This window comes from Hermetia illucens, chromosome 1 (assembly GCF_905115235.1).
Source record: "Hermetia illucens chromosome 1, iHerIll2.2.curated.20191125, whole genome shotgun sequence".
NCBI classification, from domain to species: Eukaryota; Metazoa; Arthropoda; class Insecta; order Diptera; family Stratiomyidae; genus Hermetia; species Hermetia illucens.
The window spans coordinates 152,317,002-153,470,434 of record NC_051849.1 but is presented as its reverse complement, the minus strand read 5'-3'; the positions used below and the strand labels follow the sequence as shown (position 1 = coordinate 153,470,434).

At 39.9% G+C, this 1,153,433-nt stretch overlaps 8 protein-coding genes across 15 annotated transcripts; 2 read left to right on the top strand and 6 right to left on the bottom strand.

Moving 5' to 3' along the window:
• Positions 1-66,791: 66,791 nt before the first annotated feature.
• Positions 66,792-82,038, bottom strand: LOC119652467 (protein slowmo). Its single transcript, XM_038056638.1, has 4 exons — positions 81,490-82,038; positions 75,207-75,372; positions 67,735-68,040; positions 66,792-67,565 (listed from the first exon to the last, which is right to left on the bottom strand). Exons 1-4 carry the CDS (start codon positions 81,519-81,521, stop codon positions 67,410-67,412), a joined length of 660 nt encoding a protein of 219 aa, XP_037912566.1. The 5' UTR covers positions 81,522-82,038; the 3' UTR covers positions 66,792-67,409.
• A 7,023-nt stretch (positions 82,039-89,061) lies between these two features.
• LOC119650062 (metallophosphoesterase 1 homolog) lies at positions 89,062-98,785 on the top strand. The gene is made up of 8 exons (XM_038052559.1): positions 89,062-89,309; positions 92,271-92,460; positions 92,518-92,659; positions 92,764-92,930; positions 92,996-93,084; positions 98,036-98,150; positions 98,210-98,346; positions 98,575-98,785. The coding sequence occupies exons 1-8, from the start codon at positions 89,214-89,216 to the stop codon at positions 98,716-98,718; spliced, it is 1,080 nt and encodes a 359-aa protein (XP_037908487.1). The 5' UTR covers positions 89,062-89,213; the 3' UTR covers positions 98,719-98,785.
• Positions 98,786-98,857: 72 nt separating this feature from the next.
• LOC119650054 (nuclear pore complex protein Nup214) lies at positions 98,858-121,570 on the bottom strand. Its single transcript, XM_038052546.1, has 14 exons — positions 121,411-121,570; positions 121,200-121,338; positions 120,955-121,142; positions 120,500-120,896; positions 109,892-110,499; positions 109,468-109,834; positions 109,149-109,408; positions 108,877-109,064; positions 108,505-108,822; positions 108,181-108,389; positions 106,771-108,127; positions 100,562-100,716; positions 99,045-100,497; positions 98,858-98,984 (listed from the first exon to the last, which is right to left on the bottom strand). The coding sequence occupies exons 1-14, from the start codon at positions 121,444-121,446 to the stop codon at positions 98,960-98,962; spliced, it is 5,700 nt and encodes a 1,899-aa protein (XP_037908474.1). The 5' UTR covers positions 121,447-121,570; the 3' UTR covers positions 98,858-98,959.
• A 27,414-nt stretch (positions 121,571-148,984) lies between these two features.
• LOC119650574 (cyclin-Y-like protein 1) lies at positions 148,985-193,853 on the bottom strand. 2 transcript variants are annotated; one of them, XM_038053394.1, is made up of 2 exons: positions 193,381-193,853; positions 148,985-151,988 (listed from the first exon to the last, which is right to left on the bottom strand). In XM_038053394.1, exon 2 carries the CDS (start codon positions 151,388-151,390, stop codon positions 150,353-150,355), a length of 1,038 nt encoding a protein of 345 aa, XP_037909322.1. In that variant the 5' UTR covers positions 151,391-151,988; positions 193,381-193,853; the 3' UTR covers positions 148,985-150,352. The 2 variants fall into 2 exon arrangements, with proteins under 2 accessions (XP_037909322.1, XP_037909331.1); XM_038053403.1 differs by having other exon boundaries at positions 193,679-193,853.
• Positions 193,854-206,462: 12,609 nt separating this feature from the next.
• LOC119655778 (calcium/calmodulin-dependent 3',5'-cyclic nucleotide phosphodiesterase 1-like) lies at positions 206,463-1,037,598 on the bottom strand. Of its 7 annotated transcripts, none has more exons than XM_038061896.1 (12): positions 1,037,482-1,037,598; positions 1,036,823-1,037,364; positions 911,066-911,115; positions 812,009-812,039; positions 520,165-520,200; positions 393,211-393,345; positions 338,449-338,878; positions 327,825-327,938; positions 325,436-325,654; positions 243,737-243,986; positions 235,381-236,461; positions 206,463-223,235 (listed from the first exon to the last, which is right to left on the bottom strand). In XM_038061896.1, exons 4-12 carry the CDS (start codon positions 812,025-812,027, stop codon positions 223,138-223,140), a joined length of 2,382 nt encoding a protein of 793 aa, XP_037917824.1. In that variant the 5' UTR covers positions 812,028-812,039; positions 911,066-911,115; positions 1,036,823-1,037,364; positions 1,037,482-1,037,598; the 3' UTR covers positions 206,463-223,137. The 7 variants fall into 7 exon arrangements, with proteins under 7 accessions (XP_037917824.1, XP_037917833.1, XP_037917784.1 ...); XM_038061905.1 differs by having other exon boundaries at positions 1,037,423-1,037,593; XM_038061856.1 differs by lacking the exons at positions 812,009-812,039; positions 911,066-911,115; positions 1,036,823-1,037,364; positions 1,037,482-1,037,598 and adding exons at positions 557,286-559,060; positions 646,797-647,920.
• Positions 462,985-497,818, top strand: LOC119655812 (maltase 2-like). Its single transcript, XM_038061917.1, is given in 11 exon segments — positions 462,985-463,364; positions 463,474-463,753; positions 472,611-472,790; positions 473,032-473,189; positions 473,259-473,543; positions 473,692-474,078; positions 474,128-474,281; positions 474,332-474,527; positions 474,612-474,752; positions 497,514-497,591; positions 497,660-497,818. Coding segments are annotated over 10 exon segments (1,878 nt in total). The 5' UTR covers positions 462,985-463,364; positions 463,474-463,578; the 3' UTR covers positions 497,784-497,818.
• On the bottom strand, positions 866,240-868,101 carry LOC119646288 (piggyBac transposable element-derived protein 4-like). Its single transcript, XM_038046702.1, has 2 exons — positions 867,801-868,101; positions 866,240-867,741 (listed from the first exon to the last, which is right to left on the bottom strand). Exons 1-2 carry the CDS (start codon positions 868,099-868,101, stop codon positions 866,240-866,242), a joined length of 1,803 nt encoding a protein of 600 aa, XP_037902630.1.
• On the bottom strand, positions 1,017,595-1,135,660 carry LOC119646279. Its single transcript, XM_038046691.1, has 5 exons — positions 1,135,561-1,135,660; positions 1,112,048-1,112,337; positions 1,111,589-1,111,647; positions 1,111,379-1,111,436; positions 1,017,595-1,017,719 (listed from the first exon to the last, which is right to left on the bottom strand). Exons 2-5 carry the CDS (start codon positions 1,112,148-1,112,150, stop codon positions 1,017,595-1,017,597), a joined length of 345 nt encoding a protein of 114 aa, XP_037902619.1. The 5' UTR covers positions 1,112,151-1,112,337; positions 1,135,561-1,135,660.
• Positions 1,135,661-1,153,433: the final 17,773 nt, after the last annotated feature.

The window sequence follows — 1,153,433 nt, the reverse complement described above, 5'->3', positions numbered from 1 at the left end:
GTGGGTCAGGGGTGAAGGTAGAAGTCAAGAGAACCGACGTTAGCTACACTAGGCGTTTCAAGAGCATTATACTATCTAAATAATTTCCGAAATACTCACTCGTTAAGAGCAGGAAATTATCAAAGACCTTATCGTCGGTCAGATGGGCAAGGGATAGAGTGCAAAGCCTCTTTTCAGCGATTTAGGCTATCAGCCAGATCTGATACTGGTAGGTTGCATCTCACATTCGCAACAATGAAGGCTGGGAGATTTTTAAACGCTTGTGAAGAGTATTGAAAAGCTAACGATCGGAGTGGTTGACTGATCCCTGGAGGCAATCAAATGCCGCATTTACTACAGATTTGACAACGCTCCAATGCATACGTATAAAGGCAACCTGAAGACGGATGGAAATGACCTGGAGCCCAGAATATCCTAACCTTATTAAGCGAGCCGAGAATATTCCAAGTAATCAGTTGCTCGTTGAGGCCGTATGTTATGTCACAGCCTTTTTTTTCCTAATTTTCGCTGTTACTCCAATGTGTTTCTTTTCGAAGTGAAACCTCTTTGTCATGTTATCCCTTGGTATCGATAATTCGGGGTACCGCGTAGAAATTATATCAATCTCCTTTCAATTTATTTCACTGATATTTCCGGCCATCCTGAAGGCGGCCATCCTTGCCTGCATTGTTTGTATGCAAATGGAAGCGCGTTAATCCTAGAAGGACCTGTAGGGATGGTGTTGAGCGTGTTCTCATTACCCCATTGATATTGGTGCTCAGAGGTGGCGGCGAGGAAGATGGGGCGGCAACCCTATCAGCCAAACCAAAACCAAGTGACCGAGAAGAACCTCCATTGTGCTGGCACCGGGAGACGCTGTCATCACTTTGGTTTGCCGGCCGTGATTCAGTAGGCGAATGCTCCAAAGGCCTAATTAGGGCGATCAGACCCGAGTCTGCACGGGGACTCATCTGAAGTGGCAAATTGGTCACGAAACCTTACCAGGGGTATACTGGTACCATGGGAACCGGGAAAGCCCCTGGATTCACATACTTCGGGTGAACTCCTGTTGTATATGAGGACAGCTCGGTTATTTGCGGTTGGCCCCCCTAGTGGGAGTTTCATGGTGGTTGTGGTTATGCTCAAGCAAGAAGAGACCTTCGGGCCTCGGCGTGGTATTGCGTATCAACACGGGTGCCGTACTCCTTAGTTTGGTAAAGATTTAGGTAATTCTTGCATCCACCAGTATGAATGCTAAGCCATGCACTTGATATAGACTGGCACCGTTGTTGCTTGTCTCAGCGGGGCTCTGATTGTGGTCACAAAATCAATCCGTGTCTTAAGAGGACCGTAGGATTAAGTCTCACGACAGGTGCCTACGTAAAACACCATGGGCTTCACTTGTCCCACTGATACACACGCAAGCCAGTCTTTGGAGTTTGTTGAACTCCCTGGCTTATGTGCTGAGTCTTTATGTGGATCCAAAGTAGTATCTTCGGGCTGTAACCCCATTTTTTCTTGCTGTGGATCTGCAAGTCATCGGAGTCCTCGAACCTTTTCGACAAATATTTCCGCCATGCGTCTTCCAAAGTAATTTTTGGTCTAGCGTAATTCCCCAATATTTGACCCCTGTTGCTCTGTTCCTCCTTATTTCACCTCCATGCCATGTAACTTTATGTCTCTCAGGTGTTTTTGGCTGGATTGATACGCAACTCCGACTTCCTGCACAAGCACTAGTAACCCTTAATCCAGTTTGGGGGTATTCTCATATTTATACCTTACTAAACATAAGCGGTGATAGTACGCCTCCCTGTGGATAACCTTGAGTAATATTCATGACAATAGAATCTGTACTTCTATTTGCCTACTCTCTTATATTTTGCAAATCCAGAAAGCCAAAATGTTTCCCTTTCGCTTGCAGATCAGGGCATCTTACATCTCTTTGTGCGATGTGTTATCGAATGCTCCTTCGATATCCAAAAAGGCACACAGTGCCATTTCTTTTGTTTCAATGACAGCCCGTAATACATCCATCAGCTGAACAAAACAATTTTCGTTGGCCATCCTGCCCGGTAAGCGTGTTGACACTAATGTAAGGGATTACGCATTATAGCGTTAGTTCTAATATAATTGTCTATGATTTTCTCCATTGTTTTGAATCCGAACGATGTTAGCCAAATTGATCAAAAAGATGTAGGGGTGAAAAGGATCTTCTTTACCTGCTTTCGGAATGAACGCCACTTTTGCCCGCCTCCATGTACGCCAAAGGTATTGCCCCTTACCACCCTTAGAAGAGACTATCCTCCCCGGATTAGTGCTGTGCCATCTACTACGGGCGATTTCTCTGATTTAGAAGTTCCCATTGTCCACCTTACCCTGGCTAACGAGTATACCTCTTTCGCTAGTTTCCAGTTCTCCTTTCTTCCCCTTTTATTCGTTGTTGGGGTGTCAGCCAGAATGCTGTAGCCTTCTGCCATGGAGTAGGACCGCGGGAAATCAGTTCTGAGAAGCAGGTATACTCTGTACATGGTCTGTCCTCCTCCTTCAGACAGACAGAAGATTTTGCGCTGTCTTTGGCTATAGTTTTGTATAACCTGGTTGCTTGTGTGGTTTATTAAATCAACTCGCAAAATTCCCTAAAACTGTTCCGTTTTGCTTCCCTGATCGCGTTGCTATACGCAGTCAGTGCATTTTTGTACCTCTGCCAGTCTCCGGTTTGTTTTGACCGGTTGAAGAGTTTTATTTCGGAGTTGCCCTCAACATCGCTGATTTTGATTATTCCGTGATCCGACATAGAAGGCTCCTACTTAATATGGTCGCGCCTGCAGTCGGGCCATTTATTTTTTTTTTATTTTCAAATTTCCAGTACGATACCGTTCAGATTTTCATGCGTTGTAAGGATTTCAAGATCACAATGCAATCTTCAATTATATTAAGTGTTAGACATGGATTTTATGTGAGATAAGGTAGTGAAGTATCGCAAGGACCCATGCACCCAACGCCCCGAACTAACTAGTGCTCTCTGAAGCACACAAATATGTGTCCTTCGTTATATATATTTTCCTTGACATAAGTGCGATATATCGGAACCGTCCAAATTTGCCACTTTTTCAGATTGTAAAATAGCTCTATCCTCATCATTGATAATAATCACCTTGACTTGGATCTCCGCACTAGCGGTGATCAATATACCCGATTATGTAAAAAGACAGAAATTGCAGATCCTGTTATTGAGATTTTCAAAAAAAGATACTATCAGATCATTCTATCTCTAACCATTTCATTAAAAAACACTTGGCTTCCAATAAACACAGATACGGCTGAATAAATTCTTGCTGGTCTTCCTAATAACGTGAAATTCCATCTTTAATATCCTCGAAGTGACTTCCGTTCAAAACGCTCTGCACTCCACAACTGCAATAAATATCATTTTTATTGATTTTTACAGTATAATCAATAGTAATCCGCTGATAATCCAAACCGTTTGCGTTTAAACACAAACCAGAGGCATTTTAAATTATTATCGATTGGAGCATATGTCCGATTCCATTGGCCGTATACTGTGTGAACAGTAAAAACTTTTCCTGATACTGTATCAACCTGAAATACAGAAACTTATTCATGCAGCCAAAGAGAACTATGAACTATGAAAATACGAGTACTTCCAGGGTGAATAAGGAAGGAGCTGCCAGCAGCAACCGAACTGAACTCCTGGTGAAGTGAAGCTCCTTGGAGGTACTGCTTTACGCAAGAGCCCTTCATTTATCAATAATGGTCCTCAATAACAAGTAGCCGAATTATTACTATGGGGAATTCCCAAATTAGTAATGAATTGTTTTTCTCAATAAGATCTAGCCCACTCTGGGAAAACTGTAAACAATAAATAGATACATATAGTATTTAGTTCCTGTAATATACATATGTATACAGGCCAGATTGTAAATTAGGGGACCAACGGATACACTACACATAATAAATCAGTACCAAACTGGCAGTACTTTCCCGTCTGCACTGTAGTAGCATCCTTTTTCCACTATTTCAAATATTCGCATGACTGTTATTGTTAGATGCTGGCTCATCTCAATTTTATTATCATTTAATATTTTGATAAACTCCGTGGGAAAGAAGACGAAGTATTGCCCAGATGTTGCTTGCGTTAGTTTGGACCAGAAACATGATTGTTCGTACATTCGAGTTGGTGGTACTTATGAATGTGGGATTAGAATAGATAAGCAAATCTGTGGGTTATGCGGATAGCAACAATCTACCAATTTTGCGTTCATTGCATTATTTTTATATGCAAATCCGTATAAACCAGAGAAAGCTGCTGAAAGGTTGTCATCATTGCCAATATGGAAAATGTTCATAGTAACTGAGTAGATAAAAAATTTCTACAATGCATTCATAGATATACAGGAGTCCATTAGGGATTGTTTTTAGGATGGATACGCTGCTTGGATTGTAACTAAAATTTATTACATGGAGTTGTCACTGACAAACATGGTGCAAGCAAATAATAAGCAGAAAAGTGCTAAATTTCTTGGAAGATATTCACCAGCAGAATAACTTAGCTAAATAGTGAACTTAAAAATCTTCTTTTCTTCAGCCTTTGTCACGCTCACAAGCGGGGTCGGCTCGTCGTGATCGGTTTCGTCATTTGGCTCTGTCGAATGCCTGATCTGGGTGCAATCTAAAGGCTTTTAAATTCCCATCCAGAGTATCAAGCCACCGTTGTTTCGGACGGCCTTTTGGTCGTTTACCATCGACTTGGATGTTCAGACCAATCTTGGCAAGCGAATTCTCGTTAGCACGAATTGCGTGACCATACCATCAAAGACGCCTCTCTCGAAATTTTTCCACGATTGGTACAACCGCATAATGATCGCGGATATCCTCATTTCGGATGTGATCAAAACGTATTACGCCATTAGTCGTCTCCTTTACGGCAAGACGCCGTTCATTGTCTTTTATAGTTGGCCAACATTCAGAACCATAGAGGGCGACAGGACGGACGACAATGCGGTAAATTTTAGAATTGAGACGTTCGTTGATATGTCGATCACAAACAACACCAGCTGTGGAAAGCCACTTCATCCAGGTTGCGTTAATGCCTGAAACAATTTCATAACGCAGTTCTCCGTTGGCCGATAGCGTTGACCAGAGATATTTAAATCGCTCAGTTCTGGGCAGATCCTTGCCGCTGACAATGATTGTGCCTGTTTCATGGGGATCGATCTTAATAAATTCAGTTTTGTTTAGATTCAATCTGAGACGGTGTTACATGAGGCGGTCATTCCATTTTTGGACAAGTTGTTCGAGATCATTTTTGTTATTAGACGCCAGGAAAACATCACCTGCATAAAGCAGTGTATAGGGCGCTGGACTTTGGATATCACATGTGACGATGTTCATAATGAAAACAAAGAGGAGTGGTGAGAGGACGCTTCCTTGATGAACACGAAGCGGTTTTGATACACCCAATTGAACCCAGCGCATGAGTTCTTCTGGCACTAAGTGCTGTCGTAGAGCATACCAGACGAGTTCGTGTATCACGGTCAAACGCTTTCTCTAGTTCCAGAAATGCAATGTAAAGAGGGCGATGCTTCTCACGGTGATTCTCCATGAGTAACCGCGCAGCCTGTATTGCGTCAGAAGTTCCGCAGTTTTTGACAAATCCAGCTTGATTCACGGTTATTTTAACGATTTCGCGAATACCGTTGTCAAGAATGCGTTCAAAAATCTTCATGGTATGGGAAAGTAACCGGATCGGATGGTAATTTGAACACTCTGCTGCTGCTACCTTTCTTTTTCCATATTGGAACAGTGGTTATTTCTTGCTAGTCATATGGTTTTCTTCCTTCCTGAATAACCCGATTAAAGAATTCACTGAGCCACAGTGTTGGTTCCCAGCTCATCGCTTTCCAGAGACATGCAATGTCATCAGGTCATGTGGCTTTCCCCGAGGGGGAGTACGGCACCCGTGTTGACACCCAACACCACGCCGAGGCCCGAAGGTCTCTTCTCCCTTGAGCATAACCACAACCCCCATGAAGCTCCCAATAGGGGGCCAACCGCAAACAACCGAGCGGAACGCACATACAACAGAAATTCTCCCGAAGTATTTGAGTCCAGGGGCTATCCCGATTCCAATGGTACCAGTATACCCCTGGTAGGGTTTCATGATCAATTGCCACTTCAGATGACTTCCCGTGCAGACTCGGGTATGATCGCCCTGATTAGGCCTTTGGAGCATTCGCCTACTGCATCACGGGCGGCGAGCCAAAGTGAATACAGCGTTTCCTGGTGCCACCACTATGGACGTTCTCCTCGGCCACTTGGTTTTGGTTCAGCCGACAGGATGCCGCCCTGCCTTCCTCACCGCCACCTCTGAGCACCAGTTCGCTGACAGTGAAGCCCATGGTGTTTTACGTAGGCACCTGTCGTGAGACTTAATCCTACGGTCCTCTTAAGACACGGATTGATTTTGTGACCACAATCAGAGCCCCGCTGAAACAAGCAACAACGGTGCCAGTCTATACCAAGTGCATGGCTTAGCATTCATACTGGTGGATGCAAGAATTACATAAATCTCTACCGAACTATGGAGTACGGCACCCGTGTTGATACGCAACACCACGCCGAGGCCCGAAGGTCTCTTCTCGCTTGAGCACAACCACAGCCACCATGAAACTCCCACAAGGGGGCCAACCGCAAACAACCGAGCTGTACTCAGATACGACAGGATTTCTCCTGAAGTATAAGAGTCCAGGGGCTACCCCGGTTCCCATGGTACCAGTATACCCCTGGTAAGGTTTCGTGACCGAAGCCACTTCAGATGAGTCCCCGTGCAGCATTCATTCATTCAGCCGACAGGGTTGCCGCCCCGTCTTCCTCCCCGCCACCTCAGAGCAGCAGTTGCGCTGACAGGTGGGGCTAGTCCAAATGTCGGCAATGGTAGTAGAGGTGGAGGAAAAACTAATTCCTCAGTTGAAATCTGCTCGAAGCATTCTCGCCATCTATCCGTTGCGGCTCGATGGTTGATAAGCAAAGCACCATTCTTGTCATTAACGCAACAGAAGTGTTCGATATCCTGTGTACGTTCATTACGGCTTTTAGCAAGTTGATACAGATGTCCCTCCCGAGTGTCCAGTCTATCGTAAAGATTTTTGTAATGGTTCGCTCGGGTGACAGCGACTGCTTTCTTTACTTCCCGGTTGGCATTCTTATAAATTTACCAATTAGCAAGCGTTTTATCGTCGAGAAACTAATGATGGTGGCGTTTCTTTTCACGGACCTTCATTTCAACATCATCATTCCGAAGCCAAGTATCTCGGTTGATGTACTGCTTACCCGGTTTGGTGCAGAAGCCGTTTTGTGGATCGTGTCTTTCATTTGATTCCACTATTCTCCCATATTCGTAATGGTCGGTAATCGTGTGAGTGAGATTGTTTCGTCTCACCAAATCGCCACCGCTGTTTTATCGGTAGCCTAATTCGCAGGACGGCAATCAATGACAGATGTTAACAGTGGTAAAATGTCGGCGTCTTATGAGAATATAGTCGATTTGCGTTTTACTGTTCCCACTATAAAATGTAGGAAGATGAGACAATCGTTTGATAAACCATGTATTCATAAGTAGAAGGTCATGGTTGTCCGCAAAATCGATTATACGCTCGCCACCCTCATTACGCGCTCCAAACCCCTCCCCCCATGGCACCTGTTTCCGTCTGCCTTTTCACCCACATGACCATTAAGATGACCGGCAATGAAATATAGTCGTCAGCAGGCACGTCTTTTCATTGAGAAGTTGCCAGAAGGCATCTTTCTCGGCATCAGGTCGACCTGTCTGTGGTGCGTACGCGGTGAAGAAGTGAATAGTGCGATCAGCTGATATAATGGTGAGCTTCATCAGCCGATCATCAAATCGTTCGACTTCTTTAATGGCATCACGGAAAACCTCTGAGATGGCAACGCCAACACCGTATTGAGTGTGTGGGCTACCAAAATAAAGAAGTTTATAGCCATTTTTACCGCGTTCGCATTCAATGTCGCAGCTTTTGGCACCAAACCATCGGGTTTCTTGCTGAAAACAGATATCTTGCGAGTTCCTCGGTCTTTCCAGTTAGGGTACCAACATTTAGCGTGCAGACACGTATTTCTTTTGTTCGTTTTGTATGGACTAACTTGCTTTACTAACTCGCGTTACGTCCTGACACCGTCCGTACGTCAAGAACTTTTGCCCATTTCTTGAGAGGACCGGGGCTCGTCCTGCCACGTCGACTGAAGTGGACGCCCTAGCATTTCTCCGAGGCTTGTGACTCAATCCGATCATCATGTTTGTAATGACATTGCATGCATTTTCTTGGTCGGCCTGTCGCGGAACCTGTCACTAAGAGAGATCAGGTAGGATTTAGCATAGTGGAATAACTCCAGCTATACTCTATTTATCTCCTTCCCTGATCTCAGCGTTTTATTTTTGTTTTACTGAGGATAGTACAGAGTACGTTGCCTCAAACCCTCAAAGCCTCAGATAAAGGATATCTGGGCTTGGGACTAGCATACTATGTTAATAGCATGACGGAGTTTAAATAGTGAACTTAAGAAGGGATAGAAATTTGTCGGTAAAAAGGATAGAAACCTGCAAATTTCGAAGCTTTATTGTTACCGAAACTTTAACAACGCCTCGGGTAGGTCATTACCTCATGCCGGAGACCTTTGGTTTTCGAAAACCGACTATGATTTATTTCTGGAATATGCACACGAGACGCTCCTCGATAGCGGTAGTGAGGGTTTACGAAATGCTCGCTTTCTCCAGTTCGAGCGAGAATTCCAACGATATAAGCTGGATATTCTGGGCCAAAACAACTCTGGAAGATACTCCTCTCCCTCTCCCACACTAATGGCAATGCGCTTTTGTACTCTGGAACACCAAAGCAAACGCGAATCCGAGATTGGGTTGTTTTTAAGTGGCGTTCTTTCGATTTAGTAGTCGGTCAATGATGAACAGCTAAAGGAGTGCAAAGAACACTTCACCACGGTTATTAACCATATCACATCATATGAAGTTTCGTCTCTCGTGAATGAAATGGGCAGTCATTGATTGTTTCCCATGCAGAAGAGAAATGATCTTGACCATCGATCCATTCATACAAAATAAAGTCAACGGGATAGATGGACTCCCCGCTGAGTTATTTATTCATCATTATCAAAGGCGCAAGAACCGGTATCCGGTCTAGCCCTGTTTTAATAAGGAACTCCAGACATCCCGGTTTTGCGCCGTGGTCTACCAATTCGATATCCCTAAAAGCTGTCTGGCGTCCTGCCCTACGCCATCACTCCATCTTAGGTAGGGTCTGCCTCGTCTTCTTTTTCTACCATAGATATTGCCGTTATAGACTTTCCGGGCTGGATTATCCTCATCCATACGGATTAAGTGACCCGCCCACCATAACCTATCGAGCGGGATTTTATTCACAACCCAACGATCATGGTATCGCTCCTAGACTTCGTCGTTATGTAGGCTACGGAATCGTCCATCCTCATGTAGGGGGCCAACAATTCTTCGGAGGACTCTTCTCTCGAACGCGGCGAAGAGTTCACAATTCTTCTTGCTAAGAACCCAAGTCTCAGAGAAATACATGAGGACTGGCAAGATCATAGTCTTGTACAGTAAGAGCTTTGACCCTATGGTGAGACGTTTTGAGCGGAACAGTTTTTGTAAACTGAAAAAGGCTCTGTTGGCTGACAACAACCGTGCGCGGATTTCATCATCGTAGTTGTTATCGGTTGTGATTTTCGACCCTAGATAGGAGAAATTATCAACGGTCTCAAAGTTGTATTCTCCTATCTGTATTCTTCCCGTTTGACCAGTGCGGTTTGATGTTGTTGGCTGGTTCGTTTTCGGTGCTGACGTTGCCACCATATATTTTGTCTTGCCTTCATTGATGTGCAGCCCAAGATCTCGCGCCGATTACCGCCTGCTCGATCTGGATGAAGGCAGTTTGTTCGTCTCGGGTGGTTCCTTCCAAGATGTCAATATCGTCGGCTTAGGCCAGTAGTTGGGTGGACTTAAAGAGGATCATACCTCTTGCATTTACCTCAGCATCACGGATCACTTTCTCGAGGGCCAGGTTAAAGGGGACGCATGAAAGGGCATCCCCTTGTCGTAGACCGTTGTTGATGTCGAATGGTCTTGAGAGTGATCCTGCGGCTTTTATCTGGCCTCGCACATTAGTCAGGGCCAGCCTAGTCAGTCTTAATAATTTCGTCGGGATACCGAATTCTCTCATGGCCGTGTGCAGTTTTACCCTGACTATGCCATCATCGGCGGCTTTAAAATCGATGAATAGATGGTGCAACTGTTGTCCATATTCCAACAGTTTTTCCATCGCTTGCCGTAGAGAGAAAATCTGATCTGTTGCTGATTTGTCTGGAGTGAAGCCTGTTTGGTATGGGCAAATGATGTCCTGGGCGTATGGGGCTATCCGGCCTAGCAAGCTAGTGGAGAATATCTTATAGATGGTATTCAGCAACGTGATACCTCTATAATTTCTGCACTGTGTGATATCTCCCCTTTTATGTACGAGATAGATAATGCCTCGTTGCCAATCGTCAGGTATTGATTCGCTCTCCCAAACCTTGAGCACAAGTTGATGAACCACTTGGTGTAACTGGTGTAACTCCATATTTAACCAATTTGGCTGTAATTCCATCGGCTCCTGGCGACTTATGATTTTTAAGCCGATGAATTGCTCGGACTGTTTCTCCTAAACTTGGCGGGACCTCCAACTCGCCGATGTTCTAGTTGTTCAGTAGCTTATCAAAGTGCTCAACCCATCGCCCCAATATACCCATTCTATCGGAAATCAGATTTCCCTCTTTGCCTCGGCAGGATGAGCATCAAGGTGTTTAGGAATTCATCCTGCTGACGTGTCGGTAAAACTTCCGCGCCTGGTGCGGTTGCTCCCTATACTTTTCTAGTTCACAGACTTATTGGTTCTCCCAGGCTTTCTTTTTCCGTCTGTGAAGTCACTTCTCCGCTCAACGGAGTTGGTAATAAGTCTCTGCGCATGCCCGCGTTCTTTGATAATGCAACATTACTCGGTATGCTGCATTCTTCCGTTCCGTTGCTAGCTCACATTCGTCGTCAAAGCAGCCGTTCCTTTTACGGCTGGGGACAAGTATGTTTGTGGCTGTATCAATGATAACGTTCTTCAGGTGCTTGTGAAGATCATTTGTTGAAGCTTCATCTCCAGGTCCTCTGTTGGCTGTGGTTATTGCGGCATCCGTTTCCCTCTTATAGGTGTCGTGGTGGGTTGTGTTGTGAATGGCTTCAGTGTTAACTCTCACTTGATTGTCAGAGAGGATTTTGATGTTGTTATACGAGCTCCAATACCGATATCCCTTCAAATAAAGTTAATAATAGTATATTTCTATAATTTTCAGTAATTGGCTTCAGAACCCCCTTTAAGTTCATCCTAGCACCACGTAATTTGCGACAAAGTGTAGCTAGATTATAGAGCTCGATTCTACCAAGTTTGGTGGAAATCTCACTATTACTAACAAAGTTATAATTGGTCAAACTTGTCACTTCTTTGCAAATTCAAGATCTTGAATGTCAATATCACCCGAAAGTGAATATTCTCACATAATAAATGCGTGTATAACGTGTTACGTACTAATGGGAAAAATTCACACTCAAATGTCTTTATGAAAGAAATACACAAAACCTTTCATACCTAAAGCGTCCAGCTTCCGCTTTCCCGACTTGTTCAAAGTTATAAGTGAGTTAGAAGTCAATGCTAGCCAACAATTCAGGATTCTACTTTTATTCTGAAGAGCAAAAAATAAACCTAACCCTGGATTTCAAAGTCACTAAGGCAAAAGACTAGTGGATTAAATTTTTCAAAAATTCTCTGGTTAAATCTTCCCTAATTATCTTCCCACAAAAACAACAAAAAATTAAATCAATTTTCATAAAAATTTAACTGAAATGTTCACTACCACGCCCTCCTTTAAAACAAATTAAAACGCTACAAAATGTATCTTTTGGTCAATTTCATGGTCAGAAAGGATCTTTATAATTAAAGAGGATTAAATTTATTAGTTGCGGCTCGTTCAACATTTTCAGACTCCTGCAAACAACCAATCTTCACGTCCATATTGCACTTGGGGAGCCAGACTCCGCACTCTAAAACACACCACTTGGTGATGTTATTTGGAAGGTGATTAATTCAATACGAGGTGGACGGCTTGATAACAGCTTAGTATGTAATTTCCATGATTGCCCCCCAATTCTAAATGGCAAAATGTTATAAATAATAATTTTGTGTATCCAATATTAACTCGTGCACATGCCTACAAATTTCATGTTTACATATATAATACAAGGAGTTACTTGTAGGCATTTGGTTACAGAAGCGGGAATGAAGTTGGGTTTATTTTTCGGTAAATTGGAAAGTTATTGAATCGTAAAAAGTAGTAAGCTAATGAGTCAAATCAAACAACAAATATAATTGAAATTTAAACATTGGTCCGCGATTGAATTGTTTTAATTTCGTAATTTTTGAAGTGCATTATAAACTTGTAGTGATTTGAAATGTAATTATTGAAGTTTGTTCTGATTTCAGGCTATTTGACAAGCTCATTAATTAATTTATTAACATCCCTTGACAGGTATTTTTTCCGTCTGCTGATTTCGGAAGTCCTGAGTCCACATCCAGTTGGGTAGGAACAACACAGATTGAAGATAATAGTGCAGACAACTTGCGGTTTCGCCCATGTGAAAGGTAACTCATCAGACGCTGCTCACCTTTGCCGTAAGGGCAACGTGGCCAAAATGGCTCGAAGCTGGTATTCGCTCCCTTATATAAATCCGCAAACATAACGTGGGTATGCACTACATTCAGGTCGAAAACCCTTTAGTAAAATTCAGCCCTAAGCCGGCTGAAGCAGATCTAAATTTTGTTCCAAAACTAAAGGAGTCCTGAATCCATTTGATGTCCCATATATCAACCACTTCGGTCACCCTGCTCCAAAGACAGAGGTGAGGCAGCGTCTGATTAGTTGTCTCTGCCCTGGACGGATACGTAAGTCAACTTTTGTTGAAAATTAACTGCCCAAAACAAAGTAGTCCATGGACCACGAACAATGGCAAAAAGCTTCTTCTCAACTGATCTGGTCGGCCATCAAGTTTTTTGCTTTAATTTCTTTCATTGCTTTCTTTTTCAATGTTTTGTGTAAAACAAAACTTTATTAAAATCTATTCTCTCTGTGTCTATCTGACTGTCCACTTTTAAGGCTTTGTGTGAAACAAAACCTATTAGAATTATTAAAATAGAATTAAAATTAAGAGAATCGAGTCTATGTCTGTCTGTCACACCCGATTTCTTTGGAAACGGCTGGACCGATTGTCACGAAAATTGGTGAGAGCGTGTGGTCTGGTGTTCTCTTTACATACAGGAAGTGGCGCCATTTTGTGTCAAATTTAAGGGGTGCTCCCCATACATGTGAAAGGAGGGTGTTCCGATATCTGCACAAATAAAGCTAATAAAAGTATATTAGCATATTTTAGATATTTAGCCAGAAAACCCCTTTAGAACTACAAAATTAGACACTTGCATCAGAGCTAACAAGACATGGGAAGTTTGAAGGAAATCCAACTATTATTAACAAAGTTGTAGAAGGTGAAACTTTTACATTTTGTGTGAATTTCGTGCTTTCTTAAACGTATATGACGTCATCATAGCATATCAGTTCGTCGATACTACAACAAAGTGAGCTCACGTGAATTCGAGGTCGTTTTAGTTTTTTAATCATTTATATATCAACATCAATTACTCCATACAGATATACATATGTATCAATTTGTATGTATATGTAAATGAAGCTTTGGGGTAGTACCTAATTCAAATAGATATATTTATACATCGAACAAGCGGTATTCAATATACGTACTTAATATATACATATTTATACTTTTATGTACGAAGTAAATTGGAAATATGCGTACCCTCAATTTATGAATGAACACAAAACTTTTATATCCGAAGCTCCAACTTCCGGTATTCCGACCTGTTTCTTTTTAAGGAGGTGAAATTTGCAAAAAGTACTGATCTAGATATGTTACTGTATGAGATTATTACCCACTAAAATCACCTCCAACTCCCTCCTGCCACGTGGGACTACCATTAGGTATTACATTACGGACCGGAGATCGCTTACTTTAGCTGGATCTCCTTTCTTCTATGTGCAGTGTTCGTAACCGCGCCTTCCTAACTTCTTCCGCATTTCGCAATTTACCCTGGATCATTGCGATCATCCAGTTGATCTCATTTCAATCCTCCTGGCATCCTAGCAATCTCCGGACCAAATATTCCCGTGATAGTCTTTCACTTAGAGTTTCCTCGAAGTTACTTCTTTCCTCACGAACCTCGAGCATTGAAAGAGTACGTGCTCTAGGGAATCAGGTGCGGTGTCCAATTTAAACCTGCGTATTGACGGCATCCTCCATGGCCTGGGAGAATTTGGGGACTATTATAGTTCATCTCCTTATATTTTCTCTACAGCTTTTGGCTTTTTTCACATGAGATAGATGAACTGCTCCGTATATATATTTACCATCTCATCTACCAAGATGCCAAACGGCAACATCCCCAATATAATGAACGTCGCATCATCTGAGATGGTCCTGAAGGCAAAAGATACCCTTATAGTTGTTCTTCTATAGACTGCTCTCAGTTTATATGTTACATAAAACATTCAGCAAGAGGAACAGCAAGGTAGAACTTACCACCCTAGTTATAAATAGCCTGCAAACCTGCCACGGAGCACGGATCTTGCAAATAGAGACAACGTACTCCTTGCGTCCATCTTCGGTGTCATACCGGAGATTACAAGTAACTATCAACAATTGCAGCGAGATAGGTAGGAACACCAATCCGCCGAACTGAACTCATTCATCCAGAATCACTAACACGCAATATTTGTTGTATGTGAATTGCATTTTCCGCCAAGCCAGTAACCAATCTGGTTTCATCAATGGCTGATTTGCCTTTAAGGAACTCATACCGATCTGAAAGGCTTCCTTGGCTCTCAACTACCGGGAGCAATCTATTATAAACAGACCTGATGAGATGGGGGGTGTAAAGGTCGGATTCCCCGGGCCCGCAGTATTCTCCGGGGCCCGAAATAGAAATTTCATTGAAAGAATATGGTAATAGGCAGGTCCTCATAATCTTGTCCCTAGCCTCGTATAATTCTCATCCCGAGCCCCACTTTCCGCACAATTTTCACTACTGATTTTGGCTCACCTGGAGTGTGCCTGACTTAAGCAGCAGTACCAGTGCCGCTTCCATGCTGCAGAATATATCCTCCTTTATGTGGACTGCATGCGCCGAAACCGCTACTTTGTTGTTGACATTTCACGGGAATTTTGCCCTATTTGACCAAGAGGCGGCAAGCAGAGTAACGTTTCCAGTTCAATTTGGCGATCATTTTGTTATTCACAAATATTAACTTTGTTTCAATTTCTGTTGAAAAGTGCCAATTTAACTGAAGAAGTACTAAAAAACGGGAAAAACTACTGAGCCACTGATGAACGTCAAAAAGTACTAAATTTGGTACCTTTGGTGTTAAAAAGACAGCAGTGCCCTTCAAACAACTCAGCGAAAATATCCGGTCTGGATTTCACGGCGAGTTTAGAGGTCCATTCGGAATTAAGCTTCACCTTGGACCTGGAGCTTTATTGTCACCTATTCCTCTCCAGATCCCCAACAGCCCGTCTGTGGTTACTGCAGGAATTGTCGCCACACTCAATTACTGCTAAAAGGTGTTAGCCCCCCTTTCTTGCTGGGGGATTAACCCTTGGACGACTTTAAGTAAGAGGGAAGGCCACGTTATCTGTGGGGATAATCGACTACTCAGTCGTCCCAGCAGGAATATATTTCTTCTCCGCAGAGCAAAGTTTCTTAAAACATATCTTTTTGCTCCGCTAGATAGCGAGATCCTGAGAACTGTAGTTTTCTCATCAGATAAAAGGCATAACTAAAACATGACTAATTCTCCCCCGATTTGACGGCAATTCCGATAAAAGATTCTTCATCTATCTAATCTATCTTCATTTTTTTTGCTGATTTGAAAATCAGTATTTCCCAGAGCAGTTTCGCATTACCTCTGCTCCCTTTATTTCATGCAGAACTATAACTCAATTAACTACCCTTTTGTTGGTTTTTCTGCTTAAATTGACTTTTATGGTGGTACTTTTTCTTCTGTGTTTTCTTTTAACACAATTTCCCTCTCTACTGGTGATAACTGCGGTTCCTTATTTGGACCAAAATTTACAGATCATTGTTCTCGATAAATTAAACATTTTGTATATATGACATATACTGAGCTACTTTGGTAAATTTGGTATAGCTGAATTCTCGAAACTACACAGGACCCAATAAAATGTACTTCAAATACCATTAACTAGAATAATATGTTCAAAACTTACTGCTATATTTGGAATAAATGGTAAAAATTCTAGCGTCGAAAAATTTTGCCACACAGTCTCTCTTGGCCTTAAATGTACCAACACATGGTAAAGGCGGGTGTAAATTTTTTTTCCTCGAAAATGATAGATCCCAATTAGTACTTCCTAAATCATGTATGAATCTTCACACCAAGTTCAAAGAGGGAAACGTGGGGGTCCAAAGAAAGCTACATAACCGGCACACTCCACAATGATATTTTGTCAAATGAAGTTAATAATAGTAGATTACTACTTCTTCGGAAACAGACTGGAAATTTCCCTTAAGCTATCATCCCACATGATAGCTTCAAGATTTGATTTTTTTATTTGGCATAAATCTAATCTAGAGCATCCATTGAATATACTGGCAAAGTAATTTTCAGCAATGCGTACACATAAACTTTCAAACGCGTTTTTCTCAAAACTGGGTTTTTTAAATGGTGCCCATCAATTTTAGGAAACGGTTCAATCGATTTAAATCAAATTTTAATTTTAATTCAGCACATGTGTGGCTATCGTGGGAACTACAATTTTTAAACAAGTCGGGAAACCAGAAACTGGATGAGGGAATGGATCCGTTAAAGAAATGGGTCTGAATAAACGATCATTTTATACCCACACTCCCCACCTCTCTAACAAATTCGAAAACTAAGACCGGCTTGGGGAAGCACTAACCGACACCTTTGATACCCCATATGATTACATTTGGTGAAAAAAAAGTATACACCCTCCTTTTGCATATATGGGGACCGTCCCTTAAATTCGACGTAGAATGATGTAACTCACTGTATGCATGAGCGTTCACAGTTCCCACCTTTCGACCGAATTTGGTGTCAGTGGCTATAACCGCCTCCGAGAAAAATTCGTGCGACAGACAGACAGATAGACGGACCGACAGGACCTGCTCTCGCAGAAGGTATTGGAAAACAAAACCGAACTTGCTATTGTCTGCGAGCAGTACAAAAATCTAAATAGTGGAGTTTGGGTCGCGGATAAGAACGGAAAAGCTGCGATACGGACATACGGAAATCGAGTCATATAAGGAACCACGAAGATTCCCGAGAGTGGTTTCACTAGAGCAAAAATAGACGGAATGTCTGCTTACAACTGCTATGCGGCACAAAACCTTACGAGAGAGGAGTTCATTCTTTAGTGGAAAGACTAGTAATGGGATGCAAACGATTATAGCGATTTCAACGCATGGGCTGATCAATGGGGCAGCCAAGAAACGAACGCAAGAGAACGTATATTATTCGAAACTCTTTCTCGTCTGAATCTTGTAGTTGCTAACACTAGATGCGTGAACACTTTCCGAAAGAGAGAAATGGAGTCCGTGATAGATGTCACATTTGTTAAAGATGTTTTAGCTAAGAATCTCAGATGGTGCGTCAGTGAAGAATACACATAGCAACCACCAGGCCATCATTTTTGAAGTCATACATGGTGGACCAAGGTGTGTTGTATCCCAGAAGCAAGTTCTAAACTTTTGGTGCAACTCTGAAATCGGAGAATGCCGCAAGGCCTGCCTGAAGACCAGAAGGTGTAGTCAGCGAAATAGAAACCTATCTGGACCAAAAAAAGAGGTAGTAAGTTGCTCCCCATTTGATCTGGTCCGGCATTAAGTTGATTCGGACTTAGGACCCCACAATTCTCAAAAAAAAAAATATTTTCAGCTCTGGCCAAGCTCTCTGTCAATAAGGTGGATTTGTGCTCAATATAACTCGTAGTCATGTTGTGTTCTGCGAATTATATAAAGGAGCACTAAACATCCGCTTCGGTCACGCTGCTCCCAGGGCAGAGGCGAGGCAACGTCTGACGATTTGCTTCTGCCCTGGTAAGAAACCGTAAAGCCGTCATCGCCTGACATTTTTTTCTATAACATATTACTTCCGATTAACGAAAAACACGACAGTCTCTCTGAGAATCAGTTTGGTTTTCGAAAGGGGAGGTCTACAATGGATGTAGTTGCCCTAGCTAAGAAGGCACTTGACGAGGACAAATGTTGTACAGTCATCACGCTCGATGTGAAAAACGCCTTCAATTCCATTAGACGGGACAAGATACTTGAGTCGCTAATCAACTTAGGCGTGCCGGAGTACTTGGTGCGTATATTTTTACACAAAATCTTAAAAAGATTCAACCGTTTTCTGTCCGCAAAAAAATAACGGTAGAAAATCATGCAATTTTGAGTTTTAATTGTTAAAAGCATGCAAACAATTTTGTTTTTAATATTTTCAACAAATCTTCGTTCCAACGATAGCCATGGATTAAAATGCAATTTAATTTTTTGATTTCAGATAAACCCGTTTGCCAGAATCGTGGGAACCGTTTGTCTGATCCTACTGTTATTAGCAAAATACAGTTGGTATCTTTTCTGCCTTTTTCGCGTGAACTGACTGAACTTAAGGCCCCATGTGTACATAGAATGTTACTATCATAAATATGTACAAAGGAAACAATCGACGAACCTAATATTCCTATAAAAAAAATTTCAGTTTCGAACTTGTTCTAAATGTTCAAGTTATCATAATTGATGTCGGATTTTATCTGCTGTTACCAAGTACCAAGCATTCAAGATCGGTTGATCCCACCTACTTGAGACAATTCGATCGATACGAATATCAAAATTTATGGGGCCATCTGAGAGAAAACCATTTTAAGAAATGTCTTGCTTCTTCGACTAAATTCACACTTAAAATACTTAAAACTTTTCCCTCAAATTAACCAAATTTAAACGGGATGGATTGTTCTTACCAAATTGCCTCAAGTGAAGTTTAAAAGAAATCTCAATACATGCAAAAGAGGGCATCTCCTCAAATAGACTGTATAATATTATATTACTAACTTTTTGAAACCTGCCTCAGACAGACTACCGGCTAAAACACCCCCTGGAGAGGGACTCTGACCCGGAAACGTTTGACACATTACCTAAGCCCACGCCTATTCAGTACAAGAGCAAAACCCGTGGATTCAGAAAGCTTCAGCTACCTTTGCATCTCTGCTTCTCATCTCCCCCTTTTTGTCTTATGAACGCCTTGAGAGTAACGTGCCACTCGGCTTCACGTGTCCTCGCTCTGCAGCATGGCTTCAATTATGAACACCCTTTCATCCAAAAGTGATGGCGATGGTTCTCACACCTTTTGAAGGTATAGAAGCCTCCTCTCGACAGTATGGAGAGCGATCGGAATAAATCTCGCTGTCACCATTACGGCTGGCTTCCAGACGGTGCGATAGGCAGATGCAACTAGCAGAGCCCCTCATCTTTGTACTTGTAATTACGATACATTTTCTTACTGAGGGAGTCAACCCTTATTTCGGAACCGTAAAGGAGGGCAGACTGAACCGCGCTCATCCGAAAGCGACGCCTGCTGTATAAGGGACCTCCGACGTTGGACATCATCCGTCTGCGGTGATGCGAATCAGCTCGAAGAAGCTCATCTTCTTGTTTATAATGATGCCGAGGTGTTTCACCGCCTGCTTCGACGAAACCGTGGTTTCACCACTCTGAATAGGGAGAACTTTGGGAACCCTCTTCTTGGCCAGCACAACGATTTCAGTTTTCTCCAGAGCTAGGGAGAATGCATGTTCAGCCATTCATCTGTTTACTCGCCACATCATCAATTGAGCCAATCCCGATATAACCTACATTTTGCGCGGTCCTTCCCGGTTCTATGAGAACCGAGTAGAGCAAGGTCCTTTAAATAGTCCCTCAACATCCACAATAGGTAGCCTGGAGTATAGAAACGATTTTCCAGTGCCTTAAGCATGTCGCACCACCTCGCAAAATTAAAGGCGTTTCTTGCGTCAACGATCACAAGGAGCATCACTCGCCAACAGGGGCAACTGAGTGCCTTAGCCACATTTGCCGCTTGGACCATCTCTTCAATGGCATCAATTATGGATCCCGGCACTAAAACATATTGCCTCAATCACTCGTAGCTTGATGAGCTTCTCAAGCAACTTCCCCGTTGTGTCTAACATACTGAACGGACGATACGCTGACGGCGCCTCTAGGTTGCCTTTACCCTTGCTTATCAGCACAAATCTAGCAACCTTCCAGCGAAATTGAAAAATACCCGCTGTCAAACATGCCTCAACTGCGCTCAGTAGCAAGTCCGGCTTAATTTGTACAAGTTTCAACACTTCTCTTGGAATACCGGCCGGTCCTGCTGCTTTTTTGACCGCCTCCTCTAGTTCGTTTGCAGTGAATGACTGTCAGTGACAGCGTCAGTTCGGATGAGGTGGACATGACAAAGAGCTTGCACGATTTCTTCAATCTTCGCTGCTTCCATAGAACAGAACGACCGATCGGCCTCGTGTACGTCGTTGATTAGTTTCTGCCAGTAGAGTGCCTTCTGCTGTTGGTTCAGAAATAACAAGGATCGTTGCCAACCAACAACTTTGTCTTGTCTGTCCGGATCCATTTAGCCCTAACGTACCCATGCTGCGTATCAAATGAAAGGTCTCAATTAATGCTTTCACACACGTATTGGCGTAAATTGCAAAATCCGGGAGTAAAGAGTCAAAATGTGCACCCTTAAAAAGAGACAGGATTCATTTCTGGTCCTCAAAATACTTCCCATTCCGATATCTGCTGAAATAAAGTATATAATATTATATTGCTTGCTTTTTGAAATTGACTGAATAGAAGCCTTCTTCCTAGGAAGACCCAATTTCGCAGTATAGAGGACAGTATCGTACGTAATACTGGCAAGATTCCTGCAAATCCGTATCGAAGCTATAGCAGTTCACTGAATGAATGAATCCCAATTATCATAGTTTGCGGACCGTAGAAATATGTTCGGAATAAATTTCAAAGAATTTCGTTGGATGAATTTTGGGCTATGGTGGCAGTCGATTTTCAATATGCAGTTTCGAGAAAAACGCATTTAAAAAGTAGAATGCGATTTTCAACCATAAAATCTTAACTGGTCGTTAATCTGCTGCAAGTATTACGTTAGATTTCTTGAAGAAACACATGTGAAGCCTTGTCTCAATGGGCCACCTATGCGCTGACACTTGTGCTTTCTTATCAACACCCTCAGGGGTATCTCACCCGTAGGCGTTATTTACTTTTGTCTCAGACCACAGTAGCCCAATAACACGACACAGACATAAGTTGATGAAGGCTTGAAGCTTCCGAGTAAGAATAGCGGTCACTTTCCATATACTACTCGTATATCGCATATAGCAGCACAAAGGAAACATTGGCGCAGAAAAACCTCAACTTGATATTGGTGTTGAGATATCTGCATTTGAATATTTTCAACATGAGTACCTGCCATGTGGCAATACTGGTTTGTAGTCAGCGCGGATTCAGCATTCGCAGCAGTGGAGCTTATCTAACACCTCTGCCGCAACTAAGGGATTCGACCCCAAATTGCAAAGCGCAACTTCATTCATTGAATCCGCGAAGTGAATATAACAATGGCCTCCGCGAAACTCCTACAAGACGGCCAACGCAAATAATCCGGCCGGAAATGGCAACCACTTCAGATGAGTTCTTGCGCTCCTTACGCAAGTAGGAACGACATTTCCTAAAAGCGGATAAACAAAAGCGGATTTAGCGCCGGAGGAGGCGTGGAGGAATGCCTCTTGCTTGGAGCAATCCAGATTCAATCTTTACACTCAAACGAATGCCTTTCTTTGGGCTCTTAATAACCACCCTATTCTTCCACTCACTGAGATATTAGCACTTTTGGTGGTGGCCCAGTGTTTCTCAATAGTCTCAGTTGAATTGTTTGGAGTTTATGTCGTTTGCGCCCCAAGCAATATTCCAACCTGCTGGACGACAGTCGAATCGAACATGCACATACAATAGCACATTAAAAAAAACCACTGCTAACTCCATTACTGCTCGCTATGTACTCAATCTGATTAGATCTTCTTTGCCGGTTAGCCAAATATGTTATTTTAGTCATTTAAGTTACAAATAACTCTTATCACAATCTCAACATATCCAAACGTTTTTGATCCTAACAATCCCGACTTCCGTTTTCAAACACCACAATGTGAAGTAATGTGTCGAAGAATTCTCTATAAACGTTCGAATTCCACCTGAACACGAACTTGACCCATATGGCTTGCGTCTACGATAGATTATACCAGACTTGGTTGTTATATTAACTGTTCCCACTTGATAGAGCTGGCAGCAATGTAAGTTGGAATATGAACTATTTATGGGTTGAGCAAAAGTTGCGGTTCGGTTTGCGTCAATGATTGGAAATCTTCTCTTTGTAATTCTTAACAGTTCGCAATAGTGATTTGGAAAATGATTTAAATTGAAACGAATTACTTCAATGTAGTGACTTATCTAAGGTGGCTTTAATTGTCTTGTATAGTCTACTTCATGAGCGTGACCAATTTCGTAAGTAGAATAAATTTGCTGGTGGGACCAAGGGAGATTGCTTCTAAACAGATTTCGTTAAAGTTTTCTTTAAGAATAAAAATACATTGCTTTCCGCCAACAAACTTTCATGTCATTTATATACGTGTTCCGGGAGCTACTTACACCCTTCTTCAGTGCTTTGGCTAGTAAATTGTTGGCAAAATAATACGAGTTTGAACAAAGAATTAATAATTTATAAATCACAGCAACGAATTATTAAGTTTCCTTCCTGAGGTGCCACAATGTAGGGATCATTTACTGAGTGACGCAATTGTTGATTCACTAAGCAATCATTTTTCAATCAATCAGCAGCAATCAGTTTTCGGCTATGTTCAGTAATTTGATCGAGTCGTTCCGAAAAAATTCCAGCCTCTCCCAGACATCCAAATTGTTTTGGAATTGCCAAGTTAGTTTGGTAGCAGAAGTTGAATGAAAGTCGTGTTTATATATTTGATTTGTTTATTTAAATCCAGTATCGATCTTGCTTCTCATCATGGTGTTCAGAAATTGAGAGCTATGAGTCGACTGCCACTTTTACCGAGTGACTATACTTAATCCTCTAGCAATTAGCTAAGTTTTGACTTTTAACTGTTGCACCGCAACATAGTTATCCTTATTCACGTCTCCTATTAGTTCTAAACTATCTTTTTTCAACAAATTTCCTTTTTCCATAACGCTTCCGCTCTCTTTTCCATTATGAGTAATATTTTTTTTAAATACAAAAGTAAGATTTGCCGCAAGGGTTGCAACTGATTTGATAGAAACCGCTTTTCAGTGCTTCATTGGGTCTTTTTGCTTCCCGACCGTTTTTTAATAGTAACGTGTCTGCTGGAACAGCTTGTCGGACATCGGTATGCTGATTCATTTTGTTTGTTTCTTTGTTGGTTTTCTTCCTCCTTTTCTGTCTTTCTTTCTTCCTTTTTTCCTTCCTTTCTTTCTTTCTTCAATAAAGTTGAAAGTGTCTGAAAATTACTTCCCGATGACCAAATTACCTCCTACAGTGCCCTATAGTGCTGTTATTTACCGTTGCTCTAACACGCTTCAAAGCCCAGATATAATTAAATTGTCGCGCCAACGAATATTGTTATTTCTGAGTTGTCACAATCGCAGATGTTTGATTTTAGTGAAGTACCAAGCAGTTAGGCTCAGACGACCCTACATTCATACTTACAGAAGGAGTACAGTGTAGAGTCTGCTTTGGTCTTTCTTCTTATCAGTTGGTCCGCTGCGGATTAGCTGGCTTACCGAATTAGGTGTTCGTGCTATTTATTAAAAGGCTGCTGTTATTGTTTATTGACAACTGTTTGGTTAGGTTGTTTACGTTTGTAAAGTTCCTTTGTTTTGGAAGATTTTTATTATTCCGTTAATGATAAAAATGTCCGAACTTCGTTCGATCGATCGGAAAGGAATTAAAAAAGCAGCCAACGCCCTGGAGGCTACAAAAAAAACGTTCTACGGGAATTAACATTCCAAGGACCAGGAAGAAACTAACCAAGCTCAAACTTTAACGTCTGTAAGAAAATTTCGTACAAGCAACGGATTTGGTCCTTCCACATCGAAGAACTTTGTGTATGTTATTTTGGAGTTCTTCTCGGTGTTTAGTGTTCTTACGGAAACCGTTGTGGAAAGTGTCATGAAAAAGAGCAGTTCGTGATCTCTCAAGAACGTGGACTACGATTTTAAATAAACGTTCAGTCCAATTGCTGTCGAGATACCATCTTATCCCTTTGAAAAGTATGGTTATGAGGTGAACCGAAGATTGTGTTTTGCAATGAGGTTGCTTGGAACAGGTCATGCTGATGTTACTTTGTTTTATGCAATTATGGACATGCACATGCCAGTCGAAAAAGTTACTTCTATGAGCTAACTAAGAAGATACGAGAAGCTTCTAGTGTAGTTGCAGATTATTGTATGAACAAAGCTTATACAGAGGAAAAGGAGAAAACTGTACTCAGGCCAGGTTAGTTTATAGGAGACATTGCAATCTCAATTGATGTATCCTGCAGGAAAAGAGGATTTTGTTCTTTATTTGGTGTTGTAGCTGCTATAGGAGTACTGATTGCAAAAGTGTTAGACATACAGTGAGTAGCATGTTTTGCAAAGTATGTGAAATTTGGGGAAAGAAATTTGGCACTGAAGAATATAAGGACTTCATCGATACCCATTGGCCTGAATGCAATGCTAACTATGAAGGGAGCAGTGGAGGAATGGAGGTGAAAGGCATTGTTAAAGTTTTAAATAGGTCGGTAGAGTTGAGTGGTGTTCGCTATCTAGACTACACAGCTGATGGTGACACAAAAAATCATAAAACAATCTCTGAGGCTAAACCATATGGAGAAAGACATCTTGTTAAAAAATCGAATGTGTTAACCATGTTAGCAAAAGAATGGGCTCGAGACTTAGGAACTTAGTAAAGCTTCACCCTTTTTTCAAAGGGAAAGGCAAATTGACTGGAGCGCAGATAGACAAATTGTTCAAATATTATGGAAATGCAATTAGAAGCAACCCTTTTGAGGTAGAAGAAATTAAGAGGGCCATAATGGCCACTTATTACTACCTTGTCTCAACTGGCAATGAGCCTCAGCACTTTTACTGCGCGCAAAGTGAAACTTCATAGTGTGGAAGAATACAAGCACCAGGATGTACTTCCGAATGAAGTTATAACTGCAACTCGACTTGACGGAGATGTTGTGGCGCAACGTCAACCACGCCTCTGCCTCCGATGTCACGAAGCAGGTTCATCAGTTCCACGGCATATTACACATGATTATAGTAAACTGTATCCCGCGCTGGAAGTTTTCCAGGTCGGCTTTCGTCCACGGAGATTGTTGTTTATTTAAATCGAATGCATACGCTAGTGAAGGGATAGCTAATACATTTAGTTTGCCTATTTTATTCTCTCTTCTCCGAGAGATACGATATCAGCATAAGTTGCACACGTCACAGAAATTCGAACAGTGAAGCTTCCTTCAACCCGAGCAGAATTCCTAGGTATTTGTAGAAATCTGCTTCGATCATGGAGAATTGAGGGTTTCTGCAAACCTTTCAAGGCGAAGGGGAAATAGGACAATTCGAGAGCAGTTGTTATCAATGAAAAGGCGAGAGCTGCTATACTATCATTTGAACACTTCAAAGCACCAGGCATAGATGACATCTACCCAGCCATGCTAAAAGAGGGTACAGAGTACGTGGAGCAGCGTCTAAGAAATATTTTTCGAGGATGTCTTGCTCTGGGCTACGTGCCTTCCTCTTGGCAGAAGGTGAAGGTAGTCTTCATCCCATAGTCTGAAGTCTGAAAAAGATAACTATTCAAATCCAATGAACTTCAGGCAAATCAGCTTAACTTCATTTTCGCTGAAATGTCTCGAGAGACTGGTTGAGCGTCACATTCGTGAGAAGTCGCTAAGGTCGCATCCATTTAATGAAAACCAACATGCTTACCAACCAGGGGGATTCATTGAGTCCTCTTTGGTTTTGTATGGCACTGAACCCCCTTTCATGGCTACTGAATGATGCTAGAGGGGATGGTTTTGCAATAAAGTATGGCCTACGTGCTAAGTGCGAACTGACACACTTGATGTACTTAGATGACATCAAGCTGTATGCTGGTACTGACGACCATCTTAGAAGTCTGTTGCGAATAATAGACATGTTCAGCCGTGATATTCGGATGGAGTTTGGATTAGACAAGTGTCGAATCCAAGCCATCCGCAAAGATCATCACATCATCAGCCACATGCCGGACATAGCATTGGTGTCCTCCACATCGAAGCTGCAAGGAACCCATGCTCGAGTTGGTGATCTGAAGGAAGCTCTGCTGTCCGAATTCCTGCGACGTGTAAAACTGGTGCTGAAATCCCATCTCTCGGGGAAGAATAAAATAAGCCCGTTGAATGTGTTCGCTATCCCTTCTTTGGCTTATGCATTCGGAATATTGCCGTGAACGAAGACCGACCTGGAAAACATCCAGCGGCGGATACGGACAACTATGTCCAAATTCCGAATGCATCACCCAAAGTCCGCCGTGGAGTGGATGAACCTGCCTCGTAACATCGGAGGTAGGGGCGTGGTTGACGTGGCGGCACAACATCATCGCCAAGTCGACTCGCTGCGCGCTTATTTTTACAGTAAAGAGCAGGCGAGCCCCTTGCATGCGGCTGTCTGTAAGGCAGACTGTGGACTAACTCCACTTAACTTGAAGGATCGATCTTTCATTCCTCTGAGTGGGGTGAAGTCGGACCAGGAGCGGATCGATGAATGGAAGTCGAAGGCAATGCACGTTAAACACGTGAATTGTCTTTGTCAGCCATTTGTCGATTTGCATCTGTCGAACAGATGACTGTGTGCTGGGGAGCTCTTTGCTGAAACGGAGGGGTTCATGTGTGCCATTCAGGATGGCGTGGTCGCCACCCGAGCTTATAAAAAGCTCATCATGAAAGAACGGGTGGAGAACGACCAGTGCAGAATGTGTGGTTCGGCGTTAGAGACGTTGGACCATCTCATTTGTGGCTGTACTGTTATGGCAATACATCACCAGGCATAATGCTGTATGTAAGTTTGTCCATCAAAACCTTGCATATAAGCATGGGCTGATCATGGGAACATGTCCGGTTTACCGATATGAGCCGCAAGCAGTGCTTGATAGTTCTGCTTACAGCATGTATTGGGACCTTCAAGTTCTGACTGATCGCCATACCGCACACAACAAGCCTGACGTACTGTTAGTTGACAAGACGGGTCGCTCCGCGTATATTATTGATGTTGCTATCCCCCATAATAGCAACATTGAACGGAAATACATGGAGAAGAAGGTGAACTATGAGCCATTGGCTCGTGAAATCAAAGAAATTTGGCGTCTCGAGCGGGTGGTTGTAGTTCCCATAATATTGTCAGCTACAGGTATTGTACCTAAATCCCTTAGGGCTTCCCTTGATGTCCTGGGACTTTCGCACAGTCTGGTTCAAACCATGCAGAAGTACACCATTCTGCATACGTGCTGAAAGTTGCGAGGAGTACTCGACGGATTCTCCCACTGAACTACCACCGGCCACCACCACCAGTGCCCCTTTAGTTTTTAAGTAGGTAGGATCGTCCGAGCCTAAATGCTTGGCACTTAGTGCTAGTATTAGGTAAAATCCGGCATCTGCCGAGATTGTGATAACTCGGAAATAATAATAATAATCGTGGGGCACAACAGTCCGTATTGGATCAGGGCCTAGAAGTGTGTTAGAGCACTTCATTTGAGACCGAAACGGTACACTTCGACTGGTATCCGACGGCAAATCACGATACAAATTCCACTGCTACCAGTGAGATTTGAACCGCGAGTTGCCGTACGATAGCCTTGTGCTCTAACCACTCAGCTATCCGAACACCCATATCAAAATAGGGAATCTATAATGAAAACATTCATATAAGTTCATATGTAAACATCCCCTAAATAATGTAAACATCAATCCGTTTTAAAGCGATCAATACCATATGACTCATCATCTTATCATTTCCAATATTCAATTCATATCTCAAATAGTCATCACTATCTCAGAGTACGCAAAACGCATTGTCGGCATTTTGCATCCTTTGTCTGTAACACTATAAATAGAGATCTAATCTCAGTATTATAACTTTGTTCAGTATCGACTTTATTTTACTGTACTTTAGTTCAACTTTTAGTTCGAATGTAACTTTACGGTTCAGTTCGAATTTTCTAAAGTAAACTTGTGTAATAACTAAGTGAAATAAAGTGTTTTTAATAACAGAAATAAAAAGTTATCTTTTAATCAAATCTCGCAGTTGAGACTATAAACCACATTTTTTGAATACTCGATCGTGCAGTATTCGTAACTGAAGCGACGAAAGGCTGCCCTCAAGCAGGTGTCCTATCGCCATTTCTGTGGAGTATGTTGATCGGCTCACTACTATGCGAACTGCAAAATCTTCTAATACACGCTCAAGCTGATGCGGATGACGTGGCTGCGGGGGGACTTAGGCCTTAGGCAGTAATGCGCATATATGTTACTATCATTAGGTCGATGTTCGCTTATGTATCTGTAGTGTGGTGGGTTAAGGTGAAACAAAAGAATTTTCGCAGTAAACTCGCCACACTGCAAAGAACTGTGTGTCTGGGTATCACCGGTGCCATGAGCACGAAATGCCGCGCAGCTTTGAATGCATTACTCAATTTGCAGCCCTTGGATTTTTTTATCCAAAGCGCTGAAATGAATGAAATCAATGAAAGCAGCTCATAGAATAATTTGATTAGATCTATAGGGAAACAATGGCACAGAGCATTGAAAGAGTTATTGGACGAACTGAATCCAGTTTTCGCAAAGCCTTCTGATTCTCGGATCCCCGTACATCTGTTTGGTAGAACATACGAAGTTATCTTGAAACGAAGAGAAACTGGGATGAACCAGAAGAATGCGCGTCAGGATATACTGACGTCTTCTACACCGATAACCCAACAACAGAACAGGGTTATGGAAGAAGAGTCTACTTCAAGAGTAAAAATGAGAAGTGGGTTTTTCCCTTGGGACAATATAAAACGGTCTTTCAGGATAAAGTATGCGATCCTAAGGGCGGCAACCTGAATGATTGACGAGTGGTTGAAGGGCAGGCGCATCTCAATCTGCAGCGATAGTCAAGCTGCATTGAGGGCATTGAGCAGACCTTTGATCACTTTAAAAATCGTTCAGGAAAGTAGAAATCGATTGAACTTTGTTTCTGGATTCACTATGGTGAAACTACTCTGGGTACCCGGTCATTGTGGTGTAGAGAAAAATGAAATCTCGGTTGCATTAGCAAAAGAGGGTTCAATTTCCCCCATGCCCGGACCAGAACCAGCAATTGGGGTATCAGTAACATTGGCTAATGCTGCTTTCAAAAACTGGGAACAAACTTCCCCCTGGCTGAGCCTCAATGCTGCTAAACACACGAAACGTGCCCTGTCAAAACCAAACAAACATACTGCAAAGTTTATCCTGGCGAAGGTGGACTTGCAGAAATATTGTGGGCATTCTGAAAGATCATAATTCACTAGCTGGGTATATGTTCAGAATATGTCCATCCTGTAATGAGCAAGCGAACTCAACGGAACATTTTCTATGTGAGTGTCCTGCTTATGGACGCATCAGGCATCAGATTTTTGGTGCTGATGTGCTACAAGTGCAGCGGGTAGCTTCACATTCACTAACGGTAATCCAGTGATTCATAAACGAATCCGAGATATTCCGTTAGACGAGGGAATCGAGTACAATGGACCCCTAGGATCTGAGTGCTCAGACACTTTGCTTCTACCCCACATTAAACACAACCTACCGCATATCACGTTGCATATCAATAGAAAAATATAAACACCTTCAAAGGAAAGAAGGAAAATTACCATAAATCTTTCGTACCTGACGCACCAAGTTTATATTATATTTCAATTGTTCATTTTCGTGTCATATCCTCATCGAAAAATATTTCCAGAATTCGTAAAGCTTGTCTGCAAAGATCATAGTAGTTGTGGCAAATGGCAAGGTTTCCTCTTAATCTTTTTGGGATATTTACGGTAGCGATTATCAAACACAGGATCCTAATTATACACAGCGAGGGATTCTGGTGAACCGACTCATCCGCAAAGATTAAATTAATTGATTGAAAGTTTTCGGATTTCACTTTGCATTCCAACCTCTTCAATGTTCACGGGGTCCAGTTCACAAAACAATTCAGTACGAACAAAACTTCCACACTATCTGCAGATAATGCTCTTCTTATTAGTCATTTTCCTTGTACCTTTGTTTCCTCCCCTCCACAGAACCTGGATTCAACCCTTGTCAGCATTTCGAACCCATTTTCCTCCTCGGTGTTATACGTGTGGTTGAATAGCGAGAATTGGAAAAGTCGTAAGTCGAATAAAGGGTTAGTAAGGACTACAAAACGTTGGGCTAGACTGACTACATTGGGGCGTAATTTGAGACGCCCAACACTTTTATTCTTACGGTTTTGAAACGATTTTTGACTTGTAAGCAGCAAACGACCCGCCACACAGTACCGGCGGCGGGCAATCATCATCCATCACACACAATGCGCAAAGCGGAAATTTTTGCAGAAGATTTATAGTATTTGACCGGAAGGAACTTTTGTTTTCATGGATATGAACTCCTTTTTTCCGAACTAGCCATCCGGGCGAAGAATTTACTTTCGGGGTCAAGTTGTAGTGTGTATAGATTATGGACATCCAGGACCCAGCTTACTACCTTATTTTATATTGAAATTGACTGGTTTGTCCTAGATGATATGGGTCTACGGTTTTGATGGCAAGATTGATGATCTTCGAAGGGAATTTCATTGTCTTTAAAGGGATGAAGGCTAGAATGTGATTTAAGAAGTTGAGGAAAGTACTGGGAGTGGGACAGATTAGAACTAACGATAATGTGATTTTCAGTTATAATTCATTTTGTCTTGTATAGATATCCTGGTAGTGAGGAAGGTTCGGGTCTACAGACGAAATTTTGTTTCAGAATTTGTTTCATTTGAGGGATGACTATGAATGGATAAATTGGATTCAAGTTCCGTTTTAGTTGCAAAGTTTTGCTTGACTTCCTCTTGTATAAAATGATTGAGTGTAGAATGATTTCAAATTTAAGGTGTTTCAACTTTTGTTAGATGATATTGCAATTTCTTAAATTAATACATTCTTTGTTGGGGCATTTGCAAGAGAACCGGTAGTACACTGAACTTCAAACCATGAAATATGGTCCTGCTTTACCGGCTCAAGAGGGGAGGGTGGTTGATCGTGAATGATAGAATGAAAGGCTGACACTTGCAATTGTACATTCAACGCAAGAGTCGCAATAAATGAAAGCATTTTTAAGACTACCATCAAAATTACGTAATTTTTGATTCCGTTGCAAAAGTTAAAATTAAAAAAAATCTTAAACTAGAAGAGTGACTGGCAAAGAGGCACTCATACAAATGAATTCAATTTTCTTTGGCATATGAGTGAGGTGAATACCATCAAGTTTAGTTTACTGTATGTATGTTACATCTCAATATCAACAAGATCCCAAACATTCACTAATAATCTGCATACGCTAAGAAACTACTATTTAAAATGACACTCGTCTAAAAACCAATACTAGGTGTGCTTGTTGAACAACTACATTGTCGTGACATATTGTAGAACACACTTCTTACCAGACAACATACACTCTCTGAGGACAACCCCCTAAAGCCACTCCTAGCTCCTATCATAGCATAGCACTTCATCACAGGACATACATAGCTTTAGTTAGCTCTCTCTTCGCCCACCGATGGCATTCGTAACCCTGCTTACATGAAATCCGCCCTACCATGTGGTTAATTGCATTCAGTTTTGCTGGCACGCTTTCCATTGCTAGCGCCCTCTCTACTATCTACTAAAAACTTCCCCTCTTTGTGTATAGGGCAATGGAAGAAGCCATGCTTCGAATTATCCGAATTTAAGTTCCAATTAATCAAGTTGAATGCACTTTCCATATTGACAGTAATCACTGTACTATACTTGTTAATATTACCCTTTCCGTGTTTTACATTTTCAACCAAGACTTCAGTTACATAGATGGATGATCGGCTATCCAGAAGTCCCATTGTTTCTCTGATAAGCATCCTACACTTTTTAGTATAGAAAAAAGCTGATATATATTACTCGCTTTTTATTTTTCCCCATGTCTGATGGGGATATAGGTCTGTACGAAGAAGGCTGTCCAGGAGGTTTACCAGGTTTAGGCAAAAACCATAGCCACTGTCGTTCCCGTCTCCCAAGAAGGATCCCATTAATCAAACATGCCTCAAATAACTCCATAAACATGCCTGTAGTCGACTTAAGAACCACCTTGAGAGCTTTGTTTGGTACACCACGGGAAATAGTGAACAATTTTCAGGAGGAGGTCAGATATAATTTGCGAAACTATCTGACCTTTGAATTTTCCCCTAGCAATCCAATATGCCATTCTCTTTGCGTTTACATCCGCCTAGCGCATAGTTGTTTAAAGCAGTCCCTCGTGCTTCATTGTATAGGTTGTTTGAAGTTGAAGTTGGCACACTCCTTTATCTCACGTCATTCCTCCCTATTGCTCTCTAGGTCGTTCTTCTGGTTCGATAACATACCGCTCAGAGATCAGATAGGCTAATTGGTTTTCAAGGTCGAAAACTATTTTCTGGTGACCGCTGTTGGTTTCGTATTTACTGGACGTCAAGGACATATTGCGCGCTAGTAAAGAACTGACAAAATCCTGAAGCGAACCTAATCCACATTCGCAGCATGTATTACCCTAACCATCATTAGCCGATATGATGTCCACGGTCTGCACGGGGCACTGGCCCATAGGGGATCATGCCGCTAGGCTCGGCTTACCCTACAACTCGCATTGCCGAAGCTGTAGAGAAGGAAGGGAAACCCTCATGCACTTTCTCTGCGATTACCCAGCTCTGGCTAGAGTCAGGCTGCGGACACTGGGTAAACCATTCTTTGGGGACCTCAGCGAGATTTCTAGCTGCAGGGTCGGAGAGCTGCTTTCCTTCGTGAATGCTACGGGCTGGCTCTGAAGATTCGAGCCGGCTGGACTCTGCTTCCCTGTTCCCATAACAACATTCACGGTCTTAGGAGTTTGTAGCATCAAAACGGCGCACCAAAGCGCTAATTAGGCTCCTTGGAGCGGCCACTGCGGCAACTGTATGAAGGCTCTCAAAAGACAATGATCATTCTGTGCCCCACGCAATAACGTTTCATGCAATGACTTTTGGATTCTGTCCTTTCATGTGTATGTATGTTTCCAAATTCAGCCAATGTAAAACTTGGAGGAGCATAGCAACTATAGACCTATGGGCCATTTATTTTTTTCCGTACGAAATCAGTTCTGCGCTGCATGATAGATTCTTATATCGCTGGACATCCCGATCCACCCTGTCAAATCGAACACCCATACATTATTAGCAGGCTTTCTCTTGAGTTTACCATTTGCAACCACTTACACTTCCAATTCGTAAATAGTCTCCAAAAACAGATCTGGTCGAGGTTGATTTTGCTGGATGGCTTAATGGAGATATGCTATCACAGCAGAATATAGCGGTTCACAACTCACAACTCGCGGAGGAATTTGTATCGGAGCTAGATGTCAGATACTAGTCGACTCAACTGTGAATGAGTTCCTGCCTCAAACCAATGTAATAATCAAGAACGAACGCAATGATGACCACATTGCTAATACCACAGTGAACTACAATATACCGTTATAGTCTTGAATGAAGTGCTCTAACATCGTTCAAGGCCTAATTCTAATTGGGTTATCCCACAAACGATTATTGTTAAACCCAGAGGAGTTGCCATTTCCGGCAGTATCCCTGCTATTCAAGCCGCAACTTTTAATTTGGTCTTGCTTTCGTTGATGTGATGTGGAGGAAAGTTTCCTTTGACGCATACTGTGTATATTGGCAGCATAATCCAGGAATTTTGTATGCTTAGTAAGGACAATGTTCCTCATATTCACTCCAAGTCTTGGATCTTCCAACTCCGCCTGCCCTTCAACTCCGGGTTTGATGAGGGAACACTATGGAATGCTGCCGACAGTGGTGAACCTACTTTGATCCGGCTTCGTACATCGATAATTATCATCCTTGCATTATCAATATTATTGGGATTTTCAATTCTCTCATAATCGTATTGAGTAAACCTACCCCGTAATAAACCATTTCAATACTTACTACAAAAGGGAGTCTACCTGAACGGAATCAGTGGCGTCACAGGAGAAAGTGATAATTATGCTTATATTTTTAAAGAGCGCAAATAATAGATTCTCCGATCTTGCGAAGGTCTACTGTGTAATTCCAATAGAGTAGAGTTCTGAAGGCTACTGTACACAACCAACTGTATACGTTATGTCTGTTTTATTATTAGAATATTACATATTAACAGAGTTAAGTTAACATAGCAAATGGGGATTTAAGTGAGATTGAAGAATATTGCTCGGTGTCTCATTTGCCACCTTTCGGCCTAGCTCCGTTTGTATGTTACCCGTGTCGTGGTTTAGTCGGTTACCTTCTGATTCCTATAAGCTCCCCAACCCCTCATGCATATGCTGCTCCCTCATTCCTTAACCACACATACGTTACCCTGTCTGATGCTGTTTGCTTCCTCTATGAAGTACCGTGAAAATGTCATCTACAGACCTTGTCCAGATTTAAGGGAGTATGTCTTTGGAATTCATTCTCAAGGGATTCCCCTTTTGTCGAATTTTCCTGTTAAGTTCAGGTACTTATTTGTCACGCATATCCCGGCAAGTTTCATGAGCATTCCGGCTTCCTGTTTCCTCCTGATGGATCTGAAATTTTTTTTAGTAATCACTCCTCCAGATAAAGAACATCTCATTCGTCGGGGTGCTTGGAAATACTGCCTTCACGTCAACTAACACTAACCATTCATTCGGGGTCGTGAACTCCACATCATCTAAGTCCCTGATGAAGTTCTCTCTATCTCTAGACTAGCCCCTGGAAGTCCATTGACAACGACGAGCTGCGTTTGCTAGTCAAATCCGATACACGTTAGTCTGTAAGAGACATTGCAGAGAAACTGGGCGTACACTATTCGACAGTTTCCGGCACTTGCAACAAGCTGGAAAGGTGAAAAAAATCGACAAATGGGTTCCCTATGCCTTTACGAAGCAAAACACGGCGCTTCAAATAGAAATTTGCAGTTCTTTACTCTCCCGCAACAGAAGCGATCCCTTTTTGCACAGAATAGTGACATGTGATGAAAAGTTGATATTATACCACAAGCGTCGCAGATCAGCACACAGGCTAGATGCTGATGAGCCACCGAAGCATATGCCGAAACTGTACTCCATCCGAAGAAGGTAATGGTGACTGTTTGGTGGTCTACAGCTGGAGTTATCCACTATTCTTCTTTGGCACCTGGAGAAACGATAAATGCACAGAAATACTGTGCCCAACTCGAGTAAATCCACCAAAAATTGAGTATTCAACGGTCGAGGTCAGTCAACAAAGATGGTTTGATACTCCTTCACGCCTTTCGCCAACTGACTACCATTTTTTTGAGCATTTGAACCTATTCTTCACTTCACTTCACTCCAGGCAAATCAGCAGAAAATTAGATTTTCTCTCCCAGGTAAGGGATGGCGAAACTGCTAGAATATGGCCATCAGTTGTACCATCTTTTCATCGATTTTAAAGCCACCTATGATAATATAGCCGACAAAATTGATAAAACTGATTAGGCTGACCCTGACCAATATTCAACATCAACAACGATCAAAGACAAGAAGATGCCTTATCATGCGTCCTCTATAACCTGGCCCTGGAAAAAGTGATCCTCGAGGCTGAGGTAAATGCGAAGCGTACGATCCTCTTTAAGTCCACCCAACTACTGGCCTACGCTAACGATATCGACAACATGGGAAGAACCACCCGAGACGTACAAACTGCCTTCATCCAGATCGAGCAGGCGGCGCGAGATCTTGGGGTACACATCAATGAAGGGAAGACAAAGTATATGGTGGCAACGTCAGCACCAAAAACCAACCAAACAACAACATCAAACCGGACTGGTCAACCGGGAAGAATAAAGATAGGATACTACAACTTTGAGACCGTTGAAAATTTCTTCTATCCATGGTCGAAAATCACAACCACTAATAGCTATGACGATGAAATATGCCACTATGTTGAAAGCCAACAGAGTCAATTTCAGCTCACAAAAACTGCTTCCCTCGAAACGTCTCACCATAGAGTCAAAACTGTACAAGACTATAATAATGACGAAACCTGTGAGCGATACCACAACCGTCTGGTTGTGGATAAAACCCGGGTCAATTGCGGTGAGCGAGTCACCTAATTCATATGAATGGGGATGATCCAGCGCGGAAAATCTATAAAGGTAATATCTATCGTAGAAAAAGAAGACGAGGCAGACCCTGCCTGAGATGGAGCGATGGCGTAGGTCAGGACAACACACAGCTTTTAGGGATATCGAATTGGTGGACCTCGGCGCAAAACCGGAGTGTCCGGGATTCCTTACTAAGGCCGGCCTAGATCGGATACCGGCTGTTGCGCAGTTGACGATGATGATAATCGAAACATCGAACCACCAACATTGTGAGAAATAGAATAAACCATCAAATGCCAAAAGAATTAACAAAGCGTGGACATTGATGACATCCTCACTGAACTCATCAAATCAGGCATTCCATAGACCATAAAATAATAATAACAATAATAACCGTTGGCATGGCAATCCAATTGCACCAAGGAGACTATAACGGTACACCACAGGATTACAATACCCTATAAGAGGCAATGTGTTCAGTATTGCGCTCGCCCGTGTTTATTACCCTGATTTGACTCAGTTACACACACCAATCCACTGGTATCCGACGTCAAGTCCCATAAAAACTATCCTTAGTTTGGTGATCTCTATCTGGAATCAAGAACAGATTTCGCAAGAGTGGCCGAAAGCTTATGGCGCGATGGCTCCGATTCATGCTAACTATGTGAAACATGGAGCCTAAACGTTGGGCAGATTCTCTTGACGAGGACAGCGCATCTCTGCACGCGTTTTGAAATTGGAGGACGCGATCGATGGAACGAGATAGTTGGAGGAAGGACATCTTGAAGTCCAAGACCCGAAATGGGCTAGAGAGTCTTGACGATGACGATTATATCTTATAGATATTCTGAAAGGCCTCTTAAGATTATTCTAGAAGTAGAAAACTTTACAGTGATATAGGTCATGATATATACATACAACACAATATTGAGAAAGTTAGTAGAACTCCTACTATTATTAAATAACTTATAGCTGTTCACGAATGTTGTGGTTTACATGACTTTGCTGCCCTCTATCTGGAACCTTTCTCAAAAATTACGAAACCTACTGATACAGATTTTTTCGAAAGTAATGAAACGTCATTAACAATCTTATGCTTATGATGACGTAATTTTATGTAGAATTGTGAGTACTTTTCTCCCATATAAGCTACATAGCTCCGGCAATTTCCAATGGAGAAACAAGGGAATAGATGGACCCAATGAAGGGACATGCTAGTAGCATACCGCTCCTAAAATCATCCAATGCCAATTAGATACCAGACCAACAAACAGATTTACTTAAAAGTGAATGAACCTTTATTTTTTTATTATTTGATGCGAACCATTTAAAAGTATAATACAAACATATATACCTATCACTAATCCGCCACTAGCCTGTCATAACCATTACCGAAATTGCTCGCATCAGGAGCAATGTTCAAATGTAGGGAGCGCCATGCGACCGTAGTACAATAACTTTTTGGGGATGAAAGGATCTAAAAATTCCACAGGAATCACTGCTCCTCCTGAAAATGTAGCACATATTGTTTAGTTTTCCAATTACCACTGCATTAATCTGCCCCTAGGTGAAACCAACTCGTGATTAACTACCCAAACATCAAAAATGCTCGCCGTACTGTGCAATTCTTCATACTGCGGCAAAAAGTTCAGTTTTTCTTTCACAGTATCATGTCATCTCCCCGGACATATGCGGAACGTATATCCTGAAACATACATATTACATACACATATACAACCGTTTATAGTGGAAAACCCATTACTTTTATCATCAATGCATTGGGTTGATGCGTATGTTGGCATAATTGACTGACTCGTGTCGGGACGCCTCCTTTTTTAGTGCAGCTCCATGATATCATTAAACTAAACTGTTGACAAAGTTCAATTATAGCATTATGTCATTGAATCCCTGCACGCCGTGAGGTCCTGTTTACCCACATTCAACAGACGCACATAATTATTTTTACACATGTTTGTTTGTTTTATGATAACTTGTACTTTAGCACGTAATCTACAAGTGGCCAACAATTCAGTGTAAGATACCTGCGATTAACGAACCTAACATATACATGAGGATGTATGCTCGTATGCCCCACCGGATACCTGAAAATTGACATTAATTGCTATCGATAGCTGCAGCGCCACTCATTTAGACACCAAGTATGCAGGTCAACCTCAAGTGGCTCCCAATTAAGACGATCAGATAATTTCCCTGTTCGAATATTCTCTATTAAGTTCATTGTGATAGTCTGCAGATTATATTATGGATAAAAGGATATGTCGAAGCATTAAACCAAACATGACAATTTACAAATGTGTACAAGTTCAATATATCTTAATTGATGATACTTGTTATCCTGAATCACTCATAAATTATGCATTAATTCACAAGATAACTTTTTAGTATGTGAGCAATTCAAATGACACCGCACGTCAGGTGTGCGACGGCTCATCCTTGCTTCCATTCCGGTTCCGACAACCAGATATCCCTCTCCTAACAAATACCAAGTAATTATCCTGAGCATAAGTTCGCCGAAATTATTAATGGAGTCTTTCACAACCAATTTGTATAGTTCTTGCCTATCTGCAGTCCCAAGCAAGGATAAATAACGAGTGCAAAATTTTCGAAAGCATATATTAAGACAGTAATACTTTACTATGTCCTCCCCTCCAAAATGAATTTTGGATTGCAGTTTGGAGAAAAGCTTTCTCCTGACTGATGATTTTCAGGAGAACAAATGGGGAATGACAATGCTCCACATTTACTAGAATGTGGACTACGAAGACTTCCTTTTCACCTAAGCACAGCATAGGGATACTATGGACCGTGGTATCTGCAAATGGAGGCTGCAAGTCTCTGTGTGTATACTTTTATGCGTGTCTATATCGAGAGTCCTCAGTCGCAGTAAAAGTGAATTAGAAGGAAGTAATTTAGTAGGAAATGGACTTCCTTGGATTGCTCCTTTTATGCTGATATTATTATCAGCAAAAAATCTAAATAAAATCATAATTCTAGATTATGAACTAGAATTATTTATTTAAAAAAATACAACCACCTCTACCTTCTTCATTAAATAGATTCTCATTTTATGTAATGTTAAACGCACTGTGAAGCGTGAATTCGAAAGGGACTTGAACATGATTTGATACTCTACAACTTGGAGGAAATGAAATAATTTTGTGGTGGAAGGATCCCCATGTGTTGTGGGGAAACTAGTAAAACATTTTTTATCAATCAGTCAGATGAATGGCACTTAAAACAAGTCGGGAGACCGGAAGCTGGACACTTCAAGTACGAAAGGTTTTGTGTGTTTCTTATATACAAACATTTGAGTGGGCACTTGTCCCATTAATACGTAGTATGCATATATTATGTGAGAGTATCCACTTGCGGGTGATACTGTCATAGTCTTAAATTTGTTTTACACAAAACCTTAAAAAGGGGTATTGACCAGTCCAACAAACCGAACTAAAAGTTCCGAAGGGCCCAAAGTGCCCAAAGTAGGAATGTCGGCTAGCGAAGCGACTAAGATCGTGAACAAAAAAGAAACCAAAGGTGCGAATTTTCCCGGAGGCAATTGTAATCTCCAGCAGAGGACATCTAACGTATGTGGGGATACTGAAGAAGGTGAAGTCTGAACCCGACCTAAAAGACCTAGGCGGAAATGTCAGCAAAATCCGAAGGACCCAGAGGGGGGATCTCATGTTTGAGCTGAAAAAATCCAGCGTGGGGAAAACTGACGGTTTTCGTAAACAAGTAATAAACTCACTTGGAGAGAATGTCGCGATTCGTTCCCAAAAGGAGGAATTCAGCAAAGGATCTATCGGTCCTATCGATGTCGAAGGTTTGAGGAGAAACCACATATTGCTAAGCAGTGTAAAACAGACCCCAAATGACAGGATAACCGGCATATTGCCGGAAATGGTAAATACCCGGAATTTAGAAAGGCGTTAACTGCAGTGGAAAAATGAGGCTAATACAAATAAACCTCAATCATTGCAGGGTCACACAAAATTTGGGGGAAAAGTTGGGGGAACTGGTTCAATTGTAGCTCTGGCTTTTGTTAGCCCTGCGCTGGCACATGATATGTCCTGGCAAATTAGCGAGGATTTCACGTACAGTGACCACCAGGTTACCTTTGAACAAAGAACGGAGCCGCAAGCCAGGAGACCCGCACCCCGGAAGCCGAAATTCAAAAGAACACCAGGATGGTCTGCAAAAGCAGTGGATGAGCAAACATTCATGGAAGTGTGGCTAGACCTGCCTAGCAAAGCAGGCACCTTCACGGATAGAGCTCTCTATGTTACACAAAGCATCTCTAAAGTATATGACGCGTCGACGCCTAGGAGATGCTCATTCCCCACTAGAAGACCCAATTATTGGTGGAATAGTGAACTTGCCAGCCTTCGATCGATTTGTCACAGAGCCAGACGAACGGCTCAGACGGCAATAGGTAGGATCGATCAAGGGCAAAAGGAGCATGCATATAGGGAAGCTCGCAAGAACCTCAAGCTCGACATCCAACAGAGTAAGAAGGAATGTTTTAAGGAGCTCTGTTTGGAAGCGGACATAAATCTGTGGGGCAGCGCTTATAAAATCGTGACAGGATGATTCACAGGCCGATCATCTCCGCAGATCACGTGCCCTATACTCTTATTGAAAATAATCCAGGGGTTGTTTCCTCAGCAAGAGGGGGGTACTGACACCTTCAAGCGTCCCCTGAATGTGACGCCGATTCCAACAGTCATCAGCAATGAGCTGCTGGAGACCTCAAGTCGAATAGACGACAGCAAAGCTCCCGGTCTGGACGGTATACCGAATAAAGCCCTCAAACTTGCCGTCAAATGTAGACCGGATATGTTCGCGGAGCTGTTCGAAACGTGCATGTCCGAGGGTATCTTTCCTGCACCATGGAAGCGGGAGAAGCTGGTGCTGCTGCCTAAGGGGATCCGTCCTCCTATAAATCCATATGTCTTCTAGACCCTATGGAGAAAATGTTGGAGTGGGTTATTTATAATAGTCAAAATGGTTACTGGCTCGGCCGAAAATGCAATTCACGGAAGGGGTTGTTGTTGTGTTGTTGTGAATGCACTCAAATCGATCAATTGGAACCTTATACGAATGTCTCTGGCGACAATTGGTATTCCCACCTACCTCGCCGCAATTATCGGTAACTACTTACATGAGCAGACACTTTCGTATAATACCGATGATGGACCCAAGGAGTAGTGTTGCGCCAACGATTATTATAATTAATAATTATATCCTAGAAACCAGAACCAATCATTTGAAACAAAAAATTCAAATATCTTACACTGATTTTACTACGATGACAGTGTAAAATACAATTTCATAAATATTTTAAAAATATTTTAATTCAACACGAATTCAAAATCAAAGCTGTGCATTTCCATAAATTGAAAATTATATTGCTAGTTCCAATAATTTTTATTTTAATACTTACAGCGATTTTAACTATATTTTTACTTTTCATAAAAAATAAAAACTTTAAAGTAACCATAAAATCCATAAAACCAGGAGACTTTTGAATTAAAGGAAAGGGGGGTTACCTTTTAAGTTTCATATGCCAAAGTTGCTACCTTAAGCAATCCATAGTGAGATCCACTTATTCAAACCATTCACACATTAACATCTATTGTTTCTTTGTAATTCTTAATAATTTCAACAGAAGTTATTTTTTCATTTGTATCAAAACATCTTCGGTTCATGACAAAGTAAACATTCCCAAGACCAAAGCACAATTTGCAGTGCAAAAAACTCATTATCAAATCAATCAATATCAAAGAATGCCTTCAGTTCCCTTTTACGTTGAACAAAATCTGTGCTATTCTAAGGGTGGCAATGGTTTAGTATTCCTGTTTACCTGCTAGTCGTGGCCTGTATCCGTATGGCAATTGGCATTGGTTGTGTCTAGAGCTGACTGACTATAGAGGGTAAGGTGTTTCAGCTAACCCGTGTTGGTAAAATAGGGCTCTGCCAAGATCAAATTGGTTGCCGTTACAAAAATTAGACCAAAACAATTTTGGAAATAAATTTACTACTTTTTGGAGTTCATCAGTAGCTCAGTACTTTTTCGCATTTTTGGTACTTTTAAGGTTTTGTGTAAAACAAAATCATATTAAAATTGGTTTACTGTCTGTCTGTCTGTCTGTCCGTCACACACATTTTTCGCGGAACCGGTTGTAGCAATTGACACCAAATTTTATGGAAAATTGGGAACTGTGAACGCTCACGCATATAGTAAATTACATCATTCTAGGTCGAACTTAGGGGGGCGGGGGTCTCCATATATGTAAAAGGGGGGTGCAAGTTTTTTTTTCACCAAATAGTTTTGACATCTGTTCAAAAGGTGGGGAGTGCGGGGGCCGAAAGTGATCATCTCTCTCACGGACCCATTCTCAGAAACTAACTTAAGTTCATGCTAGAATCACCAGCAATAAGAAAGAACCTAATTTTACCAAGTTTGGCGGAAATCGCACTATTAATAACAAAGTTATAATAGGTCAAAATGTTCGCTTCGGTCCAAAGTAAAGACTCTGAATGTCAGTATTACGCGAAAGTGGATATTCTCACATAATATATATATGCATATTTTACGTGTTCTAATGGGACAAATGTCCACTCAAATATTTTTATATAAGAAGTACACAAAACCTTTCATACCTGAAGCGTCCAGCCTCCGGTTTCCCGACTTGTTTAGTTAGATAGCTACCTACCAGTACTTTTCCACAGAAATCGAAATGAAACTAATATTTGACAATATCTGGCTGTGCTGAATTATGAAATGACCTTAAAGTTGAACTGGTAGCGACCTTAAAGTTGAGGTGGTGCCTGTCGATAAGCTGGGAAAGTGGAACGTCTTACTGCGGAAACTGACAGTTCGAAAACAACGCGACGTCATTCGCAATTCACAATTCCGTTCAAAAGCGCCACGAAATTGGAACAAGATGGTACGATATGCACGACCGGAGAGGTTCACGAGCATACGCAAGGACCAGAAGAAAACCGATCATCACCAAAAATAACCGCGAAAACACCCTGCCTTTGTGAAACAGATATATAACAAGTCGGGAAACCGGAAGCTGGACGCTTCAGGTACGAAAGGTTTTGTGTATTTCTTAGTACGTAACACGTAATATATGCATATATTATGTGAGAATATCCACTTTCGGATGATATTGACATTCATAGTCTTGAATTTGCAAAGAAGCGACAACTTTGACGTATTATAACTTTGTTAGTAATAGTGTGATTTCCACCAAACTTGGTAAGATCATGCTCTATGTTATATCCTATATTGTTGCGAAATTTCGTAGTCCTAGCATGAACTTAAGGGGGGTCTTGCAGCGAATTACTAAAAATTATAGTAATGTACTATTATTAACTTTATTTGTGCAGATATCAGTGTGGAAGGTATTTCGGAGCCCAGGCACCATATAGTGGCAGCCTCTTGATTTTTTTCAGATTTTTCGGTTGGGTACTTTCTGAGAATGGCCCCCGTAAAGGAATGGTCACTTTCAACCCCCCGCCCCCCCCCCCACCTTTTCAACAAATGTCAAAACTAAGACCGTCTTCGAAAAGTACTAACCGAGACCTTTAATTTGATACCCCACATGACTATATTTGATGAAAAAAAAATTTACACCCCCCTTTTGCATGTATGGGGACCCCCCCCTTAAATTCATCATTAAAGGACGTAACTCACTGTATGCGTGAGCGTTCACGGTTCCCAGCTTTTCACCAAATTTGGTGTCAATCGCTGTAACCGTCTCCGAGAAAACTGCGTGTGACGGACAGACAGACAGACAGACAGACAGACAGACAGACAGACAGACGGACAGACAGACAGACAGACAGACAGACAGTAAACCGATTTTAATAAGGTTTTGTGTTTACACAAAACCTTAAAAATGGCAGGAATCAATTAAATTGGAACTCCAAAGCAACCTGAGGGAATAGATTGGTATCTATTGATTAGAACATGAAAATGAAGTATACTCTAATGTGATGTGTCTTGTGTCCCTTAGGTATAGAACAACCCTTTGTCTTCCAGCAGGACAGTACCATGTATACTTCCTTCTCCGCATGAGGGTGGTTATTACTATATATAATGTTCCACGCCGATTGTATTTGCTTTCCCAATCGATAACCCTTAACCTGATTGTACTCCAGGTCCATATACGGAACAGGCCCTCAAAAAATGTCACCCGGAGGGCATTATAGGAAACCGGGAAAGAAATTTCTCCCGTTGTGATTCAAACATAACATTAAAGTTTAAGTCCGAATTTGGTTGGTGTTCAATTAGAATTCGTTAATTTTCCCTGATGTGCCACTACTTTTTTTGCATTCGATTATATTCATTTTGTTTGCTTTACTTATATGATCTGTATTACATAGAAACAAATGTGATGGTGTTTTCATTTTATCGTTTCATACGTGTTTAAGGGGGTCATCCCGTGTGTCGGATCCGAGGAATCGATTTTTTTTTGCATCAATTGTATCTAGATATAGTGTAGAATATATGGGCAACGTGTTTTTTTGATATTCAGAGTCACTCGGAAATTATAGTGTTAAACAAGCAAAATGTCACATGCCATATTTATGTCGATCGCCGTAATAAAGCGCGTATTTATCGGCCCAAATGACGTTCGAATGACTTCCCTAAAAGGACAAGAATTGAATTCGATGTGATGCTGACGTTGCTTTTCTCTGCAAGTAATAATTTTACGCGAAAGTCATAATTTCTACCTACTACAACTTTGTTAATAATTTTCGAATTTCCACCAAACTTCGGAGGATAAAAGTAGTAGCCTCCGGTATAGGTATAGTTTATATTACTATATTTCCGGATCTAGGATAAACTTTTTTTTTATATGGTAGGGTAGGTGAATGCATTTACGCACACAGTGTTGGACTCCCGATTCGGTACGTCGTTGGACTACCAACTAAACACCACCCCATGGTCAGAGAGCTCGAGCTCTATCTTCTTAGCAACGAGAAGTGCCCGAACGTAATGGACAACACCGTTCCACCTGTCAGCAGTCCTCAGCATCTCTTCCACAATGTTGTCTGGAGAGAGATCCCCTGTGTTTAAATAGAGCTGCTGACGAACCCCATCCCACCTTCCACAAGAAAAACAAGTCTGGTGGGCATCGTCCACAACTCCATTGCAAAACACACAATCCGGAGAACGCGCCTTTCCAATTTTGTGCAGGTAAGACTGAAAACTTCCATGCCCACTTAAAAATTGGGTAAGGAAATAGTCAGTCTCACCATGCTTCCGATTTAGCCACGCACTTAAGTTGCCGATGAGCCGCGCAGTCCATCTGTCTCTAGTTTCATTTTGCCAAGAGAGATACCACTCATCTAGAGTGTGTTGCCGTTCTTCGCGAGCAACCACCTCCCTTGGCTCATCTCCCTTGCGCTTGTATATGGCCTGACGCTCCCTAGCAAGAAGGGCAACGCGCGATCACCATCACGTTCGGTTCAGAGACTGTGCGGTACGCAGACGCCACCCGTAAAGCTCCCCGTCTCTGTACTTGCGCGAGGCGTCTACAATATACCTCCTTGTTAAGAGCGCCAGCCCATACCTCTGCGCGGTAGAGCAGGACAGACTGGGTTGAGCTCATCAGAAGACGTCGCCTACTAGACGTAGGAGCCCCACTGTTTGCCATTAGCCTACTTAACGCCGAAACTCCAGCCGCAACCTTTTTCGCTGCTGCTTGGATTTGCTCAGAAAAGCTCATCTTTGAGTTAAGAGTCAACCCGAGGTACTTTACCGCTGATTTTGACTCGATTATCGACTCGCCGAACGATATGGGACGCAGGGTGGGAATTCTCTTTTTAGTCAGGATGACTACTTCGGTTTTTTCCAGTGCAAGGTTGAAACCATGAGTAGTCATCCGTCCGCTTACCCGTCGCATCAATATGCCGAGTCTGCTTTGCGCCTGTTCGACAGTGCGTCCAGCAACAAGCGCTGCGACATCATCTGCGTAGCAGACCAGGCGCGACTCTTCTGGCATGTCGAGTTTAAGCAGACTGTCATAGGTAGCGTTCCAGAGGTCCGGCCCTAGGATGGATCCCTGTGCAACCCCCGACGTGACCTCCATCCACCTTTGACCCTCTAATGTTTCATAGAGCAGGGAGCGGTTCCTCAGATAGTCCCTCAAAATCCGTAAGAGATAGTTGGGCACGTTGAAGGTATTGTCTCGTGTGCCTAGAATCTCTTTCCATCTTACGGAATTGAAGGCGTTTCTGACGTCAAGCGTTACGAGGAGCACCACTTGTCGAGTTCGGCGGCTATGTGCCTCTGCTCGTCAAACGGCGTCCACGACCTTCATGACAGCATCAATTGTCGATCTCCCTGCCCTAAAACCAAACTGCCGGGGAGATAAATCGGCAATTCGGGATCGCCTTTCCCTTTAGGGATCAGCGCAAGCACGCAACGAGCAGGGAAAATGCCCTCTTTCAGGCAAGCGTTGAATGCGCCGAGCAGTAGGTCTGACCGGTGTTGGAATACCAGTTTGTATACCTCTACAGGAATACCATCGGGTCCTGGCGCCTTCTTGTTTTTCATAGAGAAGACTGCCTGTTCCAACTCTTTTATAGAGAAAAGTGGACAGTCCTCTGCGCTCTCCGCGCCGACGTCACCATCCCATACAGGGTGTGCAGGGAAGAGTGCCCTCACAATGCGGTCCATCTGCTCGGCCTTAAGTGAACAGGGTTTCCGCAGAGCCCCGATTTTTCGGGTTACAAGTTTGTAACCGAGTCCCCGTTTCACACAAAACCTTAAAAACGACCTATACACGGGATGATTCCTTTAAATATGTGCTCTTCCTTCTTCCTTTCTCCTAAACAAATTTTTGGTAGTGTACCAAGAATATTGTTGCTCTCTCTCATTCTGAACTCTCTAGAAGTTGAATACAAAAAAGTAAAGAAAAGCATTGACCCAAGACCAGACAGAGCTGAGACAATGTTGAAAACGAAGCAAACCCCCTTAGACTTCGGGCGAACCATAAAAGGAAATCATCATCATCAACAGCACAACAACCGGTACCCGATCCAGGCCTGCCTTAATAAGGAACTCTAGACATCCCGGTTTTGCGCCGAGGTCCACCAATTCGATATCCCTAAAAGCTGTCTCGCGTCCTGACCTACGCCATCGCTTCATCTTAGGCAGGGTCTGCCTCGTCTTCTTTTTCTACCATAGATATTGCCTTTATAGGCTTGCCGGGCTGGATCATCCTCATCCATACGGATTAAGTGACCTACCCATTATAACCTATCCAGCCGGATTTTATCTACCATCTGATCATGGTATCGCTCATAGATTTCGTCGTTATGTAGGCTACGGAATCGTCCATCTTCATGTAGGGGGAGATAGATAGGAGAAATTATCAACGGTCTCAAAGATAGATAAATCGAAAACAGAAGAATTAAGAATAAAATTCAACAAAGACTAATTCAACTACAAAGCAGATAGATTTTCCATGCAAGATGAAGTTGCCTTGCCATATGTGCAAACCCAGTTTCCCGTCCTGGACTTAATATCGGATGGGGGAACGTTTATTCAATGGGTAGTGTGCACCGAATTTCACAGCATCAAAACGAGCGATCGTCTTCTTCTTTAACCTTTGTCGGATTCGGCTTGTCTAAATTGAATCCGCCAATTTTCTCGGTCATAAACTTGGTCGGGATGAACTCGAGAAGCTAGCGTATCAAGCCACTGGTATTCGGTTGAGTTCTCATGAGCGTAAATAACATAACCATACGGTGGAAAACGTCTCACTCAAATTTTTTTCACGATGGTTACAACCCCGTAACGTTCGCGGATGTCCTCTTCTAATGTCACCATAATGCATATCTGACTCAATGCAACGTCTATCTCTCCATTACTACACTAATTGCCTTGAGTAGTCGGTCAACACTTACGACCGAATAACAATGCGGTCGATTTTGAATTTGAAATCTTCGTTGATGTGTCGAGGTTGTGCAAAAACCTAAAACAATTTCATAGCAAAAGCTACTGTCGGCTAATACCTTTGATCTGAGATCGCTCAGTTTAAGCTGCTTTTAAGTGCCTGTTTTATTGGGGTTTTTCAGATTTATACTGTCTGGTCCACAAGAATTTAAAATATATTGATCTACAAAGCCGTTATAGTAAATCCATTTTGGAAATATGCTATTCAGCTCAACAAATTAAAAATCATGAGGATAATTACTTCGGCAACATGGTCTGTTAAAGAAAACTTGGTGTAATAAAAGTTATCTGCTACAAAAGGATATCGCACAATGTTATACGTCCTAAATTCGGAAGTAAACCTTTCATAAACGACTGAAAGTTAGAGCGACAAGGTCAACAAATTTACTTTGGTCAGCTACAAATCCAAAGCAATACACCTCTCGGCCAGGTCTTCTCTCCACCTGCCGAAACTTTGGTACATGAGCTTTGAGATGAAAGCAGGACAACAGCCTTTACAGTATCCTTTATGGTTGCATTGTAATCCCACAATCATATTACTTTCAAAGCGATAGGAGCCGCAAGGATTATGCCTTTTCCAGAATAAAGCTGACGTTTACACCCTTCAACATCACTTTGTGGAGAAAATGCTACAGAATTGTATGTATTGTATATATAGTTCGCTCCTCCATGTGCATATATATGTAATATGTCCATATAACTTTGTAGCCAAAGATTGCCTAAGGGGTTACTTCACTGCAGGATAATCCTTTTGTTTGTCTAAATCATACATTTCAAATTGGACCATAAGTGGGGAGGTTGATACACTCGAGGAATTTCTCCGTCATGCCTCGATAATTGTTGAGTTAAACTAGCAAGACAAATTGTGCGTTTGGTGTGGAGATTTCCACATAATGTCAAGGATAATAGAACAAACAAGTCGGAATACCGGAAGCTCGTGCTTCGGGTATAAAGGTTTTGTGTTCATCTTATCTAAGAAATTTCAACGCACATTTTTATACCCGTATCCAACTACAAAACTACGAGACATACGTACATATTACAGCCGTAGATGTTACACTCACCCTAAACAAACAAACTTCCTATTTTCGAATACTGTACAACATATAGGCTCGTATATAAATTGATCGTACCCATATTTTCGATTTACTTCTTATATCTATCTGAATTAGGCTCTACCCGCAAAGTTCACTAGCACGCATATACTATATACCTACATACACACATGTCTCGTTGGAATAATTGATATTCATATACAAATTATTAAAGAACTAAAACAAAATAATTCTTTTCCACTCAATTTATACGAACTTACTTCCTGTGGTATTGACGAATTGATATGTAATGATGACGTCATGCAGGTTGTAGAGTGCACGAAATTCACAAAAAATTGTAAAGTTTTACCCTCTATAACTTTGTTAATAATAGTAGTTCTTCAAACTTGACCAAATTGTGCACTATGCTCTTCGTTATATGCATGCCAAATTTTGTACTTCTGGGACGAACATAAGGGGGGTGCCGGGTAAATTTCTAAAATGTGGAAATATACTATTATTAACTTTATTTGTGCAGATATCGGAACCGGATATATTTTGAGGCCTAGATTTCACAGAGATGCACTACTGAGATTTTTTTCAGATTTTTCGGTTGGATAGGTTCTGAGAACGAGACCTGTTACACTTTTTAGGGGTCATATTTTGAGCCCTCACTCCCCTATGTTTCACCCCATATAAAATATTGAACCAGTTTCAAAAAGTACTAATTGATACCTTTCATTTGATATCCCACATGGCCACATTTTGTGAAAAAAAATTTTGCACCCTCCTTTTACATGTATGGGAAGCCCCCCTTAAACTTAACACAAAATGGCGTCAGTTGCTGCATGTAAAGGGAACGGCAGATTACATACTCCTACCAATTTTCGTGACAATCGGTTCAGCCGTTTCCGAATAAATCGGCTGTGACAGACAGACAGACAGACAGACAGACAGACGGACAGACAGACAGACAGACAGACAGACAGACAGACAGACGGACAGACAGACATCGAATCGATTCTAATAAGGTTTTGTTTCACACAAAACCTTAAAAAGCCACACAATAAACACATGTCGGCCTAAATATTGTAGGTTCCTGCTTCAGACAAGATGAACGGATTGAATTTAAGGGGAGGTTACTTACAGCTGTGTTTATGTTTATTCAAAACAGCTTTCTTGCATGTGTCTTATGTTCATTTACATCAAGAGTTATCCGCTGAACGGAAGTTTGAAACTCAGGATCCAGAGAAATATTCATTAGTTGATGTTTTCACTTATTGTGTATATATAATTCGGGTACCTAACGAGGGCAATGTGAGACATACATATGTACATATGTACGTTTTAAGGATAGTAAGTAATTTGAAATTTAGGGCTAAAATCAATAGCATATATTCTGCCAAGATTTTACCAATCTTACTACTCACACTATGTAGGGATCTGTATCCCTAAATATTTTGCGACGCAACCACGGCAAAGTGACCTGCGATACCGACAATCGTGATCTCGTCTGTAAAGGAAAGCATCTGTACCAGCAAGTCCTTTCTGAAAATAATTTTCATCCATGCTTGCTTAACAAAATCAGTTTCTGTTTTTAACATTAGGGCGGGAATATTCCCCTTTTTCAATCACGTTGCGAAGGATTTGGTGAATAATTTGGGTGTATCCTTCTTTAACATCTTTAAAGCATTGTTGGGAATATCACTCAAACCTGGTCACCTGCTAAATTATCCTGCCAGTTATTTACCGTATAGATCTCACTAACATGTATCACTCTCCATACTAATGCGGGAGACACGTATTTTAAGACTAATACAAACCCTAGAGCTCGTCGTCGCGAAAGATTTTATGTTTTCAGCATTAGTAAGTACTATCCCCTCTCACCCGTTGTTCAGCTGCTCCATTCAAGGGGTACGCCTCGTGTCATTCGTTAATTTTTTCCATGTCGTCCCATGTTCAGCAAATGTAGCGTTATTAAGAACATGGCATCAGTAGTTTTTGCGCCACACAATGCACACAACATAATATTTACAAATCAACCCAAATCCCCGAAAGGTAAGAAATAGGAATCATCATCATTATCAACAGAGCAACAGCCGGTATCCGGTCTAGGTGTGCCATAATAAGGAACTCCACACATCCCGGTTTTCCGCCGAGCTTCACCAATTCGATATCCCTAAAAGTTGTCTGGCGTCCTGACCTACTCCATCTCTCCATCTCAGGCAGGGTCTGCCTCGTCTTCTTTTCTTACCATAGATATTTAACTTATAGACTTTCCGGGCTGGATCATCCTCATCCATTCAGATTAAGTGACCCACCCACCGTTACCTATTGAGCCGGATTTTATCCACAACCTGACGGTCATGGTATCGCTCATAGATTTCGTCGTTATGTAGACTACGGAACCGTCAATACTCATGAAGGGGGCCAAAAATTCTTCGGCAGATTCTTCTCTCGAACGTGGCCAGGAGTTTGCAATTCTTCTTGCTAAGAACCCAGGTCTCCGAGAAATACATAAGGACTGGCATGATTATTGTCTTGTACAGTAAGAGTTTTGACCCTATGGTGAGACGTTTCGAGCGAAACAGTTTTTGTAAGCTGAAATAGGGTCTGTTGGCTGCCAACAATCGTGCGCGGATTTCATCATCGTAGCTGTTATCGGTCGTGATTTTCGACCCTAGATAGGAGAAATTATCAACGGTCTCAAAGTTGTAGTCTCCTATCTTGATTCTTCCCGTTTGACCAGTGGGGTTTGATGTTGTTGGTTGGTTGGTTTTTCGTGCTGACGTTGGTACCATATACTTTGTCTTGCCGCCATTGATGTGCAGTCCAAGTTCTCGCGCTAATTGCCGCCTGCTCGATCTGGATGAAGGCAGTTTGTAGGTCTCGGATGGTTCTTCCCATGATATCGATGTCGTCAGCATAGGCCAGTAGATGGGTGAATTTAAAGAGGATCGTACCTCTTGCATTTACCTCAGCATCACGGATCACTTTCTCGAGGGCTAGGTTAAAGAGGACGCATGATAGGGCATCCCCTTGCCGTAGATCGTTGTTGATGTCGAATGGTCTTGAGAGTGATCCTGCTGCTTTTATCTGGCGTCACACATTGGTCAGGGTCGGCCTAGTCAGTCTTATTAATTTCGTCGGGATACTGAATTCTCTCATGGCCGTCTACAGTTTCACCTTGACTATGCTATGTCCATATTCCAACAATTCTTCCATCGCCTGCCGCAAAGAGAAAATCTGATCTGTTGCTGATTTACCTAGAGTGAAGCCTCTTTGGTATAGGCCAATGATGTTCCGGGCGTATGGGGCTATCCGACCTAGCAAGATAGCGGAGAATATCTTATAGATGGTACTCAGCAACGTGATACCTCTATAATTGCTACACTGTCATATCTCCTTTTTTATGTATGAGACAGATAATGCCTCTTTGCCAGTAGTCAGGCATTGATTCGCTGTCCCGTACCTTGAGCACAAGTTGATGAACGACTTGTCGGTGGTTGCCTCCATATTTTACCAATTCGCCTGTAATTCTATCGGCTCCTGGCGACTTATGATTTTTAAGCCGATGAATTGCACGGACTGTTTCTCCTATACTTGGTGGTGGCAGTATTTGTCCGTCGTCTTCAGTTGGCGGGACAACGAACTCGCCTATGTTCTTGTTGTTCACTAGTTCATCAAAGTACTTAACTCATCGCTCCAATATGCCCATTCTGTCGGAAATCAGATTTCCCTCTTTGTCTCGGCAGGATGAACATCGAGGTGTGTAAGGCTTCATCCTGCTGACTTGATGGTAAAACTTCCGCGCCTGGTGCGGTTGCTCCCTGTACTTTTCGAGTTCACAAACCTCTTCCGTCTGTGATGTCTGTGCTGATGTTGATTGTCAGAGGGGATGCTGGGTGATGTTGTTATTCGAGCTCGGAACACCATACCAACGAGATAGTGATCCGAGTCTATATTGGCCCCGCTATATATTCTGACATTTATCAGGTAAGGAAATAAAGCAGGGAATCGTGAACTATCACAGTGAATCAACGACGCTTTCCGGACTACTCTACGTGAACTCAGTGCTACACAATAAATTAAGTTTTTGCAGCAAGGGGGCGAATCATCCTAGAAATATGACTTTGTAAGAATTTGAGTTTAAACTCATTGGCAAATGCCACCTTGATGTTAAGAGAAAATATACGTGCATTTTTATAGGATAACTGAATAGTCTCTCATAAAGCCTAAAGCGGTGTGAAAAAGTAATTAATTCCCTTTCGTAAATTCATATTACTGGAAACTCAAGTATGAAATTATCCCTTAAATTTCAAATGACTATTGCTTTTTTTCCGATCAAATGAATCAGATGTAATCCAAACTGAATTGGTGATACACAGAAATATGCATATATGGAAACTTCATTACCACTGGAACAAATCCATTAGCAGATATTGTAGTCAGGTCCACCTGTAATATTTGCCAATCATTGGTGTGGAAATAATATCATCTGACTGCATCCTATTTAGCATTAATGAACGAGAAAGCATTATCGAATATATTGCCAATACGCACAAAAGAGCTTATACAATTCTGGGAATTTGAAATGTTCATTACGTTTCCAAATTCTGTACGTATATATATGCGAGCCACGTGGACGATATTGTCATGCATGCAAATTATTTGTCAATCTAATTCAGGGCTAGTAATTTCATCAAATTGAACTTGAAGAATAATTTTCTTTCTTCTAGCACTCCATCCTGTAGCCTGTTATGAACCTAGCGATTGGAGCTGCTTCAGAACGACATACAGGTTGCCTGATAAGTTCGTAGGCTAACACACAAATGGCACTACATATGATTTTCAGTTAACCCTTAACTTCAAAAGTGTATAAATTTGACAGCTGTCAAACTATAAGCTTGTGGGATAAAGCATTTTGAATGAAACAATTTTTATTAGAGCAGTGTTGTTTGCGTGGCAGAGCCCAGGTGGCACGGCAGGGCGGTTGGAAGGCTTCAAGTCAAGGGGTTTTCTGGTCCTGGCGCCTGCGTCCTTGCATGATGGGTCTGCCTATGCGGTGGTTGGTCCGAATGGGACGCAAGTCTCAAATTTTTCCTTGGATATCAGTTCGGTTTTAGCAGCAGAACTTTTTGCCATGCTTCAGGCCATCAAGGTGGCTCTCAGGATGGGTGAGGAGAAGGTTGCTGTCATTATAGACTCTTTCCAAACTTATAAATTACTCAAACAAACTGCGCCATTGGATCACCTAGTGGGCAAAATACATGCCCTGGCTTCTGACCCCCTTTTTAAGGCTTTAAAAGTACAATGGTGCCCGGCGCAATTCAGGGACACTCCTATTGAGAGTAGGAGGATGACTTTTTGGCGATGTCAAGTATCAAAGGACCATTTTTCTTTAACATTCACGCTACTTCACCCATAATACAACCAGAGGCTATACGTATGCTTCCAGCTTCCGAAGAAAAATTACTGAAGCGCCTTCAAACTAATCACACATATAACAAAGTTTCTTTCAAAATGTTTGGAAACATAGATTCGGACGAATGTAACACTTGCATGGTTAGAGAAACGAATGAGCACATAATCTTCGAGTCTAAGAATTATGCCCAGTTTCGCGTTAAGTGCAGATGGTATAATAAGTTCTTTAACCTGCAACAAACTTTTTGAGTAGAGATGCTTGCCCCTCCAATCACGGCATCTCCTGCCATTACCGTTCTTGTTTCTTGCATTGATCTGTCATTACCCCTCAGCCCTCCAATTGTCCCCAATGGTAAGCATTGTCGCGGAGAAGAACCTGATTCACACGATGTCAGCTAACTTTAAACTATCGAGTAGCCTCTATCTGTTTATGCGTCAAGTTGCTACCAGCTTTCTGGTCTGAGCTGGGGGCTGTTCGGATGGAAGATGCAGACAACAATTTAGTTCATTCGAAGGAATACTGAAGGTTGGTTTTCCGGACTTTAGCCACCCTCAATTCTACGATGCATCCTGTTTTTCCCGGATCTTATCTTTTACTATACTAAAACGTATAATGCATCCTGGTCATCATCATCATCTACCACAACGGCTAAAAAACACTAACATGGATTATCGAGTGAATTGTGTATTAAAAAAGCCTGAGTGGCCGGTGACGATCTAAAGGGGAGAGTTATCCCAAGACCTAAAAGAAATTAGCTAAATTGACCGTGAAGGTCTGCCCGCAAATACTGAAGCTCCATCAAAACGCTCTGTCGTCACGTGCTTGCACGTCTTTGTGCCAGGCTCGAGAATGTAGGGGTTCTTTGAGCGCTTCGGTCCCTTATGTGTCATTCTACAAAATTCACATGTCTATACCAATACGTGAGTCCGCACCGGGGGATTCGCGTGAGCCTATCGAGATAAACCAAAACGCGAGATAAAACCTGAAAAAAATTATAAAACGACTGCGCGCATGGAGCCGTAAATCTTCGGACACTAGGACGGCGATCAAGGGAGGAGCAGATCCACGACGGATCATAGTCTTGATCCCTGTTTCTTCTTCAGTGGAACTAAAAAAATGTCGAACTGCTGTTTATTTCCCTCTTGCAATTCAATATTGTGAATAATAATATCTAGGCTAAAAAAAAGTAACGTTATTTCACTCTTTCTTTACAACCTTGTACACCAGGTTTTATGAGTTACGGATCGGGAATTACAACACCTTACTTCTCTAGCTAAATGAATCATGTGATATTTCAATTATGGGTCTTTTTAAGTGTCTTTCTCGTTTACACTGAAACTTCTTTAAATGTTACTCTTATCCACGATTCTCTGAATTTTTTCATTTAAAATGCACATGAGTCATGGGCTCGTCGTACAACACAAACTTAGAAACTGCCAGGCAATTTATTGACAACCGATTCCGTGTGAAAAACTATTCTTTCCCCAGAAGGACGGTAAATCAATCACTCTTCACCAGTAGTTACTCTTGTGCACATAACTTTATATGCCTTCGCCGATGCACTATTACCTTTGAAACTGAATTATTGAGGAGATGTCACTCGACCCTCGCTTTTTCTTTTCCCCGTAGCTCCTATTAATTCTCAATTTGGGCACAAAAAAAATATCGGGCTGATTGGACGTTTTAATTTGGCACAACTTGAGGTATTTGGCTATGGCTATGTTCTAGTAGGAAAATGCCGAGCGACTCCACAAGAAAACCCAATGTGAGAAGCTCTCCTGCATTTCACTTCCGATAGCTAGCCGCTGTCTCTGCTAGCCCATCCACCAGAGACGGCGCACTTAGCTCCTAAATGTCCGCCTCACGCTCCGTGTCCCGCGCTGACAAAAGCGCGATAGCAGCGAACCAATAGCACCTTTTCCATATTTTATAATACAATCCTCACGTCACTATTCTTCGACTTTCGTCGGACCGGTTGCTCCTTTTTCATTGCCTTCCGAAGCTCTTCCTCATCCGAACTTTCATATCTTATCCAAAAACCAACTGGAGCCTCTCACCGCTGGCTCGCCTCTCGCCGTTGCCGCGGGCACTCTTTCACTCCTCCTCTTTTTAATCTTTTATAGCTGAAAAGAAATTGTTCTATAACCTCGAAGGCGGATTATAAAAAGAACTTGTATACCCTCACGACTCCTTGACTACTCGAATACAAAACATTCCCACACCAGGTTGGCGTATTGACTAAATTCTTCCCAACAACGAACACTAACTTAAAACCAGAGTTCAGACCTTCCTCAGCTGTTCCAAATCGACAGCTTTCTCCAAGACATCAATTTTCATGACTCTTTTCACGAACGTGCGACACTTGAAAATATAATATAACTGCCACCATGCACTCCTTGCTCGTGAAGTTGACAGTTCCCCGGCCATTAATGCACTGTCGACCATGAACAGGTCCTGACGCCGCTACGATTGGCCTTGAAATTCTACAGTTCATGTTACCAGCAACATACACAGTAACGTTGACGGATGCGGCAGATCAATCCCCTCTGTCACGATCAGTTCGCCCGAATGCATACAATAAGGTGCAATATACGACGAAATTTAAGGTAATTCACATTATAGAATGCATTAAATTAATCCCGAAAAGGCGAATGAAATGCCGCCCCCGTCGAGAAGCCGCGCCACTACAGTCTTCAGATCATTGCAATTAATAACAACTCTATTGCAGAAATCATCGTAGAAGGGAGCCATCGGTCTGCTATAAGTCAATCCGCATGTTGCATGTATTTAAAGATCCGAACCATTCAGGAGTCATATTTGGATTAACAACACAATGACAACTCCCCTAGATTCAACTTATCATCAGTCCAGCTAATTTGACATGCATTGCCATAAAAATACACTACACGATCAGTTTGCCATAATTTTCATAATTTTGACATTCAGACTAACATCAGACTGATGAAATACTGATCTTGTAAGATCAACCTTAGAAAGGGATCAAAATTCAAGGCACATTAAAACTTTCAAGGAATCCGAACTGGCAAGGAACGATAGGTAGCCAGTACTTCAGGTAAAGTAAAATATTTCGCTGACATTTAGGACATCTTCGAATCTTGTAAGTATTAATCTCGATTCCCTTTGACTGCGCTAAGGTTTAGTAATGACAATCACATGAATACAGTATTATACGAAATCCCAGCATATTAGCTCACTTTAACCGAAAGGACCGAGAAAATCAGTATCCCATTTTCCTAATTTTGAACGGAAGACAATAATGAAAATAACGAAAACTTCGTTTTCATTTTCATCCAGAATCCGAATATTTTCCCATTATCAATCAGACTATTCAACTGGGCGGTATAATATTGTATAATACTGAATGACGCCAAGTTTTAAGACACATATTTTCTTCGGACATAGATGTATCTGCAACATTCTCGTCTGTTCTGCTCCCAATCAGGGATGGGTCCAGCTCAATTCAAAGTCATTCATTGAGTTCCTTTTTATAATCTTCTCATAATATTACTGCCCAATATGGAGATTTGTGGTTTAACAACCAAATAAAACATCTTATTGAAAAAGGATTAATGCACCAAAGGTATTTGTAAATATCAACGAAAACGTAACAACTGCTTATAAGCAATTATCGTTCAGCTTCCAATTACAAAGTTTCGACAAATTTTTCGACTTTCTCTCATTAGCAATATAGAAAGGAATCGTAAAAACAAAAACAAATGTAGGGAAAATACCCTTCGAAAGTCGCGTAATTAAGAATAAAAAGTCGAATTAACATCTTGTTTCTTGGCATTAACATTTATAAACAGTCTTAATCTCTTCTAGCCTCGGATCGATCCAAGCTATTTTGCAAAGGCTTCCTCTCCGCGCCAAGGACATGAGGGTTGTCGAAATAAAAGCCTAGTTTGAGTTTTCGTGATAATCATCTACCGGTCAATGGAATTCATCAGTACTTCTCCTGAGGAAATAATTCAATAACAAAACGTTTAAATAAACATTCAATTGGTGTTCAGAATTTCAATGGATCCTATTTAAACCTAAAGAATCAATTATATGTGTTTGATGTCCTGGCTGTCCTCCAAAAAATCGGCAACACTCCCTGCGATATGAGACTAGATTTATACATAATCTTTGTCCATCGAGTTCCTTAGCTAAATTGAAAGCAGTTCAAGGATCTAAATGCTACCTCATAACATGAAATTTTATCGCCTCTGTCCGCAGAAATGCTTTGAAGCGGATAGCCAGGAATTCCCAGGGAGCCTTGCTCTTTTCACGTAAAAAGAAGTCAAGCAATGGAATGTGGCCGTGAGTAATTTCTCAAAAAGTTCCTTTATATGCGTATATTCTTTTGAAGTGAGTTAGACTCTCTTAGTATGTACAAGTGAATCACAGAATATATTCAGTGCCAACTTTGTATAAATAATGTAGGCTTTTTCATCCAGTATAATTTTTGAATGTTTTGCTGAGCTTTACGTTTCCTTTTTCCTTAATTAAGGTCAACTACATTTCTGAAGTAAACGCTTTAAAAGGTGCAAACAGGAGAAAGTTTGGCCATCCTTCATAAAAAGTTGATTTTCGGCTGAAATACCATTTGCAAGGATTTGAATTTCAAGGGGAGAGTAAGAAAATTAAAGTTCATTTGAGATCGTAATAACTTTATGTTTCCTGGAAATTTTAATCCATCATAAGAAAAGATATAAAATTATAACTAAAATATGTTGATTTAATATTGCTGATATTGAATGAATTATCCATTACTGAATAAACAAAATTGGCTGAATATCATAGATGTGATTCATCCGTTATGTACTATTTGGGAAACAATGACAACTACGTATGGATATACGGTAGTATGTATCAACCGTGTACAAATTCACAATCTGTGGATCGGGGTGAGAGCTTGCAATCAGAGCATCTACTACAAACGACGGTCAAAGGATAGTATAGGTCCCCGGGGCGAAACGTGGATTGGTATCCACGATGGAGCATAAAAGCTGGGAAACGCCTTCTAAACCAACACAAACAACTCTACTCCAAACCCTATTTCCACCTCCACGTAGTGATCGCTGAGAATTCTTTAATAATAATAATCGTTGGCGCAACAATCTATATTGGATCAGGGCCTTGAAGTGTGTTAGGGCACTTCATTTAAGACCGTAAGAGTGCGAGTTTTTTCTTAATGAAAAAGTGCAGACAGAGAAGGATGAAGGCAAGTCTCCCGCGCCTAAAAACGGGACAAATTGTACCAACTGGTCCTCCAGGTTGAGGGTTGGGTAGGGTTGATAACCCTACATGGAAAACCAATTTTACGAAGCCATAGAAGGAGCCTCGGACAGGATGGAATTTACAACGATGAACCCGGCAACGAGAACGGAATAACGGTTTGCGCATTTTCTCAGGGAACGTGCGTTCCGATACCTTGTCCCAATATAAGATTGATGTAGCAACATTGCAAGAAATACGTTGGGAGGGACCGGTTTCCTGGAGAAGAGCCACTACACCATATATTGTAGCGGCCATTCACTAAACCATGAAGTAGGTAGGTAGGTTTCTTAGTCAACCAAAAAATAAAACCTGCTGTCTGCTGTTATTGGCTTTGGAAATATAAGTGAAAGGCAATGGACTCTGCGTTTGCGAAGCAAATTTAGAAGTATAAGCCTCGATAATGTTCATGCACCTACAGAGGATACTGTAGAGTTGGAGAAGGATGCCTTCTATGAGGCAGTTGAGCGGACGTGATCATTGAAACGGCCACAAACATACTTGGCCCAGCTGGTTCGACGATGAATGTAAGCTAGCAACGGAACGGAAGAATGCTGCATTCTCAAAGAAAGCGAGCCGGCGCGGAGATTTATCACGAACTCCGTCGAACGAAGAAGCGACTCCATAGACGGGAAAGAGCTAACAGGTCTGCGAACTCGAAAAGTACAAAGAACAAACACACCGGGCGTGCAAGTTTTACCAGCAAGTCAACAAGATGAAGCCTTATACACTTCGATGTTCATCCTGCCGAAACAATTTCCCTCTGATTTCCGACAGAATGGGCATATTGAAGCGATGGGTTGAGTATTTTGATGAACTGCTCAACAACCAAAATATCGGCGAGTTGGAGGTTCCGCCAACTGAAGACGACAGACAAATGTTGCCACCACCAAGCATGGAAGAAACAGTCCGTGCAATTCATAGGCTTAAAAACCAAAAGCCGCCAGGAGCCGATGGAATTACAGCCGAATTGGTTAAATATGGAGACGACCAATTACACCAAGCAGTTCGTCAATTGATGCTCAAAGTATGAGACAGCGACTGACAAAGAGGCGTTATCTGTCCCATACATATCACGCAATGCAGGAATTATAAAGGTATGACGTTGTTGAGTACCATCTATAAGATATTCTACGCTATCTTGCTAGGTCGGATAGCCCCATACGCCCAGAAAATCATTGGCCCATAGCAAAGAGGCTTTACCCCAGGCAAGTCAGCAACAGAACAGATTTTCTCTCTACGGCGGTTGAAAAACTGTTGGATTATGGCCATCAATTGTGCCACCTTTTAGTCGACTTCAAGGCCGGTTATGACAACATAGCCAGCGTAAAACTGTACACGGCCATGAGAGAATTCGGCATACAGACGATATTGATTAGACTGGCTAGGGTGACCCTGATTAACGTGCGAGGCCAGATAAAAGCAATATGATCAATCTCAAGACCATTCAACATCAACAACGATCTGAGACAAGAGGATGCCCTATCATGTGTCCTCTTTAACCTGGCCCTGGAGAAAAATTCGCTTCAAGTCCACCCAACTACTGACCTACGGTGACGATATTGACATTATGAGAAGGACAACCTCATATATACAGTCTACCTTCATGCAGATCGAGTTGGCAGCACGCGATTTCGGGCTGCACATTAATGAGGCAAGACGAAGTCCATGGTGACAAGATCAGCACCGAAAACCAAAGAACGAACAACATCGAATCGCACTGGTCAAACCAAAACAATAAAGATAGGAGACTACAACTTTTAAATCATTGAAAATTTCTCCTATCTAGGGTCGAAAATCGCCTCACCATAAAGTCAAAGCTCTTATTGTACAAGACAATAATCTTGCCAGTCCCTATGTATTCCTCGGAGACTTGCGCTCTTAGCAAGAAAAATTGCGAACTCTTAGCCGCGTTCGAGAGAAGAATCCTCCGAAAAATATTTGGCCCCCTACCTGAGCCTACATAACGATAAAATCTATTGGCGATACCATGACCGTCTGGTTGTGTAAAAAATTGGACTCAACAGGTAGCGGTGGGCGGGTCACTTAATCCGCATGAGTGAGGATGATCCAGCATGGAAAGTTTATTAGGGCAGTATCTATGGTAGAAAAAGAAGAAGAGGCAGATCCTGCCTGAGAAGGAGCGATGGCGTAGGTCAGACAGCTTTTAGGGATACTAAATTGGTAGACCTCGGCCCAAAACTGGGGTGTCTGGAGTCCCTCAGTAAGGCGGACCTAGATCGGATACCGATTGTTGCGCCATTGATGATGATGATTTACTGCAAACGTTGATGTTTTCCGTTAATATCAGTTTATAGATTCGAAGTAGTGGAGTATAAGGGATAATATAGGGCGTAATTCTGGGAAGTTTAAAGGCAATCTAACTATTTTTAAAAGATTATAGAAAATCGAAATTGTGTATTCCACGTACATTTATTGCATGCTACAAAGTGTATGACTTAATCATAATTTATTTGAAAGACAGGGGCGTGGGGACATCTTACCGTTATTACGGTGCAGTAGCAGTAACCAAAAAGTTTGAATTTTTCTTGAGAAAATTAACAAAATTTGATGTGTCCATGTGTTAGAACCCACAATACACTGGTGATCCGTTACAGACGTGAGTGTCTAATAATACGGTGGGGACATACATGAAAGGCAACCTCGCCTTAAGAGGTTATATCTGTTTGCAACTTTGTTTCTTCACTTTTTTTATTGGTTTAAAATACGCTAAAACATTCCTAGATTCATAATCAATAGCGACCTTGTATAGAAACAACTTAGAAAAAAATCGCATTTAGCCTACAAAACGCTCACTTTTCAATGTGGCAGCGTTTTTAAACTTCAAACGTGTTCTTCTTGAAACCATGTTTTTCGAAAACGGCAAGCAGTAGAACTCAAAGACTTTTCATCTAATTGACGTGACAATTTAATTGTAACTTCTTCATTTGATTATCTAGTGAAGTGCACACGATTTTAGTTATCGATGAATTGTTTTTAAGGTTTTGTTTTCAAAATAAAACCTTATTAAAATCGGTTCAATGTTTGCCTGCCTGTCTGTCATACGTACTTTTCTCAGAAATGGCTATTCCGGTTGACACGAAATTTGGTGAGAAGGTGGGAACTGCGAACGCCCAGACATGCAGTGAGTGATATCCTTCTACGTTGAAATTGATGTTTTCTTTAACAGACCCATTCTCAAAAACTACCCCCAACCGAAAAATCTGAAAAAAATCATGAAGGTGCCTCTATATGGTTTCCAGGCCTCAAAATGCTCTCCATATGGATATCTGCTCAAGTTAAGTTAATAATAGTATATTACCATATTTTCGAGGAAATTAAGTAAAAACCCTCCCTTAAGTTTATCTCAGAGTTATAGTAGTATAGAATATAATATGAAGCATGTTATCTCCAAGTTCCAACAAAGTTACAGTAGCTCAAAGTTGACTTTACCGTGTAAATTCACTGCAACTAAATATCAATATCACACTAAAGTGGGTAGTCTGACATGTTTTTTTTCGTCGCAAAAGTGAACGTTTTTTCTAAGCCCCACCATTTTGAATTTTTCCCAAAATCTAAAATTATAATGTAGCTATACTTCTTTAGTTCTTGAAAAAAATTTTATATGCGTCTAGATGGTGATCCAAGCGTGTTCTAGTGCTCGCCGCGGAAGACTTAAAAAAAATCTTGTTCTGTTTATACGGCCCCACAGTCGCCATTTTATAAAAAATGCCAATAATACATTTTTTTCTTACTCCTGAAGAGTTGCTTAATCGATTGGTATATTACTTGTAGACTATAACTTAAAAATGTGCTCACAGGAAAATCTTGAAAAAAACCCTTTTTGGGAGCTCCAAACAGATATAACCCCTTAAGGGAAGAAACCAGATTAGAAGATTGATTTTCAGGCGATTCGATGAGTTGAGCAGGAAAAATTAATTGAATTTTGGTCCTACTTTGATATTAGTTATTTAAATTAAATCTGCAAATTTCCAATGATAGTTTTGGTGATAATATTGAAATTATGAACTGTTGTCCACCGACCGTTACCATTCACCATTATTATTTAAGAGAACTATGGAACCCGAGGTCCTCCTTTATATTATTACCTTATTTTTTGTTTGGATCTATTGAATGATTGAATCTGCGCTTAAATGATGTCGTTCATACTGACCCACTGCCAATTACACACGATAAGAAATCTAAAAAATCCTGCCCCCTGCCCATTCAAAAATGGGAATAGTAGCAAATTAAGAAAGTTTTCCTATTTTTGTTTGTGCCAAAAAATAAATGTAATCTTTCCAATCCTTTTATATATTATTATTAGAGTTCTGATTTATGATGCAAAACTTTCAATTAACGAATTTAATAATCGTTTATTTTTTATGGTCAAAGTGGGCTCTGGTAAAAAATGTGGACTGCTGGTGGAAGTACACCTCCATTTGTAATAACCTACAACTGAACATTCAAACGTTTTCTTATTCTGTATACTTGCCTCTATCGTCCGAACCACGATTATAATTTTGATGGCTAAATATTAATGTTAATTATTATAGCGACTTCACAGAAACAAAAAGGAGACCTGAGAGCATCAACAAGTCTGTGGAATCAAATACTCCCGTGCACTGAAGAAGGGAACAAGTTGTTCCCGAAATATCGATTTGCTTAATAAAATAATCACTACTAGCGACGAAGACGATGTAACGTTTTAACTCCTTAAACCTTTTCGCTAGAAAAACCGCGAATCACACATTGATTATGAAAGAAGCAGTTCGTGCAATCCATCGCCTTAAAACCCATAAGTCGCCAGGAGCCGATGGAATTACAGCTGAACTGGTTAGGTATGGAGGTTGGAATATGGTCATCAGTTGCACCACCTTTCCATCGCCTATGATAGTCAAGCCCGAATAAAACTGTACATGGCCATGAAAGAATTCGGTATCCCAACGAAATTGATAAAACTGACACTGATCAATATGCGAGGCCAGATAAAAGGAAAGCAAGCGGCGCTTAGAGAGAGCTTAGGCTGCACATTAATGAAGACAAGACGAAGTACATGGTGGCAACGTCAGCACCAAAGGACAAAGAAACGACAACATCAAAATAAAGATAGAAGACTACAACTTTGAGACCACTGATAATTTTTCCTACCTAGGGCCGAAAATCACAACCGATAACAGCTACGACGATAAAATCCACCCACGGTTCTCGGCTGCTAACAGAGCCTATTTCAGCTTTCAAAAACTGTTCCGCTCGAAATGTCCTACCATAGGATGAAAGTTCTTGCTGTGCAAGACAATAATCTTGGCAGTCCTCATGTATTTCTCGCAGACCTGGGTTCTTAGCAAGAAAAATTGCGAACTCTTGGCCGCGTTCGAGAGAAGAAGGCCCTCTACATATGGATGAACGGTTCCGTAACCTACATAACGACGAAATTCATGAGCGATACGACCGCTTAGTTGTGGATAACACCCGGTTCAAGAGGTTGCACTGGGCGGGTCGCCTAATCGTGGCGATGATCCATCTCAGAAGGCCTATAAGGGCAGTACTTGTGGTGGAAAAAGAAGACGTGGCAGACCCTGCCTCAGATGGTGCGAGGGCGTAGGTCAAGATGCCTGATAGCTTTTAGAGATATCGAATTGGTGAACCTCGGTGAAAAACCGAAGTAAGTATGGAAGGAAAGAAGGAGTAAGGAACTTCTGCTAAGGCAGGCGTCGACCGGATACCGGTTGTTGCGTCGTTGATGATGATGAAATATTAAAATAGCGAAGTTTTAAATCTTCAAAAATGGCATCTACATACTATTAAAACTACAGAATAAAAATAAGAAATTATTAACAAAAATACATAATCGTGGCTCGGACCAGAACTACCGATTTGCATAATACTGTGTAAAAATGTCAGCCCGACCGGTTGAACAGAATTTTGATTCTGCTTCCACCAGTTGAAAAAATGTGTTCGCTTAAAGTGTTCGTTTTCTATGCATGTCAACATGGCTCGCGCTCTTCTAACTTGGTAAATATTTCGAAGTTCGGTCATAAACTTCTGCAGTATACCTACTCCCAACATATTTTGCTTTCAAAATGTGTATAAGAGAAAAAAATGGAAACTGTCGCCTACGAATACCCCCTTAACACTACACCTAAAGTTTGTCCATTATCCAGCTCTGGTAACCTAACAACATGAAAGACGTAAAGTTTCCTTTAGCTGGTAATCTGTAAGCAGAAAAAGGATCCTCGGCCTTGTACGCGAAAAACATATATTGCAGAAAATAAATACCTGAAAATATCCTTTGAAATAAAACAAATCGTTCGACAGACAAAATAATTTACTTATAAAACGAAATCACATTTGCTGGTTTTCGAAACATTGCAGCAAAAAAGGATTATTGTACGCAAAGAGCTTTGACATTCATTTGGTGGTACTCAAACGGCTGCACTAATAGTAAATAGAATTATAGAACTTTCATGACAACTCATAATTTCACAAAATCAGTTATCCAGCTAACATGGATAGAATGTTTGTCACATTCAAGCTATATATTAATGTGAACAGTATTTTCAGTTCTGTACTTTGTTTACAAATGCTTCCTACACTTAGACGATATTCAACATTGCTTGCTCATGTGTTAAATGATATTCTACACGAATGCTTCTGTGACCTATTCTTTAGACAATTGGATACTTTTTCTCTCTCAAAAAGAAATGATTCTTTATCGTCACTTTTATTATTCGAAAATTTGCAAAACACTCTTTGACATATTATATGCACTCGTAAATTCTCTGCATTCAACAACCTCTCTAACTTCCGTGTCGTTTGTCCTTACTAATTTCTGTCTTTCATATTACGCGACGGCATTTATAAAATGACGCGGCAGACAAAAGGAAATAAGAATGTCGGAACTTGATTTGGTATTCAGTTAGGAACGCTAGATGTGAATATGTTTCGATGCTGTTGCACTGAGGTCGTCCATGCTCTTTCGCGCACTCTCAGTCATGTCGTCGAGGGATTTCTTTGTATGTGACAATAGGCCGTCTGTGCTTCGTGCTGCTGATTCGGCAATGCCCTTAACCTGGGATGAAATCTGTAAGTAAAACGAAACAGGAAAATTAGTTTCAGGCCATGATCCTGAAAAGGCGAGGTAGAAAAGACAGTTTGGGTGACGGTTCTTAATACAATCACATTGGAATGAAACTACTGGTAAAGTCTTTTGCGTATAAAATATTGATTAGAAACCAAAACAATTCACTCACCTCCGTATTTAATTTGGCTATAACCCATTCTAAGCCTTGCCGACCTTTACCAGCATTCACACTAATCTTGGACGTAAGTAGGTCTTCCATATATCGGCTAAGTGGCACTCCTTCGACGGTAACTGTTGCTTCTTGTTTGAGTAGCGTTTTCGAGGGGTCAGTCGGATGTGGTGTGTAATATAAAACTTCATCTACGGAAATATGCCTACAGAATGTTAAGTTTATTGTTTTTAATGTCATTTGTCGCTCTTTTGGATCTACTGTTGATTTTTCACTGGCGTAACACACTTTAGCGGTGCCCAGTATCTGAAAAAGAGTAAAAATATTTTCATGAATTTTAATTATACTTCATCTATTAATTTTTAGGTGACATTCCAACTTCTGCCAAATATATTCTTAATCTATTTTAGGGTTCCACGAGAAACTAATGTGATAAGGAAAGAATTTAAAGGTCCACACAATCCAACATGAGTCTTGATCGTAACAGAAAAGCACATACAACTTTGACATATCATTGGCAATGACCCAAGCACTTGACTAAAATTAGACAATGCCGAATTCTCGTCAAATGTCACATAGAAACTTTGTAAGGCAAAAAATTAATACATGAATATGACGTCTTGCACCGGTTGAAATCAGTTAACGAATTAGAACCAGAATCTGTCCATTGTTTTGAGAGAGAAGAGCAGCTGTTGGTCATTGAAAGCCTCATGAGTGAATCATGTGGAGGGATGAAGCTCAATGACGCTCCAAACGTAAATAAAATTGATGAGGGAGATGAGTGAATTGTTGCCAAAACTTCTCTCATCTCACATCACAGAACAGGTGTTATGGAGATTAGGCGAAAACGAAAGCTGGAAAGACTATGGCATGAAGAGAATGAACCCCAAACGCCAAGATCAATTCCAGTGCGAGTGCAACTCTAATTATAAATGTAATACTGATTGGAAATCTGAGACCGGCACGAGTGTTTAATCCCAACGGTCTGGCTTTATTGAAATAGTTCTAAAAATTCTGGGTATTTCAAAAGAACCATAAGGGATACAATGTAGAGCAAAATATCCAGTAAACACATGTCCCGTACTAGATTACAAGACAATTGCAATGATCGAGCTACATTACCAAGTTAAAGAACACAAAAAAAACCCTCCATAACCGAACTCAATATTCCAGGTGAAGATTGAGTTTAAGTTACCTACGAGGGATCCAAGAAACGGGAAATTCATCAAAACTTGAATATTTTTACACCAAAATTTGATCACTTTCAAAGTGTTCTTCATTGAACACAACCAGGCATATTTGTAATCGTAGATACCAATACAAATGCGTACGATGATTTTCTATGAATTCGAATATATTCGTATTCGAAAAAGTGAATATTTTGGTATTTACACAAGTAAAGACGAATACGGCTGTATTTTCGAAAAGACATTTGTCTGACACAGATATCTGTCTGTTTGATCTTTGATATAGGGACAGACATTTGTCTGACACAAGCACAGACATTTGCCTGACACAAGCACAGAAGACTTTGCTTTCAAGTGCTTTCTCAAGACTCACCTGTGAGGAGGCGAGGGACAAATCTGGCTCTATGATATTCCAGACATCTCACAAAGTTAATCAATGATTCGGTGACGATTTTCACGAAAGACGTTTTCGTCACTTCATGAGTTTGAGAGGCGGCTTGAACGGGGTTGGCTTTCAATAATATTCTCCATTTTTAAAACGTGGAAACCACTCGTAGACTCTGGTTTTATTTAGCGTACCACCATCATAAGCAGTCTTAAGCATAGAATAGTTCTCACTGCCGCTTTCTCCCAACCGAAAACAAAATCTCACAGTCGGGCTTTGCTCTGGACAATCTGCCATCACGTTTTCGGAATGGAAAAGTTGTTTTACTAAAAAGATCCATACCCGATGAGCAGTTTCATGTTATCATTTCAAGCGGAGACATTGCTTTGCTTCCTTAACTAAATAAAATATTGTAACAGAAAAAACTACCCTAAGAAAATGTATCACAGCTTAAACTTTGGTTTCTTAACAGCAATTAAACAGAACAACAGCAGTAGATCTCGTGTGACAGACGGACAGAATCGATTTTAATGAGATTCGAGTTCGAGGGAAACATTAACCAGTTTTATTACCTCACAGATGAGAAGGTGCAAAGACATTATTCCTGGAAAAAGGGGAGCGATAGTGGCTTTATTAAGGACACATCTTTTTCTTTCAAGATATCGCAGTGAGCAGAATCAGTAATCAACTAAATTTAAAGTTGCGGGCGGTTACAGAGAGGCGCCAATATGTTCTAAGGAGACCATCGAAGTGGTACAATGAATTGTTAATACTTGCAATATTCCAATTCTTCCATGGCCTAGCAATTCCCCCGATCTTAACCCCATACTAGACATGCTCAAGGCAAAAATTGTCGATATACGGGAAAATAACGATGTCGTGGATATGATTAACCGCTGCCTGCTATGAAAGCATGCCAAACAGAATAATTTGCAACTTGCAATGTTACAAAACTTGCAATAACAATTTTCGAAAAATAACTGTTATTTTGACCTATAAGCATTTCAACTCTGATTCAAATGCGCTAAAAAGCTTACCCTTAGTATAGGACGACAAAAGTCAAACCATGGCCAACAATCACCAAAACCACAATCGAGAATAGTTTGGAGCCGTGAAGCGGTGTGTGATGCAAAAGTCAATTTTCGAATTTTATCGGTTAAAGAGAATAACCGCCATATTTGCCGAATTATAATCCTATACATTATGCTGTTTAACCGATTTTGAAGGCCAGAGCCTAATTTAAACCTTACAAAACCTTGAAGTTACTTAAGCAATCATTGCACCTAGAATGGGACTGAGTAAACTGCGGTACATCGCACTGAAAAAGCGGCGTTTAAGACTCTATATCTAATCTAGAGATCTGTTCGATTAAATTCGTGATACGAGGTAATGCTATTTCAAATTATTCCTTATAACTAGATTTTCTGAATAAAAGATGTTTTCGATTTGTCTAAAAATGTTTGCTATAAGGGATCAACAAATCGATCAGGGAATTACAAAACACTCTTAATGTATTATTGTTTGGGATAATGAGGGATCCTATGCCTATCCAGTTGATGGACGAAACCGTCAGTTCCTACTTTTGAATGCTATGCCCCAAACGAGGGGTCCGTGGTCCAAAAATACGTGAGAGTAACTCGGTCTCCACTTGGTCTGTTTCAACATCAAGTGGATGTGGGCTTAATATCCCTCATTATCCCAAACAATAACCTAGCTTTAGTCTAGCTTAGGTTATCGTGTTTTTGCGATTATATAAAAGAGCGTTACCACTTTCGGTCATGCAGCTCCCAGTGCAGAAGTGAGGCAGCGTCTAATGAGTTGCCTCTGCCCTGGACGAAACCGTTAGTCCCTATTTTTGAACCTTAATACACTTGAACCAAATCAGACAAGGGGTTTCAATGTCTATGGGTATATATAATGCGGAGCACGTCAAGCAAACAAATTACAATATTCTCGGGATGAGCATTTAGGGAGGTTTGTTGGGTCTGTGCTGCTTGATGGACACGGCATCACAGGAGCTTGTCACAACAAAATTAGGGTGTTTGAATTCAAATAAAATAGAATTTTGCTTTTAATATCCATAAAATTGTCTTTATTTGTCTGATAATTTTATGGCATGCCTGAACATGATTTCAGGAGTGTTATCACCATGACTGCGGCGTAATCTGGAGGTCCAATTTTCATACACTTTTTGCAGTAAATCAGTTTGTAATGCGTCGAATGTTGGCTACAATTATTTCTGGTCTAGGTAGCGACTTTATATAACCCCAGAGAAAGTAATCTAAAGGAGTCAAATTGCAAGAAGGAACAGTTAACAGGTGAGGTCCGTTCGAAAAATGTTTCATCCAATAAATTAATTGTATTGCGTGCCCTATGGCTCGTGGCGCTGTCCTGCGGAAACCACATGCCAGCAACATTAATACCTAATTGGAGCAACTTAATAAGCATATCTCTAAGGCGCTCACCGTTGAAAGTAACGTTTTGAGCACAGTATATCTAACAGGCAGTACCCACACTCAATGGAACGGACTTGCGAATGAATTGGAAAAGCTTATCCGTATATAACATAGGCTCTCAACGTCTGGCAGTATCTACATGTGCTTTTGTGCCCATGTATATGGATAAACCTCCCTAATACATTCGCAAGCCCGGTCCATTGAGTGTGAATACTACTTATTAATGTACTATGGTTCTGAGCATTATCATTTTTTAAAATACATGGACCAACGCTTCCATCGGCCAATAATACGACCCCAGCGATGGCTTTTTCTGAATGTAAGGGTGCATCTTCACTGGCTTGTGGATTATCATCGCTGTAAAAGCGTCAATTCTATTTACTGAAAATATCCCTTCAACCTAAACTCCGCTTTGTCATTGAACAAAATTTTCAAATGAAATTGTGCACCAATAACAATGTTTCGTTCGGGTCTTTTACAAAATGTACGGCAGGAAGGATGGTCGCGACTTCAATTCGTCTATAAGTTGAATCTTGAAAGGACGTATATCAAGATTTTTAGACAAAACTTTAAATAAGATGGATAGACATAAATTTAAATGTTGATAAGATGAAGAGCTGTCACATGTGGATCATCATCAGCATTGCGCTGTAAACCTTCAATCGTGTGTGCACTTCACAACGTCATACATTATGCGTATTAGTCGTTTAGAGTAAACGTCTTGCGAAAATGATCCATTGCTTCTGGAATTAAACGCTCTGATGGAAGATTGATCAATAAATCTCTCAAACTGAGCGAATAAATTTTAACTGTTTTTCAAACAATAATCCCGCGTAAATCGATTCATGACGAATTGTCAAACAACATTAACTTCAAAACAACTAAAAACTATCAAAACAAATGTCACAGGGATCAATGTCGACAATTTAAATTTCTCAACCTCTAAAGAATACCATGTATAGCTGTGCCAAATGCGCTCCCCACTATATTATCAAAACTAAACCTATAAACCTAATTTTGTTGATACTCTCATTTCGGGTACGAAGGATTTGCGCCTTTTTATCTCGAAAATAATCACGAATACACATTGCAAATGCCCGTGAGAATAACTTTTCGTTTCGTGTCGTGTATGTAAATACACCAGTAATTTGTAGTGGCTTGTTATGTTTACGTAAAATGATTCAAGATTAAACTTTGTCACTTCTAATAGAACCGTTCAGATAAAACTGTTAAAAGCGAGTCCTTTCTGATTGAAAATATTTTCTAAGCATGTGTCATTCAGTCTCTTAAAAACATGACCCCTTGATCAAACTAGACAGAAGGTGGTAGTCAGGAGAAAGATAGTCGAGTGAAAAGTGCATGTTACTAAACAGAGAATAACATACATATTCAATGGAGTCAACAATCACCTCAAAGTACTGACCTTTTTGAATGATTTTACTCAATGCGCGTTGGCCGCAAACAGAAGTTGCCATAAATTTGAAAATCCACTTTTCAACGAGGATTTAAGAAACGCAGGAACATATTTACTCGAAACTATACATAAATGAAAGCTTATTCGTGGCTTCCGGCGATCTCGTTCTTGGTAAGAAACGGTTGTTGAAAACAACATGTTAAAAATAACATCAACTACGTCTTCAAGTTACTAATACCTTTTCAAACAGAACAATTAAATGAAGTCGCCCCCACAATGGCATGTTTCGATAAAATAGCAAATACATGCAAAGCCCCGGATAATTTTCCACTTGTTAGCTGTAGTTATAAATATTCCAGCGTTACCGACAATTGCTCCAATCAAGTTCAATTGGAGCGATATTTGTTGTCGTCATGATTACATCAACAGTGGCTGGGTTGTGTCCACATATTGCGCATTGCAGAAAAAATCGTTACAGCTGAGATTACTTCACATGGTCGTAGTGCACGTGTAAACTTAAAATGCAATACGACTGCGATTTGACTGATATGAAAAATATGTTTGTTAGTGCAAGTGACTGATTGGTACAAAGCAAATTAGCCTCGTGTTGATATTCGGATTTGAACGCAATATTCCTTATCAATATTTTAAGAAAGCTCGAAAATAGCAAATTCATTTTTCTGATTAAATTTTATTCAATCTTTTTTTAAAAAACGAAGCCACGCTTTTCATACCTACTTAAAAAAACGTTTGTATGCTTTTAATTATGTTGAACGATCGTCATAGTTCGGAAGACACAAAACGAATTACACGTCAAAGACTAGGCTAGTATTTGAGCAAGAGCAATATAGATATATCATTCATGATAATAAGTAGCACGCGATCGTCGCCATTATATTTGCATTAGGTCAGTAATATTTATTTCTTCTCATCTTAGTCAAATACCAAACGCATACATTTAAATTAAATGACTCAAAGCAACCTCACGTGCTTGGCCCATGTTACACAACCAAATTCCATACTGCTCTGCGTCACAATGCAGTCAGCACGATCAGTTAGCAACACAAGCAGTGAAATGTATCTTGGAATTTTTCAGACAGTGAAGGCCATCCGCTCGAAAGAGATAACTGAAGAGCTTAACTCACTTTTTTCTTGCTAAAGTTCACACAGTTCTTGGGGCAAACTTTGCTCTCCTAGATACAGCTACGGCCAGGCAAATCAGTTCACATATCCGCGATAAATGTTGTTGAACTTTTTTTTTTATTTTCAAATTCAAAGTCACTTGACTGCTTGTTCGCCCATATCATTCTGACGCCTTTCAGATAAAGTCAGCGGTGATTGTGAAGCAAAATTCGAATTTTTCCAAAATTTTCCTAAAAATATATCTCATTTGCGTAAAGCACAATATGACGTAATTAGGGAAAAACGTAGTTTCTGGTGAAATGGGGTAAACGTGGATATCTTACAAAGTATTAATAAAGTGACGTCGAATTGTGAACATTGTGTGGATGGTCATGGTCAAGGCTTGTTTATGTTTTACATAATCAACTACTTTTAGAAAAGCCAGAAAAAGGAGAAAACTCCACATTTAATATAGTTATATTTAGACGAGACATTAAATAACTTTTCACCAATGTAAATTCCGGTTTGTTTGCATTCAAAGCGTGTTGTCGTTAGATACGATAAATATTTAAATTTAGATCGAACCGAATTGAACCGCTTTCCTATGGTAAGAGATAGTTGACTTAGGGTTAAAAGCGGAGACAGCATTTTTATGGTTTCTATTAGGATGGCAAGAGACTTATAATAAAATAATACAGAGCTGAGGTATTACCTAAAGCTGGGGTCTTTTGATCTAATATCAACAACATTTGCCCTTGAATATTATGTCATCATTAAGTTTATTGAATTGAAAAACATAGGGATACTATTTTCAGCTGGTAGACAACTTGAAAGCGGCTACTTTGTTTAATAACAACAACATAAATATTTAAATATACCCAAGAAAAAAATTGATTCTGAACACTTACCGCTTGTGCCCATTTCGGGAAATACCATTTTGAACTGACTAATCTGTGCGTATGCAAGACACCATCGACAACCTTTCGTTCAACAACATCTGTTCCAATAACGGCTGGATTCATTGGGTTTGGATATTTGCGCCATGCCGCTTGTGCCACTGTTTCCCATGAATGGCTAAAATGAAAGAAAAAATGGAAATGTAACAAAAGTGCAATATTCATCATTACCAATGCTATAAAATAAACAAACAAAAAATAAAGCTTTTGCGTTGGTAGAACCTAATCTAATCTGATTTTCCGAATTTGAAACTTTATTGTAGTAGAGCGTAATCGATATAATCATAACAAAAATTTAGAAATTCGGTAATATTGGGGTTTGCTCTTGGATGTACATATTTTTCATACTGAGTAATGTCCAGGCCGGTTATCCACACCCCTAATATTTTTCTACCATGAGGGCAGACAATTTTCACAGTCAATGACTTTTCTAAATAAAAACTCTTCTCCCGGAATCTATGAGGATCCTTCTCTGGTGCATACCAGTAATTGGCGCCCAATATAGTTGCTGTTGCTAATATCTTTATTCAAATCAGATATAAATAGTTTATCGCATCCGTCCTTGTTAAAAATTCTTCACACCATGAATGAAAGTCATTTTGATGAAATCTATTCAAGAAAGAAATGTCATGACTTTGAAATATGTAATAAATTCCGTCATGTTTCTTGAACAAAAATTATGAGGAGGCCGGAATATATATAGAATAATCAGATTTTCCACAATTTTTGCATATGCAGGCATACATTTATGCAAGTGCAGGATTATAGATTGTCAGAAAATTTAAAATTTGAAATCAGTCAATAAAGGCGTTAAAAATGTTTCATACGTTCTTTATTCGTTAGAATTGAGCTCGGCTACTAGTTTTACGAAGTTTAATGTTTTAATGTTGTGCATCCATTCCACAAGTTTTAATTAACAAAATATAGTATATTCGCAAAACACGGACAGCTCATCTCTTCACAAGGAAAATATTTTTTGTTATTAAACTCAATTTAAAAGTGGTTTTCCACGTACTGCTTTTCTGTTGCCAGATATGTTTGATACAAACGTAGAGCATGTTTTAAGAAATAAAAATGATTGAATTTTATGCGTTGAGACGGAATTTTGTTGCGTGAGACGGATAGCTAACAGAACGTATGATACAACGGAAATTACCTCGAGAACAGATTACATATTTTATATTAGTTATCGTTTCCGATGTTTACTGCTGTAAAAGTCAAACAAGCAGCTTCTCCTACAAATAATTCTTATTTAGCACAGCACCCTTCATCAGAGCTTAGTTATATGATGAATAAAATTTATTTTTAAAAGGAGAAGCTACTGCTTCAAATTTTATGAAGTTTTTTTTCATCTGCACTGATTCATATGCATTTTTTCCATTCCAGACACAATGAATTCTGCATAATAGAAATTCAGCTTTTTTTGTTTTTAATATTTAAAAAACGCAACTAATTATTTTACTTCAGTGGGTTTCAGAAACTTCTTTTATATGAATGCTGCAAGTTAAGCTAGCTCAAACTACCCACTTTACAGAAAAAAGTGGATCGCAATCAAATAAGGGAAATTGTTTGTATGACTTTCGACACAGTGCAGCAGAGACAGCAAGGAATATTAATACGTCATTTGAAGAAAAAACTGCTTGTGGACGAACAAGGTACAGGTTTGAAAGTAAGCCATGTGAGCTCAGGCAGCCATTGATGATGGCCAATTAAAAGCTTTGATCGAATATGATCAGCAACAATCAGTTCGAGATATCGCAAAAATATGGGGAGATGGATCCTATATTAATTGACAACGACACGAGACCCGACGATTAGAAGTACGCATTTCTCTCTTTACACGAGAGAAAATGAATCCATTTTTTACACAGAATCGTGGCATACGATGAAAATTGGATACTGCACGATAATCGCCGATGATTTACTAAATCGATCAAGCACCAGGACTTATGCCAAAATCAAACCTTCAGCCATAATTCACCAATAATGGTGACCGTTTGGTTTCTTTTCTAAACCTCGGTGAAACAATAAACGCAACAAAGGACTATACAGAGCTCCAAGAAATGCATAATAAATTATTAAGGAAACAGCTAGCATTAGTCAACAGAATTTTTGTGATTGAGCATACATAAAAAACGTTTACCAGCCATTGAGATGCGCATGAAATTCTCGTTCATTCCCTAAACGGGGTGTGCGGTAATCGTCGGTAGAGCTCATTAACTTATCTTCGGCCGGTCTAATCGTTTTTCATTCGATCACCGGCTGCGTGAAGTCCAAACTGACAGGCCAGTCGAATTCCACCCACGTTCCGGCCTCCAAATAACTGCGGACTATTCAGACGTAACTGCCAGGCTGCCATATTATTGTATTTTCCGGCACTAAGCGTTGGTCGTGCACCCAATAAACAAGTCGGGACTAGAGGAACTAGGCACTTCAAGTATGAGGATAATTTTCTCCAAATTTTTCGGCTTCTAACAATGGATCCGTTTAAGAAATGATCAATTTCGACACAACGCATTCATCGCATTTCGAATAAATATCAAGTTTAAAACCGACTTGGAAAAGTACTAATCGTACTTGTTACCCAACATGACAATATTCGATGAAAAAACGTTACACCCCATTTTTGCATGTATGGGGACGTATGTATGGGGAATGCGGAAGAGGAATTTTTATCTGTGGGATCACACTACCCCGCTTTGCCGTGCGAAAAGACTTGAGTTTTGTTGATAGCTGCTTAATATTTTAAGGAATAATTTGGAACAAAGCGCCCGAAATCTCGGCTTGGATAAGGATTATTATATGCAACATGATAATGATGCCAAGCATACAGCGCAAGTTGTGCTTATATCTCCAGAATCTCCAGACCTTAATTCCATTCAACATTTATGGGAGCCACTCGAGAGAAGGAGAATAATTCGACAACACAATATAACCAGCAAAGAAATGTTGAGAAACATTCTCAGAGAAGAGCGGGAGAAAACTTCATCCGAGGAGACAGCAAAGTTTATCAATTCAATGCCTAGCCGTCTACAAGTTATTAAGAACTCTAGAAATTATTAATTGATAATGTATTTGCAATTACCAATACTTTTAAAACTATTAATAAATGTGAACGCAGGCTTTTCCCCCTCTAATTTTCTATGTTCGTTTTAAAATGTAGCGATTTCTCAAAAACTGTCGAAACTAAATTAATAAAATTGGGCCCCTCATGAAGACGAAAGGAAGCGGGGGCCACTCGTCACGTAGGTGAAAGAATCAGCTTGGGGCTAATCCTTCCCCGTTGACCCATTTGCGTGCAATTTTTTTTTTTTTTGTGATTTTATCCCTTCTCTTGTAAGACTTTTAGGCAGTTTATATCCCTTAGGAGTCAAATCAGGGTAATAATCTCGGGCGAGCGCAATGCTGACCACATTGCCTCCTACAGTGTTCTGTAGTGTACCGTTACGGTCTTGAATGAAATGCTCTAATACACTTCAAGGCCCTGATCCAATATGGATTGTTGCGCCAACGATTATTATTATTATCTCCCTTGGGAATTTTTCGGTGGTATCAACCCGTCTCGAGACTTCACGTCTCTACTAGAGTGCACGTGAGAAAATGTCTACGTCCTGATATCTTTCTCGCGGAACTGTTGTCATTCGCGTTAGCTCCAGGGCGTGTCTTCCGGCTCAAAATATTACCTCGCACAGTCGATGTCCGCGGGGAGTGTGGCTGGTTGACAGTGGTGATGCAACGCCGCACTCATCATAACATGCCCTAACAATCACCAATGCCCAAATCAATTGAACCGTCTCGCCAACGATTAATCTCTCATCTTCCTAAAATGCATAATGAGAATAGTAAATGGCAAATCGACTATATTCTCACCGTTACTGAAAGGAAAGCCGATCCCTATGAGACCATCGCACCTCAATATCGACGGTTGATTCCTATCTTAAAACGGACTATTCTACTGCGATTCATCGGTCGAAATATTGACTTTGAAATGGCAATGTGCAAATTAAGGCGCATGAGGAAAGCTCCTCTATCATGAGTTTCTCGTCGATATTGCCCAATTTTAATAATATCAAACGTCAAGCAGAGAAAGCTTTCGCGACCCGAGCAGCCAACTACAAAGATCCTTTTAATAAAGTCGACAGCAGCGTACACAAAATATCGAATGCTTCTGTTGTGTTAATAACAAGAACTTTACGTTGTTTACTGACCAATTAGCTGCGACGGACAAAAGCCGGAAGATAATAATTCCAGCTTATATCAAATTTGCTCAACACCGACTTCTGCGAGCACTGCTGACATCTAGAGCAATTCCAACTGTCAGCACCACAGAAGTAGAAAAGACAATCAAACGAATGAAGTCTGGGAAAGCAATAGGACTAAACGTACGATACAATCTAGCCCTGTTGCTTTCAGTGGGAAGTGCAGAGCTGGAATCCGACAATGAACTCTTCGATCGCGTTATTGAGGAGGTTAGAACCTATCTAAGTGGCAAATTTGCAAGAAAGCACGACAGTTCCAATATGGAAAAAAGAAAAATTCAAAAGAATGTTCAAATTATCATCCGATTCGGTTGTTATCCCATACCATGAACATTTCTGAGTACATTCTTGACAGCCGCATTCGCGACACCGTTCAAATTACCGTGAATCAAGCCGAGTTCTAGTACCATTCCAACAACCCCTATTGCCAGAGGAACTTGTGCGCTCGGTTAAATTGGCCTACTACGATCTGAAGAGAAAAATGCATAGTTTGGCAGATAATACAAAACCGCTCTGTAGTTCTTTCTTTCTAGCGTCTCACAACAAAGCTGACAAATTCAAATAAGATTCAACATTACAGGATTTTTATTCATTTTTAGATCCTTTTATAAACCCCCCATTTTTCACATGTTTCCTCCTAAATATTTAGCTGAAATAGGACTTTTTTCTGCATAATCGATAGATCATATCACCTGGATATAGTTCAAAGTGACAGAAAACGCGATGGACTAAAAAGCAAGCAGTTGATAAACAATGCACCGTTGACGGTTTATTGATTTACAAATCCTTCCACCAGCGCGATTGTACAAGGGACGATAAACTACATTACCCCATACCCAATTTACCAGCACCAAAGCAGAGGGCATTCACTTCAAACAGTACACAACAAAGACACATCATACCCTCTGTGGACAAACGCCTCTAGCCTACTTTATTAGCTTCATTGGGATATACTGAAGTTATTTGATAGCCACTAATCACCTAATAATAGTTTTGTTCTCCACATTTTGGATCAATACGCTTAATCAGCACAACTTTGAAGAGTTTATGTAGGTCGCCCCCGCCTCAGGACGGCGAACAGGTGTTTGTTTAGGAGCGGCTTAATGGCCTCCTTCATGAGAATGGGAAGCATAATTTGCAGTAACGACACACTCTGCATTTTCACCTAGAAACAACCCCCGTCAAGGTGGAACGAGGCGAATACTCAACAGAACCACAACCTGAAGAAAGTGAAATTGTTAGTGCTTTCTATGAAGCATGACTGCAAGTTGCGGTGGTAGGAATAATTACGAATTCACTATTACCCGCCGCCAGTAGTTTACATCGACTTTATACTGTTTCAAGCCAACCACGTAACGTACTTAGCGGATTTGCCGGCAATGTTGTGTCGCAATCGGTGTAATCCCATTGTACATTGCATAAGATTCCCAACAACCGTCGAAGCGACACATTTGTGCTAATCTCCCCGCGAGGTTATCTAATATCTGGCGAGAAAGCATCTTCCCACACGCGCTGGTCAGCGACATTAGAATAATCAGTTCCGCGGCTGATTGTAGCCAGACACGAGGCCCGTGACACTTGCAATCCTATCTGATACCGAGTTGGCTGCCCAACAAAAAGAACCTTGGCCAAAATGTTCCGTTGAAAGTGTGAATTATTAGATGCTTGGCATAGGCACTAACAAAGAAATATCTTCAAAGTCATTACATCACAAGTCCAAAGTCCTCCGAGCGATCACACAGCTGGGCCGCAATTAAGCGACTGAGGTTAGGCCACGATTCGATAGCAAGACAAAAATCCCCCAAGGCACATTCATGACGCTCATGTCCTTGACGCAATCACTGGCGGATGAACTGAACTTGAAAAACGAGAGCCACTAGACTTTACGAAACGCGAACTATCTTTCCCTCCACCGATTCCCTGAGCTCCTAAACTTGGCTGGGCCTGGAAACTTCCATCTCGACACCAAAACTTACTTGAAAGTGTGTTCCGATGTCCAAATTTTCATTTTGCTAGATTTCGTCCTGTTACTTCCGGATTATAGACGCCAAGACACCAGCAGACGGGGGGTAATCTCACCAAGCGAATTTTATTAATTTCACGACCCCGACTCGCACAACGCTCACACGCCGCCACTCGAAATTTGTCACTGCGAACAAGACCGCAGGCGAAGAAGTGACTTTTCGACTCGGTCCGCTCCGGTGAAGACCGACTTCGAATTTCCCGCAAGTGGGAAATATTTATGAGAGCGAAACTCGGGTATGTCCGCCGCACCCGAGAGATTGCTTGTTTGTGGTGGTAAACGTCGTAGCGCAATTTGCGGGAAAATTCGGGATTACGTTTTCACCGGAAAAGTAAACGGAGAACTACGGACGCCGAACAGGACCGGATTCAACAAAAACACTAAATTCCGCAACTAAACGCTGACTGGAAAACGGTTTAAGCCGTCGCTGGGATTTTCTTCTGCGACGCAATCAACGGAACGTGCTGCACGCGTGCGGCTCACCAACAGAAAGAGAAGATCCGTCCGAAAATCGGTTGCTCGTTGACAGTATCCCCTTCAAGGCAAGGGGTATGCCACGATTTCTTCAAAATTTCCCACTATTCAATGTGGCGGGTCTTGGTTAAAAGGAACTCAGTTGGTTTAAATTTTAAATAATATTATCAACTATATGGCAGGAATATCAAAACAAGCAAACGCTCAAACATATTCAGTCTCGTACACTATTCATCCATTATAAATAAAACAATCAAAAATATATTGCAGTGCACTTATCCTTTATATTTACACTTATTTTATTTTGATTTCTGTCTTTATTTATTTGATAGCTTTCTTTCTGTAAAATATGATTTTTGACAAATAATACTGAAATTAGATTCGGAGCAACTGCCACCTAAGCATGAGGCGATATTAGATTCGGAACAACTTCCACCTAAGCATGAGGCGTTATAAAATCATTGACAAAAATAAGTTTCCTATCAACATATACAGAATTTCCAATTACTCAACATGCATTTAACATGCCCCCAATATAATTAAAAACAAAATGTATTCAAGAAAAAAATGACTTGGTATATAAAAAAGGATGGACAAATAAAGAAGTTAAAAATCCATAGAATGGTGTGAAGATGGTATTGAATAGCTCATCACCATTTATAGAAGGAAGGAAACAGAGATTTAATCACGTGACTCAGGAGTCAACAAGACAAAACCCACCCGGGGTAAGTACTCTATTAGAGACGTCTCGAGTGATACCACTGAAAATTTTATTCCCAACGGAGCTAAATTGCCAAACGCCCTTATAAGAGAGGGGACTAAGTCACAAAAACTTAACGCGCGCGGGATGGACGGGGAAGGATTAGCTCTGAGCTGATTCTGGTATCCACGCGACGAATGGCACCCGTCTTCCTTTCCTCTTCATGGGGGGCCAGTTGATATGATGGCCCTGGGGCGCCTCCCCCCCAGCCTAATCGTTTACTCCCTGCTGCTCCTAATATAATGAAGGGAACCCTAGGAAAAATGGAAGAACCGACACCCTCCGGAGGAAGTCAGATCACAAACAACTTAATTACTCCATAATTAATTTTATTTTAAATTATATTTGGATAAATCGGTTTTCTTTATTTTTTTTTCCTTTTTTCCTTTATTCCCTTTATGTCGATTTTATTATATTACCAATTGAAAAATAAAAAAAAAAAAACAAAAACAGGAATCCTGTTCACAAGTAAGCCAACAATTAAAAAAAAGAAATGATCGCTCACAAAAAAGTATTATAGACTCGAAAAAGTAAGAACAAGGATATCTAGGTATATAACTAACCTCATACCATTTTCAATTATATTCTCTTGCAATTGTGTCCTATGCTCGTTTTCCTCTTAACATTAGTTTACACACCGTCTTAATAATTATTGGGCCTTAATATTATCATATATTTTGTTTCCACAGATTTTCTTCGTGTTTTCTTTGTTATTTCTATAATTTTCATGCCTCTCTCATGGAGGAGGTGGATTTCTTTCGATTCTTGTTTTTTTTTTGTTTGTATTTATTTTTTTTGATTTTACTATTTTATTTTAAGCGTTCACACAATAAAAAGGTGAAATGGGGTTAAATGAAATAGTCCCGTATGATTCAGTGTATATCAGAACTAGTAAACTAGTTCATCCTTATTAGTAGGAATTAAATATATATTTTTCCTTTTGTTTTATATAAGATAACAAAAGATTAACGCTAGTAGAACAGTGGCTCCACCTTATAATATTTCGTTCGACTAGATATACTAAACAAAGATCGCTGTACATTTCGATTGCTTCATATTTTCAACAAAGAAAAAACGATTTATGCAAAAATTATTCTAAAACTGTCATTCACGCAGCTAACGCACTGATTTCATTTGATATTCACGATTAGCGGATTTTACTTTTTAGTCCCCCATGTGATGAACAAGCTGCGACTGGGCTGTCGGTTCTTTCCACGTTCCTCGGACGCCTGCCTGGACAAAATTGGAAGCTGTTCCGGTAAGTAAACGGCAGGTGGTGGGCCGCTTTTGAGATTCCGTAAAAATGCTTTTGCGTGCTGAGACGAGCGTCAGGCGTTAACCTAACCAATGAGACTAAACATCTGCCACAATATGGAAGCCACTGGGCGAGGGGCTCATACTTTGAGCTTTCCGCTATGGCAGCTGCATCACCCGCAACTCCAAATTATTTGCGATTTCTGCCAGTGTGCACGACACGAACGAACTCAATTTTCCGCCCCCACTTATTTAAGCGAGTTCTCGATTGGACAGGGACACATCAATAATAATAATAATCGTTGATGCAACAATCTATATTGGATCAGGGCCTTGAAATGTGTAAGAGCACTTCATTCAAGACCGTGACGGTACACTATAGGATACCCTATAGGAGGCAATGTGGTCAGCATTGCGCTCGCTCAAGATTATTACCCTGATTTGATTCAGGTACTCACTCATAGCTGAGTCGACTGGTATCCGACGTCGAATCACGATACAAATCCCACTGCCACCAGTGAGATTTGAACCGCGACCTTTTATATGACAGCTTTATGCTCTAACCACTTAGCTATCCGGACACATCAACATCAACTAAAAACACAAGAAACGTTTTTCCTCCGTTCGCCCGATTCCTCGCGCTAATCAGGAACGGCGATGTGAAGACGTTCCGCGTCTTCAACAATGATTATACTCTCGGAAAATAAAATACTCTTGGAAAATAAAATACTCCCGAAAACAGATATAAACTAGAGAAACTAATATCAGTGTATGAGATTTCCTTTTTTTTCCTTGAGTCCCAATTTCACCACTTCCTCTCTAAAAAACTCTTTCTACCTCGCACTTCTCGTCCCTTTTCTTTTCGAAAAAGCAACTCCCCATCCATGTGGAGCGGCAAAGCAGAGTTGGGCAGCCACAATGACAAATTTCCCTTCCGTGGCCGAAGCCTGAAGAACGACGTAACAAATCACAAGTACTTCGCCGGTCCCACGACAAGGAGAAGAACCTGGCGGAATCAGTCAGTGACGTCAGAGCCCAGTTTTGCCTGTTGCATCGAAATGCACTCGTAGACGCGTCTGATGGCTTCCTTCCGAGCGGCCTTGATGTTATCCAGGTCAATCGCGTTTATCGAGTCGAGTTGGAGAAGACTCTGAGTAAGCATTTTGTATACGGATATGTATCCCTGCTCATTCGAGAACCGCCCTTGAATTACCCAATTCGGTTCATCAACTGGATGAGGGCAATCGAGTCGAGCAACGGTTGCATTTATCCCCGAGAGGCCTGGTGTGGTGCGAGCTACCCTTGCATCACATCATGACCAAGGAAGGATCCTGAAGGAGGTTCAATTGAGGCAACATAGTGTAGGACCCTCCATGCGTGATCATATTCTGACCAAAAGTCAAAAAGTAAGGGGTATGTCCGGTGGCTGAATGTACAGATGATCCCATCGCGCAGCAGATATCAGGGATCTTGTGGTCCCAGTTGCGCTGATGAGGGGAAACATAAGCCCGTATAGCGGCTGTTAGGGATTGGTTAACCCGTTTGGAGGCATTTGTCTGAGGAGAATACAGAGCAGTGAACACATGTTTAATGCCCCTTAGCTTCATTACCCCACCGAAATCAGCGGAACAGAATTCTACCCCGTTATTCGTCAACACCGATCCAGGAGTGCCAAAGACATTAAAGAACCGATCCATTAGAAATCGAGTTACAACTTCAGCCAGGAAGCGCCGAATCAGCTTCACGAAAACTAATTTCGTGAAGCGATCAAGGTAGACGATAGCTCCGACGTTTCTCGACTTATTTCGTGGATAATAAGGTCGATGAACAACTTCTGGAACGGCCTGTCGGGGAGTGGAGTGAGAACCATAGGAGGCCGAAGTGTTTGATTGGGCGCCTTCGTGGTTTTGCACGTAGTACAATTGTCCACATATGACTTCCCTTCTTAAGCCATACGGGCAAAAAGTACACGCTTTGTGGGCGATCAAAAGGTCTTAGCAAACCCCCCGTGAGTACATAGGGAATGGTAGTGAAGTCGCTCCGTCAACTCCCCCCGATCCCAAATTTTCCAAATCGAAGCTTCCTGTAGAGCATCTCCCGAGGCGTGTTCTGTTTTTTATAAATGTTCCCGTCAACCATATGCAGATCTGGAAGTTGATGAGAATTATCCTGGATTCGAGCTATCAATAGGAAATATTCCGAGGATTTAAGGACAGAGGAGTTGAAGTCGATTTCAGTGGTGTCCTCGTCGCTAAGCGCTGACATCTCCAAGGCATCAGTATTATGAACGCGTGATAGAGTATCAGGAACAACATTTTCTGTCCCTTTGCGATGCTTAATGGTGAACTTGACACCTTGAGCAATTTGAAGGAAGCGTGAAGAGGGACCACTTCAAATTCATGTCCCTCCACGTAAGCCCTGAACTTTATAATGGCCTACACGCAGCCAGGCACTCCCGCTCCGTCACCGTGTGATTGCGTTGCACAGCGTTAAGTTTCTGCGACATGAAGACCTCGTCTCCTTCCGGTGTTACTTGGACGAGGACCTCTGCCTTCTTTCCTGGCGTAATGTACAGAAAACAGTTTGGTGAAGTTTGCATTATGCAACACCGGAGCGGAAATAAGCGCCGTCTTCAGTTAATGAAAGGCTTGGAGCACATCATCCGATAGCAGAAACTCCACAATGGCCTTTATTTTGTCAGGATCCGTTCGAACTACTTCATGTCCGATGGTATGCCCCAAGTATTTTACCTCGTTCCATGCGAAATGGTGCTTCGTCACATTGATAGTCAAACCCTCGCTTTTGAGATGAACGGCAACCTGTTGAAGGATGAGAATGTGGTCCTTGAAAGTCTCAGACACGACCAAAAAATCATCCAGATAGACGAACACATGATTTCTCAGATGGGCTGGAATCACCTTGTCCATTTACTCACACGATGTCTGTGGAGTATTGTACAATCCGAAAGGCATTGTCCGGAACTGGTACAAGGGTGTCTACCTGTGATGACGAAGGATGTCTAATCCCTTGACGCCTCATCGAGAAGTATCTGCAAGAGGCGTCCTTAAGGTCAACACTGGAAATGTATTGAGCTTTAGGCAACCGACTTAAGATCCCATCAATGAGTGGCATGGGATAAGCACACTTTACCATGCTGATATTGACTTTTCGGGCATCGAGGCACATTCTCACCTTGCCTGGCACGGACGGAGAATGGAACGTTTAAGCGGGTAGGTGTCATGTAGCTCCGAGAAGCCCATGATTCGCTCTCGAGTTTCCTAATATCTCCGCAGCCGAATATAGTGCGGAAGCCAGTGTCTAGGTACGTGTTCACATGTCTCCTCCCCAGATAAATCCGGCGAAGGGATTGAATGGCGTAATAGGTGTATTAGAATTTATTGAATGTTTATTATTCGCTACAATGCTCATCGACGAATCCGAGCTGGGTGCTGTGGTTACTTTTATAGGATTATCGTTGGAAGACATTATGCCCTTGTTAGATTCAGACGGACTACAGGCATTAAATACAACCCCGGAATCATCGCATTGTAAAGGAGATATGTCTAGTGATACAGACGGACTACGGACATGACAAACCTGTGAGTTAGTAGGTACAGCCTCTCCTATGTTCTGGCCGTTTTTTGATGCATACAGAGTGTGATCAGGTTTGTAAGTGTCCGGCGCGCCGCATCCGTAGAAAAATACCTTACTTAATATTCCAATTCCAATTTTCAACGCTCGAATATAGAAATTTCGAATCGCTGGAGACATCGTTCACGATGAGTTTGAGAGTGGGATAAGGGAAGGACTGCAATGAAAGGTTCGGTCTCCGAGAAGTTCCAACCCTTCCCCTTTTAGTCCACACTACTCAAAGAAGCCATCAAAGTCACCAAGCATCGAAAAGCGTACTTAAATGATTTTTTTGAACTCATCGCAGCTGAAAGTCATACAAGTATAAATTTTAACAAACAAGGAGATAAGGCAATCCCATTTGAAAATGCAGGATTGTGATTCCATGATTACAGTCATAATAACGAGAGCTTGATTATGATCACAATCACGTAATCATGAAGTTCGTAATCATACTCACGTAAACTTGACTATGATTTTCCCGAACTCTGGTTGACATGGTACTCCCCATTTATGGAATAACGGCAATCATACATTTGGACTTCACGTTCATTTGCTTTCGGCTTATTTGATAATGAAAAAAAGGCAAAATTTTATTTTTTAATTATTCCGCATGAGTTTTTATCGCTCATATACCGGTATTTTGAGTTCCAGTTGTACTCTTCCTCAGTGGGTTTTTGTCATGCACTTTATCCTTAAGATCTGGATACAGTCGACAGTTGGAGGACGGGGTCGATCCAACCAAGAAAAATGAAGACAAATTGAAGATATCAAAGACTGACTTAGTGGCATAAAAGAGGACAATATACAGACGTACGTATGGTATGTATCTTGTGTACAATTTGCAAGATTGTGTACCTCTTTCTATGGAACTTTTCGGAATTGATAAAAACAGATGCAGTCCCACCTCGTCTTTAAAATGCTTGGTCCAGGTCAAGTTTAGCGATCAATGTTTAAAATCTTCCACTACAATAGCAAAGGTAGAGAGAGGTTGATTTCTATGTGCAATATAAAAAGTAAATGAAGATTTCAAACGTCTTACGCATAAATGTTCATGAACGACGAAATGGGCCTTCCACGAAAAGATTACAAAGTATGTGAAGAATTTAAGAGGGCTTTCATCAAACATATATAATACCTCATCTTTCAAGGGTCAACAACCTGTTCCACTCCACCATTTGGAAAATTTTCAATTCGAGACTTTTTTAAATAATAATAATTACAATTCCTATTAATTAGTTAAATATTTCACATTGTTAAATATTAAAACTGAAAGCAAATAGATGTAGTTCAAAGGAGCAGATTTCAATCCGAAACCCCAAATTCAAATTTCGTATAAGATCACGCAATACATACATAAGTATTTAGCTTTTCAGCTTCGAATCCGGCAGCTGCTTCAACAGCTGACAACTGTCACAACACAGCCAGCTGATCCATTTGTTTTGATAGGATTCGGTGCCCGCTTTTGGCGTGTTGGAGTAAATTATTTCGTCCGGTTACACTTTATTAGTTTTGTAAAATATGAAATTTGGTTTCACCCCACATCCCTCGTTTGTACAATGAAATTCAGCACGACGCTTTGTACAATTGGAATCGTGTTTTTGGCAACTTTCTTATTGTGTGAATTTTTTGTCTATTATGTGGTCTTATCAAAAGTAAGTTCAAATATCTTTTCCCTTGAGTACTATTATTATTATCATCATCATCAACGGTCCAACAACCGGTTCCCGGTCTATGCCTGCCTTAATAAGGAACTCCAGACATCCCGGTTTTGCGCCGAGGTCTACCAATTCGATATCCCTAAAATCTGTCTGGCGTCGTGACTTACGCCATCGCTTCATCTCAGGTAGGGTCTGCCTCGTCTTCTTTTTCTACCATAGATATTGCCCTTACAGACTTTCCGGGATGGATCATCCTCATCCATACGGATTAAGTGGCCTGCCCACCCTAACCTATTGGGCCGGATTTTATGCACAACCTGACGGTCATGGTATCGCTCATAGATCTCGTCGTTATGTAGGCTACGGAATCGTTCATCCTCATGTAGGGGTCCAAAAATTCTTCGGAGGATTCTTCTCTCGAACGCGGCCAAGAGTTCGCAATTTTTCTTGCTAAGAACCCAAGTTTCCGAGGAATACATGAGGACTGGAAACATCATTGTCTTGTGTAAGAGCTTTGACCCTATGGTGAAACGTTTCGAGCGGAACAGTTTTTGTAAGCTGAAATAGGCTCTGTTGGCTGCCAACAACCGTGTGTGGATTTCATCGTCGTAGCTGTTATCGGTTGTGATTTTCGACCCTACATAGGAGAAATTATCAACGGTCTTAAAATTGTAGTCTCCAATCTTCATTGTTTTCGTTTGACCAGTCCGATTCGATGTTGTTCGTTCTGTTGCTTTTGGCGCTGACGTTGCCACCAAGTACTTCGTATTGCCTTTATTAATGTGCAGCCCAAGACTTCGCGCCGCCTGCTCGATCTGGATGGACTGTATATCTCGGGTTGTTCTTCCCATGATGTCGATATCGTCAGCATAGGCCAGTATTTGGGTGGACTGAAGGAGGATCGTACCTCTTGCATTTACCTCAGCATCACGGATCACTTTCTCGAGGGCCAGGTTGAAGAGGGCGCATGATAGGGCATCCCCTTGTCATAGACCCTTGTTGATGTCGAATGGTCTTGAGAGTGATCCTGCTTCTTTTATCTGGCCTCGCACATTGGTCATGATCAGCTTAGTCAGTCTTATCAATTTCGTCGGGATACCGAATTCTTTCATGGCCGTGTACAGTTTTACCCTGGCTATGCTATCATAGGATGGTGCAACTGATGTCCATTTTCCAACAGTTTTCCATCGCTTGCCGCACAGAGAAAATCTGATCTGTTGCTGATTTGTCTGGAGTGAAGCCTCTTTGGTGTGGGCCTAGCAAGATAGCGGAGAACATCTTATAGATGGTACTAATGATATCTCCCTTTTTATGTATGAGACAGATAATGCCTCGTTGCCAGTCGTCAGGCATTGATTTACTATCCCACACCTTGAGCAGAAGTTGATGAACCACTTGGTGTAATTGGTCGCCTCCATATTTAACCAATTCGACTGTAATTCCATCGGCACCTGGCGACTTATGATGTTTAAGCCGATGAATTGCACGGACTGTTTTTCCTATACTTGGTGGTGGCAGTATTTGTCCGTCCTCTTCAGTTGGCGGGACCCCCAACTCGCCGATGTTCTGGTTGTTCAGTAGCTCATCAAAGTATTCAACCCATCACTCTAATATGCCCATTCTGTCGTAAATAAGATTTCCCTCTTTGTCTCGGCAAGATGAGGACCGAGGTGTACAAGGTTTCATCCGGCTGATTTGTTGGTAAAACTTCCGCTCCTGGTGCGGTTGCTCCCTGTACTTTTCTAGTTTACAGACTTGTTGGTTCTCCCAGGCTTCCTTTTTCCGTCTGTGAAGTCGCTTCTCCGCTCTACGGAGTTCATGATAAGTCTCTGCGCGTGCCTGCGTTCTTTGAGAATACAACATTGCTCCGTATGCGGCATTCTTCCGTTCCGTAACTAGCTTACATTCATCGTCAAACAAGCCGTTCCGACTTCTTTTGCGGCTGGGGCCAAGTATCTTTGTGGCCGTATCAATGGTAATGTTTTTCAGGTGATTGTGAAGATCATTTGTTGATGCTTTATCTCCAGGATCTCTGTTCACTGCGGTTATTGCGGCATCCATTTCGCCCTGTTGTGAAGGGCTTCACTATTCACTCTCACATGATTGTCAGAGGGGATTGTAGGTGGTGTCGTAATTCGAACTCGGCGCTCTATGCCAATGAGATAGTGGTCCGAGTCCGAGTCGCAAACCAGGTACTTCCAACAACCATTTCGTGCGATACTGCTAACTGAATAATCCGCAGTCCGTTATCATTAGTATCCTTATGTAAGCTATGCGAGCCGACGAATCGCCTGAATACGGGTTCTGTCCCTACTTGACTGTTGAAATTTCCAAGTATGATTTTGATATCATACTTGGGACTGGGACTAGGAAACCTATTCCGAGCACATGGTTTACTGGATGGCTGCTATAATATATGGTGTAGCGGCTCTTCTCCAGGAAACCGGTCCCTGCCCATCGCATCTCTTGCAACGCTGTTACATCAGCCCTATATTGGGACAGCGTATCGGTTAGTTGCTCAGCAGCATTCGGTCTGTACAGGGAATGCACGTTCCATGAGAGAAAGCGCAAATCCTTTATCCGTTGTCGTTGCCGGATTCGTCGTTTTAAAATCCATCCTGTCCGAGGCTCCTTCCGTGGCTTCTTAACATCAGTATTCCATGTAGGGTTGTCAGTCCTATCCAACCTCCAACCTGGAGGACCAGTTGGTACATTTTTTCCCGTTTTTAGGCGTGGGAGACTCGCCTTCATAATGCTTCGTCTGTAGTTTTTCATTAAGAAAGAACTTTCAGCGACCACCACATGGAGGTGGAGATAGGGTTTGGTAGTAGAGTTGTTGGTGCTGGTTCAGCAGACGTTTCCCAGGCTCCATCGTGGGTACCAATCCACGTTTTGCCCTGGGACTTATACTACCCTTTGATCGCTATTATTATACTAAACTGTTTATGTTTCTAGTGCAAATGGCCAGACGTCGGGCAAGACATGAAAGATTCGGAACCCATCCCGGCACTTCTCTTGGCAGACACTCATTTGCTGGGACCTTATCATGGACACTGGTGGGACAAACTGCGACGTGAATGGCAAATGCATCGAGCATTCCAGGCTGCCGTGCAGCTCTTTCACCCCGAGGTTGTCTTCTTTTTAGGTAACTATGATTAGAAACACCACTTATATTAAAAAAGTTACAGTCGTCAATCTTCAGGCGACCTTTTCGATGAGGGCCAATGGGTGGATCAGAATGGGTTCCGGGAGTACGTCTTACGCTTTCAGAAACTGTTTCACACGCCAGCCGGCGTGAGGACAATCAGTGCAGTTGGAAACCACGATATCGGGTTTCATTACAGGTATGAGTCCTATTCTTCGATTATTTTCACTTGTGCTCGAATAGTTTTGCTTCTCTATAAATTTTTAACGAAACCAAATCATTTTTTTTTTCCTGTCGGCGTAGACTTCACCCTCTCCTTTCGGAGCGCTTCGATGAAGCCTTCAACCACTCCGCCGTGAATCTGCATACAATTCGAAATGTCCACTTCGTTACAATTAATTCCATGGCTATGGAAAATGATGGCTGCTATTTTTGCGAAGGGGCGAAGTATAAACTGAGGAAGATTCAATGTAAGCGTTCGGAAATATTGTGAAGAATATTGGAGTTGTACGTGACCGCATGTAACTCTTTTTAGCTACGCTAGACTGCAGTAAAGATGAGTCTAAATGTGTGATAGGAACAACAACAGATCGATTGCGTTATAGTCGGCCAATTCTACTACAGGTTAAGTAAAATTTCAGCTTTCTTTCTTAAATAGATAAAACAGAGTAATTAGTTCAAATAGGGACCTAAGGCAGAGACTCTACTCCTGACGATCAGAATTTAGAAGAATTTTCGCCACAACACCTAGGAACAAATATCTAGACAGAAACAAAGTATGGTGTGGTGATTGGGGACTTCCAAGCTATACAGGAAGAAATTCCCAAAAACAAGTTCACAACAAGCCACTATTTAATGTGCGGCGGGCCAGTACGTTCCTCACGCTGTTTTATTGGTGGCTTGATTTGCAAGACAGCAATCAACGGTCAATATTGCTCAAATGTCTCTTATGAGAATATAGTCGATTTGCGTTTTACTGTTCCGACTATAAAATGTAGAAAGGTGAGACAGTCGTTTGATTTGCCATGTACAAAGTCGTGAGTGTCCGTAAAATCAATTATACGGTCGCCACCCTCATTGCGTGCTCCAAATCCTTTTCCCCCATGGCAGCTGTTGCCGTTTGTTTTTTCACCCACGCCTTCAAAAATGATATAGTCATCAGCAGCAGGTTCAGCTAGGAGTTAGCATAGCTGAATAATACTTTATTTTATTTTTCTCGTTCTCTGATCTCAGCATTTTATTTTTGTTTTACTGAGAAAAGGAAAGTACATTGCCTCAAACCCTGTTCCTTTATCTATGCTTGCAATTGTAGTGAGTTCGAAATTGGTCTGGAATTGTAGCTTTCATTTGTGTAAGTTGATTTATACTTGCCAAAGTCTTCCCGAGTTTTGTCGCTAATTTATTAGCAAGTGCAAAAACTACATGAGTATAGGTAAATCCTGCTAAACACCTTCTGAGCTATGCTGCTGGAAAAGAGCCGACTCACGGAGTACCTAGGAGCACTGACTATTGTATTCGCTGATAGGTCCACCACGACCTTTAAAGATTTGCGGTTTTTGTTTTGGATATATTACCCAACACTTCTCATATATCTTACTTATTAACATATTTTTTCGTTTACTTATAAATTTCAAATTTAAGTTTTTCCTTTCTGGTTTATTCGCAATATTTCCACAACCTATTTTGGTCCTAATGATTTCTTTTATAGCACCAATTACCGTAGCAGGTATACTTTTTTTATTTCTTTCGAATATTTTGTCACAATTTCTTAACACTCCATCGTGCATGCCTAGCACACGTTGATATTCCAATCAACTAGCGTGATGTATATATAGGTATATTTATTCTCAAACCAGGGAAACCCACCTACACGGACGCAAGTTTCCGACCGATCAGTCTATGGTCCTTTCTACTAAAAAGACTAGAAAGATTAGTAGATCGGTTCATAAGGGATACCCACGTTCCTAAGTGGCCACTTCACCATAGGCAACATGCCTACCAAAAAAACAAATCCATGGAGACAGCACTCCATGAACTCCCGGAAAAAATTGAAAAGACGATGTCCGAAAAAGAACACGCCTTAGGCGCATTCATGGGTAACGAAGGTGCGATGCGGCAAAACATGGAATCGAAACGCTGTTAAATAGTTGAATCTTTCACATGCTAGAGTGGAGAAAAATTCATAGATTGGTCGGCCAGAAGTCTATTGAGGCAGGATGTCTTAGGGGCTGCCCACAGGGAGGGGTTCTCTCTCCACTGTTATGGCTCTTGGTAATGGATACCCTGCTGTGACTCTTGGAGGACGAAAAAGTCTTCGCGCAAGTATTTGCAGACGATCTAGCCGTAATAACTACTGGCAAGTTTGCGGCCACAGTGACCGCTTGAATGCAACTCTGCATGAAATCCACAGTTGGTACCTTCCCAATGGACTTATGGTGAACGCTAGGAAGAGTGGACTAGTTATGTCCATTAGGGACGTCAGGTGGGGCAGCTAAACGCTATCCACCTTAGCAGGGGCGGAAACCCAGCTGGCATAAACGATCAAGTATTTTGGAGTATATTTCCACTCCAAATACCGTGAAAGCATCATATCCAGGAACAATATCAGAAATCCTGCAGATTGCTCTGGTCCTGTAGGACTGCGATAGGGGACTGGGGACTTTCACCAAAATGGATACATTGGATGTAAACATTTATAATAAAACCCATTTTGATGTATGCATGCATCATCTAATGGCCGAGGCTGAACTTTGCTAATAGCAGAAACCTGCTAACGCAGATTCAGAGGCTGGTAAGTATTACTACGCCGACTGCGGCACTGGAAGCTGTCCTAAATCTACCCCCATTCACTTGGAGGTGAAACGGAAAGCAGCCAACGATGCATATAGACTCGATACCATTGGAGCGGGAAAAGGCGGTCAATCATACGGTCATGCGTGTATCTGGAAATTTCTTGACAAACATCCGGTAGCTCTGATGCCGGCAAATCATATGGTTTCCAGATTCGTGTTTGAAAAGACATAAACTGCCCTAATCAAGAGAAGAATGGTCGATAAATGGCCATGAGTCTTTTCAGATTACAGACTTAATAATCTTCACCGACGGGTCAGTCATGGATCTGACGTAGAGGTGTTTTCGGGGAATCAGATTATGAAACTGGCCCGACCCCTCGGAAAAATGGCGACCATATTCCAGGTGGAGATATATACATTGGCAGCAGAAGAATGCCTGCGACAAAAAAGGAGGTGTCGCACCATCCGAATCTGTTCTGACAGTCGAACAGCATTATCAGCACTAAACGGCAACGCATATCAAACCAGTTGATGTGGAAAACCCTTTTAACGGGACACTGCTCATTAAACTAGCATATGGAAAAGATTGGGGTTGTGGTTTCGGCAATGTGCAGCCAATGTGAGGAGGAGGAAGACACGGGGCTGCTGCAGCTGTCCGGGCTCCTCAGATCTCAGACGAAGACACCTTGGTAAGGTTCTCTTCAAAGAGGATAGTACAATGAACCTAACATTGAATTTGAAAAGGATGGTGCCTCTAGCATTAACATTTGCACCGCGGATCACTTTCTCCAGGGCCAGGTTAAAGAGGACACATAGTAGGGCATCCCCGTGATTTAGATTGTTGTTGATGTTGAATTGTCTCGAGAGTGATCCTGCTGCTTTTATCTGACCTCGCACATTGGTCAGGGTCAGCCTAGTCAATCTTATCAATTTCGTCGGGATACCGAATTCTCGCATGGCCGTATACAATTTTATCCTGGTTATGCTATCATAGGCGGCATTGAAGTCGATGAAAAGATGGTGCAACTGATGGCTGTACTCTAGCAGTTTTTCCATCGGTTGCCGCAGAGAGAAAATCTTATCTGTCCCTGATTTGCCTGAAGGGAAGCCTCTTTGGTATGGTCCGATGATGTTCTGGGCGTATGGGGCTATCCGGCCTAGCAATATAATTGCTGTACTGCGTGATATCCCCCTTTTTATGTATACAACAGTATGGTTTCCATAAGCCCTTAAGAAGAGCATAGCACCGTCAACTACACCTTCGTTCGACACCCTCGGTAGGAAGAGTGCTATGACCCGCCAGACTGACTTCAATCCGACTCCGCTTGCCCCAAACTCAGGCCAAGGAGAGAAAGCCAACAGATGTCATCAGTGGTCGAGGTATTTGAGGAAAATAACATCGGATATGGAAGAAGAAAAAGTATCGGTGACAAAATACAACCCTGACGCTCCGCTAATTTTTCTGAGATTTTACCTAGATGTAGAACGTGATAGTTCACGTCGCTCCGATAATAGTTGTTTCCACTTTTTCAGCTGCTCATCATCGTGAATGAAAAACTGAATTCAGAAGAAAATTGAAAAACTTTCGACTATCTGCTAGCTCGTTTGTGTTCCGGTATACGGTAGCGAAATTGCTGCTTCACCGACCAACTTTTTTCATGGGATACGCTACGATTGTAATTCTCGTATTTCACTTCCGCTTGCAGTTTGTATCGTTTGCACATCAAAAAAGTGTTCCCATTCCTGGACAACAGCCGAATCGCGATGTGGTATTCCCTTATTGTTGATCGCAATGTAGTCTATCTGGTCTGTCGATACATCTGGGAGAACACTTAATACCAGATGCAAAGCTGAAACTTCTGGAAGTGGGGAACATACTAAAGTTCCTAACGGTTACAGGCCTGCTTGAGATACTATGATCAACAGGTACACTATAAGCAGTAAAAGGGGCACAAGAGTTCTTCAAGGACGCGGTGCGACTTTCCCTTAACAGAATAATAATAATAATCTGGTCTGTGCTGGAACAATGTACCACCGATGATGGAGCGGTAACAAAACTTTCGTCATTTCTGTTATGCCCCCAATCACATGCTCGAGAAAGGTATTGTGGAAGCTCATGTTGGCATTCGGATTCGTATGTACAATATCATTGGGCCTTCCAGAGGTCAAAAGCACAGCACCACAAAAGGAACTTTTTCAGAATGTCTAGCATATATCGCTGGACTTTTCTTTCAAGTTCTAAAATACTCGCACGTTGTCTATAAACATATCGGGATCGATATATAATTTGGAAGGTTGTGCTACTCCAAACGCCTCTCGCCTTATCCTTCAGCAGGAAGCGCGTATTCGGTCGAATTAGCCAGTCGCGCTGTAAAAGTTGTAACAATATAGGCGATATAAGATCTGCTCCTAACCTGGATTAGTTTGCGTGCGTTATAGCGGATGTTGCTGCTTGGGGAAAAGATATAATGGTATCAAGTATTAAATTCCACGAGTTGACTTGCATTTTCTTTAGCTCCTACTCTTTTTTGGGTATGGGCAAATTATACCACTAAGGGGGGTGAACTTCCACCAATTGTTTGACTTTGATGCAATCCTAATTTAGCTACTCAAATGGGTGATTATTTCGTTGCAATTGCACTTTATTTAGTTTGTCCATTCTGATCTGATTCGTACGTACTCTGATTCAGAACCGGAAAGCCGCAGATATGTTACATTTAGTATTTCATTTTCGCTTGATAAGCGTATAAAGCTTATATTCAAATTTAATGATACTTTTACAGCATTTCCCCACGTATCGAAAATCAGATAAACGCTGCATCGAAGGTGATATTCCTGCTCTGGAATCCTATCGAGAAAATTGGGAGGTGCTATCGAAAGAATCGACTGATTTCATTGGTGATTTTGAACTTAACTATGAATGAACGCAGTTCCCAAATATATAAATTTTTTTTCAGGGAAAACTCTAAATCCGCGAGTGGTTTTCAGCGGTCATTCTCATCATTATTGTAGAATTAAGAACAGATTAAAAGTTGAGGAATATACTATTTCCTCGTTCAGTTGGCGTAACAAAAACAATCCTAGCTTTCTGTTGGTAAGTGCTTTCTTTTGCACTCGTAAGACTAGACTAGACTTCGGTTAAATACATTATTCACACATGCATAGAAAAAGGTTATTAACTAAATTGTTGACGCTTGGTCGAAAAACTAAACAAAAATAGAATTTCCGTTTTCTAGTTTAAATGTTTCTTGCATTCTTCCGTTTTTTTTCCGAGTTTCTTTGATAAGAGTGAGCTCAATTCAACTTTTCAATTTTTTTCTAGGCTCTTTTTACACCAGACAACTATGCCGTGTCCATATGTTATCTACCACATGAAACAACCGTAATAAAGTTCTACGGCTCATCAGTCTTTCTGAATTTCGTGATTCTCTCGGTCTATTTGACGCGGAAAAGAAAGCAGGACTAAAGTACTATTTTGATATCTCATAAATCCTGATATTTTGTAATTTATTAAATTTATGTACATAAGACTAGATTTTGCATTTTATTTGTTCCAAAGCGACCGGTCCATAAAAAATATTTCATGGAAAATTCAAAGAAAAATATTGAAATAATCAAAAACTTTATTTTCCAGTTCTATATATAATGATCAAATAAAATTATAGAAGTAGATTCAAAATATGCAATTAAATTGCAAACGTTGTTACTTAACGCCACGTTGAAAACGATGATCTAAAATTAAGAGAAGAGAAAAAAGATAAAGATTGTTTATCTAAAAACGTATTTCCTTACCCTCCAAACTGCTGTTTAGCATTCGAAGCACTATTCGCATTTTGTGCTAAATTTCCAAACGACAAAGGAGAATCTGAGGAACCTAATGCTTCAAAAAGATTATTTTTCTGCGTAGGTGGCGAGAAGCTTCCAGTGCTCTGACCAAAAATAGTTTTCTGAGCACCAAATCCAGGTGCACCACCGAATGTTGGGGACGTTCCGAAAGTTGGCGATCCACCGAAAGTTGGTGGTCCTCCGAATGTTGGTTGTGAGAAACCTCCTGGAGATCCGAAACCCGATTGTGCCACTGATGGCTGTCCGGCTTGCGCGAATGATCCACCCGGCGATGATGCTCCGAAACCAGGAGACTGACCAAAAGCAGAAGTACCGCCAAAACTACCTCCACCAAATGCTTGAGCAGTTCCTCCGAAAGGAGAGTTTGGTTGTTGCTGTTGCTGCTGCTGCTGTGTGCCACCAAATGGTGATTGTCCGAAAACTGGAGCTGAGGAGAAGGCGCCCGGTTGGACCGGGCTTGCAGCACCTCCCCCGAATATTGATCCAGATGGTTGGTTACTTTCTGTGCCGAAAGATGATTGCCCAAAGAAACCACTGACAGTGCTTTGTGCTGGTTGAGCTGGAGTTCCAAATACATTGGTCGACTCGGATTTTTGTCCACCAAATATAGATGTATTGCTAGAAGCTGCTCCGAAAACATTGGTTTGTTGAGCAGGAGCGCTACCCCCAAACACAGATCCTCCAGTATTTGATTGTATCCCGAACCCACTGGAAGATCCAAATAAATTTCCGCCTGAAGATGGCTGAGCGGTGGGTGAGCCACCAAACGGTGATGCTTGGGTTGCACCACCGAACGGCTGTGTAGGTGTATTGCTTGTAATCGTCCCACCGCCAAAGGGTTGTGCAGTTGCATTGCTTGTAGCATTCCCACCACCAAAAACTGACTGATCCGGTTTCGGAATGCCGCCTCCGAAAGTGCTAGCGGCCGCAAAGCTGAATGACGATGCTGCTGTGGACCCAAATCCAGACCCGGAAGTGTTTGTTGCTGTTGCGGGTGGAGCTGTGAATGCCGAGGTAGTGGCAGCTGAAGAACCAAACGGCGTCGGCGCCCCTGTGCTGGCAGTTACTGATGCTGTATCAGTACTTACAGGTTTTACAGTTTGTTTATCAACCGATGCGCCAAATGTCGCAGATGTTGTAGCAGGTGGAGTCGTTAAATTAAGCGGCACCGATGAAGTCGAACTTGGAGTGGTTGTTAAATTGACAGGTGCTGCTGGTGCTGAGCTAGTTGCTGATGTTACTGGCGCAGCAGCTGTGAAACTCAACGGCACCGAAGGTGTTGAACTTACAGTTGTTGTACCAAATAATGGCTTCGTGTCCGATGCTGATGCTGCATTTGCAAAAGCACTTGCACTAAATATTGATCCTGGATAGGCTTGAGGTGCATTAACTGTTGTAGCTGGAATGTGAACGACAGTTTTTAAGAGTGTAAATGAAAATGCAATATATCTACAAAGGCTTACTTGTCTCTTGAGATGTTGGTTTGCAAATGTTCAGATTACCGAAAAGTGAATCTGTTGAATCAGCTGCAGTGATGGTTGCGGTTGAAACAGGTGTTGTAGCAGCAGTTGTTGTTGAAGAAGCAGATATACTCTTTGCAAGTGACGTAAAACTGAAACTAGATGAACGAGTTTGTAAAACAATGTGTTTGATCACTGGATGCCAATATTAGCAGTTCAGAAATTGGATTGAAGGGAACACTAACAAATATCTCAATAGCAATAGCTTAATTCTTTAGCTTTCCCCTAAATAAATCTTTTAACACCGGAATGAGAAATGTGCCATTGATACATAAGCTAAAGAGATTTCATTGCTATTGCATTAGAGACTACATAGCTCCCTGCAACCAGTTCCTGGTATGATTTTGACGAAGAGATTCCGTTTCACGTTAAGAAGCAACACAATTATGTGGTGCTACACACCAGCCAAGACTTTCGACATAGAGGAGAAAGAAGTTTTCTATGAGCAATTAGACGTAGTTCAGGAGAGCCTTCCTGAACGTAATGGGTGATCTGCTAAGGTGGGCTCCGATAACAGCTTGCTTGGACATGCCATCGACTACAGAGCGCCATAAATACAGTTAGTTATCGACTGGCCAGCTACGAACATCTAATGAAATTAACTATGAACATCTAATCAGATCGACAAAATCGCAATCAATAGTCTATTTAGAAGTTGCTTACATATCGAAAGAGATGCTGATATCGGCCATCACCTGAACGTCGGTTATAAACGCTTGCGTGTCGCAGCTGCGTCTGTACATAGAGGAACAGAATATAAGCCCCAAATATTCAAGACAGGCCGTCTCCGCTATCCGGCTGTTGTCCGGCAGTAAGAGAATGATTTTGCTGCTCAAAAGACGCAAACTTTAAACAACCTGTTCGAGATTCCACCTTGGACACCGCCTTGTTGTGGTGAGGAAGCCTATAGTAGTTTACTACTATTCTAAGGCTGCCCAAAATACATGAATATGGAAGCAATGGATTGTAACTCTCCACGTGGTGAAGAGTCACTAAGTTCGAATCCATCTGTAATTTTGAGCCATTAAGTCGCGGTGGAGGCACGGATTTTTGAGGCCTCACCAGATGCATGGTCCCCACAGAGAAGTCTAAGGAAGACATGCTCCCCACTTCAGCATAAAGGTTATTCAAATTCTCATCTATTGGCAACATTGTTGGTAAAGTTGCAGGACTGCCCTTATACATTTCTGATACAAGAGCCATGGGTTCATTTTAACAAAATCTGTGGTATTGCATCAGTAAAGGGGGCTAGGATCTTTTTCGATGAGAGATCCTCGAGATTGAGCCTGCGTCCTGATATCGAAATTTTTAAGCGCAACCATGCTGCGACAATTCTGTTCCCAGGACCCAAGGTAATAATCTCGGGCTAGCGCAATGCTGACCACATTGCCTCCTACAGTGTACTGTAGTGTACCGTTACGATCTTCAATCCAATATGGATTATTGCGCCAACGATTATTATTATTACAAGCGAATAGAATGATACAAAGCCGGGATCCTAGGACAACGGATTGGACAAAGTTCAATGAGCTTCTTGGTAACAAAGTGCAGCTCCTTTGGCGACAAAGGACACCTTCCGCTATAGAAGATCAATTTTAGAGAGCTTTGAAGAGGCTTGCCCTGCTACTCTAGGCCAAAGCGATAAAACGGTTCTATGGTTGAACCAAGAACTGCAAAAGCCTAAAACCTGGACTATTCAAATCCAAAGAGCTTCACACAAATCAGCTTAACATCACTTTTCCTGAAAGGTCTGCAGAGACTAGTTGACCGTCACATTCGCGAAAAGGCACTAAGCTCGCATCCGAATGAAAACCAAAGTCATGTAAGTCTGTTCTCCACTAATTGGTTTCAAAGATAGATGACGCAACTCTGAAAGGCGAGTATGTGATGGGGGTGTTCGTGAACATAGAAGAGGCGTTTGACTGTGCGCCTTTCCAAAAGATATATGGTACCGTCAGGAGCAAACAAACAGTGCAAAATTTATGCTGTGGAAAAGCAGGAAGACTTGCAGGAGTATTATGTGCTATCTGCTTAGTCATAGTTCACTAGCTCGACATATGTTCAGGATAGGAGTTGTACAAGATAGTCCATGTCCCTCCTTTAATGAGGAAGCAAGAACCACGGAACATTTTCTATGTGAGTGCGCCGCCTATGAACGTGCTCCAGCTGCAGTGGTTAGCATCATATCCGGAAATTTTGCGGTACATAAATCTTCTTTTTCTTCAGCCTTTTTCCCGTTCACAAGGGGATCGGCTCGTCGTGATCGGTTTCGCCATTTGACTTTATCGAATGCCTGATCTGGGTGCAATCTCGAGGTTTTTAAATCCCCATCCAGGGTTAGACGGGGGAAATTGATACAATGGACCGCTAGGGGCGGAGTGCTCAGAGACCTCTCCCCCACTTCACATGCACACCCGTCGGGTCATCAAAAGTCTTTTTACCCCCGGCACGATTGAAGCTGTCGTTCAAGTCCTAAAAGGATGTTAGAAAACCTGGATAGCTGCAGAAACGTGGAAGTGGATCCGGGGCTCTATGGATGGTGCGTTAAGATCCATTATCGAAGTAAGTGCGAAAATGCAGCGTAGTGTATGCCATTACAAAAAGAATTACACCAATGTATTGATCAGGGAATGAGCAGTTGGCACGATTAACACCAATTCCTTTACTGTATATCACACCACCTTTCAGGTGCCGGTAAGATTTCGATGGACGTGAATGGTAGAAACTGAACTGAAAGAGAGGAAGGATCACTTTACCACGATTATCAATCCTATAACATACGGTGAAGTTCCAATCTAAAGTCTAAAGTGAAGTCCGTTGGGGTTGTATTTTGTCACCATTATTTTTCCGCTGCTCATGCTGCTTCGGGAGGAGAACGTGGAGAGGATCAGTAGACCATCTCTCCGCAAACATCTCAACGATGCTAACGACATCTGCTTGCTCTCTCACAGTACTAAATTCGTTCTTGTTTGTTCCAAATCTGGAAATGCAACTATCTTAACACCACATCAACTTGAGGTTTTTACATGCTAATGTACTCTCTTTAAAGCTATGTGCTACTTTCTTTAAAGCTACATGCTAGTACAAGAAAGTGTAGGCTTAAGACAATAACAGCATGAGCTCTGTCAGTATGTGATTAAGTTAGGCTCTCTCACTCATTGACAGGCGCTTAATGACCTGCTCTTCAAGTCTCTTGTAGGAGCAGTCCTCCAGTACGTCGGAACCTGCCTCCATCCTCTGGGTGGACATACTAAGGCGAAGCGAAGTAACCCGCAGGGACAACCAAATGCAAGAGAATCAAGGGCTGCAAGATCAAGGAAAAAGAGTCCTGCGCCGTCTCTTTTTCAATTTATAAGATTTACACGAATGTACTACTATTATAACATCAAAGACTTCGCATTCCGGGGTACTTTAGGGGTCCCCTTGACTAATCGGACGGCCATTTACAATGTTGGTTTGGCCACGATATTTTTCGCCAGCAGCTCTTCTTTCAGTAGCTTCTACTGCTTGTTCTTTGTCTTGGATCTCCTTGACATGATAGAAGTCCTCACAATCTATTGATATAAATGCTGTTTTTGGTAATTAATTTTACATTCACAACACTTTCATTCACGAAGTACTTTAATGAAAAGGAAGGATTTTTGTAAAGGAACACCTTTTCCGGACTTTTGTTTTCAACTTACTATCTTCCCCTCATTTACTTTTTTAGTAGCCGTCAAAAAACGTTTTTTTTTCAGCGCGTTTACAATTGCGTGCATTCGCCATAGTCGTCGTGGGCAGTATCGCCCTCTCTACATTGCATTCTGAAATCTAGAAAAAGCATTTGATGGTATGCCACACAAACTCACTAAATATGCATTGTGTAAACATCTACTGCCAGAAGAACTCGTGCACTGGGTTGCATTGCTCTACTGCGCTCTCAACAGTTTGAATTGTGGTAGGTATATCGAAACCGCTTCGTGTCTCTGCTAGTGTTAAGAAAGCGCCCTACGACACTCCTCTTTGTTCTTGTCAATGACAACATCAATCTAACGTCAAGCACCCTACAGCGTCAGGCGTTTCTAGCGTCTCAGGGCAAAGATCTGAGACTGAATTTGAATAAAACAGAATTTTTGACGACCAACTCCAATAAAACATGCACTACTACTGTCAGTGACAGCGACTTGGCGAGAACTGAGCGCTTTAAGTATCTCGGATAAGTGCTATCAGCCTATGGTGAACTCAAGGAGACTATACACGGGAGATTCAACTCCCAGCAAATTCTTTGAAATTTTATGGAGTCGGAAAAGTCTTGGATACATTTGACGCGACGGGAGTTGCGCGACAAAAGTTCCGCGCATAAAGGCTGGTGTTAGTATTGGAGTGCGCTCCCGTGGTTTCGAGTCGCTGTGAGCATGTGACAACATCTCCATAACAACAAACGTTGCACAGCTTTCCATGCCTTCCCACATCCTAGCGGGAACCAGAAACAGAGCTTCCACAAAGATTCATTTTGGATTAATGGTAACGGATCTTAATAGAATCACTGAGCGAATCATGCTTCAAAATTCCTCTATGGGAAGCCTGGTCGAAGCAAACACGCGCAATATTCCCGGCAATAGATTCATGTTTACTCTACTAGGAACTGAGGAGGAAGTAAGTAGATGCATCCAAGATCAATCTTTCGGTTGCAACCGTTACCAGCTGGGATAAGATGAAGAAACACACATAAGAAAACCATCCAGGAGACATGGACATACCAATACCACTTACCCATCTCGTCCCTACCCGAGAGGTGCACAATGAGATTCCGCAGCCGTTTGCCGATAAAGTTGCACCTCTTGTGTACAGTCTTCTTGGGTGAACTGCATTATGAAATGGCTTCCCGTCTCAGCGCTTCTTGGATGAAATGGCGTGCAACGGCTGCCATTCTTTGTGATTGATGCATCAACGAACGTATTAGAATTTCGTCCAAGGGTTTGAAAAATTCCTGAGTGTGCCATCCGCTTGATAGTGAACCAAACCAACTAGAAACTTTCATCCTGTTTCTAGTCCACGTACCACCCTGTTCTGGGTTAAAGACCAAATTTATGCAAAACTAGATGATTTCCTGTTTCGTCCAAGACAGAGAGTCGTCAAACGTTGCCTCATCTCTGCTCTGGGAATAGCGTGACCTAAGTGGTTACTGTGTTATCCTTATATATATATAATACGAAATGAATATGAATTATATTCATCACAAAAACGGCCTAAGTCGGACGAGACACGACGAGGAGGACCAGAAATATAGGAAAATTTCTTTCTAATTGGACTCCCTTTAACGGTTTTTGTTATGAATATAATCCATATCATGTTATGAATTATGTATAAGGGGGTAAACGACACCTAGTAACCATTTAAGTCACCCTGTTCTCAAAACAGAAATGAAGCAGTCTTTGATGACTAGCCTCTGCCCTGGACGAAACAGTAAGCCCTCTATTTTTGAATGTATCAGATACAAAATTTACTCCAACGTCGTCTGCTCTGTCACCCTCTATGGTTCTGCCTGTTGGCCGACTATTATTGGTTTGTTTGCACCAATCCTGGAAAAATTCTTAGAGAAACGTCTTCGATGGTATGGTCGGATAATTCGCGCTGGCGAGAACTTACACTAGTTAAGATTGGTCTGAGCTTTGGAGGCAATAAGAAATGATCAAAAGGCTGACCGAAAAAAATTATGGCTCCTTACTGTAGATTGTGAGTCGCTCAACCAATCCAGATCAGACCAACAGCAAAGGGATAAAGAAGCAGATACTAGTCAAGTCCCTGGATAAGTAGATTAACATTTCTTCAGGATTGGGCAGAACCTATTTAATTTTGGTTAGGATGCCTATATTTGAATATACAGATAAAAATTTGATCCTCGAAGAAATTTCGATCTTTTTCAATCTTTCCAAAATGAAATAGTCCCGAAAAAATATCATTTGTGTGACTACACTGAAAGAACCATAAACGTTATTTGTTGCATACCATCCAGGACCAATTTAGTGTGAAAACTAGTAAACTAATGTGGTTGTTCAATGTCCTGAAGAATAAATTCAAATCCAGACCAAATGTAGAAAGGATCTGGACGTTGCACATTTTTGCTTCAAAATCATTGGTTTTAAATTGTTTTCATCAAAATTAATACTTACGCTGATGCTGCCGAAGGTGCAGTCGTCGTACCAAAATTTAAACTGAAACCCGTCCCACTCGAAGTTGTCAAAGGAGTAATCGAAGTCTCTGCTGGTAAAGTTGGAACTGTTGTTGTGGTTGTGGTGACCGTCGGGGCACTTGGCGCTGTTTCAGTTTTGGCAACAAAAGAGAATGCCGTAGGACCAGATGTAGGTTGAGTTGAAGTTTCTGCTACTGGCTTGCTCACAAATGAAAATGAAGGCAGGCTTGCCGAAGTTGTTGCCACAGGGCTTGCAGTTGATTGAATGAGTTCAGATGAGACCGGAGGAAAATTCGCGGAAGTCTTTGGAACCAAAGTTGGTGCAGTGGGGGTCGACGTTGGTTGAGTTGACGAAGCCGATTGTACAGGTGCTCCAAAAATACTTGGCACTGGCTTAGCAATACCACTTTTACCTCCAAAAATATTACCTCCCGAAGCTGCACCAAAAGAAAACCCTGTTCCAAATCCCACTGATTGAGCCAGACTAACTGTGGCAAATGGACCAGTGGGCTTCTCTTCTGTCTTCTCTTCTGCCTTCGTATCAGTTTTCACTTCCTCAATCTCCACAGTTTGAGGCTTTGATGAAGTTGACTCTACAGAGACGCTAGGAGATGCTTCCGGTTTTGGGACGAAGGCAGGAGTTTTTGTTTCATTCGGTGCCGTAAACCCTGTAAAACCTATAGAAGGCTTATCTTGTTGTGAAGGTTTAGGGGTAAATGATAGACTCGGCGTAGTAGGTTTAGCAGAATTTTCAGACTGAAGAAAAGCCGACAATGCGGGCACTGGTTTTGCGAGTCCTTTTTCATCTTTTGCACCAAAGGTTGGTTGGGGAGTAATGGTTATCTGGCTAGTACCAAATGCTGATTGCGAAGTAGACGACGTTTGACTATTACCGAATGCTGGCTTTGATGTAATCGTAGTTTGACCACTTCCAAACGGCAACGAAGGTGTAGGTTTCGTGATCACGCTTCCGCCGAATGGAGACACTTGCGTCGATGATGGTGTTTTTTGAAGGGCAACCGGTACCCCAAAAGATATTCCACCGCCTGGTGGCGCAGACATTGGGGTGAAACCAGATTCTTTGTTATGTGGAGTTGTCGCTGTAGGCTTCACAATATTTGAATTAAAACCAATTACAGAACCGCTCGCCGATACAGGTTTGATTTGTACCGGTTGTTGTTTTTCTTGTGCCTTTTGCTGTTGCATGTAGGCAGCATAGGCTTGAGCGGTAGTTGGTTTTGTCGGCGTCGGTTTGGCAATAGTTTGCATTGCTTCATGTCGGATTCGCTGCTTCTCCATCTTTTCGGGTTTAGTCGAGGCCCCGTCTCGAATACTTGCTAAAATATATAGATATATTAGAAAATAAAACCCAAATAGATTCAACACCTACTTTTCTCCATTTTTATCCGCATTTCCCGTACTACCTCTGAATTCACGCCAATTCTTTCAGGTCTCTGAGGTTTGATCTCAACAATTTTACGGTTTTGCAAGATGTTTCGTAAATTTTTCATCTTATCTTCAGTGAAATTTGCACGATCTGCCTTCACTTGTTCGCTGAGACTCATGGATAGAATGGAATCAGCTAACGATTCAATTGTACTGTAAAACATTAGATTTCATCAATGAAAACTTTACAATAATGGGGAAACATTCTAAACTATCACTTCAAACTAATTGTTGAGAAGACCAAATATCTCTACTAAACTCAACTTACACATCATTTTTCTTCATTGCACTCTGATCAATTGTACCCTTTACGCCCAGACGTGATTTAATGTAATTTATTTTGAGACGCTCCCGTGCTAAGATATCTTTTTGCTTAAGTAGTGTTTGATACACCCCCTCCAGACTGGGTGTTCTCATTTTAGTTTTCGACTTCTTATACATATCTTGATAGTTTGACCACTGGGCATCGATTTGTTGGTTGACAATCTGCAGCTGAGCCTCATTCGTTGCTAAAAGACTTTTTAACTTGATAAGTTGACGTCGGTTAGTCTGATTTGAGTTGGAGAGGGTAGCAAGCTCTGGCAACCTACGAAATAAGTCATTGCAAAAATATTGATTTACAACTAGTGAATTTACATACTCTGGATTTTGGTACATGTTCAATTTGCTTTTTGTCTCCGCTATCATCACAAAGCACTCATTTAGTGAGTTCCGCAAACCTTGAATATCTGCTGCGAGTGACTCAGTGCTTTCCACGGCTTGATTGCTGAGTTCTTCCAACTCATTAAGCTGTTTAACGACCTCTTTCGATTCTTCCATGTTACCAATCTAGACAGACATTTTTATGATTGAAAAGTAGTTTATGCAATCCACATTTGTGATTGCAGTTTGAGAATTACTTATTCAACTTACAGTTATATCTATATCTTTTGATCTCTTTGACAAATCCTTCAAGTCTGCTTCGAACTGTTGAATATAAGTCTTCGTCAATTCTTTCAGAGCATCATCATCTCCTGAAGCAGTTAAATTAGTAATTGAACCTTGCCCCGTGGTCTCTTTGCCTGTGCTCGATTTTTGCTGTGCAGTAGAGAAGTTCGACGGAACTGTATACAATGGCTTATTTTTGTCTGCACTAGCGATATTTAACTTGTTTTGAGTTTCATCTTGAGTTCCTACGGTTGTTAACACCATACGTTACATTTTGTAAATGATTAATGTATACAAGTCTTACTAGTGGCTGTAGTTTTAGAAAAATCTTGCGTCTTTGATGCTTCTTTATTTACACCGAATGGCAAAGCTTTTTGGGACTCATTTATATTTGCGCCAATACTTTGCCCCAAAGTCGCAATCCCAAATCCTCCGAACTGAGGTGCAGAAGCAGGTTTTTGTCCTAGTAATTGACCGCTTCCAAATATTGGTTGCGAAACACTAGCAGTGGTTACTGCTGGTCGTTGCCCACCGAATGCAATTCCAGTTCCTCCACCAGGTTTCGCTGCTTGTGCATTTCCGAAGAGAAGAGTAGTTCCCGAATTTGACAAATTTCCAAATAAATTACCAGTAGTTCCAACATCGCCGAATGCTGGTTTGGATTTCCTGTCCTGTGAAAAAAACTTATTAATAGAATCGATCAGTTGAAATGCATAAAGATCGACTACTTGTGCAGGAGTGGATGTAGCTCCGCTGGGAAGAGCAAAGGATACCTCCGAAGTAACGGGCTGTGGCTGTTGTGATGCGACATCAGACGTCGGCGCGAGCTGAGTAGCAGCACCAGCAGTTGTGTTAATTGGTCGGAACTGGCTTAATGCAGCATTGTTTGAAATGGGTCGTGGCGGTGAACACAAGCCAGGAGCATTTTGGGAAAAGTTAAGAAAGTTGAACGAAACCAACTGCCCATGTGTAGAAAGTATGTGGATCATAGGCATCACTGGGAATGGTTTCTCAGCTATCACTAGCTGATGTGTACTTCCGGTCTCAAATGCAAATCCTACTGGATACGTTTCCTGTTTTTCACTCGTAAGGGGTAATTCAATTCTGGCTTCATCCAACGTTATATATTGCTTCCAAGTAGGTGTTTCTCCTGATTCAGTGGTGCCTAGTACGCCGACTTCCATGCTATTAGAACTAGCTACCAACAAAATGTTCCATTGTTGAACATACGTCAAGAATATTTGTGCATCACGGGGCCCAGAAGCGCTGTAGCAAACGTCGTAATAATTGATGTATGCTGGCGGACCAGCTTTGGGAGCATTGACAATGTACAGAGCTGAAGTAACGAGAAAAAGAGATTAATTCATTCTGCAATGCCTAAATGATTTTTAATTATAAATTTTTAAAGAATAAAGCAATTCCTGCTTTCGTGAAACGTAGTTACTGCCTCATTATAATAGATTTACTGTTTGTTTCCTCCTTTCCTTGAAAGCAGCTCCAGCTATTGATACGGAATTTGATGGAAGTAAAGAAACTCTAAAATCCCATGCGTACCGTTCCTAACATGATTTTGTACGAAGCGTCTGAAAGTCTTCCAGGTGCGTCGTAAGAGGCGACTAAAAGGTATAGAAATTTGTGGGCTAGCAACCTGCAAATTTTGAAAATTTGTTGCTACCGAAACGTTAACAATGCCTCGAAAAATGACGATCTCACGACTGCCACCTTTGGCTATCAAAAATGGACTATGATTGGTTTCTGCAATGTGTGCACACCCCTCGACAATGGTAGCGAGGGTCCTCAGAATGCTTACGTTCTCCAACTCGAGCGGAAATTCCAACGATACAAGCTGAACATTCTGGGTCCTGTGTGTCCGGATAGCTGAGTGGTTAGAGCACAAGGCTGTCGTACGGAAGGTCGCGGTTCAAATCTCACTGGTGGCAGTAGGATTTGTATCACGATTTGACGTCGCATACCAGTCGACTCAGCTGTGAATGAGTACCTGAGTCAAATCCGGGTAATAATCTCGGACGAGCGCAATGCTAACCACATTGTCTCCTACAATATACTGTAGTGTACCGTTACGGTCTTGAATGAAGTGCTCTAACACACTTCAAGGCCCTGACCCAATATGGATTGTTGCGCCAACGATTATTATTATTATTCTGGGTCTAAGCAAAATAAAGATGGTGGGACTTTGGAGAGTACTCCACTCCAAATGGCAGCAGACGCGAATGCGGGGTCGGGTTGCTCAGACGGCTACCGCTCTTTTGACCTGGGAGCCGGTTTCTAACAGACTTCTAACAGCAAGATTTCGGTCCAGGTATAGGAGCATCACAATTGTGCAGTGCTATGCACCAACGGATACTTCCCATATAGTGGAGAAGGATGACTTTACAAGCAATTACATGCAGAGGTGCTATTGTGTTCGAGTTGGATGATCTGAATGCTAATGTGGGCACTGCATGGCAAGGTGACAACACCTTGCTTGGACATGTGTTGAGGAAACACGGCTTTGGCGACCGCAATGATAATGGTGGGAGGTTCCTGGATTTCTACAACTTCCACTGCCTAATCATTGGTGAAACACTGTTCGAGCACAAAGCTTGCCATACAGTCAATTGGCTTTCAACAGACCGACACGTACGAGCAATCAGATCGACCACTTCGCGATAAGCAGTCGATTTAGGAGTTGTCTCAAAAGGGATCACCATCTGATGGTCTTTTACGTCCGCCTTCGTGTTGCGTACGCCACTTCTCGCAAGGTTGGGGAGCTGCGAACCCTCGTCTAATATCAACAGCTTGTATGATCCAACAAACAGCAAATATACTGACTAACCCGGCTGAAAGATGAGTATTGCTCTTTTCTCGAGTGCTGGGCAGGTCATTGGCCACGTCCCGAAGAGGCGTCATAAGATCTTACTGACTGCAGACATCTGCCAGCGGATGGATGAACGGAAGGATTTGAAGACTCTGTTGATGACTGCGAGTGGTAGTGGGTGTGACGTGCTCGAACTCCGATGCCAAGCGAAATCCCGAGAAGTTCAGGCCGTATGGGCCCTAACAAAAGGGAATTTGGTATTGCACTGGTCAGGGAGGCAGAAAATGCCGCAGAAAGCAACGATTTCAGAAGTGAATACCGCATCACGGAAGAGTTCGCAAATGGTCGTGAAGAACATTAACAATCAACTTCTCATCCACGATGACGAGCAACTGAACACGTGGAAAGAACCCTTCACCACGTTTCTTAACCGTATTACATCCGGTGCAGTTCCTCCTTTTGTGGATGAAATGGCTAGTCACCGTAACATGTGGATATGGACTGTTCCTCCAGGCCAAGAAGAGAAATCATTTCGACCATCAATACAATCAAAAGAAGTAATAATCACGCTGGGCTTAACGGTCTCCCCGCAAAATTATTTATCGCTGCACTTGCAGCTATTTCAACTCGTGAGGAAATTTTGGGAAAACAAGGCGGAATAAGGGGAAGATCATTAAGATTCCGAAGAAGAACAATCGTTTTGAGTGTGAAAATTTGAGGAATATCTGCATGCCCCCTGGCGTTGCAGAGATAATACCTAAAATAATCCTGGAGCGCTTTAAAGAACCTCTCGAAAGCTTGATCGACATAGGGCAGACTGATTGTCCGGATCCTCCGCCATTGACCACATTGATAACCTACGGATCATTTTGGAACAGTGCGTGGAATTTAGATCGTCCTTTCATCTTCTCTTCATCGATTTTCAGAAAGCTTTCGATAATGTGAACAGAGTGTGTATTTGGAATGCTCTGCACAGGCGCGGCTTTCCAGAGAAACTAATAGCTATTATCAGAGCGACATATAATGAAATTTTGAGGTCCAAAGCGGACTCCACCAGGATTGCATCTTGTCAGTGAAATTATTTCTTTTTGTTATCAGTGACGTTCTTCATGCTACTTTGTCCGGAGGACGTCAAGGAGTTCAATAGACTATCACATCTTTCCTCAAACACCTCGACTACGTTTATGACATCTGTTCACTCTTTTACCGGATCATTGACCTTGGCCAAATAGCTGTGGATTTTGAAAAAGAGGCAAGTAGAGTTGGGTTGAAGGCAAACACCAACAAAACCAAGATTCTCAGTCTGAGGGGCATTGCACTCTTCCTATCTGCATTAATGCTTGCATAATTGGAAAGCGTGGTTTCTGGCGATCTGGTGGCGGCTTTCTGGCGGCGATGGTGGCACCGAGCTGGTTGTTGCTTGACGCAATAATAGCCCTAGATCTGCTTTCGCCGCCTTATCTAATGTAGTTATCTCAACACTAAGATCAAGATGAAACTGTTCTTTACTAGTGTTCTTTCTGTATTGCTATATGGGAGTAGCATATGGAAAGTGAACCCCACTGTTACTCAAAAGCTCCTAGCCTTCGCTAATACCTGCGTCGTTTCAACGGCGTACGCTGTGCAGATATTATCCCAAACGGAGAACTTGATCGGCGCACACGTTTGGTACTCGTACGTATTGTGAGCAGAAGGTGGTAGTGGCATTGGATGGGTGACACATTATTGACCAAGATCGCCCCAAAGGCACTTGGCGCATAACAGCGGAGAAGGAGGGCAGGCGTTTTGAGAAATTGTGGGGAGCAAATGATGCCGCGTAGGTGTGGTTGGCGCGCAATGGCAACCATATATAATAATTGGTACCTTTCCCCTAAACCCTAAAATTAATTACAAACAAATTCCAATTTGTACAGAATAGCAATCTCCTAATATTGTAAACTGAACATGAACCGGGCAAAATGTACGTTAACCTTTCAGCTGGTACCTAAGATTGCCCAGGCTGCGTATTGCGAGCGGTTGATTCCGGTTGGGACGTTATTTTTGTTATTGTCACGCAACATTTTTACGTAGCGAAAGCATCGTCAAAATATTGATTCGATCGTCAACCGGGATGAATGACAAAAATTTAATATTCTAACGCAAACAACAATGGAAGCTTCATCAGCAGTACTTTGGTGAAAGCAACTACAAAGCAACAAAAGGAAATCACCTTACGACCTATTACGATAGCTAGACTTGAAGAGGTTTTCAAGCGCTGTAGTGCTCGCCCAATGCAATAATTCAATAAGTCAGAATACCGGATGCCAGACGCTTCGAGTATAGAGGTTTTGTGTTGAGCTTATGTGAGAAAATGTCTACGCCTTTTTTTCCATCCATGTATGTATAGCCAAAAATTCAATATATTCATTCATTTATTTCTCTCCGAGACTATGTACATATTAAAACTTTACCGATCGGTAGCCTATTGATCGCCTTAATCGGTTGCCATGGTGATAAACAATTTATTATTGCATGAACAGTAATTTTTTATTTAGAATTATTATTCTCATATTTTTTAAATAAGTTTAAAATACTTACCGTTCGCAATCAACAAATAAAATAGAATTAGACATTTTTATTTAGACTATTTATCAGATTTTCCTGGAAATTATTCAGGAAGTGATAGCGGTGATGGGAGTGATGGCAGGGATATAATAATTTGGAAGCGGGTTTATGTATTGATACTAAAATACACTTGAACTAAAAACATTGTATAGACAAAATAATTATAATTTAGCATTAACATCACGAAAATAAACATTGTGCTAAATCTAATTATTTTATGTTAAAACAGAAACTGGACAACTTTTTCTGAGCATACGAAACGCAAAGATACTCACTCCTATGCGACAGTCAAAACAGAGCCGGCACCAGGAAGATGCTGCTGCTGAGCGGCCGTCGGTAAAGTGTTAAAGGCATATTTATACTCATCCTAAACAGGCATTGCCCATTACCGCTTACTGGTGCTCATAGTACATATTTAAATACATATTGATCATATGCATTTGAATAGTTCCACTTCGCATCCTCAATCAATGCTTCTCCTGGTTCAGATGTGCTGAGAGGCGGGGCTTTTGACATCCCCACCCCCTACCTTGGCATCCTCAAACCATCATATTGGAGGAGGATGCCCCTAATTAGTGTGAGATTTGTTGGTTAAGGAGGAAGAGGATGTTGTCTTCATTGCTTATAATTCAGTCCGAAAAATAAAAAAAAATTCACGTAGTATTTTTCTGGTAAAAAAAGTTCACCAGTCTCGGCAGGCTGGCACATAGCATAAACCAGATAATTGGTCGATCTGAGGAATTTCCACCCTTCCTATCTACCTTATCCCTAAGAGGGATACGGTGCAAAACCCGATAGACACTAGGACGATTGCGTGCTTATCGACCACCCACAAATTCATAACGTCCATTATTAATGGAAGGGTCAATGCGCACCTCGAAACCAATAACATTCTGTCCGAGGAACAGAAGGCCCACCGAGTCGAATCAAGGCGTTGCAAAAAGCAATTCATTATCGACTCGGCAGTTGTAAAAAAGTAATTAGAGGCCAAAGAAATATCTTTAGTTGCTATATCGATTATGCCAAAGCTTTTGACAAGGTTCCACACACCGTGTAATTCTATATCTTATGGCTGCATCGCATTGATCCGAAACTAATAAAGCTTTTGGCGACAGTCATGGGAGGATGGCATACCACCTTGTCAGTGCATTCATCTGAGGGTATCAAAAACTCAGAGCCCATCCGTATAAGTGGGCGGAGGGCATCTTCCAAGGGGATTTCTTGAGTCCCCTTTTATTTTGCATGACACTGAACTCCCTTTCATGATTACTGAATGATGCTAGAGTGTATGCTTTTGCAATAAAGTGTGGCCTACATGCTAAGTGCGAGGTGACACACTTGATGAAATTAGATGACATCAAGTTGTATGCTGATGACCACATCACAAATCTGTTGCGAATAGTTGACATGTTTAGCTGTGATATTCGGATGGAATTTGGATTAGACAAATGTCGAATTCAAGCAATCGGCAAAGGCCATCACCAGCCGAGCTATGGCTGAGATAAACTTCTACAGATACCTAGGAATTCTACAAGGAACCCTTGCTCGAATGGTGTTTTGAAGGATGCTCTCCTGCCCGAATTCCTGCGACGTCTGAGGTTGGTGGTGAAATCGCATCTCTCGGGGAAGAATAAAATAAGCGCATTGAATATATTCGCTATCCCTTCGATATGCCAGTGAAGGGATAGCGAATATAGCATTCGGAATATTGCTGTGGATGAAAACCGATTTGGAAAATGTCCAGCGGCGGATACGGACTTCCATGTCCAAATTCCGAATACATCATTCAAATTCTGCCGTGGAGCGGTTAGACTTGCCTCGTGACATCGTGGGCAGGGATTGAAATTGCGGCACAACATCACTGTCAAGTCGACTTTGTTGGTAAGGCAGATTGTCGGCTGACTCCGCTTAACTTGAAGATTTGATCTTCCAATCCTTTGAGTGGTGTCAGACCAAGAGCGCATCGATGAATGGAGTCGAGGGCAATAGACGGTAAAGACGTGAATTGCCTCTGACAGCCATTTGCCGATTTGCATTTGTCAAACAGATGGCTGTGTGCTGAGGAGTTCTTTGCTGAGACAGAGCGGTTTATGTGTACTATTCAGAACGGCTTCGTCGCAAACCGAGGTTATAAAAAGCTTATAATGAGAGAGCGGATGGAGAACGACCAGTACCAGAATGTGTGGTTCGGCGTTAGAGACGTTGGACCATCTCATTTGTGGCTGCACGGTAATGGCACCGGTGCAATACCCGAACAAGCATAATGTTGTATGCAATGTGATTCATTAAAGCATTACATGTAAGCATGGTTAACCACGGGAACATCTCTGATATATCGGTATGAGTCGCAAGCAGCACTCGAGTCCTAACTGATCGCCAGATACTGCACAATAAGCCTGAATTGCTGTTAGTTGGCAAGGCAGGTCGCTCAGCGTATATTATTGATGCTGCTGACCCCCATAACAACTACATTCGAGAAGGTGAATTATGAACCACTGGCTCGTGAAATCAAAGAAATTTGGTATCTCAAGAGGATGGTTGAAGCTTCCATTATATTGTCAGTGACAGGTATTGTACCTTAATTTCCCACGATTTCTATTGATGTCCTGGGACTCTCACACAGTCTGGTTTAAGCTATGCGGACCAAGAGCGTTTTGTATGGACCGGAAGAGATGGTAATCACTTGGTGCCAGGTCCGGGCTATACGGTGGTTGCGATAGGACATCCCATCCCAACTCCCGTAGCTTCTGGTGGATCATCAAAGATGTGTGAGGCCGAGCGTTGTCCTGTTGGAACACAACACCATTCTTATTGACCAATTCTGGCCGGTTCTGGTCAATCGCCTGCTTCAAACGATCGAGTTGCTCACAGTAGAGGACTCAATTGAGGGTCTGGCCATAGTTGAGCAGCTCATAGTGGATGATTCCCTTCCAATCTCACCAAACACACAGCAAAACCTTCCTGGCCGTCAATCCGGGCTTAGCGATGGTTTGGGCGGGCTCGCCGCGCTTCCACCACGACCTTTTTCGCTTGAGATTTTCACGTGATCCACTTTTCATCATCAGTCACCATCCGCTTCAAAAATGGGTCGAATTCGTTCCGTTTCAGCAGTGCATCGCAGGCGTTGGTTCGATCTAAGAAATTTTTTTGCGTCAACTCTTGTCGCATCCAAACATCCAGCTTTTTTGGAATCCAATCTTCTACAAATGATTCCAAACCGTTTTATGGTCTATACCCAGTTCCTGGCCAATCGAGCGAGTGCTCATATGCCGGTCTACTTGGATGACTTCGACGATTTTATCGGTTTCTACGATGACGGGCCTACCAGTACAGGGTGTATCTTCGACATCCACTGCGCCAGAACAAAATCGATGGAACCAACGCTGTGCTGTACGAATCGTTACAGTATCGGGCCCATAAATGTCAAAGAGACACTTGTAGCGCAGATTGTCGTCTTAAAATCGCCGTATAGTATGACCCGATGCGATAAGTACAACCCAAGTTAAGGTGTTTAAGTGTCGCCATCTATTAAGAAAATACGACATTTCTTATTCCCCAACCCAATATTACATATTAAATGCACTCGACAATCTACCTTCTACAATGTAGACTGGCTTGACCCGCGACTGTCAACCCGTGGCCAATCTATTTTTGTGTATGTGAAAAGATGTCCAAGAGAAACAGCAGCTATTACACTTTGATACGGTCCTAAATCCGAGCAGTGACGGGGCCACGCCGTCACCAGGCATTTTTCTGCTGCCTCTTGGCTACTAACTCAACCTATTTTAGCTAATTGTCTATGCCATGCAGGCTGTTATAATAATAGTGGTAATTTTTATATTGATGTTATGTCAGCATATCTGGCGCCAACTGTTATCACGTCCAGATATTCTTATATAAAGTACTGCAAGTAGGCACCAATTTATCTCTCTTGCTGAAAACTTGTACTGATCCAAGCACTCTGCGTTACCGTGTAGGCAACAAGGAATTTGAAGATTTTGATTCCTTAGCAGAGTATTAGAAATTGTACTTAGAGATAAGCACATCCTCCAGCCTCTGATAAGTCGCCCTCCCTCTCCTATCTCTTACGATCTTTAGAGGTCTACCTTGAACTGATGAGTATCTCTTGTCTTTCCCAAAATTTTAAAACAGAGAAGCTAAACCTAAATGCTCCTTAAGAGCTTTCCCTATTATGTGCCTGATCTGCCACTATAGGGCATAACATTTAAACCTAATCGGTTCATCACGTTTCCCACATGATGAGTGTTCATCACAAGAACACATACTAGTTAAGAGCTAATCCCAATGCTCTGGTTTGAATGATCGATCAATTATAAGTTCTCCTTACACAGATCTATTTATCAGTATTCAATTATGATACCAAATTCATAATTGAAATCAACGCTGAATTAATGTTTATCAAACTGTTACATTCTATCCATTTTCTCTTCAATCTAAATATATTCTTTATTATCTTTCAAAACTCTTCCCATCATATTTCCTATCAGAAAAATGTATTATCTATTGGTGAAAAACTATTGGCTTCTAACATATTGTGTATGTTGTGCCCTTGAAATATTCAATATATTCTAAACTTTACCTGTTGTTAGGAGGAAGTATATGAGATGTAATTTGCTTGGCGCATCATTGGGAAAATTGAGATGCATGGCGACCTTCGGAGACTTCACTCCTTTGTGAGGATTAGAACACCTATATACGTATTTCGTTTCTCCCATAGTGACTTATCAGTATGCTTTGTGTGAATTTTGGTTTACAGGCTAGACAACTATACCCAATAAACTGTCTCTAACGTTTTAATTTCTATTCCCTACCTAACAGCGCATTAATCTACTCATTCGTCTTAAAATAGGATTCCTGCGTTTATGTTGGTGTCCCTCAATGCAATAGGGAAACTTCAAAATTAGATGATTATGTTGGTTCCACCACATGTGAGCTTATGGTCACTCTTATTAAAATTGCAAAAGCTAAGTAACCTGTTGCCAAGGTGCATGGTAGGCGTATATTGAAAATGCTCCCAACTCCAGGCAATAAAAATTCCAGGGAACCAAACATTAAATTTACGGCTCAGAACAACACTTGGACTAATGTATTAAATGGAAAACTTTCACTTTCTATAAGTTTGCTAATAATGGCTGGATTTCCTGCAAACTTACCAGGATTATGCCCTATATTAACCCTTATACTGTTGACCGCTGCATGCATGCTCTTCTAGGATGAATTTAAAAGGGATTTTCGGGTCAATTTCTAAAATATATTAATATACTATTCTTAACTTTATTTGAGCAGATATTGCAGTATAGATTGCTATTTTTTCAGATTTTTCGAGTGGAAAGGTTCTTAGAATGTGACCTGTTTCTCTTTTTGGGGCTCTCACTCTTCTGCTTCACCCACTATCAAAAACTGGACCATTGATACCCCACGCGACTATATTTTTTACTCCTCTTTCTCATGTATGGGAAGCCCCCTAAACTCAACAGAAAATGGCGCAACTTGCTATATGCGAAGGGATTCACAGACCACGCGTTCTCACCAAATTTCGTAATTCCAATGATGCATGGAGAACTCTTCAAAAGAATTCGTTATGACAATATGTGATAACTCAAGCCTTCACAAGTGGGCAATACACGCCGTTTTCAAGAAAACAATTTTAGGGAGCTATCTAGCTAACAAAAAACGAAAATGCAATCAAAGCGTCGAGTTACTCTTTAGATATTAGTAGATAAGTTGAGTCGAACGCATTGCACACATTAGAACAAACCAGACCAGGCATAGGCAAATATTTAGTTAAATAAAAACTGTTTTTTTCTATGGACATAGTTCACATTGCACTTATTTGGATTTAAAACTATTCTTAGCGACTAAGAAAGGTTCCTTACTATAAAATATTACTCACATGGTGACATATCTTCTCCCTCCTGTAGGAACACCACAGCAAACTGATACGTCGAGAGCCACTGAATCGCAATTGTATTGAATGGCTCCCCATGTATATTTGGAGGGCACACGATAGTCCTCGCCGGCTTCAAGTCAGGTTTATACTGCACCAACTTTCCTTTTGGGAATCCAGCAACGATTTGCTTCCCCTTAGGGCTCCAACATGCACATTTGACCTGTTCTTGTTTGTCAATTGAATGGAATTCAAAGGCGCTTTCCTTCAGATTATACGCGGAGAGAGAGCCGTCGCTCATAACCAACGCAAATGTTGATGCTATCACAGGATTCCATAATATTTGATTTGCTCGGACATTGTCGTCGGCTGATATCCGAATGGTTTGTTTAATCGTGGCATTCTAGAAGAAAATTCAGAATAGTGCGCAATTCGAGCAGTCTGAGAGGGGAGAAACTCACGGCAGACAGAAAGGATTGTACGTCGTAGATGGCCAGCAAGGCAACTCCTTTCTGAGAATAATTCACAGCAAGCAGATTCCCATCACAACTAACTGCAATACTGTGCGATGTGCCCTGCAACGTTACGACGCGAGCGAGGACTTGCTCTCCAGTGTCCTTGGCGTTGACAAATTGTTGCAGCTGGATAACTGTGGGGAAGTAATTGTCAACCCATGGGCCTCATTTTCAAAGCACTTCACACCTACCTTTAAGCTCTGGCTTATACTGGTTGCCCAGAAATATCAATCCGAAGGGACTGGCCGTTGCCAACAGGTTCACATTGCTTTTCAACTCTTCCGCGGTCCCGAACACCTGCACCTTATCATGCAATTTGAACTGATACTCCTGGAAAAGTTGTTTTCATGATTAACCTCAATCTCATGGCCATTTCGCAGCAATTCAATAACAATGACTTACCGTAACATCAACAGAGCTCGGTGCCTCCGTCGCCATGTCTGCGCTTATCCTTTATGCAATATTTTCGAGGAGTTACTTATTTGTTTGGATTACTTTCACTATTTCGACGAGAACAACAACAGTCGACAGAAAACAGACCAATATGCGCCTTAGCGGCATAAATTTGACGTTTCGAATTGGCGCCAGTGGTGTCGAAGTGTATACAACACGGGCGTATTGTGGTCAGCTGATTTCTCTTATACAATTTGAAATAGTAACGACTGAGAATTATTCAGTAGAAACGTAATATAACCGAAATTTTACTATGAGTGAATATCGAAGACGCAATCAAGGAAAAAGAAAATCTTGAAGTATTGAGTTAACAATAAAAATGACTGAGAAACTATGCAGATAAAACAAAACGCATTGATTTTTTTTGGGAAAAAATTGACAATACTTATATAAATATACCATCTAATGTCCGAATAGTTAATAATGATGGGCAGTTTTGTGTAATTCATACTATCATTTGCAATGATTTTTTTGAGAATAATCGATCATCACATGACCATCCTTAGTGGTCGGAGATGACCAAGAGTGAAAATCTATCCCAAAAACTAAAAAGAGTCTGTGAAATTGATCGTGAAAGTCCGCCTCTGTGAAAAGAGGTTCGACAAGCCATAAACAGCTTGAAGAACTAGAGGTGTAATGGTCTGAATCGGGTGCAGAATTTCTGGTGTAAAAAAATTACCAGTATACACAGTGGGTTGGCATACAGCATAAATCAGATGACTGTTCGGCGGGAGGAATTTCCACACACCCAGAAAAAGGACGCGGTGCAGTACCCCGCAGATACAAGATGATTACTTGCTTACTAACCCTCTACAAATTCATAAGGCCCATTATTGATGGAAGGATCAATGCGTACCTCGAGACCAACAACATCCTGTCTGAGGAGCAGAAGGGCTGCCAAGTTAGGTTAAGGGGTTGCAGAGAGCAATTCAACTCCTAATCTCAAAGACGATCCTGCGTACTTATTCGATTGTACCATGCTCCTCTCGAAAGCCAATCGGTTGTTGTGCTTTGTTTTCCGCTAGATGTAGTGGGAGAATGGGTAGCAGACAACCTGCTTTTAGTCCTTTCCACATTAAGGAATCATTGTAAGTTGAAATTAATGTCCATGTTTTTATTTACAGTTGGTGTATAAGTTGAAAAAAGAACTAGATTTTTTTCCTTATTTTGTAAATATTTTTTTTTAGCACTGAGGAAGGAGGCACGTGGTCTCCAAAACAATTGTATGCGGGGGAAAAAATAAAAACATTTACAGGATAAGGAAAAAAACGTAGTTCTTTTTTCAACTTAATCATTGTAACTTCTAAAATCTTCAAAGCCATTGCGCCATTGCGTCAAATATATGAGTCACATGAGCGGCACCTGGAATTTCGTTCAACTATTTTCCCGTGGTTAGGTCATGTCCTGGAACCTTCTTTGGTTCCACTTGTTTTTTAAAGATTTGAGCAACTTCTTTGACTCTAAATGAGAAGTGTCAGTTCGGCATAGGCATAAATGTTTTGAAAGTCTTGACTTCATTTGCGGTAAGTGGGGGAGAATACATTTTTCATGTATTTTGTAAATGCTGCCCTTTCTCCGGCATCACTTCTTGTCTAGCTGTCGTCTGCTGATCTCAGTCGCGTTTCAGTTTATGCAGGTCACTTCTGTAGATCTGTAAGCCTGTCATTTTCTTCTTAACTTTCGCTTTACTTGCACCTGCTTTTGGAGGATTGGTGATACTTGGGCATGGGGTAGAAGGCTGTGCTGTCACCGTCATTTTTTCATTGAATTTCAACCGGGTTTTCTCTATTTCGACTCTGGCTTTCAAGGGAGTGTTGATATTCATTCCGGTCTGGGATTTTTCGTCGATCTGTTGACCAATAAGTGGGCTATCCAGATAAGACGGTGTCAAATCTAGTGTCTTAGGGTGGCACGTCACACAACTTCCTTCCCTTGGGGGTGACTAGTCTGGTTTCCAATGAGTGTGCTTAGCATTAAAATCTCCAGCGGAAAAAAAATGTCCCCCAGTCTGCTAAAAAAACTTCGAATGTCTGAAAAGTCAGTTTGAACTATCGAGGACAATAGATCGCGGTGATGGTTATCTTGCTGGTCCACTTCAGTAATGCGATTGAAGTTGCTTGGACGTAGTCTTTGCAGTAATCTTCTAGTAGAGAATGCTTACTGACCGATGTGATATGTAAGTATTCTGGTATCGCCATGCTTATGCTGACTGACGTCGTTTGTAGTCCCGTAATATATTTTGATCTGGCTCATTTGCTCCTGGGAAGGACTTCCATGATCTGTGTCTGATTACGTATTATTTCTGGTATCATGGTTTGCAACCAGACTATAAACTGGTTCATCGGGTGAGTCAGTGTAAGGAGGAGCCTTTCTGCCTTTCCAGATTGTGGATTGGAGTGCTGTTTATTTCTTGGCTTTGAGGTGCGAATTTCAAAACGCTGGCATAGCTCACGCCTTATTGAGCTATGTTTTTAGAGTTTTCAACTGCAGATGTACTGGCGGGAGTGGTATTAGTTTCAGTACGTTGAATTCGTTTTTCGGTTGCAATTTTTGCTTAATTTCAGCTGCTCAGAGATAAACGAATTTATGGAGAGTCTCTAGAGGGTTTTCATGGGTCCATTGAAAAGCTGCACGGAGCATCACCACTAACTTCACCGTCATTCAGGAGTCATTTCCTCAGTAAGGGCGGATTATTATAGCTATTTTAGAGACAATATTGGTATCCGTAGTAATAAAAAAAAACACTGAGAATTTGCAACAGCAAAGCTAGGTTAGTGAATAACTTTAAAGATAACACTGGTCTTGCTTACAATATTACATCTAGAAATTGTTGTGTTTTACTCATGTGAAGACTAATTCGCGGAATAAAAAAAAAGAAATTAATATTTTTAAATATAAAGCACAATAAAAAAAAATCAGTACTCATAAAATGGAAATCACATCCTCCACTTTTAATACCAAATTTTAAGTAGCATCTGCAGTATTCTCCAATGATAGTATGAACCGGGCGGGGATAATGCCATATGCAGGAGGTGTTTGGGATATTTGTAGCCGCTTCAGGCCTGAAGAAAGGAAGGGAGCGTTGCGTTCGAAACACCTAAATCTAAAGGAATAATAAAGGGGCCTGCATAATTTTTACTCCGGGCCTAAATTTTCTCCCTGTTGCCTAGACAATATGTATTATGTATAAATTAAGTATGTATTATGGAAATTTTGAAATTTTTAATTAAAACTAAAAAGCCCAATTTTTTAATAGATAACCATTTTATGTATATTATTTACACAACGCATGGGGGACGGTTTGCAGCAGTGTGGTTCCATCTCTCCGATCTCCGATGCTGAAAGTTGGGACTCTTCCATTTACTTCTCTGGGCTGCTTAGTCTTAGGGCGACCCACTTGTCAGCTATCCTGCGATAGTGGGATTCCCCCTTTCTTAATGTATGAAATATTCATTGCAGCTCCCACCTCTTCTTTAACACGTGAAATGTGGAATATGTCTCCTGTAGTGGTTGCTCAGGTCAGAGGATCTCGATGACATGACCCAGAAATGAGTTGTTAAAATTGAGTTTAAGTATCAGCCTAGTGTACCTCGATGACACGAAGGTTTGGAGCTTTTCAGTAACTGTGGTGGTCATTTTCCGAATCCGGAGCCATTTGGCCAAGGTACATGACCCGGTAAAAGACCAAACAGATGTCATCAGCGTAGTCGAGGTGTTTGAGGAAAGGTTTCATCGCCTATTAAACTACTCCACCGATAAAATTAAAAGATATAAAATCGATGGCAAGATGCAACCCTGCCGGATTCCTCTTTGGCCTCAACTACCTTTAATGTTTTAACTCGATGTAGCACATGACATTTTGCGCCATCATATGCCGCTCTGACAATAGCTACTCCTTAGGCATCCTACGTGGAGCATTCCACTCCCTGTTAACACTATCAAAAGTCTTCTCAATATCGACGAAGAGCAGCTGATGCGGAGATCTGAATTTCGAACACTGTTCCAAAATGATCCGAAGCGTGTTGATGTGGTTAATGCAGGAAGATCTAGGCCGGAAGCCAGCCTGCTTTCTGTCGATCAAGCTTTCGAAATGTTTCTTGATGCGTTCCAAGATTATTTTGGCTACACTCTTTGCAAATTTTTCTCTGTTTGTCGCATTCAAGACTGGCTCCTTTTTTCAGAATTTTAACGGGGAAAGATTCAGTTTTTCAGAACTTTCATACAAATCGAAGTACCAACTATGCAAAATCAGGAGAAACAGCAATGAGTAGCTCTGCGTACCCGCATGTTACGGTTACCAGCCATTTCATTCACGAGAGGTGAAACTTCATCCAATGTTATACGAATGTTCCTTCCACCTCTTCAGCTATTCATCATCGTGAATGAACAATCGAGAGTTAACGTTCCTCACAAGCCCATCGAAAGATTTACGACCAGATGCCAGATCTGATGTGATGTGGTATACTATTCTGAAATGGTACAGTAATAAATGTGAACGTTACGCTGAACTTCCTAAGAGTTCCTACGATATCCGGACGTGGCCGATGATCTTGTAGTGCCAGCTTATCTCTTCCCTCATTATCTTATAATCCGAAATGGCCTGCAACCCAAAGCAACCTTATTATACGAGCCAAGCGTACCGAATTCTGTTCAGCTAGCCGACATCCTGTCCCAATGCAGGGATGATGTAACATCATTGCAGGTATTGCTTTTCTGGAGAAGAACCATTGCACAGTATATTATAGCGGCCATTCATTAACCCATGTGCTTGGAGTAGGTTTCCTAGTCGGCCAAAAATGAAACCTGCTGTTATCAGCTTTGAAAACATTAACGTTCACATCCCTACATAGTAGGCTGCACATCTCGCCCTTGATGAAAGTCAGAACATATAAGGGAGCCAATATAGACTCGGATCACTATCTCGTTGGTATAGGGCTCCGGGCTCGAGTTACAACTCCGCCTATAACTCCCTCTGACAATCAGGTGAGATTGAATACTGAAGCTACCCACAACACAGCCGTAATACTTATAAGGGCGAAATGGATACTGCAATAACCGCAGCTATCAAATGTCCTGAAGATGAAGCATCAACAAATGATGTTCACAATCACCTAAAAGGCATTATCATAGACACGGACAATGGAACGGAAGAATACTACATATCGAGTAATGATGCAATCTCAAAGAACGCGGGCATGTGCAGAGGCCTATTGCGAACTCCGTTGAGTGCTCATGCTGCTGAGACAAAAAGGGAAATCTGATTTCCGAAAGAATGGGCATATTGGAGCGATGGATAGAGTATTTTAAGGAGCTGCTCAACAACCAGAATATTGGCGAACTGGAGGTCCCACCAACTGAAGACGACAAAAATCATAAGTCACTAGGAGCCGATGGAATTACAGCCGAACTGGTTAAATTTGAATTCGACCAACTACACAACTGATGTTCAAAGTGTGGGGTAGCAAATCAATGGCTGACGATTGGCAACGAGGTAGTATAGGATAGCCCTATACGCCCAGAACACCATTGGCCCAAACCAAAGAGGCTTCACTCCAGGCAAATCAGCAACAGGTCAAATTTTATCCGGTATCCCGACGAAATCGATAAGACTGATTAGGCTGACCCTGATCCATGTGCGAGGCCAGATAAAAACAGCAAGATCACTTTCGAAATCATTCAATATCAACAACGGCCTAAGACATGGGGATACCTTATCATAGGTATTCTTGAAACTGGCCCTGGAAAAAGTGATCCGCGATGCAGGTCTTAATGCAAGAGGCACCATCCTCTTCAAGTCCACTCACCACCAAAAGAACGAACAACATCGAATCACATTGGTCAAATGAAAACAATGAAGATAGGAGACTACACTTTGACACCGTTGAAAATTTTCCCTATCTAGGGTTGAAAATCACAACCGATAACGGCTATGACGCTGAAATCCGCGCACGGTTGTTGGCTGCCAATAGCGCCTATTTCAGTTTATAAAAACTGTTTCGCTCCAAACGTCTCACCATAGGGTTAGTGTACAAGACAATGATCTTGCCAGTCCTTTTATATACCTCGGAGACTTAGGTTCTTCTTTTTTTGCTCCCTCCGGATTGTTTCGCGTACATTATCAATGTTGCTATCACTCATAATAGAAGGTAAACTATATGTCACTGGCTTGGGAAATGAAAGAAATTTGGCGTCTCAAGAGGGTGGTTGTAGTGCTCATAATATTGTCAGCTGCAAGTATTGCATCTAAATATAAATTAAATGTTCCAAGTATGTGTTGTTATCAAATCCTGAGACCATCAACTGGAGAATAACTGTACAGAAACCACCGGCAAAAGTTGAATAAAAACGCCAATTTAAAAAGAAAGAAAAATATATGTTTCTAATTTATTACGTTCTAGTAGCATTTATACAATGTTTTACAAGAAGACACTTGTCGACAATGTCGCATAAAAGTAGGACGAGAAAAAATATGTTAAACATGAACATATCGGAAAACGCAATGTTTGATTCTTATAAAAAAATACATATTTAACTTTAAATCTTATTTTTCTCTTACACAATCATATTTTTCTGTCTTTTTATAGTTATTTATGAATAAATAAATGAAATAGAGCAAATATAGTTGCATTTTCAAAAAAATCCGTTTATATATAAATTTTGTTAATTTTTTAGTATAGTATTTTGTAAATTTTATTTTTTTATCTTCTTCTCAGTTATCTCGCTTAATTTTTCTTACAGTTAAATTTCAGCTAAGTGTTCTAAAAAATAGGACGATTGCAAGCATCGTTGTTAAAATTTTGTTCATTTGTATGTTGTTGTTGTTGCAATTGGATGAGCAATTGTGCACTACGGTGAAGGACGTTTGTTTGGCTAATTTCGAAAATGACTAAGTTTATTATTTGGGTAATATTTTATGGAGCTTAAAATTATATATGATCACTACGACTAAATCTCTAAAAAGGGGATTTTGGCTTTTTGGATTTTCATCCCTATTTTTGGTTTTTTTTTCATTCATTTTTCATACTTAAGATAAAGGTTTCAACTTTTCGAAGCTTTCCTGAAACATTCTTTTTATAATTGGGGCAGTTGAATAGTGTTAACAATATACTAACTGGTACTTATGAATTATGACTTTGAAAAGGATAAACCTGCGAGGTAACAGTTGGCCTAAAAATATACATATTATGTGCATATATACTTTTTCGCCTGTTTTCTTATGAAAATTAAAACAGATGTATTATTCGAAAATGCAGTAAATGAGATTAAACAAAAAATTCCACATTATCTTTCATCAACGAAACCGAGGGGTCATTCACAATTAACCTGGTCATCTTATCTAAAATTATTCAGCTTTAAATAAATTTATCTTAGCAATGGACGGAGGAAATCAATCAAGATATGTTGTCGTGCGAACATGGATATGAACCTGATGTTTTTTTTTGGATAACAGTTGATCACCCGAAATGAATAAAGGTGAGCTTAGATCAGAGATTGTTGGTCTTTAAAAAATTGTACTAATATATTCTTCTAATCTTTTTAAAATCGAACGAATTTTGGTTGATACTCACTTTTGTTAAAATAATATGAACCTGATATTAAATAGATTTATGGTACAAAAATGCTTTTGTAAGTGAACAATCTAATTGCAGTGTTCAGTGAAATGAAAGAATTTAATCTCGAATTTGAATATGATACACGATTCTTGTTCATTGATTTGTAGAGCATAAATCAAAAGAGGGACGAGACAGCTACGGTTTCGTACAAGGGCAGCAGCGTGATCGAAGCTGTTGGTAAGCGTTACACGCTTCCTTTTATAATTAGCAAGACACGACAAGGGTGCGAATTATTATCCAACGTAAATTCGTCCAACAAAAATTGTAGAGCATAGTTGTAGTCTGTTCTTTCTAATTGTTATTCACTTCCATATCCTATTTTTAATTGGACTGCCCTTCAGCTTTATTATAATCAAACGTAATGCTATGTCATTGATGAATAAACAGCAGCGGGATAACCACAAAGACATACGACCTTACAGAATTCGAACACGGAGCATGAAATCGAAGAGCTGACATTTATATTTTAATGGGATCTCTTATTAACGCAGTAAAGCTACCCACTGCAGGAATTGATAGGAATCTGGCCACACCAGATCATGTTGTACACTTCTAGTATGTGCTTTATATGCGATGAATTTCGTAAAATAATATTATGCACCAAAACAAACAAGTCGGAAAACCGGAAGCTAGACGCTTCAGGTACGAACGGTTTTGTGTATTTCTTAGTACGTAGCACGGAATACATGCATTATTATTATGTGAGAGTATCCACTTTCGGGTGATATTGACATCCATAGTCTTGAATTTTCAAAGAAGCAACAACTTTGACGTATTATAACTTTGTTAGTAATAGTACGATTTCCACCAAACTTGGTAAGATCGTGCTCAATATTATAGCCTACATCAACAGCCAATTATTATAAATTATAGTAATATACTATTATTAACTTTATTTGAACAGATATCGGTATGGAAAGTATTTCGGAGTCCAGGCACCATATAGTGGCAGCCTGCTGATTTTTTTCAGATTTTTAGGTTGGGTAGTTTCTGAGAAGGGCCCCCTTAAAGAAATGATCACTTTCAACCCCCCACACTCCCCACCTTTGTAACAAATGTCAAAACTAAGACCGGCTTCGAAAAGTACTAATCGCTACCTTTCATTTGATACCCCACATGACTATATTTGGTGAAAAAAGAAATTACACCCCCTTTTCCATGTTTCCATGTACCCTTAAATTCGACGTAAAAGGATGTAACACACTGTATGCGTGAGCGTTCATAGTTCCAACATTTCTACCAAATTTGGTGTCAATCGCTATAACCACCTCCGACAAAAATGCGACAGACAGGCAGTTAAATTGGACACCTAGCCTAATTGTCCAAACTGCGACTGGGTCTCAGAGGACCCAGCGCACGTATTCCTCCAGTGCCCTAAGTTCGTGGAAGAAAGGCGGAACCTAGAGGAAACTCTAGGTGAAGTGCTATCACCGGAAAATTTTGTTCGGAGAATGGTAGCCTGTCAGGAAGACTGGGATGCGATCAATTCATGATCGCTGTAATCCAGGAAAAACTGCGAAAAGCAGAAGAAGTGAGGATGACGCGGTTACGAATCCCGCGGGTAGACGGAAGGAGACCTAACTAAAGTAAGCTAACTCCGCCCCGTGATGTAATTACTAAAGGTCGCTCCACGGGGTCGGGGGTGGTTTTAGTGGGTAAAAATCCCACACTCTGGCGTGCCCAGGCCAGAGCCTTTTGAATATTTCCACCTCCTTAAAAAAAAAGACAGACTGTAAACCGATTTTAATAAGGTTTTGTTTTACACAAAACCTTAAAAAGGCACTGAAATAAGATTGCAAAGATTGAGGATAAAATCGCGCTGCCAATTATAGAAGATATGAAGTTTCTAAAGCGCTGAAGGAAAACAAGCAGCCTGTTCAAAGATGGAACAAAAACATGTGAGCACTGCAAATCAACTATTGTCCATCCCTGGTAACTTACCAGCTTCTTCTATTCGTCCTGGTTTACGATTCGCAGAAGTGGTGAAAACACAGGGCCAAGACGAAACTGCTACAGATGCTGAATCAATTCATAAAGATTATTAGTATTATGATCCATGAACTAATAAAAACCAAAATTTTATTCTTTTTCTTTTTGATGAAAAATAAATGCAGTATTCATCACAACATCTTCTATAATGCTAACAACCATATGAGGCTCATCGGTTTTGATTAAACGTGAGTACAAGCACCAGCACTGGAAGTGACTTCTTTCAAGAAACTTAGTTATGCCTGCAGGTGAGGTCATAAGATAACACTGGAGCAATTCACTCAGTTCTTTAAAACTTTAGGATACAAATTTATGGGCTGTGGGATATCTCAATTGGAAGTATACCGGCTTCTCCTAAAAAAAAAGAACTGTATCAGGCAATTTCGATCAGATATCAGCCGGTTAGTTTATTCACTGACCGAATGATATCAGTAAAATACCAAACCTAGTCAATTTTGGAGTTCCAAGGAAATACCACGTTAATGTATAATGGCACGAACAGTCTACGTTGTGGTCTTATATTGAAGTGCTCTAACATATTTTAAAGCCTGATTCCAAATTGGATTGTTGGATATGTGATGTGAAGGTCTTACGTTTTCCCCGCCTTCACCGTGACTAATTATTTTTCCAGCTTTCTTCATCTTACTTTATTCTCTCGCAATCATCACGGTATCCGATAAGTCACAATACAATACTTCACAAAACAGGTTGAAGAACAAATCTACAAGTTAGCAAACATACAAAAGGGAAGTTGATAATAGTATACCGTTGGCAATTCGATTAAAAAGCAAATCTGACATTGGTGAAGTGCGTAAATGTTTCAATGAAGATAGTTTGAAAACGGCCTCTAGAGCAATACCAAAATCTTAAAGAAGTCTATTTATCGACAATTTTTAAACTTTTGCGCAATAAAAGACGAGCAGACGACAGAGTGAACGGTAATCATATAGGTCTCCTCAAGCGAGAAGTAAACTCAATGAAACTGGAAATCTCCGTAAATCGGTACTTAAAGAGGATCGAGGATCTGATATCCAAAGACTTTTGGATGGACTTTGCATTTCTGAGTTTGTGATTATTCGTTGTGGAAAGCTACTAAGAAATCAATATGTCAAAAATCAGAAAGTTTTGGTCAAGACCTGTTACAAGGAATTGGGCCAAAAATAATAAGCACGAAGTCAGAGTAGAACAACCCTAAATCCCACTTGAATTTCTCAAAAGTCCAAGCAACGCCGAATTGAGTTATCTGCAACCATTCTCGACAGAATTTGAAACTTTCATTAATGGAAAAGTCACCCCAATGCTACATTCTTTGTCCCTTTATAAAAAGGGAGATATCACACAGTGCAGCAAATATAGAGGTATCACGTCGCTGAGTACCATCTGTAAGATATTCCCCGCTATCTTGCTAGGCCGGATAGCCCCATACGCGCAGAATATTACTGTCCCATACCAAAGAGGCTTCAGTCCAGGCAAATCAGCAACAGACCAGATTTACTCTCTGCGGCAAGCGGTAGAAAAACTGTGGGAATATGGTCATCAGCTGCACCATCTTTTCATTGACTTCCAGGCCGCTTATAATAGCATAGCCAGGGTAAAACTGTACACGACCATGAGAGAATTCGATATTCCGACGAAATTGATAAGACTGATTAGGCTGACCCTCACCAATGTGCGATAGAAGCAGCAGGATCACTCTTGAGACCATTCTACATCAACAACGGTCTATCGCAAGGGGATACCCTACCACTAATTCTCTTTAGCTTGGCTCTAGATAAAGTGATCGGCGATGCAGATGTTAATGCGAAAGGTACCATCCTCTTCAAGCTCACTCAACTATACCTATACCGACGATATTGATATTATGGGAAGAACAACTCGAAATGTACAGTCTACCTTCATCCGATCGTGCAAGCGGCATGAGATCTTGCATTGCAAGACGAAGTACATGGTGGTAACGACAGCACCGAAAACTAAAGAACCAACATCAAATCGCACTGGTTCTCCTATTTGGGGTCGAAAATCCCAACCGATAACAGCTGTGTCGGTAACCAACAGAACCTATTTCTACTTACGAAAACTGTTTCGTTCCAAACGTCTTACCCTAGGGTCAAAGCTTTTACTGTACAAGGCAATCATCTTGCCAGTCCTTATGTATTCCGTGGAGACCTGCACTGCGAACTCTTGGCTGCGTTCGAGAGAAGGATTCTTCGAAGAAGTTTTCATCCGGGCCCGTATTTTAATTTGCTTTGTCAGGTAGACTTCGTGCCCTGGAAGATGAAGTGTGATTTAAAGAAGTGCGGGTCTTTACTGCAAGATATTTCAAAAAATGGGCCTTCAAATGAAGTATACCTCAGGGCTACTCTCGTATAAGTCAAGTACGTCCTGACCCTCACTAAGATTTCCACGATCTGTTTGCGATAAAACGACGATGATGAATGATGTTTTTGACCTGATCTTAGTCGCAATCACAAATTGCACAATTTTTTAGCAGAAAAGCCAGTGATCATCTGTGTACCATTTTCCGGCGCAACTAAAAACTACTCACAGTGTCTCAAAGAATTTATCTGAAACATCGGAAACGTCAAAGTAGGCAGGGTCATCGAAGTTTTTTTAAAACTCATGCACTTTCACTAATGGCGTACATGTGAAGTTGTTGGCAGGCCCGTCGGGAGAGAGCGGAAAGGGAATGATTCCTCCAAACACGGAGTTTTCTCATGGGAAGTGGGAATTAAGATTTAAGTTGATTTGGAAATTGGAGGAGGCCCACATAATTTTTGCCTAAGACCGCAGTTTTCTTTCTATTACCCTGGTTGCCAGTATATGTAGAAATTGCTGTAGATTTTGGCTGATCTCGGCATGCATGAAATGAGGAATAACTCAACCATTAGCTATCCCTGAATATGCTGCACAAATTTCAAAGCGAAATGCGTGTTTCTTTAGATTCTATGAGCATAGAACCGAGCGTTTATCGCTCAGGCTCGAACACCCAGGACATCGCTTTATTTCACATTTCACATTTACGGGAATTTGAACTCAAAAAGTAATAAAATAATTATTATGAAACCTGTAGCTAAAAAAATAATGAAGAATAGCAACCAACATTTTGGATGATGTCGTATTTTTAAGGGTGTTTGTTTTTGCATAATTAGTGAAAATTGAAATGTTTTTTGAGCAGCTACAAAATTTTAATTTAGCTATTGCATTGAGATTTATATTCTTAGAAAATGAGCTAGCAATGTAAACTTACAACCTTTTTGGTTTCAGATGAAAATTGGAGTCGTTACATGTCCCGCAACTGAGAACTCTGATTGCGGCCTCCACGGGCTAATGTCGTATAGCTTTGTTATTTTTCGTTTAAATGATTTGGAAAAATTCTCAAAAATTGTCTGAAATATGGCTAATATAATGTCTAACTTGGATAGAACTGCAATAAATTTTTATGATAAAAAAAAATCTCAAAAAGTACTTGAAAATAAGCCTTCTAATAAGATTTTTCCCCTTAAAAGAAATTATTCTAGATAAAGCTTGTACACTTTGTAATCCAAGAGGCGAGGTAAGGTTCTGGGGGATTTCACCAAAGCTAGATACTATTTCATGGATATCAAATGTACTATCCAAATCTATGATGCGAAATAAAGGTTCTCATATAAGTATCGCCAAAGAGTTCTCGAGAGAATGGACTTTAGGAATATCACCAAAGCAAACTTAAAGGCCCTGATGATGGATTGGATGATGAAGTTTCACGAAACATCTAGGCTCTCAACAGTTGGAGTACAGACACGTTAGACGGAGAACTTGATGCAGACAAATCAACATGACTCGATGTACGAAATATTTTACGTGAAAATGGTCCAATTGTTGTCCGTAAAGCAATACCCCGACAGTCGAAAGGCCCCCGAAGGCAAGCCAATTTTTCGAAAATTTGTTAAATTTACATATTAAGAAGAACTGCTGACAATTTGCATTTAAATTGTTTACGTATAGAATAAACTGCTTACAACGTGTCAAAAGGTAAAATCGAAGAGTTGTCAGAATGTAAAAGTGGAAAGATCATATGAATTTGAGGGTGCAAAGTGCTAGATCGCCTTTCACTACGCAGCGCTCAGCGACCGATTGTAACTTTGATTTGCGATTTTTAGAAATATTCAGGAAAGTGCTTTTATTAAGTTAAAATAATAATTTACAAAAAAGATTTTTTACGATGAAAGGTCGATTAACAGATTAGTAGGTGTTGTATTAAAGTTTTCATAGACATGGAATTTCCGCTTAAATTTTATTGCCAACGGGTTCTTTTATGATTGTAGATAGTGTGCTGATATCACAAGGACCCGAAGAAATCAATATTTTATTTTGGTTTTTTGAAAATTTGGAACTACGCTTTTGGGGAAAATGGGAGCTGAACAAACTAACCTGCATTCGGTTCAAAAATAAGACTCAAAATCAGTAAACACCAATTTTGTAGAGATGATTTGTTCTGCCGGTGTATCAATAATGATGGGCGCACTCAGATAACTTCGAGTTAAACTTTATTTTAATTAGGTTAAGCTATACTTATTTGGGACAGAATGTGACCTGATAGATTTTTAGAGCTTCGTAAACGTCTTCAATTGTTCACAAACACACTCCTAGAGATGGAAAAAATACATTTTGTAAATACGGACTTTGGTAGACAAGTTTATTGAGCAGGTGTCATAGGGGTAGACTGACGAGCAAGAATTATTATGTAGTACAATTAACAATAGCTGCGTTTGCGCATATGGACCGATCTTTCCTAGTTTGGAACGGAATCTTTAAACATTAGCAAGGAGGAGTAATAAGCAACAAACTGTAGAGGTTTCTAAACAATTGAAAGATAATAATAAACTGCAAAGAGATGAGTGGGATGAGACCGTAAGAAGTGATGGCCAAGTGTGCCTCGTGAAATGGAAGGATACAAAAGCAGTGGTTATGCTCTTTGCGTAAACCCGGGGGTTCTTCAGAAGGCACTTGTAAACGCTGGTCTATAGAAAACGTAAAATTATCGTGAATCGGCCTGCTGTTATTAAAACTACAGCACCGATATTCGATGCGCTATACATACTAAGAAGAGGTCGAGAATGATTTTCTGGATCTTGAAGTGGGTATCTGCTGGATTATGGTATGTATATTCGCTGTTGCAGCAACGATGACGATAGAGGAAAGAATAAACTAATTCAGGTTGAATGAATCCTGCGCACCAAGAATTAGTCCTAGACCAGCGCTCAGTATTATGACGACCACTAGTACCAGCGCCAATAAGCCTGAAGAGCTCGAAGTTTTGGAGAGTGAAATGTAACCTTAAAAAAAAAGGAAAATTGACTAGTGTTGCTTCTTCGTCTACCTGAAGTAAGCCTGGATGGTATTGCCTACTTAGTCGTGTCAAAATGAGAAATTCGTCGCAAAATGCCGGCATTCTGCTTGTGCACCAATAAAAAATAAATGAAATATTTCACACATATAAAAAATGTTTTTTGGTACAAAGCCAACTGAAACAAGTCGGGAGACCGGAAGCTAGACGCTTCAGGTATGAAAGGTTTTGTGTATTTCTTTTATAAAGAGATTTGAGTGTGGATTTGTCCCATTAGCATGTAGAACGTGAAATATGCATATATTATGTGAAAATATCCACTTTCAAGTGATATTCATAGTCTTGAATTTGCAGAGGAGCGACAGTTTGACCTAGTATAACTTTGTTAGTAATTGTTCGATTTTCACCAAATTTGGCAGGATCATGCTCTGTGCTGTAGCCTACATTTTGTGATTCTAGGGTGAACTAAAGGGGATTTTTCCTGTCAACTACAAAAAATATAGGCAATATAGTAATGTACTCTTATTAATTTTATTTGAACAGGTATCGGTATGGAGGATATTTTGGAGCCTAGGCACCATATAGTGGCAGCCAGCTGATTTTTTTCAGATTTTTCGGTTAAGTAGTTTCTGAGAATGGGTTCTTTAAAAAATGATCACTTTCAACCCCCCGCACTCCCCACCAACAAATGTCAAAACTAAGACTAAGTCCGTTAAGATTGAAAAGGATATTTTGGAGCCTAGGCACCATATAGTGGCAGCCAGCTGATTTTTTTCAGATTTTTCGGTTAAGTAGTTTCTGAGAATGGGTTCTTTAAAAAATGATCACTTTCAACCCCCCGCACTCCCCACCAACAAATGTCAAAACTAAGACCGGCTTCGAAAAGTACTAACCGAGACCTTTAATTTGATACCCCACATGACTATATTTGATGAAAAAAAATGTACACCCTCTTTTTGCATGTATGGGGATCCCCCCCCCCGTCTCCGAGAAAAATGGGTGTGACGGACAGACAGACAGTAAACCGATTTTAATAAGGTTTTGTGTTTACACAAAGCTAAAAAGGGTCGATTTCAACGCCACGCTCTTTTTTTAAGGTTTTGTTTGTAGAACAAAACCTTATTAAAATCGGTTCAACGTCTGTCTGTCTGTCTGTCAACGGCACTTTTCTCAGAAACGGCTATACCGATTGACACGAAATTTGGTGAAAAGGTGGGAACTGTGGACCCCCAGACATGCAGTGAGTAATATCCTCCTACGTTGAGATTTAGGGGAGGGGGGTCCCCATACATGTAAAAGGGAGGTGTAACATTTTTTTTCACCAAATATAGTCACGTGGGGTATCAAATGAAAGGTATCTATTAGTATCTTTCGAAGCCGGTCTTAGTATTGAGATTTGTTAAAAAGGGGGGAGTGGGAGGGGTGCAAAGTGATTTCTTTATCGGACCCATTCTCAGAAACTACCCAACCGAAAAATCTGAAAAAAATCATGAAGCCGCCTTTATAAGGTACCCAGGCCTCAAAATACTCTCCATATCGATCTGTTCAAATTAAGTTAATAATATATATTACCGTATTTTTGGGAAAATTGAGTAAAACCCACCTTAAGTTTATGTCAGAGTTATAAAAGTTGGTAGTAGTATAAAATATAATATGAAGCATATTATCTTCAAGTTCTATCAAAATCATACTATTAGTAACAAAGTTACAGTAGCTCAAAGTTGCCTTACCGTGTAAATTTACAACCCGAAGTACTAAATCGGATATGCTAAATGGATATTCTTAACGGGCTACGTACAAATGGGATAGTTCTACACTCAAATATACTCACAGGAGAAGCAAACAAAACCTTTCATACCTGAAGCGTCCAGCTTCCGGTTTCCCGACTTGTTATAAATATTCACGGTTCAAAAATAAGACTCAAAATTAGTAAACACCAATTTTGTAGAGATGATCCGTTACGCCGGTGTATCAACAACTCAGATAACTTCGAGCTAAACTTTATTTTAATTAAGCTAAGCTATACTTATTAGGGACAGAATCTGCCCTGCTAGATTTTTAGAGTTTCGTAAACACCTTCAATTGTTCACAAACACAATCCTGGAGATGAAAAGGACACATTTTGGGAAGACGGAATGTGATATACAAATGTATTGAGGAGGTATCATTGTGGTTGACTAGTTAGCGGGAATTGGGGTATCCTGAATATCTACCATTGAATTCCAGTCCGTTAAGATTGAAAATTTTGTATTCGTTGCAAGAGATGGTTCGATATTAGATTTCGAAATGTGTGGGTTCCAATAACCTTCCCCTAAGAGGTACCAGTCTTTAATTAGTTGCCGGCATTGCCAAATTATTATGTATCATAGTACAATTGACAGTAGCTGCGTTTGCGCATATGGACCGATCTTTACTAGTTTGAAACGGAATCTTTGAACAATAGCAAGGAGGAAATATTTCCAACAGTAATAAACAAAAAACTGTAGAGGTTTCTACAAAATTTAAGCATGATAATAAACTCCAAAGAAATGAATGGGGTGAGACAATAAGAAATGATGGCCAAGTGTGCCTTGCGAAATAGAAGGATAGAAAAGCAGTGGTTATGCTCGTTACATGAGCCCGGAAGTTCTTCAGAAGGCACTTGTAAACGCTGGTCTATAGACAACATAAGATTATCGTGAATCGGCCTGCTGTTATTAAAACTACAGCACCGATAATCAATGCGCTATACATACTAAGAGGCCGAGAAGGATTTCCTGGATCTTGAAGTGGGTATCTGCTGGATTATGGTATGTATATTCGCTGTTGCAGCAACGACCACGATAGAGAAAGGAATAAACTAATTCAAGTTGAATCAATCCCGCGCAGTGCGCATATATGAAGGTGGGTGGGTTGATACACACCCAGAATCAATTCATAAATTTTTTTGGCTTCTAATGTAACATTGACTAGCACCTTAAGCAGAGACCCGAAGGTCGAAAATCAGTGAAGTAATTTAGAGTATGTTGGATCAATTTATTCCATAATGGGGTAGGTGTGGTAACAACAAATTTTGGTGTTCAAGGTATCAAAATATTTTGGAGAGCCTGACGATGTCTTCCTCTATCGACGCTTAGAGAGATACCTTGGATATTCCAGCAGCCTTTTGTAGAAATAATGTTAACGTTTTAGGTAGTCTAGCAAGTTGGTTCTTTATTCGTTTGTATGGTTAAATAACATTTTTCGAAATAGAATTCCGTGGAAATCAGAGCTATCGATAATATAAAGTGTGAATAGTATAGTGTTCTACTGGTTGCAGTTGCAGACATGCGATTTATTATGGTCAGACTCGTCGAGAGGATAGAAAGGAAAACAGGAGATTTCTCCGGGTCCAGCAATTCACTTGGGGGCACAGAATAAATAAGCTTTAACGAAATTAGATCAATTAAGCAATTTTGGGAGCAGAATGGAGATAAAATCACAAATACATTACCACAAATATGTGGTGTGAATAAAATGAAACCTGGTAAAATCACAGGAAAATTACGAGATGTAATTTTGTATTTGAAACGAATCTGCCCACGGCATTTGACGAGTCTGACAATATGCTTACGTAGGCGAAGAGTCAGGTTTTCAGCTTAAAGTAACAGAGAAATAAACCCAGCTCACATGTGGTGTTTTTCAAGTCCATTTACTATAATAAAGCCAAGTTTGCGCATCCAGTGGATTTGCTTTTCTATTAGTCGCTTGAATCGTTTGCTGAACTTCTTGTGGGCTCTGCTTGGAAAGGGTTTTCTTAGTTGTAAGGAAGAATTCAAGGATGATTTTGCACTAACAAAAAAAACTTTTGTTAGAAATAACGGATCTAATCTGCACAAAAACTTTCCGAGAATCGCTACATTCAGTTGCCCAGAAAAGGAAATAACGAGAAAATTTCGTGGAAGGAAGCAATTATCTAATCTTTCTAATTTTCAAGTTGAATCCCTTAAATATCTTGAAATTATAGAGATCTTTACGGTGTCGCTGCGGTTTGTCTTCTCGGAATGTGCGGACTATAAATACAGGTAACTGACAATAATTATAATAAATCCCTGAAAATTTACAAGACTACATATTAAGATCCGGGCTCTTATCAGCTTTCTGATAACGTTTGCTGACATTGTGGTTATAATACGAGTAATTATTGAAGCGGAAAAAATTGTTCTTGGGTTGATTTTAAGTTGTGAGGAAATATTTCTATGCGAAGTATGCACGGTACTGTGTATATTACGTTTGATTGCGATATAATCATTATAGTCAACTATATACCATAATTGTGTGGTTGGTTTTACAAGGAATAAACCCGGAGTTGCATATATTATGATGCCGATGCCTTCTATTTATTCCGACAATGCTTACTGGTTCCCAAATAAACTATATCTGTTGTTAAGCAATATCTGAGTGAATTTTAACAGCCTGCTAGGGAGATAGAACTTTAGATGGCCTTTCTAAAGTGTGTTTGAATAGATGTCTAAATGCAATAGGGGGAATAGTCTCGAGCAGTACTTAACTGCGAAGAGAGAGGAGCGATGTAAGTTATGATTTGGATATTAATGCCAACAGGTAAAAGGTAATTACCATTCTATTAAGGGCCTTCGAGCAGGATCCAGTAAAAAAGTAGGTACGCTGGTTGAAGGCAGGAAATGGCGGAGAAGTAATCATATTATCATATATAAATGTCTTAAATAGAAAATTGTGTGTTAACTTCTGTATAGAACATCTACACAGTCACAGTTTTCAGACTGTGTTTCGATTTGATTATTATCACACTTAGTGTAGTGTTGAATTTGCAGCAGTAAGACAACACAAAGACGAAGTCCATGGCAGTTGAGATTCGAATCCGGGGGAATGAGATTGAGGCTGACGCTCAAACATCTCAATGTTTCTTTGTCGTCGGGTGGGAAAGGCATCAAATCAGAGGGTGATGCGATACCTAGAATAGAATTCTCAGTAAACGGCAATGTGAAACTCCAATATTTTTGTGGATAGAGTAGAAATAATTTAAAAACTGATTAAAGGCTCATGCGTAGAAAAGTAAACATTGCATGAAGGTATCTTTCATCTGTGGGGCATTAGTACGGTTGAAACAATTAATTTCTGATTTCCAGATACCCATAATGGGACCGACTACAGTTCATTAGGGCGGTCAAGGTTGCATAAGTCTAATACAACATTGTAGTGCCAGGATCAAACATGTCGACATATATCCTTCATTTTAGGGAGAAGGAAGTAATCAAAGCTCAGTATCTCCGAAAATGGTTTAAATAATGAAAATATAGGCAAAATTCATGGAAAAAATAAGAGCGTTCTATGTGAAATTGGGAGCAGATTAGGGCGTAGTTATTATGCTATCAATAACTTTTAAAGAATTCCAAATTTGATAGATAGCGACACAGAGGGAGAACAATGCGGATTCTTAATGAGCATGAGGCCCAGAATATTTAAGGCATGGCCGAAATCTGCGTTTCCTCGAGGTCCAATCGAGAACAACGGCATCAATGTGAATCGTGTAGGAAATACTGAGCTATGTTGAAAGTAATAACCAATACTGGAATTGTTAGCTTTTTTATTCAGCCAAGTAATTATGTAAAGCTAGTAAAATAGGATTGGTTAAAATGTGGAGAAAATTGCAGTAACAATCTTTTATATTTCAACAGCTTATCGCAAATAAGTTTATACAGTTAAATTTTGCAAAGAATAGTCCAAAATCTGGCTTAGCCAGAGGAGGGAGGGAAGGTGCTAACTCCCACAGGACCCGGAATAGAAATTTTAGCAAAATTAGACAAATATTTATTGGTAATATAGTGTAGGAGAGCACCTATTCACCCTGGGCTCGAAATTTCTTTCTATGCTCCCGCACATGTATGAATATCGCATGAAAGCATGCAGGACGGTATTGGTCGGTCCATTCAATGTAGAATCCATCAGAAAATGATAGCTTACATAACAGCTCCTTTTTTGCTTGGGTCATATACCTATACCGAGGATAGGACGGAAAATAAAATTAATTTGAACACAATTTTTTAAGAGTACATACTTAGATTACTATTGAAGTGAATCCTACAGGAATTTTTGTGATGGATGGATTACAGATTACACTGGTGCGATTGCAACATAAGATTGCAAGAGGTAGCTTTGTGTTAACTATGTTAAGCGGATTATATGTAAGTTGTTTATAGCGGCTACGTTCATCCAAGTCTTATTTTGCTAGAGTTCGAAAGCATAATTCAGCAGCCTACTTCCGCTGGTGGATAACATGCGACCACCAGGTAATATCATTGCAGCTAGGGAGGGAGGCTGTGTGGAATTAATGCAAGAAAGGGGTATGTCAAAGTGGAGTAGCGAAAACGATAATCTTGTAATATTTTCTAGAACTGTAGTAGAATCAGACAGCCGTACAGAGAGAAAGTGTATTCCAAAGAACAAATTAAGGATCTGGTACAATAATAGATTTGGCTTTTGTGGGTCCTGCGCTGGCACGACCACCAGGTAATCACTCTTGAAGTACGGAGGGAACCTAAGGAAGGAAACCCACACACAAAAAGCCAAAAATGGAAAAGAACGTCAGGTTGGTTTGCAAAAGCGATGGATGAGCAAACATTTATGGAGGTTCCACGGATAGAGCTCTCCATATAACGCAATGCATCGCCAAAGTACGTGACGCGATTATGCCTAGGAGATGTACATTTCACAGTGGAAGATTCAACTACTTGTGGAATAGTGAACTGGTCAGCCTTCGATCGATTTGCCACTGAGCCAGAAGACCGGCTCAGAGGGCGGTAGGTAGTGTCGATCAGGGGCAAAAAAAAAAACATTCCTATAAGGAAACCCGCAAGTCGGAAGTCAAAATCGGACGTGAACCCGTGTTTAGAGCGCTTACAAAATCGTGATGTGACGATTCAAATGCAGGCCATTTCCGTAGATTACATGCCTTTCCCACTTATTGAAAATCATCCAAGAGTTATTCATTCAGTAAGATAGGGGCGGAGACCTTTGAATAGAATGTCAATTCCACCAATCACCAGAGGCGCTTGCCATGAAATCTAGACATGGCATGTCGAGAGGGATATTTCCTGCATCTTGGAGGGTATTGGTTAGTTGGTATTATCCTTCTATAGACCCACATGTCTTCTGGAAACTACAGGGAAAATGTTAGAGGCAGTTATCGATAATAGATTGTCCCTACTTTTTGAGAGCCAAGAAGGCCTTTCAGGTGGGTAGTATGGGTCTCGTAAAGCCAAATCAATCCTTGATGCCCTAAAATTGAATTGAAATTCACGGAAACCGTAATACTAGAAAATACTGCATGGTAGTGACCCTGAACGTGAAACATGCATTCAATTCGGCCAACTGGAGTCTTATACGAAAGTCCCTGGCGGAGATTATCTCGCTGCTGTTATCGGTAGTTACTTGCAAGAAGGAGTACGCCGTCTTCGCGAACATCTCACAGGGGTCTTATTCCATGGAGGTTGGTTACACCGACAACATAGCCCTGGTTGTAGTCGCATAGTATTTCGAAGATGCTGAGTTGGACTGATAAGGAGCAATCAGTGCTGGTAAGCGCTGAATTGATACTTGCGGAGCAAAAGACGGAAGCGGTTTTCATTACTAAGTGTCGTAAGAGAAATTACAATCATCGTAGAAATAGTACTTGAGACTGATGACAAATGTAATTTCAAGCAACACGTAAAGTATACCAGTAAAAAAGTCCCATAACTACAGGGGGCTGCGGCATACTTCACTTTTACGTAATGTATATAAAAAGAGTGTAGCCTACACAAGAACAGTCCCAAGGGTGTGTTCCGTCTGTAGGACTGTTTCAGATGATGTGGCATGTGTTTTGTTGGCAATGATGCCAATTGACATCTTAGTAGACGAGATGATGAACATGTTCAACGTCAAGTCCATCTCTCCTTAATCGCAAATGTAAAAGGCCGAAAGGGTGAGATCTGTTAAAAGATGGCAATAGCGATGAGACCATTCAAAATAAGACACACGGGTTGATCCCTGCCATCGTGGAGTTGCTGGAGAGAAACCATGGGGAGATCAATTATGATCTCACCCAACTTCTCAGGGACCATGGCGTGCTTGTACTGTACTGTCTCGGAGAACAGAGCGCATATGCCAAATATTCTTACAATGCTCGAAATTCGTTTAAAGGAGAAATCTAGAGGGAATTACAGGTGAATTTTATTACCGGAAAATTTTGTCTGGAAAATGAGAATGTCATGCGGATTGAGATCCAATCTACTCCATGATAGCAGCGATCCTGGCTAAACTCCAAAGTGTAGAGGTAGTCATTAAAGCGCGTTTACGAATGGGCACACATAGAACAAAGGCGACCTAGCTAAAGTGAGCTAACTCCGTGGTAAAGCTCCTAATTATGGTTAAACGAGGCAGAGATGGGAGTTGGGTGTGATTCTGTTGAGCAAAAATCCCACACACTGGCGGATTTTGGACTCCTTAATAAAAGAGAGCAAATTTCGATTCTATGTTGAGATGATGCATTCCCTAGTAGAAAACTTAACTTCTGACGGAAAATTGGACGGGCCGCCACTGCGTCGAACAACTGGCCGGATGGCAATTAGAAAAAGGAAAGAAAAAGTCTAAAGAAACTTCAAATTAGTTGTTTCGTGACGGGAGTGAGTCTTTAAAAATACCTACTTTGAGACGAATATATAATTTTGTTGGGTTTCTAGAGGGTTGTGATAGGGTCATTTAAAAGCCATATGAGGAATCATGAGCACGCATTTCATGATTATTCAATGGGGTTATTGCCTTAGCGAAGGAGAGATCCTGGCTGACATAAACGACTTGAGAGATAATAGTATAATCAGCAATAATCAAAGAAAAGGCACTGGGAAGTTGCAGTAGAAATTGGAAAATAAAGCTTAACTCCGGAAGCGCACTATGAGGAAAGTGCTGAAGCGAGTAACGACTGCCCTGGGCAGTTGATGGCCTAGATGCTTGTCAGATTGGCAATATAATTTCCATGAAGTGAACTCACTATTTGAAACCATCAAATTCATTAATTGCTTAGCTAAAAGTGTATGAATATAAGAAACGCATCAAATTGGAAGACCCTTTAAACCCCTCGTTAAACAGACAAGACGTGGCATTAAAAGATTATAACTTCGAACAAGAAGGCAGTTTCAAACAATTAGGCCCAACTCTCATAACGGACAACAGCATAGTAGGCGATATAAATAGGTGTGCCAATTCTGAAAAATTTAAATGTACACAGGAAAACAAAGTTCACGATAGCTTAAGCTTTAATTTGGCCTATCCTGTATGACGACAGCGAAACGTAGACGATAAACCAGGCTGGAGAGCAAAAAATCAATGCTTTCAAAAACCGAGAAGTCGTGAGTAAAATTTTAGGCTCAATGAGGATGGAACAGTGGATGATGAATCAGATACAACACTGCGTTGCGCCTATTATACGATGAACCAGAAGCCGCCATCCATATTAAAATTCAGAAGCTCCAGTGAACAGACAATCTATGTACACCAGGAGAATGAACAGGCGCCTATTGAAGGGCCAGGTGTAGAGTAAATGACAACAAATGACAACCTGAAAAGCCCCCCGGTGGAAATCGCACGATACGGGCTCTTTGGTTTCCGAAATTCGAAGGGCGCGGTTAGTTGGCCCCGAGAAGTGAGGACGAAGACTTCAGGAGGCCAAGGACTGTAGCGCCATAGAAAAAGATCATCAGAATTGAATGTACTCACACTGTATGGTTGGTTACGGCTCAAAGTTGACAAGGGTCATTACAGCTTTTTTGAAATCCATTTTCAAAATTGCAATTCATCGTCATTAACGGCAGACGGATCTTTTATGTAGTAGACATACTTATGCAGGACTAGCTAACTTTTGTCGAAAACATTTCAAGGACTAATATTATCACATAGCTAACAAACATTTCCCATCCATAATAAATTATCCTTATTTGTTGAGGTGAATGATCTTCCAAGCCTGGTGCAAAAAATTCATATGATATTCCAATAGTGCCAACCTATAGAAGCTTCCTTGTAAAGTTTGACAATAATGTCTTTACTGGTTGAAAAGCTACACTTCTTTCAGAGACGGTACCTTCGTTAATGTGGAAAACATGGACAAAGAGGAGTTTCGTGTGTTAATTAAAGATTGTTTTTTAATGGGGAAATATAAGGTCCAAACCAAAAACTTATCTGAAAAGTGTCAGGGCTAGTCTTCTCCTTGAAAACAAATGATCTGCAACTGTTACAGTATCGTTAAACATAGTAAGACATGCATGAATAATGCTGAAGGATCTGGAGAGTCGAAAAAAGGTTACAATTTCAGAAAACATCGACGAAATTCACCACATCGTTTTAAATAGCTGCATTAGAAAATACTTTGTACGAGGTGGCTGCTGAAATTTTTCACATCCAATCAACAAGAACTACAAAATGCGATTAATTCAACGCATTGCTTAGAGCTATTTCAGCGTAATTTTAGTGAATTCCTGCGACCACATGTAATAATGGATCAGACGATCTTGTAAAGTCCATTAAACAATATAAGTGGTTAGAACAAGGCAAAAGCCGCCCAAAACTAGTGGAAGGGTGTCGGCTAGTATTTTTTATGATGCTCATGAAATAATTTTTGTAAGTTATCCTGAAAAAGGTAAAACTATTCTTCTTCTTCAGTCTATGTCTCGTTCAAAAGCAGGGTCCGCGCGTGTTGAGTTATTTTGTTTGTTCAAAAGCCTGATGTGGATGGAGTCACGAGGCTTTCAAATCAACGCCTAGCGTATCAAACTATCGTCGTTTCGGGTGGCCTTTTGGTCTTTTCCTATCGACTTCGATGTTCAGATCAATCTTGACGCGAATTATATCATCATGCCGGCGAAGACTCCTATCTTGCAATTTTTCCAGGATCGGTGTAGCCCCATATCGATAGCGGATGTCTTCATTTCGAATATGATCATGGCGTTGTGGGACAATATTATTTTTATTGATTGAATGATGAAATAGAAAAAAAAACGGCCGCTCGTGAAGAAGAAAAAAGTGCTCTACAACCGCAATAATACACCAATTTAATTCAATTCTGAAACAGCAATGATTACATTTAATGACCACAATTATGAAAATCTTTCCCAAACACCAAACTCCTAAGATTTGGCACCGGACCATAAATTTCTGTTCCCGAACATAGAGAAGTGGCTAAAGTCCTGCTGGACATTTAACTTGAATGAAGCGGTTAAACAGGAAACAGAGGTTTATTTTGATATTATGAAAAGTGTAGAACGGTAAAGGAATGCTTCAAAAAATGTATAGCTCTTGAGGGAGATCATGTTGAACAATAAGTAAAATTTTTCCGAAAAAATGATTTTTTTTTCATTTTGAGTCGCATTCTTACGAAAAAATCTCAAACGGTGCCTATACAATAAAAAACACTAATAGAAGCTTTTTCTCAGAGCATGTTTTTTTTGTTGGACAGAAAAAAATCTAATGAACCAATTTAATCTAATTCTTTTACAAACTTTGGTATAATTACCGACTGAACGCACCTAAATTTATACAACAATATTAAATTTTGGAAATTTGGGAGAATTTTTTCCACTAAGAAAACGACGAAAATCAAGTTTGCTATGTTAAAAAGCTTCCCAAATTGTCAAAATTCAAAATTTATGGTTAAATTTAGGTGCGTGCAATATATTTTCATCAAAACTAAAAAAAAATATTTGTGTACGGACGCAAGGACACTGCGGTTGCCATTTTGTTCTTATGACCATGAAATCTTAATTGTAAGAGTTTAATGAAGAAATATGTAAAATTTTAAATTGATGGCTTTTATAAATAGGTTTGCTGTTATGACATTTGAAATGATACCTCTTTTTACGGGCTGAACAATAGAATAACTAGTCAAACAAATATCGGGGATTATAGCCCTTCAAATGCAATATTATCCAAAGACTCAATGTTGCTCTCCAGGATTTGATTATTTGCCATGACAGATGCATTTTAAAGACATACGGTAATTAACAAATAGGTCGTAATATTTTCCAGAAAACATTACCACTACCCAAAGTTCCTGCAACAACAGTATCTGCGCAAAACTCTAAGCTAATCAACAAGCTGTTAATCACATTACTATGACCAAGGTTTAAAATTAAAGTGGGAAAACGCAAGTAAGGAAGCTTACCTTTATCCAAAGCCATAAATCACTGTCTACCTAAGGAGTTACTGCTGCTTATCTCTGTTTCCACAAGTAATCGACAAACATTGTCACCGTCAAATATGTTCTTGGAAAACGGGGATATACGCAAATGTAAGGTTTCACATATCTATTTGGAAATTTTCACATTGTATGGGGCGAAATCAATCAAATATATATTTCACGTAACATTAATCAATCATCGATGCACTTATTATCTGTATTCCCTAATTTATATATCACAAGTGAAAGTATGTTGGGATCTGTTCTGTAAAATAAATGAAAAATTTCACGAAATGCGTTCATGCAAAGTTGGAGTGACGTTTTTTAAAAGAATCGAAGAAACGAAAGAGAAAACAAAGAGCAAACCAAGAAGCAAATAAAAGACAAAAATCATAAACATTATAAAGATGATTTTTATTGTGTACAGTCGTGTATTGGTTTCAATGTCGCCTTTATCTCCTTTCCATTTTTTAGTTTATTCGTATTTCTTTCTTAATTACGTAATAATTTCTTGTAGGAGTATAAAAATTGTGTTCATTCTCTTAGTTCATATCTTTTTAAGTGTATATTCTTTGTTGCAGATTATTTATGTGGTATAAAATAAATTCTATTTATGCTTGATTATTCGCTTAAACTGGTTCCGTGAACTTCTCAACTTTAAAAGAAGGAAAAATAGATGTATATTTTCTTTATTAATTCTTCTTTCTAAAATGCTTCGGTTTTCTTAATTGTTCTAATCACAAAACTTTCAATTAATCATTGCCACATATTGGAAAGTGAATTTCTCTTGAAGAAAATAATAATCAACATAGATACTCGTGTAAAAATAAAATAATAGCAAAATAAAAGAAATAATTTTATAAAATATGATCTTTAAACAAAAACAAAGAAAAATAAATTCATTTTTCGCATTTTTAGTAATAATTCTATAAATTGCATTCAATTCTTCTATATTACAGTAAATTACATAAAATTCATAATGAATTTTTTACTCGGTTTCCTAAATCTGTCCATCACAAGAGTTTAAATTTTCGCATGTTTTATCTTTAATTGAACTTAAGTCTAATTGGTGTGCAATAGTCGTCACCGGAATAAAAATATGCACAGGAAGTGTTCTTTTGAATACAAAAGTTTCGGAATCGCCTTTGTTTACTTTGGAAAAAAATGACTTTGGAATAAAATTGCAATTCCGAAACTCGATTTGATCTTCATGATAGACTATGAACACGATCATTTTTGTTTCGCATTTGGACCAATTTGTAGATGTTGCAAAACAAAGAATGGTGTCTTTCTTATCTTGCATACGCAAATGAGTTACACAGAAGCAGAGTATGGAGAAAGAACTACGTCAAGGGATATTACTATGAAGCACAAAGGGTGGATCGACTGGATGCTATCAGAGTTGAATAAGAAGCTTCTACTTAAAAGAAAAAAAAACGCTAAATTGAGAATCTTGGCTAACACTAATTCACGATAGTGATTCGCACTCACATGGTTTACGCGGAGAATAGAAATATATAGTCTTAGCGAGAATTCTACTTAAAAAAATCTAGTCGAAAATGACAAATGACTACGAGAAATGAGGGTCTAAATGATCCTTCCTGATGCAGTAATGGTATCCTACTTTAAAATTCTACTATAAGATCTGTAATCGATAGCTTCGTAAGTCAATTGAATTTTATCGGTTTATCCTTAAGAACATATCAATTACATATGTTGTCTACTAAAGTCTCTTAAAATCTAGTAGGCAACTAGTAGTAATCACGATAAGATAGCAATACTCCGCCTTGGACCACCTTGACTAATATTATCCATTGATGACCATTTTTTCATTCCATTTTTCAAGGCTTCTGCAGTAACTTTATCTTGCATAACTCGTGACATGGCTTCGAGTTTTTGTGCGCGTTCTTTAGATAATGGCTCTGTAGGAAATGATAAATCATTTGCCTCGGCTAATGTTCTTAAATCGAAATAATATTTAGCGTAAACTGAAGATGGTACATTAATGTTAAATTGTAGCAATTCTAGAAATTGTCTTTCGAGTTCGTTCATGTCTTCCACTGTAATGTCCTTGAGAATTTGGCAATAGTCAACGTTCCAGACAGCTTGGTCGTCCCACACTTTGCTCGCTAGCAGTATAGCTCCCAACACCATTCGTTTCCAATTGCAGGGAGCTATATCCAACTCGGCGTAGGTTAGTAAACGTTCTAAGTAGACTAGGGTTATGATAGCACATTCCGCTGTTAGTTGAGCAGCATTGAATAACGTCCGCACAAACTTGTATATTTGCCGATGTTCCGGATTGTGTATGTCATATTCGTCGGGAACTGGGTCCCTTGTTAGCGGATGTAATTTTTCATCGAAAATATCTAATCGTCGTTCGGATTGTCGATTCTTTATATGATAATAAATAGCTAGTGATACACATTTTACTGTATTTTTAAGATTTGGTTGTGATACAGTGCTATCGTCAAGGTAGATTGTCGAGCAAGACGAGCTTTTCTTCAAGCCCGTCACACTTATACTTGACGAACCGTGCTGTTGGGCAATCTGGTGTTGAGACCTTTTCCTTGTTATCACTCCATTTTCAACTTTCGATCGCTCCAGGAAAATTGTCGCTGCCGATGGATCCACAGAGGGATCAGCGTCACCATCCGTGGTTTCGCGCTCTGAAATATGCTGGATATTATTGGTCGATTGATTCCCTTCGGGCAGATGTTCTTCGTATACAGGAACTTCCTTGGCTTTGCGTTCTGGTGGAGGACTTGAGTAGGCACAGCATGAGCTCTTATTACCCATAGTTTTGGTGGAATTTATTGAAATTTCACTTAAGTCCTCAGAGAGATTCTTGGTAGTCTAAAACTTCTTCTAGTTGCTCTGAGCCCTAAGAGACTACGGAATTCGTTCCGAGCTTGCGGGTGTATTTAATTTCATAGCATAGTTCTTCAGAAATGATGTGATATCAAATGTTAACTCTTTTGATTTTCTTATCTCTTGTAGTCTTCTTTATATTTAGTTGAATTTGCTTTTCTAAAAATTTCTTGTGAATTTTGCGTCTTATAAACAGAATTTCTCTTTTTAACTTGATTTGCCGTGTTTTTTTATTACCTAAAGTTCTTTGTTATTTTAACTGGGTTTAAACTAATTTGGTGACTAGGTATGAAGTTTTCTTAAACAAAATTTCTCATGAAATTTTTATTTAACATTCAATGAAGAAAATGCGGCCGTTAATATCATTATCATCATATCATGTGAACAATTTTTCACGATTGCAACTTTGTAGTTTGTTTTTGGCACTGGATACATGGCCTGCTGGTTCTTTTATGTTACCAAAACTTGGGCGTGGGTGAAGATGAACATAAGCTGAATATCCAAGGTAGTAGAAGCTATATTTTATCTGAAAGAAAAAAAAATCCATTTTAGATTACTAATGGATCTCTGTGGAAATTCACATCTGCTGGTGACTATGCATCCTTGACAGTAAATTAGAAACTACAAAAGCTCCCTAGTCTCTTCCTGTGGATGCCGAATATTCAGGAAGAAAACCCAGAGGATAAATTTTGAAACGCTAAAATTAAATTTAAAAGCCACCGGAGCAAACGAGATTCCACACTATAAAATGTTTTTCTTAAAATCGCTTTCGCTGTTTCATGCATTCACACTCATTCATTTATTATGCATTCAGAAAATCTCTCCTAATTTACGCTGCAGAGGAAAGAAATCCTTTTTCTTTTCTTACTACAGGAAAATATATTTACATATTTATTAATTTCCCGAAAGCGGCTTCAGGTTTGATCGTAAGAGCCATCCTAACTTGAATGGGGAATCTTTATATCTCAGGGAATAGATCTAGATGGTGGGACTGAAGTTGGTTTGAATTAAATAAGATATACTACCAACTGAAATAGCGTTTTTCATGTGAGATGACTTTTAATAATTCACTAGAATTCATACATAGTATTCCCTCGTGTTTTAAAGCGAAACTGAAGCCAAGCTATCAGAAAACTTGGAAATTGTTTTTACTGATGAAGTCTCGAGCAAGAATGCTCTTTTCGGTTATGACTTTTGGTCATTGTACAAGGGCGTTGATATGTCTATGGAATCTGGATACACACATCTTTGGTGATATCGAGCGTTCCCAGAATATTCACATCCTGATGTTTACATGTAAGTTACGCCCATTGAGCTGGGGTTTATGAATACACTCAAAGTACTCTCTACTTGTTCGGAAAGGCTACTAAAAGGGATAGAAATTTGTGGGCTAGCAATCTAAAAATTTAGAATTTTCCTTGCTATCAAAATGGAAACTACGTTTCCGATATAGGCTGCGTATTGTAGGCCTAAACCAAGTGAGATGGTGGGACTATGGAGAGCACTCCTCTTTCTCTTACGGTACTGTACTTTCGATTTCCAGCCTAGTGATAGTAGATATGTATCCGGTGTCGGATTGTTGCTGAAAGGCCCCAGAATCCTCGCAACTGGGGGCCTAGCGTAGTGGTATGCTTGGACGCCGGAGAGTATTCCTCTCATCCTTGCGATACTGTGCTTTTGTACTATGGAAAGCCTAGTGCTAGTAAGATGCGAATCCGGTTGCTGCTGCTGAAAGAATGACCCTCTCCAGAGAGCCGGCCTCGAACAGGATCTTGAGTGGGAAATTTCGATTCAGGTTAAAGAAAATAGTGCAGTACTACGTCTTAATGGAGAAGGGAAGTTTGCTTTCAGTGAACAATACTTCAGAATTCGTGAGTCTCCCTAAAAGTCACATTGTCATCGTGGTTGTTGATTTGGATGCCAAGGCTAACAACAACTTGCTCGTTAATAGATGTCTGTAATTTTCACTGCCTCAGCATCGGCAGCATACTATTTGAGCAGACCCTCTGCTTTTAAGGTCAGTCGTTTTTCGCTGGCAACCGACCTCTAATCAGATCGACCATATTGACATCAGTAGTAGGTTCCTGATGTGCCTAACAAAAAGGGGTACTGAAGTTGGCTTCGAAAGGTTCAATCATCTGATGGACGCCCCTTTAATGTGATATTAACATTCAGTTTTATGTTGCAGTAAATTTACATAAAAGAAACAAATTTGACTATAATAACTTTGTTAGCAATGATATGATTCCTACCAAACTTGGTGTCGTCATGCCCTATATTATACAAACCTTGATGATTCTAGAATAAACTTAAGTTTCCAATCAATTTCTAACAAAATATGGTAATGTACTATCAAGTTAGTGTAAAAATAATGTAGTGTTTTGTCGAAAGATGGGGTTAAACTGTACATTCTATGTCAACATTATACCGATTTTGACAAGTAGGCGCGTGCTGGAAAGATGACACCAATTCATAATATTTTGCGGGAAGAAAGTGCTTAGTTCTGATCAACAGTTTAAAAGTTGTTTTATTTTGAAAATGAAGGCGTGATATTTTCAGATTTTTTTTCTAAAAAGTAAGAATGGGTCGCAGGCCCGCGAAAATATTTGTGCAGTTTATGGTGACGATGCTGTAACAGCACGGTGTAGCACAATGATGTTTCAAGTGGTTTCGTTTTGGAAATTTCAATGTCAAATATGCCTCTCGCCTTGGATGGGCAATTATGGCTAAAGCCGATAAAATAATGGAGAAAGTCTCACGTGAGATGGCTCCGGAGTTAAACATTGATAATGTAGTGTTTTAAACCATTTGCATTCCGTTGGATTGGTCAAGGAGCTCGATAAGTGGTTGTCGCATAAAATGCGTTCAAAAAATTTAATCGACCGAATTTCCACATGTAATGGGTTCCTAAAATAGTCCAAAAACAAGCAACTGTTGTTGTGTTGTATGATAAGAAATGGACCACGTACGACAATATGCAGCGAAAAATGTCGTGGAAGAAGCGATGAGAAATTCCAGAAACAGTTGCAAAACTAGGATTGACGAAAAAGAAAGTGATGCCAATCTAATGATTGAGAGAATAAGCGAAGCAAGTCAAGTCGAAGTACCGGAAGCTCGGCGCTCTAGGTAAAAGGTTTTGTGTTCACCTTATATGAACGACTCACAATGCACGTCCATATGTAGTCCAGATGTAGTTAAGAATACAAAAAAAAATTCGCAATATTTTTCTAAACCCATATGTACATATATTTCACGACATTAATACTGTGTTCATCCGGAATAAACAAACACTGTCTATTACCGCATTGATAAATTGATCTAACGCATCTTCAGGCATTTCGACTTTACTCCGTACACAAAAGCACATACGTAAAGTAAAAACCGCTCGTAACCAGGTACACACACATGTCTATTATATTGGTTACTGCCTGCACATATCTCCCTCGAGTAATTGACGTTGGTATGCAAATAATCAAGAAAAGCCAAAAACGAAAAACTAAAGCTTCCCCATGGACCCCACCGTTCATATAAGTTCACTTTATATGATGATGACGTCATGCACGTCTTAGGGTGTAATAAATTTTCCTACAATGCGAAACTTTGACCTTCTATACGTTTGTTAATAATAGTTGGAATGCCTTCAAACTTCTCAGAATTATGTCCTATGTTATCGCCTATCTTGGTGCCAAATTTTGTATTTCTCGAAAGAAGTGAAGGGGGGTTTTCCGGTAAATTTCTAAAACGTGGTAATATACTATTATTAATTTTTTTGTGCAGATATCGGAACGGGATGTATTTTGAGGCCTAGATTTCATATAGATGCATCACTGTGATTTTTTTTCAGATTTTTCGGTTGGATAGGTTCTGAGAACGAGACCTGTTTCACATGTTGAGCCCTATGTTTCACCCAAAATTCAGAAATAGCACTTTTCGAGGCTTTTCATTTGATACCCCACATAATCATATTCTGTAAAAGAAATTACATCCCCCTTCAAACTAAACACACGCCACCCCCTGCAATGTAAAGGGGCACAAAAACAACATGTTCTCACCAAATTTTGTGACAATCGGTTTAACGATTTCGGAGTAGATAGAGTGACAGACAGATATTGAATCGATTTTGATAAGGCTTCGTTTTACACATCCTTAAAAAGCGATCAAAATTGACGAAATCCTGTGGCGCCTCCTTCCAGTAGGATAACAGGAAATCACATACATCTTTGGTCACCAGACAAAAACTGGAGGAGCTTGGCTGGGAAGTTTAAACCTACTCAAGGTATAGCACTGAGCTTCTGATTATTTACTTCTGTCTCTTCAAAACTCTTCAGAGGGAAAGAATTTGAATTTAAAAAATTACTGTGAAAATCATTGTCCTAGTTTTTTGCCCACAAACCACAGAAATTCTATGAGAATGTGATCATATCTCTTCCAGGAAGATAATAATGGCCAATATTTCGAATGATTCTGTTTATTTGAACAAATAAATACGATGGAGTTGAATCCATGAGAAACATACAACATGACTTTTTCAACAACCTAATATTATTAACTTCATTTAAACAGATGTCGATATGGAAGGCGTTTTGAGGCCTAGACATTATAAAGTGGTAGCTTCATGAATTTTTCTTAGACTTTTTCGGTTTCCCAGACAGGGAACGATTCCGTAAAAGAAATTACCACTCACAGTACGAACTCATCGTTTTCACCAAATTACGTATCAATATGAGTAACTGTTTCTGAGAAAAAAGATATGAAAGACAGTAAATCGATTTTAAAACGGTTTTGTTTTACACAAAGCCTTAAAAAGGACGTCACAAGATCTAGCTGAGCACGAAAATGCAGAGGTGCATGGAAGAAAAATGGGCTGAGAAGTGGTGTGAGGCACAATTATGAGCAACTGAGGAGATGGAAAAAGCACTTCACCGGGTTTCTTAACTGTATAATATCCGGTAAAATTCTACATCCTGTAGCCACTGTAATATGTGTATACGGACTGCTCCTCCCAATAGAATCGCAATTATATTTACATTCAATGCACCCATGATTGCCTTCCTGCGGAACTGTTCTTTACAGCCTCTGCGGAGTTGCTACTCCACTCATTCCTAAAACCTGTTACAAAGATATTAGTTAAAATCATCCAGGATAACTACGTTCGTGACATATGCTTGCTTTCCAACCGAACTGGAACTTAGCAAAATGGACCAGACTCGGAAAAAGAGGCAAGCAGAGTGGTTTATTCAGTCCCAAGAGCCAAAAGCGTTTCGAAGCTTTCCGGCGTGGAATAAAGACGACCTAAAACAATCGTCAGTCCAGCTAGCTAGATACCTAAGAACTTGGAAGATATCCGTAGCTAAATAACTTAGTAATTTTGAAGCTCGTAGCAATGCTGAATGCTGAAAAGCTGAGGGGGGGGGCAAAGTAGAGGTACCATTGTTTGCGAAGCTATCAATATTATTTTTATGTTAAGCTGAAGAAAAATTATGGAAAACGAACATAAAGATGCCATTTGTCAGAAATCTCGACCTAAATTTTACGCTAAAATTATATTGTTAAAGTCTGCTAGATTGTTGTTTGGAAAGGATCTGAGTAAATGCATTTTTCAAGAAGATAGACGTTCCTGTTCATTGTAGCCAATGGTGTATCCCTTGGAAATTGCACCTTCATTAGTCAGTTTAAGGTCCAGGCGCTAATAGAATAGAGAATGTTAAGGCGTTGAAGAAGCTTAAGTTAAAAATAAAAGAATATGGAGCGATGATGCGATCTTTTTCTATGACGCTACAATTCAATGTAGGTCCTTGACTTTCGTAGTTGATTCGAGACTCAGCAGTGTAGCACCGAACTTGGAAGGGCAGTCGGCGCATTTCTATTTTATGGCGCAGAGAACTTGGCGTTCACTCTCTCTAGTCTGATGGTTTGCGTTGTCCATGAGTTAAGAACGTGGAAGTGAGATTAGGACTTGGTAGTAGAGTTGCAAGTGTTAACTAACGTGCACTACCCACGTATGTGTCCATCAACTTATTAGAAAGATTGATACTCCATTATAAGTTATGCCAAGGAATGGAACCGATCAGCACATTACGTGGCGTAGGTGGAGGAAGAGTGCATGATTCTTGCAAAGTCGTGGAGGGAGGTGAGATAACTGCCAGGAACTGACAACGAAACCAGGATCAGATTAAAAGTAACTAAGTTTGTGCCAACTGCCAAGCAAAGAGGAGTACCACTTATTTTGAAAATTAATTTGAACATTTCAATGCAATTAATCTCGAGCTGTCCAAGCAGTGTTGCAATAAAATTATATCAACTGGTGGAATTCAGAATTAATTCAATTTTTTCCAATATTTTACTATAAATTTTCATATTAACTTTTTAATTCTGGATACAAATGAAGCTGGAAGAGAAAAATTTTCGGATCGTTTTGATGTAACCTTTCATATCTAAGGCGGAAAGCTACTGCTTTTCGAATTGTTTTAAGAGTAATATTAAAGGGAGTGTTAGTATTCTAGAAAATACTCGTATATAAAGAAATCTCAAAAAAATAATCAACAAAATCTAGGAAAGCCTGGAAAGTAGTTTCAAATGAAAACCCACTGGTGAAAATTTATTTGATGCAAACAGAGGAAGATATAAAAACATTAATGCTGAATATTATAATGGAATGAGTGTCACTCACCAAAACCATATGTAAATTAAATATAATTTTTGTTGTGGCGACTTTAGTAGTTAGCAGCAGACTTCATTGAAATATGCGAGTATTGTGCATCTGCTAAAATATTCAAACACAAAGAAGAAAGTGAAAACATAACGCCATTTAAGGCACAATAAAGGTGGCAAGCATTTGTTGATCATTGATCAATATAGGAAGTGGCCGAAGTGCGACATGATTGAAAACGCGGGCACATGTCTGGTTGTATTTTTGAAAAATTCCATATTTACGCGATATTGTATTTGAAGTCAAATAAGGTGACTACCTAAAAATGTGCGCGAGACAATATGGGTGCGGAACATATGTGATATTTATGCATGCAGTCTTATAGAATATTCAAACGAAAACGAAAGAATGGGACTTTGAAGGTGTGTCTTGGAAAATCCGTGGATGAGGATCGAATGGATTGCGACGAGTAAATACAGACGTTTTTAATGGCGTATTAGCTGCCAGGATATGTAGCAACTTCAGCGATTCAAAGCCAACATTTTTCCTTGGGTTAGGTGATACTAACACTTTAGCATTTTTCAAGAAATTAAAACCAAACGTAGTAACTATGCCCTAAAGGTAAAACAGCGAGTTCATATAAATCGTATGAATATTAATAAGTTTCACCAAAACCTATTAAGATAAGGATTTGTTTGGTGGGTAAATTTTTACAGCTATTATGTAGGGTAATTAGCTCGAACTGTAGTAATGTAGGCTATAATATATAATATAATATAGGATGTATCACATTAAAATGAATAGTATAACATAGTATACCTGGCATATATGTATTACGAACTGAACTACAAAAACTACAAATGAAACCATCGAGCAATCAAATATTCTTATATGAATTTTTTTACTTGAAGCGCCAAGATCTTGGTTTCCGCGTCATTTTGTTTTAATTTGAAATTGTTCCCTTAAACGTGGTAAGAAAGTAGCATTGATTTTAATCTTACAAGTTCATGGATACTTAAAATACCCTACTCTACGATATCTACAGTTAATAATACCGTATTATTGTAATTTGAAAATTGACTGTGAACTTCACGTAAGGGGTATCTTAGGACTGTCAAATTGCAGTAATATTGATTTTGATATGAAGCCTCATACTGGAAAGTTTGATGGAAATCCTACTATAATCAACAAAGTTTTAGTACTCAAGGTTGGCTCTTTTGGGCCAAATTGCTATTTCTTAAGAGATGAAATATCCGCACTATCACGAGCTATGTGTAAATGAGACCATGTAGCCAAATATTTTTACATAAAAAATCAACAAAACATTTAATAGAAACGATGACTTTCCAGCCTCGCATTCCCCGCCCCGACAAATGTCAAAACTAAGACTGGCTTCGGAAAGTATCGAGACCGTCAGTTTGATACCCAACTTGGCGATATTCGAGGGAAAAAAATTACATCCCTCTTTGGATGTATGATAACCCCCCCTTCAACTCAACGGAGAAAATATAACTCTCTGCATGTGTGGGCATTCACAGTTTTCACTTTTCCAATCGATTTCGTGTCAATCGGTATAGTCGTTTCTGAGAAAAGTGCGTCCGACAGACAGACGGCCAGCTTGTAAGGAGTTGAGATAAAGGGGGTAAGTTGCTCCCGAAATATATATGTACATTGAAAAATAAAAATTGTAGTTTGGAGGAAGCTACTGATCTATCAATTTTAGGCTAAACTACAAATAGCAGATGATATCTAATCTCTGTGAGGAGTTGCCAGATCTCCCATCTGGCGCGATTCCAGGTGGCGGATAGGGGCACATCTATTGATGTGTAAATATGCACCCATGTACGCTTCTGACTGTGCATAGACTAATGCGTGGCTCAAAATGGCCATGGGAAGGATAGTGCAGGAGCTCTGAAGCGACTGAAGTGTCTCGATGGCGGACAACTTGGCCACCTTGCCATCAAATGCTACTAGTGATTTGGATTTGGAGAAAGAGGTGTTCAAGACAAGCAAGACCTTGGCAACACCAATAACGAAGCGAAAAATGATGGTCTGAATGGAAATCGGTGGTCGACAAAGGCGGTTTCAATATCCTCCAGATCTGTCCAAGAAAGACGATCGCAGGAGATACTACAAGATTAAGGGATTGACTCATTCAGGAGGAGCTCTTCAATTCTCCCATCTCCACCATTGCCAAAGGCGGCAAAAAGTCTGGAAAGGACCTTAAAGGTTAAGGGAGTGTTTAAAAAGGAAAATCCGGTCAGGGTTCATTGACAACAGAGCCCCGACATGGAGGAACTATCCTTCATGCAGCTTGAAGGACAAATAGTTGAACTGTCCGAGTTTGGACAAGCAAGCACAACTTGCACCAAACTATTAAAAACATGATGAGAGCCATTAAGAGTCCTCTGTAATTGGTCTTAGGAGAAGGAAAGAGAAACTAAGCAAAAGCCGAAATCGGCTGTCCGAACAGTGTCACAGACGACCCAAGTGACACTTAACCATATTGCCATCGACCTGCTAACCAATAAAAGGGTGCAGGGGAAAGGTGGTGATCATTTAGGGAATCTGGAGGCGTCTGCGGAAAAAAGGCACACTAGTACTTCCGAAGAACGCAGCTAAAAGTACGGAAAGGAGGAAACCAGAGCCCTTGGTGGGTCGTCGATGACCGAAGCGAAACCTAAGGGAACCGAAAATGGTGTATGGATCAAATTCACTCACAAAAAGCGAAGAAGAAATCAAAAGTGCGAATCCGTCCAAAGACAACTATTATTTCTAGCAAAGGCAATCTATCCTATGCGGAGATATTAAACAAGTCGGGAAACCGGAAGCTGGGCGCTTCAGGTATGAAAGGTTTTATTTGCTTCTTGTGTAAGTATCCCATTTGTACGTAGCCCGTTAAGAATATGCATTTAGCATATCCGATTTAGTACTTCGGGTTGTAAATTTACACGGTAAAGACAACTTTGAGCTACTGTAACTTTGTTACTAATAGTATGATTTTGATCAAAGTTGGGGATAATATGCTTCATATTATATTCTACACTACACTACTACTACTACTTTTATAACTCTGAGATAAACTTAAGGGGGGTTTATCTCAATTTTCCCGAAAATATGGTAATATACTATTATTAACTTAATTTGAACAGGTATCGATATGGAGAGTATTTTGAGGCCTGGGCACCGTATAGAAGCAGCTTTGCGATTTTTTTCCCGATTTTTCGGTTGGGTAGTTTCTGAGAATGGCTCCGTTAAAGAAATCATCACTTTGCACCCCTTCCACTCCCCGCCTTTTTAACAAATCTCAAAACTAAGACCGCCTTCGAAAAGTACTAGTCGAGACCTTTCATTTGATACCCCACATGACTATATTTGGTGAAAAACATTTTTACACCCCCCTTTTACACTCACTCACTGCGTGTCTGGCGGTCCACAGGTCCCACCTTCTCACCAAATTTCGTGTCAATCGGTATAGTCGTTTCTGAGAAAAGTGCCTGTGACAGACAGACAAACATTGAACCGATTTTAATAAGGTTTTGTTTGTAAAAAAGACAAAGTTGACCCCGACCTGAAAGATTTAGCAAAATGCGAAGGACCCAGAAAGGAAAAAAATGTAGCTTGGACAAAAACTAATGGCTTTCGTAACCCAGTTAAAAACTTACGGTACGGGCCAAAAACATGAGATCTATTTATAGTGCAAGGGTTTCGACGGGCTGGATGAAGAATCCATTGTGGGTGTTAGGAAAGCCTATGGTAGTACCCAAAAGATCACAATGCGACTATCGGTGGAGGCAGCGCAGAAGCTATTAGTGGAAAGACAAATTCGAATCGGATGAGTTGTCTGCCGTCGGAGAGAACAAATTTCATCAAAGAGATGCCTCAGGTGCCTTCTGTTTTGACACTTCGTGAAGGGACGCCAAACGCTTATTGTGCGAAGAAAAGAAAGGGCGAAATAACCCGCATATTAACGGCAGTAGTAAATGCTTGGAATTTAGGAAGGCGTTGACGGCAATGAGAAAATGCGGTTTATTCAAATTATTGCAGAATCGCTCAGGATTTACTTGATACGATCCTCTTTAAGTCCACCCAACTACTGGCCTATGCCGACGATATCGACATCATGGGAAGAACCACCCGAAACGTACAAACTGCCTTCATCCAGATCGAGCAGGCGCCAATTAGCGCAAGATCTTGGGCTGCACATCAATGAAGGCAAGACAAGATATATGGTGGCAACGTCAGCACCGAAGACGAACCAACCAACAACATCAAACCGCACTGGTCAAACAGGAAGAATAAGGATAGGAGAATAAAACTTTGAGACCGTTAATAATTTCTCCTATCTAGGGTCGAAAATTACAACCGATAACAGCTACGATGAGGAAACCCCCGCACGGTTGTTGTCAGCCAACAGAGCCTATTTCAGCTTACGAAAACTGTTCCGCTCGAAACGTCTCCCCATAGGGTCAAAGCTCTTACTGTACAAGACAATGATCTTGCCAGTCCTCATGTATTCCTCGGAGACTTGGGTTCTTAACAAGAAGAATTGCGAACTCTTGGCCGCGTTTGAGAGAAGAATCCTCCGAAGAATTTTTGACCCCCTACATGAGGATGGACGATTGCGTAGCCTGCATAACGACGAAATCTATGAGCGATACCATGACCGTCCGGTTGTGGATAAAATCCGGCTCAATAGGTTACGGTAGGCGGGTCACTTAATCCGTATGGATGAGAATGATCCCACCCGGAAAGTCTATAAGGGCAATATCTATGGTAGAAAAAGAAGACGAGGCAGACCCTGCCTAAGATGGAGCGATGGCGTAGGCCAGGACGCCAGACAGCTTTTAGGGATATAGAATTGGTGGACTTAGGCGCAAAACCGGGATGTCTGGAGTTCCTTATTAAGGCGGGCCTAGACCGGATACCGGTTGTTGCGCCGTTGATGATGATGATTTGGTATTAAGTGTTCTCCCAGATGACTCGACCTCCTTTGCACAAGTATCGGACACTGTCCCAGGACGTGTATAGAGGTTTCGTCAAACTCCTCACAAAACCTGCAGTCAGTGTCCGTAGATATCCGCTGCTTCGTTGCCTTCCAACCCAGCATGGCCTGGAACCCAAAGTATCCAGACCTTGCTGGACGGGCCGAGTGTATTCAGTCTCTCAAGGCATTCCCACACCAGTTTAGAGTTCACCTGGTTGGACCCAAGTGCCTTGATCCAGCTTCCTGTAGTTCCCTTGCAGATTAAAGGAGGCACATTTGTCTATGGCGTATATTTCCGCTTGAAATGTACTAGTGTACCTGCCCATTGGCTCAAAGTACATTTTCCTTGGACCAATGACACCGGCACCCGCTCCCTCTGCTGTGAGGGATCCGTCAGTGTACCAAGTAATCAGTTGTTGGTTTACGCCGTATGTCGCAGCCACGCTCTCCCAGTTTGCCTTGTTACTCCAACGTGTTTCAAACTTCTTATCGAAATGAAACCTCGTTGTCATGTTATCCCATGGTATCAGTAATTCGGGATACCGCCTAGAAAGAATACCAATCTTCCTTCGATTTAGGCAGCTCCCCGCCTAACTGGCACTGCCGGTCATACTGAATATTGCCCTCCTTGTCGGCATCTATATGTGCAGAAGGAGAGGGATTAATCCTAGAAGGACCTCCAGGGATGCCGTTGGGCATCTCCTCATTGCCCCACTGATACACAAGCAAGCCAGTCTTTGGAGCTTATGTAATTCCCTGACTTGTGTGCTGAGGTCGGTTCTTTCTGCCCAGATTACCGCTCCATAAGTAATTATTGGCTTTACTATTGCAGTATATATCCAAAGTAGTATCTTCGGGCTGAAGTCCCAATTTTTTCCTGCTATAGACCTACAAGTCATCAGAGCCTTCATGGCTTTCCGACATGTGTTTTCCAGAGTAATTTTTGGTCTAGCGTATTTCCCAAATATTTAACCTCTGTTTTTCGTTTCACCTCCATATGTAATCCATGTAATCTTATGGCTCTCAGGTGATCAAGCTTACGCCTCCTAGTGAATGGTATTATGGTGGTTGTGGCTGGGTTGATCCGCAGTCCCACCTCTCTCTCTAGTAACCCTTAGTCCAGTTTGAATTCTATCGCATAGGATATCTTCATATTTGCCCCTACAGATTAAAACAATGTCGTCCGCGTAACCCTGGACTTGTATTCCAGTATTTGTTAACACCTCCACGAGTTCATCCACTACCATACTCCACATCAGCGGCGATAGTGCCCCACCCTGTGGACAGCCTTGAGTGGTATTCATGACAATAGAATTTGTAGAATTTGCGGCTCAGGGCATCTTGTATTTCTGTGTGCGATGTGTTGTCGAATGGTCCTTCAAAATCCAAAAACGCGCACAGTGCAATTTCTTTTGTTTCTATGGCATCTCGTAGTACCTCTGTCAGCTGAGACAGTTGACCGTCCTGCCAGGTAAGCGTGTTGACAATGATGTAGGGGATTACGCTTTAGAATGTTAGTTCTAATATAGTTGTCTATGACCTTCCCCACCATTTTGAGTACGAACGATGTTAGGCAAATTGGTCTGAAATATTTAGGGTGGAAAGGATCCTTTTTACCCGATTTCGGAATAAAGGCCACTTTTGCCCGTCTCCATGCCTTTGGTATGTATCCCAGTGCTATGCTCCGTCTTACCATCCTCAGAAGAGACTCTAAGATAATTCCTAGGCCTATCTGGATTAGTGCTGGGAAAATGCCATCTACTCCGGGAGATTTCAGTGGTTTAAAAGTTCCCACTGCAAACGTTAGCCTAGCTTCTGAGCACACCTCTTTTGCTAGTTTCCAGTTCTCCTTTCTTCCCCTTTTATTCGTTGTTGGGGTGTCAGGCAGAATGTTGTCGCCTGCCACCGTGGGGTAGGACTCCGGGAAATGAGTTCTGAGAAGCAGGTGTACCCTGTTCTCCTCATTCTCGGTATATGTCCCATCTTCCTTCTTCAAACAGACAGAGGATATTCCCCCGTCTTTGGCTACAGCCTGGTTGCTTCTGTGATCGGTTCGATCACTTCACAGAATTCCCTGAAGCTGTTCCGTTTCGCTTCCCTGATCGTGTTGCTATACGCAGTCAGTGCATTTTTGTACCTATGCCTGTCCCCGGTTGGTTTTGCCCGGTTGAAGAGTTTTAAAGTAAGCTAAATCACCCCGTGATGTAATACCAAAGATGGTTCCACGGAGTAGGAGGGGAGTCGGGGTTGGTTTTAGAGGCTAAAAATGTCACATATCCAAACCAGTGTCTTCTGAAGATTTCCACCTCCTTTGGAAAAAAAATAAGGATTTGTTTTACAAATAAAAACAAGTATGTTTGCTTTAGATTTGCTAACCTCCTTAGCAAAAAGGTATGAATAATTGTCAAATAAATATTTACATAGTTAAAGCGTAGGTGATGGTTCTCATATGCACTTTCAAGATCTGAGAAAAAAACTGCCCGTCTTCGCGAATCATATCTCAGAAATGTTGAATAGCGTGTAAATGTATTGTAGATAATGAATCAGTAAGGCAGCAGCCCGAGACATCATGCCCAAACAATTTTATTTGTTTTTATGTGGACGATTACTTGGAGAGGTATTCTGTATTGTCTGATAGAGAAACGCGATGGGTTTTACTTCTCTTTAGGAGATATTTACAGCTAAAAGTATGGTACCATTTCTTCAGTGAATGGGACTTTTCAGGTATTGCTATATATTGCGGAGTTACATCTGAAAATAACATGGCCCAAGGGCGTCTATAAGAAACCAACCTTGCACTTATAAATTATTTTTTTTATTATTCAACCATTTCTCACTGATTTAAAGAAAGTATTTTTTCATGGAAATATTTCATTTTGTGCTTCTTCCAATATTTACCTAATCACTAAGCACGAGTTGTTAGCATAGCTGCGAATTCCAATACTGGTGGAAAAACATTTGTATTGCATGTGTTAAACGTAAATATTCTTTGTGAGCCTAACAATACCTAAGAGCCAACAGTCCAGCACGGCAGATTTCCAGTTTCCGTTTGTTACCATCTATAAATCGATTAGACTTACATTATAGAAAGTAAAAGCAACTTATTTATCGTTTGTTGATATTCCCACAATCCCCGCTCCTCGGAGCGCCTATTTGCTTTGCAAATTGAATTCTCAACCTCTGTTATCTCCCCGAGTTAGTAGTGCGGAAATAACATTATGCCGGTCGTTTGCTCTTTGAGATATCACAAATTTAAAGCTGAATTTATGCGAGGAGCAGTACCTTTTTTCCTCGTGTACGTTACATTATCGTGCGCGGAACAAAATGTTCAAATAAGAGCACCCAATATACTAAGTGGGCATGTAAACGATTCTAGAAGAGGCAAACAATTAGCTTGTGGCGCCAAATATAGATAACCGATAAGGCGTGATAGGAACGGCAATAAAAAAGTACAATAGTATCAGAACTACAAACAGAAACTGCCATTGTACATTGCGCTCCCTAATAAGTTTAATGAATGAACCCCACTGGCCGCCTGGCCAGTTACCATATGTACGCTGGCGCGTAATGTGGGTATGAATCACAAATTAGATACAGAATATTATTATTCGTCTCTGCATCAAGTGGATTCGCTCGGTTAATATTTATGATGCACGGCGTTTGGAATTTCTCGAACGTAATGAGGCAGTTGACCGATCCAGTCACTTTTCATTTCATATGAAATTATTCCTTTCTGCTTGAACGGCGTGTGGGCAGAAGCAAATGGAGTCGACAATTCCGTTTCGTTAAATACCCACAAAGCAAAAGTATCAAACAAACTATTGTGAAACGAATTCTGGAACATGTTTGTAGAGCGAGTAATGACTTCACGGTTCGAAAGACCGATAAGTGTTTGGCTTCTTTCCCAATATGCCATTTGCTTCCAGGAGGGGTATGTCACCGATGATGATCGATGGAGCGTGTGGAAGAGATACGGGAGTTTCAGTGCATATGAATATTCAATTTTTTCAGTTATGCATATGCTGACAGGAAACTGGGTTAGCCTTATGCAGGACGAATTCCTAGTCGTAATAGCATCTATAACTACCTCAGGTAGCATTTCAATTATAGCAATTATAGATTTGATCCGCTACAAGAGCCGAAGATTTGAGTTAGGCCATGAGAAAAGAGCAAATAAATTTACTTGACAAGTAAATGATTGGCAGCTTTTCATTAAAATTGAATGGTTTATTATTCAATGCAATCACTATGTCTAATAGTTTGTTGCAGTTCTATAAGTTCAGCTAATTGATTACCGTTCATATTTTGCTTGGAAACTTATGAACATTACTTTGTATCAATCAAGGAACCTTTGCTCCTATCAATTTTCACTCATTTGTGACATATAGGGTTCTCTCCTTTGCAATTCACTAAATGGATGCAATTTTACTAAAATTGATAGAATGCACTGTTCGAATGATCCGGATCTCCATAAAATCAAATCAAATATTGGATTGAGTAGTATATATTGTTCCAGTGAAATAACCTATTCATAGCGATCGAATCAAATTTACTTTGTGAATGATGTGTCATATTCTAGACGCATTGGAGTGAAACAAGCAAATCGAACTTGTATTCTAGTGACGGTTTCACTATGGAAAACTCCAGTTTGATGGAGAAGTGACCTCAAAGATCTCGAATCGACAGTAGAAACGCTGGCGGAAAGGCTATCGTCTGAGCCAATATCTTTAATTTGTAAAAATTACTAATTGTGGCGTTGGCTTTACTTTTGATCTAAAATTTTATCATCATCATCAAAGGCGCAACAACCGGTATCCGGTCTAGGCTTGTCTTAATAAAGGACTCCAGATATCCCGGTTTTGCACCGAGGTTCACCAATTCGATATCCCTAAAAGCTGCCGGCGTCCTGGCCTACGCCATCGTTCTATCTCAGGCAAGGTCTACTTCGTCTTCTTTTTCTATCATAGATATTGCCCTTATAAACTTTTCCGGTTGGATTATCCTCATCCATACAGACTAAGTGACACGCCCACCGCAACCTATCATGATATCGCTTATAGATTTCATAGTTGTGTAGGCTACGGAATCATCATCCTCATGTCGGCCAAAAATTCTTCGGAGGATTTTTTTCTTGAACGCGCCCAAGACCTCGCAATTTTTCTTGCAAAGAACCCAAGTTTCTGAAGAATACATGAGGATTGGCAAGATTACTGTCTTGTACAGTAGGAGCTTTGACCCTATGGTGAGACATTTCGAGCGGAACATTTTTTGTGAATAGACTGTGTTGGCTGTAAACAAACGTGCCACCATTATTTTGTCTTGTCTTCATTGAAGTGCAGCCCAAGATCTCGCGCCGCCTGCTCGATCTGGATGAAAGTTGAACGTCTCGGGTCGTTTATCCCATGATGTCGATACCGTCAGCATAGGCCAGTAATTGGGTGGACTTAAAGAGGATCGTTCCCATCGCATTTACCTCAGCATCACAGATCACTTTTTCCAGGTCCAGGTTAAAGACGAGCTATGATAGGGTATCCCCTTGTCTTAGATCGCAGTTGACGTCGAATGGTCTCGAGAGTGATCCTGCTGTTTCATCTGGGCTCGCAGATTGGTCGGGGTTAGCGAATTCTCTCATGGTCGTGTGTTTTACCCTGCCTATGCTATCTTATACGGCTTTAAAGTCGATGAAAAGATCGTGCAACTGATGTCCATATTCCAACAGTTTTTCCATCGCTTGACGGAGATGCCAATGTTGTTCTGGGCGTATGGGGCTATCCGGCCTAGCAAGATAGCGGAGAATATCTCATAGATGGTAGTCAGAACTGTGATACCTCTATAATTGCTGCACCGCGTGATATATCCCTTTTTATGTGTGGGACAGATAATGCTTCGTTGCCAGTCGTCAGGCAGCTGCCCCACACCTTGAGCATAAGTTGATTAACCGCTTGGTTCCGCTGTAATTCCATCGGCTCCTGACGATTTATTATTTTTAAGCCGATGAATTGCACAGACTGTTCCTTCTATACTTGGTGGTGCCAGTATTTGTCCATCGTATTCAATTGGCGGGACCTCCAACTTGACGATGTTCTGGTTGTTGAGCAGTTAATCAAAGTACTCAACCCATCGCTCCAATATGCCCATTCTGTCGGAAATCAGATTTCCTTCTTGGTCTTGGCAGGATGAGCATCAAGGTGTATAAGGCTTCATCCTGTTGACTTGTTTGTAAAACTTCCGCGCTTGATGCGGTTGCTTACTGTATTTTTCGAGTTCACAGACTCATTGGTTCTGCCAGGCTTCCTTTTTCCGTCTGTGAATTCGCTTTCCCGCTCTGACATTCATCAAGGTTGAGAGGTGGTGTCGTCTGACCAACCCGTGAGCAATTTGGTTGAAGGTGGTCCCGTCTGGAGAGGCCCACGTTTGTTTGTGGACCGCTTTGCACGCAAACGAGGTACCACTTCGTGCGACACTGCTAACTGGATAATTTGCAGTCCGCTATCATTCGGTGCTCAGAGGTGGCGAGGAGGAAGACGGGGCGCAACCCTGTCGGCTAAACCAAAACCAAGTGGCCGAGGAGAACCCCCATAGTGGGGGCACCGGGATCGCATTGACTTGCCGGCCGTGATGCAGTAGGTGAATGTTCCAAAGACCTAATTAGGGCGATCAGATCCGAGTCTGCTTGGGGACTCATCTGAAGTGGCAATAGTCACGAAACTTTACCAGGGGTATACTGGTACCATGGGAACCGAGATAGACCCTGGACTCACATACTTCAGGAGAATTAATCTTGTATGTGCGTTCAGCTCGGTTGTTTGCGGTTGGCCCCTTTAGTGATGCTGGTTGCGTTCAAGCGAACAGAGACCTTCGGGTCTCAGCTTGGTGTTGCGTTTCAACATGGGTGCCGTACTCCTTAGTTCGGTAGAGATTTTGGTAGGTCTTGCATCCATCAGTATGAATGCTGAGCCATGCACTTGGTATAGACTGGTACCGTTGTTACTTGTCACAGCGGGGCTCTGATTGTGGTCACGAAATCAATTCGTGTCTTAAGAAGACCGTGGGATTAAGTCCACGAGACAGGTGCTAAAGTTAAACCCCCTGTAAGCTATGGAGGCCAACGTATGGCCTAAATACGGGCTCCGTCTCTACTTGACTGTTAAAATCCCCAAGTACAGGGAACGCCATTAAATGTGGGCCCATTTGTCTGTAGAAAGAAGATTTGTTCCAGCTGTTTTTTGAAAATGATATCTTTCAAATGTTTGTCTTTGCCCTTGATGGCCAAATGTGCTTTTTTAGCGTTTTCCATCGTTTTGGCCAATGTTTCGCCCGATATGGCGGCTATTTCGCGTCGAATGTTGTTTTTGAGTTGAGCTCGAGTCCTTGGATTGTTTATGTATACCTTGGATTTGAGATAGCCCCACAGAAAAAAAGTCTGGTGGCGTCAAATCTGGTGATCTCGATAGCCATGGAAAATCACCATTTTTGAATATCAACTTTCCGGGGAGCAATGTGTTCCAAAAATCGATTGTAGCGCGTGAAGTGTGGCAAGTTGCTTCGTCCGGCTGAAACCAGAAGCCTACCATGTCATTTTCTTCGATGATTGCCATGACAAAATCACGAATCATGGCTGTTCTTCAATTAATTGAGGATTTTCGGGAGCGTAGAAGCGACAGTTTTGCTTATTTACGCCTCCATATAGCTGAAGATGGGCCTCGTCTGACATGATGATTTTTCGTCAAAAGTCTGGTTCATTGCGAACAATTTCGACGGCCCATTTGGCATAATCAAGGGGTTTCGGATAATCAGCTGGATTTAGTTTTTGTGCCAATTGAATTTTGTATGCGAACATTTTTAACTCGATACGAATTATGCGCCTGAGTGTGGTTTTTGCAATGCCTAACTCCTGGGAACGGCGATAACTCGATGTTCTCGGAATCTCCTCAATACTGGCTCGTACGGCTTAAATGTTTTCATGGGAACGTCTTGTACGTTGCCTGGATGCGTGACTGATATTGCTGAGACTACCGTGGTTAATAAATTTTTCGTATAAACGCTGCAAAGTGCTTTTAGATGGAGCACTTTTCACTTTATTTTTTTTTACGAAATGCCCGTTAAGTTACCAGTTATTTTGAATGTAAAGTTGAATTATTTCAGCGCGTTCTTTTGGAGTGTACTACTCCATGCTATAAATTGTCCTGGACTGACGCTTCAAACGCGGTATATCATTAATCAATCTGACATTCCTGCCAAAAGTTACAGGGTTGCCAGATGGGCCCATATTAAATGCCCTACCCTGTATGATTTTGATATCATATCTGGATCAGGCTTCGAGGGAAAAAATGCGCAAATCGTTATTCCGTTGCCGTTGCCGCGTTCATCGTTGTATATCCAATCCGGTTGGAAATGCAAATATTCCAGCACCCATATCAAATTCAAGTTTTTCTGTATGTTTTTATATAGGAGTAGCACACGACCCTCAATACGTCTCATGAGAATGATCCTGCAGAAAACACATTTTCAACTTACATGACAAACACATCATTCCCCGAGGTTATATTCAAGTCACGAGAGGCGACATAAAGCTCGGAACGCTAAATCTTAGCAGAGTATGTCTACTAAAACGAACCTCCGCTTCAAAGTTAAAAAGTGTCTCCTGTACCATCGAAAAACTCGATCCGAAAAAGCACTGATAAACGACGGGTCGAAACAACGGTGGCTTGATACGCTGGATAGCATTTTGAAAGTCTTGCGACTGCATCCAGATAAGGCAAATGACAGAATAACATGATGCAACCGGAATTCATGCCTGTCCAATTCGTACATGGATCAATCAATATCTTACTTAGAAATTGGCTACTTACTTTCAATAAAACTGAAGTAAAAAGTATCTACCGTCCAATCAGATTAGATTACTAGACAACAAGGTACTTTTGAACAACTAATTCCTGGCAGTCACACTTACGAAGTCCCCACAACACGGATGACTAATTTAGGTAATAAAAGCGCCCTTGAAATGTAAAAGGATTCCAAGGATGTATTTGCTAACACAACCAATAACAAAGTTTTTCGTATGCATTAACGCGTCGTCGGTATATCAGCCACTTCGGAAGCGGTGCTGTTTTTCGACGCTAGATGGGATGTTTTCACCCCCAGTAGCTGCACCATAATCCTTGTCAAAGGCCGAGAGCAGAGGTGTGGCCCTGTACGACTGAGGATTATTCCCATCGTTCACTGGTGACTTCAAGAGCGCAACGATCCTGGCAGTTTTCCAGAAAGCAGGGAAATAACCTTCCCCTATGTAACACTGGTACAAACATTGGACATGAGATGGGACGACTTTCTAGACGGTTTTGCATGCCTCGCCAGTCATTCCATCCCAGCCAGGTGACTTCCGAGACTCGAGCGTCATCATGCCTTCCTAGTTTTGAGAACACTGCAGTGGAAAAATTTCTTTCTTTCCTTTTACGTAATCGTCAGTAAACACCGAAGGCTCGGACCTCGGAAACAGCTCACTTACTCATTTTATTGAACATATTTTGGTCAATATCAACAAGGGGATTAAGTTTGCGTACGCTCCTTAGCATCTTTTCCTCAGGCAACGACGGTCCCTCCGCTTAATGCGTCCAAGTGACATGTTTCCTAGTCCTCCGTTCAGGCTTTTTCGGGGTATCCACTTATTAAACAACTCAACTTTCTCATTCACTGACGGCAAGTGCCAGTTCAGCCACACCTGGGATGATTAAACTTAAGTTGTTCCTAGCTGATGAGATCTTCAGGCGATCTATCGGAGTAAGGAACCCCGGAAAAATAGAGCAGCTTTCCTTGTTGGTATTGGCGGGGAGTGCCTGAGAGCACCAGAAAAGGTGGAATATAAAGTAAAGTTTGTTTTGCTAAAGTTAAGATATTCCAATCCGCTAAGCCAAACGATTAACCATATAGGGGCTGTCTTGAATTCTGTAAGAAGATCATCAGGACTGCCAAGAGGAGGTGCTCGTTGAATTTATATCAATCAATCGAAAACATCAGTGACACGGCAAGGCAAGGTAAGATTCTGCTCCAGGAACCGAAATCTGAGTCGTTTTTAAAGAGTTCCAAATGTGAAGGACTTCAACCTATGAGTCTCAACTTTTTTCTACTGAAAACCGTGAAATATATCTTAGATTTGCATTTTAGAGAGATCCTAAATTGATTTCCTTTAAGTATCCCTCAGCAGGCATACATAAGGAGGAATTACTGAGAAAGATCTTTACGGAGTTGTGGGACAATTGAGCCGGCGTAGCAGACAGCACTACAAAAAGTATAAGTTGCTATTTCCTATAAATCGCAGCGTAAATGACGAGGCTAACCAAAACATGCTGGCAAATAATGGATTGGAGAGCTACCTTATTTTAACTGGAAATGAAATGTAGATATGTGGACCAAGTAAGCTAGTATATCTCCCTGTATCCGCAAAACTAAATAGATTGTATCTTTTTCAGGAAACGCAACAGTTGAATGTTATCAGGAATTATAATGACTGAGGGAACCCAAAGTTGGCAACCACGTTTAAGAGCTTCTCAATTGCAGATCTCATCAGCAACTTAGATTTTTCATAAACAATCTTCTACAATTAACCATTCTACTGAGCGTTATACTCCATGCATTAACGCTTGTACGGACATGAGCATTTGCGCGCATTAGTGTCCTTGAGTCGAGCTTTTCCTTTGTATATAAGGCTTATGAGAGTCATTAACTTAATGATGATGATAAACTTGGCTTGAACTATATTCGGTACATTTTTAAAAACTGATAACCCAACTACTGAGATTTGCGTAGCCGCCAACATGTCGTGACAAAAGCACCTTCTAAAGGTGCCTTTTGTTTACCTAAATATGTACCTCAAGGCTAAAACACACACCGAACCCAATTTAACTTAAAAACTTTTTTTGCTTCCACGCCGCACCTGTAAATTTCCATCACTGCATAAAAATTAGGGCGAAACTTAATGGACACTTTAATCTTTTAAATGAGCAACTAGCTCGGAAGCAGTTCATTTGCCCCTTCTCTATGAATGGCCGATTCCTGTAGAAAGTGCGGCAATTAAGGTCATGAATCAACTGGCAGAGCTATGAGCATAGGATGTTATGTTGAATATTAAGAGCTATTGTAAACTTCAGTGTACTAAGGAGGTATTATATTTTGCGAGAACAAAGGAACAGTGCAGGAAGTGCTTACAGTCTACTGTGAAAGGATGCCAGTTCTCACCTAGTTCAGCGTCTAGTGTAAAGTTGGAAAAATCTTTTCTAAAGTTGGGTTAAATTTTGCGTCAATACACGCACTAAATCATTGGAGTGATGTGTGACGAGATCAGCATTCTAAGCCAAGCAAAAGTGAAGGTGACTATATCGACATTCTTGCACCAATGTGAAAAACATCTTTAATTTTTCAAATCATTGTAATAATCTCTTCTGTATTCTGAATAGTGCTACCACATTTTCATTAACAGATCTATTTATCTCAACGGTTTCTCCCCGGTTGGCTGATATAGTGGTTTCAATGATTACTCTAGTCACGAAAGGTCACCGTCGCTTCGTGTAGTGTTTTCATGACAGCATGTCAAGCCTGTTAATGAATACTTAACTTGAAAAATGGAAGGATTAAACACGGTCAAGGGAATATGTCCATCGCATTGCACGTCTAGGACTTATACATCGCCCGGCTGAAGGGATGTAACGTACATTTTATTCACGTCCGCCTACGCTGGCTGGAGTGGCTCATTCTTTAGCACAGCTTCTCCGATTTGTAACAGGTCACTTAAGGACGTTGACATCGTGCAGACATTATAATATGAATGTGTATGCATGGAGCAGTAAGAGGAGTTTTTTTTGCGTCCTAGCTAGATTTTTTCTCATTTTAGACTCGCTTGAGGATTCAAAACCAAATAATTTTCGCATTTGAAAAAGATTCATTTCCAGGATAGCATTGGGAACGGATGGAATACGACTGAATATGATGTTTTCGAGTTTACTTAAATCTCCAGGAGTGTTAGATGATGTATGAGAGTATGTTATCTGCATGAATTTTTCACCCCGGGATTAGTATGTGCTTTCGAATGCATATCACAATGAATATCGATTCACGCACTCATGTGGAAAACGGGGGACTCAAGCGAGAATTTAACTTTTATGAAACGTGAGTGATATTCTAGAAGCTATGAATATATTTTTATGACATAATTTTCACTTCGTTGGCCATAAATGTATGCACGTCGGAGCGTGGAGAGCTCTATGCTGAGGGTAATGTGTTTTTACCTCATAATATCTTTAATGCATGCCAAGTTAAATGATGGAAAAGACAATATTTACCATATATACTTACATAGACAGATTCTGAAAGGATAGTGTATTTAAGAATGTTTAAATGTTGACAAGAGTTGATAGAATTTAAAGAAAAACCTTTAATAGTTTGATGATACCTTTGATTCCATCGAATTCTGTACATATGATGGAGCAAAAGACCTAGTTTTCACAATAAAAATGTGCCCTTACTATTATCAAATAGAGGGGTTAAAGATATAAAATTAACCCGAACGGGCAGGACATTACAATTAATGAATGAAACTGTCTAGGAAGGTGTTAGTTCAAAAAACTCTCTATCAATCTTCTCCGCGAGAAGAACTCGAATATAATGTTCAACACCGTTTCATTTCTCTTTGACATGTTTTCCAAAGAAAGCTCCCCACAAAATAGAAGTATCGGACTATGTGAAGTGGATGCTTGACATTCATACCAGTGGATGCACCCAGTTGCGCCATGTGCTTCTAGGGCGACCAACTTATCGTCCACTCTAGGCTAGTTGATTCTATTGCAGCAGTGTGCTTTATTCATTGCCACTTCCGTATGCCGATGTAGCCCTTCGGTGGCTGCCGTCGTCAGCAGAGACAGAGCTACCAAAATAGATAATTGATTAACGCGCTATATATTTCGAAAGATGATGCAGATAGCGAAAATGCGAAGGCCCATCAGACGGAGATCTTTGAATTTGTAGGTTTTTATGTTCACTAAGGTTGTCTCGGTCTCCAAATCCAGAGCTACTTGGTCATAGATAAAAAAAGGAATAATATCGGCGAGAGAATGCAACCTTGTCGATATTGGCTCAGAAATTTTATCTCGATGCAACACGTGAGATTTTGCAGCAACATATATTACTCTGATAATACCTATTAATTTCCTCGAAATGCTTCTGCCGCATACAGCATTCCCGATGAACTTGCTATTGTTGGTAACAAAAGCCCTTTTAGAAATCGATGAAGAGCAGATCAAGCAGTAATCTGATTTCTGCATACTGCTCCAAAATTATCCGGAGGATGTTGATGTGGTCAGAGTAGGAGAATCCGGAGCAAGAACCAGCCTGCTCTCTGCCGACTAAGCTTTCCAGGTGTTTTTAACGCGTACCAAGATAATTTTAGCTATTAATGTCCCCTTTAAAAATCCTTAGATCATCAGTGAGGTCAAAGGATAGTATAGTGGGCGAAATGTCAATTGATATATGATGGTGCATATAACCTGGAAAACGCCTGCTAAACCAACACCAACAGCTCTACGACGACCGATACTACCGTTAAACCCCCAGGAACATCATCATTATCTCCACCTCCACGTGTTGATCGCTGAGAGTTCTTCCCTAATAAGAAACTGTAGACGGAGAAGAATGAACGATACAAATTCTACCAACTGGTCCTCCAAGTTGGGGGTTGAGTAAGGTTGACTACCCTACCCGGGAAGCAAAGTTTACGGAGCCATCAAAGGAGCGACAACGGAGCTTGTATTCAGGCGATACGTTAAAACAGTAGATGAAAATAGACTGCGGATTATTCAACTAGCAGTGTCAAATGCAATTGTTGTTTAAAGTGTCTAGTTTGCGCGGAAAGCGGTCCACAGACAAATATGGTTTTTTCCAGACGGGACTTCTTTCAACCTAATAGATCAAGTACTAATGCTAATCGAATCCTTCAACTTTTCAGCCTTGACGAATGTCAGAACATATAGAGGGCCAATATAGTCCCGGATTATTATCTCATTGGCATGGTGCTGTGAGCTCGAATAACAACACTACGTCATCCATAATAGAGTCCCCATAACACCAATAAAGGAGAAATGGATGCCTGCAGCTAACGGAGGATCTGGAGATGAAGGATCGACAAATTATCTTCAAAACCATTGGTGCGGTCACGAACATACTTGGCCCTAGCCTAAAAGTGGGTACGACTGGTTCAACGATAAATATAAGTTAGTAATTGGACGGAAGAATGCTGTATACCTGACATTGCTGTAATCTCAAAGAACGCGGCCACATCGAGAGACCTACCATGAACTCTATGCTCATCAAGTTGGTTGTTGCGTAGTTGATGGTGATGATAATATCATCCTCTTCCCGCTCTCTGGGAAAGATCCCATATTCTTAGAATTCCGCACGGCCGAGATGATTTATCTTCTAATTGAAGAGAATTCCGTATCCGTAGGTTACCGTGACTAGCGATTTCATCCACAAGAGGCGAAACTTTCTCGGATATCGATATGAAGGGCATTTCTAGGCATAGGATATCGTACAGTGGCTGCATCATGGTTTGGTATTATCTGAGAATGGGTCACTGAAAGAAGTGATCAATTTCTAGTCCCAACACTCCCCCCATTTACAATCGCCGTCGAAACTAACACCCACGTGGCCATATTTTATAAAAAAAATGTAGACTTTTTAAATCACTCTAAAATGGTGTTACTGCATGCATGGGAATTCGCAGTTCCAATCTTCCCTCGGAATTTGGTTTAACCGTTCCCAAGAAAAGTGTGTTTGGCAGACGACCAGACACGCAGATGGTGAACTGATTTTAATAAGGTTTTATGCGGATACCATATATTTCACAAAAGATTGAACAGGAGACATATGTGTATAAACATTTGTTTATAATTGGGAATGTTTAGCCTCTCGATGACTTCCTTAATCGATGCATCACACGGTTGACAGCCAGCTAACAGTTCTTTACAACCAACTTCGCCTGAAATTATTACTTTCTGCTTCCTTGGCCAGCGCAATGACGAATTCTTTTCAGTAAAGCTGCATACTTCGCTATACTTTGCGATCACGAAGAAATGAGATTTGCGATTACTATTTGAAAGTTAATGACGATTTGAGTGCTAATCAAAAAGTTCCGGAAGTTTATATAAATCGATTTTTAATAATCTACAAATTACTACAAAACTCTATTCCTTTCAAAGTACTATATTTTGGTTGGAGACATTTCGACTGCAGGAAGGTCTTTGTTCTGGAATGTTCTCCAGTTTTTGCAATAATTTTTTAGTGGCCTCAATTTTTTCATGAGCATTTTCACTTTTGGAAGAAGAAAGAAGTCAATTGGGGCTGATCTGATGTGTAGAGAGGCTGGGAAACGGCTGTCACTGCATTTTGCACTTTTTCAGCAAAATTAGCAAATGGGGAGCGAAGAATACACCGGGGCGTTATCGTGGTGCAGCATTTAGTTCCAGCTTGCCATATTTCCCACCATTGTGGATCCAGAATATTGGCGTTTGGTGAAAGTCCCCAAGTCTTACCTATCGCAGTCCTGCAGCACAAGAACAATTTGGATAATTTCTGGTATTGTTCCTAGATATGGTGCTTCCACGTTAACTTGGAGTCGAAATGTACTCCTAAATATTTGGCTGCTAGCTCCAGCTAGATTTTTGCTCTGTTAAGGTGGGTAGCGTGTTGCTGCCCCACCCGACGTTCCTAGTGAGTTCATTATGGAGGTGCCAACAGTCAATTAGATTCAGTGTTGCATTCAAGCGGTCACATATGCAAACTTGCCTATAATTATTAGGCTAGATTGTCCGCAAATGCTTGTGCGAAGAACTTTGGGTCTTCCAAGAGCCATAGCAAGGTGTCCATAACAGAGAAGAGAGAACCTCTTCCTGTGGACAACCTCTAAGACATCCTGCCTCAATAGACTTCTGCCCGATCAATGTGTGTCTGGAGAGCTGAGTGGTTAAAGCACAAGGCTATCGTACGGAAGGTCGCTGTTCAAAACTCACTGGTTGTAGTGGAATTTGTATCGCGATTTGACGTCGGATACCAGTCGACCCAGCTGTGCAGAAGTAAATCTCCTTAGAAAAATCTGTAATCCAGGGTGAACGCTAAATGCAACCAATTGAGTTGATGTTGCACTGTATTTAAGCCGCACTCCTCCAAATACCTTCCCTACCTCTGGAGGTAACCATAGTGTATTGCAGCGATGGGATTTTGTTGCAAAGTTGACTGCTTATCTATTACCCGTGCGAAGAAAATGGAGGCGCTAATATATTTTCTAATAAGGTTACAGAAGACCTCAGACAAACAAAGACAGTACCAGATATGATTGAGAGACGCTCAATAATATCCTTCCTTGACCTTGGTCGCTTTGGTCGCTATGTCGGCAATCATCACGGATGAAAAGCCTAGGCGACGTATGGTTTGGACGAATCAACTAAGTGAATTTGTCGTCTGTGCCCATTAAAATATCACGGAATTCTGCAAGGGACACGGCTGAGAGTGGTGGTGAAAAATAATCGAGTTAGCCTTGCAACTAGGGATCAAATCTTCCGACAAGTTTCACTTGAGCTCAGTATGGAGTCATTAACAAATAGGACGGACCGAAGGAGCAACTCGAATACTCCACTTATAAGGCACTCTATAAACCCAATTGTCAGGAGAAGTTTAGTAACTGGAGATGTCGACCCAATTCATGCCAAGGGTTCGATTGAATTGCTTCCCAGTACTAGGTCAAAGATCCCAAAACTAAAGTTTACTTTGTCAACTAACAACATGATTACTGCCGTTGATAACATTTTTGCTGACAGATTCTTAGCTGAGGTTACTTTGCGGCGGCCACGGTTATTCGTCTTCACATTCAACATCTTGAAGTGAATGCGTTAGAAGACTTTACCGTTCTGTATGTTTCGACTCAACAAGAACCGAAAAATTGAGAAAGGAGGTGGTTCACAGACAAGCGCATCTTAGAACTGCACTGCCAAAAGTACATCGATGTGTTACTGTCATAGTTTTCACCAAAGAGATAACATCCCCAAGGAACAGGGGGCCTCTTGCCTTTCAACAAGTGTCGACTTGTCTTTCCACGCTCTCTGCGCCAACATCTTGACGTTCATAGATTCATAGCTCAGAAGCAAAAGGCTCCAGAAGCTGTATAATAGTATAGTAACTGTATGACGAAATACCTCGACAGCCTACAGCCTCGACAGCTTTTATTATTTTACGAGGCAGTAGCCTCACTTCAGGATGTTTCGCTCCCAACAAACAAATATAAAAAGTACATCCTTCATAACTCCTCAATTACTCTAGTTGTAGATTATGTAATTGTGAAGAGGAGACCAACCAGCACATAATACCTACGTGTTGAAGAGCTGAGAAGTACCGACGACACTAGCCATCGTAGTTCCGCCTGCAAGATTTTCTACCAAAATCTTACGTTGAATTATAATTTATTGGTAAATTATCATCCCCATTATAAGTATTCTCCGCAAATGAACTCTGTTGAAAAACAACAAGTACAGATCCGGAACTACGGTCACTTGGCGGACGATACGAAGTACGAGTCTATAGAAGATTAAAGTAGTTATAATTTCAGCGACGTGATTAATCCCGTCATATTTACATAAAGCACTAAAGACCCTCGACTATTTATGCTTATGCATCCTTACAAACTGCAGTTTAGTCCCAAGTCCTGTCCGATAATAGTCTGCCCCAGTGGGCTCTACTCTAGATTTGCGCTGTTTTCTATTTAACATCTACATGTGTCTGTAGCTAAGAACTACCTTGTCACTGCTTGAAGAGTTTGTAACAATCGGAGATGTAGTAATACATTTTGCCATGGGCCATACAGACTTTGGCGAAATTTACCACGAAGGTCCGCCCACAAATATTGACGGTCCACTAAAGGGTTCAGACGGAAGTGAACACGTGAGTTAAAACAAAAACGAAACTAGAAAAAAAAACAAGTTGAAAAACGGAAGCTCGACGCTTTAGTTTCGTGTACCTTTCTTGTAAAAGTATTTGGCCGATGATTCCACTTATACATAGCTCGTAGTGTATATACGTAGATATTCAATTTGATATAGTACTCACATTTTATCTCATAGTTGGTAGTAATATGACGCGAAAGAGGCAACTTTGACCTACTACAACTTTGTTAATAATAGTAGGATTTTCACTAAACTTTCCACTATGATACTTTGCATTAAAACCTATATTACTGCAATTTTTGTGGTTAGAGCACAGGGCTGTCATACGGGACGTCGCGGTTCAAATCCCACTGGTGGCAGTGGGAATTGTATCGTGATTTGACGTCGGATACCAGTCGACTCAGCAGTGAATGAGTACCTGAGTCAAACCAGGACAATAATCTCGGGCGAGCGCAATGTTGACTACATTGCCTCCTATAGGGTGCTGTAATCCTGTAGTGTACCGTTACGGTCTTGAATGAAGTGCTCTGACACGCTTCAAGGACCTGATCGAATTGGATTGTTGCCCCAACGATTATTATTAATGTGTGGGTCATTCTCCACTCTAGCATGTGAAGAATCAACTGATTAATAGCGGATCGATTCCATGCTGCCTTGCTGCATTACAAATCGCCGCGAATGAGGTATCATTTAAGGTGCTTGATGTCTATGAATGCATCTAAGGCGTATTTTTTATCGGACATCGCCTTCTAAATTTTTGCCGTTAGCTCATGGAGTACTGTCTCCGTTGTTTGCCTTTCTGGTAGACATGTTGCGTATACTGAAGTGGCCACCTATATATCCCTTATGAATCCTTTCCAGTCCTTTTAGCAGAAAGGAAGCTAAATTGCTCTGTCACTGTGATGCTGCTCTGCTCTATTGCTATAGCAGGAATAATGCCACAGACTTGTATCTATGGAACGAGTTAAATGCCCATTTGATTCGTTCAAATGGTACTACTTTATATGCCAGAGTCCAACCTTTCGGTTGACGGCACCTATCGGCTCCGGGATGAGATTTTGTATGTTGCCTGAGAAGTGCACTTCCAAGCAAATAGTTTACCGTTTCTTCATCGCTTTTGTGTGCCTCCTGCTCTGTAACCGTAGATAACCCAGCTGCTGGCTTTGACAAGGATCCGCTTCAGCTTTGAAGTTGCCTCAGGAGAGTCTCTTCGCAAAAGAGTCCCCATGATGATCTTTTAGCCGACCTCATGCTCTTCTTTAGACCTTTTGGGGCTCTTTGTACCGTTTCCAGCGGCTGTATCAAACTTTAGAGTTCGGTTGAGGAGCACTCTTGTCGTTCTCCTCTGTTTCTTCAAATCCGAGTTCCGCCACGGTCTTTTGCCCGTCTTTGGGGTCTTAAGCGGACAGCTATCTTCGAAATTTTCTCTCGTGCTAGTTGTGATCATCTGGGTTGTTTTCTCAATTCCCCCAACGGATTTGATATGTTTCTTAGGGATCGTAGCTCGGGCGGTCAGTTTTGTTTTGTACGTCGCCCAATCTGTCTTACGTGGATTTCGAAATGAAATGGGTGACGGTCGATCTATGCGCATTATAAAATCAATACGCCTGTGATCTGGAAGCGTTATGTCGTTTGATACTATCCACTCTTCGACAAGAGCCGCAATGTCGATGACCTATTGCCTGATCAAGTTGAAAAAAGTGAGTTCATTACCCAAATTGAGAGTAGTCTCGATCCTCTCGCGTTGATTATGGAACTTCCCCAGCATATATAGTGGACGTTAACATCATATCCTGTCACTATCCCCATGGTTTTACTTTTGGCACATTAGTTAGCTCTGATGACTGCACTGGAAACTTCGTCCTACCCTTATGACTAGGAAGAAGTTCCCAGTGCATTCATCAGAGCACCATAGAATCATCTAATCTCCCGCCATAGAATCTCTTTAACTTCCTTCGATTCGAACGATCAAAGTCATTTACTTTGACAACATGACCATGGTCAGTTGAAACTGCTGGGTATCCTGAACAATTATCGTCTGCGGTTGATATTCGGACTTTTTTGAATCTTTTAATTCAGAGTCCTGACACTTTGAACAATTCAAACATTCATCCTCGAAAGCTATTTGACACATATGGAAAGTTTCGATTAACGTTTTCCTCAATTTCGGAGAAATCACCAAGCCTGAAAAAATCTTTTCACTGAAACAGCTGTTACTCAATTTCAGATCCTTATCAACAATAATAGTGATTTAATTGTTGGGGACCCTGGACCTGGAAGCGACTATGCATGCGTCTGTGTCCTTCTTGGAACAATTAGACGTTCCTTTGCCATTCATACTGACATGATTTTCCTTTTCTTCTTTGAACTGGATATGGAGCTGGCAGATCCTAAGTTACATTTTACAAAAGGAATACTCAAGTTGAAACCCGATGAAGGATAATTGCTAATTCACTATGCTAGCCGAAACTGTTTATAGCACTGGTCCACTAATAATAATGAGAATAAGGAGCTATCGTTCACTACCCGAAAGAATCTTAATTGGGTATAAGTACAGTTTGATATATCATTCACCTTCTTTAAAGTGTTAAACAGGATATGGTACTACTATCGATTTAAAAATAAGTAAGAACAGCGCTTATCGTTTTTGCAATTTGACTCTTAATCAATTTTCTAGGGAAACATGACTACTACTAGTTACGCGGAAGTGATTATAAGAAGTGACACGTTCTGATTGCTTTGATTATTAAATCAAGGGATATCTGCTTGCTTGATAATCAGATCTATGCGGTTTGCGTAGCAGTAATATCTCCGAACCAGTCAGCTCAAACCAAATCAGTCGAAATAATCCGATAATATTAGTAATAAGTTTTACGCAATACTAATTCCCAGACTATATTTACCTTTAGTAGATTAGTTTCGAGTATTCATTCCATTTACAGAAGGCGTGACGCTTGTAACCTATATCCGCTCACCAATTTCTACACTTATCGAAATCCCAGAAATGAATACTAATCGAAGAGTGACTAAAATCTTTAACAAGTGTCATTGTACTGACAATTAGAGCAAATAAATGGCATATAAATCACCCATTTATCAGCATATCGTTTCATATACGCTGCTTATCTGCGGGTTATCGAAATTCATAAGAACATTGTGTCATTTCCTCAATATCGACATATCAATGTGGCTATCGATCCTTCTGACCGGCAGGGGCTAAAATTTCCGGCTCCGCCGAAGAAAAAGAATCATTTTAGCTAGCGAGCTAGAGCATACTTCAGTCGACAGATGTAGCAGATTGAGGCATTTTATGGTAATCTTCAATTGGAAGTGTCGACGAGCTCCTAAAGGGTTGTGTCTATACCGCGCTCCGACTGTACCATATACGATTGTCGTAATATACCTAAAAGGTTCATAAGATATTAAATTGGTAGATTGAATCATTCAACGAGAATTTTTCATATGAGTTCCAATTGAGTTGGGGCTGTGTCGAAAATGCTGGCTGGGATATTGGACGGTTATGGGATTATCGATTTCCATTGCAGTATTTCTTTCGGATAGTAACAGCCGAAAGGTAGCAACATAAAGTTGACTATAAGACTTCAAGACATAAATAAAGGATAAAAAAATTCTGAGACACGTGAATTTATAGCAGCCTGGAAGAATATGGAGCATCCTTTTCAATGAAGGGAAGGATTCTCTTCAAGGAGAGTCATAAGGAGTTTCCGCTCATCGGAAAGTAAATCAGAAAAGAGTAGGAGTCCAACTATATTTACATTTTATTGGGGTTGACAGAGTGTTTGAGTGTTCAACGCGACGTGGTATTTGTGGTATTCACATTTTTGTTGCCAGAACTGGAATACTCGGTTCATCGAAATTGAAACGTATTTAACCACAGAAGATCTTATCGGTTTTGGATAATATTTAAGTATTTCAATTGAAAATTGCCTTTCTGGGTGTTATCTTTGATATCATTGACGGCAAATTGCCGAACAAATATACACTTGAATACTGAAAGGAAAGTCTTAATTGATATCTACAAACGCCTCTTCAGACGAATTTCTTTCAGACCAAATGAAGTTGTCAGAAGCAGTCTATTCGTAATCAGTACCAAATTTAGTCTAACAGTAATCTGTGTTTATTTTTCCTACCTGCGTAAAAACTTAATTAATAATATGCTGTTTGCATTAGCTCCCTTTTGTGTATACTTTTATAATTAAGACAATTTAATCAGATGATAGCGATTATCAAATTTTGTGCTCTGAATGTAACACATACACAGGCTTCACGTTTATAGATTTAACAAATTGGAGGAGTGACGTTGGCCAAGCCTCTTTCTGTAATGTTTGTTTTACTTTTCACACATAATGATAATTACTGGGCACGTTCAGGTACTTGACTATTACAAATTTGGAAACCAGTATGATCAGAGGGCAAAAAACAACTGTACGACTTGTAGGTCAATCTCTGAGTTTTCGGCCAGGATGGGTTTCTTCTTCTCTCACGACAGAACCGGGTGACGATCAATCTAGATATGGGCTGAAGTCAAGACCCAACGGCTCGCATCACAGCGTTTCAATGCAAAGTGTATGGAACCTTGCGAGAATGTACATCCCCGCAAACACTTTAAGCAGTAACGCGATGGATTTTAATTGCTGAGGAATTGAGGAGATGGTAAATAGAAGACAGTGCCCACTAAGCTAGACTGTTACCGGACAGGGCTCTTTGGACTATAGCACCGGTTGCAAGAATCTTCATCTATAATCCGATCCTTAAATCGAGCGTATATAGCGCTCTATGTAAATTTCTAATTTCTTACTGTTTTGAACAATGTTTCGATCAAACGGTACGGCTACATCGATTTGTACAATGTGTTGTTTACAAGAAGTACCCATAATCATCTGTTGACAGACTATAAGTCAATCTAAAGTACATAAAACAAGTCGGGAAACCGGAAGCTAGACGCTTCAGGTATGAAAGGTTTTGTGTATTTCTTTTATAAAGAGATTTGGGTGTGCATTTGTCCCATTAGCATGTAGCACGTAAAATATGCATATATTATGTGAAAATAGCCACTTTCAAGTGATATTGACATTCATAGTCTTGAATTTGCAGAGGAGCGCAGATTTGACCTAGTATAACTTTGTTAGTAATAGTGCGATTTTCGCCAAATTTGGCAGGATCATGACCTACATTGCTGCAAAATTTTGTGTTTCTAGGGTGAACTTAAGGGGGGTTTTCCTGTCAATTACTAAAAATTATAGTAGTAGTATTTCAGAGCCTAGGCACCATATAGTGGCAGCCTCCTGATTTCTTCCAGATTTTTCGGTTGGGTAGTTCCTGAGAATGGGTTCCTTAAAAAAATGACCACTTTCAACCCCCCGCACTCCCCACCTTTTCAGCAAAAGTCAAAATTAATACCGGCTTCGAAAATTACTAATCGAGGCCTTTAATTTGATACCCAACATGACTATATTTGATGAAAAAAAAATGTACACCCCCTTTTGCATGTATGGGAACCCCCCCCCCTTAAATTCGTCGTAAGAGGATGTAACTCACTATATGCGTGAGCGTTTACAGTTCCCACCTTTCTACCAAATTTGGTGTCAATCGCTATAACCGTCTCCGAGAAAAATGCGTGTGACGAAGTTGTTCGCTGTCATGATTTTACCTGATTTGCCTTTATGCCAACTCCCATGAGAGGCCCACCAAGAAAATGCATTCAATGTCGTTAAACACAAAATGATTGTGCTGAGTCTTAAGCCTCGGAGAAATGTTAGGGCGTTCACCTCAGACGACGCGGGATGACAGGCTCCGGTCCTGTCGAGAAGTCAGCAAGAGTTCTTGCGCATGAGTGGCGTCAGGACGTAAATAAATTAGTCCAAGCCAAACAAATTGACATTCTCACTGGACAGAGGTCAGGACGAAAACTGGTGGGAAAATGGTTTGGAGTGTAGGATAGCGAGTGTATAGTCGATTTTGCGGACACCCATGATCTTGTAATTATGAATACATGGTTCATCAAATGATTGTCTCATCTTCCAACATTTTCTAGTGGGAACAGTAAACCACAAACCGACTATATTCTCATAAGACACCGACATTTGACCGTCATCACTGACTGCAAAGCCGTTGCCTATGAGACCATCGCACTGCAACATCAGCCACAAGCTACTGATAAAATAGCGTGAGGAACACATTTCACTACCGTACTTTCACTTACACGTACGAGGAGCACCCCTTCAAAGTCTACATAAAATGAGAACTCCGCCGATGCCGGTCCCAAGCCCGGTTGTGGAAGGAGGAGGGATGGATAGCTTCAGTCTGAATGGCTGTACGCCACCGCAGCGTCTCACTGAGGAAGCTATCCCAACACCTGGCAGCTAGGGATAAAATGCACTACCAAAAATGAGAAGAAGAAGAAATTTGAGGTCCGGTACGGATAATCGGCGAGAGTCGTCTGACTTGTTGACTGGTTCGGGCTCTCGTAATGGACAGCACGGCGTCGAAACCGCTAGTCGTGGCGCGGTTCGACGTCTAGCCGCCACGACGACCAGGAGCACAGCTCTGCCTGCTGCAGCTGTTTCGCGATCACTTCAGCAGGTTCGCATAGGCAGCGGATGAAATGGATTGAAGAAATGAACCTCTTCATCATCCGCTCCTACTACGAAATAACGGCGGGGGCGGGTACAACATCTTACCGCCCCTTGTTGCACGAGAGATTCGTCGATCGTTTCCCACAATTCGCGCACGTGACTATGCAGCGAGTCGCAGACCAGTACCGCTTTATTACTCGCAGCGACACAATCCCGGCCACTATCAGGGAACGTGTTCGACTTGAGGTCATCGGGGAAACTGGTGACCGAGAGTCGATGGAGGCAGAGGCGACGGCATCAACACCACGCCGCACTGCAGGCGACAGGTTCAGTACTCGCCGAAGCACTCTTCTCCACCGTCCAGCTGAGATTTCCGTTGAGGTTCGGGACGAATTCCAAAGAGCGTGTATAGAATTCCCGGATATGGATCCTTTGCATAGACCATGTATTCCTAGGTTCTATGCATCTCCAGCAACTCCGGGAATTCTACCTCAAATCAATGATGAGATTGCATCTCGACTGTGTGCTGATATGTCGCTGCTGCAACTACGATCACTTGTGTATTGTGGTGCAGTTGCGGCTATCAGATTGCACGGTCAGAAGATTCGGTTTCGTGTTATTAATTTGAGTGACTAAAGAGATCCACCATGGAAAATTCAGATCAGCTCTGGCAATGCCAGCAGACGGGTGAGAAATAAAGTGCATAGTGTTTACTGGAACTATGCCATCCCCAGTGAGACACTCGTAGTTAAAATTCTGGACACACTAAAACAGAAACTTTCTGTCATATGCAGTCGGTTACGACGGTATGGTGAAAATCATTCCAGACGTGTCCAGAATGCAACATACGCGAGGAACCAGCGGAGTTTTGTCAGATCTCTCAACGAATCCCAACAGAGCGTCCAGACAATACAGTTCTCGGTGACGGAAGCGAAAGAGTATTGGGGTGGACTTTGGGGGTTACCCGCCCAGCATGCTAAGTGGATCACCGCCGAAGGCACCCGCCATGCCAATACGCCTGGCATGAATTTCGTGGATGTTACCGAAGAGGAAGTTCGACGAGCCATAAACAGCTCGAAGAACTGGTGGGGCCCAGGTCTGGATCGGGTGCAGAATTTCTGGTATAAGAAATTTACCAGCGTACACAGTCGGTTAGCACGTAGTATAAATGAGGTCATGAGTCGGCCGGAGGAATTTCCACCCTTCCTCACTGCGGGGATTACCTACCTTATTCCCAAGAAGGACACGGTGCAGGACCCCGCAGACACAAGACCGATTACTTGCTTACCAACCCTCTACAAATTCGTCACGTCCATTATTAGTGGAAAGATCAATGCGCACCTCGAGACCAACAAAATTCTGTCCGAAGAGCAGAAGGGCTGCCGAGTTGGATCAAGGGGTTGCAAAGAGCAACTCATTATAGACTCGGTAGTTGTAGGACAAGCAACTAGAGGCCAAAGAAACCTCTTTAGTTGCTATATCGATTATGCCAAAGCTTTTGATAGCGTTCCGCATACCTGGCTAATCGATATCCTACATCTGTATCGCATTGATCCGAAACTAATAGTTTTTGGCGACAGTCATGGAAGGGTGGCATACCACCTTATCGGTGCGTACATCTGAGGGTGCTAATACCTCAGAGCCCATCCGTATACGGAGAGGCATCTTCCAGGAGGATTCGTTGAGTCCCCTTTGGTTTTGTATGGCATTGAACCCCCTTTCATGGCTACTGAATGAAGCTAGAAGGCATGGTTTTGCAATAAAGTATGGCCTACGTGCTAAGTGCGAACTGACACACTTGATGTACTTAGATGACATCAAGCTGTATGCTGGTACTGACAATCATCTTAGAAGTCTGTTGCGAATAATAGACATGTTCAACCGTGATATTCGGATGGAGTTTGGATTAGACAAGTGTAGAATCCAAGCCATCCGCAAAGGTCATCACGAGCCGCATGCCGGACATAGTATTGGTGACCTCCACATATAAGGGGAATTCTGCAAGGAACCGATGCTCGAGTTGGTGATCTGAAGGATGCTCTGCTGTCCGAATTCCTGCGGCGTGTAAAGCTGGTGCTGAAATCGCATCTCTCGGGGAAGAATAAAATAAGCGCGTTGAATGCTATTCCTTCACTGGCTTATGCATTCGGAATATTGCCATGGACGAAGACCGATCTGGAAAACGTCCAGCGGCGGATACGGACAACTATGTCCAAATTCCGAATACATCATCCAAAGTTTGCCGTGGAGCGGATGAACCTGTCTCGTCACATCGGAGTTAGGGGCGTGCGTAACGTGGTAGCACAACATCATCGCCAAGTCAATTCGCTGCGCGCTTGTTTTTACAGCAAGGAGCAGGCGAGTCCCTTACATGCGGCTGTCTGTAAGGCAGACTGTGGACTGATTCCACTTAACTTGAAGAATCGATCTTTCAATCCTCATGAGTGGGGTGAAGTCGGACCAAGAGCGAATCGATGAATGGAAGTCGAAGGCAATGCACGGTAAACACGTGAATTTTCTTTGGTAGCCATTTGTCGAACAAATGGCTGTGTGCTTGGGAGCTGTTTGCTCAGACGGAAGGGTTCACGTGTGCCATTCAGGACGGGGTGGTCGACACCCGAACTTATAAAAAGCTCATCAAGAAAGAAACGGGTGGAGAACGACCAGTGCAGAATGTGTGGTTCGGTGTTAGAGACATTGGACTATCTCATTTCTGGCTGTACTGTTATGGCGCCGGTGAAATACATCACCAGGCATAATGCTGTATGTAAGGTTATCCATCAAAACCTTGCATATAAGCATGGGCTGATCACGGGAACATGTCCGGTTTACCGATATGAGCCGCAAGCAGTGCTTAATAGTTCTGCTTACAGCATGTATTGAGACCGGCAAGTTCTGACTGATCTGACGTACTGTTAGTTGACAAGAGGGGTCGCTCCGCGTATATTATTGATGTTGCTACCCCCATAATAGCAACATCGAAAGGAAATACGTGGAGAAGAAGTGAACGATGAGCCATTGGCTCGGGGAAATCAAAGAAATTTCGTGTCTCGAGCGGGTGATTCTAGTTCCCATAATATTGTCAGCTACAGGTATTGTACCTAAATCCCTCACGGTTACCCTTGATGTCCTGGGACTTTCGCATAGTCTGGTTCAAACCATGCAGAAGTACACCATTCTGCACACGTGCTCTATGTTGCGGAGAGTTCTCGACGGTTTCTCCCATTAACCTACCACCGGCCACCACCACGAGCGTCCCTTTAGTTTTTAAGTAGGTAGGATCGTCCGAGCCTAAATGCTTGGCACTTAGTGCTAGTATTAGGTAAAATCCGGTATCCGCCGAGATTGTGATAACTCGGATAATAATCGTTGTCGCAACAATCCTATTGGAACCGGCCTTTGAAATGTGTTAGAGCACTTCGTTCAAGATCGTAATGGTACAGTACAGGATTACAGTACCCTTCAGGAGGCAATGTGATAAGCATTGCGCTCGCCCGAAATTATTACCCTGATTTGACTCAGGTACACATTCACAGCTGAATCGATTGGTATCCGACGTCGAATCACGATAAAAATACAACTGGCTCCAGCGAGATTTGAACCGCGACCTTCCGTACGATATCCTTGTGCTCTAACCACTCAGCTATCGGGACACGACAATAAGGTTTTGTTTCACACAAAACCTCAAAAACGGTCGATGCCTTACTCTCTCATTTAATGTAAATAGGAAGAATGCGATGACCCGTCAAACTGTAAACCTTGGGTTTGCTGGTATTTATCTGTAGTCTAACTCTGCATGCCTCTTTCCCCAAATACAAATCATCATTTCGAAGAAATATGACATGATCCAACGAATTCTTCTATTTCGTTTGAAAAAAGTAAAATGAGGATCGTTACCGATAACGAGAACCTTGTCAAGTGAAAAGCGTCATCATGTCATCGCTCTGATGATAGCGATTAGCTTCTTCGGAGTATCCTCTCTAGTAGAGTTCTTTCCCAAAATGCTCCAAATGATACTATCAGTGCAGGAGAATCCAGACAAGAAATCAACGTGCTTTCTGTGGATCAAACTTTCAGCGTGTTCCTTGATATGTTCGAAGAATATTTTCGTATTATCTTTGCGACCGCAGGAAGTACGCAAAAACCCTCACTCTCTGGTCAGAGCAATAGTAAATGTCCTTTTGTCACCGAGCCCATCACGTTGCTCTTTCCGAAACATATCACGGTATCAAAGCTTGAGCGCGTCACGTTCGCTATAATTCGCAGTAATTAATCGAGCCTTCAATTTCTTAGGTCCATCGATCTATTTCGTGATCCTGTTGGCAGCAAAGTTTGTTGCGATCTTTCCGAACGTGGCCGACGACGGGATAGCGGCTGAGGAATGAGGATTTTGAATAGCAGCCCAAGGCTCCTCATGCATATTCTCAGGTGTGCTATTGAGGCCATCTGCCATCCGATTGGAGACATTGCTCTCCAATTGGATTATGTTGTAACTGATAAGTTACAGGAAGAATCTGAGTTGACAACTATATCTTGTAAATATCTAACAAGACTTGTGTAGCCCCTTAAGCCACCTGTTCTGCTACAATAAATATTTGCCTCAATGGTTTTGACACAATTAAATTAAAATATCTAAAAAGTGTTTGGCAATTAAGATGGGGATTGGGAAAATATATACTGAAATATAAAGCAAAGTAATAACCAGAAATATTGAAATATTTGGAGGGTCTAAGAACAGCGGATGGGATTGTTCGATGGAACATGGGCGACATGAAAACACTTAGGTAGGTCTGCCTCCAAATTCGGAAGGGGGAAAGCCATATCGTTTTCACATGAATGTCACATTCGACTTTTTATTACTTTGCATGCATTAATTCCTGGTCTTTGGGACGATTCACCCTCCCCCGAAATTGCTGCGGTGAATCCCGCAAATGTAAATTAATATTAATTAAATTGTGGCGAGTGTGACGGTCGCACGCACTGAGTGCGACTTAACGTAACCTCCCCATGTCCTCTCAAATCCAATTAACTGGGGCCTCCCGCTCTGCCGTTCCGACATTAGTTGACGTCCTGCCCTTCTGCGGAATCCCAAGCAGAGGCGGTCCAATTTGAACGCGGTGCACGCGTACCAAAAAGGAATAAGCTGGCACACTTGAATGCGACCCGTGTACATGGTCAAATGAGTAATCCAAATTCTGTGACCAAATTGTCTCATTAGCGGGGACAGGCCGAGCTAATCTAATAAACCGCAACCGGCTCCAGTCCAAACCAAACAAGCGGCTTTCGAACGTTTGGCATCCGCCTCAGCCATGTGCAGCCTTCACCAGCCAAATTCGCCTGCAATTAACACAGATTTGTCACCAGGCACACTTGCGATGCTGACTTGCAAGCACCTGCGGAATTTCGAGAAGTTCCAGCCTGAATCACTGCGGATTCTTGCGAAGACAAAGATGTGCGAGGTCGGCGGAGAGGTGAAAAGCGTGAATCGCCAAGGAATTAGCATTGGCCATCAGACTGCATCGTCAAGAACGTTGACTTAATTCGCTGCGGTCGTTCTGATCGACGGGTCTGACGACCGCTCGGGTCAACCATTGCACGCTCGAGAAAGGGGGAAAGTGGCGACAGACCCAACTCCGCTCCTCCCCCTCGACTAGTCACTTCCGCTGCATGTTTTGACTAGAAAAAGTACAGAAACGTCAAAAGCAAACCTAATCCCGCCAGGGTTCCGTGGATTCCATTCCGGTTGTCTGCAGCATTCGGACGCATCGATTCCCTTGCAGAGTCGACGCCTCTGACTATTCGACCGGCATTAATATTTCAATGAAGATCCGCCGCAGTTAGCCGCCCGACGAAAATTTCATTTCACAAATAAATAAAAAACAGCTCTTGCACTCCACTGCACACACACTCACACCGGGGACACTACTTTTCTCTCAAAAGCGCCGAAACTACTTTCCCACAGCGAAAATCCACTAAAATGTTCAATACGAGCAAATATACCAACACCTTCGATCCGATTTGTTTGTAATCATCTTTAATGGCTCTCTCCAAGTCTATTTTGCCGCAAATTATGTCGCAAACTGTCCCGGGGAACGCGCTCGACGAGAAAAATTCGCGGAAAATCTACTTCACTGCCCCGAAATGTTATCCACCGACAGGGCGACAAGATAGCTGTCAGCCATATTTGTGATTTGGTATTGCCCGATGGAAGACAATTTTGTAATGATAATTGCAGTTGAGGGAAATTCTTATCAGTCAACCATGGAACTTTCTTGTGTATGGATTTTTGGCGGTTACGTTTTTTTGGAATGAAAAAATGGCGCAGAAAACTTTATTTTAATGGAAAATCTTATCGTTAATTGTTACTGCACCGTTACCACACCGCCGATATCGCATGTCCGATACTGATACTTCTAATTCCACGTTAGTGTCATTTCCCAAGAGCGTTCTAAATACGGAGGTTTGGGATCCGCGGTCTTCGCGGTGTGGTAGGTAGATTTGTAAGAATCGCTATTCACAAAGTACAATTACCAAGTTTCAAGTTTGTTTTTACTATTGTTACATATTTTCCATAATTTTTTTTATTTCTAGCTTATTTATCGTAATTGCTTGACAGCGGGTGGCCATTACAACTCGCTCGATAGTCGCATCTTAAATCCTGTTTTTCTGAAATTGGAGTTTCCTAGTGTTCCATCCTGTGTCTATTTCCATTCTTTTTCTACATTTCATTTCTTCATTATCATCATTCATCGTCCCTCCTTATTGTTCCTTTGATGTTGTTCCTGGCTTACAACCAAATTTCGACACTGTTGGTGTGAACAGAATAAGTGTGCGATTAATGTCAGTAAATGTTTCCCGTTGGTCTTTCAATGTGACCATCTTCTCTGATACTTGTTTACTAATTGGATGAAACTAGGATGAATGGTCCGCCTTCAGTTATTTCCTCTTATAAGGATCTTGACATGACATTCGGCCGCAAGCTTCGATTTAATCTCTCATATGTTGACTTCTTTAGTGGTCAAAGGGTAGTATAGGTCCCAGGGCGAAACGTGGATTGGTACTCACGATGGAGCATAAAACCTGGGAAATGCCTGCTGAACCAACATGAACAGCACTACTACCAAACCCTATCTCCACCCCCACGTGATGACCGCTGGGAGCTCTTTCTTACCGAAAAGCTGCAGACGGAGAAGGATGAAGGCGAGTCTCCCGCGCCTAAAAACGGGCCAAATTGTATCAACTGGTCCTCCAGGTTCGGGGTTGGGTAGGGCTGACAACCCTACACGGAAAACAACTTGTTACAAAACCACAACCGGAGCCTCGGGCTGGACGGATTACACAATGACGAACCCGGCAACGACAACGAAATAACGATTTGCGCATTTTTTCATGGAACGTGCGCTCCCTGTACAGAGATGAAGCTGCTGACCAGCTAGCCGATACTCTGTCCCAATATAGGGCTGATGTAATAGCGTTACGGGCGATGCGTTGGATAGGGACCAGTTTCCGCTACACCATATATTATAGTAGGCATCCAGTAAACCATGTGCTCAGAATAGGTATCTTAGTCAGCCAAAAAATGAAACCTGCTGTTATCGGCTTTGAAAATATAAGCGAACGGCTATGTACTCTGCGCTTGCAAGGCAAGTTTAGAAATATAAGCCTCATTAACGTTCACGCTCCTACAGAGGAGACTGTAGAGTCGGAGGAGGATACCTTCTACGAGGCAGTAGAACGAACCCTCGAAGCCTGTCCCAGATATGATATCAAAAACCTACTTGGGGATTTTAATAGCCAAGTAGGGAAGGGGGCGTATTCAGGCGGTATGCTGGCTCCCATAGCTTACACCAAAATGCAAATGATAATGCACTGCGGATTATTCAATTGGCAGTGGCACAAGAAATGGTTGTTGGAAGTATCTGATTTGTGCGGAAAGAGATCTACAACATACATGGGCCTCTCCAGATCGGACCACTTTCAACCAAATTGACCACGTATTGATCGAACGCCGCCAACTTTTAGCCTTGATGAATGTCAGAACATATAAGGGGGGGGGGGCAATATAGACTCGGACCACTATCTCATTGGCATGGTGCTCCAAGCTCGAATCAACACCACCCAGAATCCCCTCTGACAATCAGGTGAGAGCTAACACTAAAGCCATCGACAACACAGCCCTCCCCGACACCTATAAGAGGGAAATGGATGCCGCAATAACCTCAGCCAACAGAGGACCTGGAGATGAAGCATCAACAAATGATCTTCACAACCACCTGAAGAACGTTATCATTGATACGGCCACAAACATACTTGGTCCCAGCCGCAACAGGGGTCGGAACGGCTGGTTTGACGATGAATGTAAGCTTCTTCCATGGAACCGAAGAATGCTGCATACCGAGAAATGTTGCATTCTTAAAGAACGCGGGCATGCGCAGAGACTTATCACGAACTCCGCCGAGCGGAGAAACGACTTCACAGACGGAAAAGGAAGAATGGGAGAACCAACAAGTCTGTGAACTAGAAAAGTACAGTGAGCAACCGCACCAGGCGCGGAAGTTTTACCAACAAGTCAGCAGGATGGAGTCTTATACACCTCGATGCTCATCCTGCTGAGACAAAGAGGGAAATCTGATATCCGATAGAATGGGCATATTGGAGCGATGGGCTGAGTACTTTGTTGAGCTACTGAACATCGGCGAGTTGGAGGTCCTGTCAACTGAAGAGGACGGACCAATACTGCCACCACCAAGTATAGGAGAAACAGTCCGCGCAATTCATCGGCTAAATTATAAGTCGCCAGGAGCCGATGAAATTACAGCCGAATTGGTTAAATATGAAGGCGACCAGTTACACTAAGTGGTTCATCAACTGATGCTCAAGGTATGGGACAGCGAATCAATGCCTGACGATTGGCAACGAGGCATTATCTGTCTCACACATAAGAAGGGAGATATCACACAGTGCAGCAATTATAGAGGTATCACCTTGCTGAGTACCATCTATAAGATATTCTCCGCTATCTTGCTAGGCCGGATAGCCCCATACGCCCAGAACATCATTGGCCCATACCAAAGAGGTTTCACTCCAGGCAAATCAGCAACAGATCAGATTCTCTCTCTGCGGCAAGCGATGGAAAAACTGTTAGTATATGGACAACAGTTGTACTATCTATTCATCGACTTTAAAACCACCTATGATTGCATAGCTAGGGTAAAACTGTACACGGTCATGAGAGATTTCGGTATCCCGACGAAATTGATAAGACTGACTATGCTGACCCTGACCAATGTGCGAGGCCAGATAAAAGCAGCAGGATCACTCTCAAGACCATTCGACATCAACAACGGTCTACGACAAGGGGATGCGCTATCATGCGTCCTCTTTAACCTGGCCCTCGAGAAAGTGATCCGTGATTCTGAGGTAAATGCAAGAGGTACGTTCCTCTTTAAGTCCACCGAACTACTCGCCTATGCTGACGATATCAACATCATGGGAAGAACCACCCGAAACGTACAAACTGCCTTCATCCAGATCGAGCAGGCGGCAATTGACGCGAGATCTTGGGCTGCACATTAATGAAGGCAAGGCAAATTATATGGTGACAACGTCAGCACCGAAAATCAACCAATCAACAACATCGAACCGCACTGGTCAAAATGGAAGAATAAAGATAGGAGACTACAACTTTGAGACATTTGATAATTTCTCCTATGTAGGGTCGAAAATCACAACCGATAACAGCTACGACGATGAAATCCGCACACGGTTGTTGGCAGCCAACAGATGCTATTTCAGCTTACAAAAACTGTTCCGCTCGAAACGTCTCACCATACGGTCAAAGCTCTTACTGTACAAGACTATGATCTTGCCAGTCCTCATGTATTCCTCGGAGACTTGGGTTCTTAGCAAGAAGAATTGCGAACTCTTGGCCGCATTCGAGAGAAGGATCTCCGAAGAATTTTTGGCCTGTAGTCTACATAACGACGAAATCTATGAGCGATATCATGACCGTCCGGTTGTCGATAAAATCCGGCTCAATAGGTTACGATTGGCGGGTCACTTAATCCGTATGGATGAGGATGATCCAGTCCGGAAAGTCTATAAGGGCAATATCTATAGGTAGAAAGAGAAGACGAGACAGACCCTGCCTAAGATGGAGCGATGGCGTAGGCCAGGACGCCAGACAGCTTTTAGGGATATCGAATTGGTGGACCTCGGGACAAAACTGGGATGTCTGGAGTTCCTTATTAAGGCAGGCCTAGACCGGATACCGGTTGTTGTGCCGTTGATGATGATGATTTGTGGGTTAGCAATTTGCAAATTTCGAAACTTTACTGCTATCGAAACGTCAACAATGCCTCGGATAGGCCCTGTCTTCAACTAGTTTTTGAAATGTGCGCACGCTCCTAGAAAACGGTACCGAGATGGGAGCTTTCTTCAACTCGAGCGACAGTTTCAATGATATAAGATCGACATTCTGGACCTACGCGAAATGAGAGGAGAGGGACTCTAGAGTACTCCTTACTCTTTCTTACGGCAATCTCTTTTTGTATTTTAGAAAGCCCAGTGGTAGTAGAGGCGAATCCAGTGTCGGATTGTTACTGACAATCACCACTCTCTCCACCTGGGAGCCGGTGTCTGACAGACCTTTGCATGTCCAGTACAGTGCTATGCACTAACGGAGACTTTCGATGTAGTGGAGAAGGATGCTTTCTAGGTGCAACTGAAGGCGATTTAAGGGAAGATTCCTAAAGGTGACATTGTAATTATGATGGCTAATCTAAATGCCAAGGTAGGACCTGACAGCACCTTACTCGGGCATGTGATGGAGAAGCATGGCTCGTTGCGGTAACGGCGGGAGGTTGGTGAATTTTTGCAGCTTCCGCACATTTTTCGAGTACGGAGCTTGTCACAAGGTCAGTGGGGTTTCAATTGACCGATATTGTACACGTAACCACTTTGCGATCAATTATCTTCTGGATGTGCGCAACTAGAGAGGCGTTAACATCGGCCTCGAAAGAGTCATTATTTAATAGTCGTTTGCCGGCGCTTGCGTGTTGTAGCCAGTGTTCGTCGCAAGCTTGGGGAGCTACGACTTCCCAATCAATATTGACCGCTTATATGATCCAACTGTCGCTCGGCAGTGGGAGAGCTATCTGGCCGATCAGACCGCAGATACTTTGAATAACCTGAGAATATTCATGAGTATTGGACCATCATTAAAAATGTTCTTTTCTTGGGTTCTATAAAGGTCGCTGGCCACGTTCAGAAGTGCGCGACAATATGTGGTCGGTATGGAAGTGGATTGAAAAACGGAAGGAATTGAAGGCTATATTGATTGTTGCAGAATCCCGGGAAGTTCATCGTAGTGTACGCCGTAACAAAAAGAGATTTACCGCAGACAACAATGATTTCAGAAGTGCATACCCCATTACGCTCCCACATGGTCGCGAATCTTTCGATGATCCTGTGAAGGACGTCAATGATCAACTCCTCATTCATGACGATGAGCTGCTCCAAAGGTGGAAAGAACATTTTACCCCGGTTCTCAACATTACAATATACGGTGAATTCCCGTACCTTGTAGAGATAATGGCTAGTCAACGTAACTTGGAGATGCGGACAGCAGACAGCAGTTTCTTCAGATTTATTCTTATATAGAAATTTTGAGAATTCGAGACCTTTGAAAGAGAGTGTTGAGTGTGACAGTTGGAGGAGTAACCTCCAGTAAGTAAGTGGCAAAAAAGGCATTGGATTTGAAAAGAGAGGCAACAAAACTAAGTTGCTGAGTTTGACGGGTCATAGCGTTCCCCATATGTGCCTTAATGGGCAGAACATCGTAGGCGTTGTTCAATTTGTATATCTAGCAAGCGTGGTTGCTAGTTACGCTGTGGCACAAAACAGTGGAAGAGGAGTGAAGGAAACTTGAGAAGTCTTGGAAGAACTGAAGGGTTGACGCGCTATGACCCACCGAGGGGTAAATGACAATCATATATTAGCATAAATACTGTCCAACACGCAACCTTATTTTCGTTAGAGTCTGATGGATGGTGTTGATGCTAACAATGTTGAAAACCGATGTCCGTGTTCAGGAAGAATAAGAAAGGGGAGGGATATAATGATTATGCTATAGTATCCGCTCGAAGGTACTAATTACCTTGTGAAGCACAATCTCCGTGGATTTGCCTTTAAACTAGATAAGAGATAACACTGATTGCGCTAAATTCCTTTGTAGACTTGTGGGCACATCTGTCCACACGTGTCTGAGTACCATACAACTTCCTTAAACCCTCACTCTTACTGAATCTTGCATAGTCGCTCAACGCTATATTTTAAGTACAGCCAGGATTATATTCTCGCGGCCTTGATGACATTCCTATACAACTTAAAGACAGTCATTATATGGCTAACAATATATATGCCTGTAATAGAGATTAAATGCCTCCCTAATTATCTTCCTCAGAGAAGGAAGATTTTCATTCCGTTATGATGACAATGCCTTTTTTCTGTATTTTACTGGGCACGACTTTCCAAACGCGACTCTCATTGCCTTTTATAAAGCCTCTACATATAACACCAGTTTGTTTATAGTGCAAATGCTACTAGTAGGCGTTCTGGGAAGCTTAGCTCTAATAACCCAACCAAACTCCAGTTGCTTTTTCTAGGGTCTCTGAGTGGTTTGGGTGTCTCAACCTCAAGGTACGGATTGAAGAGTGTCTAACTGTTATCCGAGAATGCTCCTTGGTTAGAATCGTACAGTTCTCAACTCTGTAAGTTCCATTGTCAGTAAGTAATATGATATCAATCCCTGAATTTTTAAAGCAGAAGATTGACGTACTACTCAAGTTGCATACTGATAGGTTAATGCTAACAATCAAATCAAAAAGAAGCTGATCTTCAACTTTTAAGGTGACCCAAAGTGTGTGTCTTATATTGACATCGCAGCCAACGGTTGTAAGTTATGTAGGCGGAAGAGATGTCGAAGACTTCTGTTCCCACATGCTCCAGTTTAGCCATGCTTTAATTACTGGGAAAAATTAGGAAAAATACACAAGGCTCCATTGGCTAGAAAATGGGGTGGAGAATATATTCTATGGTTTGTCATGGAGCCCTTGTCACCAATTTCCATTCCAAGTAATATCTTGTTAGTGGTGTTGATTAATCTTGCGCTGCCCTTTGATTCAAGGATCAGAAGAGTAATCCCCAACAACCCTCTCTATCTAGTTGTCCCGGGCTTAAATCCCGTTCGTCGTGGAAGTTTTTGTTCGTGTTTATCTCGTTGCTGCATGCTTATCACTTGCAAATGTTAAGTGTGATGATAGTGAAAATGAAGCACAGTTTCATTGAGAATTAAGTTAGGAAAAGATAAACATAACAACAACGAGACTGTGTGGATGGCTTATACCCCTATAGTCTATATTGGTTCTGATATACGTCAATGCCATTTAGGCCACAATAGTTGTTTGGAATGTTAGTGATGACTATATTCACAGTGCCCACCAGGAGATCAAGGGCGAATCGAGTCTGTGAAATTTCGAGGAGGAGCTGCAAGGAAATATGTGGTAGATGTGGCAATAATAAATAAAACTATGATTTTGGTGCGATCTATCAGCCGACCTAAAGACTTATGATCATATCGTCCGATCTGCCTGGTGAATATAATGAGAGAATCACCAAAAACAAACTATTACCCATCGTCGAAAACAGCAATGGCTGTCGGAGTGCCATTGTGGGTTTCGTCACACCCTCTCTACCGTGGACACTACCCTCCCGGTCCTGATAGGAAACGCGGTTAATCAGAACGGGTGCTATGTTCCTTGGAGTAGATTTTCCGGCACGGGCAGGCCAGGGTACCAAGGAGTACATTGTTACAGCGGTGGTACTGCAAAGCCAGGTATTGGGTGTTCTGCTGTACGTTCTATAATAGAAGGAGCTACGATTGTCGGCTTTGGGGATGACTTGGTTGTCATTTTTACAGCAACGCACTCAGAAGATGTGAATGTTTACGCAACGGAGACAGTGAGAGAAGCAAAGCCCTAACTGGAAAGAGTGGTAGTAACAGGCATAATTCTAGTCGATATTCGAAATTGAATGCGCATGATACAGGATCTGATGTGTGATTAATCTATAGCTGAGTTCGTTTTATGATCAACACGTCCATGGGTATCTGGACGAGAACGCGGACAAACTTTCTTAAAGGTTATTGTTTCAAGCCAGAATACTCTGATTATACGAGCTTCCGAGTAACAGAGGTAGTGACTTTCCATGTATTGCTCCCACTGGTATTAGTAGCATAGCTAGGATATTGACGCGGAACATCCTCCAGATCGAGAACCTTGGCTTTGTTGGTATTTAGCTACAGTCCGACTTCCTCGGCTTCTTTTCCAAAACCAAATCTGTCGATCAATCTTTCGAGGTGTTCCTTGATTTGTTTCAAGATGATGTTAGCTAATATTGATAGACAAAGGGTAATTTCCTCCAAACTACAATTTTTAGTTTCAAATGTAAATAAGCTAGTTAGTAGCTTTGTATTGATGAAGGGGGTACGTCGTTCCCGAAATATATGTTTACATTTAAAACTAAAAATTTTAGTTTGGAGGAAGCTACCCCTTGTCTATCAATTTTAGACTAGACTACAAATAGCAGATAAAAATCTAATATTAGCTAATGTTTTCCCACAACAGAAAGTACCCAAATACCACTCCAGTTGTCGCTCTCAAGACCCTAACTTGCTCTCCTTTTTCGGACTCTTAACTGTTTCTTATGAATTGAATGAACAGTTTTTTCTTTTGGGGACTGGGGATGATGAGAATAATTTTCACTTGGTTTACACTAACCTGCACCCGTTTAGACACGGAGAGGAGAAATGGGGCGATTATCCCCAGCCTGGGTTCTTTTCGACTTGCCTGAAATAGAGACTTTAGCAAAATTACATTGATTTGCAATTTAGGGGGTTGTTATATTTTCACCCGTTGGGGAGGGACAAGTCACTGGGTTGACCAGCATCAAAGACGGGTTCTAATGCTGGCAGCGTATATTCACCTGCTTGAGGCCCAAGTTTCCATGTTGAGGCAAAGAGCTGGAAGTGCTCGTTTCATATTTACCCATAAATGATTGTTTCAAAGAAGCTTTCAATCTGGAATGACTCCCAGATATTTCATTTCTTCGGGAACTTGAGTGGTTGTACCCATCATCTCAGGAAGGCAAAGACAAGCCAGTTTCATTCTGTTTGTAAATAATAACGTTGTGGTTTTATTTGGATTTGCTGAAATTCCATGCCTAAGGCATCAACTGCCCATCAAATCAATGGCGCGTTGTATATTTCTGTTCATCGTTCCGACATCCAGAACAACTGTTAGCACAGCCACGCTATCACCTTAAATCTGGGCGTGTATTGGCCAATTTTGCAGTTCGCATAGTATTTATTCGATGAATGTACTCCACAGATGTGGCGATAACACTCCTTGGAGGCTGCCTTTAGTTGCTTTTGTTGTTGTCGACACCATGCGTTCTGCTGTCATCAGAAAGTTTTTGGAACGGCGGACAGTCAAGCCACTTCAATGTCCACGAACACCACCATTGCGTACTCACCTTTGAGAGTTGCAACCCCTACCTATGAAACCAAAGAGTGAAGAGCGGACTCACAGGCCCTTCTACGCTGGTATTTTGGCTTTATTTTAGTGGTTGCGACCTCAACGCCTTCCCACGAATGCGTCGCTCTACCAGCCTTTTAAGTAAGAATCATGTCAAGCTGATCTGTTTGAAGCTCTTTGGAATAGAATAGTTATCTTTCCCAGGCTTTGATATGAATGCTACCTTAACCTTTTGCCAAAAGGTAGGCACATAGCCCAAAGCAAGACATGGTTTCTTAGCAGTCGCTCTAAGGGCTCTGTACCCGCCTTTAGTAACGCTGGATTGATGCCATCTATGACAGGTGCTTTGAAGTGTTCAAAAGTCAATACAGCAGCTCCCACCGTTTCATTGTAACTACCGCTCTCGCAGTGTTCCATTTCACCTTGCAGCACTTACGTGTTGAATGAGTTTTAGGACAGTCACTAAAAGTGTGTGATTCAAAGTTTCTAATTCATCTTTTAGCGCCGAAGGAGCCTTTAGTGGCTTAGGAAGCTGCACTCTATCGCTAAAAATTTCAGTGAACTTTGTCCAATCGGTCTTCCCGAGATTCCGTGTTTGAATTATGGACTGTTCGCCGGCAATAGCCAGATTGAATTCTAGGTATCGGTGATCTGACTGTGAGACTTCGTCTGGAACCCACCAGTGTGTAATCAACTATAACAACTTTGAAGTGCAGATTGTTAGGTCAATCACTTCACTTCTTCATGGCCCCACGAACGTAGGGGCGTACCCCATGTTTGCAGTCATGAGACAAGCTGAAGCGACGAAATAAAATAGCTTCTCTCCCCTGGTATTGTATTTGCTACTATCCGAACAAGTATGTTGAGTGTTCGCATCGTAACCTATTAAGGGTTCGAGACCACTTGCACTTGTTTTTGCGTCGGTGAAAGACACAAAGAATCATAGGGCAAAAAGGCAGAGGCAACTATGATGTTTTTCCTTTCGCTATTAATCTGGTATTGCAGGATAAGCATAACCAGGTCCTGGGAACAGAACTGTCTCGGCATAGCAGCCTCTAACAGTTTTGAGGTCTGGACACAGCTCTCGGTATTGTGAATCATACAATGTAAAAGATCCTATCCCCCTTAACGGATCCAATGCCAAAGATTTTATTAAATCGAATTGCACCAGAAAAATATAAGGTCAAATCTACAGCTTTGACAGCCTTGTTGCCAGCAGATTGAAAGAGGTTTTTGCATGCTGTAGGTTAATTTGACCAACCTTTATGTTTTTCGACATAAGCTCAGTTTAATTTGTAACAGAAAACATTTAGAAACATCTGCCGCCGTCGGTATGCAACCTGGTTTCCCTCACACCGTGCCGATTCCTTAATGATTGATTTCTCTGAGAATTGTCGCATTTGGAGCTGCAGCATTTTCTCATTCGTAAAGAGTCTTATCTCTTCACATAGGACATTTTTTTGTTTTGCACGTGACACCTTTTTTGGTTTGTCGTGTCTGGTTTACTTAGATACAATCCTACAACCAGGCATCGAGCCAGTTCTGTTCACGTCTCCGACTTCCCATTTTTCGACTTGTTCCGTTGAAGTTATTAACAAGTAGGATTTATTCTGCAGTCTCTTTGCAAATGGGAGCCCCATACGGTGGTTCACCACTTTTCGCGCGCATTTCCGTTGCATCTTCGCAATATGAATTATTTTGTGTGAATCGTGGAGAATCATTGATCTCTGCTCTCAAAAAGAACAGTTTCCTGATATGATTGAATTTTAATCTATCCAGGAAATTGTCCCAGCACTTTCAGACTCTTTTGGTCCAGTTCGAACACCAAGCTAAAACCTTCAATGTTTGTAGATTTGCCCTTCCTGGCATTCATGAACTTTACCCTCCAATGCCCGAAATCAATGCTTGGTTTATGTTCGCTCTGCTTTCATTCGAGGACCGGGTATTCAACATTCGACATGTTCCGTCTTGCACAGCACGGTATTCACAATGGTGAACTTGGGACGACCACTAGAATTCAAAGATGGGATTACCTGCTGAAGCCACTTTAATCCAGTCACATTAATGAGGAGTCCATGGCGAAATCATTGATTGTTGAGTCTTGGCTTTGTTCCAGACTCTAAATATTTTCTTCCACAGGCGGAGGATCGTAAATTGTCTCTCTGACATTCTGCTATTCTTGGAGGAAACTCCCACGATAGTGGGCAGAAATGAGACTGCAGCTTGTGTATACGTTCTCGTCTTTCTCATCTACGTGTCCGTATTCTTATCGGAGGGGTCAGTTTCGCTGAGATCTCTTTCACTGATATGATCAGCTCCTGGCACACCAATGCGGATCACAGTAAAGCTTTGCTCATCATAAATGCGTTGATCTTATGCTCATGCGCGCATTATCGCTAACCGAAGAGGCTGCTCTATACAGTGTGGGTCTTACCGAGGTTACCATTTTGTCCTCGCTTTCCATCGAAGATTTCGCTTCCACGTTTAGGATTTCTCTGCACCCAACTGATGGTGCAGCTACGCCTATGTTATCATTTCACCTTCTTCCGCAATGCCTTCTTCTGGCGCCGGTGGAAGACTTTTCAGGTTCATAGTGTTCGGACCGCTCGGCGCAATTCGCACATACTAGCATTAAACCAGTATCATCCACGAAGCCGTTCTTCCTTGGAAGGATGAAGGAAAAGGTCCTGACTGGCACGATTCAGCTTGTAGTCTCCCTTCTTAGCGGCTGCAGGTTTTTTTTTTGCGGGCCTTCCTACACTGGTTATGGGTAGATTTAGGCATTAGTGCCGCTGATCGACTGGCCGTAGCCGAATTTCCAATTTCTGCAAGGTGAGAGTTACCGTGCTTTCCTCTCTGGCTGGTTGCTTGGTAGGCACTAAATGCAAGCATTCCATTAGGTTGGAAAGGATGCCTTGTACATATTTCTCCGTGAGAGAAAGTAGTAAACTACTGCAGGCTGCCCCGCCGGGAGAAGGTGGTGTCCAAGCGGCACTTTAAATATCGCTATTTCGATTCGGTCACATGAATTTAACATTTGGGGTGATCGATCCCACGGGGTTTACTATGGTTAACCCTGATGTTGATTATGGTCATCTCAAAGATTTATGAGACATCATACCTTGCCCTGCACTTAATAATTAATAATTTGAAGGAGTTGGGTTCAGTGAAACAACATTTTTACATTTTTACACAATTCCTATATATTTTCAAATATTTCATTTCAACAGATTCATTCAACTTTAATTCGCATCGGAAAATGAAAAAAAAAAAATTGGGGAGGGTAAGATTTTTAAGAAGCAATTCTTATATAATTCACATGATATAAAGGATAACAGTTGCAATAGTAGTTGTTTTGTTTCTTTGTTTGTTCTTGATTTGCTTTTGCTTCACGGCGGAATAAATATCGCATATATAGATAGTTAGATCCAGCCTAACATAGTTATAAATTATATTTTATATAATATTTCTCTTTGTAGAATTATAATAATAGTATTTATTTATAAATTTACATTGCTTGTCCGTAACAGAAACATTTTTTTGTTCATCTCTCGCTCACATTTTTTTTGTGGATGCTTTTTTGATAGACATAGAATGATAATAGATTTTTCTTGCTATACTTTCCGTTTTCCATGTTGATTAATTTATGTATTAGGTTGTTATTCGAGCTTCTTTGATTCTCTTCCCTATATATGTATACATATATGACTTTCCATAGCATCATTATTTTTATTTTCTAGGAAATTGTAAGAAAATAAGCTACTTAATTTTTAGTTGTTTTTTTTCTCTTTTGTTGTTACGGTAATCTCACTATATTTTCACGCTATTTATGCTAGTTATAGTTAGGTATTAAATATTTTCTTTTTATAAAAAGACAAAGTCAATCCCTCAAATGTAATTCCTCTCCGCTGTACCATTTCATGCATATGTATGTATGGATGAGCTTATAGAAAAATTGAAATAAATATAGTCTTTCTATGACAATCAATACATGCATCTTTGTATATTTTTATTTTGTTAAATGACTTATTAAAATATATTATAGATTGATATATTCTACTAGGTGATTGATGATTTGTGTTTCCGTGGTACACATTTACTCTTTTTTGTATTTCGTACACTACATGGTATGAGCGATAAAATATGTGAGTAGATATTAAATAAAAAATATTTGAAAATGATTAAAGTGGTCGATTTTATTTTTTTTTCAAATTCTTGGCAATATTTCTCTATTCATTTTGGGTATAAGTTGGCAACAGATATTTGGATAAAATTTTTATATATAATAAATTTTCAGAGAGAAAGATAGTCAGCAACGAACTTTAAAAAAACACAGTTTAGTTGGTTAAATTTCTATTATTTCTTTTGCACGGATTTGATCAAAATGGAAAGTTTAAATTTATTTATTTATTTTGTTAGAACATATTTATCGCGGCTGTATTATTTGCATTTTAAAACAAAGATATTATTGCCAACTTTATTGATGTTGAAGAAATCGCTACTTATTAGGATGTGCTTGTAAGTGAAAATGAGTTCTTTTAGTGTATTTCATTCATTATAATAATTTTGTTTGTATTTTTTTTCAAATATTTTTTCTCAGTAATTAATTTCTACCTTAATAAAGCTATGATCCCAATGTCAGCTGATAATGGTACCTTACTGCTAAGCTATACTACCATTGCTCAACAGTATATAAAAAATATTCCAGTGTGTGTATTTTCGCTGAGATTTTATCATAATTTTGTGATTTGTTATGAGTTTTTTGCTATTTGTGGAGATATCCGATTCGAAATATATATTCATGTGTGTTGGATCACAAATTGGCTGACGTAAAGGAATAAAAGGTAAAAAAGAGAAAGAGTAAAATGTTATATAAAGTTTGTCAAAATTTGTTAATTTTATTTAGAAAACAATTGTATTTGAAGAGTTTCTTCTTTAAAAAAGCTACAAGCTATATTGTTTCATATCTTTCGGAGAAAAAACTCTACTATGTGTGGACAGAATTCCAAAAGCAGCTTGCATTTATTTATCATATATTTTTATTGTACGCTACTGAAAAATGCTGCTTATATACTATTTAACTTGATAAGGAGCAGCTTGTCTAATTTTTTATATATAATATTAGGTTTTTCTCTATATGTGTTGAGTGGAGCAATGGTGAAACTTAAAAGATGGTCCCTCAATCAAGCGTGTAAAAATTCGTCAAAAATAAACAAGAGATGAAAATATAAACATTGAATCTTATACATATTTTTTTGAATATATTAAATTAAATTTTAATATACCATTATACAATTTTCTTGTTTCGATATCAATTATATAATATAGTATTGTAGCTTCGACTTTTTCTAGTTTATTTTGCTTTTGCAAGTTTGCCAGGTCAGTTAAACAGGCAATTCCAATCCCAATTATTATTAACATGATATTTACATAGATTTGCGTTCCAGTTAAGTAAATGTATAAATATTCAAGTTTGGTGTTTTACTTTGGTTTTTAATTTTTTTTTCCTGGAACATTATGAAACGCTTTTAACAAATGTTTTATGAACCAAACAAAAATTCAACAATATTGAATGTTGTGTACTTCCAATTTTGCATAATGTGCCGGTTGTTTTGACTTAGTGTAAAATTTTTAAAAATTAACTGAGAGGAAAAATATTAAAGAAATAATATTAAATGGTATATTACTATTAAGCTTAAGACGTGCGTGCTCTTACTAATAGGGAAGGATGATTTCAATTGAAAGTTTTTTAAAATATTGTTAAAGCCGCTGGAAGATAACTTTTTTTATCTGCTCAGTTGGCTGGATTTATATTGCTGTACCTAGGTTGTAAAATCTGGCAAAATGTGAAGGTTTTATTATTGCTGTTCTGTACATTGAAAGTGAAGTCATTATTACGTAGTAACCAATTCAATTATACACGTTGTCCTAGAGGGAAAAATCCGGACCCTGGGTGAAAATCGTGTTAGTCTCTCGAAATTGTACCATCAAACCAATTTGATTCAAGTCTTCCTACACTGGGCCACCGAGAAAACTTCAGTCCAGGAAGGAATTAACCGTTTCCCCTTCAGGCGGGCCTGCCTGTGTAGAAGACCAAGGAGGCAAACAATTTATATGAGCGGCATTTACCAGTGAATGGGAAAACCATTCCTACGTGCTATCGTATAAGGTTTAGTGAAATGTGCTTCAGTTGATTCGAGGAATTCCCGAGAAATTTGCGCTTCGCCTCCACTAGTCTACATTATGCGTTTTTGCAGCGACCCACTTGTCGGTTATCATGCGGTAGTGCGTTCCACTTCATAACGAAGCCAGCGGTGTAGTTGTCGATTCTCCTCAACGTGTGCCCTAGCCACTGCAACCTTTATCTTCTTCTTAACACATCCAGGGTTAACTGGTCCGTGTGCCGGACAAGTTGTTAGTTTGCAATTTGATGAAGTTGATACGATGCAGATAAGTGTTCACAAAGGGTTGGCGCTTTCGAGTAACAGTGGCGGTCATTCACAATATCCTAGTTCCATATAGCAATATATTACACGGAACAGTCTCAATTTAATGTTAGTATTGAGATAACTACATATTCAGATTTTAGAGAATGTAGCAAAGCGAATCTAGCGCTGTTAACATTTCGAGCGATATCAATTTCGGTGTCGACCGACGCCTGCAGAAGCCACACTTCCGAGCTATCCAAATTGATCAACACCTTCGATGCTCTACGGGTTGATGCAGATTGGGAGAATGGGTGACCCTTCAGACAGACTGTTTTTTTGTGTTTACCTTTAGTCCGATTCTACCTGTCTCCTCCTCCAGAGTCATTTGGAAAAGGTACAAAACTCGCTAAAAGAGTAAGCAGATTTCATCAGGGTAGTCAAAGTATATGACGAAGGACGGCATGGCACATTAAAGCGCGTTTTCCGGCCAAGGCGGCATGAAGAATGTTACCGAGAATAAAAGGAAATAATACCGGTGACAAGATACAATCTTAATTGATTTTTTGGGATATGAGGGATCCTAAGTCCACATTCACTTGATGTTGGACCGGACCAAATGGAGAGCAACTTATTCCCACGTTTTTTGGCCCACGGATCCCTCTTTTGGGGTACAGCACACAAGCATACCAAAAGAAAAAACGTCGTCCAGGGTAGAGGTAACTCTTCAAACGCTGCCTCAGCTCTGTCCTGGGGGCAGCGTGACCGAAAGTGGCAACAAGTGGAAAATGTTTGTTTTTTATATAATCGCAAAAACACGACAACGGTGCGAATTATATCGAAGTTTAAACCGCCATTAGTTTGAGCCTAAGCAGTTCACTAGTTTTTGAGGTTTGTTTTGAAATTCAAGTTCAAGATCTCTCTCGCGGCCTCAAATTTAGAGCAACTACTAAACTATTATGATAGGGAAGAAGAGTCCCTCATAAAGTGGGGGATATTTCGTATTAGGGAGCATTTGGTTTGCATTTCAGTATGTATGGTGTAGTCAGCGAGCTCGAATTTCAAAATAGGTCTCCAAAACTAGAGAAAAACTGTATTTATGTTAAAAAAAATGTTCTCTACAATCGAGTGCAACAGAATGTATACGATCTACCCTTCCATTAACTCCTCCATTAACGATAGATATCCATGAGCCCAATTCTAAGGTCTGTCCAATTTTTGGGACTTGAGGTGCCCAGAAAGTTAGCAGTAGGGCGGACTTTTTATAAAGATGGTGATCGCGCGAACATCAAATGAAAACTTATTTAGGAGTGGCTGATGTGCTACGATTCGGACGATGGACTTAGGATGTATAAAACAACCTGTGGATTTCCACCAGGATTGATCCTCTCCCGTGGATAATAATGTATGACGGAATTTTGAAGTTGCAACTGCCTAAAGGACTGACAATCGGGGTCTTTACAAACGAGGCAATTTTTGAAATTAGATGTTGGCTAGAAGAAGCTGGTCTGACCCTCGCAGAGCATAAAAAAGAGGTAGTTTTGATCACCAAACGAAGGAAGCAAACGTCGATAATGATCAGAATTGGCGAACACCGTCACAACAACGCTTGAATACCTAGGAGTAATGATGGACCAAAGGCTGAAATTTAAGTCTTATATTAGGAATTTAGTCACAAAGGTATCAGGGGTTGCTAAATTTTTGCCAAGAATGTTATCGAATATAGGTGGCCCTAGGCAAAGTCATTGGGTCCTTATCTTAAGAGTTGTCAGCTCCACCTTGCTTTATGCATCGTCATTGGAACTAGAGGCAATAGGAGAAAAGTCGCAGAATCAAACCGATTGAGTGCATTGCGAGTGTCGTGCGCTTACCGTTCAACATCAAACGAAGCAGCCTGTGTGATAGCAATCATGGTTTCCATTGATATCTTGGCGAACGTGAGTCGACACCTCTATGACCCATCGTATGCAATCGCCGAGTCCTGTAACCATCGTCGGCAATTAGCACGAAGTGAACAAAAAATGATGGGATGATTCGACTAAAGGATTTTGGACTAGGATAGGATTATTCCAGATGTCTCAAAATGGATCGAACGAAGGCACGGTGAAGCTACGAGCTAACCCAATTCCTAAACAGACGTGGAGGGTACCGTGCATACCATCATCGCTCCGGGCGTGCCGAGTGCCCAAATTGCCCGATATGCAAGATTATTCCGGAGGATATGGAGCATGTTGTTTTTAACTGGCCAAGGTTCGTCGCACACAGGTTTGAGGCAGAAATTGACGCCGGGGCGCGGTTGTCACGCGGGAATATGATGAAACATATGCTAGCTTCTGAAACAGCTTGGAGGGCCATGGAAAAATTAATGAAGACGATCCACAACCTATTGAAGAAGAAGAAGCTTCAAATAGCAAATAACGACACGAGCCGCAGTTCGTAACTGATGTCGCCCCGCGATGTAATAATAGCGAAGGAGACAGAGGTGGTTTTGGTGAGTAGAAGTCTCACATAGCCGCATGGTAGGAGCCAGCGGTAGTCATCGACTTGATTCTAATAAGGTTTTGTTTCACACAAAAGCTTAAAAAGGATTTCTGATATGCTCCTGACATGCTCATCATATTTGGGAACAGAGCCGAGAAGCGTTGGGAAATTGTGGGGACCATGTGAAAACTTCAACATCAGCCAATTAAAGATCGTCCTTCGTATGAGTAAGCTTGGCAAAGTGTGTAAATTTACCGCAAGAATCAAAGTAAGTAAGGTTAGACGCTAAAACTACACCGTTTGTCGTTTATCATTCACATGCTGTGGGTAGTGTTGCAAAATTTATGCCTTTCTCCTAATAAAATTCTTAAATTTTAAGCTACTCAGATAAGGACACTCCCAAAAAAGACCTTTTTAAGACAGAAAATTACTCCAAGGTGCCAAGTCTAAAAATATATAGCCCTCCGAAGGTTTACAAGAAAATGGCGCCTTAACGCCCGTATCTACGTTCTGCTCAGTGATACCACCGTGAACCTTTCCTATAAATAGACTTTGCTAAGACAAACAATAAGCAAACAGGCTGTAGTTTGGGGCAACATAACCCAATCCTGATCAAAGCACCCCCATTCGTCCATTCACATTGGAAGTAATGAACCCTCGCCTACAATTTGATAAAATCTAACTCAACCGCTTTTTACTCTTTACTATAAAGTTAAGTTGGTGGAAATTTGATACCAAATGCCAGGTGGCACATAAGTTTTTTTGGTACAGGCCGAATTTGTGCTGAATTAATTTTTAAAAAATCTTTCATTTCACCGAAGGAAAAAATCAAAAATATACAGGAATATATTCCGTATTATGTGGATGTCATGTTCGTCGTCTATCAATATCGGAAAGTATGAATGGAAGAAGTTTTTAAAATCAATTTCTTGGTGTATATTGCAAAACGATTCCTTTGTAGCGACATTTTAACAACTTTTTCTATCAGTACCAGAAGGAAGAAGGAATCGGTAGGAGGTACAAACAAATTTTTTTTCCTTTGAAGTCCTAAATAGTTGGCGTGCGATATCATATCTCAAAGGCATATATGAATCGTTAATATCCTTGGGAAATTCGGAATAAAAATGGTTATGGCATTCAAGCTATATCGACAGGTATCTAAGTATGGCAGGATTGATTGAGTGTCAGCCTCTTGATCTCTTTGCCCAGGATTTAAGTTCCGGTGGGAAATGAATGTTTTTGTTCTTATCTTTGTGCTACTCCGCTGCTGCGAGTCTATCACCTGCAACTGAACTGAAACTTCATTTTATTGAATATTAAATAGGAAGAAAATAACAATTCGAAAAGGAGTCTATATTCCACAACAGGAACAGGTGAAAAGGAGGCATACAGGGAATATCTTATACTGAAAAAGCTGGAATTTGGAAAATTTGTTCTGATTTTTTGAGGAAACTTTAAAAATAAGTTGCATAAACATTGCCGTCATTATATTAGATATTAATATTTTATCTTGTTGAAATTACCCACAGTTTTTTTTGAAGAAAGAGAAAGGGAGGTAAAAAGTTGTTTGATGACTTTTATGTGATTCAGTGACTTGAGATGGTATCGACAATGGGAATATAGAAAAATGTAATATATAGAGACGACAATACAGACAATAGGAAGGGCGAGAATTTCATTTTGGTCATGCCATTCAGTAGACGTTGTTACACCAGGATGACTGACGAGTGGGTCGTGCTAGAAATAGTTGGTGTGGAATAGGGGGGGACGAGTATTGGCTTTATGGGAAGCAGATTTCAAGAGTTCTTAGTTCTGCAAAGAAGGCAAGTTGAAGTGGTTGGCACGCTTCATTGCATATAAGGGTCTTTGTCAATCATTTTTATTCAATTGTTGTATTACTAAATGTTTTCATTTAATTTTTTGCTTATTGGGGAATACTTGAAACGAAATCAAGGAAATAAGTGAGAGCTTTATAGATAAATAAATGCATTTTACTAAGTTATTTCCTACACCCTGCTAGGGTATACTATGTACTATAGTTTTTCAATTGGTCAATAATTAAATGACGTCGTTACAGTTCGGGTAAATTAGTTTAAAATGAAAGAGATGAGGTAGTTGAGAATCTATAATATGTATTTGACAAAGGCATTTTTAAAAATGTTCTTTCTTTTTGTCTTTCGTAGAGTATAGGGAATCCCTTGACTCTAACCCATTTTATTGTTGTTTTTTCTCATTACGTTTTAAATGAGACTGTGCTTCAGTTTTTGGTTGCTACTGGCAGAGGAAATCCATCCATGACGCAGGAATTGGCGACATTGGAGAAATCAATAAAGACGTTGCAGGAGACCATTAGAAGCGAGGAAGAGGAAGGTGACCAAATCGGCGTGAAGTTCAAAAACCTTTTGAACGACACTATCCAATGTGTATTTCTCGAGTGAGCAGAGGAAGTTCCAAAACTCTTGGATAAGCTATATAAGGGAAAGTTCAAAGATGGCTCAGAGCATCTTTGATCCTGGGCAATGAACGTTACTTGGACGACGTCGTTAATGAACTGGTCGGGATGGGTATTGTAGGGTACCAGAAGGACGACGATATGCAGTTCAAGCTGGCTAGACTAAGATGCTGACGAGCGCTTTAAATGACAATGGATTTATTTTGTATGTTGTATTTTATCTTTATTGTATCTGCCAATGGTTGCTGTATACGAACACCCGTTAACAACTATGCTATGGACCCAGATGATACTCGATAACCTATGGGAAATCGCCTCGAAACCAAAAACGAAGAAAAACAGCAAAGCCGTAGGACACTGTTATAGTGTACGATAGTCAGTTGATCAATTTTGCACACCTGGGAATAGGACAGGAAGATGGTACTGAAAAAATACGAACGATCTACATTCCAATCCCGTTTTGACCTGGAAAAGGAGCTGACAGTGGAGAGGTCACACATGGCATTGCGGGTCATGTAGTGGAAATCCTGCGGTAGTAGGTCGTCGTTGCTCAAGACTTATGTGGCGGAGAATGGTGGACCACTCCACTGAGAACGACCTTTTTGGAAAAAGCCTGGGGGACTTGCCGTATTTTGTCAGGAACCATATGCAATGGTGCGTAAGTGTGGTGGACGTGCTATCAAATTTGATCTGGACTGGTTCATTTACATTGCGTTTATCTGGATCGGCACATTTTTGCCAAGTTCTTTTTCTTCTTCTTGAAGTTTGAGCAGGATACGTCCATTAGTGTCGACTGTTTATGACGTGAAAAGTTTGTCTGGCGATTTTACTAGGGGAAAAAATTGACTAATAATCATCAGTTTAATGGAAGTATTTTCGGGAGTCTTCTTTTCAATAGAGAAGAACACAAATATTTGAGTGGCATAAAGCAATTAGTGAGGCTCACGAGATTGTCGAAAACTTTCCTCAAGCGAGTCGTCCGTCCCTCACCATAATGGCGATGTCGAAAACGTGAAAGAAATTGTATTCGTCGTGTTGATATTAGAGAGATAGCAGATTCTCTCAACATCTTTAACGGATCGCCTAGACACATGGTTGATGTTTTGGGTATGAAGCGCATCGTCGGCCGACTCGTGGCAAAGGAGTTACATTTTTTAGAGAAAAACAGCAAGAAGAGGTGGCAAGAGAGGGGTTTGTCAACGTAGTTAATTACGTTAATCAAAAACACTATTACTGGTGACGAGGTGTGGGTTTATGATTATGACGTCGAAACCAACTAACAATCTAACGAATGGCATGCTAAAAATGGGCCGGCACTGAAAAAAAAACAAAGAGAAAGAACTGCGGCCGGCCTGCCAGAGGGCTATAAAAATTGTATAGAAAATTGAATTAACTGTGAAGTGTGAATACGTTCTGTCTGTGGAAGACTGTACATTGCTGTAATAGTGCAAATTGGTATATTTTGTTATAGTTCTCATATTGAAAATGGGCAACGAAGCATACTTATTTGATGATTGGTTCTGGATTTTTATACGACACCTACAGGAATACTTTTGTGAGAACGCTTAAGCCTATGATGTCTGTGCTGGGCACGCTACGTGTTGGTAAGTATGAATACAGCTTTAACATAACAGATATGTAACCTCAAAGGAAAATCTGGATGAATATGAAAAGCAGATTAAGGTCAGAACATCGACTGGTGATCCGGTTAAAGCTCTCAAAATGGTGGATGTTAGGAAAAGTGGTACACCAGAAAAGACAACAAATAGACCTCTGAAGAGCATGTGAAAGCAGACTGCTGGTTATATAAAAAGTTGCAGCAATGTATCATTAATGCTCAGAGAGAGTAAGGTTATCCAAATGATGTCTGAATTCGGAAGCAACGGGTCACATGGTGGAGAACCCATATGTCCTTTCGAGCTTATAAAAGTCAGGAATATATTCTGCAAATGGGCCATCGACACCAGCAATAGGAATATACTGTAATTGGCTAATATGAACGAACTCACAAATCCTGCCCTTGATATGACATCAAAATCATACTTCAACATTTGACCAGCCAAATAGGGAACACGTTTGTATTCTAGTGATGAGTCGTTACCCTTAGCATACGTGAATGTATCCATTACCCCAATAGGGGCACATGAAATGGTCATTGGATGTGTCTAGTTTACGCTGAAAGAAATCGTCCAGCAAAAGTGGATCTCTCTTTCAACCAGTTATCTCTTTATTTTGATTAATGCCAATATATAGGGGGTGGGCGCAATATAAACTTGGACTTGGATCATATTTCGTTGGCTAGATGTTCTGACCCCGAATAATCACATCAACTTAAGTCCACCTCTGAAAGTCAGGTAAAAGTAGATACTGAAGCGATCCGTAATCAAGTTCTCCGTAACTTCAATTTACCGGAAATGTATGATATTCATTCATAACCATAGTTATCATGTACTGGAGATCAGGAACTGACAACGGCCATTCACAACCACTAAGACCACTTTTGGTATAGTTACATACAAATTTATCTCCAGCCACAAGGAAAAGTGGAACAGCTTGTTCGATGATGCTTGTAAACTAGCAAGGAAATGGAGAAATGTTGTACATCAGTACCATCTGGAAAATGCTCCCTACTATCTTACCAGCTTGGATAAGTATATATATCCCGAACATCATTGACCCATTTTAAAGAAGCTTAACTTCAGTCAAATTAGCAACAGATCAGATTTCCACTTTAAGATAGTCATTGAAAAACTGTTGGAATGTGCCCATCAGTTGTGCCACTTTTTCATCGACGAGAATTCGTTATTCCAGCAAAACTAGCAAGACTATCTAGGCTGACTCTGACTGTGTGGGGCTTGATAAAAACAGCAAAATCACTCTTGAGACCTTTCACCATCATGAAGATCTAGGAAAATAGGATGCTCTATCCAGCTCTAGAAAAAGTAATTAACGACGCTGAAAAGAGTGCCAGAGATACTCTCTTCTTTAAGTTGGTCCAATTTCTGGTTTATGTAGACAATACCGACATAATGGAAAGGACATCCAGAGTTGTGGTTTCCGGGCGCATGTGGCCCAAGATCTTGGTCTGTACATTAATTAAGATAACACGAAATACATGGTGGCAACTTCAGCACCAGCATCAGTTTTTGAGAGCAACCACATCTAATAACCCAACATAAAACAGGTGCGTGTTACCACTGACGGTCTTTTGTAATGGGCATTAGCTTTCCCAAGATCCAATAGTAATGGTCAATTGAAAACAAACAAGATTTGAGACTATAACTTTGAATTTGTTAAAAATTTCTGCTATCCAGGGTAGAATACCGTAAATGTTGGCAACTAACAAAGATTCTTTCAATTTACAAAAACCATTTTGTTCGAAACAAGGGACAAATCTTCTGCCATGTTCACAGTGACGTTGTTTGTTCTCATGTATAAAGTTATGAGCTCTTAACCGCGTTCGAGAGGAGAATTCTCTGATGAAATTCTGGCCCCTGAAACAACCAATTATCGGTATTACGATCGTTTAGTTCTGGATAAAAATCGGTTTAATGGTCTGCAGTGGACTAGTTACCTTGCCTATACGGGTGGCACATGTGAGAGTTTGGCTTTCAAGGAAAAAAATGCAAGTGATCTGAGGAATCAGAAAGTACAGGGAGCGACGGCGACGAGCCCGGACAAGTCTTACTAGCAAGCCAGCAGAAAAAAAGCCATATGGGCATATTGGAGCGATGGATTGAGTTGAGCTGCTCAATAATCAGAATATCAGCATATCAGACGTGCCGCCAAGTGAAGACAACGGACAAATGCTGTCACCATCAAGCATGGAAGTAACAGTCTCTGCTGTTCATCAGCTTCAGCCGCCTGGAGCCATTGTAATTACAGTCTAACTATTTAAATGTGGAGACATTCAATTACACCAAGCGGTTCACCAACTTGTGCTCAAGGTGCGCGAGCGAATCAACGCCTGATGATGGGAGCATTCAGCATTACTAACCGTCTAAGACAAGAGGATGTCCTATGGTGCAATATTTTTAACCTTGATTGAGCAGGCGGTGACTAGCACGGGATCTTGGGCTGGAAATACATGATGGCACGGTCAGCACCAGAAACCAAAGAGCAGCAGCATCAAATGGCACCGAGCAAATGAGAGCAATAAAGATAAGAGACTGTAACTTTTACACCATTGATATTTCTTCTATATAGCGTCGAAAATGACAACCAATGGAGCCTATTTTGTCTTACAAAAATTGTTCCGCTTGAAACATTTCACTATAGAGTCAAAGCTCTTACTTTACAAGACAATGATTCTGGTAGTCCTTATGTATTACTCGGAAACTTTGGTTCTTAGAAAGAAAAATTTCAAATTTGTAGTTGCATTCGAGAGAAGAATCCGCCAAAGAATTGTTGCCCTCCTATGCAGCATATATAATGACTAAGTCAATGACCGATATCACGACCGTACGGTTGTAGAAAAATCAAGCTGAATGGGTTGCGGTGGGTGTATCCTAATATGTATGATGGGTGAGGATGATCCAGCCCAGAAAGTCTATACGGGAAATATCTATGATAGAAGACCTCGGCTCAGATGGAGCGATGGCGTAAGCCAGTACGCCAAACACCTTTTAGGGATATTGAACTTGTGAACCTCGCCATGTCTCGAATTCCTTATTAAGGCAGGCCTTGACAGGATATCGGCAGTTTCACCGTTGATGGTGGAAATAGAAAGTATAATTCTAAGTGGAATCAAAGAACATATTGCGAAGACATTTCAATACGAGGGTCTAGTGGTCATGATATATCTGGGCCGTAAATAGGAATAAACTGTCACCTGTGCTCCTTATAACCTCGAAAAAGGAATAGGAATAGGTATAGAATTAACTGCTATATAGTTTAATGTAGAGTTTAGGGGATCATTTTCGAATGCATTGGTATCATTACACCGGTATAGATTTCAATAAGAGTAAAAACAATTGCAGGTGCTTAGTAGCGGCGTCTCTTCTAAGTTTGAAGTTAAGGATCTAGATTGATGCACATTTTCAAATGCAATCCTCGTAATCGTGAGGAGCGGAGCTATTCGCCAGGAGAAGTAAAAGAAAACCTAAATTTTGTAGCAGACGCTCACTTAATTCATTAAAAAAACAGATGAGAATAAAGAAGACATTTTTCGATGGACAGCAAAGGAGACCGATATAATATATGTTTGTCATTATCCGACGATGCGATGGGCAAGTTGGCTGTTTGAATCCGGTTTAGTCGTAGATGTTTGTACTATCCCGCTGTTGGAGGCTAGTGACTTGCATAGCAAAATGGAAAAACTACTATGGCAAAAATGACAATATCAAAAAGATACTGTGTGGAGACCTTATGTTCCACAAAGGAGTGAGCAGGAGACATAGATTGTCAGTACCGGTTACTTGAGTAAATGGTCCCGATTCGTCAATACCTAATCGAAATACGTGATGCATTCTTAGCAGACATGAATTTAATCATTTATCAACCAGATAAGATGATAGCTAACCAGATGATTCCGGAGAGAGATACGAAAGTGGGAGCGGATTGTAAGAGCACCAGGCAAAAATTATGAAAGACGGATATCATGATGGAGTCAAAATGCGATTAAAGTGCGAAGCACCTTATATAAATTCAAAAACACGACATATGAATGAGTTATAATCAGGACAAAAATAGTCTAATAACATTCATTCGTTCGAAATTAAATTAGGATTTATTTACGAAATTGTGGGAGTACTGAGTCTACCAGCGACTTGATATCTGACCGGACAGTACATACGTGGGCTATAAACAGTGGAAGTAATTTCTTTGGGAAGGATTCAAAATTATGATATGGATTGCATCCTTTGGTCTCTTTTGTGCTAAAAGTTTAGTGTAAAGACACTGAGACTGATCTACATAGTAGTTATCTGGATTGGTTAGATTGGCAGCTTATCGATACTGTATACACTCGAGCATCAAATACAACCGGCTGAAAGGTTCACTTTGGTAGGCTCCACTTCTTGTCTCTAATTTCACGGTTGGGGTGTGACCTATTTTCAAGTTCAGACAGTGTGAACACGAACGAATAGTGTGCTTTCTGTAGAGGGGTAGTTAATGTGTATTTTGAAAATCAATTTCGGCCCTCTTCTGTAGAAAGAACCTATTTCCCACAAATTTTTCATCTCCGTGTTTATTCAAACTGCTGGAAGATTCCTTATCAACCATTTTCTACATAGCAACCGAGTGGAAAAAATTAAATTGAAAAGTTTTCTGTTCACGTACACATACACGTTCGCAACATAAACAGCATATCAAAATTTTACATGATATGAAGGTAACAGAAGGGAAAAATAAATCTTTAACAATCACATAATTCTGAAAGGAAAACATGTCTCCTAACGGGGCCAGCGTCAATTCCACCTGAATGGATGCATGCTATTTTATCTCCCTTTTCTGTGTATTTTATTTTAAGTTGACATAAGTATTATTTTTATCCATGGCATTATCGACAAGGTAGTCAAGGGAGAACTGAAAACAACTCCTTACCTAAACACTTTCAGGCAGAAAAGCAAGAATCGATTGAAAGAGACTTGGGAAAACGAAAGGGCAAAAGGTATTCAAAGGCTCATTTATTATTTCCAGTTTTATTTGAATTTATGTGAGAAATAATTTCCTATTACAAGAGGCAATTTTCCATGGTGACCGAGAAATCTTATTAGCGCTCTAATTTTCTGTTGGACAGTTTTCGGTCTGTTCATCTGTTTTCCACAAAAGGCAATAGCAACAAGTAGCTAAGATGTTTATTTTTGCCATAGTAATGCTTGTATCCAATGTATATTTTCGAATCCCCCGGGCAGGTCTCATTAGTATAAACTAGATGAAATTAGATTTGAAGCGGAGTTATGGATTGTAAACGTTACCATTGCATGGATTTTGGAAGAGCCTTCAGGTTGTTTTCAGATCCTATTGATAGAATTTATTTGTAGCCGACTTGGAATTTCGTCTGTAGCTGTGCCACCCTTGAATCTAGACTAATGGGATGAGATTATTGGGAACTGGTTGATTGAATTCTTGATCACGTCTGACGAGTGCATGTCGGATTAGGGGTGGCTGCATTAACGAGAGCCATTAAGTTTAGGATAAGAAATGCGGACCCCTTTTGCTACTTTATTAGCAAGATTTGTTCTTGGACTACCTTCACGATGAAATAACGGACTAATTTTCTCCTTAATGACGAAAAGATATTGGTAAAGTCATTTCACTTTCGATTCTGTTATATTCCTTCATTTTTGTTGGAAATGTCTGCATTATTTCTGGACTATTGCTGGGGGTAACATTGGAGAAATCATTATAAACACTATTGGTATGCATAATTTCATGATTTGGTTACGAAATTGTTTCAAAGAGCACGCAAAGCTTTTTATATAAATTTCCTTGAAATAAAAAGTCATTTAAATGAAACAGATCTAACGGATATGGTTTCAAAATTATAAATGACAAAACATTTTAAAAGCAGAGAAATCAAATTATATAATACTAGCAAATACCATTCAAAGGAACTGTTCAAAATTAATTACCTTTAACCTTCAAGATAAATTTGTGCCATTTTTATTGATTTACTTCTCTTCGCTATTATGAGACATCTTCTTGTTAAACTATTATTTGATAAATTTCTCTAATACACTATTCAACAACTAAACGTATATTTTCAAACACGATTCTAAGATTGATTCATTGCTACTATAAATTTCTAGTTTTACTTTTCATGAAAGCTTCCCTAAAAGTTTATTACTGAGTTCATTATTATTTCTTCATTTTAGATACATTTCCTTTATGGTTTCAGGGCTTTTTTTATTTCTTTTATTTCCCTTAAACAAAAATTTATTTTCCTATCAGTATTTTTTTTATTATTATTCCAATTTGTAAATCTACACAACCAAACTTAATAGTTACAATATGCTTTAACAATTTTGTTTTAGAATTGTATGCAAAAGGGTAATTTGCATTTTAGTAATTTTCAAAACGATTGCTCTCAAATTAACTATAATTATACATGAATAAAATAATGTATAATATATTGTTTTTGTTGCGAAAAAAGTTGTAAAAAATAATAAATTACACAAATCCTTTCCTGTCAAATTTATAGATTTAAATTCTCTGGTTCTATTTTCTATAAATTTCAATTCTTTTTTAGCTTACATTATGGCAAGAGAGTTTGCCCAATTAAAGTATTTAGTAAAAATTATGTTCAGTGTCTTTGAAGAAGGAGAAAAAATTAAAAGTTTTATTTATATACATACACATATTGTTACATGTCTGTTTAATTAATTTAAATGATACATACATATATATAAAAAATTGCTTTGTTCAGCGAACAATTCTGGCTTCTGCAACTTAAATAACATAAACTGTTTTTTTTTTTTCTTGTTTTTTCTTTCTGTGTTATATGCTTCAGTGAGTTTTGCAGTATTAAATAATTTATAAATAAATTAAATATTTAAAGTAGAAAATAATGCACTAATCGTGTTGAGAATTTTCGGCCTCGTTCACGTTTTCTGATGATGATTGTTCTTCGGCTTGTGCTTGTGCTGCTGCTATTGCTCGAGCTTCTGCGTCTACAAAATAAAATTTTGGAAAAAATTAGTATTGATTAGCAAAAATGTTAAATGAAGTGTGGGTTCATATCCGTTTAGGTGGAACATAGCGACATAGCCGGTCAAGACAACACGTGGGTTGGTACCTTGAAGTGGGTTAGAGCATTTTATTCAAGACCGTAGTATTACACTAGCGGATTACAGTACTCTGCAGGAGGCAATGTGGTTAGCATTGCACTCGCCCGTGTTAATTACTCCGATTTGACTCAGCTGCTCATCCCCAGCTGAGTCGACTAGTATCCGAGGTCAAGTGAGATTTGAACCGCGACCTTCTGTACGACAGCCTAGTGCTCTAATCACTGAGCTATCCGGACATGGGAAATAAATACCAGAATGCAGCTTACAGAGATTCTGTTGATGAGGAGTCGACAAATGATCTTCACAACCATCTGAACAACGCTATTCTTGACACGGCCACCAACATACTTGGACCCAGCACAAACAAGGTTTTACGATGAATGTAAACTAGTAACGGAGGAATGCTCCATATTGGGCAACGCTGCACATTTAAAGAACGTGGGCACGATCTGAGACCTATCACGAACTTTGTCGAGTGGAGAAGCGACTCTACAGATAGAAAAAAGAAACTGTCACCACCAAGTATGGAACGAACAGTCCATGCAATCCATCGGCTTAAAAATAGTGCCCGCAGGAGTCGACGGAATACTTAAATATGCAAGTGACTAATTACAACGAGCGGTTCATCAACTGATGCCCTGGGTGGGAGACAATGAATCAATGCCTGACGACTGGGAATGGAGTATTATCTGTACCATACATAAAATCGGCGAATATAAGGCAAAGCAGCAATTATAGAGGTATCACGTTGCTGCGTACCATCTATAAGATATTCTCCGCTATCTTGCTAAGCCGGATAGCCTAGAACATTATCGGCTCATATCAAAGAGGCTTTGCTTCAGGCAAATCAGCAGCAGATCAGATTGTCTCTCTGCAACAAGCGATGGTAAACTATTGGAATACGAGCAGTTGTACCATCTTTTCATCAAGTGGGTTTATTACGATAATCCTAAATGCAGAAAATCAGTCGGTGTAGTTTTCTACGAGCTGCTAAAATCGAGTTAAACCATTATAGGCGAATGATATCCAATTCAACTGATGAGTTTGAGACGGGCGCTGAAGGAAAGACGGCCTCAGTTCGAGGAAAGGAACCATAAAGTGATTTTTTTTGTTGAGGATGCTGGGAGCTCTTGAGAAGCAACTTACTTCCTCTAAGGGGCAGATGTGAGGTAGCGTCTAATGAGTTTCATCTGCCCTGGCCGGAACCGTCAGTCAACTTTTTCTGGAAAACTTGGGTGTTTAACCCAAGAAAGAGCAGTTCGTGACATCAAGGGAGGAGGTAAGTTGCTTCCCAAGTGATCCGGTCTGTCATCAAGAGGGTGCGAACTTAGGACTTAGGACTCCTTAGCATCCTCAACAAAAAATTCCCTTCGGCCGGGTTTAGGTCTGAACTTACGACGGATTTCATTTCAGTATAATTCTTACCAATGACGTATTTGCGATTATATGTAAATCACGCTGTTCCCAGGGCAGAGGTGAGGCAGCGTCTGATGAGTTGTATCTGCCCTGGACAAAACCGTCAGTCAACTTTTTTGACAAAGTGATTTTCCTGCATGACAATGTTTGTCGCCATGAGGTACAACCGGTGCAAACGCACTTGGAAACGCTGAAATGGGAAGTTTTACCCCATCTGATGTACCCTCCTGACATTCCTTCATCTAATTACTACCTTTTACGATCAATGCCGCATGACCTGGCCGATCAGCATTTCGGATTTTATGATGAAGTGAAAAACTGATTCGTGGACCGCCTCAAAGGATAACGAGTCATTTCGACGCCGGATTTGTTTGCTGCTGGATAGATGGGAAATAGTAGTAGCCAGCTATTGAAGTATATAAAAAATACTTTGAATCATAAATAGTGATGACAGTTAGGAGCCTGAAGAATATGAATGATTACGATTTCAATGATTTTCTTGAGGAAGCTATTTCGTACAAATCTCCCAAAAATCAAGGGAATACTAGTGAAACTTTCCGGTATCCTTTCATGGTGGATCATTGAACGATTTGAAGGAGTCTGGAGGGAATGATAGGCTTGACTACGATGACACATATGAAAAGCAACCGAAGCCACCATTACATTTCGCGACCGCAGAAGTATTCGTTGGTTTCGCCCGACAATGTGAGGGTGGTAGTCTACCGAGCAACGTTAACAAAAAACAGTTTTTGCAGAACGAGCGTCGATTCTTAAATAAAGTCGGTAATAAGCGAAGGGACATCAGCCAATATAATGGCCTGATGCCAAAATACAGGAGACCCTCAAGGTGAAAATCTAAGTCATGGATCTTCGTCTGTAGCAGTCGGGCCCGGAGTTTAACGAGTCCATGCGCGTTTGAGTCTTTATTTTTTGATTTTATTTCTAGCTTTAGCTCGAGTGTATCTTCCAATGGGATCACGCCATATGTCGATGGTTTTTTGTATTTTAGGTTCTAGTGCGGTGCGGTGGTATAGGAATACGTAAAGGTTTGTAGAATGATATGCGAGGGACTGAAGTGTAGAAAGGACTTCCACAGTCCCGAACCTAGGTAGCAAAGTGGCAAACAATCGCGTATCGACGGAACATTTGCGGGCAGACCTACACGTGTATTCTTGTTGGGTATTACGTTCGGGTTTTTTTTTGCGAAGAAGATAGAGCTCGACTTGTGGAGAGTAAGGTTAGTGAGAGGTTCCTTGAACTAACAACCCTTTCTTCTCTCCCTTCCCGTTGATGAATGGAATGTCGACTGGTAGCAGCTTCCTTGATCTGGGAGCCGGTTCTTGACAGACTGCCGATAGCACGATTCCGGGGAAGGTAAAGACGCACAAAAAGGACAACTGTACGGTCTGGCAACACTTAGTTCCGACATGTGATGAGAAACATGGTCTTGACGACCGTAATGATAATAGCGGCAGGTTTGGAGATTTTTGGAACTTTCCACCGCGTCGTCATTGGTGGAACACTGTCCGAACAGAGAGCCTGCCATAAGATCAATTAGATTTAATCTAATCGATACCATATGAACAATTCGATTGACTACTTTGCGATCAGCAGTGAATTTAGGAGTTGTTTCCTGGATGTACGTAACAAATGAGCGATTGACACCGGTCTCGAGAGGGACCACCATTTGGATGGTCGCTTGCGTGTTGCATCCACTACTTCTCGCAGGGTTAAAGAGCTGCAACTTTCCCCGATCAACATTCACCGCTTGTATGATCCAGCTGTCGCTCTAAAGTGGGAGAGTTATCTTGTTCATCGGACGGATGCGCTGAGTAACCCGCCTGAGAATAACGGTGAGCATTGGACTGCCATCAAGAATGCTTTTTTCTCGGGTGCTACGATAAGATCTGGCTGACAGTGGTATCGTGAAAGCGGATCGAAGAATGGAAGGGGTTGAAGGTTCTATTGAGCACTGCGAGTGGTAGAGGTCGTGGCGCACTTGAATACCGTGAGAAATCTCGGGAAGTTACGTATCATGTATGTCGCAACAAAAGGGAATTTGCGAAGCGGAAAATGGGGCAGAACACAATGAGTACAGAAGTGTATACCGGATCATGAATTGCATGTGGTCGTGACTCTTCGACTCCTTATCTACTATGGCAAGCAACTGAAGGGGTAGCTAGAACACTTCACCGTATCACATCGTGTGAGGTTCTTCCTCTTACGGATGAAGTGGCTAGTCACCGTAACATACAGATACGGACTGTTCCTCCAAGCAGAGGAGAAAACATCTTGACCATCAATGCACTCAAATGAAGTAAAGGCGTTTGGCTCGACGTACAGTTTCTGCTACTTCCACTCGTACGGAACTCCTGGGAATCTGAAACCTTTACCAGAGAATGGAAGAAGGAGATGATCGTTAAAATTTCAAACCGTCTGTTTTGAGTGTGATAATTAGAAGGGTATCTGCAAGCTATGTGCCATTGTAAAGATAGTAACTCATCGTGAAACGGATGAAAGAACATCTTAAAAACTCGATCGACAGGTGGTTTCCACTTTGGGTCATCCTGTATTGTCGACATCAAGACCTTATGTATCATTCTGGAACGGTGCGCGGAGATTATGATATGATATGGATCTTGGTCAAATGGCTGTGGATTTAGGAAGAGAGACAATTAGAGTTGAACTGAAAATAATTACCAGCGAAACCAAGATTCTCAGCCTGACGGGTCATCGCACTCTCCCTATCTGCATTAATGAACAAAGCATCGAAATTGTCGATCAATTTGAATACCTGGGAAGCGTGGTTTCTCCCGATGGTGACACCGAACTGGATGTCATCCGACGCATTAACAGCGCTAGATCCGCTTTCACTGCCTTCTCTAAAATTTGGAAATGCAGATATCTCAATACCAAGATCAAGTTGAGAATGTGCCGTTCTAGTGCTCTTCTTCTGCTGCTATACGGGAGTAGTGCATGGAAAGTGAACCCCATTATAACTGGCAGGCTCCAAGCCTCCACCTGTCTGCGACATATCATGGGAATGAGGTGGTCTGATACTATTACAAAAGAAAAACTTGGTAGGCATACAATGGAACTCACTCCCCCACGAATATCGACGAGTGAGTCATCTCAAGAGCACTTGGCGCAGAAGAGTAGATGAGGAATGCGGGCATCTCGGGAAATTCTGGGAGAGTTGAAGCGCATTACAGTAAATCGGGGTGAATGGCTACCATATAGAACGCCAATTCCTGATATAGTCTGACTTTACCCAAACTCAAGGCCAAGGCTTTTGAGGTTGAATGGGGGTTGATCGATCGAGTCGATCAGAATATAAAGTGTATTGGTTTTACGGCCTTGACTAGTAGCCTTCACTAATGCTGATGTCAATAACACGTTTAATGGTTACTGCTTACTGGTGGTATTGGCATTTATATACTTTATGTAGTGCAGCACAGTATGATGAAACTTGCCACATTCCATACCATTCCAATTTCTTTTAGAATGTAGATCTCAATACGCGCCCTTCAATGATTTTAAAACAGCTTCCAGTTATATCAAAAAGGAGGACATCTTTAGGATCCTGCGCAAAAGGGCGTGAATATCTTAAAGATTATAATTCGAACAATGAATATTGTTTTATCTCTTCCCCTACTTCTTTTGCATAAAGAAGTGTCCTTTCAAGATTGGATGTGGAACCAGTTTTGCTATAATTGAACATGATGTTGAATTGACTGGTATGATGTGCTCACAATAATTCAATTTATAATTTAATGCATACTTTACTGCCTTAAATATTTCAATTAATAGACAGTAACGGGATATGAGAGAGGCGTAAATTATTAAAATAATTGCGTGGGAACTTATAAAGTCCATTTCAATTTGCGTAACTAGAGGCAGAGTATCATCTTTCGAGAAAGCATCCCACTCGGCGGAAGCAGATTTACTCATACCATGATAAAGTTCAAACGCAAAGATATTTTTAAGGAGCCGATAAGTTTTAGATAATGCTGTAAAAGATATTTCTATCTGCTCAAATGCCCATATTAGATTGGTGAAGGCCAAATTCCCATTGCACAAATGAAGCTAATTATCATTACCTTTGTGAATGCTTACAATGTGCAAATGGAAAAGATTCTCGGAAACGTCGGTCAAAGCAAAGTATTATGGGGAAGATGATAGCCGGTATCATTGCCATAATCATAATACGCTCAGAGGATAATAAATACTTTGGGTAAAAGATAATTAAACACAGTCAAGTTGAGATTTAGTATATAATCAAGTTCGTAGCCAGTTAAGTATCCTAGGCACTGGAACTCTGCTCTTATCGTCGAAGTATTTCAGTACGAAAGGTTTCCCCAAATTCATTTTGTTTTTTGGTCTTCCATTTTGTCACCAACCAGGACCAACTTTATTCTAAAAAAGTAATCAAGTGGCAGGCATTGCAAAGTTTTCTTAGATTTCCTTTTTATATAAAAACCCATACACACCCAGGCCCTGTAATGAATTTCGCACGTTTCCGAAAACAAAAAACAGAGCGAAAGATCCTTGAGAAGCTTCCATTTTGTCGGTGAATTCATTTTCGGGGGTTTTTCTCAAAGGCATTGTTCCAACTCCATTCCATTTTGACGCGAATTCATACAAAACGTTTGAAAAGGACGAGTTAATCCCTACAGAACGTTGAATTCAATTATTAATTTTTCGGGTTTCCCTCGTTGAACTTATAACAAGCACCCGGAATAATAAAACATCATTTCTTAGCGAGAAAGAGAGTTTATGAATTTTAAATTGGTGGAAAATCTTCGACATCATTGAATTTGCAAATTTCAGAAATTTTGTTGTTTCGCAACGAAAAGGGTGTTAATTGAAAACTTTCCCTGAAAATTTCTGTTTTAGGCTTTAAGTTTGTATTTATTCAAAATCATACATTTATACATTTATAATGTGGAAGTAGAGTACCGCTCCTGGGCTGCATGTAGGAAGGGTTTTTGGAGATACAAGTGATTATTAATCAGGGATGATTTCAAGTGGAGGCAGTCACGATGGATTGTAATCGGAAGATTATTGGAAGCTCAAAATGTATAGGCGATCAAAGTAATTGGAAAAATAAACAAATCGGAAATCGAAACCTTCATTAAAGACTTGACCATTTATTTATGTTTTTACACTCGTTAAGCCGGCTTTTAAGAATACACTCAAGATATTCTCTGATTGTCGTAAAAGACAACTAAAAAGAATAGAAATTTGTGGGCTAGCAACTTGCAAACTTCGAAAGTTTCTTGTTACCGAGTTTTAATCAGTGCCTCCAAAGACAAAACGATTTTGATTGGTTTATATACTTCCCTTGACAACGGTATCGAGGGCTGCTTGGTTTCTTCAACTTGAGCGCAAATGTGTGGACATTCAGGCGAAACGTTGTCTCTCATATATTACATAAAAATACCAATGACGACGGATTGCGGCTTGGAAGTACCTAGTTTCCACAGAAATCGGTCCACAAACCAACATGTGCCTTTCCTTTTAACCAAATTGACCACGTGTTGATTGAACATCGGTACCTCTCAGTCTTGATAAATATCAGATAATATAGGGGCCAATATAGACTCGGGTCACTTGGCTCGGACTGTTGACATAGTTCTCCGGGTTCGAATTACACCGCTGCTTAGAAACCCCTCTGATATTCAGATCAGACTGAACACTGAAGTTATCCACAGCATTCGTAACACCTATACAGGAGAAATGAATGCCGCAATAATCTCAAGCACCCCTGTTAAGGTGTTTGAGATGAAACATTGACAAATGATTTTGACAACTAGCGGAAGAACGTTATCGTTAATACAGCCACAAATATACTTGGACTCCGTTGTAAAAAAGGTCGGAAGGACGCGGGCATGCGTGACCTATCACGAACTCCGTTGGGTGAAAAAGTGATTTCATAGACAGCAAAAACAAGCCTGGGAGAACCAATAACACTGCGAACTCGAGAAATATAGGGAGCAATCGTACCAGGCGTGGAAGCTTTACCAATAAGTCATTGGGATTAAGCCTTGTATACCTCGATGCTCATTCTGCCGAGACAAAGAGGCAAATCTGATTTCCGACAGACTGCTCCACAACTAAAATAAAATGCTGCAACCACCAAGCATGGAAGAAGTAGTGCGTGCAATCCCTCGACTTAAAAATCATAAGTAGCCAGGAGCCGATGGAATTACAGAAGAACTGATTAATTATGGAGGCGACCCACTATACCGAGAGGTTTATCAACTTTTTTTCAAGGTGTGGAACAGCGAATCAATGCCTGATGATTGCCAACGAGGTATTATGTATCCCATACATAATAAGGGAGATATCACGCAGTGCTGCAATTACAGAGGTGTCATGTTGAATATCATCTATAAGATATTCTCTGCTATCCTGGTAGGACGATCGATGCGAGATCTTGGGCTGCACATTAATGAAGGCAACACTTCACATTAATGAAAGCCAAAAAACTAATAACTTCAAATGGCGCTGGAAAAATGGGAACAGTCAAAATAGGAGACTACAACTTTCAGACTGCTGATAATTTCCCTGGGGTCGAAAATCACAACTGATAACAGCTACGACGAAGTAATGTGTGCACGGTTGTTTGCTGCTAATGGAGTCTAATCCAGCCTACGAAAATTGTTTCGCTCGAAACGTCTTACTATAGAGTTAAAGTTCTTACTGAACAAGACGACAATAAATTTGCTAGTCCACCTCTTCTTAAAAAGAAATTACCAGCTTTTAGCCGCGATAAAGAGAAGAATCCTTCAAAGAATTTTTGCCCGCCTACGTGGGGATGGACGATTCCGTAGCCTATTTAACGATGAAATTTCTGGGCGATATTACGACCGTCTGGTTGTGGAAGAAAATCGGGCTGAATAGGTTGCGCTACAAGAATATCGAATTGGTGGACCTCGGCGCAAAAACCGGGATGTCTGGATTTTATTAAGGTAGGCCTACGCTGGGTATGGGTCATTGCCCTGTTTATGATGACGATTCGAGGATTATGTGAAGTGACATGCTGGGGTTTTAGAAAATACTCCTCCACCCCTCTTGCGCCACTCAGGAAATTCAAGGGTAGCAGATGTGAATCAGCAGACTATTGCAAGGCGCAATCTCGTGCCTTAGGACTTATTTCTGGCAGGACATTGACTGCGCAATACCGGCCCAGGTCTGGCTTATACTAAATGGAGTTTAATGAGACATTGTGATTGCGATGATGTTCGGCCATATAATAGGGAAACATGGTCTTATTGACTGTAACGAGGTTTTTGTAATTTCCACCGCCTCGTTACGGACAGTACATTATTGGATCGTATCGTTTAAGATCAACTGTGTTTCCACTGACCGGACTAAGCATACCGCGATCAACAGTAGATTAAGAGGTATCCTCTGAAAGTGCGTAACAAAAGGGCCACTGCAGGGCCGTCAGCATCGAAAGAGCACATAAATGCATGCCGCTACTGCGCCCAGAGAACAGAGCGCCGGCTCTTTCCATTCAACACGGACCATCTTCAAGATCATGCCGGCATTCAGCGGTAGGAAGTCTTTCTTCTTGCGTGCATGACGCAAACTCCAATAAGTTCGTCTCAGAATCTTGATGAACACTGGATAGTATAAGTGAAGTTGTCGCCCGTTGTGTCATAAAACCACTTTACAAGACCTGATTGACTGCAGAAACGTCGAGGTGGATCGAGAAACGTAAGGAGCTGAGAACACTGGTCCGCATACATACAAAAAGGAGAGTAATTTTATTTTGTGTCCGGAAAGCTGCGTGCTCTAACACACTTCAAGGCCCTGATCCAATACGGATTGTTACGCCAATGAATTTAACGAATTATTATTTTTATTTTAGGTATGTAGGATATCAAATGAAAAGTCTCGATTAGTAGTTTCTGAAGCTGTTTTAGTTTTGACATAAGTTGTAAATGGGAGGAGTGTTGAGGCTAGAAAGTGAAGAATTCACATAATAATTTTACGGTCCCATTTTCAGAAATTTATGCTTATGGTTTATGTCTTGTAAGTTGGAGTTTAGAATAAACATAAAGTCTTCTCTCCTTGTCATAAAAGCATAATGAAGCGAATAGGGATTTATGAGCTAGCAACCTGCAAATTTCGAAACTTTATGTACATAACGTCTCAGATAGGAACTGACTTCACGGTCTAGACTTTTGACTTGCGAAAACGGATTACGATTGGTTTCTGAAGTGTATGCATGCTCCTCGACAACGGTAGCGAAGGTTGTCAGAATATTCGCTCCAGCTTGAGCGGGAATTCTAACGATATAAATTGGACATTCTGGGCCTAAGCGACGTAAGATGGTCGGGCTCTTGAGAGTACTCCTCTCCCTCTTGCTATACTAATAGCAATATTATGGAAAGCTGTCCACGCGTGAGTTCTGGCAGACTTCTAACTGCAACATCCTGGTCCACGTTAAGGAGCATCACAACGGACACAGAGACTTTCGATATAGTGGAGAAAGATGCTCTCTAGCAGCAGTTACACGAAGGTCAGGGAAAGCTTCCTGAAGTTGACATTATGATCATGATGTATGACCTGAATGCCATAGTGGGCTCAAATGGCATCTTGCTTAGACATCTGATGTGGAAGTATTTTCTTGGTGACCGCAACGATAATTGTGGGAGGTTTGTGGATTTTTCCAGTTTCCACCGCTTCGGTATCGGTGGAACATTGTTCGAGAACATAGCTTGTCATACGATTAGTAGGGTTTCAACTGACCGGCACCATACGAGCAATCAGTTTCACCATTTTGCAATCAGCAATAGATTAAGGAGTTGTTTCTAGGATATGCGTACCCAGAGGCGCTGACATCAGCTCGAAAGGGGGTTATCATTTCACGGTCGCTTACCTTATATTGTGTGGTGCATCCGCCACTTTTCACACGGCTGGAGAGCTGCGAATCACCAAGTTCAGTACCGACCGCCTGTATGACCCAGACGTAGTTCGACAATGAGAGAACTGTCTTGCTGATCGAACGGCAGATACACTGACTGGGCCGCCATCAAAAATGTTCTTCTTCAGGCACTGCGCAGGCGGTCGGCCCGAAGAACCGACATAAGATCTGGCTGACCGTGGAACCGTGGAAGCGGATCGATGAATATTAGGGTTGAAAGGTGTATTGACCGCTGCGAGTGACGGTGGACGTGACGCGCTCGAACTCCGGTACTGAGTGAAATCCCGAGAAGTGCAGCGTAGTTTGCGCCGTGACAAAAGGAAACTTATTAATGCGCTGACCGGGGAAGCGGATGATACCATAGAACGTAATGATTTAAGAAGTGTATACTATATCGTGAAAGAATTTGCATGTGGTTGGAAACCTTTCGATTGTCCTTCGAAGGACGTTAACGGTCGACCTATGACGAGCAGCTGAAGAGGTGTAAGGAACAGCTCAGCTCTTTATCGTATCATATCCGGCGAAGTTCTGCCTCTTGTGGGTGAAGCGGATACGGACCATTTGAATAAGTAGAAGAGAAACCATTTCTGCCACAAATGTACTCAAACGATGTAAGGCTGCTGGGCTTGACGATCTTCTCGCGCGCCTGCAGTTACTGCAGACCTGCGACTTCCACTCGTAAGGAAATGGAAATGACAATTACAATCTTTATTCCAAGATTAATTGCAATGATCTACTAAGTCTCGTGGCAGTCATTTGTCAGCTGAAATTAGGGCATTTCAAATCGCAGAAAGCTGGAATTTCACCCATATCTGATTTAGAGGACTTAAGAAAAAGCAGTCACCTGGTTACTGCCTATGTTATCTTGAGAAAAATCGTCTGCAAATATAAAGGTTTCGCATCATAGCTCCTACCTAGAAAAAGCTTTTGTTACTTGAGACAATATTTATCTTAGAACTTTCTTTGTACTCGGGGAGATTTATTATATTGCGCGGATATGAATTGGCAATTGTTGTAAGGTCGCAGATCATTTTACGTGATACAGAGGAAATTGAATGGTGATAACTGCAAATTCCTTAAAAGCCTGCAACTCAGTGCACTTGCCCAAACATAAGTTGCATTATCTTTAGAAAGTTCCATATTGATAAGACATCAGGAACGTGCAAACGGTTTTCCCTGATTTTTACTTTGATATCTCTGAAAGCGAAAACGAAAAGGGTGGACAAATGATATCCTCAAATAAAAGCAATATTGAATATATTTTGATTTGCAAGCCAGTGAAATATTTGAGCATAAACCTCTCATGGGATGGATGTTTGCGCTCCTTTTGGTTCTTATCTCCCTAGTGCAGGCTTATCACTAGTGAAATCTTAAGCTTGATGATAATAGAATTGCAGTACAATCTAATGGAAAAATGATATTGGAAACGTAAAAAAGAATAAGAATGAAGAAAAAGATCCTGTGGATGTCCCATGTTTCACAAAGGAATGAACAGAAGACATTTATGAGTGTAGTGACAAATTTCTTCCCCCTCGCATTTTTGCTTTTTGCTTGGAAAACTCGCCCTTTGATTAAATTATTCAATTCAACTTAGAATTCGTTTTATGAACACATTGGTTAAGTAAATATTTCATATAAGCTAACAAATGAATAAGTTGATATAATAAAACTTACCTTTTAAGGCTTGTTCCTTCCAAATTTTCATGTTCTCCGTCAAACAGGTAACCCAAGGCTTTCGTATTCGAAATTTGTCCTTCTTGAGTGTTCTCGTATCCTCAGTGGAAGCACCATTTTTAGTTACATCGGTTTCCTCACTTATCGGTTGACATTGCTTGATTGGTGTTCCGTCTCCAGGTTCCAGACTGTTATTCTTACACGCGATAGGTGCAATTGGCGCTAAAATACATTCCAGCATATCAGAACAAACTCCCATGCTTGGGTCAACAATAAATTCTATGAAACCAATTTGTGATTCAGCCACCAAGGTATTGTTTCTATCACACAGCGGACTAAATGGTAATCCCAGCTCCCGTTCCAGATCACCTTGACGGAAGAACTCCTCCAGCAGGAGCATCGTCCACCGATGATGCAAATTCCACTTTTTCGCTGGATGCGAGATATCACAACAGTGCAACACTAAGGCAAGTGCCTTGGATTTATCTACAGTCGGTTCAGCGAGGGTTAGCAGGTTCCTCATGTTCTTCAACTGCTGAAAGTGGTAGGACATGTCAGTTGCCAGAACCATATCAATTATCAGTGTTCGCAATTCTCTGTACTCCTCGCGCGATAGGTTCGCCAGGACATTGCAGTCATCCTCCTTCAGGACCCGGAAAGCGGCACTCACATGATGATTTTCTAGGACGGCTCGATCATTGTATAACATGGCCGTTTCCGAGCCCGACATGACATGGAAATTGTTTGTTGTTCCCGTGTGTTCATAGTCGTGAATTAAAGCTGCCAGAAGGGTTGCGAATATTTCCAAATCTGAGAGCCAATGCATCAATCCAGTTTGGCAAAGGATATGATGTACGGTTTGTGCGACGTCGGCTGCATGTAAATTATTATGATATGGGTTGCGGAAGCGGCAATAGCCCTCCTCAATTTTATTCAGAAACGTTTCTAATGTTAGTGGCGGCACTTTAAATTTATGAATCATACCATATCGATTGAGCAAATCATAACCTAAATATTTGATCGGTTGGCCATTGGCTGCTTCGGCTAGTGCAAAGACGTCAAATGACCATTCATCTAGAGTCTGAAAAGGAGGAAAACAGAAAGTTAATTACAGCAGATGCTTGTTTTTATTGATACGTATTATTATTATTAATGCTAGGTTTGAAAAATCAATTCAAGAGAAAATTGACCTGTAACAAGAGCATCCGATGAAATTAGACAGATGAATGTTTTGAGTTAGGAGGCAGTTTGTTAGCCAAGGGTTAAATAAGATGGTCTCATGCCAATCATATTGATTGATATTGATGACCACTAGACCACTTTCAAAAGGGTCTCTATCTTCGGCGCAGGTCAAGTTGCCGGTCACATCTAAAAAGAATGCGCTGGTTGAAAAAATGTGGAAGCAAAAAGTAGAGAAGGTGGCAGGAGAAGCAAGGTTTTCTGAAACCGAGTTATCAAAAGTTTATTTCATATTGGTGAGTTACAGTAGTTTTACTTATTATTAGTGTTTCCTGTTCACTGCTTGGCAGAAAATATGGCATCCACACAGTCAAATTGTGCTTCAGTTTCACTATCATTACACTTAACACTACAAGGTGCTGTTATTGCCATTGGATCTTTGACAGATCATCAGAGATGTTGGGATTCAATAATCAACAAACCACAAGCAGAAGCTTTTTGGATAGCATAGTACTTGGAAACGAGCACTTTTCAGCCTGTCAATGGATATATGTGTACATCAAATTCCTTAGCATATGATTTTAAAATTATTAGTTTATCAAAGAATCATAGATATCTGTCACACTGATTTACCGTATGCTAGAGGAAGTGGCGACTATGATCTTGAATGGGGGTTTCCAAAGATATAGTTACCGGGTTTGCCTTTGGGAAAATATTTTCTGTAGTAATCATCGAAAGAGAAAGAGATCTGGTCCTACAGTTACAGGAGCAGAACCGGTTTTTGTAGTCAAGTCTTCTATTATTGAAAACATCCTAAAATGATGATGTCGCAACCTTTTATATGGCCAAATCAGATAGTTTATACTCTTGTTGGCAGGTGAAAATGCTTGTCAAGTAAGCTAAAGCCGTTATAGTCGGATTTCTAAAAGGAACAATCCCTAAACTGTTACAGGAGATAAGCGGAACCGCCACAATGATGAGTTTATCATACATCAAGGACTGTTAGCTATTGAGAAGAGAAGGTCGAAAATATTGTGGGAGGCTTACCTAGAGGATCTCAGAGATACGTCTGGAAATAAAACCACGAAACTCTTTCCTTATTTGAACGCTATCAAATAGTTCTGGAAGTCAAAATCAGGGGAGTGCCGTTTATTGATTGCTTTACCAACTTTGTGGCCAAATGTCTAAATTTTCGAAAGAGTGTGCACAGTAGCTACACTGATTTTTCTGAAGCCTTTAATACTATAAATCAAAAGACACTTTTGTCCAAGTTCCCCTCCGTCAGCGTTTCCATATCACTTGGAACATGGCTTACCTTTCCAACCGATCCTGTTGCGCCCCTTGATGGCTGCACATTCCGCTTTTTACCTCCTCTGGCATCCCACAAGGCAATATGACCTTTACTCTCCGCCCCTCCTCCTTACTGGTCCCAAGCTGCTCTATGCCCGTGACCATAAGATGTTTCATGCAATATCGTCACCTATGCACTTTGCCTCCTCACGATCAAACCTAGGATCCTACTCGTTCAAATCCTCACTACACTCCCTTTTCTTACTCTCTTGAGTATAATCCTTAACATATTAGAACTCCACTCAATAGTCCCCCCCACCATCCAGTCACTTTCGACAATAAGCTCTGCTTCGACACCAACTGCCTTGAAGCCAACAATGGAGTTGCTAAATTTTCGGCTTTTATACTACCCTCTGTCTTTGCTTTCGTCGCCTTCTAATCCTCTTTAATTTTCTTCAACTAGTTCATTGGAAGTATGTGATCAGGAAATGTGCAACCTAAATTCATACGTTGTCTTTTATCTTAAAAAAGCCGTAAGGACTATCACTTCCGCCTCCTCCCCCTTCTTATAACAACATAGAATTTACCTAGACCTATGTTGCTTTTCAAACTTTCTACGGGTATGATGGACTGGTCCACATCTAAATTTAAGTAAATAAATTAAACGGATACATTAGGAAGAAATCAAAGATTGTTATACTGGCGTTTTTATTATTCTTTAAGAAGAGAGAAATCAAAACACTAGTAATCACAGTAAAAAAGTGGAAACCAATGTGAGGAGAGGAAAAGACGGCTCAATAGATCATGTGCAGCTGGTTGGGTTCCCTTTGCAGACGAAGGCACCTTGGAAGACTCGTCATTAATAAAAAATGCGAATGCTCTCCACTATTAGGAGACAGCTCCAGTCCAGCGAAACTGGCGCTTGAGTGCATGAAATTACGCTCTTTAATATAAGCTATCACAATAAATGTTTCGACCGAACAATGCGGCAGTGAAAGTATATTTGCCTTTGGCTGAACCTTATATAGTAGGATGTTTGTTTACTTTGATTGTTTAATACAGTACTGGTAACTAACCAGCGGCTCACGAAGAGTCAAAGTGCTTCTTCTTCGGTCTTTGTTCAGAAGCAAGATCGGCTCGTCTTAATTGGTTCCGGCATTTTGCTCTGTCAAAGGCCTGAGCTGGACGCGAAGCTTTCGAATCAGTTTGGTTGTTTCACATCGGCTTCAATGTTCAGACTAATCGTCGCAAGTGAATTCTCCTTAGCGCAAATTACATGACCATACCGAGGAAGTGAAAGAATGAATGAAATCGGGGAAAGCAACCGGAACTGACGACATCGCATCTAAAGCTGCGACCCAACACTGGGGCTCAGTGAATTTTCCACCACGTTCCAATAGTAGTCTCAGGTCTAAAATTTACCGCAGTATTATCCATCCTGCTGCCTTCTATGGTTCTGACTGTTGGCCGACAATAAAAGACAGTGAATATCGGCACAGATCCAGGCAGCCCGGACACCGTGAATCCGGGAAGGCTCCCAGTCGACGATAACGGAAGGTACTTCGAAAGAAGAAAAAGTTTCTTGGAAATGCGGACATAGGCGTTACCAGACCACCAACAGTGGCCATATCTAGAGAAATCGGACGCAAGAAAGTGGAATTTTCGGCGGAAAGCGAGGGTAAGCTTGTAACCCAAAGTAGAACCACACTGGATGCAGCAGACTGTTCAGTTAGTAGCGGTTTTTACATTAAACTACACTTACGTCCACAAACATAAAATTTGGTAAAATTAACCTGCAACATACCAAAGCCTCTTCCTATCTACTCTCTCTCTCTCCTTCTATTCCCAGGATTTACTCGCGGTTAACTTACAATATCAGGTTGATGGCCATACCCTTTGCCGACGCAAGAACTAAGGGATTTTATAGTGTATGCAGAATCAAGTGGCCTGAACTCTTAATAGGTTGTGATACGAAAGCTCAGTAAATGCAATCTTAGGGGAGACAAGCTGTTTGATTTTATCAATTCAGCTGGTCTACCAACTGCTAATGCAGGGTGCGCCCCTACGTTTGAGGGACCGAAAACAAATGATGTAATTAACAATATGCACTGACTGGCGAGCGCTAGATTAAGTTTCACTCTAAGGCCACTTACCTACTTTCTTACTTACTTACCTATTTTAATCCGACTATTGCAGGCTAACAGTTTGTAATCCAAAGACGGAATGCTAGAAAAACGGACTGGACAAAGTTCAATGAATTTTTTGGCAACAAAGTGGAGCTCCTTAGGTGATTAAAGACACCTTTGACGACAGAAGATCAGTTGGAAACCCTGAATCGAACTCTCTTAGAGTGTTTTGAAGAGGCTTGTCCTATTACCTGAAGCGAGATTCCTTTAGAGCATACTGTGAGGAACTAGAAGGAGAAAGGGAGATTTCCAGGCTGTCCAAAATCTTTAAAGGGGTTGAGTCGACCTAGTTGGACTGTCCAAAAGAACCGAGTGGAACTTTCATGTACTCTAAAGTTGAGTCTGTCCAGACGCTCTTGGAAGTACATCATCCGGGAGAACAGGTGACAGTAGTGGGAGGGAAAAAATTGGCGGTTTCTGCAAACTCTTCAACACGAAACTGCTGCAAGGGGAATTGTAACATTGAGAGAGCGGTTGTTAGCAATAAAAAGGGGAGAGCTGCTGTACTATCCTTTGAACACTTCAAAACACGTGGCATGGATGGGAACTATCGAGCGATGCTGAACGAAAGTATAGGGCATTTAGAGCGACTGCTAAGAAATATTTTTCGAGGTTGCCTTGTCTGGGGCTACATACCTCTAAGCAGAAGGTTAAGTCATACCTAAACCTCGGAAAGATGCCTATTTAGACTTTAGGCAAATTAGCTTAGTATCCTTTTCGCTGAAATGTCTGGAGAGACTACTATAGCGTAATATTCGTGAGACGGCGCTAATATCGCAAGCACTAACTGAAACCCAACCCAAACTCTGAAAGCCGAGTACGCGCGGAGAGTTCGTAGATATTGAAGGGGTGTTTGCCTGTGCGCCTTTTTAAAGCTCTTTTGATGCCGCGAAAGAGCATGGTGTTGATGAAACTTTAATTAAGTGGACCTACGCTATGCTAACGCACATATTGCTGTGCGTCAAAGTGGGCGTTGATCACTATCTAAGAACCGAAGCAATGAAAGCTTGCCCCCAAGGTGGTGTATTATCGCCCCTTCTGTGGGGTATGTTGAACGACTACTACACGAACCGCAAAATCTGGTAACACACGTTCAAGATTATGCGGATGACATGGCTGTGCTGGTCGAGATATCAGAACGATATGTAGAAATACAGAACACACCGTTGATGTGATTGACAATTGGTGCCTCAGACATGCACTTTTAGTAAATCTGGAAACTAAATGATCTTTGCCTTCCAGAGATGAGGGTTGCAACCTTTCTCCGGAGAAGTGAAATGGGTTATTCTAGACACGAAACTTCTTTCGAACAAACATGTAGAGATAAAGATGGAATGAGTTTTCACAGCTTATTGATTGTGTAGGCGTCGATATGGGGACGTAGGTCTCAGGTAGTAATGTGAATATACGTTGCTATCATCAGGATGATTTTCGCCTATGCATTCGTAGTGTGCTGGGCTATGGTGAAACAAAAGATATTTCGCTGTAAACTAGCGACAGTACAAAGAACTGTGTGTCCAGGTATTACCGGTGTCATGAACACGACATCCCGCGCAGCTCTCAATGCATTACTCAATTTTCAGCCTTTGGATTCAGAGCACTGCACGCGATAGTCAAGTTGCATTGAGGACGTTGAGCAATCATTTAATCTCTTTAAAAATATTTAGGAATGTATAAACCGTGTGAATTCTATTTCTACATTGAATATGGTGGAATTACTCTGGGTACCCGGTCATTGTGGTGTGGAGAGAAATGAAATTTCGGATGCCTTAGCAAAAAAGGGTTCAATTTCCACCAGGCGCGGACTGGAATTAGTAATTGGGGTGTCAGTAGCATTGGCTAATGCTGCTATCAAAAACTGGGAACAAGCCTCTCTTAATGATAGGTAGCTAAACCTTAATGCTCCTAAACACATCAAATTTTTCTTACCAGAACGAAACAAATATAAGGCAAAGTTGATCCTGTCGAAAAGCATGAAAACTTGCAGGAGTATTGTAGGCATTCTGATTGGCATAATTTAAGGATATATGTCCAGAATAGAAATTCTTCAAGATGATACGTGTCAATCCAGTAATGAGGAAGCGAAATCCACGGAACATTTTCTATGTGAGTGCCTCGCGGATGGACGCATCAGGCTTAAGATTTTTGCTGTTGATGTGTTTCAGCTGCAGGGGGTAGCATCCCATCCACTAGCGAAAATCCTGTGACACATAAACGAATCCGAGATATTCCATAATATGGGGGAATCGAACACGATGGACCACTTGGGTTTGAGTGATCACGGGCTTTGCCTCGAGGCCAATCCCACTCCCGTGATCGGTATAGGGTTCCACTGAGGCGTCTTCGATGGTATGGTCATGTAAATCGCGCTAAGGAGACTTCATCAAGGTTGGTTTGAACATCAAAGTCGATGGTAAGCGACCAAAAGGCCAATCACAACGGCGGCTTGGTACGTTGGAGGGTGATTAGAAAGGCTCGAGGCTGCATCCTGATCAGGCGTTTGACGACGAGCCGACCCCGCTTGTGAACGGGACAAAGGCTAAAGGAAAAAAAGAACACCTGAATGAAAATACTGTATATGTATATCATTAATTAATCTGCTATGAACCTTTTTATATACAAGTATGAAGGATGGCGACAATGTGGATTGCATAATCCTCGAGGGTATGCAGTTTCTAGGTGAGGCAAAAGTGGGATTCTCATCATTTATTAGCAAATAATCGCTGAGAGAAAGATTGGCAAAACTCAATTACATGTTTCTCACTTTCTTTCTTGAAAAATAACATGAAAATTAGTAGAGGTTCTTATATTATACTAACATCCACTTGAAGACAGAAATCCGATCTGAAATTTCTATCCAATAGGGCATTGCATTTTTAAGGGTGATTTGAGGAGGAATACTGCATATGCATGCATGTCACTTGGAAATATTTCAATGATTTCATGACATTAATAGAAACACTCAAAGACATTCCGAGTTCAATTCCAGCTGAGACAACTCAGGAAAGTAGGATAATAAAAGATTTTGAGAGATTTGTGGAAAAATGTTTCAGTTCAAGATAGCTTGGGTAAGTTTGTTAGACCTTTGGCTCTCATGTGTGGTATCTTTATTTACATATCATATGTTAGTGTCGGCAGGGAGTATCCTAACAGAATGCACAACTGGATGCTTGTAGAGGTAAGACTTCGGATGTCTAAATGGAGCTTGTAAATCGGAGAGGGAGTTTCAGAGGAATGGTACTAATAGGGTTATGTATTCATCATTTTATTCTATATTTCAAATATATGAAAAGATGGACAGATGTGACAGATGTTTATGTTTTGCTTGAGACACATTTCGGCAATACTGCATCAAGGGAGGAATTAGGAACGTAGTATGAGAAATTAGTTAGTTTTTTGGAAAATCAGTAAAGGTCTGATGGTCCATGAAAACATTTTATCTGTTCAAAGTTTGTAACAATTAAGATTATAAAATATTTCTTCAAGTCAGTTTGTACAGAGACAGGGTTCTGAAATCAAAAATAAAAAGGACGTTGGAGATTAGTAATTGACGCTTCTTCCATTAATATATTTAGTGTGTTTTCGAATATTTAATCAATAACATTAAAACACCACCGGCTCTTATGGTCAATTTTATCAGTAATAGATACCAGAATGTGGTAGCGAAGTGACGTTTTGAGGCAAAGTTATAAGTATCTTACCTTCAGTACTTTTACCACCTCCGGCGGGAATTGCATAAGCGCAGAGCTAGAAACTCTTCGATATATTCGGTCAACGAATATACCAGCACGGATTGCATGTGCGACTGAACGAAATTTCGGTTTTTCATCAGTTTTTCTTCGTGTTGTCGCCAACTGACGTGTAAAAGTGGACGCTAACCATTCTCGAACCTCCGGAGGCACTGCATCTGGTTGGACTTCTGATAGTTCATCATCTTCATCGGCTAGTCTCCTAAAATTTTCATTTTGATAGGGGAGAAACAAGAAAATACGAAAAATACCATTAGTGGATTATCCCGAAATTTTAACTTTTTATTTGTTATATAAAATCATGTAGAATTGATGAAATAAAAGTTAGAAAAAGTGATTGTGAATGTGTTGTAGTACTGAAATCAATGGAAACTAACGAAATTGAAAAGTGTGTTATGGTATCAGTACAACAAGAATGCAGGGTGACACATATTTGAAAACATGCTTCATATGGTAGATAGTAACAATAGACACCAAACACAGACAGTAATGCATGTGACACTGAACAAATTATATACGAATATAGATAAATATTTTCAAAGTTACAGTAAGCTGAGCAGGCGTAGAGTTTTTTTCAACTTACTATGGAACAGTGAAAATAAATCCTTGAATTTCATACACACACATATTTTACAATTTTACAAACATTTAGCAATATGGTATACTTACAAATTCTTCAAGATTTCTTAGGGAGGGGTGTGATATGCTCAACATTCATGAAGTTTACATTTAAATTTAGAAACTGTCACACGGATCTTAGCAATAAGATTTACAGCAACATACATACATAGAGCTATGGCGGTGATTAACATCTATCATATATACAGTCCTAAATTACACAGAATTGGGAAGAAGAACTAGGAAGCTCCTCTAATTTATTTTTTTTTGCGTGAATAGTATTTCTGGAACCAGGTGTTCCTCGTTTTAGCGCGCGTTCTTTCTAGAAAATCTTAAACTGTCGAAGTGAACAGGACAAGATTTTATGAATATTGCTTCCACATATGAGTAAAAGTAACTTAGGAAAATAAGATGTTATTTAAGTTTTCCAATTAGTTGGAGTTGTTGGGGTTAATGGCTCAGTTTAATTTCTGTAGTAAAAACAGCTTTATAATGGAATTTTTTGTATCTATCTATCCCAAAATGAATTTATTTTCTATAAATAATGTGAAGATGGTGACAGATAAGTCTGCTATTTCCGCCGATCAGTTAGAATAGTTAGGGAGGTATATAACAGATACTTATGTCGTTTCAACTTCTTGATAATTGGTTCTACATAAATAATTATTAATTAATTAATTATTGCCACCTTATCTAGAAATTATTTCGAGTCCCTAGGGACAGAGGTGGCTACCCGATGTTGCTAGGAAACATATATAGCTCTCAAATGGCCCATATTATAATAGCTAGTTCCAGTTAGGATCACCATAAATATATAATGTGATGTAGGTTACATTAAACTGCATACTATCTCGAAAATACTGATTCCTCCTACGCACAAATAACAATAGTAGTACCTGGTGAAATAGGAAATGGATGACTGTTTTGGAAACTTATATAAAATTAGCTCGACAAGTACGACAGTTAAAGTTATTGTTAACATTATGAACATCCTGACAAATCACCCAACTTAGTTAGGTCCTCATGCTATTCATATCGCATTCTCTTGGCCATGATCGAAATAATTCAGTTTCTTCTTATGAATGCGTTTAATATTCTTGCCAAAAAAATCTTTAATGGCATAAAATCGGATTAAGTTGGTGGAAAAATCAGGGCTGAAGAACTTTAATATGTTATAATATTTGGGTTATGGAAACATTATCAATCTATTCGGATAAGGACGACCCGCCGATAATGAGCTTTGGCGATCGTATCAGGACACCAGTTGGTTTTCGGAATGAGCGAGATGTGGGCTCTGACAACAACTAGCTCATGGCATATGATGAGGGTACTTTGCAACACAGGTCACAGTCTTGGTGATCGTTACGATAATGTTGGGAGGTTTGTGAATTTCTACAGTTTCTAGCTACTCGTCTTTGTTTTTGTTGTTCGAGCACAGGGCTAGCCATACGATCAACTGATCGATAATGTACGAGTAATCAGACTGTCTACATTCCGGTCGACGGGAGATTTTGGAGTCTTCTCCGATTGCCGGGCATACCGTGCACAGGTCTCTCAAATACTCAAATCAATAATCGCGGATCGAATACTTTTCGAACAGTCCTCACTAAGATTCCGTCGCATCTCGCCGGATTTGGAGATCTGCAACTTCCCAAGTTCAGCATCGACCACTTATATGATCCAGCTGTTATTCGACAGTGAAAGGGCTATAGAATAATCCGCCTGAATATGTTAATGAGTCGCCATTAAAAATGCTCTTTTCTCGAGGGTTACCCAAGTCGTTGGCCACGTCTCGGAGAGAATGGCTGAGTGGAGCATAACGAATTGAGGGCTCTATTGAGTGCTGTGTAGGGTGTGCCCTGTTAAGCAAAACGTGCCGTAGATAGTAATGATTTCAGAACCGTATATCGCATCATGAAAGAACTTTCATGTGGTATTGTGCAAATATTTCGTTATTCGATGAACTTGTTAGCACTTATGTGAACAAGTGGTCCCCGAAATATCGGTATTTGCAAGAATAAATATTCACACCAACGAAAAAGAAACAAGTTTTTATTATTTCAGATATTTCGAAACCTAAGGATCATCAAGCAATCTGCAAATACTAGATTAAATTTGGATATTTGGATTCACTTAAATAAGTAGCTATCGAAATAAAGTATAATTAGAGACACCAGTTTGTGGCGGTGATTTAGCCGTTATTGCTTCACTATTATAATACGAGTGTTCTAAGCACATGAATATGGAATCAACGGACTTTTACTCTTCAAGTGGGAGGAAGTCGCAAACTTCGAGCAATTAAGTCGTTTATGTTCCTCGCGGAGAAATCTGTGAATGATATGCTTTCCATATCAGTGGAAAGTGTGCATTTAGTGTCTACAGCGCGGTCGCCAGAAAGGACACTATAGCATAATAAGAGAAACTAGAAATACGGGGGGTAGCATGGTTGCCTAATTCTTCCAAAAAATGGAAGACGAAGTCTCGACAGAAGGAAGCTTCAGCAGCCATAAAAGGCTAAATTTTGCCTTCTTTTCCACCGATATCAGGAAAATTAGAAGAAGTATGACAATATCCACAGAAATTGGAAGAAATTAGAAGAAGTATGACAATATCCACAGAAATTGGAAGAAAGGATACGGAATTTTCACCGGAAGGTGGAGTAAGGAAGTAACCGCGATGAGTTCCACACTGGGCATGAAGGTTAATCAAATTAACATGCAGCATGTCAAAACCTCCCCTTTTCTATTGGCAGGCTCCGGCTCCGAAACCAGAAATTGGACTTTCAGTAATATTGCCCAATGCTGACCGGTCATAATTCACTAGCTGGACATATATTAAAGGTTAGGAATTCTACAAGATGGCAGGTCTTCATCCAGAAACGGAGTCTCAATCTTTTTCTTAGCATAATTAGTTTTTCTTAGCATAGTTCATTTATCTTCTTCAATTATAAATTTATTTCAAAGTTTCAAAGTGGGTAATATACTCCATCTGTAAAAAAGTAGTTCGCTTGCTTTATCCGTAAAGTTTGTTAATTACTGCCGAAATGCCAGTTAATGTTGCGCATGTTGCGTATCTATGATGGATTTACCTCCCCCGATCGCATCTCGAGTTGTAAATTTTATTTTTACTTTTTAGTTTCCGTCCAACTTTTCGCGATCTCCAATATTTATAGGTACTGAATTTATTTTACTGACTCCCCCAAATGGACAATGCATTAAGACGTGAGATTTTATGTATGACTCGTAAAGGGGTGAAGCGTTGAAAGAAGCCTTCTTGATGCCGACCCTGGTTTATAAAGAGACATGCAAATGCGTATTTGTGGGACACTTTACTGCATTTAGGTGTTGGCGAATCTGCATGGTCAGCTTTCGTCCTTTTCAGGTTATTAGAACAGCTTTCCCATTGTCATTAATGATAGCCAATCTGGATGGTTGTAATACCTGACTTGTTTTGAAAAGTAGTAATCAAGGCCTTTGATGTGAAATTCCATTTAACGGACATTGGAGAAGGAATACTAGGTCTCTGCACATATACGGGAAAACCACCTTCAATCAAAAGGCCAAACTATTTCCGAAAAGGTATGTCTGCCGCAAACAGGCGGATAGTGAGTCAATTTCAATAAGAGCTTTGAAAGTAATTCAGGTTCTTCTTGGAATGTTAAGCTTTATTAAAAAAAATTATTTAAATAGTTTTGGTGCTAAATTTGTAAAGGTCAATGACAATTAATAACAATGGGATAATTTCTATCCCAGCAAAAAAACTGTCACCGATGGCGAACGGATAACTAATTATTTTGGAAAATTGATGTGTGTAATTTCGACAACTAAAAGTAAATTTTTTACAGCTGTCCTTTTATTTTTCAACTGGCTAAGTTCGATTATCATGTACCATATACCTAGAATTTACAAAAACTTGGTCGGCGAAGCTGAAAAATAATGGATTTTCGATCTTGCCGAACAAGCTATCAAGCAAAGAATGTGGGTTGTTGGTGGCATCTAGCAGAGCACATCAGCCAAAAGTTGAAAATGGTTGGGACCTAGCCGGCAAACAAAAGTAGTGGAGAGTAGCGATAAACTCATCGTTCGACAGTCGATCGACCGTTTAACTAAGGACTTCGAAGTTAATTGCTTAGTTTACACTATAAAAAAAATCTGATCGAATAAGGACTGTCCAATGGTTCAGTGCTGTTAGGAGGTCACTCGTCTTAAAGAAGAGCAAGAAGTGTCAAAGGCATTTGCTTTAGGATCACCAAATATTTTCCAGGTGGTTTCTGTGATGAAGATTAGTTGGTGCGGATTACATTATTTCGGCTGATATGGAACCAAAGAGAAAAAACAAGGTGTTTAGTCGAATATTAGAAGCAAATGAACTGATGTACTTGAATTTCACAGATTAACTTCTCCCCCCCCCCCCCCCGCCCCCTATTTTTTAATTGGCAAATTTCATTTGGTATTCCCGAAGTTTGTATAAAATCTAGTGATTTTGCATTTCCGTGTTGTAGACAGATTGACAACTAGACGGTAGGTAGATTTCACTAAGGTTTTGTTTATATAAAACATTAAAAGCCTCATGGCAATTATGTGCAAATTAACAATTCAATAAAAATTATAAACTTAAACAAAAAGTAGTACATTCAAGAAAGCCAGCAAAGTGCCAATCAATTCAGTATTCTCGTGCCGGAGGAAGAACTTGATTTACAACATCAACAATTATTTCGCTGCTGCACCAAATAGAGGCAATTAAAAAGAAACAATTTTGATTCTTTATGCCTGCAGGAGAAGCCATAAACTGATGCTCTGAAAAGTTTCTACCAAGTTAAAATGAAACCCTTACCCTTCATAAAAGTCAGGAGTGGGACGAGAGCTGGAAAAGTAAAAGATGCACATGGCATATTTTTTTAAAGATCAATTCATAAATGATCAGCATTTAGCATGTATATTACTAAGGCCATCGCTTTTCAGACATTCATGAAGATAATTTTTAGTTCAATAAAGTAACTAATCTCCCTACACGGTCGGCATGGTACGGGGATTTGATTTGGTAGAATAATTAGAAATAGTATAGTAGTATATTTGGAAAGTCCCTTCGTCGTCCGGTTATTTGTAGTTAGATTATATTGTATTTAGGTAAAATGGGATTATGAAGGCTCGTTGAGTTCCGGACTATCCAGCTAGTTAGGGGAAAAGGACATCATATTTTTTTCCTCAATTCATCTACAAGCACTTCAAAGGGCGCTTTAACTCTTCATCATTTATTATTTTTTTGATCAAGTATTTTCCTCGCTTCCGCCAAGTAACGATAAAACGAGGTTTAGAGAAATAATAATTATTTTTTATTCATGTGAGTATACTTTTTGGAAACAGATTTAGTACCCTATTTTCCCTACATAGCTGACGCATCCTTATCTTTTTCTTGGAAAATGAATACTTTCGATATTTTCAGAAAATATTCTATCTGAAAATTCAGTCGTTTTGCATTAAGTCAAGTGTAATGGATATGTATTATAGTTACACAGCCAGTCAAACAGACAAACAAACAAAAATCGTAAATAATAAAATAATTTGGCTTGGAAGTATTAAGTGCTCTTAAATAAATTGAAGAATGATATTTGACCTGTGGTTCCTTTGTCGACTATTATCCTCAAGCATGGACCAGAAAATATAGAAAAAAATGCACTCAAGAGTCAAATCTTTACAATATAAAATAAATGGAGGCAATAAAAAATGATTGCTTATGCCATCAAGACTATGATTTACATATAAATGTTTTATGAGCGACATTATTGTCATCAAGCAATAAATCTGACACCAATGCTGGACAGCTTTTATCTGTACATATTACATTTAAGGGGGTTTTTCAGTAATTTTCCTTGGGATTTAAGGATCCTTCCCTTAAAGTAATAATACATTATGCGATCACAGCAATTTGTAACTGAAAGAAAACTGATTACCCTGAAATAAGATGAATTTTAATTGGCAACTATTTCTTCTACTGGAATTTATGCATTTTAGTGCATTTTCTATATTACTTCATTTCAGAAAGTATTTTCGTCTGAATTTGCCTGTTTGCTCGACTAAATCCATTGTAAGTGCAGTGAAATGAAAGTTTATTCATTCCCACTAATCAAATGATAAACAAGGAGAATCGGACATCACAAAAGTTTTCTATATACTATTGTAGCTATTTGAGAACAAACCAAGCTTTTGTTGCTAAAAGATTGTAGACATCTGATGCCATCTTAAGCTTTTATCCTTCAACAATCAAAAATAGGAAGATTTTAGATAAAGCGATTAACAGGAATTTCAAGGAAATTCTAGTAATGCCTCGTTTTGAATTATTCTATCAGATCGTAATTTTTTCGGTGTATAATCATCCAAAGATACTGAAAATATCAATTTGAATTAGATATTTTGTATTAAAATATAAAGGGAAGTGGTCAAGTAAGATAGTTGTGTAATATTTTAAAAGGAAATTTTGCGGCCAAAAAGGTGAAAAGTGTGAAACGAAAACCATTTGAGTTAAATGTATAAGCGAAAAGTAAAAATGTGGGTGCAAGGAAATGTCGCTAATTGAATCTAGTTCGAATGTTTCGAATGGTATTTAACGCTGAATTCAAATCTGAAGTTTATGATTCTATAATATTATACACGGTCGTTGTTCGTAGTGTTTTGGTGATCATAGTCCCAGAGGTAAACTGCCAATAAGATCGAAGTTTCCGTTTCTTCATATTTCGTATTTTTCACATAGCTCAAAGAAAATTTTTCAGATAAAAGGGGTAACCAAATAGAAGTTGAATATCGTTATAATCCGACAAAAATAATAACTCACCACGATGAACAAATTTTATAAGCGATGACTAGAAAAATCCATATGATAGTCACAATTCAATATTTTATCTGCGCTTGATTAGCCGAAGATTGAAATGTAGTACGTGAGGCATTATTATTTTCCTCATCTGTCAGAGACAGTAAGTGTCACTCGTGATTCTCTTCAGCGAAATTGTTGAGAAGCATCAGGTCTAATACCGCTTGACGACGGCCAGGTCTGTGCTATGGATTGGGGAGAATAACATGAATGATCGGATTTACTACGAATATCTCAAGTTGATCTCGAAAAATGTTTTTTTTTGTGACAGTTTTGCTCTATTTCTTTTCCTAACCGGACACATTTAGGGCCCATCTTGATTACTATATTTGTAAGACAGGCCTCAGTAGTCAGTGGACTCCTAGGAATTAGGAATGAGTTTCTAATGTTAGGCAGGGCGTTTACACAGCATAATTTCAATGGATGTCGCTTTCTCATTACAGGAGGGACGCATATCCTCTTGGGGAATTTCAATTCAGTTAGTGAATTATGTAAGTTTGCCTACTTTGCGACAGGATGAACTTTGCCGTATGTTTGTTTGGTTCTGACAGAAAAAGTTTTGAGTGTCTAGAGAGAGTGGCTAGATACCCAAAGTAGTTCCACCGCATTGAATGCAGAAATAAAGTTCAATTGGTTTCTACATTCCTGAACGATTGTTGAAGTGATCGGAGAAGTTTTTCAGCGCCTTCACTCCAGCCTGACTATCCCTGTAGATTGCGATGTGCCTGCGCTTCAACCACTCGACAATTACCCAGATTGTAATACTTAAGATCGCATACACTTCAGCCATTGGTGTAGAAGACCTAAGCATATCCTGCCACGAATTCTTCTGGTTCGTCTCTTACAACCTGCATATCGAGAAAGAGATCCGCCTCCACAGCCCAAAAGCTCTGAGATCACCATATCCCCCAAACGAGAACTTTTTCCACACTAAATTCATTATCTGAGTATTTTCTCCTAGTTATCTAAAGAAATTATTAACACCCTAATAATAACAATTGTCCGCTAACACCTAAGTTATTCACTACTAATCGTTATCCTGTTGCTTGTTCCAAAAGATGATTTTCACTCCTGTCTAGTATGTTTTGGTTTTCTAGAACCAATGGAGTTTTGTTCTGCAAGAATCCCAACAACTCCAACCGGTTCAGATCAACATGGTGGCCCGTCTGAAGACAGGTGGGTAAGGATAGTCCTTGCAAACAACAATATGTACAGTAGCATGCTCTGGGAGAGAGTAGTCCTGAGCCTGCGCGCTAATTACTTGGTTGGTGTAGCGCATGGGCCACTGTTTTCCTTGGGCGGTCACATGATGATGTCCTTCAATATTGGAAGTCCAGTAGTTGCTCGGCGTCCGTATATATTGTGCTCTCCCACTGTCTCGGTCTCTCGGTCTTCTTCGTAGTCAGGCTTCGACGACACGTCGTCCGTTCATAACCTTTTTAGGCATACGCTCGTCGATCATTCGTTGCATATGCCCTCTTCACTAAAGACGTTCTAGTTTAACAAATTTCGAGATTTCCAGCTCATCGTATAGTTCAAACAACTCATGGTTGTACTGGATGCGCCATCCATCACGAACTGTTTCGAAAATTCGCCGGAGGACTTTCCTTTCGAATGTGTAAGTAAAATGTGAAGTAGAATCGCAGGCTTGGGTTAGGCTCGGTTTCGCACCGATAGCTTAGCACTGGGCATATGATGGTTTGTATACGAGGAGTTTCGTGTTGTCCACATGCTTCGATTTCATTATAGAAAAGACCGAGAAGAAAGTCTTATTCGCTAGCTGTATCTATTCCTTGACCTCGTCAGTCTCATTGGCGTCCTTTGACAGGGTGCTACCGAGTACTTTTGTAGGATTAGTTTAACGGTAAAAGGCTGGCCGGTTGTGGAGCGACTCGGCCTGAAACCGCCTTGGTACTCGCCAATGAATCGTTCGGCGTATGGTCTTATTCTATTCTCCAGAATTTTCGCCAATATTTTATAGGACAAACAGATTAGTGAAACGCCTCTATAGTTTTTACAACGCAATTTATCTCCCTTTTTGTGGATGGGATAGATGGTGCTCCTGCGCTAGTTTGTCTGGGATCTCCTCGTCCTCCCAGATTCGCAGCAATAGTAGTAGGTGTATCGTATTTAGTAAACCTGTTCCACCGGTTTTCCACACTTGGCTGGAATATCGTCTGCGCCCGGCACCTTGTTTGACTTCAGAGACCGAACGACGAAATCAACTTCCTCTGCCGTCGGAGGAGCTGGGATAACTAATACCGCCATCGATTTGGGCTACTTGTATGGGGGTACCAGGTGTCAGATTCAGAAGTTCTTCAAAGTAGGACGCCCAGCGTTTGTTGATGCTGTCGGCATCGTTGATGATGTTTCCATCTTTGTCCTTGTAGAGGCTAGTCCTGGGTTGATAACCGTTCTTGTCTGGTGTTTCTATTAGCTAGGCTTTTATTCATGTTCAGCAACTGCTATTTCCGTTTCTTACGTCTCATTATTTCTCCTTTTTTTTTCTTGACTGGTTGGCTGCACGTTGGATATATTGTCTGTAGGCTTCGTTCTTTGCTTCGTTTGATGTTTTGCATTCATCATCAAACCAGTCAATTCGCGTTTGTCGGGATTTGTATCCTACCACCTTCTCTGCAACTTACTTCATGACGCCGTTAGTTTCTCCCTAGAACCCGTGTACATCCGTGTTACTGATGTCGTGTAGATAGTTTTCCCCCTTGAGTTGCTGTATATGCCTGGTTGTACCATCGTTCAGGAGTTTACCAGCCGCGAAGATTTTCGTAGTGCTGATTCCCGATTGGAGCACTGAAAAGATTCTGTACCGATATGTTGCCTTCACCAAGTGATGGTCTGAATCGCAGTTTGCTCCTCGATAGGATCACTATAAATGCAACTTTAAACTTCTTCTGATCAGATGGTTTGCAACTTTTGAAAATTATGTCCGAATTCATATCGCTTATTTCGCTTGCAATCCAATTTGCCTCCTGGACTGCAGTCATGCTCAATTTGTTAAAGGAGAGCCTTGACGGCCTCTGGGCTTTTTCCAGGATCCGAAAGAATATCCGGTAGACGTTTGCTTGGTCGTTGTCGTTTATCCGTCCAATACGAGGAAAATGTTCCAGGTTTCTTGCACATCGCAGGGGTAGCCTTGGTTATAGCTCCTTCAGGTTTTTCGAAACGTGCCACATTTCACATAACTATGTTCTAGATCTGGCTACGTAGTTCGTGGCACCCTACTCACCGGACACGTTTAACTGTAACTCAGCCATTCAGGCTACAGTTATCCCTTCCTCCTCCTTTCTCAACCATGGCTTGAGACAGGTTACGGGCGAGTAGCCAAAGCGTTTAAAAAAATTCTGCTGATTGGTTTTAATTTCAGGTCAGAGCCGGTCTCATCAGACGCTGTGTGCTCCTGACCTGCGAAGCAGCGAGACCGAAAGTGGGTAGGGATTTGTTTGTTACGTTTATGTTAAATTCAATACCCTACAACTGGAACCAAATTAAAGGGGCGTTAGCAGAAGCAGATGCATTCAGTTTACCGGCTGATGCCTCTGAGGCTTTGCAGTGGATTTAGAACCACATCAGGGAAGACAGGACTGATAGTGGCAGGGATGATTCCTGACCACATTCTGGTGCTGTACAATGTAAGATGTATGAGTCAGGTGATCAGCAGCAATGCAGATAGGATGAGCCTACGAAGAATTGATGGACGCACAGTCTCAGTCAATGTGTGTTTGAGCGGAAACATGGTGACCCAGGAAAGTAGAAAGGAGCGGAAGGACAAGTGCCTATGGAAAAATCCAAAATAGTGGAATTTATCAAGTCCCATGGAGGCTATAAAAGATCCATCTCCTTCAGAGTGGGGATAGATGGAAAGCTAGGCTGAAATACGGTGGTTTGCAACTGAAAAGTATAGTTTTCACAGGTTAGGTGTTTCACATCTCTACATCTACCTATGAGGTTTGTCATGAAAAGTTACGGGATAAGACAATGTGGTGGCACGCAAACTCCCCACAAGTCTGCTGCTTTTTCGTATTACCCTAATGTCAGTATAAGAAGTATCGTTACCTTTTGTATAATTTTATATAGTTGAGAGAGAAAGAGATCCTGGGTTTGGAAAATATTTCGAGGTAGGTTGTCGTCGGATGGCTCAGACGTAGCAAATCATAAATCAAAGTAATGGCGATTTTTGGAAGTGCCGGGGGTCCGACTTACCATTAATCATCATATATCAATCAATAGCAAGGAGACCATTTGTACCCACTGAAATCATCAAAATCAAATCGTTATGAATCGCTTGGAGAACTAGAAAACGAGATGCAGTCAGTGTTTAGATTTTAGATTAGACTGAAGGGACAAAAATTCTTGTAAAATTATATTTTCCGCCAAACAACCCATTGCCGTTGTTCTGAAACTTTTTTGAGGCCATGTACAGAAAACGGGCTAAAATCTCATCTCTCTATGCGAATTATTTCCCAGTGTGATATTCGCCATTTTTACGTACTATTAATGTACTAGTACGCATTCACTCCTCCTATGTAGAAGTTATTTTCCTTATGCCCCTATGATACTGGTCAAGTGCCGCTCATACCTGAACATCATTTGTAAAAGTTCTTCTGCGTAAAAAATTTCCTTTCCCCACTTTCATATTTCGATAGATTAGGATAATATTTTTGATAAAGAAGAATTTTCTTTGGAATTTGCCGAACTTCTCTTGAGCTATTAAATCTAAATATGGATGAGCGTTATTGTGGTAAAAGATGATTCCGCTACTTCAAGTAAAGCTAGGATGGTTAATCCTTATTTTTTATTGAGCGAAAGTTCAAAGAGAACGGGTCGACGAATGCCCCAATGTATAGCTTTGGCAATATCAAAGGTGCCATGCTCATTGACTTTCTTCCATTCAATCCTTGCTATGTTTTGCTGCTTTGTCAATTACAGTTCGCTGGAATGTTAGTGTTTCAATCCGTAATATTGTTTATCTCGGATTCCGTTTTTTGAAGAATGTGGTTTCAGAACGTGAATGCAAAATTTTTCTTGTTGTTTCTTTTTCGTTGGTGTGGGTATTTATTCTTGCAAATACCGATATTTCGGGAACCACTTGTTCCCTTCATCAGTGCAAACAAGTTGTCTGTCATTTTCGAAATTATTGGTGATGGTCTCCAATTTTGAGGAAAAGTGATATCTTTTCCCAATTTGTTGTCTCATCAACGAGTAAAGATCTCTGGGAAAGATCAAAACAACTGTCAAAGGGTCAATAGGAAATCTTGCTACCTCAGTAGTCTGTTTAATATTATAATTGAGGTTAACGAAACTGTTTGGCTCCATGATATATGACAGAGTCTGACGCTGGTTGTCCAACAGATTGACAATCTATTTACGGGAAAATATCCCGGACTAAAAAGCTAAGACGAGCCTCGCCATGAGACAGAACTACAACTTTATCAACGGATTATGAAATATTGATTGGGAATGTGGGGTGTAGGTCACCTTAGAGTTCAGTGGAAAGGTCGATAAAAGTAAAAATAATATTAGAGTAGTCCAGGAAACGAAATAATGAGCTAATGAAGTATTTGACTCCCGAACGTGTACAATTTTCAAAAGTGGGAAGTTGTTCGGGGCTCACGAGAATATGGCGTTGTGTGGTTAAAAAAAAATTTATCGAGTATTGGCTCCAAGCTAATTTGTGAACGAATGTAACAATAACATAAGGGTTCAGAGGCTTCTGCAATGTGTCTACAACAGGAATTTGATAGTCATATACACATGCTTTCCGTATCGCAACATATACAGTAAAGTCCTGACCAAATAAAAAGATGCTTAAGCTGGCCAAATTCTTATTTTGAAAAACCAGCATTCTCTAGCTTTCTTAACATACGCGCATACCAAGGTTCGAGCTCTAACAGCGATCACTGTTTTGTCGCAGTAAGATATAGTTTCCGAATTGTACTAAAAGAGCGTAGTAGGTCTCTGGAGTAGGATAAACTTGATATTAACAACTCTGCGATGATATACTGATCATAAACTACGTCAGAGACCTATTGAAGTAAATCTCCCAAGCGCAGATTCAGCACGAGCATTACCAACAGCGTTGATTAAAAATGCAGGAAGAAGCACAATGGGAGGGATCATCCGGGTAAGATGCCTCATGCAAGAGAAATAATTTAGTTTGATAAGGAAATTAGTTTATAAACGATTTAAGAAGCGTCTAACAAGGACCAATAACATAACAAATAAATAAATTTTAGGAAAACAGCAGACAAGATTTGCAGGAGGAAACGATGCACGCAAGGAACTAAACGACCAATTTCGCAAATCACATACAATTCATTACGCATATTATAAAAGGATTTCAGCTTCGCATTACATATATACTGCGAAGATGCGTGTCTTAGAACCGATAGACTGCTTTGAGGAACCTCTCAACACTACAACTTCAACGATCAACTTGGAATCAAGTCTTTTGCGTATAGCGAAGAACAATAATGTACATGGATTAAATTAGGGATATTGAAAACCTTTGCTATTATGTGGAGTTGGGTACCATATATCGGGAGCCTCAATCTTTACACTAGACCAGAAACAACTACCGGTCAGATGTAGTGTGGCGGAAGATGTGAAAAGAGCTTCTGAAATATGTCCTTATGTCCTGCGTTGGCGCGAATGATTTATCTGCTTATGTTACGATCGCAATGAGTTTGATTTTGTGATGAGTGAATTATAATACGATTATTGCTTGTGGAGCCTGGTGACTTCCCCCTGCTTCTCACTGGCGGGATGACTTGTAATTGCAATGAAAATGATTAACTTTCATTGGTGTGTAGGTTGAGATGATAATGTTTCTATGACTTCGGTGTGTAATTTTATTATCCCTGTTTAGTGTGGGCTAATTTCTTGCATACATTAAACAGTACGTTATATTTTGGTCCTAACAAGGAAACTAGCAGATATTAAGCCCGGCCCAGATATGTTTCAGCATATCAACAGGCTAACCGGCAGACACAAATCCCGTAATATCGCTCTCTCCAAGAACGGGGAGCACATCTGCAGTGACGCTAGGGAAAGCGCAAGTTCTCGCGGAATCTTTTGAGACTCAGCTCAATTCCCCTCCGCTTCAAAACAACCCGGCTATATCATCGATTGTTGATTCAACAAACAAAGCCTTCATCTCTGAGAACTCCCAGAAACTCACTAAATTCACCACAACCAACACCTCAATCAAACCAACGGAATCGCAACATTTTCTGAGTTTACCACAACCCACCGACTTAACCCAAAACCTCAACGGTAAAACGTCAGCCGGACCTGATAAAATCCCGAACTTTGTAATAAAGAACCTGCCCAGAGCCTCATTGAAATTCCTATTAGCAGTTTTCAACAACTGTATTAATAATGGCTACTTTCCATCCACGTGGAAAGTTGCAAAAATAATTGCGATCCGTAAAAAAGGCATTTCCAGCGAGCCAAGCAATTTCAGGCCCATTTCTCTATTATCCAACCTTGGCAAACTGTTTGAGAAAGCATGGACAGTTGGGCTAGTCCAGCACTGCAACCTCAACAAAATTATCCCTGACCACCAGTTCGGATTCCGCTCCAAACACGGAACCCAGCACGCACTGAGCTAGCTTCACGACACTGTTGTCTCAAGACTTAACGTCAACAACAAACCCACAGTAGCATGTGCGTTAGATTTAGAAAAGGCCTTCGACTCCGTGTGGGTAAACGGACTTATATACAAATTAATAGACAATGAATTCCCAGTCCCGATAATTAGACTTGCGTTAAGTTTTTTTCGAAGATAGGCACTTTTATGTCAGCGTGGGGAATGAATTCTCCGATCTCTTGCCAGTACCGTCGGGTGTACCGCAAGGATCCATTTCTGGGCCAACCTTCTATAACATCTTCACGGCTGACATTGCGATCCCCGATGATGGCGTTAACCTCATCCAATTCGCCGATGATACGCTTATCTTCGCTTCAAACCTCCATACCAACAGGGCAGCCAAAGCGGTTGAGAACTACATTGTAGTCCTCTGCAGGTACTACCATAGTTGGGGAATCAAGATAAACGAGGGAAAAACGCAAATCTGCACTTTTAGGAGAAAATCTAGATACTTAGGTTATTTTATTTATTTAGGGAGATAAGGGTAACTGCTCTGAGATAAGCATACCTTTTTGTGGGTCTCTACATGGTTGGATAAGGGCACTCAAAAGTTACACGAGGGTATATTTGCATTGATTTCAACACCGTTCATAGATTGTTGTCTCAACAATGGGGGTTTGGTGGCTGCCATGAGAGATTTAGGAGATAATTGTAGTACTCGCACTAATTAGGCAAGAGCTGCTGAAAATTTGCAGTGGGGTATGGAGAAACAAAGCTTCGGGTTCAAAAGCTAATAAGGCGTTCATGCATTGCAGATAAAATCTTCGATGCGTTCTGATCCTGACAGACATTTTTGTTGGCACTTATTGTTGGGAAACCTTTTACCCTTTTAGGCGCAGTGGGGAAATTATTGGAGCAGGAATGACTGTTCTGGGTAGTTGATACCCTAGAAGCTTTTTGGATTGACAGGCTAATTTTCATGAAGCAATCTTACTATTTAAATGTGTGAATGTTAGGAATGCATCAAACTTGGGCAACTAACCCCAAACTGGGAGGTCTCAGTTATGTTGTAACTTTCTTTGACAGCTCTCAGCAGAAAATGCGCTCCTGGCGTGGCTCTGATGATCGACTTAACAAGTATATAGTTTTCATTGGTATCCCATAGGATGCTGTACTGTGCTCACTACTGCGCATACACGTAGTTACTGAACACGATTTGAAAATGTCGGGCTGTGTTCTTGTGAAGGCAAACTTGCCGGGCCGAAAACAAAAATAGTAGCTACCAAGGCAAAACGATATAGGAAAAATGAAATATTCAGGATCAAATGATGATAGATCGAGGTATTGCACAGGGAGAGATACGAGATATCTATCATCAAGAGTTTGATTCATGGGGCACTTTTACTTGGGTTATCTAATCTAAGTATCGAAGTCCTCATTGCAGGAGTTAATCGCGTCACGGCGGCCCATCGAGTAGATTGAGCCTTCTGAATCCTAGTTCCGTCGTGGATTTTACCTTTGTACGTATTACGCTATTGTCAGGTTTACCACTAAATGAAAATGAAGTAGTAAAAAAACCATAAAAACAATTAGAAAGAGGAGACTGTCTGGATGTCTTTTGTCGCTCTACCACATAAAGGAGTGGACGAAAATCTGGAAACAAAATTTGACTTCATTTTAAAAAGTAGCTTTGCCAAAAGATCGTCAACACAATGTAGTTAACTGCACCCCTATTATTACGTTATTGTGCTGATAGTAGTCAACTACATTACAGTACAAATGTTAGTATGTTTAGAAAAGTGGGCTTCAGATCCGAATTCAACGTGGCAATTTAAAATATTTATGTTTTCAATTGCAACAGTTGCTTGGGAAAAATGTTGAGTTACTTTGGTTTCATTAGTGCAAAAGAAACTTTGGATTGAATATCTGTTTGGCTGCGTATGAATTAAACTGGTCGTGATGAAAAGCGGCCATTGAAGTACACAAGACAGTAAAACACTGATTTCCTTATTATTATATGTAATTGGCATTAGGAAAAATATTTTTTGAAAACACTTTTAGTGCCATTTTTGTGGGTAGTTTATGATATTGAAATTCCGACTTTCACAGTATTTGAAGGAAAAGGAAAGAAATGAAGTGAAGTAGAATGGAATTCACGGCGTCCAAGAGTATCTCAAGAAGTCATTCTTGATAGTCAAAATAATGGTGATCCGATAAAATTTGATGTCAGACCTCAGAGGGGTCGTACTTAATATGGAAGATTTTCAGCTTTTATTTCTTAGGAATTCAATTTCAACGAAAGATCACTGTCACCATATTTATTAGTTCAACAATTCCCGACTGAAGCATTTAAGAGAAAAAATTAATATAATTGAAGGTAGCAGCCCATTGTTGGGATTTAATTCCTTGCTGAACTTTCAGGAGTTTTTTCAATAAAAGTTACCTCTTAAGTCGACCAAGTGATTGCCAGTTTTTGGCATGTTTTGAACAGGTGATGGCACAAATATCGTTTTGTCTACTAACGTGTAGTTCCTTCGAGTTTCGAATGCCATTCGATTAGTAAAAGCAATTATATTAAGACGATATTCAAGCATTCTTGGTGATTAAGAAAGAAAAACACGAAAGCAAATGAACGTATTTTTCACACAATGAGAGTACCTTTGATTTTGCTTTGCTTCCTGTGCCCGGAATTGGATTATGAACTGGATTAGCTCCATGGTAATAACACTTTGACGCCGCCCATTTCTGGAGGTTTTACTCATATGTAACACCTTATTATTGATATGTTATATGCACTAAGTGGGATACCGCACACTTTCTGTTAACCAGAGCAAATCCTTTCGACGATTTCAACTGTATGAACACTCTTTAATAACTGGATGGCAATTACTAGAATAGTTCCTTTAATAAAGACAAATTCAAAAAGTCAAGGTTATTACAATGTTCGTGCAGCCGGTAATACACTCACTTCGATGAATGGGTGGACGTAGGTAGGTAATGTAATTTTTTTCGTGATCTCGGACATCTATTATAGTTACGATTACGATAGGACATCTTCTCACTGTCCACATAGTACATGGAAGAAGAGTACTGGCAAATAAAGCAAGTCATGCGCATAAATTTTCACCAAACAGATATTAAACGTAATCAACCGCAATCATTTGGAGGTTTCTTTGCGGAAAAAGAACTGGAGAGTGGAGTCATTTTCCTTGGGCACAATTTGTGCCGTAAATATTTCATAGACTCTTTCGTTTTGGATGCCCTAAAAATGATCTGATTTCGTTCAGAAATTGTAAGGGAGTAAATTATATCGGCTGATTTGAAATTTTTTGAATTTTTCTTTAGCTCGGTTTCAATCTAATAAGTTTTTGATATCCAGGAGTCAGTATTGAGTGGTACATTATCTTGGCATCGTCCTGGTGCCTTAAAAATTTTCAAGAATATTAAGACCGTTTCTCTGGTCTTATGGAGGGATATGTATGCTTACTACCCACAATTCTAGGTCGAGTGATCCTGCAAATACGTCCAACTCCACAGTAAATTCTAAACAACTTTGCTCCCTGAATCATTTCTTATCATAGATTGTGCCCCCTGTAATCTTGCAAACTATCGCATTATGGTTCCTAGCATGCTGACTGCAAATTTTCTTTCGTGACTTATTGTTAGCTCGGGGCTCCTTTCCTTATTTGTGTGCTTCTTGTTTAGTTTACTATGTGCAAAAGGATATAAAGCACGTATTCCTTTCCAAGTGGGCACTTGGTTTTCTCCTTAAGGAGTTTCTCACTATGCTTGATATATGGTTGTTGGACTACGCGGGTAGAGTCTTACTAGTGTCATTTGAGTATACGAAATTTTGTGCACACGCAAGTTAAATGGGCACGAACAAAACTTTGTAGCCAGAAGCATTTCTTTGAAATAATGCAAAGGTTATGGGGTTTTCACTCCACAAATGAGTAGAGTACATTAGTGAGTAGTAATTGATTGGCTCAGAGGAAGGACATTTAGATAACTGATATTTTTTTATTTGTTTGGCGAATTGAATATTGTAATTAATACTTTACTTACGTGCCGCGTCACAAGTGGGGTAAGAAATTAGATGTGTAATAAATCATTTTTGAAGGTGCTGAACGTTTATTGTGTTCAAGGTAGTATCCGTATAATGTAAATTGTTTCGCTGTTTGTGCCCTTTACGGTTGCCTTACTATAGAAACGAGAAGTTTTTAAGCTTCGCAGCGAAATCAAAAGGAACACACCAACTTAGGCTGGATTCCAGGTCTGCATGCAAAGGAAGGTTTGAGGGTTAACGGACTCCCTCTTATGACGATTTCCATAAGATAATAGATAATAAACTCTTTCCCCAGTTGAAAGATTCTCGCGCGGGTACGCAATTTCCTAAAGATATTTAAGGGGAGGTGACGGGTTCAAAATTTGATTTTTTAATTTTTTTCAAACGGGTTTTTGAGAAAAAAGACAGATATTTAGATGAAATTTTGCATATATATTGTCATCATGGGTTTTGTTTGCAAGTTTTTGAATAAAATGTCAAAATTGATGGCGTGGTGGGGTTTTAGTCAGCATGAAATTCTCTATAGAATGAACCACAATTAAAAAATTTCGCCAAAGAAATAACTAAATCGCGCCGATTTTTCAAATTTTTCGGTTTTTGGCGCCAAAAAACCTGATGTAAGTAAAAACATTTCGCCCCTATCTCCGTCTCCTTGGTATATTCTATTGCTTTGAATGTGTACAATAACATATTAGAATTTCAAAGCGATTGGTCAAGTGTTTTTTTTAATTCCCCACGACAACCCAAAAAACGGATCACGGCTTTGCGGTTTCTTACCAGGGCAAAGGCAAATCGGCAGACGGTGTCTAACCTCTGCCCTGGGAACAGTGTGATCGAAGCGGCTCGCAGATGTTAAGTGGTCCTTTATATATTTGGTTCGGTCCGGCATCAAGTCGATGCGGAGTTAGGACTTCACAATTCTCAAAAAAATATTTTCAGCCCTGGCCAAGCTTTGGTCAATAGAATGGGCGTATTTGCGCTCAATATAATTCGTAGTCATGTTGTGTTCTGCGAATTATATAAAGGAGCATTTAACATCTGCGAGCCGCTTCGCTTTGCCCTGGTAAGAAACCGTAAAGCCGTCATCGCCCTACATTTTTAAAAGTTTGGGTGCTAAGCGCTAAACAAGGGGTCGTGGACCAAAAAAAGAGGGAGTAAGTTGTTCCCCATTGGTCCGGTCCGGCATCGTCGATGCATCTGTATTTTCATGCATAGCTATCTGCTTGCCTTAAAACAAACGGAAGAAATGCATTTAATAATATACAGCATTATTAGGTCTATGGCGGAAACAGAACAGAAAATGTCCCAGCTGATGATGGACTTTGGACTGACTGTCATAGTTTTTGTTATTTTTGGGTTTGAAAGATCTGAAACTAAAGTAGATGGAGTGGTTTCGATCTGAAAATTGAAGGGAAGATAGTTGTAAAGTATCTAGTGAAATTTCCCAAGAGTTCCAAAGACTGAAAATCACGTTTTGATCTCAACGAACTTAATTTTCGTGAATAAAGTGTGAAAAATGGAAAAAATCTTGAGCAGTTCGAAAAAATTAACCGAGCCGGAAATTTTTTCTGTATTTTGCTGGAAAAATCTATTGAATAATCAAACCTTTGTAGGAAAACAGGAAATTTAGTTTTACGAGAGTGATTTATAGTCTGATTTTGGTCAAAGGGAGCCACAAGGAGATTTTCTCTATCGATTGTGCGTTGCGTAGAGAATATTCACGTGTATGTCACTGGAAAGACTCTGGAAGGGAAACTTTAATGTTAACCACGATAAACCAGCTTGCTTGTTTGGTTTGAAAAAAGAGAACATATGTATCCGTTATGTTTGTAGACATAGGAATATTTTGAATAAGAGATTAATGTAGTATCAATTGAAGATTAACTTTATTTTCTTAACTTTCTTATCCCGATTGGTGAATGGGTTTCTTTTGTTTTATGATGATTACTTACTTTACTATTCTCTTATTTATATTTTATTTCTTTTAAATGATGTTCATCTTTTTTAAAATCGGTTTACTGTCTGTCTGTCTGTCCGTCTGTCTGTCTGTCTGTCTGTCTGTCCGTCACACGCATTTTTCTCGGAGACAGTTACAGCGATTGACACCAAATTTGGTGGAAAGCTGGAAACTGTGAACGCTCACGCATACAGTGAATTACATTCTTTTACGACGAATTTAAGGGGGGGGAGGTCCCCATACATGCAAAAGGGGGGTGTAAAATTTTTTTTCATCAAATATAGTCATGTGGGGTATCAAATTAAAGGTCTCGATTAGTACTTTTCAAAGCCGACCTTAGTTTTGACATTCGTTGGAAGAGTGGGGAGCGCGGGGGGTTGAAAGTGATCACTTCTTTAAGGGGGCCATTCTCAGAAACTACCAAACCGAAAAATCTGAAAAAAATCAGGAAGCTGCCACTATATGGTGCCTGGGCTCCGAAATACCTTCCATGCCGATATCTGTTTAAATTAAGTTAATAATAGTATATTACTACAATTTTTTGTAATTGGTTAGAAACCCCCCTTAAGTTCATCCTAGTACCATGAAATATTGCAGTTATATAGGCTATAATATAGAGCATGATCTTACCAAGTTTGGTGGAAATCGCACTATTACTAACAAAGTTATAATACCTCCAATTTGTTGTTTCTTTGAAAATTCAAGACTATGAATGTCAACATCACCCGAAAGTAGATACTCTCACATAATATATGGATATATTACATGCTACGTACTAAGAAATACACAAAACCTTTCGTACCTGAAGCGTTCAGTTTCCGGTTTCCCGACTTGTTTATTCTTTCCTTTTTATATTTTTCTCTCCTGCCTTCAGTTTTTTTTATCATTTTCTTTTTTATATTATATTATATTATTTATATTTTTACTATTTTGAAGATTTCTTTTGATTATATTGATGTGAAGTTTAACTAAAATCTTTGATTCACCCTTTCCTTTCCAATAACCGCAACCGCAGAGCACGAGCCTCAAAGTTCACAAATCATGAACAACTGTGACAAGTGAATCAATGGGGTGGGTGATTGTAGCGGGTGGCCCACGGAATCCCATTGTGCACCTTTCGTGTAGGGACGAGGTGGTAAGTGTAATTAGTGTGTCGATGTCGCCTAGATGGATTTCTTGTGTGTGTTTCTTCATTTACTTATTTCATCGTCGCTTCCTTGGCGAACAAACATGGATCTATTGCAAAGAACGTTGCGCGTGTTGACTTCCACTAAGCATCCCATAGAAGATTTTTGAAGCATTCAGATCCATTACTATTAATCCGAAATAAGGAAGCTTTGCCTTTGGTTCCAGCTGGAATATGACTAGCCATAAACAGCTGTGTAAAATCTTTAATGACAAATGCTGCCACATGCTCGCAGCAACTCGGTGCTATGTACTCGCAAGCATGTGGGCGCACAAGAATGCACTACATCACATACACGGCACTAATACCAGTATGTGTAGAATTTTGCTCGCGCAACTTCAGTCATGGTTGAACATGTGCAAGACTTTTGCGTTTCCATAAAATTTCAAAGAATGTGCTGGAAGTTGAATCTCCTGTGTGTAGTCTTCTTGCCACATCTACTGTAAGGAGACCATAATACAAATCCCAAAATATGACGGAAACTCGACATTCTAGAAGCTGGACGTCCTGGAAGCTGGGTTGACATCCTTGTAGTGGAGATTGAAACTGGCTCTCAAACGTTAAATCAAAGTCCTTATTGGAGGAAACCATTGTTAAAAACTGATCATGGAGGTAGTAAGTGGTGGTAAATGAAAATAGGAAAGGACTAAAGACGGGGCTGTGAGGAATTCCTTATAGAGGGGAAGAACAGTTGAGAAGCAACCTTTAATGGAGTTTCAATTTGCTAGAATCGGGAGGGGACAGATGATAAATGAGGGAGAACCATATAATTGTGATTTGAAGAGGAGAAAGGTACATTCTTTGTTGGTTGCTGTGATTTCGAGAAAAGCTTCGTAAACTTCAGCAAGTTGGAGACAGTCGAACGCTGGAGTTGAAACTCCTTCAATTCAAAGACGACAAAAGCAAGACCAAAGCTAGTTTTTTATAAGTTTTCAAGAATTTTAGGGAAGAGCGAAAGAGGTAATATTAGGTAAAAGTTTTCAACTAATTCTTCTCTCCTCGTCCTTAATGCCTGTGAAGCTCGCATTAATAAAGAGGGCATTATCTATTTGTATGGCCTGAGGATACCATTGCAGGGTGGAAGGTCGGACCTCATGAACAACTGAGGCAGAAGAAGCAATGATTGAGTAGGTGATCCACCATGGATCTTCCCTCTCGATTGCGTCATCCGGATTAAACATTTTACGGCTCACAGCGTGAAGTGTTAAAAAGACCGTCACGTATATTTCTGAGCCTGGCTGGTACAGAGGCGTGCAAGCGCGTGTCGACGGGCTACATGAAGCTTCGATATTTGCGGGCGGACTTTAACCGCGAGAGTTTTCAACTAATATAGAATCATCTGCCTTATGCACATTCAGAAAGATTCTTACTCAAAGTGATACTAAGTGGAAAGGAAACGTATTGTTTAAATTTGGTCGTATGGCGTTTTCGATGGAGCGCTGGTGAGTTTTGTTTGATTTCTCGGCAAGTGATTACCAAAAAACGTCGTTTAAAATGGTTGATGTGTTCTCTCGTACATCGGGCCGAAAGTGAACATATTTGGGAGGTCAAAGGGGTTACAGTTGATATTGTTGTAAATTCAATTCAATTAGCCTATGGGGATTCAATTCTCCGGTACCTCGCTTTAAAAAGTCCAGCTACGGAATGAGGAGGAGGAATGTCATAATCCCCCGCTTGGCGTCCAAACGACCAGGAGACATCTACGAAAATGACACATTGCTAGTCTGCGAGTTGAATAGGGATACCTGCCGGCTTTGTAGTACAGTAAAAATCGGAGCTTTGCATAAACTATTGATCTAAAGTCTAAAGTGGCCTCGACAGGCATTGTTCTTGGTATAACGAAAGTTAGATATACTACATACTATAAATGTTGTTCAGAAGAGCCATAATTGATTAGCTATTCACATGATTTTATGTCACGTCACAAAGCAGACTTAGTATATTGATAGGTCTGGTAAGCGGGAGTATGATTGCTCGTAGTTGTACTGCTGCCCTGAAAAAAAACCGACTCTTGACTAAAAAAGAATCCTGGTTGTACGCCCCGTGGCAATGAGCCAGATGATTATAAAGATAAAACGGACGGTTAACTACCTGGAATTGATGCTAGAATGGAAGGTGAGTTTTTTCAAGCAAATCAAAATAGCGGTGGAAAAGGCTTCAAAAGGAAGTCTGGTCTTAACTCACCTAATAGAAGTTGTTGCCTCTTTCTTCCAGCAAGAGACGCTTCCTCATAAGTTTGATTGATGAGGTAATCTTCTCAACAAGGAGGTATATTGTAACAGTCATGCGAGAATGCAGAGACGGGGTATTTCGCGGATGGGTCTGCACATCATACTATGTCAGGGTTACACCGAATGAGTGGGAACTCTCTTGGGAAAACGACTTCAGAGTCAGACAGACAGCGCGGCTGAATCGAGGTTTTCGGTCTTATGTGCACAAGATCGGTAAGACACGATTCCCTGCCTGCATGTTTTGTTATGAGTGGGCGGGCGACTTCGAACTCATCTTTTTAAAGTTTTATGTGAAAGGAAACTTTATTAAAATCGCCTCAATGAGTGTCTAGTTTTCTTTTTTTTTAATTTTTATGTTTGATATTTGTGGAAATATAGGAGAATGAGGGCTCAAAATGTGTGCCACAAAAAGTGCAAAAGATTTCATTTTCCGAATCTATCCAATCAAAAGAGCTGAAAAAATGAATGTCAGTATCAACTACTCGAATTCAAATGGATTTACATGTACGTACAGATACAATTTTGAAATATGTAGTATCAGGATTTTTTTACTTGCAGATATGTAATTGTATTGTTATAAGCGTTCCGGGTTCGTTTCTTTTGATTAAAAACACTATTTGATTTCGGTTATACTTATTTCGCACTCTTGGAACAATCACAAATCCTGCTTTTACACGGCCATCTGTTTCCTTCGCAGATTATATCGCTATTTAGAAATGGATACTTTACGAAATCGTGACGAAATCTGGTCTTGAATATTCGCCGGATTTTCTCGCAGTCTTTTTTGAACCTGTCAAACTTGTCAGTGCCCACTCGATTCGTCAGTTCAGCGCGTTTACGACACTACCCCCCCTTTAGTCCTTTCGCCCCGAAAGGGTGCCGCTTCTAATGTGTTGGGTCGTTAGCCGTATATGGTGCCAGACGGTCGATATGTACCACTTTCATCTTCGCTCTCGGTTTTCCGTGCCGTTGAATACGATAAACGACGTCATTGATGCGGGTAATCACCAGGTACGGCCCTTCCCAGTCCGCTTGTAGTTTCGGTGATAAACCTTTTTGTCGTTTCGGGTTGTAGAGCCACACCAGATCGTCAGCCTGGAAACCTGCGGTATTAGCCCGCCTGTCGTACCGTGTCTTCATGCGGTCGCTGGTAATTCGTAACCGTTTCCTTACCAAGTGGTGTACATAATTCAATTTGTTTTTCAGTTCGCTAACGTACTCCGACATGATGCCTGAATATCCCGGCGGTGTTCCGAATTTCAGATCGGCTGGCATCCGAATATTGTTTCCAAAAATTACTGTGGCGGGCGACTCCCCGGTTGTCGAGTGTTCTGCTGATCGGTAAGCCATCAAGAATATGGGAATATGGCGGTCCCAATCGCGTTGATTCTCGCTAACGACCTTGGCAAGATGGTCCTTGAGGGTCTTGTTGAATCTTTCGACCATGCCGTCCGATTGAGGGTGTAACGGTGTCGTACGAGTTTTCCGGATTCCCAACAAGTTGCACATTTCGCTGAATATCTGCGACTCGAAATTCCTTCCTTGGTCCGAATGGATTTCATTCGGGACCCCGTAACGGTTTATCCAATTGAACACCAGCTGTTCGGCAATCGTGGTTGCTTCTTGGTTCGGGATTGCGTATACTTCAGGCCACTTGCTGAAATAGTCCGAGATCACTAAAGTGTAACGGTTACTATCATTTGTTTCCGGGAATGGTCCTGCGACATCGATGGCGATACGCTCGAAGGGTACCCCCACATTGTAGAGCTGCATTTTTCCACGAGGTTTGTGTTTTGGGCCTTTGACAGACGCGCATGCATGGCATTTACGGCACCAGTCTTCAACGTCTTCTCGCGCGTGCATCCAGTAGAAGCGCTCACGGACCTTCGCCAAAGTTTTGTTGACACCTAAATGTCCTCCTGTTGCGCCTTCGTGCAGTTCTGCCAGTACTTCCTTTACCCTGGAACGTGGAAGTAGTAGCTGCATCCGATGTTGCTGACCGTCCGGTGATTCCCATTTCCGTTTCAGGACACCATTTTCAATATGCAGGGAGTCCCATTGTGCCCAGTAGCTCTTCAACGTGGCACTTTTGTCCGATATATCCACCCAGGCAGGACGCTGACCCTTTTCCTTCGTTGTAATGATTAAACCGATGTCCTCGTCGTCCAGTTGAGTCTTGCGTATTTCTTCCGCAGACCATCCAATTTCTGGTTCTACCGCTAACGCGTTGACTTCGATTTCGGTCGCCTTGTGTTCCGTCTTCCAACAATGTTTGCAATCCTGTGGACAAGGCCGTCGAGATAGTGCGTCAGCATTGCTGTGGATGCGACCTTTCCGATGTACGATTTCATAGTCATAGGCTTGCAATCGTTCGATCCATCGGGCAATTTGTCCTTCCGGATTTTTAAAATTTAACAGCCATCGTAGTGCCCCATGGTCGGTCCGGACTATGAACTTCTGGCCATACAGGTATTTGCGGTAATGTTTGGTCGCCTCTACAACCGCCAATAATTCCCTGCGGGTGACGCAATAATTCCTTTCACACTTTGACAGTACTCGGCTGTAAAATGAAATTGGTCTCTCCTCGCCGTCCACTTCCTGTGACAGTACTGCGCCTATCCCGATATTGCTGGCATCGGTGTCGATGGTGAAGGTTACTCCCGGTCGTGGATATTCCAGCATGGGTGCTTCGATCAGTTTAGCTTTGAGTATATCGAACGCATTCTGGCATTGCTCGTCCCATTTGTATGGCCGGTGCTTCTCCGTCAGTTGATGTAAACATTTGGCGATTTGCGCGAAGCCCTTCACGAATCGTCGGTAATATGTGGCTAGCCCCAGGAAACTGCGTAGCTGACGTTTGTCTTTCGGTGTTGGCCAATTCTTTATTGCCTTGATTTTATCCGGATCGGTTTTAATTCCATCGGCAGAAACTGTATGGCCCAGATATTTTACTTCCTTAGCAAACAAGGTGCACTTCTTCGGGCTAAGTTTTAGGTTTGCAGATCGTAGCCTTAGGAATACTTCTCGAAGATTTTTCAGATGTTCCTCGAAACTCCGACCGATCACGATTATGTCGTCGAGATACACTAGACAAATTTGCCAGCTGAGTCCTCGAAGTACGCATTCCATCAGCCTTTCAAACGTTGCTGGAGCATTGCATAGACCGAATGGCATCACCACAAACTGCCATAGCCCCGATCCAACAGAAAAGGCAGTCTTTTCTCGATCGCTTTCCTCGATTCCCACTTGCCAGTATCCACTTATTAGGTCCAGAGTCGAAAACCATACTGATCCTGCAAGTGTATCCATAATGTCATCGATGCGCGGCAGCGGGTAGTTATCCTTCTTAGTGACATCATTTAGTTGCCGATAGTCTACACAGAATCGAGTGCTTCCGTCCTTCTTTTTGACCAAGACCACCGGTGACCTCCATGGACTATTTGATGGCTCAATGATTCCCTGTTTTTCCATGTCGGCCATCATTTTGTCGACTTCAGGTTGCTTAGCGAGTGGTAGTCGACGAGGTGCCTGCCGGATAGGCTTTGAATCTCCAGTGTTGATTCGATGAGTTACCAGCTTCGTCCTTCCGCGATCATCGCTGCTTTCGGCAAAGACGTCAGAAAACTCGTCCACCAGATTCGCCGCCTTCTGATATTCTTCAGCTGGCAACCGGTTTGGTTCCAGAACCTCAGTAGATACTTGTCGCAATGGCACCTCAGCTTTCATTTCACTCGATTCCAGCCTCGTTATAGTTGCCACTGGTTCGCAGAGACCGATTACGTCACCCTGTTTTATGGCTACTGGCCTTTCCGATGTGTTTAGGACTCTTATCGGTATTACATTGTCGTCGCGTGGTTTGATCAGTATTCTTGCCAGCATTAGATTTTTGACGGCTGGCGTTTTCGTTGGCTCCACGAGATAGAACCTGTGGCCTTGCGGATAGCCGTCTATTTTTGCAGATATTAAATTTTCCGATAACGGTGAAATGGTCGTATTGCTGTCTATGATCACTCGCAGCCTTTTAGCTTCCGTATGTGTGATTTCTATCGGAACTTCGACGTTCTGCCACTTAAGGAGTCGCTCTTTGAAGTCGAGTGAGAAGCCGTGCGCTTTGAGGAAATCCATTCCGATGATGCATTCGTCAGTAATATTCGCCACTAGGAAATCGTGCCTGAATTCCAGGTCGCCAAGCTGAACCTTTCGGTTGACCTCTCCTAGTACTGGTACTGCTTCCCCTGTCGCTGTTCTAAGCACGTAGTTACTGGATCCAAATAACCTCACATTCGCTATGTCTGGCCTCAGAATCGACTTCATTGCGCCAGTGTCGATAGTTATAACTCGCCATTCGCCGTTGATCCGTCCACTTAAGCTCAAGTCATGATCGTTTTTGTGAAGACGGGCGATTATGATGGTGTTGTCGTCGGGGCCACAGATTCTATTAGCCAACTTCTGCCCCACGAAATTGGCTTTTACTCGTTTCCCGCTTCCTCGACGGGAGAGGCGGGAGAGGCAGAATTGTGTGCCGTTCGTCTGCGCATAGCTGCACAATGTTGGCAGAAGTATGCCCGTTGTGGCTTTTTACAGTCACGTTTTAGGTGACCCTTTTCTCCACAATTCCAGCATCTTGGTGCTCCTGCTGCCGATGACTCCTTTAAAATTTCGGCTCGTCGACACTCGCAGTCGTGAACCCGTTCTTCAGCTACCTCTCGAACTTTTGCAGCGGTTTTGCACTCCTCTCTGCTGGCTAGGTAGCGTAGGCTGTACGAGAGCGCCTGTTGGACAGAATTTCTCTGTTCGGCCATCGTCACGGCATGTTTCAGCTCGGGGTCTCGTAAAGCATTGATGAAAGCGTCGACTCCTTGCACGGTGCGGCTTTCCGGACTCTCTGGGTAGCCAAGAAGTGCCAGCCTCTCGATATCCTGGGCAAGTTCCTGAAGTGTTTCACCAGGCTTCTGCACTCGTCCTCGTAGCTGAGATCGATAGACGGAGATTAGGTTGCTGTCACCGTATCGAGTCTCCAAGGCTGTGATAAGAGCACCATAATGCTTCTGTTTCTCTGCAGGAAGTGTTTGGAGGATAGCGGCAGATGGTCCTTTTAATGCCAATACCAACGCGGTCGCCCGCTCCTCATCGGTCCAACGGTTATGAATGGCGGCTGCTTCGAATTGCGTTTTGTATACGCCCCATGGAATTTGTTCGTCGAATATTGGGGCTTTCAGGCTCTTTACCGCTGCTCGTTCAATTGTCACGCTACCATTCTGCTGTATTCCCTCGAGCCGCTGGGTTAGTTCCTTGATTCTGTCATCAACTTCCTCCTTGAGCTGCAACGTTCGTTTGTCGACTTTCTCGATTTTATCATTTAGGCCTTCTTCCGTTTTCCGGATTTCCTCGCGGACTTCGCAGAACCTCGAATCGATTTTCGTCAGTTGATCGGTAATAACCGTCGTCTTTGTTGCCTGCTCCTCGAATCGTTGATTCATCGACACGGTTTGTTCTTCGAGGTGTTGATTTATCGATGCTGTTATTGATGTTGATTGCTCCTCGAATCGTTGATTCATCGTCGATGTCATAGCTGACAGCATTTCCATTATTTTGTCGGTTTTGGTTGGCGCCTGCTCGGGGGATTGCTCAGTTTCCGAGTCATCCGATAATTTTTTCGCTTCCGGGAATTCGTAGGTATCCGGGTCGAATCCTTCGTTCGTGAGGGCTTCTATTAATTCCGCTAAAAGGCTGGCTTTATTACCTCGCGTCGGCAATCCTCGTTTCGCGAGCTCAGCCTTTAGCTCACTCACCTTAAGCGAATAAATATCTCGCGGCATTTCCGACTATTTACACTGCTCTGTTTTTTTTCACACAGTTCAGAGTCACTTACAGTCACTTTTTGTTTTTAATCCCACTTCTGACACCAATGTTATAAGCGTTCCGGGTTCGTTTCTTTTGATTAAAAACACTATTTGATTTCGGTTATACTTATTTCGCACTCTTGGAACAATCACAAATCCTGCTTTTACACGGCCATCTGTTTCCTTCGCAGATTATATCGCTATTTAGAAATGGATACTTTACGAAATCGTGACGAAATCTGGTCTTGAATATTCGCCGGATTTTCTCGCAGTCTTTTTTGAACCTGTCAAACTTGTCAGTGCCCACTCGATTCGTCAGTTCAGCGCGTTTACGACAGTATGTATGCTTTTTCCCATGGAGTAAATTGAAAATATTCGGATGATTTACATCAATTTTGATGTGTACAACGGACCTATGTATGCATCAGTATGCGGGAATAAATAATATTTGTTTGTTTAGGATGAAGATAGTATTTATCTCTTGAATATGAACGGGTATATATATTCAAGTTTAGAGTGCATAGAAGGTTCCTCACACAAAGTAAACACAAAACCTTTGTACCATAAGCGTCCAGATTTCCGTTTCTTGTGGAAGGTGGAATGGAATTCGTAAGCAATTCTATTCAGACGCAGGGAAGCTATCTGCGGGTAGCATTATCAGAGAGATGCTGAGGAGCGCTGGAAAAGGAGGACTAGTCAGTAGCAATATTTCGAACGGTTCCAGCTCAGTTCTCTGATGACAAGAACGCTGACGTCTTATTGTTCCAGGTGTCCAACACTCAGCGTGAAGAAAGTAGAAATATAGGTGAGGGTTAGAAGAGGAGCTAGAACGGCCTAAGGGCTGAAATAAGTGTTTACGTAGAAGTTTAATTGATTGAGGAGCATTGAAAATCAGATGAGGACTTCGGAATGTCATTCTTAACAAATGTCTGTGATAACTGGGCAAGGTATTTTTGTAGGCTTTGATAAGGAAAGAGATTATTCAGAATATCGTAAAATCCAAATATAGCCTAATAGGTCCCGCCGTACCTACATAGGTTCAGTTGGTAGCTGTAATAAAATTATTTAAACCTATAAAATCAGCACACTACGTTTTCCTCACGTCGGTTATGGACTAAAATTACCCGCTTCAAAATCGATTTCAAGTAGGCCTCATCACAAGGAAGTGAAAAAATCGGTTGTTAGAAATCTTGGACCGTGACACCGTGTGACACATGCTAAATTAGGAGACCGAGCAATAATTTCTGAATGCCAAAAGAGCAAAGTGCAAACATATAATATGATCAGGGCGAAGGGTTAGCCGTTACATGGAAGGAAATTTGAAGTCACCCTAGAGGATGAGAACAAACAAACTCGTCCTGGGCAAAGGAAATCGGCACAATAAGAGACTGCTAAGCGCGGACAAAAAAGAGGTGATGGAAATAATAGGAATGTAGTGCTCGCTGACAATTCATACACTTAATCTCACGACAACCTAGAAGACGATTCCTCCAGAAAATTTTGAGTTCGTTGAACGTCGTTCCAATTGCTAGTGCTTGTTTTGTTGGACAAATTTTACTCAAAAAAGGACTAATTGTATAGAATTTCATTTTCTTTCGTGCTTCATTCAGTGCTATTATCATCATCAACGGCGCAACAACCGGTATCCGATCTAGGCCTGCCTTAATAAGGAACTCCAGACAGCCCGCTTTTGCGGCGAGGTCCACCAATTCGATATCTCTAAAAGCTGTCTGGCGTTCTGACCTACGCCATCGCTCCATCTCAGGTAGGGTCTGCCTCGTCTTATTTTTCAGTGCTATGGCGAAGTATATTTCAAAATGGTTCCCATTTAAAATTTGAGACATGTGTTAAGATTTGCTACCTATTTTAAAGGCGGTTCCTCGACGTGTCACTTAATTTAATATTTTCTTTAAAATATAAGTCAGAAATTATCTACAGAAATTATACTATAGCTACCAAAGTATGGTGAATGATCCATTGTACAAAAGAAAAAGGTGATAATTAATTATGTCCAATCCATTAATACCTAAACGTTACTCTTTTAACTTCTAGAGGGAGTACCAACAACTTTCATGCTTAAAGCAGTTAATTTCTGGTTCAGGATTCTTTTTATATTCCATTATTGATATAACTATGCTTAAATTTGCTTGCAAATGATAACTTTCAAAAGCTTGATGAGCATAAAGTGACAAAACGCTCATCATTGAGCAGAGTTTTGAAAATTAATTGCACATTGAAACCACAATAACCACTACGTTATCACTTACAGTGTAAAAGCTATGAGATACTCGCATGTGAATAGATGGTTACAGAACGCAAGGAAAAGCAATATTTTATAATTAGGAAGTGTGCAAAAAGTTTCAATTAACGGCTTCTTCTATAGGGAATTGATTCAGAAAGCTTCATGTATCTATCGGTACTATAGTTCTTTAAGGACGCTGTGCGGCTTCCCCTTAACAGAATAATCTATCGGTAACTTTCGTAGGAGTTGAAATTTAGGTATAGAGAGATGTAAGTAGCAGTTAATATTTTGCTAGAAAGAGGAAGTATAGCAACATATGAGTCTTTGACGATGGATTTAGTTAAGTAAGGACTGATTAAATCAACCCCGGAAATAAGGAGATTAAAATGTGATACTTGGCTTTAGAATGACGATGTCGAAATGTATGTCCATGAGAGGGATTGCCTGAATCAGAAGTTACTCGAAAATAACATGGTGGTTAGTTGGCAAAGCATTTGTCGAGAGTGGATCCCGCTTTTTGGCGTCCCTGCAGTGGTCATCGATGAACAGGGAATGCAATTTGAGTCCACCCTTTTTTCGGAGTTAGGCAAACTCTTGGGATTTAAACGCCAGCGAACTACGGCATACCACCCGCAATCCAATGGGATGCTAAAGCGTTGGCACTGGACGCTGAAAGCCGCCATTATGGCTCGCGACGATCAGTCCTGGTCTCAGGTCTTGCCTCTCGTCCTACTGGGCCTCCGAACAACTCACCGAGAAGAATTTGCTGCCAGCCCCCCGGAGCTGGTATACGAGGAGAACCCAAGGCTCCCAAGTGATCCTGTCTTCGACAGCAGATCGGGTCTCACAGACTCCAGATTGCTGCGTCTGCTGAGAGACAACCTCCATCGCCTTAAACCTACACCTCCCACCCGATACACATCCGCACCTGCCTGCGCTCTCAAGGAGCTGGACTCGTGCACGCACGTCCTGGTCAGGACGGATGCTGTCAGGAAGCCGGCACAGCCACCATACGAAGGCCCGTACCGTGTTCTCGAGCGGGGAGAACATTTCTTCCGGCTCGAGATCAGGGGACGCAGAAAGGCTGCCTTCTTGTCCAGGCTGAAGCCAGTTTACACCCCAAATCAACGACGCGTTCGCTTCGCCGAATAATGGAGACGCAGTTCCGGGTTCAGTCGCTGAAACCCCTAGATATCATCTGGCGGAGTAATGTGGCGCAGCGGGATTAGCAACATTCGAAATAAATTTGTTGATTCGACTGACAAATGCCACCACCGGTGTTCTCCGTGGCGTAGTAGGCCTTGCTAATTTTGAAAAGTAAATAAAATAATTGAATATGAAAAATAAATAATTGAATATATTAAGTTGCGAAACACCGCCCTGGGTAGGTCGTTTTGATTTCGTATTTTATCTAAAATATTAATTGTAAATACAAATTGTAAAATAAAATGTATTACTAAAGTATCTAGGCCTCAAAATAATCTTCGCTACGATATCAGTTCAAATAAATATAATAATAGAAAATTCACTGCGAACCTCTTTATTTCCATCGTAGATCCCTAAAATAGGATAGGTTTCAATAGGAAGCATCGTACTGGGAAGTTTGGTGGAAATTCTTCTATTATTAACAAAGTTATAGTAAGTCAAAATTGTTTCTTTCGCATCAAATAACTATTCGCTAAGAATTGAACTGAATTGAATAACATATATACACTACGAGCTATATTTGGATGGAACCATCGTTTAGCCATATTATCTTACATTAAAATATCAAGGGAACCTTTTAGAACTTTTAAGCTTAATCGGTACCATGGGCTCGGATTTCTTCTCTAAGGCGCTGGCTTCCAGAATGGGGGGAAGTTGCATGAGTCTGTTTCAAATTTCCCCAAAGTTCTTCCAAAAATTGTTTCATATTAAAGTGGCATTCGAAGCTAGGGCAACATCGCTTAGCCAACTAAACCCCGCCATCCGTGCTCAGTTCCGGCTGTCAGTTACGCCAGAAGAGCCCGCAATGTCCCCGGCCCCTGAACTGAAAGCACCATCCACCTACCTGCAAGCCGTGATATCATTAGTTCAAATCTGTACGTGGAAGACCTTTAGAGAAGAATTGGAGATATTTTGTGTATGAGCATTTATTTAAAATGTTCATGAGCGATAGAGCCGCCCATAAAATTGTCGGTCGCAGACTAAACAAACATGTCTGGCTGGTTAGCCGAATCATTCGATCCCAGCCGCCTGAACAGTTAAAACTGACAGACCAACTGCATCCCATCCACGTCACCGCCACCGGCCAAATGTGGACTTGAGACGTAACTGACAGGCCGAATTGAAATTTGATGGTGGGTTTTACGGCAGCTGATAGATTGCGGACTGTTCAGGCGGAACTGGACATGTATTGCGGGCTTGAGCCGGCGCACCGTCGAAATTGTTCTGTGAGATGAGGCATTTGGAATTCGCTTTCAGATTGTCTGTCTGGCCTTGTTTTAGGTAATACGTGGCTCAGTTCCTTGAGAAGTATCTAATTTCAAACCAAGCTGCCATCACAACGTTGCTAAAAGGCTTCAAACTTGGCATAAGTCAAAACAAAGTAAGTCTTTTTAGATGAAGGAATTATTTATTTTCTGGAATTGGTGGAATGAAATGTTTACAAAATCAAGTAGCAATACCGGTGGTCATATTTGAAGGCCTTCCATATTATAATTAAGTGAGGTCAACATTCTGGGCTGTCTGAAGCGCTTTATTGCAGAATGGCGACAGCTTTCTTTTTCCATTAGGCAAATAATCAATGCTGCATAATTCGACAAGAAACCTGTAAACTATATACAATAGGGAACGATGTGGTTTGAAATCGCTCATTGGAGATCGGTTGGAATAAAACGTTTATAATGCTAATATCAGAGTATAGTGTGATAGCCGATGTGGTTAAGTTGAAAATCTTCGATTCTCGTTCACCAGGATTGAACTCTGTCTCGCTGTTTTAGGCTTATCACGCATGTAGTGATAATGGAACTCAAGCATACTATCCTGATTTACGTCCTTACTTAACTAACTTAAGTGACTTACTCTCATCAAACTCTTTTGAATGTTATATATAGATAGACTCCACCGGTTTTAAGTATTTTTTCTGTGAAAAGACTGGTACCTATGTACATAGTAGTACTATCAATAAGTTCATTGACTTGTACTTGAGTTAAGGTAGCACAGAAGCCGTTGATAAAAATTCATTCAGTTTAGGTCGATAGCCTTTCAATTTGTCCTCTTTCATTTGCGTACCCTCAATTTGCTCAGGTTGTTAGTTTTGCATAAATGATCTAAGGATTTCTACATTTACCTTTGATATTATGATAACAAACTCCGCCAGAACCATTCATCAAGCATGAAATTATTAACTGCTGACTGGAACTGTTACATCAAAGGAAAGGTATCCTTTGTTGTCCTTTGAAAGAGGATGAAACGCAAATAAAATTGTGTACCAAAAGGCAAAACTTTGCTGATTCATGATGTGATGTGATAACCTGTTTAAAGTTGAACTCTTATTTGATATTTTTGAGGTTTGTAATCCAAAGATTGACAACCAATAAATGCTTCACTCAGAGCAACAAATGTCACAGACACCGTGTTTCTTTCGTACAATATCTCCCCAATATCCTAATAGAATAAAAGTAGGTTTTCGGCTTAATAAAGTGCCTATCATCGTTTTTGTTCCACTTAAATTCAGCCTTGTATCTCTTCTCTGATCTGCAATCGGTCTCGTAAAGCATGTCCATGACCTAATTGATGAAATAAATACGGACAAGATAATTACACTCCATTGAAGTCTTATCACGATGTTATATGTACATTTCCCATGGCTTTGTGTATGGTGGTCCCTATTGTCCTGCTCCTAGGACTGCTGCGCCCATATTTCTTACGCAAATTAGCCGACACACTGTTGACCGATGCTTTGTTTTATATAATTTCTGTTTTCTTGCCGGGGCTCTGTTCCATTCTTGCTACTAAGTGCGGTCAGTACGAACGTTAAAGGGAGTTGTAGTGAGAAAAGCAACAGTGGGGGTCGTCGAAGCGGGGGTTGGGTTGTGTATTCAGGGAGAAATCGATTTTCTAATTGATATCATGTTTCTTGCTGTTCAGTCGATAGTTGCTTGATGAAGAAATACACAACTAATAAACTGAAACAATGTCTAAAAATATCTGGGGAAAATTATTCGGCAAAATTATGTTGAGCGAGAGTTAATATCATTTTAGTTTATGTTGTTCGGCGTTTCCTTTACGTTTAAACTGATTAGAAAAGTATACAGTATTGTGTGAAGGCACTTATGGGATGGAATTTAATATAAATGACGGAATTAAGCGAAGGCTTTTTAATTATTATTGAATATTGAATATCGATGGTTTGAGCGGACCCCTGAAAATGAAGTACAAAGCTTTCAGAGAATTTGCAATTTTAAATAAAATACAGGAAATCCCAGAAGCGAGGCCTCATTTATGTTCTTTGATGTCTTTGAGAATTGATAATGAAGCCAGTAATTGGAAAACGGAGAATTGTAAAGCTTTTCTTCTGTCTGAGGATCGATAGGCCAGTTGGTATTATTTTTTTCTATTTCTATGAATTCCCTGTTCCTCACTGAAAGAAAAAATCAGGTAGAGACCAGGCCTTATGATACTTCGATGCAGTTGCCATCTCGATTCGGAATGTCTTCTTCCTCCAAATATATGTCAAGTCTGCAAGGGCGATATCGGGAGTTTCCGAGTGAAGCAGCAATATTCCTCCTTTCCATCTATATCAAAATTAGTCAATAATTGTTTTGTGGATGAACTGAAAGACATTAATTGGCAGTGTTCTTGAGGCTCGGCATGGAGCAGCACCGAGGAACATACAGTAGAATAAAGTCTCAAAAGGTGGTCGGCCCAGTAATAATGGCTGAATTGCTTTAGAATTTACTGATTGCTCTTTTCCTGGTGGCCAAATGATAGTAAGGATCACAGGGCGGCACCGTGATCTGGCACACGGCTAGCGCAAATCCTGTGAACCGTCTCCTGTAATTTAACATCCACAACTGCTATCGAATCCGACCTTGACTTCTATGCGATGACCACTGGGTGTTTTGCCATCAAATCAACTGACGGAGGAGGGTGAAGACGAGTTTCCCGTGCCTTAAGGGGGAAGCCTCATTAAGTGCTTAAAAAAATTGAGTTTTTTTATAATCTATAGGTATATCGCCTTACAATATTGTGTAAACTTTTCAAAAGCCAATTCTGAAAATTGTGAAAGATATGCCGTCTGGAAGCAGTTCACCTCAGGTCGGCTATAACTTGACAATAAAATTTGAACGGTGCTTTCTCGAAACCATGTTTTTTTATTTTGCATGTAAGTTTACTAAAAACTAGTGAACGGTTTTAATTCATGTAACATTCACTTTAAAGGGTATAAAAAACTACTTTGACTATGAATGAGATCTTTGACAACTAAACATTTTTAAATCATTTAGACCAAGGTCGTGCACGCCAATTAGGACATCTCCGGTGACGTGCACGGACATCACGCTGAATATTTTTTTAGTTTTCAATTCTTGGCACTAATAGCCAGAATTCCATGAAACATGTGTATGACTCTCTATGCTGGCGCAAAAGTTAGCACTCCTAGGATGAAATTAAGGGAGTTTTTACAGTCAATTTGTAAAAGTTGGTAATATACTACTATTAAGTTTATTTGAGTATATATCGGGGTGGAGCATATTTTGTGGCCTAGATTTCATATAAGCGCACCACCCTGACTTTTTTCAGATTTTTTTGTTGGGTTTCCGAAAATGAGTCCTGTCTCCCTTTAAGTCTGCACATTTTGCCTCTTTATTCGCGTATTTTGAAACATACGTCAAAACTAAATCAGTACTCTTTTCCGGTTTCTATAGAGACTTTCCTTTTAAAACAGAAAAACTATCCAGACCGACTCTTCTGGTAGGGGATTGAGCGAAACGCTGTCAGCGTTTTTTCCCTCAATGTTTCCGAGAACCCAGGAATCAGCCTCGGATTGGACGGATCAAACGGAAACGTAAAATGGCCTATTCTTTTGGGTCTTGGTATGTGCGATCCCTTTTTTGAACGGATACACTGCAAGAGCTTCCACAGGAAGTTAGCCGTAACAACATTAGCATCCTCGCGCTCCGCGAAAAGAAATGACTCGGGAGGGAAGTAAATGATTGCGGACCCTACACAAAATTTACCAGCGGTAAAGAGCGAGGAAACAGATGATTCGGTGTCGCCTTTATCATAAACAACACATTTAGATAACTGGTAACTGATTTCAAAGCGATTAATGAAGGAATCTGCTTAATCGGCTTCAAGATGAAGTTTCTCAATGTATGATATATTAACTGCCATGCACCAGTGGAGGACAGAGATGATGTCATTAAAACCGAATTCCACACCTCAACAAACGATAATGGCCAAGAACTCATCGACTTCGCCAGGCGAAGAAATTTAGGCGTAAGCTCTATTTGCTTTTCGCATAAGAACATACATAAAATGACGTGGGCATCACTAGACGGGCAAACATTCAATCAAATCGAGTTTGACCATTTTCTGGTTGGAGCGATAATACCGTTGCCAAATAGTCAAAAACATCTACATCCACAGGAGCTGAACTTCCAAATTCAATGTGGAAAAATTGAAAGACGAAAGTGACTTACATATCCACAATCAAGACACATTTTGACACACTTCCTTATGCTGGTCTTGAGGAAAGTAGTGACGAAATGAGGCGAAAAATAAGGGAGCGCAAATAAAAACACCCTTGGGGATGCAGGACGGAGGAACCGTAACGAATGGTTCAATGATGCCTGCCTGGAAGCAGTTAACAAGAAAATTGAAGCCTACCGTCTACTAATTGAAGGACGAACCCGAGCTAAAGAAAACAAGTATTGCGAACTAAGGCGATACGCTAAGAAGATCTGCAGGTGAGAATAACGAAAGTTCAATAACAACAAAGTTATAACATTAGAAGAAGAACGACGTAGGAGTAGCATTTAACACAGTGAAACAGATAAGGATAGGCTTTAAATCGCAAACCACCCTTTGTAGAGATCAGAACGGCAATATCATCAGCGACGAGGACCTAAATAAAGGCAAGATGAGTTCAGTATTTTCAAGGCCTTTTGAACCCAACGACGACACATCCCCACCTCTTTGTGATTCCGGATGACCCAAACGGAGAACAATTGTCCGCACCACGGCTTTGTACTTCTGATCTGGAAGATCGACAACGGGTCAGATATTCGCAGTTAATCAGGTGCTTTAAAATTGCTGGGAATATGGCATCGATGTGCACCAACTGTTCACTGATTTCTGTCAGGCGTACGATAGTGTAAATCGTAATGCTATGTACAGAATAGTGATTCAGCTAAAAATACCAACGAAACAAGTTCGATTAGTGAAAGAAACACTAGTTAGCACTGAGCTTTTCTATAGTGTCAGAACTTAAGCAAGGGGATGGTCTCACTCCACCCTCTTTAACTTGGTGCTGGAATATGTCGTGAGGAAGGTGGGCTCAGCGGATACTGGAGGTACGTCACTGGTAAAATCCGCACAACTGGTGGCGTAGGCAGGTGCGATATTCTTGCCCGATCGATGTTTCGTGCGAAGAAAGTGCTCGAGCAGTTCGAGCCAGCAGCGAGTGAAGTGAGGCTCACGAATCAATGAATCCAAAATGAAATACATGACTCAAATTCGACAGACGAGCATAGGTGGATCAATTCGTCTACCTAGGAGCCCTAGTCTCGAGGGGCGGAAGCAAAAAACACTAAATCCAAAGGCGGATTACTACTGCTCCTAAAGGAGGATGCGAGAAATAGACCTTGATGAAAATGTCGGAAAAACAGATCGGTATCTTCGAGAGAAAAGTCCTCCAAAAGGTTTGCGCATCCGTAAAGGAAAGAGATACCTAGTGCAATGATGAATTGTATGAATTATTTGACGATCCACCAGCATCACCACTAATCAGAATCCGGCCACATCGAATGAAGGGAAGGATTCCAAAATGAGTGCTGAAAGCAGAGCCGATTGTAGCCGACCGCAAAGGAAGCTAAGGAAACATTGAAAGGACTTAGTAGACGCAGATTGCAGATCAATTCTAGGATTTTCTAACTGGAGGACACGGTATTTGGACCGAGATAATTGGAGGCGGTGGGAGTTGTAATAGTGAATTATCACTTTTCTGTTTACATTAGGAATACAGTATGTATAGTACACCAGGTACAGATAGAATATCTGCAATGTATTTGGACTGACCCTTTAAGTAATAATAATAATCGTTGGATTAGATCAGAGCCTTGAAGTGTGTTAAAGTATTTCATTCAAGACCATAACGGTACACTACAGGATTACAGTACCCTATAGAAGGCAATGTGTTCAGGATAGCGCTCGCCCGAGATTATTACTCTGTTTTGACTCAGGTACTTATTCACAGTTGAGTCGACTAGTATCCGACGTCAAATCACGATACAAATTGCCTACTGCAACTATATGGACAAGAGGCTTCATCGTTAGTGTTCACATATCAAAATTTTCCAACTCACAAGGAGTTCTACCTGTCCTGTGGACACAACCATAACCCCCTTGAAACTCTCACAAGGGCCCCAACTGCAAATAACCTAACCGAAGACACATCCTCCAGGAATTCACCTGAGACATACGAACTCGGTGGGTTATCCTGGTTCCCATGGTACTGGACAGCCTCTGATGAGGTTAGGTGTAACCATGCAATCAATTTTATAGAGGCAACAATTTAGAAGCTGAAAAGTACTGGGGAATACGCGGAAGAAGGGAAAAAATGGATAAATTAAACGAAAATGTTAAGCATTTGGTTGGCACAGCTGACATTGCCAATGTGCACTTGGAGAATATTAAACCTATTTTCAATCCTGCTGACACTACATTATTGTTGCAGCTGTTTGATCAAGGAACCATTCATTTATTCATTTAAACCTTGTCGTTTATATAGAAGAAATGTTAGAATCTCAGTAATTTTCACTTCAATTTTGACTAAATATTTATAATTCTCGAGGTATTACACTTGGCCAACAAAGTGTGAAATATTATTAGTGATGTAACTGTTCGAAATGGGATTCAGGAGAGAGCTTTCATTATAACTGAACAAAAGCTGAAAAGGGGAAGGTGACAGCTGCCATATTGAAATGCTTGAAGATTCTGCTATAACAAGGATTAAATTTGCCAGTTTGTCATGAAGCAGCTCATTGAATGCCAAGAAGGATGACAATGTTGACTAACAAAGTGGAAGTTTCATCTTCAAACTCAGAGGTTCTATGGGCTCTTGGGAAGTTGACGACAACTTTTGAGTACCACAAATTTCGGAAAGTACTGTCCTTATAATACATTGAATGATGGAGAATAACGAAAATAAAAAAAAAATAGTCTGTTTTTTAAAAGCCAACTTAAACTTGGAAATGACTTTTGTCATGGAATTGAGGAGTCCTGAGTTCAGCAATCACTTGATGCTTTGACAGAAATTTCCCACATTTTTTTTTGGTCAATGGACTCCTCTTTGTTGGTTAGCACCTACCCAGCAATATTCAAAGAACTTAGACAACAACAGTTTCGCCCAACGCAGATACAACTCATCAGACCCTGCGTCACCTCTGTCACGGGAACAACGTGTTCAAAATGGATTTTGGATGGAACATGGGTCCGAATTTTATTCAAACGGAAAATTGCCTAGTAGTTCTGCTCTATATCGTGTTTTTGAGTTGAAGAGTGGCCATCCACTTGATAATCCAGATCGGATTGAAGATAGATTTTGTTCACTTTTTTTGATTCACGGTCCGCATCAAAGGAAACGGTAGTCGTCTGAGTTGGAATTGATTGTTTACGATTTTTTAAATATTATTTTTCTCCTTTTCGCACGCAGGTCCTAAAGTGGTTTCTATAGGCGTATTTATTTTCGCAGTTAAAGACATTTGTTATAGTATACTCCAAATCTCAAGCAAAAGCATTGCAGTTTTTCAATGTCTTAATTTATTCATATTTCAGCTTTTTTCGTCCATTTTCCTCGGGTTTCCCTTTGAGCTCGGGCTTAAGGGGGACTTATTAAAAGAGGCGACTAAAAGGGAACGAAATTTATGGGCTAACAATCTACAAATTTTGCTACCAAAACGTAAACAGCGCCTTGGATGAGGACTAACCGACTACGATTTTAGCATTCGAAAACGGACTTTCATTGGTTTCTGGAATGTGATGGTTGAAGTTGTCTCTTGGATGATCCTAACAAGAGAAACACTGACATACGCCTGGAAAAGGATCACTGACGGTTGCTTACGCTCGCTTGAGTGTTATGTTCGCTATTGCTCGTAGCGTTGGGGAGCTGCGACCCTCCAAGTTCAATATCGACCGCTGTCGCTCGACAATAGGACAGTTATCCGGCTGATGGAACGTCAGTGAGTAGCTAACCAGTCTGAGAATATCGATAAGCACTGTTCTATTCTTGGGTGCTTTGCAATCTTGGAAGCGGATCGATTAATGGAAGGAGTTGAAGGATGTTTTGAACTCCGATACCGAGCGAAGTCACTAGAAATTCAGCTTAGTGTGCACCGTGACAAAAGAAAATTTGCTTTTGCGCTGGTTAGAGAAGCAGAAGATGTCGCAGAATGCAATGATTTCAGAAGTGAATACTACATCACGAAAGAACTTAATGTCGTCGCAAATCTTTCGGTGGTCCTGTGAAGAATGTTAATGATCGACTCTTCCATTTACGATAATGACTAACTGGAGAGGTGGAAAGAAAACTTCACCACGGCTTCTAACTGTATCAGAGAAAGTGGAGTATCAATAAACCTGAAATCTTTCCTTAAACACTTCGGCTACGCTGATGATCTGACCCAATGGCGCCGGATTTGGAAGGAGAGGCGAGTAATCAAGGGGAGGCAGTAATGATCAAAGCCTCGATCAGTTTGTATATCCAGCAACGTCGTTATTTAGGAGCTTGTATTTAACAACGTTCAATACACAATTTCAAAAAAGTACTCCTATTATAATTCAGGGATATTAGAAATTACACTGATTTCCGTCCGTAACTATTTTCTTTCTGCACAAAACTCGTTCTTTTTACAATGACTGCCAACTATCTTCTTAAGTCTTTTTTCTTATTATTATTTCTTTATCTGACGTTTCTCGCCACCTACTCTGTTCTTCACTCTTGTAGCGAGGTCTGAACTGAGTATAGCGCCGGTGGCGTCATCTGTCCGCTGGTATTCGCGACCTTCGAAATAAATTTCGAATGCCGCGAATCCTGCCGCGCCACAATTACATGTTGTAAACAAGTTTCTGGGTTGGGGTAGCATTTTGGGCCATCTATGAGTATAGCAGTTTGCATATCACTTTGATATTTCGGGACAATACGCGCGACTGATTGACTATTTGGTATTTTTAATGATTATTTTGATTATCTACACTTTTGATAACCTAATTTTTTAACGTTTCTACCTGCTACGTTTTGATTATTCTTTTATTTTGGCTATTAATTGTCTTTGCTTCCATTTTATCGATTTCACCGTTTGGTTTTGTTTTTGGCATATCATATTGATTATCATTTATCTTATATTCTTTTTGCAGTTTTGTTACCTATTTTTCGTTTTTGAATTTCTTATCGAATTTCATGATTTAAGAAAGCTTCATCATTATGATAGTTTTTGATTTATCGTGATTACGTCTTATAACCAAGGTAGTTTTTGACGAGATCAGTGTCGTTTTTCTCCTATCTTTCCATTAGGTAATTCGGGCTCTTTTGAGTTCGACTCTCTAGCACACCGCACTGATCGAGAATGGTACGAGGCCACGAGGAAAGATACTGTGGGTGAGGTTGATCCTTCCACGAACGCAGCGGTCGATATTCCCAAATTTTTAAGTTTTTCTGATAGCTCTTCCCTCTAGGTCGACTTCTACCAACCAGGATGGCGGTCTTAGGACTCCACAGATTCTCAAACAAAAGTTTAGTTTAGTCTCGCGCGACCTACGCTTTGAAAAAAACGCTTTTCTTAAATCCCTTCAAAAGAGCGGAGCTTCCAGGAATACCATACTAAAGTTATGGGCCAGAGTAAATTAGAAAAATAAATATTCTAGGAATGAGTTTAGTGAGGGCAATATACATAGATCAAAGATTCCAGATAGCTATAAGCCTGCCTGCACTCGTGATTCATTTCTCCTTGGTGGCCGAGTGATTTGCATCCTAACTGGAAGTCGGATACCACCCGAGTCAGTTGTGAATGAGTACCGTAAGTTGGATCATAAAGGTAAAAATTACATCAGAGAGTCTCTCTAGAAATGAGTACGAATTGCGCCCGACTAGTACGTAGGACGTAATATATGCATATATTATGTGAGAATATCCACATTCAGGTGATATTGAGTTGCAGGCGTGAATTTGTAACGAAGCAACAACTTTGACCTATTATAACTTTGTTAGTAATAGTGCGACTTAAACCAAATTTGGTAGGATCATGCTCTATGTTATACTCAACATACCCCTCGTGGTGCTAGAATGAACTTAGGGGGTTTTGCAGCCAATTGCTAAAAATTATAGTAATATACTGTTATTAACTTTATTTGAATAGAAATCCGTATGGAGGGTATTTCGAGGCCTAGGCACCATATCGAAGTATTCTCTTGAATTTTTTCAGATATTTAGGTTGGCTAGTTTCCAAGAAAGGAAGAAATGATCACCCTCCCCCTCCCCTTAAATTCGACATAGAATTATGTAACTCACTGAATGCGTGAGCGTTCACAGTTCTCACCTTTCCACTAAATTTGGTGTCAATTGATACAATAAGTGTCTGAGAAAAATACGCCTGTCAGAGAGACAGACAGATAGACAAACAGTAAACCGATTTGAATAAGGTTTTGTTTTACACAAAACCTTAAAAAGGGTAACATGTATACATCAAGGCACGGCTGCTAATAATTGAGGTTATTAAGGTTTAGGAGATTTTCAAAGCGGTAGATGGTGATATACACATGTTGCAGAAATAAGGGCAGTATGCAAGGATATAGTGGAGGTATAGTGAATTTCAGACAATTCTCCTGGGTCTCTCCTTTGCAGCAAGAGTTGAGGCAGATATGTTCTTATTGCTAAGGGATTTTATCTTATACGAAATAATTGATAATGATAACTGTCTTAGAAATTATTAAGATTCATTTTCGATTGTTAAACCACTTCTGCTATTTATAGATGGCTTCAATGCTTTTCGCAATTTTGAATCGAATTCCCACTTTAAAATGGTCCATTCTCTTTAAGCAAAACTCATCCGGGAGACCCAGACAAATCGGGAGAAATCGCAGCTGAAAATGAAATTGAATAAGGCAATGTCTCTTTTTAAAAGTCGTAAGCTTATTTCGCGTAAATTGAATTCCATAAGTTGCTTCTGTGGACAAGAATTCTAGAAAAATTTTGACATGTTAGATGGATGTTACCATAACTCAATTATCCGATTTTTCTCTCTCCTCGGAGTCGTCACATTATATAGTTGTCGTTCAAGCGTAAAAAATTTAATCTGATAGATTTTGACTGGTCTTAGGAAAGTTATTTGCTATTATAAAACTTTTCCTTGCCAGCGTCTTGGTTTTTTTGCTGGTGATTGTAGATATTTGGGAGAAATGGAAATATAAATAGCAATGCAAACTTGAAGTTTTAAAAGATTAGTGACTAGGAATGATTTTCTAAGAGGCTGTAAAGTAGCCAGAAATGTCAGTACATATATATGTTTTAGAATGACTATAGCTAGAGCTCTTTTCTTGTTAAGTTTTCACTTGTAGCATGAGGTCCCACTTTAAGAAGTTCGGCGATTTGAATTTTTTTTCCATTTTGATGGCGGATATGCTTTGGTCTTTATGACTACGGTATTTCAATATTTTTGGAGTATTCTGGACATTTCAAGCGGGAGCCAATCAGAGAACATGTTTGAAAAATGTGGTTGATATATGTTTTATGAATGTTATGAATATGCATTCATGTGCTTTATTAGAGGTATGATTAAAGGAAATCATATTTAAGATTGATACCATGTTGGTTAAGTGCCTTTTGATCTCATTACTCCGGATTTGAATACCGGTTCGTCATGGATATTCGTGTTCGGCTTTGTGGCATCTTATTGTGTCTATAATATAGATAGGAGACTAGAACTTTGAGACCATTGAAAATTTCTCCTATCTAGGGTGAAAATCACAACCGATAACAGCTATGACGATGAAATCCGAGCACGGTTGTTGGCTGCCAACAGAGTCTATTTCAGATTACAAAAACTGTTTCGGTCGAAACGTCTCACCGTAGGGCCAAAGCTCTTACTGTGGAAGACTATGATCTTGCCAGTTCTTATCTATATATATATTCGATATATATTCGATACCACAACCGTCTAGATCAAGATGATTCAATTTGTACGAAGTTAGAAGGTGCCTTGGAGGCTGTATGTCAGAATCTTCACTTCAATATGATATGCCGTTTTGGGGTGCAGTGAGCTTACAAAAAATATACAGTTTTGACCTACTATAAACTTGTTATTAATAGTAGGATACTCTTCAAACTTTTCAATGTTGTTGTCAAGCTTTGCAACCCTAAGACGAATTTAAAGGCGGTTTTCCACTGAAATTCAAAAATTTAATAATATACTATAATATTATTAATTTGAGTCGAAATCAGTATATCATCATCAGTATTTTGCAAGCGATGACAAATCTAAGACCTGTTTGAAAAGATTTATCTGGGGCCTTTATACTAAATTGTGCCATTTGTTGTTTGGGTGGTCTGCATATAACTACCAAATTTCATCTCACTAGGTATAGACGACTTGAAGAAAAATGCTTATAAGAGCAAATCAGACGGACAGATAGACAGGCAGAGATACCACGCGAGGTAGTAGCAACTAATGAAACAGAAACTATATGTATTATAATTTGACTGTAGCCTCCATCAAAAAATATAAAAAATCATGAATCATGCGAGGATCTCTACTCAAAACGATTTGTTGAAGGTTAAAAAACTTATTATACAATCTACACTTTTACCCGAAAGGTTTCCAAACCTTTTGACAAGATCTTTGTTATATGTGTAATTATTTTGAAGACGATTCAGTAATTTTTCTTGGGTAGCTATACGCGAAGTCTCCGGTTGAACTACGGATAAAGAATCGTGAATGTTAGAGACAAATGGTCTTTTGACACGTGATATCGCCAAAAAGTACTCCTCCCACTCTTACAGGAGTGTCCCTGAATTGCGTTCAGAACATTTACAGGGGAGGGTTCGACCAAAATTATGGAACAATTTAAAACTATGGAGAGAGTCTGTAATTAAAGTCATCTTGTCTTCACCTATCCTGAAAGCCACCTTGATGGCCCGAAGCACGGCAAAAAGTTGAGCCGCTAAAACTGAACTGACACCCAAAGAAAAACATGAGACTTGCCCCCCATCTGGACCAACCACCGCACAGGCAGACGCAGCATCAGTCGCTATTACCAGAATGCCCCTTCAATTGGGGCTCTCTATTGCGACAAGCAGTGACCACTTGGGCTCCGCTAAAGGTGCCCCCCAAATCATACGACAGGAAAACCTGAAACTTACTAAGGTTGCAAACTCCGGAACGACTTATAGATCGAGGAAGGACAATTTTCAGCAATCTGGTTCTGAACCACCAAATGATAGGTTCTGGGATTTATTTCCTTTAATTTAAGACGTTCTTTGGCTGCCAGGAGGAGTCTTCTGAGACGAGTAGGCGGCTTCTTGGCCAAAGCAAAAATCTCGTGCAATGGAGCAATTTTGGTCAGCCCCAGCTATCCTCTCAGGATGCAAGCAGATATTGAGTACGAAGCGGCATACTCTATAATGGGCCTTACCACAGATCTATACAGATTGATGGCCTTACGGGGTGTGAGATCTCAAGAAAAACCAGTTGAAACATTAGTCAACCTGGCTGCCTTTACGATTCAAAAAATTGAAATTGAAAAAATATCCATTTATATCACATTTTATTTGGTTTCCGAAAATGATGTCAAATCTGGGATCAAATGGTTGGGGGAATGGAAAATTGCGGTTTCGTTAAGTAGGTTCAGCTTTATGACACTATTGACGAAAAATGCTATAACTCTGCAAACGCCATTATAATTATTATTAAAGAAAAACCAAACATATTACAGCTGAATGTGACAACAAGCAGATTTTTATGTTAAATTTTCTCTATTTATCGGCCAAATATCTGATTATGTCACTGGCCAACTTGAAGAGGTATGTAAAACTTTCCACCTTTATTGTAGGGGACTATTTTGTCAAACGTTTGGGTGATCTGTTCAGAATCAAATAAGAAAATGCTCTTATGCTTGTGTGTACCTCATAATCAATTGGGAGCACTAAAGTTGGCTTATATCTTTTTTATCAAATGACTACATTTAACATACATAATTATAACTCAATTACAATAAGTGGCGGTGAGAGTAACTGCCTGTTTCTAAAAAGCCAATCTGATTCGCTAATTATGTGTTTCACATATTGCTAACATCCTATTATGCCATTTTATAGTATCCAGATTCGTTTTATTCCTTCTCAAAGTATCTTCAAAGAAAAAATGATTTCCTTCTCATGTTTATATTTGAGTGAAAAACATTCATATCTGTGTATCTAGGTGGATTCACTTGTTTATTTCAGTGTTTATTTATGGAAATTTCATGTGTAAATATGTACGGGTCCCTAAGCAAATATTTGAGGCTGAAATGTAACATACTGTTTGATATTCAGCAAGAAAAATGATCAATCAGAAAGCATGGAACTCTCACAAACCAGCTGGGATGTCACTTTTCCGCACCGGAACGCCAGAGAAAGCCATAAAAAGTAATTTAAATCAACGAGGGACAAAATTCAAATCCAACCGTAATCAATCATCAAGAATTACGTGCCAGTTAAATCATGATTCTAGCAAAAACATTAGGGACACAATCATGTCATGGTCCATTAGGATTGGGATCGAAATTAGCCATAGTTAATGGTCAATATTTTCATTAGGAAACATAAATTCCTAGAGAATTCCGAAAACTTTTGCCATGAAAAAGTTTTGTATAATTTAATCGATTTTTCGGCATCGAAACACATCAACGTGTCCTCCGGAGGCGAAACTTCAACTTTCATTTATCACGTAATCTTTGAGGAACATAGCAGAAAATATCAACAAGGATAAGTTCTAAAAGCAACGTGTCCCTTTCGATGTGTATCAAGTCTCCTTGATAATTTCTGATGAATTTAGTGTATTATAATGTCCCTATGAAATTGCGTTAATTACCTTGTGATGGAGTCAGATGAGTGGTACATGAAAGAAGGTGTGCAAATAAAGGTGAGAAAGATTTATGCTTTTGAGGAAAGTTCTCGAGAAGTTTCCGGAGAAAATGTAAAAATTACAGTTGACAGCTTGAACTTTTGCACAGCAGGGAAAGTTGGAGAAATTAGGGATAATGTTTATTGGCAACTTGTTGGTTTTCGTTTATTTTATTTTGAGAACTGTGTGCATGTGGCGTTGGTGAAGTTTTAGGAAATGCTCTGGATTTTGGATGGAAGAAAAGAGGGCGGGCAGTTCCGTTCCAAAGATTGAAAGCCGCCGTGGCACCCCGGAGAGTTGACTGGATTGGCTTTTTTAAGTTGTATAACGACTTCTCGTAAAACATATTGAAAATCGAAGTTAAATGAGTGTTAGGGTTCCTTAGAGAGGTATTATCCTGTTTGGTGAATAAAAGTGATGTATAGTTTTTTCGGCGGTCAAATGGTACTATAGGTCGCAGGGCAAAACGTGGATTGGTACCCACGATGGAGCATAAAATCTGGGAAACGCCTGGTGAACCAATACCAACAGCTCGACTACCAAACCCTATCTCCACCGTCACGTGGTGACCGCCATAGTTCTTTCTTTATGAAAAACTGCAGACGGAGAAGGATGATGGCGAGTCTAGCGCGCCTAAAATAGGAAAAGATGTAGCAACTGCTCTTCCAGGTTGGGGGTTGGGTAGGGCTACCAACCTTACACGGAAAACCGATGTTACGAAGTCACGAAAGGAGCCTCGGACAGGATGGATTTTACAACGACGAACCCGGCAACGACAACGGATTAACGGTTTGCGCTTTTTCTTAAGGAACGTGCGCTCCCTGTACAGAGATGAAGCTGCCAAGCAGCTAGCCGATACACTGTCCCAATATAGGGCTGATGTAACAGCGTTGCAAGAGATGCAATGCAGTTAAGCGGACCCTCGAAGCCTGTCCCAAGTATGATATCAAAATCATACTTGGGGATTTTAACAGCCAAGTAGAGAAGGAACCCGTATTCAGGCGATACGTTGGCTCCTATAGCCTACACCAAAATACAAATGATAACGGACTGCGGATTATTCAATTAGCAGGGTCACACGAAATGGTTGTTGGATGTACTTGGTTTGCGCGGAAAGCGGTCCACAAACATACGGGGACCTCTCCAGACGGGACCACTTTCAACCAAATTGACCACGTGTTGATCGAACGCCGCCACCTCGCCTTGATGAATGTCAGAACATATAGGGGACCAATAAAGACTCGGATCACTATTTCGTTGGCATGGTACTCCGAGCTCTAATAGCAACACCACCTAGAATCCCCTCTGACAATCAGGTGGGAGTTACCACTGAAGCCATCCACAACACAGCCCTCCGCGACACCTATAAGAGGGAAATGGATGCCAAAGTAACCACAGTCAACAGAGGACCTGGAGATGAAGCATCAACTAATGATCTTCACAACCACCTGAAGAATGTTATCATTGATACAAACATACTTGGTCCCAGCCGCAAAAGGAGTCGGAACGGCTGATTTGACGATGAATATAAGCTACCAACGGAACGGAAGAATGCCGCATACCGAGTAATGTTGCATCCTCAAAGAACGCGGGCACGCGCAGAGACTTACAACGAACTCCGTCGAGTGGAGAAGCGACTTCACAGACGGAAAAAGGAAGCTTGGGAGAACCAACAAGTCTGTGAATTAGAAAAGTACAGGGAGCAACCGCACCAGGCGCGCAAGTACCAACAAGTCAGCAGGATGAAGCCCTATACACCTCGATGCTTATCCTGCCGAGACAAAGAGGGAAGGAAATCTGATTTCCGACAGAATGGGCATATTGGAGCGATGGGTTGAGTACTTTGATGAGCTACTGAACAACCAGAACATCGGCGAGTTGCAGGTTCCGCCAACTGAAGACGACGGACAAATACTGCCACTAACAAGTATAGGAGAACAGGAGGAGGCGACCAGTTACACGAAGTGATTCATCAACATGTGCTCAAGGTGTGGGATAGCGAATCAATGTCTGACGATTGGCAACGAGGCATTGTCTGTCTCATATATAAAAAGGGAGATATCACACAGTGCAGCAATTATAGAGGTATCACGTTCCTGAGTACCATCTATAAGATATTCTCCACTATCTTGCTAGGTCGGATAGCCCCATACGCCCAGAACATCATTGGCACATACCAAAGAGGCTTCACTCCAGGCAAATCAGCAACAGACCAGATTTTCTCTCTGCGGCAAGCGATGGAAAAATTGTTGGAATAGGGACAACAGTTGCACCATCTATTCATCGACTTTAAAGCCGCCTATGATAGCATAGCCAGGGTAAAACCGTACACGGCCATGAGAGAATTCGGTATCCCAACGAAATTAATAGGACTGACTAGGCTGACCCTGACCAATGTGCGAGGCCAGATAAAGCAGCAGGATCACTCTCAATACCATTCAACATCAACAACGGTTTACGACAAGGAGATGACCTATAATGCGTCCTCTTTAACCTGACCCTCCAGAAAGTGATCCGTGATGCTGAGGTAAATGCAAGAAGTACGATCCTCTTTAAGTTCACCCAACTACTGGCTTATGCTGACGATATCGACATCATGGGAAGAACCACCCGAGACGTACAAACTGCCTTCATCCAGATCGAGCAGGCGGTAATGGGCGCGAGATCTTGGGCTGCACATCAATGAAGGCAAGACAACGTCAGCACCGAAAACGAACCAACCAACAACATCAAACCGCACTGATCAAACAGGAACAATAAAGATAGGAGAATACAACTTTGACACCGTTGACAATTTCTCGTATCTAGGGTCGAAAATCACAAGCGATAGCAGCTACGATAATGAAATCCGCGCACAGTTGTTATCAGCCAACAGAGCATATTTTACCTTACAAAAACTGTTCGGCTCGAAACGTCTCACCATAGGGTCAAAGCTCTTACTGTACAAGACTATGATCTTGCCAGTCCTCATGTATTCCTCGGAAACTTGGGTTCTTAGCAAGAAAAATTCCGAACTCTTGGCCGCGCTCGAGAGAAGAATCCTCCGGTTGTTGCGCCGTTGATGATGATGATGGAATATGGTCGGTAGCCAATGTTTAGATGAAAATCAATAGGTTTCCTTGCCGAACTGGAAATCTTCATTGACTCAGTGAGTATATGGAGTTTCGGGAAAAATTTAACCCCTTCATCCTAGAAGTGTAAATGCTACTGAAATGCTGAATATGCGATAATCAATAGAATGGAATATAGCCATCTTAGCAGGTACTGGTCAAAATTAACTGAAATTGAAACAGGATTCAATAAGTCTTTTTCTGAAAAGCCCTAACATACTTAGGAAGAAATAGAGGGTGGAGTACACTCAAGTAATACGGATTGCGCAGGCAGTTGATCCGACCCTACAGACCTACGTTTACATGATAAGCGTATATTACGTATCCCAACTTCGGTGACCGACTGTCCTTTCAATACCATAAGCTTCCTTGCGTTATTGCTTCTCTGCAGATAACATCTCGATTTGTTTTCTCTTAATTGTAAATTAATTGTTTCCTTTTTACTAGACTTTTTCTTAAGATCTCGTGCAATCCTTGAAACTACTAAGAGGAACACCCATTTCAAAACAACGGAAGTGGAAAGGTTTTTTATGTAAACAGTCTTTGCTCTTTCTCTTCCGAAGGAAAGGTGCAATTCACTGGGTGAAATTTTCCGTTTTGTTGTTCAAGCTGTTGAGTAATAATTATATGTAAATGCCGGGCTTGTAAAAGGAAAGGATGTTCGTGGATAGCGTTAGGCTTGTGTAAAGAAATGGAAATGGTATTTTAGTTTGAACTCTTTTTGTGGATGGAGAAAATTACAATGTTACGGATGTTATTAACTAACTCGAAAGGCAAGTTATGCATGTCGGTACGAGTGTAATGCTGAATTTCGGCATTTTCGACATTTCAAAGTTAGGTGAAACGTTTATTTTAGAATAGCAATTTCAGTCTTCCAGTTCTTCCTTTCGGGGAATTCTTGGTCTAATTGAAGAAAAACAAGACTTTTTTCACGAAAAATTATTATCATTTTTGGTGAATATAGCAGTACTTCGAGTGTTATTTGCATCTTGCTCCAGTACATCAAGCTTTAAAGCAATATTAGTCATTTACGATATTTTCTGATGCGGCAGTAACATGAGACGTATGCATGTAAATGGGCTTTATTTATTATGTATAGCGGGGTTCGTCTAACATCTCGTTCTTTTTTAAGGTTTTGTTTGTAGTATTAATTTAATTAATAATTAATTAATTAATTTTTCCGATCCCGATATCCAGCCAAGAGAACAAATCTCTCTGTTACCAGTGAGATTTGAACCGCGACTTGCCGCTACGAAACCTCAGCGTTCTAATCGCTTGAGCTATCTGGAAACACCTAGTGTAAGAGGTTTGTTATAGTAAGTAAGCCAGGGTGTCTCTCTTTTTTGAGAGTCTACAAACAATTTATGAAACCTCTGTCTTCGTTGAAATTCCCGGAATATGTCAAAATCACTACCTTTTGGGAAGCTTCTCATATGAGTCCAAAATCAAAACAGAAAAAGAAATGTTAGAAGAGGACCAAAGTCAAAACTACAAAACAATGGCAAGCTTATCGGATATAAATATTCAATAATGAATGGTCTTCTCACTATTTGTGGACTAGAAACTAGCTACCGGAAAGACGGAAAGTCAATAACTCCTTGGATACGACTGACCTCATGGCTGTGACCTTTGGCTGTCGAAAGCGGACTATGATTGGTTTCTGCAATGTGCGCATAATCCTCAACAAATATAGCGAAGGCCCTTAGAATGCGTCCTCCAACTTTAGCGGGAATACTGACGATATAAACTGGATACTCTGGCCCTAAGCGAAGAAAGATTGTGGCATTCTGGATAGTATTTCTCTCTCTCTTGTGGCAATATACTTTCGTATGCTGGAAAGCTGAGTGATGCGAATCCGGTGTCCGGTTGGTTCTGACAGCCATCGCAAGGCAGCTCTTGATTCATGAGTCGGGTTCTGACAGACTTATGACTGCAAGATTCTGATCCAGGTTGCGGAGCATCATAATTGTACAGTGCTATGAACCAACCGGGACTTCGGAAATAGGGTAGAAGGATGCTTTCTACGAGCAATATTCGCATTTCAGGGGAGGTTTCCTAAAGATGACATTGTGATCATGATGGGTGATCTGAATGCCAAGGTGGGCTGTGACAACACCTCGTTTGGACATGTGGTGGGAAAGGACGGGCTTAACGACCGTAACGATAGTAGAGGGAGGTTTGTGAATTTCTGCAATTTGCACCGCTTCGTCATTGGTGGCTCATTGTCCGAGCATAGATCTTGTCGTAAGGTCAATTAGGTTTTAACTTCGCGATTAGTAGTTGATTCAAGAGTTTTCCCCTGGATGTAAATAAGAAGAGAAGCGCTGATATTGGCCTCGAAAGGGATTACCATCCATGATAGTCACGCACTTTGGCCTGTGTGTTGCGTCCTTCTCGTCTCGGGAGAAAACAAGATAACTTTACCACTTCCATTGAATCTACCTTTGTTTATGAGGACTGTGCATAAGTGAAAAGGGCCTTTCTACTGTGTGTACTGCGAACTATCCCCAAACAAACAGGAGGGAGTGGGACCTATTGATATTTTTGTGTTCCAGGCTATACCTTTCTTAGCTCAATTGCCGCCTAGTATTCTAACAGAATAGGTTCAACTTGGCATTATCTCTGATTTGTTATAATAAATAAATAAGCAAACCCTTTTGATAGTCGCTCGCTTTGGAAGGCATCTTTAGAAAGCTGGAAGTTGAAAAAATTAAAGCGATACAACCATGTTTATGTCTTAGCTACCAGAAACCAGAGTTTCCGTTAGCTGCTACAACCTGAAAAAACGCCAGATTTTCGTATACACAGATATTTTCCGTGCACTTCGCCTAAGAAACCTTTGATCGGATAAATATTGTGCGTTATTCAGGGTGTAGGACTTTTGGGCTACGACGCGGAGCAAAACGTAGTAAGCCACATATTAAATGAAATTTTGAAAATTCAAGGTTAACAATTTTGTGGGAACTTGTACGGATGGTAACCTTAAGTCACAAACAGCTCTGTTAATTAATATATTATGCCAATAAGAGACAACATCGTTCTAACTAATCTGTTATGTTTCCCGACGCTCAGGCGAATGTTGTCCTGGACATTTCAAATCGACTGTTACTGACACTCATATATAAGTAGCGTCTGTGAAGCCGTGGTTTTTCTGGAGACTAATTTGAATCGAGCAGGGAACCCGGAACAAGTCTAGCAAGGCAACTAAATATACAACAGTCAACCACCATCTGGAGAATATGGCGGAACATTAAACGAGCGAGGCTGTTGTAAGTGTGATACCACTGGCTATGGAGATTTTTTCATATCTTTTATTCGAATAATTGTAATTTTCGGTGTTTTATCTCATGAGCCTGATGTCTTTTTTATAGATAAACAGAAGCGTGAAAATAAAGCAGAAGCACTTGTCTATCACCAACCCGACTATAGGTCGATACCTAAAACCAAACGAAAAAAGTAACTAAGCGAAAACCATTCGGAAATTGGAATCTTGGCGGTTCGGGTATGGACCCCTGCACTCCTCCCCTTCGCAACCAATGTTAAAACTATTGTCTGCTACGGAATGAAAATTTTGAACCCATTTTTTACTCGTGGGGCAGTTCTCAAAGCAAAGGGTGACAATATTCGAAACTGATGGAGTTTGTTGGTCTCCGACACATTGTGTACGGGTAAATAAAAAGACAAGCATTTCTGTAAGGTGAACGTATTTTGAGGCACTAAACCAACTACAGTGCTCCAAGCAAAGGAAAGTAACAGTAGAAGTAGCAACACAAATGTTCTTAAAATCAATACTCCCAGTAGGAATAGGGACTATACGTGATAACTCCGCAGTGGATCCCCTTCAAGACGAAAAAGGAATATCAGATCGCCGCAAACGGCATAAGGCCACTAATAGAGAATAATCAGAGCGGACTAAAGCATAAGAAGCGGAAAATACAGTTGTTAGCAAAGCTTAGCCAGTGAAAGTCTGCTGACCCAACTGAAGAACCGCATCAATGGCTCCACTTCAACTAATGTAGAGAAAAAAGGAAGACCGTAAAAGAGATTGCGGCCAGATGCGTTTATTATAACGACAACAAGCGGTGAGATTAGGTCTGGAGAGAGTGAGTCCCACTATCTCCACAAGAAGATCGAGTTATTACTGGAAAAAGCAAAGACTTAATAATTATTGAGTGTAAGGACCTAGATGATATCAACACAAAAGTGGAGATCTGTAAGGCTTGAAATACTCAACATGGGCTAAATTCGAGCCTCAAGTCCAATTTGGCAAGGCTCACTGCATTAGATGGTACTCAGACCGGCGGCATCAATACTTTTCGAGGACAGGATATAAAATCAGTGGTAAACCTTACGTTTGTTAGCGACACAATATCTGAGGATCTCCAACGACAACTAAGCGAGGAATATACGCAGAGTGACCATCAGGTTATCAGTTTCAAGATAGGATGCAAGACAAGAGCAAAATTTACCAAGAAAACTGCAGTGGCGGATTGGACATCCAAGAAACTTGATAAGCAAATGTTTGAAGAAATATTGTTGGAGAAGACGATGCCAATGTGAAACGCAGAAGGAAAGATCCAGGTTGTTACAAGAATACAGAAAAGCAATTGACGCTTCCATGCCACGCAACACTGTATTCAACTTCTGGTGAATGCCGAAATTCAAGAATTTCACCACAGCCAACGTAGTAGGAACCGACTTGAGTCTGAAGAGTTGCACAACCGATATTAAAATGTTAGGAAAGAATTGCAACCAACCATCTCTAGAAGTAAAGCTGAACACTTCGCACTTCGACTCATGCGGAGGTGAATACAAGGCAGTTATGATACCAATCAAGGTTAAGCGCTCACCACCGATCACCAAAAGAGTTCCAAGGTGGTTTGTTGAAGCATTTGCGACGTACCCGAAAAGAAGGGATTTTCCCGGAAAACAAAAGTTTGTGCCTATTAAACGGCATCAACAAACTTTTCGAATTTGTCACCCTGCAATAATTTTGTACCGAAAGAGAGGATGGTCTTTCAGATAGGCAGTTAAATTTCTGAAATGTAAATTCTACTGTCAATGCAAATAATACGGTGACGAAAATCACGAAGGAAGCAATGGAGGCGACTAAGTTGTTCTCCTTGTGATAATGGTAGTTACTCTCCATGTGTAAAGAAATGACAGTCATTCGCTGGCGGCCTTCAAGGACGGAATCTACACATACTACGTAATAGCCACGGGATTTAGATGGCGAAAGCTTAACACCTGTGTCAAATGATTTGGCTCACTTACAACAAAACCCAATCAGGAGAGCTCCTGTGCCAGACGCGTGCAAATGCTTACTAGAATACGGCGATCTGCACAGGGCACTGACCCGTAGAGGATCGTGCTGCCAGGCTCGGCATACCCTAAAATTCGCACTGCCGAAGCTGCGGAGAAGAGGAAGAAAGCCTCGGCCACTTCCTTTGCGATTGGCCAGCTCTAGCTAGAGTCAAGCTACGGACACTGGCTAAACCACTATTTGGGGCTGAGAGAGCTTTCTAGCTGTAGGGTGGAAGAGCTGCTTTCCATCGTGAATGCTACGGGTTGGCTCTGAAGACCAGACCCGGCTGCACTCTGCTTCCCTGCTATCATAACAGCAGTCACGATCTTGGGAGTTTGTGGCGTCAAAACAGCGCACCATAGCGCTAATTGGGCTCCTTGGAGAGGCTACTGATACTTACCTACCCAATGACCAAGTCATATTTTACAATATTACCAAATGTGAGTTGCTCAAGGCAAAGCCGTCGGCTCCTTATCTTGAGAGTTGTCAACTCCATCTTGCTTTATACAGCTCTAGTCTGGGCGCCGGCAGTGAAGCTAGGAACAAATAGAAGAAAAATTTACGCCCCACGGATTGAGCGCATTGCGGCTGTTGTGCGCTTACCGTAAAACCAGAATAGCAAAGAGGATGGGATGATTCATCAAAAGGATGCTGGGCTCACAGGATTACCCTAGATGTCTTAAAATGGGTCAAACGAAGGAACGGTGAAGTTAGCTGCGACCTAACTCAATTCTTAGGCGAACGCATACCATTACCTTCGAGCGTGACGACTCTTTACATGCAAGATGATTCCAGTGCATGCGGAGCATGCTATTTTTAACTGGTGAAGGTTCGTTGCACAAGAGGTGGAGGTGAAAGTTGACGCCGGGGCACCCGAAAATATCGTGGACCGCTTCTGAAACAACTTGCAAGGCGGTGAAAAAACTAATGAAGGCGATCTGGTGTGAAAGAATGAGCTTCGGTAAAAAGTAGTAAATAATGACACGAGCCATAGTTCGAAACTGACGCAGCCTCGCGATGTGATACCGAAATGGCTACGCATAATTTTCGCGGTCCCTGGCATCTATACTTAGCACTTTTTTCATGGACTATAGATCCTACTGCAATATTTTATTTATAATCCATTAAGAAACATCGGTTCCCAAGTTGACTTGAAAACATGTAGAATGCCCAATACCAGATAAGATGGACACCATATCGTTGATTTTCTCCATTTTTAAAATTACTGGGTGCAAAGTACCTCTACGTTGTGCATGCACATTTAACAATGCCTTTTGTCACTTTCATTCTACTTCTGCATTAGAAACGTTACAGGTGCAATCACACTTTAAACATTCTAGACTAATGGCTCTATTACTTGCGACTGACACCAACATTAGTGGACAAAATTCTGCTAACATACATTGTACTTTTGCCACTTTTGGAGCTTGAGGCTGACGTGCCTCCATATCTTGGCCTCTCATGGAACCTACGAATATAAAACCACACCAACAATCAAAACAAAGCAATTTACAATATACTAAACACATCATCGGTGAGAAATGGATCCTGTAAACATTTTAATCGGATAAATCAAAATTGAATTTCTAATGCAATAGTTCGGTTAAATTCTTTGTTAACTCACCTATGAAACGTGTTAGGTTTCACGGGCGATGGAAAAGATTAAAGATTAGACCATTTATTCCAGTAGCTTAGACTTAATTGGCTCAGCGTCTAACAAGTGTAGAATGTTGCGAGTAGTAATTGGATCAACATAGAGGTTTTATGCTTTATCAATTTCCCATAGAAGTTTGCGTCAGTGTTGCGGTGGAGAAAGGTTTCCACTTGGGTTGTTGCTAATGGCGCCTATGCTTTACGGAATATTTATGTTTCTACACTAACAAGCAGTGAATATAGGTGGTGTAAAGTGTTGTTATTATTACAAAATGTCAGTTCTTTAAAAAATAGGACCCGTTAATCCTTAATAAAGGGTCTGAACCACAAACTTAACAGCCTCCTTTCTATTGCGTTTGCTAACGATTTCCGGATCTACAAGCACTGAGTCAGTCCTAGATAAGATAAGAAAGAAATGTACCAACAAAGTGTAATTTTAAAATCATTTTCCCCAAATTAGTCAAAGGACATCCCCCAAAAAACAATTTCCTGGTGGTGAAATACCTACTCAAACTGAAATTAGTAACCAATCCAATAACTGTCCCACTTTCGACGAAACGTTCCTAAAATATCCTCTGCCCTGATATGTTGTTAAAAGATGCTGGGGACGTAATAGAATTGCTTCATTTGCGAAACTTGTTTATTGCAGGATATCACCGTTGGCAAGCAAAGAAACTCAAACAATAAACGAATAACAAACAAAACTTTATTAGCCACAAAACAATTTCGAACGCGCTAGACAAAAGCGAAAGCCTGAATGGACATTTCAGAAGAAATCTAAAGGTGGCGGGGCGAATTTTGAGAGGCTTTCTCTGGCGTGCAGAAGATCATGACCAAGCAATAAGGATGAAAATAGGCATGTCTTATTTTCCCGCAACATTAATTTCAATCCCTGAGAGAATCATCGGGTATTTTTCCATGGGAGCTGGAAATATGTACGATATATACATATCTATAGGAAATGCACAGTTTTATCCATCTTGTTCGGCTCTCGTTGTTGGCGTGGAATGTGTAGGGTAGGAAAAATCTGTTCCTTGCTAAATTGACTCTTTCAGGAATAACTCCAATTCATCCGTATGTCTGCCAATTTCCTGCGTAATAGAAAATCTCGAGTTTCTAAGGATTACGTGGCTATTCTGTTGGGAAGTTTGCAGGAGACAAATGAAAAAAAAAATCGGAGTATTTTCGCGTCAATAGTGCTAATCTCAAGGGATTGATGGCTCCGAGTAAAATGTAGAGGATTCTAGTGAGTTTAAAAGCTCCGAGTAAGGTCGGATGAGGTAGGGTGCGGAAATTAGCAGCAGCACGAAGGTCTTCTTCAATACGACCCAGGATGTAGCCAGCTGAAATGATTAATCGTTGTGAACTGGTGAAATTGAAATAACTCAGCTTTTCAAGAGCATCGATTACAAAATCTTGTCATTCTTTCGGATAGATTGGTGTTGGGATGTAATTGAAAATTTATTGATAAATATTTCCCAATTTTGTTGGTAATTCAATGACGTTGTTTATGGAATCAGTTCCTTAGAAAATTGTTTGATTGCTTTTTTGCTACCCTTGCTTTAGCTTTAGACAGGATACCTCACGGTTTTGCTGCATTAAATTCATGAAAGAATTTTAACAGGGTAGTAAAGGGAGCAAATTTTTCTTTTATCATGATGAATTTAATATTCATTTATTCAGGATAGTTCGATGAAAGCTGCAGAAAGATTGAACATACAAGTGATGTTAACGTCATGCTGAAGAGGATACTTAATAGTTCCGCTACCTTCACTTGTCGGGACAGCCTTTAGTTTAGTTTAATAGTTTTTATTTTATTTGGCTATCGAGAATGCACTATGATTGGTTTCTGGAATGTGCGCACCCTCTTCGAAAACGGTAGTGGGGGTCCTTTCTAATCTCAACGGGAATTCTAATAATATAAGCTGCACATTCTGGATCTAACCGAAGTAAGATGTTGGAAGTCTGGGGAGTATTCCTCTCCCTCTTGCAGCAATGTACTTTTGTTCTCTGGAAAACCAAGTGGTAGCAGGCGCGAATTCGGAGTCGGGTTGTTTCTGACGGCTACCTTAAGGCGCGATCTTCTCACCTCTGACAGACTTATAACTGCAAGATTCCGGTTCAGGCTAAGGAGCATAATAATTTTACAGAGTGATGTACCAACGGACAGGCACGTTTTTCTAAAGGTGACATTGTAATCATGATGGGTGGACTGAATGCCAAGTTGGACTCCGACAACATCTTGCTGGGACATATGATGGGGAAGCCCAGTCTTGGCGACTGTAACAATGGTGGTAGGAAGTTCGTGGATTTCTGAAATTTCCTCCGCCTCGATATTGGTGGCACATTGTTCGAGCACAGAGTGTGCCATAAGTTAAATTGGATTTCAAATCATCGTCATTGTATGAACAATAAGATCGACCGCTTCTCGATCAGCAGTAGATGTGGAAGTTGTCACCTGGATGTCCGTAACAAGTGAGGTGCTGACATTGGTCTTGGAAGGATCACCATATGATACTCGCTTACGTTTGCTTGTGTGTTGCGCCCCCACTTCGTGTAGCTTTGGGGAGCTGCGACTTCCTAAGTTCAACATCGACCGCTCGTATGATCCAGCTGTCGTTTGACAGTTGGGAAGCTATCTCGTTGACCGGACACTAAATATACAGAGTTACTCGTCTGAGAATATCGATAAGCATTGGGCTGTTGGGAAAGGGTTGAAAGCCCTATTGACCCTTGCGAATGATGGCGTGTATGACGCGTTCGAACTCCGGTACCGAGTGTGCCGAGAAGTTCAGCGCAGTTTACGTCGTGACAAGAGAAAATTTGCTATTGCCCTATTCAGGGATGCGAGAGATACTGCGGAGCGCAATGATTTCAGAAGTGTATATTGTATCACGAAAGAGCTTCCATGACGTCGCAAATTTTTCGATGGCCCTTTGAGGAACGCTAGCGGTCGACTCCTCATTCAAAATGATGAGAAACTGAACAGGTGTAAAGAACACTTCACCACGGTTCTTAAGCGTATCACATCCGATGAGGTTCCGCCTTTTGTGGATGAAATGGTTAGTCACTCTGACATGCGATCAATGCACTCAAACGGAGTAAAGCCGCTGTGCTTGACGCTGTCATTGCAGAGCTATTTATTGCGGCGCTTGCAGTTACTGGGGATCAGCTACTTCCACTCGTATGGAAATCTTCTGATTCCAATACTTTTCCTAAAGAGTGGAAAAAGGGGATGATTGTTAAGATTCCAAAGAATGGCACCCATTTTGAATATAAAAATTGGAGGGGAATATTGTATTCTCTGCCGTTTAAAAGAATCCTGCAATGCATCAAACAACATTTCGAAAGCTTAATCGACAGAGAACACGCTAGTTTCCGCTTCGGATCCTCTTGCGTTGATCACATCAACACCCTACGGATTATTCCGCAGCAGTGCGCGGAGTTTAGATCTTTAGATCTAGAAGGTAAACTTTCACATAATTTTGAGGTCGGAATGCGCTAGGTTTGCATTTTGTCACCGATATTTTTGTTATTGGTGACGTTCTTCATGCTGCTTTGTACGGAGAACGTGGAAGAAGAACAGAGAGTATGTACGACGATGGGAGTTTGCTTTAAGAACAGTAAAATTTTGGAGGGAGAATTTATCAATTTCGCATGCTACTGAGGATAAAAATGTCCGGGGACCGGACCGAAGTCAAGGTTTAATAATCAGCTTTTTCGCAACGTCCCATCCCCATTTAAAGTACATTGATAGTTCTATTTCAAATGTTTCCTGCACATAAATAGGTGGACTGTGAGGGATTTTGCTTCTTAAGTTTTTATGTTTTTTTTATTATAAACAATTGCTGTGAAGAAAATACAATATGTAAGTATGTTTCTAAACATATTCTAAGTTGGTCGAACTGCATTGCGACATCTCCCTGCTCACACGTTAATGCCACCTCAGGAATAGCAAAGGTTTTTTCATGAGTAAGAGCGGATTAGATTGCTACCTTCTTAACACACAGAAATACATACAATAGAGAATCAATTCTTTTTATCTGGTAGATGTTCAACCACTTATTCTTATCCTTTCTACTAACGAATCCAAAGAACGTGAGAAGGACTCGTGTAGAAACGAAAAACCTTTTCACAAGAATTTATTTAAACGGAGGAAAGTAAGATTTGTCTAGCGATCACTTGGTAAAATGTTACATAATGTTCTATTTTCATAGCATAATATAACATGTTCAGGATACTGTACATCCTGCAAAATTTTGCTATTCGTTTGGCTTGTCAATGTATTCCTTGCTTGCGAAATTCAGTTCCAAAAGAGTTCAATTTGGTGGGGAATTGACAAGGAGGCAGATTATTAAAGCACGAGGTTCCAGCAAGCTTGAGCCGAATCTAGATGAAATATGTTTCGAATCGATAATTGGCTGCCCGTACCTTACCAACCGAGTTGACTGTTGCATATTTAGATCATTACCAATTCGTGCAAACTTTAGTTTAACAATTAATATCCCAAATCTGAATAAACTCCTTTAATTTAAATAGAATCCTAACTGCGGATTGCCTGATAAAGTTCCATTAAAAACCAGTATATATTATTACAATGTTGAAGGTACCTCCGAGGCAGAGTTCTGTATTCGAATTTAAATTCTGAAAACTTTATGCTGTTACGGAATAAGATACGTTGACTTAAAAGACACGAGAGGCGGTAATTTAAGGGAAAACTACAAATAAACGGCAACTGCACTGCAGATAAAACTTTACCAGATTTGTTGGTTATTGTTGCATGAAACTGTAGTTACTGCTGTTAGTCTCACTATCTTGCCTACAAAAGGAAGTTGTCTTCAACGTTGTTGCCATCCCCTTTAAGGTAAATGTTCAGTGACCATATTCATGCATGTGAGTTTCTAAAGTTGTCGTTCTTTAGGGTCGACCAGTTGCTTTCAATGGAATGATACCTTCCGATAGAAATGCAATCTGTGAAATAACATGTAAGTTTCATGGAAACCTTCTACACATAAAATTTTATTGAGCAGTTGGATCATGACTTATATTAATTTCCATGGAAGCTACCCTGAGAAAGCGAAGTGAAAGAAGAAAGACTAGTTAATTTTTGTTAATGTGCGGATAATTTATCTTTCCTATATCAATCAATGATGGTTAGATAAGGAGAAGGAAAAAAGTTGCAAATAAGCGGTTTAAAACTCCTAGACACTTGAGAACGTATGTAGGTGGGGCGAAATTGAACCCACCAATGCGCAAATATCAAAAGGTTGAGTTAATATCTTTTTCCGGTAGGTATATATTCTAGCCGCTTAAAAACCCTTGCCCGCTGGATTTTGATATCATCAACTGCAAATCTATTTGGAGGGTTCTGTACAAAAAAGGCGTTTCGGAGAAACTCACTGCCTCACTATCCGAAGCTGTCAGCGAGACATCAAACCTGAGAGGGTGCCATTGGCGGTGGTTTTTAACCAGCCTTGCTTCGAGGATACGGAGAAATTCAGCCGATAATAATATCTTTCTGTAAATACTACAATAGATTGCTAGTCGTTCAGATTATCGTCATATCGAATGAAGAGATAGATGCATGGGTAGGTTTCCCCGTCGTGCAAATTGTACTCTCCATGGAGTCATTTCATAACATGAAGGCGCTGTCTGCAAAGTAAAAAAGATTTACCTACGAATCACCGGCTGGACATTTTTTAATTAAAGAAAGAAGCATTACCTCACCTAATCTAACATCAAAGTGATGGTACCTTAAGTTTGTATCTTCGGCCGTCATCTACCTTTGGCGACCATACGGCAATTTTCTACACATATTCCACTTCTATCTAAAGACCTTGAAATCACATGAAAAAATTGAGGATTGGTTGCCCTGCTTACCTACGAAACAAAGGGTTGCAATGCCACTTTCTCATTGAAAAACCGAATATACCCTTCGGTTAAGCTCATGGATACACTCCTCAGTCTAAAGTGGTAAAATACGTTGATCAACCAAAAAACTTGAACTGACTACCTAACAAATTTTCCAAGCAACACTTGGAATTCAAAGTCCTAGTATCCTATTTGCTTGCACATTCACATCGGAATTCTTGAAAGAGGGCAGTCTAATATCTAGACGGTTTTAAATTTAAGACTTGATAATGTTTTTATTATTTACTATATAGTAGAAAAGTGCAAAAATAAGTTAATGCGATGAAAAAAAATGTACAATGGCAACAGTATCATAGTGGGATCTCAAGCCCTGAGCAACCAAACCATCTCGGGTCTCTGTCAGTTCACCAAGAAATCGCGACAATTTGAGATGATGTTTAGTAAGATGATCAACTTCCTGGCATCTAATCATGGGAGCTAGGATCACTAAATTGGACATTAACTATTTAGGCGTTCACGGTCAAAGATATGAATTCATACTCTTTCTTGGTGAACATAATGTGCTCCTTTGCTAAACTACGCTGCATTACTATTACATGCCTTTATTTGTCAACTATGACCCCCTTCGAGCTAATAGGTACGATCCTAATCAAACACCGACATGCCTTCCAGAGATACCTGCGATGGTAATCTTCGGCAAGTTTCTCACCACCCAATTCCTCTTTCTTGATTCTCTACCTCGAGGTAATATTCACCTTTACCGAAATCACATTCCGGGTATAACATGATATCGTCAGAAGCCCCCACCTCTCTCTCGGACGGTATCCTCCGTGAAACCTTATAGCAGATATGGAGATATTCGGATTCCGTAGTATTCCTTCCTAAAGTTCTACGATATTCCAATCAATGATAGGCATCTTACCCTATAAATAAACCATCTCTATAACCACCTGTTTATCATAGAACTCAGCCAAAACACATGCTTCTCAGCAAGCTAACAAAGTTGTTTTAGTTGCAATGATATCGTAACCGTATCATGCGTCCTGGAATGCATATGCTAATGCAAGAGGCACCATCCTCTTCAAGTCTACCCAACTATTGGCCTACGTTGACGATATTAACATTATGCGAAGAATAACCCGAGATGTGCGGTCTACTTGCATCCAGATCGAGCAGGCGGCGCAAAATCTTGGGCTGCACATTAATGAAGGCAAAACGCACGATGCGACTTTAGCGTCAAAAACCAAGAACATCCAATCGCATTGGTCAACTAAGCACAATAAAGATAGGAGACTACAACTTTGAGACAGTTGATAATTTCTCGTTTCTAGGGTTGAAAATCACAACTGATAACAGCTATGACGACGAAATTCACGTACGGTTGTTGCAGTCTGCAGAGCCTATTTCTGTTCTGTTCCGCTCGAAACGTCTTACCAGGGTCAAAGCTCCTATTGAAAAAGACAATGATCTTGCAAGTTTATATGTATTCCTCGGATACGTGGATTCCTAGCAAGAAAAATTGCCAACTCTTGGTCGCGTTCGAGGGAATAATCCTCCGAAGAATTTTTGGCCCCCTACATGAGGATGGGCAATTCCGTAGCCTCTATAACGATAAGATTTATTAGCAATACTATGACAATCTAGTTGTGGATAAAACCTAGCTCAAAAAGTTGCGGTGGGCCGGTCACTGTATCCGTATGGATGAGGGTGATACAGCCTGCAATGTCTATAAGGGTCTATGGTAGAAAAAAAAGACGAGGCAGACCCTGCCTGAGATGGAGTGATGGCATAGAACAGGACGCCAGATAGCTTATGGGGATATAGAATTGGTGGACTTCGGCGCAAACCCGGGATATCTGGAGTTCCTTACTAAGGCAGGCCTAGACCAGATACGGGTTGTTGCGCCGTTGATGATGATGATGATATTGGAACCACTTCCGTAGGCCAAAACGTTGAAGCCTAATCCAAAGCATTATTCACCCTTCGTTAATTCACACCAACATATGCGCAGTCACACCGGACTGTTCCAATACCCACTTGTCTCAATCAAGCTCACTGATTCGATATTACCAATTAACTTCGTCCAGCCCAAAACAGGGACAAATTTAGTAAAATAAAAAAAAAAATCCAATTATTGTTCTAAAAAGGTGGCTTAGCCACTTTCTATACTCTCTAATTAATCATTGCTGAACGCCTACTTCCTGGCGAGTTGGAAGAATACTCAAATGACCTTTATCTAGAAAAGAATGAAAATCTACTCCCTACCGATAGCTACAAGGATATCCTCTTAACCTCCGTCAAAATATTCGAGTTGACCATCGTAATAATCATCGGTGAACACTGTGATAAAAACAATACTACTTCGGTTGAAAACGCCCTTTTAATTCATATAACTGGCATCCTCCTTTGGATTAGTTAATCCACAAGACACCTATAGCCTGTCTTCTTGATATAGGGAAAGCTTTCGAGTCTGTATTTTAGAACTTCCACCAGCACGTTTGCAAGTTGATTTTTAGTTTCCTACACAGTTCCAAGTGAAAGTTCTCTATATAATAGTCGGTTTAGAATCCCACAGGCTTTGTCCACAAATGCTTCACCAAAACGCAACTAGTCCTCAATCCTGGAAAGTGTCAAACGAATGTTTTTTGTGGGAACAGAACGAGGATAACTCCGCAAATGTCTTCCGATGGTCAGAACCTGCATCTGCCATCAACTCAACCTTCACACCTCCAACTCTTAAACAGAATGTGATTGAAAGGGATCAATTCCCCCGGATTCAAAATTTTCTTGGCGGTTTCGAAAAAAGAAACTTTAACACAGCCAGGTTGATTATAGAAATTAGGCGGGTCAATTTGTATTCCTGACCTGGCTTCGCTCCCTAACGCTCTAGTATCAGGTTAATGGGAATATGGTAGGCAGCATAACGGTTCTATAATAATCAGAAGAGAAGAAGAAAGGAGTTCAGGGAGGGCAAACGATTTTTTCAGACCCTTATAGGACTCCGGGAAGCGTAAATGGCTGCCACTGGAGTAATCAAGAAAGTTGAGGAAACTAGTCAAAGTTGCAGAAGTAGTGACACTGGTCAGGAACAAAATGCTACATTAATGGAGAATTCCTCACGAATTGATTACTAACTACCAAAAAGGCAGTCGCCAGTCGAATTAGGCGTTTCAAAAAGAGGATCTGGAGTCAAAAAATAATCCCCTGGCAAGGCGGTGGAAGCATTTGAAAAAGTCCGTAGAAGAAGAGATTGAAATAAGGGCCAAAATGATAAAGAATATAAAGACGACGATGACGTCAGAATTCCAGAAAACAAAAACTTCACAGTGCTAATGACAAGCAAAGTAAAAATAAGCCAGGCAGTTTGTCAGCAAAGGCTGTTGGTGTCCCTCAAGCGATGTTTGAGATGCGCGAGTTTGGCGACATAGATGAGATATGTATCGGTGGGTGCAATATGAGCAAGAAGGCCAAATATTGGAATGGAAAGTCGATTGTGGAATTTTTGTTTTGTAAAGGGAAAGAGGATTTCAACTGAGGGCACGCTGTCGGTAGGGGCGGATGAACAGCAACAGGTGAAAGGTCCGGTGAATATGGTGGATGAGGCAGAGCCTCATACTGCAATTCCTTCAACTTTTGAACCGTTGTTGGTAGGGGCGGATGAACAGCAACAGGCGAAAGGTCCGGTGAATATGGTGGATGAGGCAGAGTCTCATACTGCAATTCTTTCAACTTTTGAACCGTTGTTCTAGATACATGAGGCCGTGCATTGTCGTGAAGGAGTATCCCACCATCTCTGTTAACCAATCCCGGTCGTTAAATACTGAATTTTTGGTGTATTTCCTCGAGTTGGGCACAGTATTTCTATGCATTTATCGTTTCTACAGGTGCCAAAAAAGAATAGTGTATAACTCCAGCTGTAAACCACCAAACAGTCACCATTACATTCTTCGGATGGAGGCTCGGTTTCGGCATATGCCTTGGTGGCTCATCAGCATCAAGCCATTGTGCTGATCAGTGACGATTGTCGTATAACATCCACTTCTTCATTCTGTGCAAGGGATCGCTTCTGTTACCGGACAGTAAAGAACTGCAAATTTTCATTCGAAGCGCCATGTTTTGTTTCGTAAGTGCAAGTTTTTGCAAGTGTCGGGAAACTGTCGGTTGCTGAAATGACTCATTGATTAAATATAGGAGTATTTATACTTCATTATCCGATACCAACAGTGCCAATTGGTGGTGGTTTGATACAGATAATCGCAAGCAAGTGCGGGAGGTTATGGATTGGCGAGAGCGAAATGAATACACCAACAAAAAAGGATGAAAACAACAGAGATGCCCATTACAGGCTGCCCATTAGGCCGGGTCGCAGTTCCGCAATACCGGAAAACCAAGCTGAACATTGGCCTACTATGAAGACTCTAACCAGCAAAAGTCCTTGATCAGAAGGGATGGACAAGCAGCAGTACGCTAAGGTCATTAAATAAGAAGCTGTGGGGGAGTATACCAGAAATGGAAGAAGACCGGCTTCGGCGTAGGGTTAACCATATTATACCCATTATCAAGCGATAATATCTCAAAAAACTTTGTCCAGGACGAGATTTGATTTCTTGGGGTAACCCGTACCACGAAGAAGCTCAGGAGGCGGATACAATAGTTAATCTGTTTACATCTCCATCATAGAAACAAGATCGCAAAGCAATTTAAAGCATTGTTGCATGTTGTCACCATACCTGCAATAACTGAAATGGAACTTGTGAAGATTTGCAAGAGAATCGCAAAGGTTGGATATAAAAATTCCATTCATTTCAGACAAGTGGTTTGGACTAATAGGATAAATAGTATATCAACTTAAACAGGCGCTTCTATCTGGTTGACTAAGACAAAAGGATACTTTAGTATGATACTAATTAGTACACTGTTAGGTTAGGAGTCGTTTAATGCTTAACGCTGGGCTGTTTTGTGCAACATATTGTGTAGTATGACTTGCGCTATGTTCCCGTACTGGGAAAGGTTACTGATATTGGTGATATTGGATCTAGTGGTTAAGTCTATCAGTAGCGTGGGTGATGGTCAATATCTGGGGCTCGAGGAGAAAGCCCCAGAATGTGAAAGTAATTGGACGAAGGTTAACATGATCTACAGTTAAGTAGCGAGACGTTTGAAGTTTTTTTGAGGAGAATCTTAAGCAAAGCAGCGTGGATTGTTGCAAAAATACTGTCGTGAGGTGTTGTGGATAAAAGAGAAATAAAACGAATCGACTTGAATAAGGTGTAGGGTGGCTAAGTGCAGCAGGTCAATAATATAATAATCGTTGGCGCAACAATTCATATTGGATTAGGGCTTTGAAGTGTGTTAGAGCACTTCATTCAAGACCGTAACGATATACTACAATACATTGTAGGAGGCAATGTGGTTAGTATTGCGCTCGCCCGAGATTATTATCCTGATTTGAGTCAGGTACTCATTCACAGCTGAGTTGACTGGTATCCAGCATCCAGTCACGATAAAAAATCCGCTACGACAGCCTAGCGCTGTAATCGCCCCACCCGAGCCAGCAGGGCCATAATCACTGCAAAAACAGCAACAACCGCCGGATAGTCCCAATGAGCCTCTGGACTCACATTAATCCCCTATATACTCTGAAAGTCAGTAAAACTCGTAAAACATTATCGACCCAATACTGGAATCGAACCAAACCTGTCTCCTGAAGAAATCAGTAGCAACAATTGGTGGAGCTTGGGAAGGTAAAACACATAACGAAGGTGCGACGACTGGAAAGCATGGTAGCTTCGGGGGTGAATATTCTGCAGGGAAAAAACAACGAGGATTCTCGGATGGTTTGGAGGTTAGACCATTGTGGTGCTAGTGGGTGTGAATTCCGCACTGTTGCAATTCGACAATGAAGAGCCTGTTTAAGAATTACATTTTCAGTCTTAACAAAGAAGAATTTATTTAAATAAGAGTCTCATTTACAAAAAAACTTTTAAAATCGAATTTTGAAAGCGCCTAGTTAAAATCCTCTGCACCTCCTGTCTCTATATGAAAGCCTTAGTTCCAATGAATGTGCTAATATCGATGCTTTCTCTATCGATATTCAACCTGCTTTTCTCAAATATTTGCAGTAGTAATAGACGTACGTTAGTTGGTTTGACTTTGGCAAAAGGATAAACTTGTGCACAATGAGGATTGTCGTCACGCTAAGGATTCAAGTAGACATGAACTTTCTTTGTTCGTTCCGTTTTCATTTGGGTAAGGTACAAGTACATGCAAGTGGGTGACGTTGCATTCTATGTGAATCGATAGTAGATAAAAGAAGAAAGAACCTCGGATAAGTTTGTTTGAAAAGATTTGCAGCAAATGCACGTTACGAAGGATGTTTATATGCATTTAAGAAGTGATAAAAGATTTTATCAATGTAAGTTATTTTCACTGATTTAAAAGGGTAAAAATTAACATAGAAATGCTTTAAGATAGATACGTATTGGATATTAAAGACCCATACGTAAAGGAGACACTCGGTTTTTTTTTTCAAATTTCCATCAAAATTAATACCATCATCTGTAAACTCTCAAGAAGAAAATCTCCAGTTCATAATATTCTAATGAGATGTCTGCTTGTGCTGACAAGGATGCTTAACGTTTGATATTCAAATGAACTAATTAGGTTTCATTTGAACGGCAGCAGTAGATATTTCTGGAAAGATTGTTCAATTGTTTACTTAGGGTACCTACCCAAAACAGCCCCGAGGACTTATTGGAAATTCCGCAGTTAACGACGAAAATCATTATAAAGGAAGAATAGGAGACTTATTCTCTAAAGGCTGTAATCCTTAATAATGGGTACATACTCAAAGGACGTATGTATATATGTAGACATCGCCGTATATTATATTTTATAATAGTAGAAAACGCTTCCTATAATTTTGCCATGTGAGCATATGCATAAGTACATTTAACGACAAGTTAATAAGCTCATAAGCGTTTGAAGTATTTTCCCTTTGATGATAAAGTAACATGGAGTAACGAGGAACGTTTACAGAAAAAAACTATTGTATGGTAGTTTCACTACGGATTAGACAGTATAAATTATCCCAATATAATCGACGCCACACACGCTAGGAGTGTCGATAAAATTAAAGGTAAAAATCAGTTATAACATCACAAGATTCAAGGCAACGAACCTCAATGATATCTCACGAACATACTCAAAACCAAAATACAAATCTGTAATGAGGATTATGATAATAAGGAAAGTTTGATTTCGAACAAGTCAGTAGTAAATATTATGCCTATCAATTAAACGCTTGGTGATAACTATAAAAGTTGTAGAGACGGATGTTAATATTAACAAAGTAAGAGAAGGTTAGGTAATTGAAAAATTTAACGCGAAGTCAATGTGCAACATGGTTAGCAGCGATGAAATCCCCCAGTTTTATATCGGGACACGTAAGAGCCATAGCTGGAAAAAATTGAAGAAAGCTAAAACGCATTGCATCTAGCATTTGAAGTATCTTTAGTCATACAAACGAAGTGGACCTACACAATCTCAAAATTGCCAGAAATTTGGCCAGCATGATCATACGGGTCATTCACGAGGTCGGAGCTAATTCGAAGATGTGAAAAATGGGGAAATTTGGCCATGCAGATTCGCTAGCAGCTACGTGCCATTGCCATGGACCATAGCTATTTCGGATAATACTCCAATGTTTATCAAGAATGAACTCACAAATCATTAAATTTCTTTAAAGTATTATTCTAGGTAATAGTCGATCCAGGCTCCCAATTTAACTCTGGCTGCTGAATAGTGACAACAGCTCATCTCAATTTGTTTTTGAGCTAGAGTTCATGCGCATTTGACTGTTTCCAAATTTTGGCTCCCCGCCTTCTTGCCTATGAATCAAACTTTCCTTTATTTGATTCCAATCCAACCTCATTGATGGAGCGATGCACGGTTTGTGCTAGCTTCTAGATCTCATTATTCCATTATCTGTGACCTACACAGTGCCAAAAATTAACAATAGCTAAAATCAAAAGTACCTCCACCATTATCTAGATAGCCGACCCCAACCACAATGCTAAATAACCCAGCCCAAGAGCATTCATTTGCAAACCCTGCTTCCCAAAATTGAGAGGAATTTACTGTTACAATAACTCAGGCAATTATCAAGTTAACGTCATCAAGATAGGTATGTTTAAAGAGATGTTGCGAAACCAAAAGCAAATTCTGCCGTCATAAAATGCAAGTTGACAAACTTAGAAACATGGAAAATCCCATACGAGGGAGGAAAGAATTGTCGAATTTGTCACGCCTTTTAATGGGACCCGGGCTAGTTCTCGTCGGAGAGTGGTGTCGGGTATATTTTTAAGCAATGCAATAGTGAAACCTCGGAATGGTAGAGTTGGTTGGGTTCATCAATGTGAATGTAGGTAAGATGAATCTTTGGAGATTTAGTCCTGATTTCAAGCATTCGTCGGATTATGTATTCGTACATAGCTAACAATAAATATTCCTTCATATATTTCTAAATCCTAAGGATATATATGTACATATTAAAGACATAAGTATTATGCTCATCCTAAATGAACAGATATTGCCGATTACTACTTACTGGTCCGTACATATATATACATACACATGTGCATGCATTTATATTGAACAACGCACGTATCTAGATTGAATGTACGCATCTGAATATTTCCGCTTTATTTCATACAGAAAACCCAATACCACTTATGCGTGGTTATCTGCCCACAATTTCTAAAATGTAGAAATACGTCATTATTAACTTTATTTGATCAGGTAATGGAATGGGATGTATTTGTGATTACTTTATGATTTTTCGGTCCCGGTATCTGTCGGTATTTGTGATTACTTTCTGATTTTTCGGTCCCTTTACGGTACCTACATTTTGGGCTCTAGCTCGCCTATCTCGAACCTGATATTCTCTTAAAACTCAACGTAAAATCAAGCGAAGCATTGCATATAAAGAAACTCGCAGACCACAGGTTCACGCCAAATTTCATGACAATAAGTTCAGCCGTTTCCGAGTAAATTGGGTGTGATCCGCAGACATGAAAGTTCTGGGGGTTTAAAGTGCCAGCCGTGTAAGCATAATTCCATGGTTCTCTTCGGACACGGACACTCCACACTTGAGCCCGCAATATGGGTACAATTGCAACCATCTTAAAATTCCCACTAAGGGGCCAACCGCAAGCAACCTCTTCCAGGAATTCACTCGGGGCATACGCTTTCTGAAAGTCAACCCAGTCTCGTGGTACTAGATAACCTCCGGTGAGCCAAGAACCTTTTCAGATGAGACCCGTTGTAGACTCGGGGCTCACCACTATTCTCGAGTGCGTGGGGCGGCACTCCTCAACGGGTTAGCTGATGACGGACAGACAGACTATGAATCGAAACCTTACAAATCAGAAATGAATGAAATGCCAGGAGAACAAAATTACCGTCAAAACCGCACGGACGACGGCTAGATGAGGTCGAAAGCGAAAGAGATAACTTTGCCATGCGGAGATAGAATCTACTTGGCGTGGTGGCTGCTTTTTGATAGAGAGTTTCCACAGATAAAATGTGAATTACTGCTGTCGGAATTGGATGCTGGGGCAAAGTTGATTTAGGAGCAATTGAGAGCGATGCAGTTCAATTACGAATTATTCAATCAGACCCAGGTGCAGGAAGCGAATGACACGGAGATTGTATTGCTTCATGCATCTTTAGCATCACTTTAAAATTACGTTCAATTCGTGGAGAGAAGAAGTGATATAGTCGAGCTTCATAATCGGGAACCTCTTATTTCTATTAAAAGAGCAATCGTGCGTACGTGGAGAAACTTTTAGTTTGTCCATCAGTTGCTGGAGCAGCTGATGAAAGTTCGAGTGGTTCAAAGTGTTAGTGACCTTTTTCTCGAAATTGATGTGCTATGGCTAGTTAGTACATTAAATTCTCCATATTTTGTTTTGGATTTAACAAGATTTATATTTACCTCCGTTTTGAAAAAATTCTTTATCATTTGTCTGAAAGTCTATAGGCACCGCCTTAGAATTGTCAAACTTCGTATACGCACCACCAAATATGTGTGAAGTTCTGTAATTAGAAACCTTGAACGGGCATTTCAAAAGGAAGGAATTATTGGCAAATGCGTAATTAGGATTTTGATCTGGGCATGCGACAATACAACGTCGGATATTTGCTGGTGGATTAGCAATAGTGAGTGCCTAAGTGACATGGAAAAGATCTGTGATAGCATCTTATTGGATGGGCGGGTTCTTATACGGCTTATACGGCACACAAGAAGGTAACTGAAGTACCAGTTGAAGTTCAGAAGATGATCAATGACATGTTTTGAGCGCATTTCTGATAAGAAGTGTGTTAGATACCTGACTGTGCGTCTTGATAAATGTCTCCAATTTGAAGAGCACGTTAAAGTCATCTTGTAAGCTTCATGTCCTTTCGAAGTCTCTTCTATGCCCTACATTTTAGCCGAAGATTAAAATCATTTGCTACCTTTCCCCGGTTAGATCAGTACTTACGGGTGTGCTGTTTGGTTTAACTTGAGTGTCAGGCAAGTGGAGAAATTAAGGATCTTTGAAAGGAAGTGTATGTGCGCTTGTACGGGGCGTAACAGGACTGCTTCGTCAAATTGTAAGCATTATGTAACTAATGAGGTGAGGTATGCAGCTGCCGCTGTTATTGTTAGATTGATTCGCAATCGCATAGTGAGATCCACATGGTGAAAACCCTTAGGTATTGCAGTTGTTCTACCCAAGTGAAGGACATTCCGAGAAAACGGACATCATTCTCCCGAAGTGTCCGAGTATGGACAGGAACGGTTTAATTCTTGATTCTGCCGGTGACACCGGATATCACCGGATATAGTCGTGTGGGGTATCAAATCAAAAGTATGGAGTAGTACTTTTCAATGCTGGCTCCAGTTTTGATATTTAAAGCAATGGGGAAGCGAGAGGGCCGGAAATTGGTCAGTTCTTTCACGGACCCTTTCTTAAAACCTACCCAACCTGAAAATCTGAGGTAATGCAAGTTACGATCCCATCAATTTTGATGCAAATCGCACTATTACTAATATAGTAAATAGTACGTTGAAATTATCGCTTCATTGTAAATTATGAGACCTTGAATGCCAGTATCACGCTACACTGACCAAAATGGTTAGTCTGGCCAAAATGGTTAGTCCATCTTTTTGTTAGATTTTAAAAACAATCCCCCATAGTGACTTAGCATCAAGAAATGAAGGCACGGAAGAATTTGCATGCTGTGAAACTTTTGGGGTAAATTTACCATGAGACGAAAATGTGGAACTCTTGGCATAAGTTGATCGTGTCGATTTACATTGTTCATATGACACTCAATCGTGGAACCATTAATTGTTAGCACATACTAACGTAGCATTTAATCATGTGAATGCTAATTGAGGATTGTTATTGACCCGACCCATTGTTAACAGATTATGTAGGGAAGGGGGCGATGATTAAGAAAGGTTAAGATTTAGGCCTAAATAATGCACGACAGACCAGAATTCCGCCATGTTATTTATAGAATATGCTGGTCCCAAGCCAAGATAAAAGAGGAGGGTTTGAGACAACGTACTTGGCCCTAGAAAAATAAAAATAAAATACTTAGATCAGGAAAAGAGATAAATCACGTATGGTCTGTCTTGGTAACTAAAAAAACGCATTAAATGTCGCGAAAAACAGAAACGAACGAGTTAAATTCAAAGCTCGGAGATATGCTAAGGCGTTCACCTCAGTCGACGCTGTAGGATGTGCCTCGGCTGGGCAAGGGCTTATGCGCATGGTTAGGATGGAAGTAAATTGGTCCGAGCAAAACAAATACGTGTCTGCACGGTAAATATTGGTACCCTCATTGGAAAAGACGGAGGAACTCGTAAGAGCCCTTCAGAAAAGGCGCATTGATATTTGCACATTACGAGGAACTCAATGGTGTGGTGCTAGGAGCTTACATATAGAACTATAAACTTCTCTATTTTGGCAGCTCAAACACTTAATATGGTAAATTGCCACTTCTGAGGGTTTCCGGGATGCCAGTAAAGAGGTCGAACGATTTGACGAGTGGCGGATAAAGTTCGTCATTACATCAGCTGATCGTAGGACTTACCTTTACACAGCAGTCGCAGGTCGCCTGATGCCGAGAAGGATTCCTTCTGGAAATATCTCGATACAAAGATCTGCAACGTACCTTCTGTTAACTATATCGTCATTATGAACAATCATAATGGTCACGTGGGTGAAACGGCAGAGTGGTGAGTGTGTAATTGATTTTGAAAACACTCACGAACTTGTACTTGTGAATATATGGCTTTTCAAACGATTGCCTCAGTAAAACGCAAATCGACTATATCTTTATAAGACATTTTACCAACTTCACTGGAAGAAGAAGAATGGTGGAGCCAAGTTAAAGACAGGATCTACAAAGCGGCCTATTCAATCGGTGCATTTATCGAGATACTTGGTTGTAGAATGACGATGTCCAAATGAAGGATTGGGAAAAGAAATGCCTTTACCATAAGTTTCTCGATAGTAAAACGCTGATGAATTGGCAAACTCATAAGAATACCAATTGGAAAGCTAAGAAAACGATCGCTGTTATCGGAGCAGACGATTGCAAAGATCTTTATGTTAAACTGCGCAGTCGGGACGGGGAGATAGATCTGTATCGACTTGTCAAAAACCGATACCAACGTACACAAGGCATCGAACACTCTGTTGCGTTAATGATAAGATCGGTACTATGCTTACCGATCGACGAGCGACGAAGGGTAGATAGCGGAAATATTTCATATTTATACACTGCGCGGTTAGTCATTAAGAAACAACATGAGAAAAATCGCACTTCTGCACTTCTGGATCTAGAAAAGGCGTTCCACCGTATACCACACAAACTCATCTGGTATGTTTTACGAGAACCCCTAGCACCAGCGTTTTTCAAACGTGTTTGTTCCGAAACATTTGAATTCCTTTAATGGTCTCTTCCTGTATTCCAGCAGAGGTATACAAACTGGTATTCCAACACCGGTGAAACCTACTGCCCGGCGCATTCAACGCTTGATTGAAAGAGGGTGCTGGTCAGCAAATGAAATGTGACCCTGAGTTGCCGTCTCCATTCCGCTCGCTTTGTATGCTTGAGACTGCTGGAAAAGAAGTAGACACCTACCTCCACGGCAGATCGGTTTTAGAGCAGGCAGATCCACAGTTGATGCTGTCATGTAAGTCGTGGATGCCGTTCTACGATCAGAGGCACATAGCCGCCGAACTCGACGGGTGATGCTCCTCGTAACGCTTGACGTCAGAAACATCTTTAATTCCGTAAGATGGAAAGACATTCAAGGCACACTAGACAATACTTTCCACGGCCGAAGTATCTCTTACGGATATTGAACGACTATCTGAGGAACGGCTCCTTGCTCTGTGAAACTAGCATAGGGACCCATCCTAGGGCCGGACCCCTGGAACGCTACCTATGATAATCTACTTAAACTCGACATGCTAGAAAAGTCGCGTCTGGTCGGTTATGCAGATGGTGTCGCGGCGCTTGTTGCTCTACACGCTATCGAACAGGCGCAAAGCAGTATATTGATGCGATGGATGACTACTCATGGTTTCAACCTTGCATTGAAAAAAATGGAAGTACTCATCGTGACTAAAAAGAGAATTTTGACCCTGCGTGTCATATCGTTTGGTGAGTCGATAATCGAGTCAAAACCAGCGATAAAATACCTCGGGATGACTCTTGATTCAAAGATGAGCTTTTGTGAGCAAATCAAAGCAGCAGTGAACAAGGCTGCAGCTGAAGTTTTCGGGTTAAGTAGGCTAATGGCAAACATTGGGGGTTCTACGTCTAGCAGGCAACGTCTCCTGATGAGTTCAACGCAGTCTGTCCTGCTCTATGGTGCAGAAGTATGGGCTAGCGCTCTTGGCTAGGGGCTATATTGTAAACGTTTCTCGCAAGTGTAGAGACGGGGAGCTTTGCGGGTTGCATTTGCGTACCACACTGTCTCTGAACTGGCTGTGATGTTGATCATGGGAGTGATCCCCGTTGCTTTTCTTGCTAAGGAGCGTCAAGCCATATACAAGAGCAAGGAAGAAGAGCCAAGGGAGATGGTTGTTCGTAAAGTCGAAAAACCGGAAACTTGTCGCTACAGGCATAAAAGGTTTTGTGTTTCCCTACGTCAGGAGCGATGGATGCATGACAGTTCCGCGCGTACATAGCTAAAAATGCCATTGCCCTCTATTTTTTAGGAAGCCATTTAAATAAATAATTTGATGGAAAGTTAACCTACAAAAGAATCAAAAAAGCGAAGTAGATTCTTCATGAATGGAATTTAAATATTTCACTCGAAAGTCAATTATTCTCGTTAGCATCTTATTTGTATGGCTTAGGATGCGGTAAATTATCACGAAGTTGATCAGTTTGAACTGCTATAACTTTGCCGTTAATAGTCGAATTTTCATGTGTGGGATTTCGTAGTTCCCATAAGTCCCTCAAATTTCGTTCGGATCGGTTTTGGAGAAAAGTGGGTACGACAGAAGGTTTTGTTTTAAGTAAAATCTTAAAAAAATGATCACTTTGTATTCAATTATATCACTTTTATGAGTTTCTCTCAGAGTTTTTATATACATTTTTCACGTCGACGACTGTGATCATAAAAGTTGACAGGATTTAAGTTAACGTTTTGCAAATAATGTTTAATAAAACCTGGTATATGGAAAGATTTATGGATGCCGGAGTGATGGTTTCGTGTGTGCCCTGGTATTCTAGAAATTCTGCCCAATTTGGTGGTTGAATCCTTCCTGGTCATGCTATTGGATATTAATTGGCTATATTATATAGCCTATGTTGAATGGAATACAGAAGGGTATACTTTTCACATTTTAGATGGGATAGTCTAGCTACTGGAATGGTTCAAGTTTTATAATTATAAATAATTTGGAGTCAAATACTTTCAAATACAGGATGAGAACGTAATAATATAACTGGAAGGGCAACGTTCGAAACCTTCCACATGGTTTTATGTTACACGGTTCACATAGACGGTCAAGTTTAATTCTGTTGGCTGAAAATACACTTTTCATTCCACAGGTGAAAGCGGTTATGAAAAGCGATTTTTACACATTCACACATAAGATATCAACACGTCCACGCTTCCGATCATTCCACACAAAATTCAAATATAAAAAAACATGCAAAATAGTATAAAATAGAAAAATTTGCTCCATTAAATATTTACATGTTCGAAAGATTTAAATTTAAAATGCTGATGGTATTCAGGCTAGAAAAGGGTTCTCAGCAAAACGGACACAAGACAAGACGAAACATGGGACTCTTTCAAGTAACATGACAATAACACACGAGACAAGGACAATTGTTTTGGGGAGCGTTTTGCATAGAATGAAATATTTAATACAAAACATATCACGCAGGGAATTCCTATTTTATGGGTTTGACTACAGTCATTCGTGTCATGGAAAACTATAGCTTTATGAAAAATAAATGTCAAGTTAAAGTTAGTTGCGAGTAGAAAGAAAATGAATGAAAACAAATCGAAGATAGTAAAGATTTCGATTGTTCTTAGTTGGTGAATTATTAATTAAGAAAAAATGTTAGAAACTGTAATTGTTTATGAACTATGGAATCTTATAATAAATTAAAGAAAAACAAACGGACAAACTTCTGACTATTTAACTTATGTTTGTACATTTTTGACATGGATCGAGCCCAAACTGGTGTACGTAGTCGTCGTCGTTGTATTGCACCACCACCCAAACCAGTTTTCCCACTGGGCGGTGGCCCCGTCGGACCACTGTGCGTTGGTGGTGCAGTCGAAGGACCCTTAGTCCGGGGCGTAACTCCATCATTTGTACTCGATTGATTGCTACAACTGTCGTTTTTATCACGTGAAGAGGCACCATCTTGACTTTTGTGTTTGTTTAATTGTTCCGTGTAGATATTTTTGCAATATTTGTGATTTTGGTTGTGTTTCAGGTTTGTATGTTTTAGGTTTTTTTTCAATTATTGTTTGTAGCAACCATCGAACAAATTTTATCGTCAACATGAGAGATTTTACGAAAGTTAGCGATGGAAGAAAAAGTAATAAAATATTTTAATAAAACTCACTCCAGGCACACATTTTATTATTATGGGATAGAGGCACTTTCTGGTATTAATTCCCAGACGATCCCGGGAAAGTTTGCTTTGAACTTTTAGAAATAGATGGAGGCGAATGCTTCATTTTATTTTGGAAGCATATTCGTTTACCCTTCAACAGGACTACCTACAAGCTACAATAAACCCAAAGGTATGTATTGTTTGCACGTTTGTGGTCCCAGAAACTAAAGGTGACAAAGTCAGTCGGCTTTCATGTTATTGATGCAGCCAAAATAATAAAAAGGAAAAAGGAACAATGGGACCATATTTGTTTTCAATGAAAATCGACTGCTTCTTGTTCTAATTTTTACCAAAATTCGCCGCAATCATTTCTAAAAGTTCAATTTATTGCACAAGGGTTAGACTAATTTCACAGTCCTTGATACAAAACTTGGAATAATTTTTGGTGCGCGAACCCTAACAAAAAGTCATAAACCTTCATAATTTATTCATGAGATCATAGCATCACATTTAATATAGGCGTTTCCCGCCACCATTACGTATTTACTTGATTTTATCATTGGCTACTTTTCGCCGTTCTAAAATATGTAAAAAGTTCCATGTCCTTCAAATTCTCCTCATGAAAAGGTGAGTAAGATTCACTTTTCCCTTAATTAATATTAATTTTTTTTCCGTGAAAGAATTTTACCTGTTCTGCTTCTGTCTACCGAGGGTAGCTTTTCGCATTTTTAAAGTGGAAAGTTTTGAAACAAAGACAACCAAAAAAGGAAGCATAGGAAAAGTTTTTTTTTTCTCCCTAGAAAATGAATTAAAAATATCCTGAATAGAAAAATGTACGATAAAGAATGAACTGTGCGATAGCATCAACGAGAACGAGAACAACACAATCATAATAAAAGCAGGAAAATGAAAAATATTTTCTTTTCTTTCCACGAAATTCAATTTTATGACGGACACTATGTAAAGGAAATTAAAGGAGGCGAACGTTCTGAATAACTATGCCGAAATATTTCAAAGGAACTCAGCAAAGTATGCAGGCAAAATTTTAAGTTCCTTGAAAATTTCAATTAAGGATATGCGGCTGTTAGAACATTTTTGTTTAAATGACGTAAATATTAACTGCGCACTGGAACGCTAAGCTAACAAATAGCGGTAAATTTTAGCACTGTTTCAATGGTTCTATTGTATCATAGTAATGTAAACACTGATGGAATGATTCTTTTCTTGATTAATTTCTAGGAAAACTGTAACTTTTGATTTTGCTCGCTACTGCAGTCGAGCGTCTTAAAAATTAGCCAAACTTACTTCTTTTTTAAATTTTTTTTGGGAATTTGCCCCGACTTAATATCAACAATTACTTTGTTCGTTTCCGAAGCAGGGCTTCTGGAAATATAATATAGATATTTTCCGTTTTCAGCATGCGCAGTTTTTTTCGACTCTCTAGAAAATTTATATATTTCAATCAAAAATAAAATAAATGAAATGAAAACAAACAAATAAATAAAATATATAAAAGGAACAAAAACATACACATGATATAAATTTTTCATGAAAAACCTTCGATCGTCCCATCAATTATAGAGACAAATATAGAATAATAGATTGAAAGGAAGGAATACCCGAACATAAAATACAAAAGCTACAAAATAAATACAATGGGAAATCGAAAATTGTTCCTCATTCTTTTCAAATTATGATTTCAATTTGACTTTATGATCTCATGAAAAACGATACTATTTTAACCATTATTGTTCATTATAACTCATAAAAGAAACAACTAACGCGAAATAGATGCAAATGTACTTCATTCAGTAATATTTATAGTCTGCGGTGATGGTTTTACTTCCTGCTATTAGAAATCATCAATCGTTCTTAAATTTTTATCGTTAATCTATAATATATACATTTTACTCGGAACTTATCTATGACTTCATTTTGCATGAAAAATATCTAGGGATTATGAATTAGTCAATACTTACTTAGTTTCATCTATAAACACAGCCTCGAGTACTCGAGCTGCGTAATGTAGATTTTTTTGTAGCACTTCGGCGGAAATTTCACCGCGCTGTAAAAGCCGCAAGAGATAGCGTAATCTGGAATTAAAGCAAAGAGGAATCGTTTGGATAAAAGTGTTAAATGAGAATGAAACTTATGCAATATTATATAAGGTAATATTCAAAAAAAGAAACAGAAAATATTTCAAACAAATTTTAGAATTTCCGAAAATATATAGTTTCACGCCATGCAAATCATCGTTATGTCTTTAATTTTTTGTGCCTGTCAGAAAGATCATTCGATTGCATGCAACATTTCCGCTTTCATGTTTCATGTTCATTACTCCATATCCGATTTCCTGTATCCCATACCGATCACACAAAATAAAAATTTAAAGTTCTATAAATATTCGTTTTATCGGATCACATCAATAAGTTTGTATTCAATACTTCTCAAAAATGTAATCACCCGAAACCTTACATACTATTTAGTAGTCATATAATTATATACATTTTAAACCAGAAATTATCATTGCTTCCCCTTTCCAGCAGTTAGCATCGCAATGTTCTATACCCATGCCAGCGTTCAATTAAGTGCATTTTACTCGATGGATTGGCGCAGACAATAAAGACATTTTTAAGGTTTTGTTGAAAACAAAAGCGTATTAAAATCGGTGTAGTGTCTTTCTGTCTGCCTGTTCGCCACACGCACACTTGTTAGAAATGACTGTACCTATTACTATGAAATTTGGTGGAAAAGTGGGAACAGTAAACCTCCCCGCATGTAGTGAATTACATTCTTGCACGTTGAATTACCCAAAAGAGGGGTGCAATATTTTTTTCACCGAACATAGTCATGTGGGGTATCAAATAAACAGTCTGGATTAGTACTTTCGAAGCAAATATTAGTTTTGGTATTGGTTGGAAGGAGGAGCAGATTGGGGGTCTGAAATAGGACAATTACTTCACGGGCACGTTTACGGGAACTACTCAACCAAAAAATCTGAAAAAATAATGCTGGTCCGTGCACATAGTGTGAAATCTCCAAAGTACACTGCTTTACAATACGACCCCAGATAAAGTTAATAGTAGTTTATTTTTGTATTTTGAAAATTTATCGCGAATCCCCTTTAAGCTCATCCAGGACTCGTAAAATTTGCAGTAAAATAGGTATTGATAGGAAGGATCATATTGGAAAGTTTGGTCGAAATCAGACTGTCGTAAACAAAGCTATAGTAGTTAAAGTTGCTCCTTTCGCGTCAAATAACTACTCCGTGAAAAATAAAGTGTCAGTACTAGGTTGAACTGAATATCGAGTATATTCACCGTATATACGCTACTAGGTACATATAAAAGCAAACATCGTGTAGTCAAATATTCTTACATAAAATATCAACAAAACCTATCATACATTAAGCGCCAAGCTTCCAGTTTCCGACTTGTTTATATATGTCATATAATGATGCTACATTTGCTTTATTTGAAAGTGATAAATGAAAGAATGAAGCCCTTTTTCCAATAGACGGGAATAATCTCAAAGTGTCTCGACATGGTGGCAACCTGATCGAATACAAGCAACCGGCAACGCAAAAGAAGTTGACCGGGCTTTTCTTTTGAACTTAAAGACCTTCTTATCTCCTGACGGTTAGGGGGCCATTTATCGATAGGGGCCCAGTCTTATTTAATTTTCTTCCTCGTTTCATGATCACTTCTATTTATATCATTCGCACTGAAGTGGATGGCAATAAGGAGATTATTTGCGTTTCTGGATTGAGAACCCTGGAACGCTATTCTGTGATGAGGGAGCAGTTTAATATACTGTAGAGAATTTCGTTTTTAACGTTTTGTGTAAAACAAAACCTTATTAAAATCGATTCACTGTCTGTTTGTCTGTCTATCACATGCACTTTTCTCCAAAACAGTTGAAGCGATCCGAACGAAACTTAGTGGACATATGGCAACTATGAAACCCCACGCATACAGTAAGTGACATAAATTTGCATGCAGTTTAAAGGGGGACCCCCCACACATGTAAAGGGGGGATGCAACATTTTTTTCATCGAATGTAGTCACGTGGGGTATCGAATGAAAGGCCTCAATTAGTACTTTCCGGAATACTAAATTTTGCACCGGTATAGAGGGCAGTATCGTGCATACGCATGTCATGAAAATCCAATCCAATTAGTGTCAAAGTTATAGCGGTTCAAACTTATAAATTTCATACGATACCAACAGCACATAAGCCATACAAATAAGATGGTTACGTCATAATTAACGAGAATAATTGGCATTCGAGTGAAATAGTAAAATTCCATTCATGAAGAATCTACTTCTCCCCGGCCTATTTATATCTGATGTAGGTTAAATTCTCCACATTTGCTAATAATATTAAACTCAGAGTGTGATGCGTATGAGGTTGACTACTATCAATACGGGGCTTTCCATCGAATGATTTATTTAAATCGCTTTCTAAAAAATAGAGGACAATGGAATTTTTAGTTATGCGACACGGACCTGTCATGCACTCGTCGCTCCTCACATCTTCTTTTTCTTCAACCTTTGTCCTGTTCCCAAGAGTGGTCGGCTCGTCGTGATCGGTTTCGCCATTTAATTGTTTCAAATGCCTGATATGCATGTAATCGCGAGGCCAGCGTATCAAGCCACCGTTGTTTGCGCCTGCCTTTCGGTCCCTTACCATTGACTTCGATATTCAGACCAATATTGGTAAGTGAATTCTTGTTAGCGGGAATCACGTGGCCACACCATCGAAAATGCCTCACTCACAGTTTTTTCAGGATCGGTGCAACCCCATATCGATCGAGGATATCCTCATTTCAGATGTGATTAAAACGTGTCACGCCACTAGTCCAACGCAACATCTTAGTCCTTATTACTGCAAGACGCCGTTCATTGTCACACTTAGAGGCGACAGATGGACGACATTGCAGTAAATTTTAGATTGGATACGTTCATTGATATGTCCATCACAAAGAACACCTGTTGTGATTCCGTTAATGCGTGAAGCAATTTCATTACAAAGTTTTCCATTGGCTGATAGCATTGACCCTAGATATTTAAATCGCTTAGTTCTGGGCAGGTTACCAGGCCATTGACAGAACTGAGCGATTGAAATATCTCGAGTCAATGCTATCAGCCAATGGAGAAATGTGTTATGCTCTTCACATAGGGAAACACAAAACCTTTTATACCTGTTTACCGACTTGTTGAAACTAGAAGCGACTTTTCAACCTGCAGGTCTTGTGCCAAAATCGCGTTCTTACAGATTATTATGTTTGTGAAAATAAGCAGAGCTCGTGAATAAGAACGGGTTTGAGATCACGTTCTACTTTGAACTTACTTTTGAGAAATCGTGTCTAACATTTTAATTCAAATGTTTTGCAGAATTTTGACCCCATTGCTGGTGCAACTACAGGGGTTAATGGGTAATGCCACAGACAGATGGGTTTGATTGTGAAGAGTGGCCAGATCTCCCATCAGGTACGATCCCAGCTGGCGGATTGGGGCATACCTATTGATGTGTAAATATGTGTTCATGCACTTTTCTATTCTGACTGTGCATGGGCTAGCTCATCTCTGGTGCGTGGACCAAAATGGCTATGGGAAGGATACCCAGAACATAAAACCACCGTGGAAGACAAGAGAAGGAGTAAACTTACGGTGCAGGGGCTCGGAACCCCAGTACCGGCGGCTTTTAGGAGTGAGCAAGCGGGCTCCCGGTCGTCGATATCCCTCGACCGTAATGCCTCGGTGGTGGACAACTTGGCCACCTTGGCATATAATGTTACAAGTGATTTGGATCTGGAGAAGGAAGTGTTCCAACGAAGTACGGCCTTACCGAGAACACCAGTAGCAAGAACAAACAAGGATGAACTGAAGACGGATCGTTGGACGACAAAAACTGTGACCCACCGCATATGTTCAAGATGCGCGACAGCAAGAGGTGCTCCAGGAAGAAGAAAAGGATCCATTCAAAAGAAGCTCATCAACTTTGACAACTTTGACACCAATGCTAAAGACGATGAAGGATAAAGTACAGGCAAGATCAATAACTGCCAAAAGTGAAGCAGTGTATAAACGGAGTAACCCTGTCGGGGCTTATAGGGAGCGCAGTCCCGATCTGGAGGAATTACCCTTTATCCAGCTTGGGGCAAAAATAGTTCAGCTGTCTGAGTTTATCAAGGACAAGCACAACGTGCACCAAGCCATAAAGAATATGGTGAGGGCTATTAGAGTCCTCTATAATTGATCGCAGATGGAGGAAAAGAATACTAAGGATACGCCCAACCCCGCTGCGCAAACAGTAGTACAAGCGGCCCAAGTGACACCTAACCGTACTACCATCGAAACACAGCGAAATAAACGAGAACGGGAAAAAGAGGGGGATCCTTTAAATAATCAGCAGGCGCCTAAGAGAAAAAAAGGTGGACAGGAAACTCTGAAAACCAGCACTAATAGCTCTGAAGGAGGGAAGCGTACAGCGAATGTAGAAAAGTCGACCAGCGTTGCGAAGGCTAAGACGAACGGAAACGATGGATGGACTAAGCAAAAGTGCGAACCCGTCCAGATGTAATTGTTATCTACAGTAAGGGCAATCTGTCCTACGCGGAGATACTCAGAAAGGTCAAAGCGGATCCCGACCTAAAAGATCTGAGTGAAAATGTGAATCGAAAGGCCTTATAGAGGAGTCTGTTGTGGGCCTACGAAAAGCCTATGTTGGCACTCAAACGGCCACAATACGAGTACCAGCGGAGGCAGCGCAGATGTTGTTAGCTGCCGGAAGGGTTTGGATTGGATGGGTTGTCTGTCGTTTAAGAGAAGAAACTTCACTAAAGAAGTGCTTTAAATGCCTCATGTTTGGGCACTTCGCGAAGGCATGCACTAGCAGCATTGATCGATCCGATCGATGCAGAAGGTGTGGGGAGAAAGGCCATTTTGCCAGAGAGTGCAATAGGGACCCCAAATGCCTACTGTGCGAAGTCAAACAGGGACAGGATAACCGGCAAATTGCCGGAGTGGTAAATGTCCGGAATTTGGGAAGGCGCTCACTGCAATGAGAAAATGAGGTTTATTCAAATAAAATTGAATCATTGCAGGGTCGCTCAGGATTTACTTGATTTACGTTCGAATCTGAGATGGAAATTGCCATCATAAGTGAACCATATAGAAGTGGTCACGGTGGCGTATGGGTCACAGATTCGACTGGTGGAGCGGCAATATGGGCTTGTGGTCGACAGGCCCTACAATGTACTGCAAGTCAGGCAGCCAGTGGCTTTGTGTAGGCGAAAATAAGTGGTGTATATGTATACAGCTGCTACGCCCCACCAAGTTTGACACTGTCTGAATTCGAGCAAATGCTTGATAATCTTGTTCTTGACGCAAGAGGACGAAGTCCAGAGGTGTTGGCTGGTGATTTCAATGCCCTTAAGCTTGCCGTGAAATCCAGGCCGAGCATGTTCGCTGAGTTGTTCGAAGTGTGCATGTCCGAGGGAGTATTTCCAGTGGCATGGAAGCGACAGAAGTTGGTACTTCTGCCTAAGCTTGGTAAACCTCCAGGTGTACCATCCTTATACCGACCCATATGTCGTTTGGACACGGTGGGGAAAATGTTAGAGCGGGTAATTTATAATAGATTACTCCCGGTTGTTGAGAGCCAAGGCGGCCTTTCAGATCGGTAGTATGGGTTCCGAAAAGCCAGATCAACGATTGATGCCATCAAATTGGTTACTGGCTTGGCCGAAGATGCAATCCACGGAAAGGGTAGTACCAGCAAATATTGCGTGGTAGTAACCCTGGACTTGAAAAATGCATTCAATTCGGCCAATTAGAATTTCATACGGAAATTCCTAGCGAAGGTTGGTATTCCCGCCTATCTCGCTGCTATCGTCGATAGTTACCTAACTGAAAGGAGGCTCTGGTATGGCACCGATGACGGTCCCCAGGAGTATGTTGTTTCCGCGGGTGTCCCACAGGGCTCCGTATTGGGCCCACTACTGTGGAACATCATGAACAACGATGTACTTAATCTTCCCCTTCCGGAGGAAGCCACAGTGGTGGGTTACGCTGACGACATAGAGCTGGTTGTTGTCGCAAAGCATCTCGAACATGCTGAGTTATACTCAGGCGAGGCAATCATCATCAATCATAAATCATGCTGTCAAATGCTGGTAAGAGAGCTCTGGTCGAACGCTTGCGGAGGAAAAAACAGAAGCGGTCCTCATCACGAAGCGCCGGAAGAGAAATTACGCCTGTGTTAGAATCCGGAATCATATCATCACTTCCAAGCCGACTACTTGGGGGTGGTGATAGACAGAATGCTCAGCTATAAGCAACATGTACAGTATGTTTGTGATAAATTATCCACTGCTAGTATGGCCCTGTCGAGGATGATGCCGAACGTAGGAGGGCCACGACATACCTCTAGGTTACTTATAGCAAGCGTGGTGAACTCAATCATGCTCTATGCGACCCCAGTTTGGAGCGAGGCGTTGCGGATGTCAGTTAATACTAGTAAACTGAATGCAGTCTACAGGAGGACAGCTCTGAGGGTATGCTCTGCCTTCAGGACTGTCTCAGATGATGCAGCATTCGTCATCTCTGGAATGATGCCGATTGACACCTTGGCAGATGAGATGGCGAATATATACCATGCGAAGCCAATCTCTCCCTTATTGCAGACGAAGAAGGCTGAGAGGGAGAGATCCATAAATAGATGGCAAGAGCGGTGGGAACGCTCGGGAAAGGGTCGGTGGACTCACAGGCTCATTCCTGCCATCAAGGAGTGGTTGGAGAGACGACAAGATGAGATTAATTATAATCTCACCCAGTTTCTCACGGGACATGGAGGATATCTCCAATACCTTCACAGATTAAAATTGGAGACCTCACTCGACTGTCCAAATTGTGATGGAGTCCCAGAGGACCCAGAGCATGTATTCTTCCACTGTCCGAGATTTGTGGAAGAAAAGACGAATCTAGAGGAGACTCTAGGAGAGGTGCTGGTACCAGAAAATCTGGTGCCGAAAATGTTAGCACATCAAGAGAATTGGGATGCGGTCTCCATGATCGCATCAATTCAAGATAAATTGCGAAAGGCAGAGGAAAGGAGAAAAGCGCGGTCACGTGCGCCGCGTATAGAAGAAATGGGATTAAGCTAGAGTGAGCTGACTCCGCCCCGTCATGTAATACCTTATAGTGGTTCCGCGGGGCAGGGAGGGAGTCCGGGGTGCTTTTAGTGGGTAAAAATCCCACACGCTGGTGTGTCCAGGCCAGTGTCTTTTGAAGATTTCCACCTCCTCAAAAAAAAAAAACAGATGGATTTGAGAGTGAGATCCCGCTATTACTGTCAAAGCTCAAACTTAGCAATTTCGAATTTACTGCATTGCAACTCATTGCAATAAGATGCAGAAGTCATAATTAACGAGAATAATTGACATATGTATATACAAGTGAAATTTTAAAGTTCCATGTATGAGGAAGCTACTTTTTCGCAATCGTTTTATGGTTTTTTGTAGAATAGAATCTTATTCAAATCATCTGACAATATCTCACAACCACTTTTCTCAGAAACGGCTGAAACAATTGATACGAAACTTGGTGAGATGGTCCAGGTCCACGTCGAATTTAAGGGTGGAAAAGGGGGATAAGGATTTTTTTTCTAAATATAGTCATGTGAGGTATGAAATGAAAGGCCTCGATTAGCAGTTTTCAATTCCGGTTTTACCCAGTTTTAGTATTGCCTGGAAAGGCGGACAGTACGCGCTTTAAAGATAATTTCCTTCACGGACCCATTCTCAGAAAGTACCCATTCGAAAATCTGAAAAAAATCACCCTATACGGTGTTTGGGCTTCAAAATAGCCTCCATAACGATATTTACGTGACGGTGGGATGGTTGAGGGTTAGAACGCCGGACTCTCGACCTCGGTGCCCTGGGTTCAAGTTCCAACCGTCGTCGCTATTTGTATGTGTCTTACGAGCTCACCACTTCATCATCAACGGCGGAACAACTACCGGTATCCGGTCTTGGCCTTAATATGTAACTCCTGACAACCCACCGAGGTACACCAATTTGATATCCCTAAAAGCTGTCTGGCTTCCTGACCTACGCCATCGCTCCATCTCAGGCAGGGTCTGCCACGTCTTCTTTTTCTACCATAGATACTGCCCTTATAGACTAAGTGATTCACGCATCGCAACCTATTGTACCGGATTTTGTCCACAACCAGACAGTCATAGTATCGCTCATAGTTTTCTTCAGAAGTAGGGGACTGCGCTTTAAGTGACTAAATTTCCCGCTTTTCACACACTCCTTCCCAAGTTCTCACTGAATCCATTTGATTACGGAATTTACCGTGCACCAGTTTGCCTCCGACTTGAGAATTTCTCTCACAATGTTTTGAGGGCTTATTCTGATTTTCAAAGAGTCGTCCAGGCTCTGTAAAATCGCTGGACAGTAGAACAAGCCATGCCACATTGCGGGCAAAGGAGAGAATCATCCAATCCGAATCGGTTATATTTCCTGTAACCATCAGCCCTGACGGTAATTAGATCAGCTGACATCATGTCGTCAATGAATCTACTCCTCAATACGGGCACTCAAAGTCTCGGTTCAGTGACCCCTCTGCGAGTCATCCCTCCGTTGTTTTCACATTTTCACCAATAACCGGTTTTGAATACAAATCGTATTTCTTTTCCTACGGTTTGTAATCCGTCTTCTGTTCCGAAAGGTCAAGTTAAATTATCTCCAGCCACGCTTTTATGATGTTGATGATTTCATTAATGTACACTTTAACGTCTTCAAGTTGCTTTGCGACGATAACTACGAGTAAGCGCTAACTTTGAGGGGTTTAGTTAGGCAACTACGGAACCCACTTTAGCCAATGAGCTTTTTATCCACTTACAGTTGCAGAATTCAGCACATTTTTGGTGTCCAATTTTACCGTACTACATCATTGATTGGAGGATATCCTATCTATGGCGTCGACCGTCGAGTGGGATTGACAAAAACTAAACGGTCGCTTGGTTAGGCCATCCTTATATTCTATGATACGGAAAAGTCTATTGTAGATGACCCTTTCTTCCTGTCGTGTCTAAAAGGCAAATCCGCCGGTACAATTGTGGATGTGCTGGCTCCTTTTTAGGTTTCAGTAGCAATACTAGTTGTTCCGATACTTTGCTTTCACATTAACCGATTTTGTATTTTTCTCATAGCGACATTTCGATGATGATGAGAGGTCCTTTTCCTCAGTGAGTTTTAGTTCTAAACTAAAGATTTTTTATGAAGATGATCATCAAAATATCGTTATATGAGAAATATTATTTACTCGGCATTATCAGCAAAATTAGCAATTTTCCGTTTTCTAAATTCAACCAACCCGGACCTTAATATTATCAAATGCTAAATTCTTTCGAGCCAGATTCTTGTTAATGGGAAACCAACTGATTTAAGGGGACTTGTCGTTGTCATATTTGGAGTTAGCGTTTTGGGCCAACCTTTGGTTCATAATGTAACATTCAGGCTTCGTTGACAGTATTGAGTTTTTGACAAGACTTGGCTTCTCACATGCGTACAAAGTTAACTTAGTGTTATATATTCGTTTTGAGAATGATGGGGTCCTAAGTCGGCATCAACTTAATGCTGGACCGTATCAAATGGGGAGCAACTTACTCCCTCTTTCCTGGTGCACGGACCCCTCGCTTGCTTTTTTGAAAAGTTTGGGTGCAAGCCCTAAGCGAGGGGTCCGTGGCTCAGGAAGGAGGGAGTAAGTTGCTCCCCATTTGGTCCGGTCCAGCATTAAGTTGATGCGGACTTAGGACCCCATCATTCTCAAAACGAATATTTTCAGCTCTGGCGAAGCTCTGGTCAATAAGGTGGATTTGCGCTCAATATAATTCGTAGGCATATCGTGTTCTACGAATTATATAAAGGAGCACTCAACATCTGCGAGTCGCTACGGTCACGCCGCTCCCAGGGCAGAGGTGAGGCAGCGTCTGACGATTTGCCACTGCCCTGGTAAGAAACCGTAAAGCCGTCATCGCTTGCTTATATAACATATAAATAAATATAAATGTTTTTTGGTAAAAGGTAAAAATTGCCATGAAGCGTTGACCTTTCCAAAAAAATTCACTTTCTACAGCGCTGCAACTAGAGACTTACCAGTCCCTTTTTGAGTTTCTTGGAAGGTCAAATTGCGCGGACTAATAACATCCTCCAGAAATTCGTTTATCATGGCGTTGAGCTGTGACTCCAAGCATACGATCAAGGGAATTTTGGAGATACCGATTTGACAGTCAAAGCAGAGTTGCGTCATTTGTAATCAGAAAACGAGAGACTAGCATATGCCGACTGTCTCCGTTTCCACCAAAAATTTTGGGATAGATTCGATAAAAGGCCCTTAATCATATCCACTGTCTATATTAGCCCACATTTTATTTGCTAGGTTTGGAAACCATATTTAGCGGAATCCATTTTGTTTATAGTAACAGGAATTCTGTCCTCGTTTGGAAGGTTTGATGGCGTTCACAAAGAAAGTATCAAAGAGGAAATTTCGGAAATTTAAAATCCCAAAATAAACATAATAATTTACTTACCTCATTGCGGCTTTATCACATGCATCCGGTGTATCGACGGCAGGTAAACTGTCGGTTGTTAAGTCAACGGTATCGAGATCATCGCTTACGGACGATGATGTGATATTTGTACCACCGGAGGATTCAGATGAACCAGTTCGAATACCCGTCGTTTGAAGCGCTTGCATATCCGAACGATCGCCCGTCGACGTTGAATATTCGTATCGATCGATTGTCCTTGCGGCTTCTTCGCCCTGCGAGATGGCCGCGTTTCGAATCAATTCCCTACAACTATTGCCGCTACTACTCTCATCAATGGCGGTCGTCTGTGTCAGCAAGTGTGGTTGCTGCTCTTGTGACGGTGACGGTTGCTGAAATTGCTGGTCAGTTTGATATGATAGGTTGCCCTTTCGACTATTCGAACGACGTACAATGGTCAGAGATCCTTGTTCTGGAAGTAAAGAGAGGAAAATGTAAACGTTTTCGGAAGCTATTAAAAAGTGAATTTAGGCATGCAAGCGAATAACAACAATGACATTAATGAAAGCTCCAAGGTATGCTTTGCTACTTACTATTATAGTACAAAGTAAAATGCTGTCCTTACTGACCGGCGAAACTCAAACATAACGGTCTACAAATTTTCAAATAACGTCAAATGAACAAAGGGCAAGTAAAGTGAAGAATTACCTAAAAAGTAGAGAAATTAGAGGGGAACGTTCAAATCGGAAGCCTGGCCAAGGCCATGAACTGGTACTGAGTGACGAGGAAGTACTCGTAACAATTACGACCGAAGCATTAGAGACACCACGGGCAATTCGAGCTCAATACCTTAAAGACTTTATGTTTAAAGAAGTCGACGAATCACTGACTAACACAAAGTGCACAGTCAGATACTTTGCAGGCCTCTTCGTTTGCTTCGATAAATGTGGTATGTCCTGCCGAAACTAAAGAAGACACTGAGGGAGGAATGGGTAGGCAGTCCCCACGTCATCGAGAGTTAGAAGAGAGGGAGAAAAAAACATTTTTATGTTGAAACTTCTTATTTTATGAGAATTGTTGGACATCCACCAGTAGTTTTATCATAGATTTCAGACGCAGATGGTAAATGCTAAATGTAAACCACAGTAGACAGAAGCGGCTCACGTTAGAATGCCACTTACGGGCAAAATGCAGACTGCCCTCTAACGAAAGAGATCACATTGCGAAAGCTATTCACGAATGAGTCATATACACTATTATTGGAGAATCGGATTTAATCACGCGAGTTCATTAGTTCCCAGCATCTTTTGGTTTGGCGTTGTTCTGGACTTCTCGAAAAAGTTTCGCGAACATTCTCCCTTTGTTCGGCTTGATGCCCTTCTCTTCTACTTTGGCGCGGATCTTATCGCTGTAGTTGACTGCGACTTTGCTACAATGAAATTACTGTTGTTGAAGCTTTGCACGAAGAAAGGAGCATATCGCTGCCGAAATATATATATACTTTTAAAACAAAAAAATGTAGTTTAGGGAAAACCACTCCTTATCTATTAGTTATAGGCTGGCCTACAAGAATCCGACGAATATCTAATCACTACTGTCGTCATTCAACTCACATTATGCGTTGAATTATCTGCTTTTTCGATGCTGTTTGAATCGCATAATTCTTTCTGCTGCATCTTTGGTGGCAAATCTACACTGTTTTCCCTTTGTATCCTCTTATTAATTGTTTGCTTCCGATCTGTCGGGCGAAGGGGACCGTGTTTTGCGTAGATAGGGCTGCGCTAGCGATGCGTTTTCTTCCTCAGTTCCTTTTCGGTTGCCTACCAGGAAATTGGCTGGTGTGTAAAAATGGTCCAACAGTACCACGCCCATTATTTCATTTTTGACATCCATAGAGATGCTTCGTTGGACGATGGTGGTAGCCTTCATTTTCCTGGACTTTGCCAGTAGCTTTTCTTCCTTTACCCTTGTTTTTCGGATGAGCTCTATCCTCTCCGGTGAGATGGATGGATAGCGTTTTCGTTTGGTTGGGGAGTTCGTCACTCTGTTGCCTGACAAATGAGTTTCTTGTAGTTCGCTACTTGCCATATTGGCCCCTTTTTCTACTTCGAATTCTTACCGTCTACGGGGAAAGGGATTTCAATACTAATAATCTTCGGTCGACCGTAGGCTTCTGATAAATAGATTTGTGGTAAAAGCTTCCATTTTAGCGACCAGAAACGGTAGTCTTGAAGTATTGAAGTTGTGTTGTCGTGATTGTTGTTGCTGTTGTTATTGGATTTTGGATCTCAGCTGCAACGTGCCATCTTCGCTAGAAAGAGCAGTCGCCTTAAATGATCGCCGCGATATGCGATTACAGGTATGATTTTTTTTGTTGAGGATGCTGGGAGTCTTGAGTCCGCGCTCACTTCGTGACGGACCGGAAGTATGATATGTTCTACAAGATAAATAATGATGATCCCCTTATTGTCGTACCCAAGTTCATGAGCGCAGTTATTTTCGGATGAATAAAAGTTAAACATCAGCCTGTAATAAATTTTGCTTACCAGTAACAGATGAAATTTCCACTTCATTTACAATGTTTCAAGATCACGTGTAGAGTTCCAAGAGAAGGATATATGTTGCCATAAACCGCTAATTCGTCAATCAGAGCTACACGCCATCGCCATCGGTTCTTGATAATTTGCTTCAATTCCCCCACGATTAGGGGGTTCCATTTCGTGGTATAATTCATAAGGGTGACAGCATGCTTTTTCAATACACTGCTTACCTAGTGCCACTGCGAACTCCCCACGGTTAAGAAGTTCGGTTAGAGTCCTCCGACGATACGCAGTGGACATGAGTTGCTTAGAGCTCTCGAGTAATAATGGTAGCCCTTTCACTATGCTATCCTGATGTAGCAGTACAGAGGGGACATTGGCATGGAAAAGTCATAATTTGTTGGTGTTGAGATATTTTCATTTTTGGATTATTGACAAAATAGCAAAAGCGAATTTAGCGCTGTTAATGCGTTGAGTGACATCAAGTTCGGTGTTGCCCTCGACAGGAACAAATTGATACATAAACTGTTCGATTTGCTCGATCCTCTGCTCATTAGTGTAAATAGGAAGGCATAGGTTCACAATGTGCAGCCTATGTGACTGGAATGGATAAAGCCCGCTTTTCGTAGCTAAATGTCAGTCCCCAGTCGTTGTTGACGTTTTGGAAGTAGGAAAGTTTCAAAATTTGAAGGTTGCTGGTCTTTTTATTCGTCTTCTTTAATCATTTCAGAATTATCTGAATGCCACAAAATATTGCAGCATGACATTTGACAGTGTAACTCATTATTTGGTACTCTCATGCGATTGAAGACTAATAGCGAGTTCCGGGAACTTATAGGAAGCAATAGGGTGAACATTTGTTTGGACCACTAAGACGGGCTACGGCGGATATTAAACGAACAAGGCTACATCCAAAACTGAATATCTATTCAAAATAGTGTGGTTTGTATCGAATGATGGACGCCTTGTGCAATGACCGGTCTATAGTTCACAACATTGACGACCAGAGTGTCCTTCAAAGGAAGACAAACTTTATAGACTATCTGACGAGCAGACTGTCGTTACCAAGTGAACATACAGTGACTTAGGCGGAGATTTTGAAGATGAAGGATAGGATTCCAATACCTCAGGGCAAATATATTTTAAGATACAAAAGTTTATTTGAGTGGCTTGATGATCTGTTTGGGTTGCTTTCACAATTTGAAATGTTTGTAGGCTTGGGGATATCCGAATTCATTTTGAATGCATAGGAAAACCCGGAGAATTTCCAGAAGCCTACTAAGCCTATAAAATAATAATAATAAGACTACTAACTACAACAACCAGTAAGCCTATTTCAGCTTACAAAAACGCTTCCACTCGAAAGGTTTCACCATAGGGTCAAAGCTCTTACTGTACAATGATCTTGATAGTCCTCATGTATTCCTCGGAGGCTTGGGTTGTTAGCAAGAAAAATTGCGAACTCTTAGCCGCGTTCGAGAAAAGAATCCTCCGAAGAATTTTTGGAACCCTACATGAGGATGGGCAATCCCGTAGCCTATGTAACGACAAAATCTATGAGCGATACCGATTGTGGATAAAATCCGGTTCAATAGGTTACGGTGGGCGGGTCACGTAATCCATATGGATGGGGATGATCCAGCCCGAAAAGTTTATAAGGGCAATATCTATGGTAGAAAAAGAAGACGAAGCAGACCTTGCTTGAGATGGAACGATGGCGTAGGCCAGGACGCCAGACAGCTTTAGGGATATCGAATTGGTGGACTTCGGCACAAAACCGGGATGTCTGGAGTTCCTTATTAAGGAAGACCTAGACCAGTTTTTGCGCCGTTGCTGATGATGAACTACAACAACACTACAACAGTAAGTAAGACGCCAGGTTCAGTACTCGGCGAAGCACTCTCCATCATCGTCAGGCTGAAGTTTCCAATGAGATTTAGAATGAATTCTAAAGAGCGTGCATAGAATCTTCAGAAATGGATCCTTTGCAATAGACCAGGCATTCCCAGGCTCTATGTATCTCCACCGATTTCGATAATTCTATCACAAATCAATGATAAGATTGCGTCCCGACTGTGATAACTGCTGCACAATATAAAGGTGACTGTAAACTGTAGCGGCTATAAGGCAAAATCCGGCTAAATATTATTGGTTTGATGATCGTAGCGATTAACCATGGATAACTCGTTTGGGACGTTGGCGCGACTTATTTTTAGGCTAACTCAAGTCAGTGCCAACAGACGGACGACAAATAGATAATTTCCGAAACTGTGTTATCAAGTTCGTATGTACATATGTAGGCATAAAAGTCACTCAAGATATGTAATGCTCAGATATTGATTTCTGGTAATGGAAACAAAAGAATATTTGTGTGCCCTGCTTGCTGAGGATGCCGAGTGGGTTGCCCAAGGTAGCTCCTAAATATTGCAGCTAAATCTTCCACGACTCTCTAGATATACTGGAATGGTTTGGTTTAAATTATGCAGAAGTACACAATTCAGCAAACATGCATGGGATTTATCAACAGGTGTTTGGTGGCCTAGTACCATCCACTAGCACCAAAACTTCTCTATTTATTTTCTTTCGGGTTTAATTTTTTGACCCTTAGTGCTAGTAGTAGAGAAGATCTGGTACCAGCTAAGGTAGTTCGGAAATAATGTTAATGTCTTCAGGCATGTTAAAGCATTTCATTCTAAAATAATAACCTATGTAATATGATTCTTAGGGGTAGTTCCGCCAAGCATTCGTAATTTTGAACGATTTCCAGTTAGGAATTAATTACCTCATCATTCTTGGAGGTTTCAGTTCAAATTACGCCTCCTTAGGAGAGAGGGTCTGTTCAGGGAAAGTCGCACCGCGTCCTTAAAAAACGATTGTGCTCGGAGAGAGGGTTACTAATCACATTGGAGCTGCCCTTTATAATTGGTCATGTAGCCTTTAGGCCGTGCAATCCGAAGTGCCAGCTTGATCATTTTGTGAATTAACCTGATGAGCTGATTGGTATGGTTGTTCGTCTCCATATTTAAGCAGGCTTGCTGTCATTTCACTGGTTTTGGGGTGTTTCTTCCACTTTTGTGGTTGGAAAAGTCGGCGGGTTTCAGTTGGCAGGGTCTTCAATTCGCCGATATTCTGGTTGTTGAGCAATTCATCAAAATCCTCAACCCATTCTTCCAATATGGTTGGAAGTCAGACTGTCCTTTTTGTCGCAACAGGATAGGCACTAAAGTGTATATGGCCTTATCCTATTAATTTCTTGGCAAAACTTGCGCGCCTGGTACAGTTGCTTCTTGTACCACTTCAGCTACAGACTCTCTGAATACTTTGGTATGTCTGTGAAGTTACCCATCTACTCGAAAGAGTTTACGATAAGACTCCGTCCGCACTCGTGGTCTTTGGGATTGCTGCATTACCCACCATGCAACTTTTCTCCGTTCCGTTATAGTAATAATCATCAAATAAATCATTCTTCCTATTCCTTAGGACAAAGGTGAAATATATTAATGACCGCATCAATGATAATGTTCTGCAGGTAGGTGTGAGGATCCGTTCTTGATGTTGTGCCTTCAGGGAATTTACTAGTTGCGGTTATTGCGGCATCTATTTGTCCTTTGTACGTTTGACGAAAACTTTAATTAGCGTTGTTTCAGTGCTTTTCTCATCTGATTATAATAATAATCGTTGGCGCGACAATTCAATTGGATCAGCGCATTGAAGTGTGTTAGAGAACTTTATTCAAGCCTGTAATGGTACACTACAGGATTATATGTAGGAAACAATGTGGTCAGCATTGCGCTCGTCCGTGATTACTACCCTGATTTGACTCAGGTAATCATTCACAGCCTAGTCGACTGGTATCCGATGTCAAGTCACCATAAGAATCCCAATGCAACCAGTGTCTTTTAAACCGCGACCTTTCGTACAACAGCCTAGTGCTCTAACCACTGAACTATCCACACACCATTCATCTGATTGTGAGAGGGAATTATTGTTTTTTTCAGTCCGGAGAACCCATGTCAACAGGATAGTGATTCGACTTTATATTGGTCCCTCTATATTTTCTAGATTTTCTGACATTCGCCAGAGCTGAAAAATGAGGTGGTTAATTTGGTCAAAAGGAGTCCCGTCTGAATGTCGTTTGTGTCTCTTTCTGTGCAAACCAGATTCTCCCTACGAATGATGATGCTAGTTGAATCATCCTCGGTTCATTGTCATTAGCATGAAGGTTCATCAGACTGCCAGATTCCTTGTTTTGTTTTTAGTCCTCTTCCATGGCTTTGATACAGATGGCTTTTCTGGGTAGAGCTGCCAGCCTTAGATTAACTACCAACCTGAAGAAACAGTCCACGCAGTTTGCACACAGGAGACTCGTTTTCATTCGTTTGCACAATTCTGTTAAAATCGACCTCCATCACCAAGATGGGTAACCGCTAGGAAATTGCAGCAGGCATCGGCGCAACTTGGATAAAGTGGCTTTTACAAAACCATTTTTTAATAAATGTTTAACTTTACTTGCGTGATAATATGGTAGATGGTAAGTGACCTGCTTGAACCTATAACATAATGCATGCCACAGTACTTTATTTCGGGGCCAACCTGAAAGGAGACAACGTGGTCGTCATTACTTTCGCCTGCGATTATTTGTTTGTTCCCTCAGCAAAAAAAATGAGTTATCAAAAATTAGATATGCAGCTGGAGGTAAAAATATCATAATAAAACCGGACTAAATAATTTCTTTCATTTCGTTAGATACCCAAACTATTGCAATATCCTCTTAAATAACCAAAAATATCACCGCATTTGCATTGCCCATCAAAGATACAATGGGATAGATTTACGTGTGATGAAATGTCTCTAACAATCCGAATATTTGTTGAACCAGTCTTGGGCATCTTTTTGCGTTACTAAGTCGGCTCATTTTAATATCAATATCCACCAAGGGGTTGGAGTCTTTTTCATTTTTACAGTTCCCACTGAGGCATAAAATAAATTCAATTTTACGGGGTAATGACTTCATTCAAAGTTTATGAATTTGTTATAGCCTAAGGATTTTCCCTGGATTCATTACGACAAACGTCAGATGTTGACGCGGGTAGTTAACTTTTAAATAGTTTTCTTACAGCTGGAGGCATTTGCTGGAAGTAAATTGGCAGCACATTGAGAGAATGGGCTTCACGCTGGATATCATGATGGCTTTGGTTCAAGGATCACTGGAAATGAAGAGGAATCTTTTTCGGATTTATTCATTCGTATTATTAGAAGGGTTGTCAATAAGACATTGTTTGAGAGAGTGACGGTAAACGAGGACTTGTGTTTAGATATAAAGAGAAAGATGTTGGAATGTTTGTAGGGAAATTTTTGTCCTCCATGACCTTTGAATACGCTACCACACCTAAGAAAAAGTTGAAACTTTCTCTGGACTCCTTTTATAACATACATATCTATATGTAAGTTATGGACACCCTTGAGATTCTTATTAAAAAAACTCATAGTACTCATGTTACTGCATGGTGAATGGGAAAATATAATGACCTGGGGATCTAGCTCCGTTAGAAAAACTCTTGGGGTAAGTAAAGAGGTAGGAGCTTGTGGTAGAGGTGAAGCAGTCGTGGATGGTAGTCTGAGTTAATGAACTAGTTTCCATTCTGAGCACTAGCAATTTTGCGTAAAACCTATAATCGTTGAAATAAATCCCTATGTGCGATATAACGGTTCTTCGCAAAGTGCTTCACCTTAACACGCGATTTCCCGATAATATTCTGCTCGATCTTCATTATTCTAAGTCTTCGTTTTATTGTATTGCATAAGGCGAAATGGCGTTGTCACACTTTTTGAATGTGTTACCTATCCACTGCTCCTACCGTGTTTTCATCTACACATTCACGGGCTTTTGGCCCGCTCTCCCAAGAGGTTCTTCATCAGTTATTTTCTCAGACCAGAGTAGCCCAATAACACGGCGCAGGCAGTTGAAGAAAACTGCCAAGTAACAGTAAATGTCACCTTCCATGTATAACTCCCATATAGTAACATAGAAGCGACCAATTAGGCCAAGCGGTTTATCAACATATGCTCAAGGTGTGGGACAGCGAATCAATATCCGACGACTGGCCACGAGGCATTATCTGTCCCATACATAAACAAGTCGAGAGACCGGAAGCTAGACGCTTCAGGTTTTGTGTATTTCTTTTATAAAGAGATTTGAGAGTGCATTTGCCCCATTCGTGTGTAACACGTAATATATGCATATATTATGTGAAAATATCCACTTTCAAGTGACATTGACATTCAAAGTCTTGAATTTGCATAGAAGCGACAATTTTGACCTATTATAACTTCGCTGGTAATAGTGTGAATTTCACCAAACTTGGTAGGATCATGCTCTATGGTTGCAAAATTTCGTAATTCCAGGATGAAATTAAGGGGGATTTTCCTACCAATTACTAAAAATTATAGTAGTGTACTATTATTAACTTTATTTGAACAGGTATCGGTATGCAGGGTATTTCGAAGCCTAGGTACCATACAGTGGTAGCCTCTTGTTGTTTTTTTAGGTTTGTCAGTTGAGTAGTTTCTGAGAATGGATCCGTTAAGGAAATGATCACTTTCAAACCCCCTCACCCCCACCTTTCTTACAAATGTCGAAATTAAGACCGGCTTCGAAAAGTACTAATATTTGATGACCAAACAATTTACACCCCCCTTTTGCATGTATGGTATCGCACACTTCCTATTTGCATTAACGGGCACAACGTCGAAACTACTTGCTTACTTGCCTACTTATCCAAATCTAGGGCCATTTTTTCCAAGCTCTATGACTCAGTTACATGGTAAGTAGATGTTACAAGGATAGGCGTGGTGTCCGAACAAAGGTGGTATAATCCATTGATCCCCTCCATGGGCTTCCAATCAAGGCAGCATAGAAAGACACAATCCTGGTGGAGTCCGCTTTGGAATTCAAATTCTACTGAGATTCTAGCTGGAGGCATTTTGTGCATTGTGAATCGCATGTCGCTTTGTTAATAACTATTAGTTTCGTTGGAATGCCCTTCTTGAGTAGAAGCGCACTCCCTGCTGAGGGCGCAGAAAGCTTTCTCGAAATCGACGAAAGTCAGATGACCACTGCATTTAGATTCCGAATACTGGCCCACAAAGTTCGGGAGGGTGATAATGTGATCGCTACAGAATTTTAACTGCTTTTCCGTGGTAACGCACTTGCGACTTATTGGAGAAGTTCTGTTCACCCCGTTTGCAGCCATGAACAGAGTGCTTAGCTTCTTACGTTCATCAGTATTTGAAATAATAAAAAACTTGTTGTTTCTTTTTCGGTGGTGTACATATTTATTCTTCCAAATAGCGATATCTCGGGAACCACTTGTTCCCTTCATCAGTGCTGACAAGTCTTCAGTTCATCAGTAGTTTATAATAATAATAATAATAATAATAATCGTTGGCGCAGCAATCCATATTGGATCAGGGCCTTGAAGTGTGTTAGAGCACTTCATTCAAGACAGTAACGGTACACTACAGAGGACTGTAGGAGGCAATGTGGTCAGCATTACGCTCGCCCGAGATTATTACCCTGATTTGACTCAGGTACTCATTCACAGCTGAGTCGACTGGTATCCGACGTCAAATCACGATACAAATCTCGCTGCCGCCAGCGAGATTTGTATCGTGTGCTGTAATATATCTAATAAATCTAGGCTTATTACGGGTTAGCTGATTCTCCTGCAAGATTGTTGTGATGCTAGTGACCAGTGCTGTCTTTGTGTTACGAAAGTCAACAAATTTTGTGCCTTTTGAAGTTCATCAGTACCTCACTAATTTTTCCCCCTTTTTCACTACTTTTTAATTTGAATATGTATTTTTCAGTGAACACTGAAACCATCTAAAGCAATTAGTTAATATTATGTTTTGCTGAATGACAAAATGATAGAAAATTTGAACTGGTAATGTTAGAAGGCCTGTAGTCACTTCGTGAAATAGGTCACCATTTCCGTAAAATCGCAAAAACAAAGTAGCGATTTCGGTGAATGCAGTCCACCAAATCATAGAAGGAATAATATAACTCTCTATGGAAGTTGGCAATTTGAAAGAAGCGCGACGTCCTTCGAACAATTCACAGGGAAGTTTGTTCGCATCACGACGTTGGAGAAATTATAGTATTGATGTATATTTCAAAGTGTTGTGCCTAAATTGTTATAAAATGCCACCTTTGAACATAGCATAGAACATGTTGGAGACCGAAAGCTTCTGAACATTCAGACCGTAGTGGTTTCACTCAAAATTGAACGAGAGTAATTATTGTGTAATGCTTCACGCTAACTCTTTATGCCTCCCCAAACGATAACCCTTAACCATTCTTGGCTTTCTGTAGATGTACACAGGGGTCAACATGTAGCAATTAATTTATATCCTCCAGGACTTCCCTCCACTTGGCAGCCCATTTACTCAGGGGAAAATTTGTTCGCTCCAACCTTTCAAATCTCTTCTCCGAAGTTATCATCCCATAGATTAAGTCGTCTATCAACATGGATGCGTTGTCCTTGCCCACTCCCTGAAAAAGGTACCCGCACCTTTTGTTCTCCAAACTGTTATCATAATCCTGATTGAACGGTATGTCCCAAAAGTTGTTCGACTTCTTCCGTAATGTAGGCAGCGGTGGTGCTGGAAATGAGCCCCTAGCCAGAACTGGAAACCACTTAATTGAGATCAATTGCATACGGAATGCTTTGACAACTTCCTCTCCCCTTAAAACAACAGTACGCTACGCTGTAAACCAACAGAATTGGTAGATGAGATGCATGTTTCTTGATCAGATCAAATCAACTTTTTACAGTGGAAGAATAATTTGAATTTCTGGAAGCAGCAGGCGAGTTGGACTTCCTTCCATGGGGCCTACTCACTGTGCAACTTACACGGGTGGAAAACCGTTATGCGTCACCCATGATATATCTCGAATTCCAACGATTTGAGTGTATTGCATTCTACCTATTTTTTATGGCAAGTGCAGAAATTGCATCCAGTAACATGCAAACGAAGCGAGGGACATGAACTTTTCCCTCCTAGAAATCTACAAGCCACTCGCCTTTTTAAGGTTTAAGGTTTAAACAAAACCTTATTAGAATCCAGACGGTGTCTGTCTGTCCGTCTGTCTGTCTGTCTGTCTGTCTGTCTGTCTGTCACACCCGATTTATTCGGAAACGGCTGGACCGATTGTCACGAAAATTGGTGAGAGTATGTAATCTGGTGATCCCTTTACATGCAGCATGGCGCCATCTTGTGTTAAGTTTAAGGGGGGGCTCCCCATATATGTGAATGGAGGGTGCACATTTTTTTTTCACAGAATGTAGCCATGTGGGGTATCAAATGAAAGGTCTCATTAGTACTTTTCGAAACTGGTGCAATATTTGATATCGGGTGAAACATGGAGGAGTAAGCGCTTAAAATAGGACCCCCAAAAAGTGTAACAGGTCTCGTTCTCAGAACCTATCCAACCGAAAAATCTGAAAAAAATCACAGTGGCGCATCTCTACGAAATCTAGGCCTCAAAATATATCCGGTTCCGACATCTGCACAAATAAAGTTAATAATAGTATATTTCCACATTTTAGAAATTTACCCGGCACCCCCCTTATGTTGATCCCAGAAGTACAAAATTCGGCATGCGTGTAACGAAGAACATAATGCACAATTCGGTCAAGTTTGAAGAAAATCCAATTATTATTAACAAAGTTATAGGAGGTGAAACTACAATTTTTTGTGAATTTCGTGCACTCTACAACCTGCATGACGTCATCATCACATATCAATTCGTCAATACCACAACGAAATAAGTTCTTATGAATTGGGTCGCGGAGAATTATTTTGTTTTAGTTTTTTTAGTTATTTGCCAGCCAGACATGTGTGCATGTAGGTATATAATATATGCGTGCTAATGAACTTTGCGGGTAGTGCCTAATTCAAATAGATATAAGAAGTAAATCGGAAATATGGGTATTATCAATTTATATACGTGCATATATATGTACAGTATTCGGAAATAGGCAGTTTGTTTGTTTAGGGTGAGCGTAGTATCTATGGCTGTAATATGTACGTATGTCTCGTAGTTTGGAAAAATATGAAGGATTATGTTGGATTTGTAGCTAAATACGGATAGCAAAATATGCGTTGAAATTTCTTACATAAAATGAACACAAAACCTTTATATCCGAAGCGCGAGCTTCCGGTATTCCGACTTGTTTTCTTTTTAGGTGGGCTTTTCCCGGCTGGAAATTTCAGCGAGTATTAATTCCCAATTATGGGTCATAACTACAAAGCGGTTCTCGAAAAATTGATTTACGTTTTTAATGGTTAGAGGTAGATTGGAGTTGCTTTAGGAGGAGCCAAACTCTTTGTGTGCTACGCTTCCATCTTTCCAGTACAAGTGGCAAGGATAGATTTTTAAGGTTTTGTGTAAAAAAAATTTGTCAAATGAATGGTATTGATCAGTGATTTTCGAAAGCAGTCTTAGTTTTGACATTTGATCGAAAAGCGGGGTGTGCGGGGTTGGAAGGCAGTCAGTCATTTCACAGGCCCTTTCTCAGAACCTACCCGACCGAAATATTTAAGAAAATTACGAAACTGCTGTTCGAATAAAGTTAATAATAGTATATTACTATAATTTTCAGCAATTGACTCTAAAACACCCTTTAATTTTTTTCAGCTTGCCGTTTGCCATTTTTTTTGTTGTTTAAAAACAATAATAATCGTTGGCACAACAATACATCTTGAATCAGGGAATAAAAGTCCCTGGGGGTTTAACGTGAGTACCTGCCGTGAAGGCATAATCCTACGGTCCTCTTCGGACACGGATTGATTTTGGGACCACAATCAGAGCCCCGCCATGCAAGCACAGCGGTCCTGATTTATACTGAGTGCAGGCTCAACATTCATACCAGTGGATGCGAGGCCTATCTAACACCTCTGCCGCAACTAAGGAGTACGGCACTCGAGTTGTACAGCGCAACTCCACGCTCGAGCTCCGAGGAGCTCTGCCCGCGATGTAGGCATAACCGCAACCACTGAATCAGGGAATGTTAAATCACTTCATTTAAGACTGTAACGGTACACTACAGGTTTACAGTACCCTGTAGGAGGCAATGTGGTCAGCATTGCGCTCGCCCGAGATTATTACCCTGATTTGACTTAGGTACTCATTCACTCACGACATCAAATGACGATACGAATCCCACTGCCACCAGTGAGATTTGAACCGCGAGCTTCCGTGTGATAACTACTAGCTCCGGACATTACTATTTTTCACCAGAATACTCCCATGACATCACGCAAATGTGAATTGAGGAAAGTTTGAAGTTTTTGAGTGATAGTGTTGGTCACTTGCTTTGTATTACTTCCATATAGTAGCATAGAGAGAACATTGGTTAGGGAAACTGTCAACTTGATTCCTATGTTAAAATAGTTGCATTTCCAAATTAAAAAAAAAATCACAGGCTGATTTCGAGATAATGATAATGCGTCGGGTTCGCCACCAATGCCAACGGGAAAAATAGTTAAGCAATTTCTTCTCGAAATCGATGAAGAGCGAGTGAAGTGACGCTCTAGGTTACGAATTCTTCTCCACGATGATCCGAAGTGCGTTGATGTCATCGGTGCATAAAGATTCAGAGCGAAAACCAGCCTGTTCTCTGCCGATGTAGCTCTCGATGTTTTCCAGACTGATTTTAGGTAATATCTTCGTGGCAGCAAGATATATATGAATACCTTGCCAATTGTACACTCAAGATGACTGCCCTTCTTTGGAATCTTGACGATAATCTTTTGCGTCCCCTCATTGGGAAAGATTTTAGATTTCCGGTTTTTAGGAATGAGCACGAGAACGTTTGACAAGCAGACGGTCAAGTTCAGCGTATTCACTCCGCCTGAGTGTATTAATGGTAAAGATAATTTAATTTCTCTTTGAAAGAGCAGCCCGTATCCGCATGTCCGGCGGCTTGCCACATCATCCCCAAGAGATGGATCTTCACTGGATGTTATTGTAGTGAAGGGTTCCTTAAAATCCTTCTCTTACTGATCATTGTGATTGAGAAACCTACCGTTAACGTCTTTCACAGGACCATTGAAAAGTTCACCACAAACAGCAACGTCAGATTCACCGACCAGCATAATGGTGGAATTCTTTTTGTCACGGTTCAAGCTACGCTGGGCTACTCGCACTTTTCATGGTAGCGGAGCTCCAGTGCGTCGCAGCGATCAACAGAGTTCTCAGCTCCTTAAGTTCGTCGGTATTTGGTGGTAGCATAAAATTAATCAATACCGTTATTTTCCTGGATCTTTGGATGAGATTGAGGTTGTAAAGTTCGAATGCCCCGCTTGTCGCTGATACCTGATTCTTCTGCAAGATTGTTGTGACAACTATTCGTGGTCTACCTTAGTGCAGAAATTCGAATGAGGAAAGAAATCTAGGATCTCCCTATTTATGTTTCTTGTCATATGAATCGGTAAATGAGTCTTTTTAACACCTCCCCCGAATTTCTTGTTATCAGCGTTTTTGGTCCTTATCGAGAAATACTTCCGAAAGACACTAGAAATCTTCTATAAATTTCCACAATTACGGCCACCTTTACTTTGCTTCCATTCCAGTTACGCCGACCGAAGGAAGCACACATCAGAGGACATCTGGAGGAGATAGAGGTGGCGGCAGATCGAAGGTGGAGGAGTCTATTGCCTTGGTAGAAAATTGTGATGACGGAGGAATCTAGTCCAAGGATGATGACTCATATGCCACTAATCATTCCCATGAATAACCTAAGGTATCTACTAGCTCCCTTGTTTTTGTTTGATATTTTTATGCTAAAATTCATTTCCAACTAGATTGAGCTTCAGTTTCATACTCACGAAGTGTATTGCAATACAAGTTGTAAGTCCGCAGCAGTAGAGCCGTGGTTTGAACCAGGAGCAACAAAATCGTAAGGCAAATGCCCAATAAACTTGGACGTCGCACTCCTTCTAGTAAGAAAATATTTACACCAGTATTTAATGGAATGAAACATCCGTTCCTAGCTTGATTGTTAGCATCTGGTATTTATTAAGTTTATTGGAAGTTCTGTTAATTAGAGCTTCTACTCGACTTGTTTGCACTTCAAAAGGTGCACTCATTCAAGGCTAATCTGCAGTACTTGTAGGATTTTTGTTCTGAAGCGGCACTTCAACTTACAGAAGCTTCTCCAGTTATATTCGTTTACGTAGTATCACCTCTGGCTTTGAATCCCTTCAATGTCTGCTATATGTATGCTGTCAGCTTTGCAGGGAAAAAGCTTACCGGCAAAGAGGATTAGTATGTTTTCAATTAACTGATCTGTCCTTGCAAAGCCAGATTCATTTCGCCTGACAATAAAGTCGAGGGGCCCAGACTGCAATGAGTGTGTGCTGGTTTTGCAAAGGATATTCGTCCGTCTGCACTTTGCCTTCCACTTTACTGCCAGAAAAGCAAATTAATTCTGACAATGCCCGCAAGGTAGTAAGTAATATATAAGTCCTTTCAAACGCCACGTCTATCAAGTACATCCACCGTACAACCCTTGCCAGACTGTAATGGAGGCAAATTGAGCAGTTTGCAATTACCTCGTAACTCGCAGGCAAATTTTGTTTACTGTTTTCCAATCCTGTCGTTGGGAGAGCAGAGACATGGCTGCAGGGTATTATTCTGGGAACCAAGCCAATTTCACTTGAATAAAATATGGACTAATTTTAAACTTATTGCTCCAAAGAATGTTAAATCACCACATTATTGATATTTCCAAACTGTCTTGAAGTCGGTGTAATTTCATCAATTCGAAAATGCCTTACTTTGAAACTGCGGCGGACGGGGACGAACATGGCATCTTCAGAAAACAATGAGGATTGCTGGGATGTTGAGTGAATTCCGATCGGTCTTGCTTTTTATAAAATAGGGTTGAATTATGGTAGAAATTCCTTTTATTCTTACCAAATGTAGCAGCTAGGAGCGTATTCAAATATATACACCCCCTTGGGCGAGATTCTACGTTAGTGTGTGTTTGCATTCAGGAGAGTAAAGTGAAATCCTTCAGCGGATAAGAAGGTTGTGAAAGAATTTTATTATTGCCCATCGCTAAACAATTCTGCTCCTTTCGCCATTGCTCCACTAATTAACTGTGTATTGTCTGCGGGAGGTAAAGCAGCTTGTTTTCATGGCTCTGATTGACCTTTGCCCTCGGGAAGTTTCCAATTGCTTCCTGAAAATATCCCGAGCAGTTTAAGGACTGATGGGAAATTTCCGTCTCGGGGATGTAAGCAGTGTGCAGCCATTGTAGCAAACACATTTTAATTGCTTTCTAAATTGTCTCTATTCCAGTGAAAGTTATTGAAGTTATGATGACCATATGTAATGTAATTAACAAATTTTAATTTTCTTGGGTCTAGTGAATCGCCGAAAGCAAAAATTTCTCAGTGTCAGGATTCTATGTTCAGCATTTCTCAAGTTATTACCGCGATAATTTATTGCACTCCTTGATATGTTCATTCAAGATTTCGATCTTTTGGATATTTCACATTACGTTTCTGAAAACGTACAGGGCTCTGTCTGAAGGGTCGTTGATCTGTAGATGCAATTCTCACGTTTTTAAATGACGTCTCGGAGTATTACATTCTTTGCAATTTTACCATTTCTATTCCTGTTAATGATTGCGACTTCACTTCACTACAGCCATTTTAGATCGTGCTTAATGTGAGGTCAACTGAAAACAAATTTGGGGGTTAAATTTATCTAGAATAAAGGCGGAATAGGCCGTTTCGGGTAGTATTGTTTGTGTGCCACATATTGGGCGCCTCTTTTAATAACTATTATTAGCGAATATAAGCTAAGATGGTCGGCTGCTAGTGACCACCATAATAGAGGTAGAAAGTATCGTGAATATGTAATTAGGGGGTAGCGAGAATTTCGGTTCCACCCGAACGACTAAACCATTGATTATTTTCTTTTGCTTTTCCTTTTTAATATTTCATATCGCTTTCCGTTTTGTTCTGCGTTGCAAAAACTATTCCCAGGTAACAAATATCCAAACTTACTTCCTACATATTGTAAATAGCATCTTGGGGCTGATCTTTTTATGGTTTCTAAATTGGAGGAGACAATTCCTGCTTTGCGTTCGAGATGTAGGACAAGGGGATGGTCTTGATATACCTCCCGAAAAAGACGATCGGGTAGTAGGTCGTCGGGACCTTCGACAAGTTCCAGGTCAAGCTGGTATCACCAAAGGTTTGCGGAAAAGACGATAAAATGCGCCAGCCCCTGCACTTTTTCTCCAAAAAAAGCTAGACTTGCTAGAGAATCTGGCGACGGCTACACGAAATACAGTATCACATCACCTGACAATTTATGACCGCTTGAGTCGACGCCATTGCCTAAACGCTACAGTCACTGAAATCTGAGTTTTTCCCGCGTATTCCTCGGAGTCCGAAGACTTAAAGCACTCCGGGTGTATTTTTCAATGTCACCTTCAGGGTGGTCTAGTAGTCAACATTGAAAAATGCAAATTCTTACAATAGGAAGTGAAGTTCTTTGCCCGCTTGATTACCCCAAAAGGCATCCAACTGCCTACCGAAAGCGGTTAAGGTTCTTGGAAATGCATGCATGTTCCTTGCCCAAGACTTCCAACCGCTCCTTAGCGCCTATTTGTCTGCGCAAGAGATATATAAATCCGGCCTGACTGCGTGTTTCTCAGTGGCTGTCTAAGGAAGACGCAGCCTTAGCCGTATTTATCGATACTTCTGGTGCTTCCCTTCATCAAAACGTGACCTAAACCCGCTAGCCGGTGAACTAGAATTATTTCCTAAAAGGCGGTTCACAGTGTTCACGATCACATGCCTTCAACTTAGCTTTGAAAGAAAAGCCCGACAAAGTGCTTCATCCACAAATTCAGCAACTACGGTTTAAAAACATTAAACACGTGTCTAGAAAAGGTACCATACCAGACTTCGGCGCTTAACCACATGTTGCAGAGGTGACGATCTCCGCCATCATCCATTTTCTGGCAACGACGAAACTCTTCAGGGGCCCAGGACCAACTCCAAATACACATTTAGGGAGCTTTGTATCATCAGCTCAACGTCCAGACTGCGAGACGTCATATAAGGGACCAAAGCCATATATTCCGGCCGATGTCCGTAAGGAACCATTTCACGCCGTTTACGATCTAGTTCATCCAGACAAAAAATCGGTTATTCAGTGCAAAGTATTTGTGACCATTTAAGAACAAAAACATTAATTATTGGTATTACTTAGCATGTCCGGATAGCTGCGTGGCTAGAGCACAACGCTGCGGAAGATCGCGGTTCGAATCTCACTGGTAGCAGTGGAATTTGTATCGTGATTTGACGTCGGATACCAGTCGACTCAGCTGTGAATGAGTACCTGAGTCAAATCAGGGTAATAATCTCGGGCGAGCGCAATGCTGACCACATTGGCACCTACAGGGTACTGTAACCCTGTAGTGTATTGCTACGGTCTTCACTGAAGTGCTCTAACACAGGTCCTGACCCAATATGGATTGTTGCGTCAACGATTATTATTATTATTATCACTTAGCATGCCAGAAGTACAGGATTACTTGGTGGCATAGGGATTTGTATCGTGAATGAATGTCGGATATCAGTCTGCTGAGCTGAAGTAAGTTCATAAGCCAAGTCAGGGTAATAATCACAGGCGAGCGGAATACTGATCATATTGCCTTTTACGGTGTACCGTTATGGTCTAGAATGAAGTGAAATATCAAAGCCTATATACAACGGAATATTGGCATTACCGATTATTCTTGAGGAGAGGGAGGCCTTCTTCAAATCCCAGCACGCCTACCTCACATGCAAATCCATGGAAATCGCTTTACACATGGCAATTAGCATGGTTGAGCGGTTACTGCTTTGCAAGTAGTAGACCCCAGCTGCCTTCTTGGATATGGAGGGAGAATTCAACAACGTTAGTACGAAAACCATTAAGAATTTTGAAACTAGAATAGGATTGAAGGCATGCCGTACACATGGGATAGTATCCGTGCTCAAAATCAGGATAATCCAATCTGATCTAAGAGCTAGCCACTTGGTCAGAGCTGTGAACAGAGGGACATCCCAGGGTAGTATCCCATTGTTATTTTCCAGGTGCGGGGTGAAGGTGGTGGTATATGCTGATGACTTGATGATATTGGTGTCGGGGGTGTTTTTCTGCGTTTTAAGTTAAATCTTGGAGGGCGTATTTGGAAAGCTATGCGTGTGGGCGGACTTCGCATAAATCCACCCAAAATGGAGACGCTATTTATCACCAATTTAATCCCCCCCCGTAAGTAGGCAAAGATTGGCATATAAGGTATCTGTTTGTCATTGTAAATTAAATAGTGGACTGAATATTTTACGCTCGCATGAGGGCCGTCGTAAGAAATGAGGTCTTTGGTCAAAGATGTTTCTCTGGACGCACGCAACTGTGTTTCGTGTCGTCTCAACATATGGTTCTATTCTGTTGTGACCGGAGCTGAGCAAGAACTACAACAGAACTGCGTTTAATTATATTCAAACAACAGTATGTGCAGTTTATACTGGTGCCCTGTAGCCCTGCCCGGCAGATGTCCTCAACGCTCAATATCCTAAAGTGCTTCTCGAACTCTGAGTATTCCCAGCGGGATCACGCCACATACAAGCTGAGCTTCAAGAGGAATTTTCCGATGGGTTTTCCAACCAGAGCACAGTGGAAAATTGGCGACCTGTTGTAATGTTATGACACAATATTCTTCATCAGCAAATGAAAGAAGTCTGTGTAGTCGGGGCGAGAGTTTTCCAAATATGCACAGTGTAGTCGAATGGCATGGTTTTCCAGGAATCACTAGTGCAGTCCAGGGTGCTGCCAATACTGTTGATGACTCAGGTATGATCCGAGCCCGAAGCGCAATATAGACATTTCTATTAACAGTCAAGAGACCAGTAAGGCTTTGACCTCAGACACGACGTCCAACGGGTATTTAGACAAGTGCAGTAGCATGCTGAATATATTGGGCGGTGCCCTCAAAGTCTCTCTATTCTGAGTTCCCGTCAGGAAAACATAATGAGAAATGAGCGTTAGTGACTGGAAGTGTGGAATCTACTCGTACTACTTAACACTTGCATACTTTAGATGGCAAAAGCTCACCACTTGCGCTAAATCGAGGAGGATTTGTTTCCCTTGTCTCGATTTTGAACTACACTTCTCTCTATTCAATCAATTCCCAGCTTTCCTACCTCTTCTAACATTCATCAGTGTTTTAGTTTCTACCTATCCAGGAGTTTCGAAGGCCTCATCCATCAACTATACAAAACTGGAATTCGTAGAACATCAGAGTAATGCAGCCATTTATACCTGACAATATGCCCTATAAAGACGAAATCAAAGACTTTTTGTTGAATTTTGTAATATTACAAAACTGATCTATTCTTTTGGAATTTAATTTCCATGCTTATTTAGAACTAACGTGTACCTATGTAAAACGTAATAATTAAAATGTTATCAAAATTCCATAATTGCTTATCTATCGGCGCAGGTATAGATAGGTTAGCCGAAGCTTTTATGATAGATATAACATGTTCTGATTGTATTCCTTTAAACATATAGAAGTGCATATGGAATATCAAATGTTTTCGTTGCATCCGGGCAGTTTCCTTCAATACTACCTCTGAGAGAAATGCTTATAAAACATAATTTTCTTTTAAGGATATAAATCTAGAAAGCATCGAAAGATAATGAAATATTATACTATAAACGTACTTTTATCTCAAGCAAACAATATAAATGTGTACATGCAAACACAGTTACATTCCCAAATAGAATTTCTTATCAACTTCATTGGTCCAACCAAATGCTCTTGACAGTAAAAATGAAACAACAAGACATCCACTTAATGGAAGTTCAATATCCAATTATCCTGAAAAATACTCAGGTCATGTGATGAGCCTTCTACATCATTTCAGTCAATCGAAAATAATGTCCATCATGGAAAACGGATCAGATGAGATTTAAGATAAATTCTTTTCTTTTACGATCCTATAAAATTCGGTAATTGGTCAATCATATGGGAATCTATTTCGGAATCATCTTTCGATCAGAATGAACTTAAAATCGTAAAAAAAAACGGAAATGGGTTTTTCTGGCGTTACGCACATCATTTAGAATGAAATTTCGTTGAGCTCTGTATGCGAATGTAATAAGAAATTGGGGGAGATTTAGTGGGTGAACGTTGTAAGTTCATCCCAAATTTAGTTTATTGGGAAACTAGATTAGTTGGATTTTGTCGGAGGATATATGTGGGAGATATAAGTATGAAGCATGAAATTGAAATCTACCTTTCATTTGAAGGTAAGTTGACACCATCCTTTCAAGATTCGAGATACTTTATTACTTTTATATCATCTGCAGATCTTCATCTACGTCTATTTTTGTATTGGAAATTGTTTATCCTTTTCAGGATCAACTTTGTCATGGTTGCCATGATAGCGTGGATACGTTTCTCAAGGGGCAAAGTGCCTCGAAAATTATATATATCGAAGTTTTGATAGGATTGCGGTTTATCTGGGGATTTTTAAGTTTATGCTCTGAAGATAGTGTCTCATCGTTTTCATTGTGGAATTCTTATTTTGGAGTTCTTTATGTATTGAGACTTTTGAAGAGCCCCCAGCCATAGTTTTATTTCTCTGCCTTTGACACCCTTGGCCTTCAATATAGAATTTTAATATTATATATTGATATTGAGATTTTATGCATGGGAGTGCCGTTTCTAAGGAGAGTTTGCTTGCACATCCTTGTCCACCAAGAATTCAATCATGACATAGTGCAAAAATCGTCACAGATAGATATCAAACCAACACGGTGAAACGTCAGAATTACAATAGTAACAAAAAATTGAAAAAAGACAAAGCAATTTACTTTACTAGCTCCGGGTTGCAGTCTTGGATCTAAATTTATTCTGTTCTGCGAAAGAATTTTCCGGTCAACATTATGGTGATTATAATGTTACAGAGTTCTGGTAATGAGTTTCCCAATTTGCATTCTTATAACCAGTTGTAGAGCCAGACTTAAGGTGGCGTCCGAAGTGCTGTTTTTTATAAATATGTAAGCTATTTCTTAGGTAGCCTTTCTCGATTTCGAAGCCATCAACGTGGTAAATACGACTTGGTGATTGAACCGCGCCCCGGAAAGCATGGAATCGGAATCGTTGATCGTAAGGCGCTTAGACGCAAAGGCTCCATAATGACTAGGAGCATGGATTTGCCTGTTGCAGCTGTTTCGACACAATTTGTGGTGACCACTTCACCAGGTGTACGTAAGTAGCAGCTAAAGTGGACTGAGGAAAGGAACGTCTTTATTATTCGCCTCTACTACAAGATTACAACGGCAATGCAGGTACAAAATCGTATGCCCATGTTGCACATAAGTTTCCCTAGATTGAGTGACCGCAGAGATCTACCATGGAAAATTCATTTGGAATGTCGGCGTGATTCATTAAAGAAGCACATTGCTAGGCTAACTCAAATCAAAACTAACAATGCGACGGGTGAAAAATAGGTTTACCGGAATTATGCCATCCGATAGAACGGAAGCCATTCCAGATCACTCAAACGAATCCTAACAGCAGTTTTTTGTAACGGAAGCAAAAGAATGTTGGGGTTGATTAAGGGGGTTACCTGCCCAGCATGCTGAGTGGAACACCATGCCAATATTCCTGGCATAAATTTTGCGCATCTTACCGAAGAGGATGTTCAGTTCACAGTACAGGATCTCGCAGATACAAGGCCGATTAGTTGTAAAAAACAGGGCGCACTTCGAAACTAACGACATTCTGGCAAACAGCAGTCATGGAAGAATATACTACCTACTTTCATTCGAGGATTCCAACGCCTCAGAGCCTATCTACATACGGGAAAGCATCTTCTTAATGCAGCCTTCCAATAAAATATGGGCTTTAAAATATATCCCATTCAGATATCTACTCAAATAAAGTGACATATATATGTATATATACGGCAAAAAGTAAGTGTACTGGTTAGAAATGACTGTTTGACATGCTGGTAATATTGTCTTGTAGCCTGACTATTTCAGTTCAACCAATTTTTCTCAATTTCTCTTAGCGCCGGATCATGCAATCATATAATCAAGGGATAGTAAATTATATTAAATTTGCTTTTAAGTCAGTGAATTATTTATTACCCATATGCACATCTCAGTAACTACACGCTACCTTCACCAGTGGATTATGAAGATAACTAACTCAACTTTGCTTACGAAGGATGGCTCTCCTGACCGAGTTATAGCTCCCTTCAAAGTGACATATCTCCACGACTTCGATGCCATCGTCCAATCTTCCTTTTGGCTTTTTCGGCAAGCCTTATCCAAGGACTAACCTTCGTGAAAATTTCCGGCCCGCCCGCCTGCCTCACCGAACTTGAATGATTCCGAAAACTATGCACTCTCTTTTACCAAAATGTAAGGGGTCTAAGGAGCAAGCTATCGGATTTCAAACTGTCTGCTTTAGCATTCCAACATTTTGTTTATCTGCATTTCTGAAACCTAGCTGGATAACAGGATTTTAGATTCTGAGCTCTTCGAAGGTTACCCTGTCTTTCGTTGTGACAGAGACTGCGCTGCGCTTGGCAAGACAACTGACGGAGGGGCCCTAATAGCTGTTAAAAAAAGCTCCGTGCCGAAATCATCGAACTTCGAAGATCTGAACTCAGCCCTGGCGTCAACCAACTGGGTGCCCCTCCTCTCTCCATTTAATAATAATAATCGTTGGCACAACAATCCATATTGGATCAGGGCCTTGAAGTGTGTTAGAGCACTTCATTCAACACCGTAACGGTACACTACAGAACACTGTAGGAGGCAATGTGGTCAGCATTACGCTCGCCGGAGATTATTACCCTGATTTAACTCAGGTACTCATTCACAGCTGAGTTGGCTGCTATCTGACGTCAAATAATGGTACAAATCCCACTGCCGCCAGCGAGATTGGAACTGCGACCTTCTGTACGACAGCCTTGTGCTCTCCATTTACGTGTGATTAAGGACTCAACACTTTCTATACCATTTTATCTGATCTTCTTCCTTGTTACGTTCCCTCCTCTCCTAAGTGCTTACGATCTTACCCCGTCCACTACCACTACCTCCAACCTGCTTGACTTTACTAACTTTGTCGCCAAATGTTTAAATTCACAATAAGAAGTGCATACCATTTACAATGAATTCGCTAAAGCCTTCGACACTGTAAATCACAAGATACTTCTATCCAAACTCTCTAAACGTTCCCATACCACCTGTTTTATGGCTTGCCTCTTACCATTCCAACCGATCCCGCCGCGTCTCTTTCGACGGCTGTACTTCCCGCTCCTTCTCCCCCTAGTTTGGCGTCCCACATGGATCTATTCTGGGTCCCTTGTTATTTTTATATTTTATTAACGACCTTTCTCCCCTCCTTACTCGTCCCTGTTTGTTCTATGCAGACGACATGAAGCTGTTTTTCGCTATATCGTCGCCTATGGACTGTGTTTCCCATCAATCTAACCTGGACACTCTGGTTCGTTGGTGCTCGACTAATAGTTTAGCGCTAAACGTCAGAAAGTGACACTCTATTTGCTACTCCCTAAAATCCTCAGCAACTTTCTCCTACTCTCTTGACGGGCATTCCTTATTCTGCTTAAATTCCACTCAAGACCTCACTTCACTTCACTTTCGACATTAAGCTCCGCTTTGACACCCATTGCCTCGATGCCATCAATCGGGCAGCAAAATTGTCAGGCTTTATACTTCGCTCCTCCTCTGATTCTGACTCCATCCAACCGTCCTTAGCTCTCTTCAATTCCCTCTTGAGGAATATCCTTGAGTATTGCTCCGTGATCTGGTATCCCTCCCGTAACTGTGATTGTCTTGCCCTTGAAAATGTGCAACGTAAATTCACCCGTTCCCTCTCCTTCTTTCCTTCTATCCCTCTCGCCTCCGCTTTCTGAACCTTCCCTTCCTATAACAGCGTGTATCCTATCTGGATCTATGTACATTTTTTAAACTTTCCTCGGGTCTGATGGACTGCTTCGCCGTTGACGACATCACCTGCCTTCCTGCGTCTTATAACACACATAACGCAGACATTTTCCACGTGCCCTTCGCAGAGTTCGAAGTCTACTTTCAGTCCCCCATTCCTAGGTTTTGCTGAAATTATAACGCAGAACAGCTTGGTCCTTTGAACTTCTCTACTTTAAGTAGTTTTAAACGTAGGATAAGTTTTTTGCTTTCTCCTCCTCCCGAGGACAATAATTAATTGGAGTTTTCTCTGTTTGTTGTCCGTTAAATTAAATAAATAAATAAAGACGTTGTTCTATTTATACCTATTCTTAATTCCCCATCCTAAAAGTTCTGTAATTATACTCTCCTAATGAGAAGCGAAAAGGAGATAGTTCTAGAGAACATAAACCAGCTAGATCCCAACATCAAATTCACCATAACGGTAGGCGGAGGAGGACAACTCCCATTTCTCAACCTGAAGGTAATTTATAACAACAGTAAAATATAATTTGATATCATAGGAAAGAAAGCTCGACATAAAGGTCTATCATAAGTACATTGAACTATTCATCATATCATTCAATGACACACCGCCTCCTAAAAGTACCCCTAACCTAACAAAAAAAGAATGTTCATCAGAGACACCGCAACTATAAATGGATTTTACCCCGGAATGATATTTAGATAGAATTTGGGCATTTAATTTTTCACAAAATCTGGAGGAAATAAGACTGATTGATTTTGATTTAACCAAATGTAAGACATTTTTAATGACTTTCGAGTTCGTGGACCCCATTTGAAAACTACCTCTATGTGAATGTGCCGAGGGAATTACTTTCAACTTACTTTTTTCCTGTTTATTGGCATGCAAAAATGTTCCCCATTGGGTTCGGTCAACGAAAAAGCACTTTTGTTTGTCTACAATATTGCTGTCCAAAATATGGCCAGTTTACTTCTGTGAGCCAAGGCAAACTGCCAACGAATTTCCTGGTTTCTGGGTTGCATGTGGCCATTTTTTGGCTGCTTAAACTGTTATTCCTGCATCGTATACTCTTCCTCGAATGATAGTCCTTCTAATGTTGTTAACTCTGCTGAAGTTAATTTTACTTCAAATGTTTCTGATTTTTCGTCGTATTTCAGAATCTGCTCTGAGAGTTGTTGCCCTCCTTCGACCTTCCTTCCTGCATTTTGGATTGTACCAGTTTCATTTTATTTTTTACCTGGTAGTAACAACTTCGACAACCAGCGGGAACCCCAATACCCACCTGATCAGCGCCACTTTTTTAACACCTTGGACCAATTTTGGCATTGCATGGCTCTAAACGAGCTTTTATGATTACTGAAGGAAGCTGGAGGTTGTATGCTGGTATTGATCACCAAAATCTGTTGCGCATAGTTGACAGGTTCAGCCAGGATATTCAGAGAGACCTAACTGTTCTGCGACGAACCATGCTTGAGTTGGCGATTTCAAGGATAATCTGCTGATGGAATTCCTGTGACGTGTGAAGCTGGTGCTGAAATCATATCTCTCGGGGAAGAACAACATAAGCACAATAAATGTGTTCGCTATACCATCACTGGCATATACGGATTATGTGCGTGGTTTGTGACAGTGTGGTTGCTGTCCTTTCCTATAGGAAGCTGAAATAGAGGGTAGAGAACAACGGCATTTTCGGTTCGGCGTTGGAGACGTTGAAGGATAATTCACCGAAATACGTGAGGAAAACTGTCGTTAGGTTATGAACCACTCACTCGGGAAATCAAAGAAATTTGGTGCTTCGCAAAGGCGGCAATATTTTCTATAATATTGTCAGGTGCGGATATAGTACATGAATGATTCCCTAGATGTATAGGAAGAGTTTGCCTCAAATAATCCATGAGGGAAAACGGTGTTCGGTGGACCTTCTCATCAATCAACCTATCCTTTTTAAATAGCTAGGATGTCTGAGTCTAAATGCTCAGCACTTTAATATAAATAATTAATTGGTAAGCAACACCAGCTCCAGTTTTGTAAATTGTGGTGACCAAACGCTTCTTTTTAGTCGATTCCACAATTTAAGTCGAGTGATTCAGTAATTTTTCGTCAATCATACCTTGGTGAGATTTTGGTTTCTGCTGTGGTTGGTAATGGGCAGAAAACCAATCGGACCTTCATTTTTAGGATTTTTTATTTAAAAAACCTTATTAAAATCGATTTGGCAGTCAAAAGTCATTGATATCTATGACAGAACACAACACTTGGGAACCGCCTGCACTACTACGAAACCCTATTTCTTACTTCACGTAGTGATCGCTGGGAGATCTTTTTTTAACAAAGAACTGCAGACGAACAATGAAGCGATGGAATAGGCGAGGACACCAGGCAGCTGGTGCAGCAAGGATATCGAATTGATGGTTTAAAAATTCAAGTTATTCGAAATTGACACCAATCGAGATCAAAAGGCCACGAAATGAATATCCAGTGTATGGTGAAAGTTTCACCATAACTATACAGAAATTTGAAACAATTCCGAAACTGCAAGCTCAGCGTTTCAGGTATGAATGGTTTCTTTTGTAAAAATATGTGGTTGCACGATGATTTATATATAGCTCCTAGTGCATACACTTTGAATATACCCGATAGTCAATTTAATGTGGTAGTGATACTTTATCTCTTAGGGAATAGTAATTTCACGCGAAAGAGGCGCGACAGATATTTGGACCAACTATAACTTTGTTAAGAATGATTGATTTCAACCAAAACCAGTATAATAATAATCGTTGTCGCAACAATCCATATTGGATCAGGGCCTTGAAGTGTGTTAGAGCACTTCATTCAAGACCGTAACGGTACACTACACTATATTGTAGTAGATAATGTGGTCAGCATTGCGCTCGCCCGATATTATTACCCTGATTTGACTCAGGTAGTCATTCACAGCTGAGTCGACTGGTATCCGACGTCAAATCACGATACAAATCCCACTGCCATCAGCGAGATTTGAACCGCGACCTTCCGTACGACAGCCTTGTGCTCTAACCACTCAGCTATCCGGACACACTATGATATTTCATATTAATACCTACATTATTGCAAAATTTTACGGATCTAGATTTTCAAAATATAATAAATAAATAATATAATACAAATAAATAATATAATATAATAATATATATATGTAGATATCCTGGCGGAGAATATTTCGAGGTCTAGACGCAGTATGTATGAGCTACCATATCTTTTTTGAGATTTAGATTTAGTAGATAATTGACCCCTTTCGAACCTCTGCAATTCACTCCTTTCCAGTCAATGCCAAAAGTAGTACCAGCTTGGGCAAGTTCTAATTGCCATCATTCGTTAGATGCGCCTCGTGACTATATTCAATGAAAAAATGTTGCACCTCTGTTTGTTTGACAGAGTCCCTATCATAGAATATAGGGATAGTCTATGGGAGCGACAGTTTGGCTTTCGTCAAGCTCATTCAACGATGCACGCAGTAGATGTGGTTTGATGTCAGGACAAACTAGTGTGCGTTGAACTCCGCAGTCAAAACAGGTGGAGCTTGCAAAAGCAAAGCGCGCAAGGAGGTCACGAGGAGCGGAAAAATTGTTCGCTCAAGTAGGTTTTCCTACGTGAATTTTCTCTTTTATATATACTTCGAAAGTATAATATTGGTTTGGGGAAAAAGTAATCTCGTATTTGTGATCGAATTTTAACGCTGTATTTAACAAACTTAGAATTATCCGATTTAAGTCAAATATGAGCCGTGTTGTTCGCAAACTCGTTGCCATTTAGAAGGTAACTCCATTGCCCCCCCCCCTCTTATTTGCAAAAAAATCTGACAGCCAGTTTTCGCAAGCCTCTTTTGAGGCGAACTTAGTAGCACCAAGAGCGTTTTGCGGTGCGATAGGACATCCCATCCGAGCTTCCGTAGCTTCTGACGGGTCATCAAAGATGTGTAAGGCCGAGCGTTGTCCTGGTAGAACAGAACACCATTCCTATTGACCAATGCTGGCCGCTTCTGGTCAATCGACTGCTTCAAACGGTCGAGTTGCTCACTGTAGAGGATCGAATTGAGGGTTTGGGCATAGTTGAGCAGCTCATAGTGGATGATTCCCTTCCAATCCCCCCAAAGACACAGCAAAACCTTCCTGGCCGTCAATCCGGGCTTGGCGATGGTTTGGGCCGGCTCGTCGCCTTTCGACCACGATCTTTTTAGCTTGAGATTATCGTACGTGATCCACTTTTCATCATCAGTCACCATCCGCTTCAAAAATGGGTCGAATTCGTTCCGTTTCAGCAGTGCATCGCAGGCGTTCATTCGGTCCAAAAGATTTTAGTGTAGCACCCAAACATCCAGCTTTTTTTGGAATCCAATCTTCTACAAATGGTTCCAAACGGTTTTATGGTCCTTACGCAGTTCCTAGCCAATCGAGCGAATACTCACATACCGGTCTACTTGGATGATTTCGACGATTTTATCGGTTTCTACGACGATTGGCCTACCAGTACGGGGTGTATCTTCGAAATCCACTACACCAGAACGAAATCGATCAAACCCATAAACTTCCCAAATTTTTTTGGTCGGCTTCGTTGCATTTTTACCGCTCAGGTAGTAAAAATGTAAAATATGACGAATTTCTTGCTTGGTCGACTCCATCTTTGACGCGATGTAACTTGAAACTGAAACGTACGATCACAACACTGTCAAAGAGACACTTATAGCACAGTCTGTCGTCTTCAAATCGCCGTATAGTATGACCCGATGCCATAAGTATAACACAAGATATGTTTCAGTGTCTCCATCTATTGACAAAACACGACATTTCTTTTTCCCCAACCAATATACCGCAGAAACTTCAGACCGAAATTCGAAAAATTTACCAATTAACAGGAAGTAAAAGAGCACGTGCCATATTGACGTGCATACAAAAAGAAAATTTGAAATGCGATTTTCTCGAAACCACATTTTGTAAATTAGTGGGAAGTACACCTAAAATTTTGTTCAACGGAACAACCTGAAATTTTTACACATTAGTTTATACATCAGTAGTTCCGGTGTAACTCACAATTATCTATTTTCACTAATAATTTTAATATTTTTGGATTTTCAATGAAAAACACACTCGATTTTTGAAGAAATTTCTTTACAACTCCACTATTTTAATATCTATAATATTTAGGTAAAGTTATAATCGTGATTCGGATGATAGAGGCAATTACACAGAAAACGTTTGAATTTTTTGTTTATTACTAAAAATGGAGGTCTACTTTCCACCAGCAACTAACCTCTTTTCAGAAAAGCCCCGCGGAGAACGAAAAACAAGTAAGTGTGGGTGGTTTTAGTAGGTGAGAATTCCACGCATTGATCGAACCTGGCGCAGTCCTTCTAAAATGTTCATCTTCATCCATTGAAAAAAACAGACGGACAGACGATGTTAAGAACTGCAATCGAGCCAAGATAATAACCGTAGCCGGTAAGTTAAGGAGTTTCAGTTTTTCGCTTGCTAATTAGTTGTTTTTGAAAAAATTGATTAGGGTGACCCTGACCAGTATTCGGGGTCAGATAAAAGAAGCAGGAAATTTTGAAACCATCCAACAGACGGTTGTTGGTCTAAGACTGGGGATGCCCCGTCATGCGTCCCCTTCAAGCTGGCCCTAGAAAAAGTGATCCGATGCATTCAACTATTGGCCTACACTGACGATATCGACATCATATGAAGAGCGACCCGGGACGTACGAACCGCCTTCATTCAGATGGGGTAGATACCGCGAAATCTTGGGCTGCACATTAACGAAGTACTTGGCGGCAACTTCAGCGCCAAAAACCAAAAAAGAAATAACGAATCGCACTGGTCAAACGAGAATACTAGAGACAGGGGACTACAACTTTTAGACCGTTGAAAATTTCTCTTATGTTGAATCGAAAATCACAACCGATAACATCTACGAAATCTGCGCACGGTTGTTGGCAGCCAAAAGAGCCTATTTCAGCTTACAAAAAGTGTTTCGCTTGAAACGTCTCACCATAGGGTCAAAGCTCTTACTGTACAAAACATTCATCTTGCGAGTCCTCATGTATTCCTCGGAGACCTGGGTTCTTTGTAAGAAAAACTGCGAACTCTTGGCCGCATTCGAAGAATGCCGCATTCCGAAGAATTCTTGGCCCCCTACATGAGTATGGACGATTCCGTTGCCTCTATAATGATGAAATCCATGAGCCATGCCACGACCGTCAGGTTCGCTGAACAGATTGCGGTGGGCGGGTCACTTAATCCGTATGGATGAGGATGATCCCACCCGGAAAGCCTATAAAGGCAATATCAATGGTAGGAAAAGAAGACGAGACAGACTCTGCTTCAGATGGAGCGATGGCGTAGGTTAGGACGCCAGACAACGTTTGGGGATACCTAATTGGTGGACCTCGGCACATAACCGGGGTGTCTGGAGTTACTTACTAAGGTAGACTTAGACCGGATGCCCGATGTTGCGCCGTTGATGATGACAAATTAGTTGTCTTGTAATAAGACATGTTTCGGTATTTGTTTTAGAATATTGATTATCGTCGACCACCTTCGTTGTAGTTGCCAAAATGATTTGGATATTCACGAATGTCTTGTAAACAATGGTACAGTTCTTATAAATCCAAACTAATAATTTACTTGACGCTTTATATCTACTTAAAATAGATAGAATCAGGTACATTTCAGACGAATAAATCAAGTTTTTGATCGAACCAAATTTACTCATGTTCCAATGCTTGTTAAATCCATGTTTGATGTCTACATTTCTCTAATCTTATTTCTTATTATTGTGTACATACTTATCGATCCGTAACCTGTACGTTTGTATGTATGAACATATGCATAAGTCGCACAAAATAGGATAACAAACAGACGAAAGTGAATCCATGAAAAGCTACTTTTGTTCCATTTAGTTTATTCCACACTTTTTACTGAAACGCACATGTAATTGGTTATCATTTGTAGACTTTATCTTACGTCCTAATCAACTTTAATTATGGACTATGTTAAAGCAGTTTCCTTCCTTACCTAAAGCAAACATGAATGCTTTCATTGGTATGCGTAATATGAGCTAGTTATTTCACGTGAAAATACAGAGTCTGTATCGCAAGAAAAATAGAGTTGGGGTAGGAATGGAAACTGTTCTTCTGTGGTCTGAATAATAAAATACAATTGACTCACAATTCTTTTATAATATTATTGGTCGTGAGAAAGGGCGGTTATTTGTATACATTTATGAATTTATCATATAAGAGAATAGTCTTTAATATAGTTTTTCTCATGAGGAAAAGTCCTGTCTCATAGCTAGGATAGCGGCCAGTCGGATTTTCACCCTAGATTACTTTCCATGGCTATAATCACAGCAGCATTTGAATCCGATTTCCTTCGTACATGACGCAATTAGCACAAGGAGTGACAAAGCAGCCAGTTAATCCTGAAAGCGGGAATAATGTTGTGTGAGATGAGCACGTTCATGCTTAAAGAACCGGAAAATTGCCCAGAAATCACATTCGAATGTAAATACACGTCCATGTTCGTTAAATATCCCATGAGGTAATTAGCTAAAATGATGTTATATTTCTAAGAGGCCTCTGTGGTTTTTGATTGAATTGAACCATGCTCGTGTCTACATATCCTGGGCGAATATAAGGGAGAAGCTCCTATGTATCTGGTACATGGTGGGGTTATATGTTATTTGTTCAATTCTCCTTTCCGGTTAAACTGTTAATAGTTGAGGCGTAAAACCGATGGAGTACCACAGAGCAAAGTGTGTATTCAGTTATGTGAACATATGTAGGAGCTTTAGGATAAATTTCTTCAGAATTCTGTGGTTTGATGGGTGGGTAGTCAATCCAATCCCTTTTGAAGTGGATGAGAATAAGGATTCAAGTGATTGAGAATAAGAGTTTCTTTGAAGTTAGATGAAGAAGGCGACCTAATACGTTGATGGTATTTCGGTGTTGACTGGAAGAACGAAAGAAGTTATTGATCATTTCCTTGGGGTAAAAACCTGGTTGATGTCAAATGAACCACTCATCACAATATATCTACGTAGGCTAAATATATCACAGACCAATACTAGGGTTGACCAAGAAGTAATAATGATTAGTTTGTAAAAGTACAAATAAAATTATAATTTTGATTAATTTTCTTATATAGCCTCTCAAAATGACCGACGTACCTAGGCCGATTTGAAAGATTTAGCCGGTCAAAAGTCAAATTTCAAAAGTGGTGGTAGAAATGTCATAAAAATTACACAGATAAAGGACAATCTCAGTAACAATAATACACTATCCATACTTCTAAATCTGATAACGTGCACGTGTGGGGGTAGTTGACCATCTTACAAAGTACAGATTTTGTTCTCAGCGTTCCCAGTGTTAGGTAAGAATGCTTGTTTCTTCATATATTTGAATAATGTTTAACGTTTTTAAATACTATTTTTGGAACTTGGAACAATAATGGGCCGTTTTGTAATGAAATTTTATTTAATTTTCATATTCAGAAGAAAATTTGTTATATTATCGCACTGTATTAGGCATCTATTAGGCTATATGATGACTTAAAAATTACCTATGGATAGCTGCGGATGGCATATAGGCTTTTTTTGTGAATAAGATCACAAAAGAAAAAAATAATCGAATTTTGTTTCTTTCTTTTGCATACATTTCTTCATGTTCAACAATAATGACTTGTATGTATCTTTACGACCGAATGTAGACCCCAGCCTTGTCTAATGTTGACGAAAAATTCGAATATCTGGGTAACTTCTGTCGTGTTATTGTGATACCCCATAATTATAATTTAAATAGTTTGAAACAATGATCTGCCTACTTTAAAACGTCTATGACAGAAAAATGGCTCGGAGCCCATAGAAAAGAATCAGTATTCCTTAAAACTGATGCAGTTTGGTCAGTATACACAGTCAGCAAATAAACAAATGAACAAGTTTGCGGGCAAGCACGCTACAGATTTGAAAAACAGGGAAGATTCAAAAAGATTCAAAGAAATCAGTAACTCATTAAACCGAGCGGGGAAGTAGAGAAAAGCGTACAGAAAATCTAATCAAAAGGAAATTACAGCGATGTGTGTCCTGGCTATGTTCGTGGAAGCGGATTTAACCGAACGAGAATATAAATTCAATTAAAAATAAAATGGATAATTATTTTAACCCAAAAATTGTATGTCCCCATATGTGCAAAAGGGGGGTGTAAATTTTTTCCCATCAGATATAGTCATGTGGGGTATCAAATTAAAGGTCTTGGCTAATACTTTTCGAAGCTGGTCTTAGTTTTGACATTTGTTAGAAAGATGGGGATTGCGGGGTGTTGAAAGTGAACATTTCTTCAAGGGGGCCATTCTCAGAAACTACCCAGCCGAAAAATCTGAAAAAAATCAGGAGGCTGCCACTATGTGGTGCCTGGGCTCCGAAATACCTTCCATACCGATATCTGGTCAAATAACGTTAACAATAGTATATTGCAATGATTTTTAGTGATTGGCTGCAAAACCCCCCTTAACTTCATCCTAGCATCCAGCAATGATGTAGGCTATAATATAGAACATGATCTTACCAAGTTTGGTGGAAATCGCACTATTATTAGCAAAGCTATAATGGGTCGAATTTGTTGCTTCTTTGCAAATTCAAGACTATGAATGTCAATATCACCCGAAAGTGGATGCTCACATAATATATGCATATGTTATACACTATGTACTAAGAACTACACAGAACCTTTCATACCTGAACCGTCCATCTTTCAGTTTCCGGAATTGTTTAACATGTCTTTCAGATGATAATCAAGGTGTATAACGCTGTTACCGATACGAAATCAACAAGTTGCTGTTATATGTGTATGTGGATCAACATAAAAAGCCTTTAACAATCTGACAAGAAAGTTAAATATAAGTTAGCGTTTTGCATCAGGCATACGGCAAACGTACAGAGCAAAAGGACTGACGAAGAAAAAGAATTAGGAATTTTTACAGAGATATAGATTTCGAGAAGAAACTGCTTTGTTAGTCATGTAAAATGGTACTATAAGCTGGCTCAAACAGCGAATTCGATATTTCAGACTGTTCCAAGATATATAATGAAATAATAAAGCTCCGTCAAACTTTGTACGTACATATTTTTTTTTATCACTTTTCAAGGTTTTTGCGTTGAACAAAGCCTTATGAAAAGCGGTTTTCTGTCTGTCAATCTGTCTGTCTTTCACACCTTTTATCTCAAAAACGGTTACTCCTACTCCTGTTGACACGGAATGTGGAGCCAGTGAGTAGCATAGTTCCACGTTGAGTTTAAGATGGGCCCCCATACATGCAAAGCAAGGAGAGGGGAGTGTAAATTTGCTTTCACCGAGTATAATCACGTGGGGTATCAAATGAGTTTCGATTATTACATTCCGAAACCGATATTAGTTTTGATCTTGATTCCAAAGGGGAGGACTGCGGTGATCCGAAATGGGTCAGTTACTTCAAGGACCCATTCTCACAAACTATCCGAGCCAAATATCTAAAAAGAAATATGGTAGTTCATGCACTTGTGACTAGGCCTTAAAATACTCTCCATCCCTGTTTAAATAAAGTTAATAATTGTATATTGCCATATTTATTCTAAGTATATTTTCTAGAAATTGACTGGGAGCCCCCTTAACTTTATCCTAGAATCATCAAGTTTTGAAATAACATAGACTATATAATAGAGCATGTTACCAACAAGTAAATGGAAAAAAATAATTTAGATCTCATTTGAGTCAGAAGGGACAAGCCCGGATTCACAAATTCTGTCATTAAATAAAAACTAAAACCAGGCATTATCTATAATTGGCTAAGAAGGTTTACTGCAGGATGGCGGACAATATCCGCTTAGCTGGTATCACGTCATTCAAATCATCTTTCCTTTTTTATTGTCTTATACTGGACGGATTGGAAAATCCATTTAATTGTTTGCAAAATTTCCTTTTCCCATTATTGTGTGTATGATTTTTATCCTTTCGATAAACTCGATTCCAATTTCCTGCAACCCTTCCTGAATCCTTTTCTAAATTTTATTTCAAAAATATCATGGTAGCTTTTTATTCAAATTGATTACATTTGATTTCACCTTCCTCATCCAGGTCCAAGGACCAAGGTGATAATATGCTGGATAGTTCAGAAAAGAAAGCGTTAAATAGGAAGGAACCTAAATGAATACCTTGGAGTACTACAGAAGACATGAAAATACTTTTGGGTAGACGCCCTTAAAACATGAAAAATTGAGTTCGAACGAAAAGGTGAGTTTGAAGGTAAAGGTAAGTAAGAAGCCTGATATACCAAAGCTTCATGATAGAATCGGGCGAAAGACTTGCTAAAGTCTGCATAAACTGCGTCAATTACGTTTCCTTTTTCTACCGAAAGTAGAAATTGGTTGATGAAAGGAGTAAATTTATTACAGACTAGTTTCTTGAAATTTTTAGGGATTGTTCATAAAATAGTAATAACTTGGTAATTTTCGACTGACTGTCTGTCACTCTTGGCGTGAAATCAGCAAATTTACACGAGGACGAGAAACTGCACACTGAGAGCGATTTTATAGTCAATATATTCGGGGGAATTGTCAACTGATTTATGCACCGCGCCCAAAAGCTAAGAAGGGATTAAGTCGACAGCTGAACCTTTGTTGACGTTGAGTTCATGAACATCTTGCAGATTTCTATAAGGGCCAAAAGTACGATATCAATAACGAATTTCGGGATCGTTTCAGTAGACGGGGTTGATGATGGGTTGTGAGTTGGGCTGAATGTATGTACTTTGAAATCGATCAACCAAAAAATTAAATATTTTCTCTGAACATGAAGGTAAAAAAACCAGTTGCTCTTCGCTTTATATTATCGAAGTTTTTCTCCAGCAATTCGCGGGCTCAAAAGGTGAATTCTCTTGGAAGTACATTGTATTTTTCCTTTAAATGATCAATACCGTTCTAGCCACTTTGGTGGCTTTATGGAACCTATTTTCTTTCTGTTGATGACGTAGAGCCATCTAGATATGATCCGCTCTTAGTCTAAGAGCTGGCTACATGAAAATAGTTGTATGAAAAATTTTACCTGGAAATGGTTGGATTCGTGTCGATGGAGCAATAGGCAGACAGTCAGAAGGCCTATTTCGTGACTAGGGCGTGGGCGGGCTGTCAAATCTGTCAAATTTTCGCCAAAAGAGAAAAGGTAAAATTTTCCGTCATGTAAACTTTGATGTAGCCAGCTCTCGGTCTATAGGTGGTGTTCCAAAAGTGTTTAAAGCTTTCATAACCGCAATTCAAAAGAGTATATACAATTCCGCTTCCTTAGCTTTGAATGCAGAGAAAATTCAAGAAGTAGAAAACCAGGGTGATGAATGGAAAATTAGAAAATTTTTCCATGGTTAATAGGTGGACAGGCCACCATTTCGTCGTCATTAGTAAATACCAAATTCAATCACCTCATCATCCAAGTTAATACGGTAGAGAAAAATTACTATGAGGAGCCTGATTGAAGCCTTTAATGTTTCTTAAAGAAGCAGTGATTGAAAAAAATATGTCTACTGGTGTTATAAGTAGTATCGTAAGTTTTATCGTCCCTGAGTCCTGCTTTGTCGATCGTTTTCGAAGTTGGTGGTGAGCTTACAATGGTGGTATCAGTAGATAAAAAAAAATGTGGTTGATGCTTTACAGACGAAAAGAATTTGAAAGTAAACTGAACCACAAGTAGGTGGAATAATTATCCTGGTCAAAATTTGGGTATTTTTAGATGGGATAACCAGCATAAATTCAAGTTGTGTTGTGGTTGTCACTGGCTGCTCCTTCTTGTAGTTTCCAACTAAAGATGAAGTTTTTGTAAGAGAACTTCTTTGTAACTGGATGAGGGGAAGCCTGGAGACTTGCAGTTATTAGAGGCGATAGTATAGTGTTTTGCTGAAGACATCAAGGGACTGTCATTCTAGAGAGGGTTCAGTAACTAAATATATATTCGTCTTTTGCTTTTCGTATTGTATCATATGGTCTGTTGTTTGTTCTATTAGTGTCCTTGTTCCGCCACAGACTGCAATCAATTCCATTCCAGTTATATGGCAATTTGCTAGTTTGGTGATTACGAAGGAACCATCTCTGCTTCCCTGCTTTCCTGCTTTAGTTTTTTGCCTATTTAGTTTGGGATCAGTACTTACAGCTTACTAATTATATAATTATAGACCATGTTGCAAGATTGCACGGAGCGCGTCACTAAAACATATTTTCGCGGGAGTTTCGGAGGTTTTCCAAAGCTGTGAGTGAGAAAAAATCATTTCATAATAATGGAAGAAAGGAAGATGAATCGAAAGTATACGCATACGGATCGTGGAAAAGTGTGATCCCACATCTCGATATGAAGTCGCGACGATCTATATTAGGAAGACAATTTAAAAAGTAAGCTTTAACTTCTTCAAAAAGTTGAAAGGTACTGGACCTCGAGGGTGGTATGAAAAGTATGGAATTGCATATCTCGCGAATCACTAAGGCTTAGCGAGAAAAAACGAGATGGACGCGATCAAACGAATACGGAGTAAAGTATTCAATTTTTTTTTATGGTGAATATTTTGGGATATGTAAAACTTTCCTTCCTTATGTGAGCAATTATAGTGTAATAAAACGCGAGTGCGTCGGTTGCGTTAAAAAAAGGAGTAGAACTCGAAAAAATGCCAAAATTTTCCGAAAAGACAGGTTACTGATATTTTGATAAAAAAATGACATTAACTTTAGGCTTCCAGTTCTATTAATAAAAACTGGGTTATGATCGAATTACTCACTTGGAGCCAGTAACTGGTGCTGATGAGACCAAGCGGAAATAGTCCTTGCTGATATCAAAAATATACGTCCGATCTACAAATTTCATTAAACATTTAGCGTCTAACAAGCTCTAAGGATTGAAAGACTATGTCCGCATCCACCTGATGTCAAACCGGACCAAATGGAGAGCAACTTGTTTTGACTTTTATGGCCCATGGACCCCTTTTTGGCTTTAGCACCTAACAAAGTTGCTTTCCATTTGAATCGGCTCGGCATCATGCGTAGCGAGGATCCCTCAATCCTTAAAGAAAAAATCTAGTTTGATCTAAGTGTTGCCGATTTACGTTCGATAAAATTCGCATTCACGTTTTGCTTTGGGGATTATAAAAATGATCACTTCACACCTTCGAACCGTTTCGGTCACGCTGCTCCTAGTGGAGAGGTGCGCCAGCGTTTGATGAGTTGTCTCTGCCCTTGACGAAATGATCCGTCTTTTACCATTTTTAACACGCTATTTAGGTTTCCAATGGTAGAATTCTCACAATTGTTTCAACTCGATTATACGACGTCTCGCCTTGCGACGCTTGTTTGCGGGCTCCAAAAGTTGCGTTTTTAAAAAAGGATATGAATATGGATTAGTATTTTGAAAACCACAATTTCAAAATGTCACGAACTGGTACAGCGGACAGGAGATAACGAGGCGCAGTTCTATTGGAGCTTGAATGGTTCATAAAACAGAATTATGTAATAGCTGAAAACAACTTTCTTGAAAAAGCTGAAGGATGACTATATGTGTGTGACACTGGTTAGTTTAAAACTTATTATGTGAGTTGTTGAGAAAACTTCAAACATACTATTCTCGATAAGTTATTTTTTTGATATTGCATTCAGGACTAAAAATATTCTTACCAAAAAATTTTGTTTTTCTCTGAAGTTTATTAGTGAAGCTTAAGTTTTTAAATTAAAGACATAAAACTCAAAAATAAATTTATCGGTTTTCTTTCATTTTGAGCATCCAAACTATTATTCATTCAAAATGAAAGTTTATATAAATATTTTATGAGTAAACAATTATTTTTTGTGCAAATGTCTCAGGTGGAAAAAGCAACGGGTATTGTATATGCAAGCCTTCAATAGCATAGAGTTCTGATCGCGGCCTCATTTCTGTTATTAAATATGATTTAATAATAAAATACTTTTTCATAATTTCAACCCCTTATTACTCAGAAAGTCCCCAAAAGGAATAAACATGATATGTTGAAAAACAGTACCAATTTCTATAGACTTTGGTGAATTGTAAGCCAGAATTCCCCTTAATCGTTAGCTGTAATTACAGTACAGTTGCATGATTTAACTGTATGAGACAACCTATAAGATACAATTCCGTTTTGGACTTACCGGTGGTTCATCAGAATTCGAAAGATTATACTACTATGATTCTCAACTCACCAAAAATTCATGATAAAGCTATTCCATTAAATTCAAAAGTATCTTTAATAGGAAAAGAGAAGTTTTTGTATAAACTTAATGACTTTGCTAGATAAATGTAGTGTAAATCCTGCTAATAATACGATGACATCATTAATCACTCTTAATTTATGTACTCTCAGTGACTCAATCCTGTTAGCGTCAGTGAATACTGGAATAAAGAAATAAAATTACCCCAAGCAAATATTCTCCTCAATGTGAAGTCATAGGATGTTTTTCCGTGGAGATTCGCGGAAAATTATATTTATGCTATTTAAGCGATGAGTGCGGGGAACAGATAATCCAATTGATGGGTATTCTGCAGAACTCTTTTGTTATATTTTATTCAAATGAAGAAAATTTGATTTCTTCAAACGTGAAAGATTATTCATGTATTTAATTTATCGATATTTTAGGACCACTTATCCCATTCAGTACTGAATAAGGGAGCATATGGTATACGAATATCGATATCAATTGCTATCAATAAAAAATCTATTTCATTCGGAAGAGTCTGCTTTTCTCCATTTGACATCTATCAAAAAAGAAGAGAGCTATTTTGCGATAAGAATAAAGACGCACTTCGCATTTCTCACTCTCTCGTAAATAAAAGCACATTTATTACATCTTGTCAAAACAAGTGTCGCTGCAGCGATTGTGTACGAGCCTATCGGGAATTTTTTGTTTACGGAAACTCTAAAATTTGGAATTCGACTTTAATCAGAAATTTTTAAGGTGTTGTGTAAAGTAAAACCTTGTTAAAATCGGTTTACTGTCTGTCCATCTGTCTGTCTGTCCATCACATGCATTTTTCTCGGACACTGTAGCAGCGATTGACACCAAATTTGGTGGAAAGATGGGAACTGTGAACGATATGGCAGACAGTAAGTTACATCCTGTTACCTCGAATTTAAGGGGAGGTCCCCAAACATGCAAGATGGGGGTGTAAATTTTTTTTCACCAAATATAATCATGTGAGATATAAAATGAAAGGTTTCGATTAGTACTTTCCAAAGCTGGTGGTTAGTTTTGACATTTGTTGGAAAGACAGAGAGTTCGGAGGGTCAAAGCTGCTCATTTATTTAACGGGGCCATCCTCAGAAATTGCCAAACCGAAAAATCTGAAAAAAATCAAGAGGCTGCCACTATATGGTGGCTAGGCTCCGAAATACCTTTCATGCCGATATCGTTTCAAATAAAGTTAATAATAGTATATTACTATCATCATCATCACCGGTGCAACAACCGGTTCTCCGGTCTAGGAATTTCAGATATCCTAGTTTTGCGCCGAGGTCCACCAATTCGATATCCCTAAAAGCTGTCTGGAGTCCTGACCTACGCCATCGTGCCATCTTAGGCAGGGTCTGCCTCGTCTTCTTTTGTACCATAGATATTACCCTTATAGACTTTCCGGGTGGGATCATCCTCATCCATATGGATTAAGTGACCCGCCCACCGTAACCTATTCAGCCGGATTTTACCCACAACGGGACGGTCATGGTATCGCTCATAGATTTCGTCGTTATGTAGGCTACGGAATCATCCATCCTCATTTAGAGGGCCAAAAGTTCTTTTGGAGGATTCTTCTCTCGAACGCGGCCAAGAGTTCGCAATTCTTCTTGCTAAGAACCCAAGTCTCCGAGCAATACATGAGGACTGGCAAGAACATTGCCTTGTACAGCAAGAGCTTTGATCCTATGGTGAGACGTTTCGAGCGGAACAGTTTTTGTAAGCTGAAATACGCTCTTAGCTTAGCGTTAGCTGACAACAACCGTGCGCGGATTTCATCAGTGTATTACTATCATTTTTAGTAATTGGCTGCAGAACTCCCCTTAAGTTCACCCTAGCACCACGATGATGTAGGCTATAATATAGAGCTTGATTCTAGCAAGTTGGGTAGAAATCGCACTATTACTAACAACGTTATAACTCGTCAAAGTTGTCACTTCTTTGGAAACTCAAGATTTTGTATGTCAATATCATCGGAAAATGGATATTCTCACATAATATATGCGTATATTACGTGTTACGTACTAATGGGACAAATTCACACTCAAATGTCTTTATAAAAGAAATACATAAAACCTTTCATACCTCAAGCCTCCAACTTCCGGTTTCCCAACTTGTTTCAGTCTGAAGTTTTTTAATGAAGGGTGAAGAGATATTAAATTCTATAACGATGGTACTGAAAATAATAGTTACTACAACTTCTGGTGGAACATTTACCAGAATAGCAACAACACCCTAAAACTACATGACAAAGAAAAGTGGCGCAAGCTTCTCAGGAAATCGGGGGAGACTAGGGCATATGAACCCACCGGACTCTGGTTCACCTTTGTTCTGGAAATAGAACAATTGAGAGTGATAATTTGGAAGAAATCATCAATCTTCTTTCTGAAAAGTTGTGGACTTAACCAAATAAGAGTACCCTGCGGATAAAAAAAATACTACTAAGTATGTATCTAATATTTTCTATTGTCAAGTTAATGCAAGCTTAAAACCCTTCAATTCTTAACCAAAGAAACTTCGTGACTGCACTGTACCAACATGGGTAAGGTATGTAAGTAAGTAACCCCTAGTTATCAAGTCAAAGAAAGCGACAGCGCCCAGGGTTCTTGTTGGCTACGGGAAATATTTTTTCTATAAAATTTTGATTATCATATCATTATATAATCGCGACAGGTGAAAATTGGTAATTATGCTAAACTTGGAACTCCAAGAGTTAGCTAACCAGAAAAGGGAAGGAGAGGGTCATAAACGAAACAGTTCCATGTTAATAAAAAGTAAATGAAAGCTAGCGGTTTTTACTTGCAAGTAAGGAAAAATGAAATAGTTAGTTGTAGGTAACCGTCACACGTAGTAAATTTCAATCCTCTTCAGAATAGGACAAATTTCAATCATCTTCATGGTTGAAATAAATATTTATTTCCTTTTGCTTTAATAGTTTTTAAGGTTTTGTGTAAAACAAAACCTTATTAAAATCGATTCAATGTCTGTCTGTCTGTCTGTCTGTCACACGCATTTTTCTCCAAAACGGCTAAACCGATCCAAACGAAATTTCGTGGACAGATGGGAACTATGAAATCCCACGCATACAGCGAGTGGCATAAATTTAGGTGGAGTTTAAAGGGGGGCTCCCCATACATGCAAAAGGGGGATTCAAAAATTTTTGTCACCGGATGTAGTTGTGTAGGGTATCAAATGAAAGGTCTCGATTTGTACTTTCCGAAACTGACATTAGTTTTGGCATAAATTGCAAGGTGCGTGAGTTAGGAGTCAAAATGTACGCACTTGAAGTGAGACAGGACTCATTTTCGGAAACTACCCAACCTAAAAATCCGAAAAAAATCAGGGTGGTGCGCCTAGATGAAATCTAGGCCTCAAAATATGTCCCATTCCGATATCTGCTCAAATAAACTTACTAATAGTATATTACTACTTTTTAGAAATTTACTGAAAACCCCCCTCAAATTCATCCTAGGACTTCCAAATTTTGTACCAGCATAGAGGACAACATTTCGTATATATGCGCCAAATTTCATGGAAATCAGGCAATTAACGCCAAAGTTATAGCAGTTCAAACTTAGCAATTTCGCACGAGTTTACTGCTTCCAAAGCCATGCAAATCGGATGCTGACGTCATAATTACCCAGAATAATTGACATTCGCGTGGAATATTAAAGTCACATTTATGAAGAATCTATTTATCTGCAGCCCTTTTTAAGGCTTTTTGTAAAACACTTATGTGAAATCTAATCTTCGAGAGATGTCCCATTCCGGTATCTGCTCAAAAAATTTACTAATAGTATATTATCAACTTTTAGAAATAGACTAAAAAACTCTCCTTAAGTTCATCCATAGTGTACTAAATTTTGCACCGACATAGAGGATAGCCTTGTGCATACACATGCCAGGTTTCATGAAAATCCAACTATTAGTGGGAAAGTTATAGCAGTTCAAACTTATCAATTTCGTGCTAATTAACAGTATTCTAAGCCATACAAATAAGATGCTGATGTCATAATTAACGAGAATAATTGAAATTCGAGTGGAATATTAAAATTCCAGTCAAGAAGAATCTAATTCTCCCTAGCCCTTTTTAAGGTTTTGTGTGAAACAAAACCTTATTAGAATCGAGACGGTGTCTGTCTGTCTGTCACAGCCGATTTATTCGGAAACGACTAGACCGATTGTCACGAAAATTGGTGAGAGTATGTAATCCCTTTACATGCAGTAAGTGGCGCCATCTTGTGTTAATTTTAAGGGGGGCTCCCCATACATGTGAATGGAGGGTGCAAATTTTTTTTACAGAATGTAGCCATGTAGGGTATCAAATGAAAGGTTTCAATTAGTAATTTTCGAATCTGGTTCAATATTTGATATTAGATGAAACATAGGGGAGTGAGGGTTCAAAATATGACCCACAAAAAGTGTAACAGGTCTCGTTCTCAGAACCTATCCAACCGAAAAATCTGAGAAAAATCACAGTGGTGCATCTCTACGAAATCTAGGCCTCAAAATATATCCGGTTCCGATATCTGCACAAATAAAGTTAATAATAGTATATTTCCACATTTTAGAAATTTACCCGGCACCCCCCCCCCCCCCCTTATGTTCATCCCAGAAGTACAAAATTTGGCATGCGTGTAATGAACAACACAATGCACAGTTTGGTCAAGTTTGAAGAAAATCCAGCAATTATTAACAAAGTTATAGGGGGTGAATCTTCACATTTTTTGTGAATTTCGTGCACTCTACAACCTGCATGACGTCATCATCACATATCAATTCGTCAATACCACGACGAAATGAGTTCTTATGAATTGGGTCCCAGAGAATTATTTTGTTTTAGCTTTTTAGTTATTTGTCAGCCAGACATGTGTGTATGTAGGTATATAATATATGCGTACTAATGAACTTTGCGGGTAGTGCCTAATTCAAATAGATATAAGAAGTAAATCGGAAATATGGGTACGATCAATTGATATACGTGCATATATGTGTACAGTATTCGGTAATAGGCAGTTTGTTTGTTTAGGGTGAGCGTGATAGCTATGGCTGTAATATGTACGTATGTCTCGTAGTTTGGAAAAATATGAAGGATTATGTTGGATTTGTAGCTATATACGGACAGAAAAATGTGCGATGAAGTTTCTCACATAAGATGAACACAAAACCTTTATACCCGAAGCGCGAGCTTCCGGTATTCCGACTTGTTTATATTTGATGTTGGTTAAATTGTTTTCATTCGCTAATAATATTAACCTGAGGGCGTGAAGCGTATGAAGTTGACCATTATCAACACAGGACTTTCCATCAAGTAATTTATTTAAATCGCTTTCTATAAAATAGAGGACAATGGAGTTTTTAGCTATATTACTCGGAGCTGTCGTGCACTCGTCGCTCCTCACATCTTTTTCTTTTTCTTCAGCCTTCAGTTCACAAGCGGGGTCGGCTCGTGGTGATCGGTTTCGTCATTTTATTTTATCAAATGCCTGATCAGGATGTAATCGCGAGACCTTTAAATCTCCGTCCAGCGTATCAAGCCACCATTGTTTTGGCCGTCTTTTTGTTTGCTTACCATTGCTTTCGATGTTCTGATCAATGCTGGTTGTTGAATTCTCGTTAGCGTGAATTACGTGATCACACCATCGAAAACGCCTCTCTTGCAGTTTTTCCACGATCGCAACACACGTTCCAAGATGACTGGTGCCCTTCTTTAGGAACTTAACCATCATTCCCTTCTCACTGCGAAAGAGGTTGGATTCACAAGATTTATGAATGATTGGAAGTAAAAACTCTTCAGTAACTGCAAGAGCTGCACGGAAAAGTAACACTGCAAGACCGTCACGGCCGGCTTGTTTATTTTGTTTGAATGCGTTCACAGCAAAGATAATTTTGCTTCTTCTTGGAGGGGCAGTCCATATGCGCGTGTTATAGTTGCATTTACAAGAGGTGGAACTTCATCGGATACTATACGATTCAGAATCGTCAACAAGACCATGGATCCCCATCACATCTCCGTGGAAGGTCTTTTCAGAGCTTATTTTGACATTCAGAACAACATTATCCCTCTCTACTACCACTACGGAAATCTCCTTTGCTATATAGCACTGCACAATTGTGACGTTCCTTTCCCTGAACCGGAGTCCTGCTGCCAGAATCCTGTCAGAAGGCTGGTCCCAAGTGTCAAGTCTTGCTGTCGTCGTAAGTGAGAGTCCAGAATTGGATTTGCGCTTACTACCTACTAGGTTTTCTAGAGTATAAAATTATAATACCGCAAGAGGGAGAAGAAAACTCTGTAGAGTCTCTTCATCTCACTTCGCTTGGTCTTAGGATGTGTAGCTTATATTGCGGAAATTCTTACTAAAGTTCGAGAAAGCGAATGTTCTAGGACCTTAGATAGTGTTATCGAGTAGCGAAATAACATTCTAGAACCCGATCCTAAAGGTCAACTCCTATCTGAGGTAGGTAATTCGGTAGCAATAAACTATCGAAATTTGTAGGCTGCTAGCCTAGAAATAACTGCTCCTGTGAGCCAGGGTTTAAGAAAACACTGAAAGTATTTCTTTTTTATCGTAAAAGGTGACCAGAAAGCGTAGAAATTTCTGGGCTAGCAGCCTACAAATTTCTACGCTAGCAGGCTAGCAGCCTACAAATTTCTACGCTTTCTGGTCACCTTTTACGATAAAAAAGAAATACTTTCAGTGTTTTCTTAAACCCTGGCTCACAGGAGCAGTTATGAAAGGGATTACAAACTTTCTAGCGAAAAAAAATTTGCTATTTTGATATACGTCCAAAATTGAAAAGAAATCTTGAAGTTCCTTAAAGGAGAGTTATATGTCAGTCAATCAGTTTGGGATTAGTTAGAATTATGTTAAACTGACAATGGACTGTCTACAGACTAATGGTGGATTGGTGCTAGGCGAAAAGCTAGTAACAGGACCTCAAAGCTATATTTATCATATCAACGTATGCAGTAATCAAAGTATGAAGCAAGTATCTTTATCTTATATTTAGAGACACCTTGGAAGGTTCTGGGACAATTACGAAATTACTTTTTCATGGAAATGTAATTGGCTTTATCAAATGTAATGTTTCTCTAGCATCTACGTACGTCTACTCATATGCACAGTGAACTATTGCGCAACTTCTTCGGCGTACTGCCATTCACCTCTCCAAATCGTTTATATATGACACATATGAGCGAAACCTTTTATCCTATATTCGATATCTTTCAACAAGCTTCAGCTACATTGTATACATAACGTCTCAATATCTCTGTTTCAAAGGTTTCCTATTTCAGATAGATATTGATTTCTTGGGGCACGAAGAATATTAATTGCTACTCTGCGGCTGGAAATTCTATCTTTCCAGACAATTAATCACAATAGGGTAAATTATGTATAGATTTCATTTCGTCAATGCTCGAATAGCAGGAGAAATTACGCATTCAGCCATGCTTAATACCCGAAAAATCCTATCACTGTTATCTACAGCCGATAAGATACATTGAAATGCTTCCATTGGTGTTGCTGTAACAAAAATACAACTCGGAGTTAACTGCGAATATAAAAGGTATACCGCGACAATTTAGAAGTCAGCAGCAATGAAAAATCAGACTTTCATGAACTTTTTTGGAATTGTGCTAGTAATTACGATTAAAATTCTATGCTCTAGGCAAGAAGGCTATACAGAGGAGGAGCAACTTCCGAGGCAAAGGAGCACGGAATCTCATTGTGCATCTTTCGAGTAGGGACGAGGTGTGGGTGGTTGTCGGTGTGTCGATGTCGGCTAGATAGTTTTCTGGTCTGTGTTTTTTCGTTGGGTGCCCCCGAAGGCATCTACTTATTTCGTTTTCACTTCTTAGGGGAGCTAATATGGATCTATTGGCGAGAATGCGCGTGTGAAAGTGCGGAGAAGAATTTGAAGCAGAAAATTCCACCCCGTACTTAAGGGCTTTGCTTGTCGAAGTCTCAACTGGGCGACTTGAGTCTGCTTCTGTACAAGATCCAACAGGCCCAGGTGTATCAAAGTTAATAACCATTGAAGAAGCGGCGAAGATTGTTACGTTGTTACAGGTAGCACCAAATATCCCATATAGATCACCTGAAGACAACCTCGAAGTTACCAAGTACTTGGCTTCAAAGACTATTTGAAATTTGAATATTGGCGTACTAGAAATCTATGAACTGTGTAGTCATAGTGTGGTGGCATGGTGTAGCGATGTGTTATGCTTGCAAGTCGAATTCACAAATTTCCAAACCAATTTAGAATTTTCTAAACTAGCTTCAGGTTTTTCTCAATCATTCACTTTATTTTAGAATTTTCCATTTCAAATTCGGACTTTTTCGAGGAAAATTTCTATCCATATTTGCTTTATTGAACCGATCTAAGTAGGTAAGTGTCTGAAAGTAACAAAAACGCCCAGATCTTCCAGTGATGAAAAGTTGATATAAAATTTTATAGCAAAATACTCAAAAAATCTTGAATTGGAATTGGATAAGTCTGAATTTGAAATGGATTTGGAAATGTATCAAGTATTAAATTTCTATGTATTGGCAGTGGCCTGGAGAAACACTATCCGGCTAAATACGAAAGTGTGTCCTCCATGCGCGAAAGACCGTTAAACTGGTTTGTCAGCCTAACGTATGCGACTGACGCTTTGCTGAAAGTCTTGAACTGGCACGTGAGAAAGGACTACGAGACAGCGTCTACTCTTCATTGAAACTAAGTGGAACTAACAAGCCAGGTTGAGGTTTTCTGACCTCCCAGTCGAACAGAAAACTGCTGAATAACTATCTTCCCGAGAAACCGATGCATGCGAATTTGCCATTTAGATTCAATCAAAAAATTGAGGTGATCAGCTCGCATTACTTCCCAGCGAAGACTTTACTTACTTTGGTGTACAAGTACGGAAAGGTTAGCGACACAGTCACACGAAGTTGTTTTTGGGTTCCATATAATGATGGCAAGAATATTATACTGAACAAGGTGCTTGGGAAGAAATCATCTGAAGTTATTTGCAGGATGATCTTGGTAAAAAAATAACAACTCTTTTTTCCACAATATCAATATTGTTTCAGTTTCACCAATTGGCATTAAATTCCGGTACTCCGGCAAAATTGGGTATTGCTAAGTACTTTTACCGCTGCCAGTAGTTTAAGTCACCTAGCGTACTGAAGACGTAAAACTATATGTAGATAGAATAAGGAAGACGATCCTTATGAATAACCAGATAAAAAGAAACAATACTGTCGGTAACATACCATTTCGGGACAGAAATGGTGCATTAAGTAGCTAGAGGTAATGGTAGATGGTAACATGAGTTGCAAAAGGCACTTAATATTGGGGGGGTATTGTGCAATGCTGTGCAAGTGATAATCCTAGAGCAGTGGGACAGTACAAATAAGAACATAAACGTCCATGACGAACCGGGACTCAAACCTGGGTAGCAAGATCGAACGACAGATGCTCACCTCTAGCAGAGGTGATGCCTAACAACCTCAGGCTGTAGTATAGTCGTAAATTAGTTGTGGTCGCAGGGATGCTTCAAGAGAGAAACTGGGACATACATTGCTCTATAATATATATGTCTATCCATATATTCGTGAAGTAAATGCTGAAATTGGGGCGAAACAAAACAGACTTCATGTATTGGGCAGCGCACTGAAAGTGAGACGCGTGGACAATGGGCAGCGCTACTTTATGATAGTTCTACGGGTTATTATCAGCAGGTAATCACGACATAGCAGCCCCTCTACAAGACCAACACCTCTTTCCGTCATTTTATTACATCACATCAGATTGAACTGACACCAGGCGCAATATTTGATGATTTGAAGTGACAAAAAGAATAGCGGGAAATTTATGGGGATGGCTACATTGTCTAGACGCGATGCTTGTACAAAAATTTATTTGGTTTTGAATCTTGTAATTATAATGAGCTGAAACTTCCTATGATATTAACAAAGCAAGAAATTATCAATTAGTTAATCGGGGAATGGCTGAAAAAAAGAAAAATCGAGCCCATTGCAATGTATTGTTGAAGTCCCTTCGTTGTCCAGAAGAAGAACGGCCAACTGTTTTTATCGATTATCGCCAACTCTTTAAAATGATTATCGTAGACCGATATTCTACCGCTGATTGACGAACTCCGGGGAGCAAATCAAAAATAGGATTTTTCCCCGATGGCGGTCATTAGGTAAACAAATAATGGTTAATTTCACCTTGGACTCACAAGTTCATCATTTGTCTTCCAGCATTTAAAAAATCATCTATTCTGACAGCGCGTCTGTGAAATGTATCGGTTTGAAAAGACCAGTCACTTATTCTCGGATGAAATAAAAAAGACTCATTTCAGTGGTAAGAAATGCAGAATTTCGAAAGCAACACATAGCAGTCTTTGTCTACCTGGAAAGCTCTTTGGAGCAGAAAGCAGGTGAACTGTTGTTGCGAGAACAATCAGAAGAATGTTATATCTATACTAGATGACCCCACTATTAACCAAAAAGGTACGGATCTACACTCGAAGGGTGCCTCATTAAGTCCAGGGTGTTATGTGAACTGTGTCCATTCGACAGTTTGCAGACGGAGTAGCTGACTATATTCGAACAGAGCCTCATTGGTGCTTGGTCAGCTAAATGTACAAATTTGACCTTACCATGCTACGGGGGACTATGGCACAGTGGCACTCCTAGCCCTATGCAGGTAGTTGAAATTCAAAATACTAAGATAAATATCAACAACAAATAAAGTGGATCAGGCGGAGGAATATCCCCGCAATTCTAATAACCAGATGACAATGCCTAAAAAGGAAATAGTCTGATACTCAGGCCGCAGAGCCAAGTTCATCATTGGCCTGCTGCGAAGACCACATCTAATTAAGGCCAGAGAGCAAGGCCAGAAGGTAGGGCCAGAAGGCAGTGACCAGCAAAAGTATGTATATTTGAGGGTAGTATATCAGTCGGCCAGTGTATTTTATTACATTTCCAGGCTGGAAGTAACCAGTACTGGCGAAACGTGCTGAAAATGGTATACTAAGAGCACTTATGGTGACAGTCTACCTTTTCAAAGAAATTGAGGCAGAGGAACTTTCAAACTTTTCAATCGGTTAGAATGAGAATCTTCATACAAGGTTGTAGAGAGTCTGTAGCAAAAAGAACCTAAGGATAGACTCCTTATGATCGGGATGGGTCATTATTCCCTGCAGGTGTACGTCCGGGGGCTGGTGGCGGAACATCACAGGGCATGCGCACGAAGAGAAGCCGGAAATTTTGGAGGACATATTCGTTGGAATGTCTAAACAGGTTCAGAAGGTACTGCCTATTGAGGAGGAGAGATGGGACGACCTAAACCTAGATCTCCAAAGGTTTAAGCCTTACCGAAATTTACTTGAAAATGCGATATAAGAGGAGGAGGATGATACCCCGAAACTGAAGAAGAGCTCCAAGCACTAGCCTAGTCCTAGTTAACCTCCAGCATGCTCCGACAAAAGCAGGTCCAAAGGCAGGCAAGCGTGCTCTCTCCAGGTTCGTGACTAGCAAGGAAGAATTATGTAGGTAATTTGGGACTACCCGTCTAAAAGACCAGGAGTTGAGAGAATTATGCTTATGTCTTAAGGCCAAATTTAAATATTTGGATTTTAGAGTTTCTAGCCGGAGAAGATTTTGAGAGACAGTCTCAGCATAGAACTATTTTCACAGATAAGAACCGGGTTTACCGGAATAAATCGTTAGACTGGTGGAGCATTGTGAAAGAAAGCGCTAACTGGTTAGAATCATATACGAAGCACGCCAACATTCTTCTTAGATATAACTCTAGCGAACGGGCTAGTTAGAAATCGGAGAGTGTCGAATCATAGCATAGTAAGATTCAACAGAGAATAGTAAGGAACCTCAGGAAAACAATGGAGAAACAATGGGGAAACAAAGGATGAAAAGCGTTTGCATTGAAAACAGTAGTGGTCTTAGACATTAGAACTGAAATTTTAACTGGTGTTCCCCATTCATGTCAATATGCTTGCGGGCAGGATGATTAACCGAAACAGTGTTAATTGACGAAGATATTACGTTAGGCAATAAATAGCAAAGAAATAGCTTTGCGTTCGTTTTCGAATATCAAAAGTGCTTTCGATAACATATCGCATATGGAAATACAGAATACTCTAATTTGCAAGGGACGAAATCGTATTAACTTCAAAGGGAAAATATGACGAGACCTTACGTGTCGCAAGTCAATTGTGATTGGGAATTACTAATAACTGATATCACTTGAGGGTCATTAGATGTAGGGTACCGAAGTCAAAGAAGAAGTAGAGGTCAAGTATTTGGACAATATTTTGAATGTCCAGGGGGTATTAGTGACCGGAAGAGCTGCCAAAGATGAAAAAGGTTGACATTTTTTCTAGACGGTATCGCGAATAACCAAGGGATAGCATGTCAATAAATTTAGACTGGGTGAGCGTGATAGTAATCTACTGGTTAAAATAGCAACTGATACCTGGTACATTAATGGGTCCCTCATAGCAGAGAGAGCGCCAGTATATTCCAATATAAGCTATTGACAGTTATGGGTACTTCAACTTTCAGAGGAACTGTAGGGGCAGAATATTGCGATTCTAACCGGTAGCTATCAAAGCACTTAAGTTCAACCAGAGTAGCTATATGGACCAGAAACTTTTTGCGGAATTGAAGGTTCGTGGTCATGACACCCAGAACTCAAACTCCGTTTGCCATGGTTAGTAATTGAAAATATTTGATAGATATTTTTTACTTACAATTTTCAAGAAAATTGATGGTATAATTAGTATGTAACCAATTGTTAGAATTAAAAATCTCAATTTTCGCAACGAAAATTAAGGTGGAAATAACAAGTAAAGACAGTTAAGAAACTTTTAACAAATCGCATCGTTAGTTCGTTAGTGTTTGTAAAATAAACCCTTCTATCATAAGGCGTGCTAAAACCTTCATGCAGAACGTGAGTTACAGCAATGGATCTGCATTCTACATTTTCAGTGCTAAGTTTGAACTAAAGATAGTTATATAGTCAAAACTACTCTCTTAATTGTATTTTTTATCAGTATTTAATTAATCAAGTGCACAGAAAAGCTGTGCTTCAGGCAAAATCCAAATTGTCCAAATCTATTTCAAAAGAGTGTACTATGATAGCTACAACAAACCCATGAATAACTCCAAATCTTCATTGATTCTTCTCTACCTTTCTTAGTTGCCAAGTTCGTCTCATTTTCTTTAAAAATAACTTTTGCATATCGCAAATCTTATGATTGAGCATTTATGTTAGACATCTGTTGGGAGAACAGACATTCCTTAGAAAACCTAAGCAAGCAGCACAGCATAAATCAATTTACCATGAACAGAAAAACAATTCTTTGGAATGTTTCCTAAGAAAAGATGTGATTTATATCTGATCCGTTTTTTCTTCGTACTTTTTTTCCGTATAATTTATTATAAGGTAGACTTCTTGCTGTGAAGTCCAAGGTAAGAGCCTCAGACAAGGGAGCAAAAATTGGGAAAAACTCACAATTCCAGTAAACAGCATAATTAAGAATGATGTTGTCTACGTTCTCCATGTCCATTCTAAGCACCTTTAAAATGAAAGATTGTATGATGTACAGATACACATTAGGACTCATAGGAACATGCCAGGATTAATGGGGGTGCTTGAAAGTCACATACAGGACTGTGTTGGGTTCTTTTGTCCATACCTAATCTAATGAAGCCACGGATAGGTACAGAAAATATATGTATAGTATAATACTTTACGATTACAGAATATTATGCGTACTGAATTCCAAATAAAACGGAAAAATACAGGAGCAAGATGAAGAAAAAGAGCATGGATAGAAAGGAAGATGATAGAGAGAAGAAGCATCAAGCAATGGAAAAAATGGGGTTGTAATGGCTAGTACTTACTTGATACTTGACCGTTAAGAGGACATGGACAATTTGAGCTTGTCGGGCTATTACTTGACGTTAATTTGTCATTACCACGTCGTTCGAATATGGCTGGTTCGTCCCTTTCACTTTTATTTTCAGGGGAACTAGCAACTGGAAATAAATAGAAAAGGAAAACATTGAACCACACGAAATGAAAATGAAGAGTATTACATTAGTCATAGTTGTGTGCTTTAGTACAGTATTCCGTTGATGATAAACCTTCTTTGTTACTGTGAATTTACGAGCAGGGATTTAGATTTTTTCATTAGGCATAAGTGTAGGACAATTAAGAATGGATGAGATATAATCAAAGCCAGGACAATATTTAGTTATACGACTATGTACAATTGGGGCAATGGTAGGAATCGTGCGTTGTCTCTAACTGGCTTTGCGCCTGACGTGACTATGGAGCTGACGTGACGTAGATACAGATTTGTAATGTTCTTTTCAGTAAAAATATTATGAAATTAGAATTTAGATTAATCTAGGATAATTGCTTGTACATTCAAGAGGTATTATCTCTACTGAATTTGTTCGCTGATATGACTGAGTATTTTGGTTTAAAGGGCGCTAGAGGTAAACGACCTTAATGTGCAGATGGAAGCTTTGTGCGGAGAAAGTCTGGAAGGATTAGGAATAAAATGAAATGAATTGAGTTTTAATATAATGCGTACAGAGAGTAGACAATTCCTTAGGAGGAGTATTAAATTTGCTTTATGTATCTAGCTGGTAATTTATTGATAATAATAGTTTAAGCTAATGACTACTATAGGTTAATGGATTTTCTTCGTTAGTTACTTTTAACATTTTGTTTAAAAAAAATTCTAGTTCTGAAACGTCAAAATTTTAATTTAGGGTAGCAATTTAAGGTATTTTCTAGATGAAAACTTATTAATTGAATACACACGGGAAAGGTGAAAACCCTGCGATCCCAGTCACAGCAGTTGGATCTGGTGGAGAAGAAGATGGCCTTCAGTAGCTCTTTACACTGGTATTCTGTTTCTCATGAGAAGGACTGTGGCATTACACATTTATTTATGTTCATAAAGCCTATAACCATTCACTATTATCCATATCCAAAAAGGCTATTTATCTGTGAAAATTAGTTTAGCTCAATTGTGGTTAATATTTTCTTAGCTCGCTTCAGTACTTTCTACCCCTTTCTCTTTCAGTTTGAGCGTTTCCCGAGGGTAATTTAAAGCCCGATTTACTTTTAAGGAGTTGATGTTTCATTCCATTCAAAGGTTTGTTCGACAGACATTCTTGCCTCAAGCTCATGAGGCCATTTGTCAAAAACAACTTGATGATTACTATCATACCTTTGTGTTCGTCCATTCCGATGCTTTTGGATGTTTGATAGGGAGGTGTGCTCCACATTCCAAACTGTACTCAATGTTCATGCTACATTTCAAAAGCATTAACTAATAGGTGAGATGGTATAATTGCTTTCGTATCTACCATTGCGAGTAAAAGCGTCTCTAATGTGACATATTTCTGTATATGATCTTTTTCTTTTGTATGGTATGATATCATTTCTAGCTTTTGGGAAGGGTTTCAAGTTTTAGTATAGTGGAATGGTGGTCATGAGTGGATCCACTAGAGTGACATGGAAAACGCATTTTTGCACAATTTAAGACACCTGGCAGACGTTAGGAACACAAGCTGGGAGTACAAGGTTGTTTACTGCATATCAAGCAGAGAACTGGAGGATTGTAGATGCACAAGGCTAGCGGTTGTCACCTGTGGGTAGAGCCATCTAGCAGACCGAAAAAAAGTCGAATTTTTGGCCATTTAGATCCATTAGATTCTAATTATAGCCGTGTGGCCCTTCACCCAGTTCATTACCAGCTACTGAGAAAGACCTCTTTTTGGCATCGTACCGAGGTAGTTCAGACTGACCTGACCTGTTCAAAGAGAACATTTTTTAATTTATTATTTGTGCATGTTAACTATTTCCAATAACTGACGGTGTGGCTAGGCGATTGATGGCCAGGCATTTCCAGGCGGAAAAATGATTTTTTCCGCAATCATTCTAGTTTCCGGACGGCTCTCGTAGCGGAAGGTTGCGATTCAAATCTCACTGGAGGCAATGGGATTTGTCATCGTGACTGGATGTCGGATACCAGTCGACTCAACTGTGAATGAGTAGCTGAGTCATATCTGGGTGAGCGCAATGCTGACCACATTGCCTCCTACAGTGTGCGGTAGTGCACCGTTACGGTCTTGAATAAAGTGCTCTAACACACTTCAGGGCCCTGATCTAATATGGATTGTTGCACCAACGATTATTATTATTATTCTGGTTTCCAATACTTTATAGAGGTCAACGTTGCGGGAGTATCAGGGAGTACCTAAAATACATTTCTGAATTTTAAACTGAAACCGCTCCTGCAGATCACGACTTGGACGACATGGAAGAGCCGGATGCTATATGACCGCGTAGGCTTAAGCACTGATTTATAGACAAATTAAATTCAGAGATAATGATGATTTTTTGCAGAGCATCCGCAGAAACTTAAATTTCAATTTGAGGTAGTGATTCTACATCTTTACGGACCGTTTCCAGGTTTTCCCTTTCTGAAGGCGTATTCCCAGGTCCCTGATGTCACTTTATTGCGACATAATCTTTCAGCGATATATGACAAAAGACCCATATGAAGAAGGTGGCAGCAATATTCGAATGTCAAGCTTGAAGGAACGTCTGAACGGTGCAGTCAGAGATCACCTTGAAATGGTTACTGCGCAGGGCAACTTGTACATCTGAACAGGCGAGTACCACTAACTTTTTATTATGCAAAGCGACCAAGAACCTCAAAAAGGCTTTACAAACCGACCTATCGCTGCGGTTTTCCAGCAATTATTAGGCGAGGAGCAAGTATGGAAAAGGAATTGCCTTTATTACTAAGAACGTAGGTATGCACCCTCGATAAATACAATGAAAGCACCTGATCCAGACTTGGTCCCAGGAAAAAGAGTCATGGTCAAATGTTCCACTCAGACATAAGGAAATATTTACACTAACATTCTTCGAATGAGGCACTACCATCGTTCGGAAGCTATGGCAAGTGATGATGCTCTGCAAACTAGTACAGGATCTTTCCCATATTACATCTCAACTCATCAGCCTCCTATAGATTTTTTCAAAACTCGGCAATTAAAAATTTCCAGAAAGCCTGGACTCAGTTTCTCCATGTATTTAGGCTCTAGTCGACGTTATCTGTAGAGGTAAGCATCTGCTTCGAAGTTAAAAACTGCCTTCGAACAAAACTATTATTCCAAGGAAACCATCTCTGGACAAATCATCTTTGGAGGAAGCTGCAATCTTCGGGTTGTATCCTGTCTCATGGGAAAGGATTTTCTTAGCAGGCATCGTTTGATTGTACCAAGGCTACGATAGGAAGAAAGTCTTTCTCATCATCAAGTTTTGCTTTCAATCTTTTGGTGCATTCTGTAAAATGCTACGGTTAATCTGGGAAGCAAAAATAACAAATTATAGGTTTTGGTTCATGTAGTATTGCTATTTCCTCCATATATTATATTTCCTCCATATATTACATGGATACGGTGCTGCCATCGTTGAACAGAATGCATGATCCGTTAGTCGTTGTTAGGGGAGAAAGGTCTGGAGAGTAACTCTGCTGTTTTTATCTGGCCTCCCGCATTGTTCAGGATCAGCCTAGTCTTATCAATTTCGGGTTACCGAATTCTCTAAAGGCCATGCACAGATTTCATTGTCTTCAGTGTTGGCATTTTCTAGTGAAGGAACTTGAGTGAGCTAAATGGATATTTGACTCATCTGTGAGCCGGAAGTAATCATTTCTACTCTAGTAATAAAGGGGGTGGATACGCTTAGTTTATATTTACAGGATATGTGACACGTATGCTTGGCACACGTTTATATTAGAATTTTTGTTTAGCTATTGAGAGATTTTTGCGTTCACAATGTATTTAATAGCAGACTGGATCAATTCAGGAAAAAATTCGTCCCCTTTATTTGGTCTACGAACCGTTTTGAATTCCAATTTTGCAAAAAAAAATATAGATGATTTTGGGATTGGGATTTTGCTTAGGGCAGAGGTGACTCTCACCTCTAGACTGCGAGAAGCGTGATCGAAGTGGTTGTCAGCTGTTATTTGCCCCTATAGATACAATTCATTAATATGACGCGAGTATGAATTATATTCATGACAAAACTGCCTAGTAAATTAAGACCGGGCCGCATTGGAGTCGGACGCAAGTCTATTGAGGCAAGTTGTTGCAGGGGCTGCTCGTTAGGAGGAATTCTCTAGTACTTGTTTTGGCATCTGGTAATGGCGACTTTGTCATGCTTTCTGGAACAAGTGAATGCCTTGATACGAGCATTTGCAGACGATCTAGTCATAGCTACTCTCGAATTGGGGCAGCTTCTTCACAAAAGTTCCCCCCAAGTGAAATAATCTTCTTTGATGCCATTGAAAATGTATTCTTTGGATTTCTCTTCCAATTGATTTTCTGAAACTGCTATCGTTCTCTTCTCGGCCGAAAATCCCCGTCTTCGTAACTCCTTTTATACATTTGAAAAAGGCAAAAAATTACTGCGAATGAAGCCTGGATCATAGGGGCGTGGTTAATTTTTACGAATCCAATAGCTTTCAAATAATCACTCGCATCTTGTGCAATGTGAAGGGGAGTGTTGCCTTGCAGGAACACTTTGAGTGGCAACTTGACACACATCTTTGATACGACTGATTCACGTGCTTGAGCCAATAAGTTAGTGTAGTACTGGCCGTGCATTGTCGTCCTTTAAACGAGAAATCAAGTAATAAGTAATAAAATTGCCTCGCAGTCCTAGAAAATGGTAGCTATTATTTTTGATGCGGATTTCCATTTTAAATTTCTTTGGTGGTCTTTCTTTCTTTTTATCCAGTTTATGGAGTCTCGTTTGGACCCCGAATTATATTGGCAAACCCTAGTTTTATCGGCGCAATACGGCTGCTCCCAAATAACTTTGATATAACTTTAAAAAATAAGCCAACTATTCAATCGTTTTTGTCACTCGAGCAGCATTTAATAGGAACTATTTTTTCACGTGCACACGATCATTGGAACTTTATCCAATTTGTTTTCCGCTACTACTTTTTTGACATTTTGAATATTTTCTTACATTGCCGTAATTTGATTTGATTTTGCACACCTGTTGTTAGGCGAAAATCTTTGCGAAAGAACCCAAGGTCTCCACAACGCATCTGTGTTTTTATTTAATAATAAGGACATGAAAACCTCATTAAGGATAATAATTCATAAGGAGGAGACGGTCTTACATTTTATGTGCAATGGCCCCGCCCCCTAATGTATTTGGTGCAAATACCTTAAAAAGATTTCCACTAAGAAGCTGCTCATTCTTTGTTAGAGTCGCAGGTTGGAGGCTGTTGAATGGACATTTCAGGGCACAGAACAATGGGACTAATACATCAAGCTTGGATCCTTGAAGCTGCAGCTCTCTCTATCTAAACAAATAATAATAAAATAATTTTTTGTTGTATTGAATTTCATGTAAGTTAGTCATAGGATAGGGGCTTTCCACATGTGAAGTTATACCAAGATTCAGAGCTCTAGTTAATCTTAGAAAGTTCTTAAAAAAAACTCTTTCAAAGAGGGCCTGCTTGTCTCACTTTCGCAAGGAAACCATATGGAAATTGTAAGCCTAAAGCGACTGTGTTGATTTTATTTTTGGATATATGATTGCCGTCACTGTTGTGAGGTGAATTGAACTAGTAGCGTAGCCTATTTTCATTAGGTTTCCAAGTATTTCAAGATGTGTATACTTATCTACGGGATCTGATATTTTTGCTCACTCTCGGTTGGTCTTTCCGAGTTCAGTGTTACTTAATATAAGGGTTTTCAACATTTGATGTAGAGAACGAATTCACACAAAGTGAAGTGTTGCGGTTACCGTTGCCTTTTTTAGTTTCTGATTATTTCTTCTTTGCGGTGGAATACGACCTAGGGCTCACATCTTTGTGAAGTGCCTCATTAACCATCATCGTTTACGCAATTTGTTTTTCTTCCCCCCGTAGTTTACTTACAAATCCGAGTACTTTGCTCATGAGCAATTCCAACTTTGGATGACTGGTTCTCATTGACCAATCACAATATCGTTATGAGGCTGCCTATTTATATTGTAGAAGTTCTTGTATGGAAGTTTCATCACTTTCCTCATAGTACCGGCAAAGGGCTTCCGGTGATACCCGTAACTTCCTCAGATGGTAATTTACCCTACTGAGGCCTGTGAGTATTATGATTCCAAATTTCCTGTTGGAGAGGTTTAAACAATTCTGCGAAAGCATGGGCTCAAATTACCTTATGGGCACCCTGGACAGTTCCATTTACAGTAAGTTCGTCCAGTTTAGTTTGTAGGTCACTGTCCTTCCCTCCCAGTTTGTCCTGTCGCTCAATCTTCTTTCAAATTTTCTGCCGAAATGGAATTTCATTGTCATGCTATCCTTTGGTATCTGCAAATCGGCATATCGCGGGATATATCAATATTCGCCTCGATGATATTCCCGCACGTTTTGAAGATTACACTTCTCGACTGCATGTGCATGTAAAGATGAAGAACATTAAATCACAGAAGGACCTTCAGGATGGAGTTGGGAATGTGCTCATGTATAATGCTCAAGGGAAACCTCAATCACATCTCCCTGTTTTTTAACAACTACGGGGTTTTTAATTTAGGAGTTCTGTTATGACAGGGTATTTTGAAATAGAAGGGCTTAAACCGAACTTTAAAGTGGATTCCTTAAATGTGTATGTCACTTGATAGCGAAGGCGCAAAAGACTTTCATCGAAAAAGATTAACCACGTCATTTTCTGATGCGTGGTATTTTACAATATACATATTCCATCCAACTCTGTTGCTTGCAAGTGGGCTTTTGTAGAAAGACAACTATATAGAGGCATGTAGACCTAAATAACTATGAGGGATTTAAAGGAATTATTTATTCCATAGATAAGATATTGTCAGATATGACAGCAAGTAAACTATATAGCTGAAACTTCCAGATGAGCCAGGAAGCCGATCTAATGAATCTATATGGGTTTCCTCGATTTGTTGAAAGTAGGAACAAGGAGTATTGCTACTGCTGATACATCCTTAATTTGGTTATTATTTTGCTGCTTAGGTTGCATATTTGATTCAATTTAGTCTTCGCTCCTCCTCTCCCGAATGTCCATTTATTCCGATCTAATCCTCAAATATCCATTCAACTAAATGGAAATATAAATATCATTATTGTTTTCCTAATAAGGCATTATTATCAGCATCATCACCATTATCCGTCATCCATTTGTTCCCTATCATCTACGTAGTTTCAGCTAAGCACTTATTGTCTGTGTTAAGTCACGTCGTTCCCGTTTATCTTATTGATCGCATACGATTATAGCTTGAAGAATAAAAAGGACTTTGAGACTTTGCTGACGGTTCTTGCTATGCTTTTTCCGCTTCCCAAAGCATTTATATTCTCCGTTGAGTTTATTTGTATATTTTCTGTGTGCTGTCGTTGGAATACATATTCATTGGCAAACGGTACACTAGAGACCACTAAAATAAAATTTTTCTGATAGTTGCTTTCCTTGCTCCATGTTTGCTTTCAAATTTCAGTTGTCGGAAAAAATGTTATGAACAGGACAACGACAGAAGTTGGCAAAGTGACATGGTAAACATTTTGAATATAGTTTTGAAGCAACAATGTGTTCACGTAGCTATTTTGTCATGTATGTACGTTTACAAGGGTGAAGTTAACAATAAACTATTATACAGTTTCGTTGCGAGAATCTAAACAGCTACGAGGGTGTTATATTAACATGAATGAATTAGTTCTTGAAATGGAAGGCCCTGATCAGAAAACCGATTTCATGTATCGTAATTAAAAAAATATGTAACCGTAAATTCAAATGTGGTTTTATGTATACTATAAACGGAATAAGCAAACTGGTGTCAACCTACTGGAGTTTGCGGAATTCTATTCTAGGATATATTAGAAAAATTTGTAGCTGTGAACCCCTGGGTTTTCTACGAGGAAAAGAAACAGGAGAATTGAAAGTAGTCTAGGAGAAACATCCTTTTAGAGTCATTTAGGCAGATGTCGTGAATGGTGCTGGTTATGTTGGTTATGTTCTGCGGATTTTGTAACAGATAACGTATGTAAACGGTACGGGACCCGATGTGGCGGCATAAGAACAATGAGGAGGATAGTGTTCGAAGACTTTAATGAACTCATTAAGAAGATATCATCAGCACATGATTTATTAAGTAGCTGTGAATGAGTACCTGAGTGAATTCAGGTAATAATTTCGGACGAGCGAAATGCTAACCACATTGCCTCCTACAGTGTACTGTAATGTACCATTACGGTCTTGAATGAAGTGCTCTAGCACACTTTAAGGCCCTGATCCAAGTTGGATTGTTGCGCCAACGGTTATTATTAACTCTCAATGGTAGGCAAGAGCAGCGTCTTTTTGATTTCACTAGCGGCAAAACATGTCGGTAAGCTCTACCTGCTTCCCACATGGCGACATTCACAAAAGAACATGGGCATCACCTGATGGTCGCACATTCAATCAAATTGACCATCTTCTTTTCAAAAAGCGGGCTGCAACCAGCATTACGTATGCAAGGTCTCTACGTAGGGCCAATTGTGATTCTGACCACATGTTAGGAAGGACGATGTTTCGATGTCAACTAACGAAAACATATCACGCGAAACAGAACAGGTCTCAGAAATTTAACGTTGATAATTTTAGCGATAAGCGAATAACGGCTGCGCACACTACAGAGTCATCCAACTACTTCAATAGTACATCGCTAGCCGAACTCGACGTCGAAGAAACGTGGTCAAAGCTAAAATATCCGCAAAAAAGATAATTGGCTTCCAAACCAACACACCCGTAATGGTTCGACGAAGAATGTCGTGATGCGTTCAATAAAAAAAAAACGAAGCTTACCGTAAATACATAGAACGACCCGCAAGGAGAAAACAAGAAAGCTATGACGAGCTTAGGGGAATAGTAAATCGGGCGTGCTTGAAAAAAACAGCGAAAACACAATAATGACGGAATCTTAAACCTTGATATGAAACATAAAAATGTACGAGCCACATAGGGCGCTTTAAAAGATTTCGTACGACGCTATAGACCACGGACAAGTCTTTTGTAAGGATGACAATAGAAACATTCTAGGTAACCCCGAAGATATAAAAAAAGACAGATGGAATACTTTAAGAAGCACTCAATCGAGTGAAACCGCCAGCGAAAGTTATAAACAGCACACCAGTCGAACCTTCTTCTATTAAAGAGGTGAAACCCCTGTCCGATTAAAAACTGAACAAGGCCCTGGAATTCGATGGTATTCCAGCATTACAGAATTAGTTTACAGACTAGAGGAAAATGTCTGGATAATCTTCTCATACTTTTTTTAAAAATTTGGACAAATGAAAAAGAGGCATTTCATTGTTGTTCACCCCTACGATGTCCTGGCGAAAATCATAGAAGCTACGTTATAGCCATATACAGACAAATTAATTGGTGAATACCAATGTGACTTTCGAAAATGACAACCCACGATGAATAAAATTTCGACCGTCAAAACATTGTGCTGAGTTCAATATCGATGTGGATGCATCAACTCTTCCTTCCTTCCAGCATCAAACGAGAAGTACTATACCGTATCATACGTAGGTTACCTCTACATGAAAAACTGGTACGAATTACCGAACTGACGATAACTAAGATTGAATCCCATGTAAAGGTGTTCATCAAGCTAACGCAATGCTTTGCAACAAACTGCGGATTAAAGCAAAGTGATGCACCCGCCCCCATGTGTTTTAACATAGTTCTTGAATATGTTATCGAGAACATTCATCATCAACGGTTTAGGCCTGCCTTAGTAAGAAACTCCAGACATCCCGGTTTTGCGCCGAGGCCTACCAATTCGATATCCCTAAAAGCTGTCTGGCGTCCTGGCCTACGCCATCGCTCCATCTTAGCCAGGGTCTGCCTCGTCTCCTTTTTCTACCATAGATATTGTCCTTATAGACTTTTCGGGCTGGATCATCCTCATCTATACGGATTAAGTGACCCGCCCACCGCAACCAATTGACCCGAATTTTGTCCACGGTCATCGCTCATAGATTTCGTCGTTATGTAGGCTACGGAATCGTCCATCCTCATGTAAAAATTCTTCGGAAGATTCTTCTCTCGAACGCGGCCAAGAGTCTGTTATTTTTTTTTGCTAAGAACAAAAGTCTCAGAGGCATACATGAGGACAGACAAGATCATAGTCTTGTACAGTAAGACACTTGACCCTATGGGGAGACGTTGTGAGCAGTTTTTGTAAGCTGAAATAGACTCTGTTTGCTGCCAACAACCGTGCGCGGATTTTATCGCCGTAGCTGTTATCGGTTGTGATTTTCGACCCAAGATAGGAGAAATTATCAACGGTCTCAAAGTTGTAGTCTCCTCTCTTTATTCTTCCCGTTTGACAAGTCCGGTTTGATGTTGTTGGTTAGTTGGTTTTTGGTGCTGACGTTTCCATCATATATTTTGTCTTGCCTTCATTGATGTGCAGCCTAAGATCTCGCTCCAATTGCCGCCTGCTCGATCTGGATGAAGGCAGTTTGTACGTCTCGGGTTGTTCTTCCCATGATGTCCATATCGTCAGTATCGCTGCCAAACATTGGTCTACAAATTTTCGCAAATAGTGGGATTTGCTGACTACATAATCATCATGGCACGTTCAATTCCCGTTAAGGAAGTATTCCTACAACTAAATGAAACAGCGCAAGAAGTGCCTATGAGTTCATGAAAGAAAATAAAATTCATGATCCAATCAGGCGTCAATACGGCAATACCTGAGAATGGGCGATTTTAATTTTGAAAACGTGGAAAACTTTGTGTGCCAAGAAGTAAACATAGCGAAGGACAGTAATGGAAAGGATGAATTTCAGCGACGAGTAATGGTGGCCAACAAATCATATTACTCAATCCTATGGGTAATGAAAAATGAAAGGGCGCATAGGAAAAATAAGCTAGAAGACCATAATACGACCTGTGCTAGTGTGCAGCAGTGGAGCATGGACTCTAACGCAGGCATTAAAGGATTCTATTGACTTATTCGAATGTAAAGTCTACGTCGAATACGGTAAAAGATGGAGTTGACTGGGGCAGGCCAGTAAAAATTTGCTGAAATTTTTCAACTGGAGGACGCGATCGAAGAATCGTGATGACTCAACGAAGTCTATGCTGGAAGCGAAGGGCCGATTTGGCCTATCGCGCCATTGAAAGTGAAGAAGTCTATTGCAATATATTTCACTTTCGCAAATTGTTCAAACAGTATCATTTGGTCAACGTCACAAAGGCAAAGGTTAAGTAGTTGATGACGATCTTCATGAGTGTTTTGTGTCCTTAAGTATATATAACAGATGGAGGTGTTTCCGCAAAAAGAATAATTCTTCACACGCCGGTGTATTACATGGTAGTCAAAGGGTACGGAACTAAACATACGCTGTGACCGGAAAGAACACAACTTCATCTAAAATGATAAATGTGTTTCGAGGTGTGACTTCTGTATCATCAACTGCAAAATTTAAAGGATGGATGCCTTTAACGGGATTTATAGCCTAGAGAAATTTCAATTGCCTTTGTTATTATGCGAAAACTATAAGTAATAATTCCAATTGACTTAAAAGGTTCATTTCTCAAGTCTACTACAAATGGCGCCCAATGTGGGGCAATGTCCAAGAGAATCAAGCTTAAAGGCTAACCGTAACTAGTCATACTGCATGTCGCAAAGCATCTCAGATTCGAAATGTGGTCGGAAGAAATGTTGCAGTGGCGTCATTATTATATGCGCGGTATATGCGCAGTAATTACTCCCTTGCCCCTTCCATGTAGGCCGTAGAGGAAGGTCTTTTCTTCCATCATAAAAAAATTGTGAAAAAATCCTTTTTTAGGTTTTTACAGTGATGTTACCCATGAGACGCATGAGACAGGCTGAAGTACCAAGTGTCTGATGTACCTTTCCAACTGGTTAGCAAACCTTCCAGGACATATGTGTCGACAGATGCTTCAGATAAGTTGTACGTAGACTCAGCAGGACATTTGCGATCCAAATTCGTCACTTTATCAGATTATTGGACTGAAAACTTCCTAGGTTGAAACACAAATGACGTTACTAGTATTAAATTCATGTCATTTTTAGTTAACCCTAACTAAACCTAACCCCACCAAATTTGATAGCTGTCGAACTATTAGTTTGTGGGATAGAGCATTTTGAGAAAAAAATACTGTGGAAGGTTTGGCTTGGCTTGATAAACATTATCCGGACTTTTCACCGTCAAAATCAACCATAGTTTGCTAAGTTTGTAAAAGGCGAAATGCCGCGCGAGTTCACAATCGACCAAAAACAGCAACGAATTGACAATTTTGAGCAGTGGTTGAAGTTAATAAAAGACTCGAATTTATGCATCAAGGAAGGAAGTTCCCCGGAGAGACCATCAAGTCAGTTGGCTTTACTTTTTTATGCCGGGCTGATGGCGTGGGCGTCCATATCGTGGGTTATTTTGGACTGCCATACCATCCACTAGAACTGGAATTTCGCCAGATGGTGTACGGTTAAGTATTGCGGTGAAGTGCTCCTTTCACCTCACCAGTTGTTAATCATCGTGGGTCTTACCTAGACTGTGCCTTATTGGGCTATTGAAAATTTTACGAACATTCAGAAGCTCCTTCATGATGCCATATACAGTAGCAAAATTATTGTCATTTTCAGCAGATTCTGCAATTCTTTTAGTGACGGGGTACGGTACGCTGTACTCTCGTATTTTGCCATGGTATCAGAGTTTTAGAGCATCGCGTTCATTCCCATTGGCAACGATCAACAGATCTCTCAGCTGCTTGTGTCTCCATGTTTCCGCAGTCAGCCCATTCTGGTGAAGGCATATTTGAACGTGGTTGATGATACCCGCGGCGCTTTTGATGGTGATATAGTGATCATCAATATTCTCGAGCGTGTTGTTCAAATTTTGTTGCTGCTCGTGTAACAGTTTTCTAGATGTTGGAAGCTTCTTCGGTGCTGACAACTTGATCTGCATCATTAATCAAAGCGCTTTTGATGGGAGCCTGGCTCTCATCGGAATACTTCAGTGGATTGAACATAATCCCTGTTATCCGCACAGTAAGAAATAATTCCCATTGCTGGTTGAAGCTGGATTGCAGAAATGGCTTACGTTAAATTTTGGGGGACTGGCGTCTTGTGTCTTTGCAAGTAGACGAAGTTGTGATATATAAGCGATGGCAAGGGACCAACTAGATGGTGGTTTATTTTAAATCAGCCTCCGCTAGTGACGAGGCGATGAGCAAAGTACTCACGGAGCTCTTCTTAGCATTCAGATCACCATCATGATCACAATTCTTCTCTTGTAGATGGAAACTCTCCATTTGGCAATGAAAATCCTGCCAAAAGCGGGCTTCTAGGCAGGTTGATGGTAGCTGTCAGGGTCAGGGCTACATGGTGTTCATGTTTACTTCCGCGAGGCTTACCGAATTACAGAAGCATAGTGCCGCAATAGGTTGGAGATATATTCTCCCAAGTACTACCATTTAACTTCGCAACCAAACTTCTGTCCATAAGGTAGGATTTCAGGACATTGTGGACATCCGTAGGCAATGCATGTTCAATTATTTTTGTTCCATGTTGTTCTCCAAACCAAACTGATGGACACCTTTGGAAGAATCTAAAAGGAACTGAGTTGCATATTTTTTGTGGGACAGAAAGAGGTAGCTTATAGCAGTTTCAAGAAAATAATTTAAGTTGCCTCCCTTCTTCACTAAATATCCACAATTCCGGCCTATGTTGGTGCCAGTCGTGCCCCAATCTTTTTTTTGTATTCAACTCATAACTCATCAATTACATTACTGAAACGGTAAAGTTAAATTTTGCTTTGGAGAAGTGGCATGCCGGACAGTTGATTTGAGAATATCGGTCAAGAGCTTGCCACTATGTCGACTTCAATACTTGTCCTTATAGTAGAATTCGGTGTTAAGTAGGTGCCTAAACCGTGTTGATATTTAGACTAGATGGTTTATTTAAACCTCAGATTAGTACGTTAGACTGCAACATGCTAGTGCAGAAATTTGAAAATGAGAGCAACATAGGTGAATGGTTAGAACTTAGTTCGAAAGAAGGTTGTGCAGGCAATTGACTATGATGTTTATTGTAAGTGGCCCCAAAATCAAGCAAATCTGACCCCTTTTCTATGATGTTATCAATAGTGGTATTTGTCAGTATATGTAAGTTTCTTATATATCGCCTCAGAGAAGGCTATGTGTTGTCGCTTCTCGTCTAACGCTAGGACGAGAAAATGCGCATTTATTAGAGCAATCTGTAAGAGTTGGTCAAGTGGATTGGAGTTCAATGCTACAATTAGTAAAATACATCTTCTAACATGTTTCGACAATTTTCTTCGAAAATTAAGAAAACCACGTGCTCGCAGCAACTCGCATCCATGTGGTCGGAAGAACGTGGTACTAACACTAGCCCTTATGCGCAAAATTTTGTTCGCACAACTCCCATCGCGGTCGAAAGTGTGCAAGGATTTTTCGTCACCATTAAATTTGAAAAAAAGTTCTGGAAGTTGAACCTCCAGACTATATTCTAGTCAAGATCAATTGCCAATTTTTTCTTTATGTAGGATTGCAAGCTATAGTAACAATTTAGTATGCTAACTAATTGTGTGTTACCATGCTCGTCTTACATATTTAGCTAAATTTCATCCACAAGTTTTATGTATATAATTGTAGAATGTTCATTCGATTGCGCATTAATAATTAATGAGTCGGAAACACTTTAATACTTTAATTATCATTGCACATTTCGAATACGAAATAAGCGAGACATATAGAGTTCATATTGTGAGTCAGCTGTAGCTTTTTATGTATTTCATTTGATCGTTTAACACCTAGTAAAGCTCTTATGATTAAATAAGAAATAAAAAATTAATCAGCATAAAAATTTATCAATCCGCCATTCGTTCTAAATCAGATAACCATATCTCCGGCTTTCTCCAACTACTAAAATTGTAAATCTTAAATTTCTGCAATGAATGTGACGCCAATGCAGCGCTTCCTTTTCACGTCATACCGAAAGTATTACGTTACATTCAAGTTTCCACTGGTTTAACATCAAATGACTCCTCGTTTCAAATTTATGCAAAGAGGCCTCTTGTGCATATAATAATTGGAGCCTAGACGACGAGAGGAAACGCATTTCGGAATCAGGATATCCGACATAAAGAAACACGCTCGTGTCTACGTGCTCACGTATTTATGTATAGCATAATGCCGGCATCTTCTCCTTTCGAGCAGAAAATCAAGAGGGAGTGGGTTACATTTACGGAATTCATGTGAGCAGTAGCAATTTTTTGGATTATTATGGGCAAGAAAATAGCTCCAGGCAGGTGTAAGGAAGGCTTCCTGGTGTAATATGTTGGCCTTTCGCATAAAAACTTTGGAATATTGTCTAATATAATTTTTGCGGCACCAACCTGTAGGATCATAAGGGCGCCTATGATTTCTTTCATTTTTCAGTGGGTGTATCCTGTAAAAGTTCTATTTCAGCATCGTTGTGCCAGGAAGAGAAGGGCTATTGCTAGCTCTGCCACGAGCGTATTAAGCAGTAAATTTCTATGACATGGTTTGAAGTTTGGCAAATCTGTAAACAAGGAACATTCTATGCGCCTCCCATACTATTATTACGTGCTTTGTATGAAAGGACATTACTTACTACACGCTTGCCGTATCTGTAGACAATGTTCATCATGTCATTATTCCTTATGGAAGTCTATCATTCCATAGCGCAAACACATAAGAGACAAGGACTTACATGAAGGGGGTGATGCCGCTCATTTAGTACACTTTCAATGGTGATAAAAATGTCAGTGAAACTTTATCACGCTCATATCATTCCGTATTTTACGATTTACTCATTATTTTTCCGATGAGTTCACACATATGGCAGACGATGGCTTACAGCCCATAAGAGAGTGATAAGGTTCAATTCATTTTTACGCTTAATGCTGAGACCGCCTTTCCATTTGCCAACACGACCACAATTCCGCAATGGAGGGGTTCATTGTTTATGATACGCCAGCTCCCTTTTGCGCTTGACCAGCTTTTTGCCATATGGTTGTAAATGTCTGTATTCAGGGGGGGGGGGGGAGTTAGGAATTTTTCCTCGGTGAAGTGAATAAATTTCGTATTGCGAAACGATATAATTTAAAGGAAGGACACTGCGGATATAATTGGATTAAAATTTAAATTCCATCCATTTTGAGGAATCTGAAATTAGGTTATGACTGGTCAACTGACTTAGCCTTATACAGATTTATTAGCCATTCGAATTAGGCTTGGATTTCCTGCGCTTGCAGAAATTGTACAGTAGTAGATAATGGGGAGAATTCCGTCAAGAACGGTACAAACAGCAAGATGGTAGCGACATTATAAAGATTGAGAATAAAGTTGATGATAACCTGTTGAGGGTGCCGACGTGTTTGCTTGGGAATGGGGAGAGCACTCGAATAGATGTGATCGATTGCATTTGATACGATTGCCTAACAGAATATTCCAGATTCTTTTATAAACACCGTTAAAGCAGCGTCAAAATTGTCACGCCCCACGCCTTCATAGAAAGAACACTCACATAGGAAGTGTTTTTTGGATTCACCTTCCTCGTGAGATACGACCAGTCAGAAACTTGATAAAAATTCTACATATTCAGCTGCTTTTCGATACGAGTTGCTTGCTTGGTTTTTGTTTGTCTAACTCTCTCTTTTGTGTTTATGGAAAGTCTGCTAGCCATACTACCAATACTACCTTACTGCGGTTCCCAGACAAGAGAAGTTTAGACCCTTTCTTCATTTACTTTTATGTCACAAGGACAAGGTAGTTAGGTATCGAGTTCAATATTGCCCGATGCCTTCGAAGTCTCTTGGCTATCGTTCCAGATTACATTGCTTGCCCTACACAATCATCATTCATGTAGCTGTTCTTTTTCAGTCTGAAAGGCAGTTGAATACTGTCCTCCAAAAAAGTCCAGTTCTTGTTTCTACTTGATGATGTTTCCTCTTCGAGTAATGAATCTTCAAAGCGCATTGTCAAGAATAGGTAATTCGGAATTCCTTTTATTTTCTTGTGCCGAGCTGATAGGGAAATTCACTTGAATCTATGCCGTATTCTCCTTTTTTCCTACCATGTCACTTTTTATCCTTTTCATCATCGCATTTTGAATTCCCTAAATCATTTCCCAGCTCCCTTTGAATAAAAAGTGCGGTATTTTACTCCATATGGGTGGAGTTGATCCAGTCTGGAAAGTTTATAAGGCGATGTCTATGGTCAAAATGAAGACGGGCCAAGCCTTGGTTGGAATGGAGCAATGACCTGGGCCAGGATCCCAGACAAGTTATTGTGATATCGAATTGGTGGACTTCGATGCAAAATTGGGATCTGTGGAGTTCTTTACTAGGGCAGGCCTAAGCCGGATGCGCTGATGATGATGGTAAATTGACGTGAAGACACAGTTATATTGCGGAGGCAGTCAGGGTTGGGAATTCTTTCACTTCGGACAGCACTGAGTCGATTCGTATTTTTATCAGGTCCCATTAGGATCAATATCTCTGTGAATGGTCGTGCTTGGTTGTAAATCAACGAGAATTTCTCCATTTGGCTGGAGATTCGTCTTTTAATAAAAGCTTTCTCCGGTTTAACTGGCGTCAGTCTTTCCTTCCGTCATTTTCTTTAAAGGCTTTGAGCAAGTTGCAACAGAACTCCGTAATGTTATTTACATAGCATGCCCAAGTGCCGGTAAAGGAGGAGGGTTGAAGGCAACGTATTTTGTTCTCTCCTTAATAAAACAAAAATAAAGTGCACAGATCAGGGGAAGAGATAAATAAAATATAGTTGCTATACTAAATTCTACCTGATCTCTTTTGGTGACAAGTCCCGCGACAGGCTAGGGCGTCCATCTCAGTCATTAGTCCATGCAAATCAGATATTGGCACTCTCACAAAAAAGACCGAGGAGCTCGCAAGAGCCCTTTGGAAAAAGCATATTGATATCTGCGCTCTACAAGAAACCCGATGGTCTGGTGTCAAAAGCTGCGACATAGAACACGAAGGCGGTAAAGGTGACGGCTCTATTTTGGTGCGCCAGACACTCGATACGGTATTGGCACGGCCACCTCAAAGAGTTTCCGTGACACCATTAAAGAAGTCAAACGATTTGATGAGCGGCTGAGAAAGCTCACCATTATACCAGCTGATCGCACTGTTAGCTTTTTCGTCTCAGTACGTACAACAGACAGGTTGACCTAATGCCGAGAAGGACGTCTTCTGGTAACTTCTCGATGCGAAAACCTATAACGTACCCGCTGATGACTATATCATTATTTCCGGCGACCTTAATGGTCATGTGGGTGAAAAAACGGACGACAACAAGTGGCATGGGTCGAAAGGGTTCAGTAAAACGCCAATCAAATATATTCTCATAAGAAGTCGACATTTGATCACCCTTACTGACTGCAAAGCTGTTCCCTATGAGATCATCGCACCTCAACATTGACAGTTGATTGCCGTCTTGTGAATCAAGCCACTGATGAAAGAGCGCAACGAACACACTGGCTCGCCACACATTAAATGGTGACACTTTCGTGATTAGAAAAAAGAAGATCTCCCTCTCGCGAGTACTAACCATTACGAATGTGGAACCAAATGACAGACACGATCCACAAAGCGACCTATGTTATCTTCATGTTTACCAAGCCAGGTAGGCCATCCACCGAGATAACTGGCTTGGGAATGACAATGTTGAAATAAAGGCCCGTGGAAAGAAAGTTTTTCGACGATAGAACGCTGGACAATTGGTAAATTTATAAGAATTCCAACCCGGCCGCAAAGAAAGCAATTGCTGTAACACGAATTTTTCAATCGGGTTATTCAGGACCGTAGAACACCATCTGACTGCCAAGATAGTACCACAGTTCCAATATGGCAAAAGAAAGGTAGTGAACCAGAATATTCAAATTACCGCCGAATCGGGTTGCTGCCCCATACCATGACAACTGTATTCGTGAACCGTGAATCAAGCCGGGTTCGTCAAGAACTGCGGAACTACTGACGTAATACACGTTGCGCGGTTACTCATGAAGAAACACGGTGCGAAACATCTCCCTCTTTACATTGCATTTCTGGATCTGGAGAAAGCGTTTGACCGTGTCCCACATGAACTAATCTGGTATGCTTTACGACAACACTTAGTGTCATTAGAATTCGTGCGCTAAGTTCAGTTGCTCGACCGCGATCTGAAAAGTAAAGTTCGAACGGTAGCGGGTGTGTCAAAACCGCTTCATGTCTCCGTCGGTGTCTATCAAGAAAGTGCCCTCTCACCACCCCTTTTTGTTCTTGTTATGGAGACTATCACACAAGACATCAAACGTTCAGAACCTTACACACTGCTTTATGCAGATGATGTTTTCCTGGCGTCTCATAGCAAACATGATCGCGACCAACTTGACCAGAAATGGAATAATTGTCTCATGCAGCAAGCTCTCAGACTGAATCTAAATAAAGCTGAATTCAATCGTTGTCAACTGAACGGTTCAAATATCTCGGGTCTATACTGTCAGCTAATGGAGCACGCGTTATGAAATTGCTTCACACATTAGCGCAACCTGAATGAAATGGCGTACTACAACTGGCGTTCTTTGTGTATCAACGAATATCTCAAATCTAAAATTAATTGCAGTGTCGTCCGTGCTGTTGCCCTTTATTGTTCTGAATGTTGGAAGACTATAAAAGACAATAAGCGGCGTCTTGCGGTAACGGAAACGAAGATGTTGTGTTGACTAATAACATGGTACACCTTGATTACATCCAAAGTGGGGATATCCGCGATCGAAATGGGGCTGAGGCGGGAGAGGCGTCTTCGATTGCATTTTTATGTAATTAACGTTAAAGTGAATTCACTTGCCAAGATTAGTTTGAAAATCGAAGTCGATTGTCAGCGACCAAAAGTCCGGCCGAAACAATGATATTTAACCCCAAAAAAACCATAGAAGGATGACTTGGCGTAGAAGACTTTAAAGTACTAACCTCAACTGGTGTCATCGTCTTAAGGTTTTTACGCGCGATGTCGCTAACCACAGACACAGCATTGATCTCACTGAGACTACCAGCTAGTCAGGGTTCCGCTTCTTTGAGTTCGATTTCTATAAGTATTGCTAGGCCTGCCGTAGGTTAGGAATTTTTCCAGGATCACGGAATTTGATCCGCATGGATCCAGTTTCATATATCGGTATCAAATTGGTCGGTTTCATATCATTATTTTCCTGTTTTCAAAGTTCCAGAATTCTACAGGATTTAGCCTGTGCTTCCTCATTGAATTCGAAACTTGCATAGATTTCTACTTATTGCAGTGCAGTTTGGTCGATGGTGAGACAGATTTAGAATTGTGACGGTAAAACAGCCTTGGAAAGAGGCAGTTTCCTAGTAGATTGGATATTGATTTTAGAATAAGAGAGTTCATACAGTTACTCTGTTCTCTGTTCTATGTTGAGTACTAGTGCTCATAAAGATATCATAAGTAATATCAATTAAGTCAATGGGTCCGAATTCCGTCTTGTTGGTACCCACAGCGAGAGAAAACCTGGTGAAATACGTAATTCTCTGACATTAATTACTGCCTTTACAAAAATAATCGACTTCTTTACTAGAATTCTTTTAAGCAAGTCGCTTACAGGTATTTCTAAAAATTGGAGGTTAAAGGAACGCATCAAAACCTATTATTTTGCGCAGATGAGATAGCAGCTACTCTTTAAAATTTGTTTATTCCCTCAGCAAAAAAGTTCATCCCTTCAACTAATATCATGTCACGACTCCAGCCAAAATAACGCTGAATAATATTTTATTCATAGTTCACACTTCATGCGGATATACCACTTTCTCTCAAAATGAATCCATTACTGTCGTTTTCTATGTCCTACATGTCATGCTGCTTTTGAGAGTGTGTAAATGTCAACAAGATCTTGTCTAGGCCAGAATCTATTCTATTATCATTTGACTTCATTAGCATTCATGACAACATAATAGCATTCCGTCTCTCTTTTGTTTGTACCCTGAAGTCGACCAGATTATGTCATAGCGAAGTATAATTTCACCCTCATCATATGTCAATTTACATTCTTCTCGAAGGCACATATGTACGAGTGTGCTGCGTGTTCTTCACGGAAATTTTACAAAATGAGAAGAATTCCGCCTACCCAAGGATGTATACATCAGCAGATTTCGATGGAGTGTTATCTACGCTTTGAAAACTTGAAAGAATCAAGCAAATGTGGGCTGTGGTGGTTGAAAGCTTCCTTCTCAAGGATCGTAGGCTTGCATCCAGCTGTCTCCTTTTAATTTGCCTACTAATTGGATAGGTCTATAGAATCTTAGATGTTCTAATGGATGACGCTTAAGTTGCAAAGTAAAAATAAATAGTGGCGGGGTGCGGACAGAAATAGGAATCATTGTACCTTTCATGGTCTGTCTTATGTGAGATTATGTTACATTGAGCGTTTAAAATTAGGAAAGAGCAAACGCTTTTTAAATATTTGCACGTCTGAAGTAAATTAAGAGTCTTTCCTTTGGGGGAGCATGATTCTTTACATACTTTTTTTCTAGCGAGTACATATGGTACGCATACGTACGTACATTCATGAGTGTATTTATCAAAGAAACAACGTCAAACGAAAACTTTGATGAGGTTAGGCAAGAACATACCTCGGTGAAAACCGTATTACAGATTTGCATACTCTGAAAGATTTTATTCGTTAAATTTTCCCGCTTTACTGTTTCAAAGTGAACAAGCCCCAAGGTGTGCACATTGGGGTGAATTCTTTGCCCTTACTTTTGCTTAATATTAACTTGAAGTACATTGAATAACGAAGAAAGAATGAAAAAACAAGTCGGGAAACCGAAAGTTGGACGGTTCAGGTAAAAAAGGTTTGTGTATTTCTTATATAAAAATATGTGTGTGGACATTTGCGCAATTAGAACCTAACACGTAATATATGCACATATTATCTGAGAATACCTACTTTCACGTGGTACTGACATTCAAAGTCTGGAATTTGCACAGAAGCGGCAACTTCGACCTATTATAAATTTGTTGGTGATAGTGCGATTTACACCAAACTTGGCAGGATCATGCCATATGTCATAGCTCATATTGCTGCATTTCGTGATGCTAGGATGAACTTAAGGGGTGTTTTGTAGCGAATTAGAGCTATAATAATATATCATTATTAACTTTATTTGAACAGATATCGGTATGGAGGGTATTTCGGAACCTAGGCACCATATAGAGGCAGTCTCCTGATTTTTTTCAGAATTTTCAGTTGGGTAGTTTCTGAAAATTGGTCCGTGAAAGAAATGATCCGTTTCAACCCCCTACCCCCACTCCCCATTTTTCCAACAGATGTCAAAACTAAGACCGGCATGGGAAAATAATAGTCGAGACTTTTCATTTGATACCCCACATGGTTACTTGGTGAAAAAAATTTTGCACTCCTCTTATGCATATAAAAGGACACAGAATAATATATTCATAGTATGCGTGAGCGTTCACAGTTCCCACCTTTCCACCAAATTTAGTGTCAATCGCTACAATGCTTTCCTAGAAAATTCGTGCGACAGACAGACAGACAGTAAACCGAGTTTAATAAGATTTTATTTTGCACAAAACCTTAAAAACGCGACACCGAATTCGAGGTAAATGGTTAACTTCTTAAATGGTGAGGCCCTTTAATAAATAACAAGTTGGGAAAACGGAAGCTCGGCGCTTCAGGTATGAAAGGTTTGGCTGTTTCTTCTGAGAGTATATTTGAGTGCAGAACTATCTGACTTGTACGTAGCTTGTTATGGGTATGCATTTAGCAGACTACTCAATTTACTACATTATTGCAAATTTTTATAACTCTAGGATAAACTTAAAGGGGAGGGGGTTTACTCAAGAGAGAAGATATCGATATCGAGAGTTTTTCAGCCCTGGACACCGTATAGAGGCAGCTTCATGATTTTTTTTCAGATTTTGGGTAGTTTTTGAGAATCGGTCCGTTAAAGAAATCGTCACTTTTGACCCCGTATTGGCGTATTGTTGCGGTGTATAAACTCATTCACCTACTCTTCTGCCAAAAAACTAACTGCTCCCCTTTGCAGCCAATGTCAAAACTAATATCGGTGTCGGAAAGTTCTAATGTGGATCTATCATCTGACACCCCCGCATGACTACACTCAGTGGAAAAAATGTACATCTCCCTTCTGCATATATGAAAGTGAAACTGAAGAGAGAAGAGCTTAACGTGTAACTGTGTTACTCTACTAGGACCCATCTTTCAACCAAATTTCGTATCAATAGAATTAACCGTTTCTGGGTTATAGGGTACGACGGATGGACAGAAAATAAACTGATTTTAATGAGGTTTTGTTTTACACACTTGCTTCTTAGTACTGTCGCTGAAGCAGCAAAAACTGAAGTAAGAAATTTAAGAAAAGTATGTCCCTTCTCTCCATCAAAGCCAAGAAAATTGATAACAAACTTTTCCTGAAGTGCAAAACAGCATGTAAGGTGCATAACATTAATATTTAGGGTAGGGCGAATAACATTAAGGATTTTCTTTTACTACGCGTTACTATTGCTTCTAAAATAATAAAAGTTTTTGATTATTTTTTTTTACAAATTTTTGGTAATAATGTCTCTTGTAGAATGGTTTAGTAATCAATAATTAAAATATTTGAGCGCCTAGCATTGCGGATCCTGATTGGCTCGGTAGGGAAGGGGTCAATCTGGAGAACCAGGTATAACTCAGAGTTGTTTAGAGAGTTCAGGGTGAAGTTTGGGGCAAGCAACCATAAGGAAAATCACGAAACAGCTTTTTCAGATCTTTTTCATCAGGAAAAAACAGGGCACATGACATATCTCTTTTCCTGTTACGTAGCAATATTCATTATATTCATCAGGCAGTCTCCAATTTCCAGTATACGGGGGGGGGGGGGAGGAACAAGGAAAAACAGGTTGTCTTCATTTTGGTCACAACGGCCTTGCAAAAATATTTCGGATAATTTTTAATCGATTTTATAGATCAAAATTTTGAAAGTACTAGTTTTGGAAGTAAATTTAAATGCATGTGAAAATATGACTGCATACCATCCACGAAAGAAACTAAATTATCTGAACACTACGAAATAGATAACGAAGTAACTCTAATTGACAGCTCTTAGGAAAAATCCAAAAAAAAAACTGTTTTGGGGGTGTCGAGGTCTTTGTCTATGCTCTTTACTTCTTGGCTTTATTATTTACTTTATTTTATCTCTCCTTCTTGTTTTATTTCATCTATTTTTGTTCTATTCTTATTTATAATTATTTAGACGATTTGTGATTTGTTAAAGCTTCAGGCTTTATTTTGTTTGTTATTGTTGATATATATGGATTCAATGAGCTTATCTGCTTTGATTTGAGGATCCCTTCCTCCATTTCATTCAACAATCTGTAGATCTCACACATTGATACAAGGGGCATCTTTAATTCCAATAGCTAGATAATGCCATGGCAACGGCCTCTCGATTGCGGTCAAATGATGTAAGAGGGACTAAAGTGACCAAAAAATCCCTCCTAAACATTCCCGAGCCTGGTTAGTGCAGGGTTGGTGTAGGAGCGTTTTCATGTAGTTAGGAGCTGGCGGATCTACCAGATTAACTTAGGTGATTTTAACCTTCGTAACTTTCTAAGTTTATTACCATTTCCCGAACTCAAGTTCAAGATCCAAACGGTAATCGGTGAGATAGAGCTGTTACATATGTCAAAAATCATTGAAAATTTCAAAAAGAGAGCAGCGGCCCGTTTTGTTTACAATGGAAGCTCTCTTTAAAAAAATATTGGTTCAATTTTCAAATTAAATCCGCTGCTTTTATGGAGATATTCTGTATAGCTGTTTTTGGTAGGTATAAATACCTTTTGTAAGCGAAAAAGCAGATTGGATGTCAATTTCCACCAACCAATTATGCATATTCGTTGTTGAATGTGAGAAAGTTTAACGATAAACACCACTAGCAAACTGAATTCTTGCAGAAAAATTGGTTGTGCTATGCGTTTTACCTGTATTATGCTAACGCTAGCAGGTGGCAGATCGGAAAGTGGATAAAGATGCCCGCAGATAACAACTCATCTACTAAATAAGATTCACTTCAGATTTTAGTGTGAAACCTTCTATTTCTACAATTAAAAATTTCGAGTTCGCCGAATAATCAATTTATTTTCATAATTGCAAAGGTTCGCGATTTATTTATAATTTTCTTTTCATTTTATTTACCAGGTGATATACAAGGTATCTTTGTCAAACCATAGTCGCTGTTCTGAGATAACAGGTGACAAGTCGGGAAACCGGAAGCTCGGCGCTTCAGGTATGAAAGGTCTTGTTTGCTTCTTCTGTGAGCATATATTATAATGCAGAACTATCCCACTTGCACGTAGCCCGTTATGTATATGCATTTAGCATGTCAGACTTCCCACTTTAGTGTGGTATTGATATTTAGTTGCCGTAAATTTACACGGTAAAGTCAACTTAGAGCTACTGTAAGTTTGTTAGTAATAATATGATTTTGATCAATAATAATGGAGGATAATATGCTTCATATTATATTCTATACTGCGACCTAACTTTTATAACTCTGGAATAAATTTAAGGGAAACCCCCCCTCAATTTCCCCAAAAATATGAAAATATCCTATTATTAACTTAATTTGAGCAGATATCGATATGGAGAGTATTTTGAGGCCTGGACACCGTATAGTGGCAGCTTCGTGATTTTTTTCAGATTTTTCGATTGGGTAGTTTTTGAGAATGGGTCCGTTAAAGGAATCATCACTTTCCACCCCTCCCACTCACCGCCTTTATAACAAATGTCAAAACTAAGACCGGATTATATTCGGTGAAAAAAAATTTTACACCCCCTTTCACATGTTTTGTTTTGTAAACAAAACCTTAAAAAGAGGATAATTGCTGTTAATTTCTTAACTTATCTGAAACACGGAGAATTTTATATCATTATTAAAAGAAACTGGATTGCTAGAAATCACTGACTCATATGCCAGCCAGTGCCTTTAAAATTTTAGCGTATAGGTGTGAAATAATGGCTTCTTATTCGTTGTAAATTGACCAGTTGTCTGAAGATACATTTGAGGCAAAACAAAAAGAAATAGGGAAAAACAGATTACGCCATACTCGTAAATGCTTTAAACTTTTATTTGGACCTTATTAGAATGTTGTTGACAACTTTTAAATTTCTTATCAGCGGAGAACTATGAGTAAGAAACAATTTGGAGTAGTTGAGGAAGACTGAGAAGTCAAATCTATGCCCGGGTTGACCTTTTAGACGCTCTTCCCATCTTGCGTTCATTACAGGTTTCATAATAATTAAAGGTGTTTATTGTCGTTGTCATTTCTCAACGCAGTAAAAGGATTAACGATGAAGGTTATTTTAACTCATTGGATAGCTAGGTATTTTTTTGAACTGGTTTTGAAAATTTTTACAATAATAGACTATGTTTTGTATTAAGAAGTTGTTGATATTAAATATTTTTTTGAAAAAATAAGTCTGCCATGTTACTAGCATAACAGGCGGTTCGAAAAGGCAGGGGTTCGTACTATCCTCATTAAAGCAAACTTAAAATGCTGAGACCAAGAAAATTCGCCCCAGGATGGCCAAGAAAGTACTTTCGATGTTTTTATAAAAATTATTAAAAAGCTTGGAAAAGATACTAGGCTCTTTACTTCAGTCGACGCGGCGGGATACATCCCCATTATGACGAGGAATAATCAAGAGTTTTGACGCAGGACGTACGCAAATTAACCGTAGCCAAATAAATCCGCGCCTGCACGCTAAATATTGTTAACCTCTCTGGAGTGACGGAGGAGCTCATAATAATCTTTCTGAAGAGGCGCATCGATATCTGTGCTCTACTGGAAATTCGATGGAGTGGTACTGAAAGTTTTAATGTCCCTGCTTTCACCATCAATAAAAACGGCTATAAACTGTGCTTATGTGGAAGCCGTGTCTATTCAGTGGTGAGAACGCTGGGCTTGTGTATTGGAAGGCCGTGGTTCAAATTTCACTGCTTTTCTCGTGGTTTTGTATCGTGACTGAATGTCGGTGCCAGTCGACTTAGCTGTAAGTGAATACCTGAGTTAAATCAATGTAACAATTGCGGGCGAGCGAAATTCTGACCGCATTGCCTCCTGCAGTGTATTAAAGTCCTGTAGTGTACCGTTGCGGTTTTCAATGAAGTGCTCTAACAAGCTTCAAGACCCTGATACCATTGGATTGTTGCGTCAAGGATTATTATTATTAATTTGGATGGCTTCGCATTTAGTATGATGTTGGTATCGTCATCTCTTAGCGTTTCCGTTCCACCGTCAAAGAAGTTGAGCGATTTGATGACCGGCACTGTTATCTCAGCTGACTATATGATTCATTATCTGATAGTATGGCTTGATTAATTGTTGTCTTGCAAATGAAACCATGGTTAAAACAATAAGAAGAGCGTACTCGTCCACTGCGTATAAAATGATGATTACTTTGCAAGAAAAGGGAAGAATCTCATTTACGGGACAGCTGACTATTACGAAAGTTGTAAAAAACCGGCCTATGCAACTTTCGAAAATATCTAGTCTGGTAAGGGGATCATCAACCGAGAGACGTGGATTTCGAATGGGCAATGTCTGAATGAAAGTGGATAAGAAGAAAGGTTTCTATCATTAGTTTCTCGTCGATTGAAAGATGTCCAAATTTTTCAGAATTCAAACTGAGAGAAAGAAAGCAGTCGTTGTTACTTGGTCGAGGGACCAGTACAAAGATTCTCATTTTGTTTTTTTTTTTCAGAACATGACCAAGGGAAAAATCTATATTGACTTATCAAAAGACAACGCAGAGTTTATCAAGTGCTTCTGTGATGAGCCGCGAGGGGCAGATAGCGGAAATACATTGAGCAGATCTGAACGGAAGAATTTGCTCATCTACTAATTCCACAAGCACTGGCGATATTTAGAGCAGCTCCTACTTTTACTGCTACAGAAGTTGAAGAGGAAGCCAACCGGATGAAATTAAAGAAAGCAACAGGTTCTGACGACATTGCAGCTCAGCTTTGAAAAGCGCAGTAATGGAACCCAAAACTGTGGCTCAATGAGCTCCTCAATAGGTATATTGGGAAAGGAGGAACACTATCAGACTGCCCAAAGCACGACTGTTACAATACGGAAAGTCAAACCAGTCGATCAGAATATTCAAATTACCGTCCGAACTGGTTGCTGTCCCATGGCATGAAAATTTTTGAACGTATCGTTAGCAACCGCATTTGCGACATCATTCGAATCACGAAACTATCAGTCATGAAGACACACCGTGAAAAGGGTTGGCACCGAATCAACTGGCATGTATTCCGACAGTAACTGGTACCAGAGGAAAAATTTGAAGACCTCAGATAGATCAAAACGGCCCGTTGTCGGAAGTGCAATCTCGCCACCCCTTTTCGTTCTTGTCATGGATATTATCGCACGGGACATGGTACATTCAGCGCCCTACATACTGTCCTGAACATGTGCATGTGCTCTCCAACTGTATCGCAAGAAACCTTATCTCCTGCAACCTGTCCAAAACTAAAATGGTGGCTTCACGTAGCACAGTGTTCGCTCGAATCTAAATAGGGCAGAGTTGAACCCAATGAAACAGATCCTATCTCTGTCAGTGGCAGCCACTTGCCGGGAACTAAGTGATTTAAATTCTTTTTGTCAATGCAATAAGAAACCTGCCGCATTATCGTTCGCCCTGTATAGAGTGCTCTTCGTCTGCCAGATGCAGTGGACGCTATGATCGCGATTGAAATAAGAACACCTGCGATAGGAATGGGGTTATACCCCTCGCTAACGAGAACGTACTGGTGCTGCCAATCTGTAAGATTGGCATCACCATCAAAGCCAATGAGAGGCGATCCAAAGGCTGATCAAATTAACGATCGCTTCATACTCTAGATGGTGATTTGGAATTTACCTGAACGAAGCCTATGACCGAGAAAAATGGCGCGTCCGATCAAGCCGAGCCAAGCCCAATAAAGGGACATGGTTAAAAAAAACGTATACGTAAAAATGTTTCATAGCAATTTTTAATCTAATTTCTTAACCAAAATTTCTATCTATCAATTCAATTTTGCAAGGTAAAAACTAACGTAATTTATCAAGAGACTGACCCATTTCGAATAATTATGATTTTCGTTCACATTACTCATATATATATGTGTATGTATATACTCGAAACCCAGCATCCCTCAGAAAGTTTTTTAGCTACGCAGTACTATCGAAATTTCAAGTAACCTTAACCTTTGATATACGGAAATTCATTTCCACCTAACCTCACTCAGGCGTGTAGACAAATTTTAACATATTCATACCTGTGCCTTTAAAATTATTCAAATTATCTCAGACAGGTATGTTACTGGGTTCAAGTGTCCCCGACGAAAGGTATTCCTGTAAAAATGTCAACAATCCTTTCTCACTCCTAAGGCGGATTTACAGTGAATCTTTCATATCCCAAAAATCTCTTAGATTGACAAAGTATTCTGGGAAAATTTCATTTTGAACTGTACGGTTGACATCAAAAGAAAAGTGGAATATTTGTGGTGAATTATATTTTCTCGTATATACAAAGATATGTAGATGCATAAATATATGGCTACAATTTTCATCTTCTCCAAGAATTTCTCAAAAGTTTCAGAATTTTGCACCTTAGATCCTGTAACCACTGAGTCCGTAGGCCTTGGTTGAAATTTGACAATGAAATGCCAAGAATTTATTGGAAATCTTTGAAGGTATCTTTTCCTATGCTTGGAATTTATTTCGATTTAACATTTGATTGAGTAGAGAAAAGTGGAAACCATAATAAGACCTATCGTAGCATATACGGAGTAGAATTTGTATTTCAAGTGGATCAAGGCAACAATTTTCTGGTGAAATAAATTCAATGTATCCTTGCAAACGTTGAGACAAACTTCAATTTGCTAACGTTCACATTCGTTTCGAAGCTAAGTCCACTTGTTGCTCTCGAGCTAGAATGAAATGGGCTTTGAAGAGTTATTGAGGGTATAAAAGGATCTATAGCTTTAACGGCGTCGAGATCTAATTTAAAATAATTGGTTTCTGTGGAAGGTTCAAGGATATTTGGTATTTGATTTTAATTCTGTGACCAAATTGGACTTTGTTCGCTTGGTTCCTAAGTATCTTTCAATATTTTAATCCGTTAATGCATACGTAGGTTTGCATGTAATATTTGGGCTCTATTTGTTTTGGTTTTCATGAAACTATCGAAAATGGTTTGGAATGGTAGAATTGATAGTCAAACAGGTTGATGGAAAAGCAAGTTAGGAATATGCTACAAATTGATTGTGGATGGTTCTGTTTTGCTTATGGCACCGTTGCTTCTAGTTATATTTCATTATTTTTAGAACGTGGTTTTATACCGCAACAATGGACTTTTTTTCAAATCTTCATCATCATCATGTCAGGTTTACCCTCAATATTCGCCATACACTTAACATTAACACTAAATTAAGAGAAAATTTTTCAGTCGGCAGACTTCAGATTCGAAACAAACTTTTTTGTATCCGTTTACGGTAGCAAATATTTTAGATGGGGGTAAAGAAAGGATTACCAAATCCCAACATTGGCAAGGAGAAGTTTGATCTATCAGATCAGAAGAAAGCAAGAAAATTTTGTGGAAGTATGATATTTTAAAAGTCCTTGAAATCTTCTCCCAAGTTGTGTGTTGGGTGATTTCCACTGTCCCAATTTATAATTAAAATAACTTTTCATGGAGGAAGGGATACTGAAGGAGATGTTCCTGGGAAAAGTACATGTTTGAATAGGCTGCTACTTTTATTTCTATCTACTAGGTTTCTATCCATTCTACCGTTTAGGTGGTAATACCGCACCTGGTTTGACGTCAGCTGAAAGTAAAATTCATACGATATGGTTCATGTTTGTGGTCCAGACAGAAGAGCACAGACATTGTAAAATATGATGTGCTACCTGCAGAGATTTACAATGGAGAAACTGAAATAATAAAATAGCTAACTTAATCTAAGTGTGTTCTTGCGATGTTTCTGGCGATTAAATTAGTAGAGATGCTTAGATCGATTCGATATTTCGGGTGCCACTGCTTCCCTTCTTCAGTGCTATTCCTCAGACTTAAAGCTTACTTAACCTAATAACTTTCAAGTAATGGCATTTTATTTAGGGCTATGCAGCACATCAAGGCAACAGAAGAGATTTAAAAATACTTCAGACTTTTGAGGAGATATATGTAATTTAGGGGAGAGGAGGGTGGAAAGGGTTTAGGATGAAGAGGGAGGTGGATTGGACAATTCATGTCAAATAGACGACTGAGACTGTTGTAGGAAATGACGAGTCGTGGGAATTCTTTTTTGTGGGAGGCGTTTTCTTCGCGGATTTCAATCCCCTTGCACCGGGTGAATACGGGCTTGCAATATGGCAGATTGAAGCACTGAGAAAGGGAGCAACTAGCTTCAGAAATATCGATATCTGTAAATAAAAAATAAAGCTGTCCCTAATGAAGAAAATCTTTTCGTTTCATATGTCAAACACTTTTCTTGCAATTTCACCGGATATGGGGGGAGGCGGGGTGATGGTAATGGATGCGCAAGATTTGGATGGAATCATGAAGACGCTGGTTTAAAACGCATTCCGTAGCGTTAGTATCAATCTTTCTTTAAGACGGACAAGACGAAGGATCCAAAAGCGATCGGAGTTTTAATTAACTGCTTGTAATAGTTGTAATAGTGAATTGATGAAAACGATGCTGTATTGCAGTGATCTGAAAGCACCATTTACACAACCGAATGCCATATTGACGTGTGAAATATTGAACAGGTTCTAGTTAATTAACTGTAACACGTTGATAAATAATGTGTCTAACTTTGCAGGTAAGAATTAAGTTGATGTCAGGGACGAATTCTTGGTATCCAGGGCCATTTTTAGATTCATCCTTATTCTGTTTCCGCAACATTTTTGGCGGCCAGGGGTAAGTTTTCACATGGTAAAGTACCAGTAAATATACAAAGATAAATTTCGGCAAACCTCAGTGCGAACAATATTCGTGCACGAAGATGTAAACGATGAGGTCATCCACATATTGACTGACTTGATTGAGTATTTGTAGTGTTTTGAGTAAAGAAAATCACAGTGGCGCATCTCTACGAAATCTAGGCCTCAAAATACATACGGTTCCGATATCGGCACAAATAAAGTTAATAATAGCAGATATCCACATTTTAAAAATTTACCCAGCAACCCCGCTTATCTTCATCCCAAAAGTATAAAATCAGTGTGAAGATAAAAGATAACATAATGCACAACTTGGCCCAATTTGAAGAAAATCCAACTGTTATTAGCAAAGTTATAGGGGCGAAACTTCGTACATATATGAATGTATATTAAATGCAGCTGGTTTAATGTACAAATATATCTATCTGAATTAGACACTACCCGCAAACTTCATTAGCACGCATATACTATATACCTATATACACACATGTCTGTTTGGAGTAATTGATATTCATATACAAATGATTAACAACTAAAACAAAATAATTCTTTGCGACCCCATAAGAGCTCATGTTGTTGAATGCACGAAATTCACCTCTTTAACTTTGTCAATAATAGTTGGATTTTCTTCAAACCAAATTATGCATTACAACCATGCCAAATTTTGTAGTTCTGGGATGGACATAAGGGGGGTTGCCGGGTAAATTTCTAAAATATGGAAATATAATGTTATTAACTTTATTTGTGGAGATATCGGAACCGGATGTATTTTGAGGCCTAGATTTTGTAGAGATGCACCACTGTGATTTTTTTTCAAATTTTTTGGTTGGATAGCTTCTGAGAACGAGACCTGTTACACTTTTTGTGGGTGATATTTTGAGCTCCCACTCCCCTATGTTTCACTCGATATCAAATATGGAACCACTTTCGAAAAGTACTAATTGAGCATTCATTCATTTGATACCCCACATGGCCACATTTTATGAAAAAAATTTTGCACCCTCCCTTCACATGTATGGGGAGCCCCCTTTTAAACTTAACGTAAAATGGCGCAACTTACTGTATATAAAGGGAACAACAGATTACACACTCTTACCAATTTTCGTGACAATCAATCTAGCTATTTCCGAATAAATCGGGTGTCACAGACAGATAGACGCAGAGATAGACATCGACTCGATTCTAATAAGAGTTTGTGTTTATACAATATCTTAATAAGGATTTGACTTCAGAGGCGCAGGTAGAAATCAGGGACGCTTTTAAGGTTGAAGACAGACTATTGTTGATGATCTGCAATTAATGTCGATTCTAAGAAAATATTCAACCGAGTGATCTCTTCGTCTGGCGACCAAAAAATCTGGAATAGATCTATTTCTATTACAGTGCTCATTAATATGGAGAGATTTTCGAAAGTTATAAAGAGTGTAATGATCCCAAGTGATCTTATATCAATATAAATACCAAAGCTTTTAATAACACGTTCCTTAAATATATTAAAAGAAGAAGAGGTTCTATCGCTACAATTACAATGGTGAAAAGCTTGCAGATCTGTCTCTGGTTTTCCTATCTTTTTTTTCTGCACCAGCATTTTCACCTGGTGTGAATGATTTTAATGTAATAAAGCATTGAACGGCATAATCAGAACCCAAGTCGCCGTATATAAAGTTATGTTGAATAATGTTGGACAAGGCAACAAATTTGACCGAGAAGACGCACGCGATATCGGGCTATGTTTCTCTGGCGGAAATAAATTGTGAGCAATCCAGGAAAGTCTCCGAATGAAGTCTGCGAAGAGCGCTTCCAGTTATTAAAGGGATACAGGCAAGCAACGCAACAGTTCTGATGAAGGGGTTGATCGCAAAGACACTGAAGTAGGACTTTCATATCGACAAAATATTAGCAGAAATGATGTTACAATGCTAGGAAATATATTGATTAAATGCTTTGTGAAGCTCCTGTGATACATGTTGCAAATAATTTCGTAGAAAATCGAAGCATCAACATATTTGGTAACGATACAATCAAAGCCTTGGGCATACATTGGAAAGCGGAAACTTACAGCTGTAGATCCAAGCTTAAAACCAAAGTAGCAAACACCAAAGTTACAAGATGAATTCTTTTTTCTTCTCAAATAGCGGCAAGAATCTGTTCCTTCCCTGGCTTCCTCCAATATCTATGGCTACAAAGTTAATAACTCAAGAAAACAAACTGGCAAATTAGGATTGATTGGGACGAACAACCCTCGTTCAAAATTATTGACACATAGGAGCAAATAGAAACAGGAATTCAAGGATTCCAAGATGGATAGACTCCCCCGTTGGGTAGTTGGTTTGACTCCACACCACACCAGAGCCCAGGTCTTCAATTCCTCCGAAAAAATCAAGATTAACATTCTGTATGCTAAAACAAAGATAGCATCGCTAAAACCGAAACGATCGCTTGATTTGAACTGACTGGAACAGTTTTACTTGCTCAGCTATTTACATGGGGCAATTCAGAAATTGCATTCGCCTGAATTGCCTAAGATTCGATAACTAACAATCCAGCGAATTTGAGGTTACATAACTTTTGGTGGGTAGACTCACAATGATAACCTGCCACCCAAAAGACCCGCTATATGAGCAAGCGAAAGATGAAGCGAACTCTAACATCGTACAGCGTATTACATGCCTTCGAAATCGTTTCTCTAATTCCATGCGGTAACTATAAGTGATGATTTATTGCTTCTGCTTTCAAGAAAATTACAGGCTCTCCTCTCATAAAAGAACTAATTAGGTACTAGAACTGAGGAAGGACGCACGTGGTCTCCGAAACAATTGTATGCGGGGAAAAATATTTACAGGATAAGGAAAAAAGCCTAGTTCTTTTCTTAACTTATACATCAACAGTAAAAAAAAACATGAACATCAATTTCAACTAACTTCCGCTTCCCTGAAGAAAAATGTTAATATCCTTCAGATTACATCGCGAGCAGTAAGAAGGGGATTAGGTGTCAAAACGGGACTATTTGCTACTGAAATTCAGCCGACTTATCTCACTCATCCATCCTTGAACAAGATCGGTGCTCTAAAGATAGGGGGAAAGTACCATGTAACGAACTTCCTAATAGACAGCGCTCACAGTGAAACTCTCCACAGAGGCAAACAAGACCTTTTGAACAACATATGAACTAAGTTTTAGATAATAGATTGAGGTAACATCATACAATCGCGCATACAGGAATGCCTAACATGGTCCAAACATAACTCTACTTTTTATCAATCGCGAGGTGGGGAAAGGGGGATCTTCCAATTGCTGCAGTGCTACCCTCTTCACACTTAAGCGCTTTATACGGTTAGACCATGATGGAAAATTGTTCACCAAGGTATCCAACAGAACAAGAGTGCCTACAAGCTGCGTTACGTTCTTCATCTGATTGACAACGGATGCGATATTGAGCCGTAAGGTTTCTATGCACTGATCCCTTTCTCATAGCTTACGGGAGGCTTGTATTCTGTGAAGTTATACAGCCGCAACGGAGCAAAAACTACCCGAGTGAGGATCCAGACGAAAAAGATCTTCAGGAAGCTACCTTCTAGCCATGTCATCATACTGCAGCTCCTATATCGGAGAGATCTAAGAAGCAGTAATTAAATTGATGATGCTAACGTCAAAGGAGTTGTGTGTGGAAAGAAACCAATGTGAATCCATGAAACAAAAGATAACACAAAAAACACGACTAGGAGCCATGGGAATGGCCGAAAATTCGACGAAAGACGGCTGATATTGATTCATAAAAAGCTTCCCACGATTGAAAAATAATATAATCTTAATTTGCAAATTTTTCCTTAAGTTATATACCCATTTTTGTTTAATAATTATATAAATATTTTCGAAATAAATATCCTCCTCCAAACTTACGAACTATACACTCCCCCAAATGGCGGTATTGCCTAAGTTTACTGGAAATGGATAGTTGTATTTCTGCTCAAATAGTATCCTTGAATACTACACCGTATTTGAATTCTGATTCATATGTACATTAACTGTAACTGATTCTAGGTGGTCAAAGGGTAGTCCCAGGGTGAAACGTGGATTGGTACTCGCGATGGAGTATAAAACCTGGAAAACGCCTGCTGAACCAACACCAACAGCTCTACTAGCAAACCCTATCTCCACCTCCACGTGGTGGCTCTTTCTTAACGAACAGCTGCAGACGGAGAAGGATGAAGGCGAGTTTCCTGCGCCTAAAAACGGGAAAAATCGTACCAACTGGTCCTCCAGGTTGGGGGTTGGGTAACAACCCTACACGGAAAACAACTTTTTATGAAGCCACAACAGGAGCCTCGGACTGGACGGATAACACAACGATGAACCCGGGAACGACAAAGGAACAACGATTTGCGCATTTTCTCATGGAACATGCGCTCCCTGTAAAAAGATGGAGCTGCCAAGCAGCTAGCCGATACCCTGTCCCAATATAGGGCGTTGCAGGAGATGCGTTGGACAAGGACCGGTTTCCTGCAGAGAATTCGCTACACCATATATTATAGTGGTCATCCAGTAAACCATGTGCTCGGAGTAGGTTTCTTAGTCACCCAAAAAATGAAACCTGCTGTTATCAGCTTTGAGAACATAAGTGAACTGCTATGCACTCTGCGCTCGCGAGGCAAGTTTAGAAAAATTAGCCTTATTAAAGTTCACGCCCCTACAGGGGACTGCAGGGAAGGATACCTTCCACGAGGCAGTAGAACGAACCCTCGAAGCCTGTCCCAGATATGATATCAAAATCATACTTGGGAATTTTCACAGCCAAGTAGGGGCGGAGCCCGTACTCAGGCGATACGTTGGTTCCCACGGCTTACACCAAAATTCTAATGATAACGGACTGCGGATTATTCAATTAGCAGTGTCACATGAAATGGTTGTAGGAAATACCTGGTTGGCGCGGAAAGCGGTCCACAAACGTACATGGGCCTCTGCTGCCGAGAAAAAGAGGGTAATCTGATTTCTGACAGAATGGGTATATTGGAGTGATGGGTTGAGTACTTTGATGAACTACTATACAACCAGGACATCGGCGAGTTTGAGGTCCCGCCAACTGAAGACGACGGACAAATACTCCCACCACCAAGTATAGAAGAAATAGCCCGTTCAATTCATCGGCTTAAAAATCATAACTCTCCAGGAGTCGATGGAAATGAAGCCGAAATGGTTAAATATAGAGGCGACCAGACCACCAAGTCTTTCATCAACTTGTGTTCAAGGTGTGGGACAGTGAATCAATGCCTGATGACTGGTAAAGAGGCATTATCTGTCTCAGACATAAAAAGGGAGCTATCACACAATGCAGCAATTATAGAGGTATCACGTTGCTGAGTACCATCTATTCTCTATTCTATATTCTCCGCTATCTTGCTAGGCCGGATAGCCCCATATGTCCAGAACATCATTGGCTCATACCAAAGAGGCTTCACTCCAGTCAAATCAGCAACAGATCAGATTTTCTCTCTGCGGCAAGCGATGGAATAACTGTTGGAATATGGACATAAGTTGCACCATCGTTTCATCAACTTTAAAGCCGTTTGTGATAGCATAGCTAGGGTAAAACTATACACGGCCATGAGAGAATTCGGTATCCCAACGAAATTGGGATAGGCTGATCCTAACCAATGTGCGAGGCCAGATAAAAGCAGCAGGATCACTCTCAAAAGCGTTCGACATCAACAACGGTCTATGACAAGGGGATGCCCTACCTTCTTTAATGATCTTGCCAGTTCTCATGCATTCCTTGGAGACTTGGGTTCTTAGCAAGAAAAATTGTCAACTCTTGGCCGCGTTCGAGAGAAGAATCCTCCGAAGAATTTTTAGCCCCCTACATGAGGATGGACCATACCGTAGCCTACATAACGACGAAATCTATGAGCGATACCATGACCGTCCGGTTGTGGATAAAATCCGGCTCAATAGGTTACGGTGGGCGGGTCACTTAATCCGTATTAATGAGAATGATCCAGCCCGGAAAGCCTATAAGGGCAATATATATGGTAGAACAAGAAGACGAGGCAGATCCTGCCTGAGATGGAGCGATGGTGTAGGTCAGGACGCCAAACAGCTTTTAAGGATATCAAATTGGTGGACCTCGGCGCAAAACCGGGATGTCTGGAGTTCCTTATTAAGGCAGGCCTAGACCGGAGTAAGCTATTTTTAAGTCAATGCCAAGGAGAATGTGCCAAGATAGGTGTGTTGAGAGTAGATGTAATTTGGTAAGACATAAGCCCTACGTAGCTCCAATAAGATCATGCTGAGGAAGTAGCAAGCGGAACTTGGTTACACATTATGGTAACCATTCATTGCAAGAAAAACCAACGAACAATAAATATCAGCGAAGCTCATTCAATTCATTCGCAAATGAAATAATAAGTGAGTAGCATTGAATGAGGTCTCACCGCCAAGGTTACAAGGTGAGCTTTTTTGTTTCTTGCTTTTAGATTACATTTCTATAATATTTAAACAAACCAAAAATGGAGAGTTGAAAATGTGCTAAACATGATTTTTATGAAACGAGGCATATAGTGTATCTTTTTCATGTAATATTTCCAGACGAAGAATCACACAACTTTCTCTGAAGCAATTAGTAAACAATTTCCAATTCAAAATTACCAGCTGCTACCTTAAGTCAAATAACGCTTCCTGGTATGAACCTATCTTCTCATTTGGTTTTAATTTTCCCAAAACAAAATGTGTGCAAAAGTTTTACCCTTACATTTCTTTGGGGTGAAAAATTAAGGCATAAAATATAAAAGTTTCCACCCATGATTCGTCCGGGCATTAAATGAATCAAATATGTATAGGAAAGTCCGACATTCTCGTACTCTAATGCAAAAACAATAGAAACGTTTGAGAAGGGTTGGCTGCATTTGATATCAGTTCCCAGTATGATAACTCTGTGAGGTGCTCAGAAAGGGCCAGAAATTTTAATTTAATTTTTGCGGTGCGGCGTTATACTGCATCCCTTTATGTATGTTCTTCCTTATAAATTCTCATGAAAAATTTCAATACTCAAAACTTGGTCTTACCACCGGTAAGAGGGAGGGTAAAAAGTCTGAACAAATACGAGTATACAGCAATGCTCTGTGCAAATTGACGTGCCTGCTCGGTATACCTGAACTTTCGGTTGGTAATTTTCGGGGGCTTCATTGTGATTCAGAGTGATTCTGGCAGTGCATGAGAATGAAAACTTTGTTTATGAAGTGCTTATAAATATTAACATTGATTAGAAAGTATATGCAGTGATGTCTTGAAGTTGAACGAGAAAGTCGGTCGATCCTGAAAGAAGACATGCAGTAAAGAGTTCAAGAAATTTTGAGAAAAGCAGTAGAAAGTAGGAGGGCTCTAGTTAAATTAGAACTAGAGAACAAAGACATGATTGCCTTCATAGTACAAGTTTCATATTTCGTACGTGGGTTTTAGTAAGGAACGAGAGAGAATAAATTGAAATCCAACCTGGAAATATTGGCCAGTTTAAGACAGCCTTTTGCACTATAGTGTTGAATTTACATTCTAACCATTCTAACCATTAAATAAAATTCAATTTTCAGTAATGGAAAACACCAGGACGTCGAACTTTTGAGCAATGGATTCTTGAGATTGAAGGTGTATAGTTCAAGTAAGTGTATTTAAATCGGATAACCATCTGGAGGGAGTTTTTGGTGCATGTTGCGTATATGCATGAGCTAAGCATTCCAGGACGCAGACAGATTCTACAAACGTTGATACTAAAATTTGAACTTTTGCTTACAACAAACGAGCGAGACGAAGGTATAACCGATGATTACCTGCAAAAGATACTTAAGTCATACTGTTTAACTAGAATGTCTCTTGTATGTATTTAATTTGTCAAGAACTCCCCTAGAATAACAAATAATAATTTGACCCCGAAAGTTAAGACAACCTAAATGATCTTTACTCATCCAGCCTCAAAAATGCTTCACTTTTTAATTTTTTTATCGCACTTTTTTACGGTAGGCGAATCGGCGTTAAGTGACTGTAAATCAATTAGTATATAAAGAGTGCTCTAATAATGGAGAGTCATTACTGTCAGAGAATTAGTCTGAGAGAATACCTAGATTCGACTCCATCCATAAAAAGAGTAACATATAAGTTGTACGTTGTTGAATGTAAAAGAAAAAATAGGAATATTCATCTGAAAGAGTTAACAGAAAAATTCTTGTAAGCGATGCAACCTGTCCTTTTTTACTCCAAATAATAATGTAAACATACCTGAACAGAAATTACTCGATTGAGGTTACCTTTAAATATAGCTCGATTGTATGCATAACGCAATCGGGCGAAATGCAGTGTGCCAAGTGACACCCTTTAGGGATGGATGCGAAAAGGCCAATCTTGAAAAAAAGTGTCAGTTGTATGTAGTAAAAGATTTTTCTTCAGCCTTTGTCCCGATAACAAGCGGGGTCGGCTCGTCGTGTTCGGTTTCGTCATTTGGCTCTATCGAATGCCTGATCTGGATGTGATCTCGAGGCTTTTAAATCCCCATCCAGCGTGTCAAGCCACTGTTGTTTCGGCCTGCCTTTTGGTCGTTTACCATCGACTTCGATGTTCAGACCAATCTTGGCAAGTGAACTCTCGTTAGCGTGAATTCCGTGACCATACCATCGAAAACGCCTCTCTCGTAACTTTTCCACGATCGGTGCAACCCCATAACGATCGCGGATATCCTCATTTCGGATGTGATCTAAACGTGTCACTCTACTAGTCCAACGTAACATCTTCATCTCCATTACCGCAAGACGACGTTCATTGTCTTTTATAGTCGGCCAAAACTCAGAACCATAGAGAGCGACAGGACGGACGACATTGCGGTAAATTTTAAATTTGAGATGTTCGTTGATACGTCGATCACAAAGAACACCAGTTGTAGAACGCCACTTCATCCAGGTTACGTTAATAGGTGAAGCAATTTTATAACGCAGTTCTCCATTGGCTGATAGCGTTGACCCGAGGTATTTAAATCGCTCAGATTGCGCCTGTTTCATGGAAATCGGTCGTTAAAAATTCAGTTTTATTTAGATTCAATCTGAGACCGTGTTGCATGAGGTGATCATTCCATTTTTGGACAAGTTGCTCAAGAGCAGTTTTGTTATCAGATGCTAGGAAAACATCATCTGCATGAAGCAATGTGTAGGACGCTGGACGTTGGATATCCCGTGTGACGGTGTCCATAACAAGAACAAAGAGGAGTGGTGAGAGAGCGCTTCCTTGATGAACACCAACAGAGACACGAAGCAGTTTTGATACACCCGCCATACTTCGAACTTTACTTTTTGGATCGTGGTAGAGCAATTGAACCCAGCGCATGTCGTAAAGCATACCAGATGAGTTCGTGTGGCACACGATCAAACGCTTTCTCTAGATTCAGAAATGCAATGTAAAGAGGGCGATGGTTCTCACGGTGTTTTTCCAGTTCCGAAATTTTTGACAAATTCGGCTTGATTCACGGTTATTTCAACGATTTAGTGACTTCGGTTGTCAAGAATGCGTTCAAAAATCTTCATGATCTGGGAAAGTAACCGGATCGGACGGTAATTTGAACGTTCTACTGGACTACTGTTCTTTTCCCATATTGGAACAGTACTTTCTTGCTAGTCAGATGGTGTTCTTGCTTCCTGAATAACCCGATTAAAGAATTCACTGAGCCTTTGTTGAGAGATCCTTTTGCAAAAAGGAAATGCAAATATCACTCAGGCAAAAAATAAACCATCATCGATAGCGTAACAACCGGTATCTTGTCTAGACGTGCTTTGGTAAGGAACTCCAAACAACTTTGTGGACTTCGATATCCCTAAAAGCTGTCTGTTGCCCTGGTCGACGCTATTGTTTCATCTGATGAAGGGTCTGCCACGTCTTCCTTTTGTACTATAGACAATACCGTTATAAATTTTCTAGGCTGAATTATCCTCATCCTTACGAATTAAGTGACGGGTCACCGCAGCCTATTGAGCCGGGGTTTATCCACGACAAGGCGGTTGTGGCATTGCTCCTAAATTTCGTCATTATACAGGCTAGGGAATCGTTCATCTTCATGTTGGAGGCAAACAATTCTTCGAAAGATTCTTCGCTCTAATGAGGCTAATAATTCGCCATTTTTCTTACTAAAACCCCAAGTCTCGCATTCATATTAGCATTATAGATCACTTGAGAGCCAGTCGTAGGATCGGGCTACTTCCAAGGAGACGCCATTCGGATCCCACCGGAACTTGTCGCTAGACTGGTGAAATTCTGTGAGAAGAAGACGCTCCACTTCTCTTCGAATGCCCGGCTCTAACGGAAGAGGTGGGTAATTTCTTGAATTTATTCCTTCCAATAAGTTGAAAATATATAACATAGAGAATACTCCAAAATTCGTGACCAGCACTAGACATGAGGTACTAGATATAACTCTACAGAATACTCTGATGAACGGGCTGACAGATAATTGGAGAGCGTGGGATGAGGTATATCGGATCACAGAATAATGAGATTTGATACTGAAGGCAACTCCAAAGTAAGAAAAATAATAAGGAATCCCCGGAGGGTAGATTAGGACTTCTATGTAACACACCTGAGCGGCAACGTGGCTGACTTCATGGTGAATCTTGCACACCTGATTGTTCCCACTAATTTGCCATCGAGCTATCTTTTTTTGTCGCTTTTCCGCTTGACGGAGCTCGTGATAAGTCTTTACTCATGTCAACGATATAGTGATCCGAGTTGATATTGACGCTCCTATTTTGACATTCATTCATCGACATTCGGCGTTCGATTAACTTGTGGTCAATTTGACTTAAAGTGATCCCATCTGGAGAGGCTTATATTTGTTTGTGGATCACTTTCCGCCCAAATCAGGCATTTCCAATAACTATTTCATGCGACGCCGTTAATTGGATAATGCGTAGTTCGTTATCATTGGTAGTTTTATGCAAGCTATGGGAGCTAACGTTACGCCTGAATACCGGCTCTACCCCCACTTTGCTGTTAAAATTTCCAAGTATGAGTCTGATATCATAACTGTGGCTGACTACTCCGAGCGCTTTTCTGTAGAGGGTGCGCAAGTTCCATAAGAAAATGAGCAAATTGTTAGTTCGTTTTCGTTGCTACGTCTGCTGTTATAAGATCCGTCCAGTGTCAAGCGCATTTTTTGGGTTCGTCGCTTTGCTACGTGTGGGGATGTCAATCTTACCCTACCCCCAGCAGGACCAGTTAGTACAATTTGTACCGTTTTTGACGCGGGTTTATTGAAACTGTGCAAGACGAGCTCCAATTTCAATATTTACGTTGCCTTCTCCTTTAACATTTGAACTGAATACCAAATATACAGCGAAATAGAGCTAGTCAAAAAACCGGAAGCTGGTAGCTTTCATCCTTTTTTTTTTAAGAACTTAGGACTGTCTGAACAGGATATTTTGTATATGCCGGTCTTTTCGGTGCTCTGTTGTGTCCTTAACCGATTGTATCCGGGTCGTCAATAAGTATCGTTTACTTGAACTGAAATTCTGTTGACAACTTGACGCTGTTGTCAACAAACTTTTTAGAGAGAAAAGTACGATTTTTGCATTTGAAGAGCAGCTCTCTTCTTGAACTTTTTTATTTCGGAGTGAAGTCCAAGATGCGATTCAATGTTTAATCTGAAATAGTAGCTACCCTAGTTTTTCAGTTATTATGATTTTAGTGGTGTAAAGGCAACGACCTTGTTTTAGAAATTTAAATACCTGCTGCAGCTAAAGGGTTAAGAAATCAAAAAAGTTTATAAATATTTGTTGCCTAGAATTGCTTGAGCGATCGCTTGGCATACAGTTTGGCCGCTAGTTTTGAAACGAATACGCTTAAACGTATGCATCTGATTTGGGGGGGGGGGGGGATAAATATTTTGATACTATGGAGGATTGATATGCATCTGGTAGTCAAATACCTATACCTAAAACTGCCATAGTTGTTAATTGGAACGAAAGAATAAAATATATGAGATCTCAACTTTGAAGAGTCGTTCCGGATTTGCATTTTCAGACCACTTTCAAAGTATATCTTACAGGAACGTTTGTAATAATGTCTGGATCACGGATAATACTGCAATGGCAGCCGTAATATCAGGGATTGGATGAAGTAGCTTTGTATCAGCTATAGTGGGCGACGTATGTACGTATAGCTACTATACTCCTCTATGTCTTATTTTGACGAAATTCGAGAACATATTTCGGTCACGCTCTTCCCTACGCCCAGGTTGCTGATGTCTACCAGTAGCCAAGGAGGCTTAGTTCCTAAAGGTTTTGCGCAGTTATGGACCGGATACTAGCCAATAAAAATAGTATGAGTAAATAGCGAAAAGATAGGTCTGGCTCAGTTTCATGATTAGATTTATGTACCTCCATATTGTCGTTTACCAAGTATTGTATTTGCCTTCTATCTAGGGTCTATAGGAAACTAACAAAGCCCTGAATGGGAAACTGTCAAACTGTCAATTGTTTAGCGAAAGTGATGGATCAGAAAACTTTCCCAGAGTTGTGAGGTAGTCGTATAAAGGACGTTCAACAGAATAAAATGCAATTCAATGTCAAAATGATGCACACTCACTCTTTGGTAAAAAAATTTTAATTTTAAGAACGTTTGGCGTGGTCATTCTTTTCGTAACAAATACGCGAACTTTTGCTAGAATATTCCTGCAAAGCTACTTTTCTTATCTCACGCTTTTTCTTTTGCTACAGTTAAAGTATTGTCTTCCCGAAAAAGACGGATTTCATACTTCCGTAATTAGCTCCAGAGCTGCATTATTCTGGAACAGAAATCCACATTTGCCCACACATACACTTTATCAAGGTGATTTATAGGAAAAAGCTCTTAAAAGTCTGGCAGTTGATGAAAGTCAGTGAAAACGGAAATCACAGGAAATATAACATCATTAAATTCCCTTGAAATATATTACCGTGGAGTGCCTTCCCTATCTGATTTACATACAGATACAAAGCAGTCATCTTGTTAGCCTAATGTTAACAGATTTTCGTTTTTCGTGATCAAAAAATTGTGGCGTATTACCGTTTGAATATAAAACAGGGATAAAAATGGGATAGATGAGAGCAATAAAAAATAATGAAGGTACAACCTTGTGACTTTTTAGAATGAAAGCCTGATATTATCATAATGATTTTAGCATTCAATTTGATTTATCTTCCTCGTCTAATTATCTTTTAAATTTGTAACGGGATACACTTGTTCTTGGCGGAACAATTAAAATTATTTTCTTACTGAACTATGCATAAATACCCCCGAAAAATGAATGTCCTCGCAGGAAAAGAAAATATAATTTTGAGGTTGGGGGAGAGAGGAAAAATTTTATCAGGTAAAATCCCACTTTGGTTTTTTGATAAAGGCCAAAAGTTCAAGTTCATTTCTGTAACGAATAGAGGTATTTGTGCAGGTCCTAAATGCATACAGTTAGGTGAAGACCTTTTTAACCAAATTAAGCATTGCTGGGAACACTCATGGTATTCAGAAAAGGTGATCCCATACCTAAAATAATGTACTTTCAATGGAATTTACCCGAAACAAATTGGTTGCCGAAAGCTATAAATGAATATGCGCATAAATGTAATATCAAATCACAAGTATAATTTCCTCTGAACAGAGAGTTTATTAGGAGCACAGGATTTTTCCTTCATACCAGAATTCAGAAAATTGGCCTTTTCCAGAAGAAATATGAAAAGCTCCATCATCATCATTCAAGAGGGCATCTCTAATTTTCTTTTGTACATAACAAAATTAAGTAACCTTACGGTAGGAATATGATATAAGGGGGAAAACGCTTCTTATTGCTTTCCTTTTAGTACCTACGTAGGTAACACGTCACGTTACTCGTGAAAGAAAGTATCTCACATGTTATAGCGTAATCAACAACAAAGCAAGGACAAGAGGACTCCCAAAATATGAGTGTCTACATGTATATGTCTGAGAATTTTCATTCTGGCTGTTAATCTAGGGATGCTGAAGCCTATATATGCGAAGAGTCTTTTATTCAGAAGATATATTTATTAATATTCTGATACGTAGCGAGACATTACGTTACGGAAGTAATTTCATGAATGCGTGCACTTCAACAAGAGATAAATTCATTTAGTACAGTTGATGCATATTCAAATTACGTCTTCCCAATCCTTTAGCCTTCCATATAATTAACTGTTTTCGGGAGAACTTTTGAAAGGCGTAGGTGCTAGCAATTGTGATCCAGATGATACGTCCGGCACATTTAAATAATCTAGTCTAGTCTAGTCTATTCATTATTCTGTTTAATGTTTCCGGTATTTAATTTTCGTGCTCGTATTAACCTTGGTACGAAATTATCATTTTGAGAAAAGTCTTCAATTCCAAGCCAATCTTTGCCTTGGATAGTTGTATAGCTCCAAGTTAAACTACGGCAACTGCATTTCAAACAATAAAACTTTGACATTCAACCATTAGTTTCAGCCCATTTTCCCATCAAAATGATCAAACATGACATTTCGTCAGTACTCAGTTGAAGCAAATAACAGAGAGATTCCAAGGATTTGAAATTTCAGAATGCGGTTGTTCCACCAAGGTTGCAGGAGGAGATATATCTGGGTGGCTAAAACTCGATGTTGGTTGTACCATTATCACATCGTCTTTTTTACACAATTTCCGGTATGATAAGCTCATAATAGACAGAGAGACATATAAACCCCCATGATAAAGTGATCCAAAACTGAGCCACAAGGCAGAAAATTAACTTAGTACATTAAATAATCTCAAGTATGAGATAATCATAATCATTGTAGAGATCTAAATATTCCTATGGAAAAAGTTAGATACGATGAAAACCTAGATTCTCATTGAAGGTTACTCTGTAGTTTAAGTATCAATAATTGGACACTAAGAAAGGGGCTGTTAATGTGCAATCACAGTCACAAGCACCTCTTTGCTGCGACTGAAAATATAATTCCAGTGGGAGAATAGATTTGGGAGGATGAGATTGAGTGGGCCAGTCACAATAAATTTGAAAGGCTGTAAGGATCATGGTCTACTTGGAATGTGGAATGGATATTATTTGAAGAAAGCATTTCACAGGTGTAAATTGTTTTTCATTCTCTGGTACCAAGCTGGTGGAGAAATTAGGCTGCACACGGAATTTCTCTATTTCTCTTATGTAGCATTTCTCCCATCACCATGTTATTAATATTGATTGGGAATTTTTGTCCAAAACTCACGAATCTTCAAACCTCCTGAAACTCTTGTCCTATCTGATAATCACATCATCACGCACATTTTATATTAAAAATGATTATTGTCCCCTTTTTCTATTAGTTGGCATCAATGCCATTCACATGGCCATTCCAATGTGCAATTAAGCGGATTTTGCCTAACAGGTCGATACCAGCAATGGAGAAGCATGTGGGTTTGCTACATCGTGAAGCTGCGCGCGGTAACATTTACAATTTTCTTTCTTTCGTATGACCAGTGATGGAATGCGGGTGACGTTCCTTTTGACTCAGGCTACCGGATAGCTCAATGGTTAGAGCACTAGGCTGTCATACGGAATTGGCAGTGACTCAGCTGTGAATGAGTACCTGAGTCAAATCAGGGTAATAATCTCGGGCGAGCGCAATGCTGACCACATTGCCTCCTAGTGTACCGTTACGGTCTTGAATGAAGTGCTCTAACACACTTCAAGGCCCTGATCCAATATGGATTGTTGCGCCAACGATTATTATTATTACCGGACAATCACTTGCTTGATTCGTTTGAGGAGGAACAAAATAACGCAACGGGAGCGCAGATCTAGGAATATTAGAAAAATAATCTAATCTAATATATGATCAGCTATTTGATTTCGATTTTTCAACGGAAGAGTGTGGCGTTTAGTGATTGAAATCGGTGATGGACATTTTTAACTGGATGACAACTAGTCGCAACAGAAGTACGATGGCGGCAAACGGGAAGTAGCTGACTGGAACGCATATACATATTCGTATTCGAAAAATGAATTTTTTGGTATTTACACAAGTAAATACAAATATGGCTGTATTCTCATGTCCCAAAGTGAATGCCAACGTATTCCTCTTTACGAATGCGAATTTTGTTGGATTCATATTTCCAAGCGGGAATATATTTTTTCTTTGTATTGAAATGTTAGTATTTATCTGGATAGCGAATATTACCGCCTTAATAAACTGATCATGTTGTACGTATGTATGGTGGACGCGGATTTAATCTCCAACCAGAAAATTAAAAGGCGTTGCAGGTGCAGACAAGAATTGTTTTGTCAAGAGAAAGCAATTGAAAGCAAAGACATATTATTTCCCTTCTGTGCTTTTATCATGTAAATATTTGTGCCTGTATCAGACATCACACAGACAAATGGCTGTTTCGCATGAATGTCTGTTTCAGACAAAGTCCGCTTCTAAACAAGATAAATGTCTGAGTCTGCCCCAAACACCAGACAGACAAATGTCCGCTTCAGCAGAATGCCTGTTTCTGCATCAGACAAATGTCTGATTCTCGGACATCAGACAGTCTGGACCAGACAGCAGGCAGACAGACGTCTGTATCTGAAGCAAACAGCCGGTTGGGTAATTGAGACCCTTAGTACGTGCATATACATAAATCCTAATCATTCGGTCGAGTACGTTGATTCGGCAGCGACGACCCTAGTCATAGCTAAGCCAATTGCATTCTCCAATGAGGCATTGAAGCGTTATCTTCATATCACTTAATGAAAGATAGAAGTATAAATAGTCCTGTGTGACGTATCTAACATATATAAAGCCAATATGATGAACGGTGCAAGGAGGATTGCAACCTCGTAACAATAATATAATCGACCGTTCATCTGCACCCAGGTCAGAAGGCATTCCAACAGAACTCTTAAACTAAGCATATTCTTGATTCATTTGAAACCAATGTTCTGGACCATCGTTGCAGCTGACATATCCAATTACTGGTTTGGTACTTTAATTCAACATCGCTCATCTGATAGTTGGGGGAATTTGCAACGTACTGCCTTCCAGAGTCGTGCCTTTTAATAAACAAAGCGATGGGGGCTGGGGACTGGCAACATTTTATCAATAATGGATTCCCACTAGCGGTCTCCAAACTTCTGAAGGTGAGTGGTAGTAAATATCTGGAAAGAAAGAAATACCATACGTTCGAGCAGCGAAAGCTGAAGCTTGTAATAGGTCACCATGCAAAGAAGAGAGAAAATAATTAGGGGATGTCTGCGGAGAGCATTGGGTGAGTCCCAAAAATAGCTCAAGCCATTAGGTAGAAGCAATAAAGATATATAGCACCCTTATAGTTAAAAATAAAAATAAATAAATATAAATAAATAAAAATAAATTCTTATTCTTCCCTGTCTAACAGTTGAAAGAATTTGGCTCCAAAATTACAAACGAACATTAACAGCGTTTGTTGTAGCTTCCTGCAAAGACGTTATAAGTGGCCAGCCCAAGATTGCTCCAGGAGCAATTGTCCCTGAAGAGTAAATAAGATGGAAGCCCAGTTACCACATTAGGAAATCCTCATAATAATCAGATACCTTGCACTCATTATCGCTGTGCATAAATTCCATAAAATGCTTTATGGGAGTCTTTCCATTTTTGGAAATAAAAAAGGAATCACTAAGCACATAGCAAATCAATTACAGAGTGGCGCAACCACCGGTATTGCTCACGATGTACCGGAACACGACAGAATTTAATCAATTTGATGCACTATCTTTCACACCAAATCATCAAACATCGATAAACAGACAGCGCAAACTGAGAGCCAAAAAAGTATGGCTTCTTTGCGGTTTCAAATTCTCTAACTGTTCCACTGACATATGAAATCTTTGGCTTGCAATTATTTTTACTGGCTAAATTTGGACAATATCATGATTATTGTTTGCCTATGTTCAGCATGCAGTACTGCTGGTAATTAGCTAGTCAAATTTTCGACGAAGGCGACAACTAATGCATTCAAATCGACCATGGTGGATAAGGAAAAAAGTACTTCCTCGTCATCTTTGATGTCTTAAATTTCTACACTTTTTTGGCGAATAATTAAATTTTATGCACATTGTACGCCATTGAATATAAGGAATTCTCAATAAGAACAGAACTCAGTTTACCATGCATGAATTCAAGAAATTCTGCTAATATCAGGGGGCAGAACATTCCGAATATGCTCCTCAAGTGTTCCTTGGAATCGAAAGGTTAGGATGCCGCTTTTGACGCCTCCAAGCAAACTTGTGCAAAGGGACGTCAACACAAAGATTCAAAAACAAACACAGAGTATAAAAATAACACTTCAATTAGGTTGACTTCGTCTACACTCGACACCTTTGAGCTTAACATTGAACTCTCGGCACGCTCTTTGAAATTTTAGGAAGACCGAATTGCCTTGCACACGTTCGACCGATATGGGATTTATGCGAATAAAACTCCGCGCATAAGGGTTGGTGTTAGTTGCGCGTATGCAGTGGAGTGCGTTCACGTGGTTGCGAGCATATCACTGCGAGTTGCTGCGAATACGTGATGGAATCTGTCATAACAACAGGCATTGCATAGCTATTTATGGCTTCCCACATTCCAGCGAGAACCAAAGGCAGAGCTTCCTCAAAGATTCATATTGGCTTAATGGTAATGGATCTTAATGGAATCAGTGAGCAAATGATGCTTCGAAATTCCTCTCTGGTAAACTTGGCGGAAGCACACACGCGCGATATTCTTGGGAATAAATCCATGTTTGCTGTCCTAGGAAGCGAGGATGAAATAAGTAGATGCATTCAAGATCAATCTTTCGTATGCCTCCGTTTCCTGCTGGAATAAAATGAAGAAATACACACAAGAAAACCTTCTAGGCGACATCGACGCACCGATACTACTTACCCTACCCTAAAGGTAAACAATTAGATTCTGCGTTCCGTTGTCTCTGAAGTTGCTTCTCTTGTCTATAGTCTTCTTATTATACATTGCACTATTCAAAAGTAGGATAATCTCCTCTACCCTGTGAAAATGAATGGGCCATTTTTTACGCAAATGAAACATTCATTGAAACGGACTGCAGACCATTAATAACTCCAAAGAAACCTGGCATTATCTTGGAGCCTGAAGATGTCAGAGAGGCTCTACTTAACATCTGATTGGAAGCCATTATATGCTGGTGTTGTTTTCATATCATTCATCCGTCATCATGTGAAAGTGTTTTTGAAAATTTCTACAACAAAATCTCTTAATCGAAGCTCAAAGAAAGCTTTGCCTGGATTAGGAAAAAAAGCAGGCCACGATTGTTGTGTAAGGTATCAGTGGTATCAGTGGCCGCTCCGAGGAGCCCAATTAGCACTTTGGTGCGCCGTTTTGATGATTGTTGTGTAAAACAAAACCTTATTAAAATCGGTTTACTGTCTGTCTGTCTTTTTTTTTTGAGGAGGTGGAAATCTTCACAAGACACTGGCCTGGACACGCCAGCGTGTGTGATTTACCTACTTAAACCAAAACAGGCGAGTCCCTTGACTTGGACTGACTCCATTTAACTTGAAGGATCGATCTTTCAATCCTCTGAGTGGGGTGAAGTCGGACCAAGAGCAGATCAATTAATGGAAGTCGAAGACGATGCACGGGAAACACGACAATTGCCTTTGGCAGCCATTTGTCGATTTGCATTTGTCTAACAGATGGCCGTGTGCTAGGGAGATCTTTGCTGAAATGAAGGGATTTATGTGTGGCATTTAGGATGGCCTGGTCGCCGCCTGAGCTTATAAGAATCTCATCATGATGGACCATCTTACTACAGTGACCACCCGGACATAATTTTTTTATATCAGGAAATATATATAATAATCGTTGGCGCAACAATCCATATTGGATCAGGGTCTTAAGTGTCTTAAAGCACAGGCAATATACAAGAATAAATTGGTCTGGGTTTGACGAAAAAACCTCGAAAGACGTTTTGCAGGAAAAAACGTCCATGCCAATGGTATATTGAATCCAAAAAACGGGTATCGAAATATTGGTGAAATCGAAAAATTTCACAAGACCTCCTCAAGGTGAGAAGCAGAAGTCAGCGAAACAGAAACCAAATAGAAGCCGGGAAGAAAATAGCCGAAAGTAAAGCACCTAGTTTCTCCTACAGAGGTCTTAAGGCAGCAGTCAAAATAGCGCCATGCATGTCTGCTCAGGTATTTGCCGAATGTCTTAGATACGCAGTATTTCCCACACAATGGAAGCAATTCCCAACGCAAAAATACCTTTGGTTGAAGCCTCGCCTCGCACGCCCATATGCTTTCGAAATAATACTGGCAAATTATTCGAATAGATAATCCATAACAGATTACTTCCAATTTCCGAAAATGAAGGTGGTCTCTTTGGGAACCGGTTTGGATTTCGAAGGAGGAAATCTATCAACGATGGAGGTGGTTCACTTAGCTACAGACCCGTTCGGAGAGGTTAAATGCTGTGTAATGAAAGCACCCGATAAGAAGAATATCTCCATCACTTGTGATGGGGCGAAATAAAAGAATCCCTAATAAAATTAGGCGCGCCGAATTGCCTGGTGCGTATTGTTGCCAACTGCCTGATGAAGAACCAGATGTCAGTAATTATATACAGCAGAGTATTGAAACTAGATCTCACCCCTCCTCTAAGAGGGAAATATTTACGCGAAAGAAGCAGTTTATGACACTAAGGCCTGGTTGGAGAACGCTGGTCTATGGCCCACAGAACATAAGTCGAAGGGAATATTTACCACCGAACGGATAAAAAGTATGTCTATAAAGATTAGGTGTCCGGATAGCTCAGTGGTTAGAGCATTAGGTGGTCATACTGAAGGTCGCAGTTCAAATCTCGCTGGTGGTAGTGGGATCTTTAACACACTTCAAAGCCCTGATTCAATTGGATCTCAGCTAGCACTCAAGTATTTAGGCGAAATGATTAACCAAGACTAAGTTTAAAATTACATGTGGGGTGTGCAGCAGCAAGGCATATAACAGAGGGACACTAATCGCGAGAATGCACCCAACATAGGTGGCTCAATCATTGTTTTGATTTCGCATCATGAGAAAAAACAGACCAAATTTTTTCTGAAGTTACCTGACTCTAACCAGATTTGACTTTTGAGGGTAATTCAAACCTAAATTTTAGTTCATTGAAGAGTGGAAGTTACCTACTCTTATATATTTTTGCGTTTTAAATGGTTTTACCTGATGAGGTCGCGAAATTAACCATTGATAACGTGAATTGGGTCATGAGTGCATTTGAAGCTCTTGCTGGCTTGTGCTTCATTTAATTGAAACTAGGACTGAAAGTCAATGAAGGACGTACAATAAAACGAATCACTAATTATATGAATGGTATCCTTATTGTTTGGCCTTGTAGAGCAGAATCAAGCGCTGGAAAAGCAGGTTCATGTTTCATTCAAATAAAAATACCTTTTCGAATCAAGTGGCTTCTCAGTGGCGAAAGAACATGAATCACGATTTAAATTAACCTACCCAGGAAAATATATTTGAAACAATTCGGAATCAAAATACCATTTGGGCTTTTTTTAAATTTATTCGATTTTTTGTTATGTAATTAAGTTTTTATTGTTAATGACAAATTGTACGTCTCTTGTTCACTCTTTTATGGAGTATAGATCCTCCTCACAGTGTCTTCGTATTGTTATTTTTTCCTATAGGATTTTCAGTGAGATGTGCATCAGTTTCATTATTATCACATACAGGAACGCGGCAACAAACAGGTGAATATTAGCATCCGCGACCAATTCCAACCCTGGGTATCGAGATCGAGAGGTTGGCGCTCGACCAATTCGGCTGTCGTCAAACGAAAAATTGAGCGCAATAAACTATTTCAAAAATGGAAATTCCTTTGGAAGTCAGATCAGTCAGGATATATGATAATAACATGGATTCTGGATAAACACATACACATATATAGGTAGTTAAAAATGAAAATTCCAAGCACGACTTAGCCCATTTTTCAATAACATGGGTAGTGCCGCTCGTGAGTCCTTTATATTGCATAAAAGCCAAAGCTGTTCATAAGGGAACATACTACACTGACACTTGCTCGGTTCACCAAATATTCTGTGACTAACGCCGAACTCACGAAAATGCCATTTCCTCTAAAACAATTTGAATAACATGTTCGGTGCTCCACAGTCTCCCAAACGAAAGATATTAGCGCTCTGCTGAGTGGGGAGTTTGGCCGCTTCCACACTTGATATTATTAAAAACGTGTCACGAATGTGGATGTGAGAGATTTCGCTTTACGAAGAATTTAATTAAAGAAAATCGTTGGGCTGCCATCAGTGCGGTGCGTCTTGTATGAAATGAATGTCGTGGCCCATACAGGGAATATCTCTTAGTGGTAACATATAATCATTTCGCGACTTTGCCGGCATACATATCTTATCGATTCGGCTTATTCTGTGGCATAAGTGGCATCTTAAAGGCAGACGAAAGCGTGGGGCGTGTGTGCGTTTAGCATTTCGTCGGAGTTTATAATTGACTCGGCTACAGCTGAACACAGTGACATGTACAGATGGTTGGATTTTAGTGAATGCTATAAATATTATTAGCACTGGTGGAGCTGAATCTTATTATCAGGTGAGTGAATTCTCCCCGGCAATTAGAGCGAAAACAGTCTAAGAAATACTACGTGGTTCCTTTTTATTAGAGAGAACTTTGGAATATCACAACTTTGCTAATACCAGGCATTCTATATAAACATTGTTTCCTAATGATATAATATTCAGGGATTCTTATAATTTCCCCTCTTCAAGGATTCGATTGAAGTATGTTAGAACACTTCATTCAAGACGCTCACGGTACACTACAGGATTATAATACTCTGTAGGAGGCAATGTAGTAAACATTGCAGTCCTCCGTGATTAGGTAGTCATCCACAGGAACGACCGAAGGGGCACAGGTCTCCATCATATGTTAAGTGACAACGACCAAAGCCTCATTGACTTTGCAAGTAGCAGAAATTTAATCATAAAATCAATATACTTCCTATACAAGCGCATCACAAAAAGACATGGGCCTCCTCAGATGGCATTACCTTGAACTAGACAGACGACGTTCTCATCACCAGAAGATCCATCCAGTATTCTCGACGTTGGATCATATGGAGGAAACTGGGACTCGGACAACTACAGAGTAAAAAGTATCTACCGGCCGCGAAATCAAAATATACTATGAAAACTATCCATAATTTGATTCAAAATCAACATCCATAAAGTATTCGTTGACTTTAAGCAGGCAAATAACAATATTGCCGGAAATGTACTTTACAATGGAAGAGACTGAATTCAAGCAAAAACGAGTAAGCTTTACCAGAATAACAATGTTCCACACAACAGCACGGGCCAGGGTCAACAATAGTCTGACAGATGCCTTTGGGACAAACGTCGTGTTAAAGCCAGGAGATGGGCTGACACCTCTACTCACTTATTTGGTATTGAAGCAGGGTTATATGACAGTTACTTATGGAAACAAAAGGCACGCTGCTCTATAAGTCCTACCATATCGTCGCATATGCGGACGATATAAGTTTTTTCCGCATTAGCAAAGGGGATCTTATACATCTCAGCAAAACAGAAAACGAAACTGGTTTACGAATTAACGAAAACAAGATGAAAATTATGATTCAAAAGAGAAAAATGACGCTCGCCAGCCAGATTGTAGTGATTGACAAATACAACTTGGAAAATATAGGCAACTTTATATACTGAGGTGTACAATTTACGAAAGATATAAATGAAATTGACGAAATAACTTCAGATCGCAACAGAGCCATCTTCAACATGCCGATTTTAAAAGGAAGCTGCATATACGGGAAGAAACCATAAAACCTCTGCTATGCTACGGGTGCGAAACATGGATCCCGACTCAAAGTTCCACAAAACTGGTCAGCACCTTCGAAAAGATTGTCCCGAAGAGAATAATAGGAATGAGCAGAGTGTCTGGATGTCTCAATGGTTCGAGCTCTGGGCTGTTAAATGGAAAGTCGCGGTTTAAATCTCACTGGCGGCAGTGGTATTTCCATCGTGACTGCATGCCTTCTTCAGGATACCATTATGTTGCAGTGTGCTTTTACGGTCGCGTCAACCATTATACGCTTATAATTGGTCGACAACCAATATTTGACGACCCTATCTCCAAAATAATTAAACCCCGTAAGTTGCAATGGGCTGGCCACGTTCATGTATGGACGACACTCGGATACATAAAAAATATTTGAAGGAAGAATAGGAATATAAAAATCGATGGGAAAACCCTCAAAGAGCTGGATAGATTATGTTGACGAAGGCGGCGCATTACTGCTCGGATTTAAGAATTGAAAATGGGATCGCTGGAACGAAATGGTTGCTGGAAGGCCACCCTGACTAGTATAACATGGCAACAGAGGTATGCTCGAAAGCAAGAGTAAGGTAGGCAGTGGGGATTTTTAAGCTACTGATATTACCCGCAGTAGATTGGATATTTCTAGCCCTACATCAAAAGTCCGTAAAGGTCATTCCAGGCTCTTCCATGAAGGTGTTAAGGGGCAGTATGGTCTCGGATCACATCACAAGGACATCGAGGTGAACAGACTTTCACACTACTTAATTTGCCTAAATCAGCAACATAACGTATGCAGAAATCTATATCACCCTAACCGACAAGGAGGCCAGGAATTTTTTGGGATAGTGGGAGGATGGAGCAATGGTCAACATAAAAGAACCAGCAGGCACAAACTACATTGAAGTCAACACAACACAAGGTTGTCCACAGGCACTATCTCCACGAAAGTGGAGTATATTAGTTGATGAAACCATGGAAGGGCTAACTAATGCTTACGGTATTACATTAATATGCAGCGGTAAATACGAGGACACCCTTTGTGGCAGAGTCGAATCGGGATTGAAAATTAATAGGAACTGTTACTAGATGGTTCATCCAAGCCGTCATAGTGTTAGGAAGCGCAAGCTTCATCACTTGGGAGTCATTAGACTACAAGAAGTAGAGGTTTAACAGTAAACAGAGATAAAATATTTGGAAATTACAGAAGGCCAAAAGCTACTTTGGAAAACTCACCTCGGAAATATATGTAGGAAAGCAACAAGAGCTTTGATGATTTCCAGATCCTAGGCGGTATCCTGAATTATTGATAACGAGGTAGCACGACAGTGAACTTTCATTTCAACTAGAAACACGACGGAGCAACAGAGTGGACTGGGAGGGTGGAGTAGTGATCTACGGCTCGAAACAGCAACTGGTTGCTTAAAATGAATGCAGTTCGCATCAATAGATAGAGAATAAGGTTTTCCGCATAGTATCAAACAAAATTGTCGAGGTTTAAGCCAGCTAAGATCCAAATCCGAGAGTTTTACACTCGGTGCGTTTATGAACGTGGAGTTGCTTTTGGTTGTGCTGATCCTCAGGACAGAGGTGAGGCACGTTTTGAATAGTTGTCTAGGGGCTTATAATTTTTCTATATTCTATTTATTTTCAAATTCCTCATGACTTTGAAAGCCTCTGGGGTCGATAATTACTTAGGGACTTTTTCACAGTATGCTTCTAACTGCATTTCAGGGGAAATGTTACGATAAAAAATGCAATGGAGTGCAAACATATATTTGAAAGTTTTTGCCTTTTGCTAACATCTATTCACTTCTGGTTACGCTACTTCCAGGTTGAGGTAAGACAGTATCTGGGATGTTAAAAGCTTTATTTAAACACTCAGTGAAGGTTTCTTCAATTGCCTGAAAGACTCACAGTGAAACAAATTGATTGGAGATAGTTGAAGGAAAATTCAAATTAACTATTGCCTGCACCTAGTGAAGAACTCAACGACAAAATGAAAAAAGTTGCAGGTACGTCACTTGTTGAGTTTTTTAGTTAAGCTTTACCTTGGTGATTAACAATAGTCACCTTCAATGTTCCTTTGACTATTCCCAAAGTGTTTGTTTTACAAATGGCACCCTATGTGGGAATAATTTTCACCTCTTAGCTTCTCCCGCACCTAAGGGAGATTTCTATATGTTTAAGCCAGTAGATGTTAAGATAGAGCAGTAGCCTCGACCGCAAAAGAATATGTTTGTAATCCATCCTGGATTATTCCTTCCTTGATAACACCATCCGGACAGCGAGGTGTTAAGCCACTAATTTTTTCCAACGATCTGACGGTAGATAACGTTAGAGGCATAGTTTCATATAAAAACATCGCTTATGTTTTGAGGCTAAGGCCTAACAATCAAAATGTTTGTAAATGATGTACGAGCAAATGAAGCACAGCAAAGCAAGGTTTACATTCCTGAGTTGGGTTGCAAAAGGCCAAAGCGACACCATTTGAACAGGTGCTTCCTTGGAGGTGTCGTTAGATGCTCCCGGATCTGAATAGCGAATTTTCACTTTTTCAGTTTTTTGCTCGTCGTGATTGACAACTATCAACTTATTATATTCTTCACATAAGCTTGCTCAAAATTGCTAATTGATTGCATACTGACCGCTAAGATATAGTAAGCAGGCAAAGTGCAGCCAAATGCTATATATTTCGTAAATAGACGCTTGCATAATATTGCGACTCTATAGGCATTTTATATGTTGTGTGTTATTCGTTATAGAACTATTTCATTTAACGTGTGGTTCCACAATATTTTACGCGGTTCCACCTTTTGGCATAGCGTATTGTTTTTTTATTTGCCTGGTCAAATATTGTATTATATCATTAGATTAAGATGGAATGCTATTTCTTAAATTGGCAAATAGCTTTCATTAGCAGATTTTGTTGAACTCTTACCGTGATTTCCATAGACTGTATGCATATGAATGCAGAATACAGAATACGAGTACAAACTAAATTGTCGTAATTATAAAAAAATCTATTCAAGTTGAATGAAATGTGAATCCTTTATGAGCATTTTGGCACTTATTAATTTGCCTAATTAGTGAGCTTTCTATACGATGAATCTCCTTCTCACCCACCATGACAATCGTTTAACTTATTTTCGAAACTCGGCTAAAGGAAGCCCTTTCTATTAAAATGAATACTATTTTATGTCATTTGCGTCATTGACGATACTTTCTGTAAATCCTTAATTTATCACAATGCATTCATTAATTTAAGAAAAGATGGGACTAAATACCAGTAATTTTGGTGCTCTTCTAAATCCAAATATAAACTATAAATTTTGCCTTAATCTTGTTCTTAAATTAATTGATTAATGGGTTCGCTAAATTTAGCATACATCCTCTAATTACCTTTTAATTTGAAGTTGTTTGTGTAACATTTTCCTTAATGGCAATGTGGGAAGGCAAGTGAACCAGCAGAAGGTAAGAGTTTCTTGTTTGTTTTGGCATATTTGTATAAATCATTCAATTAAAAGGACTTGAACTGCTGAAATTAGTTGAATGGTAGCTCAATACGAAAGCTTAGATCGAAAGAACTCGACTTGAATATTTAATGTCATCTGATATTGGCCTGGAATTGTTTTTCCATTTATAGTCATACAATTTTGTGGAAATAGTGTGATGGCCTAGATTTCAAGGTATTTTTTCAAGAGTCTATTTGTACCTAATGTATTTAAGAATTAACTGTAGACTGGTATAATTGAGACATGCATTTATGCGTTTCTTAAGGGGGTCATCCCGTGTATCGGATTGACGGAATCGATTTTTTTTTGGCATCAATTGTATCTAGATATAGTGTAGAATATATGGGCAAAGTGATAAGTCACATGCCAGATTTATGTAGATCGCCGTAATAAAGCTCGTATTTATGATATTCAAATCTCGCTGGTGGCGGTGAGATTTGTATCGTGATTTGACGTCGGATACCAGTCGAGTCAGCTGTAAATTAGTACCACATTGCCTCCCACAGTGTACTGTAGTGTACCGTTACCGTCTTGAATGAAGTGCTCTAACACATTTCAAGGCCCTGATCCAATATGGATTGTTCCGCCAACGATTATTATTATTGACAAGAAAAACGAGGCATGCAGACAATACATAGAGCGAAACACAAGGACGAAAAGAGAAACTTACGGTAATCGAAAAACGGAATACGGAAAACATTTCCACGCAGAGAAGCAACACAAAATAAGCCTACAAAATAGTGAAGAGCCTGTGATGTGTTTAGCAATCCAAAACCACCCTTGGTAAGAAAAGGGCCAATCATTGAAACACGTAATAGATGAGCGTCGTGACATATTTCAAGAGACTCCTTAACCACTCGCATACAACTCAATCAGTCCAAGAGATTCTGTTGACGAAGAGAGTGTATCACTATTCGATGGATAGATTGCTGGAGGAGGCCCAGGCCCCAAATGGGCTGTGGACTCTCGACAACGACAATAACGATGATTACTCCTTGACATATGGGCTGTAGCAGTGAAGTCCCATTGGGAGGAAAAAATACAACAACCCGTTTTCGAAATTTTGTAATCATTTCCTTTTCAGAAGGGGCTGCTTTTCTTCACATTGAAAGCTAGATTAACCGGTAGTGTCGACAGTTTACCATATCCTTGAATGTAGGAGGATATTAGCGCAGAAGATGTGCTCGTTGACTGTCTAGACAGCGCAATTTATAGTTTGTCTGTACGCTGATTTCGCCTAGCATCACTAAATCGCAAAATTTCGCTACCGGATAGGAAAACGTGTCCGTTATAAGAAAACCGGGAAGCGAAAGCACGAAGGGAACCACTTAAACAATTCGAGATGGGTTCAATATTTCAAAGAGTTACTAAGTGTTACGCTACTGAGCACCTCCACCAAAGCAAACATTCCAGAAACCTTCGAAAACGCAAAGTTCATTCACGGCCATCACCATTACACAACTACAGGAGTAACAAAGCAAACTGAAAACCTGGTACACTGAAGGAATTCTTCCAGCAGAGGAAGCAGGAGCCAGGACCATTGATCGAAGGAAAATGCACCTCCAAAGAAATTGTAATGGACAGATTATTGCTATTCTGACCGACAGCCAAACAGCCGCAGAATAAGGTCTGGGCACTCTGCGTTCCAGAAGGCACTTAGGCAGCGGGCGAGCTGGCCATGAAAGAAGCAGCCGCTACACATACCAGAATCCTGTTGCAGAATTGGAAATGGCTTCATGATTATAACGTTGAAGGAGAATGACTGAGGGAACTGTACTAGGCGAACCTACTGGGAATAGAGCACTCCAGGATGCTCATGGGGGAGTAAGAACCCATGCAAGATATTCCTTCTGTTAATGCAAATACTTACCTAAGGAAGTTAGGGATATCTACGAAAACTATCTGTAAATTCTGTGCAGAGAGCGACCAAACCTTCGCACATTTTCTGGGTTAGTGTCCGGTATTTGTAAAAGGTATGTTGATTCACTTGGGAGGATACTTAATACCAGATGCCAACTTGAAATATTTGAAAGTAGGGGATATATTCACATTCCTGACAGTTATAAGCTTACTATAATCGATAGATATGCTAGAACCAGTAAAGGAGTGTGTACAATAGTTCTTCTAGGATGAAGTGCAATTTACTTTAACAGTATTCATGATAGCGACTGTTCGGATGGCTCAAGTGGTTAGAGCGCTGGGCTGTCGTAGCGGAAGTTCGCGGTTCAAATCTCGCTGGGGGCAGAGGAATTTATTATCGCCATTGGGTGCCGGATACCAGTCGACTCAGCTGTGAATAAGTACCTGAGTCAAATCAGGGTAATAATGGCTAGGAATGTAACATTGTTGTGCACCAATTCCTTGTAGATTCCGAGCAGGCAAATGATGTAACATATTGCATAAAATAATGGTCGGCGCCACCGAATGGTACGAATTACGAACCTGACCGTGGGGTACTACAGAACCCTGGATGAAGATACAAAGAGAGTTAGATAGACCGTCAACATAAACCCGGGTTTGAAGAGAGGAAACAATCTCGTCTCTACTCGGTTTAATGTAGTTGTGAAGCATGAAATCCGAAGAATTTTCATCAAGATAACAGGGATACCATTAGCAAAATAGTGGAGTGGTATTAAATTCATACACGCTCAATACTCGAAGCAAAACAACTTTTCTACCTATAAAAGCTTGCAGTAAAGGAAGTTCGATTAAGGGTCAGGCCAAACAACATGTATGACCCAAACAAGAAAATCAATATCTGCACGACAATTATTAGTTGGGGGCACTGTAATAGTGTAGATAGTCAATCCCACTCTCCAAGAAAGTAGATTAACAGTTTTCTAAACATTGAACAACAGAGGTCAAGAACGAAAGTAGAATTTGGCGGAGATTTGAATAAATAGAGATGATATGACGTATTTTGTTAGCCATGATTAGGAGTAGAAGGATTTTAAGCAGTGGCGTACTAAATATTACATAGAAAAGCAAGTCATAGTTCTTTAAATAGTAGAAATTGATAAAGCAATTTGAAACAACGTACAGAATGAATGAATTGGATATTAAGACCCGCTGAACACTCTATAGAAAAGCGTCCCTTCGTAAAGATCTGAGTAGGTGATATATTCCTTCAGTGAAGTGCAACTGAAAATAGTCTCTGTTGTGTCATTGTGATTTCCTTAGCGGTGTCTAGTCATTTTCATAGTTATTAAATATTAAAAGGGAGTTTCGATTAAGCAGTTTCTTCTAAGTTCGCCTAAGCATTGATGATTTGGTATCTTTGCATTACCCTGACGTCAACATCCCTCAACGTTGAATCTAAAAAGCGCGTGGTGCCCTCAGCATATTGCCTAGGACGGTAACTATGTATATCACATAATTTGAGGCAAAATGTTGAAATTCCCATTTTGCATGTTCGAAGAATCCCCCCACGAAGGCGAAGCAAAATCATTTTATTCACGCCATTCTTGATATTCCATTGATTTGTATCCATCAAATTCAATGACAATGAATTTTGCTGATTTTGAAAGGATTACACATTCAGACAGATAGACAGGCTAAGGGTTTTGTTTTGCTTGCCACAATGCTTCAGAAAAGAGATATTATTATGACGTATTCGAGCTCAAACAGCGTTGGTGCAAATGGTAGGTCTGATTATGAAATAGAAATAGCTGGTAGCTAATAGGGAAGCGAATTTTTGTTCCCGATTGGGAGAATGGCTTGGAAGTAAAAGAGGGGAAGGTGAAGAACTGGTGAATTTACTGCTGGTGTAAGAAGCGAGACGGGATAACTTTAAAGCAGGGTGTGCTGCACTGCAATTACTCCAGGATAAACTATATGAGTTCTATTTTACGCTAAAAATAACGGCTTTGGTTATCCAATGGAAAGACCATACAAATCGAGAATCAGTTTTTAGTTCTTATTAAGAATGAGTTACAGAGCTGAAAAAAGCCCATTTAGGCCTATCCTAATTAGCCCAGACGTAACCTGGCAATTTTCAAGGCTTTCTGGAATCTAACGATAGAAATCGTGCAGAAGGCACAAAGACATAAAGAGCAAGTGGTCTGTCTTGCTCTTTTCCCTAATTCTGGTTTTAATTTAAGGAGCAATGAACCCACAACGTCAATTCATCCGGACCCTCTTTTTCAAAAAGAGTCTTCTGCGAGCTGACTGATTATCCATTACGATTTCGTACCCTCAATTTCCCTTCCCTGTAGCAACGCCGCATCTTCTTTGGTATGTGTACCCTTTACAAACGCTGTAATTGTTGCCCATAAAATAGTGTATTCCACCTGGAATATGGTGATTCATTTTTGGAAGCATTGATTAGTTACATTTTTATCCATTCTCCATCTTCCCAAAAGTTTTGCTGCGTCTGTTCTCCTCTCCATGACTAACACGTCGGTGATTACGACCGCACGAAAAGGCCACTCTAGTGACCATTCTTTTTTTTTTCGGTGTTTACTATGGAATACGACTTTCCAAAACCGAACATTCAATTCATTTACTCGCGATCGACTATCGTTTACCAAGTAATTTTCAGACGGAAGGATAGACGTACGATGAGTGGCCTTTATGTCTAATGTGTCGTTAGTTCATTTCCGTTTAATCTGCTTCGAGTGTCACGGATAAGGGTTTTTTTTAATTCAACTGTAGTGTGTAGGAACCTGAAGTTTTAGATTCGTACCAACAGTTCTTGTTGTTCTTAAATTTTAGCTTTGGTTACCGAAGGAAATATGCCTACATCAAAGTAGGGTCTATTATTGATCGAAACGTTTAGTGAACCCCTTGTGCTAAAGACCTTCACACTTTTCATATTATAGTTCTGCAGCAATAGACCTATTTACAGGATTTTGTTACTGTTCTTAAAAGCGGCGTTTGAACGTTAATTTGGGATGAAAATTGATACCTAAATTGGCAACGGTTGAATATTCACCTAAGATAAATTGGAGGGCGTATAGCTATGCCAGTTAACTGCGAACCCAGTTTGGAGAAAGCTTACTTATATATAACTCAGAATTGGCTCAGGTGGAAACCTCTGCAAATTTGCTACCATTTCCATCACTAGTAGCTGTAACAGGGGAAGAAAACTTACCTGGGCATAGCTCCTAGGCCAAATTTCGTCCACCTGCATTCTAGCGTGTGATTCTTGGCTTAGGGCATAAGTCATTCTCCAACTTCGCTATTCATGAGTTCACTTTATATGATAATGACGTCATGCACGTTTTAGAGTGCAATAAATTCAGGTAAAATACAAAGCTTTGACCTTCTGCAATTTTGTTAATAAAGTCCTTCAAACTTTTCAGAATTATGTCGAATTTTATCACTTATGCGGATACTTCTAGAATGAATTTAAGGGGGGTTTCCGGGTAAATTTTTAAAATATAATAATACGCTATTATTAATTTAACTTGAGCAGATATCAGAATGGAATATATTTGGAGTCCTAGATTTCGTATGGGTACACCATTGTCATTTTTTTCAGATTTTTGGGTTAGAGAGGTTCTGAGAACGAGACCGGTTTTATTTTTTGAATTATTTACCCCTTCGCAGTTTATTTATTATCAAAAATAAGACTATGTTCCAAAAGCCCTAATTGGGCCATTTCATTCGATACCCCACGTGACCATTTTCTGTGAAACAAATGTTGGTCCCCTCTTTCGCATATATGGGGAGCCTTCCCCCGAAATCCAAGACAAATTGATGCACCTTGTTGCTAGGTAGCAGTTCACAGACCACACATTTTCATCAAATTTCTTGACGATAGCCCCAGCCGTTTCGGGGTATATATGACAAACGGACAGACAGACATTGAGCCGATTTTAATAAATCACACAAAACCTTAAAAAGGACCTCAGCGAACGACGATATCATCGAGATAACTGGCTGACACATGCACTGCTTGCGTCCGGTTATTCATTCCTTTCAAATTGTTGGAGGATGACGAGATTTTTACTTCCTTTATTACCAAAAAAGTTATTTCTCACCATCAATTAGGATTCCGTCAAGAACACAATACGGTGTGACAAGTCCATAAAATTTCGTGAGAATTTGGCAGGCATTTATGGGGAATTGGACGTTTGGGAGTAAACATTTACAAGGGTGGTACTATCTTACATGATAAAATTTGCGAACATTGGTCATTGGTCACCCACGTGCAGCCCAATTGAAATGTTTCTTCACCACGCGTTATTATATATGTTAGCTAGCCTCGGAAAGGTAAGGTGGCCCGTTAACAGCGTTAACAACCTAGCGTAACTAAAAACACCATAACTCAACATAATAACATAATAACTCAACCGAACGCGAAGCCGGAAAGCCCAGATCCAGGGCGAATCAGGAAAGAAGGATTCATAAAGGATCATATTCATATCGAAACGATTTGTCTAGCCTAAGATGACGTTGAGCATGCAACCCCTTCTCCTTTGTATTTCGGGATCGAAAATGAACCGAAATTTCTCTTCATTGTTTTTATTCTAAACGAATTGTAGCACGGTGCGATTAGAAAAGAGAATTGCGAGTCATCCTCAAATAGACTTATGAAGACTTAATAAAAAATATAAAGCATGATGCATAAAAGACTTTCTGCCTCCGTCGATGCCTCTGAAGTTCTTCTTAACCTTTACTGCATTTAACGAAGCAGGCAATAAAAAACTTTTTGGCAAATTACATTGTTTATGATTATTACAAGAATTCAAGAAATGCCAAATAGCACAATATGAAGCTTATTTTCGGCGACTTGAATGTCTGAACAGAAGAATGCAGAAGCCAGGAGACCAAAGGAATAGGAAAAGGAGACCGCAGATGCTCCGCAGAGACCGTCGAACATAGTGTAAATTTATTCGAGTGACAATATTTAGACAATGAAGTATCGATTTGAAAACTTCGGTCTCAAACTTGCAGAACATACTTAGATGGTACTTATAATAAAACAGCGGAAACAGAAAACTCTTCATGCTTCCATTGGTGAATATATGATTTAGTGTTAGCCGTTATTAATGTATCTGGGAGTAACGTTCGATTCGGAGCTTTCGCTAAGCCTATTTGTAGCTTGGTGGCCTGCGATTTAGCCAAACGGCTGATCTGTGGACACACAGGCTTTAACTTGATTGAGTTCCTAACTGGACACCCTCGTTTGGATTAATCATTTTCTTGTCCATCATACAAAATTACAGCCTTTTCCTGACTAGTGCAAAGTACTCTGTAATGAATTATAGGATCGGGTGATGATAAAATCATTCTAGTTGGTCGGAATTCATTCGGAGTGGGACCTATCGCGGTGAGTTTGACTTTCGAAGTCCATTCGCCAAACCAAGCTTGCACGGGGGAGTTTGCTTTGGACACTACAGTCCCTCACGTGACAGTTTACAAAATTGCACGTGTCCTACCATGTGAACTTATCGGAAAACACACAATAAGCTTAAATTTGACCACGGATGCGGTGCCAACGCTCAGCAAGAAAGAGGCAAAAAATGGGCCTATGCTTAACAGAAAGCGAAAATTCTATAAGAAGAATGAAAAATGTAATTTAAATGAAGGCCCACAACGGAAAAAAAGTTCTGAGTCTTCCACAAAACTCGCTAATTGAAAAATGCCCAAGCTTTCAATTGTACACAATATATAAACTGTACGCTGGTAAGAGATACATTGACAGAGTTGCTCATCATCGCAGAATAGGAGAACAAAATAAGAAAAACTCTTTGTTTTGAATCCGGCAGCAGGATGAGAATGCACCATTGGAGACGGATGGATTTAGCACCCAGCTGCCCGTTACCCAAACAGAGAGAGAAAATGATAAAGAAATCAAAAAATAAAAAAACCCACGCCAATCTAGCTTGTATCTTAATACAATGCCCCGTTTCCAACCAAATGCCTAAAGACTATCACGCCACAAGAGAGAAAAGACCAGTAACTGCATATAGAAAAAGAAAGGATCGTCATTTACATAAAAGCAAGGAGAGATAGCTGTGAAAAGCTTGCACGATACAACGTCCCAGCATCCAATTGGCATGGCCAGTAATCAAAAGATTTTAGGGAAGCCTTGAACACAACAACAACGAAGCTCAGAGAAAGACACTTCTGAGCGATTGGGCGTTCTTCCAACGACACCTGAGAAACTTTCTTTTGAGTTTGCACTTTAACTTATACTATCAGGAAAAGATAGTTAACTCTTCTCTACAGGGAAGAATCGGAAAGTGGAGCCCAGGAAACTTGATTCGTGGGAAGCGTATAACCTATAACTAAGCAAATTAAGTGAAGCCTAAGGTGCGATTCGGAAAAGGTTATCTTCACTTAGTCAGAATCAAAAAATGTTTCGCGCCACGTTGGGCGCCGTTTGTAATGACTTAAGTGATTTTGAACACTAATGCATCTATAAAGAATTGAACAGCCCCAAAGCAGTACCACAACGGCGGTTTCTTATGGGGTACTCTCGATTACAGATTCGTATCCATGAGGGATTCCGCATCCCCCAAAAAAAGGCAGATTTCAGACAGACAGAATTGATTTCTATAAGGCTATGTTTCAAACAATAGCAAGCCAAATACCAGGTTTCCACTCCGGAATTTGAAATTGCATATTGGCTCAAACTGGCATTGAAAGTGTTTCTTTACAAAGCAATGGTAAAACCAGGGGGGATGGTTTATGGTTGTGTTTCTAAGTTCGACTTTCCCGTCCCACCTTGCAGAATAGAGCTTTATCTCTTTTCTTGATAGTATAGCACGAAAATTAAGCTAGCCTGGGAATTGGTTTCGTATTTGTTTTGAAAATTAAGGATATATTTCGCAAGGAAGCCTCCCAGGTGCCGTTGGAGATACGTCCAAAAGCTGGGAAGCATCTTGTCCTGACCTTAGTTGGTGTTGTGTTTAAGGCCTTCCTTAAGTCTTTGGTCATTGAAATACTATGATGTATACAGTAGAAAATGCATCGGACAATTACTGAAATTCCATATAGTATCTATAAACTGAATGTAGCAAGAAAGATGAATTTTGAATTTTAGAGTTTTTTGGAAAACTGTCTGTCCGCGAGATTTTTTTTCTCGAAAGTGGGTACATATACTGACTCGAAATTTGTTGAGGTCGTTGAACAGCGACCCTACATGCATGCAGCGGATAGGGGGTGGGCACATCAAAAGAAAGTCTCGATTAGTGCTTTCCGAAAAAGGTTTTAGTTTTGACATTAGTTGTAAAATTGGGAGTGGGTAGGAGGTAGAAGCGTTCACTTAAATTTAGGGCCAATCTCAGAAACTGTCCAGCAGTTATTTAAGATATTTCTGGCAAGCAGGAAATTCGACGTAATAAACTTCAAAACCGTCATCGCTGGTGAGTAAGTGTGGTTGGTACGCCAGGATTCAGCTAAGCGCTACCAATGATTATAATTACCCAATTAGGATGAATGTTTTTCTATTTCAACATCATGAACTTGCATGCTAATTTACTTTTTCTGTTTACTAGAAACACTGCCAATATTGAAGTCCCTTTAATTCATCACAATTGAAATGTTACTCGTAATAGATCTTTTTGCAATATCTAAGCATTATTTAACTTGAAAACCTGGATGAGCTAATTTTCGCAATCATTGTCTAATTTACTTTGATGCTGATTTTCAGTTTAGATTTATCCATTTAATTCGTTCATTTTTTCCGTCTTTAGAGAAAATTATAACAATTTGTTTATGAAACACTGCATGTGGCTTCTTGATTACCAGTCGTTAAATACATGTATACATTATTACTCAAAAGTATTACAACTTCATTTTCTCTTCGCTTATATGTAATGTGGTCATCGGATAGAAACTATTTGAAACAATTTTAGAACTAAGCCAAGGAAAATCCATTTTTCGTTAACATGTGAATTTGGGTCTATTGAATAGATGATTTTCGAAATTCATATGGAAAGAAATAACTACAATGCATTGCTAGCGAATCTAATTATATTTTAATGCAGCAGCATTGATTTTTTGCCTCACTAGAAAGTCGGGGCTCATTTGGTGGTGAAAAGGTAACGAAATGGATTCTGTGGCCTTTTCGAATTGGTTGTCTGTTAAAAAGTGTTCTTAATCTATCAAAATGTTCTTCACTTTCACTGTATCAAATACTTCAGGTTTATCAATATTGATAAGCGTGTGACGACGCCACAAGGTTCACTCCCTCTTCTACTTTCAATGTTTATAAAAGTAAGCTCAACTGTAGTTCTCATCACTGACCACTAATTGCATAACATCCACATTTATAACGTTGGGTGGTTGTTTGCTAACAATCGGAATCAAATGAAAAACGCGAGAAACGTTTGTGAAAAAAACTTGCCAATTCCCATGCAGAGATATAGTCATCGCACGCACTCAACCATAAAATTACGACTATATTTAATTCATTTGGGACTAGATTCATTCTACAAGGGGCAGTCGCTACCAACATTGCAAGTATTAAGAAGGTTCTCCGTAGTGAAGGCTTCTACATTCCTTGCGGAGTTAAGTTAGGTAGCACCTGAAACCAAACAAACTCGAAGCGGATTTTCTGGGCGAATGTAAAGTATATAATTTTGCTGCCTTTTGAATTAATGCTTGCATATTTTTTAATGAAAATATTTAAATGCCAGTTTTCAAAGTTAATTTTCATATTTTCCAACTTTTCAGGTTCGTTTATTCCATTTGGGAATCACTCTGAGAGTTCGGTGTAAAGTTTCTTAAAGTTCCTAAGACAGTCCGCCATAAACATTTAGTGGAGGTGCAGTTATCTAGATGAAGCAGAAGCAATTAGTGATTATATTGTTCCTGTTTACTGTAAATACAGGATGGTGTCAGGCACCGAACGGCGGAAAAAATGATTTGGACTGGTGGCAGAAAACAATTTTTTACCAGATTTACCCACGATCATTTATGGACAGTGATGGAGACGGCATCGGTGATTTGAAAGGTAATTGGAGTTTCCGAGTGCTTTACCTTAGATAATTCATAATGGGGAGTCGGGAAATACTTGGTTGTGGATACCTCAAAACTTTCTTGTTTATTCTCTGCTTCGATTATAAGGAGAGTAAATAAGAATAATATATCTTCTTAGGCGATTCGTTTATCGACCATTGAGATAGTAAAGATATGACTTCAATTTGGGATGTTAGTTTGTACTCCCAGGCTTGAGGCATTGAAATTGAGTAAAGTGCTGCATCCAGATCGGATTGACGGTGGTAGAAAACTACATGAGAATACCCTATTGGAAGCAAAATACAAGGACGGTAAAAGTTTCAATCGTTTTACGAGTTAACCATTTGTTTCGAGGGGATTGGGGCAGTTGTTCCAAACCCGTTTTTAATATATCAGGAATAGCAATTGTAGCCCTTTTTAGGTCGTAAAACGCAATCAAATAACGAGCATGGCTTTCAATATGAAAACTATGATGGTTGATAAAAGTTAACTCGGGGTGGCCTTCAAACCACCAAAATTCATTCATTTCATCTGCTCTCGCTTATACTTAATTTAACTAATCCTCTTTGTAGGGGTCCCAAATGGTTCCATTTGGTTATGCATAAGCGATTAAAATTGTTTAAAGTCGATATTTCCAAATGTTTTAGAAAGAACTAACAATTGAAATTGGGTATCCACCATCGTACAGTATAACTGTGCGTTGTTTCATGTTTACCATATTCAGAAATGAGGCAGAACAGTTGAGGAAATTACACTAGGCGAGCGTACCAGGAATGGAAAAGTTTTAAGTTGTTTATTGGACCACTTCAACCAAAGGTTAGCAAGATTTTTTAATCATTATCTGGAAGGGGTCGTAGTGGGCCTACATTTAAATCGCTCAAGAACATTGTCTGAGGAGCACAGAGAGATCAACATGCATATTCTGGCGCAATGTCCTGCACATGGAGGTGTAAGGGATATCAAATGAAAGGTCTTCTATAGTACTTTCCGAATCTAGTATTAGCTTTGTCATTAGTTGTCGTCAGAAACTACCCGAACCAGAAATCTAAAAGAAATCATGAACCTGCTTCTATACGCTCCTATAGTCATCAAAATACTCTACATACCGATATCTACTCATAGTTAATAATAGTATGTACTATATTGTTGGCAAATTGAAATCTCTCTAAGGTTCGTTCTGGAATCATAATATGCAGTAATGTAGGCTAAATACTAAAAAACATAACGTTAACAACTTTGGAGAAAATCCTACTATTGCTAACGAAGTTGCAGTGGTTCAAAATTGTCTTTTCGTGTAAATTTACAGCAACCCAAAACACTGAATGTCAATATCATATAAAAGTGAGTAGCGTGATATGCTAAATGCATATACATTGCGAGCTACGTGCAAATGCAAAAATTGAAAAAGCGTTCGAACATCGCCTTAGGCGCATTTATGGACATCGAAGGTGCCTTCAATTATACCTCATTCGCGGCAATTTGTGATGCGGCAAGACAGCATGGAATCGAACCGCTGCTAATCAGTTGGATCCTTCACATGCTAGAGTGGAGAAAAATCCACACATCGGTCGGCCAGAAGTCTATTGAAGCAGGATGTCTCAGGGGCTACCCACAGTGAGGGGTTCACTCTCCACTGTTATGGCTCTTACTGTGGCTCCTGGAGGACAAAAAAGTTTTCGCCAAGCATTTGCGGACGACCTAGCCGTAATAATTACCGGCAAGTTTGCGGACACAGTATGTGGCCGCTTGAATGCAACCCTGCATGAAATGCACAGCTGGTGCCTTCGCAATGAACTCACGGTGAACGCTAGGAAGACTGGACTAGTTATCTTCACTAGGAACGTCAGGTGGGGCAGCTATACGCTACCGACCTTAGCAGGGGCGGATTCCAGCTGGCACAAACAGTCAAGTTTTTAGGGGTACATTTCGACTCCAAGTTAACGTGGAAGCATCATATCCAGAAACAATATCAGAAGTCCTGCAGATTGTTCTGGTGTTGTAGGAATGCGATAGGTAAGACCCGGGGACTTTCACCCAAACGAATATACTGGATGTATACACCCATAATAAAACCCATTTTGATGTGTTCATGCATCGTATGGTGGCCACGACTGAACTTTTCTAAGTTGCTAATGCCTAGGGCCACTAGAGCGGCATTTTTGTTGTCCTTTAAGAAGTGGGACATGAAAACCCTAGTAGGGCTTTTAACGGGACACTGCTCCTTAAACTACCATATGGAAAAGATTGGTGTAGTGGTTTCGGCTATGTGCAGCCAATGTGAGGAGGAGGAGACGGCTCTGCACTTTTTATGCAGCTGCCCGGCATCCTTAGATCTCAGACGAAGACACTTGGCAAGGTTTACTTCAATGAAGAATCTGCACACTCTCTGACTCTGGTGGTGGTGTCCTCAGATTCATTAAAGCCGCTAAAGCCATTGAATAGGCAATTTACGGGGATAGTACAATGGGCCTAACAATGGCCTGGGTGCTTGGAGCTGCGGATCCCCCCAGTAAATCAAACTAAACTACGTGCAAATGAGACAATTTTACACTTACCTATTCTCATACAAGAAATATACAAAACGTTTCATACCTGAAGCGGCGATCTTCTGATTTTCGACACCTCTTGGAAATCGCTCGATATGGATAGCACTTTTTTAACGACAATATCGTCATTGCGGGTGACCCCAATATTCATTTCGGCGAAAAAGCAGAGAGAGCTGGCGGCAAAGCAATGAACATGAAGGCTTGGGACTTTGTCACTGGCAAGCAGTACAATAGTATAATAGGTACGTCCAGATGGTTTCATGGTTAAGAAACTAAGCTGCCGAAATGGACATTTTGGGTCTAAATCTCACTGGAGACAGTGGGATTTGTATCGGTGCCGGATATCGGAGATTATCCCAGTAGTTAATGTGTACTTGAATCAAATCATGGTAAAAATTAGATCCAGTATAACGCTGATATACAACAATACTCTAGCATACTTCAAGGCCAAAGTTTAAATTGAACTGTTACGGTATCGTTCCATCAATAGTAAGACGTACATCAACTATAATCTTAGGAGATGCCTACTTCACTGGTAACAGTAGTTTCCGTACCTCAATCGGTGGTTGGGTGTTCTGCGGAGGAAACAACATGATCTTACTCATGCGATTTCGGTTCAATATGAGCGTTGAAAGACTATGGAATCAAAAATGCCATCTGTAAAGCGGCCTATCCAGTTGTTAGAGGCCGACAAGCGGGTTATCAACCCACATACCTACATGCCTTTAGAGAGACCATGCTTAAATAAAGGTCCTTGAGGTGGAACGCATCTGTGTCATGGTTCACGATGACGCTGGCTAGTTGAGGTACATGATTGAGACAAACAGATGCCGAGGAGGTGACTATGAAAAACATTACGATTAACTAAAGATTGAGAGAAAAGTGCGCATCGAATAATCAACAAATGATGTCGATATCGAGCTCTGCTTCTACGTTTATGACACGGAAGATAATTTCTTTACCGCCCGGCGAGGTCAGATGGCCGGAATGTTTCAGGCAGAATAATTTTACTTACTGGCCACAGAATAATAAGGAAGACAAAGCGGAGACAGCAGCATATCACCCTACATTGCAGTTAAACTTCAAAAATCGAAAAACTGGAATCAAACTCTACAGTTGTGTGGATTCATCAATCATCACATCATTTTTCAATCACATTAGTGAGAAGTAGAGAGTTGCAATATGGAAAAGCCACAAATCCGGCGAAATAATCAAATTGCAGCCCCATTCGGTAATTATATTATACCACCAAGACCTTTTACAAGCTCCCTGGGAACATCGTTAAGATCCTGATTAATACCAAACCAGGTTTGTTTAGAATTGTGGCATTATTGACGTGACTATCCGTGTTCAGGAAAGAAACGCCCAGTCGCTTTCGCTTTTTTTTGTTGCTTTTGTTGGCATTTCCCTTCTCTAGTTAACGATATTTTAGACGAACTTAACAATTTTTCAAAGCAAATTAACGCGTTTGCACACCACACTCACGTCTTTCCAAATCGTATTCAGAATTTTGTAAGTGAAATTAACTTTTTAACAAATCAAATTAACGGTTTTCCAAATTAAATTTAGACGATGAAATTATTTCACAATCTAACAAAAACTATGTGTGAAGGGGGACTACATTCCCTTTTCACACATTGTTTTTTCTTTCAGATTACTTAATAATTTGATCTTGTAAATTTTATTTGGAAAAAAGTTGAATTTCAATTGGAAAATCATAAATTTGACTTGGAAAGGCGTTATTTTGATGTGGACAACCGTTAATTTGTTTTGATTTGGAAAATTGTTAATTTCATTTGGAACCCTGTTAACTTGAAGTAGTCAGTAAATATCAATCTATTCACCCGCGCCGCTTTGAAGCCCCCAAACTGATTGTTGCCACCAAGTTTGGCATGTATGTCGCGAGGTATAAGCTCCATATTGGCTTGCCGATAAAATCAAAGCAGATTATATTTACTTTAACCAGTCTAGAATTTTTATAATACTATCATCTCGGTTATTTTCGGAAATGGACGATTTTCTTCTTACTAGGTGGCAATGAAATTTCACTACCCAACAATACTGTGCATATGCTTTACAAGTAGACCTCTCGGCCCGTGCATGTCGAAACATCTTTTTTAAATATGGTGGAGCTGTTGAACAGACTTTTATGTGAATTATGAATGATGTTGCTTTGCTTTCGCAGTGCCAGCTTTTAGAATGGGTCGATCCAATTTATGCCCAATTTAGTGTGTTATTTTATATATATACAGGGTGGGAACGATATTTGAGGACAACTTGAGAGTAAAACTAATAAGCTTTTACTTTGAACAAAATTTAGTGAGACTTCAAGAACTTTTTACACAACATTAACTTATTATAGATCTATAAAATCATTCAATAAAATTTCCATTAGCTGCAGTAACCTCCTCGATTCGGATTCGGAAACGATTACATGCCCAAATCAAATGATCCTTATTCATATTGCTGCGCTCAGAGAAGAAATGGTCTTACGAGGAAGCTTATTGGTTTCACACTCAACTACAACCCCTACGTAGTAATCTAGGAGATTAAGGTCTGGGGATCTAGGCGGCCATAAGTTCCCCCAATCTTGTGTTGCCTTGGCTTTATGTGAAGGAGAATAGTCTTGCTCAAATATGTATGGACTGTCACCGCGTACACTATCAATCCAGGGTTTCACTATTATCTCTTGAACCGACAAATGCAGCAGAATTCTTTGAGTCCTTTGTTGCTCACAACACCCAAAACAATAACAGTGGCTGGAAGCTTCGTGTGCATGACAACAGGAACTTCTGTAGGATTGTAACATAGCTAGCTGCTTTTTTTGCGGTTAGTCTTTTCGCCTTAGTCGACTTTTTTTTTCGTTAGAAAGAACCCATAAAATCTCAGGCGCTTCAAGATGTTTAATTTTATTTAGAAGGTGTTTTGATTAGATAACGCGCTGTTCTCATGTTTGCTCCAACATAAACTGTCTTCTGCGCATAACGTAGGATTTATACTGGAGACCTTCGTTGACAACTCAATGGATAAGACCATCGGAAATATTAAGCTCCCTCCCAAGAGCCTCATTAAGTTGAAGGGTCCTCGTCAATGATCGCTTGCATTTGTTTCATTCTGCATCGCCACCTGACGCTTCCAAGTCATAGGGAATCAACGGGCGCACTTAAGAAAATTAGAAATTTCTAAATCGGTGTCATTTGCAGATATAGCGACAATAACTGCATGTCTCTTCATTTCTTGAGTTAAGTTGTAGTACTCCATGTCTTATTTGAAAAAGAGCAAAAGAAAAAATAATGGTTTCGGTGCATTTACCGAAACCATTACTTTACTCTTGCGATTTTAAGGGATTTTGATGTATTTCACGAGTGAGTGCTTCCGTTATAAAAGTACTGACAAATGAGAAAAAGTATTGAGGGGGTCATGAACTTCCAGAGGTACTAAATTTAGCATCTTTCATATTAAAACAACACTGACTATAGAATAGCCTTGCAGTCTCAGTTTTCAATGAGGCTATCCTTCAGTTTCATTATAATCACAACTAATGCTGGGTAAGTCATAAGCCTATAACGGCGGGACAGCATGAATAGAAACAGAAATATCCAAGACGATCGGGATTCGAGCCCGAGATAATGAGTTCGAGAGGCTGACGCGCAACCATCTTGACTAATGTCTAATCTTAGGTTTTAGTAATTAAGATTCATATCATCTGTAATTCGTGTGTGTAGCCATGAAGCCCATGCTTCAATTTCGAGAAATGATGGTATCACTACATCTTGTTATGACAACTTTTGGCATAATAATATTTGTATACTTTGGTGTCACTATCAGTAGAAAATCATGCCATTTACCATGCTGAAAAGACCAACGGGAAAGGACAACACTTTAAGGGGAGATAGCGGAATTTTAATAAATACGAAAATGAATGTATTTTAACCGCTACACCATACACACCATACAACTACGTAATGGAATACAGTACACTATAGGAGGCACCGTGGTCAGCACTACGCTCGTCCGTGATTATTATTTGGATTTGACGTAGTCACTCATTAAGAGCTGAGTCGACTAGTGTCTGAAATCCAGTCGCGAATTCCTCTGCCACTAGTGAGCCCTCCCACTGCGACAGCCTAGCGCCCTACCCGCTAAACTATCCGGGCGAAAAGGCTGCAAAATTTAGTAATAGAATGTTACATTTTTTATATAAACTTATAACTGCCTTTGAAGATATATCGCTTTGCTTCGGTTTAAAAATAGTTGTCAAAAATACTGTAAATTCTGCGATAAATACGTCCTTCAATGATTCTAATTTGATCATTTAGAAAGAAACAAGTCGGGAAACCGGAAGAGTGGCGCTTCAGGCATGAAAGGTCTTATTTGCTTCTTGTGTGAGTATATTTGAGTGTAGAACTATCCCATTTGTACGTAGCCCGTTAAGAATATGCATTTAGCATATCAGGTTTAATACTTCGGGTTGTAAATTTACACGGTAAAGACAATTTTGAGCTACTGTAACTTTGTTGGTAATAATATGACTTTGATCGAACTTGGGGATAATATGCCTCATGTTATATTTTATACTAATACAAACTTTTATAACTCCGAGATAAACTTCAGGGGGGTTTATTCAATTTTCCCAAAATTATGGTAATATACTATTATTAACTTAATTTGAACAGATATCGATATGGAGGGTATTTTGAGGCCTGGGCACCATATAGATGCAACTTCATGATTTTTAACAGATTTTTCGGTTGTGTAGTTTCTGAGAATGGGTCCGTTAAAGAAATCACCACTTTGCACCCCTACCACTCTCCGCCTTTTTAACAAATCTCAAAACTAAGACCGGCTTCGAAAATTACTAATCGAGACCTTTCATTTGATACCCCACATGACTATGTATGGGGACCCCCCTTAAATCTCAACGTAGAAGGATGTCACTCACTCCACGTCTGTGGGTCCACAGGTGCCACCTTCTCACAAAATAGCCGTTTCTGAGAAAAGTGCCTGCGACAGACAGACAGACAAACAGACAGGCGGACTGACAGACAGGCAGACGGACGGACAGACAGACAGACAGACATTGAACCGACTGTTTTACAAACAAAACCTTAAAAATGAACTTTACCTAGCAGTTGGTAACAAATATCATTGCCGATCATTTAGTTGTATTTCATACTAGGGGAAAATGTTATAGTCGACAAGATTCATGTCTAGTTGATGAACCGCTATAAGCTTGGATATATTGTGGCCCCGAAGTCCATTTTTCCAGCCCTTCGGAAAGTCCAGGTGGGAGATGAAAACCAATACCAGCAACCAACAGTGATGGCGCGATATATTCGATGTGCTAAGTCCCACATTGAGGTTTATAGCAACCAAATGAAAATACATTATATCCCAATATCTTATCAAATAAAGTTTGCAGTGGCATATTTTGGAATTTTTCAACTAGAACCTTCATCGAGGTATACATAGGTGTGTGATCTCTGTATGGCTTAAATTACTCCAGGCAATTATTGAAACAATGACCGAAAAAAAAATTAGGCTCTCTTCTGATCACTGAAGTTAAGCTCTATTGGGGGGCGTATGAACTTAGTTGGGGGACCAAGTTGCAATATTTTGTTTTTCTCCAATTTAGAATTAATTAGAAAAGTGAAAAAGAACTTTCCTAATTAATTCTAAATCGGATTCAGCAATTGGAGAACAGATAAACATGCACAAATTACAATAATAGAAAATTAGCTTTTCTAGGTGTGCGCTTTTGTATTATTTTTATATAATGCTCGTAATCCAACCTCATCATGAGCCCAGATACTAACAAAAGTGGACTATTATCGATACAGAACTTTTCGCTTGTTATTTAAATGGGTCTTGAAAAATAGAAGATAATTGATTTTTTCCTTACGTAAAAATGAAACAATCTTGAACCAAAAGTTTCTCACATAAGAAAGCAGTGAAACTTATACCTAAAATGTCCAACTTTCGTTTTTCGAATTACTTCTAAAATAAATTTGAAATATTTTTACGTTTACTTTTTTATTCTTGCTTGTATTATTCCGACTCTGAATTTTTGTGGCTATTTATTGCTTGAAAAGTTTCATTTCTTCTTATCCTTTCTCTCTCCTTTTTTCTTTCTTCTCAATTTTTATTTTTATTAAAAGTTTCAAAGAAAAAAAAATCTTTTGGCTAATGGTAACGGAAAAACGTCATTTATTCAATGCGTTTCCTTTGAAAAATGTTTACATTGCAATATTCAATATTGCTACTGTATTTATCCCCGCTGACTTATCTGTCTATATTTTCCGACAGGAATAATCTCAAAGTTGGGGCATTTGAAGGAAAGTGGAGTTGATGCAACATGGCTTAGTCCTATCTTCAAATCACCGATGGTTGATTTCGGATATGATATATCCGATTTCACGGACATTCAAGACGAATATGGAACAAGGGAAGATTTTGAAGCATTAATCAAAGAAGCAAATAAATTAGGTAAGTTTCTCTTCACTATGTCTTCACATAACAAACAAACAAAACAAATCTTATTCAGTTACAAATATCTCTGTGGTGGACAAGTTGACCAAAATAGTTTTCAATCAAGTCTGTACTGAAACTCTAAATAAATCGAATGCTTTGCTAGCGGTATGATTACCCTCCATTTCTAGCAACTTCTACGTGCGACCTCGCCTTCGATGTTCTTTTCAATCATTTATATCTTTCTCTTTTCGGTTAGGAATAAAAATTATCGTCGATTTTGTTCCAAACCACACATCCGACGAATGTGAATGGTTCAAGAAATCGGTGAAACGTGAGCCAGGATACGAGGATTTTTATGTATGGCATGATGGGCGAAAGGGTGCAGATGGAAAGATTCATCCACCGAACAATTGGGTTGGAAGCAATTTATTTATGTATTCAATTAGATACAGTTAGATATTCTCTATAATTTGTCTTCAACAGATTTCCGTTTTTGAAGGGTCAGCATGGGAATGGAATAAAGAACGTGGCCAGTACTACCTACATCAGTTTACCGCCGGGCAACCAGATTTGAATTTCCGAAACCCCAAAGTCCTAGCGGCCATGGATGATGTGCTACAATTCTGGTTATCAAAAGGGGTGGCCGGTTTTCGGGTGGATGCAATCTGTCATTTATTTGAAGTGGAAGATCTTCGTGATGAGCCGGAAAGTGGAAAGCCGAACAATCAGTCTTATGAATTTTTGGAACATATTTACACCAAAGACTTGGTAAGACCTTCGATACTATGCTCTTAGAATGCCGTACTAGATTTTGAAACGAAGCTTTTCAATAAAATTTGCATATTTGAGAAGCAGCTACGTTTCTAGTTACATTAAATGAAACTCAATCAAAACAGTACGCACACATTTTTTCTAGCCGGAAACATATGACGTTGTATATCATTGGCGAAAACTCTTGGACAATTACAAAAAGGAAAATGGAGGAGATACACCAGTGATGCTAACGGAAGCTTATGCTAATATTTCATCGGTAATGGATTACTATGAAAGCAAAGACGGAGTTCAGGGAGCGCAAGTCCCGTTCAATTTCTACTTGATCTCAGATCTCAATATGAATTCAGATGCGAGGGACTTCCTTTCTAACATCCAGCGTTGGATTTCTTATATGCCTGTTACTGGTACCCCTAACTGGGTACTTGGTAACCACGATAGGCCACGTGTTGCCTCCAGATTCGGACCAGAACGAGCTGATGGGCTCAATCTTCTTCTGCTGACTCTACCTGGAATTGCTGTTACTTACAATGTATGTTGTCTTTTCTATAATATAACATTTTTATAGGAATTTCGCACAGGGTGAAGAAATTGGAATGGTGGACTACAGAGATATTACTTATGATGAAACCAAAGATCCTGCAGCGAGGCGTTTCGGATTTTCAGAAGATTTTAAGGAAATATCACGAGATCCTGTCAGAACACCATTTCAATGGGATGATACAAAAAATGCAGGTAAAGCTCATTCACTTGTTCCTTTGGCAAGTGGTAATTATTTCTCACAGGATTTTCGACTGCGGAAACTACTTGGCTTCCAGTCCATCCAAACTATGAAAATTTGAATTTAGCCAAGCAAAAATCGGCGGAACGTAGCACGTATAAGCTTTATCAGCGGCTAGCAAATTTGCGTCAACACAACACACTTTGAAAGGGCAGTTTCTTTGGTTTGGCTATAACAAGGGATGTTCTAGCATTCAAAAGGTATGATGGAACAACACCCCTCAACAAAAGATAGTGTCTATCTTAGACTTCTCTTCTTCCTTTGCATACATATTTCGAACAAAGGGAACTGAAAGGCGAAGATACTTTTGTGACCGTTATAAATTTCGGCAGTCAAGAGCACACAGTGGATCTGCGGTATCTTGGTGGATTACCCGACACTCTAATTGTTGCAGCTGCAGGTTCAGGATCAATTTATCGTGAAGGGTGAGTTGGGTCTAATGCTACTCTGAAAATATTGCATGTTTTATGTTGATGTCGTTGAATGTGTTTTGACAGAGATAAGCCTACTACTGACAGCTTGAAAGTTGGCAAGTTTGAAGCATTGTTGCTTACAACGAGGATATTGTCAGGACAAAATTTGAGATCATAGTTGAGCATTTCCTAATTAGTATACCTATATTCATCGACACTAGTTAACTAATCTTGCGTGTTGAGCGACTGGGTTGATCAATATTTGTTTTTCTGATTCATAATTTTCGACAAACTTGCATACAGTTGTTGTTGTTTTTGATGTTTATTCCTAAAAAAAACATGTTTTCACGCATAGATCTAATTTTCAAAATAAAAAGTATAATTTGTGTGAGTGCTGTTTGCATTTTTGTTTCAAAGTGTTTCAGTTTTCCTCTCATTTTATGTTATGGTATTAGGATCCATTCTATTTTGAACAGTCCACAACTCTTATCCTTTTTTCGGTTCATCGTACGTTTTTGTTGTGAATACTAGCTTATATAGGATAATTATATTTTGCTTTATAAGAATCGATTCTAGGGGTCCAGTTTCGGAGGATAGGCCAACTTGAATATTTTTTGTCACGATATGTTCCTTACAGCGTTATTGTTGATTCCATGATATGAGAATTTCGATTGGTGGATTTTGGTGTATTTAGTGGTCGTTATTCACGTTTGGGTTACATGTTTAGTGTTTGACTAAATAACTTCGAGTTTTATTTCCCTTTTTGCTGACTCTAATGCTTGGTACGGCTCCTTCGCGTGGACATTAGTCGGAGCAGATTCTATAACAACCAGCATACCACTCGTGGTTACTGAGCTTACCTTTTCGATGCCGTACTCAACCACCAGGTAAATAACATAGAGACAAGCTATCTTCTTATTTGAGCGCTGACTTTAAAGAAAAAGTAAACATAAGTATGCTATTTTGTGCCTGACAACCATAAAGTCAACGAAAATTGGTAGACAATTTTGCATACTTTTCCTGTCGTTATGCTTTGTTGATTCCTTACATAAGAATATTTGGGTACCCGTAATGCTCGATATTCAATTTGATATGGTACTGACATTTTATTTCTAAGGGACCAATAATTATACGCGAAAGACACATACTTTCATTTATTACAACTTTGTTATAAAGGGACTAGCTCAAGGGTGATTGCCAGTGATTTCAATGCTTGGGCCCTTGAGTGGGGTAGCAGAGAAGCAAATGCAAGGAGGCACACTCTCTTATATGCTTTTATCATGGCGGTCACCATGCAATCTTTTTTGGGGTATGGTTGGCATCACAGGGGAGAGACTCATCATACCCGAAATCCAGAAAAATGTCAGGCCGGTCTACAAAAGCTCTCGATGAGCAGAGCTTCATAGAGGTATAGTTGGGCCAACCTAACAAAGCAGTCGCCTCTACGGAAAAAGTTGTCCATCTGGCCCATTGCATAGTCAAAGCATGTGACGCAAAGAAGACCCAGTTACCGGTAGAATAGTGACCTGACCAGTGGGCCCAGAGGACGGTAGATAGAATCGATGAGGAGTAAAAAGAGCGCACCTATAAGGAAGCCCGCATGATTGCCATCCAATTCAGCAAGAGAGAATGCTTTAAAGAACAAAACTCTGGGTCTGGATAGCATACCGAATAGGGCCTTTAATCTTGGGAAATCGACACCGCATATGTTCGCTAAGTTTTTTGAAGCATGCATGTCCGAGAGGATATTTCCTGCGGCATGGAAGCTGCAGAAATTAGTACTACTGCCTAAGCTTGCTAAACCTCCAGGTGAGCCAACCTCCTACAGACCTATATGTCCTTTAGAGACTGTGGGAAAAGTGCAAGAGTTAGAAATTTATAACAGATCATTCCCAGTTGTTGAAAACCAAGGAGCGTCTCGATCAATCATGTCATCAAATTGGTTACTGACTCGAAGACGCAATTCCTGGAAAGGATAATACCAGCAAATATTGCGTGATGATGACCCTGGATTGGAAAAATGCATTCAATTCGGCCAATTGGAACCTGATACAGAAATCCCTAGCAAAGATTAGTATTTCCTCCTATCTCGTTACAATTGTGGATAGTGCAAGGATTGATGCTTTGGTATGACGCAGACTATATACCACAGAAGTACGTTTTCTATGCGGGCATCTCACAGGGCACAGGGCCTATTGGACCCACAGCTGTGGAACATAATGTACAGTGATGTTTTTAATCTTTCAGTCCAGGAAGAAGCCGCGGTGGTGGGGTACGCCGACGATATATCGCTGGTTGTAGTCACAAAGCATCGTGAAGATTATGTGTTATGCTCACTCGAAGCGGAGAGTGCTACTAAGGGCATGCTTCTAGGTTACTTATAGCTACAGTGGTGAGCTCGATCTTGCCCTATGCAGCTCCTGTTTGGGAAAAGGCATTGCAGGTCTTACTTAACGCTAGCAAAGGCAGTGCAGTCTCTCCTTGGAGGGTGTGGTCTGCCCTCAGGACTGTCTTAGACATGCTGTGTTCGTCTTCTCGGGAATGATGTCGATTGATATCGTGGCAGATAAGAATAGTAACATCTTATATATTATAGTGTCCGGATAGCTGAGTGGTTAGAGCGCAAGTCTATCATACCAAAGGTCGCGGTTCAAAGCTCACCGGTTTTAGTGGGATTTAACAGCGAATTCATCTCTTCTTTATCGCAGATGAAGAACGCCGAATGGGAGAGATCAGTTAATTGATGGAAAGAACGTTGGGAATGCTCGCAAAACGACCGGTGGACATATAGGTTCATCTCTGCCATCAAGGAATGGTTGGAGAGACGGCAGAGTGATATTTGTTATAATCTTACTCAGTTTCTCACCGGGTATGGAGATTATCGACAGTACAAGTGCAGATTTAAATTGGATAGTTATTCAAAGCTACTGGAGATCTATAGTAGAATAAGCGATAGCAAAGCTAGAATAGAACTCTTAAGCTCGCGGACATGTTCATTGAGATGTTTGAAGCGTACATGTTCGAACAGATATTTCCTGCAAGGGGGAAGCGGCAGAAGCTGGTACTACTGCCTAGTGCTGGCAAACATCCAGCTGCCTAGCCTCCGTCAAACCAGATTGACCTTTGGGTCCATAAGATGGGAGGACGGGATTCACTAAAAGGGTAGTGCCAGCAAATACTGTATGGTGGTGACCCTGAACGTGGTAAATAAATTAAATTCTGCGAATTGGAAGCTTATATGGAAACCCTGGTAGTATTAGTATTCTCCCCTATCTCGTTACTATTGCCGATAGGTATTAAGCCGAAAGTAACCTCTGGTATGTCACTGATGGCGGAGGCGCATTTTTGGGAAAGCCAGTGAGTGCGGCCTACAGAAGAACACTACTGTTTTGAATCGCTCGGACTGTCTCTAATTATACAGCATTTATCATTTCGGAAATAATGCCGATTAGCGCCTTGGTAGCTAAGATGACGAGCATGAACAACATGAAGCCCAATTTTGCTTCAACTCAGACATCAATACAGATAGAGAGTGATTTATAAAGAGCTGGTAGCTTTCGAACTATCAGGAACAGGTCGGTCATAAGCAGGTGGCAAGAACGTTGGGAATACTCGCGAAAGGGTCGACAGACATACAGGTTCATCCCTACCATCAAAGACTGGCTGGACAGATGTTATGACAAGATTGGTTATCATCACATTTTGTTTCTCACAGTGATTTCACCAGCACTGCTACTAGCTTTTCCTGTCACGCTCAACTTTTAACTTTTTTCAGATTTTTGTTTTGTGTGTAATCACTTCAATGATATTCATACTTTCACTGGGGTCTTAAATTATCATACAAAATTTGTAATTAACGAATTTGGTAATCGTTTGTTTTTTTGTTTTGGGAGAAAAAAAGTTAGGTGACTGATGGGAGCGTATCTCCTATTGTAGAAATCTGGAACCAAAAATTTAAACATTTTCTTATTCTGTATACTTACCTTTATCGTCTATTAATATAGTTGTACCTTACTAAGCACTAAAACGGCTGAATTAGAAAGTCTTCAAAACTCCGGTTTATGTTTCATTGAAAGTTTTTATTTGGTTTTGAGAAAAGAGTGTTTAAAGTTGCTTTGTAGGTACGTCAACATGGCGCTTGCGCTTCCAATTGTTGTAACTTGATAAATATTCAGAATTTTGGTCTACAGTTACTGCATATTCAATTTAGCAGTATATATCAAAGAGAAAATCGGTTTTCGAAAACCCACTAAATTTGACTATTCATCCCATTACTCAAATTGCGATAAAGTCACCGTAGATCCATAAAATCTATTTTCCCACCCTCCGAGATTCATGGATGAGAGGGGAGACTCAGAAAAAACTCAAGGTGAAACGAGAATACCGGTGCTGCGAATATTGATAGGCCAAGAATTAGGACGTTATGAATCATATGATCATGTCTATCCAATGTGAGTTGCGAAAAGCGAAACCAGGAAAGTGTGGCTACAAGTGACATATATAAAAGAAAGAAAGACCAATAAAGTGAGGTAACTCTGCCCCGTGGCGGTTTCACTAGTCAGGAGATGTGGGGCCTGGATCTCCCCCCTCCCCACCCTCCCCCTGGGAGTCACAAACAATGTGCAGGCCGGCGTCTTTTGCATATTTCAGTATGCATACAATATTCCCTTATTTCACTGAGCACAGAGGATCCCCATCTATCTCTTCGCTTATTATGAATCCGATGGAAATTTAAATTCATTCAACTCTTTTTCGGTATTATACAATTGAAGATACTTTTGGTGAAAAGCTGTCGTTTGGAGGTTTGTTTAATCAAATTGCTAAAGTGGCGGAAACTGAACTAAATTTTGTTATCCTCCCGTGAAAAGAGGACATGTGCAAAGCGACGCAAGGACTTATAACTGGAGTGAGTGTGGTCGCTGTCATTATTATTTTTTTGTAATTGGCAGAAACTTTTTTCTTTTTAGTAAAAACCAATGGAACACCAAATATGAAGTTAATGGTTGAAAAAATACAATTTCAGGCAATGAAAACGTAATTACCCTTGAGCACAGAAACTAGTAGACGCTTGGAAATACATTTCTCTCTGTCTCTGTCCCGGAAGCAGCTTGACTGAAACAGTTGGCAAATGTGAAATGCTCCATTATATAATTCACAGGACATGACATCACTAGGAATTATATTGAGAGAAAATCCGTCAAACAAAATTTTTCAAATGTGGAAAGGGCCAAATATGTTTTCTAAGCCCAATGGGTCAAAGTTCATTTTTTTGTTCGTGGATTTTTGTCTAGTTTTGTTATTGTGAGGTATAGGGGCATCTATCATATTATATATATGAAGCGACTTGTCTTGTCAACCAACAGACTTTCGTTAGCGATCACCAAAACATACCATGAGCAAAACTATCAAGTACTGGTCACATTTTATTCCGGTAAACCAGGATTCAATGATTAGTCCACGTTTATATGCGAAGTTATCATGAATTACCTACAATTTATACGTTATCACAACTGCTTGCATATTGCATCGGTGCATCCAACAAATGAAATAGTACAGTAGCCTTAACGTAGAGCTATACATTCAATCTTGATCGTTTTTCAGCTGCAATTTCATAAATAGTTTCTATAAGTAAAGGTAGCAATTATAGCATCATGGTGGGCCATCGGAACCTTTCCGTTTCGACAAAGAGATGTTTGACCACTAAAGATTGATAAAAGGCTTCCAGACAAAATTCACGTGTTGGCGGTGCATTACCTTCAATTTCTTTTAATCCTTCCGTTCTCGACCGACCTCATCGACATTGCATTGAATGATTGATCACTTAAACCAAGTACATGCGTATAGCAAGTCACGTTGGCGATGTTTGCGACAGAAATGACCGGGCTGGACCATTCGAATCTATTCTGGTAGTCAGGAAACGTTATCAGCACAAAAAGGAACATCATATGAAAGCAATTAGTATGAAGTTGTCCTCAGTTGCTTCTGAAGTTTGACTGACGAACGAAACCCACATTCGGGTAGAGAAATCTGAACTCTGGGCTTCCAGAGTAGCATTTCTATTGTCCTTTCAAAAATGGGCCATAAAAATTCTACTAGCAAATTTAATGGGACACTGCTACTTAAATTACCACGGGAAAAACTTAGGGTCAGAATTTCGCTTATTACAGCCAATATGAGGAGGAGACGGGTCTCCATTTCATATACGTAACCTTTGTCTCTGGAAGGTATTCTCAAATTGCCAAAAAAAGCAATTTTATGGGACAGTACAATGGCTCTAGTAAAAGGACTGAGTGCTAAGAGCTGCAGCTTCCCCCATCAAACTAAATTAATTAACGCCGCTACCTCCAATATCACGTCGATTCTAAGACAGAGTTGGAGCCTTGCATTCAGGATTTGCTAACCTTATTCTCCTCTTCAAAAGTCGCAAGAATTCGGATAACAGAGCATTTTTCTAACTAGCATCTCGGCCGATTTCGGCCGATCGGTGGGACTGAAATTCGTTAACTTTTCAGGTTATCATACACCAGCATTGTTGTTTGAGTTTCGTGGTATGCTTAGCCTGCACAGATTGGAGAATGATAATAATGGAATTGAGCGGTCTCACTAAAGGTAGAAATGGGGCTAAATAGTCATAAGACACATTATATAACCTAGATATGTCCTACAAACGTATGAAAAAGGCTGTTAGAATGACCGGGCCTTTGATTCGAAAGTATTTCAGTTGGACGGACACAAGTCTGCCAGATACTGTCATTGATTTTGAAATTTATTCTGCACTTATTATAGTTGCCGTCCTTTTCTCTGCCGCTTTACAGTGTAGGTGCGTGCTCAAAATGTGATGACGATATTATCAAACGTGAATTGGTCTTTCAAAAACATCCTGTGTTTAGTATTCTAGTAAAAGTTCCCCATTAAAACTTTTTACCTTCAAACTTATCTAAGATATTCATTGACCTTTTTCTGGGGAGTTCGTGCAGATATGTCGATGAATAATTCTTATTGGCTCAAAGATATTGATGCCCAACTTTTAAAAAGCACTTTCCCGGTATGAATATCCTTTTAACTGTAGCCTTCGGATTTTCTTTTTTCCTTTCCCCAGATTTATCGTCAATTTATAATTTAAATATTAAACTCAAAACTTTTAAATGTAGAACGAAAGTAGAGGTATAAGTTTCCACTTTTTGCGCAGTGAAGCTTTTTGGATACGATGTAATCTAAGAAGAAGTTTTGTGTTGAAATTAGAATCTTTTAGGCAAGAAATGTAATTTAGTTTAAATATGAAGCATGAAGGAAGGCTTACGAGCGCTTCGAGACCTCAACAAATGAAGTGGTGATGCATGGCAAACTCCTAAATTTTCCACGATATTGTCCGTACAGAAAATAATTTCTTTCTCTGTGTGCATTTTAGTGTTTTTCAGGAGTACTCTGAAAATCAGAAGTGAAATGGAAAAAAACATTGCAGATGTTTTAGGAAGATGGAATGAATCTAGAGAGTATGGATTTCTAGTCTTGTTCTCGTGAAATATGTAGTGCAAGTGACGTAGACTTATTGAAAATACATAGCACTACTGGTATAGCCTTCGCAGTAGGTTTGGACAATTTCTAGTTAATCGTCGTTTTAAAACGTCTTATACTGTTATTGGAACCATTTCTGGTTGAAGGAAGCCCAAATAATGGAAAATGTTCACTCTCCACTCTCTCACGATTTGTGAGTTTTTATTTGAAAAGAAACTTTTAACTATACACATAAAGTGTAGTGTAAAATAAAACCTAATTAAATCAGTTTAAGGGGGTCATCCGTTGTGAAGGCCATTTTCTCGCATTCTTTAGACATTTTTTGTAAAGAACTGGATAAAGATACAAATGTGGATTTTTCACCATATATTTATTATATTAACATCTTGAGCATGCGTAGTAATTTTTCCAGTCCGATAGCATAGTTCAGCATCTCCAAACAAGATGTTTTTCTACTGTTACGGTAGAGGGCATTGTGATTATCTTAAAGAAAAATGTAGACGACATTTTAACGTGCGGACTTAACCACAGTCCGCAAACTAGGATTATTAAAAAATATTATATTGTTAAACTTTTTTTGTAAATTTTGGTGTTTTTTTTCCTATAAACCTTAGGTTTCTTGAAAAAAACGCAAGTAAAGCCTTGGCTTCAATTCTTATGATTTAAGCGAAGTCATTGAGGTAAAGTTATTCTTCTCAAATGTAATCGGGTGCCAAGTCAAATGTAAGTTTCCGATTAAAATTTTTTCAAAATAGATAGCTTTGACATTGGTTGCAAAGTAGTAGTAAGGGGTGAAAAAAAGCCAGGCCTCATCTTCAGAAACTACCCAAAATGAAAAATTTAGAGGAAGTCATGATTATGGGCCTATGTAAAGATATCTGGTCAAATTAATTTAGTTCTTCAGGCTTTTTCCCGTTCAGAAGCGTGATCGGTTATCGGTTGCGTCATTTTGCAAATAAATTTAAAAATACTGCAACAAAATTTTCGAAATTTCTCGAGTTCATCCTAGAATTACGAAATTACGCAGTAGAATTAAGAATATTGCAGTGGATTGTATAGGAGAGTTTTCAAGATCCTATATGTATTATCAACAAAGCTACGGTCGATCGAATATGACGTGCAAATGGTGTAATAGGCATCGAACGTTCCATTCTCCTCCTTCTGGTCTCTTGACTAACAAAGTTCTTCATATAAGAATACAGAAAATCTTTCAGAGTTGAATGACGCTTTGCTGACCTTGATATGTAAGGTAAGATTTGTGATACATCCATGCCATCTTTGGTACTGTCCCCTGATTGAATGAAAACGCCAGTTTCAGACCGAGTTCAAAAAGCGACCTTTTGACTGCCGATATCAAAACGACGTAACATAGGGCTAATCGCAAACTGGCTGCTTACACCTTCAGCCTATGACCTCAATTTCCAATTTTTGATACAAATTTAAGTTCGAATTTCATTTGATTTGCTATTGATTAAAGCTAACTTCTGGATGGTCTTTTGGTCACTGCTATTGCCTTAGTTCGTTATACATACAATATATTCTTCCCGATTCTTCAAACATCTCGCCGATCCAAATTTGTGTTCAGTTCCAGAGTGATTTTTTCCAAAGGCTGCCTCATTCCTGAGCCAATTGCAAAAAGCACGACCGTAGGGCAATTTCCGCTTGCAGAGGGCTACTGCGATTCCGTCGTATTCCCCCTTTATGTGTACCAGATCAAACAACAGGCTTATATGGACAATTGTAAGCAAACTGCAGTTTTTACGGAAATTCATGTTATTTTCTCATGACACCTTCTCAGTTGCCAAAAGTATCCCTTGACGAAACGCTGACTGCTTGAATCTAGTTTATGCTGAGGTTAAAGACAAAAAGAAAAGAGGCTTTCTATGAAAAGTCGAATGTAGTGTAGAAGAGATCTAAAGATGATGTCGTGAACATAGTAGGATATAAATGCCAATATATGATCTAATAAAATCGTACTGGAGCTAGTGATAAGGAAAGACGTGATGAACCGTTTCCACGATCTGGTTGTTATTCAATCATTGAAAAACTGTCGCGCTGCGTAGTCATCTTCAGGGGTGGTTTCCGATTTAGATAAGCAACGGCAGCACTTTCAAGTAGTATAATCCCGCAGAACTTGAAACGCACCATTTAGTATTACGGTTCCCCGGGGCTGTTTTGTTTCAAAGGAGCTACTGCATCACTTCAACTTTAAATTTTGGGAAACTGATATGCTCTCCAGAAAATGAAAGGAGGGGTGAAATTCAAGATCCCGCTGGGTACAATAACTGAAGAGTTGTTTGCGTGTCTCCTTCTTTCCCAAAAATAAATTTCAAATAGAGCTTGAATGCGATACCGTTTTATGCATACACATTACACAGTTTGACTTGACTTTTTCGGCTAAAATTCCGCGAATTAACCAACGCCAACATCGACTGCATCAATCTGAAAGTCGGATGCCACTTATTACTCTAAAGGACGAAGTTTCCATTAATTCTTGACTTCTTCCCAATAGAACATGCGGATTGGATATAATCTCGAATCAAAAATTACTTTCATGTTCCAGGCAGATAGCCAAAGACATGCTGGTTGCACATCGTCATTCCATTGCAGTTTATGTTATTCAATAGAATTCGCTTTTTCAGCAAGAACTTCCGGGAGATGCAGGAGGTAGAATAGCTGTAAATTTCTTTGAAGGCGATGAAACCGAACCGCATTGCCAGAACTGGCGAAGTTGTGAATCACCACCTTCCAATCCTTCTCTTCCTAAATTGTGATACACCCTTTTTACTCAGATTGCACTTTGTTCTGAAGTTCCGATGCACTTGGTCAGTATAATCCATTTTTCGTTTAGGCATGTAACGTGAAAGATGAAAAAATTAATGACTTGATGCCAAATGGTATATAAGCTGTGTCCAAAAAATATCCAATTTATGCTTATCATTGTCCGGCAAGTGGCATATATCAGTTCTTTTTTTGTTTGATTGAACAACACGCTCCCATTAGCGTTTCTGCATAAGAAATTACCTCGCATAGTAAGTTTTCAGGATAAGTTTAAGAATCTACAGAATTATTAACTATTTTTAAGGCTTTGTATAAAACAAAACCTTCATTGTCCCTATACGTGTCTATCTGTATATAGGACTATCCTATGCATTTTACTCGGAAATGGTTATACTTATTACATGACATTTGGTTGAAATATCAGAACAGTAAGCTCCCCCGGCATACAGTATATGGAATAATTTTATGTTTATGTTTTATGTGTGGCACGGAGAATCGTTGTATGTAATGCAGTAGGCGAACACCCCAAGGCTTGGGCGATAAGACACGGCCACGAAGCCTCACCAGAGGTTATCTGGAACCTTGAAAATCGGGATAGAAAAGCAGTTCTCCCGCTCTGTAGCTAAAGATCTCTCTGGGGTTCTCAAAGCGTGATTTACTTAGTGTCTGTAGCTTGGTTCTAGCTAGAGCTGGGTGCCTTAAGAGAATTCCTTCGGGCATGGGTACTCAGCCCAGTTATTTGAAAGTTTTATGGAAGTCGTAGTTATGTCTACAAGGCGCACAGAAACATTCGGTCCTCAAACTTAGAGTTGCAGTGTACGACTCGGGCGCCGTATTTTTTAGTTCGTAGAGACTTAAGGTAAGTCTTGTATCCTCCAGTATGCATGCTGAGCCTTGCAGATAGTATAAACTGATACCGTTGGGCTTGTTAAAACGGCGCTCTGATTGTGGTCACAAAGTCAATACGTGCCCTTAGAAAACCAGTGCAATTCGGCCTGAATGCAGGAACTCACCTGCGCGTAGCTACTGCTTTTAACTAATTAACTAAACCAACCACACCCAAACACCACATATAAAACCAGTGCAGATAAGAGTCCATTATCTATGTACCAGACAACTTTTATCCATACAAAGTAAGTATGTTGCTAGGCAATGGTTAACTTAATACGCTCAATGATTGACAAGTATAAGTCGCGAGAAACATGTTTTCCTTGGACCATCCTTGGCTATGCAGCAGCATATCTATTTTGAGCTGAACCATCTGGCTGGATACAAGACTTGACTACAACTCATCACATTTGTGCAACAGGGGGTGGAGCTCTTGCTATCTCTATTTAAGAATGGAGTAAATCGACCATATTTTTCAAAAATTCGAATTTTTAGATTATCGTCATGGAGTGAGAAAACTGGAGAAGTTCTGAAAAGCCGAGTTTTATCAAAAACCATTGCACACAGTTCGCTGTGCACGGGCATTATCATTGTGAAGAAGTCATCTACTAAGATTAATGGGAAAATGCGGTATTTTCTTCTCATTACGTCGCGTAATCCTATCAGAACCTCCATTTGATTTTCTCGCCTCTCGTAGCATATTCAAGATATATCATCCCTACTGTGGTGCTTTTCTATTCCGTCCTTTTGGGATCGTAACTATAAAGCTACTATCTTTTAAGATAATTTTCATCATTAGTCACCTTTTCCAAACTGCCTTGAATAACTACGAAGCCTGCGTTTTCTAGTCTATCGCAAGCAATTTTGTAAAGAATTCCAAAAACAGTTGAGTCATTTTGAATTCTCTGAAAACCCGTTTTAGAATGACCACTTCCTAATTCAAGAGTGGTCAGTAGCTGCGCATGCTCCGCAGGGGATTGAACACAATAAAAAAAAGGACGAGTTTCCGCATATTCTTTTGGAGTCTAAAGCAAAACTTTATTAAAATTTGTTATTCATCTCCATTCATCATTTTTAAAGAAAATCCCACGAATGTCAAATCGCCCAGCTAAAAAATACTATGTGATCAAATTAATGAACTCAGGCTACACAGTCAGTCTGGTATCCATTAGAAAGATGTCAACCATCAACCCCTGTAAACTCACGTACTGATAAGCCAAAAAGAGAAATATTTTCAAAATTTTAACATTAATTAAAATTAAATCTGCCAACCTTTTTGAAAGTAGTTTAACCAATACCACCAGACTCATGGTAAGTCAATCGACTGATCACATACTAAAGGCAGACTGGCAGTACACTGATCTCACCCTGATCGTGTAAAAGACTTCATGCCACCGATAGCAGGATCTTCCATATGTGATATATTTTCAGATTAATTAGATGATCAAAGACGCACATTGCCTTCAGATTACAATGACATATTTGAAGGCGTTAGTTCTGCGGATGATTACATAGCGCGACCTCGGTGACTGTGTTTTCTTTTCCAATAGGAATTGCAGCAAAATCCCACTGAAAAATAAACTTCAGATCCGCGATTTCCGCCAAATTATCGGAAGCTGTTTATTTTCAGGTTACAAACAGATTTTTTTACTGTTCGCTGTATCTTTTAGCGGTCCAAACTTCTAGACTTCCGCAGTTCACATCGAATTTACCGATGATGTGTGACCCGAAATGGCTGTCAGTTTTGGATGGGATTGCTAAAAATGTCGAGAGCATACTGTCTGGAGATCAGAAGACCACAGAAAATTATAAGCGACCAGTTTTGCAACAATGGCCAGGCGACAAGGAGGGATAGCTGGACTCCATCGTTGCGAGCAATGCAACATGTGGATGTCATTTCACTCCCGAGACCTCAAACAGCCGCTCTAATCCGGTCACTCAATTTTACTGAAAGTTTAAACAAGTCGGGAAACCGGAAGCTGGACGCTTCAGTTACGAAAGGTTTTGTGTATTTCTTAGTACATAGTACGTAATATATCCATATATTATGTGAAAGTATCCACTTTCGGGTGATATTGACATTCATAGTCTTCAATTTTCAAAGAAGCAACAAATTTGAGGTATTATAACTTTGTTAGTAATAGTGCAATTTCCACCAAACTTGGTAAGATCATGGTCTATATTATAGGCTATATCACTGCCATTTTATGGTACTAGGATGAACTTAAGGGGGGTTTCTAACCACTTACAAAAAATTGTAGTAATATACTATTTTTAACTTTATTTAAACAGATGTCGGCATGGAAGGTATTTTGGGGCCCAGGCACCATATAGTGGCAGCCCCCTGATTTTTTTCAGATTTTTCGGTTTGGTAGTTTCTGAGAGTGGCCCCCTTAAAGAAGTGATCACTTTCAACCCCCCGCGCTCCCCACCCTTCCAACGAATGTCAAAACTAATATCAGCTTTGAAAAGTACTAATCGAGACCTTTAATTTGATACCCCACATGACTATATTGGATGAAAAAAAAATTTACACCCCCCTTTTGCATGTATGGGGACCCCCCCCTTAAATTCTACGTAAACGGATGTAACTCACTATATGCGTGAGCGTTCACAGTTCCCACCTTTCTACCAAATTTGGCGTCAATCGCTATAACCGTCTCCGAGAAAAATGCGTGTGACGGACAGACAGACGGACAGTAAACCGTTTTAATAAGGTTTTGTATTTACACAAAACCTTAAAAAACTAGGTCTGTTGGCAAAGTCACGCAACCATTTTTCGAAAGGAAAGAGGTGTTGTTGATCGCGCGTTCTGACAAATATTGTGACATATTTAGAAGACTTAGACGGCCGATTCAACATTGCCGGAAAGGACGAAACTGCATAAAGGTGTGATGTTAATCCATATCCATACTTGATGTCAGCTTTGTGCTCAAATGAGGGAACTGCAGAGAGATTTTGGATTCTGTAGAAAAATTGCGTAACTTTCAAGCTTTAAAATGATGTACGCTAAGAAAATAAATAATTCTGCCCAATTTCAAAACCATTGTGAACCTAATTTTACAAAATGCAGTCTATACTGCAGTTTCATTATCATCATACTTAATGAGATAAGTCCACCACAGAGATAGAAGCACAAAGATGAACCCAAATGTCCATGTCGATCAGGATTCGAAACTGAGTCAGCGAGATCGAAATGATGACCTTCAGTCAATATAACTATTGCACCGATTTTGTGATATTACCGCATTTTATAGCACATGCTTTTTAAACCAATCATACGATCATTTTCGACATACTAAGATGTTAAAGTGTTCTTAATATTTAATATTTTCGTAGACATCCAGAGCTGAATATTGTAAGTTGAAGTTAATACTATGCTGACCTTGTAGATCAATATTTCTTATTTCTTTTACAGTTTGAATTATCTACCATATCAAACGCCCAGGATATGCTTTTCTACTTCAGAGTTTGATGTGTGTTGTGTCTGCTTTTTCAATGTGCAAGTAACATGCCAGGTTTTCACTTCCTTGATTTCCCTATCGGATTTGCCTTAATTCAAAACTTTAGAGGTAAAAAAATGTTGTGTTGTTTGTAACGTTTTGCAGTACATCGCAAGTAAAACAAAGAATTGAGAGCACTATTCTCCAAAATCCAATAATGACGATAGATTCACGGGAAATGAAGCTGAAATAATCAAAATCTGTCTTTGAGGTACATTTCCATATATGCACGTTCACATGCAGATACTTTTGGATTTTGCATAGAAGCCCATCATGCCAAACCTGCCGAATATCGACGCGATATTTAGAGAAATTGTCGACCAGTACATTCTGGGCAACAGACTTGTAGGGTATGTAGGGTAGGTAGGTATCAGCAGGCGTTCTAAAAGGCTTTGCTGGCTGTATAAAGCGCTGTTTTGATGCTACTAAGTCGTAAAACTTGACTATTGTGCGAAGGGCAAGGGTAGCATAATTCAGCCGACTCAGGTCTTGAGAGCCAGCCCGTAGCGTTTACGAAAGATGATTGATCACTCCAGAAACTAGAGATCTTTCTGAGGTCTTCAAAGAATTGTCTACCTAGTGTTCGTGGTGTGGCTCCAGCTAGAGCTTAGTAAACGAATTTCCGCCTAAGGTTTCCTTCCTCCTCTCTACAGATTCGCTATGCAAAATTTAGAGAACGCCGACTCTGGCAACAGGGTTCCCAAGATAACTTTAGCCGTGCCGCCCAGTATTTTCAATACGTTTCTGCACTGCCCCACCAGCCTAAAGGATGTCACCTCTGAGTGCAAAGCTTTAATGGCGTTTGGCAATCGGTTTGAGTGACTATATGGCGCTATAGGTTTGTCAGCTGATCTGTAGAACGTTAAAAGTGTCTGATCTTTCCTTTTATTTCTCAGAAAGGTTCCGAGGTATTAAAAATGTACGGAGACCATATCCCTTCAATAACTTTACTCGCAATCAGGTCGTGCTACTGTCCATTTCGAAAAGGGTTAACTTGAATGCTCCTTGAGAAACGAGAAATGGAAATAGCTAATGAGTTAGTAAGGCGTTAAGCCGAAATACCAAATAGTTTATCAAGGATCACTGGCTACGATTGAACTTCACATTGGTCGCTCGTTATTGTTTGAAAGGTAAAACCCTGATCAACCACTTTTAGGACACACTTCATATATGAAAACACTATTATATCAAATACTAATCTGGTCTAATAAATCCTTTAAAAAGGATTTTACTATAGCAAAATTTCTACTAAAACCATATCCAATTTACGTTTATTCCAATTCATTTCATAACAGAAGCCATGGACGATTCGATTACGGAACTGCTTTTTCATAATCATTCAACTTTTGTTACTTATCATCAAAAACTCGGATCTGTTTTAGTGCTCGTCATATTTACTATTTCCCACTCCAATCAATTCACTTCCAGCCTGGTCATTAGTCACACATGCTAGTGAAATGGAACACAAAACGGATGGGGATTCGTTCAATCGAATAATTCAATTTTTCAAATGTTTGGATCTCCGATGTCTGCATGCAATGCAGTAGCTAACAATAAACGTCGGAAGTTTAGTCAGAATGTTGGATTTAACCATGATGTAGATAAATCGCATTAAAATCGGACTCAATGTCCCATCGGATAAAAATATTTGATTATGACTGTTTCGTGTTTTTGCGACTCCATGGATTGTCAGAAAAACTTTCTGGTATATTGCCATTTCAGGGTATCTATCATTTTATAGACAGAATTGTAGAGGGACCTTTTGTAGGTAATATATCACTCTGCTCTTCCATATATGTACATCTGTATGATTACCATTTGACGTATCAACAGGAAGTTGGGACCCATTAGCGTCAACTCTGCTAATCACCATGAGGGGACAGATGTCCTTGTTTGATACCTTGACAGTAACTGCGTTATCATGAATGAATTCATTAAGCTGGAAAATTTAGGTGACATTTCTGACTGGTATCGTGATTCCCGAAGTTCCGGAATATGATTTGCAAACATAGAAATTCTAAACGACGTTCATATCTGAAGAATGAAAGGTGGCGGAAAGCATTCATATTGAAAGGGCTAGAAATCGATAAATCACTTTGAATGCTAGGCATGTTCCGAAGTTGACTTCACAAAAGAGTGTTTGCAGAAATATCGCCCATGGGGGCGAAATGGTTTTTGGATTCGAACGCAAAATATCGAACTTTGGCCGAAAGTGAATATCGAGACTAGATTGGAAACTAAACAGTGAATAGGTGCAGTATAGCGTTCTTTAGAGTTTCAGTTAAGTGACACAACGATTTTTTTTTCCTTTCTCTCCAAGGATATATGAAAGGGGTGTACTTTTTGTTCAGTTCACTATGTTACAGTGAATTTGCACTTTTCCAGCTGGCCTAGTTTAGGTTGTTAAACAGTTCGTTTCACCATTAGGAGTAAAGCTCAATATGAGCAAAATTCAGAATTAAATCGATTAAAGATAATTTTTTCATATTCCTGTTTTGCATGTATTTTCTTCAAAAGCACGATTATTTATTGTAATATTACAACAGAAATGGTATACATTTCATTGAAAAATCGCGACGTGGTTCAAGGAAAGTGCTTACTTGCAAAAATCCATGAAAAGTTACCAAATCTGTGAAGAATATTCCTAAATAGTTATATGATTGATATTGAGAACTTCAAGTCCAAGCTTTCCCTGCTCTGAAAATGATCCTGTCAATAAACAAATGACTAAATTCACCGAACGGGAATGTCTCTAAACATACTACATCATTTCAGATATGATCAAAATGTGTCACGCCACTAGTCTAAAGCAACCTCTTCGTCTCCATTACCGCAAGACGCCGATCATTGTCTTTTATAGTTGGGCAATACTCCGAACCATAGAAGGCGGACGACACTGCCGCAAATTTTAGATTTAGTTCGTTGATACGTCGATCACAAACAACGCCAGTTGTGGAATGCCACCTCATCCAGGGTGCGCTAATGCTTGAAGCAATTTTATAACGCAGTTCTCCATTGGCTGGTAGCATAGACGCGACATATTTAAATCGCTCGTTTCTGGATAGGTCACTGCTGCTGACAGTGATTGTGTCTGTTTCATGAGGATCGTTTGTCAAAAATTCAGTTTTGTTCAGATTCAATCTGAGACCGTGTTGCATGTAGTGATCATTCCATTTTTTGACACATTGCTCGAGATCATTTTCGCTATGAGACGCTAGGAAAACATCATCTGCATAAAGCAGTGTATCGGGCGCTGGACGTTGCATGTCCCGTGTGACAGTGTCCATAACAAAAGTAAAGAGGAGTGGTGAGAGGGGACTTCCTCGATGAACACTGACAGAGACACGAATTATCCAGAAAATACCTTCCAGGCTCTCTCTCTCTCTGATCATTACCTATTACGGCGTCCAAAACCGAATGAGCTAAGGTCAGAGATTAAAATAGTTGTGCTGGTAAAACACCTGTCTGCGAAATCATTAAAAATAGAATATTGAGACAATTGTCAAACATCTAATCAGATTACTAGAGATAATCTACGTAACATTCATTAAGAAGAAGAATTAAGAAAACCAGCTCACCAACGTGGCTTCTGTGAATATCATACCACAATTCAACACAATCTTACTAAAAACGCAATGACAGTATTTTAGATGCAACACTCTTTCGTTTATATATCATAGATGTACCTTTCAGTGACAAAGCCAAACTAGCAACATTTGGGGATGATGCTATTATCTTTACCACAGGAAAGAATAATGAGGATCCCACGTCTAAGCTATAAACAGCTATTGACAAAATTTAAGAATAGATCAGGACATGGGAAATCAGATGAAATGAAAACAATATGGCGACAATTTCCAATACTGGTAGTTTGTAAGAATTTATTGGTGAATAGAATATAAAATCGGTTTAGGGTGTGTTGGTACATATGAAAGTTGCCGAGTTACTTCCTTTACTACTCCAAATTAACTTGGAAGTTGAATTCAGTTAAAATTTGTTTCCGGTGGCAGCTCCAACCAACAACAAGAAACTGATCCACCGCTTTAGAAGAGTTAATGCAAAGCTCACCTTGGCAACAGCAATCTGTTAAAGCGTTTGCACAATATTATCAGGTTAATGAGATTATCGGGACCAACAAATGACGAACCAATGAGTCACTGAGGACCCGTACTGCTCAATAAAAATTTGATCCATTAATTCCTCCTCGTGCTTCAAATCTTAAATTTCACTGAGTATGGCATTGGGGTGCGCCAATGCTTTCAAATGGACGATCGAGTGTTTCAAAGATGTTGCCCACTCAAATCTGTTCCTTATATCATGACTTCGTGGTTTTCCAAATGTTAAAGGCAAAACAGAGAATACAAAACTACCGTTCAAAACAAGCTGGACAGATAACAACAGGATATCTGATTAGAGCCACCGCCCATAATTCTTGCGGTCTTTCTTCGTTTTGTTCGAAATGTCGCAAACAAGAAATACTTCCGCAACACCAACTCACTTTAATTCAACCATTCCAAAAAATAACTTCGTAGTACTCCAGTGAACACTTTCCAACCAAGAATGATTGCCTCAAGCCTCTCTTAGGTGGTCACACGGGACCAAGAGCCCAAATAATTGTTACTTTCCTCAAACAACCAGATGAAAATTTTCAACTTAGCGCGCACCAACAAACAGTTGAGATTATAAACGAGATAAATATTTTTCTATAGCTTCTAACGACTTTTTAGTAAAAATGAGTGTAATTGCACGCTGATATTGGCATGTACATAGCATGGCATAGTACGCTAAATGTATGAAAAACGGCTAATAATTCTTTTTCCGTAAATATATAAGTGATGAATTGATTAATTAATTAATGAAGGAATGATCAAAATGATAAAAATGGTAGGTAGAAGGCAAAGAAAAACTTACTGCTTACAATTTCATGAATTTTGCCTTAAACCAATCCACGAGGAACAGCAAGCGGATGTTTTGTTTTATGCGTTGAGAAGTGGGAGAAAAGTGCATTTAATTCTCAAAGTAACTAGAGGTCATTTGAGAGCCGGAGGGTTGTTTTATTTTTTCTTTAATTGTTCTGAAGTTAATCAGAACTATGATGAAGAAGCGTTGGTTGATAGCGCTGCTGCTTTCCGCTTTCAATACATCAAGGGAGAAGCGAAAGATTTTTTTTTTCAATTTCGTCTCAGTGTATTCCTTGATTGAATTTTTGCCTTTAATAGCCCTCAATAACATTTCGAATAAGCTGCTTAATGCGTAAGTGCTTTTGATGAATGCTGCTTTATCAATTGTGACGCAACTGAGATATATATATGTATATGGCTGTGCTTTGTAAGTCATGCGTTTTATGAGCTCCAATTGAATGGTCACCACGTTCACAAATAATACTTCGAACTACCGCCTTTAAAGGGATTTCCTTGTGGCATATCGTGATCATCGCAAAAATAAAGGCAGTTTACAGAGTCCAACAACAATAGATATGGTAGAAACATGGCGTAATAGTAATTCATTATTATTGGTAACTATTCCTTGTCGAATTTCTATATCGAGCATCGCATATCATTAAATTTTCAAAAATTTTATCTTACCGACCCGGCATTTTGGAACAGGTTCAGCATGCCAACCAAGCAAGTATGAAACAAATACTGGCAGTTTGAAGAGTGCGCGCATTCCAAGCTAAGACGCTTTTTACAAGGCAAAAATCTTGATCGTACAGGTTATAGTACTGATGGAGACCAAGTAACAGACGCCATGATTACGATTATTGCTGCTTAATAAATTTCCAGGATACAAGCGAATTGTGCCGGTTATTTCAAGTCATTTAGCTTACGTAACGCTTTAAATGTTATGCCATTGATTCTGACCAAAATGCTGCAGAAATTGAAGGACCTCAAGAAGAAGGATAATGGAAGATCACATTGTATTATCGAGCGAACGTTGGTTTCTGAGAAAAAGCAGATTAGATTGGTTCATAAGGAATACTACCAAACTCAGCGAAAATATAGCACGTATGACCGATTGTCTGTTTGAGTGACTTTGGCGGAATTGATGTTAGCGTAGCTACTTCACTCCGAAACGTCACTGGTCCTAAAGCAGCTTCTAGTTGACTACAGGGATACCGCATTGTTATACAACCTATCGAAATCTGCAGTACGAACTTATAGTACATCCCAAAAGTTTTTGGGGATAGAATCCTCTAGATCACTCAACTCGCAACAGAGAAGTTGACATCTTGCAAACATATTTTCCGCCAACGTAACAAGGTTGAAAGACATACAAAACTTCCATATTCGTAAGTCGACATGACGGATTCCAGATATCGTCGAGTCCACACTGATATAGTTGGATTTTTAATGCTGCCAAAGGGTTTCTCGTATGTTTTAATGATAATTATAATGCTGGCTCCACACATTTGGCATATGCCGCAAACTTCAAACCTCCACAAAGATGGCCGGAGATAGTTCCTATTCAAAATCTCAATTTGAGTACTGGATTTTCCACTCATTGACGTATTTAGTAGATTGCAAGAAAGTTGGATCGATTGCCTCCTATCTTGCAGCTAGTGGAATGATGGGTCGATGGCACCGATTACTGAAAGCTGCCATCATATGCCATAATAATCCAGAATAGGTTTGGATGCTACCCAAGAATTCCCTTGCCCTTTGCACAGGCGTGAAGGAGGATATTGAGGCAAAAGCTGCAGAACTAGTGCATGGAACGTCACTTCCAATCATTTAATTTTTTTTTCTTAATGCTGTTAATTAAAAAAAAAATAGTTGGGAATAAAACTTTCTTTCACTGCTTATGGTCCACGGACCCCTCTGTTTTGGGTTTGCGCCCAATTCGCAAAAAATAAATGCTTACAATCAAAATCAGTCTAGCCACTACTAGGCGGGTGTTGTCTTGAATATAATGAATCCTATGTCATGTTCATGGAATGATGAAAGTGAACAAATACCAGCTTGTAGGTACTTCGATTATCCTGCTCCAAGGGCAGAGGTGAGGTAGTGTCTGATGAGTTGCCTACCCAGAATGAACCCACAAGTGGTCTATTTTTGCAATTATGAACTGAGATCGCCATGTTTGTCATGAAGGTATTTGTTCCCAAGACCCTTTCTATTTGTTCGCATCTGTTCGTCCGAGTCTGAGAACCTCTGGAATATCCATACAAAGAGCCGTACAAAGTTTTAGAACGACATTCCCGTTATGTTTCCAAACACCAATGATGATAATCAGTCATTGCATGTCGTGCCAATAGTCTTCCTATTTTCAGTTTCTTGAACTGGTTTCAGTCTCGAAAAATTAGCATTTGGCGGGCAATGTAGTAGTCTGTGATTATCGAAAACGCCTGGAGTTCGATGCAACTTTGATTCCTTTGTTACGCTATACCTGATTCAAGGAAGAATCCGAGCCCTTAGTGACTGTTAAGCGACTTTATATTCCAAAGTGCGGTAGGTAACCAATACGGGATCTATCAAAAAATTGATTGATCCTATGATGCTAGAAGGAATATTTTTTCTATAAATTTTTCAAAAATACGAAAAAAAAATCTAACAACTCGGAAAAATATTGAATTAGCAAAAACGAAATATTTGTACAGTGATAAAATGAAACCTAATTACACAAAAAACTTGTAGAACGCTGACTCATCCTTGTTTCCAATCATGCCTTTGATAATCCAATTTCAATAAATTTTTCCTAATTTCTTGGCAGTGTCAAATCCATTATCATGACAGTACTGCACGCGGTGGTAAGCCGATACACGACGCTATTTAGTGATAACGCTAATGCAATTAACTGGCTTTTCACTAGAGTGTATACTATTTCATCATACATGCCAGTGCAATTATCTATTCAATATCGAATTGCCAAAGTAGTAAATTGTTTGTTTAGTGAGGCCAAGTGGTAAATTGATTCGAAATTGCCAACAATTTGGGTCTTTTTCAACATTTGATCTCCACGCGAATGGAGTTCTCATGTAAACACAAGCACGTCATTACTGATACTATTCCCTTTTTTGAGCGTTTCTAACCAGCTTTTCCATCAACGGAACCTAATATTTTGTTATTTATTCAAATTTCGCTTGCAGGGATATTGTAGAGGCGGTTTCCCTGAAACTATCATCGCACGATTCCATCCTATTCCGATGCATTACTGTGAACAAGAGGTGAGTAATTTATTTCTAAATTGAATCGAAAAATATATATATATGCTCATTCGATCTCAATTTCGTAGGGAGGAAACGGCCCAATTAGTTCGAACTGCTTTAACTGTCCTGAATGCATCAATTGTGCTAATTATTGTTTATAGGTTCTATCGTGGTAGTTTTAAGCCAAATTTACTCTATAAGTCTGTTTAGAAACACTAACTGAATATAATTCTTATCATAAAGATGCTTACAACCCTTCCGAAATCTAATTTTTTCTGTCGATATTTATTACAATGATGAAAGGTAAGTCAGTATCAACTGAGACGGATGTTTTAATGTAAGATCTACCCTCGGTGTAGAGTTGCCAAATTTCGCATCACGGGCGTTCTGCGCCGAACGTAGAAGGCAATGAACTGTAACAGCGTCTCCTTCACTAGGAGAACGCATAAAATAATTTTATGAGTTTATCAAGGAGAGGAAAAATATCCACCAAAATACCAGAGCTCCGATAAAAGAATTAAGCTGTCCCATAGAGAAAAACACTCAATGGTCATGTGGCGAAGTCACACAGGAAACGCAGGTGATACGTCCTCAACACAAAGTAGTTGAGAACGCAGTCAAGAAATGAGGTAGGGGAGCTATTAGTGAGGCCTTTGGCATCCAGAGAGCGGTCAAAAAGAAAACACCTCTTCCGTGAAGAAAAGTGAGCCGGTCAAAATTCCCAGGAAGTTGGTTCCTCGATTATGGCCTAAATAAGGGCATAAGGGGAGAAATTGGTGACTTTTAAACCCGACCAATTGAAAAACATTCGTCCGGAAATAGTCATCATTTCCAAGAAAGGAGGTATGTCCTCTGCCGATGTCTTTCTGAAATTGAAAGCGAATCCAGAATTGATAAGGAAAAATGTGTTGGGTCTGTTGTTGAAACAAAATATGTAAATCTAGCGTGACCAGGTGGAAAACGTGGTAGGTGAGCAAGTAGAACTAAAAGTTCGAAAGCGAGGGATAAATAGTAATCAAGTGCAAGAACCTAAGCAACGGATATCTGTGTTGCGCAAAGGGAACAATTTAACCTTAGTCGAATAAAACAGAGTGCAATAAAGAGGTTGAGGAAGGTATATGGAGGAATCAAAGGTTAATTTGATTACCGCTGGAAGGATAAGAAGGAGTTGGATCTTGTGATGACTTAGGGAGTAAGTTTCTCATAATAGATGCTTCAGATGCCTCCTTCCCAATCATTTTGCAACAGCATACACTAGTGAATATGATGATGATATGATCTAAAAGGTACAAGGAGTGTGGAGAAGAGGGCCATCGGATCTAAGATTGTACCTTAGATCCATGATGCATGTTGTGTAGAAGGAAAGAGGGAGTAGAAGACCAGCACGATGTAGGTGGCGACATGTGTCCAGCATAAAGGAAGGCCTAAATCGTAGGCCTAAGTGAGGTTGATTCAAATCAGCCTCAACCATTGCGGTGCGGCTCAAGACCCACGCTCCCAAACCTTATAGAAATTATGGCATTGCTACATGGGTAATAAGTGTGGAAACACGGCGATATGGGCATGCTGAGGAGAAGCCAAACAAGAAACAATCAAATTCCCAGCGATAAGCTTTATAAACGCTGAAGTCAACGGCGTACATATTTACAGCAGTTACGCTCGACTCGAAGATGAGTTTCTTTGAGCAAATCAAAGTAGCAGGGCTGCAGCTGGAGTCGCGGCCTTGAGTCGGCTAATGGCGAATGTCGGGGGCCCTATATCAACTAGGAGACGTCTCCTCATGGTTGTAACGCAGTCCGTTGTTCTCTATGGTGCGGAGGTATGGGCGCCTCGCTCAAGTGCAGAGGCGGGGAGCTTTGCGAGTGGCGTCTGCTTATCACACCGTCTCCGAACCGGCTGTGATGGTGATTGCGTGAGTGATCCCCGTTGCCCTCCTTGCCAAGGAGCGCAGAGCTATCTATCGCCGTAAGGGGGAAAACTTAAGAGAGGTGGTTGCCAGTGAAGAACGTCAACGCACCTTTAGCGAATGGCAACTTTTTTGGCAAAATGAGCCAAGAGGCAAGTGGACTACGCGGCTCATCGACAAATTAGACCCAGGGTTGAACAGAAAGCACGGTGAGATTGATTACTTCCTTACCCAACTTCTAAGTGGGCATGAAGGTTTTCAGTCTTACCTGCACGGGATTGGGAAGGTGCGATCTCCTGATTGTGTGTTCTGCAATAGAGTGGCGGATGACGCTGAATACACCTTTTTCTCTTGCGATAGGTGCGACGGCCTCTGCCAGCAGCTTTATGCAGACACAGGGGAGCTCTCTCCAGACAATATTGTCAGAGAGATGCTGAAGAGCGCTGGCAGCTGGAATCGCATTGCGCATTATGTTCGGGCTCTTCTTACTACGAAGAAGATTGAACTTGACCGGCGGAGGGATCGGACGGTAAGGGGTTCCCTGAACTAACAACAACTCCCTTCCGCCCCTCCCCTCCTGTTGGTGAAAGGAATTCCCTGACTTGAAGGCTCCCAAAGCCGGCTAGCCCGAAGTAATGTGTCAAATGGTTCCAGGCTAGTTCTCTGATGACAGGGAGGTGTTTAGTTGGTAGTCCGCCAGCGTGCTGTTGCGGGAGTCCTACACTCTGTGCGTAAACGCATTCACCTACCCTACTCCCATAAAAAAAGTCAACGACGTACATATTTACAGCAGTTACGCTCCCCATAGTGCAACGATAACACAATATGAGGAAATGTTCAAAAACTTGCTGTTCTAACGTCGAATTGATATTATTTCTCTCCTAATAACAACGACCCAAAGGGAACGGTGCTTAAAATGATGTGCTAGCTATAGCAGCGGGTAAATGGAACTTATAACTCTAAATTGTTGCGAGGGAAACAAAACTATTGGTGGAGCCAGGAAATATTGCTATTGAGATCATCGTATCTATGAGCGAGGAGAATTTGTCAAAGGGCAAGAAAGAAACCAGAATATCGGCGTATGGAGAAAGAGTGCGGTCATCTTCGAGATAACCTTATAAAGGCTATACGGTAAGGAAAGTTGAATTGCTGCAGGCAGCCATGACATGAGGCAAATACGAACTAGTGGGGCAAGGTTTTGAAGTATAAAATTCACAGGCAAAACAACCTTCAAGTGGCGTACAGGTGCCGAAACTCAGTTCAAAATAACTGCAATTCTTTTTGCATAATAGGAAGAAAGTGGACCTCAGTCAATGGTCCCAAAGGATATTTTCCCGATCCCCGATGAGGAGCTATAATAGATCTGTGGACGACTCGAGGATACTAAATGTCTGGGATTTGATGGGGATCCAAAGAAAGTCATGAAGTTGGCTGTTAAAATCAAGGCTACATAGTTGATATGTACATTTCAATCTTGCATGGGTGAAGAAATGTGGTTCTGTTCCCCGAATCCCAGAAACGAATTGGTGTACCCTCTTCATATTGTTCTGTCTTTTAACCACTATGGGGAAGATGTTGGAGTGGGTGATATACAACACAAGCCAGATTGGACTTTATTGCCAATCGAAGAGAAACAATACCATCAAAATCCGGGTCGATTATCACGAGGTTGTTTCAAAATCGATCATTAGATACCTATCACCATGTAAACGATGCCAAGATGAGTTTGAAGGGACGCTTGGACCACCTGCAAGAAAATATAGCGAAAGCTAGTCCACCTCTAGCAAGGATGATGCCATACATTGGCTGGTGTCCGCTGTTTATAGGAGGGGTGGTGAAACGCATCCTGCTACACGCGGTCCTGCCTAAGGGGGTGCACTGGGCAACGCGGTGTAATGGGAAAGGTTGAGTACGGCACACTGGCCAATCGCGCTGAGTGTGTGCAGCGCATATAGGTTAGTATCCGGTGAGGCAGGCAGTGTGTGTCATCACAGAAATTATCCCCTTGGATCTTTTAGCGAATGAGGCACATTGTGTCTACCAAAGAAGGAGGGCGAATTCGTCCGATGAGGCTACGGACTTCTGGAATGCCACTTGCAGGGACTTATGCAGGAGATGGCAGCTCGAGAAACTGGATGGAGCTCAGAAAGCGCAACGAACGCGGAATTTAATCAAACCAGTGCAGGCCCGAGCCCTCCCGACGAAGTAATACGTCACGGTGATGTGCGGGGATATGGGCAGAGTTGTGGAGATGGCTTTAGTGTGTAAGAATCCCACAGATTGTTTCAACGTGGCCCAGCAGCGTCTTTTTAAGTTTTAATTATTTTTGATTTTAGAAAAACTCTGCCCTTAAGGCTATCTTAGCCGGGTGACGTCCAGTTTGGTTAAGTTACTGGTTATATCAAATAGCGCAACCGGATTCTTAGATTTCAGTATCCTGATGCAGCTTGCTCATCAGGATTTTTACTATAATAGTTTTGGAAATGGATGATGTCCAGCTAACTTTCTTAATGTTTTTAAAGAGAGACTGCCGGTAGATCCTTGATGGTGCAATGATTAGTAGTATGTAGCGCTCAAGTGACTGCTGAATCAATGCCAAACTGGCAAATCCGAAGATTTCACTAGAAAGCTAACACCATAAATTTACAATATTTATTATCTTGTAATTGAAGCACATATTCTAACCAAAGCTTTTATGAATGTGTAACAGCCAAGGTAAGAGGCAGTTCGCCATTGACATGAATTTTGAATTCGTCCCCGATTTAAATAGTACAATTTAACTCGAAAGGGACAAGCCAATATTGCATCTGGTTCCTTCCAACGTTCCAATAATATTCGGAGCCCTTAGAGAAGCTTGTCTAGTACAGGTAGTTAAATGATAAAACACCAGCTGGCAACATAGTCAATTTTTAGTGTATTGTGTAATGCGGAAGTATGTTTTTATAGAAACGGTACATCATCTATTTATTCAGAATACAACAAAATCACAAAGTTACAAATTGCTGGTTATTTATCTGCTTCTCTATGTACATAGATAACGCGTTTAATGTCGTCAACACTGAACTTGTCTAGACATTATTTTGTCAGAAATTGTGGTGACATCCTACATTTTATATTAATGCGGATGTCGTAACATTAATGGTATCCCCAAAGTAGCCTATAGAATGTCATTCCATTTCCCATTATTAATGCGTAAGCAAACATAAGACACTCACATTCTTCCTGGGGTTATGAAATGGTGAAGATCCATTAGAGGTTTCCGTTTATAGACTGAATCCCTAAATAACCATATAAATTGCGTCCTTTTTGTGTTATTGTCCGCATATCGATCTCAGCATTAATGGTTTCAAATTTCAATATTTGGAGCTAACTATTTCTGCAAAACTGCCTCCACATTGGGTCTACTTGGAATACCACATGATATGAAAGTGTTACTTATAACCTCAAAGTAGGCCTTTGATTGCATGTAATATCTTTCGGATATTTACATTACTTGGAAAATTCGAAATAGCCGGAAGGAAATTCCGGTAAACAAAGAAACCTCTCTGTCTTGGACAATTGAATTTCTACTTCTCGCTTTGCTCGCCATATCCTTGCCGGCAAGACAATTATATGCGTTGCGTGATTTTAGGTTGTTAACTTTCCACACAGTTCAGGTATACCTCTCCTATTCTGCAACAATTCAGCAGTCCTGGCTTGAGAGGACTTTCGTTTAAAATTCGGTTGTGAAACCATTAATCAGTATATCTCCGCGTACGAAGGCAGTCCGGCTATATGAAGTATGCAAATGACTGTGAAATACAACCGTAGCAACATGTACTGATGTGAAGTTATATCCTAGCGGAAATAGTTGTTATTCAAGTTTCGCTTTGTACTTAGGAGGCGATTCGGAGGATAGTGTGTGAAGACTGCTTCAAGCTCAGCATTTTGAACCACATTAGATATTGAAAAGACATGTAAATGGGCCAGGAAAAAGAATTTGAATTCAGTGGTACCCATATTGGTGGTTTATGTCCATGAGACATTAAGTATATTTATATAACTTCCCACCGAAGCCGTCACATACGTAGTAATATCTTGTGTTGTGTACTTCAAAGGAACGCGAGCTAGTATTTCTAAATGGATATTGATGGTTTCTTGTTCAGTTTCCTGCTAAAATGATATATTTTAAGTCGAAAACAACTTTAATCTCATGAGAAAATGTTGGCAGCACCGTATGAAAAAGCAAAAAGTAGATAATTGCTGCGGCAGACATTCACCGGAGCCTTAAAAAAGTTGGCTTCCACGCTCACTCTAAATTACCCAACTCCGCAGAAAAGAGCAATAGAGCAAGCGTGTGTCTTCATTCAGGAAAGCTCTTCTGATCGGATTTACGGGGGAACGCTCTCTACTTCAATGGGATTTATAAGGTTTCTGGCATGGTCTATATATGAGCACTTACTCGTAGCGCTGCGGTACTATCCTTGTCGCCACTAGAGACTGCTCCACTTTGAACAATAAAATCATTTGTCTTGGATCATAAATTGAATATAATACATATATGCTCCCTTTTCAGCTGGCAGCAGTGTGTGGATGCTTTTGTTCGTTTTCTAAAGTGGTAAAATCGGCCCCTTAAATGCTTTGATACTATTCAATTCCCCGGTATTGATTTTTCTCCCAAATTGGAAAAAGAATGGAATCAGTTTTTTCCATTACTCAGTATTCCTGAAAAGATTGGAGAAGTGATACGAGGAAGTGGATTTCGTTCAGTATTAGTTAAGGGAAATTTTAAGTGAATTGGCTTAGAGAAGCCTCTGCGATTCATGACTTTTGACAATGATGGGAAAATCTGCTTTGGAAGAAAGGACTGAGGACTTTTTCATCTAGCAAACAATTTAAGCGTGTTCATTTTAGCATCGGCAACTTTAGTTGCATTTGATTTTCAAGGCATGCCAGGAAGAAAATTTTCCTAGAGGTTTATGTTAACATTCTAACTCACTTGATAAAAGTATATACAATAATTAGATTTGCATTATACTTCCTAATTGTGGGCTCATGGAAGAATTTATCTGAAACTTTAATTTTACCATCTGTTACCATCTAACCTCCAAACCTGACCTCCAGATAATTCATAAACATTTAAGTTCAAGAACTCGGGATTTCCAAACAAGCAAACAAATGACCTATTTCCCTATTCCTTCGATTTTTTCTCCACAATTCGACGGGGATTTATTGGATAGCTTTGATTTTATATGTTCAGAGCATTTGTGACCCTGAACAGGAAACTTTAAGTCACTCGAACAAAAACAATCACAAGCAAAATAGTTGACGAAACGAATCTAAAACTTGGCAAAGAAAAAAGTAATCCTAGTTATGGGCAAGGAGACCGGCATGACTGCTGCTATGACATTATCGCCAGCTTAACTTTTTGTCTCTCTTCGATTTTGCACATACGACATGATGCTAAGCTGAAAAGGATGCGAATGGGTCCCAGCGGAACAATTTAACCGACTTTTCATTGAAAGTTTTTATGGACATACTTTCAAGTGGACGTCTTACATACAGATGTCGTAAGGATATAAATTTCAAGAGAACCCTTTATACAGAATATTACTCGCTTTTGTCTGAATAAAGCTCGAACTGTTTCTTCAATGATTGCATAAGATTTACGGTGAATAAAATTCTGAAGTGGAAGCTTCCAAGAAACAATGGAAAGTTTGTATTCTTACGGGTTAGAGGTATTCGGAAATCGTGATCGAATCACTTTCCTGATTATCTTCTGATTTTATTTTTCGATAAATCAAATTTGATTGACGTGTTTCACGTTTTTATGAATAACTGAGAGCTTTCAGATTGATTTTGAAAGGATAATTTTCATGAAAGTGGATCGATATTTGGTAACTTTTACTTCTTAAATTGGAAGTTATGTACTTGAAATTCAAAATTTGAAGAAGTAAGAAGTCTTTAATAGACGGCTTTGCAATTATAGAAGAAAAAGGTTAATATCAGCATAATTTGACTTCGAGATAAGCTCCTAGGTTATTCTACCTCTAGAGGAAAGAAAATTTAGAAACCATCTTTTCTAATTTGGTGGAAATCCAAATAACTTTTTGAATAGGCTGGAAAGCAGGTTGTTGTCTTCTGTTTTTCACATTGTGGAGCATATGACATTCATATAGTTTTTCTTTATATATCATATATGTATACACTATATTTCCCTAGATGGATCATTCATCAAATTATCATCCGATTTCCGAATCCTGTACTCTACATCTGCTCTTCTATGGTGCATAGTTCTAGGGTTCAGATGACCGTCAGATTGAGTACCTTGGCTTTGTTGATCCGCTTTCTTTTCCAATTTCAGAGGTATTTGGCTTATGCTTCTGTGAGAGAGCAGGCGGACAACGTCGCTGTATTGAAAGTATCTGAGGGAATTTGTGTCCATTGATCTCTTCTATGTGCTCAAGGCGAAGAAGAATGAAGGACGTCACCGATAACGGGCACGCTGTAAAATACATTCCAGGAGGACTTCGCTAGCTGTCGCCCGGGATCATCTTGAAATTCAGATTATCAATCACAATCATAAAGTTAACTTTACAAAACCTTCCCCACCTGAAAAAGCATCCTTATATCATCCTGCAAAGACTGAGATTCAGTCATATTATGACGCCGTAGAAAGTAATTTTGAAGGTTTTATGTAAAGCAAAACCTTATTAAAATCGATTTAATGTCTGCCTGTCTGCCACAACCGATTTACTTGGAAACGGCTATACCGATTGCCACGAAGTTTGGTAAGGACATGTGGTTTGTGTGTCCCTTCAAATGCAACGAGTGGCATCATTATGCGTTGGATTAAGGGGCTCCCTACATGTACGAAAAGGCGAAGCAACATTTTTTTTCACAGAATAAACACGTTTTGATTACATCCAAACTGAGAAGATATCCGCGATCGATAAACTGCGAGAGAGGCGTCTTCGATGGTATGGTCACGTAATCCGTGCTAACGAGAATTCACTTGCCAAGATTGGCCTGAACAATGAACGAAACGACCAAAAGGCCGATCGAAACAACGGTGGCTTGATACGCTGGGTGGAGATTTAAAAGCCTTGATATTGCATCCGGAAGTACGGCATCAGTATAAGTGATGATATAAGACACAATTTTGGAAAGTTTGGAGGCAATATAACTAAGAAAGTTATAGAAGGTGAAAGTTTTGTTTTCCAGGTGAATTCATTGTATTCCCATGATTCTGAGCCAACCATCTACTAATGGCGCGCCGCACTCAAATGAATAACAACTCGCTCCGCTTCGCTCTTTAGTGAATGGCGGGCTGAGAATGTATTTGTTGTATTAGATGAAACTATGCCAGGTGTAAACCTGGCTCTTTCGAACAGTAACTCATAACCTTGTCAGGTTTTGAATGAAACAAAAATAGAGCAAAATGCCACCCGAAGTCGGTTTCGGTCATTTCTCCAAGAGAGGAACTTGCGAGACCCTTTCGGAAGGAGTGTGCTGGTACTACAAGAAATTCGATAGTGTGATGACAAGAGCAGCGACGCTGAAAGTAATCTCGAACCAATTTGCTATGAACTTCTTCGCCCTGATAGCCCACACATTCATTATAGTGAGACTGTTCTTCAGTTTCACTATCATAGCACTTGATAATGTGCAATTGATGACCCCACAGCACACTCATTACGGTCTCAGAATTTCCAAATTTAGATTTTTCCGTGACGTCATTAAAGAAGTGGTAGGTTGATTTTGGTAGGTTCATGAAGCTCACGGCTGACAGCACCATTCATTTTTTGACTGGGGAGAAAGATGCCGGCAACTATTTCATCACCGTGACTGATTTTAATGATCGTGACGGTGAGAAGGCAACTGTTGCTATGGGGACAAAGACTCATATTTCCACATTTCCTAGAGGGCACAATAACAAACAAATTGACTATATTTGAGGTGCTGAGTATATGCACATTGCTAATGCGTTGTCGCTCAAAGCCAATGTTACGGTTTCAATGGAAGAACCCGTTCCATTATGCAACGAAAACGGGAAACGTCGGGTAAAGTATGAGTACCTGAAATGTGTGGTTGTCAGTGAAAGTTGTACTGTAAACTTCGAACATGAGATGAGCTTCATCCTGGTTTTGTTGTATATGGTTTAGATTCATAAGACTGGTTGTATGTCTTTCGTGCCTTTCTAACGTACCCGAACATCCAATATCTTGACGACATGGGCATTCATATAGTGAACGGTTTTTGTAATTGCTTACAATAATAAATTTCGATTCGCGCGCCAGAGGGAGGTCCTCAACGTTGATTCATCTGGAGTATGATGGGCAAGTTGCCATATTCGCCAATGTTTTTTCGTTAGTGTTGTCTTGTGATGTTTTATGTGTTATGTTGTACGTAGAACGATAGTTGATTGATATAAAGGTTTCATTGCATTTCTTCGCACCGAGCTGATTCTAGTGAAGTCATTGGGGAATGCCGTCCCACATACTCGAGGAGGGCGATCAGAGCCGACTCTACAGTGGGACTCATCTAAAGTGGCTGCTGCCACAAAGCCTTCTCGGAGGTTATCTAGTACCAAGGGAACCAGGGTGATTCTCTTAGAGCATATAGTCCAAAAGAATTCTTGAGCATGTTCTTACGGCCCGGTTGTATTCGATTGGGCACCTTGTTAGAGTTTCAGAATGGTTGCGGTTCTGTCCATATCACGGGCAGTGCTCCATGCGTGTAGTTGCCCTGTGCAACCCGGGTGCTTTACCTCTTAGTTGCAGCAGAGGTGTTAGATAGGTTTTCGACCCACTGGTATAAATATTGACGTATAAAGCAGCACCATGGGACTAGTGCTGAGGCTCTAATTGTGGCCTCCAAGTTAATCCATGTCCGAAGATGAAAATTGCATTATACTCATATGACAGGTATTCACATCAAAGCCCCATCACTTTCAAGCTGAACCATGGAAAGCCTCAAGAAGGTAAACATCTGAGGCTAAACAGTCTAACCCAGTGAATTAATCTAGTGCATTTTTGGGGATGGCAGAACACCACCTAGTGGGAAAGCCCAACTGTTCCAATGAAGAAATGGAAAAACTAGCTAGTCCACTTTTTTCTCCATTTTTTCTCGGTTGTTATCGCTTATCAACGTATTATAGACAACAACATGCGAGATATTGTTCAAATTACCGTGAACCGCGGATCGTACCGGGTTTATCAAGGTCTGCAGAACTACTTGCAGAGTGTACACGTTAGTTATGGAGAAATACGGTGAGAAGCAATGTTCCCCACCATTGCATTCCTAGATCTAGAGAAGTCGTTTTGTACGAGTCGCTAAAACCCTTCACGCAGTGCGTACCCAGTAGCTAGTGTGGACTCGTGCACTAGGTTAAATTTATTTACGGTTATCCAAAGGGGAAAGTTCGAAGTATGGCAGGTATGTCAGAACCCATTTGCACTACTCCTCTTTGTTCTCGTCATGGACAATATCACACAGGACATCCAACGCAGAACGCGCAATACACTGCTCTATGCAGACGAAGACTAATCTCAGCTAACTTAACCAAAGGGGAATGATTACCTGAAGCAGCACAATCTGCGTCTGAATCTCAACAAAACACAGTTTTGACGATTGAACTCAATGAAACAAGAGTTATTGCTATCAGTGGCAGCGACCTGCTGGAAACTTGGTGATTTTAATATCCCAATAAATAAATATATCAGCGCTATCAGCCAGTGGTAAACCATCCTAAGGAATTTCTTCACACATCAACTTGGATAAAATGTCGTTCTATAGCTGGCCTGATCGACGTAACAATGAATGTCTCAAATCCAATATCGACGGGAGCGTGGTTCGCAATGTTATCCTTAATTTTTCCGAGTATTGTCCCCCCGTGGTAATGAAGAAGCTACGTAAGATCCACGATCGATATGTGTAATATGGATTGCACGCACCGTTGAAAAATGCGAGAAAGGTGTCTTTCATTGATATGGTCGTGTATGTGTGTCGAGAATTTACTGGCTGAGATTGGTCTAAACATTAACGTCGATTGGAAGTTACCAAAAGATCGGCCAAAAAAATCGATGGTTTATTGAGCTTGAAGAGAAAAATTGCCTAGTTGCTTGTCGATCATAAAGTTACTAAACATACTCTGAAAACCTCTAGCAGTCTACTTGCGGTCCATATGCAAGGAAAGGTTCTTGAAAATTTAGAAGACTTCGAAGTACTTTAATTCAGAAACGAGTGGATCTATTCAATTAAGTAGAAGATGGACGCTCTGATTTAGAATGAAACATAGAAATGCACATAACTATCTAACTCGGGAGGGATGCCATTGACAAGATTTGGTTATTCTAAATATTAATGACTGCGAAGAATCCTGCAATCGCGAGGCTTTTGATCCAAGGGACGGTATTGTCGAACAGTATTTTACAGGAAATCTTAGTTAATGGAGTAAATGTATATAGAATCTTTCGGCAAAATCCACCCTAAGAAAAATCAAGTTTGCAAACCAGGAAGGTTTCGTTGCGGACAGAAATAAGCACCATGAATATAGGCTAAAATCTTCAACACATTCGTAAAAGGACTTGGAGGACACACTTACACTTAGGGAATATTTCCACTACAATATGTTGATGGATACCATCTCCTTTGGAAAGCGTGAGAAAAAGCAGCATTGACGAAATAGCTGGAAATGATAAGCTGGGGGTCGTAGCGTTCATTTCTTGGTAGAGCCGGAAATTGTTCTTGAAAAAATTTCATGAGTGTTTTAACTTGAAAAATTGCAAATCAATCTCAACTAAAATCAAAGCGAATACGCAAGTTCCTCGAGAGGATGACTAGCGCAATGTGTAGGAAAGCTATCGAGAACTAGTAGGATGTCTCGTCTGCGCCATCTCGATAACCAGACCTTATTTTAGTACAATGGTCAAAATTTTCAGTAGAAATAAAAATAAGCAAACCGGATCATGTTGAAAGACTTGAAATGGAAGCTGCAATACGTAAACGGAACTGTCAATTTAGGTTTTCGTTTCTGGAAGAGCATCCCGGAGCTACTAACTGATACGTGGTAGCGAGCCAGACAGAAATTCGGGAGGTTGGAACTGTGAACTCCACGTATGCGGTGAACTATTTTACTGCACGTTGAAATTAAGGTGGGCCCCCGTACACGCAAAAAGGGGTGCCTAGCAAGAATACTTTTAGAAGCAGCAATTATAATAGTTTTGAGAAAGGCTGCAAAGGGGAGGAGTGCGGTGCCCAAAAGGGGCCTTTAGGGACCCGCTCTTAGAAACTACTCAACCTAAAAATCTGTTATGATATATGCTCAAATAAAGTTATTAATAGCATACGATTATATTTCGAAAATTTACTACGAACCCATTTTAAGTTCATCCTAGATCAGCAGTAATATATGTAGGTTTTAAAATGGAGCAGCATACTGGAAAGTTTGCTGGGAATCCTACTATTATTATCATTAACGTTGCTTCCTTTTCCCTAGGAAATAAAATGTCAGTACCACGTCGAATTGAATATCGGGTATGTTCAATGTAGATACACTCTGAGCTCTATATAAAAAATCAACAAAGCCTTTCGTACCTGACGCGCCGACCTTCCAATTTCTGACTTGTTTTGACTTAATAAGTTTTCAAATAGGGAACGGGCGTGGGACATTTCACCCCTAATGAATAATCAATTTGGATCTACGGTATAATGTAAATTTTTATTTACGACTGAATATTAGAACACTAGAAAACCCAATAGCGTTTTCGTAGAAAGTCAGAAATCGCCACCAAATCAAAGATAAAAATGATATTGCAGATTTGTCTCATTTAGTTTGAAAGACTTTATACGCATCAAATTTCGACCAAGAAAAAGATATATAAATTTATGTGTGCCATTAGAACATCTCAGCTGCCATACGTCAGGTTATCAGGAAAATCTTTTGATTGAACGGGTATTCAACTTTGTGACTTTATGAAGGAATAAATGCACAACAGAATAAGAGCTTATTTTATGGGTGATACAGACGTTAAAATGCCAGACAAGAAAGAATGGCTATCAAGACGCCAATCTCACTTTGTCCTTTGGCTTAAAAAGCATATTTTACTTTTGCTATCGCCAAACGTTGGAAAGACGTTCATGCCCTTTTTAACAAAAATTGTATCCTAAATTTAAGTTGGGATGAAAAGCGCCCCTAATATCCCTCAATAGGTTCGTTGGTTCTCTCAACGGATGGATACTTTTAATGTTTGTATGGCAACATAAAACATTTTTGTAGCCCTTTGTATATCACGCAGTAAAGCGATATTGTTGTGAGGACATCACTTTTCATACTAATGAGACATTGTGTACGTATGAACGAAGACAAATTTGCATCCATTGGAAATAGTATTCAGATAAACTGACGAGCAGGGAACGAATGGTTCGACACATCTCCAGTGTCCCATTTCCATGGGATTGACATTTTCAGGCCGGGAAGCATTATTGTGGATATGGCGTATATCGAGTTAATGAAATCATGTCGCAACAAATATCATTTAACAGAGACATGTGCATGCAGAATTGATACATCGAGCACAATTGGAAGTCATTCAAACGGCACAATGTCCTTTTCCCCCAATTGAATATTCCGCATCATGTTCTGGCATTTTCCTATCATTCTCATTCGAAAGGTACACAAACAGTCCGCAGGCTAAGAAGCTCCGTTCAGTTGAACGAAGTTTATTAGATAGCGACAGCAATCACTACTCTTGCATATCTACATCGCCATCCCGAAACTTCTATTGTTGCTCCTAGGTAATATTTCGAACACGTACCTAGAGAATTTCGTAGAGCAGAAGTTCGGGATACCTTTGTAGCAAATATCACATCATATCTTAAAGCCTTTTAGCTGATGAGAAATATCGACAGAAGGTAGAAGCTTGTGGATTCTATTCATACTCATTTCCAAGAGCCAGTCTAGATACGTGTATCTACGAATAGCAAAGACTATGAAATGGTAGGAAATCGGTTGTGTATAATGTGAGGTTTCTAAGGGTCCCTTGGTTTCCCACAGCAGGAGGCATGTTATTAAATAAAATTTATGTAGGCAGTTGGGCAATATCACCTGATTCATAAATCACAATGCAAGGATAGAAGGTCGTGGTAATTGGAGTATCAAGGATTCCTGTAATGTGTAGTGACTTTGAAATATGCCGTACATAACATGTGTTTGGGACCAACATTGGGTGATGGAATAGTTCAGATGCTAAGATATGAAGTGAATGTTTCAAATATAAATCCCCTTGGCATTGAGCTATGTGGGCTAAATGGCAAAGTTTCAAGGAAAGGAGGAGTTATTCAAATCTCACAATGCAACTGAAGAATGTACAATTTCTAGCCTTGGAACCTTGAAAGTCTCAACCTAGAAACTTGGCAATAAGTCCTTGTCTAGCAGAACTTTAGTTTCTAGCTGAGTCCAAGTTTTATGGTGCCTTCCACAGGATAAGTGTTTTAACCTTGTCAAATATTCTGGCAAACCACCATTCGATGTCATTCTTCGACTGCAGCTTTTATAAACAGACAAATCTTGCCAAAAATTGTAATCTATTCAGTTTTCCGATATGAAAAGTTCAAAGGTTGTGATATTATTTTCCGAACGGTAGTGTCAACATCAAAGTTCCAGACGACACTCCATTTAATTAACTTTGAAACTGAAAATTCTTTCTTCTCAATCCTCCCCCGTATTTGGTTTACAATCCAACGAAGACCCAACACGAAGACAAATGACTCCCAATTTAACCGTGCCACATCGCAAAAGATGAACATTAAAGTAATGGATACGATTGGATGCTAACTCGAATTCAAAGATCTTTTCCGAGAAACTTTCATCATTTGAGAAAGTTATAATCGGGGATACAATCACGGGTGATAACCACCACGATAATGATGATATGAGCGACCATCGTTTGCACAAAGTAGACAATGAGCTGCGAAAGATGAAACGCTTCCATTTCGTCCTTGCCTGACTACAGCTGAAAAGAATATATAGATCGATGCTGGTCATGTCCTATTTATCATACTGAAAAGAAATTCAAGACAAAGTATCGAATATATGTGCGCATATGTGTATATGTATGCGAGTTCCAGTAGCTCTGAAGGCTTTGATTCCTCGAGCTGCTCGTTTCCTCGACTTCACTTCTTGCTACTCGCAATTAACATATGTTAAGAGGAAATGTTGCCACTTAGTCGGATCCGCCGGATAATTTTGAATTACAGCATAGCTAGGTAAAGTGAGCTATATCCTAACCATTATGTGGGCTATATGTGATGAAAGTTGATATTTGGTTGGGATATGTATGTAATAAAAAGCAATAAGGGTGCGAAGGAGTCCCTGTGGGTTGGGGATGCGCATCCGCGTAATGGCAAACTTCGCTTCCAACGTTCCAGCAATAACTTCTTACATTCAAGACATTGAACGAAAGTTTCTCATACGTATATACCGATAAAGGACGGCCCATTGGATGGAAGCTCGACGAGTTTTTGGAAATATTCAAGTTGCTAGGTCCGAAGCTATTTTGTCTTACATTTAATCACCTTTGTTTCCAGAGTGGATAGTTTCCTGTACAAAAAGATCCGGAAAACATTTAATAATCGCAAATGGTGTGTTTTATGTGGTTTGGGTCATAAAGGAGTTGCATTTAGATTGTGTAATGTTGGGTTTCGAATAAAGTAACATGAAAAAGTACACTATCCCACGCAATCTTACAGGATTGTAGAATGAAAATATGAAGAAAGGCACAGAAGTATAGTAATCATAAAGATTACGCACAAAGATCATATAGAATGACCAAGATAAGTTAATTTTCCCTCCTCTGGGCGATTCAAGACTTTTTGGTTCTTTCTGTATAAGTGTAAAGAAACAGGCAGAGAGTTGCTCGGCTTTGGGTGTGACTGTGGCGCTAACAATGCTATCAAACCAAGTTATCTTAAATTTTTTGGGTTGTTTATTCCGAATTTCCCTTTTAACTTCTTTCAAGAAACCTGTATTCTGAATCTGTTTTTGGTTTCCTTCAATAAAGTTACATAGGACAGATTTCAATGAGATTTACACTCCTACTGCACTTCACTTCTCTGTCGCCCTTTGTGTTTCCACGGTAATAAAAATAAAGATCTTGCATAACAAATTCGCACTCGACATGGGTTACACAACCAGTAGGGAAATTGTGACAGGCATCTTTGATGGTATAGTTATATAATCCGCACTAATGACAATTCGTTAGCTAAGGTTAGCCTGAACGCACAAGTAAATGGAAAGTAACCCAAGGGATGAATAGCAATGGCTTTATATGCTAAATGAGGATTTAAGAATCTGGACTCCACCTGGCCTAAGCTTATGACCGAGAAAAATAGCGAGCCTATTTCGGACAAGCCGATCAGACAAAGGATAAAGAGGAAGAAGAAATCAGCTTAAACGTTTCAAGAGGATTTTCCGCCATCGATATGCAGTAATTTCAGCAGGCCTCACGAAGGTGGGTGGAAAAAGGGATTCTTCCGGGCCCAAAGTTTCCGCGTAGACTCGGAATAGAATTTTCTATGAAAAAGGATAATAGGGCGCAGGCATAATGTACGCCCTAGATACGTATAATTTTCACCCCAGGCCATGACTTTCCGTATACTTTCAAGGTATAAAATTACCTCGTATATCAGTGTAACCTGGATGAAGGCGTGTCGAGAAGTTGTTGTAATGTCAAGCCAATAGATCTGATCATAACATTCACTGTTCACTCCTTAGGATCATTTCTACAAAAGCTTAAAGGAGGCACTTATTGGTCTAAGCAAGTATACACGCTCCCTGAGAGTAAGCGAGTGTTTGGAATGATCAAGATGGCACTGGTATCTTCCTCAGAAAAGTCAGCTTGAGGAGATGTGCTCACCCTCTTTCATTTGTTATATAGATAGTGTTATTAACGCTATACAGATAGTGTTGTAGACTATTTGGTTCTTCATTCGATTTGATTTTCTTGCATTCTCTGTCGCCTAAACTTACTGATAATATTCAAATATGCTCCGAATATCAGCGTTTTTTAAGTTACTATCATTCTGAACTTGCGTTTAATCTACGTTTGATTAACAAAGAATATATTTGAGGTCTGGTAGTACAGGGTTTACTGGGGAGAGCTTTTCCTACGCTCCTTCCAGACTTGTTAATATTGTAGGCCTCTATTGAAATGAAAAATAATGCCTTCTGCTGAAATTTTCTTTACATTTTCTAGACATTTTAGATTTTAATTAAGTTTGTTACACAACACAAAGGAGCCCGCACTTACTTCGGGTCCCGATTTCCTCTGTACAGTCCTTATGGTGCATAGATAGTTCACTAAAGCATAAAGCAATCAATAGCCTTGTGTTCGCGGATCATGTGAAAGAATTTTTTGTTGAAAATCATTTAAGGATTTTTCCTTTAGTAGAGAGGTAATCGTAGCTGTCATTAGAGTCTTGGAAGATGGGTACTATCCACGGAAATTTGAAGTACGATATGCCGAACCGGAACTCTGGTTGCGGAAGACAAACTTATAAAGTTCGTCCAGCTTGTGTTAAAGACAAGACAGGATACATTTATTGAGTAGTCCAAAGTATGCATTGCAGACCAACTTCGCTGCATTTTGGGAATGGATTTAATTTCTTTTAGTATTCAAACTTCATAACCCTCCCGGCGAGCAGTATCTAACTGATCCATATGCATATAATGACAGTTCTGGGTCGCTGTTAGGCCACAAACCTTTGGAATTGACAATTTGGTTTCCGTAAATCGATCTGACTTTCGAAATTATAAAATTGGTTATCGACACACAATCAAATTGCGTCTTCCTTAACGATGATTGATTTTTCCGTCTCTCGTTGGTTTTCCCAACAGATACCCGGAGAAAATAGGCTTGATTACTATACTGATGGTGGACTCAAAGAGCATTACCTCCATCGGTATCTCGCTATTTTATGAAAATGTGTACGAGCAACAAGGCAGCATTAGTTCAGGTGACAGAGCATCTTAAGGATGTCGAGTTGTGCCCAAGTAAATATAGAAAATCGCGGGGCAAAAAGCGTCAACATCGAATACCGAACGCAGGCGATGTCCAGTATACTTGCAAGTAGATTTCCTAGGCCTGATGAAAGAGGGAGGAGGAAAGGTGATTACCCTCCAGCCCAGAATGGAGACACGCCCATAGGTTTCCCCCGGGTCCGGATTTTCTCTCCATGGTCCAGAATTTAAGGTCTAACTTTGCATAATTTTCAGGTTCGACAATATCGCTATTCGAGTGAAAACTTTCGAAGCATGTTTATAAAACACAAAACCTTCCAAATGCAGTAGTTAATGTATTGTCGGTTGGATGCGAATGAAAGTTTAACGAGAGAAAGTAACGTCAATAGCGAACTTCCTAAAAGCTGGGGGTAATTCCCCTAAAGGTTCAAAGTTTTAAAAAGTAAACAATATGGGGTGTACTTTTGGAATAGATTTAAAGTCGGAAACCATGAACTGCCCGATTCAGTTAGGAATGTTTTTCTAATTTTCTATTAAAAAGGTACATGAGGTTTTGAGGTACATGACTGCTTCACTTTAACAGAATCCTGACAGTCTATGAAGTCTTAGGGTGCAGTAAATGTAATGCATTTCGCATCCTAAATTTTATACAAGATAACTCTCCCAATATTTATTTTTTTAGGTTTTTGAGAATATGGGCGGTCTTGTTTTAGGTTTGCACTTTCTGACCTCTTACTGCCCTGCTTCGCGGGTAATATACTCATTAGGAAATGTTTCAGTGGTAATAACAATTGAATAACTGAGCCGCTTCGTTTTAAACTCTGGCCTTCAATGTATGATGGAGAGTACCTTTCTTCTAATTATGATGAATGATGAGTGCAAAAATTCAACTTGGATCTAGGCCTTGAAGCGTGTTAGAGCATTTGATTTCATTTTCATTTAATGATACACAATGAGGCAATATGTTCAACACTGCGCCAGAGATTGTTACTTGGATTTGACTTAAGTTCTCATTTACAGCTGAGTCAGCTAGTATCCGGCACGGAATCATGGTGTACGCCTCAGTGAGATTTCAGTGCCAACTTTGTATTTCGACATTTTAGCGCCCTAAATCCTAAGCTAGTCGGGCACATCCCCTACAAAACTCAACATAAAACCATTCCGCTGTATGTGTGAGATTTTACAATTTCCATATGTTTTTCAATTTTCATGCCAATAGGTGCAAGGTGGAAAGAAAATGGGTGCGGCAGGTAGACAGAGCGATCAGATGACAAATAAAAAAACATATTTACCATAGGTGCGTGTCTTCCTGCGAATAAGGAATAAATGCTAATAGCTACATTTTCTGCGGAGGAAAATGGCGATAGGAAGGACACCCAGAACAATATGAAGGGTGGAAGAGAGCAAACTTTGCAATGCGGGCAACCTTCGGAGTTGGACAAGAGGAATTTTGGCTGTCGATATCTCCTGACTTCGTTGGTCCCGAGACTAGTGTATCCTATACTATATATAATCACGAGAAGATGGTCAATAGATAAGCATACCTCCAGATAAAAATATAAATGAATGTGGTCAGAACTATTGCATATATAAACATGGTTGCCATTTACCTATTGGTGAGGTATAAAGCATCAGTCAACGCAAATGACTTTGCTTCTGCTTGGAAGCACAGTTCGTATCCACTTATTACGGTGACTAGCCATTTCATCCATAAGAAGGGAAACTTCACCGGATATCTTGAATGACAAGTGGACCGTTGGTATCCTTCACAGGACCATCGAAATATTTGCAACCATATACGTGTGCGTCATGATGCGGTATGCACTTCTGAATTCATCGACGTCTCTGGAGCATACTCCGCTTCCCTTAACAATATAATAGCAAATTTCTTTTTGTCACGGCGCATACTATGTTGAGCTTCACGGGATTTCGCTTGTTGTCAGAGTCATCAATAGTCCAATGGTGTTACGCAGTGTATCTGCCGTCTGATTAGCAAGATGGCGCTGCCATCGTCGTGCTGCATCCCGAGCCAAAAAACAACAGCATGCTACTCAAATTCGACGAAGCTAAAAAGTTTAAACGAACTCACTCTCCAGGCAAACTCATGGCAACTGGCTTTTTTGCGACAGAGAAGGAGGGGCCATATTGCCCTTTGAAAATCTTAATTCAAATTGAATGTATGGATCCTGAGTGGAATCGAATCGTTAAAGCACTAGTCCAAGAGAAACCATGCTAAAAAGACTATTGATAAGATAATTGATAATTCTATTTTTCTTAGACATACGAAATAATCTTAGATCGTGTTCAAGTTGACGTTTGCAGAAGTAAATGATGCTTGACGGTTAAAGTAAATGACGTAAATCAGGCAGGCAAAAACTCATTGAGGATGAGGACAACTGGTCCTCGAAATAAAATTTCGTATATTATTTTTTCCACTACAGAGAAATATTATGTAAATTTAGTAAAATCGAGGAAGTTTAATACATGATGTGGTAATGGTTGAATTTTCAACCGCATCCCTTTAGGGAGTGAGGAGTTTACGCAGGGGATGGGGAAGGTACCGTGGTGATTGACCCTCTTTAAAAACTTGTTGCCACTCAATGTATTTTTTTATTTCATTCCGGTTGAGTTTAAATTTTCAACAAATCCACGAAAGGGGAGGGATATGTAGAAAACGAAGAAAGGCCTCTCTTTCCGATTCCATTAAAAAATTTTAGCGGTCGGTTTTGAGATAATCGCGTTTGATGTTTGTAGTTTGTCTTTTTCATTTTAAAAAGTAGTTTTTTTATTTATATCGACTTGTCGATTCCAGGGCCCTACAGCATTTCTTCTACAAACTCCAAAACAGCTATTCGAGGCTATCTACAAATCTCTTTGGCGGTAGGGTTGGAAAATTTAACTTCAACATGATGGTATCAACATACATTTCATTTGAATCGTAATTACTTTTGAAGAGGGAGTGATCGCCACGATTTTTCAATGGGATTTAGGAGAGGGGATCTGCCACTTCTCCCTTTATACTACTCTTCGCCTGTGCAGAGATACTGTTTAAAATTTGAACCTTAACTTTTTGACATGAAAATAGTCCCAGTTTGAGGTGCGGTGGCTTTTGACTGAGGTTAACGACAGAATGTTTTAACGGGAATGGAAAGGGGATCTATGTCTTTCTTCTGCATATCTCCCCATCATCTGAAGGGTCTTGACTTTTTAAACGGTGTGATTACCACACGTTTCCATCGGCATTAAAGAGGTGGCAGTTCCCGGTTCCCCCTCCAAACACACACCACATCCTTCGGTGATAGGGTTGGAAATTCGACCTTTCCCTTTTTGTATATGGTACGGCTTCTAAATATTTCGAAGAATCTAGCAAAAGAATGAATTATTGCTCATAAGTTAAGTTATCGGTTCAGCCTATTAAACGATTTCCAAGATTAGATAAAGCTTTGTTTGTTATTTGAATGAAATAATTTAATATTTCCTGTTGAGCAATAAATCGAAATTTCTGTTTCTGCTGATCAATTATATATTTTTCTGTGATGATTCACTTCAGGCCAACATGTGAAAAGATTGCTATCTACATACTATTATGAACATTTGCTACTACAAAGCATACGAAAACGCTACTACCTTAAATAGGACAAACTACTTGAAGCCTCTACTTCATAAAGAGGTATTCCTGTCCTTACCATGGATGTTTCCTTCTGTTGAAAAATGATGCTTACCTATTAAGAAAAAAGAGAAAATAATTAGCATTAAGGCATTAGTGAAAAATATTAACAATACTAGATAAACTATTTTTAAAATCTATTCCTCATGAAACAAGAAGGATGGATAAAATTCATTTGTAAGCACTAACTATTGGTGCGTTCCCCGTTAATTAATATGCTAATCGGAAATATCTTATCAGAAAAGTATTCCCTAGAAGTCTACGTTTAATCTGAGATATCCTTAAAAAATGTAGAAGTTTCCTGCTGCAATTGCATAAAGATAATTACACACTGCTCACTATGGACACAATGTGCAATGCATAAATTTTTCTGTCTAAGCTCCTTTCCCCATGCAATTACTTTTTAAATGTCAGCCAATGCTGTGTATATCAGTGGAAGACTCCTTTAGAATTGCAGGGACACCCCGAGCTTATCAAGTCAGCATGTTGCCAGTATAATATATAACGCTCGCATAATCCAAAGGGGTGTATTCGCTGTACATATAATTGGCATTCCCCAACGTAATTAGCTAATAGTTTAATTCTGAAATGGACTGCATATTGTGATTAAAATTTGATAGAGTAACGGATGGAAATTTGCGGTTTCGTGAAATTCTCTGAAAATTCAAAGCAACCAATTTGTTCCTGAAAATCGGTTGACCGCAAATACAATAGAGCTGAAGGTGACCATGTGCGAATGAACTTCCGAAATGAAGTGAAATTAGAAGGGAAAATGTGGTTCACACCAAAATTCAGAGTTTCGGTTGAATTTCGACCACCGCATTTTGGGTGGTATTAGGAACGCGTTGGCACTAAATGCTGCAGATTCCTATCTAAAATTGAAATTTGTACTTTCTACGTATATTTGCAGTATGATTTGTGATACGCGCGGTTGTGTTTTCTATTATGCTGAACAAATATTTCGAATATGTTGGCAGCAATCATGTGTAAAAAGCTTTATCAGCTGACAGGTGGTTTCGTAAATATGTAAGCCAAACTGAAATTAATTTACGAGAAATTTACGGATGAAAACAGAATGCGTAATTGAAAATAAAGTGGTGCATACTAATGTTGTTTCAAGTTTTTTGTCAGAATAATCCAACAATTAACGGATGACATATTAGTGCAAATTGTATATCCGCGATGCTTCTAGCGATCTAGATAGCGCCAGTATATTTATAACTTTGAATTACAAATACGGACATTTCAGTAACCTTTTGTTCATTTTGTCAATGCTAGGCGTTCACTGAATATCGTTGGAGTTACTTCATCAGTCCGCGCACAAATTAGCACATGTGGGAAAAGCAGTTCGCAAAATATCCATATTTTCGATTCGAAACAAAAAACATATGTACCAGCAAAAGAAAAATCGGCATTTATTGTTTCATTTGTTAGTGGTTTGTCGGGCAATCGTTGTCCAACTTACCCTTTTTTAATGCAGACTACTACCGGGGATAGGAATAGCACTGCCTTCAACCATTCAAAAAGTGTTAAACGATTGGTAGTCAAAATAAAAGAAATAAGTCGAAAAACTCGGTGCTTCAGGCATGAGGGTTTTGTTAATTTTTTCCGTAAAAGTGTTTGGATACAAGATGGTTCCATATATACATAGTTGGTAGTGTATATAAGTTAAATACACCCGATATTCAATTTAGAGAGTAGTAATTTGGCGTGAAAGAGACAATTTTGTTCTATTATAACTTTGCTAATAATAGTAGAATTTCCATAAAACTTTCTAGTATGATGCTTCATATTAGGACCTATATTACTTCAATTTTAGGGGAGTTCGCAGTAAAAAGTAAAATATAATACATAATAGACAGTGCGCGTAATTCCATGAATCCTAAACAGATCTTAATGGCTCTTTCAAAATACCTACTTACAACTGTATTTTATTGTTTACCATATTGATTGTGCAGTTTGCCTTCTTTAATCATTTCAGCGAGAGGTTTGTTTAGGAAAAGTATCAAATCGAATACACATTCCCTATTGACGCATTTTTAGGATTTTCTGAATAACATTAAAAACTCGCTATGGCATTGATGAAACCAAATTGCGGGCCTCTTCCATTTCCATGTCCGTCCACTTTGCGAAGATTTCCTGTTTGAGCTTGGACACTGCAACAACCTGCAGGTTATTTGAGTAAACTCGCCTTGCTAGTATACCCCAAAGTGTCTGAATTGGGTTGAGATCTGGGGACTCCTTGCGGGCAGCTCCAATGTCGGTACATTCTTCAACGGCAATCATCCTTCCGATTGCTGTGAGACATGAACCAATGCGTTATCCTGCTCAAACGTAAACATTCTTTCATAGTGTTCTTGCAAATAGGGTACTAACGTGGCTTCCAACATTTCGCCGCATTTTTCAGGGTTAATTTTTGTAGGTACAATCCTGAACATATTTTCGCCTTATCAAAGTAGGAAAAGGCTTTCAACATCGCCAAATCGCAAATTGTGTTGAATAGTAACTGTATGAGATGGTACTCATCTCATAATAACAGTAGAACGAATGAAAGTTTGAAAAACTTTTCATTTTAACCTTCTTCGATTATCAAGTGCATGTTGGTGCAGTAGAGTTACAGTGCTAGTACACTGAACTGTAGACAACGGTCGGCTAATTGCTGAGTCGTAGCAAAAACATCTCCTCGACTAACAACCAGTTGGAGATATTCAGAAAATTCCACTTTTCCACTTCAATCAGGGACATGGTATATTCGCATCTTACATCTTACATCGTTCTATCAAAGCTGAAATTCACTTCCAGAATATTTTCGCAAGTTACCATATTAAAATAGTATCACCCTTCAATTTTGATCACATTAACCTACCATTACTAACTTTCTCTAAAATAAAACGACGCTTTCAATCCTGAAGCAACAACATAAGGCTACACAAAATCCGACCTAACGGATAATACAGTGGGTGACGAATGAGCTCATTTGTTATTCGTTTGTTGATAATACAGCAGTGAGCAAGCCTCTAGATAGTCATCATCAATTTTCCGCCCTTCGATGAATAGTGTTTGGGGCGCGTAAGTTTAAAGGCACATGTTGTCAAACTAAAGATCTATGAAACCGATGAAACCTCTCTTTCACAATTTGAAAGTTCATCAATTCTAAGTTTGACCAGATGTTGTCGTTAGCAGTCACTGAAAAGTCGCAAAGCCAGATTATGGGTCCTGGAAAAATGAGCCTTGCCGTGGCACATTGATTGTGGATAGTATTCTAGGCAGGCTGGAATTTTCATTCGTTTTCAAAAAGGCAATTTATGACAAGTTCAAATCTGAAGGACCTGGTGCCATGGCGCATGAGCCGTTCAAAGAAAAGACAGTTTTGCAATTCTTGGGCATTCACCCTATCAGCTTGTAACCTCTTCTTTTTGATTCCTGAATAAGTTAACAGCCCGAGCAACACAAATACGTGTTTGCTCGCTGAATTTCGGCATTCTTATTGTAAAGACCGAGGAACTCCAAAGAGTCCTTCGGAAAAGCCCATTAAAATTTGCGTTCTACAAGAAGCCCGACGGTGTGGCGCTAAAAACTTTTGACCGCGAACGTGATAAAAATGACTATGATCTTCTCCAGTACACTGAATACGATGTGGGCATTGCCATTTCAGAGGATTTCCGAAGTGCCAATAAACAGGTCAAACGATTTGATAATCGGCTGGCTGATGAAGCCCATCCCACTATTCACTGCACGCGCACCATAGACAGATCAACCTGAAGCCGAAAAAGATGATTCTGGGAACTTCACGGTGCAACGTACCTGCCGATGACTATATCGTCGTCGCAGGCAAGCTTAATGGTCAAGTGGGTAAAAAAACAGACGGCAACAGGTGCCATGGGGCAAAAGGGTTTGAAACGCGCGATGAGGGTGGCGAACGTATAGCCGATTTTGCAGAAATTCTAAACCTGATACTTGGATGTAATGCATGGTTTATTGCAAATGCATGGTTCATTTGACTTAATTATCTGATTTCCCTAAATTTTATAGTGAGAACAATAAAACGCAAATTGACTATATTCTCATAGGACGCCGACATTTTACCACCGGTATTGACTGCATGCATTCCCTATGACACCATTCCGCCTCAACATCGACCGTTGATTGCTGTCTTGCGTATCAAGCGTCGCGTATTAAATGGTGGCGGTTTCGTTTACACCATTGCTTACCATTCGAATGTGGGAGAATCATAGAACCAAGTTGCAGACACGATCCATAAAGCGACCTCGGGGTCGCCAAGCTAGGCAAGCGAATCATCAACCGAAATACTTTGATTTTGAATGACGATATTAAAATGAAAGAAACGCCTCTACCACAAGCTTGTCGACAATAAAATGCTGACAAATTGGCAAAGTTACAAAAATGCCAACCGGGAGGCAAAGACAGCGTATGACAGCGATAGCTTGTCACCCGAGTGGCCCATTAGAAAGATCTTTACGATAAACGGGATACCCGAGATGGGAAGAGAGATCTGTATCGACTGCGAATTTCAATGCAGAACACTTCTCTTACATTAATAACAGGAACGGCACCTTGCTTGTTGAGCAGATTTCAACGGAAGAATTTGTTCATCCTCCACTTCCACATTCATTGTCGATATTTTAAGCAATTCCATGTATCAGCGGAACTGAAGCAGGAAGGAGGAAGGAGGAAGCAATAAAACGAGTGTAATAGGGGAAAGTCACAGGACCTGACAACATGGCATCTGAGCTCTGGAAAGCGAACAGTTGGGTGGTTCAGTGCAATTTCAGTCGGGTTATTCAGAAAGGTGAAACACCATTTGACTGGTAACAAAGCACAACAATTCCAATATGGAAAAGGAACGGTAGTAAAGCAGAATGTTCAAATCAAAGTTCAATCCGGTTGCTGTCCCATACGAGAAGGACTTTCGAACGCATTCTTAACACCCGTGTTCGCGAAATCGTTCAAATAACTACGAGCCGGGTTTGTCAATGTTCATGGAGAAACATCGCCCTCTTTACATTTTATTTCTGAATCTGGAGAAGGCGTTTGATGTGTGCAACATGAACTCATTTTGTATGCTCTACGGTCGCAGCTAGTACCAAAGGAACTCGTGCTATCGTGCGTAATCCGAAAAGTAAAGTTGGAAGGGTAACGAGTGTATCAAAACTGCTTCGTGTCTCTGTTGGTGCTCATCGAGGAAACGCCCTCTCACCACTCCTCTTTGTTCTTGTTATGGACGCCGTCACACGGGATATCCAGCGCCTTATACACTGTTTTATGTAAATCATATTTTCCTGGCGGGTCATCGCAAAAATGATTTCGGGCAACTCGTGCAAAAATTGAATGATCGCCTCATGCAGATTGAATCTAAACAAAACTGAATTGTTGACGACCGATCCCCATGAAAGAGGCACAATCACTATCAGCGGCAGTGATCTGCCCAAAACTGAGCGATTTAAATACCTCGGGTCAACGCTATCAACCAATAGAGAACTGCGTTATGGAATTTGCCTCGCACATTAGCGCAAGCTGGATTGTCCATAACTGGCGTTCTTTGTAATCGACGAACGTCTTAAATCTAAAGTTGCCGCACTTTATGGTTCTGAGCGTTGGCCGACTTTAAGGGACAATGAACGACGTCTTGTGGTAATGGAAACAAAAATGTTATGTTAGACTGGTGGCATGACACGCCTTGACCACATCCGATATGCGATCATATCGGATTGTGCCGATCATTAAAAATTGCAAGAGAGGTGTCTTTGATGATATGGTCATGTGATTCGCACTAACGAGAATTCACTTGCCAAGATTGGTGTGAGCACCGAAGTTGATGGTAAGCAACCAAAAGCCCGGCCGAAATAACGGTGGCTGATACGCACGATGGGGATTTGAAAGATCAGGCCTTTGGTAGAACCAAATGGTGCATCCGATCAGGAAGAGCCGACCTCGCTTGTAAACGGGACAAACGCTAAAGAAAAAAAGGTCCCCCTTGCTGATAGAGGGCTTTTTGAATAGTATTTGCTGCTTTTAAATGAAGTGATTCTCATATCGACCATGATGGATTGACATTAAATTGATAAAGTGCACTCTATTCCCCAATCCGAATGTTGGAAAACCATTCAATAATTATGGCGATGGTTTGGGATGTGTGAGTGAAGTATATAATTATACCTAATTTCGTTTCGGTGATTGGTCAATTCGCAGACATGCTTCCAATGAAACGTCAGTTTTATTGCCCTGAGGAAGCTGTTGGTGGTCAAAGGGTAGTATAAGTCCCGGGGCGAAACGTGGATTGGTACCCACGATGGAGCATAAAACCTGGGAAATGCCTGCTGAACCAACACCAACAGCTCTACTACCAAACCCTATCTCCACCTCCACGTGGTGACCGCTGGGAGCTCTTCCTTAACCAAAAGCTGCAGACGGAGAAGGATGAAGGCGAGTTTCCCGCGCCTAAAAACGGGACAAATTGTACCAACACGGAAAACAACTTGTTACGAAGCCACAACAGGAGCCTCGGACAGGACGGATTTTAAAACGACGGACCCGGCTTCACTCCAGGCAAATCAGCAACAGATAAGATTTTCTGTCTGTGGCAAGCGATGAAAAAACTGTTGGAATATGGACAACAGTTGCACCATCTGTTCATCGACTTTAAAGCCGCCTATGATAGCATAGCCAGGGTAAAAATGTACACGGCCATGAGAGATTTCGCTATCCCGACGAAATTAATAAGACTGACTAGGCTGACCCTGACCAATTTGCGAGGCCAGATAAAAGCAGCAGGATCACTCTCAAGACCATTCGACATCAACAACGGTCTACGACAAGGGGATGCGCTATCATGCGTCCTCTTTAACCTGGCCCTCGAGCAAGTGATCCGTGATGCTGAGGTAAATGCAAGAGGTACGATCCTCTTCAAGTCCACCCAACTACTGGCCTATGCTGACGATATCGACATCATGGGAAGAACCACCCGAGACGTACAAACTGCCTTCATCCAGATCGAGCAGGCGGCGCGAGATCTTGAGCTGCACATCAATGAAGGCAAGACAAAATATATGGTGGCAACGTCAGCACCGAAGACGAATCAACCAACAACATCAAACCGCACTGGTCAAACACAAACACGAAGAAGAATAAGGATAGGAGAATACAACTTTGAGACCGTTGACAATTTCTCCTATCTAGGGTCGGAAATCACAACCGACAATAGCTACGATAATGAAATCCGCGCACAGTTATTGTCAGCCAACAGAGCGTATTTCAGCTTACAAAAACTGTTCCGCTCGAAACGTCTCACCATAGGGTCAAAGCCCTTACTGTACAAGACTATGATCTTGGCCGCGTTCGAGAGAAGAATCCTCCGAAGAATTTTTGGCTCCCTACATGAGAATGGACGATTCCGTAGCATACACAATGACCAAATCTATGAGGTCTATTAGGTCATGGTATCGACCGTCCGGTTGTGGATAAAATCCGGCTCAATAGGTTACGGTGGGCGGGTCACTTAATCCGTATGGATGAGGATGATCCCACCCAGAAAGTCTATAAGGTCAATATCTATGGTACAAAAAGAAGACGAGGCAGACCCTGCCTAAGATGGAGCGATGGCGTAGGTCAGGACGCCAGACAGCTTTTAGGGATGTCGAATTGGTGGACCTCGGCGCAAAACCGGGATGTCTAGAGTTCCTTATTAAGGCAGGCCTAGACCGGATACCGGTTGTTGCGCCGTTGATGATGATGATGAGGAACCTGTTTTAGTATTCGGTGCACTAAAGACAAGCCTCTACTCAGGTACGATCTTGCATAGCTTTCCAACTCCAAACTCTTCCTCATACATTATGACGTATGTCAACATTTCATAGCAGTAATACTCATGCAAAAATGGGACTGTAAGAAGCCAAGGAAACATTAAGAGGGTATGGCAAGCGGTCCAAGTCCCTTACCATATATCGTTGGGGGTGATTATTTTTTGCCCCAATACAGGTTTCGGCAAAATGGCGCAATTTACCTTTCATTAAGAGCTAAAATGATACTTTTAAGGCAACATTTTCTGGACGACTGATTTAGTTCCTTGGGGATGTCACAATGGCGCGAACAACTATAAGAGTTTTATCTGCCATTCTTGAAAGGATTTTAGACAGTTTGGTCACTCCCACAAAAGTAAACACATATGACATATGACTTTAATTTACGTACCTAAATTGCAATATTCTACTAATATAAGAAATACAGTGTGTAACAGTCTTTTAGAGGCAGCATTGCACCTTGCCGGGCCCAGTGTTTGAAATCGAAATGTAAAAAATAAAATAAGACAAAAAGTTAAAATTTTACGCTACTCCTACAAACTAAAGTGGAAAGAGTGCCGGAAGTTGTTTTTCCATAGAAGGACCTTTTAACGGGTTTCGTAGTCAAGCAACACGTATATTTCGATGAGTTTCCAAAATGTGAAAATAAAACAAAAGATGTCACTCAGAAGGAACTTTAAAGTTCTTTATTATTTAATTTGCATATTGGGTATAATTTTTACTCGAATTACTTCAACTAAGGAAATGAATATTAATAACAAATTTCTCTGCTAACTTTGAATTAATTAAACAAGGAATAGGAGCCATTTGATCTCGACTCTTTAAACCAAGAGCTATTTCGCTTCTTAGTTACAACAACTTCTGACTATACATTTTTGCTTGCTGATTCCTTCAATGAAATTCCAGCAGACAGGTTGTGACCGGCAACTTAATTAAATTCCTTCAAATGTCGTCCTTTTACAAGTATCGACCAAGATGGTGGTATTAGGACGCATTTACCAAAGTCTGTGATATAAAATTCAAATTTATGCTCAACAAAAAGGTAAAGTAACAGAAAATGAAGAAAATTGAGTTATAAACCGTACCAAGGGCTACCTCGAGTATTGTCTGCGATAACAATGTTGCAGAAATCTACTTTGCAGGGAATATTATTGAACGTAACTTCCATTCAACTTTGCCAATATTCGCCCTGAGGATTAAGGATCATCCCGTTCATGCCACCCTTGCAGAATGCAGTCAATCCTAATTTTTTAGAGAGATTGCATAATGGAAGTCGGAGATAATGTTGCGGATAAAAGAGGTGGGGTGTTTAGCGTAATCTCTTTTATATTGTCCAAACCCACGGTCATGCATAGCTATATCTTCACGGGATGAAAGCTCAGGGCATATTGCTTTTTTTGTACTTTATACCATTATGTTCTTTGATATTTTTATTGTCGATAAAATTTTAGGGTTTAGTTAAACGTATTGATCGGATTTGAAACGTGGAATTCAACTTCCAGTTTTACGAGTTTATTCAAATCAGGACTAATTTTGCTGAGTTGTAATTTTGAAGTTATTCTTCATGGCTTCTATAGATAACAGCGCATAATAGGAGAACCTGAACCGAATACTGAATGTTAAATTTTAGCCAAAGCTCTGCGCGAGAATATTTTCGTTGGAACCCTTTAAGCTAAATTAATTCAGAACCTTTAAACGTTTGCAGTTAAATCCTCAAAAGAGAGGTCACACTTTCACACGTTAAGATTCAAATATGAATGAGGTCGTAATGATCTTCTATGCGATTCATTCAGAGGCTCTGATAGGTTCCCTTTCATGTAATACAACAAGTCGGGAAACCGGAAGCTGGGCGCTTCAGGTATGAAAGGTTTTGTGTATTTCCTTTATAAAGAGATTTGAGTGTGCATTTGTCTCATTAGTATGAATTTGCAGAGAAGCGACAGTTTTGACCTAGTATAACTTTGTTAGTAATGGTGTGATTTTCACCAAATTTGGCAGGATCATGCTCTATGCTATAGCCTACATTGCTGAAAAATTCTAGAGTGAACTTAAGGGGGCTTTTCCTGTCAATTACTAAAAAATATAGTGATGTACTATTATTAACTTTGTTTTAACAAGTATCGGTATGAAGGGTATTTCGGAGCCTAGGCACCATATAGTGGCAGCCCCCTGATTTTTTTCAGATTTTTCGGTTGAGTAATTTCTGAGAATGGGTTCGTTAAAAAAATCACCACTTTCAACTCTCCGCACTCCCGACCTTTTCAAAAAATGTCAAAACTAAGACCGGCTTCGAAAAGTACTAACCGAGACCTTTAATTTGATACCCCACATGACTATATTTCATGAAAAAAAAATTTACACCCCCCTTGTATGTATGGGGACCTCCGTTAAATTCGACGTAAACGGATGTAACTCACTATATGCGTGAGCGTTCACAGTTCCCACCTTTCTACCAAATTTGGTGCTAATCGCTATAACCGTCTCCGAGAAAAATGCGTGTGATGGACAGACAGACAGACAGACAGACAGACGGACAGACAGACAGACAATGCGCTCAATAGTGCAAAATGGAAAAAAATCATCGGGGCACTCGACAAGATACAAGCCCCCAAGTACATTGTACGCATTGAGGTCGAGTTTCTCCTTGGGAGAAGACTTTGTTGCGACTCGGCCGATGGGCTAAAAATATTCCCGACAACTTGCGGAGTGCCACAGGGTTCTGTCCTGGGTCCCTTGCTGTGGCTAGTTATGTACGATGGAGTGTTGACGCTACGCCTACCGGACAAGGTGACATCTATTGGCTTCGCCGATGATATCGGAATAACGGTGGTTGCAAAGCACCAAGACGAGATCGAGATCTATGCAAATGAAGCGATATGGGAGATCAATTCCTGGTTGAGAAATTCTGGCCTTTCATTTGCCGAGCATAAAACAGAAGTAGTTCTCATTAGCAAGAGAAGAAAGAACACAACTGTGAAAATCAAAGTTGGCGGAAAAACAATTTACTCCCAACCATCGCTTAAATACTTGGGAGTAATTATTGACAGAAGACTAAACTTCAAAAGACACATTGAGTACGCCGCAAATAAAGCGTCTTCCATCGCTACAACGATCTCGAGAATACTACCGAACATTGGTGGGCCAAGACAAAGTCGACGTTTTCTGCACTCCAGGGTAGTCAGCTCCGTGCTACCCTACGCAGCTCCAGTTTGGGCAACTGCTCTGAATAACAAAGTGAACTGCCGAAAATTGGGAATGGCGTATCGGTTAAGTGCACTCCGGGTATGCAGTGCATATCGGACAACATCAGGAGAAGCAGCATATGTACTAGCAGGGATGCTCGCCATAGACATCTTGGCGAAGGAAAGTCGGCGACTCTATGACAAAACGTATGCAGCTGGAGAGTTTAGCGCATTTCGACGGCAGCTGACACGGTGGGAATCTATCGAACGGTGGCAACAGCGATGGGACGAGTCCCAAACTGATCGCTGGACATACCGCATCATTCCGGATATTCGGAGATGGTTTGAACGAAACCATGGGGAATTAAGCTACGAGTTAACACAATTCTTAAGTGGACATGGAGGTTATCGTGCTTATTTACATCGATTTGGTCACGATGAATCACCATGCTGCCCAAGATGTGGTAACGTGGCTGAGAATGCGGAGCATGTCATATTTGATTGCCCCAGGTTCACCGCGCACCGAACAAGAATGGAAACGGTCGCAACAGGCGTTTAACACCCGAAAACATTGTGGAGTTTATGCTGGAGTCAACGGATGCCTGGAACCAGGTTGTAAGGGAACTGCAAGCTATTCACCAACAGCCAGCCAACTACGACGAAAACAAGGAAGGGAGAGAACCATAATGAGCCGCAGTTAAAAGCTGATCCAGCCCCGCGATGCAATACTTGATAGGAGTTCCGTGGGGAGAGTGGAATGAGAAGGAGGTGGTTTTAGTGAGTAGAAGTCTCACATAACTGCGTGGCAGGAGGCAGCAGTAGGTTTTGAACCTTTCCACCTTCCAACGCCGAAAAAAAAAGACAGACAGACAATAAACCGATTTTAATAAGGTTTTGTGTTTACACAAAACCTTAAAAATGTTTCCAGTTCGTCCTTTGCGGAGAGTCGGGCACCCACCCAGTCTTTTCTAATTGTTATGATTACCTCTTTCCATTTGATTTCTCATGCGGCTGTGCTTTCGTTTCATTTTCTACACACTCAGTGCTGTAGAATTTATGAGCCCATGGCAGCAATGATAAGCACAATGTCCATAACGATAATAGAATTCCTACCCGAGGTGTAAGAATCAAGAAGCTGGTCGTCAACTACTCCTTATATGCAATCTGTACACGTTTTAATAAAGGAGTTATTTAGTGAAAGAACTAGAATTGTTTCAAATATCACAACTGATCAGGAGAAAAAGATTACAACTTAATTGCTCTCGGTTTTACTATTTTTATTACCATTGTACTTTCCCAATAAATTTGCTCGAACTTTCTAACATGTCGTCCTCAGAATAAAAGGACAAATTGAGAAAGAAACATAACCCAAAGTCTCTTGTATTAAAAGTTGTTTCTTTGCATGCTATGCGTATCTTGCTAGGGTATTAATTTATAGAGGTGTTCGATGTGGGGGACTTTTGGGATCAGATGGTGGAATACTTACTTGTAGAAAACTTTTCGAAAACTACCTTAATGTTTCTTTCACATAAAATACAAAGTTTTGTATTATAAATGGTGAACGCTGCTCATGTTAAATTGCATTTATAGTCCCCTTTGGACACCGAAAATTCGGTCTAATTTTGTCACCATTATTAACGATACCGTGCTAAAGAATTGCCATTTAAATTTCGACAAAGTGCTTAATTTGTAAAGAAGCATCTAAATATTTTTTGTTTATGAATGTCATTTGTTGATCGGGTAATAAACAATTCGAATATTATTTATAAGCGTGTACAAGCGTAATTTGAAGAAGTTTCGTTGAGATTACAGCATAATAATAATAATCGTTGGCCCAAAAATCCATATTGGATCAGGCCCTTGAAGGGTGTTAGAGCATTTCATTCAAGACCGTAACGGTACACCACAGTAAACTGGAGGAGGCAATGTGGTCAGCATTGCGCTCGCCCGAGATTATTATTATTAGTATCCGACGTCAAATCAGGATACAAATCCCCCTGCCACGAGTGAGGTTTGAACCGTGACCTTCCGTATGACAGCCTTGTGCTCTAACCACTCAGCTATCCAGACACCTATTATACTAAAGAATAAGTCCTGAAATAGAAGCATCAGTAAATACCAAGCATACGATTAGTATTTCGCGCGCCCGTTTGATACTTTAACTCTTACTCACACAAAGCAGAAAACCTCATGACAAGCTTTAAAGTATTCTTTCATAGTTAAGATATTTAAGATATCTAGAGTCAAAATATGCAAGAGGTGACAGAATTTTCCAAGGCCTGAAACTTTTTTAGGGTAATAAGCAACTATATTTAAGGTCGGATGTGTTGTCAACTGGATTCCGCGAGATTTGGGGTAGGAAATAACCTGTAAAATACTTCAATGAGGTTTCCCTTTGACCGTACAGTCCGACCGAACAGAAAGAGATGAATGAAAAAATACTCCGTCGTGGACAATTTGAAATCTGTTTGACTGAGGAGGAGACACTATAGTCTAAACGGTCGCATACTATCTAGGGGTCTCAGAAAATTGGTACCGGTAACTTCACTGAATATTTACCATTAAGCGGAAAATTTAATGCGTTGTTTAGATAGTCACACCCGTGTAAGTTGCGGGAGTAGTGAATTTAAAAGTGACTAAAAACAATAGAGGCTTCTAGATTAGCAAGCCGCTAATCTCGAATCGCCTTGTGCTTGGAAAACGACATCCATGCCGCGGAGGAGGATCAAGTTTTCAGTTCCAACCTTTTGTTTTCAGGAACGGATTATAATTGGATACTGGAAAGTGCGAATGCTTTTCGATGACGATATCAAGACTACCCAGTATGCTCACTTGCTCTAAACTTCCGCAGGAATTCCAGCGGGACAGGCTGAGCTTTCCGAAATTAAGCGAGAAAGGGTGGTGATACATTGGGACGCACTCCTCTCCCTCTCACAATACCGTGCTGTTATACTTTAGCAAGCTTCATGGAAGTAAGTGTAAACCTGGTATTCATACGCCGCGTCCTCATTACTTATCACCCCGTTTCGATAGGATACTGACTGCTAGATTTCGGTCAGGAAGGAGGAATATTTCAATAGTATAATGTTACCTACTAAACGGAGACTTCCGATACCGATGGGAAAGAAGCTTTCTATAAGCAATGCAGTTCAAGAGAGACTTCCACAGACTGCCAAAAGGGCAGTTTTTTTCAACTGAAGGGTAGAGTACGTGAAAAATCAACCATATTGCGATCAGGCGTTGAACTAGGAATTGTCTTTTGAATGTACGCAACAATGGGGTTGCTGACATCGCTCTGAAGCAAAATTGTCGCTTCGTGGTGATAGTGTGGAAGGCAGAAGCTGCCGTAAATATTTATCGTTTCGGCGGATACGGGCTACCCCACCAAATAGAAATGAACTCATCGAAGTACTCAAGCGGACCCCATGAAGCCATCCCTTGCTGCTTCCGCGGTTTCTGCAAAGCGGCTACTTCAACTTATAAGGGTATCCCGGCAATCTGAGATCTTTGCAATGAGTGCAAAAGGAGTCTAATTAGCAATATCGTGAAAACGTACATTACGAAACTTACAGAGGTATTTGCGCTCTCCATGCCTTCGCAAAGATAATAGCTAAAATTATCCTGTATCACAGCAAGCAACATCTCGGAAGCTTAATTAGAATAGAGTAGATCGTTTTCCGTTTCTGTTCTGGAATCTCTGGCCTGCCACATTAACAGCTTCCGGCTCATTGTGGAGTGGGGTGGGTAGTTTATATTTTTTGCTTCACCTGCTCTTCATCAATTTTGACGTTTTGCTAGGGAGCATATCCGAAGTGCTTATTATAAGAAGGAGAAATTAATAGCTACTAATATAACGACTTATGACGTAAAAAGTGCCTCATAAACATGAAGTTAAAACAACAACAGAGGATCCCTTTCCGAAGTAGAAGGAACTGAAACACATTTCAGCGAATCGGCAGTGATGGAACGTAAGAGTGGTTGATGCACCACGCCCTATTTATAGGAAAGTACGTAGCGATATTTTAACTTTCAGTTTCAAATAGCTTTCCGTGATTTGCAGATCTCTGTTAGTTCAATTGACACCCAAGTCGACCAAATTATAAGAAAAGAGCTCCTCTTACTTTCTCACTGTAGAAATATACGATATTGACTATTTATGGCAGTTTCACTAATAGTGGAAGACAGGAAAGTTGCCTGGGTGTGAAAACTTCAGCATTTTTGATTGCTGCCTAGCAATCAGCTCATGTAGGGGCTCCCCTCCCTTATCCAATGTACCAATGGATGGTAGTCTGAAGCTTTTTTGGGGTTTCATTTCTCTTGATGATGAGAGCGAGTTTTTTCCTGTTGTCAGACAAACATACATAACTACATATATTTTATTTATCTATCAGTTTCGATGCGATTTAGCAAAGTCCTGAGGTTTTGTAGTTTTTAAAAATATTGCCAACTTTTTAGCCTTTTTAAAGAGAAGTGCTACGGAATTTCGTTTCGAAGGTGGTTCGTTGACCTAAACTGAGGTGTCTGGTGTTGGGAAGAAAGTACTCATTGATTCACCTCCTGAAGAAAAGAAAGATTGCAATCCAGCTCCTGGCTAACTAATATATTCATAAGGAAAATATCTCTCAGAAAACTGTGCGGTCGTTCGGCGAGAGGCAAAAAGTGATAATTATTACTATAGACAGGAAGAACACTTTTCTTACATTCGCAAACTTACGGTTACATTTTAGTGCCGATGCTGTTGCTTTACAATTCGATGCTTGAAATGAAGTATCCACATTTCAAGAATTTTACTGATAGGAGAGGGAGGCGTTATTCTCAGTGCAATGTTACCTTTTATTTGGAGAGACCCTTGTTTTCACGTCGTTTTTAGGCTATAAAGGGCTACTTTTTATAAAAAAAAACACAGAATGAATAAGCGCTACATTTTTTTCGTATTGAATAAGCCTGCCACGTTTCAAAAAGATCAGTTTGGTTTTCCAGTAATTTTCGCCACTGGTTTTAAACATGTCATTTGCGGAAACACACAAATAAAGTTTGACCTTCAGGTTGCTTGCAGTACGGATTCCTTTTTCAGTGATCATATCTCACTTTTATTCGGATCAGCTTGAAATTTTAAGGACGTCCATATATACTTCAAAAACATTCACTAAAAAATCGATTGGTTGGTTATGTGAAACAAAACCTTATTAAAATCGAATCAATATCTGTCTGCCCGTTTGTCTGTCTGTCTGTCACAGTCGATTTACTCGGTTTGAAGGGAAGCCCCTCCATACATGCAAAAGGAGGGGGGGGGCGGTGTAAAATTTTTTTTCCCTGAATATCGGGATGCGGGATATGAAATGGAAGGGCTCGATTAATAATTCTCGAAACTGATCTTATTTCTGATATTGGGTGAAGGCAGTGAGGGCTCAAAATGAGTGCCCCAAAAAATGAAACAGATTTCGTTCTCAGAACCTATCTAGCCGAAAAATTTGAAAAAAATCACAATGGTGCATCTATACCAAATCTAGGCCTCAAAATACTCAATTTGTGCTCAAATAAAGTTAATGATAGCATATTACTATATTTTAGAAGTTTGCCTGAAAACCCCCCTTAATTTCATTCATTCTTTCATTCTTAATATAAGGCATAATTTGGGAACGAAGTTAAACTGTTATTAACAAAGTTATACAAAGTTATACAAAATTTTGCATTGCACATAAATTGATTGCACTCCAAGACGTGTATGACGTCATCATCATATAAAGTGAACTTAATTGAACGGCGGGGTCCATGATAACACTTTTGTTTTCTTTTTTAGCTTTTTTACTTATATGAAAATCAATATCAAATTCTGAAGACAGGTATTTGTATGTGTATATGTGTGTGTGTGTGTGTGTGTATATATATGTATGTCCTATAATGAAGTTTGCGGTTAGTGTTCAATTTTTTTTTTGCGTCAAGATAAGTTATTTAGGGTGAGTACAGTATTGATGTCTTTGATATGTATATAATTAATGAAGGAATATTTTGAATTTTTAGCTATGCATGATTTGAAAACCGTGCATACAGAGTTCATCACATAAGGTGAATACAAAACCTTTTACACGGAACGCCCAGCTTCCGTTATCCCGACTTGTTTGCAAATTAAAATCAATTAAAGATGAGCCCAGGCGAATAGATTAATGATTAATTTGTCTTGGTTAATCAGTTAGTAAAATATTGAACACTGGATGTCTGCAATTATTTATGGGACAAAATCAAGAAAAGCTACCAAGAATCGAAAAGGAGTCATTACCTGCAAAACAAATTGGGAAACTTCGTATGAAAGGCTTTGTGTATTTCTTATATAAAAATATTTGGGTGGACATTTATTCCATTTGTACCATGTGTTGTATGGTATATGCATATAATACGTCAGCAATTCAAACTCTTAGAGCTTGCGCCAAAGCGGCAACTTTGACGTACTACAACTTTGTGAACAATAGTGCGATTTCCACGATGCTTTATATTATAGCCTATGTTACTGCAAAGTTGCATTATTCTGGGATGAGCTTATGGGGGCTTTTGCAACCAATTATAACAAATTATAGTAGTATACTATTATTGACTTTATCAAAACAGGGTATTTCGGAGCTTAAGCACCATATAGGGTCAGCTTCCTGACGTTTTCCAGATTTTTGGGTTGGGTAGATTCTTAAAATTAGCCCGTGAAAAAGTTAACCACTTTCTAGTCCTCGTCCTCCCTTTTTCCATTAAATGTCAAATGAAGTCAGCATCGGAAAGAACTAATTATATGATACCCCATATGACTATATTTGGTGAAAAAAAAGTTATACCCCTCTGCCAAGTGCTTCATCAATAGGGTAACATTCGATGCCCGGTCTAGACCTGTCTTCTAATTTTGCCCAGTCGATATCGTATTTCTTCTAACTTCACCCATACAGATGTCGCATCTATTTGTTTTGATAATGGATGGAGTTGCAATACGTTGACTATAGATCAGGTTCAACAAAACGAAATATTTTTGAAAGTTTTCGAAAAGTTTTTACCATTTAAAAAAAAAAATAACATAAGTCAGGGTTACATAAAGCGTAATGTGACTCCGCATTTCAAAAAAAAAAATTAACGATTACCACTTATAACAACTAATTTACCAAAGCGTAGGATGCTCACCATCCATAGACGATTTGATTGTTCCTCTATGTTAAGATCCTTGTTTCAAATTCTACTAAAAGATTGCTTATCCAAAAGTCAAGTCACGGCACATTTATGGGACACGAATTCAATTGACAGATGAGGGTAATGAATGGGGCAAAGGAAGAAGTTTTCATCGACGTCGAGAGGTGGACGATGGCATCATTGCTCCACCTCGACCGTGCAGACAAAATTTGCTTGCTCCTGCTCTCTCACCGAGTTGGACTAAGGATAAATATTAACTAAAACCTCTCTCTTCTGTCCCGAATCGAATTTCGTCTGCCTTAATTACCAAATCATATCTGCTGAATATGAGTGCACAATCGCTAGATTCGAAATGTGTGCAAGCCTCGATGATCGCTTTATGGGAAAAGGAAATATCTATTCTTAGAAATTTTTAATCCTTATGGGTTGCATTGTGCTTAAAATGCAGCATCCTTTTCCTTTTATTCGCAGAGTCAATAATGTATGCAGACATCAATGCTATGACGTGAGTCAATAGTAACAGCTTTCAGCCCAGCTTTGCAACTGTGACCTACTACTTTCATTAGAGACATGCGGGAATCATTTTTCGGTTTATTATTTTTCAATACAGTTTTGGTTATTCTCTAGGAGCCTCAAGGAAAATTGTATTGGAAAGGCTATCAAGAAAATCTTCTTTGACCAGCCGAACCGTGATAGTCGATTAAATTTTACTTTGGGTTATTTATAAAAATTAGACCCGTTTTTGGGGCTATACCCGTATTTGCTTTCGGCGTCATTTCACCAAAATTGCGATTTTATTTCCAAATCAAAGAGTGGCGCAAAAGTCGCAACCACAAGGTTGAAGCTGAAAATATATATTAGTTTTCGGCGATAGCTTTTGGTTTACAGCAGGTTTTTGTTTTATTCAGTTATTTATGCTGCCACAGAATATTTCTATATGAAAGTTGAATCGTATATTCATTCGCTTGAGAAGGCTCCCACGGGGAACAATATTTTTAAAAATTGGTTTATGCCTTATGCACTCCTGCTGCGCTTTTCTGTCATCTGAATTCAATATGAACTCCCTACCGTTTCCCAATGCTTTGCATTGAAATACACAAGAGCTGCTAAAATGCCGAAATATTGGAATCCGTTGTTTTATTTTGGTTTGGGCAAGTCAAATTACTAAAATATATTTAAATATTTTGATTGGAATTATTAAACTGCAATGCGAAATTGAAAATTCAACGTTGTTTGTTTGTTGAAATTGAATTTATTGAAAAAAGCTTATATTATCGAAAATTTCTTGTAAAAATCAAATGGTAGTTTTGGAACTTTTATTGTACAGAAATATTATTTATTTGTCTGTGATTCATAACTCACGGTTTGTTTAGAGTTGGAAACACCCTGTTAAATTTTCAAACAAGTCGGGAAACCGGAAGCTTAACACTTCAGGTATAAAAAGTTTTGAGTTTCCCTATGTGAGGAGTATAATGCAGTTCTCCATTGGCTGACAGCATTGACTCCAGATATTTAAATTGCTCAGTGCTGTCAGCTTCAGTAACCTCCTCAGAACTGAGCGCATTAAATATCTCGGGTCAATGCTATCAGCCAATGGAGAACTGCGTAATGAATTTGCTTCAGGCATTAATGCGACCTGGATGAAGTGGCATTTCACACGCTGGTGTTCTTTATGATCGACGTATCAGCAAACGTCTCAAATCTAAAATTTACCACAATGTCGTCCGTCTGCCGCTTTCTATAGTCCAGAGTGTTGGCCGACTATAACAGACAGTGAACGACGTCTTGCGGTAATGGAGACGAAGATGTTACATTGGACTGGTGGCGTGACACGTTTTGATTACATCTGAAATGAGGATATCCCCAATCGATATGGGTTTGCAACGATCGTGGAAAAACTGCGAGAGAGTCGTTTTCGATGGTGTGGTCACGTAATTCACGCTAACGAGAATGCGGTTACCAATATTGGTCTGAACATTGAAGTCAATGGCAAGCAACCAAAAACCGGCCGAAACAAAGGTGGCTTGATACACTGGATGGGGATTTAAAGGCCTTGCGATTACATCTTAATCAGACATTTGATAAAATAAAATGACGAAACCGATCACGACGAGCCGACCCCGCTTGTGAACCGGACAAACGCTGAAGAAAAAGAAATGGGGGGAATGCGACATCTCACGAAGATTAGATTTCACATAAGTGTTTTACACAAAACCTTAAAAAGGGCTGCAAATAAGTAGATTTTTCATGAATGCGACTTTAATATTCCATGCAAATGCCAATTATTCCCGATAATCATGACGTCAGCATCTTATTTGCATGACTTTGGTAGCAGTTTATTCGTGCGAAATTGCAAAGTTTGAACTGCTATAACTTTGGCGTTAATGGCCAGATTTCGATTTCGTATATACGAAATACTGTTTTCTATCATCGTCATCATCATCATCAAGGCTACGGAATCGTCCATCCTCATGTAGGGGGCCAAAAATTTTTTGGAGGATTCTTCTCTCGAACGCGGCCAAGAGTTCGCAATTTTTCTTGCTAAGAACCCAAGTTTCCGAGGAATACATGAGGACTGGCAAGATCATAGTCTTGTACGGTAAGAGCTTTGACCCTATGGTGAGACGTTTCGAGCGGAACAGTTTTTGTAAGCTGAAATAGGCTCTGTTGGCGGACAACAACTGTGTGCGGATTTCATCATCGTAGCTGTTATCAGTTGTGATTTTCGACCCTAGATAGGAGAAATTGTCAACGGTCTCAAAGTTGTATTCTCCTATCCTTATTCTTCCTGTTTGACCAGTGCGGTTTGATGTTGTTGGTTGGTTCGTCTTCGGTGCTGACGTTGCCACCATATATTTTGTCTCGCCTTCATTGATGTCCAGCCCAAAATCTCGCGCTTATTGCCACCTGCTCGATCTGGATGAAGGCAATTTATACGTCTCGGGTGGGTCTTCCCATGATGTCGATATCGTCAGCATAGGCCAGTAGTTGGGTGGACTTGAAGAGGATCATACCTCTTGCATTTACTTCAGCATCACGGATCACTTTCTCGAGGGCCAGGTTAAAGAGGACGCATGATAGGGCATCCCCTTGTCGTAGACCGTAGTTGATGTCGAATGGTCTTGAGAGTTATCCTGCTGCTTTTAGCTGACCTCGCAAATTAGTCAGGGTCAGCCTAGTCAGTGCTATTAGTTTCGTCGGGATACCGAATTCTCTCATGGTCGTGTACAGTTTTACTCTGGTATATATTGTTTAAACGAAATTCGGTGGACATACGGAAACTATGAAATATACCTCACTGTATACACTTTTCGAACAGTTCACAGTAGCTCAACAGTAAACCGATTTTAAAAAGGTTTCTTTTTATACTATTCCTTGCTTATAGGGGATCCTAAATTCACATTTACTTGAGGTTGGACGGGATCGAATGGAGAGCAATTTACTGTCATTTTTTAAACTACGGCAGACTTAGCACCCAAGTATTCGTTTTGAATACTGGTGGTAGGTGACTAAAGCCGGTTCCCATGGCCAAGGAGGCTTGCCAGTCCTCCCTGTACAGACTGCAATCAATCCTCTCTCTTCGACTGAGAAGCCAATCAGAGACATTTTTGTATTTGAGCTCTCATAAAAAATGTTTACCAGCAATGAAGATGTCAATCGCATCAACGTGCACACGTACTGGTTCGCCTTAGCTCCTCTGCAGCCGCCGAATGGATAAATGAATAAAGCTAGATTAAAGATAAATTGTTGTTTAAGATAGAAAGGAGCCTAAGTCCATAATTACGTTTTATATATAATATAATCTTGAACATTTTACTTTAAACAAAAATTCAAAGATGAAAAAAAAAAAAATTTTCAAAAATTTACTTTTGTCCAGAAACTATAGATCCTCTAGAGATACATAGAGATAGAGGATATAACTCTAAACCAAATATGTATTTAGATTTTCATTGCTCCTGGAATGTGCGAAATTGCATAGTTATCGTTTTCTGACTAGCTGCTATCCGTATCTTCGTCTAGACTTGACTTTAGTTTATTTGAGTTTACTTTATTCCGAGAAAAAAAATCCAAAGCAATATGAGACGTTAGTGCACTGACGGATCCTACAGTTTCACAGGAATCCGTTGATATATTATTAGATATTTGTATAGTAATATTTCACGAACATACAGCGGATATGTCGAAAGGAGGGCAGTGCAGCTGGTTCCATCGGAAACATATCCCACACACTACTACAAACTGACATTGCAGCGTCTGCCTAGGATTTCCATCTACAAGGATATAATAAATAACCTACATTAGCGAAGGCATCTCCATATTTTACATCAATGAATTTATGATACTGACTCTATAAAAGTTTGGTTTAAAAGATAAACTAGTGTTAGTGAGATATCAAATTAATGTATTACATTGTTGTATAAATTCCATATGTGGATCTTGAACCGACAAATTTATATATAGAATGGGAAAATGGGCTGTAATGCTTCTACTTTGTGAGCGGGAAACTAAAGCAGTTTATATTCTTCTCTATCTGACCTGTGGCTTATGACATTTGGGTATTCCATTGAGCGGTTCCCTTTGTAGCAATAGAATTATCCCCCTTCCTTAATGGATAGTCTGTCTAGCGCTAAATTCGGCTTTTAGGAAAAAGTCTGGTATTAGTAAAATTGCACCTATGATTCCAAAGCATGCAACATTGATTTATAATAGCGGCAAATTTCTTAGGATCCGTGTTTTTCACAAAATACTGTGCATAGTCTGTATTTTATATTAATCTTAAGTAGAGGGATCATTCTTTGGAATATTGAGCTGAAGGATCTCTCACAGTGATTATACCTTAGCTTTTTAAGGTTTTGTGTGAAACAAAACCTTATTAGAATCGAGACGGTGTCTGTCTGTCCGTCTGTCTGTCTGTCTGTCTGTCTGTCTGTCTGTCACACGCGATTTATTCGCAAACGACTAGACCGATTGTCACGAAAATTGGTGAGAGTATGTAATCTGGTGATCCCTTTACATGCAGTAAGTGGCGCCATCTTGTGTTAAGTTTAAGGGGGGGCTCCCCATACATGTGAATGGAGGGTGCAAATTTTTTTTTCACAGAATGTAGCCATGTGGGGTATCAAATGAGAGGTCTCAATTAGTACTTTTCGAACCTGGTTCAATATTTGATATTAGATGAAACATAGGGGAGTGAGGGTTCAAAATATGAGCCCCAAAAAGTGTAACAGGTCTCGTTCTCAGAATCTATCCAACCGAAAAATCAGAAAAAAATCACAGTGGTGCATCTCTACGAAATCTAGGCCTCAAAATATATCCGGTTCCGATATCTGCACAAATAAAGTTAATAATAGTATATTTCCACATTTTAGAAATTTACCCGCCACCCCCCTTCCCCCCTTATGTTCATCCCAGAAGTACAAAATTTGGCATGCGTGTAATGAAGAACATAATGCACAGTTTGGTCAAGTTTGAAGAAAATCCAACAATTATTAACAAAGTTATAGGGGGTGAAACTTTACAATTTTTTGTGAATTTCGTGCACTCTACAACCTGCATGACGTCATCATCACATATCAATTCGTCAATACCACAACGAAATGAGTTCTTATGAATTGGGTCGCAGAGAATTATTTTGTTTTAGTTTTTTAGTTATTTGTCAGCCAGACATGTGTGTATGTAGGTATATAATAGATGCGTGCTAATGAACTTTGCGGGTAGTGCCTAATTCAAATAGATATAGGAAGTAAGTCGGAAATATGGGTACGATACGTGCATACATGTGTACAGTATTCGATAATAGGCAGTTTGTGTGTTTAGGGTGAGCGTGATATCTATGGCTGTAATATGTACGTATGTCTCGTAGTTTGGAAAAATATGAAGGATTATGTTGGATTTGTAGCTATATACGGACAGAAAAATGTGCGTTGAAGTTTCTTACATAAGATGAACACAAAATATTTATGCCCGAAGCGCGAGCTTCCGGTATTCCGACTTGTTTTTATTTGTTCGGGTATTATTTTAGCAGTCACCTTTCCTTCTCTAGGAAGTGTTCAAATTCAGTTCTGGTTGTAGACTCAACACAACTGGCTCTCATAACCTCATCAATCGTCATTTTGCCTTTCGATATATGAATATTAAAAACATTTTTCGACGGGAGAAAAGTGTTGGATAGATCAATTCATTAAACAATTAAAATACTAGCTAAACAAAAGCCATATTAGAGCAAAAAGTCTTATTTGAGGAAAATCCTGCAGGAGCCTTTTGAATTACGAAAATGGAAAATAGAGCATTGATTTTTTCGCAAACATGCGATGAAAGGCATGAATTTGTAACAGCACCGGATAAGGAGCTGGAGTCTCGGCATTGAGTAGGCTAGTGGTGAATGTCGGGGGCCCTATATGTATCTATCTGGAGACGTCTTCTTGTGGGAGCAAAGTAGTCTATTCCGCTCTACGGCGCGATAATATTTTAAGAAGGTGTATCGTTAGTGCCTTGCCCAAGTGTAGAGATGTGGAGCTTTGTGAGTGGCGTCTGTCTATCGCACTGTCTGAGAGCCAACCTTGACGGCGATCACGGGAGTTCTCTGCCATTTACAGCTGCAAGGGCGAAAACTTACGAGAGGTGATTGCCCATGAGGAATGGCAATGCCCAATACCAGAGCGACAATTCTCTTGGTAAGATGAGTCAAGAGGCAGATGCGCCCCGCGGCTTATCGGCAATTTGGATCCGTATCTGGATCAACAGGTTGGTGAATTAATCTATTTTCTTACCCAATTTCCAAGTGAGCGTAGAGCTTTACAGTTTTACTTGCACAATATTCATAAGGCACCATAGCGATCAAACCTTTTTCTCTTATAGAAGGTGGGATTGGTTTCGTCAGCAACTATATGCAGACCTAGAGGAGGTTCTCCTGGCAAATTTGTCAGATGAAGTCGTTTAGTACATTACAATCGGGTTATTCTCGTTGCGGAGATGATTCAGCTCGACCGGTGAAGGCATCGGATGGCAAGGCGTTCTTTGAAGTAACAACTACCTGCCTCCTCTCTTGCAATACTTTGCTTTCAAAAAGTTGATACTTTTAATCAGGGATATGTCCTAACCAGGTTTTGATAGAATATCTTTGGTTCAAATATTTTTTAATTAATTACAAAAGGATCTTAATATTCCGCCTCTCGTGACTTATCGTCGTAATTGTGGCGTCCATAATGGCTACCTCCTCACATCTGTTGGCGAAGGCTGCAAAGAACTTTCCTGCCTTAGTGACCATCAATTTCAGTTTTCTATCATTTCCGTCTTCTTAGATGTTTTTTTGAATTGACAACCTATCGTCTTATGACAATGAAACTATAAAAGAATTTGGGACAAATAACAATCTCGCTGGGTGAAGTGACCTAATTTGTCAAAACCAAGGTCGAAATTACTCTTTTGTTTTACCTTGTTATTATTTTTATTGATAAACCATCGATTCGTCTTTGTTCATTTGTTAAAATGGAAGTTACATCTGAGAATCTCGATACAGTGCTTTTTGAAAAACTATTTATAATATCAAAAATGTTTTAATGCCATTTTAAAGGAGGAACACTGTTCTTTAATTAATCAATTTTTGTTTCCAAACAAAAAAAACTTTAAGAGCCAGAAAACATGAAAATCAAAACAAGTACATATTTTAGTCACAGCTTATTTGATACGCTTTCAAATTATTGTTAAATAAAATATGTTTGCTAATAGATATTATTTAGTTTGATGTCCTTGGGCTTTGATAACAGCCTGGAGCCTGTTTGGCATTGAATTAACCAGGTTTTGTGTAAAATCAGAAGTAATCTTTTGAAATAATAAAACTTATTGTTTCTTTTTCGTTGGTGTGGGTATTTATTCTTGCAAATACCGATATTTCGGGAACCACTTGTTCCCTTCATCAGTGCAAACAAGTTCTTGTTATCTTTTGAAATAATAAAACTTGTTGTTTCTTTTTCGTTGGTGTGGGTATTTATTCTTGCAAATACCGATATTTCGGGAACCACTTGTTCCCTTCATCAGTGCAAACAAGTTCTTGTTATCTTTTGAAATAATAAAACTTGTTGTTTCTTTTTCGTTGGTGTGGGTATTTATTCTTGCAAATACCGATATTTCGGGAACCACTTGTTCCCTTCATCAGTGCAAACAAGTTCTTGTTTGTCCACACCAACGAAAAAGAAACAACAAGTTTTATTATTTCAATTAATTAATCGTTGGAAACACCGCATAATTTCACTCTGAGTAATCTTTTGCCATTCTGCCAGAAAGGCTTCTTCAGGTCTTCCCTATTCGAAATCTTATACTTCCTTATGTTGTTGTCCAAAATTCCCCATAAGTTTTCGATTACGTTTATATCAGGAGACTGTGCTGGTGGTAACATTGCGTACGATCAATTCCAGTTCAGCCATGTTTGCACACTTCCGCACTTGTGCTTCAGATCATTGTCTGGGTAGAAGAATTACAGCAAAGTGCCGAAAAACTGGGCATCCGGGAAGATTTTAGTCCTGGATGCCCAGTTTTTTGGCACTTTGCAGTAATTTTTTTTAGTATATCGATAAACTAGGCTATCAACTTCGGCTACGGATATTCAAACCCAAACCATAACAAGACCATTCCCATAGTTCACAGTTGTTTTCAGGTTCCCTGTGTTCAGCTTGATATTTACTTTGTGACAGTCATAAGACATTCCATAGGACCTGAAAATGTTAAACTTTGACTCGTTGGCAAAACTTACAGCATTTTAAATTGTGGAATCATAATTTATGTTGTCACTGGCAAATGCAAATCGACTTTTCGTGTTCGTTGTTGAAATACAAGGCTTCTTGCAAGCTACTTGGTCGCTTCAATCGTGGTTGCGTTGCACAGCTAGAACTGTTTCATAATTCCATGACTTTCCTAGTTTATCAGGAATCCCGCTAGCTAACTTCGGGTTTACTTTGATTTTTCGGATAATTCAACGTTCCTCTGATTTACTAAAAATTTAATTTGGCGGTTTTCTGCCCTCATTTACCAAGAAATTTTTGTGTACAAAAGGCTCAATTATGTGTTGCGCTTTAGAGGTGCTTAAAATGATAATTTCAGTAATTTTGCGAATACTGTCCTTTTCTAAAGCGGTGAATTACCAGCTCACGTTGCTCCGTTGTTGTACGACCAAAAAAAACAACAATAGTTGTACTCAGGGTTCCAAAATTACTCAAAACGTGCGATCTAATAATAAAAAAACGCGACAAAAATACCTCTGAGGTGTGCGGCAAACAAAGCTTTTTGACACTGAAGGAGACTGAGATTTGCAAATCAACCTAGAACATCGGTTCTGTATCCTATAAACTAGAATTTTTGGGTTTCCCTTTATTCGAAACTCGTTTATTGAATATGCATCTACACATTTTCATTTAAAATTTATCAATAAATCTCCTAGTTTCGATATTACGGTGATGTAAAATTAAAAACAGTGACTGTATCAAATAAGCTGGGAGCCATTGCATTTTTGGTTACCGTTTGGATAATCTATTCTGATGTTTGTTGTGGCTTAGCTGGACCTGTGGCAAATCTTATACGCGTGAAATGGATCTCGAATACTGGAATGGCTTGAACAGGCATCTAAATATCATTCACAGGCGTCAGTATGATATCCGACACTATATCTTACTATAATAATTTGTAGATATTTAGGATGTTCTTCAGTTTGCAGACTACTTGATACTTTGACTATGATGCAGGATAGATAAGATCAATGAATCTTGAGGTAGACTATCTCGCAATGGCCAACCCCTGAAGTAACAATTAATACCTCAGAAACTGAAAAACTCATTTGCCAACTTCTTCTTTCCATGATTTCAACTCTCGCCTATTCCATTTCCAAAATTCAGCTGAAATTTGGTCAGAAGCGAGGACGACGCTCTTTTCTGATAAAAACTGTTATACAATATTGTAGATCTTGACATAATTTTTATCCTTTGTTGCTCTATCTCAAACGAGTAAACTCATCTTAGCTGGAAAGCTCAACTTGCAATCTGACAACAATTGCTTGGCTAGTTACAGTAAACTTCCATGTCATTTCCCCAAAATGCATTTAAATTTAGATCAAGTTGGGTCAAGTGAGTTTTGACGAAAGCGGCTACAGAGAAAAACTATTGCAAGGAAATGTTGGGTGAAGAAAAAAATTATTTATAAGTGACACAGAACATCGCTTAAGCTTTCCATTTTTAAGAGTATTATTTTTTTAAATACTGACCGACAATAGGGATCGTAATAACCTGAGAAATGAAGTGTCATTTTTTCATGAACAAAAATTAATTAAGTTGAGTAAATCCAATTTGAAACTAAATTATTCTCAGGAGCACTTATGTATGAACTGAAATATTCATGGAAAAATGATTTTCATATAAAGGCAGATGTTGTGGGAATTTATTTGATTTCGTTGTGCTCCCTTGGCGCAATATCTTAGAACATTTTTCATTTAGGGACACAAATAAAATGTTCATTGTACTTTCAAGCGTTCTTTTTACGTAAAATACACCGCTAAAAGGCAAAAATGGTGATTCTTCGTTCATCATATTACATTTTTTTAAATAAAACTCAGAAGTAAAAGGAACTGCGTTGGTGAAATGTAATATAAATTCAGAGATTTGGCTGAACTCAAAACTGAGAATAATCGCTCACTTTGTCTTGTATTTATCTTTCGTTTATTTCATAGGAACGATATGAAGAATTTCATTGAGTTTCCTTCAACTCATAATATTATGTACGTCCTTTTCCACTTTGTATAAACATATATTTTCTCCACATTAAATTCTACTATTGTAATCAGCAAACAAAGGTTGATTCCTAGAGGTGAGACTTCGTATGTAGCTGGAACCATCCATTGTAATCCCCTCTTACAAAATGCATTGTGCTTTGCTGAGAATGCACAGTCGCCATTGTTTTGTCTGAATTCAGTCAGATAGATATATATATATATTGTATGTCAGAAGTAATTATCCTAAGAGACTGAACTAGCATAACATCCATATATAGTACATACTGCATAAATTCAAAAGGAAAGCTATCTGAAACATTTATATCTAAACAGACGTATTTCTAATGAGTAAGATATGAACATATGCAACGAAAGGATCAGATAGTTGTATATGCATGAATGGAAATGCAAACACAAAGCGACCCCTTGAAGCAATGGTTGGAACCAATGCATATCCAGATAACATCCCCTGTTGGTGGCTCGAGCAATAGTTAAAAGCACTGCGTTGATGATATAGGTATTTGCACAAAGATGCACAGAGCACATACTTTCACCAAATTTACTGACAATCGGTTCTGCCGTTTCCGAATAAATCAGATGTGACAGACAAACAGACTGACAGACATCGAATGGATCCTCATAAGGTCTTGTTTCACACAAAACCTTAAAAGCGTGATTAGATCTATTGAGATGAAATTTAATAGACGTATCCGGATTGATTCTCGAAAACAACTTAACCATTTTCATCTCCCTTAAGTCCATGGAAGAGGTACAAATATGTTGCAAGAATGTAAACCAGGCATAATACCAGGCTGAAAGGAATTTTGCCATTATCAGGTCGACATTGGGTCCTTTATACAAATTAAGCCTAAGACATCGTAGTTATCTAGTATGTAGTATCACGTTAAAGTGAATACTTAATGCATAAAAATAATTGATAATTAATTAATTTAATAATAATTAACTAACCAAGTTTTTGGTGACAGTCATGCAAGGGTGGCATACCACCGTATCAGTGCGTACATCTGAGGGTGCTAATACCTTAGAGCCCATCCGTATACAGAGGGGCATCTTCCAGGGGGATTCGTTGAGTCCCTTTTGGTTTTGTATGGAACTGAACCCCCTTTCATGGCTACTGAATGATGCTAGAGGGTATGGTTTTCAATAAAGTATGGCCTGGGTACTAAGTGCGAACCGACACACTTGATGTACTTAGATGACATCAAGCTGTATGCTGCTACTGACGACCATCTTAGAAGTCTTTTGCGAATAATAGGCATGTTCAACCGTGATATTCGGATGGAGTTTGGATTGGACAATTGCCGAATCCAAGCCATCCGCAAAAGTCATCACGCACCGAATGCCGGACATAGCATTGGTGACCTCCACATCGAAGCTATGACCGAGACAGACTTCCTAGGACTACCTAGGAATTCTGCTCTGCTGTCCGAATTGCTGTGACGTGTAAAGCTGGTATGAAATCGCATCTCTCGGGGAAGAATAAGATAAGCGCGTTGAATGTATTCGCTATCCTTTCACTGGCTTATGCATTCCGAATATTGCCGTGGATGAAGACCGATCTGGAAAACGTCCAGCGGCGGATGCGGACAACTATGTCCAAATTCCGAATGCATTATTCAAAGTTTGTCGTGGAGCGGATGAACCTGCCTCGTAATATCGGGGGTAGGGACGTGGTTGACGTGGCGACACAACATCATCGCCAAGTCGACTCGTTGCGCGCTTATTTTTACAGCAAAGAACAGGCGAGTCCCTTGCATGCGGCTATCTGTAAGGCAGACTGTTGGCTGACTCCACTTAACTTGAATGATGGATCTTTCAATGCTCTGAGTGGGGTGAAGTCAGACCAAGAGCGGATCGATGAATGGTAGTCGAAGGCAATGCACCGTAAACACGTGCTGTCGTTCCTTATTGAAACCGTGTTCCGAAAGAATGTATATAATCAGTCGGTGAATCATGCAATTATAGGCAGCCATTTTTTTTTAGAAAATATCTAATTCTCTGCGTTGCTGTTGGCTTTCGGTATATTTCGAACTCAAACTTCTCGCTAGAGTTGACGATATTCAGGTCTAGGAAGGGTGGAGCACCATAATTTTCTACCTCTAGTGGAAACTCGATTTTATGATGAATCTTGTTTATTAAGGAGATGACCTTGTCGCTAACAATCACAAATACGTCGTCTACATACCTAAATCATACTTTAGGCATTATTCCCCTCCCCTCAATTTTTTCTCCGATTGATGACATTAACCTTTCAGTGAGTAACGGCGAGAGGGGCTCTCCCATTGCTACCCCCGAAGAGGTTTTGTAGAATCTATCCAGAAATGTAAAACAGTTTCCGTTTGTGCAGAGCTTGGCAAGGTGTGAAAAATTTGAACTTTTCTTCTCCATTCTGAGGCAGATCCAAACTGGCTCAGTCATCTTTCGAGACTGAAAATTGACTCTTTCACTGGTGTATTGGGAAATAATGCCTTCACGTCGAACGAAACCATCACTTCATCCTCAACCATCCTTTCAATGCATTGCAGCTTCTGTATTAGTTCATGGGAGTTAGCCACTGAATGCATACTGCTCGTGTTCCAAAGGGCCTGCCACTCATTGATCAACCACGTGGCGATGTTGTACGTCGGTGAGTTCAAAGCGGCAATGATTTTTCGCATCTCGTCCCCCTCCTTGTGGGTTTTGGGTTGACATCTGATTCTTGGAAGCGTACTAGCTTCCTTCAGCGCCCGATCGACCCCTTTTGATATATTCGGGAAGCGAGATGTTTTGCAATTTGAAGAAGTTTCCACTTTCCGAAAAACAGCCTCGTCATACTTATCTTTGTCCATAACAACGAATTTGTTCCCTTTTTCGACCTTGAGAGAATATAGTGGTTTATCACGAAATTCTTGTATTGTTTTTAAAACAGGTTTACAAATTTTTGGCGGCGCCTTATTCCGAATGATCTTGTTTATAGCCGATCGAATTTCATCGTTAGGGCCGTTATCAGAGAATTTTATACATAGCACGATGTTAACCATGGTTTCCTAGACAAACTTAGTAGGTAGTACCGCGAACGCAAGAGATTTTATAATAATTTGGTGGAAAAAGCAAACCATGGAGGTTCAGGAATTCTTATTAAAAATAAAATATCAAGGAAAATATTGCTTAAGATATCTATCTGTGGAGTAGAATGGAAAGTTCCTTTCAAAATGTTATGTTACCGAGCACCCGTCCAACCTACTGGTTGGCCGTAAAAATACTTGAACTTTTCGACTTTGTCATAGCAAGGAATATGAAATAGAAAAAGGGATCAACTATATGTGCAACCCTGCTTTGATCATCCTTCGGTACTCTTAACATTCTCAAATCTACAATCTATCCATACCAAGCCTACCAGTTTGATGACAAAACAGACTGACTGGATTAAGTATCGGAAATATATGTCTTCGCACTTAAAAACAAACGAGACCTTAAACTCAAATTTTGAACTCAATCAGGCTGTACATTTTTTCGAAGTGTTATGCTTATAAGAAAAATCTGTCAGTCGTGAATGGCAATAGTTTAGATCGCAAAATTCAAAAGAAGTCAGGCAGTAGTTAGGAAAGAGCTAGAATTACAAATCTAGAAAAATCTACCGTCTTTGTCAACCACGAATAATTCCCTTCAGAGACTGATGAAGAAGTTCAATAGGCCAAGCACGAAATCTCACTTTGTATCGTGATTTGACGTCGGATACCAGTCGACTTAGCTGTGAATGCGTACCTGAGTCAAATCGGGATAATAATCTCGGGCAAGCGCAATAGTGACCACATTGTCCTTCACAGGGTACTATAATCCTGTAGTGTGCCGTTACGGTCTTGAATGAAGTGCTCTAACACATTTCAAGGCCCTGATTCAATATGGATTGTTGGGCCAAGGATTGTTATTATTAAAAAAGATCTCATTATTGTCCATGACGGAAAGAGCGTGCAGATAGTATTATTGAGGAACATCAGATTTGGAAAATGAACAACGAATCTCTCAGTCAAACAGGTTTTCGAAAAAGCTGGGAATATCACATCGATCCCAACTTCTACGAGGCTTACCATAACGTTTATCGCAATGCTCTGTACAAAATAACGATCGAGTTAACACATAGACAAAAACTAATTTCGTTTGCGAAAGCAGTGGATAAAAATGAAAAATACAGAATGAACTGGTACAAAGATTTCCAATGGAGTCATGACTTGCTCCAACTCTTTTTAATTTGATGATAAGGTACCTTGCCGACTTCAGTTGATATAAAAATCCCAAATTTTTTGTCTGATCGATATTCCGTGCGAAGGAAGTGCAATAGGAGTTATACACTTGATACAAGCGGCGGAAAAGCAGTTTCAATACTTTTGAAAGCAAAATCTTCCAAAATATTGCTGAAGTTAAAAAGTAGGAAAGTGCATAGCGTATTAAATAACGTCACGGGTTGTATCATCTATTCCACGTCCCTCCCTAGTCAACTTATTGAAACTATAACGGGCTATCCACATCGAGCCACTACTCGAGGGCCAAACGAGTGGTAGAATGCAGAGCGGGCTTTGAATTATAAATTATGGGGTCAATTAAATTATAAACAAGGGGGGGTCAGAAGGCAGTATAGGTTCTAGGGTGAAACGTGGATTGGTACCCACAATGGAGTATAAAACTACCACTTCCACGTGGTGATCGCTGGGAATTTTTTCTTAATAATCAACTGTAGACGGAGAAGGATGTAGGCGAGTGCCCTGCGCCTAAAAATGGGACAAATTGTACCAACTGGTCTTCCGGATTGGGGAATGGATAGAGCTGACGACCATACACGGAAAACCGAAGTTAGGAAGCCATGAAAGGAACTTCCGACTGGACGAATGACGAACGCGGAATGTGCGCTCCCTGTACATACCGAATGCCGCCCGAGCAGCCGACATCCTGTCCATATATAGGATTGATATAACAGAGTCGAAGAAGGATATCTTCTACGAGGTAGTTGAGCAAATGCTGTAAGCCTGCCACAAGTATGATATCAAAATCATCAAAGATTTTAATAGCCAAGTAGGGGCGGTGCCCATATTCAGGCGAAACGTTGACTCACATTCGATACACAAAACTATCAATGACAACGGACTGCGGATAATCTAATTAGCAGTATCGTACAAAGTGGTTTTCGGAAGTATCTGGTTTGGGTGGAAAGGGGGGGGGAGCTTTCAGGACGGGGTCACTTCCAACCAAATTGAGCACGTAATAACGGGACGCCGCCGCCTCTGCCGTGATGAATAACCATGTTCGAAAGTAGAAATTATTGATTCGCGGTGAATGTAAGCTAACAACAGAACGCAAGAATGCTGCATACCGACAATGCTGCACTCTCAAAGAACACGCAGAGACCTGACACTAACTGCTGGAGAAGCGACTTTACGATCAGAAAGTGGAAGCCTACAAGAATCAACGGGTCTACGGACTCATGAGGTACAGGCAGTAACCGCTCCGGGTGCTGAAGTTTTACCAACAAGTCAGCAGGCCTTATATACCTAGGTGCCCATCCTGCCGAAACAAAGAGGGAAATATGACTTAAGACCGTATGAGCATATTGAAGTAATGGGTTGAGCATTTTGATGAATTGCTTAAAAATCAAAATATTGGCAAATTGGTGGTCCTTCCGATTGAAGATGACGAACGAATGCTACCACCATCAAGTATGAAAGAAACAATCCGTGCAATCCATTGGTTTAAAAATCATAAGTCACCAGGAGCCGTTGGAATTATAACCGAACTGTCTATATATAAAGGCAGCAAGCGGTCCTTGAACTGATGCTCAAGGTGTGGGATAGCGAATGCCTGACGATTGGTAACGTGCCATTATCTGTCCCACACATGTCAAAAAGATATTCCCCGTTATCTTACTAGGCCGTTTAGCCCCCTACGTTCAGAATATGATCGGCGAAACAAATCAGCAATATACCAGTTTTTCTCTCTGGAACTAGCGAAGAAAAAAATGTTAAAATATGGTCATCACTTGAACAATATTTTCATCGCCCTCGAGGCCGCCTACGATAGCGTTGCAGAGAAAAAATATGCATGACCATAAGAGAATTTGGTATCTCGATGAAATTGATAAGACTGATTAAACTGACCCTGAACCCTGTGTGAGGCCAGATGGAAGTAGCGGGATCACCCATCCATTCGTCATCAACAACGATACAAGGCATGTGGGTAACCTCCCATGCATTCTTTTTAACGCGGTTCTGGGAAAGATGATCCGTAATGCTGATGTAAGGGCGAAAGCCTCAGCACCTTCATTGAGATCGAGCAGGGGGCAATAAGTACGAGATCTAATGATGAGGGCACGGTGCAGTACATGGTGGTAACCTCAACACGAAAAAACACAAGAAGCACTGGGCAAATGAGAATAATTAAGATAACGGTATACCATTGTAAAACCGCTAATAATTTTTCCTATCTAGTATCAAAAGTCACAACCGATAAAGGCTGAAACGACTACATCCGCGCACGGTTGTTGGTTGCCAATAGAGCCTTTTTCAGCTTCCAAAAACTGTTCTGCTCGAAACGTCTCTACTGTGCAGGAGAAGAGTACATCCGCGTACGGTTGCTGGTTGCAAACAGAGCCTTTTTCAGCTTCCAAAAGCTGCTCTGCTCGAAACGTCTCTACTGTACAGGACAATGATCTTGCCAGTCCTCGTATATACCTCTTCTAGTTGGATCCTAGGCAACAAAGATTACGAACTCTTTGCCGCATACTAGAGATCTTCCAAAGAATTTTTGGCAGCCTGCCAGAGGATGGTCGACAGTCCGGTTGTGAAAAAAACCCCGCTTGATGTGGTAGGCGGATCACTTAATCTGTATGGATAAGGATGATTCAGCCCGCAAATTATATAAGGCAATATCTACGGGAGAAAAAGGAGACCTGGCAGACCCGGCCTCAGGTGGAACGATCGTGTATGCCAGGATGCCAGATAGCTTTTAGGGATATCGAACTAGTGGACCTCGTTGCAAAACCAGGATGTCTGGAGTTCCCTATTAAAACCTAGTCTACGCTGGAAACCGACTGTTGCCCCGTTAGTAATGATGAAATAGTGCACCTGGTTGTTTTTGGAGCCATTTGCGTGTACAAAAAGTAAGTTAACGCTACTCAACTCTTCGAAAGGGCAACCCAGTACTGGCAGTGGAGAAAAATGCATCGAATTCTTATATAATATAAATCTCAATTCAACCTTAACATGTGTAACAGGCATTAAGTATAACACAAAAAATCTTTGAGAAAACCTTGATATTCGCGTTTTTTCCCGGTTCTAAGGCTCTTCTTATTCTCAGAACTAGGAAAAAATCGGTTATATACTTTTTCTTCATGCAGGTTTTTCGAAGAAATGGTTATTTGTAGAAGCTATCGAGTTGCTTATCTACGTTTTTATAGTCTATTAATAGTGGATCCGAGAGCCGACGCCAGGCCCAAACGAATCACATTGCTATTTAGAGTTACATAGGTTTTGTTCAAAATAATCACATGCATGACTTACCGTCTTTATATAATCGGCGCCAACACCTTAACTAGCCACATATTTGGAATTGTGAGGACACAGGCAATATTGTTCATAAGACAGGAAAGCGCTAAAAGAAATGACGAAACGCTGAGAAAGTACAACAGAGAGTAGTGTTCACCAGTTACACCAATAACATATTTTAACTGAAATATACGGAATACTGTCATATCGAAAGGATTTCAATATATTATATTTTCCACTTCTTTCTGGAAAATCTGAGATATTTTCTTCTAGAGTTAAATAAACAGCTTAACTATATCATTTCAACAGGTATACACATCAAACGTAGTATCGACATTAATGAAAGGAGGGGTTGATCCAAAATAAATTAGGCTCTTCATGCGAGCAGAGTTGACCAATCTGTCAAACTTTGAAGGAAGGCGAATAATAAATACTTTGTTAGAAAAAACGCAGTATTTTATGTTCTAATTTTCGTTTCTACTTGCTTTACCAACGCGGATGTTGTCGGTTTGACCATATAAATACAGGAACTACGAGGAACTTTTAAATGTACAGTTGAAGACAATACGGAAGGTAAGCTAGATTTAAAATATTGAATGATATGTGATGGTCTTATTTACTAAACATATAAGCAAAAAATACCTGGAAATCAAACACACCATTTTCTAAAAAACTACTTGTTAATTTCGTCCTACCTATAACGTATGAATATCCGTCCAAAGTGAGTACGCATTTTCGCGTCGTACCAGCACCGGACGGATATCGAAGTGATCGCGTAAATAAACTTCGCGGATACAAAGGCGTTTGCCCGATCGTACTTGAATGACTATGCACTATGTCTTTACCGCAACCACTATCGCCACTTACTTCACTCGATCTAGCTTCTGAGGAAGGACCAGCACAAACTATTGACCGCTCAGTCATAGAGACATGCTCTTTCCGCGTTTGTTCTTGATCACTTTCGCTACTAAAATCAACAGCGACCGGCCGCGAACCTGACGCGCTCGTAACCGAAACCGTAACCGTACCCGCAACCGCACTTGCACCCGGATCCGAATTGCACTTATGAACTAAATCTTTGGGACGTGCAATACGTTGCCCTTCACTACGCCCTCCGAAAGGATTTGTTGCTGACCCTGAGGGACGATCGCATCCCTCACCCTTCTCACCCATCATTGGATTGCCCGTTGTGGAACGGGTTGTTAGGAACTTATGTCTTTTTTTCTACACGTTTTATGTCATCTCTTCCCTATTTTTATCGTTAAACTCAAATTATCGTAAAGTGGGTATGATTTAGGACCTTAGCAGTGTCAATCACTTTGGTTACATATTTCACTTCTCAGTCGCTTTGTGGCATATATTTGTCATTCCAACAACCTTGAAATGTTGGCGTAAAGTTCCTTCCATAAATCCTTCGGATTACGGAGAAGACAAAGTTGTAAATAAAATACAACCCTCTTCCGCTATATGCGTGAGAACGTTAGGGAAGTGCTCTATGTATCTCTCCTTTTCACCGTCATCTTCGATTTTATTGCTGAGTCGCGGGAGTGATTTATTTTTAGGACGTTGCTCTCTATCATATGGGAATTATTTTGTCATCGTATACGTTGTCGTCGCAGATTTTTCAAACTATTTTCGAAAATCTAATTTTCTTATCAGGTCTAGCACAAACGTATGGGGAATTCTCTTTTCTTTTCATATAAAAGATTCATCAGAATCAACAACAATGGAGGAAGGAACAGCAACGGAAAAAAACGTGTTTACTTTTAATACCAAAGCACCCATTTACGTTAACAAAACCTTCCACTGTGAGCTGCCTTACAACGGATGCCACGCCGTGTCATATGTTGCCGTCATGTTGAATTTGATGGCGATATGATGTGAAAATATGAGGATAAGGGCAGTGCACAGGAAAAATCTCCCACCTCTTCGGTAGTGCTGCAATAATGCGCAGAATTTAGGAAGGTAAGAGAAACGCGAAGGAAATCGGTAAATCAATTTGAGTCCCCCTGTTAGACGTTCCAGCAACTTTGTGTCAACCTTATATTTGTACAGAAAAGGCAGTCCCGCTTTATTCTTTCACTCCCTCATCCCCTTCCCGTCCATCTGCTTTTCACTCTTTTATGTACCACTCCTTTTGAGATTTCACGTTTTCAGCAGACGAGAATAAGATTACTGGAAGCTGGTTTTAAGGAACTTTGGATTTAATATAACACCGTAGCACTGAAAATCCATGTGAATTATACTGCAGTGAAGGAAATAGAAACACTAGAGAGGAAATTTTCCCGCCCGCTATTTCCTCGGAAGATAAGCATTCGAACCACGCGAAAAAGTTATCAAAAGTACTCTACACGCGAATGAAAATACGATGAACCTGCCGTCGATTACACTAAACACGCTGAAGTCAAAATAATAATATTTAACTCACTTTTCACTTGACTTTATCACTATCGTAGATTATTCGATGAATCTAGCAGAGAAAAAAAAGATAATTTATTAACAATAGGGAAAAATAAATAACCTAGAACTGCTGGATCGAAATTCATTTCCTTGGAGTTCACTTTATTTGTTGTTGTTTTAGACCTATTCGGTGTGAGACATCCTTCCTTTTTAAACCGTATTGAAGTATCTTTAGGTTTTTTGGAAGAATTTTGTGTGGGTACCAAATGAAATTTTATGAGTCAATACACAAATTAGGTTCCTTTTACAAGAAAAAATTTTAGCAGGCAACTTAATGGCAAAAATTGTTGAAAGTTTGAGCATTCAAATAGCTCAGTGTTCTAAGAGCGAGAACAGTATCTAATCGAGTAAAATGCTGCATATCTAGTGCAAAAGAATGAACTGCAGTAGCCTTTATAGAAAGGTTTCATAACATAGAAAAGAGAAGTAAATTGACAGACGCAACTTCCAAATATTTTACAAACTTTTGGCTTGTTGTTTTGGCTGAGTTGTTTTGGACAGGATGGGTGATTACGTTCACGACCTGAGTGTTGAAGTCTCGTCAGAGGACTCAACGCATCCCCATCATCAGAGAACTAACGTGAAGCCGTTTGACACATTACTTCAAACTAGCGCTCCTGCTCCCTTTCAAGTCACAGAATTCCTTCTCTCAATGGGAGGGAAAAGAAGGAATTTTTGTTTGAAATAACCCTCCGCCATCCGATCTTTCCACAGCCAAAAGAAGAATCCGAGTGTAATGCGTAACATAGCTTCAACTATCAGCGCTTTCCAGGGTCTATCTGACAATGTTCTCCGGAGAGAGCCTTCCTGTGTCTGCACAACATTACTCGCAAATTTCACCGCACTTGTAGAAGGAAAAAAAACAGTAAGCGGCGTCGTTCTTCACTCCATTGCAGAACACAAAGTCGAGAGATCGTGCCCCTCGAATCTTGTGTAAGGAAGACTGAAAGGTTATAAACAACCTCACCATGTTTTCGATTCAACCATGGACCTAGGTTGCTAATGAGCTGCACAGTGTTTTACATTCGTTACTCCCATATAACTAGTAACACAGAAAGAGCACTGCTACATAACAGTCTCAACTTGATCTTGGTATTAAAATAACTGCATTTCGGGACTTTATCCCCATACAGCACATGAAATTTTGCGCGCTGATAATGGATATTAATTTCTTCGGAATTCTCTTTCTGCGTAGGGCACTTTATGTACACTTTCTGTTCATGCTATCGAAAACTTTCTCAAAATCGATTAGAGCAGGTATAGCAAAAATCCAAACGTCGCGCACTGTTCCAAAATGATGATGGGCGTTGATATCGTCAATGCAGGAGGATCTGGAATAGAAACCAGCCTGCCTACTGTTGATCAAGTTTTTGTTCGAGAATCATTTAAGTTCTTATCGTTAAAACGGTAAGGAGCTCGCAGATACCTATCCAATTGCCACACTCAAAACGGGTGTCCCTTTTTTGGAATCTTAACAATCCACTCTCTGGGAAACGCCTGTGTCCCGTGTGGGGGAGACCGTCAAGCCCACCGGCTTTACACCATTTGAGTGCATTGATGGCCGAAATTATGGAGGAACAGCCCACAAGAGGAGGAACCTACCCGGTTGCGAAGTGTTTTTTCCACTTCTTCAGTTGCACGTCATCGTGTATGAGCAGTTGACCATTGACTTTCTTCACAGGAACAACGAAAAATTCAGGCATACATGCAAGCTCTTCCGTGATGCCGTATACACTTCTGAAATCATTGAGATCTGGGGGTCTTCCGCTTCCCTGAACAATGTAAATGTAAACTCTCTCTTGTCGCAGTGCAGACTACGATTTCTGGGGAACTTGCTCGGCATCGGAGTTCGAGCATATCACGCCGACAATCACTCGCAAGGGACAAATCCGATTCTTCGTACGGTGTCCTTTTGGCAGGCTCTGTGCTGGAACAATGACGAGGCGGAGGAGGCTGAAGGAATTCACAAACCTTCCACCATTATCTTTGGTATCAGGACTCACTTTGGCCTGCAGATCATCCATCACGATCACACACACACACTTTAAAGAGCCTTCTCTTAACTGCTAGTAATTGCTCATAGAAAGCTTCCATCTCTAGTATATTAGAAGTCTCTATTGGTAAGTAGGACTGTATAATTGTGATGCTCCGTAACCTGGGCCGGTATTCTGCAATCACAGTCCTGTCAGAAACCGGCTCCCAAGTCAAGAGAGGGCGCCTTGCGGTAGTCGTCAGAAGCATTCCTACGCCGAATTCGCGTTTGTTACCACTCGGCTTTCCAGATTACAAAAGCACATTGCCGCAAAAAGGAGAGGAGCCCTCTCCACGGTCCACCAGCTTACTTCGGTTAGGCCCAGAATGTCCAACTTATATCGTTAGAATTTCCGCTCGAGCTAGAGAAAGCGAGCATTCTGAGAACACTCGTTACGGTTGTCAAGGAGCATGCGCACATTCGAGAAAGAAATCATGGCTTTCGATAACTCAAGGTCGCCGCGTCGCGGTAAGGTCAGCCCCTATCTGAGGAGTTGTTGATGTTTCGGATGCAATAAAGTTTCAAAATTTTCGGATTGCTAGCCTAAAAATGTTTATCCCTTTCAGTCGCCTCTTGCGATAAGCAGGGAAGGCTTTGAATGTATTCTTAAGCCCAAATTCACATGGCCACAAGCCTTCCTGTTGTCTTTACATTAGCGACGTTTAGTATTCGCTTCATTCAATTACTTCTGGATTTAATTTTCTGGGACCGAGAATTGTCACACTTTGTGGAGCATATAAGCCAAACTCCACTAGCTTTCGGTCAATGTTAAAAGTTACTTTCACAAACGAGCTGAACATAAAATCATGCCCCTTCATCACATTACATGTTTTTTCCAATGTCTCTGAGTAAATGGGTTGTGACAGACAACAGCACTAAAAATTACTGTACTATCATTACCTTCTATATGAGGAATACTTTCAGCTATGTGCAATGGTAGCATATAGTAAGATTCCTATACCAGCTTGATGTGTCCAGGTATATTCAGAAAATCATGTGGGTTAATTTCGAGAATTGAAAGCTTTTCTATGACATTGCAGTAAGCCAAATTGAATATTGAGTAATTGTCGAAGTATCTCAGAGATCGGTACCGGCCTCATTATTCTGGCACGAACATATCTTATAGATCAAATTCTCCTGCCAAGCTACGATTATTAGCATAGCATAGCCACGCGATAACGCGGCTGTAGTGGTAAACAAACATCCTTAGGATGTTTTTTGGTTAAGATGGCCAAAGGATGACTGATATCGCATGAAGCAGGCAGAACACTGACGACTGAAGGTGCACTAGTCAGTAGTCGCAAGGTGTAGGAAATTTTAAGGTTTTCTGCGAGGCAGCATGTGGTGTAGTCTATACGTTCGATCAACTATGAATGTTATCTGCTGGATCATCTGTTAACATTCAAGGAAGATCTAACTTTTACGAGCGAAAAAGCGCGACAAGGTGTAAATTCGCTAATTGGCTGCTGCTAGCCAAAGTGAACACATCTATTTTGCTATATGCGGCCCCAGTTTAATGTAAATGTTTAGACATACAGGAAGAAACTGACGACAGTATACAGACTGTCTGTGTTGACAGTTTTCAAACAACGTGAGGAGATGCTGCCTTTTGAATAGATGCGAAAATTGAACAACTGGAAAGTACGCGGTGACCACAATGCTGAAGAGTGTCGACGGGATGGCAGGGACGGTGGGATAATTCTTAGAACGGGAGGTGGATACAGAGACTGATTCAAAATATCTAGCTTTGGATTATGCGCAGTCATGGAAGTGTCCACTATCAATCCTCTCAGTTTCTCAATGGGAGCATTGCCAGCAGATACCGCCAGTATTCAAATCGTTTTGAAGATGATGATTTACCCTTTGTCCTGACTGTCTGAGTGAATATAAGAACCCAGAGCATGTAGTTTTCGTGTGACGGAGACTTATGAAAGGCAACAGCTTGAACTTCTCTTCAGAAGACCCTTACAAGTAGGGACAATCGTTATGCAAATGCTCTAACCTCAGTAAGTATGAGTTCATGGCACCATAAACTGTATTCAGAAGGCATTTTAAAGGTCCTATTTTTATGAAAAAGTGCAGAAACAGTTCTTACCCCCATACTGTGGCTATTGATGCTTTCCACCTCTAGAAGCAATTCGGAAATCTGATGTTCGCATTTCAGGTATGAAAGGTTTTGTTTGTTTCTGAATATTTGAGCGCAGGACTACCCCGATGTCAAACTACCCACTTTAGTGTGATCTTGATATTTAGTATTTTGAGTTGCAGTAAATTTACAGAGAAAAAACAACTTCGAGCTACTGTAGCATTATCAACTTGGAGATATTATGCTCCATACTACAATCTATATTATCGCAAATTTTTATGACTTTAGGGTAGGAATTTAAGGGTCGTTTCCTGTCAATTTTCCACAAACATAGTACACTGTTATTAACTTAATTTGAGCAATTATCGATATGAAGAGTATCTTAGCGCCTGGGCACCGTATAGGGGCAGCTTCATGATTTTTTTCAGATTTTTCGGTTGGGTCGATTCGAAGAATGGGTTCGTTAAAGAAATCGTCACTTTCGACCCCCTGCACTCCCCGCCTTCCCAACAAACATCAAAATTTAGGCTGGCTTCGAAAAGTACTAATTGTTACCCAGCATTACTATATTCGGTGAGAAAAAAATTTTACACAACCCCTTTTGCATGTATGAGGCCCCATCTTAAGTTCAACCTAAAAAGATAACCTGCAGACAACGAATTGTTTTGAATAAATGGTGCGGTTCAAGATTTTAATTTTGGTTAAAAAGAATATAAGATGTATAAAGCCAGGTGCACAGTTTTTTATGAAGGGAAATAAGCAAGATTGCCATTTCTTCATTGTGTAAGTAAAAGTCCGAAATACACGGTACAGGTTTAGAGAGATAACGTTGTTCACCGGAAATTAAAATTGTTCAAACAAAGGGTATAGATCACCAGTTATAATCCTAGGCACTGTGAACTATCTGAGAAATATAAGAAATCAATAGTCTAAAAATCACGTTGACTGCTCGATGGCCAGTTTGGTCAGGAAATGTCAATACAGCTATGTATATCAAAAACCGATTACTAGCGGCGGGCATTCACCAAAATAGACCTTCTCATGAAGTACGGACTGGCAGAAAACCCAACATGGATTAAGAATGTATCTTTGGCAGTCAACCGAAGGCACCTAAGGAAAGGTACCCAATTGGATATTCCGAAAATTTCAAGGGCTATCATTTGTATGATCCTGCATTATGTAAAGTTATTGTAGTCCTAAATGTCATAGTTATGGAAAATAGATGGCAGCGGTAATGTATTCTAACAATAAGAAAAGCTCCAGACGAACATTTAATTCTCTGGGTAGAAGGTCATGCTCAGGGTTTCTTTTATTACGTCCCAATCGGTGATTTCAAATGAATCAAAAAAGCAAAAAAAAGGAGCGCTACGCGGCACAAATATGCGCACATGGCTAAGCAAAGTGGAGTTATGTAATTATAACGATAATCAAAGTTTTAAAAAATTGAGGATGGTAGACTGTAGAACGAAACAACTTTAATGCCAGCTAGTGTCATTAGTCATACATATTGTAACTGCATATTTCTTAAATAAAAGTTAGTTGATAGCGAATTGATATCACTCTTTATTATCCTTAACTTCCTGTTACTGCTTCCTCTAATAGATTCCTAAATATAAAATAGTAAAATTAACTTTTATAGTATTGATTAAGATAATCGTTCGAAAGCGGGCGTTGCGTGCATGTATGTCAATGACCAGCTGCACTGTCATGAAAGGTATAAACAAGTTGGAGGTAAACTGAAAAAAAGAAACATGATGCAAAGAAGGCGTTGCGTGCAAATAACCAAAGGTAAATTGACCTGACTAAAAGAAAAATTCGCTTGGGTTTGCAGGGACTGTAGGCATGCCACGACTTTTTGTCATATAACAAAGATATTACAACTCTTTCGAAATCTATGCATGTAAATTGCATATTTACAGTTTGCGTAATACTGGAAAATATTTAGGTAAGGAGGGGATCAGTTTCTGGGTATATGCTCGAGGAAGACAACAAGAAGAATCGTTGGCTAGACGGAAGTAAAGGAAAGCTTGTCGCAATTCTAGAAAGGGTGTAAGTTTTGCGGAAAAGACGGTCTCACGATGCGAGAGCAATGAAGCGACAATCCATGTTTTAGGCATAATGGTTAGTATAATGATTGCTTAGAAAAAATGAAAGAGGTCCTTGGTTTAAGTATGTAAAATCCCTTCCCGCTTTACAACTAATGACTGGAGCCTACTTCGGAAACTATTTGACAAGATCTTTAATTTTATTCTCAACACGTTATAGAGATATATAGTATATAGATGACTCCCCTAACTCTTTTAACCAGATCTCAAATTATGCTTGTGTGAGAGCCTACAGTTCTAGAATGAGCCCTACAGGAAAGAGGTGACGCCAGATTTCGAATCAGGCAAGTTCCTTGTGTGAATCTCATTATTGGTCAATGGCCATAAGCATTGACACGTATGCATCTGAAGGTATGCTCATGTAGTCATATCTATGTTCATATCTGGGAAGTGGAAGGGAACGGAAGGAAAAAGCCAACCGGTAGTGTGGAGAAAAATGGCTATGAGAATAATAAACCAATATAAAGAGAAGGTGGAAACTTTTGGATAAATCCCAGTACCTGCGGCTGTTGCGAGTGGCACTGTAATGCGTCTGTGGTACAAAGCTTGGCTATCGATTCATCTCGCACTATAGTAAAAGGCTGTGTTTAAACTTAGAGCCTCACTCCCTGAAACACCTAAAATGTTCTGCCACTTCAAGGAGTTCACCCTGTGTGAAGGCCGTCTTTTTCACTTTTTTTTTGAATTTTTCGTGAAGAACTGGATAAAGGTACAAATATGATTTTTTCACCATATATTTATTGAATTACAGCAAATAACAGCTCCGAATATCGAAAAATCACCGTGCCCAAATATTTTACACTATGTCGAGATACAACTAATAGGAAAAAAATCGATTCCTCGTATCCGACGCACGGAATGGGGGGGGGGGTCGAAGGGGCTAAAGGGCTAAAACCTCAGTAAGTGAGAAAATAGTGCCCAAACAACTAGTGGGAATTCAGTCGAAAAAAATGTCATGGCTGCAATAGGATTGAACTAAAAAAGCTAAAAAGGAAGAACAAAAGGACGATTTGCTGACGGGACATTGTGGTTTCAAGTACGAACAGTCCGTCATATGTAGACATACTTAGAAAGGCGGAAGTTAGCCTGGATTTGATAACATGAAGAAAAGTGCTAGATGAATCAAAAGTAAGAATCTAATGTTGGAACTGCAGAAGTTCTACGGAAGCGAAGCTAGACAATCTCGGAAGAAAGTAAAATATCTATTTGGGAAGTGTAGTGTGGTGGATGGTCAAAGGTGTGGGGTTTCGATTCAGTACAAATCATTTCTAGGACAGAAATTTTTATAGGATTAACAAATAGAATAGTTTAAGCTGGAAGATTAACAAGAGACATATATTGTCAACCTTAGAAAGGCATCTCATGGCGTACAAACGATAATCTTTCGACTGCCCGTATAGTAGTCGGTATAGGCAGCGGGTAAACTCCCGGGCGTTAGAAATTGGATAGATTTTTTGTCACCTTAGGGGCTGTATTCTTTGGAGGAGATATTTCAAGCGTATCTTCTACGCGTATCTTGTACTTATTACGCAAGTGCTGTTGATCGATCTAAACGATCGACAAGTGCATGCTAAGCAATGGAAAAGAGAGTGTAGATAAGATGCGCACTGCTGCAAACGGCAAATGTTCTGTGTTCAAAAAGGTAATTAACTGCAGCTAGAAAATGGTGTTGACTGAAATCAACGTCAAACTTTGTAGGGTAACTCAAAACTTGCTCTTGTAGACCATCTATGAATCGGAAGTGCAACAAGCCATAATAGGCCGATCTTTTAAAAAAAACCTTAACCTTAATCTATGGGTGCCAATTTGCTAGCAAGTAAAAACGAAGCCATACAGGAATGTATGACAGAGGTGCGATGCTTATTCTGTTCCCTTAAACCTCAGATTAGTTGATTTCGGATGCCAAAAAGACACTATTAGATATAGTGGATCTGACTTTCTTTAGTCTTCCACTAGCTCACATTTTGTTCTAGAATGGTAGGGAGCATTACATTCACAGCGGCCACTAATCGTTTGATATGAAAAACAAGCCAAGCAATTGAAGGCCTGTATGGCCGAAAGTAAGGAATAGGTTGATTTGTAAAAACAATCGACATTTAAGCAAGCGGATTTGGTTCATCATACCAGCCCACTCTCGGAAGAGTCATATAATGGAGTGTAATGCGTCGGCATGACGTCGTTGTCAATGACAAACACTTATACTTTCCCCAGTAAAGGCTGCGGTAATAATGAATTGTCTAGCTGAAGTGATCCGAGCTACAAGAAAATTGATGAAGCATATTTTTGTAAACATCCTCCTTCTTACTTTACTGTTAAAATGAACACCTTCCAGTACAATATATTTTAACGAATTCTTATGTTTGAATTCTGACAGATAAAAGCACGCTTAAAAGTTTTTCTCTTTTCTGCCCAACTACCAAAGGAATTCGGCAAAAGGGGTATCCCAGATGTAGTAAGCCATGAAATCCCGAGATTATGGAGTCGCGAAATATAGCCATTTATTTTTTTCCCCTTTCGGAGCCCATCCAAATGCAAGTTAACTAGATACCCGCTCAATCAACACTCGTAGTTACAATAAACACTCAATTAGTGCAAACTTGTAGATGGATAACGAGTATGTTGGAGGCAGTAAATTTCTAGTATACAGAAGAATCAAGAATCAATCCAAATTCAACCACTGTCGAATGATTAAGATCGCGCTTTCGCGGACGACCCAAGAGTTGAATATTGGCATGGAGGTAATTTGCGAACTATATCGGAATCAAAGCAGCAGTAGTTGAGTGAGAAACGTACCGAATAACACCGAGATATGAGCCTGGTAACATAAAATTTTTCCATAATCGCACTTCCGGGAGGCAGTTTTTATTGCTAAAAGTTGACGCATTGATGTGTACAACCGCTGAGCCCCTTCAAGTGCCATTATTGTGTAATATGAGTTGATGTTGGAAAATCTGGTGCTGAATGCTAGAGATCACAGCTTGAACATAAAAAAAAATAAATCTTGCCAGCAATGTGGATGGTAAAGTAAAATAGTTGTGTGGATTGGTTTGTAAAGAGGTAAAGGCTACTTTAAACATTTACGAAGGTAGAAATGTAATTAGTCAACTGTGAGCATCTGACCACTTTTTGATGGAGAGGATTAGGCTAATTTATTCACGCGGCGTATATTATTTCCACCTTGGAAAAGAAGATGGTGCGCTGAGTGAATGAATGTAACACTCACAGTAACTATTAGGCTATTTTACTCGACATTCAAGAACCAGCAACGGAAGGCAATCCCAAGAGATCCAGAGTACTTGGCTGTTCCGTCAGAGCTTTGGAAGAAAGAGTGGTTGGAGTAAAATCTATTTTTCCACAAGTTACCATAAAAATAAGGGACAAAGACGGCTTACGATTTCGTCCATGGCAGGGGCAACTCATCAGAAGTCCTCTGCCTTGGGAACAGAATGACCGAAGCGGTTCGCAACTGTTAACCCTTTTCTTTTATACATTCGCGAAACACAACACGGCTGCGAATTAGCTTAAATCCGCCATAGTTCGATCAAAGCTCGGCCGGAACTAGATTTGAGACTATAAAAAGATTATACGTTGCATGCTATGGCTAGAGAATATCAGAGGAATATCTTTCGTTGGTAACCGAGCAAAGATTTGTTTAAGTTTTCTAAGTGTTAATTAAACCATCGCTTCCTCATCATTTGAAGAATAGTCTAAATGGTCAACAATCGGGTTTGTTACACTTTTACACTTGCCTGGCATTTTCCTCGTCTTACGAAAAGTTTGATGGCAGAGCACTTTCGAATCTTTCAAAATATTTTTTTGAATATAAGGACAACTGTCATTTGTATTATGTGAAATTAATGCAACATTGGTTATCTTAATTTTGATGCACATTGGATACCAAAGTAGTTTTCACTTAACAAAAGTCGTGATTAATGGAAACACATGTGTTACTTTTCAGTCAATATGTATACCAAATCTGCGATGGGACTCCTGCTGTAATACGTGTCTCATAAATTAGCAAAACCTGAAATAAACTCCCACTAATCCAATTAACTATAAATTACTTTACATAAATCATCCAACCGTAAAATCGGTGAATTGCATTTCGGTGTACGTACGGAGCTAATTAAATAATAATTAGCACTAAGTGTGCTAATATTAGCATTCATATGCGGATTGGGGCACGTCAGAATGCATCTCGACGAAGCGTTTATAATAGTCGCACGTACCCCGAATAAGCAAAGGCAAAGGTGATATGAACAATGAAATTTCCAAGATCCAGGTAGTACTGTTTACATTAGAGTACAAGCAAAGCAATAACAATCGATTCCCCTTTCCGTTGTCGTACAATAAATTAGCTATCGTCCCACCTAGTGCGAAACGAACCATGTTTTAGGTGATATTCGGGAAGTGTTATTAAGTGTTGAGCACCAGAATGCAGAGCGTTCAAAGCGACTACGGAGGAGGAAAATGTCCGGGAATATACAAATGGAGCGTTAACATCAAACAGGAAATCACTTGCTCTCACGCTTTGATCAACAAACTCAATTGTGAAAATGGGATGGTGGTCAGGAGGCAATTAGTTCCTTGGCTCCGTACATATTTGATATTGCTCTTAGAAGTTGTTGTCTTTCCGTAGTAGACAGAGAATAATGCCAATTAAATTCAGTCGATTTCCTGCTTTACGCGAGAAATTGCCTAGAAGCAATTTCGGATATATACAGGGAAAATTGTGTTACTGGAACAATAATATTCAGCCGAAGATTGTGTTGCGACGACGTGACGGAATGAGAAAACGACTTTAGTAACTTAAAATACAAACTGAATGTCAAATGGATATCATTACAATATAACTTTAAATGATTGTAAGTAATGGTTTACCCATAACATTTTCTTTTGGTAGATAAAACTGTTATACATGATTGAGGCAAATATATGCACCACTCCTTCTGTGATTTGATACTCAGGTTCGCCGCGAGTGCGAAAGGTGTCCTCCCCGTCTAGTTTATTTTGCATAAACTTTTCAAACGCTGTCAAAAGCCTGCCGATATCAATCGGAAAAAGCGGGAAACTAAATGTCGTTCATTGTCTTACGTTGACCCTTGGCAACCATGCCAAGACATGGAAAATCTATTTCAATGCGGTGTTCAGAACAGGAAACTTATGTATGCATGACAATGTTTACTGTCGGACCACTTTTCTCAAGAATTCCCTTCGAACGGGTCGAAAATTACTGCAATATTGCACTGTACTTATTTGCGGTCGTATAAAAGTACTAGCATATGACACTTGTCTATAGCCGCAGTTGTCGCACAAAGTGACCTAAACTGACCTTATTCTATAGCGGTAAAAACTACAAAAATAGGAAAAGAAAAAAGCCACTGATTCTTTTCACATAGAAAGTTATGGAGACTACCTACAACGTGAGAAGGATGTTTAGACTGACGTTAGTCTAAATTTCCTATGACAAAGCATATATTCTAGACATAAAGGTCTTTGCCCTATGTAAGAAACGATGAGTGCAAGACAGTTTCGCGTGGGGCATAGCATCCAAGCATTCAAAAAAAGCAACTAAAGGTTTCGTCCAGGGCAGAGGCAACTCATCCGACGCTACCTCACTAGTGTGACCGAAAGTGGCAACAGGTGGAAAACGCTCTTTTATAAAATCGCAAAAACACGACAAGGGTGCGACTTATATCCAAGTTTGCTGGGTGCTACGCCCCAAACGTGGGGTCCGTGGACGTGGAAGTAAATTGTTTTCCATTTCGTCCGGTCCAACATCAAGTGGATGTGAACTAAGGATTCCTTATATTCCAAACAATAATCTAGCTTTAGCCTAGTTTAGACTTAAACTATTGGTGGTTTAAAGTTGGATATAATACGCACCCTTGACGTGTTTTTACGATTATATTTAGCTTTGTACTGATGAAGGGAGTAAGTTGCTCCCGAAATATATATATACATAATAAAATAAAATTGTAGTTGGGATTAAGCTAATGGTCTATTAATATAAAGGAGCGTTTTCCACCTGTTGTCACTTTCGGTCACGATGCTCCTAAGGCAGAAGTGGGGCACGAGGTGCACGCGCGCCCGACCATAGCGGCCGTTCAGCAGCCGTCGGACGAAGTTGGCGAGTTGAAGAGCGAGATGGCCGCGTTATTAGCCAGCATGGCTGAAATGCGAGCGACGCTGGACGCTCAGCGTTCGGGCGCCAGATCACGAGCTCGCTCGCGGTCTGCCACTCGAAATGGGCGATCGGGTAGCAGGTCATCAGGATAACCTTCGGACCGAAGCATTTATTGGTACCATAGTAGATTCGGCGATAAAGTTACCAGATGTACGATCCCGTGCAAATTTGCGTCTACCACAAAAAACTAGGTCCGCCGGGGGCTTGGCGATGGCCACCCAAAACGGAGGGCCACGTCGCCTAACGATTTTTGATCCCCTCAGCAGGCGCAACTACCTCGTAGATACTGGCGCGGAGGTTTAGGTTCTTCCCGTACCCCGCAGCCGTCGGTTATTTCCGCAGCCGTTGAAACTGGCGGCCGCAAATTCCTCCCGAATCAACACCTACGGGTATAGGCAAGTGGACGTGAGTCTTGGCTTGTGTAGGACGTTTTCGTGGCGATTCATCCTGGTGGATGTCAGCTTCCCCATACTAAGCGCAAATTTCTTGTGTCACTATGGGTTGCTGGTAGACTTACAAAGCAAGTCTCTTACAGATCCCACGACCAACCTTAATTCGTCGGGCCAAATGGCATCTCACCCAAGTAACAATCTTTCCGTACTTTTAGAAGACATTACCGACTCTCGTGTTCGGGCACTTCTCCAAAAGTTCAGCCAGATTACTACCGAGTGTAGTCGCTCTAAACCAGTGAAGCACAATATGCAGTACCACATTAACACCACTGGTTTCCGAGCTTCTCGAAGGTGTGTCCGCTAGCACCCCAGAAACTGGCTATTGCACGGAAATAATTTGAGCAACTTGTCCAACAGGGTACCTGTAGACCTTCAAATAGGTGTTGGTCTTCCCCATTGCATATGGTCCCTAAGCCAAACGGCGAGTGGGGATTACAGAAGGCTAAACGCACAGACTGTTCCAGGCTGATATCCAATTCCACTCATCCACGACTTCGCACATCATCTCGCAAATTACCGCATCTTTTCGACCTTGAATTTAACCAAGGCATATCATCAAATCCCTGTAGTTCCACAAGACATACCAAAGACGGCAATATGCACACCCTTTGGACTCTTCGAGTTCACCCGGATGACTTTCGGGTTGTGCAGTGCGGCGCAAACCTTTCAAAGGTCCATTCACTCGGTCCTGCGAAACCTCGATTTCGGTTTCGTGTACTTGGATGATGTTTTGGTCGCCTCCCCCCCCCCCCCCCTTCCCTAGAACACACTAGATATTGTGTGGTCTGAAGAGGCTGTTCGCGCGTTTGACAAATCCCGTTAACAACTGGCCGACGCTACACTCTTGGCATTTCTTCGACAAGATGCACCGCTAGCCGTTTTTGTTGATGCCTCTGACATCGCAGTAGGTACTGCTCTTCACCAAAAGGAGAATCAGGTCTGGCAGTCGTTGAGCTTCTTCTCTAAGCAGTTGAACCCCGCTCAACGGAACTACAGCACCTACTACAGCATTAAATACTTCCGCTTCTCTCTAAAAGGTAGGCCGTTTACAGTGTGCACGGACCGTCCATAGAAAATATAAAGGCGGGAGGAGGGGAATAAAAAGTTTTGTTTAGGGAGAGGAATTTTCAGTTGAATAGTGAAATAGTGAAAGAAAGAAAAAAGAAAAAGTAAAGGGGGCTTAAGATGAAGACATAAACAAGTTATTTTATCCGGTAAGTGATAGTAGGTAGCCAGCACAGCTTTGATGCAATATTCAAAAATATTCAAAGTGATAAAACGCAGGAAAATATTCTACCAATCTACCGGAATCATAATCCATATTCCGCACGATAAAGCTGTTAGTTGATAAGAACGATCCCCCACATACATTATTGATGTTTCTATTCCCCGTAATAAAAGCATTGAACGGAAATGCAGTAGAAGAAGGTGAATAGAAGTGGAAGGTTGAATTTGAACATTTAATTTTGTACCATTCCACTGTGTTCAGCTTTGTTAATAATAGTAGGCGAATCTATCTTATGAATTCGAATCTTCCTTATGATTAGTAAAAAACAAAAAAATTTAAAATAAAACTTTGATCCGGTTACCCATCGAAGTACCAAACATTCCCAAGAATGCTTAATCTTAGTGATCAGACCCGTCACCCGCTGAGCCTGCTTTTAACTATCCAAATAGTTTCAATTATTAGTAACGTACCTCAAAATGAAAAAAAAAAACCAAATATCAATTAGCTTCCACAATTGTTTCATAATTAATTTCTAAAAGTAAGCTTGAATCCCGGGCCGAAAGTAGACCGAAAGAAGAAAGAATTGCAAGAATTATAGAAACTCCCTTCCTAACAGTTAGTAGAGGATACATTCAAGTATACAACTGAATTATGACGTAGCTTGAAATCTGATACGGACTTCAGGGGTAGATGCTATTTGTGGTTTCTTTTGACTATGTTTTTTTTATTTGCTAAAATGATTCCTTGACTATTCAAAGCTTACATCCAAATACAAAGTATTTTTCTGAAGAAACATTTTTTAAATGACTGAAAAATTGCATTTTGTTGGTAAAGTTTTCGACACGATTTGCAGATAATTTGGAAGCAAATTTTGTCATTTAACTATAGAGTTTATTTAATGGTTATAATAGGTTATGGATTATCGGTATTTGTTAATCTTTTAAAATAGCTCGCTAGATGTCCCTAGTATTCATTCTTCAATCCTATGTTAGCAAACGCAGAATAGGTTTTGTCATAAGTAATTTGTATTTTTCGCAATTAAATTGATTTCATCAGCCTTTTTTATTGAAATATTTTATATATATTATATATTATTATTATTGAAATATATTAATATAAGAAAGAAAAATATATTATAAATCAGAAAATTTCTAAAAATTGGAAGCCACCCCGATGGAGGGAGATCATGGTGTATTTGGCATAAAAGACAATCAAAGAAGATGAAGGTAGTTGCAATCAGGGTCCAGTAATGAAAAACATAGTATCTAAGGTAGTAAAACCTCATTGAAGATTGGTTAAGAGGTTATATATATGTTTGGAACCCCCGCAAAAAAGGGTTTTTTTTTCAAGATTGTATTGTGAACACATTTTTAACTCATATTTGGCAAGTAAAATACCAATCGATTAAGGTAGTTTTCAGGAGGAAGAAACAAATTTATTATTGACAATTCTCTACAGAATTGCGGTTATGGGATCGTACAAATAAAACAACATTTTTTGGAAGTCCTCTGCGGCGAGTAGCAGAACTCCCTTGGATCACCATCTAAAGCCATAATAAAATTTGTTTAGCGAACTACATAGCTAGTGAAGTTCACACGATTTTAATTTTAAATTTTTTTTCGCAGGGGCTTAGAAAAAAACCGCATTTTCGACGAAAAAATTTCCTCTTATGAGTTATTTTAGAGAAACTAATTTTAAAATTATTTCTAAATTGTTTTTATATAAGATCACTATTGATTGTGAATCTAGGGATATTTTAGTATATACTAAGCCAATAAAAAAAAAGAGAAAGAGAAGAAAATTCCAACCCCTTCGACAAAGATGAATTACTGACGCGGTGCTGAATCAACTTGATCTTCCAATGACATTTTATTGTTATAACCTCCGCTCAGAAACAAACTCCACGCGTATATCGTAGTCTGGGCGTTTCCTCACTGAAGTAGCATTCTCTTGCCATAGTACATGTTTTTTACCAAGAAAGAATGAAGGGTATACTGAATAGCTCAGGCATTGTAGATTAGAGGTAGAATATGAAAAAAAAGTTTAACACTTAAACGCGTTTTTCACGAAACAATGTTTTCCAAATTAGGCGAAAATCTAAAGCGCTAAACTGATCAAATTCAAATTTGAGCAACATTTTCTAGTGAGGCACGTAGGATTTTTCGATGAACAACAACTTAGCTTTTTTATGACCGATTTTAGACTAATTTCTTCTAAATGATATAAAATGACCCGTGATTTCTTCAATCAGAAATTTTTGTTTACATCATTTTTTTTTTGTTTAATGACTCTATAGAATATATTCTCAACAAACAATATTCCGCAAATTGAGACTTTTTTTTTGTAAATGCAAGTCACGAAATTTCATACAAGTTAATACTAACAAGGAGACACAAAACAGAACATTTTTCATACGACTTGTACTTTTCACACGACGTTTTGGTTGATTCTTTCAAAACCTGTCTTCAAAAGACTGCATTTAAACGTAATAAGTTTTTACATTCCGAATGGTAACAAACATCTGAAATTTTGAACGCGTTTATCTCGAAAACACGTTCTTTAAAACTTCTCGGTATTTTTCTTAGGAATTGCTGGATCAATCTTCACAATTTGTTTGTCAAAATGATTCCAACAGTCATCATTAAGGCCCGAAGTAGATTTTCCGGAATTGGTTGACATTAAGTCACTCTTCCCGATGTTTAAGTTAAAAGAAGTTAGGGCAATTTTAAAATTTAATTTTTAAAAGCTGCCAACATTTTTTTGTTTTCAATTTCGTTAGTTCTAGTTTAGGACATATCTTCATGTGCTCCAAATAATACTGCTTTCTGGTTCATGGTTTGCTCAAAAACGCTAGAAAAGTTGAAGCAAGCCCCAAAAAAAGGATAATTTCAACATCAAATACAACCGTGTGCATAACAAGAACGACAATCGGTTACATTTTGTATTTTGATTTTATTCGTTGTTTTCAAAATAAAAAAAAACTCAAATCAATATGTTATTTCATTTCTGAGAAATCACAATTTTTAAACTACTCTACCAATTGCGCTTTGAGTGTGAAAAGTGCCTTTAATTCATTGAGCGATTTATAATTCCGGCCATTTTCCATGAACGATAACTTCCTTTCATTTCTTTAATTAATGACATTTAGTCTCGGTTTCTGGACACACACGGCTAACCACAATTTGAAAATATTATTAAATTAAATCCTTTTCCACTTCAAATTGAAAATCAAGATGAACCATAATGAACCAATTATATAACTTTTGAAAAAGCATCCATTAGTGGGAGCCGATGCTCTACTCCCTAAAGCATCCCTAATCTCATGTTCATTACAGTATCACTTACTTCCTTTGATTTGGTCTCATAACTTATTTCGCATTAGTGATAGGATAAGAAATTGAAGTATAAAATTTTTGAAAACCTATTGAACAGCTCGACAACACACACATTGGTTTCGCGGTGCACATTATTTACCTGCACTTCATTTATCAGCACTGATGTCTGCAAGATAACTTTGTCATGAGTGTTCTATACTTCACTGGCATTTTTCCTTTCAATACACTTCCCTTCAAAAGGAACTTATCATTAAACACCCGAAAGAATAGAGACAGCACCTTTAAATTATTCAGATAACCTGCAATCGCCATCTAAGCACATTTAAGTACTTATTCATTCATGACCAGGGAACCATAAAATGTCGATTTCTTCGTTTTTCATGAAAATTTATTGCTTTCTGTCGATAATGAATACCTTATTTTGGGGTTTAAGATAGCTAAAAAAGACTTGGAGGATAAAAGATCTCTGCAGAATTCTTCTTGCTATTCTCAGGTTCGAAATTCTTGACATGGGACTATTTTGGGAGATGGTTGAATGCTTATCGGCAAATAGATTGGAAATTGCAGACATTTTTGGTCTTGTCTTTCTAAAATGTACTTGAAGTGTACATGATTGATGAATAGGGCGAAAATATTCGAGAATAAAAAAAATGTTCCCTGTTCTTGCTCCTTATGTATCTTTTAGAATCTATAAGATCGGGCCCTGCTGCATAAACGAGAACAATTTCATCAACATTCCAAGCTGTGGCAATAACAAGTTGCATACGAAATACTTTATAAATGGGAATTGTTTCAATCATTTGGTTCGTTTACTACAATCAATCAATAACTATATCGAATAAAACAATCGAAAACCTGCATGAGATCTATCAACATTTCAAATTGTCTAATTTGATTTGCCTTGAGTGGAGACATTTTTTGAATTGTTATCTAAATCGGAGTCAGTGACTTACTAACTGGGTATTGGGTAAATACCCCTCGGGAAATATAGATTGCAAACTGCTTGTTTAGTTTTTGATTTTATGTTTTGAAAAAAACAGCACCTCAGATGACAGCAATATTAATACTAAAAGGAAATCAGATGTTATCAGTTGCATTTCTTAAGCGCCAAATTGAGTGCTTCAGGCAGTTTGTTGTTGATTAGCATTAATGATTATACATTAGAAAATAAAAGCCAAGGAAAGGCAAAAAGAGGTTAATGTATGACGGCAATATATGCTCTTCCATGATGGATATTGAACCACGGTCCTCATCCACGTAGGGTTGAAATAACTGTTGCAATTGCAGTGTCCTTAATGTAAATTAACGGCAATTTGTAAATAGTGCGCTTAGTTGAATTTATCCATAAAAATTCTATGATTTTCGTTTTCCTTATTTAGGAATCTAGGTAGGTGGAATAAGGATTTATAAAAAATTGTATGCACGTATTAAGGACATCTGCATAGCGCAATTTGCATGAATATTTAAGGTATTTAAGAAAGTAAAAATTTGCATTACAATCAGTCAGGTATAGCTCAATGTGTCATGTACATAAATGGCCTTGAAATGGTTGGATCTGCATGAAGTTTGTTGTGGGCATGTGTAGCAACTGTGAGGTGATAGTAATGCTCGTTAAAAGTGGGGCTTATATCGCCAAGAAGGTAAGTTATCCACATATACATATATGTATGTGTTATAGCTGTCAACCTAACTTTTGGCCTGCCTTCAGAGCAAAGGTAATGACAATCATATTTTCATGAATAATGGTGTCGCGAAATGAACCGCAACTAGCCTTGCTATTATCTCACTTCATTTTCAGAATAGAAACAGTAGTGGAGGTCTCTTCGAAGCCATCACATGTCAGTAGTTACAGTTGATACTGTTCCAAAGTACAAACGAAAGTATTCCTAGATGTTGCACTGAGTAGTAACAGAAATATTATGGTCTAATAAACTCAGGCCAAAAGTCAATCAGTGTCATTAATTTCTCACTTAATATAGATAAAAAAAAATATATAAAAATACCTACAGCATATACATACAAACGTTTGATTTAAAATATAGCATTTACTCCTAAAACACCAGAAAAAAATAAAAAGTCAACAAAGTAGCAAAATCTCGATTTCAAAGAGTATTTTGGATGATATCCAATTAATTAAGTTTCAGTCGGCGCGTAAAAAAATCCTACATTGGTGGCGCAAAATCTGCGGAGTGCCTAAATTCCCAGACACTAAACAATCAAATAAAAAACACAATGTCTGAAAATCCACACAATGAAATTTTATTTTCAGTAAAGCTTTTATATTATATTATTCTCTTGTTGGCAGAGCATTTATGTCATTACCAGGATGAAGTGGACATCTGTATAGAATTAGCATGCGTGTGTGTTTACTTTCAAATTACAACAATCGCCAGATTAATTGGTTCTTAAATAGACACGACCTTATCTAAATCTACCGGGGAAAATGTCTTTTGTTTGGAGATGAATTTATTTTTGGTGAATCTCTTTGAGTTTACATTGCGAATAAATTGTCTGTTGGGGAATTTAGTTGAAATTTAATTGAATGCTTTGCTCGAGTAGTTGGGTATGCATTGCGGCTAAGAACATAATAACAGATACCTCTTGCTAAAGTATGTAGGGGTATATGGCTGAGTTCAAAATTAAAAGTTTTATTTCTTGTCGTATTTAGAAACGTTGAATACTTGTATGTTCTCAAATTTTGCACACTCTCTAAATAATTAATTTTCTTGGAAGGGAAATAAAAGGAATGGAATATATTCTTCCTGCAAAAGTACAAATCTTAAGAAAAATCAATCATACAAATCAAAGAAATAATCTGACTTAAACTGTGGCTCTCGCTCAAAAAGAAAAAAATACTTGACTGACGGTTCATTCAGCAATATATAATAAAGCAAGTCGAAAACCGAAAGCTTGGCGCTTCAGGTATGACATTTTTTGTTGATTTTTTATGTAAAAATATTTGTTTATATGATGGTTCCATCTATAGAGAGCTCGTAGTGTATATACGTTGAATATACGGTATTCAATTCGACGTGATACTGGCTTTTTATTTCCTAATGAGTGTTTATTTGATGCGAAAGGAGCAACTTTGACCAACTGAAATAATAAAAGCAGGATTTTCACCAAACTTTCCAGTACGATATTTCCTATTCAAACCTATTTTATTGCGTTCTACCAATCTAGGATGAATTTAAGGGTGGTTCGCAGTAAATTTTCCAAATATACCATGCCCAGATACCATGCGCAGGAACCACTTTATTTTTTCAGATTTTTCGGTTGGGTTTCTGAGACTGGGTCTTTGAAGTATTAGTCCTTTTTCGCGCCGTCACTCCTCACCTCTGCATCTTTTTGTTCAAAATAACATTTGCTTCAAAAAGCACTCATCTGGGCTTTTCATTTTAGACCCAATGTGACTAGGTTTGTTAAAAAATATTACATCCCTCCTTTAGGTATATGGGGACTCCCTTAAGTTCAACGTGCTGCCATGTAATTCACTACACGCGTGGGTACTCATACTTTTCACCTTCCCACCAAATTTCGTGTCAATCGTTACAGTCGTTTCTGACAAAAGTGCGTGTGAAAGAAAGACAAGCAGACTGACAGAAGAAGAAGGAGGTGGTTTTAATGAGTAGGAGTCTCATATAACTGCATAGCTGGAGCCCGCAGTAGGCTTCGAACTTTTCTACCTTCCAACGAGGAAAAAAAATATATAGATAGATAGACACACAACGAACCGATTTGAGTAAGGTTTTGTTTCGAATAAAATCTTAAAAAACACAAAGTAATTTAAAATAAATCACCAAATGTATGGTAGACGATAAAAAGGGTAATTCCGTAAATTGAGCACCAGCTTCCTCTAATTCTCAAAATTATCGAAGATTTCATAATTCTGTATACCACGAAGAGGTCAACCTTGTATGTTACATAAGTCACAGATTTAATGCTGGTTGGTAATAGTTGAATATAAAGCGTTTCCGAGCAGTCACCTCCTCATACGTTTCATGAAAAGCAAAAAAGCCTAATTCACTGGTTTGCTGTGCTTTTTTGTTATATACATTCAATGCTTGAGGGATATTTCAATGCCAGGGCATATGAATGGGGCCATTCCTCAGCCAGACTCCCGAAGGAAATGAAATGACAGTGAGAACAGGGATCGTAGTCTTAAACATCAGATGCACGTCAACATTTCGGCACCCAAACTGCGAAGCAAGCTACCCCAACTTAACCATTGTGTCGGAATCACTGGGGTCATCGGTTGACGGATGATGAGTTTTGGAAGGCTTCTCGACAAACGGTCATCAGTACATCGCATCGAAGTGGTTGACGCAACCTCTCGTGCGCATGAAACGTCCCGAAAATGAAGCACCAAACTAACCGCTATGTACTAAATACTAAAAAGCTGAGATATTTGCCAAGTACCTTGCAAACGTTTTAAGCCCAAATCTCCCCACCCAGAACACGCAGAGTTTCTTGGTCGACTATCACAAATCTGAATTAACAAGAATTGCCAGACGTAGGAAAAGACGCCATATCGTTCATGCCAGTCTGTAAATTATCTGTTCGTCTATTTCTGGATGTTCGCCAGACTTTTAACAAGTTTAGTACTATGGTTTAAAACATAAAAACGTGACAAAACATCCGATGGAATTTCATTCAATGCTACTCAGTTGTAAAATCTATGCTTCGTAGTATAGTCATGGAAAGCTTTAGTAGCAGCTACCGTATCCAAGCAGATGCTCTACAAGGTAAAGTGTTTACTTCATTACTATAGTATTCATGCAGCGGATTACAATAACAGGGGCTTCACCATCCAAAACTTTATTAATGATACTGCAATACAGTACGCACATTCCATTAGAAATCATAATCGAAAAAGCAATCTTAAACACAATTTGGTCGGTCATATGCGGAGGATATTGCGTCAGCCATGTCTACATGCCATCATCCTGGGTTTTCAGCAATTTGTTGCATTTCTCTTAAAAGAATTCTTCAGGAAGTATGCACTCCTCCATTGTTACGGGGTACGAGGTTACGTTACATACGTCATAATTCACAATAGAATTATAGCCCTTTCTGAATGTCTGATATATCCACAGTCAGTTCTGCCCGTGTGCCGACGAAGTCCTTTATTACTTATTCTTTTAGCTCAGGGTACCCTCAAAACAGGCATGAGCTGTTAAAAACCTGGAACTTGTGACTAACAGTGTTGGCACCGGCGTTGATGTTCTGCCACCTTGTTTTATTTTTATGTCAAAGACAATGCTTTTGTTTGCAGTCGTAGAAAATTTTCTCAAATATTTTACTTTGTTGATAGAACCGTGAGCTGGGTTTGAGCTATTAATAATAATAATCGTTGGCGTGACAATTTATATTGGATCAGGACCTTGCAGTGTGTTAGAGTACTTTATGCAAGACTACACTACAGGATTACAGTACCCTATGGGAGACAATGTGATCAGTATTGCACTCGCCCGAAATTATAACCCTGATTTGACACAGATACTCATTCACAAGTGAGTCGAATGGTATCCGACATCCAATCACAATAACAAATCCCTCTGCCACTAATGAGATTTCAACCGCAATCTTCCGCTATGAAAACCCAGCGTTGTAACCACTTGAACCTTCCGGAGACTAGGGAAGCTATCTATTAGGGTACACATTGCTAGCTATTAAGGAACATATAATGGCGGATGGCCTATGCTACACTTCATATATTGGTTCATCTTTTTCTGTAATATGCTCTGTTTACCTTTGTTTTTGATACCTTTAGTATAATTATTATAGTGAAAATGAGATGTTTGCCACTAATGAGTTCGTTATGGTAAAGAAGGAGTTGAGAAATCACAAAATCATTTCTTTTTATGTTGCATATTTGAATACAATTGAGACTGTAATATTATAATATTTGACGAATAAAGATCAACTTAAAACTACCAATAGTAGCCTAAACTTGCCCAAAGCAAAATTTTTTGTTGTTGGCTCTGCCCTGGACGAAGCCGATAGTCGTCTCTTTTGAGTACTTGAGTGCTAAACCAAAAAACGGGGCCCATTGACCAAAAAGGAGGTAGTAAGTTGCTCTGAATTTGGTCTGATCCGACAGTTAGTAGATAGTAGATGGGTCTCTTATTTCACAAACACAAAAAAAAACCAATATTTACCAAAAACAAAAGCTCCTTTGGCAGGAAAGTTAGAAATTTGTTTAGCCCGAATGACATATCAGCAATTCAAATGCGGCAGTCACATGTCCAACACGAACTATCAATAGCGAGCTTCTACCGAATTAGAATTAACTAGCGCAATGATAGATATTGATGCTTATCAAAATTAGGGCAGTCTACCGTGAAGTAGATGACATGCTTAGAGCCACTTTATCTTCCAAGAAATAGTAGGTTCAGAACAGGAAAAACTGTAATCAGGTGGTTTCAGTCAATATAGTTCATACCTGTAGCGGGTTTTTGAATTGATATATATGGAGCCAACAACATCCATCGCAGCTTGGGGTCACGCTGCTTCGCACGACAAAGGTGAAATCACGGCTAACGATATTGCCTTTGCCCCTTGTTTGAAACCGTCAGCTACCTAGAACTTTTTTTGATGCCAAGATGTTCATAGGCACAGATCGGTCATAGATATTAGCAAAGGAAAGTACGGTTGTAAACCCTTCTAATGAAGTTTTTGTAATGAGCCTAAAATTTGGGGTTAGAAAATTTCTATCCGAGTCGACTATTTTCAACCAAGAGGACAGTGAATAGTTCCACTCTACCTACCCCGAGTTTTATTCGTTTTTCATCCGTTGTCTACACCATATTAATTTGTGTCACTATATCGGTTAGCGATTAATAATAATAATGATCGTTAGCGCAACAATCCATATTGGATCAGGGCCTTGAAGTGTGTTAAGCACTTCATTCAAGACCGTAATGGTACACTACAGTATACTGTAGGAGGCAATGTGGTCAGTATTGCGCTCGCCCGAGATTATAATCCTGATTTCACTCAGGTTCACAGCTGACTCGACTGGTACCCGACATCCAGTCACAATAATAAATCCTTCTGCCTTTGAGCCGCGACCTTCCGCTATGACAGCCCAGCGCTCCGACAACTCGAGCGGACAACGGTTAAGTGTTGGGACTTTTTATTAATTCCTATAAAAGTTCAAAGATTTTTGTAAATCAAAGGAAATGATCTATTTTCCTAAGCTAGTAAGCGAGTTAGAGTATCTTGGCGTATGTGACGGGCTCAAAAGCTGGGTGTTGGGCTGCTCTCTCTCTCTCTCTCTCTGGCGATAGTAAACTCCAATGATCATCTGCCCATTCCCCACACTTCTAATTCCCTACAAATATTCGATCGCCGACATTACGCCTTCATGAACAACAAATATGATAATGGCCCGTTGCACAGTAAATAGTGCTGCTCTGACATTTTGCACGCTACTGTCCTGCTGGTCTGATCTGGCAAATACTTCTCCCCATTCCTTTCGATGAAATGAAGTTTTGCCAAACATTTCTTCAAAATTCATATGAAAAAGGTTTATTTGTATAAGTCCGATCTTGTGTTGTTCACATATACTGGAAACTTACTAACATTATTGATATAAGATAAACCAGGAAAATGGAGGAAACAAATGACACTAGAAATTGATTTCTATCACCAATTATTGCCACCGTTACTGAAAAGCCATGAAAATTACTACGGTTGTTACCTATCAAAGCGGTATTTGCAAACAACACCATTTACTTTTACTTTCTAAATCCAGAATTGTCAAGAGAATAATTTCATTTAAAACTTTTTCATTAATACATTTTAGGGACAACAATTTAGTTATTCGATTACAATGCCCAGGTAGTTTGTTTTCATTTGATTTCAGAGCTATTACCACCTTTTCCAAAGATAATTGGAAAACTGTCAGAATTGAAGTTTAATTTATTTCATGAAAAATACTACCGACTTTAATTAAAATCACTTCAAACTGAGTATCTTGAAATATTCCCTGATTGCCAATTTTTCGAAGTAATTAATGGTGTGCTATTTCATAAAACAATTGATACAAAATTGCCAGGGGACATTGACATCGATTGTTGATTTATTATTCCAGGGACCATTGGAAGATATTTTGAGAGTGTTATTTGAGTTTTCACTTTTTTATGTTGTCAATTCTGTCTCTATCTTTTTACTCTTACATACTCAAGGGATTATTTCGAACGCAGTAAATAAATCTTTTAATGAAAAAGTCGGCTGCAACGATTTGGTAGGCACCCCACTTCAGATGTGGATTTGTGTCCAACATTAAGCTTTTATTCTATGCATTCAATTGAAAAAACCGGGACATTTAAGAGGCGGAACTGCCTCGCCTGCATTTTACGGCATTGCCTATTCAATTTCGAATAAAGCTGGTTTGCAATAAAGTTAGATGCATCCCATTTTATTAGACATGTAAAAATAAATAGTTTCAATTTTTTCAAGTTTTCTTGGACAGGCACTGAACAGTGTTGATAATGCTACATACGATCGAATAAATGTTTACATATGTTTCTCGATATATTATATATAAATATGTATGTACCGCACTGATAATCGTAAAATATGTATGCATGTAGGTATGTTGTTTCCACACTTATCGCTTTCCGAATTCTTGCCAAATTCTGAAAGTTCGCAGCGATAACTTTTATTGAAGTGTATTGTTGACCAAATTTTTTCCTCATACTACATTTCCAGATTATTGCGGAACTTTTTCCTGCATGTGTTGTATAATGCATTCCATGTAAATAATAAAAATATTGGCATTTTGCTATCCAACACAAATTCATACGTCATTCAAGATTTACTATTATACATCATATGTGAATGAAAGTTAAATTTGCTCAGCAATATTATATAAATAAATATAGATACATATATTACCCGCAATTTTGTTAATTGCGCATAAAACCCCGCCTGCGGTTATGATTCGATTAGTTACGAAGTTAGTGTACAAATTTAGTGTTCTCTCCTAATCAAAGCGAATCATTCCTGTTGATAATACGACAAATTTGGATCCAATTTATTATCATAACTTTTCTTCTGTTCACCAAAAGTTTCGGAAGTTCCAGTCGCTCCTGCTATCCCGGGACACAAATTGTAAGGTAGGGAAAGGAAGCCGAAAATTCCGGATTCCACAAAAAAAATTAAAATATACCGGAAAGAGTCTGGCATTCAGTCTTAATGGATAATTAGAAGTGGCGCCCAACGTGCGGTAACTCTCATATAAGCGAAAATGCAAATAGCCTACTTTGGTTTTCACCACCTTCAGTGATGTTTTTTCACGTGGACATCATTACTATTCTCAACTTAATTGGTTACACACTTTCGTTTCCATCCGAAACTAAGTCTTGAAATATTTCCAATCTTGCTTGCAAAGTGGAATTTCAAGCCCCGGTACCACAAATAATTGTACTTTCTGCGCTCTTTCTCGATACTTTCAGCCACGCGAGCAATTACGTAACAGAAGATTTGGAAAATATGGAACTTTACCGCTAAACTCTAATATTTTTTTTTTAATTTAAACCCCATGCGAGTGTTTTTCTTGAGGTTAAGTGACAAATTCAACTTTTATAAAGCTTTTTTTCTTTGTAAGGAGGGAAAGCAGATGGATGCTAGATTTTTTAGGAAATTAGCAATGCGTCGAGTTACTTTAACGACAACTTAATTGAAGTTGCCGTACTAGGTACGTAGTGATACGAAATACCAGTTGTACGTATGAAAAGTCCTTACAGCTTTACAAGTGATACCGAATGATTCGCCCAGGAGTACTAGCATTTGGGAAGAACTAAGACACATGGGTAAAATAATGTGAGCTAAATACAATATCTGGATATAAGAAAGAAGCTTTACTTAGAAAAGGTGTGTGCTATTTCGCAATTCCTACTCAACAGGATAAAAACCAGCATAAATAAAATTGGGGGAAACAGTCCCAGTTTATGTGTGCTTTTGTACCTTAATAAGTGACTCTTGGCTTTTAGACAAACTGTTAATTGAACATTCGGAAACTCACAAATGAACTGAGCGAGCACACAAAATTAGCCCAAAAGTTAGCTATAGACTGCAAGATGATATATCAACCAGGTCGCAGGCTAAAACGATCAAGGTCGGAAACACCCGGGCATCATCTCAGAAGAACTGACCGGGTTGCTATGCAGCAATTGCAATTGCGTAATCCTCCAGACAGAGGTAGGTAATAGGGCTTCTTGCAATATAGGTTGAATGTGAAAGCAAGGCATTTTCCTCAATAAACGAACGTCAATTTCATTTATTCCACGAGACAAACAATAAAGTTTATCTCATCCACTCAAGTGCATCTGTTTCCATTATTCGTGTCTACATCGTTTCCTCAATAAAAGTAATTTGGTAGGAGGTGGCAGCTGGCAAACCTCGCAGATACATACGTTGAGTTTAGGCAGGATCACTCTCGAGACCATTCACCATCAACAACGTTCTAAGACAAGGGATGCCCTATCGAGAACCCTTTTTTAATTGGCCCTGGAAAAAGTAATCCGTGAAGCTAATGTAAGTGCAAGAAGCACCATCCTCTTCAATCCACCCAACTATTGGCTTATGCTGACAATATCGATATCATACGAAAAACAACCCAAGATGTACAGCCGATCTTCATCCAGATTGAGCAGGTGGTGCGAGATCTTGGGCTGCACAAGACGAAGTACATGGTGGTAACGTCAGAATAAAAAAACAAACAAGTAACACGATCAAATGGCACTGGTCAAATGAGAACAATAGAGATGAGAGAATACGATTTTGAAGCGGCGATAATTTATCCTACCTAGGATCGAAAAGTATTACCGATAACAATTATGACGACTTAATTCACGCACGGTTGTTGGCAGGCAACAGAGCCTATTTTAGCTTACAATAAGTCGGGAAACCGGAAGCTCGGCTTTTCAAATGTGAAAGGTTTTGTTGGCTTCTTATGTCAGCATATTTGAGTGCAGAAATATCCCATTTGTAATAGTACGATTTTGATCAAATTCGGGGTTGAAATCCTTTATTCTATAATTTATATTATTGCATTTATAACTCTAGGATAAAGTTACAGGGGGCTTCTAGTCAAAAAAGAGTAATATATAATTTTTAACTTAATTTGAGCAGGTATCGATATGGAGAGTATTTTGAGGCGTGGATAAGGTATAGAGGCAGCTTCATGATTTTTTCAGGTTTTTCGGTTGGGTCGTTTCCGAGAATGGGTCTATTAAAAAACCAGCACTTTCAACTCTTGCATTCCCCGCCTTTCCATGGAATGTCAAAATTAAGACTGGCGTCGAAAAGTACTAATCGAGACCTTTCATTTGATACTGAACATGGCTATATTCGGTGAAAAAAAATTTACACACACCTTTTTCATGTATGAGGACCCCCCCCCCAATATCAGTGTAGGAAGATGTAACTCAGCGCATATCTGGGCGTTCCCAGTTCCCATCTTTTCACCAAATTTCGTTTCAGTCAATATAAACGTTTTTGAGCGTGTTATAGACAGACAGACAGACAGATAGGTTGACAGACATTAAACTGATTTGAATAAGGTTTTAATTTAACCTTAAAAACTGTTCCAATCGAATGGCCCCCTAGGGGGGGGATGACCGGTTTCATATAGTGAAGACATTTTTGAGCGATACCATGACCGTTTCAATGTGGATCCGGTCAATACTTCGGGATGGGTAGGTCACTTAACTCGTATAGGCGGGAATGACTCATCCCAGGCAGTATCTATGATAGAAAAAAAGACACGGAGAGCTGTTAAAATTGAATTGGTTGAGCTCAGCGCAAAACTGGGAGTTCCTTAATGAGTGAACTATGATACTTGTTGTTGTGGTGTTGATGACAATTATTCTCAAAACGACCCAATCCAAAATTCTGAAAAAATCGCAAAGTTAGCACTGCACGATGCCTGGGCCGCAAATCATATTTCATACTGATATCTGCTCTAAAACTCCCTAAGTTTATCCCAACACATAATTATGCACACTGCAGCAGGCTATAATATACTACCAAGTTTCGTGGAAACCGAATTATTACTAACATAGTTAAAATGGTATCTTTTGTGCCTCAGTCATCCAAAACTTTGAATGCCAGTATTACAGGAAAGCAAAATGCTATATGTATAAACATTATGAAATAAGCGTGAATGGCACAGATGTTCACTGAAATATTCTTCCGTGAGACTTTCAGAACAAAAGTGCAGACTACTATCCCACATCGCTATGTATTGCGTTCCGTGAGCAATGATAAAAGCTGAAATTTTATAAATACAGAAAAACTTGTCTCACTCAGCCATGCACATTCCAATGTGGACTTCGCATCTTTAACTCGGTTTCCATCCTTACCGCTGATTCTTCCACCAATTGCATTGAGACAACGCTGTAAAAAACAGACAATGGTCTCACTTAACCAATTGACTTTTTCTCTAGAAAACATGGCAACAAAGAAGCTTGTATGGCCTGGAACTTCTTGCAATTTTCGCTGCAATCAAGTATTTTCGTAATCACCTGGAATGCCAACACTCCACTGTGAGTACAGACTATAAAATGGTAATATACCTTTTCAAAAAAAGCTAGAAAATGCCTCGAATAAACAGCATCACCAAATCGCGTTCATCTCGTAACTTATAAAAGACATAGTCTTCGTGGGGGGAGGGGGGAAATAGAAACATCCTCGCTGACGCGCTATCACGCGTAAACATTATGTAACGACAATGTCCATTGTATCCTGAAATCATGCATTAAGTTCAGAGAACGATGAGGAACTGGTGAATCTTATTCAAGGCAATGCTTTGTTGGAACTTCAACAAGTGGAAATCGACACCAGCGTACAACTTTTCTCTGACATTTCAAATTGCGTCATTTGTCCGCACGACAGCGGTCGGCATAGTAAACAACCTTTCACACTCTAGTCGAAAAGTAGCATTCCGAAAATTGAGACAAAAATTTCTTTGGCCTGGAATGCAGATGAAGATGCAGCAGTCTGAATAGAGGAATATAAACGCTTTGATGGAACTGTCTTGGCGCAGGCTAAAGGCTGCTCTTATGTGTTCTCCCAAACTAAGGACCAAGTTACATTTTACAATCATGTTTGTTTCGAAATCGAATTTTAAGGAAAACTTACAAGCTTTCCTGGCAGAGATTTTGTATAGCACAAATTTAAGAATATCAAGAGGAGTTTCCAGAGAATTTATAGGTGGCATATATCCTACTCTAATTGCTCATCACATCAGGTTCAGAATCGTCATTTTGAAAGACCGGCACGTTCGTTTCAAACCTAATGAAAGGTTCTAAGATGGAAGTAGCCAAGCAGAAAGTAAGTATATTATTTGTCATTCAGGATGAAACCCATCCAGTTCAGGCCTCAGCCTGCCGAACTGAAACAAGTTAGAGCAAACAGATATCATACGAGTAGTCGAGATATTTAACGGAAAATGTCATGCGCCATTGAACTCTTCGACGTCCTTTGATAACAAAAAGAAATTAGATTGATGCAATCCTAGTGCTTTATTAACATACTTTGATTGCTTTGTGGTTCTAGAGCTTGTGAATATTCCACACTTGACAAAATTTAACTTGCATTTGATCACCGCGACTAATTGAAATTATTTGTAAAACATAAGTGCTAAGCGCAGGAAGTTTAACGATAATTCGAAAGCTTATCTCCAGTCAAGTCTATATAAGGCACTAATTTTTTTTATGGAACTACGGGCTCCAACTACCATAATATATTCAATATATCAAAATCAATATCCGCAGATACAATATTTTACATATCATTCTTCTTTAATCCCAATAGTTGGGGATGCTGCCTTAAGGGACAATTCAAAACGTTCTTTCTGAAAAAGATCCCTTCATGGGGAAGAGAATTTCGAAGAAAATTTTAGTGTGTGGAAAGCCAACCGCAAGGAGTTTCATCAGTCCCTAACAGCTCCTAAGAAGGGAAGAAGGGATTAGATTTTATTAGGATTAGCTTTTAGATGGGGTGGGATGTATTGAGTTATTAATGCTTTATCTTGAATGAGTAGATTGAATAAATATCACAACTTAAGTCATTTTCGTACGGGTTTCTCCACATAACCCCCAGCAATGATTTCAAAAAACAACATTTCAACTAGTAACCTATAAAAACGTCAGAAAGACCCAAACCTTAGAGTCGCGTAAACTTCAGAGGATACTTGCGAATAAAACGGATTGGTGTTTTATGGCTTATGTTTTTTATCTGCTGCATTTCGTTGGCAATCGGAAGAATACTTTTAAAATGACCTTCAAGCAGAAACTAGCTCGAAACAAGGATGGAAGCCCAAGCAAAAAATTTGGCGTTCTACTTCTTTAATGTTAGACTAAAGGCTAATTGTGGTAGGATGATTTTGGATTTCAAAAGTATAAAAGAAATTAGTGAAATAACATTGAATGTTTATTATTGTTTATCAAGATTATGTGAGAATATGTTTCTTCTATTAGGAAATGAAACTTTCCTTATCACAAAAATCAATCCTATTTTCGAACATTTTACCTAGCTAGGAAAGGAAGTTCAAGATTAATCCAACAAACAGTATTCTAATTACACGTTACATGTTGATGTCTGGTCTGATATGGTTGCCAAAATCAGCTAGGTCGACCACAACGGATCAATCACGCCTGCCCGTCATCCTAGGCGGTTCGCTGAAATCTGTTTCAACTCTTGTCAGATAGGGGTAGAAGACTAAATATCATTTCGACGCGGGACGTTTCGACATCGTACGTTACAACACGAGCACCTTTCGACCCCAGATCTGAATTTTTCAAATTGAGTTTGTTATGTGAACTCATATCATTTTGATTGTTTTTTTATCGGCATAATGTTGGGGGTGTATTCTAGTATATATTCATATATAAGCATGTATGGTTCACTTTTCTTAGGTAATACTGAGAGAGCGCGGAGGATTTGTAATACCACTGAGGAGTAATGGCCTCTAATGTGTGGTATAGCCAGGATTTGCCGCACTCTCTTAAAGTATGGGCTATTCACTATCACTTAGGTCTTCTAATTAAGACAGTATCAGTACGTAGCCCGTACGCCGGCTCAGCTCTTCGTTCAAAATTATGTCGAAGATGCGATGACAAGGCGGAAACTGTTGTTAACGAAAGCTTGGAGCTCACCTGCAACCATGGCAGCCATTTTCAACGTGTGGCCCCCATATAACAGCACAGAGAGAACATTGGCGTGGGATAACTTCAACCTGATTTTTAAAGTTTTAGAGAAGGCAAGTATAGCTCTGCTAATGCATCGGGTGACATACAAACTACACATTACCATGCTGAGCAGGATCAACGCTACCAAGATAGACAAACCTCTGCCCTTTAATATAGATAAGCGACCAGTGCAGGAGGATCTAAAGCGGAAATTAGTCTAATCTCTACAAATTATTCTTTCAAGGTGTTGCTTGATGACTTTTAGGCTAATTTGAACTAATATTTTAGCAGCAGCAGAAAACATGCAAATACCTTCCAAATGCCGCAATCAAGGAAGAATCTTCAATTATCCTCTTTTTTCATTCACTGGGAAAGATCCCAGATTTCCAGAATCTACGAATTAGCTCAAGTAGTAACCCTGCCGAGAAAGCCGGAGTTTCAAATAATAGTTTTGTATCGGATCGTCAATCTAAGTGGCCTTGCCTCGCTACATAAACGCCAGAGATAATTTACCACTTTGTTTCGAAGAGGATTGCCCTATCGGTGCTACGATGTGTGACAATTTTATCCATAAGAGATGGATCACTGGATGTTATACCACCTCTTAAGCTGCTTATAATCGTTAATAAGGAGTCAACCGTAAACATTTAAGATAGAATCATCAAAAGACTAGCCTACGTCTTTGAAATTCTCGTGGATGATAATGGATGGGAGTAGCCGCTTCCAAAGCTAAAGAAGTTTGAGAATTTCTGATAGCTAGCCAATAAGTGTTTATTCTTTTGGTCGACTTTTGAATACTTTGAGTGAACCCAGTTAAGGGGCACCGATTTCTCGTCTTAATAGTAAGTACAATCAGTCTGAGTAGAGTATTGTTCATTTAATAAGGTGTTACACAGCCATTCAGACTATAGAAACTGTTTCCACAGGCTTGGGGCCGTCTATTTCTGCCTCAACAACGAACTCCAAACGTTCTGGTTTTTCGAGGAGCCCATCTATTCAATATCCCTAAAACCTGTCTAACAACCTAGCCAACGCTCGAGATAGGGTCCATCTCGTACTCCTTCTTCCATCCTTATAGACTTTTTGGGCTGCATCATTTTTAAACGAATACCTTTAGAGTCGTCATATTGCTAACAAATTTAGATGTTAACAATTCAGATTAATCTCCGCTTGAAGAGGTTTAAGGGCTTGTGTTTTGCCTGGCCAAATACACAATTCTGCGAGGAGTACATGTAGATGGATAAGCGGAACAATTTCATTGCTCATCAGCTCATCACCGCTTGCTCCATCTGGATTAAGGCGCTTTGTACACCTGGTTGTTCTTCCAACTATGACAAAACTGTCAGCATAAGCCAGTGCTCGGGTGGACCTGAAGAGGATATCGCTTTTGGCATCAGCGTCGGCGTTTACTACTTCTGAGGTCAGATTAAAAAAATATATGATAGACCATCCCGTTGTCGTAGAGTATTTTTCATGGTGAAAGATCCTGAGAGTGAACCTGCTGCTTTTATCTAGCATCGCATATTGATCAGCCTAACGAGCCTTATATTTGTTTTGCATGGTCGCGTAAAGTTTTATCTTGACTTTGCTATCATAAGCAGCCCTAAACTTGATAAAAAATATGGTGGAACTGACGGCCATATCTTAATCGTCTTTCCATCTGATTTGCTTCCGATTTGCCTAAAGTAAATCCTCATTGATATAGACCGATGATGTCCTAGACATATAGGACGATCCGGTCTAGTAAAATAAAATAATTTATTTTTATAATTTACAAAGTCATACATAAGAACTGAGCTGTTTTTTTTTTAAACCGAAAATTGTACTCTGAACTCTAGCATGTAGACCTGCTTCAAATGGTAATTGCCTTGAATCACCGGAACGCATTTGTACTTTATCGTTAGAACCGAGCTCAATGCTGTCGCTTAAGTGCCTAGATCTATAAAATATATTGCACCTGGGATATTCTGTAAATAATGCATATGAGAAAGTACAGTAGCTTCTCTCTCATGAATGGCATTTAGCTTCAATGCTATTCTCTTTGGCTTTCTCTAAGACTGTGCAAATTAAATCTCTTATGAAATCGGTTCGATGTCATTTTTTACCGGAGATGTAAGTTGCCATGTCTTGTCGAGTCCCACTTATTCCACTGTCATACTGTAGCAATACTTTCCAGGTCTCGCAGCTTATATTGATTCTACCACTTGATGGTAAGGATCACCTTTGCTACTAAAGATAGTCTTCCCTTTACCATTCTTTATCATATGAGTCGTTTTCCAACACATTGCTTTAGCAAGAAGAAGTAGTCAAAATAAATAAAATATCATCATCATCAACGGCGCAACAACCGGTATAGGCTAGGCCTGCCTTAATAAGGAACTCCAGGCGCCCCAGTTTTGCGCCGAGGCTTACCAATTCGTCACCCCTAAAAGCAGGGTCTGCGTCGCACTTTTTTTTTACCATAGATATTGCCCTTATAGATTTTCCAGGTTGGATCATCTTCATCCATACGGACTAAGTGATGATTGAATGGACGGGTAACATCTGGTGTCTCAGGGTAGTGGGAGTTGGGACTTTCTATAGAATTTGTTATTCATTTATTGTGCTTTTATCCCACTGAGATATGTAGTATCTCCCAGGAAGTTGGGGATTAAGAATTCACTCACGGTCTTACTTGCTTTTAGTAAAAGGCCATTAAAAGGGAAGCAGATTTGTGGACTATCAACCTGCAAATGTTAAAAATTTACTTCTACCGAAACATGTTAACAATGTCTCGAATTAGGGCGCACCTACCCGTAATGACGGGTCCGGTGGTCGAGATGGTTGGACGTCAGTCTCTCGATCTCGTTAGCATGGGTTCGAAACCCGGTCGTTTTCGATCTTTGTGTTCATATTCGTATTGCCGCGCTGCTGTCTGTTTATAGCTGTCGGAGTAGTAAGTTTTATGAAAATCAAACTGGAGAAAGTCTCATTCAAACCTGGAACAGTATATATTTTAGGAATGTGCGTACGCTCTTCGCTAACGGTATTGGGAGCTCCAATATGTCCGCTTTTTCCAACGCGACAAGAACGTTACGGGCTGGGTCAACCAGCAGCTGATTTAAAAACGGTCTTCTGGATGCGCCCAACAATAGAGGGGTCTAGGTCTTATTTATATACCTGATGAAAGTGGATACTGAACACACTCCTGGGTAAATCACCTCTAAATCGAAAAATTTGAATGAAGTAATGTTTTTCAAACTCCTTTACAGTACTTTTTGTCAAATGCAAATCATGAACTCTAAACTTCCCGCTCTCACTAAAACTGAATTTGATTCCTGCAGGTATCTTATCGAAAATCCATCAAATATGTATTTCCCACCCTACTGTAGGATAAAAGCGCTTTATTTTCGTCAATTGGAATTATATAGGTGGATATATTTCGAGTTCTAAGCGCTATAACTGATACTGTTCCAACTACCATTTGGCAGTGGATCATTATCGTGTCCTAAACTAAGATTTTTTTGCAAAGGCAATATCTGCGCTAAATGACTCGTAAGATGATAATTTAAAAAGAATGATACATACAGATGGAGAACTAGAATTTATGTGCAGAATTTATATCTTTAAATTACACATTATTTCTTCACAAAATTTTACCAAATATGTCTCACAAAGAGGCAGAATTTATTCCATTCCCTCGCCCTTATTCCTTATCTGACCTAGTTTCAGACGGGGAGATACGACTCGGCTACGACTTCTCATTTTTGCATGCATTTCATACTACCCATTGAAATGGTGACACTTTGTTGGCAATTTGTATCGCTGCTACTGCTATAATTTAGACAATGCCGTATTTCCTCCTGAGCTGACTGTAAAATATAATGGTGGTGCGCCATTGTTACTTTCTGCAATATGAGATATGTGTGTTCATGTGCTCACTAACTAAGGCACGTAGACCATATTCCTCATGTTACAGTCACCCAGATCGCCGTCACCAACCCTTCCGTATCTGAACGCAAAAGGACAACCTGATACTCCATTTCCTTCTGCACTCGTCCAATAGTGGTAAAAGAAAACTGAGAACGAATTGAGGAGTTTACATAGCGTGTGGAGAATAGGTTCCAAGCAAAAAGCTTTTCAATTCGAAAATGTCAATTGATCTGTGCGGCAAGGATGGTAAAAGGACGCGTACATGGAAATGTTTATTTCGCTCCATCCTTGTTTTTAATGTGCAATACAAACTCAATAATGGCATGATGAGGAAAATTGTTTTGCTTTGCTACTGTTGCTTTTCCACTCAGAACTAATTGCACTCTATGACATAAGCACCCAGGCACCAGGTTGGGAGGAAAATGTGAAATTGAAGAAGCAAATTGTCCGGTCTTGAATGGGTGACGATTCGTATCTAGAATGGTTGGCGACAACGGGGTCTTCTCCGTGATAAAACGGAAAATAAATGTTACGTAATTTTTCGCACTTAAAGCTGGCTATCAACTTTATTGGCTTTTATTTTAATGGAGATTACTTTGCCGATATTTATGGTTGTTTTTAGAACCATGGAAAAAACCTTAAAATAGTTTGCTGGGGCAATAAATAATTCAGATGGATGATGGCTGAACTACTTAGTGATGTTAAGCGATGACCTAAGCTTAATGTCTCAACAAATTTCCATAAGTTAAGTCATTTAGACGCAATTACCTCCTTTCAGGTTCCTCCTGGAAACAAATGGCTCATTTCTTGTTGCTTGCTGGCTCAAAATGTTGCATAACTACTTGCACTCTTAAGGAAAAGCACTGGCAACAGTAACGATGAAAGTTTCTGACTCGTCTTGAAGAACTTGTGCATCATGTTACATTGTAGTTCAACTTGGTAGCATTGAGTGAGTGGCAATTCAATTTGGTAGCATGGAGTGCAGACCAAGTTTCAAGAAAATCTTATGACCACAAACAGAATGAATGTCGATGACTAATTGAATAAGGACCAGTTAACACAAAGTTTCACCTGCTTGCGACAACTTGTCCCTTTCGATTTGATTGCATGTCGTGCGAAGGAAGAAATCGAAGTCATATCCACCAGGAACAAGGTACTCATCAAGACTATATTTAAACTCCCATAACTTGTAGTTTGGAAAACTTGTTAGATACTTTTTCAAACTAGTAGTTAAAAATTGAACTTTTGGTAATGATTTTAAAGGCAGAATAATAAAGTATTGCAGGACTGCATCCTACTGCATTGGGTTTACCTCCAATTTTTCTTTAGTTGACGCCGTAACAGCCACATTAATGTTTCTCAAGTTGGTCATTAGTCACTCAATGAATTGCAACTGAAATTCAAGCTGAGAAGTAAGTACTATCTTCTCTAACAGAATGTAAACTCACTCAAAAATCCGATGAAAATAATCAATGCTGCATGGTGTGTTAAGAAAGGAAAGATCCACGAAGACTTCTGAAGTGTAATAGACAAGTTTTGGCTGTGCTTGACCTACCTGCCTCTTTGGTGGGATATATCGTGTCAGACACGCTTACATGCCATCGTTGCCACTTTTAGAGGGAACGTGATTCAGCGCCAGAAGGGTTTCCGATGAAGCCATAAATAAAATTGCTTATGTCCAAATGACTTACAAATTCCCTAAGTGTAATCATATACTGACCCCTAGTTCTGATGACATTAATTTTTTATCCACTCTATCTTGCTTCCCTATAAAGACATACATTTTACTATAATCGATGAAAGAAAATAAGCGGTGGCCCAGAATTCATGGAACTGGAATCAGTTAAAATAAAACTTTATACTGTTCTGTGTCGACCTTTCTACACAAAGAACTCCAGAAAATCTAGTGGCGGTAGCCGAAAGTGTACGCGAAGGCAACCATAAATAAGATTCGCGGCGATTTTCAAAGCTTCGATTATCACTTTCAACAGCTTAGGGTATTTTACATAAGGATCCTGGGTAGAAAGTTAGTAAAATTCAACTCGTACATGATTTGCAACCAATAGATGCGTTAATAAACAAAATGGTCATTTTTGGACCAACAAACAACCCGACAACTGTTTGGTGTGGTTTATGGGCCGGTGGAATCATCAGTCCACATTTTTTCAAAAAAATATTAATGGTGATAGATATCGAACCATGGCAACGGTAACTTACTACATGAAATTGAAATCTGTGATCTTAGTTCTGGCTTCAACAAGAAACAAGGATTTTGTTAGCTTTACTGATTGGAAATGATAAACTAAGAATCTGCGAATTGCGCCAGTAAACATACCATGATTATTGCTTCAAGCAAAAACAAAAGGTATAGTCATTTAACGTATTGCAAGTCCCCTTTATCCCAATAGGCAGTCTGTTTGAAAACTTTCGGGCTTTAATATGAATGGAGAAAATTAAATTCGTTTTTTTTGCAAGGCAATGCCCTTCATTTTAGGAGAAACAGTCCGTGCAATTCAACGGCTAAGAAATCATAAGTCGCCAGGAGCCGACGGAATTACAGCCGAATTGCTTAAATATGGAGGCGACCAGTTACACCAAGTGGTTCATCAACTTGTGCTCAAGGTATGGGACAGCGAATCAATGCCTGACGATTGGCAACAAGCCATTATCTGTCTCATACATAAACAGGGAGATATCACACAGTGCAGCAATTATAGAGGTATCACGTTGCTGAGTACCATCTATAAGATATTCTCGACTATCTTGCTAGACCGGATGGCCCAGAACATCGTTGGCCCATACCAAAGAGGCTTCACTCTAGGCAAATCAGCAACAGATCAGATTTTCTCTCTGCGGCAAGCGATGGAAAAACTGTTGGAATATGGACAACAGTTGCACCATCTATTCATCGACTTTTAAAGCCGCCTATGATAGCATAGCCAGGGTAAAATTGTATACGACCATGAGAGAATTCGGTATCCCGACGAAATTGATGAGACTGACTAGGCTGACCCTGACCAATGTGTGAGGTCAGATGAAAGCAGCAGGATCACTCTCAAGACCATTCGACATCAACAACGGTCTACGACAAGGAGATGCGCTATCATGCGTCCTCTTTAACCTGGCCATCGAGAAAGTGATCCGTGATGCCGAGGTAAATGCAAGAGGTACGATCCTCTTCAAGTCCACCCAACTACTGGCCTATGCTAACGATATCGACATCATGGGAAGAACCACCCGCAACGTACCAACTGCCTTCATCCCCATCGAGCAGGCGGCAATTGGACCGAGATCTTGGGCTGCACATCAATGAAGGCAAGACAAAATATATGGTGGCAACGTCAGCACCGAAAACGAACCAACCAACAACACCAAATCGTACTGGTCAAACGGGAAGAATATAGATAGGAGAATGCAACTTTGAGACCGTTGACAATTTCTCCTATCTAGGGTCGAAAATCACAACCGATAACAGCGACGATGTTGAAATCCGCGCACAGTTATTGTCAGCCAACAGAGCCTATTTCAGTTTACAAAAACTGTTCCGCTCCACCATAGGATCAAAGCTCTTACTGCACAAGACTATGATCTTGCCAGTCCTCATGTATTCCTCGGAAACTTGGGTTCTTAGCAAGAAAAATTGCGAACTCTTCGCCGCGTTCGAGACAAGAATCCTCCGAAGAATTTTTGGCCCCCTTCATGAGGATGGACGATTCCGTAGCCTACACAATGACGAAATGTATGAGCGATACCATGACCGGTTGTGGATAATATCTGGCTCAATAGGTTGCGGTGGGCGGGTCACTTAATCCGTATGGATGAGGATGATCCCACCCGGAAAGTATATAGGGGCAATATCTATGGTAGAAAAAGAAGACGAGGCAGACCCTGCCTAAGATGGAGCGATGGCGTAGGTCAGGACGCCAGACAGCTTTTAGGGATATCGAATTGGTGGACCTCGGCGCAAAACCAGGATGTCTGGAGTTCCTTATTAAGGCAGGGCTAGACCGAATACTGCCCTTGCCCTTGAAGATGTCCGGATGGCTCAATAGATAAAGCACTAGGTTGTCGTTGCAAAAGGTCACGGTTCAAATCTCACTGGTGGTAGAAGGTTTTGTATCGTGATTGTATGTGGGATGCCAGTTGCTCAGCTGTCAATGAGCACCTGAGTCAAAACAGAGTAATAATAACGTAAGAATACACCTCAGCGCTCTTCATGGGGCAAATCTACGAATTACTGTTGGGTTTTTTGTCCGCTCTCTTTACCCATAAGAGCAAGCTTAGTAACTTTTTTCGTTCCCTAAATTAAAAATTGCGCTCGGAGAATACTGAATTCATTTAGCAGGAAGAATTCCGACTGAAGTAAGACCTGGCTGAGGTATATTTGTGGATCAATCTGGAGATGGGGATCTATTTAGAAAATTTCACGCCAACTCATACTCATTCTGTCTGCTAACAAGCAGGTTAACCTGGTAGAGCGCATTCTGAATGCAGAGGCGAATGGAATCACAAAAAAGGCCACAAAAGCACGTCGTAAAATTTCAAATATTGCATATTTGAGGTAGAAATACGAAGAGCAAGAAATTTAGAATTATTGTTGGTGATGATCCTCATGCTACATAGGCGGGATGATGTTGAACGATAGATTACGATAAATTTTTACAAACACTTCCACTACGTGTACTTTGAAGAGAATTTTTGCCATGCACGATTTGGAACCAAAATTGCCATGAACCTCATCACCCTCATTTGCCCTCGATACTCTTCCTTCTTTATAAACTTTGTTCCAATTTTCGCTTCCCTTCGCTTGATTTGTAATATAATAAAATAATTTTTTAAAGTTCCATACTAACTACAATATCCTTCTTTGATATTAAACCAATTCCCTCAATTCTAAAGCTATTAATCTTCAAATTACTTATAATTTCCAATTGTTAATGCTAACGAATATATTCTATGGGAATCTAGTAGGAGATGCATGGATCTAGCCAACTAGTTAGCCGAACTCTGGTCGATAGTGAATGACCGTTAAAATAAATTTCTATGGGTGGCCTAACCACTAGTAATTAGACTACAATTTCTTTTTTTGGCGGGAAATTAGGGGAGGCTTATGGAAGAGAACGAGATAAAAATTTGACTACGGAGATTATGTGTGAATGTTGTGATGAAATTGGTTTGATCGTAAGAAAGATGGAAAAGGCTAGCGGTTGGCGTTGCGAAGCGCTTTGTATGACGAAAAGGACATTTCTGGAACTAGTTCTGGAAACTGGTTGAGGAGTTAGGACTGCTTTTCGCTGATTTGGCCATTGCTGTGCTCATTCAACTTACATTCAGCTGATTATTATTTTTCTAGCAAATGCATTTTTGGTCCACTGAAAGCGGAATGAACAAAATTTTGCTGCTTTTCAGGAGTCAGATGAAAATTAAAAAAAATAATTGAAATAATAAAGATATTACCTGAGAAGAAACGTTCCTTAAAAAGGAAGTGACCCCGACAATAATGATATTTCCATGAATTTTAAGAAGAAAACGACGATATTGAAGAATCCATTAAAGAAATATAGAGATGTAGAGGAAATATGCTATTTGGAGCCATCAGTTGATCAATTTTCTCTATCCGTGCTCATCACCCCAACCACCATTCAACAACAAATTAAACGCATTTTGCGTCTGAGAGTTCGCAGTGTGTGGAAGACGCAGACAGGAACGAAACTGGATTTGCTTCTGAAGAAGGGACGAATTTTACTGTCGGTGGAAACCAGACCAATGTTATTCTATCTTCTCCAACATTATCGGAAAAATTAGGAAAAAGAGATGATTGGTAGTCCAGTCTTCTTGCTTGGCAACGTGAAAGTTTCCGCTTGTTTTACATATTTTTTAATGCTCAGAATTCAACAAAATATTCACTCCGATTCGATACTGTCTTGCCTTAATGTTCAATCGATTTTGGTGCAGCACCGCAATTTATTGTGATTATTATCACCCTGATAACAGATTCAAATGGATTTCCTTTAAATTGTTATTTCTAACAAAATATATTTTGATTTGATTCAATAACCTTGAGGTAATTGTGAACTAAGTTTTGGGGTAATTATTAACGTGTACATATTTCGCAGCATCTCGTGAGAAGTCTGTTATTTGCTCATTAAATATAACGTGGAACAGTTCTTCCTTTATGCCAACATCAAAATCGATATTCGTTATCACACTTCGGAATAATTATTTGCAAAAATTTTAACACCTTCAGCGCCGAACTGATGTAATCTTGGTGTAACTGTTTAGCTACCTATATTGAATGGGTTTCATTCATAAAAAGAGAGACACCCAGCGGAGCAATTACAGAAACATCAAGTTACCGAGTACCATCTGTAAGATATTCTCCGCTATCTTGCTAGTTTGGATAATTCCATACGCCCCGGACATCATCGGTCCTTACTGAAGAGGTTTCACTCTAGTCAAATCAGCAACTGATCAGATTTTCTATCAAAACCCGCGCCAACAAAGCCTAATTTAGCTCACAAAAACTATTCCCCTCGAAACGTCTCACTGTAGGATTGAAGCTATTGCTCTACTTGTCTTGTCTGTGTCTTAATAATATTCATGATTTTCTCCAGATTTTTCGATTGGGTGGTTTCTGAGAATTGGCTTTTAATTTTTAACTGCAATTTTTCACCCTCATTTTTCTGGCTTTGCAATTAATTTCAAAGCTTTAACATGAAGTACTAATCGAGGACTTTCAGTCGATACTCCACATGATTGGAATCTGGAATAAAATTCTTCATCCCCCTTTTTGCAATCAATATGGTGATTGGTGTCATTTACCGCATGTGTGGGTTCATAGTTTCAGTATCTTCGACAAATTCATATAACTGTTTCCCAATAAATGACGTGTGACAGATAGGCAGAGAGTCAGATTAGTTGAAGACGTACATATAGCGGCAGAACATAATAAACACAATATATAATATTGTCTTACGGCTTCCAGTGCCTAGACAACCCTTCCTGTGGTATTCGCAGATGGCGTCGGATTAGCCATAACATTCCATTGCTCTAATTAAATTGGAATGTGCCTTTATCTGAGCGATACAGTCATAGCTTGATGACTTCACGCTGAAACTTGGAAAACATGCAACTGAGATGGTACTTATGATAATACGATGGAGAAGAAAACTGTTCAAGTTCGTATCGATGCATCCGTTACGCAAATACCCGAGGGCAACTTTCAACTCGAAGCTGAACTACCTTTGGCGAGGATACTACCAAAAATCGGCGACCTTAACACAACCAATAATTATTTCTGTTACCAGTCGTCAGCTCAGCTCGCTTATGTGAACAAAAAAAGAACTAAAGATCAATCACAAATGTTTGGCTGATCAAACATTGCCATCGGCAAGTTTACAAGTGCGTTAGGGGTTTCTGAGTAGGCAAGCAAGTTCCCTTTGATTTGTCCAACAAAAAACCTGACACCTGATTGGATTGGTTGCAAGCATTTGCAAACCTACACTATCCAAGTCAACACCCCATCTACACGTATGAATTTGCAAAGGTTTTTGAGGTTTACCAAGCATGTGGATCCGGCAATAGAAAGCTGTAAGCTGCATATCGCCTCGGTACTCCCTAAAAATGCTGCGCCTACCGGACAACATCACGTGAAGACCCAATGCATAATTGTTGTGATGTTGATAAGTATACAAATTGAGCGAAGAAGATCACTTGCTGGCTGGCCATTAATGTGCAACCAGGCGAAGAATAACTAGCGGATACACAGCCTCATCCTAAACAAATCTATATGGACTATATGGAAACGAGCTATGATTTGCCTCAGCTCTGAAGTAGGCAAAGTGTGTATAGGAACTACCTCTACAGATGCGGTTTGGTTAAATCATCTGATTTGTTTACCCCAGAAAATGCACTAAAGGTTGGGAACACGTTCTATTCCAAGGTTAGAAAGGTTCCAAGGTTAGAAAGTTCAAGAAAAACCCCAAACTCGCTTTTAATGGTGGAAAATGTGGTAAGCTACATGGTGCCAAACAACAACAACTGACAACTAGGATAAGTAGTTAACAACTAAACAACCCCGAAACATCCGTGAAGGAGTGGTTTAGAAAATATGGGAAACTTTAGCCAAGAGGGGCACACAAAAAAAGACGAATAGATGAACAGACAGACAAATGGACAGGCACACAATAAGCCGATTTTTATAAGGCTTTGTTTTACACAAAATCTTGGAGAGGAGAGGTGCGAGTGAAGTAGGGGAGCATATATTAATTTTTTTGTAAAGGAACACTTTCTTTTGGAGACGAGGAAAATACTTCCTCTTTACCTGGCAAGGTTTGTAAATGTATTCTCAGTTATTCGTCATTGCAATAAGTTTTTCTGACAAAGCTTGTAATTATTGACTTAGATTTTCAGATAGCTCTGCTGACTAACTGCTATGCCAACCTTTCTCTGGCTTTCCTATATTGTTATAGTCATGATATGGCACGAGCCAAATGGCTTTAGATTTGTCAATTTTAGTGAGAGTTGAAAGTGAAGATAAATAACAACAAAGGCGAGGTTTTCAATCTGACGGGTTCCTATTTATATTAATGGACAGAATATTAAATCCGTTAAACAATTTTGACATATCTAGGAAGCATTGTTTTTATCGACGATGGGCCTGAGATTGATGTCACTCATCGCATTGACTGCGATAAATCTGTTTTGTCCAAAAACTGCAAATACAGCTATCTCGATACTTGCATGAAGATCAGTTTATTGGGCACCACTATCCTTACTTTTCTTTCAAGTAGCGTTCCATTAGATTTCCTAAAAGATTATCTATAAGGGATGCTTTGTTTCAGACAAAAACTCTTGTCAAGAACAATTGTTTTATATGCGGTGCTTTTATATTCAGAGTGTGTGTCAGAAACGGTTCCATCCGACCTCCTTACTTTCATAATTTTTGGAAAGTGAATTGCTTGAAGGATGATTCATTTTAAAAAAAAAAAACAAGTCGGGAAACCGGAAGCTAGACGCTTCAGGTATGAAAGATTTTGTGTATTTCTTTTATAAAGAGATTTGAGTGTGCATTTGTCCCATTAGCATGTAGCATGTAAAATATGCATATATTACGTGAAAATAGCCAAAGTGATATTGACATTCATAGTCTTGAATTTTCAGAGGAGCGACAGTTTTGACCTAGTATAACTTTGTTAGGAATAGTGCAATTTTCACCACCAAATTTGGCAGGATCATGATCTATACTGTAGCCTATATTGCTACAAAATTTTTGATTCTAGGGTGAACTTAAGGGGGGTTTTCCTGTCATTTGCTAAAAATTAAAGTAATGTACTATTATTAACTTTATTTGAACAGGTATCGGTACGGAGGGTATTTCGGAGGCACCATGTAGTGGCAGCCCTCTGATTTTTTTCAGACTTTTCGGTTAAGTAGTTTCTGAGAATGGGTTCGTTGAAAAATGATCACTTTCAACCCCCCCAAAACGGTACCTGTTATCGTTTGATTTTCGAAATTTTGAAGCAATCACACTATTGAGAGGAATTTAGTCGAATGGAATATCGGTAGTAATGATAGGTAAATATAATATAAAAGAGATTGCTTAACTTATGCAGGTGACCACAAAATTAATTAACCAGTTTCGCAGCTGACCCTAATGCTTACTACGCACTACGGAATATTGACCTATTTATATATATCAGTAAGTCCGGTCCACAAATGTGTTCATGATTCCAAAATATAAAATTTGACGCGTATATTACTCATAATAAAAGCGCACCACAACTATTAATCAAAGCTGTTTCACCTGAATATTTTTTGGAATGTAATAAAGATATTGCTAAATCTAAAACAAATATATTTCAAAACTCCAACGGTTCCAATCCTAGCAAAGTCTTAAAAGCAAGCGTCGGCAATAAGTTACGTATTTGTGTTTTGCAAATAATTGAATGGAATTATTATCAGTGAACCCCGTAAATCACACAGAAATTCTAATGTATTGCTATTATAAAGAACGATAACAGAGTCACAGTCGTCGGGAACTTCTTAAGAACTTTGTTGTCCATGTTTATTAGTTCTTTCTACATCCATATTCTTCCCCTTCCATAATTGAGAACATCGTCATTACATGCAAGCATTAAGCCAATCCCATGAAATATAATCACATAATTCAATAATAATTATATCAATTTCCTCCCAAGATAAGTCCACCAAGAAATTATTCATTAAACGCTATCGGAAGCAATCCTGAAAATGATGAGTTAATGTGTGGAGATATCATTGCTGATGAGTTTCTCGTGTGCTAACACAATTTATGGGTCCATAATTCTTCCATAATCCCATGAAAGAAAGAATCAATAAATTTCAATGAGAGAAAGATTTCCGGAGATGTGAAAGATAAGCAGAAATGACGAGGCGTGAAGGTGGGTCAAGAGCTCAGAGTCGATTGCTTGTCATTTACAGAAGTCTATTTAAAAGACAAAAGGTGATCTGCACCTGACAGGCTAATGCCGTAAAATATTCTGCTGAGTTGTTTTTATTGTCATAATAATGCCCAGCATTGTTGCTTTTACTGGTTTGTCTCCTCTGACTTTCGCTTTTACGTCCCTCCTGGCTACTTTGACACGTAATAAAAGATTATCTCGTTGCCAGCTACATTCAAAATATTGTTACCTGTCGATATTTTTATCTCGCATGCACAAGGGTATCGCGGAGATTGGATATTCAGTATTAGGTTTTGATTGTGCAGAAATTTTGTTTACTCACTTGATTTCAATTTATGCCCACCCACTTTGCCTCTAAGGTATGTATAGTAAGCATTGTCGCATTTATTGGGTCATGCTATTGAGATTTTCAAATAGTAATTTTTCACCAGTTCATATGGATTTAGGTTAATTGAATTTATTGATTTAGCTTATGCAGATATGAAAGACTTTAACTGAAATGGCATACGACAGTCCGTATTTTTTGTAATAGTCATTATTTGTTTTATCTTCGCTGCTCGTATGGAGATAATCGAAAAGCATAAAGCTTCCCACTTGACTGTTGGTTTGCATGTGCACGTTGTGTCATTCTTCTTATATAGGTCACTTGGCATAATGCGCACAGCCTGACAGGTTAATTTGCCAACATATCTGAGTTAGCCGATAATTGCAAAATGAAATGCAAGAATTTTCTTGATTTCATTTATTTTTGTTACTATGGATGACTTGTGTGAAATGTGGTTCTAAAATTGCTATTTTGGTTTCTAATTAACTAATTAATTCTTAATTAATTGGCAGCCCGGAATCAAGGATTCGGCAGTTAAATTTGTGAAAGGAAGCCGAAGTATGCCCAATACAAATTCGATTATGATCCAAGAAGTTCTTGAAATGAGAACTGAGTTGGAACTACCTGAATAATGATGATGTTGATACTCACTTGGCATCGAAAACATTCTGTAATATCCCGCACTTCTATGAAATGGGAACTACTTGTCGGGACTGATGAAAAAAATGAAAAAGGCGAAAAATACTCTCATTTGTTATCCCATATGACTACGTGATGCGAACAAAATTGTCCACCCCTTTTCGCACCCGAGGATTCAGTTTTTTTGGCATCAATGTATCCAGATATGGTATAGAATATTTGGCAACGTGATTTTTCGATATTCGGAGTCGTTCGGAAATTATTGTATTAAACAGGTAAAATGTCATATGTCAGGTTCATGTCGATCGCCTTAATGTAGCGCAAATTTACCGGCCCAAACAACGTTTGAATGACTTCGTGTCTTTTTAAGAAGAAGAGGATTTATGGACCAATTATAGCAGATTAATGGTCAGTTAAGATTTTAAGGTTAATATTCAAATTTTAATGTTTAAAAGCATATTTTCTCGAAACTGCACCATATCCCAAAATCTATCCAACGAAATTCTTTGAAATTGACTGATTCAGAACACATTTCTACGGTTTGCAAACTAGGATCATTGCCATTCATTAGGCAGTTTTTAAGATTTTGTGTGAAATAAAACCTTATTAAGGTCGGTGTGCTGACTGTCGGGCTGTCCCTCCGTCTGTCTGTCTGTCACACCTTATATCTCAAAAAAAGTTACTCCTATTGATACGAAATTTGCTAAAAAGGTGGAACGAATTAATCCTATTGCATGCATGGAGTAACATAATGCCATATTGAGTTTAAGGAGGGGTTTCCCATGCGTGCAAAAGGGAGGCGTAACATTTTTTTTTTCACCGAATATGGTCATGTTCAGTTGCCCGTTTTCAGAAACTACCTAACCAAAATAGGATTCCGGTGGCCCACGCATATTCTATCAAGGTTTCAAAATGCTCTTTATACCGATATCTGTTCAAATAAAGTTAAATATTAGGTTGGAGAAAAAGTAATATCGTAGTTTGTCAATAGATGGCGACACTTAAACATATTTTGTGTTGTACTTATCGCATCGGGTCATACTATACGGCGATTTGAAGACGACAATCTGGACTACAAGTGTCTCTTTGACAGTGTTGTGATCGTAAGTTTCAGTCTCAAGTTATAGCGTGTCAAAGATGGAGTCCACCAAGCAAGAAATTCGTCATATTTTACATTTTTACTACCTGAGAGGTAAAAATGCAACGAAGGCGGCCAAACAAATTTGTGGAGTTTATTGGTCCGATACTGTAGCGATTTGCACAGCACAGCGTTGGTTTCATTGATTTCGTTCTGGTGTCGTGGATGTCGAAGGTACACCCTGTACTGGTAGGCCAATCGTCGTAGAAACCGATAAAATCGTCGAAATCATCCAAGTTGACCGGCATGTGAGCATTCGCTCGATTGACCAGCAACTGGGTAAGGACCATGAAACCGTTTGGAACCATTTGCAGAAGATTGGATTCCAAAAAAAGCTGGATGTTTGGGTGCCACACGAGTTGACGGAAAAAAATCTCTTGGACCGAATCCACGCCTGCGATGCACTACTGAAACGGAACGAATTCGACCCTTTTTGAAGGGGATGGTGGCTGGGGATGAAAAGTGGGTCACGTACGAAAATCTCAAGTGAAAAAGATCGTGGTCAAAGCGGATTGACGGCCAGGAAGGTTTTGCTGTGTGTTTGGTACGATTGGAAAGGAGTCATCCACCTTGAGCTGCTCAACTACGGTTAGACACTCAATTCGGTGCTCTACTGTGAGCAACTCGACCGTTTGAAGCAGGCGATTGACCAGAAGCGGTCAGGATTGGTCAATAGGAATGGTGTTCTGTTCAACCATTGATTACCATCTCTTCCGGTCCGGTGCAAAACGTTCTTGGTGCTACTAAGTTGCCCTCAAAAGAAATTCGCGAAAACTGGCGGCCTGAGTTTTTTGCAAATAAGGAGGGGGGTTTTATAAGAGGGGGATAATGGAGTTGCCTTCTAAATGGCAACAAGTTTGCGAACAAAACGACGCATATTTGACCTAAATCGGATAATTCTAAGCATGTTAAATAAAGCGTTAAAATTCGATCACAAATACGACATTACTTTTCCCCCAACCCAATATTTTGTAGAAATTGCCTAGAAACGCCTCTTAAGTTTATCCTAGAATCATCAAGTTTTGCAGTAAGACTATACTATAGAGCGTGGTACTACCACCTCTGTTCGAAATCGCGTTATTACTAACAGAGTTATAAGAGGTTGAAGTTGTCACTTTTGTGCAATTTATTGCTGACAAACTAAATGCATAAGCATTACGGGCTAAGTACCATTCAAATATGCTCATATAAGTAATATACGAAAATTTTCATATCTGAAGCTTTTAGCTTCCGGTTTCTTGACTTGTTTTCTATACATTATAGAAGGCGAAAAAAACTCCAGAATTTGTTAAAAAAAAGTTAAACAAGGTGCCAAAAATTTACCGTCTAATATTTTTTAATGTTCCTAGTTTGCAAAACTTGGTATAGCCCACACATTATTATTTAATTATGAGGGATGATATCGGTCTAAAAAAATGGTTACTTATGCTAGATATTAGTGAATACTCAGATACTCAATTCTTCAGAAAAATTTTCCAAAAAAAAATCCTCAAACCCAACGCAAACTGCAACTAGTTGCATGTAAAGGGAGTATTTCACCGGCCACACATTTTCACCAAATTTCAAGTTCTACACAAGCTTAAAAACTAACATGTGTACGTCATTTTCGGCAATAATTTCGGCAGTAATAAATAAATAATTATTTATATGAGCGTCTTAAATATTTTACTATTGCAGTCTTTTCATGCCACATCACATTTTCATGGTCGCGCATCCTTAAATGAATTTTGCATAAACGGCCGTGCATAGGCAATACAGAAATAAAAAAACTTTTATTTGAGGATTTGAGGTAGTCCCAAGTCCATCATCGACTTGGTCGCGTCCGCAAGGATTCCGAGGAGCTGCTGATTCTTACCTTTTATATCGCGAACGGCTTCATCGCAAGGGCAAAGGCAACTTTTCAGACGCTGCCTTACCTCTACCTGCGGTACAGCCAGATCGAAATCGTCTACAGATATAGCTTGATCCGATTATAATGTTTCATGAACAAAACATGAGTATGAATGATATCGAGCGAAATATTGTAGATTCAGACCTTGGCTGGTCGCAGCCGAACCCATTCCTGCACTTGATGAAGTATTTTGCGGAATAAAATATAAATCTACTGAAGAAATCCTGATTGACTATTAGCAATCACTGATGTAGTGATTCCCTTCAATAGATTCTATTTTACGCACCCATTTTGATTTTAATTTACTTTATTATTTACTTTTTTTCCTTCTTAAAATATGTTTTTTCCAGGTAGATTATATCTACTTTTTTTTATTTGTTAAATTTATATTTTTTCTTGTTTCTTGGTGACTTTCTTTTTTCTTTTTTTTTTGCCTGTGAATGGTTATGTTTGCTATTTTGTGTCTTGATTTATTAAACTTAGTAAAATGTTGAAAATGTTCTCTCCACTTTTTCTCTCTCTCTCTTTCTTTCTTCATTTTGAAGAGCCTCCTTGCCTATTCCTCCTTATTCTCCGTAGATTTCCTTCAAACTTGCACCTCTCTATTTTATGGCTACATGGAGGAGCATGGAGGAGATCCTATTCAGCACTTGAAGTACAGCAAAGATCGGATAAGGATGATCTTGGATTGTTCCTCTTCGGTCGCGGTCGGCGCGTCACGAGTTTCTCGGCTCCACGGGTGCGGTCAGCCCAAAAAGATGTCGTAATTTGCATGAGGTAGCCAACCAAACGCTAGGAAGGAATTATTTGCAAACTACTCTTTCTACCTTAAAATTTAAAATAGGTTCGCAATTGTGGTAAGTTACGATTTCACACATGTAAATTAAACACGTGTTTGGCGTTAACACTTATAGATCGAGGCTATAAACTCCAACAGCCAAGCAGATATAGATACAAAGTCCTTTGTATTATCAACCTACTCATCTGCATCTAGCGTAGAATCTCAGACCTCATAGTGGGATTTGGGATTAATAAAAACCGAAATTTCCCTCAAGCGTAACTGGCATGCATTTTCCGATAGTGACGTACATAGCCAAACTACTATAATATGAGAAGGACGCAACAATTTCATGTCAGAAAAAAAAGTTTACTAGCCAGGCTCACATGTGCGTAATTAGAAAAGAAACAATCAAACGCGTGTCAATGATATACTCCGGCGGAGCTACAGTTATTGCGGGCGGGCCTTGACCAATTTCCCCAATTTTTCAGCTTTTTGGGATAACCCAATAGAAGGAGATAGCCCAATCCATATTTCATTATAATTTTTTCGGGAATATTCATAATTATAATAATTGCTAGCGTCGGAACTCTCTTCTTACTGAACAGAAAAGCTATTACTATATCCGCCTACATTATTCAAAAGAATTTAACGTAATTTGAATGTCAAGAAAAACTCAGTCAATATAAAGTATAATACATTTTAAAAAAAAATATTATTCTATATAGAAGCTTATGTGGAAACTCTACTATTTATAAATAGAAAAGAAAAAGAAGAAGTCCAATTGCATGATATTAGTAGCCAGTTGACATCACCTCATCGCGAAATTTAACTCGGTTAATGCGCTGTCTGACACGTAGCCTTTTCCAGTAGAAGATCTTCGACAGCCATATCATCCAAAATAGGCAATAAAAAGTTAATTGTAATGTATCTACAGCACACTCCAAGGACCGGCAACATTTTCCATTGAAAACAGATCAGCGATACCAACTACCTATAACCCGTTGAAAATGATCTACTGGTTTTAATACCTGTACCAATTGTATATTATGGCATAAGGCTTAGGAGACAAAGTCTTCCGAAAAATTCATTATGTTGTTATTGTAAGATCAGAACAAGGGGCTTGACTTTGCGAACTTTATAGACTCTGCTTTACACGCATCGACCATTTTCATAATGGCATTACTTTATTACGATCTTTGAAAAAAAAATAAAGACACAACAACAAATTGTAATCTTTATGGAGCATTATCATGTTCTCACGATAATGCTGAATGACATAACTTTCAATATAACAGATTCTTTGTTGGTAGATTGTATACCTGGTTGAGTCAGTAACTAGTCCTGTGCAATGAACCTACTGCCAGAGTTGCTTATCGTTCCAGCTGCCTTTTTGTGTAAACACAAAACCTTATTAAAATCGGTTTACTGTCTGTCTGTCTGTCTGTCTGTCTGTCTGTCCGTCCGTCTGTCTGTCTGTCCGTCACACGCATTTTTCTCGGAGACGAATATAGCGATTGACACCAAATTTGGTGGAAAGGTGGGCACTGTGAACGCTCACGCATACAGTGAATTACATCCTTTTACATCGAATTTAAGGGGGGGTCCCCATACATGCAAAAGGGGGGTGTAAAATTTTTTTTCATCAAATATAGTCATGTGGGGTATCAAATTAAAGGTCTCGATTAGTACTTTTTAAAGCTGATCTTGGTTTTGACATTCGTTGGAAGGGTGGAGAGCGCGGGGGGTTAAAAGTGATCACTTCTTTAAGGGGGCCATTCTCAGAAACTACCAAACCGAAATATCTGAAAAAAATCAGGAGGCTGCCACTATATAGTGCCTGGGCTCCGAAATACCTTCCATGCTGATATCTGTTTAAATAAAGTTAATAGTAGTATATTACTACAATTTTTTGTAATTGGTTAGAAACCCCCCTTAGGTTCATCCTAGTACCATGCAATTTTGCAGTGATATAGGCTATAATATAGAGCATGATCTTACTAAGTTTGGTGTAAATCGCACTATTACTAACAAAGTTATAATACCTCAAATTTGTTGCTTCTTTGAAAATTGAAGACTATGAATGTCAATATCACCCGAAAGTGGATACTTTCACATAATATATGGATATATTACGTACTACGTACTAAGAAATACACAAAACCTTTCATACCTTCGTATCTCTTTTCCTTATACCACCATGGTTAGATCTATACGACAAATTATTGAACGAACAAGTCGCTTCTGTCCTCACATATATCAGACGGAGCAAAAGGGATCCGATCGGTGTTTTCCTAAATTTACTACAGTAAAGGAATGCGGCAATAAGAGTATACTTTACTTTCAAATTGTTTTCGAGTTTCTTGATAAAACTATTAGATATGCCAAACAATGCAATAATCCTGGCACAAACTAAAGAATACTTCGGAAACCTAATCGACAAGAAAGCTGTTGGTATCCGGCCAGCCTCCATCGGTGCTGAATTAATTAACACCCCGCAGATCATTGTAGAATAGTACGCGGCGTTTAGATCCCTAGATTTCCGTTTTCCCCGGTTTTTCAGTGCTGCATTAGCTGGGGACTTGAAGAGGAGAGAGAATGGGGATGATTAGGACCATAACATCCTTTCCCAAATACTGTTAATACGTTTGTGGCTCTTTCTCCGGGACAGACATTCAGAGTCGGACAAAAGATAAATGGCAAAAAAAGCCAAAAAAGTTTTTTAGTATGGTAGGTAAGGGAAGAACCAGAAACTTCGGTCCCACAAGTTCAAAGCCATGATAGTCATTATACATTTCCGCCGCGATGTTAAGTTGAAAAGCGAAAGAACAACAAATTATTTTTAAGGCAGTAAAGATTTGATGATGATGATTACATATTACATAGCAACTATGGATAACTATTTGTCGTTTTCTGTTAGGTGTTTTTGCCCCCCCCAAAATGTTCATTTAGTGCCGTTAATAAATATCATCGTCTCACCATAGGGTCAAAGCTCTTACTGCACAAGACTATGATCTTGCCAGTCCTCATGTATTCCTCGGAAACTTGGGTTCTTAGCAAGAAAAATTGCGAACTCTTGGCCGCGTTCGAGACAAGAATCCTCCGAAGAATTTTTGGCCCCCTACATGAGGATGGACGATTCCGTAGCCTACACAATGACGAAATCTATGAGCGATACCATGACCGTCCGGTTGTGGATGAAATCCGGCTCAATAGGTTACGGTGGGCGGGTCACTTATGGATAAGGATGATCCCACCCGGAAAGTCTATAAGGGCAATATCTATGGTAGAAAAAGAAGACGAGGCAGACCCTGCCTAAGATGGAGCGATGGCGTAGGTCAGGACACTAGACAGCTTTTAGGGATATCGAATTGGTGGACCTCTTAGCAAAACCGGGATGTCTGGAGTTCCTTACTGCCTTACCTAGACCGGATACCGGTTGTTGTGCCGTTGATGATGATGATGAATAAATATCATTGGTACACATTGTTCTGCTTATGAAATGTCTATGACGGTGAAAATAGAGAGAAATCAGATGGTGTTAAATCGGAAGAATTCGCTGGACAGAGAACGGTTTTTTATTCAATTTCACTTAACTTCTGCTGAATTATGAAGGTTTCATGGGGTTTTCCACTTTTGTGCAAAAAAATTTAATATTTTCATCTAATATGAATTGAAAGGCTTGATAAAATCCCACAAAAGGGTATCTGCCTCAAGTGTAATGTATATATACGTCTGCCTTTCACTTCTTTATAAAGCATAGGACCTTCATCTAATATATTCTTTCCTATTGCTATTTTGTCCTACTTTGTTTTTAGGGAGCCTCAGTTTCATTGGACAAACATAAAAAAACGAATGATCGTTATAATCGTTGAATCACTTGAATAATAAAATCCTATTTTATCGCAACAATTTTTTCTATGTTAGTCTACGAACTTTTCAGTCCAACTGTAATGTAGATAGCCTTTATTTATGTCTTAATAGATAAAATTGTTAGATGATGTTGCAAAGTATCAAAAGGGCCGTGCATGGAGGCAATATAGTTTGTTCAAGTACAGTTGTTACTAAGGAAGGAGGAGGTCTATGACAATCAAAGTAAAAAGTAAAAAATTGGCAGCAAATACTGCCTTTGATCAGAATATTATAGAAACTGTTTTGCTATGGGAAGTTTATTTTAGATCAACATAGGCAGAGATTACAATGTTAATATGGAAGAGGTAGTATACGAAGGATTGCATGACAAAGCATACCACGCCGCTTGTCAATTATGAAACTTATTATACCAGAAACTTCTGTGCTATAACTTGTTTTATTTATTATCAAGATTAAGATTCAATTTCATTATTTTCGCAGTTAACCTAAAGGATTAGAATCTAAAAATATTTACAAGATGCTTATTGTATTACTTTCCTTTTCAGTGTTTGTTATTGATATCCCCTACTCACTAGCAACTATTTATTAATAGTTGGCGTGACAAATATTTCTCACTCAACTTATTCTTGCTTATTATGTTGTTTCTATCATTGTAATAACGAAAGTGGACAAGCTTGAAAGTCAATTATGGAAGAGAAAGTTATATTTTATCGAGAATTATACCATTTCCATACTACACTTTACATGCTGGCAACCTGTACCCGTTACGATATATCGGCGATTTTAAAAGGTTTTGTTGTAAATTTATGTTTTAAACAAATCTTTAAAATATATAGATTGAATATTTTTTTTGCCCAATACCCCATCTCCTCTGAATTTTAGTTGTTTCAATAAAATAAGAAAAAGCCTGAGTTGACTACAAAATAATATTGACAACGTCATACCGATTCTTTCTTTAATTGTGTTTAAAAGCGAGTAAATAAGACAATATTTATTCAATGTTCGGAGAAAATGTATAAATACTATTTACCAGCTTGAACACTTTAACCATCTTTCCTAAACAATTGTCCAATTTTTCAAGCAATTAGCACAAAAATGAAAGTAAATAGATGTATGTAGTGCTTCGCATACGCTGACCTTCGCTGTGAAAAGAATTGTCATTACATCAAGTTATTCAGCTCAGTTCGTTAATAGTTATTATAATAGTAGTTTGTGAAACACTCTAATAATAACAATAAACAACCATTGAAAGTTACAAGTACTACTCAAGTGTGTTTGCAATAATGTTTAGTAGTGTTCAATTTAAAAGCACGTGCTTTTCTACGTAAATACCGCAAGCCCCTTGATTGAGTCGAATTTTTTTTTAGATTGAGATTAAACGTTGAAGCCAGCCGAAGTAATCCTTTATAGTTAACAGCTAAAGAAAATAAATAACAAATATGTTGAGTAATCTTAACTGATAGCAATAGGTGTTCTATCCGCTTGCAATATATTTAGTGTTTCCCCCGTACATATTTTATTGGAAAGTTCTATGGAAAAGATACACGTAATTCATAGAGATTAGATACATTTTCTGACACAGCTTTTTCATATCTAGTAGCACATGTCATCATCGATTTATCTGGTTTCGATTCATTTCACATTCATCATCTTCCGGTTCTAATTTTCCTCCATAAATCAAAGTAAACGCCAAAGTATGTGTTAAATGAGGTGGGTAGAAAGAGAAATGAAAATAAGTAGGAAAATTGAAAAGTTTATATCTCTGGGAATGTGATTGATCTGATGTAAGGTTTAGATATTTTTTCAAATTAAGCCGGCGAGAAAAATTGACGACGCAATTTCTGTCGAATTTACAGACTACGAGGAAAATAATAAACATTGCAGCAATAATAAATAATAAATGGGCATATGTTGCATTTCCAATGAAAATTTAATTTAGAATTGGATTTTCCGCAGAACAAATTATTTATTAATTATAAGGGGGAACTGTGGACCGAGAACTTAATATCCATCTCTAGCAACACACTCCTCGTTGGGGTAGATTTTATGGGGTACACATTCCATTTGAAGTTCGCAATGATGCAGAGTTGCAAATGCAAAGGGAATAATTAAACATAGCTAGAAACGGAATGGAATTTCATATTATTAAACAGTCGGGTAATGCCATTTCTGTAGCCGATTATTTCAATAATTTTGTAACATGGAAGTGACTTTCATTTTATTGAAATAAATAGTGAAAGTTGGAATCCATAAATATTAATTTTTCCACATAATTCACGCCTACGCCGTGAGTTCTTAATTATTTAGTTCAATACACTTTTAAACTCCTTGAAGTATTCATTGATGATAGTTACTATGTCCTGGGAAAGCTCGACTTAGCTAGGAGCATTGATTACATTGTCTGACATAACTGACAACAGAAGTGTCGCTCTCTTTTAAGATGCAGCTTGTCGCATATCGTGATTTGGAGCTCGGTCCTGCTTAGTTGGAGTGTTCAAAGAAGTCTATTGAAATTTAGGATAATGGAAGGAATGAAAGGAAGGAGTAATGCCACTGATAAGAAAATGGTCTTGGTGCAGTCAACTTTGAATATGCTTTTGGGTCTTTTTAGACCTTATGTTTCCGATGGCAGTTTTCAAATAGGTACCCATCCAAATATTTCAGGCAAGACAAGGTTCTTTCTTATCGACCAAGGATGTCCAATTGTACAATAGGGTGGAGGGTGTAATGGATTTACGGATATCGCAGAAGTTGCAAGATAGATTTCAGTTTGGTTGGGGGCATTAGGGGCCCATATTGTTTTATATTTGATATCCCAAAGAAGAACCTCACCATGTATATTACCGTTTAGAAACTCAACTTTCTAGCTCTTGAGTCATTATGAATACGTTTCAAACTATTTGATGACTCCACCTAGCAATATAACCCCGCTGGACAACAATCAGATGTGAAGGGGCTGAAGCTCGTACCCCTACGAATGTTTGAGGACATAACGCGCAGTCGAGCTCTTAGAGAATAAAACATAGACTCATTGTTCGGAAGTGGATAGGGGGCAATGCAAAAATCTAGCAAAAAAAGGTGTACTAAACTAACTAAACTACTAAGGTAAGTAGGCAACCACTAAGGACTAACTTAAGTATAATGGTGAAGACCCGGCATGACCAGGATTTCAACTTTGATTCGATTAAGAATAGACACCATTTGAGCATATAAATGTCTCATGCTCTTACCTTAGTAGATTGGAGTGGTATCATTTAGAAACGCCCCTGAGGCTAATTTTATAGTTGTCTTCTTCCGGAAAAAAGTTGGGGCAGTGTTGCAAGCATGTTCAAATCTGTGACACCATTAAATTGGTGTTTTTTGGGGTGGACTCCTGGCTAAGATCTGATCTAGGATCAGAATATAATAATCGTCAACCATAATATTTCAGAGAAAAGAGTGAACCTAATCCAGAGAACGATGAAAATTTGAAAAAAGGAAATTTAAAAAAAGAAAATTTAAAAAAGACGTAAATGCAGCAGCATAGCGACATTGGCAACATAGAAAAAGACAAGGAACAGACCATGTCTAAAAGCCTTTGTCATCAACGTAATTTGCGAAAATTCTTCAAGAAATGTGCAACCACAGCAAGTCGGAAAACATCAGGGTAGACGTTAAATGTGCAAAATAGTTATTTCCAGCTTTAAACCCACGCAAATAAGGGACCCAAATTGACAAATTGAAAGGTAGTTATTAGACGTGATTACCATGATGTGACCATTATCAAAATCAGAGTCACATCCGCCGACTTCAAAACACTGCAATTTTTTTTCAATGGTGGAAAAATAAGGATCAGATGAATTATCTACAAAATACAAGAAGGCCGATTCTTACTTAGTAATTCAATACCGGTTTGGCAAAGCGTCATGGTAAATGAAAAGAATATGTGGATCACATTCCTGATTCGGAGGGATTATAGGTCTCCTAGGAAAGGGAATATACACGGAAGTGAAGCTGCTTCCGAACTGATAGGACTGAGCTACTTAGTTATCAGTTATGGTATTTTGATACATTTGACACCGTCGCCGTTTTAGTTTGGAATTTTGTTAAATTAAAAATACGGAACCATTAGCGGCGGAATGAATTCATTTGCTGTTTACGAACTGATAAGTAAGGACAGAGCTCCTCAGTGATCAATCATTGTATTCTGATACATCAGGCAAGCCGTCGAAAGGTTGTGGTGTGGCATTTTGTTAAGTTACAAATACCAGCCATTGGCGGGAAGGTGAATTCGTTAGGGTTCATTATCTGGGTTTACCCTACGGTCAGCAAACCAAAATGGACAACCGAAATTGCCAGATTGCGAAGGAATTTCCTCACAAACTGATAAATTTCATAGCATACATAGCAGCAAGAGACCAAGATGGGGTAACCCTTAAAATCCTAGAATCACAAAGAAAGGGACTCTACCATTAAATCAGTAAGGAGAAAGCAAACGGGCATGAACTAGTCAGAGACATTAATAGCAACCCATATAATCTCGGATATAAGTTGATTATCCAAAAACTTGTACCTTATCGACCACTTTCAATGGAAGCGGTTCAGATTGTGCAGGCACATTTTCCTTTACATTCTATCGGAGCCAAGAGTTTACTGGAGAGTTTCCCTACTGAAGGTGTAAATCAGATTTGCTACTCACTGCTTTCAGCGCATATTTAGCTACGGGTTGTAAAACCCGTGCGAATAAGCAGAGGGAGACGAAGCATTCAGTGGCCGTCAGCATAAGAACCTCTCAGCATGTTGCACTAGCTGCCGCAATTCGTGCTGTGGAGAATTTGTCGCCTAAATAGCCTGGTTTAATTGGTGTAATGGAGGAAGTGGTCCAAGCGATCAGACAAGCTGAGGCAGATAAAATTTTTGGTTCACGGATGCTGCTCCTCATAATGTCAGATTCCAGCGCATACTGGCCATGATAATGTAGCGAGTTTGTTGAAAGATAATTGAACACGGTGTTTTACTGTAAAAAAACAGAAGCGGTCGATCGTCTTGACCAAAAGCATTTCTTCTTATATAAATCGGTGGAATCACGGACCAGTTCAAATTGGCGGTTAAGAACCTTAATATTGTATAAACAACCAGTGATGAGCTGCTTCGAACAGCGCAGAGAGCATCACAGATAAGGGAACCTGAAACCTGAAATGTGTGCGATTGAAGTGGAGCATGATGTATGTATCTATCTTTTAGAAGGTACATGTAAAAGAGAAATAAGAAAGCGGTTGCACTCTGTACGAATGCCAATAATCCTGCGATCCGAGGTAGATTGAATATACACATCATCACACCCTGGTCAACCTCGAAGGGCGGTGAGACTGAGCATTACCTACCCTATCTCTTCTTCATCTTACCTGCATAAAATCGGAAAATAACGATAACCCAACTGTATTTAATCCAAAAATTTAGTTGACGGTAGGAGGAGTCAAGTATTTCCGAGCAATTTAATTTATGACATGCTAAGAAACGAGGATATATAGAAATAAGTGGGACGTTCCATAATTAAGATGAAAAAGATGGAGATATATACGAAAGATGGATTGGTAGCAGAGTAGTGCTAGCCTACGTTAATGCGTTAAACGATTCCACGTTAGTATCTTAGAAACAACCATAATATTTTATCCAGTGTGCTATTTTAGTGCAGGGATCTGGCTCTCTGTGCGCTCCACATCCCTACCTAAAAAAATACTTTTCACTAAGTAGTCTCCGCATAAGATAACTATTTATGTAACAATATTAAGATTCAGTTCAAAATAAACGAAAATCAAATCATTTAAACTTGAACCTCATTAAAATAGAAGGCAAATTATTAGTTTGTTGCAATTGAAATGTCGGATTTTTCAATGAAGTGAAGTTAGTTATGATTTTAATGTTTAAAACTGCCGCAAGGTGACTCTGGTGGTATGGGATAATTGAGTATAAATAGTCGTTCGTTCGTTCAAGGAGTCATTTCAGCTTCAATCGTCATTGAAGTTCCAAGTAAAACTCAAAGAAAAAAGCATGGAAGGGAGTCAAAAACGTCTACTTTTTCTATATGAATTTAAACTTGTTCACAACGCAGCGGAGGCAACCAGAAACATTTGCAGAGCATTTGGAGCTGACGCAGCAAACGAACGAACGACACAGCGGTGGTTCGAAAAATTCCGATCAGGCGACATGACCCTCCAAAGTGAACCTCGTGGACACCCAGGACCATCGATCGACAACGACGAGTTGCGTTTGATAGTGGAATCTGATCCCCGATCATCGATTCGTGACCTTGCAGAGAAAATAGGCGTACACTATTCGACAGTATCTCGGCACTTACAACAGCTTGGAAAGGTGAAGAAGCTTGATAAGTGGGTTCCGCATGAACTCAACGAGCAAAACATGGCGCTGCGAATGGAAATATTCAGTTCTCTACTCAACCGCAACAGGAACAATCCCTTTTTGCGCAGAATAGTGACATGCGATGAAAAGTGGATATTGTACGACAACCGTCGCAGATCAGCGCAATGGCTATATGCCGATCAGCCTCCACAACACATGCCAAAACCGAGCCTTCACCCGAAGAAGGTAATGGTAACTGTTTGGTGGTCTGCATCTGGAATTATTCATTATTCGTTTTTGGAGCGTGGTGAAACAATTAATGCAGAGAAATATTGTGCCCAACTTGATGAAATGCACGAGAAATTACGTGTTCAGCGGCCTAGATTGGTCAACAGAGATGGAGTGATACTGCCCCATGATAACGCCTGACCTCATGTTTCCAGAATGACGGTCCAAAAATTAAATGAATTACGATATGAGACTCTTCCTCATCCACCATATTCACCCGACCTCTCGCCAACCGACTACCACTTTTTTAAGCATTTGGATCACTTTTTGGCGGGGAAACAATTCAGCAATGAAGTAGCTGTCAAAAGTGCCTTTGAAGAATTTCTTAGCTCTAGAAACCCATACTTTTACGAAACTGGAATAAATGCCTTTGTATCTCGTTGGGAGAAGTGCATTGAAGCTGCTGGTTCTTATTTTGACTAATAAAATTAATTTTCATAAAAGTTATAGTTTTTTGAAATTTTACTCAAATATCCGACATTTCATTTGCAACAACCTAATAGTTTTCCCCCTTGATCAGTAAGCTCTTCTATTGGGATCGCAATATAATAATTCCATTTTGAATTCATCACGAGTATTTATTTGGGATAAAATTACAAATTATATCCATCTACGAGCGCAAGTCGGGTCAGGTAGATAATCCTCAGAACTAAATTCAAGACAAATCCTTTCTATTATATGAGGGAAGACTATGATTTCCACATACGAGTAGCATTGTAGTTTCGAGATAAATGGATTATTGTATGTGAAATTGAAGATTAGATAAATTGAAATTTTAGAGCTAAATATATACCCGTACTTCACTATGTATACTCCTAAGAAAATCTAATTTGTATTCCGTTATTTGTTCAATGTTAAACGTTATGTTAGACCCATGATAGTACCGAACAAGCAACTTATGCTCAAATGTGTGAAAAATAATTGATAGAACCCTTAAGTTTAGCTCTTCCTTTCTGGAATTTTTAATCACCTAGTTTGAGTATTATAACTCTTGTATATTAGATAATGATTGGATATTAGATAATGATTGTTATCAATCATTAATCATCATGCAAAACGGCGAAAATCGAAAACTCCCAAACCCGAGCAATCGATAAAGGTGAGCCGCGACGCAAAAATCAGCAGAAGGGCAAAAAGAAAATCCGTCCAAAAATTTGCATTACTTTCGTGAAACGAGATATGTTCCATATTTTACGGAAGGTGTAAGGAAATCCGGAATACCAGATGAATTCAGAAAGAGGAGTTAAATAGGTCCACGAAGACGACCGCGGTTATTTTCCACGGCCAAATTGTAAAAGTGTTTGGAAAACGAGCAACAACAAAGGAATGTACATAAGTACTTAGACCTAGTCTCTTCGCAAAGATAAAATAACAATTTAATTAACCAGAATGAAGCAGAATCTCATAAAAGACAAGGAAGGCACATATATGAGTTTGGCAGGAATTAATTTTGACCAGCGCCAAGCACCTCAAGGCTTGCTCTCATAAACCATGAAGGCGTTGCTATTTGGGTGAAAGGTACGTCTGTAACCGGTAAAATGGACACGTTGAAGACAAGCTAAGCTTTGTAAGCTCAAAAAACGGCAACCACATGCATATCAGTTACGTTCCTTTTAGTATTTCAAGAGTACAATTTGAGAAGATACTCAACACTTGGTGTTGGGCCCTAGAGACCATAACCTTAAAGAGGCCTTTATGGAACTGAATATTGTACTAGCTTACGTTACGTGCGTATGTACTAGCTAAGATATGTAGAGGTTAAGTTCGATTGTTGGCCTAACAGATGTTGGTATCTCGGTATCTCGTTAGCAAATGCCGCTAATACTGGTGGTGCCTACGAGATTATAATTTGACACCTCAAGTAACGTACCCTTTTTTACAGCATAACATTTTTCAAATTGGCTAAAGACGGTCCCTGTCGACTAGAGTACCCTTGAAAAAATTTTAGAGAAGAAACAGCAAGAAGATCTGTAAATAGTAGCAAAGAAAAGAGGCAATATATTATCTCAAACCTACCAAAATCCAAACTCAAATCGCGACAACGTCGTGTCTACAAAGTTGAGTAAGGAGTACCTTTTCGAAATGCAAAAGGACGCAATGTCCAACACTATGATATAAAACGCGTACACTGGGCCCTAAAAAAAGTAAGCACTATCTTCAAGGGCATTGAATTAAGTTAAAATTCCCAAAGCTATCGTTGCCATGGATTGAATCGGAAAACGACCGACTTGATTAGAAAGCTACAAAATGCCGGAACCATAACAGTGAAGTAGGTGGTAATATCTATTCCCAACCCAATGGGTAAGCAAGCCATATATCGTTTTAAGATCTAGCTCAGAATAGAGAAAAAAGGTGAAATCATACTTAAACTTATAATCACTTGCATTCAGGAGGGAACAACACCACGACGGGGGGTCAATTACCGACAATTATAGTAATATACTATTATTAACTTTATTTGAACAGATACGTGTATGGAAGGTATTTCGGACCCTAGGCATCGCATAGAGGCAGCTTGGTGACTTTTTTCTTCAGATTTTTCCGTTGGGTAGTTTCTGAAAATGGGTCCATTAAAGAAATAACCACTTTTCAGCTCCCGCCCTCTCCCTTGTTCATTAAATGTCAGAGCTGAGACCAGCTTTAAAAAGTACTAATTGAGACTTTTCGTATGATACACAACACGGCCATCTTTGATGAAAAAAATGTCCATGTATGGACCCCCTTTAACTTCAAGACACTGTATACATGGGCGTTCCCACCTTCCCACCAAATTTGAGGTCAATCGGTATAATCGATAGACAGGCAAACAGACAGAAAGTAAGCCGATTTTAATGAGGTTTTGTTTCAAACAAAACCATAAAAAGGATGTCTAAAATGAAGAAAAGTTATACAAGAAAGACTTAGCGACAGTACGACAGGCGAACAAGGCTGACACGTTGGACGCCTGGGAAAACCATCAAATTAAATTACTGAACACTGACGAGGGAAATTATGTATCAGACTCATAACAATCCAAAATCGAAACCTCGGTGCTTCAAATATGAAAGCTTTTGTGGATTTTTTATGGAAGAATATTTAGCGACACGATGGTTCCACGTATACACAGTACGTAGCGTGTATGCATTGAATATACTCGATATTCAATTCGATGTCCAACATCTTACCTCTTAGAAAGTGATAATTTGACGCAAAAGGGTCAACTTCGATATACTATAACTTCGTTAATAATGGTATGCTCTCTATCAAAGTTACCAGAGCGACGCTTGATATGAAATCATATATGATCCCAAGAGATCCATCAAATCTAGAAGAAACCTAGGGGGAAGCAAATCCGCAAAATATAAAAATTTACTATTATTAACTTTATCTGAGTACCGAGCATATTTGGTCTCAGTTTTAACAGTCAATTCACAAGGGGGAGGGCGGTGGCAGCTATCACTATATGGTGCCTAAGTTCCAAAATACTCTCCATACCGATATCTTTTCTAATAAAGTTAATAATAGTATATTAATATATACTAGAATCACGAAATTTTGCAGCAAGATGGGCTATAATATAGAGCATGACTCTACTAGTTTGGTGGAAATTGCATTCTTACTACCAAAGTTAGAGTAGCTCAAAATTGGCGCTTCAGTTCAAGACGCATATACATTACGTGCTAAGTAGTAATGGGACAAATGTCCACTGAAATGTTTCTATAAAAGAAATACACCAAGCCTTTCATCCTTGAACCGTCCGGCTACTGGTTTCTCGACTTGTTAATCTCTGCTTTTTATCCTATCCTTTACTAGTAAAGGAAAAGTACCGTAGTACCTCATCACTGTTAATGGAACTAGGACTGGAAATAGTTTTATCTCTTCATCACTTCATTTTCATAACTTATGGATAAAGTGTGCTGCTGAATGAACAGTTTCAATCCATTTTGAAAATAAATACAGCGATTCAAAGAGAACCGACTATATCAAAGATTGAAGGAAAAGACAAAAGAAAGTGGTTTACTATTCTCAATCCCTTTTCCACTCTTATCTACTCAGAAGTCCTTAAATTTTTCATGTCAACTAAAATTTTCATGGAATATATTTCTGCTATTGTAGAAGCCATCTCATTGTAGAAAGAGCCGTGCAGAGCAGCTTGAACAAAAAAGAAATTAATTTTAATTGTCCTTTTTGTAACAGAATTATTCTCAACCCGCAGTGCCATTTAAGTAAACGCGTATGTAGGTCAGGATGATTTGTGGAGTTCACTTAAAAGAATTATTCGTTGGAACGAAATACGAAGAGTTTCTGAATATTTCATCACAATGTACGTAATGTACGTGATCTTAGGTACATATCACTTACTTGTAAGTTAATACGGGTAGTAATCTGTGCGAAAATGTTAAAAATCTAGCAGGGCGGAGAGAATGGCTCAAATGTCTTGTGAAAGGACACTGGAGCTTGATGTTTACCTACTTAATATTTCAGTAAGTTTTCCCTGCAGTGGGTAATAATAATACTTTAGAAGCAAATATAACTGGGTGCTTATTTCATTCCAAAGATTTGTTCAGATAATATAAATATGAGAATTTCAGATAATGCAGAGACAAGTAGATTTCACTGTTTTTCTTCCAATTTCAGCTTTGTGCTATGCTTCTACAGCTAAAATTTGGACAGATATTCTGAAGTCGTCTCTTTAGAGCATTTATATTTGAAGGGGATAAAAGTTTGACCATTAAAGTTGGAATCATGATACTCTGAGCAAACGAACAGCTATACGGAGAAAGTTTCCACATTTCTTCATGACAGTGAGCCATGTCAGCCGATATAAATCTCAAGAGGGGAAATCGCATTAACAATTCATTTAAGGACATGGCATAAAGTGACTCTTACATCATCTTGGATATTGGCCGAATGTTGAATCTATCAGACAAGAATGTGAGACTTCCGCATACGGGTAGGGGCAGCAAAATAAGGAATTAGCTCTTTTCGCCAAACATAATGTCGGAGTAGTTGCCAACATCTGCATGAAATAAATTACAAACTATCTAAACAAGGAACGAAAGGTCAGATCAGAAAGATTAACAGGAACTAGAACATTGCCAATATTCACTTTTTGGTAGTAACTATTCTATAAAGCCAGATTATATTCAAAATTCCAGCCACAGTTTACCTTTTTTTCAACAACAAATAATCACAGACGAGCGTACTTACAAAACAAACAAAATGCAATGAATGTCTACATTGTTTTGTATTGAAACAAAATTGGCAGAAACACCCACTAGACGAAGAATGCATTGATGAAAATAATAATAGTAAATGCCAAGAAATTGATGATATATGTTTTTCGAAATTGGTAAAATTCGATATTTGCTGTTTAGTCTGCTGATGAACAGCCGCACTGGGAGTCACAAATATGCTTTACAGAGGTGGTTGGTTTATACAGTTGAACTTCAGCAATATTTCTTAGAAATTTTTGGGGAAGGAGTTAGAAAATTAATAAAAATAACTGCTAGTATTTTTGATAATTTGGTGTCACAAAATATGTATATATGATGTGCCTTCTATTCACCAATGCTCCCGAGAAATCAAAATCCCCACCCAAGAAAGGGGAAATCTCCGGGTGATCATGGATGAAGGTATGAGCCAGGGGGTCCCCTGTTTGCTATGTTAATGCGGTAAAGAGCATTCAGCTGGCAATACTGCCAAAATTATTGTGAGGAGCAAAAAATAATTAAAAGCCTCATCGTCATGAGTTGTGTGAGAGATGGAATAAGGGGCTCGTGTTTACCGGCATACACTTGCGACCAGATTGTACACAGATAGACTGGACGACGGAAGACACTGCCGACTGGCTTAGGACTCTAGTTCCTAAACTTCCAAAATGGAAGGGAACAGAACTGTGGAGGTGAAGGTGATGATATATAACGTAAGCACCATTCCAACATTTGTGACCAGCACCAGGCGGGGGTATTAGACATAACTCAAAGGAGCACTATAACAAGCGACTTGGTCAAGAAATGGAGGGTGTTGCATGAAATTGGTGTGTTCGGAAGCTAGAGTAATATAAGCCGTGGGAACTTTCAAAGTATTAAAATCACTCGGTGTAGATGACATTTTGCCAGCACTACTCCAGAGAGGCCTTGAAATTACCTTGGGTTCTCTAAGAGTGGTGAGAGGCAGCATAGCCTTGGGATATATACCAAGGGTATGGAGATGTGCAGAGGTAGTCTTTATTCCGAAACCAGCTAAGAAGGATCTCCTTTACCCTAAGTCTTTCAAACCAATTTGCCTGACATCGTTCGAACCTAAAACGGTGTAGAAGGTCATAAACAACTTTATTAAAACTAATGTTTTAATCCGTAATTCCCTACATACATGAACGGTTAACCGGCTCACGGATGTAGCACAGGATGCCAAAGAAACAGAAGTAATAGCATTATGCGCATTTTTGGAATCAAAGGAGCGTTCGATAACACATCGCACATAGAGAGAAGAGATGCCCTAATCCGCTAGACGGTGGAAAACACCTTCTGGTCTTCTGGGTGGGCAGAATGTTAGAGAGTAGGCAAATAGAAGTGCGGACAAGTACAAATTTTACTGTCATGCACACCATTCAACGTCGTGCAAAAGGTGGAGTATTTTCACCATTAATGTTGAGCTTGGTAGTTGATGAACCCCTAGGAGAGCTAATAAAGAATGAAATACAGGCCCAGGGTTACGCTGATGATGTTGTTTTAATCTGTAGGGGCAAATATGAGCACACCCTATAGATTACATGGCGTGTAGTTGAAGCGAGTAACGAAGGTTAAATATTTGGGAAGACGCATGTTGGAAAAATATGTCGGAAAGCCACAATCTGCACTGGGTATAGACTGCAATAGCAGTCAATGATTACCTACGAGGGGGCAAACAGAACGGAAATCAGCACAACACCCAGGGGGTTACACAAATTTCAAAGACTAGCTTGCGTGTGTGTCAGTGGGGCAAAGAGAACGTGCCCAAAACGCATCCCTAGCTGTCCTAGGGATTAACTTATCTCCGCCTGGACAAACAGAAGCAGGTAAGGAGGGCGATCTTAAGAATGTCCGGGAGTACCAGTTAGGCAGCGAATTACTGATACCAAAAGAGAACATGACAACAAGGTTTTACCTCAGTAAGAAGTTTGAAACAATTTCTAGCAACCGGGTAAATTGGGAGAGTGTGGTATTGACATACGACTTTAACCAGCAGTTGATTACCTGGTACACTGACGGATCCCTTGCAGCAGAGGGAACAGCTGCCGGGGTCATTGGTCCAAGGAAGACGCACTTTCAGTAAATGGGTAAGCACACCAGCATATTGCCCTGTGGGTACGGGCGTAAGAATACACTCGAAGTGTTCCCTGCTTGTCGTAAAACACGACTATAAGCATCTTTTACGGCAACGGATCTACGACCTTCAGCTATCGAAAGCAGAATTTAATTGGTTTCTGAAATTTGCAAACGCACCTCGAGGTTCCCCAGCATGGTCGCTTCCTGCAACTTGAGTGAGGATTCCGACGATATAAGTCGGATTTTCTTCATCTAGGTAGTAAGATGTTGGGGGTCTGCAGAGTACTCCTCTCCTTCTTGCACACTTATGGTAACACGTTTTTCTACTCTAGGAAGGCGAGTGGTAGCAAACGTGAATCCGCTGCAAGGCTTGCTCTTTTGAGGAGGGAGTCGATTTCTGGCAAACTTCTAACTGCGAAATTTCGGTGCAGGTGCACCAAGGCGGACTTCCAATGCAATGGAGAAGGATGATTTCCACGTGTAGTTCAGAGGAGGCTTCCTAAAGGTGACATTGTGATCGTCATGCCAGGTCTAGATGACCAGAGGGACTCTGACCACACCTTGCCCCATTATCAGAGCACATAGCTTGCAATGAGGTCAGTTTGGTGTAAGTTGACTGACGTTGTACAAGAAATCAGGTTCGTCAGTTTGCGATCAGCAATAGATTTAGTAGTTGTCTCCAGGATGCGCTTTTGACTATCTCTTACTTAACTCACTTGTTTCAAGTTCCTGTCAAGATATGATCAGTTTAGGTGTAAGATAGACTTAATTTAATTGTGATTCATTTCAATTAAGTTGGTAGGAAAAGATTATTCTATTCTATTCGAATAAAAATAGTACTTTACACTTTAGAACTGTAGACAACTTTTGATAAACTGTTATGCTTATGAAATTATCATATCATATACGTGATTATCTACAAAAGTGCAGTGGAGTTCAGCCATAATTTTTATTAAATATTGACTTTAGACAGCTAATGAGATATTACACTGCGAACAGTAGGACTTCAGCAGGCATACATTACTATAAAACTACAAAATTAATTGGAGTTGGCTGCATATCAACTACCAAGTGACCACAGTCGAAACGACATTTATTGAATTTTATGATTTGTTTGAAATATTCTGTACAATTCATGTTTCTGTAAGGCTTATATTAATATTTTCCCAGTTTATCTTATGGTCGAAATTGTTATATTATTTCTAATATGGAAGTCTAATCAATAAAATAAAAGTATATTGTTTGAAGACCACAGTGTAGCATTATTTATGATGACTATTATATCAGCGCCTGGGTTCTCCACTAATACTTCTATTGTTGGGGGCCAAGACTCGTGCGGTTATTAATCTGTTGATTATGGGAGTAGATCTGCCGAAATTACATCGTAAAAACCAAATTATTCAGCAGATTTCAAACTTTGCACGTCAATGCAGAGGCACATGTCAGACCAATTTGGAAAGCAATAGTTTTGGAATAGTTAAATCTGTATAAGACAACGAAAAGAAATTTTTCCTGATTAAATTATTTCGCCTTCTGCTAATCTAGTATAGCAGACGGTAATACTAAAAGTGACCACTTGCCATTTATTCTAAATGCACCTTCCATGAGTGGACGTTTAGGAAATATTAATCGATGTGGAACTTTTAAGGTAATTAGATCAAACGTTGAAAGCCTAGCAAATTATGGAGAAGCTACTTAAAAATTGATAGAATTCGTTATGCGACTTAGCAACTCAAAAGCACGTTCGAATACGTTTCTGTACAACAATGGACTGAATGTGGCCAATTGTTCAGAATAAAATAAAAACGACAATAAAGGAAGTTATCGAGAACAAAATCCGGTGACATTTTAGTTCAAGACAGAAACACATGATCCCATTTCTTTTCAATTTATTTGCTCTAACAAAAATTGACCTTTTCAGCATGGCTACCATTACAGCCACCCTATTTATTATATTATAGAAGCAAAAAATATATAGTCATTTGGATACCGATATCGTTGATTTAGAAGGAAGCCAATGGCTGTAGCTTGTAACACATGAGGACTGTCATATTATCATACTAGCAACTCCCATAAAAAGTGGTTAGAATCGACCCCAAATCTATTTTTTTTGCACGGATATTGTTAAAAAATTACACCCTCATCCCCAGCTTACATGATGTATAAAGAAACATTATTGATAAGGTGTTTTTTCCTCCTCGGACATCACTTTGTCGTAGAGGGGGAGCCTGTGGTAGTTGACTACTACACTAAGGGTGTCTAAAAACACATGAGAATGGAAGTAATGAATTGTAACTTTATAAGTGGTCAGAAGTCACAGACTTCGAACCCATGACTTTGAAAACTGAGGTCGTGGCCGAAGCGCGGATTTTGGAAGCCTCATCAGATGCATGTCCCTTCATGTGAAAACAAGCTCTCCACTTCACTGGAAGACCTGCACCCAGTGTCTACGGCGCGGTCAGTCAGAAAATATAGTAAAACAACTCCCTTAAAGAAAGGTACTGGAAACCTGACTATGGCCGACCTGTCGGTGACACTGTTGCCTGACTTTTCCAGAAAACGGGAAAGGAACGCTCAGCAGAAGAAAACTACACGCTTGCCCATCAAAACCTTCTCTTCCGCATCTATCCGGAAAAGCGCAAGAAAGAGAAACTGGTGATGTGATGGGAGGGCTTTCAACGGACAGCAACGAAAGGCAGTGCAAAAAGGCGAAGTTTCTTGAGAATGAGGGCAAAGACGCTGCTGCACCACCAAGTGTGACGATATCCAGAGAAATCGGGCGCAAGAAAGCGGAACTTTCGACGGAAGATGAGGACAAGCAGTATTTCTTTTCATAACCCACATGAGATCTACACTAGATGCAACAGATTTTTCAGCTAGCAATGGTTTTCATATTGGGCTACACTTATATCTACATACATAAAGGTTAGCCAAATTAACTTGCAGAATGCCAAAGCCTCTTCCTATCTGCTGGACTGCCCGTATAAACTTCGGAAACAAGAGCTATAGGTGCATTTTAACAATATTTGTGGTGTTGGATCACTAAAGGGGATTAGGATCTTCTTCCAAGAGAGATGTTCAAAACCGGGAGCATGCGTCTTGATGTCAAAATTATTAGAAGCAACCATGCTGAGGCAATTCTGTTCCCAGGACCTTGCTGTCCTCAACTTACAATGCCAAAAAGAAGTAAAAACAATTGACCCCATAATCTGCACTTAAAAATTGTTAAAGTTGATTAGAGACTAGCCACTAGATGAAGTTTCACTCTTATATCAACGTTACTTGGAATTTAGTTTGCAGTCCTTAGAAGAAAAACGGAATCCTAGGAAAACGGATGGGACAAATTCAGTGAACCTCTCAGCAACAAAGTACAGACCCTTGAGTAATAGAAGATCAATTAGAAACTCTGAATCGCTCACCTCTAGAGTGCTTTGAAGAGTCTTGTCCTATCTCCTGAGGTCAAAGTGGTAAAATAGTTCCATGGTGGAACACAGAACCGTGTACACTCAGGAAATCAACGACTTCAAAATCGTGTTTGCAAAGCAATAAAAATGAAGACTGGTTAAGCTTCAAAATCTCACAGCGTGAATATAAGAGCCTCGTAAAACGTTCGAAGCGAAAATCCTTTATAGCATATTGTGAGGAACTAGAACTAGAACTAGCTCTAAACGGCAAGTATGCGATGAGGGTGTTCGTGGACATCGAAGGGGCGTTTGACTTCAGAAAGCTCTGTGATGCCGCCAGAGAGCAAGGTGTTGATGAATTTTTAATTAAGTGGGTGATGTAGCTATGCTAGTTGTCGATATCTCGGAACGGCGTGTAGAAACGCACAACGCGCCGTTCAATTGATTGACAGTTCGTGCGTCAAGCGTGGACTTTCAGTAAATCCTAATAAAACCACAACGGTATTATCTACGAAAGGAGGAAACCTAAGGGTCTTTGTCTCCCAGAGATGGGGCTCTCCGAAGAAGAGAAAAATCTAGGAGTTATTTTACACAAGAAGCTAGTAGCCAATGGTTGCCCATGCGGTAGTGTGCTAGGTTAAGATGAAACAGAAGAGTTTTCGCTGCAAGCTATGTCTCGGTATTACCGGTGCCATGGGTACGACATTCGGTGCAGCTCTGAATGCATTATTTAATTTGTAGCCCTTGTATTTGCTTATTGAGAGCAGCTCATAGACTAATTCCATTATATCTATGACGAAACACTAGACATATGGGGCATAGAGCATTGAAAAAGTTGTTGGGAGGGCTGAATCGCAATGCAATATTTTCAGAATGCCTTTTGATTCTCGCATACTCATACATCTGTTTGGTAGAAGATATGAAGTTTACTTGAAATGAGGAGAAAACTGGGACGGATTGGCACAATACATGTCAGGATACACTGACCGATGGATCAAAAACATAACAGAGTTTCCTGATCAGGAGTCTAGCTCTCGAATAGAAACGAGAAACGGTCTTTTAGACTGAAGTGTATGCGACCCTAGGGGTGGCACCGGAATGATTGACGAGCGGTTATCATAATATGAAACGATAGCCAAGCAGCATTGAGGGCGTTGAGCAGTCTTTGATCACCTCGTAAATCGAAACGTATAGACCGATTGAACTCTGTTTCTACCATAGATTCAGTACAGCGAAACAACTCTGCGTACTCGGCCGATGTGGTGAAAAGGAAATGAAATCTCGGACGCTTTAGCAAAAACATAAGGCAAACGTTATACTAACGAAAGGAACACTTGCACTTGCAGCCATAATTCACTAACTGGGCACATGTTCAGAATAGGAATTCTCCAAGATAATATGTGTTTCTTCTGTAATGAGGAAGCCTAATCCACCGAACATTTTCTATGTGAGTGACCAGCCTATGGACGCATCAGACATTAGATTTTTGGGAACTCGGGAGTACAATGGACCACGAGGGTCTAAATACTCAGAGGCTTTGTTTTTCATGCACTTCATACACATTGATAAGGTTATGCAGCCGTCTCTTAATTTAGTCATTGATATGTGAGAGATAAGTTGAAAGATGCCTGGAGCAAGAAGGCACACGAACACCCGAAGTTAAGTCAGAATTCAAACCACAGGGGAAACGTTCGAACACATACGGCAATTGTAAATAATTTTTCTGGGGGTAGTAGATACCGCCAGTTAGGGTGGAAATTCAATCAGCGAATAGTGTAATATGCAGAAAAAGTTTATAAGGTATCATATCATAATGTTCCTTTTGAGACATGAAGAATATTAAGTTAGAAAGAATGGCATGCACACGGAATGCTTCAAAGAGTGTACCTCAGGGCACTTCAGACAGAAAAAAGGACTACAATTGTGTGAATGGCGTAAGAATGTGAAATTGTCCACTTCAAACGAAAGCACGCTGGAATGTCATCTACTCCCAGGATAAACTGGATGGCGACAGCTATTAAGAAGTCTAGAATGGCAGAAATTTAACCGGCCAGTTAGGCTTGTTTTATTTTTCAATAGCCTCGTGGAAAGTATTCTTGTCGAGAAAAACTAGAAAAAACATAGAGATATTCGAGAAACAGTAGTGCATGATTTTCTTGTTCCAGATTGCAATGATATTGTTAACGTATATTCAAAACTAAAAAAGCAGTAAGCCTTGTACTAACCGAAAAACAGCTACTTTGTATAAATGCTAGATCAACACAAAGTAGAAATAGTGAAAACTATGGAGTAGAAAATACAGCATCAAAACAAATTTTTGGCATTAATATCTATTTTAAATATCTGCCGACAATAAAGATTGCCTTTTTCAAGCCTATAGACTCATTGTAGGGTTTACTACTCATGCCATTTTCTAGCAGTAATGAAAGCTTACGTCTTTACCATTATAAAGGAGGTAATTCGTATAAGATAACAGTGAGACAGACTATTGGCAAGTTCAGTTACATTTTCGTGAGAATAAATAATCTATTAACGTTAACTTTCGAAATTCTAAGAAATTCAGATTTCCACAGAAATAAATGCAGACTTTCATAATAGGTGAATGCTTGGACTGGTCTGCTTAGTTTGGTTGAATTTTTTTTCTATGTATGTACATAAAATCGAATTTATTTGGAGAACCAATATGGCATTGGAAGACATAATCCTCTCGTAAGCCTGTGTGGCTTAATGGGTATTTACTTTGAACAGTAGCACATAATTCGAATGTTACTGTGTGTAATAATGTTGAATTATAGTAAATGAAAGTGACTCTGCTTTTTCTGTGAGTCTGAGAATACAACAATCTTCCAAGCTATAGGTACAAACCAGGAAAAATAATATATCAATTCCATTGTAGTCGGGCGAAAGCACGGATGAGAAAGGAAAGGGTGTAGACCGTTATGACCCGAATGGTTATTTTAACCCTAAGTCTTTTTGGAAGTGGGAGTAGAGTAAATTTAGAAGCAGACTTGCAATATGTTTGTGAGTACTCGGTCGTATACAAAGATTCCGAAGCAGAGATCTGTAGATGAAGAAATCGACGACGTCCTATTTTCAACTTCCATTAGACGTTGCTATGCAACTCGCAAAAAATTGAGACCCGGATGTAGAATGAAACAAGTCGAAAACCGGAAGCCAGGCGATTCTGGTATGAAAGGTTTTGATGAACTTTCATGTAATAATATCCGAGTACACGATGGTTTCATTTATACATAGGTCATAACGCATATACATTGATCGTACCCGATATTCAATTGGATGTGGTGCTAACATTTTATCTCCTAGGGGGTACCAATTTGACGCGAAAGAGGCAACTTTGAGCTGCTGTAACTTTGTTAATAATATTAGAATTTCCACCAAATTTTCCAGTATACACGGGTCTAGAATAAACTTGAGAGGGTTATTCACTTTATTTTAGCAAATGGCAGTATGGCGGCATTTTGGAGCTTTGATGTCATGTAGAGGCATCATCATGATGTCATGAGTGGCATCATCATGATGTCATGAGTGGCATCATCATGATTTGGGAAGTACTAAACGAGGTCTCTTGTGTAATGCCCTACATGACTATATTCAGTACACCTCCCTTTTGTATATATACAAACCCCCCTTAAGTTCCATATAGAATGAAGTAACTCACTGCGTGTACATTCATAGCTTCCACAAAATTTGGTGTCAATCGGTGTAGCCGTTTCTGCGAAAAGTGGCTGTGACAGACAAACAAACAGACGGATAGACAGACTGACAGACGGACAGGCAGACATACAGTAAACCGATTTTCATAAATATAAATAAAAATAAAATCAACCCAAAGTAGTGTCAAAAGGCCATGACTTGAATTTGAGCATGAAAATCAACACACTGCACTTTCACTTTTAATTAGGTTTTGGTTTTCTTAGAAACAAGTTTGGAACTTGTTTTCTTTCAAGTGAAAGGTTCAGATTAACATGGTTTAGTTTTGATATGTGCTGTAAAATGGGCAAGTGGGGGCATTAGAAAATAGTGTAATGTTTAAGGTAAGGCGTTTTTCTGTTCCAAAATTCAGTAAAAAATCACCTTTGTAAGAAGATTGATGAACAAAATTCCTTTGCATATCATTAGGTGTGATTGACGCGCTATACTCCATCAAGGGGTAATTTGCAACTATACATACAGCTATGTCATTATGAATATTATGGAATATATAAAAAAATTGTGACTTTTAATTCCTCTTGGCTGTTGTGGAGGGCGTTTAGCAAATGGTTTATTTTAAACTGTACAACACTTCGTTGACTGCTTATAATCGATATATTCAAAATTCAACAAGGTTTTATTTATGATACTTGAAGGTAGACAATAAATCTCTGAAACCCCTTTTACGTTTTTAAGGTTTTATAGATATTTTTCTGAAATTAAATTAAATTACATTCTTTGTAGCGATTCCACACGTATAAAGAAGAAGGAAGGACATTCTTGAAACTTTCATTGGATTGTTATTATTGTCTAGGTTTCTTTACAACGGATCTTTACAAGGTATCTAACGGCCGGGTAGATATCGAGAAACGTTTGAAAAATTTAATCTTGAAAAAAATGCATTTAAAGTTTTTTACTAAAATATTACTGTATAAAACGGCAACAATTTTTTAATTATTATTGGCCATTCCTGATAAATATTTAGGGTTCACACTCTCTGTCAGAAGCGCACTGCTCTTCCTGCTAGCTTGCGCGGACCGTTGGGAGAATTTTTATTCCATTAGGTACATTATCGTCAGATATGTTTTTGATAATTCATTGAAAGTGCAAGCTTCAGTCCAGGATGCTATTTTCACAAAATCTTCGCCCTGCAGTTGGATTACTTCGACTATCTTCAAAATTAGCACTGGTTTGGGGCAACTTTTCCCATGTTTTTAGTACAACTTTTAATTATTTTTTAAGAAAATCCAGCATATGCTTCCTCTCGAATGTTATGCAGCAACTGTTAGGCTCTCTAATATTCATAAATATACAATATGCAAACAATGTGAGAAGAAACGGCTAGCGCGTCGCGCTCCATTTTGATTAAAAACTTCTTTCTATTCAAGCGTCATTGAATTTACTGTATTCTAATATGTTGGTACTAAAAAATATCAACATGACAAAATATATGAATAGTCAGACTCACTACATATACATTACAAACTATGTACAAATGAACCTCTTGAACATCTGAATATTCTCCAATTGACAAAAACCTTTCATACCTGGTGTATAAAATAAAATCGGCTCAATGTCTGTTTGTGTGTCTGCCATTCGAACTTTCTTGTACCGCCACACTACAAATTTGGCGAAAATGCGGAAACTGTAAACGCTCACGCATGCAGCGAATTACAGTGTTCTAAGTTGACTTGAAGGGGATCCTCACACTTGCAAAACCCAAAACGCTGAGTGTCTATATCACACCTTCTGCTAGAACAGCTCAGCGCTTTATCTTCTGGGTCGCTCGGAAACAAAGAAAAGGAAGTGTTGAAAGAAGCAGGAAAATCATGAGATATTCCTAAATGTACATAGAAAGGAATGAAAATGTGTCTTACTTCCATAGTGAAGGAGATTACAATGACTGTGCGATGGCCGAACTGTTTGATAGTCAGCCTCTTCATCCAGTTACCCCAAGTTCGGGTATTTATGTTTGTCAGTACTATAAGATATAATGGCTATATAATTTAGCAGCCAAATAACACAATACTTATTGAGGAATGGTCTATGACTAGTTATCGTAGATGTTAGTAAACGTTTTTTGATGTAAACTATAAAAGACCGGTGGTAATAACGAAGAATATTATACCTGACTGTTAATGGGATTGTAGCAAAGATGGATCTGATACAAATGAACAATATATGATATTTTGCGTAAACTACATGGACAGTTCTAAGTATATATTTTGGAAATATTTTCGATGATATATAACATTCGATTGCATGGATTGACATAACATCAGACAGGTATTTCGTAACTTAGAAATTCCGAAAAAGACGATGAAGCAGTTGCAGATAACATTATTAACGCGAAAGTACAAATAGTAATTGGAGGTAAAGAATCAACCGATATTGTGAGTGGAGTTAAGCAAGCAGGCATGCTGTCAAACTTAATATTGAATCTAATTCTTCACAACATAAAGAATTATAATAGATCCTGAAGGGATATTATTGATTAATTGCATCCAAATATGTTCTCAAGCAGCCTACGTAGCGATCCCTTGGAGATATCGAAAGAAGCTTTCGTTACCATGTAAAGAAAAGTGTCAGAAATCGAATTACCTAAAACGGCAAAAAGGCAAAATATCTGGTAAAAACACACCCACTTACTCCAAAGGTGTATTAAAATTTTCCACAGAAATAAAGATACATCAGTGGTGGTAAGAGATAAGATTACAGCGACAATCAGAGCATTCTTCAAATATGTAAACTTGCTGAAGTCGAAAAGGATTTACAGAAAAATTAAATTCAGCATTTTGATATAGCATCATAAGACCAGTCCTTACTGACACATGTGTAGCTGGAAACGGGGTTCTCAAGGAAAACGACAAAAGCAAATTATCCATTTCTGAAAGGAAAATTCTGAGAAAATCCTTTCGACCCTCACGAAATGAAAACGACTCTTTTAGGATATTCTATAACCAAGAGTTTAATCTTTGTCTTATAAATTGGGAAAACATCCTTACATTTATCAAGGTTCATGTATGATGTCTATATGCTGTCTTATTAGAATGTCAGATCAGAAAACCACGAAAAAAGGTTAATATCTCAGAAAATGAAAATTTAGCAAAGTAGAAAGAAACAATGGATGCAACAAGAAACTGCGTAGTATTCACCCAAGACGGGATTAAATGGAGAAGAATTGTACCGGAAACTATAATATGTAATATTTTAACTTCCAACCTCTAATGAATAATAACAAATAATAAATTAATAATAATAATGTTAGTTGACAAGACGGGTCGCTTCGCGTATGTTATTGATGTTGCTATCCCCCACAATAGCAACATTGAGCGGAAATACGTGGATAAGAAAGTGATCTATGAGCCATTGGCTCGGGAAATCAAAGAAATTTGGCATCTCGAGCGGGTGGTTGTAGTTCCCATAATATTGTCAGCTACAGGTATTGTTCCTTAATCCCTCCCGGCTTCCCTTAATGTCCTGGGACTCTCGCACAGCCTGGTTCAAACCATGCAGAAGTACACAGAATTTGTATATGTTAATCGAAATTGGATATCATTTTGACTGAATCCTTTTTTGTCGGTGTACTTTTCCTGGAATAACTATTTTCATGTGATATTTCTCCAAACTCAACTGCATTTCGATATATAAGCACAATAGTGATGTCCAGTGAAGACTAAAACTTGTTTTTGCCTTTAGCATACAATTTAATGCCGGTAATTCAAGGCTAAATAAATCTACACTGAGAGAAAGCCTACTTGGTAGATTCCACGCCTATGGATACCATTTTGCTCCAATTCTTCATCACTGTTCTCTGGAGAAGTATTAAATTCGGGTTGATTTTAGGCAGTTGCGGCACCAGTACTAACCACGATGATATGGAGTCAAAGGCCGGTTTAAACTCGATGCGGACTGTTGGAGGATTTTCTCTTCTGCTCCTTGAGGTGAAATAAGTTATCTCCAAAGGCCACTTTAATGTCATCTTCATAAAATTTAGGCGTGGTCATTTCCGGGAAGAATTCGCATGGACGTGTAAGGTATGGGTATCATACTACTTCTAGAATGCAGCGGAAAAGTTGGCTCCAAACACTTTTTCAGAAGTCTACTGATCCACATTTAGGTTGCTTTCTTAACGGGAGGTACTCAGATTTTTATAAAATTCCCTTTGGTTTTGGAAGAACAGGGTTTTGTCTGTTTTTCGCCGCATACTTTTTTGAGACCTGCGGATGCAGACACCATGAGCTGCTGCTTCATCAACTCAAGGATTTGCATGACATATTGGTGAGTTGTCAATCATGTCCACAACGTGCATTCTTGTTAAGATGCCTAAGCATATCTATTTCTTTTCGTTGAGTGAGAGTCCTAAGTCTTAATTCAGGTGACGGTTGGTCGTACCGATTGGGAGCAAATTGTGGTCTGAAAATTCATTTACTGTAGAAATAAATAGTACAATTATTTTTAAAAAAAAATGGAACATTCTCCCCAGAAAGGCATATCTTTGTTGCTCACTCCACTTCGTGGCGGCTTCAACGTAAATTAGGCTGAGAACCTGTGGCGCGGCAGGATCTGCAGCATTCGAAATTTATTTCGAATGTTGCGGATGCGGACGGGTAGATGGTTCGAAACTCTCCACTCGCTCATTTTCGGAACGCACCCGGGGAGTGGAGAATCAGCGGCGGAAAAATGCCGTTGGTTGGGACAGTAAGGACCGCATGGAAATAAGTCGGTCTCTTCTGTTTCCAACTGCGGCGGTGTAAGCACTAAATAAAAAAGTGATCTTTTTGCGATTGTTATAGTACTTTGCCTACTTAGTGATAGATTTTAATCAATCATTTTAGATAATAAATATTATGAAAACATAAGAAAATCACGCTCACTAGAAATTGTATTCGAAGCAATATAATAAAACTTAAAAAAGAAGTGACTGAACAAACCTTTGATGCAATTATCTCCCCAGTCAAATGATCTTTCAAAATTCTTCCAACAGTAATAATGATGGATGCGAAAGTAAATTTTAGTTTTGGAATTTTTGGGCGAGCGTCTGGAGAAATTTCAGTGCATTCTATAAGTGTGACTTGTAATGCTGTCAAAGCTTTATTATGAATTGAGTCTACATTCCAAGTTGCTAAGCTTCTCCTGACTACTACGCTTCTGGAGTACCTCACAGGAAGAGTATTGATGACTACAATAAACTCACCGATTTCTCACCGCGACAGATTAGTTTCTCAATTGGAAGTGCCGCATTGTTATTTCTCAATACTACTCCGGTACTGGTTGATAACATTCTGGAATTACGGAATACCACTTATTTCCGAGAGACGGGTTATGAGCCCGCCATAAAATGGATTTTTTTACCCTGAAGGACCCCACTCTAACTCTGATTGAGTTGATTCAGTCAAACGACATAGCGTCACGGCCTTCCGCCCCTGGTGGTTGGTGGTATCAACAATATCAGAGCACCAACGATGCAGCACCCGCGTAGCTACTTTCACAGTTAGGAAAGGTAACTTACAGGGGAGCTATTGAAACACACTGTAAAGTCACTTGGGCGTCGATTCCTGCCCGCCGATTACGATTTTTTTCTACTTGCCTCGGCCTTAGTCCTATCTTCTATCTGTCTATCTACTTCCTAGCTTCCATGGGTCCCGATAGATTTAGATGCTTGGAAAACGGTGATTTGTGGAAGAACAAAGTCATTTGAAACTGCAAAATTGAAAATGAACTTGCTGAATAAGTGGAAATAACTCAACAACCGAATTTTGAAGCGTTCAGATATGTTGATTTTGGTGTGCAAAAGCAAGAAAATTAAGTTTTGTTCCCAAGTTGAAACAAAAGTAAGGCATTTTTTTCGCGGTGAGCAAAGACGAGAAGAAAGATGGTATTGTAACTGATGATGAGGAATGGGTACATTACAATCACCATGATAGAGAAATCTGAGACTACCATTGACAATGAAACCTACAGAAATTCAAGTTTTGTAGGCTTAACGTAGTATGAAATAATAAAAGTGACTCAGATTGGATCCTATAGGCCACAAAGTATGCTTTTCGTCCTCTAAAAACATAAGAAAAATTGCCAGTTTTAAAACCACACCATATCTAATAGGAAATAGAGTGATTTCCCAGGATTTTGAGAGAAGCGCAGTACAATTGAGCAAGTTTACAGGATAGTTTCCAATATATATAACGAAAGCCTTCGATAAAGTATGGAACGAAAGTCAGATGTTTAAAATAAAAAAGGTGCTTTCAGAACAGTTGCCTGGAATTCTGAATTTTTTTCCTTGGATCGCAAGTTCAAGGTGAACTCATCAAACATTTTGCGAACCTACTTAGTACGAATGAAAAGTGGAAAATGCGTGAGCGAAATCAAGTCTTGTTACATCATTTTCACCTTGAGTCACAAAATGACGTAAAGGTCTCAGTTAAGGGGGGTCCGGTTTCACGAAGCTTAAAAAATCGAAATTTTTTGTTCGCGCCAATCTATTCTTAATATATTTGAGAACATGCACACAAAGTTGCGGAATCTAATACTCGATGTTTGCTTAGATACAAGGGAAAAGCAGGTAGCTACGCTGCGTCTGAATGGTGAGATTGCAGCACGGTCGCCTCTTTTTGAGCGTCTTGCCCGAGTTCTTTACTTGAAAAGGTAACGAATATTTAACATGGTAAGTAAAGTTCCTCTTAATAGATAACTTCGGAACACTTCTACTACACAAAAACTTTGGGTAACAGCTTAGGACGACTTCATTAACCTGAACTGAATATTTTTGAATTGCCTAAATACTGGTTGAAAATGAGAGCAGAAGTTAGAAATAACGACTTGCATTAATGGACAAATAAAGGATAATTGCAACCAGAAAGATGACCGGTCTAAGCTCCACTCCTAATATTTTTCCACCGATCGGCCTTAAAGCAGATAAATAATGCACAGGCCCAGAAAAGATTCTAGCATTCCCTTTTTCCACTATTAATCGAATTATTATCACATATTTATATAATAAAAGATCAAGGCCAATTCGGTACTTAAGCTGGACATCAAGAAACTCTAAAAGAAATCAAATGATTATAAAAATAAATTTGCCATAATATCGGGACAAGAGTAGGAGATAATAAACCGGAATGCTTTGCAGCTAACATGCAATTTTCCAAGGGCAAACAAAGCTCAAGAAACTTGCTATCCCCAGAAAAAGATAAAAAGTGGATTTCACTAAAAATTGCAGGTAAAAAGACTGCATCATCATCATTATTATCGATCTTGGCAATTGTTCTGATACAACATTAATTAAAGGGAATAGTGCAGCTACATTCTGTCTTCAGCAAGATTCAGTTGCAGAATTGGCCGCCCATCACTTGAGAAGATCCATCTCACACACAAAACGCACCAATGCCGTTGAAGGAAGTATGACAGTTTTTGCTGCTATGATTCAGAAGAAATTGATATTAATCAATGAGATTTCAATTTTAGGATTTAATAAAAATTGCGAGTTTATGTCAACGCCCCGCTCCGTGAAACGAGACGCCTCTACTATAAATTTATCGACCATAAAACGCTGACTAATTGGCAAATTTACAAAAAATGCCAACCGAGAAATAAAGGAAGCGATCGCTGTCACCCGAGCGGTCCATTACAAAGATCTTTACGATAAACTGGGCATCCGGCATGGCAAGAGAGATCTGTATCAACTTGCCAAAAGCCGACATGCACGCACACACGATATCAAGCACTTCTGTTGCGTTAATGACAAGAACGGTACTGCTTACCGACCGTCAAGTCGCGATGGATAAATGGCGAGAATATTTCGAGTAGATTTCGACAAAAGAATTTGTTCATCCTCCAATTCCACAAGCTTTGCCGACATTTGGAGCAATTCCACCAGCAATAAAACGAATGAAATCGAGGAAAGCAATAATATTGCCGACATAACATCTGAGCTGCGGAAAGCAAAGAGCTGAAACACAGCACTGTGGCTCAGGGAATTCCTCAATCGGGTTACTGAGGAAGGTAGAACACCATCTGACTGGCAAGAAAGTACTACAGTTCCAATATAGAAAAAGAAAGGTAGTCCAGTAGAATGTTTGCCATCCGATCCGTTTCTTGTCAATACCATGATGATTTTTGAAAGCATTCTTGACAATCTTATTCGCGATGTCATTCAAATAACCGTGAATCAAGCCAGGTTTGTCAAGAACTGCGAAACTACTGACGCAAAACACGCTGTGCAGTTACTCGTGTAGAGACACCGTGAGAAGCATTCTATCTTTATTGCATTTTTGGATCTAAAGAAAGCGTTTGGCCGTGTGCCACACGAACTCATCTTGTGTGTTCTACGATAACACCTAGTGCCAGAAGAACTCGTGCGCTGGGTTTCATTGTTCTGCCACGACCCGAAAAGTAAAGTTCGAAGTGTGGCGGGTGTACCAAAGTCGTTTCATGTCCCTGTTGCGTTCAGTAAGGAAGCGCCCTTTCACCACTCCTCTTTGTTCTTGTTATGAACACCGTTATACGGGACATCCAACGTCCGGTGCCCTATTATACTGCTTTATGCAAATGATGGTTTCCTAGCGTCTAATCATCATCATCATCAATGGCGCAACAACCGGTATCTGGTCTAGGCCTGCCTTAATAAGGAACTCCAGACATCCCGATTTTGCGCCGAGGTCCACCAATTCGATATCAACAAAAGCTGTCTGGCGTTCTGGCCTACACCATCGCTCCATCTTAGGCAGGGTCTGCCTCGTCTTCTTTTTCTACCATAGATATTGCTCTTACAGACTTTCCGGGTGGGATCATCCTCATCCATACGGATTAAGTAACCCGCCCACCGTAACCTATTGAGCCGGATTTTATCCATAACCGGATGGTCATGGTATCGCTCATAGATTTCGTCATTGTGTAGGCTACGGAATCGTCCATCCTCATGTAGGGGGCCAAAAATTCTTCGGAGGATTCTTCTCTCGAACACGGCCAAAAGTTCGCAATTTTTCTTGCTAAGAACCCAAGTTTTCGAGGAATACATGAGGACTGGCAAGATCATAATCTTGTACAGTAAGAGTTTTGACCCTATGGTGAGATGTTTCGAGTGAAATAGCTTTTGTAAGCTGAAATAGGCTCTGTTGGCTGACAACAACCGTGCGCGGATTTCATCATTGTAGCTGTTATCGGTTGTGATTTTCGACCCTAGATAGGAGAAATTGGCGTCTAATAGCACAAATTATCTCGAGCAACTTATCCAAAAATGGAATGATCGCCTCATGCAACACGGTTATCAGATTGAGTTTTAATAAAACTGAGTTATCGACGACCGATCCCAATGAAACAAGCCCTATCATTGTCAAAGAACTGAACGATTTAAATATCTCGGGTTAATGCTACGAGTACTACAATGGAGAACTGCGTTATGAAATTGCTTCACGCATTAACGCAAACTGCAAGAAATGGCAGTCCCCAACTGGTGTTCTTTGTGATCGACGTATCAACGAACGTCTCAAATCTAAAATTTACCGCAATGTCCTCCGTCCTGTCGCCCTATATAGTTCTGAGTGCGTGAGCTACAAAAGGCACGGCGTATTGTGGTATTGGAAACGGAGTTGTTACGTTTGACTAGTGGCGTGACACGCTTTGATGACATTCGAAATATGGATATATACGATCTATATGGGGCTGCATCGATCGTGGAAAGGAGGGAGGGAGGCTTTTTCGATAGTGTAGTTACGTAATTGAATCTGATGAAAACTCACTTGCCTAGGTTGGTCTTAACATCGAAGTCGATGGCAACCGACCAAAAGACCAACTGAAGCAACGGTGGTTTGATACGCTGGATGGTGATTTGGAAGCAAAGCGTTTGCATCCAGATCAGGCTTTTGCTAAAATGAAAAGGTGCAACCGATCAAGATCAGCCTGCGAAAGGAATAAAGGTCAAAGAAAAAAAGAAAATGTAGCAGTTTATATTATTACTATCAAAATTTGGCCTACTCTACGGGCGGCAGTTCGGCAGAATACCATAATTGTCCACTAAAGTTGGGAGAACTTGGTTTTGCTTTATTTGTGTGTCAATAAGAAAAAAAATCCCAAAAACGCGCATCAAATAGAAGTGAATATTACTCGGTACTTTCCGTTACGATATTAAAGTATAGGAAGAAGGAAACTGAGATCAATATTTATGAAACCAACCTACTCACGGCTTCGAAGAATAAATGAACTCCTTTGTTAAAAAGGTATTAAAGATAATTAGACACTAGAAGGGTTAGGCAATAATTACTCCAAACTGAAAATCTTTACCATCATGGGAAAAAATTATCATTTGAATGAGAAACCCAGCTGTGTCAGGCATGTTGGCAGATGTCTTTTTATCAAACGAACTTTACCAATGCACCGATATTTCTCAGGCACTCGAGGTCAATCTACAGCCTCGACTGTGTTAATAGAAATATCTAACAGTTCCTCGATCAACATGTATGGTGTTCGGCGATATCAAATCACTTTTCATTTCGTTCTCAACAAAAAATAGTTTCTATACCATAAAATCCTATTATTTTGAATTGAGAAGTATAATATATAGAAAATTATAAATGTATAAAACTCCTGTGTTAATAAATTATTGGAAAAGATTAACATAAGAGTAATGGTGTTCTCCTAGTTTTTTTTTGCTTAGTCCGAAATTAACAATTCAACTAAAAGTCGAAGACGAACCATGCAAATCGCGGCCCATCAACAAAAATTCATTTGGGCTACAAAAATTCTTTATCCATAATTTTGGTTTTCTAAGGCTGAACGGCTTTCGGCTTTACTTGATAATTCGAGCAACAGTTCAAAATCGCCAAAAGCATTCCATTCAAATGCAGTCGAGGCAACTTTTTTTGCAGAAAAAGATTGAACTGAACTGCCGAAAACGAATTAGGAAAACGTGTACCAATAAATAGAAATGTCAAGCGAAATTCAAGGCAATGAAATAGATATATTAAAGGCATTCAGACGAAAGTAATGTGATCTATTTTGTTAGTGATAGTTCTTTTATCAAACGTAAAAATCACGTCGTAAATGAATTTCGATCCACCTGAATTTAAATTTTTTTTCAGATCAAAATATATACCTTCGAAGTTTACGATGAACAAATATGTTTCATTCAAGATATGCCGCATAGAATTACCGAAAGTTGGTGACGCGAATAAGCTGGATTTTTATTTAAACTTGATATGAATTGCAAAACAAACACTTTAATCGGTCACAGATCACAAATTGATTCCACCTCGCGATCTAATCCCAACCCGGTGACACTTTCGATAGTAAATTTGATGGAATCGTGTTGGAAATTGCACCGTAAATTACGACTTCCAGTAGCAGATTCTATCGCGTCTTATAGTATCACTGGAAAATCGGTGCCGAAACAAGATCACCACTCAACTTCCACCTTGCAGATCACTATGACCGCTCCAATACGCAAACGATCGTGGCGCGAACGGAGCACTGTAGTATCGAAACGCGACGAACCGGTTACCGTATCGTAAATATAATATATTATATCTACGTTTTAGTTAATTGGTTTTGCCACTTGTTTTAATGGGCAATGTATCTTAGTAATGATCACTTTTCCAGCTCACTGATCATCAACACCAATTGGACACATGACACAGGTGATAGCACCTGCCGATAAGCACCGTCGTTAGGCTTAGGACGCTCTAGCTAAACTTATGCAAATTCAGTGCGTTCACTGGCACACGGCTTTGGAATGAATCGCACCCACAGAATCATTTGTACACACTATCAGGCTGGCGTGTCACATTATCGAGCCCAGTAATCACAGGACACATTTCACTGGGGATTATGAAAACCACTCGATTTATGGATTTGTTTCAACTGTGCTGAAGCAACCATTAAGTCGACAACCGTGACGCGAAAATCGAACGTTGCATTCCCGACCGACATATGGATAGCTCTGCCCGTGGAGCGTTTGGTTTTGCCGCCGTAACCGAGTAGATCACTTGCTAATCGCCAAATATAAATAAATTATTCTATTTCGCACCTCTCTGGGCCAATCGCGATAAATTGGGCTGAGAGTTTACACTCGACATAGCCATCTTAGACGGTCCATAATAGTAGCCTCAATGGACACAATGTATCTGAAAGTGTGTATTTTGGTATCTATCTAGATATCCGCAAGTCTCGCTCTTGAATGAACGCGTCACCGCAATACAAACAGCAATACCGATCGACAAGTCCTCTTTGGACAAACTGCTGATGGTTTTTGGTAATTCAAGTTTGCCACCCACCGTCAAACGAGTGGTAAATAACGGAAAAAAGCTAAACACAATGTTTGACAACATACCCTCCAAATGGAGCGGCGCATTGGCTGTCTATCTCTGTATCAAAACCCAGTGGTGTTCTATGTAAAGCAGCACAAGGAACTTTTACACTCATGTAAAATTTGACTGTAAAGCTTTCCCAACTCTTCAGCTTAGGAGAGAATGGGGTCAGATTTCCTGGGTTCCTAAACGCTGGTGAACATTATAGTCGATTCTATTTACAATTAGGACAATTAGCGAATGCTGTGTGTTATTTGTTACAATAGTACGCTCCCGGGTTTGCACTTATTTGTCATTGTGCCAACTTTGGGAATATCTATGGCGCCTAGATTCGGATGTTTTGGCAGGTTGTCATGCGGTTAGACATCGTTTCTTCATTGGTGTTCCTAGAGGGTCATTAGCACCGTGTGATATTAATTTTCTTTGGCAGCGTCACCTGCATTTTGGGTTAAACGCAGGTGGGTACTTTGCGTTTTTCACAAGCTAATCCGAAATAGAAAATCATACGTTAAAGAACTTTTTCAAATTGATTCCCTCTATGTGGTAAGTGACACACCAATTTTTTCTGGCGCTTTAGCGATACGTTTGGTGTCCTTCGTAATAATTCTCACAAACAACAGATAAACGGCGAACCAAATCAAAATACCCTTGCTTCCCTTATTCAAAGAACGATAGCCCCATCGAAGGGATTCTCCACACTAAAACCAGAGAGAACCGAGAGAAAGTCTTGGGGAGAACCCCATTTTCCTTTCTACATTTCCCAGATTAACATTTGTGTCGCAACATTTCCACAGAGTGCTTTCAAGGCATCTCAGTCGTTGAGCTGCTCCAACGTTTGATATCTTTCAGCATCAAACCAAACTCCCCAGTGAAGCATCTCTACACATCTCCGACGATTGTTGGAAGCATATACAAAGGTATATATTCTTTGACATATAGACGCAAGTACGTAAATGAAATCGCAATCCGAAAAGAGAGGAAAACTCTGAAAGATTTTCCTACTTCGAAAATCTCAGAAAAATTAAGCTTTTCCTCAGACGATTGAGCTTTGAAGTGAAAGTGTACTTTCTACCCATTCTATGTATCTATATTATACTGTCTGTGAAACTAGGGAAAGAGCGACTGTGGCGGAAGAGTTTCAGCATTTGTATGTATAAGCGTACTCACATAGATTTCTTATCAGTTGAACAGGTAAGAGAACGTGTGTTTATCAGCTGAGTCTCGGCTGTGCAGGGTTTGGTAAGTTGCGATAAAATATTGAAAGTGTGCTCAAAAGCAGAAATTGTGGTTGATAACAGGAATAAATTTTATCGAAAAGTCGATATCAGTTTTGAAGATTATTAGATACAAAGCAAAAGCCAATATGTGAACACATACGTCATTACTGACCTGATAAAATATTACGTGTTAAATGTTTTTTATTAGATTCAGGGCTGACAGGTTTAGTTAATAATGATTAATGCCAATAAAAAGATGATGTTATCGATGCTATTGATAAGCCACTGAGGCTTCTTTTTGCTTAACCTGGACTCTTCCGGAAAATAAAATATGGTTAGCCAGGATAGTAGCTATTCAAAATAGTAAGATGGTAGTTAATTCAGAAGGTGATTTAACCCTTTTTTTCATTTTCTCTTTAAACACTTTGATGTAAAATATCATGTTGATATCTATCTTCACGGTAATTCTGGAAGCGTATTTCGAAGAGTATATTGAAAGGTTCCTATACAGTAGAAATCAGTAATAAACGCCTTTTCCGAAAAGACAGCGGAAAATTTAATGAACCGGTTTACCCTAAACTGCCTTATGGCATAATTAAATTAAATTAAATTTTTCGGAATTGGGAGTGCCTTTCCAATAAGAAACACGCCAACAATCAAGTGCGTTATGTCCAAAAGTTTGCCAAACTGCCAAAATTAAAAACGTATCACCAAATTTGAGTGTGTGCAGTAAATTTACATCGAGACTAAAGAAACATTTTTGGTGGCATTGGTTACAGGTCACTTGGAAAGCCTGGGTACTACCCCGTCCGATTTAATCTCTTTGTGTCCTCACGCTGTAATATCTAGGTACTACGGCCCCCCATGAATTTTTTTTTTATTTTGTTGGCTCGTATAGAGCATGTAAAATTTTAATTCGATAGCTTCTACAGTTTCTTTTTATAACAGTTTTATACCCTGATACCCTGTTTTACGCATTTAACCCCTTGAAAGAATTACAAAAAGTATGCCAAACTTTTCTGAGAGTAGATCTATTGCTTGGCTTAGGTACTCAGAGACTCTGTACATTTCCATTCCAATTTCGAGGATATTTGTCGGCAAATTCAAATCAATGCTGGGAGCAAATGAAGTACAGAGAGTTTATCGAAAGTATGCCCTCACCAGTGAAACATGTTTAATACAAATTATGGACACAGTCAAACAACACAACAGAGTTTTCCCACATTACCCAACGAATCCCACCAGAGCATAGAAGAAAGCAGAAGAAAGAGAATATTGGGGTGAAATCTGGCTGTTACCCGCCCCGTGTGCTATATGGATTGTCACTGAAGGGGCCCACTTACCGAAGACGAAGTTCGGTGAGTTACAAACTGGTTGAATAACTAGAAGATCCACGTATAGATCGGATGCAAAATTTATGGTACAAAAATATCACCAGCATGCACCGTCGATTGGCACTCACTGCAAATCAGGTCATTAGTCGATCGAATGAATTTCCTATCTTCCTCACTGCGGGGTTTACCTTTTTTTTCTCAAAACGCCATGGTACAGGACCTTCCGCATACTTAGCTACTAGCTGCTCAACTTCTGTATCGTGTTGGCCCGAAATTAGCGCGTTCATCTGAGAGTAAAAGCAATCTCAGAATCACATGTTTGATGTAATTAGATGGCACCACGTTGTGTATCGGTATGGATGACGTCTTTCTGTTCCTATAGTTGATATGTTCAGCTATGATGTTTGGATCAAATTTGGGTTCGATAAATTTGGGTTCGATAAATTTTTGTTCCACACTATCTCTAAACGCCATCTCGACCCACATTCCTAACATAGCATTGGAGACCTTTAAATCAACGATCTGGCCGAATAAGACTTTTACATCTTCCGGGGTGCACTGTGTGCGATCGCATTCAATTGACTGATATATTCATTTATAATGATGCTATTGAGAAAACTAATTTGGAAAACATCCAACAACAGATACGGATTTTTACTGGAAAGAGCAGGTGAGTTCCTTACGGCTATTTCTAACCCACTTTGCGGGTTGGTTCCATTTAACAAAAAGGATTGATTTCTCAATTCTCTGAGTGGGGTTCTCTTTCCTGAGAGGGAAAGATCTGCTTGTGTACGATCCAGGAAGGCGTAGTCACTAATCGACCCGTGTGACGACGCCGGTGCAATACAGGCATAATTCTGTATGGCTAATTATCGACACACCGTATGAAATTCTTCGAAATCCTGAGGCTCCCAGATAGTTTGGTGTAAACTATTGTAGTTTCGGCAGCTTCGCGGCATATGTGTCATTTTGTTCGCATTGTCCTATGACGAGAGATTCATTTTTTATGTGTAGCATACTTCATTTTCCTATTGCTTAGCGTCCTTCATTATCTTCCTTTCAATTTCTTACTTCCCATCCCAACGTCCACTTATTTTAAAGTATTAAATTGCGAATGATCATTTTTAAGGCTTTGTGTAAAACAAAACCTTATTAAAATCGATTCAATGTCTGTATGTATGTCTGTCTGTCTGTCACACGCATTTTTCTCCAAAACGGCTAAACCGATCCGAATGAAATTTGGTGGACAGATGGGAGCTATGAAATCCCACGCATACAGCGAGTGGCATAAATTTAGGTGCAGTTTAAAGGGGGGCTCCCCATACATGCAAAGGAGGGATTCAAAATTTTTTCCACCGGATATAGTTGTGTAGGGTATCAAATGAAAGGTCTCCATTTGTACTTTCCGAAACTGATATTAGTTTAGGCATAAATTGCAAAGTGCGCGAGTAAGAAGTCAAAATGCACGCACTTGAAGTGAGACAGGACTCATTTTCGGAAACTATATATTACTACTTTTTAGAAATTTAATGAAAAACCCCCCTTAAATTCATCTTAGGACTTCCGAATTTTGTACCAGCATAGAGGACAATATTTTGTATATACGTGCTAAATTTCGTAGAAATTAACGCCAAAGTTATAGCAGTTCAAACTTAGCAATTTCGTGCGAATTTACTGCTTCCAAAGCCATCCAAATCAGATGCTGACGTCATAATTACCCGGAATAATTGACATTCGCGTGAAATAATAAAGTCGCATTTATGAAGAATCTACTTATCTGCAGCCCTTTTTAAGATTTTATGTAAAACACTTGTATCAAATCTAATCTTCGAGAGATGTCCCATTCCGGTATCTGCTCAAAAAATTTACTAATAGTATATTATCAACTTTTAGAAATTGACTAGAAAACTCCCCTTAAGTTCATCCTAAGTGTACTAAATTTTGCAGCGACATAGAGGACAGCCTCGTGCATACACATGCCAAGTTTCATGAAAATCCAACTATTAGTGGGAAAGTTATAATAGTTCAAACTTATCAATGTCGTGCTAATTAACAGCATTCTAAGCCATACAAATAAGATGCTGACGTCATAATTAACGAGAATAATTGACATTCGAGTGAAATATTAAAATTCCTTTCAAGAAGAATCTAATTCTCCCTAGCCTTCTTTTATATTTGATGTTGGTTAAATTGTTCTCATTTGCTAATAATATTAAACTCAGAGTGTGAAGCATATGAGGTTGACTATTTCAATACAGTGCTTTCCATCAAATGATTTATTTAAATTACTTTCTAAAAAATAGAGGCCAATAGAATTTTTAACTATGTGACACGGAACTGTCAGGCTCATCGCTCCTCACATCTTCTTCTTTTTCTTCAGCCTTCAGTTCACAAGCGGGGTCGGCTCGTCGTGATCGGTTTCGTCATCATTTATTTTATCAAATGCCTGATCAGGATGTAATCGCGAGACCTTCAAATCCCCATTCTGTGTTCCATGCGACCATTGTTTTGGCCGGCTTTTTGGTTGCTTACCATTGACTTCGATGTTCTGACCAATACTGGTGGTTGAATTCTCCTTAGCGTGAATTACGTGACCACACCATCGAAAACGCCTCTCTCGCAGTTTTTCCACGATCGGTGCGAACCCATATCGATTGCAGATATTATCATTTCAGACGTGATCAAAACGTGTCACGCCACCAGTGCAATGCAAGATATACTTCCCCATTACCGCAAGACGCCGTTCATTGTCCTTTATAGTCAACACTCAAACTATAGAGAGCGGCAGACGGACGACATTGCAGTAAATTTTAAATTTGGGACGTGCGCTCATACGTCGATCACAAAGAACACCAGTTGGGGGAATGCCACTTCATCCAGGTGGCGTTAATACTTGAAACAATTTCATTACGCAGTTCTCCATTGGCTGGTAGCATTGACTCGAGATATTAAAATCGCTCAGTTCATTCAATGGCAGTAATCTGCCCCTCCAGATATTTAAATCGCTGAGTTCTGGCAATGGCGGTAACCTGCCCAGAAGTGAGCGATTTAAATATCTCGGGTCAATGCTATAAGCCAATGGAGAACTACGTTATGCTCCTCACATAGGGAAACACAAAACCTTTTATACCTGAAGCGTCAAGCTTCCGGTTTCCCGACTTGTTATTTACTTTTGACAATTCATAAAACCTTCTCACCTTTCAAACTTACCGAAACCCGAATGATCCCGAATTTCTTCTTGCTGTTGCTTTCACCGTAGATTGCATGGCTCGATTATAGATCTGATTACGTATTATTAAAGGCATGTTTTTGATTGAGACGAAATGTTATGCATGCAAATGCTGGGATATTCCGGCAAGTTTTGCTAGTGGGCAGAGGCCAGTTCAGCTGAGTGAATGCTGTGGTTCGAGGAGTTGGAAAAGGAAGTTTTGGTGGTTGGAGGAACGGAGAGCTAACCCGGATGCCGAATTCGCGGTTTTGTTTTATTCACATTTTGTTTTTTGCTTTAAGGGTAACGGGTTGAGTTTCAAAGTCGAAGATGAACAGTGGTTCCTATTTGGTTTATAATTGAAGGGCGAACGTATTTAAATTGAACGAAAATGTGCTGTTGTCGACTAAATCGCAGTCGCAGATTTGCCGGATGTTTCGAATATTGCGTCTGTTGACAAGCTGCGGTTTCGAAAGTGCAAGTGCAATATATATTGAAAAGTGACTAATAATAAAAAACGCAGATACGAATAACATGATTGAGACAGTGTTTTTATACAGAGAGAAATGGGTGGCAGCTTTCACTGCAAATGAAGAGATATTCTATAATATTTGATGTTGTTTTTAGCTAAACGGATTAGCAATTTTCATACTCAGCTCCCTGCTTTCTGTTCTAATTTTTACGGCCTGGCTACGCTATCATACACTACGTTCAACTTTCATTTGAATAACCAAAAAAGAATGTACGTATGCCTCATTTTTCGAAATGTAGGAATATTTTCAACAACATTTTTAGAGCTAAGTTTTAGCATTTTGTTAGTTGTAAAATCGAGAAAGGTAAGAATATAATGAGATAGTTAAAGTTCAATACTAAAAAAACACTAGGGAAACTGAGAAATGTACTTTCAAACCCTTTCAAAACTAACTCGGAAAGCTACACCGATTGATGGATAGATTTCATTCTTCCTTTCATTATATTCATTTTATTTTTTATAATTTTATTTTTTATATTTTTATTGCTTCGTATTTTTTACATTATTTCTTTATTGATTTTCCATATATATAACCTTTTTGATGGAATTTTATGATTATTGTAACATGAAGTCCCAGTTTTCACATGAGGACTGCCTCTTCTCCTTCTCCTCTTTAACAAGGCAAACTCACACTCATTAAAGGGAATCGTCCAATTTAGCCTGCCAAAAAATCCAAAAGACCGCGCCTCATGAACCTCTGTGACAGGAGAAAATCAATTACAATCTTCCCTCTCGGTCCATGTGCGCCGCCGAGCCGTTATTTTTCTTTGTTTACCCGTTTCAGCTTTCGTGTTTTTCTCTACTAAGTTTGCGCGATATTCCGATATTTGTTTTATTTTTCAGGTTCCGATCGGCACCAACGCATCAGCTTAAGGTCACGTGAAACGTACATAATGAGCAAATGAAGTGGTACAAACGACCCGCCCCAAAAATTCCGAGCCCGGCTTGCGGAGATACATGCTAGCACATGTCTTGCGGCCACTTCGGAATAGCTTCGGTATTTCTGGCCCGACCTTCACGGTTAATTTCGCTGATTTTTTTAAGTTTTTGGGTTAGCCCTGTCTTCTACAACAACTCCCGCCAATTCTGATGGTCGAATGTTAATCCTAATAAGTCATTATACTATGCGTAATTATACCATTCTATAAATGTGCTTGACCATCAAAGAGATTCCATTTTTAAGGTTTTGTGTCAAACGAAACCTTATTAAAATCAGTCAATCAATGACTGTCTATATGTTTGTCGGTCACACCCGGTTTACTCGGAAATGGCTGAACCTATTGGCACAAAATTTGTTGAGAACGTGTGGTCTGGGATACCCTTTGTATATAGCAAGTGGTACCATTTTCTCGTTAACTCGTTTACTCGTTTTACGATTTTTTCACTCGTCCAGCGATATCATGAATTTTTTTAAAAAATTATTTCCGCTACTCGATATTTGGTGGAATTTGGATATATGCTACAATCAGTCATTTCCATGATTGAATATAAAGCGGGAAAATGACAGGATCTTCATTTAAATATTAAATAAAGTGTAGCTTCTTTCCTTTCCGGCAACCTTTTCAACACTCGGTCAATCTCCTCCTCCTGGAGTGTTACTGGTTCCTTTTTGTGAACAAATTCGTAGGAAGGTGAAGTTTTTTTAAAGGCTCAGTTGACACTTTCAGGTTCCCACCATAGAGAAAATATTATAGCAATAAGAGAGCTTTCTGGCAGAGGCTGGGCCCTTACCGCAAACAAAATTGTTTCTTTGTTGCCCGTAAGAGATGTGAGTGGACTTTCGGTATATATCAGTGAGGAAGTTAGCTTCTTAAAAATTTCGTCTCGATGGGTTACTTTTTTGATAAGGAAACCGCCCCTGTGGGGATTTGTCACAGGTTTGCACTTGATTATGCGAATAAATGTCAAAGTTTTTTTCATTCACCTGTGGTGAGATATACCTAAACAGAGAGTCAAATCCTGGTTTCGGACTTGAATGTGTATGTTTATTTTCGTCTTTGAACAACTAAACTAATTGCTGGGACACAATTAACTTTATTAGTAATGGAATCAAATCATTTCTTATCTAATTATTCAATCGTTGAACAAAGCTACCAAAGTTTACATGCCCGTACATATTTATTTATATAAATTACGTAATATGATAATCAATGTCCTGAATGCATTGTAATAAGAAAGGAAGCGGTAACTAACTTAAGCTTGCATTTACGGATTTGATCGGAAAAATGTGAAAAAATAGGTATACAAAAAAGCTCAAACTTGAAAATACGTATTTTCACTTTCCACCAAGTTTATACATTTATATGTATAAGGGGTTCATCGACAAAAGAACGTGAAGTCGTCTTAGAAGCAATGCCAAAATATGTGTTGTTCATTGGGTCACTACCATTCCATATATGCACATGTAAGCAGCAATAGTATTAATAGGTCTTTTTTCACTTTGAAACTTTGGAAGCTTCTCTAACCAAAAAATTGAGGTAGCAAGAAGTATAGACGCGAAAACTGTGTAGGAAAATTTGGTACGTATAATTTTGCATATGGTTGTATTCTATGACATTTATGTCGGCAAAATATTTAGGGGAGCAATTCACTTCAATACTCGCTCAAAACAGACTTTTTCTTACTATCATATTCCCTTCTTTTTAATTTAGAACTCTTCACTCATAGTTATACCAAACTTCATCAGAATTACATGAATTTCCGGTAAACAATTACACAATAACCCTTATCACTACATTTCTGATCTTTAGTAGATATTGAAACCTTCTACTTGACAGATTAATACTACAATATGGTGCGGTGTGATTTAAAATCGATCGATGTATAAAACATATGTAGGTGATAAATATCAGCACAGTAATTCGAAATTTTCAGAAAATTACATATACGTATCCATCACTATTTTTTAAATTTGATAACTCTGTTCATACGATCCAGCAGCTAGCGTTTCGGAGCTTGTCCAGCAGAACACAGACGCAAGTATTCATACGATCTAGCAGCTAGCATGTCCAGCACTGCACGTAACTGAGAAATGAATGCATGCAAACTTAGTATCGACAAAATTAATTACCATTCTTTCTGCGTAAGGTTATAATCAGTCGTTAATTAACCAAGCTGATGATAAATTCACAGCTGAATAAGGGATGAATTTGGCCCAATACTATAATCTTCTCAGATCAAATAAAAGTCCATATTGCACTTTACAGATAATCGTTTTACATTTGCGAAAATTGTGCTTGAATTCTTAAGAGGTATGTTTTCATATAGATTGCCCTTCGACAGAACAATTCCTAAAAAATTCATGGGCGGGTCTTTTTCGCTTTGGAATAGCTTTTCAATTTCCCTACTGCGATGCCCCCATGTTGAAAATGCTGTTCGAAAGAAAATATCTAAAATAATTTATGAATCACTGAAGCAGCACCTCGAAAGTCTAATCGGTAAAATGCATTCTGTTATTGATAGTTTTTCCTTCTGCATAAAGAATATCATGCTTTTTTGTCGAAAATATGAGCTAGACTGATTATATGTTACATCGAGGTATGTGCTTTTAATTAAGAAGCGAGAAGAATAGGGCTGAAGGAAAAAATACTAACAAAAGCAGGGTTCTTAGTGTTGCCACAGCACTCTTCCTATCCCTAATCATTGACAGGATATTGACGGTGTGGAATTATATTTACAGCGAGCCACAGTTGTTTCTGGCAACAGGGCCACGGTGCTTCAAACTTCTTGAAGGATAAAAGTGCTAAATCTGCCTTTGCTATTTTGTCCAAAATTTTGCGTTAGAGCTGGTTACACAACTGGGGACAATGCCCAGATATCTCAGGGTGTAGGTGCGGTAAACCTCACCCGACAAAGCTGACGCCCGCTGACATGGTGACTCCTCTGTTAGTTGTCGATTGAAAATTCTGTGAAAATATTCCCTGCTTGTGGTAAAAGATGACCAGGATTGATTGAGATTTGTAGGCTAGTAACTTGCTACGAGTATGTATTCAGATTTCTTTATGGTTTGTAAACTACGTTCATACCGTTTTTAGCAGTAGTTTATAACTGTATTCTGGACTCTACAAAGGCCCTTCAGAGAGTACTCACTGGCTCCAGTTTTAACGGGAGTTTCAATTGGGAAGTTGAGTGTTAAGTTAATGGATGATATTTAGTTGGATTGTAGGGAATGTTACTCTCCCTCTAATGGCACTGTATTATTATACTCTTGAAAACCTGTAGTTGTCTGAACCGATATCAGACAGATCATAACTGCGCAATTTCATGTGATATTGTGATCGTGCTGAAGTAAGTGTTCTAACACCGGGTCTGCTATAAGGTTAGCTGAAATTCCGCGCACATTTAATCCACAACGTATATTTAATTAGGTCGACCACATTGATTTAAGATTTAAGAACTCCCTTCTGGATCTACAAAACAACAGAGGCGCTGATGATTGCTTGCTTTTGCTTGTGTATTACCTCCATCTTCACGCAGGGGCATTAAGGAGAAGGTTCGATTGCTCAAGATCAACACATTTACTTTCGCAATCCGGCTGTCTTACAGCAGTGGAAAACCAATTTTTTTAATCAAACGAGAGACAGTCTGCTGAAGAGTATTAGTAACCAAGCAAAACGATGAATATATTAAGATTGCTTTTATTGGGTCAAATTGAATGATGAATTTTCTATGGCAAACTTAGTAGCTAAACTCATCATGGAATACCTGGACAATTGGTAGATACCGATTAACCCTCTGCATTGATAGTCAAGAGCTCCATGCTTTTATTTACACGCTTCATGTCATCGGTATATTCTGGCCTGGCATAATCTCGAACGAAGGAATATTTCACCGTGAGGTCTGGTGCCAGCAGAGGCGTTGATTGAAATGTCGAAGTGGCAGAGAATAAACCACACTTTGAGAAAGGGCAAAAATTCGTTTGCTGACTATGAAATGCAGTGGAATCCATTATCCCAACAAGTGGGTTAACCGAAATGCACGTGGCACAAAACAGTACAGGTGAAAAGTAGGCAGGGGAAGACTTGAGGAGATTCGAAGTACAGTTTGGCGAACCGAATGCCGCGCTTGTGTGTATATTTTGACATACGTATATATGGAGTGGTGTGTTATTGTAAGGGAGCTGCGTAAGCAAAGTCACTATTCCAGCTTTGTTTGCACAATTTTGGGTTACTCTGGTCTAAGAAAATATCGAACGAGAAAATGCGTTTAGGTAGATTCTAAGTATTCGGGATGTTCTATTTAAGAAGTTAATGTGGCATGGATAAATCACACAAATGACGAATGACTATGGCATCTAATCAATCATTTCAGGGTGGAAGACTATTAGACTGCCCTGGAGCCAACGTGTTTTTTCTATCAAATATAGTCATGTGGCTCCGAAATACCCTCCATATCGATATCTGTTCAAATAAAGTTAATAATAGTATATTACCATAATTTTTAGTATTTGGCTGCAAGTTCATGCGAAAGCCATGAAATTTTGTAGCAATATAGGCTATAACATAGAGCATGATGCTTTGTTGGCAATCGCACTATTACTAACAAAATTATAACAAGTCGGAATACCGGAAGCTCGCGCTTCGGGTATAAAGGTTTTGTGTTCATCTTATCTAAGAAATTTCAACGCACATTTTTCTATCCATATACAGCTACAAAACTACGAGACATACGTACATATTACAGCCGTAGTTGTTACGCTCACCCTAAACAAGCAAACTGCCTATTTCCGAATACTGTGCACATATATGCATGTATATCAATTGATCGTACCCATCTTTCCGATTTACTTCTTATATCTACCTGAATTAGGCACTACCCGCAAAGTTGATTAGCACGCATATACTATATACCTACATGCACACATGTCTCGTTGGAGTAATTGATATTCATATACAAATGACTAAAAACTAAAAGAAAATAATTCTTTCCACCCCCATCCATAAGAACTCATTTCGTTGTGGTATTGACGAATTCACATGTGATGATGACTTCATGCAGGTTGTAGAGTGCACGAAATTCACAAAAAATTGTAAAGTTTCACCCCCTATAACTTTGTTAATAATAGTCTGCGATGAACATAAGGGGGGTGCCGGGTAAATTTCTAAAATATGGAAATATACTATTATTAACTTTATTTGTGCAGATATCGGAACCGGATATATTTTGAGGCCTAGATTTCATAGAGATGCACTACCGTGATTTTTTTCAGATTTTTCGGTTGGATAAGTTCTGAGAACGAAACCTGTTACACTTTTTGGAGGTCACATTTTGAGCCTTCACGCCCCTATGTTTCACCCAATATCAAATATTAAACCAGTTTCGAAAAGTACTAATTGAGACCTTTCATTTGATACCCCACATGGCTACATTCTGTGAAAAGAAAATTTGCAGCCCCCTTTCACCTGTATGGGGAGCCCCCCTTAAACTTAACACAAACTGGCGCCAGTTGCTGCATGTAAAGGGAACGGTAGATTACATAATTTTACCAATTTTCGTGACAATCGGTCCAGCTGTTTCCGAATAAATCGGCTGTGACAGACAGACGGACAGACATACAGACAGACAGACAGACGGACAAACGAACACAAAACCTTAAAAACGGAAGGAAAGGGATACGGTAGATCGTTCAAAAGGAGTTGGATGACTAAATACATAACTTAACGAAATCACTGCGCAGATCCTTGGTTAACACGGTGCAAGGCAATCTACACAAAAATATATTCGAAAGAAACTGCTGAATTTTACAATGTTCAAATATCGACAGCAGCTGCTCAGTGTCTTTTGAGGTTGTGAAACAACTGATTTTTGATAATATGACCTAATTATAATAACTTTTAGTAAAAATGAACTAACGGTATGGCGGCCATCAAAGAAACTTAGGATTTCAAAGAAAAATATGAAAGATAGATAACAAATTTGCGGAAATTCATGAAGATTAATCAGTAGCTGATTGCGTTTTGTGGAGCAACGAAAGCAAGCTTAATCTGTTTAGTACTGTTTAGATATGTTCACCATCCAGGTGGAATCTACAATGATCCCATAAAGAAGCATGGGGCTGGAAGCATAATGATCTGTGGCTGATATCAGGCCTGATTAGGCACTAACAACATTTATTAAAGGGTGCTTTTCTTGTGATGGCGTTGGTCCATTGATTCAAGTTGAAGTAGTTATGATATAGCCAATGTATTGTGGCTTTTTGGGAAATCACAATTATTATATGTTCATGACAAGCTGGGAAAATACTGAGTCTTCTCACAGAATAGCATTCTTAAGCACACGTCCAAGTTTGCTCAGAATTGCCCAAATGACAACCAAGTTGCAAATATAATCTGGCCTTCTCAAAGTTCTGCCCGGAATCCTATTGAAAATCTTTGAGAAGAGTGAAATTGACGTAGTTGAGATTAAAACTTTTCTAAAACAGTTGAACTAATGGCTCCACTCCAACAAATAGTTCACAACTCTATGGTGTCATAATGAACTAAGTTGAATCTATTCCGCGAAGATGTGAAGAAGTAAGAAAGACTATTCAACAAGATGTTGAAAAAAACTACCGCTTTTTAAGGTTTTGTGTAAACACAAAACCTTATTAAAATCGGTTTACTGTCTGTCTGTCTGTCTTTCTGTCTGTCTGTCCGTCACACGCATTTTTCTCGGAGACGGTTATAGCGATTGACACCGAATTCGGTAGAAAGGTGGGAACTGAGAACGCTCACGCATACAGTGAATTACATCCTTTTACGTCGAATTTAAGGGGGGGTCCCCATACATGCAAAAAGGGGGTGTAAAATTTTTTTTCATCAAATATAGTCATGTGGGGTATCAAATTAAAGGTCTCGATTAGTACTTTTCAAGTTTTGACATTCGTTGGAAGGGTGGGGAGCGCGGGGGGTTGAAAGTGATCACTTCTTTAAGGGGGCCATTCTCAGAAACTATCAAACCGAAAAATCTGAAAAAAATCAGGGGGCTGCCACTATATGGTGCCTGGGGTCCGAAATACCTTCCATGCCGATATCTTGTTAAATAAAGTTAATAATAGTATATTACTATAATTTTTTGTAATTGGTTAGAAACCCCCCTTAACTTCATCCTAGTACCATGAAATTTTACAGTGATATAGGCTATAATATAGAGCTATAATATAGGCTATAATATAGAGCAAGTTTGGTGGAAATCGCACTATTACTAACAAAGTTATAATACCTCAAATTTGTTGCTTCTTTGAAAATTCAAGACTATGAATGTCAATATTACCCGAAAGTGGATACTATCACATAATATATGGATATAGGTATTACGTGCTACGTACTAAGAAATACACAAAACCTTTCGTACCTGAAGCGTCCAGCTTCCGGTTTCCCGACTTGTTTCACATTGGTATTGTTGTAAATTGCTTCTAAGATAAAAGTTTCCAAAGTTTTGACGGGTTTAAAAAACGGCCACTTTAGTCTTTTAACCGAAAGTTTTTTGTTTTTATTTTAAATAACCAGTAATCATATTTACTTTTAAAAGGATAAAATAAAGGCTCACTATAAAAAAAAAATGTTTAAAAAGAAAACGAAAAACGTTTTTCATTTTAAATGAAAGCTTCTAAAGTTTTAACCACTATTGCATATTACGTGCTAGATACTAATGGGACAAATGCACACTAAAATGTCTTTATAAAAGAAATACACAAAAACTTTCATACCTGAAGCGTCCAGCTTCCGGTTTCTCAACTTGTCTTAATTTATACAAACGTAGTTTAAAAATTTATAGCTTTTTCACTAAAAAAATTGCAATTTTACATTCTCGTCTCTGGTATGGTTCATTAGTGGAAGATATTAGATTATTTTTCGAAACTGCGAACAAAATCTAGAAGAGGATTTCGATTCGTAATCGGCAATTGGTAGTGATAACTATTGACCCCCGTAGGGCAGTGCGTTGGTTGCTGTTTGACTGGTTGTGTAAGATTTGATGCTTTGCTAACAACGCAGAAACGATGCAAGCATTAGAATCGAAATTTGTGGAATGAATCCGCAGGCATCGGAAAAGAAGAAGAAGTTATTATAATTGGCAGAATAGCCGCAACAACAGATTAAGTCAAATAATTTATCATAAATAAGCCAAAAATGTTTAGAGGCGACTACTAATTGGAGTGGCCTTGTTACATCTAAACATGTGGTGACAGTGCCATTTAAGGGTGCAATAAAATACTACCTAGTTGGAAGTCTTCACATCCATTATACCGAGTGCAAAGCATATCTGTTTGATTAAGTTTGAATTTTTATTCAATGCGGATGGTATGTTTAACCATACGCGCATATGCGAATTTTATGTGTGACGAAAGATATGTATTCGCTGTCCGAACTGGTTACTGGAACTGTGTATTAATGGCTTCATCAGTGGCAGCATATATACTGACAACAAGCACGACAATTTCTAACTGGGATATTAAATATTAAATAAATATTACTTGTATAGCTAAGTGTAACGTCTATTTGTCAGTCTTTTTATTTCTCGACCACTGCATCAGTTGTGCATTCGGTTGACACGATTGCAATTATTTCCAAAGCAATTCAATAATGAGATACCTGGATTTTTTTTTATAACAAATAACAATGTTGCATCGCGGATTTGAAATCGAAGCAAAGCGTGGGTAGAACATACAGTAATTGAGATATTTGGTTGTTTCAACCGATATCAGGTGTGTACAAGATAACTAACCAATGACAAACGGAAAAGTAGAAAAGAGCTAGCACATCCCCTCTCCAGTTTCTGGCCATGAAATGCCCATAGAGGCGCATCCCTCCTCCCCTCCCTCCCCCGAAGGGATTCGCCTACAAGCTGCTTGGTGAATAAACTGTATGTAAATTAGTCCGAGCAGAAGTTTATAAGAGATTGTATCTAATAAATCAAACGCTCGGAAAAGGAGATAAAATAAGTGAACCACTAAATGGTATAAAGCTCTTTTAAGGGGAGTTGGAATGCATAGGCTAGTGATACCTCATCTTCAACTAAGAAAAAATGTTGAGAATTACCATGGAATGCCCATAGAGGGACATTATTTTCTATTCATAAAATGATTCTGGTAGCAAAGGATTACGGGGCAGCAGGGGAGCATCCCAGACAGTATATAAAAGATTTCGAACGAGTACGTCGTTTGTAGTTTCTTCATCTGACCAGAATGGGTAGCCGATAACTCAAAGAGACAATTCCAACACGAAAACACTAATTTCATTAGGGAGCATTCCTACAATGCTAAGAGCAATGGTACAGTTTGAAATTGGCTCTTTATCTAATTTTCATACCTGGGACGGAACACTCTATGTTCCTTACTTCATGTACCTCGTGGCGCGAGTTGCGAACAATATTGATTGAATTGAATGCAGGGAGCTAATTTCATAAGGTCTGGCTATTATAGTTGGACTAGGATCGGCTTCGATTTCAACAGTAATCTTGAAGGAACCTACATCCACCCACAAGCTACTTCCTCAGTAGGCTTATTTTGACAGTCAATGTCCCGCCAGTGTTGTATTAATCAGTCATGATTCGTGCCTGCCTTTGTTTGCGAAACGTTTTTGTGACATTCTCCTTTCTCAGAACGACTGTACTAGTTAACACGAAATTTGGTGAAAAGATGGGAATTGAGAACCCCTGTATATATGGTGAATATATTATATCTAAAAGACGGGTGCACAATTTTTTTCACGGAATATGGCCATGTGAGATATTAAATGAAAAGTATTGATTAGTACCTTCATAAGCAAGTTTTTAATTTTAACATTGATTACAAAGCGGGGAGTGCCTAGGCCCGAAATGGCCAACCTCCAAAACTACCAAACCGAAAACTCTGAAACAAAATCATAGTGATCCATCCACTTGGTATCTAGACCTCAAAATACTTTACTATATCTGCTCAATTGAAACAACAACCTTTGCCCATCACTCAGGCAGCTTCCGGATCCCTTTGCAAAAGAACTCTTAATCTTTGGATGCAATAAATGAATCTATTTACTTTCTGACATCGGCCTATGATGTGAATTGCTGATGTACTAGGGAATGGGGCATCGATTGAAAGAAATAGTAGTCGGACGGAGCGATGCCAGGCAAGTATAGCGGGTGGAGTACAACTTCCAAGTATGAAACAATAAAAAATTTGTTGTTTCTTTTTCGTTGGTGTAAATATTTATTCTTGCAAATATCGATATTTCGGGAACCACTTGTTCCCTTCTTCAGCGCTGACAAGTCGTTGTCAGCAACAAGCTTTTTATTATTTCAAATAATGAATCGTTGGAAACACCGCATAATTACCCTCAGAGTTCATAGTATTATAAATTACGCCCAGCTGATTCCATCATATACAGAGCCGCCTTGGACTGGAAGTCGATAGTTCGGCAGGCCTTACGAACGACTTTCTACACCTACGATAACGTACAAGTTCCATTTTTCATCACCAAGAACACCAAGAAGAAACAAGAAACTATTTCATAGTTGTCGTGCGAGTAGCTATTCCAGGTCTCTCGGTTTCAACTCATACGGCATCTAATGTTCTTCCTTCTAGATCTTTTCAAGTGCATGTAAATGCTTGAAAATGGTTGTTTGATCAGCTCAGCAGTGAATGTTACTGACACCCCAATTGCTGGTTCCGCTCCGGGCGTGGGGGAAGTTGAAGCCTCTTTTGCTAAGGCATCCGAGATTTCATTTCCATCTACCCCACAAAGACCAGATACCCAGAGTAATTACACCGTATTGCATACAATTCAGAGTGAAAGACCGTAGTCTATTGTCCCAAGGGAAAAACCCACTTCTTGTTTTTATTGGGGAGACAGACTCCTGCTCTAGAACCATTTTCTATTTTTGAGCTATCGATGTAGAAGACATCAGTATATGCTGATACATATTCTTCTGGTTCGTCCCAGTTTTCTCTTCGTTTCAAGATAACATCATATCTTCTACCAAACAGAAAGCATTGCGAAAACTAGATTCAGTTCTCCCAATGACTCCTGTAATGCGCTGTGCCACCACATCCATTGTTTCCCTACAGATCTAATTGAATTAGTAAATGAACTGCTCTCATCGCAATGCTCTGAATAAACATATTCAAGAGCTGCAAATTAAGTAGTGAATTCAGCGCTGCTCCGGATGTGGTGCTCATGGTACCGGTGATACCCAGACACACAATTCTTTGCAGTGCGGCTAGTTTACAGCCGAAACTCTTTTATTTTACCTTAACCCACCTCACTACGAATGCATAAGGGCACATTGGCCTAATGACAGCAACATATATCCACATCACCACATGAGGCCTAAGTCCTCATGTCGAGGCAAAGGTCCGCCTACACAGCCCATAATCTGTAAGAGCTCGTTTCATCTTTATCTCTACATTTTTGTTCCAAAGAAGCTCCGTGTCTAGAATGACTCCCAGATATTTCACTTCTTCGGAGAGTTGAAGGGTTGTACCCCTCATCTCTGGAAAGCAAAGACTATTCAGTTTCTTCATTTTTGTAAATAATACCATTGTTCTTTTACTTGAATTTACTGGAAGTCCATGTCTAAAACACCAACTCTCAATCAAATTAATGGCGCGATATCTCGACCAACAGTTAGCACAGCTACGTCATTGGCATAAGCTTTATCGAGTATTAGCACATTTTGCAGTTCGCATAGTAATGAGCTGATCAGCGTACTCGATAGAAATGGCGATAGCACACCTTCTTGAGGGCAGCCTTTCGTAGCTTACATTGTTAGGTAACGATCAATACTCACTTCAGCACACGGCAAGCTCTGTGCTAGCAAAGTGCAAATCCACTTCATTAGAGTTTCGTCAACACCATTTTCTCTGGCGGCATCACAGAGCTTTTGGAAGGGCGCACAGTCAAAAGCCCCCCCAATGTCCTTGAACACCCCCACCGCGTGCTCGCTTTTTAGAATTACGTCCTCTATCTTTGAAACCAAAAATTGAAAAGCAGATTCACAGGACTTTCCACGTTGGTAAGCATGTTAGTTTTCACTTAGTGGGTGCGACCTTAACGCCTTCTCGCGAATGTGAGGCTCAACCAGTCTCTCTAGACATTTCAGCGAAAATGATGTTACGCTGATTTGCCTGAAGTTCTTTGGATTTAAATAGTCGTCTTTCCCAGGCTTTGGTATGGAGACTACCCTCACCTTCTGTCAAGAGGAAGGAACGTAGCCCATAGTAAGACATCCTTGAAAAATATTTCTTAGAAGTTGCTCTTAGTACTTCATACCTTCCTTTGGCATTGCTGGATAGATGCCATTCATACCAGGTGCTTTGAAGTGTTCAAATGATAGTATTGCATTTCTAAATTACCAAACGAAATCAATCAGTTTATACTCGTTTTTGCCGTCTATCGCAGCTTTTTGCACTACAACGTCAAATTGTTTGAAGAATAGAGATAACGAAGTGTCTCTGCTGAAAAACTACTGTAAGTTCCTCCGGCTTCCCATTTAAACTACTATTTTCTTTCGTGCTGGTATGAAATTATGGAGCTCCGTCAGATTTGCAGACATCCTAACGTGCCATTATTGCACTACAATTCTCAACAGGACGGGGCCTACCTTGCGACTGGGGTGGGAACCTAGCACCTTTCTAAGGCATAACATCGTTGATTTTCATGATCTTGGTTTTTTGTTTTGTTACCGACATGCAAGGCATTTTCCTAGTTAATAATATAAGTCTTTGGCGCGACAATCCAATTGTATCAGAGCCCTGAAGTGTATGAGAGCACTTCATTCTAGTTCGTAAAGGGACACTACAAAATTACAGTATCCTATAGGAGGCAATGTGGTCAGCACTGCGTTCGCTCAAGATTATTACCCTGATTTGACTCAGGTGCTCATTCACTGCTGAGTAGACTGATATTCGACGTCAAGTCATGATACAAATCCTACTGCTACCAGTGAGATTAGAACCGTGACCATCCATACGACAACCTAGTGCTCTAACCACTTCTGCCAGAAGAAATAAGTCAACCATCATCAATAGGTCCTTAACGCAGAAAGAGATTTGGAAAATTTGGTTAAAATAATGAAAGAACCCAATTTGCAATTTCAATTTGATCTTTTAAAGGAGAAACCGTTTTTCTACTAGTTTATTTTTCTTCACAAGAGGAACAGCAGGTGCTTAGTGTGCGGATTTAAGAAACGGTCATGTTGGCTTGGAGTTATCAAACTAGTGCTGTCTTTTACATAAAAAAGCTACTGTTATTTGCTTTATATAAAATTGCTCCAACATCTCGTTTGTGCATTTTTGTGTCATCCTGGATAGCAATTGTGGTCCCAATCATTGCAGTCATCATACCTTGTCGACCACCACTTTTAAAAATTTGGTTCAGATCTTCGCTGATCTCTACGGCAAAATTTAACCACTTTTCTTCGTGCCATACCATATTTCATCTTTCCCTCAATAAATCGTCAACTTTTCCTGTTTCTACATGATTATGTCCACTTACAGGATTAAGGCTTACTGGATGATAGGAATAATGGAGACATTAGAGTGAATAATTTTATTATCTTCATCGCTTCAGTTTTTGATTAAGGATGAATTTTCCATGTGCTACTCATAATTCGATAAAACTGTTCATATTCCTTACGACTATTATGCTAGCTGTATTGGTTTTCACAATCCAAATGGTTTTTATCTTATTATGATGAACCTCACCCTAGAAACATATAGTATACATATGAACAGTTCTGTAGACTATCGCACAATAGTCTATAGAAGAGGCTATGTAAATTGTGTATTTCCAAGGTTCCTATGTAAAAGCATAATATCTCCTAATTAGTCCAATTACAGTAATGAGCTAAATTAATCATTGGCATATTGTCCATTAAAACAGAGAACGATTTTATCATTCTAGCATAGAAAATTAGGATGAATCCTTATTAAATTTTCAATTTCCTTACCATGAAGTAATTACTGCTACAAATTTCAATAAGAATTAATTTTGTCACTTACCTGAAAAGAAAGAAAATATTTTGATTATTTAACGAATTGATTACAAATTTTTAGGACTACATAGTAAGTATATAGAATTTTCTTGAGCTTCTTATAAAATACAGCAAGGGTTCTTTTAGCTTTTTTACTCACATCTCTGTATAGAATAGGGCCCATATATTCCCTAGTATGCATCCCTTCTAATTAATTTTAAATATAATAAGTTGGCAGGGCAGCGTGTTTTAATCACTCAGAATGCACACAAAAGTTCTCGATGTTCATTTTCTTTTCGGCAAAATCAAGTCTACAGTATATTTGTTTGATTTTGACAGGAAAAGTTTGGTGTGTCTAGCAGCAATTAGTCTCTTGTCGTTATGAGAAGCTTATTCTTAGTTTATTATAGCAGCATTAGGTAATCCACCTGTCATTTCAACTGTTGGTTCCGGTATCAGAATGGGAGTAGTTTAGCAGTTCGGCATAGGCGAAATGACCAGTTTTTAGGTTACTTTTTATGATTCCTTTTTCCTTTGGGGTTTTTAAAACAAGCAGTTTCAGTGGCAGTTAACATTCCCGAAACATTAATTGCAGGATTCTAGTACCCTGTTGACTGCGGGTTAGAGTGGTAGATGGCCTTCTGCTGCTTGCATGCAAAATGATCTCGTCTACAAATAGTACTCCATCCCAGGAAGAATAACTTTCTTATTGAAAGAGGTTGAGTTAATTTCGGTGTGGGTCAGGAAATATTATATAAAAAGACATCAAGCAACTTAAAATTCATTATGGATCCTTAGTCTCATTTGTCGAGCATAAAAACTTTACAGGATTTATAAAGAGGCACAATGTTTACTCATTTATCTATAAAACGGCAACTATATCGGAAAAAAACAGGAAGTGGTCTGGAAAGGATGAACTACGTGGAAACAGAAGAACTATTGCCCTCGGAATAATCACCCTCAGAAAAAGTTCCGTATCGGAAATGTTGATAGAGGATTGCCATCATCCGTACAGCAAAATACACTCCAATATTTCATGCTGAACTAGGTTGGCAGAAAATTCAACGCCCTGGCATTACTATTCAATTTTAGCGCCTGATAAACAACGACAAATTCTGACTCTATTGCGGAGGCCATGGGGTGAATTTTTATTCGATGTTCTTTTTCTTGGACCTGCACCCGAATAATATATCGCCAACTATAAGTCAGCAAAAGTTCTGTTCTAATGGTGAGGCCAAATCAATGTCAACTTTGAACGAATTTAATTATTAAAATTGATCTCGCGATCTATCGATCCGTCATTAAAATAAAATAAGAAAAGAATGTAAAGTTTAGGGGAATGGAGGCTTCATTATTTTGATAATGTCAACTATTAGAGATTCATCCCCTTAAGCCATCTACACGTTTCCGAACCATTTTGTTTATAGTGGCTATTCCTCATTCCTGGATGCCTTTTTAAAGGAAATTTTCTTATATATTTACACCTAGCTATATCCTGAAAAGTTCCAAAATAAATTGTCAGATTACATTTATCACGTACTTTCTTCTAAACACAAATCTGACCATTAAAATTACAATAAATGGAAAATGAATAAGTCTACTGAAAAGCCGGAATCAAATTAACCCCAGAACTTCAAAAATACACACTTCTCGAAGCTTAATATTTCGCCCTTTTCGAATATGTTCTATCAACTTGCGTAGCCTTACATAGATATAATATCACACAAGTTATAACCCATTAATTCTGTAAATATGTCCACCAAAGTAATTGTTCCTGTTAGGAGATTTTAAACGTAATAGCACAAATATTACGCGGCTACCAAAAATATTTGAAGAAACAAATTGCCATTAATTAGTTAATTCAGCGATATTCATGGTTCAAGTCGTAAAGCTGGCCAAAAGTAATTTGGATAATATAAATTTTATTAATCTGCCAAGTCATCATCCTAAAGCATTTTAATGTTTAACTTTCTCCCCCTTTCCTTCCTGTAAAGAGGGGGTGTGCCAGGACATTTTATAACAACACTCTTAATTAAGGAATAATAGCCAAACAAGACACCTGGATTATGATTAACTTGGGAGCTTTCAAATTTGAAAGACAAATTCATAGCCTAAACCTTCCAAGTGAATAAAAACGTGATTCTGCTTGATACACCTCCTTAATGATTCACGGGACATGATGATGGTAACTAATAAATCGTGAACGTGCAATCGTTGGAAAACTTTGTGAAGTTACCGCAGACAAGCTTTTATTTATTTTGCAATTTTGTACCTTCGTTTCCAAGGGTAGTTCCAGGAAATAATATGAGATTTTTGTAGGATTTCCTGATAAGTCCAGCAAAAGATAATCAGCGTTTAATGCACGTTAACGAAATACACGGCAGATTTCGACTTTTAGTATTACAACCTAGACATTAGCGAATTTTCTTTTTGGCTTAAATTATACTTACTATAGAATAAAATAGAACCTTATTGAAATGTCTATTTGTCTGACACGAGCACTTTTCTCAGAGGCGGCTACACCGATGACACGAAATTTCGGGGGAAGGTGAAAACTCTGAATGCCGCATACAGTCAGTTACATCTTTCAAGGTTGAGTTTAAGGGTAATTATTTTTTTTGTCGAATATAGTTATGTGCTGATGCCTTTATACGGGCCAGAACCCTTCTGTGGAATCGGAAACGGTTTCATGGCTATGAATCTAAGAAACGAAGAAAAACGGTTGAGGGAACTATATTGGGCGGGCCTACCAGGGATGGAGCAGTCCAGGGTGCTTATTGGGGGATACGAACCCATGCGCACAAAGGATTGCTTAAACCTCACCAAAAAGAACCTCCGAATCATAGTGGGAATTCTCACTGGTCATTGTCGGCTGAACTACCACCTAGGGAAGCTAGGGATATCTACGGACACTGCCTGCAGGTTTTGTGAGGAGGAGGACGAAACCTCTATGCACGTCCTGGGACAGTGTCCAGCACTTGTGCAAAGTAGGTCGATACATCTGGGAGAACACTTAATACCAGATGCAAAGCTGAAACTTCTGGAAGTGGGGAACATACTAAAGTTCCTAACGGCTACTGGCCTGCTTGAGATACTATGATCAACAGGTACACTATAACCAGTAAAAGGGGCACAATAGTTCTTCAAGGACGCGGTGCCACTTTCCCTTAACAAAATAATAATAATAATAATAGTTATGTGCTATAGTATGAAGCATGATATCCCCAAATTTGATCCACATTATACCATTACTGAAAAAGTTACAGTAGTTTAAAGTTGTCTTTTTCGTGTTAATTTACTACAACCCAAAATATTAAATACCAATATCGCATTAAAGTGAGTAGTTTGACAGGTTAAATATACATATACATTAGGGACTACGTACAAATGGGATAATTCTGCACTCCAATATACTTACATAAGAAACAAACAAAACCTTTCATATCCCAAACAAAAATGATGGTACGTGATAGGCGAAAATCTGATATATTCTATCTTGTTATTATCTGCTATTTACAAGTGAACCTCAATAATTAAGGTTATAATAGCAGTAGTGTTTAATTTATCTAATTTATATAGGAATGTAACTATATTTATATTAATTTCTCCTCTCTAAGGTTCTAAATCACCTCCTCTCTCTAAATCACAACTGATAAAAATTACGATGAAATCCGTGTACGGTCGTTACCAGCTAACAAACCCAATTTCAGCTTATAAAAATTGGTCTGCTCGAAATGTCTCATCATAGGGTCAAAGATCGTACTGCACAACAAAGATTAAGATGTTTCCAGCCCACATGTATTCCTCTCAGTTCTTAGCAAGAAAACTTGCAAACTCTTGGTCGCGTTCAAGAGAAGAATGCCCCGAACAATTTAGGGCCCTATATGACGATGGACGATTCTGTAGCTTTCATTAAGACGAAATTCAATAGGTTGCGATGGGCGGGTCATTTAATCCATATTCGTGAGGATGATCCAGCCCGGAAAGTCTATAAGGGCAATATCTACGGTAGAAAAAGAGGACGTGGCCGATTTTGTTTGAGATGGTGCGATGTTGCTCTCAGGGATATCTATTTGGTGGACTTCGGCGAAAAACTGGAATTTCTGGAATTCCGTTAAGCATAGGTTAGAACGGATATAAGTTGTTGCGGAATTGATGATGCAATGCATTTATATAAGTGAGGCATTTCCTTAAAGGTATTCCCATCTCATTTTTTCCTGCCTACCTATCCACAAATTTTCTTTGGTTGTATAATATTAAAGAATAGCAGGAACTTAAGGTTATAAATTCTAGTTTAGGTTTTGTGGTAGAGGATTTTCCAAAAGTCACCGTTACATTTTGAAATAGTCATACTTAGTTGGTCAAGACAGTATAATCGAAAAGGGCACATCTTTATTTACCTATTGTCTGGCGCATCGGACGAATAAGTTTAATATTTCGCAAAATATTATATAATGGCCTTATTTTTTAACGCATAGGTTGGAGCGTTAACTGGTAAATATAACTTTTCTGGTATTTTTTTTAATTAATCCAGATATTTCGCAGACTGCTTCGAATATCATAAAGTGAATTAGCGAATGAAACAATTTGAGGCACGCTTTCTAGTCTGCGGTTTCTAAATTATCGACTAGAGAGAGAGAACGGAGCAGGTTTTCATTTAGCCGATTTACGGTTATGTTAAATTGGCTGTTCAACGACCTCTCGCATGTGGCATTCGCAAGCTTCTGCTAATGACGGGCCTATCTGCCAATCTCCTCATTATCTGGGATTTTTGAGGGCCATGAATGTTTGATTCAGTCGGCCAAGTTTCAGTAGGAGCTGATGTAATGGATCAACTATTATCCGCTTTCCGTGATTATGGAAACATATGTTTTCTCAAAGACAAACCTGTAAACCATATGGTCAGCGGGCATCGAAGCCACCTGATTTTTGGCCAAGGACTTCAAGCTGGACGTATAACCCTAAAATTGCTGTTTTTATAGGAAGTTAGTAGCTTTCCGTTTATGCCCTAGGTGAATCGGGGAGTAATTTTAGGGTAGCTTCAAGTCACATGCTCGGCGGAGTACTCATTGCTGCCAAGTAAAGCCTGGCCATCATACGATACGTGCACACTTCATAATGGACTTTATTATGGACGCGTACATCCAGTGAAACAATTATGGTTAAAGGCGGCTAGTTTCATTCATCGTAGTCGTACTGCACTTGATCAATCTGTAGTATTTCTCATATTGTTTCTGGCTATGCTACTTTCACTTTAGGTTGGCGCCAAGATACACTCCTAAACCGCTTATAAGGTAGGTAGTGTATAGCATTCTCCTCTAACGTTCCTAATAAAGATAACTAATCCAAAATGCCTTGCGCTCTCCGTGAATATGTTATGCAGGCACAAATTGTGGATTATCTGCATTCAGATGGTCACATACTGTGTCTATAAGCTTGTCGATAATTATTATGCCGAATGGTCCGCAAATGCTTGGACAAAAACATTTCTGCCTTCCGTTATGCCTCAATAGTCATCCTTCCGCCCACAATGCGAATTTTTCTCCACTCCAATGTCCAGCTGATTAATAGTAACTCGATTCCATGCTGACTTGTCGCATCACACAGTCACGGCCGGTGTAAACCAATATTTCCTTTTCAGTTGTGTTTCTATGGATTTCTCGCAGGCATGCTAGCTGCGGTTAAATGGCTATCTAGAAATCATTTCTTGAGTAGAGTACTGTACTACAATGGTTGTGATCACTTGGGTTGCCTTCTTGATTCTGGCAATGGATTTGATGCGCTCGCGGGGATCGTAACGCATCCAGGCAGCTCTAGGCAGATCCTTGCTGATTTCAAAATTGCCACACTTTTGATCTGAGAACGTAATGTATTTTGATACTTGCTACTTTCCGGCAAGAGCTGCCATGCCAGTGGATATCACCGTCGTGTCGTTTCAAACCCCTGGTGTTGATGTTAGAACTTCAGCAAGAGATATGGTGGGTTTTTACATCGCATCTTGCTATCACCACCATGCCTTAGTCTACAAGTAGATAGCATTTACGAAAGTAATGTAAGTCTCGACCGGTATAAGGCTGAATTTCACTAGACAGTTTTTGTCCGGGTTATAATTCATACACACGTAGTGTCTTTGAATTTATATATAGGAGCAAATACGACCTTGCAGCCACTTCTGTCACATTGCTCCGGGGCAGAGGTGAGGCAGCATCCGATAAGTTTCCTCTGCCCTGGACGAACCTGTGAATCATATCCTTACTCTCTGGATTTTGCGCCATCATAAGGTAAATAAAAAGATCACCAAAAAATCTCTACCAAAAAATCTCCTTCTGGTGCCGCCTCACATAGCTCATTAACCAAGATAGCTTGGAAGTTTTTTGAAATCATTTAAGAACGGGGCCGGACACTTGTATTAAGGTCGTCATTCACAATCAGTTCGGGCTGTCAGTTACGCTTGAACAGTCCCCAGTTGCCCACCGGCCGGAACGTGGGCAGGATGCGGTTGACCTATCAGTTTGGACCTTGCAAGCGGCCTGTGATCGAATGAAAAATGAATCGGGCAACCTGTCAGACGGAAAGGAGATAAGCAAAACCGGCGCGAGCGTGCGTTGATGTGCCCTGTCGACATCCATCGTATACAGCCTGTTTAGGCAGTTAGCGAGAATGCCACGCTTCTTTAGGCTGTGAATGAAAATTTAATGGACACAATTTGCCTCTCAACGCCTTCCACGTCCAGCGTTTAACTAATGATACCCGTAATGGCCCGTAATTTCCCCACCAACAATTTTTGAAGCTATTGATCGCACCATTGGAACTCATTGGCTGCTAGAAGGTGGCAGTTTTCCTTTTCTCAACAAACAACAACAACAAACTAATAATATTGGAAAGTTTTCTGTTTATAGTAAGATAAACTAGAGGCCTTTGTACGATTCCGAGTTAAGTCATGCTTTGAATCAGTACAGTTGGTGATACATTTATAAATTCTACCGTAGTTAAATTGCGTGAATACTGTAGTGTGTGGGGAAGAAAAATGAGGGTCAACTGTTTCGTTAGTGTCCTCCAGTAATAATTTGTTAAAAACCACGTTAATGTAGACGATACCTTTCCTTTCGTTTCCGAAGAATTACAATTTTTAAGTTTTTCTACAGCAACTGTAAAACTAGTTACATCTGGGGAAAAATAACTGTTGGAAACAAATACTTAGATCAATTCTATACTTTCAGGCTTTGTTGAAGTCAATATCTTCCAAAATATGCATCATTCTTCTGTACTAATATAATCTTGACTCTTGTTTATTTTATTTTACACTGATCAATGATTGAGGGGACGTCACCCTTCTGAGCAGCACAAAGCTCTTCTAACATGCTCTTAAAAAATGCCACTTTTTCCTATTTTAAGAAATTAAAATATTGTATTGGAGTTTCTTGAGGTGTTTTACATTTTCTTCTTGAATCTTTTTTTTAGTTCTAAATATTCGGGATATACATATATGGGATTAGAGCATATTAATATCTGAGTTTGGTTTTTGCTACTCTGATCTTTTTAGCTACCTTAATTATTTTTTATGGAAACCAAGCGTTCTGTTATCCTGCCAATTCAAATTCAATTTGACCAATAATGACGTATGTTTATAGCTAGTATTCGTCACTGTTATTTGGTCAACACTTTTAGCTTCATAAGTAAAAGAGTCGAACTCAACTGCTATTCCTTGACTGAGGATTTTTTTTCTGAAAACGTAAACATCAACCGACTGCGTACTTGAATCCACTTGCCTGGTTCATTATTGCTAGAACATAGCAGCTTGGACCAACTATTGGCGTCTTCGTTCATTTTTAAATTTATCCACTGATAACTAAGAAAATACTATAATACTGCACTTGAAAACTTTTAAGATCAAATGAAAACACAGTTGAGGGGAAATCCATAGGCTTATTTTCGCGTATTTTTATGGGATTGTTTCGTAGTGGGAAAAATTATTTGGAATTCAATAAAATTTCGGCATTATATTAGTCATATTCCGAGAAACTTTTGAGAATTTTTTCTAATAATTTAAGCCAAAAGTTCGGCGGCATTAGTCCGCTGAAGGTCGCCACTAGGGTTCTCCAACTGTGGGAAAATAGAGGGACAAAAAGCCTTTAATTTTGTATTACTAAGGTATTTTCCCTTTGGAATTTTTGCAGCGTATTCTGAGATAGTCAAGATAATGATGGACGCCTCACGTATAAAAGTTATGTGCACATCTTGTGTGAGAAATACCGCTTTCGCGTTATTGGTGTAAATGAATGATGATCATTGCTAGGCTAATTCAAATCAGCTCTGCTAATGCCATCAGATGGGTGAACAATAAAGTGCAATTTTATCCCCAGTGAGTAGTTGAAATTATGGAGACACTAAAGCAGAAACTTGCTGTCGTATGCAGTCAGTTGCGACGGAAGCAGCAAAGTTTTTTCATATCCGCCAACGAATCCCAACAAAGCGTCCAGATAGTACAGTTTTCAGCAACCGAAACAAAAAAGTATTGGGGTGGAATTTGTGGGTTATCCGCCGAGCATGTTAAGCATTCAGAGTGGATTACTGCGGAAGGTGCTCGTCATGCCACTATGCCAAGCATGAATGTTGCAGATGTGACTGAAGAGAAGGTTGGATGAACCACAAAAACAGCTCGAAGAACTGGCTCTGGTCTGGATCGGCTACAGAAATTCTAGCATAAAAAGTTTCCCAATATACATGATTGGTTGGCACACTACATAAACAAGACCATTGCAGGATCCCGCAGACCCAAGACAGATTACTTGCTGACCAACGAAGTTCATAGCGTCCGTTATTAGTGAAAGTGTCGATGCACACCTCGATAAGAACAACATTCTGCCCAAGGAGCAGAAGTGCTGCCGAGTTGAATCAAGAGGTTGCAAAGGACCCCCTGGTAGTACTAGGATTTTTTTAGTTGCTATAGGCGGTTATGTCAACGCTTTTGACAGCGTTCCGCGCACCTAGCTAATCGATGTCCTACATCTGTATCGCATTGATCCCAAATTAATAAAATTTTCGGGGACAGTCATGGGAGAGTGGCATACCATCTTATCAGTGCATTCATCTGAGGGCACTAACACCTCAGAGCTCATCCATACGGAGAGACAATTTCCAAGGGATTCGCTAAATCCTCCTTGGTTCTGAATGGCACTGAACCCCTTTTCGTGGCTATTGAATCATGCTAGAAGGCATGGTTTGGCAATAAAGATGGCCTATCTGCTAAGTGCAAGCTGACACACTTGATGTGGTTAAATGAATAGCAGACATGTTTAGTCGTGATCTTCGTCGAATTTGGATTAAACAACAGTCGAATCCAAGCCATCCGGAAAAGTCATCAAAAGTCGCATGCCGAGCATTGCATTGGTGACCTGCACATCCTCCATGCGGCTGTTTGTAAGATGGATTCCGAACTGATTCCATTTAACTTGAAGGATTTACCTTTTAACCCTCTGTGTAGGATGAAGTCAGACCAAGAGCGGATTGATGAATTTATGTTGAAGACAATGCACGGTAACCATGTGAATTGTGTTTGGTTGCCGATCTGCATTTGTCGAACAGATGGCATGGTGCAATACGCGAACAGGCGTATGGTATGTAAGGTTATTCAAGAGTTTGCATATATGCATGGGATGATCACGGGAACATGTCCGGTTTAACGGTATGGACCACAGGCAGTACTCGATTTTCTGCTAACAGAACGTATTGGTACCGGCAAGTTCTAACTAACCGCCACATACCAGACAACAAGTCGGACGGGCTGGAGGTTGGTAAAACGGGTTGCTCTGCGTGTATTATTGATATTGCTATTCCCAATAATGGTAATATTGAACGGAAATGCATGGAGGAGGAGGTGAACTATCATCCACTGGATCGGGAAATCAAAGAAATTTGGTATCTCGAGACAGCGGTTGTAGTTCTCATAATATTGTCAGCTACAGGTATTCTACCCAATTCTCTCGTAGGAATCACATACAGCCTGGTTCAGGCAGTACAAAAGTACAATATTCTGCGTACGTGTTCGATGTTGTTATTCTCGACGGATTCTCTCACTAATCTACGACTGGCCGCCGCACCAGCGCCCCTTTATCTTTTAAGCAAGTAGGCGCCTAAATACTTGGCATTTAGTGCTGGTAATAAGTAAAATCCCACATCTGCCGAGATAGTGATAATTGATTAAAAAAAAATCCATGGAAAAGAAGAAAATAGAATGAAAATAACCCTAAAAAATATATAAGCTTCCATCGTGTACAGACCTGCTTTTCTTGTCACTACGATATGGCCAGAGTTTTAGACTTTCTTCAGTTTTATTGAGTTTACCTGTGGTGTATTTTGTCAGGTCATACGGGCAAGTTTCAAACAGAATTTTTAATGACTCTCAAGAAATTTTTATTTTCCAGATCCACTGCTATTAATGAATTGGATATAAGTATATATAGCTCCCTTTGTTATGCAATGACTTTTATTCTTATTGCACCATAAAAGTATGGCAAAAAACTGTGTTTATCAGCCTTGAATCAGATACAAAATGTCTAAAAAAGGCAACCCACAGTTATATGTATAGCCTGCCCAAGAGGGGGATTCTTCCCCCAGCGCAATGCTTATATGGTACAAGAAGGGTATTGCACATGTTCGACGTTCTTCAATCACTTGCGGGTGAAAAATTCCACGCATCTTTTTGATGGCGTTGGTGTTGTATAAATGGTCCATGGAAAGGGGAAACATACATAGGCTCAACACGAATATGCAATATATAGACGTATATACAATGACGTTTGGTGCCGCCTAGAAACTCAATTTGCTTCTCCTTTATGTGGCCTTCTTGATCTCGCGTAATGCTAAATATAAGTAGCAAGAATACCGGGGATAAAAGACTATGTGTCTTTGACGTTGATGATGTTCGCAGCCTAAGGCACCAAATATGAATGATGAGCAAGACTAATATTTTGATGTACAAGTTTTTTTCCAAACATTCCCCTAATATTACTATACTTTAAGTACATATTTTGAAGGCTATGCACTAGATCACCGATGGAGAGCGATTAAGATTGACCGGGGGCCAAATGGAACTTCTGAATGGGGCCTTCAAATTTTGTTCCAACTGAAAAACTCATGAATATAACGTTTAAGAAATTTTATGCCCCAATTATCAAGATTATTGAATAATGAAAGTTGTCGCTTGAGGCGATTTTCAACACAATCATATTTTCGGAGGCAGGCACATCGCTGTGGCTATACGCTTTCAAGCCAAACATATGATAGCGAACAATATAGGTGGAACCAAAAAAAGATGTTCTTTAAAAACCCTTGAATGGGGTCTGCAACAACTTGCTTTGAGGGGCGAGCCCTAACAATTTGTAACGCAATTTCTCCAATACGACTTCTGATGGAGAGGTCGTGAAATATTTAGTATGAAGACAAACTCCGTGGTGACTGCAAAAAAACCATGATGAAAACTGAAAGCTCAATTGATATTCTCATACCGGTTTTATATTCCGTTAAGGATATTTTTGGTCGGTTCTAGTCTTTGGATGGATATTGCATACGACCTTTCATCAGTTGAAAAATATAATAAGTCACTTCATTCTGACATCAATTTGTTATTAGTAAGCATAAAGGATGTGTGCATGACCACATAGCAATTCCCGGGGATGAAATTTCGCCTCGAAAAAGGAGCTGGTTGATTAGTGTTAAGATATAAGATTAATGTTTTGAGTTCGATATCAAAGAAATATTAATGTCAGCAGCTCAATAACTCCATGAATACACTAAAGATGATGATGACGATGCAATTAATGATTAAATATAATTATGTGTTTACTACAAATTAATTCGCAACCGTTTAGCGAATTCACGGTGTTTATGAAATTAAATCAATATGTGCTAATTATGGTAAATTATTGTTCTGTACATGACTTAATCGCCGTGAACTTGTTCGAATCCAGAATTTTTTACTGGTAGGCAGTTCCAGTTTTGCGATTTCCACAAATCTACTTACGCACTCATACGTCTATGTACCTTCTCAGTGCTTAATTTAACATTATTAGCCAAAGTGTCCAGAGCGTTTTGCGAAATCTCGATGTTTTATCGCTAGTCAATAAATGCAACCGGTAAAAATTACCGGAGGTCTGTGTTTACATAAGTATTTTTTTAATTCGTGTTATAATAGAACTGGCTAACAAATGGTATTTTAAGGTTTTGTGTAAAACAAAACCTTATTAAAATCGATTCAATGTCTGTCTGTCTGTTTGCCACACGCATTTTCTCCAAAATGGCTAAACCGATCCGAACGAAATTTGGTGGGCAGATGGGAGCTATGAAATCCCGCGTATACAGCGAGTGGCATAACTTTAGGTGGAGTTTAAAGGGGGCTCCCCATACATGCAAAGGGGGGATTCACAAATTTTTTTCACCGGATATAGTTGTGTAGGGTATCAAATGAAAAGTATCGATTTGTGCTTTCCGAAACGGACATTAGTTTTGGCAAAAATTGCAAAGTGCGTGAGTAAGGAGTCAAAATGTATGCACATGAAGTGAGACAGGACTCATTTTCGTGCTAATTAACAGCATCCTAAGCCATACCAATAAGATGCTGACGTCATAATTAACTAGAATAATTGACATTCGAGTGAAATATTAAAATTCCATTCAAGAAGAATCTAATTCTCCCTAGCCCTTTTTAAAGTTTTGTGTGAAACTAAACCTTATTAGAATCGATTCGGTGTCTGTCTGTCTGTCTGTCCGTCTGTCTGTCTGTCTTTTTTTTTTTTTTGAGGAGGTGGAAATCTTCAAAAGACACTGGTCTGGACACACCAGCGTGTGGGATTTTTACCCACTAAAACCACCCCCGACTCCCTCCCTGCCCCGCGGAACCACCATAAGGTATTACATCACGGGGCGGAGTCAGCTCACTCTAGCTTAATCCCATTTCTTCTATACGTGGCGCACGTGACCGCGTTTTTCTCCTTTCCTCTGCCTTTCGCAATTTATCTTGAATTGATGCGATCATGGAGTTGACCGCATCCCAATTCTCTTGATGTGCGAGCATTTTCGGCACCAGATTTTCTGGTACCAGCACCTCTCCTAGAGTCTCCTCTAGGTTCCTCCTTTCTTCCACAAATCTCGGACAGTGGAAGAATACATGCTCTGGGTCCTCTGGGACTCCATCGCAATTTGGACAGTCGGGTGAGGTCTCCAATTTAAACCTGTGAAGGAATTGGAGATATCCTCTGTCTGTCTGTCTGTTTGTCTGTCTGTCCGTCTGTCTGTCTGTCTGTCACAGCCGATTTATTCGGAAACGGCTAGACCGATTGTCACGAAAATTAGTAAGTGTATGTGATCTGTTGTTCCCTTTACATGCAGCATGTGGCGCCATTTTGTGTTGAGATTAAGGGGGGGCTCCCCATACATGTGAATGGAGGGTGCAGCATTTTTAAGGTTTTGTGTGAAACAAAACCTTATTAGAATCGATTCGATGTCTGTCTGTCCGTCTGTCTGTCTGTCTGTCTGTCTGTCTGTCTGTCTGTCCGTCTGTCTGTCTGTCTGTCTGTCTGTCACAGCCGATTTATTCGGAAACGGCTGGACTAATCGTCACGAAAATTGGTAGGAGTATGTAATCTGCCGTTCCCTTTACATGCAGCAACTGACGCCATTTTGTGTTAAGTTTAAGGGGGGGCTTCTCATACATGTGAAAGGAGGGTGCAAAATTTTTTTTCACAGAATGTAGCCATGTGGGGTATCAAATGAAAGGTCTCAATTAGTACTTTTCGAAACTGGTTCAATATTTGATGTTGGCTAAAAGATAGGGGAGTGAGGGCTCAAAATATGACCCACAAAAAGTGTAACAGGTCTCGTTCTCAGAACCTATCCAACCGAAAAATCTGAAAAAAATCGCAATAGTGCATCTCTACAAAATCTAGGCCTCAAAATATATCCGGTTCCGATATCTGCATAAATAAAGTTAATAATAGTATATTTCCACATTTTAGAAATTTACCCGGCACTCCCCTTATCTTCATCCCAGAAGTACAAAATTTGGCATGCGTATAAAAAAGAACATAATGCACAATTTGGTGAAGTTTGAAGAAAATCAAACTATTACTAACAAAGTTATAGGGGGTAAAACTTTACAATTTTTTGTGAATTTCGTGCACTCTACAACCTGCATGACGTCATCATCATATATCAATTCGTCAATACCACCACGAATGAATTGGGTGGAAAAGGATTATTTTGTTTTAGATTTTAAGTAATTTGTATGTGAATATCAATTATTCCAACGGGACATGTGTGTATGTAGGTATATAATATATGCGTGCTAATGGACTTCGAGGGTAGTGCCTAATTCAGATAGATATAAGAAGTAAATCGGAAATATGGGTACGATCAATCTATATACGTGCCTATATGTGTACAGTATTCGAAAATAGACAGTTTGTTTGTTTAGGGTGAACGTAACATCTACGGCTGTAATATGTACGTATGTCTCGTAGTTTTTTAGCTCTATACGGATAGAAAAATGTTAGTTGAAATTTCTTAGATAAGATGAACACAAAACCTTTATATCCGAAGCGCGAGCTTCCGGTATTCCGACTTGTTTTTCATAAAATGTGGGCATGTTGGGTATCAAATTAAAGGGCTCAATTAGTACTTTTCGAAATTGGTTCCATATTTGATATTAGGTGAAACATAGGGGAGTGAGGGTTCAAAATGTGACCACCGAAAAGTGAAACAGGTCTCGTTCTCAGAACCTATCCAACCAAAACATCTGAAAAAAATCACAGTGGTGCATCTCTACGAAATCTAGGCCTCAAAATATATCCGGTTCCGATATCTGCACAAATAAAGTTAATAATAGTATATTTCTACATTTTATAATTTACCCGGCAACCCCCCTTATGTTCAGCCCAGAATTATAAAATTTGGCAAAAATTTGGAAGACCATAATGCACTAGTTGGTCAAGTTTGAAGAAAATCAAACTATTACTAACAAAGTTGTAGGGTGTGAAACTTTGCCATTTTTTGTGAATTTCGTGCACTCTACAACCTGTATGACGTCATCATTACATATCAATTCATCTTATAAATGGGGTCGCAAAAAATTATTTTGGTTTAGTTTTTTAGTCACAATTACTTCAAACAGAGATGTATGTATGTAGGTACATAGTATATGCGTGCTAATGAAGTTTACGGGTAGCATATAATTCAGATATTTGTACATTAAACCAGCGGTATTTAATATACGTACTATATATGTACATATGAACGCTTTTGTGCACAAAGTAAATCGGAAATATGGATACGATCAATTTATATACGTGCATATATGTGTACAGTATTCGAAAATAGGCAGTTTGTTTGTTTAGGTTGAGCGTACTATCCATGGCTGTAACATGTACGTATGTCTCGCAGTTTGGAAAAATATGAAGGATTATGTTGGATTTGTAGCTATATACGGATACAAAAATGTGCGATGAAATTTCTTACATAAGATGAACACAAAACCTTTATACCCGAAGCCCGAGCTTTCGGTATTCCGACTTGTTTATATTTTATAATATGTCGGAATTCTTGGTATTTGCTAATAATATTAAGCTCAGAGTGTGAAGCGTATGAGGTTTTCTATTATCATTACAGGGCTTTCGATCAAATGATTTATTTAAATCGCTTTCTATAAAATAGAGGGCAATGGAATTTTTAGCTATGTGACACGGAGCTGTCGCGCACTCGCCGCTCCTCACATCTTTTACTTTTTCTTCAGCCTTCAGTTCACAAGCGGGGTCGGCTCGTGGTGATCGGTTTCGCCATTTCATTTTATCAAATGCCTGATCAGGATGTAATCGCGAGACCTTTAAGTCCCCATCCGGTGTGTCAAGCCACCATTGTTTTGGGCGGCTTTTTGGTTGCTTACCATTGACTTCGATGTTCTGAACAATACTGGTTATTGAATTCTCGTTAGCGTGAATTACGTCATCACCCCATCGAAGACGCCCCTCTCGCAGTTTTTCCACGATCGGTGCAAACCCATATCGATCGCAGTTATTCTCATTTCAGACGTGATTAAAACGTGTCACGCCACCAGTGCAATGCAACATCTTCGTCCCTATTACCGCAAGACGCTGTTCATTGTCCTTTATAGTCGGCCAACACTCAGAACTATAGAGAGCGGCAGACGGACGACATTGCAGTAAATTTTAGATTTAGAATTTAGGACGTGCGGTGATACAACGATCACAAAGAACACCAGTTGGGGAATGCCACTTCATCCACGTTGAGTTAATGAGTGAAATAATTTCATTACGCCCCTCTCCATTGGCTGATAGTATTGACTCGAGATATTTAAATCGCTGAGTTCTGGCAATAGCAGCAACCTGCCCTTCGTGATATCGCTCAGTTTTGGCAAAGGCAGTAACCTGCCCAGAACTGCGGTTTCAATATCTCGGGTCAATGCTATAAGCCAATGGAGAACTACGTTATGCTCCTCATATAGGGAAACACAAAACCTTTTATACCTGAAGCGTCAAGCTTCCGGTTTCCCGACTTGTCTATTATTGCTTTGTATTTTTATTTTAGGATATGGAAATGATGGACCTTGAAAGAGGGTTAAATTTGGAGACAATTTCTTTGAAGAAAGTTTAGAAAAATGGGCAGAAGAGATTGATTCTGATGCAAGTGATTTCGATTCAGGTGACTATTATGAACCATCGGAGCATGACACTGAATCAGAAATAGAAGGAAGCTTCATCCTTTCCTTCTATTCCTATTCTATCCAGAATCCCAACTGTGATGCCATCCATACCAACTATCTGTATGGTAAGACTCGCTTTAAATGGTCAAAAGATCCTGTAGTACCAAAACATACCGAAACATTGCAACATAAATCGTTGTCAAGTGCCCAGGTCTTAGGAGATGCACGACGTACACTGCCGATCCTGAGGAAATGTAGAACCTTTTCTTTGATAATAATATTGTAAATTTCATTCCTCATTCATTAACATAGTATGCCCCGGTCCTGTCGAGAAATGGGCAAGGGTTCTTGACGCATGGACGGCGTCAGGACGTAAGCAAGTTAGCCCACACACAACGAACAAAACAAATACGTGTCTGCACGCTAAATCTTGGTACCCTAACTGGAAAGACCGAGGAACTCGCAAGAGCCCTTCGGAAAAGGTGCATTGACATCTACGCTCTGCAAGAAACCCGATGGTCTGGTTCCAAAAGCTACGACATTGAAGGCGAACGCGGTAAAAATGGCTACAAACTTCTCTATTTTGGTAACCCACACACTCAATATGGTGTTGGCATTGCCATCTCAGAGGGTTTCCGTGATGCCATTAAAGAAGTCGAACGATTTGATGATCGGCTGATGAAGCTCACCATTATATCAGCTGATCGCACTATTCACTTCTTCATCGCGTATGCACCACAGACAGGCCGACCTGATGCCGAGAAAGATGCCTTCTGGCAACTTCTCGATGAAAAGACTTGTCACGTGCCTGCTGACGATTACATAATCATTGCCGGCGACCTTAATGGTCATGTGGGTGAAAAGGCAGACGGTAATAGGTGCCATGGGGGAAAGGGGTTCGGAGCGCGCAACGAAGGTGGCGAGCGTATAATCGATTTTGCGGACACCCATGACCTTGTACTTATGAATACATGGTTCATCAAACGATTGTCTCATCTTCCTACATTTTATAGTGGGAACAGTAAAACGCAAATCGACTATATTCTCATAAGACGTCAACATTTTACCACTGTCACTGATTGCAAAGTCGTTCCCTAAGAGATCATCGCACCTCAACATCGGCCGTTGATTGCTGTCCTGCGAATTAAGCCACCGATAAAACGGCGTGAGGAACGCACTGGCCCGCCGCGCATTAAATGGTGGCGATTTGGTGAGAAGAACGAAGAAACGGTCTCACTCATACGATTGCCAACCATTACGAATGTGGAAGAATCATGGAACCTAATGAAAGACACGATCCACAACGCGGCCTCTGCAACCCTCGGGGTCACCAAGCCGGGTAAGCGGTACATCAACCGAGATACTTGGCTTTGGAATGATGATGTTGAAATGAAGGTCCGTGAAAAGAAACGCCTCTACCACAAATTTCTCGACGATAAAACGCCTGCTAATTGGCAAATTTATAAGAATGGCAGCCGGGAAGCAAAGAAAGCGGTCGCTGTCGCCCGAGCGAACCATTTTAAAAATCTTTACGATAAACTGGACACTCGGGATGGCGAGAGAGTCCTGTATCGACTTGCTAAAAGCCGTGATGAACGCACACAGGATATCGAACACTTCTGTTGTGTTAATGACAAGAACGGTACTTTGCTTACCAACCGTCGAGCCGCAACGGATAGATGGCGAGAATACTTCGAGCAGATTTCAACTGAAGAATTTGCTTATCCGCCACTTCCACAATCATTGCCGACATTTGGAGCAGTTCCACCAGTCAGCGCAACTGAAGTCGAGGAGGCAATAAAACAAATGAAATCGGGGAAAGCAACAGGATCTGACGACATCGCATCTGAGCTCTGGAAAGCGAAGAGCTGGGACCCAACACTGTGGCTCAGTGAATTCTTTAACCGGGTTATTCAGGAAGGAAGAACACCATCTGACTGGCAAGAAAGTACCACCGTTCCAATATGGGAAAAGAAATGTAGCCCAGCAGAATGTTCAAATTACCGTCTGATCCGGTTACTTTCCCATACCATGAAGATTTTTGAACGCATTCTTGACAACCGTATTCGCGAAATCGTTGAAGTAACCGTGAATCAAGCCGGATTTGTCAAGAACTGCGGAACTACTGACGCAATACACGCTGCGCGGTTACTCATGGAGAAACACCGTGAGAAGCATTGCCCTCTTTACATTGCCTTTCTGGATCTAGAGAAAGCGTTTGACCGTGTACAACACGAACTCATCTGGTATGCTTTACGACAACACTTCGTGCCAGAAGAACTCGTGCGCTGGGTTCAATTGCTCTACCACGATCCGAAAAGTAAAGTTCGAAGTATGGCAGGTGTATCAAAACCGCTTCGTGTCTCTGTTGGAGTTCATCAAGGAAGTGCCCTCTCACCACTCCTCTTTGTCCTTGTTATGGACACCGTCACACGGGATATCCAACGTCCAGCGCCCTACACACTGCTTTATGCGGATGATGTTTTCCTAGCATCTGATAGCAAAAATGATCTGCCGTATGGTCACGCAATTCGTGCAAACGAGAATTCACTTGCAAAGATTGGTCTGAACATCGAAGTCGATGGTAAACGACCAAAAGGCAGACCTAAGCAACGGTGGCTTGATACGCTGGAGGGGGATTTGAAAGCCTCGAGATTGCACCCAGATCAGGCATTCGATAGAGCCAAATGGCGAAGCCGATCACGACAAGCCGACCCCGCTTGTGAACGGGACAAAGGCTGAAGAAAAAGAAGAAGATTCTTCATTCAACAAATACAAAAAATAAGGCCGACATATAAAAATGGCGCAAATATCTGACCTCCGAGATTTAGATATTGTAGAATTAAAAGCATTATTGGGATTACTGATTTTAACTTCAATTTTCAAATCAAGCCACGCAAATATTCGATCAATTTTCGGTACGGATGGTACTGGTCGAGACAATTTTAGATGTGTAACATATGCTAATCGATTTCCAGGATTTGATAATGCGGAAACCAGAAACGAACGGATAAAACAAGATCCATTAGCTGCTATATAGGAGGTTTTTAACACATTTATCTCGAATTGTAAATCTGTTTATACTATTGGCGAAAATGTTTGTGTGAATGAGATCCTAGTTGTATTTCGCGACAGATACAAGTTTAAAATGTACAGACGCAATTTACTGTGGAAAAGATTCAAATGGGTATGACCTCAATCAAGAAAAAAAAGATATTCAAAGCCTACACAGGCTGTGCTAAAGCTTGCACAAACTATTTATAATACAAATCGCAATATTACGGCCGATAATTGGTTTTCATCTGTAAAATTAATCAATGTGTTGAAAACCAAAAAGCTTTGAGGGGAAAGATAAAGCAGAAATTCCACCTAGTTTTTGCCGACAAGACAAATTGATTAGTCCCTTTATGAATTTATACGTAACATAATTTTATTGTCCCATGTCCCAAAACAAAAACAAAGCTGTATTGTTTGCTTCGGCAATGCATCATAATTAGAGATCAGAGATTATTGAATACTATAATCTAACAAAAGGAGGTGTAGATAGTCTAGACCAGAAATGCAGCATCTATTGCTCTAATCGCAGGACTCGTCTTTGGCCCATCGCCATTTTCTATAGACTTATAGATATAGCATCTGTGAATTCCTAAATCAGGCATCAATCATATCGAGGTAATCAAAACATGGGCCATTATGATTTTGGCAAACGATTAGAAATGATGTTGGTAATACCAGAAATGAAATGCAGGTTACAACTTACAACTCACAAGAAGTGATCATTTATTTAAGGAGGTCAGAAATGTAGGTTATCATATAGAGCTTGATCTTACCAAGTTTGATAGAAATCCCACCATCACTAACAAAGTTATAATAGGTCAAAGTTGTCACTTCTTTGGATATTGAAGATTTTGAATGTCAATATTACCTGAAAGTGGATATTCTCACATAATATATGCATATATTACGTGTTACGTACTAATGGGACAAACTCACACTCAAATATCTTTATAAGGGAAATACACAAAACCTTTCATACCTGAAGCGTCTAGGTTCCGGTTTCCTGGCTTTTTTATTTGTATTTTAAGTTTTTTTGTTCAAAAGAACCATTTTCTTGTTCAAATGTAAAAACGTTTATCTACAAAATTAAAAAAAAAAATGTTTTTAAAAGTGTCGTTCAATATATTTTTCTCACAAGACTTATGATGTTTTAATAAAATCAATGGTTTAACAGCTTTTATCAAATCTCTCAACTCAATAACAAACAAATATAGAAAGCATACACATTTCAGTTAGTATACAGGAATTGGTTTAACCCTTAAATTTAGTATAACCGGTAAAAAATACTGGGGGTCTGTTGTAACGCTTGTATAATCGGACGTTTGTAATTAAGGGTTAACGTTACAATGTGCAAAAGACTACTCAAGATTTTGATCAATCATAAAAACGTTTGACTAATTTCCTGGACAAGGCAATAATGAATTGCATTTAAAAGTGACAATCGATTTTGCGAAGACAATTACTATGCTGTCTGGATTGTTTGACTCAGGTTCATAAATTATTAGGATGGAACTCTTTTATAATAATAGAAATAATCGCGCAATTGGATCTAGGTATGTTAGAGAACTTCGTTCAAGACCCTAACGGTACATTAGGAAATATTTCCGTCAATATTGGGCTCGCCCGTGATTATAACCCTGATTTGGCACAGGTCCTCATTTATAGCAGATTGGCCTAGTATCCGGTATCCAGTCACGATACAAATCCCCCTGCTACCAGCGAGATTTGAACTACGACCTTCCGCTGCAACAGCCTACTTACGGAATATTTTTTTGAATACACCAAGTTTAGAGAAATTGTCTGATGTTAGAGTTCTCAATTCTGAATGGTTAAGAAAAGCTTCAAATTTTTTCACTGCTTCCTTCTTCAAATTTAACTTTATATGATTTATAGGGAGAATAATCAAGAGAAGCTAAAACATTTCAGCTTTATCAAGAAATCAGTTTCACCTATATAATACTTATATAAAAGTATGCAGGTCCGAGATTACACAATCCATTGAAACCCATATTCTGGGCTCCTGTGATACTTACTTTCTTATCAGTATTCAAGTGAATTGAGTAAGGACTATTATCGGTTTTTTCATGATAAGGAATTCTATAAAATTGTTTATGCCCACATCATAAAACTGTCCACTCCTCTGAACTGTCCTACATCTTTACACCTTTTACTGCACACTTGGTATCCGGCTTTTTCTTCTAGCGACACTGATGTAATTTTATTATTCCTCCAACGAACAAATGCACAGAGACTACTTGCACGTGAATACAAGTAAACTTAGGATTTGCATGTCATTAACTTCCAGTGAAGTACGAAAATGTGAGCTGCTGCTAAACCAAGTTAAATGGTGCGAATTTTACTACGCTGCAGTTATTTAAAGACTGGAAAGTTTGCAACATGGAGAAAGTTTCGGACTTTGTTATTTTACCTGTGCACCTGAGAGGAGGAATTCTCTTTCTGCAGTAGACACTGGAAAAGTTAGATACAAAGGAAATTAGAAGTGTACAGCAGATCATTAAACTTTTATGCAGATGGAGAGGCATCCTTTGAGGTCTGTCATGACGTCAAGGATACCTGTATATGTCACGAAAAATACATACATAATTTACGAAAGTTCAATGAAAATGATGTAACTATTTGACATATACACATATACATTAGTTTTGAAAGGTTATAGACTGTTTGGATTTTATTTAGGGTCTAGTAAATAAGGGAACTCAATTCTTCATCATTCTATACATAAGTTTTTCTCTATTGTAGAATATTAGACTGGTATGTAATCCATTTACCCCGCAGAAGCGCATTTTATATAGCTTAGTATTTCGAGCAGTAGACTATCGCAATATAAGGTCATGGGTCGAATCTTCTTGGTGGCATGTCGGTGGTAGATGTTGGAAATCAGTCGACTGTGCCTCAGTCAGAAGGGGTTACAATCCCAGATGAGCGCAATACTGACCAAGTTCCTTTTAGTGGTTTATAGATGAAGTATTCTAACATACTTCACCGATTAGATCTAAATTTCGCTATACTGCCTTCGATTATTATTACTTATACCTCGCTAGAAAGTAAGAGATAAACCCATGTAACTAAGCGCAAAGACGGAATACTGCTTAGTTAACTTGATTAGTTGGTATATTATGCCCTTAGTTATAGGACGGCCCAAAGTTCTATTCCAATTTCTTCTCGTTTATGGACTTCTAGTGGACACTATTTCCTGTATAATTCGCCGCACTTTAGGCAATAGTTTTTGTTGTTGTATAATAATAATAACAATCGTTGGCGCAACAATCCATATTGAATCTGGGCCTTAAAGTGTGTTAGAGCACTTTATTCAAGGCCGTAACGGTACACTACAAGATTGTAGTACCCTACTGCGCTCGCCGGAGATTATTACCCTTATTTGACAGGTACTCATACACAGCTGAGTCGCTGCTATCCGACGTCAAATCATGATACAAATCCCACTGCCACCAGTGAGATTTGCATCGCCACCTTCCTTCCAGGACAGCCGTGTACTCTAAACACTCAGCTATTCGGACACTTTTGTTGTTATATGGTTGTCATAAATTTCTATGTGGAACCAAGCGGGTGAATCGCATCTACACACCATCGTTGTCGGTTTTTGGTCATGTTCTTTAGGGTCCACACGATTTTCTGACAAGCTTAGACACCACCTCCACTGTTACGTGCTGTATAAATCTAGGACGACCGGTCACCGGGATAGTCCGCAATGAAGGTAGCACCTTCTTTCGATGCGTGCCATATCCACTGTGACTCTTCCTTCTGATCAATATTTTTACGGGTATCTTGATCGAAATTCTAAGTTTTTCGTATAATATTGTCCCTGCCATTACTCGATATAGACAAAGTTTATTAGAAGTTTGGACCTTTTAAGTAAAATATATTACTCCCATATAATAGCGCAGACAGAGCATTGACGTGGAATAATCTCAACTTCAGGTTGGTGTTTAGATAGTATAATAACATTACCAAATTGTGGACAAAAGAGCCGAAATTTAGCTCAGTTGATGCCATGGGCGGGGAAGCAACGCATCCTAAATACATAAAACTATATTCATTAATTCAAACAGAAAAGTGTGATGATCCGTCAAACTAAGAACTTCAATCTTGTTTTGTATTCATCTTCAGTCCGACTCTGTTTGCCTCGTAATCTAAATATAATACAAAGTCAATGTCTCGGTGAGAGAGTAATCGTATATCATGAATATAATGGAGGTGTTTGAAGAAAGATGGTATCATTTATTCATAAACCAAGGCAGTATGAAGGACGTTAACGATGATGAAAAGAAAACGCATGGGCTACAGATCTAGAATGTCGAAAATTTTCTCTATATCGATAAAAAGCGAGTAAACTGCGGATTTACAATTTGCACTTTACTACACCATGATTTGAAGCGTGTAAATTTGATCGATCCAGGAAGATTAGAATGGAAACCAGCCTGCTACTTTTCGATCAATCTTTCCAAGTGCCCTTTGATGCTTAGGATTATTTTCGCCACCCAAATACACCCCCCCCCCCTTTTTTTTCTTTGAAATCTTGGACAAGTTCAAGTTCACGCCTCTTCTTTCACTCACAAAAAGTTCCGGAGACAGTTAAGACTGGCGACTTTACTCCAATTGGACACGTTTATGGCAAACATTATTCAGTGATTCTGTTTGGAGAGTTAGTCCATATCCGTAAGCTATGAACAAGATTCAAATGCCATGCAGTTAAACAGTTAAGCGAGAATTGGATAAATTTTTTCATGGCATTTAGTTTCTTAAGCTATGTTCAAATTATTAAGTCATTGAGATCGAACCGCATCGTCTTTTGCACTAGGTTTATCGCAGTGACAAACAGCGGCAGTATGCGAAATAAGCTGGGAAGGCACGCAGAACCCAGTCCATTTCTAACACCAAACCTTTTTCTGGTCTCTTCTACCCATTTTCAATAAGTAAGTAGCTCATCACTACGAACCCAAAACAGATTCACTAAATTTGCACATATAAAGTGACTTTCTTCGTACCTTCGGTCTTTAAAAGGGGGAAAACTTGTGGTTAAGTGCTTGTAGAGTTTCCATCCTGAAGTATCCCTATTCTTAGAAATGACATAGTATTCCCTACTTCACTTATCGTTCTGAAAAAGTTTATTTAAGGCCACGTAGCGACGTCCTAACTCTGTAGCTCTAAGGTCTAAACAAATTTCTCATGGTAGATCTCATAATAACATTGAGAGTCACTTGTAGCTTTCCAGAATACTCGTATACAAGAGGTAGTTACATAAGTAGCTTTACACATTATCGTAGATTCATAGACCTGCGAGTCCTGGTCTATCTATTGAATTCATGTACAGGAGCCACGCCGCTTAGAACACCGGAGTAGACTTTAACCGGCATTAGCAAGGTGTGCTTAACGAATACTGCAAATATTTTTACTTCTCTTCAAGATGTCTGTGGGCCAAATTCAGTATTGTGGTAATTCGCGAATTGCCAGGTGAGGTTGATAGCAGAAATTCAATGAAATTTGGGTTTATATATTTGACTTGTTTATTTAAATCCAATATTTTCTTCTCATTGTGGTGTCCACAAAGTAGGAGCTGTTGGTAGACTGTCTTTTCTACCAAATGGCTGCTCTACTTAACCCGCTAGAAATTAGCTAACTTCGACAATAAAGTCCTCGGTGTTTAACGTAGGTACCTGTCTTGAGACTTAATCCTACGGCCCTCTTCAGGCATGGATTGATTTTGTGACCACAATCAGAGCCCCGCTGAAACAAGCGCAACGGTACCAGACTATACCAAGTGCATGGCTTAGCATTCATACTGCTGGATGCAAGAATTACCTAAATCTCTACCAAACTATGGAGTACGGCGCCCGTGTTGATACGCAACACCACGTCGAGGCCCGAAGGTCTCTTTTCGCTCGAGCACGTATGGGGATACCCTTTCCCTGACTGAATGCTTCGAGGGAACAATTCCCATCAAATTTCGTATCAATAGGAGTAGCTGTTTCTGAAAAAAGTGCGACAGGCAGCCTTAAAGTTCCTGGTATATATCGTGAGTACCTTCTGTGTACTCAAAAGCCATCATTCTCTATGGGCCCAGATTGATTTGGGAACCACAATCAAATTCACACCATGACTCCCGCAGGGATACTGCTTTATAATAAGTACAGGATCAATATTCATACCAATGGAGGTAAGGTTTCTTGACAGAATCCTCTTCAGATGAGTCCCTTGGAGATTCGGGCCTGATTTCCTTTTTCAAGGGTGTGAGGACGACACTTCCCAATGGCTTGGCTGGAATTATTTCGGTGTGGAGAAGCACAACGAAACATTTTGACCAGCCAACTACCACTTTGCGTACAATGCGGAACATAAGACGTCACAAGATAACCCGAAAAAAAAACACACGAAACTGCTGACTATTCAACATAGCCACTATCGCTATTTGCAAGCGCCGCAGAATCGAGGAACGCCCTGTCCGGCCGGAGGGCAACATGTGCGTATGCGTTAATGCTCTGTAGCATATCATTGTCAGGCACCGGCCGTTCATTGCATAAATACCCATGTTGTCTAGATAGCGGATGACACAGTACGCTGGACAGACACAGAGGACATGAATCCACGTAGAACTCAACCTTGACTGGTGGGAAGATTCCGGGGAAAGAGAAACGCACGAAGTTCACGCTAGAACTTCCTCTGGCAGACACATTTGACGTCTTCACTTTTGTCCTGATCTTTCTAATCTAATCTAATCGTCCACTTAGATATAACGCTCTCGTCAAACAATATTTTAACCGCAAGTGGTGTTAATTTCTTCATCTGACCAACATCAAAACAAGGACCCGTACGTGGACAATGTAAGGAAGAGGCCCACATATATAAATTTACCCGGCTCAACATAGACACCAATTTAATTAAACGCGCTCTGAGTGCGATCAAGTACGGGTGAAGCCATAATCGTTCTACGATTGTGAGTCCCAAGTATGTCTCTGCCTTCCGGTATTTTAAATTCACTCCGCTTGACTTAACTAGAGGTGGGCGACATAAGCATCAGCAAAATCGTAACGGTTTTCTCCGACAGACTTTAAGAGACCATGCGTTAACAATACATATTAACGAGCTCAATTCGGGTGCCCGGTTTTCTCAACAATAATGAGGAGATTATTCGCAAAGCAACGCATTAATCTTTTCCAACAGTGCATCCACCATCAAAACCCATGAAAATAGGCCTGGGGTAAATCCATATGGGTAGTCACGCTGCACGTTATCCCACGTACGCCCACTTACACTTTAGGCGAACGCGCTCCTACCATGGAAGTAGTTCTTCTTTCCTGGCAGCTACAATTAAATGCGCCCTTAAAATTTCCAAAAATTTAAAGGAAATATTTGTTTCCATAACGGACCACAAATTTTTTCACATGAATTTAAGAGTCGTCAGTGAACTTGCCAGTTCTGAAGCCATACTGCTTGTTCGACACCAGGTTGGATATTTTCACAACCCTAGCATTCTTCCACAATGCAGGGAAATAGCTTTCTCGTAAGCCACAATCAAACAAACGCTAGATATGAGATGGGATGGACCGCTAGATGGCGATACATATCTCGCCAACCACCCCATTCCAGCCAGGTGACTTTCATAACGTGATCCTCGCCATAGTAGACAAGGAACTGATTTTGATACCAGTCGACTCAGCTGTGAATGAGTACCTGAGTCAATTCAGGGTAATAATCTCGGGCGAGTGAAATTCTGACTAGGTTGCCTCCTACAGTGTACTACTGTAGAGTACCGGTACGGACTTGAATGAAGTGCACTAAGACAGTTCGTGGCCCTGATCCAATATGGATTATTGTGCTAACGATTATTGTAATTATATAATTGCATGAGCTGATTATTCTCCCCTATTTCCTGCAATAATTCAGCGGTCGCTGCTCTATTCTGCTGAAAGAGGACCAATTGCTTTTTATATAAAGTCAAAAAAAACAAACATCTCAAAGAAAACCGGAGGATGGAGGATGCACTTTTTAGAATTTAACCCCAAATTTCCGTATTTCCAGAATGTGTTATACGGTAGTCATTTGTGAGATTTAAGTCCCAAGAAGAACATAAACGGAGCAACTTTATTCGCTGTATAAATGCAAAATACTTTATTTTGCAAGGTGAGATAAAAACCTAGCCTGTACTCTGACTCAGTCCTTCGTCCGAGATTGTATCGGGTCAAAATACATCGTAGACAGGTATAAAGCAAGGACAGTTTAAAAATTTCTACGTTACGCGTTCTGTACGGAGCTTTGTGGTAAGTATTTCTCAGTAGAGGTGCAGCAGTCCATCAGACCGGTAGATAGATTAAAAGATTGCACATATCGATGAAAGCTCTGCGTAGTTTAAAATATAAAGGACATTAGCCTGAACTCACAGAAATGAGATTGATAAATTTTTCCTAAATTTCGTTGCCATACATATGAGTTGGTTTTGATAACCCGATAAAGGGTTCAAATCTTCCCCTACTTTATCCAGTACAGTTGGTAATACGCACCACAAATATTTGCACGTAACTTATTCTGACAAGCATGGAAAACAAGCAAAAACACACTGAACATACATATGTGTACGTATTACGTATAATATTCGTACATGGATGTCCATTAAACAGAATAAAATGATTACCCAAACATCTAGGTCTCGTTACTGGATCATGGCTGATAACTCTTATATCCGTTTTTGCTAATCTTGACTTCTACCAGACAACTCAATTTGCTGCAACCGTGACTCGAATCAGGAGGTTTTTGGAATGCCAATTGGCTGGATTCAGACGAATATTATTCGGTATGTGAATGGCACGGCAAATTCCGTTCAGGCATCATAATGTTCGTGAATCTATTTCGCAAGTTCTGTCCCATGCCATTCCGTACGTAGAATACTTGGGTCGAATATATTTCGATGGAATCCAAGTTGGAACCTGCGGAAAAACGATCCCCTGCAAAGTCAAATGTGATGGCCGCAACGGAATAAATTCCTGTCACGAAACAAATGTAAACTTCCAGATATCAGCCCCAAAACTCGAAATACTATCTTGATTTTGATATTCGTAAATTTGGAGTACATATTCGATACCCTTCATAAACCGTTCAAAGTGCGGAAATTCCATATAAATTGGTGAAAGGTTAACAACACAATTTTACAAAGCTCGAATGGTGGAGGCATGTATGTATATTTTGAGGTATGCAGGAATAAATTATGATGTCTGGAATATTACAATTTGGGGTTGAGTATGCGAAAGGAAACTCCGCTTGAGAAGTTTCGGATTGTCGAAAGGTCTATTTAGATAGTACAGCAATCCTGACTGTAAATATTGTAATTTCTGGGGTAGTTCGCTTTATGCCAATGAATACATGATACATGCTTAGAACCTACCCTTACGTTCAGATATCTCCTACCCTATCCGCAAAACCACTAGACCAATACAATTTTAATTGAATCTCTTAAGCGGGAAGAGCAAACCCCGTTCGTTGCATTTTTATCCTGGTGGTTTGTGAATTTTTACTCTGTACTTTCAAAATAAGGAAATACCATTTTTAAGGTTTTGTGTGAAACAAAACCTTATTAGAATCGATTCGATGTCTGTCTGTCCGTCTGTCTGTCTGTCTGTCTGTCTGTCACAGCCGATTTATTCGGAAACGGCTGGACCGATCGTCACGAAAATTGGTAGGAGTATGTAATCTGCCGTTCCCTTTACATGCAGCAACTGACGCCATTTTGTGTTAAGTTTAAGGAGGGGCTTCTCATACATGTGAAAGGAGGGTGCAAAATTTTTTTTCATAGAATGTAGCCATGTGGGGTATCAAATGAAAGGTCTCAATTAGTACTTTTCGAAACTGGTTCAATATTTGATGTTGGGTGAAACATAGGGGAGTGAGGGCTCAAAATATGACCCCTAAAAAGTGTAACAGGTCTCGTTCTCAGAACCTATCCAACCGAAAAATCTGAAAAAAATCGCAATAGTGCATCTCTACGAAATCTAGGCCTCAAAATATATCCGGTTCCGATATCTGCACAAATAAAGTTAATAATAGTATATTTCCATATTTTAGAAATTTACCCAGCACCCCCCTTATCTTTATCCCAGAAGTACAAAATTTGGCATGCGTATAAAGAAGAACATAATGCACAATTTGGTGAAGTTTGAAGAAAATCAAACAATTATTAACAAAGTTATACTCGTAGGGGGTAAAACTTTACAATTTTTTGTGAATTTCGTGCACTCTACAACCTGCATGACGTCATCATCATATATCAATTCGTCAATACCACCACGAATGGAAAAGGGGAGGGAAGGACGGGTGGAAAAGGATTATTTTGTTTTAGATTTTAAGTAATTTGTATGTGAATATCAATTATTCCAACGGGACGTGTGTGTATGTAGGTATATAATATATGCGTGCTAATGGACTTCGAGGGTAGTGCCTAATTCAGATAGATATAAGAAGTAAATCGGAAATATGGGTACGATCAATCTATATACGTGCCTATATGTGTACAGTATTCGAAAATAGACAGTTTGTTTGTTTAGGGTGAACGTAACATTTACGGCTGTAATATGTACGTATGTGTCGTAGTTTTGTAGCTCTATACGGATAGAAAAATGTACGTGCCTATATGTGTACAGTATTCGAAAATAGACAGTTTGTTTGTTTAGGGTGAACGTAACATTTACGGCTGTAATATGTACGTATGTGTCGTAGTTTTGTAGCTCTATACGGATAGAAAATGTTAGTTGAAATTTCTTAGATAAGTTGAACACAAAACCTTTATATCCGAAGCGCGAGTTTCCGGTATTCCGACTTGTTTATTGAAGGTATCAATTCAGAAGTGAATCTTTTTTTGATACGCATACATCATGTGTTCCTATAGATAAAAATCAACCAATTTTTAATTGCCCGTTGGTTTAGATTACTGCCGCTGAGTGGTATCCCTTCGCCTATTCCAAGTCAAAAAAATGGTTTGGCCTTTCCTTGCTAAACTAGCCGAAATATTCAATATATTTTGACTAGCTGTCATTGAATAATGTATGAAGTTTCATCGGATTATCTCTTCACATCCAGTGCTCTGACATACTTTTTAATATTGGACATTTGAGTATACGCAAAGCGTTTATGTAATTGAACTCGGTCGACGCTGTTATGAATATTTATAGGCAGAATCCTCCAGTGACATTTATTTGATCGATGGGAATGAAGTATTATGATAGTTGACGTGGTATATCCCCATCCTTATCGACCTTCGCTTTGGATTTAGATGAAAACTGATATATTCGTAGATAGCGATGGGAGAAGTTTTCATTTAAATTATATGGTATTCCGTTCTATCATAACAACGTCGACAAATAGGAACTGATTTCTTAGAATATAGAAAATGTAAGTAATTTCTACGTTGGGAACTATTCAAGTTTAAAATCAATGAGGCATTCAACTTTTGCCTGATGTGGATCTTGGGCTGGTTTTTATCAGGTCTTTTTGAAATGCACGCCGAGATGGTAAAAAACGAGCTGATTCAAAACTTCTACATATTGACTGGCTGCCAAATTAAGGATTTCAAATTCGGCTTGTAATTCTAATGGAAATGAATGCAGGGGAGGCTCATTTAATTATTTGGCTGTACTATATAAAAGCCACCGTAGTTTGCTATAGAAATCTTCAAATAATTACATAAAATAACAATTGAGGGGTTGAGTAACTGAAATAAACAGACAGAGTAATTTGTTTAACACAAAACCTTATTAAAATTGGTTTACCGTCGGTCTGTCTGTCTGTCCGTCGGTCGCACGCATTTTTCTCGGAGACGGATAAAGCGATTCCAACAAATTCGGTGGAAAAGTGGGAACTGTGAACGCTCACACATACAGTGTGTTACATCCTTTTTTGTCGAAGGGGGTTCCCCATACATGCAGTCATGTGGGGTATCAAATGAAAGGTTAGTATTTTTCGAAGCCGATCTTTGTTGGAAAGGTAGCGAGTTCGAGAACTCGAAAATGATCATCTATTTAACGGGCCTATTCTCAGAAACTACCAAACCGAAAAATCTGAAAAAAATCAAGAGGCTGCCACTAAAGGGTATTTTCTAGGCTCCGAAATACCTCCCATACTGATATCTCTTCAAATAAATAGTGTATTACTATAATTTTCAGTAATTGGCAGTAAAACCCTCCTTAAGTTCATTCTAGTACCACAATTGTAGTGGTACTCTAGTACCAATAATGTAGGGTATAACACAGAGCTTGATCGTACCAAGTTTGGTGGAAGTCGCACTATTACTAGCAAAGTTAAAATAGGTCAAAGTTGTCGTTTCTTTACAAATTCAAGAATATGAATGTCCATATCACCCGAAAGTGGATATTTTCGCATAATATATGCATATATTACGTGCTGCGTACTAATGGGGCAAATGCACACTCAAATGTCTTTATATAAGAAATGCACAAAACCTTTCATATCTGGAGCATCCAGTTTCCGGTTTGGCTTGATAACATTAGTGATAACCACCAACCTGCTACATAAATGGCATATAGTTACACCCATCATACAGACATCCCTACCGCACATTCATTCTTTACACCAAACTTAGTTGCGAACTGACGACTCACCCTGTTTACCATAGATAAACACAATACTACTACTACTATAAGAAACGAAGAACTTGCTCGATGAACAGGCATGCCACCCATATACAGTGCGATCGGAAGGCGGAGTAGATAGATCACACATTAAGGAGGGGCGGTAATTTCGCCGCATTTGGCGCAGAGCCGTAGATAAGGAGTGCAGGCGTCTCCGGAAACTGACAGGTTTTTTTTTTATATTTTCCTTGTACTACTTGTAACCGCTGCGCAGACGATTTACATACTACTTCTTATTGCTTAGGCTTTTAGTCTTATTCTTCTTTAGTCTTTATCCCTTTCCCTACCGGGGTCAGATCATCCAGATTGGGTACACAATTTTTTCGGTTGTAGGTTTAATCCATTCATGAGAACCACGAGGGCAAAGCTATTTCACAAACTTAAACACGCCTCTGTGCTAGCAATGCACGGAAATGTGGGGAAGTGGGACCTTTAGACACTTCCGTATCTCTCACGTTATTGCACGCATCACAACAGAACCTGAAATATAAAACGGAATATCGAGCAAGGTTGAAACGCGGGCAACTGACAATGGAGAAAAGAAAATAGATAACGACTCGATCGCGCGTGAAAAAAATCGAACCACTTATAGAGTGATCGGGAGGGAAGATCCACAGCGAATCACATCCCCAGTTGATATCTCTCTTGCCTTAGACCTTATCGAGGTTTGACCTTGGAGGTTTCTTCATGTCATTTATAATATCGCTTGCGTGTTTTTTACTTTTGAGCGAGTCTGGCGGGAGATAGGGAGACGTTCGAAAATGTCCTCAAATTAAAAACTTGGAACCCATTGTCAGCTTTCATTTATCACCAAACAACGGTATATAATGACAACAGTTTGTGTATTCCTCTTTGAAAGAGAGAGAACGTGAACCTTCAAAATGAGTAATAAGTACACTATAGAAGAAAATGTGGTCGGCATAACGCTTTTGCGAGGTTATTACCCTGATTTGGCACAACTCAAAATTTACTGTACCAATCGTTTTGAAATTTTGCATATTACTTCTGCATGTAAATCTCAGGCTATAAGGGTTACCTCGAGAAACATCTCTTTCAACGAATGCATTTTCAATTTTGTGTTTCAGATGATTCTATTGTGAGATATCGTCTGCACCACAAAACAACTATTCCCGAAGTGCTTCCAGAGATTCACTGTCAATCGTTCAATTTTATTTTTTTTTTAATCGGAATTTCGGGAAATATTCTTCGGTTGTTTCATTATTATATGGAAATTGACTAAATGAGTTTGCAGTATCTGTATTCGCTAAAAAGAAACTTAAAAGCAGGCCACTTTTTCACCGAATTAATGAGAACCTCATTTGGCCTACGAACTGTTAAAGTTATAGCTGCCGCTCGAGTGTTTTGCCATGACCGAGCGTATTTTCGATGAAGATATAGATTTCATCTATACTCATCGAAGCAAATAATTTCAGGCCCGTCGAAAATTTGATGTAAGTTTGATTCGAATTGGATTTGGATAATTATTAATTTGATCTCGTCGTCATCGGAACTCTACAGCCCATCTCGCGGATTTGCTCGCAAGATGTCTTTCCTTCAACCATCTCGCACCATCGATCGTATCATCCAATTTTGAAATCCGATCAGTGATGTGTTGTCTTCGTCAACAGAGTCTGCTCAGCGCTTTCAGGGTTTTCTACTTGTCTTCGTCCTTCTACCCCATTAAACACCTTTCTAGCCTCTTCAGTTATAAATACAGAAAGAACAGTGGCCCTAAATAATAACGAACAGTTACCTCCAGCGTAGAGGGATGCTGATCCCGCGGCAAGGGCGAGTGGCATCTAATGAGGCAAAAGTGAATAGCGTAAGTTTTTTCGTCTAGTTAATTCAACTAATGCAACACGTTCAGGGCCTTGATTTTTGGTTTGGTGGCAAATTAAGCCACGAGTTATAATAATATTTAATAATGAATGAATAATATTTAATCTGAAAATGCCTCTAAGTCGATCAGATCTGGATGGCGCCTTAGTTTCAATGATGAGCTTTTACATATTATTAATTTAAAATAAAGCAAAAGAAGAAAAGGACGCTCCAGCATTCAGGAATAATAGTAGGCCTCCCTAAAAATTTAAATGTGTGTTAAGAGGAATATGGACGGTTATGTTCGCCTGCGTGCTTTTCTTCGTTTGGCGAAAGAACTGTAAAGATCACCGTTCCGCTGCGGATAATCTCCTCGGAGAGAAGTATTTAAGTAGCTCGTCAGTGTGTAACTGAATTTTAGTCTCGGCTGAAAAGGCGTAAAGACGGTTATGGGGGAAATTTTTGTCACCTTAATAAATAATAAAAGTTCATACCCAGCCGTTTTAGCTCTAATAACTTCATGTTCTACTTAGCCCGCCAAGTTAAGGACTTTAATTATATAATTCAAAAATTTATTTTAATTATATAATTCCGCAAATATATACAATATATATATACAATATATACATATATATCAGTCATTTTAGTGTCCCCATTTGTATGTATATCATATGCGAAATGGAAATTTGTTAATTATTTAGAGTTTTACCGGAGGTCTCCCCAGTGCATATAATAATAATAACAATTTACAATTGATGAAATGGTTAAAAACATCAAAATTTCATCTCGTGGTAAACGATGAATAACTTAATGACGAGAGATGAATATGAATGAATAAATATGAAACACTACCTATATTCTTATGTATCCACGAATAACTGTGACGAAATGGCATTTAGCCATCGAAAGAAATATACAAGTCGGGAAAGCAGAAACTGGACGTTTCGAACCTAAACGCCTCTGTGTTTTCCTTATGTGTGGAACTTTCCATGCATTCTTTAATATATTTCCGATCTCCAAAATATATGTGCATATTGAAGGCATAAATAATATCTTAATCGTAAACAAACAAGCATTGTCCATTACCGCTTACTGATGTGTACATGCAATGCATCCTTATTGATGGTGTGCATTTGAATACTTCTGTTTTACTTCGTACGCAAAAGTGCGTATCACCCAAAACATACACATATAAGAAATTCGATTTTCCCGCAGCCTACATAACGACGAAATCTATGAGCGATACCATGACCGTCAAGTTGTGGGTAAAATCCGACTCAATGGGTAACGATGGGCGGGTCACTTAATCCGTATGGATGAGGATGATCCCACCCGGAAAGTCTAAGGGCAATATCTATGGTAGAAAAAGAAGACGAAGCAGACCCTGCCTAAGATGAAGCGATGGCGTAGGTCAGGACGCCAGACAGCTTTTAGGGATATTGAATTGTTGGACCTCGGCGCAAAACCGGGATGTCTGGAGTTCCTTATTAAGGCAGGTCTAGACCGGATACCGGTTGTTGCACCGTTGATGATGATGATGACTTGTAGTCTAGTCTAAAATTGATAGGCAAGGGGTAGCTTCCTGCAAACTACAATTTTTAGTACTAAATGTAAATATATATTTTGGGAGCAACTTACCCCCTTCATCAATGTAAAGCTACTAACTAACTACTAACTAGCTTTGTAGTGATGAAAAAATTGTAGTTTCGTGGAAGCAGCCCCAATTATACACATATATTCGTCTGAATTGAATACTGCGTATAAAATTTGTAGGCTGATAATTTAATTTAGTAATATATAAATATATTTTGTGTTCGTACACGGAGATATGAAAATCTCCGAAAAACACTTCCGCTTCAGATCAATCGCGCGAAATTCGGAATTGGAGCAGGTGTGCTTAGTTTGCAGCCACTAAAAATCACCCCTTTCTAGCCCCGCGGGACCAATATTTAGATATTACTTCACGAGCTGGGTTTGTCTTTAGGCACTCGCACTTCCGCTCCTTTCAGCTTTTCTCCGTCTTATTTGCTTTAGAAACTGGTTCTGCGTTTTGATGGTTGCTGAAGAAACCGTAAATCTCCCCTCTCCTGCGACCTTAGTATTTCCGCTACTATATTTGCTTTTCTAGCGCTTGAATCAGATTCCCCCTCTCCATCGCGAACCTTGAGCAGTGAAACATTGCATACTCTGGATCCGTCCAGTCCAAAGCGATGTAGATACTGATTTTAACTGTAAGCAACTGGGTAATGTGGTAATTGGTCTCTCCGTGTTTCCGTTAAACTCGTCACAGCTCCTTTGCCAGAAGTCAAGCTCTGACCTTACTGCATTCCTGCGTTAAATGTGACCGTCCGTAGGTCTTGCAGGATAATAGGTTAATTCCTGTTGGTTTTAAGTGAGAACTCGCCACGTCAGTCTACTCTCACGGCTCTCTTCGACCTTTGATTTGGCGACCACAATCAGAGTCCCGCTATGTTTGGTATAGCGTTACCGGTTTATTCTGAGTAAAGGCTAACAAAAGCCCCTACCGCAACTAAGGTGTACGGCACCTGAGTTGTACAACGCAACTCCACTGTTTAACTCACAAAGAGTTCTGCCTGCGATGTAGACACAACCACAACCCTAAATAAACTCGAATAACCGGGCCGGGAACACATCCCCCAGGGATTTTTCTGAAACATGTGCTCTCGGAGGGCTATTCCGTTTGCCATGGTACCAGATAATATCCGGTGAGACAAGTCCCATACAAGCTCGGGTTTGATCGCCCAAAACCTCATAGCATTCACCTACTGCAGCAGGACCAACAAGTCAATTGTGAATACAGTACTTCTGGTGCCACTATTTGAAGGTTCTGCTTGGCTACTTGGTATTGACTCAACCAACAGGATTACCGCCGTATCTGCCTTCGCGCATCTCTCGCGTTCGTTTATGAAGACCACTTCGGTTTTCTCATCGGCTGGGGTGAGCCTGCTTCTTTCTTGGCAGGACCTTTCCACTCTTTTTGTTCCTGTTGCGCAGATCTCCACATCCTCTTAGTACTTTGCTGTAACAGCTGCAGCCTGGTTATTGACAAAGTTGACAATCGTAGCCTCTTCTGGGATGGGGAGAACCAGCACCAGAATATATGTACATGATATAAAAAAACAGAAAATCCCGTACTGATCTCTTTGATACCCCGCAGCGACGATGTACTATTTGGGGCTCGCATCCGCATCGTGTCCGAATGGTTCAAGTGGTTAGAGTGCTGCACTGCCGTAGCAGAAGGTCGCGATTCAAATGTCACTGGTAACAGAGGGATCGTGACTGGCTGTCGGGTACCAGTCGACTCAGCTGTGAATGAGTAGACCACATTACCTTCTACAATACACTGTAGTGTACCGCTACGGTCTTGAATAAAGGGCTCTAACACACCTGAGAGCCCTCATCCAATTGGATTGTTGCGCTAACGATTGTTGTTATAATCTGCCTCGTACCATGGAGTTCTCTCCGGGAAGTAATTCTTAACGAAGCTCGCCAAATATCCAGGAATTCTATATCGGTTACCGCCTCGTTAAGTCGGTTTGATCGGGTTTGATCTTTGCAGTATTATGTAATGACTTATGGGGATCGGTGGATGCGCAAAGACTATTCTGAGTGGTCGGAGACAACCAAGAGTGGAGAGCTATCCCAAAATCCAAAAAAAAAGGAAGTTGGCAAAATTGACCGTGAAGATCAGCCAGCAAATACTGAAGCTCCAATCAAGTATGCTTCGCCTACCTCAGATGTGCAATCAGGTGCAGCCTTTGAGATTCTCTCCCAACCTATGAGGCATCCTTCAATTTATGGCCAGAGAATATGCCAATAAAGAAAAGGAACCTCAAAGTTCGCGCATCAGGCAGGAGAAGCATCGATTGTGGATGCGATCCGTCACGGATCTTCCCTCTCCATCTCCCGGTCAAGCCGCATTTCTTTTAGAGTTTTGTGTGAAACAAAACCTTATTAGAATCGATTTATTGTCTGTCTGTGTGTTTGTCACACCCAATTTACTCGAAAACGGCTAAACCAATTATCACGAAATTAGGCTAAAACAGGATGTCTTTGAATCCCTCTACACACAACGAGTGGCACTGTATTTAAAGGGGTCTCACCATGCATGCCAAAGGGGTGCAATATTTTTTTCACACAATATGGTCATATGAGGTATCAAATGGAAGTGCTCGATTAGTACTTCCCCACACTGACCCTTTTTTAATATTGGGTGAAATATAGGAGAGAGAAGGCTGAAAATGTGTGCTCCAAAAAGTGTAACAGGCCTCGACCAGAACGTATCCAGCCAAAAAATTCGAAAAATATCACGGTGGTGCATTCATAACAAATCTAGGCTTCAAATTCATACCATTCTTATATTAGCAAAAATAAAGTTAGAAATAGCATATTCCATATTTTAGAAAGGCAAATCTGGTACCATTATAAGTAATAATATAAAACACAATTTTGGAAAGTTTGAAAAAAAGTCCAACTATTATTAACAACGTTATAGAATGTCAAAATTTTGTATTTCACGCGAATCTATCACACTCTAAGCCATGTATGATGTCATCATTATATCAAATGAACTCATCCGAACGGCGGAGTTGGAGTTTGGAGACATATCAAGGAATATTTTCAATTTTTAAGTATGTACGAGTGGAAAAAGGAGAAAAGGAAATTTCTCACATAAGATGAACACAAAACCTTTATATGCGGAGCGTCCCGTTTCCAGTTTTCTGACTGTTTTTTTTTTTAATTTCCAAATTTAGATAATGCGTTAGCCTTTCGATAGGATTACGAGAACTCCCGGGGAGTGGGAGGGGTGAAAAGTGATGATTTCTTTAACGGACCCATTCTCAGAAACTACCCAACCGAAAAATCTGGAAAAAATAATCAAGCTGCCTATATATGGTGCCCAGGTCTCAAAATACCCTCCATATCGATATCTCTTGAAATTAAGTTAATAATAGTGTATTACAATATTTTTGGGGAAATTGAGTAAAACCCCCTTAAGTTTATCGCAGAGTTATAAAAGTTGGTAGTAGCATAGAATATAAAATGAATCATGTTATCCCCAAGTTTGATCAAAATCATACTATTACTAACAAAGTTACAGTAGCTCAAAATTGACTCTCCCCTGTAAATTTACTGCAGCTAAATATCAATATCACATTGAAGTGGGTAGTCAGACATGCTAAATGCATATACATAACGGGCTTCTGCACTTAAATACACATACAGAAGAAACAAATAAAACCTTTCATACCTGAAGCACCGAGCTTCCCATTTCTCGACTTGTTTCATTAGTTTTCAATTGTCTGAAGCAGCACTACCATTTGATCTGTTTTATGCGACCTCTTTTAAAAGTGAAGTTGCAATTTCGTTGATCTACCAGTGGCTGGGTAGCTCCATGGATGGCAGTCACCTTTTGGGCCTAGTAGGAACTAATATTTGCTGTACCAATCAAACACATGTCGGGCTTGAGCCCTTCGGAAAACGGGACCTCTTAAAAATATACGTTGTCAACCTGGGCATTCTGAGAGATGATGACTGATTTTCTTGCACAGTGCCTGATGGTCACTGTAAGTACAGTCCTCACTAACCTGCCAAGCAACTTCTTCTTCTTTACCGTTTGGGCCGTTCACAATGATCGGTTGCGCCATTTGATTTTACCAAAGGCCTGATTTGGATGTAATCGTGAGGCCTTTAGATTACTATCTATCGTATCCACCATGCCTTATGGTCGTTTACCATCGACGTCGATGTTCACACCAATCTTGGTGAGTGGATTCTCGTTAGCGCGAGTCACGTGACCATACCACCGAAGACGCCTCTCTCCCAATTTTTCCACGATCAGTGCATCGATCACATAGACTGCAAGTTGTGAAACGCCACCTCATCCAGGTTGCGCTAATGCGTAAAAGAATTTCATAATGCAGTTCTCCATTGACTCATAGCATTGACCCAAGATATTGGAATCGCTCATTCCTGGGCAAGTCACTACCACTCACAGTGATATTGCCTGTTTCATGGAGATCGTTCGTCAAAAATTCAGTTCTATTTATATTCAATCAGAGACCGTGTTGCATGAGGCAATCATTTGGTTTTTAGAGTTGCTCGAGATCATTTTTGCTCTGAGACGCCAGGAAAACATCATCTGCATAAAGCAATGTATACGGCGCTGGACGCTGGATATCCCATGTGACACTGTCTATAATAAGAACAAAGAGGAGTGGTGAGCGCTTCTTTCATAAACACTGACAGAGACATGATGCGGTTTTGATACACCCGGCACACTTCGAACTTTACTTGGGAATGTAAAGTGGGCGTTTCTTCTCACCGTGCTCCTTCATGAGTAACCACACAGTAGTTTCGCAGTTTGAACGATTGAATTATTTGCTGGACTAGCTTGTTTTCCATATTGGAACTGTGGTGTTTTCTTGCTAGTCAGATGGTGTTCTACCTTTCTGAATAACCCGATTGAAGAATTCACCGAGTCACAGTGTTGGGTCCCAGCTCTTTGCTTTCCAGAGCTCAGATGCGATGTTGTCAGGCCCTCTTGCTTTTCCCTTTGTCAAGCAACTATTTTGGCTAAAGCTGTACTCACGTATGTCAGGTTTACTATACATCCCACGGCATTGCCTCTGAAAGCGTATGAAGTCCAGACATTCGCGAGTACCACGTCTTGCTCCGCGAATGCTTTGTGCGGAACACAGCTACTCATCCTCAATGTCCGTCTGCTCCATTCGTGAGCGCATACCTTAAAATCCGCTGCTATGGCCAACGTCTTCTTGTGTCCGGGACTAGAGCGCTTCACATCTGCTCATATTTGGAGAGTGTAGCACTAGATGGATCATAGAAGATATATATGTGTGGATTCTAATAAATCCATCCTCCGAATATTCCGTTATTTCCCAGAAGGCTCGTTCTCCACAAGCCCACAGTGCTGCTTGGTCCCCATATCTTTCTTGCGATGGTTGACTTATACCGACTTTATCTGTTGTTTGCGTTGAGGGCCCTCCTATACTCTGGGCACCTGCTGCTGCCTGCAATGTGCCGATGATCCCTACGCTCCATCCCTTTGTACAGTGACCTATTTGTTTCAGTTGCTTAGTCCTTGTCGATATGTATGACCTTTTGCACTGCATCTCCACCATTGCTTCCGCCTGTCATTCAAATTGATGTACTCCTTCGCAATGTGGCAAAGCCAAGGTATCTGAAGGTCACTTGCTCTTGAAGTCGACGCATTACCCAGCCTATTTATAGTTTTCCTTGTGCCCGAAGTCTGAGTGCCAAACGCAGCGTTACGCTGACGATAGCGGTTTGTGTCTTTCCATATATTTTCCGTAGCGTTTTCACCGCTGACGCTCGAAGAAAAGATATTCTTTGTGGAATCATCTAATGCGGCTAACATTATCTCCCAATGTGGTTAACAGCTACAGATTTTAATTAATAAAATTACTAAAATCTATTCCTTCCGAAATTACTTACTTTTCAATATTTTTCTGCAGTTATGCAAGTATGGGCTCACCATTGTTGAAGTTTTGAATAGATCATTAATGATAATTTGGCACGCTGACTTCAAGTATGGGTTGTGTAGCAACCCGTATGGGGTTGCTGTTGCTTCAATATGAAAAATTCTCTCCTTCGTCGGGTGATAGACATTTTGTTGCATGAGAGATATTCACTGTACTGGTGTACGGGATAAAAAGAAAAATTTTGTAATGAAAGTAAGTTGGTACCCGATATCTTATACATCAACCTCAGTGAACTTTCAAGAGCTTTCAGAACCTTTGGTGAAATGGTTTATAGTCATGGTAAGTTCAAGGTAAGAAATATATTTAAGCTCTCAAGCTTTTCATCGAAACCAGATAACTTTTTCGATAAGATTGTAAACTTTTCTGAGCAATGGTGAAGTTCCATTTAAAAAGCGTTTCTCCCACATTAGTGTTTGCTTTTCACCGGAAATTCGTGAATAGATGAGCGTTGTAACTTAATTTGGCCAATATTTTAGTGATACCTATTTGCATTTGCAGGAAAACGGAAAGAATAAATTATTTATTCGTTTACCTTTATTGTGCATAAATTCCAGTCTTAGTTAATATTTACGTTTGTTTTTCGTTTACGTAGATGTTCATACTAAAATCTAAAAAGAGTTTGACATTCAAAGGGAATAAATGTGTAAATCGATTTTGCCTTAAACTGACCCGAGTTGATTAGTCTTTGACTTGAAATTCTTAACGGTTAGCTATATTATGCATAGTAAGTAACTATTTGTCGGTTCTGGCCGTAAAATAGGCTTTTGAGATAAAAGAAAGTCAAAAATAATCGCATTTCTACGTGGGTAATTGATTTGATAAAACACATTGAATTTAAAGTAACTAAATCCGTTGTAATTAAAACTTCAAAGGTACAAACCGGAAACTGGAAGCTGCGCTCTGCAGGTAGAAAAGTTTTCGCGGTTTACCTATGAAGCAAACTTTCGTTATACCATTATTACTTTATGTAGTAGATTACGTAACTAGAAATTCAACTGAACCATTTTTCAAGGCCTGTCCATGTAGCGAATCGGAGACGAAGAACGCTACATCTAGAGTAACCTGTACAAGGAATTGTACAAATGTCTAACTTAGCAACAAAAAGTATGTTAATAAACATACACGAGTTCACAATTAAAACTAAATTTGAACAAGTCGGAATACCGGAAGCTCGTGCTTCGGGTATAAAGGTTTTGTGTTCATCTTATGTGAGAAACTTCAAAGCACATTTTTCTGTCCGTATATAGCTACAAATCCAACATAATCCTTCATATTTTTCCAAACTACGAGACATACGTACATATTACAGCCATAGATATCACGCACACCCTAAACAAACAAACTGCCTATTACCGAATACTGTACACATATATGTACGTATATTAATTGATCCTACCCATATTTCCGATTTACTTCTTATATCTATTTGAATTAGGCACTACCCCCAAAGTTCATTAGCACGCATATATTATATACCTACATACACACATGTCTGGTTGACAAATAACTAAAAAACTAAAACAAAATAATTCTCTGCGACCCAATTCATAAGAACTCATTTCGTTGTGGTATTGACGAATTGATATGTGATGATGACGTCATGCAGGTTGTAGAGTGCACGAAATTCACAAAAAATTGTAAAGTTTCACCCCCTATAACTTTGTTAATAATTGTTGGATTTTCTTCAAACTTGATCAAACTGTGCATTATGTTCTTCATTACACGCATGCCAAATTTTGTACTTCTGGGATGAACATAAGGGGGGGTGCCGGGTAAATTTCTAAAATGTGGAAATATACTATTATTAACTTTATTTGTGCAGGCATCGGAACCGGATATATTTTGAGGCCTAGATTTCGTAGAGATGCATCAGTGTGATTTTTTTCAGATTTTTCGGTTGGATAGGTTCTGAGAACGAGACCTGTTACACTTTTTGTGGGTCATATTTTCAACCCTTACTCCCCTATGTTTCATCTAATATCAAATATTGAACCAGATTCGAAAAGTACTAATTGAGGCCTTTCATTTGATACCCTACTTGGCTACATTCTGTGAAAAAAAAATTTGCACCCTCCATTCTCATGTATGGGGAGCCACCCCTTAAACTTAACACAAGATGGCGCCACTTACTGCATGTAAAGGGATCACCAGATTACATACTCTCACCAATTTTCGTGATAATCGGTCTAGCCGTTTCCGAATAAATCGGGTGTGACAGACAGACAGACAGACAGACAGACAGACAGACAGACAGACAGACAGACGGACAGACGGACAGACAGACACCGTCTCGATTCTAATAAGGTTTTGTTTCACACAAAACCTTAAAAATAGTATACATTATCTATTTATGTTCGCGAGGCACTTAGTGTGTTAATAATGGAAAGATTTGTTCCAATAAAGGGTAAGGCTGGCATGATCTACAAATAATTCAATGGCTGGCTTTTCAAAGATAACTTCTGGAAGGTCTTTTAATAAACTTCCGAAATGTAGTTATATACTATAATATTATTAAGTTGATTAGAGTGTTCTTGTACTTGGTTTGCACTTTTTAAGCTTTCTAAATACCATTTAAAAATATAAGGTTGAATATGAAACATAATTTAGAATCTGATAAACAGAATTTCTTGTTTGTTGATAGAAAACTGAAAAACTAAAAATCGAGAAAGAGATTCTTCATATGTATATAGGACTTCGTCATGTTGTTAACATAGCATGCTGGTGCCAAGCCTAGATAAAGGGGGAGAGTTTTTTAAGAGTTTTTAAACACAAAACCTTATTAGAATCGAGTCGGTGTATGTCTGTCACACCTGATTTATTCGGAAACGGCTGGACCGATTGTCATTGGTAAGAGCATGTGATCTGCTGTTTCCTTTTCAGGCAGCCACTGGCGCCATTTTGTGTTAAATTTAAGGGGGCTCCCCATACATGTGAATAGAGGGTGCAAAATTTTTTTTCATAAAATATGGCCATGTGGGGTATCAAATTAAAGGACTCAATTAGTACTTTTCGAAACTGGCTCCATATTTGATATTTGGTGAAACATAGGGTAATGAGGGCTCAAAATATGACCATCAAAAAGTATAATAGGTCTCGTTCTCAGAACCTATCCAACCGAAAAATCTGTGAAAAATCACAGTAGTGCATCTATACGAAACACGGGGGCACAATAGTTCTTCAAGGACGCGGTGCGACTTTCCTGCACAAATAGAGTTAATAACAGTATATTTTCACGTTTTAGGAATTTACCCGGCAACTCCCCTTATGTCCATCCCAGAAGCACAAAATTTGGCACGTGTAAGGATAACATAATGCATAATTGGGTCAAGTTTGAAGAAAATTCAACCATTATTAACAAAGTTATAGGGGGTGGAACTTTACCATTTTTTGTGAATTGTGTACATTCGACAACGTGCATGACGTCATCATCACGTATCAATTCGCCAATAGTACAACGAAGTAAGTTTATATCAATGGCGTCGCGAAGAATTATTTTGTTTTAGTCTTTGTATATGAATATCAATTACTCCAAACAGACATGTGCGTATGTATGTAGGTATACAATATATGCGTGCTAATGAAGTGTCTAATTCATATAGTACATTTGTACATTAAACCAGCCGTATTTAATATACGTACTATGTATGTACATATGTACGTTTTTGCGCACGAAGTAAATCGGAAATATGGGTACGATCAATTTATATAAGTGCATATATATGTGCGGAGTTGCCAAATCTCCCATCAGGCGCGTCCCTTCGTGCGGATAAGGGAATGCTCGGCGAATGTGTCATGGGCATGGACATGCACGCATCCGGAGATGTGCGTGTATGGGCGTGCTTATGCGCAAGCCGGGTAGGTGGGAAGTAAACGTTCACCCGTGGATCAAAATTAGCTATGGGAAGGAAACCCGGAAATTAAACCAAATATGGAAGAGGAGAAAAGTAGTTTTTTTACGGTGCAGGGCTTCGGAAACCCAGTGCCGGCGGTTTTTGGGAGTGAGCAAGCGGGCTCCCGGCCGTCGATATCCAACGACCGCTGTGCCTCAGCAGTGGGAAACTGTGGCACCTAATCCTACTAGAGATAATGGTGGAATGGAAATTAGGTCCACACCGGATCCTTTTAGGAGGAGTGCGAAGCTTGGGAGATCACCACCGAGAACAATGGTTCTTTTTGGTAGTCGAGATTCGTCGCGGGAGCATGATAGGTCGAGGAGTTGTAGGAAGTGTGGGGAAGAGGGCCACCTCATCAAAGATTGCACCGGAGATCCACGGTGTATGCTATGTAGTGGGAAAGAAGGCGTGGACGACCGGTATGTTGCGGGAAGCAGCGGTATATAGGAGGGAGCTGAACCGCACAGGCGAATGAGATTGATACAAATCAATCTCAATCACTGTGAGGCAGCTCAGGACCTGCTCTCGCAAACCATTCGAGAGTCGAATGTCGATGTCGCGGTTATTTGCGAGCCGTACAGAAACAACGGCGGTGGGACTTGGGCGATGGATGTGTCTGGCAACGCCGCAATGTGCGGAAGACAGGTCATTCAGGAAGTCATGCGATCCATGAGATCCTCTTGTCTCCGAGCGAGGAGACTTTCCCACAGGACTAGGGGAAGGCCGGAGCACCAGGAGCGTGAGGAGGAATACAGGGATCTGCGAAGCAACCTTAAGAAGGCCATTCGGAGAAGCAAGCGGGAATGCTACCAGAAGCTCTGCATGGAGGCTAATACGAATCCGTGCGGTACAGCCTACCAAGTTGTAATGAAGAAGATCCGCGGGCGAAAATCACCTCAAGTGACATGCCCACGGCTCTTGTTGCAAATAATTACAACTCTTTTCCCGCAGCAGGAGCAGGACGAAAGAGAACCGCAACTGGCAGCTCAGCAGGACGTCTTCTCGATCCCTGATGTTACCGAAGAGGAACTTTGGGAAATCTGCGGACGTATTGGGGACAGCAAGGCTCCGGGATTGGACGGAATTCCGAACAGGGCTCTGAAGGTGGCGGTCAAAACCAGACCAAGGTGGCTCGCAAGCCCAGTGGAATAGGCAGAAGCTGGTGTTGCTACCGAAGCCCTGAAAACCACCCGGCGTGCCCTCTTCATATCGCCCCATTTGTCTCTTAGACACCATGGGGAAGATGCTGGAGAGGGTGATATACAACAGGCTGCTCCCGTTCATCGAGCTTGCGGGTGGTCTTTCAGAGCGGCAATATGCGTTTCGGCGAGCCCGTTCTACGATCGATGCAGTAGCAAAGGTCGTGGAATTGGCTCGAAATGCAATGGCCATGGGCAAATGCTGTGCTCTGGTGACGCTGGACGTCAAAAATGCTTTTGACTCAGCCAACTGGGGCTGGATTAAACGCGCTTTGGACAAACTGGGTGTTCCTAGTTACTTGGCTCGGCTCATCGAGAGTTACTTTTCGGACAGACTTCTGTGGTACGAGACGGACGACGGGCCGGAGGAGTACATTGTGACAACAGGTGTGCCTCAAGGTTCTGTATTGGGACCGCTGCTGTGGAACATAATGTACGACGGAGTGCTTGGCCTTCGCGTGCCGAAGGAGACAACGCTGATTGGTTTTGCGGACGACCTGGCGGTAGTTGCAATTGCAAAGCATCTCGAGGACGTCATGGTTACGAATGGCCAAGCTGGACCTGGCGGACCAAAAGACGGAGGCGGTCCTCATTACCAACGGTAGGAAGAATAACACGGTTATCATCCAGGTTGGTAATCGTGAGGTCGTCTCAAAATCGGTTGTCAAATACCTGGGGGTGATGATCGATGCCAAGCTGAGTTTCAAGGGACACTTGGATTATGCGCGAGAGAAGGCAGCAAATGCCAGCTCATCCCTTGCAAGGATGACGCCTAACGTGGGAAGGCGGAAGTATAGTCGAAGTATAGGCTACTCATCGCGGGAGTGGTGAGGTCGATCCTGCTATACGCGGCCCCTGTCTGGGCGGGAGCGCTGAACCACGATGTCAACCGGAGGAAGATAAGTTCGGCATACCGGCCAATTGCGCTAAGGGTGTGCAGCGCATTTAGGATGGCGTCGACGAAGGCAGTGTGTGTCATCGCAGGAATGATCCCTATAGATCTTCTAGCGAGCGAGGCACACTGGCTCTACGAAAAACGGAAGGCAAATCCAGCCGAAAAGCCATCAGGAGAGAGTTGTGTGGCAAGTGGCAACAACGATGGGATAACTCTGACAAGGGCCGATGGACCCATACATTGATCCCGTGTATCGAGAAATGGGTCAACCGAAAGCACGGAGAATTGAATTACCACCTGACACAGTTCCTTACGGGACACGGTGGCTATAGGAAGTACTTGCATCGCTACGACTTGGACGAGTATCCCAACTGTCCTGAATGCGGTGCTACACCCGAGGACCCGGAACACGTTATGTTCCATTGTCCCAGATTTCTGCAGCAGAAAAAGAGATTGAACAGCATCTTAGGGGCGGACATCGAGCCCTCGAACGTGGTGGAAGAGATGTTGAAGTCGGAGGAAAACTGGATGGCGGTAAATGAGGCAGTAGCCGTGGTGCAGAAAAAACTCCTGGAGTTGGATCGAGCTCGGAAGGCGGTGCGACGTAGACGTGACATGGACGAGCTGGTACAGCGAACCAGAGCCTCCCCTGCGAAGTAACACTTCACGGTGGTCCCGCGGGGAGGGACGGAAGAGTGGGGGTGGTTTTAGTGGGTGCGAATCCCACACACTGCTGCAACCTGGCGCAGCAGCGTCTTTCTAAAATTTCCACCTCCATCCATAAAAAAAAAAAAGTGGATATATATGTACAGAATTCGGAAATAGGCAATTTGTTTGTTTAGGCTGAGGATAATATCTATGGCTGTAATATGTACGTATGTCTTGTAGTTTGGAAAAATATGAGGGAATATGTTGGATTTGTAGCTATATGCGGATAGAAAAATGTGGATAGAAGTTTCTCATTCAAGATTAACACAAAACATTTATACCCGAAGCACGAACTTCCGGTATTCCTACTTGTTTTTGTGAGTAGGGTAGGTGAATTCGTTTACGCAAAGAGTGTTGGACTTCCGTAAGAATAGGCTGTCGGACTACCAACTAAGCATTTCCCTGTCATCAGAGAACTAGCTTGGAATCGTTTGACACATTACTTTGGGCTAGCGCTCCCGCTCTCCCGGCTTTGGGAGCCTTCAAGTCAGGAAGGGGAGGGCAGGGGGGAAGGGAGTTGTTAGTTCCTCCGACAGTCCAGTTCAATCCTCTTCGCAATAAGAAGAGTCCGAACATAGTCGAGCAGTCCATCTACTGGGCTTATTTTTCCAAGAGAGTTCCCACTCAGGAAGGGTATAAAGACGTTCTTCACGGGCAACCGCCTTTCCTAAATTCGCGCCTTTACGGCGCTAGATAGCAACAGGGATTATTCCTGCGATCACCATCACGGTTGGTTCGGAGACAGTGTGATTAGCAGACGCCACTCGCAAAGCTCCCCATCTCTGCACTTGGGCAAAGCGTTTACGATGCACCTCCATGTTAAAGGCATCAGCCCATACCTTCACGTCGTAGAGCAAAACCAACTGCGTTGCTCCCACGTTGGTATAGGGCCCCAACATTCGCCATTAGCCCTGTCCGCTTCTGCTTTGATTTGCTCGAAGAAGCTCAATTTGGAGTCAGGCATTAAACCAAGGTATTTAACCGCTGGTTTTGACCCCACAGTCAACTCGCCGATCGATATAGGATTCTCCTTCTGGTCAAGATGACTACTCGGATTTTTCCAGCGTTTCGGTATTGCTTGCTAATTAGCAATATATCGGCATTTACATCCGCAGCGAACTGTGCTAGCAACTGGTGATCGGTTGCACTCCGTTGCATGTTAACTTGTAAAATGCGGATCATGCCATTCGCACCCTAGCCCTTTCCAAATCCGCCCTGAAGATTGGACACTGTCCCGAGTCCGCAATGTGTGCGACGCTCTAACCAGATGCGCTACCATCCCTGCAGAGAATGCAACTTTCGCTGTCATTGCTGGTCTTCGCTTGATGACCAACATGGTCGCATCTCCGGCGTGCTGTCCTCCTGTCCGGTCCCTTGTAAGCTGCTGAAGTGTGTCCGTAGTCCAGACACCTGTAGCACTTGGTGGGAACTATCCGTATTCGTACCCTGCATACTACCCATCCAATTTTTATTCTCCCGCTGGTAAGGAGTTTCCTTGCATATTGCTTGGGGACTTCCACCACAGCAATTTTTTGGACCCCAGCATTTACGGAGGTGATACCTATCCGGGCATTGGTTACCTTTAGATTTTCACCCTTTAACGCCCCCTCCACTTCGACCTTTTCTGTGAGGCAGTCAACCCCCGCATTTCTGGAGAGCACATGGGCTGGGAACAAGAGCTTTTTCCCCCCAAACCCCTTGACCGCTTCGCCGAAAGTACTGCTGCTAGTCGTCTTCGGGTCCAGTTCAACGAGGAATCCGTCACTCCTCGTTATCCGTGTGGAAGAGACCTCTGTTTCGTTGTCTTCCGGTTTCATCCTGCAGCGGATTTCAGTAAGGACTTCCGGAAATGTCTTGCCTTCCGTCGGCTTAATGAGCAGAGCCGACGGTTTAGTCCTTCCTCGTTTCCTCGTCTTTTCTGTAAGTTAGTAAGTTAGTCTGAGTAAAACAAATTCGTCTTTTCACGCTATATATTGACAACCTAATTGGGAAGACTAAGAAACTCGCAACAGTCCATCGGAAAAGGCGTATTTATTGAGATCTGCGCTCTGCAAGAAACCTGATGGCCTGGTGCCAAAACCTACGACTCAAAACGCGAACGCAGTAAAAATGGCTATAAACTTCTCTATTTTGGTAACCTACACACTCAATATGGTGTTGCCATTGCCACCTCAGAGGCTTTTCGTGATGCCAGTAATGAAGTCGAACGATTTCATGATCGCCTGATGAAGCTCACCATTATATCAGCTGATCGCACTATTCACTTCTTCACTGCGTATGCATCAGAAACAGGTTGACCTGATGGCACGAAAGATGCCTTCTGGCAACTTTTCGATGCAAAGATTTGCAACATGTTCGCTGATGACTACATCATCGTTGCCGGCAATCTTAAAAGTCATGTGGGTGGAGAGGTACACGGTAACAGGTACCATGGGCGAAAGGGCTTTGGAGGGCGCAATGACGGTTGCGAGCTTATAATCGATTTTGCGGACATCCAGGACCTTGTAGTTATGAATGCACGCTTCATCAAACGATTGTCTCATCTTCCTACATTTTATTGTGGGAGTAGTAAAACGCAAATCGACTATATTCCCATAAGACGCCGATCTTTTTCGCTGTTACGCATTGCAAAGCCGTTCCTTATGAGACCATCGCACCTCAACATCGGTCGTTAATTGCCGGCTTGCAAATCAGGCCACCGATAAAACAGCGTGAGGAAAGTACTGGCTCACCGCTCATTGAATGGTGGCGAGACAGAAGAAAGAAGAAATGGTCTCACTTACGTGATTACAATCCATTAACAATGTTGAAGGATGATGGAATCAAATTAAAGACACGATCCACAAAGCGACCTCTGCAATCCTCCAGGTCATTAAACGAGGTAAACGGTACATCAACCGAGATACCAGGCTTTGGAGTGACGATGTTAAAATTGGCAAATTTATAAGAATATCAACCGTGAAGCAAAGAAAACGATCGCTGTTACCAGAGCGGTCCGTTACAAAGATCTTAACGATAAACTGGGCACTGGGGATCGCGAGAGAGATCTACATCCACTTGTCAAAACCGATACGAACGCACAAAGGATATCGAACACTTCTGTTGCGTTAATAACAAGAACGGTACTTTGCTTACCGACCGACGAGCCGCGATGGATAGATAGCGAGAATATTTCGAGCAGATTTCAACTGAAGAATTTGTCCACTTTCTACTTCCACAATAATTGTCGAGATTTGGAGCAGTTCAATTGCCAGCGCAACTAAGTCGAAGAGGCAATAAAACGAAGCAATAAATCGGGGATACAGGAACAGGATGTGACGACATCGCATCTGAGCTGGGATCCAACACTGTGGCTCAGTGAATTTTTCAATCGGGCTATTAAGGAAAGCAGAACACCATCTGACTGGCAAGAGAATACTACAGGTTCAATATGGAAAAGGAAAGATAGTCCAGTAGAATTACCCTCCGATCCGGTCACTTTCCCATGAAGATTCTTGACAACCGTATTCGCGAAATCGTTGAAATAACACAATTCATTTGGGATTTGTCAAGAACTGCGGAACTACACGCTGTGCGGTTACCATGGAGAAACACCGTGAGAAGCATCGCCCCTTTATATTGCATTTGTGGACCTAGAGAGCACTAGGCTGTCATACGGAAGGTCGCGGTTCAAATCTCACTGGTGGCAGTGGAATTTGCATCGTGATTTGACGTCGGATACCAGTCGACTCAGCTGTGAATGAGTACCTGAGTCAAATCAGGGTAATAATCTCGGGCGAGCGCAATGCTGACCACGTTGCCTCCTAGTGTACCGTTACGGTCTTGAATGAAGTGCTCTAACACACTTCAAGGCCCTGATCCAATATGGATTGTTGCGCCAACGATTATTATTATTATTATTGTGGACCTAGAGAAAGCGTTTGACCGTGTACCACACGAACTCATCTGCTATGCTCTACGACGACACTTAGTGTCAGAAGAACTCATGCGCTGGGTTCAATTGTTCTTCCTATATATAGAAGACAATGAATGTCTTGCGCTAATGGAGACGAAGATTTTGCATTGGACTAGTAGCGTGACAGGTTTGGACCACATCCGAAATGAGGATATCCTCAATGGATATGAGGTTGCACCGATCGAATCGCTTGCCAAGATTGGTCTGAACAACAACAACGGTGAGGTGATACGCTGGATGGGAATTTGGAAGCCTCGCGATTGCATCCAGATCAGGCTTTTGATAGAACCAAATGGCGAAGGCGACGACGATGAGCCGACCCCGCTTGTGAATGGGGCAAAGGCTGAAGTAAAGGAAGAAGATAATAGGAGATATGAGGGGTTTTCCTTCAAGTTATTACTTAGTCTAAGGGATTTGTACAATCTATTGCAGATATCGGCTTGATTGTTTGATTACGTTTTCATTTTGTTGGACATCCGTACTTGTGTAGTTCGCGTTTCTTATTATATCTGTTTGGAACCCCTAAAAAAAGGTTTTTTTCAGGATTTTTCTGTGAGCACATTTTTTAATTATAGTCCACAAGTAATACACCAACTGATTAAGCAACTCTTCAAGATGCCGGCTCTAGGATCGCACAAATAAAACAATGGTTTTTTGAAGTCTTCCGTGGCGAGGAGTAGAACTCCTTTGTATAATCATCTAAAAGCATAATACATTTTTTTTCATGAACTATATATGTAAGGGTATCGAGTGAACGCAAGATTATAATTTCAATTTTTTAATCACTTTTCACAAAAAAGATTGGATTAAAAAAATTGTTGAAAACAAATTCTCTGAATCAACTCCTCAAATCGTGTATATTTTACTAGTTAATAAAATGAAGAAGTTACACTTAAATTTTCACATCGATCGAATGAAAAATCGTCGAGCTCTACTGCTTTCCATTTCGGAAATGTGGTTTCGAGAAAAACGCGTTTGAAGTTTACAAATACTAAAACTTTCCGAAACTATAGGAATATAGCTCATAACATTTTTTTCAGCTTCATTGTTCTATCCCAGTATCATCCAATTGCCCTTCAACAATTATATTTTGCTTTTATAGCTCTTTTCTGGGTGCCGTATTGTTCAACCCAGTCTTTTTCCCACATTGGAAACTGAGTGTTTTGTAGCTGAAGTGTGGTTTTCTTCTTAGGAATTACTTCAGAGAAACTAATTCTCATAATATTTCTAAATAAATTCACTGATGTTTTTGTCCAGGGCAGAGGCAACTCGTTAGACGTTGCCTCACCTCTGCTCTGGGAGCAGTGTGACCGAAAGTAGTGGCAGGCAACCGCTCTCGCTCGATGATGAGTTGCCTTTACCCTGGACGAAACCGTCAGTCAACTTTTTTGGAAAACGTGGGTGTTTAACCCAAAAAAGAGGAGTCCGTGGTCCACAAGAAAGGAAATAAGTCGCTTGCCAAGTGGTCCGGTCCGCCATCAAGTAGGTGCGGAATCCCAGCATCCTTAACAAAAAAATGTTTAAACAGTTTTTATACAAGATCGATATTGGTAATGAATTGAGAGATGTTTAACCGTATTTTAAGTTAATAGAAAAAGTGAAGAAAAGAAAATTTCTATAACCTCTCAATGAGGGAAACTCCATTAGCAGAAAAAAAAAACTTATCCTAAACAATTCCATTAGAAGGCCTATTTTCACATATGTTTCGGAATTTTATTTTTGGTAGGAAAAACTATTGGAATTTAATCAAATTTGGATATTATACAATGTTAGTCATATTTAGACCAGCTTTTGAATTTTTTTTTTTTAAGTTGGTTAAAGAATGAAAAAGCTACTCAAAATTATTCCGCTAAAGATCGTAACTAGAGCTCTAGTTTTTATTTGAAACCAAAAAGCTTTTAATTTAACATTATTATTCATACTCTTAGTAATTTTACAAAAAATCGAACCCTCAAATTTCGTAATGATCAGTTTATTACTATTAGAATTCCCGCAAATGTAAGAAATGTTGCTTTCCGAAAAACGGCCTTGAAAGAAAAAAAGTCCGGCTTTGCATATGAAGGCATTTCTCAATCTTAATTATTAACAAAATACAGTTGCAACAAATCTAAATGCATTCCTAGAAAGGGCTGACGCTAAGCATTTATAAATACGCTAGATATATTGTGCCACAAGATTACGTGAAAATATAAACCGACTACATCTGGAGCGCTCGAGGCTAAACCTGAACCCAATAAGCGCCAGGTTCCACGCTCATAAATTATAAAGGAACAGGAATTTCGCTTTTTAATTTGCAAGATATTCGTGCATAGAGAGTCTCTCACATAAAATGAACACAGAACCTTTATAAGTGAAGCGCCCAGCTTCCGGTATCCTGACTTGTTTTATTTTGCCAAATTAATGCTACCGAATAAAAAACGTTACAAATACGCTATTAGTCTCTGAAAACACTTGAGAGTTTTGTTAAATTTTCAGAGCATTCCACACCTTTCTTTACTTTTCTCTGACATATATATATAGTAATTAAAAAGTATTTCTAGCTATGCTTCTTGGCATAATTGTCAAAAGAACAACCATTTTAAGACCAAGACTATTTATTTTCTAATTAATTACCCAAATGAAAAACAAACCTAAAACATTGAATACCTCAGGAGAGCTCCACAGAGTAAGCATATGTAGATACACGTTTAGCCTATGCTATAAGCTACCATATTTGAAAGTGGATATTTCCCTGAATTATGAATGTTCCCAAATGCCACAGTCCTATTTGCAGCCCATAATTATTCTGCAGTAACCATTTCCTGCAATACGGAGGTCACTTTCCCAATTAGTACGGAACTGCAAAAGCAAATGGAATGGAAAACTGCACACAGTGCAAGTGCATAACCAAATAAAGTTTGCCGAGTGAGAACGAAGAAGTTTCTGAACACGGGCTGAATTTTTTATGGAAGTGGTCGTTGGTATAGATGCTATGATTTTGCGTTGAAAGTCCGCAGAAAAAAGTTCCTACTGAAAGTTTGAAGAGGCAACAACCCCCTAAATGCTATTTGATCCCGATCGAATTTCCGTTAGTAAAGTTTCCTGGACTGGAAAGATTTCTTTAATGGATATATTTAGAATTCCCTACTGCAGGTAATGTATATATATGCAGCACTGGTAACCTGAAAACTGCGGGTGAATTATAGAAAACCATTTTTATCCTTTCTTTGCATTACATATTTTGAAATTATATATTAAATTAATCGAATACAGTATGCTCTATAAGGTAATATTTCACAATTGGCTTAGTAAGTAGACTATTGCCGTAGCCATGAACTTGGCAGATTTGAAAAGTCCTCTTCCAAATAATAAGGTCTACCAATGTGATTGCGGTTTCATCAACAAAGTAGTAGTAGTGGCATTCAATATTTCGATGGTACCTTTATAATAATAATAATAATCGTTGGCGGAACAATCCACTTTACATCAGGGCCTTGAAGTGTGTTAAAGCACTTCATTCAAGACCGTAACGTTACACTATATGATTACAGGGCTCTATGGGAGAAAATGTGGTCAGCATTGCGCTCGCTCGAGATTATTAGTTACGCTGATTTGACGTAGGTACTCCTTCACAGTTGAGTCGACTGGTATCCGAGATCCAGTTACGATAACAAATCCTTCTGCTTCCAGTGAGATTTAAACCACGCCTTCAGTAACAGCACTCCAGCGCTCTAACCACTTGAGCCATCCGGACACGATATACCTTTATAAACTTTAATTGCAAAACTGTAAATTCATGAAATTATAGGGCAAAAGACAAAGACAAGGGAATACTTTTGTAAAAGTAGTTACAACATCCCGTGAGCTCCTTGCAGACGAGTTATAAATTATTAGTTATGAATATAAATGAATGATCGCTAGGACCCAAAAAATTGCCTAAAGTTTCATACTTCGTTTTAAATAAAAAGATAACGGACACACAGCCAAGCTGAAAACATGGGGTTTTGAGTGCATCCTCTGGACAATAATGCTCTGTAATGCGACTTTGCGCAATCTGACAGATTCAAAGTTTTGGTTCATATCCTGTCTAGTCCCAATGCGACCATTAGCAAATATTTAATAAATATTTTTTTTGTTAAAATCGGTTCAGTGTCTGCCTGACTGTATGTCACACACACTTTTCTCAGAAACGGCTATACTCATTGACACGAAATTTAGTGAGACGTTGGGAACTGTGAACGCCCACACATATAATGAGTTACATCTTCCTGCATCGAGATTAAGTGGGGTCTTAATGCATGCAAAAGGGGGGTGCACATTTTTTTTTCACCGAATATAGTCATGTTGGTATCGAACGAAAGATCACGATTAGTAATTTTCGAAGGCATTATAAATTTCATTTGTCGGAAAGGCGGGGAGGTCGGAGAGTCGATTTTGATGATTTAACGAACCCATTCTCAGAAATTACCCAAATGAAAAATCTGAAAAAAATTATGAAGCGATCTCTACACGGTGCCCAGGTCTCAAAATACTCTCCGTATCGATGTTTACTCAAATTAAGGCAATAACAGTATGTTAGTATTTTTTTGAGGAAATCGACCAGAAACTCCCTTATGTTTATCCTAGAGATATAGATCATAGTATGGAGCATGTTACAACCTCAAGTTTGATCAAAATCGTACACACTACTAACAAAGTTACAGCAGCTCAAATTTGTCTTTACCGTCTAAATTTACTAGAGTGGCAAATTTTCGGGCTAAACGCAGTTAGGAGGGGAGGGGGAAACTAATATCTTATCACCGAGAATCTCATCGTTCACCAACAGTTCGCTGAAAATTGTACCTTTTGCCCAAAAAATAATATAATATTGTATAATACGGTAGCAATATTTTCCTTTCGTTGACAGCAAGAGGACTATATAAAGGATATTCAATTCAGAGCGCATTCTTTGAAATTTTATGGAGGGGAAAATCTTTGCACTTCTTCGACTAGGTAGGGAGCTGCGTGACCGCTGGTGTTAGTGCCGTTTATGTGATGCAGTACATTGCTCTGCGCCCACGTGGTTATAAGCACATGGCCTCGAGCACGTCGCGGCATCTGTCATAGCAACAGGTATATGACAACTGTATATGGCTTCGCACATGTCAGCGGAAACCAAAGGCAGAGCTTCCTTAAAGATGCATTTAGGATAAATGGTAATTGAATTTAATAGAATCTCTGAGCGAATGATGCTTCCGAATTTTTCTATAACCTTGGTGGAAGCAAACAAGCGCAACATTTTCGGCAATAGATCCATGCTCTCCTAGGAAGTGAGGATGAAATAAGTAAATGTATCCAAGACCAATCTTTCGGATGCATTCGCTTCCTGCTTGGATGAGATGAGGAAACACATACAAGGAAAGCATCTAGGCGACATCGACAAACCGACACATCAATGCATTAAATACATGGGTCTCGGTCCATGAAAATCCATGAAATTTCGTGTCCCTTGCCGCTGGAGTTTCTACTGCTGTATATATTCTTTTTGGTTGGCAGACAATGTGGAATGTGCCCTGCGGAAAATGTTCCAGAAAAATTTACTATACTTCATACGTTAGGAAAGGATCTGCCGAGTGCTAAGCGGGGTAGTTCTGAATCGTATTCTGCATCCGCATCCCTAAATATAAAAACCTATTTTTACGCTAGGGGTCACAAAAACTCTTGAGTAGACATAGTGTACAGTGGAAATAAAGCCAAGCAAGTAGCGACGAAAATCCAAGCCTGTAGACTTATCTTGAGGGAAAAACTCACCTAACAAGTCTAAAAATTAATTTTTGGTTGATGTGTACACGAAAGAAGTAAATGGATAGCAACAAATTTTGGCGAAAAGAGCATTGGAACAAGATTCCTTGCCAAGAAAGAGCAGCTAAGGAAATCGGAACAAACTGAATAACAAAGATGAACTTAAATGGCAATATATGTATAATATAATTACCGGCACTACGGAAAAACATTCATACACACATAATTTCAGGTGCAAAGCTAACAGTTTATTTGTAGTTAGCTCGCAGGTGAATTTAATATGTCACACAATTTACTTGGAGTTGACCTCGCTTCTGAATGGGGCAAAGGCTGCGAAGAAGAAGAGGAAGATGTCACCCAATTTTCTCAGTACGATGCTGGTAGTTCATGCTGCAATTGAAGCAGTGTTTAAATTGCTGTAGCGAAAATATGCTGGGTTGTTTGCCGATTCAGAGAGCAGGTGTCATCGGAATACTGGAAGTTGGCGCTTCGGGTATAAATGTTTTGTGTTCATCTTATGTGAGAAACTTTGAACGTACACTTTTTCATTTGTATATGGTTAAAAACTCAAAATATTCCTTCATATTTTTTCAAACTACTTCTTGTAGTTAGATATTACAGACGTAGATATTATGTTCACGTTACACAAAAAAACATTGCCTATTACAGAGTACTGTATTGTGGTATTGACGTATTTATATGTTATGATGTACGTACGAAATTCATTCAAATGGTTTCACCTCCTATAACTTTTTTAATCATAACAGCATTTCCTTCAAAGTTCCTAATGTTATGTCTTATGTGCTCGCCTCTGCAAGTGCCATATCTTGTAATTCTAGTATGAACTTAAGGGGGATTTCCGGCTAAATTCCTAAAACATGCTAATATATTATTATTACCTTTATTTGTGCAGATATCGAAACGGAATGTATTTTGATGTGTAGATTTCGTTTAGATACACCCCTGTGATTTTTTTCAGATTTTTCGGTTGGATAGGTTGAGAGATGAGAGATGAGAACGATACCTATTACACTTTTTCAAGCCCATATTTTGAGCCACACGTTTCACCCGACCAGTTCGAAAAGTACTTATTGAGCCCTTTCAGTTGATAAGCCACATAGCCACATTCAGTGAAAAAAAATGTTGTACCCTCGGTTCACATGTATGAGGTGCCCTCCCTTAAGCTTAACACAAAATGGCGCCAGTTACAGTAGGTAAACAGAACAAACAATTTTCATGACAATCGGTCCAGCCGCTTCCGAATAAATCGGGTGTGACAGACAGACATCGACTCGATTCTAATAAGGTTTTGTTTCACACAAAACCTTACGAACGCAAAAATTGTGGAAATGAGACCTTAGATTCAAGGGGTGGAAAGCTTTTCGCAACTGTCTGGCCCAAAGATGCAAATAGAAAAGCGGCAATATTAGCTAGTGACAATCAAGCCATCCAGTTGACACAATACGAGCAAATGTTACCTATGCTGGTTTCAGAAGCAATAAGTTGAAACCTCAAAAACATAGCGTATGATTTCAACACTTGGCTGTCTTCTGCTCGAGGCGTTTGCGAAACTGGGCTTGGTGTTTGTAAGCACAGGGAGTGCACCGACTTTTCCAAAGATAACCTCGGGTTCAGTAGTCGATTTGACATATTTGAGTACCACATGTTGGTGGACGGACTGTTAACGAGCATTATACTCATAGCGACCGTAAGATAAGGCCAAGGAGCTCTTCAAATATAACGTCAAAGAATATAGGGATGGCCTGTATGAACGACAGTTTGGTTCTCATCAAGCTCATTTAACAATCGACTCTATAAACGGGTTTGACGTTGGCTCGCGACGTAATATTCGTCAGTAAAGGTTGTGGTGTGTTAACGCTGTTCAGTTCATCTTCCTGGAAAAAGGCGCTTTACTATCCTACATATTAAGGTCCTGTAGAGTACGACATTACCAACGGAGACCTGAAGGGCTCATTGTTGAGTGTTCTCCTGTGGAATGGGATGTACAATGGGTTTTCGTCTTTCCCGTGGCGAAAAGAGTCACAGCAAACGGTTTCGGAGATGACTTGGCTGTAGTTATTCTTGCAATGCAATCTAAAGATGTTCCGTCTATACTGATGAAACCATCAAGTTTATGCTCTTGATAAGCGCGTGGAGTTGATTTAAATTTACCTAGAGGAAAAAATAATTCATTTTTGATTACCAACCGTATGAAAAGGAATACGATTAGCATTCGGGTTGGTGGTCACATTATTGTTTCAAAGCGGGTTATCAAATACCTGGGAATGATGACTGATGAGAAAATCAAGTCCAAATACTAGCGTTCGTATTATACGCAGCATTGGTGTGGGAAGAAGAATTACCGTTGGAAGGGTAGACATAATTTACTGCTTAGTTCCGCCAAGGGTGTGCAAGTCTTTGGAACAATCTCATGTGAAGCAGCGTGTTTTATTGCCGGAATTGTCCCGAAAGTCAGCCTAAGGCTGCAGAGTGGTAATCATCTACATAGAATGGTGATGGTCAAACGATCACTCTGATTGGCCGGAAACCGGAATGAGCTAGTGAGGGCACCAAAAGAAGAACAACAGAAGAAATCCGTTCTTGACTTAGTGATGAGTTATTTGTGCAGCTTAAGCAACACAGCAGATGTGAGAAAAAATGGAAGCTCCAAAAACATTAAAAGCGATCCGTAACCCTTCAATTCATGCAGGGAAATAAAAAAAAGTTTTCAGAAAATCTGATCAAGATAAAATTACTTAGACCAATTTAAGCACTACCAATATTCGTAGAAACACCAGTAAATCCTTTCATCCACTCAAAGTTTGTAAGAAAGTCGCGGGTACTTACGCAGAAAGCAATATTCAAAGTTTACTAGAAACGATAAGCCGCTTCTGGATGATTTGTGGAGAAACTCTTTGTTCTATTAGGCTCGTCACATAAACTTTATAAACGACGAAATTAGTTACCTTGAAAAGTCTGCCAAGGAGTAAAGGCCTATTAAATTAGTTTTACATAGGGGCAAATTCATTTTGGAATATATCTAGATGATGACGATATTCAATCAAAATAGGCTACGAAATCAACAACCCGTTTCTATATATGCGGACCAACAAGACTTTTTGAATTTAGGCTATCTGTACTTCACGCCAGGATTAGAATTTTTGAAAGCGATTTACATCTAAGGTATAAGCTGTCATTAAAAAATATGGAGAAAATACAACTAGTAAGGAAAAAGAATAAGAAGTTCTTACAAAAATACATATCTAGGAAAGATTTCGAAAAGAAGTTGAATTGCTAGTCGACATAGCTGAAACTTTGGTTACACAAACGATGCTAACACTAGGCGAGCATTCCTTGAAAATCCCCAAATAGCTATCGACATAACCAAAATAAATTAATTTATATCGATCTATATGGTTGATCTCCAATAAATTTTACTACAACTAGAATTGAAAGTATTTTATTGCCCATAGGGCAATTGTCAGAAGAGGCAGCAGAAGCTAGAAATAAGCACTTTCGCAAACATTTTCCGAAGCAGTTCTCCAAGGGAGGAAAAAAATTTTCTCACCCTTGCTTTGAAGGGTAGAAACCTGGCTACAAGTAACTTTATTAGCTCTGTATAAGAAAGTTATTTTCGCTAGCTTTCACCAGCAGTCACCACGATTTTTGTCGGATGTACGAGCCATCTCTAAGCGAAAGCAGTTTTCCTTCAGTGATAAACTGAAAATGCGAAGATGTCGTTAATGTCGATAGTTTAATTTTAGTAACTGGGCAAAAAACAGATGAAGAAATTGTTGCACAGTATGCTCACAACAACGAAGACTCCGAAGAGGCACTGAGGAAGCAGTTGCAACTGTCTGAAAGAAAGAAGCTCAGAACGCATTGGCAACTTTGCAGCGTTAGTTTGAGTCTGAGCGACATCAACTGGGAAACAGAAGAAAGTTACCGACTTTTGTTAGGTAATTGATTGATTGATTTTTACATACTGGTTGTATGAAGATGTGTTGTATTTTGCGTATACACATCTAATTAAATATACATACATACATATAAAACCACTTCTTTTTTACCTAGAACCTCCTCATGAGAAAATTGGGTGAGAAAAAACAAGGTATAAGAGGTCCGAAAGTGTCCGAATAGCTGAGTGGTTAGAGCACGAGACTATCGAACGGAAGGTCACGGTTCAAATCTCACTGGTGGCAGGGGGATTCGTATCGTGCTTTGACGTCAGATTCCAGTCGACTCAACTTTGAATGAGTACCTGAGTCAAATCAGGGTAATAATCTCGGGCGAGCGCAATGCTGAATGAAGTGCTCTAATACACTTCAAGGTCCTGATCCAATATGGATTGTTGCGCCAATGATTATTATTAAAATGTTCAATAGTACAGTGATTTCGTTTTGATGTCGAGTAACAGGGGAGGTTGCTCCTTCCGATTTTTCCTTATTGTGCCAACGATTTTCATTTGGTATTGCTTCCATGGAATGGAAAGAAATTATATAACCCCACATTCCTTCCATTCGGTCCACGGTGACCCTGCAAAACAACCCTTTTAGCCTGGCTTAGCTCGGGAACACAATTACGGCCAATGTAAACCTGAAAAGCATAAACATTGTATGGAGGATACATAAAGACCACCCATGTTTGGTGCTATATTTACACGGTTTTGAGGAAATATTTTGGGTAAATGCTCGAACAACGAACACAAAATAAGTAGAAAAATGGTCAATCTAGCACATACAGTCGTACCTAGAACAACCACCAAAACAAGAAAGCAAACGTGTACAATACTACCTGAAGTAATCCAATTGAAATCCTATATTATGATAGGTTCTGCTACCACTTCTGTTACGACTAGTTTCTTCCTCAATAAAATCAACTTCGCTCCCACTGCTTGCGGACCTATCATTTACTTTGGTATAAAGTCACTATCGTCACTGTTATTCTCCATGATCACCCCCAAATTATTCTGTCATATCGCAACCATAATTATATTTTCAATAAAACGATTACAATCAAACCCCCCCCCCCCCCCACTTCTACTAATGAAACACAGCTGGGGATGCACAGTTGTAAAATGGGTCTGTCTGCTTATGTACAAAATAAGGAAGGTACAAAATAGCGCTAACTCTCTTAGTTCTACTATCGCCTGTGCAGACTGCTGAATTATGTTCGTACCCTGATACGTGACATTACTAGGCGAAGTGGAAAAGTTAGAGATGGTCTAAATTCATGTCCAAGCGTTGCAATTGCATTTGTTAAGAATTAACTCAGTGAAAATGATATATAATCATATAGTTATGCCGGAATCAACGGCGAACATCTATAAAGTCGATAAAATCAAAGAAAGTCCACAAACTCCGCAAATGATGCGGCAAATTTTAATTAAGTACTAAATACCAAATATTATTCCAACACTACCGGTATCCGGTCTAGGCCTGCCTTAATAAGGAACTCCAAATATCCCTGTTTTGTGTCGAGCTCAAACAATTCGATATCTGCAATAACTGTCTAGTGTCCTGCTCTAAATTATTGCTCCACCTGAAGCAGGGTCTGCTATTTTTTCTACCATAGATTCCCAGATGCCTTTATAGATGTTTCGGGCCGGAGGTGGATTATATCCACGATCAATTGGTCGTGGTGTCGCTCATAAATTTCGTCGTTTATACGCTAAGGAATCGTAAATCCTCCTGTAGGGAGCAAAAGTAACACAAACTTAAATCATTGATCTCAATTTCAAGCAAATTCGCATCTGTGAAAATTATAACTAAATTGCTGGTCTATCGGTGGGGAAGAGCGGAGGGTTATAGGAAGAGAAAAGAGGTTCGTTTCATTTCATATTGGACTCTCTCGCACTTGTACGGTGGAGGTATACTATGTTATGTGCAGAATAACAAACGCTGGAAAAGTCTTTAACTATGTGCGCCTTGTCTAATATCTTGAATTTAACGACTAAGTCGGGACTAGTCATCTGAGCGAACTTTGGTTCATAACATATTCGTATAGTTCCAGAGTAGGCCTACAAAACACAATTTTCAACAAGCTTCCTTATAGGCGAATCCATTCATCTTATCCTGTTTGGATCATTGATGGACCGTCACGTGGTATACATAAAAACCCGAAAATTACAGTGAACAAGTTCAGAGAATAATGACTGACGAATTTTTGCATGAATTTTCAAGTGAAAATTAATGATAACAGGTCGGTCAAGACGCAAGGCGCAGGAGCTTGATTTATGCCGTCAACGACCAAGATAATTGGAGCTAGTGCATTTTGGGAACCCTAGATGAAATCATTATCAGGATATGTAAATATGTACGTATTTGACAATAAAGGAAAATAAGAGAAACGCCAGTAACAGAAAGCACCTTCTCATCTCCCTGCATTGCTTTATATCTTTTAATCCGCAGTGTCGGTTCAGTCAGTCAAATGTATGTAAAACAAACGTATTGTTCGCGTGACGGAGATGTGTATGTTTGTACATAATCTACTTATGATTACCTCACCCAGCGAAGTTCCTATCATTTATTTGTGCACAACCAACACATAACGCAGATTTAACTTAGGTTTGATTTCTTAGCTCGATGTAAGTCTCTTGTATGGAACAGCAATATTGACAAAGGGAGTTCTCTGGCACTTTCCCGTATAATCCCTTGAATTTAGACGGATTATGCTTAATTAAACCACTTATTTAACTTGTGTGAAATTGTAAATTGAGTGCTTAAGAGTTTGCAAGAATTACAGTATTAGAGAAATTGGTATTCTGCACTGCTTAGGGAAACGGATTAGAAGAAGATAGTTGTGATATGGCTTTTTTAATATCAGAGCGACTTTGGGCACATCTAGAGAACATCCAAACTAGAAAATTCAGGAGGAGGCTTGAGTAGAACCACACTGAAGACATGACATGTACAAGACAAGCCCTCTTGCAAAATTAGAAACTAAACCAACCAGCCGCAGGAGGACATATGCGAGAAATTCACAGAGCATAGTGTACAAACTTTTGAGGAATGCATGTTGGCCAGTTTAGCCTAGCTGCAATTATTATTCATCCGTGTCCCCAGAATTATATTGAAATGTAGTATAATAGTTTCTGGAAGATATTTTCCGTTAAGTTCAGTATAAAATGGGGAGCAATCACCCCGAATGTCACAGTAAATTAGTCCTTTAAAGCTGTTCATTAGATGTGACTTCTATGCTAATGCAAGAGAAAAATCCCACATCCCGCCGACAATCGCAATGCAATTTTAAATTAGGGTTCGCCGTCGACATGTATATCATTTCTAAAGGTTGGTGCTAGACAACCACTTGTAAGATGACACCCAATGTGAGGAAATCAAATGGTAGATTTCAATTGGGTTTAGGTTTCACTTAAGTGGTAAATATCCGTTTCCGGTTCCGAACATTGGCCTTGAATTGCTGAATAGGGATAATATCCATTTCTCGCTCCGTTCCTTGTCCACTTCTTTCATCTGCACAACTTCATTGTTTTCACACCTGACCCTCTATAAAGCCACATACCAGTTCCACTTTTAGAGTACAATTTCCTATTTTTATTTGATTAGTTCACCACAAAAGGTCATGGTTCATAGCTGAAAGTTCGAGATTTGTTAGCCTGCGGTTCAATAATGGAAACAAATTCGAAGTGACTTTTATCCGATGGGCTAAATAATTTTTATTTCAAACAACAGAATCTGCATTTTGGGAATCAACTGTCCCTACATTAGTGTGTTCTCCGCTTACATTGATGAATGGGACGTGTGGTTCCCAAAGAATGAAATAGGCATTGTTATACAGGCAAAAAGTAGTTCTGGCATATTGTAAGCACGTTGTAAGCGAATGAATGACTACCGATGCTATTAGGCGTGTATAGGGAAAACAAGACGGGAAACCGGAAGCTAGACGCTTCAGATATAAAAGGTTTTGTGTATTTCTTTTATAAAGAGATTTGAGTGTGCATTTGTCCCATTAGTATGTAGCACGTAATATATGCATTATTATGTAAAAATATCCACTTTCAAGTGATATTGACATTCATAGTCTCGAATTTGTAGAGAAGCGACAGCTATGACCTAGTATAACTTTGCTAGTAATAGTACGATTTTCATCAAATTTGGCAGGATCATGTTCCAGCCTACATTGCTGCAAAATTTCGTGAACTTAAGGGAGGTTTTCCTGTCAATTAGAAAAAAATATTGTAATGTACTATTATAACCTTTCTTTGAACAGGTATCGGTATCGAGGGTACTTCTGAGCCTAATCAACATATAATGGCAGCCCTTTGATTTTTTTCAGATTTTTTGGTTGGGTAGTTTCTGAGAATGAGTTCGTTAAAGAAATTATCACTTTCAACCCCCCAAACTCCCCAACTTTCCAACAAATATCAAAACTAACACCGCCCTTAAAAAGTACTAACCGAGACCTTTAATTTGATACCCCACATGTAACTCATTATATGCGCGAGCGTTCACAGTTCCCATCTTTCTACCGAATTCGGTGTCAATCTCTAGATTCGTCTTCGAGAAAAATGCGTGTGACGGACAGACAGAGAGACAGTAAACCGATTTTAATTTTGTGTTTACACAAAATCTAAGAAGTAGTGAATTTGACTAAAAGGAAAATGCTGCCTGCTTCACTTTGCGGTTAAGTACGTTGAATTGACGCTTGATAATACACTTTTCCATGAAAGTCGATACGGCGCTGACCAACGTTACAGGAGGAGTTTCGGCCTTAAGTCAACTAATGGCAAGCGTTAAGGGTCCTACCTTCAGTAGGCTTCCTACGAGAGTGATGCAATTCGTTTTGCTCCAGGATGCTGATGTGTGGGCTAATGTTCTTAGCAAGGAGCTGCATCGTAAGAATTTTTCGCGAACACTGGGGCCGAGTGCTTTGTGAGTGTCGTCTGGACACAGCACTGTGTCAGGGGTAGCTATGAAGGAAAGTGCAGGTGCGTTGCTCTCCTTACGAAGGGATCCAAGATTATCTATAATCGCGAATGAGACAATCCGAGAGAAGTGGTAGTACGTGAGAGATCGCGACATACACTGAAAGAATGGAAACTCTTTTGGCAAAATAATTTAATAGGCAAATGAACTTCGCGGGTCATTGAAAAATTAGGGCTTTGCTTAGGCCGAAACTTTGTGGTGAACACAGTCTCTGCTCCGGAAGAACCCATTCGTCGTCATTCTTTTGTATACTCAGATGGTATGCCCTAAACGGGGGTCCGTGGACCATAAAAAGTGAGAGTGGTCCGGTCCAACATCAAATAGATGTGAATGGGATCCCTCATATCTAAAACAAAAATGTTGTTGCTTTCTTTATTTTGGTTATTTTTGTTGATACCTCAAGATAATGAGAGGAGTGCTGATAGTCAACCTGGGTTATTGCTTGATCATCCTTCAACCCTGTTTTTCAACACTAATGTTACATAGTAAAGTGACGTATCACGCGTCTTAGAGAACGATTCGCCGAGATTATTTTTGGAAAATTGAAAGCTTCGCTGAATAAGCTATCTGTCGTGAAAAATATATCCCGGTAATTTAACAAAAAAAACTGTTAAAAGAGCATAGAACGTAAAGAATGAAAGTAAATGAAATCAACAGCTCTATATTTTAATTGCTAATCAGGTAATGTAGGGAGCTCAATGGATTGGATTGCTGTGAAAGGTAGGCCCTCTACTACAATAAATAGTGCATATTAAGTGAGCTCTATCTCCTTTATGTTCCAGATGCATACGTATTTCGAGAGTCATAGTAGTGAAGAAGGGAGGATATGCGAAGTAAATTGACTAATGAAGGTTAAGCGCCAGAGTTCGCGAGGAGGCACTTGCTCGAACTTTTGCTGTTAGTGAGAGATTTATGATCCGTGAACAAGGTGGACGGCCTGCTCACAAAGGAAAAGCGGAAGCATTTTATGCTCAGATATTGGACTAGTAGTTCTCGAGCGTGGGTGTTGTGGCTCCATTGAAGGGGATTCAATGATGATTTCCCTTCTGATGATGCATCAACGATGCCAAAAATGTGGGGTCTAGCAGCTGTCCAATTTTCCAGTCAGGAAGGCGTTAAGGAGGGGCTGCCGGCGAGGAGCTTTGGGTAGGAAACCAGAGTAGTAGTTTACCACTCCCAAGAAACTTCTGAGAGCGCGATCGCTTGTACCTTGTCTGAATCGGGTTGCACGCCGCGAGACATGATGAAATACTCTAGGAATTCCAACCTGCTCGGACACAACCATTTTTCCATTACTTTTGAAGATGTTACCGTTCGATTCAAAAATACCGCAAATTACTACCAAATGCAGTATCTCTCAAGTATGCTCTTCAACGTCATGTCAATACTACTGGCTCCTCAATCTTCTCTAAAGTGTGTACTTTACCACCCTAGAAGATCGCTGTTATCCAGACAAAATTTGAACAACTAGTTAAGTAGGGTATATGTAGATGATCCAACAGATGTTGGTCATCTCCACTTCATCTGATCCCTAAAGCTAATGGCGACCTTATGAAAATTACTGATACCTGCCTACCCCATTCCCCTCATTTAAGACTTCAAGACTGAATCTTCCCAAATTAAAGTCAACATGTCAAAGCCCCTTCTTTCTGATTCAAAAGCTTTGCATTTGGTCTAACAAAATTGTCGTATTTGATCAGTGAAAGGGATTTGGTTCTCCAATAATGAAAGATCCATATAACAGAAAGCTTGTCTACTGATGTTAGACTTATCAGAAGCCGTCATGCTGAAACAATTCTGGATTGAACACATAGTTGCGGCCATCTTACAATACCAGGTTACTAACATAATTCTTTTCGTCTTCCGCTGCCTACACAATATGCACTAACGTTTAGACAAGTGGAGTAACTGACTTAGCTATTTTCACTTCAAAGATGTTAGAGCTAATTAGGGAATGGCAGGTGTTAGATGTCACATCACGATTACCTAGAATTTAGATGAGTTTCAATGGGCAAATAAATTGCGAAACAAAAATGTTAACCAAAAACAGCACATTAGGCCAAATAAGGATTGCTTTGCTGATACTATAGAAGTTTAATTAGGACTCCTGAGTCGAACACTATTTGAATACTTTGATGATATTTTCTCTAACAGCCAAGGTACATTTTGTAAAACGGTCTTGCGGTGAAAGCGAAAACTGTGAACTGGAATGCGAAGGAAAAATTTCTAAGCACTTAAACGGGGTGAGTCAACCGAGGTACACTTTCCTGAAAAATAAGATGATAGCTTGGCAAAGTCCATAGTTTAGCCAGTACAGATTCTCTTGGCAATGCATTATCCGGAGAAACAGGTGGTTGGATTGAACAGTGGAGAATTATTTTCTACCAACTTTTCAATACGAAAGTGTAACAAAAGAACGTGGAACACTGTGAGCCCAGCAATGAAAAAAGTAAGAGCTGCGTGCCTTACTTTTAACAGATCGTTTAGATAATTTTCTCACTAAAACCTGGGAGAATTGAGTCCAGTTCTTTTAATGTCTTCCAATTCCAAGTAGCATTGAAGTTGTCAAATTGAACTCTACGTCAGGTTCAATAAAACGGAACTGCCCAAAGTGCTTGGTCATTGTAGCATAGTAAAAGCGCTACAATTCCTCTCAAACCGCGACCGGAACCACAATTTGAAGGCCAGTATCGTTTGCCAATATCGTTTGCTACCAAAAACTGGGAACAGGCTCCCCAAAAAGAGAAGTGGGGGGGACCTACCAAACTTTTGCTGGCAGAACCAAACAGAACCATTTTCAATTATCCCATCAAAACGCAGGAAGGCATGAAGAAGCTCTGTGGGCATTATGAATGGGCATAATTCTTTAGTTGGACATATGAGCACACATGTTCAGAATAGGAGTATTACAAAGTGATATGTGTCCTACAATCAGAAGCGGAATCCAGCGAATATTTCTTATGTGAGTGTAAACCCTCCCCCTTATGGATGCATTAGACATTAGATTCTTGGTGCTGATGTACTCCAGCTGCAGAGGGTAGCATCATATGCACGAACCAAAATGCTGTGACACATATGCAAATCCAGAATCTTTCATACGTCAGGGCATTGAGTAAAATTGACAGCTACGGTCTGAGTGCTAAGAGACTGAACCCTTCTCCCGCCTAATACACACCCTGCGTTCTGGCAGTTAGTTGAAAATTTATGTTTTATTCAGTGCATTATCATATTTTCTAATTATTCTCGCCTCATCGCCCGAATTTGATACTGTACCCTGAACTGGAGGACAATGAGGTCATTTAAGTTAACTTCGATTTGAAATATGCGTTGTTAAAGCAAATAAGCCACAAAGTCATCAAATCATAATTAGTGATGAATTGAACGACGTTCAATATTCAAAATACAGAAAGAAATCGGCAGTTGGTTGGTTCAAATCTTACTTAGTCCTGGCCTGGAAGGAAGATCGATAAAGCACTTCTATATAAGTTATCATGAATGAGAATTAAAAACCTTGTAATGGTTCGTAACAAGTTTTAGTTCTATCCATATAAACTGCTGTTTCAATCTATAAATAGGTCACAACTCATGCCAAGTGGACATTTAAAGAGTTCAACGCAACTATTTACAGTCAATATGCATGAAACCTTCCAGCCGACATGAAGAAATATGATTAGGTTCGCTTTTTGGAAGTATTTCATGTCTGCCATTATATTTAGGGTCATGATGGCGAGTACTCATGCAATCTTGGCTGTGAAAAGTATTTTCGTCTCCGTTAAAACCAATTAAACATCTACATTTTATTCCCATTCATCAGTGTCCAATTTGTAAACAGGTACGATTTTAGAACTCCCAAATATACTTTTCGGTAACATTTACGAAAGCAAAATGTTCTTCATGTAATGGCGGTCGAAGTTGAGAAAAGTTATTTCTTCCATAAAAATATGTGAAAATATGTACGTATGTTTATAAGATATGATGAGGGCCTGAAAAAATAAATTAAAGTAAACACTTAAATTGAAAGATATATGCACAACGTGTATTTCATCTTTTCATTTTCATTTTCATTTTTCAGTTTTCATTTTTTAAAGGCTTTGTTTTATACAAAACAAAACCTTATCCAAATCTGTTTACTGTCTCTCTGTCCGTCCGTTTGTCACACGCAATTTACTCGGAAACGACTGCACCTATTCGGATGAAATGGTGAACTACGGACTACAAAATCTGATGCTGTGTATCAAATGGGGCTGATTTGGCATCGGAATCAGTAGAATCATGAGGTATCAAACCAAAGCATCATTATGACACCAGTTGCCAGATAGGGGAGTAAAGGGTCAAAGCGTGGAAACCTAACGCAAGACTCATTTTGGAAATTACCCAACCGAAAAACCTGGAGAAATCATTATAATGCCTTTTTTCAGATGAAATCTAGGGCATCATCTTATACCGATCTCTGTTCAAATTTTCCAAATAATTAGATATGTTTTAGGATTTGGCCGGACATAGGATTACAAAACTCGGTAGAAAGATGAAGCATACTAGGAGGCCCAATATTAGAAAGTTTGAAAAGAATTGTGCGATTACTAACCAAATTATAGGAGGTCAAATTTGTTCTCACAAAATAACTCACTATACCTTAAATCGATATAAAATATTAGTATTGCATAGTCTGACATATGGAAATCACATTCACTATGACGTGCTAGCTAAATGTAAGGGAATATTCCAACTACGAAATACGCGAAATCTTTCATATGTGGAGCTCTCTCCTGGTTTAATGAATTTAACTACTGAGCTCTAGTTTTTGAATTCCAAATTTCTATAGATATTTGTTCGTGCACCTTTTTCGGTTTGCGTTTAGTATTGAACTATCTATGCCAAGATTATGAGATTTGATGAGAACAGTATACCATAATTTTCACGTTTCCATTGAAAAGATACATTACAGATTGTGTGTCATTTTTCTCAGCAACAGCCACACCGATTGACACGAAATTTGCTGGGACGGTGGAACCTCTGAACGCCCACACATGCAGCTACGTTGAGTTTAAGGAGGGGTCCTCATACAAGCAAAATATGGGTATGCAATCTCTTTGCACCAGATATAGTCATGTTAGGTAGAAAGAATCGAAAAATCTGAAAAAAAAACATGAAGTTTCATCTATATGGGGTCCAGGCCTGAAAATACTCTCCATATCGATATCTACTCAAATTAAGTTGGTAATAGTATGTGTGTTTTGAGAAAGTTGACTAGAGACCCCATAAGTTTATCCTGGGATGAAAGAAAATTGCGGTAACATAGATTACAGTACAAAGCATGATATCCCCAACTTTGGTCCAAATTGTACCATTACTGATAAAGTTACACTATTATTATTATTATTTTGTTAACGGAAAGTCGCACCGCGTCCTTGAAGAACTATTGTGCCCCTTTTACTGGTTATAGTGTACCTGTTGATCATAGTATCTCAAGCAGGCCAGTAACCGTTAGGAACTTTAGTATGTTCCCCACTTCCAGAAGTTTCAGCTTTGCATCTGGTATTAAGTGTTCTCCCAGATGTATCGACCTACTTTGCACAAGTGCTGGACACTGTCCCAGGACGTGCATAGAGGTTTCGTCCTCCTCCTCACAGAACCTGCAGGCAGTGTCCGTAGATATCCCTAGCTTCCCTAGGTGGTAGTTCAGCCGACAATGACCAGTGAGAATTCCCACTATGATTCGGAGGTTCTTTTTGGTGAGGTTTAGGCAATCCTTTGTGCGTATGGGTTCGTATCCCCCAATAAGCACCCTGGACTGCTCCATCCCTGGTAGGCCCGCCCAATATAGTTCCCTCAACCGTTTTTCTTCGTTTCTTAGATTCATAGCCATGAAACCGTTTCCGATTCCACAGAAGGGTTCTGGCCCGTATAAAGGCATCCCTGCTCCCTTCTTGGCTAGTTCATCCGCTGCCTCATTGCCTTCCAGCCCAGCATGGCCTGGAACCCAAAGTATCCAGACCTTGTTGGACGAGCCGAGTGTATTCAGTCTCTCAAGGCATTCCCATACCAGTTTAGAGTTCACCTGGTTGGACCTAAGTGCCTTGATCGCTGCTTGGCTATCGGTGAGAATAGCTATGTTCTGCCCCCTGTAGTTCCTTTGCAGATTAAAGGAGGCACATTTGTCTATGGCGTAAATTTCCGCCTGGAATATGCTAGTGTACCTGCCCATTGGCTCAAAGTACATTTTCCTTGGACCAATGACACCGGCACCCGCTCCCTCTGTTGTGAGGGATCCGTCAGTGTACCAAGTAATCAGTTGCTGGTTTAAGCCGTATGTCGCAGCCACGCTTTCCCAGTTTGTCTTGTTACTCCAACGTGTTTCAAACTTCTTATCGAAGTGAAACCTCGTTGTCATGTTGTCCCTCGGTATCAGTAATTCGGGATACCGCCTAGAAAGGATGTCAATCTTCCTTCGATTTAGGCAGCTCCCCGCCTCACTCATGCTACCGGCCATCCTGAATATTGATCTCCTTGCCTGCATCTGTATGTGCAGATGGAGAGGGGTTAAACTAGCTCAAACTTGTCTTTTCCATGTAAATTTACTGCAACTCAGAATATTAAATGTTAGTATTACACTAAAGTGAGTAGTCTGACATGCTGAATATATATATACATTATGGGCTGCGTACAAATGGTATAGTTCTGCACTCAAATATATTTATATAACAAATAAACAAAATTTTTCATACCTGAAGCATCACATATTAGAGGACCAGGAGGAAGGAAGGAAGACATGAGTATTCAGGCAACGCAGGAGCGTGCTTTAAGGCGGTCTTCTTCGTTTGTGCTTGGACCAGCCTTTCCTTTAGTTTTGTGCTTTTATTCGGTTGGTGGATTCTTGGACGACTCTTTTAAGTGAATCACACTGTAGCCAGGTAAAAATTGCGAATTTGTCAAAATGAAACAATAAGCATCACTCCAATTTCTCTAATTATACAATATGCTTGCGATACTAGTAGGGTGCTTCAAGTTTTGGCGTATGAAAAAAGAGATGGATACGGCGAATATAAATAACAAGGAGAAGCGTAGTTGAATGAGGTATTATAGAAGTATTGATGTTTGGGGGCAAGGGTTCCAACAATACCCTTGAAGGAAGTAGTATAACTTTTACTGCTTTTCCTCTTATTATATTTGGGTCGAAAAGTGGGAATTGAGCGTTTTCGCGAAAGAGGTAGAGAAGATCTGTATTTAAGTGAAGATGATGTGAAGCTATCATTTTTCGCTTTGTTTTCGATTCGCATAGTCACTATTGGAGCTTCAGAAACCTTTATAGTAGCCAGTTTGTTTGCATTTATTTTCCTAACATTTGCTTATGTTTTACCAGCATTTTTCGATTCCGGGTCGGGTGAAATATCAAATTACTAAATCTAGCTGTCATTATAATAATATAATTGTAAACTAACTTCTGGGGACGGGCCAATGATTTTTTTGGCTTGCTATCATTCTTCGAATGTATTTTGTGTCTGTTTTATTTTCGGCGCATGAGAGACTCGGTGTCCGAAAGGACCTCTAACATCCAAAAGCCTTGCTAACATAGCGCCGTTTCGATAGGATATGCACCGGCTCCTTATAAATTGACAGAAAGGAAGTCAATGATTAAATACTATTCGGCGATTTGGTGACATTCTTAATGTAAGGTTTTATTAAAAAAACAATTATTACTTTCTCCATTGCCTAGTTGCAGCTACTAGTAGCTACCGTATGTCTTCCACATATGGAAGCATTAGTAGCTTCTCATTTTCAGCCAATCAAAATGTCGTACTCCTGCTCACTTGTATTAAAACCCTATGGGCACAGCTAGACAGCAAACCGATAGCATAAACACTGCACAGAACCATAAAAGTTCAAGAAGACATTTGGCGAAAAAGTACACCAGGTTTAGATATTCCGAATGAAGCATTGTAAAGAGCCACCAAGCTTGCATCAAATTGGTCCATTGAAAAATTTTGAAAGAAGAGACCTTTTTAAAGAAAGGAGATCGAGTGAAACTACGTTGGACTTTCTCTAAAGCCCTACAATCTCAACTGCCTGAAGCGGACCAGACCACAGAACAATACTGAATAATGCTTTAAACGAGTGAGCTGAAACTTTTTACAGAGGGTCAAACAAAGCCAAAGTCAGAAAAGGTACGGAATTTGAACCCAAATATTCTGGAAGCAAAATTGCTGACATTTACGCAGTGTCTTTCGAAATGGAGCGTTCACGAAAATTACACATTCTTGGGTGAAATACTGGTGTAATAAAGTGTGGCCCCCAAAAAGAGAAGAATAGCAGAAGGGGGACAGAATTTGAGAGAGTAGCACTGGCGTTTGCAAACGTTTATTAAAGGAACACTCACCATATTGGCAAAACTGTAGATGAAAAGAGCTTAAAGTCATCGGCGTAAAGCAAGCAAGTGACTATGGGGAGAAAGGGAATCTTGTTGATGACGCCTGTTGTGGATTCAGAAAGGAAATTTTCACAATAGAAAGGGGAAAGGGAAAGGGATATTCAACCAACTCAAATAAGAAGAAGATAACAACCTAAAAAAGAGACGGTATCGCTGCTCTGTACTCCACAAAGAAATTAACAAGAAATGCCCAAATATTTAGTACGCATTATTAAAGAATTTCCCCTACCAAGGCTGTTGTGCTTCTATTCAGACGATGGATCTGAAATGGGTTAGAAGACCTGTGAGGTTTCACAATGATCCATCCACGTTCCTCTTGCGTGTATAATACTGTATGGCGGAGTCTTGATGTTATAGCTTCCCAAAGGGATGGCCAGTTTTGATTTTACAGACAACAACAAAGGAGGCATATTGTAAAATTAGACCTGGGCTTGAAAGTGCTGACTCAGTGCTCGCAGATCATAAAACTGAGGTAGCTCTAATCATGATTTTAAACAAGCTATATATTTGAAACTAGCGCTCAAGTACCTACTTAAACTAAACTTTAAGCCATATATTTAAACTTCAACAACGAACGCATCTGGAGTGAGTATGTTGCTGTCGAGAATATTGTCAAATGTATGTATTGTGTCAAAGTAAAGCCGTCGGCTGGTTGGGTATTTAAGAAAAAATCATATAGGAAAAAAATTTGAGTTCCGATTAAATATATGTACAAACTCAAGTCCCTGCATTGGATCTCTACCATATGACATCGGAGAAAATAGCAAATAGCATCTATGATTATCATCGACACCGTGCCGAACGAGGGTTGACGTCTTTTTGATGTAACATATGCAATCGGCAAGTCCCTTACCTCTCCTTAGGTAAACTGAGTCTCTTCCGAAGCCGCAAAAGAAATAGGACACAAGAGCGTTGGGCCCACAGAATGATACCACAAACCACAATATAATTCTTAAACGGACATGAAGAGTACTCTGCGCATGGCTTCATCGTTTCGGGCATGATAATTATGGTGTATTACCCGACATGCGAGCTGATTGCAAGGCAGGGAGTATTTTACTTTTAAATGCCTGTAATTTGGCGCAAATGTGCGCATTGTCGCTGGGTACGTGTGGAAAACGATGAAGAAATCCATTAAGGCAATCTATTATACAATATGCTGGAAGGAGGAACTTATAAGGAGTACAATGAATAACAACACAAGGCTCAGTTATTAGTTACGGTCTAATCCCCTAATGACAGTCAGCCGACGCGAATGAAGGAGAAGGGGCAGTTTCGGTGAATTGAGTTCATCTTCTGTGAGGAACCTTCTATGCACGTTTTTCTTTTCGCAGATAGTTCCAAATTCAAAATATTCCTTCATTTATTTCTAAATCTTTAGATATATGTACATATTAAAGATGTGTATTATGTTAAAAAAAAATGTAAAAAAGATTCTGCCCTCTTTCGCATATACAGGGAGCTCCTCCTTAAAACCCAATACAATATGGTGTAGAAGTTCACAGTCCACATATTCTCACTAAATTTCGTGACGATAGCTCCTGTCGTTTCGCAGTAAATCTCGTGTGACAGACGGACCGACAGACAGACATTGAGCTGATTTTAGTAAGGTTTTACTGCACACAAAACCCAGCAGTTGAACTTTTCGGGAACTGACTAAATTTAGTCTGGCGCTATAGTGAATGTTTATGGTAAGGATTAATTACATGTTTATGCTGTTTAAGACGAGAAACTATGCCTTTACCAATTAAAAATCAGGGGGACTGCTTCCTATATTGGTATAGATGCTGCATGTGAGGCATCTCCTTCTCTAAACTTAACACGATATGACATCATGCATGACCTTTGCAAAAGATCCAAAGAATCACACTGTGAAACAGTTCAGAAAGTAAAGATCGGAGCGAGTACAATGGGGCAAAACGGCCTGAGTGCTGAGAAGCTGTAGCTTCTACCCCACCACATAAAGGTCGGAGCAAGAAGTAGAAGACAACCGTAACAGGGCCATCTTGTATCTTGTATAATGCAGGCAGAAGGTCCCTTCCTCTTAAGAGAAAGAGATATAATTTCGAATATAGTCATTTTGTTCATCCTCAATCAATGTTCCTTACGAAAAACTAGAATAATCTATGTATAAACAAAGCATATATGCAAAGCCGAAGGTAGGCTAAAGTGATACGCCAAGCTACTTTCATTTAAAAGTAATCACTTCATTCGCACTTATAGTACAATTTCGACTTAAAAGCTATTCACCGTACTAGGTAATTATGTACAAGCTGATCCTCAATGAACTACTATATATTAATAAATGACACTCATTCCGCATATATATACGCATAGTCCCTAGCGGCCGGTTTTCCCTACTTACCAGAAACATCTGAGTCAAATAACAAGTCGTGGAAATCGGCAACAAATACCATTGATATGGATGTGGACGTTTGATGCAATGAGGCATGTAGTAAATTTCGAATTACAAATGCATATCAGCAAGCGAACAACCTCAGACAATACTTATTGGATTTAGTATTGTGATTCAGTACTATTCAGCCAATGCCAATACTTTAATACTGTATTACCCTTTGAAGATTTCGAGGAAATCCGCACAGGGCTTCAGAGAGTGAAATATTTCATATGAATACTGATTTCAATATTCACCCACCCAGCAGCTACTTCAACATATCAAGTATGGCTTCCTACTCTATACACATAAGTACATATAACTGGTGCGTTGTTCCTAAAATATATTCAAAGTAAACAACTGAGAGGGACAGAGTGACCCACATGAATTCAACATGATAATATATCGATTGAAGTTTTCGCATTCCAGCTGTCATAAAGCGGGTTTGTCCCTTATGGGTTATCAGCACTAACAATTTTGTCCCTTTCAAAGTGAGATTGGAAGACCTTCAAAGAATAATAGAAGTCCTTTGATATATGACTCCCAAGAAAACATTCAAACTCATTCCACAAATTGTCTTTCGACCCCAAGCAACAATACATAACCCAGCTATGAGGCCGGAAAAATATTTTCTCATCCAAATTTAACCTTCAGTTAGATTTTCACTAACAGCATAAGATTCGGAACAATCTCTGAAAACTTCTGGAAAGGTATTTAAGTTGGAGAGAAGTCGTCATTGGGAAAGCGATGACAACAAAGTATAGCCTGAAGACGGTATATTGCCCACATAATGGAAATACACTATAGAAATCAATCAGTCTCTCTATGAAACGTTTTTGTATCGAGGACCAAAAAATTTGTTTTGGATGTCTTTTAGTTTGAATCAGCAATAAATCATCCTTATGACATACAATAGGATGCTGGGGAAGTTATTTCATCATCTGGTCCGTTAACTGCGGCGGAATTAAAAGGATTTTGTTACCGCTTCCAACGATTCGATAATGTGTTTGCTTAAGATTGTAAAAGGTTTTCCATTAGTATACAATCGTCCTCGACCCTGTGCTAATTTTGAATAGTGCTCTCAGACCTATTTTAAGACGCAATACGGCCATAATAGCTGTTGAATGCAGGAAGAAGAGTAGACTAAAGTTATTGGTTCTTCTGAAGACATCTATGTAGTTTCAATCCAATTGATGTTTTTCTCAAAAAAGTATCTTAGCAAATATCTTTTACTTAAAAAAATATTTATTGACTTTTGACGTTAATACGGTACTTGCTATTGAAAGGCTTGAAATTGTGTTGAGCCACCCAACCAATCGACCGACTGAATTCAAATTTTGTACTAAAAGCCTACAGTAGCTTTATATGTAGAGTACTTCGATGGTATCATTAAGGATGTGCTCGGCATATTAGTCATCTACAATAAAAAGCAATTGGGAAATTCGAGGAAACAATTCTAAATCGTATTATGCTTACTTAGATTGTCGTGACTGCATGTGTACTACCTTTCCAAAATAATAATAATCGTTGGCACAACAATCCATATTGGATCAGGGCCCTGAAGTGTGTTAGAGGACTTAATTCAAGATCATAACGGTACAATACAGTAGACTGTAGGAGGCAATATGGTCAGCATTGCGCTCGCCCGAGATTATTATCCTGATTTGACTCAGGTACTCATTCACAGCTGAGTCGACCTTTCCAAAAAGTAATACCAATTTCTGCGCAGATAAGTCGCAAATCAAAAATTTTTGTTTTTAAGTTGGCAGCATTGTGGCAGACATATGTGACAAATTTCATGTCAAAGCGTTAATTATTATAGTATCCGTTTTACACTGGGTGCAGACCCTGCCTAAGATGGAGCGATGGCGTAGGTCAGGACGCCAGACAGCTTTTGGGGAATATCGAATTGGTGGACATCAGCGCAAAACCGAGATGTCCTTATTAATGTAGGCCTAGACCGGTTGTTGCGCCGTTGATGATGATGATGTTGTCTATTTAGATTTCCACCCCATCCGACCAAAACATCAACAAAGATTATTATTTGAAGCTATTCGCAAAAGGTGGCCTGAATTGTAGGCAGACAATTCACGATTTGTGCCTCATGAAAATGCACCTCCTCACACTGCACTCATTCTTCGCATATCGTTCCAAACACACCGTATTGGCTTGATTTAGCATCGTCCGACTTCTGGCTATTTCCCAAACCAACAAAAAAGACAGACAGACATTAAGCTGATTTTAATAAGGTTTTGTGTTTTACAAAGCCTTTAAAATAGGTACCAAAGTGTTTTTTATGACGTTGAGGGCTGAAATTTCAAGCAGTCCATCAATATTCTCGCTCTAGTGAGCATAGTGGTACCTGATGCAGTAGTCTCAGGAAGTGGACTGTCACCATTTACAACTATGCACAGGGTATTACTATACCCTTAAGGTGGATGGTTTTAGCAAGTTAAAATCCCGTATTTTCAAGACGCATGAGCCCCCGATTTATCTTTTGCAGATTTTCACATTTTAGTGATCATTTTCTTTGCTTGTTCATTTTTACATATTTTGATAGATAACCCATTCGAGATTAACTGTAAAATATTATATTGATATCTTCTGCTGTTTTAATTCGATATGAATATTTCGAAGCGGGAAGCAGAAATCAGTAATAAAAACGTTCTCGCAAAATATGTGTGTTGGTGCGTGGGGTAGCGCAAAGGAGACTCTAATGAACCGACTTAATCCATTTTTTGTACAAACTTATATTAAATTAAAATTAGACAAACATATTAAATTTTGAAATTTGGGAACATTTTTAAAAAAAAAATATAAAAAAAGTACGCTGTATTTATAAGCTTGTCACAATGTTAAAATTTCTGATTAAATTTAGGTGCGTAGAATAGATTTTCAATAGAGAAAGGAGAACTATTTTCATTGATTTCGTTACAGGTCGCTTTGAAAACGTGGTTACTACCACGCACGATTCAGTTCTTTTACATTCTCAGGCTGCAATATATCTCACGAGCGGCAGAGTCGTTGAATAAAACTCCAAGACAACTGATAAGGATACGTTCGACGAGGTGGTCGAAAGGGGATGGGAGGAAAAGTTCTGGTCTCCAGCTATTTACATCTTACAGAAAAGAGGGGAAAAGAAAAGGGGCTTCAAGCATGAATGTCTATAGGTAGCTAATTGCAAAGACTTGCTGTGGAAATTGTATGAGAATATTCTTCTTAATAGCGGGAAAATCAGTATTGATTAGGTACCTCAGTATGTAGAAGTATTACAGGTGCTTAGGCTACGCGTATATGTCTAAAACTACCCGAAGATCTAGCAGAAGGTCAGAATGCTGCAAATACTGTGAGATCGATCACAAAGTAACGACTTGTAATGAAAAGGGGAGTAGCGTTTTCTGCAAGTAGCGTGACGTGTCTGGTGAAGGCGTTGTACACACTGCGGAGGTGCAGGGCCAGTGTTTTAGATTGGTACTGGAGTGGGCAACAACAGCTTGCAAATTGCTACCAAGGTACAAGTTGAGTTAGGGCTGAACAGCCAACAGTGCGGCAAAACGAAAGCCACCAGGTTTCGCGATGGGACTCGACTTTGAATTCGGGTTCAAAACCAAGAAGCTTTATTAGGATTTAGTGTTTAGGAATAGCGTTTTTCAGAATTTATCTTTCTTTCGACACTGACCTAATATTCTGGAGGATTCTGTTATAGACACGGAGGGGCGCCAGCGTTCGGACGTCAAGATCACGAAGAAGCATTTCCGATGCAATCTTCGAGCGAACGCCGAGACAATACGTGCTGCCGGTGGCTTACCCCCAAGATAGTTCAGTTTTAGAGCAATGACATCCACGATAGAGGCTGCCAGTATACGCAATATTGTTGATTGAGCTGAGGCACCCAGTCATCGATCTCGACGAGTAGCGTAAAGCTTAATGTCAGGAATGCATTCAACTCCGTAATATGGAAGCATATTCCAAGTACCGAATTACATATTGAGGGTATTGAGGGGGTCATCCCGTGTGAAGGCCGTTTTTTTTTAAATTTTTTGTGAAGAACTGGATAAAGATACAAATACGAATTTTTCATCATATATTTATTAATATCTTGAGCATCCGTAATGATTTTTCTAACTTGACAGCATAATTCATTATTGAAATACAGAGCAATTTACACACCCATCTCCAAAAAAAGGGGTTTTTTCTGCTGCAACAGTAAAGGGCGCTAAGGTAGTCTTAAAGAAAAAAGTAAACGGCACTTTAACGTGCAGACTTCACTAAATTCCGCAAACTAGAATTATTAAAAAATATTAAAAGTTAAATTTTTGGTTCCGTGTTAAACTTTTTTTTTTGTGAATTTTGGTGTTTTTTTAAGGCTTCTTTAATGAATAAAAAAAACTACTAAATGAATGCCAATTATCCTAGTTTGCGGACCGTAGAAACATGTTCTGAAAATTGTGAAAATTTCACAGAATTTCGTTTGATAGATTTTGGACTATGGTGGCAGCCGATTTTCAATATGCAATTTCGAGAAAAACGCATTTAAAAAGTAGAATGCGATTTTTATCCATAAAATCTTAACTGATCATTAATCTGCTATACGTAGTCCATAAGCTTTAGGTTTCTTGAAGAACACATGTACAGCCTTGGCTGCAATTCTTCTGCTTTTAGTGAAGTCATTCGAATGTCATTCGGTCCGATAAATATACGCTTCATTGCGGCGATGGGCATAAATCTGGCATGTGACTTATTACGTGTTTAACACTCTAATTTCCGAATGACTTCGAATATCAAAAAATCACTTTACCCATATGTTCTACACTATATCTAGATATAATTGATACCAAAAAAAAATTCGATTGCGCGGATCCGACACACGGGATGACCCTCTTAAGGGATTACCTGAAAGACCACCCCTTCCTTTTTGAGATGCTGGGAACGAAAAGTTTTCTGCGATAGTCTGTTACAACACAACATTTGGTCAGTTTTGATGATGATGATGATATAGTGCTTGTTGTCGGACGTATTATTGAATGAGTGCAAAGCAGACTTCACCTATTTATACGCCAGATAATTGGATGAGTGACTTTTAGAAGTAGAAATGGAGGTAGTCATGTCAACTAGAGAAGAATTCTGACCTTGCGTCCAGTGGTTATTAGCGATTGGCGAGTTGAATATAGAGTCAAAATCAATAAAAGGATGATCCTCTGCTCGAGGAAAAGCTTTTTCGAGCTAATCCAAGCAGCGGCAAACCAGGTTGCAGCTAGAGTTTCGGCGTTAAGTTCTGTATTTCCGAAGATGTCTACTCATGAGAGCGGGAGATGCATGATTATGAGAACAAAAGACTCCCTTGTGTGGGGTATCAAAAGCGCTTTGCCCGAATACAAAGGCTGCGAGCTTTGTGGATAGCATCTACCTAAAATGTTATCTGAGAATCGTGCGATGGTGATCGTTGCTCACTTTGCTCGGGAACATAAAGAAAACTCAAAGGAGGCAGTCAATGTAACGAATCCTTCACACTAAGTGGCTTGCGTATTTCCTGGGAAGACGAGTCAAGTGGGAGATGGACTGCGCGGCTCATTTGAACCTTATGTTCGTTCTTCCAGTGGTGAGGTTGTTTGGGAGTACACGATCACCTAACTATGTGTTCTGCACGAAGCTGATCACAAGTTTCTTCTTATGGTAGGTAGGCTGGTATTGATCGGCAACCTTATGCAGACACGGGGGCTCTCTCCGGACAATATTTGCAGGCAGTGCTAGCTCGAAGTGATGTATCAAACAGTTTAAGGCTCTTTGATTACGGCAAAGTGTTTAGTTGGTAATCGTATGGCGTTGTGAGTGTTCAACACTAAATGTGTAAACATATTCACCTCCCTCATCCCCTTGTTACTAAGGTGTTAAACACAACAAGAAAAATTGAATCAGAACTTCGATAAATATTTTGCATCAATTCATCAAAGTTTTACCTTTATATCCTGATGTTTTAAGTTAAACGTTTCACTCATCCATCATATTATTTCCATAATCATTCATTTTTATGTACATGACGATAATTACTTGCTTATCTACATACTCACCTGAAAAGAGAAGAACACATGAATTTTAGTAACAATAAATCGTTCACTGTTCATAAAAGTTATTATTGATCATTCATATGAATTTTGGAAGTCAGGCATTGCTTCGCCCTACCTTTTTGGACTCTGTAAGCCAATATACCGATGAGAATGCAAAACTGGAATTGTTTGATTATCATCAAATAATTTACATATACCGCCGCTGCACTTTTCATTTGAACACAAACAGTGTTCCCCACCGAACTCGTATATTCCTCGAACAGACAAGTATGAAACAGAGTTGAACAAAATCATAATCATGATTAAGTGATTATGATTACCATTTCATGATTACATGATTGTAATCACAATCGGGCTCTCGTGATTATGATTGTAATCACGTAATCATGTAATCGCGTAGTCATAATCGTGTAATCATAACCCTGTATTTTCAGACGTAATTGCTCGCTGTTTGATAACAGGTACGTTTAAATTATATTAAATCTAGGCCTCAAAATATGTACCAATTCGATATCTGCCCCAATAAATTTACTGATTGAATATTACCAACTTTTGAAAGTTCACAGGACACCAAGCATAGAGAAAAGTATCGCGCATAATACTGTCAAGTTTCATTCCGGCTGTTAGTATCAAAGTTATAGTTCAAGCTCATCAATTTTGCGGGAATTTACTGCATCTTAAGCCACGCAAATGAGATGCTGACATCATAATCGACAAGAATAATTGACATTCGAGTGAAAAATTAAAATTCCATTTATGAAGAATCTACTTCTGCCCAGACTTTTTTCGCATCCGTTATAGGCGCGCTTCTTCATATTTGTTAATAATGTTGAATACCTAGTGTGAAGTGTATGAGGTTAGCTATTATCAATACAGTGACTTCTGGGCGATTGAATTGGAATCGTTCCTCACATAGGGAAACACAAAACCTTTTGTACCTGAGGCTTCCAACTTCCGTTTTCCCGACATGAATAGTAATGTCAAAGGAACTGGAGTCCCATAAGAGCCATTTATAAATTCACGAATAAGTACTGATCAAGTTTTGGTCGGTGCAACCCCATATCGATCGCGGATATCCTCATTTCAGATGTGACCAAAGCATGTCATGCCACTAAGCTAACGCAACATCTTTGTCTCCATTACTGCAAGATGCCGTTTATTGTCCTTTATAGTTGGCCAAAACTCAGGACCATAAAGGGCGACATGATGGTCGACATTGTAGTAAATTTTAGATTTGAGACGTTCGTTGATACATCGATCACAAAGAACATTAGTTGCGGAACGCCACTTCATTCAGGTTGTGTCAATATGTGAAACAATTTTATGACGTAGTTCTCCAATGTTATCAACTGTTTTAATGGGATCGGTGGTCTGTTCTGTTTTATTCAGATTCTACCTGAGACAATGTTGTATGAGGCAATCATTCCACTTTTGGAAAAGCTGGTTGAGATCAGCTTTGCTATCATCGGCTAGGATATCATCATCTGCATAAACCAGTGTATAGCGCAATACACTGACTTTGGACGTTCCGTGTGACAGTGTCCTTAACAAGAACAAAGACGTGAAGCGGTTTCGATACACCCGCCACACTTTAACTTTACTTTTCAGATCGTTGTAGAGCAATTGAACTCAGTGCACAAGTTTTTATGGCATTGAGTCTTGTCGTAGATCATAGTAGATCATAGTAGATGAGTTCGTGTGACACACGGTCAAACGCTTTCTCTAGGTCAGGAAATGCAATGTAAAGGGGGCGATGCTTCTCACGGTGTTTCTCCCTGAGTAACCACGCAGCGGTAGTATCGTACACAAACCCGGAGTGATTCACAGTTGTTTCATTGATTTCACGAATACGGTTGTCAAGAATGAGCTCAAAAATCTTCATGGTAAGGAAAACAGCTGGACTACCTTTCTTTTTCCATACTGAAACTTTGGTACTTTTTTGCTAGACAGGTGGTGTTCTACCTTCCTCAATAACCCGATTGAAGAAACCGCTGACCCACATTGTTGGGTCTCAGCTCTTTGCTTTCCAGAGTTCAGATGCGATATCGTCAGTTCTTGCTTCCTGCTTTGTTTCCCTGCTGGCATTCTTTTAAATACGCAATTGGCGAGCGTTTTAAACTTGTGGTAGTGGTGTTTCCTTTTATGGACCTTCATTTCAACATCGTCATTCCAAAGACAAGTATCTCTGTTGTTGATTCGGTTACCTGGTTTGGTAACCCCGAGTGTTGCCGAGGCCGCTTTAGGGATTGTGTCTTTAATTTGATTCCGCAATACTTCCACATTCATAATGGTTAGTAATCGCGTAAGTGAGATAATATATGTATAAGATTGTAAAATCATATATGTATATAGTACGGCACATAAACTATTATATAGCGTTTTGTGCATAGCTACATTACTAGTTTATACAAATTTATAAAATTTTGTGATATTATTAAGAAAGTAACAACGAAAAAAAATTTAAACTTAATTGTGAACTGCTAACCATTTGCTGCAGGAGTGGGGCCATTTTTTCACCTAATTTATTTCATCCTTTTAAGAAATCTCCTTTCAAAGAATCCATAGTTATGTACGGAGATACACAAAGTTTTGCTCGAAGAATTCCTTTTGGTGGAATAGTCGAGTAGGTTTAAATCAGGTGAATTTCCTTGGCACTAGACATCAGTAATATTTGAAAGACGAGGTCACGTTAATGCTCCCTGAAGGAGTTAACTATAATTTGCAAAGTATTGTTGACTCTAGCGCATGTTCCACCAACTTGCCCTTTTCTAAAATAACCGAAGTTGTTTTGGCTGTTGGGGCCATATTAGTCCAAACCATCAGGCCCGTCAGTTTCTGTGTTCTTGAAGTATACTTTAAGTACACTTCCCGGGCTGATTTTCAGTTCTCGAGCTAACATTCTCATTCTTCGGTGCAAGTTGCGCTCATTTCGTTTCCTCATCGTATTATTGGTTTCTTTTTAATCGAAAAGTACTGTGTTTTGTATTCTGGGTCGATAACTGCAGCTGTGGCGCCCATCAGAATGTTTAATAGTGTACCAAATCAGCTATCTATCTACCATAAATACGTTACATATTTATTTTTCAGACGTTCCTTTTTTATGCACATGATTATGACTTAAAAAAATAATTCAATAGTAAGAGGACACAAAGCCTATTTTTTTTAAATATGATAGTATCTAAAATACTGCATTCATTTATTTAAAAATCAAAATTGTCTCGGGAAGCTAAGTCTGATATATATAATACAAAGAAGTTAAAAACGTCGCGTAGGGCCCTTTCCTGTCTCATTGTGGTATTAATCTATATTCCTATAAGGATAGAGCGTATCCTATTATGATAGCTTCCGTGCTGTAAATTCACAAAAAATTGGAAACTTTCTCTTATTATAACTTTGTTAATAACAGTGGGATTTTATTCAATTTTTCGTTTTCGTAATTTTATATTTCTAGGATGAATTTAAGGGGACATTTTTGATAAATTTCTAAAAAATAGTTAGATGCCATTATTAACTTTATATGGGCAGATATCTTAAAGGAATTTTTTTGAGGCCTACATTTGATTAGTTTCTGATTTGTCGGTACCATTTTGAGAAGGAGACCTTTTTACTTTATGATGCTTATATTTTGGGTTAATGTCTCCATATTTCCTAGGGTATATTGAATATTAGGCTAAATATGAAAAGTACTAAATTAGCCCTTTCATTTGATATACCACATGACAATATTTTGAGAAAAACCAAGAAATTTCGTGATAATAAGTTCACCAGTTTCCGAATAAATTGGGTGTGACAGATGAACCGGCGCGCATACCGTCACTGAATCGATTTTACTAAGTTTTCGCTTAACATAAAACCTCAACAGTTGGTTTCAAATTAATCCATTGTGATCTTGAATGGCAGGCAATGTGTTAAACAATTAGTGCGGATGAGTCTCATATAAATTACTGTTTCCTTTGGGAGATATAATACTTAGGTTTTATATTTTTATATATTTTTCACTATATTTAATTGGTGGTTCATCGCTCCTAGTGTGTATGCATTTAGAATGTTGGACTATTCACTTCAATGTGAAACTGACATCCTTATGGGGGCAGTAATTTACCGCTAAAGACCGATAGGTTGCCCCATATTATGACATTAATATTCAAGAGGGAATTGCAATAAATTTCCTAAATATAGTACTATTCACTTTTATTGAAATGATATCGGGATGGAGAGTATTTTGTGACCTCGATGTCATATAAGGGCACTGGGGAGTTCCTGAGAACGGGCTCTTGGAATAAGCGGCTAGATTCTAACTCCAGAATACCCTCCGTTTACAATTGACGTCAAAACTAAGAACTGTTTGGAAAGTGCTGATCAGCTCTTTTTATTTGATACCCGACACTATGTTTGATGAAGAAAAATATTACACTTGCTTTCCACGTGTATGGGGACCTCGTCCGTAAAATAAGAACGATGGTAGTCACTGCATGTGAAAGTGGGGATTCACTGCATGTGAACGTGGTGATTCACTGCATGTTTTCCAGATGAGCATAAAAACCGGGTTTGAAAACTGCTTCGAGTTTTCTGTTGCTTATTGCAAATTTTCATTGAAAGAAATGTGTAAAATTCTTCAAGAGGGAAATTTTCACCAGTTTGTTTTCATAAAATTATATTCTAATGAGAAGTATTCAGGAAAGTTTTTCAGCAAGGAGAGCTTCGCCTTATAATTAAACTCATTATGTTTAGACCTGCTCTTGCCTTAGCCTTTTGTAGTTGTGAATGAAGTGAAAATGTCTCCTAGAATTATATGTAATATGGCAAGCCCGTACCCAAGAATCCTTATTTTACAATTTACTAAACTCACTGTCGTATTTTGATGTAATTAAATTAAAAGTTTACCATCATTGAGTCCTCTCCGAAGTGTGTAGTTTATGTTTGATCAAAACAAATTAGTCAACATAGACATAATAACACAGAATAGCCGCCCAAAAATTACAAAATCTATTTTCTTCTGATGAACAAAAGAAAGCTTGTTTAATTAAAATGTTACTAACTGAGAGCTTGCAATTAACACTAATTAGACAAGTAAGTTAACTGCTGAGCACAATCTATAGCGCAATTTCTAGGTAAGATGTAGATGAGAGTAGAGCCGCAATGCGTCCTGCGCTATGTTATTGCTGCTATACGGGAATAGTAACAATGGCTGTTGCTCAGCATGGTGATTTCTATCTGAAGCGTAAACGAGTTGATACTCTTATTTGAACTGAAGATAATTTGAATAAATTGTACTCTACCTGCTTGCCGGGGATTTCCGAACTAATTGACTCTTAAATGTTAGCTACTGATAAGGGGAGCATGTATTTTGAGAATTGTATTCTATGCTAATATGAAGACAATGTTATAGCATGTTCTTCAATATAAACGCAATGGTAAAACTGTAAGGTGATTCTCCGCCATGGGTATTTTGGTGCAAACTGTTCAAGGGGTAATACATGGTTTCCGGGATTTTTAACATATTTCCCAACACATGTCACTCATGTGGCAGGCAAATGAGAATTATATAAGCCTTAACTTAAGTCTTCTATTGTCGATTTTTTGCTGCATTCTGACAACAATCTGAACCGAGTGGGAATACTAGAAGCTCGGCGCTTCAGTTAAAAGGTTTTGTGTTCATCTTATGTGAGCACTTCTCTATGCACGTTTTTCTATTCGTACATAGCTAAAAATATAAAATATTCCTTCATATTTTGCCAAACTACAAGATACACATGTACATATAATATTAGTTAATATATATATTGTGTTCATACTAAACAAACAAACATTCCGTCTTATTCATCTTGACATCTTGGCCCATTTCCATTTATATATGTATTTATATTTTACAAAAGTATCCACATGCTCAGCTTATTGAAGCTATCCGCACATAGATATATATACACATGCCTGTCACCAGTAGCTGATAATGAAATTCAAATAACTAAACGCAGTTAAAAAAGAAAAACTAAAATTACTTCATGAATCCGGTCTTTCTGATAAGTGCACTTTGAATGATGATGACATATCATACACCTCTTAGAATATAATAAATTGACGTGAAATGCAGAAATTTAACTTGCAATAACTTTGTTAATAATAGTTAGATTGCATTCAAGCCTTCAGGCATTATATTCCATATTATCGACTATACTGTTAGTAAATTTTATACTTCTAGAATAAACTTAAGTGGGGTTTTCAAGTAAATTTCTAAAATTTGGCAATATATTATTCAAAAAAGTCAAACGATGACGGCTTTACGGTTTCTTACCAGGGCAGAGGTAAATCGTCAGACGCTGCTTCACCTCTGCCCTGGGAGCAGCATGACTGTAGCGGCTCGCAAATATTGAGTGCTCCTCTATATAATTCGTAGAACACGACATGCCTACGAATTATATTGAGCGCAAATCCGCCTTATTGACCAGAGCTGAAAATATTCGTTTTGAGGATGACGGGGTCCTAAGTTCGCATCAACCTAATGCTGGACCGGACCAAATGGGCAGCAACTTACTCCCTCTTTCCTGATCCACGGACCCCCCGCTTAGGGCTTGCACCCAAACTTTTCAAAAATATAATAATATATTATTATTAATTTTATTTGAGGAGATATTGGAACGGAATGTATTTTGAGGCCTAGATTTTGAGTAGACGCGTCACTGTAATTTTTTTCAGATTTTTAGATTGGATAGGTTCTGAGAATCATACCTGCTTTACTTTTTGGACTCACATTTTGAGTCCTTTCTCGTTATGTTTCCCTCAATATCAAAATTAAGATGGTTTTCGAAAAGTACTAATCGAGCCCTTTAATTTGATGCCCCACATGATCATCGGTGAAATAAAATATTTACACACCCCGAAAGAGGTATGTATAGGGAAATAGCGCCGCTTAACATATGTAAAAGATTCACAGACCACACGTTCTCACCAAATTTCTTGACAATCGGTTCAGCCGTTTTCGAGTAGATCGAGTGTGATAAACAGACAGACATTGAATCGGTTTTAAGAAGGTTTTGTGTTTAATCCTTAAAAAGGGCTTACCTAGTAGCAGCAAAGGGTGAAAGGGCTTGGGAGAAGTAACTTCTTCATATATGAGACTTTAATATTTTCCTCGAATGTGAATTATTCTCGTTAATTATGACGTTAGCATCTTATTTGAATGGGTTCAGATGCAGTAAATTCACGCGAAATTGATAAGATGAACTGCTATAACTTTGGCGCTAAAGGCTAGATTTTCAATATGAGTCATCTACCCGCATGTGTATGCCAGTTGTCCTCTATGTTGGTACTCCTAGGATGAAATTAAGGTGGAATTTTCAGTGAATTTCTCCAAGTTGGTAATAAGGACATATTTTGAGGCCTAGATTTCATATAAGCGCACTACCCTGATTTCTTTTCGAATTTTTGGATTTGGCAGTTTCCGAAAATGAGTCCTTGTGTCACTTTAAGTAAACACATTTTATATTCTTAATCGTGCACTTTACAATTCAAGTCAAAATTACTTTCGTATTAGGAAAGCACTAATCGAGACCCTCGATACCGACATCTACTAAAATAAAATTAATAATAGTATATTAACGTATTTTTATAAAATTGAGTGGAAGCCCCTCCTCTAGAGGTCAATAAATTTTGCAATAGTATAAACTATTATACAAATTAACAACAAATTTTCATAGACTCAGCAAATATTACGTGCAAACGAATTCATGAAAACGCAACAATGTGCTGATGAATGCAGAAACGTCAATTTTTCCACAAACTAGGAATGCAGTCACTGAAATATATATAAGGACTTGAAATGTAACATAGTATGTTTTTGCTTTTAATCGCGACGAGGAACCTATGCCCATACGCCTATTAAATATTTTTTTAATATAAAAAGTGTCAGTTAATTATTTGCCGCCCAACGTGGGGTCATACCGGTGCGCGAAATAAAACTGGATGGATCCTTTTGTACAAAGTGTTAAAAACCCTTGAAAGATCCTAACACCTCACTGAGACTGGCAGGTGGTCTTTAAAATTTGAAGTTCCTATCAAGTAAAATGGGAAAACAATCCGCAGGATCGATAGTGGCTTCAGCATATTTGCGAGTTGAATAGATTCGCAAAGCGAGTACCAAGTCCTGAAATCGTGTTCAGATCGTTAGTGAATCGAATTGCTGGACGATAACCAAGTCTTGAAATCTCTCTCTCTCTCATTTATGTAAACTCTCTCTCTCATTTATATAAGCTAAGAATTTAGCTTGAACCTTTTCTCTTATTTTATATTGAGAATTTGTGTAATTTTAAAATGGAGCTATTTACGGGAAAATTTTATTAAAAGTGATTAGAAAAGTTTCACTCCTCCTTCACTCCTCCTCCTCCTGATGTTATAAAAAAGTTGAAAATATAGTTCTAATTTCCTGTCTTTTCGCAATCTTTGTTTATCGGGAAAATAGTGATGTCAAATTCAAATAATTTGCCCTCCACATCATCTATCTGTGTCGGAACCTAACAATGATGAGGAAAACCAAAACGCCCCTGCTGCGGACGCAGGAAATGCACTCATCTCACTTAAAGAATTAACAGAAGTGATCAATCGCACTGTGTGCCAGTCTCCCAAAATCCCGCATGCGACATAAATAATGAAGCCGATATGGGGATAAATGCGGCGTTTACACACTGACAAGAGATCTTCGTACCCACAAGTAAAAAATTACGACTCTTATTCAAGGTAACAATAGTGTCTAATAGTTTTACCAAGCAGTGTACCATTACCAATCCTTATGTTAAACAAATTATTCTTGATCGATAAGAGTTAAGAGCCATTGAATAGTGTTATTCAATGCTACCGAGATAAGTTCCAGCGCAATTTTGTAAGAGGTCTAACAGGAAACCTACCTAGATTATTAAGTATGTGCGAACCGACTGATTTACCGCAAGTGCCCCAGCTATGCGGCAAACTCCAGAATAGAAATTATCGTACTGAACACGCCAATAACTCCCAAAATGGCACAGACAAATATCATCTACCACCTGTTCTTCCAAAGGAAAATTTCCCGAATCAAACGCACTTCCCTCCATAGCCTAAACATGGAGACAATTTCTCCTCAGAGTTAATCCATAGCCCGTACGCACTGCAATTACCAGAATTTTATCAGCTATCAGCACGATATCAGCACCCCAATCCATTGCCACTATCGCCTGAACCTCAAAGAGGAGGACCTACAGACGATTCTTTGAAAACGCGGTCAATTAAATTCCAAAACAGGCCTAGTCTGAGTCTATATGCCACCTGCTCAACACAATAGGCATAAGGAAAAACATAGAAGGACTAAGCGAGGCAGAAGATAACAGGACTTTATTAGGTACTTGCCCGAAGAGAAAACGGAACCGTTTCAAAGAGAGCTGGAATGAAATGAAACGGACAAACCATGAGAGGCTCATGAAAATTTTGATGACATCCATTTTTAGATTAAACAACTCTTCAACACCGTAAGAATGACGAAGAGCAGTGAACTGCTAAATTTTCTTATAGATACCATCTTAAATAAAAACAAGTCGGGAAACCGGAAGCTGGACGCTTCAGGTACGAAAGGTTTTGTGTATTTCTTAGTACGTAGCAAGTAATATATGCATATATTATGTGAGAATATCCACTTTCGGATGATATTGACATTCATAGTCTTGAATTTGCAAGGAAGCGACAACTTTGACGTATTGTAACTTAGTTAGGAGGGGGGGGGAGGGTTCCAGCCAATTACACAAAACCTTAATAATTATATTCCGTCTCGCTTCATAAAAAGCCCCATCAGAAACAAGGAATCGTTTAATGTTGATTCCGTGGGGGGAGAAATCAAAATTTCACACCACGATTTTGTCAATCTTTTCCCACCCCATTCCGAAGAAGGAGCTGTTTCCCATTCTCTATCAATAACCGAAACTTTGAATTCCTTCGTTTACCGTAGGGGCTACAAAATGCACTCTCCATTTTTCAACGCGCACTAGAGGATATTCTGAGAGTGCATATTGGGATACGCAGCTATGTACGTCTACATCGATGATATTAGGTAATTGAAGATGAAATGTCGGATTTGTTCGTAAAATTTAAAATAACTGCAACTCTTATGAAAGTAAATTTTGATAAGCAAAATAAGCATCAACAGATTTGACGCAATTCTCTTAGCGAGATACAAGAGCATTTACGCCAGTTTCGTAGAGCCCAACTAGTGTAAAGAAATTCCTCGAAGGCAATTTTGATAGCAACTTCATTGCTCAAATGATTTAGTGATCCAAATGCTTAAAAAAGTTGTAGTCGGTTGGCGAGAGATTGGGTGGATATATTGGATATATTGGTCCCATACTGCGATTTGTTTATAACTTTTGGGCTGTTATTCTGGCTGCATGAGGTCGTACGTTGTCATGCAGCAGCATCACCTCATCTCTTTTGAGCAATCTAGGCCATTGAATACGAAATGCATTACTTCTCTGCACTAATCCTTTCACCACATTGGAAAAAAAATAGTGGACAACTCCGGCTGCAGACCATCATACAGTCACCATTACCTTCTTCCGATGAAGGGTCGGTTTTGGCATGTGGTTTGGAGCCTCATCGACATCTAGCCATTGTGCTGATCTGTGACAATGTTGTACACTATTCTCTTTTCGTCACATGCCACTATTCTTTGCAGAAAGGGATGCTTTCTGTTACGGGAGAGCAGAGAACAGCTAAATCTCCATGTTGTGGTCTGTAAGTTCATGAAGAACCCACTTTTCAAGCTTCTTTACTTTTCCAAGCTGTTGAAAGTGCAGGGAAACTGTCGAATAGCATACGGTCAATTTCTCTGCAATGTCTCTTACAAAGACATTTGTGTCAGATTCCACCACCAAGCGTAGGTCGTCGTTGTCCATCGATGGTCCTGGATGTCCGTCACTTTGACGGCTCATGTCACCGACCAAAATGTTTGGAAATAGTACTGAAAGAGTTCCAAAGGCAAACATAGTCCAGCTCGAAAAAGGTTTCATTGTTAGCACCGACTGCATAAACACAAATTCAAAGTAAGTGGAGGTGCTATCATCACTTTTTACGAGACTACGTTAGCCTTGCGAAACACCTGACATCCCTCTTAAGAGGGAAAGATGGACAAGTGTCCAAACATGTTTCACTAGACAAAACCACCTTAAATGCATTCCTCAAATCGAGGAAGACACTTGCGTCTAAGGACGTGTTGATTGACGAGTTTGCGATCGATAGTAGATTTAGGAGTTGTATTCTAAATGTGCGTGACAAGAAAGACGTTGACATCATCCTCAAAAGATATAATGATCTAATAGTTGTTTGTCATCTCCTGCGTGTTGTACCTGCCGCTTCTCAAAAGTTCAATATCGACCGCTTACATGATTTACCATTCCATAAGGAAAGCAATCTTTCTGTTCGGATGGCAAAATAAGCATAATGCGCCTAGGGGTAGTGATTTCGCGGATAGTACGCAGACCGTTGCTTATATCCTAAACGGGTGTCACGACATCTGACTAACTATGGAATCATGGAAACGGATTGATGAAAGAAAGCGATTGAATGCATTATTGATAGATACGAGTGAGAATGAGCGTGACGCATGTGAGCTCCAATACCGCGCGAAATCTCGGAAAGTTCAGGCCAGTCTGCTCTGTGACAAAAGGAATTTCATTATTGCGCTGGTCAGAGAACCAGGGCCTACTGCAAATGCCAATAAATTCAGAATTATCTACCGCATTACGGGAGAGATTGCATATGGTCACAACCCTTTCAATGGTGCGGTGACGCACGTTAATGATCACGATAATAAAAGACTAAAGAGATAGAACGAGCATTTCAACACAAGTCTCAACCGTACCACATCTGGGGAAGTTCCGCCTACTGTAAGTTAAGGCTAAATATCATAACGTCCCGAAGCGAGCTGCTCTTTGAAACATATGGAGTAAAGTTGCTTCAGTTGATAGCTTCGCCACAGAACTATTTATTACTGCTATTTCCACTTATATAAAATTCTGGCACTCCTAGCCTTTCCTAGAAAGAGGAAAAAGAGAATGATCTATAAGATTCCGAAAAAGGTGCATCCGTCTTGAGTGCAACAATTGACATGGTATGCTTGTCTGATGCAATTTCGTACAAATGACCTGTTCGGCACACGGGTTAGTTACCCGTGGACCTGCTGATTAGTAAACGAGAGTGGCGCTGGATAGGCCAAACATTACATTAAAGGAGACTACTCCATTATTCCATGATGCTCGAGGAATAGGTCGCTCCAGGAACACATGACGTGGAATAGTGAATGAGCATGACATGCATCTTGGAAAGCTCTGGTGAGAGCTGAGGTTTCATATAAAAACATGACGATAGTATTATTCAATTCAATATAAATTTTTGAATTATCTGCTTATGACGACTTGCCACCTTACCCGTTTTAAATTTTAGCCGAGTACAGTTTACAACATGTCCGACCTTTTATATATCTTGTTTTGGTTTGTCGAATACATCATAGCACTTGAAATGTAGTGGGCAGTTGCTTCTTCAAGTACTCCATTTCTTCCCATTGTTTGGCATTCTCTATTAATCGTTGGCGGGTGCAACCCAGGGATCAGGTTCTAGAAGTGTGTTAGAGCACTTTATTCAAGGCTTTACTAGCACAATGCAGAACCAGAGCACACAGCAATGTGGTCTGCATTATGCTCGCCCCTGATTATTATCCTGATTTTACTCAGGGACTCCTTCACAGTTGGCGTTGGATCAACTGGTTTCCAACATCCAGCCAAATCCCTTTAACAGCAACGAGATTTCATCCGCCATCTTCCGCTACAACAGCTTAGCGTCCTAACCGCTGAACCATCCGAACATTCTGTCTGATGTAAATCACCGCAAATGAAGCACACGTTACAATTAAACAATACAAACAATGCAGTCAATATTCTCATTAGGCTAAAGTGCACAAACCACGTCTACGCGCCATCGTTGCCAGTTAGCCGAAATCGCCGTTTTGGTGTATCTAATTTTTTGGAAGTTGTAATATATTATAACCTAATGTAATGCGTTATATTCTTTCGGAAAAGTGGCTCCGAAATCTATATTAGATGGGTTTTGTTCTTCGTTAGCTTTTTCGATGATGGCTTCAGTACTTCATTAAATATGGTTTTCGGTGTTTTATTTCGGTTATTAATGTTAAGCATGGGTGTAACTTCAAATGTTAATTTCGATAAAGAATCGGCTGTTTTATCCAGTTTAACATCAGCTTCCATTGCTTTCCTTTTAATTCAAAATACGGAGAATCTAGAATTCGTTACGGCGGTAGTAAGTGAACTAATAAGAGCAACATTTCTGCATTGGCAATTGTGGGTGGCTGTTTAGTGTTTTCAATTGGTCCTTGCACGATTAATTCGTTACTTTTCCCATCGAGAGTGATTCTACTATCCATTTCTGTCCTTTTGCTTTCCTTGACAGCACATTTTCTTTTTCTATGGAAGCTGACTAAAGGCTATACATTTGATCAACCTATATATTATAAATGTCAGGCCAAGGCTAACAAAAGTACATTCCGATGTATAGGACGCCATCGATCTATTACTAGCTTACTTAAAGAATTACCGTCAAGTTCATGTTAAGCCAGAACCCACACTTTCAGCACTTTCTATTGAAATATAAATGAACATCCTAGAACAATAATAAATCTCATGCTTTTGAGTTTCTGAAATGAATAAGATGTCTTCAAATATCCACCTTGTTTTTTTCCCATCTCTATATGTTACATAAGATGTAATTATTCGTTCCTCCTTTAGGTTCTGCTCAGTGGAAATTCGCCTGAGTAATTATGTTAGTGCAACAAGGCCTATTGTGTGTTGATTTGACAATTGAAATTTCACTTAAACTGTGCCATCAATTCAATGACAATACAGTTGATCGATTGCCAAGCAAGTCATTTCTTCATGTTCTAGCATCTTGATTTTTAGAAGACAATGATGTTTTTCAATTTGTATGTCTTAATTTTCCATCTATCGTCAGGTAAATTTTTCCTCAGTCGAATTGATTTATGATTACTGGTCATGCAATCTGGACTTTCATTTCAATTTCAAAATCACCATTGTCTATGTAACTGGGAGATAAGCCTATTATTAGCTAAATTAACTTATTTGTCATAAACACATCAAACGTTGTGCATACTCCGTTTAACTCATAAGTCCAAGTGAAGTGTTCAAATTGAAAAGCTTTTCACCTCAAGGATTAAATTACCGCAAATCGACAAACACCCTGTTGATGTATCTGAAGAGGTGTGCCTTAGTTGGGGCTTTACAGCAATCATCGATGAGCCAAGCATTAGCGTCGCTTACTATAAGAAGTCTAAGCTTTCTGGATTATATGTATTGTGGCAGATCCATTAGCTATTGTGATGATAAATGCTTAGGGAATCATGGAGTAGATAAAGTGAGACATTGCCTTACTCTTGTTTTAATCAGATTTATAATGAATGAATGAATAGTTATGGGCGTCCTAAAGGAACATCCAAGTTGGCTATTGTCAACGACGATGATAGGGTTATGGATTTCCCACCCTTCTATAGCATCCCATAGTGTATGTAAATTGTTATATCTCGTTATTTTACTACCGGGAGCTAGGAGCAGGGGATGAAAGGATCCCCAAGTCAAGGAGTCTTCTATCTGTTTGAATTCATTATAATATATATTGTTTTCTTCATTATCTCTATCTGGTGAACGTTAAGCTACTGCCCTGGATAATCAAACAACGGGCTTATCACATAAATATGTTTTCATTTCAAATTAATAAGCTTATAAAATCAACTTTACTATTTGCTACTCTTACAATTTTCAATTACTTAATGTGAGGTAAATTAGTGCAATTTGAGATGCATTATAGAAGATCAAAGAGCTTTAAATTCATCTGTAGGTGAATGTTCACAATACTTTTTGCAAGATTGATAAAGCTGGTATTGTTAAATCTCGAGTCCCTTGTCTTGTGGAATTAAACTAAAATTTTAACGTTTTATTGGAAATGTAATACAATGAAATATATAATCCTCCAAAAAATACTGGATTAGTTTTTAACTTTGTGTCGAAAGGAACCATCTATACCGCTGCCGGCATACAAATCATATTTATTTTCATATTATCTTGTGCCGAACTGTTAGGAAAATTCACTTAATTGTTTGCAGCATTTCCCTTTCAATACTACATACATACTACATACATTAACTGCATTCTGCCTGAGCGGACTGACATAGGCAATATGTTAGCATTTATTTGCTTTGTTTCGAAGACGAGGCAGCCCCTGCCTGAGATGGAGTGATGGCGTAGGTCAGGACGCCAAACAGCTTTTAGGGGTATCGAATTGGTGGACGTCCGAGGAAAACCGGGGTCTCTGGAGTTCCGCATTAAGGCAGGCCTAGACCGGATACCGATTGTTGCGCCGTTGATGATGATTGTTTGATCATTGGTACTTTCGTTTCGGGGAGAAGACAGATGCATTTTTTGCTTCGAGCGGATCTATGCTTAGCGTAGTGTGCCTTCAGGTGCATTTTTCCTAATGATTCCATTAAAATTCTGAAGCAAAAGATTTTTGGAGATTCTTGCTTCAGTGTATAGTCTAGGCGAACCTATACTTTTTCGCGTCCAGAAGAGTTTGGCGGAAAATGTGCTTGATGGAAATTGTGCATTGAAGGGGTTTATAAGATTTTTGTCAAGTTTTGAAATGGGCACCTGATGTCTTGAAAAGATGGGGTTCCCTTTTCAGGTTCAGTTCCACAAGAATGATTAAATGAACTACGCGGCCATTCCAAATTGATTTCAAGTTGTCTAAAGAAGCGTTTAAGCAATTAGCAATTCCTGGAATTGTAGACAGTGATGAGGGGGTTGTTCTCATCGTAAGCACGAATAATTTTTTATACTGACAAGCTCAAAACCGTTATTGCCATTTCACTCATTTCTCAAGGGCCTCAACTTGCGATATGGCAAAGATTTTTCGAGGGAGTTGTGTAGAAGAAGGGTTTAGCGGAATGATGCGTAGAGATGGGTTTAATAGTATACATACATTAAGGGGAAGCAAATTTTTTGAGGAACTTTGGACACTGTAACGCCTGCTTCATTGACGTGTGAAAGTTATTCAATTTTATTCTATTTCTTATACTCATTATACTGAGTTCAGAGAAAGAGATAAATTGAGTATAGGTGGAGTTATTTCACTATGCTAAATCCAACCTGATCTTTTAGTAACAGGTCCAGCGACAGATCGACCAACCAAAAGCATCCGATGTCAATAAAAACGAAATGATCTTGTTGAGAGTTCCTAAGCCTCGGAGAAATGCTACTGCTTTCACCACAGTCGATGCGGCAGGAAAGACCCCGTCCCTGTCGAGAAATGGGCAAGGGTTGGCATGGACGGCATCAGGAAGTAAGTTAGTTTAACCAAAACAATATATTTTTGCACGCTAAATATTGACACCCTTACTGGAAAGCTTAGGGAACTCGCAAGAACTCTATGCAAAAGGCACATTGATATTTTTGCTCTATCAGAAACCCGCTGGTGTGATGTTAAAAGCTGCGTGAATGTGATAACAGTTGTTGTAAACTCCTCTACTTTACTAGCCCCCACACTCAATACGCTGTTGGCATTGTCACCTCAAAGGGTTTTGTGATGCCATAAAAGAAATCGATCGATTTAACGACTGGCTGATGAATCTCACCATTATATCAGCTGATCGCATTCTTCACTTCTTCACCGCATATGTACCATAGACACAGGTCAACCTGTTGCCGAGAAAGGTGCCTTCTGGTGATGTCTCGATTCAAAAAACCTGTAACGTGTCTGCTGATGACAACATCGTCATTGCGGGCGATCTTAATGGTGATGTGAACGAAAGGCAGATGAAAGCTGGGGCTATGAGGGAAAAGAATTTGGAGTGCGCAATGACGTTGAACTTGTAAATACATGGTTAATCAAAAGATTACCTCATCTTCCTACATATTATAGCGGGAACAGTAAAATTCAAATCGAATATATTCTCATAAGGCGCCGAGATTTTACCACTGTCACTGACTGCAAAGCCGTTCCCTATCAAACCATAGCAGCTCTACATGGACCGCTGTTTGGCGTCTTGCCAATCTACGAGCCAGTGGTAAAACAGTGTGAGGAACGCAGTGGCCCACCGCGTATTAAATGTTTGCGATTTCATGAGAAAAAGAAGAAACAATTTCACTTACACTATTACGAACCATTACGAATGCCATGTTAGAAATACGATTCATAAAGTAACCTATGCATTAAGTTCGTAAAAAATGCCTCCACCATAAGTTTATCGACAATAGAACGCTGGACAATTGAGAAATTTAGAAGAATGGCAACTTGGAAGCAAGGAAAGCGATCGCCGGAGTGGTCCATAGCAATGATCTGTATGATGTTCGACACTCGGGATAGCGAGAGCGATCTGTACCGACTTACCAAAAGCTGACACGAACGCACACAGGATATCAAACACTTTGTTGAGTTAATGACAAGAACGGTCCTTTGCTTACTGGCCAACCAGCAGCGACGGATAAATGACGAAAGTATTGTGTGCAAATTTCAACTGACGAATTTATTCATTGCCCTCTTCCACAAGCATTGTCGACATTTGGAGGCGTTCCACCTGTTAACGCGACTGCAATTGAAGAAGCAATAAAACTAATGAAATGGGGCAAAGCAACGGGCCTTGACAACATCGCATCTGTGCTCTGGAAAACGAATAGCTGGAACCCAACACTGTGGCTCAGTGAATTCTTCAATAGGGTTATTCAGGAAGGTTGAACGTCATCTGACTGGCAAGAAAGTGCTACAGTTCCAATATGGAAAAAGAAAGGCAGTCCAGCGGAATGTTCAAATTAGCATCCGAACGCATTCTTGACAAGCATATTCGTGAAATCGTTGAAATAACCGTGAATCAAGCCGGATTTATCAAGAACTGCGAAACTACAGACGCAATACATGCTGTGTGGTTAATCTCTTTATATTCCATTTCTGGATTTGGAGAAACTGTTCGACCGTATATCACACGAATTCCTCTGTTATGCTATACGACAACAGTAGCAGAAGAACTCGCACGCCTACTACAAACCGAAAGGTAAAGTTCGAAGTGTGGCGGGCAAATTAACATCGCTTCGTGTCTTCGTCGGAGTTCATCAAGGAAGCGCTCTCTCACTACTCCTCTTTATTGTTGGTATGGATATTGTCACGCGAGTTTTTCGACCTCTAGCGCCCTAGGGTGCAGTTTTCTTGAGGTCTCATAGCAAAGTCGACCTCGAGCAACTTGGCTAAAAATAGAATGATCGCCTCATGCAATACGGTCTCAGATTGAATCTGAATAGAACTGAATCGCGTGATTTGCCGTAAGGAGACTTCACTTGCCAAAATTTCTTTGTTAACCATCGAAGTCGATCTGGAATGATAAAAGGTCAGCCGAAGCAACGGTGGCTTTCTACGATGGATGGCCATGTTAAAGCCTTCAAACTGCATCTGGATCAGGCCTTTCACGGGACAAAATAGCACAACCCATTATGACGAACCAACCCCGCTTGTGAACGGAACAAAAACTAAGGAAACAGAGGATGAAGTTGTAATTGATCGCGACATACCATACAAGAAGCCCGAGGTGCTGCTATTTGACAAGATGGATCGCTCCCCGTATATTATTGATGTACTGTACACTGGCCCGGAAAATCAAGGAAATTTGATGTCTCAAGACGGTGGTTGTAGTTCCCATAATATTATGAGCTACAGGTATTGTACCAAAATCCCTAACGGCTCCCCTTCATTTCGTAGGACTCTCACACAGCCTGGTTCAGAGTCTGCATTTTGCAAGCGTCCTCGATGTTGCGGGGAGTTCTCGAGGGATCTTCCCACTAACCTACCACCAGAGCAACCATACATTTCTTAAATAAGTAGAATCGTCCGAACCTTAGTGTTAGTGTTAGGAAAAAATCGGGCAATCTGCCGTGATTATGATAACTCGGAAATAATTGTAAAATCTATTTTAAAACAACAAACAGTTTTAGCGAATTTCTGGTTCAAATCGAAATATTTGAAAGTTTACCGGAGTTGTTGTGCGTAAATTAGCACCGGAGGGTTATATGTTTCTTCGAAAACGAAGTATATTTTAGGATACAGAGAGTAGTTCTAGGAATTAAAATATAAATCAATGACCTTCGATCGAAATGCAATTAAATACTGGGAAGAAGAGAACCGGTCTGATAACATGGGCCCCAGCATTGACTGAAAATTCACGCAATAACCCCCCCGATAGGGGAGTGGGAGGCAGTCAAATTTGAACATTCTACTTCACCGCTCTTCTCAGCCCTTCCCTCATAACCACTATTACCGATATCGTACGCATTGATATGAAAGGTGTTCATGATAGAGTTTAATTTTTCCCCTTGGGGGAGGCTGAGATTGCAAAAAAAAGATCTAGAAAGAGTAATGCAGATGAAACCGCTGCTCCAGAGTGAGTTGATTTCGATGCGAAAAACTCAGATGTTGGAACCCATTTGGTGAGTCTTTAAAGCAGAAGAAGTCATGGATTTTAAATGAGAATAAAGGAGTTTGGATCAGAATGCGTTGCTTTTAAAAAGTTTTATGGATTTTATATCACAAAATTTTGTCATGTCTTCATTATACAAACTGGTGTCAGCCAGAAGGTTGGAGACGCTCTTATTATCTTCAATTTCGCCATGGGGTCCGCCACTAGGAAAACTCTGAGATACAAGAAGTGGGACGCTACTTTTGGCGCTCCTTGATCAAACTAGGCCAGATGTGGACTACAGATTAACGACAATTTGGCTAAAATTGCAACTCGCAAGAAACTAGTTTCATATCTAGGTAGATTACCATCATCAGTGACTAAAATTTAGAAAAAATGGTCGACGTAAATGCCTTTGACAGAAAGTTTCCAAGGATGATCCTTGCAACAGTGCATGAAAACGATAAATGATATATGCGTCATAGATGTTAATCATTTTATGACTTTCGATTTTCCAACTAGAATAGATGTAGTGTAAGATAGTTGGATGTTATATACCGGTATTTTATTTTCCTCTATTAAAACAATCTTTTTCACAAGACCAGTAAAGTTAGCATTTTAACCAGAACCAGTTTAAGTTTCGTCAGCTTAGTCATGATATCACAATCCTTGTAAGCGTCCTTCCAAGGCATCTCCTGACATTGAACAAGTCACACTTTCTTATAAGTTTTCTTTTTATTCATTAACCTTGCACACCGTTATTTCTTTTCAGAGAACACCCGGAGCAGGAAACCTAATTTATACAGTGAGAGAATACCAAATTAGACTTCATAGCAGTCAAAGAATCCCGAGCTTCAAATGATGCTTTTGTTATTCCAATTTAGCAGGTGCAACAAATGGTAGTTAAAGCGTACAATCCACTTCAATGAAAAAGTGCTTGCGGACATTTTTTGTAGAGATTTCTTACAAAGCGTACACGTATGACGATATAAGTACCCCTGCATGTATGTATCATAAATATGTATACTCGTCCTTACATACATATGTACGTCCATATATCGTACTCGAATACAGAAAAGCTAAATTGCAACTTGAACATGGCAAACTGTGCACGGCACTCAATTCTTCGGATAAAGGTATTACCTCCGGATAGATGATAAGCGAATCGTTTAGTAATACTTAGGGCCGAGAAAAATTAACCTAGGCAAGAAGCCAGCCATGGAAAAGTTACTTGGTAGTTCTGCCATGGCGACCTACTCTATCATTTCCGACGTGGAAAATTGAAAAATTTCCAAGTACGAAGGAGCGGAAAAGAAGAATGAAAGAGTTAATCGATTTTCACAATTACACTTCAACACAGAACTGAACAAAGGACTGATGATTACCTAAGAACCTTGCTACAGGATATGGAGGGAAGGGTTTAATTGGACGCGATACGAGCAAGCGATGTAATTAGTAGTGGTTGCTTTCCTTTAGAGCAGCTATGTATGGGTTGTCTCTCAGTTGTGTAATTTATCTAATGGATAATATACCTGATAATTAGTTCAATTTGGGTTTTCTGTTGTATAGACGCGAAGATTTATATGTAAGTGATTAGCTATTATAGTTCATTTCATATGGAATGGATTTTTGACACATTATGTATCTTTGCATACAAATCAATGACCGTCATTTGTATCCACTTCAATAAGTCTAATTTGTGCCAAAGGTCAATGAAATTAATGATAAATAGGTGTCCCGAAATGCATTAATACTATTCCACAGGGTATAATTTATGGAAGCACAAAAATTCTTGGTATACAAGCGATAAAATTATTTGTAAAAATGATAAAGTGAGCGTTAAACACATCAAGTTACATTAAAATCAGTTTCCTATTGAAGATCCAGTGGGGGATGATAATATTCCCGCTGTTTAGTAGTGAATTTACAAATGTTAAATATGAACAGTACGGTTGTGAAATTAGTTTTTGTTCATTGTAACAACCAATATGCAACGATATGACAAGCTAATAGGCTGATTGTCAGATCCTTAATCTCATTGCCTGTGTTCAATTCAATGTTTGATCATGGATTCTCGTCTCCGTCTTTGGTTCTCCCGCTGCTGTAGCCATATGACGATAATAAAATTGTAACATTGTCTTTAGCAGTCAAAGGGTGTTTCACGAAGTAGCATAAAAACTGAGAAACCTCTGCTGAACCAACACCATCAGCTCTGTCTCTGCCTCCACCTTCGCAGGAGATCGCTGGGAATCTATTCTTATCGAAACGCTGCAGATAGGCAAGTATCAAGGCCAGTCTGCCGCGCCTAAAACGGAACAAATTATACAAATTGGTCCTCCAATTTGGAGGTTAAGTAGGGCTGATAACTCTATAGAGAAAACCAACGGAGCTATGAAAGGACCCTCGGACTGGCCGGATTCTACAACGGTGGATCCGGCAGTGAAAACGATAGAACTCATGAAATGTGCTGGTACTGTAAGAAAAAGGAAGAATATCTTCTACAGTAAGCAGAGACGCAGCCCGCTTTCAGGCGTTAATGCACTGTATATTATTCAATTAAAATTTTCGCACGAAATGGGGGTGATTGGAAGTACTTGGATAGCCCGGAGAGCGGCCTATAAACAAACGTGTACCTTTCAAGACGGGACCACCTTCAACTAAATTGATCAAGTGACTGAAAGGTGGCGTTCAATTACCACCTTTCAGTCATAATGAATCGCAGCACAATTAGACCCGGATCACTATCCCCCTGGCATGGTGCTTCAAGCTCGAATAACTTTCCTGCTTAGTATCCCCTCTCAGACAATTAATTGATAATGAACACTGAAGCCATCCACAACAAAGCCCCCCGCAACACCTATGAGGGAGAAATGGATACCACAATAACGCCAGTCAACAGAAGACCTGGAGATGAAGCATCGACAAAGGAGCTTCACAACCATGTTAAGAAGTTCACATTCAGAAAAAGGAAGACTGCAAGAACCAGTGGGTCTGCGAACTCGAAAAGTAAGTACAGAAATTTTAACGATATGTCAGCACGATGAAGCCATATACACATCAATGCTTATTCTGTCGAGACAAAGAGAGTAATCTGATATTGGAGCGATGGATTCAGCATATTAAAAAACTCCTCAGTAGCCAGAATAAATGGCTAGTGGTGCTCCCGCCAACCGAGAACTATGCATAAATGCTGTTACCACCAAGCTTGGAAGAAATAGTTCGTGCAATTCATCGGCTTAAAATTTTTCCCAGGAGGTGATGGAACAATCCAATGAGATCAGGGCCTTAAAATGTGTTAGAGAACTTCATTTAATGCCGTAACAGCACACTATAGGATTACGGTACTCTATAGGAGGTAATGTGGTCAACATTGCGCTGGCCCGAGATTATTACCCTGATTTCACTCAGGTATTCATTCACAGCTGAGTCGACTGGTATCGGATGGCAAATCACGATACAAATTCCATGGCCACCAGTGAGACTTGAACCGCGACCTTAAGTACGACAGCGTTGTGCTTTAACCACTCAGCTATTGAAACACATCCGGATGGAACTACAATCGAACTAGTTAAATATGGAGGCGAAAAATTACACCAAGTGATCACTGTCGAGACTATTCACCATCGTTAACAGTCTAAGACACGGGGATATCCTATGATGTACCGTTTTTAACCTGGTTCTGAAAAAAAGTGAACCATGGTGTTGATATAAATGCGATAGGCACCATCTTCTTCAAGTCGACCCAACTACTGGCCTATGCCGATGGTATTGACATTATAGGTAGAACAAATCTAGATATACAATCTACCTTCTTGGGCTGTGAATTAATGAAGGGAAGACAAAGTATATGGTGGCAACGTCAGCATCAAAACATTGATCAAACAAAACCAATAAATATAGAACTACAATTTTGAGACCCCTGCTAATTTCTCTATCTAGATTCGAAAATTGCAACCGATAACAACTACGACGATGAAATCCGCGCACGTTTTTTGGCTGCAAACCGAGCCTATTTCAGCTTACAAAGACTGTTCCGCTCGAAACGTCTCACCATAGGGTCAAAGCTTTTTCTCCACAAGGCGGTGATCTTGCCAGCCCTGATGTATTCCTGGGAGAGCTGGGTTCTTAGCAAGAAAAATTGCGAATTCTTGGTTGCGTTCGAGAGAAGAATCTTCGGAAAAATTTTTGGCCCCCTGCCTACATAACGACGAAATCTATCAGCCATACCAAAACCGTCTGGTTGTGGATAAAATTCGGCTCAACAGGCTGCGGTGGGCGGGTCACTAATCCGTATGAATGAGGATGATCCAACCCGGAAAGTATATAATGTCAATATCTATGGTAGAAAAAGAAGACGAGGCAGACCCTGTCTGAGATGGAGCGATAGCGTAGGTCAGGAAGCCAGACAGCTTTTAGGGATATCAAATTGGTTGTATGGAGTTCCTTACTAAGGTGGGTCTAGACCGGAAACTGGGCGGGCGGGGGATGATGATAATGACTCATTCATAGCTGAGTCGACTGGTTTCCGACGTAAAGTTACGATACAAATCCCACTGCCGCCAGTGAGATCTGAACCGCGATCTTCGGTACGCTCTAACCACTGAGCTATCCGGACAGAAGGAGTGGCAAACTATTCGCGAACCAGCAGAAAAAATACAGCGCTACCACACGAATGATTTTGTGTACGCCTTATGAAGGAAAATTTCGTTTATATGCTTTTAGTATTTTTAGTAATTTAGGTTATTCGTTTTAATGTGATACTTAGGAAGCTGTAAATTTCGCAAAAGTGATAACTTTGTAATACTACTACCATCATCAACATTGCAACAGCCGGCATCTGGTCTAAGCGAGCCTTCGTTAAAAACATCCCCGTTTTCTGCCGAGGGCTATCAATTCGATTTCTCTGAAAGATGTCGGGTGTCCTCGCTTACGTCATTGCTAGATCTCTGCCATGGTTGGCCATATCCTCTTTTCATACCATAGGTACACATTGCCATTATAGGCTTTCCATATATGATAGATAGGCAGGTAGACAATTAATAACAATTAGGGTTGAGCAGAGTTTTATGACGTATTAAATAAAATGTAGGAAGTAAAGGAGATGTAACATTTTTAAAAAAAAGTTAATTTTAATATTATGGATTGGAATTGGATTGGATTGGATTGGATGGAAGGGCTACAAAAACCGCGAACTACAATTAAGGAAATCATGAAAGATCTATGAAAAGGAAAGACCTGCTAGTGGAAAGGAAAGATCTGTGAATAATTGATGACAATTTGGGGAAAAGCAAACCACTACAAAATTTCAAGCTGGTGCATTTTCAACATACAATCTTTCTATTGAAAACAAGTCGGGATACCCCCGTGTAAACATTTTGTGTTCTGTTCTTATGTGAGCGCAGTTTGCCATTCGTACATAATTAAATGTTTCAAATATTGCTTCACTAATTGCTAAAACCCAGATATATATATCTACATTCATATCAAAGACATAACTATTGGGCTCATAATAAATAAATGAAAAAAAAAAAAATAAAAAAAAAAGATTCCCATCTAAATTGATCTAATGCATCTTCACGCATTTCCACTTTTCCCCGCGCACAAAAGCATACATATGTGTACTTAAAGTAAATACCACATTTACTGATGCCAAATTTTGTACTCCTAGGGGGTAAATTTCTAAAATATGGTAATATGTTATTATTAATTTTATTTGCGGAGGTATCGGAATGGAATTAATTTAGACGAAAAGTTTTCCTATAAATGCACCATTGTGCATTTTTTCAGAATTTTCGTTTGGAATGGTTCTCAGAACGAGACCTGTTTCACTTTTTGGAGCAAAGATTTTGTTCCCTCACTCCCCTGTGTTTCATCCAATATCAGAAATAAGATCAGTTTTGTAAAGTACTAACTGAACCCTTTCATCTGATACCCCATATGACCATATTTGTAAAAAAAATGTATACTCCCCTTTCGCATATATGGGGAGCCCCTCACACTCAACACAAAATGGCGCCATTTGCCATAGGTAAAATGATTCACAGATCATACCTCACCAAATTTCATACCGATCGCTTCAGCTGTTTCCGGCTAAATCGGGTGTGACAGGCAGACGTTGAATCGATTTCAAGGTTTTGTTTTCCATAGAACCTTCAAAAGATAACTTTATTGGTATTAATGACAAATTAATTGTACATGGAGATTCTCTCTTATCTGAAACATTTATTAGCAGGATTCCATTTTTTCCTAATTCAGTGTACATAATGTTTTCGAAAATTGGTCGTCTAATTGTATATACACATAGAAGATAATCTGGTCTAAAAGTTATATCTTCGTTTCGGATTTAATTTGTGAATTGAAAGAGAAAGAAGCCTACATCAATGCAAAAGTTGATTTCTTAGATAAATAATGGATCAGTTTCATCAAATATTCCTGAACATTGGTATAACTATTTCGGAGATAAGTTGTTCTCATCGCTTCCATAGCGAATTTATTTTGATCCCGCTTCATTGCCTTCAATTTTAATGTCCGCAAGGATTTGTTGCTAATAAATAGTTAGACAAAAATAATAAATTCGCCTTATAAAAATAACGATTAGTCACAACAGCAACAAAAGTCTATATTATCTAAAACGAAGCCCTAAGGCTTAACAGTTAAAAAGAAGGAGGGAGAGGTGATTTCAGAGTTAAAGCATTTTAGTTAAAGGTTCATTGAAAATCTTTTCATTCTTTATTAACCTACATATTTACAGCAGCAGCATCCTAGTAATTTGATGTGTGAATGTGCGATATTATGAACTTGGTGAAGTGGAAAAATGAAAATTCTATTGTAGAATTGTTGGGAGGCATGGAAGAGAATATAGCTGCATTCTACTCTGTTCTCTTCAAAGGATCGGATGACTTTACCCTCTAGGGATAGCTAGAAAGGTAGAAAAAGCTTTATTGTAACGAATGCAGTAAAATCGAAGCTAATGAGCAGAGAGAGGATATTATTAACACAACCTTCAAAATTACTGAAGCGATTATATCAGCTAATTCAGCTAATCAGCATTCCACTGGAATGTGTAATGAGAATCATACTATGCAGTGGATTGTAAGAGGAGGTTAGTGAAAGAACCTGCTTAAACTATTTCGAATGCTTATGTATGTAGAATTGCTTATTTTTGTCTGTATGGATTAAAATCCACGAACTTCAAGAATGCGCATGCGACTGCAATTATAAATTTGTAATTTAGCACTTAATTTGTAAGACAATTGAAAATAAAGATTCACTAGCATAGACACTTTTCGGAAAGTAGCTTACTTTTTTCAAACGGTTTATTTTCTGAGAAAATTATCATAATATTAAGATTTGAAAAAAAGGATTTATGAAATTGACGACGATTTCGGGTCACTGAGACGTCTAAAAAACAAAAAAACCGGGTTGAACATCAACATGAAATTTTCTATAGAATGAACCAGAATAAAAAAATAACAAAAAAATACTGGCGATTTGTTTTACTTTTTGGATTTTGCGCCAAAAAACCTGTTATAAATAAAAAATTTTGCACTTATTCCCTTCAACTGGCTCCCAAAATATCAATATATGCCAAAAAACCAATAGGGTCCTCTCAATCAAAAAGCAATCCTTTCTTTTCGTTGAAACACAGGGCAGCTAAAAAAGTACAACCCTACAAATCGTTTCTTCTTGTAAGTACTTCTGCAGTCATAAAAATAGGTGAAAACAAAACAAAAATATAAAAGTCTCCATTGTATAAAGTGCAGCCCATAAAGGCCGAATTGTCAGTGTATTTCTCTTAAATCGTATCGTACATTTCTCTTAAAAACTTCTGCAAAAGAATGACCTACGATGGCGTAGATTTTTTATAAAATATTCTAATTTACAACGGTTTTGTAGGCGCTGAAGAATCAGAAAATTAAAAAAAACATTTCTATGGATAAGTTCATACTGATTAAAACTTCGTCTATTCTAGACGTTCTAGAGACTCTAAAGTATCCATGTCATCAATTTTGATATGTTTTAAAAATCTCTAGCAGACAAAAACAAAATTAAAAAAAATTATGATATATCTCTTAAAATGAAGCATTTGAAAAATTTGAATTTAGAATTTATCATCCTGAAGTCCAACAAACATCTGAATTGACGAAGTCTCTGGAATATTCTACTGGCAACGACAACCATTAACTTTAAAAATCTGGACAGTACATAAAACTTCGAGGACTATTAGACCAAGGGCCGCAGGATCCTTTCATCCTTTCATGATTTAAAACTGTTGCTGATTAAAAGATACTACGTCAGTATTGTCATAATGAGCATAGGGTTTGACAATCAAAGAAATTTGCACAAACAAAACATTCAATAGCAATTCTTTAATTTTGTGTCATATAATATCTGACTTGTATTCAATGATCTTCCTTAACATCAAGTTAAATTGCAGTATGGATGAGGAGGCTGATCCTAACTATCCCGTCAGTGCGAAGGTTTGCGTATTAGGAGCTGACTTTTAGGGGGATAAAATTAAAAAGGGCTTACGCAAGAATACAGCGCAAAAAATCAAATTGAGGTTGGATTCTGATTGGTTATATTGCTAATAACGCCCATCCGTGCCAATCCATTTAAATGGTGAGCAACATCATCAAAAGAAGAGGAAGAGCCTGAAGGGAAGGGTTTCCTGACTGAAGAAGAAGAAGTAGAGAAATGTAAGAAATAGACGGTTACTGCTTTAGGACCATTCAACACCTGAACAATGGAAGGTTTCAAGCTGAGTTGCCGTTTACGTGAGACTCATGTACAAACTTAGCAAAGCAAAGTCATTGTGCAATAGAAAAGCGATTAAAGCTGACGAACGAGTTCAACAAATGCATCCAAAATGATTTGGCTTCAAAACACATGGGAAAAATACCGACGAATGAGGTTAATAATCGGTCCAATTATCAGCCTCGCCACTCTGTTATCAAGTAAACTGCTACTACTACGAAGATAGGCGCTATTTGTAACACATTCGCTAAAACTTCATCAAGCAAAGCACCAAATGATATATTTTTGGTGGGACCAACGATTTAAGTCATATTGATAACACTATTCTTACAGTAAAACTTTTATCTTGCAGTCCTTATAGGGAACATAACAAAAATGTATCGGCAGATTAAAGTCAATCCAAAACGTACAGACTTTTAACGAATCGTTTCGCGTCTCCACACAAGCAACCTTATTGTATCAAGAATTGTCTCAACTTGTAAAAATAGGTGCGTTTAATATCAGGACGCAGTTCAAATTGTATCGAAGTCGTTCGAGAAACGCCGCAATATGCCAGATGAACTGATTATCCATTTTGCCTCAAAGCAGGTGAGCAATCAAAACTCATTGATTCAAGTGACATTTACGGCAAGATGTTTTCATTTTGAAAGCACTTAAATCAACCTACAAAAAGAATAACCAAATGATCAGAAGCATCATTTATGGCGACAGTGTTTAATGTCAATCATAACAGGAAAAAATTGTCCTGCATAAATTGGATTGGACGACCTTTTGCCCCAGGATTTGAACATTCAATGTTCACGGCTGAGGTATCTATCCGAAGTATCAGCAATCGAAATCTGAAAGGGCAACGCTGGATCGGAAGAGCTTCGCGTGATAAGTGTGAGCTTAATCGATTTCGTGACCCCTCCGGTCAAGCAATACCAGCAGCGATATGCATCAGGACCCAGAATTTAGACAGGATAATATATCAGGAAATCTACTAACCCCAAAGTCAAAGCCATTCAGACTAGTGAGTCAGGTCTGTAGTGTCTAGTGCCTCGGTAGTAATTTAGGGGAAAAACCACCCAACAACTTCCGGATAAAAAGTTTTTTTTTAGTTTAAACTGTATCTTAAAAATCATGTAGCAAAGTTTTATGCATGAGAAACATCTGTGAGAGCTCGAATTGCGCGGTCCCTTTCATTGCTCCATCCATGTCCAATTTTGATGCCACAGTTGGCATCGTGAATTGGAGCATCTATTCTGCTCTGGCGGTGGTTTTAAGTTGACTCCTAGCTTTTATTTTAAAATCAGTGGCGCATTTACATAGTTGTTAATGATTTTATCAATTGAATTACCACCATTTGAGGATTGGCTCCCAAATTTATTCAAAGTGGGAAAGCAACATTAGTTATACCCACAAATATCTCCATCGGTATTTTCAATGATGATTTGCATCTATAAGGCAAAAATATCAGCCCAAACAATTAGGCAGGGCGCAAATGGAGACGCAGGTTGGTGAGGCAACGTGATGTTACTCACCCTGATTTTTTGTGAAACAAGGAAATTAATGAAACAACGAATGTTCACTCGCGCAGCTTAACTGCGTTGATTGGAAACTAGCAAATATTGACTCCTTGATGAATAAAAGTAATTCAAAAAATTGTTCATTGATTGTTGAATGATAGTTTTTATATTTTTCATTAGAAAATCAACGGTTAATTCATTCCCATTTTTCTTTTTTTTCATATTTTCGTTTCCAAAAAGTTCTAGCAGATATTGTTGCATTTTTTTGGTATTCAATACAGCAATTAGATTTTGAATTTAATAAATATTCTTGTATATAATTTCATTGACGTTTCCTTCTATTGTCTTGAAATGAAATTTGGCATAACAAGCACTGGAATTCTGTTCATTTTCTTCTCGCTTACAGACCCCACAAACACAACAGAAATTTACAACTTACACATACTACAGATCATAATTCTTTCTATTTAATTAAATATTTGTTTATACTTCTATCCTTTAGAGGCTATTTTAAATGTCTCATACGTATTGCCAGTATCTTTCATTCATCACGCAGATATTTTGGCGGTTTTTTAAATATTTTTTTTTTTAATAGCTAGCCAGTTTGGTCTATTTTATGACTTTTATTATTATTTTATTATTTATTTATTTTATTATTTTATTAATTTTTGAAGTTAAATTAGATAATACTTCATCAACTTCTTTGATATCTCAGTATACAGTTCGAATGATTCAAGGGTCGTTTCCTCCTGGCTTAGTGATCACCTAATGCGGTGAAATACAAATTACCAACCGAGCAAGCAAAGTAAAGTCTGCCGGCACCATGTGGAATCATGTACCATCCGAAAACAACCCAGCCAATTGTGCATTACGTGGATTCATCAATGCATTATGTCCAAGTTAATGGAAATCACATTCCCGAAATGACCTAGCTACACCATTCAATTCAATATGAGAAAAAAATGTCTTACGGTAACATCGGAAGGAAGTGTCCATCGATTTTCCATCGACTGCCACATCATACCATGCAGTAGGGTTGGTTTGTTTTAGAAGCAATGCTCAGCCGACACATCAATCGATGGGGTCTCCCTACCAGTTGAATAACATTAAATGAGCCATTTTTGTTCACTGGTATAGATCTTGCCGAACCAGTCAGGTTAAAATGGTTTATAGCAGTCTTGGTCTGTTTGGCTACCAAGACCATGCATGTGGAATTATCATTTCAGCATGAATCGGAGCAATTAAAAGATTCAGTTTCCGATGAAAAAAATATAAATAAATATATTATTTCTGCTGAGAAAGAATGAGTAGTCTATTTTGAAGTAATGGCAGCTTACGCAAAAAATGTCACTTAAATTGTGTGATCGCTTGACTGATGCCACATAAAAGCTTTAAACGGGGGGAACTAATGTAAAACCTAAAATATCAATACCCTCTTCCCCCCCCCTGCAAAATGGCTACTAGCTCCAATCATAGAGGTTCATCGCAGAGAAGATGGATTTGCTTGTGTAGCGGCTGTCAAATTATTATGGTCTAATTTTGCCTTTTAGCAACTCAAGATTATGGATTTATTAAGCACATCATCCTACTTAACGGATTCTCTCCCCATCAAACTCCTTTTCGATTTTGATCAAAGAAGTCGATATACGTTATCGGAGGAGGAGTTTATTAGAATGAATTGTTTCAGCATTTATTTACATTGTAATTACTCTTAGAATATTTGTTACTTTTTCAATTTTTTATGCTTAATGGCAAAATAAAACAATCCTTACCACAACGACCACTCTTTAAAAGAGGCAGTAGAGCGGCTCTTGGTGGGCGGTATGTAAAATTTCAACAGCTTCTGTCCTTAACGCAACTATATTACATTGAAGTAAATTCCACATTAAAATCAAAAATAACTGAATATTTTTTTATTTAATCAGGATAAAATATCATCTTTATATAAATGTATTTTAACGCATTTTACCCAACATTCCTCACGCATTTTACCCAACATTCCGAGGATCCATTCTTAGACGAGATTTGTATAAATAAAGTTATTAATAATATATTACCATATTTTGAAGTTCATGAGATAGCACGCTTCAGTTTTTCCCAGAATTGTGGCGTAAACCGTAGGAAAGAGTACGATACTGGAAATTTTGGTACAAACTCTACAACAACATGACGAAACTATTGTCCGTTTTTTGTAAATTGAGTATCACTTAAGACATAAAGTATTAATATCACGCTAAAGTGAGTCGTCTGATATGCTAAATGCACATATAATACTTTATGAGGCACCTAAAAATGGAACGTCGTGCATTGTTACATAGCGAATAAACAAAACCTTCATGCCTGGACAGGGGAGGAAATTCTTTCCCTCCGATCCAGACTCATTTTACGAGTATGTATCATGTATATCACGACTGTGAACATAAAAACAAAGTGTCACGCAAATAACGTATTTTCCAATGACTCTGATGTGCTTGACCCAGGCAGTAATTTTTCTTTATAATAGGGGTATCTGCAGTTATTTTTGTAACTTTTTAATATGTTATACCGTTTGTACGACACGACACTTTCCATATTAAAAATTACTGTGGATAACGGCAATTAAAAACGCGTGCAGGACAGATTGAATGGAGCTTCGAGAATATAAAATTCAAAATTTTGGAAAAAACTTTTTATATCGTTGGTAAGACTCTAAAGTAAAGTTGTAAGTTTTTGAGTCTTTCTACCTTGAACTTCGAAAAATCCTAAAGGCGCGGGTTGATCAACCTCGAATTCCGTCACTAGCTCTCGAATTCTAGAAAAGTTAGTGTAATCACCAAGTAGTTATACTTTATCTAAATTGATATGCCTCTGGAATTCACTCCACATTCGGCTGTACATATCCAGTGGAAGATGTTTAGAGTAGGAGAAACAAAATCTGCAAAATGCACTGTCATTAGTCCTATCAAGATGACAGTATCCCCCAGCTATTTATTTGCATTAACGAAGCACAGTCAATTTTGCCTGCGTGCTCACGACGTGTTCATTTTCGTACTTGGGTGAAGCAATCAATTTTCCTTTTTGATTGCCCTTCATTAATATAGCTCCTATTCCGACATATTCAACTAGACATCGTCCTCATATATCGTTTAAGGAATTCATCCAAAACTTCGCTGTTAGGTGTGTCCAGCTTGATTCAACCCGGCTCACGGTAATATTGAACCGTACACTGACTGCGGTGGTTACATTATTTTAAAGTCAAACGTGTGATGTTAAGTCTGCCATGGCTGGTTCATTTTGCAATATAATAACTTTAACCTTTCATTTCAATCTTCTTTTTTCTCTCCCAATTCTGTATTAAATATTTCCACTGTGTTCATTTTCCTTGTTTGCTTTTCCTTCTTCACATTCTTCTTCACTTTCATTTATGTTATATACATAACAACATACATAAGCGAGAATGGATTCTATTAAATTAAATAACCGAAACGAGGCAGGAATGTTCAAGTAGACACCTTTCGGTTGGAAGGAATTCTTTAATTCTGCACACAATATTCTCTGTGAACACGAAAAATAAAAAAGTTTTTGCCAGTTTTGCCATTTCAATAATTTGCTGCTTTGGCTGTTTGTTAACAATAATTTCCTCTAATGAGCACTTCGTGCCCACTGAATATTTGATGCTTACTGCGCCAAGTTGACCATTCAGAGGAATTCATTGGATGCGAAACAAACAGCGTTTAGTATCCTGGAGTTGTGATTCGATAACACTCTCCCAATCATTGAACTGCTCAATTACCGTATAAAAGTTTTATGCCATACCATAAGGGTCATTGTCGATATATGATTATTGTTCTCCAAAAGACCGTCGCCAGACGTGACTGGAAATACCAATTTGCATCAAGCAGGAATCTTGCTATTGATCTAAAGAATAAATACAACAGAACGGTGATGACTGTCATTTATTTTCCGTTACTTAGAAATCAACTGAAAGAACGTTACGGAAAAGGCACTCAACTACCACCCCTTTAGAAATTATTGAATATTGGATGCGGAGCCTTCACTGAATACCCGTTCGGTAATAGAATGGTGCGGCAAGGATTTTTTAAACCGAAATAGAAACGTATGTGTGTGCATGACAAGTCGGGTAATACATTTCCGTTGAGGGAAATATCTGAAAGGACTCCCCTGCCCGGGGAAAGAAGTTGGAATTGAAATGGTAATACGATAGACCCTATATCAAAGCCGACATGGGAATCATTTGTGCCTATGTTTGAATTCGAAATAAACTTTTTTCTCAAACCCCACAAGCAACTCCATCCCCTTTTTCAGTTCTCTCATCAGATACTGGATTATGCAGTAGATTGCCAAAATTGAATTTGATTCGTAGATTAAAATCGGGACAGAGAGCTTTGTCGCACTTGGCCAATATTCTGGCGGAGTAGATAAATTGAATGATTAAAGCTAATGATTAAATGTGTGCAATTGCTCTTTTGGGGAATATTAGCTAAGCATGTAGGTATCGATTTTTATGAAGCATATTTTGTTGCATTTTGGGCATATTGCAAGTCAATTAGTGTAAGCGTTTGTCACAAATCACCTCATCTTGCAACATATTGTTTATTAAAGGGTACTCTTTAAAGTATAGGAGATCTTTTTACACAAAGGAACCCGTTTGTCGGACTTGTGTAATATCTTCATGCATTTTCATTTTCTTTTTGATTCCCTTCTGGTTCTTTCCTTACGGAATAATTTTATAACATCCTACAATATTTAATGGTTTTCCTTCGTCTAAAGGATTTCACAAGAGATTGTTTTCACAAGAGAAACATAAGGTATTTACTTTATTTTGTGCTTGGTCCGCCAAAGACGATGCCAAACTCATTTGGAAAATGGGGAAGGGAAAGTCACTATACGGTAGTTTGAATGACCATAACACATAAGAGGTTCAGAGAATTAGTGCGGTTCTTTTTATAGTATTCCCTCTAAATATGAGGCATTTTTGCCACACTGGGATAGTGATTCCTATTTAAGTGGGAGTTAAGAATTCTCACAAAGTGTTATCTACTTTCTGTAGGAGGCGACTAAAAGGGATGCAAACTGGATAAAAACTGGCAGATTTCGAAATGTTCTTTCTAGTGAAATATTATGCAAGCCTAGGGTAAGGATGGACTTATCGGCTATCGTATTAGGACACGCGTTTGTTTTTTGAATATGTCTATGTTCCCCGACAACGGTTCCGAAGGACCTACAATTTTCGTTTTCTTCAACTTGAATGAGGGTTCCAGTATTACAAGCAAAGATCGGGGTTATATGAGCAATATATTGGCACTCTGGAGAATAATCCGTCCCTTCAAATGACACTGTGCTATTGTACTCCGGAAAGCCAGGTGGAAGTAAGCGTGAATGCTGGATTAATGCTCACGGAGATTTAGATGCTTAGAATAAGGAAACTTCAATAACAGAGTGTTACGCACCATTACTTTGAACCTTTGATTACAGTCCAAGAAACACTGCCTAAAGGTGATATGGTAGTCGTGATGGGAGATATGAATGCTAGGGCGGGTTCTGGTAATATCTTGTCCAGATATGTGATGAGGAAATACGGTTTTGGCAACCGCAACCATGAATCTAAAAAAAACTGAAGTTTTGACGACCGATCCCCATGAAACAGGCACTGTCACTGTCAGCGGCAGTGATCTGAACGATTTAAATTCCTTGGGTCGATGCTATCAGCCACTGGAGAACAGCGTTTTGAGATTGGTTCACGCATTAAAGCAACTTGAATGAAGTGGCGTTCCACAACTGGTGTTCTTTGTGATCGACGTATCAACGAACGTTTCAAACCTAAAATTTATCGCAATGTCGTCCGTCCTGTCGTCCTCTATGGTTCTGAGTGTTGGTCGAAAATAAAATATAATGAAAGGCGTATTGTAATATTGGAGACGAAGATGTTGCGTTGAACTAGTAGCGTCACACGTTTTGATCACATCCGAAATGAGGATATCGGCGATCGTTATAGGGTTGCACCGATCGTGGAAAAGTTACGAGAGAGGCGTTTTCGATGGTATGGTCACGGAATTCACGCTAACGAGAGTTCACTTGCCAAGATTGGTCTGAACATCGAAGTCGATGGTAAACGACCAAAAGGCAGGCCGAAACGACGGTGGCTTGATACACTGGATCGGGATATAAAAGCCTCGAGATTGCATCCAGATCAGGCATCTGATAGAGCAAATAGCGAAACCGTTTTGAGTGTGACAATTGAAGGGGTATCTGCACGCGCCCTGCCATCACAAAGATAATATTTGTTTGATTAGGATAGGTATATTTATTATATCTTCAATATGTACAACATGTTATTTAAGAAAGGGGAAACGTACATTAAAAGTTTCTCATATATGCACGCAAAACTATTCGTACTATATATATGTTTTCTAATTACTTCTTTTTCTTTAGCCTTTGTCCCGTTCACAAGTGGGGTCGCTCGTCACCGTTGTTTCGGCCTGCCTTTTGGTCGGTTTGAAATAGTATAGTATGTCATCTTAGAAAGCCTCTCCCTAACTTCGATTAATTACTCACAAAAAGCATTCTTCTCCACTACTTTGGAAATCTCTGTTAGGGCATAGCACTCGAATCTTGCAGTCAGAGTCGGAGGTCGAGCGAGCGCACCTTGCAGTAGCTCAGGCCCAATTGGTGGTCAGAGGGAGACCTGGGACTGATTGTAGTTTTAGAAAACTGATATTGAAAGAACTGTTTTGGCGTCGGCGCAATATACGGACAGGGATAATGTTGTAAATAAGGTGACACAACAAAACTTCGCATACAAGCATGGTCTTATCAAGGGCTTACCAATATGAACCGCAGGTAGTACTCGATAGTTCAACATACGGCGGGTATCGAGTCTGACAATGTTTAACTGATTATTATATTATGCTCAATAAACTTCATGTCCTGAAAGACGCGCCACTCTGCGTATGCTATTGATGTTGCCATTACAGATAATAGCGACATTGTGCGGAAATACGTTTGGGAGAAACTGTACCTTGAGTCATTGGCTCGGAAAATCAAAGGAAGTTAGTATATGACGAAAGTAGTTTAGTTTTAATTGATAGAATACTATCGGCTATAAATTTTCTACCTAAATCGCTAATAGTTTCACGGGATGTTGTTGAACTTCTGTATAATCTGGTTCAATTTAGCCAAAGGCGCATCAAAGATGTTTCCATCTTTGACTTTGCGGTGGCTTCTCGGTGGTTAGTTCCAATAAACTATCACCGACTAACAGTAAAAAGGCCTTTTGATTTTTATAATGCAAACTTTTCTATACAAAGTATTTCTACTACGACACACCCCTAGGCTATCTTGAGGCAGAGGAGCCCGTTAACCGAAATGAAATTCTCGTGCAACCTATCCACTTCCATTTCCTGTGTCTATGTTTCTTATACTGATACATGATTAATGCGTCAACTTAGGTCTTATTTGATATTAACTTATGCTATAATACACTTATCCGTCCGCGGCTCCTGTTGTGGCTTCGTAACAAGTTGTTTTCCGTGTTGGGTTGTCAGCCCTATCCAACCCCCAGCCAGTTGGGCCAGTTGGTACAATTCAGTAGTTGCACCAGTTGGTACAATTTGTCCCGTTTTTAGACTCGCCTTCATCCTTCTCCGTCTGTAGCTTTTAATTAAGAAAGGGGTCCCAGCGGTCACTACGTGGAGGTGGAGATAGGGTTTGGTAGTAGAGCTGTTAGTGTTGGTTCAGTAGGCGTTTCCGAGGTTTTATTCTCCATCGTGGGAACTAATCCACGTTTTGCCTTGGGACCTATACTACCCTTTGACCACCAACCAACCAACAACATCAAACCGCACTGATCAAACGGGAGGAATAAAGATAGGAGAATACAGCTTCGAGACCGTTGACAATTTCTCCTATCTAGGGTCGAAAATCACAACTGATAACAGCTACGATGATGAAATCCTCGCATGGTTGTTGGCAGTCAACAAAGCCTATTTCAGCTTACAAAAACTGTTCCGCTCGAAACGTCTCACCATAGGATCAAAGCTCTTACTCTATAAGACAATGATCTTACCAGCCATCATGTATTCCTCGGAAACTTGGGTTCTTAGCAAGGAAAATTGCGAACTTTTAGCCGCGTTCGAGAGAAGAATCCTCCGAAGAATTTTTGGGCCCCTACATGAGGATGGATGATTGCGTAGCCTACATAACGACGAAATCTATGGACGATACCATGACCGTCCGGTTGTGGATAAAATCTGGTTCAATAGATTACGGTAGGCGGGTCACTTAATCCGTATGGATGAGAATGATCCAGCCCGAAAAGTCTAGAAGGGCAATATCTATGGTAGAAAAAGAAGACGAGGCAGACTCTGCCTAAGATGGAGCGATGGCGTAGATCAGGACGCCAGAGAGCTTTTAAGGATATCGAATTGGTGGACCCCGGCAGAAAACCGTGATGTCTGAAGTTCCTTATTAAGGCAGGCCTAGACCGGGTACTGGTTATTGCGCTGTTGATGATGATGATAGTACACTTATGTCGGTGTTATCTGGCCAAGGCACCATGAAAGGCAGCAGGAATCTCTGCATTCTATAGACTACAAAGAACTGCATCAATACATAGAGAAAACTGTCAGCATATTTTATTACTATTTATGCTCCATTAAAAATATTTTTACTTATTAGTGAAAAAGGTGGATAACTTCCATACTTTTTCACTTGTAGTTTATTGAGGCAAAATTCGAAAAGTTCGTCATGGTTGAGATTGTTTCTTCCAAGAATCCAAGTTAGATTCTATTGCTGAAGAGGACGATGAATGAAGGTAATGTCTAGTTAGCTTAACGCTTATTGCTGATAGGAACATTTCATTCTTAGTTTAATACATAAGTGCCTTGGCATACAAGTAATACTTATCCAAATTCTGCCCTTTATTCTTGCAACAACCCCGCAAGTACGTAATTGTTTGTTAAAGAACCACAGATTTCCTTATATTTTTTTAACGCTGCGCATTTATTATGTAATTCAGTCTCTACCCTGCCTGGGTGAAAAATTAGTTTTATTACTGAGAAGCAACTGGTAACCGGGGGAGCATCCAGTAACTTCAGAAAATTGAACTTTCCTATCGGAAGCGAGCAGATAAGAAAGGACAAAGGATAGAAGGAAGAATTGACAGTTTCCAAGTTAGAAGTGAATGTAATTTCGATTTGAAAATAGATATCCTTCTCATATTATACAGATAGAATAATACGTGTATACAGACATAAGAAAAAGTTGCTGACAGGCACAATGGTCTTATCTGGCGGAAGAGAAACCTGCTCATTGGACCGTCAAGGAACTTTTCAAAAGATTTCAATTTGTGCTCAACAATGATCGGATTATGTTTTATGGTTTTGTGCTATTTGTTTACATAAGAGACGTACGTGTGTTAGTAGAGTGTTAGTAGAGACATATAGCAGCATATAAAAGAAAATAACTGAAAATTAAAGTTCAAATCACAGTTCAGGAATCAACAGTGTTTAATTGGCTTACATTGGTTTAATCTAAATCCTTCAAAGGACTTTCTTGTCCAAGTAATAAATCCAATTCAGTACCTAATTAGTTAATTACTTTAGTATGTGTAATGAATATGTTTTGACACTAAGGTTTATATGGTTAACATAAAAACAGGGCCAGTGTGTGTTAAAAACGGCATCAAAACCGACGCTAACCATTGCATCAATGATATTTTAAGGGACGTAGTGGTTCATTGAGCGAAATAAAGCTAGTCGAATCAGTAATGAATCTTCCGACAGGATTCAATACTGGCTTCTCAGCCCGTTTTCCACATTCACCAACATTCGAGAGCTTTTGGTGGCAAGCGTTTGAAGTTAGTCAGTCAACATTTTTCTTCTTCCCCTTTAAAGATTTGTGTAAAACAAAACCTTATTAACGGCTTACTGATTGTCAGTAACACGCTCTTTTTTCAAAAACAGTTATACCGACTGACAACAAGTCCAGTGAAGAGGTGGGAACTGCCACGCATGCAGTGAGTTAAATCGTTCTATATGGAACATAAGGAGGCGTCACCATATATGCAAAGGGTGGGTGTAATTTTTTTTCGACAAATACCATGTGGCATATCAAATAAAAGGCCTCAATTAGTACTTTCCGATATTGGCCTCAATTTGACATTTGATGCATATCGACATCTGCTTAAATAAAGTTAAAGATAGTATATTACTATAATTTTTAGTAATTGACTGACTTTTAAGTTGATTCCAGAACTATGAAATTTTTTAGTAACATACGTTATGAAGCATGATTTTAACAATAATAATAATAATCGTTGGCGCAATAATCCAATTGGATAAGGGCTTTGCGTTGTGTTAGATTACTTAATTCGAGACCGTAACGGTACACTACAGGATTACAGTACCCTATAGGAGGCAATGTGATCTGACTTAGGTACTCATTCACAGCTGACGCGACGCGACCGTCTATACGATAGCCTTGTGCTCTAACCAATCAGCCATCCGGACATGATTTTAACAAGTTTGGTAGAAATCGCATTAAGAAAGCTATAATAGTGTAAAGGTATCGCTCCATCGCAAATTCTAAAACTTGAGTGTCAGTATTATGCTGAAATGAATATTCTGACATAATATATGCATACACATTAGATGCTAGGTATAAAAGTACAAATATTTTCATATAAGAAATACTCAAAATCGTTCATACCTGCAGCGTACAGCTTCAGGCTTCCCGATTTGTTTTCGTATTTTCATTTTTCTCCTATTGATTTTCACTGAGATTGTCCTTCAGTTACATTATCATCACATTTAGTGCTATACACCTTATAAATCTACAGCAAGTGGAGGGCAAACAGCCAGGGTTCGTCGTGAGGCTGACGTTCCACTCCGACCATCGCATAAGATGAAATGGGCCAAAGTGGGGTCCTCACCACAACTGAACAATTTCCAATAAAATTAAAAATTCATTTGTCTCCTTTCGACTGCTCAGTTGTGTTGAACAGAGACTGAACTACCCATATACGCAGAAGTTAGTTAGTGCAGTGCAACGTGTGTGGCCAGGTTTATTTTGAAAAGGTAGATAAATGGCGAGTAAAGCGACGAGCAAAGCGTGAAAAAAAAATAAAGAATGACTTACGGCACCATGCATAATCGAGCGGTGAGCAAAGATCGAGCATCCCATTTGTCATATTCGACGCTCTCCCCACCACTACCAACGCCGTTTCACTATGAATGAAAACTGAATATAATAAAAAATGTCAAATTTTCAAGATTTTAAGCATCTTCTATTACAAGTCTAATTATGAGTCTGCCCTATCTGATGACTTAATTTTTAGTATACACCGATCTGTAAGCTAATTCAGTGTGCTTTCACTGACTGCCTAATTTCAGTATGAGTGAAGGAAGTACATGTAATTAAGCCAAATGCATTAAAATCTACAGCATTATTCGCTCTTAGGCAAATCATTCCCAGTCCGCCTAAAATCAAAACCTTAAAGAATAAAAACAAACTGGGAAACCGGAAGCTGCATGCTTCAGATATAAAAGGTTTTGGGTATTTCTAATATAAAAATATTTGAGTGGGAATTTTTTCCATTTGTATCTAGTTCGCCATGTATATGCATACAATGTGCGTTTCGCAAGTGTAACCTCACTGTATAATTAATAATTTTATGATGGATTTTACATCATACTTCAAAGTGAATAATACTGCATTCTGCTGCTGGACGGTGGACAGGGACTTGTTTCCTGGAGTAGACCCACTACACTATATATTAGAGGGGCCATTGAGTGAACCTCGTGCACGGGGTAGGTTTCTTTGTCAGCCAAAAAATGAAACCTTCAGTTATCGGCTTTGAAAACATAGGCTTCGCGTTTGCGAGGCAAATTTAGAAATATAAGCCTCATTAACGTTCACGCCCCTACGGAGGAGACTGCAGAGTTGGAGAAGGATACCTTCTACGAGGCAGTAAAACGAGCCCTCGAAGCCTGTCCCAGATATAATAACAAAATCATAGTTGGGGATTTTAACAGCCAAGTAGGGAAGGAGCCCGTATTCAGGCGATACGGTGGCTCCCATAGTTTACACAGGGATACCAATGATAACGGACTGCGGATTATTCAGCTAGCAGTATTGCACCAAATGGTTGTTGGAAGTCCAAGTTTTGGGCGGAAAGCGGTCCACAAACATACGTGAGCCTCTCCAGACGGGACCACTTTCAACCAAATTGAACACGTGTTGATTGAACGCCGCCACCACTCAGCCTTGACGAATATGAGGACATTTAGGTGGGCCAATATAGACTCGGATCTCCACCTCGTTGGCATAGTGCTTCAGGCTCGGATTACAACACCACCTCCAATCCGCTGTGACAATCAAGTGAGATTAAATGCAGAAGCCATCTAAAACACGGCCCTCCGTAACACCTATAAGGGGAAAATGGATGCCGGAATAACGGCATCTAATAGATGAAGCATCAAAAGACGATCTGCACAACTACCAGAAGAGCGTTATCATTGATATGGAGTCGGAATGGCTGGTTTAACGATGAATGTAAGCTAGCTACGGAACGGAACGCAGAGACTTATCCCGAACTCCGTCCAGCAGAGAAGCGATTTCACAGATGGAAATGCCTGGGACAACCAAGAGGTCTGTGAATTGGAAAAGTACAGGGAGCAATTGCACCTGGCGCACGTTTACCAACAAGTCAGCAGGATGAAGCTTGATCCACCTCGATGCTCATCTTGCCGAGACAAAGAGGGAAATCTGATTTCCGACAGAATGGGCATATTTGAGCGAAGCGTTGAATATTTTAATGAATTGTTCAACAACCAGAATATTAGCAAGTTTGAGGTCCCACCAACTAAGGACGGCGGACAAACACAGCCACCACCAAGTATAACAGTCCGTGCAATCCATCGGTTTGAAAACCATAAGGAGCCAGGAACCGCTGAAATTATATCCGAATTGGTCAAATATGGAGGCTGGCCGCCGCAAGCGGTTCATTAACTTATGATCAAGGTGTGGGACAGCGAATCAATGACTAACGACTGGCAATGAGGCATTATCTGCACGATACATAAAAAAAAGGGATATCATACAATGCAGCAATTATAGCGGTACCATACTGAGTACCACCTTTAAGATATTCTTTGCTATCTTGGTAGACCGGATAGCCCCATATGCCCAGAATATCATTGGCCCATTCCAAAGAGGCTTCACTTCAGGTAAACCAGCAACAGATCACATTTTATTTCTGCGGGAAGCGTTGGAGCTGGAATACTGCTGGAATATGGACATCAGTTGCAGCAGTTGGTAAAAGTGAACGCGGTCATGAGAGAATTCGATATCTTGCCGAAATTAATGAGATTAACTAAGCTGACGCTGACCAACATGCGTGGCCAGATAAAAGCAACAATATCACTCTCGAGAACATTTAACATCAACAGCGGTCTAACACCAGGGGATGCCCGATCATACGTCCTCTTTAACCTGGCTCTGGAGAAACTAATCCGTGATGCTGATGTAAATGCCAAGGGCACGATTCTCTTCAAGTCCGCTATGACGATGAAATCCGCGCACGGTTATTGGCTACCTACAGAGCCTATTTCAGCTTACAAAAACTGTTCGCATAAAACGTAAAAAATCTACGAGCCATACTATGACCGTCTGGTTGTGGATAAAATCTTAATCCGTATGGTTGAGGAGGATCCAGCCCGGAAAGTCTATAAGGACAATATCTATGGTAAAAAAAGAAGACGAGGCAGACTCTGCCTAAGATGGAGCGATGGCGTAGGCCAGGACGCCAGACAGCTTTCAAGGATATCGAGGTGGTGGACCTCGGCGCAAAACCGGGTTGTCTGGACTTCCTTATTAAGGTGGGCCTGGGCCGGATACCGGTTGTTGCGCCGTTGATGATGATGATGAAAAAACGTCTCACTACAGGGTCAAAGCTTTTTCTCTACAAGGCTATGCTCTTGCCAGTCCTCGGAAACTTGGGTTCTTAGTAAGGAAAATTGCGAACTCTTGGCCGCGTTCGAGAGAAGAATCCTCCGAAGAATTTTTGGTCCCCTACGTGGGGATGGATAATTCCGTAGCCTACATAACAACAAAATCTATGAGCGTGTGGCGCGGCAGGATTCGCAGCATTCGAAATTTATTTCGAATGTTGCGAATGCGAACAAATAGATGGCGCGGAACTATCCACTTTGTAGAGCTCGCCACGGGAGTGGAAGACTAGCGAGGAAAGTGTGCCATGAGTTAGGGGCAGAAAGAAACGAATGAAGCGTGAAGCCTCTAACGAGTCGTTCGCTCTTACATTCATTAAAATTAATAAATTATAATAATTTCATCTATCGAGTATTGATTGTAAAAACCTAGTCTATGTTCCGGTGTACCTAAAAATTGTGGTTTGCAAAGAAATGGACTATTTTAGTTAAAAGCGATACCACAACCTTCTGATTGTAGATAAAATCTGGCTCAGCAGGTTGCGATGTGCGGGTTACCTAATCCGAGGATTATCCAGCCCGAAAGTCTATAAGGGAAATATCTATGATAGAAAAAGAAGACGAAGTAGGCCCTGCCTGAGATGGAGCAATAGCGTAGGTCAGGATGCTAGACAACTTTTAGGGATATCGAATTGGTGGATCTTTTTGCAAAACCGGGATGTCTGGAGTTCCTTATTAAAACAGGCCTGGACCGAATACCGGTTATTGCGCCGTTGATTATGATGATGATTCTGCTACTAAAACGCTGGTCGGTAGAGAAGTTAGTAATTTTCAAAAGTTTTATCCTAAATAGAAAAAGGAAATTTTAACCGTTTCATAATCATAAACGCACTATCGAAAATTCAAGTTTTTTATTACACAACAACTAAGTAATAAATTAAATTAATAAATTAACTAAATAATAAATGAAACATTGTAATAATCACTTAAGCTAATACGATTATTTGTAACTTGTTTAAGAGGGTCGAAGTTGTTGCTATCCAAATTATTTACAGATCATAAGGGAACTATCTTCAAAGTTTCTGTTACTCAAAAGTCTCCCGCTATTTCTTAGTTCCTTCAAATAATAATTATGGTTTGTTCAGATCAAACCTTATTCTTATTAAAATTGATTCACTGTCTGCCTGTCCGTCCGTCTGCGACATGCACTTTCCTCAGAAACATATGATCTATAGGCCTAAAACTACTACTACTAAGGCCATTGGTTTTGCAGGTGATCACGCCTCCTCTGTATGGTCGAAGGAAGTAAAACTAATCTTATAACTAGTTCTGCCCTTCAATGGTCTATTGTTGATGATGGAGGAGTGGAAGCTGCAACCTTTCAGAGCTTCTCCATCATTGTGTGCACGTATTACATTTTCAGTCATCCTCTTTTCGCATCTTTTTTCTTTGCCCCTTAATCAGTATGCTTGGAACTTGATCTCGGACTACTCTAAATTATTCCCAATGACCAGAATAACAATAATATAATAGAATTGTATCACTAGTAATTTCGCTCAAGTTGGAGGAAGTCTACACTTTGACGCACGTGATATCATTCTCGTGCAGCGCGCAATTATCCTAGAAACTTATTCTCATTCAATATCGATAATAGTAAGTCAAAATGGAGACATCTGTGGCCTATCTGTGGCATAGATAACGAGGCTAAGGTAATGAAATTCTGGAATTTATCGGCTACCTTTCGAACTTTCTTATTGATTATTTCATTCCTTATTTCATTGAAACTCCGAACCGCATTTCTTGGAATCATAAATATCTGTTTTTGACTGAGAATTGAAATTTTGCTCTCGTGACTCATCGTGCGTGCACTTTCTCCAATATTTATTTTCAGTTTTAGAAGGGCTAGATACTTATGGATATTAATAATTATTTCAGCTTTACGAAACATCGTAATAGTTGAATTACTGGCCAAGAAATTATAAGGAGTCAAGGACTTGAGAGAATAGGTATAAATGGTATTGCTCCACTTGATATAAACGAAACTGAAAATATTAGCAGAATTGCAGATTTTTACTTCAAATTAGATGGGAATCGTATCAATTTAATTGCTGCTTTCAAATGAAATTAATCTCCAGGGTTTCTGTTCCAAAACATTCCCACTCGTCTCGTGAGTTTCCGCAGACCGTTCGTTTTATTTGGTGAAAGTTTTAAAACTAGTTTGTATTACTTAAACCTAAAGTAAAGAATTCATGCTGCCAAGGCGTTTGAAACCGAACCTTGTCCATTTTACACAGTACTTATTGTTCACAAGTCAGATACTAAATCTTTTCAGGATTTCCAGCTCCATTAAAAGTGTACGTTGCGACTAATGTTACTTTCAGAAGCAAACAGTTTTAATGCTCGTGTTTCACCAATGAGTTAAAAGCAAGACATCTTTAAAGTAAGTTGGTCTTAATTTTTTAGCTTTTATAGAAAAAGATCGCACTTAGTAGTACGTTTTAACTTCGAACAATGCAAGTTTCATGTTTGTATTCATCTCAGTGATTTATTGGACAGAAATACCAGTCACAAACGTAAGCCATCCATAAATAATCCGCATAATGAAACAATGTAAGGACTATTTACTCGAAGGACAAAAACAATAGACAAGCAGACCAAATGGGGATACCCTCCATTCTGCTTTGCTAGAAGTAAGAAGGGAAAATGACCACTTTCCATCATTTGAACATATCGAGCGACTAGCTGGAACATTTGCTGATAGATTCCATGACTATATGGCGTATAGATCATCGAAAGACAATGAAGCCAAACTGCTGTCAGTAGACTGTAGTGAAATTGGTAAAGATTCGGTAATTTGTTCCGAAATATAAAAAGACGCAAATTTAATATAACAAGTGTTAGACAATGTGAATGTGTTAATATTTAAGAATTCAGTGAGCTATTAGCAATCAGTAAATATTCGTTTTGGCTAAAAACTGATTAAGAAACTATAGGTATGCAAGTGGACAATGTTAAAGGAAATAGGCTAGAGAAGATATATTGGCCTATTTTAGCAAGTAACTATTCCAGACTAAAAAATACGACCCTACAGTTGAATGGAGGCCTTCCCTGTAGCATCTCGCATCATCAATAAGTTTCAACTTCTATATCAGCTTTCTCCAGCTCGACTCACATATCGGTCCAGTTAAGAAGATTAGCAGCTGCTTTCCTCCTCGTTGTTTGGAAATCTTATATCCACATTTAATAAATGTTTTCTGGCAGAAAGCTTTGAACCGACGCAACGGGACGAAGTTGTGGACAACGAATAAAGCTGTACTGGATTTGATCCCTGCCTAGACTAAATTTCAGAGAGTAAAGTTGCCGTTGAATGCGATGGCCGAGAGAGTTGAGCATAAACCTCTCGATCTCGTTACCTCGACTTCCTATCGCCATGGAAGTTTCAATTGCACAGTATTAAAAGTAATGATTATGAAACTAAAATATAGTCTTATTGAAAAGTGAGACAATGTGAATCCCCTATGCTCCATAACAGTTACGACGATGAAATCCGCGCACGGAACCTATTTCAGCTTAAAAAAAAACTGTTCCGCTCAAAGCGTCTCACTATAGAGTCAAAGCGCTTACTATACAAGACAATTATCTTGTCAGTTCTCGTTTAATCCTCGGAGACCTGGGTTCTTAACAAGAAAAATGGGGAACGCTTGGCCACGTTATAGAGAAAAATTCTCCAAAGAATTTGTAGCCCTCTACATGAGTATGGGCGTAGCTTATCTAACGCGAAATATATGGGCGATACCGCGGGGCAGAATTTAGGGATATCGAATTGATGGACCTCTTTGCAAAACTGAAATGTCAGGAGTATCTTATTAAGGCAGGCCTAAACCGGATACTGATTGTTGCACCGCTGATGATGATGGTGACTAACTTGAAAGTAGGGATAGCAACCAGCAAGGGCAGGCTCAACATTTGTCCGCTGTGAAGACAGTAACCAAGAGAGATCCATGATTACAAGACAGTAACAGTAGAAGACATCTCTGCTGTTGGCAGCTGTTGCTATCCAAAGAGAAGCCTGAACGTCAAGAGATCCTCAAAAAGGATCAGGACAGGGCTACAAAACCACAACCAAAGAAGGGAAGAGAAGCAGACATAACTCCGCAAGAGAAAAATACAAGAAATCCAAACCCGAACATAAGTTGGAGGCAATATCAGCTCACTGAATGGGTGGGAAATGTACAGGGATTCCTGAAGGAATTGTAAAAATTATGGAAAGCGGACAGCAGGTCTGGAAAAGGAGGTAGATTTGCTGTATACTGAGGAGGAGAGACTATTCGACCTAGATTTGGATCTCCCAAGGCCTAAGATAAACAACGAGCCAAAGCTGTCGAGGAGGAAGGGGCGGCATTCTAGCATTGGAGAGTTCTAAGAATTAATCAAGCCAATGGTAGCCAAGGTAAATCTCCTCTACTAGAGCCGCTCATGACATCGGGGTACTTCCCGGGAGACTAGAGCCAGGAGAAGGCGCTACTATTTCTTCTCACTTAGTGTAATTGCGCCGTGAGTATGTAGTATAATAGTGGACGAATTCTTAGAAGAGCTACCTAATACTTAATCTATAGAAGTAAATAAGAGAACTAATTCTGATGCAATCAATCAATCAATCTAGCCAAGACCGTCATTAAACCATTCGCTGGGCTGGGTCTTCAGAATTTCCGGCGGTACAAATGATTTGGAGAGCTGTCTAAGCTGAAAGAAAATTAACATTTTTTTCCAGGCGATATCCGAAATTACTGACATCGCTGGATTGCGTGACAGTGGAATTTGAAACATGAGGTTGCAGACTGGGAGATATAACAATGCTTCAATGAGTTACGGGTTCCTGACCCCTGCGGAAGAGAGCGCATTAGTAACCGATTCAAGGGAAAAGTTATTTAAACCAATAGGTAAGCATATCAGTATAGTTATAGGAAAAATCTACCCCGTAAAATGGTATGACCACTTTCACTTCGAAAGAAACTAGAGGAGCAGAACATTGTGATCCTGATTGATGAAGAAACTGATACAATGGATGGAAGTGGTAGTGCCGTTCATATTATTTTATCAAAATATGACGAATTAAACTATTTAAACTCCGAGTTTCTGCTGGAACTGCAATGCATAATTTACCTGCATAACTGAAACATGGCTGCAATCTAAAATATTCAATACAGAGCTTCTTGAGGGTTACACAATTTTTCCTTCCGATCGTTTTACCCGGGTAAAAGGTGAAGTCACCAAAGGAGGTGTCTTAATTGCCATGAAGCAACATATTTCTGCATGCAAGTACTCAACTGTCGTCACTAACGTCTGGTTCCTCACTGTTGGTATGTCCTTTCCGAGTGGAATCACGCTTGCTGTATATTGTGTCTACCTTCCATGCTAAGTTTCAGTTCCTCTGATTGAAGAGTTTATACGAACATTGAATGAGCCTTTCCAGGAAACGCGCAACAGTGTTGTAGAAGATGCTGTTGTCAACGTTTCTCTAGAAGAATGAGAACAAAGGCATGGAAAATGGACTGGCAGAGCTAGGAGAATCCCTCAAATGCAATCCCTTCTACAGGTGAATATGGACAGCAGCAGAAGACTCGCGAAAAGTAAAAGCAGCCACACTTCGCGCTGAAAACACTGTATGTGCCAAATGGTTCGGAGGAAAAAAAGCGGAAGGAGGAAGAGGCGCCTGAAGGAGACTTCATCCAAGTAGTCTGCTGGGCCCAAAAATAGGACGAAAAAAGAAACCCTACGCCCTCAGAAAACCATCTGTCCAATGTTAAGGCGGTTACGAATACACTAACAGAAGAGACAAGGAAAAAAAGAAGAACTAGACCATCGGCTAGCTCACTAAAGTTTTAACTTTAAACCTTGCCTTAAGATGCAGCTCAAACACAGCGGAGTGGAAGTCGCTTCCACACGGGAAACAAAGGGTGACGGAGTCTCCGTTGAATTTTGCCCGAAGTCAATTAGCAAGGATACGTTCTGCGAGGCGATCAAGTGGCTGCTGGGAAAGATGACTCCCGCTTCTAGTCTGGGGCCTATATGCTTTCTCGAAATCTGAAATTTTGGCTGCCTCACAGAACAGGTCGAAGTGGAAGAGGCAATCAAGCGTTATGTCTGAAACGATACCAGACCTTCGGCCTGGGCTTAATGCTTTGAAGGATGCTGTTTGAATCCTGATAAGAGAGCCGGGGGGTGGGAGGGGCGGCAGACTGCGAATGAGTCACCCTTAGCGTAAATGTTCTGCTGGAATCACAGGTGCCATCGTTGGGCGTATTATGGGACCATATTCGCCAGAAATCTCAATGACTACCCTCCCTTTCAGCATGGAAGAGATTGAAGAGGCTTCTTACTACGAAGACCAACGAGGTGCTTGTTCCTGATGGCATCCTGACGGAATATATACTAGTGTTCTAACAACGGCCAGACTTCCTACTCGGCGCGTTCAACGTTTGCCAGACGGAGGGGATTTTTACTTGTCACTGATGAGATGACCAACAAAGAAAAAGGAAACCTTGAACTATGAGCTGCATATCGACCGCTGTGTATGCTTGACATGGCCGGGAAAGGACTCAAAAGCATATCCGGATAGAACGCTCAAGCTATCGGTACTAACGGGGACTGAGAAATCCATGTGGATGCTGTTACGGAGGTTGTGCATGCATGGACGCGGATCTTGACGGATAGTGCTACTCATGACGCTTGATGTGAGAAATGCCTTCATTTCCATAAACTGGAAAGCTATGCCATACACATTGCAAAATTCATTCCACATCCGAGCTATCTGCCACGAATATTGAGGGATTATCTCAAAGACCGCTACCTGGTCTATCAGACGCTTGAAGGCCAGAGAAGGATAGTGGTCACGTCGGGAGTATCACTGGGATCCAACCTAGGGCCGGACCTCTTGAAAGTTTCCTACAATGGTCAACTAAAACTCGACATGCCAGGAGAGTCGGGCTAGTTGGTTATGTAGATGAGTTGCGACGCTTGTTGCCATTGTTGAACATGCGCAAAGCAGGCTTGACATATTGTTGCGGCAGGTAAGCGAATGGATGACTGCTCATTGTTTCAGCCCTACGCTGACCAGAAAGAGAATCCCGACCCTGCGTCCCATATTAATCGACGGGTTGACTGAGTGAGTCAAAACCAAGGTTACAAATTTTGGTTTCACGCTCGACCCGAAGCTGCAGCTGGAGTCTCGACCATCGGTTAGTGGGGAATGTTGCGTCCCTATTTCTACCTGGAAAGTCTTCTTATGGGAGCAACGAAGCCTGTTCAGCTCTATGGCGCAGAGGTATGGGCTCTTCGCAAGAAGGTATATTATAAGTGCCTTGCCCATATATAGAGAAAGGGAGCTTTACGTATCGCACTGTCCACAACGGGCTGTGATGATAATCGCGGGAGTGATTCCCCTTGCCCTACTTACTAAAAAACATAAAGCCATCTACAACCACAAGGAAAGGATACATGGGTTTAAGTAATAACTTTGTGCAGACATGGGAGAGCTTTCTTCCTTGTCAAAGAGATGTTAAGGAGCCCTGACAGATGGAATTGTCTTATGCAGTACATTTGGGTTCTTTTTGTGGTGGGCGATCTTTGAACTAAGAGCTCCCTGCCTCTTCTTCAGTCCCGTTGATGAAACGAATTCCCAGATCTGAAGGCTACATGGACTGGTAGAGCGGGAGGGTTCCAGGTCAATTTTCTGATGACGAGGAGGTTTCTAGCTGATGGGCTAACGGCGTATCGTTTCAGGACTCCAACACTCTGTACGCAAACACATCTACCCCCCGCAAAAAGAAAATGGGGTATATTGGAGATACTTGATGATTCCAAAGACCCTTCCTTGGGTGATGCGCATCCAGGGTGAACCAAATTATTATCTCATGCAGTTCGTCACTGAGCAGAACGGTAACAACAACAACATCATCCCTTCAACAATACATAACAGCCTCTCCTCTCCTGAGCCGTGTGTTCTCGCTTGGGAAAAGCTAGAGTATGTTTTACTGTACTAAAGAGAGAGGAGAGGGGAGAGTTATGTTGAGCAATGCACTGAGGATTCAAACGCTAATGTCGGACAATTTAGAGTAGGATTAGGCCTACCCCTAAAGTGATGTCGGTACGGTTTGACGGGGCTAAAAGATGGGGAAAATTGATTTTATCGGTTTCGAGTCTCTCCAGCAACAAATATGAGAGCTGCCTTCGGTTCTTGGCAGTATGAAATCAAAGCGTCTAATGAAACATCCTGATTGTCAGCGCTACATAGATTGACTGGGGGAAAAATGATCCTTCAATATTAATAAATAATTTCTATGCATTTTTCACTCATAAATGAATGTCTAAAGAAATCTATGCATAATGCACAACTACTTTTAACGCCAGAGAAGGGCAACATTTGAGCATAATTTTCTAAGTATATTTAGCACTTTTAAAATAGAATTCTGGAAATGGTGGGTGAGGATAGGGAATGGCCTATTAGATGCTTTCAGAATTTTTTTGGTATAGGATTCGAATTAAAGGTGTACAAGCAGTAAACGCAGAAATTTTCAATGACTCAAAAATTCCGCTAAAATGATTGGGAATCATAAGAGCCGGGTCGAATTACTAAGTATTGAATGTCTCTATCGATCGAAATTTAAACATCCCTCTTGATGCCCCACACTTCGACCCAGCACTTCGAAATTTCTTTCGTCGTTTCAGGTAGGTAGAGTTCATATGTGCTTGTGCTGATGCAGCTGGAACTTTCCAAACACATTTTAAAGGTGAAGTTTTTCAGAAGTCACAACTCTGCTTTGGTGGGAGAAGTTAAAGAACTCATGGATTGAATTTGAAGGAAAAATATCTCGAGTGCACACTTCGTTTTCTCATAGAATACAGAATGGGGAGGACATGTATTGAATTAACAATACGACTATAACCTGCTAATGCCGAAAAAATGATTCCGCCTACATTGAAAGTCATCCCAGCATTTTTCCCTCGCACACAAATAGTGCAATTAGTGGTACCACAGTGCAAGACGATGTGCAAACTCTAGATATAATGAATAAGCCGGGGATTAGAGAAGTTAAGCTTGTTCTCAAGCTAACATTTTTTCACATAATTGATGTCCCTCATAAACGTGTCTCCAGCAGCACTTATCGTCTTGGCGTTCTCTAAGTTCTCATATTTAAAAGTAATTCTATGAAGAGAGCCTTTCTTTGTAGAAAAATGAATTCCGCCTAGCTTTGCGTGCCATAAAAATTCCAGAGATTATGAGAATTCCTTTTACTAGGATGTTATTTACCATTCTCTTTCTTTCACCATACGGCAGCGATGACGATGTCGCCTTTCAGGTCTTAGGAAAGTGACCTAGTTACAGGGAGAAAAAATGGAATGTATTTTTCTCTATTTTTCTGGAATTCGCTTCTTCCTTTTTCGTAATTAGGGGGATATTTACTAATCCTAAGTGTATTCATAAGTCGAGTAAAGAAAGCAATTCAGTAAAATTGAAAAGATAATTTTCGAAGTACGGTACGTATTCCAATGGAGTCTTGCACATTTCCCACTAATTCCTAGTGAAAAGCCTCTAATTAATTTGAAAGACGCCCAGACATTCCACGTTATGGGATACACTTATTCATTTTGAAAATGTATGTGCGAGTATTTTGAGTGAATATCGAAATGATAATGATCCACATTGGAAGAAGTAGCGCTTTCCGTGAAAACTTAATTAAAACGAGAGCTAATCAGAAATTCATCAGGTGTCCAATCCAGGATCTCAGAATGGATTCCATCGATAAAAGTCGCCTTTAATTCTCCTGAACACAACATTCCAAGTCGGAGTTGACTTGGGTGGGCATCGAGATATCTTGCAAACATGTTGGCATCGATTCGTGTTAATGGTATTCGGAATACATGCTCGTATACTACCATTTAACGCCTTCGTATCGCATTCAGTCCTGTTCTTATGATCAGCGACTAATATATTCTGATATGTTTATAGCTTTACAAAGCACTATGGTGTCTTACTACGCAATCCATATGATTCCAAGGGAAGAAATTGAATAGAATTCGTGCTTATCTGAACATCTTAGTGTCACACTACAATGCATGGGGTGCTTTTTAGATTGTCTTCTAGGGAGAAGCGTATCGACTGAGGATTATATACTAACCGTGCAATAGTTTGAATTCATGAGACGGGACGTCAAATGGGTTTAGCAGGAATTTGTCTTCGTTAATATTGAATAGCCAACATTTTGGATTTTATCTGCTAAAGCAGTAGTGCCTGCACTATTGCGAGATGGAGGACATAGGATGTTTGCATGTAGATTTACAGGCTAATGACAAAGGGAAAAGGGAATGAGTATCGATTACGCGAATTATGTTTATTGAGACGAAACTTAATATAATATACATCCTCAAAATTACATCATGTATACTTTTGAAAATGTTTTATTCATTCATTCGTTTCTAGTCATTCCACCGTTTCTTTGAGGTCTTCAACCGTCTCAATTATCGCTGTTGGGCTGAATGAAGGCTAACCCAATATACTTTCTAATATTTTTAAAGCATATATACACGGCTAAAAGATATCTATTTAGCATCACGCTTTCTAATTGTTATTAACGTCCACGTCTATGGTCAAAATTTTCCCCGATTACGACAAAAACGTAAAGCATCGTGACGTTTTTTAATCATGTATATATGAGTGTAATTATGCGGTGTTTCCAGCGATTACCTATTTGAAATAATAAAAAACTTGTTTTTTCTTTTTCGCTGGTGTAGATATTTATTCTTGCAAATGCCGATGTTTGGAAACCACTTGTTCCCTTCATCAGTGCTAACAAGTCCACCAAATCCAGGACAGGCACTGATGACGGGAACAAGTGGTTCCCGAAATGCTTTAAAAATATTAGAAAGTATATTGGGTTAGCCCCAGGACTTATTTGTAGATAATATTGGAACCTAGAATAACGTTGTTCTTATTTCACGTATTGCGCGAATATGCCTTCGCTGTGTAATGGGGAAGCTGCTATCCTTCGGGGACGCCGCGGGCTGGCTTTGAAGATCTAACCCGGCGTCTACTTCACTTCCACCTATTTTATACTAAATGGTCTCGCTGAGGAAGTATATGTTGAAACATTTAATACAGCAGAATACATTTAATACAGCAGAATACATGTTTTATTAACATCACTTTTGTCCAAAATTCAGCGGCGCTATTAATTCAGCCACATTATTTCAAGACTTAATTTGGTTGAGCGATTATTCTGGCAAGACGGATTTGGGAAATGTTATCCCTGATTTTGGCTGCCATTGAGTTCATAATCCATGACTTTAAGACGGGGATGTACCAAATTCTTCCCCTTAAATTCGACGTAACAGGATGTGACTTACTGTATGCGTGAGCGTTCACAGTTCCCACCTTTCCACCAAATTTGGTGTGAATCGCTGCTACAATCTCCGAGAAAAATGTGAGTGACGGATAGATAGACAGACAGACAGACGGACGGACAGACAAACAGTAAACCGCTTTTAAAAAGGTTTTGTTTTACACAAAACTTTAAAAATGAGGGGTGTATTTCATACTCAAACGTTCAATTTCACATATTGTAGATATTCCTGCCCTAGAACTACTAGAATTATTGAAAACTCTGTAAAGTAGTAAATTGGAATTCAAGTAAGCTGGAATACAGGGAAACAGAAAAAGCTCAAAACAAATAAAAGTCGAAAACCGGAAACTCGGCGCATTTTCATATAACAATATATAAATACAGAATCGCTACATTTGCCATACTCACTTAAGTCTTATATTGAGTTGATTGCAATAAATTTACACAAAAGAGACAATTTTGACCCAGTTAATTTTGTTATTAATAGTTATATTTCCAACAAATTTGAGCTACCATGCCCGACATACTAGCCTATATTACGGCATTGTATTTCGGGGCCTAGATGTCCTATAGGACGGCTTCCTATTTTTTTGATATTTTGACGGGGTAACCTGTGTAAATGGCCAGGGGAAACAATTGATCAGTTTCTAACCTTCGTACTCTCCCCCTTAACAACTAATGTTAAAACTATGACTAGGTTTGGAAAGTACTTATGGAAACCTTTCATTTGATACTCCAGATGCGCTTATTTGGTCGTAGGACGATGTCACTCACTGCATGCGCCAGTATGCACATCTTCCCAAAGAAATTCGTGTCAAAAGGTATAACCATTTCTAAGGACGGTGCATATGGCGGACAGAAAGGTAGACAGAAAGATGGATAGTAGTCCCTAAAGACAATTGTTTTACTTACCCCTCGTGCGATATTTACTTTCTAGAATGGAGGTTCAGGTATGATACCAATACTGGATGCAAAATGTACGTTGTCTGCGGAAGCGTCCCACGTGACACTGTACTGCGTTCACGACCGTGTAACATTGTATACAACGATGTACTTTATCTTTGGTAATCAGAGACGGCCACGCTGCTGGGTTACACCGACAATATAACACTGATTGTAGTTGCAAAGCATATCGAATATGCCGAGTTAAGTAATGGCTACAGTAGGCTTTGTTAATACTGCGGCGGAAAGAACGAAAGCGGTCCTCATTACTATACGCCGTAAGAGATATTACGCATATTACATTCGAACTGGTCGCCAAATACTTGGGAGCGATATAGATGTAAACGAGTATATTTGCGAGAAAGCATCACCATGTGTATGGCTCAGGGCTTAAGTTAGACACCTTACCTGATTACGCACTTGAAACAAATCAAATTATAACCTAATAATTTGAAGGAGCCTAATTGTGAAAAATATAGTATTTTATATAATAATGACGATTATTTCGTTGGAGCAACAATTCTAATTGGATCAGGGCCTTCAAATGTGTTAGCACTTCATGCAAGATCGGAACGGTACACTACAGTACACTGTAGGAGACAATGTGATCAGCCTTGCGCTCGCCGAGATTATTACCCTGATTTGACTCAGGTACTCATTTAAAGCGGAGTCGACTGGCATCTCACATCCAGTAACGATAACAAATCCCTTTACTACCAATGGAATTTAATCCACGACCTTCCGCTATGACACTTGTACTTGTACGGCAATTTTGGGAATCCGAAACCTTCCCCAGGGAGTGAAAGAAAGGGATAATCGTTAAGATTGCGAAAGAAGGCACCCGTTTTGAATGTAAAATTGGAGGTGTTTCCTAACGTCGCAAACATAATAACTAAAATAATCCTGGTATATATCAAAGGACATCAAGGCTTGGTTGACAAAGAGCAGGCAGGTGTTCGCTCTCGATCCTCCTGTTTTGGTAACATAATTACATTACATTTTCGAATAGTGCACGGAGTTTACATTTTCGCATCACCTGTGTGAAATGTCACATTCTGCACCAAGGTAGAATCTCAGGGAATTTTGAGATCCAAAGCAGAGTACTTTTCACCGATAACGATATCGGTGATGTGCTCGATGTTGCCTTATCCGGAGGAGCTCAACGCACTATGGTATTTTTCCTCAAATAACTCGAATACGCTGGTGATATCTGCTTTCCCACTTAACTGGTCATGAACCTTCGCTAAATGGGTTTGGATTCGGAAAGAGAGATTTGTACAGTAGCATCTAAGGCGTCAATCAGTTTGTATATCTAGGAGGTGTGATTTTGGCAGACGACGTGGTACCCAAATGGATGTCGCCCAACCCATTGACAGTGCCAGGTCCGTTTTCATTGCTTTCTCTGAAATCTGAAATCAAGTTACTTCAACACAAAGATCAAGCTGAGACTGTTCTGTGCTTGTGTTCTTCCGGTGTTCCCATATGTAAATAATATATGGAAGGTGACCACCAGTGTTTCTTGATAACTCCAAGCCTCCGTAAATACCTGGCTGGGTCATATCATCGGGGTAGGCTGGCCTCACACTATTTCAACTGAAGAACTTGGCCGGCGCACAGACCTATTACCCGTACGCGACGGGAAAAATTAATTGAATAGGTCACACACTAAGGAGGGGCGTTAATCGCATTTCTGGCTACGGCATTGAGTGCAACCGCTTTTTCCTATTATAATATAGGTTTTACACCAGTGTGGAAGAAATTATGCAGAATTTTAAGGGAAGATCAACGCTTTTAATAAAAAACGGAGACGGAATTCTCTCCAAAACGTGGTTGGCGGTGCATCCAGCGCGATTACACCATCTCCACTTTATATCATACCATTGAAAGGAAAGGATAGACTTTTACGATACAGAAAATCCTGCGGATTTAAAACTTATTCTGTAAACAGACCTTTCTAAATTCAGACAAGATGCGTGAAAAGGCGCTATAATGTGCACTAACAAGATTGCAGTTAAAATGGAGAAAGTTTGAGTGCCAGCCTCTCTGCCTAGTAATTAAAAGGGACCTTTTGCATGATGAGCTCTTCAACCTACTGGAAGTCCCGCCGTTGGCCACAGAAGGCAGTTCATTAGTTCAAAAGTATGTGGGCTGTACATAAACTATCAACTATCGGTGGCTCATTCTCTCTTCTCTTTTCGTATTGAAAAGATATTTTCATGAGGCCTGTGTGGAAACTTTATAAGTAATAAGGCAACCGTTGTGGATGAAAATAGGTTCGCAAATACTATAATTAGGATCCTTATTTATTAAAAGAAAAACCGTCACTTCAATACTATTCAAGTTTTTTTACTATCTAACCCAAAAATAATATAAGGAAAAGAAGACTTTTGCGACATTGGCAATCACATTGGAGATTATACAAATTGTGCAAAGACATAAAAATAATCTTTCAAAGAATTATCTGTAGAAAAAGCGAAGTGTTATAGATATTGTACATTGTACAATAAAAATTATCAGATTCTTATAGCCCAAATTCACACATGCTCAGTTTGAGCTCATAAATATAATATAATATTAAAGGGAAATAATTTTCCTTTTCATTATCTGATTTCGTGTTCCGTACTTCTGTAGTTTGAAGTATATCTACATTTATGTGACTTACTCTGTTTTAAAACCGTCATTCATTTCCTTACCTAGAAAAAAAAAGTTTTGTTATTATTTTTTTAACTCTCCAATGAATACAGGCGTAAAATATAACTTATTGAGAAATATGCATTTTTTTTATTTTTCGTTCAAAATTTACAAAAAACGTGCGATCATAGAAGAGCCGGAAGCTCTTTCATTGAGAAATGTGTGATAAATTTGAAAAATGTTCACTTAACACGTATCTAAATGCACATAAATTCCCTTTGCCAGTTCGCCGAAGTAAAAAACGAAATTGGAGGTGTGGGTCGACTCCAAAATGTAGCAGTCAACATATGATTATAAATGTCTCCATGATAGCTAATTCAAGATGTGCGAGAGCTAATGAGTCTTGAATTATAAATTCATACCTCCTGGCCTACTGGTACATAGTGCTCAGATAATATGTGAAAATTATTTTTTAGGAATTTGTTGTAATCAATTTGAACGAGAAAAATCTCATAAAAGGGGCGGTCAAAGAGTATTGTAGGCCCTAGGGGGAAATGTGGGTTGATACCATTCATGGAGCATAAAATCTGAGAAGTGCCCGCTGAACTAACATCAAGCTCTGTTACCAAACCCTATCTCCCTCCAACGCTGCTACTAAACCCTCCACGAGATGATGCCTGCGAGTTCTTACTTTACGAAAAACGGAGAATGGAGAAGAATCAAGCGAGTCTTCCTTTCCTATAAAAAGCTGAACAAATTGTCCCAACTAGTTCCCTAGATTGAGTAGAGCAACTACATGTTGCGGAGCCTCAATATGAGGCCGATGTAAGACCGTTCCAAAAGGTTTCCTCTTTATTCTGCCACATGTATGATATCAAAATCGTACTTGAGGATTTGAAGCCCGTATTCAGGCGATACGTCGCCTTCCACGATCTAGACCCGTGGCTTATTGTAGTCGGTTGCTTCTTATAGTTTACATATAATTATCAATGATAATGAACAGCGGATTAGTCAATTAGCAGTGTCACATCAAATGGTTGTTGGAAGTAAATAGTTTGCGAGGAAAGAGATACACAAACAAACGTCGGCCTATCCAGATGGAATCATTTTCATCATACGTTCATCGAGCGGTGCGATTGGTTTGAATGGTGTTGTGAACCCAAGTAATATCGACAAATGATGTTGACAACCAAGAAAAAGAACATTATCATTGGTATGATGACAAACCTATTTGGGTCCATTCAAAAAAAGTTTGAATGGCTAGTTGGACATGAATGTAAGCCAGTAACGGATCCCGGCAATACAGCAATCCCAAAGAACGCGGACACACCTATCACGATTTCTATCGAGTACCACCAAATCAACAGGATAAAGTATACATCTCGATGCGCATCCCGCGAGATAAAAAGGGAAATCTGATTTCTGGCAGTGTGGGCATGTTGGAACGATGGGTTGAGTATTTTGATGAATTGCTCAAAAATCGCAATACTGGCGGAGATCCCGCTAAATATTTCCACTATCAAGCATGAAACAACAACAACCCGTGCAATAATTCGGCTTCACAAATATAAGTCGCCGGGATTCGATAAAATTACAAGCGAACTGATTAAATATGGAGACGACCAACTACATGTGGTTCATCAACTCAAACTCAAGGTTTGCGAGTAAGTCAATACCCGATGAGTAGCAACGAGATGTTATGTGTTTCATACATAACAAGTCGGGAAACCGGAAGCTGGGCGCTTCAGGTATGGAAGGTTTTATTTGCTTCTTCTGTGAGTGTAGAATTATCCCTGTTATACGTAGCGCGCTATGTATATGTATTTAGAATGTCAAATTTAGTACTTCGGACTGTAATTTACACGGTAAAGACAACTTTGAGCTACGTAACTTTGTTACTAATAGTATGATATATTTTATATTATATTTTACACTAATACCATCTTTTAAAACTCTGGAATAAACTTAAGGGGGGTTTCACTCAATTTTCCCATAAATATGGTAATTTGCTATTATTAATTTAATTTGAACAGATATCGATATGGAGAGTACTTCGAGGTCTGGGCACCATATAGAGGCAGCTTGATGATTTTTTTCAGATTTTTCGGTTGGGTAGTTTCTGAGAATGGGTCCTCCCCGCCTTTCTAACAAATCTCAAAACTAAAGTACTAATTAAGACTTTTAATTTGATAACTATATTCGATGAAAAAAATTTGTACACCCCCCTTTTACATGTATGGGTAGCCTCCTAAATCTCAACGTAGAAGAATATCACTCACTGCATATCTAGGGGCTCCAGTTCCCCCATCTCAACAAATTTCGTGTTAATCGGTGTAGCCGTTTCTGAGAAAAGTGCGTGTGAAAGGCAGGCAGAGAGACGGACAGGCAGACAGTCATTAAACCCATTTTAATAAGGTTTTGTTTTGCAAACAAAACCTTAAAAAGGGGGATGTCCTGCGGTGAATCACCTACAGAGGTATTGTGGTACTGAGTACAATATGTAAGATATCCTCCACTACCTTGCTACGGCGGATAGTCCCCACACTCCCAGAACATTATCGGCTTATACCAAAGGGACAGAGAGAGTTTCTCTATGCGACAACCGATGGAAAAACTGTTGGACTGTGTCAATCAGTTGCACTACCTTTTCATCGACCACAAGACCGCCTATAAGAGCCCAATTATCCATCCTTTTTAGCTTGACCCTGTAAAAACGATTCCTGACGCTGATAGAAATGCAAAAGGCACCATGCTTCCTAAGTCCACCCAACTAATAGTCTACGCTCATGATATCGACATAATGGGAATAACAAATCGAGATGTACAAACTGCCTTTAGCCAGATCGAGCAGGCGGTAAATGGCACGAGAGTATCAAAAACGAAACAACCAACAATATCAAACAGTACTGGTTAACTGATATATAGGAGCATACAACTTTGAAGCTGTTGACAAATCCTCCTATCTAATGCGGTGTCCACATTTGCCCACTTGTCAAGCGTTAACAAAAAGGCTCAAGCGTGTTCCCCTTGGTTGCTAGCGTGTGTTGGCGGGCTGGTGCATCCACACACTTGCCAAGCCCCAATAAACTGTCGCACAGTGGGGCGAACGACCAATCTAAGAGGAAAAAACATTTATTAGCCTATTTTGTGGGAAATTTTGCGCTGATCACGAAAATACCCGATAGGATAAGTTATAAATACAACGATCAGAAGTTGTTTTTTGTTTTTGAAAAAACATCCTGCATTATTACTATCATTATTGAAATTGAAATTCAGTTTAGCCAAACTCGTTCTTGAATTTAGAGTTAATCTTTGACTTTCTGTTTGTCATTTCGTGCATTTCCGATTGCTGCCTTATACTCCATTATTAGGGTTCAGCGGAATCAAAGAGTTGTTAAAATCGGTTTACCATTCCATTCCATCTCTTGCATGCACTTCTCTCGGAAATTGCCACATTTCCTGATGTGAAAGTACACAGACTATGAATTCCAATGTATACAGTGCAAGGGATTCCTTTGGGTGGAGTTCAACTGGGGTGGAGAGGGGTTGCAAAATTTGTTTTCACTGAGTATAGTCGTATTGGGTATCAAATGAAAGGTTTCGATTAGTATTTTACGAGATAGGTCTCAGATTTACAATCGGTAGCAAAGTACGGGAGTGGAGGATCAGAAAGTATAAACTTGAAGCGAGAGAAGACTCATTCTCATATCCAATCGGAAAAAAATATAGATGAAAAATCTAGACCTTGAAATAGATCTCATACCGACCCTGTTTTTACTGGAATTTTATTGGAATTTTACTGGAAAATTCGTCTGAGGATTGCAGAATCGCACGCACGATATAGGCGATAATATTTGAAGTTTGAAGGGAATTAATAATATAATGATAAATTTAATTCGTATACATTAAGACGTACTAGTTGAGTACAAATGGAATCCTATTCTTACATATGTCATTCACAAAATCTGTCATATCTCTCATCCGGTTTCGGACTTATTTAATTGTGAATCTGTAACTGATATGCAAAAAATATTCGTATGATCTAATCCACATGTGTAATGTAGAGAGACAAAAATCGGGTTTCGCTTCAATACCAGTAAAGTTTCTATTTTAATAATTTTGGAGTTTCACTAAACGGAGGCACCATTTAACACATTAGACACCTTCCCATCGGACATTGTAAAGCCCACCATCCGCATACAGTTCGGCCTATCAGTTATACTTCAAGAGTTAGCATTTGACTAGTGGCCGCTTCGGGGATGGGAAACAGCTAGTGTGTCAGTTTTGACTCTGACGGCTGCTGATCGAATGAAAAATGATTCGACCAACCGGTTAGACATGTTTGTTTAGACTTTGAACGAGGTTTTCCTGTTTGTTTAAAATGTGATCGAGAATTTTCTGGGTATCTCTATTGCTAGTGAACATGTTCGATAAACGCATCTTTTTTGCTGGTGAATATTTTTAATAAATGCTCACACACAAAAATATCTCAAATTCTCGTCTCAAGGTCGTCTACGTCCTAACTTTAACTGATGATGCCGCTTGGCTTTCATTCGAAATTGTGGCCAGATGCACGCGGGCTTTGCCGGCGTAACTAACAAGCCGAAATATACGTGGTTGACCGACTTAAGGAGCAATTTAAAATGAATCGTTATCTGTCGGCCATGGCTAGCTTCCAACAGTCTGTGGAAATTAGTTGCTCTATTTCGCAGTTTGCCATTCAAATTGGTAAGCAATCAAGGGGGAACAATTTTCTCGGAACTCCAATGGCAGCTTCCATGTTATCTACGGGATATACCGATCTCAGTTGAAAATCTTTAAATATACTCTTATTTTCCATCTTCCATGATGAAGGAGCGGTGTGAAAAGCAGTTTGTGAACGAACCTTATCGACTTGCAACGTAGTCGGCTAACGCGGAATGTTCATTGTACATTGCAGTGACAACAGACAGTACTGGGAGTTGGAATTTCCCAGCAGGAAATGAATGCATCAAAAATATGTTTACTGCGCGGTGTTAAAAAACTTACTTACTGCTTACTTGTTTTAAAATGAAACTTATGTTTTTTCAATAATATACTTGTCAACTATAATATTTCCACATACCCAATGAAGTCTAAATTTACAACACCACTGTTGTTCTTAAGACTTTTATTCGTCTGACTACCTTTGAGTAAGCCGCTTAGATCAATCAACAATTTCCAGAAAGTGAAAACATGCGCGTCTACTTCTACTAAGCTTCCTACAGAGGAATTTTGAAGTATAATTCGCTCAGAGATTCCATGAAGATCAATTGCCATTGATCCTAAGCGAATCCTTATAGGACCCATACACTATCGAACTAATTGGGCAATGCTGGTTGTTGCGTAATAATTTGCTAATGTGGGGGCGCATTTGATGCGCGGCGCAAATGCTTGACGAATTTCAAACATTTTTGAAATCTTTTGCGCAACGGAGACTAAATATAACATTCTTAAAGGTGGAATTATAAATCTCACTCCTGGAAGGGGTGGAAAGTTTATGGAGGAGGAAGGGAGTGGTGCCTCTTCCTCAAACCCGGTCAAAACTCGATGCGCCCACCGCCCTTAAACTGTTATAGCCATTCAAAGTGGGGTTCTTTTTTCGTCAGCATGGCCAAATTGGATTTTCAAGCCTATCCTGTGAGGAGCACAGAATAGAGCACGATAGGGATTAATTTTGACCCCTATTCCTGCAGTGGTGAAGGATGTCCTCTCTCTCAAATTCCCCCCGCCTAATGGGGGTATTTCGATATCATCATGCTACGTCGGGTTTGCTAACCATACCCCCGGAGAGTAAGAGTGTAAAGAGGATATATAGAAGGAAAAAATGCCCGTCCTTTCCACTTTTGTTAAAGTTACGGGACCCCGAAAAGGGGCTATTTTCGAATCACAAATAAACTGGTAGAGTAACTATTGTCCAATGTGTAAGGATGGGGTCACCCCCGTATCCCTCTACCCCTCCCGATAACAATACAGATAGATGCAATGGCATTTTAATGGCATGTTACTCATATCGTTTCCAAGTCGTAACTAATGTTTGAACAAAATTTCTTTAAGTGTATGGGAAATACAATGGCACAACGCATCGCTCCGTCGTGCAAATTGTTTGATTGTTTGACATTGTATGGGGCCTATTGAGGAAGCTCTGCCCTTGGTTCCTGCTGGGTTGCGGGAAGCGGCATACGTGTTGAGCCGGATTAATATAAGCCACATACGTGCCAGCAAGTTGTCAAATTGGTTGCACGTTTGTCAGGAAGTTGCGGTTGCGGTTACAGCGAAACCAACCATAACTTGTCCACACATGTGTAATCTCGCGTCAAACAATAACTAGTTTAACAGCTTGGTTGAGCGTCTGTGACTAGCGTAACGACGATGTTGATAGGCAAAATCAAGGAAAATATTTGTTAATAATTTGCGACAAGTGGCAAGCGTGTAGACGCGGCATAAGACATATGCATTTTGTAAAATAGGGGAGAGGGATTAAAGTACCAGGTGCCATCTTTCCAAGCTGGACGAAGTTCATGGCGCCGTGGGTTTTAAATAGATTTGTTTATTTTACAATGTAATCTAAATATCCAAAATAAAGAAAGATTCTAGAACAGAAACATCCCTTGTTTCCTACTTACCATAATATTTATATTATTATAATAGTTCAGTACATGTGGATACATATGTGCACCATTGAACATATGTATGTGTATCATTCATTAAACTGAAAAAATAGTTTTCTCATCAATGCCTTAGCTGTATCGACTTTTCTGGAGAAGTTCAATCTTTATTGGGAATTCGAAATGAAAGCTACATACTCCACTTCTCAATAACACTTTGGCACCATTGAAAGGCTTATGCGGAGGGAAAACTCATGTAACAAATAATTCCTACGTCAACGTGCATCGAGAGCGTCGGTAATACAGCTGTTGTCGATTTGTGGGCTTATTATCCTCTTCAAAATTGGTACTTGGGATCGTTATTTATTTACTATACGCTCATGTCTGAATGTTTCAGAAGGACGTCAGCTCCAACACTATTCACACTTCTACGAAGTATATCAACTAGTGCTCCTTACACACAACATAGCCGAAAACATGTTGCATAGGCAAACAGACGTGGCTGCTTGGATGTACAGACCGAAGGGCCATTATACCTTATTTGAAATACATTCGTATATGTGCAGAACTATATAATTCAATATACATATACAATATATACATTTATGCACAAATGTGTCCATTTGCACTACATGTATAAGGACGTATTTATTGAAGGCCATTTGAAATGTTATTATTTAGCACATAACATAAGGTGGACGGTAGAGAACTTACGTGTTTGATCTTGGCATAATAAATTTTCTTCAATATGGGTTCGGGCTCTGGCTCGAATGATTTGTGGTTAGGGATATTTGGTGTGATTTCCCTTTTGAAGTTATGGTAGGTCCTCCCTGAATAAGACTACATTTGTTCCATTTGTACAAGGGAACGATTGTCAAGGACCGTACAGCATTGATGCAATGAATATAAGAAATTTATTGGCAATAAGTATATTAATATTGAGCACTTTATTGCTTCAGATTTATTTCGTCAATATTAGTAAAACATTGTTGATATCGTTGTTATCTGAATCAATTACCATGGTAGCTGAATTTTGGCTAACACTCTTAACAGTTAGCTCCAGAAAAAAGGATATAATGAATTATGTGGTTTCACTAAGCTAAAACTATTAGTAAATTTTAATGAGTCGCAAGGTAACAGAGATAAAGGTCTCATTAAGCTTATCATTTGTAACATTAAAACAAACAAAATTTTTACCTATCTCTGGTTCTTATTATGTCACAAAGTGAAGAAATACAAAAAAAAAAGTGAAATAAACCGGATAAGGTCCAGGGCTCAACCGTCTGAAATGAAATAAAATCGGGAAAACCCGTTGGTGATTCTCTTTATGAAAGCTCAATCTCCGCTGACTAACACATTTTCAACTAAACAGAACAAGTCGGAAAACGGAAGCTCGGCGCTCTATCCCCATACATGTGGAAGCGGGTGTAACTTTTTTAATAAAATATGGTCATGTGAGGTATGGAACGAATAAATAGGTACTTTTCAACAGAAACCAGTAATTTCACGACAAAATGACCTAAGAGATGAACTGGCAACGTTACCCTGAGAGTCGTTACTTTGTGAAATGCATAGGTAAAAATTCCCGCAAAATTGCGGAAACCAAATAGTGGTTTCGGTGAATGCAGTCCACCATATCATAAAATGAATTAAATAACAAAATATTTTGAACGTAAAGTGAACGAACGACGTCATTCGGGATTTACATTAAAGTCTGCTCAAAAGTGACCCTGAAAGAAGATATTGCTACAAGCATGGGGACGGGTCTACTTTAGAACATACGTAGAGTATAGTCGGGTAGCAAAATTCCATAGTCGCCCGTAGGAAGAAAACCATTCATCTCTGAAGATCATCGAGAAGGCAGCCTGCTATAAAAATCCCAGACTTTTAGTATTCGGTTCTGCAGTCTGGTGTATTATAGTACGCCTAGTAAACTTGCTCCTCGGCACGAGAACGGTTACTGTATAATGTCCCGCGCCGACTCTATATGCCTCTCCAATTGGTAAACTTTAACCCGCCTTAACATCAATTTTCAAAAAATTATTTCCGGAAGGCTTTGTAGATACCTAGGAGCGAACTTTCTCCATGTCTGATTCAATACTCTATCAATTCGATAAATTGTTTACATTGAAATTCAACTTCAATGTGGTTGGTTTTTAACTAGAATCGGACCATTACAGTTTCGTTTGTAAAACAAAACCTTATTCTAATCGGTTCAATGTCTATTCGTCTGCCACACGCAGTTTTTTTCGAAATGGCTATATAGATGGGCATGGGATTTTGTGAGAAGGTGGGAAATGGGAACGCCCACACATTCAGTAAGTTACATCTTTCTTTAAAAGGGGGTCCAATTGTGTACAATTTTTACACCGAATATATAGTAGGCATGTTGGATATCAAATTAAAGGTCTCGAATAGCACCTTCCGAAGCCGGCCTTAGTTTCGTTGGAAAGGAGGGGAATCCGGGAGGTCGAAAGTGATAATTCCTTTAATGGACTCATTCTCAGAAACTACCTAACCGAAAAATCCAGCCGGAAGAAAAGTCGGAACAGCTGGTTCGACGATGAATATAAGCTAGCAACGGAAAGAAAACATGCCGCATATCGAGTGATTTTGCATTCTCAAAGAATGCAGACACGCGCGGAGACTTATCACAAACTCCAGCGAGCGGAGTAGCGACTTCACAGAGGGAAAGGGAAGCCTGGAAGAACCAAGAAATTTGTGAACTCGAAAAGTACAGGGAGCAACTGCACCCATCGCGGAAGCGTTACCAACAAGTCAGCAGGATGCAGCCTTACACACCTCGATGCCAAGACAGAGGGGAAATCTGATTTATGGCTTAAGTATTGTGATGAACTGCTCAACAACCAAGATATGAGCGAGTTGGAGGACCCACCAAGCATAGAAGAAAGTCCGTGCAATTCATCGGCTTAAAAACAATAAGTCGCCAGGAGCCGATGGAATTACAGCCGAATTGGTTAAATTTGGAGGCGAATAACTACAACGCGAGATCTCGGGCTGCACATTAATGAAGGCAAGTGAAGTACATGGTGGTAACGTCAGTGTCAAAACCAAAACCAAAACCGCTATCGTCATAGCTGTTATCGGTTTTGATTTTCGACTCTAGATAGGAGAATCTAGAGTTCAAAACCACAACCGATAACAACTATGACGAGGAAATCCACGCACAGTTGTTGGCTGTCAACAGCGCCTATTTAACTTTACAAAAACTGTTTCGCTCAAAACGTCGGATCAAAGCTCTTACTTTAAAAGGCTATGATCTTCGCAGTCCTCATGTATTCCTCCGAGGCCTGGATTCTTAACAAAGAAAATGCAAATTCTTGACCGCGTTCAAGAAGAGAATTCTCCGAAGAATTTTTGACCCCTACATGAGGATGGTCGATTCCGTATCCTTCATTACGACAAAATCTATGAGTGATACAACGACCTCGGGGGACCTCGGTGCGAAACCGGGATGTCTGGAGTTCCTTATTAAGGCAGACCTAGACCGGATACCGGTTGTTGCGCCGTTGATGATGATGATACAACGACGCAAAAAATTGGAAAGGCCCATTGTCCCAACAGTGAAGGCGACTAGTAGTGAAAAAGCGATTGACGCTGTAGATACTAGGAGTCCCGGCGATCGAAAAGGAAAGACACTATCAAATTCGTATTCGAAACGGGAACATAAGTCATTTCAAGGCAAGGGTAGACAAAAGCCAGGCACTCAAAAAAGCGTCGTGGTCCTAGGAAAAATGACGGCCAGTACCATCATGCAGCAAAATATGCCTATGGACGTCAAAAAGGCATAATGGATATGCAGATGTTAATAAATACTAGCTAAACTCCAGCCAAAGGGGAGCTGTGGAAAAACCACACCTTTGGGGCAGGTGAGACACAATGCTCTCAGTCTGGAAGGGAGGGGAAACCTACAATCGATAAAAGGAGAAGAAGGGAAAACAGTGTCGGTCTGCCGCTAAGTACGCTGCAGGAAGAGTTTCGTGGTAACCAAACGAAGCAGCGTCGATAAAAGGGAACATTCAACAAAAATAATCTAAGCTGAATAACCACCGCAGTGGCTTCATTATACTAAAGTCGAAGTCAACTACACCGACATCCATACCAAAAAAATAGAGAAGAGGCAAACCACAGTCCTTGAAAGACATTCATCAATAAATCGACTACAACGCCAAACCAGAAGACGCTGGAGTCGATGTTTTTTTAGGCCAGTGATCATCAATACATTTCTTTCGAAGTGGCAAACGTTCGCGTGGTGCTTCTCGTGACCTTAGACGTAAGAAATGCTCTCAACTTTGCGAGGCGATGCAACATGCTTGTGGCGCTGGAAACTTAATTCCACACTCCAGACTGTGGATCAGATTGTGGAAACTAAGGGACTATTTAAAACACTGTGTCCTGCTCTACGAAACCCAGAAAACACAGCCTAAAATGAAGGTTTCATCGGGGGCGGCTCAAGGGCCTTTGGAGCGCCTTATATTTTACTCTCCTAAGACTCGAAATGCCCGATTAATCGGAACTTTTTTGGATACGCGGATGATGTTTCAACGCTAGGTACAGCTTGCACGGTTGAGCAACCTCGGCGCACATTAGGAATGGTGTTGCCGCGCGTTAGTAAATGGATGACTGAACATGGATTCTGCCCTGGAGAAAATCGAAGTCGTCTTGGCCAAGAAGACGATTTCCACAGTCCTCCCAATTCTGGTTGGTATAACCACGGTCTTGTCGAAGATGAGCTTCTTCAAGTAGATTCGCAACACCTCAGACAAGGCTGCGGCAGATGTCTAATTTCGTTGCTCCATTGTCCAGTCGGCGTCGTTTACTGATGAGTGTTGTTCAGTCCGCCCTTCTTTACCGTTCCGAAGTATGGGCAGACTTATACAGTAGGAGATGTACCGTGAGTGCTGAGCGAAAGCACATATGTACGTAAGTTGAATACCGCTGGTAAAAACGTCCACATATATCCATCTGGATTGGACACGATCCGCAAACTCATTAGAATATATGTACATATATGTAGATACATATATTTATCGCGAATAACTAATATACAAATAAATAGAATGGAAAATTTTCACCATCTATAACTTTGTTACTAATAATTGAATTTCCATAGTAATAATAATTGTTGGCGCAACAATTCATATTAGATCAGGGCCTTGAAGTGTGCTAGAGCACTTCATTCAAGACCGTAACGTTACACTACAGCACTATGTTGCACTGTAGGAGGCAATGTGGTCAGCATTGCGCTCGCCCGAGATTATTACCCTGATTTGACTCAGGTATTCAATCATATCTGAGTCGGCTATTATCCGACGTTAAATCACTCAGCTATCCGGACACAATTTCCATAATATTTGCCTAAATTTTGCTCTATATTAATCCTTTGTACTGCTGTCAAATTTTGTACTTCTAAGATGAGCTTAAGGGCGTTAATATCTTAATATTGTAGGAATTGCTGCTGCCTAAGAACTGAACGTGTTCGAACCTGCTTTCTATATCCCGTAACCACCAATCTTAAAATTGCAAGTGCACTACGAGTAAGTAGGGTGGTCTGAATTAAAGTAAATGAACACAAAAACTTCCACCTACTCATTGTCAGTATCAGAGATGTTAAGTTAAGGTACGTACTATTCTGCATTTCAGTTAATTTCCGGAATTTGCTAATAGAGTAGTAATATGTGTTGAAAGACACCTCCGTTGAAATCCACTTGCATCCCGACGGATTTCCGCCGCGAGTCCCCAATTTCCAGTTGTCAGTTCTAACTCTGGTCTCATAGCTGACAAAACATAACTCGTAGCTAGCCTTCTAGTCACCGCATCCTATCCCTCCAGACCTTCATTGTCTCAAATAGGAAACCCAATTCATTCTCAGTTATGGAAATATTGAAGATTTAACGACGCCACTTCTGTTAGGAAAATTTCGTCGACAGGGAGTCGACGAGAATATAAAGGAAGAAAGTTGCCTAAAGCGAAGATGCAACAGTTGGTTGCGATAAGCATTCAGCTGAAAGGGGAAGTTAGAAAAAATGACCTTAACAGACGAAGGGAAAGTGTCGTCTCACCAAGCCAATTCACTGTGTCAGAAGTTGATGGTTACAAATTGCTCACGCCTCCAAAGAATTCTCCATATCTAGCCCGTAACGATTATTATCTTTTCGCAATCGTCGAGAAATTGTTCACGAAAATAGATTTGGGTCTAATGAAGAAGTCATTGTGGAAATCTATTTTGTTGACAAAGACAAATCATTCTGCAAAATAGCTATAGAAATATATTTGCAAGAAAAGTTCTGCGCTAATCATATCCCTATAGACACTTTGTATTTTCGGATATTGGTAAATATGCCATTGCTGAACTGCAATCTTAAAGTAATATTGAATTTTTTTCAGTTTAATAAATATAGAGAATTAGGGATCTTTCCCGGTTATAGTGTGCTGCACGACACTCTATAAAACATTAGTTTCTCTACAAGTTTTGATAACAAGAGACCCTTCGAGCATTGTTGGCATTAGAAGCAAGCACAGAAAGGGTCTATTTGTTGTTATTCGTATCAATTTATTTAAGAAATCTTACGCGGATACCTATAAATAATGAAGAAATCAGCAAGTGATCAGCGTTGAGCCAGATTTTTGTCAAATCAGGCCTTTAGACTATAACATAAATTACAAGGATGTCGGCCAAAGATCAAGTATCTTCAGAACTTTAGCAGGAGGGCACACCCAGCCTATCGCTAACACCTTTATCGACTTGAATCTTCTGCTTTTATATCTGCTCTTTATTTTCTGCCAAAAGCAAATGTCTTCGGGAGACATTTTTCCAAATCCGGTTAGGCGACAATGTCCCTTTTAATTTGGGTAGTGATATCCAGCAAGGTACCACAGTTGTTAACATCTTTCAAATGTAATTTAAAAGGTGAGGCAACTTAATTATTGCAGACAAAACCATTCCGGGTTTTGAGATGAGCTTGGTATATGCAACGACTGATTGGTACCTCCCTTCATTTTTGGTTTATGTACATTTTCATTCTTTATAGTCTTCTGCACCTAATTTATGAATGTCAAGAGATTTTGAGGTATTTACGGCGAAAACGCAAAGATTTCGAAGGACAAGGGATGATATAGATGTGAAAAATCGAGGAACTAGGTTCCTATCATCTATCATCTATCTATCATCTGAATGAAAGCAAAAGTAGGTAATTGTAATTCAACATCATGATCTCCTCCGGAGTCATTAGATTAAGTCCCTCATTATACACGATGAGACACCCGTGGAGAGCATACGTCTCTGGTTCATAATCGGTGTCATACTGGGCGTCCGTTCTCGCTAGATAGTAGTAGCAGCAACTATCTTCTCTTTCTACCATAGATATTGCCCTTATAGACTGGGCTGAATCGTCCTCATCTATACGGATTAGGTGATCCGCCTCACCGTAACCAGGAGGCTAAAAATTGTTCGGAGAATTCTTCTCTTGAATGCGGTCAAGAGTTTTTCTTGCTAAAAACCCAGGTCTCCAAGGAAGACATGAGGACTGGGAAGGTCATTGTCTTGTACCGTAAGAGCTTTGACCTTATGGTGAGACGTTTCGTGCGGAACAGGTTTTGTAAACTGAAATAGGCTTTATTGACAGTCAACAACTGTGCGCGGATTTCATGGTCTAAGCTGTTATCGGTTGTGATTTTCGATCCTAGATAGGAGAAATTTTCAACGGTCTCAAAGTTTTAGGTCTCCGTGTTCGAGATCGTTCTTCCCATGATGTCGACATCGTCAGCATAGGCCAGTAGTTGGGTGGGGATAACAAATTCTCTCATGGCCGTGTACAGTTTTACCCTGGAAATGCTATGACAGGTGGTCTTAACGTCGATGAAAAGATGGTGCAACTGATGTCCACATTCCAACAGTTTTTCCATCAGTTGCCGCACGGAGAAAATCTGATTTGTTGCTGGTTTACCTGGAGTGAAGCTTCTTTGGTAAGGGGCCAATGATGTTCTGAGCGTATGGGGCTATCGGACCCAGTAACATAACGGAAAACATCTTATAGATGATACTTAGCAACATGATACTTTTATCATTGCTGCACTGTGTGATATCTTTGTTTTTATGTTTGAGACAGACAATGCCTCTTTGGCAGTCGTCAGGCATTGATTCACTGTCCCACACCTTGATCATAAGATGATAACAGTGCAAATGATTCTAATAAACTGTTCACCTTCTTTTATTCCTTTAGAAAACCCATTTAGTCGAGAACTGGATTATATAGCATGTTTTTAAATTCAGACAATTAGGGATTCTTAGGATTGCGTAACAGCTGTACACGAATACACCCATTATATTTGCTTATATGTCCATTGGCTTTGAAACAAGAAATGAAAGAAATCTAGAAAGTAAAATGCAGGAATCTAAATTGCTTTGATAATTTAATTTTTTTATTATTATTATGACATTTACAATTGACTACTAAATTATCCGGAAGAATAGTTTTTGATCCAATGATTAGAAGCGCGCAAAACATCAACTTAGAAGATAGTCTGATTTTAGCCGAGAGAACGGATTTGCATCCGATAATCTACATAGACACTCGATAAACACCTTGACCGCTTGGCCACATCCCAATACTCGGCGTCGGCATCGAAAACTGCGACTTGTACCGCGAAGAACGCTTATGCTGGGGGACGTCTTTTTAACGTGGTAATGTTCGGCAATGCGGTTATGTTAGGTAAGGCAGTAATATCAGATGATGTTGTAATGTTTGGTGATGTTGTATAATTTAGTTATGTTTGGATCGTGCTCGGTGAGGGTAATGTGATGCTGATGGTTTTTTGTGATATTACATTCATCACCTAGCCGTCCCTACAAAATATAACGATAATTTATAAATGTTCACCTTGCAAATAAATTGAAACACTAGTTTAAGCAAGGCTACTAGACGAAATGCAACAAAAGGCTGTTGAAATTTATTGAAAGTGTTTCGAGGGGTGCATGTCGAGATAAAACACGCAGAATATGGGTACAAAAATTTGAATGAAATGTTATCATAAGAATATCTCTACTAGCACGAACTAAAACCTGATCCTTCTCAGACAGGTTGATGACTGGGGATGAAGTGGATTACCTTCAATCACATGTAGGGAAAAGAGCATATTGTCAACTAGGAATTTATGCCCCTAAAAGTTGCGTTCAGTTGGAGAATATGGGATATATGATGGGGCAGTCCACGGCCAATAAATATGGCAAGGTCTACGAGGTCGATTGTACTATTTAAACATAGAACTCTAAGATAAGGAACCAGTGATGTTCAGTTGACAAGGCATTATGCTGCTTATTGATAATACGTGGCCAAAACTGTCCACTCCATCATCGTAGTGTGCGAAGTGAAGTTTCAAACAGATTTATCCTGGAAGAAATTGAGAGAAATCCTTGTTGTTTCGATTTATTCTCCATCATTTCGATTCGGTCCTTTTTTTATGACTTGGTGGTGTCAACTTGTAACAGACAACTCGTAATCATTGGTGTGTTGGGCAGCCAATTGAATCTTTCCAAGATGCTTTCCTAAGAAAGTACAACCACGAGAGCGGAAAAAATACTGCGAATTTCTTTCATTGCCACAGAACCTTTCGATGTTTATATCAAAGTTTAAGATAGGTTAATTTAGTTTAAAGTGTATACCTCCTGGAGAAGGCGAGAGCTATGAACTGGATATGTCATCGGCAGAACCTCTTTCTATAAGCTAACACTCGGCATGTGATATCATAATCAGTTGAGGGGAAGTTGCGTCGGAAAGTTAAGAAAACTGCTACCAATTTATATGCCTTACTATTATGCTGTTGATTGCTTTTTAAACTCCGGAAGCTTTTTTCCTCAACCTGCATATATAGTACCTACTAACCTTATTAAACAAAAATTTCAAGCATTATCTAATATAATTTTACCCAAAAACTATGTCGGTACTATTCATGGGAGTGAGTATGTCTTCCTCCAGTCTAAGTCATTTTCTCGAGAGAAAGTCCCCCTTATGTCTTCTCTTTTCAGACAACGGAAGCGATTTTGTCCTCCTTCTTAGCTTTATTAATTTAAATATGCAATTTCAAGGATCTTTCTTGCTTCTTGAAGTCTAGGTCAAATTTAAATAATGTCATGTTGATCTTCCGCTCTTTCTAATGAAACTTGAAACAGTGAATATATTAAAAAGTGTGGAGAGAATTGTACATTCCTTTCCTTTTAGCATAATGTAATACAATATGGTAATCTCATGCTCCTCCGCCAATGGGTAGAGGATAGTAAAGAATTCTTTTTCCCCCGTAGGAGTTAGTACGTGCATATATGGAAATCGCATAGCCTTATCAATGCCATATGGGGCACTGTGTAATTCAACATCATTGTCGTGCGTTCAGAAGTACCCATATGTGAACCCATTCCCTCTTTCCACTTTAATTCACTTTGCAGAAAGGATGAGAATTTCAAACTACAATCAAATTTTACACAGCAAAACAATTTTTGACAACTCAATTAGTTTTGCTTTGTACATTTTACAAGATGAAATTGGAATGAATTAAATCCTGTGGAAAGTAGACTTAATTGGAATTTACACCAATGAACATGAATTATCCTTTAAGTAAGTTAGCTTCGGGAACCAGAAAGCCAGACAAAATGGTTCTAATAGCGAATTTTGTTTTAATTGGGAATAATCCCGGGAAGGGTGAAGAAAGAGCCAACAATTCACATGAATCTATGCGTCTAGGATTCGAATTTCCGCTCAGGTCAGGCATTCGTTATGCTGCTGTTGGCGTTTTAGTTATTCTTAGTTAAAAAAGATATTAAGGAGTTTGTAGTAAACTCAATCAATTGTGGAACGAAAAGCGAAACTCCCAATTAAGACCAGGTAAAATACATACAGAGCGGCTTTAAGAGCGTTGAAGGTTATAACTTTTCGCCAACTTTAGATTTAATTAAATAGCGAAATTTATCAATTTAAGCAATAATACCATTGCAGAATATTCAGAATATTTTTATATAGAACTTTCTTGGTAAAATAAGATTACCTGCTTATTACACAATGGTTTGTGTTCATGCCATTTGCGCTACAGCCTTAAGAATGGCGCGCAAGTTTGGGGGTAAATCACATTTTTTCCAAATTACGCACTCTATATCCACCAAATTTTCAGAATTTATTGCAAGGGGTTAGATACAGGATTTGACTTACTTTCAATTATATGAGAAAGCCAGCTTTTGTTTGTACTGATTTTTATATCAAAAATTCATACATTATTTTGAGCCTCAGATCATTTTCCACCGAATGACACCCTACCTTTCTCAATAAAGTAATAGAAGAACTCACAGCCAGAGTGTTTTGATCCAGCTCTTCGCTTGCTAGAGCTTAGCCAAGATGTCATGAGGTCCTGTTGTTTTTTCCGGATTTATTTCATTTGATTGACTCCTCAATATATATGTCACTGATAGGAGGGATTGTTTCAAACGTTGGAAGTGGTGAGGGAGCAAATTCTTCCGTTGAAGCCTGAAAAGTATTCCTGAATCTGTCTGTCGCGGCTGGTGACTCGGTAAACAAAGTATGGTTCTTGTCATTAACACGATAGAAATGTTCAATTTTCTATGTGGGTTGGTACTGGCTTTTCACAATTCGGACGAGATCTCTCTGCGCAGCTGAAAGTTCACTTTTTACAAAGATGTCTTTGCGTACCAATTTGTTATAAGTTATAAGAATAACTTTAACAGTTGACCAAAGTTTCAACGTCTGGAAACTCCTGACAGGTTCCTCATTTCCCACAGATTTACATTTGAACATTTGCATCTCAAAGAAAAGAATCTCGGTTGATAAACCACTTATCACGCTTGGTAACTTGCTTGCTTGATTGACCCTATTTAATGGTCGAAGTAGAGGTGTGATGGTTTGATAAGAAACGGCTTTTCTCTCAGTGATGGTGAGGAATTAGCGGCGGCGCCCTCTCTCTAGAAAGTGTAGGAAGATTAGACAGCCACATAATAAACCATATGTTGACTTAAACATGCCAAGGTTGCCACACAATCATAAGCTCTTCATCCTTACTGCACATTTCGAAGCCATGGCGTCACCGTCACCCGCAATGACAGCCTACTTAAGGTGTAGACTGTAGGTATTCATATATGCCCGATTTACAATTTCCATAGTCCAGTTATTGTCGTAAGTGTTCAACTTCTTCTCCATTTAGCGCAGGCAATTCGCTTGCGCCATTTGGAATCAGCATAGGGGATTGCTACTGCTCCCGTTCAAGTACTACTATGAATAAAGTTAATTCTATCCAGTTTGTCGGGCGAGTCATTCCCGTCTTTATTCTTATGTCCACAGACCCAAAGCAGAGAGATTTTAAACAAACAGACTTGACTACTCTGCTTGTGCCTGCAGTGACTCAACATATTGGAGGCTATCATCGCGGAGTCTAAAATTTTTATGGAGTCTTCATAGTTAGTGAAAATAACAATATTTCGCTTCGGAGTCAGGTGGCATTTCTATTACCGGCAAATGTATCGTATGGTTGATATCTCCCTCTAAAACACACTGCAATGCCGTGAAAAACTAGACGCTTCAGATACATAGATTGTGTGTATCTGAGAAATCGAGTAACTCCACAGTTCACTTTTGCTCCATCCATGAACAATTTAATGTAAAACCTTCCAAAACATCGCTAGTTTTGTTGTTTTTGGAACATACCCTTTATATAGTGTTCTGTACTAAGCATAACTGAAGTCATTACATAAAATAATTAAAATTAACGAGCCAAGCACTTCGGCTGTCAAAGGGTAGTATAGGTCCCAGGGCGAAACCTGGATTGGTACCTACACTGGAGCATAAAACACCTACCAAACCCTATCTTCACCTCCACGTGGTGATCGCTGGAAATTCTTTCTTAATGAAAAACTCCAGACGGAGAAGGATGAAGGCGAGTCTCCCGCGCCGAAAAACAGGACAAATTGTACCAACTGGTTCGGGGTTGGGTAGGGAAAACACGAAAAACCGTAGTTACGAAGCCAAGGAGGGAACCTCGGACAGGATTGAATTTACAACGACGAACACGGCAACGACAGCGGAATAACAATTTGCGCATTTTCTCGTGGAACGTTCGCTCCCTGTACAGACCGAGTTCTGCTGCGCAGCTAGCGGATACCCTGTCCCAATATAAGGCTGATGTAATAGTGTTACTAGAGATGAGATAGACAGGAACCGGTTTCCTGGAGAAGAGTCGCTACACCATATATTTCAATTAAACAATGTGAAAAGAGGAGAAGTAACTTCACAGACGGAAAAAGGAAGCCTGGTAGAACCAACAAGTCTGTGAACTCGAAAAGTACAGCGAACAATCGCATCAAGCAAGTTTTACCAACAAGTCAGCAGGGCGAAGCCTTATACAGCTCGATGCTCATCCGAGATAAAGAGGGAAATCTGATTTCCGACAGAATGGGCATATTGGAGCGACGGGTTGAGTATTTGGATCAACTAGTCAACAACATATCGGCGAGTCGGAAATTCGCCAACTGAAGGCGACGGAGAAATGCTGCCACCACCAAGCATGGAAGAAAGTCTGTGCAATCCAGCGGCTTAAAAACCATAAGAATTTGGTATCCCGTCGAAATTGATAAGGCTGACTAGGCTGACCCTGATCAATATGTGAGGCCAGATAAAAGCAGCATCATTACCCTCGAAACCATTCAACATTAACCACGGTCTAAGACAAGACAAGGATTCCTATCATGGGTCCTCTTTAACCTGGCCTTAGAGAAAGTAATTAACGATGCAGAATGCGAGTGATACCATCAACTGCAATCCACCTTAATATTGGCCTATCCTGACGATATTGACATTATCGGAAGAGCAATCCGATGTACAGTCTTCCTTTATCCTGATCGATCAGGCTGCGCGAGATGTTGGCACCACATTAATGAAGGCAAGACGAAGTAAATGGTGGCAACGTCAGCGGGGTTTCGTCTAGGGTCGCAAATCACAACCGATTACAGCTATGGCGATGAAATCCGCGCACGGCTGTTGGCTACCAGCAGAGCCTATTTCAGCTTACAAAACCTGTTCCGCTCGAAATGTCTCTTCGTCTCACCACTCTTTCTGTATAAGACAATGATTTTGGCAGTCCTTATGTATTCCTCGGATATCTGGGTGCTTAGTAAAAAAAATTGCAAATTCTTGACTGCGTTCGAAGGAAGAATCCTCCGAAGAATTTTTGGCCGCCTACATGAGGATAGACGATTCCGTTGCCTACATAATGACGAAATCTATGGGCGATACTATGACCGTCTGGTTGTGGAGAAAATCTGGCTCAGCAGGTTGCGGTGGGCTGGTCACTTAATCCACATGGATGAGGATGATCCAGCCGGAAATTCTAAAAGGGTAATATCTATGATAGAAAAGAAGACGAGGCAGACCCTGTCCAAAATGGAGCGATGGCGTAGGGCAGGACACCAGACAGCTTTTAGGATTATAGCATCTGTGCAAAATCGGGGTGTCTGGAGTTTTTTACTAAGGCAGGCTGAGACCGGATTTCACTTTTGCTGAGTTTGTTTGGTTCCGGTTCCAGCTTCATCTTAAATAGAGGCTATAGGAATCTGAATTAATTCTCAATATTATATACCGATTAATGTTAAAAGTCTCTTCTGAGAGCGCATCAGAGGTTTCAGTCGGATCAACTTCAGATCTAACGCTTTAATTACTATTACTAGCCCCATGCTACTTTGTAGGAATTTGTTGTAATTTTTTTCTGCCAAATCAATGTCTTTGGTAACTATGCAATAGTCACCTTCACAGTAGACCTCTACTTTTTTCTCGTTAACATTGCCTTTTTTCTTGCGTGCAATCCTCTGGGTATTTGTGAGGAAATCGAAACGGTATGTTTGTTGACGCCTAGATTCCATACAGTTACACAATTGCGAATTTTTTCTGATTTTTCGGTTGGATAGGTACTGAGTACGAGACCTGTTTCCCTTTTTGGGGCACACAATTTACTTCCACACCCATTTGCGGTTTATCCAATATCAATCGAAATCAGCTTGAAGAGTATTAGTCGAGCCCTTTCATTTGGTACCTCCCATAAGTACATCTTGTGAAACATACAAATTACACTACCCTTTCACATAAATGACGAACCCCCGTAGTCCCAACGCAAAATGACGCTACTCACTACATATAAAGGGACGCACAGACCACGTGTTTTCACTAAATTTGGTGAGAATCGGTTCAGCCGTTTCCAAGTAAATCCGGTGTGACAGACAAATGGACAGACGCCAAATCGTACTAATAATACGATTATCAGTTGAGGGACAAATTAAAGTAATTAAGTGTTATGCTTTTATGGGATTACTACGATCGATATTTCAATCTTATTATGACAGAATAGTGCATACGATGAACGTAGCGAAAAAAGAGATAATTATTTCTGGCTATGGTCCGTAGAAGAAACATGCCATTTCGTTATTTTCCAGGTTGCGGTTATCATTTCGATAATTTTAAAACAAAATCTTCTATATAAACTCAAAATAGAGTATGTTGGGTGAGCATTGCAAAAATGAATCAGATAAACCTGAAAATGAAAACTGACTGAAAACATGCATACGTTGATTAATCTCATTCAAAACTCATACTAATATGGAAGTCTATGCTGCAGATATGCAAACTACATCCGCTGTAGCGATAAACTTTAAGTATATAGTGGACAAAAGTCCGTTGAGAATGAGGTGAAATAATTGTGTAGGTACAAAAGGCAAAAAAAGTTTCAACGGGATTCAATATCCTACGGAGAAATAAATTTAAACGACTTCATTTCATGTCAACCGACGAATATCCGCACCACGGCAATGGCTCAGAGTTTTGGTATAACTTGGAGAAGAGACTAGCAATGAGTTTCTCTCACATCTTTCACCAAAGTAACATTTTGATTAGAAAGAGAATTTTTAATAAGTTAGTGTTAACATTATTGTAATTTTTTTCAGTCGATCATTGGGGTTTCTTTCTTATAGAAAAGTTAATATTTTTAGAACCTCAGGGCTATACTCGTGTAGACGAACATAAATTTGTAATTAATTACATCCAACAGAACAATAATATTACCTTACTTTCTCTTCAATGCAAAATTGCTTAATTTCAGCCGTCTGTGGTGGTTTCACCGCTTAATTGAGAAATCAAAATATCATTCCAGGCCACGTATAACTACATACGTATTCTATACATACAAAATAGGAAAATTTACCAATGTAATGTAGACTTCCCTTGAACAAGGCCCCACTTCTCCTATTCTAAGCATGCCGACTACAGGCATCCTTTTTATGTACCAAAGAAAGCCGTCAAACATTTAATAGGCAAATAGTTGAGAACTTTGTGCAATATTCTTTTCCCTCCTTTCATTTCTGCTGCCACACTGGGATGGTGATGGATTTAAAATGCCAGACATGGAATTTCTCAATTTCAATTTCATTTTCCATTGTCTTTTATTATTTTCGTTGAGCATATGGTGTGCTGGCTTCCATGGTTTACAATAGGTTTCGAAAAGAATGTGGAAAGCGCAAGCAACTTGTAAGGTATCGTGAAATGTAGGAAAATGTGTGGGAATTTCCCTCAAGATGTCAACATCACTCTCTTCTCACCTAAAAGCCATTCTACTCTCTACTACATCGTAAAAGAACTATATTGGGAAATTTTAAATTGCATCTGCTTTCTCTCAAAATCCACTTTTAAACGCGAATTTTAAAAGTTAGAAACCTTTCACTAATAGTTAATGCTATTACTTCCAAGGCAATTTTTGGACAAAGCCTAACAAGAGTAATTTGAATTGTGCTTTATAGTGAGTTTATCATAGAAAAACTTCTCAGATAATCGACGGAAAAAGGATAGTATGTTATAAGTACCACCGCGAACGCATTGATTTTGCACCCATGAAGCAAAGGAATAGCATGTACAATATGAACGTATACGAATCTACTGCTGGTTAGTAGTTGTTAGCTAGCTTCAACTGACAAGTTGAAAAAATTATTTAATTTAGTTTAACAATCTTTGGACCTTGGCCAAGTGCATCGTAATTTGGAGAAGCAAAATAAAGGTCCTCAGTCAGTTTTCGCACTCTTACTATCTGCACTAACGAGTAGAGCATTGAATGCGTTTATCAATTTACATATTTTGGTAGCACTATTTCGGCGCCAAACTTAATGTTATCCGATACATCAACAGCGTTATTTATGGTAATGTAACAATCTCAACACGAACGTCAAGTTAAGATTGTTCTGGGCTAAATCCTCCTTGTGGTTTTATATGGGAGCAACACATGCAAGTGACACTGTTGCTTGAAAACTCCGAGGCCTCGCTATCACCTGTCAGCGCGGTCTCATGAGGGTATTCTCGAATGAACGGTGGCGCTCAGACCAGGTGACGGCGGATACGCCGATTAGAAAACGGAAGTAGCAGTGGGTAAGTGACATCTTAAGGAAGGACGATAATTCCACTGTTGGGTCTACCATGACCCTATTCCAGAGTGCCCACTGAATAGCTTTCCTTAGAAACACGTGGCGGAGAACAATAGAGTGTAGTGTCCGTAGTTCAGCAACGGAGGCGGAATTTCACTCATCTTTTTCGGGATCACTTTGAGCAAATAATACCTTCTATAGTGTGTCAATACCTTAAAATTTAGCCGCAGACAGAAGGGAATGATCTACCGCATCCGTCAACGTACTACGTATGTTGCTGGCAACATGAACTCTAGAAGTTCAAGGCGTTGCTAGCGGCAACCAGGATCGGTTCTTGAGAACAAATGAATGATGACCGGTGAAATGTCAGCTTTATGAGCGATGGAGTGATTTGAGGTGAGTCGTGATTGAGGGTATAAGGAGGAATAGTGTTGCGTGAAGGGCACAGCAGAAAACGACCGTGCAGCGAACGGGGATTTTTGACTTTCGACGCAAGATAACCTGGGTACCGCTGGCGGTTTGTATTAGTGAAAAAAATAAAAAGAGGCAAGTGTTGAAGTGAGTAGAAAATGAAAATCCATATTTTAAGAGCTTGTGTACCGCGGGCGGCGATTTGAATTCAAATTTTTGATTTAGTCAGCATCGGTGGCGGTGATAAATTCAACAAGAACCCAAAACAGGGAGGAAATTCTCTAGGATAAAAAAAATCCGGAAGACAGTTCCTAGACGACGAAAACACCATCAGCCAGCACAACTGTAGTAGTCGCGGCCGAAGGAACATCAACAACACAAGGTGAGGAAATTGTTACGAAGCATTCGATTGTGTGTGTGTGCGTTTGAGATGAGGGAGAGGCAGAGCCTCTGAGCACTTCAGAACTTAGTGGTCCATTATACTCGATTCCCCCGTCTAATGGAATATTCCGGATTCATTCATGTATCGCAGGATTTCCGCTAGTGGATGTGATGCTATTCGCTGCAGTTGGAGCACATCACCACCAAAAATCTGACGTCTGATGCGTCCGTTAGCGGGGCACTCGCATAGAAAATGTTCCGTGGATTCCGCTTTCTCATCAGAGAATGGACACATATCATCTTGGATAATTCCTATTCTAAACATATGCCCAGTTAGTGAATTATGGCCAGTGGGAATGGCCACAATACTTCTGCAAGTCTTCCTGCTTTTCGACAGGATAAACTTTGCAGTATGTTTTTTTGATTCTGTCTGGAAGAGTTTAGTTTGTCTAGCAGCATTAAAGCTTCGCCACCTGTCATTATGGTAAGCTTGTTTCCAGTTTTTGATAGCAACATCAGCCAATGTTACCGACACCTCAATTGCTGGTTCCGGTCTGGCCATGGGGAAAGTTGAAGCCTCTTTTCATCCGAGATTTCATTTCCCTCTACCCCACAATAACCAGGTACGCAGAGTAAATCCACCGTATAGAATCTAGAAACAGAATTCAATCGGTTTCTACATTCCTGAACGATTTTTGAAGTGGTCAAAGTACTACTCAACGCCCTCAATGGAGCTTGACTATCGCTACAGATTGCGATGCGCCTGTCCTTCAACCGCTCGTCAATCATCCAGGTTGTATCCTTTAAGATCGCATACCGTTCAACCTGAAAGATTGTTGTGTATTGTCCCAAAGGAAAAGTTCACTTCTCGTTTATCGTCTCCAGAACCATTTTCGATTGTGTACAAACCAAAAAGAAATTCGCATACGGGTTAGCGGGGCGTCAAGCGGACATCGAGGACTTAAGAACGCCGTCGCGGGTGGACAGGCTGGCGGATGCAGCGGCTCGCTATTGTAAGTGAACCTAGACCAGGAGCTGGAGGGAATTGATTATGCAAAATGTGAGGATCGCATACTGTAGATCGTTTTGAACTCAGAAAAGCTTGCAGATTATAATTTCGGACGTTGCCAGGAGCTCCGTTGCACAAATTGCCCTTGGATATCAGGTAAATGGGCTGAAGAAATGCTTTGAAACTATTTAAATAGTTTTTTTTTCTAAATAATATTCGATTGTTTCTTATAATTAAAGATGCTTGAAATTAGGCAATTGGGGAAATAAATAATAAAATTAAAAATGATAACAATAATTGTTGATTAAAAAACTAATACGAAAAATCAAATGTTAACATAATTATTCAAAAGGAAAATATATACATTAATCCAAAATAAAAATATTTTGGCAATCACATTAATACATTTGCAAAGTGAAATACTATTTAATGAATAAACACTTCCGGTAATGGTTACTTTGTAAGTTGTCGTGGGAACAATTTGTCATCATTTGTTTTATAGCGTAATAAGGCAAAATCAATAGGTTGTAGTAGAGTTTGGTCTGCATTAATCCATATATATTAGGTTATTGCACATGAAATGGCCGAATTGGTACTAAAATTTGAAACGATGGTAAAGCGTACAAAAATTTATTTAATTAATCAAAATAGGTGCCAGTCGATTCAAAACACTTCTCCCAGCGAGATACAATAGCAAGTATGTCATTTTCGTAGAAGTCCAATTTTTGGGTGTTGATAAACTCGTCGAAGGCAATTTTGATGGCCTCTTCATTCCTAAATTGTTTTTCCACCGAAAAATGATCCAAATGCTGAAAAAAGTGGTATTCGGTTGGCGAAAGACCCGGTGAATATGGTGGATGAGGCAGAGTCTCATACTGCAATTCGTTCAACTTTTGAACCGTTGTTCTGGATACATGAGGTCGTGCATTGTCGTGAAGGAGTATCACACCATCTCTGTTGACCAATCCCGGTCGTTAAATATTCAATTTTTGGTACATTTCCTCGAGTTGGGCACAGTATTTATGTGCATTTGTCGTTTCTCCAGGTGCCAAAAAAGAATAGTTGATAACTCCAACTGTAGACCATCAAACAGTAACCATTACCTTCATCGGATGAAGACTCGGTTTCGGCATATGCTTCGGCAGCTAATCAGCATCTAGTCATTGTGCTGATTGGCGACGATTGTCGTATAATATCCACTTTTCATCACATATCACTCTTCTGTGCAAAAAGGGACCGCTGTTGCGGGAGAGTAAAGAACTGCAAATGTCAATTCGAAGCGCCATATTTTGCTCCGTAAGGGCTTACGGAACCCATTTCTCGAGCTTTTTCATCTTTCCAAGTTGTTGGAAGTGCCGGAAAACTATCGAATAGTGTGCGCCCAGTTTCTCTGGAATGTCTCTCACAGAGTGACGTGTGTTGGATTCGACATGCGGCTCGTCGTTGTCAATGGATGTCTTGGATGTCCACGTGGCTCACTTTAAAGGTTTACATCGCCTGATTGGAATTTTTCGAACCGCCGCCGTGTGGTTCGTTCGCTTACCATATCTGTTCCAAATGCGCTGTTAATGTTCCTGGTCGCCTCCGTTTCTTTATAACCGAGTTTGAACTCATACAGAAAAAGTGTACGTTCTTGGCTCTTTTCCATGTTTTTTTTCTTTTTTATTCACTGTTATCAACACGATGGTTGAAACTGAAATGACTCCTTGAATAAATGTAGGAGTATTTATACTTGATTATCCGACACCATTGCGGTAGTGGTTTGATACAGCAAAATCGCAACTAACTTCACTTGACTGCCAAATCGGCTATTTCATGTGCAACAACCTAATATGTTTGTACTGAACCACTTAATGTGTGTGTGTAAATGTGAAGCATCTGATATACAAATAATTCTTAATATATTTAGGTCGAAGATAAGATTTTGCAAAATTAACTTATGTTGAAGTTCATCAGCAATTGATTTTTTTTCTGTTCAATTAATTGTTCGGCACTTTGGTGTGGATTTCCTAAGTTCCTAACTTTTTGAACAAAATCCAAGGATATAGCTTTTAAACCGTTTTTTCTAGAACCCTACCTGCTGGTAGAATCACAACCATTGAGAGCGTGTAATGTTGGCAAAACACGACAAACATATTCACCCAGGGATTGAGCAGCCAAATGACATCCTGAAATATACATTCATACAACTCGCAATCTTCACTTATTTTTGTACTTCGTTCAGTGCTATGTTGCTTATACAGGAGTTCACGATGAAACACCCTATTCCAAACTTAACCGTTTTTGATATGCTCGAGTTTTATTCGAGCTTCGGCTATTGAATTAGATATTTTGAAAAATGTGACTTATTATTATTATTTAATTTTTACATGTTGAATACGATGCTTTATGACCTCAATAACCTTAATTGTACGGAAGTTTACTAAATTGTAGACAGTGGAACGGAGCACCCCCCCCTCCCCCACCAATTCCCGAGCCTGGCTAGTACAGAGGTGTATAAGAACGTGTAAACCGATGTTTTGATGGATCTTCAGTGTTTCCGGGCGGACCTTCACGGACAGTTTCGGCAAGTTTTTTGTTTTGTTTTTAGGTTTTTGGGGTAGCTCTTCCTCTGGGTCGTCTCCGGCCACTCAGGATCTTCGTTGGATCACTTGCACTTTTTATCTTTCATTACAAGGCGGGGGGTGTCAGCTTCTCAGAAAGACCTGGAAAGAACTAAAGTACGTTTCGTTGGACCGATAAGAGTGGTGCGTGTCACGTGTCTTTTCCGATATGTGGCTCCGCACCGGATCCTGAAAAATAAATAAAACATGGGGATTCGCGCGTACCTATCGAAGTATCGAAAAGGCGAATGAAGGAATGCAACTGACGCAAAGACGTGGACACTACAACCAACTATAAACAGTGCTTGAGTGTCTCGATGTACACCTAAACTTGAAAACGTTGCTTTTCAGACGAGAGCGATAGTCCTTCGGAGTTCGTAATTCGGAAGGAAAGTAGCATAAGTAGTATGGTGTGAACCAGCTTTGGAAGAGTGCAAAGTTCTCAAGAACTGAAGCGGAACTGAAGCACATTGTCGAAAACTGACAACACGTTCGTATGGTGTATGGTTTGACGCGCTCTGCCTACTTACATTTATGGTTAGCAATTTGGAGCTTTCTTTAAAAATTTCATGAATAGAATATTATAAAGAAAATCCTGAAACTCAAGCAATTTCTTATTTGGCAAAATATATTGTGAAAGGAAATTTACTAAGCCGCGGTATAGCTTTAAATTTATACCGCTTCCGTTGGCACCTGAAAGTAAATTTTATGCTCTTACACAAAGTATAAATAAAATTCACCCAAAATTACCTCTCACCTTACAGCTTTGCTCATATAAACAAAATACGTTCTTCAAGTATTGATAATACACTGGACATCTCATTGCCGTTTTCTCAAGGGTTGTTGTCAAGAAGTCAACTCCCACCAGTAGTCTTAAAATGGATTGCTCAGCAGAAAATAGGAAAAACCATTTGCAAGAAGAAAAGAATTTACGCCAACGACTGATAGTCTGCTTGTGCAATTAACTTCGATTTTCTGCTTACAACCGACCTTCCTTTCTCCATTTTTATAATTCGACCCAATCTTCCCCTCGTCTAAACTTCCTCCGCCAATGCCAGCTTTTATTACAGACAGGTCACGTATTTTGCACTAATTCACTTCATAAATTGAATTTGTGATGACGCGTTCTATTGTTTGTCTTTCGTGTTAATGAAATTTATATCTCTCTCCGCAGCAGCAAGTTAGAAACTCGTACGCAAGACATCATGGCATCCCGGAAATGGAAGAAACTTCTATCTACCAACACATATGGGTAACTTCGTACTACAAGGGAAACCGAGATAATCTTAACGGAAGTAAGAGAGTGTGAAATGTAAAGATGACTTCAAGGTTCTTGATTTCTGCTGTGAATTATTTGATTCAATTTCGAACAATCTGAGGTTGTATCCGATGACGTGAAGTCATCTTTATGGTATGCAAGTACATGCCTGCGTTTAGCTTAATTTCTAACAACAGGTATACAAAGGTAACATGAGCAATGATGGAAACTGAAGATAGGCTTTGTCTTCAAGTATTATATTTTTCAAGAGTATTATAACTTTTCACTAGGGCCATGACAAAGCTAATTCTGTGATTTTTAAAGTTTCGTGTGAAACAAAACCGTATTAGAATCAATTCAATGTCTGTTTATCTGTCACGCCCAATTTATTCGGAAACGGCCGAGCCCATTGCCATGAAATTTGGTGAGAACATGTGGTAGGTGAACCTATAGTAACTGATGCCAATGTATGTTGAGTTTAAGAGGGGCGCTACATGCGAAAAGGGGGTGCATTTTTTTTCACAGAATGTAGCCACGGGGGATACCAAATGAAAGAGTTTGATTATTACTTTCGTAAACTGATTATCTCTGAAGTTGAGTGAAACGTAGGTGGTTGAGGGTTGCAGTTTTGCTCTTAGAATATTGGATCAGAGCCTCGAAGTGTGTTAGAGCACTTCATTCAAGACCGTAACGGTACACAACAGTACACTGTAGGAGGCAATGTGTTCAGCATTACGCTCGCCCGAGATTATTACCCTGATTTGACTCAGGTACTCATTCACAGCTGAGTCGACTTTTATCCGCCGTCAAATCACGATACAAATCCCACTGCCACCAGTGAGAGTCCAACCGCCACCTTCCGTACGACAGTCTTGCGCCCTCAGATTCTATCCAACCGGAAAATTTCCAAAAATTCGCAATTATGCACCTATACAAAATCTAGGCCTGAAAATATATCCCATCCCCGATACCTGCTCAAACAAAGTTAATGATAGCCTGTTACCATATTTTAGAAATTTACTTGAAGTTCATCCTACAGGGACGCGGTGTTATTAACAATTATAGAACAGTTAAAGGAGGCGGAAATTTTGTATTTTACGTGAATTTATGGCGGTCTACGCTATCAGCGTGACATAAAGTGAACTCATAAGAACGACGGAAATGGATAAATGAAGGAATGTTTTGAATTTTCAGGTATGAACGAATGGAAAAAGGTGCATAGGAAATTTCTCAAGATGAACGCTAAACCTTTATACCAGAAGCTGGACGCTTCCAATATTCCGACATGTTAATAGTATGTACGTTTGCCTAGTGTCATGGGTTTCGGATTCCTCGCCTTGTAAACTGCTCTTCTTTTTGTCGTTGGATTGTTCTTTCTTACTGTGGTGAAAGACCAATATACTGGAAAGTGTAGGACATAAACAAACCTCACCTTTCAACAAAGAATTGCCCATCAAATAATATTTCTGAACCATGTATTCTAGTTACATTGAAGTTGTATCGCGTGTCTCCATGCAAAAATATGTATATTGAATTACGAAGGCGTAAAATGGACTTTATTTGTCATCACTATATATTTCATCCTCAAACAACATAGCCGAATCGAATTCATCTTTGTTTGGATGAAATTTTTATACAACACTGAAAGTAAGAATATTTGGCTCTCTAGAAATTGCTCATATTTATTTTCAGTACCCAGTGATACTTACTATTTCTTTCAGTTGAAGAATATTAGTTAGTCCAGGACCCTACAAGATGAAAAGCATGTACATTTCCTGTTCACTTCTTTGTGGAGTATAGAACATCGACACCGTTTTTTTTCCTATTGCTATTTTTCCATTTTTTTTCAATGAGACTGTGTTTCAGTTCCATTATTTTCACACTTAATGGTGTGTAACTGGCAAGCTTCCAGTAGCGGGAAAACCGAGACAGGAACACAAACATCCATGACAACCGGGATTCAAACTCCGAAACAATTAGATCGAGAGGCTGATTCTTAACCAGCTTAACCGTTACGTCGTCATGACATCTGTTCCGTATCTTGTTCAGTCAAACAATTGATATGGTTAATAGAAAATATCATTACTGTTTCATCTATTTTTTAACACTTTAACAACTAATGAAATGAGGAACGAAGACGCCTATGGTTTCGTGCCAGTGTAGAGTCAACTCATCAGACGTTGCCTCACCTCTGCCTTGGGAGCAGCGTAACCGAAGCGGTGCGCAGGTATTATAGGCTCCCTTTTATAATTCCTAAAACACAACAATTGTAAGGATTATATCCAACGTAAACCCGCCCAAAGTTCGGAACAAAGTTTGGCCCGAGCGAGATAATCTGAAACAAAAAAAACTTTAATTACCACTCTTCATCCAAAAAAAAACCAGATACTGCAACCACAAGAAAGTAAGTTAACCTTTTAGATTTTTCAATACCGTGGATCTGTATTGTGAAATCTTTGAGTAAGATTAACTGTGACTACAGCCAAAATCTGGAACGAACGTGAAGGACTGCCTGTTCCTCTTAAGGTATTAGTCATTATCAGAAAGAAAGAAAAACGATTTTTATGAATTTATTTTTCAGCTGCAACATGCAATTTAATCTATGTCTTGAAAGTACTTATGTTTTTAGTTTTTTTGTAATTCGCATTGTTTGGCTATTTTAAAGAGTGGGTTAAAGTTGACACCTGGAAAAGTACCTCATCGCGAATAGTTTACAACAGAAAACAACGAGTTTTAAAGTGAAAGGTCCCTCACCTGACAATTCACCACTTTTGTAAAAATTTAGTAAAGAAAAAAAAAGTAGTGGACCTTCAAACAAAAATTTACCTTTTTTCTTTCGATTTTTTGGTCTAATTGAAAAACATGTTAACAAACAGAACGCACTAAGATATTAAAATTAGCTAAGTAGATCCCGAGATTAATCAGCGGCTAGTTGAAAAAGCGTCATATTGAGAAAAATGTGTTTAAAACTTCTGATAGTTTATTTGTTAAATATCTTTGGAATCGAGTTTTATCACTCACAATTGACTAATCTGTAACTTCTGTGTTATATCATATAAAAGTGAATCTTCTTTAAGAAAACCAATGAATAGAAGAGATCCGTATTTTAGAAACAAGGGATACACAATAGTTGCTATTGGTATGGCTGCGAGAGTAGCTGCAGAGGGCCGAAAACGCGCCCACTGTTAAAACCATTTTCGCCTTTTTAAGTGGAAAGATACTTGTTTTTTCTTATGGAAATGTTATGTTTAGAATATGTTTTAAATACTTAAAATTATAGTAACATCTTTTAACTTTATTTGAATAGATATCGGTATGGGGGGTATTTCGGAGCCTAGGCACTATATAGTGGCAGCCTGTTGATTGTTTTCCGATTTTCCGATTGAGTCGTTTCTGCGAATGGGTTTGTGAAAGAAATTATCGTTTTCGACCCCAACACACACCTCACTCCCCACCTTTCCAACAAATATCAAAGCTTATATCGACTTCGGAAAGCGCTAAAGCACTAACCAAGACATTTCATATGATACCCTACATGACTATATTTGGTAAAAAAAGGACACCCCTCTTTCGCATGTATGGGGATCCCTGCTTCAATTCAACGTAGAATTGTGTTATTCGTAGTATGCGCTTTTACAGTTCCCATCTTTTCAACAAATGTGGTGTCAGTCACTGTAACCGTTTCCGATAAAAATGCGTGTGACACACAGCCAAACATTCACATAGCCAATCAGACACACAGTAAATGACAGTGATTGACTGTAGCCGCACTTCGTGTAGTGTTTGCGACGTTCGCTACGCCTCGAAGAGACGACTCATGCCTGCTGGTGGGTCATCATGGTGGTTACTACCAATCTGACAGTTCTCTTGGCAGTGGAATAGAAGTGTTAAATGAATTTTCAGCGCTATGTGGTTCTAGAAGAGAGAAAATCATAGAAACGATTGCAATTTCAGAGGGTAATAATTCCTGAGCGGGGCTTTTGCAGAAAATCACGAAAGATCTCAAAAATTGGTTAAAGCTGACGTATTTCGGCTTAAGAAAGTATTTTAACTAGTGGGAGACCGATTTCAATAACATTTTATCTTATAATTACTGAAAAAACTGAATGACATGTCCGTTGACATTTCTTTCAAATTGTCGGCGTTGTGTCATTCACAATGATGTCCGTCAAATTTAAAAAACCATTTCAGAGAATCTCAAAACTGCTTTCTGCAATTAATTCAGTTTACTAAAAACATTTTGAATATGCCAAGACAGTTCACCCTGCAGTGACGTTGTGAACCAAAAAGCTTGAAATCAGCTTGCATTCGCGGTCGTCGAGCGCTGTCAACGAGGTATCTAGCACTGATCTTCGAGATAGTTGGTTTTCGTAAAATTTAGTCTTTGATTATCAGTGAATAAATATTATTAAGCAGAAATACTGACTAACTTATTTTACTTTAAAAACTTGTTCAGTGAGTTTTTTTTTTTAATAAATTATAAACAATCGTTACTAAAAGTCGCAGTTACTTCACCGCATTTGGGTTTTCCAAAAGCCATCAATTAAACGTACCAACTTGGTTTTTGGAATTTGCAACGCTGCAAGTTAATCTGACGAACAACGCGAAGCGGGAAGTGAAGTGAAATGGAATCGATGAGATCGAAATCAACAACGTAAAAATGGTGCATTTAATCCAACGTTGTGTTTCCACACAGCAAAGCATTCAATTCGAGTTTAAAAATGAAGCCCGCGAATTAATGTTCGCCAGGGGCCAAGTTAAATAAAAAAATTAAAATTGCTATCGCCACTCGAGCCACTACATTCATTGGCTTACGGTAACGGACCGGATTTTTTGACTCACACCTCACACCTCACTTTTTTGACTCACACGATTATTGCTTTCAAACGACGTGATTTGGGACATTAAGTTTGTTTATGCCTATTTTCAATGTCAGTGTTATATAATGAGAGGCAAACAAATTCTATGGTGCAAAATACGTTGGCAGCTTTCAATTGACCTGGTCTAAAGTATGCTGACACCGCCGAATTGAAAAAAGCAACCAGGGATTTATAGGAGAATAGCAGCCCTGTAAGGCAGCACAACCTCTGTCAGGTCAGCCAGTTGTATATAAATGTTCAATCCTTGATCGCCAAATATACTATTTCACCCCGTAATTGAGTTGTAGATACATAAAATGAACACTCAAGTTAACTATTGTTAAGCACGATCATGGAGCTGTCAAATAAATAGAAACGACCCACCAGCTAGCCAGTTCGGCGACTTAGGTCTTTTAAATTGCATTATCACTTAGTATTAGGATTAGGTAAAATCCGGAATCTGTCGAGTTTGTAGCAACTCAAAATATTCTACGGAAACAACTAACAAAAAACCCAATTTTGAAAAAAAATCTTTTTATTAGGTAGGATCGCCCGAACCCAACCACATGACACTGTCCATATGCAAAATCAGGCATCTGGCGAGACTGATAAATATAAGCATGATGCCAAATACTACAATTACCCTATTCGGGAAACAGGAAGCTAAACAGTTTAGGTTTTGTGTATTGCTTACGTAAGCATATTTGAGTGGGCATTGGCCCAGTTTGTATCCAGCTTGTCATTTTTATGTATTTAGTTTGTTAGACCATTCACTTTGCATGACGCTGATATTCAAATCTTAGAATTCAATGGAATTCCACAAAAGTGAAAAATTTGACCTATTCTGACTCTAGTAATAGCGGCATTTCCATTAAACATGGCATCATAGTACTCTACAATATAGCCTTTATTACTGTAAAACTTGATGTTTGTAATATAAAATTTAGGGGGGTTTCAATCAATTTCGAAAAAAAATACTTTCAATGAATACGGTTTGGTAGCTTCTGAGAACGGGTCTTTGAAGTAATTGACTCCTTTCGGACCCCCGGACTCTTCCTCTTTGCAATCAGTGTCAAAACTAATATCACTTTCGAAAAGTACTAATTGAGACCTTCGACTCCATACGCAATATGACTATACTCGATATAGAAAGACTTTACACCCGCCTTTTACATGTATAAGAACCCCCTGCCTCTCTTAAACTCAACGCGAAATTATGTTACTCATGTGATTCACAGGCCCCAATAGGGTACCCGTTTCAGAGAAAATGGATGTGAGAGATGAACAGGCTGACAGAAGAACGGACGAACAGATAGTAAACCGATCTGTTTTACACAAAACCTTAAAATGGAAGGTTTCTATTTCATATAGCAGCAACAAATTCCAGAAGAGTCCCTGTGCTCTTAGGGATTACATTTTTCATAACTTCGAAACTTTTATGTCGTTTAAAATAAAAGAAAAAGAAATGATATGGGAGCGACTAAATCGAAGTTTAAATAGTGAACGAGAAATTTTGTTACCCTTTGCTGATGAAAGCGATAGAGAAAGGGAAGTTCATGTTAATCGCAACCAAACAATTAAGGATAACCGCACATAGGAACAAATTGCCAATTTTGCAACAGATTGCGTAAATCATGAAAAGAATTTAAGTGAGAAAGTAGCCGAAAATCCTGACCAACAAGAAAATGTTACGAAAAGCTTTTGAAAGCGCTTCATTTAGAAGGTTTAGATGCACCTCTTTCTTAAAAAAGCCTGTTAAAAGTGAATTCAAAGAATATAATAATGAGAACTGTTAATCCGGTGAATAGTATCACCTTGCAACAGAAAAACAACTAAAAAAAATCTCACTTAAGAAATTATCGAACAGTTCTTATTGATATTAGACTTGACGCTTTTTAAAAGTTCCGCGAAATCGTTGTGGCCTACATTAAGTAAAGTTGTTAACATAGAAAATGTAGAAATATTTCTAATCGGCGCGTATTTGGGAGACAAAAAGCTTGCTGATGTAAATAATTATTTACATGATTTCATTGCTGAGATGAAAAACCTAGTGGAAAATGGGATGATCATTGAGGGCAAAGTTATTGCTTTCAATATTAGATATTTCATTTGTGATGCTCGTGCGCGAGCTTTTCTTACAGGCACCGTTGAACATAACTCTTCCCATGGCTGTAGTAAATGTAGACAACACGGAGGATATATTTGGATCATCATAAACCATATTTTCATGATAAAAAGAATTTGTTAGAAAAGGCGCAGATTGGTGTGATATCCCAATTCTCACTAGATGTAATGAACCTTACAGATTTGAGAGTTACTCAAAAAATTCTTCTTGCATGTAAAAACAATTAATAAATTAAATAGAGATGAAAAGACGCGATTATATTTAAGGCACCTTTCACTTGCAGCTTTTATCTCGAAAGAATTTGCGTGGAAACCTAGGAGTTTTGAAGACGTAGACGTAAAAATGTACTAGCAAACCATCAAAAATATTGCAGCAGCTTCACAAAAAATATTGTGATGAACAAGTTATAAGCAAGTCACAAAGAACTAGCTTCAAGAAGGATATCCGTGGAAAAGTGCTAAGCTATCAATCAAGTTCGCAGTACTTAAGGTTTCTCAACCGGACAACATTTGTTACATAAAGCCGTTTGTTGTACGCACTACTTAGTAATATTAGTTATAAAAATAAGTAATTTTTTATACTAGAGTGTTATTTTCAAAAAAAATTGTAGGAGCCCTGCATTAGGACGATAGATCCGGGTCCGGAAACGATTGCATGTCCGAATAAAATGCTCCTTGTTCATATTGATCATAACGGTATTAATTGCTGCCTTCAGAGAAGAAATAGTGTTATGAGGATGTTTATTGGTTTCACGCTCAACTACGCCCCATACGTAATAATTCAGAGGATTAAGGTGCGGGAAGCTAGGCGGTCATAAGTTCGATGTTCTGTAGTCATGGAAATTTTCAGCCATCCGATCTTGTGTCGCCATCGCTTTGTGTGAAGGAGATGTGTGGGCTGTCACCGAGGACACTACTAATCCAGGGTTTCACTACTGTCTCTAGAACCTCGATGTATGCAGCAGAATTCGCTCGAAGTCCTTGAGTGAAGAAGTGAGTTTGCATGACATGTCCTTTGTTGTTCACAACACCTAAAACCATAACAGCATCTGGAAACTTCGTGTGCATGACAACAGGAACCTCTGTAGGATCGCAACAGATGGCTCTCTGTCATTTCTGAGGTTGGCTTTTTGGTCTTGATCAAAATTTTTTTTATCAGAAAAAAAAATCATAACATTTCAGGCGCTTCAGAATGTCAAATTTTGTTTAGAAGTCGTTTTGATCGGATAACTCGTTGTCCCCGCGTTTGCTTCGACATAAACTGTCATCTGCACAAAACGTAGGATTTATACCGGAGATCTTCTTGGACAAGTCGACGGAAAAGACGGTCAGAAGCATTGAGCTCTCCCGCAAGCGCCCTCATTAATTTTGAGGGGCCCTCGTCAGTGATCATTTGCACTTTTTGAATAAATTCTGCAGATCGGACAGTGTCAGAACGTCGCACGTGTTTTTTGCGTTTTGCAACAGATTCTGTATCGCTGTCTGATGCTTCCAATTCACGGCGAACGTTATAAACGAATGAACGGGTGCACTTAAGAAAATTAGAGATTTCAAAATCGGTGTGATTTGCACATATAGCGACGATAACCGCATGTTTCTTCATTTCTTAAGTTAAGTTGTAGTCCTCCATGTCTTACCTGAAAAGGAGCAAAAAGAAAATGGTTTCGGGGAATTATAGCGACATATATGCGTGTCTTCAAATACCGTACGCATTCAATTTGTAGACACTGTTTTCAGCGATAACGTTTCCATCATGAAGTAAATTCTTTCCAGTCAAGCAGAAAGTAGGCACTTACCAGCCTAGAATATGCATATAGAAAAGCAATCTATTCTGTAATGAATAACCCCTGACCCCCCACCTTCCCTGACAGTTCTTACAGAATCGATCTGGTAAATACTAGCCTTCCTACTGGGGATATATATATACATTTTGGGAACCGATATAAACATTCTTATAGCGAAATTTATTATTTACTAACAAAATTTACTGTTGGCCGCTAGTACACGCATACTACACTAAGGATGAAGACAATTCCAATTGAAGAAATTATTGCTTAACTGGGGACAAGCTCTACTTAGTTACCGTGGTGGGTTATTGTGATAATAGACTCCATCGGTGTTCAAAACTTATTGTCTTTGTCTTCTGCTTGGTAAATTTTTTTGTCTTGTTTCCTCCCTTATTATTTTATTATTACATTTCAATCTTCTATTATTTTGACAAATCTTACTCTCCCCTCAGAACTGATAATTTGACAACCATAACGACAATTACCCACCGTCGTTCTGATTGTCAGTACAAAAACACATATGATAATTACAACAAAAGATAAACAAATATTTTTATTAAAATATTTATAGGTTCACAGTGGCATTACACTAGTAGGATTATTTTTGAATTGTCTTTAATTAAGTGAGAAACCACAGTAGCAGGTTTTTAGAATCGACTTCTTTTATTCATTAATGCTGTCTCAGAATACGCTCTAACAATTTCAAGGTGAAATTCGTGTTCCTTTGGATTTTCTGAGCGTAGAATCGAGGAATTATCGAAATTGAGCCTAAGAATGCCCAGGATGTAGTTGCTTTATGTCCTTACCTATCTTATCCACAATTAATATTAAGAAATGTCTCCATATCCGAAAGGGGACTTTCCAACCCAATTTTTGCAAAATGAATTCTTTCGCATTTGTGCAAGTTTCGCTCACATTTGTGCAATTTTAGCAATGAACCGATCATTATGTATGATTTATGATTCTTTACAAAATTATGGACAATTTTAAGCAACATTTGGAAAGGGATCTTTTTTATAAAATGAAGGTAAAAATGGTGAAAATTGAAATATGTTTTTCAAGAGCTGCAAATTTTTAATTTTTGTTATTTTTATCACTATTCATGTTGCTTAAGGAATAAGTTAATAATGTTAAATTAAAACGTCCCGCAGTTGGAGAACTCTAGTTACGACCTCAGCGGATTAATGCCATCTAACTTTGTTATTTTTGGCTTAAATTATTAAAAGAATTTAAAAAGGCATTCACTAAAATATGACTAATATAAAGCCCAAAGTTAACTGAATTCCAATTAATTCTTGCCCCTAAAAAACATCCACGAAAACAAGCCTTCTAATGTACGAATTAGTGAATCCTTCAGACGCTAATATTGAAGAACGTACGAGTTTATACGACGGTAATATGAATGCCCCACATGAAGCCTTAATATTCGATGCGTATTTATTTATTGACGTTTACCGTAATTTACACAGTTATATTTCTCGGCAAATGATTTCACTGAAATCTCGTTGTTTATATATATGTAGTAAGTCTGCTAAATAATGAAATATTAAAGCCTTATCGAAGGAACGGAAGAAGCACGTGGTCGCTTCATATTTGGAGTACGACATTCACTTTCAAATCAATACAATAAAACTTGAAAGACAGAGATCGACCAAACTGGATCTTCATGCTGAGAATCATCACTGGAACCTAATATCAAATCAATAAATGATGATGAACATTTTTTTGATATATGGCTCGCCTTTAAATGGAAACGAAGGACCAAAGAAGTTTGAAGTCAGACATAAAATCAGGTGATCTACTCCATTTTTTGAGGACGCTCGTAATTATGCCTTCTTTGAAAGACCCGAACTCGGATGCCTCGCTTAAATACATCAGGCCTTTGTATTTTTTCTCGGAGCATTTCGTCCTTTAGGCAATGCGTTCTTTATGATTTGATTCGTATTTTTTGAGCGACTGCATAAATGTAATTACTAATGATCAAAGTACATCATATTCTGACGTCTGTTCAACTAAAGGTAATAATAGCATATTACCACACTTTTGAAATCTATCCAGAAACAGCCATTCAGTTCACCCTAGAAGTACATGGCACCATTATAAATAATAATAAAATACACAATTTTGCAAAGTTTGATGGAAATCTAACTATTATTAACAAAGTTATAGACGTGTATGACATCATCATCATAGGTGTATAAAGTAAACTGATATGAACGAGTTTGTGTTTGGAAACACATATAGTAAAAAATATTTTGAGTTTTTAGCTACAAGATGAATACAAAACCTTTATACCTGAACCGTCCAGCTCCCGATATTTCGATTTGTTTAATTAAGAACCTGTTTATGTAAGAGCGACGTTGAAGTGAAAGACTGATTGACGAGCAATTAGTTCGTATCTATCGGCAAGGAACGTGAAAGTCCAAATCGAGGGTGCAATGCACAACGAATTGGCTAGTAAAAATTTGGTCGCTTCTGCTTTCAAGCGGAATTCGGTGTTTGGGATTTAGTCTAGAAATCGAAATATGAATTTGGGGACATGTCTCCTTGTAAGTCTATCGCAACAAATTTATACACTTGTTTCAAGTATTCTATTGACTGCTGAAAGGTTTCCTCCTGTTTTCTTTAGAAACTAATAATTACTGTTACTGTCATCCCATTGGGCCTAACTGGATAAGTTGATCGGGAAAAATGGAATTGTGGGAAGCATTTTCTGATCATTTATCGCAATCCTGTGATTTTGAAAAGTGGAAAACACAATTTTACATGAAAAATGTTCACGTTAGATTAATCGGGAATCAGATAAAGTCCAAAGAAATGAAAAAAAAAAACCAAAATAAATGGGCGCAAATGATGAAAGATAAGTATCATTAGTTAATTTTGGGCAAAGTACTGTGGACGGATGAAAGTACATTTATAAAGGATGGGTTTATGAATATGCACAATTTGCATAATTAAGCATTGAAAAATCCCTACTCCATTCGAGAAGAAAGTTCAAATACCGATTCAAAGTTAACATGTGGACCGGAATCTTGCACGGACCTGTAATTGGTAATCTGTAAGCTGAACTGGAAATTTTACTTATTTTTTTTACAAAATGATCTTTCAAATTTTTTAGAAATTGTTTTTTTGATTGCTGCTCGATCCATGATGCTTGCGAAGTCCGCCATCCGTCTCTATATGGATTAGCCGACTTGGTCCACTTTTGTGGCCTCCAGACTTGAATCCCCTGGATTTTTTACTGTTGTTGCAAAAAAGAAAAGGTTTATACAAAACTAATAAATAATATTCATGAATCAAGTCAGCGAATAACTAACGCGGCTCAAGAGCTGAATGTTGTCAGAAATGCGTTTTTAAGAAGATGCAGTCCTTGCATTTGCGTTAGTGGTACGCAATTCGAACATATTGTTTAATTTTTGTTAAGTTAAATAAAAACTGTATTTAAGACATGATTCAATTTTTTTTATTTTTTAAAATGATTTCATAATTTCATAATTATAATTACCCTTCACTATAAGTCATTACTACCAAATTGTTTATTAGAACAATGGCTTCTTTGTTTAGTAAAATGAGTGCCGTGTGGTGCCATTCTTTCGTAAATGAATACCTGGCAGGTACTGCACAATTTAGAAAACCTAATTAAATGGGCAAACTTTTCAAGTCAAAAAAATGCTATAGTTCAGTTTAAAACAGGATTATCATTGAAAGTCTTGAGTTGTCAATCAAATGTTCCTATTTGACACCCTGTATATAGTTAATATAGGGTTATGCTTGGCACTTTCTACCTTCGAATGGACGCTCTGTCATCACAAGGAGTCAAAGGCAGTTGGGAGTAGATGAAGTAGAAGGCCAGATGAGGAGTCTATGTTCATATGGCTTCCAGTTACCGAAATAGTATAGTAGCTACAAAATGAATGATCCAAAAAATCAGTAATTTAAAAGTAATTTTAACGGAATGAAACATACTTTTTGTCCTATATTTCTCGTTGCTTAGACGTTGACCCTTTCAAAGGGCATCTTTATAGTACTGAGTACCAGCCAATGTAGACGTACTGATTGGCCCTTTCATTTAATGCCATGGGGCTACATTCTGAGGAAAAATATAGGCCTGCTCAGTTTGTTACCATATAATAAGCCCGCACCAGCAGAATATCACCTCACTTTTTATAATTATTGCTCGTAATTGCTGCTTCTGGTTCTCCGCCTACGCTCATACAATATAAAATACAATCACCTTTACTGGACGGCCTAAAAATTCAATCATATCATAAATTAGTTTATTGAATTGATAACCATAACTTTCAGCGCTTCCAGAGCAGAGAATTCGCAATAAAAGTCTATGTCTCATAATAACGCAGTGCAAAGGATATGTAAAAAATTATTGCTATCGCACAGGAGATTTTACAACCGCAGATGTGTTCGTTCCACGTTTTGCATCCAAGACGTGCTATGAATACATTTTCGCTTTATGAGAAGCGGAGGAGCTTGTTTATAATAACGAAATGCTCCCACTTCTTCCAAAAATGCAGCACCTTCCCCGCAAGTTGTGAAACACAATATTTGCTGGTTATGTTTATAATTACGAGTAGAGCTACCTCCCATCATTTGATGAATCGGCTCCAAATTTCCGTTCTTAAATCATTCTTATAGCTTTTTAATATCTCGTTATTTAATCGACTTACTTGAAATTCAATGAAAAGTTAGTACCAGAAGAAGTTACAAGTATATCTTGTAATGTTTCTTCGTGAATAAATCGTTGTTGAAAATCACTTTTCCATGATTTGTCTACATAGCTATAAACAGAAATCATTTCCAGTAAGACAAGTGTTTTTCAACTAGCGCTTCTCCCTTGCAAGGATGATTCTACGCTTTAGTCTTGCAGGGTATGGTAGCGATTAGCCTAATAAATTAATATTGTAGAACAGACATAGCTCCAACGAAATAATTTACATGAAAATTTTCTTTTACTTCCAGCTCGATTTCTTACAAGAAAGATTTGAAAATTAAATTAGACTGCTTGGGCCTTGGCTCTGCCACCCATCATTGCTCAAGGGAAGCTCCCTCGTTATCATTTCAAACGGCAGAAATATGTAAATGGCTAAGTAGGAGCATCTTAAAAACGAAAAAGGAAATAGCTTGGATTCGTGGCTGCTGCGGTTCTACCCTGAAAATGTTGAAGTGGTCAAGAAATAGACTGTTTTACGCTTCTTTTGTCCCTCCCCGTTCATTTCGTTGGGAGAAAAGTGAAGAGGGGTGGCGTCCAAAGTATAATTTTTGCTAAGCTGGCTATGTCTGCAATGAGTGATGGGGAGTGTTACCAATTACCCTGAAGACAGTTACGTGGAGTGTTCCCTAGTAATGTAGTCAGCATGGATACGAAGTCGAATAGCTTGAAGGGCTTTAAATATATAATACGTACAAAGTACTATATGTATATGGTGAAATAGCAACGTACATTGAAAATCATTCAATTCAAAACGTGATACAAAGAGCGTTGTCTTGAAAAACCGCTGAATGAGAAAAAAGCTCACCCACTGTCTATATTAAATTTACTGTCTTAATTACTCTGAATTCCCAAATTTCACGGAACTTCGTGTAATATTAAATTGGTGTACTGAACCGTATTTTGCGATTTATATATATATTGAAAAACAAAATTTTTCCCGGATATCTCGAAAAGAAAAGAGCGAATAAACTAATGCTATTTGTGGTAGCACTAATGCAACACATGCATAGGTAGGAAAAAATAATTTTCGGATTATAGGTCGAGAAAAAGTCCTGATTTTCGCCATGCTATTTATGTATTTATTTAGCATTACAGGGAGTTTGCGCTTCTCTGCTTGAGCAGCTTCTTGGAGAATCGGAAAAATGTGCGTTATTTTTTATGTAGAAAAAAAATTGTGGATTATCCACACTGCAAGCCATACACATTAAAACAAATATTTTAGACCTGAAAACAAGGCATACCGCTCGGAAAATATATTATTTTGCCAAGACACATCTTTGAACAGAGACCGTGTTCACCGACCAAACTCTTTTCATCTTGGAACAGGGATAAAATCGACGAAATCTAGTCCACCGAAACTATCTGTGGTTGGTCATAATCTAGGACAAAACTTACGCCAGCGAGCAGACTTCCGTCGTTTCTTTGGAATCTCCACATCGAGCAGAAGGTGTACCACCATGACATTCTTGAAACCTTAGTATTTCAGTGACTCCAGATGCGCCCTAGGGATAAGAACATCGATATTTTAAGAGAGCTCGGCCCTGACCCATACAAGAACAAGTCGGGATACCGGAAGCCGGGCGCTTCGGGCATAAAGGTTTTGTATTCATTTTATGTGAGAAACTAGCTATGCACGATTTTCCATTCGTACATAGCTAAGAACACCAAATATTCCGTCATATATTGCAAACTCCAAGATACACATATGAACATACAAATCAACGGCATAAATACTGTGTTCAACCTAAAGAAATAAACATAGTCTATTACCGCATGACGATGCATGCATATATATGTGACAATCTAAATAGACGTAACGCATCTTCACGCATTTCCACTTTACTCCGTGCACAAAAGCAGGATTATTATCGTCTATTATTATTATCGTCTATGCTGAGGTGAAGTTTTGTACTCCTGTGATGAAATTAAGGGGGGCTTTCCGCTAAATTTCCAAAACATGATAATATGCTATTATTAGCTTAAGTGTACAGATTTCGGAATGGGTTGTACATTGAGGCCTAGATTTCATGTAGTTACATCGCTGTGATTTTCTTTTGATTTTTTGGCTGGGTAGGTTCTGAGAACGAGACCTGTTTCACTTTTTGGGGCACACATGTTGTGCCCTATCTCCCCTATGTTTCACCCAACATCACAAAAAGGGCCAGTTTCGAAAAGTACTAATTGAGCTCTTTCATTTGTTACCCCACATGACCATGTTCTGGGAAAAGAAAATTTACCCCTATCCTTTCGTATGTACGGGGAAGCCCTTATCATTCAACACAAAATGCTGCCACTATCTCCATGTAAAGGGACACCCAGACCAGATGTTCTCCCCAAATTTCGTAGCAATCGATTTAGCCGTTTCTAAGTCAGTGGGATATGGCAGACAGACGGCTTGGACACTATGGAGAAAATGTTGGAAAGAATAATCTAGAATAGATTGCTCCCGGCTGTAGAAAGTCTGGGAGGCTTATCAGACCCACAATTCGGCTTCCGTACGGCCAGATTAACGGTCGACGCCATCGAACTGGTCACTGGTTTAGCTGAAAATGTGATGCACGGAAGGGGTGGCACTACCAAGTATTGTGCTGTGATTACTCTTGACGTGCAAAATGCGTTCAACTCTGCCAGTGGGAACTTGATAAAGAAGTCATTGGCAGCGATTGGTGTACCCAGTTACTTAATTGCGCTAGTCGACAGCTACTTAACAGATAGAAGGCTCTTGGACGGCACAAATAATGGAACCTAAGAATACATTGTCTCCGCGAGTCTTCCACAGGGCTCTGTGCTGGGACCGCAATTGTGGAACATCATGTATAATGATGTCCTCCATGTTCCAGTTGCTAGCGAGGCCACAATAGTAAGTTACGCCGATGACATAGCGGCGATTGTTGCTGCAAAAGATCTGGTGGGTGTGGAATTGTATTCATCCGAAGCAATCACTACTATAAAGAAGGGGCTGAAAGACACAGATCTTGCACCCGCGGAGGATAAAACAGAGGCGGTGCTTATCACGAAGCGGCGGAATAAAACAAAAGTCCGTATCAGAATGGGGAAGCATATCAATGTTTGCACCAAGGCGTCCAATGTTAGCATGGCTCTGGCAAGGGTAATGCCAGCTTACAGTTAGAGTGATGAGCTCTATACTGTTTTACGCAGCGCCAATTTGGTCAACTGTATTGCATACCGCATGCAATGAGCGAAGTGTATAGAAAGACCGCCCTAAAAGTGTGCTGTGGTTATAGAACCATCTCGGACGAAGCGGCCTATGCAGTACCCGGAATGATGCCGCTCGACATTTTGGCCGATGAGATGGCACGTGTCTATGATGGACCCGATTCTTCCGCTGATCGGCGAATGCAAAATGTCGAAAGGGAGGAATCCTTAAGCAGGTGGCAACAATGGTGGGGTCGATGAACCCATAGATCGATTCCTAGCATTCAGGTGTGGACGCAGAGAATGCATATTGAGGTAAACTATGATATGACATGGCGGTTACCGTAAATACGTCTATAGGTTCAAACTGAACAGCGCACCCAACTGTACTGTAAAGGAAAAGTCTAGAGGAGACATTGGGAGGAACACTCGCCCTGGAAAATAAAATTGGAAAAATGTTTGCATGCTAGGATAGCTGGAATACCGTTAAAGACATGACAGGGCGGATTCAGCGCAGATTAAGAGAGGCAGGAGAGGCGAGAAAGCCGCGGTTACGAATGCAATCGATGGGCGAAGGGAGAGGCTAGAGCCATGTCCACCCCGCGACAAAATAATTCATGGTGGTTCCGCGGGAAAGAGGACAGGAGCAAGGGGGTGGTTTTAGTGGGAAAAATCCCATACGCTGGAACATGTGTACCAGTGTCTTTGGAAAATTTCCACCTCCGGAAAAAAAGGTAAACAGACCGCCAGACAGGCACTGAACCAATGTTAAGAAGGTTTTGTGTTTAAACAAAATATCGCTGATATGGATTTAACATGAATATCTACGCTGTATGCGAACGAGTATTCTATAACAATACAGCTCATTAAATCATATGAAACTTTTGCTTAGATTGAAATACCAGATGAGAAGTAAAAGGAAGGAATTCTTTTTATCAGTTTTTTATCAGTTAGTATGATTATTGTCCCATCTTTTAAATAACAGGACCGAGAAAAGCAGCCAGTAAGAACATGTTTTGCATACATAAACTATTTTCAACCCTTCACTATAATTTGGGTGTTGTGTTCGAATTTTGAAAGTGTTTAAAAAATGACACGAGGACCGTATAATACACATCTGTACCGGGAACAGTAAACTTATTCAATGTAATGGAAAGTAGCGTTGGGCTATTTCTCTGATAAATCAACTACGTTGAAGCTCACAAAAGTTGCCATCGGTTCATGGCTGCAGAGTCTGGAAGAAGTTTGGAAGAGCATTCACACAGCACTATTCAACTCTAGTTGAAAGTAGTAATTGCTTCGAAGAACAACGATTTACATGAAATATACCGTATCTAGAAAGCTCAGACATAAGATAAAATGGAAATGGAATGAGAACTTCCGGTTACTTCGGCATATACCCTCCATTTATTTGGATGGTGGCGCTCAGTCTATAATATGGTTTCCAGATTCGTCTTTGAAGAAGGTGCGGTGTTTTCGGAAAATCCAATTACGAAATTGGCCCGACCCTTTGGAAAAGTAACGACCATATTTTAACGGAGATATATTTCATTGGCAGCAGAAGAATGATTGCGACAAAAAATGGCCGGATCGCCCCATTCGCATCTGTTCTAACAGACAGGTAGCAATCAGCACCAAACAGCAACGGGATATCAAACTAGTTGGTGTGTAGTTGTCATCAGGTGCTGGTGAAACTTGGCCGATTGAATGGAACATTTATTCTGTGGATGCCACGGCACTTAAACATCGCTCGTAATAAGGAAGACTGGAAGGATAGACTGGCTCTTCGGGTCACGTCCTCAACTGTCAACACTACTCTGAATGGCAAAAATGTTTGTGAAGGAACCCGAGGCCGCTAGAGTGGCACTTTTGTCGTTCCTTAAAAAGTGGGACATGAAAACCCTAGTAGGGAATTTAAAAGGACACTTCTCTTTAAACTATCACAATTTTACCAATCTGAAGTTAGGGGGGGGGCTTGGCGCACTATATTTTCAAAATGCATATACTACTATTATTAACTGTATTAGAGCAGATATCATAACGCAGAGCTTTCTTTTCAGATTTTTAGGTTGGGTAGTTTGAGCCTTTTCGGACCTTCGCACTCTTCCTGTTTGAAACCAATGTCAAAACTTATATTTGTTTCGAAAAGTGCTAAGCAAGACATTTGATTTTATACTTCACATAACTATACCCGGTGAAAAAAATATACACCCGTTTTGCATGTATGCTATCCTCCTTAAACTCAACAAAACTTTTAAAACTCATGGAAACGTGAATGCGTTATAGGTAGATGATGTTTTCATGCACGACGAAAACCGCTTTTTTTTCCTCAAAAGTAGTTTCAGTTATGGAGTTTAGTGATATTCTAGAGGAAGTGGAGTTTGTAACTAGCACGAATACTCTTGGCATGTCTACTGGCTTTAATCAGACTATTCATTTTAATATGCTACTTACATACAATGACGCCTTGAGGTGCATGAGGTTTACTAGATCCCGCAAAATCCTGCAATAACGTCGACCTGCCTCTTTCAGACTATCAGGCCTTGATTTATAGGTTTTCATTCCTGGCGTGTCGTTAACTACTGTGGCCAAGATTCTCAAAGGATGCCACGAAATAGAGGTAGAAGTGATCACTCGTAGTAATACAGTGTGATGATTTCTAAAAGGCGATCCATTTCGCTTTGCATATTTCGAAAGTATAGTCTCCGGATAGCTGAGTGGTTGGGGCACAAGGCTGTCGTACGGAAGATCGTGGCTCAAATCTCGTTGGTGGTAGTGGAATTTGCATCGTGATTTAACGTCGGATACCAGTCGACTCAGATGTGAGGTATTCATCCTGAGTCAAATCAGGGTAATAATCTCGGGCGAGCGCAATGCTGACCACATTGCCTCCTACAGTGTACTGTAGTGTACCTTCACGGTCTTGAATGAAGTGCTTTAACACACTTCAAGGTCCTGATCCAATATGAATTATTATGCCAACGATTATTATTATTATTTATAAAATATATCGAAATGGACTGCGAAAACCTCAGATTGAAATAAAAGTCTTCCTGAAGGCCTACAGTAAAAAATGGTGTGCGCCGCAGTAGGTGTATAAATAGAATCTTTTTTTAATATCCTCGTCCTCGTCAACTACACCTATGCGCAATCGCTGACGGTTTCTAGAAACTTGCTTGAACCGCCTCTCCTTGGATTTTTGAGAAGTTTGCACTCATCGTCAACTATTCTTCGTCCTGTGGCTCTATAGCAATTTATGTGTCGCTCATCCTGGAATAGAGGGTTCCATTTCATGGCATAATAGAACTGATGAAAATCGTTAATTCCATTTGAGGCTATGCCATTATGCCATACAATGAAGCGCACTATTCCAGGATGGGCGACGTAGAGATTGCTGTAGAGTCACAAGACGTAGAAGAGCGGAAGAAGAGTGCAGAAAATGGGGAAGGAAGAAGTGCAAACCACAATTATTACTGGAAAGATCTAAGAGATAACGGGAGTTTTTTCGGCAACAGAAATTTTAGATAATTTGGCTGAGACTAGCTTCGACCAAGCAAGTTGTTAATAATCATAGTAATTTAACTGTTTGCTACAATGTTCTATTTATTCCTTAGTGGTTATGTTTTATTAATAAAAACTTAAACTAACAAGTAGTGAACTTATGAATCGGCTTCAATTTCGTTTTTTAAGGTTTTGAGTAAAACAAAACATCACCAAAATCGATTCAATGTCTGTCTGCCACACTTAATTTACTCGAAAACGGTTGAACCCCATACATGCGAAGAGGGCCGTAAATTTTTTTTCATAAAATGTTGCTATGTGGGGTATTAAATGAAAGAGCTTTTCGAAAATGATCCTAGTTTTGATATTGGGTGAAACGTAGGGCAATGAGGGCTCAAAATGTGTGCACTAAAAAGTGAAACAGTTCTGGTTCTCAGAACCTATCCAAGCGAAATATATGAAAAATCACAGTGAAGCAACTATATGAAATCTAGTCCTTCAAATACATCCTGTTCCGATATCTGCACAAATAAAGTGAATAATATTATATTACCATATTTTGGAAATTTAACCTAACACAACGCCCCCTCCCTCGTCCCTTAAGTTCATCCAATAAGTACAAAATTCGGCTTCAGTATAGGCGATAATATAGGACTTTATTCTGGAAAGTTTGAAAGCAATCCAACTATTCTTCTTCATGTAGGATGAACACGAAACCTTTATACCCGAAACGCCTAGCTTCCGGTACGGTTGTTGTGTTCAAAAGTTCAAAATGCAATGAAAAATAATAGTTACATTAAATACGTTAATTTGGATTAGTTTTTGATCAATATTCCTATATATTGTAAAAAAAAATTTTATTTATATTAATTAATATGATATATTATATACCATTTGCTCCAATTATAGATCGTTTTTTATTTCCGCTTTAAAAGCCTTTTGTTAGGAGACAGAGCTACTCATAGCAATTCTAATGTTACCAAATTTTTTGCAATTAATTGCTAAATACTGAATTCAATTTAATTTTAATAATCACTCTTTATACCCTTGGCACTCACTGCACCAGGACGCAACTACAGTAGAAAATGATGAAATATTTGCCAGGAAAGCAACAAGTTAATTCCGTCAAAAATTCCATGAAACTTACTTCGAGCAGTGAATTAATATTGAAAAGAAAATATTACCGTGGGGAAGGTTTGGAATAATATACTTCGGGGAAGTCAAATTTTCGAAGCGCCTAGAAACGTATAGTAGGTTTCTTAATATTTACTGCTATATCATTATGTCTACATTATTGCTTAAAAAATATGTGGAACAATCCTAAAACTATACAAATATTATGTAACTACATTACCAAAGCCTATTTTGAATGCAGAACGTCGTGGTTCATGAGAATTGATAGTAACCTTTATTCGTGTATCTACACCTTGTATCCCTGTTTGGTATACAATTCAAATCAGGAATCAGTGCTCAATTCCCTGAGCTCTCGTTAGGCACCATTTGAATCAAAACTCTCATAAGGTGAAGTTTAAATTCAAACTATCAGCTATAAAGTGTGGGTAGAATTTCAATTCCAGTTTGTCAAATCTCACAGCAAGCATTTTTTAGAAGGTTTAAACCGTTAAGTTAGAAATTTATTAGTGCCCAATCTGTTGCGCAATTATTATGATATATACGGTATTATTATATACGGTAGATAGATATACAACTGAATGGAAATTTATTCTTTTCATTGGCCTTTGAACATTAGTGAAAGAAAGAAAGGAAGCTTTCGTTGTTAAAGGTGTCAATTTCAATATGAACTTCCGGAATTTTGCTACCATAAATTTTATTGGCGCCAACTGATGTTTTCCAAGGTATTTATTATCGAAACTTTCATCTTTGACAGAACATCAATAACTAAAATTGGCTGCTTTCAGAATCCCAAATTCGCACGGGACGCCAAAAAATTTTCATTTTCTGTACTTACGTCTCTTTTAACCGTATAACCATCTACGTATAAATATAAGAAAATGCAGTTTAAGTAAACAGCTACCAAAATCATAATATAACGCATAACAGGATTCAGTATTCATACGGGCACACCAAACTCGGAGATCTATTTTCCCAAGACTGCTCGAAAATCTTTCGCTGAACATGAATATGAACCTGACTTTCGAAAGTAATTACCCCACACTTATATCTTTCTCAGTTAACTTACCGAATTCTAATCAACTAACAATCCAACTCAAAAAATGCATATATATATACTTTCACTTTGGATTATGAAATAATACTGAATCGCTTGAAAGATTAAACTAATAAAAGTAAATGTTTACATTAAAATTCATCCCTTTATTACTTTACCCATCCTTGTCAACACTTCTTGAAGGAGCTAGACACACTGGCAGGGTAACGTTCCGTTTGGATAATGTCAGAAATGTTAAGTTTCATAATAGTCCTGAGAACCGCATTACATGTCTGTTATCGCGAACGCTAATTGAGCGAGGTCAACCTTACATATCTAGAACGTACACAAAGTAACAACTTCAGGGTTGAATATCTTTCTGAGAGCGTATCATTTGCGCGATGAGAGGTTAAAACACCATCATTAGACACGCTACCTGATGATGTTGTGGAGGGACTTTAATCATCACCAGTGGCATTTCAAAATGCTAAAAATAATTTTGTGATATTTCATTTTCTGTAAATGTTTCCAGACTGGTAGGAAGAAGATATATTCATAAAATTCGGATTTCTTAGCTTACAATAGTTTCATTATGTAATAGTACATGACTTTCGTGAGTGTTTGCTGCTTTCTGGCTACTGAGAATGATGGCATTTTGAAGAGTCGTAAAAATGTGGTTGGTTGGCAGAATAAAGTTGAGGTAAACTTGTATCTTAACATAAATGGTTTTATTTGGAAATGTATATCAAGTTAAACAAGTTGGAAACCGCATTCGTGGATTCTTCATGTGAGAGTATTCGGGTGGTAAATGATTTCCTTTGTGCAAAGCTAATTTACACAAATCGGACAATATCAAAATTAATATAACTTTGCTAATAATAACAGCATTCCCGCCAAGCTATGATGCTTTATATTTAGTGTAATGTTTATAGAGGGTTTTTGAAGCCCAAATGCCATATGCAAAGACTGCCACAATTTTTCGCAAATTTATCGGTTGGGTAGTTTTCGATAATATCTCAACTTAGATAAATTTTTTCGAACCTGTCCACACATCTCTCCCCACTCACAAACTAAAACCTGCTAGGGAAAGTACTAATCGAGACCTTTCAAAATTATCAATATCACTCTCTTTTCAATCATCCTTTGTATTTTGCAGTATCCGTGAATTCTCAGCATCCAGATCATTTGGTTCTCTTTGCCCGATGATGAGCAAATGATACATTTATTTTCCTATATGTAGCGTCTTTCCGTTCGTGCTACTTAACTCTCTTAAAAACCTCCATTTCTCTCCATATAGTTTCCTGTTTGGCATCCCGGCATTCACTTATTTTAGGATAATAATTGAAAATGATCATTCTAATTTTCCATTTTGAAAAAATTGTCTCCAAATCCCTATCGCCTTTTTAACTAACAGTGAAACAAAACTAAAATGGTGAGATCAGGGAAAGAGATAAATAAAGTATAGTTGGAGTTATTCCACTATGCTAAATCCTACCTGATCTCTCTTGGTGACAGGTCCCGCGACAGGCCGACCGAGAAAATGCATACAATGTCGTTACCATCAAGACGATCAAATTGAGTCACAAGTCTCGAAGAAATTCTAGGGCGTTCACCTCAGTCGACGCGGCAGGACGGGCCCGGTCCTGTCGAGAAATGGGCAAGGGTTCTTGACGCATGGACGGAGTCAGGATGTAAGCAAATTAGTCCAAACAAAGCAAATATGTGTCTGCACGCTAAATGTTGGTACCCTAACTGGAAAGACCGAGGAACTCGTATTGGTATCTACGCTCCGCAAGAAACCCGATGGTCTGGTGCCAAAAGCTGCGACGTTGAACGCGAACACGGTAAAAATGGCTACAAACTTCTCTATTTTGGTAGCCCACACACTTAATATGGTGTTGGCATTGCCATCTCAGAGGATTTCCGTGATGCCATTAACCTTCATCCGTCCCTCATTTCCCCACACATTAAAGTTCCTCGCGTATCAAATTGATACCCCATAGAAAGTAGACGTGTTTCATGCATTTTTATTTATTTTTATTTGGAAAAATAAAATAAATAATAAAATATTTCGAAAATATTTTATTTAAAAAAAATTGAATTCAGTTCATAAGTATTTATTAAAAAAAAAGTAGATTTTCGCAAAAAACTTTCAATCACGAAATGTAAAAAATGAAAAAATGAATTAAATTATAGTTTATCAATGCAGTTTGTGCATAGTTTGAAATGATGTGCATTGCAAACATAAGTTATACACTTATCACAGCGATTACTGAATAAATTTTTGTTGTTTTTATATTCGCAATGTGCACAACGACTTCGTTTTCCTGCTGACGGAGCATGCGTGAGTTTTTGAGAATTTGGTAAATTCGATTTTCGCGATGCGTTTGTCGCTGATGTTGGCGCTGCTGATGTTGATGTCGTTGGTGATGATGATCTTGATGAAATATTCTGAATTTCATCTATAACAGCATTTGCATTTGGTGTTCGAGGACGAGTTTTTCTGTTCGCAATATATGGTGTAACTAATTCCTTTCCGAGCTCCACTAAGTACAAGCGACGGCGATACTTTTTTTTCTTATATTTCCAATCTGCGTTGAGATGAATAAATATTACGAAACTGTTGCATGCTGAAGTATCAAGGATGTTACAGAAAAGGGCTAATGGCCAACGATTCACCTTGCGTTTGCAGCGATAAGTGCCTACGAGTTTATCTAGAGAATCAACACCACCTTTCGTCGCATTATAGAATCGAATAATTTCCGGCTTTTTTTGTTCGTCGTTAGCCACACTTTTCTGGTCATGAAGTGTACTAAATATAGTGACAAAACGATTCTTTTTTGGTACGTAAGAGACCATTGTGCTGCGCAAATCAAGATCGAACACAAATTCGGAATGATATACTGGTTTGTTTTTGATTTGCAGCAACAATGGTGGAATTTCTTTTCGATTTTTTCTGATCGTTCCAATTAACTTGTTTTGTTTCTTTTTCAATTCTAGGGCCAACTGCCGTGAAGTAAAAAAATTATCTGTTGTGATGTTACGACAACTCAGTTGATTGCTTAGAGTCAGAACAACTCTTTGGCCTTGATTTACTTCTGCTTTACAATTTCGATCGCGACCCGTATATACTTCAAGATTCCAAGCATAATATGTACTTGCATCGGACAAACACCATATTTTGATACCGTATTTATGCGGTTTTGATGGTATATATTGTGTAAATGGGCAGCGACCGCGAAATGGTACAAGTTGTTCATCTTCTGTAACGTTTTTTCCAACAGTGTAACACATTTTCAATCGATTCACCCATTTGTCGTAAACGTTTCGTATTGGTGCCAATTTATCTCTTGATCGAATTCCCTTTCTCTGTTCTTTGTCATCGAAACGAATGCATTCATTTATTAGTTTGAATTTTTTCAAAGTCATTGTGGCGCGGAAGATTGGTGGTCCTGTTTGGTCATCCCACAATTCATTTATACATTGCCCATGCGATCTGTACACGCCAGCTAATATTAGCAAACCATAATAGGCGCGCAAAGAAGCAATATCAACTGGTAACCAAAGTTCCTTGTATTTTCGAGATCCATATAAATTTGTCATTTCAACTATTGTCTTTTCGATTGGTTCCATGAATAATAGAAACGACGACAAAATATCAGTACATCGTGACGACGCAAACAAAGTTGGACCTGTTCAAGCAAATATCACAAGCATAACAAGAAGAAGTAGAATATGAAGAAAAATTTACCAGGTGTTTCATGTAAAGCAAATGAAGCATTAGATCTATTCGGCAATTGTGGCGGCGGCTCGAAATAATAACAATATTTTCCATCTTTCGATAACACAAACTCCTTCGGTTCAGAACAAGTAGTTTCATGTTGCTGTGGTTCATTATCTACAACATCGTCGTCTGACTCGTATTCACTACTTTCATCATTTTCACCTGGTTCTGGTAAATATTCTTCGTCGTCACTACTAGTTTCAAATGGATCAAAATCACTTTCTTCCTCGTCGTCTTCACGAGGATCGAAATCAAATAAATTCGACATTTCGACAATAAAACGCGAAAGTGAAAACAAAATAAAAATTTTCAAAACGCTGAAGCAGAAAGGTGCATAACCGCTATGGCTATACGTAGTATCAATTTGATACGCGAGGAGCTTTTACGTGACTTTTTTTATTGTGCCAATTGGGTGAAAAATAGAAAAGAAGAAAATATATTATCTAATGAATTTGATAAAAATATTCCTTGGGCCAAAAAAGCAGGTCAAAATATTAATATTACTACAAAATACAGAACGTGAAAGTAACGATTCGTATCAAATTGATACGAGGGACGGATGAAGGTTAAAGAAGTCGAAAGATTTGATGACAGACAAGTCGACCTGATGCCCAGAAAAATGCCTTCTGGTAACTTCGCGATGAAAAGACTTGCCACGTGCCTGCTGACGACTATTTCATCATTGACGACCACCTTAATAGTCATGTGGGTGAAAAAGCAGACGGTAACAGGTGCCATGGGGGAAAGAGGTTTGGAGCACGCAATGAGGGTCGCGAGCGTATAATCGATTTTGCGGACACCCATGACCTTGTACTTATGAATACATGGTTGTCCCATCTTCCTACATTTTATAGTGGGAACAGTAAAACGCAAATCGACTATATTCTCATAAGACGTCGACATTTTACCACTGTCACGAATTGCAAAGCCATTCCCTCAGCATCGCCCGTTGATTGCCGTCTTGCGAATCAAACCACCGATAAAACAGCGTGGAGAACGCACTGACCCGCGGCGCATTAAATGATGGCAATTTCGTGAGAAGAAAGAAGAAATGATCTCACTCACACGATTACGAATGTGGAAGAATCGTGGAACCAAATGGAATACACGATTCACAAAGCGGCCCCTGCAACCTTCGGGGCCACAAAGCCGGGTAAGCCGTACATCAACCAAGATGCTTGGCTTTGGAATGACGATGTTGAAATGAAGGTCCATGAAAAGAAACGCCTCTTCCACAAATTTCATGACGATAAAACGCTAGCCAATTGGCAAATTTATAAGAATACCAACCGGGAAGTAAAGAAAGCAGTCGCTGTCATTCGAGCGAACCACTACAAAAATCTTTACGATAAACTGGACACTTGGGATGGCTAATGAGGTCTGCATCGACTTACTGAAAGTCGTAATGAACGCACACAGGATATCGAACACTTCTGTTCCGTTAATGACAAGAACGGTGCTTTGCTTACCAACCATCGAGCCGCAAGGATAGATTTCAACTGAAGAATTTGCTCGTCCTCCACTTCTATAATCATTGCCGATATTTGGACCAGTTCCACCTGTCAGCGCAACTGAAGTCGAGGAGGCAAAAATCGGGGAAAGCCACAGGAACTGACGACATCGCATCTGAGCCCTGGAAAGTGAAGATCTAAGACCCAACATTGTGGCGCAGTGAATTCTTTAACCGGGTTATTGAGGAAGGAAGAACACATCTGACTGGCAAGAAAGTACTACAGGTTCCATATGGAAAAGGAAAGGTAGTCCAGGAGAATTACCCTCCGATCCGGTCACTTTCCGATACGATGAAGATTTTTGAACAAACTCTTGACAACAATCGTTGAAATAACCGTGAATAAAGCCGGTCAAAAACTGCGGAACTACTGACGCAATACACACTGCGCGGCTACTCATGCAGAAACACCGTGAGAAGCATCGCTCTCTTTACATTGCATCTCATTGCAGGATCTAGAGAAAGCTTTTGACGGTGTTCCATACGAGCTCATCTGGTATGCTTTACAGCAACACTTAGTGCCAAAAGAACTCGTGTGCTGAGTTCAATTGCCCTAACAAGATCCGAAAAGTAAAGTTGGAAGTAAAGTCACTCCTCACAATCAGCGGTAGTGATCTGCCCAGAACTGAGCGATTTAAATACCTCGTGTCAACGCTATCAGCCAATGGAGAACTGCATAATGAAATTGCTTCATACATTAAAGCAACCTGGATGAAGTAGCGTTCCACGACTGGTTTTCTTTGTGATCGACGTACCAACGAACGTCTAAAATTTAAAATTTATTACAATGTCGTCCGTCCGGTAATGAGCAGCGTCTTGCGGTAATGGCGTTGGACTAATGGCGTGACACGTTTAGATCACATCCGATTCGATCGAAGTCGATGGCAAACGACCAAAAGACAGGCCGAACAACGGTGGCTTGATACGCTGGATGGGGATTTAAAACCCTCGAGATTGCACCCAGATCAGGCATTCGATGGAACCAAATGGCGAAACCGATCACGACGAACCGACCTTGTGAACAGGAAAAAGGCTGAAGAAAAAGAAGTTTAAAAAAAATAACGTTTCGAAAGTGTTCGTTCACCTTCTAAGCCCGAATATTGGAATCGTAAGTGCAGTATATTTCAGAAATCGATGAAAGGGATCTTATCATCAAAAAATCATTGCAATGTTTGGTATTGACGTTGTGTGACCTTCACTATCCGGAGATTCAAATTAATTTAGACCACAGGTAATACTGCAAAGTGGCACTTGGAAGAAATAAAGAAAAATAAATAGAACGGAAAAGATGACAACGAATTACTATGCTTGCGATCAAATGGGACTGTTATTTTAGCCGAGGACTTGCTTTTATTAAATTTAGCCACGCTCCTGTAGTCACTGGAAACTTTTAGAGGTAGTGTTTGATCGGAAAACTCTGACCACGTACACACTCTCGGGAATCAGTCTTCCATTGGAAGAAAATATTTCAAATGCGCGTAGCAAAAAAAAAGTAAAAGTTTAGATAAAAATTGTAGAAATTTTTAGAGTATCCTGGCGGAAGGATCTGCACGCCGAGCACTACGTTCTTGATTCGATCCTGCAGGACGGAATGATATGTGTTTGAACGTTATTGTCGTTCTGGTCGAGTAAAAGTCCGTTTCAATGACTGTTTTGGGCCCATAAAAAACTTACTAGAGGTGCTTCGATGCCGCCGTCCTTTGAAATCAAGTTTCAAACTTTGCGATCTATTTATTTTGCCTAAGGCTAAGCTGCAAGAAGTTATCGCATTGGGCCTCAGACCAGAGATGGCAACCATTTTCTTTAAACCAAAGCAGGCTGAAATAAAAGTGACATTTATTGCTTTATTGTGACATTTTTTGATCAAAGCGAAATGCTCCAGAGAGTCCACATCCCATAGATTCAGCCGAGGCTTCACTGGATCCTCTGACATTTCCCTCATATAACAGGATAAACACCAAACTCGAAGCGTCCTTTCCCTAACCTCTCAACTATTTGCAATTATGACCGCTAGTGAATTAATAGCATATTTCTGAGGCAGCAGACATTACGAAGACGAAAATTGTAATCTAATTGCCGAAAGAAAGACCGTTATATTTTTCCATACAATATAGAATACAAAAACGAATTATAATTATTATAATAGAATAATTGAAATTTCAGGATCTTATTACATATTTTGTGATAACGATGCTGTTTTATTTACATGACATGCTGATCTCAAGCCTAGGTATTACCCTCAGTAAAACAAAAATAAAATGCTGACTTCAGGGAAAGAGATAAATTAAGTATAGCTGGAATTATTCCACTATGCTAAATCCTATCCGCCCTCTCTTGGTGACAGATCCCCGACGGGCAGGCCAAGAAAATGAATCCAATGTATTCAAAAATAAAGTGATTGTGTTGACAGATCTCAAACCTCTGATAAATGTCGACCTCAGCTGACGCGACAGGACGAGCCCCGGTCTTGTCGAGAAGTGGGCAAGGGTTCTTGTCGAATGGACGACGTCAGAACGTAAGTAAATTATTCCGAGTAAAACACACATTGTCTGAATGCTAAATATGGCACACTGGTACCCCTAACTATATCGTCATTGCGGGTGGCGTTAATGTGGGTGATAAAGCAAATGGAAACAGGTGGAATGGGGGAACAGGGCTAGGAGCGTACAGTGAAGATGGTGAGCATTTAGTCGAATTTGCGGACAATCATAACCTTGTACTTGTGAATACATGGTTCATCAAACAATTGTCTCATCTTCCTACATTTTATAGTGGGAATAGTACAACGCAAATCGACCATTACGAATGTAGAGAATCGTGAAACCTAGTTTAAAACAATTCACAAAGCGGCCTCTCGATTATTTTAAGATGACTTGCTCAATTGAATATACATATGTATAGTACATGTGGATATGGATGAAAATGCATATTTTTTGACATGGTCACAAGCGTTTTTCGCTTTCCTTTCTCCACAAAAGTAAAAGTACATCCATATTTTCATAATTCCAGATATGGACGACCTCTTCCTTGTACTTACAAATAAAATCATCCCTTTCTATTCTGCGTTTACTATACATATTGCTTAGAGGATATGTGGATATCTGCATATTGCAATGGTATTTGAGTAGAATACAAATCTCCCTTTTTAACAGTGTTCCCTAACATAACGTTTTTGGCTTATCTTCAGATATAAGTTTTACATTTATTGACGACGTTGAATTTTCCGCACGTACTAAGAAATCAATATTTGCTCGCTATGAGATTGATATTCAAACTCAAGTAAACCAAAAAATTCAATATATCAAACAGAATTTACACTGAGGGGTTAGGTTAGATCAAAGATATTTTTATGATACTTTCAAATTCAGAGTAATCGATTTACTTTAAATTTTTTATTTATATTGAATATATTATGCCTGATAAAGAACAGTTTCCTTTCAACTCCCTTCAACTCTGTGAGAAAGATTTTCTAGATGAAGCAAAATTATAATAGAAAAATGTATGAAATTATCTGCTGGTATTATCCCGAAATTGTTCACTAAATTTGGGTGTAGGTTTTATCCGCACAGGAAAAAACAAATACCAGAATTGGAGTTAGATACATGATGCGATGTTATTGCCGAATTCAATCCAATGCAATATTCACCATAGCTTGAATTGCGTACACCATTATGGATCCGTTTCTGATAGTATATTTTTCCGAAAATCACCACAGTAAATTAGATGGAAAATCATAATATTCACCAGTGCTAACAGGAAGATTATTTCACAAACTCTGGCGCGTCTATCTTAAAACTAAAAAGCACTATTATATATTTCCACTTCCTTATTTTTCCGTTTTGCCTTTAACATGCTACATGTGAATTAGGAAAATATATTTTTGCTTCACTATTTCCTTAGAAGTTCTATTCAAAGAAACCCTATTTGGAAACCAATTAAACAAATCCTTTTCCTTCCTTTCCAATTATCTGTTTCATTTGGGGAGTTATAATACTTCATTCGGAGATAGAATTTTAAATTTGTATGCAAATTAGTTTATATTTATTTAATTTTCCCTTCAGCAGAGATTTTGTTGTGTGTATATATATATATATATATTTATATGTATTGTTATTACAATTTGTTTGGTAGTTTAAAATAATTTCTCCTGTCTGTGTGTGAACCGATCTATCCGGAAACAGGTCTTTTTTAAGTCGCTTAGATTCGTACTTAGGTAATCATACAAACCTGAACCAACTGGAAACTCGTTATAATCCCAATCAAAATGCAGCGAGGGGCTTTCGAATTACACAACTATGGAATCTGGTCCATCCGCAAATGATGGACAAGTCAAAAGTGCAAGGTCCCGTTGGGAGTGTGATCACCCAATCGATGTTTACCTGAAGGTAATTTTGATCTGATAGAAGAAAAAACGAAGTAACAGTCTTCAGACCGCCCTTCCTGTACTGGAAAAGATGCTAATGGAACCCAAGCCAAGGTGGAACAGCATACGCTGACGGTTGCGTGGCCAAGGGTTTCTAGTATGGCGACCCTGAAGAACCTTCAATATCCAGTGCGACTGAATTTTTGCCAGATTACTCGTGGAACCAGAACGTACATTCAACTTGCATCTGATAGCCAATGATCCACATGAATAAAATCGAGCCTGTTCAATCCCTGCATCTTCATGTCCTAGAATCCCCATGGACGGCTGGGCAGTGGTCAAGTAGCAGGACCCCCGGGTGAATAGCCAACTTATTCTAATCCGCATAAATGGACAATATCTAGAGACGTTGGAAAAAAACGGACTACAAGGTGCGATTTGGGGTTAGGAGCGCAATGATAAAAGTGGTCCGCTACATGAAACTGGCTGACGACTTGGACTCAGTCGTCGCCGCCAACGAGCTGTTAGCGGAAATTAAATTCTAAGCGGAAATGAAAGCCTAAGCCAATTGCTGGTCTTCCTCCAATGCATTAAGACAGGAGCCCTGAATCGGAGGAGAAAGAACCATCAAAGGTTTCCAAAGTAGATATTACAATTTATTCCACATCTCAGATACCACTGGTCGAGACACACTTACGATACATCTCCTTTCCAGAAAGAGCCCGCATGCCTGCCTGGGTCAAAACCTGAGTGCCAGCGACCATTCTATATTCAAATTTGAGCAGGCAGGAGTGGATAACGTCGGAAATTACCGAAAGATGTGAGTCCTTCGTTTATTTGTTATTATTAACACATGCCTATTGTGTGCAGCATGGCTAGTATATTAATCTTCCAATCCCTAACTCGGAGAATTGTGACGGTTGTGAATCTCTTGGTATCAATATAGTAATCGGCTCTGCGGTCCTCGCGGCAAATGCCTTCAATGTATTCTTATAGCTCTTCTTCCTGGAGCACCGCATTAAATATGCTGTTGCTTCTTGCTCTCTCGGACTACATTTGTCCTGACGTCGGGCAGCGAAGCCTTACGGGCATATTAATATCATACACTAAGTACCGTGTCTGAATAGCTGAGTAGTTAGAGCACAAGGCTGTCATACGGAAGGTTGCGGTTCAAATCTCGCTGGTGGCAGTGGGATATGTATCGTTATTTGACGTCGGATACCAGTCGACTCAGCTGTGAATGAGTACCTGAGTCAAATCAGGGTAATAATCTCGAGCGAAAGCAATGCTGACCACATTGCCTCCTACAGTCTACTCTGGTGTACCGTTACGGTCTTGAATGAAGTGCTCTAACACACTTCAAGGCCCTGATCCAATATGGATTGCTGCGCCAACGATTATTTTAAATACCGAAAGATGTGAGCCCTTTCTCTATTTTTTTTGTCATTAACACATACCTATTGGCGTACAACACGACTAGTATATTAATTTTCCAATCCCTAACTCGGAGAATTTTGACCTCAACGACCTCAAAGTGCAACATTGTGACTAGTCAGTGCCGATGTATTCTAGGTGGTGGGGCAGGGTAGAGACGCACTAAATAGACCGGACGCTCAAAGTCACCCTTTCCTGTGTACGTTCTCGTAGGAACATAGAGGCTATTAGTGAGCCAACGGTCTGGCCAGGCGGAAACCTACTCTTGGTAGTAGGCTTTCCGCTGGTGACTGTTAAGGATGGAATTTACTTACACTACTTAACAGTTATTAACTTCAGATGGCGACGGTTCATCACCTGCGCCAAATCCAGGCATATTTGGTACTCCTTTCACAAGACTCGATAGCCAAAGCTTTAAGGCCCGACGCTTACAAATGCATACGGACTTACAGGGGTTTGCAGGGGTGCACTGGCCTACCATGCCGCCAGACTTGGTGTATCCTACAATTCGCTTTTCCGAAGTTGCGGAGTAGCGGAAGATATCAACAGACCTTTCTTTGCGATTGCCAAGCTCTCGTTAGCATCAGAAGTTTGTGGCATCTAAACGACGGACGACCCTAATTGGTTCCTCGAAGCCACCAGTGATACCTACCTTCCCTAATTCCCTCTTTTTTGATAGTAGCTTAACTTCTATTTGCTAACATGTGGTGTTTTAACTCCATATACATGTGTTTACATATAACGTAAATGCTTACGTAAAGATTATCGCAAACAACAATTATATCCAGCTCAGGAGTATTTCTTACCGAAATATTTATTTATTTATTTATTTATTTAATTAACGGACAACAAACAGAGTAAATTCCAATTAATTATTGTCCACAGGAGGAGGAGAGAGCAAAAAACTTATCCTACGTTTAAAACTACTTAAAGTAGGGAAGTTAAAAGGACCAAGCTGTTTTGCATTATAATTCCGGCAAAGCCTGGGAATCGGGGAATGAAAATAGACTTCGAGCTCCGCGAAGGGCACGTTGAAAATATCTGCGTTACGTGTGTTATAAGACGCAGGACAGCAGGTGATCTCGTCAGCGGCGGAGCAGTCCATCAGGCCCGAGGAAAGTTTAAAGAATGTGCATAGATCCAGATAGGATCTACGCTGTTGTAGGAAGGGAAGGTTTAGAAAGTGGAGGCGGGAGGGGTAATCCACACGAGGGAGACTTTTCTTAAAGAAGAGAGAACGGGTGAATTTACGTTGCACATTTTCAAGGGCAAGACAATCACAGTTACGAGTGGGTGACCAGATCACGGAGCAATACTCGAGGGTATTCCTCACAAGGGAATTGAAGAGAGGAAAATCAGAGGAGGAGTGAAGAATAAAGCCTGACAATTTTGCTACTCGATTGATGACATCGAGGCAATGGGTGTCAAAGCGGAGCTTATTGTCGAAAGTGACTCCGAGGTCTTGAGTGGAATTTAAGCAGGATAAGGAATGTCTGTTAAGCGAGTAGGAGAAAGAAGTGGGTGAGGATTTTAGGGAGTAGCACATAGAGTGACACTTTCTGACGTTTAGCGTTAAACCATTAGTCGAGCACCAACGAACCAGAGTGTCCAGGTTATTCTGAAGGGAAACACAGTCCATAGGCGAACGATATAGCGGAAAACAGCTTAAGGTCGTCTGCATAGAGCAAACAGGGACAAGTAAGGAGGGGAGGAAGGTCGTTAATAAAAAATAAAAATAGCAAAGGACCTAGAATAGACCCCTCTGGGACGCCAGAAGAGGGGGAGAAGGAGCGGGAAGTACATCCGTCAAAAGAGACGCGGCAGGATCGGTTGGAAAGGTAAGAGGCAAGCCATAAAACACGTGGTTTGGGAACGTTTAGGGACGAGAGTTTGGATAGAAGTATCTTGTGATTTACAGTGTCGAAGGCTTTCGCGAAGTCAGTGTAAATGGTATGCACTTCTTGCCGTGAAGTTAGACATTTGGCGACAAAGTTAGTAAAGTCAAGCAGGTTGGAGGCAGTGGACCTACGTTTAACGAAGCCGTGTTGTTCTTTCACTATGTGTTGGCCAAAGTGGGCGGACAACCAGTCGCTGACATATCTTTCCAGGATTTTGGAACAGGAGGAGAGGAGGGAAATGGGACGGTAATTCTCGGCAAGCGAACGATCGCCACTTTTGTGAATGGGGATAATGAGAGCCTCTTTGCACAAGCTGGGAAAATGATTCTCTTCAAGGCTTTTGTTGAAAATAAGAGATAGGGGAAGGGAGATGGACTTACCAGTTTTGATCAAAAAGAGGTTTGGAAGACCATCGTAGCCAGGTCCGACCTTGGCATCAAGTTCGCCAATGAGGTATTCAACAAGGATAGGAGTAAGAAGGGGAATGGTAGGCGATGCGGGGCAGGCTACATCTACTATCGAGAGGGATTCGGAGGAAGGAGGAGGAACATAGACAGACGAAAAGTAGCGGCAGAATAAATCACAAGATCGTTGGGGGGAGTTAGCTGAGAAGCCAGAGAATTTAATGGACGGAGGGGATAACTGGGCGGGGCAGCGGGAGTTGCGAATGTGGGACCAAAAAGGTTTCAGATTTCCGCGCTTTAGTGAGTCTTCCACGCTGGACAAATATTCGTGTCTGGACTTACGTATTAAAGATTTGACCGAGGAACGAAGGGATGTGAAAAAAACTAAGTCAGCAACGTTTCTAGAAGACAGGAACTTCTTTCTCACAGTCTGTTTTTGACGTAGTTTTTTGTGAATTTCAGTGGTGAACCAGACGGGATAAGAGCGTAAGCACTTAGGAGACGAGGGAACGTAACAAGGAAGAAGATCAGATAAAATGGTATTGAAAGTGTTGAGTGCTTGGTCACATGTAAATGGAGAGAGCAGGGGGACCCAGTTGATTGACGCCAGGGCTGAGTTCAGACCTTCGAAGCTCGTCTTACGAAAGTTAAACTTGGTAGGCTTGCGAGCGACAGGAGAGTGGAGTCGGGATATCTGAACATCGAACTCGAGAGCAGGATGATGGGCGTCAGGGGCAACGTAAGACGGAGCATGAAGGGATTGGGAAAGATAACGTACAGGAAGGTTAGAGAGGACAAGGTCAAGAGTGCGATCTAAATGGTTTCTAGAAAGGTTAAATTTGAGGGCCCCACAGGTGTACATGAAAGTGGATAGAGGAAGGGAAGGGTGGGTCGAGTTATTAGGCAGGGAGGGAAGGCCAGGTGTAACGGGCCAGGAGAGCATAGGAAGATTAAAGTCACCACAGAGGATGAAAGGAAGTGAGGGAAACAAAACGGTTAGGGCCTCTGATAATCTGTCGAAGAAATCCTCGTACAGAGAAGGCGGGCTTAGGCAGGGAAAATATACACACGATATGATAAAGGGACATACGTTTGGCGGAAGGACACGTATGGTAACAGAATCGTAGGAGGAGGAGGAGGAGGAAAAGATGATTTCGGCACGGAGAGGGGACTTAACAGCTATTAGGGCACCTCCGCCAGTTGTCTTGCCAAGCGCAACGCAGTCTCTGTCACAACGAAAGACAGAGTAACCTTCGAGGAGCTCAGAATCTAAAATCCTGTCATCCAGCCAGGTTTCAGAAATGCAGATGACATGATGTTGGAATGCTAAGGCAGACAGTTTGAAATCCGACAGCTTGGTCCTTAGACCCCTTACATTTTGATAAAATAGCCTATAGTTATTGGAATCATTCAAGTTCGGCGAGGCAGGCGGGCGGGCCGAAAATTTTCACGAATCTTAGACCTCTGATAAGGCTTAACGAAGACCCCCTGTGGCCAAAAGGAGGATTGGACGATAGCATCGAAGTCATGGGGATATGTTACTTTGAAGGAAGCTATCACTCGGTCAGGAGAGCCATCCTTCGTCAGCTTCACACAGGAAAGAGGTGACAAAGTTGAGTTGCTTTTGCTTTTGATATAGGCCAGAATTTCGTCGGGCGTAGTGGAGTACGCTAGCCTTGACACGAACAGCTGTTTCGGTGGCGAGGCGACGTTCAATTGGGGGCCGCTCGGACGACAGGAGGTCGGAAGGGCCTGCGGTTCAGCGGTGGCGGGTGTCGATGATACACAGGAGGAAGCGTGCGGTGGTGCTAATGTAGCGACTGTAGGATAAATGCCAGAACTTCGTAGCGCAACCGATGTTGCATAGGGAACTTGTCCCTCGGATGGAGAATTTTTCAGTAGGCTAGCGGACGTCATCGGGTTGATACTATCTTTTATGGACACGCTGGAATTAAGCGAGGCAGATAGAGGCAAAGAATTAGAATTAGTCGACCGGGGTGACTTAGGTATGGCGTCAGTTTTGTTGACTGCAGTCGCCGGCGAGTTATAAACAGAGCCAGTCAGCGGCATCTCAGGAGCTGAGACTACGCTGGTGCTCGATAAAGCAGCAGCTTGTGGGGGCAGAATTGTCGGTGATTTTGAAACTGCAAGTTGAATCGATGCCAGAGTCGCCGTGTGTTGATGCAGCAGGCATTATAACGATAGGTAACGTTAGGGGAAAATTTAGCCCGAATATCTATAAACACAGAGGGAATACCCAAGCACTTGGCGTGGAAGGTCGCACCACAGTACCCATCGCAGTCTAAAAATTTGGAGCGAATAGATTCCGGCTCCTTACAAATGGCACACAGAGTACCATAATTCGGTGAGGAAGTTGTCATAATAAGTTTGAAAAAAGGTGATTAAACGCACAAGCCACGGGAGTGTAGTCACAATAGTTTATAGATAGTGGTAATATGAAGTTCAATTGAGAATGAAATTATCAATATTGTCGTTTTGAAAAAGTTTTGATACTATTAGTGGCTTATAATAAAAAAATCGTTAGTTGAAACATTGTTTTCAAATTATTTTAAAAGCTTTAATTCGTTCGTTTTAGAGGAAAGCTTGGCATGGTAGACGGGTGAGGGATTATTTTTATACATAGTAGAGCCCGAAAGTTTCTCCAAATAATAATAATAATAATAATCGTTGGCGTAACAATCCTTAATACATAATTGTAATCTTCTCTTCCATTAGCCTTTGTCCCGTTCAGAGGAAGAGTCGGCTCCTCTTGATCCACAATGGTTATGTAGGATTCGAGAGATTATGTCTTGCACTGAGTGTAGGAGTGAATCATAATTGTCTGTACCGTTGGGCACAAATATAGGGCTGGAAAGAGAAAATCCGTCCCGCGAGTGAAAATTATGCGCGAAAACCCTGGCCCTTAAAAAAAGTTGCGCCCAGGGCAATTACCCCTTTTCCTTCTCTCGTGCCTAAGGCTAACACAAGTAATATACGATGGATGAAGTACTAAAAAACCACAAGGTAAAGGTAAATCGGTTCAAAAAACAAGTCCACCTGACCTACTGAATGAAACGCATAACTTAACTCAATCCAGCAAACAAAGAAAAAATTATAGGTAATTTCTATAATACCTTCACTTCGAAATAGGGAAGAAGCTAGGTGGTTCTCTAAGAATTATTTCTCCTCGAGGAAAATCACTTTACAAAGCTATAATAGACATGGAAACCTCGACCTTACTACTAAAGGTCAACCAGCTCAATTCGGCCAAATTCCTATCGATTTCAGGACCACGGTGGTTTCTCCTCGAGAGCAAATACGTCCTACATCAGATTAAAAATTATCTTCGGATCATACCTCGATGTTAGCAAAAGAAGCAACCTTACCCAAAATATGGCTCAACTAGCCCAATTAACGAATAAGGACCACATCTGGTTAGAATTCACTCTCGAAAATAGTTTTTAACATTGGTCATGCTCCCGAAACCTCCAGCCTATGTCGGAGTAGCTACATATGTTATGTGACTCTTCTACTATACAGCTCGACAGTGGGAAGAACTCTATCGATTAATTTGGGTGAGGTGGAACTGACACAAAAATAGTGGCAGTGCAGATCCCATTGACTCAAGCAAGGGCTCACTAACCAAAAAGGCCAGCTATTTTAAAAGTAGAGGAAGAAACCAGATTTGTTCAGGATTCAAACTTTTAATAGATACCCTAGGGAAGCTTAGGACAACTCTAGAAAAAGTGTAGCTATTTGAACTCAGGGGGCTCTATGAGACTTGAAACCAGCGTCTCCTCTCATTTCGTTTTATTGTATACTCGCATATCTTCACAATAAAAATCTCTTTCGAAGAGTGTATTCATGTGTTAAACCAACTACTGAAAACGCCTCATGTTGTATCGACTTTTTTCTACTCTTTCGAGTATGCTATCTTCTCGGTAACCAACTACGTTTCCCCCCAAAAATTCGGCTTCATGGATCATCTCATCATCAGTATTTGATTCGTATTTTTTCATTAATTCCCCTTTTTAAGCCACTATAGCCGTTGTTGTTTGAGAAAAAGCATCTGCTCACTCGGCGTAGTCTACGCAATAAATTAATGGTCATCGTTACATTGTGGTTCATTGAATCATAGACGAAGGTAATCTATTACGTCGCAAATATAAATGAATGTTCATCATGTTGTTATGCGGATGTATTACTACTTGGAAACCTAAATATATATGTATGTAAACTCATGTATGCCCAAAAGTCTATTATCTGTCAAGTAAATTAATTGTACGTGACCTTATTCGGAATTCCACTCAGAACTTGCTCTCAAAACGGCTCATGCTTCCTTGGAAACGAGTTATGTTCTCATGTCCATCACATCATACATCCATCCATATATGCCTCATATGTATAACAAAATGTCGATCAATTCATTCGACAAACACTCAACTCCTGTGTGGGTGTTACCACATGAAGCCCTCCAATGACGTGCTATACTTACGACTTCTAATCCTTTCAGCAGGAAACAATCATTACAATTAGATTGAGTGAGCGGAAATCACAAGATTGCACATGCAGGTCAAAGGACAAATTAGTTATCATGACGGACATCAATTACGTAAAATAACGGCAAATGAAAATAACTTTCGGGTTTTATTATGAGTTGGAGTAGGAAAGGCCAAATACTGTTCTTTGAAACTCAGCAAATAACTTGAGCCCTTTAGAAATTTAATTAAATCGTTTTCTCCAAGGGATTACAGATACCGGCAGATTAGAAAATAGCAGAAGACAGGATGAGTAAATAAATTAATTTTTGGAGTCAAACTAAATAGCATAACGTAAATAGCTGAATCCGCAGTGTCTGTATGTAATGGCTGGAGAAAGTAAAGCTTTAGTAGAACGAAAAAAATGTGTATTTGGATGTGCTTTAATTTTGCAAATGAAATTGTCTTAAGTCCAAACATAACGTCATAGCCTCTGTTCAAAAATCTGATTTCGAAGTATTATTTTTCAACCCATGATATTGGAGCTACAACTTCTGAAACTGAAATTAGCGAAGAAAGAAAGGAATTTAAAGACATGCAGATTCTCAATTAGGAATTAGGATTTGCAGTCCATATTTAGCCACTACGAAATTAATCGGGATATGTCATATAGAGCGAAAGTGTAAGATAAATATAATTTTTGCTGATTTAAGAGTGGTCACTTTTGTATCCGATCAATCAATTACTTATTTTCTATGAAGCCTGAGGGTTGATCTGAAGCAGAAGATTCGAAGATAGTGAAACGCTTGCTAGGTTTGGCCAGGAATCATATGTATTTCAACAGCAGAATGCATTCGAAGTTGGGCAAGTAGTTGTTTTCAGAGGTCTGCTTACCAAGGAAGAAGAAACAAAAGTTTTCGGAATTCGATGAATAAGAAACATTCAACTAATTATAGCAACTAATAAATGAATTGTTGTCAGAAGTTTCATAATAATAATTCAATAATTTTTATTTCTCTATTGTCTTGTGTCGTACTATCTACTACTCTAATAGATAAAATCTACCCGCGATCATGAACAATCAAGTCGCAGCCTGGGCATGGATTTTTGAGGTCTCTCTATATTTATTGCCCTTGACGAAGGAATCTGTAGAAGGCATGATCCCCAGTATAGTGGAAACTTTGCAGTCACAAAAGAGAATATAGCAAATGGGTGAGGACACACTAGTAACCCCGGGAAAACCCACACTGGAAACAGCAAACTCTTTGGTCAGGGGTGGTGCCCGCAAGAATATATTATATATTTCAACGGTGTTCACGTACAACCAGTAAATCTAATAGAAATTCCCGCGACAACTGAGACCTATAGTGATCAAATCAGCGAGGGAGATTTCGATGAAGCTGATCCCTCCAATCGGAATAATAAAACGAAAGCATGGAAAAGGGGACAAGCTTCCGACACATTTCTTGATGAACAGATTCTGGGAACTTATCTGGGACGACGAATCGTCAAGTCAATGAATTTCAGAAAAGGAAAGTCGATAAATGCCGAGAATTCATCTTGGTGGAACTGGACTTCTACTTTTTCCTAGAGAGGATTAAAATTCAAATTTCAGCACCTTTCTAGCGCTTTTCCATAGTAGATCTGCGAAAGGGAGTACATACAGCGGTGGAAACCCAAAGTTTAATAGCAAGTGAGATAAAATGTTTGCTAAAAGATGCAAAACCAAAAAAGCGTAAACCACTATCTTGGTGCCATTTGGCGTTCAGTTCATGTATCACCAGTATTGTTGTGTAATCGGTTTCAAATGAGATCGTTTAGTTCAGTGATAGCAAAAAATTGTGTGTCAAAGTGAACTTCAAAGATCGTGTACGCCCTTATAGGAGCATACAGATCTACAAGGCGACAGCGGTTCACATTAACGAGGTATCATTCGATATATTCGCAGTAGTACAAAATCCAAAGTTTCCACGTGATAATGGAAGTTAAGTTGCCGAAACTGATGGGAGCTATACATATATTGATATTACATTCAAATTCCAAAAATGTTTGATGGTAGTAATCTGTAGTTGTGTTTAGATAAAAATATATGGAAACTTTTATTTTTCAGGATCCTCTTGCAATTCTGCTGCGCTGCTGCGTCCACAGACTGGGTCCCACAAATGCATCTCCACTTACCATCTTGTTCAAAAGACTGCGAGTCTCATGGCCTTAGATTAGATTCGCCGATCAGATTGAATTGCCCTATGTTCGCAGGCTTTTATTTTGGGCTGGTGCATCATTATTATCATCAACGGCGCAACAACTGGTATCCGGTCTAAGCCTGCCTTAATAAGGAACTCCAGACATCAAGGTTTTGCGCGGAGTTCCACCAATTCGATATCCCTAAAAGCTGTCTGGCCTCCTGACCTGCGCCATCGCTCCATCTCAGGCAGGGTCTGCCTCGTCTTCTTTTCTACAATACATATTGCCCTTATAGACTTTCCAGGCTGGATCATGCTCATCCATACGGATTAAGTGACCCGCTCACCGTAACCTATTGAGCCAGATTTTATTCACAACCGGACGGTCATGGTATCGCTCATAGACTTGATCGTTATGTAGGCTACGGAATCGTCTATCCTCATGAAGGGGGCCAAAATTCTTCGGAGGATTCTTCTCTCAAACGCGGCCAAGAGTTCGCAATTTTTCTTGCTAAGAACCCAAGTTACCGAGGAATACATGAAGACTGGCAAGATCATTCTCTTGTACAGTAAGAGCTTTGACCCTATGGTGAGACGTTTCGAGCAGAACAGTTTTTGTAAGCTGAAATAGGCTTTGTTGGCTGACAACAACCGTGCGCGGATTTCATCATCGTAGCTGTTATCGGTTGTGATTTTCGACCTTAGATAGGAGAAATTATCAACGGTCTCAAAGTTGTAGTCTCCTATCTTTATTTTTCCCGTTTGGCCAGTGCGGTTTGATGTTGTTGGTTGATTGGTTTTTGGTGCTGACTCTGCCACCATATACTTTGTCTTGGCTTCATTGATGTGCAGCCCAAGATCTCGCGCCGCCTGCTCGATCTGATGAAGGCAGTTTGTGCGGCTCGGGTCGTTCTTCCCATGATGTCGATATCGTCAGCATAGGCCAGTAGTTGGGTGGACTTAAAGAGGATCGTAACCCTTGCATTTACTTCAGCATCACGGATCACTTTCTCGAGGGCCAGGTTAAAGAGGACGCATGATCACTTCGTGTGACACTGCTAATCGAATAATCTGCAGTTCGTTATCATTTGTATTTTGGTGTAAGCTATAGGAGCCAACGTATCGCCTGAGTACGGGCTCCATCCCTACTTGGCTGTTATAATGTCCAAGTATGATTCTGATATCATATCTGGGACAGGCTTCTAGGGATCGTTCTATTTCCTCGTAGAAAGTATCCTTCTCCGACTCTGCAGTCTCCTCTGTGCGGGCATGAACGTTAATGAGGCTTATATTTCTAAATTTGCCTCGCAAGCGCAGAGTGCATAGCTGTTGGCTTATGTTATCATAGCCGATAACAGCCGGTTTCATTTTTTGGCTGACTAAGAAACCTACTGCGAGCACATGGTTTACTGGATGGCCACTATAATATATGGTGTAGCGGCTCTTCTCCAGGAAACCGGTCCCTATCCAACGCATCTCCTGTAACGCTTTTAAATCTGCCCTATATTGGGACAGGCTATTGGCTAGCTGCTCAGCAGTTTCATCTCTGTACAGGGAACGAACGTTCCATGAGGAAATGCACAAATCGTCATTCCGTTGTTGTTGCCGGGTTCGTCGTTGTGTAATCCGTCCAGTTTGAGGCTCTTGTTGTGGCTTCGTAGGAAGTTGTTTTCCGTGTAGGGTTGTCAGCCCTACCCACCCCCAACCTGGAGGACCAGTTAGTACAATTTGTCCGATTTTTAGGAGCGGGAGGCTCACCTTCACCCATTTTCTCAGAAACGGTCACGCCTAATGATACCATATTTTGTGGAAAACAGGGACTGCGAATCCCCTTGCGTACAGTAAATAATATCACGTTGAGTTTACAAAAGGGAGAATGGAATTTTTTTGCCGAATATGATATGGGAAGTATCAAATGACAGGTCAGTGCTTTTCGAAAGTGGCTTTAGTTCTGATTCGAAGCAGTGGGGGAATTGCAAAGACTAGATGGATAATTTCCTTCAGGGACCTGTTCTCAGAAACTACTCGACCGAAAAATCTAGAAAAATCACTAAGCTGCCTCCATGTGATGTCTAGGCCATAAAAGACCTACCACGCCGATATTTGTTTAAATAAAGGTATGACAGTATAATATAATACTGTATTTTTTGTTACCGTATTTCTTAGAATAGCTCAGTAGTTAGAACACTGGGTTATAATACGGAAGGCGACGGTTCAAATCTCGCTGGTGGCAGTGGGATTTTTATCGTGATTTGACGTCGGATACCAGTCGACTCAATTGTGAATGAGTACCTGAGACAAATCAGGGTAATAATCTCGGGCGAGCGGAATGCTGACCACGTTGCCTCCTACAGTGTACTGTAGTGTACCGGCACGGTCTTGAATGAAGTGCTCTAACACACTTCGAGGCCCTGATCGAATATGGATTGTTGCGCCAACGATTATTATTATTATTTTATTTCTTAGAAACTGACTGAAAACCCCCTTAAGTTTTCAGCTGCTACTAATAAAGTTATTAGCTAGACTTTTAAAAGGGATTCATTTATGAATATCGTATTTAATGTGTTCAGGGAGTTCAAGTTAATTGTGTTCGTTTTAGAAATTTTAGATTATGGCAAAACCGTATTTTAAAGTGATGTGAAAATGTTGATTTTAAAAGGGATTGAAAGAAGAATAAGTTTGAAAAATGTCGGGGCACGTTTTGAAGTCCTTCCCATGATAATTTTATAAATGGGAGAATACTGATATCACAGGGCTTTAAAGTTAGAAGATGATTGAGATTTGTCTTTAGGCATTAACACTGGCCTATTAGGGTCGCGTTCTGTGGAATGACAAGGGTAATCCAATTTCGTTCTCCAGTCCCGGTGTTCGGTACGCAAGAAGTGCAGTGGGTTTGCGAAGACAACCGAAACATAATATTAAGACCTGACGATAAACAAGGAATAACTCATTTATTTTCTCCCTTTCCTTTTTAAAGCTTTGTGTAATACAAACCTTTATTGAAATCGATTCACTGTCTGCCTATCTGTCCGTCACACGCACTTTTCTCCAAAACAACTAAACCAACCCAAACCAAATTTGGTGGACAGATGGGAACTATGAAATTCCACGTATACAGTGAGTGGCATAAATTTAGGGGGAGTTTAAAGGGGGGCTCCCCATACTTGCAAAGTGGGAATTTAAAAAAAAATTTCACCGGATATAATCGTGTACGGTATCAAATGAAAAGTTTTGGCGTGATTTGCAAAGTGCGTGAATAAGCAGTCAAAATGTACCCAAAACTCCGAAAAAATCGGGAAAATGCGCTTGGATGAAATCTAGGCCTCGCAATATGTCCCATTGCGATATCTGCTCAAATAAACTTACTAAGAGTATATAACCAACTTTTAGAAATTTTTTAAAAACCCCCCTTAAATTCATCCTAGGACTTCCAAATCTCGCACCAGCATTGAGGACCATATTTCGCATACACATCATGGATATCTGGCCATTAATCATAAGTTATAGCCGTTCAAACTTAGCAATTTCGCGCGAATTTACTGCTTCTAAAGCCATGCTAATAAGATGCTGAAGTCATAATTAACAGGAATAATTGACATTCGCGTGAAATATTAAAGTCGCATTTATAAAGAATCAACTTCTCTCCAGCTCTTTTTACGGTTTTGTGTAAAACACTTATGTAAAATTTAAACCTAGAAAGATGCTTCATTCCAATATCTGCTCAAATCAACTGACTAACAGTATATTACCAACTTTTAGAAATTGACTGAAAACCTCCCTTAAATTCACCATGCCAAGTTTTATGGAAATCGGACTTTTAGTGTCAAAGTTATAGCAGTTCAAACTTATCCATTTCGTGCAAATTTACCGCATCTTAAGCCATACAAATAAGATGCTGACATAAGAATGAAAATGTCCTTAGGAATTCATTGTTTACCCGAATTTAATAAGTTTGTATCCAGGTTTTGACCTTCAAATTTGAAGCATTTTAAAATTTCAATTAGAATATTATTAATTATAAAATACAAGAAAAAAGATCAACAAATATTTGCTTATTCCTTTCTTATAATTATTTAATTTCATATCAAGAAGTTGTTTCCATTTTTTGACTCCTACTGTATACGTATGCAACCAAATTGATCATACACGTCGGAATATTTCCACTTTACTTCGTATGCAGAAGCGAATATCACTAAGCCTGAAAATATACATGATCATGTACATCTGAATTGGAGACTACCTTACAATACAAACTATATACGTATCTATATGCTTAGAAAGGCTGTTAGAAGGATAAGCTGATGCGGCCATTCGCTTAAATAGGCACTTTGTATTTCAGGCGATTCACTTCATTGTGGAACTGATATATACATATATATCAGTGTATATGTATGTAGAATATATTTTATATGTAGATAATGTCTTGGTGTGGAATAAATTCACAGGAAATTGAAAACTTGAACCTATTATAACTTCATTATTAATGGAAGGATCTCCTTCAAACTCCAGTATTACCCCCTATACTACACAACTCACGCAAAATTGATTATTTTTAGAATTAGATTAAGATAAGCCTTTTGATGACTTTCTAAAATATAAGAAGGAAAGAAGCACTCTTGGACATAGAAATTCAGCCAGCAAGTGACTTGTTCGAAGAGAACCTTCCACCCTTGCTTACTAAAATTAAAACATAGATACACAGCATGGGTGCATATCCCGGTCAACTACATAAAACTTTTTCCAAAATGACCATGTTTGATTCACCATAAAATAAAAACAAACGTTATACAATGCAAGTTATTATTTGGGACTTGCATAACTTTTCTCTGTGTTTCAACGGATAGATGTTCACTTTTCCGCCAGCAAAACAACAGCTCTACAAACCCTGACTAGTTTTTTGTGTTTGCCGGAAGATCAAAAAACTGTAAATCAATACTAAAACCATATTTCCAATACGACGTATATAGTTCAGGAGATGTGAATAAAAAAATTCAGTTATGAAAGAATTCCAGGAAGGATAGGGATCTGCTATTCTACCAGACACATAGTGGTGCGTGCTTCGTCTTTTTTGTCAGCCTTCATTCTTTTGAGGTGATTCAGAAAATAAAAAGAAGTTTGGAATATTGCCAGGAGCAACTAAGGATATTTCTTGCAAATTGCTGGATATCATTATATAATTTTTGCAATGTGTGATAATATTCATTCTGGCTGAACGTATTTCAGCTATGATAGCGGGGAAGGAGCTGGCTTTTCTAAAATTGATAATTTTAAAGAAGAGATAATGTGAATACCATATAGTCCCAAAGACTACAGGTAGATAAATAAAACAAGTCGGGAAACCAGAAGTTGGCTGCTTCGGGTATGGAGAGGTAGTAATTTTATTATGCGAGAAATTTTCAACCTACGTTTACCCGTTCGTACATAGATAAAAATTCAACATACTGGTTTATTTATTTCCAAACAAGATATATATGTGAGCACCTAAACATTATCCCTATATACATATATGCACGAATCAAGATGAATAGTATGCATCTGATTATTCCCGCTTAATTTATTAAACAAAAGGTAATCTCACCTCAACATGAAAACATACATATATACATATTTATGTGAATTGGTCACTACCCGTAAACTTCCTTCCATGTCTCGTCTCGAAAAACTGGGACTGATATATATGTGAATAATTAGCATTTTTCCAAGCGGCCACATTAATTGATGTATATATATATAAAAATTCATCTTATATATAATATCGTCCGCGCAGTAAATTTACACGAAATTGGAAATTTTGATCAATTATAACGTTCCTAATTATTTTATGATCCCTCCCCCTTGAAAGTGTCCGGATTGCTCAATAATTAGAGCACTAGGCTCGATCGCGGTTCAAATCCCACTGCTACCGTGACTGGATGTTAGACACCAGTCGGCTCAGCTCGATCAAGCGCAATTCTGACCACACTACCGCAGTGTTATGTTACCCTCTTGAATGAAGCACTCCAACACGCTTCAAGGTTCTGATCTAATTAGATTTTCACGCCAACGTGCAATACCCAGCCGTGAGTATTGAAATTGTTTCTTTTCCAGTCTTTTAAAGGTTTTGTGTGAAACAAGACCTTATCTTATCGATTCAAAGTCTTTCTGTCTGTGAGTCTGTCTGTTTGTCCGGCTGTCTGTCTGTCACACTCGATTGACTCAAAAATGACTAAACCAATTGTCACGAAATTTGGTGAGAACTTGTGGTCTGTGAATCTTTTTACATTCAACGGCCGGCATTATTTTGCACTTTGTTTTTTTTCCATCAAATGAAAGGACTCAAAACTTTTAGAAACTGACAATATTTTATATGTCGTGTGGAACATAGGGGAGCGAGGGCTCAAAATGTGTGCCCGAAAAAGTGGAACAGGTCTCGATCTCAGAACCTATCCAGCTTGGAAAAAATTACAATCACATCCATATCAAATTTAGGCCTCAAAATGTATCCCACTTCGATACGTGCTTAAATAAAAAACCTCCATTTAGTTCATCCTGGAAGTATAAAATTTGGTACTGTCGTAAGCAATAATATAATGCATAATTTTGGAAATCCGACCATTATTAAAAAGGTTATAGAAAGTCAAAACTGCGCATTTCACGTGAATTTATCGTACTCTAAGACATGCATGACGTCATCATCATATAAAGTGAGCTCATATGAACGACGGAGTTGGAGTTTGGAAATACAGACGTCATCGTCAAATTGTTGGAGTTTATAAATGTCTTCTATCAAGGAATATTTTGAATTATAGGTATATGAGGATGGAAACATGTGAATAGGAAATTTCTCACACAAGACGAACATAAAAGCATTATACCCGAAGCGTCCAGCTTCCGGTATTCCGACTTCTTTTCGTATTGTGTCCTTCCATTGTCTGAAAGTTTCTGCAAACCGAAATGGTATTAGATGCTATGCTAGTCGCCCAAATTGTTTTGTTAGTCGAGGACGGAAGAAACCAGCTTTATGGGGCCAAAACTTACGGCGTAGCGGAAACGACGGCGGACGATCCGGAAGTACAAACAGACGCACACCAGGCTGACGATCAATTTATTTAAATCTGTAATGACAAACAACTGACGTCGTGTTGCTTTTGGAGTATATGTCAGCACGCATACAATACGTAGACGAGTGGATGAACACAATTTGCACTGTGGTATGCCTGTTTCGGGCCCTCTCCTCACTACAGCATATAGATCAGCTTAACTCCGCTCTGCTCGAAAACATTCTCCCGGGACTGCTGCTAAAGGGGCACCTGCTTTCACCTCAGGCCAGTATATGTAGAATTGACCTTGATGTTTCAGATGACCGATGCTCTATAGTTCGGGGAAAGGTCGATGATGGTTGGGGGAGGCATTTGCTTAGAAGCAAAGACAGGCTCTATATGTAGCGGAGACCAGCCCTCGCAAACTTAGATAAGATACATGCTTGCAGAATATGTAGTCCACTTTGTATCGTTGATAAGCCCTAATTTTCTTATTATGCACGATGCTCGGTAAACGTCGTCAATGTTGTCAGGAATAACCTTGAAGAGCTCCTTATACAATTTTTGGAGTGAAGTTCATGCGATAGCAAAATAACCATTGGCAAGATTTCAAGGGAAAAGGGATATTAGAGACTATGAATTTTTCTTGTTTCTTTGCTTTTAAATCAAATTGAGAAAAGTATTATTTATTTGATTTGATAATTTGATAATGTCATATAAACAAAATACGTGCACTACATAAAGCTATAGAATCGTCAAATTTTATTAAGTTGGAAAGGAGAAAAAATAAAAACATAATAAGCGGAAATTCAATCTCCGTCGGAGATTGCGCTTGTCTTACTTGCCCCCTGCGCAACATTCACTTTCCTTCTCTCAGCAAAAAATAAAAATTCAATTCAATTAAAACAAACACATAACCGAAATTCATTATAATAAATAGAAAGGTACTGTTTCAAGTCTTATTTGAAAAGGACTAAGACAAAATGGAATATTTTATTTTGAAATTAAGCTGTTTCGGAGATAATCGGTATGAGTTAGAATACTGAAGAGTATTGAAGAGAACTTGAATGAATTAAGGTCTGACATTTGAAGAATGTCATGGATGATATAATCTAGTGGTTGTCGAAATACAATTTGTCGTTGAGGGTTAAACCCGGGCAAAATAGTATTTCCCCCAGATGAGTAAATATGGACTGACATTTTGGATAAACGTCCTCCCCAGAGGCGATTATTTCCACAAAACTGCAGTTTGTAGTGCGGAAAACAGATACAATAGAATGTGGAACAAGTCAAATATCGGAAGCTTCCTGTGTAGGGGCATTTGCATGTAGAACTGTTCCAGCTTGTAATATTTAGTATATACATTTAGTCTACCAGACTTCTTACTTTGTGTGATATTGATATTCAGTTTTTTGAGTTGCTGTAAATTTACACAAAAAAGACAACTCTGAGCTACTACTTTTCGCCATTTGGCTTTATCAAATGCCGGATTTGAATAACGCAATTTAAGAAATCACTAAGCCACAATGTCGGGTCCCAGCTCTTCACTTTCCAGAGCTCAGATGCGATGTCGTTAGGTCCCGTAGCTTCCCCGATTTTATTCGTTTTCCTCGTTTATTCCTCGACTTCAGTTGCGCTGATAGGTGAAACTGATCCAAATGTCAGCAATGATTTTAAATAATCATAGAATATATTGCTGCAAAATCTTATGATTTCATTATATTCTAAATTTTACTTATTTGATCAGATATCGATATGGGGCATATTTTCAAGTTTAGATTTTTCGGTTTCGTAGCTTCTTAGCATAGTCCCGCCTGCGCACTCTCGCCTTCTTTACAGCTAATGTCAAACTAATGCCAGTTTCATGAAACAATAATCGAAGCCTTTCATTTGATACAGCTCCATGACTTTCGAAAAAAATGTACACCGACGTGCTCATGGTAGACAGGCAGGCAGACAAAATGACACACAATGAATCGCCTTTAATAGGGTTTTTCTTTATCCAAACCTGGGTACATAACCAACAATCGTGGACCTCGAAACCATAAACATTTGACGATTCAGTATTCTCAGTTATCTTCCCAGTTGGAGTTTGGTTGTTTTTTATTATCAAATGTTATCGTTAAACTATCATTTGAAGAAAGTTGATATGGTGGCTTTGCTTGGCTACCGTGAAAGAAAAAACGAGGCGGCCCTGGATTTGCACGCAGCTGCGCAGATCTCAGATGAAGATACTTTGGAAAGGTCTTCTTCAACAAGTAATCAGCGTAACGGTTGCATTTGGCAACTTCAAAGCAGAAAGCCTTTTAAATAGACAATTCAAGGAATAATTAAGTCGTCTGATATAATAAAAACACGATATTCTAATATACAAGGAGCAAAAGCTTAGCGCTGCGGTTCCTGAAATTTCCCCAACTTACTTTTGTTTCGACATTCCTTCACTAAGGGGCCTCTTTCCGTGGATTATTCCAAAGTAAGTTACATAAAATATCAGTAGGCTCTCTTCACCGCTCTATATTATCTACGTTGAAAGCCATCGCTTCGTAAACTAAACTAAATTAAATTCCCCATTGAATAATTTGAGAGCGATTTATGTTTCAGTACTGCTCCGTAGAAATCAAATATTCCAGGCTCTTGCTGAACCCTATAAACCCAACTGAATATATTATCCTTAATGGATAATATTTTCAGTTGCGATCCCTTCTTTCCTGTTTTAACAGAAAATTATTTGCGTGCTTTTCACTTCACCTAAACTCCATCATTGAAGAGTCATATGAACCTCAACTAAATCTAATTTACTGAAATCAAAGTTTTTCATCAAAGAGTTACCGAAAGAAAATTCGGTAGCGAATAAACAATAATGGGATGTTATGTACTCACCCTGGAATTCGGCTTGTATTGGGCTAGCTGACGAAGAGGACAATATAATCATTTCATATAGGACTGCAACCACATGATCATTATAATCATCTATATTGTTTCTTTAATATAATAATAATCGCGACAATCCAATTGGATCCCCTGGTGTTGGGGCACTTTATTTAGGATCGGTATGGTGCACTACAGGATCACAGTACCCTATAGGTGGCAATATGATAAGCATTGCCCTCGCCCGAGATCATTACCCTGATTTGAATCAGCTCCTTATTCACAGCTGAGTCGACTGGTATGCAACGTCAGGTCACGATACAAATCCTACTGCCACCAGTGAGATTTGAACCGCGACCGTACGACAGGCTATCTGAGCTATCTAGTTTCCTATAGCTCCACCAAATTTAGAACATTGTATTTACTTTTATTTAACATTGTATTTATTTCACATTATCGTATTTCCAAATAAATAAATATTTCCTTTCTTCCACGCGAGTTGTTACTTCTCGGTGCCTGCAGATTCTTCTCTTACTCATTAGAAACAGAACTCAAAAACTTAAGGACCTGTACATATAAATATATACATCGAGCTGGGCAAATTATTTTAAAATGGCATTGATTGATAATTCAAATCATTTTTGGATTGCGTAGCAATTTAATTAGCTCAATTTATCCGCGACTGCATCTTTTCGAAATCATTTGCGGACTGACGTTTCTTATTATGCTAATTTTACACCGTTCATAGTTCTGTGTATAGTTACTGAGCAGTGGTAGGTTTTCATTACCTAATTCAATCATATCTTAAGATTAAATTAGGTAATGAAAGTTTACGACTGCTCAGCAACTATACATTAGGAATTTATAAGAATATTTAATAATTTCGCATTCAAAATCCAGGCCTAACTTTCTCTGTAATAAATGATATCTCCTGTTCCAAAATCTAAAGTTAGCAATATAATCTCATTTCACTTCAAATTTGTCTGTTCTAGGCCCAAAATGAAACTTGTCTTAAATTGTGACGACAGCGAAATTGACGATATCTCCCAAAAGTTCAAGCATTTCAGGTAACAAGATTCACGGATGGCATCTCATTCCCGAAGTCAACCGGCATAACCAAGAGAAGACAGCCCAGTCAGCCGTTAATAAAATTAAAGCGTGAAATGGAAAATGCGCTGACGTTAAATGATAGTCAAATTCCATTTAGTGGTTTTCGATTTGCATATTTGTAACAAGGTTGCTGTCAACGACGAAAATAAATGAACGGTGGTGCCGGAAAATGATTTTAGCACATTTTGGAAAATTTATTAATTGTTCGGTTGCAGGAGAGTAATTAACGATTTGAATATTTGAGCCAAGGTGACCACAAAATTAATGGAATATATTTATGAACAGGAGTTTGATTACTAATCGGCAACTATCTGACAAGGAATGAATTTGATGAATATTTATATTTGAATTTGCTGCGCCCAGCTTACACTGAAGGTCACTTAAACATTTTAGGTAGGTGATTGATCAGACTTTTTCTCAACCGGATCCTTCGGAATATTTAAATTGCTTCATATCGTCCTTTCCTCTTTCTTTCACCGAGTTCGAAACAAAACTTGGCTGTTGGTGAAATCAATAGTGTTAAGACAACTTTGTTTACATTGTTGAGAAGTTCGTTTTCAAATAAAATGTAAAAAGGAGAAAGCATTCCCTTTTGTGATTAACACGTTTATTGCTGTGGGAATACCCTCTTTCGGCAAACAATTCTTCGCGGTTCCAGTCTCACTGGTGGCAGTGAAATTTGTATCGTGATTTGACGTCGGATACCAGTCGACTCAGCTGTGAATGAGTGCCCGAGTCAAATTAGGGTAATAATCTCGGGCGAGCGCAATGCTGACCACATTGCCTCCTAGTGTACTGTTACGGTCTTGAATGAAGTGCTCTAACACACTTAAAGGCCCTGATCCAACATGGATTGAAGTGTGTGCTGTTGCACCGTCTTGTTGGAACCAAGTGTCCCCCAAATCCAAATTTTCTAGCCGTGGGAAAAAAAATTCTGTAGCATGTTTACATACCGGTCCGAATTCACCTCATTTTCCTCAAAAAACCAGGGACCAATAATTCCAGCTGAGGAAATTGCACACCACACTGTGACTTTGGGTGAATGCAAAGGCTTTTGATGCAATTCTCGAGGGTTGGTGTCAGCCCAGTAGCGCATGTTTTGTTTGTTAACCGACCCACATAAATGAAAATGGGCTTCATCGCTAAAAAAAACAATAGCACCCTCGGGAACGACATCAAGAAGAAGCTCACACGCGTTCATCCGAGAATTGAAATCACGTTCTGAAAGTTCCTGCACTATCGCCATCTTATAGGGATGAAAATGAAGATCATCACGAAGAATTCTTCTCACAGAACGATCGGATAGTCGAAGGGCAGATGCGTGTTTGCGCGCAGAACGCCGTGGCGATCACAACATTGACGCTCTCACTGCTTCAATGTTCTCAGGTGATCTAACGGGCCGAGGGACTCCAGTTCTTCCTTTTGTCGCACTTGCAGTTTGTCTGAATGTTGTGACCCATGTAACAATTGATTTGCGGTCTGGGACGGGAACCAACGGGACTAAATTAAAGCGATTCCGAAATGCACGCTTTGTTGCAATAACCGAACATCCGCTTGAAAAGTAAACCTCAACGGCAAAGGCACGCTCCTCAATATTCCAACGCATGAACTGTGTCGGGACAAAACTTTACAGTATCCCCTCTTGAACGAGACCACTAGCGCTCCGCTATGACATCAACTAACTGAATGGCGCGCATTTTAAAAAAGGAAGTTATGCTGCCGCACCCTGTATTTAATGGTAAAAGTTCTTTTTGCGAAAATTTTGAATGAAATTCCGCATGGTCAGTTTTGCTATTTTGGCGCTCATTAGGAAATTTTTGTTTCCACAAGGAAGTTGTTTCCCAGTCTCTAAAAATGCCGGTATTTCCCATCATAGATGTTGGAAGTGTCCTTTCTTACCTTTCTGTTGAAATATAATCTTCTTTTCATTTGTTAAAATAAAACAAATCGGGAAACCGGAAGCTCGGCGCTTCAGGTATTAAATGTTTTGTTTGCTTCTTCTGTGAGTATATTTGAGTGCAGAACTATCCCATTTGTACGTAGCCCGGTATTTATATGCATTTAGCAAGTCATCGATATTGATGTTGATATTTAGTTGCAGTAAATTGACACTTCAAAGTCAGCTTTGAGCTACTGTAACTTTGTTAGTAATAATATCATTTTGATCAAACTTGGGGATAATTTGCTTCATGTTATATTCTATACTACTACCAACTTTTATAACTCTGGGATGAGATAAAAGGGGTTTTTACTCAATTTCCCCAAAAATGTGGCAATATGAAATTATTACCTTAATTTGTGCAGACATGGATCTGGGGAATATTTTGAGCCTTGGACACTGTATAAAGCTTCATGACTTTTTTCAGATTTTTCAGTTGGATAGTTTCTGAGAAGGGATCCGTTAAAGAAATCATAGCTTTCCGCTCCTCCCACTCCTCGGCGTTCTGGCAAATCTCATTCGATACCCAGCATATTCGGTGAAAAACATCTCTACATACCCCTTTTACATGTATGGGGACCCCCCCCCCCCTAAATCTCAAAGTAGAAGGGTATCACTCACTGTATATCTGGGCGTTCATAGTTCCCACCTTCTCAACAAATTTCGTGTTCATCGGTATAGCCGCTTCTGAGAAAAGTACGTGTGAAAGACAGGCAGACAAACACTAAACCGATTTTAATAAGGTTTTATTTTGCAAACAAAACCGTAAAAATGAGTATGGACTACTGTCACAAGCCCGTAGACAGTTCGCCTCCCATTTACTATGGTTCAAACTATAAACACTTGTTATACTATGTTGGTTACAAGTTGGATAGGTTGTAAAATACGTAATGAAAAAGATGAAAAGACTAAAGCACTAAAAAGCCTGATACACATTTCCTAGCTGGTTTCCAAAAAGACATACAACTAGCTACTAACTCAATATTTTATTTCACATGATTCGAGATTTCATACTTTTGAAGCTACGATAACACCTATTTAAGTATCGTGTTTACCGTGAATCGTTTTATTGGCAATAATGTTCCACATCAAAATTACTATGTTCCAGATGAAATTAACGACGTTTCAAGTCAAATTCACTACTGTCAAAATGGAATTAACATTTTTCCAAACCAAATTAGCGCCTTTCGAAATGAAATTAACATTTTTATAAACCAAACTAACGACTTTCCAAATGAAATCTTCTAAATCAATTTAACAATGTAAAATTATTAGATGACATAAACACTGTGAATGAAAGGTGACTTCATTTCTATTGTGATACGCTTTATATTAGATATATGAAGCACGTGAGACTCGTTAATGTAATCTGTCCATTCGGTGCAGATGGAAGAAGTAACATTATATGAAGTATGTAGGATGTGAAATCTTTGAATGTTACCTACGTTACTGCTTCGTTACGAGTACGGGTAACATGACCTGCACCATGCCGAACAGATCCTTAAACTTTTGAAAATCCTTTTCCAATTAGATTCACCATAGGGAGATATGGTACAAAAAACGTTTGAAACTAATCTTCTATATTGTAATATCATTTTAACTTCGTTTTGGATCTGGACCTTGTTCATTCTGATTATATTTTTGCTTCAAAATGTTGGAATTGTAACCAGTACCCGAGTTTTTCCCAAGTCAAGCGGCATCATTAGTGCAACTCTGGATGTAGAGGGCGTTGAGATGCAATATGAGATATTTTTGGGCGAGAGCATTTATAAAAAATGTTCATCATTAGCGAAGGACGAATAATTTTTCATTCAATCACCGGCCACCTGATCAGTGAAATTTGACAGACCAGCTAACCGTCCATGTTGCGGCCGCTGTGGATGGCGGGCTTAAGAAAATAATTTGTGCCTAAATATCCTTGGCATACTTTTTCTTCAGTTGAATGCTTCGCAGAGCGTTCATTCAATCCACTTCAGCGTAGCGGCAACTTAAGTGCATTTCTCATAGCAGCTGAACCAATTCTCTTGTGAATTTTTGGCGCATTTAATTTAGAAAATCAGTGATTCGATGCAAATTTGATTTGAAAAAAGATACTTTTATATTTATTAGCTTTAAAAAGTGATTAATTTGATTTAAAAAAATTCATTTGGAAAGTCAATTTAATTTAGAATTAATTTCATTTGTAATGCAGTGAATTTGAATTGGTAAAATGTCAATTTTATATGAAATGTCGTCGATTTGAGGTAAAAATGCTAATTATGAATAGACAGATTTTTACCTTTCATTTCTTACTTTTTGTCGCAGTATTGTAACTCTTTTTTTAAATCATTGGGGCTACATATTTGAGGTTCAGTTTAAAGCAAAATCTTATTAAATTCGGTTTACTGTCTGTCTGTCACATGCACTTTTCTCAGAAACCGTTGTACTGATTGACAACAAATTCGGTGGCAAGGTGGGAACTATGAACACTCAGGCATGCAGTGAGTTATGATACATCGTTTTATGTGGAACTTTAGGTGGCGGGGGTTTCCTATATATAGAAAAGATGTACAGACATTTTTTTTCATTGTCATATATAATTTTCAAATAAACTCTTAGTTTTGAAACCGATTGCGAAACCGGGGAGTAAAGGGGTCGTAAAAGGAGGCTATTCTCGTAAACTACACACCAGAAAAGTCTGAAAAAAAAATTATAATGCTGACTCTATATGACGTGTAGGCTCCGAAATACCCTCCATACCGACATCTGCTAAAATAAAGTTAGTATTTGAATATTAATATATTTTTAAAATTTACTGTGGACCCCCGCGAGTTCTTCTTAGACGGACAAATATTATAACTAGATAAATATAGGCTTTAATATGGAGCAACCTACTGGAAAGCTTGGTGGAGATCCTATCAGTATTAACAAAGTTACATTAGTTCAAAGTTGCCTTATTTGCGTCAAATTTGTACTACCTAAGACATGAAATGTCAGTACCAAATTGGATGAAATATGATGAGCTATGTATAAGTGAGAACATCGTACACCCGAATATCTTTACATGAAAGATCAACAAAACCTTCCATACCTGAAGCGTCGAGTAGAATAGAAAGATGTATGAAACGTATTAGTTATGACCGAAATTTGTTCTTTAATCTTTAATGATACATATTAGCCTACTGCTTTTAAGTTTTGTGTAAAACAATTTTTTTAAAAATCGGTTTACTGACGGTCAGCTCGTCTGTAAGGTATTAAATGTATCAATCGGCTGGTACTTTCCTAAGCTGACCTCGGTTTAGACAATTTCTGGAAGAAGGGGGAATACCGGGGCAGGAAAGTGATCATTTCTCTTACTGACCCATTCTCTGAAGCTGAAACAGAAGATATCAAAAAAAAAAATGAAGCTGCCTCTCTAAGGTCTGTAGGATTGGAAATACCCTCTATATCGATACCTGCTCAAATAAAGTTACTAATAACATATTACTGTAAGTTTTAGTGATTGGCCGCAACGCTATTCTAGAATCATGAATCATTGCGGTAGTATATGCCGTAATATGGGTGATCCTACCAAGTTCGGTGAAATCGGACTATTACTAATAAAGTTGTACTAGATCAAAATTGTACCCTCTGTGCAAGTTTACTTCAATCTAAGACTTGGAGTGTCAGCATCATGCCAAAGTGACTATTCTGACATAATACTCCCAAAACCGATCATGCTCTATTTATCCAATATTGATAGAGTACAGTTTTTCGGCACAAATGTCTGTTATATAAACTTTCTTTTATGTATCTTTCTAAACATAAACATCATCTAAATTATAAAGCATTTTATTTTAAATAATATTATAAAAACTTGGCGACTTGGCGTCATATGCGAGGACAAACATAACTTTTGTTGTATTCGTCGGCTGGGTAGTTTCTGAGAGCAGGTTTTGAAAGTAGTTGGCCGCTTTCTGACCACTGCATTTCTCCTCTTTGCAACCATTGTCAAAACCAACATTCGTTTCGACAAGTACTAATCGAGTCCTTTCATTTGATGCCCCACATGGCAATATTCAATGAAATAAATGTCCACCGCTCCTTTCCGTGGATGTACACCCCCAAAAACTCCAATATAGAACCATGTAATTCAGCGCATGTGCGAGGGTTCACAGTTACAGGTAAAAAAAGAGTGACAGATGGACAGCCGATGAGTGGTTTTTGCTAAGGGTTTGGATTCCATGAAAGGGGGTACGAAGGGTTTATTTAAACTTTTTTCCAATAATTCGCGAAAATAAACAAATATTTTCAAAATAAAGTCTTTCTGGGACCGAATGAATACACAACTGTGTATAATTAATAATCGTGCCTTCCAAGTAATTCACACTCAAATCACAGCCTCATCTGTCTAACGAAGGCCCTAACCTATTGTCCGCAAACGCTTGCATCCTTTCAAGATTTATGTTGTTTGGTCAGTATCCTTACACTAATTGCCACTTAACTCTTACCTTTTCTCCAAAATCGGATCTATTTCATTTAATGGAAGATTCTTTGATGTTAACAATTAATTTGTAAGCAATACGGCACTTGAGTTAATCCGCAATGAAACGAATCCATTTATATCTTAAACCGAAGAGAAATGAATGGAAAATGGGCTTCCACTTTGAAAGAACGAGAATAAATGCCAACATCAAGGATCTTCACTTGAACATTTTAACATATAGCATTCATTTGGTTTGGTGTTTATTGGAAAATGGACACACAAAAAGCTTTTAGATACAACCTCGTCTCAGGTATGAAAAAGATACGGAGTACTTTGGTAAATTATGTTTAACATATACCGCAAGACCGGGTGCATGGAATCTTACGAAAATTGGTGCTAGCGTTTACATAATTTCAAGCTTTTATAAAGATCCTGACTTCTAATTTACTTACTCTTATCAGAGGAAGTTGAACGCAGCGCAAATATGTACGACTAAAGTCGGGCAAATGAATTATTATTTCAAAAAGAAGATGGTCAATTCGTAATGCATTTTAATCTCCTGAAAATCCACCAAAATTTTGCTGGATTATAACCAAGCCGCAACATTCAACGTAGCTCGAGGCCAGATCCAACATGTAAAAAGAGTTAAAGGGAATATTCTACAGTCTGAAAGATATTGATTATCTGTTTCACCTTAAACATCTTCACTTTGCCTTCTTTAACAATTTACTGCAGAAGAGCAATCGAGGACGAGGACGTTTTCGACGAAAGTATAAATAATTGTTCCTTGCAAGTCTTACGTCAGTTCACCTTAATACCGCTTTTCGTTAACTACAAAAAGTTGTAGGAAAGCAACCTACCTTTCCCGAGCTCAAATTTACGAGAATACATCATCATATCTCGCAAAGACCGAACCCTCGCAAACTCTTTCTCACCTTAAATACGTTGAAATTTAATATTTTTACCGCTTGAAATTTATGTAAGTCGGCCTGTCGGGGTCGAAAAAACCGAGGAAATGAGAATGAGGAAAATTTCAACTCTCATAAATTTTATTTTGCAAGGGTTTCATCTCAAGCGAAAAGGAAAGATGTTCAACTATATAAAACACAACCCTTAATTCAACCTAGTCCATCTGTTTGCCAGCAAACCAGGCGAGATATTTCCAGACGGCCTGAAAACAACCCCCAAGAAGAACAATAAATCTGAAGAACAACATCCTTAGCATCCCTGAAAGAAACCACTTTACTGTCCAATTGTGGAACCCAATAAATCTGTTCCCGCCTCTACTAATCTGTGCCTTATGGGAATTCTACTTACTATTGACAGTCATTGAGACTACAATTAATTTGGCTGATGGATACAATGAATGGCGATTTCATTTCTACTATGATTGTACGTTGTGGTTTAATTCCTGGATTCAGTGTATTTATTAGAGCGATTTAAGAATTGTTTAGCGATTTAATGGGTTTCGTCGTCCATTGGATTATTCGCACAACAATTTATTATTTCATAACAGGAGGTACCTGGAAAATGTTGATATTATTGCTTTTCTACATCAGAAAAAGGTGAAGTTCCGTAAAGCACCCACAGGTTACGGAAGGAGAAAGTTATTGATAAGGTTTCTTTGTTAGAGGGCGTTGGTACAAAACATTTATTTCAACTCGTTGGGGCTAATGAAACATTCGTGTTCAACAACAAATTACTGTACAAATGTAATATATTTGATTTACTTCAACCACCCAATCATTCACTCATAATCTGTATCAGTATTGCTGCAAGAACTACTTCAAAAAGGTTATGCATTTCGTCCTTTTCATTTCGAAATCGGGCCCATCTTGCATAGGCCCGAAATGTAAAAAAGCCCAACTTCAGTAGATATCAAATTTTAAAAGCGTTTCCTTGAAAGAGACAAATGGTTCAAAAAATGCACTCGTTTAACTATGACGCTTCTAAAATCTATCATCTATACTCAACCTGATTAATGGTAGAGGCATGATTCGCAATTTCTTGCCGCTTTAATAGAGATGAGGCAATTTTACGATAAATTGCTTTTCATTTGTGGTAGCAAGAAAAAGTTAACATCTCTTGAAAATGACTCATTCCGCCCCCCCCCCCCCCACTCCTTTCCATTCAAATTTCTAAACATTTATGTCAAATTGATAAACAACTGCGTTACGTATTCGCTTATAACACAACAACTGCGTTGCGTAACGCTTATAACAGGCTGGCAACTAATTCACAATATACTATTGCTTGGAACTCCAAAATGAGATTTGGATCTCATCGGAAATGCAACGAGAACTACGGCAATGGGGAAAGGGCTTCGAGTTTAGAGTCTGCAACGTGGTGTTTCGAGGTAGCCTTCTGCAAATGTACGCGATACTGCATTCGGTGTAGCTGCTGCTACGCGGTCTATTTCATACGGACGTACCTTTAAAGCACCCATCGAACAAGTTGGAAAGTACAAGATAGATGTCGGGTGTATTTCTGGAAGCGAAATTATTGGGCGGTGAAGTAATTGATCGGGTACTCTTTTCAAAAGCAGGAGAAGTCAGTGTGCCGCACTCCTTTGTAATCCGTAAGAGCACCGCAGAATTCGTATCAAGGCATATGCTACATTGGAACACAAGGATTATTCAGTAAAAGACAAATAGTCACTTCGAGTCAGTACTTGATTCATTGCACTTGAACAACGTGAAGATAGTGTTCGGGGACTTCAACGCGAAGTTAGAAGAACAACCGTGCTCAGAGAACTACTCAAGACCACACTCGCCACGATATTACCAATGAGATTAAAAAAAAGCCAATTGAATCCGCTTACAAAAATACGGCCATTTGTTTTCTTCAGCCCAGGATCCACAAGAGAATATGGATCGCTCCAGACGGGGCGTAGTGCAACTAGATCGATCACGAGCTCATTGCGAAATTAGTTACATCTAACATCCTGACCTTATGCTCATACTTTGGGGTAAATTGCAACAGGGACCACTATTCCGGCTGATCAAAATTTAAGATTTGCTTACAAAAGTGTGGCAGCAGGAAGAATCCTGGCTTGAAAGTCAAAAACCATATTTTACAGGTTGAAGTAGGAATCTTATTAGACATATGAAGCAGCTAAGAAATGGAGGAACCCAATATTTCGTAATGCTACTCAATGCTACACTCTAATCGGTCATTTCCCACCACCTATTACAACTGAAGAAGTCAAGCACGCAGGTACTGAAGAAGTGCTGGGAATATAACGTTGATGTCCACCAAATTGTCCTTGACTGCAAACAGGTATAGCGCAGTATCGATCGAACAGTATTGTTGTCTGTATTTAAATTTTTAAAAAAATTGATTAATATCCTGACACGAGGAAAAGACAGCGCAAAGAATACACCCAATACAACGTTTTACCTCGTATTACCAATTTTGGAATAATGATAGTAAACAACAAGTCAGGAAACCGGAAGCTGGACGCTTCAGGTATGAAAGGTTTTGTGTGTTTCTTTATTAAGACATTTGAGTATGCATTTGTCCCATTAGTACTTATAACGTAATATATGCATATGTTATGTGAGAATATTCGCATCGAGTTTGAATTTGGAAAGAAACAACGACTTTGATCTATTATAACTTTGTTAGCAATAGTGTGATCTACACCAGACTTGGTAGGATCTATGCTCTATGTTATATCCTACATCGTTACGAAATTTTGTGGTGCTAGAATGAACTTAAAAGGGATTTCAGAGTCAATTACTAAATATTATAGTAATAGACTATATTTCGGAGCCTAGGCACCGTATGGTAGCAGCCTCTTCATTTCGATCTGTTTTCTGTTTGTCTGTCTGTCTGCCGCACGCATTTTTCTCGGAGACGGTTGTACGGATTCACACCAAATTTGCTGGAAAGGTGAAAATTGTGAGCTCTCACGCATGCAATGAGTTACATAATTCTACGTCGATTTTAAGGGGGGAGGAGAGTTCCTATACATGCAAAAGAGGGGTGCAATTTTGTTTCATCATATATAGTCATGTGGGGTATCAAATGAAAGGGCTCAGTTAGTTCCCTCCGAAGCCCTTTTGACATTTGCTGGAAAGGCGGGGAGTGCGGGAGTTGAAAATGATCATTATGGACCCATTCCCAGAAAATACTCAACCGAAAAATCTAAAAAAAATGAGAAACTGCCACTATATGGTGCCTTAGCTCCAGAACACTCCGATATCCTTTCATATCAAGTTAATAATAGTAAGGTACTAAAATTAATCCTAGTACCACGAAATTATTATTATTAAGTATCTAGGCCAGTATAGAAATTACCCGAAGTAATCTATTTGGTTAACATTTTCTCTCCGCCCTTGCATGGCATAGCTTTTGTTAGAATGTGAATTAATTTATTGTCACTTCCGCATTTCAATCAACACACCTACTCACACTTAGCCCGTAGGGTGGTTTTTGTTCGTGACTACGTCGAAACGGTCTCAACTTCAAAACTGAAATTGAGAGGATATTTCTGAGAAAATAACTAGGTAGAACAATTTGAAGAAAGTTTTGCAAATTCGTCGAAGCAACACGAACACTATGTTTTGAGAGCCAACTGCCTAATGACGAATCTCTTCTTCGCCTCTTCTCAGACGAGGTAACACCGATGAACAGTGCTAGGGAAAGACTTTCAACAGCTTTTTCCCTAAGTGTTCTATGGTAATTCGGAATATAGTGGTTGCTCCTTCATCGGAGCCCAACTGGCTTGAGACCGTCTACAGGTAATAGTGGTAAAAAATAAATGGTAATGTGTTTCCTCATGATGAAACTGGTGAAAACTTTTAAGTCAAAATAAGCATCAGTGATAGCTAGTTACTTACTGCGGGGGAAACCATGCTGTGTCCGGGTAGCTGAGTGGTTAGAGCACTAGGCTACCGTACGGAAGGTCACGGTTCAAATCTCACTGGTGACAGTGGAATTTGTATCGTGATTTGACGTCGGATACCAGTCGACTCAGCTGTGAATGAGTACCTGAGTCAAATCAGGGTAATAATCTCGGGCGAGCGCAATGCTGACCACATTGCCTCCTACAGTCTACTGTAGTGTACCGTTACGGTCTTGAATGAAGTGCTCTAACACACTTCAAGGCCCTGATCCAATATGGATTGTTGCGCCAACGATTATTATTATTATTATTAAACCATGCTGAATTTACAAGCTGACAACAAAATTCTGCAGCCTTGGCTCTACACACAGAACACAAATCGGTATATGGATAGAATTCAAAATGCAGTGAATAGCAAAAAAAACTGGTATTTAGAAGTACTATTTGCTAAATTTCCAAGAAAAAAACAAATCAGAAACCGGAAGCTCTGTTCTAATTTTTTATGTAAGAATATTTGGGTTCGCAACGGATCCATTTGTAAATATATCAGTGCATATATACGTGGAATATAGCCGATATTCGATTCGATGTAGTACTGACATTTTATCTCACAAGGAGTAGTAATTTGACCCGAAAGAGAAAATTTTGACATGTTGTGACTCTGTTAGTAATAGTAGGATTTTCACCAAACTTGCCAATATGATGGTTCATTCCTCGTCTTTGCCATGTCAGAACTAACACCTTCCTCCAAAAGTACTAATCGACTCCTTTCATTTGATATCACGACTATATTGGATGAAAAAAAATTCACCCATCTCTTACGTGTATATAGACCGCCCCTTAAGTTGACCGTGCAGCAATGTAGCGAATAGGGACATACCTCTTCATGTGTAAATTAATGTTTATTTACTTTCATTTCAGACTGTGCATATTTGCTCATCTCTGGTGCATGGACCAAAACGGCTATGGGAAGGATACCCAGAAAATAAAACCAACATAGAAGAAGAGAGAAGGAGTAAACTTTCAATTTTAGGGGCACGACACCTCAGTACCGGCGGCTTTTGGGAGTGAGCAAGTGGGTTACCAACCGTCGATATCCTTCAACCGCAGTGTGTTGGTGGTCGATAACTTGGCCACAATAGCACTTAATGTTACACGTGATTTAGATTTGGAAAAAAAATGTATTTAAGCGAAGCAAGACCCTTGCGCAAAATAATAACAAGCGAAAAATGCCAAACTGAAAGGAAATCGCTGCCCAATCAAGGCGGCTTCAAAACTCACCGCATTTGTCCAAGAACGATGACGAGATCAAGGGATTGACCCATTCAGGAGAATTCTCTCTTGAATTCCCTGATCTTCACCAACGCCAAAGACGCTAATACTAAAACTCAGATGACGGAGTGTTTAAAAAGGATAATCCGGCCGAGGTTCATAGAGATCAGAGTCCCGATATGGAGGAACCACCCTTCATGCAGCATGAAAATAAAATAGTTAAGCTGTGGCAGTTTCTTGTATTAAGTAAAAGCACAATGTGCATCAAGCTATCAAAAACATGGTTAGAGCCATTAAGGTCCTCTATAATAGATTGCAGGCCTAAGAAAGAGCACTGAAGCAACAGCTGAAACCCGCCTTCTAAAAGATCTAGGTGGGGATCTCAGCAAAATCGGAAGAGCTCAGAAAAACGATCTCATGTTTGATTTGAAAAATCCAGCTGGAGTAGAACTGACAGCTTTCGTAATCAAGATATAACTTGAAAAACAACACCGTTTCCGTCGCTGGTAGTACCGTTTATTTTTAGTGCTGGTGCTACGCTGGAAAAGGAAACAACTTCCTCCCGAAATATATGTTGTTTCTGACATTAACTTTTTTGCTAGAAACACCATGAGCACACATTGATTACAAGTTAAGAACTCACTTGGTGAATATATCACTGTGCGAGCCCAAAAACATGAGATCAACATACAGTGCCCAGATTTCGACGAAGTAACACCCAGAGAAGAAATCTGGACTGCATTGAAAGATCATTTTAATTTGTGAACATTGTGACTGATGCAGAAGGCGCACGTATTCTTCTACTGCCCGAGTTGCCCCGTAGGAAGGAGGAACTTAGAGGAGACTCTAGGTGAAATGCTACATCTGGAAAAATAAACAACGAAAAGTGGAAATGATGCGGAAGGCGCGGTTTCAGTCGCCGCGGATAGAAGAAACTTGACCTAGCTAAAGTTAACTAGCTCTGTCCCGTACCTAAAGGTAGTTCTACGAGATAGGGGGATCCGAGAGTCGATTCAGCAGGTAAAAATCACACACTGTGGCTTATCTAGGCTATTATATATTTGAGACGGACAGACAGCTGGACAGGCGAAAAGACAGTGAGCCAATTTTAATTAGGTTTGTTTTCAACAAAACCTTACAAAAGGGAATGCGACATGAAATATTGGGGATCTATCCGAGAAGTTATATGATTACCTTAAGTCCTTATATGGTGAATAAGTAACCCAGAAGTTTGCATACTTCTTTCCCTTATGTTGGGGCAACTTACTCGGTTAGATTGGATTTGTCGCCCTTACGGAGTGTGTAACCTATCCGCTTCACCGTGCGATGGCGAGTTAGTTGAATATCGGCCTCTCGAAATCGGTGCCCCTGGTTCGGATGCCACTTGCTCGCTGTTGTAAGCTAATCAATTGGATAGCATGTGACGATGCTGACACAGCCGAACAGTTCCATCTCTCAAATCAAATAGCGAAAAATAAGCAATATAAATAAGTCGCAAACTGGAAGCTTGGCGTTTCATGTATGAAAGGTTTTATCGAGTTTTTATATAATAATACTTGGACACATGATGTTTCCATTTGTACATTACTCGAAGCGTACATATATGTTTAGCAGTTTGCAAGTAGGCTTTCCAATGAAACCGATTGCTTCGTGCAAAAGTATAACAGCATTAGCACTTACAACATAATGAATAGAAAATTGCCTTCCTTCTCAATGGCATCAGTTTCAAATTTGACGCTGCGCATTCGAACTTAACGACACGAACTAAAACAATATATTTTTCGAACTGCAATATAAATCATATTATATACTTTAAGTAACAGGTTAGTAATAATTGCTTCAAAACTAGAAATATTGGTTTTGTATAGAAATAAACTTTTTCTTAAATTCGCGAGTGTTCCTCGCCGCGGTTGGAGACAGAAGACCGGCTTATTTCCATGCGGTCCTTTCTGTCCCAACCAACGGCACTTTCTCACCGCTAATTCTCCACTCCAGTGGCGAGTTCTAAATGAGTGGCGTGTTCTAAAGTGAGTGGAGAGTTCCGCGCCATCTACCCGTCCGCATCCGGAATATTTGAAATAAATTTCGAATGCTGCGGATCCTGTCACGCCACCTATGCATTGAGTACTTCCGACTATTCACTGCAATGCTAACATGTTATATCTTAGGTTGGGTTCCAGTAATTCCATTTGGAACAAGCAGCTTTTCCTATTACAACTTTTTTAACAATGGTATGATTTCCACAAAATTTTCAGGATCAGGCCCGGTACCATTTCCAATATTTTCGCAAAATTTTATAGTTTCGGAGAGGAGGCGAAGTCCGCATTAAATTTTCAAAATATAATAATGTACTATTATCAACTTTTTTTGATCAGATCGATGATAAGTATTTTGAGGCCCAGATTTGGTATACTTGCCCAGATATAGTATACAATTCATATCAAAACTAATACCTCATTTGGAAATAGCCGAGAAAAATGTGCACCCTCTTTTGCATGTAAGGTGCCCCTTAAACCATATTCCATGTTAAGAGATATAACTGTTACCGCGAAAAGTCCAAATGATTGGCAGATAAACAGACAATGAACTGATTTTAATAAGGTTTTATTTTCCACAACTTTCACATCAAATAGTATCGTTCTAGCAACCTAGGGGCGCTAATTTTATTACTTTAACCCTAGTCGTTTGCATATACTAGGAGTTTTCGGTTGGCCTCTCTGGTATATGAGAGGTAATTGCTAGTCTAGACCATTTTATTTGGGTAACCATATCCAACTTCCCTTCTCTAAATATAATTTACTAGCAGGAAAAAGCACGGATACCTAGGGCAGTATCTGATAGGGAATGTTTGCCCCATGAATGTTAATTTTGAATTAGGATTGTTTTAAGCCAAATCATTTCTAGAATAGTATCAAATATTTCAGACGAGTCAGTAGTACACATGCCGCTGTTGTCTTCCTTGGTTTGTCCTTTTCACAATGAATGAAGCTGTGTCTTGTCAATATTCTGCTATCCTCCACTCATTTCTGAAACTTATATTCAGTGTCGTTGTTCAACTATTCATGCTCTTTACTCCAAAAATTGTTCCGTAATAAAAAAAAAATTTTTAAGTAAAAGTATATTTATATACTATACTATATATAAAGTTTACGTTATAGCACAATACACAGCACGAACAGCTATTGTACATTGAGGGTTGTATTCTCGCAATTATGGCATTTTGAATAAATTTCTCCTGCATGGAAAAAATGTAATTTGCTAATGGATACAACTTGGACTGGATTAAATTTAAAATTTTTATTTGATTGCTAGAAACTCAAAAAGATACTAATATTTCTGTGTGTGTTGTAGAAGGGGCTATGTAAATAATAATCTCATTCGAAACATCAAAACATTTTCAAGGATTCAGAGAGTAGTGTTTGCTTGCAATATTTATCTGATAACACAGCTTGTGAACTTACTCCGTTTGCTGCAGCTTTATATCAACATATGCAATGAAAGCTGTAATTACCTGCAAAAGAAAATAAATAAATTTGAGTAATGGGTATTTACTTGCCCAATCTAAATAGAAAATACTCTCCAAATAATGGTAGGATGTGTGTGATGTATTTATAGTAGTATATAGTATACATGTATATTGTATGTGCATATTCGGAGAAAATTAATTAATAAATAATAACCCACGATCGCCCATCCTTTCAATTTGCGGTATTAACTAAAAACAACCGGGCCCTTACATTTTTCCTATGTATCGTTCGATATTCAACCTTCTTTTGGAATGTTTTTTCGAATAGAAAAAAATATAATCTTCTCAATCTTTCTGTGTGTTATTATTGGGGAATTGATCTATACCATAAAATCTTTAAGTAACGAATTCGATGATCCTTTATACTTGTTTCCTGTGAAAAAATTTGGCTTCTCAGACAAAATATTGTGGTTGGTGGCAAGCAGTCTCCCTTTGTTGTAATTTGGAGTCAAAAATTCAGATGTATTCTTATTGTGTATCCTTGTCTCTATCGTCTTAGCCAGATTAAGAATTTTACTTAACTAAACATTAAAATAGGGAGTTGTGAAGAAAATATTTAAAAATCGGATGTATTTTTCATTGAACATCCCCAATAAAAATAAGAGATTATTAAAATACATAATCCTGGTTTGGATTAGCACTAAAAATACAGATGTGTAGAATATTGTATAAAAATTTCAGCCTGATTGGCTTAAGAGGATTTCAGTTATGCTTTTGAAGGGCAATTTAACATAGGCTTTTTCTGAAAAATTGAACTTTTAGGGCGAATTTAATGACTTTTAGGTGCGTAAAAAAGTATGGCATAATGCATTCTTCAGAGATTGGTTTGAATTCCTCTGTCAAGTTACTTAGATTCAACTTTAATAGAATCAATATCATAATATATTCATTTAGGGATAAGTGTGAAACAGCTTTCGGAAACAAAAGTTTGAGAAAAATGGAGGGAGGAAATTGCACGAATTATTGGGAGAAGTCGGAAGATCATTACAATTTTGTTTGCAAATCTGGGTAATTATGGGTACAAAAAGTCACCAGGGCGGCCACAAGCGATATCATCATGCGGAAACCATTGAATTGAAAGATGGGACTGAAATGAAGTTACATAACATACAAAATCTGGATTTAAGTCAAGCTACAAGGCCAACATGTTCCTTCATATTTTTCCAAACAAACATAGATATTATCCTCACCCTAAAGAAAAAACTCCCTATTACCAAATACTGCAGGTACACATGCGCGTACATACATCGTACCCATATTTTCGATTTACTTCGTGTACGAAAGCATGCATATATACAGATATAGTACGTATATTGAATACCTTTGTTTTAATGCACAAATATACGTATCTGAATGGTGCTACATATAAATACATATTTATATCTGTCTCGAGTAATTGATGTTAATGATTGAAAAACTAAAAAGAAATGTTACCCTGCCACCCCCATTCATATGAGCTCATTTTGTTGTGAAATTTGCGAATTGGTACGTCATGATGACGTGCTAAAAGTTATAGAAAGCATGAAATTCACCAAAAATTACAAAGTTTCACCCTCCAAAACTTTCTTAATAATATTTGGATTTCCTTCAAACTTCACCAAATTGTGCCTTATGTTATCTCTTATATCACTGCCTCGTATTTCGAGGATGATCTCAAGGAGGGTTGCCGGGACAATTTCAAAAATATGGAAATATATTATTATTAATTGGGTGTGTGTAATGATTCATTTTTTATTTTTTTCAGATTTTTAAGTTGGTTAGTTTCTGAGAACGAGACCTGCTTCACCTTTTGAGCTCCCACTCCTCTGTGTTTCGCCCAATATCAGAAGTAAGATCACTTCATTTCATTTGATACTTCACATAACCATATGTGGTGAAATAATTTACACAATCTTTCACCAAATCAAAGTTTTCAATTAGCCAGCACGATCACACGATCTCACCATGATCGAAAATTATTAGGGGTAGCTGAATCGATTTGTCTACGACGCACGGTTAGTTTGAATGTGTGAACTGCGAAGCCTATTAAATGCAATGAATGGTATGATTTAGTGGAGTTATATTTCAAATACATATATACAACGTAGTATATAACGAATGGACGGAAAATCAGACATCAATAACGAGAGCCTGTATGAGATCTGAAAATCAAATACATCTATATCGATATCTTCGCAGTAGTATATTAGTAAATTGCAGCACTTTATTTTGTAGTGCTACATTTTGGCGTTTCCATAGCACAACAACGATTTTATCTAGCAAACATGCTCGAACAATTGTGGAAGTACAACTGGACCCGCGTCCAAATATAATTAGCTAACTTAAGAACTTTATTGAGTACACAGTCAAAATGTTGCTTTATGATGAAAATTTTCAGAAACTCTTCCTTCATCATAATGGGTATTACCACACATCCAAATAATCTTCAGAAAATGTAATCTACGGCAATGCATAACCTCTGAACTTTACAGGCATTTCTCCACGCATTTGAATATAGTTGCCTCAAGTAACCCCTCTTAGTACACTTTGTAGTCACTTTTACGATTCCTTTCAATCTCCTGAATAGTCTCCATTAGTGTCTCTTGAACTATATATATACAGGGTGCGGCAGGATAACCTCCTTTTTTCAAAACTCAATAAAAACTATTGTATGCATCGGAAAATATTTATTTATTTTTTATAATGTAGGTACATGTCTAAAGTTTTTATTTACATTGTTTTGAAGATCAATTCAGTTAGGTGACGTCCCCCATTCTCCATACATTGCGTAAACCGATTTCTGGCATTTGTCATGACTCTTGTTAGCATAGCAGCAATTTCTTCTTGGATGTTGGTCTTCAAATCTTGTAGGGTTCTTGGACGGTTCACATAAACACGCACATCCCTAAAAAAAAACAATAGCACCCTCGGGAACGACATCAAGAAGAAGCTCACATGCGTTCATCCGAGAATTGAAGTCACGTTCTAAAAGGTCCTGCACTATCGCCATCTTATAGGGATGAAAATGAAGATCATCACGAAGAATTCTTCTCACAGAACGATCGGATAGTCCAAGGGCAGATGCGTGTTTGCGCGCAGAACGCCGTGGCGATCGCAACATTGACACTCTCACTGCTTCAATGTTCTCAGGCGATCTAACGGGCCGAGGGACTCCAGTTCTTCCTTTTGTCGCACTTGCAGTTTGTCTGAATGTAGTGACCCATGTAACAATTGATTTGCGGTCTGGGACGGGAACCAACGGGGCTAAATTAAAGCGATTCCGAAATGCACGCTGTGTTTCAATAACCGAACATCCGCTTGAAAAGTAAACCTCAACGGCAAAGGCACGCTCCTCACTATTCCAACGCATGAAGGCGACTGAACCGTGTCGGGACAAAACTTTACAGTATGCCCTCTTGAACGAGACCACTAGCGCTCCGCTATAACATCAACTAACTGAGTGGCGCGCATTTTAAAACAGGAAGTTATGCTGCCCTGTATATAGAATACTACTAAAGTCCAGCTACACTTTTATAAATGTTTGTTGATACATTGCTTTTGCTGACCAGCCTAACGTTTGACTTATTTCCAAAGTCAGAAAAGATGGTCTAGTTAAAACGTCCATTGACGCTTCTTTTGGACATATCCTTTCCTTTTGGACATATCCTTCCGATATGCCTTGTCGAAAAATGAAAGATAATTGGAACTGACATATAAATAGGGGCGCTTTATTCCTCAGTCCACAAAAATATTAATATTCAAACTATAAAGACGCATTTTGGGCGCTTGAAGGATTGAAAACAAAAGCAAAATGAAGCAAGGAGGCCTCATTGAATTACTTTGTAGCTTTACCCAGAGAATATGTATCAAAGACTCAAAAGAAGAAACGCAAAGGTGTTCCGAGATCAGTTTGACTTCTACAAATTCCTGAAATGTTAATTAAAAACATAAACTCGGTAATTGATAGAGTCGTTGCAGAAGGATTTTTCCAACTTTCTCACACACAAAGAAAAAATCTTAAAGTTTATCTATAGCTAGAGATATTCTGAATTGTGATCAAAATATTAATACTTTAAATGAGTGTTTTCCAGGGCCATTTTTACTAACAGTATCCAAGTCTGATAGTTTCTTTGGAGGGGAAACAACTGCTTTTCTTCTCGAAGTTGATGATCAAATGTTTGCTGTTCTTTAAGGCCATTTCAGTTTTCTAGCACCTCTCCTTACCACATTGCTTCTCGCTGTAGTACAAAGCATTTTTCTTCACTGCCGAAAATGCAAATTTCTTCAAATTCCTGCGTTGATCGCAACCTGCCAACTGAAAGAGCTTGCACTCTTCCCCCAATGTTTTACGCTCCGTAGTTCTAGGGCGCCCCACTCGTCGAACACCCTGAGATAGTGGGTTCTGTTTCATGTGATAACTCGCCATGGAGTTGGTGCCTTTTCTCATTAGAGTAGTGAAGGTGTTTGGAAAAAAATAATTTTATTGGTTGAACTCCTTGATACCCACTAGCTAAGGCCCCATTAAGGACGGCACCGATAGCGGCAGAGTACCCTTTGAACACGGTGACAGGAAACATGCAAATACTGCTCCAGATATCGCGTTTAAGATGGCTACTCTTTTTTGAATTTAATGATCATCCTCTTTGTCTCGGATTCACACCATTCACGAATGAATGGAAGTAACAAACCTGCAGAGACTGAAGGAACCGCATTGAAAAGGTGCGTAGGGATACCGCAAGCCTCGGCAACTTGGGATATGTGCGTGGTGGTAAAGATAATGTGCTTCTGTACAGGGGAGCAATCCGTATACGCATATTACGGTGCCATATTATCCATTTAAAGGGGCACCGAATGTTATACGACGAATCTTGGTGAAGTATTGCTCCAATTCGACTCGCCATCATTCTTAACGTCCCTCATAAGACCATCTTACAACCACCTGTAACCCCATTTGCGATGCAATATACGGTAGCGAAACTGTTGTTTTTTGCGGCACGCTGCCCGCCTTGTCCATTTTCATGATAGTAGAGAGATCAGAGAACAGAGATCTCAACTCCTTATGTTGATTGATCCGCATTTACGTTCCCACAGCCACCTTAAAACTTCATCTGTATATGATGGTGGCCTAGTGTTAATCAAGATTGTTGAGCGGATTATGTGGGATTTATACCATTTGCGCAGCAAGAAGGCTTTCTAATTTCTGGGCTACAGTCGGGTTGGAGAGACGGCTCGTATTGAATTTGGATGTAAGAGTTTGACCCTGTGTTCCGCAGACGAGTAGACGCAGTAATGACACTCAATCGGAGATAAGTGATCATTAGACAATGGTATCCGTTGCCGATCACGATAGGGTCGATCCTATCAGATGCTCTTTGGCGGTCAGTCCAAACCTAAATGACCTTGTGGCAGGTCCTGTGCTTAGCAACAAACCGAACGAATGTTTAAACATTGTTCTTACGAGCACTAAAACCGTGGCTCACTATAATATGACCAGAGCCTATTTTTGTATTCGGATCAATTTTGATGCTCCTTAACTAGGTCCGGAATCTTGCAGTCAATATTCTGTCAGAAACTAGTTCCCAGGTCACAAAACGTGCCTGGTGGAACCCGTCAGCTACAGTCTGATACAGGATTCGCCCGGTTTCAGAAATGCAGATGGTATATTGGTGGAAATTTCTTAGACGTCTTATATTTGGTAGACAAGTTTGAAGCTAATGGACGTTTTAATTATATTGAACTGAAAGGCAGACGGACGATACGCACATGTCCTTGTGATTTGTTCCATTGCTAAGGTTAGATAAAGACAGTCAAAGATGGTAGTGCGATGGCGCTAAAGTCGTGGAGATCCGTCACTTTGAAGAAAGCTACTACATTTTTTATTGTTAGCTTCGCACACAAGAGAAATACCGAAGATGAGCTGATTATGCTCCTGATGTTGTACAAAATTTCATCGTAAGAAATAGAGTGAGTCAGTAATGTTATGAAGATTTGCTTAGGTGGTAAAGCGAAGTTCCATTAACAGGGGTACGGATGATTGATGATAGATTAGTGAAGAGACCCAGATATTTGGTATGGAAGGATTTTCTAATTTGAAGCGACGATTCCGACTCGTTACAAATAGCACAGCGCGTATCATCGACCCCGAGGATGCAACCATAATACTTGTACTGAGAGGCTAGTCATTCATGCCAAATGCCAAAAATTCCCTGCTCTCAGGACGTGTGCATATGTACATTCATTCTAAATATCTAAATTTCACTCTAAACATTTTTTTAAGAAATTGAAGTGAAATCACTCCGACATCACCGTTTTACACAAGAAAAAAGTTAACCACGCTTACATGCTTAAGGAACTAAACCAAAATGCATGAAGGAAATGCAGTTTCTTCAGTTTAGTGTTTCCTGGTGACATTTTAGTGGAGGATAGGACGTTCACGCGTTCTCCTCATTTTTAAGGTTTTGAGTAAAACCGAACCTTATTTTTTTCCTTAAATATAGTCAAAGGTCTTGGCTATTACTTTCCAAAACTGGTGCTAGTTTTCATATCTTTTGGAAAGGTGGCGAGTGTGGAATTTACTACTTTTTTTATGAATCACAGAATAAATGCACCACAAATAAAATATTTAAATTCGGTGAAATTGCAATCACCCATTGTAATTGATATGCGGCTGTATCAACTCACTGAAAAATCAGGTGTTTAGAAAATTGATCAAAGGAGTTCGAACCATACCTTTATGATATATTCAGTAGCGCTCAATGCATAAGTTACTAGTTACCATTCCACAAATTAACTAACTCCTTCAACCTCATAAATTTTGACTGGTTATTGAAAGCAACATTCAACTACCTTTCCATCAAATTAAATTTGAAAGTTTATTTAAATCAAGTCAGCATCTGTTTGGGTACGACAGTCATCTCATTTGAATAAATTATAGGAATATCTCAACAGAACCAGAAAAGTCGTAAAAACACAGTTCCCAGAAATTTCCCATCCTAGCGGAATTCGAAGCGCCAAGTAGCATTTTCCCGTAAAAGCAGCTATGAAAAAAAAGATGAAAGTCACAAACTCTCTTTCATCATTACTCGGAAAACCCACATAACGTAAGCCTAACTGTGTGAGCAAAGTGCGTTTAATTTGCCTTTTATGAGAATCTACTACATATGCTGGAATCTCATAAATATGATGATCAAATTAACCACTCCACCCTGACTCAATGTATTTTTGCAAGGTATCCAACTAAGTCGTCCGTAGACACTATGTCAGGCAAATATGTGCGACGTGAAAGCTAACTAAACAGAGAAAAATTCTATGAGCAAATTATCCTTGCAAATGTGAGTTTTTCTAGGACAATTTCTTTCCAAAGTACAGTTGTGTGGATTACAGGAAAACAAATTTGAAGGTTGAGGATGAAGAGGAAGAAGATATCTCTTTGTTAATATATACAGATACATAATGGATTGAATGGCTCGCTTGAACCCTTGATGTGGCAAATTTCACGAAATAGCTGGTGCTCTCATTGTTAGAATGTGTAGAGAGTTTAAAGCTTTTAACTTTTCCGTTGAAATCGTCTAATTAGATGATAGGCACCTTATCGGGATTGGGGATAGAAAAAATAAATCAGGCCTTAGTTTGGACCATGCCTCTCTATAAACGGCGCCCAATGTGGGGCTTATGCAACTTAGCACCGTTCTATTATACAATGAATACAATTCATGTTTAAAGCTGCTTGCAGGTTAATTCAGTGATTACTTATTTTCACCTATAAAGTACCACCACTTCTAAGTGCGTAAGCAAAAGCATTATGTATCTTAAATGATACAAAGCACGCCCACTCTTGTGGCAAAGTAGATTTTCTTGTAGCTTACCTTAAAAGTTTTGTATTTTGTGTCTCTCTTAGGATTCACTAATTCACAGCTCGTCCATATCCTCAAAATGGGGTTGGGGGTTATTGCGGTTATTCAAGGAGAGGTCGTGGTAAAATTCCATTTTGTTGAGTTTTCAAGAATATTTTCATCACTTCCATTTTTGGAGGAATCCGTGAACACATTGCAGCCGGATAGATGGGCTGCAATGCTTCCTCACAATTTCCTCTTCAATCTCAATATTTTATTCAGGCTATTCATAATATTATTGGTTTTTCATATCTTCATGTCTTGGCCTTTCATTTGCTTTCGATATAAAAATCTTGCTCGATCACGCCTCTTGCATTATTTGCTGCTGTACGCTTTGCTCAGAATTATGTCTGTTGATAATCAAATCGCAGCAGACTCTCACTGAAAATCGAAAATCGTATTAATCGGAAAACATAACACGAAAATGAGAATGCCTGAATGCTTTATACTCACAAAAAACTGAACCGGAGATCTACATTAAGGGGGGGGGGGGAGTTAAAAGCATATAACATTGAAGTCTAACATTCCGCGGCAACTACTCGAAAAATCCTTTGTTTAAAAAAGTGGTCGGGTTGAAAAGGTAACACACATAAATTGTAGGACCAAACAATTCATGGAAAAATATGAAGGATTCGCCATAGCCTTGGCAGGCAAAATTTAGGCTGGCTTACTCTCACGTCCCATCGCCCCCAGCCCCTCCTGCAGGTGATGGTTATGGGTTGTGTACAAGGTTCCAATGTATGGTTTGGACCTCTTTTTCGAACTCCACCAGCCGGCGCTAAGAATTTCTTTCAGGCATCCGTACACACATTATGACGGTTATACGGATGCACAATTAAGATACTTTGTCATTTATGTAGCATACTGGTCCCAATCCCGAATAAGGGGAGGATGGTTTGAGGCAACGTATTTTGTACTATCCTTTATGAGACAAAAATAAAATACTGAGATCAGGGAAAGAGGTAAATAAAGTATAGTCGGAGTTATTCCTCTATGTTAAATCTTACCTGATTTCTCTTGGTGAAAGGTTCCACGACAAGTTGACCAAGAAAATGCATCCAAGATCTTTAAAACAAAATGATCCCGTTGAGTCCTAAGTATCTAAAAATACTAGGGGTTCACCTCAGGTAAGACGACAGGACGGGTCACGGTCGTGCCGAGAAGCAGGCAAGTGTTTTTCACGCTAAATATTGGTATCCTTACTGGAAAGACAGAGGAACTCGCGCCCTTCAGAAAAGGGGCATAATATCTGCGCTCTATAAGAAATCCGATAGTATGGTGCTAAAAGCTGAGATATAGAACGTGAGCACGATAAAAATGGCTATAAACTTCTTTACTTTGGTAACCCACACACCCAATATGGTGTTGGCATTGCCATCTCTGGTTTCCGTGATACCATTATAGAACTCGAACGGTTGAATTATCGGCTGATGAAACTCACCATTATATCAGCTGATTGTGTGATAAAGACACGGTCCACAAAGCGGCCTATGCAATCCTCAGGTTCACCTAGATAGGTAAGGGGTTCATCAACCATAATACTGTACCACAAATTGATGGACGATAAAAAGCAAAAAAAGCGATCGTTGTCACCCGAGCGATCCATGACAAAGATCGTTACGATAAACTGGACATTTGAGATGGCGAGAGAGATCTGTATCGACTTGCAAAACGGCGATAACGAACACCTCTGTTGCATTAATGACAAGAACGGTGCTTTATTCACCATGGATGGCGAGAATATTTCAAGTAGATTTCAACGGAAGGATTTAATCATTCTCCACATTCACTACGGACGAAATACACGCTGCGCGGTTATTAATCAGGAAACACCATGAGAAGCATCGCCGTCTCCACATTGCATTATGGATCTAGACAAGGCCACTGATCGTGCGTCACGTGAACTCATTTTGTTCTTGTAATGGACACTCTCACACGGAACATCCAACGTCCAGTGCCCTATACATTGCTCTATGCAAATGACACAGCATCTAATAAATGGTCTCGAACAACTTGTCCAAAAATGGAATGATCGCATGCAACAGGGTCTCAGAATCTCAATAAAGTAGAAACTCCCTCAACTGATCTCTCTGAAATAAGCATTATCACTGTCAGCGGTAGTGAACTTTAAAAAACTGAACGATTGAAATATCTCGAATCAATGCTATCAGCTAATGGAGAACTGCGCTATAAAATTATTTCACGTACTAGCAGAGTCTGGATGAGATTCGAAACCCTCGCGCTGTATCCAGATCAACCCTTGGACATAACAAAATGGCGCAACCGATCACGACGAGCGGACATCTCTTATGAAAGAGATAAAGGCTAAAGAAAGAGAAAGTTGCAGATACTTTGTTATTTCAGAAATTAGATTCTCATTACCAACAATAGACATCATTTTAAGTGCGAAGCTATTTAGCATAGCTTAAAAAAGCGGCTGTTCGCCAGTATCAATGGTAGCTTCTCAAATAAAAATGAATGTTCAGCGCTAACGGCAAGTACGAAGGAAACATGATAGAAACAAATTAAACGTTGTTATTATATTTCTGGGCAACTGACATCGAGAAGTCCGTCCGGTCGACATCACAACGCACTTCTGCCATAGTCCAATTGAGAACAAACAGTTAGACAACCTCCGCGGGTATTTTTAACAATGGCAATTCCCACCTTTCTTTGGTACCTAGGCAGCGACCTAATCCTGGAAGGCTTTCAGTCGCTTGCCTCACATCTTAGTCATGTTATTTTTTCGAGGTATTTATTCTGGAAAATTTCCAGCTCAATAAAATATTATCTCTTAGCTATGCAGTGACAAGTGAACTCCCCTTCATTATGGGCAACGGTAGGATCATTATAATATTCCTTCATTATTCCAATTCGCTTGTGAGTGGGACCTTCCTTGGAAAGCATGTGAGCCACCACATTCCTCCTACCTGAAAGATATATAATATTAATCTAGAAGCTTTGAATTTTCAGTGCCCATCATTCCATCCGACTCTTGGGAGTGTTGAAATGCAGTGGATTCTTTGATAATTTTTTGGCGGTAAACCGGAAACCTGAATGTTATTTCGAAAATTGTTCAAAACCTACATCCCGGGAAGGTTCTCCCTCTCGGACGTGGAATAATCTCGTTGAGTTGTAATGTCTACCAGCATCTTGACCATGAAGCGGACCCCGGGTCATTTTTGATTCAAATTCCTTTTCTAGGCCATCGAGAAATTTTCGGGCTCAGAGGAAACCCCTCTTTCCATTCCCTTTTCGTCGGGCCTGATTTGGTGTCATCCATCACCCTCAATTTTGGACCTTAAATCAGACAAATTTTTAATATAAAGGACAGTTGATGTTCCCTTGCAGTTTACTTTTACGAAATGCTTTCCCTGGTTAGGTCACTTAAGGGATTAAGCCCCCCTTGTGAACTTTGATAAAAATCCATTTTTTAATTGCATTTTCTAAGTAGATCAATCTGAAAATATGTGTGTAAAACAAAACCTTACTAAAATTGGTTTACTGTCTGTCTGTCCATCTGTCTATCTATCACACGCATTTTCCTTGAACACGGTTGCAGCGATTGACACCACCAAATTTGATGGACTTAACTCTCCGCCGAAGCCGGTTCCAAGCCCGGTTGTGAAAGGAGGAGGGATGGATAGCTTCAGTCTGACTGGCTGTACGCCACCGCAACGTCTCAGGGGGTAGGTGAGGAAAGTGCAGGAACGTTGCAGTTTTGCAGATTACTCACTGAGGAAGCTATCTCAACACCTGGCAGCTAGGGATAAAATGCAATACCAAAAATGAGAAGAAGGAGAAATTTAAGGTCCGGTACGGATAATCGGCGGGAGTTGTCTGACTTGGTGACTGGGTCGGGCTCTCGTAATAGACAGCACGGCGTCGAAACCGCTAGTCGTGGGGCGGTTCGACGTCTAGGCGCCACGACGACCAGGAGCACAGCTCCACCTGCTGCAGCTGTTTCGCCACAATCTGTGGCGACCACTTCAGCAGTTTCGCGTAGGAAGCGGATGAAATGGACTGAAGAAATGAACCTCTTCATCATCCGCTCCTACTACGAAATAACGGCGGGGGCAGGTACAACATCTTACCGCCCCTTGTTGCACCACAGATTCGTCGAGCGTTTCCCGCAATTCACGCACGTGACTGTGCAGCGAGTCGCAGACCAGTACCGCTTTATTACTCGCAGCGAAACAATCCCGGCCACCAACAGGGAGCGTGTTCGACTTGAAGTCATCGGGGAAACTGGTGACCGAGAGTCGATGGGGGCAGAGACGCCGCACTGCAGGTAACAGTTTCAGTACTCGCCGAAGCACTCTTCTCCACCGTCCAGCTGAGGTTTCCGCTAAGGTTTGGGACGAATTCCAAAGAGCGTGTATAAAATTCTCGGATATGGATCCTTTGCATAGACCAGGTATTCCCAGGCTCTATGCATCTCCAGCAACTCCGGGAATTCTATCTCAAATCAATGATGAGATTGCATCTCGACTGTGTGCTGATATGTCGCTGCTGCAACTACACTCGCTTGTGTATTGTGGTGCAGTTGCGGCTATCAGATTGCACGGTCAGAAGATTCGCGTTCGTGTTATTGATTTGGGTGACAAAAGAGATCCACCATGGAAAATTCGTCTGGAACGTCGGCGGGACTCACTAAGGCAGGACATTGCTAGACTGATTCAGATCAGCACTGGCAATGCCAGCCGACGGGTGAGAAATAAAGTGCAGAGGGTTTACCGGAACTATCCCATCCCCTGTGAGACACCCGTTGTTGAAATTCTGGACACACTAAAACAGAAACTTTCTGTCATATGCAGTCGGTTACGACGGTATGGCGAAAGTTATTCCAGACGTGTCCAGAATGCAACATACGCGAGGAACCAGCGGAGCTTTTTCAGATCTCTCAATGAATCCCAACAGAGCGCCCAGACAATACAGTTCTCGGTGACGGAAGCGAAAGAGTATTGGGGTGGACTTTGGGGGTTACCTGCCCAGCATGTTGCGCATGCTGAGTGGATCACCGCCGAAGGCACCCGCCATACCAATACACCTGGCATGAATTTTGCGGATGTTACCGAAGAGGAAGTTCGACGAGCCATAAACATCGCGAAGAACTGGAGGGGCCCAGGTCTGGATCAGGTGCAGAATTTCTGGTATAAGAAATTTACCAGCGTACACAGTCAGTTTGCACGCAGTATAAATGAGGTCATGAGTCGGCCGGAGGAATTTCCACCTTTCCTCACTGCGGGGATTACCTGCCTTATCCCTAAGAAGGACACGGTGCAGGACTCCGCAAACACAAGACCGATCACTTGCTTACCAACCCTCTACAAATTCATCACGTCCATTATTAGTGGAAGGATTAATGCGCACCTCGAGACTAACAACATTCTGTCCGAGGAGCAGAAGGGCTGCCGAGTTGGGTCAAGGGGTTGCAAAGAGCAACTCATTATCGACTCGGTAGTTGTAGGACAAGCAACTAGAGGCTAGAGAAACCTCTTCAGTTGCTATATCGATTATGCCAAGGCTTTCGACAGCGTTCCGCACACCTGGCTAATCGACATCCTACATCTGTATCGCATTGATCCGAAACTAATAAAGTTTTTGGCGACAGTCATGGAAGGGTGGCATACCACCTTATCAGTGCGTAAATATGACGGTGCTAATACCTCAGAGCCCATCCGTATACGGAGGGGCATCTTCCAGGTGGATTCGTTGAGTGCTCTTTGGTTTTGTATGGCACTGAACCCCCTTTCATGGCTACTGAACGATGCTAGAGGGCATGGTTTTGCAATAAAGTATGGCCTACGTGCTAAGTGCGAACTGACACACTTGATGTACCTAGATGACATCAAGCTGTATGCTGGTACTGACAACCATCTTAGAAGTCTGTTGCGAATAATAGACATGTTCAGCCGTGATATTCGGATGGAGTTTGGATTAGACAAATGTCGAATCCAAGCCATTCGTAAAGGTCATCACAAGCCGCATGCCGGACATAGCATTGGTGACCGCCACATCGAAGCTATAACCGAGATAGACTTCTACAAGTAGCTAGGAATTCTGCAAGGAACCCATGCTCGAGTTGGTGATCTGAAAGAAGCTCTGCTGTTCGAATTCCTGCGAGGTGTAAAGCTGGTGCTGAAATCGCATCTCTCGGGGAAGAATAAAATGAGCGCGTTGAATGTATTCGCTATCCTTCACTGGCTTATGCATTCGGAATATTGCCGTGGACGAAGACCGACCTGGAAAACGTCCAGCGGCGGATACGGACAACTATGTCCAAATTCCGAATACATCACCTAAAGTCAGCCGTGGAGCGGATGAACCTGCCTCGTGACATCGGAGGTAGGGGCGTGGTTGACATGGCGACACAACATCATCGCCAAGTCGACTCGCTGCGCGCTTATTTTTACAGCAAAGAGCAGGCGAATCCCTTGGATGCGGCTGTCTGTAATCTTTCAATCCTCTGAGTGGGGTGAAGTCGGACCAAGAGCGGATCGATGAATGGAAGGCGAAGGCAATGCACGGTAAACACGTGAATTGTCTTTGGCAGCCACTTGTCGATTTGCATCTGTCGAACAGATGGCTGTGTGCTGGGGAGCTCTTTGCTGAGACAGAGGGGTTCATGTGTGCCATTCAGGATGGCGTCGTCACCACCCGAGCTTATAAAAAGCTCAGCATGAAAGAACGGGTGGAGAACGACCAGTGCAGAATGTGTGGTTCGACGTTAGAGACGTTGGACCATCTCATTTCTGGCTGTACTGTAATGGCACCGGTGCAATACATCACCAGGCATAATGCTGTATGTAAGGTTATTCATCAAAACCTTGCATATAAGCATGGGCTTATCACGGGAACATGTCCGGTTTACCGATATGAGCCGCAAGCAGCACTTGATAGTTCTGCTTACAGCATGTATTGGGACCGGCAAGTTCTGACTGATCGCCATACCGCACACAACAAGCTTGGCGTACTGTTAGTTGACAAGACGGGTCGCTCCGCGTATATTATTGATGTTGCTATCCCCCATAATAGCAACATTGAACGGAAATACGTGGAGAAGAAGGTGAACTATGAGCCATTGGCTCGTGAAATCAAAGAAATTTGGCGTCTCGAGCGGGTGGTTGTAGTTCCCATAATATTGTCAACTACAGGTATTGTACCTAAATCCCTGACGGCTTCCCTTGATGTCCTGGGACTTTCGCACAGTCTGGTTCAAACCATGCAGAAGTGCACCATTCTGCATACGTGGTCGATGTTGCGGGGAGTACTCGACGGATTCTCCCACTGACCTACCACCGGCCACCACCACCAGCGCCCTTTTAATTTTTAAGTAGGTAGGATCGTCCGAGCCTAAATGCTTGGCACTTAGTGCTAGTATAAGGTAAAATCCGGCATCTGCCGAGATTGTGAACTCGGAAATAATAATCGTTGGGGCAACAACCTATTTCGATCAGGGTCTTGAAATGAGTTAGAGCACTTGGTTCAAGACCGTAACGGTACACTACAGGATTAAGTACCCTGTGTGATTAATGTGATCAGCATTGTGTTCGCCCGTGATCATTACCTTGACTGGTAACTGACGTCAAGTCGCGATACGAATTCCACTGCCACCAGCGAGATTTCAACCGCGACCATCCGTACGACAGACCAGCCTTTTTTTTCGAATTTTTCAGTTGAATGAAAATGATTCCGTGAAAAAATGGCCAATTTACAGCCTCCGCTTTCCCCGCCTTTCCAACAAATGTCAAGGCGAAAACCATCTTTGGAAAGTACTAATCAAGATCTTGTATTTGATATGCCACAATTTACGCGGACATTGAACCGAATTTAATAAAGTTTTGTTTTATACAAAACCCTTAAACCGATCTTCTCCTTCCATTAATATTGCCAATATATTGTTATTGTGTGAAATTTTTAAAAGTTACACAAAGCCTAATTATACGTCCCGCAGGTGTGCTAGATTACCACAAATCAAAAATGGCGGGGCTTATTTCAGCGACGCGGCACCGTTGGGCACTGAGTTGAATGAACTACACAATGCGCTTACTTCACCCATTAGAAAGAGGAACTGAATATTCGATTTAGTGTACGCCTGACACGCGTAGATTAGACCCCTTGAATTCTCGAAAAAGTTGTTTGGATGGACCATGTTATGACATTTTCGATTAAATAAAACACTTGTAAATGTTCACTTTAGTTGCTGATGACGCACTGAGAGAATTAGTAGCATATAAAAATTAGATATATATACTCGTACATATGTACATGGTTTTTAAGCTGCGCGCCTAATATAGTTCCCGTTTTCTTTTCCTTAAAGATCAGCGTCTACTAATCAAACCAATGATACCTCTTACGATATGTTTGTGAGGCTAAGATAGCTTGGTTGGGACTTTCTTGAAATCAATCACTTTACTTTTAGGGCTAAAATTGTAGAACAGCAGCAGTTGTTGTTGTTATGTTTTGGGAAAAGGCTCGATAAGTATTTTAACTTTGAAAAGTTTTATTTCACCTGAAATACATTTTGATTTGATAAAATCAGGTTGCAATGATGAGTACCGAGTGACCAACGTGGTGCGCATATCATGCGTGTAGTAGTAAAGTAGTACTTGCATCTGAGCCCCAACCTTTTGTAACTACATAATTTTCTCTTCATTGCTCATAAGGTCCAATTATACTTACTACACTACTTCATTGAAAAAAAAAAAACATGTTCGCAAAACTGTCATTTTCGCTTCAATTCAAAGTTTGCGGAACACCTTCTTGGGTTTGACTAATAGATACAAGTATTCTTCAAGCTTAAGATGACATGGAACGTCCGAAAAGAAATGCTTAATCAAGCGATTGTCAAAATTTGTTTTCTGCTACTCAAACTATCGAACACTTTCCCTTTTTTCCATTATACATCGATCGATATTCAATTCACCCGCTGTGAGAACTTTGTCGATATATCCATACATGTGAACGTATCTATGCGAAAATATCCTTCTCCCAGCCCTCTTATCTGGCATTTTTCGTGTTAGAAAGATTTATTTCCACGCTCTGTTAAAGGCACACTTCTGCTCCTGGGAGAGCTACCCCGTAATCTTTACACGATATAATGAATTTATTGAATGTGAGAATAACACAAGGTTATCCATAATTTCAATCACGCAGCAAATTTCTCCGGTACATGCGAAAACTGTCTACTGATTAAGTATATGTGTACATTCCTTCCGCATCTTACGGCTTAACTGCCAATGTTTTACGTAAGCGCCCTCGAACAATACATAGACTAAAGTTCGGACAGTAATATACGTCTGGCATCACATACTTCTCCAGTAGATTTGCCAGGAAGATTATTGATTGACCCAAAGATTGGCACCTTACCAGATCTTCCTGTGTAGACAAAAAACATTTAAGCATGATTTATCGTAATCTTTCGTTTGGCATATTGAGGAGAAAATGTGGGGAGGGCAATAGCAGCTTTTCGAGGCGGAATGATAGAGCGACGAATAAGCTGCTATGAAGAATTAGGACAGTCAAAGTGAAGAACTTCAGCACTGAGAGCAATCAGATATTCAAGTTGAATGAGAAAAGCCTTGTAGACTAGGTAATGGATTCGGGAGTCACCATATTGATTCCTTACATTCAGCCCCGTGGAAGAGTTGCTTGGAGTTTGAATTTCATGTTAGGTTGAATCTTGATAGGTTAATAGCTTGGTAGAGATTGTTAAAGAACAGGCGAAAATTCGACCTCTTTGCGGGCATGAATTAGAATGAGAATTTATTTCAAATCCTGCCTTAGAACTTAGGTATCTGTACCTCTGTGCTCTTTTAGCTACTCCATGTAAGTAAGTTATCGAATGATCGACTAAAAGTAATAAATACTTTGTTACCAGGCATCACGAGGGCGTCTTAAATTATAAACGATCCATTTCAAAATTCGTAAAAGTTTCAACAGAGCGATTATTAAGGCCTCAGGGACTTTCGGATTCTAGTTACGCGTTTGCTAGAACTCCCTATTACAGAAAATTCCGTTTATATATAGTAACCAGAAACTTGCACGTAGCGTATACATTTTCTGGCAGCTTGCTTTAGATCTCCCTGTGAGTTACCGATTTTTCATCATTTCTATACCAATATATTCTATACTAACCAGTTTAAGGGCGAACTATTCGTTGACCATCAACCAATAGAATTGTCGAGAAAGTATATAATACCAAGCTTATTACCTCTGCATAATTTACACGTCGGCGCATATATTATACAAGACAGTGAAGGAGTTTTTAGCGCTAAAATTGCGTGGGGTACATGTTGCCACCTTTCGATGTTTTGCTGATTAAGATATACGGAAGAGTGCGATGACTCGTTAAACTGATAAACTGATAGCTGGCATTTATGTCTGGGCTGACGGTCTTTGCCTTCGTTTTCTAAATCCAGAGCCATTTGATCCAGCTCATGACTCGGAAAGGGGTGCCAACTCCCTTCCGAGTCATCAGAATAGCGGAAGTGTCAGGAAGGATACTATGATTTCCTAAAGTCCTCCTCATTGTGTGACCAAAGCGGTATGAAATGCGATATAGTTTGATTTAGGCTGCGGTTTTCACATCTGCCTCCATACGAGCATGCGCGGGAGGCTTCACCTGTCTGGACATATCGATTCAACAAAATAATTGAAATTAATCACAAAGGGTGCATTGATATATTGCAGATATCATTGGAAACTATCATCTCCAAACTGCAGTGGCGAACACTTAAATCCTCAGGATGCTCTTCCTGGAGGGCAGAGAACACCATGCTCTTTAATCATCAAAGTCATGACTATATTTCGTAAAAAAAAAGTGTTCAACCCCCTTTTGCGTGTATGGGAATCCCCCCTCCCCTCCTAAACTCAACGCATAGCCATGTTCTTCACTATATTCAAGAGGATTCAAAGTTTCCACCTTTCGACAAAATTTTGCATCAATATGAATTTCCGATTTCGAGGAAACGGATGTGACGGACGAATGAAATGACAGTAAACTGATTTGAATAAAGATTTGTTTCCAAAAAAAAACCTTAAAGACAACGCTTACCAACTCCTATTGGGCAGACAGTTCAATCCAGAGCATGAAGACTTCTGGGGAAGTATTTAAATCTAGCCCAGCCACTAAAAGTTAGAAGCAATATCTTTTAGGTTCATGTGTCACCCTTCCCCAAATGGCTACTCCAGATATATCGAAAAATGCAGGTACAGTCTAGGCAGTCTTATTATTTTTAATTTAGTTGTTATGGTTGTAAAAAAAATAATCCGAATATGATACCTTTTCTAGGAAGATAACGACATCTTCATAAACATCAGGATGTATACCAATCAGACGGGAAATATACCAAGGCTAAGATGATTTTGTTTTGCCTTGAATTCTTTGTCTCATATTTCATACGAAGATAGTTACATTAAGCCACCTGATGAGCATTGTCAAGATTAAGTTGGGTTCCAAAGGCATCGGGCAACTGTGCTAGACATCTCTATCGTATTCAATATGATATGCAACAAGGCTTCGATGAATATCACACAAAGGGAAAAACACACTGACAATATATTTACTGGAAAAATGAATTCGCTGAAGCTTCAATTAAATTAGGTTATTAAGTGAATTTGATCTAGAATTGGATCACACACCAATAAGTGAGCTGCCTTGGAAAAACCATTCATTCTCACAATTTTAGGCACTTTATTTGTAATCCACTGATTTGAAATATACCTAAACTAGCAAGCGTTGAGCTTGAGAACCATCATCGAAGGTATGCTTGATGTGAAAATACCCCCTCTTATCTGAATAGGCTCCAATCGAGCAAACGCGCATGATTTCAAAGTCGTACTTCACTCAGTATCAGTGTCTTGTGCTGATGCGGTTCGCAACAGTAACTCAATATCGTCGATCCCACAAGCGTCGGAAAACTAAGCTATCCCCTCATTTATTTTCAGAATTGAAGGGCTCCTGAAACTACTACCCACTTGATGGCGGACCGGACCAATTAGAGAGAAACTTTTTCTTTTTTTCGGTTGAAGGGCCCTTTTTTTGTGGTTAACAGCTAAAGTTCAAAGAACAAAAAAAAGCAGTCCATCCGGATTTCGTCTAAGGCAAATGCAACTCATTAATGCTGTTTCACGTTTGCTATAAGAGCAATGTGACCGAAGTGGTGCAATGTGTTGTTTGTTGGCTCATACTTATTCGCAAACATGCCATGGGTGCGAGTTTTATTGAACTTGAAAGCTAGTGAAAAGGTTTCCCTCTTGGCCCAGTCCATCAGCACTCCTTCAATTCCAAAAACAAAAAACTAGTTCAACTTCCGCCGGCATAGGATTTTAGGATGAATATGATTCGTATTTTGGGTTTGAAAACAATACTTCCAAACGAGTTTGGTCACGCTGCTCTCAGAGCAGAGGTGAGGCAGCGTCTGATGAGTAAGGCGACACCTTAGTCGCCTGTTGTTTTCAAGTTATCCGGGATCTCCGTAGGTTCGCTGAGCAATCCCAACTATGCGTGATGATATTCAACACAATGTTCAATTTTGGATGCCAAGATCATGGATGTTAAGATCATTGAGTTGTACATAAACTCTATAGCCAGGCAGACTTGTAGACAGAAGCCCACACGGTTCAGCGGTAAGCACAATCCCCACATAATGCTCCTGTGTAATACCAGGTTACATTACCGATAGATGGCAACCCAATCAGTCAGCCCCGTACCTTGCCGGAGGCACCGCAATACTAGTCTCCGACAAGTTCCCAATTACGCAACTCTTCAAACATGACAATTTTCTCAAATCTCTCGAGATAACTATTGCCTCAATAGAAACCACGTTTAACTCCGTCTGCATTGTTTTCGGTTACTGTCACAATCAGCTCGTTGACCCGAAAGACCTTTCCACCATCATATCCTTCTGTGCAGATCAATTACGCCCACCGGGCAAATCCTGGACCCTATCCTTGGGAAGCGACGCTTCACAACACACGCAACACATTTTTTTTCTATAATCAATCGTCACTCACACCGCTGGCTGAAATCAAGTCCTGCTGCTCGAAACGTCTCCCACTTCATCCCGACTTTCGCTACTTACAATGTTAGGAAATGCCACTCTTACCTTGACCCCTTCTTGATTAGCAGCAACATCAACATAAGCTCCGTTGTTACCATCAGTTCCCCAATAGAGTCATGCAATCACAGCCTTTAACTGCACCTAACTTAGGCAACGGAGGTATCTCAAATCCAACTTCCCAGCCGGGTACGAAATGGAATACGCTTTATAGTATAGCCTATATTCCTACAATTTCCAGGATTCTGGGGTGAACTTAAGGACGGTTTTGGAGTCAGTTACTAGAAATTATTGACTTTATTTGAACAGATATACATATGAGAGGTATTTTGGAGCCTAGACACGGTATAGTGACAGCTTGGTTTTGTTCTGAGAATAGGTCCGTGAAAGAAATGACAGTTTTTCAACTGCTGCCCTCCCCCTTGTGCATTAAATGGCACGATCTTTTAAAAGTACTTATCGAGACTTTTCATTTGATACATGACTATGTTCGCTGAAAGAAAATGTACACCCCTTAGAATGATGTAGCTCACTGTATGAGTGGGTGTTTATAGTTTCCATCTTCTCATTAAATTTGGATTAATCGGTATAACCGTTTCGAAGAAATATGCGTGTAACAGACAGAAGTAAGCCGATTTGAATTAGATTTTGTTTTACACAAAACCTTAAAAACAAGTTTGCGCAAAAACTCAAGCCGCAAATGTTTTTGAAAAGGAGGCAAAATTATTATAGGCTTACCAGAGGAATAACATTGGAGAAAATGCAATCTGCGTGCTTTCGCACGCGACTGGAAGTAAACTAATTGGCAAAGTAGCGCTTGAATAGTTTCAGCGAAAAATCTCCATTTCTATACAAATCATCTTATCTAAAATCTGGAAATTGCCCAGAAGTTAAGTGAAGCAACACTCACAGCATCCAGTCAATGATTGGAAGGCTTTAGAATCCAGTGCAGTATAACCCACCAGTGAATGAACATACATACAGTGACAAAATCGCATCGAAGTTAGAGGGTATAATTGAAGCTTATGTTCGAAAAGATGCTGCGAGGATAAAATTAAAATCCTGTATTTGACCGTAAGGAAGCTGTGTAAGGTGTAAAACTCTGCTGCTTTGCGATCGTAGAAAGATTAATGAACGAAGAAATGGTAAATCGTATGTAAGGAAATCTGTCCACAATCCCTAGCACACAAAGTCGTCTAAACAAGACAAGGGGATGTGTCACTATTGCAGGCTATAATATAGAGCGTGATGTGCCCAAGTTTGGCTAAAATGCTACTATTACTGACGAAGTTACAGTAGGTCAAAATGATTTTTTTTACGCAAATTTATTGCAGCCAAAACCATTGGATACAATATTCCACTAAAATGAACATTCTAACATACTGAATGGCGTATAAATTAACAGCTACGCGCAAATGGAACAGCTTCAGGTATGAAGAGTCGAGCTATCGGGTTACGTAATAAAGTTGGCTTGATGTATTTGTACGTTTTATAATAAACACTTCTGCACGTCACCTCAATAGACACCTTTTTGCAATGGGCTAGACAATCAGACGAACTCGTGAATATCCGAAAATTTTCATTATAGTACTCGTAGTTCCTCTGCTTATACTCAAAATGTTTTTATACACAATATTCCCAAAATGGCCGAACTTTCACCCTGACTTACTTATTTAATTTTACTGAGTTTATACGGTTCACAAACTATACGGGTATATACTTGACCCAAAACGGAATACTGATTAACACCTTCCTCCTGATTTTTGGTCTGGTCAGTGAAGCGGAGGTTGTAATTGGTTTTCAAAGCAAATTCCTGAAAAATTGAAATAGCCAGCAGTATTTATGGGTTTTATAAATGTCCATACTTTCGGCCAGATAGTATAATGTGTTTCTCCTGCCTTCGCGTTGTTTTCTCTTCTTTGGGTTTTGCATCTTTCCCATTTTTTCATGTCAGGGGATTGAGAGATCCTAAGTCCGCATCCACTTGACATCAAACCGGACCAAATGTGAATGTTTGTCTGAATTGGTCCAAGGCACCCTCTTTGTAGGCTTAACACCCATGTATTCGAAAGCAGGAGATGAAAATGGCTTAAGGTTTTGTTCATGGCATAAGCGGCCTCACCTCTGCCCTGAACGCGGGGGGACCAAACAAATTGGACCAAGCTACTTTCCATTTGATCTGGTCTAACCTTAAGTGGGTATGGGCTGGAGACCCCCAATTCTTAAAAGCACCTAGTTCCGACTTAACTTTGGTCTGAACAATGGAGTGTTTTGTTTGCGAACTATAGAAATCAGCGTTATCAGGCGACGACACGAGGTTACGTGTGATGAGTTGAACCTTTCCTGGCACGTTATCGCCTCTCACTGGTTTGAGAATTAAGTGGAATGCGGGAGCTTGTGTCCCGATGCCAAGACGGTTAAACACGTCCGAGATAGTTCTGTTCCCAGGACCTAGTTACGGTTATCGTACAATATCAGATTAATTGCCAGAAGAACAACATTATAGTTGTCTCTGCTTATTTACCCTATGATTGCTTCCTCCACTGACGCAAGAACTTAGGGATCTTGTAGCGTATGCAGAATCAAGTGGTCTCGAACGCTTAATAGGTTGCGATGCGTATGCTCACCATATTTGTTGGGACAGTGGAAAATGCAATCCAAGAGGAGAGAAGCTATTTGATTTCATCACTTCAGCTGGCCTCACGATTGCAAACGTAGGGTGCGCCCCTACATCTGTGTGACCGAAAAGAAGCCAACAGTCTGCAGTACAAAGAAGGAACCCTATGGTTGTGGTATTATTTCCAAAAAAGGGGAAACTGGATTGACATTGCCTCTTTGAGATGAGGGGTCCAACCCTTCAACTCGTTGTTGAAGTGAAATATCTGGGAGTCACTGTAGATAAAAAACTTCTTTGGAACAAATATGTAGAGGTAAATATTAAAGGAGATGTGGAGACGGACCTTTTTCTCGACATGGGGACTTAGGCCTCATGTCATAATATGAATATACAATGCTATCATTAGGCCATTATTTGCTTGTGCATCCGTAGTAGTAGTAGGTTCTCACTTCCACACACCGTAAACTAGCCACACCTTAAAGAACTGTAGGACTGGGTATCACCGATGCCACGACAATGACATCCGGCGCAGCTCTAAATGCAATACTCAATTGGCAGCCTCAACAAGGAAACAACGGATGTAGGGGACACATAGCATTGGAAGAGTTACTGGGAGTGCTGAATCCAGTTGCCTTCTGATTCTCGTGTCCCCATACATCTGTTTGGTAGAAGATATGAAGTTACCCCGAAGCGTAAAGAGAACTGAGAAGTCCGAGAGGAATGCGTGGGGAGATATACGGTGGTTGTTTACATTGATGGCTCAAAACAGCAGGGTTGTGAAGCCAAAGCCTACCTCTCAAATAAAAACGAGAAGTGGGCTTTTCCTTTGGCCGAAGTTTATGCGATCCTAAGGGCGACAAACAGGGTGATTGACGAGCAGTTCAAGGACAGGCGCATCGCAATCTGCAGTGATAGCCAAGCTGCATTGAGGGCGTTGAGTAGTCCTTTGATCACCTCGAAAATCGTCCAGGAATGCAGAAACCGTTTGAACTCTATCTCTAGATTCAATACGGGGGAACTATTCTGGATACCTGGTCATTGTGGCGCAGAGGGAAATGAAATCTCGGATGCTTTAACAAAAAAGGGTCAATTTCCCCCATGCCGGGACCGGAACCAGCATTGGAGCACTAGTAGCATTAGCTAAGGCTGTCCTCAAAAACTGGGAATAAGCTTCCCACAATGACAGGTGGCAGAGCCTAAATCCTGCTCGACACACCAAACTTTTCCTGCCAGAACCGAACATGCGTACTGCAAAGTTAATCCTGTTGAAAAGTAGGAGGACTTGCAGGAGTATTGTGGGCTTTCTGACAGGCCATAATTCACTAGCTGGGAATGTGTTCAGAATAGGAATTATTCAAGATGATACGTGTCCCTCTTGTAATGAGAAAACGGAACCCACGGAGCATTTCCTATGTGAATGCCCCGCTTATAAACACATCAGACATCAAATCTTTGATGCCGATGTTCTCCAGTTGCGGCGGGTAGCATCACATCCACTAACGGAAATCCTGCGACACTTTAACGAATCCGGAGTATTCGGTTAGATGGGGGTGGCGAGTACAATGGGCCGACATGGCCTGGGTGCTCAGAAGCTAGAAGCTATAGCCCCCACCGTACACACATACACATACAAATCGAATGCTTTGATGTGTTGTCGTGCTAATTTCAACTGAAATTTATATGCATCCAAGGATTTTCTGTTCAGTTTCGCTCTAAGTCCTGGGCTACTTTGGGATAAAATTCCTTCCTCGGCTTTCTTATTTTAATATAATCACACGAATATTATCAGTGATCTTTGAAAATTTGCAATGTCCTGGCTGAAGAACGCGAGTCCTTAGTTTTTTAAGGAATGGCTTTTTTCTTCATCGTGATTCGACTCTAAAGTGTTCTTAGCTAGCATAACTATTCAAGAAAATCTATAGTGAGCGTGGCTGTATGTTTTGTTAAGCTAACTATTTGTTAACCGTCATTTGTTAAAAACTGATCAAGAAATTGATATTTTTATAAATGCATCAATAGGTCTTGATATAGGCAATTCTCGCAATACTTCAAGCATATAATTGCTGCAATCATTTTCAAATACGAACCCCATCGGGTCATTATAAAGGTTCCATTTTGTGGCATTTGTCAATTTTTATAGAAAATTCACTGACAAATTTAGAACCCTCTTCAATACCTTTCCCTTTTTAACCCAGCATTTAATTCGTAAATATTCCATAAATACACATGCTACCTTCCATATGTATACAGACTATTCCTAAAATACTCTGCTTAAATATGAACACATGGCCTAATTTGACCTATTCGAAACATAAATATTCATCTGCCTTCCATGTTTAAGGTACACCTCGATGAAAACATAACTGGAAACAAGCAAGCAAAGAAACAATAACAAACGCAAGCACCTACAAATACTTTCGTCACGTTACCTCGCACAGGCTTCCTTCCTCCGCACGTTTGTAAAGCGCCATCCATAGCATTTAGCTAGAAAACATGTTCTCATAATTTTTCATATTCATTCACGGAAAGGATTTCATGAAATTTTAAAGGATGCGTACTTCCCTTGTATATGAGTCCAGACCCTGCAGAAGGATTGACTGAAATCCTCGCAACGCCCTCATCACCCACTTGTAAGGTCGGGCATGAATAATGCTGAGTTGAAAAAGGATACACGCATTCATTGTCTCGTAACTTTGTATTATCCGTGTCAGTTAAGCTCAAACTTCCTGTACATGTGGTGCTAGACGTATTCCTTCCGAAGCAATTTGTCTTCAGCGCCGTAAACACTTTTGGATTTTTTAATGTGACATGCTTACTCTGAATCTTGAGCGCCGAAGACAAATGGTTGTGTATTCTTTTGTACACCGGAGTACCCCGTACACAAATGGTTTTGCACATTGGCATGCATCACTTTGCTAATCGTTTGTATACATACAAAGTGTCACTTTTAGTCTCCTTCCTTTTCATGAATGATGTATTAATCATATTATTGCGAAACGTCATCTTTGTAGAAAGGCTAGTTAAAAGTGTTAACGAAGCTACTAATTTCTTGTAAAGAGCACTGGTTTCGATGAAATAATTACCAGCGAGGAAGATTAGAGTGAAGTTTTCGGGAAATTGGCGGCATTAGAGGGTTGTTTGGTAACAAACAGGACAGTAAAAAAAAACTATTAACCTACTATTCGTGTGGCTGAACAGTTTACTGGCAACTAGCAAAGCCCACTCATCGGCTGCAGAGTTTGGGAGGAAGTGGCCCCTGTTGGTTGCTAAATACCTGGAATACATATGGTATGGTATGGCTAGATCTCGCAAAAGCAAAATGAATGATTGGAGCAATTCCGATGACATGGAGAATAAGGCACTTGGTAAGGAATTACAACAATAGACGCCCAATGCATTCTATGCAAGCAGACTTGTTTGGGTAATACTGGCTTACGACTTTTTTCAATGAAACAACTTTTTCGGTGCAAAACCTACTTTCCTATTAATCTATGTTAGCTTGCCAGCTAGATGATTGGAAAAGTTCAATCACATCATATTTTTAATGTTTTGTATAAAACCTATTCTGCCTATATACCTGTCTGTCTATCTGTTAGTCACACGCAATTTTCTCAGAGATGGTTACTCCTATTGATAGAAATTTGGTGGGTAGGGTACATCTAAAAATCTGAAAAGAAATCCCGAAGATGTCATTGTATAGTGTCTACGCTCCGAATTACCCTCTACACCGATGTCTGTTTAAATAAAGTTACTAATGTAATGAACGTCATGTACTATTACTTTATTTTGTTTTGAAATTGATTGGAAACCATCGACCCAGTTGTAAATGAGTACCTGTTCAAATTGTAATAATTTTAGGCCAGCGTCATGTTGACTACATTGGCTCCATTACAGTGTTGAATGAAGGTGTAATTCCAATTGGATTGTTGCGCAACCAACAATTATTGTTACATGGCAAAGCTGACAAACCAATAAAATAAATTAACACGAAAAAACTTTAGCGAGCCCTACAACCCTATCTTCACTAGCAATGTACAGGACTTCTGAAAATCAACTCTTCATTTCTTATTCTATATATGTATATAACACGTAAATAGCAGGCAGTAGTGAAATCACAAAAAATTAGACTTAAGGGAGAAGTCGATTAATGATGTGACTTTAAAAGGTCGTGTATGAAACGCGCTATGAAAATGTATTCGATTTCCAGCTACCAAATCGTAGCTCTTTGGGGGTTGGTTTTGTAGCTTACTTGGTGAAAGTGTAAAGGATTATAAATATATCGTGCAGACCTGAGAGTTATGAAGGAAGGAAGTACTCAACCCACAAAACTTAAGGCTCGTGTGTAGTTACGCACACAAACCCGCAAATGGTATTTCAATCTATTTTATTTGATTTCAATTACCGACTTCTATTCTTATCATAAATCAATAACGAATTAGTGCGTCAATTTCTCTAAGGAAATATAAAAAATAAAAACGCAGTGGAAATTGAAAGAAATGAAATACACATGAGACGAATCGAAATTTGAATTTCCTATTCTAGGGAATTATTTTTTCCTTCCTTTGACTTCCCTATTTTAGTTCATTCCTTCGACCATATCCAACCGAAAATATGTCTAGGAATCTAATAATAAAAAATTCTCTTTTAAAGGACATCGGATACGCTCTACACACCACGTCTGGGTTTACAAGGAAACCCCAATCCAATTTCAGAACAATGATTTCGTTGTGAATTTTTTTCTGTCTATCCTTATTGTCTGATGTGATGCGTCGTCTTTCTGGTGGAAATTAAATTTTTAACTGTAGACCCGTTGGCATATCCTGGTAGACTTGTATCTATGAATTCCTCTGTCAAAAACAGACGAATTTTTAAAATATTTTGGAAATATATGGGGGTTGAGTTCATTTTCCGGCTTGAATACGAAATGGGAATTGATGTTATTCAGAAATAGGTTTGCAATTCCTTGTGGAACCCGTGCTATAGCTCAGCTATAAATATTTTCCAATATAGTAGGTACACACATGAAAATACTGGAAAGATGTAAAGTACAAAAATATTCCAACTCAAATATGCGGGTCCTCCCCACACGAAGAAAGCTTGATCTACCATATTAATCCAAGAGAATCTTACTTTAATAAGATTGAAAAAAATTATACACATCCTGGCGATGCCACAATTCGCTTTTCGCAGGCTTCTATAATTTCTGTAGGTTTTGGGGCAATTGCAGTATATTTTAGATGTTAACGTTTTCTATGCGGATAAACTTAAAAGAAATAGTATATTGAAAATGTGCGTTTCATAAGTGTTAAAATTATAGTTCGAAGTGGATGGTTGCATTCAGCTACTAAAAGGACAACCAGAAAGAAAATAAGAAAGTTAGTCAGTTAGTTAATAAAAGTTACCCATTTTAATTATGCACTCAAACGGAGTAAAGCCACTGGGTGTGAGTTTCTCCCCGCAGAGTTATCTATCGTTGCACCTACAGTTAGTGCAGTTCTGCTACTTCTACTCGTCGCAGGCCCTACAGATCATTTTGGATCGCGGATTTTAGATCTTCGCTCCACCTGCTCTTCATCGATTTCAAAAATGCCATGTGTGTGTGAACATCTGGGCATTCTAGAAAAACTAATTGCTGTTGTTGTTATCGGTGGCATTGTTTAAGCTGCTCTGTGCGGAGAACATGGAGGAATTCAATGGACGGTAACATCTTTTCTCAAATACCTCGACCATGCTGATGATATCTGCTTGCTCTCTTACTCGCCTTGGTCAAATGACTTTGGATTTGGAAAGAGAAGAAAGGAGAGTTGGACTGGAGATAAATACCAACCAAACCAGGGTTCATAGTCTGATGGGTTATCGCACTCTCCCTATCTGCATTAATGGGCATAGAGCATAGAGCATAGAAGGCGTCGATCAATTTGAATATGAGGGAAGGAAGCGCGGTTTCTGCAGACGGTTGCATCGAAGTAGATGTTGTCCAACGCGTTGACAGCACTAGATCCGCTTTCGCAGCCCTCTCGCAGTTATTTCTACATCGAGGTTGAGACTGTTCTATGCTGGCGTTCATTCTATGTTTCCGTATGGGAGTAACATATAGATAGTGAAATTTTGATTAAGAATCGACATGTGTATGAATTAGAATCAAAACAAAACCTCCTTGTAAAATTTAAGTCTGTGGGTAGTGAAATACTTTTCCAGAAACTTTGAAATGTGATGTAAATTTTATATCTGCGGACATTTTCTGCAGATTCGGCGAGGAGGGTGACGAAACCGCCATACATGTTCTGAGACAATGTCCGGCACTTGTGCAACGTAGGTTAAGGCTCCTGCTAAAATAATTAGTAAAAGATGTCAGACTGAGGCACCTGAAAGTGGACAATATCTTAAAATTTCTGTCGATTATAAGCTTGGCCGACACACATATACACTGTCACCTATTAGCTGCATTCAAAAGGAATCTTCATGTGACGCAATATTCTCCTAAATGAGATACAGAAAACCTATGTTACCTGAAACCCTGAATTTCCAGTTTTCGATTTGTTTAAGGTTTTGTGTTGAAAAAAGAAGAAAACGAAAACTTAAATCGATTCCATGTTTGTTTGTTTGTCTATTATACCCAATTTACCCGAAAACGGCTGAAATTATTTTCACCAAATATGAGGGCGACATTCGGTTTGTGGATTCTTTTACTTACAATGAGTGACATGATTTTGTATTGAGTTAAAGGAACTACTCCCCATAAATGGGAAACGGGGATTTATGCCGCCTTTATCAGAATACTACTTTAGTACTTTTTAAGGTGTATGGAGACTTTTCTCAAATTTGTTCTGAGTCTGTTTGTCTGTCAGTTAGATACGCAATTTAGCAGGTTGAAGGGTGTTAACCTTCACACATGCAGCCAATGACATAGTTCTGCATTACGCTTAAAAGAGGGCCCCATACATGCAGAAAGGTGGGGATATATTTATTTTCACAGAATATAGTCATGTAAAGTACCCAATGATTGATCTCGATCTTAGCAGTGTTCGATGTTTGCTTCCAACTGTTTAGTTCTACCTTTTGCTGCATTTTGGGCTGGCAGTCCCTGAGTTATGATCCACATTTCGCTGCTACACAGTTTTGATGATAATTTTATTCGTACATAGAGTCCTCTCAACGTTTGTGCATTTTGACTTTGTTGGGAAACGAGTAGTATGTTTTCTTCGCTTTATGAATTCTTATTTTTAATTCATCAATATCATTTAATAGCTTGATTCTAAAGAACATTCATCAACTTTAATATTTCGTCCAGTTGACATTCTTTTTTTCATCTACATCATAGTCTATGTTTTGTTTTCATTTATCTTAAATCTAACTTCTCTCACGATCATATCGGGCGTATCCTGCATTGGGAAAGGTGGTGAAAGGGAACAAACAATTAGTAAACGTCATTAGCATACGCCACTATTTGATGGGACTAGCTTCTCTGTGTTATCCACGGGTTGTTTACGGGCTGTTTGCAGATAACATATTCAAGCATAATAACCAGCGTGTTGATCTCTTTTAACCCTGTTTAAATAAGAAATGAGACAGTCAGCATATTCTGAACTCCCAACTGAACTATCATGCAAGTCATCCATGATTTTATGGGGCAAATTAATTTCACTGAGATCCTTAGTGGCTGCAATATTTTGCTTAATGCCGCGCCAACAGTTGTTCTTAACCTTCACATATTGAGTATTTAATAGACGTCATGCTGTCAGTATTTCTTTAAGATCTCCTTAACTGTAAATAATTGGTCCTCTGCAGATCGTCCATCCCTAAAACCGCCTTTATATACACCAACCATATCTTCTACGGAAAACGGAGTCAAATCACCATAATTTAAGTGAATACTATGGCGGCCAAGGGTAGTATAGGTTTCAAGGGAACGTGGATTGGAACCCAGGATAGAGCATAGAACGTCTGCTGGAACAAAACCAACAACTCTACGACTCTCTTAAAGCAAATCTGCAGACGGAGAAGAATAAAGGCGAGTCTCCCGCCTCTAAAAACCAGAAAAGCTGTCTCAAATGGTTGTGCAGGTTGGGGGTTGGGCAACTGGCAAACAAATGCGGAAAACTAAAGTTATGGACCCAGAAAAACAGCCTCAGAAAGGATGGATTTTACAACGACTAACCCGCTGATGAAAACGCACGAACGATTTGTGCATTTTCTCATGAAATGTGCGTTCCCTGTACAAATCGAATACTGTCCAGTAGCTAGCCAATACCTTGTCCCAATATGAAGCAAATGTAGCAGCGTTACGAAAGATGCGCGGGTCTGAGGTTGGCTTCCTGGAAAAGAGCCAGGTTTCTGGTAAGCTAAAACCTGTTATTATCCGCTTTGAAAAAATAAAGGAACGGCTACGTACTCTATGTCTGCGAGACAAATTTCGAAATATACGACCCATTAACTTTCGCGTCCCTACAGAAGAGACTGCAGAGTCGGATAAGGATACCTTCTAAGAGCCAGTAGAACAAACGCTCGATGCCAATCCCACATATAAAACTAAAATCGTTCTTGCAGGTTTTCATAGCCAAGTAGGGACGGAGCCCTTATTCAGGGGATACATAGGTTGCCATAGCTTACACAAAACTACCACCTCTCCATACAGAACCACTTTCAACCAAAGCGACCATGATGAATATCAGAACATATCTGTTGACATTCCCTACGAAAATCAAGTGGGAGAGAATAGTAAAGCTAGCCAAAGCAAGGCCCTTCGTAACACCCTTAAGGGGGAAATGGATGCCGCTATAACCGCAATCAACAGAGATACTGGAGACATCAATGAACGATCTTCACAATCACCTCAAGAACGCTGTCGTTGGTAATGCCACAAACGTATTCGGACCAGTCGAAGCTACCAACAGAATGGAAGAATGCTGCGTACAGAGTGATGAACGCAAGCACATGCAGAGACCTATTACGAACTTCGTACGTGGCGAAACGACTTCACAGATAGGAACTTGGGAGAACTATCAAGCCTCTGAACTCGAAAAGTACAGGAAGCAACCGCACCATATGCGTACATTTTACCGTCAAATCAGCAGGATCAAGTCCTATACACCTCGATGTTCATCCTGTCGAGGCAAAGAGAGATGTCGACGAGTTGGAGGTCCCGTCAACTGAAGACGACAGACAAATATCGCCACTGCGAAGTATAGAAGAAACAGGCTGTCAAATCCATTGACTTAAAAATCGTAAGTCACCAGGAACCGATAGAGTCGAACTGCTACTACCAACAGCGACCAACTATATCAAGCAACGAAGCATTATCTGTCGCATACATAAAAAGGGGAATGTCACACAGTGCAGCAATTACAATTACGTTGCTGGGTATCATATATAAGATAATTTCCGCTATCTTGGTAGGTCGGATGGCCCCATGCTCCAAGAACATCATCGGTCTATACCAAAGAGGCTTCACTGCAGGCATATCAGTAGCAGATGAGATTTCTTCGCTACGGGAAGTGATGAAAAGACTGTTAGCCGGCTGTGATTGCATAGCCAGGTAAAACTGTACTCTGCCATAAGAGAATTGATAAGACTGACTAGCGCTGACTGACCCTGACCAATGTGTGAGGCTAAATGAAAGCAACAGGATCAGTCTCGAGACCATCCAACATCAACAAAGGTATATGACAAGGTGATGCATTATCATACAACCTTTTCAACCTGGCCCTGAAAGAGATATCCGTCATACTGATATAAATGCGAGAGACATCATCCTCTTCAAGTCCACCCAAGTGCTGGCCAATAATGGCGATGTTGACATTATTGGAACAACAACACAATATATAGAGTCTACCTTCATCCGGCTGCTTTGACCTGAGGTTTTGAGCTGCACATTAATGAAAGCAAGGCGTAGTACATAGTGACACTATCAGCACCAAAAACATGAAAGCAACAACATCAAATCGAACTGGTAAAATGAGAACAATACAGGAAGAAAACTCTAACTTTGAGACCGTTGATAATTTCCCCTGTCTAGGGTTGAAAACCACAAGTGATAAAGGCTACAACAAGTCCCCGCAAGGTTCTTGGCAGCCAAAGGAACCTATTTCAGTTTACAAAAACTGTTTTGCTCCAAACGTTTCACCCTGGGCTCAAAGATCTTACTGTACAAGTCAATGATCTTGCTAGTCCTCATGTATTCCTCGGTGACCTGGGTTCTAAGCAGGAAAAATTGAGAATTCTCGGCCCTACGTGAGGATGAACGATTCCGTAGCCTATATAACGGCAAAATTTATGACCGATACTATGACCGATTGTAGATAAAATCCAGCTTAATAGGTTATATTGGGCGGGCCACTTAGTCCGTATGGGTAAGGATAATCAATTTCGGAATGTCTATAAGAGCAATATATATGGAATAAAACGAAGACGTGGCAGACCCTGCATCAGATGAAGCGATGTCGTAGGCTAGAACGCAATACAGCCTTCAGAGATATCGAATTGGTGGACCTTGGGGCAAAGCCGAGATGTCAGGAGTTCCTTACTAACGCAGGCCTAGACTGGATGCCGGTTGTTTTGCCGTTTTTGATAATTTAGTGTGTAGTGTTGTAACACCCCCATATGGATACACCACCCCATATCATCGCAGACATGATTTCCATTTTCAAACCTTTTTGTGATGCGAGGTTTAGTAAGTTTTAGTAATATCTATCTATTTTATGGACGGTCAACAAAGTGTTCATACTCAAGCTGCTGATTAGTTGGGAGGATTCAAGATTTCTTCGAGATATGTCGATCCCATTAATTATGCTTTCATTCTTGTCCTAGTTCGAGGTTGCCTTCAAATAATTTTCACTTTTCACACCTATGTGAATTTCTAGCTTTAGGTTAATATAATAATAATCGTTGGCGCAACAATCCATATTGGATCAAGGCCTTGAAGTGTGTTAGAGCACTTCGTTCAAGACCGTAACGGTACACCACAGTACACTGTTGGAGGCAATGTGGTCAGCATTGCGCTCGCCCGAGATTATTACCCTGATTTGACTCAGGTACTCATTCACAGGTGAGTCGACTGGTGTCCGACATCCAATCACGATAGCAAATTCCTCTGCCCCCAGCGAAATTTGAACCGCGACCTTCCGCTACGATAGCCCAGCGCTCTAACCACTTGAGCCATTCGGACAGCTTTAGGTTAGGTCACCACATTTATCTTTATTAACTCTTGTAGGTCTAAGTAGCAGGTCACCGCAAATATTCCGTGATTTGGCAGAATAATGAGCAGGTTCAATTGTTATGGACTAAAGACAGATATCGGCACGAGACCAACCAAAAAACAATTTGCAATTACAGCTTCGAGAATATACGTAGATTTGTTTTACATATCGGAGACTAATATCATTGTTGATGATAGCAAAATGACCAGCATATTATATATATAAGATACAGAAATAATCTGTTCATCTTATTATGGTACTTCTTGGAGCGTGCAGCTCTTCTCAATGAGAGGTCCGAAACAAGCTGAAAGGCAGTCTCTGACGTGCTTCTTGCGAATTTTCTGCCTAAAAGCTAACGAAAAGGGCATGGAAATTTACTATAGTAAGCTTTTAAAACGAGATCATGAAAACCATTAGGATCACAATAGCCACTAATATCCATACTGTCGATGACAAATTTGGGCCGGTTCAGAAAAAGGATGAATAGATGCGGAAATTGGAGACGAAAACCAAAAACAGAATTGCAATCACCAACTGATTTTATTGCAAAATAAGAATGACGAATCGTATCCAGATAATATTTCGGAACGAAATTACCCTTGACAAAATAAGCTGTTAGACATTAACCCAGTTTCCCTATTTTCACGAGCAAGAAAGCTATCTCTAAAATACTGCAGTGACATAAGATATTCATCCAAATCGACTGCACAGCTTAAATATAACCGCATCCAAGGAGATGAGACACTCATCGCACGCAAAAATGTATTGCATTTCTGCTGAATTTAAGGCAATTCACGTTCTTGTCTTCAATACACCGCATGACTCCCCACTACTTCACCAAATCAGCTGGAAGACAATCGTCGGATGAGAATCGAAGTTTTGTTCAAGGCTTTGCGTCGCATTCTCTGCAGCAATCTCATAAAAATCTCAACATTATCAAGGTTGGATCCTTGAAACTGTAATTTTCAAGGATGTAGCAACACAAATCTAATCCGGGAATTGAGCCAAAAAAGTTGATAAAATAATAATATATTGCCTGGTCTCGATTTAGTTCTAGGAAATGTGGCGAAAACAGGGTATGGCGTGACATGTGAGCCAAATGGATCGGAAAATATTTGTTAAACTTTCAGAGGATAATTGATTGTCAATTTACAAATACTTACCCTCCATTATCCTTAAGTAAGGTTGTTTGTGGATGAAATATTTAAAATATTGGGGTTCTGGTGAATTGGTAAAATTTGAACTGTATAATTTTCGTTTTCAAATAAACTTTAGATTAATGGAATATGCAGGTACAAAGGACGAATTCTGAGAAACGGGCAGTTTTGAAAAGGTTGCGACAAAGTTAATCCGAAACGAATTTCTGATAAAAGAGTTTGGATTGGGCAATATTATTGGTGCTGTCTCTGCTAATTTGATTCAAAAGTTTCGGTAGAAGTGAAGATAAACTTAGCATTCTAAATGGGCTCTGGACTCCTAACATTGGAGGAAAAATCGAATTCGAAACGAATAATGACTTGAATGTTGGGTTACCCAAATTTGGATGGAATGTTTTTTCACGAACCCTTAAATCGCCCATACTGACATGCTACTATGCACAGGGATCATCATTCCGTTCCACTTCCGACGAGCACTTGTTTATATGGGACATGTGGAGAATGCTTTCGTCTTTTAGAGTGTTGTATACGAAATGGGTGGAAAAAATTGAGATGGTATAATGTTGCCAGAAGCTGAATGGCAGAAGCATTTGGGCCAAGATAAAAGGATACTCGTTCCGTTGTTTGTGTTTGCGTACAATATAGAGAAGAGGGCTGCTGGACAGCTTGAATTTCACCAAGTGTAGATACAATGTCGTTGGTAAATAAACTGTTTCTTTGAATTGTGATGTGAACAACACTTACTCTGGGAATGACGAGCAAAGTCAATTCTTTTAAGATGGTGAGTCGTCTAGAGGGTCGCTTTCCAAAACTCCAGCTTTTAAATTCCTTTTACTTCCCGCTCCACTTAAAATGTAATCCAGATGGAAATCCGGTTTATGTTTTACAAAGTATAATGGACCCATTTACACTTGGATGAATTTTGGCTAAGTATCTAGGCGACCATGCACATACAAAAGTGGGAAAAGCCTTGCGTCACGGGTCATTACACAATTAGCGTTATAAATTTCATACACTTTGCTTAACATATCGTTTGAAGCCAGACGAGGCATCTGATTGCTGATAATATAAGGAATAAAACAAACTGGAACATGGAATTCTAACCAGTAAACTGAAACGGAAGGTTTTATGTCTATATGATGACGATAATATTGAAAATGTGAAAAGGACCAATAGAAGCGGAACCGGAAGCAATGTGTGTGTGCTGTCAGCAAAACTGATAAATATTTATTTATCAACATTAAATTTGGTTCAATTCCTTGGGCGACATCCTGCCCATCCTGATGTCGGGAAAGCATTCTATTGTCAGTTCAAAAAGGCAAGGAGAACTATTGCTGGGGTAGTATAGCTTTTAAAATTATTTTCATCAAAATGAACAACGGATGAAAGAATACGTTAAAGCCTCCACAATGCACAGTGTTTGGCAATTCTGTCTAGTCTTCTACTTCATTTTCTTCTATTGTTGCACTGAATCAATTTCAGTTTTAATATTCAGACCGGCCACACGTTTCGTGATATTACTAGTATAGCCATTGGAATAGGGGAGAGGAACAAAAAAGTTATATTATGCAAAGGAAGTATTCAACCATCTAAGTATATCCAAGCGATTTCTTCAGAAACATAAAAACTGGCAGTTGATTGTAATGTTCAAGTCAAGTTCAAGTGGAAATATCGCGGCCAATCCAAGGAAAAACTTTTTCTTCACAAACCCCATCAGCAATTGAACTCAAACGCAGAAAACGAATAGACGATGGAGCCTTGAATATTTAATTAACATTAAGGGCCACGTTTCATTTTAAGCACATATAAATAAAATAACTAAAAATAGAACAACAACATTACCAACTGCAATTGGCTCTTTGCAATTTCAGGAGTGCAGTTGTAACTATTTATTAGCAACAATCATTAGAAAGCTAACGCAACATACCACACACAGTAACATCTTGGTTGGAACTGGTTACCCCATTGGCTCTTCATTTGGACATTAAAATCGAAACTTGAAAATTATACTTAAAATTGAAATTTATGGACATTTATCGACAAATGCAAGAAAGCCATATTTAGCACAGAACAAGTCACGATTATACAGTCGCCAAACTTCTTCTATTTCGAAAAAAATGCGATTGCCAAACGAGAAGGAGGAGCGATCAAACCAAAGGCAAATATTAACTGCAACACCATAAAATCCATCCAGATGCGAATCGGCTTGGATAGAAAAGCTTTGATGGCAATTAATGCAAAAGCGATCCATCACATAATCAACAGCAAAAAAGTCTCGCAGTTTCTACATCGAAAACCTGACCAGAAGAAAAGGTGTAATGCGTAGCATCCTTCCTTATCATCGCTAAGCCTTGTCAAAGAACGACGTAAACAAAGAAAACCCGAACAATGTTTAAATGTTCAGAAAGTTAACCATATATGATAAATATTCCATTCTAGTGCCGAAAGCTATATTAATTGTTGCCTCCACGACAGAAATATTCTCACGGCAAAGCTCATGAAGGGATGGGAAAATATGTCAAGCATTAGACATTACCATTGGGCATTTCAACGTTCACCTTCAAGCTATATCCTCCAGACTGACTTAATGGACATACGGAATTTAAAATACTACGGAACAGTTCGAACAGTTTCTCGGTGCATTAGCTCGCAGGTTTCTTCCTGCTGAGGAGAGCAAAGCAAACACGCTCTCTCGGGAACACATCCAGCCTCAGTGAAAGAGATGCAGTAGCAGATTCCATTGAATCGAAACATGACTCTGTACTTTATTTCTACCGGAAAACCGAAATGTTGACCAGCTGATCAGTAAACAACAGTAAACTTGATCGATTTGCTGACACCAAATATTAACCTGAACTGGAAATTTCCAACTGATGAGCTGTGTCACGATCATTCTTTAGAAGATTCTCCAGTCATTATCAAATTGTCTGAATGCCTTACGTCAGGTGAAGGCTTTGATAGGATAACACCCAAATTAACCAATTGGCTGAAGTTTAGCTATTTATTGACAACAGAGTAGAGATCAAAACTGAGACTGAGGGTAAAGTTCTGGGGACTTAGAAGGCGGTCATTTCGCGGCGAACAGGAACAAAAATCCACTACCATAACTACCTAACAAGATCTAAGAGTTGTTGCTTAGGATAAGTGAGGGATCCTTAGTCCACATACACTTGATGTTGGACTGGACCAAATGGAAAGGAACTTACTCTCAGTTTTTTTTGGTCCACGGATCCCTCGTTTGGGGTATGGCACCCAATTATTTAAAGCAGGGCAAAGGTGAGGCAGCGTCTGAGGAATTGCCTCTGCCCTGGACGAAACTGTTAAGTACCAAACGGGGAGAAAATGGCAAAAGCGCTGGTCCAAATGCTAAAACAGCAGTGAGCAATCGCTGAAACAACAGTAAGCAGTAGCTACTGAATGCTAGAAAGGCTCTCAACCCTCGATAGAGAGGACAGGAAAAGTCATGACTGTAAGAGAGTTTAGTTTTAAGATATATATATGCACATATATTTTGTAAAAGTCGATGCAACAATAAAGTAATTTGTTTTAGTGAAAAGTTCTGAACTAAACGAATAAGAGTCATCAAAAAATTACGCCGGGCCCCTTAGTATTTAGTCCCATTAAAGTAAGTTGCTTTTAAATGGTATATAATAGGAAGACGAACGCAAAGAAAAATCATAATCCGTAATAAAAGTATATTCATATTTTGATTATTATTGATATTAATGCTATAAAAGTGTCGAACCGATCACTCTGCTGCTAAACGGCGCTCGTTGTACGTTCTGAAAAACGATTTACTTTGGACCTCGGAGTGAAATTAATTTTGATTTACCAGGCAGAAAAGACAAATTACTTTTCGTAGTTTTCCAATCTTTGATCTTATCGACGAGCAAAACACAATTTCATAAAATTGCTGAAAAGCAAAATATTCCAAATTGGTAAAATAGGATTCAAGGTGATTCCCAGATAAGTAATGAAATTTCAATAAATTATTTATTAGAAGTTTTGTTGAGATGTTCGTTACGAATGCCAACATTCATGATGATCTTAAATATGGTTTCACAATAGAGAGGAAAAACTATCTTCCAATCCGTCTGCTAAATATTACTCCAGAACAAACAAACTGGTCTAGTGCGTATGAGACAATCAGTATTAATACAAGAAGTAGACTGAGAACCGTCAAACTTTTCGAAAGAAGGTTCAACAAAAAACTGTTTACTCTATATGAAATAAAAATATGTAATATGGAATGGGTGAGACAAAAGGGGGGGGCAAAAGTTCTTCGGTCACCAAAATATATGTATGGCATGTGTATGAGGTGGGGGAGAGGCGAAGCATAAACTATGTTATATTGTGACGAAAAACACGTTGGAAAATTTTTACATTAATAACGATTATTAACTCACAAATTTAGCTAGAATACTTGACAGCAGGAATCCTAAGTTTCAGTCAAAAGTTCCAACATAAAAGTAGGTAACTTTCTAGTAAAAGTAAGTATCCGCGTGGCCTGGTCTGATTATCATAATCATCAACAGCGCAAGAACCGGTATCCGGTCTAGGCCTGCCTTAATAAGGAACTCCAGAAATCCCGCTCCGCCAAATCGGTATTCCTAAAAGCTGTCTGACGTTCTGTCCTATACCATCGCTCCATGTTTGGCAGGGTCTTCCTCGTCTTCTTTTTCTACCATAGATATTGCCCTTATAGACTTTCCGAGCTGGATCATCCTCATCCATACGAATTAAGTGACCCGCCCACCGTAACCTATTGAGCCGGAGTTTATCCAAAACCGGACGGTCATGGTATCGCTCATAGATTTCGTCGTTATGTAGGCTACGGAAACGTCCATCCTCATGTAGGGGGCCAAAAATTAGGATTCTTCTCTCGAACGCGGCCAAGAGTTCGAAATTTTTGTATGTATGTACATAAAACGTAAGAGGAAGAAGCAGATGTTTTAAAAGGAAATACAAGAAGTCAGAGAAAAATGCTCAAAATCGAACAAAGGCTACTCATTTTTAAATCGAATTCGACTTTTTATAACTTTATACTTATGGTATTAATATTACTACCAAAATCAATTATAAAAAATTGATTTTTTTCAAAAGTTGGATCCATCACGTTCATTAAATTAGTTACTGCTTAAAGGACGCTTTTTATATTTGGGGTACCAACCACTATTATAAAAGGGTAAAAGGGAATCAAATAGACTCGTATTTCTGTCATTTCAATTCACCGCGTCTTCTGATTGGAAACGCATCACCAAACACCAGTCGTTGAGATGCAAATCCAATAGACAATTTCTTCTGATATTAAGGCCTGGTTTTAACCTTTAAGTTTCATAGCTTTCATTGTTGAAACTCGGGGGCTTACCTGTTCCCTATAATGCATATGATATTGAGAGCCTATATGATGTCGTATATAGCCCCTGTCCACAGTCGCTCCTTGGCTATTGTTATTTTCCCTATCTAGTTTACAAAATATAGTAGTAGAGTTTCATGTTTATCATGTTCATGCTAAGCATCTAATAAACGCACATCTGGGGAATAAGGACAGATATGAATGAAAATATACATGCCGCAACAGAGAACCCAGGAACCCCAGACAACAAGTTCCAACGTATTCAATAGAGACGGTTTGTATGCTTTGACTATGTTTATTTAATTACTTAAAAAAAATACAGTTCTTCCTTCCAGTCACAGATTTTATTCTAGGAGTATAAATTTCTTCCAGATGCCGATTACGGTAGCTGCAGTGGGCTTTGGAGGTAAAGGCGAAGATGTTGTTACATTTATACCTTAATTTTTAATCCCAAAACTAATATAATTATAATACCCTAACAAGTTTATCTGGAAATTAACTTAAAGAGCCTGGAATATTGGTTTTACTAGATCCATACTTAAGCGGATTTCCGGAGAGTGTCTATCTATAAAAAACGGCTCTCTACTTTATTTGATATATACTGCAGATTTGCCCACAAAAGGACATCCTGCACACATTCCAATCCTAGTATTGTATTTCAAGACCTCGAGGATCATATGAAAGAGATTGAGCAATGGTTGGCCTGTAACAGAATCAAAAGTAAATGAATGAAATTTAATGTAATGAAATGTGGTCATGCTATTTTCACAAACGAGGATGTCTCCCAGTTAAGTTTAACGGTGTATTCATTCCTGAATCTGAGGAGGTCAAGGGCTTAGGAGTACACCTAGACTTACTTGGGAAAACCTTTGAAGGTCAAAAAAACTCAGGTCAACCTATAATCCAAAACCATACACTGACACTGGTGGTCAAAGGGTAGTATAGGTCCCGGGGCGAAACGTGGATTGGTACCCACGATGGAGCATAAAACCTGGGAAATGCCTGCTGAACCAACACCAACAGCTCTACTACCAAACCCTATCTCCACCTCCACGTGGTGACCGCTGGGAGCTCTTTCTTAACGAAAAGCTGCAGACGGAGAAGGATGAAGGCGAGTCTCCCGCGCCTAAAAACGGGACAAATTGTACCAACTGGTCCTCCAGGTTGGGGGTTGGGTAGGGCTGACAACCCTACACGGAAAACAACCGTTACGAAGCCACAACAGGAGCCTCGGATAGGACGGATATTAAAACGACGGACCCGGCAACGACAAAGGAACAACGATTTGCGCATTTTCTCATGGAACGTGCGCTCCCTGTACAGAGATGAAGCTGATAAGCAGCTAGCCGATACCCTGTCCCAATATAGGGCTGATGTAACAGCGTTGCAAGAGATGCGATGGACAGGGACCGGTTTCCTGGAGAAGAGCCACTACACCATATATTATAGCGGCCATCCAGTAAACCATGTGCTCGGAGTAGGTTTCTTAGTCAGCCAAAAAATGAAACCTGCTGTTATCGGCTTTGAAAGTATAAGCGAACGGCTATGCACTCTGCGCTTGCGAGGCAAGTTTAGAAATATAAGCCTCATAAACGTTCACGCCCCTACAGAGGAGACTGCAGAGTCGGAGAAGGATACCTTCTACGAGGCAGTAGAAAGAGCCCTCGAAGCCTGTCCCAGATATGATATCAAAATCATACTTGGGGATTTCAACAGCCAAGTAGGGAAGGAGCCCGTATTCAGGCGATACGTTGGCTCCCATAGCTTACACGAAAAAACAAATGATAACGGACTGCGGACTATTCAATTAGCAGGGTCACACGAAATGGTTGTTGGAAGTACCTGGTTTGCGCGGGAAACCGGTCCACAAACATACGTGGGCCTCTCCAGACGGGACGACTTTCAACCAAATTGACCACGTGTTGATCGAACGCCGCCACCTCTCAGCCTTGATGAATGTCAGAACATATAGGGGGGCCAATATAGACTCGGATCACTATCTCGTTGGCATGGTGCTCCGAGCTCGAATAACAATACCACCTAGAATCCCCTCTGACAATCAGGTGAGAGTGAACACTGAAGCCATCCACAACACAACCCTCCGCGACACCTATAAGAGGGAAATGGATGCCGCAATAACCGCAGTCAATAGAGGACCTGGAGATGAAGCATCAACTAATGATCTTCACAACCACCTGAAGAACGTTATCATGGATACGGCCACAAATATACTTGGCCCCAGCCGCAAAAGGAGTCGGAACGGCTGGTTTGACGATGAATGTAAGCTAGCAACGGAACGGAAGAATGCCGCATACCGAGTAATGTTGCATTCTCAAAGAACGCGGGCACGCGCAGAGACTTATCACGAACTCCGCCGAGCGGAGAAGCGACTTCACAGACGGAAAAAGGAAGCCTGGGAGAACCAACAAGTCTGTGAACTAGAAAAGTACAGGGAGCAACCGCACCAGGCGCGGAAGTTTTACCAACAAGTCAGCAGGATGAAGCCTTATACACCGCGATGCTCATCCTGCCGAGACAAAGAGGGAAATCTGATTTCCGACAGAATGGGCATATTAGAGCGATGGGTTGAGTACTTTGATGAGCTACTGAACAACCAGAACATCGGGGAGTTGGAGGTCCCGCCAACTGAAGACGACGGACAAATACTGCCACCACCAAGTTTAGGAGAAACAGTCCGTGCAATTCATCGGCTAAAAAATCATAAGTCGCCAGGAGCCGATGGAATTACAGCCGAATTGGTTAAATATGGAGGCGACCAGTTACACCAAGTGGTTCATCAACTTGTGCTCAAGGTATGGGACAGCGAATCAATGCCTGACGATTGGCAGCGAGGCATAATCTGTCTCATACATAAAAAGGGAGATATCACACAGTGCAGCAATTATAGAGGTATCACGTTGCTGAGTACCATCTATAAGATATTCTCCACTATCTTGCTAGGCCGGATAGCCCCATACGCCCAGAACATCATTGGCCCATACCAAAGAGGCTTCACTCCAGGCAAATCAGCAACAGATCAGATTTTCTCTCTGCGGCAGGCGATGGAAAAACTGTTGGAATATGGACAACAGTTGCACCATCTGTTCATCGACTTTAAAGCCGCCTATGATAGCATAGCCAGGGTAAAACTGTACACGGCCATGAGAGAATTCGGTATCCCGACGAAATTAATAAGACTGACTAGGCTGACCCTGACCAATGTGCGAGGCCAGATAAAAGCAGCAGGATCACTCTCAAGACCATTCGACATCAACAACGGTCTACGACAAGGGGATGCGCTATCATGCGTCCTCTTTAACCTGGCCCTCGAGAAGGTGATCCGTGATGCTGAGGTGAATGCAAGAGGTACGATCCTCTTCAAGTCCACCCAACTACTGGCCTATGCTGACGATATCGACATCATGGGAAGAACCACCCGAGACGTTCAAACTGCCTTCATCCAGATCGAGCAGGCGGCGCGAGATCTTGGGCTGCACATCAATGAAGGCAAGACAAAATACATGGTGGCAACGTCAGCACCGAAGACGAATCAACCAACAACATCAAACCGCACTGGTCAAACACAAGCACGAACAAGAATAAGGATAGGGGAATACAACTTTGAGACCGTTGACAATTTCTCCTATCTAGGGTCGAAAATCACAACCGATAACAACTACGATGAGGAAATCCGCGCACGGTTGTTGTCAGCCAACAGAGCCTACTTCAGCTTACAAAGACTGTTCCGCTCGAAACGTCTCACCATAGGGTCAAAGCTCTTACTGTACAAGACTATGATCTTGCCAGTCCTCATGTATTCCTCGGAAACTAGCAAGAAAAATTGCGAACTCTTGGCCGCGTTCGAGAGAAGAATGCTCCGAAGAATTTTTGGCCCCCTACATGAGGATGGACGATTCCGTAGCCTACACAATGACGAAATCTATGAGCGATACCATGACCGTACGGTTGTGGATAAAATCCGGCTCAATAGGTTACGGTGGGCGGGTCACTTAATCCGTATGGATGAAGATGATCCCACCCGGAAAGTCTATAAGGGCAATATCTATGGTAGGAAAAGAAGACGAGGTAGACCCTGCCTAAGATGGAGCGATGGCGTGGGCCAGGACGCCAGACAGCTTTTAGGGATATCGAATTGGTGGACCTCGGCGCAAAACCGGGATGTCTGGAGTTCCTTATTAAGGCAGGCCTAGACCGGATACCGGTTGTTGCGCCGTTGATGATGATGATGATGATACACTGACTACTTAACAAATTTTCCAAGCTGCCTTGGAATTCAAAGTGATGCCAATTTTGGGTATGAGCTTATCCAACATCGAAATCCTTCAAAAAATGCATTTTAAAATATTGAGAACGATTGCTGCCGCACTGTGGTACATCAGATCCATTCCCCGAAGCCACCAAACCAAAAAATCTCAAAAACCACGAAGCGGCCATATACGGTGCCTAAGCTTCCAAATACCATACCGATATCTCTTCAAATAAAGTTCATAATATGATAGTATTCTACTATAATTTTTAGTAATTGACTATATAGCCTTCCCTTGAATTCATCTTAGAATCATGAATAGAAGAGAGGAAGAGGTAACGACGGGTTTGGACAGCATTATTTTCCCCCGAAGAGGCCGCTAAAGAGTACAAAAAAAAATGTGGAAGCAAGTACGGCAAAGTATTAAAACGGGGTATGCTAAGTGATCCTCACTGTATACTTTTATTGACTTTATTTGAGTAGATGTTAGAGTGGTATGTATCCTGTCACATGGACACAACTCAAGATTCAAAAATTTCTGAGAATAAGTTCTATCCAAGAAGACTATACTCCAGCGGCAAAGGAGCACGAAGTTTCATTGTGAACCTTTCGGGTAGGGACGATGTTCATGGTTTCATTGTGTATTCTTCTTCATCTTATCCTAGCAGGAAACAAATGCATTCCAAAGATTGATCTTGGATGCATCTACATATTTCATCCTCACTTCCTAGGAGAGCAAACATGGATCTATTGCCGAGAATGCTCCACGTGTTTGCTTTCACCAAGAGAAATTTTCAAGCATTATTCGCTCAGTAATTCCATAAAGATCCATTATCATTAGTCCGTATTGAATCTTTAAGAAATACCTGCCTTTAGTTCTCGCTGCGATGTGAGAATCCATAAAAAGCTGTTTAATGTCTATTGTTATGGCAAATACCGCCACGTGTTCGCAGCAACTAGCAGCCAATGCACTGCTTCACATATATGTTGCTAACACTAGCTCTAATGCGCGGAATTTTATTCGCACAACTCCCATCCCGGTCGAAGATGTGCAAGACTTTTCTGTCTCCATTAAATTTCGAAGAATATGCTGTATAATCTTCTTGGTCCTGTCTTACGTTAAGCTCGCACAACTTAACCCTTCGCTTCGTTATTTCGTAGCCGCACGGCAAAGGAAAGACCTGTTCCAAAAGCACAAATTAAGCGCTTTGGTTTGGCATTCAATACGCCCCCCTCCCCGTAAATATAAATTCTAACCCCCCCCCCCCCCCCCCCCCCCCCCCCCCCCCCCCCCCCCCCCCCCCCCCCCCCCCCCCCCCCCCCCCCCCCCCCCCCCCCCCCCCCCCCCCCCCCCCTTTTCAAATATGTTGCGAACGTCACTTGAACTCAAAATAAATATTTATTTTAACAGATTTTGAAACCAACATTTTATATATGATAGAAACACTGTAATAACATTTGCAAAGTTTCTAAGATTATGTCCATCTAAATTTGTACTCGAATTCATTTAATATGAGTTCCCGCCCACACCAGGTTTTGTAATTTATTTTCAATACCTTGCCTTTGTATAATACTTGCACCCCAGATAGTGGCTCATAGACTTATAACATATGTATATATAAAACCAATGCTTTCGCAAGAATTTCAATTCTAATCCGATTCATTTTTCACTTACACTTGCATGTTCGGTAAAACCCAAAATACGACTTTCTGGAAAAGTGGAATATTTGAATCTGTTTCGAAAGATTCGATTAATTAACTAAGACCACAACATAAAAGTGGACGGAAGCTCCCTTATAATTGGGCAAATATAGTGTTTGTTACTAGCGTTTTCATCCACTTCATTTTTAAATAATATTCTGACCTCAATTCCTCAAATCTTCCTCAAATTTATTTAGTTTCTATATTTCTGAAGAAAGGAAATCCAATTTTGGAAAACTTTCAATTGCCAATTTGAAATGAAACTTTCTTTGGGAATTCTTCATGAATGTTTGTGTTAAAGCGATTGTTGTTGCTGTTCAAACCTTCCGTGAAGGCATCACCGTTGGGGTGAAGAAAAACAACTTCGAACGTGTAAACGGAAAACTTACAAAGGTTCACATCGAAGCGTCGTTGGGATTGAAGATAGTAGAATGAAAACAATCCTCCGTTATAATCCAATTAGCAAACATTTCGACTATAATCGGATTAAGAAGAAAGACCAGGTGAAGAGTTTGCAGACACTCAGTACCATTTACCGAACAGATAACGATGGAATTTCTTATATTGTGACGCAAACATATTCATTTAAATATAAATTGATGTAATCAAAGCAAATGCGTATTTAATTGACTCTACACACTCAGTTCAAATTTAAATTGGAGAGTAGGGCGAATATTTTATTGTATAATAGCATTATTTCAAGTGAGAAATTAACATTAAAGAAAATGCCATGAAAAATAAATTTGTATTTACGGTATTTCACCACACAAAGCGAATAACAGTGAGCTATTTGTTCAGTTAATTTGGAAAAGGATCCACGTGAATTTCTCAGCATCGGTCTCAGTTTATGTGCTAAATTTACTACCATGCTACACACATGAAAACTAACAAGAGAAGAGGGTAAAAAATCCACAAAAGCTCTTCTTTGCCGTTGGAGTGGGGGAAAAGGCTTTTCACTAATTAACGGTTAGAGTCCCATTTTAAGTCATTTTTAAGGTTTTATAGTTGTCTTTAAATTCCTCTGTAGGGCGCTGTTAAAAAACTTCCTGATCTTAGGCTTATTTAACACACATTCCAAAAAGAATTCCATCTAAATTAAATAAATTAATTAGATTAAAAATACTCTTTATTTGTTCGTTTATTTTATCACCACTATTATCGGGGCTTTGAATTATTATGGCGAACTAATTAGGTTGTCGGTGTTCGTGTCCAGATAGTTGAGTGGTTAGTGCACAAGGTTATTGTACGGAAGGCCACGGTTCAAATCTCACTAGTGGCAGAGGAATTTGTATCATGATTTGATGTCGGATACCAGGCGGCTCAGCTGTGAATGAGTATCTGAGTCAAATCAGGGTAATAAATTTCGGGCGAGCGTAATGGCTGACCACATTGCCTCCTACAGTGTACTGTAATGTAACGTTAAGGTCTTGAATGAAGTGCTCTAACACATTTCAAGGCTCTGATCCAATATGTATTGTTGCGCCAACGATTACTATGATACTAAATATCTTTGATGATGTAGGTAGTAAAAGGTCGTTGGGAAGCAGTCTCAAGAACGTACAAAGAGGGTGCATTTTGTGTAAAACAAAACCTTATTAAAATCGATTCAATGTCTGTCTGTCTGTCACACGCATTTTTCTCCAAAACGGCTAAACCGATCCGAACAAAATTCGGTGGACCGATGGGAACTATGAAATCCCACGCATACAGCGAGTGGCATAAATCTAGATGGATTGTAAAGGGGGCCTCCCCATACATGCAAAGGGGCGATTCAAAAAATTTTTTCACCGGATATAGTCGTGTAGGATATCAAATGAAAGGTCTCGATTTGTACTTTCCGAAGCTGACATTAGTTTTGGCTTGAATTGCAAAGTACGTGAGTAAGGAGTCAAAATGTATGCACTTAAAGTGAGACAGGACCCATTTTCCGAATCTGCCCAACCTGAAAATCCGAAAAAAAATCATGGATGAAATCTAGGCCTCAAAATACGTCCCATTCCGATATCTGCTCAAATAAACTTACTAACAGTATATTACCAACTTTTAGAAATTTAGTGAAAAACCCTCTAAAATTCATCCTGGAACTTCCGAATTTTGTACCCGCATAGAGGACAATATTTCGTATATATGTGCTAAATTTCATGGAAATCTGGCCATTAACCAAAGTTATAGCAGTTCAAACTTAGCAATTTCGCGCGAATTAACTGCTTCCAGTGGTCAAAGGGTAGTATAGATCCAAGGGCAAAACGTTGATTGGTACCCAAGATGAAGCATAAAATCTGGGAAATGCCTGCTGAACCAACACCAACAGCTCTACTACCAAACCCTATCTCCACCTCCACGTGGTGACCGCTGGGAGCTCTTTCTTAACGAAAACCTGCAGACGGAGAAGGATGAAGACGAGTCTCCCGCCCCTAAAACGGGACAAATTGTAACAACTGGTCCTCCAGATTGGGTGTTGAGTAGGGCTGACAACCCTACACGGAAAACAACTTGCTGCGAAGCCACAACAGGAGCCTCGGACAGGACGGACTTTAAAACGACGGACCAGGCAACGACAACGGATCAACGATTTGCGCATTTTCTCATGGAACGTGCGCTCCCTGTACAGAGATGAAGCTGATGAGTAGCTAGCCGATACCCTATCCCAATATAGGGCTGATATAACAGCGTTACAAGAGATGCGATGGACAGGGACCGGTTTCCTGGAGAAGAGCCACTACACCATATATTATAGCGGTCATCCAGTAAACCTGCTGTTATCTGCTTCGAAAACATAAGCGAACGGCTATGCACTCTGCGCTTGCGAGGCAAGTTTAGAAATATAAGCCTCATTAACGTTCACGCCCCTACAGACTAGACTGCAGAGTCGGAGAAGAGTACCTTCTACTAGGCAGTAGAACGAACCCTCGGAGTCTGTCCCAGATATGATATCAAAATCGTACTTGGGGATTTTAACAGCCAAGTAGGGATGGAGCCCGTATTCAGGCGATACGTTGGCTCCCATAGCTTACACGAAAAAACAAATGATAACGGACCGCGGATTATTCAATTAGCAGGGACACACGAAATGGCTGTTGGAGTACCTGGTTTGCGCGGAAAGCGGTCCACAAACATACGTGGGCCTCTCCAGACGGGGCCACTTTCAACCAAATTGACCACGTGTTGATCGAACGCCGCCACCTCTCAGCCTTGATGAATGTTAGAACATATAGGGGGGCCAATATAGACTCGGATCACTATCTCGTTGGCATGGTGCTCCGAGCTCGAATAACAATACCACCTAGAATCCCCTCTGACAATCAGGGTGAAACCTGAAGCCATCCACAACACAACCCTCCGCGACACCTATAAGAGGGAAATGGATGCCGCAATAACCGCAGTCAACAGAAGACCTGGAGATGAAGCATCAACAAATGATCTTCACAATCACCTCAAGAACGTTATCATGGATACGGTCACAAGCATACTTGGCCCCAGCCGCAAAAGGAGTCGGAACGGCTGGTTTGACGATGAATATAAGCTAGCAATGGAGTAATGTTGCATTCTCAAAGAACGCGGGTACGCGCAGAGACTTATCACGAACTCCGTCGAGCGGAGAAGCGACTTCACAGACGGAAAAAGGAAGCCTGGGAGAACCAACAAGTCTGTGAACTAGAAAAGTACAGAGAGCAACCGCACCAGGCGCGGAAGTTTTATCAACAAGTCAGCAGGATGAAGCCTTATACACCTCGATGGCATATTGGAGCGATGGGTTGAGTACTTTGATAAACTACTGAACAACCAGAACATCGGGGAGTTGGAGGTCCCGCCAACTGAAAACGACGGACAAATACCGCTACCAAGTTTAGGAGAAACAGTCCGTGCCATTCATCGGCTAAAAAATCATAAGTCGGCAGGAGTCGATGGAATTACAGCCGAATTGGTTAAATTTGGAGGCGACCAGTTACACCAAGTGGTTCATCAACTTGTGCTCAAGGTATGGGACATACTGTACAAGACTATGATCTTGCCAGTTCTCATGTGTTCCTCGGAAACTTGGGTTCTTAGCAAGAAAAATTGCGAACTCTTGGCGGCGTTCGAGAAAAGAATCCTCTGAATAATTTTTGGCCCCCTACATGAGGATGGACGATTCCGTAGCCTACACAATGACGAAATCTATGAGCGATACCATGACCGTCCGGTTGTGGATAAAATCCGGCTCAACAGGTTGCGGTGGGCGGGTCACTTAATCCGTATGGTAGAAAAAGAAGACGAGGGAGACCCTACCTAAGATGGAGCGATGGCCAGACAGCTTTTAGGGATATTGAATTGGTGGACCTCGGCGCAAAACCGGGATGTTTGGAGTTCCTTATTAAGGCAGGCCTAGACCGGATACCGGTTGTTGCGCCGTTGATGATGATGATGGAAGCCATGCAAATAAGATGCTGACATCATAATTAACGGGAATAATTGACATTCGCCTGAAATATTAAAGTCGCATTTATGAAGAATCTACTTATCTGCAGCCCTTTTTAAGGTTTTGTGTAAAACACTTATGTGAAATCTAATCTTCGAGGCATACCCCATTCCGGTATCTGCTCAAATAAATTTACTAATAGTACATTATCAACTTTTAGAAATTGATTAAAAAACTCCCTTTAAGTGCATCCTAGATGTGCGCCGACATAGACGACAGCCTCGTGTATTCATATGCCAAGTTTCAGGAAAATCCAACTATTAATGGGAAAGTTATAGAAGTTCAAACTTAGCAATTTCGTGCTGATTAACAGGATCCTAAGCCATGCAAATAAGAAGCTGACGTCATAATTAACGAGAATAATTGATACTCGAGGGAAATATTAAAATTCCATTCAAGAAGAATCTAATTCTCCCCAGCCTTTTTTATATTTGATGTAGGTTACATGCACTTGCTAATAATATTAAACTCAGGTTGACTATTATCAAATGGTTTATTTAAATCGCTTTCTAAAAAGTAGAGGGCAATGGAATTTTTAGCTATGTGACCCGGAGCTGTAGTGCACTCGTCGCTCCTCACATCGTTTTCTTTTTCTTCAGCCTTTGTCCCCTTCACAAGCGGGGTCGGCTTTTTATTTTATCAAATGCCTGATTAGGATATAATCGCGAGGCCTTTAAATCCGCATCCAGCGTATCAAACCACCGTTGTTTCAGCCGATTTTTTGGTTGCTTACCATTGACTTCGATGTTCAAACCAATATTGGTAAGTGCATTCTCGTTAGAGTGAATTACGTGACCACACCATCGAAAACGCCTCTCTCGCAGTTTTTCCACCCATATCGATCGCAGATATTCTCATTTCCGACGTGATCAAAACGTGTCACGCCACCGGTGCAATGCAACATCTTCGTCCTCATTACCAAGACTATAGAGTTGTGGAATGCCACTTCATCCAGGTTGCGTTAACGCGAGAAGCAATATCATTGCGCAGTTCTCCATTGGCTGATAACATTGACTCGAGATATTTAAATCGCTGAGTTCTGGCAATGGCAGTAACCTGCCCCTTGAGATATTTAAATCGCTCAGTTCTGGCAATGGCCGTAACCTGCTCAGAAACGAGCGATTTAAATATCTCGGGTCAATGCTATCAGCCAATGCTCCTCCGTTATGCTCCTCACATAGGGAAACACAAAACCTTTTATACCGGAAGCGTCAAGCTTCCCGACTTTTCCCGACTTGTTTGGTATTTTACTCAATGTTTCTAATGTGAAAGATGTTACAATCTATAGTATGCGCAACGCAGATAGCCTTGTAAAACAGGAATAGGTTAAAATTCCCGTATTGTGCACGATAATTAGTCCACATCTCTTAAGCCCAATAATCATTTTAAATTTTCGGGTGTTGATAAACTTGACGAAGGCAATTTTTCGATGACCTCTTCATTCCTAAATTCCACCAAAAAATGGTCCAAATGCTTAAAAAAATTGGTATTCGGTTGGCGAAAGGTCCGGTGAATATCGTGGGTGCAGAATCTCATACTGCAATTCGTTCAACTTTTGATCCGTTGTTCTGGATACATGAGGTCGTGTATTGTCGTGAAGGATTATCACACCATCTCTGTTGATTAATCTCGTCCGTTGAATACTCAATTTGTTGTTGCATTTCCTCGAGTTGGGCATAGTATTTCTGTGCGTTTATCGTTTCTCCAGGTACCAAAAAAGAATAGTGGATAACTCCAGTTGTAGACCACCATACAGTCACCATTATCTTCTTCGGATGGAGGCTCAGTGTCAGCATATGCTTCGGTGGCTCATCACCATCTAGCCATTGTGTTGATCGGCGACGATTCTCGTATAATATCCACTTTTCATCACATGTCACTATTCTGTGCCGAAAGAGATCGCTTCTGCTGCGGGTTAGTAAAGAACTGCAAATTTCCATTCGAAGCGCCATGCTTTGCTCCGTAAGGGCATGCGGAACCCATTTGTGGAGGTTTTCCACCTTTCCAAGTTGTTGGAAGTGCCGGGAAACTGTCGAATAGTGTACGCCCAGTTTCTCGAGAATGTCTCTCACAGAGTGACGTGTGTCTGATTCGACTAGCAAACGCAGCTCGTCAATCAATGGTTCTGGATGTGCATGTGGCTCACTTTGAAGGTTTATATCGCCTGACTGGTATTTTTCGAACCACCGCCGTTTGGTTCGTTCGCTTACCTTATTTGCTATAAATGCGCTGTTAATGTTCCTGGTCGCCTCCGCTGATCTATGGACAAGTTTGAACTCATACAGAAAAAGTATACGTTCTTGACTCTCTTCCATCCTTTTTTCCTTTTCATTCACTGTTATCACAACGGTGGTCTAAACTGAAATGACTCCTTGATTAAATGTAGGAGTATTTATACTTCACTATCCGATACCAGCAGGGCCAACTGGTGGTGGTTTGATACAGCAAAATCGTAACTAACTTCACTAGATTGCCAAATCGGCCATTTCATTTGCAACAACCTAATATGTATATGCAAGATAGAATCTCGTCGTTTGCAGCGCAATTTATATTCATGTATTGCACATGCCATTAAATTACAGCTTGAATAGAATGGGATGGTTTTTCTAATGATTATTACTATTACTATCTAGCCAAAAATACCCTTTTGTTAGCTTTAGACTTTTTACCAGAAATCAAGGGACCTAAAAACTAATCAATTTGAAGATTTTTTAAGCACATCATCTGCAACTTTGAACCCTCGCAACCAACTCAGCCCAACCATCTGTAATGACAGTGTGCGATAAGATGGTCTAATGATCATCCTCAGTGCTTGGAGACGACCAAGAAGGGAGAGCTGTCCCAAAAACCTAAGAAAATGGCGAAATTAACCCTTGCAAATATTGAAGCTTCATCAAAGTATTCCATCGACACGTGCTTGCATGCCTTTGTGCTAGCCAATCTCGGGAATGTGAGGGATGCTTTGAAAACTTTGATTCTTTTCACCGATTCGTTGGTCCGCACCGGATCCTGAATATTCAACCAACACGGGACGAGCGAAATTGGAAAGTGGAAATAAAAAAATAACGAATCGACCGCTCGCGTGGAGCACCATCTTTTGATGCACTCATTCTTCTTCACCTGCTGGCGACGCTGACTCATTTGGAGAACCTCGTGACAAAACTCTGGCCGGCGAAAAGAAACGGCGTTCAGATTTTCACAGCAAGAGATAGTTATTTTTTACTGATTGCTTGATTTTTTGATAATTTCCTGTTAGGAATGCTTTTCTTTCTTTAGTTCATGAGATACTGAAGCACAGAAATTGTAGGTGTCCATGCACGAACAAGAACAAAGTCAAATAAAAAACTTTTACTTCACTTCCTCAAGAAAACTAAAGACTCTATTCAGTTTGGATTAAGCACATGCGTCGTTGCCTGTTGTATATATTATATAAACAAACAACTCTTGGTCCAAAGCTCTTATATTTACTATTCATATAGAAAAGGTCGGGAGTATATAATCTTTGGTGTTATATTCCGAAAAGAAAGTTAATGACGTTTTTAGGGACTTTGACAAATATTACTAAAAGATCCAAAGATCCTGCATTAGTTCACTGTCAAATATCTTACGTACATCGATCCAGTCAGCCAGATCCTCTCACGCCTCTTTGGGAGGTAGCCGATGACCTGCGTGATGGCGGAACAATGTTCACCGATATTATCAGGCGGAATACTCGCTGCAGCAAGATAGCTCTCCCACTGTCGAAGCTGTCGGCAGCTGGATCATAAAAGCGGGCAATCTTTAACTTGAAAGCTCGTAACTTCCCAACCCTACCATACGGAAGCGCCAGATTTAGCATGCAAGTAAAGGCGAGCGAACATTAGGTTCTGTCTTTTTTTTCGAGGCTAATGTCAGCGCCACTGTTCAGGTGAAATCCAACTAAGCCGAGGGGTTGTTGACGTTAACGATGACAATACTAATATAATTTGAAATTGGCAAGTTACTAACCCCCAAATTTCAATGCCTTTTAAAACAAGCAGGGAATATTTCGAATGTATTCTTAAACCCCAAATCACAGGACAAAACAAGCTTAAGTAAAAACCTGAGGTAGTAACTAGTATAAGAAAAAAAGTTCGCTATTTTTCAGAATGATCTATTTTAAATTTCATAACAGAAAAAGTAATAAACTCAGAGTTCCACTATCGTTTAAAGACTTTTCCGACAAAAATCCTTAATAACGCAGAAAGGCTGCACTTTTATACGATGCTAAAACACGTCGTTCTCATTTCATTGCACTAATTTTAAAAACTCCTAGTTTTTTCAATATGTCCTTATCGTTTGAAAAACAGGGACACGAAGCTCTGACGCAATCGTGCCGCTGCTAAACGGTTCATAAATTTTTCAAATAGGAAAGTAACTCGCTTCGGACATCACGTACGAGAATACGGGCAGAGAATAAATGCTTTTACTGGTTCTATGATATCCTTAAATAAAGTTCCTCATAAACGTGCTTAAGTAACACATGGTATACTTTTTACCGAGCAATAACAAAAACCCCGAAACGTACATTTTCGTGTATCAGATAGTTAGCATCATGAATAATTTGTAACCAGAGACAGTGTATCAAATATTTTTGTCTCGGCCCATTCTAAAACCAAGTGAAAAGTCAGTAAAAGGACGGTAATGACAGTTTTTATGACGCAGTCAAACGAAAGTATATCTGCATAAGGCTTACTGCACCAAAATGCAGAATTCAGAATATTGCTACAATTTTTCCTGCATCACGAGGGATAAAAAGACTTATGTGCACGGGCGCATTATGTATACGTATGTAAGGAGATACTTGGAAACAGTTCTGAACGGAATTTTTGTGCACTCTATATCATAATAATAATATAATAACATACCGACGTATGTGCACAAGTAACTTCCAGAGACGATGAAAACAGCAAAGGAAACACACTGGAAGTCGGACCTTTCTTAGCCAAGCTCCTTATTGACATTTTCGCACGAACGAAGCGGGATGGAAGTCACTCGGGTATGAGATTTGCTTAGATGTAGCAGAATTCGGTTGAGCAACCTTAAGGAGAAATATGTGTTTCTAGCATCAACTTTCAAAGCTACAAGCAATTCATATCACACTAACTTAAATCAAAAACCTTTCTAGGAGACCCCCGCCATGAACAATATTTTGTTGAAAATGCCAAAGAAATATAAACACTTAGTATCTAGCACACGTAGAAATATCTCACTTTCATGTGCAAGGGAGTCTAGCACGGTAATGGGATAATAAGAAACCGACATTGTTGCATACTTTCAGAATTCCCGTAACTACAGGGAACCATCAAAAGCAACAGACATGTCTCAGCCATAATATAATTTTTATTAAACCACAAATTTGTACTATTTTGTATACTCAGATACTCAGCTGTCGTACAGCAACTCTCGGGGTGAATTTTATCGTCCTTCCAAATCTACAATTACCCGTTCGGATACTATGTGTGGTTCCCGATTGCCGTCTTCATTTTCTGAACAATTTCCTTAGTTTCCTGAATTATTCTTTCGAAATGTGTATGCGCACATCGCCATAAATATACGTATGTAGTATATATACTACATAGAATAAGGTAACGATGCGGAGGTCGATAATGGTTATTATAGAAAGAGTCGTAGCAATAGTAAAAGTTTGGCACGACTTATGGCTGTCAATGGCGAATTGTCTAATATGTCATTATCGCCATCGAATTTATCATATCATGATTTGGTCTGATGTTAAAATTGGCCCAGATGATAACTTTTATGTATACATTTTATGCGAATATAAACTTATTCTCACCTCATTTTTTATTACGTCCAACTAGTCCTTACCTGCAAAGAAATTTAAATCAATATCTTTCGAATAAGGTATTGTAAAGTTCTAAGAAAGATATTTAGCAAAACAAAAATTATGGATCTCTAAATTTTAATCTTAATTTCTTTATATATGTATTTATATTGATATTTAATAAATAAATAAATACAAGAGTAGCCAAGACAAATAAAAGACAATCCAGACAAAAATCTTCGCGCCAATTAGTATCATTCTATTCATGAATATTATGTTTTCATAATAATAATAAAGGAATATAGGAGTGTTCCAAAGTGGATGACACCTGTTTCAAGAGCAGTTCCTCAATACCGACCGTGGAAGTGTTACAACTGTTTCACATTGATCTCATCATCATCATCAACGGCGCAACAACAGATATCCGATCGTGGCCTGCCCTTGTAGACTTTCCAAGCTGGATCATCCTCATTCATACGGATTAAGTGTCCCGCCCACCGTAACCCATTGAGCCGAATTTTATCCACAAGCGGACGGTCATGGTATCGCTCATATATTTCGTCGTTATGTAGGCTACAGAATCGTCCATCCTCATGTAGGAGGCCAAAAATTCTTCGGAGGATTCTTCTCTCGAACGCGGCCGAGAGTTCGTAATTCTTCTTGATCACAACACATGAGAAGCTTTGAAGTGATGCTTCTTAAGAAAGGATAGGTGAGAATAAAGCGTCTTGAAAAGAGGCGGTTACACATTTAAAAGACGAAATCTAGTACTGGTGGACCCTAGTTAGGGACAAAGTTCAGAAAATAATCTCTATTCGACATACGAAAATGATTTTGGGACCTGTAATAAACTACTTTGCACAGATTTACGCCTTTGGAGCTAAACGAATGTTGGACCCTGAGCCTAGCAAACATCTATACCTACGAAAGGACATTGCAACTAAATTTATAGGCCGACATTCACGATCAAGGTCACTCTTTCTTTAGGCTCGGGATGGCTTTACCCTTTAGCTAACTTCGGTAAGCTTGGATGGTGACCATGGTATAATCGAGAAAGTCACCAAAATATATGAATAGAATGTATCGCCTAGCCCAACTTCGCTAGCAGCAAGTCTAGTTTTTATAATCACGTTATTCAATTACATGAATTCGCCACGGTTATTTACTACTGTATAAGCACACTTTCAAACCCTCAGAGAATATGAATAATTGATCTGAACTGGCAACAAGCGTACCTAATGTGGATTGCAATAATGCTTATATAATCTTGAAACTGTGGACGTACCAACCTAGTAGGAATTTAAACATTTCATTTAACACTAAAATCTAGTTATACCCGGGCCAATCGCCGAACGGTGGTCTGTCCCAATGATGTTGTGGATAGCTTAATCAACTTTTAACTTAAACAACGATGCCTAAGCTTTTGATCTCGTGTTAAGCTTTTAATCTCGTTTGATCGGTTTATAAAGGATATTTCTGTTCAGCTTTATCTCTCTTCTACTGCTGTGAGCTATTTATTTGCAAAACGTTAAGTATAGCAATTATGGACATGAAACTCGGTCTCAATGAAGAAAAAGAGGCCCCTCGGCTGTTGCTTTATTTTCCCTCTTCTCCAATAATCGGGTTAATAAGCAAATATTTGGGTATACAGCAAGCAAGTTTGACAGTGTTATGTAGAAGATCCTTCAGTCCAATCGCTCCGTATTATATTTTTGCGCAAGTGATCAAGCCGAGCCGGCGCGGTTTCTGAACGAGACAAAGACTGAAGAATAAGAAGAAAGGTAACGTTTTCTTCCTTTATCGGGGGAAATATTGTTGTTTTGCTAGTAGTCTTATACCCCTGCCACTAAAGGCTCTGCTTTGCGTCTTTAACTTCGTGAGGTCTTTTTTCTGCCAACAATGCTTTCAATGGTCTCATTCGTATATTTTGCTAGAATTCGTTCCATTAGAAGGGTGCTTTCAAGTGTGAGCCTATTAAATCCTTGACGAAACTAACTGGGCTTCGTCGATCTTTTGAATGTTATGATATATAATTAATAACCTGGTGATCCGGCAAAATCGCTTCTGCTTCTTTTCCTGTGTGTGGCAATAAAATCTAATGTATTTAACTGTTCCGGACTTATTTATGGACAAGTATAGTATATATAACACGTATGTATATATATAATTCAGTAAATTATAACCTGATTGAATTCAAGTATTCTATTTTCATACAACGATTTTGTTCGCTCTTTAGGTTCAAGATATGATAGCTTTTTTCAGTTGGGAGACTGTGGAGTTAGCTGACTCTAATCAAGCCTTCTTTCTTCTATTCGAGGCACTTGCAGATGCACCTTCCTGACTTCCATATTTATCTCCACACCAATTGAAGGTAGTCGATTATGCTGCTGGTCGCATTGCAATTCCCCTAACATGAGAGCATTGTTCGCACCAGATTTCCCAGTAAAATTAATTCACCTAAACCTTAATTTTTTCGTTTCAAGTAAAGATCTTACACTCTTGGGGATTTCATTTCAGTTTTGAAATTTGAACCTGAAGATTAGTGGCAATGTCCTTCATGCCAAACAAGGAACTCGCCAAGATGACAATTAACCTTCTTGTGCTTTCCCTCAACCTTACTGTAAGGAATCAGTATGTTGGTCCTCTGACCGTTTCTCCCATCGATCTCATTGTTCTTACCAGCAACATATAGATCTTTCCCTTCGGATGGAAGGAGAGATGGATTTTATGTTATCAATATTATTCATATTATTATTCATTCGAGATGGTTCTAAAAGTGGAAATCTTACTTAGGGATGCCTTTCAATTTTATAGTTGAATAAGGGCTCGTCTCGCTTTAAATAGAGCGAAATTCGCAGAATTTCAGGAAGACTAACTTTCTCCCTGAGGAGAGTTTCAAATGATGCTTTCCATTGATTTGAGTGGAGAACCAGATTGGCAAAGCACACTGGGGCTTGGGGGTAAAAGAACGTAAAAAGAAAGCAAGTAAATCGAACGATATAAAAGGTCGCTTAGTCCCATGATAAGGGAAGGAGGATTAGTTCGCAGTTGATAGTCACCAGGACTGAATTCAGTCCTGCGAAATTCGCATTAGCAGGCTTGTGCACAGCATGGGAGTTGATTAGAGCGATATACACATAGAACTCAGATGCAGGGTAATGAACATCTGGAGCGACGTAAGATGGAGCGTCTGGAGACTTGCAAATCAAAGTTAGAAGGGACAAAGTCGAGAGAGTGATTTATGCGATTTTGGACGAAACATATGAACGCAGAGGTATTCATGAAAGCACATAGAGAGAAGAAGAGGACGGTTGAAGAAGTGTAGAGCTGGGAACATTGAGCCACGTGAGTATAGTGAGATTAAACTCAGAAAAATTATGAAGGAGGACAGAGGGAAACTTCAGTTAGTATATCTGCTAAAAACAGAAATAACATAAGGTAGCAGGATTATAAATAGTAAAGCAAAAGGAAAAGATGGCTTCGGTCCGCGGAACTATTTTACTGAGATTAGGACATCCTTAAGCCGCGAAGGTATCTGAATTTCAAAATATTTTTTCAAACACCCAGATCAGGCATTCGATAAAACCAAATGGCAAAACCGATCACGACGAGCCGACCCCGCTTGTGAACGGGACAAAGGCTGAAGAAAAAAAAGAAGAAGCCAAGTTTAAAAAATGCATATGAAAGAATGCCCGGGGCACGTAGGTATATAGATTGAAATAAAAGAGCTTCCTTTAATTTCAACATCCATTTTGAGTTTTTTTTTTTTCAGAAATCCTGGAGCTGAGATATTATGCTAGCCACTTAAAAAATGATTTTTTTAAGGCAGCCATCTCGAGGCCAAAATAATTTCTTTTCTACGTATTTCAACATTTAAACTCTCTTGTATTAAAAGGATTTAGCGTGTAGATAAATCTTTCAAGCTAAGTTATTTGAAATAAAAAACCAGACATAAAAAGTAAGCCTCAACATATTTTTTTCTCATAACGCTCCACGGAACGTCGATTTGTATATGAAACTGAAACGGTTTAGGAATCTCAACAGTAAAGGATTATTAATTAAACTTAAAATGACAAGCTCATTCACATGCCTTGCCCTTTGTTATTACCTATATAAACATATGCACATATTCCTCCATCCATAATTGCCAACAAAAGGAATTTTTAATCATACAAACAATGGGAAAACTATACCACAAACTCACTACACCATCTCTCTCGACAGAAACACAATGCTTGCGCTTTTGAAAATTTGTTCGACAATAGCATGTAAAACTTTTCGTTGAAAGTCAAATGGAGTACTTTCGCCTTGATTTCCCATTATTCTACGCTATTTACTTTGTCGTTGATACCATTGAGTCCTCAATTTTCCCATCACCTAATGTAGAAGACATGATAACTTTTAGAAACTTTCCCCACATTTATATCGCTCTGTTGAGCAGACCTGTCGTTAAGAAATGGGGGTATTGTAGGTATGTATGTATGCAGGTGCTCCTTAAGATTAAATCCGGAGCTAGTAAGAAGAGAGCTAGGACTTCACCCCACTGTCCCATTGTTTTGTTCAGGCTTTTGTAATAGAGTATATATACTATCATAACCACTTGATGATATTCGTAAGTCAGTGGTAGTTATGAGATTTCTGTCGGATCTCTTCGAAGAGGTTGTGTTGTCGAATTATGTATACTTCAGTACATTATATGTTGGAAATTATCATCCAAATCAGGTTTTTGATAAAACAAAATACCGAAACCGGTCACGACGAGCAGACCCCGCATGTGAACAGGACAAACGGAACTTGGATCATGACAAAAGCACCTTAAAAATGCAGCTAACGTTTTTAGCCGCTGAGTCCTGCTACACATACTCTACCTTTTATTAGTCGAATAGAGAAAGGATCTGATCAGTAGCTGGTGCTTTGCGTGCCGCGTATGTGATGCAGTCCACAGGTTTGCGCACAAGTGGTTGCGAGCAAATGGCTGCAAATTGCTGCGAGCACGTGGCGGCATCTGTCATAGAAGTAGATCATGCACAGCTGTTTGTGGCTTCCCACATCTCAGAGGGGACCAAAGGCAGAATTATTGTTCGAGAGATGGGGAACCTAAATCCACATCCGCATGATGCTAGACCGGACCAAATGCACCGCAACTTTAAACTAAACCGCCAATAGTTTGAGTCTTGGATATAATTCGCAACCTTGTCATGTTTTTGGGTTTATATAAAGGAGCGTTTTCCACCTGTTGCCAGTTTCGGTCACGCTGCTTCCAGGGCAGAGGTGAGGCACAGTTGACTCTAACCCTGGACAAAACCGCTTATCCTTGTTTTTCAAACGCAGAACTTCCTTAAAGATTCATTTCGCATTAATGGTAATGGATCTTTATCATTGGGAGACTGATGCTGCAAAATTCATCTATGGGAAACTTGGTGGAAGCAACGCCACGGAACTTTCTCGGAAATAGATCCATGTTGGCTCGCTTAGGAAGTAAGCAGCAAATGAGCAAATGCATCAAAGATCAATCTTTCGGATGCATCCATTTCCTGCTGGAATAATATGAAGAAGCACACAAAAGAAAATCATCTAAGCGACATCGACAAACCAATACCACTTACTTACCTCGTCCCTACCCGAAAGGTGCACAATGAGATTCCGTCCCCCTTTTCTTTTGGAGTTGCTCCTCCTGTGTATAGTGTTATTTTTCTTCCCTTAAGTATAACCTGAAAGGCGTTGGTGACCTTTGCTTGCACACACTGTTAGCTTATGTGTAAAACATAGGAAATCCGCACATGCTTTTCATTTTTATTTTTACTTCATTGGCGTTTTTTTTTCAGTGAGACTATGTTTACATTCATGATGCAACCGGAGTTCTAGGTCGAAAAGCTGACGCTCAAACAGCTCGGCTATCGCACAGTAAATTTGACTAGTCTACTTTTCTAGCAGGTTGAAAATGGAATATCCAATCCAGCTTATTGCAGCTTAGTGTTTCAATGGTGAACAAACAGCTAAACATCTTAGAGGGTAGGTAGTTGAGGGATATTGTTATCATCGCAGTAAATTCAGCTAAAACGTGAAGTTATGGATCGATAATTCATTACAATGCACTAAACAGTAACATTGTAGCAACAACAATGAAAACTTTCTTTTTAACTTTCATCACCTTCTTATGACGGCCTTTTTTGATGGTACAAGTTATACCATTGAGTATCGACATTCTAACATTAACTGTTGGATCAAATCGACCATATTGTATCTAATAATAAGGGTTGATTTCTTGAGAAACGCAATAAATAACACTTTAACTTTACTCTTAACATTTCATTTGCTGATTGTATCCTCATTTGCTCTTGAAAATGATGTATTTGAAACGATATTCCTCGTCTTAATTCCAAAGATTATCGCGATGTCGTTCGCCTTCTCACGCTGTATGGTTCCGAGTATTGACAAATATACAGGGAAATGAACGGCGCGTCGCGATAATGAAAACGAAGATGTTGCGTTTCGCCATGATCATGTCCGAAATGAGGATATCCGTAATCACTGAAGGGGAGGGGCGTGTTCCATGGTATGATCACGTAATTTGCATTGATAAGAACTCACCTGGCATGGAAAACAAAACAGCCAGCCGAAACAGCGGTGGCTTGCTACTCTAAATGGTAATTTGAAAGCCTTTCGAATCCATCCAAATGAACCTGCTTTTGCTATTGTTTATATGGATTGCCCGACTAAAATTCCGTACCCTGAAAGAAAGAGAAGCACTGGAAGTAACAATAGTTTCAGATAGCAGAATCAACGCCGCGGAGCAGTCGGCAGTTTTCAAGTTTTTGGCATTCATAATTTGGATTTTATATTATTGTTTGTACATATATACCGATTACTTCTTGAAAATCAGATTGTCGGTCGTCTAACTCCTTGAAGATTTGGTTTGCTTTCGTCCTAGCTTTCCCTAAGACTCATCTCTTTTCTCCATATATAATTGACCACAATAGACTGGCCGTCAAGACAGAAGTATTAGGGGAGTCGGATGAGCATGTGATCAGTCGTGAATTTTTCATACTCCATCGTGCAGATTTCTAATATGTCGCATGTCAAGTTTTGTTCATAATGTGAAGGCGACTTAAGTGGACAAGAGATCCCTCTACGAATATGGCTAGCGCAGAGGCATGCAAGCGAATGTCACAGGGCACTTTAGTAGAGCTGCACTTATAGTGTATTTTTACACAAAACTACATTTTTTGGAGATATCGACACAAAACTTTGGAAGTATTCCACAGTCTCTCTGAGCATCAACACCCTCGTTTCTTGTTAGGTGATCAACAACCATGAAGCAAGTGAAAAACGTCCAAATTGTCTTGATGGAACTCCAAATTGGCCGCAATTTCTGGTCACACTCGGTTGACCCGTCGTTTCAATTTTTATACTACTTCATAGAATGCAACATTCTGTCCTTCAACCAAAAATTCTAAATAGACAAAACCCTTGCTGTCAAAGAAAGGAATTGCCATTGTTTTGATTCTCCCCTTTGACATGCAAGCCTGCTTTTGATTGGGGGTAGGGGCACCCACCGGTGCATCCCCGATAGTGACTTCTCTTCAATGCATCGTAGAAGATCTTTTGAAATGGTCTCACAGGTTTCTTTCTGTTCGTCCGTCAACACTATCAGGGAAAGATTGGCGCAAATCTTCCTCCTGAGATCCTCACCGATGATTTTTTTTTGTAAACTGCCCGATATTCTTCCTCCGTGCTCTCTTGGCATTCTTTAAACATATTGTGTCCCTTAAAAACTTGAGCTCGTGATAAACTTTCACTGCCGCATACTTGCCGAACCACTTCCACCGTTAGTGCAAAAGATTTTCCAAGGCGAGCACAAAACTTAATTGAGTAACACTGCTCAATACTACGGCATTCTGGCCTTGCATACACTTGTTTTTGCACGTCAATTCGACGCGTAATCACATTCCAAACTCTATTTATACCATCCAGCAGCCAGCGTGTCCACTACCTAACGTAAAACTTACTATTGGAGTACCCATATGACTCAGCAACAGGCATTCCGGATCTGCACAGACACAGCGCAGCACACGACAGAATTCTTACAAAGAATATTTTTCCCCGTGCTGGAAATTGAAAAGCTATTCGGCTGGAACATGGACACGCTGATGAGCTTTTTATGAATTTGGAGGCCAATCTTAATCAAAATGTATCTCTCGAGACTTCAGGCATACTTTTCGCAAATATCAAGTGGCTCCATCTATAGAGTGCAATGCCAACTTTTATTTGATCTGTAATTTCGCGAAGATAGTAATGTTGTGCCAAATTCGCTCCTTTTTCAGCTAAAAATTTATCATCGGCTTGGATAAATTAATGAACAATTATTATGTAATGCAGAAAGAATGGTAGTTGCATTTGTCGATACTAATTTTACATGCATTCATTTTTCGTTCGTCATTGATGCAAGTACAAAATAGCTCCACAAAGTCCAGCCGGAATACACCGAAAGGCGTACATGGGTCATAATTCTCTTCCACTATACAAATTCAAGCCGGAGGCATTCGCATTGCTTAACATACATAACCTGTAGGTGCTGGGAAACCAGCAGGTTTCAGATTTTTGGGATAGTTCTGCCCACGTGCTTAGCCATAGTCAATCCACACGATATGCCATATACCACTATGAACAAGTGCAAGTTGTACTACGCAAAGACCAGTCTATAGTCCTGAGCAAAATCTAACAATTTTATTCCTATGGTGAGAAAAATCACTGATAAATGGGGTTTAGTTGATAAGGGGGCACAATTAGAATTTTGCTGTTTAATTGAACATTAACATCGTTCAACTAGGAATTGTGGCAATTTTTTCAAGGGTGACTAACCCCCTAGCAATTATATATTTCAGTCAGCCTTTAAAAATGAGAAGCGAGCTGTTTTAATGAAATTAGTCAAAATGGGTTTGTTTCTTTGATGCTTTCTCGCTGCAGATTGCTTGTACTATGGTTAACCTTTTCCAAGCAGAATCCTGCGCTATCTCGCAGCCTATGTTAATGAAATTACAAGTTATACTTCTAAAATGGCAATAAGCGAAGTTTGCAATCAATATCGTTTCAGTACTCTCTGGAAAAATATCCTTGATTAACATCTGCAGTTCTTCACATCACTATTGCTCTCCCTCCCACCCCTCTCATTTTTTTAAATAATACAGGCCCTCTTTTAAATTCAATACAAAATACTGAAATTTGCAATATGGGTGGGAGTTAATAGTTTCAATATCCCCGCCAAATATGGTGCCAATAAGGATGGGACGCTTCCGAATGAATCACATGTAACAGATAGACAGACACTAAACCCATATCAATAAAGGATGCTTCCCAGGCGATAGCATGCCCAGAACTCTAGAAAGCGTTTAGTTTAGAGTTGGCTAATATCGATCGAATTACGGATGATCACAGACGATCACAGACACAGGTGGTCAAAGGGTAGTATAGGTCCCGGGGCGAAACGTGGATTGGTACCCACGATGGAGCATAAAACCTGGGAAATGCCTGCTGAACCAACACCAACAGCTCTACTACCAAACCCTATCTCCACCTCCACGTGGTGACCGCTGGGAGCTCTTTCTTGACGAAAAGCTGCAGACGGAGAAGGATGAAGGCGAGTCTCCCGCGCCTAAAAACGGGACAAATTGTACCAACTGGTCCTCCAGGTTGGAGGTTGGGTAGGGAAAACAACCTGTTACGAAGCCACAACAGGAGCCTCGGATAGGACGGATGTTAAAACGACGGACCCGGCAACGACAAAGGAACAACGTTTTGCGCATTTTCTCATGGAACGTGCGCTCCCTGTACAGAGATGAAGCTGATAAGCAGCTAGCCGATACCCTGTCCCAATATAGGGCTGATGTAACAGCGTTGCAAGAGATGCGATGGACAGGGACCGGTTTCCTGGAGAAGAGCCACTACACCATATATTATAGCGGCCATCCAGTAAACCATGTGCTCGGAGTAGGTTTCTTAGTCAGCCAAAAAATGAAACCTGCTGTTATCGGCTTTGAAAGTATAAGCGAACGGCTATGCACTCTGCGCTTGCGAGGCAAGTTTAGAAATATAAGCCTCATAAACGTTCACGCCCCTACAGAGGAGACTGCAGAGTCGGAGAAGGATACCTTCTACGAGGCAGTAGAAAGAACCCTCGAAGCCTGTCCCAGATATGATATCAAAATCATACTTGGGGATTTTAACAGCCAAGTAGGGAAGGAGCCCGTATTCAGGCGATACGTTGGCTCCCATAGCTTACACGAAAAAACAAATGATAACGGACTGCGGACTATTCAATTAGCAGGGTCACACGAAATGGTTGTTGGAAGTACCTGGTTTGCGCGGAAAGCGGTCCACAAACATACGTGGGCCTCTCCAGATGGGACCACTTTCAACCAAATTGACCACGTGTTGATCGAACGCCGCCACCTCTCAGCCTTGATGAATGCCAGAACATATAGGGGGGCCAATATAGACTTGGATCACTATCTCGTTGGCATGGTGCTCCGAGCTCGAATAAAAATACCATCTAGAATCCCCTCTGACAATCAGGTGAGAGTGAACCCTGAAGCCATCCACAACACAACCCTCCGCGACACCTATAAGAGGGAAATGGATGCCGCAATAACCGCAGTCAACAGAAGACCTGGAGATGAAGCATCAACTAATGATCTTCACAACCACCTGAAGAACGTTATCATGGATACGGCCACAAATATACTTGGCCCCAGCCGCAAAAGGAGTCGGAACGGCTGGTTTGACGATGAATGTAAGCTAGCAACGGAACGGAAGAATGCCGCATACCGAGTAATGTTGCATTCTCAAAGAACGCGGGCACGCGCAGAGACTTATCACGAACTCCGTCGAGCGGAGAAGCGACTTCACAGACGGAAAAAGGAAGGCTGGGAGAACCAACAAGTCTGTGAACTAGAAAAGTACAGAGAGCAACCGCACCAGGCGCGGAAGTTTTACCAACAAGTCAGAAGGATGAAGCCTTATACACCTCGATGCTCATCCTGCCGAGACAAAGAGGGAAATCTGATTTCCGACAGAATGGGCATATTAGAGCGATAGGTTAAGTACTTTGATGAGCTACTGAACAACCAGAACATCGGCGAGTTGGAGGTCCCGCCAACTGAAGACGACGGACAAATACTGCCACCACCAAGTTTAGGAGAAACAGTCCGTGCAATTCATCGGCTAAAAAATCATAAGTCGCCAGGAGCCGATGGAATTACAGCCGAATTGGTTAAATATGGAGGCGACCAGTTATACCAAGTGGTTCATCAACTTGTGCTCAAGGTATGGGACAGCGAATCAATGCCTGACGATTGGCAACGAGGCATAATCTGTCTCATACATAAAAAGGGAGATATCACACAGTGCAGCAATTATAGAGGTATCACGTTGCTGAGTACCATCTATAAGATATTCTCCACTATCTTGCTAGGCCGGATAGCCCCATACGCCCAGAACATCATTGGCCCATACCAAAGAGGCTTCACTCCAGGCAAATCAGCAACAGATCAGATTTTCTCTCTGCGGCAGGCGATGGAAAAACTGTTGGAATATGGACAACAGTTGCACCATCTGTTCATTGACTTTAAAGCCGCCTATGATAGCATAGCCAGGGTAAAACTGTACACGGCCATGAGAGAATTCGGTATCCCGACGAAATTAATAAGACTGACTAGGCTGACCCTGACCAATGTGCGAGGCCAGATAAAAGCAGCAGGATCACTCTCAAGACCATTCGACATCAACAACGGTCTACGACAAGGGGATGCGCTATCATGCGTCCTCTTTAACCTGGCCCTCGAGAAGGTGATCCGTGATGCTGAGGTGAATGCAAGAGGAACGATCCTCTTCAAGTCCACCCAACTACTGGCCTATGCTGACGATATCGACATCATGGGAAGAACCACCCGAGACGTTCAAACTGCCTTCATCCAGATCGAGCAGGCGGCGCGAGATCTTGGGCTGCACATCAATGAAGGCAAGACAAAATACATGGTGGCAACGTCAGCACCGAAGACGAATCAACCAACAACATCAAACCGCACTGGTCAAACACAAGCACGAACAAGAATAAGGATAGGGGAATACAACTTTGAGACCGTTGACAATTTCTCCTATCTAGGGTCGAAAATCACAACCGATAACAACTACGATGATGAAATCCGCGCACGGTTGTTGTCAGCCAACAGAGCCTACTTCAGCTTACAAAGACTGTTCCGCTCGAAACGTCTCACCATAGGGTCAAAGCTCTTACTGTACAAGACTATGATCTTGCCAGTCCTCATGTATTCCTCGGAAACTTGGGTTCTTAGCAAGAAAAATTGCGAACTCTTGGCCGCGTTCGAGAGAAGAATCCTCCGAAGAATTTTTGGCCCCCTACATGAGGATGGACGATTCCGTAGCCTACACAATGACGAAATCCATGAGCGATACCATGACCGTCCGGTTGTGGATAAAATCCGGCTCAATAGGTTACGGTGGGCGGGTCACTTAATCTATAAGGGCAATATCTATGGTAGGAAAAGAAGACGAGGCAGACCCTGCCTAAGATGGAGCGATGGCGTGGGCCAGGACGCCAGACAGCTTTTAGGGATATCGAATTGGTGGACCTCGGCGCAAAACCGGGATGTCTGGAGTTCCTTATTAAGGCAGGCCTAGACCGGATACCGGTTGTTGCGCCGTTGATGATGATGATGGTGACAGACGTATGTATTTTCCGTGTGACTCTACTGCACCCGCAGTTGAATTCATAGCCACTCACAAATGAAACAATCGTGCACCTAAAGTTTCTTACATAAAATAAACATACAAGCGTATATAATACGTATGGCTAGCCTTCTTTTTCCAAACTGTCTTTAGTTATTCTGTGTGCTATGTATTTTTAATCGAAATGAAGAAGTTGACTATGTAAGATATCTGTATATTTGTACGTCCTTCGTATCTGCTGCCACTGGTTAGAAATATATATATGTATATGCACCCAACCTGTTTACACTACAAGTTGTCCACAAAATTTATCTTATTTCCGGTAGACACCTGATAACGTCAGTTTTCAGTTTCCAGAGTTATATTCCAAGTTCTCATAAGAAAATTCATACAAAGGCTCATCGATCTTTTATGTTATCTAAAACAAAATCTGAATGTTTCCTCATGTCGATAAGTTAGCTCCTTGGAGAATGTCGTACATAATGTGTGGAAACTTACTTGAATAAATTTTACATTGTGTTGGAAAAATCAATTGAATGGAAAAATTACAAATAATATTTCATAATGGGAATGTGAATAAATAACATTTACTATTTTTCCTATTCCTATTCTCAAATGATCAAATCTCACTAGTGGCAGTGGAATTTGAATCGTGATTTGAGGTCGGATACCAGTCGACTCAGCTGCCTCCTACAGTGTATTGTAGTGTTCCTTCACGGTCTTGAATGAAGTGCTCTAAGACACTTCAAAGCCCTGATCCAATTGGATTGTTACGCCAACCATTATTATTATATTATCCTCAAATGGTTAGGAAAAGCATTGAAAGTGTTTAATCTCCATGGAACCTTCCGCAAAGAACATCAAAATAAAATTTAAAAAAAAACAAAGATTTTGCGGTTTTCTCACGTTTGATTTTTTTAGTCCACGACTGTTCTACTTTGGAATGATACTCATAATCTATGATGTCTAAGGGTGCAATGAATTCTCACGAAAAGTATGATTTGGACGTGCTGTAAATTTGCTAACTGGAAAATTATAAAATGTGAACAAGTCGGAATACCGGAAGCTCGCGCCTCAGGTATAAAGGTTATGCTTTCATCTTCTATGAGAAACTTCTACGCACATTTTTCCATTCGTACCTACGTAGTTTCAAATCCAACATATTCCTTCATATTTTCTCAGTCGGATGTTGATATTATCCTCACCCTCACTCTGCAGATGCTTTTTTTAGGCTCAAAGAAAGTGGACTGCCACCAACCTGCACCCGTCCCTACCCAGGGAAAATTTTCACCTCCACTAGCAATTGCCAGCTGTTAGGAGCAGAAATTTGTATAACCACCAGACTGTCGCCAGACGTTGTGACTCCCCAACAAACTTTTAGGCACTCAGTGTCGACAACTTTCAAGATCAAGTTTCATTTTCTTTAAAAACTAAAAAAGAAACCGGTTTTTAAAAATAGCCTTTAGCAATTGCAGGTAATGAGTACGGATAAATGCGGTCCTAAGAGCCGCAAAACCAGCAACGATGCTCAGCGTATTAACCATGTTTTCCAGGATGACCTGGGACCGGAGTTACTCATGTCATCCGATGATAATGGCTGCGAAAAACAACAACAAATGCCTAGGGATGCCACTGAATGCGAAATGCGAGCTAAGTATGATGATGTACAGAAAAATGAGAATCAGCGTACTCAAATCGAGATCCCGATGAAAACGATCAGCGAACTTAGGGGACACCGTGAAATCCCTGCAATCTATGTTGGTGACAGTTTTTCCCGCTATGAGCGTGGGAAACCACCCTGCTGACCTGAACAAGCCAGCAGAAGCACCAGCTGACTATCCTCCAGTGCGCGAGCCACGTCAAGCAGCGAGTTCGTCCGCTGGTGGTGGAGGAGCCCACAAGGAAATCAAAGTAGAGACTCGAAACGGAAAAGGTGTGCCTTGGGATCGACGACGAGCAACAAGAAGACCCATTCGCCGGTCGGCGGAAAAAAAACCAAAAAGCAAAAGATAAGTGCTAAAAGTGTAAGAGCGCCCCAAATATCAAGTGTCAGTGTCTCTTCTGCTAGTGCCTTAAAGCTCAAAAAGGAGAAAATTCCTCCAATTACGTCATATAATATTAATGTCCCGTAACTACTGAAATCACTAAAGAACAAAGGTCGAAAGGTGACCCTAAAAAACACGAGGGGTGATAGAACCTTCTTTTTTGCATTAAAGAGCAAATGCTTAGTACCATCACAAGAACCCCTCCATTCCTTAGAGCTCTGTCCATAATTATCCGCGGGCTCCCTGAAGGAATTATAGCCGAAGTCATTTCAGAGTACCCACTTCTGGAAGTTCGCTCGGTTGCAAATTTTGTGACCAAACAAGATAAGACCCTCCGCAGGAAGAATTCTTCGCTCCTTATCAAACCACAAACTGGTCTTTTTTTAGCCAACGTTAAGCCCTCCCAAAAGCTAAGTGAAGTTTTCAAGGTGAAGTACAGTTTTCATCAAAAGATTACCTGCGAAAAGGTCAAACCAGTGGAGGAAATGCATTGTTACAGCTACCTTCGGCCATATCGCCCAAAATTGATCGATAGTGCACAGATGCGTTAAAAGCAATGCTCAAGACCCACGACATAAGTTCTCCACTGATGCAACTACAGCCAAACTGGGCACCCTACAATCTCTCGTGGGTGCCTGACGCACCCAACCTGCCGCCGCCCAATTGTTAATTGACCCTCTGAAAGCAGACTTCTACTACATTTCGGGGACTCACCTTAAAAGCAGGCATAACGTAAACTTCACCGGATTATTCGGAACGATAACAATTCAGGTAGTGCTTTCCTAGTCCGAAAAGACTATGCTTTTGAGGAGGCCGCCATCGAAAACCTGCAAACTTCTTCCGCTGCGGTGGCAATAGTTGAAACTACCGATGGTGGACAGATCTTGGTAGTCTCCGTTTACATCAAATTTAATTCTAAAACTGAGCAACTGAGCCATGACTTGCAAGTCTTGGGCAATCTCGAGTTAAAGTCAAAATACCTCCTCCTCGGGGGCGAGGACTGGCTGCATGTTCAGAGCTTTATAACCCACAGGGGTTCCTTATGAACATTTCAGCATTTCGGAGCAAGTCAGGTGTCAGAAGAGACAGAGAATGCTAAATTGATTTTGATAAGGTTTGTTTTTCACAAAATCCTTAAAAATGGGGAACATTTTTGGAGCGACTAAGAGGTATGGGCAATGGAAACAAGTCAGGAAACCAGAAGTTGGACGATTCGGGCCTGAAAGGTTTTGTGTCCTTCTTATATAAAATGACATTTGAGGACATAAGTGCACACTTGTGTCAAAAATACCTAGCACGTAAAGTATATGGATGTATTTTGTCAGAATATTCACTTTCCCGTTCTTCTGACATTCAAAATCATATAATTTGCACTGAAGGGAGAACTTTGACATCGGCAAAGTCAATGTGTCACCATTGAATAACCTGACGGATCCACTTCTAACCCAGATTGCTGGAGTTACTCAGGAGTCCAAACACTTTTTACAGAATATTTGGAAATAAAATACATGCTTTCAAATAGCAGCATTGGGAGTGGTGAACATTGGGGACCACAAGTAGAGTCCAACGAAGATTGGCGCTGCAGCACTGGTTGGCGAAAAGTTAGAATCCAACATCCTGGTTCAATAACTTCCTCAGTTGCGCTATATATATGATTGGCAGAAACAGCATCTCACACCTTGAACTTTGAGTACACCATTGTTGAAATTAAGAGAGCCTGTTCGGAGTTGTTAAGAACGCTACGCTGGGCAATGAGTCAAAAACCTCTTAACAGGGTCATCCTGGGTGAAGACCGTCCTTTTTGGCTTTTTTAGAAATTTGTTGCGAAGAACTGGATAAAGATACAAATACCAATTTTGCACCATAGATTTACTAATATCTTGAGCGAGCATAGTAATCTTTCCAACCCGATCGCTTAGTTCGTTATTTAAATACAGAGCAATTTATCCATCCATCTCCAAAAAACAGATGTTTTTCTGCTGCCATGCTAGAGGGCGCCATCTTCAAGAAAAAAGGAAACGTTATTTGAACGTACAGACGCAACTACAGTCCGAAAACTAGTATTATTAAAAAAAATCAGAAACTAAATTTTTGGCGTCGCGTTAAACTTTTTTTTATGAATTTTGGTGTTTTTTCACGGCTTCTTCAATGAATAAAAAAAAACTACTGAATGAATCGCAATTATCCTAGTTTGCGGACCGTAAAAATATGTTCTGAATAAGTCATGGAAATGTCAAAGAATTTGGTTGGATAGATTTTGGGCTATGGTGGCATATGCATGCAGTTTCGAGAAAAACGCATTTAAAAAGCAGAATGCGATTTTTAGCCATAAAACCGTAGCTGACCATTAATCTGCTATACCTAGTCCATAAACCTTCGGTTTCTTCAAGAAACACATGTACAGCCTTGGCTTCAATTCTTGCCCTTTTAGCAAAGTCATTCCAACGTCATTCGGACTGTTAAATCATCATCATCATCATCAACGGCGCAACAACCGGTATCCGGTCTAGGCCTGCCTTAATAAGGAACTCCAGACATCCCGGTTTTGCAAAGAGGTCCACCAATTCGATATCCCTAAAAGCTGTCTGGCGTCCTGACCTACGCCATCGCTCCATCTTAGGCAGGGTCTGCCTCGTCTTCTTTTTCTACCATAGATATTGCCCTTATAGACTTTCCGGTTGGGATCATCCTCATCCATACGGATTAAATGACCCGCCCACCGTAACCTATTGAGCCGGACTTTATCCACAACCGGACGGTCATGGTATCGCTCATAGATTTCGTCATTGTGTAGGCTACATCCATCGTCCATCCTAATGTAGGGGGCCAAAAATTCTTCAGAGGAGGGCCAAGAGTTCGCAATTTTTGGCATAAGTTTCCGAGGAATACATGAGGACTGGCAGAATCATAGTCCCGTACAGTAAGAGCTGAGACGTTTCGAGCGGAACAGTCTTTGTAAGCTGAAATACGCTCTGTTGGCTGACAACAACCGTGCGCGGATTTCATCATTGTAGCTGTTATCGGTTGTGATATTCGACCCTAGATAGGAGAAATTGTCAACGGTCTCAAAGTTGCATTCTCCTATCCTTACTCTTCTTCGTGTTTGACCAGTGCGGTTTGATGTTGTTGGTTGATTCGTCTTCAGTGCTGACGTTGCCACCATATATTTTGTCTTGCCTTCATTGATGTGCAGCGTAAGATCTCGCGCGAATTGCCGCCTGCTCGATCTGGATGAAGGCAGTTTGTACGTCTCGGGTGGTTCTTCCCATAATGTCGATATCGTCAGCATAGGCCAGTAGTTGGGTGGACTTAAAGAGGATCGTACCTATTGCATTTACATCAGCAGCACGAATCACTTTCTCGAGGGCCAGGTTAAAGAGAATGCATGATAGGGCATCCCCTTGTCGTAAACCGTTGTTGATGTCGAATGGTTTTGAGAGTGATCCTGCTGATTTTATCCGGCCTCGCACATTGATCAGGGTCAGCCTAGTCAGTCTAATTAATTTCGCTGGGATACCGAATTCTCTCATGGCCGTGTACAGTTTTACCCTGGCTATGCTATCATAGGCGGCTTCAAAGTCGATGAATAGATGGTGCAACTGTTGTCCATATTCCAACAGTTTTTCCATCGCTTGCCGCACAGAGAAAATCTGATCTGTTGCTGATTTGCCTGGAATGAAGCCTCTTTGGTATGGGCCAATGATGTTCAGGGCGTATGGGGCTATCCGGCCTAGCAAGATAGTTTTGTTTTATGGATGGAGGTGGAAGTTTTAGAAAGACGCTGCTGCGCCAGGTTGCAGCAATGTGTGGGATTCGCACCCACTAAAACCACCCCCACTCTTCCGCCCCTCCCCGCGGGACCACCGTGAAGTATTACTTCGCAGGGGAGGCTCTGGTTTGCTATACCAGCTCGTCCATGTCACGTCTCCATCGCGCCGCCTTTCGAGCTCGTTCCAACTCCAGGAGTTTTGTCTGCACCACGGCTACTGCTTCATTTACCGCCATCCAGTTTTCCTCCGATGCACACATTGCCTCCATTGACGTCATCGTAAATGCGCTGCACACCCTTAGCGCAATTGGCCGGTATGCCGAACCTATCTTCCTCCGATTGACAGCGTGGTTCAACGCTCCTGCCCAGACAGGGGCCGCGTATAGCAGGATCGACCTCACCACTCCCGCGATGAGTAGCCTGCGACTATACTTCGGCCCTCCGACGTTAGACATCATCCTTGCAAGGGATGAGCTGGCATTTGCTGCCTTCTCTCGCGCATTATCCAAGTGTCCCTTGAAACTCAGCTTGGCATCGATCATCACCCCCAGGTATTTGACAACCGATTTTGAGACGACCTCACGATTACCAACCTGGATGGTAACCGTGTTGTTCTTCCTACGGTTGGTAATGGAGACCGCCTCCATCTTTTCGTCCGCCAGGTCCAGCTTGGCCATTCGTAACCATGACTTGACGGTATGAATGGCTTCATTTGCATAAAGCTCCACGTCCTCGGGATGCTTTGCAATTGCAACTACCGCCAGGTCGTCCGCAAAACCAATCAGCGTTGTCTCCTCCAGCACACGAAGGCCAAGCACTCCGTCGTACATTATGTTCCACGGCAGTGGTCCCAATACAGAACCCTGAGGCACACCTGCTGTCACAATGTACTCCTTCGCCCGTCGTCCGTCTCGTACCAGAGAAGTCTGCCCGAAAAGTAATTCTCGATGAGCCGAAGCGCCCTTAATCCAGCCCCAGTTGGCTGAGTTAAAAGCATTTTTGATGTCCAGCGTCACCAGAGCACAGCATTTGCCCATGGCCATTGCATTTCGAGCCAATTCCACGACCTTTGCTATTGCATCGATCGTCGAACGGGCTCACCGAAACCCATATTGCCGCTCTGAAAGACCACCCGCAAGCTCCATGAACGGGAGCAGCCTGTTGTATATCACCCTCTCCAACATCTTCCCCATAGCGTCCAGGAGGCAAATAGGGCGATATGAAGAGGGCACGCCGGGTGGTTTTCGAGGCTTCGGTAGCAACACCAGCTTCTGCCTCTTCCACTGGGCGGGAAACACTCCTTCCGCCATACACGATTCGAATGTGCTTGCAAACCACCTTGGTCTGGCCTTGACCGCCACCTTCAGAGCCCTGTTCGGAATTTCGTCCAATCCCGGCGCCTTGCTGTCTCCAATACGTCTGCAGATTTCCCAAAGTTCCTCTTCGGTAACATCAGGGATCGAGAAGACGTCCTGCTGAGCTGCCAGTTGGGATTCTCTTTCTTCCTGCTCCTGCTGCGGGAAAAGAGTTGTAATTATTTGCAACAAGAGCCGTGGGCATGTCACTTGAGGTGATTTTCGCCCGCGGATCTTCTTAATTACAACTTGGTAGGCTGCACCCCACGGATTCTTATTAGCCTCCATGAAGAGTTTCTGGTAGTATTCCTGCTTGCTTCTCGGAATGGCATTTTTAAGGTTGCTCCGCAGATCCCTGTATTCCTCCTCACGCTCCTGATGCTCCGGCCTTCCCCTAGTCCTGTGGGAAAGTCTCCTCGCTCGGAGACAAGAGGATCTCAAGGCACCGATCTCCGTATTCCACCAGTAGTTTGGCCTCTTGCCATGGTGCAAACGTCGTCGTAGCATCGTAGCGTCGCATGCTTCGATTACACGCTGAGACAGCTGTGTGACCCTTTCCACCACTGTTCCATCCGGATGATGGGCTCCCTCCAATGCCGCCAGGAATGTCTCCTCGTCGAAAGCTCCGATAGACCAGCCAACCCCCTTAACCTTTCCAGCTCCAGAGCGTCGTTGACTGCTTCCCCGGTTCCCAATGCGGAGGAAGATGGCCTGGTGATCACTGTGGGTGTATTGCTCACTCACTTGCCAAGCTATCTCCCTCACCAGTGAAGTGCTAACAAATGTCAGGTCAACGATCGAACCCGACCCTCTTCTTCGAAAGGTGGGCGCGCATCCAACGTTGGCCAGCACGATGTCCAGCTCCGTAAATGACTCCAACAGGATTTGACCTCTGGTGTTCGTCGATCGGCTTCCCCGCGCCAGGGCCCACGCGTTGCAATCGCCCGCAATGATTTTAGGGCTGCGGTCTCTAGCGTCCAACACTAGATTGTCTAACATCTCCTCATATTGTGCTAAGGTTGCACTAGGAGGGGCGTAACAGCTGTAAATATGGACACCGTCGACCTTCGCCCTTATAAAACCGGCTGCCGGGGGGGCCATGACTTCCTGAATGGCCTGTCTTCCGCACGCCCAGATTGCGGCGTTCCCAGATGCATCCACCGCCCAAGTCGCACCGCCGTGGTTTCCGTACGGCTCGCAAATAACCGCGACATCCACATTCGAATCTCGAATGGTTTGCGAGAGCAGGTCCTAAGCTGCCTCACAGTGATTGAGATTGATTTGTATCAATCTCATTTGCCTGTGTGGTTCAGCTCCCTCCTATATACCGGACATCTGCTGCTTCCCGCAACATGCCGGTCTTCCACGCCCTCTTTCCCACTACATAGCATACACCGTGAATCTCTGGTGCAATCTTTGATGAGGTGGCCCTCTTCCCCACACTTCCTGGAACTCCTCGGCCTATCATACTGGCTAGTGTATGCCGCCGCAAAATGACCGAAATCGAGGCATCTGAAGCATCTCTTTAGAGATATTTGCTCCCTGAGCCTGCACACGACCCAACCTACTCTTACCTTGCCCGCGGTAATTAACTTAATAGCTGATTCCGTCGGCAAACTAATAATAGCGGTCTGTGTGCCGCCATATGCCTTCTTCATCCTTTTTACAGCACTCTGGTCTATATCGCTAAGGTTGAACTATTGCTTTAGCGCAGCACAGATGTCCTCCCGTGAGGTGACCTCATCGAGGTCCTTGAATTCAACCACTATCTCCTGTTTCCGAGCTCTTACCTCAGCTTCCTCTCCTAGTACACTTTCCACTTTCCCGCGGAAGTTATCGGCCGACTTATCGGCGGATCTACTTAACTCCAGCATCAGATCCCCCCTCTGTGTTCGCCTGATACGGCTCACACTATCCCCCAAATCCTTCAATTCCGGGTCTGACATCACCTTTCGGAGGATGTCGGCATAGGACATATTTCCCTTCTTGGAAATAATTATTATTTCCGGGTGGAGCTTCTTTTTGTCCTTTTTCTTCTTGTTGCTCACCTTAGTCCATTGTTCGGGCCTCCGGGCGTTGGTTTCTTCCACTTTTGTAGGTGTTGTGGCTGCACTCGTGAGATTACCGACTTTCGCGGGTACTGTGGTCGGTTCCGCCTTCTTTGGTGAAGAGGCTTTTTTCTTCTTCGGGACTTGCTGTGGTCCAAGAGGATCGCTGGTACCGTCTCTAGCCCGTTTTCCTGTCTTCCCGCCTGCCTTATCATGGGGAGGCGTCACCTGCGTTTCCCTTGTGACCTTGCCAACTGACGCTTGAGAAATCTTTTCTTCGAGTGCCTTGATATAAAACAATTTAATGCCTCTTATCATCGCTCGAATATTTTGGTGGATATTCCGCCTCTCCTTAATGAACTCGCACAGTTCATTTATTCGTTCCCCGAGTGTAACGAACGCCATTCCGGTATGTTCGCGATTAAGGGACTATTCGTGTTTCTTTCAGAGTCCCGGGACGAATCTCGACTACCAAAAAGAACCATTGTTCTCGGTGGTGATCTCCCAAGCTGCGAACTCCTCCTAAAAGATCCGGTGTGGACCTAATTTCCACCATTATCTCTTCTAGCATTAGATGCCACAGTAGCCAAGTTTCCCACTTCTGAGGCACTGCGGTTGTTGGATATCGACGGCCGGGAGCACGCTTGCTCACTCCCAAAAACCGCCGGCACTGGGTTTCCGAAGCCCTGCACCGTAAAAAAACTACTTTACTCCTCTTCCATATTTGGTTTAATTTCTGGGTGTCCTTCCCATAGCCAATTTTGATCCACGGGTTTACTTCCCACCTACCCCGCCTGCGCATAAGCATGCCCCTACACGCACATCTTCGGATGCCTGCATGTGTATGCCCATGCCCATGACACATTCGCCGAGCATTCCCTTATCCGCACGAAGGGACGCGCCTGATGGGAGATTTGGCAACTCCGCACAGGCTAGCAAGATAGTGGAGAATATCTTATAGATGGTACCCAGCAACGTGATACCTCTATAATTGCTGCACTGTATGATATTTCCCTTTTTATGTATGAGACAGATAATGCCTCGTTGCCAGTCGTCAGGCATTGATTCGCTGTCCCATACCTTGAGCACAAGTTGATGAACCACTTGGTGTAATTGGTCGCCTCCATATTTAACCAATTCGGCTGTAATTCCATCGGCCTCTGGCGACTTATGATTTTTTAGCCGATGAATTGCACGGACTGTTTCTCCTAAACTTGGTGGTGGCAGTATTTTTCCGTCGTCTTCAATTGGCGGACCTCCAACTCGCCGATGTTCTGGTTGTTCAGTAGCTCATCAAAGTACTCAACCCATCGCTCCAATATGCCCATTCTGTCGAAAATCAGATTTCCCTCTTTGTCTCGGCAAGATGTGCATCGAGGTGTATAAGGCTTCATCCTTCTGACTTGTTGGTAAAACTTCCGCGCCTGGTGTGGTTGCTCCCTGTACTTTTCTAGTTCACAGATTTGTTGGTTCTCCCAGGCTTCCTTTTTCCGGCTGTGAAGTCGCTTCTCCGCTCGCCGGAGTTCGTGATAAGTCTCTGTGCGTGCCCGCGTTCTTTGAGAATGCAACATTACTCCGTATGCGGCATTCTTCCGTTCCGTTGCTAGCTTACATTCATCGCCAAACCAGCCGTTCTGACTCCTTTTGCGGCTGGGGCCAAGTATGTTTGTGACCGTATCCATGATAACGTTCTTCAGGTGATTGTGAAGATCATTTGTTGGTGCTTCATCTCCAGGTCCTCGGTCCTCTGTTGACTGCAGTTATTGCGGCATCCGGACTGTTAAATACGCGCTTTATTACGGCGATCGACATAAATCTGGCATGTGACTAACCACGCTATAATTTCCGAACGACTGCGAATGCGAAAAATGACTTTGCCCATATATTCTACACTATATCTAAATATAACTGATGCCAAAAAAAATTCGATTCCGCGGATCCGACACACGGGATGACCCCCTTAAGTCCACCTGTATCAAGCTCACAAACGGGAAAAACGGTAAACCTGGTCCAGATAAGGCACGTTTCCTACCAAATGGAACAGTACATTTTGGAGGAAAATATACATTTCATGTTGAATCCTTCGTGAAAGAATTAAATAAAATCTGAAAAGTGTTTCCTCTAAAGTTTCAAGATAGCCGATGTGCGACATCAACGAATTTCGCTACGAGCCCGAGAAAAATTAACATTTCCATGGAGTAGAATAAGTATTGTTTCCATACTATCCCTAACTGCCAGTTTGGGGAAAAAGTATTCCACATTCAACAAAATGGAAACTCATTTTACGTCATTTCTTGCAGAAAAATGTGTTAAATGATAAATTGCAAAACTTTGAGTATCTACTATCAAGTCAGAAAGTCATCCTCCAGTATATATTCCACTAGAACATTTCTTGTGTAACAACCGGAAGTCTCATTTCGTTTTATTCTGCCGGAATCCTCGTAGTTCCTTCCATACGTGAACTTTTCTAGGAGATTACACTTCACCGGGCAATAAGATGCTCTTTTTATCTACTCTACACACTTATTCCCTTCAGCCATATTATCGTCGGAACGAAATGTTGTGGCGTTACTCGATACGATTTTATGGAAGGATTGTTTAAATATAGATAAGTTTAGAACATTTCGAGTTCATTCAAGTCAACGTCGATAAGGAAAGGAGTATCTTAAAGCGGATAGTGTTGAGTTATTTGCAATAACCGGGAGACATTTTCGGATTCGGATTGAGATTTGGATACGGGAGCCATTTGGATTCTCCATGTAAGCCTGTTCTGTAATCGACTTTTTCAGGCATCTACAAACTAAATACGGGCAAGTACGTGGACCCAAATTTATGTTTTCTTTTGTTGCTTCTTTATCCTGATAATCTAAATAAGGCAACATTAAAAAACGAAAATTAAAAAAGTCCTTCGAGGCAAGTATTACAACCTATTCTTGGCTGACCAAATGGGAGACTCACTACTGCTATCAAAATCAATTGTACCGATTTCGATGTGAAAATAAACATATTACTAACGACATACAAAAAATTACAGTAAAACAGTGCTTGATGAAATCAACGAATCTAAAATTTTCTAGCTTATATTTAAAGTTAAGATAAAACGTGAAGAATCCAATGTTTTGAGAGGCAAAATACATCCGATCATCAAGATTAGATAAATTCTTAGCTACAAATAGAGAAAAGGTATAAAAATCGATCTAATTATTCATTTAACAAGCAACGGAAAGCACCAATTACATACTGAGGTAAAAAAAGTGTTCTTCTTTTAAGGTGCATAAGATAAATTCAGATGACAGGCGATTATAGCATACCAGCATTCTAAATTGAAACGATTTGAAATAACATAGGAGCTTGCTGAGTGCTCCTTAGAAAACATTATAGAGTTTGGCCGTGATAGTCCGCATCGCCGGATGAATATAAGTAAATTAATACGTGGTACGACTGATGGAGCCGCGGGTCCGCGGCTTTGCTACATATGCCACACTTCATTCGCCTTGTCCAGGGACAATCTGACGCGAGAATGCATTTAATAATATGCAACATGGCTTCGTTTTTCCACATTTTTGTACCCCTTAGCTTTCCCAATTTATCCCTTTCAACTTCCTCATTCCTATCTAGACATTCACTTATATCAAAAAAATTGATATTTAAAATGATTAATTTTATTTTATCTAAAAGAAAACATAATGTTTGGCATCTTTTCCCTAAACACTAAAATCCATTTCCATTTAAAAAATTTCAATTTTTACATAATGACAATTCCCTAATACATATTGCAAGCCGAAAGCTGATCGCAAAAAAAGGAATGTTGTTGCCATTGCAAGCCTAACATTATGCCTTTAACTGGGGTGAATGTAAATGCATTGAGTGACGAGATAATTTTACGAGACTTCTGCTTTCGCCACCGCTGACTTGGAATTTGAAATTCAAGGTCGGGGTCAGCAAAAGCAAGAACTGATCGTATCTGGACCGGCTGATGATGTTGCTCGATGATCAGCTGGACCCGGCAGAAGAAAGTCGTCTCTGCCTTTGGGAGAGGAACTGTGATTGAAAACTTGACAATTTGGTAATAATTTGGTGTTTACGTTAGAGTGAAATCCTAGACGCTCGAGAAGGAAACGTGAGCGGAACGGCTAGCGTCGTTAGCTTCTGGAAAACGACTTTAGAAAGCGATCGGTTGTGCCTTTATTTTTTTCATTGCCAGATTTAGCTTGCATGTTGATCTCCGCTAGGTACGCAAGAGGTCCCGTGTTGGTTTGTTATTTTCTAGGATCCGGTGCGAATCCACGCATTGATTAAAAAACACGTAAGGAACTAAAGTGCTTAAAGGATCTGTGGGCACTCCCGAGACTAGCTAGCATAGAGGTAAGGAAGCGTGTGTTAACGGAACACTTTGATGAAGTTTCTCGACTAAATTCTAAGATTGGGTATCCTAACCCTGACCAATGTGCGAAGCCACATAAAGGCAGCAGGATTACTTTTCGAGGCATTCATCATAAACAATAGTCTAAGACAGCCCTAGCCTAGCCCTAGCCTAGCCCTAACCTAGCCCTGGAAAAAGTGATCTGCCACGCTGATGTAGATTAAGAGGCACCTCCCTCTTCAAGTTCACCGTAGGCCTAGGGTGATGATATCTACATTATGGGAAGAACGACCTGAAATAAACAAGTAGTCTTCATCCAGATCGAGCAGCTCAATACTTTGGGATGCACATTAATAAAGCAAGCTGAAATACATGGTGGGAACTTCAACAACATCAAGTAAGACTGGTCAACCGAACACGATGAAGCTAGGAGAGTACAACTTTGAAATCATAAATAATTTTTCCTAACTAGGGTCGAAAATGGCAATTGATAATGGATTTTACTTTAAAATTCCCCGCACTGTTACTGTCAGCCAACAGAGTCTATTTCAGTTTCCAAAAACTAGCGCTAGAGAGAAGAATTTTCCGAAGAATTTGTGGCGCCCCAAAAGGAAAATATGTATATGACTCTGTAGCCTAAATAACCAATAGATTTATGAGCAATACTGCGACCATCTGATTGTGAAAAAATCCCGGTTAAATAGACGACAGGTGGACGAGTACAGTAGAAAAAGAAGACGTGGCAGACCCCGTCTGAGATGGTGTAGTTCATGGTACCAAACAGCTTCTAGGGAAGTGGATTTATTGTATCTTTGATGGATGAAAAAAAATGGATGGAAAAAATGTTATTAATCGTGGACTTGCTTCTTTAAGGTTTTGTGAAAAACTAAATCTGATTAAGATCGGTTCACTGATTGTCTTATTTTTTTTTTTTTTTTGAATCAGGGATCCGCTACCACGGACGTTGAAGGGCTTCAGCCAATTAAATGATATTCGCAAATCAGAAATGGTGGCCAAAACCCACAAAATGGTGTTCAATGACCGTCGACATGAAGGATGCGTGCTAGCAGACACGTTGGGTACAGTGCTATATAACATGCATAGCGTTGTGACTATTTGTATCGATTCATAATCACACATAGAGCAAGAACTTCAATTTACATGAAATGAAACAGTCAAAAGAATGCGTAGAAAAGTTATAATCCGCTCCGAACCAAACAAAGACAGCCCTATCTGCTGGCAAAATCATTACTCTCTTTAGACGGGGGTGAATTTATTATACATACATAGATATTATATAATTTTATTTTGCTACTTTTTCGCGGTACGTTGAATCAAGAATAACTATGGCTACATCCAGCCCAAAATATATTAGCATTAACAAAACCGTTGACATCTTTCTGGTAATCATTGGAAATTAATCCTCATGATCTTTTCCGGTCAACACACAAGAACATTCTTTTCTTTTGGCAAATATTCGCTTTTACTTAAAATCGATTCACTGCCTGTCTGTTACACGCTCTTTTCCCCGAAATGGTGACACCTAAACTAAATTTCGTGGACATATGGGAATTATGAAATCCCACGCAATGGATGATGGCAAAGGGGTATGCAATTTTTTTCACCTAATGCACCCGTGTGGGGTATTAAATGAAAGGTCTCCGTCAGCACTTTCACAGCCATTATTTAGTTTTGGCGTTAATTGTAAAATGAGTGAGTGAGGAGTAGTGAAAACATAAAGCGAGAAAGGATTCATTTTCGGAAATTTACTGCCTATTATGCCATGCAAATCAAATGCCGACTTTATAATTAACGAAAATAATTGACATTCGAATGAAATGTTGAAGTTCCATGTATGGCTCAGCTATTTTTCCCTAGCCCTTTTTGCCTTTGCCTCAATTAGGTGAGCCCTTTTTAAGATTCCATGTGAAACAAAACCTTATTAGAATCGGATCTGTCTCTCAGTCGCCCACACCCCATTTATTCGGAAACGGCTGAGACTATTGTATCGAAATACGGAGAGAACATCTGGTCGGGGACTCCGTTGATATATAGCAAGTGGCGCCATTTTATGTTGAGTTCAAGGGAGGCTTCCCATACATGCGAAAGGAGGGTGTCAATTTTTTACGCAGAATATGTTCATGCGGGGTGTCAAATGAAAGGGCTCGCTTAGAAATTTTCGAAAATATCGGGGAGTGAGGGCTAAAAATGTATGCCCGGGAAGTGTAACAGGTCTCATTTTCTCAGAACGTGGGTTTATCGCAATTTAAGACATGTATCACAATATAAAGTGAACTCATATGAACGGTGGAGTTGTATATCTCAAGGAATATTTTGAATTTTTAGCTAGAGACGAATGGAAAAATGGGCACAGGAAATTTCTCACACTAGATGAACACGAAACATTTATACACGAAGGTCCAGCTTCTGGTATTCCAACTTATTTATATCTGTTTTAGGTGAACTTCTTCACATTTGCTAATAATGTCAAACTCCTAGTGTGAAATCATTATTAGTTATTTATAATCGATAGCGTACTTCGTAGAGCAAATTATTTGCGTTATTGGCTGCCGAAAAATATAACCTAATTGAATTTTAAATTATTATGGAAGTGCAACTGCCACTCAAAGTCCCTCACATAGGAAAATACCAAACCTTTTAAAACAAAAGTGTACAGCATTCGGTTTCCGGACTTGTGTAGTTGTTAAGATTGGAAATATGTACACACATATATGGTATACAGCTCTTTATGTGGGTGTCTTCTCATATATTTCCCCCTTGTTGCGGATATACTGTGAATCTCCATCTACTCATCAGAGGAGCATGTGCAAAAATCGTAAAAAATTCTCTTTACGGTATTGCTTTCCATGACTCAATGCACTTTCATGCATTATTTAAATGCTCTTTATAGCCTTTTCCCGGTACTCATCGCGAACATAAAGCGGATGGAACTAGGTAATATAGATAACTATGAATAGTTCCAATATAGTATATTAAGAACATTATGGGATATTCAATATTTTAAAGTTAATAGATTTGGTGGCATTTTGGAGAGTCTTCTTTTATTCGTTACTGTTAAATTAATACATTACTTTCCAATGGCGGAAAGCGCCTCAAAATATAAACCCAAGTATATTGATTCACTTACCCAATTATGCCCTGAAGTCACGTAATTATTGAATATGAAACGATCTACTACAATACGTGAAAAGATAGAAATTGAAACGGAAGTTCCACAATAACCGACGTTAGTATCTTTTATTACAAAGGCACTTCCTGCCACCCTCATGATAGCAAGTAAACCACTTGATAATAAACTTCAATAAAGTTAAATGGATGCTAGCCCGCTACTTGCTATCGTCTTCACACGCCGTCCAATAAAAACCTTTTATGGCAGTATTAAGTTCATTCATCTTGAGCTTGGAATTTCTAACAGAAAAAATCTTTTCTAGTCCCAGGATTTCGATAAAGCTTGAATGTGCTGGATGAATCATTCACATGAATGATTGAATACACACACAAACACACTAGACCTATTGCATCAAAACGTGGTAAGCTGTTGCGAATATTGCTCAAGTTATATGCACGCTGAGGATAATTTTGTTGCTTGGAAGCTATTCTATAGCACTGGAGAACACCATTGTATGTATGTTTACGACCACATAAGTTTAAAAATTAAAATACGTCGGATAGATCCATTTTAAGTATTCTTAGTGTACATATTCACTCATACTTCCCCCACACTCGTTATCAGGAAATATTATTTCCAGATAAAATGAATATTATTAAAACTTTCCTGATACTCCCCCATACACGAAAGGATTTTCTAGCGAAATCATTAGATCATTCACCTCAGATGCCGTTCACCATTCTACATGTCTTCTCAGCCCACACTGCTACTAAAAATAAATGTTTTCCAGGAAATCTCAAACAACAGAACTGCAAGAGAAGAAAATACTTCCAAAAAATATCCATTCTTAAGTAGGCAGCGAAAGTGTTCATAAGAGGCGGTCCTATAAAGCCTACCGAAAATCCTAATTACAGTTAACATAAATCCGTGCCTGCAGATAAACAGATTCATATTATATATTGGAAATGCTCATTATTGCAATTTCCGCAAGAAGGATTTGATAGATACACTCTCGAAACGAAGCCCAAGAAATGTAGAAAAAGTAAGGTCCGCCAGCACACAACAATTTAAGCATTTGAATCAAATTTTGCGATTTTTTTACAGGTTAGCATTGCCCTCCGCTTCTCTAACCTCATCGCATTTGTAGTCTGAAGAATAACCTAACGATTGTTACATTTATAGTTACAGAAAGGTCAAGATTTGTAAAATATATCTACGAAAGATTTCTTTTCATCTTAAAGAGCAATAAACGAAAAAGAGAAAAATGTCATTGAAAGATTTGTCTTGATAAAGGTTAAAAGTATGGACACGGAGACGGCGGGTAGGACTTAAGACGAAGAGGGTATAAACGAAAATTCGAATAAGGATGTTATAACGATGGTGAAGAAGGTAAGCCCCACAAAAGAATGCTGATTATTCGTGAAGAATCTTTACAGCCAGCACAACTTGGCATACTTAATTCAAGATTTTACGGTGCTCATTAAAATTTGCTGAGTATCCTTCCTACCCAGCCAGCCTTAGCCAACGTCCTAGTCGGGTATGAAGGGCGATTATGGATCAACTGCTTTCATTCGCATGGAAAAGAATTTTTCTCCTACGTTTTGTGGAAGGATAAAGAATGAAATTTCATGTTAATTGGTTTTAAAAATTTAATTAAGGGTTAAATTCAATTTTCGGCACTTAGTACCGTCATAAATTAACAATTATTTTGTCGTAGATGATCACGATGGCGAGCGTTTCCGACCTTGTACTTTCTAATTTTATATTTGATTCATACTAAGTTTCATGATGGATATTAATATCCAATAACATTGAGATAATTTTGAAAGAACCCGTAAATTTGATGTATCTTAGAGAATAGATCTTAAATATGAACGCTCTATTAACATATATTTTTATAAAAGGATATTAAAATTTTTAGCATGTCCGTGTTTTTAAAGTTTTCCGGAATGGCGGTATTATTGGAATTGAGAATCGAGAAACAATCAATTTGTTTTCATATCTATTAAGACGGAAAGTACATTAAAAAAATATGTGATGCCATTCGAAATTCGAAGTTATAACGAATAGGGAGGATCGGCTAATTATATAAAATTAGAGGGACGATTTAATTAGGATACTTTCTCATAAATGGATCTAATTCTAATAAGGAGTAACGATATAAAACTATTTTTAATAAATAATTGGCGCATAGTTAGAAAAGAGGACTAATTTTTCATAAAATGCCGAACAAAAAATATTTTTTTTCTTCAAATATCGATATTTCAAGTTGTCCTCTTTATTATTGATGTTTAGTGAATTTTCTTTGACCATACCAGGCTGTTCATTTCATGATTTATAGCATTATTTTAGACATTAATACTCGTTGTACTTTGCTAAGCGATTCTTACCCACCATCTAACCTTTGATTTCCAGATTACTTAAAGGTTAAATCAGTAGACGGAAGCCCAAACTTCAGTGGATATGGGATACCACCCAAAGGTGAATCAGCACCTGACATAAATTAGGAAAACAATCATAGATGTGTGTAATGCTATGATGGCATAACCATGGTAAAATTGTAAACGGCCATGACAGAACTCCAATCCCGACCAAGTGAATAAAACTGACCAGACTGACCCTGAATAATGTACAGGCCCAGATAAAACAAGCAGGATCACCCCGAAACCGTTTTTCACAAATAACGGCCTAAGGCAAAGTCATGCCGTATCCTTCATACTTTTTATAAAATCATTAGAGAAAATGAGGGTCAAAACTCTTACTGTGCAGGACAATGATCTCACCAATCCTCATGTTTTCCTCGGAGACTTGGCAACTTTGGAGGCAATAAATATGAACTTGCAAAAGCAACAAATTGGTTACCATTCGTGAATTCACTCGCAACTTGTCTCTTCCACATTCATCGGTGGCTTGATGCCCTGGATGGTAATTTGAAAGCTTCACAAATGCATGCAAATCAGACTTTTGACCGAGCAAAATGGCGCAAACAATCAAGACGAGCCGACCCCGCTTCTGAACGAGGCAAAGTCGAAAGAAGCAAAAGAAGAGGATCTACATTCACTCAAAAGTTAAAACCACCAAAACGGAATTTTCACAGACCCATACTCAATACCTAATACGAAGCATTACTTTCTAATCCCAGAGATGGTGATGAAATTCCACCATAATGAATGACCACTGAAATTTATCGACATAGTTTTTCACATATGTCAACATGTTAATAGGTTTTCGCGTACGAGAAGGCTTTACAACTTGGTTTTAACTAAGAACGGTGATATTGTCTGTAACTTCCAATTTTCAACTCAACGCCACAAGAATCCGGGCGTTTGAGCAAATCGTAATTAAAGATTTTGTAGCCTCAAGAAGTCTCAAATTCATCACGTTTTCGAAATTGAATTCTTCTCAAAACCAGAACGTGGAATAGTTAAGTTAAGCCGCTAAGCGACTTGTCGCCGGTTGTAGTAAATACGATTCTCCTGCCTGGGAAGGACTGAAACAAAATTGTCGCCCTTCGTCAGCGTATGACAGTGGTTTTCCTCAGCGGATGAGAGTGGTTCCACAAATAATGCACAATATGATTTAAGTGCTCATGGTGTCTTTATCCGCGGTCAAATCAATCAAACGGACTCCCCTCATCGGTCCCTTGAACTTCTGCAACAAGTCCTAGTTCAGAGGACTTATATCGAGAGAGTTAGCACCATGTGGCAGTGTTTCTCAACCACATTCGTCGGATACAGACACAACAGGGGCATGAAGTTGCGGTCGAGCATTATCGTGCAAAATGATAACACACGCTTCCAACAACGTTCGCCACCATTTACGAATTTGTGGACGTGACTTTTTGTGTAAAAGATACGCATATCTTTTACCGTCTTCAGTAGTACCTGTATCAACACAATCACAGACCAAAACTTCTTCCCAACCGTATACCATGATTACCATCTACTTCACTTTTGTCGTGGCGACGAAATTTCGAAGCGCCCGGCGACCCTTTCCCTTTCCACTCGATTAACTGTAACTTTAATTCATGTTAATGTTAATGTTTCAGGAATGCGTCACCTTCACTTTTATGCCTGTTAAGCAGCTGGGTAGCCACTTCGACTGTTCGTGCATGCTGTTCGTCAGTCAAGCAAGGAGCAACCTAACGCGCGAATACCTTTTTTTCTATAACATTTCTTGCATAATAGGTTGCATAGGCGTTTTTGATATGTTAATTTCCTGTGCGATCTCTTCTACGTTCTTCGTTACCCGAGCCGACGACATTTTTTTCATTCACGCTAATGAACGTACTTCACATAGACCGTAACCGGTTGCCGAATGTTTCATTCACAAGCGTCTTCAGGAAACTCAGGGGAACATTTTAGTATAAGATCATGACTTTTGGTTTCGATTATGTGCATTACTTCCGGAACCACCCTCGTATTATGTATAATGCTTATCTGTTCGCCAAGTTCGGTACTACCATCTGTACAAATAATGCTAGCCAATAATTATCGTCTTTCAAAGCTCGTCTCAAAAATTAACTTCTTCGAGCAAATCAAACCAGTAGCGGACAAGAGAGTGACTGGATTTCTGGCCTTACCTGGCGAATGTCTACGAGGAAGCATTTTCTTATGAATGCAACGCAGTCCGTTCTACTCTTTGATGCAGAGGTAAGGGCTGATGTCCTTGGCAAGGAGGTGTATTACAGGCGCCTTGCCTAAGTGCATAGCTTTGGGAGTCGAGTCTGCCTATCGCACTGTCTAAGAGCCGGCTATCGGGTAATCGTGGGAGTGATTCCTCTTGTCCTCCTTGGTAAGGAAAGTAAACCTATCAATGGGCACAAGGAAGAAAAGTTAAAAATGGTTGTCGATAGTGACGAGTGGCAATTCTTTTGGCAAAATAAGTTAGGAGGCTGATGGACTGCCTGGCTCATCTTTGACTAAGGTTTGAGGTTTTCAGGCTTACCTGAACAACATTGACAAGGCACGATCTCTTGACTACGTATCTTGCAATGGAGTGGTGGACGACGACTATCAGACCTTTTTCTCATGTGGAAGTTGGACCAGCAACTTTATATACACAAAGGAAAGCATTCTCCAGACAATGTCTTCAGAGAGATGCTCTGAAGTGCTGGCAGATGGAGTCGTGTTGCGCATTACGTTCCCTTTTTTGTTGCGAAGAAGTTTGACCTGAACTGATGATGAACAACCCCCTCTGCGCTCGCGTTGGTGTAAGGAATTTCCTAATCCTAAGACGGCTTAAGCCGGGGAGCGGTTGAGCTAGCCCGGGGAAAAGTCTTTAGTTGCGAGTCCGGCGGTGCATCTTTGCGTGAGTCCAACACTCTGTGCGTTAACACCTTGACCTCCACATAAACAAAATGAAAGTGAACACTAAAACTCTGGTGAAGCATTTGACAAGGTGCAATTCTCCACATCGAAAAAGTCGGCTTGATGATTCCGACTACATGCAGACAATGTGAGAAATAGGTGGAGAAGGCCCTGCATATTATCTGCAGCTACCAGGCTCAGACTTCATATGAAGATACATACGCAAGATGTTTTTAACCCAAGAACCAGAAAATTTTCTGGTTTGTGGCTGCGGCTTGTGGATAATTATCGTTTCAAATGCAATAATTTTGTTTATTGATCATACTTATTTAACCTAATATTTGTTTCGTTACTAAACGAATGAAATTGTGGATCGATACCTACATTCTCTTCAGCCTATTCACAAAATGCACTGCGAAAATGATGATGGTGTGACGTATTACGAAAACTATCAATCGGCTTAATGGACGATTCTGAGTACTATAAAATGCATTTAATGCCCAATAAATCCTTCAAATTGAGCCATATTTTTCAAAATAAATTTGAACAGTTTGCAAAAATTGCCTCGACAATGAATTGACAAGTCAGCTTTACTTGAAAAAGCCCAAAAACTGTCAAATCGGCTCTCGCAGAAAACTGGGTTGTAAATTTAAAATTCCCTTTTCACACAAAAAGACCTTAAGATGATCCCAATTTAGGAGGGCTGATTGCTTGTTATTTTGGCTTCCTCAATTTTTCATTTTATCTAATTTAACACCAAAATGATTCACATAAAATACAAACTTTTACCTTAAGCGGGTTTTATTAGATAGATCGTTAACTCAGATATCTCAGAATACGCTGTAGAAATTTCAGTGCGGAATTCGTGTTCTTTCGATCCGATCGAACGCCCAAAAAGTAGTTGCTTTATGTGGTTAGGCAATCTTGTAGTACTATATAAACAGCGCTTTTATAATTACTTGGCGTCAATCCTTTCCCTCCCATTTGTATGATATTTGTTGTAACTGTATTTTGCTTGCATTAAAGAGTGGAATAAAGACATTTTCCACTCTTTAATGCAAGCAGTTTTAAATAATTATTTTTGAAATGTGTTTTTCTCAAAATAACCTTTTTCACATTTCTAACTCAAAAAGCAATAAACAGATCATTATAAAATTGATTGATTCTTTACAAAATTACAAAGAATATAAATGAACATTCGGAATGATATCAAGATTTTAAGCCAGCCTCTTTTTGCATAATCTGCGAAAATTTAAATATTTTTACATGCATTGAGGTTTATGTTCTTAGAAAATAAGTCAGGAAAAAGTGGGAGTGGCTACACGTCTCCCAAATAGAGAACTCTAGTGAAGAGCTTCAGCGGAAGCAATGTCCTGTAATTTTGTTAGTTTCTGCTTAAAGTATTCAAATAGCCTCATTAACGTTCAGGCCCCTATAAAAGAGGCTGAAAAGTGAGAGAAGAATACGTTCTACGAGGCAGTAGAACGAAACCTCAAAGGCTGTCCCAGGTATGACATTCAAATCATATTCACAGATTTTAGCAGCGAAGTAGGGACGGAGCCCGTATACAAACGATACGTTAGTTACAAAAGCTTATACCAATGACAACGGTCTACGGACTAGCAGTGTCGCATGAAATTCCTGTTGGAAGTAGTAGGTTTGTGCGGAAAGCGGTCCACAAACATACACGGGCTTTTTCAGACGAGACCACTTTTAACCAAATTGATCACATGCTAAAAGTCGCCACCTCTCAGCCTTGATAAATGTCAGAACATATAGGACGGCCAATATAGACTCGGACCACTATCTCGTTGGTATGATGCACCCACCTCGAGTAACAACAGAGTCCTCCATAACACCTGCAAGGGAGAAATGGACGCCGAAATAAACACAAACTTCGTCGAGAGGAGAAAGAACTTCGGGAGAATCAACAAGTCAATGAAATCGCACAGTGCATGGCGCGAAAGTTTTAGCTTCAACTCAACAGAATGAAGCCTTCTACATATCGATATACATCCTGCCGAGATAAAGAGGGAAATCTGATTTCCGACAGAATGGGCAGATTGGAGTAATGAGTTGAGTACTTTGATGCACTGTTCAACAAATAAAATATCGGTCCCGCCAACTGGGGACGACAGACAATTGCTGTCACTGTCAATCTCCTTGCAATTTATAGGCTGAGAAAAAGATAAAAGCAGGAGGATTACACTCGAGACCATTCGACATCAACAGCGCCACACGTCCTCTTTAAGCTGGCCCTGCGATGCAGATGTTAATGCAAGATGCAGCATCCTCTTCAAGTCCACCCAACTATTGGCTTATGATGACTACATTGACATTATGGGAAGGACAACCGACCTTCATCCTGATCGAGCAGGCGACGCTGCACATTAATGAAGGCAAGCCGAAGTACATGGTGGCAACGCCAGCACCGAAGAACAGAGAAGCGACAACATCAAATCGTACTGGCGACATAAGAACAATAAAGATATGAGACTACAACTTTGAGACCGTTGATAATTTCTCCTGTCTAGGGCCGAAAATCACAACCGGTAACAGCTATGACGATGAAACCCGTGTACAATTCTTGGGAACCAATAGAGTCTATTTCAGCTTACAAAAACTGTTCCGCTCTCTGTCAACTCTTGCTGTACAAGATAATGATCTTGCCAGTCCTCATGTACTCCCCGGAGGCGGGTTCTTAACAAGAAAGATTGCAAACTCTTGGCAACGTTCGAAAGAAGATTGCTCCGGTTGCGGCCACGTAATCCGTATGAGTAAGGATAATCCAGGTTGGGAAATCCATAAGGGCAATATCTACGCTAAAAAACGAAGACGCGGCCCCCACAGATGGGGCGATAGTGTTGATCAGAAGTTGTTCGAAATATGACTAACATAATATCCAAATTTGGTTGAATTCCAATTACTTCTTCTCAACCAAAAAAAGTACATGAAACTATGCTTTCTTATGTAGCACCCCCCTTTAAATAACAGTCATATTTGATAGAAAAACACTACATTGATTGGAAATGAACAAAGACAAATGTGTTGAGATATCAGCAATTATACGTAAATGGAAAGCGATCAATCTTCGCCTTCCCATTACAGCTAGGGCTGCAGAACCCGGGTCTTTTATGGCCTTAGAATGTCCCCGAAATGATTGTAAACTCTCTAACAGTAAGTGCTTTCATTTTGGAAATCTTCACTGACGTCGGGCCATCCACGATCAGATATCACAGTCAAATACATATATTTTCTGATATCATATATATAATTCATGCATCCTATTATTAAACAACATTTAGAATTTTGACTGGGACATTCATAGTTTCAAAATACCTACGACTAAGTTGTTTTGTCACAAACGTCACAATATATAAAATTGCAAGTTAAAAATCCATGTACATAGCCGAGTTCAGCATTCCCTCTCAATATTTCTGGTGGAAATCAAATTAGTTTGCAATGTCGAGGATACCTGCCCCAGCGTTACTTTAGGAATTTCGTCGAGGGTCCATTACTTTCGTCCAACCTATGCAGAACATTCCCTTTCAAAATTATTTTAATGTGCTTTAATGTTGAAAATAAAATCCCTTTGTAGGAATTAAACAAAATATCCACAGTTTCTTAGGATATATGTATACGCCCGAGGGAAGCTTTACCGTTTTGCATTGTTGAAATATCAACAGCATATAATGTTACGTTATACTGAAACCTCCATGGCCCCCAAACCTCGCATTGTATAAATATCAGTGCTTTGTTACAATGCAAAGTAAACTTGCAATTAAATATTGGAATAAAGCAAATAGGATTGTTTTAATTTTCCAATTAATCCATGATTAAACGCCAATTCACCATCAACATTGTTGGTAAATTTATGAATTCGCAAAATATAAGAGAATAAACCTAGGAACCCATGCATCCAACATATGTAAGGGGAAAAAAAAAGTTGACTATTTTAGAATCAAACCTTGCTTCACCACAATATCATGATTTAGATAAATATTTACTGCATACTATTGGCAGTATGTGGTATATGAAATCAAACAAGTCTTATTGAAATGATTTCATTACTTTCATTATTTCGAATCGAATTTATTGAGTAAACTAATTTTGTATGATTTATTCCTAATTGTAAGTAATGTCAATAAATAATAGTCACCACTAATTGAAGTTCGATAAATTTGGGTAAAAAAGCCGCCACAACAATAAATGTTGGAATCAATAAAGAATACAAAAGGTACATTAGGCAAACTAGATAAAGGAAATTCCGAAGGTCACGCTTGTTAATACGAATACCAATAGGATTCAGGACGCCCCATAAAGGATATAAATTTGTTAACTACTTGGTTAGGCCTAAGGCAATTATATTACATTATGATGAAAGAAGAAAACAGTAAAAAACCACGGCTTTATTCTTGATTATTTGTTAATGTGGAAATATCTGGGAATACTAAAGAATTTATGATGACATTAAATCCTATTATTCTTTGGCAGCTTTAATAAATATCGATCTTTAAGTAATTTAGATTTCAAACACATGCGGCACGTGGGAGCTTGTGTAATTGTCATATAGAACATGACCCAAAAGGATATCAGAAATCGTCTTTCTTGGTAAACCTACAAGTCTCTTAGAATTTCAATATATTAAAAGGGGGAAATTTCTTGTTCCTGCTCCGAGTGAATGTGATTATACGGTCTATAATATGGCTGTCTTTATGTCAAGATTAGATGTCAAGATTAGATCGGTCGCATTGGTAGTGATTCGTAAAGAATCCAAAATGAGTTAAGATTTCAAGTTCAATTATATCTAGACATGTATTGATAACAGATTGATATAATATGTACATAGTATGAACGAATAAAAATCTTCTTTTGACATACGGAATTATCTTTATTATCTTTTTGTGCTGATATCTGCGAGCGGTCGATTCTCTGTATTTAAATTCCACTGCATATTTATACACAAATATCTATTAGATGATTTAAAATAGAGAAAGAATCATGAATTTTTGAGAGATTCATTACCGGGGTAGAAAAAGTAGATTATTTTAACAACTGAATCTTGTTCCTTTCGAAAACTTTGGATGACATTAAATCATCTACTTAATTGTCTAATTAATCTGCTCGGTTATTTGTTGCATTTACTTTAATTCAGAATTTATATAGCGCCATGGTTGTCCTTTCAGGACTCTTTTATTTGAATGGTAGTATAAAGACGTCTAATTAATGCTAAAAAATGCACCGCCCTCCTGCATTATAATCATTATATACTAGCTGAGCCCGTCAGACACTGTTCTGCCTCGGTATATTTGCAAAACCTAAGGTACTTAGGTACTGGAAGAATTGCACCCAATTTATGATACATTTGGCTTTGGATTGGTGCTCTGAGGTGGCAGCGAGGAAAATGGTTGCCGGCCAAACCAAAACCAAGTGGTCGAGGAGAGGGTAGCATGGGAACTGGGATAGTCCTCTACATGTTTCAGGCTCCCTGGTGGCAGTTTAATGGGGGTTGTGGTTACGTCCAAGCGGACGAAGAGACCTTCGGGCCTCAAACGTAGAGTTGAGTTTCAACTCACATAAAAGCAGCAAGGACGTAACTGCCTTTGCACCTTGAATGTTTGTGTATGGTTTATATATATATTTTACAATATTCGTCGCTCCAAAAGATGCGATTTGAAAGTGTGCATTGTAATTCTGAATATGAAGTAAACAGTGTTTGGATTCTTCAGTAGCTCCAGCAATATGAGTTAGGCTATGGCAGCTCAGTCAATGGAGGCCATTGATCTTCCCAGTGGAATACACATACCAAAATTTTCTTATTAAAACTTCAAAGTGCGTTAATATAAGGATAGTATAGCCATTTTATCAATGAGCTCATTTCGGCGCATTTTGCAGTCGTAGTGTTCATTGTACATGAATGCTGTTTCATGGAGTCAATTTTGAACCTGCCGTGATCGTTCAGCTTCACCACGTTATGTGTCTTCGGGAACTGCAGCAACTCTGAAAGTAGACGATTTTGCTCGAAGATTTGTAATTGGTACACTATGTTGTTAAGATGATTCGGTACTTGAAGTAACAGCACAAATTCGCAGGTTGTTAAATCATGAATTTCACTTTTCTGATGTTCCACCAGCTCTTGAAATAAAGGCTCTGCTTCGTTATGTTTCCAGCTCTTCAGATATTTCAGCAGCTCTACTGGCTGATAGTTGCCGCTGTCTGGTCGCTCTTGCGATTTTTTGTGTGGCATTTTCAACAATTTTCAGAATTTCTACCCATTCTTTCCTGGAGAGGATTACAGACAGAGTTGCCCTAATTTGGGGCGTCAGGAGGGGGGGGGGATATCCCTCGCATATTTTTGACAGGTTTAGAGAAGGGGCCTTCCTATTCTTCTTGCATATCATCTCCATCATTTCTCCTTAACGTGGTATGGTTGAAAATTAAAACATTCCCATGACGACACATGAAAAATCCACTTTCAAGAGCCATGGTTTTTAAGGGGGATGAGCGCCACGAGCTTTCGTCAGAATTGAAGGGAGCATCACCCTTTTCTCCTGCATAGACTTGTTTATTCGAAAAGCCTTTGAACACAGTTGTTTTCTTTAGAGAAGTCTCTGCCTGTTATCTTTAAGGGTTTTTCGTAAAACAAAATCTTGTCAAAATCTATTCACTGCCAGTCACACCAACTTTCTTCAAAACGGCAACACCAATTGAAACGAAAAATTGGGGGGGTTTATGGGGACTATGAAATCCCACGCATTCAAGTTGCGTGTATACTTGCAAAACAGTGATGTAAACATTTTTTTCTCCTAATATAGCTGCATTGGGTGCCAAATGAAATGTCTGAACTAGCACTTTCCTGAGCAGTAGTTTTGATATAAATTTCAAAATAGGGAGTATCCTTACTACCTCAAAATAAGCAAACCTGAAGTAAGAGAGGCCTCATATTCGGAAACTCCAAAATTTGAAAAATTTGAGGATGAAGCGCTTATATGAAATCGGGGTGTTAAAATACATCCCATTGGGATATCTCCTCAAATAAGATAAATAACAGTAAATTTATATATTTTTGACCCGAAAACTCCTCATAATCTTAGCAGTACCAAATTGCCGAAACGTAAATAATAGTACGCACGTAATACTAGAAAGTTTCATAGAAATCGTGCTATTGGTATCAAAGTTGTAGTAGCTCAAACTTATACATTTCGTACAAATTGACTGGATCTTAACCCGTAGAAAATAATTGGCATACAATTAAATTACTAAAGTCCTATATATGAAGAAGCTATTTTTTTGATTTATTGTATCTGTCAGGTGAAATTCTGTGCAATTTCTAATAATGTCGAATTCCTAGTGTGGAAAGTATGGGGTTGACTATTATCGATGCAGTACTTTCCACAGCAAATTATTAATGTAAATGGCTCTTGTAAAACTAATTGAATTATACTGCCCCCCAAACACATACTCAAAAGATTTCCCGATTGTGATGAATGCAGCTCCGAGGACGTCTGCCAAAGACAACGGCCGAAATCAATTTAAATGTCTCCATCGAGATGCAGTTGCCTAACCTACACCCTTACAACCTTAGGTGATAGTTTAGGAAGCAGTATTAAAGCCTTACTAGACTTTTTATATTCCACTTCATAATGGACAACAGATATGCTCTTCTGGCAATCTTCGGTTCTTTCAGAACTTTACAGTTTCGTGTCTTGTCTTTTAAATAAGCCATATACTACCCAATATTGCTCTTTTAAATTTTATTCGACTTTGTAATCTGCATATTAGAGTGATCCAGAGTAACAGATTTTAGTTCAGGTGGAAAGGTATGACCACAAACGAGACTATTGAGTGCGTAATATATGAGTGAAAATCTTCATTCATCAGAACTGATGATCAGAAGTATTTAGACCCAATTAGCAACAAAATCAAAGGCAACAACGGGTATCACCTCCAGACCTGTCTAAATAGGGAATCGCTCAAATCTCAGCTATTTGCGAAATCCACCAATTCAATAACCTTAACAGCTATGAGTTGTCTTGACCTGAACGCTCGTTCCATCCTTTCTTTCCTTTTTCTGCCATTATCATTGATCCAACAAACATTCCGATATAAATTAGACGAGCTTGCTGAACTTGATTTTATCCACAACTAAGCAGCGGCGATATTGCCTATGGATTTCTTCATTATGTAGGTTACCGTACCCTCTTAAACACAATCAAAAGTTCGCAATTTTATCCTCTAAGAACTCAAAATTTTGAAGAATGTATGAGAGCTGGTAAGATTATTATCTTACAAGGTCAGGGTTGTAAACAGGCTTTAGTTAAAAATGATGCCGTAGAACTGGGCCCAGGGTGAAAATTACGCATCTCAGGTGAAAATTACGTGGAGGAAATTCCCATTTGCATCTCTTTCTCGTCAGGCCAATATACAATAGAATCTTTGAACCTATTTTAGTGTGTTTCGAGCGAAAGACTATAGTGGCTGTCAAAGGAAATGAAAAGATTTTTTATTATAGATAGATTTCAAAGTTGTGATTTTCAATCGATCTGTGTTATTTGATGTTATCGTTGTTTTGCTTTTGATGCCAACGCTGCATGTAGTTTGCATTAATAATAAAAATAATCTGAAAGAAGGACGTTTTTGCATTTCATGCTGTTCTTCCTGTCATGATGACATCACTAACGTAGGCAGTCAATTGGGTAGCCTTAAGAAAGACCGCTTTCTCTAGGGTTGAGTTCAAAAATAGGTCGCCCCGATTCGTAGATTTTTCGTGATGGTGAAACGTGTCGAAAGCGATCCGTCCACTTTCATCTTGGTCAGAATCTGTTAACTCACCGATAAAACAGCGTGAGAAACGCACTGGCCCGCCGCGCATTAAATAGTGGCGATACCATGAGAAGAAAGAAGAAATGATCTCACTCACACGATTACCAAACATTATGAATGTGAAATAATCGAGGAACCAAATTAAAGACACGATCCACAAGCAGCCTCTACCACAAATTTATTGACCATAAAACGCTGCCCAATTAGCAAATTTATAAGAATATCAACCGGTAAGCAAAAAAAGTGATCGCAGCTACCCAGGTGGTTCATTACAAAGATCTTTACGATAAACTAAACGATAAAAAATCTATATCGGTTTGCTAAAAGCCGACACGAACACTAACCGCCACGGATAGAAGGCGAGAATATTTCGAGCAGATTTCAGCTGAAGAATTTTTTCATCCTCCACTTCCACAAGCATTGCTAACGTTTGGAACAGTTCCATTTGTCAGCGCAACTGAAGTCGAGGAAGAAAAAAAACGAATGATATCGGGGAAAACAACAGGACTTGATGATATCGCATCTGAGCTCTGGAAAGCGAAGAGCTGGGATATAGCTCAGTGAATTCTTTAATCGGGTTATTCAAGAAGGTACAATACCATCTGACTGGCAAGAAAGTACCACACTTCCAATATGGAAAAAAGAGATAGTCCAGCAGAATGTTCAAATTGACAACATCATTGACAACCGTATTCGCGAAATCGTTGATAATAATAATAATAATCGTTGACGCAACAGTCCATATTGGATTAGCGCCTTGAAGTGTGTTAGAGCACTTCATTCAAGGCCTTAACGATACACTACAGGATGATAGTATCCTCTAGGATTACCCTGATTTGATTCAGGTGCTCAATCACATCTGAGTCGACTAGTATCCAATATCCAGTCAAACAAACGAAATCGGTTATATAACCGCAAATGAAGGAGGATTTCTCAAAAACTGCGGAACTACTGACGCAATTTTTGCTGCGCGGTTACTCATGGAGAAACATCGTGAGAAGCATACATTGCATTTCTGGATCAAGAAAAGCGCGGCTAAAGAACTCGTGCGCTGGGCTCAATAGCTCTACCACGATCCGAAAACTAAAGTTCGAAGTGTGGTGGGTTTATCAAAACCCTCTCACCACTTCTCCTTATTCTTGTTATGGACACTATCATACGAGAAGTCTAACGTCCAGCGCCCTATACACTGGTTTATTCAGATAATATTCACCTATCGTCAAATAGCAAAAAATATCTCCATTGTGCTCCATGTGATCGACGTATCAACAAACGCCTCAAATCTAAAATTTACCGCAGTGTCGCCCGCGATATGGCTCTCTATGGCTCTGAATGTTGGTCGTCTATAAAATACAATGTAAGACGTCTTGCGATAACGCGCAATACACCTTGATCACATCCGAGATGGGGATATCCGCGATCAGTATGGGGTTGCATCGATCGTAAAGGGGTGCCTTCGATTGTATGGTCATGTAATTCTTGCTAGCGAGAATTCACTTCCCAAAATTGGTCTGAACATCGAAGTCGATGGTATGTGACCAAAAGGCCGACCGAAACAATGATGACTAGATAGGATGGATGGGGATTGGAAAGCCTCGCCATTGCATCCAGATCAAGCTTTTGATAAAACAGAATGACGCAATTGATCACGATGAGCACGGGGACAAAATTTAAGGTAGGAGATACCTGCAACCGGTTGAGAAAACTCAGAATTTTCACTTCATCTAAACATATTTATAATCTTCCATATAATAAACCCTGAACCCTAAACACTTCGAAGTGTGCGTGCCTCTCCTGAAGAGGAAGAGCCGACCTTCTCATAATATCTCACATTCTGATTTTTTTAATGGTTAAGTGTTATATATACCGCTTGCGATTAATATACATATCCAGGTATATACCGACCTTTACGAAGAAACTGAAGAAGAATGGAATGCAATCGCTGAATGGCTGTAAGTCCTTACAATTTTCAATTTTTCGTTACCCGGCGAATTAGTGTGCAAGATAACTAAAAAGTGCCTTTTTGAAAATATTGCACACACTTTTATACAGTATTACCTTCTAGCCGAACCGGATAAACGCGGAATTTTAATAAAAGAAAATATTTTTTAAAGCATAAAAGTTTCAATTTTTTTTTTAAATTTCGCAGTTTTTCTGTTAAAGCTTAAAATTTTAAGAAAATTTGAAAGTGTTTTACCATTTTATAGGTTCATGTAGAAACTTTACATGTTTATAATAAATTGTGAAATGTTTGATGTTTTCAGATAAAATTTAGAATGCTGAATTGCGCACAAATTGGGCTTTCCGATTGCGACGTCCTTAAAACAGGTGAGAGAGTGAAACAAATATTTAATTTAGGTATGCCTCATATGTGCTGGTGAGGTCTTACATTATTTAAAATATTTAAAATACAACATTTTAATAAGAAAAAATCATAAAATTTGTCTAGATTTTGGCAGCTTACAGGTATATACTTCCTTAATTTGTCAAAATACCGAATTCCTGCGCAGTCGAGTAAGTTCTGTTTTTCTGATGGTCTGAACGAAATATAATAATTTGCACAAGGTAAGAGATATGAATATATTAAACTTTCAGTCGCCATGAATATTAAATTAAGAAAATTTAGGCTTCTCAGAACTTTCTATAGAATAATTTTCTTCAAAAAGATCGACCTTACCCAAAATGAAATTGATGCCTTGGGAGTAAGCACAGGATATGCGTCTCCCAGAGTATTAGATCCTTCTAGGGAATTTAATAGATTGTAATAGACCTTCTAAAACGTTTACAAAATTTTATTATCATACAATTCGAATGCAAGTCGATGATGTGCACAATAAACAAGGCGAAAATTGTGCACAATAAACAAGTCGAAAATCAGAAGCCATTATATTGAAGGATGCATCATAAAGAGGTCTGAGGATGCCAGGGTAGCGATGGAACCTTAAAAGGTGCGACTCATAGTGCATCTGAGGCAGGAGATGGCTGGAGGCTGCGATCCGCCGTGGACAGTTAGGCGGTAAGTGCTTGTCAGTATCACATTGAAATGAACGGATATATTCATGGAATACCATCATGCATCGACTATGCATCCGAAATATTGTTATATAAGAAATTCTCAAAATCTTGCATTCCAAAAACGCCGAATTTCCTGTTTCGGACTTTTTTTTTTATATGTAAACTCAGGAGGAAATAAGCTCACACAATTGATAATACTACAAATGCTATCTATTTTGCAAAGGACACGTATCGTTTGCCTTGTACGAGTGTTTACTTAGAACGCGTTTAGGTTTCTGAGTCTGCAGTCTGTATTGGATACTCTGATAGATACTGCATCGCTCGTGGTGTAATGAGACAGAGTTATCAGAGCGCAAGGTTCGTGCGGTGTTCCATCTTAACAGCAAATATTTGAAAAAAAAAACAAATTTTATTCGAATTTTTTATTCCTCATATACCGGTATTTCGAGGACCAGTTGTCCTCTTCCTCAGTGAGTGCTTGAAATAGCGGTATATGAGGAATAAAAAACTCACTATTCGGAATTTAAAAAATAAAATTTGCCTTTTTTTTCATTAAAAAATAAACCGTAAAATGCAACACACAACGGAAGAAATAACAAATATTTATTATGAAAAAGAAACTAGATAGTTGCTTTAAAAATTGGAATCTCTTGTTCCATATCATGAATTTCAGTTCAAAAGATTATTGCCTCTTTATGAAAGTAGTCTAAGGTTATATCAAGAATTTATTTTCCCCACTGCCTAATTCATACTCTATTATAGCCCAAAGACACCAAGCATCCACCTCCAGTAGAATACTTTCATTTTTTCGAATCAAATCAATCTTCTGACGTATGTAACCCAAGTCCAATATGAACATGGATGTGTAATATGCAGTTCATGCCACTTGAGACAAAATATACAAGTGAGTGTCCTGAATTTTTCAACAAATCTTATGCATATTCAAAGATATTAGGCTTCATGCTTATCGATCATCCCTCTAAATCTGAATATTTTTGGCATATTCAATTCAACATCAAGTATCTTCTGCAGACTTTATGAAATGAAAATACCATTACAATACCAAACAGCCAAAAATGTGTCACATGCAGGAACAACCAGTTCGTGATATGAAATCGATTCCCGAAAACGAATTCGCATAGCATAAAATCGTTACAGCATTTTATAATAGAATTTTGCAGCGAATGATTTGAAACTTGGGGTCGTTTTCCCACGTTAGTCCCTTTTTCATCAAGGAACGAGGGTTGACAGCAGAATATCATCTGTGTAATTTGTTGACAGATATTGAAAATAAGTAACTCGAAATTTCTTAATGCATCACGTGATTTTCGTTTCATGTTCACTTTCCTTTGAAATAGGCTTGCAAACAAGCATCGAATGATAAGTAATGGATGCCGAATGTAAGTCGCATTTACCGACAAAGCCAGAAAATGTCTATCAATGTCAGCACATATCGACAACTAAAATATGCATGAAGTCTATTCATTGTCAAACAACAGATATAAGGAACACTTTATATTACAGAGAGCACCAGAACCCAGACAAGGTTTCACTCTCGGAATTTCAGAACTAATAAAAATACCACACTTCAATCGAAAATGTTAATTGAGGAAACATACTCGTACATCTGTACGATGTAAACCCAGGGTTAAGGGATTTCTTACTTTTCCGTGGGTATTTGGGAGCAAACAGGGAACGTACCATGCTAAGGAAGCTTAGACCATCAGAATAGTAGAAAGTGCAATCACGAACAGTTAAAATCCTGTCATTCATCCTAAATTCCTTTACCTTTGTGTAGGGTTCCTTCCCGTAAATATTATCTGCTTCTATCAGACGCTAATATATGGATACGCATTACTATCCAACAATTGTTGGTACCTTCATACTTTGCATACTTCATGTACTCTTATTTAATTAAAGAAAACCCGGTTTTCCACAGAAATGAATAGGTATATGGTCGAAAGATATCGGGTACCCGGAGAGAGTAGTCGGCCACAATACCAGCTAGAATGAGAGGGACTTGATAGGAATCTGAAAGGGCGATTGAAATTAAGAGTTGGTGTAATATCTGCGGACCAAGAGACGCTGTGTTCCATGCCGTAGAATTGAGTCTAAATAAATAGAAAAGCGTGTCGTGTATCGACCCAACATTTGTAATTCACGCGGAGTTTCACCGAAAAGCCGTTAATAAAGTGTAACGTGAAAGCAGACCAGGAGCATTTGTCCCTGTATCAGTGAATCGGTTGGACGCAACTTCCAGCGGACAAAGGGCAAGTTGAGCAAAATGCGCTAAGTCAGCCATACTGCGCGCTTTAACTACGAGAATCAATTGCGCTTCGTTGACTGCAACCGCTAAGGATTGCTGAATGCAATTTATGTCAGGAACGTACCCGCATCCAGCGAAATTGTCGTCTCTGCCCCCTCTTTCGCTTCAGCATCGTCGCCAACTTCTCCGCCGTCTTCATTGTCAACCTCTACGTCTTCTTTTACTTCACCTTCTGCAAAGGCGAAAAGTTTATTTTGATTTGAAAATTAACTACGCTAAGCGTGCAAAAGGTACATTGCGGGCAATGCCCGCATCTTGGTGACAACTGCGGACTTGTGGAAACGGGTGGATAACGGATTAAATTCAATTTCAATTCTTTGTAAACTAATTAACACAGTTGGTTAGGGTGTCACCGTTTTGGCGGCGAAACCTTAGAGGCGTGGTGTCTCCAACTGGAGACACAATTCGCGCTAGCGGGCGTCACAAATCACACCCTAGTTGACCTGGATGAGGAATCCGTCGCGCTCGTGGTCGACGTACTAAGCTGGTGCTCTTACGCTCGTTTACCAGCTTATCAGGAGCTTGTCAGTAAGTGAGATAGTCAAGTTCAATCACTTGTTACATACATATGGTCACGCAATTCGTGCAAACGAGAATTCACTTGCAAAGATTGGTCTGAACTTCGAAGTCGATGGTAAACGACCAAAAGGCAGACCTAAGCAACGGTGGCTTGATAGGCTGGATGGGGATTTTAAAGCCTCGAGATTGCACCCAGATCAGGCATTCGATAGAGCCAAATGGCGAAGCCGATAACGACGAGCCGACCCCGCTTGTGAACGGGACAAAGGCTGAAGAAAAAGAAGAAGAAACGCCTGGCAACCGCACACCGTGGCAGCTGGTTGATTTCCCAAACCAGGGGAGCGGAAAAGGTCGGCTCGGAGCTCCTAAAGTCCTTGTGGCTTCAACGATTGCCGGAAGGCACGCAGACAGTCCTAGCGTGTGCCGATGGCGGTTCCCTTGAGGTGTTCGGCGCGACAGCCGATAAGATAAACGAGGTGCACGCACGCCTCGCGGTCTCTTCCGCCGACGTGATGGAATTTCGGAGGTAATTGGCGTTACTCTTACGAACAGCGTGGCCACACTGACGGTGGCGGTAGATGCATTGCGTTCGAAAGAGTGACCTCGAACTCGTTCAACTGCTGCCTCGAGAAAAAGGCATTCGAGTAGCAACGCGCCGCGATCCGCATCGAGCTCAGGCGTGTGCTGATACCACCGTAGGTTTGCGGTTCAAGCCACGAAATGTACCACCTCATGCATTTTTATCGCGATTCAAAGAAAAAACCTGAGTTCGCTAGGGTGTGCGCGCGTATAGCAGCACGTCGCCTTACAGTGCAGTTATCTTGTAGACACAAGCACGGAATTCTCGACCCTCCCCGTTTCCAGACCCATCAAACTATTTTTCCAGCAGTTAAAATTAATGGCAGCGACGTCCACGCCCATCGTAATTTACGGCTACAGGCAAGTTGGTGTGAGTATTGGCTTGCGTAAGACCTTCTCGTGGTACTGTATTTTGCCTGACATCAGTGTCCCCATATTAGGCGCAGGATTCCTATATCACTATGGAATACTGGTAATTATGCAGCGTAGCTTCCTGATAGACATAACACCTTTCTTCGGTCCTCAGGAAAAATGTCAACCTGTTCTGACAGTAACATGCTCTGCATCATTTTTGAGGACGTTGTTGATCCACGCATTCGCGTACTTCTCCAAAAAAAAATCGCAACATTACTATCGAATGTAGTCTCTCTTAGTCAGTCAAACATGATGTCCAGCACCACATTGACGCTATTGTTTCCCTTGTCTTCTCGAAGGAGCGTCCTCTATTAACCCAGAAGCTTTCTGTTGCGTGGAAAGTGTTAGAATAGCTACTTAAGAAGGATGTATGTAACTCTTTCGAAAACTGTTGGTCATCTCCACTCCATTTGCTCCCCAAGCCCAATAGCGAATGGCGACCTTGTGGAGAATGTAGACGCCTGAATATTCAGACTACTCCTAACCAATATTCCATTCTACTCAAGATTTGCGCATTATTTCGCAAACTGTCATTTTCAACCTCCAATCTCGCCAAGCCGTACCATCAAATCCATGTAGTACCCGAAGTTATTCCGAAAGGGGCAGTTCGCATACCTTTTGAACTGTTCGAGCTCACACGAATGACGTTTGGACTGTGCAATACGGCGCAAGCCTTCTAGAGACTCATTCCCTCAGTAGTACGAAACTTAGACTTCTGTTTTGTCTACTTCGATAACGTTCTGGGCGCAACTTCCACCGAGTCCAAGCATTTGACCCATCTAAAATGCATTTTTCAACGCTTTTTGAAAGTGGCATAATTCTCAACGTTGACAAACGAAAATTCTATCACCCCTTACGGCATTCAGCACAACCCAGAAAAGGTGCAAGCAACCGCAACCTTTTCGCTGCCAAAAACGATTAAACACCTTAAACGGTCCTTAGGCATGGTAAACTTCTACCGTCCTTTCATAGCGAAAGTTGCTCATCACTAAGCATTACTTAACGCCTTCCTGTCTAGTCCTAAAAGGAAGGATTCACGAATGGTTTGTGTGGTCTACAGAAGCCATCCGAGCATATAAAACCACCAAGCAACAACTGGTAGCCGCTACTCTTTTGTCGCTTCCTCAACAAAATGTACCTCTCGCCGTGTTCGCTGATGCCTCAGACACTGCAGTAAGCGTTGCTCTGCACCAAAGGGTGAATCAAAACTCGCATTGGATTTCTTCTCGAAACAATTGAATCCCGCTCAGTGGAATTACAGCGCTTATCATCATAAATTACTAACTACTCATCTGAGTATTAAGCACTTCACAGATCATAAAGGGTCCTCGCCAACTTCGGCACTTAACCTACATCAGCCAGTTTAACATGTGTCCGATAAAGACAACTTAGCCGCTATATCCCAGATCTTCAAAATCAACATCCCACCCGCGGTCGATGACATAATTCTCCAGAGTCTATAATCGGACTCCAAATACAAGTTCAACGAGTTCCCTATCTTCCACTTACATTCCTCTGTCTACTGCGAGATCTCTGCAAATGGACCTAGGCCATATATTACAGCCGCTTTCCGTAAGGAAGTGTTTTGTTCGGTGCACCATCTTGCACACCCTGGCAATCGGGCAACGAATGAACTAGCCTCTAGCAAGTATTTTTGGCCGTCCATGAGCAAGGACGTGAATTCTTGGGCCAGAGAGTGCATCGCGTGCCAAAAGCATAAAGTCAGTAGACAGGCTGGGAAGAAGGTAGGGAATAGCTTCTGAGATTTAAACGTCAACGGCAACTGCATACGCAATCCAATTGGATGCTAGAACGTTGCCATCAAACGCTGAACGCAGCCAATACGGCGCACGACGGGCCATCCTGGCCGCAAATCTTGCGTTTCTTTTTACTTAGGCTCGGTACAGCCGTCCAAGAATAGTTTGCTGCCAGTCCAGCTGACCTGGAGAACCTTCGACTCCCTGGCAACCTGGTCTTCGACAAAAAAGAGAGGCGGTTCACAGATTAAAGGCATCTCCGCCATCTCATCACACGCAGCCCGTCCACAGCCCCGGGGAGGTTTGTACTCACGTTCTGATGAGGACTGATGCCTTCCGCTGCAGTCTTGCAGCCACCATACGAAGACCCCTATAGAGTCCTCAGCTTGGGAAGCACTTGTTCAGCCTGCACGTCGGTGACAGGTCCAAGGGGATTTCCTTAGACAGACTGAAGCCTTTCTTCTAAGAAGCAGATGGCAGTGAAAGAAAGCGAGAGGGTGTGTTCGTTTTAACATCCGACGGTAGCCTCGCCACGGCTCGTCGAAACCCCTAGGTTTCAGTTGGGCGCGGTGTTCTGTAGCGGAGCGGTACCGGGCACTCAGAGACAGCGCGACCGGCCACAAGGCCAGTTAAAAAGAGCAGGACTACCTCACATGGTTACTCTGTGCCATGTCTGCTCATTTTGACATTTCAAAAAATTTTAAAAAAATAATTGAATTGCAGATTCAAGTTGTCATTCTCGTAGGAGTTTTAAATTAAGTTTCCTAAAAAGAAAGGAAACCTAACAGTGAAATGTACTTCATTAAAATAAATATTATAAGAAAATATAGCTGTTAATAATTTTAATAATAAAAAATATTTTAACTAAAGATATTTTTCTAAAAGAAAAGCCATGACAACATTTTATTCTCAGCAATAACCAATATTCAATAATTTAAGCTAAAGATAGATAAACGGTGAATTGCAGATATTTGCTTTTCGAATATGAAAGTAAAACTAGGTTTAGTTTCACCTATAAGTCGTTTCCTAGATTTTAGGAAAAAGCGGAGGATGATGCTACCAAAAATATATTTCAAAACTGGCTAAGCTCATTCATTTGATTTCTCATGTATTCATTAACGAAATAAATATAAGAAAGAGGAAAAGAAAAGCAAAGTTTATCAGGGCGCTGTTCAGGTTTCAAATATTACAGTTTATCTCCTATAGTAAGCTATATGAAAATATATAATTTTGATAGAAACCCTTCGACAATAAGGAAAAGGAAGCTTCGTTCTCGCTTAAAGGCAAGCAACCACGGCAAATATAGTTTACGCGGAACAATTCAACCTAAATCGTAGGACTAAGCTCAAGCTGAATCGTTGGACTAAATGATGTTGATACAAATTAACCTCAACCACTGTGAGGCAGCTGTCGCAAATCATTCGAGAGTCGAATGTGGACGTGGAAGTAATATGTGACTCATCGGAAGCGATATGAGCATGCGGACGGCAAGCCATTCAAGAAACGATGGCATTCCCGGGAGCCAATTTTGTAAGGGCAAAAGTCAGCTGCGTCCATATCTACAGGCCAAATCCTGCTTAAAACCTTCGCAAAGTAGACAACGTGGATGAGTGCTCCGCTTTCGAGCCAGAGGGCTAGACTCGATCATCGATCTGACATACCCGTGGAGTGCTACGTACAAGGTTGTAATGAGCAAGATTTGTGGGCAAAAGTCACCCCAAGTGACATGTGCGCAACTCTTGTTCAAAATAATCGGAATCTTTTTCCCCCACCATGAAGGAAGTGGACCTCAATCAACGGTGCAACAGCACGTGTTCACAATTCCCGGGATAGCCGAGGAGGAACGACGAGGAGTTTGTGGACGAATTAACAAGGCTCGAAGATTGGATGGGATTCCGAACAAAGTCCTGAAATTGGCTGCTACAATCAAGCCCGCTTGGTTCATAAGCAGATTTGTGCATTTCGTGCATGGCAGAAGGAATGTTTTGCTGCGCGATGGTGACGCTGGATGTTGGAATTGCCTGTAACTCAGCGGGGTTGGATTAAGGGCACTCTGGCGAAACTGGATGTCAAGAGTTAGCTACGAGAATTACCTCTCGGAGAGACTTCTTTGGTACGAGACGGACAACGGGTCGAAGGAATATTTTTTTTGATAGCAAGTATTTCCCAAGGATCCGTACTGGGGCTTCTACCGTGGCACATAATGTATGACGGAGTGCTCGGCCTTCGCGTGCCCAGGAACCCAACATTGATTTGTTTTGCAGACGATCTGCGGTGGTACTAGTTGCGAAATACCCCTAGGACGTGGAATTGTATGGAAGTAAAACCATTCATGCCATCAAAGCATGGCTCCAAATGATAAAACTGGACCTGGCGAAAGATAAGAGGGAGGCGGTTCTAGTACTGTTAAAATCAAGGTTGGTAATCACGAACTCGATTCAAAATTGATAATTAGATACCTGGGGATAATGATCTATTCCAAATTAAGCCTCAAGTGGTACCTAGATTATGCGCGAATACACGGCAAGATCAGCTCATTTCTAGCAAGAATGATGCCAAATATTGGAAGGCAAAAATCTAGTCGCCGGTTGCTTATCGCAGGGGTGGTGAAATCCATTCTGCTATACGCCGCTCCTTTCTAGCCGTACGCACTGGATAACACAATGAATCAGATAAGGGTAAGTTCGGCATACCGGCCAACCTCGCATATAGGACAGTATCCGGTAAGGCAGTGTGTGTCATCGCGGAGATGAATCCGGTCGAAGTGACTGCGAGCTTCCGAAAAGCCACTAGGAAGGAGCTGTACAGGAAATGGCAGCAACGGTGGGATAATTCCGAGAAAGGACATATGCACTGATCTCGTATATTTAGAAATGGGTCGAGCGGAACCAGGGAGAGTTGAATTACCATCCAACACAGTTCCTTATGGGACAAGGGGCATGTTATGTTTCATTGTCCTAGATTCACGAATGAAAGAGGAATGTTTAACGTGTAGTTATCAGACCCCACAATTTTATGGGGGAGATAGTGAACCGGAAGGAAATTAGAGTGCGATAAACGCAACAGTAACTGCGATACAAGAATAGCTGCAGGAACTGGATCGAGCCCGAAAAGCGGAACGGACGCGTGACTTACTTGTGCTGATGTGAACCGGGGCCCTCCTCGCGAAGTAATACTTCACAGTGGTCCCGCGAGGATATAGGCGGAGAAGTGCGGGTGGTTCTAGTGGATAAGAACCCCACCCCCTTACGCAGCAGCGTCTTTTTAAGATTTCCACCTCCACCCATAAAGAAAATATTATTAGAGGGTTGTTTACTGGAGAAAAACCGCCATACATTTTTTTCGTTTATTTATCCAATTTTATATGTAATAAATCAACCTTAACTGGGAAGCACAGCGCTTTTATGCTATAGACTTTAGAATGATTTAACATCATTTTTAGGATTTTATTTTGAGCACTTGTTAGTTTAGCTCCATACAATAATACTGACGGGAAGATCATTTTAAATAATAATAGCTTATTTTCTTTGCTGAAATGAGAACTTCTATCAATAAGTGGGTATAGAATTTCAATTAAATTATCAATTTTGTTTGTTTTGTTTGTTTGTTAGTTAAAGAATTCCCAAATGTAAATCCTTGATACTTAAAGGATCCGGTTCAAATTTTGATTTTTTTACTTTTTCAAGTGGTTTATTTTTTGAAAAAAAAGAGATATTTTGATGAGTTTTAAAGAAAAGATTTATGTCATTTTCCTTGCTGCTTATCGTTTGCTACAGATTTTTTAATGAAACGTGAAAGATTGGCGGCGTTGGTGATTTTGGCTCATGGAAATGACTGAAAAAAACAAAACAACAAACCAGGTGTTAATTGGTAGGAGATTCTCTATACAATGCACCACAATCAAAAAATTTAACCAAAAAATTACAAAATGGCCACAATTTTTCACTTTTTAGCGCCAAAAAACTTAATGTTAATCAAATGACTTATTAAAATTTCAAAGCGAATGGTCAAGTGTTTTTCCTCCACGCCAACCCGAAAAATTTATTACAGTATTGACAGAAGTGACTTTTCAGTACAAAAGCCGAATCATAATCGGGAAAACCAGATTCCAAAGTGTTCCCTTCTAAAAACGAGGATGTGTACCAATCATATATAAAGCAGACGTTTTGAAAAGAAAGGCTCGATACAAGAAGTACGAGGCTCAAAATGCGGCTTTGAGCCGCCATACTTTATACGCTGGCTACCCATTTTTAAAATCGAATATGACTTTCATATTCTTATCACATATTTTCGGATGTATTTTCAATCAAAATCAATAACAAAAAAATAAAAATTTACAAAATTTCGTCCCGTCACGTTGCTGGTCGCTCCATTTAATATAGTGACCGCATATGTATAAATCTGCAATAGGCACATAAGGAGCGGATTTGCGTTCTGTCAAATAAACGGCCTGTGTCTTTTCTTTGTTAATTTTTATTTTCCACTTCTTATAAAATTCTGATATGATCATCATTGAATTTTGTATTGATATCTTAACTTCTGGATAGGTGGAATTAGTTGCATAAATCGCAATATCATCGACAAGTATTGCAAAATTTACATTTTTCTGCCGGGGGAAGTCCTGCGTATATATGAAGTAAAGTGATCCTGGTGGGACTGCCTTAATAATCTGACTCCCGGAAAGATTATTATTAATAATGCTTTCCCTTGATGTCCTGGGACTTTCGCACAGTCTGGTTCAAACCATGTAGAAGTACACCATTTTCCATACGTGCTCGATGTTGCGGAGAGTTCTCGACGGATTCTCCCATTAACCTACCACCGGCCACCACCACCAGCGCCCCTTGGCCTAAATGCTTGGCGCTTAGTGCTAGTATTAGGTAAAACCCGGCATCTGCCGAGGTTGTGATAACTTGGAAATAATAATAATAATCGTTGGCGCAACAATCCATATTGGATCAGGGCCTTGAAGTGTGTTAGAGCACTTCATTTAAGACCGTAACGGTACGCTACAGTACACTGTAGAAGGCAATGTCGTCAGCATTGCGCTCGCCCGAGATTATTACCCTGATTCGACTCAGGTACTCACTCATTCCGTACGACAGCCTTGTGCTCTAACCACTCAGCTTTTCGGACTTACCATAATATACAAAGGACAATTAATCTTTTTCAGTTTATAGATCAAACCCTTGTGCCAGACCCTGCCGAAGGCCTTTTCTATGTCTAGAAATATTAATGCCATCGAATGACGATTTTACACATTTTCTAACCCTCACCAACCGGTGAATTGTTGAACATTTTTGCCGAAATCCAAGTTGCTCATTTAGTATCAATTTTTTACTCTCGACGTAGTCCGATAGACGCTATTTATTGGTCTTTTCGAATGATATCAATAAAGTGCTGAGGAGACTTCTATATCTATATTCACTTGCCATATGTGGACGTTTTGCGGTTTTAAAATCGAGATGACTTTCGCAAACTTGCGAGAAGAGAAGATATGCACGCTTTTTTCGGCATTTTTCTAAGGCATATGTTGGTGATGTTAACAAAGCCCGCGGACGGTTTTGGTTTGGTTGGTTCAATTACGTCCCTTAAATTCTTTGTTTTTATGGAGACGATTCGAATGTTAATACGCTTGGGAACTCTTTCAGATCCTAAGATTTCGCTTTCAACATAGAATTCTGGTTCCACATAATAAAGGTGAAAATTTTCACAAAACAAATATCTTTGCCAAGTGGTTCGGTTTTTCACTTTTTGTAGCAAATATTTCGCTCTTTGAAGCGCTGGGCATATGGGATATTTTTGTTCTTGTTTTTTAAAATTTTAATAATATTCCAGAAGGGTTGATATTTATGAAAAAGGATTTCATTCCTAAACGACCTTTCACCAATGCCGTTCCACCCTCACATTATAATCGACCAACTGGCTAATACCCAACAATTTTCATAACTATTCCCTTAGAATAAGATATGGGGGAGTTCGTAATGAGTGCATAAGCCCTCAATCTTTCCTCCTCAATGCACAATTTCCGTCCACTCAGATGAGAATTGAATTTTACACCACTGAGTCGTGAACAATACAAAAGTTCTAATAACAAATGACCCAAGCGCTCCGCATATTATCCTCAGCCTACACAGGACTTACACTTCCGCCTTTATTGTATTGTGTAACGCAATTGTGCAAAGGACAAAAACGACAAAGTTCAGTCGTTGTTTGTTCGTTGCATTATTGCGAAATTGGATTCAGCAACACTGCACAGAATCATAGACGAATGTAAAAGCTGATGTTAGCCCTGTAGCCTAAAAGACTCCTTGAGTGCCAGTACCAAACATATACGAGTGCATACAATATGAAATTTTAATGTCACCAAAGGATGAAACTGCATATGGAGATTTATCTGAATAATGCTCTCAAGATACTATCATGCATACTATGCATTGAAATGGAAAATAAAGGCTAATAAGCCCACAAGTGGGAAGCACGGCGATAGTGGGATTTAAAGCATGCATTATCTACAATTCACCTAGCCTCTGCAAAGGTAATATATGGTGGACCGCTCGTTAACTACATGTTATTATGCAGATTTTATACAAGTACCGTTTGTGTTGGCTCTTTTATTTAATGGTCCCACAGTGGAATTCTTAATAGGTTAATCATTTCCGCAGTTAAATACCCAAAAGTATATTGGATTAGAGGGACAACGCCGACAATGGAGTGGATTGGCAGTTCCAATAGCTCATCAAATTATTGGAACTGCCAATCCAAGAAAAAATATATGTATGTAAGTAAGTGTTCTGGAGAAGCTGAAATTATTCAACGTTCTCTACTGTTCAGAAAATACAACGGGAATTTGACCTGCGCTAATATAATACAGATCCAATGTGATATATTTTTCAGGTTTTGTATGAAACAAAACCCTATTAGAATCGAGTCGATATCTGTCTGTCCGTCTGTTTATCTATCTGCCACACCCGATCGGAAACGGCTAGACCGATTATCACAAAAATTGGTAAGAGCGTGTGGTCTGTTGTTTCGTTCACAAGCAGTAAGTAGCGCCGTGTTGTGTCAAGTTTTGTATGAATGGAGGGCGCAAATTTTTTTTCGCAGAATGTGGCGATATTAAATGAAAGGGCTCCATTAGTACTTTTGTAAACTGGTCCCATATTTGATATTAAGTGAAAAGTAGGGGAATCTAGGCCTCTAGGCCTCAAAATGTATCCCGTTCCGATATCTGCACAAATAAAGCTAATAATAATATATTAGTATATTTTAGAAATTTATCCGCAAACCCCCCTTAAATTCATGCTAGAATAAGGGATAACATAAGGCATAGCTTTGAGACATTCAGTACGACAGCCCTTTGCTCTAACCACCCAGCTATCCGTACACTTCAAGTTAGTTACAATTTTTTAGTTTTTAATCATTTATATATCAATATCAATTACTCGAGACATAGGTATGCATGTATTTATATGTGTAGGTGAATGAAGCTTTCAAATAGTGCCTAATAGATATATTTGTACATGGAGCAAGCGGTATTCAATATACGTACATACGTATACTTTTATTATTATCATCAAAGGCGCAACAACCGGCATTCAATCTGGGCCTGTCATAATAAGAAACTCCAGATATCTCGGCTTTGTGCCGAGGTCCACCAATTCCATCTCCCTAAAAGCTGTCTGGCGTCCTGACCTACGCCATCGCTCCATCTTAGGCAGGGTCTGCCTCGTCTTCTTTTCCTACCATAGATATTGCCCTTATAGACTTTCCTGACAGGATCATCCTCATCCATACGGATTAAGGCCGGATTTTATCCACAACCATACGGTCATGGTATCGCTCATAGATTTCGTCGTTACGTAGGCTACGGAATCGTCCATCCCCATGTAGGGGCCAAACATTCTTCAGAGTATTCTTCTCTCGAACGCGGCCAAGAGTTCGCAATTCTTCTTGCTAAGAACCCAAGTCTCCGAAGAATACATGAGGACTGGCAAGATCATTGTCTTTTACAGTAAGAGCCTTGATCCTATGGTGAAACGTTGCGAGCGGAACAGTTTTTGTAAGCTGAAATAGGCTCTGTTGACTGACAACAACCGTGCACGGATTTCATTGTCGTAACTGTTATCGGTTGTGATTTTCGACCCCAGATAGGAGAAATTATCAACGGTCTCAAAGTTGTAGTCTCCTATCTTTATTCTTCTTGTTTGACCAGTGCGATGTTATCGGTTGGTGACGTTGCCACCATATATCTTGTCTTGCCTTCATTGATGTGCAGCCCAAGATCGCGCGCTGCCTGCTCGATCTAGATGAAAGCAGTTTCTACGTCTCTGGTCGTTCTTCCCATGATGTCGATATCGTGAGCATAGGCCAGTAGTTTGGTGGAGTTAAAGAGGATTGTACCTCTTGCATTTACCTCAGTATCACGGATTACTTTCTCTAGGGCCAGGTTAAAGAGGACACATGATAGGGTATCCCCTTACCGTAGACCGTTGTTGATGTCGAGTGGTTTTGAGAGTGATCCTGCTGCTTTTATCTAGCCTCGCACATTGGTCAGAGTCACAGCCTAGTCGTTCTTATCAATTTCGTCGGGATACAGAATTCTCTCATCATCGTGTACAGTTTTACCCTGACTATGCTATCGTAGGCCGCATTAAAGTCGAGAAATAGATGGTGCAACTGATGTCCATATTCCAACAGTTTTTCCATCGGTTGCCGCAGAGAGAAAATCTGATCTGTTGCTGATTTGCCTGGAGTGAAGCCTCTTTGGTATAGGCCAATGATGTTCTGAGCGTATGGGGCTATCCAGCCTAGCAAGATCTTATAGAGGGTACTCAGCAACATGATACCTCTATAATTACTGCACCGTGTGATATCTCCCTTTTTATGTATGAGATAGATAATGCCTCGCTGCCAATCATCAGACATTGATTCGCTGTCCCACACTTTGAGCACAAGTTGATGAACCACTTGGTGTAATTGGTCGCCTCCATATTTAACCAATTCGGCTGTAATTCCATCGGTTCTTAGCCACTTATGATTTTTAAGCCGATGAATTCCACGGACTATTTCTCCTATACTTGGTGGTGGCAGTATTTTTCCGTCGTCTTCAGTTGACAGGACCTCCAACTCGCCGATGTTCTGGTTGTTCAGTAGCTCATCAAAGTACTCAACCCATCGCTCCATGCCCATTCTGTCGGAAATCAGATTTCCCCTTTCTCTCGGCAGGATGAGCGTCGAGGTGTATAAGGCTCCATCCTGCTGGCTTGTTTGTAAAACTTCCGCGCCTGGTGCGGTTACTACCTGTATTTTCCTAGTTCACAGACTTGTTGGTTCTCCCGGGCTTCCTTTTTCCGGCTGTGAAGTCGCTTCTCCGCTCGACGGAGTTCGTGATAAGTCTCTGCGCGTGCCCGTGTTCTTTGAGAATGCAACGATAGTCGGTATGCGTCATTCTTCCGTTCCGTTGCTAGCTTACATTCTTCGTCAAACCAGCCGTTCCGACTTTTTTGGCGGCTGGGGCCAAGTATCTACGTGGCCGTATCAATGATAACGTTCTTCAGATGGTTGTGAAGACTATTAGTTGATGCTTCTTCTCCAAGATCTCTGTTGACTGCGGTTATGGCGGGATCCATTTCCCTCTTACAGGTGTTGCGGAGAACTGTGTCCTGGGTGGCTTCAGTATTCACTCTCACCTGATTGTCAGAGGGGATTTGTAGGTGGTGTCGTAATTCGAGCTCGGAACACCATGCCAAAGAGATAGTGGTCCGAGTCTATATTGGCCCCCCTATATGTATACTTTTATGCACGAAGTAAATCGGAAATAGGTAATAGGCAATGTTTGTTTACCGTGAACATTATCTAGGGCTGTAATATGTAAGTATTTATAAATAAGAACTTCTTCATGTTTGTTGATAATGTTGAGCTCTTAGTGTGAAACGTATGGAATTAGGTGTAATCGACAGAGTACTTTGAAGAACAAATTATTTGTGTAAATAGCTGCTGACGTAGTTGCATTTTAAACTATTATGCAAGTGCAACTGTAACGCACTAAAAGTTTCTCACATAAGGAAATACAGAACCTTTTATGTTGTAAGTTCCACTGCATTACATCTTGGTTCCCATAGTTCTCAATAATATTTTATTAACGATCTTTAATACTAGGAGAGATTGTTGATGCCTAAAACTCGAAAAGGGTCTCTAATAAGTACTTGGCGAGAGAATACATTAGAGCGATTGTTCCATTTAAAACGCTAAGTACGTATCTATCTATTGCTTAATTATTAATATTTCACAGATTCTGATTTTTTCTTTCATACTATGAGAGCTCCCGAAGCAGAAACAGCCCAAAACTGAGTTGCGATTATATTTCGCCTATTGTCACCCACATCGTGTTTGAAATGATGATACTTTGCATGGATACAATCTTGACAATGGGACAATACTTCTTTGTTTGGAATTATCCGCATGTCACTCTCACAGCCCAATGCGAGCTGGATTGCCAACGAACGATTTGTCTCTTCATATTTACAAATCAATCCAATAAACAATACATACTTCGTACAATGTATAACAATGAAAGGAATTGCCACACTTTTACAGAACTATAAATAAAATGCAATGTGAATAAAGTTGATTTTTTGTAAATTACTGGCGGCGCGTCTCCAAATCTCTGCCAGTAGGGTATCCCTTTTGTCAGTAGTAACTAGGTACGCCATAAACCCAAATGCAGAATAATCGAATGGTGATCCAATCATTCTTTAGAGGGAAAATTATTTCAAGCACGAAACTTGTTCTTGACAAGTAGATATGTATATTTTCCCGAATAGTAATAGTAACTGGCTCCCTTATTACATTCCAGGGCTATGCACGCGTTTATAGACCTTTGGTTCATTTCGTTACTCTAGGTCACTGGATTGGACTAAATTAATTCCAATTTAAATGTTTCAAGAGTAATCCATCATTAGAAAGCTAGAATCAAAGAATGCTTTCACATCTTTCGAGAACATGCAATAACCTTTGGTGATACCCCCATCTATATTATTGGAAAAAAAAACGTTTCGGTCCCGTACAGCCACCCCGTAAGAATCATCTGACTTACTAACTAGGTCGTTTCGTTAAAGCTTACACCGATGATCAGAAGAAAATAATAATCGAATTCTGGATGCATGCAATTCTTGAAACTGTCTCTGCCGCGTAATTCAAAGTTGCAAGTGTTTTCACAAACTTCCAGTCAAACTAATAACGGATTTGAGTCTGGTATGGTGAATGTGTATAATTGTCAAACAATCCGTCTAAAAAATTCGCCTTCGCCCAAGCGGTAGTAGAATCGTGTCATCTGCAATAATACAACCAGATCTACAATTCTGGATAGCATCAAAAAACATTTTCTGATATGTGTAACCAATAAGTTAGGAGTTAAATAAGTTCCCGTATAAAGGCTAAGTTCCTGATCGCCTTTAACTCGGTAAAGGACAGTAACGATCTTTGCTTATGTCTAGACCAAGTAGACTCGCACATCCCATTGGTAGCCCTGGTTAACCATTAGACAACAGTCGTGTAGTGAACAAACGTGAGCGGCGCCCCGGTGCACACTCTGATGCAGAAACCGCTAAACCTGGCAAGAGATATAAATTGCACCCACCCAATTGCAATTGAACAAAATAATTGATTGTATACGCCTGGTGGGAGACCAGTTGTATTTGGAAATCCACCCTGTCTGGAGGTTGGTTCTATGGATTCTGGGGCGCACCTTGTATTGCATTTGATCGACCCTTTTAGTAGTAGCTCCAGGGTAGAAACTTACATTAGAGATTAGCTCGCAAATTAAAGAACTATAACAGGAAAATGAAGTCCTTAATAGGACAACTCAGACTAGTTCACTCCGAACGAAGTCGCGAAGCCCTAGTGTAAATGAACTAAAAATTACCACACAGATGAAAAAAAAATGGCTAGATAAAGTGACTGGTTTTTGCAAACATGAAAAGATCTTCGACTCGAAAGGCAGACTCGTTATTGGACATCATTACGCAGAGTCCTGCGAGAAATATAATAAACATCGCCGATTAATATTAGCGAAATCAATAAGCACTTGAAAGTTAAAAGCCTACTGTTGACAGCCATGATAAAGGAGTGCTCTTTAATTGATCCAAACAACAATGTTTGGAAAATACACACTGTAGACGCAGATAACTAGAGGGCTCCACCCTGCGTATAAAAAAACGACATTGTAGAAGACAAGTATTTGGAAGTACAACTCGACTCAATTAACGTGAAAGCACCATTTCCGGAAGAAATATAAGAAACCCTACAGATTACTCTGGTGCTTTAGGGGTGCGATAGGTAACCCATGAAGACTTTCACCGCACCGGGTTCATTACATATACATCCATAATAAAGGTCATTTTGACGTACGCATGCAACGTTTGGTGGTGGAGACTGATCAATACGAATAGCAGGAAGCAGCTTTCGCAGATGCAAATACCTAGTTGCCTTGGTATTACTGGCGCAATGAGTACTACGCCGACAGTGCCACTTGAAGCTATCCTAAATCTACCCCCCATTAATTTGTGTGTGTGTGAAAAGGAAAGTAGCTAACGACACATGAAGACATGATACCATTGCCCCGTAGAAAGACGGCGAATCATACGGTCTTGCGTGCATCTGGAAATGTCTTGATAACCATCTAGTGGCTCTGATGCCAACCGAACATATGATTTCCAGAATTGTCTCTGAAAAGCCATACTCTGTCTTAATAACCACAATACAAGAATGGACGTTAATGGCCATGTGTCTTTTCGGATTACAGACTTAATAATCCTCACCGACGGGCCAGTCGTGGATTGATGGATCGCCCGCAGGGGTATTCTCGGGTATTCTAATTATTGTAATGGCCCAACCCCTACAACCATATTCCAGGCAAGGATATACGCCATTACATTGGCAGCTGCGGAATGCTTCCGACAGAAATGGCGGGATCGCACCATTCGAATCTGTTCCGACAGTTGGACAGCATTATTAACATTAAACAGCAACAACACATCCAACCATGTGGTGTAGAGTTACCACCAGTTCCTGCTGAAGCTTGGCCAACTGCACGAAACATTTCTGTTATGGGTGCCAGGGCACTCAAACATCACTGGTAATAATAAGGAAAGAATCTGGGTCTATAATGATGGGGCAAGAACCAGCTTTTGGCATCCGGTCATGGAAGTCGACTCTTAGGAATGAAAGTGCAAGGATTCTTGCAGCCAAGTGGAGAAACTTTAACTTTTGCCGGCAGGCGAAAATCCTTGTGAAAGAACCGGGGAGTGGTGGTTTTGGCTATATGCAGTCAATGTGAAGTGGAGGAAGAGAAGGTCCTGCACTTCATATGTAGCAGCCGGGCCCCTCAGATCTCAGATGAATACACCTCGGTAAGGTTTTCTTCCACGAAGAATCTGCGCACTCTCGGCCTCTGGAGAGTGTTCTTACATTCGCAAAATTCTACGAACCCCGCAAGCGAGATGTCATTAAATAGGTCACTTACGGAGATAGTATAATGGGCCTGTCAAAGGCCTGAGTGCAACACTAACTCCACAAGCGATGCACCAGGAAACGAACTTCCTGAATATAGCCTTCTTCGTTTGAGGATAGAGTGGTCCTGAGTCGCCCATATACTTGTGTTGCTAACTACGAGCAATTTGTCCCTTCCTTGTAGTACAGGAAGTTCTAAAAAAGTTATTTACTGACAATTTTGCTTGTTAGCATAGAGGCAAACTGACGCTGCATATTCTCAAGGCTTCGAACCGACGGTTCTCGCTCAACATAATTCATATCTATATCACGTTTCTTGGAAGGCTGTACAATTCAAATATGTTGCATGTTTTCAAGAACTCCAATTACAGCGCATTGCCCAATTTTTTAAGAAACCTAATAGTGCAGTTTTTCTTGAAGGATACGTGTGATATAGTCAATTAGAGAACTCTTTTGACCATGTGCAAGATGCTGTAATTGTTGTAGAGCCTCATTGTCCAATATCCCAATTGTCGGAAATTAAGGGCACTGTACCGGTTCAAAAGAGCGCCTCTTGCTGTAGTTGTCAGTAATATTCGAACATCGGTTTTGTTTCCAAGCACACCGCCAAGTGGGGCAGGAGTACTTTCTAGAGGCTCATCTCATTTCACATAGGCCTAGAACATCCAACCTATATTGCTGGGATTCCTGTTAGAGTTAAAGAATGCTGTTATTTAGACTGTGCGCATATTCCACAAACCAAAGACTGTAGCCACAAGGTCAGCCCCTACCTCAGGCTAGCCCACAATTCGATCGTAAATATTACGTGACACCATCTTACGCTAATTCTTTTGCGCTAAGTGATATTTCACTATGTGTATAGTAAATGCGGCCTCATATTTTAAATATCTGTTGCGCAGTACATTAATCTTGCTTAAACTAAAGGATAACTGAGTGCTTGGAGCACAAAGCTGTCGTATTGAAGGTCGCGGTTCAAATCTGATTGGTGGCAGTGAGATTTGTATCGTGATTTGACGTCGGCTACCAGTCGACTCAGATGTGAATGAGTATCTGAGCGAAATCAGGGTAATAATCTCGGACGAGCTGAATGCTGATCGCATTGCCTCCTACAGTGTACTACTGTAGTGTACCGTTAACGATCTTGAATGAAGTGTTCTGACACACTTCAAGGCCCTGATCCAATATGGATTGTTGCGGCGCCACCGGATTATTATTATTATTATTAAACCAAAGAATATGTAGGAGCAAAAATACTGCCTAGGTCAACTTAGCTGAGGCTCTAGAAAGAATTGAAAGGACTACTTTATGGTATTGTTAAGCATGAATGAAATGTCAATGTATCTTCCACTGGCTAAATTGATTTCCATACGTGTCATTTTTGGACTAGCTTTTTCCTTAATCAAATGCTTGCAACATTTGTGTTTACTAAAACCCAATCCAAAACCTTTTTGAATATTAAATATAATCTATCTTCTCTGCATCCTGCCTTTTCATACAAATGACAACTAAATCCCTTCACTGCCCGAACATGGTAGAATAAAACATCAATAGTCAGAATACCTGCAAAATTTGAATGGCTTTAAATTTCCCAGTAAATCATGGTGGATTAAGCTTTAATGCATTATCTGGATCAGCGGATTGCAGTGAACAAACACAAGATAAATAAATCCATCTTTTGTTCAATCTGGGATTTGATAGCTGTTTTATTTATTGGAAATTATATTACATCAAGGGGACTGAAATCGATAAACATACACATACATATAAGCGTTTCTCAAGGCTTTGTAACAGAAGAATATGGTAGAAAAATGAAAGTTGGAGATTATACGAAACGTAAAACCACAGAGACGAAATCCTAGCAACCTACGGAATAGGAGCGAGATTGATGTAGAGCTCGTTATAAAAAGCCCCCGAGTAACATTGCATGTCACATCGTTTAGACGATTCTTCTAAATTTGTAAACAATACAGCCATGACGATATCAAGGTGAGACATTTGAAACCAAAGTAAGTTCGTTGGCTCTCTCCTCTACTCCCAATACGCACATAACAAATTTGAAATCTTATATGAAATAATATTTCGGAGAACATCGCTTTTAGTTGAGAATGTTCTACCAGAATGTGCTGTAATGGAAGTTATTTATATCTAAGAGTCATTCAACATTGACAATGCGTCGGCCAAGGTAGTTGAGTGTCAGCCTCTCCATCTCGATGTCCCGGGTTCAAATCCTGCTTGGTAGTGGATATTTGTACTGCCGCGTTGCAGTAGGGATACCACTTGCATGGAAGAAGGGCAAGAGCAATGGTAATGGAACTGAAGACCAACCTCATTTAAAATAACAACACGAAAGACTGAATAGATAAAGGAGTGAATAGGAGGCATATATAGATAACATAGTCATTCTTGTAGAAATCTAAACGTCTGTTAACTAGGTAACTCAGTTATTTTACAGTAAGTAGGATTGTAATTATCAGAAATGAGTGGGGATACTTACATAAATTTCCGCTTCGCCAAATCAAAAAGCCCTGTTCAAAGGAAGCCGCTTTAGTAGATGAGTTTGGTTGGAGAAAAGAAATAAGAGATACACTTCACTTTACTACTTTTACTTTATCACTCCACTGACTTTTCGTAATACATATTGACACTGCCAACGCAACGATCAATTTCAGATTCTTTAGGAATTTTAATTTCACGGGATTACTTCATATCCCTCATCAAACACAAAAAATAGAATCCTCTCTGCTTAAACACAAAACGGTATTTATCTTGGTATTGATTAAAACGGTGGCGGGTCATAGGATTTTCAATTCGACTGATTGAAGGATTTTTCACACTTGAATACACTTTCAAAAACTTGCTCTAATGACCAAAATGGAAATAGGGATTTAGGTCGATATAATGCCTTAAATAGAACGATAAATAAGGTTCGACGATAAGCCGAAGTCGATGACGAAAATGTTGGAACACGGGCAATTAAGGCGCACACAGTAATAGAAGCAATACTATTGAAATCAATTATTCACCCTCGACGTAAACCTAGAAACACATAAAAATAAAATACGCCTCCTCACACTGTAACATTTGTTGCTGTTACAGGCAAACCCGCAACGATATACATTATTTTCAGGATCAAATCCAATAACACCTGCATACCTCTCAAGCCTGGAAGTATCGGAAAATTCACAGAGAGATGGAGATGAAATTAGAACAGAATTACACAAGACTATAGTACAATATCGAAAAGATTGAACAGGCGATGTACTGTTTTACAAGGCAGCACAAGTTCAACTGACATTTGTGCCTTTCAGTCTTGCGATACTATGGTAGCGTCAGGAAGGAAATCATGTCACGAGTGTACGCCTTATAACTCTCAATGTGAGGCATCTTAAAAGCTAAAGCAAGAGGTCGGTTTTTGAGTATCATACAAATTCGAAATGATGCTTTCACCGTGAGGTGTCTGAGCTACGGTGAAACGAGCTTTTACCCCACACTTACCGCTGCCAACATTCCGTTGGGCAAAGATATTTCTGTCCAGCATTACATCGTCAAACTCAATTAAGGGTGCCCATGACATGAGAGAAATCTACGACCCTATTTCTATTCAGTTGTAAATATGTACCTATTCCACATCCTGACACTAGTGCAACTACGGAAACTATATCTATTACTAAATCAGTACATTTTACCGCAAGGACGCTGGGCATTTCGAAATTTGGCATCAAATAGAAAATGTGCCTAATTTAGGAATTTATAGTACAAGCTTCACCTATTGTAATCGTTTGTCTAAAATTCGGAAACAGTGAAACGTAACACCTGCCAGGATCCGTACAGCTTTTCAGGGAAAATAAAAGTTTACAGAACGCGCGTGAACACTTTACAAGTATTGCAGGCCCTGCGCACAAATCAGCCCCTCAAATTGCCATCCCCTTTCGTTCCACGTGTCAGTCTCCAGTGCACATGTAAAGGTATCATCCTACATCAATCAAAAGCGTGATTTTCAAAAATGATAAAATTAAATTGATTGTATAAGACCATAAATTAAGTATCTACTTTTACCTATCCACCATCTTCGAGTTCACATTAAAGCGTGTCCCTAAACTTTAAGCTTCCATCATATCCTTTTCTCCACCAGCGGTTCGGCGTTTTCGAGTGAAACTCTAACAGGTGTCCTTCTTTTGTTGATAGAAATTTTCACGAGCTTCTTGTATATGTCTTGATGTTGAATTTATTTTCTACTCAACTTTGCCAGCGAATTGGATTTAGATGGGAAACTCGAAAATGTGCTATTGTCAGCGCAAACATCAAATATGAATACCAAATGTGGTACGAGCAATCAAATATTGAGCGTTTCATATGCCTGTCAGGGAAGTTGAGGAATGGGGACCTCCTATGGCCGAAATGAGACAGACAAACAGGAATGAGGACTGCGAAGATGAATTGGGCTCGTAATCAATCACACAATGTCATACTATAAAAATTCTAGTTGAAATCACAAGTACTCGGATTGTTGTGCAATGCATACATATGTAGTGCCTATATATCCAGAATGTGAATGTGTGCTCACAAACTTCTGAAAATGGACAATTTCCAACTAACATTTTTTTAATAGTTTTTCTGTTAAATGACCAGGATGACGAAGGCTTTTCGGTTCTTATATTGCAATGTTAGCAGAAGGGCGAACTATTATGAGGCAAAGGTAAATCAATTAGGGATTGGGGGGTCGTAAGGAGTACTTTACAAGTTTTTGGAATCACGTAGGCATAAATCCTTGATGAATGCCATAGTTTTAAACTGTAAAACTAATATAAAATGACGGTCGAACGGACCCCATATCCACAAAGAAATGAACGCAGGGTTCGAAGAATTATGCCCACTGCTAGACTAATCGTCGCCCCAAAAGTGAGTTAGGAATGCATTGGAAGCGCATAGGATTTTGGTGACAAGTGGTGTAAATTCAACTTTATTGTCCCGTTTATTCAATCGACAGGTAATGAGATCACATTTGATTCCAAAACTGCAATCGACAGTAGAATCCTTGCCAACAGGGTTGAAGTACCGTGGCTATAGGATTTACCGAAACCGAAGGAAATTTTCCAGACATGAAAATTTTCCAACCTTGAGATACGTGGAAGGAGTTAACAATAAATAAAGTGATAAATATAACCGCAAACATATAGTCGAATCTTTTCTAGCAAATTATGATGAAAACACCACGTTAACCCTTGGCTCAATTTACTTCGAAACTTAGCTTAGAAGCTTATTGCATTGCAATCGATGCCCTTTGAAATCTTCCTGCACACCCTTCGGGCTATTTAGTTGTCGAACAAGCGGTTCCTAATTTTGCGGAGGATAATGCCCAGAACATTTTGCCTTCAGATATATGTATACATAAGAATATTTAGTAGCGCAACTGCGTCCTTAGCATGTGGGTTGTGAAGTGTATATATTACACTTAACACTGAAGCCATCCACAACACAGCCCTTCGCGACACCTATAAGAGGGAAATGGATGCCGCAATAACCGCAGTCAACAAAGGACCTGGAGATGAATCATCAACTAATGATCTTCACCACCATCTGAAGAACGTTATCATTGATACGGCCACAAATATACTTGGCCCCAGCCACAAAAGCAGTCGGAACGGCTGGTTTGACGATGAATGTAAGCTAGCAATGGAACGGAAAAATGCCGCATACCGAATATTGTTGCATACTCAAAGAACGCGAGCACGCGCAGAGACCTATCACGAACTCCGTCGAGCGGAGAAGCGACTTCACAGACGGAAAAAGGAAGCCCGGGAGAATCAACAAGTTTTTGAATTAGAAAAGTACAGGGAGCAACCGCAGTAGGCATAAAACGCGGAAGTTTTACCAACAAGTCAGCAGGATGAAGCCTTATACACATCGATGCTTATCCTGCCAAGACAAAGAAGGAAATCTGATTTCCGACAGAATGTGCATATTGGAGCGATGGGTTGAGTACTTTGATGAGCTACTGAACAACCAGATCATTGGCGAGTTGGAGGGCCCGCCAGCTGGAGACGACGGAAAAATACTACCACCACCAAGTATAGAAGAAAGAGTCCGTGCAATTCATCGGCTTAAAAATCATAAGTAGCCACGAGCCGATGGAATTACAGCCGAATTGGTTAAATATGGAGGCGACCGATCACCAAGTGGTTCATCAACTTGTGCTCAAGGTATGGGACAGCGAATCAATGCCTGACGATTGGCAACGAGGCATTATCTGTCTCATACATAAAAAGGGAGATATCACACAGTGCAATAATTATTGAGGTATCACCTTGTTGGCCGGATAGCCCCGAACATAATTGGCCCCTACCAAAGAGGCTTCACTCCAGGCAAATCAGCAACAGATCAGATTTTCTCTCTGCTCCAAGTGATGGAAAAACTGTTGGAATATGGACAACAGTTGCACCATCTATTCATCGACTTTAAAGCCGCCTAGAATAGCATAGCCAGGGTAAAACTGTACACGGCCATGAGAGAATTCGGTTTCCCGACGAAATTAATAAGACTGACTAAGCTGACTCTGACCAATGTGCGAGGCCAGATAAAAGCAGCAGGATCACTTTCAAGACCATTCGACATCAACAACGATCAACGACAAAGGGATACCCTATCATGCGTCCTCTTTAGCCTGGCCCTGGAGAAAGTGATCCGTGATGCTGATGTAAATGCAAAAGGTACGATCCTCTTTAAGTTCACCCAACTACTGGCCTATGCTAACAATGTCGACACCATGGGAAGAACCACCCGAGACGTACAAACTGCCTTCATCCAGATCGAGCAGGCGGCAATTCGCGAAGGCAAGACAAAATGTATGGTGGCAACGTCAGCACCGAAAACCAACCAACGAGCAATATCAATCCGCACTGGTCAAACGGGAAGAATAAAGATAGGAGAATACAACTTTGAAACCGTTGATAATTTCACCTATCTAGGGTCGAAAATCACAACCAATAACAACTACGATGATTAAATCCGCGCACGGTTGTTGCCAGTCAACAGAGCCTATTTCAGCTTACAAAAACTGTTCCGCTCGAAAGATCTCACCATAGGGTCAAAGCTCTTACTGTACAAGACAATGATCTTGCCGGTCCTCATGTATTCCTCGGAGACTTGGGTTCTTAGCAAGAAAAATTGCGAACACTTGGCCGCGTTCGAGCCAACAATCCTCCGAAGAATTTTTGGCACCCTACATGAGGAGGGACGATTTCGTAGCCTACACAATGACGAAATCTATGAGCGATACCATGACCGTCCGGTTGTGGATAAAATCCGGCTCAATGGGTTACTGTGGGCGGGTCACTTAACCCGTATGGATGAGGATGATCCCACCCGAAAGTCTATAAGGACAATATCTATGGGAGAAAAAGAAGGCAAAGCAGACCTTGCCTAAGATGGAGTGATGGCGTAGGTCAGGACGCCAGACAGCTTTTAGGGAGATGGAATTGGTGGACCTCGGCACAAAGTCGAGATGTCTGGAGTTCCTTATTATGAGAGACCCAGACCGGATACCGGTTGTTGCGCCGTTGATGATGATGATGATGATGAATCGATGCCCTTTGTAAACTTCCTGCACATCCTCCTCCGGGCTATTTAGTTGTCGAACAAGCGGTTCCTAGTTTGCGGAGGATAATGCCCAGAACATGTTGTCTTCAGATATATAGATACATAAGAATATTTAGTAGAGCAACTGCCTCATTTGCATGTGGGTCGGGATGTGTATATATTACATTTAGTATGTCAGACTATTCACTTTAATATTAATGTTACATATCCATTATAATTATAGGATATGTAACGTTTTGGATTTGAGTGAATTGATACAAAATTGGTAGCTTGGACCTACTAGAATTTCGTCAATAATAATGATACTACTAATAATTTGATTTAACCAGTTGAAGATTGTGACCAGATAGCCCAGTAGTTGGAACGCCAACTGTACGGAAGGTCGCAGTTTAACTCTCACTAATGGCAGTAAGACGTCCACCACTCGACTCAGCAGTGAATGAGTACTAGAGTCAAATCAGAGTAATCATCACGGCCGCGCTAACAATTACTCTTATAATAGTTGGTATTTTAATTGTTGAATTAGTGGTTTGCACCGAATTGTGTCATTCACCTTGATTTGGTTGTAGCCAGCAATGCAATTGTCGCCTTAATATGAAACCTATCCACTGCCACTTGTGCCCCACGATCACATCGCATACGGGTGCCAAGAAAAATTCTACGTTTGTCATAGTTATGTTATGTGTACTATTTCCATATAACACAGAACGCACAGAAAAAAACACTGCCACAGAACAGCCTCAACATAATCTTAGTGTTGAGATGACTAGATTTTCAGATTTTAGACGAGGCAGCGAAAGTGGATATAGCGCTTTTAATGCATCGCGCAACATCTAGTCCAGTGCCACCGTCAGCAGAAATCACGCTTCCTAGATATGTAAATTGATCAACGCTTTCGATGCTCTGCTCATTACTGCAGATAAGGAGAGTGCGATGACCCGTCCGATTAAGAACCTTGGTTTCGTAGGTGTTTACCTTCAGTACAATTCTATTCGACAATCCTTCCAAACCCAGAGCTATTTGCCAAGGTCCATGACCCGGCGAAAGCAAATAGATGTGGTGAGCCTAGTCGAGTTGTTTGACGAAAGGTACTATCATTCATTGGACTCCTCCACGTTCTGCGGGCAAGGCAGTATAAAGTACATCACCTATGAGAAGAAGAAATAATATCGGTGACAAAATGAAACTCTGACGGACTCCGCTTTGGACCTCAAAATCCTCTGAGATCTTACGTCACTCTGATAATTATTTTATCTTTCCCGGAATGCCCACCGTGTTTACAACATGCCAGATACACCACTCCCTGTTCACACTATCGAAAACTTTCTCAGAATCGATGAAGAGCAAGTGAAGCGCGCACTGTTCCAAAATGATCCGTAGGGTGTTGATCTCAATATAGGAGCCTGCTATCTGTGGATCAAGCTTTCAAAGTGCTCTTTGATGCGTTCTAGGCTTGCTTTACCTATTATCTTTGCGACTGCACGGAGGACGCAGATACCGCTCTAATTGTCGCATTCAAAACTGGTGCTCTGCTTTGGAATCTTACGATCATTCCCTTCTTCCGCTCTCTGGGAAAGATCTCGCATTCCCGAGATTTCAGTACGAGTGGAAATAGCAGATATGCAGTAATTGCAGTTGCGGCGATAAATAATTCTACTTCTGCTTTTCTGGTTGGAGGATCGGATTTCGACCAGTATCAGAGCCAGCCAGATCTTAAGACGTCCCTTGAGATGTGACGATGAACTGCGTAGCACCCGAAAAAGAGTGTTTTTGATGACGGCCCAATGTTCATCGATATTCCCAGGCTCTCCCACTGTCGAACAACACCTGGAATATACAAGCGGTCAATGTTGAACTTGGTGGGGAGGACGGGTGGTCGCAGCTCTCCAACCCTGCTAGAAGCAGCAGATAAAATATGCGAGCGAACGTAGGTGCCCATCAGATGGTGATCCCTTTCTAGATCGATGTCCGCGCCTCTCTTGTTACGCACATCCAGAAGAAAACTGCTACATCTACTACTTATCGCGATATGGTCGATCTGATTGGGCGTACGGTATCGGTCAGTCGAAACCCAACTGACCTTATGACAAACTATGTACTCGAACAAGGTACCATCAAATCCACAAACCCCTCACCATTATTGTTTCTATCACCAAGATCGTGCTTCCCCATCTCATGTCTGAGCAAGTTGTTACCAGAGCGTACTTTGGCATTCAGATCACGCAACACGATTACAATGTCACCTTTAGGAACACAGCACTGCACAATTGTAAGGCTCCCTAACCTGGACGGGAATCTTGTAGTCAGACATCTGTAAGAAACCGATTCCCAGATCCACAACTCGTGCCTTGTGGTAACCGTCAGCAACAAGCCGACGTCAGATTTGCATTTGCTGCCAATCGACTTTCTAGTGTACAAAAACACGTCGTCGTAGATGTGGCAAGAAAGAAAGGAGTACTTATAAGGTGTAAGCAGCATGGATTGATACATATTTTGAAGTGAAGTAAAGAGTTTTTAGAAAAACAAACATTTAAAAATAGCAGGTCTACAACTATTTGCGAGAAGGGCTTTTACTAACTCGAAAGCCACTGAACCTATCGTCACGAACTTATGGTTGTAAAATGATCGTCATAATTTTGCGTTGGATTTAAATTGAAAAAGAAGACGAGGCAGACCCTGCCTAAGATGGAGCGATGGCGTAGGTCAGGACGCCAGACAGCTTTTAGGGATATCGAATTGGTGGACCTCGGCGCAAAACCGGGATGTCTGGAGTTCCGTATTAAGGCAGGCCTAGACCGGATACCGGTTGTTGCGCCGTTGATGATGATGATGATGATGATGATTTAAATTGAAGATGCCTCTATACATTTGCAAGGAGGATGTAAATCTTTTTTACCAAACTATTGTTATGGGGAGAATCATATAAAAATACTTAATCCGTACTTTAAGATTAAACTAACTTTCAATATTGGGTGTAAAGTAAAGTTATGCGTATTTGTATTTGTGGTGGGGGGAGGAGCCATGAGGTATTCACATCCAAATGTTCCATCGATTCCGCTTGCTCATTATAGGAGGGACACGTATCATACTGTACAATTCCTATTCTGAACATATGTCCTGTCATGGCCTATCAGAAAGCCTACGATACTTCTTCAAGTCTTCCTGGTTTTCGACAGAATAAACTTCTGGTATATATATATGTTATGTTCTGACAGGAAAAGTTTGGTGTGCCTGGCAGCATCTAGGCTCTACCACCTGTCAATATGGAAAGCTTGTTCCCAGTCTATGAAGACAGCCTTAGCCAATGCTACTGATATTCCAATTGCTGGGGTCCCGGCATGGGAAAGATTAAAACTTCTTTTGCTAAGGCATCCAAGATTTCATTACCCTCTTCACCACAGTAACCAGGTACCCAGAGTAGTTTCTCCGTATTGAATCTAGAAATAGAGTTCTAACGGCTTATGCATTCCTGAACGGTTTTCGAGGTGCCACCCACCGTCTTGAGTGCAGCCTGGCCATCGCTGCAGATTGCGATGCGCCTGCCATGGAACCGCCCGTCAATTACGTAGTTCACCTTGATCGCATATGCCCCATATATTGTGCCAAAGTCCACTTCTCGTTTTTATTCGAAAGGTAAACTTTAGCTCCAGAATCCTGTGTTGAGTCCCCAGTGTAGAAGACATCCATGTATTCCCCCACGTGTTCCTCTGGAACTCCTAATTCTCTATACCTTTCAGGTAACTCCATATCTTCTACCAAACAGATGTTTGGGGACCCGAGAATCAAAGAGCATTGTAAGAGCTGCATTCAGTTCTGCCAGTAACTCTTCCAATGGTCTATGCCAAAATGTCCATTGTTTCCCCATAGATTAAGCGAATTAGTCTAGGAGCTGCCTTCATTGCGACGCTTAGAATAAATATATCCAGAGGTTGCAAATTGATTAACGCATTTAGAGCTGCGCCGGATGTCGTGCTCATGGCACCGGTAATACCCAGACACACAGTTGTTTGCAGCGAAAACTTCTTTGTCTCACCTTAACCCACTGGACTAGGAATACATAAGCGAACATCAGCTTTATAATAGCAACATGTATCGACATTACCACATATGTATTCTCTCAGGTCGAGACAAGCTCCGTCCGCACAGCACGTAAGCTGCGAGAGTTCATTTCAACTTTTCCTCTACGTAAAGAAGGACTAACGGTTTTGTCCAGGGCAGAGGCAGTTGTATATCATGGAAATACGTGAAGGAATATTTTGAATTATTAAGTATGTATGAATGAGTAAACGTACATTGAAAATAGCTTACGCAACGAAGAAGATAAAACCTTTGATACTTGAAGTGTCCAGCTTCTAGTTTCCCGACCTGTTTTTGAATAAATCTCGTGATTTCTCCTGCAAACGCGATCTCCCAGGACTCCAAACTTTTCTTGTTTTCCAGCGAATGACCTGCCTTATTTTCTATACATATTTACATATAATTAATGCCAGCTGCACATGCTTGCCAAACCTCGCCAGCGTGTCAGGTTGGCCTTTGTCGTCGATCTGATCGATTGTAAGTTTTTTGGACAAATCAAGTTTATTTATAAATGTACGACTTAAATAAAACAAATGCGCCTCAGGAGCCGGCATTAGTTTTCTTCGTAGCCGACATCATACAATTTTTTTAAGACCGCTTCTCTTCCCGGTTTGGGTTGTCCACGTGAAAGATACGGGGATTTCGATTTGGTTTAAAATAAAAATGTCCCGCGGTAGAAAGAATACTGCGGGACCTTCAAAGCCATTACTGTCGTGGAAGTGGCAGTGTCCCCGCGCTGGTAGCGAAACCCAGAAGATCGATTACACCAAATGAAGTCATTGGCGCTCGCCACTACGGACGCCATTAGATTCAACAATGCACTCGTAAATCGGGCCTTTATGTTCATCATGACTATTTTCTTCCCAGCTACCGGGTCAAAAATTTCCTTTCATTTTTTTTCATCAAATATAGTTATGTGGGGTATCAAATGAAAGGCATCGGTTAGTACTTTCCGAAGCCTGTCTTAATTTTTACATTTGCTAAAGTTAATAATAGTATATTACTATAATTTTTAGCAATTGACTTCGAAGCCCCCTTAAGTTCATTCTAGCATTACAAAATTTCGAAACAATGTAGGGTATAACATAGAGCATAGATCCTACCAACTTTGATGGAATCGCATATAGCATAGATCCTACCATCTTTGATGGAAATCGCATTATTATTAACAAAGTTAGAATAGGTCACAATTGTCGCCTCTTTGCAAATTCGAGACTGAATGTGGATATTCTCTCTGTATATGAATATACTACGTGCAACGTAATAATGGGACAAATGCGCATTCAAATATCCTTATAAAAGAATTACACAAAACCTTTCATACCTAGAGTGTCCAGCTTCCGGTTTCCCGACTTGCTTTGGTTTATTTTACTTCTTTCAGTAGTTCTGCGCATAGATAAGGTTGTTCCTCGTGCGTCCCTCTGAAGGCAGTAAAAACTTGGAGTTTACTCTTTTTATTATCCGTTAACAAATAAATAAATAAACACGATAATCAATGCCCGACAAGCACTCATCAAAATTAATGGCACTGAGCCCTCTCTCTGCAGCCCGTACTACTGGCAAATTCAGCCTTTACCCGCATCCACATGTGACAGTACCAACTAATTATTTCCGTATAAATATTGCCATTGGAAATGACAGGTCTGACATCGTTTGAATTCGATCCATCAGCGATGCCTATCATCATATTGACTATAGAAGTCGAACAAAAATCTCAACTTCATCTAAAATTAACTCACCGCAGCGTCAACTTAGATCCCAAACTCTATGGATGAAAAGGGGCATTTTCAATTACAATGACCTGAAGATACTAAGAGTAGCGAGAGGATCTCATGAGTTCTTTCGTGGAATTTCTCTTTCGATCGCGGCAAGCTTCAGCTCTTCAAAAGTGACTCAGATGGCATTTTTTATTTTTCCAAGTTTAAGGATTAAGGACATTTGGAAGCTCTGTTAATAAAATGAGGGGCGTAAGTAACCCCCTAACCCCACTAATTTTGCGAGCCTGGCTAGCACACAGGCATGGAAGCGCACTTCGATATTTAAGCAAACGATACAAGCGACTTCTATGAGAAACAGAAAGCGAGCCTAAAGAAGCCAAGTGAGCGAGTAAGGTCAATGACTGCATGAGAAACAGCAAAAGGCCAGGCGAAGAATGGCCGGAATATTCCAAACATAAGTATATGGACAACGCGAGGTTACTGTGAAACGCATTACGATTTGACTCAATTCTTAACCGTGCACGGTGAGAACAGGAGGTACCTCAATAGGTACGGTTTCGATGCAAAACACGTTCTCGTCACGTTCCTAAGCTTTGTAATATCAACAGGAAATCTTGAAGCTAAGTGAAATAGTCGTTCACCGGTGGAAAATCTGGTAAAGCACATGGTGCAATCTAATAGAGTGTGGACCCGTGACTAAAGGAAGCACAATCCGAGCAGAAACACAGAAGGGAAGCTGCTGCAATTAACACTACGCAAAGCGGAGTGAACAGTCAATAACTGAACAGCCGCACGAAACATACTATTATAGAACAGTGGTCTCGCGGGGTGAGTGTGGAGAAAATGGAGGAGATATGGAGAGATAGTCTGTCGGCGCGCGCTTCTCAATTCTACATGCGTATTCAATATTCAATTCGATGAATAGACAGATATTGAAATATGGTTTAATATTTCATACTTCGTCAGATTCAAAAATAATGTCTTGTAACAGCCAGACCGGACTCTGCAACAGTGCAAGGGCTTTTTGTGGTTTTGTAAGAAACGCTGATATTACCATGGCCAGAATGGAAATCCAGCTTAACTATGGGCAATCACGTGGGCTAAGATATCCCAAAACCTATACAAGCGGGTTTGTCAAGGACTGTAGTATCATGAACGCAATACACGTTACGCGATTACTCATGGAGAAAAAATCGTGATATGCATCACCCTCTTTACATTGCATTTCTGGATTTAGAGAAAGCATTTAACGAACCCATTGCCGCACGAACTCTATTGCTATCCCTTACGACAACACCTAATGCCAGAAGAACTCGTACGCTTGTCTAAATTGCTCTATCATAATGCGAAAAGTGAAGTTCGAAATGTGGCGGGTGTATCAAAAACGCTTCGTGTGAGGCTAATATATGGGATATCCAATGCCCAGAACCCTACACATTGTTTTATGCAGATGATGTTTTCCTAGCGTTTCATAACAAACCAGATTTCGAGCGACTTGTTCAAAAATGAAATTATCGCTTCATCTCACTTGGTCTCAGACTGAATCTGAATAAAACAGAATTTTTGACAACCGATCCCAAAGAAATAGGCACTATCACTGCCATTATCAGTGACCTACCCACAACTGAGTGATTTAAATACCTAGGATCAATGCTGTCATCCAATGGTAAACAGCGTTATTAAATTGTTCCGGTATCAAGAACCGATTCAAATCCGCAGTGTTGTCGCTCTGCCATTCTCTCATTCGCGCTACCGAGAATCCATTTGACAAGGTTGGTCTGAACATCGAAGTCGATGGAAAACGACCAAACTAAAAAGGAAGATAATAGAGTCCGAAAACGTGGTGGTGACACGGGATAACATCATCAATCGATATCTAACTTACATATTTATAAAGTAAGGCCTTTGGGGTGTCCACACTTTCTTAGCGTCCTCTGGCCACAAAAGTAAAAGATTTCCTTTGGAAAGGCGATAATGAGAAGGATGTGATCTGCCGTAGATGTTTGCTCTCGATTGTGGAGCCCATTACTACTACATATTACTAATGGCGCCCAACGTGGGGTCAAACGTTCGAAAGACTTCGTTGAGATGAATCTATGGAGGACAGCGTTTTAACGTCCCACCCATTGATTTCGGTGTATCGAATAAAGAGAAAATAGTTTCCCATCTTTGGCCTAGCAGTCAACATTTTCATAGCACCAAACTTCCCACATGATGTGTGTTTCCTGTTGAATATGGAGGTGTGTATTCTTAAGATATAGATATCTGTCTATCTATCTGTTACACCCGAATTACTCGAAAACGACTGAACCGATTGTCACGAAATTTAGTGAGAACGTATGGTGGAAAGTTAAGCAGGTCTCATTCTCAGAATCTATGCAAGCGAAAGATCAGAAAAAAGTCACAATGATGCGCCTATACAAAATAAATGGTGAATGGCATATGTATGCAAATGTGAGTGCAAACGTAGTTTGCGGATAGTATTCAGTAAGTAGAACAAGTTTGTGCGTATGTAACATATGCTTTCGTGCATAGGATAAAGTGGAAATGCGCCAAGATGCGTTAGACGGAATGCCTTGTTATTCAGGATGAACACAATATACATTTGATTCGTAGTGTGCATACGTGTGTATCTTGTAGTGTGGCAAAATATGAAGAAATATTTTATATTCTTAGCTATGTACGAATGGAAAAGCGTACATAGAGAGTTGGTCACATAAGATGAACACAGAACCTTTTACCTAAAGCATCGAGCTTCCGGTATTCCTTGTTGGACTTGTTTCTATGACGGCTGGGTTTCGAACCCAGGGTGAAGAAAGTTAGAGGTGGAGTCCACGCTCTCGCGTGTGTGTGGTGGGGGAGAAGCTACAGCTTCTGAGCACTTAGGCCGTATTGGCCCATTGTACTCCACCCTCCCAGTCACCGCGTTATTCTAAGATAAACAAAATAAAGTACGTTTCGATTTTAGACGCCCTTCTTCCGGTTGTCATCAGGTGTTATTCACCCTCGAAGGCCAAGGAATCACCGATGCTTTTAAGGGCTTTCACTTGTAAGTAAATAATGGGTCGGTAATATTTGAGCAAATAGTTGTCAGACGGGTAAACTACCAAAAGATGAAGCAATGATCCAACTTCTCAAATTGCAAAATATATTTGACATAATTGACTTTACTCAACAAACAAGTCATCTAAACCATTCGACGCATTTTATTTCCCATTCCTTGGACTCATTCAAAGATATTATTTAATCAGAAATGGAACGCTTCGCTCATCTGGTTATTATTTTTGTTGCTGAACATGCTTTTCATACAAATGTATATTACCAACAGCCAGAAAAAGATAAGCTGCAAATGGAAATCTATGAACTGGAAGAGATTCATAGCCTACATACATTCAAAGGCTTCAATCAGCCATACTTAATGGAATAAGTTCCTGACTACCATGAAATGAAAATGGAGATAAGGCAGAATAATATAATGTGCTATTGCAAAAAATATTCGAAGACCTACTGAACTGATTATTCCCCGCATATAGTCAGGTGAAATTGCATAGGGAGCTTGCATTTTGTAGCAGTTGGGCTGCAATTTAGTGAAGTTCGTAAGAACAAACATCCAACAATGCGCATTTAGTTGCAATAATTTGAATAATTAGGACCATTTAAAGTGACAAGTTAGGTTTTATTCTAATTGGCAAAGTTTTCAATAGATGGCCTAGTTTAAAAGGTAATTACTCTGTTCCTCGGGACTACTCCATTTATCCGTGCACACGCATGGTTATTTTGTATGTACATATTCACTTCATATTTTACCTGCATATTATCAACCCAATGCATAAATAGTTCGAGTACAATATGAAGTTATTGCCTTTTTCAATCTACATTACATTTGCTAACCCGTGGGGGGTAATCGAAATTCATGCATACATTTCCATAACCACAAAGCACTTCCTTCATATTAAAACCAAAGGGTAATGATGTTTTATTATAATATTTAAAACGGTTGGACTACATAAAATTGGAAAATAGGGTTCAACTGCAGCAATGCAAGCCCGAGAGACTTCGAGCAAATTTAGCATACATTAAGAGAAATTACATCGGGGATACATGCCCCATACAAAAAAATCGATTTCGTTCACGTTGATGATAGGCATTGAACATTAAATGGTTTATAAAAATTGAAATGCCTACTGGGTACTTGATATAATTTTCGTTGTAATGGTATTAATGTCGAATTCCAATATATTCATGAATACGTTCTTGATTAGATGATTTGAATTCAAGTAGTAGTGGCATAAAAATATGCAGTATATGTATTAATAAAGTTAGTTAGTCATAATGGTTTAGTTTAGTGAGCAAGCCCAATGTATTCAAGGGTTTTGTTAGTCCTATTGTCCTATCCCATAAAGTTGCCAATTAAATGGCTCCCGCTGCGGGTTTCGCAGGCTTCTACGAATCTGAAAATAGAGAGAGTGTACAGATTCTTCGCTGGAGAAAATCATAACGAAATATCTCCGCCTTAAGTCTGAGGAGCCCGGACGGATGCATATCCAGTGCAGGGCCGTTACTACCTTATTTGGCTATATAGAACTGAGATCACAGCCCCAATTTTTTCTATGAGGTGGTTTAAGAAAACCCCTTCCAAAGCCTGTTTCTCCCAATTCTTCATGGCCAGTAAAAATGCCGCGGATCGCCGAATGCCAAATGCTGGCTCTGGCCCACATTAGTGAATCAGGTCATTGACAAGCCAGTCTTTCAGCTTCCTCATTATCTGTCGCACTCGAGCGTCGTAGCACTCACACAAGAAAAAATAGCTTCAGGTGGGCACTCCACGCCAAATGGCTTCAGAGCTGGTAATGTTGTCCGACTGCCAGAACAGATTTGAACGGCTCCTCGGCGAATTTTGTCGCTATCATTCTTCTGCTGTCAATGAAGGACTATGATTGTACTTTTCCGTGAAATCGGATCAATTCAATAATCACGTTTTCTTAGGGCACTCCCGATGCAAATCTGCCTTCCACGATCGCCCTCGGTGAAAATTATTAAGTCAGTAATCCTAAAAGGTCCGTGGCTATTTGTCAACCATTCTTCTTTCCTGTTGATTAAAACATACAATGCCTTCTCAACCATAAACCGATAGGCGTCAAAGCCACCTAATGTTTGCCAAGAGATTTTCGGATAGACGCATAACTGTGTAACTGGTTGCCTTTCAACGCACCGATGGTATAATGCCTATTTGCTTTGTTAGCGACTTTCCACTTCAGCTGCAAATAATAAGAGATACATTTTGGATCGCTTCCAATGCCGTAGCCGTCGTAGAAGTCATTACTCCAGTAGTCCTTAGGCAACTGTACTGTACCAGCTACACCATATTCAACTAACCAAGTTAATTCACCAGCCAATATATACATAAAAATGGACTTTTATAACGGCAGCAGAGCAAAGTTAGGTTTCTGATATTTTTTCCCGGATACTTACACGTTAGCTTCGGATCGAGATATGCTCGCAAATACTTGACTATTGGTTCCAGCCAGATTTCAGCCCCTGAGTAGCGCTCGCCACCCTACCTATCGCTCCTAGTTAACGTAACTAAACCAGTCTATCTAGAATTCACGGAGAGTACGTTAAGCCGGCACCAACTATGGATTATCTGCAGAGCCGCATTCAAGCAGTCCGTTCTCCAGGAGCCATAGCAAGGTATCCATTTCCAGGAGCCACAGCAAAGACGTCTTGCCTGAATAGACTTTCGCCGACCAATATATGGACAAAAAAGAACGAAAAGGTTGAGTGATGCTTTCGTCCAGGGCAGAGGCAACTCATCAGACGCTACCTCACCTTTGCCCTGGGAGCAGCGTGACCGAAAGTAACGACAGATGGTAATCGTTCCATTTAAATATAATCGCAAACACGCAATGGGTACGAATTATATTCAAGTGAAATCCGTCATAAGTTCAGACCTCAACGAGGCCACTTGGTGACGGACCGGACCACTTGAGAAGCAGCTACTTCCTTTTTTGTAGTCCACGGACTCCTCTTTGTTGGGTTAAACACCCCAAGGCAGAGGTGAGGCAGCGTCTGATGAGTTCCCTCTACCCTGGACTAGTCTATTTTTTCGTTCTTTTCTAAAACTAAAAGAGGAGTCCGTGGACTACAAAAGAGGAAGTAAGTTGCTTCCCAAGTGGTCCGAACCGATACCAACTGGGTGCGGACTCAGGACTCCCAGCATCCTCAAAAATATGTGAACGTTTCTCCATTCGGAGCATTTGAAGAACCCAACTGGTTAACATCGGATCGATTTCATGCTTTCTTGCTGCGTCATAAATCGCGAATGAGGCATAATTACAGGAACTGTCAATGTCCTCGAATGCAAATAAAGCATACTCCTTTTCGTATATCGTCTTATCAATTTTTGTCGTAAGCTCATAGAATACTATCTCTGTGGATTTGCCTAAATTGAAGCCGCCTCCTAGTATATATGTATCCCTTATGAACCGATCTGTAAGTCCTTCCAATCCTTTTAGTAGAAAGAAATTTTGGCTGCTCAGTTGGAATCGATTTGGGTCAATGTTTGCATGGTTTGAGAATAAATATCACCTTTACATCACACCAGATAATTCGAATATAAGCGTGTGCTAATCATGACCGATATATATTCCAAATATGTGAACCCAGGGCATCCATTCCATCCGTTTTTATTGCATTGCTAGAGCGAAAATTAAATCATCCAGGCCCGCAGTCCATGCAACGAGCCAATTGCCCCCTTTATTTGGACAAGCAAAACTATTTGAAATATGAAATATGAAAATACTGCAACTACTCTTCAGAGACAGATGCGTGGGTAACACGTACAAATGCATATGCGGTTACGGGCCAAGCCCTTTTTATGGCCTTTGGGTGGAAGAGGACGGAGGATCGGCGCAGGAATACTGCCCCTTCGATTTGCTCCTAACTGCAGATGTCCAGGTTGTAGTTTGCCCGAAAGCAGTTTCCCCGGAGGCAGTTCGCCCGGTGACAGTTAGTCAGGAGTTGATTTGTCCGGAGCCGATTAGCCCGAATGCAGTTTTCCCGGGGGCATTTTGTTGCCTGCCTCGGTTGGTCCATTGGATCCCAGCTGAATTAATCCTCAATTCAATGCGTGGATCGCCATAGTCCAGATAAAATTTTGATTTTTGGAGTCACTTTTTTTTAAGGATATATGGCATCTTTTATCAAATTTTTAAGAGTTTTTTTCATTTAGGGATTTATTTATATCATACATTATATCTTCCATACACAGAAAAGTATACATTCCAAATTATACAAAAAAATCAAATTTTGGCTTGAAATGCGGGGATATGTATCCCTAAAAAGACACTTTTTAAGGTTTTGTGTTTATACCCCACCGTACATAACTAATTAATTAAAAAGTATGTAATAGGGCGCACAAATCTCCATTTTTTAAGAATATTAAAATCGCACTGTCTGTCTATCTGTCTGTCTGTCTGTTTGTCCGTCACACGCATTTTTCTCGTAGACAGTTATAGCGATTGACACCAAATTTGGTAGAAAGCTGGGAACTGTGAACGCTCACGCATACAGTGAATTACATCCTTTTACGTCGAATTTAAGGGGGGTCCCCATACATGCAAAAGGGGGTGTAACATTTTTTTTCATCAAACATAGTCATGTGGGGTATCAAATTAAAGGTCTCGATTAGTACTTAGTCTTAGTTTTGACATTCGTTGGAAGGGTGGGGAGCGCGGGGGGTTGAAAGTGATCAGTTCTTTAAGGGGGCCATTCTCAGAAACTACCAAACCGAAAAATCTGAAAAAATCAGGAGGCTGCCACTATATGGTGCCTGGGCTCCGAAATACCTTCCATGCCGATATCTGTTTAAATAAAGTTAATAATAGTAGATTACTAAAATTTTTTATAATTGGTTAGAAACCCCCCTTAAGTTCATCCTAGTACCATGAAATTTTGCAGTGATATAGGCTATAATATAGAGCATGATCTTACCAAGTTTGGTAACACTATTACTAACAAAGTTATAATACCTCAAATTTGTTGCTTCTTTGAAAATTGAAGACTATGAATGTCAATATCAATATCAATTCATCAGTCTCTCACCTCCATCCAGACCAAGCGCATGACCCAGCAAAATGGCGCAACCAACCTAAATGACCCGAACCTGCTACTGGACAAGATGAAGAAAACAATTGTGTAAGATAGCAGCAATTTCGTATCTATTACGAAATTTGTCAATGGGTTTATAACGTTAGCGAAAAAGATACAGTGGACGAAATGTTGGTCCCATTTCCAGGTCTGACATATCTAGTCGTTTATATGCCAATGAAACCAGCTTAGTACGGATTAAAATTGATGTGCTTATATGAAGCCAAAACTATTATACACTGCACTTGCTAGTTAAAATGATAGTTTTAATTGTTGAGGAAATATTTATGACGTAAATATTCCTATTTACTTCTGTTACTCATATGCATCTTCACTAACTTATACCTTGATTATGCCCTGGACAGAGAAATATCCCTTTTTATTCGCAGTCCATCACAGTGCTTTGGTATGTGGAATTACTCGTTAAAAATACTTTGTTGGTAATCCTTTTATTTAAATATTGTTTAAAAGCCAAAAAAAAAACATTACATATATGATACTTATCTATAAAAGGTGTATCTTTACCTAAGTAAAAATAGCCGAAACTGAAACTTAAAATTATGAGATCTTAAATTCAATCTCAAACTTTCGCGCAAAAAAAGCCTTTACCCCAAAAGTTCACTATCCGCCAAAGGAAGCCAGGGTCAGAAACAGTAAAAGTGAACCTTTAAACTCATCATTCCAAATAGCGGGGGAAATAAACGAGCAAATATCAATCAAGGTATCCAGTAGATTTATGATGAAAGGTATAGATTATTCTCAGCATTTTGGACGGGTCAGTAAAAAAAAACATTCTATGAGAAAAAATAGTCCCCTTTTTTGGAAAAGGATCATTTTTACCCATGAAAGCAAGACTAATATAGGTCCCATGGAACGTCATTTGTGGATCGCAGAACGAAAACAGTTAAACATAATGGGGACAATATTATAATTTTGGGGAACTTCTTTTTTTTTGAGAAGCACTGCAGTTTTTTGCTAAGAAGCCCAAGGTTTGATGGTATTAGAACAGAGAAGTTTTTGAAAAATTCTCCATGAGCTTTTGCTAAAAGAGGCAGGCAAGAAAAAACTTCACAGTACACAATGGTTTCATATTGTCACAAAAAACACAAAACCGTCATCCTGATTTCCTCAATGCACGATGACATTTCGATTGACCGAGAAGGTGGTGACGAGAACAAATCGAAAATAGGCGTGAATTTGGTAGATCAGATGTGTGGAAAGTACAATATAGCGAGAACAACAAATCATGGGCCAATAGTAGTATTCTGCAACTTGTTAAATATATCTGCAGTTAACGTTGCCTGCGTTTAAAAAGGTGAGAATTCAAAAAAAAAAGCTTTAAGTTCTGATTTTATTGAAATGGTTGCTTGGGAACTAATAAAACCCTAAATTGAAAATCAATTACCCATTACTGAGGTGTCAAAAGAAGTTCGACGTCGAGCGCTGCACTTACTTGATATAAAAGAGACCCTACCTTCTCCACCACTCTACGTGCGAGAAAATTGTATTCGCCGATGCTTCACTTGCAAGAGAAGGGATAATAAGGTAAATATGAATGGCAGGATCATATGAGAGATGTGTACAGCGCTTGTTTGACAGAATGGAATACGTTCGTTTTGGCTTGTATTTTGGCTTGATATACTTTTATATTTTATTACTGTTCAGTTTAAATTAGGTATAAGTTTACTATTTAAGATTGAAAAGACTAGAGTGTAGTTTTATATTAAATATATTGAATTTGCAACCATTTTCAAAAACCTCCCAATAAACGGATAAAAAAATACGCAATACTTGGTTTTGTTCTTCTATCGTGGGACATTGGTAAAACATATATCTAAATATATTTTAGACGTACAATATAATAGAAATGTTGCATTCTCAAAGAACGCGGGTACGCGCAAAGACTTATCACGAACTCCGTCGAGCGGAGGAGCGACTTCACAGACGCAAAAAGGAAGCCTGGGAGAACCAACAAGTCTGTGAACTCGAAAAGTACAGGCGCGCAAGGTTTAGCTACAAGTCAGCAGGATGAAGCCTTATACATCTCGATGCTCACCTTTACGAGACAAAGAGGGATAGATAGATAGAATGGGCATATTGGAGCGATGGGTTGAGTAATTTGATGAGCTACTGAACAACCAGAACATCGGCGAGTTGGAGGTCCCGCCAACTGAAGACCGCGGACAAATACTGCCACCACCACACCGCAGTACAGGAGAAACAGTTCGTGCAATTCATCGGCTAAAAAATCATAAGTCGCCAGGAGCGATGCTCAAGATATGGGACAGTGAATCAATGCCTGACGATTTTCAACGAGGAATTATCTGTCTCATACATAAAAAGGGAGATATCACACAGTTCAGCAATTATAGAGGTATCACGTTGCTGAGTACCATCTATAAGACATTCTTCGCTATCTTGCTAGGCCGGATAGCCCGATACGCGCAGAACATCATTGGCCCATACCAAACAGGCTTCACTCCAGGCAAATCAGCAACAGATCAGATTTTCTCTCTGCGGCAAACGATGGAAAAACTGTTGGAATATGAACATCAGTTGCATATGGACAAATGCAGTTGGAATATGGACATCAGTTTCATCGACTTTAAAGCCGCTTATGATAGCATAGCCAGGGTAAAACTGTACACGGCCATGAGAGAATTCGGTATCCCGATGAAACTGATAATACTGACCAGGCTGACCAGCAGAATCACTCTCAAGACCATTTGACATCAACAACGGTCTACGAAAAGGGGATGCGCTATCATGCGTCCTCTTTAACCTGGCCCTCGAGAAAGTGATCCGTGATGTTGAGGTAAATGCAAGAGGTACGATCCTCTTCAAGTCCACCCAACTACTGGCCTATGCTGACGATATCGAAATCATGGGAAGAACCACCCGAGACGTACAAACTGCCTTCATCCAGATCGAGCAGGCGGCAATCGACGCGAGATCTTGGGCTGCACATCAATGAAGGCAAGACAAAATATATGGTGGCCACGTCAGCACCAAAAACCAACCAACCAACAGGATCAAACTGCACTGGTCAAACAGGAAGAATAAGGATAGGAGAATACAACGTTGAGACCGTTGATAATTTCTCCTATCTAGGGTCGAGAATTACAACCGATAACAGCTGCGATGATGATATCCGCACACGGCTGTTGATAGCCAACAGAGCCTATTTCAGCCTATTTCAAACTGTTCCGTTCGAAACGTCTCACCATAGGGTCAAAAACTCTTGGCCGTGTTCGAGAGAAGAATCCTCCGAAGAATTTTTGGCTCCCTACATGAGGATGGACGATTCCGAAGCCATGACAATGACGAAATCTTTGAGGGATACCATGACCGTCATGTTGTGGATAAAATCCGGCTCAATGGATTACGGTGGGCGGGTCACTTAATCCGTATGGATGAGGATGACTGGGTCATCAAGTCTATAAGGACAATATGTATGGTAGAAAAAGAAGACGAGGCAGACGGGTTTTAGGGATATCGAATTGGTGGACCTCGCTGCAAAACCGGGATGTCTGGATTTCATTATTAAGGCAGACCTAGACCGGATACCGGTTGTTGCGCCGTTGATGATGATGACGAATATAATAGAAATAAACATTTATTGGAAATAAATATACACACTTTTTAAATAAAAAAATTAAAAAAGTAAAAAAATTTAAATTCGGTAATCGCGTGTATCTTTTTTTCAAAGTGCCAACCTTGTTAGCTCTTTCTTTTGCTAGTTGTGTAAAGTAAAACCTTATTAAAATCGGTTTAATTTCGGTCTGTCGCATCCTATATCTCAGAACCGGTTCCTCCAATCGATAGCTGGTAAATGTGAATCCCATTGCATGCAGTGAGTAACATAATTCCACGTTGAGTCTCCCATATATGCAAAAGGAGGATGTAAAGTTTTTTTCAACGCATATAGCCGTGTGGGGTATTAAATTAAAGATCTCGATTTCTTCGGAGCCGGTATTCATTTTGATATTGATTAAAAAGGAGAGGAGTTACAATAGGCTAAAATTGTTACTTTTGTGAAAATTACTTGCATTCTAAGGCTGAATGTCAGTGTCACACCAAAGTGAATGGTCTAATGAAGTAAATGCATAAACATTTCAAGCTATGCATAAATGGGGCAAATAACCATTGAAATATGCTTATATAAACAACACACAAAACCGTTAATATCTGAAGCGTTCAGCTTCCGCTTCCCCGGCCCTCTTTTGTCTCTGTTCTTTCTTAACTAAACCAATTACAGAAGCTTAGTGAAACGAATAGAAGTTTCAATTACAATTGCGCAGTATTATAAATATAGCCTTAACTGGTTCAGTGGAAATATTATATTTTACAATTATATTATAGAACAAGTCGGGAAACCGGAAGCTTGACGCTTCAGGTATAAAAGATTTTGTGTTTCCCTATATGAGGAGCGATGAGTGCATGACAGCGCCGGGTGTACATAGTTAAAAATTCCATTGTCTTCTATTTTTTAGAAAGCGTTTTATATAAATCATCATATTTCTACAAATCATCATCAAAGCACTGTATTGATAATAGTCAACCACATACGCTTCACACTCGGAGTTTAATAAACTTAACTGCAACAGATACAAAATATTGTTGCGGAGAAGTAGATTCTTCGGGAATGGAATTTTAATATTTCACTCGAATGCCAATTATTTTCGTTAATTATGACGCTAACATCTGATTTGTATGGCTTTAGAAGCAATAAATTCGTGCGAAATTGCTACGTTAGAACTGCTATAACTTTGGCGATTTCCATTAACTTTTGCACGTGTGTACGAAATGTTGCCCTCTATGCTAGTGCAAAATTTGGAAACCCTAGGATGAAAGTAAGGCCGATTTTCAGTCAATTTGTGAAAGTTGGTAATATACTATTAGTAAATTTATTTGAGAAGATATCGGAATGGGACATATTTTGATGCCTAGATTGCATCTAAGCGCACCTTTATGGTTTTTTTTGGATATTAAGGTTGGGTAGTTTGCGAAAATTAGTCCAGTGAAAAGCCTCTTCAATATCCACGAACACCCCATCACGTACTCCCCTTTCAGAATTGCGTCCTCTGTCTTTGAGACTGAAGAATGAAGAGCAGACTCACAGGCCTTTCCACATTTGTTCATTTTCATTTTGTGAATGCGATCTTAACGCCTTCTCGCGAATGTGACGCTCAACTAGTCTCTTCAGACATTTCAGTGAAAATGATGCTGATTTGCCTGAAGTTCTTTGGATTTGAATAGTCATCTTTCCCAGGCTTAAATATAAAGACTACCTTCAACCTCTGCCAGCTGGAAGGCACGGAGCCCAAAGCAAGACATCGTCAAAAAATATTTCTTAGAAATATTCCTTTAGCACCATTGGGTCGATGCCATCCATGCCAGGTGTCTTGAAGTGTTCAAAAGATAGTATAGCAGCTCTCGTGTTTTCATTGGTGACAACCGCTCTCACACTGTTTCAATTCCCCTTGAAACACCTTCGTGTTGAAGGGTTTGTAGAAACCGCCCATTTTCTTCTCCCCACATCTAAGATCGCGGGTGGTGTACTTCGAAGAAAGTCTGTATAAATTCAACTTTGGAGTTCGTGAAAGTACCATCCAGTTTGCTAGGAGTTATTAACGACTCTGCACAGCCTGGAAGCCTCCCTTTAACCTTCCCGTTCCTCACAGTATGCTCTAAAAGAGTCCGGTTTCGAACGGTTTACGAGGCTCTTATTTTCGCGCTATAAGTTCTGGAAATTTAACCAGTTTTCATTTTTATTGCTTTTGCAAGCACGATTTAGAAGTCGTCTGGCTGATTTCCGGAGTCTTTGCAGCTCTCGGTTTTACCACGTTAGCCTCGGGAATAGGACGTACCTCTTCAAAGCACTCTAAAAGTGTGCGATTCGATGTTTCCAATTGATCTTCTATCTCCAATCAAGTCCTTAGTAGCCTAGGGAGCTCAGCTTTTTCGACAAGCTGGTCGCCTGCAATAGTCAGATTAAATTCTAAGTAAGCGTGGTCTGAGAGTGAGAACTCATCTAGCACTCGCCAATTTCTAATCAACTTTGAAGTGCAGATTGTTAGGTCAATTACTTCACTTCTTCTCGTTCGCGGTCATCAAACCAGCTGAAGTGATAAAATCAAACAACTTCTGTCCTCTAGGCCTGCAAATATGCTGAGCGTTCGCATCACAACCTGGCCAATTGATTCTGCGTACACTGCCAGATTCCTTAGTTCTTGCTACGGCGGAAGAATCATAGGGCAAGCAAGCAGAAGCAACTATGACGTTTCTCCTCTTACCATTAACCTGGTATTTTAAGTTGACCGCAACATGGTCCCAGGAACAGAATCGTCTCAGAATGGTTGCCTCTAACAATTTTGACATCAAAACGCTGGCCCTCGGTCTCGAAGATGTTTCACCGAAGAAAATCCTAGTCCCATTGACTGATTCAATAGCACAGGTTCTTTTAAAATGAACCCAAGGCTCTTGAACTAGAAATATATAAGGACAATCATGCAACTTTGCCAGCCTTGCCGCCAGCGTATAGCAAGAAGCTTTGGCATGTTGCAGGCTAATTTGACTAACTCTTATCTTTGTAGCCATAAGTGCCTGTCTTCCAAAGATTTCTCCGTGGAGAACATGAATTTGGTGAGGCGTCCAAAATCCTTGCCTCGGCCAAGATCAGATTTCTCAAAGTCGCGGGTGGATTCGAAGTCTGTGACTTTTTACCACTTGGAAGATTATAATCATTTGTTTCCATCTTTATGTGTTTTTGGACACCCTTAGTGTAGTAGTAAACTACCAAAAGCTCCCCCATCACGATAAGGGGAATATGTCCGGTTTACCAATATGCACCGCAGGTAGTATTCGATTGTTCCACTTACAGCATGTATTGGGACCGGCAAGTTTTAACTGATCGCTACAAACAACACAAGAAACCTGACATGCTGCTACTTGACAGGGTTAGCCACTTCGCTATCTCCCATAATAGCAACTTTGAACGGAAATAACATTCACCTTAAAAAAACTGCTTAAAGGGCATTTTGGCTTTGCTTCATGTGAAAATGAGAGTAATGAACGGAAAAATCCTCCGCGAGTTTGATGTGAGTGCTTGTAAGTGATATGCTTGACTATCCAAAAGTTAAGGAAGAAGAGTTTTAAAAAACACGTTTCTCTGCAATTCGCAAAAAATACAAAACACTTACGTAAAAGAAAAACCCCGTTATTAGCTAAAGGTTAAAATGTATAATCTGCTTCTTAATGTGATTATAAATTGGCCTCACTGAGGCGGTGAGTGAGTATTGAAGACATCAATCAAACCTTAACCCGCATTGCTGTTTTCATCTCAGCTAGCAATTATTACGATGGATTCGCCCACCGAACATAACTTTCTTTCATAAAAATTGCAATCCTACTTTTGAGATCCCAAATTAAAATGTATGTAATAAGGCGCACAAATCTCCATTTTTTAAATTCTCCTTTCCCTTCAGTTTTTAGAACTTCTTTTCAGCATTAGTAGCCAGTATACCATAATCAACTGCTTTTCGATTTGAAAATGAAATTAATTTTGATTTGCTACTTATAAGATTATTTCTCAATTTAGCTTTAATACCCTTAAAAAAGAATCCACCGTTCAACATCACATCCCATTAAAAATTAGTTATAAATAAATTAGGAAAGTTTGATTTAGTGCACTGAAGATGTCCTATTTACGGACAGCTTTGTTGGAGGCATTAAGCATGACCACATTTTCTAACAATTGAATCAGTAGTACTAACAAATTTTTGTTCAAGCATGGAATGAAAATGAAGTGAAAAGTTGACAGAGCTTTACTGCATGGGACCACCTCTCACGGAAAAGATGTAAAAATATTCGATTCGCCAATTGCTGTCATAACTTCCAATTCGACCAAAACGTTTTAGTTTGTTTATAAAAAGTAAACATTTTAATGTGCATTGCCAGGTGCTATACATCAGTAAAATAGTTGGAACTCACAAAACTTCACGAACCAATTTGATCTTTGACAGTAGACCAAATTTATGTGTTTAAGGCCAGAACGTCTATCCAATATATCCAGTTCGCATTTTCCCACATATTTGCCCCCACGCAAATATTTAAATGACAACGAATCGCATTGGCAGGTTCTTTCGAATGGAGTTTTATATCATACTGAAGTTCACCGCGTTCCCTTGGATAAATTCGAGAATGCTGTTGATGGTATCACAAAGCAATAATTGATCTGCAGATATCCTTTAGTAAATGTTGTACGTGCTCCTATATCTGGTGTTGGCGTGATCCAATTAAAAGCTTATTTTTGAGTATTTGCATGCTCGGAATTCGGATGAAATTTCTGAATTTATTTCGCGCCGTAGAAAACCGTGACGCAATCTGAATTTACTTCTGAAATGGCTTTTTGATTAATATTGAATGAATCATTTTTAGATTTTACAGAGAAGAGCTTTGGCTAACTGCAACCGAATAAAAATTTACAATGGGAAGAGTTCTTATCCTGCAAGTTTCTTAAAAATAGTAGATCCCGCCAAACACTGAATAAATATTTGTCATGAATTTAGCCCTTCCCATTTGAACTTTTCTAAAGAAGGCCGTGGGGTCCAGGTTAGAGGTCGAGTCACTTTAATTGACTATCTGTTTCGTGATGGTATCAATAGTTAGAATAGTCTTTGCTAGAACGACCTTCACTGCGCATGTCGTGCAAGGTTATGAATATCAGAATCATATGTTTTTTGTCGCCCCCTTAATAATGAGTAAGTTAATAGCGATATAAAATAAACAATTACGCAAATGATGAAAGACCTGAACAAATTTCGAGAACCATATCCAGCTTGAAGAGTACTTCAAAAATACAGTGCTATGTAGCATGAGTTGTTTTCTTGATGTGCGCCATGAAGGAGGCATTGACACATAACTTTCGAAGGGCACCATATTGATGAGCACAGGACTCACATTCAGCTTGGTTGCCAGCAAAAGATGGTGATAGCAGGACAAAAGGAAAGATTCAGTGTGATACTAACATTCAGTCTTATATTGCAGTAAATTGACACAAAAGAGACAAGTTTGACCTACAGGCTACTTTGCCAGTAATGGGGCCCACCAAACTTGTTAGTATCATACCCTATATTATAGTCTATATTATATATCAATTTGCAAGCATATTATATGCGACAGGCGTAAGACTCATAACTTTTACTAAAATGACGTATTAGGGACAAATTATGATGGACCCTCCTCATGTTAACAATCTTGTAAGCACGTTGGTCTACAAATATATCCTGCACTTAGATGGAGACATATCCGAACATAGAGATCAATTTCCGCAAGATGAAATATAGCTTTGACCTCGAAAATAGATAACTTAGGATAGCGTTGAGATGTCCTCAAGCACCAATTTCGTAACAGAGCAAACAAATTTCTTTTTTTCTTTGGATTTTACGACGTGAATTCTAAATTCCAACGGCTGGCATTTGTCAATTATTTCCGCTTGGAGCCAAATTGACACTGCCGAAACGTTTGTATTCTATTTTATTTCCTTGATCTTTTGTCTGTCGTACCCTAACTTATATTTTGTTTTTTTTTGTCTGTGAAGTGAGACTGGAATGTATTTATATCCACTAGGAAAGGACTTCTAGAATCATTGTCCTTCTCTACCTCGTTCACACGACTTGCCCAATTCTGCGCCCAATAGAAAATTCTAATAATCCAAACCCAACATGCGCTGTTTTTCAGTAGACACCAGAAAATTTTCTGAAAGTACCCATGAGTAACATATCCGCCTCTTTTCTTTTGCATTCAGGTCATAATTAACTTCATCAATCGAATAGTAAAAGTAGATATGATCGCCTTGAATTGGTTGCCTAAGGAAAACGACCTGCTCGATAATTGACGAATCCCATTTATATAGTTGCCATTCATTCATCCCTCCGTCGTGGGGTATAGCCGGTCTATGCAATATCGTTCACGGTTCACTGATACGCTTCATTTGATACCCCACATGACTATATTCTGATAAAAAATGTAGGCCCTTCTTTCACATGAGCACCCTGTAAAGTCAACGTAAAGTTATCTCACTCACTGTATGTAAAAAGACTTGCGGACCACACGTTCTCATCAAATGGTGAAAATAAATTCAGCTCTGATTTCCGATTTCCCACCAAAAACTGTTCAGGACTTGTTTCCTCAGAGAGGCATGAGCGGCAACCGGCTCCGGGGACCCTTAGATGTAGCTATAATGCCTCCAGTAACGGCGAAAGAAGTACAGGAGATTTGCAGTAGGCTAGGAGACAGCAAAGCATCAGAACTCGACGGTATACCAACCAAAGCCAAGTTATTTGAAGCAGGCTTGATGGATGGGATCACTCCTGAGATAAGGAAACGCCAACGGCTTGGGTTTTTCTTTAAACCTTGTAATAAATGTAATGAGCCAACCACACCCCGAATCCGGAGGAAAAGCACGACTATGTATAGAAAGAAGCAAGCTAATATTATGTGTAGCCTCCTTTTGCATCTAATACGGCCCAGATTCTCCTAGGCATACTAGAAACTAGGTTTTCACAATTTTCCTGCCATATTGCATTTCATGCATCCAGCAGTTTTGGTTGGATAGTGTCCCGACTTGCGTATGATCGGCTGTTTTAAGGCAGTCCCAAAGTGTGATTGAGGAAACCAGTCTTAAATTTTTATTCTCCATTCCTGGAGCCGTTTGGTGGTCGACTTTGCTGTGTGCTCATTGCCCTGTTGGAAGGCAATGTCTAAAGCATTCACAAATGACATCATAGAAGCTTAATATGAAAATCGGTTGTCACTCTTCCTTTAATCTTCTTCAATTCCCCTGTTCCGTTCCTTACAATAATTGAGTCACCATCATACTTCAGTGTGGGCTTTGCATTGCGTTCGATCCAAAATGGTTTATTTTGGTCCCATCTGATCATAAAACCTTCTTCCAGTCAACTGGAGTTTTTAAGTTTTTGTGTAAAACAAATCCTTATTAAAATCGGTTTACTGTTTGTCTGCCTGTCACACACATTTTTCTCGTAAATCATTATAGCAATTAACACCAAATTTGGTGAAAAGGTGGGGACTATGAACACTTAGCATACAATAAGTCCCGTCATTCTACAATGAATTGAAGCGGGGGTCCTCATACATTTAAAAGAGGAGATCATTCGTTTTACGGACCCATTCTCAGAAACTACAAAACCGAAAAATCTGAAAGAAATCATTGCATGGTATCTAGGCTGGTATATCTGCCCCGATAAAGTTAACAAAATTAATAATTGACTGCAAAACCCCCCTTCAGTTCATCCTAAAAAAATTGCAGCAATGTAGGCTATAACACAAAGCATGATTAGGTTAAGTTTATTGGAAATAGCATTACTACTAGTTATCACAGACCATGTCAGTGTCACGCAAAAGTGGGTATTTTCACTCATATATGCATATATATTAAACACTAGGTTCTAATGAGACAAATGTCGACTTAAACGTTTTTACAAAGGAAATAAACAAAACTTTTCATTCGGTTTGCCGACTTATACTTTTTAGCGAACGCCACTTGTACAAGTTTTACGCGTCCTCTAAGTCCAGCATTTCACACTATTCATTGAACCATTTCTGAGAATATTTCCAATTTCTGGGTATGTTGAAGGCTTTGACGTATTACTCCTTCTGTACCCCTTAGAGCTCCCGCTTCTTTACTCCATGTGGGAAGCTCACAAAATTGATCACGCAGCCATTTACCATTCAATCCAAAGTCCAAAGTCAATCAATATGTTGATAACCGAAGTTCGCTAAGCAACCACATTATACAATTTGTAGATTTCTGCACATTCCAGCTTTCAGATTAATTTAAAAAACGTTACTAATTCGAGCGTGATAAATTTTGCAAGTCACTGTATGTCTACTGGACACTATGGGGAAAATAACAATAATCGTTGGCGCGACAATTCAATTGGATCTGGGCCAAGAAACGGGATAGAACACTTCATTCAAAACTGTCACGGTATACTTCAGGAGGGAATATGGTCAGCATTGCGCAAATCCGATATTATTATCTTGATTTGATTCAGACACTCATTCACAGCGGAGTCGACTGGTATCCAATATCCAATCAGGATACGAATCCCTCTGCCACCAGTGGAATTTGAACCCCGACCTTTCTCATCGACAGTCCAACGCTTTAAGCACTGAGCCATCTGGCCATGACTGAGCTTTAGGGAAGATGCTGCTGCGAATAATGTACATATGTATAAAAGATTATTAGAGAGTTTAGGAGACCGACAATCCGGCTTCCGTGCGGCCAGATCAACTGTTGACACCATTAAACTGGTGGCTATCTTAGTTGAGAATGCGATGCACTAAAAGGCTGGTACTAGCAAGTATTCCACAGTGTATTCGGTCAATTAGAACCAACCTTATAAGCGGGTCTCTCGTGGCAATTGGTGTACCCAGTTACTTGACTGTACTTATCGACAGCTATTTGACAAGTATAAAGCTCTGGTACGACACAGATGTTGGATTCCGGCAATATATTTTCTCCGCGGGTGTTCCACAGGGATCAGTGTTGGGATCGCTAGTGTAGAACAACATGTATAATGATGTCTTCAACATTCCAGTTGCTAGCCAGACCGCCATAGTGGGGTGTGTTCATTCTTCTTTGGAAATATTTCGCGGATATTGAGTTGCATTCATCTGAAACCATCACTGCTATAAAGAAGAAACGACTGCTCGCATACTCGCAGGGAAATAGCCAACCATATCATCACTTCAAAATCACCTATCAAATACCTTGTAGTGATGATAGAAAGATAGATAGATAGATAGATAGAAAGATAGAGGCACAATTTCAAGCAGCATTTATAACATGCTAGAATTATGTTAGCATGGTCCTAGCAAGGATGATGCCAAATTTTCGTGGCCCGCGATGTACCCGTATGCTCCCTATAGCTAAGGTAGTGAACTTTATACTGCTATATACACCACCAGCTTGGACAACTGCACTAAATACCACAGTCCAGTTTATAGAAAGACTGAATTAAAAGTATGCTGTGGTTTTAGAATCATCTCGTACTAAGCGTCCTACGCGGTAGGCGGAATGATGCATCGACACGTGAAATTTGCCGAAAAGAAGGAACTGTTGAGCAGGTGACAACAACAATGGAAACGGGCAAAAAAGGGGCGATAGACCATCGAATTGACTCCCTGTTGCAACGCATGGACGCATACTGACGTAAACTATGATCTGACACAGTTTCTTATGGGACATGGTGATACCGCAAATACCTGTATAGGAGAACTGGAATGCAGTTAACCATATGGTGAGGCGGATATAGTGCCTGTTGAGAGAGGCTGAGGAGGCGAGAAAGGCGCGGTTGCGAATAGAATGCATAGGTGAAGGGATAACCTAGAGTTAAGTTCACCCCCAATTTAATACTTTCCGATGGTTCTACAGGGAACATGACATGAGTTAGAGGGTGGTTTTAGTTGGGAGAAATCCAATACACGGGAACATACATATGTACTAGTGATTTCCATCTACAAAGAAAAACAAACAGACAGACAGACATTGAATTTTGCTTCACGCAAAACCTTAGAAACCAAAATTAAATGCCAAATACAGACAGATGATTGTTGGGGAGGGATGGCCAGCTCACTATCGACAACAAGTTACTAATTGACAAATCGTGCGAACTTTCCAAAATAAAGTGCTAAGTAGCACAGACGAATGAGGATTTGAATAGGAGCCCGCGAATACAGGTGGTTAGTGAAATGATTAAAGAGCACAATGAGCGATTAGACTCACACTAGAATAACGAAGTCCAAAGGAGGGTTAACCAAATAATTTACTACATATCATAAAGGACAAATTACCTAAGAGCTTAAGCCTTTGAAAAACTAGAATGAATGAATGGATCAAAAACCTGCCAAATTATTTTTACACTGAAAGGAAGAAACCTGCCTATCACATGAGTTGTCACCGTTCAAGTCCAAGCAGTTAAATAATTGGGAATGCCAATCGACTCAAGATGATAAAGAACAGACGTATCGAAGCAAAGAAATTACAACCAAAACTCAAGGCTCCTTCAAGAAAGGCCAAACTACATATACACAATTCGAGTCATACTTTTTAAAGGTCACCTGGGCTTTCGAAACTTGGAGACCTATAAGTAAAACATGACTTGAGGTTTCGTCCAGGGCAGAGGCAACTCATCAGACTCTGCCTCACCTCTGCCCTGGGAGCAGCGTGACCTAAGTGGTTACAAGGTGATATTTGCTCTCTTATATTAATTAAAAAATACGACATGTGTATGATTTATATTGAACACAAAACCGCCTTGTAATATTTTAGGCCAAATCTGGCCGAGGCTAAACTAAAATTTTATTTAAGAATCCAGGGATTCCTAAGTCCGCCATCTATTTAATGACTGACCGGACCAGTTGGAAAGCACATGCTTCCAGGGCAAAGGTGAGGCAGCTTGTGATGAGTTTCCTCTGCCCTATACGAAACCGCAAGTCATATTTTACAACGTGGGTGCTTGCCCAAAAATAAGGGTTCCGTGAACCACAACCGAGAAAGCATGTTGCTTTCCAACTGGTACAGTCCGCCATTAAGTGGATGGCGTACTTAGGAATCCTTCGATTCTTAAACAAAAAAAAAACAAAGTAATAGTTCCAGTTATCAAGTCTGATGAACTTTTGGGTTTTTCTGTATTACTAACTAACGCTGTTCGCGATCAGCTTTTAATATTTGAAAAATTATTATGAGTTCATGAGGATGCAAGAAGTGAAGGTTTAAAGGAAATTCTATATATGTATGTTCCTTAGAAAAGAATATCTGAATGTAATGCCTACATATATATACATACGTTTGATTTGATTCAACCATATATAGACAGGAAAGCCCAATAATGGACTAAGCGGTGTAATACGAAACGTCAACATTAATAAAGCCCACAATGACCGAATCTAGACCGCAACGTTTAAATATACATTCACATGCTGGGTAAACATCGCTGTTTTCAGGATCCCACCCGATTCATAATAAACAAATTGCCTTCCAATTTGAAATTAAAATTAAAATCAACATAGTGTGGTCGTCCGAACAATATGCATGCACGCAATATGCAACCGAAACTATTTATTTTACTACAGAGCTTGGCCACTTTATTTATTTTACAGTTTGCGGTCGTCTCCCTGCTGTATTCGTAAAGCAATCGAGCAACGAGTTTTATCCAACTGCATTTATTTGCAATGAAAGAGATTATCGGCATGTTCTATAATAATGACTGTCACATGGGATACGCTAATGCCCATGTGTGAAAACAAGAGTTCTGGAACATCCTAATCCTAATTATTCTCAGAATAGACGGCATGCACATGGCTAGTTGCAATATTAATTTGCTTGCATGCATTTTTTGTTTACGTTCTATTCATTGAGAGTTATCTGCATCTGCTTTATCATCGATTCTGAGAGCTTTCATCCTTGGGGAAAATAATGTCTGGTTATATTTCATGTACTTATGAATGCATCTACATACATACGCGATATGTTCAAATATTTACATCCTGCTGCCTGCTTTGGGCAATGTACATACAAATTTATATGCATGTAAATAAGTACCTTCTTAAGTACTAGCAGAACGGAATTACTTGAATTAATTTCGGAACATAAAAAGTACTCACTGTATGACACAAATATGGAAGCTAACAGCTGGATTCAGCAAAGGACGATACCGACACTAGTAGAACCAAATAAATACTAGGCCAATAATAACTGGCATTAAGTAAGTTTAATTATAGTTTTATCATTTTTCTGAAACCACTAATAATTTCACATGTTGACCTTGGTGCTTGCTTCGCTAAACGAATGTATAGTTGCAAAGAAGCATTCAGAAAATAAAAGGGAACTGATTTATGTATTCGAAAAATTATTCCCTTTCAAGGTTTTGTGCAAACACAAAACCTTATTAAAATCGGTTTACTATCTATCTGTCTGTCTGTCCGTCACACGCATTTTTCTCGGAGACGGTTGTAGCGGTTGACACCAAATATGGTAGAAAGGTGGGAACTGTGAACCCTCACACATGGAGTGAGTTACACCCTTTTACCTCGAATTTAAGGGGGGTCCCCATACATGCAAAGAGGGGATGTAAATTGTTTTTTCATCAAATATAGTCGTGTGGAGTATAAAATTAAAGGTCTCGGTTTGTACTTTTCGAAGCTGGTCTTAGTTTCAACATTTGTTAGAAAGGTGCGACGTGCGGGGGTTTGAAAGTGCTAATTTTTTTAACGAATCCATTCTCAGAAATTACCCAACCGAAAAATCTGGAAAAAATCAGGGGACTGCCACTATATAATGCCTAAACTCGTAAATACCCTCCATACCGATACCTGTTCAAATAAAGTTAATAATAGTACATTACTATAATTTTTAGTAATTGACAGGAACATCCCTTAAGTTCACTCTAGAATCATGAAATTTTCCAGCAATGTAGGCTACAGTATAGAGCAGCATGATCCCTAAATTTGGTGAAAATCGCAATATTACTAACAAAGTTATACTAGGTCAAAACAGTCGCTCCTCTGCAAATTCAAGGCTATCACTGTCAATATCACTTGAAAGTGGATATTTTCACATAATATGTGCATATATTACGTGCTACAAATGGGACAAATGCACAAGCTTTATAAAAGAAATACACAAAACCTTTCTACCTGAAGCGTCTAGCTTCCGGTTTCCCGACTTGTTTTAAAGAGATCACAGACAAAAACTCGTGAACATAACTCGAGGAGAGAAGTCTCGGATTGAATAGAATCAAGGGAGCAAGAACTAGACTATTTTCTTGCAGTTTGAAAAAGTATGACGACTCAATATTTTGTTATTCCCGATATTCGAATAGAATAGTAAATAACATATTTTCGCAGCGAATAAGCAAATTTACGCCAATTAACGAGTGACTTTGCGCACTTACATAGAATGAAAACCAAACTCTTTAATGTTTGACCTATAAATTGCATCACGATTGCAGAACATGAGGAAGAAGAAATTGCAAATGAATTTTATTGTCTACCAAATTACAATTCTTCCCACTATCTCATCAGACAAAAATATGAAGAGGAACTGCACCCCAAAATGTATTTGGACTGTGATGAAATGTAACAAATCGGAAGTTGAAAGTTCGTCAGTTCAGGGATAAATGGTTTGAGTGCACAGCGCTTTCATGTGTCAGCTCATAGTCTTTATTGTGCATCAATTTAGTATGCCAGACTACTTCAATATGATACTTACATTAAATGATGCCTTAGGGTGATGGGAAAAAAATTGAATTAATATAACATTGTTGCCAATAGTAGGATTTCCACTAAACCTTCAGGTGTTCAAACGAATCACGCCCCCCAAATATCACCCCGTGTAGCAAGATATTTTCCTCTACTTGACAGGCAGTAGATCCCCATACGCCCAGAGCATTACCCGCCTATAGAATAGGGGCTTCACTTCAGGCAAATCAGTAACAAATTAAATTTTCTCTCTGTGCGGCAAGCCATGGAAACTGTTTGAGTGTGGTCATCAGTTGCATACTCTTTTCATCGATTTCAAGGCCACCTATGACACCATAGGTAAAACTGTTCACGGCCATGACAGTATTCGGTGTCCCGATTGACCGATGGACGAGGTCAGATAAAAGTAGCAGGATCAAAGAACCAACAGCATCAAATTACACTGGTCAAACGTCAACAATAATTGTAAGAGACCATAAATTTGGGACTGTTGACTGTTGGGACTGAAAAACACAACCGATAACAGCTACGACGATGGTTTCGCTCGAAACTGTACTGTACAAGACAATACTCTTCCAAGCCTTCAGGTATTCCTTATCCTTAACAAGAAAACTGTGTGAACTCTTAAAGGCAAAAAAGAAAATAATAGAACATCCACGGAGACAGTACGCAAATTTATTTATATTTATTGTTGAATACCAGAGGGTGCTTATATTTTATGGTAACCAAAAAGAAGTCTCCAGTCTGTTTATTGAATGAATTGACGGAAAGTGAAGGGTGAAAAAAGAATATGTTTTGGCCCCTATGCTACTCCACCTTCCCTGATGTACGCTGATGGATTAATGAGAAAGTTAGGAGCCACTGCTTTTTAAACCCAGATTTGTATAAAAGAAAGTTACTTTTGAAGCAACAAAATACAAGTAAAAATCCAAACACGAACCCACACTATTTATCCTTTGAATTACGATTTACGAAGACACCCACAGTACTTGCAAAAAAGACAACCAAAAGATATTCTCTATTTGATATAAAAGGAACTAAAGACGTACAAACTGTTATCCAGATCTTGATTTGGATGAGGCGCCAACTAGCGCGAGATCTTGGGCTGCACATCAATGAGTGCCAGACAAAGTTTATGATGGCAACGTCAGCACCAAAAACCAACCAACCAACAACATCAAACCGTACTGGCCAAACGGGAAGAATGAAGATAGGAGACTACAACTATGAGACCGTTGATAATTTATCCTATCTAGGGTCAAAAATCACATCCGATAACAGCTACGACGATGAAATCCGCGCACGGTTATTGGCAGCCAACAGAGACCCTGTCTGAAATGGAGCGATGGCGTAGGTCAGGACGCCAGACAGCTTTTAGGGATATCGAATTGGTGGACCTCTTTTCAAAATCGGGATATCTGGAGTTCCTTATTAAAGCAGCCCTAGACCGGATACCGGTTGTTGCGCCATTGATGATGATGAAAACAAGAATTCCACCAAACCTGACATTCGGGACCTCAGCGCAGCAATACGCAGTCTCTTAATCTTGGAGTCGATTTCTGACAAAAGCTTTCAAGATTCCGATCCAGGTTAAGAGGCCTCAAAATTGTGCAGTGTAACATACGAACGGAGATATCTCCTATATATGGAGAAAGATTATTTCTGTGAGCAATTACATGCAGTTTAATAGATGCTTTCTAAAGGTGGCTTTGTCATCGTGTTGGGCGATTTGAATGCAAAAGTGTGGTCCAAAAGCAGTTTGCTTGACTACGTGAGGAAAGAAGACCACGTACCGATGACCGAAACAATAACCGTGAAATATTTGTGCAGCACCTAAGCTTGCAATATGACCACCAGTTCAGTTGCGTTTCGACTGAGTGATAACGAAATCTAAGCAAATCAACCACATCACGATCAGCAATAAATGTAGGACTTGCCTTTTGAATGCGGGTATCAAAAGCTAGGGTCGTTAATTTTCCTTAAGTATCAGGACTATGTTTACTCGCAGGGAGCGTCGGCTGCGCAAGCGACACAATCATTAAACAACCTGCCCAAGAATATTGATGAGCCCTGACTATCAAAACTGACTTTGTCTCTGATGCGGACGAAATTGTCCATATCCCAAAAGGAAATTGCAGGACCTGGCTTAGTACGCAAATGTGAAGACGAATCGATGAAAATAAGAAACTGGAGGTTCTGTTGATTGCTGCGAACGGTAGTGAATACGGCAAGATCTAGCTCTATCACTGGAAAAATATATGAGAACTGCAACGTAATGGGCTCCGTGACAACAAAAATGTCACCATTGTGTTTGTGAGTGAAGCAAAAGCTGCCGTAAATAGCACTGATTTCCCCATCGTATACCGCATCACCAAACAGCTCGTAGGTGGTCCTAGGCCTTTCGATGGCCTTGTAAGGGAAGTCCACAATAGTCTTCTCAACTTCGATCGTAAGCAGCTAAAGAAGTGAAGAAAACACTCCAACGTGATACTTGCTTGTACAACATCTAGTAATGTTCCACCTCGTATAGATTATATAGCAAACTATCATAACATGGGCTGGTCGACTGTTCCTCCTTACATCAGCGAAATTCTCTTTAATAATAATAATAATCTTCGGCGCAACAATTCAATTAGATGAGGGCTTTGAAGTGTGTTAGAGCACTTCATTCCAAATGCTACGTTACACTACAGGATTACAGGAGGCAATGTGGTCAGCATTAGGCTCGCCCGAGATTATTACCCTGATTTGATTCAGGTACTCATTCACCGCTGGGTTGACTGGTATCCGACGTCAAATCACGATACAAATTCCACTGCCACCAGTGTGATTTGAACCGCGATCTTCCGTACGACAACCTTGTGCTCTAACCACTCAGCTGTCCGGAGTATAGCTATTACATTGACGGTCTCATCGTCTAACTCTTCCCAGCAACTCCTGCAAGAGTTTGATCGACCTTCGAGCCGTGGACACATTTATTAGAAAGCGGAGGTGGCAATGAATAGGTCTCAGATTAAGGAAAGACAACAACTCCATTGCGGGTTATATTCTAGGATGATTTGCCTAGCGAAGAGCGGTGTAGGAGGAATACTGTATCTCGAAAAATTGCAGAGGTAGCTGAAGCACATTGGCAGAAACCGATAGCGATGGCGAGTAACGATGACTGACGCACTATGCCCCACGTAGGAGCATATGACGACTATATATTTATAAACCCAAGCTTAAAGACAATTCAAGCAAACCCGGACTCTGAGAAATTGTAACGTGGAAAATTTCGATAAGGTAGAGATGAACCTTAGTAAAGACGCAAATTACTGTGCGACTCTGCGATCTTTTTATAAACTTTATGTACAGACAGGAAAACCGGCAAAAAAATTGGAACTGATCGCAAATTTAGAGGAATTCGCCGGATCATCCTCCGAAATCGATTTAAAACGGCAACCCAAATTAAGACGAGCCTTCGAATGATACAACGTCGCCTGAATGAGCTCGGACCTGCCCCCCGAAAGCCTGCCAAAAGGCATATTCTGACAAAAATTATGAATGACCGGGCGAAACAGAAGCAAAACTGGAGTATGGTCGACTGGAAAAGAGTCACTTTTTCTGATGAGTCCAAATACAGTTTGATTATACCAAACTGTACAGCCCTAGTTCACCGAAGAATGGGAGAGCGGTATAACGATGAATGCATGTTATCAACCGTAAAACATGCTCCATATGTTATGGTCTGGGGATGTATAACTATAAGGAAATTCTACAAAATGGTTTTTCTCGGAAACGGTTATAGCAATTAACACCAACTTACGAGGAAAGGTAGTCAATGTGAACGCTCACATATATAGTGAGTTACATCATTCCACGTCGAATTTAAGGGGGGGGGCTACATGCAAAAGAAGGACACCCATTCTCAGAGACTATCCAACTAAAAATCTACATGATGCCTAGGCTTCGAAATACCTTCCATAACGATATCTGTTCAATTAAACTAAATAAAACTAGTAAAAGGAAGTTAATAAAAGTATATTACTATAATGTTTAGTAATTAACTGCAAAATTTCTCTTAAAAAATTGCATTGCATTCATAAAATTGCAACGACATGGGCAATAACATTGATGGAAATCGCACTATTACTAACCAAGTTATAATAAGCCAAAGTTGTCACTTCTGCGCATCATTAAGGGTTTGAATGTCAGTATCTTGCGAAAGTGGATATTCTCACATAATATATGTATATTTCATGTGCCTGGTACTAATGCGACGAGTTTTCTAGCAAATGATTTTATAAAAGAAATACACAAAACCTTTCATACCTGGAGCGCCCAGCTTCCGGTTTCCCTACTTGTTTCTAATTAAGAGCGAGAATTTTTACAAGAAGTAGTATTTTATTCACCATGGTATTTCGTAATATTTTCGAGCAATATGTATCCATAGTTCTTTATGGTTTCTGTTAAATATCCATATCCAACCTGTCCAATTAAGCAAGTGAGCGGAATTTTTTGGCGCTGGGTGTAAATATAAGTGCCGAAAATAGGAGTACAGAGAAAATTATGTAGCTCGTTTCCCTTTACGGATTACGTTTGGCAGTGTAAAAACTGTAACTCAAGTACCATATGGAAATTGTGAAAAGTGCAAAATAAATGATAACATATTACTTTGTAGGTAAAGATGGAACCAAAAGAACTATCATACAAATCACATTCGAAAAGTGGACATGCGTCACGTCAATTAAAATTCGCAACCATGACGATTAGCAAGACACAAAGTCGTGCAAATATTCAGTTATCAGAATTGATGCTCGAAACATTTGGTATGCATTGAAAAATCGTTCCAGCCAGCGCGGAAGTCTTATTGTAGGAAAAATTGAAGGAAGATTCTGGAAAGGGTTCCTTGTCATTGAGGGAGAGTTACTGAAAACACTGATTAGAACAGCGCTGGTTGAAAGAAAGGAAAGCAAGTTGTTCGCAGTAAGAGTTCTAAATTTAGACAAGTTGCCAAAATTATTAACAGGTCGCCGGAAGCTCGCCGCTTTGAGTTACTATAACATCAGTAATTCTGAGATTTGTATCAAACTTGATAGTATCAAGCCTCATTTCATAGCTTATATTGCTACTATAATTCTAGCACGCACTTAGGACGAGTTTCCTCTTAATTTCCAAAAATATAGTAATATACGGTTATCAACTTTACTTTTGCAGATATGGGCATGATTTATTTTAGACTTCCCGGTTGACTACTCTCTGGGAATAGCTGTTTGAAATAAGTGATCACTTTCCAACCCCACACTCTCCGCTTTAAAACCGATACCAAAACTAATGCGCGTATTAAAAAGAAGTGAACCTCACCTTTCAGACCCCACCTTCCTACCAAATTTAATGAAAATTTGTATAGCCGTCTCTGAGTAAAGTGTATTTGGCATACAGACAGACGGACATACAGGTGGACAGACAGTTGTCGACTGCAAGAGCGGATATCACCTAAGAGGAACTTCAAATATCTGCAATTTGAACAAATGGAACAAGTATGATTGATCTAAGTTGAGCCGAAGATGCGGAGGGAAAGGTAATATTGCCAATGACTACAATGGCAATCCTAAATAAAAACTATCGAGAGAAACATGGAACAATGACGGCGACCTTATCACAGGCAGCAGATGTCCGGCGTTCAGAAAGGTGATTTCAGCTTTCCCCAAATGAATTTCTCACCTCTTGAATCATTGCCAAGCAGTTCAGGACCTGGTTTTTCATAGTGCGCCTGAAAATAAAATAGACATAGCCATCATATGCGAGTAATACAGAGGCCTCCCCAGTGGTGTTTGGGTATCAGATAAATACGGCAAATCACGATATTGGCCTGTCAAAACAGAGTCATCGAAAGCATAATCAATAACTTATTTGATGCATTCACACGAGCTAAGGTAGGCGACACAGACATATACAGCTTCACACGAAAGGTCGAAAGACTCTTTATCGATGCAAGTCGCCACAACGCATTAATAATAACTGCCGATTTCAACGATGGGTAAGTGGTGAAACAAATGCAAGAGGCCGGCTTTTTCCCGCCAGAATATAACCCTGGAAAATTTCAGAGGATTCTATACCTTTCGGAGACGAGATATGGGCTCGGTAATAGACCTCGCGTTTGCTGGCGGCACTCTATCAAAGGATCTCCAATGAAATGTAAGCGAGGAATTCAAGCATAGTGACCATCAGGCTGTCATCTTCCAAGTGAGACTTAGAACCGGAGCAAGTCAAACCAAGAAAACTTCAGTAGTGGGCTGGATGCCCAAGAAATACGGTAAAAAAATGTTCAAAGAAATAGGTACTTACGTTGAAGATGCCATCTATGCCAAACACATGCCAAGGTCACGTAAGTTTGTCAAACTTGTATGTGTGCATCAAAGAATTAATGTCCAACTTCTGGGGGAATTCAGAAAATGATCAATGTCGCAAAGTCTGTCTTAACATCATAAAAATTACACACTGAAACGATTAAAATAGGGAAAATATGTAAATACTTTTATTTTGAATTTTGGCGGAAGCCCTCTTTGTCGGATACGAACATGTCGAAAACTTTAGACGCGTTTTTCTCAAAACTACATTTTCAAGATGGCCAAACTCATAACTCGAATAAATTTTGACCGATTGACTTCAAATTTTAACTCTATATTTGCAATTACATTTTGCGTGGAAACGCATAGGACTTTTCCGATACATTGGGCAGATTTTTTTAAATAATTAATTCTCGGACGGTTTTCGTCAAAAATTGTGTATTTTTTTTTAAAGCACGTAGTTTTTCTGAGTGATATTATGCGGTGTTTCCAACGATTAATTATCTGCAATAATAAAAACTTGTTATTTCTTTTTCGTTGGTGTGAATATTTATTCTTGCAAATACCGATATTTCTGGAACCACTTGTTTGCCAAATTTGTTAGCACGGATGAAGGGAACAAGTGGTTCCCGAAATATCGGTATTTGCAAGAATAAATATTCACACCAACGAAAAAGAAACAACAAGTTTTTATTATTTCACACGTAGTTTTTGTAAATTGCAATTTGATATATCGGAAAAATCCTATTTAGTTTTGCAGATATGTATATCCATAATCGGAAAAAAATTCTGCTCACCGTAAATTAAAAATTGTACGATTAAAGCCCTTTATCATAATTTTAATATACTTAATTTTCTCGATAAAAAAATCCCAAAGTGCGCTTATTTATTAGGCCGCTGCGGCGGCGTGACCCCTTAGAGCCAAGGACCTCAATACATAGTAGGAACCAACTATTTCGAGAAGTAAAACTGAACACTTCAAAGGCTTATACAAGGGAGCGGACTCCATGGAGAGGTGCGTACAAGGCAGTCATGACATCGACCAGCAGACATTGTTCACTTTTCCCCAAGTTTCAAGTAAATTCAACCTTCCCACTATTCAAACAGATACTAATAAAATTCCACTCAGAAGAAATCGTGGAGGCTGGGACGAAAATTCTTTTAAAATAAGGCCCCAGACTTAAGTGGCAATCTCAATAAAATTCTGGCAATGGCCGTCAAACGAGCTCGAATTTGGTTCACTCAAACATTACGGCCTGTTTTAAAGTGGAGATCTTCTCATTGTACTACGATTCGGATGGCGGACCTAACGAACCGGATAACCTGTGGAGTTCTGCAACCCTCTCCAGTGGTTATCCAGACACATGATATTATGGAAATCTAGATTCTCACAAGCAAGATAATTTTTTAAATCAAATCTTAGCAGAGTAGAATTGGGGAATACACTGTATATTCGCGACCAGCGCTTAAATACCTAGAGTCGTGATCGACTAAAAAGTAAACTTCAAATCATGTCTTGAGAAAATATTCCCCAAAGTAAATGAGCAAAAGCAAACCATCGGCTTCTTATCAAAAAATTGTCAACTCCATCTATCTGAGCATCGGTATTGGTTCTCTAGCAAATAAGAGAAAAATCGCAGTCTCGCACAGATTGAACACACCGTGCTCGTCGTGCACTCACCTGTTGTACAGGATAAAGTAAAAGTGTAATAGCAAGCATGGTCCCCAATGACATCTTGGCGAACGAGAATCAACATCTCTATAATTCAACATATGCAATCAGCGAGCCTTGTACCTATCATCTGCAATTGGCACAAAATGAAGCTATTTTAGAGTGGCAAAACATATGGAACGATTCGCCTAAATATTGGAGTAAAAATGATCCCAGATACCTTGAAAGGACGGTAAAGTTATCTAAGACCTAACCCAATTTCTAAACAGAAACTGTAGATATCATTCATATCTTCATCGCTTCGGGAGTGACGACTCTCTGTATTTTCCGGATCATTAACTGCCGGAGACTCGCCAGGCTTAGGTCGCAGGTGGAAATTTTCGGTATGACGCGCTTGTCAATCGAGAATATCGTGGACCATAAGTTAGCCTCCAAAACAACTTGGACAACAGTGGAAGAATTAAGAAAGGGGATTCACAATATGTTGAGGAAGAAAAAGCTTCGAAGGAAAGTGGCAAATAAAAAAACGACTTCTAAACTGATCCTGCCCCGCGATATAATATCGAAATGGCAGACCCGCAGGATAACCGAAGGAGAAAATATGGTTTAGTGAGTAAAATTCTCATGTAATCATCAAAATAAACGCACTGATGGACAGACGGACAATGAACCGATTTTAATTAAATTTTGTTTTACACAAAAGCTTGAAAAAGGAACAATAATTACAATAATTAACAATAATTAATGTCAAGAAAACCATTCGGTGAAGTTGCCCCTTGTAAAGCGAGATGATTGCGTTCAGATTAACAAGTTTTTTCCTCATTTCTGACCAGTAGATTGCCAGCTATTTCCTAACATTACTCCTATAGTTAAATCTACCGTAATAAGAGCTTAATGTAATTATTCTAGCAAAAAATTCAGTTCATAGTTTCCACAACTCAGGAAATTTAAACCACTCATCCATAGAATACACAATACAACCATTTAAGCGGTATTTCTCGCTAAAATAACAACAGAAGCTCCATTTTTCATTTTCATCTAAACGATTAATTTAGGGAGAAGAAAAATTCTGAAATTAATTTTCTTGTAAATCCTAACACAGTTTTAGAATATAAACGTTTATATCAGGTCACTCTGTTCATTAATTTTTCTGGGGATCTCCTAAAAACTTTTAACTAAACAATAGGAATTTTCCTGAGTGGAAAGTATCTCCTTTCACGGTTTACGACGGGATTGTCCCAAGGTTTTTGCAAATGTCATTTACGGTCGTTAATATTTTCTTAATGAACGTGAGACATCACAATAAACCCCAAATGGATTCATCTATGTGTATATTGCATGTCGATGGCGTTTCTCTGCTATCACGCGCGAAAGGTAAGGAGGTCAGTTTTCCCCTCCTTCCATTTATCACAAATTTTTAAATGGTTTTCCACGGTCAGTTTATGACATTTACCAATGCAAATTGATTGACAATAAAAAAGGCAACCAATATAATTGAAGTTATTCAACATGGAAATTTTATTGGTCACTAATGACAATTATTTTTCGCAAATATGAGGAACGAACTGAAGCTTCCGTGTCTTAGGGTAATTAAAATTGATTTTATTACTTTTATACGTCCCGTAGATCTGTAAATGGCAACGAAAAAGCCGTAATCATGAATGAGGGTAGATCACCATGGGCTCCTTTATGTATATAATACACAAACGTTATTAGGCAGAAATGAGAACATCCTGAAAATTGTTCTCTAATTTCGCCGACAGAAACATTTAGTTGAATAGCAATAATGACGTGAAAATTACGAAGGGAAGCAATTTTATGTACAAAATTTTCACAATGAAGTATAATAAATGTCTGCTGCTTTCCTCATCTGAAAGTGGGAATGCGTGGAAATTGTAAAAGTAAATCTAAAAATATTTTTAATTTAAGAGTCTATTTGATACTCTGTCTTGCATACTTTTACCCATGTTGCCACTAAATTGCATGCCTGTTGATTCAATAGTTCCGTTTAAAAATTATAACGTTTTTTTAGAAGTGACGTGAGCATTTAATGTTTCGCAATAAATGGAGCTATAGTAATATTTTGTGCGCACTTCCGGGGAAACGCTCTCTTGCTCTCTCCCGGTCTGTTTGGATTTTTTTATGTTTCCCCAGGAAGCGCATATAGCGGTTTAAATAGATTGAGTTAGAGAACCAGCGCTTTTAACACTATTAACAAAAGTACTTCATTGTGCTAGTATCTACGCTCCAACAGTTTTAGTGACCACATGAGAAACCGCTACAATTCTCAAATTCACACGATGTAGTTTCTGGTTGACAAAGTTAAAGAAGGATTTGATATTAATGAAATCACACAAGACTAAACCATTACACTAGTGCAAATACACTTCCCGTAATGTCGGAAACACGAGTGGCCCAGGGAGTACTTCTCCTCCCTCAACAATGTGTAGAAGGGTGCGCGATTAACTCTTAAAAGGGTCTCTGAGTTGTCATCGTTCAAAAACTGCTTCCTTCCAGAAGAGAACCGTAATGGTACTGAGGTATGTGATGTCGACACCACAACCAGCAAACTAGCCATAAAAAGTCAACTGGTAAACAAAGATTCTAATGTGATGTCAACGCATATCACATATGCAATGGTAGTTCGAACATCAACGCAAGAGAATGGAGACTATTGGAGAATCTGGTCGGAACCGATCAGCAGATCCTCCATTTCGGTAATGAATTCACTTTCTTCAGCTTGGTCAGGCGAGCGGTCATTGACATCCCCTAACATTACGACTCTTGTCGAGGAGTGGAAAGTAACAAACGATATCACACTCACAGATCACAAGTACATTGATTATGTAATTTGCATGGATCCACTCCAGCCAATCGTTCGCGGCAATTTGCGACACGGCAAAACAGCATGGAATCAATTTGCTGTTAATCAGTTGGATCCTTCACATGCTGGGATGGAAAAAAAAACAACATACTGGTCGGCCAGATGTCTATTCAGACAGGATGTCTTAGGGCCTGGCCACATAGATTGGTTCTATGCCCCCTGCTATGGCTGCTGGTAATGGACTCCGTGCTATAACCCCTGAATTAATATCAGAAACGATATTAGAAATCCTGCAAGTTGTATTGGGTCTGTAGGACTACGATAGGTAAGACCTGGTAAATTTCACCGCAAGGAATTCATTGGATGCATACATTGATAATAAAGCCCATACATCAAGTATGCATCCATCTTCTGGTGGCCGAGACTGAACCTTGTAAACAGCGGAAAACTGTTAACGAAAATTGAGAGGCTCAATTACATAAGTATTACTTGAACCACGGACACAATAACGCTCTCAAACGCGCTCGCAATTATGTGATATGTGTAAGAATTAAGTCCTTGCTTAGAAAGTAAAACTTTACTGTTGAAGCATCGTCAGAAAATATCAAGCTGACTTCCGATAAGAGCAATCTGTGTTAGATTAGTCATGGAAAAATGAGGGAATATAACATCAACAGTCAACAAAACTTTGTAGCGTTTATACGGACTTAACAGAGAGTCGACTTTTCAAATTAATTCAAATGGGTCAGTTTACAACGATGAAAACAAAATGCTTCTATAATACTAAAGTTTCAATCGAGGCGACTGAGCACTTGACTCCATGCCTCTCATCATAGGTGTGAGGTAGGTCATGCCTTTTTTTTTATGGATGGAGGTGGAAATCTTAGAAAGACGCTGCTGCGCCAGGTTGCAGCAGTGTGTGGGATTCGCACCCACTAAAACCACCCCCACTCTTCCGCCCCTCCCCGCGGGACCACCGTGAAGTATTACTTCGCGGGAAAGGCCCTGGTTCGCTATACCAGCTCGTCCATGTCACATCTCCGTCGCGTCGCCTTCCGAGCTCGATCCAACTCCAGGAGTTTTGTCTGCACCACGGCTACTGCCTCATTTACCGCCATCCAGTTTTCCTCCGACTTCAGCATCTCTTCCACCAGGTTTAAGGGCTCGCTGTCCGCCCCTAAGATGCTGTTTAATCTCTTTTTCTGCTGCAGAAATCTGGGACAATGGAACATAACGTGCTCCGGGTCCTCGGGTGTAGGACCGCATTCAGGACAGTTGGGAGACTCGTCCAACTCGAAGCGATGCAAGTACTTCCTATAGCCACCGTGTCCCGTAAGGAACTGTGTCAGGTGGTAATTCAAATCTCCGTGCTTTTGGTTGACCCATTTCTCGATACACGGGATCAATGTATGGGTCCACCTACCCTTGTCGGAGTTATCCCATCGTTGTTGCCACTTGCCACCCAACTCTATCCTGATGGCTTTTCGGAAAGCCGCATTCACCTCGGCTGGATTTGCCTTCCGTTTTTCGTAGAGCCAGTGTGCCTCGCTCGCTAGAAGATCTATAGGGATCATTCCTGCGATGGCACACACTGCCTCCGTCGACGCCGTCCTAAATGCGCTGTACACCTTTAGCGCAATTGGGCGGTATGCCGAACTTATCTTCCTCCGGTTGACAGCGTGGTTCAACGCACCCGCCCAGACAGGGGCCGCGTATAGCAGGATCGACCTCACCACTCCCGCGATGAGTAGCCTGCGACTATACTTCGGCCCTCCCACGTTAGGCATCATCCTTGCAAGGGATGAGCTGGCATTTGCTGCCTTCTCTCGCGCATAATACAAGTGTCCCTTGAAACTCAGCTTGGCATCGATCATCACCCCCAGGTATTTGACAACCGATTTTGAGACGACCTCACGATTACCAACCTGGATGGTAACCGTGTTGTTTTTCCTACGGTTAGTAATGAGGACCGCCTCCGTCTTTTCGTCCGCCAGGTCCAGCTTGGCCATTCGTAACCATGACTTGATGGTATGAATGGCTTCATTTGCATAAAGCTCCACGTCCTCGGGATGCTTTGCAATTGCAACTACCGCCAGGTCGTCCGTAAAACCAATCAGCGTTGTCTCCTCCGACACGCGAAGGCCAAGCACTCCGTCGTACATTATGTTCCACAGCAGCGGTCCCAATACAGAACCTTGCGGCACACCTGCTGTCACAATGTACTCTTTCGGCCCGTCGTCCGTCTCGTACCACAGAAGTCTGTCCGAAAAGTAACTCTCGATGAGCCGAGCCAAGTAGCTAGGAACACCCAGCTTGGCCAAAGCGCCCTTAATCCAGCCCCAGTTGGCTGAGTTAAAAGCATTGTTGACGTCCAGCGTCACTAGAGCACAGCATTTGCCCATGGCCATTGCATTTCAAGCCAATTCCACGACCTTTGCTACTGCATCGACCGTAGAACGGGCTCGCCGAAACCCATATTGCGCTCTGAAAGACCACCCGCAAGCTCGATGAACGGGTTCCCGCAACATGCCGGTCGTCCACGCCCTCTTTCTCACTACATAGCATACACCGTGGATCTCCGGTGCAATCTTTGATGAGGTGGCCCTCTTCTCCACACTTCCTGCAACTCCTCGACCTATCCTGCTGGCTAGTGCATTCCGCCGCAAAATGACCGAAATCGAGGCATCTGAAGCATCTCTTTACAGATAGAGCCTACACACGACCCAACCTACTTTTACCTTGCCCGCGGTAATTAACTTAATAGCTGATTCCACCGGCAAACTAATAATAGCGGTCTGTGTGCCGCCAGATGCCTTCTTCATCCTTTTTATGACACTCTGGTCTATATCGCTAAGGTTGAACTGTTGCTTTAGCGCAGCACAGATGTCCTCCCGTGAGGTGACCTCATCTAGGTCCTTGCATTCAACCACTATCTCCTGTTTCCGAGCTCTTACCTCAGCTTCCTCTCCTAGTACACTTTCCACCTTCCGGCGGAAGTTATCGGCCGACTTGTCGGCGGATTTACTTAGCTCCAGTATCAGATCCCCTCTCTGTGTTCGCCTGATACGGCTCACACTATCCCCCAAATCCTTTAGTTCCAGGCCTGACGGGTAGGTTATGATTAAAATGCTGATTAGTACCAATGTATGTATTCCTGCTCTTCATTCCAGAGAGTACCCACTTGCACACTTGACAACACGTATACGAACTTAAACATCCATTACTCAAACCTGCAGAATCAAGATAGAGAGGTTGATATTCAACCATCACGACCACTGCACCGATCAAACTATTCAAATAATCTTAATCTCCAGGCCTTCGTTCACTTCACAAAGATTAAAATCTCCTGCCATCAAAAATGTCCAGCCAAAGAAGGAGCAGTCCAATTCTTTATTTAGCATATCTATGATTTAAGCAGTCGAGCCGACCGAATTGCAACCAGTGCACCATGTACTATGTTGGCCAGACCGGAAGTATAACATACGAGTACACCTACATACTGGCTTGAGTCACCGTAGATTAGACGTAATGTATTCAATTGCTCACGCTACACGTACATCATAATTACAAAATAGCAAAAAGTCAATGATTAATTTTTTAATTGGAACAATTTGTTTAATAATTATAGTTAGGGTTGAAGCATTAAGTATTTGTGAGGAAAAAATTAGAAATAAACTTGATATCTTTTTTAAAAAAAAAACTTCGATGACATTAATTTTAACATTATGGAATCGGAAAGAGATATAGGAAATAACAATTGCTATAAAGAAAAAATAGGAAAATCCTGTGCGGTATGGAAAAGAAAAAGCTGTAAACTGTTAAATGAATTTTACTAGACCGGCGCAAGGCCACACAAAGACGGAGATGATTTGCGTTCCGTAAGATCAGCGGATATTATACGCTTTGGAATATAATATTATGCCGTCAAAGTAACTGAAAATACGGCGAAAGGAAACAATAAGGCAATTTTGTTTATGGTCCAATGAAAGATATCAGCAGCAAACTACACATCCATGGTGAAGAACGAACTAGAAGGTGAAAGAAAAATCTCTCTGTAACTTACAGATGAAAAGTAAGACGGATAATGGCGCTGGTGCTGGAGAAAGACAACATTTTTCACAACAAGGGCAAGAGCGAACTGAATATGATTATCAACAAAATTGAAGTGATTTATCTGACTGATGAAGAAGATATTTGACTTTCATCGACAAAAGATGCTAGTACTGAAATGAATTGAAAGCGGAAGTAGAGATAGCAAATTGCAACCTTTTGAATTTATACATAAAATATAAAAGCAAAAAAACAACCTAACAATATATTATCTATCAGTTAATGTTCCGCGAAAATGTTTATGGCCTACTATTCCAATATTAATAAATCTTCGCTATATACAGGTATTACTGCTTCAACTATTATACTTACAAAGACAACAAACGTGAAATCATCCCTGAATCTAGGGAAAGCTTCCCTGCCAATAATCAAAGTGAATCCATTTTAGTGTTAACTCTCACTCCCCTTCCACAGCGTTGGCGTGATTATTTGCAAATGTTTCACTACCTTCTAGAGGGGTTCCCAAATGAACCCAATGTCTTTCTCGCTCCCAACTTACTCAAATTCAATGACGCTAATGTCGCTTCAAGTTTTCATTCTCCGAGACATTAAGTAAAAGAAATTTGAAATGTTAATAATGCAAATTTTCGTAATAAAGCTCGTCTTAGATATAACCATCGAAAACGCCAGAAAAGTCTTTGGTCCATTAATGTCGATTAGTCGTCTATTTATCTTAACTTCCATTGTTTTCTTAAACACCCCCAAAATGTGATAGCGTCGCTTCCTCTATCAATTTCAATACGAACGCGGCTAAATTGTCAGCTATTTGCCGGCTGGATATTGTTTCTGGCAAAACCATTTTCATTTTCAGTTCCCGCCGCCACCCCACCTCAACACTCTGACTTGTTCTTACTTCCCTAATCGATAGAAGACGAAACTGTGTACCTTTTTAAGGTAGCACTAATTCATCACGATAAGCACTTCAGGTTTCCAACCATTAAAAGGCTATTAATTTCGATCGTTTCATCTCCAGTAACTGCAATTTGTTTGCGTTAGACATTGTCGGGCTCTATAAATAGAAATATTGATTTTAGAACATGCACAAAAGGTTCTAATCTAAGCAAAAGGAGAGAATTCATTACCTTTCAATTACTCATACAAATTTTCAGTTGGGCTTTAGTATATTGACTGAGACTTTTCGTGAAACAAATTATTAAAATCTAGATTGAATCTATTGGAGATTCAGACAAATCAAGATAGTTTCCTTCAACTTGTACACCTGAAGTGAGATATCTGTTTGCGATTGAAGGTATGCTTGCGACGTTGCTATTCTGCAGCAAGAGGCGAACTTAAGTATCAAAAAGTTTGCTTTTCAACGATAAGTCAAATGTGCAACATTTATCAAAAGCTCTTCGGCATGACAGCAGCACAGTTGAAAGAAACTCTCAATTTTGATAAAAAATGTACCTCTAGCGCGGAACACCACTCTAACTAAATCACCCCATAAATAAGTAGAATCTATAGATCTAGGATGATAAAAATGCGCATCATTTTACGGTTTCGTCTGTATTCAAATACTTCAATTCGGAGTAGTACTTTGCAAACTTGCATCATGGCGAGAAAAGTCAACAAATAACACCCATTTTCGTTGAACCAATTATTTTCAAAATTTTTGGTTACACAAAACCTTAATAAAATGAGTTCACTGGCTTTCTGTCCGTCGATTACACACACTTTTTCGGAAACGGTTATTTATTGGCTTAAAATTCGATAAAAACGTAGCACGGTTAGTCCCCACATATGCCAAAGGGGATGAAATTTGTTTTCTCCGAATATAGCCATGTACGGAATAAAACGAAAGATCCCGGTTATAACTTTTCCAAGCAGATCGGAAAATCATATCATTCCGCTATGAGCTTAAAGGGTTGTTGTATTTTCCGAAACTTCTAGAAAGCGTCCCTAGATTTAATCTGAGAAGAATGAAAAATCATCTAAATATGGGTCATAATATTGTCAATTCCGGTGAAAATTACACTGTTATTATCGACTCAGCTGGGTATCTAAGGTAAATCTAGGTAATAATCTCAGACGAGCGCAATGCTGACTACATTACTTCCTATAGGGTACTGTAATCCTGTAGTGTACCATTACAGCGCCAACGATTATTATTATTATTAATTATTAGATCAGTCATCAGTCAGGTCAAAGTTGTATGTTTCATATGCATATGTTTAATGCACCTTTAAACACTATCTATTATCTTCTCTATTTAAAAAAAAGATATATATATAACAAGTCAGGAAACCGGAAGCTGGGCGCTCCAGGTATGAACGGTTTTGTTTGCTTCTTCTGTGAGTATATTTGAGTGTGGAACTATCCCATTTGTACGTAGCCCGTTAAGAATATGCTGGTTGTAAATTTACACGGTAAAGATAACTTTGAGCTACTGTAACTTTGTTACTAACAGTATGATTTTGATCAAACTTTTATACTATTACCAACTTTTATAACTCTGAGATAAACTTAAGGGGGGTTTTACTCAATTTTTCCAAAAATATGATAATATACTACTATTAACTTAATTTGAACAGATATCGATATGGAGAGTATTTTGAGGCCTGGGCACCGTATAGAGGCAGCTTCATGATTTTTTTCAGATTTTTCGGTTTTGTAGTTTCTGAGAATGGGTCCGTTGAAGAAATCATCACTTTGCATCCCTCCTTGTTTTACAAACAAAACCTTAAAAATGGAAGCCGCCTGGTTTGCATATTCGTTTGTGATGGATGACTCCAAACCGTTCAATCGATTGACATGAAAATTGGTAAATATATGTATTTTTTAACGAACAAGGATTTTACACTTGACAAGTTGCCGTAATTCACTGCTAGATGGCGGTACGGAGGATTAATTTCTCCACCGTTCACCCGTTCTCTATGAAAAATGACATATATATGTTGGCATATATATGTATGCAATGCATGGTTTCAAATGGCCTTGTTTGGAACGACAAATATTATAAAATATGATAATTTCAGACCCATATTCCAAGTGAACAAACAAGTGTATCATTAGTTTGGTTTACTTCTTCCAGTGCCTGAAAGAAATGTTCAGTTTTGGCAAATATACACAGACAGAGCAGGGTCTTCCGGGTTCAGCTACTATTATATAAAAACGGACGCTGCTTTTATATGCATACATATATCCGTTTGGGATCGATAGCATCGAAAACAGTCCAATGAAACGCCATCAAAATTGGTATACACATGTATTTTCCCATGGCAAATACGTTGTAGCAGGCCACTACACAGCACTGCGACAGATCAATTTTTGCATCATTATTTTTTTAAGACACGCTCGAGTGTGCGGAATTCGAAGTCTACCACTGTAATAAAGGCGGATTTGTTATGGCAATGGTCAGGGAAGAGATGTTGCCGCTGATATGAACGATTTCACAACTGTACATCACATCAAGGAAGAACTTGCATGCATGTGGTCGCAAACTTTCAATTGTCCTGTGAGAGCCGTTAACAAGTTAACTTCTCATTTACTATGATGAGCAGCTGGAGGGAATTGTTTAACACGATTCTTAATTGCACCACATCCGGGGAAGTTCCGTCTCCCAAGGATGAAATGGCTAGCTCTATAACACAAGGACTGCTCCTCCAAAGAAAAGATAAATCAATTTGGCCATCAATGTCTCAAACGGAGTCAATCTGCTGGGCCTGATGGTCTTTCCCCGCTGCTCCTGCAGTTTTTACAAAGTTGCTAGTTTAACTCATACGGAAACCCTCGGAATCCAAGACCGAGAGAAGGGAGAAGGCTATAAAGATTCGTAAAAGGGCAACAGATTTGATTGCAACAACCCAGTGTCCGGATAGCTGAGTGGTTAGAGCACAAGGCTGTCATACGAGAGGTCGCGGTTCGAATTTCACTGGTGGCAGTGTGATTTGTGTCGTAATTTGACGTTGGATAGCAGCTATGAATGAGCACCTAAGTCAAATCAGGGTAACAATCTCGGACGAGCGCAATGCTGACCACATTGCCTCCTACAGTGTACTGTAGTGTCCCGTCACGGTCTTGAATGAAGTACTCTGACGCACTTCAAGACTCTCATCCAATATGGACTGTTGCGCCAACGATTATTTTTATTAATTGAGGGAGGGGAAGGAGTATTTGTATTTTCCCTACTGTCCCAAAGATAATGTTCTCTCAAAAGTTCAATCGGTAAATAGCAGACTGGTTATTGCTCTGCATCCTTCTGGATTGACCACATCAACACAAATCGAATTTCTGCTTCATCTGATCGTCATCGATTTCAACAAGGCAGCATAACTAGGGAGTATGTTTGAAGGGTTCTAAGCGGGAGCGGTATTCCAAAAAAAACTAACAACTATTATCACAACGATATTTGAAGGCGCAAGATTCGATGTACAAAGCGCAGTCAATCAGAGTTGCACCTCGAATGAACATCAAGTTGAAACTGCTCTGCACTAAGATTCTTTCTGTGTTGTTATATGCGAGCAGTACATGCAAAATGACTGCGTCTGTTACTCGAAAGTCCCAGAGGTTCGTGCACACTCGCCTAGGCCGTGTAATTGGAGTACACTGGCCTAATATAGCTTCGACTAAGGGACTTTTACGGAGTAGACGTCAGAAGGCGGTACTTTCAATGAGTAGGTCACAAGTTAGAGGCGAATGGCAACTCCATTGTCCACTCCGTCAGCAGTGGAATATATCATCCAAAGACGACTAATGAGTGGATTGCCTTTGAATCGCATATAGCGCAAAACAATAGAAGATTCCAAGCGTTTCGGAAGCTGCGCACTTCAGCAAACCGTGAGTCATGGTATATGGGTGTAGTTGACGGTCTGTGCCCCATTTAGGACTTGAGTGGTAACCACATATATATACATAGAGATGCGGAAAAATCGAGGATCACTACCTTATCCGACTAGGAAAAAACTGGGGATAGCTGATTTAAAAACTACAATCAAATGCATTCTTTTCATGACTTTTCCTTTAAAGTGAATTATATCAATGATCGCAATAGCAGATTGTGGCGTAGCAGAGTTAATAACATTTGAAATTTATACATGTTATAGTTGTAGGTTATGCAATTGTGAAGAGAAGATCATCCAACACATAACATTTGTGTGGAAGATGTTGAGCAGTACCGAATACACCAGCTGTCAGAGCTTCATCTGCAAGATTCACCATTGAAACTTTGTGTTAAAACCTAACATAGAGAAATTCTTAAAAAATAATCAGGCCAAACTGCTGTGGAATAGCGCTATTGCAACGGACCACTATGTTGATCACAGTATACTTGATCTAGTTCTGGTTTTTAAGAAAGTATGAGTGTACTTCATAATCGATGCAACCGTTCCGTTGGAGCGAAAAAAACTGTTGAAAAACAGCAAAAAAAATCCAGAAATACAGTTCCAGACATGGAGACTGTTAAAGATTGAAGTAGCCTCAATCGTAATTTCAGCAAGGGGATTAGTCCCGCAAAGCGCTGAAACTATCTAAGGCACGCATTATAGTAGGGATACAAAAAGTTGTCATCCTTGGACCCTGCGCTATAGTCCGAAGAGTCCTGTCCAGTAACAGTCTGGCCTAGTGAGTTCTACTCTAGTTACGCACTGTGTTCTATTTAATATCTATACATCTCCGCAGTTAAAAAAGATCACCACGTCATTGCTACAAATGATTGCACCAATCGGGGATGCACCAATACATTTTGCCATGATAGCACACACTTTTGCGTTGAAACGAATCATCTCTGTGATCCCGGCCTCTGAATGTTAACTTCACCCCATCCCTTAAGTTGGCCCCTCCTCGGGCGGGTTGGGCTAGTTCGTATCCCCATATATAGGATGTATATATAAAGTAGCCCAAATTGTGTCACCTACAGAAGATGCCTACTTTCAATCTCTGGAAACCTTATAGGGCACACCGACGGCGACGAATACCAGCAGAGGTAGACTCGTAGATATTAGAAAATCTAAAATGTCTAAGATGTTGAAGATGATCAGAACAATCCTCCGGATTAACTATCGTCTATCGCGAGTCCACCCTACGGATTGACTATCGTCAATTACGAGGAAAGTGCCATCCTTAAAGTAAAACAAGTCATGAGCCGGAAGCTCGGCGCTTCAGGTACGTTTTGTGTATTTTCTATATAAGAACATTTGGGTGCTCCATTGTTACATTTGTAATAAGTTACTAGTGTAGGTGATACTGCCTCTCTATCTGCCATCTTTTAGCGACATAAATGTAGGAAAGAAACACAACAGCTGGAACTTTGATGCTCACGCCAGGATTTCCACCAAACTCAGCAATCTGATTCTCCATATTATAGTCTACGGTACCACAGAGCCTGGGGACAAATTGTCGTTATGGGGTATATTTTGAAGTCTAAGTACGACGTGTAGGGTCAGCCAGGCACATGACTTTTTTGTTTTGTTTTCCACAAAACTTGGTTAATGTTGGCCTTTTGTGTGTAGACCCGTTTTTACGGTATGTGTCTTATGCAGGGTACAATACCCTGGGATCGCAAAAGATTTCCGAAAATGAACGCCCATTGAGCTGCAAGTCTCGATACTCAAGTGCTTTTCTGCTTCAGACGTCGACATCTCCCAACAATTAAATGTAAAGGTATCCCTTTAATAGTTAGGAGAAGAGAAGTCCTCAAAGTGAGGAAAAATTATTCAAGCAATGGTTTGATCCAGGGGGATTAGAGAACAAATTTGGTCAGATAAAATATAGATATTACAAAAAAAATAATAATTAAATGTTATTCTTTATTTGTTCCAAAAAAGAGAGAAAATAATGGAGAAATATTATGCTCTACTCCACTTAATACAGAAAGACAAAGATAAAACTGAGAAACTTACCAAATTTGATGGTCACACAGATTTTCTTTCCACGGCCTTGAGGTTAACCAAACTTAATCGAAAACTGGTAGCTTCAAATATGAAAGAATTTTGTATAATATAATGATAATACTCGATGTGAATAAAGATTTCAATTCCCCTAACTAGAAAGGAACTAGGAAGTGTCTATTGATAAATTCTGATCCAGCCCCACTAAGCTCTATCTATACAAAATAGTCCCATATAAACGTCTGGTAAAAGCAGGAAATATTATAGCTTTCAAAACTTTGCACATCTAGGAGCTAGGCGCTTAGGGTATAAAGATTTTGTGTTTTGTTCTTATATGAGAAACTCTCTTAGCACGGTTTTCCATTCGACCATAGCTAGAAATGCAAAATATTCATTCAATAATTGCTAAACTCTAGATATACATATGTACTTACATATTAAAAACTAAATGTTGTGCACATTCTAAATAAACAAACGCTGCCATCTCCCTTGCAAAAAGGAAAACTAAAATGTTCCTATGGATCCCACCGTTAATATATGTTCATTTTATGTGATGATGGCGTCATTCACGTCTAAAATGTTGTGCTTCTATTCCCCTGTTTTTATAAAACGTAGTAGTTACCATCATTATCAACGGCGCAACAACCAATATCCGGTCTAGGCCTGCCTTAATAAGGAACTCCAGACAGCCCGGTTTTGCGCCGAGGTCCATCAATTCGATATCCCTAAAAGCTGTCTGGCGTCCTGACCTACATACGCCATCGCTCCATCTTAGGCAGGGTCTGCCTCATCTTCTTTTTCTACCATAGATATTGCTCTTATAGACTTTCCGGTTGGGCTCATCCTCATCCATACGGATTAAGTGACCCACCCACCGTAACCTATTGAGCCGGATTTTATCCGCGACCAGACGGTTATGGTATCGCTCATAGATTTCGTCGTTATGTAGGCTACGGAATCGTTCATCCTCATGTAGGGAGCCAAAATTCTTCGGATATTTCTTTTCTCGAACGCGGCCAAGAGTTCGCAATTCTTCTTGCTAAGAATCCAAGTCTCCGAGGAATACATAAGGACTGGCAAGATCATTGTCTTGTACAGTAAGAGCTTTGACCCTATGGTGAGACGTTTCGAGCGGAACAGTTTTTAAAAGCTGAACTGTTGGTTGCCAACAACCGTGCGTAGTATGTAGCCCAAATTTCATATAGATATATCACCGCGTTTTTTTTTTCAGATTTTTCGGTTGGACAGGTTCCGAGAACGAGACCTGTTTCAATTTTTGGGACACACCCCACCGTAGCATGTTTCAACCAATATTAGAAATAAGACCAGTTTCGAAAAACGAAAATCGAGCCCTTTCATTTGATATTCCAAATGACCATATTCTGTGAAAAAAGAATTGTACATCCCCCTTTCGCATGTATTGGAAGCCCCTTTCAAACTCAAGACAAAATGCGTGACTCGTCGCAGGGAGGCACACAGACCATATATTCTCACCGTGACACTGTGACATTGAATCGATTTTAATAACGTTTTGTTTCACACAAAACCTGGTAAAGAAAAATAAAAACAGACGGACAGTAAACTGCTTTTATAAGGTTTTGTTTTTAGACCAAAGCTTAAAAATTGTCCTTTAAATTCAAATAGCTATTGCATAGTATCCTATATAAACATTCAGGCAAGTTTTATTTCAGTTTTTTCTAGAATTGGCTTCTTTCTGTCTCCCAACGCAAATACTTTTGAACAATACGGCACTGTATTTTAATACTCCATAAAATCCAAAGCCCCCTAAATTACCGTTCAAAATATATACCGCCTTTTGACCTCTTTCTTTTTCCCAAAACTGTTCTTAATTTTCACCAAATACTCTCCTCGAAAATCACTATGGTGGGGCTGTGCTAGTTCACTACTATGGTAAGAGTGGTAAGAGGTGAAATTTGAAGATATTAACCCTCAAAGTAGGAAGAAGTCATAGACTTCATGCACCCGCTGCTATAAACAATCAAGTAGTTTTCGCGGCACGCATTTCGGAGGTCTATCCAGATTCATGTTTCCCCACAGAAAAGTTGGTATGTGGAAGACATTCTATTTACTTCAATAGAAAGCCCACACTTGGTACCTATACGAAAGTCAGTCAGAAAGGAAAGTACCGCAACCGCCATGGTGGAAAAAGCTGCCTAAATCGATCAGACAGCAAGGGGGTTATGATCAATGCACCGAAAGATCACCAAATTAGTGAAAGAAATCTCAACGAAGCTGATTTCTGCTTTAGGAATACTAACATGAAAACAGAGAAGTAGAAGAGCAGCAGACTCATTTCTTATTGGTTTCCTCTGAGGATAGACAGACCCACAATTTATCATCTTACAAGAATACCTGTGGAAAAAATGTTAGATTTTGGTTCGACACCAATAGTTAATAATTAAAGTTTTAGCAAACTGAAATGCGTTGATGAGGCTACCTGGCTGTATCGCATAATCCTAAGTTTTAGTTCTAGCGGTTTTGAATATTGAGCTGAACAGAGCAGAGCATTTCAGATGCTGGTCGCCCGACCCTCAAAAGAAGGCAAGGCACATCATTCGCATGCTAGCTAAACAGGACCCGGGCATTAGTCTCAGACATTGGACGATAAAATCCGTAAATAGCGTGAAGTATAAATCGCTGAACTTGGACGATTTTCGCTTGGTATCAGAAGGTTCTCAGCAGAGCATTATTTTTATTTGGGGAGTGAAGAACAATGATTCGACTCAAAAACAAAAAAAAATAGATCAAATTGCAGTATCTTCAGTGTCCTTCTCCAAAATAGATCAACGTGCAGAGGATGGCAGAACTCCCATGCCGGGGCTCACACTGACGCAGGGACTATAGGGCAGATCTTTCCTATTAGTACTAGAGTAGAGAAGCTAGAGACGTGAACGGAATTGGCTTGATACAAGTTAATGGAATCTGGAACTTTAAGAACTCCTAGCGTGAATATAAGGGGCTCGTAAAAAGTTTGAAGCAAGGGTCCTTTAGAACATATCATTGAAATGAAAATAAAATGAATCCACATTCTCTTAGAAAACCGGATGGTACTTTCACTAACTCTAGAGCAGAGTTAGTATTGACTCTCCTGGAGTTACACCTTTCGAGACAAGTAACAAAACTGGAAAGGCAACAATTAGCAATTTCTGCAAACTGCAAACGGAAATGTCGCAAAATAATTGCAATGCGGCGAGAACGGTGGTTAGTAATAATAATCGTTGGCACAACAATCCATATTGGACCAGGGCCTTGAAGTGTGTTAGAGCACTTCATTCAAGTCCGTAACGGTACACTACAGAACACTGTAGGAGGCAATATGGTCGGCATTGCGCTCGCCCAAGATTATTACCTTGATTTGACTCAGGTACTCATTCACAGCTGAGTGGACTGGTACCCGACGTCAAATCACAATACAAATCCCACTGCCACCAGCGAAATTTGAACCGCAGCCTTCCGTATGGCAACCCAGTGCTCTAACCACTGAGCCATCCGGACACACGGTGTAGAACGGTGGTTGCCAGTCAAAAATCAATAGCTGCTGTACTATCTTCTGAACACTTAAAAGGAGAGGAAGGTATAGAGCATGTACAGTGGCTTACAGAAAATATTTCTCTAACATGCCTTACTTTAAGCTATCTACCCACCTCTTAGAAGAAGGTAAAGCTAGTCTTCACAATGAAACCTGAGAAAGAAATTCAGACAGATCAACTTAACATCATAATCACTGAAATGTATGGAGGGACCGATTGGGTGTCACCTTCGGAAAAACGCGATTAAGTATACAACCTTGAAAAGCGTGTACGCGATAGAGGGTTCGTAGACATTGAACCCAGACCAGAGAACATGGTGCCGATGATGTATTAGCGAAAAGAATCTGCCCTGAAGGGGCGTTTGCTATCGCCACTTCTGTGGAGCATATTCATTGACTTGTTATTATTATATCCATTGACTTGCAAAATCTGCCAATACATACCCAAGCTAATGCGGGCGAAACAAGCTTACTGCTACTATTGAAAGACAGAAGGACTTGTATATGTTCAGAATAGAGATTCCACAAGATGATATATGCCCATCCGGCAATGGGAAAGCAGAGTCCGTAAAACTTTTCCTATATCAGTGACCCTGCCCCCCCCCCTTTGACCCACCAGCGGGCAACATTATATCCACTTTTGAAAATCTAGCGATACATAAACATAATGATCATATGTTACATGGCGGAAAGATGAATTGGATACCAGCGGAAGAGAGAGATCCGGTTCGGTTAAAGGCCTCACCTTTGTTAGCTGACGATACGTCTCAGAACGTTAATAAAAAGCTAATACCTCTAGAACAGGGCACCATTCCAAGTAAACCGTTGAAGGAAGCATTCAATAAAACGGTGTATATCGCGACCTAATAATTACAAAGCAATACACATTCCCTAGTTAAAGCCCAAACGTGTGGACTTGTGGATTATCAAACCCTCGGCTATCAAAAAGAAAGGAAACTACAAATTTATTGCGTGGGGTTTGTGTTGCACCAATTATTCTGAAATAACATACATGACCATGCCCTTAACCTAGCAGCTTACGATATAACAGTATTTGCAGAAGCAAGGATTTCAAGGATGTTAAGGGGTTTTAGTTACATTCTACCCCATAAGGACTCATCTACTCGGGTTAGAGCAGAGAACTATCACTTCAAAACCTTTCGAGACATAATAATGTTAGGCTAAACTTGGAACACGATCCTAGCAATTTCCATGATGTACTCATATGCCCCTTGTAGTTGGATAGGTCCTTCAGTACTGCTCCACGTAATGCTAGTTCGGAGAACTATTCTACATACTGCATCAAATGTCCAAAGATGAATGCAATATATTTATAGACAAACCGCATTAAGAACATATTATCCACTCAATCAGCCCCGTTTCGGACGATTCGATCATCAACCGGCTTTCTGTCCGATGATTTCGTGTCAGCATTTTTAATTGGAATTCCTGTGATAGGCACGCCATAGGGCAGTTCTAGGAATAAATTCAACAACAATGGGGACGATCAGTCACTGAGATCACAGGTTAATTTAACTAAGGCGGAGCATATACGTGAAGCTTGACGTTCGCAATCATGAAGACGCCTCAAATTCATCAACTTCCTCTCATGTTATTCCACAGAGCGAATCAACACTTCATCTTTCATCTGATAATATTATTTCATGTAATAATATTCATTTACATGGTTTCATTTATACATAGCTCGCAGTGTATATACGTAGAACATATCCGATATTCAACTCGATACAGTACTGACGTTTTATTTTTTGCCGAGTACCAGTTTGACGCAAGAGAGGCAATCTTGACATACTGTAACTTTGTTAATAAGAGTAGGATTTTCACCAAACTTTCCAGAAGGATGCTTGATGTTAAAGCCAATATTCATACTGGGCCTAGGATGAACTTAAGGAGAGTTCAGAGTAAATTTTAAAAATATATCAATATACCATTATTAACTTTACTTTAGCAAGCATCGTTATGTACAGTATTTCGGAATCTAGATGCCATATAGAGGCATCACCATGATTTTACTCAGATTTTTTTGAGAATGACCCCCCACTCTCAAAATTCGTAATCAGCTTCAAAACTAAGACCTACCATGAGAAGTACTAATCGAGAACTAGCATTTGACCCCCCACATGACTATATTTGATGAATATAACATTATATACCCCTCTTTTGCATACATGGAATCCCGTTCCTAAAATTCTACATAGAACAATGCATGCTTGGACATTTACTGTTCCCATGTTCTCACAAATTTGGTGTTAATAGGAGTACAACGGAGAAAAATGCGTGTGACAGACGGACACCTAGACACACGGGCAGACAGACAGTAAACCGATTTTAATAATGTTTTGTTGAAAATAAAGCAAAACAAAAAAGGACAATCAGGAGAAGGGTGAAGAAATATTCCATCTGAAAGTCGTTTATTACATGATAGTTTACAGGAACAAACGCTGCAGAGTTTCCTGCTTCCAAAGTAAAAATCTCTTACTGTCTATATATACGAGTACTTTGTATATGAATATCGCCCTCCCCATCGAACTTATGTGCTCTTAAAGGAAGTGATTATGAGTTATATGTATAATCGATTTCACAACCAACTTTAAAAGGTATTTATATTTAACGTTACGTAATGTTCCTCCCGATTTGCTAGTTTTTCCTTTCAGAATCGCTCTCCACAAACTCAGAGGATACAATCAAGTTGCCAACGTCTTTCCTCAAATAGGGCGTTCCTAATTTCTTCAAAGTAGGAAAGAAGCCTTCGTCGGACTTCTAATAACTAATTATGATGTGCTTTCAAAACATCCACTCAAGGTTAGCTGTTTACGAAAATAACCCCGTGAAAGCGTTTCAAGTTCCATTCCCAACGCAACATAGAGGCACTTCTAAGGGTGGACTTCACTAGCGATAATACGAGTAGTACTTGCTCAGAAATCGATAAGACAAGAATAGTGGAAGCAATTTGCAAAACGGAAAACGTTCTCTTTTCCTCATCGCGGTATTGGCGGATGTGCCCATTCAGTGTCATACATACCTATATACACATAATGTGCAGACATGGTGTGTCGTACTTGCACCCCCATTATGAAAACGTTTACTTAAAAGCGGAAGAGGTTTTATCATCTCATTAGCTTATCGGAAGCACTGTTTGGCAAGATGTCGTCTGGTAGGAGCGACTATTTAGCGCATATTTAGAAATTCTTCTCACAAGCATGCAAATGAAGCAAGTTATAATGAGACAAAGTTACAAAGTGTCCACAAATGTGTCATTTAAATGGTATTTGAGTGGCATGAGGTACAACTTACTCTAGCATTTGCTCTCCATGGACGCACTTTGCGGTCTGTTGTTGTTAGGAAAACAGGCACAGGGTTTTTAGGGCAAGGATCGCGTATTCCCACGTGGAACAGGCTTATGGTTTTCTTCGAACGAAAAGAGTGGCGACGTCATGGATGTAATGGCATTTTAAAAACGTTATATTTTATGATACAAAAGCTTCAAGACGTTGTATGTATGTAGTTAGTAAATGTTCACGATGTTTACCATGAATGTTTCTATGAATTTGTAATTGGAAGTGTAATGGTTTGGGATACTCACGCGGAGCAGTCAAGTTTACTGTTGATATCATAAGTAGAAAAGTGGACCACACACATTTTTCTATCCGTATATAGCTACAAATCCAACATATTCTTTCATATTTTTCCCAACTACAAGACATAGGTACATATTACATTCATAGATATTATCCTCACCCTAAACAAACAAACTGCCTATTTCCGAATACTGTACATAACATGCACGTATATAAATTGATCGTAGCCATATTTCCGATTTACTTTGTGCATAAAGGCATATATACAGTTGTGAAAAACATAGCAGTGTAGACTTGACGATAATTTTAATTGTAATTTTTTTACTACTAAGTATTTATTTTGGTTTCGAATTGTACAGGATGTATGTATATTGAGTGTCTGTTTTATTTATTTATTTAATTTAAAGGACAACAAACAGAGTAAATTCCAATTAATTATTGTCCTCAGGAGGAGGAGAAAACAAAAAACTTATCCTACGTTTAAAACTACTTAAAATAGGGAAGCTAAAAGGACCAAGCTGTTCTGCATTACAATTTCGGCAAAGCCTAGGAATCGGGGAATGAAAGTAGACTTCGACCTCTGCGAAGGGCACGTTGAATGTCTGCGCTACGTGTCTTATAAGACGCAGGACAGCAGGTGATCTCGTCCGCGGAAAGTTTAAAGAATGTGCATAGATCCAGATAGGATCTACGCTGTTGTAGGAAGGGGAGGTTCAGGAGGCGGAGGCGGGAGGGGTAGTCCACACGAGGAAAGCGTTTCTTAAAGAAGAGGGAACGGGTAAATTTACGTTGCACATTTTCAAGGGCAATACAATCACAGTTACGGGAGGGTGACCAGATCACGGAGCAATACTCGAAAGTATTCCTCACAAGGGAATTGAAGAGAGCAAAGAAGGGTTGAATGGAGTCAAAATCAAAGGAGGAGCGAAGTATAAAGCCTGACAATTTTGCTGCTCGATTGATGACATCGAGGTAATGAGTGTCAAAGCGGAGCTTATTGTCGAAAGTGACTCCGAGGTCTTGAGTGGAATTTAAGCGTGATAAGGAATGTCCGTTAAGAGAGGAGGAGAAAGAAGTGGGTGAGGATTTTAGGGAGTAGCACATAGTGTGACACTTCCTGACGTTTAGCGTTAAACCATTAGTCGAGCACCAACGAACCAGAGTGTCCAGGTTAGATTGAAGGGAAACACACTCCACAGGCGACTATATAGCGGAAAACAGCTTAAGGTCGTCTGCATAGAGCAAACAGGGACAATTAGGGAGGGGAGGAAGGTCGTTCATAAAAAATAAAAATAACAAAGGACCCAGAATAGATCTCTGTTGGACGCGAGAAGAGGGGGAGAAGGAGCGGGAAGTACAGCCGTCAAAAGAGACGTGGCAGGATCGGTTGGAAAGGTAAGAGGCAGGCCATAAAACAAGTGGTATGGGAACGTTTAGGGACGAGAGTTTGGATAGAAGTATCTTGTGATTTACAGTGTCGAAGGCTTTAGCGAAGTCAGTGTAAATTGTATGCACTTCTTGCCGTGAATTTGAAAACGTTTGGCAGCAAAGTTGGTAAAGTCAAGAAGGTTGGAGGCAGTGGGCCTACGTCTAACGAAGCCGTGTTGCTCTTTCACAATGTGTTGGCCAAAGTGGGCGGACAACCAGTCGCTGACATATCTTTCCGAGATTTTGGAACAGGAAGAGAGGAGGTAGATGGGACGGTAATTCTCGGCAAGCGAACGGTCGCCACTTTTGTGAATGGGGATGATGAGAGCCTCTTTCCACAAGCCGGGAAAATGATTCTCTTCTAAGCTGTTGTTGAAAACAAGAGATAGGAGAAGGCAGATGGATTTACCAGTTTTGAGAAAAAAGAGGTTTGGAAGACCATCGTAGCCAGGTCCGACATTGGCATCAAGTTTGCCAATGAGGTATTCGACAAAGATTATATGGTGGCAAAGGGTCCTCATTGACACCAAACATATTGTAAAACAGTTAAGCACGTGGTTCAAGCATTATGGTGTGGGCTTGCTTTTTATTCTATTGTGTACGCCCAATATATTGGTTAAAATCGACGATGGACCAAAATGTTCATGTCTATATGCTGAAAAACATCATGCTGCCATACTTCACTGACGAAATGCTGATAAAATGAGTCTTTGAAGAAGACAACGACCCAAAACATACGAGCAGAAAAGCTAAGAAGTGGTCCCAATGGACCGTTGTCAACGACTTATTGACGCAATGACCGATCGGTGTAAGGCCCTTATTAAAAATTAAGGTCGTGCAATGAAGTATTAAGCATAATTTATGTTGTTTTTTACTTAAATGTATTAATGTTTTTTTAAAAATAGAAGTCGACTCCCATTTTTCATGAGCCCTCGTTTTTCATGCTGCTGATACTTTGTTCGATTTTTTTAAACGAAAAAAGAAATTGTGTTTATTTTTCTTTTGTATACCATTACCGGATAGTTTTTTTGTTATTTCAAAACAAAAAAGTAATAAAAGTTGAATGCCAACCCAGGCTCATTTGAATTGCCGTCTAATATTGACTGCTATTATTTTTTTGCAGCTATAGGTACATATATAGTACGTATATTAAATACGGTTGATTTAACGTATAAATATATCTAGCTGAATTAAACATTACCCGCAAACTTCATTAGTACGTATATACTATATACGTACATACAGACATGTTTGTTTGGAGTAATTGATATTCATATACAAATGACTAAAAAACTAAAACAAAATAATTCTTTGCGACCACATTCATATGAACTCACTTCGTTGTGGTATTGACGAAATGATATATGATGATGACGTCATACACGCTGTAGAATGCACGAAATTCACAAAAAATGGCAAAGTTTCACCCCCTATAACTTTGTTAATAATGTTATTTTGTACTTCTGGGGTGGACATTAGGGGGGTATCCGAGTAAATTTCTAAAATGTGGAAATATATTATTATTAACTTTATTTGTGCAGATATCGGAACCAGATATGAGTATTTTTTGGCCTAGATTTTGCTAGACATGCAGCACTGTTGTTTTCAGATTTCTCGGTTGGATAGATTCTGAGAACGAGACCTTTTTGATGCTCATATTTTGAGCCCTCACTCCCCCACGTTTCACCCGATATCAAATATGGAACCAGTTTCAAAAAGTCCTAATTGAGCCCTTTCATGACTACATATTGCGAAAAACAAATTTTACACTTTTCATTCAAATGTAAGGGAAGCGCCTTTTAAAATCAACACAAAATGGCGCCACTTGCTATATGTAAAGGGAACAACAGACCACCCATTCTCACCAATTCCCGTGTTCCACACAAACTTTGTAAAAGACTAATTTTGGTCCTCCGGATACACCACCAAGTTACAGTTAGATAACTTCAACAAGCACTTGTTATCAACTCGCGCTTGATTTCGAAAAGAAAGGTGGGTGCTTACCTTCTCTTTCCTTCTCGCATTACTTGTGCAAACATTTTTCACCAAATATAGTCAAGTAGGGTATTAACTGAAAGGTCTCGATTAGTACTTTCACGGACCCATTCTCAGAAATTACCCAACCCAAAAATCTGAAAAAATCGTCGTAATCGGCGAATAATGAGAACTGAAGAAGGTAATATGGCGAACGAAATTTTGTATTTGGTACATTCGTTCATATGTCAATCAGAAAGGACACCAGTTGTGGAACTCAGTTCACTTCCTCCAAGTTCAAGAAATTTCAGAGCGAAATTGGTAATATCGATTATTGATTTGATTGATTCATTTATTCAGATTAAGTCGAAGACTTAACTGCATGACGCGATCATTCCAGTTTTGAACAAATAGCTCAAACTGAGTTTTGTCGGGTGTTGCTAGGGAAATATCATCCGCATAGAGAACTTTATAAATAATTGGACGTTTGATGTGGAAGTGTCCTTGAAGAAGAAGGGCGAGCAGCTGAAGGGCGCCCCCTTGATGAACATCAACAGAAAAGCGGAACGGTCTTCGATGTACCTGTGTATTCTTTGGGTCGTGATACAGAAATTTAACCACAATGAGTGAGTTCCTCTGGTATGGTAATATATATTTCAGGATTTAAGTGTGCACCTTCTAACTCCCATTCAAGCCGATGTCTAAATATCTAAACTAAAATCTGTTCTTTCATTTGGTACTCCACATGGTTATTTTTGGCTGAAAAAAATTACTCCCTCTTCACCTCAACATATATAAAATTATGTTGTTCATTAGGTGCGTAAGTGTTCGCAGTTTAAACATTTTGACAAAATTTCATGTTAATCTTTATTAACGTTTCCAGGTGCATGTGGTAGACAGACAGACGGTTAACCGGTTTTGATAAGATTTGAAAAACGATCATCATTCTTGTTTCAAAGAACCTGTACTAGGTTAAGTACGTTTATCTACAATCGTCCTGCGAAGGGTAGAGCACACCTTGCCTTATTCCTTATTCTTTGGGAGCCCGCATTGATAAAAAACTATAGGCTGAACCCTCCCCGTTAGAATGTACTACTAAATTTTCAACTGAAGAAGCGAAGGTATGGGGAGCTAAAGACGTATCAGTTTGTGGCATGAAATCTGAGCTAAACATAAAATTCACTCAATTGAAAAAAGAAGAATGCTTTGCACGAAAAGACGAGACACTATGTGAATGGGACACAAGCACTACTGCACAATTAAATGCAGAGATTTTCAATAAAATCGAACCAAAAATGGTCGAGTCTTTGGCGGTTGAATGTAAGCCAATCTTCCACATCATACTCTTTTAATTCTATCGCATATAATGCTGTAATAATAGTAATCGGTGGCGCGATAATGCAATTGGATCTAAGTCTTGATGCGTGTTAGAGCACTTCATTCGGGACAATAAGGGCACAGTACAGTACCCTCTTGATGGCAATGCTCGCCTGTGATTGTTACCCTGATTTGCATCAGGTACTCATCAACAGTTGAATCGACTGGTATCCCTCTGCCACCACTGAGAGGCTCTTAGCGGAAAGTCGCGGTTCAAGACTTTCCGCAAAATAAAGTGGTGTTGACCTCTCAGCAGGTACTCATGTGAACGCGCTACATATTTGTTGGCTATTAGCAAATGCAATTCTAGACAAGAAAAGCTCTTTGATGTCCTTACTTTAGTTGGTCTCATGACTTTGAACTTAGGGTGCGCCCCTGGTGAAACCGGCAACTGCAAAAATTTAGCAAATCACTTAAATGACTTTCAAGTCGTGTTTCTCAAACAATAAGAATGGAAAGTGGTTGAACTTATGTAACACGTAAGTGCTCAAAACGAGACTCCTTTGAAACAACATATATGGGTAAAAGTGAAGAAAGTTTTCATAGCTTGTGGATTGTGCAGGCGGAACTTTGGCTGGACATGAAGACTTAGACCTCATGTAGTAGTTATAATATATGCTGCTATAACTAGAGTTCGCTGATGCATCCGTAGTGTGAGGAAAATAACAGACGTAGGAAGAAGAGGTATTGCAATTGCAATACCTTCTGATTTTTGGATTCCCCATGCACCTCTTTGGCAGAAGATATAAAGTTAGCCTCAAGCGTGAAAAGTGGTATTTTCTTTAAGAAAGGTCAAAACTGTTTTCATCATCATCATCAACGGAGCAACAACCGGCATCCGGTCTAAGCCTGCCTTAATAAGGAACTCCAGATATCCCAGTTTGGCGCCGAGGTCCACCACCTATGCCATCGCTCCATCTCAGGCAGAGTCTGCCTCGTCTTCTTTCATCCTTACAAATCTTCTTCTTCTTTCATCCTTATTCATCCATACGGATTAAGTAACCCGCCCACCGTAACCTATTGAATCGGATTTGATCCACAACCTGACGATCATGGGATCGCTCATAGATTTCGTCGTTTTGTAGGCTACGGAATCGTCCATCCTCATGTAAGGGGCCAAAAATTCTTCGGAGGATTCTTCTCTCGATCGCGGCCAAGAGTTCGCAATTTTTCTTCCTAAGAACCCAAGTCTCCGAGGAATACATGAAGACTGGCAAGATCATTGTCTTGTACAGTAAGAGCTTTGACCCTATGGTGACACATTTCGAGCGGAACAATTTTTGTAAGCTGAAATAAGCTCTGTTGGCAACCAACAACCGTGCGCGGATTTCATCGGCATAGCTTTTATCGGTTGTGATTTTCGACCCTAGATAGGAGAAATTATCAACTGTTTTCTGGTTGGGTAATTAACCAGCAATTGAAGGATAGTTGCATTGCATTCTGTAGTGATCGCCAAGCAGACTCGAAAAAAGTCCCCCGAACAACTCAAGAACTTATATTTAAATTGAATAATTCCAAACGGTGGAATTACACTCTCACGGGAGGGTGAATGAAAGGAAATTTTGGATGCCTTAGTAAAACGTTTCTCGTATGTAAGAAAAATGGTACTGTCAAAAATTGACAAATGATAAAGATAAAATGCTGCTAGTCACACCAACCTTTACGGTAAGAACCAAACCAACATATCGTGGAATCGTGAAGTTTATGCCGTCGAAAAGCAGAAGTATTGCGATTATTACTTATTAACTTTTCAGAATTGTGTCCTATATTATTCCCTATTCTGATGAAAATTTCGTACCTCTATGATGAACTTATGGGAGGTTTTCCGTTAAATTTCTAAAATAAAGTAATATACTATTATTAAATTTATTTGTGCTATTAGAAATAAAACGAGTTTTAAAAAGTACCAATCGAGCTCTTTGATTTGATACCCTAAGTGGCTATATGTATGGGCCCCTTTCGCATGCGTGGGAAGCCCCCTTCAAACTGAAAATAAAATGGCGCGACACGTTGCATGTAACACAGACCACATGTTTTCACAAAATCTCGTGATAGTGGGTTCAGTCGTTTCCAAGCAAATCGGGTCCTCTCCGACGGACAGGCTTTGGAGATAAGGGGCACCCGTAGGAAGCGGAAAATGCCCGTTGTCTAGGAGGGAACCAAAAGCTTTATTCTTCGCTTTTGGTGGCTTGGATTTATTCAGATAAATCTCAACCATTGTGAAGCCGCACATGATTTTTTGAGTCTGCCCAAGAGCTCAATGTGGACTTCGCGATTATTACCGAACCATAGAGAGGAAAAGATAGCGCGGTATGGGTCACCGACAAAAGTGGAAAGTGCGCAATTTTGACGCAATTGACGTTACGATACCCGTTTGAAGAAATAATCACAACGCCTGGAAATAGGCTCGTAAGAGCTAAAATTAACGATGTTCATGTCCATAGTTACTACGTTTCGCCAAGTGCAACAAGCGAATGTTACATAAACTGGCGTTAGACGCAAGTGTACGAAAACCAATTATCATCACGGGAGACTTCATTGCGTGGTCTACGAATGGGGAAGCAAAGTTTCTAACGACAGCCGGCTCATATTTCTGCAAGCTTTTTCTTCACTGGACATTGTTCTTGCTAATATCGGAAGCACATATACCTTTCGGAAAGGGAGGGTAGGTTCAATGGTAAATGTTACCTTCGTAAGCAACGCATTAACGAGGGACATTACCTGACGAGTTAGTGAACACTACACGCAGAGCGGCCATCCAAATATACTGTTTAGTGTAGTGGAGAGCAGAAAAATGGAGTCCCATTTGTTTGCTGGGCAGTATAGGAAAGTTGCTGGAGCACATTATATGCAACAGGCTGCTCCCAATTGTAGAAAAAGCAGGAGGCATGTCCACACAACCATATGGTTTTCGCAGGGTCGATCAACGATGGATAGTATCAACTCAGTAGTCAACCTGGCAGAGCAAGCAATTGCAGGTATCAGGTGGCAGGGTGGTACCAAAAAATACTGTGCCATTATCACCCTCGACGTGAGGAATGCTTTCATCTAAGCGCAATAGCAGCATATAATAAGATCCTTAAACCACCTGAATGTTCCCTCGTATATTCAGCTAATCATTGGGAATTATTTCATGGATAGAAAGTTCCTCTACGGTACCGACGTAAGCGCAGTTGAATATTTGATAACCGGCGGAGTGCTTCAAGGATCAGTTCTGGGCCCACTACTCTGGAACATGATGTACAACCATGTGCTGCGCATCAAACTTGCGCGACAAGCTACCCTTATCGCCTATGCAGACGACGTCGCAATGGTTGTAGTGGACAAACATCTGGACGATGTTATCTGTGCATATGAGACATTGACTTGACATGGTAGATACCGCAGGTGTTTACATCGCTTTAGACATGACAATGCTCCCTTCTGTCCTGAGTGTATAAACGACCCGGAGCACATACTTTTCGTATATACGAGAGGCGACAGCTTCAACTTTTGTTGACAAGACGCCTACAAGTGGAAATGATCATTCCGCAAATGCTCAAATCCCAAGAAGTGTGCAATGCAGTTAGTGATGCCATAAGCTGTATTCAGGAGGAGCTTTGAACAGTAGAGCGCTCACGAAAAAGCAGCAGGAAACGAACAATTCTCACAGTTGGAGCTTTCAATGCTTTCTGGTTTTATAAAAAAAACCGACAGACTGACAGACAGATAGACAGACATTGAATCGATTTTAATAAAATTCACACAAAACCTCAAAACAAACCCAAGGCAACACTTTTTTGCCTACTGTAGCCCACCCTTTTCGTAAATTTGCAGTTAACTAGAATCACAATTCGGATATAAAACTATCCCCGAAATCAAATTTTCCAACAAACTTTGATATGATAATGTACTCATTGAACTGTTCATTGTATTTTTTATTTCAGTCTTAGATTTTTCCAGAATTTATACTTCCTCTTCAATATTCATCATGACAATAAAAAAGGGATCGCAAGGGTTGAACAATTTCTTCTTTGAAATGGCGACCCTAAATAAAGGCAAAAACAATAATGGTATTGTTGAGATTTTCTTTCGCACATGGCTAAGTCTTAAAAGAGTGAACCTACTTCGGAAAGATACGAATAATATGAAACTGATTCCGGTCAAAAGTCACATGCGAACCAAATCGATTGTTTAAATTTCTGCAATATCAACAAATGAGGGTTATTCAATGGGTTTATTTTATATACCAAATAAGCCTCCGTTTATTTCTTGAATCAGGACTATTGTGTGGACTGGAATTGGTGTGTGTCGTTGTGTGAGTGCTTTAATGTTCAATTTCTTCAGTAGCATTAACAAGTGAGTTTATTCTTTAGGCACAAATTATATATAGATATAGATATTATTTCGAATTTTAATCAAGTTATTACACAGAGGCCACCACAATGATAATTGGCGATCAGTACTCTGACCTCGACCTTAATAATTTATCGTTTCTAATTATTTCAATCTTGTATTAACCTAGATACTATGAGTTTAGACAAACCGGAAGTTACCTTTAAGTATTTGCGTATCCAAATAATTCTCCGTCACAGCAACTTTCGCATCCGGTAACTATAAATTTTAAGAAAATTTTATTAAAATTAAAATGGGAAAAATATGTATAAAGGTTTCAAGGGAATACATTTAGATACAAAGTATAATGTGAGATTATATTAATTCGAAATCATCATACATACATATAAAGAAAAACCTTTGAGACTTACACTCAAAACGTAGGCGCTATCACTAGCTGACAGCCTCGAAGAAGCAAGCTCGTATCCATCTAAAACGAAAAACATGTTCAAGCGGCATTTAAAATCTCACTACTGCGCCAGCTGCACCTATGTATTATCGCTTGCAAATATGTTTAACTTTGAGAGAAAACCTCTCCGCAATTTGTTACAGACAGACAAGTGATCCTATCCGCTTTTACTCGCTCCTACTACAATAATCAAGGGTAAAGTGACAAGCAATTTGAAGAAGCACTGAATTATTTGTTTTCCTTTAAGTGAAGCGTTTATGTAAAAGCATGAAATTATTAAATGTTTCTTAAATGACTGCAATCATGTGTGTTACTTATAACATATGCAGATTCAAGCTAAACGAGTTACTTTGGATAATATGCAGCCAGCGTTTAATAGCTTTAAGCGAAATCTTTCCATCTATCAATTATCATTACTTACCTTGTGACCTTACGATGATGCTCGGCAGACAAGAATTCACACAACGTCGACATGACGAAGTAAATTCGCTGGGACCCAAGGGGTGACATACTACGGTTCCCATGGGGCGGTTTAATAATCTTTGTCAAGCAACTTTTTCATAAATTCAAAATAATGATAAAAACCATAATGGAAGCAAAAGGGTCATACCCAAAAAAATCAAAATAGCTGCTTATGCAAATTTAAAACTTTATAACTTCAGAAGTATAATTGATAATTTGAAAATGATTAGTTCCCTTCGAATTATTATCCTGGAAAAAAAAGAAGAGCCGCATTAGCATTAGCTACTCTGTAAATTAATATAAGCGACATAAGCATAGCAGTTATTCTAGTAAAAATCTGCGAAATCTGTAAGTACTCTTTATTTCACTGGCATACTAAAACTGGTTTTTCAAAATGGTAGGATACCTCCCCTGGAACCGTTATGGCGGGGGAGGAGGTAGGGTATTTCAAGTTAAGGGATAGCAAATTGCAAACCAAAGTTAGATTACCGTTTCAAACGCTGAGTGCTCGCAGGTGTGAAAACGTGACTCATCATAATCGATCGCGCAATAACCGATATCCGGTCTAGGCCAACCTTAGTAAAGAACTCCACACATCCCGGTTTTGCGCCGAGGTCCACCAATTCGATATCCCTAATCGCCCTCTGGCGTCCTGCCTTCGTCATCGCTCCATCTTTGACAGAGTCTGTCAAGTCTTTTTTTTCTACCATAGATATTGCCCTTATAGATTTTCCAGACTGGATCATTCTCACCCGTTGTATCATCCTCGCCCACCTCACGAGCTAGATTTTATTCGCAATCAGGCGGTCGTGGTATTACTCATAAATTTTGTCGTTATGTGGGCTACTAAATCATCCACCCACATGTAAGGGGTCATAAATTCTCAATTTTTCTTGCTTAGAACCCCATTCTCGGAAGAAAACATAAGCACTGGCAGGTTATTGTCTTGTACACTAAGAGCTTTGACCCTATGGTTAGACGTTTCAAGCGAAACAGTTTATGGAAACTGTAGTAGGCTCTGTTGACTGCCAACAATCGTACGCGGATTTCATCTTCGTAGCTGTTGTCGGTTGTGATTTTCGATCCTAGATAGGAGAGATTATCAACCATTTCAAAGTTGCAGTCTCCTATCTTCATTGATGTTATTTGATCCATGCGAGTTGGGAGTTGGGTAGACTTGAAGGGGATGGTACCTATGGTACCTCTTGTACTAACAACTACATGGCGGATCATTTATTTCAGGGTCAAGTTAAAGAGGACGCATGGTAGGTTATCCCTTTGTCTTAGACCGTTGTTGAAGTTGAATGGCCTTGAGGGTGATCCTGGTGCTTTTATCTGGCCTCGCACATTGGTCCAAGTTAGTGTAGTCAGTTTTGTCAGTTTCGTTTGGGTACGGAATTCTCTCATGGCTGTGTTTACTTTTACCTTGGCTATGCTATCATTGTCGATGAAAAGACTTACATCCGTATTCCAACAGTTTTTCAATTGTTTGTCGCAAAGATAAAATCTGATCTGTTGTTGAGATGCATGGAGTGAAGCCTCTCTGGTATGGGCCTCCATAATCAGCCCACGGCGTGATATCTCCCTTTTTATGAATGGGCCAGATAATGACTCGTTGGCACCTTGAATATTAGCTGATAAACTGCTTGAAGAAGTTGGTCATGTCCATATTTAACCAATTCGACTGTAATTCAATCGGCTACTGGCGACTTATGGTTTTTAAGCCGGTGGATTACACGGATTTTTTCTTCATGGCTTGGTGGTGGCAGCATTTGTCGGTCGTCTTCAATTGAAGAGACCTCATACTTGCCGATATTTTGGTTGTTGAGTAGTTCACCAAAGTATCCATCGCTCCAATATGCCCATTCTGTCGGATCAGACTTCCCTCTTTGTCTCGGCAGCATGAGCATCGAGGCGTGTAAGGCTTCATCCCGACTTATTAGTTAAACTTCCGCATCTAATGCGGTTACTCCTGTACTATTCGAGTTCACAAACCTGTTGGTGCTCTCAGGGGTCCTTTTTCTTTTCGTAAAGTGGCTTCTCCACTCGACGAAGTTCATGATAGGTTTCTCCGCTTGCCCGCGTGCTTTGAGAGTGTGGAATTGTCCGGTATGCGGCATTCTTCCATTGCGTTGCTAGCTTTCATTTATCATTGAATCAGTCATTGTTGGGCAACTGGGGCCAAGTATGTTTGTGGCCGTACCAATGATAAAGTTCTTCAGGTGGTTGTGAAAATCATTTGTTGATGTTTCATCTTCAGAACCTTTGATGACTGTGATTATTACCGCATCTATATATCCCTTATAGATGCTACGAAGGACTCTGTTATGGACCGCGGCAGTGTTCACTCCCATCTGATTGTTAGAAGGGATTCGAGGTAGCAAAACCTGACCCTGCGTACAAACTTTCAGTTAGCAGTACTGAATGTGGAGGCAAACCGTGAGTTCAGCTGTAAAAAACTACAGTCTGGATTCACCTTCAATCGGAAAGAATTCCTGCTTGTAGTACTTAGGCCAAGCTTTCAATGGACTATATAAAGCCAACATTACTAAAGAAACCATAAAAAGTGCAGCAGGCAATACTGCTTTCCTCTTAAGGTTGTATGAGGAGGTATGCATTTTACATCCGTAGCTCCGCAGTATACCCCTCATTTAGATTAGTTTTGTGTAAAACAAAATCTTATTAAAATCCTTTCACTATCTGTCACGCGCAATACACATTTTTTGACCGAATGTAGCCATGTGACGTATTGAATGGAATGTCCCAAGGAGTACTTTTTGACGCAGGTATTATTTGGTTGCAAAGGGGGGAGCGCAGGAGTCTAAGAACGGTAAATTGCTTCAAAGGCCCGTTCTTAGAAACTACTCACATAAAGTTAAAAATAGTATATTATTAAATTTTGAAAAATTTAGTACATTCTAAATTTGTAAAATTGCGCTGTAATATGGAATTGGATATAAAGCAGCATTTTGAAAAGTTTGGTGGGAATTCTAGCAAAATTATAGTAGGTCAAAGGTCCTCTTGCGACATGAGGTATATTCAACGTATATACACTGTGCAACCAAATATTCTTACAGTAGTTGTCATAAATAAGTAAACAAACATTGTTTCTGCTTCACAAAATGGTAATTTTTACCTCTTCGGCATAATTGTACTGCTATCGCTCATATCATGTGAAAATTATATTAATATTTGCCACTGCTTGTTTATTGTGAAGCAGCTAACGAAATTTTTCTTTTTTTTTTTGTCTATAAAACTTAAATAAAGTATATTTTTCCATTAAGAACCGTTAGTTAATATAAATAAAAAGTGAAGCAAATAAGTGAAAATAAAAAAGTGTGATTGGACTAAAACACAATGGCCTTTCTATAAGAGTAGAGTCTTTTAGGTTAATTAAAAAATTTTGATTAAAAACATACCGACTGGGGTGCACTGAAGTACAGGAGAGCGAGAAGCTATTATTAATCTCCGTAATAAAGGTGAAACCTTTTGAAGCATTGCCAAAATATTCAATAAAACACCAGTAACTGTAGCCAAAGTGGTTAAAATTTATAAGGACGATGGACGCATCAAATGCAAATATTCTAGTGGACGAAAAAAAGTTAGGACCCAAAGGATGGATGCACGAATTAACCGTATCTCATCAACAGATCCAATGCTTTCAGCACCAAAAATTATAAATAAACTTGTTTTATCTATTTTTATCCAATATTCGCAGAAAGCTTTATAAAGACAGAGATCATGGTCGAGTGATTCGAAAAACTCTTCATAGAAATAAAGTAAATCTGCGAATGAGGATGAAGTTCTACGCAGATAATGTAATAAAACCGAAAAGCTTTTGTCTTAAAATACTTTGGGCGGATGCACCGATGATTCGCTTGAAGTATAGTGGTGGCGAAATGTACGCTTGGTGCAAATATGATGGAGAGTTGTCCTTTAAATGTACAAAACCAACTCTTAAGCCCGGCGACTAGGGCTTGATGGTTTCTGCCAATGGAGCGGGCAAGATAGTCGTACTGGAAGACAAAGTAAACTCTCAAGTTTATCTTAATTTGGTGAAAGGTGTCATAGTGCCGGAAGGTAAGCTTCTAATTGATGAAGATTTTACTCTGCAATAGCACAGCGTACCAATTCATAAGGCTAGAATTTTTTCAATACATATATGAGGAGAATATTAACATTTTATAGTGGCCCTCTCAAAGGCTTCATTTATCCCCCATTGAAAATGTATGGGTATATCTAAAAACAAAAATAAGTGACAGAGGTCCTCGAAATTTGGCCGACAAGACTGGCTGAGCGACAGACAGTAAACCGATTTTGATAAGGTTTTGTTTTTTTATTCGCAGCTCATAGTTCACCTACTTCTCCATGTATTACCGTTGAATTTGCTATTATGGGAGATAATAACGTCAACTGTTGGGTGATGTATGCGATCATTTTATTTATTTTATATTTATTTTATTTATTCTGATAATTCATTTCTAAATTTATAAGTATAGTTTTTACACACATCTTGTGCTAGGATTTTATCTTTATTCTTAATAGAAATCTAAATCCCGATAAACTTTTTTCTCGAACTCTAACATTAGAGCGTCTTTCGTTTGCAAATTTATAATTTTCGTTTGAGGAAAATATTTAAGAGTCGCGAAATTCCTTATCGGGTTTAGTTTTTTAAAGAAGATTCGGTATAGTAAGAATATCATTCCAAAGGGGATGTGAATGTTTATCGTGGGTACAATGAGTTTAGAATATTATCTCAAATGCGATGGTTGTTTATCAATTCTTTTATTGTTTGCTGATCTTCTTGAAAGCTCTAGGATTAAAAGATTGTCATAATTATGTTCGGAAATTCGTCCTCCTAGGAAGACCTTGAAATTGTTGATTTACGATTTATCACTTTGAAGTTTGTTTTCTGACTTCGAATTAATACGAAATGAGCAAATTTACGTCGTTTATATTGATTTTGTTTGGCTACGATATACAGTGCACCAAATTTGCTTAGCCGCACACAGAAATTTTTAAAAAAGCAGCGGTAAAAGGTTTTAAAAGAAACTGGATTTTCAAATTGTAAAATTTGTCGCCAAATTAATAGATCAGAGGAAGTGATACGAAATTTCTTTAAAGTGGGAGATAAATACGGCATTTCCAGTTCAAGTTTGCAGGAAGCGTGAAAATACACCGACGGCAAATCAATATTTTCAAGAAAAAGGCCGCTAAAAATAAGTTAAACGCGGCACAAATTTTATCAAAATTGCAACTATCAACTAGAAAGCATCGAGTGCAATAGATTTCAAGCGAGGATAGAAACATCAAATGGAAAAAAAGCGGTAAATAGCCCCAGACTACATCTTCTCACAAAGCTGTCAGATTTGATTATGTAAAAAATCATATGGCTTGGACCCAAAAGTGAGATAATGTCATTATTTCAAATGAGAAAGGAATTGATCTAGACGGACCAGACGGATCTAGTTGTTACTGGCAGGATCTGCGTGCAAATGACTCCTCAAGACTGTACCGTGCATCGATCATGATATGGGAAGTAAATTCTTACGGAAAACTGTAAATCTGTTTTATAACAACCAAAATGAAGACAGAATTGGAATGGAATATTGGACGATGTTCTAATTAGCTATTCAAAAAATAATCACATCATAGAATTCATAATTCAGCTTGGTGAAAATTTGGCACAGTTGAGGCTTATCAATTTCATGCCGCCTACCATTAGTAGATACAATACAAAACTTTGCGCTTTCGAATATATAGGGATCTCCCCCCACCCCCTTAAACCCAACAAAAAACAATGATGATTGCCCCAACCATTTCGGCGTAAATTTTACTGACAGACAGACAGAGAGCCAAATATAGAATCGAATTTAATAAGGTTTCGTTTCATACAAAGCACAAAAAATTAGCTGTCGTAATGTCGAGCCTGGTGTGGAGTTAGATGAGATAAAAGAATTTCTATGCTGGGATTGGTCACTTGAAGGCCCATGATACACACCCGATTTACAATCTCTTTTATTTACTCAATCGAAGAGTAATAGTCGACGTATCAAAATCGCTAGGAATTCGGGCAGATAAAAGCCTATTCAAGTTGCCAAGCGTTAACTATCAAGAATAAACAATCGTGAAACGGAAGAGCAGTTTATCTCGTGTAAGTTTCTCAAACCACAATCCTTCCATCATGAACAGAGTTGTACCCAGTGAAAGCATACCAGAGAAACATGCATACCATGAAACATCCATAAATCCAGCCAAAGCCAACATAGTACCATTCACTAAGATGCACAAACTTGGTCACGTGAGACCCATTAGATTACATGGTATGGAGGTAAAACGAGTAACAAAGGTCAAATATTTGGGAATATTTGACATACGGCTTAAACTATCAACTGAATACCCGGTACATTGACGGATCTCTCACGGTAGAGAGAACAGACGCTGGGGTAATTTGTCCAAGGAAAACGTACTTTGAACCAGTAGATAAGCACACCAGCATATTTTAGGCGGAAATATACACCATTGGCGGATGTGCTTCCTTCAACCTCGAAAGGAACTATAAGGAGCAACGAAACACCTCTGAAGACAAGCGAAACATCGAACTTGGAAAACTTCAACAATACCCTCTACTTGTTTTTGCGACTATCCATGAAAGTCAAAGGGTAGTCGATCGATATAAACCCTGGGTGCCTATCCTAGAAATGATGAACGTGGGTGGCAAGCACATCATTCCCCAAGGTTAAAAAACTAAACTATCAGCGACAGAAAGACTGCGAAAAGCTCTGAATGACAAAAATCTCAGCGGAGTATGCAAAACTACTTTAATCACTTCAATCAATCATTCAATGTGGACAAAGATTGTTCTCTCTTCCCAAATGGTATCCTCAAAATAAAACTCCATTTTAGAGTTAAAATATCGTTCGTATCAGAGAGAACTCTCTTTCTGTGTTATCAATCAATTAATTAAGATCTTCAATGCGATAACACGTACTGATTATGGAAAACTGCTGGCATCAAAGACTCTGTCGTTCCTGATAAGTCGCAAAATAATCGCCGACAATCAATTTGGCTTTCGAGAAAAGTTTGTTGACATAGTTCAATTTGTCTGGCTGCAGAGTAAACATATTCTTATAGTTGCACGAGTAAAATATATAAAAGTCAACCTTAATACCATAATGTAGATAAATCTACATTTTATTGGACTTTGGGGGTCTCTCGCGAAGGTTTGTCACTATAATAACTATCTGGCAATGTAAAACTTGATTTCTGACACTTTCCTTAAAAAAATATAAACAAGTCGGGAAACTGGAAGCTGGGCGCTTCAGGTATGAAAGGTTTTGTTTGTTTCTTATGTGAGTATATTTGCGTGTAAAACTACCCCATGTGCACTTAGCCCGTTATGTATACTCATTAAGCATATCAGAGTACTCACTTTAGTATGATGTTGATATTTAGTTGCAGTAAATTTAAACGGGTCAACTTTGTCAACTTTGGGCTACTGTAACTTTATTAGTAACAGTACCATTTTTGTAAAACTTGGGGAAAACATCAATATTATTATATTTTTATAACTATCGGATAAACTTAAGGGGTGTTTCTACCCAATTTCCCCAAAAATATATTAATAAATTATTATTAATTTAATTTGGTTTGATATCGATATGGAGGGCATTTTGAACCCTGGACACCTTATAAAGGCTGCTCCATGATTTTTTCAGATTTTAAGTTTGAGTAGTTTCTGACAATGGATCTGTTAAAGAAATCATCACTTTCTATCCCTCCCACCCACCGTCCTTCCAACAAATGTCACAACTAAGACCGGCATCAGAAAGTAATTAAGACCTTTCATTTGATACCCAACATGAAAACGATGAAACAAAAATTTACACCCTTCTTTTGCAGGTATGAACTTCCCTCCCCTCCCTGAGATTTATCTCAATGTGTAAAAATATTACACACTGCATGTCTGGGCGTTCACAGTTCCCATCTTCTCACCAAATTTCGTGTCAATCGGCATAGCCGTTTCTTTGAAAAGTGCATGTAATAGACCGACAGATTGACAGATAGACAGACATTCAAGCGATTTTAATGAGGTTTGGTTTTACAAACAAAACCTTAAAACGTATCTACTAATTACTCAACCGAAATTCTACTTTGTCATTAGACAGCAAGTTTCCACCATCAAACTACTCCAACAAACCCAATCGAAGATCTTTCGAATAATAACATATCAAGCTTGGTCCATCAAGAATAGTACGAGTAGCTTACATCGAGATCTAAAATCTCTCATAGATGATGAGAAACTGACTCAAACTGAACTAACATTAATTCGTAGAAAACAAGGCATAATTTTGTGATTTCCTTTTGACGAAACAGTTACAAAGTATTTACTAAGACCAATGACACATTAAGGTATGGTATTCGACAAATATTGTATAAAACTTTTTTGAAGACATATTAAAAAATAAGGCAATGGCAATAATTATTCGGAAGCATGCCCGAAAAAAGTAGAATTGCGGTGCCCCTCATAAATCGATTTTAGATCATCTGAAATCAAAAAGTCAAAGTTCTTTCTTTAGATGGTCACTTTCCTCAAGTAAGGCTGGAACGGTTTTCCAAAATTTCAATTATTTACGTTTTGGGAGCATTTTGAAGTGAGTCTGAGTGTAGGAAAATTGTGAACTGAGTGTAGGAAAGTGAACTACCACACCTACTAGCTGAAAAGCAGCAAAGGATTAATTGCTGTAATCGAAGGTATTGAAACTGACGTTTACCCGGAGATATAGGTTAATACTTCTCGGAATTAGGATTTAATGTCAAATCGGTGCTTAATATTCTTAACCGAAGAAAAATACCACAACCTATGTTTCGTATCATGTTGAAACCATCATCCAAACAAGTCGGAATACCGGAAGCTCGCGCTTCGGATATAAAGGTTTTGTGTTCATCTTATGTAAGAAATTTCAACGCACATTTTTCTATCCGTATATAGCTACAAATACAACATAATCCTTCATATTTTTCCAAACTACGAGACATGCGCACATATTACGCTCACTCTAAACAAACAAACTGCCTATTTCCGAATACTGTACACATATATGCACGTATATAATTTGATCGTACCCATATTTCCGATTTACTTCTTATATCTATTTGAAATAGGCACTACCCGCAAAGTTCATTAGCACGCATATATTATATACCTACATGCACACATGTCTGGCTGGCAAATAACTAAAAAAACTAAAACAAAATAATTCTCTGCGACCCAATTCATAAGAACTCATTTCGTTGTGATATTGATGAATTGATATGTGATGATGACGTCATGCAGGTTGTAGAGTGCACGAAATTCACAGCAAATTTTGAAGTTTCACCCCCTATAACTTTGTTAATAATAGTTGGATTTTCTTCAAACTTGACCAAATTGTGCACCATATTCTTCATTACACTTATGCTATGAACATAAGGACGGTGCCGGGTAAATTTCTAAAATGTGAAAATATACTATTATTAACTTTATTTATGCAGATATCGGAACCGGATATATTTTGAGGCCTAAATTTCGTAGAGATGCGCCACTGTGATTTTTTTCAGATTTTTCGGTTGGATAGGTTCTGAGAACGAGACCTGTTACACTTTTTGAGGGTCATATTTTGAGCGCTCACTCCTCCATGTTTCACCCAATATTAAATATTGCACCAGTTTCGAAAAGTACTGATTGAGACCTTTCATTTGATACCCCACATGGCTACATTCTGTGAAAAAGAAATTTGCACCCTCCATTCACATATATGGGGAGCCCCCCTTAAACTTAACACAAGATGGCGCCACTTACTGCATGTAAAGGGAACACTAGATTACATACCCTCACCAACTTTCGTGACAAGCGGTCCAGCCGTTTCCGAATAAATCGGGTGTGACAGGCAGACAGACAGACAGACAGACAGACAGACAGACGGACAGACGGGCAGACAGACACCATCTCGATTCTAATAAGGTTTTGTTTCACACAAAAACTTAAAAACTAGGGAACAAAGAAAACCACTTGATATACGAGCTACAACTTCTACGACGTCGAAGAATTACCATTGAAGAACCGCATAAACGAAAAGCTCCGGTAAAATGTTACAACTGGCAAGAGTTTGGTTTCACTGAAACATAGTGCTCACTCCCCAGTGCCTTTGTCATTTGCGACAATTTGCACAAGCCCAAAGAATGTCGAGCGAATAAAAAAGACGACAATGTAAAGAAAGGCGGTAACTGTGGGAACAACTACACAAAAAATATCCGACCAACCCTCTTTCAGCCACTTAGGTCACAACTAATCGTAGCCTATTACAATTTTCATTCAACATTCCGAATGCTGCCGAACAGACGGTTGCTAGCATTCTTATTGAAGTCACTGCTTCATCAAACCCAGCTGCGGCTGGAAATCTAGAAAATATTATGTTGCAACTCGTTCAAATGGTGAATCAGTTTATGCACTTCTAGTATACAAAATATGATGAAAACGACCAAAATCTGCTGCTGGAATGCGTTAGTCCCCACAAGTTGGAAATGGGCCATGAAATTGACATTATGCTAACAGAAAAAAAAACTGATTTCGAACAAGTAGTTACAAATTTTATGAGACTAAACATCCAATTGGAAAGCGCACGGAGGTACTAGTATTCTTATAAAAGATCGACTAAAACATCATGAAGATCATCCAAAAAAAACACGTTCAAGTAGCTTTAATCCGCGTAGAAAAATGGGGTGACAGCGGTCTATTGTCTACCAAGAAACACTATTACCACCGAATAATTTACGGACTTCTTTAAAACTCTCGGTAACAAATTTATTGCAGCGGGGAACTGCAGTGCGAAACATAAATATTGGGGCTTTTGATTAATAACTCGAAGAAAGAAAAACCAATGGACAGCTGTTTCGATAAATCAAGATTTTGGCATAGTTTCCAGTGGCAGCCCAATGTACCGGCCCATGTAGACTTTGCAGTCACTAAGAAGATCCAGGGAGAGCAACGGTTGTTTCAGCCGTCTCACCACCTAGAGTTTGATCCCTCACTCTGACCTCACCTTCGAACTTAAAAGGGCGCCTCAACACGAAAAACTTCAAAATCTTAAACGGTACTTCGATAAAATATCGAAAAATTCAGCAAACGACGGCACCTGAACATGCAATGGTAAAGAGAAGCGGACTACATTTGCATTTTCAACCTTATTAATTTGGTGCGATTCATGCGAGATAAACTCAACACCAGAAAGATCTCAGAAAACAACTTACTAATAGCGAAAATGTTGTATCATATCTATAACAGAATTGCGCGCCTCGGATACTTCCGTGCTGATGAAGGTATCATCAGCATCAACGGTGCAACAACCGGTGTCCGGTCTAGACCTGCCTTACTAAGGAACTCCAGACATTCCCCCCCTGGGCGAGATCATCCTCCTCCATACGGATTAAGTGACCCACCCACCGCAACGTGTTGAGCCGGATTTCATCCACAACCAGATGGTCATGGTATCGCTCATAGATTTTGTCATTAAGTAGGCTACGGAATCATCCATCCTCACGTAGGGGGCCAAACATTCTTCGGAAGATTCCTCTCTCGAACGCGGTCAGGGTCAGTTTTATCAATTTCTTATCAATTTCGTCGGGACACCGAATTCTCTCATGGCCGTGTACAGTTTTACCCCGACTATTCTGTCATAGGCGGCTTTAAAGTCGATGAAGAGATGGTGCTGCTGATTTCCATATTCCAACAGTTTTCCATCGCTTGTCGCAGAGAGAAAATCTGATTTGTTTCTGATTTACCTGGAGTGGAGCCTCTTTGGTATGGACCAATGATGTTTTAGGCGTATGGGGCTATCTGGCTGGACGGTACTCAGCAAAGTGATGCCGCTATAATTGCTGCACTGCGTGATATCTCCCTTTTTGTGTATGAGATTTAATTTTTTTTTCCCCTTCACTCCATTTTATTCGATAGGTACTCATTTTCTTTATTACATGGAATAGGTTTTTTTCAGTTCCAATGCGGCTTTACTTAGTTTAGAATAACGGTAATTGTCCTCCACAGGAGCTGACCGAGTTTGTTCTGGAATCCTTTTGTGTTTGGTTTCTCAGTCGCTAGTTGCACTCGTTGTCCCATTATTCTTTATGACAGTTTGTATTCCTTTGAAAGATGTGAAAATATGTGGGTTTCGAACATTAATCTCACCATTTAGATTTTTTCCTTACCCCGTATAAATATCCAACATCCAAAGAAAAACCCCCCGTTGCGACAAACAAACTTTCCCCATCTGATTTCAACTAGGTCTATCCATCAAATTGTTTTCCTGTTATTCCCCGTAAAATCAATTAGTTTGGGCAATGTTATCAGCCGTACCTAGCAGGGTAATACTCAATCTTCACAAGAGTTTCATCTATCGGGGGCGGAGGGGTTTACTTGGTCTGATGATATCAACATTATACAGACTTTTATATGAACACGTCAATATTAGGAGACCATACGTGACAATGATGTTATCAAAGCAGTTTTAGGAGCAAAGCCATAAGATAATCTAATGTTTCTCTAAATTATACAAGAGCTCGCAGAAAGGATACCTAGATATACCTACAAGACTAAAGAGAAAATACACATAATAGTGTGAACAATTTTTCAATGAATTGAAGCAGGAACTACAATATATTACTACGCATCATATTTAATGGTAGGATCTATATAAGAAAAGTGCGTATAAGAGTATAGTCATTTTTTGCTACCCGTTAACGTGTTATTTCCGCCAGTAATAGATCTTACCTCTAAGCTACCTCTATGAGAATTTACTTCTATCATAGTATTCCATTTGCTAACACACGAAAATACCATCAAAAAGGCGAAGCAATGTAACGTGCGACAACTACAATATTCGTGATATGATTTATTCAATGAAATATTCAAGGCACTTCTGCAGAATCCTCAAGATGGAAACTCAGCTCATTCATTTCCTTTCAGCTTGACCAACCATAGCTTACATGTCTCCGGCCTTTGCTCTCGTTATCAGGATCTTTGCCACCTCAATTTAATCAGGGAATAAGAATGAGGATGTTATTCCTGCTGTGTGTTTTCCTTTTTTATCAAATTATTTCTTATTATTGCAGAATTACTTTCCAGGACACTTGGGAAATTTGTAGAGAAAAATTACGGTATAGGCATATATTTTGTTTCAATGCAAGTTGGAGTTTATATTTGCTCGCATTACGGAAATAGTACATTCTGTATAATGTTTCAAAGGACATGACAGCATGAATTTAAATGAATACGTTCCTGTTGGGAAATGCAGGTATACGGACTAGCAAGTTTTAATTTTTTCCTATTTATCATTAGCTCTCCCGTTTTTTATCCAGGAAATTTATTAATGTCATTGCTATTGCTGTGCAGACGGTTTCAGTCCTGTATTATTCTGGACTTCGAGTAGAAGTGAAGTATTTATCCACTTTTCAAAGTAGTGCACTCATGCCCACACTGCAATCAAGTAATTTGTAAATTGCACCACTGCATAGATAGTAGAGCCACGATAAATAATCGATAAAGTGGAACAGAAAAGCTTTTATTGAAATAGTGGCCATGGTAATTTTTATTGAAATTATTTAATTGCAAAGCAATCACAATTATATGTTAGTAAAAGTTTATGAGCGGAATTATTGCTGGGTGTACATGCGAACTTAAGATTGAGATACCATCAACAAACGTATTTGTGATGGATAGTCGGCTAATAGGAAAATTTGCCGCATAGGCAAGATAAAATATAGAATAAAATATACTAGTGGCGAACACCTACTCTCTCCGAAAAGATCCTTGCATCTTAAATCTATATTTCATCAAATACAACGTTCATATTTTATGAACACAACCAAGGAGGAGGCGTTTGTTTTGATTGATAAGACCGCATACCCACCTTATCGAATACTTGCACCATATCTAGGAATACTTCCGTTGATTACAATGAATTTGCTCTATTCTGTTGTGCTACTTTCTAAATCTGGAATGATGATCTGGTATGACGTTTCTGGGTTCAAATACGGCCAATAGTTTCTGTAGTGTAAGTAAGAAGCCTGGTAGATCTATGCGATTTTGTTGGAGTGGTATCTTTTCGAGGCGAAATCATTGTCATAATTGCATTTTTTCCAGCAGTTTGGAAACATCCAATTTTCAGAATGGCAATATGCAGTTTGAGGGTTTCAGTATGAAACCCGAGTAGCACTGATCACTGGTTAGAACGGTTATTAAGAGCATTCTTAATGAAACCATTCACTTCTCCTAAGGGTGTTTGCATGTTACTGGGCTTGGTGTTGATTGAACCTTGGGGAAGTCCAAGCGGCGTTTGAGGCTTTATTACTCGAAGTATTTCTTCCGGGTGAGATGGGAATACTGTAACTTGCAAGTAATAATACTTTGGGGAAACTCCCTGTGATAATTCTTAACAGGGACTCTCTGGTTATAAATCTATTTATACTCTTTATTGCCCGGAAGTAGATAGTTTCTCAAAAATCTTTGGAGAGTAAACTCCTGATCCTCTAAAATTGGAACCTTTCTGGTAATCGAGGTGTTTCAGCTGTAGATTGAATTGAAAAAATAGTGTTGGAAAAATGCAACTTAAGAGAGAAAAAATTTTTAGAGACGTGCTTGAGTTTTATAAGTTCATGCAATGAGCGATAGCCATGTTAGAAATTCAACCTTTCTTCGCTATTTTGCATTTTTTGAGCAGTTGTGATTCTGAAATCATCCGGAGTTATGTTGCATTCTAGCCCATTGTTGTAAGATTTCTGATTTTGATAATCTACAGCAAAATTCTTCTCCAAAGAGGCGTGCAGATGTTGCGAGTAAAATTCACAGCTTCCGTTTTTGGGAGTGGAAGGGAAAAAGCTATCAGTGGAAATTTAATGAAAGCCATTTAATGTGTTTATTATGTAATATACAGGGTGCGGCAGCATAACTTCCTTTATTAAAATGCGCGCCTCTCAGTTAGTTGATGTCATAACGGAGCGCTAGTGGTCTCGTCTAAGAGGGGATACTGTAAAGTTTTGTCCCGACACGGTTCAGTCGCCATCATGCGTTGGAATAGTGAGGAGCGTGCCTTTGCGGTTGAGGTTTACTTTTCAAGCGGATATTCGGTTATTGCAACACAGCGTTCACTTCGGAATCGCTTTAATTTAGCCCCGTTGGCTCCCGTCCCAGACCGCAAATCAATTGTTGCATGGGTCACTACATTCAGACAAACTGCAAGTGCGACAAAAGGAAGAACTGGAAGAACTGAAGAAGCAGTGAGAGCGTCAATGTTGCGATCACCACGGCGTTCTGCGTGCAAACACGCATCTGCCCTTGGACTATCCGATCGTTCTGTGAGAAGAATTCTTCGTGATGATCTTCATTTTCATCCCTATAAGATGGCGATAGTGCAGGAACTTTCAGAACGTGACTTCAATTCTCGGATGAACGCGTGTGAGCTTCTTCTTGATGTCGTTCCTGAGGGTGCTATTGTTTTTTTTAGCGATGTGCGTGTTTATGTGAGCCGTCCAAGAACCCTACAAGATTTGAAGACCAACATCCAAGACGAAATTGCCAACATAACACCTGCTATGCTAACAAGAGTCATGACAAATGCCAGAAATCGGTTTACGCAATGTATGGAGAATGGGGGACGTCACCTAACAGATTTGATCTTCAAAACAATGTAAATAAAAACTTTAGACATGTACCTACATTATAAAAAATTAATAAATATTTTCCGATGCATACAATAGTTTTTATTGAGTTTTGAAAAAAGGAAGTTGTGCTGCCGCACCCTGTACAACATTGCCTTCCACTGTGATGTTTACAGTGCGAGAATTCAGAGTAGATTCCTTCTCTACTCTTCTGCGCTACGTCCCTGGGGCGACCCACTCGTCGACCTTCTTGGGAGAGTGGATTCCATTGTATGGTATAGCCCGCAAAGGCAATTATCTCCCTCCTTAATGTGTGACATATCCACTGCCCCTTCCGTTTTCCAATCAAAATGTGTACTGGAACCAGGTCTGTCCGCTGACCTTCCTCGTTCGTCATTGTATCAGGCCAGCAGACTCCGATGATACGAGGAAGGTGGGTGCTGACGAAAATAGGGAGCTTTTGGGTAACAGTGGAATTCTACTGCATGTGGTACTCTCATACTAGTACAGAACGGTCTCAACTTGATCTTGGTATTGAAATAACTATATTTCCAGAATTTAGATAAGGTGACGAAAGCGGATCAAGCGCTGTTAATGCGTCGGCAACATCCAGTTCGGTGTTACCGTTGATAGAAAACACGCTTGCTACATACACAAATTGATCAACGCATTCAATGTCTTGCCAATTGATGTGGGTAGGAAGAGTGAGGTGATTCGTCAGACTGAGAACTTCAGTTTCGTTAGTGTTTATCTTCAGTCTAACTATATTTGCCTCTCTTTCCAAATCTAGCCATTTGAACAAGCCTTCGATAAGAAGAAATAATATCGGTGGCAAGATGTAACCGTGGCGGTCTGTTTTGGAACTCTAAATCCCCAGTGATTTTATCTTGGTGCGGCAGATGGCATTTTGCGCCATCATATACCACTCTGATAGTAGCTATTAGCTTTGCGGAATACCCCTGCTGAATAAAACCTTTTCGAAATCCGTGAAGAGCAGGTAAAGCGACGATTTAAACTCCGCGCAGTGTTCCCAAATGATCCGTAGGGGGTTGATGTGGTCAATGTAGGAGGATCTATAGCGGAAACCAGCCTGCGCTCTATCGACCAAGCTTTCGAGATGTTCATTGATGCGTTCTAGGATTATTTTAACTGTTATCTTTTTGACGGGAGGGAGCACGCAAATATACCTCCAATTGTCACAATCAAGGTGCCCGACTTTGGAATCTTCTTCCACCTTCTGAAAAAGGTTTGATATTCCCAAGATTTTCATACGAGTGGAAGTAGCAGGTCTACAGCAACTGCATGTGGAGCGATAAATAACTCCGTGGGGAGACCATCAAGACCAGCGGCTTTACTCCGTGTGTATGCATTGTTGGCAGAAATGATTCCTCTTCTGCTTGGAGAAACAATCCGTAATTGCATGTTGGTGACTAAGCAAATCATCCACAAGAGGAGGAATTTCACCGGATGTCATGCGGCTTAAAGACCATGGGGAAGTGTTCTTTCCACCTCTACAGTTGCTCATCATCGTTAATGAGGAGTCGACGTCAACATCCTTCACACTTAAATTGAAAGATTTGCGATGCAATATAAGCTCTTTCATGATCTATATATAGTATAGACTTTTGAAATCAAATAGCTTTTATCACGTAAGGGGCCGGTTGAGGAGGTAGAGCGTCAGTTTCCCAATCTCACTTCTCTGGATTCAAATTCTAGTCGTCCAATTTGTCTATATTCATTTTCTTTTTGTCTCGCTATCGTGAGCTTACCACTTGCACAGCGTTAAGTGTGATGATAGTAAAACTGAAGCACATTCTGGCTGGGCGGATGCTCTATACTCCACCAAAGAGTGAATAGGAAACACACACAGGCGCAACTATCCAACCCTGTGAGAAGTAGCGGAAGTAAAACACAAGCGAACGTAAGCGCTTATCAGATGGTGATGCCCTTTAAGGCCGATATCCATACCTATCATCCAACGCACAGGAGATAACTCTAAATCTTCTGCTGATCGCGAAGTGGTCGGTCTGATTGCTCGTATGGCATCGGTCAGTTGAAGCCCAACTGGCCATAAGATCAGGCTTTATGACGAGGGGTGGAAATTGCAGAAATCTACAAACCATTATCATTACGGTCGCCTACACCGTGCTTCCTCATCACATTGTAGTGACTGCGGCTGCGCGCCGGGAGCGGAATCTCATTCGGCTCTTTCTTAATTAATTTGCTTAAACAATGCATTTAATAGTGTGCAATTGCCTTAATGTTCGCCGCAGATTGCACATTATTGAATGCATTCGGGCGAATTGATCTTGACAAGAGGCGAATAATTTGCCGCATGCGCATGTTGCCGCAACATTGCCTAGCGAGAGTTGAAGAAAAGAGGAACGCTATGTAGCGGGAAGAGAAGCGGTGCGCGAGAAAAAGAAGAAGGAGGAAGCGAAGCAGGAGACAAAAGGAGTGGAGTTTTCTTTTAGCGGGTGAACGGTGGAAGAAGAGAAGAAGGAGTTTGTTTTTTTGCTGGGTGAACGTTGGATAGTGGAAGTGGCAGTTGGTTGGGAAAAGGAAGATCGGTTTTGTCGTTTGAAAAAAAAAGTGAAGTTTTTCGCGAGGAAAATAAAAGAATCGGACCCATAAAACTAACACCGCATCGCGCTAAACCATAATTCAAGTGTATTTTAAAGGAAATATTCTGAATAAGTTCAGGCAGAAGAAAGTACAGTGCTTTGTTTTGGGTGACTGGATTGGTTGTGAGTTTCAAACGTTGGGAAGAAATTCCGGAAAACTTTTCGTTAGTAGAAAAAGACAGATTTTGAACAGCTAAGAAACGTGCGGATTCTAGCATAATATATTAATCGTTTCTGTAAGAATTTAAACAATACGCCTGCTGGATGGCAAGTGTTTCATATTTTGCCCGAGAAGGAATCGTCAAAATTTGTAAACCAGCATCATCCCGAGCTCGGTGTGACGACCTGGGTAAGTCTTGGTTTTTTCTATTTTTTTTTTATTTTTTTTGCTTTCACATATTTCTTTTGTTTTCTCCTTTAGTTTTACATTAAATTTAACATATTGTTTATTTTTATTTTTATTTTTTATTATTATTCATGTTTATAAGTTTGTTTGGATGATAAATAATTATGTTTGAATAATTCAATTGTAATTTGAGGACTTCCTCACTTTCTTATCCTCCTTTCTCCCGCGGAACTTCTACAAGGGACATCCTCAAAATGATAAACTGGCCTGAGGATGTCGAGGAAGGGTGGGAACCTCAGGGGCCGCGCTTCATACAAGATCTGAGGCGGAAGAGGCAATAATTGAGACGGTGATCCGTCGTGGATCTTCCCCTCCTCGATCGTGGCACTCGGGTCCGGAGACTTCTATTTTCCAATTTTAGTTCGCGTTCTGTTTATCATTCGATAGGCCGTCGCGAAATCCTTATTAATGTCTATTTTAGAATCCGGTGCGGACCCACGCATCGGAATAGACACGTTGTTTTGTAGTAGTGAAGCGTGAGGGATCAAAGCGCTCAAAGGACCCCCCCACATTCCCGAGCCTGGCTAGCACAGAGGCGTGCAAGAACGTGTCGACCGAACACTTTGATGGAGCTTCAATCTTTGCGGGCGGACCTTCACGGTCAACTTAGCCAATTTTTTTAGGTTTCTGGGATAGCTCTGCCCTCTAGGTCGTTGTCGGCCACTCAGGATGATCAACCTGATCCTTCTATATCCACTCATATCATTACAACATGTCCGATCAAGGTATTGCCAGATCCCACGTTGGCGTTCAGATCATTCACCACGATCACAATGTCACTTTTAGGAAATCTACCCTGAACTGCGTGTAACTACCCATAAAAAGCATCCTTCTCCACTACATCGCGTCTCTATTGATGCATAACATATTAACAAATTAAAATTGTGGACCGGAACCTTCCAATTAGAAGTCTGCCAAAACCGCCCTCAGGCCAAGAGAGCACTTCTTACGGCAAACATCAGAAATAACCTGAGACCAGATTCGTATCTGCTACCACTTGACTTTCCAATATACAACCAGATTGTCATTAGTGTGGCAAGAGGGAGGCGGAGTACTCTCCACCATATTACTTCGCTTAGGCCCAGAATGTCCAGCTTATATTGTTGGAATTCCTATTTGAGTTGCAGAAAGCAGGCATTCTGGAGACCTTTGCTATCGTTGTCGAGGAGCATTCGCATATTCTAAAAAGCGATCGTAGTCCGTTTTCGATAGCCAAAGTCGTGAGGTCAGTCCCTATCCGGGGTGTTATTGAGGCTTCAATCGCAATAAAGTCCTAAAATTTTCAGATCGCTAGCCCACTAATCTCCATCTCTTTAAGTGGCCTCCTACAACAAGCAAGGAAAACTTTGAGTGTGTTTTTAAGCCTGAACTTATAGGACACTAGCAATTAGATAATTTGAGGAAGATCAGATTAATAGAAAGGAATGTTAGATAAATTATTAAAGGTGGTTCCCGGCTTTCTTTCTCTAAACTCCAAGTGTTTAAAAGTAATTAGCACTTTGTGGAGGGATGGTACTACTACTAAAGTAATTGGTCTTTCCTTATTATATCTTATTATTTATATCCATATTTTATGTTATGATTCTCTTCTGGCTTAGTTTTATTTTTCTTATTATATAATTTGCAATTAGTATTATTAATTTATTATATAATTTGCAATTAGTATTATTAATTTATTATACTAATATGCATTCTCCTTTATTATATCCTCAAGAAACGACCTTGCATTCACACACTCCAGGGCAGAAGAGACATCAGTTCAGGAGCTGATTTGCCGCAGATGCTCCTTCGCGATATTGGCACTCGCATCTGGATTTTTACGGTATTCTCGTCTTTATTTTTCCATTTTAACTTCGCTTGTGTGCCTTTCAATTTTTTTAATTTTTTGTATTTTGGGTCCTGTTGCGAGACCACGTGCAGGTTCAAGGACACGAGGAAACTTTGTGAATGACATGTAAAGGATTGAGGTCTCAAAAGAAAGCCTCACTGCATGGTTAGCAAAAAGGCGTGTAAGCGCACGTCAGCAGGCCACTTAAATGAAGCTGTATTAGTTGCGCCGGGACTTCTACGGCAAATTGTGCAGTTTTTTTCAGAGACATTTGTTATCGTGACTGGATGTGGGATACCAGTTGACTCAGCTGCGAATGAATACCTGAGGCAAATCAGGGTAATAATATCGGGCGAGCGCAATGCTGACCACATTACCTCCTACAGTGTACTGTAGTGTATCGTTGCGGTCTTGAATGAAGTGATCTAACATACTTCAAGGCCCTGATCCAATATGGATTGTTGCACTAGCAATTATTATTATTATTATTATTACGCCCTTTCCCCTTACCCACCATCCAATTCATCAGATCAGTACACATTCTACGCTTATGAAAGAAGAAATTCCAGATGGGAAAGTAAAATGCATTTAGCAAACCGATTGCTTAACCCGAAAAGATTCTAGTGCGCCCTGTAGGTCCCACAATGTTTTTTATGTGATTTTTCACGCACTAGTCCTAATTCTATATAAATATCTGGATCTGATATTCGAAACGCTATATTCGAGGTATTCAACTTTTTAACCATGACTAACACTAACCTCGGCTTTCAACTTCTTACGCCTTTAGGATCAAGACATTCGCCACACTGTAGCTGAAGGCTGTTATTACTCAAGTTCCAACCAGCAAATGCGCCCTTCCTTAGATGTGCAAGAGCTTCCCTTGCTGAATTCTCCAGGATTGATTGTTCCAAAAATAACGCTCAATAGATTTTCGGATGAGTAGTGACACATTAAAACCTCGCTTTAATCTTAGACTCCACTAAATACGAATGATGAAAGATAGTGGATTCCCAAGGACGCAAATCCGACAGTCAGTGATTAAGTGTTCGCTAAGAGCGTCCAAGAGCTGCATTATCTATCCCTCCCAACAGTATGAGATCACCAAATAACACGAAATCATCCTCAAGTTTTAGGGAAAAACTGCACTGTAAAGTAAAGCATTTTAATGTTCCCCGGCTTTCATGAGTTTCCAATTACGAAGATTTTCCAACTACGACTGCTTTCGTCAACGATTTATGATTATGAAGGACTTTTAGGGCTAATTCTGCAGTTTTCTTTTAGAATTTGGGAGAGCTATGTATGCCTAAGCTATTCTAAACAATGTATGGTAAACGTTTTCGTCGACGGTATCAAGGGTTCCTAGAATTTTCGTTGTTCAGTACTTCAGCGAGAATTTCAACGATAGTGGCTGATCATTCTAGAGTTATATGAGGCAAGGGAGAGCCTTCTGAGAGGCACTCTTGCGACACATTGTTACTGTAATTTAGCGAACCCGAATTTGGAGTTCAAAGCAAAGTGCAACAAGGCTCCACATTCTGCCAACGGTATTATTCCTTCTTATTATCGGTTGCATGTTGAAGGATGTGGAGGGACTACGCTAATCTCTGCTTGCTCTCACACTTAGTCATTGATCTTGTCCAAATAGCTCTAGATCTCAAAGCAAGGGGAATTGGATTCAAGATAAACACGAAGAACCAACCAAACCAAGGTCCCCAATCTGACGCGTCATGGCAGTTATTCTTCCTATTTGCAGAAATGAAGGAATGAGTAAAACATGCAAGCATTGAAAAATGTACTTAATATGATTTTGGGTCGCCAACGGCACTATACGGCCATACGACATAGATCAATAGGCGTTAGAAGTTAAGACACATTTAAAAGAACCGGAAGCCTAGGCTTATTTAGCGAATAATGGCAACCATATATATTTTTTAAAATGCGGAAAACAGGTGAAGTCGATACCCAGGTAGCATGGCACATTTTTTCACACTAGCTTCACGCTTCACTCATCAGCTGATGTTCTCGACCTTCCTGACCGTGGCTGATCCCGCTGCTTTTACGGTCTCCATGGAACTGGCTTGCCTCGTGGCAGCCTTAAGTCACTACAAACCTCAGCTAAAACGCGATGACTTTCTGTGGGGTTTCTGCCAAAAAACATTCAACTTTAATCAAAGATTTTGGTCCTCAACCGCTACAATAGCCAAATCATCTAGAGGCGCCTTTTCCAGCGCTAATAAGAAAACTGTCAGATTATCCTAGGCCAGCAGAAACTGCTCAAATTTTCTACCTAGATTAAACGATCACAAGATCGAGATGTCTGGAGAATGTCCATCCCGGCCCTTGAAGTAATTTTGTTCTTTTAAGGTTTTTAAGGTTTTTATCGCAAAGGCTACCTTCGAAATTTATTGGAGCAAATTCAAGCGGAAATTGAGCCAATTTTGTTTAAAAGTGAGTTTATAATTGTATCACAGTAAATCGATTACCAGATAAACAACCTAAAGCCGGCGACAATTTAATACTAACACTCATATTTTACGCAATTGTCACAATTGGAAAAAGATTTTATGCAAATGATAACATTGAAACAAGAATTTATTATATACACGGTTAATACATAATAACCTAAAGCGAACATTTATCTGAAAAACTCCAACATTTCTAGTAGAATAACAACCGTCCCTTGCCGGGACATAAATTTGACCATACCAAATGCTGGATCATTATTTTAGCATGAACGAACGTGCGAGCTAATGGCACGGAAAAATTGATAGCCTTATCGCAATGTTATAAGCATTTTCCATTCAAAAGGTACTAGTTCGGAAAATCCAATTTTGCATATGAAAAACTTGTTATCATGATACTGCCCAAAAAATAAGGATTGATTGATGAATTTTTAATACTTATTGTTTCACTATCTGAAATACCTCACACTGGAATGATCCAAATTAAATACAATGAAAAATAAAAGGACGATTTCGCTTACTGAATTTAAATCTATTTTAAACAAATACGGAATGACTTGAGATACTACTTGCACAATAACAGGAACAGTGAAATGCCGAAGAGGAAATAAACAGAGAAAGCCAGCATTTTCGTTATCTAATCAATTCATAATGTAATGTAGCTGAATGTTATACAAAACCAATGAAAACCGATAATTTCCCTCCTTTTAACAATGTGCAGGTATAACTTATTCCATGCATTGATCAAGCGCACATAAAAAGCATAAATGCAGTAAGATTTCAATCCCCAGCAGCGCCTACATAACATTATATCGCTCACATATATCAGATTTCGTTGTAACATTCACCTACATCTTAGACCTCCCATGTACGTACAAATGTTACGCAATCTTAAATAGCATTGACAGTAATGGAATTGCTTTAACGAAGTAATGTTTTTTACCTACAAGTACTCATCATATTCAATCTTCAGAAGTTTGACGAGAATTTCCTTGCAATAATTTTCCAAATCACTTGCTTTGTTTTGCAAATTTTTTTTATAAGAAATTTAAGGTTGTTGTTCATTATGCCCAACAAGAAAATTAATTAAGAAGGAAAGGAACAAAACGTAGTTTGTACCCCGACTTAGTTACCCTTGGGATACAAATTAGAGTTTAGGGTAGAATATTTAGTTCGAAAAAGAAATTAAAGGTAACATGAAGACTTGATAGGTTACATTAAGTGGTTGCTGGGAGCATAGCACGTCAACCACACTTTATTTTAATTGCTGCCAGATTCTGCCAACTGGCCTCAACTCTTCTTTTCACTCTTCGACTTCGCTCGAACAGTGGATTCCACTACGAAGCGTAGCCAGAAATAGAATCACTAACCCTCTTAATGTGCAACCGTTCCACAGAAACTTTTCTCTTCATCAACAGCCCACAGGTATCTAACTTATATGTATGTCGGTGTGGTGAACCACTTTCCATATGCACCTCCATTTAGGACATAGACAGGGAAAACTTTAGCGCGGAATTCCACCTGAGCTTGACATACATATTGAGGTCCCTGGTTTTAGCAAGGCGAGCGAAATGGATCTCTAAAGCATTGTCAAAACGGCTTTCTAGATATATGTATGATACAATTTGCTTAACACCAGCAATATTATGACCATCAACAGAGCCAGAGAGCGTGCAACCACCGGTTACCCTATGATCCCTGATGTCGTTGAAGGTCCAACTCGCCCCACCTCTTTTTCTACACCAGAACTGTGCATTTGGAGGAAAGCTCATAGACGACGGCCAAATATTATATGAAACCACTTTATCGTAATTACTTTGAAATCATAAGCGGCATTCCAAGAAGGCAAGGAAAGGGAAGTGAAGTTTGCAAATGGTTTTATTACATACAACCTATGAGAAACAGACAAAGCGTAGAAAGGCTTCGAAACGATTACCCATTAAGTTGTTAAGTTACTTATGGCTTTAAAATTACGTATATATGTGCATTTTCTGTTATCTTGAAATACATATATATAAATTAAACATTACAGCTTGGTGGCCGAATTAGTACTCCTTAACTGAATGTTTGTTATCTAGGCAGAGTTTGTAAAAGCAAAGCAAAGCAAGTTCAAGTTGGTTACTGTCCCAATGACGAAAGTAAAAATAATTTTTGAACATTATAAAATAATATTGGAAATGTTGAACCAAATCCCATAGAACTCATCCATAAAGTCGTGTGGGGAACATATGTCTTAGATATTATTAGAGGCCTGTGGGTGAACGAGGGTGCAATCATGTGCTTCGTGCACCTCGAGAGTAATATCTCAATTTGCCTGAAATTCAAATTAAGTGAGTGCAGCGTTTATGCAGAGACTACAAAAGCTGCCAGAAACAGTTCTACGATGAGGCCGCCAAGTGCAGGAACATCACACGACTAGATAGCGTTGATGAGGGATGATTTCAGTTTTGTTGAAAGTGCAACTTTAAAATGGTGTGCAGCAAAATGCTTCAACAAGGGCTTGATTCATTGAATTAAAGCGGATGTCCGTTTCCAGGATGTTACTTAACAGACGTTTGGTTGCTTCCTGGTGAACTATATTTGTATTAAACATAAAGAATGAAATGAATATTGTACACACGATAATATCATGAAAGTAAATTTGTATCGCGTAATTGGTAAAAACTTTCCCTTTTCTCATCTAACGTCTAATTTTATCGAAATCAAAGAAGATGAATATATTGCAAGCATTTTCTAGCGTGAAATTTGAAAAGTATCTCGAGAAGATCCATGATCCATCCATGCTTGGATTTTTCCCTATTGTCAAGTTTTAATAAATGTTGTACCCATTTTTATTGCATGTCGAAATCCCTAGTGTATTATATGATGAATGTAGATGTTTAAAATGGCCACCATCCTGGTTAATAATATTTAACCGCGAGGGAGGAGCTATCCGCAAAAAGGGGGGAAGTGTTTGTCCAAGTCGGCTACCACCTAAATTCAGTTCCACTGATATATGATAAGGTAATACCATTCGAGCTTACAAAAACGGACTTTACCCAACTTTCTGTGAAATGGCAATCTTTTCGTGAAATTTCGGCTGCATCATCCTCATCCAAAAGTTCAATCACTTTTATCCCAAGACATCAAATCATATATTCTTACAAAAGTACTTTCAGATTTGCTAACAGTAGAGGAACTTAATTTTTCAAACTAGTTTCTGAGGAGCAATTAAACAACCAAAATTCACAAGAGACTTAATTCGGGACATGACCAGAGTACACCAAATCATCTGCTTTACAAAAGTAAAATTTCAATTCCTCATCACAATGTCGGGAGAAGAAATTTCCGTAAGGAGGAAAACATTTATGTCTGTCCATTAATCGTACTAAATTGGTTAGATCATTTCATTTTCTAAAGAATGCATTCCCTGTCCAGAAATCTATCATGAAATCGTTGAACAGTAGATGAAGCGAAGAGCTAAACTCCGCACACAATGATCGTCAGGGTGTTAACGTGATCGGTATAGGAGCATCCATAGCGGAAACCACCCTGCTTTCTGTCCATCAGAACTTCAAGGTGATGATGCGTTGCAGGATATTTTTAGCTAATATCCTCCCGAAAGTAGGAAGCACACTAATATCCCTTCAGTTGTCGTGCTGATCATTACCTTCTTCCACTCACCAGGAGACATTTCAAATTCCTAACATTTTCATATAATATATAAATGAGTTGAAATAACAACTCTGCAGAGAGTGCAGAAAATGCACCGAAAAATTTCTAATTGTGAACACCAAGCGCGGCGGCTTTACGGTTTGGATGCAATAATGGCTGTGATAATTTCAATTGTGTTTGAAGGACCAGTTCGTATCCGCATGTTATGGTGGCGTGCCATTTCATCCATGAGAGGTGGAACTTCACCAAATATTATATGGTTCAGAATCGCGGTGATGTGCTCCTTCCACCGCTTTAACTGCTCCAAACCATAGATGAGGAACCTTCCATAAATGTCCCCCATAAGGGCACGTAACCTCTATCGTGATGCGGTATTCGATGGCGAAATCGTTTCTATTTGGGGCAGCTTCTAATTCATTAACCAACGTAATGGTGGAATTTCCTTTTACACGGCACAAACTGTGTTGAACTTCACGTACTTGCCCACGATAATGCAGCTCTACCGAGCCGCGCTTATCTCCGCTTGCAACGGAGCAATCCGCCTAATAGTCCCTTTCTAGGCCGAAGGCAGCACGTCTCGTTTTAAGAACATTCATTTTGACTAAATGTGTGCTGCCGGCTGGTCGAAGCCCAACTGATCTTCTGGCAGGTCCTGTGCTGGAACAGTGTACCGCAACTGATAAGGTGATGAAATTGGAACAAGTCCGCAAACCAAATGAATGTCACTTTTCATAGGGAAGAGCTACACTGAAAGTCTGTCAAGAGCAGTGGGGCCTAATAATTAGTGGTCCATGTGCCACAATGCAAGAAGAAGATTCACTACGGATTACTTCCTCGTACGATGAATCATTGGATTCATATGTCATTATGGCGCGGGCTGCCGGATCTAACCACAGAATATAGAAATGCTCCCACATTGGGCGCTCTTTTTTAAGAACATAGATGTAATGTAACATATGCTGAAAGTAGACAACCGAATAGACTACGGTCAGTCATACGAAAATAGGGTTTGCGGAAAGAGATGAGGTCAATATCCCAATGTTGTACCCAACTAGGCACCAAGCTCACTTTCCTATGAACCAAGGGTTTCTTTCCCTCACTCCTATCATACCACTTGAAATGCAGTTTTCCTTTCTCTCCTTAGGTAGAGTACTGCAAAAGTTTTGTCGTCGTCTTGAGAATTCCAACCTCATAACTTTTTATCTTTCGAAAGTCTTTAGAAATCCGGGTCTTCGAAACTATAGGCTAAGCCTTAGAGGAGTATCTTACCATACTCTCATGTGGTACGGCAATCTTTTCATTCAATCATTTATCAAGTTTATGCTATTGATGGAAAGACGAAGGCAATCGATCTATCCTGTGACTTTTCGATCCTAAATGATTCAAACGAAGAAGATTGGACCTTCGCGGTCCTCTTTTGTATTATTTTATTTATACGCGTCCTATGTTTCTTTTTTTTGTAAATACGCTTTGTGAGAATTGTTCATACACGGATTGTCAACATATTCTTGTGGTTCGAGGGGTACTTAACCACTCGTGATTCAGTGTGCAAAAGGAGTTGACACGTTAGGAGATTTGATTCTTATGCGGTGGGCATTATTTTCTCAACTTAATTTCTCATTTAGGTTCCTCCTTTTGTTTTTAGTTTAGCTAATTTTCACGCCATATTTAAAGCATTTACCTTGTTTCAAATTACTTTTGATTGCTTTTGATTTTAAGTCAACCGGAGTCACTTCTCACACGACCAACGTTGCCTTCCCACTACTTGGCTGCCAGTTCTTCCTTCTCTGCTGCTGAGTTCAATTCTGCAGCTGATGGCGATGTTTGGCGGTAGTAAAAGGCCACGAGACAAGATACAATAGGATGAACCTTCCATGCTGGATACAAGGGCGATGGATGCCTGAATTGTTTCACGAGATGAAGATTGCTGCTTTCCCATTCCCGAACTCTAATACACATCCAGTATATCAAAACATACAACATTAACCCGTGTGGCACATAGAATTCATGATAATAGCAAAGCCCTGATTACGGACATGAAAACAGATATGAATCAAACAACTGTCACGGATACGACAAACAGGATCATAAAGCCTATTCGCCTTAGAATGCAGTCTCATTACGTCCTGTGATTTAGCTTTTAATGGCTCAACGAAGTGGCTGTAGATTAACCAGTTCCTCTTTCGTGTTCAAACACTGACCAAGTCAACCCTACAGACAATCTGACCAATCGTACGCAGAGAGGATGGCTATGTAATATAAGCCAAGAAGTTGAATTCACTAACTTCGATCGGACTGTCGACAGGATGGAGATTGTTTCGAAGTTGTTTTAATGAACGCCGAGTCTTGCCCTACGGTTGCGGACTGCTTAATATGCACAAGCTGCATGTTGGCAATATCCAAAATTTCACATTTCGGAGCCCAGTGAAGAAAGTATATGTAAGCCAGCACTCAAATTTAGCTCCATTAGAATGCTCCAACAATATATGTTTGCCAGGCTCTGTGCTAGTCGGTGCGGGAATGCATGGGAGAGGATATTTCAGGCCCTAAACATTAGAACAAAAAAGAAAAATAACGGCTTGGCTCGTGTGTCGAGATCGAGAATGGAAGAACCGCGACTGATCACATCGTCAAGTAATGCTTCAGGTGTCAATGGGTAACAGGATCTTTCCTTCTTAATCACCGCATACTGGGTTTGAGTTATCCGACTCCACTTGGGCGATTGAACTGTTATTTTGTTGTTTGTTCCAAAGGAGATATCACTCAGTATAGTAATTATACGCGTACTTTGTTTTGCTGCGTACAATATAAAAACAAGTCGGGAAACCGGAAGCTCAGCGCTTCAAGTATGAAAGCTTTTGTTGGCTTCTTCTGTGAGTATATTTGAGTGCGGAACTATCCACTTTGTACATAGCTCGTTATGTATATGCATTTGGTATGTCAGACTACTCACTTTATTTGCATTAAATTTACATGATCAAGTCAATTTTGAACTACTGTAACTTTGTTAGTAATAGTATGGTGGCAGTGGGATTTGTATCGTGATTTGACGTCGGATACTAATCGACTCAGCTGTAAATGAGGACCTGAGTCAAATCAGAATAATAATCTCGGGCGAGCGCAATGCTGACCATATTGCCTCCTACAGTATACTGTATTGTACGGTTTCGGTCTTGAATGAAGAGCTCTAACACACTACAAGGCCCTGTTCCAATATAGATTGTTGCGTCAACGATTATTATTAGTATTTATAACTGTAGCATGAACTTAAGGGGGGTTTTTAATTTCACCAAAAATATGGTAATGTACTATTATTAACTTAATTTGAGCAGATATCGATATGGAGAGTATTTTGAGGCCTGGACACTACATAGAAACAGCTTCATGAGTTTTTTCTGCCCAAAATATCATCCGCTAAAGAGGTCTGGCATAAAGGAAATCTGGACCCAATCAGATTTTCGAGACGGTGGGAAAAATGCCAGAATATTGACAGCAGTTGCCACATCTTTTCATCGACTATGATGGGATTCTTAGGGTGGAGAGTGTCTGACCAAGGATTTTTCTCAGATCAGATAGTCGAATACTTTTCAGCCTAGATCTCACCGCAGAGGTCTCCAAACCTTTCAGAGACCCTGGGAGGATCATGTTACCAACAGCAAACTTCCCGGTGCACAATTTAGTAAGATTGTGATCAAAGCTAAACTTGAGTCAAAGGTCCGGGCTTTGGAAAAGGTATTCGATACCGCCTTTAAGGTGTAATGCCCTACTAAATACAGCAAGGAGGCGCTGCCACCTTGATGGAATGGCAATTTGCAAAGCCTCAGTTAGCTGTCCAGGGAGATCTTCAACATCTTTTACAAGAAGCGGTCCTGGTTGGACTATTGTCATAACATAGAAAGCACCACCACATACTTTTTGTCTACACTTGCAACGCCTTCTAATTTTCTTATTCGATATTAAGTCCATACTTATGTACGGACAACTTGATGAGATAATTAAGGGGCTAATATTCGCTATTCAGGCGAATGCTAACATTTCAATACAAAAAAAATCAATATTCGCATTTGGAAATATTAATTCAACAATATACGTACTCACACTGGTAAATACGAATTCGTTTCTATTCATTTGTGGAAGTAAGAATACCGACATCCTCCAGGCTGATGGGGCAGCGCACTACTTAGCAGCCGCGGACTTCTGATAGCGAAGGCTTACCACCTATGCCAAGTCAAGAAGGATTTAACCCGCTTATAACAAAAACCGATCGGGAGAGCTGATTACAGCGGTCTGCACTGGCCTATATGGAATCGCACCACCAGACTCGGCATATCCGACAATTCGCATTGCCGAAACTGTGGAAAAGAGGGGAGGGGAGGGAACTTCAGGCACTTCCTTTGCGATTGCCCAACTCTATCTAGTCAGACTAAGGACACTAGGTAAATCATTCTTGAAAGAACTGAGAGAGTTCTCTAACTATAGAATGGGAGAGCTGCTTTTCATCGTGAATGCAACGGAGAGACTGAAGATCTAGCCGTCTGAACTCTGACTCCTTGCTCTAACAACAGCAGTCATAGTGTTAGGATCTTGTGGCATCAAAACAGCGCACCATAGCGCTAACTGAGCACCTTTGAGCAGCCACTGTATCGTAATTACCTATCTTCCGCTTTCTATGTTCCATCATTCCAGCGTCTCTTAATTGATTGAATATTACCCGTGTCATATTTAACCTTTCTCCCTCCGATTCACGTAGGATTTCCAGCCTCTCTTGTACATCTAGTTTACTGCTATTGGTTCATTGCCTAACGTACGTTTTGTCCCATCCAATGATTTCAGAGATGTACCCTTCCTTTTATTTTCCTGGCCGTTTCAGCTTCTCTTGTGTGCTCTCCCCAAAAGTACTCAAAACGGTCTTTTGGTTTCTCATGTGTAGCTCTTCTCACAATCTCGAAATATTATTTTGTGCAAGGCGCTGGACTCTTAGCTTTGTGTCTTTGGGAGATCCTAGTCTGGAGATTTTCAAACTTTTCATTACTTTCGAGAATTTTAATAGACCCGCCAAGTGTGTGATTCATATTCTTCCCTTCATTTCGATGTGGCTAACAAAAGATGTCGGAGTCCATTCTTCTCGGTGTCTCACTTTTTCTTTACAAAACTTTCAATAATAAGCGACTAGAAGCTGCTCTTAGCCCCAATGTCGACTCTGGGGGGCATTGAAAACAATCAATTATCATTACACGAATGGATGCCATTTTTTCTGCGCAGGAATGGTTCAAATTTATCGGAATCGCTTTCTGTATGTGTTTTGATTTCCTTTTTCTTTTCTAATGACATTCGAAAATCGTCTTTGATTTCCATCGTCAATCGTAAAATCCGAGGCATTTTGTTCAAAACCTCCAGCAGCTCCTTCAGTGGAAAAAAAGGAAAGTATGACCTTTGGACTGTAGATCACTCTTGACCTTAGTCATAAAAAATCACACAAATAGGGTTACAGACAATTTCCCATCGCTACACATCTGGTCCCTTTTTAAATTTCCTCGGAATGTCAAATAAATCTCTGCCATGCATATCCCCGAAAGTTTCATAGGCATATCCGTTTCTGTAATAATTATTCCTCTAGGTCAAATAACGTCCCCTTCACCGAGATGCGTGGAAACAGGGCTTCCATGCCAGTAATCGTTCATCAAGTAACGTAAATTTCGTATCTTTGGTTTCATGACAGGATTGTGCCTATTCTTAATGGATCTTCAAATTCCAGTCTACCTATAATTTCCGTTGATTCGGGCCCGTCCTGACGATATTGACATAATGTGAATAAAAACCCGAAATATATAATTTGCCTGTATCCAGGTCGAGCAACCGCCGCGAGATCTTGCACTACACATTAATGAAAGCAAGGCGAAATGCCTAGGGGCAATGTTCTCATCTACTTTTGGAATCTGGGCTTTAAGCAAGCAAAATTCGGAGCTTCACTCCATTTTCTTTTCCTATGGTGCTAGAGTTCAATGCCGTGACTTTCCGAAGTCTTCACGATTTTGAATAACAAACAGCATTTTTCAGTCTATCCTGGACTAGAGGAAAATGATTTAAATATTGTATAATTTCTAGGATCGATAGATTGCCAAGATCTGTAATGTTTCCTTTGCAGGATGTATCAATTACAATAATAACGATAAGTTATGTAATGTATCTAACGATCACGTAGTCTTATGCCCAGAAATACTGGAATACTCTTGAATCTAGTGCTATTTGACTGATGGCATACAAAATTGTAATTGGTAATGAAAACTTTTACTGTCGCTTACATCCAATTTTTCCTACTCAATTTTAGAGTAGGGTTTTTACAGGAGGGGCAAGAACTGCTGTTCATTCATGCAATGCAATGTGCAAGTACCATACTGTGAAAAATAGATTGTAATAATTTTCGTTACATATTTGCGCTCTGTACCGAGATATACCATATGAGTATATGTAGCTAGACGTCGTTAGCAAAATCCAACAAGGCTGCAGTGTAAAGTAATATATTTCGTGTCACTTGAGCTTAGTTTCAGATAGGGGAAAATATATCTTTTGTATACAATAAATTGACAGAATATAGTATGCAGTATAGTCTCCGGAAGGGAGTGATAAATCGTCATCTATTGTCTAAGTTTCAAGTGCATTATTTTTAACGAAGAAAAATATTGTCGTTGTCGATGTGCCCGTGACAGATTATTTCAATAGAGGAGAATCACGTTAAAAGCAGGGAATTAATTTAAAAATGTTTCTATGACAGAAAATATAAAATATATTAGGGTTAGCTATAAGCTATAACATTGTTCGTTAATATCTAGCCCAGGTTAAGGAAGTATTTGAGAAAATTGTATTTCACTGATTCATGCTAATGCTGGGCAGATCCTGGTAAAATGGCTAATGCCCTTCACCTCCACGTTTCATTGATATAGGGGTTGAAATTTAGATGTTCCATCCTTAACCGTGCTAGCCTTCAAACTGTCAGCAACATCGCACATTTGATTATTAAATCACAGGACTACTCGTAGTTCTCCTGGTACATTAACTCTTACCAGTTAACAATTCGTAATTCTAGCAACAATAAAAGTACAACTTTTTTCCAGTATTGCTTCTTCTGGATTATAATGGTAACCTTGGGCGACCTGCACCAACATTCCAACATACTCTATTAGACATTAAATGGCCAGAGGAGGACGGAGGTCTCGTTGGAAGTAGCACTGGAACCCATCCTAGGGCCCCTTTGAAGCATTACTTCGGGCTAGCTCTCCGGCTCTCCCGGCTTCGGGAGCCTTCAAGCCAGGGAATTCCTTTCACCAACGGGAGGGGAGGGGGAGAGGGCTCATTTCGCCAAGAAAGTTGCCACTCGGTAAGGGTCCGTTGACGTTCTTCACGGGCAACCCCCTCTCTTAAGTTCTCGCTCTTACAGCGGTAGATAACTTTGCGTTCCTTGGCAAGGAGGGCAACGGGGATCACTCCCGCGATTACCATCATATCTACAGCCACAAGGACGAGAATTTAAAAGAGGTGGTTGCCCGTGATGAGCGTCAACGCACACTTACCGAGTGCGAAGAGCCAAATTAACTGCGCGGCTTACCGACAATTTAGAACCGCAGCTGAAGCGAACGCATGGGGAAGTTGATTATTTCCCTACCCAACTTCTAAGTAGACGTGGGCGTTCTCAGTCTTACCTGCACAAGATAAGGAAGGCACGATCGCCCTGATTTTGTGTTCTACAATAGAGTGATGAACGACGCCGAAACCACCCTTCCCTCTTGTGAAATGTGGGACGGCTTTCGTCAGCAGCGCTATGGAGGTGCTTCAGACAACATTGTCAGAGAGAAGAGCGAAGAGCGCTGGCAGATGGGGTTGTGATGCGCGTTATGTTCAGGTTCTTCTTGTTGTGAGGGCACGGATCGCAAAAAGTTCCCTGAACTAATAACTTCCTTCCTTTTCTGTCTGGTTGGCGACAGAAATTCCCTCAATTGGGAACACCCTAAGCCGGGAAGTTGGAAGACTACCCCGAAATAATGTGGCAAAGCAACCAACCAAAACGTCCATAGTACCATTCACTGGCAAGCATTGGCTTGATCACCTGAAAGCGATTAAGTTGCATGGCATGGAGTGAAACCAGACACGGAGACAAATATTTGAAAATTACACTAAAAATTTCTCTAGAAGACGCATGTTGGAAATATTTGTCGGGAAGCTACGAGGGCTTTGATGAGTTGCAGGCCCATAGCAGGGAAAAAATAGGGTTGCACCTTGAAGATACTACTTTGGGCGTACACTGCAATAGTGAAGCCCTATGAGGCGGTAATCTGGGCAAACAAAACTGAATCAAGCACACAAGCCAGGGGGTTACACGAAATTCAAAGATTGGCTTGCAAGTGTGCCAGTCGGGCAATGAGAACTTGCCCAACAGCATCCCTGGAGATGGAGACTACCTCCTCTCCATCTAGACATACAAATGCAGGCAAGAATGGCCAGGAGTATCAGTGTCGCACAATAAGGTCTGGCCGCTTTGGTTTCAAGACAATGTTGTTTTAGAAGGAAATGAGGCAGTGGATGAACTGGCCACGAAGGGAGTAGGGGCACCAACTTTCCTTGGCAGAATAATAATATAAAATACCGAAAGTAAGGTTCATGAAACAAAGACTCAAATTTATATACAGAAAAGGTCATTTTCGTAAAGTGATTTCAGTAATTGATATTGAAGGGCGGAATGAAATAAAAGAAGCACTGTGCGGCGATGACTTTGCCCTCAAGTCCATCTACAATTGTATTGTAAATCGAAAAACAGTCTTGCTTTCTCTTTATTGTATTGAACGCATCCCATTCACAATCTCCATTATTTGCTCCATCAAAAAATAACCATGAGGATGGTGGCCTTTAGTTGGGGTCACACTTACGGATGCAGGAAACCAAGCGAAAACAAAATTCTGAGATTCCTCTCATAATATCTTAAGTTTTCACTTTCACTTCGGAAGACGAAAACAGAACGAGATGAAACAGGCAACAATAAATAAACTTCTCTTAATCCGATAGAAGAATCACAAAGGAATATCAGTAGTTTACAATGAAAGGACATTCAAAACGAATTGCTTATCACTAAATGAATATTTTATAGACACAATAACCCAATTTGTGATAACACCGCAAAATTGGAAGAGTAAGTTCCTCAGGAATGGATGGCCGGATGGCTCAAGTGGTTAGAGCGCTGGGCTGTTGTAGCGGAAGGTCGCGGTTCAAATCTCGCTGGGGGCAGAGGAATTTGTTATCGTGATTGGATGTCGGACACCAGTCGACTCAGCTGTGAATGAGTACCTGAGTCAAATCAGGGTAATAATCTCGGGCGAGCGCAATGCTGACCACATTGCTTCCCACAGTGTACTGTGGTGTACCGTTACGGTCTTGAATGAAGTGCTCTAACACACTTCAAGGCCCTGATCCAATATGGATTGTTGCGCCAACGATTATTATTATTATTATTAAGTTCCTCAGGATGAAAATACAGATGCACTTATTACACAGCCATCCTTCCTGATTTGGAGTTCAGGTCATAAAGCTTCAATTGCACGCTAAAACTCGACTAAATCCGAAACGGTAAGAAATAAAAAGAACATATCTTACCGAGTTTATATGTTGTGTTTTGAGACACCCTGCGAATTCAAGCACCTTCAAAATCGAGGTTTTTCTTTTCTCTTGAAAATTGAAGAATCCGTTATTATCCTTTTCGATTCCTCTTTTTCTTGTAAATCACACTAATGCACTCAGATTTTTCTTATGTATTATTTACGGCACACAAAGTCACAGAATTCCGAATTCTACTTCAAATCCAAATCACCAAATAAAGTCGAAATGTTAAGTAATGGACACTGATGAGACTTAACTTTCCAATTAATAATCAATTTATTGCACAAACCGTAAAAACAAATTTTAAATAAAATATTTTGAATTAACTTAATCCGGGATTTATTTTATCCTTTAAATTGCACAACTTTCTAGAGAGACGACCACTCTCATTAACAATTGATATTTCACTAACTTTACCACAAAACTCGCAACAAGTTCAATAGAACCTCTTAAACCCGCCCACCATAGAACCAAAGCTGCAACGTGTTTCGCAGAAAACCAGGTTTTCGAGAGAATTCTAACAAAAAATGACTCTAGTTAATGGGTATAATATATACATTATATAATATGTGTATTATTTTGAAAAATGTAGTATTTTATTTTGTTTTAAATTTGATTTCCGTTTGTTTACTAGTCCGGTCTTCCGATTATTCGTTAATTTTTAGTATTTGACTAAGCATTGAGCTTTTTATTTATTTTTAACTTTTCTTCCTCGTCTTCGTAACTTCCGATTGGACTCTAATATGTTGAAGTACATTTAAATTTTTGCTAAACATTGAAACAGCAATTTAAGGAGGAACGCAAAAGTAGCGGAACAGAAGAAGTAACAGCTCTGGATGTAATCTGCCGGAAGCCTAGTATCGATTTTTTTTGTGGGAGTGGGCTCTTGGGCGCTGATATCCAACGACCGCAATGCCCCAGTAGCGGGAAACTTCGCTAATTTAACATCAAATGCTAGAAGAGATTATAGTTGACTCAAAACGAATCCACACTGGATCCTTTTCATAAGAGCTACAAGCTTGAGGGGCAACGTTGCTCCTCGGCAGTTGAGATTTGTCGCAGGACTCGGAAAGGAATACTGGTAGCCGCGGATCAACATTAACGCTGCTGCTGTAAAACGCAAACGTAGAAGGCGCAAACTGGAACAGCGTTTTTTACCGGTGAAAAGCAAGCGACCAAGAAAAAAAAAACACCTTTTCACCGAAGAAAGCTGAGCCGGCAGAAATTCCAGGGAAGTTGGTAGTTGTTCAATTACCGCCTCCACATTAACAGGAAAAGAATAAGCGTTTCTAAACCTGAGCATACTTCAAACATGAATCCCGAGGAACGACAAAAAGAGAAAAAGAAAATCTGTTGAGAGTTAACCATTATCTACAGGAAATGAGATATGTCTTAGATCGATGTCCGTCGGAAAATGAAAGCGAATTTGGAGTTGATAGACTTGGTCGACAGTGTGAGCCATATTAGGGAAATTCAGAAAAGAGGTCTGATTTTGGAGTTAAAAGAATCCAACGAGAAGCAGACAGAACGTTTTCGCTACAATATGGAAAAGGTGCTAGGTGAGTAACCTAATGCACGAAAGCAAGAAAATGTGATCGAGTGCAAGGAGGAGCAGGTTACATCATATCAAAGTTTACACTGGTGGTCTACTATGAATGTGGTGAAAGAAAGAGTTGACGACCAGCACGTTGCAGGTACTGGCATACAGGAGTGAGCTGAATCGTAAGGCTAAATGAAGTTGAAAGAAATCGAGGCAGATCAGGTCCTACTCTCGCAAACCATTTAATCGTCTATGTAGACTAGTTGGTAATACTTGCGGATTACCGAAATTACGGTAATGTCATCTGAATGAAAGACTGGTCTAGAAAAGCGGCAAGCCGTACAAAAAACACCGGCATTTCCGCTTTCTTCTTTCCGTGTTGCATGAGGCATCATTCCATTTTTGGACAAGTTGCTCGAGACCATTTTTGCTATCAGATGCTAGGAAAACATCATCTGCATAAAGCAGTCTGTAGGGCGCTGGACGTTGGATATCCCGTGTGAGGGTGTCCATAACAAGAACAAAGAGGAGTGGTGAAAGGGCGCTTCCTTGCTGAACACCAACAGAAACACGAAGCGGTTTTGATACACCCGCCATACTTCGAACTTTACTTTTCGGATCGTGGTAGAGCAATTGATTGATTGAATTCTTCTGGCACTAAGTGTTGTCGTAAATTATACCAGATGAGTTCGTGTGGCACAAGGTCAAACGTTTTCTCTAGATCCAGAAATGCAATTGAAAGAGGGCGATGCTTCTCACGGTGTTTCTCCATGAGAAACCGCGCAGCGTGTATTGCGTCAGTAGTTCCGCAGTTTTTGACAAATCCAATTTGATTCACGGTTATTTCAACGATTTCGCGAATACGGTTGTCAAGACTGCATCGGATCGGACGTTAATTTGAACATTCTGCTGGACTATCTTTTTTTCCATATTGGAATAGTGATACTTTCTTGCCAGTCAGATGATGTTCTTCCTTCCTGAACAACCCGATTAAAGAATTCACTGAGCCACAGGGTTGGGTCCCAGCTCTTCGCTTCCTGTGTCTTAAGACACGGATTGATTTTGTGACCACAATCAGAGCCCCGCTGTGACAAGCCACAACGGTACCAGTCTATACCAAGTGCATGGCTTAGCATTTATATTGGTGGATGCAAGACATACCTAAATCGTGTTGAAACACAACACCACGCCGAGGCCCGAAGATCTCTTCTCGCTTGAGCATAACCACAGCCCCCATAAAACTCCCACTAGGATGTATGAGAGTCCAGGAGCTATCCCGGTTCCCATGGTACCAGTATACCCCTGGTAAGGTTTCGCGGCCAATTACCACTTCATATGAGTCCCCATGCAGACTCGGGTCTTATCGCCCTAGCTAGGCGTTTGGAGCATTCGCCTACTACATCACGGCTGGCGAACCAAAGTCAGTACAGCGTCTCCCGGTACCACCACTATGGAGGTTCTCCTCGGCCACTTGGTTTTGCTTTAGTCGACAGGGTTGCCGCTCCGTCTTCCTCACTGCCACCTCTGAGCACCAGTTGCGCTGAAATATCGGCAATCATTATGAAAGTGGAAGATGAACAAATTCTTCAGTTGAAATCTGCTGGAAGTACTCTCGCCGTCTACCCCTTGCGGCTCGACGGTTGGCAAGGAAAATACCGTTCTTGTCATTAACGCAACAGAAGTGTTCGATATCCTGTGTACGTTCGCTACGGCTTTCAGCAAGTCGATACAGATCTCTCTCGCCATCCCGAGTGTCCAGCTTATTGTAAAGATTTTTGTAATGATTCGCTCGGGTGACAGCGACTGCTTTCTTTGCTTACCGCTTGGCATTCTTATAAATTTGCGAATTAGCAAGCGTTTTATCGTCGAGAAATTTGTGGTATACGCGTTTCTTTTCACGGACCTTCATTTCAACATTTTCACTCCAAAGCCAAGTATCTCGGTTGATGTACCGCTTACCCGGGTTGGTGACCCCAAAAGTTGCAGAGACCACTTTGTGGATCGTGTCTTTCATTTGGTTTCACGTTTCTTCCACATTCGTAATGGCCGGTAATCATATGAGTGAGATCGTTTCTTCTTTCTTCTCACCAAATCGCCACTATTTAATGCGCCGTGGGCCAGTGAGTTCCTCACTCTGCTTTATCGGTGGCTTAATTCGCAGGACGGCAATCAATGGTCGATGTTGAGATGCAATGGTCTCATAGGGAACTGCTTTGCAACCCATGGCGCCCATATTTACAAGTGCAACACTAGCGCAATATAAGGGGATGCTAGACAACTATACATTAGACCCTTGAGACCACAAGCCCAAAATTATTCCGGAAATTTCAACTGGACTGCGAAACCGAGTGGTAAACACCAGGGGCCAAATCCTGCTTAGAACCTTCCGTGTTCACCTTCCGAAGCAGAAAGTGGAGAAAACGGAGGTGATAGCAATCGAAAGCGATACTAGTGGGAAAAGCCGGATACCTGGGACTTTCGCAAGCAGACATTCCTGGTGGCCCTAAGAAGGGGTCATGACCCGAAGGGTACGACCCTGAACACGGTGAGTTAGCTATGTCATCGGGTAACAGAGATAAAGGGAAGGATAATAACTTCTTGTGTAACCAAAAAACCTCGCTGTTGAGATCAACATGTCTTTGGGCAGAGGAAGCCAGAACGTCGGCAGACAGAGAAAGATTACCGAGATCTTCGAAACAAAATATATAATCGCATGCATTCATGCCCCTTATTGAGGAGCAGGGTGCAGAACTTAGTTAACAATTTAGGCGAATGCGGTCATTGGTTTCGAGACAAACGGGATAAGATCAAACGAAGAAGGGTTGGTAAGTATTTGGATTATGTGAAATTTGATGAGACGAATTATAATTTGACTCAGTTCGTAATCAGATACAGTGGGTGCAGGAAGTACCTTTATAAGTTCGGCTTGTATGATTCAGCAGATTGTCCTAAATGCGAAGGTACAGCTGAAAATGCAGAATATATTTTCTTCAGTTACCTCAGATTTGAAACTCCAGGAGAAACTTCGACCGGTTGAGCGGTGAAAAATCCTATAAACTACATGATGGAATTGGTTACACCGTGGAACACGGTAGCTGCAACTGTAAAACACATTCACCAACGGCTAAAAGTAGCAGGAGTGGAACGGAAGCATAAAAGGGAAACTACTCCAATTAACAGCATGCAAAGCAGTAGCAGCTAACTCGTCTGGAATGAACAGCTAATATCTCAAGAGCGTCGCGAAGCAATAATAGAGCGATCGTCCCACGGAGAGAGTGTGAAGAATGTATGGGAGTATTTAGTCGGTAGGAATTCGATATGCGCACTTCCGATTACCGATCATGGATTTCCCTCGGCTGAAAACAGAAAACAGAGAGGCAGTAAACCGATTTTAATCAGGTTTTATTTGACACAAAAACTTAAAAACATACAATTAGGCATAAGGAACAATTAGTTTCGTCACCATAAAAACTCGGGGATGGAGATCACACAACCCCTC

Coding starts and splice junctions, on each gene's coding strand:
- LOC119652467 (XM_038056638.1), bottom strand. CDS start 81,521: ATGAAAATTTGGACATCGGAACACACTTTCAA. Junction 75,373..81,489: donor ACATCGGAACACACTTTCAA/GTAAGTTTTGGT, acceptor CTTTCATTTTAG/CCATTCATGGGAAACAGTGG. Junction 68,041..75,206: donor TCCCGAAATGGGCACAAGCG/GTAAGTGTTCAG, acceptor ACTCTTTTTCAG/ATACTGGGCACCGCTAAAGT.
- LOC119650574 (XM_038053394.1), bottom strand. CDS start 151,390: ATGGGTAATAAGAGCTCATGCTGTGCCTACTCAAGTCCTCCACCAGAA.
- LOC119650062 (XM_038052559.1), top strand. CDS start 89,214: ATGAAATTCAGCACGACGCTTTGTACAATTGGAATCGTGTTTTTGGCA. Junction 92,931..92,995: donor TAAACTGAGGAAGATTCAAT/GTAAGCGTTCGG, acceptor AACTCTTTTTAG/CTACGCTAGACTGCAGTAAA. Junction 98,347..98,574: donor ACAATCCTAGCTTTCTGTTG/GTAAGTGCTTTC, acceptor ATTTTTTTCTAG/GCTCTTTTTACACCAGACAA.
- LOC119646288 (XM_038046702.1), bottom strand. CDS start 868,101: ATGTCGAATTTATTTGATTTCGATCCTCGTGAAGACGACGAGGAAGAA. Junction 867,742..867,800: donor TGCTTTACATGAAACACCTG/GTAAATTTTTCT, acceptor TTGCTTGAACAG/GTCCAACTTTGTTTGCGTCG.
- LOC119650054 (XM_038052546.1), bottom strand. CDS start 121,446: ATGGCGACGGAGGCACCGAGCTCTGTTGATGTTACG. Junction 110,500..120,499: donor GGGAGAAGATATGTCACCAT/GTGAGTAATATT, acceptor TCGTTACTTCAG/CTCTGTACATTGTCAATGCT. Junction 98,985..99,044: donor GCTAAACAGCAGTTTGGAGG/GTAAGGAAATAC, acceptor TCTTAATTTTAG/ATCATCGTTTTCAACGTGGC.
- LOC119646279 (XM_038046691.1), bottom strand. CDS start 1,112,150: ATGGGAACCGTAGTATGTCACCCCTTGGGTCCCAGCGAATTTACTTCG. Junction 1,111,437..1,111,588: donor ATAGCGCCTACGTTTTGAGT/GTAAGTCTCAAA, acceptor TAAAATTTATAG/TTACCGGATGCGAAAGTTGC. Junction 1,017,720..1,111,378: donor GGATACGCAAATACTTAAAG/GTAACTTCCGGT, acceptor TCGCCTTTGCAG/AAGGTGAAGTAAAAGAAGAC.
- LOC119655778 (XM_038061856.1), bottom strand. CDS start 557,766: ATGATGGGTGAGAAGGGTGAGGGATGCGATCGTCCCTCAGGGTCAGCA. Junction 393,346..520,164: donor AACAGAAGGAAACATCCATG/GTAAGGACAGGA, acceptor ATTTATTTCCAG/TTGCTAGTTCCCCTGAAAAT. Junction 243,987..325,435: donor GCTCGATCCATGTCAAAAAT/GTACAAACATAA, acceptor TGAAAATTTTAG/GAGACTAGCCGATGAAGATG.